Source organism: Falco biarmicus, chromosome 6 (genome assembly GCF_023638135.1).
Source record: "Falco biarmicus isolate bFalBia1 chromosome 6, bFalBia1.pri, whole genome shotgun sequence".
NCBI classification, from domain to species: Eukaryota; Metazoa; Chordata; class Aves; order Falconiformes; family Falconidae; genus Falco; species Falco biarmicus.
This window is the reverse complement of record NC_079293.1, coordinates 58,375,196-59,476,298: the sequence shown is the minus strand read 5'-3', so window position 1 is coordinate 59,476,298 and position 1,101,103 is coordinate 58,375,196. Positions and strand designations below refer to the sequence as shown.

The following is a 1,101,103-nucleotide window of genomic DNA, read 5'->3' as shown; positions in this document are numbered from 1 at the left end:
CTTACTCCACTGGAGCAATACAGGTGGCTTTAGAAAGTCTGAGACTGAGCTACCTGACACTGCAGGGCCAGAGTTGAAAACCACAGTGGAGAGGGACTTGGAGCTAACTGTAGTTGTGGTACACACTCTTGTTCTGGGTTGCAGTCCTATTCTCATATACCAGCCCTCTTTATAGCATCACAGTACCTAAAATTGTTCAATTTTAAGAAGTTAAAATGATCCCATGGAAATCAAGTAGCTGAGTATTGCCGAAACAGAATTCCTTATATGCATTAAGTGGAGCATATGCTAAAGTACTCTTCTGGGTCATGGCCTATATTGAATTCTTTTATTTCACAGTTGCAGCGCTGGATATATTTAGACTCTTCTCTCACAGAATACAGACACTGAAATTTGGGTTACAGGAATAGATAGTTCAAGTAGGTATTTTGTTAGCCTAAGATGCTTTGATGTTTTTTACTATTAAAACACCAATTATGAACCAGCTGAATTTAGCGCAAATTACTCATGCTAAACTCTGTATAAAAACCATTCCACAGCTGTATACATACATGAAGTTAGCTGCTCACAGACATACAGTTTAGAACTAGTCAGTGATCAACACTGCAAAATTGGTGCTTACTTTGTACTTTAGCTGTATGAACCTGATTGAGAAAACACTGCATAGAAAGAAGAATTTTAATGGAAAATCAGAAAAACTGCATAAGAAGACTAACAGGCATATTTAAAATGCAAGTCAATTACAAGCAGGATGACCATGTTTGATCTATAAGATGTGGGTCACATACTGCACAGTCCTCATTTGCCTGTGCATTATCTAGTTGCAGATTAACCAAGTTACAGATGCAGAAATACTTGTTTGCCACATGCATGTACACTTTGTGTCTAAACAATTATTAGTCTAGGCTGCGTGGGAGAGCTCTTTTGTAGTTAGTTTAGATATAGAAGAGGAATATCTAGGTATGCCCTGGATTTTGTCAAATAAACCTTTCCAGTTCTGAGGCAGCTGTGTATATCTGAGCAGTGTAAACAAATACTGGTTGGTGCAGGAGACATTGTGCCATATAATCTTTGGTCCAGAAGGATTTATTAGTTGTGTATTACACTTGACTCAGCCAGACAGGAGCTAGCCCCTTCAGAGCTGCATGGGGGTCTCAACGCCATGCTGTCAAGTACTCTGGGATTTAGGTAGGGTTACTATCTTAAGCATAGCTAAAGCTAGGAAAGGTCTGGTTCATTTTTTTTGTTAGTATCTTGAAGACAGGTAATAGTTCTACTAAACTTTGGCCAAGCCTGTAAAGAGCAAATTAAGTGCTTCTGAATATATTTCTCACGGAGACAGTTTATCCAGCTTCAACCATTATCCAGGCTATACCACCCTCCCATTAGCTCAGCTAATGGGTAATTGATGACAGTGCATTCTCTTAATCCACAGGGTAAAAAAGTTATGGCCCTGAATCAGCAGAGTATTTTAAACCATGCTTAGCTTTAAATGCAGACTAGTCTCACAGAAGTCAATAGAACTACTTAGTGCCTAAAATTAGGTACATACTTAATTACCTCGATAAATTACAGCAGCAAACTTCTATTAAGGCTAATCTGGTATTATAATGCATTAATCCCAATTTCCATTCCACCAAGTGTGGCACAGGTAATAGCATCTTTTTCATCAGCTTACAACACTATCCTGGGCTTTTATAAAGCAAAGAAATTCATTTTAGTGCCAAGCAAAAAGGGTAACTGTTTCCAAATTTTAGAATTTAATGAAGCAATTATTCATTCTTAGCCACTGCATATTAAAAAAAAAAAAGACAGAAAATACACTTGTAACTTCATTGTGCATATATAAAACAATTCACATAGTTTGAGCATACAGAGAATTGGCCTCAATCTTTTCCAGATGTCATTAAGAAGGTAATTTTCTTTGGGTCAGCCCTTCATCAGAACCTTCATGTAAGAGGCGGATGAACATGCCGAGGCACATCTTTTGTTCCTATAAAACAGGAAAGTTCAATTTGTTATCTGGAAGGCAATAAAGGACTAAATGGGTTTTGAGATAGGGGACTGATTATTAGAATATTCTCATTTAGAAACATTAAGCGAAGTAATTAAGCATTTTTTAAAATGAAGCTTATTTGCTATGATTCCTTATGCAGCTATCTCCCCTGTGTCATACACCATCATTCTGACGTAATACTGCACAGGCTGATCTTGGATGGATGAAATGAGTGGGAAACAGTTTGCAAAGTGGTATATTTTAAAAGAAATTTCAAAATCATTGATAGTACAGTAACATACAAGTTAGATCTAGTTGTCACTGAAGACAAAGATTGGTGTTATACCAACTACAGTGTGAATTATATCTAACTTCATGAGTTACTTATCATACAGAAAATTTCTCCCAACTCAGAAAGTCCACGAACACAAATGCTTGGAGGCAAGGAGGCTAGTCTGTGGAAACATCTTATGTTTGCACTATTCAAGACATCATATTCAGCTATAGAGACCTACAATCTGACCTAGAGTGGCCATTTCTCTGTTGTGTAGCTTTCACACAGTGGCAATCACACAAAATAATATAACTGCAACTGCATTAGTTAAAAATGACAACAGAGCAGTGGCTAGAAGAGGTCTAAACTACATTTTACCATCAGTATGTCAAATGTCCTTTATGTATCACACATACAAAGAGGAATACTTCAAGATTTAGCAAATTACTTAGGGCTAGTTCATATTCATCTCTTTTGTCTGCTGGTGCTCTGTGTGTGATAAAGCCTGTGAAAAAGAATTGAACAGAGATTTCTGCGTGGATTTCTCCACCTGGTTGGCACAGGCTATATTTCCTGTGCTCAGTGGGCAGAAGCCCCAGACCCACCGTGGTGCATGTGGCTTCCCCAAGGTCCACACAGAACGGGCCAGTGGTGTCCCAGGGCACTTCCTCTGACACGGTTTGGTCAGAAATAACAAGGGCTTAAACTGCCCTGCCATCTAGTGGGATTCTCAACCTGCCAGGTAATTTGTGCAAAGAAACGGACAGAGACAGTTTAAGAGACCTCAAAACTAGCTGCTTGACAGCAAAAGTACAAAGAGGATGTGAGCTGGCCTGGTGAGAGACTGTCTCCAGCCAACCTGAGACGTTCACTTCAAGGGCTTCGCTAAAGGTCCAGTACCTTGGTGTCTCTGTATTCAGAAACTTGGGTGATCACAAACAGGAGACATCTCCTGTTGCTGAGAACGCTGTTCCAATGGCTTAGGTTAAGCTTGGGAAAATAATGCCAGCTGAAGCTTCCCCACTCCAGTGGGCTGCCCTTTGGAGATGCGCAGCACTCCTTCCTGGTGCCCCTTGCAGCTTACTCCTTGCTCAGCCACCAAGAGCTCATCATCTCCAGTCTGGAGGCCCAGACCTCTCAGTGGAAACTCACACTGCATGAGCAAAGGAAAGATGCTGGACTTGGGCACCAAGGGTGAACTAGCCAAAAGTATTTTCAACCTGTAGACTCTGTCATAAAACAGGTGTCTAAGTCAGGTTTGCTAGCCTACCCAGATTTAAACGCTCGCTCTGCGATTTGGGCTGGGGTACCAATACTGCCATAGATGACTGCTTTTGACCTTATTTAGGGACAACTCAGTTTTATCTTCCCCACCTGAAGCTGTTCTACTTCAGAGAGTAATTAGCAATAAATACCAAAAGCTGGTATTTTATTTCATTATTTTGGTTGACTTTCTCTGCTCAGCCCAGTGGAACCAACTCATATCCCCAAGACAGCTGGAGCAACAGTAGGCCTGAAAGCCACCACTCTGCCCTGTCCTGTGCCATGTCCTAACACCTGACCTCCTGATTTTAATGCAAGACTTGCATTTGATAGAAAAATGGAAGTTTTTTTGGCTGTTAATACAAAGCCTGGGTGCCGTGGGCTTTTCTGAATTAAACATATATTCAGCAATTGCCTCCAGTGTAAAAGGCCCTGATGTGAGGATTTAAGCAGTCCTCACCAGTGCTGCATTCCTGGGACTCTGCTGTGCAGTGGCTGATGCTGTAAATCCAGTGCTCATCATAAAACGTGCAGAAAAGCTAATCTGTGAGAGACTGGTTTAACCTTCCTATAAATTTTATTTTTTTCCAGAGCCTTTAGGCATGACTGGAAATGATATATCAGCAACGTAAACAAAAAGAAGGAGCACGTAAACTGCTGTTAACTCCGAGCAGCATTCCAGAAGTAGTTTTCTCATAACGCACCCGGCTTCCTGAGGGGACAGGCGCCCCTTTGGCCCGGGGGCGCCGCCACCTCCAGGCCCCAGTGCCGGCACTTCCCGCCCGGCGGGCACAAGATGGCGCCCGAGCCCGCGCCAGGCACAGGGCCGAGCCTTCGCCCTCCTCACAGCCTCGCCCCTTTCCGCCTGCCGGCACGCAGCGCCTCGGAAACGGCAGCGCCTGGGCCTGCCTCGGCAGGCATCGTAACGCGGAGGGGGAGCTGTGGCAGCGCCGCGGCCACGGGGCGCCCGCGGGACGAAGGACGGGGCTCCCCGGGGCGCCTGGAGCTGCCCGGCGAGACAGGGCGCCCGAGACCCCGCTCACCAAAAGCGTGCGGGGAGCGGGTGTGAGCCGGGCCGCCCTTCGCCCCCGCACCCCTCCGGCAGCCCCTGCTGCGCTGCCGCGCGGGCGGGTGCGCGCCCCTCAGAGGAGCCTGCCACACGGCCCGCGCCGGTGTCCCTCTGGTCAGCTAAATACGCAGTTTATTCACAGGAACGTTAATTGCTGCTCTCCAGCACAGCTGTCGCTCCTGCAGGTCCCCCCGGCCCCCAGCAGCCCCTCCACGGCAGCAGCCCCCCGCACACAGCCGCGCAGCGCCCAGCCAGCCGGCCCGTCCCCGGCAGCCACCCAGGCCACCTCCGGCTTCCAGGCCAGCAGGGGCTGGGCAATACTACCCTGCGCACCATGGAAGAAAAGCGCTCTTGAAGTGAAAAACGGGAAAACTGCCATACACACATTCACGGGAAAGCTACGCGGTGTGAACCTGCTTGGTCTTACCACCGGTTATGTACTCATCTTCTGCTTCAACTGTTCAACAAACCCATCCCATTCCTTCCATCCCTCTGAATTTCTCGTCTAACCATTCAAAGCTCACATCCATCTACTCCCTTTCTCTAGTGCTAACACCTTGCTTCACTCGCTTGTGTCTCCTTATGTCCAAGATCAACTGTTAGTGCTTTAAACACACAATATAAGAAACTAGTCTCTTTAATTGCCTCTGTAGTTCTGTAAAATGAGATGATAGAAGGACAGTTCATTGCTATTCCTCCCAGCAAATACCAGGTAGAGATCTTACCTATCCGACAGACTCATTAAAGACCCTTGAGCCTGTCCCTGAATAGTCGTTGTCTTGAGCACTGTGAGATGGAAAGCTTCTCTAGAAAAAAAAATAGCATGGTTTTATGCAAATAGAGGTGGTGTTGCAATATAAGAAAGTGCTGAAATAAGTTTCTTTCAGGCAAGTTTCAGAGAGCCTTTGAACTCTTTGCTTTTTTTTTTTTTTTTCCCAGCATGCCTTTGAACTCTTTGCTTTTTTTGCTTTTTTTTTTTTTTTTTTTTTTCTTCAGCATGGGCTATTATGAGTAGAAACTTCTAGGAAAATTTATAATGGATAAAATGAAATGCTGACATGTAAGGAGTGTATTTAAGGGTGGGGGAGAAAAAGGACAATGAGTCAGAGTTAAGGGTGTGAAAGTCGTGCCATGTTTCCTGTTCATAGCTCTCCTTTTAGCAGAACAGCTGGGCCAGCTGTGGATGTGAGCCTGCCTGCTCCTGTACCCTCCACTGGCTCTGGACTCCGGGTGTCCTGAGCTCTGGCTGCAGCGCTGATCAGCTGCTCAAGAAAGTTTCAAAGGTCTGGAGGAAGATGTGATTAGAAGCCTTGTTTAACTACTACAAGATTAGTTAAGGATTTTGTGAAACATAGAGGGTCTGGGTTATGTTCATCACTGCCACACTGAGGGGAAAATCTTTTGAAACATGTACACATGGATGTATAGCATTAAAGGAATAGTGGATGTACTTATACTTCCCCACTGGCACTTGCTGCAGTACAGTTCGGAAAGTGAGTCCCATGATTATCCAGGCAGGGACTACATGCCTGTTTTCCCTTCTGTGCATATCTGCATCTTCTCCCATAGTAGACTCTAGATTTGGCAAAGTACAAACCCACACTCAGCAAGTGGGATATATTTTTAAGTTTCCTGGTTTAGACTTGCCCGTTGTGACCATCTCATGTGATTTCTTGCTTAATCCAGAATCCAGAACTTCTTTGAATTACTTCCTGCATTATGTCTAATAGCGTGGTTGTTAGCAGTTTACAGCTTGTAGGGATGGAAAGTCTAGTTAAGGCAGTTTGAAAGTTGGTCAAGGGATTAAGTGTCCTCACAGGTAATATGCACTTAATTTTTAACATAAATTTCTCTAGACTTAACTTGCAGTGACTGGAGTTTTGTATGCCAGACTGAAGAGAACACTCTTACTTCTTTTTCTGTAGGATTGTCTCCAAGCAGACCAATGCTTCCACCAAGTTTGTCTTGGCACTAGTCCCTATTTAAAGCTAGTAATGAGCTAATTGAACACAGCAATGCTTCAAGTTGTCCTAGAATTTTGTGTTCCAGGAAGTTTACATGTTTCAACTCATGAAAACTCAGAAATGACTCAATGCTTGGTCACAAACAAATATTTAAAGCAGGGATATAGTTGCACTCTTGAATTAATCCAGTTAGGTGCATAATTCTATCTAGGTCACCCAGGAGAGATTTCATTTCGAAAGCACCTCTGCCTGATCTCTGCCAGGCATTTTTTCATCAGCAACAGGCCCATCAATTGATAACCTAATTACATTATTTGTTAAGAGTGTGGAATTCAGACATTTCTTGGGGGTGCATTAACACTTCCTGTAACCCACTGCTAGTTTAGAACTTCGAAGGGGAGATGGCTTGCTTCAGGTGAGAGATTCTGATTTAGAGGAGACAAACCCAGAGGAGCATGGCTCCAGCAGGCTGTGATGCTGTCCTGTCAGTCCATCGCTGAGCAGAACAGAGAAGAGCCCTGGGAATATCCAAATGCAGGTAGTTAATGAGCTGAGTTGTTACTTTGTATCTGTTTTCCAAATTCAGTAGTTATTTTATTAAATTTGTAATTCAGTCAAATGAAACTGATTTTACTTTTTGTCTAAAACTCAGCTGGTATTAAGAGTGATTTCAGGATATCGCAGCAAATGGAGTGCTTCAGTATGGATAATGAGAATGAAGGTACATTGAGCTATTCCAGAAGTTTCTTAAATCCAGGCCTGCAGACTGCAAAGTTGTCTTTTGCTATGCTGATTACACTGAATTCCAGATGGTGGCACTTAAGTGTTAGACAGCCTCCATGGTGTATACTAGGGCTACAGAAGGAGAATATGACATTGAGAGATCACCTATACCTTTAATACTGTCAAATTTTATTGATGATAAAAATCTTTCCCTACCTTCGCTATAATACTGAATCCTTGGACCTCAATACGGAGTGTGCTTCTGCTCCACTAATATTATCATTGGGCTGCTCTGAACACCAAATCTACACAAGTCTTCCAGAATCAGTTGCAGTAAGACAAATGCAAGTCACCTAATCTCCTTAAACCTCTGCTATTTTTCCATTTATGCACATAAGGATTATTTTAATTTAGTGTGTTCAGCTTATTCATATGCCTTCTAAATTTCTCTGAGTCATTATTACCCCTGAAATAGTCAGTTACTTATTTGTAAGACTGTATTTCTTTCTTCCTCAGTGTATGACCTTACATTTGGCCATGCTGAAACTGAAAGTCTGGAAAGCTGATTTCTTGTATTGATTTTACAATAGTCAGACAGCTATGGTAATTGACACATGGTATCAGACATTTCTGTTACATTTTAGATGCTTTTAAATATTTTTCTGCTCTTAAACAGAAAAGAAAGCAAAGACAAATATTAAAATAACAAAGGCCTGATGTTACAAAGTTAAAATAACTGCATCTTCAGTAAATAGGACTGGGAGCCAGGAGGGTGGCTGGCTTTGGCACAGGCTAATTCTTAGGGGACAGCCTCTGACTGGAGACCTCTAAATGGTAATATTAGACAACAGGTAACAACCCCCCAAATGCCTTTAAGAAGCAGAAGACAAACCTGGACATATTTAGTAGTATTTGCTTCCTTCTTCAAACCATTGTAGACCAGCTGTCCTCTCAGCTTAAACCAATTTGAATAAATGTCTAATAGTTCATAATAAGGTATTAGCAGGCGCTTACTTTCCAGGACTCTTGTAATCTCATGTCACACCAATTTGTATCTTAAGAGAGAGTCTGCAAGAATGAAATGCATGACCACTTTGTTTTCACCAGTTAGCAAGAGACACCATAGGTAGACCTTAACATGACAGGTGTTTTAATGTTAGCCTGTCCTGGCATTATTTTGGTTGAGCTTTTTCCGTGGCAGGAAGCCTGCTGAACATGCTCCTAACCATTGCCTAAGGTATGCCATATTCTTAGAAGAGGTATGATATAAACACGTCTTCCCTGCTCCTGCCTGCATTACCTTGCACCTTGCCTATCACCTGACCTGCAGTTCCAGCAAAGCCCTTCCCGTGGTATTTACACAGCACAAGGCTGGATTCATACAGCTGCTTTGTACCTGGGGCCATTCTGTGACCACTTGCTTGTGCAGCTGTATAATAAGATGTCTTATCCATAAAGCATTTATCTCTTGTTTAAACTGGGATTTCTAAAGACCTGGCCATCAACAGAGTAAACCTAGTGATTTTCTGTGACTCACCGACAGCACTGAGAGGGTTTATTTTTATTAGGGGGATCAGCAAATCTCTTAGACAGCTAGAGGACATGTGATAATTTTAGTTAAGGACATTCTACTGCCCTGTTTGACATCAGTTTTTTCTGCAGCGCCAAAAATCAAATCACACACAGCCCTGAAGCAACATCATCCCATCTGACACAACAGCTACTAAAATCTGGTCTGTATTACACTGAGATCAAAGCTGCCCAGAGTTTCACAGCAGGGCTTCAAACAAGGTTAAAATGTGCTGAGAATACCCTAGTCTGCTGTCCATAAATGAAGAAAATATCTTCTACTTTCAGCTACACATTATTTTCAATTTCTTTAATTCAAAAGTAGACCCCTATATGTTTCAGAATGCTAAGAGATTACCAAAATTCCTAAGTGAGTTAGAACCTTGAATCATGTGGGCTTTCATTGGGATTCAATACCTCAAATGCCTTTGAGTGCCTACATCTGCTTCCATACCAGGGCAGTCAGGCCCTGGTGTCACTGTTACCCTTTGCTGCACACATGGGTACAAGATGCTCTGCAGTTCGATTGCCCTGAACGCAGAAATGTTTGAGTAATACAGTCACCACTAAATTATCTGAAATGTTTGAATAATAGTCACCACTAAATTATCTGAAGGTCTTGTAGCATAGTACCCCCCCAACTACTGATCAAACACTACAGAGTAATATGTTAATCTTGGCTGTTGTACTGCAAGGATGGTGAAAGGATAGGTTTAACAGAATTGGTGTAAGCAAGAGTGCCTCTCCTGTGCTAGATCCATAGAGGAACACAGCAGAAGGATAGATAAACCTGACTTCAAACATTAGCTACACCAATTTCACTACATTTCTGTAACCAGAGTACTAAGCCCTACGTGACTGGCTGCAGTGATTAGATGCTCAAGCAGTTCCTGGCATTGATTATGAAGAATCCACACATGAGAGAACCTCTTGGTCAGACTTTTCTACCACAGGAGCCTGGTGGCCATCCAGTGGTGGTTTGTTTGACTTTATTTTTTTTTTTCTGAACAAGTGATATTTTTTTGCAAGGACTGAACGAAGGCTCAGTGAGGCTGAGAGCCTCATTCTCTGAATGCCTGAGAGCATGTGAAGCAGCGATAGAACAGGGGGAGAAGGTAGCCAAGGGTAGTTTTTGTGTCCTGTATTCAAAGGCTGAAGGTTAGAGCGGTCTCACATTCACCCTGGATGGCCTTTGGAAGCAAGCATTACTCATTGCACAGGGATGTCTTGCCACAGCATTTTCAGCATTCAAGCAGGCCTTGCATGGAGAATGCAAATGTGCCTCTACGCTTACACTGTTCAGGTGGTGTAAAGAGTTTAGTGTAAAAGAGAATGAGTCCCTGGGTGTTCAGAGAGGAATCTCCAGAGATATCTTTTGTCACACAGACTTTTTACAGGGGACTGCACGGTCTGTTAAAACCTTCAAACCCTACTGATAGCCTAAAAGAAACTCCAAGCTGGTCTCTTGTGCAGAAACCTAAAATCCACACCAGGTCAGTGTATTCCACACTGCTATCTAGGTTCCAGCTGCAGCAAAGCATTTATATAGATCAGGATGACTTGCACTTGCTGTTGACATTAACACAACTCTCACATAAGGATCCACAAACAAATACAGGGCATAAGATGCCATGGAAAATATTTTTGGCTTTGGCTTGTCACCCCACAAAGTGTCAATAATGTAGCATTTCCTACTGTTGACTTCTCCTGCTCCCAGATCATCACTAACAGACAGGTGGGATCTCACTATCATAAAACTGGGTGTGATGACTTTGGCAACCTGCCTAAGAAGCAGAAGGAATGTGCACATTTTAACAGGCTCTGTTTTACATCTGAAGCATGGTGCAAAGTGTTAAAGAATATATTTTTCTTAAGACGAGGTACTTGTCTTAGCTAAGTATGTTGAGAAATCCTGGTAAAGCTGAGCCATCACGCTTAAATGATGAAGGGTCCTGAAAAGGCTGCCTCCCAAGGGCCAGGCTGCAGTGTCATCTGGAAGAAGGTGCAAGGGAGAAGTGTCCTTGAGGAATCCAGCTACCAGCAGTGGTGCCAAATCACTTTCAGAAGTTTTATATCAACAAAGTCCATGAGGCTGGTTCTACACAACAAGCCCTGGTAAGCATAGAGAGCAAGGAGCTGTCCTGCTGCTCTGTGCACGCATCAGCACCAGAAGGATCAGCAGAAGCTCCAGGGCTTCTGCAAATAATCTATGTGAGCAGACAACAGTCTGGTCAGTACTGGGAGAGGAGACACTGTTCAGTTCATAAGGGTATCGGTAAAATCATTTAGGGTTTAATATGACACATCTCAGATGAAGTAGGCAAGTGGCAAGGTCAGTTTGCATATACTTGCATGTCCACTGCCTGGGTGCCAGTGATGAAGCTCTGTGAGACCACGGCTGCAGAGTTTGGCTATGGGTGGCAAACACTACTAAATACTTGATAATGTTACTGTATGGAGGAAACACAATTCCCAAATAGAACTGGAGTCATGGATGATAACTATGCACAATGTCAACCCCGTCTGCCCCGTGCCATGGCAGTGCCAATCACAAAGCATATTCCTCATTCGTTGAAGAGGGTTTGACTGGCTACAGACATTAGGTTAATGGATATCTGTATGAGACACACTGGTAAGGCTGGTACTCTCTGCAAACTGGAGACACAGCATTATTCAACTTTGAAAAAAAAAAATGGACTTGATTCAGCCTCATGAACAGCAATTGGCAGTCTGTTATTTCAAGCGATACTTTTACTCTCCCTGGCTTTCCGAGAACCAGCTGAAAAGTCTCGTAAGTCAGACGTAAGCTGAGCAGTTGCAGCAGGGCACTTTGTGTCCCTCTCTGTACTTCAAAGCAAGTGGATGGAAGGTTAAAAAGAAATAGATACACTAGCTATCCCCTTAGGTTATCAAGACTAATAAAAATTGTGTGGTAAAAGGAATTAGGATGATATTCTTGGGGTTAATTCAGAGAGGGACTAATTATTTCTGAGGACAAGTGAAAAAGTGGCAAATTAAAATCCCATCAGAAGCATCACTTGCCCTACACCCAAAGAATGTGCCCCATACCACAAGGGACTGAAAGAAATGCAAATGTCAGTCAAAAACTAATTTTTAAATATTCATAATTATTTATATTTCATATGGCTGGACCAGGAAGAAAATTGTTGAGGTTTTGCTCCTAAAACACAGGAAGTCTCTTTTACTTAGTCCCTCCCTGACTTTTGTTACGAGAGCTGAAGAGCTACAGTCACAACTGTGTCACAACAATCCACCCAAGCTGCAGCTCCGGAAAAGCCGAGGCGGTGGTGTCCCAGAGACAGGCAGCTTTCTGCAAAACACTCAATAAGCAAGGTGCCTACCTAGCGCCTTCACTGAATTTCAAAGAACAACTAGAAGAAGGAAAACATTACCCCTCTAGCAGGGAAAAAAATAAAAAATCATACTAGATGAAACCAGTTTTAAGCTCTTTTCCTTCTTTCTTCATTCTTAGTTCCCAGACGCTGCCAGTTGCAGAGGCAAGACGCTGTTTCCCGCCAGCCGCAGCAAACGGCAGTTTTGCACAGCATCTGTGCGGATGGTGGGGGAAAGGCACCTGCACTTGGCCAGCACCAAACCGCGCTGGGAAATCCGCACGGGAAAGCTTTTGCAGGTTCTGCCGTAGCGTTGCGGTCCTTTACTTCTATTCAGTAAAGTATTTATTTCACGTTTGGTGCCCGCTTCATTTTTTGCCCGTGTTACGCTAACAGGGGACAACCCAACAGGGCGGGCGGGCGGTGGGTGCCCCGGGGCGGCTGGGGTGAGGAGGGGTGCCGCAGGCGCGGCCAGCCCCCTCCCTTCCCCCTCAGCCCCCGCTGCGCGCCCCGGCCTGGGGGGCGGCTCCGGCCGGGGGCCCCCGCGCCCCTTCCCCGGCGCCGGCGGGGAGCGCCCTCCCCCGGCGGGGCCGCCGTGCCCTCCCGGCGCTGCGGGCCCGGCCGGTGGGGGCGGACCGCGGCTGGCCCCCGCCCCCCGGCCCCCCGCCGGCCGCCGGCTTTAAATGCGGGGCGGCGCGGCGGCAGCGGAGCTCTCATTCTCGCACTCGCCGGCGGCCGCCATGGTCGAGGCTTTCTGCGCCACGTGGAAGCTGGTGGACAGCCACAACTTCGACGAGTACATGAAGGCGCTGGGTAGGTACGGCCGGGCGGCAGCGGCACGTTTAGGAGATCCGCAACTTCGCACCATCCTAAAAAAAGAAAATAATACACAATTTAAAAGCCCCCCCACAGCCGGAGGTGTAGGTGAGGCGTTCGCAAGGGCAGGTTTGGGCGGCTGTGCCCCGATCGGTACGGTCCATGGGGCGCACCCAGCCCGGGGGGCGGGCTGTGGTTGCGTGCGAGCCGGCCTGCTGGAGAGGGGCTCCGGGGGATGCCCCCCGGTTAGGGAGCGCGTGTGCAAGAAGGGCAGGTGCTGCCTGCAGGTAAACTGCAACCAACCAAACGCAAAGCGAATCGCTGTGCTGGGACGGTAAGGAGCTGACACCCGGAGAAGCAGGCGCTGCCGGGGCTCGCCGTGCTGCGGGGCTGGGCGACCCGGGAAGGCGCAGAGCTGCAGCGGGGGTGGGGGGTTACCTATGGATACTGCAGGTATGAGGGCACCAGCGGGGCAGAGAGCAGCATTTCACTGGGGTAGCTTGAAACAGTAGAGCGGGGGAAAAGATAACTTTTGTAACTCGGCGCGTGGCAAAAAAGATGTAAAAACCCGAATGTCTGATGGATTTCTCGTTTCCCTTGATGGTGTAGGAGTGGGGTTTGCAACGCGGCAGGTGGGGAATGTGACTAAACCCACTGTGATTATCAGCAGCGAGGGGGACAAAGTAGTGATCAGGACTCAGAGCACTTTCAAAAACACAGAAATCAGCTTTAAGCTTGGAGAGGAATTTGATGAAACTACCCCCGATGACAGAAACTGCAAAGTAAGTGAGCTCTGGGGCTGCAGTACTTTCTTTCCTCTTTCTTCCTCCCCATCCTTGCGGCTGTTATCTGCGGTAGCGTTAAAGAGAAAAAATGAACTTGCCCTACTGTTAATTGTAGCACTGTGAAGGACTGGGGGAAAAAAATAGACAAGACTGCATCTTACTTGCCTGTCTGGTCTGAAATCATGTGTTACATTGCAGCCCCGGTCTGTCCTCCAGTGTTGGAAGAATTGTTAGCTGCCCACTTTTCTTTCCAAACATCATTTGGCTTAACTTTTTCCAGTCGAAATGGGGAAGTGCCTTTTTCCCTGCATCTCACGGGCTTAGCACAAACGTTATCCTAAAGCACATCTGAAACAGTGGTTCTTGAGAGATCGGAACTCAAAGGAAACAACTATTTTTTCGTCCTTTGACACCAACCAGAATTGTATGGAGCTCATGCTTAAAACGAGGATGATTCATGGGCTTGGCTTTAAAATGGCTGGGACTACTTTATCATTCTAGATCTACATCCATCTATTGAAGAGAATTCAACAGAATACTGCATGCTGCATGTGTGAGCAGAATCCCAAATACCCCAAATGAATGAATGTCTTTGTGTTTCTTGGTATCTTCACAGTCAGTTGTGACCCTGGATGGAGACAAGCTAGTGCATGTACAGAAGTGGGACGGCAAAGAGACAAACTTTGTGAGAGAAATAAAGGATGGCAAAATGGTAATGGTAAGTATAAAGCTCACTAATGCTCCTTGCTTACATTTATCTCAAGCTTTATGAACAGATACTGTTACTTATACAGAAGCCCTTAAACTAATTGGTGGGGAAAGCTGCCAGAGATTTCTTGAATATTTGTTTTGTTTTGCATCTTTCTTTAGTGACGCCTAAAAAATTGCTAGTGGTTTTAGGCTGGCCAGCCTGTGGATTTCCAGAGTGTATATGTTCTTTCTAGAGTTTGTGTAAAAGCCCAAGAAAAAAAATAAATCCTGGTGAGCTGGAAAAGATGAAGTTCTTTATTGTATAGGCAATGAGTCTGTTGCCAGTGCTAACTTAGATTTCTTTAAAAACTTGTTTTATGTATATCCATGCATAAATAATACATAAATTACACAGAGCAAGTATTTCCCTAGGAAAATAAAATTACAATATTGTAGGAGGCAATAGCATTTTGATATTTAATAATAAAATGTGTATTCATCCTATCCTGTTAAACACTATGATAAACAGCAATTATATGAAGAAGAGTCTTGTTTTAAATTCATACTCTTTTCCTGACTCTTCGGGAACAGGAGTCTGGTGTGAATAAATGGTCTAAATATCTTATGTTGAAGGTGGCACTTCTCATGCTTCTTTGTGGCACAGATATGTAACTTTCAAAAATAAAACCTCTTCAGGTATACTAATCTATGTGACTTGATTGTCAGAGAAAACTAGTTAGCTTGTTCTCTAAATACTTCAGAGAGTATCTGTATGGATGGAGACTTCCAAATAATTAAAACCTTCAAGCATACAGCCAGTGCCACACAACGTGACGAGTGATTGAAGGGAAAATACATGCTTTGTTTTTATAAACAGCTACATGGACATATAGAAAACCTTTTCCTCTGGAATTTGAACACTCTTGAGATGCCCTGTTCCGCTTCAGGAAATACCTCCAAAACACACACTGTAGTTAAGTGTTCTGCACAACTGTAGCGACTAAAATATTTGGTAGTTCTAGCTACATAAGTGCACAGCATGCACTTACTGTAATAGAAGGTTCTCCTTAAGTGTATGGCTATGCATTATAGAATATGGTATAGAGGAGCTGGAGTTTTCGATTGCATGTTTTAAGAAATTAGATTAATGAAAATTAGAAAAATTAAACAGTCATTTCTAGCCTTGTTTTGGTAGCCTTGTAAATGTGCACTATGTGCTTCTTGGGTCTGAATGCAGCAAGGAGAAAGTTAGGTTTATTATGGGAACCATAACTAAGGTTTAAAATTTAAATTCTTTTAAAATCTCAATAATTTAGACAAATTTGTTTTTCTATAAATGACATGATGTAAAACAACCTTGCTTTAGCGTAGGCTTCTTAGTATGTGTTAAGTCATTACAGAAAATGGTCCAGAATCTAACGTGTCTTGTCTTTTCCTTGGACTTGCAGACTCTCACCTTTGGTGATGTGGTTGCTGTTCGCCACTATGAGAAAGCATAGAGCTTACCTGACCTCTGTCCAGGTGCTACTTCTGCTGGATGGATTAATGTACCTGTCCATAATTGAACGTAGCTAAAATGCACATTTATGGGGTGAAAGGTTAAAAAAGAGGGGGTTTTTTTGGGGTGTGTTTTTTTAAAAAAAAACTTTATGCCATCAAATCGGCAAGCTTGTGCTGTATAGTGAAACAGGTTAAACTTGGCATTAAATTTCTGAAACACTTGCCTTTTTTTTTTACGGTAAATGGAACATTTGAATTGTTTTGGAATGCAGATTAAATGGAAATTAAATGATTTTTTAAACCTGTGCTCTTTTTGCATTTATCAGCTAACATTCCAGTGTTCTGGAGGGAGTTGTTGAAAGTTCATTTTTCTGAGTTAAACAACCGTAAAGCATGTGTTACACAATGCTGCAGCAGCCTCTCTGTGCTGTAGAGTACACAGAGAAACAAAAAATTGCTTTCAGTCTACTTCAGTGGCTGCTTTTTGCTGGAGAAATCTAAAGCCCCTGCCTTCATATCTGTAGGCAGAGAAGAGAGAGGCTCAAGCTAGTTTCGGCACCTCTCTTCACTGGGAATTTGTTACCCAGTGCATGCTAAGGTCAATAGCTAGCCTTTGATGTGTGAGTGGGGGAAATCCTGTAGTTCTTCTTTTAATAGTTATGAGATTGATTTGCTTAAATCTTTTGTATATAAGCAAAAAAATCCACCAAAACAAATGAAGCAAAGATTAAAGTGTTTCACAAGATGGGAGGAAGGGCCAACATGATAAAGGGCAGGACTAGAGGAACCTGAAGTAAAAAGCTTATCTTTCATCAGTCTTTACTGTGGTGGAGGGAGGGGGTCACAGATGACACAAACAGTGCAAGACAAATCTGAGGCTCCCCTCCCCAAGCTGTAGTTTTATAGCTAATATATACAGGAGATAACAATTTTCACTGAGCCATTTAAAATAAAATGCTGCTTAAAAGACATAAATTAAAACCTTTAAGAGTATTTTCCTAAAAGACCAGGGTGGGGAAAACTGCTTTACGTGTCAGATTTTAGGAAAATTGAAACAGCTTGTGGGCAGCATGAAGGCTGTTTGGAGATTCCAAGTTTTCTGACACACTGACTCAGTGGACCGCATGGAGATGTAGCTGCCTACAACCTTTCAAACAAAAGCAGAGCTGAGGTGTGGCTTTAGCTGGTCAGTACTGGGCTGGGGGTGGGTGGGGGTAGCTGCAGAGGGAGGTATGGGAAGGGTGTCCTGCCCAGCTTCTGGGCATAATGCTGTACTGTGCCATCCTTCAGATCTGGTACGTGGTGTCATGGTGTACTGGTTAAACCATGACACATGGGAAGTGGCTTCTTGCATCTCTGGATAGCTAGGATAACATGGGTAGCTCATCTCTCAGAAATTCACTCTTAACTATGGTACCTAACAAACACAAATACAAGACTTAATATTACTAATTTTATGTTTTCACAAAGAGCTGCCTGAAAGGAACATCCAAGTCTGTTTTCTCTTGTGGGGAACACTATACATCCAGAACCATTATCAATATATTTGGTGGATATTGATAGCTTTTAAAATCTGGAGCTTTTTAGCAGAGAAGTGAAACATAGAACTTGTTCCAGTGGTGTGGGGAGCTGCAGTCTCTTACGTTTTGGGCTACTTCAGCTGCTATAGAGCAAGTTATGTTTAAACAGCATCTTCTGGCCTTTGGTTTTATTAGCTTATTTAATCCTCAGCCTCAGTACCTAATATGGCTTTTATCTGCCTCCCCTCCATTGCTGCCTGTTCACCCACAGGTGCATTCACCACATGACTGTCCTCCCCAGCCACCCCTTCTCAGGAAGGTGGGAGCAGCTGCTTTTCCTTCATCGTTGGGGAAAACAGACTTGGGTCCTCAGTACTGGCATTCATCCTCACAAGTCATTTGTGGGGTCATGACTTAAATAAGGTTTTTATTAAACACGAGGAAAGGAATGCAGAGAGAGATTGTTAAGACTTGTACAAATAAATGCTGAACAGCCAGTACTTTACATTGCAGCCACTTTTAAACAAAGGCTACTTTTCCCTGCATATCTGTTCTGTAAGTCACATGAAACCATCATGACGCTTACTGGAGAAATCTTTTGCAGTTCTAAAGATAAAACAATATGAATGTCAAAGAAGGGAATGTGGAGAAACTGCCTGTGAAGGGCCTGTGGCAGTGCTCGGAGGAGTGGAAAAGTGAGGCAAGTACCCACACAAGCAACTTCCAGTTGCTGATAAAGTGGCTTTGCAAAGCAGATCTGAACAGCACAGCACAGGGAGCAGTGAGGTGTTTGGGGCAGTTACGGGACCCATGAAGTTACGAAACAAAGACTTCTTCCTCACCAGAAACTGACTTTGCAATAAACAGCAGCTCCACTACCATAAAGCCTTAGCGATGGAGCAATGTATTTACAATAGGCCTCAGCATTTTCCTTAAGCTGTATGAAAGGTGCACTTGACGGCATACTTCATCAGCTTTTTGAATTTTAAAGCATGTTAGGTAACTAGGATCCATTTTCACGTGTACACCGTGAGAAACCTTCCCTCCAAGAGATACTGGAGACTCCTGCGAGGTGCCCGAGTGCAGCCCGCTCGGGGCAGGGTTAGGCTGTGCGCCAGGGCTGCCGGCACAGCACCAGCGCCGGCCGTCAGGTGTACAGTAGCACTGGCGGGGCCACGGCTGCTTCTGGTGGAAATGATTTTCAGCCACTGGTCCCAGCCCTCCCCACTGGATCCCAGGGCTCGAATGGACTGCCCCGCTGGGTGCCACAGGCCGAGCGGGACGGGGACTCCCGCCCTCCCCCCTCACCTTCCTTCGAGGCTGCCTCGAATCTGCCGGGGCCCCGAATGCCGCCCTGCCCGCGGGCAGGCTGGCTCCTGCGAGGTCCTCAGCGTCTCAGTGCTGTCCCAGGGGTGGCACCTCCCGAAGGTCACCCCGACCCCCGGCACGGCCGGCTGAGGCGACAACAGCTGCCCCGCTGACCCCTAGGGCGGCGGGGCCCCGGCCCGGGGCGGCTTTAGGGTTCCCGGTCGTGCGGGCGGGGCGCGGCGGCGGCTTCCGGCAGCCCCGGGGAGGCAGCGAAGGGCCGGGGCAGTCACAAGCCGCCCCGGGCTCGCCCCTTTCCTCCGCGCCGGGGCGGTCACATGAGCAGCCGTCGACGGGCAGGGCGCTCCCGGCACGGCCAACATGGAGCTGCGGGGAGGACGCGCCGCCCTCTCAGCCCTCGGCCTGGTGCTGCTCTGCTCCGCGCTGCGGGCGGCGCCGGCCGGGCCGCAGCCCCGCGCCGCTGTGGGTGAGTGCGCCGGGGCGCAGCGGCCGAGCGGAGCCGCCCCCGCGCCCGGTGACGCTGGGCTGGGGCCCGGCTGGGGCCGCCGGTGGGGGCCGGGCAGGCGGCTGACGCGCTGCCCGCGGGCAGCAGCTCTCCCGGCGGAGGGGGGCACCGCCCGCCCCTCCCGCTGCCGGCGGCGGGGAGGCCCGCGGGAGCTGCCCCCCCCCTTCGCGCGGTGGCCCGCACGTAGGCTGCTGCGCCGGTATTCCCTGCCCCACACGGCGGCAGCTTCACGTCCCTTTTAGTAAAGTAAATACATGGCTATTCTGGCGTGGGGTGACGTGGAGTTTATATTTAGCTAGCCGGGGCAGGCTGGTGTGGCGGGCGAGGTGAGCCCTGCCCGGCCGGGACTTGGGTGTGACCACCCGGGCCGTGGGCTGCACACGGCAAACGGGGCAAACGGGGCCCGTGGCTTCTGCGCGGCCAGCGCTCGCACACATGCCCTGCACGCTGCAAGCCATCTGTGGTGCGTAGTCCGAAGCGGTTTCCACAGGGTGTTCATTCCCCGTGACTCGTGCGTGCCTCGCACCAAGTACACGGCAGTGTCCAGGAGTTTGTCCATCTCCTGTTGGTAGAGTCACGGTTTTGCAGATTTCGAAGCTCGCTGCTGGTCATTGCTTCCTGAAATAAAACTCCACAGGGTCCGGCTGTGTGGGAAGTGAGCATGTGACCTTGGAGAAAAATCAATTTGTATCTGTCCTGGTTTCACAACCCTAACCCCCTATACACTGTGCCATTCCCAAGCACTTTGAAACTGACAGAAAGGAATTACTTTTGTTTTACTTGAAACCTGAAGACTGGTTTTTCTAATAGGAGCTTGTTCCCCATGTTTCTATAGTTCTCGACTCCTTGCAGTGGTAAGTAGCAGTGGCTGAGAATGTGCCAGCCTGAAAAGTAGTGAGTAGGTAAGGCTGACACCTCTCTCTGGTGAGAAGCCCAGTCCCTTTGCTGCTACAGCTGCTGGCGATTAGAAGAGCTTTGAAATTTTTGCAGGCATGCTGTTTCTTGCCTTTCTTTCTAGACCATGATCTTTTTGTAGTAGCTTCCTGCCAGGGGAAGTCTAGAAAAATAATTAAAATGCAACTCCCTCTCTTTTTCAGGTGAAGTGGAGAAGTTCTTCTACCACCTCTTCTACTCTCCAGTTTCCAGACTGCTATTAAGGAAAAGGAGTTGATATTCCAGTCCCTACCAACCTCCATTTTTTTTCCTGCTGAATAGCTTAAACCTATGCCTCTGCTTTCAGTTTTTCTAAGCAGACTACGCGAAGAACTTGTCAGGAATGCAGAACTTTCCCACACTTACCAGAAGGGCTAATCAGCAATTTGTTAAATTTCTTCTCCTTTTCAAAACTTGGAAGAGGAATAGCAGTAGACAAACTGAAGCGAACTTTGCATTACCCGTGTATATCCAGTTCAAATGCAAATAATGCATTTTCTTTAATCTTTGTTTTCTGAAAACAGGGCAGTTCTGGCATGTATCTGACCTACATTTAGATCCGACTTACCACATTACCCCTGACCGCACCAAAGTTTGTTCTTCTTCCAAAGGAGCCAATGCCTCCAACCCAGGCCCTTTTGGAGACTTTTTGTGTGATTCTCCGTATCAACTTATTTTGTCAGCATTTGCATTCATGAAAGATTCAAAACAACAGGTTTCGTTCATGATTTGGACAGGGTAAGTGTTCAAGCCACCCTGCAGTTAAAGCTTTTAACAACTGAATAACCATATAGTGCAGTGATTCACAAGTTTATAGTTGCACCAGCCATTCTGAATTCAGTATCTCACAAATGCTACTCTTAAATAGTCCACTATTTAAGTATTAATAGACCACTAAAGTGGTCCAAATGGCTAATAAGCAGAAGACTGAGTGAGAGTATAGGACCTCAGGAACAGATTTTGATCTCTGTAATCATTTCTGGATCTCATTGGACTGTTCATTAGGACATTTACCACATGACTGTATTGGTGTAAGTTAATAGAAATGGTGTGGGGAGGGTGGGAAGTGGAAAAAGCAAAAAGAAGGGTCAGAAGAATAACTGGCTGGAATGAATTATTGTGGGAGGTATTGGATTTTGTAGGTCTTAAGGTTATTACATTTAAAGCATGTCCCTTTTTAGAAGATACCCTTTAACTATATTTTATTTGGCTCTGTAAGAGGTAACTAGAATCAAGCAGTACTATAGCTTGTGCTTCTTTTTAAAAAAAGTGTATAAAATTACCTTTTGGGTTTGGTGCCTGTATGAATTCCAGATCAGGGCTGGGGCGGGGAGGATAACAGTGTTACAGATGTTGATTACTATACTCATAGCTGCATGTGTTTCTAAAGAGTGTGGTTTCACAGTCCTTCATTGCAGTATTTTGGATGTGTGCAGTCCCACTGTTGAATAAAATGTTTTACCTTTTCCTTATTAGAAAATGGGTGTAATATTACTCTCTCTCAGACACAGGTGTTACCTGTGAGGCTTTTTATGCCTTAGCAGTGGGACTGGAGAAGTGTGAAAGGGAGGCACAGGAATAACTTGATAATACCATGCCCTGTTACTTTCTAGGTATTCAGAAAAGATAGGATTAATTTACTCGTCTGCTATAGCAAAATTCTGCATTCTACCATCACATAATTTTTTATGGTATACATTGATGGGTAATTTATCAAAGTGTTTGTGAGAACTAGTTTGTTTATCAATGATGGGGTCTCTTTTGCTGGAAGATTATGCATGTTATGCCTCTTAATTTTGATGGGGAAAGAGTGTTGAGAAATACAAATATGAAAACTAGTGATTAATTTATTTCACATACCTTATTGTACTTCATTTTCAACAGGATGTTGTTAAAAGTGGAAAAATAAACTTGTAATGTTGTGCAGATGACAGAAGATATATAACCCAAACTGCACAGGACCTCAGAATGATGAAGTTGAATTAATTTAATTTCTAAGAAATCTTAGTTATGATAAATGTGAATCATAGGATATACATTAGTCTATTTGTGTGGTTTTTTTTAAAAAAAAAAGCCTTTGCAGAGAGCCTTTCAGGCAATTCTGTGATTTTAGTTAAGAGTCTGTAGTCAGTCATATTACATGCTAGAATGTAGATGTGTTTGCAGAATGTTTTGCCTTTCCTTGTCTTGCTAATAAACCTTCGTTAATAAAGCCTTTTCCTTTTTCAGAGATAGCCCTCCTCATGTTCCTGTAGGAGAACTCTCCACAAAGTTGGTCATTAACATCATTGGCAATATGAGTTCTACAATTCGTAATTTCTTTCCAGATCTTCAGGTTTTCCCAGCCTTGGGCAATCATGACTACTGGCCACAGGTGAAACAAGTTAGAAAGTTGTTTGTATTTCATACTGAGTGTGTTTCTAACCCCCTTAGAAAGCAGGTGTTAAAAATAACTCCTGTTAAATTTGTGTAACTATTATTCTCGAAACAGTATTCTACAGTTCTCCACTTAGCACTTTAAAATTATAAATAGTTTCAATCAAGAACAGAAAGTACATCTCTCTCTCTGTGTTAAGTTACCCCAGAAAACGTTGATGGCAGGTGAAATCTGTACCTTGCCTGAGGCCATGCAAATTTACTGCTGATGGCTTAGAACCACCAGGTCTCATCACAGTTAGTACACTTGTTTTTTTGTTGCTGCCTGTCATGCATGTGTGTACGATAACTTAGTCTAACAGAAATTACATCCTTAATGGATCTGTGAGACCGTGGTAAGATTCAAGGCCAGCTGAAAGGCCTACTGGAAATCTGTCTGCTGACATCACTGTGTTTTTTTAATCAGACTAATGGCAGAGTTTTTGTAATGTCCCATAGTTTTGCCACAATTATTAAAAACATATGTTTTTTTTCTCTCCTTATTGGACACTTAAAATATTTGCATTGATGATTTACTGGGTATATGGGCCATTGCAGCTGAGGACAGTGCTTTTTTTACATTCAGTGTTCTGCGAATATTGTTTTTGGCGTAGCTCAAAAGTAAACAGTTGCTTAATGTGTCCTTTAAAGCGTGTTGCAGGTTGATCTGGCAGCACACAGGACTGAGAAGCAAATTCTGTCATTGGATCTGAGGGGATCGGAAGGGATATGGAACGGGCCAACTGAAATCTTTTGTTTGAAATGCCTAATGGGAATTGAGTAACACCCCTTCACAGCCCCAAAGACTTCTACTCCAGCTTTCTGTGTTACTTATTAGGCCTATCAGTGTATATCTTGGTGTAATAGGTGATTGTATCATTGCTGGAGTAAGTGATTCCCAAATCGGGGAGTAACAGAAGTGCTCAGAGAGGGGAAAGGGAAATGTGGGAGACAAAGTATGAGTTAAATGTATCGTGGAAGTGTGGGTGTGCAAACCAAGCTGGGATTTCAGCCTCTTGTGTTCTTACTCTGGTAGTACAGCTTCAGCTTGTCATATGCACTGACAGGGGGCCAGGCTGGTTCAGCAGTAACCACTGGTAAAGTTTTTGATAAGCAGCAACTTAACTGAAGTCTCATTCAGTGTTTTGTTCTACTTTTTTTTTTTAAATCTTAACAGATCATAGTTGTCATTCAGCACTCTGATACAAAAGAAAAAAACCTGTATACAGTAGCCTTGTAGGCAAAGAACGTAGTGACTTTTCCAACAAATATGAGTTTTGTTTGTGAAATTAAACCTGATGATAGAAGTAAGGTGATACGGAGAGGCAGATGGGCAGCAAATCGTATTTTGAAGCAGGCTGCTGTTTGAATTATTGTGATAGTTCTCTCTGCACAAAACCACACAGGCGTGTTTCTGTCATACTTTGCTTTGAAGTGGCAGGCTTTACCAGCACTCAGAACTGGCATACTTTTCTGTTACTGTTTGAAAAAGACCATGGGATCAGAAATTCCCCACTATGGGGTCATTTCAGGTTGTTGGGTTGTGTGTTGGGTTTTTTTACTGTTGATGACATTTCTGTTTTTCATATGGATGTGCTTGGCAAATGAGTGGAAGTGGTGTGCAGCAAGCCACACACTGTAGGGTGTTCCAGAGCAAGTGTGAAAGCTGTGCACTCACCGTGCACCAAAGAATTTTATTGCTTTCTATTGTGTTCTGACCTGACTGTCTTAACAATTTAACGCTCTTGGGTGATTTTTCCTGCAGAGCCTATTAAAAATACTACCCAGATTAATCAAGCATTGGGATACCTTTCAGATCTTATATTGTGACCTCAGTCTTTCTGCATAGTCTTACTTTGTTTCACATCCTTGCCGCTGCTTAAATTCCTGAATTCCAAACCACCTTCAGTCCATAACATGGCCTCTTATCTGAGATTAGGTTTTGCTGTGTCTGTTAGTGACTGTTAGCTCTGGCTGAACTGCTATGGCTCAAAGCTTTCTTAATAACTGGTATCTGCTCACTGCAAGCAACAAATGTCTGAACACACTTCTGATGGCACTGCTCCTAGACAGAGGCTTAGTGCCTAAGCCTCTAATAACACAGGTTTAGTTTCAAAGATCTTAGAAAGGTCAAATTTTATGTTTAGGAAAACATGCAATGTAATACTGTTCCTATTTTTTGACCTCTTTTTTTCCTTCAAGCACCAAGAATCCAAGCAGGTATTTTAGGAAACACAAGGACAGCCTGGGATCTTCCTGTGAGGGTTAGATGAGAGCATGGCTCTTACCAGTCTGTGGTGCCTGAGCATTGCTTGGCTGAGACAGAAGAGTGCTGCAGTCCTAATCGGAGCTGGTGGGAGAAAACACTGAAAAAACTCTTCTGCTTTAAATGCTTTGTTATTAGAACTGCAGGATATGGAAATACTTGTGAATTTCACTGGCATGTTTCTGAGGTCTGTAGTGGAGTTTTGGGGATCTGCTATGAACCCCCAAGTTGTTTGAAAGGTTCACCTTCTGTAAAAGAAGCTTATGTTCAAGCTTTTCCTCCAAGACACTTTATTTATAGACTTTGAGTCTTCAGTTTACATATTTATTATTTTTGCAGAATGTATCGTTTTCCACTCTGCTGTGCTTCTAAGGCTTGAAATGTTTCTGATGCTAGTTTATCGATGCATTAACAAGGCCATGCCATCAGTTCTGACTAAGTTCAGGCATTTGTTTCTGGTCAGCAATACTGGATGTTCATAACATTTTTTGTTTCTTGAGTTCCTCCTGGTGATGGCTGGATACACTCACGTGTTCTGCAAGAGGTCAGGTGGGATAATTTAGTGACTTTTTGTCTGTACGTGTGAATGCTAAGACTTAGGCAGGTTCTGCTCCCTCACAGGATCAGCTTCCTGTAACTACCAGTGAAGTTTACAATGCTGTAGCAGATTTCTGGAAACCTTGGCTAACAGATGAAGCAGTCAACACCTTCAGAAAAGGTAAAATATGCCAGTAATGCCTTGTAAAGCTCAGGCTTAGAGAACTAATGTCTCTATTGATTTGTACCGTTTGTTTAGCAAAGCCTTGTAGGGTGAATCACCACAATGGATTATTTGTAATGCTTCTCTTGGAAGAAGTTACGTGTCTTTTTGAATATCAGTGCTTATCTTCAGGGTACGTTTATTCTTTTCTGATGCAATAGTTCTTGCTTCTTGTAACATGTACAGTATTATTTGCTTTGTACCGATGCATGTGAAATACCTTCCTGCCTTCAAGATCTTATAATACTTTTTAGGTAAAGGCATATGATGCACATGAAAACTTAAATTTGGTTGTAAAAAATTGATGAAATGTTATTTTTCTTTTGACACTATATTTGATACTGTATATTGAATAGGCACATATTTGTTCAACTTACGATAGCACATAGTCTTGGTGATTATACTGTTAATTGCATCATATTTGTGCCCAACTTACTAAACTGGGAGAATACTGATATCCTAATTATGATTTTTCTTTTTAGCAAAGGCCTGAAAAGTCCAACCCCATTTCCAATCCACTCAAATGTTAGGGATTTGGAAGTTTAACTTGTATTTTTGTGTCCTGAATGAGAAGGAACTCTGTCTAAGAGTGAAAGTAGAAACTCAGACAGGAAAAATAAAACTCAAAAGGGCAGACCTTAAGTTAAGGTATATTGTTATAGCGCTGTTGCTATGGCTCCTTTGAAGTCTGTGAACTATGAAATTGCACCCATTGAAGAAGCTCTGTATGTCATGGAGAGTTGTAGGAGCTTGGATTGAAAAACTTTATTTTTACTTTTCATCATAATTCTGGTCTGAAGTTAAATGACTTTCAAAGTACAAGGCTGCTAAATTCAGACATTTCTTCCTGGAGGAACCTATGTGTTTGCAGTATTTCAAGAAATGTGGACTTTTTAACAATTACTGCATTTCTCGGTGTGGAAGAGATGTTACAGGGCACTTCTTGCATGTCAGTTGAATAATTACGTCTGAAAACTGTCACATAAACAGACAAATTACAGGCAAAAAATCAGTGTCAACTTCTACTAAAATGTTGCTAGAAAGAGAATCTTAAGATCTTCTGTTATGATGAGGTGGTGCATGGTTTGAATAAACATGTCGTATTCTGTTTTACTAGAAAGAATAAGGCTGGGTATTTTGTCAGTGCTGTACATTCATTCTAAAGTTGTGTTTTGAAGCCTTTAATTTTTCAGGTTGTTGGTCTTTTTTTCACAGGTGGCTTCTACACACAGCTGTTTGAATCCAGTGATAGCTCTCAACCACTCAGGATAATCAGTCTGAACACAAATTTATATTATGGCCCCAACAGTGTAACTGTGAATATCACTGACCCAGCCAACCAGTTTGCTTGGCTGGAAGGAATACTAGAAACCTCTTTACAAAAGAAGGAAAAGGTAGGGGCTATGAATGGAACCCATCAGCCTTATTTGTCTAAACTTTGAAAATAAAAGAAGTAAGAGACGATGAAAATACAAACTATTCTAAAATAATATTAATGCTTCCAAAGACACTGCAAAACCAAAATTTCATTTTTTAGTAAAACTTTCTTGAATATGTACGGTACACTACAACAATTAATAAAATAGTTGAATGCAGTTTCTCAAATTACACAGTAAAATGTCTTTTCTTTCCTACCATGTAAAACCACAAAACTTAGCCAAGCTGCAGCAATTGCTATGATTTGAGTGATATAATAAATTGTCATATAATAATCAGGTTTGGAAGTAAGGTTAAAAATTGTTGGCTTGTGTTTGCTTGATTGGTGCAGTGATCGGATCTTTATCTGACTAGAAGAAGTATTTATTTGGAAACACGTTTACATTTTGCTATGATGTTGTAATTTTAAAAAAATATTATATAATAGTTGTGAGAAAGGAGAGATTTCCTTTCCTTATAAAATCCTGCAGCATAGCATATTAGTTGGTGTGTATGTTTAGAACAAAGTCTTGACCTCAGACAGAGGGGTTTTAACCGGTTCTTCTGTGTTTCTGGTGACTGGCCATGCAGACTTTGTAGTATTCTAACGTAAGTTTTACTTAGTCTCCCTTTGAGATGCCAAGTGATAAATCTCGTCCTAGTAACTGATTTTTTCAATTGCAATAATGGATCAAATTTTCCTCTGGCCTAAAATTACACGTAGATTTATCGGAACTTTTTCCCAAGACTACAGTGAATTTGCTAAAAAAATAAAATAAGTAAATACATATTATTTTTTCTCATTGTGAATTTAACATTGTTACTCTTTGTATTTTGTGTAACAAAAGTGTTGTGATTCTAAGACAGCATTATTATGAAATTGTGGCAACCATTTCTGAGGTACAGCTAGAAATGTAAGTTTCAAATGAAGGTGCTAATTGTGCTTTCTGTATCTAATTCCTTAGGTATATATAATAGGACATGTGCCAATAGGATACTTGCCATATGCAAGGAATACTACAGCTATCAGGGAGCATTACAATGAGAGACTGGTAAAGATTTTTCGCAAATACAGTAGTGTTATTGCGGGGCAGTTTTTTGGACACACACATAGAGATAGTATCATGGTCCTCCTGGATGAAGAAGGTAATGATGCTTGTTGAATCCTTCATCTTTTTGTTCTTGATTAAAAGCAAATTAATACTTTCTTGCATGTTGTTACTAATCAGCCTCTGTTATAAATAATTGAAAAAGCGAGATAGGAAATACTGCTATTCATCTACAAGAGTTCAAGCCTTACGCGCTCCCTTTTTTTTTTTTCCCCAAAGAGAACCTTGCAAGGCAGAATGTCTTGTTTTGTTGAAGTTAGAAGAGACTCCCCAAGCTTCCTATTTTTTTTTTTAATGAATGCTTATGCCTAGACAAGAATTTCTAGTCTTTCCTCACTGCTCCCTCAGTGACATGGGCAAATTATACTAGCCAGTTGCTATTGTGTAATGTGTCAAAGGGAATGTTCTCAGGCCAACTAGACATGCTCTATGTTCTTGTGTTTCCTGCATCATTACTGTGCCTCTCTGCTGAGTTCCCTGCTGCTTCAAAGTTAATTAAGATAAGGGTAGCAGGAGGCAGGGGAAAGAAAGTCTTTGCCTGTTGCATCTCTTAGATCAGCTAATTTTTCTTCAAGAAAAGCACCCAGGTTTGGAAATGCTGTTTGTTGCTTTGAAATCCCTTAATTTTAAGCATGGACATGGCCATGTAGAGCACTCTTAACATCTCTAATAGAAGATCTCTAACAAGTAAGTGGTTAAATATTTGTGTCTGTACCATAGAACAGTGAGAGGTCCATTGCTTTGGTTTGTGTAAAACACCCAAATATTAATTGGCTCTTTATCTATATTTTATATGAACTCATAAAAGCAATGCCCAAAATGCTGACCGAGGTTACTGTATTCTAAATAATTTACCTTTTCACATGGCATTATCATGGTATTAATCTTCAGTTAAAAGGACTCCAACCCCAGTGAAAGAAGTGGCTTTTTTTTTTTTTAATGGTATTCAAGGCAGTCTTATACCTATATATTTTTTTACCTTGTCCCATTTGTCCATGAAATCATCACTTCTACTGCAAATTTCATTGAAGACAGAGTGATCTTGGTACTTTTTCATTACAGTTTGCATGTGCAAGTAATGGCTTCCAAATTGTTTTAATAATTTTACATCTTTTGACAGAATTTAAACAGTGACATTGCATGCAAATGTATGTAAATACAGTTTGTGTTTATCTGTACAGCTTCAGGCTGTCTTCTACTTGTACCATTTTCCTCTTGACAACATTCTAGACAATTCAAGATAAATATAATATTGTAGCCAACATCAGTGTACTGAAATACAGAGCTCAGTTTTATCTTCTCCAGAAGAATCTACTGATTTCCAAGCTTTCAAAGCTTCTGCTTGTATGTGGAGACTGACCTTGTGACTTCACTGCTGTGATGCCATCAGAGAAAGGAATAGTTAGGGCTTCTTTTTTGTTCCACAGAGAGCCTTTCAATATACTTACCTGCATATTCTGGCTAATTAAGACCTCCGTATGTCCTCATGTTTCAGTTGCTGTAAAGATCGGTGTTCACATACTAGGTGCTGGGCTAGTCTAGATGTGTGAAGTCAGAGTCAGGTGATGGTATCCTGGTGTTTCTAATAACATCATAAATACATAAAGCAGCATGTAAAATATAACATGGAGACAGCAGCTAAAAGTTTCGAATATTTCTTCAGTAGAAATACGCAAAATACAGAGACCTTACATATAGGCAAGACCATTTTGCACAGGTAGTTGAATTAGTGGGAAGCCTCTAGTATAGACAGAACGATACACACAGGAATCTGTACTGTGGTATTTTATGCAGATTTTATTCTATCCAGTGGATGTGTAGGAGGACTTCACAGTAATACAGCTAATCCAAGGAAAATAAATACTAAATGCACCTAAGCCCATCAGTGTGGTGCTTGCTGTGTTGGTTTTCTACGAAAACAGTTGTTTGAGAAAGAAATGATTGAAAGGAAACTGTGTCCTCACCTTCTCTCTTCCTGCAGAAAAGCCAATAAATTCCTTGTTTGTGGCACCTGCTGTAACCCCAGTGAAGAATGTATGGCAAATGGAATCCAATAACCCTGGTGTCAGATTGTATCAATATGATCTTCTTGATTATAGCTTGCTGGTAAGTAAAGATTTTAAAGCATTGTTTAAGACTTTATATATAGTATCACTAAAAATTACAGTGAGATCTCAGCCTTTGTAGTATTATGGATACTGGGGGAACTTTGGTGCTTACTCATGTTTTTTTTCCTGGGCAGAGGAAAGGAAATCTGAAAGAGAACTTGGTCAGTCTTTATGTACCTGCAGGACTACTCAGTACTTCCTGTTCTCTATGGGATATTCTTATGATGTAGAATCAAAGATAGTCAGAAATTTTCTGGGCAGAATCTTTAAACTATTTGTAGGGACCTCTTCAAGGGTGAAAAACATTCATCTAGTTCTGGGCTTGTTACATACCGGTGTTGTTCGCTGGTAATAGCCTGAGCTTTGGGATGCAGTCCATGAAATGCTTCTTAAAGGGTGTAGAAGACCAGATGAAGAAAAGCATTTTTAACCATGTGATGTCTTTCATAATCATGCACCTTCCAATATAGAGTTTATGCTATTTATGGGAAATTACAGACAAATGTAGAAGGAAAAAAGTAGAGTACTTCTATTCTGTGGTCTCGTGTGATTTTTAGAGATAAATTGAGTCCTGTATGATTATTTTGGCTGTGAATGACTTGGATATTCTCTCTGTAGTTCAGGATAAAATCTTGACCTGGCTGAGTTCAATGACAACATATCCTGCAGCTTGACCGGGTCTGGGGTTTCTTTCTGGAGGCCTGTGCTAATACCAGCTGCTCCTTTCTTGTGCAGATTTTACTCCTGCATCTCCATCTCTCCCTTTCCCTTGAATTCTCCCTGAGCAATTCTTTTTCTGTCCATTCTGCCCCTCAAGCAATGCTTGCAGAAAAGAAGGTTCTGTTTCTCGCCCTTTTGCCCCAGTCCTAAAGCAGACATGAGCATAGTGGAGTTTGGTTTACGGTTTGGACAGGAAAGACCTCTTAACACTGCCAGTGCTGCCTTTTGTGGCTCCTTTTTCTTCTCCTCCCCATCCCCCCACCATTACCGCACTGCAAGTACCAGCTTTGGGTGTAAGCCCAGCTCTTGGGGTGGGACGTGACCTTCTATTCAGTTGTGAATAATGAGGAGTGACAGCTTCCTAATCAATAGATCACTCTAGAGACTTAATGAAGCAGGGAAGAAAGCAATACAGCCGTGCCTATTTTTTCTTTCTTTTTTTTTTTTTTTTAACTGTAGGATCTTTGGCAGTTCTATTTGGACCTCAGAGACGCCAACGAGAAAAATGAATCAAACTGGAAATTAGAATACGTCCTAACTAAAGCTTATGGCATTGAAGACTTGAAGCCAGAAAGCCTATATGAAATGGCCAAGCAGTTGTCTGTGCCACATAGCACACTGTTTGAACAGTATTACAGTAACTTCATTGTGAGTTATGACAAAACCATTGTCTGTGAAGAGGGGTGCAAGACATGCCAAATATGTGCAATCCAATATTTGGATTACCTCTCGTACACAGATTGTATCAATCGGGAAGCAACGTGGAGATGAAGTGTCCGTGCAATTTATGCTGATACTGACTCTAGCCTGTGATTTAAAGAGACTGCTCATCCTGTCGCTCAAGCACTGACATGCTGGCAGGCACTCTGTGGGACTTCTCTGAATTTCAGGGGGACAATAAATCTCCCTAGACCTTTCTTCCTGTAAAAATGTGTTCCTTCAACATCTACATAAAAGCTCATTGGCTATGTAATAGTGGCCAAATACTTTGCTGTTGTATCAAGTGTCCCGTACCATCCACAACAGGCATCCCAGTATATGGGAACAGAAGTTACTCAATTCTTTAGAAATCCAAATCTCTCTTCTCAGGGTCTGTAAACATAGGCAATCCCATTTCAGGCATGGGATTGGTATAGGGGCAGGTTTCAACCATCTGCTGTCACAATTTTCAAACTTTAATCTGCAAAACCTGGATTTGCTGAGACTGGAGTGCAGTTATGTTATTGATGTGATGCCAGTATTTGATATCTCCCTGTGCCGAGATTCCTTTTCCTTCTTAACCCCTTAAACCCGCCTCAGCTGAAACCTGCCTCTGCTTGGGGGCATTTTCTAAGGATGGCATGAAAGTGACATAATGGAATACAAACCTCCATCCTGTAAATACTTAATGCATTTTTGTTCAGAATGTGTGTGTTTTTCCAGCACAAAGTGCTTTTTTCTTATGTTAGAGACATACACTTTGATACTGGTATCAAGCAGTCTCCTGGTACGAGATTTTGTGGCAGGCCATAGATCAGGTTTAAATTTATCAGTGTCACTAATTAGACGTAGCATATACATTCTCTATGCAGCACAGGTAAGCATGCCCTTGTCATGGTGTGCCTCAGGTTTCTTTTTTCATAGAGCAGTCTAGTTCTTAACATGAAGATTATCACATGTATGAATTCACAACTGCAGCAACCACTTTTTCCTCTTCTTGTGACTAAATGTGTGCACAAGATGGTAACATGAAGAAGGCCTTTTATCTAGAAGGACCTTTACCCATTTTTCTGTCACGTCAAGAAATACACTTCTGGAACCTTTGGTCAATATAATACTATACGGACTCTACTCTAGGTAATATTGTTTCAGAGTTCCTGCAGCTGTAGAAATAGTTATGTGACAAATCCAATTGCTAACTGTTTATTTTCATGAGATTAAAGTATTTACTGTAGCTGTTGAGGAACTTTCTGGTTTTGTTTCTACTTGAGCATGAAATATTTAGCAGAATATTTCCGGACAGATTTTCTAAGTCTGCAGTATTCACAACTGTAGATGCAGATACCTCAGATTTGTCATGCATCAATCATCCACAGAGGAAATGGTTGGTTTGTTAAATTTGCATTCAGAAATAAATCCTCCAGTGGCACTAATACTTAGAAATACCATTAATAACACACTGTAGGCAGTCCTGTATTTTAAATTCTGTGCTTGGAGAGAGTATAGTGGGCATGTGAACCCTTCAGAGCTATTTGCTCTGGCTGATCTCCAATGTATCTGGGTTGTAAATAACCTGAACTAACGTGGGTTTGGTACAGACTGTGACTGTGAGGAAGTACCAGAAAGTTTCAGTGTTGAAAGCTGATGATTCCCTCTGTGTTGGATGTATTTCTTTGTTGTGTTTTTATTCGTTAAAAAATGCTTATGTTACCAGCGTCTGTTTTCCGAGGGCAAGCGAAGTTGTGGGCGGATAGCGTAAGGGCAATTGCAGGCAATAGGAGAGATGGGCTTCCTCCAGTTTGCCAGATGGGTTTTGTTCTATTCAGTCTTTTCCTTTGAACAATTCTTCGTTATACTGCTTTGTTTCTGTGAGTTCTGCGACTTCTGTTTAAGCTTAATACCTACAAGATGTCCTGGAAACACTATATAAGGATTATCTAGTTCTGTTCTTCCATTAAGGACTTCTTTATTGCTGAACTTCAGAGAGAGCTGATCCATGTCGCAGATTAATAGCTACAGAACTCTAGCTGCTGATGGGTTATTGGATATCTTGCTTCCTAGATATCTCTATTTTTTTTTCTTTTTTTCATTTGTGTCAGTAGATGTTATTTAGAGAGCATGAACAAATAAATGCCTACAAATGTCTAAATAGCAAGCTATGATCCAGACGTACTTTTTTTTTGATCTGGATTTCAACTGAAGCCAAGAGTTGGATGACATCAGCCAAGGAGGTTGTTTTTGTTTCAGCCAGAGGGATATATCCACCAGGGTTACATTTAGCCAGGGTATATCTTCCAAGGTACACCCTATTATGCAGGCTAGCATTCTCCACTTCTTTGGCACGTACTATACTCATCATGCAAGTGCAAGCCTAACTTGCCAAGAAAGATCCAGGAGTATGACTGCACTGTAACTCAAACATAAATCAAGGAGAGAGCTTCTAGGAACGTTACACTGTAAAAAAACATGAGCTAGATCACATGAACAGCTTAGATGGCACCTGGCTGTAAGGGGAAATAGAGGGCAACTGTGATATTTTTGTTTCAGGTTCCTATTTTGTTCTTTAATGGATCTAGGGATGTTGTAAAGGTAAGTTATACTTTTCTGACAGAAGCTTTTTGAAGGAATCATAGAAAACACCGAAGAGGCATGACCTGGTAAAGTTGCTGACTCCTGTAGACCAGATTCACATTTCACTTTTCATATGGTACTTTGTGGCCCCATCTGGAGTTGAAGGATTAGGGGGAATAGTTGTAAGGCTGCACGTGACAGAAAGACAAATTACACCACCTAGTGGAGTAAAAAGCTTTTCATTTATGTACAATTAAACTTGAGGCATAAAAATAAGGTGAGTGATTTCTCAAATATGCTAGGATTTGACTTCCAGTTTTTGCAGGTAAATAGTTTTGAAGGAAGTACTGCTACTTCTTTGTAGCAGTACTGCCATGTAGCACACACTGTCTGGGTATTAAGTGGTTGCTGGCTCCTAGAGGCCGTGTGACTTGATGGATCCTGAACTGTGTGGTAGGTGCCGGTCTCAGTCCACATCCTGGGGAGAACTGGAGCCTACAGAAGGGATCCTCAGAGCCTAGCTCAGCTAGCCAGCAGAAAAGGGATGCGACGGAAATCAAAGATCTAGACCTAAGCAGACTGGTGTCTCCCTCCATTTAGTTTCTGTGCTTTAATTCTCTCCTGGAGTTAACTGTCTGAGCTTGTGTCTACATTAGCAGGTACTGCAGCTGAACAGGAGTGCCGCCTTTAACAGGAGAGCTGGTACTGAGGTGCTGATGTGACTGCTGCACATTTCATTAGCAGTTGGATTAGAGGATGTTAGAAGTACCCTTGACATGCAGCTGCCAACTGCATTGCATCTGAAAGAGCACTCTGCAAGAGCACTTTGCAACATGAATAAAAGCATGTGGGGATGACCAGTAAACTCCATTCAGAGATGTGCCGATGCAAACTAAAGTGAAGGTGGCCCAGAGGCCAACAATAATTGCTTTAGATTGGGACTCTTAGAAGTGCCTGAGTGTGATCTCATCATTTCTATTGTTTTTCACTTGCCAGCCTGAAGAAATTGAAATGACTGGAGGAGATGGGCAGTGAGCAAACATATTAGTAAAACTGAAGTGATGAACTGAAGTTGTCTAAAGACAGAAATAGGTAACTAAGTACATGTAGTCCCTTGTGGTCCATTTCCTGTGTGGACAAATGATGAGCACATAGCAGCTTCAAGGATAAGTATCTAGTTTAACACTGTCATGTAAGTTCCCTCTGTGGAAACAGTGATCCAAAGAAGGTGAGTTGTCATAATGGTCTAGGAATAAAACCTCTTGGAAGCCTCTCTCATGCTTGCATCAAGAGGAACTATGACAGTGAAGACAGGGACTGTAACTGTCTAAACAAGATCAGTTGCTCTCCTTCCTTATTTTCCAAAAGCTGAAGACTAACTTTTATCTGATTACCCCTGGAGCTTTCAACAAGAAAATACTGCTATAGATAATTCACTTGTTTGTCAGCCCCAGCTTTCTTGTTCTCCTAGAGGAACTTCCTACCTGGGAATTCCACTAGTATTTTTTGTTTGCTGGTCTGCAAAGAAGCCTAGTGTAAAATGAATGTTGTTTTCATACTGTGAATATCACAACTGTAGAAATTAAACACATAGAGAAAAAAATAACCAAAATTTCTAACCGTCGTAGGTATGCTTAATTAGTTTCTGATGGTTCTGGGAATGGCAAAGGCACTGCACTGAATGAATACTGCCAGTGTGCTACTGAACACTGTATGTACATCAATTCCTGCAAAAGCAGGTATTGGGAGAGTTGTCACAAGTAAGATGGAACATGCAGTAGGTGCATGACTGAAATCATAACAAGGGAATCACTTAAAACCAAAAACATTGAAAGCAAACCCACTGGAAATATGGCAAATCTCAGCCCCAAGCATTTAGTGAAGCAGTGGAAAAAGCACTGATGTGCTTACAAATGTTGCCAAATTGCAGCTTTTCAAGTGCAACTCATGTTGCCTTCAGTGGTAGGGCTACATTGAAAGACTGTCTAGAAGGTTCCTTCTATTATTTGCATTTCTATGGTGGTGTGATCTGAATCTACCTGTCAAATGTGTTACAGCTAATTACTGAAATATTCCTCCATCATGTCTTCCAGCTTGCATTGTGTAAGAAAATTGGACGCTCTGTTCTTGTACCCTATAAACTCTTCATTCTATTTTAAAGCAACCACTCAGACATCAGGAATAATTAAGCTGGGGAAGTTTCCAATGTGGAGCTGGGCAAAAAGAGTTTTTCCCATCCTGAAAAGCATCCTGAGATTTCAGTATTTCCCATTGGAAAAAAACCAAGACCCTGTTGAAGTTTCAGGCAGGGAGATATGCAAAGTGGGGATTTGCACCTGAGCCTGCCACCTTCCCCCTCAAGCACTGGCTGTGCATCTGTCATGGTGCTGACTATACCTTCTCCTTCTACCCTGGAACTGAACAACTTTCTAAATTAAAATCTTCATTGGAACTGTTACATCTATGTAAAAAAGTCTAGTATTGACACAGCATTTTCCACTGAAAACTGTTGAGCAATTCTGAAGAACTTTTCCCACATGGATAAAGCTTGACACCTTCCCAGTCCAACACAGTACATGCCAAGGGATATACACTGCAGCAGCTTTTTTTTGTTTTATATAATCTAAGATTTTTGATGGTTTGTTGGGGCCAGATGATCAGCTGGTAAAAACTGACTTTGGAGCACTGAAATTAGTGAAATGATGGATTAATTAATAAAGTAATGACTAATCCTACTTGACATTCAGGAATGGGTTTTCAAAAATACCCAAAACCATTTCTGTGTGGCATAATGCAGTCCCACCTGGAACCGAGCAAGCAGATTCAGGTAGCAGTAGTAGAGTAGCTGTGTCAGCATACTGCTTTTCCTGGAATCATTCTCCCTGTAGCCCAGAGTGATGTGATAACACAGCTGTCCTGCTTCCCATTCCAAGGTACCTTGGATGTTTGCCTTTATAGCATTGATTTATGGCATGTAAATACATACTGACAGACTTAAGTGTACAAACCCAAATGAATTGTGCTCCCAGGTCTTCTGGTTTGATGTTTGTTGACTACAGATGGACAACCCTTACACAGTGTTTCTAGGGAGGTGGAGCACTCTGCATCTTGTGGATTTTGGATTTTACAAGTCAATTTAGAAATCCCTGAGGCTGTTGAAGGATGACAGTTTCTCTAGGCTCTTGTATAAGCATTGAATGCAAACCCTCCAATATTCAGTCTAGCAGGATCTTCCTTCAGTTGGGGGTGGTGATAAAAGCCTGTAGTTTGTTGCTTAAAATACATGCAGAAAGACTCTTCTTCCAGATGGGTAGGGTACCTTAAAATTCTTGCATGCTGCTCTGGCTTTTTTATGCCTTATAAAATGGGAAGCATCCATTTTTAGACATTTTGAAAAGCCTTCCCTGGCCAGCTTCTCATTCCTACTTGCTCAATGTTTCAGGCAGAACTCATCCCATATATTAGAATATTTTACAGCTATGAAAACTGCCATCTGCCACAAAGCATTTTTAAACCAGTTGAAACTTGAGCCTTTGGTGAAATATCCCACTAAAAAGATTCTGATGTTGTAGCTGATTGCAATGAAGCCTGCATTTTACCTAGTCTTAAGTCACTGCAAAGAACATTTAACTTAGTCTCACAGGAGGGGATATTTGATGTTGTTTTTACATCAGCCTAGCTTAAACCTTCCAGCAGACTTTGTTGATAGCTAACAACACAGGTTTCAAGCTGTCTATTCTTAACAAAATCTCCTCATTGGTTTTGTTGTTGGTTTTGTGTTTTTTTGTGGTGTGTTTTTTTTTTTTTTTAATCTGATTGGAAGTATTTATACAGAGCTTGAAATTCTAGGCAGGCACAGGATTTTGCTCAGAATAATTGCCAGTGTACAATGGAGGACTTTTCTATAGTATTTTTTGTGTTTCTTTCCTCCTCCAATCCCCTTGGCCAAAGCAAATTTCTGCTAAGCAGTGTCAAAAAACCATAGCAACTATCTTGTGAGAGAGCTGAGGAGGTTTTGTTCTGCAGAGGATTCATTAATCACTTATATTGCCCCCAGCCCACAGTCCCATCCAATGTGATTCTGGGAATTTTCTGATGAAATCTGTTGCTAAATATTTGTATGGGTGAAGCACCCCCCCTCAGAACGACTGATGGGGGAAGCAGAGTGTGTTATCTGTATGTGTGTGGCCGTCTGAAGCTCTAGGGATGGATGGGGGGATTCCTATTACCAGGAGACGGGAGTTTTCTCTTCGGTCCTGTCAGGGGAAGGAGGAGCGGGAGCTGGGAGTTTGCCTGGGGAGTGGGTGGGAGGCAGGCTGGTGGCGCAGCAGGGGAGAGCAGAACACGTTCCGTGGGCTCCTCATGGCGTGCATCCTGGTGGTTTTCTATCCAGTGTGGGCGCTGGTGCTGGAGACCTGCTGGTTTCTCAGCAGGTGCCCCTGTTCGTGGCCGTGACAGAAGCTCCCCACCATCAGCAGCTAGCTGGGCAGCCACCATGCCTCTCCTCAGCACATCTCTCTACTTAGGATTTTTCAGTGACACCTCCAAGGCCCATTTCTCCCTATCAGTGAATTGTATTTCCTCTTTTATTTAATTGCTAAATGTCAGCTATTACTTGTTGGGTTTTTGTGTGGGAAAAAAAGCAAGGTGTGGTGAAAAATGTGAATTAACCAATGCTAATTGGTTAGGTTGACACCTAGGTTAGCATGCTTAGAATCTGATGCAGCTCCAGTGAGGTCAGGGTGAAGCCGGCACCTGAATTATTTAACCCAGGGTACGAGAAAGCGAATAATATGTAGACTGCAAACTATGTTTTGCATTCATTTGTTAGGGTGAGAAAAAAGCCTTCACATACGTGCCAAATGTAGAACTATAAATAAAAATTTAATTTTAAACTTTTTCATTGTGTAACAAGACAAGCCCTACACTTGTTAAATTCATTGCTTCATTCAGTGCCTGCCATTGTGGTTTTTACTGTCTGGCTGGCTTTTCTTTCAAGGACATCCTCATACTTTTGTCTAACCAAACTTAGTGAGACTTTGTCACCTGCTGGTTTGCAAAATTATCAACCACTTGAATTTAGTGGTTAGGGAATAGATTCTAAACTTTATATATACTATATGCAATGCATGTAAAATCATGAAAAATCCCTTCTCTTCCAGTGCAGGTCTCCAGGTGCTCAGAATCAGTAAGAATTTCAGTTTCCTTGTACAGCTGTTACTAACGCCCTGATCTCACTTTTTGACTCTGGCGCTCCCTATTCTGCCTTCATCCCTCTCCCAGTTATGAACTACTAGTGTTATGAAGAAGGCACACTCTTCGTTTTGTTGAATGTTGTAAAATATTCACTAGAATCATATAAGAATTTGTCCTGCTGCTGGCAGAAAGCAGCTCTACAAACAATGTGCTCCTTTGTTTGCCCAAAGCATAGTAACAAATGGATTATGTGTAACAGCCATCTATAGGGCTTTTATTTCATCTCCATTCAGGCTCTGCGTGTTTTGCACTGCTTTTAATGAGGCTGCCTGAACTATGGTAACCCCACCGTACATTTGTAAGCAAGAGATATTAGATGAATCAGCCCCTTCCAGGACTGCATTATGAGGTGATCTGCTTTCATTACAGGATTTATTTTATAGGTGATGGACCTCAGTGAGAAGATACTGCTGGCACAAGCAGCACTTATCTGCTCTGTAAGGCCAAGTTCAGGGTCTGCATGGATGTGAATCTGCTTTCCCACAGCCAAATATCCATTCATTGTGTGGCTTGAAACAACCTTTTTTGTGGATGACCTCTCCTTTGCTCCCCTTCTGCTTCAGACTCATACTGGAATGATTGATAGTCTATTATAAAATACTCCATAAAGAACTGTTTTACTTCCCCATCAGCATGAAAGCTTGTGTCCCCACACATGAAACAAGTACAAAACCCAGCATCCTGCAGCAAAATGAAAAGCCTCTTCTTCCTTCTGCCTTTCTGAAGTGTGAAGGTTTCCCCTCTAGAACTGGAGATGTTTATTCCCTGGCAATAGGGCTCACTGTTGTCAAAAACAACAAAACACTTATTCATATAAGTACAGATTGGTGCCTTCTTTCTTCTCTGGAGGTCTATGAAGAGTTCACTTTTTTCCTCTTTTTTTTTTTAACATTGTTTACAAGTTTTATGAATTACAAATTACAGGGCAAACCAGGATTCACAAGTGATGTAATGCCCTGTTTAAGTCTTTTGTGCTTTGTTTGAATATAATCTGTTCTCAAGACCTTCCATTTGTTTCCATGCTGCTCTTCAGTCATTATCAGAATCAAAACTGGGTAGTTTTTTTGTAGGAAGTATTGTTACAATACAGAAGGCAATTGTGAGCAGGATAACAAAGATAGAAACAAAGCCACGCGGCAGCTCACAGGCCTCATCTTCCTCCTCTCTGGACACATTTTTTGTATGCTGCTTGAAGTGTTTTGTTGTTAAAAATTACAGCTCAAGCAGTTCCTGACTTTGTAAATAGAGGACCTGGTGAAAGACAGGATGGTGAAAGAAATACAAGGAATGCCATTGCTTCGGATAACTCCCGGAACAGGACTAGAGATAGAAGTCTTGAAAAAATCACTGTTGTTAAGTTTTCATATTTCATGGTTGGAAGGTGGCTTTGGAAAGGAGTTACTGGCCATAAGGTAAAATTAGGTTGAACTGTGAATTGCTAAGTCTTAATGAGAATCCCAACAGCACAGGGCTGCAAGTAACACCTTGTGCTAATTGCAGACTTTGCTAGCTAGCAGCAGTGAAGAGCAAAGCCCTGAGATTAAAAGTACCATGAATTAAAAGAGAGGTCATATAACATAGCTTGTTATTATAGGAAAAGAAAGAAATCTAATGACAAAGGCAAATTAATTAGCAAAGAAAACTGCTTGGGGGAAGACACTCAAATTTTCTAGGTTGTGGGGTTTTATTTTCTTTCAATAACAAAACAACACCAAACGTTCCTCTTTCCAGCTCCATTTTGGGTAAAAACATACAGTGGCAGGATCAGGGAATTTTATTTTTAGTTTTACTTTTCATAGAGACATCCTTTCCAAGCACTTGTAATTTCTGATTTTACTAGTGCAATTTTAGCTCCTCTGCTGTGTACTTTTGTCACTCTGTCATGAACGTGCATGTTTGTGTCTGCATGTATGAGATATACCGAGGTAAAGAAAGACAGACCCTGAATGCACTAGTGGATGCAAGGGTTTGCTGTAATAACTCTGTTTTGGCTTCATCATTGTTTATGTGTCAATCTCCAAATGCCAATACCGGGAAATGAAAGACTGAAATGCCTGGAAGGCAACTTCTGATCATCTGAATGAAAATGTTCATTACACTTTATGTGTATGAACTGTTTGTCATTGAGCTGCAGAAACAGGCAGCATCTGCATACTCTTGAGAAATGGACTGTAACAGAAAGAACATTACAAATGTATTTGGAAGCGCTTAAAAAGGCTGATGAAAAACCCGAGGAAAGGGGTTTTTTTAATGAATATTTGTGTTGCTGGGTGATAAGCTTGGGTTTACTCAGTAGGACTTTACAGTTTATTTGTACTTTGACTCTGTGTTTTAATGAGTATAAAGACATGCAGATCAAGTATCTGGGCACTTTTGCATTATAATTAACAATTAATTAATTTATTTCCAACCTTTAATTAGACTGAATTTAAATACAACACGTTTCAAACTCAATCTAGAAGGCATTTAAAAAGGACGAAGCTGCATGCTGTTGGACACCTATTATGCAAGTTTAAATGATACTATGTCTTGGGAAATTGCTCTGAAAAGTAAGTTGACTGGTACTTCAGAAGCTGATCCAGTTCTAAGGTGAGACATATATTTCAGATAAGTGGACGGCTTAAATGCTTTCCGGTCTTCCTCCTCCCTTTTCACTTAAGGTCTAATGTTTTCTTAGAAAAACCTGGTTATAGGCTTTCAGTGTCTTGCCCATCTGAAAACAAGCTGCAAGTTTCCATTGCTTTTCATTCCCCCTGGGTCTGTCAAGAGGCTGTCACTATTGTGAGCAACAAAATGTTTGGATGTGTCACCCCAGGAGTCAGTTTTGATGGGCTGAGTGAAGGCAGAATGAATACTGAATGAAAACTAAAGCTAGTTAACAAGTTAGTTAATAAACATAAATCCTGTATTTACTACCTTCTACTGCGAAGGAACCTCAAATATTTAATAGGACCTTTCTGTGTCAGGCATCTGGCAAGATCACACAACAAGCACCAGTATTAGTGCCTTTCTGTGGTAACCTATTACTAGTTATAAGGAGGTAACTAATTTTCAAAATTATAACTGAAGAGTCGATCATGAGCAATCACCAAAGGATTGACTAGGGATTATTTTTTTTTCATTGAGGATAATGAGTACTTTTTAGGCAAAATGAAACCGCAAACTAGTTTTAAACCCACTGCCTAAATGTTTCTGTTTAAATAGATATTAGTAGATATTTAGCTTAGTAATTGTCCAACAAGGAACTGTGCAACAGTTGTAAACTGCGTTTAGTTATCCAACATCACAGCCCCTTTTGTGCTGATACGTATTTAAATATATCTGCCACCGAAGGCAATGAGACTATGCTGACTGACATCACTTGAGATCTGGCCTTGGATCTGGTGAAACAAAAAACCAAATTTGATTTTCTTCCTTCTGCACTTCCTTCCTCCGGCAGCCCCTGTTTCACAAAATCCTGTTCCACTAGCTGATAATAATCACCATCACCACCACCATCACCATCCCTGCAGCCCCAGGCAGGTGCCCCCGTGTGAGCCAGGGAGTGCGCGGCAGGCATTTGGGTGAGGGCTGGGAGCCATCTCTGCGTCAAGGGGGAGATCCCCTTCAGCTTTATGCTTGGCTGGTGCTTTGTTCACCGTTGAATGCTCCCCCCTCGGAGCCTTTGTGCGGCGGTGGGGGCCGAGGTGTGAGGCGGCTGCCAGCCGATGGCCGTGCCATGCGTGGACAGAGCATGACCAGTTTGGCTGCAGCCAGTCACTGCCGGGCTTGGCGTTACATCACCGTCAGCCCACGGCTTGGCCAGACGGAGCCAAACAGGCTTCTCCTTGTTTTTCCTCTTTTCATGGACAAGAAGAAAGCCTGGGAAAAGAGCAGGGATCCCAGACCTTCCTTGAGAACAGCCGAATATTGTCTGCATGGTAATGAAGGGAACAAAACCACAAAACACACAGGGCTTGCTCTCCCCTGCAAGCCGAGATGCACAAAAGCGGGGCGTGTAATCGGAAGGAGTGGGTGAGGGCACCGCAGCGCGGTGAGGAAATAACCCGCGGTGCCCCCCCAGCGCTGGGGGGGTGGCAGGGCTGCGGAGCCCACTGCAGCTGCTGGCGAGGCCAAGCAGCCCGAGCGCTGCCCTCCTTTCTGCTTTTCATGGCGATGTCCTTACAATTGATTTGGGGAGTCTGTGTCGATCCGTTAACACAGCGGCTGGATCTCTTTTTTTAAAAAAAATCATTGTAACACATGGTGTGCGTTTGTGATTCCAGTTTTCTGTTCCACCCACAAAGCCAAGACGGGTACAAATGCACAGCTCATCCTTGCTTTTGCAAGCTCCTGGTATTATTCTTCAGAGAATACCTTGTTTATTCTGATTTGAAATTCAAAAGAAGTTGAATTTTTCTGTTTGCGATGTGTCTTCACTGTTGTTTCTTTCAAAAGTGGAAAAATGGATTGGCTTTGTGTATACTTTGGGCACCACAAGCACCCAAACCATTCCCATCTGCTGCGGGAAGGTCCAGTTCTTGTGAAATTTATGCACTCACAAATATCCATCTCTTGGCAGTCAGGCGTAGTGTCCCTATGGAGAAACATGGTTGTCATGGGAAACTGCGATCATGGAGAGAGGAACAAGTTTTGTGAGCCGTTAGGAGACTTGTCTGTACCATGAAGGCAGGCAGCAAGCTTTTGTACTCCTCTGGAAACCAGCAGAGCCTGGCCATGGGGCAGTGAGCTCTTGGAGGGCTTCTGCTGCTGGATCTTCCACTGCACCTTTGCATGGGCTGGGGTCTTCTAGGACTCTCCAGGCAGGCACGCTCCTCCACGCCTCACTTTGGTCCCTAGCTCCAGCTCTGCTGTGTGTAATATTTCTTCTAAAATGTCAATAAGGAGGATTTCATCCAGGTGGCTAGGACGAACAAGGGCATCTGGTGTTGCTGTTATGCACTTGTGCGAGTGAATTGCAAACATTTATTTGGGAATTGAGATCACACGCTGCACACCTCTGAGAATTACCAGAAGCTGTCTTCTAATTTGCAGCCACATTTTCATTATCATCAGTCTTCTACCGTATGTTTTTGTGACAACATTGTCACCTAAGTTAGTCTGACCCTTTTCCAGTGTTTAGCCTTTTATTTTTTGCATAGGAGACAATTATTCCTTCCCAGACTTCTCTTGGAGACATACAAAACCCCAGCCTCTTCCTAAACCATTGTTTAATATGGTTCTTGTCTAGCCTATGCACACGGGTTTCCTTTTAGAGAGAACTACCATGTGGAGTTGGATGCATATCAAGGTCAGGCCCAAGCATGGGGTATATATTTGTTCACTGTGTACAAGACATCCTGCAGCTCAAGTGTTTCACAGCTCCTTGATAGCCTTCCTTTGATCTGCTCCACTTATATCTCATCTTTTTCATCAAAGCTGACCAGAACAGTGGACCAGAACTGCATCAGTCACCTGTAAAGTGGCATTCACACCTCCCCACCTCTGTTAGAATTGCTTTTCCTCATGTGTCCTAAAACTAACAGACAATGCATACTGTTGCCTCATAACTATCCTGTGAATGACTAACACACCTACGTTTACTCTTTTATTACATGTTGTGTGCTATGGAAGAGTATAAAAGGTCTCCAGAAAAACACAGAACCTTGTACCTCCATTGAACATCTATTCATAAAGCCTTCCTGATCTCTGCAGTAATAATTTTTCCCACTAATGCATGAGGTCTGATTATAGCCTTGCCATTATGAATGTTACTACTGGTTACAGAATTATCCACTAAAACAAAAGTTGTTATAATTAAAACAGAGTCTTCATTCAGATGTGCTTTTACAAAGAAGGACCTCAGTGCATGTTCTCAGTTGTGATAGTACACTCTGACAGGCAGAAAATGGGAAGAATTGTTTCAGCTTCTTATGCTACTGTGAGCTTGATGGTAATTAATTATGTAAATAGATGTGTGTTGTTCTTTTCTGTTGACAAAACACACTCCCTTTGCACATGAAGATGAATTGTTGCTTCCCATAAGCAGCCAAATCCTGAGCAAGTGTGGTAAATTTGCAAATAAGCTTGCAGGAAATTTCTTGGAAGTGCAGTGAGGGTTGCAGTCCATTATCTAAGTGTGTCAGTTCTTTAGTGGTATTAGCCCAGTTAGAGCAAGGACCTTATAAACGTATTGTTTTTACCATAAAAATTAATTTGACTGACTAGAGACAAACAACACTAATGCCTAAACATAGTAGTCTGGTTCACACAATGTCTCCACTTCTCTCAGAGACCAATATACTCTTAGAAAACTATTGTAAAGGATCTGTTTTTCCTTACTTGGATGAAAGATGATAAAACACGAAAGCAAGGCTTGGCTTCAGCAGCTTTTCCCAAAGACGAAGGAAGTGATTTAATCAATTGAAATAGGCTCTATCAAAGTGTCTTTTTCATTCAGATATACATGATGAGCCTGAAATAATTCTAGAGTCAATTTACTTGTTGGATAAAGCGTTTTCTTCGGCTTTCAGATCCATGTGTAACTCTGTAGTGCCCTCCCCCGTCCCAGTTTGGAAATGCCTACGTCTGGTAGGGAAACTGCCTATGGTTAAGAAAATAATATTGTGACTTTATTCCTAAAATTAAATATTACTGTTGCCTATTTTCTTTCCAAATTCAATCTCTTTGTTTCGGAAGTGGGGAAGGGGGCATTTCATTCATTCAGAGAAAAAGAAATCAAAGAGCACTAAAGGAGTGTGCATGTGCCTTTTTTCTGTTTTGCATATTATTTTCCAGTGGTCATAATGGTAGTAACTTCTCAGTGAGGTATGTCAGAGAGGTAAGTAAGTGGAAAAAAAAATTAAGGTAACAGTTGAAACTCACCACTCTCTAGGTCAGTCAGGTATTCTTTCATCTGTGTCATTTAGCAGCTAATACGATGTGTATTTCGTGTGGGTGAGGCAGAGGATAGCTGTGCTATCCAAATTAACTCATTGATCAAAGAAAGAAGGGATGTAAGGGTGGTGGAGGCAAGATACAGAAGAATGAAGAAAAAGATCAATTGTGTTTGCAAATGCAGGAGACTCACCTTATAGGTACTTTAAGATGGCTGGACTGGCACTGTGGACAGCCAGGGCACCACCTCGGCTGCCTGTCCGGCCTGGGACTGGCTCCCTGCAGCCTCACCATGTGCCAGTCCCACGCAAGGGTAAGAAGTTCTGAAGCAGAAAGATACTCAGATTTCCTTAGACTTTTAGGAGAGGTTAGCTGAGCTAGCTGTGGTCCTTGGCTGCAAAAGGATTATTGCTTCACAACCTTGGACCAGTGCTTCAGCTTCAATAATACTTACACAACGTCCACCTCATTTCCTTCCTAGTAAGGAACACTTTCCCCATGTGTTACTCTCATCTGTCTGTCACATCCTCCCTACAGGAAGTAGAATTCACTGACAAATTAAGCTGCCACATTCTGGTCTGTCCTTTCTCCTTGATAATATGTTAAGTTCATAGCTTTGTTGAGCATTGTTACCAACACTGATATGAGAGGTAACAGTATAAACAGCATGAAGATTTTGTTTGTTAGTTTGTTTTTTGGTTTTCTTTGTTTTGTCTCTTTCTTATTTCATCAGAATTTTCTGGGATAATTCTGTGATTGTAATTTTCTGGGGTAGCGAGAAATGTAAGTCCTGCTTTCCACTGGTTTCCTTCTGCCATGCAATATGTGCTAAAATAAAAATCTGTCCATCTGTCTTCCTTTGGTACACAGGTACTTTTTGCATGACTAAAATTGGATCTTATATTCTGCAAGATATTTATATGGGTTAGCTTGTCTTAATATGCTTTAAAGACAAGTAAATGGAAGAAAGAAAGTAACTGGAATATATAGGTCAAAGATTTCTTCATCCTTCAGATAATCCAGTTATTTTAAAAAGGAGCAGAAAGTAATCCTAAAAGCTGAGCTTATCCAAATCAATTATAAACATTGCTTCAAAATCCCTGATGGATTTTATTTTATATTTCAAAGTATTTTTTGTAAATATTACATATCTCATTAAAGAAACCCCAAAACAACAGAAATAGATAGTTTGTTTGTTGGCTACTGGCAGTGGATGTTTTTAAATGATGATTTTAAGATGTTCTGTTTCCAAGTATTTGGATTGAATATGCCAAACCTGAACTGAAGATTTGCCGTATTTGTCAGAACATCCAAAAAAACCAGGAGCTAGATTATATTTTGGCATTGAGTAACCACGACCATCTCTACAGATGAATTGGTGCAGAGCTCACTTGAAGATCAAGGCTTCAAGATATTCACATGCACTGCAGACATACAGACATCTAGATAGATGTCTGCCCCGTAGTATACCAAAGCTTCAGAACTAGAAGATAAGGCTAGTTAGGAAAAGCGTGTTTGGTTGGTTATTACACAACAAAGAAAACAGTATTCCAGCAATGCACTATGAAAGACAAGTAATATAATGTTTCAAGGTTTTTCTAAGCATGAATCAATACTACTGTTTGTTGTATATTTTATAGAGTTCATCCATTGACAGGATTTCCAGAGACAGCACTACTAGCGAGCTTGCCTTCCTCCAGCACCCACAGTGTCACGTTGTGCTGTCTGCCCATGGCCACTCTAAGTCAATTACTTTTTTATCATGGCACCACTCTGAGGCTGAAGCACTAAAACATATGAGAACTAGAACGCTGCCATTTCTTTATCTCCAAAGAGCAGGATAATTTATCTTTATCTGCCTTTTGCTGAAGATAAATGTTGGAGGACAGGGCCATATATGGCTGCTGTTTGCAGCAATGGGCGATTTTGTAGTTGTTGCTAAGTGTTCAAAACCAAGATGTTGTTATAATTGGGTAAATGTTATTAAAAGCTTCTGGATTTAACAACAGGTCTTTGTGAGGGATGAAGGCAAGAAATGATTATGCTTTTGTAGGTGTTCAGAGAGCTGAAACCGCTTCCATCTAAAATAAAGACACAGCACGAATGGGTTTCTCTGTATGGTGGTTTTCAGATCTGTGGGATGCAGAATGACTGAAATATGTGAGAGGAAAGTCTACAAAAGGCAATTAGGAATAGGCATGGGTGAAAATGGAAAGAGAATTTTGGTCTAGTTGTTGTTCAGAAAGGGATGTTGACCTGTGTGCTGAGAAACCTGCCCTTGCTATTTAATTTCTCTTGTTTTCAGGAAAGGTAACTTCAAACACTTTTTGTAATAAACTGATTTGTATCTAAGATATGCTGGACTCTGCCAGTTTCTCCTCCATTTGAAATAACTATAAGACTTCAGACTCTTGGCTACCTGCTCAGGCCAGAAAGAAGTAACATCATCTTTTCTTTGAAAGAGAGAAATTGGTTATGATGCTGCATTTGTAATGAAGTACTATAAATTGGATAGTATTAGAGTGTTCCTCACTGAGCTGGAGTGAATTTCTGTACCGCATGCTAAGTGGATGGCAAGCAGCAAACCAGTGTCTTGCCTGTGCCTCACTAGACACTCAGCACACACAAATCAGAATCACTATTATCCTTTCTGGTTCCAGCTGAAGGTGGGAAAGATTAACCAAAATCTCCCAGCAGATGACTGTGATGTATTCTAAAGCAGTGTAGAAAATACTGTGAATTTCTAAGTGTACAAATATCTTCTTGTTAGGATTTAAAAATTAGATTCCTCAGTTCTACTGGGAGCAACTTAGATTCCTCAATTGTACTGGGAGCAGGGATATTTCCAATTGTAGGGTTCTTAGGTTATCTCACTTCTACAGTCTCTTTGAATTTTTATTAGGACCATGTTTTTAAATTGTATTTATTTATATTGGCAAAATACAGCTTTGCTTTCTTTTCTGGCAAGACGTGCTTTTGACTTGTTGAGCTGCAGCCTGTAGCTATGAAATTTCACACAGGTGCCTAAACAAGTCTAATGCAATGGTGTTCCAGCAGTGGCTGTGAAAGGGCAAGGCTCTATCAGTTGCTAAATTTCTCTGCTTTCCTCAGATTTTTACTTTTCTAGAAAGAGACGTTACTTTTGAACCACATGCTTGGGAAAACCCCATGTTGGCTTCACAAGGCAGAAGCCCCCAAAGATCTCTGATGACATTCAGATCAAGGCTTGCCCTCAAATCTGGTCTATTTCCCATTCATCACTTGTTACTGGTATAGCTGACGTCAACTGAAACTGTCAGCTTTTTGGGATGCTGAGCTTCTCTTCCTTAAAAAGGCATAGAGCTTAATACCACAAACTTTGTTTCAGCCTTCATTTGCTAGGAAAAAAAGCCCTTTACTTTTTCAGGTGACACTGCTGCTTCTAGGTTAATGACTAACAGTATGTTCAACAACATAAATACAAATTAAAAGAATTCAAGCAAACAGGTCTACATTGGAGCCTTTGAGATGGAGTGTATTTTACTCAGTGAAATGCACAGAAATCTACCTCTCCAATAACAGGATTGCTTTTTTTCTCAAAAATTAAAGGCTAGTTTTATATCTGGCATTCTCTGAATGTTATAGTAATTCAACTTTTCAAAATGAAAATTAAACATACTGCAAAAAATAATTTACTGAAACTCAATATAAATCATATAATAAGAAAACACCTTTGCAATGAATCATCTAATTCACTGACCCAACAGTTTATAAAACTAGTTTTCACTTTAGCTAGTGTATTAGCTAGCTATATGTTAGATTAAATATAATTGCATTTTTGTTTTAGGACTACTAATTCTTCTAGCTTGAGAAATTACCTGAGCATATATCTGCATTAATGTTGCATTACTGAGGCAAAAACGTGACAAATATAAGCAATTTATTCTCCTCAAAGCTGCAAAAGTTAATGAGAGGTAAGAATTACTTGTGGAGAGATATCTATTTATTACATACCTAAATCAGATTATCCAGTGCAATTTCATTAAATATATTAGAATTGTATTTGAATTTTATATAGGTAACATATATTTATATTTCATTATAAATGATTTATACATTAAAATATATTTCATCGGAATGTCATACAACATAAATCCTGTCTGAAAAGGAGATATTAGCAGTGTAGCAGGGCGTTTGAGCTGCTTTGGAAGTAGATGGTACAGATGCACATGTCCTCTTGGCATCATGATTGCCTGTGCTGCCCTGGATGTGCTGCCCTGGATGTACACGTCACGCAACCAAAGCTATGTGGAATGAGTGGGTAGTGTTGATCATGCAATGGGCTCAGACAGGGAACTCCAACTACCCAGGAGTCTTGGAAGAGATCATGGACTAGCCAGAAAGCAGAAATTTTTGAGCACTGCCCAAGGAGATAACTTGTACCAAAAGGCCCCACAACATGAGCAGCAATATGTTCTGTTTACCAATTAATCCTGTCATGTTGTGGGAAACCATCAGAAGTGGAAAGAAGCTGCTGTGTGGACTTTCACACAACGGGTCGTAGAAGCTGCTGAAGGCAAAGGCAGATCAAGTCAGTCTGCAGAAGTGAAAGCCACCTGTGTGGCCCTAGGGACTGCTGAACGAGGAAAGTGGCCAGTACTCTGTCTCTGTACTGACTCCTGGATGGTGGCAAATGTCTTGTGGTTGTGGCTATGGCAATGGAAATGGAGCAACTGGCAGTGCAAAAGTGAACTCGCCTGTGCAGCTGCATTGTACCTGCTGCTTGCTGTGGCAAGACATTGGTATGTCATAGATGCTCACATGCCCAAGTGTCATGCCACTGAAGAACATCAGGAACAACAAGCGGGTAGGTCAGGCTGCCAGAACTGAAGGTGATTGGCATATTCATTGGATGCAGGAAGATTAAAATGAAACCATTTTAGTGTGATACAAGCCAGAGCTCTTGCCAAATCACAACAAGAATAAATTGCAAGCTATCTTTTAGGCACAAAAATAGCCGTAATCTTTCTTTAAGTCTTAAGAATATCTGTACTGTAAGAAACATTTGAAGCCATCTAGTCATTTGCTTAGCTATTCATCAGTTCTCTCTTTGTCTCAGGCCATAAGATGATCTGGGTATTTTTTCTAACTTTTTCTCCAACAGATTCCTTATCTCTTAACACTAAATTGTTTCTCTGATCTCTTCTTCTGATTGCTTCTTCTATTTCCTGTAGTTGACATTTTTCATCACCATCAAGGTCTGTTTCTGAAAGTGGGGTTTTCTTTCTTTCAGTCAGTTAATTTCCTTGACATGTTTTATTTTCTGTTGGATATTTTTGGCCAGCATTTCTGGGGCTTGCTGAATTTTCCTCTCGGCTATATTTAGCAACATAGTTTTATGTCTTATTTTCTTGTTCTCTTTCTCTTTTGCTCTAAATTTGGACATAAAACTTTGTTTTTCTTCCTTTAGAGCTTTTTTTTTTTTTGATTCCCTAATCCTTTCCTCCATCTGCTGATCAGGGATAATCTTGAGATCCTTGAAGCTTTTGTTCTGCAGCAAGTCTATTGCTAAATCTCATCAACTTTGACCTGGTGATTACTCACTTCAGCTCTCTGTGTCTTGTCTTTTTGTACTGGATCAACTCTTGTCTCTTCTTTTTGCCTTCAATTTCTTTCAAATGCCTTTTCTCGAAAGCCCATGCAACCTTGCCTCAGAGCAGATTACGGTTCCAGTCTGTAGCATCCTTTTCCATGATCTGCTTCTTTCTCAGATGTTTTTCATGCAAATGTTTCCTGTATTCACCTTAGAGCTTGGATCTTTCAAGTTTTGCCTTATGCTTGTTTTCTTTCCTCTGCACCAGCCCCTGCCATCAATTCTCTCTCATCACCATTCCTTTCAGCCTGGCCTCCAGAGATCGCTCCCTGTCCAGACTGCCTAGGGCCTTCCCTTTGTGCCACCTCTCTGGGCTTTCTGCCAGCAGCTGCCACCTTTCTTTCTCCAGTATTTGTGTCTCTTATCCTGCGTTCCCCCTGCATGCCAAAGCCGGGAGGCCTGCAGCTGCAACCCCAGTGGGAAGGACTGTGAGAGCCTCACCCAGAGCTGGGGTCATGGCCAGGTGACTGGGAAGATCCCCATCGCGGAGGAGCACTGCAGCCCTTGCAGTGGTAGGCACCAGGCAGCCCACCCGGCACTGTCTGGTGAGGAGCCTGATGCTGCCTGAGCTGGTCCCCAGCCCGGTGGGATGCACCTGGCTGTGGGGGCGAGACAGCTGGGCTGGGGCCCTGAGCGGCCGGTGCCACAGGCAGCACCGCGCTGCTGGCCTCTCACAGGCTGCCGCCGCAAGGCCTGCAGGGTTCTACCAATGCTGCAACCCCTCGCCCTCCCTTTTTAAAAAGGAAAGAGCGGGGTTGAGGAAAGAAGTCATTTTAGATAGTAAGGACCATCCTATAGTAAACATAGTTGGGACTAAGGACAATCTTAATACGGCACATTTCTTTTAGAGGTACCAGTTGAGGTGAAGTTCGGTTTACAGCAAACACCCCAAGGACTCTGTACATAGCATCACAAGAGAATCTCCTGTGGGGTCTTCTGAGCTTGGACCTAGCGTTGGCCACAGATGAGAATGCTGGCGGTGCTTAAATGGAACGACTTAAGGACCTGAAGAGGAATTTCCAGTCTTAAATCCTTTTGTGAATATAGCCTCTAATCCTGCCAGTGTGATGAACACCTCTTCCAACGAGGAGCTCTTGGACCATCTGCTAAGAAAGTCCACCAGCGAGCTCAGCCCTGTACGACAGGAGGCCAGCTGGATGCTTTCTTTGCTTTGGGGTCATGCTATGGAGCAGAGTGCTAGGGGGTCATGTTCTTGGTGGCTAGAACCGTTAAAAAAGATGACTGGGATTTACATCAGCTGAAGCTCTTTTTAATCTCAGAATGTGCGTTAGGCAGTACAACGAGAAACATTAATCCACCCTGGATGTTATGAAGATGTAGATTGCTGTGACTATGTCTTTAATCAAAAATCAAGAGTCACAGCTTTCCCAAAGGCAGTTTTCTCTTAAATCCCCACTGAAAGAAGCTGTGGTTTTTTCAGTCCCATAGATGACTTTTAACTGATTTTAGGAACAGGAAATGCTTCATATTTATTTTCAATATTGTTGTAATGTAGGGATTTTAGTCAGTTTGTTGTCCTCTGACAATCAATGTATTGTATAAATTTTCTTCAATTTATTGACTGTATTTCCTCACTTCTTCAACATAAGTTCTGTTTGGTGGATGAGAAGTCTCCACTGGACATTTTCTTAAACCTGTCTTCAACATTAAATGAATACTTCATACTCTCTTTGAAGGTTTGGTCTGAGTTTTCATAGAAAATACTCCAATCTTTAAAATCTCGATTATTTCAGTACCCTGATGCTGTTACTTTGCACATGCAGATTCTTTAAATGTGAAAATAGCTCCCTGAACCATTGAGTGAACAATAATGCAAGCTCATCCCCACACCTTGTGTATATCTGCCACTCTTCTGTATTGCAACAGATAGATTGTTCCATAGCGAAAAGAGTTCTTATCTTCCTTTAAAGTAGCAGGGATAATTCAGTCTTGGGATCAGCATTTAAGCAGCTGTTAAACATAATATGTGTCAGAGCAAAGAACACACGGAGAATGATGTAAATGAAAGCAGATGCCCTTCTCAAACTATTTGTCTCTGAATTCATAAGATTATTTATGGAAATGCAATGTATGGAGATGGATTAAAGAGTTACATCTTATGTAAAAATCATGCTGATGGAAACAAGGGCAATAAAATACAGGTCTACTAATCAAAACACTGTCAGCACGTTGAAAATGGGAGCATTTTAATACTGAAAAAACAGCATTCCTTGTGGAAAACAATTTCAATTAAACCCCACCCCCAATCAATCTTGCGAAGATGTTTATTTATACCAATACTATTATTATTGTTTCTAGGGACCTCACACATCTCTGTAAAAATCTGTGTAAAAATCTGTGTAAAAAAATACAGTCTTCCCAATTTTAGAGACAAGGAACTGAAGAGGACAAACGGGAACACAGCAAATCTCTGTTGAAGAAACAATTGAACCTGTCTTTTCTGACAAGGCTACCACCGATCTGCTCTTCCTCTCTAATACACTATCAACATATGCATGTATTTGTAGCATAGTTTTGACATATATTGACATAACTGCACTTGGAGTTACTTACCATGCAAATGGATTACATTATCACTGGTGGTGTTTACCCAGAATTGTACTGTACTTAGCCTCTGTTTCTTAATGTTCTGACAGGTGGTGAAGGAATTGGGCTTAAGAATGACTTAAACTGTTACACAGTTTCTTTGCACAATATCTTTGTCTAAAATATTGAAGGATCAGCATTTTGCTGAAGGACTACCTTTAAAAAAATAAAGGTGAACATAAGCTCCATGGTCCCTCACATATTTTAGAGGAGACAGCTTCAGGAAGGATGCTGGGCTGAAACATGGTGACTTTTGGTCGTTTGTGAGGAAGCACAAAACATCCTTTCTTTAGCCGTGACATAAGCTCCACTGATGTTGCCAGATATTTCAGTCAGAGTTTGCGTATTGTATTCTTTCAGCAAACTTACAACACTACATAAAATAGGCAAGAACATGGTATTTGAAGGTGTAATTACTAGTAGGAATAATACAATTTACATAATAGTAGCATTTATTAAGGCATTTAAAAGTGCCGCTGTGTTTCCTGTATAGTCTTTTAGACTGTAAAAAGGAAGTAGTCTTACGCTGATGATCAAAATGCACTCTTAAAAGTTCATCAAACTACTGCCTTTGTAGTCTTCTTTTTTGTGGGCATGGTGCCAGATTTTTGAGATGCAGGCAGAATAACTGGTGTAGTCAGCCATACACTCAGTCTGCAGGTACTTGAAGAGCAAAATAACTATGATTAAAGTAGCAGTATAAATAAGAGCCAAAGCCAAATATTTTATGGTATTTCATTCCTTGTAAACATGATGGCTATGTGAATAGGGAGATCCAGCTTTCCTCTCATGTGCTCATGAGTTGCAGCTGCTCAAATAAATTTATCAGTAAACAGAATTAGTAATATATACGTATGACAGCTAAGAGAGAAACGGTTTATTGTTTCCCACTGTCATTGTTTCTTACTCTTGCAGTTTAGCTACAACCTTTGGCTGATGGTGTTAAGTGTTTGTTCTACAGGATCTGAAATAGAGATGTGGGGGTTCATAGTCTGGGTTAAATTTAACCGGCCATAAAACTTCATTACAAAACCAGGCCACAGTTAGAATACATCTTTCATGATGCAGTAAGATACAGACAGTGGGGCTAAAGGAGATAAACGACTTAAAGTTACTGAAATACCTTTTTTTTCTGTTCTTGAGGAAATGAATTAGGTATATGAAACAATGACTATCTGTTATGAGAAATGCTGGAGGTGAAAGGTTTCCAAGGTTCTGAGCAAGACAGAAGTTCAGGGTGGATTGTTTGCGTCACATGTAGTACACAGCAGATAACTGCAAGCTTAAGGGAAGAAAACACACATTTGACAACCTTATATTAAAACTAAACAGTTCTTCAGCTGGTATAGAAAGGTATCATCTATTATTTCTGGTAGAGATTTGCTGGTTTACATGTGGTTTTTCCTGAGATAATGTTTCTTTGGTTATCACTGGTAGGTAGACTACACACAAAGATGGAGCTGATCAATAGAATAAATATTTAACATTCTTCAGAATATTTGCAGCCTAGATGTTGGTTCAGCTTATGCCAGAGGAGAAGCTAGCTTCAACATTCAGATCCTGGTGTCTAGAGAAGTTTTAGTCTGCTATTATAATGCCAGGCACTTGAAAGTTGTCCTATGTTAGCCTGTCTGCTGAAAGAGAAGCTGCCTACCAGAGCAAAATAAACTGTAGCCCCTTGATGGTGAACAGGTATGAACTGCAATAGCAAATGCTCTTATCGCCGATGCTTACGTTCGTTTCGATTAGCTCAAGGTGCCAAAAAGGATAAAAATGTTGCAAGAAAAGAGCGAAGGGTTTATGGAGCAGGAATTCCTGTTTTCTAGTCTGAGCAGCTCAGCCTATGCGGGCTTTGCCACCGTACCCACCTTTTTTCCATTAAAGCTGCTCCATGGAAGCAGGAGGCATTCTTTAGGGAGTCCAGTAGGGTGCACTAAGAGGCTATTACACATGCTGCTGCTGGGGAATGGCACCGAGATCAAACGGCTGGAGGATTAATTTGTTTCTGCTGTTTTTTCTTTTAAAGGTGACTGTATTAATTTTGAAAACAACAGTACCTTTTATGAACGATCAAAGCTGTCATGTAAGAAATTGCAGGGAACTTAACATATTCAAGCTGGATTGGACTGCTTTCCTAAGAGAGGTGCTTTAAATACAATTTCATTTTGAGAACACCCTACGATTGTGCGAGAATCATTCATAACGTGATTGAGGTCAGCGATTTTATCTCACAGTAGGTCCAACTGATGATTGGGTTTTATGTGTTATTGGTTATGAGGAAGACTCTAATTATGTTTCTACCCTGTGAAGGGACTGGTTAACACAAAGAAATCTCATCTCCTTTTGTCGATGTGCTCAGCCCAGCAGTTACTTTTGTTCTAAATTGGGCCTGGCAGCCTCTGGGGTGAATGATTGACGTGTCAATGTGCTAACAGAAGCCAGAACCAATTCTATTGTCTGACACCTCCTTTCCTCCTCCGAATATTAATGATGAGTGACCCAGCTGAATGAATGAAAAGTGCACACATCCCTCGTGGCTCTGTGCAGATGCTCAGAGATGACAGGAGGATTTGCCCAGGAGAGGACACAAACCATAAAGCCATCTGGTATTATGTAGTGAGCTTAATCTGTTCATTGACTTAGCCAAATGTTTGGTAAATCAAAAGTTGACAGGAAAGGATTCATAATTTTTATGCTTAAAATACTCAAAACATCACAGAGAAAAACAGGAATCCTAGAGTAATTCCTAGAGAAACACCAGAAGTACAGCTCAGATTTTTAGCTGGGAGGATGGGCAAGAAAAATATAAAAATGTTTTAGTTAAATGAGTCACAGACCAGTAATTTGCTTTAATAGTGCCTTCAATTACCCTGTGATAGGTTTCAAATAACACAAGGTATTGATGATCACCGCAGGCTTTTGTAGTACTTTGGTACTCCCAAAACATCCAAATAAGCCAGCCTTGGAAGCCATTGCAGTCACTCGACATTTAACAGTTTTTAATTAAGATTTGGTTGAATTGAATCTTCTGCTCTTTCTTAGTCTGGATTATGTAATATTCATTGTTATATTACAGATTGGGAGTATTAAATGTGCAGACTATTAAGACTAGGTGGTATAATGCATAATTAGGGAGCAAATTTCTTTATCTGATCATGTCAATTTTATTTATCCTTTCAATAAAATAGATTTATTTTGATAGTGTACAATTAAAGAATTCCCACTTAAATGTTTCTAGTATCTCAGTCAGCAATTCTGCCATAATAGGAAACCAGAAAAGATCCATACTAACATGCAATAGGCACTTTTTCATTGTGAGGTCTAGATCCAGTCCAAAGAGAAAAAATAACTTTTCTCACTACATTTTGCATATGATATCTTTCACCTCCACTGCAGTAAAAATACAACCTATTTTCATCTTCAGTGCTTTTCTCATCTTTTGAAGATACTGTGGTTGAATACGCTTTGTATTTTCACAATATCCCAAAGATTGGCAATTCTTTTGTGTCCATGTCCCTACAGGAGACTCTTGCATTCATGCATTAAGCAACCTCTGCACTGATTATTGCAAACCTTTCCCCTAGCCACCTTTTCTTTTTTCTTCTATACCATATGACAGCCCAGTCAGGTTTACCTGGTTGCTGCAAAATAATTTTGTCCTACTCTTCAAATCCTTTCGTGTGGCCCCACTTGATTACCTAATTATGTTATTTCCCACCTTCCATATTCTTCCCTGTTGTCCCAAAGGCCCTTTGCAGTTCATTTCCCTTTTATTTCTCAGCTTTTGATGTTGCTCCTGTTTTTACTTTGCATGCCATATATCTCACCTAAATTTGCTGTCTGAGAGCTAAAGGTCTAGTCTAAACCACGTGTTTAAGTTCTCCTATAGTTAGTGGAGAGAAAGGATACCTTCAGAGCACATTTATTTCATCTCAGCCTAAGATAGGTATCTAATTTTATTGAGATGGATTACCCTCTGGGTATTTTTTCCATACACAAGGAGTCTAGAAACCCGGTTTGGCTAGTGCCTTACAGAGTAGGTAAAATGAATCCCAGTTTTAATCAGTTCACCCAGAGTTTTCCCAAGAACTGTATTCCCTTCTGCTTCGGTGGCTTCTTTCTCTCTACCTTACCCTCATCCCTGGAATCCATTTGATATTATTTTCTCTACTTAAGTGTGCTATTAAAATTTAGGTCTTCAAGAATATACAGTATTCTGACTGTAAACACCCACTTAAAAATAGATGAATTTTAAAATATTTTTTTGTTGGCTTCTCAATGCTTCATACTGAACTTCTGTTTCTAGGGTATTGGGGCATTGCCACGTTTCTCTGACAGAGTGCCTTTCTGCTCTTGTTATACATAGGGATTAAGGCAAGGGTGTTCAAACTTACAAATTAAAACAGCAATTTACAGCAGAAACCTGAATGACACCTGCTACAACAGCCCCACAGAGACAGGGCATGCCTGATGGCCAGCACTGTACCATGCAGACTGATTGAAGCCTGAGGTGGCTATGAGTTATTTATATGCAGCATGGGAAACGTTTTATTTAGAAATTATTTGTTTGAACAGGAGCCTTTCACTACTTTACAGTGGTAAAATCAATAATAAAACCCCCTGCTTGTAACATTTGGTTTTCTATTATTTTAGGACAAAACATCTGATAAAATATTTTAAGTTTAAAAAGCAGTAGCTTCTTTCTTTACTCTCGCATCTTAAAAATAGCCAAGTAGTTAATTTCTAAACATTTACAAAGATTATCACTCTGGGATTAGAGCTCTGAAGCACAAAATTCAGCTGCAAGCAGGTTTTTTTTAAATTTTACTTTTTTATATGGAAATAAACCCCTAAATAATAATTGTGCCATGGGAACAATAGGTCCAAGTTTCATAAAGAAAGTAGAGCTGCACTTCACAGATTCATGACAACTCAGTGATCAGTCTCACTGAAAAGCAAGGAAGGACTTTTCAGCTGTGGTTTGCTGTCTAATGGGTTCTGCCCTTCCATCTTAAGAAAGACAAGATGATGAAATTTTCAAATGATAACAGAATTGATAAATTCTTTTGTTAATATAGGTTGTTTTTCCAGAATTAAAAATATATCATAATTACCTTATTTCAACAAAGGCATTAAGTAAAAATGTCTGCTTTCTCTTGTGCATACCAAATTCAGCTTTGAAACTCACAAAAGGGGCTTAATCTCTTCACAAAGTGTTTGCAGGTTCCCTGCCTCAGCTTACCAGACTCCCGTCTTATTATCTGCCTTTCCATCACCGTGTCCCAAATATTATCCCTGCAGGTAACAACAGATAGGTCTCCAGGGCCTGGATCCAGGAAGGCAGTTACTTAGATTTTGCATTTGGATGATTATGTCACTGCAAGACCATTTGACTAGACCATCCTGTAAAAAGGAAACCTCTGTTTAATTTCATAAATGCTCTATTCTGACTTTTTTTAAACTGGTGACAGTGAGCAGGTTGCCCTGTAGGCTGTGCCTCTATAACATTCAGCCAAGGTAGCACTGGTGCTGGACACCCAACAGATTTTCTCACGCTCATGTGGGCAAATTCTGCCTGTGAAAGAGCAGAGTAGGTGTGTGTACATATCAATTCTTCTAGCTAAGCCACCCTCAAAAAGTGAAACTAAACAAAAAACCTGGCAGAAGAACAAAGTTCAATCCCGGAAAGCTTTTATCACAACAGAAATTCTGGGTGACTCCAACAACGAGAGTTGGTATTAAATTACTGCCAAATTATCGAAGACTCGGCTGCATCATTCCCATATGAATACTAAGAGAATTTGTCCTATTATGGTTAGATTTAGGGAGATGGGAGTGGGGACAGGCCGAGTTTCCAGCCACCAGGGCCCAAGCAGACGAACTGTGAAGATGGGAGAGGTCTCAGCTGAATGGTAGGGAACATGTTGATCTGTGATGGATGCATTTACACCATGGGATGCAGTCCACTTAAACTGTGTCTCTGCGATATTTAGGATAGGATGTTAGGTTGTTTACTGTCCACCGCCGGGGGAGAAAAAGAAATATCTGTTGCAGCGAGTTAGAGTGGTGCCCCCCAGAATGGAATTAACACAGTTTCAGATGGTCTGAACCACTGGAGAATGGTCTCCTCTTCTACTAATTAAGATCTTAATTTTCACTACTAAATTTGGCCTACTAAATAAGCCCCTCAAACATATGACTCTGGGACCAGCGGGAACAGGACAGCAATGCAGCTCTTCGTGTTTGCTCGCAATGAATGAACTTTGAGACCCGTGGGAAGCCTTCCCGTGCCACCAGTATGCTCACAGCTCCCAGGAGGATGCCTGTGTAGTGGCATCTACAGGGCAACAGGGGGTCTGTAAGTGCCACGCCTAAAGAAAAGAGACTCACGACAAATCTATTGAAATATGGGTAAAGGACAGAGAAAAAAGAAAGACAGAATGAACAAGTATATATTATATGTGCTAGAAATAAATGCTTTCTTCCATACAATTTTCTGCTGCTTAGTAAATATTAATTAGGTTTTGCAGTCCAGGGCCCCTTCAGGATTCAAACAAATACATTAACTATTGACAGCTATAAACAGACTATTTTGAGTTATAAATGAAAATAACTTATTTACTGCCATCATGAAGGCTGGAAACCTTCAATGAAAGACAGAAATTAAGGGACACAGTACTAAAACTGAAGAGGAGGGGAGGAAAGATGAAATATGAGTGAAAAAAAAAGGTTTTTATTCTACTTTTTAAAAAGGGTGGACATGAATGATAAAAAATCCAGTGTGCATTTGAGGTTAGGGTTTGAAGGGAGATAAGGAGCTTAAGCCCACTGCATTAGCATCAACTGATGCTGTGCATGCACTCCTGTGACATCTGATGTATCTGAGCTTGTGTAAGCGCACAGTAGATGCAGGCACCAGAGAAGGAAAGCAAACAATTTATCAGCCGGGCACACCAGAAACTCTGACTTTCCAGTTTGTCCTACAGGTCAAGTATAACTAATGAAAGCTTATCATGTCTTGATTAGATACGAGGCCAAACATCATCCTTTCCCTGGCAGAATTAACCTCACTACTGGGGAAGTGGTCCAGCCTTAGCTTGCCTAAGTGGTTTGCAACTGAATTAAAATCAGTAGAAGAACCACTGTGAATATTGTTACTCAGATGGAAAGCAGATTATTTAATATTTATTTTCTGTCTATTTATAAGTAAAAAAAATCATATTTTAACCACCCCCCCCCCGAAACTCCTACATAAGCACTGAAAAAATTGCTAAAAAGACACTCTTTTGGTTAAACTGGTACAATTTTGGGAACAGAGGGTCTTTTTAAAGGGAAGGATGTCTCATTTTCTAGTGTCCTCATGCTAGCAAAATTCTTAACAATAAATTCCTCAGAACAGGAGTTCTGCTTGAGTAATGTTTATAGGAGCAGACTCTGGTTTCTCTGCTGACTGTGCTAACAAGAGTGTCAGCTGCAATTTTGGTTCTTGTGATATGGATTAAATTCAAGCTGAGTTTGATTTTTTTCCAAGTCAATTACAAATTATCTGAGAACCAAAGCAGCCAAATGAAATTGCTCTGAATTGCTTGTATACTTAAGAAAGAAGAGAATCTTGCTATTTTTAAGAGGTAGGAAACAGATTTATTTTGTGGCTCTGGCTATTCATAAGAAGATGCTCAGATATTATGTCGCAGAAGGGTCAGTTAGATAAAGAGAAATGGAAGCAGAGAGGAAGAAAATGCACAATTGAAACTTTCCATAGGCCAATTATTCTGTAGCATTTCAAGCCATGTATTACATGTATGTTTGCTTATGCAACACCCCCCGCTCCCCAACAAACCAGCACCACTCCAAAAATGCTATCTTGGGGCCTTGAGGTATAAGACATGAATAGTCTGAGTTTACTATAGAAGTGTAAAGCAATTTCTGAGTCTTTCCCAGCTCCAATTTGCCCTGTGGCACTCTGCTTTCCTACCTCAGGTTTTATGGTCTGTACAACTGGAATAAATCTGTAAGGCTTAATGTTAACGGATTTAAAGCACATGCATCTCGGACTAAAATAATTTTAATCTCACCTAGCTACATCAGTAGAATGAAGTGAAACAACAACAGATATGTCTTCATCCTATCCATAACACAACTTTAATTGTCTGCAGCTATGCCCCTGCAAAGCAGGTGAAATATGCTACAGTACTTTCTATTCTGAACATGGGCTAAGTGATTGAAAACCGTGTTGAGAGATCTGTAGGCGAATTATATCATGTCAACAATTTTTTTTTACATCCATAAAGGTAAGATCCAATTATAGCAAAAGCTAAGCATAACTAGTGATCCATCCCAGCTGACGGTAGTGATAAAATGCCCTCAGACTTTAGTGGGGTAAAATTTTTCCCTTAGAATGTTTTACATTAATTTGTTTTGGTTTTGTTCTTTAAATGAACAGAAGTGTAAAAGAAACAAAGAAATTATATTCCATCTGCAATTTCATTTATGAATCCATTGCATCTACTGTATCTTCATTTTATTTCCTTCATATGATAGATATTAGCAGAGTTTTATTGATCTTCTTTTTGTCATTCTCTCTGTATTTTCCTGGGAATAGATCTGCTTCTAAATCAGGCAGATATTGCAACTGTCATCAAATATTTAATGATTTTTCCAATCCTTATGTCTTGAAATAATTCTGAAAAGAGATTTATGTGTCCATTAGTACAGTATTGTTTACTCAGTGGCAAAGGTAAAGTTTAAATAATGCAAGTGTGTCAGAATATTAAGAGATTTTTAAAGCTGTAATTTGTCACAAGTTGAATTACTAAAATGTTGTTTTATAAAGACATATTTACTATAATTCCCCCCACCCCCTTGTGTACTGGGCTACGATACATGTTTCCCCTCCTTTGTTATGCACATAATGTCATTAAAGTTTATTATTATTTAAATTTTGGTTTTATCAAGAAAATATTACTCTGTTTCACTTCTGGCCTTCATATAATCATCTTTTCTTCTTATCAGACTTCCCCATTATTAATGGAAAAATTTCCTAATATTAAAATAAAGGGAGTTTCAGCTATTGAGCAGTTTACGTCACATAAAATGGACAGAAAATACAATTCAGGAAGGCTGCATTAAACTAAATCAACCCTGTCCACAGTATGCTTCCTACTAATAGGTACTCATTTACAAATTCATTTTGTGCATTAAAGAAGAACTAATTATGCCAGTAATATCCAGGTAGAGTTGCCAAGATTATGGCAGTGTCACACTATTAGAAGAGAGGGAGGCAGCACAGACCATCATCATCAGCATTGATCTATGTGCAGATACCAGGTTTCTCTTCAGCATACTATGTTGTGAAGAAAAATCAGTTTTCGCAGCCCAAAACTCAGCCAATTCTATCACTGAAAGGGATTTTATGTCTTGGCTATTCAAGACACCCCTCTGATTTCTCTGGAGAATAAAACGTTTAAGAAAGAAAGATTGATTCACTTCACAATGCCAGAAATTTTGCCTGTTCCAAAAGGGTGAGAAATCTATATGAGGTGGGATCAAATCCTTAAAATTTGTGGATTATTTCCATGCTGAGGAAGGTGAGAGAGTCCATAAATAAGGATGGATTCCTGTTGCACTAACCTTTTTTGTTTTGTCTTTAACGTCTACAGTCCATAGTCTATTTCTCAGTGAGAGCTTCTGAGGGACAGTAAAACTAGACATGAACTTTCTTACATTTCTGTTCTGTTTGGGGGTAATGAACACTGCAGCACACCTTGTAAGTTTTTCTTTAGAGTCTCTCAGTCCTAATAATGTGATGATCAATTTATAGAAGCTGCAAAGACCCCACACACCAGCTTGTGCTGTTTAGTCCTTATTCTGCCATGATGTTTGTGTAATGATTTTCAGCTGAACTTGTTCAGTGAACAAGTTTTACACACATGCCGTAGGTCAAATTGCACATGTTCTCCTCTTCCAAACCGAAAGGCAGATGGTAGCCACAAACCCAGAAGAATTAGGGAGGGTGAGGTGAGCAATGCTATGAGCTGGAAGATCCCACTGTAATAATTGGCTCATAAAGGGAGCCTTCAAAGGCTTGCAAAAAACACCAACATGTAATTGCTAAGCAAGAGAAACCAAGAAGACATAGTGAGGACTCAGTAGCTTTTGCCCCTTGCCCTTTGGGCTGTACACAAGAAATCCTGGGCAGAGCTTGGACACATGCATCTTGCTGCCTGTGTGTGTGTCAGTTTGAGAAGATGAGCAAGTGCAACCTTTGAGAGACTATCACTTCTCTTTCCATAAGGTCTCACCCTGAGTTTTGTCAATTAACTGCTGAGACAATCATGAACATAAGCTAGGCAAACAGTCCATGGAAAGGCAACCATGAGGAGGTCTTGCTTCAAATCCAAGGAATTGCTTCAGAGCAGTTTTATGTATTTTCCTTGATTGTTTTTGGAACTGAAGAGGGTGAATTTTTTTACTGAAGTTTTATAAAAGCAACCCTCAAGCAGAGAAGTACTAAGAACATGAATGTGGGGGGTTAAAGCTTGGCAAAGTTAGAAGAAATTGCAACAGCTATTGAGTTTCATCAATGCTTCATTAATGACCGCTTTCACTACTGGGCAATGACAGATACTTGTTCATTTGCATGAGAAATCTGTGGCTTTAAACTTGATTCCAAAGTTTTCTTGAAAGCTGCCACTCGTATTTTCAGGCACCACAGTGCTAAACAAGAGCCTGTACAGGATAACTTTTGTAACTGACTAGACTGTACACATTCACTGAGTAAGCATTAAGTTGGTATCCCAAATATACTTTTGGTTAGAGCAAATTCAAAATCAAAGTTAGAAGCAAGATGTCTTTCCTAATTAAAGAGTTTTTGTTTCAATTTACCCTCCTAAAATACATGGGAAATAAGTTCAGATCAGGATTTGTGGTGTTCTGCAGCTAAAAGCTTCCTTGGATAATGTGAGTCATATTTAATCAATGAATTAAAAAGACAAAATCAACCGGAAAAATATAATACCAAGTATATAATATGCATACCTTTCTAAAAAAGTATGTGGTATAAGAATCAGCATCTCCATACCAACTATTGATACTGTTTCTAATTCAATATCATTAAACAGTCAGTAATCTACAGAGCACGAAAATGAATACTATCAAAGATGTCTGTAAATTCACTTTGATTGCCAATAATGCAATGTGTAGAGGTTCTTGTTCATAAAAAAATGCAGTTTATGTGGGTTTTGCTCCATGGAAATTCTCTGTCTCAGCAGCTGTGAAAATCTAGTTTGAATCAGCAATGAAAAAATCCATTTCACTGACCACAAAGAAGACAATTTCCAAAGATGAGGCATAGGCTAATTTACATTCTGCCCAGCTACATATTATTTTTTTTACTGATTTCTTTTAGAAAACAGCACTAAAGAACAACTTCAAGGGAAAAGTCAAGAAAGTTGTAAAAGAATATTGAAATAAACATTCTTGAATATAGGTAGTTTCTTTTGAATAACCAAAGGTTTACACTGTCTCTTCCTCAACACATTTGCCTATTAGGGTATGAATAGAGGTTCAAAATGCTCCTGAAAGATCTCAAAGCCATGGACTACCCATTGAAGAAACAAAGAGGGGTGAGGAAAGGATGGAAGGAAGGAAGGCACAAAGGAAGGAAGGAGGAATAGAAGGATGGATGGATGGATGGGTGGGATAATCCACCAGGAATGAACAAAACACATCTTAATACTGCCTTCTGCTCTTAGGCTTTTCAATGGTTTTTCCTAGCCAGTGCCCACTTTTCTTCCAAACATGGTCAATCCTTTTCACTCCATTGTTTCCCCCTGTAAGTATACACGTTTATCTAAACAAAGGTAGTACAAGGGATCTGGAGAATTTCTGCATTTCTTGTTGCAGGAGTTGCTGTCTGATGCTCTATTTCCAAATCCAAGATTTACTTTCCCTTCCTGTCAGACAGTCTTGATTACTGAGTTAGAGACATTGATTCATGAGGAAAGGTTAAGGAGCTAAATACAAATAGCTTGGCTGCACGATGACTAAGACAGATGGGAACATCATAATAGGCTGCAGACTACTATTGCACTGAGAAAGCAAGGCCTCTGGGGAAAGGCATAAAACATAATCTGGCTCATTTTGAGTCTTCCAATTGTCACCAGAACCATTATGGTGAAAAGGGAAGCAGGTGGCTGCTTTACATACTGTTTTGAATTTAAACAAGTCACAGCAGAAGCACTTTGTCATTTATGGGTTATCATAAGAGTGCAATATTTGCCCTACTCCTTTAGATCCAGCTGTGAATCCTGCCTCCTGCAATGCCCTGCAGATGCTGTGGAGCTGAGCAAATGCTCAGTGTTTTTTCCCTTGGTCTTCTCCTAGTTCACAGCGGTTTGTGGCATAGGGTTTTCTTGAGGTTTTATTAAGACCATTATGTTTAACAACTACAAAATAAATTAGCCCTCCATTATTCATACACTTTTAAGCCCATTGATAATTTTGACATCAGGAGTAACTTTCCCAGTTTAGTTATGCATGGAGTGCAACTGTTGTCTAATCAGTAGATTGTGCATTCATGGCTGTTGTGTTGAAAGATACAGTAGTTGTCTTTCCAGTCATACAGACCCTGAATTTAGGCTTTACTCCACTTGCTCTTTTCCAGGCTGAATAGTCACAATCTCTTCTCTTAAACTCTTGCCCTAAATAGCCATTCCGCACTTCCTGTTATCTTTGTTGCCTTTCTTTCCCCCCTTTTTCAAGTCTATGTATTTTTAAGCTATTATAGCTGGGGTGCACCCAATGATCAAGACGTGAGGCTGTCACGAGCTGTGGTCCTTTTGTTTGTGGATTTTCTGATGACTGCTGAGCAGCACTGACATATTTGTAGCACTATACTGTGACCCAGCATCTCTTTCCTAGATAGTGGTAGTAAATCATATTGTGTTTGTATCAGTGTGGTTTTTTTGTCTCAGGTGTCTTTGAAGCACTGGATGTTGAAAATGGATTATCCTCTGTCCCAGTCTAGTATTTGTAGATATGCAGCAGGCAGAGATAACTCTTTTACTTCTCTTCCACCAAGTACAATCTTCTTTCCTCCTCCAAAGTTAAGGTTACATGGAGATGGTGGTTTCAAAAAGGTAATTCATGCCTTGGTCAAAGAATATTCCAACAATTGCTGGAGACAAGAATTCTTACTTTCTGTATTCCTTGTCCGTGTGAAACAGCCTGCTACATTCAGGAGCAGTTGTAATATGAGAAATATGAAGAGTGGAGTATTTATATGGGTGGAAGAAAGGGAGAGAAGTAGTAGATTTACACAGAGGAAGACGACAACAGAGCCAAGACAAGGCAGTTCACTGCAGCAATGCTTTTGGTAAAATACCCATGGGTTATTTTAGACTGTGTATAATACAGAGAGTATTGATACGGTTAGAAGCTATTCATCACAGATATAAAAGCAAAGTTCAATTAAACCCATGTATAAGTTGCCCGAGTTTGCTAAGACCTTTGCCAATAAGTGTACAGAGCTTTCTTTTATAATGAATATATCTAACCTGTGGAGTAGCATATATGATTTCTAAAATTTCTCTGATAAAACCTCTTTTAAACGGAAAGGACTCCAAATTCCATTATGTCAATACCTTCCTAAGCAAGCAGAACCTGTAAAAGAACATGTTCCCTCTAAAAATAAGCCTTTTTTGTTCAAAGATACTGACCAGATTTGAATAATACAGGAATCTGAGAAAAAGTGCATTAGTATACATATCGTAGTTTGTGCTATTCATTAGCTGTCATGGTATATTTAAAAACTGATGTTCAAGCAACTAACATATTCATTCTCACTTCTCAAGCTATAATTTAACTGAAGCTTTACGGCTGAGACACAATAAAGATAAGAAAATGTCAAGCGCTCACTTTCTTTAGGGTATGCAAAGGGGGGATGCAACTTGAACATGTCACAGTGCTTATTTCTTTATAATCTTGCAGAGCCTTCCCAGAAAAAATATCAAATACCTGTACTTTGATCCTTATGTATATAAAAAAAACATCTCCCATTGTTATCTTTGTGAGCTGCAAAACCATAACTGTGTGAGAAAGGTTTCCCTAAATAAAACCAAAACACTACCTAATGTAATAATGTTTAAAATTGTTCAGGAAAAGCACATTTCAAATGAAATCCTAACTATAAACTATGGTTTTCAACAAAATCATGACATGTACATAAGCACACACAGAGACAAAATAATGTACTTACATTGACAGCATTACAGGAGAGAGTGTGTAACATTTTTAAAATTTCAAGCGATTCTAGGTAATTTTTTAAAAACTACTTTTCCTAAATAGAAATGCACCTTAATATTCGTGAAATACATTATAAATACAGATTTTGTCTAAATACTTTGTCTTCCATTTTTTAATTAAAAAAAAAGTGTAAAAGAGACATTTGTAACCTAGAAAAATATCAGCCTACCAAGCATTTAGTTACAGAATATCAGCTACTACTTCAAAGAAAGGGCTTTCTCTAAGTCTGTTTTCCTGTAATCAAGTTACAAATGGAGGCTATGTTTTTTTCATAATATGTCATTGGATTCAGACAAAGAGATCCACTGTGATTTCATATGCTCTTAAATTCTGTGCTGTTTTCCACTATCTGGCCTAGTAGGGAAAAAGACAAGTGTAGCATCAATTCTATCTTTTCCAGATTTAGTCTTTGTTTTAGAGGGAAATTTATCTCTACAGACCTGGATGTCTTTAATATTATGATTTTGATTTGGAACGTTGAATTTAGACACTGATGAAGATGAAACGTCTTTTAAATTAAAGAAATGATTCATGAGCTGTTTTGCTGTTTTGCTCTACAGGAGCATTTCCAAGCTGTCTTCGTTCACATACAGCATTGTGAAAAAAGGCAGTTCAAATACTGCACCCAAATACTTTCCTTTTGTAGTATATTATTTTAGGCATTCCTCATTTTCAGTATTTGTGGACTTCGCGGTAACAGAAAAAAGCTAAATATCAATTTGTAACTTCCATTTTAAAATTACTTCTGTTTTTATACAATGCTTCAGAAGGAAGGGCAGTGAAGCAACCTTCTAATTACTGTCTTTCATGTTACTGAAACTACAAGAAAAGATGAGATACAAGTGATATTGGGATGCAATTGTGTATGCCATATCCAAGAACAGCTCAACGTTTTAACTTTTCTGTTACTTTTTAAGTTCTTGCTAATTCTTTTCTGTATGATGGAACATCAGCCAATAAAAGAAGTAGAAAGAACCAATCTGTGAGACCCCACCTGGAGTACTGTGATCAGCTCTAGGCCTCCCTTGTGTAAGAAGGACATGGACCTGTTGCAGCAGGTCCAGAGGAGAGCCACAAAGTTGATTGGAGGGCTAGAGCACCTCTCCTATGAAGATGGGTTGAGACAGTTGGGATTGTTCAGCCTGGAGAAGAGAAGGGTCCAGGGAGACCTCATAGCAGTCTACAGGAAAGCTGGAGGGGGACTTTTTACAATGCCATGTAGAGATATGACAAAGGGGAATGGTTTTAAACTGAAAGAAGGTATATTTAGGTTAGATATAAGGAAGAAATTCTTATTGTGCTGGGGCACAGGCACAAGTTGCCCAGAGAAGCTGTGGGTGCCCCATCCCTGGAAGTGTTCCAGGCCAGGCTGGATGGGGCTGTGAGCAACCTGGTCTGGTGGAAGGTGTCCCTGTCCATGGCAGGGGGGGTGGAACTAGATGATCTTGATGGTCCCTTCCAACCCACCCCATTCTATGATTCTATGGATTCACCATATCACTGCAGTATTTTGTGTATTTGATTTTTGCTCTAGACAAAATTGTGTGCTGTATTACTTCTCTTCTTGTGCATCAGCTTTACACTACTCATCTTATACAGGCAGTCCCTTGAAAGTGTAACCTGTTTGTCATGTCTCATTTGGACTGACAATGTCAAAACCTGTTTCCACTAACCTCACTGCTACAGCCCCCATAATTTGTTTTTTTAAATTTACATACAAGTGTCTTGTGCTGCCCTTTTTCTTGGGTATTTAGAACATATCGGGATTTTTTAACTTTTTCTTTTTTCCAGATCTGTCTGCAAACCATCTTCATTTATCTTTTTCAGGCTATCCTTTGCAAGTGCTGACCACCAAAGCCTACAAAAATGGCCAAGCCACTGCCAGTTTGAGGGGCCTGCTTTTTCCATTGACCTTTGCATTGAAATGCTGAACATCTTTGAGAAGCTTGGAACTTCAGCCTGACTGATGATGACAAACAAAAACCAGTGTCAGAGCAAAGTGACATGTGCTTAGCAATATGGTTTCGTGATGGACTTGGCAGTCCTGGGTTAACAGTTGGAGCTAATGATTTCAAAGGTCTTTTCCAACCTAAATGATTCAATGATTCTATGATTCTTTATTTATGAATGAAACACAAAATTCCACTAAGAGCAAATGTTGGTGAATGTATTGCATCAGACTGAAAGAGCCACGAGGAAGTATGTCGGAGCACTGCTTTTAAAGCCAAGTTGTTGGACATGTTAAGTTTTCAGTGAAACATGAGGAATTCAAAACAGAGCATGCTGCTGGCATACTGACCTGCAGGCTGGCTGAGCCAAGTCACCCTTGAGCTCTGAGGGTCTTGTTTCATAACTTACAGGACTAACAAGCACTAGCTATGACAAAAAGCATGTGTCTCTAATAAAAGATGCTTATTCTTTCCAGGACCTTCTCATGCTTAAACACTAGCACTTAAAGACTGAGCACTGTCTTCAGTGTCCAGATTTACCCCAAACAAGGCTGGGCAGACCCAGCAGACCCACTTTGGCTTAACGTGTGCTATTTTGTCTTCAGTGTCAGCAATTAGTTTTGCTGCCATAAGAGCAGCTCAATCAGATCCCTGTTTCTGAGATATGAGAAGCATTTTTTCTCAAGTTAAGGGAACTTGTCCATATTTACATGCACCATATTTTTTTCTGAAGTGATCAAAGAAGCACTTGCTAGGAACAAAATAATTGCTGTTCACAACACATAAAAGAATCAATAAAGATTTGAATTTTAGAATACATTTGTCTGGCCACTATTGAGGCAGCATTTAACATTCATAACCTGGACTGAAAGATCCCGACAGCTGTTTTGATAGTTGTGGAAGCCAGAGGACATGAAGTGAACTGGGATGAATGTACAGTGGCAAGGTTTGGAGCCTGAGGCTGCTGCTCCTGGGGGAGCTGAGCAATGAATAGAACTATGTTCAGCATGATTTCAGAGACAGTAGCCTCCTTCCACTGACTTTGATGGAAATCCAAGTCAATCTCTGGGAGGAATCCCACATAAAAAGATTTTTCCACTTGCCTTCATATTGTACTTACAATGTCTACCACATGGAACAATGTGAAAACCTTGGGAAAGGCGAGACCTTGTGGAGGAGGGATTAATTTCAGCTACTGGTAGCTAATTTAAAAGGTCAGTATCTGACCTAAGCTCGTTGTCTGGGCTTCTGCTTACCAGCAGGAAAGGTAGCAAGAGAGAGAACATTCTCCAGAATGTGATCTGTCCTACATACCTTAGCCATCTATCTCAGGATGGAGTGGGTGAATTGCCCCAGAAGGACCTCTCTTCCCCTCTCCCCTCTCCCCCCCCCTCCCCAGTGATTAAACTGCTGTTCTAGGTAGGTTGTTTAATTTCTGGCTAGCTAAAGTTAAGTAAATGGAATCCTGTGCTATCTGTCTAAACATCAGAACACATTCTTTGTTCCCTAATTATGCAAGCATAATAACTTCTTGTATCATATATTTTGGCTATATTATTGCTTGTACAATATTTAAAAACTGTTCTTACGCTTTGTCAATTCTTCAAACTAAAATTATATAGAGAAAAATAATAATAGTGATTGTTAGATATATTTACCCTCTTAGCTTGCTTATGTAGTGTGTTTTCAAGCAAATCAAAGCTTAACAAGGAAGCATGAAATATTGTAATGTGTAGAACCAAGCACATTATTTTTGCAGGTGTCAAAGGATCCAGAAGGTGTATTTATAAAGGTAAAGAAAGCATTCTTTTTTCTAAGCAGCACATTTTTATTTCCTGTCATCATCTCCAATAATTGCAAAGACTCTGGAAGTCTTCAGGCATTTTAAAAGAAGTATAAAGGGTACAAAGCATTAGAGCAATAGTATACCCATTTTTGGGGGTCTTTTCTCAACAAAGCCCATCCGTTTCTCTTTTAGGTAGGTGTGATGCTCCCTTAGGCTGACTGTGCTGTACTTGGAGCAGGTTTTGCCATTAACTACAATAGCACACGATTCTACAGAAACAGCAGAAGCAGTCCATACGTAGAAAGGTGTCTTGTTGCAGGTAGTCCAATGTGGGATGCAACCTTGTGAAATCACATCTACTTTCCCTTGTCATGTGCTGGTGGATAGAGTCAGGTACAGTAGGAAGTGATGCATACATGCATTAGGTAGTGGGAGAGAAGAAAGTGTACTACGAAGCTGGTTGATGGATGGGGTCATGGTTGGGAATGATCCCCAGCAACTGGTAAGGAAAATGAACAAAGAAACAATAAAAACCAAAGGCCAGTGCAGACCGCGCAAAGGCCTGATGTGGGTGTTATGCTTTCTAAAATGTTGAGCTGTAAGCAGGCAGCCTCCCATGGAGAGGGTATTCAGGGTGTGAACAAGCTATAGTTGGATTCCAAGAAACTAATACTGGCAGTTTGGCTGGGTTTCCTGGCTCTCAGAGGCCACAGGGGTAGCATCTGTCCTGACAGCCCACAGGCAGGAGCAATGGTTGGTCTGGACTAAGGTGTGAAGGCCTGGGCCACTGTGCCTCTGGACATCTTGACAGTAGTGTGGTAAACAGCCTAGAGTTGCTGCTCAAACAAATCATACCACAGCATACAATCTATGAATTATTTTATAGCTGAAGAGCTTAATCCAGTGACTGATACTTCACAGGACATCTCTGAAGACCTCAGTAGTGCTGTAGCATGTTACAGATTTGGAGAAGGAAGCGGCAAGGTAGAAGCTTCATCTGAACTGAGAGTGTCTATGCTCTGTAGACAGCTATGGAGTCCTGGACTTTTGAACATCCAGGTTGAGGGCTGTGACCACCGCACAGTGTCTCCAATCTTGTGAGCTCTCTCAGATGTGACTTTTTATAAGCATCCAAATGATCCAAGTACCCAGGTTCCATTGACTTTGAAATGCCTGTGGAGTGGAGGATACCTGCCTGTATCTTTTCCTTGGTAGCAGGAAGACTGGGGAGAGAAGGTGCAGCACTGGTGTCTCTGCAAATATTTGATTTTCTCCTTGAAACAGTAGCTATGACTCTCAGAGGGGGATAGTGATTACATTCTTGGAATGTGTAAGTAATAAAACAACCCTTGTGACCAGTTTAAAAATGTATAAAAAAGCACTTGCCTTCAGGAAAGTTAATGTTCAAGTTTCATTTCCTCTAGAGACAAATATCAGTTCAGAGGAGCAGGAGAAGACAGAAAAGAATGAACAAGGTTACTGTAAGAGCATGGGGTCATCATCATGTAATTCTAGACATTGTTGCAAAAGCTGGAATATTAAATCTCACTGGGTGGAGAGATGGATGCAGACCAAGGGCAACCTAGAGGGAAATAAGATTGAACTAATGAAAGTTTTCTCTCTCAGTAGTATGTAAAGGATGTCTCCAATATTGTGCTCACTAAAATAGTGTCTCTGGGCAATATGAGAATAATCATAGGTAGAAATTATACTTCCCTCCTAGAATCACATGGACAAGAATAAAAACCATGTCTGAGAGAACATGATCTGTAGGTTCCAGCAAGCTGTCTCACTCTTAATGACATTTGAGTATCTCCTGGGATTTCCTGACATAATGAGATTTTGGATTGGGTTAGAGGATGTCTTTATTTCCTTCAGTCCTGTGGAATTGCTGATTACTGTCTGCTTTTCTTCCCTGTTCATATTTGGTTTTGTGGGGGTTCTGTATCAGAGTTGTTAAAACAATGTATTTGACTGTATCTCTTCTGACAGAGCTATGAGACACACTTTCTTTGAAAAATTAAACTAAAATGTATCCAGGTAAAATACCCCTGAGAATTATCCCTTCAGTTTTCAAGACTAGATTGAAACAGTGAATGTTGCAATTCTCTTTATGAAAGAGAACTTGTGGGAAGTTATATTATCCTAAGGCAAAGATCACAGAATCACAGAATAATTGAGGCTGTAAGGGACCTCTGGATATCATCTAGCCCAGCTCTTCAGCTCAGAGCAGGGCCAGCTAGACCACATTGCTCAGGGCCATGTCCAGCTAGCCTGCTTTGGATTATCTCCAAGGGTGGAGACTCCACAACCTCTCTGGACAACCTGTTCCTGTGTGTGATTCCTCCCAGTGTAAAAAAAAAGCTTTTTCTTATGTTTAAATGTAATTTCCTCTACTTCAATTTGTGCCAGTTTCCTCTTGTCATGCCTTGACATCAGGTATGCTTGATCCCATTATCCAGGTCCTTAATGAAGATGCTAAACAGTATAGGACCCAGCATTGACCCTGGTGTATACCACTGCTATATAGGTGTATATATAGGTGCTATATATACACTGGGTACAACCAGTTCGGCTGATCTCCCAGAAAAGGTATGACAGACTCTCCCATAATCTCCCCCATAATCCTTGGGGTATGTCTACATGGCTAGCCACAGACAGACCCGGGTGCTTTTGCTCACCCTTTAACTTGAGGAACAAGATGGCTTTGATTCTAGCACTGCTCACCTGTATTAGAGATGAGCTTTACTTGCACGTTAATAACTCTTACTGAATAGTGTGCGTATTAGCCCATTCTAACGCAGCTCTTCAGCCTGAAGGCTGGCATGGGTTACAGATTATGTCCATTTTTGCGTTCACTCATGTAGATTAGACTGCTGGAAAAAAAAGAAAAATACTGAAATTACAGTTTGGCCACTTGTGAACAGGAAAAGTAGCTTTAGCATCTTCCTCACAAAAAAGCTGTATCAAATAAGCTTAGTCAGAGGAAAAAAGGTAAGGTCATAGTCCCAGCTAGATGTAGCTACTTAAATGACAGGATGATTGAGGCATCTAGTTTCTTAGACATCTGAGCAGAACAAACAAACTTAAGCTGTTTGATGCCATGTGGTGAGTTTTCTGTCCTGAACCATTATATAAACATTTCTTGATTAGCTGCCACTAGTCATATAAGTGTGTTTATTCATGTTAAGAGATTTTTGTGAATTATGTTTTGTTTCATTGAGTACTGCTGTTGGCGATACCACTGTACTATGCTATTGCCTGCAAAACCAGAAGCCCTCAACCCCTCTTGAAAAGCTTTTAACATAATCTTTGTCAGCTCTGTTTTATACACTTGCCCATTCCACTTTATCCTTCCTGACTGTATTGCCATTTATTTCCATACTGCATAGATGAAATGATCTGCCCCACTTCTTTTTACAAATCATAAGGCATCTTGGTAGCAGCCCTCTGATATCTGCCAGACCCCTGTTCTAGCAGATAAAGTAAAACTCACCCAAACAGAAATTTTTCCTTCCTAGAAGTGACAAGTGTGTTAATGTAAAGTTACTTGCAGAGTAATATGCTGTAACCTTTCGTGCCCTTTCTGGAGGAAAAGACAACTAATGGCCTGTCTGCACCTCCCTTCCTAACAAGTCACAGGCATTTGAAATGGGAATGTAGACAGAGACATTGTTTACTATCTTATTTCTAGTAAAACTAGAAATTCAATACATTTTTTTCTTCCTTCCGTACAGTGGTATTCCAGAGATGTTAACGTCTCAATGTTGGCAAACTGACAAAATATTGACAAGGAGTAAGTGACGGGGGACCTCGAGTCTCTGCCACCAGAAGGATTTGATTCCAGATTAAACGCTAATGTGCCTTGATAAAAAAATAACTATATGTCCTTGAACATGGCTTATTTTCTCAGTGTTCTTGCACTGCAATGCAGTCTAGTATGTCATCCTTGAGTCACTTTGAGCATATAAAATGCTATACATTATGGTACATATCCTCAGGTGTTACAACCACAAATGGATAAACATGCCTTAGACTGATGAAAATCATAGAATATGTGTTCCCAATATTGTCTGCAAAAGATGGCAATAAATCAAATTTAAAGCTCCATTGTCTAGTTTGAGACAAAAATTTTGGAAGAACATGGGGAAGTGTTGCTACAATCACTTTTATACTGTGCATTCATCCTCCTCTGGTTACATGAGAGTTTATCATCTCCCATTTACCTTGCCTACAGAGTTAAAAATCTTGAGTACAGGCTGTGTCAGCCCCTTGCCCTTGCAACATGTACTGCCTTTAATATAGCACATGCTGCAAAAATCCCAAGGATCCTGTATAAATGGAGGATGTTACAGTTGGTCTTTGCCAAATGTTCTGGAACTTGGGATAACCTATACAGTTTGCCCACTGGGACTTGTAAAGCAATTAACTCCACTAATATGAAAAGAAAGATGTCATGCATCTGGTAGGACAACATGAGCCAAATAGATAATAATCTAAAAGTCCGATTTGTGAACACTTTCTTTTCTACTTGAGGAAGTGGAAACTTGAACAAAATTTTCTTCGTGGCATTTTAACTTTCTTCTTCCTATTTAACAGAAATTTCAGTTTGATGAGGTTAATATCAATTATTGTTTGTAAGACTTGCAAAAGTGACTGAGGCTTAAGTTTGCTATAAACTGAATATTTTGTCAATAGATATGGAAACATATTCTTTAAAATCACTAGTTGTGAGGGTCAGCCGCCCTCATTAGTGATCTTTCTACTTACATATTATTGCCAAGAGGGAAATAGGTACTTCTTTTACTCCAAAACCACAGAAACAAAAAGCAAATAAAGCATAGCCCTTGGTGATTGTCAAAAGATAATCCAAGGACTATTGATGATTAATGGACTAATTGCTAATAGGCTGTAGAGAGCTACCTGGTTATCAGGTCTCCTTTTTTCTGAGTGCTCTGCTTCATGACAAGATAGGTGAAAACTGTGAGTATGAATTTTGTAGTAATATTTTTCCATATAACCCATTGTTCTACTTAGCATGTGGGTGCTATGTAAGTATAGAGGAGAGGAGGACAATGTTTCCACATGTGACAGTGTAGCAATTAATGACTGACAAATACTTACAGAGAAGCACCTCAGAAAACCAAAACAGCTCACCTTTAAAATGCATCATAGGAACTGCTACAATTGAAAAATCTGGTTTTGCTGCTTTTTCTCATTTTTTCTAAGACTGCAAATTTTCAGGGAACTTGCCATGTTGTAGGGTGTCAGGAAGCATTTCTTGATCTCTCAGCCTGTATTTTCTTTCCTGTTCTAAAAATCTCTTCACCTCTTTTTTTTTAGGGCCCTTCCATGCCTTTCTCCTCATTGGTATCTACACCAACACATGCCTGTAACTTGTAGTTTTAAACACATGAACAAAACCACATTCTTGGTGGCAGAAGAAGGATCTCTCACAGACATACTCAGAGAACTAAAAAAATAAAAAAAAAGAAAAAAAGTCCTAACTAGCCTGTATCCTTTTGGGGAAGATTTTCCAAGGAAAGGTAATGTCTCTGCACAGAGGAAAAGCCTAACTCCTCCTCATGCCTTTGAAATTCTCCTCCCTCGGTTTTCCACCTACTCCTGTGATCTAGCTGTGCTAAAGGACACTTACAAGAGTCAAGTGTCAGCTTGAGACCAGCTAGCAGAGGAAAAATCTAAATGGAAAAGCGCAGTTTGGCAATTAAACTTAAGTCTCTCTTTTTGCATTGTCCCCTTCATTTCTCTTTCTATAATTCTGCTTGTATTATTCTGACAAGGACTTCTGTAAACTCCCAAGATGCCAACCTGAAGCTGACAAGAATGGTGACAAAAATACCTAAAGCACTAATTCTTTTGACAGCCTAACAGGAGTCTGTCGTCTGCTGGAATCACCTTTCATTTTTCCCTTGTGCATTTCTTCTGCTCTGCCCTCTGCACACACCTCAGTGACAGCCTGAGGGTGTCAGGCATAATTCTGCAAAGACACGGAGCAAGAAAAGAAAATGCCAAGTGTCAAGTCTATCCCATGACCTCCTACTACTATATAAACTGAAAATAGAAATCGTGGGAAAGTGGCCTGTTAGCTCCTTAAGTCTTTAAGTTTAGGTTTAATTGGTTTCCAAGTGTTTTCGTAGCTATTCTGGAGACATATCTGCATTTAGGATATGATGCAGTGTCCGCTGAAATCAATTAGATTCTTCATAATCACTTCAGGGGGCTGAAGATTGACCTCGGTTTCCATTGTGAGAGTTCTGTATAAAACCAACCTACTGATGCACATTTGTAAAAGGATCACTATAAAAAACCTTGTTCCACTAGCACGTAAAAATGAGGCAACAAGGGACATTCTGAAGTTTTGTGTTAGAAACACAAATTCAGTAAAGGTGATTAGAAGCATGAGAGTTCATAGATGTGCTGCTAAGTAACAATAAAAACCTTTTTGCAGTTACTGCTGATGTAATTTCTACTGTTACTGAGCCAATACTACTTTATGTAGTTCTGAAGAAAATGTTTGCTGGCATCACTAACCCTGATCATTCAGCTATATTGCCAATTAAGTCCAAGCAGTAATGCTTAAAGGAAGTATAGATTAGCACACTGTGAAAAAAGGGTATCTGTGCAAAGATAAACCACTGGCTTTGATAAAAACCAAATCAACCTGCAGCATTTAGTTAACACACCCCTTTGAATTTTTATCACTCTGAGTGGTTCTTGGTTTAAAACAGAGACTTTCCACTTCAGAGATGGAAAGCTGCCGTTCTGTATCTATGTCCGTTCAGTTTGGTGTTCCTATCATGGCTACTTGCCTTCACTGCCATTTGCCACAAATGCTGATGTGGATATGTCAACTGTCTGTGCAGATATGTCAGAGACAAAACAAGTGAAAAGACAGCAGGTGCTAATAAACAAACTGATGATAAATATTCACTTTTTAATGTGAGCATTGTGCTAAATTAGTTGATGTTGTCAGCTTACACATCATCAGTAGCTGGAGCTTGCATGGGAAGGAGTTGTAGTACAATGTCCCACAGGTTTGAAAAGTCACATCTAATTTTCCAAACATCTGGAAGTTTATTTTCAACACTTCAACAACAAATAAAATCTACCTGAGCAAACTTGCCATATACATAACTTGCAGTACTGAAGATATGAGCTCAGAACAAAATTGGGGAAAACATGGTCCCTACTCGGTAATAAGAGCCAACACACCCTGCAAGTCAGAAGCAGCTGTCTGGAGTGACCACAGCATTCTTAAATGGGAGCTTTCCTAAGTAACCAACAGCAGGCACACATGTTCAGTGGGAATAATGGGATATGGCTAATGTTATTTAATGGTTTAATATTTAATATTCTATAGTTTTTAATAGTTTAATAGTTTACACATTTGCAGGGAACTGCACAAAGGAAGAAAGACTGCAGTGAGTCAGATTCCCTGCAAAAACCTTGGTAGTAGCTCTCCAAGTAACTGGTCACTTTGGAAAGAAGAGGGTTGGAGTACTTGGCCTTGGTGCAGTCTGAACGCAAAGGGCACAACCCGGTCAGGCTGACACTCAGGGACACCGGGAGGCAGGAGACTTCCTTGTGGCTGCTGACTTCAGTCATGTCAGTTGTCATAAGCTGGCGGTCCTCTTGCATGGTGTAGTGGGCCTGGTGTGGGATATGCTGCTAAGAAAGGAATGGAGCCTGCAGTCTAGCCAGCTGCCAGCAAATGCCAGGTCCTCCCTGTTTCCCCAATCCAGCACTTACTGCCCTTTGCAGTTGATAGTTATGATACTTATTATAGTAACATACAGAGCAAAGAAACCAGAGTTAAATAATCTCAGAAAATACAGCTGACCAATCTTTTCAGAATAGGCATTTTATTTTAAAAGACCTTATTTTCCCTGACTTCACTTACACTGTAATATTGTCTGATGCATTTTTCTTTCTTTTCCATCTTCTGTTTCTCATTCTTTTAATTTTCCTTCACCTTCATTCCTTCTTTTCCTGTGCCAGCTGCCAGTCTAACCTGGGGGGGGGGGGGGGGGGGGGGGCAGGGAGGAAGGACGGAAGGTCAAATGGGTTGAGATAACAAGACACAGAAAAGAAATACAGAATAAAAACATGGAAAACAGTAAGAGGAAATATGAAACAAGAAAGCAGCACATTTCAAAAGCAACCCCCTCTGATAAAAAGCACAGAAGAAACTCTTACAAAGACATACAAAATTTGCCTATTTTTAAATCAGCAGAATGCAAATTACACAAAAAATAATTATTTCTTTTTCAAGTTCCTCACCTCTATCTTTAGTACAAGTTTATTGGAGAATGGACACTGCTTTTTGACCAGAAAATTTGTTTACATGTCCAAAATTTAACAAAAGGATCTGTTCCTTTAGAACATGACTGCTAGTGGACAGAACAAGATTTCCTCCACTTGAGTTTTGTCTGGCTAATGAAAGAATAATTTTCAGCACTGTCCACCGTTTATTAGACCTTCAGTTAATGCAGCTCATCTTCTTTTGTGTCTGTTTTCAACAAGGCCATGTGCTGCACTGTCTTTAATCTGTATTTATGCCCAAACAGAACATACTGGGCTTTCTTACATTCAGTTTGAGACAGCCCGGTGAAATAGATGGGGCAAATATCTAACTTAAAGAAATCTTTGCCTTGATTTTTATCTCTTACTACTATAAATCAGGGATAATTCTTCTAAGGTTAGTAGAATTACATGAATGTAAATCCAGATAACAGAAGGAGGTGCTTGCTCCTGCTAAGCCTTTGTGACTTTTCCTAAGCAAGGCTTTGGTAATATAACTGGGAGCAGTGATAAATCCTTAACAGATACCTATTGTTCACAGTCAAATGGCCTTTTAGGTCAGCTGTGGAATTACCATGACTTATGAAGCAATAGTATCTCTCCCATTCAGTGCCTGGTGTTGAGCGGCATGTTCCTGACAAGCAGAAGAAAATCCAATTACCTACTTTTCTTTCTTGCTTCTTCAAGAAATGTTTCCATTTTTGATATGGCATCTGACTGTACAAAAAATGCTGATAGGGTGTCTTTAAGAGAATTATATTTTTGTAACTCTTTTTCATAACAATTGTGAAAGACAGAACCAATTTGCTGCTGCAGCTATCTGAAGAAAATAGCATTAAATCTGTGCCTGGACAGACTGTGTAGAATAATGTTGTGAAAAAGTAATAGAAAATATGATATTGCATTTCTTGTTCCAATCTGGACCAGCCAGCTCATCTGAGGAGGGTTGCTGTGAATTGAATGACACCAAATGGAGTCATCTGTCATAAAATAATTGTTACTCTGAAGAGTAAACTATTACATGCCTTTCACAGCTTTTCTGAAGCCAATTTTCAAAAATCCTTCAGACCCAGATAAATGGCTGTTGAGTTTTATGATACCGGAGACATTCAGCTCCTGAGAGTAGACTTGTGTGTAGGCCTCTACAACCGTGTGTCTCAGACTCTTTTGGAGGACAAAACAATGTTTTTCATGAAAACATACCGCAAAATCTCAAACCCACTGAGGTGATGTCCACATATTCTTTTTTTTTAGGTGTATATATATGTAATAGCCTTAGAGTGTGCATGGGTTTCTTGGCTTTTTATGTTGTTTTTGCCGTTGCTTCATGATAGGAACACACTTGGCAGGTAGAAAGTTGTTCAAAATCACATGTGTATCTCACCCAAATTTGGAAGCTTAGCAATACTTCTGAATCACTTATTTTTTATACAGTCTCAGTTTGGTTTTGTGGTTATTTCCAGTTTTAAGTGCCGGAGAATCTGGCTGGGTTCTTTCTATTTTAACAGCCAGTACTATTTTCTGTTCTTTATAAATCATAATAAATGTAACTGGGAGGGCTTTTGAGTCTCAACAGCTAGATTTTCTGTGGCAAAATAGTGTCCTGAGAATATATTTAATTGTCTTCAAATGCCATGGGAACCCTCTGACCTTTAAATGTAAACTTTCAAATTTGCGGGAAGAGGTTTAGCCAAAAGTTTCTTATTAACATTTGTGGCAGTTAAGAAGCTGAATTCTTTTCTGCTGGACTAAAATTTACCTCTGTGCCACAGACTATGAATTTGCTTGAGGAAAGTCAGAGGAACTGCTAATGCCAAATGTGCTTTCAGAACTCATTTTGCAAAGTTTTCTTACAACAGGTGCAGGCATATCCTGGACTCATTTCAACCTGATGGTATTCTTGACTCAGGATGTTCATTTACTTAATGCTTCTATGGTGCTGGAATATCAAACGCCTTTTGTCCAATAGGCAGAGTGCTCTTTCTTTTGAAAGGCAGAAGGCCTGTGGAATTACACCCGCTGTTTCATCAGTGGCATTTTCTATACATTCAGCTGCATTTTTCATGAACTTCTGACAAAATTTTCAGACCTTGGGAACACATTTATTTCATCTGATGATTCAGATTTTTTCTTTCTCTGAATTTTACCAATTCCTTGGCAAGTTTTTTTAGTCAGCACTGCAATATATCATTAATTCTTTTTATTTCACTACTAACAGTAAGGCAGTTAACCTTTTCATGAACATTATGCTTTATATATGCACATATTTTTAAGCCCAGTAAAAAGTATTCTTACTTACAGAAGTTTGAGAACGAAGTGAATGGTCTTCCTTCTCAAGGGCGGTATGAAAACTCCCCCTGACTTGGTGGATCAGGACTTCACGTCTGTAGGACATTTTTCTTTGAAATGATGTGTAAAATCAAGTGAATTCATCCCAGGTTTGGTACTGTCACCTCAGCAAGATAATTCACTGAAACAAGCTAAGAGCTAAAGGTCAGAAGAGAATGCCTGTGTTTAAAAGAACTTATAGAAGTGGAAAAGTGTTCAGGGGCACTTTTTGGCTATACAGCAGGCTGGTCAAACACAGATGATCTTTTATTTTGTTTCACAGGACCTACTGAGTGAAGGTTCAGGTCCTTTCTAGGCTCTGTTGGTAAACTCAGTGAGACTGAGAGAGAAGATAGCCAGGTACCTCCCCTCCACTGTCACTAGTCTAAAAAGACTTGGTGAGAGCAACCCCTGCTGAACCATGGCTACACCAGGGTCTTACCTCTTGATTCCATCTTTTCCCCCTACATTTCCAACTTGATGACAGGGAAATGGACTCCCAGGTTCTGCTCTTCAGCCCAGAAAATGTTCAGTCCTCTGATATCCTCATCTGTTTGGGGGCTCATCTCTTCTGCCCAGTGGGCTCTCAGTCACCAAGAACTGTAGCAGATGTTGGGGTTTCTCCTTGAGTTGGCTAGGTTCCACAGGCAGGGCTGCCTTTGCTGCTGTAAACATTTCTGTGTGCCTCAGTGCGTGCCTCAGCTCTCCTTTGCTCCTGTCTTCTGTGCAATGTCACTGTGGAGGAAGAAGTTTAGACATGCAGGCTATGATTCTCCAGTGGCTGTTTAGCATCTAGTTTGAATCAAACAGTGCCTGGAAAGATCTCAGGAAAGTTTATGAGAAGTGTTCAACAGCCATCTTGTTTTGCAGTTTTTCCTTCTTTGAATTTCTCAGTGATAAAGGGACCTAAGACTTATCTAGGCAAAACTAAAAGCAGCTGCTTGCTTCTCTAATTAAGAGGTCAAGTCTAAGTGTCCCTTTTGCCTCCTACCATAACACAGCTCCACGAACAGTATAACAGCCAAAAGACGGCTAAATGTTTAAGCTGGACTGAAAGCAAACATCTCATCCTACACTGTTACTATTTAATAGGGCTTAATTTGTTTTTCAGAAGGCAGGTGTGCAACACACCATGTGAGATTCCCTGAGGCGCCAGTGCACCTGTATAGGGCTGGCAGGTGGAGCACAGGAGCTATGGGTAACTCATGCCTTCCAGAGCAGCAGCCGAAGACGGGTGCGATTACTGAAGGCATCTCAAGACTCTAAATGACTGTGCTTCAGGAACTGGGTTGAATCATAACTGAGTGAAGTTTAAGGTTAGCATTTTTAAGGTGCTAAAATCAAATCACCTGCAGCAGTGGCAGAATTAACTTCATTTCCAAAACCAAATGTGTCTACATTTGTTAGCATTGAGCTGTTTCCATCATTGTGTTCAAAGAAAACTGAATTTCCGTTGCCTGCTGCCATTACTGTCTGTAAAAAGCCATGACAACAAGCTCTCTATATGTGTAACTTTAGAAAATAAGGCCACCTTTCTGCCCATTCTGGTTTAATGACTTTCAATGGCTCCATTTATTTTGAAACAAGTTGCAGCATAAGGCAATTTTGCTACTCAATAGCTTTTGGGTGCAATCTGTTTTCGACTTTGCGATTAGCTGAAGCTCTCAAACAGCCTGAATTCTTTAGCTGACAAAAAAAAAAAAAAAAAAAAAAAGCTAGAGACAACTTCAGAGACAGCAAGCTTTTTCATGCTTCATGATACTCTCAAAAAAAAAAAATCACAAAATTTATGATGTGCCACGTTTTCAAAGGAAGGAGAAAACTGGAAAATCCTAATGAAATTGTATCACCAAACATAGCCCATGTTAGTTACATTATCTTGCCATGTAAGGATTTGTGCTGTGGTGGTGTACAAGTACATTTTGCTGAACAAGCTGAAAATGCTGCCTCAGGAGAACAGGCTGACTTAAGCTTTATTCAACTGCTTTGCTTTCAGGCGACTTCTGATATTTCAGTGACTGACAGAATCAAGCCAAACTCACAAAGTCATTCAGAATGATATAAATTACGACCTTTAAGATCAGAATGGATATTTCTGAGAAAATCTCAGAAAAGTACTGAGTTATGGTAGATGAAAATAATCGACTTTTACAGAGAGCAGGTGATTTTATGGCTGCTGTGTGTGGAAGGTGACATGAATGGTCATGAAGAGTTCACCTACAGGTACAGATCAGTGGCTGTAACTCAGTCAACAATGAAAGATTTGTCATTTTGTCTAGACGTGGGGATCAAACACTGCCAGAAATGGTGTGGTGAAATCGTAAGAATAATATCAGACATTGTATCCAGCTTACAACTGGCAGAGTTCCATATATCATTATTGCAGTGGGCATGATTTGAATGAAGCTTGCCCAGAGAACACTGAGAATAATACTGTACTAAAAACTACCTATGAAACTCTTTATGTGACCACATATCATGGAAAAAGTATCCTAAAGGGGATGCTGTATTAAAGAGAAAAAATTCCTATGTGTCTTATCAAGAAATATGATGTGGTACAAAGTGCCACTTTCAGAGATAAAATGTGTGATGCTGTGTGTGCCAGTAGGCATCCATGTCATGCAATGAGTAAAACAGACTTCCAGTGAAGAAGTATAGAGTTACCTGACATGCGGACAAAACAGAAGTTAAAAAATATTATAAAGAAGTATCAGGAAATGAGAGCTTGAAGAGAGGATATAATAGTTCAAATAGGAAATGTTTACTTGCTTGGTACAAAATGAGCTCGAACCATGCTAAATAGAAAGACACACAGACACAAAGATAAGTCAGGGAGAGTAATAAGCTACAGAAAACTTCGCAAAGGCTGGGTTTTCAGCAACAGAAGACTGTTCTTTACGAAACAAAGCACTGCAGTTTTTCCAGTCAGATGAAAGCTGACATTCTAAAAGCAAATCCACTGAGAGATTTTAAAGCTGGAGATACCGAGGTTCCCCAAACCCACTCTTAAGAAATTAAAAAAACCTCCCCAGATTTGACAATGGAGTTTTGGAAGTTCCTTCACAGCAGTGAATCCATTCTACAGCATCTCTCCCATAAGGGTTTGAAGAATATAGCTGATATTGGCTTGGATGGTGCTCAGCTTCCTGAGCTGTAAACTGAATGAGGATTACCGAAGTCATAAGCACCTTTACTTTGTGCAGCCAAACTAAACATTACATGGTTTCCAATGCCGTGAAGTTAGTTATTCTGGCATAGGTAATGGTGGTACCATAAAACAACTGAGATTCATCATTCTATATTGCATCCAAACATGGCTTTCATTCATCTGCTGCATGTGCTGGTATGTGTTCAAGGACAAAACTGATCACCTTCTACCTAGATATACAAGTTTTGGTACTGACTTCATGAAAGCCGAGGCACAGATCATCACTGGGAGCTTTTCAGACTTATGTGTCTTTCTCATACTTGCATTAAGAATGATTTAATGAATAATTTTGTTCCATCACTGTTCATCCATTTTTAATAAAATGAACATTTATTCCAAACTTAGCATTCTTCAGCATTCTGTATTAATTCTGTACTGAAATTTTGGAATGTTTAATGTCCTAGCTCATCATTTGACTAAGCTTACTGAAACTATTGGCTCAGTTATGAATTCATTATCTTTTATTTCCTACATATCTCTGATATGCAAATTGTTATAGCAGTGAAATATGTCTGACTGCTTTGCTCCCAGTTAATGCAGTATTAATGTAACAAAGAACTTCATTAAATTTCCAGATAACTTTTTACTTACAATAAATTAATGTTTGAACTTGCTTGATAGAGTCCTGCAGTTGCCTAAGTTTGGGTTCGGGTTTATTTTTTTTCCCAAATTAATACAGCTGTTAAGATATTTTGTGTTGGCACTAATGCTGGGTGAAACTTTTCCTTTTGTGTATCATCTCTTAGTGAGATGCTGACTTCTCTAAATCATAGGTTAATTATTTCAGCTTAGAATTTCACCTCCGGAAGACTTCTGTTCCAATAGCAAAAATAGCATGTAAAGACCTCATGTAGATAGAAGAAGAAAGCCCATCAAAACACTATTCCCGTGTTGCTAATGCCCTGCTCACACCTATCTCTTCACACTGTCCATCTAAAGTGTTTTAAATGCAGGGATTGAAAGAACAGAGGTTGCGCAGCCAAAAAAAGGAGAACAGAGATTTTACCTGAGACTTTATACCACTCTCCCAAGAGAGAAATAAATTATTCTGTCAGTCTACAGTAGATAAGATAAAAACCAATGGGCTAAATTGCAGCAAGTGATAGATAGGCCAGACACAAGGAAAAACATACTGCATGGATACTGAAGCTTTGGGACAGACTGTCTAGAGAAGCTGTGGAATATCTGCTGCTGGAGGTTTTTAAATACCACTCAGACAAACATCCATCAGGATAGGGGATAGATAAACTAGGCAATCCCTTAAAATCCCTTCCAGTTTTATTTTTTATGATTCTGTGAGTAGGCTTGTCATACTGAAATATTTCTCTGATTAGGGTCTGATGCTCTCCCTTGTCTACTGTAAGGCTATTCATCCTTACGCTGTTAAAGACCTATGATGATGAGTAAAAGACAGATGACTGGTTTGCTCTCAGAAGCCGATTTTTCAGCTAGTCGGCATCTGAAGTTGCAGACAGATTTCCAACAGAGCTCAGTTCTAGAAGTTCCCTTGTTTCAGATATAATGGTACTTTCTAGGTCAAGTATCCTGATGTCTACAAATGTGCTTAAGTGAAGATCACCATCATGCTCAGACACACAACTGCATTCCCATAACTCACCTAATTACAGAATGATGTCTGAGGCGAATCCTCAACCTCATGTGGCTTCCACTGAGGTTTAAATGGAGAAGTTTTATCAGCTACTTGCAGTGAGACAAGATTCTGCATGAAATCAGTTGCTAAGCCTCAGCTGTTGCATGGGAACTTGTTAAGTTGCAGCACTGTGGTTAATGAATGATGAAGAAATTATTTCAGCAGTCCAGAAGCCTAACACTAACTGACATTGTTCCTTAGGTTTCCATGCTAAGCCACTCCAGAGGCAAACTGAACCTATGAAGATATTTATTCTGATGATCTATAGTTGTTTTTATGCTCTTAAAACATTTGAATGAAGTTTTAAAATTGATTCTGAAAATGGGACCTAGACTTTGAATTTAGCTGCTTTTTTGAATAGGTGTCATTTTGGTGCTTTTGAATAAGTTATATTTAGCCACTTTCAAAATCTTCAAGGACACACAACTGTATGCACCTACATACACACTGCTGAAGAAGAATGGATGCGAGCATATATTCCTGGTTATACGTACTTTCAAACATATTTCTCATCTCTTCAGCTGTATCACACTGAACTAAGACAAACTCTTTTGGAAATTTTATCCTATATGCACAGCTGTCCTTAAGGAATAACCAGAGCAGGATGCTGAAACCAATGTAACTGTAAGTCAAAGACAACAGCGAGAGCTGTCTAGGGTCTTAAACCACTCCAGAGAAAGTGAGGTACCAACACATATAGAGTTATTTCCTTATCCACCATCTAGTATTTATTTTATTTAGTTTTATTCTTGTATTCCATTTTGTTCCTGAATGCCCTGGTCTATTGCTGATTGTAAACAATTTCATTCTGAATGTGAATTAGAATCTCTGATATCAAACACCTACAAAAACACCTTTGTGTCTTACTTGTGTTTTATTTTTGTTTCAAATCAGGTACCTAATTGTAGTGCTTATAAGATTGCAGGGCACTTGGATTTTAATTGTATGAGGTTCAGGCAAAAGTGACTATAAAAGCATCAAAGACAAATAACAGTTTGTAAGTGCAAATGAAAAGATGCTGAGATTTACATAATGGATTTAGTCAGACACCCCTACTGTTTTATAGAGGGAGAAGTGCATGTGCACAATAAATAAATCACACTGTGCCATCGGTATGTTGCATCTAACCACATTAGTGGCTCCATTTTCCCCCTCATGACTTAGGTAGGATGACATATTGAAAAACACATATTTCTTCATTATACTATTTAAATGGATTGATAAATCTGCTTATAGATGACAGAAACATTTTTCATTGCTCCTACCAAGTTATTTATACTTAAACCAAATCTTTCACATGTTTACATGCAAGAGCCCAAAATGCTGCAAATATGTTGCTGTAACGATAAGACCCACCTGTGACTCACGTAGAACATGACCAAAATCCTGCTCTTTGACCTACTCTGCCTTCAGGCTGCCTTGCTGCAAGCAATTTGGATAGTACCCACCTTCTAAATCTACTGTGTTCAGGAAAGAGCATGTAACACGTGTCCTTCAAGGTAAGGGCATTTTTGATCTATGTTTCCACAATTTGCTGCAAAACTTTTTTTCTTGAAATGCTGTTAATATTTGCTGAATTTCATTTTAATGTGGGAAAGTACTGGTTAGAAATTGTTAACCTACTGTATCAATTTTTATGGAGACTGAACGTTGCTTTGAAAAGGAGGTGTACAGAAATTGGGTTGTTTTTGATGAAAATAATTAACATACTTGGCTTCCAGATTTTTTTTTCTTTAAAAAAAAGTGTAGAAAGTGGAAGGGCTTAAATATGGTGGAAAATGGGGAAAACCAAAAAATGGAACAATACTGAAAGTTTTCAGATAAAATTCCAAGTATTTTCTTGGTAATTTTTTAAAAATTAAGAATATATAGAATTGACCTTTTCTGTAGTTTCGGAATTGTTAATACTTTAACTTTGGCCAGCTCAGTTCTTTTCTCTGTCCAGTGCATCTCTGTGCTGGAATACATGAAAAATCTAATATATGTGTATGCTTCCACTTGCAAAAGAAAAATAAAGCAAATTAAGGAGTGCGCTACTGGAGGTCATAGACAGGATATATTACGGACTTGATTTTGCAAGACACTGAATGCCTGCAGCTCACCCTGCTCTGAATGAATTTAAGGCACTTGTCACATGACCTGCTCTTTTATTAGCTTAGTTGCAGTGGAAAAGGCAGAGCAGCAGCATCAGAAATGAAAATGATGGCAGAAAATGTCTGGGTTTTGGGTCCATATGGGTGGTGGTAACAGCTGTCCTCAAAGAGTCTCTGCTGAGGAATATAGAAGTGATACAGAGGAAGATAGCAAGAGCAAAGGAAAATGAAGATTTAAGAATAATAGAAAATAATAATAAAAAAGCACAAACTATTTCTGGAGGAATAACTGCTCTAAGAAAAAGTTATCAACCTAGATGAATCACATCTATGTCAGGGGGCTAATTTAAAGGCATTTTATTAGACAAAGAGAAATAAGCATTTCTAGAGAGTGATACAGTCCTTAGGAAGACTGTGTATCTTTTCCTCTTGTGAGGGATCTCAAAGCACATAGGGAAATTCAGATGGAATAAAGCTGGGCTGTGATGGCTGGGCGCTATCAGGCTGATCCTTCCAACAGTTTCTGCCTTAAGCTGGCGCACTGCAGGTCTGGTACCCAGCTCGGTAAGGGCTGGGGGCCTCTCTGCCTGCCCTTCCAGCCATCCCTCCTGCAGCTAGTTTGAGATCAGGCAGCTGTGAAGAAATAGGCAAAACTTGACCCTCCCTTGGCACCAAGAAGGGATGTGGTGAAGAGCTGCTAGACCCTATAAAACCCTATAAAACCCCCAAATGCCCTTTAGCCACCAGAAGAATGACAATTTTCCCACCTAACTACTGCTTGCTGCACAAACTCGGGCTCAGAGTGTGCTCATTGCTGAGGGCTCCCTCCTGCTGCCGAGGTCATCTGTTCCATCTGATGGTGGCCTGCAGAAAATGCAGGGTATCATTTCAACGTGTTTATGGGTACCTTCATTTGCCTGAGAACGCACACTGTACTTCCCGCTGGCCTATTCCCCATATATACCCGCTACACGGGTCAGTGGTCTCAGCGCCTCGTCAATAATTCAGCCTGTGTGCTCTGGCTATGTCATCCTGGGAAAGGAGCCCAATGCAGTGTCGAAAAGCTGCGCATCCTATAGGAAGGAGGAGGATGTACATGTTATAGGTTTTCCCGTGTTTGCTGGATCTTTCACGTGAGCTCGATTTTCAGGCGCATTTGCGTCGGGGAAGCTCAGCCCCTCAGACATGGGACAAATGTTCTTCAGTAGGAACTTCTCTGGAAAGCAGGCTGCAGCACCAAACTTTCCCGCGTGAAAAAAGGCACTTTCTGCCCCGGAATATTCAACACGCAGTAGTCGCAATGTAACACAACTCAAGGCACGGGGCCAAAGAGGGGGTGGCTTTATTGTATTCCCATTTTTTTACGCGCACAATGTTTCATTTTAAGATACTCAGTCAAAAGAGGGGATCCAAGCCGAGCGATGGCTCCAGGCACACCCCCCCGCCGCCGGCGCCACCCCGAGATTTACATGGCCCCCGGCCCCGCAGCCCGCGCCCCCCGGCAGCCACCATCTTGTTCCCCACACCCCCGGCGCGGCCCCGCGCAGCGCAGCGCAGCAGCCCCCGCCGCGCAGAGCCGCGGTGCGGCCGCAGCCCCCCCATCCCCCCCCCGCGGCGGGCCGGGCGGGCGCTGCGCGGGGCCGAGGGGGCAGGGCCGCCCCCGCGCTCCTCCGCGCCCGCCCCGCCCCGCCCCGAGCGCCGGCTCCGCGCGGCGGGGGGCAGGTGCCGCTGCGCGCCGGGGCGGGTGCGCGCGCCTGCGAGTGCGTGTGCGCGCGCGCGCGCGCGGGTGTGCAAGGCGGGGCCGCGCGGCAGAGGCAGCCCCGCGCCGGCTGGTGCCATCGGGAGCCGGGGCGGGGAGCGGGGGAGGGCGCGGGGGCGGGCGAGCATCCTCGGGGCTGAGGCTCCGTTTGTCTTTCCGGGCTCCGCGCTGGCGAGCGGGAGGCTCTGCGGTACCGGTACCGGCGGGGTACCTGCGGATCGGCTTCCCTCCTCCTCGCTGGTTTTGTTGGGTGGTTTTCGGGGGGGGGTGTTTATTATTTTTTTTTTAGTTTGTTGTTGTTGTTGGTTTTTTTTTAACCCTCCCTCAAATCCAGGGAGACGCTTCTGAAGCGGGGCGAGCGCTGATCTTACGTAAATGGTGCCGCTCCGGCGAGGGCCCCCCCCCCTGCCAGCCCCGGGCCGGGGGAGCGCCCCCGGGCGCCGCTCGCCCTGCCTAGCGGCCGGGCCCCTCGCCGCCGCCGCAGCCCTGCCTGAGATCCGCACGGGCGCCGGCACCGGCGCGGGCGAGCGGCAGCGGGCGGCCCCGTCCCCGGCGGGTTTCGGCGCCTCCGCGGACCGGCTGCGGGGATGATGCGGCGCGTCGGACCCCGCGGCGGGGAGGGCGCTATGTCAGAGAGATAACGCGCCTCCGCCCGCAGCCCGGGGGCAGTCTCGCTGCCAGCCCCCCCGGGACCCGGCTGCTGGGAGCCGCTCGCTTCTCGGCGGCCGGACTGGCCGCGGCGGTGGGGCCGGGGCGCGGCGGGGCGAGGCCCGGCGGGGCGGGGGAGCGGCGGCCGGCCGTGCCGGGGCACCCCGCCTGCGGGGGACAAGCGCCCGGGAGGCTGAGGAGCACAGGCAGCAGAGGCGGGGAGGAGGAGGGCAGCGCCATGACTCATTTGCAGGCAGGTCTCTCCCCGGAGACTCTGGAGAAAGCCCGGCTCGAGCTGAACGAGAACCCCGACACCTTGCACCAGGACATCCAGGAGGTGCGGGACATGGTGATCACCCGGCCCGACATCGGCTTCCTCCGCACCGACGATGCCTTCATCCTGCGGTTCCTGCGGGCCAGGAAGTTTCAGCACTTCGAGGCGTTTCGCCTCCTGGCCCAGTACTTTGAATATCGCCAGCAGAACCTGGACATGTTCAAGAGCTTCAAGGCCACCGACCCGGGCATCAAACAGGCGCTGAAGGATGGTTTCCCCGGTGGGCTGGCCAACCTGGACCACTACGGCAGGAAGATCCTCGTCCTTTTTGCTGCTAACTGGGACCAGAGCAGGTAAACGCAGAGCCACCTGCCTGCCTTAACCCCTTCTTCCCCCAGGGCAATGCGTGGGAAAAGCCGTGCCAGCGGGCGGGTGGGCAGCGGGGACACAGCCGGCTCTGCCCGCGGCAGGCTGGGCAGCAGCGCAGGAGGCAGAGGGAGAAGAGAAAGAAGAAATGTATTTTGTGCCTCAGGGCCTTTTCAGCCTTCTCATCCTTTAGGGTGTGAATTTTGGAAGGGAAGTAGAAGCTGCTCAGATGCTCTTCTCAGCTGGCTGATAGGAGTTTTACACCGTTCTGCCTCCCCTTAGCCGAAGTGAGCTGGCATGGTAGGTGCTGCGCTTACCCATTTGACAAAGGCTGGTTGCGCTCTCTGTGCTGGTCTTCCTGCTTCAGCACACACGGAGCTGCTCAGGTGCCATGGGAGGAAATGGGAGATGCTGTGTTAAAACAGGAGCATCCATCATGGCTTTTGAGCTGAAAAGTTTACCTGTGTGGGAAGCTGAGGTGCCAGATCCTTTCCCTTAGTTAAAGGGAGCTCTTCCTGAGCCACTTGGAAACGCTGGGATGGAAGTTTCAGTAACCACTTCTTTTCCCCACTCAAGCTGCTCCAAGCGTGAATTCCCTGCGTAATAAGATCCAAGCACACTAAGCTTTGGTAGGAAATTGAAGGAGGCTAGTGCAGTCCCTAGAACAATTTCTGATCTGTTTTGGGACCAGTCGAGCCTGATGATGACTTAGCAGGCTGACCCAAGAGCTGTCTCCCATCAAGGCCCTTACATGGTATCAAGACAATTACTAAAAGAGACACTATTTGGTTATTCTAAATATCTCATGGGTGCCATGCTCAGTTTCTCCTGCAGTCTAAAATTATATCCACAAAACCTGCTTGATTTTCAGTGCATGTAAATGAAGGACTCCATTAAGAGTGAACTCTAAAACCTATTCCTGTGAATGCTGAGTTGTTTCCCTAGGCTTCCAGCATGAAAGCAGGTTTAGAATCTGAAGCACTTCTTAGAGAGAAAAGTTAAAAACTTGCTAGTTGCCTTCACGTGAACCCAAACCATCTTTTTTGCAGTCAGCAAAGGCTGGGCGCAGGCAGTGCGGAGTGCTCAGTGCAGCTATCCCCAGCTCAGCTATTTTGAAACATGGGGAGGACATGAACAGCTAGCAGTGTGGCTAGAAGGGACAGTATCTGGGGGATCGGCATGCTGAAGCTTGCCCTTTAAATGTCTGTGTAGCTGTCCTCTTGCAGGCTGTGTGGATAGCCATTGCAGGGAGGGATCCCGCAGCTCCCTGACATGCACCAGTCAGTGTTACAGCCAGGGATGGGTCTCTGCCTGGAGGGTTGCTGGCCCACCATGGCTTTCCTCCTCCCCAGACAGGACGGCTGCATCCGCACTGCCTACAGGGAGTTTCCTGGCCCTTGCTCACCCGTGAATCGTGCTCAGGGACTGGAAGAAAGCTGTCTGGCACAAACCAAAACTGCCCATGGCCAGGCTAACAACCAGAAAGTGTGGATGAACATATGCAGAGCTGGGGCCAGTGTCCTTTTCCTGGTTTGGTTATCTAGCAGATGAAGCCAAAGAAGCTGAATGAGGAAGCAGTGGTGATGAGGCTAAGGACTCCTTGAGTGGGCTTCGTGTCCCACATAAGGACCAGGTCAGCTTTTTATTTTTAAATCAACTCTGCAAGCTCTTAAACATCCCTGAAGGGAGAATTAGGAAAGCAATTGGTGTTTAGGCCTTTTATTAAGTCATACATCTATGATGAAGGAATTCCCTTGTTAAAGGTAATACCATTATTTCTCATTAATGAAAAAAACCCCAAAGCTTTATGTGGCACTTTTCAGATCATTAGTTCCTAGTCAAAAGAACACCAGAATCCAAGTTCAGAGATAAGGTAGCATTAAAAAAAATAATTGTCATGTGAAAAGAATAGGTTTATTTTCTTCTTAATTTTGGATGTGCTGATAATTAAACTATGTGAGATCAGCTGACACAACAGTAAATTTATGGTGGTTTTTTTCATGAAGTCCTATTGGGACAATTAATATTATCTATGCTATCATAGCAAAGTGACTGGGGTACACCAGAGCACCTAATGGCTATGTTTGCAGTTGGATGCCTACTGCTTTTCAGCACTGCACGCCCACCACACGCCTATCCTCCAGAGCAAGGGACTTGTTTTCAGATAGACCGCTCAGACAAAGGGGAGAGAGCTGAAGCCCAGCTGTGGGGAGTGGCTTGCTTCAAGGCACATGACAAGTCAGTGGCAGATCTGGGAATGGAGCTAGGTCACTTTCTTGTCTAATTAATTTAGTGTCTTCCATTATTTGATGTTCAGCAACTGAAGCTGGGGAGCATTGTGTATGGAACTTACACTAAACCAGCTGTGCAACATGTCACAAGCTTATGCCTTAACTGACTTGAGAACTTGTAGTATGAAAAAGCAGCGCTGCTCTTACAGCAACAATGGGAGGATTACTTCTTGAAGTCTGTCTTGTTAGGACCTCTTCATATGCTTCGTAAGCTAAGCTAATAGAGCACAGCAAGCCTCCAAATCTATCACATTTGTGCAACTTATTATGGCCAGCATGTAACAATTAGAAATAAAAAGTCCCAATTTGTTATTTAAGTGAAGAGCAGACATACTATAGATGATTTATACAGCACCAGCAGACTATGATTTACATAGTTCCAAATAGAAAGAAAAGTGTGGGAGGCAAAAAATTCCTATGGTAAAACAAGCCTGTGTACTAGATGTTGAATCATTAAATTAAAGCAGGGCCTGAAAACTGTACCAGATGTCCTACCATCTGAACAACTAAATCAGACATGTATTTAAAACAAACAAAAAAAATGGAAAAGTGAAGGATAATGCACTGAGTAGCACGGCAGCTTTTCCATGGGACTGCCTAACTTTCCACCCAGTCTTTAGCATGGGGAAAGTGAAGATGGCTGGCATTCCTGCCAGGAGGCTGGATACACTTGGGGAGGGATCAGCCTTCCCTATTAGCTTCCAGATTGTTGATTCATAACTACATTTGGCTTGTAGGTGTGTACGTGCATTTGAAGACGCCCTTTTCCTTAATGTGTCCAGCTGGTGAAGCTTTTTTTCCAGTTAATGGTACAATTAACTTCAGCTCTCAGCGGCAAGAGATCTGTTGTCATGCATGTTCTTCTGTATGATTTGTGGCACCTGTATACAGATTCCCTAGAAAGATCAGTCCATTTTGATGCTATTTATTTTAAATCTTTCCCAGTGTTAATTATATCAGAATTTTCCCTAGCAAAGTGCAATAGAAGAGTGCAGCGATACCTAGTTGCTGTCTGTGTCACAGTGACCCAGTCAGCTCACACCATCCTCAGTGAATACAGAAATCCACTGCACTCATTACTGTTAGCTCTGCTGTTGCATCAGATGATTTACAGCAGGGCAAAGACAGAGTCCACTGGTTTGCTTTTGAAACTATGCTTTTGTGTGCAGAAGTGCTAGAAACTTTTCTTTTCCTCCCATTAAATGAAATTTTAAATTCTGTAGTTATTAAGAGGCTCAGCTCACTATTCATCCCAGGCAAGCTGACAGGGTATTTTTCAAGCTGTGATGGAGACAGTGTGACAAAACAAATGGCAATGCTAACAATAATAACATATTAGCAATAACAAAATACCTGGTCAACAGAGTCAATTTTTGTTTGGAAGTTACATCTTTCAAATAATAATTATTAAGTAGTGCAAACACTGTCATTTTTTCTACAGTTTTTCCTGCTGACTGATCCTGTCTTATTGTTTCCTAGCTTTTCCCCAGGTGTTCGTATCTGCTATTATCACTTGTGTTTAGACTCTGAGTGTTTTGGCTAGGGATCTTTTTGATCAATGCTAATGTAAAATTTAGATCAGCTGAATCTTCATCTGCCACTATGACTGTTAGACACGGGGCTAATATAAAGAGTAATGTATGGTATTAAATCTGAATCTAAAAGTTAATCTGGTAAAATATGTGAAGCGGTTTCTATTTTCCTATGCATTTTTGTATCACTGGTCGTGCTTTTTGTTTTTAGATGGAGGGCTCCCAGGGCACGCTGCCGTTATTTAAGCAGAATAGCTCTAAGAGATGTTTCCATCCCCCATCTTCTCAGCATTCAAATCAGTACCCAGACTGACAAACCAAGGAGATATGAAGCATCATTTCTAGGTGCTCCTTTATGTATCTTGAGGGGTCTTATAGCACTGAAATTCTAAAAATATTAAGCCAGAGCAGTAGGTTAGAAGTTGGATGATGTCTCAGAGACTTGACCAGCTTTCTCTTTTAATTGACAGTGGCACAACAGCTCATTTGACAGCAACCTTTGCTTGGCCAAATGGTGATGAGCTTAAAATACAGACTGTGCGTTCCTTACATGTTTGGGATCTTTAGGAGACATGTGGCTTAAATACAAGCAAAGAAGACTTTAGCATTTATCTCTTGTATTTAACAGTTTGCATCCTGAGAGGCAGAGTCATGCCTCTCAGTTTTAATTCTCAAAATAACTTGAAATTTCTTGCTGTTGGGGGCAGTGGGGTGGGGGCCGATATGACAAATAACGATAGTGATAGTAGGGCAACTCTGCCAAATCAGTTATCTCTTACTCAGTGCAAAAGTGAATTGACTGGGACCAGGATCTGGTTAAACAGATGATACGGTGGATGCCACTCATCATCAAGCACATAAAATATTGAAAAGAAGCTGACACAGCTGGATTTGACGTGAGACATCTTTACCCTGCATTCTCCCTGTCTCTTCTCTTTCTGTTTGCCTGGTGGAGATCACAGTGGCCTTTGGGAGTGAGGAGGATGCATAAACCACATAAGCAAGAGGTAAAGGTGAAAGCTCACAGTGAAATACTACCAAGAGTTGTTAGCAATATCTGCTAAACTCTTTCCCAGAAATCCTTGGCAATACATTGAATTTGTTCATATCCTTTAAGAAAATCTCAAGGAACTTTTCTTTTTTATAAAGGGGAAGTTGCTGCCACTGTTAAATTACAAGAGTGGGATGCTCAGTCAATTGTTTGAGCTATTCTGTTCTGGGCAAATCAAGACCTCAGTGAGGCATTGCCTTAGAAAGCTTTGTCGCTGTTGTAATAGACATGGTAGCCATCCTGAAGCATTTGAAAGAATCACTGTCAGTGTGGCTATTAACTTGTCAGACCTTCCCAGGCTCGTTGCTTTGAAGTCAACCTGAATGAAAAATTTCAAGAGGCAGCAGAGTGTGTCTGTGCACCAGTCCCCACCTCATCTTAACTCAAACTGGGACACACATGGAACAGAAAGAGTGCATTATATATGTGATCACCTACTTGCAGCATTAGTTATTCACATTAACAATGGGGCTAAAAAAGTTGTCTAAGCTTTCTGTCAAATTAAGCATGGTTCTATAAATAGAGGGCATTAAATACATTTAAATTAACCATGAGTTCTAGATTATGCTAGCAATTAGTAATACCTTGTAGCTACCGTGTGTCCCGTAAGAGTCTGTTTAAACAAGTAGATGCAACTGAATTTAGCCATAAATAAATAAGGATTTATTTCTACGCAGCCTGACTCTAGGCTACTGCAGAACATGTGCTGCAGCAAATCAGGCCCAGCACACCCTACGTACCTGTCAGCACTGGAGCATCACTGTGAAATGGGCCAGGGCACAACGAGCAGCTTCCTGTCCCCTACATACACACTGCTGCTTAACCGAGGTTGGTAAGAATAAAGCAACACCATCTTCCCCACAGACTGAACACCATGGTCTCTTAAAATTTAAGGCTGATGTGTTGATTATGGGTTTTTCTTGAAGTAGAAAGACAGTCAAAGCCATCTTGGATGAAATTTATTTCACACTTACTAGCTTATACCATTTTTCTCACTTTTGATTGGTTGTAATTCTGTACCTGTATGGAAAGTAATTTCAGCAAGACAATCGCGAGTAATTTTCCCCACTTTCTTTTCACATAGGATTTTAGTTTCCCTAAAATCCAGCCAAGGATGGAGCGTATTTTATGGCAGAGTCTGTGCATCCTGGTGCTGACATGAACAGTAGTAGGAGTGAAGTGAAATGTTGAACAACATGGGGCTGGAGTGGATTAAAGATGAGTCTTTATGCAAATAACTGTGCTGTGTGAAAGCTTCTGTATAGTTTCTTTAATCATGTTTCATTTGCTTGGGTTGCTCAGCTGATACTTTGGATACTCAGTTTGCCATTTGTACCACCTAAGATTTCTTCTCTCACACCGGGTTTACGTTTCTGACTTGCCTCAGCATGTGCCCAGAGTGAAAGCTGCTTTAAATATCCACTAATACATTTGACTTTCTTGTCTGGTTTTCTATACTGGGCTTAAGTAATGTATCAAAATCAAGAGAAGAGGTCGATTACAGAATGGAGGATAGTGCCTATTTTCAACTAATTGCCCTAAGCGTATTTCAGGTGGGAATCTTGGTTGTTAGTGATGTGTCCGTGTATGCTCCTAATGTGGCTTTTTAGGCTTAAAGAGTGCTTCAGATACCTACTTTGGCAGAAGGTGTTCTTGCTTGCTTCTAGCTAGATGTGTGCTCTTCAGGTCTTGTTTTCAGAGAGGACCTTTTGGCTTTTTCAGTAAGTAAACATACAGTATCATCCTTGATGTTGTGGACTGTATTTCTTACACTAAGCAAAACTGCAATAGGAGTTACGGTGATGGTGGATATGCCATAGATTTATGGCCCAGCCCTGAGACCATTGGTTACTCTCTGTAGCAGCTGAAATCCTGGTCTCGTGGATGCCTGGCAGTTTTCCTGTTGACTTGAGTGAATTCAGGACATAATTAGGTGTATTTGTGTTTATATGTATACATCTATATATTTACCACATAGGTATATATAACAGCACTTTATAGCCAGTCTTAGAGACCTGGTTGGCCACAATCTTTATGTTTAATGCACCAGATTTCTAGCAGCATTGTGCCACTAGGGAGCCATTAATCCAAGACATGAGATATCTCACTGAACTCTCTGAGGAGGACGTTAGAGATCTACATCGGGAACTTGGGACCCATCTTCTTGGAATGGATGTAGGGTGCTTGCAGCAGCCTTCTGCTTCATGGAACAATTCTCCTGGAGAATGAGTTCTTCTGAATGGGGCAGAATCAAGGTCAAGCGAGGTTGAGGCTAATTTTAGGATTTGAGTGTTTCTAATGATAGGTTAGAAAGATCTGATGGATAGATAGAAAAATCAGACAGATTAGCTCTGACAAATGATCTTCCACAGACAGGCATTAGCTGGTGTCCCAATGTCTCACCTGATGTAATTTCCTTCCCAGTGCAGTGTTTCCCCTGGGAAGGCATTTTACAGGGTATAGATCCATCTAATGTCGTAAAACAATAAAAAAAATAGTATTTCTGAGACCTCCACCACCTTGTGGAGGTAACCAGGGGTTTGAGGGCAGTTGGCCATGCTCTGAGCCCAGCCCCGACCCAGACAGCCCCAGACATGACTCTGTAAACCTCCTTCCCTCAGGCTAAGTGCGTGTTTTAATCCCGATGTTGGCAGTTGGATGAAATGCGTGTCATACAGGGGATTTTTAGTTCCCATGGTGATTCGGTGCCCTCCACTGTCCATGTTCCAGTGTTGTAATGGGTAGGTAGACTGGTCTGCAGATATGCTAGGCAAACGAAGACCTTTTTGGTGTCAGTAAAATCTTCTATAGTCTTAGTGCTGCCAAGCACTTCCTACGCATCCTGTTATACATGCGCAGACTCATTTGGGAAAAAGCCGATGAGTGATTTCATTTTTCTTCAGGTTGCTCTTCGTGCTGTGGGGCTGGGGGTGTGTGTTTGCTTCTTATGAGTTGCAGCAGCAATGGTGGCATTTTGCCCAGGTGTCCAGCAGTTGGGCTGGGGGGAACTGTGCTGCCTGGGGAGAGGGGGAGCATCAGCCCCGCAGTGCCAGAGGCTGCTCTGCCACAGCAGCCCCTGTGCCCCCAGGCAGGTTTGCTCAGGGCAGGCAGGGCACTCAGGTGTGCTTCACGGTGCCTACTGCAAAAACAGGGTCCTGACTTAACAGACCTTTGATAATCAAATTGTGCTAACAGTTTCAAGGATCCAGGTTTTGAATGTTTTCCTTCAAAATAGGTTTTAAAGCATGTCTTTTTCTCCCCAATGGGCAAAATTCCAATTACAGAAATGGTCTTTTGGTTTTTTCCTACCAAAAGGAGATAGAGAATTTTAGTGTTCTGAGGATTTCCCTAGGGAAATTACAGAGAAGAATTTTTTGTGTGCTGTTTCCTGTCCTGGTTGAAAAAAATCTGAATGAAAAAGAGGGAGCATGCCAAACTTCCTGTAAAACTTAGATCTCAGAAAAAGCAGAAGGAGAGGAGTGAAAATTTTTATTCCAGTTAACTAAACCAAATTCAAAACAAAATTAAGTTTCCAAAATGAAGAGAAGAATAATGTAAAACAGTGCTTCTCCTAATGTTTTCTGGGGAAAACACACTTTCTTGCGTTCACTTGTGTTAGGCTGACATTAAGAGAGTCCTTTTCTAGTCACTTTCCTAGGAGTGCATAGTTGAGAAGTTCACTGAGTTTTAGTTGGCTAAAAAAAGAAAAGATGGAAGATGTGAGGAGTCAGCTAGAACAGATTAATTTAATTTGTGTTATTTCCCTTTGCAGATACTTTCAAAATATAGTTATGTACCCAATGTAACAGTGTACTCATTGTATTAAAGCAAGTAGAATTCAGTATAATTTAATGTAATTTCTAAATAGGCACACATGTTCTTTGTTACATATGCAGTATGGTGAAGATTTCCCTGGGGATTCATAGTTTTGAGAACTTTTATGTTTGATGCCATCATGGGAGTCTTTTAGAGGGCCTTACTTAAATACATGTGCACAAACACTGAAGATTAACTCTTTCTTTTGTTCCTGGCATATTTGCTTATCCGATATTTTTCTGGTTTAATTTTCTAATGCTACATCTGATACTGTGGTGCGGACCGGCAAATTTACGTCTGTTTAAGTTTTACTTTTAGAAGAGATTTTTAGATATAAACCATAGTTAGCCTGAAAGAAAATCAAAATTTAAACTACTACTTTCATCTCTCTTTAAAAAGCCCAGATAATTCTGGTGTTTTGCCTTTTTTTTTAAAAACAACCTGTAAGCTAAACTGCAAGTTGATTAATAACTCTATTATATGCAGTCTAAAGATGATATTGCTGTATATATTTAAGCTATTCAGCTGTGGTATTAGGTGCTTTAACTTCAAAAAAGAAAGATTATACTCAACAGGGCTTGGCAATATGGAATTATGTCATCTTTTACAAGATGGTTGATCTAAGAAAAGATGATGTGCATATATGTAAACCACGTAATTACATATTGTAGGTGGCATCTTTGTAAACCCAAATTTAACATAGAAAATTCTAGGACTGATGAATACCGTGTTCTAAACTTACTGCTGAAACCACATAATCTGCATAAACGAAGTACTCTGTACTCACAAGGCAGTTACTTAACTTTTAAAAGGTTGCTATTGCTCTTAACAGAAGCAACTGAAAGCCCTAGTATGTGTTACATTCTGCTTTCAAGATCCTTGCCTAATCAGCTTTCTGTAATACCCCTTGTAGATTTAAGAGAAAACATTAATCAGAGAGAGGGAAAAGGAGGGCATGTGGAAATCCCTCTTTTGGCTGATAATTTTGTAGAAGTATTATTTCAATTGCTTGGAAAAATACAGGAGGAAACTTTGGGTCTAGGCTTCAGGTGCTAGACTCAGGTTTTGGTATCATTACAATTTTAGAAAAATACAATTTGCATAGATATGCTTGTAGAGACATTTAATAAAATGTGTAGATATAAAGCAGCTTAGGGGACTACGGAAAAGTTCAAATTTCCTTCCAGTGTGTTGTGTTCCTGTAGTTTGTTCTGCCTGGCTGATGGTCTAGATGTACATAATCCTACTCCAGAGGGTGAGTTCTATTAATTGAGCTTTTGAGACTTTCCCAGCTTTACATACCCATGACTTCTGAGGATGTGTTTGCGCTCCTTTGATTTAAACTTTTGGCAAGCAGTACAAAGTAAGAACTCTCAGCGTTTCTCCACATCTGTGGTTGTTGCTCCTTTCTTGACCGAATCTCCCCTTAACATTCACAGGTACACACTGGTGGATATTTTGCGTGCCATACTTCTTTCTTTAGAAGCCATGATAGAAGACCCCGAGCTTCAAGTGAATGGATTTGTTTTGATTATAGACTGGAGCAACTTCACCTTCAAGCAGGCCTCCAAGCTCACACCAAGCATGCTTAGATTAGCCATAGAGGGCCTTCAGGTAACATTCTTCTTTTCTTGCTCTTCTTCATGCTTTGTTTTGCAGTTCATTACAAATCTATGTGGCTAAAAAAACTTCTGAATAGCAAGGGTACTAACACCTTAAGGTATGGATGAACAGGCAAGCTACAGTGGCACAAGTTAAGACGTGAGTGCAGTCAGCTAACCGCAGTAGCACCTGGTGTGTAGGCTCCTTCTTTGCCATCGATAGGAGGTAACTTCTCTGTCTTTATTCTGAGGTGGCTGGCTTCCTGTAAGTTCAGACTGTAGCTTTTGCAGCAGCAAGTTAGAAATAATCAGTTTATCTTGTGCAGGGCTAATGAAATACAGGCTGCTGCTTCCACGCTGGGTTATTTTTCCGTTAGAGGCAGGCTGTGCATCATTTGTTCTGAAAAGAGTGGGCACTGTGATGAGACAGTTAGCTGGGACTGTTTACTTAAAGTTCAGCATCTGCTCGGCATTTTTGCTTGGTCAGGATTAATTTGAGCAGCAGCTTCTGGGACTGAGTATACAGTGATTTAAATTTGTTTCTGCTCATTGTAAATGCATTTTACATGGCACTGGCACACCGGTGGAAAGGATACTACATAACTCTCGGCTGTCTCCTATGATCTTTAATGCTTATTAAAATGAAAAACTAGAATCTGTAAAGTAGTTATTTTTTGTGCAAGTTTGAGTTGCTGTGTTAAAAATACCAGTAATTCACTCCTGTGGCACTGTGCCTTGGTTTTACAAGGACATATATTCCTTTTCTGTGATGTTTTTATCATTTACACATTTTTATTACTCATAAAACAAAATAACAGCCGTATCTTTCAACTTTCTTTGCTTTGATATTGCTATTTTTGAAGCAACTTGTATAGCAGTATCTAAATCTTGAAATGGCTTAACCAGTATTCAGTCTACTGTTGTACACAGAAGGGTAGTGACAGTCATGAGACGAAGATCTGTTTTCATTTTGTTGTGTTTCTTTATGCAATGATGTGATTCCATGGTCTTGAGAACTACATTAAAAGGCAGCAGTAAGATCTGTGCTCCAATAGTGCTGCATTTCCTTTTATTACTTTCAAAGTTTTCTTTTTGTGTGCTGTTTTTCAAAGTTAGCCATTGTTTTCTTGTTTAGAACATGAATAAATAGTTCAGTGGTCTTTGGCTTTAAATGATGGTGTTTCTTCTTGGACATTACTTAGAGGTGGCTATTATGAGCAGTGGATAACTGCATTTGAAAGTATGATGGATGACCTACCAAACCTCAGGTGGGCTCTGAGACTCTGTGTTCTCCTGCCATTGACTGGCTCATTGCTGAGCTGAGGTGAAGTCCATTGGCTTAATTTACCCATGCCCCCAGCTTTGTATGTGTGAATATCTTGAGTCTGATGGCCAGGGCATCATTTTGTGGCCACTGCTTCAGTCCTGTTGTCTCCAGAGATGTAAAACTGGGCGTGAAATGCTCCAGAAGAGAGAATGAAATGGCCAACACTTGAGGCATCTGTCCCAATCTGTGACAAGTGTTGTTATCTGTAAGCAATTTTTATAAGACCTTTTACCACAAGTCTTTTGAAGAAATACATTAGTTGGGCTCTTATAATACAGCACTTAATTTTCTGTGGAGAACCACTGAGGGAGTGAGGGCTAACATTCTTATACTAGCAAAATTAACTGACTCTCTAGTGACATTTTCCCAATAGTTATACTACTTGGGGGGTTGTTTATATTTAATTTCTTCTTTTTTTCCCCCTTTTTTCTTTTACTTGGACATTTTACTGTGTAAAAATATATTAGAATCAATGAAAACACAACTGTGCCGAGCATCTTGGAGAGCGAAACCTCACTTCAAAAACAATTGTGATCAGGAGAGAAATAAGAGGAAAGCATGGTGGAAAGATGGTACAGAGAGACTCTGGGCAAGGCACAGGTTTATTTGTGCCTCTTGCAAGATTTCATGCCTGAAACATTAGATTCCCTTACCCTCAACAGGGACTGCCTTTGCTTTTATTTTGGATGAAAATATGTAGCAGAAATATCATTCTGAATGGTGGCAAAGTAAAAAGTGCTTAATCAGGTGGTATGAAAAAGAACAACTCACACACACTTTATTTATGATCTTTGTAAATACTCTCTGTTTAATCAGAGAAATGGAATTTACTCTGGCTTACAAGATTTAACAGGGCTCAAGATGCTGAACTTTACCATTTGGAGAATTTAAATATTTGTGTTGCTTGGGTGGAAAGGGACAGTGGGAAGGGATTAGTGACCACTGAATTTGATGTTAACTAAATCCCTTTGCCTCCTGGATGAAATCTACTAAATTTGCATTATACTTGCTTAGCTACCATGGTGAGCAGAATATTCAACATGGTACATACCAAAAAGAGTTGATTACAAGCTATGGCATTTCTGGGCTCTTCACGACTGCTTGGTTTTTAGGAATTTGCTTTTGAAAGTATATAAATAAATATATACAGTTTTCTACTGAAGACAAGTTCTGCTATACACTTTGCATATCTGTGTTAAATGGGACTATGAAAGGAAGCATACCCCTAACTGACTTGGATACATTAGAAAAAACTCCTAGGTCATTGCTTTCAGGAAAGGAGCCTTTTGGCCATGGAATTTTTAATGTTAAAGGACAGCAATTATCTGTAAACTAATGTGAATTTCCAGCATATCCATCCCAACAGTGCTGTACCAACCGATTGGTGCAGTGTAGGTCAGTGCTGATTTTTAGATAAATGATTCTGCTAGCCAAGAATCAAAAAAACCCTTTTGAGGTTGGGGCATTCAGCTGGAACTCTTGATGCTCCAGCCCTAGCTTACACACTGGCCTTGTGCTTTTGGAAAAAAGGAGCAGTACTCTTCCCTGTGGATGAAATGCTGCAGCATTTATGTTGCTCCTTGTCAGTGAGGAGGATTTGCAATTAGAATCCCAACACCTTCCGTAGTGAAGAACAAGAACATAAGGAAATGCAACATGTAATATTCTTTGTTTTCTGAGAATGATCTGTCTGGATTAGGTGCCTAGGAGTTCCTAAAAGCTCAGAGCTGTAAAACCTAAGCAGAAGGAAAATGTTCTTTCAGAGGTGACACCAAAACCCATACCCTGACTTTAGCACTTTGTGTTGGCTCTCCCCGGTGTATTCAGTGTGTGGGTGTTTGTGAATCCTGGTCTTTAGGTGCGCACTTCTTCCCATTCATTGATTTCTGTAGCCAAGCACTGATTTTGGACTTGAGAAGAAGCCCATGTTACTCAGCAGCCGAATTCCCGAAAGCAGGGAGTGTTACGGTGTTGTGTGCTGCAACACCTGAGTGCCTTGAATAAGTCCCTTGCAAAAACTTTGAAAAGTTTTACAGAATTTTGCCTTTTTCACTGGCAAGGAGTTACAATTTGTGTGCTGCAGCTACTTTTCCCATAGAAAGACCAACTCTTGAGAGCTCAGAAGAAAGCAGTCCTAACTCTCCGTAGACAGTGATGAACTCTAAGCTCTTACCACACAAGAATGACAATTTGGTGTTATGGTCTGAAAAATACCTCTACGAAAATATCATCTCAATACATAATGTTGGTCAAAAAAGCAGATCAAATGTTAGGAATTGTAAGGAAAGAAATGGAGAGCAGGGAACATGGTGAAGCCACTGCAAAAAACTGTGCCATTGCTTCCGTCTTGAATGTTGTGGATGCTTCTGTTTTTCTGTCTCAGAAAGACTGCTGTAAGACTGAAGAAGGGCAAAACCTCCAAAAAGGTGTGGGCTGGTTTCTATATAAGGAACAACTAAGTTGTCTGGGTTTCTTCTGGATGGAAGAAGAAAAACTGTGGAAGGAAACTAGTTAGGTTGGAAGAGACCTCAGGAGATCAGCAAGTGCAACCTCCTGCTTAAAGCAGGGTTCTTCATGAGGTCCGACCAGGGTACAAACAAGGTCGTGGGTGGCTGGAAAGAGTGGACAAGCTTCAGATGTTGTTACATCCATTTTAAGAAATGGGCATCATCAGACAATACTAGCAAGAGGCCTGGCTCTACGTATGACACGGTGATTCTTTGTACAATATCTGCATAATCTGTGGAACTCCTTGCCATGGGAAATTGTGGCTGCTAGAAGTTTAGATGTGTTCAGAGAAAACGGGTAAGTTTGTGGGAGAGAAATGCACCAAGGATTACTAAATATGTAAAAGCCTTACCAAAGTGCAGAATTCCTCAGGCTGCACACAGATGGAGATGGGGTGAATGCTGAGTGGAAATATCACATATGCTGTCTGCATTGTATCGGCTCCAGACTCTCATTGTTGGCTTCTGTTAAGGACAGGATATGGAGTTAGATGGAGTTTTTATGGGACATAATAGGAGTCAAGCATATATTCTGTTCCCCCCACCTCTTCCCCCCTTTTTAATAATCTTTCTTTTCTTTTACGGCTCATGGCACTCCCATGCCCCCTTCTGCCCCAACACCGAGCTGGGAACATTTGGGCAGAAGGAGGGAGGAGGTTCTGGGTATGATGCTTTTCTTTGTGGTACTCCTTTTATAGCTACCTATATGGGCTTTTTATTAAATATCAAGAGAGCACTGTTTTCACAAAACAGTTAAAAACAGTGTCAAAGACTGAAAATTCCATTTGAAAATTATATTGGAAGTTGGGGGTTATTATTAACTCTGACAGACAGCTTTGGGGGTAATTATGAGTGACTTTCGCAAAATGGAAAGTTGTGGGTATGCGTAAGACACTTTACCTGATTAACTGGTATTTAGGATTCTAAAACCTGGAACACTAAATCCTTCTTAAATACTTGATTTCTATTTAGCTCTTAATAGTAGTTGCATACATGACAGATTTGTTTTGCATGTTGTCACTCAAGCAGGCTGTACCTCCAAATGCTTTGCAAAACTGCATAGTTATTGGTGGCTGAATATTAATGCTTTTTCTTTAGGTAAAAAGCTGGGCGAAAAGAGAAAATGATGCACATTTAATTGGGATCTGAACATATGTGGACAGGCAGCATTGTTGCAGAAGGCTGAAGACTTGCTTTCAGGTTGAGGATGTTTACAGAAGAGAGCGTGTAGTGTTGTTGGGGACAAGGCAGGTTTTTCAACTGATTGTGTCTTTTGTTTGTAACAAAGGAAGGCTTCATAAGCTAAAACAAACTCACTACTGTGAATGTGAAAGCAAAACTGAAAGGACATGAAGACAGTGTGCTTGCAGTTACTATTGCTATCCAAAACATATTTCCAACAGCTGTTCTTGTGAGTTGCAAGGACAATAGCTGCAACCAGATTTGCTGCAGCAGTGTAAGCTGGAAGTAACAGAGACCAGAGCACGTGCAGTTTGGGGATGACAGGGACAGGACTTCTGACTCCCATTTTCTTTAAGCATGAACTTCATCAGTATCTTACAGGGAATCTTATCTGAACATCACGGTGGGTTCACCAAGCACAGACAGTGCTTAAATTTTACCGTCAAGTTCTGGACTACATTTATCCAAGGAACTTCCAGAACTAAGGATGCCTCTGAAAACGGTATTTTGACTTCATATAATGACATGGTCACATGCTGTGTACAGTGCATAGTTAATAATGAGCTTAAGGAACAGTTACTCAGTACTAGCAGTGAGTATCAGTGAGTAGCAAACAAAAAAAAAAAAAAGAGAGCTTTAAATGTCTTTGCATCCAAACTTAAGGCAATGAAAAATGTTCATTCAGTGCTTGAGTTTTCCACTAGTTTTTGAGAGTAAGTCCTGACCTACTTTTTGAGAGGTCCTGACACTTCGCTTAGTGCTTGGGAGGATATTAAAAAAGCAGCAGGCTCAAGCTTTTAATGGGAGTATCTTCAGCTTTCAGGAGGGCTAGTAAATCATGTAGCTGCTTTCATTCAGTTTTTTATCAAGGAATTAAGCTGTTTGTAAATGTTAGAGTCCCCTGAGCCCAGGACTATTCCAGAGAGTGAAGCAATGCACTTGTAAACAGCACAATTTCTTACGAGTTCAACTGTTCTGTAGCAGCAGCAGAATGGGGTATTTTTCCTAAGAACTTGCTACTTTACAAGAGTTTACATATATTTGATCTTCTCTGCGTGTAGAAAGGCCATCAAAAAGGCTTGGCAGCAATTTACTGTGGAAACAGGGTGGACTGGAAGTGTTTGTTGGGCTGGGGCTTAACTTGCCAGGTGTGAAAGGACTTGATGGCCACAGCTCCAGCTCAGTTGCTGACAGGCATGCCTGTATAGACATAGCCATTTTTCAACATGGTCCCAGCTGTTAACCTGTTATCTGAAGACAGAATAATTAATTTCCTTGCCAGATTATTTTATGATGCTCAGCAATAAAAAATTGTTGAAAGCCTTTTTATTCTCACAAATGCAATTTTAAGTTGAGGAGATACTATTATCTCTTCTTATTTTCTGGCTGAGAGCTATTCTACTGAAAGAGTATTGCTAATTTTAAAAGGGTGCCCACTGTGACAGGCCATGGCCTGATTTTCAGTCACATTTTATATGTTCAGAGTCCAGCTGCCATTTATTTTTGATCAGGATGATTCAAGACTTGTAAAGTCTTGATCCTGAACCCCTAAGCCAGGAGCCTGAATTCCAGCATGGACGGTCTTCATTAGATGCTCTTTGAATGCATATAGTGCCTCGTGGGCTGCCACCTCTTTGAAACAAATCATAAGGAGCAGTAAACTGAACTCCCCTTTCACCCCAGAAGGTCTGCCGTGTGGCACCTTACTGGAAACTGCTGCAAGGATCCTTCATGGAGTTAAATATCCACCACCTAAACACTGGCACTGGAGCTAGTGGAGTAACTGCCTGCAGGAGGTTGTGATCCTCCATGTGATCCCACATGAGAAAGAGAGCAGGCACTTTGCCAGTGTTTTGCAGGTATTTGCTGTAACCAAGGCATGATTAGTTGCGGGGATCTTGGCTTCCATTCCAGTGCTTTGATCTGAGTGGCACAAACTCTTCCACCTGGTCCTCCTGCCCTTTTCCCTCTGAGCAGCCTTTGTCCCAGTCCTATTGCTTCCCCAGTTCTTTACCCCACTTCTCTTGACATCGCCTTACTTTGTACTAGTCTTCACTGATGTGTTCTTTCTGTCTCAGTGTCCTGATGTAACGCTCAAAACCCTCAGTCACCGTGGGTGACTGCATGGCATGTTAAATTCACCTTAGGCTCTTAGGAGATCTCAGACTTTTGTGGTCTCACTGTCGAAATGCTCTCCACATCTGCCTTGTAACCAGCTTCAAATGTCCTGGCTTCAAATCCCTCTTAACCACTGTTCCCGTTGCTCTTTGTACCACTCTGTAAAGCAGCACTAGAGAGTGAGTCCTGATCCGTTCAATCAAGTAAGCTCTCGAGCCACCGGGCTGTTAGGGAGGCAGTCCTTCTAGTTCCTCAAACTGGCTTCTAGTTCCTCAAACTGGAGTTGGGCTGCTTGTTGTATACGACTTGGTGCTTGTGGGGCTGGGCAGGAGATGTTAGGAGCTTCAGGGGATGTAGTGGAGTGACATGGAATGATCTGGGAAAAGATTTTTTGTATCTGGAATTTTCTTCTACTTCAACAAGACAGCCATGGTTAGTGTAGAAGCCAATGAAAATACTCGTAATTGACATTTTTCCATCAGTTCTGTCAACAGAGAAAGATGTCTAATTAAAATTATTGCAGCTTGAGAGAAAGAAAACAGAAGAGGGCCTTCTTGTACATGCAGACTGCCTCTTTCAGGAGCTTTTGTTAAATGCTGACCGCTTTTCCGTTTTATTTCTTTTTATCAGGAAGCTGAATCTATCTGTATTAAATAAAGGCAGTGACTAAATTGCTTCTGATTTAGCTGAAAAACTAATCTTATGCTAAGGTGAGTGGCACCAGCATGAGAAAAGAAGGGCTTGCAACACAGACTCAGTGTAGGAAGTACTTTCCCCCAAGCAGGGAAAGAATTCTTGGCACTGTGGTTGACTTTCTGTTGTTTCTAGTAGGCCACAGTTCAACAACTATATGGTTATGACCATTCCTCAGCTTCAAAATATGTAATTATTTTTGGGAGTGATTTTTCTCAGTCAGGGTGTAAATATTTCTCTTTGCTTCAGGAACTTAAGGCCATGAAAGGAATAAATAGTATTCTTCCTTGTAAGGTCACTCAGAAGTAAAACTAATTTGTTCTAAATCGTAATGTCAGAGACAGAAGACGTGTTTTAAGATCCTAACTCACCTTCCTGCTAAGGCAAGATTATCTCATGCATTATATTTCCTGGTACTTCACACAGTTTAATTTAAAGTCTTGAAGGTAGGTCTGGCATATTCTTTGGAAACCTTTCTATGACTTTTTGCTCTTCAGATTCCCCCTCGGCATTAATCCTAATTTTTCTATTTCAAAAAGTCACTGCCTGTAAAACCCTTTTCAATTTCACCATATGCTGTTGGGTCCAAAGCAGGAATTGGCGTGTGACTTTCAGTAACCCAAAGGAAGGAGTTGTTTGATGGCCTATCTACCTGCAACAGCAATGATCTGGAAACAGGACCTGGAGACATTCTTCCTGTCTTGTTTGCCACTGGAGGTGGTGAGATGTGAAAATCACCGGGATCAGCTTTATTTGGGGCACTTAAATTTACTTTTTTTGAAACTGTCCAAATCGTCTGTGTTATCAGTCCATTTTATATACACATCTTTCAGGTTTGTGTCATAAGGATACACTGGATCATTTTTGGAATTATTTTCTGAAATCAGTCTAACCTTTGTTTTCAGTGATGTTCATAAATCCTCTGTGATCTCATTAGGCTGTACACAGCTGGCTTTATGTTACTGTCTTCAGTACATACTGCCTCTGCACATAGTGGCTGTGATATCAGCTAAATTTCAGTGCTTGCTTCCCGAAACAACACAATGTAATTTTTTGGTGATTTGTGTTTATATTCCTTAGCAAGTGTTCAGCACCTATGTCAGTTATTTTTATGAATGCAGTTTGACTTTGGTGCTAAGCAAAATTTTGACTTTGGTTATAAGTGATGGCCATGCAGGACAGAACACTGCTGTGATATTTCACTAATGTTGAAAATCAAATGTGGGAAACTTCTCTACGGGCAAGTGCCATAAAATTGTGAAATTATATGGCTGGTGATGGTTTCTCTCTTCTCACGTTTCATAATTATAAAAAAATTAAGACCATTCAATTCTCATATGCTTTAATAGGCATAACTCTTTAAATAAGTGCTACTCTGGTGACTTAAAGTAATTAAAGGAACTGAAAGTTTAGATTTATAACTCATAAATTATATTTCTTAAAAAAAAAGTATGAACTCTTTCTAAAACATGGTACTCCAACTTGGATAATATGTTTGGTTTGGTTTTTTTTTTTTTTTTTCCAAAAACGCCCACCCTAAAACCCCACGCAAAATGCATTTCTCTAGTCATTTCCTGCATATTTTGCAAAGATCAGAATAAGTTCGTAAGAAACATTTCTAATTTCTTATTGTGTGGAATGGGAAAATAGTTCTTGTAATCTTTTCCAGTGTCTTCTGTAAAAAAAAAGGATCAAGCACTACTGTGTTGTCTATATGTAATGCATATCCAAACATGGATATGGGCTGGAATCTGAGGCGGCTGCACAAATCATTCTGTTGGTGGAAATTTGGGTGTTCATTCAATCCAAAGAACTGAATAGACCTGCAGTGCCTGGCACTGAGCAAATCTCATGTCAGCATCTCGCCCATGACAGTCCTGGCTGCGTTGGGGTGCTTGCTGGCTCTCGTGGGTTACATTTTATGTTGTCCCTCACTGTGTGCTGGAGTTCTGGCTATAAAATGTGTATTCAGCTCCCCTTATTTTATGGGGCTGACTCCAGTACCACACTGTGTCATTGGAAAACGCAAACTTTAATCACTGATCTTCACCTGTATTTAATTTCTTGCTCTTTTAAGTTGGTTCTTAAGAATCTGTTATATCTGTTCGAATTATCTGTGGGAAGGGCTTTCTGTCAGATAAAAACTGGATTTCAACCTTTTGCACTTCCCTCATTAAAAACATTTTCTGGAAGGAGAAAGTGGATCTGTTGTGATTCAGGAGAGGGCCTTCCTAAAGGTATGTTTAAACTGTAGTTGTCATTAATTCTTACCTGATATTGCACTGAATGTACCTTATTATCCACAAAATCTTCTGGGTTTGTTGGGAGGTGCCTTCATCCTGTGCCAATCTATTTGACTGCAAGGATCATCTAGAGCACTGCATCTTCTGGCTGAGAGCCACCATGCTAAGTATGAAGGATCCAGGATAAATCATCTGGCACTGTTAGTCCTCCAGCATTCTTCTCACAAAGTCTTTGCAAGAGTATAGCCAGTCCTCTGAGGTTTGCAATGCATCCTTCAGACCTTCATACAAAATATCCGTAGAGTATACTTCGGACACCAGTGAGTGCATACAGAAACAGTGGATACATTCAGTGATTCAAGTGCAGTAGTCAAAAACCCAGCCTTTTGGGGTGAAGATGGAGAAGATTTTGAAGGGCAGTGCTAAAGAGAGCAGAAAAGAGGACAGAAAGGATGTTAGGAAAAGACAGAATAGTTATGAAAGGATAGTGCAGGGTGTAGGGCAGAGTGGAGACCTAAAAGCCGCCCTTCAGATTAGATTTTGAAATGTTTCAAAGTAGAAAGTTCCATTTCCTATTTTATGGCTGTTTACAGTCTTAATGAATAAAATGTCATCTCTAAAACAAGTTTTTAAAAGCTGTACTACCATACCATTACAAAATTAAGATTTTTTTAAGTCATAGCTGACATACACCAGCTATAATTAGCCTCTCTCATACAACCAGATATTATTAGTCCCCTCTAGTTTTAGTTGGCAAGCAAATTGCCATTACATGGTGACTTTGACAGGCACCAAACATGCCTTGGGACTGTGTTCCTCCTCAAATCCTTACTCTACTTTACAGAAGAACTATATGAGTTAGCTGCATACCTCCAGCAACATATTTCCATTATGAGGGAATGCATTTAAATAGTTATGATTGATGAGGGATTATGTATCAGTAAGGAGCTGGTTGAGCCCCTCAACCGCTTATTTTCCCATCCTTTATCTTTCAGATTTTTAGAGATGCAGAATTGCAAGCAAGTTCAATGTATGTTTTGGGCATTAGCTAAGGTCCATTGAGTCATGCTTTTCAAGGCTTTTTGTTAAGAATATTGAGCAATTGATTTTCTCTGGAAAACCTGAGGGCATCTTCATACTGTAGCTATCAGTATGATCCAATTCTGTTCTCCACAGAAATTCAGCAGGGGTGCAATTTAATGAGACCAGTGAAAGGAATCTGTCTGCTCTATTTATAGCACACTAATTGATCAGGGTAGCCATGATAGGAGGAAACTTCAGAGAAAAATCAATGCAGTAACAAATGAAAGTAGCACTCAAGCCTTTAGACAGAGCTGCATGGAAAGCCAATTAAGAATGAATCCATTTGATGATCCATGGGAGCGGCTTGGACCACGTGTGTTCTTGCTTTAAGTTGTAGGAATGAAATCAAATTAAGCAGCATCTTAATTGCAAAGTGAGCCTTCCTATATATTTTCTTCTTCATCCTGTTGATATTCTGTCCCATTAAATCTTGATGAATTGTTTTACTTTCATATGGTGACTTAAACGTCTTCCTTTAAGAGCTCCCCTTTGACAACCGTCTGGTTTTTTTTTTTTTTTAATGAGCTCTGATGTCCCTCCCTGAGGATGGCAGCCACACTGCATAGCAGAGCTGTGCAGCCTGTGGGCTGTGTGTCCAGGACTCAGGCACAGTCCCAGGTCTCAGGGCTTTCATTTAAATGCAGGGAGAAGATGGTCAGTCTACCTCCGTTCTCATTCCTGTCATCCAAATGCTTGTAATCATAGTAGATAAGCAAAGCATAACTATTTGTACTTATTGCTAGTGCTTCTTAAAGCTGTATAACACATCTTTGCTTCATCCTGTAATTGCAGTTTTTCCTCATGATATCTGCTAAAATCCTGACCCCCCTGCCCTGCCATGCTCCATCCCTGAGAATTTTGGTTTTGTGGCAGGTATTCTTTACTGGGTGTATCTCCATGCCATGGGGCTGATAGCCTTTCAGTACACCGCTTCTGGGCTCCTGTAGGAGGATGGAGCAAGCAACAAACTACCATAAAACCATTTTAGCAGTAACTGGCCTCAGAAAGGCCCAAAAGGGGAATGGATGTACACTTTGGTGACTTTAAATGTGCTTTTTGTTCTTGTGTTTGTACATACACAAAAGTTTTACTCCTCAAAAAGATGGCAACACAGCAAGAGAGGGAATCACTACTTGTGCCTTTCAAGCAAAGCTCTCCAAGCTAGTGGTGTCTGTCTTCTTTCTTTCAATGCTTAAAAGTGCCTGTAATTAAATGGATAAAAACCTTGGTTCACTTTACAGCATGTGGGATACAGTGTTTAAGTTCATTTTCTGAGGAAGAAGGCACATATTTCTTTTCAGTAGGATAATCAAAGGCATGGCATCGTGAAATAACTGCATGAATAATTCTGTTTTTCCTGTTGCTGAATGGGAAAGGAGTAAATAATCTGTGCCTTCCATGAACAGTTAATTTCTGTGGGCTAAATTTATATAACGCCAATTGCTAAGCATGTTAATGGTGATACATTTTCTGTTTATTCAGTTTTGAGCATACATAGTGGTGTGAAGTTGTGGATTAATTAGCTAGAGGAATAATGTTAGAAATATTGTCAATTACCAATATGGTCTTAATCTTTCTTTAAGCCCCAACTGGGAATCCAGTTCCCAATGACATCAGCAGTTGCCGTGGTGAACTTTCACAAGCTAGTCTTTAATCTTTCATTAAATCACAGGCTAGGAAAGCAGACATGAGGGCTGAGGTGAAAAAAGACATGCATTCGCAGCGCTGATGTCTTCTCTGAAAAAAAAAGGCAGACATGCCTGTGTTTTCAGAAAAGACCTGCTGCATTGGTGAGCACGCTCTCCCAGCCATGTATGTTGTCTAAGCAACACCACAAAAGAAGAATTTGCAGGATGTAAACATAGGTGAGATGTGTGGGGCTTAGAGAGGCCAAAATCAAGTAAGACACTAGGGTCTGAATATGATGAATGGGTCGGCTCTGTTGCGGGGAGTGTTTGAGAATGGAGGTAAGGGTGGCAAGTTTAGCAGCTCTTCTAGCTACATTGGGCTTTAGCTGGACATTTTTCAGGGCAACAGGCTGCAATTTGAAGTTATTGTAAAGAAGGGGGATGGAGAAGAGAAGTCTCTGTGTGAGCCACCAGCACAGAGATGATGTTTGAACTCACACTCACGCTGACATGGGGAGAAGGGACTGAGGGCAGAATACTTTGGGGCCCATATGTAGCAGGGTGAATTAGGAGGGTCTTTGGAGAAACAACTCTGAGTTGGAAGGGCAAATGGACACTAGGTTGTGACTGACAAACCCCCAAGCATTTGGTGCACTGAGCTGAGATTCGAAGACTAGAAGCACCTTTGTCACCATTAAGGGACATAAAGGTGCCATCTAAAGCTTTCATTGTGGAACAACTCCCCAGAATAGCAGTTTGGGTCCATATGTCTCATTCTGTGCTATTTTGTCTAATAAGAGAAAATTATTCTTCCCCATGAACCTTAATGTGCTTATGTCATGACAGCATTGTGGCTCTAAGAATGCCATCACTGTAGCTGTTACTGGTGCAGGCCTTCTCAGCAGTTTGGCTTGGTCTACCAAATGCAAAGCTCTGTCACCTGTTTCCTTGTCCTGTATCAGTCCTGGCCCCTATGTTAAGCCTGTGCTTCCTTGTGGTTTTTTCACTCTTTGATGTGGTTACTTTCTAGGCAAAGAAGCCCAATTGCAATTTCATTTTTGTTTTCCTACATTAGAAATGGGAAAGCTGTAATTTTTGCACTTTGGAAAAAAATTTAAAGAGGCGGTAAGGAACAGAGCTACAACTGCTTTGTTTTATTTTGCAAATGAATTAATTGAAAAAACTGGAAAATTGAAAAGCAGAATTTGGAGGGTCTGTTGGTTTTTTTTTTTTTTTTACAGATTTTAAAGTTGGGGTTGATTTCCTTTAAAGTCATGAAGTCTTGCTTACAAAGCTTTTACAGTTTCCCTGAGGCTTTTCCTTCCTGGAAAGGATTTTGACAATTTTAACTTAGTCAAAACTAGTACATTAAGCTGTAATTTATGTTGCCAAGCATTATTTCCCAGGGCCCTGCCTCCTTACACATAGGAGCACGCTGGTGAAACTGCAGAATAGAATTATCTTTGCCCAGACTGCAAAAAGAGAAGTTGTCCCTGAGAGCACTTTGTCGTGTTTTCCTACCAGCACCAAGTTCACATTTATCTCCTTGAAAAATACCATTTGCATGGATGACAGACTGTCACAGGGCTGAGACATAGGTTATTGCTGTGAGATGGGAGCCTTTTGGTGTTCTTCTGAGTCACTGGCACCATCTGTCCCTCTTCCTGAGGTAAGGCCGGATGGAGCGAGTGGAGCCCTGGCATGCCTGTCGGCTTTTTCTTTGGCATTCCCAAGCTTACATCACTTGTGGGCTGATGGGGAGGTTGGTTTAGGATAACTTGTTTTGTTCCATGTTCTGCAGTGAACCCTAGGCATAATCTGCTTTGATTCATGTATTGTATTGCAGGAGACATGTTTTGCTGCAAAGCAGATGGTTTCAAAATGATTGATTTTGCTATTAGTGCATCACATTGGGCTAGGTGTCGCTTGCTTCTCACCCCTCCTCATTCAGAAGCTTGATTTTCTTTTGAACACACAATAAAAATGGGATGCAGTGAGATTCGGTCAGGATTCACATAGACTGCAGTTCTGGCTGCTCAGTGTCAGCCTGGTTTCCTTCTCTGCTTTTACTGGTAGATGTGTTCCTGTCCTTTCTCTCTTGTGTTTGATCCTTTCAACATGGAGTGAAATTCACAGCCCTGGACTCATCAAACCCAAATTCATCAAAAAACCTCAACCCTTAAATTGAGTAGCTTTTAGGCAACAAAGCGTGGCAGTAGACTAGTTAAAGGTAAGGGAGTCAGGTTCCCCCCACCACTTGTGTGGGAAGACGGGGTTGTGTTGGTCTTGCAGTGGAAGCCATGGTGTTAGAGAACAGGACTTTACAGATAATCCCAAGGTTGTGAGTTTGCTAGCCAAGTGCTTTGTGGGGATCGCTGCAACTCTATAGAAAATAAAACCAGAGTATTTGAGCTTAATGCTGTTAGTGAGATCTCAGCCAAGTAGTATGATGAGTGAGGCTTGGCTGTGGAAGACTGAATGTGTGGAGGGACTTGCGTTTCAGCACAGGGATGACAGTGAAACGCATGTAGGTAAAGCGAGTTCTCCACAGATCTTCAGCAGGAAGAGAGCAGGGCGTAAGGGCTGAACTGTCTGAGGTGGTGAAAAGTGACCTACAGCATTGAAACCTGGGGAGGACAGTTTGTGTGGAATGGGGAGACTGGGGAGGAGGCAGAGGAAATGGGTGATGCAGCAGCTGAGGGCATCCCATTTCTTGAGCATTAACAGTAAAATAGAGATGGGATGACCAGTGGAAGGTATTGTAACGCGTTTATATGCTAAAGGAAAGGGAGGAGGGGTGAAAACAGGAGCTGTCACTGCAAGAAAAAGTCATCAGGAGTACAGTTAGAGGAGGTGGTGCTGAAAAGTCAAATCTCCAGGTTGTTTCCCAGTTAACAGATGAGTGTGTCGGAGGCAGGTGAGGTCCAGGCTGTGGAGTGGGACTCGGGGACAGAGGTTCATGTTTGTGTGTGCCATGTGTTTTGCCCTCAGAGTCCTAAAATAGATCTCATTTCCCTATTACATAACAGTGAGTCAAACCTTGCTTTTAAACATTTTTAATTAGTTTTAACAATCACATTTCTAGTTAACACATTTAAAGTAACGAACGCTGCTCTCCATCCTTGCAGAAAAGACTCAAAGGTTACCTGCAATGAGCATGCAGGTGCCTCTCAACAAAACTGACCCAAACCTCTGCCCCAAACCTCTGCCACCCTTTTCCATCCTCTTGAGCTAGACAAGAAGCTTCAGTGCAGGAGGTCTGAACTTTCCCATCTGTAATGCTGGTAGCTTTCTGTGTCTTTATGCTGTCTCCTCCCCTATACCTATCTGCAGACTCCTGCAAGCTCTGATGCAGCCTTCTGCACCCCTGAAGCCCTGCAGCTTTGGAGAGCTGGCGGTGGTTGCCTGTCCACCGAGATCATCAGAGCTGGTGTCAATTTGATGCAGACTTAAACAAAGCTAGGCCTGCCAGGTTGGACAGAGAGTTACTTACTTGAATTTCAAAATTTTGGCTTCTGATTTGATTCTTGCTTCAGGCATTATTTCAGATCTGAAGAAAAAAATACCTTTACCTGGCTACGAGCCATGTCCAGGGCAATGCAGTATGATCTTTGCTGGGAATACTTTTAATCTGCAGCAATGGTAGATGATGCACTTAGTTGTGCACATGCTTTGATAGCAAATAGCATCTGTAAATTTTACTGCTTTGTGTAGTACTGGAAAACACACTTCAGCATGATAGATACAGATCAGGGAAGAATCATATTTTACGTGGACTATATAAAACTATATACAGCCTGCTAATGATGCCACAATGTTTTTATTTTATAAACTTAGTGCCCTAGTGGAATGCACATTGCAAGCTTTTGCTTTGATGCTGGGTTATATTAATCTGTCACCACTTGTTTAACAATAGCACTTTAGAAAAGATAATTTAATATTTTGTGAACATATCTACATCTGTATTTACTTTTGTGTCAAAAAAACCACAATGAAGAAGAGCTTTATTCCAAAAATAAATACATGTAAATTGATTTTTTTTCCCTGTGAAATACAAAACTGTGAAAGGGTCTTGATCACATTATTTATTTACAGTGAATTCAGCTTCTCTGTTAGCCTAGCTCCTATTCCCATTGGGGCTGTGCTGTTCATCCTGCTGATGATAGAGGATAATTTTTTTTTATTATTATGCTTATGAAGCTTCATACAGAAAAAAGCATTCAGTAGATACTCAGTAGTGGAGAACTATTTCCAGACGGGTATTTTGTTTGAAAAAGGAGAATCTCATAGCCCAGATGAGTTACTCTTTAAGACCATCAGAAATACCTATTGGTGTCAACATATACAACCCTATATGTGGATTATTATTTACTGTGGAGTTATTAATTTCTGTAATCAGACTGGCCCTGATTCTCATCTGATGCAGTGTCCAGCTCCTCAGAAGCAGTTATGTTGCTATAGCTGAGGTTCTTCAAAACCCTTGCATGCTCTCACCAGATCTGCTGGTCAGCAAGCACTGGTGTGCCTCACTTGCGGCTGTTGTTCAGAACTGGGCTCTTTCTGCTCCTTCACTTTCCCCAAGTACCAATTTTGTTATCGATCCCAGTCTTTTAAGGCTGAAACCTTTGAGTTACCTGCTGAGTTAATGGGAATATGGACAGAACGTACTTAACACTTACCTTAAATATAAATGACAGTACCTGGCTCAGTGCTGTAGGAAAGGAACTGGGATGCTGAAGAACTTATAGATAAGGAAGTAATAATTATCAATATTTTGCTTGGAGAATTGTTTTTATCTTGAAACCATTTCTAGTTTCCATTTCAGACTATACAGGATGCGGACAACAAAAGTTTCAACAACAGGCAATATGAACAGAAGCATTTGTGTGATACCTATTTTTTTTTTTTTAAAAAAAAAAAAAAAGCTATTCAGCTTTCCACTGATGGAAACAGCTCCCAGGACTCCTTAATATGTATTTACACAGTAGACCTCATAGTGCTTGAGTAGCCACTCTGTTTAATTAGTGGCATTTAAAAGGTTCAATCTGTGTAATCAATATAATTTTAAAGGTCTATAGCTTACATTTGGAAATGAATATGTTTGCTTTGTATGAGGCATAATAATTTAAAATTACTTCATATTTTCATGGTTTTATTGCTGTTTTATAATGGGCAGCTGCCAATGGAGAATGTCTCTAAGAGAGTGTAACTGTGCCTGTACTAATAAGCTAAATGTGCCCAGGGCTGCTCCCTGCTGCTGGAGTGGCTATGTCCTGGCTATTAATATTTTCGTTAACCTAAACAGATGGCTATATCCAAAGAGCATTTTGGGAATGGTGCCTGATTTCTGCTTACCTTCAAAATTATTTGGGATAGTGCTACGTGGCTTTGACTTGCTCCAACAGTTTTGCGGTATGGATAATTGAGTTTCTCTTCCACGAATGCTTCTGGGTGCTGTTAAATGTGCAGTATAGATGCAGCTTGGGTTTTGTAAAATGTTATTTTGTGTATCTTGGTATTTCTTACAGTACACTTTAGTAGGGCAAGGCCTGTCTCTGTAGTTGGAGATTGTGGAGTACACCTGATGCAGTCAAACTAGTGCAAGTCCACAGTGACTTCAAGTGAGCAAGCTGTATGTGGAAAACATTGCTTTGGAGGCCTTTGCACTCACCCTTGCATGCTGGTGGATCAGGACTGGAATGTCACAGAGCTGAGCTCAGCAGACCCACTTGCTATTAACTTTTATGTATCTTCTCAGTGTTAAATGTTTGTAGTGATGACATGATCACATTTTGCATTGAATAAATTGTCATGTCTGATGTTTTTCAATGCTTGGTGACACTTGGAGGCAGCTAAATGCTACAGTAAAAATGCTGGATTCAGCTGAAAGTATGGAGAGAATTTAGATAAGCAGAATGAGATTACTGAAGCTGTTATTTGACCAAGATATTGGGGTTGATGCTTCTACTTCTGCAATGGCACCATGGGACTTTGTATAACCAGAAGTGGTCAAGACCTCAGTTGCTTTTTTGCTGCTGAAAGCTGGCAGCTCCAGTGAGCATACCAGTCCTGTTCAATTGTGCTGGAGCTTTGGGTCAGAGCTGAGTCCAAAGAAGAGGAATCAGTTACTGAAGTGCCAGAAACCATCGTGCAGCATTGTGGCCTCCTGGATATTAACCTGCATGGCCTCACCTCACACGTGTGAGGTCTGCCACAGTCACAGAACTAGGCAATAAAGTTTGCAGCAGTGTAACAGCTCAAAATAACAAAGCAATCTGTTTGAATATTGAGGGTGTCTTGGGACACACAAATAATGCTTGTCTGTGATTTATTTTATCACGTAACTTTCCACATCAAAGCTGCATGAAATTCAGTTTCTGATCCTGGTATAAGTTTGCATTTTGTATGAGCACAGCAAATAACAGGGTAGAATTTGTTAGTATAGCTTCAGGGTGTTGCATTCATATGCACAAAAACAAGGGCATTGTAGTTCTTTAAAAAATTTAAGCAGAGACATTGTAAACTTTGACACTATAGCCTTTCTATGATGAGTCGCAATTTTTCCATCAAGACTAAATGAAAATGTTTATGTAAAGTGTCTCCCTTCTAGAGATTTTTTCTTTCTGTAGACAAGTTTCAATTGGGTCAAACCTGAAATGTTTCAGTGTGGGAAGGCTGCCAGTATGGAGTGGAGCATTCAGACACCTCACGTCCCCATTTACCTCTAGGCTGTATCTGTTCCTCTCTCCAGGAGAGACTACTGTGCACCATAGGAAAAATATTTCAACCAAGTAACTTTGTACAGAAATGAAAGCTTAGAGCACTCAACCTACAGCTCCTAGGGCAGTAGAAATAGCTAGCACGCATTTTGAGATAATTTCTCCCCCCTGCTTTTTTTTTTTTTTTTCATCTACCTTCCTCCCCTCCATCCTGTATTTCAGTGAACTCAAATTCTAAGGTTGTCTTTGCATTTTCTATACTGGCAGGTTTAGCTGCTGCATTCTTGCCACAAAACACTTAAATATTCATGCTGCTTTTAATTTTAGTGCTGAAAGGCTGTAGTGGATATGATGATGCAGGAATTTGTGTTCAGAAAATGGAAGACTTTTTAATGCTTCGGCTATGTGTGAAGATTTATCAGTTGGGCTCCAAAATGAGCAAAGCTGACTGGAGTACTGCTTTAAATTTTCTCTTTCAGTAAATACACAGCCAGGATCTTTAAATGGCTAAGCATACAGCTGGTGTCTGCTATCTAGAATGTGGCTCGAACTGTTGTTCATTCAGGCTAACAGGTATTACAGATCTGTAGTACTACAATGTACACATATATTGACATCAGCAGATTTGTTTGCCTGAATTGCCAAAAGAAGGGTAACAGTGCAACATACTAAAAATGATGTTATGGTTTTTCCAAATGGGATTTATTACATTTAAGGGAATTTAAATGAATTATCTGTGCTTTTCTTATTTCCCTGTGTGCTGGCAGTAGGCAGCCTGTCTCTCCATTGTTGGCGTTTGGCTGATTAATTGGCCCCTTGCTTGATGTGTTTTCCTTCTTTCTTCTGCATCGCTTATTCTAGTGCTTTCCCCTTTTAATATGGTAACATCAAATTTGCTCAAGGTCTGTGAACTAATGTGGATTAAAAGTCAAGCAGCAGCAGCTCTAATACATAATTGATCTACCAGTAGGACACAAAGAACTGATTCTGGTTCCTAGATAGGAAATGCCTTCCTTTTTTTGTCCTATGCTGATAGTCTGAGCTCTTAAATCTATTTTAAATTACAGTGACTAGGCTACTGAAAATTGACAAATTATCCATGGTAATAAATTATTAAGAGATTAATTTGATGTTTGAGGCATAACGATTTTTATACACAGACACATGCGCATACTCTGTTTGACACATTCCTTTTAGATTTCTGTGCAGTTCTCTTCCTTGGCAGTTGAAAATACCTTATGTCTAGCAAATGTTGTACACTTTGGGTCTGTATTTGTCTCTTGCTGTGACCCCACACCTGTTAGTACCTAACAGTGGATTTTGCTTGCTTAAACTGTTTTTTATAGAGGTGTGAGAGCGTTGTGACAGGCTCTCCAGATACCCTCAACAATGACATGCCTTTGCAAATGGACAGGTTGGGAAAGGCCACATCTACTTACGTTAATAGTGGCTCTGATTTTGCTTCAGCTTGGCATACGTTGCTTTCCTTAGTTGCTGAAGAATGACTCTTGACTGTTCAGTTAAGCAGGGGTAGAAGCTGTTTATAGTTTAATGTTTAATAATATTCTCAGTGAAGTGAGGAGTTTTGTATTTTCAGACTCCTTTTGAGGTACACATGGCAGTCACAGCAGGGGTGTTCGCAGCTGTAGCATGAATGACAAGTAGATGGTGGTTGCACGGTTGTGTGACTTACAGCATGTATGTGCCGGATGGTGTGGCATGATGCAGTGTATGCTGCTAATGGATGGGAAGCAAGCGACAGCCAACAGGGTGCCTCTCCCTTCTATTAAGTCTATTCAGGCATACCATATGTCATCGTCCCTGTACAGGGGATTTAATTCTCCTGTTAGCATCAACCGCTAACACTGGATGACAGTACTGTAAGAAAGCAGAAAATTTTAAGCTGTGCTGTGGAAAAGGCTGCAAATCAGAAGATGGCCAAGTCAGAAAAGCAGGAAGGAAGGAGAAGGAAGTAGGATCTTTTTGTGCACATTCTTAAGCTGTCTGTAAAAAGTAGGTTATACTGGTTTAGTATACTGCATTGGACTTAATATGCTACAATTTGAATAAATTTTAACAGTAGAGCATAAAAACATACTTTCAGATGCAACTGTGCTTTATTACGTTGGTAGAGCTAAGAGCGTCGCAGTAAACAGTAGATCTTAAAATGGAAACTGAACTTCTTTCTTAGAGGCTTTGTTAATGAATGGAGTTAATCTGAGTGTCGCAAGCTTTCCCTGGTCTATGAGCTGCCTGCGTTGCCCTCTGACATTTCCAAAAAGCTAGGCTTGCAGGTGGGTGTTGAGCCAGAACTGAGGGAGCAGCTCATTCCCAGCCTTTGGAAACTGAGGCTGTTCAGTGTTGTGCAGACTGTTTGGCAGAGTTTTGTAAATCTTTGTTCAGAGAGTGTGTTGCATGAAGCTTCAGGGTTTTCAAGTGAGGTAAACCTTTGTTTAGGTGGAGTAAGCTGTACACATTTTTGGCAGTCACTTGTGATGAAAAGATCAGTGATCTCAAGCAAGTCAAGCAGCTTGAGTACATTACATAGGGTAAATATTAACATATACCTGCAAATCAGTTTTTTATTTAGTTTGAGAAGCCTGTCATCACATTGGTTGCTCTGGCTGGTGATGAACATCAAAAATAGCACAGCTTTGGAAAGTGAAGTGTTTTTCGAAAATATCAGCTAAAAAAGACCTGGCATAACCTCAGTACTTTGTTTTTCATCAGTGTTTGACTTGTTCAGAGCTCTGCACTCTTACATGTTTTCCTTGGGTTCTAAAGGACCCTCCTGTGTTTCAGTATGTGCCCATTACCTCTGGTCCAGTCACTGCGCATCACTGAAAAAAAGCCTGTCTCCAGCTTCTTATACCCTCCCTTCAGGTATTTATATACATTGATAAGATCTTCCTGAGTTTTCTTTCCTCCATGCTGGACATTCCCAGATATCATTGCTTCTGATTATATGAGAGGTGCTCTGGCTCCTTAGCCATCTTCATGGCTCTTTGCTGGACTTGCTTCAGTATGTCCCTGTCCGCTTTGTACTGGGGGGCCCAGCGCTAGACGCAGCGCTCTGGATGGTTTCAGAGGTCAGGTCTTTCCTCTGTGGGTATCTGTGTAGTGTGGTCTGAGGATATTGTTATTTTCTTCTGCTGAGAAGAGATTCACGTGGGTTCCACTTTTATCTTAGCAAGAAAGATCTGCATTTCTGATTTTGATCTTCCAGCTCCTTGGATATGAATTTTCAAGAGTTCCGAAAGTGTGATTTTAGGATAGACTCTACCAGCACATTTCTTCGTTACGTGTACATCCTGATAGCACAGTTAACATATTAGCTTTGTCCTAGATATGTATAATGAAACAAATAAATTCATTTGCCCGGTTGTTGTGAATCCTGGGTTTTTTTACTGGCAGGGTTTCCTCCATAGCAGCTAACGCAGACACAGCCATGCTTATATGGCTTTGAAAAGACAGGCGATTGATGCCTGAAGTTAGAATTCAACAACAGTGATTTATAATCCTCCTGAGTAATAACGGGAATGACAGCTCTCCCTCAAACAATATTGAAATTCCCTGGGCTCCCAGGAACATTTTACGTGTGTGTACCACCAGGTGTCATTCAGAAGCGCAGAAGAGGAGGGAAGCTGAGGTGGAGTTACCACACAGAAGCCGTATCTCTTCAAGCACCTTTGTAAAGATAAAGTGTAGCTGAACAGTTCAGACTGGGGCTTTCCTGAAGCTGAAAGGCTGAAATAAATCTCCATTCTGTAGTATGACAAAGACATTTGAACACTTTTTGGAACTGGAAATGGTTTTGTACTGCTGGGAACTGACCTCTTGGAAATTTGTGTGCTGCATAGTTCATGATACCTCTACTTTTAATAAAATATAATACTTATTAATGGATCTCAAGTCAGTTATTTAATTTCCCCACTAATTTAAAGCTTAATTATGCTGCATTCTAGATCTCAGTGGCTGTCCTCAGCTGATTTTTCTTAAATCACTATCCCTCCAATTTTACAGTTCAGCTCAATTCTCAGGACTCTCATTTGCATGGAGTGGTAGATTAAAATTGGATGGCAAAAGCGATTACTGCTCTTAGTGCCTACTGCAGTGTTGGAGATTGATTCCTCATAGTATGAGGAAACATATGGCTCATGAAATAACTTGAATCACTACAGTTTTTAGTCTATTGTATTATTGTCAACTGAAACTGATGAAATGGTAATCCAATTTTAATGCATCCTGTCTGAAACTGAGAGTTGCATTTTTGGACGAGCTTTGGATAATGAAATTGTAGACAACAGTTTAGAATTCTCCATTTCCAGGGAAAAAATGTGAACATTCTGGTTGGAGAATTGGTATCTTTTAACTTAGTAACTTGTTGGCACTGCAAAGCTATGCAATGTTGTTTGAAAACTGCCATGAAAGGAAACCTGCATTTTTGCCTCTGTGCAGTATCTCTGTTCACCCTATCCCTCTGCAGACCTGCACGCCCCATTGCCTGGACAGGTATACTGATATACCACTAAGGATAGTCAGTTCAGATGTAGCTTCTTGCAAATGCTGGCAGAAGCCAATCTGGAATTAAAAATTCATAGATTAGCTCAGGTTCTTCTGGGAAATTGTCAGTTTGGGTGATACACAGAAATTACATGGAAGGCATAAGATCTGGTATTTACTTACCCTATTTGACTTTAGGTCTGCAAAATCAGTCTTGACATGTGACTGTAAAACATGGGTTCTCCATGTAGGAATACTATATATTTATCTTTCCCTGCCTTTCTGTGCAGGTTTTGAAGAAGGGCTAGAAAAGGAACATGATGAATATGTTTTTCTCTTGTGCATCATAGTAATTAATTTCTTGATATCCCTCCCTGAATTACTTTTAATTTAATCTCTCCTGTTTTCCCTGCTCCTCGTTTTTATCTTATTTCTATGGTTTCTGCCTCGTCATTGTTTATTTCAGTCCTTGTCTTAACATTATCCTAAGGTTTCCCTTCCTTCCTTCAGCTATGAAGGAAAGGTCAGATAGCACAAGAGGTCACATTCTAGTTGGATAAAACAGAACAAATAAGTGTAGCTCCCCAAAGGCAATTCTAGATGAGGTGCTATTTAGCCTACTTCCATTTGGAAGTTGGTCAGGCACGACAGAAGGGGTGGGGGGGTGCAGGGGAGCGGTCTTATAACTACTGATGTTCCTCTTTGAAATGGCCTCAGGGCTGTGGGAGGCTTTTTGCATGATGGAAGGCATGGTGGCAGTAATCCTGTGGTCAGTGGTCTTGGGCACCAGAATAACCTCACTAACAGAGGGTGACTTTAGGATGAAGGAGGTACAAGACGAGATGCTGGTGTGGCATTTCGTCTCCTCCTATACAGTCCCTGGCCAAAGACTTCTGCCTTCTGTCATTTGCATATGGAATTTTTATGAACAGTGTATTTCCCGCATTATTTTTATTCCACCAGCATTATCAAAGTATTGTTACTATATTTATGCACAGCAGTTTGCAGTATAGTGTTTTTTCCATTTGTCTGTAATCTTAATCTAATAAGACATTCACAAGCTGCCTGGAAAATGGATTTTTTTTCCCCTATGGGAATTTCCATAGAAGAAATCGCCATCTGATAATTGCCTATTGTAAAGAATGATATTCATCACAGGGAAAGAAAACACTACAGAAAAACCTACTTCTACCATCTTTTCTTACTGTTTTTCTGGCTTTGCCAATTTGGAAAACAGCATCAAGCTGTGAAAAGTTCCCCCCTTTTTAATATCTCCTATTACAAATGAAGTGTTACTTAGACTTAAAAAAGACAGTGTTGGTAGTTGAAGATAGAATTGTCCTTGGAAAACAGCATTTTTCAGTTCCTTTTTAAAATTAAAGCCTTCATTTTTCCAGTTTCAAACTAAACACATGAGCCAAGGGGAAGAAAAATACCCCAAACTCCACGCCCCTGTCAAAACAAGCAAAAATTGCTTAAAGAATTTCACACAAATTCTGATTAAAACTTTTAAAAAAATCAGCCCCAAACCTCTTTGAAGTTAATTTGCAAGAATAAAGTAATTTCAAGTGACAATGAGAAGTTTTTTACAAAATATTTTTTTTTATCAAGCCTATCTAATTAAAAAATTGAGAGGGATCTGAGCACTTAATCCAAATAGTGAAAAAACAAAACCCATGTGGATCTTTAATTTTACTATATATATATAAACATGCAGACACATGGTCAGATGGCTTTTAAATCCCTGTCTACCTAATTAATTTAACCATTGTATGAATAGCATATTAAAATGAAAGTTGGAAGATTATTTGAAACTAAAACAGCTACTTCAATAAAAAGAGCAATATTCTCACTGGATGGATACCATATCTCTTCTCATTTCATTCAATTTAATGTATTCCTATATGAGCAGTAAGATAAAATGACTAATAGAAATGAAAAGGAGGACTGCCAAAAGTCAGATTGTGTCACTGGAAGTTTCTTAGCAAAATGACAACATCCAGTTCTAGATAATTAAATCTTATTTTGTAGGAATGTCACTGAATGATGTTAATTTGCCTTTAGGTAGTGCTCTTTTGGTTGAACACAGTAACAAAAATTTATTTGGGCACTCTTTGTCTTAGAAATGGTTCAGCATTGTTTAATAAAAATGAACCTCTCAAGCTAGGAGAGCACGTCGTAGGCTTACAGAGGGAAACCACTAATGCAGCTATTCCAGGGATCAAATGAATTTTCACCACCATTGAAACCTGGAATTTTTTTTGAATCTCAACTTTAAAGAGCTTTTACACAGAGGGACAGAGGTGAAGTCCCCTGTTGTTACAGACAACCTGAAGCTTAGCTTCCTCATCATTTAGTAATCTTTGTCTCAAAATAAGTTAGGTTGTCCTTTGTTTTGAAAGGGTCTTTCCTCACCTCCCTCGTGTGTTTATAGATAGCATCTGTCTTCCAGTATTTGTTTTCATAAACAAAACGATCCAAATTCTTTTAGAATCCACAGATTCACTTTTCCATCTCTTTCTCGTCCTACCATACCACTGTATTGTGTCCCAGTCTAAGGCCATGCCTTGAGCACAGGTGATCAGTCTTGACACACAAGTTATTTTGTTTTGAGACACTGCAATTACCCTTGTCATGGATGGATGCCTGCAGGAAGTTTGCTATTAGGAATGCCTTGTTTCTTCATACCCTCAGTGAAAGTTACAGTTTGGGAGCAAGACGGGGGTTTACTTCCCTGATGTGGACAGCAGTGGCTCTTGGTTCCTCTGGTAATTCAGCTTTTGGTGTACTAAGGAAGTGAAATATTCCTTCAAATCAGAGCCTTTTCTTGCTGTAATTTTCCATAGTTTCCTCTTTAACATGCTAGAAATTGTTTACTTGTGCTGCATGTTGCATCAGGCAGAATGTTTCAGTGTCCTTTTAAAGGAGCTTTCCATTCTAAAAATACTATTTTGGTTCATCCTAATGTTTTTGTGGTTTTTTTCTCCCTGAAGTGCTCGACTTTTTGGAATAGCTGGAGGAGACCTGAATTTATTATCTTCAGGAATAGCTTAAGTGATGTTTATGATATTAATAATTCAATATGCTATCTTTGTACTTGTAATTTTTGTTATGAAAGTACAGTTTTCACAATTTGACTCTGTAGCCTCTTGTCGCCTGCAGATGCTGTGGCCTGAATTCATCACAGCACTCAAGTGCAGCCTTAAGTAAAGCGTGTGAGTGTATTCATTATATTTATTTAGAGAGTCCTTTGGAGGATGCCTCTAATGTCCGTAAAACCAGTTTCACTGCCCCTAAGGACAGCAAACCCTCAAACATGACCCCGGAGCATATGTGCCCCAGCACTCTCGTAGTGTTAGCATGTGGCAAGGTGTTTCTCGGTGGGCTCTTCGCAGGTGATGTACAACATGCTTGTGAGGTTCTTATGTGGCTGGGCTGCCAATGCACTTTTGGAGCCACAGCGGTCCCAGCAGCTTCTGAGCCTACATTTCTAAGAACTGTGCACACAAATTTGACTCCAGTACTGATTTCAGCTGTGGGGGCTGATTCTTTAAAAGTAGACTTCAGAGGTTTACATGTAGACACGATACCCAGGGAGTGGAGGGTGATGTGGGCTTTAAGAAGTTCTTTAACTTTTCGTATTTGGTAACGATGAAAAAGGTGGGTCATTTTTATTATCTCTATGGTGACTGTTCTGACACCACTAAGACTCACACTGATTTTCATTAGGAATTTGGCACTTCCCTCTCTTAGGTGCTGTTGAAAATGTCATATACTGGTTTTGCTGTTATTATGTGTGCTGCAGTTATGAGTGCTGTAAATTATCCTGGCCACAGCAGAGCGCAGGTCCTGCTATGAAACTCTGAGGGCTGGCCTAGGGTATGGCCAAGCCCAGCCCAGGGTGGGATGTGGTGCCTGGCAAGTAGAGACCTGGCTTCTTAGCGTGTGCCAGGGTGGTAGCAGGCAACGGCATCAGGGCCCTTGGAGAGGATGCTTCTGGAGACAGGTCATATAAATGATGTGTGGCAGAGAGGTAAAACTGCTGTGCTGTGAGTGAGCAGAACCATGTCATTAGAGATGGAAACCTGGTGAGAAAGTTTGCTTGGGATCATTCTCCAGTGCTGGCTTATAAATGTTAGAGACTGCCATGCACTGGTAGTATCCCTGTCCTGCAAGTGGTAGTAGCGGTCTGCCTCTTCCTCGGCAGCCCACAATTGCCACTTTTAAGCTGTGTATCACAAGGACTGTGGTCCATAAGAGTAACTACCTGCTTGCCAGTGTCTGTGGTGTGGCCGTGTCCCAAACTGTGTTCATCAGACACATGCTTAGGTTGTCTTCTGCTGCATAAACAGAGGTTATTATGAATGCTAAAAAAAATCCACACGGTGTATATATACAGTTAATTCTTTTTAGTGGTTTGGTAATACCCCATCAGATTTACTACTTTTCCAGTCAAATACACAGCTTACTTCATGGCTGATCTCCTTTTCTTACTGTTTTTTGGCATGGGATTCCTTTTACTTAGAATTCATGTGATTCATGGGCTACAGACTTTTCTGTTGAGTACAATATGTCTTCAAAGGCAGTTGTGACTGCCACCAGACTTGTGACTTAATCTATGTAAAAACCACAAGAATCAATGATTTGGAAGAAATTCCTACCTGCTGTTTGTGTAGGACAGCCATCTGTCTGGCAGATTCCCATGTGGAAGTCAGATATGTCTGAGAAGAGTCAGACAACCTTCTGACATGAATTTCTCCAGCAGCTGTAGTTGCTTATTCCGCTTTTTTTATTTTCTCTCCAGGTGCTGTTGAGATTGGGTTTTGGATCTGCATTCAGCAGCTTTTGAATTCTAGTTGCAGAACTGTGTACAATGCAGGGTCATTCTGATCAAATCACCCTTTCTCTTTCCGGGCCCAAATTTTGGGGGGTCCTAATTACACTTTAGAAAGCACTCCTGAATTTGGGCACCTCAGTTCAGTCACAGAAAGTGATAAATACCCAACTTCTTTAGTCGGTTCTGGAAAATGCTTTTAGAATTGCTGAAAAACACTGAGACAAATTGCCTTTTAATATCAAGTGGCATCTTCTGTTTGAGGCTCATTCCACATATATTCATGATCCTCCACATAAATGGTTTCCAAGATGTAGGAAAAGATAGTGGAAGTGTTAAAGTGGTACTTTCTAAAGCAACTCCTTTTATCTGCTTGAAATTTAATACCTTTGTAAAGATACTGAGTATTGACAAGTCATCCATTCCGAGCCTGTGGTAGAATACAAATACCTTTGGCGCTCTGCTCTGAATCTGTGTGTGCGCACAGCTGGTTGCCTGCTGAGATCTTTTCATTCACAAATTTTCCTCAGTTTCTGTGTGAGACATTTTCTTGAGCAATAAAGAACAAATATTTCAAAACTTTGTGCATGCAAGTTTTGGGGCACTTGTATTAATTCAAAAGCTTACAAAGTCATGCAGGAAGGCATGTGGCCAGGAATGGCTGGTTTGCTTTGCTGTCTTCCCTAGTGCCTACATTATAAAAAGTGGTTGACTCTCAGGAGGCTTAGCACAATTACCATTTCAGAGTTAACTCTGAAGAGATCTTGAAAGACATCTGGGTGAAACTAGAAAAGATGTCTTCTGCAGCTCTAGTGTATGCTCTTTTGTGCATGGTACAGAGCATGCTGCACTGGGCTTTTCTTCTGGAGCAACAGCCATGATAATCCAAAGAAACACAGCCTTCTGTAGATGAATGGTATCTCCTGCAACTAAAGGTTAAGGTGGCATCCAGTGATTTATCCTTCCTAATGGATTAGTTGGATTGCTGTGATAGGGACATAATTTACTACTTTTTGTACATCAGAGATTATGTTCTCAAAATGGTGTTCAGGGATTTACGATATTGAACAGGGTGAATTACATGTCAAATTATCAACTGTCCTGTGGCATTTACTCAGCGCTGACAGGAACTAGGCATTTAGCAAGATGAGGCTTCTGTAACACAGTCTTTCAGTAGGATTGCTTTATTTCAAGGCTGTTGTTAATCAATTGTTTCTGGAGAAAATCTGTAAAATAGACTGTTAATTGCATTGACTGTTGTGCTGTGGCCAGCCAGATGTAAGTGGTGCATGTTTGTAGCTGTCATCCTCCCTGCAGATCATTGTTAAGGTATTTCCTCCCAGATGGAAAATGTCTCATCTGCTGATCCACCAAGCTGCTGCACTTTGGAGGCAGGTGACACCCTGATGTAAAGACCCCCTGGGTTAGGCGTGCCTGCCAGTATGTGAATCGTACATTTGAGAGGAGCAAGTGACCTCTTCAGGCTTCATTATTCCCACAGATCTGGACACATTCACAGAACTAAGGAGGTTTCTAGGCATACGCAGTTTTTCAAAGTACGCTCCTGTCTGGAGACATTTCATGAAAGATTTCCTTCCTACGGTTCCTGCCTTCCTTATCTGACAGTTTTTGATTGGTTAATATAGTTTATGATTTTTTCTTGGTCATTTTTTTGCTGTGTGCTGTATGACCTTAAATCAGTGTGCTTCAAATGGTGCTTTGTTGTTTATATCTACACTGCTGGATGCTTCTATATGGCCTGCTGTCTTGCCTCTGGAGGAGGCAAAAGATGTCTGTTTGCACAGAGTGCCCTGGCTAATCGTTTGATTGCCTCCTTTTGAGCCTCTGATCCCACTGACGCAGACCTGAAGCTGCCTTTACTGCATCCACAGAGGAGGAGGAGGAGGAGGATGAGGCATAGCTGGGAAGCACATCCTTGTTTGTACCTGTATTGTCAAACAGGAGTTGCTGCTGCTGTGAGCAACCCAGTTTTGATTTAAGTGACTACCATGGATGCCTAGAGTGGATTAATTTAGTAAGTCTGTATACCTAAACACTGAGAAGGTTCTGACATAACCCATGAAAACAAAAGGGGACGTGCATCGATTTACAGCCTGTTTACACCTCTTGCTTCCTTGCTCAGTGCTGTAACTCTCGGCAACATGGGAGATGGCAGCTGCTTGCTGTGTTGTTCGTGCACATGATCAGCCAGGCAAACAGAAAATGAGGACACACGATGAATTTGGCAATAGTATTTCAGGACAGAGTGGCTGCCCTCTTCAAACAGTCAAACCCTCTGGCATATTCTCTTGACTTAGAAATCGAAAATGCAGATCAGAATCTTTCCTAGTCTGCCCCTTGTGTTTTCCAGCAAGAAAAAAGAAAAGTCATTACTTCAATACAGATATGCTATCCTTACATTCAAGCTCCCAGAAGGCCCCTGACTATGTGACAAGAATTACTGTCATGGATATTGCATAACAGTTTATGCATAATGTTTAATGCATTCTCAGTTTTATGAAATATGGATAATATTGGAGACATTTTGAACAGTAGTTTAGATTTACACTTTTTTTTTAAGGTGGAAACGAGGAATGTTTCTAGTGCTCTTCAGTGACACTGGAAGAGTTGAGATGGTTACCATTAAAAATGAATAAAATCCATAGAAGTGGAAAAGAGAAAAATATATTGCACAGATGAATTATGGGCAAATCATCAATGTTTAAAGCATTCCTGAAAGTTAGAAATGCCGTGCCTTTATTTGAATACCATAGCTGTCTCAGCACGCTTCCTCACTGCTCTGTCCAGGCTGAGGTGCTCTTTGGTGCGGAACGTTAGAACTCAACTGACAGGTCACAATTTTGAAGAATGCTTCTTCTTGTTTAAGATTGATTATTAAAATGAAAGCATTCAGAAGGAAAAAAAAAAAAAAGATTTGGTGCATATGCAACTTCTGTGAAGAGTCAACTTACATTGTATGCATTTGTTTTATGACATACAGGACAGCTTTCCAGCTCGGTTTGGAGGAATACATTTCGTCAATCAGCCGTGGTACATCCATGCCCTCTACACAGTTATACGGCCCTTTCTAAAGGAGAAGACACGAAAAAGGGTATTCTTCTGTTTAATTGTCTATTATCTGGCAGTTGTAGTCAGCAGTTGTATCATGCTCTAATAAAGTAGATATACACAATATATCAGCTTGCTAGTGGTGGAAAGCATTTGAATACATCTGCATTGTATCTTTAACTGATTTAGAAACTTATACAGCATTATCCTTTAAGGACACAGCCAAGCAGTGCACTTAAATGTATTTTAAAAATGTAAGCATATGCTTTCTTCTGGGGTTGTATAAAAAATACTGCCTGCGTTACCGTTCATATTAAGATTCTATTTAATTCAATTCTATTCAATTTCTGTTAAAATTATTTCTCTCTTTCTTTAAGAACAGAGGTAGTGAGTATTAAGTCCTTTTCTAGTGTGACTTCCTTGACATTAGCATGAACTAAAGTACACATCTGGTATATAGTAGTTTGCAAATACTGATTTGGATGAAAGCCAATGAAAGGAAATTTGTGTGCATGCATCTGTGCATAAGCATGTGCAGTCTCTGAGATGTTGCTGAATTTGCATCAGTGCAATTAAATTAGAGGTTGGTGGTGATAGCCCAGAAGATGGTGTTATTTGTATAATGGGAGATTTGTCATCCAGGAAAACACAATCAGCATCACATACAAAGCCACTATGAAGAATGTGAGATTTTTTTTTTTATGGGTTCAGCTCTGAGCAGCTCTGTATTTTCTCTCCTCAAACACAGTCTAGAAGGCCGCAATGATCCTTGTGTTTAGCTGTTTTTTACTGACAGATTATTCTTGAGAGGCCTCTGGTATTCACAGATTTTTGAACTATAGATCACACAGCCTTTTATGTAATATCTGTTATAAATATGCAAACGAAAACACTTTTTGCAGGATTCAGTTGCACTCTGTTGACTACAGCTTCAACAAAGAACATTATAGTGCCAGGTATGTTTGAGGCCTTTTTAAGTCAAGTGCTGCATATGCATAACCAGGTAGTAAAGTACAGCTCATGGGCGTGTTACAACATGAAAAATAAGTGACAAGGCAGTTGAACATGGATGATTATCAGTTAACATCTAAATTTTTATTTAGACACCCAAATCAGTGGCATATATTTTCAGAAATGCTGACTTTTTACAAACATTTTTTGTCACTATTGAATGCCTATAAGAAGTAGTTTGGTTAAGTATTGATTTAGAGTCCAAATCTTAGTGTCAGAATGTTATGCCCAGCACATAAAATTTAAAATCAGCTTTAAGAAAGTCCATTAGAGGGAGAATGAATGATTATGAAAAAATCCAAACCCAACCCCCAAAAAATTCTCTTCTGAATTTTATCAGGCTCATTATTTATCTGTTGTTTATCCTGAATTATTTTGTATTTTTTTAATGTGCCTGGTAGGTTTGCAACTGATGGCTATATTCAGATAAATATAGTACTAGGCATGTATAAAAAAATTTGCTAAGAGCTAAAACATTCAGTTGGAGAGGCACCATAAAACAAATTACGCTGGCCATTAGTATTTGCTCTTTGACAGAAGGATAAATTCCTTTCTGAGATGAAAGAACATTACTGTGTTTGCATGGTCATATTAAGCTGCCTGTCTCCACAGCTGACTGGAAGATGGGCTGAAATAAGCAATACAAGACAAGCATATATATGGGCTTTTTCTCTTTCTGCCTTTTGAATTTAGCTCTTGATAAAATCATGCTAGGGGTATAGCTGTCCAGAGGAGTCCCTGCAAGGTTAAGTGGAATGTGAATGGATAGTGCTCGATGTCTGTCTGTGCTCGCATCCCTGCCTGCCCTGTGGGGAATGAAAGCCAGCATACAGTTGTTAGGAGGCAACATCCTACCTTGCCTTCTTGGCTGCTTCTGTGCTAGTCAATTAAATAGTGTTGGGTGTTGCCATTCCTGCTGTTTAATTATATGGACACTTTTCTGGCAGGGCACGGGCCGGTGCCAGCTAGTGCTTTCTTAGACATTGCCCAGGAACAGTTTGGGGATGGCATGGACCAGTGAGCAGTATGGGTGAGGTGACCTGAAAGGAGTTTAACCATATGGATGTGAACTGTGCCATGGCACTTGCTCCTAGTCCCAAAGGGTGGATCCTGGCCCATCTTACTTGCTAGTCTAGAAATAGGTGCTGTGAGGTGTCTGTGTAGCCGTACCCAAGAGCAGATGTTTCCTCCCAGTGGAAAGTCTGCAGATCCCTAGTGTCTGTTGGGAGAAGGCTGTCCGAATCCAGAGGTGCTCTGTTTCTAGTGCTCATTGGTCACACATACCAGATCTCTGCGGAGAGACAATAAGGTTAAACACAAACATAAATACAAGTATTCATATACATAGATGTCATATTATTACACATATTTATATATAAATTTAAAGCATTTATGAAAATCAGTCTGCCAAAACATTGATGTAAAATACAAAATAGTCCATCAACTGCTCCCTCATTGTTGTCACAGAAATTATTTCACTGTTTTTACTTACTTTATCTATTGTCAAGTATGGATGGTAGTTACTAGTACCACCATATTAAGAAAGAAAATCTTTCCAGTGGAGTTTTCAGTACACTGCACTATTTATCTTATTGATAGAGCTCATGGCTGGATGCTGAAAGTCTATATGTATTCCTTAATGTATATGGTGAATGTTAATTTTATTTATTATTTATGTTCTTAATTTGTTCCCTTAATTTAATCCACAGGGTTAGGGAGAGCAAATCACAAGAGACAGGCAGTCTGTATCTACTCTTCCATCCATGTAGTTACCAGGTATCAGTTCTTACCCTCTGTAGGTCCCTTGTACTGCAAATATTTTAGGTCATTTATGCTTTAACCACTTTGTAGGTTTATGAACATAGTATGACCATGCTTAAGGCAGAGGCAATATGTTGCCTCAGTGGCCATCTCTGTTAGCTCAACACAGCCAGGAGATTGAAAATGTACTATATCCTCTAATAATGATGATGTAATTTGGGCTTTGACAATTTCAGTGATACCGCTTTGTTTTTACCTGCATGTGTACGTACAGATATTCCTGCATGGTAATAACCTCAACAGCCTGCATCAGCTAATACACCCTGAGATCCTGCCTTCAGAGTTTGGAGGGATGTTGCCCCCCTATGACATGGGGACATGGGCAAGAACACTGCTCGACCATGAATATGATGATGACAGTGAATGCAATGCGGACTCCTACAACACTCCTGCAAAGGATATAGAAAAGGACCTCTCTCCTAAATCCATGAAAAGGTGGGTTAAAAGTACTGTGGTCTTCTGGTATTGTCATAAGGTTAACATTTGCCTCCCTCCTTTTTATGAAGCTGCAGGTTTATGATATATAAGGGACATTTTTTTTTCCTTTCTTAAGATCACTGTTGATTATAGACCATAATGTTGATTATTAACCATGTGAGTTGTGAGCTCAGTGCAGCTAATTATTTCAGTGGTGCCATACAGGCAGTGTCTACAGTACTGTGTTTGGAATAAGCTAATATCCCACCCCAGCCTACAGCGGGAGACAGCAGTAACTGGAATGAGCCTCAGTGCAGAGGGTAAACTGGGGACAATTATCCGGCTGGGTGGTGATGATAATAACTCTTAGCTTCCTCGATCTCATAGCCCAGTGCCTGGTATCCACCATCCTGTAGGTGCCAGGACATTTACAGCATCTGAACTGTCAGTCACAGTGACTGCACACAACACAAGAAAATGTAATGAGGAGAGAACCGGGGCAAAAATCAGTGCCAAAGCATCTTGGCGTTCTGATATTCTTTTTGAGAAGATCCAGTATAATTGCTTACTGCATTTTATCATTCGAAATAAAGTATAGGAAGGGGTTAGTTACCTCTCCAGTAGCTATGGAAGCAGTGAGGTGATTCACTTGGGAGGGGTAAACCTGGTCCGACCTTGCCAGGGCAGTAGAGGAGAAAGGGGAAAGATGACAGCAGGATGATAGAAAAGGTTGAGCAGGACAGCAAAAGTCAGAGTGCAGCTCATAAGTGGTAGGCCTAGGAATGACTCAGAAAAGAACAGACAGGACGGAAAACAATATGTGAAGTCATTAAAATAAGTCAGAGTATGCTAAACTGAGAATTCAATTTCAGGAGATGGCATTTGATGCAAAAGGGAGAGAGAGTCTGGAAGCAGATGAAACAGGATAAAGTATTTTCAGATTCCTCATCGAGGAAGATGGTTTTGGCTGGAAAATGTTGCATAGCTTGGGGAGGACAGTGAAGTCTAAAAGGGAGATATTTTTTGGGAAATAGAGAGGAAACAAGAGGAGATTGCCATAGGAATAAAAAAAGAAAAAAAGCAGTGAAGTTTAAGGATTTTGTATTGAAAAAACCCATCAGTTCATTGAAAGGGAAAAGTGAGGGACTGGATGGGAATGAAGTAGGATAAGGAGAAGTTAAAAAGGGTCCTGAAACCATATGACAGAGATGCAATTAACACAAGTATTTGAGAAAATGGGACAATAAAGAGCCAAGGGAAGGGCAAAAGTGAGCAATATATTTATATATGGTTTGCACATAATACAAGAATTATGAGTCAATAGAGAAGCTGTCTTGGAGAGAAGAGTGGAATTTAGGAGCTGAAATGTCAAAGTCTTACTGTTGCAAAATGAAGTAATGAGAGTAAATAGCTTCATCCAAGCATGCAACAAAAAACCATGAGAAGGTCTGTGACAAGACCCTTTGGAGCAGACTTTTCCAGACTATCCTGGGCAAGCGCATTATTAAATGGAAAAGCAGTGGATTGACCAGATTAGTCATTCTTTCTTGAATTTTTATTCTCATTTAACTTGTGCTTGAAAAATCCTTCATGCAGAATTACACTTCAGTGTAAGATTCAAATTGACGTTCTTTCAATCTCAGTTACCCGACACAGTAGGAGAAATACTGCAGAAAATAAGCATGTTGAAATTTGTATCTACATAATATTGAGCTGAAACTTCCTGACCTTCTCACATTCTTTTTCAGTTAGTGTGTCTGCAGCACCTGCTGGAATCCTCCTTCCCTGCTGTTGGGTATAAAAAGTACTAAGTAGACTTACTGTGCTAGTACCAAATAGAAGAGAATGGTGATAAGATGGACACAGTGTCCCAGGACTTCCATGTATTAAGTGCACAGACTGTTAAAACAGAAATAGAAAAGTTAAGGTAAAACAGATAAACTCTATTCCATTAAAAATCAAATTTAACTTGAATTTGGAACCTAATCGATTGTTTCGCTCAGTTTAAAACCACACTCAGTGTGGTATGTTAGTACAGAAGAAATTACTTAACATATAAAAAACCATGAAAATAAGTCAATGAAAAGTACTGAACTTTTTAGAACAAATTTCACAAGTGCCTAGCAGACCTCCAGCAATTATCTTGTCTCATTTGGGTTTGCCATTTTAAAATTAGTTGTTCTGAAAGAATATCCTTCTTAAACCAAAACTCTGCTGAGAATTTATTTCTTACTCATTTTTTGCCCCTGTATGAATCACTGACATTCTTCTAGATCTCCTTGAACCTTTAGTGAATTGGGTGACCTCTACTTGAAAGGAAGGCTGTTTGTGAGAAGGGTAGAGGAGGTAAGGAGGAATTAATCCCACCTGTAGCACAAACTTCTGGGGAGAACATGTTCACATCACATGGCACCGTTCAGCTGTCTCAGCATGTTTGGCCTGCGGCTGTGTCCCCCCGTGGCTCTCATGGCTGAGACACCCAGCTGGAGACCTGCATCCTCTTCTCACCTAACCCTGCAGGGCAGATGTCTGTTTATCAAATCTGCAGTGTGTGGCTTTGGTTCCTCACCTCTGCAGTGGGACTTTGTAGCACAACTTTGTCCTACTGTGTTTTGTGAGAATTTATTCAGTAATGTCTGTTAAGTTATCTGGCAGATGTAGATGTAAGGTGCTATAGACTTACACAACCGTTTTTCCTTTTACATACCTTCGTTCCAGAATTGCTGCTGAAATGAATGAAACATGACAGTAAATGTTGATTTAAAACTGAATGAAAAATATTTCTCCTTCTTCTTCAATGCATTTAGGCTCCTGACCTTACAATCCATAGATCAGGGTCTGTGTAGTTCCATTTTCACATCTGCCTTGGCGTTGTGGAGTTTGGAGCCCTTGGCCAAATTTATGGCCAAAACTGCCTTATGGGGAATTTGAGGGCAGGTTTGCAGCCTTTCCGGCTCCCCTTCAGTTCCCCAGATGAGAGCTGGAAACCTTGGTTGCTCAGACATTGGCAGCTGAGGTAGAGGCTCAGTCTCCTATTAGTACTGACATTTGGTTGGGAATCCTTTGAAATTAATATGCTTCCACAGCATTTTTTATCTTGATGAACTGGAATTTTCAGGAGTAACAGCTTTTCACCAGTAAATTTTCAATCAGCTTTGCATTGACACGGTACCTTGTGAAGATTTTAAAGGAGCATTTTTAATTCAGTGGTTTAGTTTTCTGCCTGAGGAACTGACCAGCTTTCTAGATGACGGTTATTGTACAGTATTGTAAGTTTTAATTAAAAATTTGAATTATGTTTATCACAAGAGAGAGCATGAGACTTTTAAAGCTAATTTTCTTGATTTTAGCATTAGTAAGAGAATGTGGTAAGTAATACTAAAAAATATCCTTGTGTTTAAAGTTCTCACCTATGCTTTAATTCAGATACTTTTTCTTCTGTTTTTGAAGGTTTTCTTTAGATTTTTTGAGAAAGACCACGTTGCCTCCTGCTATCAGCCTCATTCATTTTTTTCAGTAGAGGATGCCAGTTTATAAGAGTGGGGGATTGACTATGTATGTTTGTCTTGGGAATGTCAGAATTTGTAAAGCTTTTTCTCTGTGCTGTAGCCCCCCAAATAGGCAAATCTGTAGCCATGCTGCAGTCTCAGTGTGCTTTCACTGGTCAGAAATAGATACTTACATTGTAGAGTTGTCACATGCTCTAGCCATTTCAAATCTTTACAGAAAGGAAGAGAAAGGCATTTCTAGCATGAGGTTCTTCTCACTAAAGGAAACGTCTAACAAGGGTTGCTTTTACCGAACCCTGTAAGACTTCAAATTTTGTTTTTAATGCAGCATTTTGATTTTTCTGGGGGTTGGGGTTTCCTCTTTTTCCCTCACACGTGGCTGTTGCAGGGTATCAGTACCAGTGTTATGCATTTATGCTGAATCAGAGAACCTGGAAAAATTTTACAGTCATCATTGAATTTACCCTTACCATCCTTCTCTGCTCTGTTTAGTTGAGCTGCTAAGTGAGTTTGACAGATGTGTCCACTGCTCCAGAAATCCTGCTGGCCATGGCAGGATTCCCCAGGGTTGGCTTAGGATCTCATACTGTTGCATCTAAGTGCTATTTAGAAAAGAAGCATCTTGTGCTTCCAGCTAACACATGCTACTAATTGCAGTGTGCCATTAGCCACCTGGGTGGCTGAGTTGTATCGTCTTTATCACCCTGGTGCCATGTAACCCTCTAGCAGAGAGAGTCATTAAGTCAGTACAAAAGGCAGCTTAGTTCTCATGCCCTCTGTTGTGTGCGGAGGATGCACCCTGTTTTACTGTTTCACCAAAGAAAAGAGAATCCACTATATCTGCAAACCAGCACTGAGTCCTTTAAAGCCATGTAATCACTCTGTATTTTTCTGAGGGTATTTTCTGACCATTTGCAATGATCAGATGCTTGGATAATGTTGTACCATTATTTTTAAGCCCTGGCAGAAATGTCAAATAAACGGAAGAAAGCTGAGGTTTACCGTCATTTGTCTTGATCTAGAAATGTCAAATAAACATGTTATCCCCCTGCAGGTCTCAGTCGGTTGTGGATCCTGGGGTGCTGAAACACATGGATAAGAACGAGGAAGATAACATGCAGCCTTTGCTTTCACTTGACTAACAGTTCCTGAGCGTCGGACATGAACTGAGGTGGAAGGCATTGCCTCTCAGCAACAAGCAAACCATTGGGAAAGAGTGTACTGGCTGGAACCCTATTTACTCATGTTAATGTAGCATAATGGCAGCAGGCATCAAGTTTTACTGTTCTGCCTGAATTCTGGCTGCCCTTCGGTGAAAAAGAAGAGGAGGAAAAAGGAAAATAAAAATAACAAAAAATAAAGAGGAATCAATAATTTATTCTGTAAGTGCCAACTTGTTTGTAAATACAATATAATCCTCTGATTTGACTTTGTAAGTTATGGTAAACAAATGCTATGGAAATGAGGGACTATTAAATATGTCAGTGAAGTGCACCATAAAAAAGAGAAAAAAAAAGTGTGCATGCACGCACACATACACACACACACACAAAATAACACATACTGGACAAATAAAAATATCAAAGCCAATTAAATGTTGTCCTTCTCATAGGAAGCCATATTGCAGCTAGTGTATTGACTGCTGTTTTGTTTTCTCTCTGCAATGCTCATGTAATGTGCAAAGATAAAGAGGGAATACAAGAACTTGGAGATGCTGTAATCAGTAGAATATTTCCTAACTGTGGGAACTGATTTCCCAAATAACATTGTGGTTTAGGGTTGTGAATTAGCATAAATCATGTAGCATTGTGAAAAAGATAACAGATGAGCTGGAACCAACTCTTTGATAGCTTTGTTGTTGGGCTGTATGGCTCTGTGAGGTTTCTTCCTTAATTTTCATTTACAGTTTGCAAATAACCAGGCTTGTTACCCTAATCTGGGTGCTGTAATGTGGGACACACTGGGATTACTTCTCTTGCATTTTGGGTGCATGTGAAGAATTTTTCCAGAACTCTGTTCTCCCTTGGAATGAGGCAGTAGCCCTCCAAATACAGCATAATAACCATTGTTTGAAAGTAAAGCCTGGCAGCAGAGGTCAAAACTTAATCACTGAATCCTGTGCACTGGGAAACTGGATACATATATACATTTCTACCAATCTCTGACAAACATACAAGGTGACATTGTTAGACAAGTATATTTAATTGAAGGTTTATACAAGAAATCATACTTATTCAATGTACTTAGATATATTATAGATTGTGTATTGAGACAATGTCATTATTAATATAGTAAAACTTTCCATAGAACAACAGCATTCCACTCCAAGCAAGGATTAATATGAATAAGTTGCAGTCAAACATCTCAGCCTATGTGTTTAGGACAATTTTGTTTTTGTTGTAGTGTAACTGTATATATTGAACATGTGCCATAATAGAGAAATACATTTTACCTCAAAAGGGCAACAGGTTTCACTAGGGATTGGGTAAATCAGCTGAAACGCAGGGGCTGTGCCATCTTTGTGTGCTGACTGACGCGTGTGCAGCCTGTTGTATGCTGAGGCAAGAATGTCATTTCTTGTTAGGACTTAACAGCAATCTGTGTGAGAAGACACAGGGTGCCTGCCAAGACATCTGAATAGTTATTGTAAGAGCGTGTCTGGGCAACGCAGGGTTTAGTTAAGAATACACTGACCACAGCGGAGGAGACAGTTCCCAGGAGCCCCATCTCCCAAGCGCCAGAATTTAAAGAATTTCTTCCATCACTTCAGTGACCACTGAAGTTTCAAAGTCACCAGTTGCAGGTCACCTCTCCTCGCCCAGGGTGACTGCAGCTGTAAGAGTTAGTAGGCTGGGGTGAGTTAAGAGGGAGTGGAGAGTGAAACCTGGAAGTGAGTCGTCTCAGAGTTTAGCTGTAACTCCTGTGGGGACAGCTTTGGCGTTTCTCAGGGCTGAGACAACCCTGTCTCTTCCAGCATCACCCTTGATTAGCCCAGGCAGCACACAGATAAAGCTTTCCCACATCGTAGTTCGTTAGCAACGCTGATAAATAGCGTATGCCCCACCACCCCATTGCATTGCAGGAATTTGTCTGAACAAGTCATCGCCTTTCTGCTCTCCTAATTCTGTTTTCATGGTATGTGTTATGAAATGTAAAGAGAAAAGATACGGAGCCTGAACATCTTTTCAGTCTGTCCTGCAAGTTTTCAGTAGTAGAAACTGTTGTAGTACCACTTGTATGGTTTAAGAAACTTGAAAGATTAGTGAATTCTTAGATACAACTTTATTCAGTCCTGTTTTTCACATTCCTTGTAACATCATGCTGGATAGGGGAGATGTGTCTCAAGGGTTTGCATAAGTGCCATATTTGAATGTATGTTATATATGCCCACACTTATGGATAATAGAATAGTATATTGCCATCAATCTGATTTTTAAGTCCTTATCAGATAAAACTCTAATATCAGTAGAAATTTTCTCCTTTTAAGGGCTTCAGGATTTAGTCAGTATTCCAGATGTATGCAAACTGTGACACAGTGGTGATCAGAATCTTCATGGATGCTTTTGGATACGTGGGCCAAATGGTGTAAACCAGAATAATGCTGATTTTAGAGTACACCAGCTGTCTGGTCAGAAAATGCAAATGCCTCTTACATACCCACAGACCATCTTTGTAGGAAAGTGTGCCTGCTCAACTGTCTGAAGCTTAAGCTTCATCAGTTTGTTTTGTTTGCAAATCCTTTATTTATACACTTAGTTGTAATTTATGTAATGTTTTCTGATGCCTGATTTCAGCTTCAAGTTAATGAGTATTAATATATTCTTTCCAGAGAATGAAAGTAGGATATATTCTAATTTTGTGTAACTGAGACCTCATCCTTCACCACAAAGAAAACTACTTTTTCAGTAAGATTTTCACTTTTAAAGAGTTGGGCTACAGGTCTTCTTGGCTGCAGCTTTTATTTTGCTGAAGCAAATTCTGGCAGTGCTAACTGCAGTTGTGACATCGGTTAAGAACATGGAAATGTGTAAGAAAAATAATTATCCTTTACATGCTCTCGGTATTCTTTGAAGGCATTTATCTTTTACACATCAGGGTGAACAAAGGATTTTCGCCTTTCCCTTGCTTCTTGTAGAAAATCTTTGTAGGTAGGTCAATTTTTAATAGATTAAATTTGGACTGAAAACTTTTTCCAATCTTTATTATCATAGGAATCGATGTCTAATTTTTATAGCAGAATTGAAGTGCTAAAAATGGATTTCAAATGCTTGGGAGGAATTCCTCTTAATTTCTTACCTTTGTTGTGTATTGGGTAGTATAAACATTGTTGTAATTATGCATGCCAATATGCATATAAAACAAATATCTTGCAATACGAGGAACTTAGTGGAAAAACTAGATACACCTGTCCAAGCAACTAAGTGAAAAAAAGGGGAAGAAAAAAAAAAAAGTGTAAAAATTGATGTTTCAGGCCTTTGGCAAAATCAAAAAATATCCCCTTACATGATGTCTCTTCCATGAAACATATGTTTAATAATATATGGAAAAATTTTGGAAACTTCCATGCCCAAAGCCTTCCTGCTGTAATCAGAGATGTCAGTAGTCTCTTGGCTTTATAAAGACAGGTATCAGTCCCACTAAGGTCCAAGAAATACAAAGGCTCCCAATAGTTATTAGTTGTAAAATAGCTTTAAGATGTCTTTACAGAAATGTAAATTTACTGTATAGCATATTTAAAAAGACGTTTTGCACTCCACAAACATGCTATGCCTAGTAACAAGAGATATTTGTAGAGACATACATAAACTACACATGGAATTAAGGAAAACAGGAGTAGAAGGGACCTCAATAGGTCATTGATACGTGGAGGCGCAGATTCACTTTAACGGCTCTCTTAAAGAATTGTTTTAGCTCGGTACCTTGCATGCAATGCTCTTTGTATTATTTAATCACAGTCACAGCAAAGCCTAAGCACATTACCTGACAAAATTGTAACCTGACAATATTTTGTTTGTACCTTTTATTATTTACCTGTTCTGTTTGGGAAATTAAAAAGTTTGCTATATGTCAGAGCTACCATTTAGAATTACCTGCGAAACACATTGCAATAAGCATGGGTTATGTCCCTGTTATATTGTCCTTGTTATTATCAGCATATGTGTTCATCAAGATTTTTGAAAAAGTCATATTTGAAAGAGCATAGAAGAGAGAAAAATTCAAAATCAGGCTTCAGGATTTTGTTTAGAATATTAAAATGGGGTGGAGGCACTGAGTTTGGTTTTGATAATCTTTATTTGCCTACGGGGAATGTCCTGCTGAGTTATCAACAGAATTGGGTAGCAGGACAAATTTGGAAGGTAAATATCAATATGAAAGGCAAGAACAAAGGTCTCAAAGGATTGTACTGAAAAATCACTTAATCATGTGGCTAGCTGTGTCGTGTCCTTCTAAAGCAAGGCGTTTTTCACGTAGTTTATGAGCATTTATTTGTGGTGCTGAGGATAGTACTTTTGTCCACAAAGTTGAAAGCACACTGAAATCAAGAAAATAAGTTACTGCATTTCCCAGGTAGCAAAACAGAAACATAGCTGCTTAGAGACATTATGAAATCTTGAAGACATTTACATTGTGTTTATATACAACAAAAATGACACTTTGATCACTCAGTCTGGTTTGAACTGCAGGAGAGAAAATAACGTGTCGCTGTTTTGTATAAGAAGAATGTCTGGTTGTTGATTCAGTCATGCCTAGTTTTTTTAGAAACCTATCTAAATCTTTTACCATGAGACTTTTAGAAACCAGGTGTGGTCTGCTTTCCTGTGGAGTTAAATCTGAATGTACATTTTACCATTTCTGCTAAGGAAACTGTGAAAAGGGATTATGTCCCCCAAATGAAATGCCTGTCTCCCTTGTATAATGATGGAAAGAAGACCCCCAAAAGGAAATCTTGGCTGCACAGTAAAGAATTCTGAACTTGGTCAGGGAGGATCTCCTTTTGAGGGCCTTGAAAGATACTTACTTCCCATTAACTATACAAGGAATGCTGGCATTTTATTTCAGTGAATATTTATTTATTTCAGTGACCACAAATGAAAATGCAAGCTGGGCAGATAGGACTCCACATCTTGTATTGCCTTGTAACCTTGAACCATCCCATGTCAAGGGTCTGTATTTAGCACATTGACTTGAACATACCCTTCAGTCTGCTTTTCAGCTTTCAGTTGTGCAGGAATGTTTTCCTGTCAGCTTTGGGATCTTAATTTCTTCCCTTCGTATGGGTCTGTTGCCACAAAACGGCATTGACCCCTGTTGGATTGCACAATTTGAAAAGTGATTTTGTTGTTAAAATATAACAACGTGTGGTATGCTGCATAGTGGTGAAGTTGAAACATAGGTCACAAGGCTCCCCCTACTTTGTCACTCGTTCTCCAGTGCTCTGTGTGTGTAAACTGCTTTAAACTGATAACAGACATGTCAGACTCGCATAATAGGAGTTTAAAAAGAGAGAAAAAAAGTGAGTTTCTGCAGTGCGTTGAGAACCTGAGTTTATGGTATCACTGTGGAATCCAAACAGAGAGGAAGCACTGCACACAGGCAAAATAGAGACACCTCCAAGAGAAGATGCTGATGTTTCCATGTGGTGCGTATTTTTGTTAAAACATGACCAAAGTATTTTGTCTGTGGGGACCATGATCAGCCTGTTGTTTCTGAATCGGTCACTTACAACTAGTCCTCTCTAATAAAGGTGTAATAAAGCTTCCTTTTGCTTTCAGTGGAGAATTCATTTCCAGAGAATTGGCATGTCTGTCAATTTGCAGCAGGCAAGTGGTGGGGGTTAATTACAATTTTTGTCTGATATGGAAATGCTTCTGTGATTCCTTAAAGAGGCTGCCGCATCATGAGCAACACACAGCAGTGCCTAAAGGCAGGCATCTGAAATCAGGTCCCTTGGTTAATAAAAATTTAAGGGGAGAAAAAAGCAAGGGAAAAGATAATAGAAGATGATAAAACACAATAATTAAAATAAAAACCAGAAACAAGGCTGCAAATAAAAGCCATATGAATGGCAAAAATGATGTGAGGGAAGTTGTATGGAGGCTTCCAAAAAAGTGAACCAGTAGTCTATCGTGTGTTCCCCATCTACGTTATGAGCAGAATTCCCTTTTTTCACATGGTCTACCTTGTACAACCATGGTGGAGTTTCCTGTGTCTATAGAGTTATGATGTGAAATTGTAGGTGCAGTAGTTGAGCTTGTGAACATGGTTTAATGGATTAGTGCATGCCACCAGATCTTCATCTGGAGATGGGCCCCAACCAGGTACTCAAAGGAATATGTGAAATGCCATGTCCTGCCTGGCTGAAGAAGTCATGCAGGGAGAGAAGGAAAGAGCTGTATGTCCATAAGTAATGGGGAAATGCCTATGGAGAAAACAACAGTGGGGAGCTGGAGTGAACTGATCTGTCATTTTAATATCAGGATGAGGGAGGCTTTCACTTGCCCTGTAATGTAAGAGAGGGCTTACATACCCCACCACACATCTGTCATCAGAAAGGAGAGAGAGCATCTTTCTCTCTTGCCAACACAAACTTGCTTTTGATGTATTTAAACCTGATGTATATGTCAGGTCTAAACAGCCTCTGCTGCTGCTGTTTCCACAGTGGTTCTTGGGATGTGGGTACCATGTAGCATTCAGGAGCTGGAAAGCTAATGTTCAGCAGCCTGTCCATAGGAAGAGAAGAGAGGGATGTATTCTGTAAGTCCCTGCTGCAAAGATCATGTGGGAGAATTCAGTGCTTGCTCAGATTAAAGCCCGTCTTGCCCTGACATCAATATTGGTGCCTACTCTGTGTAGAAGGCTGTGAGTGTAAGCAGCGTGGGAATCTCTCCTGTGCACCTCGGTGTCTTGCGCTAATTATGCAGCCTTTGAGCTGTAGCTGGTGATCTGTGTTCTGTGTCTTTATAAACAGTTCTGCTGGTGATGTTAATTGTATCCATTAGTCACTCAGAGTGGAGATGATTTAAAGGAAACTGACAACTTTAAGCATTACAATTAATGTCTAAAAATATTAAAATGGTGATGGTTATAAGTAATGCCTAAGATTATGATAACTAAAGAGTTTCAGGGTTTGGTTGCATTGTATCCTTGATGGGACTTAGTGTATAATCACTTTCCCTTAAATACAGTTTTCCCTGAGGTTCATGTGCATCTTCCATGCATCAGTGGCAGAAGGAATTGAATAGTAGAAAATGTGACTGTAAACCTATTAATATATTCAGAGAGGTACATATAGAATACCTGACACTATTAAAAAAAAAAATATGTCTCTTTTAAATCATTTAGTTCTCTAGCTCTTTCACCCTATGGACTGTGTATGAAATGTGTCCTACAAAACTTCCCCAGTCTGCATCCTGTCTTCTCCTACTCCCTTGCATTCAACAACATCCTGTCTTCTGTCCATACTTTATTCTATGAATGACTGGAGAAAACTGTAAAAAACCCCAACACCCTGATAATCTGCAGACTAGAGCTTGAGGACCACTATTTTAAATATTTCCCTTGTACAAATCTCTGGTAACAGGGTGAAATGGAAAATGAGAGCAACAGCTGACCTCATCACAGAGGAATAATAATAATAAAAAAGACTCTGGCTAGGAGTCCGCACAGGTGTAGACAGACAGTCATCTGAGACAGCTCTTGTCATTTAAGATGCTACCTTCCCCTGACTGTTAGTTACCACTCTTCAGGTAGGGACTACTGCCCCAAAATTTAAGCAACAGCAGATTATGGAAGTGCTCCTGTCCCAATGAAGGTTGTGCACAACTCACGCTAACTTTGTTGATTCTGCACTCATGCAAGTGTAAAAGCACTCACGTAATCTATTAATACAACTCTGTTACGAGAATACTGATTAACAGCTAGCTATGCCGACATCTAAAATTGCTAGATTGGCTATCTGTGCCTTAAGGCTCTTGTGTTCTGTAATACTTGCATAGCGGTAACTACTGAATAAATTTTCTTTTCATGCAGCAATCTACTGTGGAGCCTTATGGAAAATACTATAGCAAAATATCAAAAATTCAAAAATTAAATTACAGGAGTAATTTGCAAACAGTGCTTGTATCCTCAGGAGAAAATTTGTTTGTTTCTCAGTTTAGTACTGTTAGGACTCAGGGGGTCTGAGATTTGTAAAGCCAGGACAAGTCTATCAATCACGTTCTCTCTATGTATAGTTTCAATAACTATTCTCTTTTCACAACTTGTCAGTTTGAATTTTATTCTTGGACCTAGTAAGATGGTTACTTTTGGTCTGTTGTGTTCCAACCTAAAATCTGAAGATTAAGCAACTTTGTGAAACATGTCACTCTTTATATTGTATATTTAAATATCATCAGTTCTCTGTGATCAATGGGCTGCTTTGGAGAGTACTACTACTTTAAATCATTGTTGATTACTGAGGAAGAATGACATTCTGTTAAATAAAATATGACCAAATGAAAATTAAAATACATATATATTTTTGTGTTTGTACATGGGAGTGTTTGTCTGGCTTGCTTGTGCTGAAATATGTGTGGAGGACATTGGACCAACTGTACTTGATTTTTATCAAGGTTTTGAAAGAAAAATAAGAAATAACTGAGTGGTGTATCAGCATGTAAGTTTTTTTTCTGGTAACACTGAACGTCTCTTGCTGCCCAACAGTAAGTTTTAGAGAGCTAACATATTCCATGTTTACAATACTGTTTTGAGCTGTCACTTCTTGGAAGTCTGCAGGTCGTGAATGTCCTCACAGATGAAGATCAGGCAGAGATGTAGCACAAGAAAAGCTCATTTTTCTCTCAAAAATATTTTCTACTCTCATGCCTCTTAACTTCTTCTGTGCTGTGCTCCCTAGAATCATCTCATGTATGTTGACTTTTCTTTTGATCCCACATCAGGGAGAATTGATATTAGCTCCTCACAGAGATGTCTGTATCTTCAGGGAAATGTTGCTGTTCTCAGGAGAGAGTAACCAGGGTAGAACCGACTGTGATGCTGAAGTGGTGTCTGCAAAATGACCATATTTCATTCTAGATTTTATTTTTCTTGGGAGGGAGAGACCCAGTAAATGACAGTCATGTGTTTGTGTGCTTCTCCAATGTCCTTTCTGTAGTATTCCTTACTTTAGGCACAAGAACATTTATTCACATTCTCTGTACATTTTCCATATCTTAACTTTGGTTTACACAGATTTTAAAAAATAATAAAAAAAAGGCCACAGTAGCTTTTTGTTTCACACATAATCTCAGTGGTATATTCAGATGCATTCCTTATGCCAGTTCTGCAAAGTGTAACTTCCCAAGAGGAAGTACAGATTTCCCAATTCCTACATTGAAAAAAAGTAATTTATGGTTTCTCATCTATGTAGGAATGTAGTCCTTCAGCTCCCAGGTGCTGCATTGTTGTATGTAGACAGTAGAAAATAAAGTATTTTGTCTCATTGCCTGCATGTGCCTTGACAGTGCTGGTTTCATTCTCATGAGCTGAGTAGTGAGGAAAAATAGCATTTAGTCTTCTAGACATGTACATATGGTTGGCTGGTCAAAAGCCCTTCTAGTACCTGAACCCTGACTGACAGTGTCCCTTCCCCTCTGGATAAACTACCAGGCTGGCAAGCAATCTTTCTTCCCTTCATCCATCAATTTAACTGTTGAAAACTCTGGAGGTTAGCAGCTGAGAAAGTGCATATGTAGCAAAAATATGCCGCACTGGTCAAAAGGGAGATAATTTTCTTTTACACTATCATTCTCTTCTATTCAGAGCTACAACTTTTAAACTTTTGTCTTTGTGAAAAATTTAAAACCTTGCCTCTTCCCAAGTTTACAAAAAGATATATTTATTAATGAAATATCATTGATTAAATTTTATTTCCAGCAGTGATAATGCTAGAGGAAACAGTTAATCGTATTATTTGATAGCAGCATTTTTCATTTCAGACTATGGAAAGAAAAAAAAAATTGACGTGATTTCTTAGTAAACAATGAAGTGAGAATCACTGATCTTACTGTATGTTTCTAGAACCATTGCATAAAGCCTAATCCTGATGAAGAAGCTGTAAAAATACTGATCTTAATGACACCCCCCCCCCAATTTTTCTTTTAGTTTGATATATTAACTGAGAATTTATAAAATTTTAATATGAAATATGAAGCTTTTAATTAGTTTCTAAATTAACACCGTGGTGGAAAATGACAACATATTCAAAAACTTCACAATGCTTTCTTTTTTTTTGATGAGCATAAACTTTTGTAGTTCAGATCAGACTATCAGAAACCAACAAGAAAATACACTGAAATCTTAAAGTGCTCAGAATAAAGCATGAGGTACAATTGTGCATCATACTATCAACTGGAAATTTTTTTGCTGTTAAGGCTTTACATTATTATTATTAGACACTTTTAATGGTCATATAGCAAAGACCTCAAGGAGAAATAAAATATGTTTTTGCAAAAACCAAAAAACCCACCACAAAACCAGCCAACAAACCAGAAAAGAAAAATGGAACTGCCATATCCCAGCTTATACTCATCTTTCATTATTTAATTCCTCATACATGTGTCTTGCTTTTCTTCTTTAAAAAAATGTAGCCATGGTTCTCAGCCCATGTGGTGCATCAGGGTGATGTGCCGTTGTACAAGTGTGCTAAACCATAGCTTCTTGCATTATTATAGTGTCATTAAAAACATTTGACATATAGTGTAGTTTGAGAAAAATTATGGACTAAACTTACTTATGATATAAAGATGCAGCAATGAAGAGGGTACTTGGAAGAAACACTTGCAAAGACCCCTGTCAAATACAGAGTCTTTGCATGAGGTATAGTTTGCAGTCACTTCAGAGTGTGATGATCTTCAGGTTCCAGAATTAAAGGGGAAAATGAATTTATCTGCTAGTAATACATGTAAATCAGTTGCATTAATAAAAGACCATGCTATAGAAAAGTGGATTTAGCCTACTGTTAATTTCTCACTGCTATAAAACTGCCTTGTTATAAGGCTTTAGTAAAATGCAGAGGCAACTGCAGTGCAGTGTGGATTAATTAAAATTCAGGCATTAACTGAGGTTGACCTGAAGTCATAATTCCTGTGAGTAACATCCTCTGCCACTTGTTCTTTTTGTGAAGGATCTTAACGGAGCTTTTCAGGGAAAGTGGGAATTTGACCTACTACCATTGCTTCTTCCCTTTAAGTTCTCTAAAGCTCATTGCTTTTAAATTTCTCTGCTAATGTCCCTGCAATACGAAAGGAAGCAAATGGATCTACTATATGCGAATTTCTTTAGTCTTAATTTATTGCCAGTTCCCTGTCTTCTAATTTTATTGATGTTGAGGTGGTTTTTGTGTTAGGGTTTTTTGGTAGAAGGTGGGGAGATGAGTCCTTTTTTCCATTTCAAGGTAATTCATCAAATGATACTTTCGTAGCACTGCAGCTGCAGACATTTATTTTTGACTGTTTAACACCCTGCATTTTATTATTCAAAGATTGGCTGTTTGTAATAATTAAGTATGAGCATCCCAGAAATGCATAATAATGCTAGTTTTCTGCCTAATTTCCCTTTTCTAGAAGCACCTTATCAGTGCAATATAAAGCCCCAAACAAGAGCAATTTACACCTCTGCAGAGACAATAAAATGCAAATAGCATGGTTTGACTTGAGAAATTCCCCTGGAAATAATTAGTTTTACCTTCCCATTATTTTCCCTTGTGCGGAAAAAAAAATTAAAAAAAATAATAAAAAAACCCCCATGAATAAAAGAATTGCTGTTTTGTTTTGGCTTCATTTATTTATTTATTTATGAAGTTCAGGTAAGAATGTATCTATTACAAATGCCTATCAGGGAAAGCTGTGGATTTGTTGGATGCCACCTAATGAAGAGGCGCCTGCCTGCTGCTTTTCAGCACTGCTTATTTTCAGAGTGACATTTGTGGGTTTCAGATTGCCGAAGTGAGTTTGTGTCAGGGGCTGAAGGCACTAAATAATGAGGCCATAAGGCCAGAGATGGCACAGCTTCTTGGTTTGGATTTGAGATACACAAACAAACTCCTTCATAAAGGGTACTTTATATGGGTTTTAGCTTCTGTGGGATTTTTGCCACACAGTCTCACTGAATGAAACTACTGCACCCTAGAGAGAAAAGTATTGGTGCAGTCAGACAACTAATATTGGGAAGGCAGAGAATAAAACTGTTAGCTTTTCTGACCTAAGAGTTTCCCAAAGGGACTATTTATTTTGTGAGGAAAACTACTAGAGGCTTGTAGCATTACTGGTATTGATTTTAATGTTCCACTTTGCAGTCTTTATTTGCAAGAGTATTTTGATTAAAATGACTTGTCTTTGATTTTCCTTCTCAGAATGGCTTTGGTTTTAAAATTGATTTTATGACAGTTTATAACATAACTAAAATAGCTAAAGTAATATCTTCTTTTTCATTCATTCATTCATTCATTCATTCATTCATTCATTCATTTATTTATTATTTATTTATTTATCTATCTATTTATTTATTTATTTATATATTTTAATCAAAACCACTATTCTGATTAAGGCTAAAGTGATATTATGAGTCTGAATTATTAACATCACATTTTTTGAAGGAAGTCACAGGTCACGCTTGGTTCTGTGTCAGGAGAAACTCAAATGGCAAACTACCACAATTTCTCATGGAAGAGAAACTCTCAAATTAAAGCTGCTCTGTTGCTCGACTTCTGTCAAAATAAGTCATAGGTAGCAAACATATATTGGTTCCTTTCAGTGATTCACTCAAGATTAAAGAGAATAAGAGGACAGTATAAGTCACTTGATGATTTACTGAACTAGAAAAATAATCACATCATAAACTCGCATCTTAAAATGTAAGACTGGTCTTCTGAAAAGTTTAGTTAATGCTTGCACCTGCTCTATAAATTTAAATAACTCATCCCTCAGCTTTATTACCTCCATGACATCCACAGCTAGTAAGGTCCATAATTTCAGAGCACAGATGATTAATGTCACTTTAGTTAGATACTTTACTGTAGCCCAGCATCAGAGATCATCAGAAACTGCCTGCATCTGGGAGGGGACTCTTTTTAAGCCTTTTAATTTTTTCCATCATGAAGCTTTTCTTTCCCTGTTCTCCTGAGTAAGACTTTGTCAGGTCAGAGTTTGTCCAGGAAGCTTTTTCCTACTAAAGATTCTGGATTTAGCAAAGTTGAAACATTTCAATCTCATCCACATTTTTGAAGTATATTTTAAAAACAGTTTAAATCAATTTATTTTGATATAATTTTTCTTTTGATGATATGTTAGTTAAAACAATGACATAAAACATTTCTGCTTCAATTTGGATATTTTATTTTGCTAAAACTTTTGGGATTTTCACATTTCCTTATAATTTGAGACAAATATAATTTCAAAATCCATAAATTGTTCTAAGGAAAAAAATTTCCTTTTTTTTGGTTTTGTTTGGATTATCTTCTCTAGTTTGCTGTAGGTGACTTTCAGAAAGGTCGTGATTTGGTTAGTATATGCCTCCAGCCCTTCAGAAGCATATTCATCCATTCAAAGTTTTATTCTTTTTCTTCCTTCCTCTTCATCTATCCCAAAGTTTCTGCCTCATCCACTCTCACCTGAGGATAGCCAAAGAGATCATCTGAGGCGTGTGTTAAATAAACAAGTAGGTGGCTTTGCATCTTTCCTTTCAAAATCCACAATTATCAGACATACTATGTCAGAAGCACTTTCTCATGTATTAACCATGTGTGAAAACAAACACATTTCTTGACACCATGATAGACAAGGCACTCATGTTTATCAAGGCAGCAAAATTAACCATACCAGAGAGGGAGGAGATAAGAGAGAGGAAAAAGGGAAGATCCAGGCCTGACAGTGATGGCAAGGAACTAAAGCATTAAGATAAATATTGCCATGATCAGAGTGTTAATTCCAGCGTGTAAGGGTTCTCTTTCCTTTCTGATCATCTATCAATGGAATATCAATTTACTTTAGTAGAGACCACACCACATGCTACTGTGTTATTTATAAAAAAATTGTATCCCCTTTGCAGTGTTTTTGACTGCTAGCAGTCAATCTAGAAAGTACAGTTCTGAGCTAGCTTGCACTGAGAGGATTTAATAAAACTAAAAATTAATAGAGACTGATAACAAAGATGACATAACGTTGTCTGCACATGGAGAGTAAATGTGCTAGGTCAGCCCTGAAAATAGCCAGTGGGGTTTGAGGCATGACAAAAGCCTACAAACTCATGAGTGGCTTGGAGAAACGGAATAGCTGCCTTTTTCTTAATACAAGAGTGAAGAGTCACCACACAAAAGGATCAGGCTGCACAGTCAGGATGCATAAAGGAAGGTGAGTCTTCATGCAATCTCTAATTAAAATCTTTACAGCATTGCCACAGGGCACTGTAGATGCTGAAAGTATATATGACTTCCAAAAACATATTTATAAAATAACTATTTATCTATGGTCATTAAATGCAAAAAATATGGCCACTGGCTCAGGGAGCTCTTGGGACACAGGGCTTCAAGTGTTCTGACAGTTCACCAGGGGAGCATCAGTTCCAGCTTGCAGAGTTCTCATGTCCTTCCTGGGCATCGGCTGCTGCCCACTCTCAGAAACAGGACTAGGCGGACCTTTAGTTTTGCCCACTATGGCTTTTCCTACTTTTACTAAAAATAGCTTACATGCTACAGATTTGTGTAGTGTCCAACACTGCAATGGATTTGAGATATGCTTGTTACAAGAACTGTCTTCTTTTGTGGTTCTTCAAAGGCTTTTATGCTTTTTAGGGGCTTGCTGTTATTTAAGACAGATTCAGGGAATTCATCTCACCCAACCTTAAATATCTACTTGGGAGGTAATCACCTGGATCCCTGCTCTGATCAGTGGAGAAGAAAATTCATGGTTAGGGTTATGTCACCTAGGAGATGAGCTTTGTGCTGTGGAACCTATCACTCTGTAAAGGGAGTCAATAGCTAACTCCTGTGGAGACACCTACACCACAGTCCTCAAAATCTGAATGTGTGAATCCTACTGTGTCTGAAACTAGGTGACGCTCCAACTAGGAAAACTGAATGCTTTTCCCCCTGTTTTTGAAATCAGGAGATTCCTATTATCAGGGCCTTTGCCCTTGACAGGTGTACACATTGAATATAACGTGAGGGGAGAATTGGTAAGGTACTAAGTAGAGAGCTGTATCCTGGTTCTGCTTCCTCCCTTGGGAAGTACATTGTATAAAAATGGAAGAAATGTGGCTTTTGTTTCAAAGACAGATTGGTGTATTTTCTAAAACAGTACTGCAAGGGCAAGCCAGCTGGAAGAGCTGTCTGGCATACAGACTTAAACCAGGCTTGGGGTCCACAAAGGTGTTAAAGACAGGCTTTGTTATCCAGAAAGATCTTTTATTTTCTTCTTGAGTGTAACACCTCTGCAGAAGACTAGAAAAAATACATTAATTGCTTTATTGTCATGTGGTTCCTCCAAAATCACATTTCTACAATTCAAAAGCCTAGGACTGAGAAAAATGCATTTAAATCACTCCTGGCTGTTAAAAGCTGCATTACGGAAATGAGACTGCCTAAGAGTGGTGTCAGAGAGATGTACACATAGCAGTGCTTCTGAAGGGCAGCGCTAGGAACAGTAGAGGAGGTATTTCTTTGGTTCAGAGGAACTGGACTGTATACCTCCTGGTGGCTGAATTCATTCATGATGGAATCGTATCCAGGTATATGACATATATAATTGTTTCTGTTCTCAAGATGAAATCATCTGGCTTTCTGCCATATGGAATCTTGTTTGTTACCTGAATGTTTTTCTTATCACCAGTGAAGAACAGCTTTTGAAAGTCTATCTGTATCTATAATTACAATTATACCTATACCTTCAACTATCTATATAATTTTTTCCAAGATGAAAATCATTCTTTTTGCATCCTTTTTGTCTGCATCTATAATAAGTCATTGTTTCTTCATGATGACACTTAAATTGCTCACCACTCCTCCTTCAGCCAAATTAAATGTATCAGTGTTTTGAAGATAGTCCACCTACGTTGAGTCAGGGTTCTTATAATCTATGCTCCAAATTTTGTGTTTTGCACTGTTAATCTGAAGGGAACTACCTGATGCATTGGTGTGATCTTTTGATGCAAAAGTATAGCTGTTGGGTACTTACATGAAGGAGAGCATACAATAAAAACAGCAGATAATTATCATTTGAGTCAAAATGGGTGAGATTCCTTTGACCAAACTTCAGCTACATGTGACCTAGCTCTATATGCTCCAGTCAATAGAGTCACTTCCAAGTCACTACTCATCACATCCTAAAGCAGAAATCTTAGCAAGGGGAAACTTGGAATGACTTACAAGGGAGGTGTAATGGGGACCTGAAACAGCATACATGCTGCACGGAGGTAGTACAGAGAAGAGATTGTTTCCTCTGCAGATTATTAAACAACAGGAGGAAGCCCTTTGACACCTTTTATTTGTAATGAAAAAGTAGGTCACTAAAGAAAAATGCTTGTTTAATAAAATGTATTTAATCAGGGCCTTCATCTTCAAAGAGGCACTGTTGCACACACATCTGTCCCTCTCCTTCACAGAAGACCTGTTGACTCATGCTATAGGTACTGAGATGTGCTCAGGCTCCTTTTTCCATGGGCAAGGTAAAAGGAATGTACTGTGTTATGGCATAAAGCCTTTCCAAGTTGATCTTTATTATGGTGAATATTCAAGTCCTCAGCAGTGTAAGGAATGTAAGCTCGGGCTTCCAGAACAACTGATCTGCATGGTGGTGGGTCAATAAAAGACACTGCAGTGGATCTTAACAAAAAATGCCTCTTACCACATTTAAGCACACATTGAACATCAATCTGTCTTTTGGGATGGGTGCATAACAGAGTTTGAAGTTTTTCTTCTTTCCTTAAAGATTAAAAAAATAAAAAAAAAATCATAGGGTCCTGTGTTAGCACTGAGGACTCTGCCTAGAAATGCAAGAACTGTTTCTGTGGTCAACTAAAACTCTTCTTTGAAAAACCCAGCCTCTATTCAAACAGCAACGGAGGCTCAAAACCTTCCAGCAGAGGCTTTACTCTAAGCTCTCCCCATCCCTTTTGCTAAGATGGTATCACAGTCCAGAGATCCAAAGCTGTTTTAAGTAGTGCAGTTGGAACTTATTACATGTTTAAATTCTTACTCTTTATTTTTTTATAAAGTGCAGAAAATCTTCAGAATGGGCAATGCCCATGTGTTTGGGATTGCGGTTACTGTAATTTGGTTGGGTGGTATCAACAACTTGGACCTCTGCTCCAAGCAGTGACTTTGTGAGTTTGAGCACTGACTGAAAAGTGACTCACATGTGGACAGAGAATGGAGATGCAGCTCTGATTCTTGGCCCACCAATGTGCACAGGAAGGGTTATTATTTGCTGCTTGCACTGGTCAGCAGAAAATTATTTTTGTACTCATTTGTTCTGTAATTTAAAATGACAACTAGCCTTGTACGTGCAGGCTTTAAAGGATGCAAAGAGCAAATGAGAGGTGAGAGAAGAGACGACAGCAGAACATTTAAGGTATTAGGACACCTATCTTGGTGTGTCAGTTGGAGCTTTACTGTAATGCTGGAAGCTGCTCTCATTTAACACGTCTGTAAGCACATACTCGCTCTTTGCCATGGGGTGTTGAAAGCAACCAGAGCCACTGCTAGCTGTGCAGTCAGGCACAGGAAGCTGGAGGTGGACCAAGATGTGTATGGCTGCATAGCCAGAGCCAAAGCCTGTGTATTGCTGATGTATCTGAATTTGGCTATTTTTCAGAATGACCAAGAGCAGCATCAGAAGATTTGGGAGCCTGAAAACCAAGTGTGGCCAGACAACGTCTGTTTCATTAGGAATTAGGACTTTCTGAGGTCTGAGTTTATTTCAGAATGGCAGCTTGCTCCTCTTAGCAATTTAAAAAACCCTCCTCTCTGTCTTTTCATAAACTCTCTGAGCTTATAACACATTATACCCTCCTGTATATTGCTATATTGCCGCCTTCTAGCTCTAACCAGGCAGTTGTCTGTACTTCTGCATACATGTTTGTGCCTTTATCTCCTGTCATATTTCCGTGGAGAGGCAGATAGTAACAATGATTACTATCCAGCTTTGAACAATATTTTCTTGGTTTGTTATGAGAATGGCCCACCCCTCTGTGGTAGGGAAACCTAAGGCTAATGAACAAAAAATAAATGGTGTCAGTAGTGGTTAAAAGGTAATTTAAAGAATTAATGGCAGGGAAAGAAAATGCTCTACACAAACTAGTTCATAAATTTCAGACCTTCTTCTTAAACAGAAGGAGGTGTTAGCTTCCCTATTGTGAAACTAAGGTTTTTTTACTGGAAATCAATCATTCCTTCCATGGGAATCCATTAGAAACTGTTAATCATAGCAATCTATTGCACCTCACTGATAGGTTTTGCAGCAGTCTCATCTCCTGGACTTGTATTTACCAATGATTTAAGATGGCTGGCATCTTGAAAATACATTAATTAGCTGTACTCCTACTGTGTTTAAATTCTTGCCTAAAGACATAGTATATTAATCACAGTTTTCCTCTGGGATTACAGCGAAGAAACTCGGTATGTTTAGGAGCTAGTTTGGTTTCAAGCTAGGGGACTGAGCACATTATTCATAAGTAAAAATGCAACTGTGAATATAAGGGAAAAAAAATCATAGCAACAGTGCAGCTTCGGATGACTTTGTGTCTTCAGACTGCAGCTTCAGACCCTCCCTTGAAACGGCCTGCATTGCGTTCCCCTTCCTCCCAAGACATTAAAGTCATTCTCTTTAGCCCATGGCCTCTTGCACTGTCTCCAAAAAGGATGTGGGAGAAGAACAGGCTAAGTCTCCAACTTGGATGGCATTGAGCTCCTTGAAGAACTGGGAGGCTATTGGTGACAACTCAAAATTTGTTTTAAAGAAGAATACTTATTTTACCTCCTCACATACCTTTAATTTTTACCGTGATAGTAACCTGCATGCACTCCTCTGTCTCCTTGGATGTGAGGGCAGGGCCCTGTTCCAGTTGGGCACAGAGAGTCCTTCTCTCCTGCCTGCTTTAGGAGGAGAACAAGAGGGTGTGCTTAGTGCAAAGGCGTCCGTCTGCCTGCTCTCCCACATGGGCTGATCAGGAGCCATGGTTTTTCCTGATATGGGGATGACCTGGAGTAACCTTCCTGTCAGATCCAAGTGTATACAGGAGGATATTAGTACTGACAACTATATTATATTTGTCAAAATTTGGTATTTTAATATTTATGAAGATATTTGCTAAGACTTTTAAAGACTATGTGTGCAAGCAGAAAGCAGCTATACTTTTGGCAAGTACCTAAAATTCTTCAAGACAGTATTTGGACCTCAGACATAAGTATATATTTTAATTTAGTGAGAGAAAGGGTTCCTGTTAGTAGAGTAACAAGATTAATTTATCTTGTGATGTATTTATGCATGACTCTGAAATGTTAGTCTGAGCAGTCTAAACTAGTTAATTGGGAAGCTTTAACATCATAAACCTTAGTAGACATTTCTGTATTTTCTAAGAAGCTGGAAAGGTTAACCTTCGGCAGTGCTGTGACTCCAAGGACATTAAACGGTAGATGTATATTTAATAACTTGTTACATTCTTAATCAACAATAATAGGTTTTATATATGCTTATTTCAGCTATGTAATCTAAGGAAAGTAACATGTTGAGGAAGGAGAACTCTTCTGTATAGTATAAATCTGTAATATGTCATTTATTTTGTTTGTGGTAAGCAAAAAGAAACCTCATGGGTCTAGCTTTCTCATTGTAAGAAAAATTATTTGATGATTTAGAAAAACTCTTACCTTATTGTTTTACTATGCAAACATAAATATTTCTTTTACAGATGTCGATAATGTGGTGTGTTTGAACAGATATATCTTACTGAAAAAATGTATATTTAACTGATTCATGTCTGTCCAAAAGTCCAGAAATACACAGCCATACATCAGGCCCCTTTGGTGAGGTAAGTGCTTGCATGTATTTTGATTAGAATAAAGAATACCTTTCCAGTTGTCATGTAATTGGGAAGTCAGGTTTTGTTGACTCATTGTGATGTGTTTTTGGCTTCACTGTAAAACCATGAAAGGGTTTGGAGACTGAGCGCATCCTCTAGGGAGGACTATTAAATAATTTTTTTTCACTCCACCTACTCAGGATCCACAGCCTGTCTCCTGATGGGAATGATCTGCACCCTTTCTTTCAAAAAACCCAAGGTTTTAGCCCTTAAGAACACAACCGTTTTCCCTGTCCACTCTTTCTTTACCAGGGTATTTGCAACAAATGCTCATAACAGTGAGGAGAGAGAGGTTTGACCTGAGGGGATACACCTTTTCCATCTCTGTACACTAGATCAGGCTGTGAGGAGGCATGAATATGGGGTGTGACTCGAAGGGGAAGTCACTGCCACTCTGACTGGGGGATGGGCACTGAGCTGCACTGATACCAAACATGAAAGAGTAGGGGGAGAGGGAAAGGGGCTTTAAGCGTGGTAACACTGTGCTGCCCAGTGGTTACAGCACTCTCCTGCTCCTGAAGCAACTCATATGCTTTATTCAATGGATGTTACGCAAAGGCACAACAGGGTGTGATGAGCAACAGGCAGTGAACAAAGCTGCTGCATGTGTGTGAAGGCAGTGAAAATTCTTGGAAATTTTTGCACTAGTATTTGGGTGCTGGACTCACCAGTGTCACATACAGAAGCACGCTCTCGTCCCCAGCCCCTGCTCCACTATCTACATAGTGCCTTCATTAGCCCCCTTTCACCTCATCATCACTCTGGAAGCTCATGCTCTGTTGCTCATGCTGTGTGGTTCTCACTGAGTCCCTGTTCCATATGCACTATTTAATTTCACAGGCATGGTCCAGGTGCTTTGCTCTAGAGATACTTGGCATTTAAAAAGACCATTTGTTTGGGTGAACCTAGACCTACAAGGTGGATGTCTTAATCATTATTATCTGCTATTCTGGCAATCTGTGTGTCATCCACACATTTTACTAGCAGTGGTATTGTGTATTACTTGAGACCATTAACAAAACATTATTGAATTAATCCCTGCAAAGTGATCATCCTGTTAGAATATTCCTCAATTCAGCATGACTCTCCATTGACAGATGCGTGTGGGCATCTGCCAATTGGTGAGTTCTGAACTCAGTTAATGTCTTCTCTACTGACTGATAAAAGACTAATTGTATGAGACTCAACTGTGGTACTAAATCAAACACCTTATGAAAGGAAAAAGTTGCCAATTACTTTTGTCAAACAAGTGAGAAATCTCGTCAAAGAAAACCATAGATACAGTCATCTTTGGGGCCAAGTTATAGAATCTGAGTCAAAACATCTTTTAAAGAGAAAAGTATTTAAGTACTTCTTCAGCGCTAATTTAATTGAGGAAATGTAAAACTGAGAGCCTGAACTGTAACCCAGGTGCAGCCTGCTTTCAGGTAAACTCATGAAAAATGAATTAGTATGAGGTGCAACATCTTCAGTGGAAGGGAATGAAGATACCTCTTCTTGCTCCTCTCTTTCTGGCACTTTCCTTCCTGAATACCTTACTGCTCAAATTGTCTCAAAATCCTAGGTTGTGAGAGAGGTCTTGGTACACTGTGCTATTGGAGAAAAGGAGTGGGAAGCTTGGGCAGAAGTGCAAGCCCTGTGCTCCAGACATACTTTTTTAAACAGCACTGGCTCTTCCTTACCTTCCAAAAGAAAGATGACAGCTTCAGGAGAAGGCAATTAACTTTCCTAATGGAAAGAGGTGCAACACAGGTTAAAGTGTCCCAATTCTTCCCTCCTTTCCTTCCTTCTATCTCAATTTCTGAATGATCAGTTTAGATGTCTCCCAACTCAGCCTTTGTGCAACCATTTTTAGGTACCCGAGATATCTGCACAGACAATTGCCTGCTAATTTGCATGTTCTCTGCCTCAATTTAAGCTTGGTCAAGCTGCCCTTTTAGCATAGCACTCTACTAGAGTCAGTATACTTTTCCTTGTCTGAGGGAGAAACATTATATTGCACTTAGCAGCCCTTTTCCTTCCCAGCCCTACTGCCAGAAGAGAAAATAATGAACTCTAGGGTCTTCAGCTGATGGCTAGGTACATCAGTGCTTTTGTGGATCTAGTATTAGCATTTGGTAATAGAAGGAAAATCTACCTTGAAAATGTAATATGAGATCATTCAAACTAATAGCACAGTAAACATTTTTTTCTTTTTTGTCTTCAACAGGTGCCTACAAACTGAGAACAGTAGCTACACCAATCGCATAAATATTAATAGCTCAGAAACAACTCTTAGGATGTTTCATACAATTAGTGATATTATGCAAAATAACAGCATGCCAGGAAAATCATGTAGACTTTTGAGAACCATAATATTCTGTCTTTCCAGATCTACACAGACATCTATATCACAATTTTAAAATATCATAATTCCCTTGTGTATGACATCAGTCAGTTCTATGATCTTTAGGGTAATTTAACTGTGCAGGTGTTGAAAGATTTAGAGTTACTGTCATCAGCCATTCCTTCAGGTAATCATTGTTACTAGAGAAGATAGGAAGAAATGGATTTAAATCTAACTATCTTGGCAAATTGGAGAAATGGTCTGAAAAAACCAGGTTGCAGTTCAGTAAGAATGAGAACAAAGACTGTACTTAGATGAAAATAAAAGCAGCACGTGAGACAGGAAAAAGGCAACTAGGTAGAAATTCCCAAGGAAAGGATCAAGAACTATATTATAAATATAGCCATACTGGGTAAAGTCAAAGGTCCACCTAGATTATTGTCTATTTCTGACAGCGAACAATATTTCATGTTTATGAAAAGACTACAAGAAACAGGAGGGGAGGAGTGCCACCTCTCCTAGTGCACTCTTTGCCCTTCTGGCACTCTGGGATTAGGAGTTTAGTGAAGTAAAGTCACATCTCCAACATCTTCTTTTAGAATATAGTGGATCTTCCCTGATTTATTAAAAAATATCTGGACCTATTCATACTTGTGCTATGCAAATCATACTGCAGCAAAAGGCTCCACAATTTAACTGTGTACTGCAAAAAACTTTTCTTCCTTTTCTTTGTGTTAAACCTGCTGCCTATAATTTCATCATATGCCCCTTATTTTGTATGTTATGAAAGATAATATGTCATTGTTCCTTATTTATGTTTTCCATGACATGTTTTTTTTTTTAATTTAAAAAATCATTTAATAAATATTGATTATGCCTTTCTACATTTTAAGAAGGGTTCTACCAAACATAATTTATCCTCAGAGACCATCACATACTTCTGATAATCCTTGATAATCCCTGTTACACTTCTCAGTGCCTCTGCTGATTCTACTTTACCAGTTTCTGATATCTGCTATGTGACTTCTGATATGTGGTAGCCAGCATTGCACACAGCATTTGAGGTGTAGGTGCACAAGTGTTTTTCTCAGTGACCTTATGCAGTTTTCCTCCCTTTCCTATATAGTTCCACATGTTCTAATTGTTTTTGTAACTGCTGTTGAGTACTGGGCTAACATTTTCAAATAACTGTTCATAATGTATCCAAAGTCTCATTTCTGAGCCAGAAAATGTTATTGAAAGCCTGCTGTTGTACATATAGAATTATAATTACTTCTCTTTGTGGGATTTTTTTTTGCATTTATTGACTCTGAATTTATCCTGAAATCTTCTTGTGCTTTATCATGAGATCCTTCCTCAGCTATTTTCAGCCAGTTTAGCTGTGACTAACTTGAATGTGAGATCTAGTACTGCACCTCAAATATCAGTCCATCTCGGACTTAGAAATGGATCTGTATACTTACATCACTTGTTTGCCTGCCTGCACAGCCACTCAAATGTTGATATGTACATGTGCAGATACCTGATTTGTGATTACCCAGCTGACATTTATGCACATAAAACAGGCATCCACAAACAGCTGTGCCTGCCTGTCACTGAAAATCTGGTCCTCAGTGAATTAAATGCCATCCTAGTTAAAAACGTAACTTCATGCTACACAAGCACTATGTGTATATAATACAATCTATGAGTCCCAAGTCTGAAAGAAAAGTCAGTTGTAATCTCTGTATGTTGGTGCTATTGGTGTTGAATTCTTCTCAAAAGTTTAAAAGGTTGATGTGAAATGGAGTCTGTAAACTGACTAATGACAACACCAACATTGTGACCTGGTGGCACCTTGTATAGTTTTCAGACAAGGCTGAACTGGGGGGGGGCGAAGGGGGGTGGAATATATATCTTGTAGGCAGTACTGCTGTGTGTGTTCTTTGTGGACAACTGTGATTTCCTTTTGTTCAATTTTATAACTATGAAATAATTATTATACATCCTTCACCCAAAATGTTAAAGGTAAGCAGAAAAGTAGGAAAATATTCAAACTGAGGTGTGCCCAATTAGGTGTGAATAAGCTGAATGCCTGATTGCACACCCAATTGGTACATTAAATTTGTCATAGTTTCTTATTCAGTTTGGGTAATTGTGCATGCAAATGAACAGGTAGTCATGTAACCTATAATTTCCATAAGTAATTGACATATTTGCATGTGTAATTACTTTCTTTGTAACTAAAACTCAAATTTTGACTACCTTAAGGTTCCTCAAGAGCACAAACTTTGGTAGAGCACAAACTTTGGTCCTTTTGACAAAGATGAAGTAATGATCCACTGATCAGAGTTCACCTCACAAAAATGGAGAATTATCTTGCCAACCTAGATTATCCTAAAATGTTCTCTTGCTGACCTATGAAGAAGAGATACTAGCCTGGATCAGCAGTGGTAGGTGACAAGATCCTGACTAAATATAAGCAACGAGGATCTAGATACAAAACGATTATTCTTAGTAGCCACTAGTCACTAAGATTGTTTTAGAAGAAATAAAAATGGTAATAGTTGGTCAGCCCATCAAAGGTTTTTATACTATAAACCATAGATACTATATAGGCATCTATATATTAATGCAAGCAACTTAATCTCATTGCTGTTGTGGCCTAACTGGCATAACAGAGATAGGATAACTTGTATGACTAGAACATAAATAACTATAGCATGCTCAAGATGGACAAACAAGGGAGAAGGGAAAAAGTAGTCTTGTATATGCCAGATAACACACTCGGTGGTTGAAAGTGTAAAGTGTATGCCAAACGTTTCTGGTTAATAGTTAAAAGAGCATAGGGAAGAAAGGCTGCAGGTGTTGACAGATCTTGACAATTTGGTCTGAAAAATCCAGATGAAGCTTAATGGCAACTCAGATCGCAATGATTGGCAAAACAGAAGTAAGATAAAGTACCAGATCTTTGAGACAGTATGTGGAATTTCTGGTGGACCACAAGCTGAACATAAATTAATAAGGTTGTACAGCTGTGAACATTATGTCTGGGATGTACACTCAGAAATGCAGTCCATGGGTTTTCTATTCCTCTCAGACCTGTATTGCTAAGCTGGCTTGCTGTGGTCATTACTCTCTGAGAAAGATGTGAAATGACCACATAGACCAGGGGAATCTCTAGAAAAGATGGCCTTTGTGGAAATATTGAAAAAACTGGAGACTGGGTAAGACACAGAATAGGAAATGGTTGGGACAAGGTAACAGACTTCAGCTGTACAGAAGCCTGCTACAAAGAATGAGAGGATAAAATGTTTTTCAGGTCTTTGGTAGACAAAGAAACAGTAATAGGCTATTTTTTTCAGCAAAAAAAAGGTTGAGTTAGATATCAGGAAACACTTCACGCTTGTAAGGGAAAGTGGCAATGCTAGTCACAAATATAGCTTTGCACTGCATGAGTAGATGTCTGCAGAGGTTGTAAAATCTTAATTACTGGAGATATTAAAAACGGTTTAGCCCGTATCTTTCACGAATGACACAGGGATAATTGATCCTGCCAGAGTTGGGCTAACTGATATTCTCAGGGTTGCTCCCAACTGTTCTTTATATAATTCTTTTATTTTATGGTTGTATTTAAAAATATGTATTTTTAGTAATTGCTTAGGCTTTTACAAAACCAGAATTGAAAAAAAAATTTACAACCCAGCAGTGTATAGTTTCACAGCTACCTACGATTCCTGTTCTTCCTCTGGCCTCTTTATTTAGTGGCTGTTTCCAGAAAAACAGTGGCTTAGGGGCTTAATGTGCTTGTCCCTTTGGAGGGATCCTCAGGGGATACTGGAGGTTATTTCAGTGTCCAAGAGCAAAACAATCATGAAGGCTTTATTCCTCTGAAAGTTGGCCGATCCAAGCAGTCAGGGCTGTAAGGGTGGGACAATTTGCAAGGTCTCTCAAGAATAAAATGACTCTGACTTTCAGTTTATTTTTTGTCACATTTTTTTCTTATCCTGACTTGATGCTCTGAGTGTTTCTTGGAGGTAATTGTGGAAATAGTACAAAATCCCCAGACTCATATGCTGCACTTCTGAGGGAAGATCCTTTTGAGACTAATCCAGAGGCCCAAAAGCTGAGAACAGATACTGGGGAGGGAACACAAGTGGATGGCCATACAGGTGGAGTCTTCCATCTTTCCTGAAATTTGCATCTGCAAAAATCATGTGCAATCTCAAGCAAAAAGCTAGAAGAACACCAAAACCCAAAGTTTTAAGAAAATAGGTATGACTTACATTTTTAATGAAGATTACTTGGTTTAGCTGTTTTTCATAATTTGGATTATTTTCATGAAGATTTAATAAAGACAATAATGAAATTCATGGTTAAATTTTATAGACCTGAAAACACCTAGCAATGCAAACTATCTGGCATAACTACAGTGGGAATCAGTCAGAAGCCCACCTTCCTCAGTCTTTCCCTACCCTTCCCACACCAGAAGTGTCACACTGCTTGGGTTTATGCTGTGCCTGCACCTGGGCTACTGTAGGTCAGGATGGCATAGTGGGGAAAATCTAAACCACAACAGTAGTACAGAATGTGAGCCACTGGCACGACCCTGAATTGGAACTAGAAGCCAGCCTGGGTGTATCTGGAGAAAAAAGAGAAAGCCTTCAGAGCTTAGTGGGATTACTTGCCTATGTCACTCTTTCATGAAAGAGGAACATCATCTTCTCAGGTCAACAAATGCCACAAAGGCCCTGTGTGAAACACCCAGGAAAAGTCAGGAAGCCTCTCACTGTTAATAAGTTTATATCGTCTGTGTTTGCAGTACTGTAGGAATAATTTTGAAATTATTACCTTCAACTCTGATAAATAAACCTTTGTTTTGTTTTACAGCGAAGCCTGCGTGGTGCTGGGGAGTGAAGTGAATCTGAGCAAAAGCAGCAAAGAGAGGAGTCCTGCCCCGACAGAGGTGGTCAGTGAGCATGTGTTAGGGTCTGCTGGCAGCTTGGAAGCATCCACCTCCTGGGGATTTACCTGGGGATCTGTCATCCAGGGACCAGACTGCCAGACATGGCAGGGAGTGGCAAGGAAGATTATGTTAGCAGCCTCTGAGTCTGCAGCAGGAGGTTTCTCTAGAAGTGACAAAGAGGAGCACTGTCAACAGGAGTCAGGCAACAGTAGATATGTGTCAGCCTGGGGTCTCACTGGAGCTCCTAGGGCCACAGTCTGCTGACCATGCTGCATGAAATGCACTGTGAGGGACAACCTTCAAGAAGGATATGAGTCATTGAAAACTAGTGGTGCTATGCAGAGGTTTGCCCTACTGAAGGCTGTTGTACAGTCAGATCAAGCAGGTGTTAATGAGACTTCTGGTTTCCCAGGGACAGCTGTGCCTCAAAACCCTGCGCAAGCCTGGTTCCTGTACTGCCAGCTCGACTGGGGCTAAGGCTTTGTTTGTGAGAGGGGAAGGCAGAAGAAATACATTTGCCATTTATATTGATAATAAAAAAGATCACTGATCTTTGCAAATTCAAACTCAGAGTTGCAGCCATATTATTCTAGTTGCCTTTTAAAACTCTTAAGGATTTCTGCACTATTAGATAATCAAGCATACATTCACACAAGCGCTCTCTTCAAAATATGAAACAAAACATACTGATGCTGAGAATTTGGTTGCATAATTTCTATGAGAGAGATCGTTTGATTTCGTATGGGAATGCTGCCGTAAGACCCATTTACAGCTATCAGGATTTTTCCTTATAAGTGCATATCTTCCCTGGGCTAAAGTAATTACATTTAAATGACAGTTTTGTTTTCAGAGTCCTGCAGAAGAACAAATATTCAGACCTCAGAGCATTCATAGTGAAATGGTGTCATAGTAGATGCATTTCAATTTCACTAAAAGCAATCCCAATCATTTAAGGAAAATCTATTGAACAAAACTGTTTCATGAAAGCAAACGCAGATGCTGCTTTCCTTCTAATATTTGAGCAAGGAATTTATTTGGATGTTACTGCAATGAATTAAATTTTTGCTTTTGTGTCTCAGTCTCTCATATGTATGTATATGCCCATGGCCAAATCCTGGGTCATATTTCTTGTCAGTCAAAGGGAAAATGGTATAACATGAGACCCATAAGATTTCTTAATAGTAGGCCGTGAAAAGAAGTAGACTGGGAAGCTGTAGGTAGGTGTCTCTGAATGAGCCTTTACATTGTTTTCTACAGAAGTGTGCCAGCTAGCATCTGTCCAGAATATATAGAAAATGATATGATGGGCTTAAATTTTAAAGCTTTTTCAGTGAGGTTTCTTCCAAGATTAAAGCGAAGCAAAGCAGTTCTCCCCCTCAAGGAAGTATTTTACTTAATGGTAGCTGGTAAGAATTTTTGTACATCGCATTTGTATGACTTGTGTAGCTGTAGATGTGATGGTAAGAACTTGAAACAAGGCTATTTATCTTCGGTGTTAATTTTGCTGGACTCATGTTTCTGTAAAAATGTTTTATTGATAGGATGGCTTTGTGAGGTTCTTTCCTCCCAGACTAAGCAAAAGTTAGCGTAAATGGAAAAGATCATTGTCCTTTGTATTATGGCTAAGGAACATAGGTCCTCTCTTTCTCTAAATTGTTAGAATATTTCCATTGGAAGGAACCTATAATGATCACCTAGTCCTTGCTGGTGAGAGGTTTCCTGCTATTTTAAAGCCGTGCATTAGCAGCAGCAGTGCTAGCTACTGGTGCAGGAAGCATTGGTAAGGTTGATGTAAAGATGGTGAAGCACTGGAACCGGGCACCCAGGGAAGTTTTGTATCTTTTTTATTGAAAAGCTTTAAGAAATAAGACTGTTAAAAATATGTTGGCAATAGTTTTGGGCAGTTTATCTTGCCTACTCCAGATCCCTCCTAGTTCCATTTTCTATTGATTTTCTATCACTTATATCAAACTGTGTTGGGTTTTCTTTTTGTTTCTTTTTATTTGTTTGTTGTTTTGTTTTGTTTGATTGTTTCTTTTTTTTCTTTCTTTCTTTTTTTTTTTGGGGGGGGGGCTTTTTTTTTTAGCTCCACCTCCCTGTACTGTGAGAACATAAACTGTCAATGAAAACATTAAATTCCTACCTGCAAAGAAAGGCTGAAATAATTAACTCTACTGTAGCCTGAGAACACAACACAAGAAGGATTTAACAATAAAAAAACATTCTTGAACCATTCTGCGAAGAGTGGAACTGAGGAAGCCTCATATCCTGTGGATTCTTGCACAGTATTTCTTGCCTTTCCACCATCATAATCCCAGCTCTGCAACTACTCCATGCCCCCTACCATGATATGTCCCATTCTCCTACATACTCTCTTCAACCGATCAGTATAGGAACTTCATTTTTCTTACACAGCAAAAGATACTAATCTTCCCCAAGAACCTAATTTGCTTTACCTATCCCTTTATAATGCTGCTTGGGCAAGCACCAATTGATCCAAAGCTGTGGAGATGATGACTGCTTCTGTTGCTGCTGTTGGGTAAGACAGAGAAGCTCTGACTTGCCTTCCACCACCAGCTGCACCACCTGCACTGCCCATGACTGGTGTTTTTCATTACACTTGCAGGAGCTCTGTGAGACCTCAGTACCACTGTAAAAATTTGATTATTTTTAGTTACTGCCCAAAAGTGAGTTTTGGAGACTGGTGGACAGAAAGCAGGATCACATAAATCTCAATAAAATCATTCTTACTATTTTAAAGATAATAATGTTTTTGGAAACCTGGCTCATGGTTTTTGAAGTACTGGAATTATCAGGTCTGAACAAAATGTGATTTATAATAAGTAGCTTTACAACCTAGTATCTTGCGAGCACTGTCACTGGCTGCTTTAAATGTGTCTGTCTTTGCCAGGAATGTAACACCACTCTTTCATTTTAACCTCAATGATGTAGAATTGTTCTGGTAAACTAGTATATCTTTCTCTGGAACTGAGAAAGCTACAACTGGTGCCAAGTCACATAAAATAAATTATTTCTGAGCTGATAAAAGATGTCTTGCAGGTCTGATTAAGAATTTAATCACTGGAGAGTTGCATTTTCTGATATCAGGAGGTATTTTGGAAATAGGCTCATATGTGTTTATATCATCTGCTCTGAGGAAAGGGCAAAACAAACTGATACTGGTTCTTGTTAGAATTCCTTTGTTTTGTCAGTGGATATGGGTTTTCTTAAAAAATGCATTTAGATTATCTTCCCACTGGACATAGTGATTATAAAACCAAAGATCATCTTTGGAATCTAATAACCTGACTGTAGTTTATAAAGTGTAGTAACTTTTGAAATATTTTGTGTGTAGAATTTTGATTTTGATAAGTTAACAGATGAAATAGTGTTAACCTGAAGCACATATATGAAATATTCATTTCCAGCATGAGCTAAATAAATACGACAAAACGGTAATTTTAAAGACTCAGTAATAATACTCAGAAAATTCCTCACAGGTAATATTGCTGAAGGACAGTAATTCAAATATGTTTCCTGCCATGACTTAATATGACAGGAAAGAAACCCCAAAGACTCTACAGCAGCAGCAGTCTGTGACTTTGCTGCATTCATCTAACCTAAACCAGTTAGAAGGCCAGGTCTGGAAATGATAGTTCTAAGACTTAAAATATGAGGATTTTGATACATTTGCTAGTGATCTGTTGTTCTTTTCTAGTTGCTTGTGTAAAGTAGGAAATAGGCATGAAACAGACCTATCACCAAAGGCCAGTTTGCAAATCGCATTTGAAGATTGAGTGTACTGAAAATGACATTTCTTCAATGCCATGCTTTTTCTGTAGTGAAAACAGCAGTAAATTCTAGTGGCTTTGACTTCTCTACACCTATCCCTAATATAATTTTGACAAAAAGTCAGCAGGATTTGGTTGTCGTCAGGCCAGAAAAAAGCTTACATTCTTATTCACTGTGAAGTTGTGACTTACTGCCATCACATACTCTGTCATCTCTTTTTGGACTGGAGAAGTAGAGTCCTGACATGGAGTATATTATACTGAAGCTTTGTATTTCATAGAATATCGTATGGGAAGTTGAAATGTGATATGACATTTCTTCATGTGTCTCAAAACCAGTGGTGAGAAAGAAACATCTCTTTCCCCTGAAAGCATTGACTACCTGTTGTCCTTATTTTTGATACCTGGACATTGCATTTATACTAAAATTTTCTCTTCTGCAGAAGTGTGTATTTGTACTTGATATATATTGTATAATTTGCTCATTAAAAGAAGCATTCTCGGTAATGGTTTGTATATTTTCTTCACAGTTAGTTATTCCCATCACGGTCACATGTTACGGTGAAATAATACTGTTGTACTGTTGTACCTCAGCAGATACAGGAAGTTTGGTGATGTGGAAAGACAAGGTCAGCTGCTTTTTTACATTGTCTCCTTTCAGTTCTACAGCAGTTGAAAACATATTTTCCCCTGGAGCCAGTAAGGCAGAGGCGCAGGCTGCATCCTTGGCCAGTTTCCATCCCTGAGGGGGCACAGCCCTGTCTGACCTCGGCACTGAGCTGCTGCAGCAGGGCTGGACCGGGACCTCCTGAGGTCCCATCCAGCCTGAGCTGTCTGCAGCCCTATGGTACGTTCTGTTCTTTACCTTCACTTACTGTAGTATTCCCACATTCTTACTGATTTCTGACCACAGCCCTCTGGGCAAAGATGACGTTAGGGACAAGACCACATTTAGTGCTGCCAGAACTGTCTGTATGAGGAAGGAAAAATCAATCTGAAACATGTAGAGCCAACAAATCCAATAGTTCTGTGGTTGAAACTTCTTTTATGGTCCTCTCCATGTGAACAGTAGAATATCTGTCCTGTTTGGAATGGTCAAATGAAAGTTTTGTTAATGAAGGACAGATGGGATCTGTTTCTCTGCATCAGAAGAGATAGTCACTGTTAGGAGGAAAAAATCACTCAGGGTTTTCAAATTGAGATCTGAGAAATTAAGAAACTCCAAATATTGATCTGGTAATAAAATGACCATTGCAGTTGGTGTGGGAGGGTGCAGGGAGACCCCTGCACCTGCTTGCAGGCCCACAGCCCAGGGAAGTGCCCTCAACCTCTGCCAGGATGGTGGGCACTTGTCTCGGAGGTAAAGCCAGTGTTTTCACAGAGAAAGTCCCTGTGGTGGCTGATGCTTCCACCCAGGTGGAACCCGTAAGGAAGGAGACTTCAGTACAGGGGGTAGGTGGCCATGAGAGCCCAGACCCTTCTCCTGGAGAACAGGTAAGTACCTGCCTCAGGTGTGCGCAGGTTGATCTGTTCCAAGTGGCCGAGCTGCAGGAAAGAGCTAAAGGCTGCGCCGTATTAGAGGAGCTGAGACGAGACAGACAGGGGCTTTCAGGACAGTGCACCTGAAGGGGACACCACAGAGCATGAGGCACCTTGGGACCTAGTGGCCCACAAAAGTCTCTGCTTCAGTATCCACCCTCCTGGATCACAACCAGAAGCAGATACAAAGCTTTAACAGCTGTGGACACCCGTGAGCAAGGTCTGCATGGAGAAACTGGACCAGCAGCAGACCCTGGTTCCCGCAAAATGACGGGTGCTTGTGGTGGGTCACTGTTAAGGGGCACAGAGGCACCCGCCTGCCGGCCTGGCAGGAGTCGCGTGAGGCATGCTGCCTTCTGGGAGCTGTGGCCCGACATGTTGCCGAGGGGCCACAGCTTCTCAAGAGCACGGACCACTGTCCTCTGCTGCTCTTTCATGTGGGCACAAATGACAGCGCAAGCCAGAACCTGGGCAGAATCAAGGAAGACTTTAAAGCCCTGGGGGTGCAAGTGAATAATTTTGCTTCCCAAGTTATTTTTTCTTCCATTTTACGAGTAAAAAGAAAGGCTGCAGCTAGAAACAGATGTATAGTGCACAACTTCTGGCTTCAGGGCTGGTGCTTTTGTGAGGATTTTGGCTTTAATGACAACAGGACATTCTTTTACTATATCCTGTCAGGGAGGGATGGAATCCATCTGTCTAGAAGAGGCTAGGGAATCTTTGGCAGCAGGCTGGCCAGCTTGGTGAGGTGGGCTTTAAACTGAAGGACTCAGGGGGAGGGATCAAAAGTGGCAATGCCAACACCATCGCATCCAACTGGGGAATAAGCCAGACCAACCAGAGCAGCAATATATGTTCCTTAGCTGACTCCCATCTTTTTGATGCAGGTTGTGGAGGAACAAAGGCAAAGTGTGCTCCTGGACCTTGTACTCCCAAACAAAGATGGACTAGTTCAGGATGTGAGGTCTGGGGACAGCCTTGGCTGCAGTGACCATGAGATGGTGAAAATCAAGATCCTGCATGGAGGAAGCAGGGCGAGAAGTGTGACAAAGGTCACAGAAAAGGCAGGGTTACTGAATGCTTTCTTTGCTTCAGACTTCACTGCCAAGGCTGGCCCTCAGGTTTCCTAGAACCTGGAGGCAAGAGAGGAAGTCTGGAGAAAGGAAGACCTTCCCTTGCTTAGAGGAGGATCATGTTAGAGATCACTTAAGCAAACCTGACACCCGCAGATCCATGGGCCCCAATGGGATGCACCCCTGAGGGCTGAGGGAGCTGGCAGATGTTATTGCAGACCTACCCTCCATCATTTTTGAAAGTTCATGGAGGAAAGGAGGGGTGTCTGATGACTGCAGGAAAGAAATGTCACTCCTGTCTTCAAAAAGGTAAAAAAGAGGACCCAGGAAACTACAGGCCAGTCAGCCTCACCTCCATCCCTGGAAAGGTGATGGAACAGCTCATCCTGGAGGTCATCTCTAAGCATGTGGAGGAAAAGGAGGTTATGAAAAACAGTCAATATGGATTCACCTAAGGGAAATCATGCCTGACCAGCCTGACAGCCTTCTATGATGGAATGACTGGCTAGGTAGATGAGGGGAGAGTGGTGGTTGTTGTCTACCTTGACCTTGGCAAGGCTTTTGACACTGTCTCCCACAGAATTCTCATAGGTGAGCTCCAGAAGTGTGGATTAGATGAGGGAACAGTGAGGTAGATTAAGAGCTGGCTGAATGGCAGAGCCCAGGGAGTTGTGATCAGTGGTGTAGAGTCTAGCTGGAGGCCTGTAGCTAGTGGTGTTCTCAGGGGTCAGTACTGGATCCAGTTCTGTTCAACTTACTCATCCATGACCTGGATGAAAGGAATGAGTGTACCCTCAGCAAGTTTGCTGATAATACAAAACTAGGAGGAGCAGCTGATACCCCAGAAGTCTGGGCTGCCATCCAGTGAGACCTGGCCAGGCTGGAGAGTTGGGCAGAGAGGAACCTCATGAAGTTCAACAAATGCAAGTGTAGGATCCTGCACCTAGATACTCATAACCTCATGCACCAGTACAGGCTGGGGGTCCACCTGCTGGAAGGCAGCTCTGCAGAGAAGGACCTGGGAGTCCTGGTAGACAGCAAGTTGCCCATGAGCCAGCAGTGCGCCTGTGTCGCCAAGAAGGCCAATGGGATCCTGGGATGCAGTAAGAGAACTGTGGTCAAGGGAGGTTATCTCCCCCACTACTATGCCCTGCTGAGGCCGCATTTGAAGTACTGTGTCCAGTTCTGGGCTCCCCAGTTCAAAAAAGACAGGGAGCTGCCAGAGAGGGTCCAGCGGAGGGCTACAAAGATGATGAGGGCACTGGAGCATCTCCCTTATGAGGAAAGGCTGAGAGAGCTGGACCTGTTTAGCCTGGAGAAGACTGAGAGGGGGTCTCATCAATGTCTTCAGATATTTTAAGGGTGAGTGTCAAGAGGATAGGGCCAGATTTTTCAGTGGTCCCCAGTGACAGGACAAGGGGCAATGGGCACAAACTGCAACACAGCGAATTCCATCTGAATATGAGGAAAACCTCCTTTACTTTGAGGGTGACAGAGCACTGGAACAAGCTTCCCAGAGATGTTGTGGAGCGCCCTTCTCTGGAGACATTCAAAACCAGCCTGGATGCGATTCTCTGCAACCTGCTGTAGGTGAACTTACTTTATCAGGGGGCTGGACTAGATGATCTGCAGAAGTCCCTTCCAACCCTGACCATTATATGATTCTGTGATTCTGTGATTGAGTGTTTCACTCAGGTGAACATGGCTTTATGAGGATGTCTATGTAGACAGCAGTACATAGACATTTCCAGTGTAGAAGTTGGTTCTGAAACAGAAATGGAGGTCTTCATGTATTGTGATGCCCTCTTGCCTCTAAGTGTTAGACCCTTCCATGACTTCTCCTTTTCACTGTGAGCTACTACTCATGCAGCCATCCAATAAGTCTTGCCCAGCAATGTCATTGCCTTACATTTCAAGAAACTTGGCCCTTCTCCTACGAATGAAAAACAAAATCAAAACCAAACCCAAAAAACCAAAAACCCAGAAAAGTTCAGCTGCACCATTGATAGCAATAGTGGGCAGTATCAGCAAAAAAAGGACATTAGGTAGCTAGCGATTGCTTAACTCTACCTCATCTAGTTTTAAGTAACTATATGTGATCTATAGGAAATATACCAGTAATATCAGTTTCCTCAGTCATTGAACTGCAGTGTAAGAATATATATGAAGCTCAGAAAAAAAAAAATCATATGGAAGAACTTCAATTACAGTATTTACCAGAATCACTTTTATACCAGCATTATTATTAGTGCGAATGGTGTCATGGACAGAGGCATAGATAAAGGGTGTGCCTGGGCTGGTCAATGCAGACTTGCTCAGCAGACAATGGAGAAAACTACAATTAATCTATTATCTTTCAGATGCTTGTTTTATAAATTATATCTGTTCTCTTTGATTAGGCAGACAAGTTCTCCGTCGATGAGAAAGGAATCCTGTGGTGACTTGCAGAAAAGATGTCCATTTAGTCAGGTGAATCCCCTCTTTCAGCCTCCTACTCTAGGAGATTTGTGGGTGGCTCTACAAACTCAAATTCACCTTCGCAGACCGCATGTTATCTTTAGATTCTGACTTATTACAGGTCATGAAAGAGTTCTTTGAAATATGTTAGCATGCCCTGCCAGCAATGATTTTCTCCACTGCAGAAAAGTCTGTGCAGATTAAGGAATTGTCTCTCACAAAGAGCTTGCAGAAAGACTTCTGGCATTTTATTCATCCCTTTTGTAAGGAAATGAGTCAAATAAAACCCAAATATTTGAAACAGAGGCAGGTTTTTAGGGGCAGCATGCACACATTGCTATTTGTGTGTTCAGTACTTTACATTTGAACTGTCATAGGGGTAAGTGAAATGACTGACATGGCTAACCTGGTCTTAATGTAGAATTGTTAATGACAAGGCTGCTCTCTTCTCCTGTCTTATTTCCCTCTACAGCTGTAAAATGATGAACACTTTTTAATAATTTTTGATGTGAGCCTTCCTCTTTTTCTTCACCACCTCAACATATCATATAGGAACTGTACAAGTATGTCAATGTTTTGAGGAACATGGTTCATTACAGAAGATCCTTGCATGTATATGTTTTTTCTCATTTTTTTCATCATGGTAACATAGGTTTGCTATATCAGATCAAACCACTGGCTCATATCTTAGTCTGCCTTTTGCCCTAGGTAATAACTGAGGGTTTAAAAAAAACAAGGAAAAAATCCTGTAATGCACCTGGACTATTGGGCACTACTTTGGATCCGAGTTGGCTAACAGACAAGATTTCTGTCTGACTTCTTCTACAAATACATTTCTATATCTACGATTTTATTATCTATTACTTCAGATGCATCATTGCTATAGTAATACAGTTCACCCTTTTCTTAAAATAAGTCCATATTATTTGATGCAGTATAAGACGCTTAAAAAAAATCTACAAATCAATGTGAATCTGTGTGAGTTTTAATTAAACACTAACAGGGCAGACCAGAAATCACAATGCTTTTGTATATAGATAAAGACAGAAATAGAAAATACTTTAATTATTATTATATTGCTCCTTTCTTTCAGAAACAACCCATTCTTTTTATCTCTGGTTCTTTGTTACTTGGTCAGGGTCTTTTGTCTACAGCTAAGATCATAGGGGTTTGCTGAATCAAAATAACTAATATCTGTTGAAGGGGATATGAATGCATTATTGTTATGCTACTGACCTGTCAAGGACATAAATACATACTCAAAGACAGAGAAGAACTGGGCATAACATCAGGGTTTCTTTTGTAAAGTTCTCAGTTTACTGAAAATTCACATTTTTAATTGCTGTTGGTCCATGTAAAAGAATTTGGCGTGCAGATGGAAGGCATCAGTCCAGCAGACCTGTTTATGTAGAAGCTGCAGCTACCTTACTGGAAGTGGATAGCTGATTAATCAGTGAGTTGGCTGGAAACCTGTGTTTAGTTCAGTTTCCAGATCTCCCATAGTCTTGCATGACCTTGAGAAATCACCTTTGCTAAATCCTTGAAGGAACATCTGTCATTTTATGCATTTCACAACCCCTGTACAATGAGTAGGAAGCCATATAGCCCAGCTTTTTAGGATCTTCTTGCTGATTTACTGTGGAATGGACTGACCCTGCATTACTTAATGTTACACAGAGCAGGACCAGAGTTGGAATTTAGGCTGGGGGAATCACAGGGCAATTCTGGTTGAAAGGAAGCTCTGCAGGTGATCTGGTCCTACCACCTGCACAGAGATGAACTGTTGTCAAAGTCATATAATTTTGCTCAGGAACTGACTGGTCTAGTGAAATTTTGAAAATCTCTGAGGATGGACCTTCCACAGCCTCTCTGGGCACCTGTTCTGGACCACTCTGATAGTGTTTTGTTTTTGATTTTTTTTTTTTTCAACTTGTGACCATTGACTTCCAAGAAAAGCCTGGTTTTGCCTTTTCTGTAACTGCACTTTAGGTTGTGGGAAATTGCAGTTAGCCTTCACTCTTAGCCTTCCTTTCTCCAGGCTAACAAAACCCTGTTTTCTCAGCTTTTTCCCATGTACTGCAAGCCCCCAGCCATGCTACTGGCCTTCCTCTGGTCTGTCTACAGGTCATGTCTCTTGTACTGGGTGGAAAAACTTGAGACAGGGCACCACATACCTTCTCACAAATGTCAGGCTGAGCAGAATTATCATTTTACCCATCTGCTTACTGTACTCTTGGTAATGCAGCACAGCATGCTGTTAGCCTTCATCACTGCAAGGATGCACTGCTGCCTTATGCTTAACTTGCTTCCTACCAAGACACCAATGGTTTTTCTGCAGAAGCACTACCCAGCCAGCCAGTCACCAGCCTGAATTAAAATTTATCTTTTTTGAAGTCTGAATTGTTGACTGCAACTTTGAGCTAGTTTTTGGCCCAGCAAGTGATTCACCCACTTGTAGTTTAGTCATCCAGTCCATCTCCCCAAATCTTACAGATTTTTTTTTTCTAATGAGTTTTCTGTATTCCTAGTCCCATTGTTACAAATTAAAATTTTGCTCACCGAGTGAATGACAGTAAAAACACACAGGGGAAACAAGTTTTCCCTTCTCATTTAGCCATAGAGAGGATTGATTTTAGTGTTTGAATATACTATGCAACAGAAGCTGTTCTAGACTATGTCTATAGCAAGAATACTGCAACTTTATTTCAGGAAGAGGGGATACTGCGTCAGGCTGACTGGGAAATAAATAGTGCTCACCCCAGTTAGTGCCAGGAGACACTAGCAAGGATGGACTACAGCTGCTCTGGCTGAGAGGATGACAGAGGATCGCTGAGCATCTGCACAGGAGGTCTAGTTCTGGGGACTCTAGGTATGAACATTTTGGCATGTCCTAGATGCAGCACAGTAATTATACCACAAGCTACAACTGGATGCCAAAAGATTAATTGTTCCAGCCATCTTGTTCACTGTTCACTTGCTGCTCTCCCTCCTTGTAGGTCAGTTATCATTTTGTGCAGCTTATTGGTTGTGCATTAAACTCCCAGAGGGATGGTGCTAGCAGGAGTTAGCACATTCAATTTCCCCGAAGCAGGAATGTTGAAAACATATACATGCAGTTCATTAAATTTTGTTCTCATTAGAGTTCTATTAAGCATATTTATTTGACTCCAACTGCTATTTATCCTGTTTTCTCTGGAGTCCTGTATTTACTGGAGTCAAGCATTAATGTTATCGAGCAAATCAATTAATGTTATTGATCAAATTTGCAGTGCTATTACTACTATATATTTAATTCAGTAAGAGTTCTGACCTCAAGAATAATTCAAACAAATTTAAGAGTAATGGCCTGTTTACTCTAAATGAAAATTAAATATTGGTTGTAAATGAGTAATTTCAACACTACATGTACAATTTTTTGAGCCTATTTCTATTCCTCCATAATGGAAAAAGATTTTGTTTAGAGAGCAAAATGAAATATTTTTTCCTTTATGAAGGAAAGAACTCTAAAGAATCATGTTAAGAGGGAGAAGCAGAACATGTGAAAGCACAGCTGCCTGAAGGAAGAGGCAAAAGGAGACAACCATTAAGTAATTGGATTAACCTCTGTTCGGCTTTTTTTCAGCTGAGTGAGATTTATTTTGATGACATGCTGTTTGTTTTCTTCCAGGTCTGCACACAATGTAGAAGCCTTTTGCAAAGACTGAAAAAGAAATTGAAACATGCATCTCAGTGAATGCCCCCGACTAAGTAATAAAATAATATATCTTTCAGTAACTTGGAATCTGAAACAAAGTTGTCCCAGTAGCTGTAACCTGAATAATACACAAATAGAGATATTGTCTTATACACAACTTATTTCTGAATTGCAGCTGCAAGGAAAACCTGGGGAGGAAATGAGGAGGAAAGCTTCTCTCATTTTTACTTTAAAATGGATTTACTGGAGGAAAAAATATCTATTTTAAATTAGAACAAAGCATCAGAATCTAAGGCTCTGCAAAATGGAAGTCCAAAATGTCTTTGATTCAAATAAAATATATTTTCCATTTTTTTTAATTTTTCACTGAGATCTAAAAAACTTGATTGGGCTTAAATTGACTATGTTTAGCCTAATTGAAAAACAAAGTTATTTCAAAGCAGAAAAATGTAAGATTTTTGTTTGAAAAGATCAAAACTGTTAGTTTTGATATTTGAGGTTTTAACTTTTAAAATTATTTTCTTCTAATATCTCAGCCTATTGTACAGGTACATAATTGAAATACTCTGCAACAAACATATACATTTTGTAGCACCTGTAAGAAGTGCTTATTTTTCTCAAAGCTTCCATCTTAATTTATCTAGTCTCTGCATATTTTCTTGAGGAGAACTTCAGCAAGGACACAGCGCATTTTCCATTTCTGTGGATAAGGTGTACCAAGGTTTCCTTTGTCTGCTCTGAATATGGGTCAGGTGTGAGAGTGGCCCAGCCCATGACCTTCAGCTGTGTCCATGCAAAACACCCAAGCCAGCCATAGCAACTGCATCCATTATTAAGATAAGGATGGATTTGGGGCCAAGGGCTGCCTGGCTGATGTTTGATTTAAAAGGAACAAAGTGCTGGCTGTGGGAAACAGCAGGAACAGATGGTGAAGATAATATTGCTGCTTTTGATGCAGAAGAGGCAAGTAGGCATTAAGTTATTTCACTGCTGATATGAAAATATTAGAGATCTACTATAGAGGAAGGGATATGGTTTTCCTTCTTGTTCTTCACTCTCATTTATAGTGTAGTTGGGCTCATTTGTTTACATCCTGTGTTTAGTAGCGATCACTTTCAGCTCAGACTTTGCAATGAATGGAAATGCTTTGATGTGTGGACAGTAACAGCTCTCTCCCTCTGGAGTGAAAATGTGGAGTTTTAGATAAATATGAGCAAGCAGGATATTCTCTAGTTTTGGGATTTTACAAGACTGTTTGCTCCAAAGTACCTTGGTAATATGTTCTCTGTACAATTTCCACCCAGTTGAACCAAGAACTGCAGCTTCTCATTTAGAGCCTTGTGCATCATCTATAGCTCAGTGTTAATGTTTCACTCTCCATCCTCTTTCATGTTTTGGGCTGAAGAAGGAATCACTGGTGCATGCAAAGAGTGAACTGGTCACTGGGCAGGAGCCAAACATCATTCTCTTTTGCACTCTTGCCCACCCTGTGCTTTCATTTTTCTTCCAGAATACTGCTACTGACATACACATGCGCTTCTCTTGAGCTAAAGACATCTCATTGCCCGCCTAAATGCTAAGTAGGTGGAAGGCACAGATTAATCTGCTATCCTGAGCCTTGACACTAGAGACAATGGGTCATTTCACCTGCTTTTGCTATTGCTGTGAATGAGGTTGCAAAAAAAGCCTCCACAAGAAACTAAGGAGCTGGAGTTTGAGTTTGTAGTTTCATGTTGGGAAGCAACACTGAATTGTTTGTTGAATGATTTGTAGAGAATTTATGAGTTTTCATTAGGCAAGAAGGAAGATTTTTTTTTTTTTTCTGGTCATATCGTATCTATAACACAATTTGGGAGAGAATAAAACAGAGGAAAATCCTTACTAAAATCCTGAGAAGGTCTCACTGGATTAAATTTGCTTTTTTTCCCCTTTCTTCTCTTGTCAGAAAAGAAAAAAAGACTGTTCACTGCTGATGTCTCCTTACTCCACTGTTTGAATGGATGTTCTTTACAAAGCAGCCAGGTCATTACTTGTTGAATTATTTATCTTTCAACAGAGGACACAAAACCACAGTGACCCCAGTTTTGACTTGTGAAAGGCTTTTCACAAATTACTACTTTGAAATCCAGTGCAGCACATAGGTGAGATGCCCTAGGTATGTTTAATTATTTAAGTTAACTTTCATCTTCTTTTTCTCAGCAGGCTTAGCAATTTTAATGGGCACTTTTAAAGGACACCGTGACAAATGTAGTGTCTTTTTTTTTTTTTTTTTTTTTCCCCTCTGAATAAAGTGTAGTTTTCCCTCATTTTGAAAATATTTTCTCTAGTTTCTGGAAGTAGAAAAGGACAGGTTCATATCTTAAAGAGCTCAGATTGGATTTGGATTTCATTATAACCAATAACTGAATAATAAATGTTAGGAAAGATGTTCTGAAAATCCATTAAGGGGAAGTTGACTTGAAAGATGTCACCGGGGTGCAAGAAATGCTTTTCTAGCAATTTCTTTCAATGATCAAATTGCCCTGCCACCAGAAGCTGAAGTCTTAATCACATGAACAAATTTGAGTGACTTTCTAGCACACAATAGATAAGTTTGAATAGAGTAGGCAGTGTATTCTGGGGTGTTATTTACTGTCATAATTTTTAATCTGCAGTAAAGATGTATTCCAGTTAGGTCACTTAATATTTCAGATAAACAGCAGTTGTTAATGTTAGGAGACACAATGGTGTCAAAATATGAATCCAGAAGCTAAACCCTTTTCTTTCTTATAAGGAGTAGAGTGTTACCAAAAAAAGCACGTAATATTTGCTTTATAACTTGCTCTTTCATCTACAGGGAGCTGCATCAGTATTTTTGCCTAGATAAATCTTTTGTATATGTTCTCATAGCTTCATCATACAGATCATCAGTCCCTCAAACATTAATCTTTATTCTCATGCTGCTTCGTTTCTGAATGATTAACTATCAGGTCATAGTTCCTCTGTGAACACCCTTCTACTCCGTAGTGCTCAATTTCATCTCTTCCTGTTATTCCAGTCTCGAAGATCATCTAGTTCTTTCCTATCCTCCCTGAATTGATAATGTTGTTCTTTATAAGGTCATATAAAATTTTCATTATTACAGTCTTGGTTATTTTGTTCTTGATTATGTTCTTTAGCAATTAAGTTAGTTTTGCTCAAGAACTTTCTCCTGAACCATCATTCCTCTAAATGTACTCTGCAGCCTGGCACACTGATTTCCAATGGGTTACAAAAGGGATCTTTTTCGCCACTTGAAAGGCAATTATAGTTTCTTTTTAGGTTCCATTGAAGTCCTTTCTACTAGAGAAGGAAAATTTATAAGAAGAAAAAACAAGTCTTCTTAACAGAAGAAATGAGTCATAAAATAGAGTTAGTCTCTTCTGTTTGGATTGATTTAAATACACCACATATTGAAACAATTGCATGATCCTAGGAAAAAAGTTAGCATTCAGTCATTCATATCTAGAACTTGAAATTAAAATTCATAGTGTGATTTATTCTAACATTTCATAAGCAGAGATAGTGGTTAAGAAACCAGTCTGGTACAGTTACAGGCAGCAAAATATTTTAGAAATCGTAGAAGGCAGCACGCTGCATAAATACTTCTCTATTATATATGAAATATTTGCTATTCAAGACCTTTCTAAACAGTAGCAATGATATGGCACAGCTGGGAGTTATTTCACTAGATAAAAATTTAAGAAAAGTAGCCTTATGAGTGCACAGATTTTGTGCTTTATCCATGCTTTTTGAGATTTATCCTGGGGACAATTATAGAGTCTTGTTGGATCCATTTTGAACTGCAAAATGTTTGTTTGGTTCTAGGAATTGTAGTTATCCAGGGCTCATTTCCATTCCAAGAGAAATAGCTTGAAATTAAAGAAGTTGTTTTGAATATTTAATTGATTTTGACTGGTAGAGACAAACCAAACAAGATGAGAAAAGAGAATTGTACTCTTCTAATATGTTAGAAGAATCTATGTAGAGAAATTTTCTATTATTTTAATTGTAGTTACAATAGTTGTCTTTTAAATGAATTATTTTGTTCCTAGATTTTATATTGAATTAGACAAATCTCTTGATAAGAAAGTATTTGGTTTTGTTTTTAATCCAAGGAAGGCTACCTTGTTATTTCCAAAGGCTGTAGAAAAAGGGAAATCAGAAAGAGGGAGAAGAAAAAGCTAGAAAGAAAAGGAGTCAAAGACAACTATTACCCTCCCAAATGCACTTACATTTTCAACATGAGAAAAAATCATTGTGGGATAAATCTGTTTGGTGAACATTTTCAAATGTTTTCGTTCAAAATAAAAATAATCTTTTAAACATCAGATGATGGCTGATCAGCCAGCTTTGCTGATTTTCACCAGTTACCTACCACGAAGTATAACATCAAAATAATCCTTCTGATATCAGTTTATTCACTCTTAAGAAGTAAACTGGCTTCTGTTCTAGTGCTATAAAATTGTACCTTGCAAATAATACCACTTCTACTGGCATTGTTTCTTTGGCATTTCATAGATAGATAAAAATTTCTTGTTTGGGCAAATACCATGCCTCTGATGCTGATTACAGTGTCAATACCTTTCAATGTGTAAATTTTGGGTCTGATTTTGCCTTTATATGGGATGGTAGAAGTAATAAGTAACTTGATTAAAGTCAGTGGAGCTTTTCTAAAATTACTAAAACGATTTTTGTTTAAAAACATTGGTCCTTGATTTATGGGATACAGAAACTTTTTTTCTCCAGTTATTTCAGTGAGGTTGTGCCACTTCTGTGCTAGCAAAGCTCCATTGAGCTAGCCTGCAAGAATAATATCTAAAATCTGTGTTTATTAGAATAAGAGATTATTTTGGTACAGGCTTTTGAATCTAGTATTTTTATGTGCCTGTATGAAGGCAGGCATCTATTTCATTGACAATGAAATAGCCCTACTTTTATGTGCTGTCTGTTCATTGATCTTTAATATGATATCTGAGCTCAGAATGACAGTTGCATATCTCTCTGAGTCCAGAGCTTCCTGTGGTGTAATGTGAAATTTTATTATTTTAGAATAATTTTCTTAAAAAAACTTAACAGCTCCTCATGATTTCAGTTTTACTTTTTTATTGTTGACCAACTCCATAATTTTTTTTAACTGAATTTAAATTTGTCCTTGAAGTATTTTCAAAATCTGTTTATTAAGAGAAAGTGAGATAGTCTTCTCTGTAGAAGCAGCTCTTGCCAGCACTCAGAACATTAAGGTAAATTAGGAAAGACCATCACAGTTGTTACTTAGTAAGCCCAGGACACACCTGCAATTAGTATTCTAACTAAGAAGGAACTACTGCATTTATCAGTGAAGCACATATAAAAAATTTTGGGCCATCAGTGTCTCTATAGATACATTATATCTTTCTCCATCACTGTTTTTGTCTGTTCCAGTCTTAGATGGGCAGACTTCAAAATCTACTAGTTCATTAAAGAAGAATCCATGCTAGGCTCCATGCTCTATTTGAAAAGACATACTGTATAAGACATAAAGACTGTCTCATGTCCAAACAGGATAAGAACTTGATATTTACCTCTTTCAACATGATTCATGAAGCTTTTGAAAATGAAGATGGCCTCAATTAAGAATTGTCTTGATCTGCTTTTTCAGGTCAGATCACCAGCTATAGCAGTATAGCTAATGACTGTGTGTCTTTACAAATTGTCAGTTTGCCACTTGCTGCTAAATAAGGTGGAGGAGAATCATGTAAAGAAGAAGGGAAATGAGATATTTTTGAAAAGGACCTATCAACAGGAATTATCTCAAGAAAATATCGGAGGTGAAAGGCTCCTTTGAAAAATAGCAGGGTTGACTTAGTTGTCCTAAATTAGAGGAGCATTATAATTTATTTGTCATTAATTGACTAAAGAAGAGAATGTAAAGGTGATATGATTTAATGCGATTGGAAATTGGGAACTTACCAAAAGCTGAAAATAAAAGGCAGCATGTCAAAGGATAAGGCATTTCCACTTCAATAATGTACAGGCAAGTAGAGGTCACCTTCCTTAAAGAATTAAAAATTTAAATCATTCTGATGGGAAACATGTCCCATGTCATAGTTCAAGCCAAGTCATATCTGAACTTTACCTAGTATTGCATTACAGTTTTGATAAAAATATTCTAATCCAGAGAGAGCTATACACAGAATACAGAGAATATGAAAGCAAGGAGGTAACAGTGATATGTCAGCAAAGCTTTGCGGTTTGTTGCAGAATCATTACTGACCGCAGGTCTGCAATCTTGATAGATAGAGCTTAGCTGCTAGAAAGCAGTCAATGAAAGAGTTGTGTGAGCACTTCTTTGAGACCAGTTATAGTGGTTTGGCCCTGACTAAAAGCCAGGTGCCCACCAAAGCTGCTCTGTCACTCCCCTCCTCAACTAGACAGGGGAAAGGAAATGCAACAAAGCCTCATGGGTTAAGGACAGGGAGATCACTCAGTAATTACTGTCATGGGCAAAATAGACTCGGGGAAAATTAGTTTAATTGATTACCATTCAAATCAGAAAAACACCTTCCCCTGCCCTGCTGCTCCTTCCCCCCCCCCCCCCCCCCCCCCAAATTCTTCCCAGGCTTAACATAATTCCTGATTTCTCTACCTCCTCCTCCTTCTCCCAAGTGGCACAAGGGGACGGGGAATGGGGGTTACAGTCAGTTCATCACATGTTGTTCCTTCTGCCCTTTCCTTTTCACAGTCTTCCCCTGCTCCAGTGTGGGTTCCCTCCCACAGGAGACAGTTCACACATCGTTCCAGCGTGGGTCCCTTCTGTGGAGCGCAGTCCTTCAGGCACAGACTGCTCCAGTGTGGGTCCCCCATGGGGTCACAAGTCCTGCGAGAAAACCAGCCTGGGCTTCCCTTGGGTCACAGCCTCCTTCAGGCATCCACCTGCTCCGGCGTGGGGTCCTCCACAGGCTGCAGGTGGGTACCTGCTCCAGCGTTACCCTCCATGGGCTGAGGGGCACAGTCTGCCTCACCATGGGCTTCACCACAGGCTGCAGGGGAATCTCTGCTTTAGCATCTGGAGCATCTCCTCCCTCCACTGACCTTGGTGTCTGCAGAGTTGTTTCTTTCACATATTCTCACTCCCTATTCCACTGCACTTTTTTTTGGTGCAGAATTTACACACCCACACCCCCCACATACCCCCCTTCTTAAATATGTTATCGCAGAGGCACTACCACCATCGCTGATGAATTTGGCCTTGGCCAGCAGAAGGTCCATCTTGGTGGCTGGCATTGGCTCTGTTGGATGTGGGGGAAGCTTCTGGCATCTACTCACAGAAGCCACCCTTATAGCCCCCACTACCCAAACCCTTGCCATGCAAACCCACTACACCAGTTTCTTAAGGAAATAAGCTGGTTAGACTGTATGTCTGTTCATGTCTGTTTTCTTTACTCAGCTGTGAATTGTTAGTCAAATTTCAACAAGGATTGGCAGAGGAGTTAGTTCTTAAATTTACTTTTTTCCAGCAAATGTCACATAAAGTGGTGCCTAGGTAGAGGAAAGGTGCTATGTTGGTACTTCTCTTGGTGGAAAAGTGTGTAGAAATGGGAACAGCAGTAAGTCATTCAAGTGGTGGTGCCTGCCAGTATGTCTTCAACAGGCAGTGTCTTGATCTACCTCTTTGCTGAAAAAATGAAGTGTGCGCCATATGGCTAGGTGACAAGGGGAGAGCACATGACATGGTGGGAGTAGGCCATAATGGTTTTGCAGGACATCTTGAGTTAGGGAAAGTTACAAGAGTGTGGAAGGGAACCAGCCACTATTGTGGAGGGACATTTATTAATTCAACTGCTGAAGAACAACATTCTTCATTTTTTTTTCTTTTATTTATTTGTTCATTATGACAATATGCTGTTCTCCTTTATAATCTCAAACAGATATCTTCACCTTCCTCTTCCTTAGTTTCTTATATGTGCAATGCTACTAACTTTCTTTCCATATCTTGGGTATGCAGAAACCATTTTTTTTTAAAAGATTTTGTTATTAATCTTCTGGGAAACATCATTCCAGGCAAGTTTAATTAAAATAATAGGACAGTGTGCAAGTTTGATTTTGGCAAGGATGTGTCATGAAAATTTTATGTGGAGAGAACTAATTCGGTTAATGTGTTGCTGGATAGTGAAAAAGAAAGTCTGATGACAAAAGTGTTCTGGAAAGAATCTTGGCAATGGTGAAGAATGGTAAACCTTTTATGCTTGGAAGAAATATTGTGTGGATTGATAGGCTTAAGAGTGCAGAGTATGATCAGTACTGGAATGAATGTATAAATTGCATAGGGTATATCAGACATCAAATGTCAATGTGAAACTTAGAAAGTTCCAAAAAGCATGCAAATAAGCATATTGATGAATCATTAGTGTTACTTTTTGAAAGGACTGGCTTAGGTTTACCTAGCACATTTTGACTGTGATCCTTTGTTCATCTACTTCTGTGTTGTAAATCAACACATAGGTTATACAGTCTAAAAAGGAACCGTGTTTCAGCCACTTATTTGCAGAGCTTGTGTGATTATTCTTTGGGGACAAGTCAGGAACCTAATGTAGGTGGCTAAGTTAGCCAAGTAGTCTGTCTAGGCTACTTCTCTAGTCCATGGAGAGTGATAAACATTTTCATAAGGTGAATCAAAGCAATTGGAATCAGCTTTTATCTTAACTGGCTACATTAAATATTTATACATGAATGGAGTAGATATACCCCAGTCTGGATGTATTTCATGGGAGGCAATCACTGTAGTGTTGTAACTTCCTTGCTGGTGCACTAGAAGATACCAAAGGAAAAAAGTGGTACAGCTGTCACACCGCTTCCTAATATATCTGGTTCCTCACAGAGAGAAGGCGAGTCTGTTGTTTTCTGGTTAAAAAGGAATCAAAGAGCTTTTGTGCCAGAACCATGTGAGAAGAAATGATCACTCATGATCTCCTTTCTTCTTCAGATTCTTTTGGGGCTTCTCTGCTAACATCTCATGAACAAAGTTTGTTGAAATATGTAGACGTTGTTGAGCGTTATTAGTTCATCCCTTCCACAATGCAAGACTCAATACAGAACATTACCTACACATTTATATATTCAGGTGATTAGCCTTTTTCTGCTTTGTGTGAATCTGTTGTTCTAGGATACATTTACCATTAGGAAACTTTCCTTGACACTAATGTCAAATTTGTGCCATAGTCTAAGGAAGAGTCGACAAAAGCACTTGATATGAATAAGCACAGCTAAATGCTGAAAGGCTTTAAACATTTCGGAGGTTTGAACCAGGATTTTCCAACAGAAAGGTCAGATGCAGACAGACTTATCACTGCTCTAGGGGGCTTAATTTGAAGACATTTCACTCTATCTGAGAACATCAAGATGAATCAGAAGCCAAAATCATTTCACATTAGAGTCTGCTAAAGAGGTGCTTTGCTCATACAGATGAACAACCTTTTCCTGGTAGCATGACAATGTTATCTGTCTTGGAGAAGATGCTGGATTTTGCTTTTAGTTTCTTTCTGACATGTTTTAGTACCAGGAAGAAAAATATTATTTATAGTTTTGCTTCGATATTTGTCTAGTCACTGGATGCATTGCTTTTGTTGCAAGTATCTAATGAAGACGAATAAATGGTGCCAAAGATGGCCACATATGCTCTATTTTGTGACTGCTTGTGATATAATGGAGGACATACAACAAAACCTCAGCAACAGTCAGCCCATAGCACGGGCAATGGGGAATAAATCTATAATTGTCTAAATGTCCCCTCTAGCTGGAAATATTTTGTTGATAAATAACCCAGGAGAAATGAGGATACACGCTGGCGACTCAGAAATTACTTCGACTGAGCTCTAAGACCCGGTCGACTTTAAACATTAGGGAAAGGTGAACCTGTACGCAGAGCCAGCATGCACAGAAGAACCTCATCTTAATATTAGGTAATTAACTTATACTACTAAAACAGGGTATACTGTTAACAGATCAATCCCAATCCAGCTATGCTGATTTTGATTTAAACCAGCCTCTAATCTGACAGTACGCTTTCCAGTGCCAAACAGGCTGGTCTGACGCGGTGCCTGCCCCATAAACTGTGTTAGGTACTGAATTGTAAAACCAATGTGTTCAACAGTGTGGCAGGTATAATCACTCGTAGACTTCCTGCTCGAAGCTAGGGATTTGGCTATGCATAAAAGTTTTGTTAATGATATTAACACTTGTGAAAGTCTTACTAGTGAAAATAGTGATAATCAGTATAGTTATAGAAGTCATAGTATAGTATGTCATGAGGACTTCCTTGTTGCAGTGTAACTGGTTGGTTTTGGTTTAGATGTAATCTGAGAAACATGAATTTATACCAGATAAGAAAGACTATGCTAAGAAAAATATAATGAAGACAGGAAAAGAGAGGGGAATAATGGGACATGATCCCGGACAACTGGCTCTAGATGACGCTGATTGGACCAGATGACCTCCAGATGTCCCTTCCAGCCATAACCATTCTGTGCTTCTGTAAATAATCATTCAGTGTACTTGTTTAACTTGTATTTTAGCTTATTCTGAGATGTCTCCTGTGCAACAAATAAATAAATGTTTAAGCTCATGGTGAAGGAGTACTTACTGTAGGAAACAAAGGGGATGAAAAAGCTATACATGTTTAGTAGAGCTATCAGAAATAAATTGAATTTTGTCTTTATAACTTTCACATAAATTTCTTTTTCCTTGTTATAAACTTTAGTTGAAATATTTCTTTTTTCCTTTGTTTGGATGAAGGGCAAGACAAGAATGTGATCCATCCTACCCAACCCTTTAAAAGAGAAATGCTTCCCCTCCTGAGGGGAAGAAAAAGAAAGGAGAAAAAAAAAAAAAGAAGACAGAAAATAAAGCATTTCCAGAATGCTTAAAAACACTGAAAGGCTGAGGTAATGTGATACTGAGCACCAGAACTGTGCCATGTGCTGAAGCACAGGTGAAAAACAGAAGTCTCCCTCTTCCATTTTAGAGATCGTATTCATCACCAAAAGATGAAAGAGGAGGCATAGAATGAAAGATTTCCATTACTACTGGAAGAATGATGGAACAGGAAACATTTGTGAGGGTAATGAAAAGTCTCACAGTGTTTTAATTTTGATTAGACTTTGTCTCAAAAATATTATTATTTTCATAGAGGAAAATAAAAAAAGAATATGCTGATGTTATTTCCCCCCTTGAAGAACATGGCAACCTCTGAATTCTCCTGATATATTAAATGTAAGCCATTACTGTTGCTATTCAGTTCACACAACTGCTTTTGTAATAAGCAGTGTCTCCAGGTATGGTGTAGCTGTATTCTTGGAGGCACATTTCATTTTCTTTATTATGATTGAAATGTTTGGTTTTCAAACAGCATTATTAACTCAATATTAATTATTACTTAGTGTTATTTCCTCTGAGAAATTCAATATTAGATGTACAGTCAGGTTATGAAGGTGGTGTTGTTAGTGGTGGATGGAAGTCACGTGTGTCTGCATATGCCACCGAGCTGGTGCAGAATGGGTTGGTTGGTGTCGCAAGGTTCCCCTGTTGGCTCACCAGGGCAAATCCTTCCTTATTTCATTCACTGAAAGAACAGAGATGGCCTTAGTTCACAAGGAGATTGAAACTATAAAAAGTGATGATGAATGGACAAGAACGGCCAGCAGTGGTACTGGATTTTGTAATGTGGGCTTCTTTTCTTCAGGAAGTGAACTGGGAAAATGTTTTCACAGATGGCTGCACTGTCATGTGGAAATAATGCTCAGGAAGTAGCAGCCAGGTCAGTTTGAAACCAGCTTTCAGTACTAAGTCTTGGTATCCCGTTGCTCTCCCCCTGACCTCTACAGCTGTTTGACTATAAAATTTAGTCACCTACCAATAACATGTTCTCTGAGCACCATGGTGTGGAAAATAGACAGTAAGTTTTCAACAGCTGTCTGACAACAGGTTATTTTTTGCAGGAAATGAATTGTTTTATTGGGTGGTTTTGTTCAGCTGTGCTTTTAAGCCTCATGTCTCATCACTCTAACCTCTACTGTCACTCTAACCTCTACTGTTTATTTTCACAGACAAAAATTTGGTAAGTCAAAGTATGGATGTCAAGTGTAGTCCATCATTTTATGCATGAATACTTGTTGTGACTGATCTTACCTAATCTGCTAGATGGATACAACAGCTCCTGGGGTCCTCCCTCCATTTTGGTAGGGGGTTATGTGTCTCCATTGTAATCTAGCTGTGTATTGACAATCTGTAAATTGGCAGTATTCACACTATCTCTGATTTCCTGGCCTGACATACACAACAAGGCAGCTGTATTCCAGATTAATGGCCTTATTAAAATTAAGCCTTGGGCACAGCCAAATTTTTTGCAAAGAAGGTGTCGTCTCTATGGCAAGAACTTCTGTAAGGGAACCAGATGTTTTATTCTGAATTATTCCAACACACAGCCTATTTTTAGGGTTTACTGGTAAGCAACCGTAACAAAGCAGGATTTTTTAAGTGAAGGGTCAAGAAGCTTTGCACATCCAGCATTGCTCACTGTACTGAAATTTACACAATCCTCAATATGTTAACCATGCATGCTAAAGCCCTAATGTATAGTGCACTAGAGGTTTATTGAAAAGCCACTACCAAAGACGACATCCTTTTTCTTCAGAGCTCAGACACCAGTTCTCAAGCAAACACAGGAAATCCATCTTTTGGATTGTTCTGCTTAAGTAATGGAAAGTAACACATGGATTTCTTGGCAAATTTTTGTAGGTGAAGAAAATTATATCAGCGAAAGATGTGCATGTTTAGTAGCACTTTTGCTTTAGTTCTTACCTCAATAAAACAGTGCAAATAAACACATCCCCTTTTCAACATTACTTCTGATACTGATGAATGGCAATGTAGACTTGGGCTCTTCAGACTGAAAAAACCAGTATGAGAATATGAAAGAAGACCATGAAGTCAGGAGTTTCATAAAGAACAGAAATATGAACTGTACACTCCCTTATAGCACACAAATGGAGGTCAATCACATGATACGAGCAAGTGGCAGGTGAAAACAAACTGAAGTCTGTGATTCTTCATACAGCATGATATTAAACAGTTGAGCCCATTCACTCCAAAATATTTTAATGTTAATATTTTACACAGCTTAAAAACTCATTAAACTCATGAAAGAAGAATTTGTTTAAGGTTACTAATTAGAAAGGCAACCCTAATTCAGAAACTTATTTCTGCATGTTGTTGACTTTCCAAAGTAAGTATCATTATACGTCTGCCCTATTCTGGTACTATTTCCTATGCATCTTCTGCCAGTGACAGACTTTGGTCTAAACAGAGCAAAAATGTGTCCATTTTCCTGTTGCAGTGGAAAAATTGTCTGGTCTGGTTAAGTGGTATGCTGTTTTAATGCCCTAGAAGAGACTGTTCTTTCTTTACCCTGTCTTTGGTGTGGACTGAGTGACTTATTTCATTTATGTAGTTGAGTGGTCATGGAGTGAACAGAAAAATTAAAATCATTCTGACTTCCCATTCCAGATTGTATCTCCCAATTCAGTTGTTTTAGGGAAAGAGTATAGTGATCACGACCCTTCTGGTATACCTAATGCAATACAGTGTACTGCAGACTTACCCAAGCTATTTCTAAATGTGCTTCCAGAGTACTAATTAACTCACTTACCTAGCTGTGCCATAGAATTCAATATGGTTTTAACCTTACAAGTATGCAGAATGAACTCTGCCAAACATCTCTTTCACTTTCAGTAGTTTTGTAACATTATGTGCTTATAGATTCATCTGATGCTTCTTCCCTCTTTTTCATGTTTCATCTTGTTTATAGGTTGGCCCTAGCTTCATACCTGGACGACATTTGCGAAAGCCAGGGAAACTGACAGGTATTATCTCTTACCTCTCTTGACTGACTGATAAATAAATATCTTCATTAATTTTTCATTTATTGTATGCTTAAATGAAGCACACAGCATTCAGAAATAATATGTCACTTGCCTGCTTTTTATTAATCATTTGGTGTTTATTGGAACTATTCCTTGTCTACAGCACAAAAATGCCAAATAAAAATGTTTTTGATTTATTAAAGTCTTATTAACTTGATTTGTTATAATTTCTCAATTAAGTGAACAATTCATTAATTTTATCAAGTTCAAGCACTAAAAATAATTAGTAATAGAAATCCTTTAACAATATTACACTGTATCTTTATTATAACTTAATCACTTGGAAAAGGTACCTGCAAGGGAAACATTAAAACCACAAATGCATTTATCCTGAAAAACTGGAATGACATTGGTTTTACTCTGTATTTTCATTATGATTTTTTTTTATGACAAAAATTGCCAAAACATGGGATCTCTAGTACTAATCCAAGTTTATCTGCAAGTGTGAAAGAAAAAATTATTGAAAAGAGGAAAAAACTGCAAATAAAGAGAATGATAAAACTTTTAAATTTTATTTTCCTATTTTCTGATAATCAATGGGTTTTCAATCTTTTTTTACAGCTTTTTCTTCTGAAATGCTTAAAAGGCTGTAATTCATACCAAAACCAATATTTCTGATATCAAAATCTTTTAGAATGGAAAGGTAATTTAATCTGATAAAACAGCATATTTGAATAACTTGTAAATAGAGATTTCAGTAACATATTCAATATCAGTTATATATTTAGTATTCCACAGGCAAAACTGTATAGATGTGGTCTCCATGAATTCGTACTGGTATGGTGCAATATTTTGGGGTGGGATGGTTATTCAATTCCATAGACCCATTTAGAGTACACATATTACATGACCTTGCATCTAAATCAGTTTCTTTGAGGAAGTCAATTCCTTCAGACCTCCTTCAAACATGCTTAAGAAACATTGCCAACAATGTCAACAGTAGAAAGCAACTGAGAGGTGTAATGGCTTATTCAGTACAGTAGTATAAAATTCCAGGGGGTTTTGGTGTGATTCATTGTAAGTTAGGCATGTTCTGAGTATGAATTCTGGGTTGGGTCCTGTGCGGACTTTCAGTGCTACTCTGTCTCCTGGAGCTTGATTTGGCTGTGAGGAGCATAAGATACCTCACACAGGTTTTGCAGTTCTATGCTTTGTCAGAAATGGACTTGTGGTTATGTGGAGATACCAGATCAAACAGGAAGGTATTTAATGAGTATTTAATTTATGGGCCTAAGTGTTTCTTAAATCCTTTTTCATGTATCTAGCTCCTTCTTTCTGGTTCAACAACCAGAATAATTATCTTCATGGAGTATTGTATAGAGAAATATATTATTTCTCTCTTCTTTACATGTTCAGTATCAACTGAAATACTCCTGTTTCATCAGGGTATTGAAGGACAGTCAAACAGTTGTCTCTATAATGCAAAAGCGTATGGGGACACTGGCGTCCAAACTCCAGGCTTCCCTTCCTTTTATAAATTGTCCATGCTCTTGATCCCTACCTCAGACTGACTTATCTATGAAAGCAAGTGTATTTTGTTTCTCAAAGTTCAAGAGAAGAATTGAGGATATCTTCTTCAGGGGAATGATGCAGGTGAAAAAATGGAATTAAAAAAAAAAAAGATATTAAAATACAGTGTTGGCACTGATGGTGATGAAGACCAAAGGGGCTGATATTTTTAAATTGCTTTAGATGTTATGATATGCTAAGGTAGAGTAAAATATGTTCACTTTCAGTAGTAGGAAGCATGACAGAACCATGTGCTCAGAGCTCTAAATGTGTCATTTTTGGTACATAGCTGAAACAGCAAAAAATCTTGCCTTCTGCACTATTGATGAGTAAGTATAGCCCAGCATGGGCTTCCTCTCCCCAGCGCTATCATTGAGGAGCGCACCACTGAGGGAGGAGAGGTTCAGGGACAAATGTGCCTCCCACCATGTGGATCCAGAACATTGGCTTTTGTATTGCACCTGACTGGCAGCTGTACTTTAAGGGCCTGACCTTCCAGAGGTTTGAAGAATGGAAATATTCAGTTGACTTTAGTGGTGCAAATCCAGGCTTTCAAGCTGAAAGAAAAGCCTTTGCCAAAGTTTTATTCCTGAACAGGAATATTATTGGCTGCCATGGTTTCATCAGTGTCTCTGCAAAGGAATGAATCACTGATTGGCAAATGAGTGTTTTATACCTCTGTAAGTTTGAAACAATTGTAATAAGTCAAAGGAAAAAAAACCCCACCACAAAACCACAATAACTTGCACAAGCAGTACCAGTAAAAAAGAAATTTCCCTAGGTTTTTATAATGTCATAAACAATTCAAATAATCCTTATATTCTACATAGTTCCGTAGGGGCGGGGGCAGTCAAGGGATACTGTAAAAATATTGTTCAGAGTTTGAGCTGATTTATGTTTGCATTGTTTGAATCCCACCTGGCTGCTGGCCATGTTTTTCTTTTAGACTATTCCTTATGTTACTAGCTTTCATTCCTAAAGAGAAAACAGGAGGGAAATGGAAAGCAGCCTGTTGTTTATAGGATCAGGGACTTAGCAGCCAGCATTGGTATTTGGGGATGGCTTTTCCTTCTTTGGGTCTGCAGTAACTCTGTTATGAAAGCACATATTTTCAACATCAGTAGGCCCCTGTATTCTAACTCCCCCACCTCATTTACCACAAAAAGATAAGGTCTACAAATCCAAGTTATGCTTGTTCCATTTTCACTCATTAGGTACAGTTATGTAAATAGTGGTGGCTTCTGAGGAATGTCACCTCTTCATTGGTGAGAAAAAACATCCAGTTAGAAAGTCTAGTGGAAACTTATTCCTATGACTTGTAGGCGACATGGAATTAAAAGGAGAGAGGGAATGAGAAAAGAGAAATGATACTAATGCACCAAATCTAATACAAATACTTTTACTTTTGACATCCAAAACCTGACATGAATACAGAAAATTCTGCATTACACTTTTTCCATACATCAAGATTATGGTTGTATGCTGAAATCCTGTGCATTTCTAGCTTTAGTACTAGGCATATAGCATCATAGTATAGAAGAATCTCATATAGCTTCAGGCTTATGAAAGCTAGAGTTATCTGCTCTTACCTAGTTAAGAATACAGCAAATGAAGAAAGACGTGTTCCTCTCATGGGTGATTCATCCTACTTCTCTGGTATTTATTGCAGAATAGCTGAACTGCTGTCAGGAGTTACCAGTCTTTCTTAAGTCTACAGACTTAACATTGAGCAACTACCTTAGACTGGACACCTGACAAACCAGAGATAAAGTGAGACAAATCACATTCAAAGTGTCCTTTGAGCAATACTGTTCTGTATTCACTCTGAGCTTTAGATGTTCTCTGTTTGTATAGCAGCTCATCTTCATTGTGACCTCTTGGGAAATCAGAAATACAGCCTCAGAGCTTGTTCACTGTTTTATACATTTATTCTCATGAAGTGTAAAGTAATAGAAATATATAATACAGCTGGATGTACTTTTTATATATATATAAAACAGCTGCAGATGTAGAAGTTAGTCCAGCTGTGGGAATCTTAAATAACAGGATTTCATTTCTAGATGTTGGTGCTACTCAACGTTCCTGGAAGAGCAGTTGTGTCACTGGGATTCACAAAGGTTTTATTACAGAAGTGAGGTCTGAATTACCAGAGATTAAATTTAATGTAACCCACTGTTTTCAAAGATATTTGAAAATATGCCATAGTATTGAATGTCAGCATGCAACAGTTTTGATGAAAGTACCTCAAGTACTGTTTGGAAGCTGGTTAATTTTGGAGGAGCGTATACTTCTGTGGCATTTTAGATTTTATTGTTACACCAAGAGAAATGTTAAGGATATATACTAACTCAACCATAGCACATAGGGCTAGAATGGACATTGCGAGGTGATCATCCTTGCCCCTGGGCAGGGTCAGCTGTAATGGTGTCACTCCTGACACTTGTTTATTTAACCTTTCTTTTTAAAGTTCTGAAAATTCTGTGGAGTGTACTAATTTTCCACTGATTAACTATCTTTACAACCAAAAAGTGGTTTCTAATGTTCAACCAAAACCCTTACGTATTTCTATTTTTTTCTGATAGCTGGAATGTAGGCAGAGAATTTAATCCTGTCTTTTTCTGCAGCAAGAGGAGTATGTGCATCTTCTTCTCTTTATCCTCACACACTGGAATTTTAGTCAGAAACCACAATCACACTTGTTGAAGTACTATACCATATAGACCATAATAGATGGTGCCTATTCTGCAGGAAAAAAACCAGTTATTATATATGAATATCTTTTTAACATAGACAATTACTAGTATTACTATATGAAGTTATACTTTTGGACAGCACAAGTATTAAGCCCAGGGCTGTGGTTTGCAAGAAAATGTAATAATTAAAGACTAGAGCTGTTTTGTAGTCTGTCATGGGTGACGGGCAGAAGCAGGCAATGAAGCAAATGTTTTGTAAAATCTTGTGGAAGACTGAGACTTCCACAGGAGCTGAGGTAAAGGAAAAAGTTTTATTGGTGTGATATCAGGCTCTGCACATCACTTCTACAGCTTAGATAGGAGCTAATTTATTGTCTCATGGGATATTAGTGATTATTTTTTTCTTTAACAAAAACAAACAGAAGCATTATCTAATATTTGTTCCAATAGAAAAATTCAAACATCTGAAGATGCCTTTGGACATATTAAAGGAGCAGAAAAGAGCAAAATTAATTAACTTTAGTATGAGCAGTTGGTTTTCTGTCAGGCACAGTGATGAGATCTGGGGCCTTCTGTTTTCATTTCTTGTACCTGTGAGGGTGTAACACAAATTGTTGTCCACTGAAATTAGACAAGGAGACAGAACTCGTTACACTCTTTGTGTAATCTCACATATCTTTGTTTTTAAATTAGATGAGCTTAGCAATGACTGTTTTGCTTTTGTCAATTTTCAATTTAAGACAAGTATTAATGCGGTAATATACGTTAGACTCATGATAGTTAAAGACCAGATGACTTATTAGCTGAATTGTCATTATCATAGTATATAATTATTAATATATATTATGATGATGTTAATGTTCATGTTAAGTTGTGTGCCAAGCCCGGTGCAAATATATAGCAAATAATTGTTACTAATAGTGACAATCAACAGAACATCCAGCCTAGAGGATTTCAGGAACACTTTGCTTTGGTGCCTTGTTTGGCATGAGCTGGGTGTAACTACCCTGGCTCTGAAAACTCACGAAGCAAATGACTCTGACTTCTCACACACGTTGAGACCCATCTCCATAAATACATTTGAGATCATACCTGGTGGATGCGGTAGTTACTTGCCTGTGAGGTGACAGCAGTTCAATCCCCAGGAAGAGTTTTCCAACACATCACAGAAGCAAGCCCTCATTATCTAGTAATTACCAGCACATGATTATAATTTTCCAAAGAGCACTGGAATCACACTGTAGAGAGTCAATTTTTATTTCTCCAGAGGAACTAACAGTCAAAGTGGTTTGGGGTGATGTTTGTCCATCAGCAGAGGATAGTACAGACAGCTCAGTGTGTTTGGGTTCTTGCCAGACAGAGAAAGAAGGGAGATATAATACTAATTTTTTAGAGGGTCCGCAGCTTCAACTGCATAGCAGCAGATTAATGCTGATTTGATCAGGGACTGATATCCATCAAAGCTATTATCAAAAAATAATTAAACAAAAGCAGATACAGCCTGCTTGTGGTTTCCAAGGGAAATAGATTGAATTCTCTGTTCATAAAATGGAACACGAGCACTGTACATCCTAAGATGTAGTTAGAAATACTTGCAAAATTGAATGCTGCTGTTCCAGGGAAGACCAAAAAATGCTTGAGGGTACCAACATTTAACTGTAGCAGTGATTTTATGCTTTCTTGAGTTCCATAATCTCCAAATAGTCCAGGGCTTCATGTCCCTTGGACCTTAACTTTGCTTTCATCTGCATTCACTGTCCTCTTGCTTCTTGTATTCTTCCTGGGTTGGTCAACTCCTTGCAGCTGGAGAGGGAAGGAATGGAAGAAGGCCTGGAAAGGTCCTTCTCAGTAAACAAAGAACCCACTAACTCAACTACACTCATGTTTGTGGCCCCAATCTTTCACAGACATGTGTATGATTTTCCACTCAATAGTTGCCCCCAGGCCTCTTTCTCACAAGTCTGAAACTGGCTTCAAAAAGCAGTCTTTAGTTTGGATACTTTAGAAAGCTTTCCACTAAAAGGAAATCTGTTTTTAAACTTTAAAATAATTTAAATCAGTTATTTTAATGTACAAGTTTGCAGCTTTTCCAGTTTTTCCTCTCCTGGAGAACACCAGTGATGGGATTTGTTGGAATCTGTGCCTTTTGCAGGTCTTCATGGTAGGAAAAGTCTAATTTTCAGGGTCAAATACAACAATAATTGGCATAGCTTCATCAGTGAACGACTGAAATGATTTGTTCAGATCTCTGCCTCCTGTGGGTCTTCACAATAGGCAAAATCCAATTTTGAGAGTCACATACACTGACATAACTTCATCAATGTCAATGGGAGAACACTAACATAAACAGTTACTAAAATGACAGTAGTTGTGTTTGTAAAAAGATGTGACAGGGTAGCACTGGAAACCAAGACCTCTTATAAATACAGACAGCATGGGAAAAAGAGTGCTTAATCTACAAACCTTTTGTTAGTTTGTCAAAACCAGACTTTAAGCAGTTGTGCTTTATGCCAGCTTGAGTTATTGGACTTTATATAAAAGGCCACGGGATGAAATATAAGGGCCTATTCCAGCTTTAAATCCCATGAATTTACAGATGTGTGCTGAGGGAGAGTGCTTAGCTCTCTGCATGTGCATGTCCATAGGAGTACAAGTGCCTTGCTGCATCCACACACACACACAGATATTTCTTCTCATCAGTCTTTGCATGCTACTTTTGCAATGACTGTGGAAGCTGTTTCCTCAGATTGCTGAAATGGTGGAGTTCCTCTGAATGTGCTTTCCAAGTGACTGGTATTTGAATCATCAACAGTTTAGAAGTCATTCACAGTGTAAAAAGCATTCATTGCTGACATCTTAGAAGACAGCATCTCTGTCATGTGATTCTGGATTTTATTATCTGTTGCTGTTACTTAAAAACAACCATGAAAGTGTATGAAAACACTGGAGAAGGTCTTCCATACTATTAATCACTGATCTTACTAAAAATATCAAACAACCTCTCAATTTAACTTAATTTTCTTTCACTTGAAAGTCTTCGTTAAGACATTTACATGACAAAAATGTCAAAGAACAGAAGTAGCCGATTTAAGAATGAAATACAACATGCTTATACTGATAGTTCCATTAAAAGTCTAAAATACTCAGCTCCACACTAAAATTAAGTCTCTGCATCTTAGCCAATTATTCTACTTTCACAGCATATTTATATTAGAGAACAAATGTTAGAGAATTATATTAACATTCCAAAGTATGCATATATGTAAACAAAAGCAGATAATGGCACATTCTTGGAAGCAAAAGACTGACAATGGTTGCATACGATAGCTCTTTGTAGCAGGGATGTCAGCATGAAGGGTGAAAGCTGTCAAATGGGGTCATACTCAAACCTTTTTAACTGCTCTATTTTTTTCTGCTGCAATTTTTTTCAGAGAATTTCTGATGTCAGCTACATTGCAGAAACCCTTTTTATTGCAGTGTGACATTCACTGCTGTCCATGATACAGCTGCCCACAAACAGATGAATCTGTAAAATTTTCCTGTGAAGAATGTGAATTGGTCTCCCATACCTGGATTAATTTTACAATATTTCTGCCTTTGGCTACATGGACTTACCATTCTTACTAATTGTAACCCATTGAAACTATAGGACATCAACAACACTGCTATAAACTGAAAATGCTAGGCTATTTTTTCCTTAAATCGTTAAGTTTCGGGCAAACTAAAGGCATGCTGTTGTATTCATTCTGTGGAAGCTGAAGCACTCAGATGTTTCATTTTCATAACATTTAGAATTTAATAACCTCACTGTCATCGGTATTAATTTTCCAAGTGCTTTTTCTGCTTTTATTTTGAAAATACGTATGTGAAAAAAAATCTGTGGTACTTCAATTTTCTCTTGTACTTTTTGGGGAAGCTTCCAAAATTATTATCTAAATGATCAATCAGTTAAAAAAAAAAGTGGGTTCAGGGTTGAGTCCAAATGTCCTTAAAGTCTGTAGAGTTCTATTAACTTCTATTACTTATGCCCAGAGATGATAAATAGGTTGGCAAGGCATTAATGGGAGAAGCACTCTTGACAATTAACTAAAAAGGAAGATTTGCCTGATTTAAATGGTTAGGGTCTTAAAATCTTAGGAAAACAGGTATTTTAATTAGGTTTTATCTTTTATTTTTTATTTTTTATATTTTTTGTGAATTTGAGAAGAGCAGTTAATGCTATTTGACTCACCAATCCAGCTTCCTTGTTCTAGTTTACTAATTTGATCTATCTGAGGACATGTCATTCCAATCGAACTGTCAGTGGTATATGCAAGTATAGCATACCTATGTATACACTCACATATATTTATATATAGGAGAGCAGAACACTGTATTGACTTTCACACTCTAAAAAATCACCAAGCAGTAGTGATTTATTCAGATTTTCTCACACCAGACTTACACCCACTCACGTCAAGGTCAAGGAGAGAACAGACTCAGTTGTTTTGAGAAGGGGCGGCCATATCACTTTGACAGGAAGTTATGATGTTTAGAGAGGCATATGGAAAGGTTCTCATCAAGTTGTCTTCATGTTGCCTTTTCTTCATTGAAATGCTACAACTAAGCTCTAATTTAACAGCGTGGTACTCAAGACTCCTCCTTTGCATTGTTCATCTTCTGGAAGAAAAAAAGCACAAAAGATGGGTTACACAATAAAAGCATATTTATATCTTTGTCATTCAGCTGGGAAGTGAGGGGTATTAATGTCAGCAAATTTATTTTCCCATTTCTTTAACAGGTCCAAACCAAAGACCTTCATTTTGTAACGCCCATTTGCAGAGTAAAAAAACCCACTGATTAAAGTGTTTCTGTGTGCTTTTTACCATAATTACAATTTTTCGGTTTGATGATTTGGTTTCAAAGAATGTTTGCTTTTTCAGCTAGCTGGAACTTAGCATGGGGTAGATGGCAGAATAAATGTATTTCTGAGCAAAAATTAGCACAAAAAATGAGAAAACTTTAGAATTCTAAAAGCAAATATCACACTTGCCAGCAAGAAGCTGCTTATTACCTCTGCTACTAAACACATTCAGTGATTTGCTCGTTCAAACACCAGACAACATTACTTAACATGATTTCCTATTGGTGACTGAGACAATCCCCAAAGGTTTAGGATATGGGAATGCTTATTGCCATTAGATATTCTGGGAGAAAATTAAGAGAAGGTGTCAGGTAAAAGCAAACCTGGAGGGAACTTTGCCTGTAAGCAGAGTATCCTTTCAGCTATTGAAAATGAGCCCACTTAAATTTTTCTTACCATAGAGCAAGAACGAAACCAAAGGCAACACAGGGGTCACATTGGTCATTTGAGCAAGGACATATTTTTCCCTTTGAGAATAAGCAAATCATGCAAAGAAACAGGCTCAAGGTTGTAAACAATTTTGATCTTTTGAGTACTGGAAAACAGAATCTCCTCCTCCTCTGCACGTAATAAAAGTGCTATCTGGAAAGTGCAGTTTTTGCAATACCTTTCCAAAATGAAGCATCACTGAGTAAATTAAACTGCTGTGCTTTTGGACCAGGTGAAATAAAATAGTGTTCTAAAATTTTTACTAATTTCTATCATAATAGAAAACAAGACTGGAAACTGAAGAAAGATCCTGAGAATTATTTACAGCAGCAACTAACATGGTTCTTGAGATATGAGTACTGCAGAAGTATTGTTGTGTGTTGCAGAAGATTATTGTGTGGAAGATGTATCACAAGCAATGAGCATACAGATAAATCCATAAACCAAGAGAAAAACCACAAAATGTCATGTTATTTCATTATTTAATTGAAAGGCTAAGACTTCTGCATTGAGAGATACACTCTGTATAAGGAAGTTTTGCCCACAGGTGAGTAATATGACTGTTTAACTATTTGGCTAATTTGGGAATTTCTGAAGAACTTCACTCAATAGAAATGGATGGTATGAAAGCTAGATATCTAGTTACTTTTCAGGTGTATAAATAATATATGCTTAATATTTTCATTTGCCTTTTTGTTTCTTTCTTCTGGAGAACTAAAAGGTGGCAGAAATATCACCTTCTCAAAGCTGAATCTTTAGCACATTCTTCTTGTTTATGCACAGTTCCTGCCTAGCAATCCTCATAAGACATTTGACGTTTCCTCTTATTTTGTCCGTTAACAGCCCTTCACACCTCCACTTTCTTCTTCTCCTAGTACTGTTCATAGTATTCTTTAACTTTTTTTGTTGGCTTCCAAAATCTTGAATCCTTGGAAAGAAGTGCTGATGGTGTATAACTGTGGACAGTCAGGAGCTGACTGTCTTAAGTACAAAGTGGCTTAAGCAACCAATGTTCTCCCTAAGGGAGTAAGACTTTCATTCATTTCTTACTATACTGAGTAGGTTATACAGTGAGATGCTGAAATGGAAGTAAAGCATTAATACAGGAAAGGGAAGATCAGCTGCTCTCCTGAGCCTACGTCTGTCAGATAAAGACATCCCTCTGCAACTGTGCTTACTGCACTTCTTGTGTTATGTTGGATTAAAGCAAAGTGCCGTAGAGTTTTTCTGCAGGGTATTTGGCATCTAAACTGGACTATACTAAGCAGTAAATGGCTGTGTATAAAAACCCTGGGAGTGTAGTTCTAGAGTTGGGGATCAATGGAATAAATCTTTGCAGCAATGTACAAATTATGTATGTACTGTCTTGTGTTCTAAGCGGAGAACTTAAATATGGGACAAATAGCAATTTTTTGCCGTTATAGTAGGATGCATATAGGATCTGTATAGCAACTAGCTGTGGTGGGTTAGCCTTGGCTAACAGCTGAACTCCCACCCAACTGCTCCCTCACATGTCCCCTCAGGGGGAGAAAATAGGAAGAACAGGAACAAGAAAGCTCCTGGGTCAAGATAAAGACGGGCAGTTTGATTACTAATTACTGTTGTGGACAAAGCAGACTCAGGGAAAATTAACGCATAAAAATGTAATTGCTGATTTGGATAGTGGGAAGCAGAAGGACAAGCATTAAAAAATGAACACCTTTCCTCCCCCCTTTCCCAATATCAACTTCACTCTTTCACTCCAGTCTCTGGCAGTTACAGTTGGTGCACAATTGTTCCTCTGCACCGCTCTGTCCTCCTCGCAGCCTTCTCACAGTTTTTGCCTGCTCTGGCATGGGTCCTCCAAGGTGCAGGGGAAACTGTGCGCCCGTGCCGAGCACCTCCTCTTCCTCCTCCTCTTCCAACTTGGTGCTCCCTCTGCTGCTTCTCACTCTTTTTGTTCCCTCCTTCTCCCTCTCTGTGGCATTGTCCGCTCTTCCTTAGACGCATTTTCCAGGAGGTGCTGCCATCTATTCTGAGGGACTCAGCTGTGCCCACCGGGCCGTTGGAGCCAATGGGAACGGGCTGTTCCCAGCACAGGGCAGCAGAGGCCACCCTGCAGCCCCCAGTCAGCACCTGGGCACCTACCACAGGTACATGGACACAGTTAATCACCAAAATAGCTTCTTACACACTTTCCAACCTTCCCTTTGAAACGGTGTCAGAAACTGGAGCAATAGAAATGAGTGACTGAGAAAAGCTCCTGTTTGCTGGAAGGTTTTGAAATGGACAAAATTGGACTCCAGCTGCAACATGAGTAGAAGTGTGAAGAACTGACCATGGATTCAGGGCTGTGGATGGGGCCTGTGGACTGTGCTAGTGAGAGCAGGCAGCTCTGAGGTGGGCAGCTCGCTCTTGGCTGAGCAGTGCAAAGCTGATGTCTTTACTTAAGTCTTGATTTTCAGAGTTGCTGGAAATGTACCATTCCTGTTGGCTTCAGCAGGACTTTAGAATCTCAGAGAAAGGTGAACATTTTTGAGAAGAACGGTGTGGGAAAGTCACTTTGAGGGACGGAATTAGAGAAAAATTGAGTCCTAATAGAATTGTAGTATTACAGAAAGCTATTTAGGGTAAAATACAGCTGTCGCCTTCAGGATGGTTGGCATGCATGGAATCTACATCACCACAGTTCCCTAAGCAACACATCCTGCCAGCTCAGCAAATGCTGATGGGAGTGACAGAGGATGGAGCGGAGTGGAGACCCTGCGGCCAGGCTCTGTTGTGCTCCCTGTAGGAATCGGAACTTGATGGCACCACACAGCTGATAAGCTGCATACCAGTTGTCACGCAAAGAATCCATGAGATGTCTGTGGCTGAGCCAACCATTGTGGTGAAATGACTTTCCTCAGACGAAATAATCTTGTTGTAATACTAACAAGGCACACCTCTCTCCTAAAGTCACCTGCCTCCAAGGTACTACCACACCTCACTGGGCACACGATACCAGCTGATAACAACAATATGTATGACTAGAGTCACTCAAACTCCACCTAAATGAGATGGAAATGGACTAGTACTGGACTGAACTGAGTCCAGGGCAGGGGCAGTTGTTGTCGAAACTCCTGCATTACCCAACTTTGATTCAGTGTTCACAAAGCTAGGTCAATCTGACTCACTCTAAAGTTGTTATGAACGTAGGGACTTCTAATCAAGGTAATCAGCCTTGGGCAGCATGAGAAACACAGAACAGACAGTGAAAAGAACACCATTATCCAAGTTACACAGAAAGAAGCCTTCAAGTGAGGAAAGTTCTGGCTATGAGAGGAAACAGGAAGATAAGGTGTAGCAATCCACTGGCATCAACAGAAAATTAGTTGAAAGTAGGACAAAGAATAGTAGTAATGGGAGATCACGACCTCCAACTCAAATAGCCCCCCTGAAAGAGGGCAAAACCCTGCTTGAGGAGCACGCATAGTTAGTAGGGAACTTCAGCAGTGCTGAGGATGAGTATTAATTTGCATTAGAAGCAAGAAACTTGTAACCAATCCTGTGTATGATGAATGAATATGCAATATACTATGAAATATAAAAAGTGGACAGATGAGGGGAGAAGTAAGGGGAAGACTCCATCGTGACTTCTGGGATCAGTTGATGGGCTGAACCTGTCTTCTCCCCTCATAGGGAAGCCTATTGGGTAAGAACTTTGACGTATGCATGCTAAATAACTAACTCATTCTAGCTGTCATTAGTAATTAAGATTTTGGTTGTTTGTAGTTTGACTGTGTATCATTTCAAGCTTGGTTTTTCAGACAGTCCCTATCACTGGCATTTGCGAACCTTAACTAGTCACAATTTTATAATAAAGAGTATTATTCTGTAAACTGTTAGCGTGAGTCCTTCGCGGGGGACTAACAGTTGCTGGTAGCAGGTAACAAGTTTAAACAAAGTGGGAAGACCCACCATGGGACCCCCTGATGCTGTTGGCATGTTTCCCTGAACAAGGCAGTTGAATTGCCCTCCGATACAGTGGGACTGTTCAGTGAAGGATCCCTGTAATGGGACATTCTGGTTGGGCACAAGGGTCTCACTTTTTCTGGGGCACTAGTAGACAGCTCAAACACCTGGGCTTGGGAGGATTCACCCCCCCACCCCCCACCCCCCTTCCTTTTCATGTGACAAAGAGATTAGAAACATGGAGCCATCTCCACAGCCAAACTGCCGAACCACAAACGTCACAGGTGGGAAGCCTCACCAAACTCCTGGGGCAAAGACTCTTGAACCCCAACGCAGAGCTGTGCAATTGTAGCTGCACTGTCCTCAGGCTGTAGTCTGGTTCGTGCTCCAGTCCACATGTTTTAACCATTGCTGATACGGGCAAGCCATGGTTCCTATGGGGCGGGAGGGGCAGAAATCTCACCATTTTTACTGTCTCAGTTTATTGGTGGTCATTTTCCCAATTGTCTCAACTATGGTCTACTCATTGAAGGTTGAAGATTATGTGCAGTTGTATTTTAAACAGCCACATTGATGAACATACGTGATTTTGGTGCAGCTGAAGTCCTACCTTGAATGACTACAGCAACTATTTAGCTTCTTGCATATGTCAGAGTGTAACCGACAGAGTGTGTAAAAAGACTAGTTAAGTATTGCAAAAAGCTCATTAGGAATAAATACAATGCTGAATGATTCATTTTTCTAGCCTAATTTTAAGAAACACTGCATTTTTACATTCAGAAGAGTTATACATACTTAGCGGGATACAAGACTCTTACAGGTAAACCCTTGTCCTCCACTTTTGTACGTACAGAAAAACATATCACAGACACTGGAACAAAGTTTATATTCTTTATTTTCCAAAATGTATAACAATCAGCATATGATTTTGCAATATTTCAGGCTAATGAGTAAAATCATGCAATTCAAGTAATTTTTTTAAAGTTTCCAGGTAAATTTAAAGAGAGAAAGCTTGCCACTTTGAGTGGACCTGTTTCTCCTGTTCTTTGAGGCAGCGACTGAGATTAGGAAACAACAATAAATGACTGATTTTATATCACTTATTTAATGATATTGTTTATATTTCCAAAGCTTTCAGATATATAATTGAAACATTATGAAAATGAGATCCAGAACATATTCTTGTCATCTCTCAACTCAGATGGGAAGAAAGAATCAAGGTTAAATGTAATGAAAAATAATAATTTTGCCAAATGAAGCTGAAAAAAATAAAACATTATAGTATATTAAAACTTTGTCCTGATTATTGGAATTAGATAAAGTCTTGAATTAAATTAACTAATTTTCAGAAAATTATAATCTCATTTTAAGACAGCTTTCACAGTAAAAACCTAGGGCAATAACATACATAATATTATATACAAAATCACAAATTGGGAAGGAAAAAAAGTCAGTGGAAATATAAAAACACCCCCGAAAGAAAATGGAAGATTGCCATTTTACGATAAAATATTCTCTGTTGGCAGCTCTGTATCCAGAGCAGATATCATAGGTGACTGTGAAGGCATTCACCATGAAGCCTTTTATTTGCAGTGTGATCCCATGTGGGAAGAGCTACTTCTAGGGCAGGACCTGTTTCTACCTCTTTCCAGAAACCATTGCCTGTTGCAATGACAGTGTTTGCAGCCAGGTCCTGTGCAGTATGAGAGCACGCTAAGACCAAGAACCCAGTTCATATAAGGCCATTACCAGTAATCAGAAAACACCAACCTGACCCAGCAGTGTAACAGCAAATCTTTCCGAATTGCATCAACCTGTCAAAGACTCAGTTGTCCAAAACTCATGTGAGTCAACTATTTGATTAAAGTAAAAATGGGTCGGCAGGGAGAGCAGATGGGAGAAAGGGCTGATGTTATCTTGAACTATGCTAAAAATGAAAAAGCAGTATATAGTTACTGGTGTGATCAGACTCTACAAGTAGTCAGGTTGTACAAAGAGCATCATGCTGCTTCACCAGGTAAATATATAACTGAAAGGTACTGCTGCACATTTCACAGATTAAACACAAAAATATAGTAAGGAAATGCAAACAAATAGCAGCTGGCAAAAATGCATGATTATTTACATTGCCAGAGTACAGACAACTGAGATGCCTGTTTTCAGTTATGTGCCTTCACATGGATCAAAATGCTACCCCATCTCTTTCTTAAGGTAATAAATGCATTATTTCTACAGAAACGCACAAAAGAAGGTTGAGGATTGGTATATCTACTTCCATTTCTCCTCTATAAATTATTATCAGTAGTGTGCTGTGAGGAAGTCCTTTCATTTCATCTAGTAAATTCAGCTACCCAGATTATTTCATTTTTTTCTTTTTTTTCTTTTCTTTCTTTTTTTTTTTGTTTTGTTTTGTTTTGTTTTTGTTGTTGTTTGCTGATCTGAGATTACATTAAATTGACATGTTTACATATTGGAAATTTGCATTGTTTTAGTTTCATGAGTGCCATCTCACATCATAGCTTTTCATCTGATTTATGCTAATAGCAAATGGTTGGCTAGTATATTCTCCATTTGCATGGTCTTCACTCCCAGTCAATCTGATTTACCCACAGAAGAAAAGCAGAAGTACTAAAATTATTTCATTTGTTTCTTGGGACCTTCATGTTGGTAAAATACTAGTTTTCCACACCTTTGCCATGTTGTTTCGCTTTCTCTGCTCACTTTGGGCTTTAGAAAGCGAAGAGTTCATATTTCAGCAACAGGCAGGCAAGGAGGTTATGCTTTTACTGCTTCAAGTTAAATAGAAATATTCATCATTAACATGATTTGCAGAGTCAACTTACTGATAGCATATAGAGCTGCTCCAAGTAAGTGTGAGCTTCAGGCTGCACTGGTCAATGAGACATAAAAATAGCACCAGTCACAGAGCACATTTTCATGACTTAGTGAGGCTTTTTCCTGTCAGCAATGTGATTGAACGTTAAGTAGAAATGATTTAGGATTGCAGGTAGTCTTGCAATCTTGCTGATACAAGGGCTATATTCAACCTTTCACTCTTTAGATAAGATTAAATGGAAAACAGACTCACTTCAATTCTGAGCAGGTAGGTAAAGAAAAACAAGAAGAGCAAAAGAGGCAGGAAAACACACACACCTCACACACACATCAATACTTTGTTAACAATGCAGCCTTTCCATGACAAATGGGGCACTTCTGTATTTCTGTCTTGTCAAATACAGTTCATTACTGCTTGTTTTGCCTCTGCCCCATAGAAACTTTTTCCAGGTACATGTGGCCAGGTGTATCACATTCTTGCAATGACATGTACTACTGTAACTACTGTGGACCTCAGCAGAAAAGATAAAGTGCAAAACGTGAGCGATCACAGGACTCAGTCTCTCTAGTGTCCTGGTTTCCTTGCCTTTCTCTTGGAAGTCTTTGAGTGAGTCTTTTCTTCCTTGTTTGAAGGGGCATTAGTGGGAAATTGCAGTCCAAATCCATTAAGTCCATTTAAGAAGACACATTGAAAGTAGCGGACAGGAGCTAGGAAAACAAGGAAGAGATGGTTAATGTTTATAGTTTCCAAACTGGGACCATGAGTCTATTCCATCTTCTTTCAGAAAACATCTGTATAATTTCATTCCCATATAAGTAAATCATAACAACACAAATCTCTATCGTGTGATCACAAGCCAGGTTCCACATATCAGCAAGATTTTAGCTAAAGCACTCAGTGAGACATCTTTGTAACACAAGATGAGAAATAATTATTCACAATTTCACATTTAAACCCATTATTCCTCTCAGTGTTATAGTCCTACTTCTCCCTGAGTATGTGCATTTTGGGATAGCTGAACAGAAACCCTTAAAATTCGCACATATATTTTTCCTATTGTATATTTCACAGCCACTTTCATATATATTGAAGGGCTCCAGAAGAACTTACATTTAATAGTAACAATGACATATTTTATTAGGCTTCAAATGAATTTTCTTTTATTCTGAATAAAGGGATCATAAATGACAGTATCTCCTTCCTAGTCCTTCACAATCATGGAGGTTTTATCCCTTTTGATTTTTGAGCACTAGCCTGTGTAGTCACACTTCTCACCATTATTTTAAAAGCTTTCAAGAACACATACTGTAGCACAGATGGAATTGACCTAATTTGTTCCAAAAGCTGAGATTTTCACTCTGAAATTGATGTTGACAAGATTATAAAAGATAACTATTACTCAGTTATGTGTTTGGGAAAATGACTGGAGGGATGTTGTCATCTGAAACAAGTTAGTTTTCATGCAATTGATTTTCTTATGACTTTTTCTTTCCTCTGCAATTCATTCCATATATTAAAAAAAAAAAAAGAAAAAAAAGAAAAAAAAGAGCTGTTCCCTGTGACAGTTCTAAACTGAAATGGACACAAGGGCTCCCTGTGTTGTAGACTGAGGTGCACAATTTATTTATTGACTGCCAGGTCACAGTAAATGGTGGACCAGAGAGTGGTGTTTTAGAAATGCCAGTATATTCAGTTCAGTTATATTATCCTCTGTGGTCTTCTTGCCTGACTCATGCAAAGGTTAAGTCTTTGTTATCTAAAAAGCACACTTGAAAATGGAGTTGGACATCAGATCCTTATGAAAATGACTTACTGCTTTTCCACTAAGTCTAAGAATGGAAAAAATATTTTCCCCAAATTTTCAGTATTACTGATGTTCCTCTGTGAGATGAATGCAATTTCTTCAGAAAACAGACAAAGCAATTCCCATGACCAGAACTTACAGCCAGAATGTGACAGACCAAGGTTTCCCGGCGAGGCCTGACAAGCCATGGACTAGGTTCAAGGTGTGGATGTGCCGTGTACTCTACCATCGGTCATTTTACAGAGGCATTTGGAAAAGACCAGATAGTTTCAACAAACAAACTTATTAGATCCTTGAACTAAGGTAACTTTTGTAAGTAAAACTAACTAAAAGCAGTATATTGCCACAAAACCTGGTGTGATTAAAACCAATGTCCTCCTACCAAAGTACTCTGTCAGAGATTTCTCAATCAGACCTTTTTTAAAAAAAACCCTATCAAATACACAAGTACCTAAAATTTAATCCCAGTGGGTGCCAGTTTGATAAAGAAAAATGCCTTACAGGAAGAATTAAAAACTCATATTTCACTGTTTTAATGGAAATTATTTCTGCATATTCTTCTTATGGATATAGAAATGAAAATTAGAATGTCAATAACTTTTTCTTCTTTATGAAGGCAAGCAGGGCATCATGTACTTTCTAGCCCTAATAAATACCAATAACTAATTTACTGAAGGTTAAAAAATTATTGTATTTTACATGCAATCAGAATGCAAAAATTTTGCTCTTGTTCTTCACCCACTTTTACATAAAGTCCTGATACATACTAGCTTATATAACTACACACTTAAAAGCATTTTAAATATGGATATATATTGTAATTATAGCATGCCTGAAACCACAGTGTTTTCCAGAGGTATTATCTGATCATCATTCTAAAATCACTACTAGTACTGGCCATTGCAACTATTTAATTTGAAAATCTGACTTACAGTCTATTGTTAAAAGCCACTAAATGCATGAAGGGAAAGGGAAAGGGAAAACTTTCAGATTTTTGCAAATTGGCCAACAGCCACAAACTAATTTCAAGGGCCTTAATACTAAATTTGAAAAATAGGCACAGAAAATAATGATTAAAAAGAAATCCAAAATTAATGTGTATTTAAAATGTGTAATGCAAAAGATCATCCTTGATTGTGTTATTTCTGAGATACCTGTAGTGTTTGTGAAGTGAGCCCTGTTTGGTTAACATGTACTTTTGTTGAGTGCAACATTTTGAAGTGACATTCTAATAGTTATATAGCCTGTTACTTATTATCTGTCATACCAGATGATATAATATACATATCAGAAATATATATACTTATACATAACAGAAAATATCAGTTAAGTGTAAGATAAAGAAGAAACTCAGGAGAGATAGGGCTGGTAGTGATGACTTTTATTCTGCTTACTTTCATAAGACTCTAATTCCAATAACTTAATTTGTTATCATGTTAACTACTTGCGGTGAAACTTTCAATGCTGAAATCAGCTGCAGGCTGAGCTTGTTTTTTGGCAACAAACCCTAAAAGAACAATGTAGGGATATTTTTTGTGGGAAAAAAAAATCCAGCTAAGAAAAAGAAAAAGGTTTTTTTTTGGGTTTTTTTTTTTTTTGTGTAAAAAAATCTTTCCTTTTAAAAGTGTCAGTATCCTAGGAGGCTAGAGGGGCAATGTGGAAGGCACAAGACATCTGACTTGTGTGTCAAGGATGATGAGACTGAGATGGGACGCTGTGGTGGAGACTGCCTGCTAAAGCCAAAAATGTGGTCTGCCATGGTAGGAGGTTGATCTAGCAAAGTACCCAGGGCAGGTGATTCTTAGAGCAACTGGAAGACAAAAATAAGTGGTATACAATTTGACCAAAGAGCTTGAGGAGAAAAATAGACATAGCTGTGTCAAGAGATTGTGACCAAGGAACTGGAAAGTGGTAGGGGAACCTTATGTTAAGAAGCGAGCCCTTGCTGGAGATTCTGACAGAAAAAAACCAGAGTAAGAGTTATTTTGTGGACAAAGTGAGAGTGGAAAAGCCTGAAGAGTGGAAGTAAGATAGGATAAACACTGCAAATGGGATGGGAATAAGAACAAGGGGACTAGAAAAGGCAGGATATGTACAAGAATTTTTAAGATAAGGTGGAAAAAAACTATCATACCTCTTCCATGAGAAATGTGTAAGGGCTATGAGGCTAAACAACTATGAATGTTCCAGCATACTGTATTCCATGGACAATTGCTCTGCTGTCAGCCAGCAGCCAACACCACTGGTAAACCACTTTGTCCCTCTTCAGTGCTCATATATTTTGAGGATGACAATGTAATGCTGTTGGGAAATTTTCCTTTTGTGCAAATGACAGGAGCTCTTGCTAAGAGGCCGGGGTCTGCATGGGCTGTAATGTCAGGGTCTGAGCTGGTACGTATCAGTGTGCAGAGCCAAAGGCCCTTTCCATGCTGCCAGTCACAGAGGCCTCCTCTATGGTATGAGTGAAGCACCACGACGAATTCACCTGTAGGAAGTGTCTCCTAGCCTCTCAGGCATAGGCAAGGCTACAGCCAATGAGAAATTTAGCTATAGCAGCTCTTCACTGGAGAAAAGTTTTCTGACAAAAGGGAAAAACGTAGATTCTGCTTTTAAAAAATAATCAAAATACACAAAATAATTAATTAAAACTCTTTGTTGACTATTTCATCTTGCAGAAGGATATAGTAAAAAGAGCAAATGTTTTTTTCATCAATACTAAACAGTCTATAGTGGAGGATTTAAAATATCCAATTATCCAAAAGCAACTTTATAAATAACAAGTGATACCTGAAACAAAAATTTGGAAACTCTACCTTTTGATTTTCAAAACTTTTCAATGAAACTTTTCTGATTTTTTTTTTTTTTTGAAAATCTACAAATATTTCTGAAAAAAAAATAAAATTTCTAACCGGAATGTCATTGGAATGAATCTGAAATATTTCACTCTCAAAGGAAAAGCCCCAATTTCAAAAAAATGTTTGGGGTTAAATCAAGCACAATGCTTTGTGGATTTATTCTAATATTAAAGCATTGTTTATATATGAGTAAATTAAGAGATTCACTTGTTGAAAGATTGAACTATTTTGATACATCATATTGTATGTGAGATCTAGTAGTTACTTTTATCAGAGTACAACATTTAGTAAGCAAGATGTTATTTTTCCAAATGTAGGTACAGAAAGGGTGCGTGATCAGGTTTTGGATGACAGCCAAACTATTTTAAAAGGCTTTTTTTTTTTCCATAGTCTCTTTGTAGATTGCTTCTTATTAATTCTCCCAGTACAAAGTTACTCATTTACAACAGAAAATTTCATCAGCATGCCTTGCTGGGACAGATCTTTTGTATTTTAGCTAATCAAGCAACTAGAACTCTGAAAACTGAAGTAAACATACATTGCAAGTGTCTGTTGTATTTATTTATTTAATATTTTCTGGTATCTCATCTGTTGTCCTTCTTTATGGCTGATGAGATTCATACTTTTTGTAAACTGATTGGTCTGCCTTAGCATATTCTAACTTCTTAAGCAAAATGAAGTCAGCTGCCCATATGGTAAGTCTATGGAGGAGGAAATGGTTTCAGAATTATGTTTCTCCCTGTGTGCTTTTTCATTATTTCCTTTTCATGTTGTCCTTCTCAGGTTACTTTAGCAAATCTCAGCTGCAAAACATGTAGGTAAGAACTTAATTCAAAAAATACCAACAGCTTTGGAGCTGTGTCTATAGCAGATTTGGCAACACTGTTATGATACAAGCCATAGTTGGGAGAACAATTTGAATTTTGGCATGCAATCCCGTTCTGCCTTTGTAATTCCTGCATTCAATGTGAATATGGTAGGTATCTTTTAAACTGAAGAGGGTTCTCACTTTGAATGCATTGTCTCATACCTTCAGGGCAAATGTTACTGGGAAAAGATGAATAGTAGAAGCAAAACATGTGGTTTAACACCAGACATTTTGTCCTGATGCTTTTCTTTAGGATGCAGTTTATGAGAATTTATATAATTACTTAAATTTCCCTTATGAGTATTACTGAAGAAACAGAAAAACTCAATGCTGGAAAACTGTAGAAATGTTTTTATGTTTTTTGTTTGGGTGTTTTGTTTTGTTTTTTAACAAATTATAACTAATGCTGTTATATAAGGACATCTGATACCTAAGACAAATTAATTTCTGAAAGGCTGGAGAAGGGGGTATTTCCTTCTTTGTTTTTCACTTTGTGAAAGGAACAGGCACTTTTTTTTCCTCACAAAAAGAGAAAAATCTTTTAAGATATTTTTTATCTTTTAAAATGACTTTTGCCTGGATGGAAATTAGTTTGAAGTGAAAACAGCCAAGACGAGTTCCAGAAAGCAGAGAAACAAACCAACCCCCCCTGGAATCAAGGTTTATGTGAAACTATTTAGAGCTGGTCAAGAGGAAATGCTAAGTGCTTTCCATAGATAGCCAGTAAATAATACAAGTATTCCATGGAGTTTATGTGTGCTCTTGATTTCCAAATGACATGCATCTCACACAGAGGGCTGGTTTCAAGAAATGTGAGGAATATTGCAAGAGGACGCTCCTGGTACTTTCAGTTCTTCAGCAGAAAGGACGAAACCAGCCTATTCAGGTCCCTCTGGAAGGCAACACGGCCCTCTGCACATCAGCCATTCTTCCCACTGTTATGTCCTCTGCGGTGCTGGGGGTACACTTTGCTCCACCATTCAGATCATTAATGAAGATGATAAATGGAATCAGTATTGATCCGTGAATTACCCGGTTAGTTACTGGCTTCCAACTGGACTTCCTGCCTCTGATCGCCACCTTCTAGGCCTGGCAGTTTAGCCAGTTTTCAGTTCACCTCACTGCTCATCTAGACCATACTTAAACATTTTGTCTATGAGTTTCCTGTGTGAGACAGTGCCAAAAGCTTTCCTGATGTCAAGGTACACAATATCCACTGCCCTCCCCTGGTCTACAAAGTCAGTCATTTCATCATAGAAGTTTATCAGGTTGGTCAAGTGTGACTTTCCCTTTGTGAATCCATGCTGACTATTCCTGATCACCTTCTTGTCTTTCATGTGTCTGGCAATGGTTTCCAGGTTTAGCTGCTTTATTATGATCCCAGGTTTTGGGGTGAGCCTGACCAGCCTGTAGCTTCCTGGGCCCTTGCCCTTTTTGAAGACAGGAGGAACATTTGCTTATGACAGTCCTCAGGCACCTTTCCCAATTGCCATGATTGTTCAAAGATTATTTTGTTTTGAGAATCTATTTTAACATTGAAAGAGCTAGAATGCAAATTACATACTATTCTTCGTTAATTGCTCTCATTAAGCCTATTGAATGGAAAAGGTAATAGGTAAAAGGCAACTAGCTGACACGAGTCCTAGTAAGGGATGAGGCATTAGAGAACAAATACAATCCCAAAGCTGTAAGAGTGTTGAAATAGTTAAACAGTGTTCTTAGATACTGCTCCATTTCCACATATTCACATAAGGCAAATAAATATACCAGCAGAACTGACTTGGCTGAGAACCAGCTGACAGGCTCACAGGACTCCAAATACATCCCAGAATCATATCTAAGTTTCAAAGCATGCACATCTGTCATACCCCGTACAGATACTGTTATGGTGTCATCCACAAGTCCTTTACCATCCCAAACAGATTACTCATTGTCTCATGCCTGGCTAAGGCAGTGAAGAGTTAAATCCACTTGTACATGGCATAAATCATCAGTTTATGTGAATCCGTGTAGAATATTGGAATCAATGTATGAGAAGCTTCACACTCAGGTTTCAATACTGCTTAATAGGTGGTTACAGGTTTTTTTCCTTATGGTGGCTTATATTGGTTAACAGTCTTTATTTACTGTCTGAGCAGTAAGATTCACACTCAGCCATTTACATTTCCAAAGCATGAGAATGCAGGCACTGATGAAGTAACGATAAGATCCCAAATCCTTTTTCTGCTGAGAGAAGGATTAAGGAATTGCTAGTAAAGAGTGTATTTTTAAATCTGAATAGATCACCAGAACTTTCCATACAAAAGGAATAAAGCGGTCCTCAACCAGAGGTCCCTTTCTCTGACAAACCTTGATGAGGAAAGATTTTCATGAGAAGCCCATTCACCAGGACTATTAAGCATCTGTCAGCTAACTAAAAGAACCCTGCAGTGCAAGAGACATTATAAAAGCTCAATGCTAGGTAAGTACTGATTTGTTTACTTTCATTCTGCATATTTATGTCTTTGTAGATCCTTATATCCTGAGAAGTTTATTTTGGAATTCTTTCTGTGCTGATTTAGCTGAAGTAGTTCTTTAAGAAAATTGATGAATATGAGGGCATTCCATTGTTAGAGACATGATGTATCTTAAAAGTCAAGGTGCTAGGAAACTGTAAAAGAATTTGACTTCCAATAGATTGATCTACAGTTTCCAAGGGATGAGAGCTCTAGCTTCACTTAAGCAGCATGTCTGATTTAGAAATTGGTAATTCACGGGCTAAAGAAGGAAAACCAGTTTTCATTTCCGTTAGCTACACACTGTCTAGTTGGGAACATATTTAAACTCTAAGGATGACCAAGGAACTTGTACTAATTTTCATGAAAACTTCTGAGTTAATATAATTTGATACCATTTTTAGTTTGATAGTTGGACTTGATGATCTTAAAGGTCATCTCCAATCTACACGATTCTGTGATTCTGAAGAGTACTCCTTTAGCATAGCTTTCTATCATTCAAAGTGCCAAACTATCACTCAAGTGCCTATTCAAGTAATTACTGGGAGTTTTGTGTAAGAAATTATGGTGACCCAAAGAAGCAAACGAATGTACTTTTTAAAGATAGTGTCCTTAAAATTAATCTTATAAGGAAAAGGGGCAGAAAATTCAGAAAGGAATAAAATTTACTAGTCATAAAGAATATAAAGGTGTTCCTCTTCATATGTTACAACAGTTAAAGTCCCCTTTCTAGGGTCAGATAGCTGTTTTTAATGCAAGTCATCAGAAAAAAGATGTTAATTAAAAAGCAATAGCTTTTAGCAATAACAGTTTGGTTATTAGGGAAAAATTACAGAGCATGTGTGAGAAAACAATTTTTATTACTACTGGTTTTTAGTTTGAATCAAATTTCTTCACTTAAAGACTTCCCTAATAGAATTAAAGGATTCAGCAAAGCACAAAAATTCAGGCAGTCATAGCATTGGAAACAACTAATCAGTAAACAATTATAAGTAAGAGGAAAGTATTAACAATTGCACTCATTTCTTTGTGATTGCTTCTCAGGAATGTACATACTGTGTTTTGGTTCAGCAATCAAAACAGAACCACACAAGAACAAAGAAGACTTGTTTCAGTGACTGGGGAGCTGAAGTTTTTTTTCACTTACTAAAGGGCAAGGATGAGAAGCAGGTGTTTTCTCCCTTGCTCTGCTTCTTCTGTCAAACAATTTGGGTTCTTTCCCTTAACATTTCATGAAAATTACAGTATGATAAACTGACCAGAGAAAGCGCAGGGGCAGATGGTGAATAGAAGTGGTGTGGAATCCTTGCTAAGTATCACAAACTTTTGCCTTCACACTTTCTAAAACAAGTACATAAGTCTTTGTGCTTACCGGCACAGCACAACTGACATTTAATTTAGATCCCATTTCTCTGAATAGCAAAGTTGAATGCAGGAGACCAAATACTGTTTTCTTAAATTCACACCATGGTTCATGTTTAGATACTAGCTATTCAAAACAACATGGTTTGCTTCAAAAATTAGATTATTTCTGTTAAATCAATTTCAATTCCTTTCTTATTATTGAGCATGCTGTGCACCCACACTACTGCTGCTCTCAGGAAGTACAATGCTTAATGGGAAGGAAGAGGCGAAAGAGAAGACAGAAAACTTATACTTCTATTACACATAAGAAATATTACTACAACTTTAAATCAATTCTGTGTATTTAAAAACATCCCCTTAAAATGACATTTTCTAGCACTGTATAGACAATGTGTACACAGGGAAAAATGTTGCCACTTGAGGATACTTCTTTTGCATCTTATCTGGAAAGAAAATGAAGAAATGGCTAGAAAGTAGCTCTCAAAACTACTTTCAAAGTAGTCTGTGATACAATGCAATTGATTGCTTGTCTTTGCAAAGACCATTCAAGTTTTTATATCCATTTAAATAGGGGGTCTGTCAGATAAAAAATATTTAATAAAAAAGTACTAAAAATGTGTGAGTAGCAGAGCTAAATAATAACAATAACATTGTTATTACAGCCATTAGAACTCTGAATGCATGTTCTCCTTACTGGCTCTTTTTCAAATGTTGTTACCACTGCAAGGTCCGGAGAAGGTAAAATAGATAAACTTTAAAAGAATAAATACACCTCCTCCCAAAAATAGTGCTCAAGAATAAGCAAAAAACATCCAGAAGTTTTTTCCATTTCTGATGAGTGTCTAAGGTCCCATCTCACTCAGGAAATTTGCTAAATGCACAAAAGAAACCAGCCTTTATTTGTGTTTCAATCAGTGGAACAAAAATAGTAAGTACAAATTTAGTAGTATGTGTCTCTACGAACACTTTCTTGGTATAAAACGTGTGGTAAATGTATAAAATCAATAGCACTAGAAGATCACTCTGGTCATATTTAACACCATTAGAGGGGAAAAATATCACTACAGTAAAATATATCTATGAGATCAGAAGACCAGAACTGGTTAAAACCAGTTATGATTTGTTACTTATCAAAGCCAGTGCTCTTTTTGAAACATAGCAACAAAGCTCAATGAATGAGATCCTTATCCTAACAAAAACTGATTTTTGCAATAAAAGGTGAAGTTTATTATTTATATCTTTTACCTTTAATGTTATAGATAACACCTAACAACCACTAAAGGTAGAAAAAAAAATCTGAATTTTGCTAACTGGCTCTTGCATTGTCTAGTAAGAAGGCTTAATGGATAAATAATCTGTATGTTTAGAGAAAAATATTTTATTCTGTGTGATGGTCACTGCACACAAACCACGTAAATGTCTGAATATCCCTGAAGTGGCTTTACCCCAAAATTAGTTTAGAAATTCTTTTTGTTAGGTAGTTAAACCATGCAAGATGTAACAGTGCAACACATATGTGGTAATACAGACACTTCCAACAAAGCATAGCAATGATCAGAGTGCACACTCTTTACAATTTTGATAGCACTGTGCTTTCGAAGGACTCTGGTACTGGCGTTATGTGCTTTATTACTGAAACATAGGAGAAAATGAATGAATCATTCAAGAAGTGATACTTAAGAGGGATCAACAATTTAATGCAGACCTGATCCAAGGTCTATTAAATTTGTCGGATTTTTTCAGTCTGCAGTGGTAATTATATGAGATGACAGTGGTATTTGGTGAGCAACAATATAGAATTGGATTTTATTGCTACTGCTCAATAAACAATGACAGTGTCTTGCTAGGATTCATTATGTCCTGGTCATGTACCTTAGGGATGTTGACATGACATGGTCTCTGTTGATTTATTCCTATGGCCAGCATGTTAGAGTAATGTAATTACAACGTATTGCATTAAAATCATTGTTTCAAATGAACTGTCAGACCCTTAAAGATTGGCTTAAACTTTACATACAAACACATATATGCATAAAAAAATATATAAAACCAAAGAAGAAGGTAAAAACAATCAGGGATCTTATTATCTTAACAAGATTGGATAGCAAATAACTGGAAGTTGATACCAGATCCTTATTCACCTGTTGTCCTAGTTTCAGCTGGGAGAGAGTTAACTTTCTCAATAGTAGCTGGTACAGTGTTGTATTTTGGATTTAGTATAATAATAATGTTGATAACACACTGATGGTTTAGTGATTGCTAAGTAGCACTTACTCTAAATAAAAGACTTTTCAGTTTCCCGTGCTCTCCAGTGAGCAGGTGCAGTAGAAGCTGGGAGGGAGCAGAGCCAGGACAGCTGACCACAAACTAATCACAGGGATATTCCATACCACAGAAGGTCATGCTCAGTATAGAAACGGGGGAGAGTTGTCTGGGAGCCACTGATCACTGCTTGAGGACTGCCTAGGCATCAGTCACTGAATGGTGAGTGGGTGGTATTATGCATCACTTTTTTTTTTTCCCTTGTGTTTAATTCCTCTCTCTTTCTTTTTCCTTTCCATTACAATTGTTTTTGTTGTTATTGTTATTATTATAATTATTTTAATTATATTTAACTTTTTTTTAGTTATTAAATTGTTCTTCTTTCAACCCACAAGTTTTACCTTTTTCCATTTCTTTTCCCCATCCCACCGGGGGCACGGTGTGGGGAGTGAGTATGGTACATAGCTGCTAGCTGGAGTTAAACCACAACAGCTGTGAAGGCAGGGGATGGAGAGGGGAGGGGAGAGGAATGGTGTGTGATAAGGCAGTGAAGCAACTAATGAAAGTGAAGCTGGTGTTTGAATGACACAAGTGCGTTCTTCATTTCAGCTATCATTCTAACAGAACTCTTCATTAGATAAAGGGTTTTTCTGGATGTGTGTTACATTATATCCTAGTGGGAGTCTGTTACAGACCACCCAACCAGGATGAAGAGACAGATGAAACATTCTATAACAACTGGAAGTCTCAAGATCACTGGCCCTTGTTCTCTTGGGGGACTTCAGCCTACCAGATGTCTGCTGGAAATACTACAGAGTGGGTAGGAAACAGTCTAGGAGATTCCTGGAGTGTGTGGAAGATGACTTCTTGACACAGCTGGTCAGTGAGCCAGACAGAGGAGATGTCCCACTGCACCTGCTGTTTACAAACAGGGAAGGACTGGTGGGTGGTGTGGTCAGAAGACATCCTGGGCATAGCAATCATAAGATGATAGAGTTTTTGATTCTCAGAGAAGTAGGGAAGGGGGTCAGCAGAGCTGCTACCTTGGACTTCCATAGTGCAGACTTTGGCCTGTTTAAAAGCCTGGTTGAGAGAGTCCCTTGGGAGATAGTTCTGAAGGGCCAAGGGGTGTAGGAAGGCTGAACATTCTTCAAGAAGGTAGTCTTAAAGGTGCAGGACCAGGCTGTTCCCATATGCCAAAAAACAAGCCATCAGGGAAGAAGACCGGCCGGGCTGAACAGAGAGCTTTGGCTGGAGCTCAGGAGAAAACAGGACAGTTTACCACCTTTGGAAGAAGGGGCAGGCTACTCAGGAGGACCATAAGAATGTGACTAGGTTATGCAGGTAGAAAATTGGAAAGGCAAGTGTCCAGCTAGAACTCAGGCTGGCCACTGCCATAAAAGATAACAAAAAATATTTTTACAAATACATTAGAAACGAAAGGAGGGCCAAGAATAATCTTCATCCTTTATTGGATGTGGAGGGGAACATTGCCACAAAGGATGAGGAAAAGGCTGAGGTACTTAATGCTTTCTCTGCTGCAGTCTTTAACAGTAAGACCAGCTTCCCTCTGGGTACTTAGCCCCCTGAGCTGGAAGACAGGGACAAGGAGCAGAATGAATTCACCACAGTCCAAGAGGAAACAGTTAGTGACCTGCTGCTTTACTTAGACATGTACAAGTCTATGGGGCCAGGTAGGATCCACCTGAGGGTACTGGAGGAGCTGGTGGAAGAGCTTGCCAAGCCACTCTCCATCATTTATCAACAGTCCTGGCAAACTGGAGAGGTCCCAGAAGACTGGAGGCTAGCCAATGTGACCCCCATCTACAAGAAGGACAGGGAGGAGGAAACTACTGGCCTGTCAGCATGACCTTGGTGCCAGGGAAGGCCATGGAGCAGCTCATCCTGAGCACTATCACACGGCACAAGCAGAAGAACCAGGGGATCAGGTCCAGCCAGCATGGGTTTATGAAAAGCATGTCCTGTATGACTAACCTGATCTTCTATGACAAGGTGACCTGACAACATGGATGAGGGAAAGGCTGTGGATGTTGCCTACCTGGACCTTAGTAAAGCCTTTGACACTGTCTGCTACAGCGTTCTCCTGAAGAAACTGGCTATTCACAGCTTGGATGGGTGTACTCTGTGCTGGGTTAAAAGCTATCTGGATGGCCAAGCACAGAGTGGTAGTAAATGGAGATGGCAGCTGGTCCAAGTGGAGTTGCCCAGGGCTTGGTATTTGGGCCAGTTCTGTTTAGTATTTTTATTGACAATCTGGACAAGGGGATCGAGTGCACCTTCAGTAAGTTTGCAGATGACACCAAGCTGGCGGGTAGGGGGAGTGTTGATGTTCTTGAGGGCAGGAAGGCTCTGCAGAGGGATCTGGGCAGGCTGGATCGATGGGCCAAGGCCAGTTGTGTGAGGTTCAACAAGGAGAAGTGCTGGGTCCTGCACTTGGGTCACAACAACCCAACGCAACACTACAGGCTTGGGGAAGAGTGGCTGGAAAGCTGCCTGGTGGGAAAGGCCCTGGGGCTGCTGGTTGATGGCTGGCTGAACGTGAGCCCACAGTGTACCCAAGTGTCCAAGCAGGCCAACAGCATCCTGGCTTGTATCCAGAACAGTGTGGCCAGCAGAACTCGGGAAGTGGTCGTCCTCCTGTACTCAGCCTGGTGAGGCCACACCTCAAATACTGTGGTCAGTCTTGGGCCCCTCACTGCAAGAAAGACATTGAGATGCCAGAGCATGTTCAGAGAACATGGTCAACATGCTTCACACAGCAACGAAGCTGGTGAAGGGTCTGGAGCACAAGTCTTATGAAGAGCAGCTGAGGGAACTGGGGCTGTTTCATCTAGAGAGGAGGAGGCTCAGGGGAGACCTTATTGCTTTCTACAATGACCTGAAAGGAGGTTGTAGACAGGTAGGGGTAGGTGTCTTCTCCCAGTTAACAAGTGGCAGGACAAGAGGAAATGCCCTCAGTTTGCACCAGGGGAGGTTTAGATTGGATATTAGGAAAAACTTTTTCACTGAAAGGATTGTCAAGCACTAGAACAGGCTGCTCAGGGAGGTGGTGGAATCACCATCCCTGGAGGTATTTAAAAAATATGTAGATGTGGTGCTTAGCAATATGGTTTAGTGGTGGCCTTGGCAGTCCTGGTTTAATGGTTGGACTTGATTATCTCAAAGGTCTCTTCCAACCTAAATGATTCTGTGATTCTATGATTATGTGTACACATTTATCTTCCTCAGTGAGAACTTTTCTGCTTGGGAGCAGCAGCACTTCTTCATAGCAATAAAAATTCAGGAACGACAGAGTGCTTGAACTATGCTACTGACAAACCCTGATAAGCTCAAATTCATCCTGCTTAACACCAGACACTAGAGGTACTACCTTCTGGATTTAGCTCTAGCCACATGACATAATGCTGAGGCAATTCAGATGCTGAAGGGATGAGTAACCCACTGGAGAAGTTCCTTTCTCATTGACTATGGAACTTGTGCAAATATGCTTTTATTTAAGCGCTTATGATAAGGATGATTGGATCTGTGCCTGTGTGCTACTTACGATGAAAGATGAAGCTAAATTAGAATGTGTTCCTCACCTTGAATTTGCACAGTTCTAGGAACAAGGGAAAACATAAAGAAACCATAGAAGTTCAGTAGACTGGCTTCTTTAAAATGTTTCACAGCATCTGCTGTCAGTTCTGGTCTCACTAACAGAATTGCATCACATAATTATGATTTGTCCACTGGATTTGACTATATCCATAATAACCTGGAAACATGAACATACTCCAACATCAAGATGACTGTTTTTCAGCTGATAAATCTGAAAAACCAAAATCTATGTTGATAAAACAGTAAGACAGAGTCTCGGTCCTCTAAGCAATGTGCCTATTAGAAGAGAAGGGATGACATTAGAGGAATTGCTTCCTAAAGTTAAGAGGAATTTGAAGAAATGCCCATTTATCTGAAACAAAGATAAATAATCTTTGACTCAGAAAACTGTTGAAGAATTTCATTTTGTATAAAACTTTGCTTCCATGAGGCATGTCATGGAAACATATACTATGTACTTTTTTACCCTTTTCTTGCAGTGTCATTTAAGAAGATTATAGCAGTCAAACTAAAGGGTAAAACCAACTTAATAATAAGTGTTAAGATACTAGATATTGATATTTATAGCAAAATCATTCAGAGGCTGATGCTGAATTTTGATTTTGGTTTGTTTTTTTCATTTGATTTGGCACAGATTTTATATAAATTTATAAATGCTTGGAGCCACTTAGTTTAATTTTAGCAAAAGGTTTTGACCTAGTTAAGAGGAAGGGAATGAAATCATTGTCCGACAGGCATAAATAACATTACTAATTGGATTCATTTTGCAAAGTTAATCAAATCAGGTTCTCATTATTGGATCTAACCCAGTATGTTAAATAATATATTTTTTCATATTCTTTTTTTCCATAGGCTATGACCCTTGTATGTTGTTTAGTTAGACCAATTTATCCCTACATTTACAGAAAATATAGATGTTTCTTTAATAATTCACTAGGCAAATAATTTTTAGGCTTAACATGAGAATTAATCAATTCATGAATTAATTGCAACCCCCTCAACTTTTGATAATCTTGTCCTTTGCTGATTTTTGCTCATCCTCCAACTGATTTTTTTTGCCAAAGATCCTTCTTTTGAGTTTTTCTTTACTGTATTCCCTGGGATAATTTTGCTCATTCCTTTTGATGTAAACAACCATTCCAAGCTCCGAAGGCATGTTAACAAGTGTAAAGGGAGATGTCTAGTAATGTTTGTGGACCAAGATTTAGAGTGGACTTGAGACACCTTGAACAAGATTTAGTTTGAATCACAGCACCTATATGTGAAGTCACATTCACAAATCAGATCTTCAGTGACAACAGGAAATATCCCTCCATTATGAATTGCAAAGCTTTCCAGATACTAAACTTAGTGCTGTATGTCTGGATGAGCCACAGAAGCTAGCTAGCTACATACATTAGTAGATGTGCCTGATGGTATAAGAATTAGACCAGAATTATTTCTAAGTTTTACCCAGTAACCATTTTGAAGTATTTTATGTAAAGAAGTCTCTGAAGTAGAAACTGACCTTTATATCAAATAGATAAATCTTGCCTATTAACCTCCAGTACCAACGACTCATGTATTAATTGATCTGGAACTATGCAAATTCAATAGAAACAGGCAGTTGTTCCAGCCACACTATTTGGTAACTCAGCCACCCTAGTGCCCTCCTGGGAAGTGGAAGGTATAAAGCTGACTCTTTCCAGGTGAAGAGGGCTCTGAAAGAGTGTGAGCTAAATCTCTTGGAGAGTACACAGTAACTACACAGTTATAAAGAAAATAACACCTTCACCACTTTTTTAAAAGCAAAGTAATTATAACTGCATTTTGTCAAGAGCCTGATGTTACCGATGGGTTAGTCGTGCTCAAAGTATGTCTGGCAGGTAGGAATTGTTAATGAAGTTTTTGGATCCTAATGAAGTTTTTGTAGGAACTGAGCACTAGGCTAGCAGTTTTGCCTATTTCAAAAACATGGGTGTAGGGGCCAAAACATTCTCTGTTTGCATGGGAAGGTGCCTTATGGATGCAGAAAACTTAAGCTTTACGGAATCTCTTTAACAGACTGTTTGGGACATTAAAATCTTGAAAAATAATGTTTTGGGTCTTACCTTGTATTTTTAGCAGTGGTATTTTTTGTTAATTGGCAAGGACTGCTCATTATCTTCAGGATTCATCTCTTACAGATTTTAAGTGAAAGTCTAGCAGTGGGGTCTGTAAAGCATTCATGGTTGTGACCCAGCTAAGGTTTGCACAATTACTAAGAAAAGGTTCTCAGTAATTTGAAGACTGAGCTAGTAAAGATCAAGTACTATTAACATGTAGCTAATATTTAGATGCTACATGGAAATTGAACTGAATCAACCCTTCTTTTGTCACTGTGTTGGTAACTGAAAACTTACGATTGTTTACAGGGGAGGTGGACTTTAAAGTGAGTTCAAGTAACTCTTGACATAATGCAAAGTTGATTGAGAATCAGTCTCAGTGATTCCAAATTGTAAATTAATCTTGACAACAAATAAACTCAAGGTGAGATAAAGGAATTACCATATATAGCCGAAGATATATGTTTGGGATTAGTTTACATCTAGGGATAGAAGACACAACAGGAACCCAAAGTGCTTCTACATTCTCCCCATGAAATTCTTCCCAAAGAAAAAACTTACCCTTTGGGCATTTAAATGGAATATCTGTAATTCATAAATTAGATTACAATGCTACTATGCTGAGAGACTATCTATAAGCTTATAATTAACATAAACCTGATATTTTGGTCTCATTCCTGGTGTGTGTTTACAGATTTTAAGTTTCAAAACTTACTGCAATCTATAAGTTTTCCAGTGACATATAATCAGCTTCAAGACCAGATGATAAAGCTTCCATTTTACCTAGCTATGTCAATGTGGCTGATATTGCCTCCTTATATGGCTTTTCTATGTAGGAACAATCAGGAAGATTAATTCAAGATAACTTTAAGGATGGATTAATTAGGCCGTATAAAAATGTTGTGTGGGCACTCATTCAGAATTCAAGCAGTCTTGTGAAATTTTCATCAATTCAATTTCAAAATAGATTAAACTAAATTAAATCAAGGTCACCTTAGTTCTTAGCAAGCGACCACTCAAGCATTTAGCACTATTTAACTGAGCTCTTTAGACATACACCTCTTGTTAATGCACAGTATTCCTCCATGTCTCTGCTCAGACAAACCTACCAAGTTTTAGTCTCCAAATATTTCTTTAAAAGTCAATTTCAGAACAGTGGAATGACTAACACCAACAACCAAGTTGTTAAAAAGCCTGCATATGCACCCTTGGTCCTCACAATTCTACAAACATAAAGTGTTGAGACATTCATGTGTATCCACAGAATGGAGGCTGTTCTACATGGACTCTTGCAAGCAGCCTTAGTGCGCAGGTCATCCTGCTCTGGTGCTGAGTACCTGTACTGCAGAGTGATGAGCGCCCTTGGAAAATCTTACTGAACGAAAATATCCTGCATAGACACAGGTCTTGTAAATGAGCGAGCACAGATCTTATACAAAAGATGCTGAAACTTCTGAGAATGCCAGTTCTTTCTGTTATTTTACAGCCAATGGCACACCTTCTTATGTCCAGAAAATACAACATTGATATTAGTGATTTATTGCTGAATTCTGGTGAGGAAAAAATGATGAAACTCTTAACACAAATTATTTCAAGGATGCTATTACTGTTTTCATTATTACTTGCAGAGACACAGCTGTTACAGTTAATGGTCCCTTACTTGATCTATCTTTCTATTTTGAGAAAGGGCATCCCATCTTTTCTCCTCAATATTTTTGTTCACCTTCTTTGATCTAGCTGCATTCAAATGGCCAGCTTCAGGAGTATGAGTTTATGCAGCTGAAGTTCTGGCAGAAACTGCTGACAGAATAGCAGAACCACCATACATTTAAGATAAACAGACTGGGGGGAAAGGAGAGTAGAAAATACAGTATCTGCAGTTCATCACTTATCTATAGATGAGAACTACCTGTCCTGCAGTGATGAAGTTCTTGCCTTGCCTTTTGAATATTCTGCATTATTTTTAAAGTAGTTCAATGCTTCTATTTTATAGAATAGTAGTGATTGTGCTTAATGAAATTGACAAAACCTGCAACTTAGAATAATGGAAAATACCATATTTTTCTCCAAAGTCTTCAAATGCTTCAGAAGCAAGGAAAAAATAATATTCCATGGAAAAGATCTTACACATTGCACTTTGGACAAGTTTATGTTCCCTTAACAATGAGAATACATCTTAGAATCATACAATCTTAGAATCATAGAATGGTTTGGGCTGGAAGGGACCATAAAGTTCATCTAGGTCCAACCCCCTGCCATGGACAGGGACACCTTCCACCAGACCAGGTTGCTCAAAGCCCCATCGAAGCCAGTTTTGAACACTTCCAGGGATGGGGCATCCACAGCTTCTCTGGGCAGCCTGTGCCAGTGCCTCACCACCCTCCCAGGAAAGAATTTCTGCTTAATATCTAGTCTAAATCTACCCTCTTTTAGTTTTAAGCTGTTCCCCCTTGTTCTATCACTACATGCCCTTGTAAAAAGTCCCTCCAGCATCATTGATGGTGTCTCAAATGGCTGTCATATCAAATGTCACATTAAACAGAACTTTCTTCATTTGCAGATTTGGAAATCATCTTTGCACTGGAAAATATATTACAAGGAAGGCAGAAAGTGTGAAACAAAAAAACAGCCTTACAGTAATAAACCAGTCACCACATGCTAATACAGACGTGATGATTTCATCCACTGGAGCTGCTGTTTTTCATGTGGTGATCACTATGTGCCATTGAATATCTTTTGCTGATAATATGATGAAATGATTCCTCTTTATGCTAGAAGATAGCTGAGAAACTGTATTACTCTCTATAGCTGCAGAAGCAGAAGAAAAATCGAGTTGAGAAATTCTTCCTCCTCCCTCCTCTCCCCCCTCCCCCACCAAAAAAAAGTGCTAGCTTAGTATGTTCATATAAACAGTGTTCTGACCTTGCTTAATGATAATTTTAGTTTTCCCAGAGGTACAGCTTCTTTGATTGGACAGTAAGTATAGGTGTTGTCATGTCCAAGAAAGTTTTAAACCTCTAATAATTTATGAGGGTAAATGCAGGAGTTATGTAAGTCTATTTATGACATATCTATTTACATGGAAGTTAGAATTACTGGTTTGATTTTTCAACTTTGAGAATAATTCACACATTTCTCTAATTTAACAAAGAAATTTATATGGTATTAATATAAATCTCATTATTTCTCACTCTTCGTGCTCTTTCATCACAGCCTGTCTTTATTTCTGTCACATTTGCACATCTGTGGTCTTAGATAACAGCATATTAAAACCATCAACCTCTTCAACTAGCTGTATGACAAATGCAACACATTGTTTCTCTAGCTTTCAGCCATGAGGACAGTTACAAGGTAATTACAATAAACATAATCAACTTTTGATTAATTTTGATTTTCACAGTCTTGTATAAGTAGACAGGTGTTCATACAAAGGGTATGGTAGATAGTCCTCACCACAGAACTGAATTTGTACACTCTTCAAATTTTACTCTTCAAAAAGAGTACAAAAACCTGCTTCTGTGTACTTGCAAATATATTTGTTGTAAGAAGAAAAAAAAATGGAGTTCCAAGAATTCCCATTTGTGGTTTTTTTTTGCTGTGTGGGTAAATTTCAGTCTGGGTACAGGTGTCAGTTTTGACATTTAGGACAGGAGAAAGAAATGAAAGGGATTTTGGGTAATTGCTAACAGCTCTACAGGGGAGTGAAATTTAGTGTCTACTGCACTTATCACCATTGTTTACAAAAGATATAGTACTGCTTAAAAATCTGTTTAAATGTGGAGCATTCTAAAAAATTGAAGAGATATACAGCTTTTAAAATTGCTTATTTTTCTCTATCTGATTAAGTTTTAATATCAGGGAAATGATGAAGGACTGATAAAAATCTAAGAACACATGATTCTACACTTTTCAGCTTTTGAAAGCTGAAAGAAAATTTAGTATTTAAATTTTTAGATTAGCTTAGAATGTGCAAATCCTTTTATATTCCCGTTTATCAGCAAAAAGTGCTGGTATTCAGTGCACTGGGGAAAACACACTGGCTTCATTGCAAACAGAACAAGCAAAAGCTATCAAGGTCCAACTCAAGTGTACATGACCTAGGATTTGGTTTCAATTTTTGAATTCTCAGTTTGGGCAAATACCAAAGAAAAAAATTCATAAAGAGAGACCACTTTGATGTTCTTATGGAAGCCTTTCATCCATTTTCTGAAAAATAATGACTTTTCAGTGGACAAAGAATAAATTGAAAATACTTATGTAGTAAGTATTTTTTGCAAAGCCAGTTATGAAGAACTATATGCACAGAGCTGCTTATGGTTTGGGAAACATCCATTGTGCAATGATAATGTACAATTAAATTAAGCAATCATAACAGTTACTGTAAAGTGAAAGCCACAATAACACAGTTTTTGGATGATGTAAACTTTGCGGGAGTGTGGTGTGCAGGAGAAAGTCCAGTGGCAGACAAGTTTTAGTCCATTCCAGTTTTACACTGAATTTAGCATTTTTCTCCATAAGATAATTATTTTCTCTCCTGATAAAAACTTTGGTTTAACTTACTGGTTATTTATTATGATTAGCACTACTTCGGATGCTTATCTTAGAAGTTAATTTGCATTTCTCTTCCTTGATATCAGATCGTTTTGTCCTTGTTTTATTCTTAGCTACTTTTTTAATATATTCTAATATTTAAGTTTATACATACCGACAAATAGGTATTTAAAAATAAATAGATACATATAACTGCACATACATTACACATTTTATATCACGTGTGTAAGACTCTAAAGCATTCTACTTATAGTAAGTGGTAAAAAAATCATATGCAATGAAATAGCCTGGATGGTTAGAGGTGAAATTATTTCCTCAGTAGTTTAAGACAACAAAGTTGCACTGGGAGGATCCATAGTAATACTTGGTTCATATTTTCTGTGCAAACCAGTTAAACCTCACAGATGAGGTTAAGGACTTTGATTCTTGTCTGTCATGACTCAGTGCAGTTCCACTGAAGTCTCAGGGATTAATTTATACTAGTAAAGAATCTGGAATATATTTTTATTTTTACTGTAAACTAGGAAAAACATGGAGCTAACCAATAAGACAATGCAGGGAGATTTCTTTCTGAGATGCCCTACCCTTATTCATCTTTTTTTCAAGGAGGATTGGGCCAGGGGGCACGCTGTGATGGGAGACAATATTTATTAATGTGAGAGAAAATAAATTGAATGTGCTTCTCTTTATGAGGTTTTGTTATAGAATAGATTTTCTGTGAGGAGCATATGTTTTGTTTAAATAATGCACTTCCAAATTAATTACAGGACAATTGGTTCATCAAATAATTAGCTGAATATATGTTTAAAAGTTTAGGAAGTGGTAAAGCAATACCATTTAAGCAATCATTCTCCACAGGAACAACATTTATGGATTTAGTTTACCTGGCTTGCCTCACATCTCATCCTCTAGACTTGAATGAGAGATGTGAAAAGAGAGCAAGTGTGATCTTTGAAAAAAAACAACAAACCCACAACCAAAACCTGAAAAACAAAAAGGAAAAACATGGAAGGAAAAAGGAATTTCCTTTACAGTAAAGTAATATCATGTACCTGATGTCAGATTGTGATGTTGTGGAACTTCTTTAACTGGTGGGAGAAAAAGAAAAAAAACATAGATGTTAAATTAACCTACAGTTTCAGGCCAAAATATTGAAATAAATAAAACCCACGCTAATTTCTTGGAATGAACTCACAGACAGAAATCTCTATAAACCAGTTTTTTTCTTTAAGCATGACTTTCTTAGTAAAATATTTAAACATAGAAATATTATGTCTGGTAATACCACTGAAGCAAATGGCTTCTAGATACTGGTTTAGCAAACTTGTACCTGTACACCTAACTGTTATTCTTTGAAGGTGCAGGACCTCAATATACAATGTTTATATGTTAGTCACTTTAACCAGTATAGAGAAGACATTTATGTCTTAGACCACTAAATAAATTAGTGTCACTTATTACTATTAATTATCTTTGGAGGTGTATCAGAAACCATTTCTCTGTCTGCATAATCAAGGCAGTGCGGCGTCCAACAGGTTAGGATATAGGTGACCATGAAGTCTATCTTATGTGTGAAAACCACTTCTTGTTATCGATGTAGTTATTCTACAATATAAAGCTGGTGGTCTGAAGCATCATACAGGCTATAGAGATGAGCTTTGCACTACCGCCCTAGGGAGCATAACCGTTAGATATGTGGGGATGCCTCATCCTGCTAGTCTGTGGGTTTAGTGCTGCAGGGCTCTGTAGACAGGCTAATGCTGTACCGGCCAGGAAGGGTCACACACCGGGCACCACCGCAGCCAGATTTGATGTGCTGGAGTAATCCTTGATACTCAAATGCAAAGGAGACATTGTGCATTAAATTACTGGGGATTTCTGTACAATTTCATCATTTTTGCTTACTTGCACGTATCTAGAAATACTAACAAAGCTTCTTTTTCCAATCCCATGGAAAAAACCCCTAATGTTTGCATTTTCATTGCTGTTTGCAGAGTTTTAAATCCCTTTATTACCTTTGGTTTTTTCATCTTTCAGGTGTTTTTTCTCAACTTGTTTTTCTAGGAAGGAAAAAGTAGCACAGGTCAAGGTTTGTAAATCGACTGCTGAATAGATTATTACCTAGACTTTTCAAGTAAAATTCTTTGAAAATTAACACAGATCTTTTATGGGTTGTTTCAAAGAGCAATACATGCAGATTGTAATCTTATAGTATCTTAATTGTGATCTTCTACATATATATCCACACAGAGAATAAATTCCTACCTTCTTTTTCCTTAGCTGTCTTTGTTTTTTTCATGGCTAGAAAGATTTGCAAGGAAACAACATTAAGTGACAGGCATCAGAAACATGGAGCTCTTACAGTAAGTGCATTACAAAAAGCTGATCTCCCTAGTAATTTTCCTGGAATAATAACTGTGGTAAATGTGTCTCGTGGCATGTATACAATGTATCTAATATTCCCACCATGGCTGCTACCCTTGGTGGCAGTAGCAGTTCTGGGCTTTCTGAACAGCCATTCTGAGTATTGCTGGTTGCAGAGTAGTTTGGAAACTCATGATACAGGCTTTAGGCACTAGAATTCTGTAATTCCTTAAGTACTGTCAGAATTACCTAATTCGGGTGGCCAAAATGCATCAGGAAGTACCCCTCTCCCTATTGCCTGCTTTCTACGTTCTTTCCCAGAGCAATCTCAATTGCCTGAAACAAACAAGAAAACCGCCCCAGGATATGGAGCTAGATGGACCTTTAGAACCAGCAGATGTGACGATTCTGAAGTTCTGCAGCAGCAGATTCTGGTTTATTTTGTGTAGTTTATTTTTCTCTAATTTTACATTCACTTAGAATATGTGCTTTTTTCCTTTCAGCATCCTTTTCCCCAGCCCGCAAATACAGAGGTTTGGTCTGTGACTCCATTCAACAAGGCAGATTGAAATTAAGTAAGGTGTATTGCTTCCGGCATCTGAGCCCATTTCAGTATTCCCTGTTGGTTACAGCAGAAAACTGGCAGGCTGCCTTCTATTTGTTCATTTGCACTTCAAATTATCCAACCAGTTGTGATAAAAGCTTTGTTCGAAGTCTTCTGGTGCATGTGGTACCTGATTAACACTAGCTTGTTCAGTGGTGATCACCTGTGTCTGGCTCAGCAAAACATGCTGCCAAAGATGAACGGTGGAAATAACATCATCAGCTGTTCAGAACTGTCTTTGGTAGAGAACCGTGTCGCTACAAAGCTGTCAGTTTGCCAATGCTAGTTTACATTAGCATTGTTCATTGTTGATGAACAATATGTATTAATCAACACTGGTATGTTTTCATTAATTCTTTCCATAAGACATATCAGAGAGATGTAATACTTACCTGCTGTTGGGATTTCACCTGTTGGCTCTCCAGGAAAACGATAAATGAAGAGGAAGGGGGGGGAGGAAAAGAGCATGAGGTTCAGTACCATGTTTTTTCAAGGCAAGTAACCATTTAAATAGATCTCTTTCATCTGCAACTTCACTGCAGGATATTAAATTGCAAAGAAATATGCCTTAACAATGGGTGCGTACATGGAATTTCACACTGGAAGGTGAAAGTCTCACTCTTTGAAGTGCTATAATCCAGCATGCAATGTTTCTTGCAAATGCAAACACTGTGCCAATCAAAGCTTTCCAGCAAGCAAATATTTAAATAGAGTTATTTTTAAATGTGCATTCAAGGTTATAGCTGACTATGCTATTTTGAAAAAAATGTATTCAGTTTAATTTCTGCCTCTCTTTCCTTATCATCCACACATCCCAACCAAAGACTGACACTGACCTTGAGTAGCAGGCATTCACCCCTGTATACCTGTTTCTTGTGCATTATCAGTTTGCCTTGCCTTTAAAGAGTAAAAGCTCTTGAGAGCTGGAAAAAAAATTGACTACATCTTTGCACAGCACCTAAAACAAAAGAAGCATATATTCCTGTGCTATAATAGTACCTGTAATAGTTAATGAAAATTCATCAATTCAATGGGATAGAAATTCCCTGGTGTAAACCATCATGACTCTTTTCAAATCAAAGGAATGAATTAAATTTTGTTTTGGAATCCAAGAGTTTTTTACCCATTGCTACTGCATTAGTCCCAGTTTTATTTCAGAACACAATTTTAAGTAAACAGAATAACCTCACTAGCCAAGCAAAGCCTTTATTCCTTGAACCCAGAAGGGGATAAAAAAGGAATAAGCTCACAAAACATTTCAGGGACTCCTTTGATTGAATTATCTCTGTATTTTCCTCACGCTGAGTTTTGGCTTCAGATGAACATGAGGGTCTTCAGCTCACACCAAGGTGAAAATGTTTCAGTCTATGCTTTTTCAACAGGAAGACCGAGCAATTAAGCATGATTTTCACTAACACATCCCAGTAAACTTTCATCCAGGTCTTTGTTTATAGGGAGACTCACAAAAGTTAGGGCTCAATACTTAGGCATCACAGGCATTCAGCAAAGACCAGTTTTGCTGCTATTAAATGATGACATGTTCAAGCCATTTAATATTTGCATTTCTGCTTGACATCATGCTCATAGCTGCTGAAAGCTGATGCATTACTGCATCCTGACCCATTGATTAATACCTTTTCTCATTTTCAAAAGGAAAAAAAAAAAAAGCAAAAAGAGATTTGTCTGAGACACTACCTCTAGGAATGGGGTTCAGGGTCATGCTCTCACTCCTTAACTGAGAGGTTGTCTGACTGAGGGTTCTGGACTGGTCCAGTTATATGCATATATCCTAATTTAGGATTAATGATTGCACCTTAGACAAGAAGGTGCTGAAAGACTGTTAACCTGAAGGGTAGTTAGTTTGACCCTCTGGTATGTAATATAAAGGCCTTTTTGTCCTCTCAATGCATCAACAAACTTTCACTTACTCTGAGGGCTTGGGCAACATTTTACCCTTATCATGCAACTTTCATTATAGAACTAGATGGGAAGAGAGTTTGGCCAATGCTTTTCTTAAAGTATCAGCCTACATGTTCTACCTCTTGATTGCAAAATGTGGTTTGGTATTACTTCTTGTATGAGGAACACCTGCCACCACTTTGGTCCGCTGTTCAAAGTAACCTCTCACAATTTGAGAGTCTTTAGTCAGTATGCAGGGAGTAAATTCCGAGTTTCATTACACGTCCAAATTTGAAACAGCATCAATTGCTGTCAAAGACCCTCTTGCATGTTGAAACAGAAATAGTGAAAAATGGGACAGTTTACTAATTGCTTTTATAACTGGGTGAGCAGTTATGTGATGTTTAGAAGCCTGCTATGTTAAACCACGACAGCAGGTTACTATAAAAGTGTATTTGTTGTCAATTTCAGAACTTTTCAAACTCAGCCTTGTATTTCTGTTATAACCTGTCATTCACTTCATGACACAATCTCTCTACTGGTTTAAACCCTGTTTACTTTTACAGTAAGACTGCACAGGGTACGATGTATGAAGAAATTTGGCCTAGGATAAATGTACGGATTTATTTTACATTTCTGCTAGACCTGAACTCCAAAATCAGTGAATGTTTTGTGTCCATGGCTACATCTCATACCGAATTACATGATATCTATGTTCATATTTTAGCAAGTATACTGAACACCTGGCTGAGAATTACATGAAGCAAAGCTATGTAGAGCTCTAGAAATAAAGAAAGCAGTGATCCAACTAAGTATTCTTCTTTGAGTGGAAAAAGTAATTTAAAATAGATAGCTCTGGCGTTTGAAATCATGAACTAGATCTGTTCAAGGATGGTTAGGTCAAAATAAGCAGTGTAAACAGAATTACTTTTGTATATGATCATAGGTCTGCTTACTATTTTAACCTTTTATTTTTTTTTCTTTTCTTTTTCTAAAGGCATTGTTAACCTTTGTAATCATTTCAAGCAGCGGGATATAAGCTCAAGAATGTGGTACAAACATCAGTCTGCAAAGGTCAAAGGAAGGCTCTTCTTTATATTAACAATATGCCAGGGTAATATTGCTTTTGACAAAAAAAGCATTACAGGCAGTGATTTGGGGTTAAAATGATCCTTATTGCAGAAAGCATGAGGAATTAGTTACTTAAATCTTTGATAGTTCTCTAATAGTAGACAGTGCCATCAGTGGGTCTCTCAGATAAAGCAGTGCAGAACACATAAAATGTCAGTGAACAGATCCAGTGAATACAAGACCGAACAAATCTGAACAATGGAATCAAACAGAGGGACATTTACTTAAAATACTGGCAAAAATGGAAACAGACCCACCAATAGCTTCAGAGGCAGTAATAGTTTTGCAATGATAACTTGAAAACTGAACACAGCAATTCAGCATTGCAGGAGATCCTTCAGTCTTAGCACATTTCAGATGCTTTGTGTTCCCCTTTTCCCTTTGGAGCTGGGGTTCAGAATAGCACTGTGTCCTCTGGCAGGTGTTTAAGAGCAGGTATTCATCTTGTCTAACTTCAAGCACCTAACATAAGAGACTAATTACAAAGCTTAATGGATCAGTTTGCCTTGCCTGTTGTCTGTTTCTGACCTGGAGCAGGAAGAGGTCTATGTCTCATGGGGCTTAGCCTTGGTTTTGGATACTCTTTGTAAATTACTTTGCATCAGAGTAACACATGGTTTAGTCTTGATGTGCCAGGTACAGTACAAAAAAGAAAACAGAGATCCTGTGCTAGGGAGGCTACAACGAATTTATCTGTGAAGGTCCATACTTCAACATTTTCACAATTCGAAGCAGGCAGTGTAAACGCTGCCCTTCTGGTTGTTGTCTGAATGTGATTTGCAGTGTGTAATGTGTAATGACTCGCCACAATGAAGAAATCCCAGTCTCTCTTACTGACAGAAGTCTTACTGTCCTTAACAAGGACATTATCCAATGACTTCAGTGGAAGTCTTTGTTATGCAAGAAATTCCCTTTGAATCCTCCTTAAAACTAATCTAAACTGGAAATATTCCTTTCTCTTCTTTAATTTAATTTAGTTTTGTATTAAAGTAGGAAAAAGAAGTGTATTGAAACAAAATCAAGCACATGGTTAGTGAATTAATCAAATAAGTAATTTCCAAATGGTAGAAGTAATGAAAATGTTGTCTAATTCAGTTATGCTACATGCTATTTTGTTATTTTTAATAAATAATATTTTTGCATAAAGATAAATCATGTGTCTACACTCATCTAAAATCACCAGAGCATCAATTATGCTACTAACATAATTTACTTTTATAAAAAGTAAAAAATGCAAAGAGTTTGAATGCTGCAGCTTCACAATATTAAATTATAAATGTACTTAGTTTTGGTGTGTTCAGCTGTTACTAAGCAGACGGAGTACAAGAGTCCCTTTAGTATAAGCAAGAAAATAGCATTATCTAACAAGACAAAATTGCACAAATGCAAACTGAGACAACATGCATCTGAAAAGAAGGTTTATATTCCATAGGAAACAAGACATGACATGTACTTGCAGTGTTTTTCAGTTTGACTGGGAGGTAAAAAGAGGAAAGAAAAATGGTCAGAACAGTGAGGTGCAGCTTAAATACTGTTATGGTGGAGAATGGCTTTATTTGTTCTATGTATTTACTGCATATCAAAACATATTTTTTACTAATATCAGAGTAAATAATAACAATCTAATGATGGATAATAATAGTAGGGCTATTCTCATCCACACATGATTGCTGTGCTAGAGTTAAGGATGTATACCTATGAATAAGAATTTTAATTCTTCACTTATTTCCTTTCAAGGAGAAGCATGGAGGAGGCATTTTTCAAACCCATGATGATTGCTTCACAGGAAAACTGCACAGTGCTGCTTCCTATACCTGCACTAATTTTGCTCTATCTTGTACAAGTGAGGCTGCATAGAAGCTATGATATGCAGAGACATTTATCATAGATGATGGATAGTGCCAGTGTCATGATCTGAATAGTATTTGTATAATACCTCTTATGGATAAAATTAAACTATTGATGGTCTTGAGAAGTTGACTCATACAGGAAGACTCTGAAGTTCAGATGGTAGATACCCACAAATAATTAGCAAAATGAAGCCAGTTAAAGCAAGCAGTTTCAGAAAATGGTTCACATTCTTTGCTGGCATATCTTCTTTGACATTGGTGGAATTACAGAAGCAGAAATTTGACCTTTGATATACATATAATCTTAAAATGACATCTGGCATTGCAAATACATACCGTGCTACCTTAGCTATGGTGTGACACACCAAGGCCATTCTATACTGTAAAATAGATCACAGGACCATGATTTTGACATATTTTGCAATTTTTTTAAATGACAGTTCCAAAAGTAATGAATGTATAAAATGCAGGAGTGCTTACCTGGTTTTGTAGGTGGAACATTTTTTTCATGTCTGACTGCTTCATGCTCTAGATAAAAAGAAACAGCATAATAAAATTGCTGTAATGCTCTAAGTTACATTGTTTATGTCCTTTTTTTTTTTCTTTTTTTTTAAACTAAGGATTGCATGTTTATTTTTCAGGAATAAACATTCATTTTATTTCCCTTCATGCTGTTATTTTGGAAAAAAGACACAGGACTAGTTATTAACAGATTATCCCCTGAGGGATCTGCCACCAAATAGCCAAATTCAGTAGTACTGCACATAGCTCCACACATATAGCTACTATTAATGTTACTAAGAGTTATGCATGTACCTTGAGGAAGGAGTCAGTTAATAGGGGCTCCCTTCAATTTCTGAAATGTAATTTGTACCTAGACTCTATTCTTGCTATTTGAAAGGAGAGTACAGAGCAAACTCAATAACCGTTCACTCGACTTTTATGTTGCTGATTCAGACATACATGAGCTGAATTCCCAAACATCCTATTCCATATGAATAAATTATATTTAACTGTGGAAAGTGAGAGAGAACTAGCACTGCTTGGTAGGCGATGTATCTTCCCCCCACCCCGGCTGTTCTATTTCATAATTATTACTGGGAAAAAAAGGAGAATTTATGTCAGCTTACTGGAAATGGAAAGGCTGAAGAAGCTTTGTTTTAAAAACAAGTTCTAGCACTACATAATTTACACAAAAGTCACACCTACTTAAAAGTAATTGAAGGAAACCTACTCCACAGATTTCATAGCACAGTAGCGGCTATGCCAAATGGATGCAAATAGGGGCCACAAAATATTTTAGAGCTGAGGAATCAATGGACAACTATGTTGGCCTTGTTTTCAGGTGGTTTCCAACAGTTAAAAACCTGCATCAGTTGCTTTTTGAGCAACAAGGACACAAAGGTGGGCTGTAAAGTGGAAAATGCTGAAAATGAGAGTAGACCCTGAAAAAAGGGCAATGTGCCTCAGCCCTTCTGCTACTGAGATGAATAACTGAACTCCTAGAAACTGTGATCTCAGTTGAGATACATGCCTGGCAATGCCAAGATGAAGACATTATAGGGAATTTCAAATAGGAAACAGTTTCATGAGGGTATGAATTAAAACTTATATCCATGAAGAATGATATTTTTCTCGGATCTAGGCTTTTTTCAAGCTTGGCAATATTTGGGGACTTAATTGAATTCTTATTTTTTTTACTTTTGCGGTTTATCTTGCATGCTGAAGGTAGAAAAGATACAGAAAATTAACAAACAGGCTGCACGGGAAGTTAATGTATGGACTCTATTCACTTGTTTTTGACTGAGATAAAATCTAGACTTAGTTGTACTAAAATACATGGATAAGAAGAAAACGTGATGATGTCTTTTTCTCTTTTTAATTCAGCAGGACTATTTATCCACCCCAACTAATTGTTAACAGTGGTTTCTAAGAAGCTTGTCACTCCTGTATTAATTTTTTGTTTTAAGATTTGTGATATGAGAAACATAGAATGAACTGACTTCTGGACTGAAGCAACTGGTTATGCCACACGGACTTTTAAATAGCAATGACAAGACAATGTGTTACATGAAAGTAAAGGAAGGCATGGTGATAAAGACACTATAATTTTAAGCAAAACTAGAAATTGCTAGGGGAGAGTTTCCATATGTTAAAGTCAAAAAAGCCACACATATCCAGCTATTTTACAGGTTTTTTTCTGATCAAGGTAGGTACCACATACTTGCTGGCTTTGCCTGGACTACAGAAGACAAAAGAAGGTAAATTGTGATATTTAGATATAAAGAGAAAAGAGATTCTACTTTTTTTCCTTTTGACATTCAAATATTTTTATGGCAGTCAGTTCTCACTTGTTCTTAGCTTCCCCCACTGAATGCAGCACAGCATTCAGGTTCCTAAAATGAAGGTTGGTTCTAACATTTTTCTAACTGCATTTTCAATTTTATTCCAATAGGAAAAAGACTTGGCAAGGGCATGACTCTAACAAATCCTTCAAAAAGTAGTAGTCATGATACTTCTGGCAGTTTTGTTTCCAACCAGTGCTAAACCACAGTTTGAGCCTTCCAATTTTGCTCAGAAACTTAAAATGAAACATAACTGACCCTAAAAACAAAACTGTGAATTTTGGTGTGAAAATCCTGTAAACTGAAAGATATAATTTCTTCCTTCTCCAGACTTGTGTTTGCATATCAGTAAGTCATTAAACATTCAGGTTAGAAATATATTGAAGTATTGTGCAGTAATTTCTCCAATTGTATTAACAGATACATAATTTATATGATTTTGAACAAGCTAAAGCAGTTTATGATCCAATAAAAACTATTAAAACAGTGTTTTTATTGGATAGAGTACTGTAAAACATCACTTCATAGTAAAATGTTAGATTATCGTGAAAATTCTTATAGAAAGCAATATAAACCCAGAAGTTACATGAATGTTCACACTTAGAGACAGAACCATACTATTCTCTATAACATCTATTCTACTACTTCAGAGAAGGTATGTATAAAATAAGAATAGAAATGAGGTAGCAACCAGCACCATTCAGCTTAAAACAGAACAGCATTTTATTTTGTTGAAAATATTAATCATTACCATCATTACCATCATCATCAAATCAAATGAAAATCCGTAGTTGACATGATTGTCCAAGATTTGGCAATCTTTCATTTTATGTTTGGATCAAGGCTAGCCCTGGTAGAAATCAAGAGGTTTGATACCTAGAAAAATCCTTCAAAACAGCTTTGTGTGGACTATCAGTGATGATGAGAATGTTTTAATTCTTTGGGTGACCCTTCAGGGCTTCTATAGCAGTCAATTTTACTTGAATTTTTCCTGTCAGCGTTATTGCTACAAAACCTACAAGATCTAAATCATAGAAAAGACCCAAAGACTTAGAGGTTAGTTCCAAAAATATTTTCCCCAAAAGAAAGCCAGTTTAAAACCAGTCCAAGTTCCTAATCCAACTGATGATTTATCCTCCTGCATCACTCCTTACTTGGACACTGGTGTCTTTGCTGTAAATTCAGTCACTTGAAATATCTGAGGTTGAAAAAAACAAACAGCAAATGCCTACAAGGATACATACAAGGGATAATTTGAGAGATTTGATTTACAGCTACACCTCATTTCATTAGTCCAGCTCTGACAGAAAGGCTGCAACAAGCAGATGAAGAGCTGCAATGCGTCGACCTGTCTTTGTCACTGGAAAGACTGTTCTTAGAATGGTGTCTGCAATTGTCACTCTGCTGGATTTGCTCTAAGAAAGTGTTACCAGTCACATAATTTAAAAAAAAAATTTGCAATGTGAATGTACCACATTAGATGAGTACTGGATAGTGTTTAAAAACCCCTCTTCCCCCCTCCATCCCCAAAATCAGGAGAGAATGACTTGGTCCTACCTGACTTCTCAGTGGGAGCTGTCTTTTGTTGTTTAGTTTTCTCCTCTGTATTGTGAAAGCAGCATTAAAATTAAAAATTCACCCTGTGTTAGCATAGGTACATATAACTAGAAAAATATTTCCACACATGATATTATACATATGGTTCATGATGACAAAATAAATGCACATCTTTAGCATCACTATCCCATTACACCAGTGTAAAACAGCACACATGCATTATGACTTGTGACTGCATGGCAAGATCATACTCCATGGAAAAAATCAACTAGGCCTAACATATCAGCCACTGGAAAACAGACAGATAGCTGGTGGTGTCTTTCAGGCAGGCACTCAGATGGAAAATATATTCTAATAATACAACTATTTTAACTTTGTGAACATCACCTTCCTAAATGTCTAATTCAAAGGTTTGGTATCACACAACGCTGAGAACATCTGCTTAGATACTGCCTAACTGCAAATATGAATGGATGTATCCACACGTGTCTACACGCTGAAGATGAGAAAGGTACAAAAACCCCCAAGCACATGCTAACTTGCAGAGGTATATCCACATGGGACAGTTCCAGTCTGAATGCCCATTCATACCACCTGCTACTGGACAAGCTTACACCCACCTGCGTATCTGCCATAAAATCTTAGAGCTGCCCTGGGTTTCTGCTAATCTCATGAGAAAAGCTGTCCAAGTTCACATGCTCTTGAGCTGCCTGTGGCTTTGCTCAGCACAGTTCTCAGGTGACATGGACCCATTTCAACATCAGCCACCAGACCTGAGCTGCCTGCCCCTCCTCCAAGTAAGCTGCTGGTTGAAACTTCAGGCAGAGGCACAGGCAGGACTGCACGTACCGATCAGGTGGTGTTTGACTTAACTGCCCAATGGCCCTGTCAGGTGGGAATTGGGATGTTTCTTTTCAGATCTTTACTTTGCCCAATTTGGTTGACTTGACCTTTGCCCTTCCCGATCCTTTCATACCTCTACTCCAATTTTCACTCTTTTCCCACAACTGAATTCAAATCTCTGTCCTAATCCTTGCCTTTCAACATTCACATACACCACTACTTTTTTTTGACAATATGTTTAAGGCACGTTCAGAATGTATTTCTCCTTCTTTTTGCTGACGGACACAGTTGGCAGCCATGTGCCTCTGGCCCCTTACTTTTCCCCCAAGACCACTGTGAGGCATAAGATTGAAGCTGAGAATGGCTGGGTGGAGGTCAGGTCTGGCAGGGATGTCTTGTCCCCTGAAGCCATTCAACTCGTCTGAGTACTAGTTATCTAGAAACCCTCCTGGGTGGTCTGTGCGTGCTCAAAGCTGCTTGGTTCCTGAATATCAGCAATGACTCCAGCCTGACTGTCAAACTTGTTCTTAAACGAGATGGTGGAGTGGAGGGAGTTACTGGGAAGGGGATGGGTGGCTAGAGCCACCTGTGAATTATCAGATCCCTTGTTTACCCACCACTATGCCTATGTACCCTCAAACAGTCAGCCTCAGGAACTGCAGCTCTTTTGTGAGGGCTATTTCTCTGGAACCCAAACGTTCAAGTTTGAATGCTCAATCCTGATCTGCACTCTGACTAAATACGTAGACAACACAGTATTTAGAAGAGCAGACTGTTAAGTGGTCTCAACCTACTTGACATTTGCTTTGAATTTAGCATGTTAATTGCCAGAGGATTTTTTTTTTTTCTGAGGGCAGAGAGAAGGTTTATCTTCTCTGTACTGATTTCTTTTTAACTTGGCTCTCAGAGATTCCCAGAGGTGTACACTTGCCAAAGAGGCCTAAAAAGACATATATCAGTATGTCAATAGATGGAAAGACAGCCTCATTGCTGCACAGTCCATATTCCTCATCCATAACACAGCAGCATCCAGCAAAGCTACAGTGCAAGTACGGTCATGAAATGTACAGCAGTTGTGGTTTGGGTTTTGTCTAGCTTTTTTGGGTTTGTTTCTAAAAGAAAATCAGTACTGGTGGGAGAAAATACAGGGAAGGGTAAAGCTCCATGGTTACTGATCTTTCCTATTCTTTGGAAATAAAACATAGCCCTGCATTGCTATGCTTTTCAGTTGTCATCTGGTAGGTGGTGATTTAATTTCTCTTCACTTGTATTACGTTTAGGGCTTTTTCCCCCCCTTACTCAGCTATTGTTATTGTCAGCTTCTTATGAAAGCAGTGTATTAAAAAGATCTCATCTCCATTTCATGGCTGTCTGAAGTTAGAAATGTTTTCAGCAGTTTGAAGATGCAACCTGTTGAGATAAAGTATCCTCTTTCTGCTGTTAGGTAAACTTCAGCATATAACAGTGAATGTCACTAATTTAGATTGGGATATTAAGTTTTCCATGTACCGATACACCCCCACCCCCACCCCCACCCCCAGCATGCTGGCTTTAAACATAGCACCTATACCATCAAATGTCAAGCAAAGTTTGAAAGGTTTGGAGCTTCTCTTTCTTTAGATATTATCCCTGCTCTTTTGAACACTAAGATATCCTTGCTTTTTCTAATTCTGTTGAGATTTTAGAGCAATATTTGCTCTGTAACTCCAGGAGTTGATGAAATAAGTCTGTGAGTGGGTGGCATGTCTGATCCATCTAAAGTATGGGAGAGATTATTTATCAAAATGAATTTGCTCTTGAAAACAGAGTGTCTTGGACAGGCCTGTGGATTTACATTCATCTGGGAATAAATACAGTAATTCTGTGCTATTCATTCACCTACCTATTCTGCAACTTAAGCACAGAGCAAGTACTGATCTGCTGATTCCAAAGGAGGACACCCTGATGCATTTACTGGCAGATCTCCAGGAGGTGACTGTATGGCTTTTTCCTATTATTTTCTAGCCATTGGTTGTTAGAAGAAGGAAAACTGAAGGAGTAGATTATCAAAATTTAAGGACAACACTCTCTACAAGGGAACATGCTTTAAGACATCAGAAAGCTTCACAAAATCCCCAGATCCAGTATAAAGAAAAGCAATGAAAAAAATATCTGATGAAGATAATACATAGTATTTTGGCAAGAAGAGAAGTAACATTTCCAATTTTCATGCATTTTTTGTTGACTATATCATGAGTAGTCAGGAAAAAAAATAAATTTTAATATCCTCATAAAGGTACAAAAAGTCCAAAATACTTCTTTGTGAATATTTCAGAAAAATTCAGATTTTGTTCTGATTTTGAATAAGCCCACAACTGAAAGTTCTGAAATCTTTCATTGCAGAGAATTTCTTTCCTCTGCAGAGCTCTAGTTTTGCAGCACTACAAGCATTAATATTCATTTTTTTCCTGATGTATCTAATTTAAATGGAAAAATATAAAGCTCTGAGCATTTCTTTATGTATTGCAGGCATTTTCAGAAGAATACTTCAGGGATGAATTCTCTTACTTTACTTGCTTTCACACACATACAAAACCGACTCTCTAATTTAAACATTTCCCTACAGAATAAATATATGTTCTGAAATTCTCTAGTTTCTCAGTCACATGATACTTCTAAGTCTGATGACAAGAGGCATAGGAATAATAGTTTGAAGTTGTCTGAATGAACGTGAAAAGGGAGGCCACTGCTCTGTACAGTCTGAGGCTTTTATAGTTTAGTCTGCTAACTCAAGAGCACTCATTGGCACATGGCAGACAGAAGTTGGGGAAAAAATACTAGTGATTGCAAGTTAGTACTTCCGGTCATCAACAGAAACTCAAAACAGCCACTACTCTCCAAAGGAACCATTAATCACTGCGAATAGATTTTTTATTCTAAAGGAAATTTAGCCCAACTTTTTTTTTTTTTTTCTTCCCTTCAAGAATTTAAATTCCAAGGGCTTTAGTCTGGAATATACTGGAGTATAGTAGAGTAAGCTCCTAATCAGTCCAATGTACTGGTTTGTGACATGATGCTCTGATGTTTGCAAATGCCTCATCAAGGAAATTTATTTTTATGCTGCTATCTGGATGAAATCAGGCTGATTGTGCAGCATGACTGATTTCATTTTGCAGGAAAGGTGAGTGGTTGTGCCACCTGCCCAGGCAACCCACTGTTTGGCTACCACTGACCCCTCCCAGGATACACAGAGCTGGTTAAGGTGGCTTCCTTCCTAGGACATTCATGGCTTGGCTGAGCCCACCTGCATCCATCTGCTGGCTGAAGCACTCTGCTAGCTGTTAATACACAAAAAGTGATCAGCAAAGTAAAAATAAACACCCGCCCCCCCCCAAAAAAAAAAAACAAAAACCCACAACAACCCAATAAACACTTTGGCCTCTGCCTCTTTGAAGGCTAGAGTGAGAAACATAGCTTTTTTATTCTGTTGTTCTCTGTTGACTCAAACCCAGTAATGCAGCTTCACTAAGTCAGCTACTCAAGGCTTGCAGGAAACCTCAAAATGTGTATGGAAATACTTAACTTACAAGCAGAATATTGTATTATAAAAACAAATGAGAAAAATAGTAAATGCATAGGAGAAATTGTTTTCTTTCAAAAAAGAATTTGGGGAAAAAAAAGCATAATGGAAAAATGTGGCCTGCCTATCGTTGAACACATGTGGGTTTAAGTAGTTAATCCAATCACTTATTCATGAGCACTTCATTTTTACATGAAGCTCAAACAGCAGCACTGCCAGTAAAGGTTGGTGGGATGCTGATACGTGCTTTTCAGTGTCCACCCCATCTGGTAAGACCACTCAGGAGAGATGTAAGCAGAGCACCAGTAGCTGAGTTTTCCGTGAGGTTGTCCTCTCAGTCTTGTTTCTTCACACCAGACCCAGCTGCGGATCCCTGAATGCCTTCCTCCTCAAAAAGCATGAGCTGCAGAGCCCTGGTTTGAAAGAGGGACCCCTGCCCTGCTCACCTCAGCCTGTTGTCACTCATTAGTTACAGTTTACCCGAATGCACAGTCAGCCTGGGATTATTATTAGTTTTTTTAAATTGTTCATCTCCCGTTCTGAGATTCAGAAACTGGAGGCTCCCTCTGTGCAGGCTATCATGTACCTGGTGAGACTGCAGCTCTTCCTTTTTGGGGACCAGACTCAGTTCATGTAACGACTGGTTTACTGAAAAGGCTGAGATGGAGTAATTCCCAGCATTTTTCTTTGATGTACTGAAGGGCAGTAAAGAACTCCTTCCCCAAACTCTGGAATATGGGTTTCGCTAATGCTTTATAAGCCATACTGCACCAGTGAGAGTCATAGAAACTAAAAAAAAAACTGTGAAAGCTGAACCCTTTTAGGTAAATTTCACCCCCATTTTTCTTCCTCTCCCAGACTCTGGGAAAGTCAATGACACAAAGCAAAAAACCAGTACCTAGATCAAGAAAGTCTCCCAGTTTTGCAAACCACACATATCCTTATTGAGTGGAGCCTGGAGTAATTGGAAATGAAATTGCCAAACCTACCTGGCTTAGTCTGAGAAAGCACTTTTTCATGTTTAATGCGTTCATGCTCTGCAAGTAAGAAGAACCCCTACATTAAAAGGCTTTTTTAATTTTTAGAAGATTTTAAAAATATAAGGTTCTCATTATGATTTGTCTTTCATATTCACACTAGAATTGAGAATTTTTTGAAAATATTTTTTGAGAAAAGCATTTAATTATTTTTCCCTAAAATATAAAAATAATGCCTAAGATTTTTTTTTAAATATTGTTTAAGGAAGCACAAAATTAAATTCTTTGGTTTTTAGAAATATCATAGAATCTCTAAAATTGTGAAATGCTTTCACTACTAATTTTGATTGTTATCATCTATCTTCTATATAGAAAATTTCTCCTTGATGTTTAATATAGAAAACATAAAAGTATTTTATTACAACAGAAGTGAGGTTGCCTCATATAGGATGGCAAATAAAAGTCAGTGTACTGCATAAAGAAAAAATAACTTTCCATATTTCTCTGTTAGCCTGGATCCCATAGATATATTGTGAAGTAGTAACAATAATAAATAATATACTGTATTAAATTATAAGCTGTATGCAATTTTCTGCTATTTAAAAACAGTGTGATATCCAAACCTCAACATTATGAGACAGAAAAAAGGAAGCTATGGCCTTTCAGAGGAATGTTAAAAATATGTTTCATTATGATTTATAACAGCTATGTCTAAACTGTGTAGCAGGTGAGGGCTGCAACATACCAAGTGATAAATCTCTCTATTGCTTGGATCAGAGACATAGCCAGAGAAATGCACAGACCCTTCCTCGTCTGTGCGTCCCTTGATTTTTTTCCCAGTGTGAAGCTGCTACAGAGGCACAGGGCACAGGTGGGTCTTATCTCAGCCATAATTGGAAAATGTTTTCCACTCAGACTGGGACCTGTGAATCACATCTGGTTCTGCATTTACAGAGTCACTGAAAACTGGTCTCATAAGTCAAAATTGTGTTGATGAATCCTATCTAAAGCTGCCAAAACTGACAACATAAAGAAATATCTTCCTCCTACAAGCTAAAGTAACAATATTCTTCATCAATTTGATACTTACTGTGTTCATGAGGTTTCTCTGAGGTAGCTAGAAGTAAACAAAAAAGGCGTATTTTAATATTTTTCTGACTGTAACACAGGATTTAATGCATTTATTCATGATATTTTTAGACATGTAAAATAAACATTCAGTAAAATCTATATTAATATATGCAACAGTTAGAATTGTCTTATGTTATCCACCCCAAACATCTAACTGGGACACTTAGTTAAGCAACACAGGTAATGTAAATTCCTCATTTAGCCAATATTTGATACAACACCCCTGGAAGGCTCTGTGCCTCCTCAGTAGGCTGAGTTGCCCTCACTAAGTGGTGACCATATATCAAACATAGGGCAACTACCTTGCTGAGGTGCTCAGTTCAGGGCCCACTAAGAGACGGGACAAGTTCAGACCATAAGTTATCCAATACTGGACAAAAGCAGACAAATAAGTTTAGGTCGAGTAAGGAAATGACACCTAGGGCAGTCTAAATGCAAGACCTAATGAGGTCAATGAATTTCAGATGGATTCAATGATTCTCCAAGGAGCAGACTTATTTGAAAATGTAATTAACATAATTAGGGCACGTGTAAGCAAAAGGACTCAGCACTTCAGTGCCACAGCTCCTAAACTTCATGCCATTTAATTTTCCACTGTTTTCCAGAAAAAAAACAGACAAATCTGAAAACAGAGCTAATACTTTCCATGGACCTTAGAACATTTCTCAGATAAAGCAAGACCTCAGGGAGCTGTACCCAATGCCATTATTGGTTCTACAGAAGGAAGTGAAATGTCAAGACCTAGCCCACCAGCTGGATTTTTCTCCTTGACTTTCGCAAGGCAGCTGTTGTTTTTAAGATAACGAAGGCTCTACCACCTGCATGTAGCAGTCTGCTGTGTGTGAAAGAGTGTAGTCCCACGGAGACATGTAGCAGTGCAGGGGATGAGCTACTTTTGCAGGCCCAGCAACGCAAGCAATAATTCTGTTGCTGTGAGCTCCCAGGCTGTGATTCACTGAGCTCCCAAGTTCCCACTCCGGGCAAAAAGTAACTGCTGTGCAAATGGGTTTTTGTTTTGCTTGTCTTCCCTGCAGTATAAAACTGCTCCCATTTTATATCCAGCTTCTATTTAATCCAAGTTGTTGCTGTGCATTTATGGAGACAGCAAGTGGAGATGACATGCAGAGCAAAGCAAAAATAATGGAGCACTTTTGGGGGTAATAGAGAATAAGGATACAAATTAAGTGTATATACTGCTCCTAAGTGAGGAACCAGAAATAAGAAACAGCAGAAAAACATGGAACATATGACAAAGCCACATTTTTTATCTCTATGTGCATAAGAAAACTGGTAAATTTAAGCTCAACTGTTTTGCCTAAACACCCCAAAACCCACAGAAAATAGTACCTTAGACTCTGCAAGCTTAAGTAAATTCTAGTGTAATTGTGTATCCACAAAATATGTCTGAAATTTTTAGAGGGAATTGATTTTGTATTGTGTCCAAAGACGCAGTGAGATATGCTCATCTAGCTATGAATTACAATTAGCAAATCAATTTTTAAAAAAATAATATACCTGAACTTCAGAGGCTGGAATAATGGCTAACATATATCACAGAATATTGCGTCACATCACACTTTCAGTGACCTCTAAAAAATGATCAGAGCTAGGCCACATATGAACGTTATTAAAGACTCTTTACTGACACTGCTTAATGAATTCTACAATCTTTTGTTATAGCATCCTTATCTCAAATCTGCAATTTGTTTTAAAACACTAAAATCAAAACAAAACCATTGTGCCTTAATTTCTAGTGAAGCCAGTGCAGTTATTTCCCTTTTTCTGCTGATGAATGAGTCACGGAGAATGTTTAAAGCAATAGGAACTCAGCCCAGGTCCGGTCCCTCAGGTTTAGGAAGGTATCTGTGTTGCCCTTGTCCATGTTTTCTGTGGAGGTATTATTTAGCCAAACTCGTACAGTGTTGGTATCCAGTCAGAGCTTTAACATTGAGATTGTTGCTATCAAAGTTTTGCCTAAAAGCCCAGCCTTCTTTTTCTGCTGTAACAGAGATATTTCTACCACATATTTTGATGAAATAATGAAGACCATTCTAAAGTTAAAGGCTTTCACAGGATGTGTTGGCTACTCTAAAACATATCCATCAAAAAAAATACTGAATTTTTGAGATTGTCTTTAGGCCATAAACATTTATGTTTTGCCAAATCTGCTAACTATAATTTCAGTCCATTCAATATCAATTCTATCCTTCTTATGTGTTATATTATCTCATCAAAGATGTAATTCAAATGATGTGTACAGTGAGCAGAAAGTCAAAAACTGAAATCCCAAGACCCTTAGTTTCATTTTTACAGCATCATGTGTCTATAACACAAATACCTTGATTTTTAGTCAGCGAAACAGGAAGAAGTTAAAAGCTAATTGTCAATTACCTAGTCAGAATTTCCAGAATATTTAATGATATATTGTATGGTATTTAAGCTTAAGGGTGAGAAGTGAAAGACTGTGCTCTGCTGCCGTCACTCATTTCATGTAGTATCTTGCACTGAAAGTAAAGCAGGTCTGTTTAAATTTTGTGTTTAAAAAAATATTTCTTTATACAGTGCCTAAATAATCTGTGAAACTCCATGCTGCAAAACGTGCAGATGTTGAAAATTTTCATGATTTAAAAAAATGATTGGGCAAATTAGAGAAAAATTTACCAAGTGCTCTTAAACATGAAGATACGGTTTCTGGCCTAGGAAGTTCCTGAGCTGAGATCGTGGGAGGTCACAAGGCAACCTCTGTGTGCCTGTTCTATTCCTGTACTCTTTCCTGGGTGTTTGCTGGCTTGACCATTGGTATAGAGGGTGTTGGGTAGGTGAATTCTTGATCTCACTTCCAACAGCTGTTCAGATGTTATTAACTAACAGGAAAACCTGTTGGGTAAATAACTGCTTATTGTTCACAATGTTGGAAAAATGCCAGTCTTAAGTAAGTGCTTCTTTTTCATTTGTTTTGCACTTAAACTATATTGGGGGAGGATAAGGGTCAGATATAGATCTAATGAAAACAGATGGATCTTTGATGAAATACTTAAAGCTATATAAGATCTGAACTGGATCAATGGAATTATCTGGTTCTACCCTCTGCAAAAACATTTTTGAAATGTCTTTTGTTGTCATTCTAAATTAAACTTGGTAACCAGGCTTGGTAGTTAACTTGCTGTTTTTCACACTCACTTCAATTTTTTTCCACTCTTGCCTGCTTTTCTGGATGCCAGAATGGTATTAATTATATACGGCATATTTTTGTAAATTAGCTTCTTATATGGGTTCAGAAAAGAAGTTATCTGTTTTATGAACCATAAATTGGTGAGGCTAAAAGCAGAACGTGCTTTTTTGTTGTAAGATGTTGATATAAGTTGTAAGATGTCTATTTTCCATCTGGATAACAGTCATTTGCTGTTCAGACAGCAAACACATTTGTGAGCATGCACACTCATAAGAAAAGACTATGTTGTGCAGGAAATGAAAGCAATGTCAGAACTATTGGTGTTAGTGAAGAGTACCAAAATAATAATACATGCTGTAGCTGAGAAAATTATACCTAATTGGATAGTTACATGTGTATCACAAATAAGAAAGTTACTTTCCATTAGGCTAAGTAAAAGCCTGGTTCATCTTTCATTAAGGAGAGCACAAATACTTTTTAATAGATTTTCGAAGGGACATTAGACAAACACATCCATGACATTACTCTGTAACAATATCACAGGCCAAAAGAGGAATCAAGATCAACAGGAGTCTTTTAATGGAATTTTCAAGATTTGTGCCTTAACCTTCCAGTTTCTACATCATGATGAAGGATAAATCTTTGATTTTCTTATGCAAGCTAACTAAGTCTATTCTCCCTGAAAATGAACTCCAGGCAGACTAACTATTTGGCCCTTCGTCATAAATGGACATTCCTCCTCCAAAATTCAATGGGAATACTGTAGTCTGCATGAATTTAAGATGACACATCATTCTACCTAATCACCAATGTGCTGTTAATTAAGGTTGAATAAAATGGTTTTGTTCTAGTCATTGTAAGGTTTTTCAGACTGTGGAGCAACTGTGTTATTAAAAATTCAACCAGGAAAGAATGTATTCCTTATTTTAGGCCAGTTCAGAACGTCTTATGTGATAATAAATTTGGGGGGGGGCGGGGGGGGAAGGATTATTAGGATTTACAATTCTGTTAAAGAGCAGCTCTCCACCTTTCTGAAGTTATTGTCTGTACTCTTTGCCACTCAAAGGAGAAGTCAAATGTTCCCACAAGCTTTCTAGATCAGCAGACCTGATCCTTCATATCTGCCCATGTCATACTCAAGTCCAGCTGGCTGGCTGAGCAGCTGGCAGACTGGCTGTGCAGAAAAAGAGCCTAATGACCATGTGTCTAAAAAAATGACTCCTCACAAAACAGATTTGCTGCAGCAAGCTTTCTGTAAAAAGAATGGCTTGTGCTCGCCCTGACCCTGCTCTACATTAGAAAATTGCCTTGACAGTGTATGGCCAATAGTTACCCTATGGATATATCGAAGCAAAGAAAGCAAGAATGTAGTGGTGGCATAAATAGGGGAAGCTGGTGTATGATTACATTGAAGTGTGTGTTGTGCAGATCTTTACAGGATCTCTTCATTGCTTACAGCATTCATTTTACATTTCTGGTTTACTTTAAATCTGGCATTTTCCAGGATATTTGGCCAGGTTTCTACACATTAAGAAAGTGTTATCCAACATTAACATGACAGGTATGAAATACTAAGTGATTCATCTAAGGCTATCTGGAAGGTTTGCAGGGAAGCAGACAGAGAACTTGAACTTACAGCTAGTACTCTCGCTCCTATTCATTTGTGGGGAGTGCTTGTCTGGGTCTGTGCAGCACCATAGACTTCCTCGGAACACTGTTTCAGCAGGACTCGTGTGACTAATGAAGATGATACGGTAAATGGTTAAGGCAAACCCTCCTAAAATGCTGTGGTTTGCCATTATAATTAATAACTAACCACTGATATTAGACCCTGTAGGGTATTCATTTGCAACTTTCTATTGCTGCTTTCCACCAAAAAAAAGTGTCAGGCTGCTCTCAGAGTTCCTTCTGCCTTATTTCTATTACCAGAGCAGCCTGGTCCAAGGTATCTGCCTTCATACAGTTAGCATGTTTGTGTCCTCTCTTTGGTTTGCCTTATACTTTGGGACTGCATAGTGAAGAAGTAGCTGATTCTTGGTTTGGGGAGATTTTGCTGTTGTTGTCTAGAAAAATTTGTTTTTTAAGACTTATTTTTAACTGGCAATTCAAGAGTACTTTATGTAACTGGGAAAAACAAAAAGCAGGTCGGAAAGAGGAGGGAAGGGAGAAACTTTAGCATGGCATAAATGTAGTAGAAATAGCAAAGAAGTACAGACATTTCCAACATTTTAAAATTATTTTTAATGAGAGGAATTGCTTCAACTTGAATCTGAGATGCATGCCTGTAGGGAGCATTAGTAATGATCCCAATCTTTCTCTGTTTCCCAGTTTGTGAGTTAAACAATAGAAATGCACTGGGAGATGTAAGTCTTGTTGAAACAGCAATCTTGCATGATAGCACTGAAAGCTAATGTCTTTAAAGTACTATAAGTCTTAAAATCCCAGGAGGACAAATCTTCCATCGACGGAGCTGGAAAGCATAAAATTTCAGTCAAGTGTAGATGAGGTACATATACTGCATTAATGCATTTCATCTTTAGGCACGTGTGGCGAAAGACCTGATGAGCTTCTCTCAATATCATCCTCAGCTTCTGATGTTTTCATGTGCTCTTCCCTGAAATTGCGGGATGGGAACATACAGATGAGGGACAATATGCTTAACAAGCTTTCACTTTTAGAAGTATCAAGTTTACGTTTGCATATAGCTAAGGCAAAACATAGCCAAGCTCAGCCCGTGCTTTATTGCAACACAAATTACTGACTCATAAAGGGTAACTGAGTGAAATCGGGCAGCCTGAGGTATGTAAGATGTTAGAGTGATGACATATTTTTCTGAATATTGACTTTAGTTCATGCAAAAATAGTGTTGTTCATTCTAGATAAAAAATTGGAGCCAAAAGGAGCACCTTTTGCAGATGTTAATATTCACTAATAGATTAATCTTCAGTCTACTTCATAATGCCTGTTATTTGTGAAAGGTGTCAAACTAACCCCCGGGATCCAGCTTCCATGAAAATACTTCAGATATGAACTTGGTTGAGGTCCTTAGCTATGACTGGATTTCTAAAAGAGTAATCATGGTTGAATATATATTTGCATATTTTATTAAATAAATGTAAAATAATAATCATTAAGACAAGAATAAGATGGCCTCACAAAAATCTAGAAAAGAAGAATTTTGGAGGAAAGATTAGTTGATATTAGGAGTGGAAAACAATAAAAAATAATTAGCTTTTGAAAAAAATGGACTTTTCCCAACATGCCACCCAAATTAAATGGTGATTAAAGCAGAGGGCTAATGACTAGCTTCCAGAGGCAGAACATCCTGAGCCATCTTCGTTCCTCATGAAATGCTGCTGATCACTGTTTTTGCTTTAATTACAACTTTGTAAGAGCACATTTCTGAAAATGATGTCTGCATAGATAAAAAAGGAAATGTAGATTACCACTAGAAGAACTGTTCATTCTGGAATTGCATCTGAATAGAATACCTCTGAGCATTCATTTGCAGACATCTTTGTGAAGAGCATTAAAGTAATAGTTTATCCCATGTGGAAATTTTTAGCTGATTAACCATGTGTTAAATGGGTATCCAGATGTTTAAGCATATTATGCTGATTGACAGGTGAAAGTGTTGCTGACATAATGCCAATATACATGTGTTACACCTAACTTATAGCAACAATATAGGCCACCAATTACATAGATCAGTTTCCTCAGAAATCACAGCTGTTTCATAATCATTAAAATACTAGTTTAACTGTCTCCATTTTTTGGTAGCAGGGGCTGAATAAATTACTGTTGTATTTTGAAGCAAGTAAGAATGATTAACAAAAGTGGTAATCATAACTGCAGTCAAAATGCTATGCTAGGTCTACCAATATGAATTGTTTTGCAGGTTTGTTGTTACATGAGATATACAAAAAAGTCTAATCTCAATTTTACCTTGAATGGACTACAAAGGTATAACCAATGACAAGGTTTAGATTAAATTGTAGGTATTTTTTAAATAAACATTGATGCAAGTTAGCATCATTAGTTTTATGTGCCTTGATTATGAGTACACTGAAAATGAGGTGCTAGGGAGCTAAACATGGTTTGCAGCTTAATATTAAGAATTTTAGGTTAAATATTTGCATTAGCCCCTCCATGTAAGTACACTGAGAGTGGATATTCAATCAGCCATTAAGATCTACAAATGACTTGCTGTTTTTTCTCATGTTTCTTCTCTTTTAATGTCAGATTCTTAAGAGAGGGAAGGTTGTTAAAATAATGAACAGTAAACTATCCCGATGTTCATTGCAGTTTGTTTTCTATTTTTGTTACTAAACCTAAACTATGTTCCTTGTTATAGTCAAGTCAGAAATACAGGTATCTCCAGGGGAAAACTCTTTTCATTCTGACAGATATATGACAGATGAAACACTCTCTGCAGATGCTTATTTCTCTCCATTAACTCTAAAGTGAGACTACGGTGAATAGCTTCAACATAGATGACTAACTTTAGACATCCAAATTTATATGAGTTAAAGTTTCTTAATGATTAAATTCATCTGAGGATCTAAAAAAGTCCTTTAATTTTATTAATTCAGTGAAAAGTCTTGAGCCCACTGCACTCATCATTCCTCTGCCTACTTTCTGCTTATATTGAGTGGGTGCTTGGGAGAGATGTTTTCTGCTCAGTTCATATCCTAACTGAAATATCTGCAACACGGAAAGTACATGAGCCTTGTCCTTCAAGATCTGGCCATCACTTAACAGAGGTTGTACAGATCATTACATCTCACATAACCCTGCAAAATGGACATAAATTATTTATGCTCCCCAAGACAGTTGAGACAAGGTAAACAGAGGTCAAGCAAACTTCAGATAACTCATGTAGACTTTTCAAAGCATTGTCCATATGTCATGCAAATTCTCCATTCATTAATATTCTTTGAATATGGCAGGCTTTTGTTGCTTCAGCATTGGAAGTCAAAGCTCACCAATCTATGGCTAGTCATCTATTAAATGAAAAATGTCTTTAGGCAGGAATGGATTTACACTGAAGAATACCTTGTCTGTAGTTTAAGACTCCTGTAAAGTGTTCTTAGTAAAACCACGTAATTTAGTTCTTAATCTGATTCAGAAAGGCAGTTAACCACGGGCTCGAAGATCCTCAGGGCTCCATCGTGTGGCTAATTCAATGACTGTTACCTCTTGAGAGATGCCTGCCTTCATTCAACTACCGTGAAAATAGCACTGCTGGTGTAAACAGCATAGTAGAATGTGACTTTTTATTATTTTCTCACATGCAATACTGAAATTTTTAAACTATTTCAATAAAATGCTTTAGAAAGTATTTCTCCTTCCCCCCTCCTCTGTTTTGGAACACACATTCTTCTAGGAGGCTATGTAATACACTTTGCAGTTATAGAGTTAGGTAGTCTGTTTTCTTATCCTTTGACCCATGTTAAAAAACTGCATAATGAAGGTGTGACCAGTGGCATTTGCAGCCGAGCAGAAACCCCATGCTGCCATGACCATTTGTTTTATGTACAAGAAGGCTGCCTTCCAGTTTTTCTGGTCAACTTCAAAGATAAGGAGTTCTGAAATGCATTTTTTGGTTTGGAAAACTTCTTGATTTTTACATGCATTGGAAAGAGACACTGCTGTGCCTTGGCCAGTTTATACCACACTCTGTATGTAAAGCAGCAGGTTCCAAGCAATGGATAGGGTACCATTACCAGGAGTAATTGAAAGAAATTGTTCTTTACTGGATTGGGAAAATTATGTAGTTTGGAGGCGGAATGTATGTCTTGCCCATTTCCTTCATTTGTTTGATATTGACTGCACTAAGACTATATGCAGTTTTTTATACCATGATGCATTTATTGAGAAAAGGTCAAAATGTGATTGTTCATACTCTCCTGTCAATTTATTATTGATGAAACTTGTCAGATGAATGTGGGTTTTGGCTTTCTAAAAACGATTAAATGAATTTAAGAGCAAGCTGCCAGAGCGATAATGCTGAAAATCAGAACAGGAGTCATGTAATCGACAGGCAACTAAGCTTTTACATCTCACTAGCTTACAAGTACTCAAAACACCTAACTGTAGGCAGTCTACATAGGAGATGAGACTCCCAGAAGACAACTACCCTGAATTAGGAGTGCACTGTAACTTGCTCTCAGAAGCAAGACTGCTCCCTCTCTCTCTCGTTCATCAGCTGTAAGGAGCCTGGAGAAACCAGCTTCCTGGCAACTCAGGTTCATGATTCACGTTAAACAGTTAGACTGTTCTTACACACATGCATGTGGATGCCTAACCCACAGGGATTATGCAATGGTTAAATCCTGATTGAGTTGACTAGAATCACAGAAGTAATGATTCTTCAGGCAAGTTTTCCTGAGACTGACCCAGAGAGAGAACTTACTAAGCTTGTTGAGGTTGGTTGCTTGGCATCCCCACCTTGGTCCATGCCCTCTTTAGTGAGAAATAAGGTATGGGAGCTATGAACTGAAAGGAGAAATTCCATTTTATCTAGAACCAGGAAACTTTGAATTGGCTTTAATCTGGCTCTATTTCATACAAAAAAACCCCAAAACAAAACAAAACAAAAAAAACAACCAAAAAACCCAACCCCAAAAAAACCCCAAACCCAACAAAAAAAACCCAATACTGTTTTGATTAAAAAAATAGCAGAATTTCTTTCCTTTAAAAAGGGCACTTAAAACTGAAATATTTTGGTGTTAGAGCTTTGTTTGTTGTTTCCTGGACGTGCACTGAAACTGATGGGCTTTGTCTCATATCATCAGTAACTGGGTCTATTGTAATTCTCTTGAATCCCTGCTTGCAGTGCATTCTGAGCAAGAGTTAAAAATTTTCATGTACTGGCAGCCAGATTTGTTCTTGGGGATTTTAGAAAGTGCCTTCCCCATGCAAAGGGTTGCTACTTCTTGCCCTTTAGGAACTGACAATTTTTTACACATTCCTGTGACAGCTCCTCTATCCCACACACATTGAAAGAAGGCATAACATGATGCTGGAAGCTGAAGCTATTTTCTAGGACTTTGGTCACGAAGTCTTAAAGAGCTAACCTTTCAAACAGAAATGGTTAAAGCATAAGTTTCAAGCATAGATTGTGCCTTAAGGTTCCTGTTAGTATCATTCATTTTTTGAGAAATCAGTGAAATATATAAGCTTTGGCCATCTTAATGGTGTTCTTTTCTGTCTCTTTCAAACTCCATGTCTGATTTATACTATGCACAGAATGTACTGTCAATAGAAAGTGTCATTCCATCTTCTCTTCTCTTTTTATGATGGCTTGTCACTCTGTATTGCTCATTATTCTTGTTTTTCTAGATGAGGGGTGTGTATTTGAGTAAGACAGAAAAATTGGAGAACGCTTTGTATACAGTACAATGCTTATGTGCTGCATGATTTGCATGAGAAATAGTAAAGAAGTACTTGAACTGTGCATGCTACTACCACAATATATTTTGGATGATGAGCCAGTCAATTTAGAGTACTGCCTGGCTACTTCTATTATTTTTGCAGCTGGGTAAAACCCATTGTATCCTTAAGCAAAACCAGCAGACATTGCCCCTTTTTATTGCCAGTCAGAGGAATACACATGCAACTTGAAGCATTTTTTTATGATAACAGAATAAGCAGAAATAAATAAAACCTGATCATATTAGGAGTTAGCTAGTAACGTGCATATTTTCCTTGTGGGGTCTGCAGCAAGTGTGAAGTTAGATGAGAAAGCTAAAGCATGGCATGTTTGTTTTTTGGAAGAAGCTTTGTTACTTCTCTCCAGTAGTCCAGGTCAGTGCATATCTACTGAAGACAGAAACATTGCTGAAGCAATTTTCCTTAGTTACTGGAAAATTGAATTGGACTAGCCTGTTTTTCAGGAGAATAGCTACCTTCCTTGCTGACAATGTTGATTATGATCTCAGAAACCAGGAGATTTAGTCCAAAAATAAATAAAATTATGATATCAGAAGAATGACCAAAGCTGACTTTGTGCTTGCACCTCCATGTTTCTGTGAAATAGGTTGGTGGTAACCAGCAGAATGAGGTACACCGTGTCCTGAGCCAGGTGTGTGAAAGTATCTTACCTATACTTGTTGATAAAATCCTTTCAACAAATTAAGAAATCAGAGAATATAATTTTTTAGCAGAAAAAAATATAAAAAAGAAAATGAAATGGAAGAATTGAGCCAACTTCAAAGAATGTTAACCAACAATGCATTTCAAAATCAGTTTTGTTGGGGAAGATTATGCTTAAGGAGGAAAAGTCCTAACCCAAGAAAAATTAACTAAGGGCAAGCAGTACATATGTCAAACAAATTCCCTTAATCTTCTGTAAATGAGTGGACCCATAACCTGTGGCAAGGCTGACAGAAGTAGCACCCTTAACAGTTACCTCACTCCTTTCCTTCCATTAAGGATGTTAACAGTCCATGTGATCAATTCAAGGCTGTGAACACAGCAAGCATCTTGATGTCTGAAACCCAATGGCTGTAAGTGTAGCTGCCAGTTTTCTGATCCTCCCTGCTTCGTGTGCTACCTTTCGTGCCTCAGTTGTTGCAAATTAATCTTTGGACAGAATATCCTGCTTGATACCTATTAAGCATGGTTGGTTTTGATAACCAAAATTAATTTTATTATTCTGTTAATTTTCATGAGGTGAAAGTTTGGCTCCAGTGAAGTGAATGGGAATTTTGCCACTAACATCAACATAGCCAAGATTTCATTCATGAGCTGTTAAAACAGTTGAGACTATCATTTTTTTTTCAGTTCAGTTAACAACTCTGCATAGGAATAATAAGAATAAAAAAAAATATCAGGATTGAAATGTCTTCATGTACAGTCAGCAAAGTTGGCTCCATTGTCCAACTACGTGAACCACAGATTGTCCAAACTATTGTGAGATGGCAAAAGACATTTGCCCACAAAAAAAAAATTAACCTCTATCTGTAAACTTCAGAAATAAAAAGCCTCCTTTTCTTTTTCCTCACTTACTCAATAGTAAATATCAAATAACCTCCTGAAACTGGAAAAGTTATGGAAATGTTCCCAGTTTGGTGAGCAAGATATGGCTTATAAAGCAAATTATCAATGAAGTTGAATAGATTAAAGAAAAATATCACCTTAGTGCTTATATTTCATTATTTTTGCTGTTGAAATAAAATCAACAAATTACAAAAAAATATTTCAACTCAGCAAATCTCATTCTGGGAAAGAACACTGTAAATAGGTATTTTGGGTCTGCTAAATACGGTGTCTTTATTTTTAAACATTTTAAATAATGTTTTAGGTTCTGATTCAGGGCAAATTTTTCCACTAATCTGTTAAAATACCAAAGAATGACTTCAGCAAAGGTTACATGCATGCTCCATACACATCTGAAAAGAGGAAATTAAATGTGCCTGGGAAAGCGCCTTCTGCAAAGAACAAACAGCAGGTCAGCATGCACAGTGCGCTCCAACTTTTGTTCTCTTTGACAAATCCTATCATGGCAACAAAGGCCTTTCATTTTCTTCCCGGTCAGAATGATGAAGTGTCTGATACTGGGCTGTGTCGGCCTGTGGTAAAAAGGAGCTAACAATGCTGGAAATGACAACTGTGTTATCACAGTAGGAGTAGATAAAGCCAGCTGATGGTAGCACATGAGGTGGTGTATGTCATCACAATTGTATCACTGAATGAAAGAAACATATCTCACAGCGGTCGCAGCCTGAAAGACACTTCAGTCAAGGGAAAATAATAGATTTACCTTTCTTCTCCCCCTCCTTTTTCATTGCAACTGAAATGGAAACAAAAATATGTATTTTAACAACTGCAGTTAATAACACGTAATATCAGTAAAAATAATTCAAACACCTATAGATGAGCCTTTTGTGTACATATCTCAAACTATACATATTTCATGCATGCAATATAGAAATAGATTTCTTTGCCAGATGAAGAAATTGATGATCAGAAAGATGAAGTGCTTCCTCACAGACACCCAGCTCTGCTATTGATGAGAGCAAATTGCAGTTTTCTAGATTCTCACACTTAACTTCAGTCACAAAGTCATCATTCCTCCCAGACTCTAATACTGGGAGATAAAGGCACAGACCGAATATTTAAAAAATCTACAATGAAGAAGGAGAACAGGCTGGAGTGGGAAGGCATGAAAGTGTAGTGGAGGTCTAGAGGAAGGTTATGAAGCATCATCTGTTTAAGAGAAATATGTGCTTTTGTGCTGTTAAAGCTTGTAGTGGTAAAAAAAATGCATAAAAAAAGAAGTAAAAAACCACCTGAAGTCATGTTCAGGTTTCTAAACCTTTGCCTAACATGGGGAATTACAAGACCTGATCATGTAGCCATCCCACCTCCAGCTACAGTGAGTTTTATGGGAAGGAAGATTGGAAAACACTGGAAGGAAACTGCTGCTTTAAACTTTAAACCCAGTTTAAAACAAGCTGGAATCAGCTCCCCAGAGCAAGCTGGGGACCATTGCTGTATGACCAGTATTCAAACTCTGGAGAAAGAATAAAAGTCCCCCAAAAGCTCAGCCTGGGATTCCAATAAAACATTGCATGTATCTGTAATGGGTACTGTCGAAACATACCAACATTTTACTCAAAGTACTAAAAAAATTGTCTAAAATGGGAGAGCTACCTGCATTTACAGATGACTGCTGCAATCCTGATGAATCTGAGCCAAACTCATACTTACGTTCATTTGAAATCCATGCACTAGCCATTCCCCAGCTTACATTTATAAGACTGAACCTTCTAAAAATGTAGTAATGACGGCACTTTATTTTGAAACATGCCTGTTAGAAGTGGCAGTGGTTAACCTCTGCCTTAGGTTCGCACTTGTGGGCAAAAGAAGACAGAGGAATTAAAATTCAGAGCTCTTATTCCCCAGAAAAGAGTGCTCAGCACCAGGCTGCTGGTATGAACAGACCGGACGCGGCACTGGAACTGGAAAAGAAACAAGCAGAAGTGGAGCTCTGCCCTTTGGAGAATGTGCTCTGGCCCAGGACAGAAATTAAGGGTCGTGAGGTCAAAGGAGGGAGCAGGCACAGTCTCAAGTGTTTGCATTTTGCTGACCTCTGCCTCTTCAGTGTTCTTAAAATGAAAAAGTAATTTTATTTCAAACTGTTAGTACATTTGGATAAAGCAGATCAAAAAGGAAAAGTTAAACCTGAAATTAGTGAAATGTTATCTATCAATGGCCTGTGGCAAAAAAAAAAAAAAAAAAAAAAAAGATTCTGTTTTCAAAGATTTTGAAGTTTTCTACCACTTAGTCTCCTTTGAGAATGAAATACAGTTTTGCATCTCAGGAATGTGCCCAGCAGTAGCAAAAAGGTTTCATGTCTAGAATTAGTGAAAAACAGGCAGAAGGTTTCCAGAATCTGGTCCTCTTTGCAATCACTTTGCCTTCCTAGATGAGGTGCATATCAGAGCTGTGAAGTGCACCTTTCACAAAACTGTCATTACAGCAGATATGCTGTTCCCCGCCCCCCTCCCCACCCACCCCCCACCCCCCAGAAGCTGCTATAGAAGCCTCACTGACTTTTGAAAGGCATACTTACATTGCCACTCAAAGTGTTTTGGAGGGACTTTCAAATCAGTAGAAACCCCCAAAATATTAAGACCTGGGTAGGGCTTATAAGCAAACGTGCAGTGCACCTCTGGGCTTCTGACTTCTGTCCTGCCAGTTATGGGATGTGGCTTACCACGTCTGGTCCCAAGGCAAGCACAGGCAGGGCAAGGTCCATCTGTGCCTGCCACTGCACTTACGGCTAGCTAATTTCTGTCATTATGCTATTATATCCTGTTGTGACATCTGTTTAAATTTTCAATTTGGCCACAGTTTTGCTGACGGAATGTACTGTAAATACTCAACAAAAGAGGTGGAAGAGACCTCATTCTGGCTACTGTTGCCAATAGCATTGCTCTGATCAAATCCTGTTATTCATACTTAAAATGACAAGGAATAAATGAAAAAGAGCATAGACACATCCTTTACATTGCCCTTTCAGAAGCTGAACAATGTATTTGTATGTGAAATGCAGCAAAAAGATGGATAGATTACCCAAGGAATTTGGTTTACAATTGATAAAAAGCCAGATTACTTGCTGAGAACGAATGTGAGTAATATATTGTTGCTGGGCAGGGAAAGACATGAAATAAAGTAGAATGATGAGCTAGAAAATGTGATGGTCAGATATGAGAGATGCCTTTGGTTGTGTTCTTTTTTACCTTGAATATTTGGAGGAAGAACAAATATTTAAGCCTACATTTTCTGCGCTGTACTGATGAAAGGTATCATCTAGTTCTTGAATTAGGAATTTGTACCTACAAACCTGTTCAAAGAGGACTATATAAACAGCCTTAAATCACAATCTTCCTTTTCTAGACCTGTCCAAATCCAACCATACATTTCCAGTTAATGATCAAAAGCAAAATAAATTTATAGGATACACATCCCATTTTCAGGGATCATGAATCCAGATTGACAGCTCCTCTGGATATTGGAAGTAAGCACCATCATCTTTTATGTGTTGGTAATGGGGAAATAAATCATTATGAAGCATGGCAGACCTTGTTCAAAAATTTTTCAGTGGGGTGGGAAAATAAAGGAAGATTTCCAATGGCGTAAAGGTCACAAAAGTATCTCAATGTCATAAGAATATTTCATTGAGAAAAAAAGAATAATTCAAGTTCAGGATGGTTCTATTGTTTTTCACTTTCATCAGAAAAACTTGAATCTGGATCACCAGCAGTCCTTTAATCCCATAGACAGTGATGGTTCTGAGGGACATTTTTCTGAGCTGGTCAGCAAACAGAAACATTTCTGATATCTTGAAAACTTGTTGAAAATGTCTTGGAAACACCAAAACCTTGAAAACACTGTTTCTTACTCAACAATAGTCTGTTCCATGTAGGTTAATGACCCAGCAGTAGCCAGGAGCAGATATTTAGTCTGAATACTGTCAAAGAAGTGATTTCTTCCACAAACACTCCTGTTATTTTCATACAACAAGCAATTGGTTTTCATCCCGACACATGAAATTTAACTTCCTCTCTAAATTTGCAATATTTAATTATGAAAATTTGGGCAATGAAAACTGCATTTTGATACAGATATACAGTTCCTCTGTGATGTTTTTGAAGAGCCCTTGACTTTGATTTGTGATTTTCAATCTTACCATGATCATACTAATTAATCTCAAAAGTAATCTGAATCTTTCCTTTCTCCTTCTATGAGACCTTTGCTGTTCTTTCTTAGCCCACTTCAGTGCAACATTACCATGTGAGAGTTTTGTATATAGCACTACAAACGAGATGCATCTTTGATTTATGCAATGGCTTTAAAACACGGTATGTATTTTTCCTAATGCATCTGCATATGGAAGAAATTTTTTCACTTGACTTGTCTGCAGTAATACTTAGGTGCTTTCTTGACTTTACATAGTTAATTTAGAGATAATTTATTTTTTAATATTTTCCCTCCAGTATATATTACATTCTATTAATTGACACTAAATTTTCTTTGACATCATGCTATCCATTCACTTTGTAAATTCAGTGTATCACAGCCCCTTCTGATCCTGAATTCTTTAACTAATTTTATGTCATCTGAAAATTTCATTACATTACTATTTCTATCTTTTCCTGTTAATTAAGGAACATAACATGAGTCCAGACATGGAATTGTAAGTAATTATTCTGTAAACGGGTTGCAAGATGGAAATGAATCAATTGCTCTCTGCTTCCTAATCAAATATTTATTTCCTTCACTACTCTTAGGCAGCAGCTATTTAGTTTCTGCAGTAATTCCTATACTGGAACTTTCCAAAGGCCTATTTAAACCATTCCATAAATGCTGTGGTTATTACTTTATTAAGATATTCAAAACATTTATTACTAAGACATAATTTCCTTTTGCAGAAACCATGCAGGCTAGATCTCTGTGATGTGATTTAAAAGTATTTGCTTTTGTTCTGATTTTAATTATGATATCACTAATTTTCTGACTGATTTTTAAATATCTGGATAACCCTAGCATAATTTAAAATATTATATATTTACCCTGACACACTTTGAGACAGACAGTAGTGATTTGGCTGAAGTTGGTAGAAGTTTTGTTTTAGTTCTTTCTTACATTTGTTTTGGTTATAGATATGTAAGTTATAGTAAAATAAGACCAATCACAGGCTCATCCCATGTCAGGCATTCTGTGATAATTATTCATAGTATATGGTTATCCTGAAGTAGAAAACCACCTCGTGTAGGCAGCTACAGCAAAGCCCACCTCACCATAAATTGTCCATCTGTTCATAGCTCGAGAAGAAGGTACTGTTTTAGAATATTTAAGAACCTTATAAAGTGATATTACTCTCTCGGGTCTTCTTAACAGATATTTTATCTCTCTCTTCCAGTCTTTTTGAATTCAGAATTTCTCTTATCCATGTCAAGAGAAATTTTCATCATGTTAAGAAACTATAGTTAAAAGAACCAGTATAGTGAGCAACAGAGAGGAGAATTTAGCCTTTAAATTGCTTGGAGCATCTGTGTTTAAAATGATTCTCATTCAGGAGCAGGAAACACCTTTCCTGCCCCTCTCCTCCTCTGTTGAGGTTTTAATGAACAGGTTTGGAGAAATAACTTCTTATTCAATTATCTTTATGCATTTTACTATTAATGGGCAAGGAAGATGTTGAGGTTGAACTTCCTTGCATAACCTGACTATTCCTTTTGTCCTAATTTGTAAGACATAGCTGTCAGATCTAATAAGAAAAATGTAATTCGCTAGATAACTTCCCCAAAAATTTACAGTTTTTCTCTTTATTGCCAGCAATGCCTTAAAGAGAATATACACACACATTGTCTAAAATGAAAGCAACACAGGTGTGCAAGGTCTGTTTCAGATTATCAGGATTCACACTGTAATTCACACTGGAGTATCAGGCCCCCAGTAAAATCCCTGTGTAGAGGCGGTGAGTGAGTGGTTACGTTCCTGGGTTAAGTTGCCTTTGACTGTGTGTGGAGACTGGTCCAGCCTCTCATTGACAACTAAGGAAAAGGCAATCCTGACTAACAGCAGAAGCCTGACTTCTATCCCTGTCTGAATCTTTGAAACTTGATGCCTAAAACATATGAAGATGAACTCAAGCACACTCTCAAAGACAGGCTCAAATTTCTGTTTGAAAATATTACAAAAGGCCAAAGAGCAGGGCAGAGCTACCCAGGGATTTGATCTCTCTCCTGCATCAGAGAGTGCAAATCTCTTTTTGCCAATATAATTTTTCAGGGAGATTGCCCAAAGTACAAAGAGTTTTTGGAGAGGGACAGTTTTTTCCTGCATCCGTATAGAAAAGAGTGCAATTGAGCCATAAAATGGCAAAAATCCAGAGGGAGCCTGGTTCTGTCAGCTGTTGAGAAGCACATCATCCCAGTCAGAGAGAATGCTGGGTTTTGATCTCAAATATTATGTGAAACAATACTATTATGCAACAAGAATTTTGTTTTATTGCATAGACGTGTATAAATAAAAAGTTAAAGTTATGCATTCAAAAGACTTTTCAGAGTGCTATTACAGAGACCTGGGTGTCCCAGCATGTAGCAGTCCCTACCCCCAGGAAATACCTTAAGTATCAGTAGACAGACTTTCATTTACAAATCTGTTTTAACTACTGAATGTATATTTCTAGTTATATGTGCAGATGCTACTTAATCAGCTTGAATATATTCCTTAAAAAAAAAAAGTAATAATCAAGTATGAAACCTTAAGGACAATGTTACACTTCATATTTTGCCAGAAAACATACCTCATCTTTAATTTATATATACTGTTTTTTGGAATTAAAATTTTATCTCCTTCTTTTTATAAAATTATATTCATTCACATTATGTAGGGTATTTCTGTTCTTTTTCTCTTATTTTCTAATTTCTTCTAGTGTCTATTGAAGACTTTCTACAGAGAAGTGCTGACTCACAATGGGAATTTTATACCTCCCACTACGACTCAGTCTTGGTATTTATATATCTGTCATTATCTTGGTGTTGATTTTTAAAGCTCTGATCTTTTCTTGAAATGTTTATTATCAGCAATGTTCAGCAATAATGTTCTGTAATGGATGGACCATTTCAACAGGCTGATATTGCAGTTTTTATACACCTGATATATTTACCTTATTTTTAGGTCTTCTTTTATTCAGAGTTTTCTATTGCAATTCTATATTGAGCTTGTGTGAATTTGACTCACATTTCAAAAATGCATTTATCTTAACAAAGGGGTTACACTGTGGCCGCTTCTATTAATACAATTTACAGATTTGACAGATCTCTGCAAAGCAGCAAGTGCTAATCAAACCACTGCTGTTTCTCATGGTGTTTTTGGTTGGCAAGTTTAAACTGAAATGCCCACTGAAGAAGCTCCCTGTGTATTCTCAGTCAGATAAAAAAAATACCAGTGTTTGCAAAGGTGACCTCCTGCTTACACTTCTTTACAGGGCAATGACCACAAGATTTCTGGGACACTTTTCCCTACAGAGGCTTTTCACAAACTATCTGCCTGATATATGTGACATGTCACTTATCACTGTGAAGAAAGAGAGGTCTGGTGAAGCACAGAATCCCACATGGATGCTTAAAGCCACTTTACGCATTGGGGTTACACTCTTCTGACAGAATGTCAATGTCTTGTCATACATATTCAGTGTCAGTTAGTTGTATTTGCTTTTGGAAGTGCTGCATTCTTATGAATCCCAGCAGCTGAGAAAGGGCTTATGAAGACCTGCCACAGGGAACAGAAAAGATAGAAACAACTTTTAAAAACCTGCAGCCACTAAGCTGAACTGCCTTCAGAGTGAGCGTGTATAGATTTGCTGTGTCATGAAGTTTGGTGACTGGAAAATGACTGAGATCTATTGTAGACACTAAAGTGCTATCACTATGCATGTACATACACCCTGAGATCTTCCCACTCAAGTTGCACTTTCCTGTTGCAGTCTTGCTCCAAGGTCCTTGAAGGATCTGCAGTCCTGCTTAGAACAGCTACTTTACTGACCTGAGATACACAGAACTTAAAAAGAGGGCAGTTGGCCTGACCATGTGTTTGGCAGCAGCTCATCCAAGTTCTTACAGAGCTAGCTGGACTCAAAAAGAAACGCTGTCGCTGCTGTGAGGTATCACTTGCTCTCAGTGAGCTGTGCAAGGCATCAAGTACATCCACAGGTGACATGCAAGGCTGTATGCAAGCCGGTAGGAAAAACTAAAATGAGTAGTGCTCATTTCACTGGTAAAGGCTGTACAGTCTCAGCACCATTAGTTCCCAATAAATTACAGCATTGCTCATCCAAATATCCTACTGTTACTATAAAAAAACCAATTGATTTGAGTTCAAACCTCATCCAAGCCATTGGTCTTTATCAGAAAAATCACAGTTGTTTTTTATGTGACCTTGTACTGCAGTGGAGTTAAACTCAGCATAAAAGTTCAGATCTTGGTTCTGGTCTCTTGACAAGTAGCAAACTGTATGACTGTAAGATGACACAACAGCACAGAATCTTTTACATCTCTTGCAGTGTTTTAATCTATAGGTTAAAAAGTTAGCCCATCTGGAAAAATCATGTGTGATATAAAAGTTCACTGGGAACATAGCTCATATTTTCTACTGCTGTATCATAAGGAAAATCTTGCATGTGTCCTATAAACTACTATGGGAAGAAGACTTAATTTTATAAAAATCCCCAAGATAGTGAGGTTAATCACTTCTGGGTACTGAGGTTCATTCTCAAATATACTGAGCACAAAACACATCATGTGCAGTCAGTGGAATTCTACAATGTTTAAATAAACATGTCCTTTCTTGAAAGAACTCAGTTTGGAACTTGTTATTCAACAGATGTTTCACTGGCTGATCCAACTGAGTTAATTAAGTCCTTTTTAAATACTTGTTTTTTGTATGGTTGAGTGAGTGTTTGACACTTCACTGAAGCTAATTTATTAGCAGTGCAGCTAAAAAACTCTTACAGACATGTCTTACTTTTTCTAATATTTGATCTTTTCTAATAATTAGTATTTTACTTTTATTATCACTCCAATTTAAAAATATTTATGGTGATCTGAAGACAAAAATTAGATAAGGACTGCAATGGGAAGCTCAATAGTCAAATACTTAAGGGTCTAATAAATGTTTAACTCATCATTAACCTACCTATGTTTTACAGGTATGTTTACAAGAACCTACCAGGGAGACCATAGACCTTGCTTGCCTGAAGCTCAAAATAAAAAAAAACAGGTTGTATTAAACAAATAATCAATGTACAAAAAAGACCCCTGCACTTCGGTACTCCCTGTTGAATAAAATAAAAAGTACAATAATGCATCCCGATTTTGCTAATGTCATTCACCTTGGACTGAAAATCCACGTTCATCTACTTTGACTGTTTCAAAGAGTTCCAGACTATTTAAGCCGTAGTTCTTTTCATTGCACTTAAGCCTTCATTTTGCTTCAGAATGATACAACTGTGCAAAGTAATAGATTTCTACTGTACTGCTATATACTACCTATATACACTGTGTAAAACAGCTGCACTTACAAACCTGCAAATGTTATCTTTCATAGCTTTGTCAGAGAAAATATTGCTTCATTATTTCTAGTGATCCTTAGGGAAAATGTAAAGATAGAAAGTAATATTATTCAATTACCTGAAGTACTTTTCAAAACTGAGTGGAAGTTTTAAAAATCGACTGCTGTATTCCCATGGCTCAAATGACTGTTAGTATCTAGCAAGTTGTTATGTATTCTTATCCGTGTCAAATTATTTGCACATTTAACCTGACAGACTGCTTTCTAATGAGCTAGTGGTATTTAATCAATATGCAAGTCGTGTCAAAGTAAAACTAAGTTTTGTTTGAATTTAGTTGATAGGAATAAATAAACATGAAAGTAGTTGGTTATATTATAATAACAGTTTTATCACTGCCTAAAAGTGCCTAATATTTGAGAGGTACTATAAATTGTATTTGATTTTTATTTGATGGCTAATGCTGATATTTCAATGTAAGAAGAGAGAGAGAAAAGCAGAATCAAGTAACGTGTTATGGAAGAAAAGTAAAAACCAATCTGAAATGACAAATATAAATTGAAAAAATGAGACAAAATTAAGAAAGAAGAAAATAAGTCCTCGTAACTTTAGAGTCTATAAAGTATCACTGCTACAACTTGCTTGTATAACCCTATATATACCTCTTATTTATCAGCCAGGTTAAATGAATGTCCAGCAGAAAAAGATGCCATTCAAGGATATTTATGGATGGCTAAGTGAAGAAACTAGGATTTAATTTAGGAATACTTGCACAATGGATATATTCTCTCAACTGAATCTTATGTTAAGTCTCAGCTCAGCTTGGGGTTGTTACCTTTTTCTTTAGTCATAGTTGAAGCCTTCATTTCTTTTCCTTTTGAATGGTCTGGAAAAGATAACAAACACAATAATTGAAGGAGAAAGTTAGTAATATAAGTATACACTGTGCCCATCAGTACTGTAACAAACATGCATAACACCATATCAAACAAATATGCAAAAGAGGTAAGTGTTAAGAATTAGAATTTTTGTTCACTTCAATAAAAGGCTCAACTTAAGATTTGAAAGCAAACAAAAACTAATTCCCACTAAATTAGCTGGTAAAGTTTCTGCGGTTCAAACCATGCACTCATTCCTGTGCAGCTTATCATTTCAGCCTGCCATGTGAATTCAGTAACAGCTCTGCTACTAATTCACTCAGAATAGACGAGCATTCCTGCTGCAGCGTTGGCTGTGAAGGTCAGGCAGTGGTTAAAGAATACCACAGTAAGGGTTAAGATCTTATTATCTCTGAATTGTATCAGACACTGCTCTTTCAATACATCAGATCTATTAAGTGAGAGGAAGCTACGTTTAGCTGCATGTCACCAAAAGCTTGTAATTCAAAATATATCAAAACTGCACTGAGATACCAGCAGACCCTTTCATGAGGTTGACTGGTTATTTCCCAACCACATAATGATAAGACATTACCCTTTTCCTTTAAAGCTGCTGGAGGCTTCACATCTTTTCTTTTAACAGTGTCTAAAAAGAAACATTTAATATTTTTCGCAAGTCAGTTTAGAGAAATAAGATGACACTTGAAAAGAAAGCAAGTCAAACAATTTGTTATGAAGAGAGCAAAAAAGACATGATAATTAAATGGATTTAACAGCACAGAAATAAAGAACAGGACAAAACAACGAGGTCATTCATTCATCTTTTAAACTTGAATATACAAAATAATAAGTTTTCAGTATGTCATTAGTTTTTTCACATTTTGAGGAAACAGTTAAACTGTCTTTCAAGTAGGCAATGAAGAATAATAACTTACAAAGAGGAAATAAATTCTATAGAGCGGTTGACATCAATGGACTTTTCTTTTGCAAAACCCAAATAAAAAATTAATCCACCCTGACAGAATTAAAATATTAGGAATACTGGTCTTGAAAGCCAGAGGCTGCTGATAAAGGTAAGTGGGAGTTTTCTTTATTCAGGAGTGACAAAAGGACCGGTTACTCATTCAGGACTCCATTATCCTTTTAATATCAAAGAGGCCATATGGGTATTGCCTGTTAACAGGATTTCACTTCCTGCATATATATAGCCTTTTAAAATCACAGGCAGGCTGAGTATAAAATAAGAGCAGTGCTCATCCTTTGAATGTGTGCTTATATATCTTATGTCACAATGAATAGTCCAAGAACGTAATTGTATCTTTAATTTTTCTGCTGTATATGATAAAGTATTAAAGGAGATGACAAAAACCACTGATATTCTAGTTCTCTCTTTCTTTATCTGACAAGGCAGAACAAAGGACAAAAAAAAATCCAGTTGGCTAAGCACAAATGAAGGAAAACTAGGATCTTGTTGTGGTGCCCAGGTAAGACGCATGGACTGACAACAGCAACAGAGGAGAATCCTGAGCCCCAAGTTATACCCTGGCTTCATTCCATGGAGTTTTCACAAGGAATAACGCATTCCTCCCAGAACTACCTCACTTTGCTGTATGACTACTCAGTACTCTACACTATGCCAGCCATGATCTGGACTGCATTGAATATCACCTTCTTCCAAAAAAAGTGGGAATTTGTCACAATTTGGACATCAGATGTGCCTTTATAGCTCAGGAAGCATGCATAGTTCTGCTAGCCTTTGCTTTTCCCCTTAAGTTTTTGAGCTGTTTCAGTACTCTTCAGAAAGTCATCAGTGGCTGTGAATCCTTTAATTCTTTGTATCAGTGTTCTGTACATGTCACATTGCAACAAATAGGGTTTTCTCCAAATAGACACTATCAAACAGTCCATGATCTCTGTGTGCACAGCTATCAGGCCAAGCTCCTGCAACTGAAAAGATTGGAGACATATATGTCTATCTTGACAGTAAATTAGGAAAAAATCCTGACTTCTTTCAGTCATCCTCAAACAGCTGGATCTGTCAGTAGTCTCAGACAGTCTCATTCTTAGTCAACCACATTCTTGAACCATAGCCACATGAACCAGTTTTAGTCTAGGTTCCCTGCAAGAAAGTCGCCACTGTAGGATTTAGACAACTTGTTTTTGGCAGACTAACATCCAAAAGTGGTATAAAAATCCATTTTGGTGTTTCCCCCAGGATGCAATTTCAAATATCTGAATTTAAAAGAAGCCTAGGTAGTTACTAGTGACCCTACAGGGGATCTGTAAAGCACAAATCTTGTTAAAAACAGTATCATGGGTGAAATGATCTAAACATGAACCAGGATGGGTCTGGTTTTCCATCTTGGTATATTCCTACTGAAGATCTGTTTCTAGCATTGAATAGATGTTCTGATATTCAGCTTTGAACTTCTTAATTTCTGCACTTACCTTTTTCCTTTGACCCCTCTGGATTCTTGGGATTTTTTCCTTTCAGGGAATCTGTAGGGAGATAATTATGGTTTTGAAACTTAGAAGATAGGACTGCCCTTCTATATTTAAAAGAAAAAAAAAACCCCAACAAATACTTAAAGAGTAAGACTAAAATTATGAACATAAATGGATGCAACCTTGACCTGTCTTTACATTCTGTCTAGTGACCACCTTGTATTTTTTGAGGTGCAATGTTAGTAGCAAATTCAAGAGCAGAAGTTACTATAGATCACTCTGTCTTTAGAGATCTCACAGAAAGAAGAAATTGGAAAGGAGAGGGGGAAATGCAAGTAATGACATAGGATTAGAAATTCTTAGGGCTGTATCCAAAACTTCATGCAGACAGAAAGGATTATTCTGTTTTCTCTGATGGTCTGAAGCCAAATTTTTTCCTCAGCCTCTCAGGAAGCATGCATTCAGAGTCAGCAAGCACAAGAAAAACACACAGTATGTTGTAAATAACTATTTTTTTAAAAAAACCAATAGCCTCTTGACCTCTTAAGTGTATGTACCAGGGAAGATTAGGAGGATAGTTTTTTCCAAACTGAGGAAGTAATTTCATAGCCTTATGAAAGTATGTGGTTTGAGTGACATAATATCATAGTTTTCAGGGTGCTGAGTAAACCCAATTGCACTACATCTGACAGGATATAGCACCTAAGGATCTAGAAAAAACATGCACTTTATTCCAAATGAAAGTTAACCAAATCTTCAGTAAAACAGATAAAGCTAAGATAAGATCCTTTCCAAAATAAGTTTAACTCTGATCATCCTCCTGGCTGCCATGGTACCAGGAAGCAATCCCACTTATCCATCTGGCTTTAAGTGCGAGTTGTAACAGAAAAAGTACACTTCCAGAGTGGCTGAAGCTGTTAGGGAAATCACACCATTCAGGGACAGGTACTTAAATTAGGAGCTTGGTCTTCACAATAGCAGGTGGACTTCTTCAGGGGATTGAGAGAAAATTTGCAGTGTGAAGACTGAAACCTTTTGAAGGAGCTTTTATGTTGACTGTATAGGAAGCCTTGAAACAACAGCTACCCAACCTGACCATTTTACTCTGTGTAAATTTATGATCTCAAAGACCAGCAGTCATTGTTACAGCCACAGGCACAAGCCATTGCCTTTGCCCTTGTAGACTTGCTGGCATGTGCCCATGAGGGGCTTTTTTTTGTCACCTCTGTAGCAGGTGTCCCTGAGATCTCCTGTGATTTGTAGCTCCTAAAGCAGCTTCAGTAGTTTTGACCGTTAAAACTTTTGGATAGAGCTATCAGTGCAGGACACTTTCTGTGGTATACTGACTTCCCCACCGAGCCAAGGCTACTGAGATCACCAGTCCTGTTCCCCTTCCAGGGAGCAGGCTTTCATCTTCAGGTGTTTAAACAGGGACTCACTAAAGACTTTTCAAATTTCTGCTCTCAATGGACCACTTTCCTTCTGGTCCCAGAAGAGGTAAAACATAAAGTTGGCTTAAAGCCAACATTCACTTTGCTGCTTTCTTCCTGCATCCTACTCCAGGGGTGAAGATGAGTCAGGTTAGGAAGATGGTATGGAAAGATGGAGCATCAGCAGTGTGTGAACTCTTCAGGATAAAGATGTAGTTCTTATGCAAATGACAACAACAAATCAGTACATAGAAATAGGAGGAAGTATTAACAGAACACACACTGCATTTCTGTAGGTGAGTCTCACAACATAACTTTCTACTTTTAAAGAAAAAAAGGAGTATTATAAGTTAAGGTAAAAAATGCTACAGGCAAGATGTTACTTCCTTTTACTTCTACCTCAAATGAAGCACAAGCACTGCATGGCAAGTGCAAATCAGCACATTTGTTTCTTAAATGACAATGTGCTATTATGTATATGGCAAGAAAGAAATACACACTACTGACTTATTTCCCCTACCAATCTGTGTATAAAAATAAATAGGGTTATTATCCACACATAACTGACATAAGGAAAGATGCAAAGATATCCCAAAACATGACAGAAGCAAACAAGAGGGAAAAAAGGAATATTTGTTTGGAAAACAAATCATGGAACACCGGGTAAGAGTGGATTTAGATTACCTATAGAGCACAAATACTGTCACTTAATAACTCAGCATAGTGCACTTGTAGCAAATTTCTTAGAAAAATTAAGTGAGGAGTTATATATGATGTATCATGAGCTTTTAGTGTCACTGTAAAAGACTCTGGATGAATGAGCTTCTGCTCTGATTAGCTGGGTAAGACATTTACCAAAAAAACACATGGCAAATTATACCTGAGGGTTTAATTGACCTCACATTATTTGAATATACTTATGTTAACAGAAAATCAGCTTTTATATTCATTATTGTAAGTGGGTTTCTTCAGGAAAAAGCTGAAAAGCTAGTTATAAATTCAGAAGGATTCTTGAGATGTCCTTTATCACAAGACAATGGAAATTATATTCTTCCAGCGTTCTTCTTAATTACTGCCAATAAAATTAAACTCTAAGATTGAGGGCATTTATTCAGGTCATAAAATAGATAAGGTAACATTGTGAGGTTGTGATCTATAGAGTATCCCAGCAGCAATTCCCATGTTTCAGGGTTTTATTTTTCCTGTCCCTGCTTTAAGTAAAAACACTTGTTTTTACTTAAGGACATCATCCTTGTTCATTCAGACTTAGCCTATCCTTCAAAAAGAATGAGGTCTCTTTTATTGCATAAGGTTCCAGGCAAACATTAATCATCACAAGTATTTAACACCTCATCTAAAAACGCTCTTTTATTTGGTTTTACATGAATAGTAACAAACTCCCAAGCTACCTAATTAGCATGCATATGCAGTCTTAAATATCCTTACTTTCCTGTGTCCTTCAATATATTTTTATTTGCCAGAAACATCCACTTCAGGAAACAGTTTGTAAGACACCAAGTTGCAAACACTGAAAAGAAGCCCCCAATAACTTGGTCAAACTTTACAGAGGCCCACTGAAGAGGCTTGAAGAGGTCATGGAGAGGGGAAAGAGTGGCATGCAAGAAAGGCTTTGATTAATTTGTGCGTTACAGTTTGGGCAAATATGGTGACTGAAGTAGGGGATTTATAGTGCTAAATATATGTTTATGCAGCAGAGTAGTTCAGAATGCAATAGGGAAAGCACATAGCCCAGAAAGGCACCAAGATTTCTAAGGGTTTCTCCCACACAGCATTATAAATTCTTCCTATGGAGTCTTTCTTTGCTGCCAATATATTTTGGACCGAGCTATTCAGCTTGCTAATCGGTACCTGCATTTTTAGACACAGACACTTGAATTGTGCAAGTTTGATGCCTCTTATGGGAAAGCCTCTTATGGCTGCGTCAGCCAGTGCTCTCGGGATCTGAGGGGCCAGGCTCATCTGGGCTGGACATCTGTCTGCTGCAGGGGCTCAGGAGCCTGAGGTACATTTACAGCTGTATTCAGCATCGAGTAGTAGGTTGAGATCTTGCTTTTAGCAGCAGTAATGCATTGGGCATACATGACAGTATTACATGGGGTAAAGAAAGTGTTGTGAAGCTCTAAATGGTAAGACTTTTGAGTAATATCCTGGAATTTTAACAGATGTTTTTGCTTTGTTTTCCTAAAATGTAGGAAATTGGATATAACAGAGCCTGTACTTGATGTTTAAATTCAATTCCTGCCTACCTCTTTCTGAAGGCTGGGTGGAGGAGGTCTAACCTGCTCTTTCATGTTAGAAGGACTTGCTAATAACTTAGTAAGTTGCTGATCTATTGAGCATGAGCCCAGGAGATCAAAAGCGGTGCTGTGGGAGCACCCATCGAAGGATGCGCTACAGAAGCTTGTTCAGGGATGGCAAACCCCTTTCCACTGGTTCTAAAGAAACTTGCCAAAGAAGAAAAATGTTTTGGGTCTTTTCTCCCTTCTTCTTTGCCCCCGCCCCTTCTCACTGCCATCAGTAATCCTTTGAAAGGAGCAGGCTGAGCATACCTGCTCCATTTAAAGGAAGAGGGGGCAGAGCTGTTACTCAAGTGGCTCCTTTAATTTTTCAGCACAACTCCATTAGGGAACAACAGATTATAGACAATCTGTGAAGAGGGCCATGGGACCCCAGGACAGTTTGGATATACACTTCTGATTCAGATAAGTAAGCTTATGCAAATGGGGCATGTGTACATTGGGAGTAAGCTACACAGGATTTGCAGATTATTATATGCAGATTATTATAATTTAATTTTAATTTGTGTATAAAGAAGTGATTAATTAGTGATTACCCAGTTAAACAAGAGTGAATGAACAGCTTCCAGGGTTTTGAAAATGTGTCTAGCAATAAGATTATTCCTTCTTCTCTTTTAGATTTTTGTTGCATCTTTCCATAGTGCTTGAACTAAACTCTTCATGCAGTTCTTCATTTGAAATAGCATATAGTGACTATAGTTTAGAATAAATATTAAAATGTCTGTGTATATGGTAGATTTTTTTATTCTGAAGAACCTAAAGAACATGTCAAATAAGACTTATCCATAAACCACTCCTCCTTTCAAATACAGCTATCTCTAGAAAGGAGGAAACCAGTAAGATGGGTAAAAAGCACCCAGCAAAATAATGGGTGAAAGGAAATTCAGATGAGCTAACCATCTACTCTGATCAAGTTTAAGAGAAACATGGGAACTGTTTGATAAAATATAAGAAATAAAAGAAAGATTCAGACCAATTCTCATGTTGCAGGTAGGTGGCTGAGTGGATGAAGCCATGGGTTTTTAACTATAGCTTTTACAGAGTCCAGAAAGCACATTACCCACTCATATGCTCATAAATTCTACTCTTTTCCTATTATATCCACAGATTTACACAAGCATTCAGTTCAAACTTTGTTAAGTGGCTCCTATTAAACAATTTGTATTGTTCGGAAGAGTAATTTGTTAGGAAAATTCTTAACTATTACTCATAGTGGTTTTATGATATTTATTTAATTGATTTTGAGACTTCTGAATGTTAACTGGATCACAATATTTTATGTATGTCCTTTCCCCCCTTTTTTTCATGCTATAAATCTTGTAGAATATTCTAACCAATTAAATGTTGATTGGTTAAAATCTACAATGGGAAAGATTTATAATAGATTATTTTAAAATGAAAACCCTCATTCTACTTTGTGTGGTTTTCAAGACATTTTATGTTTTGTTGTGTATTCTTACCTTTATCTTTTAAAGCTGTAGGATTATTTTCTTCCTTCTCTTTAGCAGGTTCTGTAAAAATAATTTATTAATCTTCAAGCTAGAGTAGTAAAAGGTTAACATCTAATACCTCTGGGCTAATGATTGATTGAAAAATCGGTGGTTTCTAGCTAAGCCCTGATACCAATTAAATGTGCAGCACAATGGTTTTTCATCAGTTTTAGCATGCTCACACAGTGAAACCATGAACTTTTCTTTAAGTGTGATGAAAGAACAAAGATCACTCACAACTTATTTCACTTTGCAGCTTGTAATAACAAACATTAACTACTGTTCCTAAATTCTGCATCTGGACTTCTAAATTTTCATACAGATGCTTCATATTACCAAGGCTCTATTTGCACTTCTGATCCAGGTAATGCCAATTAAGTTTTATGATAAATTTACTGAAATAATATTATGCTTATAAATTCCTGACTAAACTGTACCATAAAACCAAAATGGCCAATGCAATGCAAGATCTTTTCCTTGATGCGCATAATCTTGGGGTTTTATACAATTTTGTCCTGCCATGTTACCTTTATCTTTTGTAGCAGCTGGAGATTTCAATTCTTTCTGTTTTCCAGGATCTGTAAAAGAAGTATTCACATTGATAAAGTGACAATCAGAAGCCATAACTGAGTGAAACTATGAGGTTTAATCATAAGAGAGAATGAGGCATCTAGATCGTATGAGAGACTGTGACTGTATATTGGAAGAAACAGTGAAAACTGGAGTGATTGGGAGAGTTGTATGTAACACAACAGTTTCTGTTCAAAGAGTTCAGTCCACAAAATGTGTTTTATCAGTTTAACTATGAAACCTATAAAATTTGCAAGCTTCAGCTTAATATGAGAGAAGGATAGTTTTTCAACTTTTTTAACCAGAAAGGATAAAAGTGACCCTTTGCCAATTTTGCCTCACCAGACCTGGCTGCGGCCTACTTCCCTCATCTCGGATTGTCCATTATTGCTTAGTCAGTCCAAGGGCCTTCTTATTGAAGCTATTCTTTTCTAGGGGTCAGATGTGTATTAAATTGAGGGAGCAACTCAATAGTGACAAATAGGAGGATGAAGAAGAGTTCTTTTTATTCTGCCTACAGCCAAGTAGTGAAGAGGGCTAGGCCACACCATCCTTGACAGATACTCTATGAGGAAGAGCGGTCCCCTGTGAAAGGCACAAGAAAGTATTTGAACCAGACAGAAAACAAGAATTCTGTTTCAGGCAAAATGTGAGATCATCATTCCAGGTTGATGAAATTGAATTCTTCAAATCTTTTGCTACTAAAATTAAAAAAATAGATAAACCTGTCTCAAAACAGCCTAGTCACAAAGAACAGAGACATGGATTTTGAATTCTTGCATGTTAAGTGAGTGTTTTAACCATCTGAATACTGGTTACATTAATTTATACATGTCATCTGACAAATACTAATTAACAGGTATTTTCTGCAAAAAATTAATACAATGTTCTCCATCAGATATGAAGCAAATATTCTTTACATTGAGAAATCCTAGCAATTCAGTGCCAGAAGATCTTAAAAAGCTCTTTCAGAAGACCCTCTTGGTTTCCACATATAGGATAAGAGGTCAAGACTCCTAATGAGGAGGAGGTTGTGTTTAGCATAGATATGAAAATTGCATTAGCTACAGTGGGTAGCTGGAGTGATAATTGTTTACTGCCTTAAGCACACGCAATGCACAAATTGTTGCTTTTGTTATAAAAGCATGGAAAATATTCAGTAGTAATTTATCATGATATCAATAAAGCTTGTTCAGGATTTAGTATTTGACTCTGTAAGTCAAACTGAGTTCATGGTGAATCTGAATTGAAGGAATCAAGAAATAATAAAATTTTATTCATGGTAGAAGTAACCATCAAGTGGAAAACCTTAATTTACTGTTGACATTGAAACTCCTGCTCTGTTGGGGCTGACGTCAAAGGATGAATGTATCATTATTTTTCTTCTTCTACATTGTGCTTCTAAAAAGGCAATACTTCCAGACGATATAATTTTTGAAGTAGAAGACTTGGCAAAGGAGTTTGTTGAACAAGGTCAAGAGTGTAATTTTATTGTAATAAAACTGCCTCTTTCCATCCTCACCACATCCCAGATATCTGCTTCAGAAGCTACTTCTGCTCTCCTGCTTCTGCCTTCAGGTTTTGTACTCACCAGTTTATGATTCAGTCACTAACTTTCCAAATGAGAAAAAAACCCAGTGTACTGCAGATGTCTGGGAAGCATATACAGTGGAATTAAGTATCTCTAATAGTCCTAATAAAAAGTCAACACCAATTTTTAAATACTAAGTTAATGACAGAGATCTGTGCTAACACAAAACTCAGTGAGAAGACTGAAAAACTTGTCTTTCTGTGCTCATGAATTACAAAAATTTCTCAAGAGAATTTCCATGTTCAGTGCAATGGTCTCTACAACCAAAAAACAAGAGAATGGAAGACATACAACTTTTTTTTTTTTTTTTTTTGTGTGATTCACAATTCAAATAAAGATTTTTGATTAATACAAGAATACAAGTAACACAGCTAAATACTACACTTTTACGCCTTTACCAAAATAAATAATTTAATGCACAATAGAAACCCTTTACTTTCAGGTTCCTGCCTGTAGGAACATAAATGGAGTTGTGTTGTGCACCTCCATTATTAAGAACATAGTTACCCAATGTTACTCCAATGATGCATTTGGAAAAAAAAAATATTAAATAGTTCTGAACTGAAAGCTTAAGTCATTAGTGACAAAGCTTGAAGTCCTACCTGGCTCCCAAACACAGAAACCTTTAGCAAGGTGTTTCAGAGATAGTTGTCACCTCCAGGAGAAAAAATGGCTTTTAAGATGGTATGGCATGTGACACACATGCTGCTGCTGAATTTAAAAAACAACCCAGGACTGACCTGGAAGGGGAAAATTAAAGTCCAAATAAACACCAGCCGTATTCTGTAGGACTGAACTTGCTGAGGTCTGTTAGACAGTCTGCCGTAACCGCAAAATGACTTGTAGCACAGATCTCACGACAAGAGCCTAGTGTTACTTGCTCTGTACTGATTTGCAGTGTTAAGCTCATACTGACATCAGAATACATAACTGAGACCTGTAGCAGGTGTGGAGAGAAGAATTTTGTGTGTAAAATAATAAATATAAGCTTTATAAATAGCTTTTTTGTGATGACATTACACAAGTGTCTTCCTTTTTTCAAGGAAGAATACACAGTACTGGGGTGAAACTGGCTTAAACAGACTAGAATATCTCAACATATCCATTATTACTATTAACTTCTTTGTTCTATTAGTTCTAGTCTGTCTAAGCAACCATAACCTGTAATTCTGACTAGCAGCAGGAGCTTTTATAAAGTTTGGGGTTTATTTTCATTGACATTGCTTTATCAGTTATGGGGAGAAGCAATATGTAAAACTGTACTTACTTCCTTGTTTCATCTTTGGTTTATCTGAGGAAAAACAAGAGAAGGAAAGCAAAAGTGAAAAGAGGAAAGAGAAAGGAAATATTAGAATACATGTTCATATAGGAAATTATTTTTAATACAATCAGCTAATGCAAATATATCTAAATATATATTGTCTCTAAGTGCTTAAATATATCTTGAAAGTGATTTCCTCTCCATTGTTGCATGATTTCTGTGTATATGAAAAAAGTTTATCGTTCCCACCTAATACCTTGGAGACATGCAACAAGACCATTAAAAAACCCAGTCTCATATGACCTCCTTATCTGATGGTAATTAACTCCTTTTGTAGTACTATTGGATATCACAAGAAATTTTTTTTTTTCCTCATTTAAATAATAATTCTCCATTGCCTTAATAATAGGGAGTAACTCCTTGGCAACCATCTGACATATGTTCGTGTCTTTTTTTTTTTTTTTTAAATAGGACAAAGAGTTAAATTACTGTCTTCTTCTAGATATTTCTGGCAGTTCTTTGCCTTCTTGCTCTCCTTTTAACAGTTTAAAATGTTACTTGCGACTTTGCTTTACTACTAATAAAAGATAAGTGAACTGACATGTTGCTACAACCTTTTAGCCCATTTCCAGACCATAGGGATTTGAGGTCAAAGCTGCAATAGCATGTTTGATCACTAAAACCTTTAGGTTTGAAACAATGAAGCTATGTCTTGTTTGCTATAGAAATAAAGCCACCAACACTCCAGATTTTCTGCAAATTTCCTTATATTTAGTTTTTTTCTTAAATTGCAAATCCTAATTTTGACAAGGTCTGAATCCCTCTACTTTTTGACATGTATTCTGATGTACAACAGCTAGCAGAGCAAATGATTTCATCTCTCAGTCTAAAAGGCTCAAACATCCTTCTCAGTTCAAAAACTACTTCCAGGTCATTTCATACTCACACTCATTCAGAGAGTTGTCACCTCTCCTCAGATTTTCCAGATACCTGGAATCGGTGAATTAGGTACAGGTTTCACTCAAAACATAACTCAGAGCTGCTTTCATCACCTTGTATTTTACTCTTCCATGAGAAATATAAACACAGGCTAATACTGAACAAACTTCCTGAAATTTTTTTTTGGCTCATTTGTCTTTGAGTAATCAATGTGTTGGGAGTAACTCTATACATATAGCGTACAGAAATGAGAAGCAGAGGCAATTGCTGTCTGAAAGTGTTTATGTTTGCTTCTGTGCAGCAGAGGAATGGAGGTGCTGCCGGTGCCTGGAAGGAGCTGCAGAAATAGTCGCAACAGACATTACACATTGCTCTATTCCTTTAACTTGCAGAAACTAGATGGCTGCTGGCATGGGGAGATAGTGCATGCTGCTGCTGACTGCTGTCTTGGGAAACACTTTGTCCCTGTTTCGAGCCCCCTGGGTATCACAACCAATAGTTTAGAAATCCCTGCTCAATGCCAGCCATGTGAAACTATGGTGTGTACTGCTCAGTCTGTGCTCTTTAGGGCACAGTTAAAATATTTTGCAGATGAAGGCTCATCTAATGGTGGCACATTGTGGAAGGGACAAATCTTACAGCAAACAGAACTTCATTGCTGCATGAGATAGCCAAACAGAAAGGAAGCAGTGCAGATGGCTGGGAAAACACTTGTGTGGCAATGGGAAATGGTGTTGAGATACCCAGACTAACAATGACTGAAATCTAGGCCAAGGCCCACCTAATTATAACATTTTCCATGACAACTAACAAGCAGCTGACAGCTGCTGCAGGGTGCCTGTGCTGGCTTGGGTAATGCTGAGTAAAGCAGGAGCTGAGAAACTGGAGAAAAGAAAGAGATAATATCCCAACTGACCAAAGCTACATTAATAAATGTCTTACACCTTATTCTAAAGTTTACTGGCAAGTTTGGAAAAACTCCAGTGTAATAGGACTGAAAATGCCAAATTCATCATCCCAGCTCTAATTGTCAATCTGAGCATGAGTAAACATAAAAATCACCTTGGTAGAGAGTTAGTAACAAAACACAAGAGATTAAGATATGTATTGTACAAAGGAAGTCAGGGCTGAGAAGCTTTAGGAATTTATGCCAGCATTTTACTACTTTGCTCCTTACAGCACTAGCCTAAAAAAGCATGGATCACTTTTAACAAATGTGCAAGAAGCAAGTATGCAGGATATAATGCGGAAAGTAAAAGTAATAATAAATACAAGTGTATCCAATGGGAAAAGGCACATCTTTGTCTAGATGCTTTAAGGCTCCAATCCTTTTCATGTTCACCATCATCACTCAATGTCTTGAGTTTTGTTTTAGCCTGGGTGTACACTGTCCCTTGATATTCTTGCTTGGGAAACTGAATGTAGACTTTGTCACCTTCTGAACTATGTGCCCAACACATGCAGTTCTCGTATCCTTTCTTCTGGTGTTCCCATTTCCAGACATTCCTATTCATGCCTCATTCATACCAATTCTAAGCTTTTTGCAAAAAACATCTTCATGTTCTGATCTCAAGAGCTTTTGAGTTTCTCTGCAGTAGACCTTCGTGGCTCTTCATGGGGCTAATGTTTCATTTGGGATAAGAAAGGCAGCTCAGCTACCTTGAGGGAGCCTCCACTCCTTTACCTTGTTGCAAGTCACTCTCTAAGACTGAATAGTAAAGGCTGATCCCTGCCCAGGCTACAGGGGCAGGAAGCCTCTTGCAAGATTTGTGGGATCCAAAGTCCCAGCACAGGACCTTTAAGCTGAAGTGGGCAGCTTATTCACCTGAAGCTTTTTGTGGGGTTGCAGTTCTGTGGAAGTGGAACAAAGCTAGATTCCCAGTGGAAATTCCCTGTTGCTCTGATAAAAACAGCAGAGCCTTGACAAACACTAGCAGTGCAATGGATTTAAATGTTGTTGTCATCCAGCTGTCTGGATCTGAGGTTTTTGTTTTTATGCCATTGTCTTTTAAAAGAGAGAATGCCAACATTGTTTTTTTACCTTGCTCTGCTGCCTTTTCTTGTTGCCTTGCTCTTGTTGCTTTTTCTTCCTTCTTTTCAAGTACAGCTGCAAAAGAAAGATAAGGTTTAAGTAAGATTTCTAGTCAGAAGTGTTGCTTCAACAGAAAAAGCTTTTCTTGAATCCCTACAGATGACTTTGAGGCAAGTGATTTGCAACCATGAGATGCCTACCCTGCACACACACACCTCACACACACCCTAATACATGACTACATAGTAAGTATTTCTTACCTATCTTAAAAAGAAAAGAGGAAAAGCAAACAGGAACTATTTTCTTTCTGAAAATAAATGGCAGCATTGTCTTCTAGATCTCAGGTGGAACAGAGACTAAACTGCAGTGCATATCACATAACTTAGGAGAGAGCAAAGCAAGCAGGTCTCTACTTCGCCCAGTCATGTGAGGGTTCCCCACACAAGTGTTGTTTTTTGTTTGCACCAGAAGAAACCTCCACTGCATCCCTGACACAGCAAAATACTTCCCCATATTCTTAATTTTAAGCATGTAGCTAGTCTCAGTAAGGATAGTGGGCCACAGCCAGACTGTATGCTATAGACACCTGACTTGGTCCTTGTGAATACTGTGATTTCTGCATGCAAGAGAGAAGAGTGAACCAGACCGTCTATGCAGCAGGGCTACTAGACCTTTACGGATGCCATGCAAAACAGTTGTAACAACCCAGGTCAGGATATCTGGACATTATTGCGAGCTTCATTTTGCACAGTTCCTAAATTCATTTGCACAGCTTGAGAGAAAAGAGACAGAGATTATTTGTTCATGGCTCCACACCAAGGATTAAATGATCTAAGAGGAGGATGCACAGGAAGGAATCCATCAGACTGGTCTCTTTGGAAATGTATATAAATATGGGGATTTTTTTATATTTTCTGACAATTTACATGACAGGTTTGGCAATGTACAAGATTTCCTGTAGATTACTGAATATACTTAGAACAACATATATATTTTTTCATCTAATTGAATTATTCAGTGTTAAGTCTTGCAAATATGTAAGCATATTTGTTTAGCTGTAAATAGCACTGCCAACACTTTGCTTTTGTAAAACCAAGCTTTTGTAGCCATAATTTATAACTTTTATGCTGAATAAGAAGTATTGCTTTAACTTAAAAAGGTATCATCTTACAGTGTTTGAGACAAAAAATGTGACATTAAGAAACTAAGGTTCACTGTCATTGCCTTGTTTAAAAGTAGTGCAAAGACTAAACAATCAGCATAAATGGTAGGATGTAAAGCAGGTGGTGAAAATTAATTTACATCTGATAAGTATAGAAATGTCTTTGCAGCTGCAGTGTTATCAGCACATAACATACCCTCAGCTTCCTTTTTCAACTGTCAAGCACAGAAATGTTTTCAACACAATGTTTTATTACAGCAAATCACAGTTGTAAATTAAAAGCCTGGCTTCTAGAGCCAAGGTAAATACTGAAGATCATATTCTGTTATCATTATTTATGCTGAGAAATTCAGGGAATTCAAAGGACCTCCAAAGTGCCTCCAGGTGTGCTTGCTGCTCTTGGAGGGCTGTCCTGGTGGTCCCTCTGGGGCTAGGCTTGCAGTGCAGGGAGCAAGGAAGCCTCCTGAATGCATGATGGCCCAAGAAGGCCACATAAGTCAGAAAGCTATAGCCTGTCTGCAACGTTTGTGAGTGGGCTGGAGGCCAAAAGAAGGATCTTCTGTTCCCAGCGGGAAACCTTTCCTGACATTCAGTGAAATGTCAGGTATGGACAGGTGAACTGCTTCACGCTGAGTGTGGTAGTCCAGCTCATTCGCATCAATCTCCCCCTTGCTGCTTGCCCTTTTTTATCCCAGGATGCTGTGGGGTGAGCATGTGTTTGTGAGCAAGCTCCATGAAAACAGTAAAATATTGCACCTCCGTACTTCAGTTACCTCAGGTAACTTTATTAAAGATAATCAGTTTGCCTGAAAATCAAGTTTAGGCTGAAACAATGACTGACTGGATCCACAGAAAAATCATATGTGAGTACTCCATTTCTATCCAAGTATCTAATTTTGTATTGATGTTATTGGGCAGAAAGAAAGCTAAAGAGGAGCAAAGTCCCTTAATATTTATCACAAATCTTTGTTATTAACATCCATGTTAATTAGGCCTAGATCAGCAGGGCTACTTAAATCAGCAATAAACTAGACACCTATATGCCTGGATGAATCTGGGCATTGAGCCCTGCCACTGAGCAAACCAATACCACAGTGCCTCTAAAAATCTTACTGAAGTGGTCAACATCTTGAATAATAAGCTTATTTTAATACGGAAAAAAGGATATGAAAAGGGGCACCAGAAACCAGTCCCATATGCATTCCAAAATGTATTTTTAACATTTAAAGCTGCAAAAGCAACTATGATAAGAGTAAAATGAACTGTTGAGAACTGTTGTTTTCTCTAAAGCATGTTTATCATTTTTAGCTAGAACAAGAAATTTTGGTTTATTTAATTTCTGAAAACAAGAATACTGATGGAATAAAAGATAAAAATATTTTCTGGATACCGAACCACAGGCTAGAAGAGCAACACAGCTTTTTGAGAAGATTGGGTATTCAGTCATCAAATTCATGTGGTGACAGTAGGCGATGAGTGCAGTTATGATGAAGGAACAAGCCATCCTTGAGGAGCATTGAGGTTGCTATTTAAAAATAACAACTAGTACTATTAATAGTATTGTGGTTATCAGTGCATTCACTAATGCTACGATGCTTCTGTGAGTGAGTGTTTGTAAAGAAGAACTTGCTGAGACAGATCAGAGCTTTAGCAACTTTTGGGAACTGTTAAGTAGCATCATCTGGACGTGGCAGGGTAGTATCTGGAAGGACAAACAGGACATTACATTATTCCCTTTGCTTTTTGAGAAGGGCAGTGCGAGCTACTTTGGTAAGGCTGAGAGGTCTTTTATCGTCAAGGTAACAGGTGTCACTTTAACAGTCTATAAATAAGAAACCTACATGCACAGACTCTCTGTTTGGAATAAGACTCCAAGAAATGTTTTGGTTTATTTCTATTAGAACAGGGATAATTTTTCTGAGTAGCTAAAGATTTCACCCCTTCCACTGAGCATTTTCAAAGTTCTTGCCACTTCTGAATGGCAGCCTGAAAAATGATCTGTTTCTAAAAATTGGTCCCATTGCAGGTATTTCCAATTTGAAAAGCTGATCCTTTAGCCATATGACTTAAATAACATGGATGTATCATAATGTCTTATAATTTTCTCCTCAGCAGAACATCAAGTATTAAAAAAACCAAACCCAACAACATCCACCCAGAAAACAAAACCAAAACCACCAAAAACCCTGCCTGAAATAACACAAAATCAAACGAATGCACATAAACGTAACAGCTGAAATTTGTCAGGCATCTATATTTTCAGTAAATTATAATTTAAAAAATAGATTAAGTAAATGGAGTATGGACTGCCATTTATATTTTGTCATTTGACAACAAAATTCTTGACAACTTGGCATAATATAGATCAAATGGATGATTTTATGAATTTTTTTTCTCTGGTTCCATCATAAGCTCTTTGGAATCAAATGAGAGCAAGCTATGCAGATACTGTTTTGTGCTGAAAGTAGCCACGAGAGCAATTCATCGGTCAAATATTTCTGCAGTCTCAATAGTTGTAGGCTACAATCAAATTTGTCAGAATATTTTTATCCCAAAAGAGTCAGAAATATGCATTACAAAATATCAGTGATTTTAAAGCTGTCTTGAGATGTTTGCTCAGTGTGAAGGAAAGCTGAAAGAAATCACGCTGATGGGAGACAACAAGCACTCACTGAACCCTGAGGTCAGGGGCAAGAGCTCTGGATTGTGACATCACTAATATAAAGAAATCATGAACCTAGAGAAATGTCTATTAGGGTTTAGGAACTGTTCTGTTACATAGACAAACGAAAGAATTCCCTGCCATAGTGGCATTCCAGAATCTGTCGTGAGAAAATGCAACAAAACTTCATATGACCTTGATAGTTTGTCAGAAGTACAAGCTAGCGGGAATGGCTCAGATCTCCTTCTATGCTAGCTGAGTAAATTTTTTAATTACCAAAGAAGAGAATTCCATCAAAAGCCTCACTTGTTTTCAGAACATGACTGTTTGCCTTGAATATATTTAAAAGTTTTAAAATTAGCCAATGGCTACTGAATGTTGGAAACCACACAGCACCCAGAGAGCTGATAAGCCTAAATGGATTAATAGCAGAAAAATGGAAAACAAGTAAATAAAGAGCAGCAATAAAGAACAAACAAATGCAGACAGAAAAGCAATGATTTTGTTCAGACTTAGTAAAAGGTATAGCTATTAAACACCACTACAATTTGTCCGTCACCTTAAAAAAATAGAATTAGAAGAAAATAATAGCATCCCTTTGTGATTATTACTAAGAGGCAAAAGGAATAGCTGTAATATTTTGATGTAAATATAATTTTCCTTCTGGAGTACAGACTATGTTTGAGTTTTAAAATTATCAACATAAAGTTACATTTAGATCACTTGTTAATTTCTGAAAATTTACTTGATAACAATTACTCTAGCAATAACATCAGCTCTTTCTGCTTAATGGAGATTGGTGACTGATTAAAACAAAGTTGCTATTTAAACACAGGTTTAACATTAGGCTGACCCTATGGTAAAACTAAAATGGCTGAGACCAGCATTTTCAGCTGTGAGACTCTTTTGATAACAGAAATAACAAAATTATTCTTGCTTTATATAAGAGTAACCTACAATTTCTATTTATCCTTAATGGCCTGTGAACTTCCTATAAATTGATTTCAAGTGCCCTTTAATTCAATAGCTCATAAGGAAGAGTTTGCTTCCATCCTGCAAAGTGCTGGAGGTATGATGAAGACCTATTACATATATAAATGTTTGCTTCTTATCTAAATAAATATGAAATACGGTATTCACTAGAAAAAAATGAAGTTATTCACAGCAATAAAGCTTAGAAGTAAAAGCTCTGTAGTCTCAAAATCCCAGCTAATTCTGTTTGTAAATTTGACAAGTGACCCAAACAAAATAACTTTTAATAAAAGCATAAATCAGTGGGATTAAGAATTTCAAAAAGTATACGGTAACATTTCCCAGCAGTGGCCAAAGAAAACTTAAAGTTTGCAGAAAGTGACTTATCTCTGCAAGAAACAACTGCTTCAGTCCTTTTCAGACCCTGATGGACACAGGCTTGGCAGAAGTGTATTCACAGATGTTGAAATGTTGACTTCATATGCATACTACAGCATCATAGAAGAAATTATAATACATCAAAGAGATTTCCACAGAGGCTTCAAGCAATACGGGAAAGCTTTATTCAATCACCCATAGCAGCAAGACTACCTTTATTTTCAGTTTTGGCAGTCTACAATTTGCTAAAAATGCAAAAGCTTAACTCAACATACATTTTTTCCCCTTTTAGTTTCTGTGTTTTGTCTGGTGGGAGTATAAAAAGAACAAATGCCTAAATTACTCTGGCTTCTGTTTTGCTCAATACAATTAGCTGCAGAGCAATGACAGTGTTATGAATTTAGCCCATGGAGCAGGGAACTTAAAAGCATCCAATAAAGGGAATAATGTATCAGCTTTAATTTCCTTACATTAATCTCCAGAGCTGTGATTCTGCAACCTGTCCTCATGCTCCAGAAAAGCACTCTGCTGCCTTGCAATTCAGCCTGACTACTTGTGTCAGTATTTACTGGTCAATGTGAATGAGGCTTCAGAGATGAACTCTAAGGTAAAGGAAGATGCTTGAATGATAACAGGGTATTTAAACCCGGATATTCTCACTTCCCTGCCTTTGTCTTGTGGTGACCAGCTTGGAGACCACAACCAACAAGCCTGAGCAGTTGATACATGCAGTCACATTTGTTTGAAAAGGAATGTTTATAAAGCAAGGTGATCATTGATATGAATAAATAAGGACTCAGAGTGAAGTGCACTTTGTAACTTGCCTTTCCATTTTCCATTTGTGTCTAAGGCACAACTGACATCTATAGTGTTCTTGAAGGCAATTCAGAGCTAGCATCTTGCATTGTATATATTTAAAAAGTCAGACACTGACATGAACAATCAAATATTTGCCCAGTTCAAACTTGAGCTCTTAATATTTCCCACCAGTCCCAGTTCCCTGTGCCTTCTGGAAAGGAGTAAGCTTTGGAGCAAGCACTGATGCTCCCACACTTCCCCCTTTCTGCCAACAGCAGTTCTTGTGTTAAAAGAAGGCAAAACCTGTTCCACTGTACTTCCCTGTAAAATTTGCTGGACTCAGTAAAGAACACAACTGTTCAGTCATTGGGTTTGTGCTGCAGTGAGGCTGGCAAAAAAACCCCTATCACTCTGTGTCAGGTCTCTATAAAGGATTGGTTATTTCTCCTTTCTGCCTTTCACAAAAAGCTTAAGGGCTGAGTTAGGGTTAGAAACTGAATTTGATGCAGTTGGAGAATTACAGTTTGTTAGTGTGTGGAGAACTTAGACTAAGACACCTGTTTTCTAGAAATGCTTTGAGGTGCTGCAAGGAAGGAGTCATTATAATTTAATAGCTCCACTTTTTCTTCTTTTTTTCTTTTTTTTTTTTTTTACGTGTTAGACCTGTTAGCAGTTTTGTCACAAGAAGCTTTTTCATTAACAGTAGAATTAACAGCATTCTCCCACTTCAATGTTAAAACCAGTTACCCACCTTTTGATTTCTGAGTTTCCACAGAAGCTGTAAAATAAAAGAAAACATTCCAGGAAACAAATTTTGCAAATGCGTAAAGAAGTTAAGATTGATTCTAACACCTCTTCCTTGGTCAATATGCTACCTATCTACGCAAAGCAGGCGTTCATTTTTTTATGCAGAGAACTGACAAACACATATGTTGCTTGTTTGGACAGTCTCATCACAGATGACTAATTAACCTGCAGATTAAAAGCAATGGAAAACAAGGTCAAGAGGTAACTCATATGGAGCTTCAATAGCTCCACTGTTTTCAGTAATGAGTATGAGTAACGAAGAAGAGAGGAGGAGTAAAACCAGGTTTCAGAATAGGCGCATATCAAACATAGGTGGAGTATATGTGATAGAAATCTCCTTGTGACAACTACAGAAATTTGGGGAAGTATAGGATTTATTTTTGATTTGAGTTTAATGAAAACTCAAAGCACAGAGCTCTTCTAGTGTTGATACAGAGGAAGATCCAGCTTCAATTCTCCCTTGAACATATACTTTTTTTCAGTTTGTTTATTATTCTTCATAATTGCATTAACTAAATCCAAATGAATTGCACTACCACATTTCTCTTTCTTCATTATTCACACCTTCATTCTGAAGCACTGTGACAGGTTTCATGCTATAGAAAAGGACAGATTCATTTTTCTATAAATTGACTGTCTACCGTAGGTAGTTTTTGCTCAGAATTTAAATCTGAGAAAATAGAGTCATCTGACGAATGAGTCATCAAGCTTGGCTGGAAATCTTTATGCTCTCCCAAACTTGGAAAATTGGAGAAATAGATTCCAGTCAGGGATAAGAAGAGCTCCCAGCTACGACAATAAAATGCATGGGTGCTTGGAATAAAACCAAACCAAACTGCACAGCCTACAGTTTTCCTTCCCTCCACACTCTGAAGCTCCTGTTTTGTGTTTTGTTCTCCATTCATTTACTGTAACCTCCAAGCAGTCCCCCCTTCCTTGAAAAGATAAAGCTTTTAAAAGCTGAAATAAAAACATTCTCACCCTCATTGTTCTTAGCAACTTTTGATCAGATCTCAGTTTCAGAAGACCAAATGGCTGTGTGCCTGCCCCACAGCCACTGATTTGCTCAAGTAACTTTAATTAAACCAGCAAACCTTTATCTCTGCCCTCACTTTTTTTGTTCCTTTACCTAATCCTGTCTCAATTTAAAATCAAACCAGATAAATGGGACTCTAAAACTTACTGTCTTTCACAGGTCTTACCATGTACTTTTCCTTCTTTCTTTGCTGTTTTGGCTGTAAAAACAAAAATCAAATATTGATTTTGTGACATGAATTAATTTAAAGCATTAGGAAAGTTGAAAAGTAAGACAAAAAGGGGAAGAATATTCACCAGTTTCTGTTCTTTTTTCTTTCTTGTGTGGTTCTGAAAAGAGAAAAAAATCAAGTATACTTCTTTCTTCTTGCAATGTTTTTTTTTGTTGTTGTTGTTGTTGTTGTTGCTTTGGAAAATCATTTTTGTGTGTTTCTAGCAGTGGTTGGATGTGACATATTCCTTTGGACTCACTTCAGGCGAGCCCTTCGCTACTTCCCTGCACGTCAAAATAAAACCTTTATAGTTGTCCTCAGTGGTTTTCACACAGCTCAAAGAGGGTCAGATTAGCTGTTATTAATGGACATCAAAGGATTTAACTCTAATAAAAAGGTGCTAAAAGGAAAGTCTAGAAACAGCGTGCATCAAAATATCTGCAGTTTTACTTCAGGGTAGTCTAAATGGAGGCCTCTCAACCACCTGTATGTGCCTTAGGACACCTGTGGTATGGTCCTTGCCTTTCTTCAGTGGAAAGACTGGAAAAGCAGCTGAGCATGTATTCCAGCCACAGGAGAAGGGGAGGGGGTCCTGGCCTCTTTTACAGAAATACACAGCGAGGGGGGAATCCGTAGCTCACAGGAGCTAATCACCAAAACAGGATCTGGAACCTGAAGCCGAAAAACTTCATCCACCTAAACTCTGTACCCTTTGGTAAACTATGACTGGGATTTACGAATTTGTAATGGTACTTTCTCTAACAGCTCTTTCTATCTTGCCAAGATCTGCTCTCAAGCCCCCTCAGGGAAGGAGTAGGTGGCCTACCAGGGGGAAGAGGCAGAGACTGAATGTGGCTTGGAAACTAAGTGTGATCTGCCAGCAAGGGCTGACGTTCACAGCAGCAAAAAATAGATAAGTTTTTGCTGTCTGCAGATGATGTCTGCAGATGCTTTTAAACCGCATGAGGAAAGGCTCTGCTGTGCAGGTTTGGATCCACACAGGAACATTACTTCAAGAGTATTTGGGTTGACTGATGACAACATAAAGGCAGTTTCTATTAAATACACGCTTGTGGCTTACCAGTATCTGATGATTATATTTTCTCCATGTTTGGTTTATAGAATATATATTTTTATTAATGCTGTGGTATAGGGTTGAGGAATATTAATGTTTAAACAGTTTTCACTCTAAAATCAAGATGTAAAGTTCCATGTTCAAAGTGAATCTGAACGTTGTAACCTCACTAAAAGCAAGCCTATCCTTACATTTGAGCTATCCTGGAACTGAATAAGCAAAAAGGAACAAGAACTTTCAATATAAAATTAAATATGTTGATTAATAACATCAGTATGGGTATTATTCACATGAAATATTAACTCATAATCAATATTAATACTGAATGCACAGTGGACACTAAAAAAGGTATACTCCATGCAGAGCTATGAAAAAATAATGTATATTAAAAAAGGCAGGCTGATTTGAAATATGAAAAAAAACCCCACAACTGCTAAGTTTTAAACAAAAGATGTCATTGCTCCATACTCCCACGGCCACTAAATCTGTATCAAGCAATACATGTAGTTCTATCTGAAATAAAAGAATAATTTTTCTCTGAGTTTTTTTAATCTATCCGAGGACCCAGCTTATATATAATTTAAAGGAAAATGTAGTTTCTAAAATGTAGTCTTACTCTGAGTTCTTAAAAAAAATACTAAAAATTAGATTTTGATTTTTCTGGTTTTACCAAATGTATTGATGGAATTTCATCACAATTTCATAAGCAAAATCTTTTAGCAAATCCGGACACATTAAAGCATCAAGACTAGCTGACTGAAATCAGGGACCTAGCTTTAATAGAGTTATATAAAGCACACTTTAATGTATTTATCATAGAACATATACACATTTAAAACATTATATGTGCTTTATAGTCACATTGTATATGAAAGGTGACATTCTGTGGAAATGGTCATGGAGCAGGTCAAATCAATGAGCCAGGGATATGAGTTTCCTAGCAATATGGAAAAGTGATGGAGCTAGAGACTGAGCTGGCATTAAAGAGTTTATGGCCTGAATAAAACCTGTATTTTCTTAATGGCATCCTACCTTGGATGGCATCCCTAGCACAAGTCAAGGAGGAGAAATACAGCAAGAAGTGAAATGAGAAATTTGGGACTCAGTAGTTTGGCTGTCTGTATGAGCTTAATCATAACAGCTGCAGCTTTGGTTCTGTGCAGCCCAAGTGCTCTTCAGAGTATCCAATTTCATATAGATATTTTAGGACTCATTCTGTGAAATGAATATTTTGATTGGTTTCGTGGGGTTTTCTGTTTTGCTATTGCTCAGGACAGCTTCCTGGAAACTGAAGAAAATGTAATTATGACTTTAGTGGTTCTGAGGCAATTATTTTTCCCTCTCATTCTATGATCTGTCAGCTCTCATGAGATCAGGGAACAGCATGACATTAACAACACTCAGCAAGTGTTTTTGCAAAGTATAAAATTTTCCATTTGTTTAACTTTATTTCCTGTTTTTCAAAACTGTAAACATTAAGGAAGTTCTATAGGGGTTCTTTTGTAACAGCTTTACTTCCAGAGCATATGAAATAAGATCCTTTCCTGTGAGATAAATTTAAAAAATGAATAACATAGGATATGACATCAAGGAATTCTGGGGAAATCTGGCAGGGTATGAAATTCCAGGTGATTCCTGCTCTGATATTTTAATGGAATGAACTGAAATTTTGTTACATGAGACATAAACTTCAGGAAAGGTCAGACCTAGATCTTTCCTTTTTGCTACAAGTTATCATTGCTTGAGCTCAATGTCTTTATTTTTTTTGTTTGTTTTTACTAGAAGTACTTAGCATGACACTGAAAGGATATTGTCAACCATAGACATGTTAGGCATTTGCCATGACATTTGTTATTCTTTATATATTTAAACATTTTTGGGTTTATTGTGTTTTTATTTTATTTTTATTTTATTTTTATTTTATACAATTGTGTTTTTATTCAGGCAAATTTTGCTGGCAATATATTATTTTTCTACCATGCATAGCACTGAGATTTGATTTAGTTTGACATTTCACCATCTTTATAAGCTCTGATGCTGCAAACAAATGGCTTTTCTTTTCTATGAAAATTGACAAAGTTATGTATAACATGCCCATAAAACCATAGAAATGTATTTTTTGTTTCATTACTAGTCACTTACTTCTAGACACTCCTGGGGTAGGTGGAAGACAAAAGAGAACTGGAACTTGCCTCTGCAGCTCTTCCCTAAGCCACAGTCTTCCCTAAAGCACAGTGCTAAGAAGCATCTAGGCTGGCACATTTGCTGTGGTGCATTTTAATCTTTACTACCAGGATGGACAGTCACAAACTGTGACCCTCCACCATCTGTCAGGAAAGAACAATCGATATCCTCTCCTAATTTGTACAGCTATGTGTGCACATGTATGTGTGTTATCTCCTAATCCAGATAAAGCATTTATGCCTAAGAAGTGTTCAGAAAAATAAAAATTGTATATGGAATCACACAGATTGGGAAAACTTTAAATAAATGGTATTTGAAGTGGATCTGCTGTTCTGCAGTATACATATGTCAAATAACCAACACCATTCTGTTTGCACTCAGCAGCTGCATAAAAATGGTATTTTCTGTATTGTTTAATTTTTAACACAAGTATTTCAGTGAAGCGTGCTGTTGTCATACACCATGCAGTGTCTTGAATACTTAAATCCTTAAAGAGCAGAAAGTTAACCTGGTCTTACAATCTTCTAATCTTCGTTTTATAGGCTATATGCCTGTCATTTCCTTTCTCAGACCTTCATATCATGTTAGTGAATTAAACTGAATGAGACAGGGTGGTAAAGCCCTCCAAGATATCCTTTAATTAAGAATATTGTGAACACAAGCAGCTAGATACAGAAAGGATCCTGTTAGTGCCTTGTGTTGAAAAGAAAAGTTGCAATATGAGCTCAGTCACATAGTTAGACCTGAGATAATCCACATGAGAAAGTTTTGCATCAAACTAGATTTTTCCAGTTCTCCTGCTCCTAAGAAGTACTTGTTCTGTTATATTTGACTGCCATTCTACTTACTGGATCAAAGAAAGTCACTGTCATCATACATTTTGATGTATAAAGAAAATGAACTGCACAAATACAGTTCTTTCCAGAATAAGAACACACCAAGGAAACCCCTTACTTGGTGAGATCATGCCACACGTATACCTGCTCCCCTATAAATGAACATCTTTTGAGAAGGGTATCAAACAGTTGTTCTGATGGATTTTTGTGAAGAAAAGGAAAGCAGGTGATGGTTCTTTGCATCGATATCTTTGTTTTGGAAATCTGCTACCATGTTGGGAAATATTTGGGAAAAGCATTGTACAAAGAAAAGAAAGAAAAGAGGCCTGGATGAAATGCAAATGCATTCAGTCCAATCTATTGAGTCTGTAGATTTTCTTCACAGGCAGAAAACAATGGCATCAAAACTAAGGATGAGAGTTTTCACCATTGAGAAATGTCTCAGGATCCCTGAATAAGGTAGAAGCCACCAAAATGGTTTAAAGACTTTTCTGCAGAGGATTAGGGTTATACTGTCCCCTTTAGTGATTTCACATAACAAAACAAACAAACAAACAAATAAATACTTGAGAGGCAGGAGATAGAGGTGCTGCCTCATACCCAAGCACCTGCTTAAACTAATTACCTTAGCTTCACTTTAAGTCAGCTCATTCTTTGTTTAATACAGCTCTTGAATCATTTTGGATGTATGACTGATGCTCAGAGAGGAAGCTGGTATTAGGATAGACACCGTTAAATTGTCCAGGGTCCCTAAATTTGAGGTGATGTGGTTGGGCCTCAAAGGCAAGCTAGATACTTGTGTTTTCAAAATCCTCCCATATAAGCATATATCAGTTTTGCTATCAAAGTCATTATGGGGAGGAGGCTAAAGTAGTCATACCTTGGGAAATACCTCTTTATCTTTTAACGGAGACAACAGGATCTGCCTTTTCCTTAGAAGGTGTACACACTAAAAAAAACCATCTTGATGTTAAAATAACTGTAATAGTACGTGATCTTCTGTGTTACGTGGACATACTTGAATAAAGATTGCTGGAAACCTTCATTCAAGCCTAGTACACCTTTTCTTACTCATCAGCAAGCTAAATGGGGGGAGTAAAAAAGAAAAAAGAAAAGATGCGATCAAAATTGTCCCTAGGATGTTGATTTTAGAAGGTGAGGTCATTCTTAGATTTCAGATCCTTCTTTGAAGTTGATAGGATCTGTCCTTCCATACTTGAGTAGGCAGAAAGTCTATCATCTCTTTTTAGAATAACTCAGAGGGAAAGCAAGCACCTTCTTTTCACAAGGCTCCAGTACAATTGTAGTGAAGCCTAAAGAAAAAGCTGTCTCTCAGAAAACAGATAGATACTTTTTCCTCTCCAGAGCCTGAAACGCTCTGTTAGTTTTGCAAAAATTGGGATAATCAAGAGAAAAGGAACCAGCATAAGGAGGAAATGGAAAGAATGCAGATGTCTGATGTCTGCCCAGCCAGCCTTGCAAAGCTCCTCTGAGTTAGAGGAAAAACATTCTCCAAGGACTCAAATCACATGCAAATACATCAGTTGCTCAAGTCAACACTTTTGAAGCACATACTTATGTAAATGTAGAATATATTTGATCACTCCTAGGAAAACGCATTCATTACTTTTGCCATGTGAGAAGGGGAAGGTTTGGGTCTTCTGGTTTCCCATCAGAAGGAGCAGAACCGGTGCACAGTGTGGGTGTATTCATAGACACACAGATCCCTAATTTCCCATTGGAATAATTTTTTTTTTATTTAGAATCCTCAAAAAGAAAATTAGTTTAATCTTACAGTTCTGACTAGGGCACTGCCTGTGTTCAAAACTGGTGTACCGCCCTTGAAAAGGACACTTTCCAAAATCCTTATATGCTATGAACAGAGCCCTTGTGGAAAGATTCATTCTTAATGCCTATCATTAGCACTAATTTATTTTAAGAACAAATTAACTTCACTAATCATAGGATTTCTGACACAGGCATTCAGGTTAAGGCTTAGGTGGCAAAAAATGTAATTTATAAACATGTTATAGTTCTTTAATGCAGAGAACTAGAATCTGCTAGTTGATCCTTAGCTGTGATAAAGCTTAACCTGTATTTCTTTTTAAATATAGGTTTGAGGAGTACCTCCAGCCTTTTGAGAACTAAGATGAGTAAGCTGCTCAGGTGCAAGTATTTCCAGTCAATCCATATGAGTAGAAGGACACTCTATTGGATTTAGAAAAATCCTGGGTGAAATCACATCCATTTGAATCAACAGCAGCTCTATGGAGATATTTCCTACATCACTCCTAGTGGAACTTCTCAAAGGAGGGCAACAAGCAACATGACAAATTACTGAGCACAAGATCAGGTGCAGCAATTGTATGCATACTCATAGACAACAGCAAAGTGAAAGTAATTCAGTTTTCTTGATAGTGTCTCACTTTGAGGTAGGATGAGTCATATTATATTGTAATTGATTTATGGCAAATGCATGCCCACTGAGAGTGGTCATAGCTTGGATGCCATTACTACTTGCTCACACTTTAACTTGTTCATACTCCACCTTCTTTTGACAAGGGAAGGACTTCTGCTTCAAGCTTGGAACCCATTGAGAATATTAGTCTGGAACAGATGTTTCGGAAGAGAAAAAATACCTTTGAAGTAAATACCAGTTCTAGCTTTTGCCTATCGTAAGGCAAACGTGATGTGCAGATTAAATTAGCTAATTCAGAAACAAAAGCGTTAGACCCTAAAAATTAATGCAATGAGATGCTAAAGGAAAGAATTTAATTCAGTGTTAATGAAAGAACAGGAGCTCTAACTGTAGCACCTGACTTAGAGGTGGGTACTGATGTCAGTTAGCCCAAAGGGGTAGAGTAGAATGAGACAATGAGCAAAAGCTTTGGTATACTTGCTGTCAGAGAACAAATCAAAGGAACATGTGGTTAAGTATTTTGAAAGGCTTCTTTGACTGCCTTAACCAGGACAAGAAACTTCAGGAGGTATTTGCAGAGGCAGCATTGTGAAGGAGGACATTGACAAAAGGCTTGGACAGTCACTAAAATGTTGAGAGGAGTCTCCTGTAAGCATGAAATAAACCCAGCAACCCCTATTTCTGAAATATGTAAGGCTCCAAACTTGTGCACTCCAAGCAGGTGTTATAGAAGAAAAAAAACCCATCAAATTATCTGCGGCACTCTGCAGACTGAAGTGGTGCTGTGCATTGCTATGATTTGTTTTATACTTATGACACTTGATTGTAATTTCTTAATACAGAAACTTTCAAATCTGTAGTTGATGTAGATCTGTACGATGATGTGAGACAACTTATATTTAAGAAACATCATAGTGAAGCATACTGTATTTCCACTTGCTCTTTCTCTAAAACATACCACTGCCATATTCAAGGACATCATAAATAGTAGAAGTAATATAACCATATATGGTATAGAAAAGTCTAGTCCTCACCATTGCTTCCCTGAAAATCAAGTGTGATTTTCATAATGGACTCAATGATCAGAATGAGCCCCTTCTATTCCCTTTCTAGCAAAGCAAAGGTGGTACAACTTCCAAGAGACTAATGCCTGGGAAGGTAATCATACACATAGTGCATGTGATAGTCTGGATTCAACAAAGCTTAAAAGCTTTGCTGCTTCAAGATAGAGTTAAAGATATGTTAAGTGCTTTGCTGAAACTGGGCCCAATTCTTGCCAAAAGTGCACTTGAATCATGAAACAACTTCAGGGGTATGAAAGATTGCCAGCCTCAAAACAGAACACCTTAAAATTCCTCTTCTTTAAAAAGTGAATACTTAAATAATCCTTTTAGCTCTAATTCGTATTTAAATAGCATTTAATTTTGACCCCCTTTTGTTCTCATTATTGTTACTTTCATGTATTAAATAATTTCTTTTTTTATTGTTAACTTGCTCCCCCTGCCTTGCTCTTAAAGTAGTGCCATTTCTGTGTTAGTACAATAGTACTTTGCTGCATTGCATAGGCTGGACTGCAGCATTTAATAATATCTGGTGATAAAAAAAGGAACAAGGCTGTGTTCTTAGTACAAGTGTCTTCACAGTTCACTATGATGTGAAAGGAAGGATAGGAAATTATTTTAACTCTATATGGTCCTGAAGCAGATAATACTCGAAGGAATCTATAAATGTAACAGTAGCATGCCAGGCTATGAGACTGGGCATTTCATCATCCTAGCAAAAGTAGCAAAAATATCCTGAATTCTAGACCATTCACTCAAAAATATTTTAAAAATCGGTGAATAAAAACTGGATTTCAGACTAGAAAGCTGAGTGTAAAATAAGCTATTTCATGCTCCATTTAAATAAATCCTGTATGTAAAAAATTCAAGGTTGTAAAGAAAAGTCTTCTAACATTGAAAAATTCTCCCTCTTTGAGGGTGTATATTGTGACATAACTCAATAATTCTTTTTACCTCTCCCATTCAGAGTTAGGTAATGATCCAGGTTACAAAATCCTGCCGACAGTTTAAGACCTCTTAGCCTGTAATATTTTCTCAGATTTGATCTGGGATGAAAATGTCAGTGGGTTGGAATGATTTGTGGAATTAGTCTCCATCCACATAATAGATTCCTGCAGATATTAAGAAGTGGCTGAGTGATGGACTACGCAACAGCAGCCAGGTTTTAGCTGCTGAGGGTACAGTGCATTCCTGGCAGACAGGAGCAGAGTCAGCTGTGAGGCTTCACTAAGCCCAGAGGAAGCTGTCTGGGACAAACAGGTGAGGACCAAGACCGGTTTCTCCGATCCCTCTGCAGGTTGCTGAGGACCGAGATCACATAATTTCCACCTACTGTGCAAAACCAGACAACTCTGTAACTCTCCCTTTAAAACCAGAAAGAAACTGAATAAATCAGAGAAGATATGATGTTTAATTTCCCAAAGAGTTAAGGTGGGAGAGATGAAGAATTATGCTAGCCTGGACCAAAAAAAAAAAAAAAAGCCTTTATGAATCAAAAGGACTACAGAGCAATCCTGGATCTAAACCCAAGGACCCTGAGCAGCAGGATTAATACAGGTAGGGTTGCATTATTTTGGTTACTGCTGCATAAACATCTGCTACCTGAGTGAAGATTTATTTCATCCTGAAATAAACTGCAAAGCCTATCCTTACGCATGCAGTAAGTTACCCCTATCATTTGTCCTTGAAGAGTTAAACTGTAAAAAACCCAGAAAACAAACCCTGAGAATGGCTGTGCTTATGTTATGGAAAAGTGTGAGAGGATTAACTTCAGGGACTAAAAAGCTGAACAGACTGTTCCAGTTACCAGAAGAATTTTCTTGCTAACACCTGTACTGCAGAAATACATGCAGAAATGCTAACCAGAGGCAGTGGCTGCTTATAAAGAGAAATATGAGGGCACATAAAGGCACTCAGACGTAAGATCTTGAGACTGCAGGATGGCAAACTCTACTAGGGCCACGTCCACATATGGTGAGAGAGAAAGAGAAAGAAACACTGTTTCTCTCCTTTTTCTCTTTCCAAAAGTACTTACACAGTGGTGTGTAACATACAACTTACACTGGGGTTTTTATGTCTCTTCTCTTGGGCAATACGCCTACAGATGAATACAATAAGTAGGTGGATGGATGATGTAGGGGGTGTGCTGTTGTGAGTAAAATACATCCCTGACGTGTGACTCAAGAGAGCTACCTGACTGAGAAACCTGAAAAAGAATTTATGATAATTTTGCCTGTTCCACCACATTGGTAAATTATTCAGTAATGTGCTGAATTTTATTAATCTTTTGTAACATTTACATGGTTTTAGCATTCTTTATGTGTACTTGTGTCCTATAGGTGATTGTTAAAAGACAACCAACGAACCCAGCTCCTTAATAAACGTTTCCTCCATTTCAAAGCATACCTGCTGTCCCATAACGTTTGTGTTATTTCTTCCTTTTTTTAAGTAGAATAGCACTATAAATGTGTTATTTGTATTATATTAATTAATTAGTTAATATGTATTATACCATATGGCAAATACAAAGATTCTTCCCTCCTGCTATTTTTGTTGCTCTTGTTCACCTTTAACCAAGAATTAAAATTATTTGTCTGTTAAGTAAACGCTGCCCTTTACCACCGGAACCAGCAGTTCTTCCTGCGTTAGGCAGAGTGATCTGAACCTCTTCAACTGATCCTCTGATCAGATTTTTCAGTATAGTCTGTGTTCTAATAATCTGTACTTATCTTGTGAACTAATTTCCTATGTAAGGTCCTTTTATTTCCTTTCTGCTTCTTACCACCAGTGGAAAAATCAGAGGCATAATAAGATAACAATAAATCTGGCACAACTGACAGAGCCAGTTTGAGAAATTGGATGAAGCTGACATCTGAGCACTTAAAATTGGTTATTTGTCTGTCATACTTATTTTATTCTTTCTGGGTCCAAACAAAATTTCATTGATTTTCAAGGGGGAAAAAGTGCTGAAAAAGTGTTTCTGTTATGAATCCAAAGGGAACAATGAATAAGATTGTTTTTGCATGTGTGTGGAGAGGAATACGGGAAAAATTAGGCATTAAAAATCAGTAATTAGGCAGTTAGGTGACAGTACAAAATCTGTTAAACATATTGTAAAATTAAATTAAAAATTGCAATACTATTCCAGGGAAATCCTAAAATGCAATTAGGATTTAATTTTTTCAGTGTTGAAAACAGATCTTATTTTTAAATCAGGCAAATCAAGGGAAAGCACTATCACTGGTGCTTAAAAAAGGTGCGGGTGTGTTACCTATAAGGTGAGGTTGTCCCACGAGAGGGACCCACAGCCAAGCTGTTCCCATCCCTGACCCTATCTGAGGGAGCGCGTGGGCTCAGCGGCACGGAGTTGCAAGGGTTCCTTGAGCGATTTGAGCCTGTTCCCTGCCCTGCACCACCATGTGTTTGCTTTCCTCACGGTACCAAAACAGACCCAGCAAACTTACCAAGCTGAGGTGTGATGTGCCTGTGCCTCACCGCTGGCACCTGGGCTGCTGCCCTGGCAGTTAGTGATAGCTGTGGGGTGCGATACGTGGTGTGGTGTGGGAGCTCCTCCCAGGTGAGGGGCTCTGCAGGGACAGAGGTGAGGGGCAGGTTTCCCTTCCAGCCCACTGTCCTGCCAGAGGATGGTAGGATGAGGCAGATGCTCAGCACCTCTCCCGCTGCTCTGAGAAACCCTCTGGAGAACATGCTGGCCCCGACACACATGGAGCACCTGAGGAAATTCTGTGAAAGAAACCTGCACCCCTCCTCAGGGAAGAATGATAGATATTTTGTAAGGCTAGGTCACTCTCAGACCTGTCCTGCTGGGACAGCTGGGCAATTGACATACCGTGGTGAAAAAAGAGCAAATAGCAAATGGTGGCAGGGTTTGGGATGGGGGCATCACAAGATGGTGTAACTAAGGAAGACCAGTGTCATGAAATATCTTCAGCTCTGGTTTCTCCCTTCAGAATATCATCACTTGCATATTTATATGAAACTATTCTACTTTAAAGCCAAGTACTATGCTCTACAGCCCAGTTTCAGAGATTTTGGTTTTGTTTTTTTTTTTTTTTTTCCTTTTTTCTTTTTTTTTTTTTTCCCAGTTAGAGAAAACACTACATTTGAAAATATCCATTTTGAAAATCAAGTAACAGATATTCATCGAGGCTCTTTTCCTAGAGCAGCCATCAGTTTCCAGACACAGAAACTCCTATGCTTCCAAATTCCACATTCACTTTCTTTGCTTTCTCTGTATAAATATATAGAGTTAAAAATAGTGCACAGTGTATTAGGCAGGGTTTTCTTTACCAGTGACATTAAGACCAGGAACATATGTCATGTAGAAACACTGGAAGATGACCAGCTGTGCTCTCAGCCTGTTCAGTCTGTTAACAGGACTAAGCATTCAGCTTTAGGCATTCTAGGGTATAGGTTGTGATGTAATAAAGTATGTGGAAGAAAATGAAATATGAAATCGGATAATGTATTTAATTTACTGTGCTAATAGGTAACAGTCTAGTTAATGATGTTGCCAAACAAGCATATTTAATATTTTGCTATGGTGAGTTATTCTGGGAGTAAATTAATTTTGAGACAAAGGTGCCATTTGGGGAGGGGAAACAAAAATGTAGAAGTTGAAGCCTACTGCTCTTTACTACTTTCAAGGCAAATGGGATATTTAGAAATATGTCAGAACAGACAAACTAATTTTATTTTTCCATAAGAACCTATGTCAGTTTTCCCCCTTTTCTTTATCTTAAGCAGATTACTGTCACCACCATTCTTGCCAACAAGCAGAGTCATTGGAATATTTTTTCAAAACTGAACACAAATATTGGATGCACTCAGGTGGAATGAATTAATTATGAGCATATGGTTCTAACATAATGGTTTCTGCGGTGTACTGTTGAGACATCTAAGGGTCTAGCTGTGCAACACATTTTGGCAACAAAGCTGGTTTAAGAAATTACCAGTTACACGAATATAAATGTTTGTGGAGCCAGACTTACTGAAATGATTCAGACTGAACACCCGGCCACACACACGTTTCTAGGACAGTTTTTAGCTCTAAGTCATGGCAGTGGTGGAGTCTACACTGTTCTCCCAGTTGTGTTAACACAACTGAACATGGTGTCAAACACATACAGCAGACAAGGACTAAGAGCATCAGTGGGGAAATGGTGCTTTTTAGGCCAGCTTCATCATACAGCTGTACAATATGCCCCATGATAGCCTGTATCGGCTGCAATTCCAGACTGCAAGTCCTTTTGTTGTAGAGGCAACTGAAGATGTTCCTTGCACTGATCCTTGACCAACTCCTAATCTCCTCTGCTGATGCAGGTTACTATTCTCTTATTTGGTGTACATCTCTGAAACAGACCACCAAAAAGGTCTGAATTGGAGAAATACAGCCAGAATACATTAAAGAAAAAAAATAATCTCAGATCCACATTGACCCTTATAGACACATACAGTGGCATCAGCTGGAGGCAAGAAGCATCAGAGGGAATGGGCTGGCCACTCCTGCAGTGCCAGCACTGGGCACAGCTCAGCAGCACAGAGCCTAGTACAGCATTTGACACTCTGCTTTAGAGCTGAGTAGTATTACAGTTTTATATTGATTACATTTGCACATGGGATTTCCCCCCTTTTTTTGTGTGTGTGTATTAGTTAATTTAAAATGTAGTAAACCTACAAATAACCTATGTAGATTGTTATTCATTATATTAGGTTTTATTAAAATGTGACATGGCATTTTTGGAGATTACTGTGAAGCAGAAGAGATCAGAAATCAATAAAAAGTAGTAGATTTCTGCAACCCAATCTAAATTGTATATATTTGTGCCATTTTCTTGTTTTAAAAAAAGTTTGCTTGTCTTGTCAGTGCATATTTCTGATTTTGAGATCTGCCCTGAGAAATCAAATCCCCTTCCCAAAGGGCTCAAATACAGCTTCATTCCTGTAAATATTGCTTTTAAAATCAGTCTTTACATTCAGATTCATTTTTTGATCTCAAGTTCTGCAGAATGGCCCAATATGGCGCCTCATAGCTACCATGGGAGGACAAGAAGCAACCACAATGTCAGAGATCAATACAAAGCGCTTTTGTTCTCAGCAAAGATTTCACGTACAAATTATGACAATTTAAACAGAAACCCAGAACAGTGGCTTTTGTATAAACCAGCAGATGGTGCTATGATGCAAGAGACTGGTTCAAGAATACAAGAAACACTGAATGTTAGCATTTTACTCCTTTACCTGGTGCTGCTGGTTTTTTGCTGGCTGCTTTGGCTGCAGGAGCTTTTGCTGGGTCTTAAAAAAAGAGAACAAATTAAACCAATTATTATAAAGCATTATACTTTACAAAAACAGAAATGAGGAAAGGCTTCCAATAAGGTACAGCCTGTAGCAATTTTTTCACTGAAGAGTTAGACAAAGAGATTACCCAAAGAGAAAACAGCTGAATTGCCTTCAGTAAACTCAAAGGCACCAACAAATATAGCCAGCCAAAGGGTTAGTAAACTCATGCTGTTAGGCACTGAATCACTTATTTTAGCTTTTTCTGTCTAGTAATTCAATATCTATTGGCAAAGCAGAGCAAAACAGGTATCTAGGGGTTTGGGCATGGCCTTGCCACTCAGGCAACAGCTACTGCCTGGAAGCCTCCACATTAGATCTTGCAGCTCTGAGAGCAGAAGGTCCTGAACCAGCCTATGGCAGCTGGCAAGGATTCTCTGTTGTGAATGCATCAGTGATGCTTCTGATGGTTCCACAGCTATTCAGAATGGCATCCTTTCCCCCGTCTGAATCTCTCCCTGACGAGAAAAGGTGAAATTAGGCTACTTCTCAAAGTATGGAAATGGAGGAGCATTAGAAGAACAACTTCATGTTTGATCCTGCACTTGAAACAGCACCTGCTGGTTTCTCCCAGCAGAGAAGCAAGCCCTCTCAGGCCACTTAACTGTAGTTCTTCTGCTCTTGGTCATTTGATGAAACATTTGCCCTACGCTTTCTTTACTGAGGTAGGATATTTCCTTGCAGAATGAAGGTCCAAATGATGAAGGGTATGTGCACCCCCAAGCAGACTTGGAGAATCTCAGCTCTGGATAGAAGAACTAGCTAACTGAATTTCTTTACTCTTTACTACTTTTTAGTTAATTGCTTTTATCTTGGGAACTGCTAAGACAGACTGTACTTAAGCTGCAATAATTTAACAAATATCTTTGAGCTAAATTTTGCAGACTTTCATAATGGATTTTTTTTATATTAACTTGAAGATCCTCTAACTTAAAATTTACATTTCCATATTTTGAGAGGAAGTAATTAATCATTTTAATCACAATCTGAATTACAGAATGCCAAAAAAATGTTAGTTAATCCTTCACATCTGTCACTGTGTTATTACAAAGAAAAAGGATATGGCTAAATCAGGAATGTAATTTTGAGTTCTTTCCCTCCAGTCTTTTGAGAAGTTCATAAAAGATGCATCAGATTGTCTTGTGAAACAGAATGAAAACAAAATATAGTTTGCATGTGTGGGATTGTTTTGCTTCCATCCATTTAAAAGCCTGCAGCAGATAATTATATCCTAACTTAGTTATTATCACAACATTGTAATTACTTGGGGTGCTCACCCCTCCTTCTGGGAAATATGTAGAAGACTTTGAAGAAGAATTTACTTAGTGTCACTTTCCTGGTGCCTGTTCTTGCAGAAGTAACAAGAGATCCAACAGACATATTCTACAAGTGACGAGATGGACAATACAAAACTGCAGGACTCCTGCATTTATTCCCTTCTGAGCTTTCAGCTAGAGACTGCTGGCCACTGAGACTTTTTTTTTTTTCTCTGTGAAATCAAAGTAAACTAGGATACTTTTTATTCTACCAAGATTTTAATTTTCATTTGAAATATTTAACTTTTGAGGAACTAAAATAATTTTGAGGGAAAACATTAGAATGAAGAATATGTTCAACCAAAAACTTCTGTAATTTATTTATTTTTAAACTTTTCAGTAGTATTGAAAGAAAAGTGCCAAATGTCTAAAACTTTCTTTTGTAAGCATATGCTTTTTAGTTTGCAATTCACAAATTATCTCAGTGTTAATGACTCTGCATCTTTATATGACCAAGTTTCAGCTGAAAGTTTCACCCTGCAACTTTCATTCATGTGATGGAACTGGAAAGTTTTGCTGTGACAGCTGCTGGCGAGTTCTCCCATGAGAAGAATCATGTGCCCAGATCAATAGATCCTTTAAGTCTGGCTTGCAAACAAGCATTTATTTCACTAACAGAACATTACTTTTAGAGTAAGTCCATTCAATCTTTTTTCAATGTTTCTGCAAAATTTGAGTACAAAACCAATATATAAGCTTTTCTTGATTACCAAAAGAAATCTTTTAATAAATTCCTGCAAAACTGAGGATGGCAGGGGATTACTCTGCCATACAGGTAAGGAGAGATCATACGTGGAGATGGGAGTCAGTGTATTCTTTAATCATGATTTTTTTAAAAATGAGATTTCAAAGCCCCATAGTTTTCCCAATTTTTCTTATATACTGTACTTTCAGAAGAGAAATCTGAGCAGATGGTTTTACCAGTGAAACTGTCTTACGATCCTTACTGTGTTGAGGCATTGATGCTTGCAGATTTGTAGAAAAGAAAGGCATTAAGAGTTCCCTTGTTAACAATCCCACATTCTCAGAGCATTTTTTGGTTATTTATGCAGAAAAGCCCAGCCTCTAGCTCTCTTTTGTGTCATAAGTCTCTGTCTGAATCTGAAATAACGAGATAGTCAGGGGCCTTTTTTTGCATTTGTGAAGATAAATTTGGTGGTCCTCAGCCTGTTGGACTCCCAGTCTTCTCAGCCCATTTACCAGCATTGCTGTCACTGAGAGCATATTCAGCTGAGATCTCATTTGACATTTCCTTCCCCATGAAACCTTTGTGTTTGAAGACAGCGCTAGAATTGAGGGGAAGGCAAAGCTGTCAGTCACAAAGAAGAGTGTGGAATTAGAGGTAGGATAAGAATGGATTTAAAAAGTTGGAGGCAGCTGAAATCTAAACATGTAATTTTTCAATTATAATTGGTGTAGCTACTTTTTCTTTGTATTTTCAACAATTCAATAACTATTATTTTAGGTTATTGAAACGTGCTGTTTGACACTACATGACATATGAAAGAGATCATAACCTATGGCACAGTAGTTTCTTACTTTTGAGTTCTTTGGACACAGCAGCTTCTTTTTTATCTGTAAGATAAAATAAACCACATATGCATGAAAACACAGGAAGGAAGGATATAGGAGATTGAAAACTGCTATTTGTGCTTTAGAGGTGAAACAGCTTCTTTGCTGCAAAGTGCATATGATTGATGCAGTGAATCAGTTAACTTCTGTTGTTTCATGGTACAGTTGCACAAATTTAACCTTAAGTGTAAATGCAGCAAAACCTTTGTGAACAAGAACTTTTTTGATTCATTTCAGTATAGTAATCTGTGATATTTGACATGTAATTGAGTTACCATGGCTTATGTATACTAGCTGAGCCACAGTTGCTCACCATGTGCACATTGCCAGGTCGCAGAAATGCAAGGGAAGATGCACTACGAGCTTAAGTATAAAGACATGCAATGAAAGGCTCTATCTTCCTACAGTTGTTGACAACCATGCAACTGAGGTCTAGTTTGGAAGGCTTCATGTAATGGCTAGCCAAAACTCCAGCTGCCACGTATTTCCCACATGCCAAAACAAAGTCAAGATTTACAGCTAAAAAGAAGACACAGACAATCCGAGCCATCCCCCCAGTCCAGCCTGGAGGAAAGATCCTTGCTTCTCCAAACTTTTCCTAACTTTCAATCAAAGTTGAAGCTAATTCATTTCTTTCATGTTTGTGAAAAAGAACACACATATGACTCTTAACAAAATGGAGCCAAAGTGGAATAGCTTATGAACCTGAAGAAACTCAGTCGGTCCTACATATGGACCGTGTAGGAGTAGGCAAAATCTGCCCCTGGTTGATTTTTCAATAAACTTAAAATAACTTGGCTATATCAAAATACAGCATGGCCAGGCAGCCTACCAGAGAGACTTAACTAAGCTGGTCAGTCTCATCTTCAGTTAAGGTGGCATTTTTATGCCACTTTTTTGTAGGACTTTTTTCTGATGGATGAGAGAAGATTTGGAATCTTTACTAAGCAGATGTAAGTGGGCAGAAATACTCAGTGATAGCTTCTCTCTCTGTTATTAATTCTTGGTGCTATTCTACCTTAGGGCTTTTAGCTGGGTACAAAAGTAATCCATTTTTATAACCATACTTGGGGCCTTATGTACATTTTTCACTAGTCTCACCTGAAAATGAAGAAATGGATCACGGAAGTCCTGTGAGACAGTAAGCAAAGGTACGCATAAAGTAGTGGTGCAAGTTACTCCCCTGGGTGCCCATGAGGAAATGAACATCCTTTCTAATAATCTACAGTGTGCCTAGAATATAGGCAGGATAATGCTTATGTCCACAACCTGTATGAATGATAAATTAATTTGCTCTTAAACACTAATATAAGAAATACTTCAGGGCAGAAGCTGCCAGGATAAGTGGCTTGCAAAACCAAGACTGTCCCATTAATGATAATAATACAAAGTTGTTCAGTTTCTGTTGCTTTCTAAATTGCTGTGAAGAAGTTGATATGAGATAAGGTAATGCAAATGACTGCCAAGTGGTGTAATAAAAAGTCCTGAAAAATTCAGAGGAAAATACATTTCTATTTGGGTGATACGCTGCTCTGAACTAAAATGTTTCTAGGTTAATCCTCTCCTTCCACTAACTCTCTGTGAAAGCATGTTTTGCAGGCATTACTTCAAAGTACGATAATTACCACATTTAGATGAAATTAATCATGAGGCAGCTTTCAGCCACGTTATCTGGCTAAGGAGCCTACTGAAGCCTTCAAGAAGTGCCTATTAGTTGCCAGATATGGAAATTTTAAAAGGTGTATATTGCAGCAATATGAATCATTTATCACAATAATCTTCTGTTGCTGGAGGTTATAAAAAAAATAAATTGACAGCATTACTTACAATAACACACTGGATATAAATAAAGCCCTCAAGTTCTTTCTTTCCCTTTTTTCATATAAGTCACCATTTATTAGGACAACATACTTTAATGTATTTTAGAGCCATAATTTATGTTAAAAGAATCCCTGTGTTTTTACATCACCTGAAATACATAGCATAGTAAATTTTGAGTAAACATCTGGACAATTTTTCCAGTAAGAAAATCTTCTAATGTTTTTTTGGGGCACAGTTTTGTTTTGTTTTTTTTAAGAGCAGAAAAATTGGCAATAGCTGATTCCAATAGCACATGTTGATATGAAAATGTAGACAATTTTATGCTCAGGCTACTCTTTTCAAGCCAAGGTACTTAAGTTTGATTTCTAAAGCCATAGTTATGCAACTGAGCTGGAATGATTTATAGGAAATTGTCCAGAGGAGGTTTTGTAGGACATTGAACCCTGGAGGTTCCTTTGAAGGTGTATAATATTTACATCTAGGCACCTCACACTTGAATGAAATAAAGGATCTAATTGCAAAGAACTGAACAGTTGGCAGATCTCACAGAAGGGAAAACTGATTAGGACTTCTGAAGTCACTAAATGCAGTTACCTGCTATAAGGCACAAATGGCACATAGCTATGGAACTCAGAGGAAAATACAACAAATGAGTGGAATATTGAGTTATATTAGTATAATTTAAGTCAATGAGCATTTTGCCTCATTAATTTTTGTTTTGCATAGGTCTAGAGTTTAACTCTTAAATTACTGGAGTGTGGTTGGGGCACACAGCTTATATTACATCAGGTTTTTAGAGTCATGATATCTCTTTCTAAAAGCAACAACAAGCTCTCTGGCCTCTCAGTGGGTCTAGTTTTTCTGGTTAGTTAAGAAGAGGAATTTCTAGAAGAAATTAACTTTTTTAAAAGCATCAATGTAATGCAAAATATGAACATTATACTAAACACATCTTTGCCAATCAGTCTAGGAAATATAACCGCCAGAGCCTTAGGCTATTTTCTCTTTAAAACTTTACATCTGAAGTCTGGCAACAGGACAGGCAAGTGTATGACTCGAGAATAACGCCTACACTTCTTGGAAGCCATGTAATTTCATTAGGACCCATATAACACATAAATATCAGTCTGGGCACCCCAGCAGCCTTGACCAGTAGTACAGGCAAAAGCACTGTGACTGTTCTTGGTATTGGTGACAGGACTATTTGATATCCAGCAACAGGGAATGCATTTTATTTTCAAGAAAAGCCCCACTTCTAACACAATATAAAGCAATTAAAAAAAACCCTTTAGTAGACCTACTATAGGAGATAAAACTTCAAAGTCTGATGCTTTAGGTAATTTGGTGCCCAATCTGAAGCAGTCAATTTTTCAGAAGTTGTTGAGGACACATTTGGTATTTAGGTATTCTTAAAAGGCTTAGGTGAACCACCCAAATACTGAGTAATACAAGGTTTTTGGATACCTCTGACAACCCTAGCCATAGGCTTTTTTTGGAAAAAAAGCCCTGCAGCAGGTTTAAAGAGGCTAAGCACTGTAGTTAACAAAACCATGTCTCATCTGTGGAAGACTGTGAAGAACACTTTTCTTTTTACAGTTATTCTCAGGAGATGTTTGAAGATGGCTGTATTCTGGTCTGTATTCTCAGAAAGCAAGCGTGGTTGTACAAGCTCCCCGCTTCCCAGGTGAATGAACAAGTTTTTCTTTTACTGACTCTTGAAAAAGATTAAAGTACAGTAAATTTTTTTCAAATTATTTTATTAAAACTCACCAAATATTTAAACAAACATGATCTGACTTTGTTCTTATCTGTACAGGCTAAAAGGATCAATTTTGAATTCAAACTAGGAATGAGCATTTGGCAGCCAGCACAGATGTATCTCAGTAGAAAAGCAAAGCAGTACTTTATTCTTTTGCCTCTTTTTAGCACATAGCTCGATCTTTTCCTCAGGCCTCGATCAGCATTCTTTTGAAGTAAAGTAGCAGTACACAGTAACTGCAAATGACATCTAAACTACACATGGGGCAAGAAAAAAAAAATCCCTCTAAGCTTGTATAGTACCTTTCATGCCAGTGAGTCCCTAGGAGGTTGGTAATAAGCCATTAGGCAAGGATGCCCCAGTGCTCTAGTACAGACTGTGGTTGGTTGAGTTTAAACAAACTTCTAACATGGAATATTTCAAACACTGCTCTGAAGTGAATTTGAGATCTAGGGTTCACAAAACTTTTACACCTTTTTAAGCAATGGATTTATAATACAGTGTACATTGTATGTTTGAGAACAACAGATCTTCAGCAGCACCATACAACCTGTAATTTTTATATATAAAAAGGAGTTCAGGGAAATAAATGGATTTTGAATTGTACTGTCTTGAAAGGTTTCTCTGTGCTTTTTCTCCCTAGAAATCTCTCACTCAAATATATATATGTACTTTAAAAATATCTTAAATTAAAAGTGTTATTCAGATAAATGAATATTTCAGAGACATTATATTGATAGATCTGCTAATGATGCTCTGTTGAGAATAGTTGCCTAAACCTGCTTTTACTACTGGAAGCATTATTTTATATGTTGTATCTAAACCAGCCTTTTTCTTTGGAAGCTTACCAAAGAACACCGTGGTAATAGTAAATGTACAAACAGAAACTAATTTCAGCATTAGTTGGCAACCATAGTGTCCAAATCGAACAGTAGCTAATAACATAATCAAACATGGTGTAACCTAATAGCTGAGGTTAAGGATGCTAAAGATACAAGGATTCCTCTGTACTGGCAGATCTGGACTAAGCACCAACACTCTGGCAAATTACTAGATGCTTCTGAAAGACACAATTCACTGAATCAAATACTAAAGAGAAATTTAGAATGTTAAGCAGTTACTAAAGGAGGAATTCTTATCCTGAACTTCAGCTAGCACTGACCTTCTCTATCTCATCTACCTTCTCTATCTTTAGCTGAGGATCGCATACTAAAATGGACTTATCAAACTCCACTGATTGGATAATGATCTACATAGACCCACAGAAAATAAGTTGTGTCATGAAGCTGCCTTATGCAGCATGACCATAGCTCCACTAGCTGACTCAAAGAAGAATGTTTCTAATAAAACTTACACAAATCTTGCATCACCGCTTGGCACCTACCATTTATTTTGACTTAAGTATTCAATTCATTTTGTAATTAAAAGTGGGAGAAGAAAAAGAGAAAAGATCAGAAAAATGAACAGAGACCTAAAAAATCAGAGAGGATTGTGTTGAAAATTGAAATTGTATTTGCCATTGTTGTGAAGTCAAAATTGTGCTGGATCTCCAGAAAAAAAACCCCAACAAAACAACACAAAAACCAAAACACAAAAAACAATACAAAAATTTCTGGCTGTTAATTGCTGACCAAAGCAAAATCAAGAACATGCTCTGGGAGCTTGGTTCTGGCTTTGCAAATGCGATGCAACAGCAGAGCTTTTAAGACAACGCACCATACAAGTATGACAGCTAATGGTCCCTTTGCTGTCCTGATCAAGAGTTCACAAGAGTGGAGATAAAAAAGGTAGCAGGTGGCATCTGATGGCTGAGAACTTCCATTTTTTGAATGAAAAACATAATTAAAGTTGCCTAGAGACCAGTCTCAGTACAGTCTGCTCCCAAGCTAGCAGATGTACCAGAGTTTAAAAACATTTTTTTAAGTAGCAAGATTTGCACTTAACGTGATTTACAGTAGTGAAAGAGCAAGTGTCCTGGTTTCAGCTAGAATAGAGTTAATTTTATTCCTAGTAGCTGGTACAGTGATGTGGTTTTGGATGTAGTATGAGAATAATGTTAATAACACACTGATGTTTTGTTGTTGGTAAGTAGTGCTTGCTCTAAGTGAAGGACTTTTCAGCTTCTAATCCTCTGCCAACAAGAAGGTGCACAGGAAGCTAGGAGGGAGCAGAGCCAGGACAGCTGACTCAAACTAACCAAAGGGATATTCCATACCATAGAACATCATGCACAGTATGTAAACTGGGGGAAGCTGGCTGGGAGTGGCCAGTCAGTCACTGCTTGGGGACTGGCTGGGCATCGGTCAGCAGGTGGCAAACAATTGTATTATACATCATTTACTTGTCTTTCTTGGGTTTTATTTTTTTCTCTCTTGTTGTTGCCTTCCTTTTCATTACTACCACTACTAGTAATTTCTGTTATTCATTATTATTTATTCCTTATTTAATAATAATGATAATAACAAAAATAACAATAACAATAATTTATGTCAATTATTAAACTATTCTTATCTCAACCCGTAAGTTTTACTTTTTTCCGATTCTCCTCCACATCCCACCAGGTGAGGGTGCAGTGAGCCAACAGCTGTGCGGTACTTAGTTGCTCGCTGAGGTTAAACCACCACAGCAAGACACCCCAGATAGCTAAGTATTATAAGAAATGAAGTGCTATTGAACACATAATAATAAACAGGCATTTTCAAACCTCTTATTGGAATATACTGTGATGTAGCATTTCTTTATTCATTTATTTGGAGTCCTTAAAACTTATTTGCACAAACCAGTATTGATTTCAACTAATATTCCAACATTCCAAGAAGTGTTCAATTCTGAACTGTCTTTAAAAATTTGTCACTCAGTTGCTTTTTAATTTATATTCTTTTTGATAATGTTACATTAATTGTATGGCATTAATTAAGTAATTGTCATCTCACCACACCTCAAAGCCTTTGAGAGTATTTTTTTTATTTTGATTTCAATCACTTCTGAAACAGCAGATGCCCATGTATAGGGGCATTTTATGAAAGCGCCTACATTTTCTACCATAATGTCTCTATTTTACAATTAAGATTTTAAAAAAAAAATATCATATTACAGGGAATGTAAACTGTATTGTTTCTTCTCTTCAGTGAGCTTAACATTCATGAAGACTCTATCAAAACTGCTCATACCAATGTAAGATTCATTTTTTAACCTACTCTCCTAAAACCCTAGAATTTGACATTGACATAAAAGAGTTATTCAGAAATACCAACATTTCATCCACATGGAATATTCTGTGTTTAGACTAACACTTGATTTTTTTCTCCATCTTAATCACTGAGCATGATATTGCCATATGCTTTGTGACAACTGCCGGAAAAACTCCTCTTGCCTGTCCAAAATACCATTTCTCGGTGAGCATAAGAAAGGCATGTCACTGTACCAGCGAGGCTGAAGAGGTGCACAAGTAAAAGCATGGTACTACACCACTGCTGCTTCATTGCTGTCCCTGACCTATTGGGTAACAAAATAAATTCCCCGATCAGAGTTTAACTAGCTTCCTTTGAGAATCACTTGGGAATAACAGGGAAATTTGTTGGCAGAGGCCAGTAAACCTTGAATACCAGATTGCAGGCTTTGCACTTAAATCTCTCCAGCCTGTAGGACACAAAGTGAGGGGAAACTGCAGATGATATTGCTATTACTGTGTGAAAACGGGAGGAAGTGGAGCTTCTGGAAAGCAAAATCACGGTCCCTCAAGCAACATGAGAGTGGACTGTAAGAAAGAATTCACAAAATTTACTGATAACCAATGTGGGGTATAAAGGAGTTTGAAGAATTTAGGTCTATGAAAAACCAGCTATCATTCTTCTGTTGTTGATTACAATAGAAAATTGGTGATGGTACTCTAAAACTTCAATAAACCATTTTCCATTGAAGCAGCAAAATTATTCAAACCCTTCCTTCCACTCTCTGTGAAGGATGCCCTTTCTCTTTACCATCATCTCTATTTCCTCCCCACTCACAGTAGCAGGCTTTTTGATAATTTCTTAATTTCTTTGGTGTCTCCAAGTCCCTTCTGATCACCAGCCCTTATGTGTGTTGCTTCCCTACTGCACTGTCTTCTTGCACCGCTATGTCTGTCACTATTTTCAAAGGAGCTTTATGTTCTGTGCAGCCACCAAGTGCCTGCACACCCTGAGCAACACAGCATTAAAGGCAAGTAGTAGACTAAATCCCACAGAGCTTTCCAGAAAGTTGCATAGCGATAAGCATGGCTGAAATACTAAATGTTACCACAAACAGATTTCCCAGGATGATTAAAAAAGTTCAGTCAGTAGACTAAAAAATAAAGCAAGTAGAGAGGGATACGAGCAAACAAATGATTCAGCTACACTTGTAGTGAGAAACAGCCTGCACTTTGGGAATGGCCAATTTCAATTGTACCAGTGATTCATGGTTCCAGTAATTAGTGATTTCTCCTTTTTTTACTTTGTAATTGCTGAAATAGATTCATCTCCCCCACCACAGAGCAGGTGGGAACATATTCCATTGCCTTCTGCATTCGTCAGGAGTGGTTCAAAAAATAAAAAAAATCTGGAGCACGATGTGATATCAGTCATTCACACACAGGAAGCTGTAAGTGCAGTTAATTACACAAACCTCAGTCACTTAGGGAAAAGGTATTTTTTTTGTGTAGCAAATGCAGGTAACAATATTAATTCCTGAAATTTAAGTATCAGATCTTTTCCTGGAATAAACTGTCTTCTGAATTAGTGTAAATATTATAACAGCTGAAAATTTTCTTCAACATTTTTTACTTGTTCTTGAAACAGCATGGCGAGTACAGTGTCTACGTTTTTTTTAAGAAAGCTCAGCACCAATACTTTCTGAATGATTCACAAGAGAATAGACTTTGTTAATTGTAAGCATGCTACGCATCCTTGTGATATCTCTTTCTGTAGTTCTCGACACGTTTAAATTTCTTTCTTTCTGTTGGATAGATGGATATACAGATGGCATCAGTAGACATTATCACTATGATGAAGATATTTTTCATACTTCTGAATGGAGATGCAGTCAGCATTCTCACTCTGTGAAAAGGGGGATCTTGAATAATGTAATGTCCATCCATTCATGTTTATAGGTGACATACTACTCTATTTACACTCTTGTAAGTGAAGCAAAATCTGTGAGAAAGCACCTCATGCAGAACCTACTGCAACCAAGCTAAAAATCAATGTTCTTATAACCCCAGCTATGTATGGCTCTTCTGCTTAAGAACGTCTGCCCATTCTGTTATCCTAATCATTGAATAATACTTCATCTGACTTAATCTCTGAGACTTACATACAGCAAAGCCACAAAGTTAGCTCTGCTTCTTGAAAAACAGATCAAGAGAACAAGCAGAGCTATTGGGAACATTTGCTGAAAGGTCAAACAATTGTAACTAAGAGTGAAGTATAAAGGATGCCCTATTATAAGTCAGGAATTCCTCTGGTATATGAACCTTTCCAGGGGAGAGGCATCCAAGAGACTGAAGTATATTTTCAAACAAGTGACATTAAAGTCTTTATCAAATCTGTGCTCATTAAAAATTAGTAAAATATTTCAAAACTTCTTTTCAAGGTCAAGGGAAAATTTACTTCTTCTTTGTAAGTGTAAAGCAAAAGAAAAGAAAGAAAATCAGCCTCATCCCAAACTCTGAAGATTCCTACTGACTTTATTTAGCTGTGAGTCAAGCCTTCAAATTGTCCATTGAGCGACAGCAGAAAAGAGATAGCGTTGCATATGTATGTCATTGCAACCTGGCTGATGTGTCTGTGCATGGATGTTTCACACAGAATAATTATCCTAAATATCAGGCCTGCTGACTCAGATGTACATCTTACTTTGAGGGCATAGAGCTGTTTTCCTTCATTAAAAAGATTAACTTTGCATTGTTCGAGGCATAGGCATATTCTAATCCTGTTATTTCTGTATGTGACTGGAAAAATAAAACATTACATTAATCCCTAGACCAACATAAACAGGGTTGATGCAATAAATTAGATCCTTTAATTAAAGCTATGCCACCCAGCTGCTTACACGGCACAGGTACTTTATTCTACATATCTGAAACTCCAAAGACAAACTGATTATTTGGTTACTTGTACGGACTTTAGATTGACTATGTATCACCTTCAAGCTTGATTATTTCTAGTATCACGTTTCTCAAGAAGTTCTTCACAAGACTGACAATGCAGTGTCAGAAGAGATTGCCTGTTAGACACTAAAATGACTCCTGTGCTTTGCTGAAGGAAGATGCTCTTGCCAACTCATCAAAAATTGAGTTTATAGTACAAACCCAAGCCTCCTCCCTTTTCTCTGTATCTTTTAAATGGCTGACATTTCTAACTCTTTGCCAGCCAGGTCTTACCACCATCATTCACCATTTGCTTTTACTACATTACTCCCTGCTTTGTGCAGTCAAAGATGGAAAACAAAGTACACAAAGAAACGGGTCTGGGCTGAGCAATACTCATCATAGCCTTGAAGTACTCAACCCAACAACAGTTAGCAAAGAGGCCGCTGAAAGGTGCTTAAAGCTGATTCATCTGCTGCTAACATTTCATGGACAGAGCAGGCACCACAGACAGTGAATATTCACCTTCATTTCTAGAGCTTTCTTCACACAACATGTGGAGATGGGCAAGTATGGGAAGGGAGACAGAGTTTCCTCTAAAGCTGATTCATGCTAAAGGAAAGAGGAGATCCATCTTCCACCTCAGAAGTGCCACATCAGTCACAATGGAGAGTCAGTCTTATGTCAAACCAGTTATTACTGTGAGGTGAGGGAGAGAAAAGAGGAAGGCAGGAAAACCTTGTTTCTAACTCTTTACTTCTTTGCATTTCATCTCATTGCTAGCTCTTGGACACTGAACTCTAACAATGTCTTGGAAGGGCATAAGTGTTTGTTTTGGTCTCGGTATAAATAATATTACCATTCCCAGCTGAAAAATTCTTTCATCAAGCAGTAAGGGACAATATTTTGGAAAACATCTCAGTGGCCATGCAACCTCTGAGCTTTTTTCAAAAGTGGTAGAGGTGTCTAGGAGCTCAGTTCTCTCAGAAAATTAATGAGAGCTATGTGCCTGGCCTACTTTGACATGCTTGTAAATCCCACCAGGTGCTATGCTACATCTTTAGGCACCTAGATATCTTTGAAATCAAGCTGTCAGTCACTGCTGATGATGGAGCATAGAACTCAAAGTCCACTGAGTGCTTTGAAACTTTCAGTGTAGGACACATTTGAGCTGCCTTTTGTCTTGTTTCAAGAGCAGACTCCCTTAACAGCCAGTCACATAGAAACCATGGGAATTGTTTTTCTGCCATGTTTGCATCTCTGCTCTGCTGGATTTTTTGCCTTGTCCCTCACTGTGACCCTGGTTTAATTCTTCTGTTTTTATCTGTTTGGGGAAATACAATTGGCTTTTTACTAAATAGACATATCTGTCTCTTGATGATTTCTGGAAACCTCAATTAGAAAAGCAGACTTTCCTATTTTCCATGGAAGACTGAATACTTAGAGGATGACTACCAGTCGTGTTCAGCTTACAAAGGCTTATAAAAATAATGCAGAAAGGAATTTCCATTTGTTCAAGGAACCTGCAAGACAGTTGTCTCCAGCTGCATTCTTACACTGGCTCTCCACTGCATTCTTTTACCTTGTCATGTGTATCAGAGGATATACCTCCATAACGTTCAAGGCTAGAACACGCCATTGGGTTATCTACTCTGACACTCTGTTGCTAGAGACTCCTATATTTCAACTAGGCACCTTTTCAGCTGATGTGTATCTTCCATTAGGTAAACAATCATCTTCTGCAGACATCAGGGAAAGCAATATCCACTCTATGCTGTGGTAGTTTATCACTCTTAGTGTTAAGAACATGTGCCTCATTTTCAGTTTGGATTCAGTTAGCTTCAGCTCCCAGTCATTCATTCTTGTTAAACGCTTCCTACTAGGTTGAAGGGAGCTATAGTAGCCTGATTCTGACTTTTTTTTTCTTTTTCTGTGAAGGTACTTAGTATCCACAATAACAAAGTCACCTCTTTCTGAAGAGATGAATAGAATAATTTATGCTTTTCTGTGAAGAATATCCTTAATTTGTAAGTAACTCGAGTGACTTTTTCCTGTTCTTTCTCCAATTTGGACACCCTATTGACATGTAAGTTCCAGTCTCTCCAGTGCCTTGTACACAGGTGATGTGTGGCCATGGTCTGTGTTCCCTATTGCAAGGTTTATAATTTCATGACGTATGAAAAAATATTAGCCTCAACTTGCCATTCACCTTGTCAGTTTTAAAGCTACTTTCTTGATGTAAATGTAAGTGGCAACGTAACACATGAGGCAGCAGGGAATTGGGCCCTGAGGTTAGAAAGACTATATTTGGGTGTCACAAGAGAATATAACTCTGAGTAATGGGATAAAATTAAGCAAGGGAAAATTTAGGCAGACTGGAATGAAATACTTCTTAACTGTGAGATCTATTAGGTTGTAGAATAATCTTCTGTGGGAATTGATGGAGGTCTGGTTACTTGAGACATTTAAAACTAAACTGGGTAAAGCACTTGAAGATATCCTGTAAGGAATTATCCTGCATTGCCAGAAGGAAGGATTAGATGACCTACTAGGTCATTTCCATCTCCACTTTCTGTGATATTGTTGTACAAAGCCCCACAAACAGGGAATTGTTATTTAAGTCAAGAGATGCCACCAAACCCTGTCTGTGTCAGAGAAAGAAGAGTGAATAATATCACCTGCTGGTAGGTGTTCAGGAATCATACAGCATTTCTGTGGGTTAGTAAATACAGCAGTGCTGAGGGCTGGGTGCATATCTTGTGTCTGAAAGCAGAAGCCTCTACTAATGCAAAAATGTCAAGAAACAGCAGGTGAGTTATGAATAGGATTCCAGGAGAGGAGGAGTAGGAAAGAGAAAATCAGGATGAGCTTGACATGCATAATAGTGTCATGAGCAAGTTATTAGTCAGCAATGAATCAGCCTGTAGTGCAGATGAAACCTAAAGCTCCAGTCAGCCAGCTGGGAAAACTAGATGTTTTTTATAGGCTTTGGTGGATGTGCATTGATTCGTTTAATGATATTACCAGTTGAAATTATAGTTAAGGTGAGACCAGAGCCAGGGTCTTTGCTAAGGGTTGTACAAACACACAGCAAGCCAAGCCATGACTCTTGCAGAAATGTACAAGCATATGAACAGTCTATCAGAGAAAGCTATCAAAAGAATGTTGACAAGCAATACTCTAGAGAAGGATCACACAGTTCTAAGGTCCATAACTTGATCTTCCTTTTTTTTTTGGTGTGTGCTTTAACAAGATTTATTCCTGAATTTGATCTCAGCTCATAACACACTGGGGTCCCTTAATTATGGCTCTTGTACATTCATTTTTCTGCATGAAGAATCATCAGGCAACTCATTGCTTATTATTTCTGTTACTTTTGCATTTGACTCTCTTCCTAATCTCTCTAATCCTAGCTGCAAATAAACATGAATTACAAGGTCCTGCACTGGGTCTGGGGGGGATGGAGTTAATTTTCTTCAGAGCAGCCTGTATGGTGTTGTGTTTTGGATTGGTAGTTTGGACATCGTTCACACACTCTTATTTTGGCTATTGCTGGACAGTGCTTGCGCAGCATCAAGGCTTTCTCTTTCTCCCACTCTACCTGCCATCACCAAGCTGGGAAAAGGTTGGGATAGGACACAGCTGGGACAGCTGACCCAAATTCACCAAAGGGATATTCCCTACCACATAATGTCACTCACAGCAATAAAAACTGAGGGTAGAGGAAGATCAGGGGTAAGGGTGGCAGCTGCTTAGACTAGCTGGGCATTGGTCTGGTTGTGGGAGGTAGTGAGCTGTTGCATTGCTTGTTTTTTTCCTCCTTTTTCCACTTACTAAGCTGTCTTTGTCTCGACCCAGGAGTTTGCTCACTTTTGCTGTTCCTATTCTCTCCCCTGCCTGTTGGTTGTTGGGGGGTGAGTGAACAGTTGTTTGGGTGTTTAGCTACTGGCCAGGGTCAACCCACTACAGTGTCTTTTTTTCATTAAAAAAAAAATAATCGAAGAAACAGTCAGTCAGGGTTCTACTGCTCAAAACTCCTGCTTTCTACATGTTGTAGCAGCTACTTTGAAAACAGGTCTGGACAATCCAAAAGGCAGAATATCACTTATACTGCACTCTAGTCCCTCACCACTGCAGTTTATAACTTTTCGTCATAGTTCATCTAATAAGCCACAAGGAAATTAATGAATAAATGTGTTTTGTTCTCTGTATGTGATCAGCCACTTTCAAAATACCTTAGACTTTCTTGGTCTGGCTTCACAACTCTATTTTGCCCTTGTAAACAGCCTAAATTGAGACAGCTTCTACAACCCATTGGCCTTTGCAGATCTGATACTGGGGTTCTTCTGAAAGCACCCATGACCCTCCCGTCTGCTGACATCTATCGTGTGACATCTATCACATTAGGGAACATGAGACACATGGCAGTGCCCAAGCTGGGCTGCTGAAAGCTGTCAGCACTTCAGTTATTTCCTAGCTGGAAATACACTCCTGGGAGTGGGCAGGGCAGAACGAGGAGTTTCAAACACTGCTCTTGAGAGACAACAGAAATTTCTTCCTACAAATGTGTGCAAGCACAACCCATTTGCTCATCTGAAAAAATCTGGGATCAACATTTGGATCCCAGATGAAGCGTTCAATCCATTGCAGATGGATCAACCCAAAACATTTCAGGCAGTGTGGTGTGCATCTACTTCTCTAGATCAGTTAATATGCCAAGCATGTTTTTTTCCTAAGTATAAACTTATGTCATAAGGTATATTTTAATTCATTTTTACTTTATTGGAAGTGCTGAAAATACTGTCGTTCCAAAATGTTTCTTCTGAGAACGGTGTTACATTTGGATGACATTCTAACATCTTTCTAGCCATGAAAGCAGTAGGATAAGGAGCACAGGGAAATAAGTTCATAATTTCATCAGCAAACTCTTTAAATAGCCACATTTGAAAGCAAGTAACAAGCCCCAGCATATAGAATGAAATAAAAAGATAATTGGCCACCAGGTGTCAGTAGTTGTTCTCTTACTATAATGGAAGGATCGCTATCAAGACTGCAAGGGTAATAATGGTTGAGCCAAGGAAGTCACAAAATTAAATGTATTTTTTGTTGTTCAGACTAGGAATTTAAAAATGATCAGAGTAATTTTTCTTCCTGTCTGTATAGAGCAAAATAACAGAGAACACATTGTTGGTGTATAAAGTGGTCTTTCCCCTCCATTTCTATTAAATCATTTCTTTTTTTACAAATTGCCAAGACTGGCCTTTAAAGCAAATAAAGTACATTTGATTAAAATGCATCTGTGGTTAACACATGCAAAAAATCACTGGGACGTGGTAGGTCTGCTCTTGCCTGATCATCTCCACTCTGCTCTGCACACCTAGTACTATAATATCACTACTCCGAAGTGTGATTAAACAGAGACTTTCCCCCCAGATACATGGTCTCACCAGATGCAGGGCAGCAAGAATAACCTGGGTAACCTGGTTCTGTGACAGTCATAAGGTAATGTTTTCAATTTTTACATCTAAAAGTAACTTTTAGATTATTTTTTCATGACTGCAGAGTGAGTTTGCTTGATTGTTACAGTGACATCATTAAAATGTACCTCAGTGTTTGTAACTTTAAACCCCCAGAGACTTTTCCTGTTCAGGATCCAAAGATGTACTTTGGTAGCTGAAAAGACATCATGACTCCCCTCCTCTGCAAACGCTGCCTGGTGCAAAACATGACACTTTATCATAAATCATAGATATATCTTTATCATAGTCATATCTTTATCAATGATCTGGTTGAGGGGACTGGGTGCACCCTCAGTAAGATTGCAGGTGACACCAAGCTGGGGCGGGGGGGGGGGCGCAGAAGTGTTGATCTGCTTGAGGGCAGGAAGGCTCTGCAGAGGGATCTGGACAGGCTGGACCGATGGGCTGAGGCCAGTTGTATGAGGTTCAACAAGGAGAAGAGCCGGGTCCTGCACTTGGGTCACAATAACCCCAAGGACCGCTACAGCCTTGGGGAAGAGTGGCTGGAAAGCTGCCTGGGGGAAAAGGACCTGGGCGTGTTGGTCTACAGCCAGCTGAGTATGAGCCAGCAGTGTGCTCAGGTGGACAACATCACCAAAAGCACCCTGGTTTGTGTCAGAAACAGTGTGGCCAGAAGTACTAGGCAAGTGATCGTCCCCCTGTACTCAGCGCTGGTGAGGTCGCACCTCAGATACTGTGTTCAGTTCTGGGCCCCTCATTGCAAGAGGGATGTAGATGTGCTAAAGCGTGTCCAGAGAAGGGCAATGAAGCTGCAAGAAGTGTCTAGAGCACAAGTCTTACAAGGAGCAGCTGAGGGAACTGGGGTTGTTTAGCCTGAGGAGGAGGAGGCTCAGGGGAGGCCTCATCATTCTCTACAACTACCTGAAAGGAGGTTGTAATCAGGTGGGTGTCAGTCTCGTCTCCCAGTTAACAAGTGCCAGGACAAGAGGAAATGGTCTCGGGTTGTACCAGGGGAGGTTTAGATTGGATATTAGCAAAAATTTCTTTACTGAAAGGGTTATCAAGCACTGGAGGAGGGTGGCCAGGGAAGTGGTTGATTCACCATTCCTGGAAGTATTTAAAAGATGTGTAGATGTGGTGCTTAGGGACATGGTTTAGTGGGACTTGGCAGTATCAGGTTTGTGGTTGGACTTGACGATCTCGGTCTTTTCCAACCTAGATGATTCTATGATTCATGCATCCACAACACTGGGTGTGCAATCACTGCAAACCTAGCTTCCTGATTTAGGTAGGAACTGCAAGGTAAGGACTTGGATGCTCTGCTGGGAGCATGCATGTACCAACACAACAAAATACCAGTTGGATATTGCTCCCTGATCTGGGGTGAGTAGATCTGCACACCAAGACCTTGACTCATTTTACCTCTGCTAAGCAGAACTACTCAGGGAGGTACCTGGATTTGACACCCTTAAAACATTTGTCACTGAGGGTCAGAGCCTAGGCATCCTTGAACACTTGTTCAGTTGATGAGACCTTATGTTTTTAAGCAATTTGCATTGGTTGCTGCCCCTGTTTTTTCATTAGGGAAATAATGAAAATGTATAAAAGTTTGGGATCCTTAATCCAGCCATCACTAGTTTGGCATTCAGAAGATATATGTTATAAGCCCCATGGACAACTGGCCTGGGTGACATGTCTATACCTGAATTTCCCTGTGTGGAAATTGAAGGGAAAGGCATTGACTTTCCTTCTGAAGTGGTTCTAAGATTTACTACCAAAAAATGCTTCACAAGACCTAGGTATTTTTATTACTGTTATTATTTGAAATTATGCAGCAATAACAGGAAGGCAAGATCATCAATGACAGCTGAGCAGAGCTTTAGTTAGGAAATGGTGTGATGATCCAGGCTGACATTTTCATTGCTTTAAGCTCATTTATTACCTATGTTATTTGTTGTGAGAACCAAAACAAAGTGGGAAAGGAGTTTGCAGCAATCAAACCTAAGGAAAAAGCCTGCATGTGAATACCATGAATTTTTAGGAAAGCTGATAGGAGGAGACAAGCTCCAGACTGTTGAGACTCCGAGAAAGAGACCATCAGGAAACACTCTGCAAGCAAACTACGAGTACCTGAAAACACCAGTCTCTGCATATTCCCTTTCATGTAGGGCTGAGCACCAAAGATTTAACAGAGAGGGTCCCCTTTCTCAGTCAGATTGCAGGCTGGAGCCCTCCAAGCTGACGCATCCCAACCACCATGAGCTTTGAGAGAGCGTGGCAAAGGCTTGTCTCTGCTGAGGCTCAGCAAGCAAAATTCACAGGGATTTGGAGATGCAGCTCCTTCGTTAGCCAGAGTAGTGCTGGATAGATTTTTGTAAATTGTTTTGAAGTATGACTGTGCCAGACCCTTGTGTCTGACAATTATGTTTGTTTAAGCAAGACCTCTGAGTTTGTAACAATGGAATTATCTATTTTTCAGGACAATTAACACAATGTTTTTGTATGAGCTGAAGGTCAGAGGATTAATGTGGTTTTATCTACAATGCATTTTTAAAAGCTAATTAAGAATCATTTAGTTCACTCTGTACTAAAGACTGAGAACATTTCACATTAGGTGACTCTTGCTCCTCTGCAGCAGCGGACACACACACACACACACACACACACAGGAAGAGAGACCGGAGAAAGAGTGAGCTGGCATGCAAATAAACGAATACATCACAGGGCTGCAGTTAATGCAGAACAATAAAAATCTCCATTCTGGTAACATTAGAGATAAAATTGTCTCCTGGACAAAAGAGCTAATATAAAATATTAATCAGCAAAAATATTCAGTATTTGTAATCACAAGCATTCCTTGTTAGAGGAAGAGAGATGGAGAGGAATAGAAGGAAGTGCTGCTCTCAGATTGTTTTAGAGATGTTTTTATCACCTTGCACTCCTGGAGCATCTCCTCCTCCCTCCCTTTCTCTTGTGCCTGACAGCTTGTACACACCACTGTTCCTCTGTGGGGACAGGCTGATTAACGGGCCTCCTGTCAGAGGTGAGTCTTCTGGAAGGAGGTACGTGAGGGTGAGGAGCAGAGGTGTGGATCAGAAGGAGCTGCCTGCTGACACAGGGATGGGTGCAGGTGGTGGGGAGGAGGCAACATGCCCCACATGCACCTTGGCTTCAGGGACTGCAAAGGTTGGGGGAAGCAAAATGAGACACAAAATCAGAGGCATCCAGTGGTAATGAGAGGATTTGAAAACCAGGGTGAGGAGTTTATTTTTAATGGAGTGGCCTCTGCCAAGCCTTTTGATGGGAAAAGGTAAGAAAATTGGAAGCTGTTCTTACACTCTTGCTTTCGGATGCTTATCTGTACTGCTGATTCAAGCACTCTAAGCTTCATTTGCTGTGTCTGCCCAGCGCATGTAAATACTATCAGACATTGAGGTGCCTCATTTCAAAACTAGGCTATGCACTACTATTCTGTTGATCAAATGTGGCAATTATTTCAGGCTTAAAACCTTTTAGGGATAACAATAGGTGCTGCCAATCAAAGCTAGAAAGTACACATGCATTCAAAGAGCAAGCTGAATGAGGAATAACAGCAACATGTGTAGCTAGAATATATTATGGATTACCATCCTCTTACACAAAGGCTAGTAAACTCTTCAAAATGCAGCAACCTACGGAGCTAATAAAAAGGACAGAAATGTGTGGATGTCTCGGTTTGTCTAATTTGTGTCTTTCTAGCATTGGTAAGATGACTCACTGGATTTAGCAACAGCTTGTAAAGATGAACATATTAATAACTTTATGCTGCAGCTCTGCCATAAAGTGTAATCTTTTACAATTCTGTATTCTCAAGTGAAATACACGCTTAGAACTGAATAAAATTAGAAAAGATATTTGGGTTGTCAGTTTATTTTCTTTTTAAGTCTGTGTTTATACATTTAAATATGCAACATAACTTGGAAAAGAATATTCTCTTTCATCCCCATCGCTTTCCCAATATGCCACTCCCCACTACAAAAGACTGGAGCGTATTTAAATACAGGGCTATCAGATAGTACTGCAAGGTATTCCGTGTCATTCTGTATATTTTTATATCATAGCAAACATAAACGTTTTGCTTCCCATCCATAAACACTTGAATATGAAAGCTTATGACCATGTATGACTCAACGGAAAAGAAGCCAGTTGCATATTGAAATTTGCACATGTAATCCACAATGTTAGTAAACAATGGGATATATATCCTTTCAGCTTTTGATAAAATTCCACGGAGTTGAATAATTGGTTAAGAGAGCACAAGGATTACCTTGAGGACATAGTAACTACGGCCCTGAATCTTTCAATCCTGTTTTAAACCTTTCTCCATGGTTTTGGGCAGTACTCTTGTCTACAGAAAGGTTCATCTGACTACTTGATGGCTTGTGGAAGGTTATATAGAAGTGACTGATGAAGCAGTAAGTAAACCAGTGTTTCTAGATATTAAGATGAAGACCAAACCACTAGACTGATAATTTTGTTTCTCCTCAATTTTAATGAGACTTGATTTTAATTGGACAGTTTCACAAACTGTCACTGACTGGTGATATGTTTGCACTTGTGCATTAAACATATTTTAAAAAATTATTTTCTGGGAGTGGTTAAAGCCTCAGAAATAGAAATATATTCTATTTTCTATCATATTAGGTGGTTTGATGTGTTGATGTTTCTATTTATTACTTAAACTGAGCAGAATTTGTGAAATAATGCAAAAATCTATGCACTCCATTCAGTCTTCTATGCCATGCATCCTTTTAAACTACTTAGGCTCTTGATTGATTTAGTATATAAGGGAAAACAGTGTTTCTAATGTTTTTGTAAAAATCCCTAACTCACAGAACTGAAAATCACTTGTATTATATATACATATGTATACGTGTATACATAATATGTTAAAGTACTACATATAAAAAATATAATGGAAACATTACACATATACATATACTCACACATACTCTGTGATACATACATACATACATACATACATACATACATACATACATACATATATATATATGTCCAGCTTGGATTCTTAAATGATGAGGAATTACATACAACCCATATCTCAAATGCTTACAGCCTGAAAGTGCTTATACTAAACAGTCGTGTATCTACTGCAGAGAAAGACAGACTTCAATTTCTTACCTGCTTTTTTAATTTCAGGGACAGCTGTCTTCTCATGAGCTTTCTCTCTTTTTCCTTCTTTTTCTAAGATTTAATTAAAGAAAGTAATTTTGATATGCTAGAACTCTGAATCATAGACTCAAATATACAGTCAGCCAGTCCTGTTGGGCACATGCTGAAAAAAATGTGACTTATTTGGGAATTTAGTTCAGATTATTCCCTTATAGCACTTGCACCCAACTAGCCACAGAGCAATCAGCTGAAAATGAAAATTAATCAGTATGCATCAACTATGGATGATTTGGACTTTTAATAATTCATCAAAGGCTAGGCAAGAACCATCAGTGCATGAATGTGGTACCTTTTAGCTTAAGCTCCAGTAGCACTGAGATCATTAAAAACTAATGAATGACATAAATATTTTCCTATAAAAGCAAGACCTTAGTGGATTTTAGATGCTTCCTGGGAATGAATGATCCAAAATGTTATTCATATGGATATCAAGGCAGTTTGGTCACTGCAAGTTTTGGTTGTACTTTTATAAAATAAATAATCTACCCACCTTCAGGAAGTGATGTACCATGAACCCAGCGATACTTCCCATGAGTATTGGTGTATGTAAGTTGTTTAATAAGCTCATAGATGGCCACCAAACAGGACTTTTTATTTTTTGGAAAATAAGTATGGAAAATAGATGGCCACCAAACAGGAATTTTTATTTGTTGGAAAATAAGTATAGAAAATATGAGACATTGAACACATCAGATAATAGATACTGAAGAAGCGGTAACATGCAAAGAGTGACTAAGCAACTAAGAGAAGGACAATACAGAGCCAGAAACATAGGGTTAACATAAGAAAAAACAATGGGATTTGAGCCAGAAGTGAAAGTAAAAGATGAATGAGGCCAATAACAAATATTCCCAAACCATACCTTTCCTCCTAGTTTCAGTCGTAGCCCTCTTTACATCAGCCTTTTTCTTTTCCTCTTTTATTTCTAAGAAAAGAAATAGAAGTTCAGCTGACTGTTACTACAGATTATATACATATATACACACACAGAGACATGTATGTATCTATATATATTTGGGATGGGAATCCTTGACTAACTGCAATAGGTTCTAGATTTGATAAGCTGATCACTTATTTAGAGTTTATCAGCAGGTCAGAAATACAGCTTAATACTCAGAGAGTGAATGTGGTGCTAAGGACAGAACTGGAACCAGTATGTACACCAGATAATTGCTTAAGCAGGTACTAATTCAAGAAATTATGCCCATTAACCTGGTGTGACTAAGAGTTTATTATAGTGATTCAGTAGCCATGCACCTTTTCTGTTGCTTTTGTAAAACCTGACTGAATGGCAGCAAAACTTGCAAGTGGCACTTGGGAATAAGTGCAGAAAGCCATGAAAAGCCTGCATATATAATATATCTTTATAACAATTTTTATGAATTGAACCTTTGAAACTGTCATTACAGGACTTCTGTTATTCATGGAGAATTACATTTAAAGCATCATCTACAAAAGAACATGAGTTGTTCTTCTAAAAGCATCTGCCCCTATTTTGTTAATTAATTGGACAACAGTAGAAATAAGGATAACGTTTTTGCTTTTTTTACAAAAAGCTACAACAATTTAATTACTTATTGCATGAATGTTATTAATTAGAAAATTGAGTGTTCAGTAGAGGAAATGAGGAAGCTATAATTCTTATTTTTCCTTTGGGAAACGAATCCTCATTTTGATGGGGAAGAAGACAAGAGTGCAAGAATAGCTAATCTAAATGGTTTTTTTTGACTGGCTATCCACAAAAAGCCAAATGTGTTACCTTCAGTTTGTGCTGCATGGCTTGGGTGCTGATGTAGTTAGTGAAATTATGGTTTTCTTTTTGTGATGTTTTACTGTTATGAATGTGGATAAGAAATCAAGTTTTATTACTGTACAAAACAACATAAACACAGGACCATAAGCCTTTAAGTGATAGTCTTTTCTTTACTTGAAGATAGTTAAGGTTTAAGAATATTTACTGAAGCCAGCAGATCCAAGAAACAAATATGCTATTATCCCTTGCATAAATTAACATGAAGATAAAGGAAAAATGAAGAAACTTAGTTTTTAGTTCTCTAGCTACCACAGTAGACTTTTCTTCTGCATGAAAACATCTATACAAACAGGGACTGAAAAAGAATATTTGAAATACTGCACAACATTCTTCCTAAACCAAAACAAAACATGTGTATGTTTGATAGAAAAAATGCTATTTTCATAGAGTACATGGATTCTGCAGTTTGTCCATGGTGGTTTCATAAATAAATTTATTTTGCCTATCATGGGGGCAATATATTTACCAATATTCAGGGTCTTGCCAAACCATGCTTCTGATATTTTGACAACAGTGTTTAACATTAAGCATCCCAGGAGTCTCTCTCTCTTTCTCTCTGACTTGACATGCTGTTCCAGAGGCTGATGCTGGGACTGTGGCTGCCTCCTTGAAATGGAAGACTCCTCAACCTCAGATTACACAAAAGCTCTTCCACAGCTCCATTTTCTTATGCCACTTACGAATTTTTCTAGAATGTGGTTTAAGTGTTTGCTTACTGTGCCTGATTTAACCAAAACTGTCAAACATACCAAGTCTGTCAGTTACTGTTGGGAAAAAGCTTCCTTCTAACTGTCTTCCTTCCACTAGCCTTTACTCCTAGGAACTAGAGACTGAAGTGCTGCTGGTATTTCTGTGATCTCCATTGTTTTTTCAAGTGCCTCAGTTTTGGTTAGTAGTTAGTTCCAATTATATTATTTTTTTTTTTCTTCCTTATAATTCTGATGCTAGGTGATGCACAGGAATAACTTGTAAGACTGAGGTCCTTACAACCAGCAAGAGTCTCTTTAATTTGGGACCATTTCTGCCTTTGAATTTGTAGCATTTTACATGCTTCTGGGGCCCAGCTGAGCCACATGAAATCTACTCCAAGTTTCATAGCAAGGTTCAGAACCTTATGTGTGTTGAGAGCCTTGAGCTGAGACACAGAGCTTTGAGAAGTAGAGCTTTGTATGGAGGATGTGTAGGAAGCAGCAGGAATTTTTACTGCAAATAACCTAAAGCACAAGGGCACTGCATTTCTGGGTGCAGAGTGTTTGTTGCTATGTCATTGCACCAATTAATTCCACTGACATGATTTTCTTTCATCAGGCTCTCAAGTTGCAATATTCAGGGTGGCCAGGGAGCCTAGAGACATCTATATGCCCTATGAATTTTCTAGATGATCACATAGTAGAGGTAGCAAAGGACTGTGGCCCCTATTTCCCATTAGCACTGCCCAGTGCAAGATATGCACTCTTGTCAGGTCAGAAAAACCGTCACAGGGTTTCCATTCATATCTCAGCTGCATCTAGCCCTATTGATGGCCCTTACAGCTACTACTGACAAAAGTTTATGTAAGTGAGAACGATGGGCTTTGTAAATGGATAGTATGGAAAAAGCTATTTTTGATTTAAGGAAGCAGTCCCAATTTCTTGAATTAATTTATTTCCCCTCAATTTGAGTAGTTCACATTTAGGTTGTTGCATATTAGGTGTATATTTAACAGCAGCAAAAACTGTCATTTCTGAAGCAGTAAATGCAGTGGGTTTTCTCCAGATATGTACACAGCTAAATTGAGAGGCAGAGCAAATAATTCAATAGGACCTGACACAGGTCTTTTGCACTGTAAAATATGAACACCATCTGTTAATTGAAAGTACTTATTTTTTTAGCTAGGAACAGTAACAGGACTACAAATGTCCATGGATCAGCTGCATAAAAAGGGATCATAATATGCATGAAGAGTGGGTTACACAAGGAAACACAAGGTGGTTTTGACGATTCAGGGTTTATTACAATATGGAATTCAAGTGCAATTGACTATTGAAAAATCTATTGTTATTGTTACTGTTTCTTGACCTCACCTTCAAAAGTCTGCAATGCCTTTACAAGAATGAAATAGGGATGTATGCAGATGACAGAGTACAAGGTGACAGAATCAATCAGCAAGACAAACAATGGGCTTTGCATTTAGTCAATTTTTTTCTGTAGGCTCTATGCAGAAGTGGAGCTTTATGTAGTACAAGGAAGAATCCCGTGAGCAAAAGCGTGAATTAAAGCAGTATATTGAATGGGAAATTCAGATATTTTTTTTCCTGGAAGAAAAAGAAAGAAGCAGCATAGAATAGTTTTCTTGAGAAGTGACTGGAGCCAAGAGAACAGCCTTAAAGCAAACAAACATCTGGGATGGAATTATTTATTTCTGAATAAGAGGTGAGGGACTGAGGACACTGGTAGAAATCCAGGTACAATTCAACAGAGACCAAGAAAGAGGTGTTTCAATCTGAATTGCCTTTACCAGCTTTGACAATGCCTTTGCATTGTTCTCACGGGACATCAGCTAACTCTTGGACAACAGAGGGGAGATAGCAAAAACATGTTAACAATGCAGCACTTGAAAACAGGCCTGGTAAGACCAGTGCGCTGCTGTGCCAGCACTGAGTGGAATCTAAATTTAGGTACGCATGTGAGTTTCTGGGCATAGTGTCATGGGAATGCTGCTTGGGAACTGGAAGAAGGTGCTCTAAGAGTTTCTTCTCCGTACTGCTCCAGATGCTCTATGTGCTTATGGAAACATTGACTCTGGAAGGACTTGTCAGCTCATCCCATCCCTTCTGAGAAACTGAGGTAAGGAGGGCAGTGAGATACAGTCACCAGTACATTCTTGTGGAAAGATATGTGTATAACAAACACAAAGTAGTGGGACTGAATGCCTGAAGTTTGGAGATGTTTTGGTTCAGATAAGCTTTCTAAAGTTCAGATAGTTATATGAGGCTTATCTGCATTTATCTAAAACCCTGTTGTCAGGTAATCTCAGAAGGAAAGCTCTTGGAGAGACTTTGGATATTGTCTGGCTTTGTGAAACACTACAACAGCTTTTCTGCATTTCTTGCCTACTGATTTTGGTCTTGGCAGAAATGAAGGGCAGCAGAAATATGGGTACACTTACTTACAAAAAACAGAACAGAACAAACATTAACTTTTCCTGAGAAACTATAAGGAAGACTGCATGCAATGGCTTCATTCCAAGTAAAATTTCATTCCATTTTTCTGCAAGTATGTCTGTACACCTTAAGCTGCCACTGGCATAATTTTAAAAGAGCATTCCAAAAACCCTCGAGTTGTATTTTAAAATTTGTATTTCCTTATTAATTTTGAAGAGATTATGGATGTTCCTCCTCTGTTTCAATTGCTGCCTGCAATCCTTTCCCTGCTGAATGCAATGGAAGTTTTGCTGTTGATTTCAATGGTACTTGGATATATTTTTAAATATTAAAATAACACATTATCTTTCAGGTTTTGGTGACTTTTCTTTCCTTTTTGCACTTTGCTTAGGTGAAGACTGACAATAACTGATCAGTTGCACTTTTGATTCTAAATAATTTCAAACACATTCACACAGTAAGGTTCTTTTAGAATTACAAACATTTTGTAGGAATTAAAATGAAAGACAAGGAAATATTTCTGCTTAGTTTAGGATGTCATGGCAATTTATACTTTTAAAATAAAATCTAAATTTAAAGAAAAAAATTGACCTCAGCTGTCTCTTTGAAAAAAATCCCTTTCTGGAGAAAGTGTGTCCTAGTTGGTCCAGTCATTTTCTCTATGAGAAATAATTTGGTCTTGTCTCAACCAACCTACTGAAAAGTCAAGAAAGATCATAGGAACCTAAATAGTATTAATCTAAAGTTCTTAGAATTGCTTCTTTTCACACACAGACACATATATGCGTGTGTGTGTGCGCACACACACACTCATGTGCTCTCTCTAACTTACCCATGAGTGCTTAGGCCAAAATTAAGTGCATTTTTTCAAAATTCTATTTAAACTGCACCATTTCTTTTCAGCAGAGTAATGTAACACACTTTGCTCTCATATTGAGCAAGTAAAAGTCTAATGGAGCACACAGATCATTGCAGATATAGTACATCCTGAAGTCCTAGGCAATCTCTCCAGCCTGATTTTGTTTTTTAAAAATGCTTCATGTTTTAAAACCCCATTCTGAAACACTATTTGGCAGCTTTGAAGATTGTTTATGGAGATAAATTTGATGTCTGCAGGAAGCATGTAACAGCAATATCATGCTTGAAATTCCTAGTGCTTTCATGTGACCCACATAAGTGTTCCTCATTTCTTCCTGTAGTGACTGTAGCTCCTTTTTCATGGCTCTGTTGAATTAACCACCAAAACTGTTTGTTAATAGCATATGACCATATGTTGCTCTTACTAAACAACACAGTGGGGAGCAAAGGTGTCCAAATACCAGTCTAATGAAGCCAGAGTATGCACGCCAAGGGAAAAAGAGGGCATGCTAACTTCCATGACAAGACCAGCAATAGAAATTCCTCTGGACAATGGTCAATGGCAAATATGATGCAAATTTCTTTATGATGAAGAATTAAATTTCCAGGGGAACACTGACTTCTCATGGTATAACCTTCCCTAACAAAGGCCAAACAAACACAGCTAAGGCAGCAGGGTTAGCCTTCTCCCTCCTTGTGACTGACATTCTACTAGGCAACATGAATCAACAGCAGCATCAGTTGTGTTACTAGTGCTGGGAAGGGTTTTGATGATGCTTTTTATGGGGCATGCTTTTGAGTAAGAATGTGTGAGGTTTAGGAAAATGAGATGACCAGGCCATGCAGGACCTCTTCTGCAAGAATTTCCCTTTTCTTTCCAAAGAAACATGGAATTTCTGCCTTTGGAAGCCCAGAGAATCATAATCCAAGTAAGTGTTTTCCGTTTGAAGATGCCACATATGCAAAAGATTATTTGTTTTCTATAACAGTTAACATTTTAAAAAATTGTAATAATCTTCAGAGTTGTTTGGTTTTGGTTTATTGGGTAGATTTTGATGAATATTTGTTTTTCAGTGCATAATCTAATATTGAAAATTGCATATTATTTTTATTAATAATGAAAAAACATAGTAATATGTCTAATAAAAATAATATATTTTTATACATAACTTTTCTACATTCTAGTAAGTTTATTTTCCCAATGCCTGTTTAATTTTTTCTGTCTTATGCTAGAATAAAAGTAGCACAGAAGAGCCTCATGTCATTAAGTAAAATGTCAAGGGCTTTCTGAAACAGTGAAGATTTAGGCTTTTTTCATCATAGATAAATCGTTAGAGTTTACTGCTGAAATTTCTAATCTAGATCATTAAATAACACACTTTGAAACCTTGTGCATATTACTTCAAAGATTTTACCATCTTCAGTATAGAGTCATGGAGATGTAGGGCCCGTATTTCTCAAAAAAACTTTTTATATATATATGTATACAGTACCCTATTAAAGCTACCTAAACTGTTTCGTTTAATAAACTAGATTAAAACCTAGCCCGTTTTATTATAATATTTCTAACAGAAATAATTTCTCTTTTCATTCTTCCTTGGATTAAAATTTATCAGAAAATGGATCTTCATCTCCAAATCATGTCAGTATTATTAAAAATGTTCTAAATTTGGAGAAAAAAATCAAACTACTGTATTTTTGAAAGGTTTTTGTTTTGTCTTGATTCACTGTCTTCCACTAGAAGGATTTTTTTAAAGGGTAATTGAGTTTATAGTACAAAAGAAAAAAAAATGTTTTTGTAGAAAAATCTGTGTACAAAAGAGAAAACCATTGATAGACTGTACAGAAACAGATTGATTTGTACAAGACTTATATACTTCTGCACATCAAGGGAGCTTTGTCAAAATTTATATTGGATTTAGTAATTTAGATACTCTTGGTTAAATCTCCTGATGTTATATTAATTGAGGTATAGATGAAATTCTTCTTAAGATACTCAGATAGAGTACATTCTATATAGCAACAAAGGTAAATGCAGATTTCTATTTCGATGCCAATTTAGCCTCCACAGGAATTTTGGAGAAAGGTAAATATATTTCACAGCAATTCACTACTGCATTCTGCAAAACCTGTATTAGAGGATTCAAACATGGACTAGAGGAAATAGTTTTTTTCCCTCAGAGATCCTCCAAAGACATCACAGAGATTTTAAATTTTTCTTTTTTACCTCATTTCATATCACAAATACTAGCAGATGGCAAAGAACAGCCAGTGTACTTCAGTCAAAGGGGAGGGATATTTCAGACCACATCATGATACATTAACAGAGGTCATGTTGATGACTCTTCCATGATAAATGCTCTCCCACTCAGAGATATACACAGATTTCTAGGACAATATAACCTGGAAAATCATACTCAGATGCAATGCTGTTCAAACCTTTTTATGATACAATGCTGTTCAAAGTGGTACAAAGCATAGTGTCTGTTTGAGACCATATATAAGATGCATTTAGATGCCTTCCACCGAGAGAAGGATTTTGATACAGGCTTCTCACAAAGGTTCTGTGAACTTGTGAGAACCCAAAGACATACCATTCTGGAACAATCAATATGAAGCCTTACTAATAACTAACTAAGCCTCTGAGCTTAGTTTTGGCATTTCTTGTCTAACTGCAGCATCTTCCTGAGAGATTACCCTGCAATGTCAGAGATCATAACATGGGAGGACTATCAGAAAGGGGCATCCTTCTCAAGCGAATGAGGAGATGGAGGAAGCTAAAAGCTATGTGAGCTGAGGAAAAAGTTAAGACCTGAAAGAGACCTTCACAGAGAATCGATGTACACTGCAGAGAAGTTTTAGGATGTCAGTGGATAAGAAAATACAAGCAAGCTAGAGTTAAAAGAGGTGGAGAAGACTATAGTCAAGGAAGAAGCATATTAAAGTCAAAGTTTAGATAGTCATGGAGAACAGATCTGTTCCTGTTACAGCCAGCACCAGCATTCTCCCTAGATGGCAGCATCAGTGTCAGCCAAGCTGAGAGCGCTGCTTCCAAGTCCTTGTGAAAGCTCCAGAAAAAGGTAAGATAAGAATTTTAAACGAGTTGTTTTACTTCATAGTTTGCCAAACAAGGTTTCCAAGCTTGAAACACAAGTAGAAGTTATGCATTAATGTATTTCTCTTCACAAATTCCCTTTCCCTCTTTATCTTGTTTACTGTAACAGGATCTTTTGTTTTGTTTTGTTATTCTCTTCTGTTGGTGACATGAAACTTCAAACTCTTCATTGAGTGTAAGAAGTCAAGACAGCAGTGCTTTTTGAAAAGAGCCAAACCCCCTCGAAACAAGAAAGCAGTGATTTGTTCTTTTCCTTTATGACCAGATGAGTACAAAGCATTTTGCTTTCTGACCAGGAAAATCTGAAAAAGTCCAATCCACATACACATACTTCGATGCAATTTGTTGCATATTGCTAGAATGTAGTGTACAAATTGGGATTGTCTTACATATTGACACCTTTTTCAAAAGATTTACTGTGGAGGTAAAGGAAAGGAAAATGGCAATAAAAGAAGAGAAAGGTTGAGATCTAATGCATAATCAAAATATGCAGTTTTTCTAAGACCTCACAGATTCAGCAGAGCATAGTTTCTACTGGGCATTGGATACCATCCAGGATATTTTTTTTCTATTTGAAAGTATCAAAACATCTAAAAATGTTAGAGACATCAGCCATGTGCTGCCACTATTTTAACCTCATCAGAAATCAAGAATTGTCCAAGATTACCTAAGAAGGCAGTGGCAAAACAAGGTAATAGTGAAAACATCTCAATTCAGAAAAAAAGTAAAATCTTTTCAGCCTTTACCATTTGTATGGTTTTGTATCTTGTCTCTGAACATAACTGGGCCTGAACTGAGTTGGAAAGCCTAGGGTCCAAATAGATTGGTTTCGTAAATTTTCTGTGTGACAACCATTTGGTTACTTCCTATGGTTTTACTTTTTTTCAAAGCTGGTTATTTCTGTCAAAGGCTGGGCCAGTCCTTTTATGTTATATAAAGTACATTTATCAATTAACAAATGTTTGTTCTTGTTCTCTATTCTGAGAACTTATTATACTATCTTCAATTATATTTATGATAAGAATATTTTGTTTCATTCTGTCCCCTTCACCTGATCAGTGATATTTAGTGATGTACTAGTTATAAAGGTATGTAAGTATTAAGAAGTCACAGACATGTCTCTTCACCTATTTCCGAGATTTAAATTTCTCTGCCTACTTCTCTTTTCCCCTTCTGATATTGTGCCAAATATTCCCATATATTACTTAATTATTTTCCCCAGGGCTGAAACAAAGTTTCAGCGTTCCTAAAGGCACTGCGGCATGTTTTCTCATCTATGGAAACCACACAATAGTGCAATAGAACAGCTTTTTGCAGCAGTGTTTTGCAAGTAATTCTTCCTTCTTCATTTCCTCCAAAACTCTTGCATAAACAGTACTGTATCCTAGTGACTAGCCATAAGCCTTAAAGGGAATTTGGTTGTATGATTCTGAGCAGATAATCTGCCCCCCATTTTTTCTGCCAAATGGGTGTCTAATTTACAGTCACAATTACCTCAATTGCATGCATAAATGAGCTAATGAAACACACAAATGTGTAACTGGTCATAAATTGCCATTTCCATGTGCAATTGCAGTAATTGCATGCTCCTCATGATTTTGAAAATCAAGAACTTAATTTGATGCTAGTTCATGTTGTATAACAGTTATATTTAAAGATCAAGTTTATCACTCGGCAAATGCAGTAGTCTTTTTCTATTATGGTTAATTGGTGGATAACAGTGTTTAATATTGCAGGGACTTCTCTTTGCTGATAAGCAGGCTTCAAACATTTCCTTCAAATAAGCAGGACTGCAAATCTATTTATATACCATATTGTGTCACAATAACCACAGTTTTATACTTCTTTAAACAGTGTGTTTATAAAGCAATATTAATTTGAGATAAAAAAGATTTTGTGGAAAGAGATAATAAATCATATAACTATTTTTATCCAAATGTTCTGGTTCAAAATCATCACATTACAGAAATATCTAATTAATTTAACTCTTTGTTTTAGTCATAGATTCTGCCAAAATCTAACTCTTATTTTCTCTTTCCAGATGCAGGCAAATCTTGCATCTCTTGTTACCTATTCTGCTGCTTTTCTCTTCTTTTTTTCTCTCAGATTGCAATTGCTTTCTGGAGAACATAAGAACTATAAGAGAGATTAGCAAGTGCCATGGTGTGACTGAATGACTCCCAAATATTATATGAAAACTGCTATATAAATACATGAATAAATACTCATGTGTTTTGTAGTATTAAATTGTATGACGTAGAGATCAAGAATGTATATTGCAGTAGTATTTCTAAGTCATTGGGCATAGGCCATTTTAAAATTAAAATGCCTATTTCAACCATTTTACTGATATGATTAGATTGTAAACAATACGATTCAATTGCATGGGTCATTTTTTAATCTTCTTAAGTTCTAACTCTGTATTTTTATTTCAGTGGTTTTAACAATAGGCATAGGGTTGATAAATGCAGAGCCAGAAGTACTGTTCGTTATTGCAGATAATACACAGAAACATTACTGAATAACAATATCTGAAAGAGTAATCCAAAGTATATTAAGAGGATAATGTTGATTATGTTTACAGTTAGATGGCAACTTATGGTTGAACACCATCCAAAGCATTTTACAGATTAGGCCTCGATCCTGTAATCTATTTCACTCAGGAAATCTCCTGAGCCATCTGTGGCACTACTACAAGGAATATTAAGGTCTCGTCATGCAAATATGATTGTGCCATTCACATCCCAGGCCTAATCATTTGATCAGTTCTGTAATATAGATTATATTTATAAACAAAATCAGAACAGTGGCTCAAGTTAATGCGTAGAAGCCAGTAAAGGAGGAAAAACCTCAAACTTGCCTTCAATAGCTTCAGGCTTCTTTCTTGGACTGTGTTCTAGAAGAAGACGAGGTGGTACCATCTCCTTATGTCCTGCACATGAGTATACAGGTTAAGAAGCACAGAAAATGTATTTGCTAGCAGGCTGAGCAGATTCACTGGGAGGCTGAGCTCCCTTCAGAATTGTTCATGTTTAAAAGATTACACTGTGCATAAAAGCTATTTTCTTCCAGACACCATAAGAAAGAAATGTATTTCTCAAGAAAGAATTTATTTTTAAGAAGCATATTTTAAATCCATGTAGTCCAAGTGATTCAAGCATATACTGAAATGCTTACAGTTCTATTTTTCTTCATTAGACTAAAAAACTCTAAAGGGTAATACTTTGATAATAAGGTTACATATTCATGATGCCTCTTCTACAATAAAAGCTTATTTTCTTCTGTCAAACAAATAATCTTCCACTGTTCCCTCAAGTCCACTTATTATGAACTTCTTAAAACACCAGTAAAAATTATTATGTTTCTCATTCTTAAGGATTATTCTTAATTAGCCAATACCAACCAGGTCGTGTACTGTAAACACTGATGAGGTTCTGATTCCAGCTGCTGACTGAAACACCTCTACCCTCTCAGTGTTGAACTGTACTCATAGTATTGAACTGGGAATTTCTGTACTGTCTTAGCCTATGTGCAGATACCATGCTCTATCCAATATATTTTTCCCTTCATTTCCCCAAAGATTCACAAACAGATCTATTGCGCTCATATTATTTATGCTTCTTTACTGCTTTATAACACCTGTTTGCAGTCTCCTTATTTCCTTTTAATTTCTTTCTCTGGCATTTATGCTCAGTAGCTATCATGTCATTGTCACTTGGAAAGCACAGTTTATTGTGACCTGTGAAATAAAATTAAGTAGTTAAATATAATACTGATTCAGTCACATGCACCAGCATACATTCACTGCACCAATCTACATGCAATCAAGCTGTTAAATCTCAGCTCCAGCTCCACATCAGAAAATCAAAGCCATGCCTCATGCTTGGTGATAGACTCAGAAGAGAAATTAAGATCTTAATGAGCCTTGGAAACTGCAGTATCACACTTATCCCTCTCATCTTACAAAGGTATGTATACTCATGGGGAATGCATGAGAAAAACATCATCTTGAAGACAGCAGTGGGATTTGAGCACCATGGTCTTAATGTTATTGCATCTCATCAGCATATGTACAGTTGCAGGCAAATAATTTGCAAACATGTAGTTTAGTTCATCTGATAATTTATATAAAATATCACACACAGAGCTGCTCAGACTTGACTCACATGCCTGAACCACTGACAAAATGTTGACACATTGACAAAATCAATGCACTGAAGGCACTGTGCAACTAACGGTAGAAATCTTGTGTTTTACACATATTTCCTGTCTTGGCAATAATCACAACTGGATAATAACCAATCTCATGACAGAATGACTCCAGCCTTAAAATGAACAGTAGGCAAACTTCAGGAATCCAGATGTCTCACCGTGATTTTCCAAACACTTTATGTCTTAAAAAAAAATCACCTTTGGAATTGCAAACTGAGCTAAAGAGATGCTGGATAACATTTGTTGCCAACCAGAATAGAAATGTTACATCCATAACCTCTGTCAACATACAGAAACTTCGTTAATTGAATTCCTAGTTCAGAATGAAAACAAAAACAGTATAAAAAATAATGAAGAATGGGTAAATAATCTTATTCTTTCTGCCAGTTTTGATTAAAATCCTAGACTAGGGTTTAGTTCTTTTTTTTCCCTTTGTTTTTGCCTAAATTATCCCTGGATGGAAAAAGTGATAAATTTTATAACTTGGACTAATTGTTTTGTGTGAAAGATGATAAAGGGCAGTGGCTGAGAATGTTGAGTACATCAGTAATGAAGAAGGATAGTCAATAATTTGGACTGCAGAGTGGTATCTACTGTGTGGGGCAATGATCTAACACCTCTAGGTCAAAGCATAGGCTGGCCCCATTATCTTCCTGTTCTTTGCTGTAGCAGCAGTTTTCTAATGATTGCACCAGTGTTAGTATAATGCCAGTACAATCCCACTTATTGCTAATGACTTGTCAAGTTCTATTTTATAGTTTTACAAGTTTTAAGCAAATCATTTATTTAATGCAAATTGACCACATGATCCAATATGAGAGTGTTTTAAACACCAAAAGCTTAAGCTTCGTAGATCAAAAACTTTCCCTTAGGCCAGAATGTTTGTTCTAAGCAGGTTCCCATCCACTCTGATAAAAGGCTTCTTTAATGTTCCCATGTGTTATTAAATGTCTCTCTATTCACTTTGATGGGAATGCAAAGGACAGTAGCTGAATAAATATTTTATCCATTCTTTTGATGAAATATGTGAAAGGGGATATCCTAAGTCAAATTTCTTTTCTCTTCCTTTTTCTCTCCTCTGTAAGTTACAAAGCAGAAGTGGTTTTCTGCAGTACAGAGAACTCATAAATAGAAATGAGGAACTGGCCTCAGCAGATCAGACCATTAGGATTAATGGTGTCTACTATCTTGATTCCAGCAGTGGCCAGTTGGACACATATCCATGATGTAAATGAGAAGAAGGCAAGATGTTTTAAATGATCCCAGTGGACAATCAGTTTAGCCCACGAATCATGCGAAGTCATTACCCATATTGGCACTACTATTATTGGACATACAGTTTTCTTGCTGCTTTAAAAATGCAGCCACAGAAGAGCACTGAAATGTAGTGTCTGTGTATTTATTTGCTTTTCATTTCAAAAGTAGACTTTATTTTTCTACTATGAGATAAGCTGAAAAAGTTAATTTGACTTGATTTTGGGGTTCTTTTTTGTGGGTTTTTTTGTTTGTTTGGTTGTTTTTTAATTAGGGTTTGCGTGTTCCAAAAGATGTAGTTGCAAACACGAAAATGTGTATACATTTCTATGACTAATCTTTCCATGCAGTTGTGCTACAGAGACCTACTTCATATATGATATAGTAAACAGCTATCTGACAACACGTTACAGCTGATGGAAACTGAAATGATGAAATGTTTTGACCTTAAGCTCATGGGAATATGCTCATCAGGAGAGAATGTGTCATGTTAAGGCATGAGTACCTTCTCCACTGCCTGAAAGGAAAGAAATATGCTGCAAAGATGAGTAGAAGGTTTAAGACACTAGATGGTAACATGAATACTTCATTGAAAATAAGCTACAGTCCTCAAGCTCTGTGAAATTTCTGTCATCAGTGTTTATTAAATCACTTGAGATGTCATGAAGAAATTCATTCTGACTTGCTTTATGAATATTTTAGATTTTATATTACATGATAAGGAATACAAGACAATCTTTAATTACCTTACTTTTCTCAGTCTAGGAAGTCTCTTTCTACATGTGTCAAAAATGTCATGTCTAAGCATTGAGGATAAATTGATTTCTTGTGATAACAGCAAATCATGTGGGCTTTCTTTCTTCCCTGATGTGCCCAGTTCAATTTGTCTGCAATGACCCTAACTGACATAGATAAAGTCTCTAAATTTATCTTTCTAAATCAGTTAATGGGATAAAAGAAAATACTTCTGAAATTATTCTAAAATTATATTTATTATTACACGACTAAAGGCATTGTAGACAGCTGAATATTCCAGTTGGATATGGGGAGAAATAATGCCACCACAGAAAACAATGTGTGGAAACACCATTCCTGTGAGCGTGTACTTCCTCATATCCATATCCCAGTTAACAGTGGGAATCCTACAATCCAACAGCACCAACATTTTTTTACGGTGTCTCTCAAATAGCACAGCAAAATGTCTTCAGAAAAATCTCATTCTGCCCAGATGTGACATCTTTCCTTAATAACAGCGATTATTGAAATAAAGAAAGTGTGCTCTTCGTGGAGTCATTCGTTATGAAGCATAAAATCAAATAAAATCTTACATGAAGCTTGGAACAAGACATGGATCAACAGAAGGAGGTAAGGCTGCCAAATATGCTTTTAGAAGATTGAAATCTTAATGGAGTCCCACCATCTGTCCAGGCTTCCAGTTTTGACATGTAAGTTACTTGAAGTTAAAGATGAGCCTCTCCCTTATCAGTTGTTACTCTTCAGATATTAGACTGTTACTATTCTAAGCGTTTCTCTGCTTAGAATGTGTGCATGAAAAACTAAGAGCAAACTATTTTTCATGGACAATTGCTGAGCATCAAGAGGTGAAATTGTGTAACTATTTTGAACAATGTAAATGCTCATTTTTGGGAAAGGAATGAATTGAAATACAGGTGTCCCAAACAGCCAATCTTTCTAAGGAACACATCATAGCACAATGGTTTTAGGTAGGCTAGTAATAAACTAAATGGTGCCTGGGGATGTTACTGGGCTCTGGAATTCAGACATACATATCCTGCAACATTTTTTTGAATAGCCTCTGACAATTTTGACCTTGTACAAAGTAGTAATGTCTCAAAAAATTAATTGGCTTAGTTCAGGAGTTAGGCAGCCCATATTGACATTGAGGAACTATAACGGATGTGGTTCACTGTGACAAAAGGAATCACATTCAAAAATGGTTGAGTTGATCTTGATGTACTAATCCAAATGTAGCCCACACATCTTAAAAGTGATAACAAAAACGTGTTACATGGAAATAAATATTTTAAACAGGGTCTTACTGACCTATTTTGAAAACAATTTTTGGCAGTGGCCATTGGAATTAATGGATAATAAAATGAGTCTTTTAAGGATGTCTGTTCTAGTAGCCAACATGTATTTCCATTTTTAAATTACGTTCAGATTCTGGTTCCCTATTAAATGGATAAATGCCCAGCATACAGTGAAACTCTCATTTTGCATGAGGTTGATATTACCTAAGGAAAAACACTGCTATAGTATATGCAGTGATTCCCAGTAGCAATACAATCCTTTAAATTTTCATATTCTGTCACACTGGCTATCAACTAGTCACTATTACGATGCATAAGAAAAGAAGAAAAGGAGACATTACTTGGATAATGCCCAATCTGTTTATATGTTCCACTTGGGCTTAAAATAGACTAAAAAATCACAAATAATACTGGTTTTCTATATAGTGCTTAACTTATGTATACAGCATGTTATTGAGAGATTCTCCTCCCTCAACGCACAGACAACAAAACAAACCAACAAATAACCCAGCCACCTTGGGAGGCCATCCATCTATCAAGCTAAAAACAAGTAGGTTAATAGTGAAGGTGTAGGAAGGATGGATTCAGACTGATAATCTAAACACTCTTTTGAATGGAGTAGGGGAAATGGTTAACTTTTCCTTCTCAAGACACTGAGGAAAAGTAGCAGTAACTTGATAGTCTTCTATTTTTAATACATAGAGATTTCAGTGCATCCTTTCTTTTTGATGATGCATTCTTACATGTATTTATATATTTATACCTATATAATATACACTATACATATGTGCATGCAGGAACATGTATCTACATATGCGTGCACATATATACACAAATACACATAGATATTTATGTAATGAAGTTTCTGAACAGAAAGTGCTTTTTCTAGCCCTGCTTTATTTGGTAACTGAACAGGTGCGAGATTCTATTGCAACAGATTCCTGGAGGTTGTGTGAACATCAGTTTGTTGGTACGTTTGCACTCAACCACCAAACCCAATTAAAGTCACAGCTGGGAATTTGTTTGATATTGTTTTCTTCTCCTGTGGGTTTGTATCTCACACAATGCAAGTGTGCATAAGAAGTGTACAAATTAGGCAGACAAGAAAGGCAGGAGAACATCTACGAGTAGGATTTTTTTTTTTGTTTTAACCTACAGCTGATGCTATTGGTCCCAACCAGAAATATATGCAATGTATCTTATCTACACGACAGAGCTGCACAGTGAAATCCATTTAAAACAATGTATCTGTCAATAATTATTTTCCAGACATTTTTACCATATTGAGGCTCCAAACCCCCTCTTTAGCTCAACCCATATCTTGTGAAAGCTGTTTTGATTTTTGTGTTCAGAAGATTGAAGTCATTAAGGCGTTAAAAGTTAAGATTTAACAGTTTTGTCATTTCACATTAAGTAAGAAGTCACACAGCCTTTCCTGACATTAAAAGAAAACCAAATTGGAAACAATTGAAAATTTAATTGAGTTGTCTCCACTTCCTCCCATTATTTATCACATGCGTTCAGCAGGTAAAAACATTCCTGCATGTTATGTTTAGAAGTATTGAAAGACATCTCAAAGAAGCAGGTCCTAGGACAGTGAAAATGATGGCTTATTGCATGGAATTTATTGGTTATTATAGTTATTGTTACATACTGGAGTGCAAAAGGCCTGTAAAAGCAGATAAAATGAAGACATATTCAGCCTTCCTTTGTCTCCCCAAATAACCTTTAATAAATTGGTATCATATACAATAGTCCCTAGCATAATTAACATGAATATCAGGAGTCAGTATAGATGTATACTTTTCACAATATGAGGTATCCATAGGAAAATAATTCAAACAGAGAAAAGAAAACACTGCAATTAAGTACTTGCTGCTAACAATTAAACAGAATGGAAGGGACTGATAAGCTTTATGATGAAAGGTAATAGATGCTGCCTATGCCATGGGAACACTCCTCAGTAATTTTTGAGTTATTTGTATCTCATTTATCTGTACTTTGCATCACTTCAACTGTCATTAGTTCAACTAAATCTCAGAAATGTTCAGTGCTGTAAGTCAGAAAAGCTATCTAGATACTGCTTCAACAATGCTAAAACTCTATGTTGTTTTCCAGAAAGGGTGCATATGCCAGGTCTTGCTAAGCAAAAATGGCTTAACATTGATAAAAGCAAATTACAGGCACTATAATCTCTCACAATTAGAGATATTTGTAGATAGTGAATATGTTTAATACAGAAATCACTAGAAGTCCAGCTGAATCCAAATAGCTGTGACTACAAGCCATGAAGATTTTCACCTCCTAATCTTCTTGCCAGAATGAAACAAGAAGTTAATGTTACCTGTCTTGCATATACTTGACAATCAACCATTTTTATGAAGTTAGAATTTCAGTAATGCAGTTTGAAGTTAGAGGGAAAAGAACTGAGAGATTTTATTAGATCAAATATCAGGAGTAGGGCCCAAAAGTATGGAGGTGTTGGCTACTAACCCCTGTTCCTCACTCCCACTGAAATCAATAACAGCTATGTATTAGGTTGGCATTAAGTCTTTAATACCTTTGAAGGTTAGGTTCTGTGTAATTAAGAAATTCCAATAGTCTTCTCTTTCTTCTAAAAGTGTCATGGCTGTAATATTTTTGGGAATTGCAAAATTATGACACAGTGATAGTAAAAAAATACTGATATTTGAGGCTAAAATTTACACCTCTTAAAACATATGGTGATGTTAGGTTTGATGCAAAACTCCTCACCATCTGTGGTTTCTACAGCAAGACAGAATATATGGCCTGAACTGTTTCAGTTTGAAACAATTTCAGCTAAAGCTCCTGCTTTTGCATAAAGGGTAAGAAGAATTATGAGAAATATTGATACAAAAAACCTAATATTGAAGGTAAGAATTACATTAAACCAACCACATTTTGGTAACTTCTGATTCTTTCTTCCCTTTCCCTTTCCCAGGAAATATCCCCTTTCTTATAAAGAAGTTATTTTTAGGACAGAGCCTTGTGATTCACTGTCATGAGTTCCAACGCTTGTGCTCAAGGCCTCCTCTATGATTTTTGGGAAACTGACTTAACTTACCATGCTTTTCTATTCCACTATAAATAGATAGAACAGTAATTTTCTGAAAAATAAATAAATAATTAAATGTTGCAAGCATATAGCAACTAAAAATCCAAAGCTTAAATTCTATGAAAGTGGAATCTGTACAGACCGGGCCTTTGTTCTGATGCTAAAATTATTTAGGTTTCTTTTGTTTGGCACATTGGGACAGGGAATGCCCTCCTCCCTATTTATTCAAGAAAATATTTCTCCCTACATTTCTTCCTTTTCCCCTTCCCTCACTCCCCAAACACTATAGCAATACTGTTATTGCCATTCCTACTTTTCAGAGTGGCACTGCTGGTTTCTTGGCTGAGCCAACAGCTTCTCCTCATAATACTATTTGTAAATACATGTCATTTCAAGTCTTCATTTGAGTGAAATCCTTGCTTGCACTTTCCTGAATGTATATAGGCTCTTTCACAACCAGACATTTAAAAGTTAACTTTTAGACTGTTAAATCTAGGTAAGTCACCCGAGGGATCCATTTATAGTCAATGGAGAGAAATTGGTACCTTCAAAGGGTGATTTATCTTTTCTATCTTAGGCATCTTTTTTGGGATGAAATTGTCCTCTGGAGACCTCCATTTCATACCATTGGCTATAAAGACAGCTAAAGGTTACAGTTTGGAAATTAACTTTTGGGTATCTAAGTGAGGCAAACATCTCATTTTGCAGTTCTACATCAAAATGATACTACATGCCACCAAAATATTCCAGGACTAAAATCAAAACCCATGCATTATTTTTCACACTGTAACTGCTGCCTAGTAACACAGTGCTCCCCAAACCCCAAGCAATTATATGAATGAATATCACACACAGAGAAAGGATTTTGCTGTCAAGCTTAACTAAAAAAGAAAAAAAAAGATAAAAGCATTGTTTAAGTTTAATGTGTGTGGGCATTGAATGCCTTTTAAACACTATGTGCTATTTACTCTGTCAGATAATACTGATTGTATTGAAGGGCAAAGTGAAAGAAGAGGAAGGAAAGTGAAGTATCAGAGGGAAGAAGAGTGTTTCCTGATGAAGAAAAAATAAATTAGTTTTGACTCATTCTATGTATATGTCAGCAAGTTACCATGTCTTTTTTGACAAAGCAGATATATGCAGAAAGAAAACTGACAGCAAAAGTGCCTGACCAGAGAATGGAGAAAGGCATGGACCTGCCACAGCTGACTGTCACAGTGGCTGTGGACTAGATGCAGAAAAAAGTGGATGTAAGCAAGGCAGGGAGAGCTCATGCTCCCTAGGTCACAGCTGAACATTCCTCTGCCCTCTGCATTGTGTGCTTTCACAGCAGAAGTGAAGAATTACTGCTAAGCTGGAAATGCTTCATGATCGAATATATCTTGTCAAAGCATTTGTAGATCTTGTCTACGCTCTAATTATCTGTGTGATATGGTGACCAGGTACTGTTTCTGTCATTAAATCTCAGCTTCATAATTTTTTCCAGCGGTAACAACAGATAATCTGTATTTGGATGAGGAGAATAAATTCTCTAGTCCCACAATGGAACTATAGGTTTTGCCTTGTTAATGAAAAATTTGGAAGAAAACGGGAAGCCCTTCAGTACATGTTTTTCCTCCTTCATTATGTTTCAGTATATTCAGCATCAGGAGGTGTTAAAAGGCACATTTGCATAGATCACAGCTATTTTTCTTTCTATTAAAGTTGAGAGAGATTCATTGTGTGGTAGTTAACTTCCCTAAGACTGTTTCAGGAGTATATTCTAAAGGCAATGTATTCATTAGCTCACTTACATATATTCATTTAGAAATACATATATTTTAGATATACAACCTGTGCTTATGCACCTAACTGAAGGAAAAGACTGGGGATCGTCATGTCTCGTCAAAGACAGATGTTTGCTTGCAACCCATGTAAGGTTCCTAGTTTCCTGAAATGATTGGCATGTAAAATGCAGTTGGCTGGCTGGTTTAAGCAACTCCATGGTGGCCTTTATGTTTTCCCAGCTTTTGTGTAAGGAGATTAGTCAGTTGATTAAGGTCTCCAAGACTATTAGGTTGATAAGGGCTTAAAATAAAGATTCTGTACTGCTCAGTGTTACACCACCAAAATCTTTCTGTGGTCAAGCTTGCTTTCCAACAGTAGAAAATGACAAAACCAAGAGGTACATACATGTGAACCCATGCAGAAAATCCTACTCTTTTTGATGATACTATTTGCTAACAGGACTTTGCTGAGCAGGTTTTCAAACCTGTGAAACAAATAAGTCAAGCCTTTTAATGAGTCCCACTTTCAGCTAGTTTAGGAACACAGAGTATTTGAAAGGGAAGGACTGAAGGGGACAAATTTTAAATGACCAACACAGAATATCTTTCTAAGTGTTGGAAATGGCTGAAACATGTTGTCTAAACCAATAGTCCTTACCACAAGAATAATCTGTCATGGCAAGTTTTGAACTCTACCAGCTGAACTTTGGCAGAGCTATATGTAGCTGACTCCAGTGATAGTCTTTTCTACCAACACTGCTTATAGTCTGCTCTTAGTTCTATTGACAATTGTATGCCATCCCTTTAAATAAGTAATCCTATGTGTGTTCGAAATAGAAATACTGTCAGCAAAATCTGCAACATACATAATCATTGTCTAGGTTCTTTTGCAATATACTGATGTTTAAAAGGTAATAAATCTAGGCTTTGAAAAGAGGCTCTTTCTTTTGAGAATTGTTTTTCCCTGTACTTGAAGCCATCCAACCTCTAAGAAAGAAACATATGCTTTTATAGGCTGACATTTGAAACTTGTTTTTTAGGTTTCTGAGTTGTTTCCTTCCTAACTATGCCTCAAAAATATGGATAAAACTACTTTTGGCTTAAATAATTTTCTGCAAATATTTTTCATATTGAATTCACTTCTGACAGTGATATGGTATGAAGAAGGGTTGTGTAGCTCTATAATGCTTCAATTTTTTAACCTACTTGAAATAATATCAGTATTTGTTGCAATAATTCTAACTGGAAATCACTTCTGACAATAAGCCATTAAATGTAATAACTATTTTACAAGGTCACTGCTTAAACTTATTTAAGCCTTTTGAATATGAAACTCAGTTTGTTTATTATTAGCTCTTTTTTTTCCATTTAACTTTTGCCTTTATTTTCTAAATAGCTTACTTTTCAAAACTAAAGCAGTTGAGTCTTTTGATGATCCTCCACAACACACCTAGCATTTTTCAGACATTGTTAATGAATCTTTTGAAATAACCCTTCATTTTGAAACTTGATTATTGAACTATATGATATGGTCATAATACGAAATAGCAGTAATAAAATATAATACAAGTGTGAGAACACTTTTGTTAGTCTAGTCTCTCTGCATTTACAGATTAGATATTAGTTTATTTCAATTAAAATCAAGGATTTAGATTCATTTAACCAGAACAGTCACATAAATCTGACTCTTCAGAGTGGCTTGTAGTGAACTATCAAAGAAAGAGATCCATTCTCCTCTACAGAAGCAGAATACCACACATTCCCTGGGTCCTGAGAGAGTGAAAGTAGTTTTAATTTTTTTTTGGCAAAGTAACAATAAAGTGCCGTAAGAGTGTTGACAGATGCAGCTTTGTGTGCCAGCATCTGGCTCTGATTCATGGTGGGATGATATAAACAGGGAATAATGGTTAGTTGTTTTGCCTCTGTGGGATGGTGTCAGGATTGTGTGCTGATAACATCCCCATTAAGAGATCAATGCCATTTCAGAGTTTGACCAAACAGACCCAGCTTGTGGAGTCATAGACAAGAACCTAATTAAAATAACATCAGTGGATGTCTTCTCATGGTTTATATAGCTGAATAGAAATGTAAAGAAACAACATTTAAACTCCAAATGACAGCCAAAACTATTGCAACAATTGCACATTAATAAATTAGTTAGAAATTTTTCTATAATTAAAACGTATTTTTCAGTTTCTCATACATATATTTAAAATTGCTTTTCATTACTTCTTTCCTATCAGACTGTTTGAAAAGCATTTGGAACTCTCCCAGGAGATTACTAGAGGAATAAAAGCTTCTGTCATTCAATCATTTCCATTTATGTCATCAGCAGAAACAAATGTGTAGACAAGTGTTTCATCATATGAAAAAGTCTTTTTATGAACCGATGAACAATTAACTGCCAACTCCAAAGACGAATCCAGAAGAGCCTCTGCAAATTTTGGGGTACAATACTGCCCTCAGAGGGAGAAGACTTGTTAGGTACATTTTCTGTTTAAAAACTAAACCTAGAAAAGTTTCACAGCTCCCAAACTCTCCATTTAGTATTTCACTATAACAAATATCTAGTTTGCTTGTTTTCTGTTATAGGGGAGAGGGCTATTGAGCAGGTAGGATCAGAAAGCAAGTCTCCATAGAAAAAAGTAATATTCTCTAGTGTTCTTTCTCAAATGGGAAAGCTTGTAACTTGGTCCACAGTTTTTCATGCTGAATTTCTCCAAACATTTTATATATATTTATATATATATAATATTATTTCTTTATTCATTATGACTGATTTTTTTTTTTTTTTTATTGCACCGCATCAAATATATCCCCAGAGAAACTACACTGGTATCAAAGTTGTCCCCATATTGTAACAAAGTAAGTTACACCCTGTCATTGGCATATCAAAGACACATCCTAGTCTTTAATCAAGTAGGAGTGACACTTAAAAATAGTTCAAGAGCCTAAAGCATTTTGTTATCTGAACAGCAGAGGGCAAGTATTTAAGTCCAGTGCTGCAGCCCACCCACAGCAAATACAGGCATATTTAATTTCTTAATGCTTATTTATCTAATATGCTAATATCACTTAATGCTCTCAGGCTTTTTGCACTAATATACTCCATGATCTTGCAGTATTGATGCACTTTTATACCAGTATCTCTATAAATCTCTTTGGATGTTAAATGGCAAGTATCATACTGACAATGTCTTGGAATTCTCTTACCACACTGAGTAATAATAATCCCTGTTCTTTGACGGAATACTTCTTGACAATGGAACAGAAGAGACAAGCCTTGGAAGAACATTGTAGAGATGAAGGACATTCAGTCTGCCACTTCTTTGCAGGCCCAAGTAGACTGTAGGCTTCCCTGTGTACTCTCACCGCAATTTGCCTGAATTTCTTGTCTATGTTTGTCACAGTTTGTTTTCTTTTTTCATGAGCATATGTGCAAAGGGTGAGGCATTAATGATGTCTTAATGAGAAAGTGGGATGACTGTTTTACCGTATAGGTTACACTCTTGCCATGTAAATGTGCCAGAAATCCTGATGGATTTCTCCAAGGCAAATATTTTTTTCAACAGTATAAGATTATAAAAATAACCTACATCACTTTGTAGACACTTGGACCCTGGCATGGAAATATACAATAAACATATGAGGGTAAATTGATGAAAGGAAATGGTATGGCCACATTTGTTTGCAGTCTAGATATTATTTGAAACAGTCATGTAGGGGTATAAGCTTCACAGGGTAATTGGGTGCTTCAGTGCAAAGTTTTTACAACGGCTAAATTGACAGTAATATCACATCTGGGCTTCCACTGTCTTTGTTGTCAGGTAACTGTAAAGATCATCCAGTAGAAAGTCCAGTGTACTGTGAAATATGAGACATTATCTAAAAATAGAACACACTAAAACTATGCATGTAAAATAATCTTCCGATCGATGAAAATAAAAGCAAAACCTGACCATGAATATGCAGTATGCCTGTGAGAAACAAGGGTGCCATGTTATGACCAAATGCCCAAGAGATGCTTATCATTCTTAATTCAGCATTATGTAGCAACCACAACCACATGCTGAGGTGGGCGTACAAAAAGACAGGCATGCAAGAATTCACTTTAGGTAGCTGCAAATAAAAAAAGGCATTCTGTTTGAAGAATTCCTTGATCTGCCAAAGTAGTTTGGGAAACGTAAAGCAAGCTGGCAAACACTGCAGGGAAATCAGGGGAGGAGTGTTAAAACAGGAGTATGCACAGGGGGAATAAAGCACAGTAGATCCAGTTATCTTAGAGAAACATGTGCTACAGGCTTCAAAGAGTGACCGAACAGTGTCCCTGAAATCCAACCACATGGGTGAGGATTTCAAACTCTCTAAGGGCAAAAAAATAGTTATGAAAATCAGGTTAAAGGTTTTTACTAAAATAGAACCTTTTCTCCTACCAATAAAATATATAAAAAAATTATGAGTAATAACACTAGAAATATTACTCAGAAAAAAAATCAGGAATATCAAATAAGTTATCAAATACACGGCACAGACTATATCCATGAAACTAGACAAATGAAAGTTAGTTGCCTTCTGTATCAGAAAGGCTATCTTGGAACTCAGAAATAGCAGTGCCAGTAGAAGAATCGAGGTGCCAGTCAGAATCAATGTGTCTCAGCATCTCTTAAAAAGAGAACTGTCCTCTTCTGGTCTTAAAGTTCTAGAAGTAAAAGTTGGAAAATAAAGCCTGGAAGAAATGCATATTAATTCTTCTTTTACAGGGGGCCAAAAGGAGTACAAAGCAATTTGGGCAAGAGTGATTTGTTAATGCTGAGCTGTACTGCCCATACTTGGCTGAGAAACTATAGGCTGGAGATAAATAAGTTCAGAAAATCTATCCTTTGGAGGAAAAGTAGTTCAGCAGTCCCTCTTGAGAAACTGTCGCTTATCACATGCATGTTAGACAGAAAGTAAAAAATATTCTCAACCTCCATACTTCATCAGATAAGGTCAGAAAGCCATTTTTTATACTGTATACAGTAGATCTCAAGAGGGTTATCTATAAATGTCTCAGTAGAATTCAGGGTAGGTCTCTGTTGCAGTCATGATACTAATGAGATGGATTTCTGGTTTAGCAAAACCTACTTGAGTTTATGGCTAGAACTCCACTGGCATCTGTAGTAGAGAGCTGAGAACCTCAGATACCTTTCTTTTATAAAAAGTATTAGAAGTCTTAGAAGGAATGGATATTGATATAATTATTGTGATTTACAGGAGAATTTGCATTAAATCAGTCAGTATCAGGGACAAATGCTGGCCAGAGAAACAAGAAAACCAGTTAATGCTTCATGAAGCAGCTTAGCAAGAATTCTCCCTTCTCTGGCTTTCTATGAATTCTCTGTGTAGTTTACATACCCAGTGACACAACAAAACCTTTAGTGAATGAGGTTGAATATTTCAGCCTCATTTGTTAAAACCAACACAAAGGCATTAAGTGAACTCCAATAGACTGTTCAGGTGTCTGTCAAAATGTATTAGTACATATTTTGAAAAGTTTATCTAATTAATAAAACCCAAGGATGAGAGTTTAACTTTTATATTATTTGATCACTATAAAATGCCATCTTAAATAGTCTACTTTGTTATAAATTCTTGCATAAAATGTATATAAACCTAAAAAAAATCTAATGTTACAGTAATTAATATGAATTTTTAAATAATACAAATATTCCAAAAAATACAATCAAAGATTAAATACTTAATGGTATTGTTATTACTAAGATATTGTGCCTAAGGAATCTAATGAATGGGACAGTGCTCTTATAAACTCAAGAAAACAGAAATTAATATATGGTGTAAACAACCCTATAGAAAGCAAATACACCCATATAAAGGAATTTTCTATGAGAAAAATGTGGGTTTTCTCCTTCATAAATGGCAATATTGGGACTCATAGAAATGATTCCTGTTTTGAAAATATTGTGGTGTCAGGGTGACTGTAATTAATTTCCTTAGCTGAATTGCACTCAGATCTCTTTGGACAATGTAATTTACCATAAAATATATAAACTGATAAAAGGATAAAATATAGCGGATTTTAAAGCTAATTTGTTATTAAGGTTATTAAAGGGACTTGGTGTGCTGGTGTCTCCCCCACATTTATCTATTCAAGAAAATGAATTACAGTAATATTTCAGTTCACAAAAGGCATTGTGAAATGAACAAGTTGCCTGAGAAAGGCAGGAACAAGCACTAACTGAGCAGTGTTTCTGGCACTCTGCTCAACGATGGCTACAAAGAGCACTGAGCTGGGCATACCTAGCGTTTACCTTCCTTCTCAGAGACACAGGCTGGATGTTTCAGCATTGCCTTCCACAGCTTGTGGGTTGACTAAGGCATGTTTTGAAGGCAATGTTGTATTTTACCTCCCACAAAAAGGTATCAGGCTCCATAACAACAATCATTCACCACATTTAACTTCAGGTGTTGACAAATGACTTAGCAGGTCAAAAAGCAGTTGCTTTACAGGTGAAGCCACAGGTGGGCTTTAGGAGACTAACTTAAGGGGCTGTCCGCTTCCTTTTCACCTACAAATCAGATGATTTAAGCTGCTTTATGATATATTTCCAAGTTCTGCGGTCTCAGGTTCTCACCCTAGCTGTTCACCTGGAAGGCCAGCTGACCACTAAAAATTTTTCAGCTGTTTAACCTGTGATTTGTTAGCACAACTGTGTTGTAGCACACTGAAATGACACAAGGCAAACATTGGGAGGCAGAAGCAGACATGTCTTTTGTATTCTGAAATTTGAGTCACTACAGACTTCCCTTTCCATCTCCCTGCTCCCCTTCATGGCCTTCCCAGTTTCCTCGTAGCTGGAAAGGTCAAAACAGAAAAGCAATTCTCTCCAAAACTTCCTTCCCACAGCATATCTGCTCTGCCTTACAAGTGTCAAACAGCCCAGGGAGCCATCTGGAAAAAAGGGCTCTGACATGCGTCAAAGCTGTTTGCAAATGTCAGGAGAACTATAAGAGAGATCTTGACGATCTCCATGGAAGTTTTTGCGTTGTGATTTATTAATGGTACAGCTCTGTAAAGCCAGAAACTGGGTGAATCACATCTGGTGCAGGGGGTTATTTTTTAAATCAAAGTGTAACTAAAGGTCTCTGGAAGGATTTGCTAACCTTTCGCCCACGCTGAGCCTAGACCACTCCCTCTGTTTATAACTGGCTGTCTTTAAAAGTCCTAGAGGTGATACCATACTTTGCTCTTTCTTAGTGGAATCTCCTGTCTCTCTGTGTCACTCTTCAAGAGTAAGCCACATAAACCCTCTCCCTCTAAAATCCCAGGCTCATTTTCCCCTCCACAAAAATCTGTGCCCTCCTCCCCATTTTGAGTCTCTGTTTCTCAGCTACATCCTTAGGACTTCCCAGCTACTGACTGGCCCTGACATGTCAAGAGAGGACCTAAGCCACAAGGCAGAGATAAGAAAACACATTCAATTCATAGGAGTACTGGTGGAGAGCTTCTTGAGCACGTAACTGACTAAAAGATTCTAAGGCTTAGTGCATCCTTAAATATTCTACCCTTGACTCTTTTCGTAAATATAATTGCTTATTCCTAGGATTATGTCCTCTCTATAGTATTTCCTCTCTATAGTATGTCCTCTTGCACCAGATTTCAGAAGTTCAAAAGGAAGAGTTCTATTAAAAAAGGTCAGGGTAGATTGACTTAATATTATGAGATGATGCTTAGTCATCATCAGTAGCTCTAGCTACTCTTTTTGGCTAAGAATTAAGTGTCTGTGTTAGAACAGATGAGCATGGAGATGTGGGAAGACAGAAGGTAAAGCACAGAAGTGATGGATCAGCTAAGATAGCTTATATACTAAAAGCAACAGAGGCAGTTCTAGTTTTGAAGCATTCTGGCATTAAGGCTTGTTATTTGTGGGGAAAAAACCCAATAGGCTATTCACAATACGATCCTTTCTCTTGCATCTCAGCCAAAAAAAGCATAGAAAATTTTAGCAATTTCTATAGCCTTACATTGACCCTACTTTTAACATAACCTTAATTTTATTTCATGCATTGTAGACAGAAAATTAAAAGCTTTAATAATACAGCCATTAGCTTTTATGCTTTATTAAAACTATTTGCACACTCTTAGTTGCACTTGTGAGACTTTTCAACAATACAAAACACACTTTCAATACACGAAGAAGCAGAAACTCTCAGGGGAACAGAAGAATATTAGAACAGAGTTCAATGATGTAGGAAAGTACCTGGATAAAAATCCCCTTGCGCAAACATGTCAATCACATAGCGACAGAATGCATATTGATCTAACAGAGCAAAAAGGGGAAAAAAAAAAGAGTAATGAAGAAAGCAAATTTAAAATGTTTCTACTTAACAGTGAAGATAAAGCTTAGCAGTGCAAAGACACATTTCAGGGACAGTCTTATTTATGTTTGGGAATTTTTTCCTGGCCTTCAGGTAATTCACATGTTCTTAAAGAGACAGCTTATGGTCCAGATCTAATTCAAGCCTCCCAGCCAAGAACGTCAGAGCTACCAGCACTCCAGAGGTACCAACCCACCCCTTGGGTGGGCAGGGCGCAGCATGCCCTGGGGCAGCAGTGTGCAGCCTTGGCTTTGGCACATGTCCTGACCCCAGCCAGGAGTACTGTGCAAACTGCGGCTTGGCCACAGGTTGCAAAGACTTTTTCTCATCCTTGGAGATCCATTTCAAATAGTCGCAGTGAGGTGACAGAAAAATTCAATAAAGATTTATATCACAGCATTTTGTTAATATAGTTTTAACGGTTTAATCAATATGCACATTTAGTGAATGGGAATATAAAGACAATTCTGTGTACTTACACTTCTGTAGCAATGAGATTTTCCATATAATTTTATCATTTCACCATAGAATTGTTTTCCAGACACTAATCTTTACATATATATATATAAAATATATTAAATCTCTGTGTGTATATATATTGAAACTATTATATTCAGAAATTAAGGCTTCTGAATCTAAATGAAACTGATTTCAGAAACGTTGATTGTCTATTGATTTCTCTTATACCTAAGCAGAGTTGAAGACCTTAAAAAAAATTCTAACATTAAGAATGGTGAAGAAAAGTTACTAGTTGCAACTGAGTGCAAAAGAATTGCAATATTATTGCTGGATTCTCCAGCTGGCCAGAAAAAAAGCACATTGACCCACTGTACTCTGAGGGCCATTAGCTTTGAAAGTTAACGTTGATGACTAAGTGCCAGCTCTGTTTAGCTGTTAGCTCCCAACTGTTCTTGAGTCAAGCATATTCATCTGTCCATCCTAGACTGTTCTAACACAGTTCCAAGACTACAGAAGTTACACCTCTTCCCATCTCCACCTCCTGTTTCATTTCTTTCCTACTCACCTACAAAGCCACTTACTTTCTTTTTGACAACTTCAAAACAAAGTTATGCAGACTTTGGAATACTTAAGATTGTTAAAATGGCATCACATATTTAAATGCAAAATGCTGTTTCCAAGTATATAACTCTCATTGTATTGTTTGTTTTCTTACATATTGCATGGACCATCAGTATTAGTCGGTGCTGAGGCATTTATGTGATTGCTGCTCTGTTATGGTGACTGCCATAGAAGTTCTGGGTGGACAACGGCAGCTTTCAAGTCGTGTTTTCCTATGCAGTTATAGAAATTAGGAAAGGATTTACAAGCTCAGCAAATATCTAGTTGTTTTTACTACTTGATAAGATAGTGTCATGGTTTAACCCTGGCTGGCAACCAATTTGAAACCAGGAGAGTCCATGCATCTAGTTGCTGTTACAGGGGTGGTGAGGGTAGTACTAGTCAGCATTGTAGAACCTGGGGTAAACCTTTCAGGATAGACACAGGGCTGTGGCTATGAACACTGCTTTTAAAACCTTTAATGACTATTCATGATAGTATCTACTTTCATATTTAGGAATTCAAATTTATCATTATGACTGGCTCCAGCTTTGGATTCCATTCTTCAGGAATCTAAAGACTTTCACTGCAATCTGCCCTAAGTCTATGTGCTAATTTTCTGAAAAAAAGTAGCAGCATATCTGTGAAAAAACAAGTATGTACAAATCTGTATTCTCAGTAAGCCCATCTAAAGCCACTGAGGTCAGCAAAGTGTTTGCACTAACTTCAATGCAGTTGCAAAAAGGGCCTGAGTCAGTATTAAAAAATAAAATGGACCGATGTCAATTCTTCAGCCCAGAAAGTGAATGTCAGGACACAGCTTTTGCCCACAAGGCCAAGTTTTCCTTACCCTTCTTCTGCCAAAACAAGCTGCCTTCATCCATGCTGCCCTCTGGAAAGAACCCCTGGACCATTTTGGGGCACTGTACAAAAGACTGCTAGATGGCTAGGGCCAAAACTATGTCAGGAGACATAAGCTGTACGGACAGTCACAGGACACAGTGCAAACCTGTGCTGGTTCTACTTAGGTTATGACAGACATAGCCTAAGGCTTAGCAGCTCACACGATCTCATTGATATTAAAATAATTCATTCTTCAAACACAGTAGTATAGACCAGGATTAAAATTGAAAATTGACTGTGTGTCTTTGAGTTGTTGATTGTTGTGGTTCTTTTTGTTTGTTTATGTGGTATAATATTTTGTATTTTTGTTTGTTTGAGGATATTTTTTTTAAAGTACTTTGAATGAACTTAATAAAAAAAAGCCTTAATCCTCATTTTACCTGAGAACAAAACCTTTGTATTAATTTTCTCCTCAGAGGATTTCTTTAGTAACTCAACCCCTGAAAACAGGGATTTATATATACAAAAATTGAAGGCAGAATGTTAAAATCCGAATTAAAAAAATAACATTTTACTGTATATGAAATAGTAAGGTGCACTGTAACATCCCATTGAAGTCCATGGGAATTCTGCCAATCATCAAAGATTGGTACCTAGGAATTTTAAATTAATATGATTTTCCAAATGTCTCTTCATGGCTAAAAATTCATTTTAATTTAAACTCTATTGTTAAAAATAGAATTTTACACTATAGTTTTCACCTTCTAACTCTGTAACTCTGCACAAACATTTATCTGAGTAGTAATAAATCCTGTCAAAGTCTGGGACTAAATTCTTACTGAGAAAAACAGTCATAGATATTTCTATCATTGGACCTCATGTGATTTACCCTGGGAGATGACCTATCTTTCTTGATTTTAATTTGAGTAAGGAGTAATGCAACAGCAGGGAAATCATAACAACTCTGCTGTGATTACTGTTATATTTTCCACATTGTGGCTGAAAAGCTGTCAGAATTACTCCCTTGAGCAAGGAAAAGTAAGGACTGCAGGATCAGGAAATCTTGGTAAAACTGCAATGACTTCAAAATTATGTTCACCTTGGGTCACAGTGGGACTGAAATATAGCACTGAATTTTCTGAGAGTATCCAGCTGGGCAGCAGCAGCTTACGGTGGAAAAAGGAAGGATGAAAGTAGAAAAGGCAGTTTTCACTGGACATGTGTAACCCTATCTGCAGTGATAAGGGCAGTTGAAGAGGCTCCTTCCTTCCTCCACTCCAGCTGCTCATTCCCACTTTCACCTGCCAGGGTTCAGTGCACAGTCACTGGAGTCATACACTAAAGCAAACTTACAAAGTGATTTGTTAATGTTTGATGTTGAGATGGATCATTTTGCTAATATTTATCAGCTAAAGGGGGAAAAATCCCACAAAAACCAAACCAAGAAAGAAATACCCAACACCACTCTATTGTTCTTTATAATCTTTGACCCCTACTTACTTAAAATACTTTGCTATCAGGGAGTAAAGTGCCTCATCTGCACACCATTGCATTTTGAGAGCCTTATCCTGAACAGTATGGAGTGGATCCCACTGTGCACTGAAACTCTGTCAGAGCAAACAAAAACTGAAAAAAATCTGCACCTCCTAAGAGGAGCTCAAAAATTTGTTGAACTTTCCCCTTGGTCACAGAAATCAGCATGAAAAACACTACTTTGATTTTATGCTTCAAAGGCTCCAATATTTCAAGTAAAAACCAGTATTAACTAGAATACAAATAAATGTTAAAAAAATACTAGTTCAGCACACTATGCATGTCAGAAAGGGGTCTATATCTCAGAATCTCCCAGATTTCCAGAAACATATAATTTAGGCAACTCCTAAGGAGTCCAAAGCTAATGGTTATGAAATTCTGAGAGAATCTGCTCAGGCAGATTCAGGTATGCAGGCAGGGATGGCTGCTTTGATGCTCAGGCATAACAATTTGTCGGTGGTTATCAGCTGAAAGGATCAAATAGGGGCACCACGCAACACTGAACTGCCTCTATTAATGTCAGAATCATCCTGTGCCTGCAGTGTGGCAGTTTGTACAGAGATCCAGGTCCTGTTGCCTTCACTCATACAAAATTGTACCTAACACCATGGAAGAGCCACAGGGAAATGAGGGAACTGGTCAGAGCAATTTGGGAGTGGAAGAACCTAGGCTGGCTCTGTCAAAGAGGAGCATATAGCTAATACCTCTGTTTGGTGTTGATGCATGTTGATTCTTTGTTTTATTATTTAATTTCTTTCTTCCACCAGGGCAAATGCCATTATGGCATTTCATTCCTTCTTAGGAGAAATTTGGAGGGTGTTCCAATCAAATTACGTCAGGTGGGCTTATCACTGTGTCATGCAATACCTGACAACATGACAATGCCTCATATAATCTCATGCAAGACAAATTACTACATTCCCTTTCCTCTGCTCCTACTTTCCTTATTGTTATAGAGGACATATGCAGATGTGGAAATAAAACAAAATTCCCAACAAGTCATTGGACAGTGTATTTTCCAAAATACAGTGCACTACATCAGGTGCTACTGTGCAAATCTATGAAGACTCAGGCATATCTGAAGAGAAATTGGTCCTTGGTAAAAAAGGATTTAAACCAAAATGAATCTTTAGCCATGACAGTTAGAATATTCTATAGATTAAACGTCTTTTATTCTTGATAGTCTCTTCCTAGCAGTGTGAGATTCATCTGGGATTTATTTGTACTGCACTTTTGCTTTTCATGGGTGAACTTTGGTCCTTGCCATCTTTAACTCCATTCTCTCTGCTTTTTCCCTGCTACGTTTTTAAGATCTTCATCTGTTTCCTCCTGGATTTGTTTACCTTTCTTTTCCGATTTAGTTACAGTCTGAAGAGCTTTTTCCTCCTTAACTTTCGGTTTGGCCTTTATTAGCCCAACTTCTGTTGTTTTAGTCTCCATCTGCTTGACCTTCTCAGCTGTCTTTGTGTCTCCTTTTCCATCCTTCACTTCCTTTTTAACTTTTGCTTCCACTTTAGTGCTCTTTACTTTCTTCTCCTCTGCAGGTAATAAAGAAAAAGCTTTCAGTGTCATTCTTCCCCTGCCCAGCAATACTTAATACCATTTATTTTACTTTGTGCTAATACTAATGAGTATTTCTTCGTTATTAACTCTTTGCTCAGATCTGATGAAAACTGTAATCCCCCAAAACCAGACTGATTTAGACAGAATTATGAGATGCAAGCATGTTTTGTCTTCAGTCCTGCACCAAATGTTTGACGGATATTTAATATAGTGGGCTATGGCAAATAATACTAAATATTTCTAATGACAACATGATAGCTTTTATGGTATAAACTAGGGAGACAAATGTTGGTCATTAAGCAAACAAATATGGAACATACTTCCAGGATAAATCTGAGTAACTTTAGACTTCAGAGGTGAGAACTAAACTGTCGCAAGCTATAAAAGTAGTTGATTTAAAGTGTGGCTATTTATGAAGGTTGCTTTTATTTGCTGATTCTAGGTCTCTGTCCAAGAAGTCTTGAGTTCTTGAGTCTCTCTCTACACCAGTTCCCCAGGTTGAAAGACTGGTCTGAGACAGGCCAACTCATGATGTGCCCTGCGGCAGAGTGAGAAGGTTTCCAAGGAGAATTACCAAATTGTACATACCAGTGGCTGAAGCTACACAGAGTTTGGTGAGACCAGGAGTATTCCTTCTGCTCATATGTATGAGCAGCTTTTTCTCATCTGAGACACAGATGCTGGTGATATGGGCATTTCTCATTCACTTCACTGGAAAGTCCAACAGTAGTTTAAAATGCCACTGAATATGGTTTAAAGTAAATCTGTTTAGTGTGATGTTCATACTACTGTGTTCTTCATAGCTCTGTTTCCATCCTTGAGGCAAAACTTGTATGCTACAAAATCTATGTTTTCTGTAAAACTCTAGACTTGTATTTCCATTAAACCACTGGGTGACTAGACTGATTTTATCAATACGTAAACTGAATAGTTCTACCTATTCTAAAACAGAATACAGATATTTATATAAGGGCATTCCTACTTCCCAACTAAGCCACAACATGACCAAGTATAGGGGGCTAGTGAAGAAAGAATTTCCTTAACCAGTTGTAGTGAAAGCATGTATGTCAGATCATTTACAGATCAGCCTATTTCTTTTTCAGGGAAATGGTGGTTCATACCTTTAATTCTCATCTTTGAATTTTCAACAGGATTTAAAAGGGATCATGCATAGATCTAAACCCTGAAAGTTCTAAAGACAATTTAATTCAAATTATATTTCAATTTCATTATAGTGTCATGTATCTGATTTTTCATACACATTATATTACCTGCTCCAATAAAATAAAGTTTATGAATTTTAATGTGAATTCTGGTAAAAAATGTAGTATAAATAAATAAATAAATAAATACCTTTGGGAGGAGGTTTCTTTTCAGCTTTTTCATGTCTTTCAGGTTTGTCCTTTTGAATTACTAGAAATGAGTACAATTGTATATTAGGGGAAAAAAAGAGAAACTCACAAAGAATGAAAAAATATTGTTAAAAACATAACAACATCCCTGGAGGTTTCACATTTCTTCATGATTCATGTTTTTCAGTTTGCAAAATTCTTGCTTCTTTTCTTAGGTTCACACACTGGGGTAAAAAGCTTCAAAACTGCTGCTGAGACTCACCTAACCAGAAGACAAGCCAGTCACACAGATCTGAAGCTTTGTAGGGAATGTTTATACTGTGTATTTCAGATGACATAAAATTGCTCAGCTCAAGCTCCGAGCAGACACGAGCTTGATCTTCCTGTGCTCCAGCCAACAGGAAGCCATGCAGCTACATTTGTCTTACAAAAAAGCGTTTTTCTTAGCTTGGGCTCACTGTCACACAAACACAGCCACAAGCCTGGTACTCACTTCAGAGCCTAGCTCAAGTGAGTGCATGTCTGCACAGTATACACTGTGTAAACACATGCTGCCTTGTCCCAGAAAGGCTGTCAGAATTTTATGCAGAGACTTCTATCTTGCCTGTCTTGGTTGCTGTCCAGACACATTGCTGGAACAAAACGGCTTTGAGAGTTAATTACACTTCTTTCAAGTGATAACTACATAATAGTAACATTTCTCTAACTGAATTCCAGGCTGGAATTGCTGCCTGTATGAGCCATGATTGAAATTTAGACTTGTTTTGCTTTTTTTAAGATAGCCGTTTCTTAGATGATACGTTTAAATAGCATTAATATCACTGAAGTTTTCTGGAGCCTTTAACAGGGAAAGAAGAAGAAAACCTAAGACTTTTTATTCAGCATAGAGAAAACCTGCTGACTGTGAGGGGAAGTAGCTGCCTGATTTTCAGCACAACTGGACCTGAGCATCTTCATTTCCTAGGGACTGCAAGTGGTTGACACGGCACTGCTGGCAGCCGATCCATTTTAGATCAAACCCCAGACAGGGGGGAGGTGAGCCTGGCAATGGAGAGCTCAGCAGCACACTGCTGGCAGATAGATACGTGCCTTTGGGAGCGCTGAGGGCAAGACGTGCCCTGTAGTGCACTGAGTCCACCCACAGGGACTTGCATGGCATGGGAACTATTTAAGAGAGGGTGGTATGTCTATATGTCACACTGCAGCAGCAAATCTCCCTAGCTACGCAGTGGTCAAATTTTTCATAGAATTTTCCAGCCAGTGAGTGGAGTCATGGCTGCTATTAAACACATTAAAGCTCTAAGTGATTATTTGGTTAGCTACCAGAAGATAAATGTGTAAACAGGCTGGCTTCTCATTAGGAATTTTTCAGTGATACTTGGAAGTTATTTGCTTTTCAAATTACACAGACTTTGCGGCCATTTATTTTCTCTGGATTACTTCAGTGTGATTTCAGTTTAATAAAAAAAAAATCCTACACTTTCAAGTTATACAATGACAGTAGAAAAAAATGACATAATATCACTTTAAAAGAGAGACTCAACAATGGTTACCTTTCAAAATATTTTAAGGCTTTAAGTTTTCATTCCACTTTTTCTCTTTCTTCACTCCTACTTTCTGCTTTACGTTTTTTCTTAGAGTAAAACTGAGCTCAATAAAGACTGATTTGTACGTTTGAATCTATATTGTCTAAACAGATTCAAATTAAACCTGGTTAATTCATGTGTTCCATCATCATGGGATTAATCCGAATGTGATAACAGACTGATACTAAGATAAATTAAAAAATATCTTTTTTTCAAGATTTAACTGAATAAAAGTAAAAAGAGGCAAAGACTGAAGCCTAACTTCATTATAGAAATAATGCATGTAAAAAAACCCCAAACACAACAAAACCAAACCAAAAAAAATCCTCAGAGAAAAAACATTCAAATGCCAAGCAATAATAAATGTCAGTCTTAAAAAAGTACATAACAAGTCAAGCTAACTGGATTTTTAAATCCCCCTGTCCAAATCATGGCTAAAGATGGGATTATCAGTCAAAAGAATACTGAAAATCACCTCTCCTACATGATATTTCTTCAGAATATACATGCCAATTAGTAGATATGCAAACCTTAACCAAAGCCACTTCTGCCATGAGGACAGTACAAATCATGTATCGAGATGAAAATGTTATTGCAAAAAAAAAAAAAAAAAAAAAAGGCAAGAAAATGAAAATCTATTTTTGGATGTGATAGAAGAGCCAGATTGAGACAGTAAACACTCTTGCATTAGGTCTGCATCAGACTGAAAACTAATACACAAGAGAAAGTCTTCTTTGCAGACAAATTACTGAATCCCATTGTGGAGGAAAAGACATCATGGAATGCAAATATAATAGTCATAGGCTTATTTCTTTAACTGCATGAGAATGATTCATAATGACCTCTGTGCATCAGAACAAGAGAACCGAGCAAGAAATATATGCTGAGCAAGACCTCAGTCAGGGGCTGATAAAGATCTTCTCAAGCAAAAGTGAGAGCACCCAAAAAATGTACAGAGTGGATTTTAAAAGTTTTATACTTAAATACTCCTCTACACAATCTTCCAAACTATATATGCACTGAAAATGTAAAAGTGTACAACATCTAATAATAAATCTGTATTACCTTTAGATGGTGTTTTCTTTTCATGTTTTTGTGGCTTTTCAGGTTTCTCTTTGTGAATAGCTAGAAATAAAAACCAACAGTAATGGTTATTAAAAAAAGAAATGTTTCATTTTATGTAACAAAAAGGAGAAAAAAAATCAAGAAACACAACTAGGCACCATGACTACCCATGCAAAGAACCAGAAAGATTAATTAATCTGCTGCTTTCTGCTGTTGATGCCAAAACATATGATTCGAACTTTCAAAAACTCCTTTAACATCCTTGAGGTCTTTGCTATCAGCTGGGGAAGGATTTGCCTTTCTGGCACAACTGTAATCCCATGAAAGAAGTTTGTCAAGAAGAGTCATGCTTATTTATTTTGTTTACTTGTCCATTTTGTTTTTTTTTGTTTATACTGTCGTTTACTGGTTTATTATGGTTTATGTTTATTACTTTGGTTCATTTCTGAAGGATTTTCTGAACTCCACATAACAACTAACTGTTTCCAGCTATGAATGATTAAACACTATAATTAATTACAAATCTAATTGCAATGGCATTATAAGTAATGCTCTTTGGGGCTTCATGTTTGCTTTTAATTTCCACTTTACAAATTGAAATAAAGTACACTGTAGTGACTACATTTCTGGCTCAGGCTGCAGAATTCACCTGAGTTGTGCAAGAGTCACTGAGTGATGGGTAGTCTGGAATATCTTCCTGTGTGGGCTCTGATATACTAGTTTTTTGTGATTAATGTTTACACAGTAGCTTGTCCATGGGTGTACAGAACTGATTTTTACATGTGTTCGTACCTCCTGAGATACCCTACAGGGACTAGCTGCCTATTTGACTCCAGCATATGACTTTATACTAAGAACACAAAAAAGTATGCATGAGCATTGCTATGGAGTCTCCTGCCTTGTGTTGGCGTCTCAAAAGAAAGTAAGAATTGTGGAAGATTAAGTAGTGCTACATACCTGTTTATGGCAAGTAATTAAAGAATCAGTCCTACTATGCAATGCCTATGCAACATCCCTACTCAGTATTGTATTTAAAACATTTTTTTTTTACATGGCCTGCCTTATTACAAGGTTGTCAGATGTTTTTCCTGGATGACCATATTCTCTTAGCAACCATACTTAACTGTGAGTGTCAGAAATACTGGGAGATTATGCTAATCCAGAGTATAAAATAAATTATCCCCCTTCCTCAGGAAAAAAAACCCAAGCATGCAGAAGGAATACAAAATGCTACTCAGTCTGTATGTCTGCAAACCTTTATATGATCTCATGATTTTAATTTGTAAAGTTCTATAACATTTTTTCTAATCAAGGGGATACATAAATGGAAGTTGAGTAGACAGTTAGTTCTGGGGTACCTCAAAATGTAAAATAAATTCTGACATTAAATCATTACCTGCATGCCTTTCCTTTTTTTCAGGTTTTTCTTGTCTTTCCAGTTTGTCTTTATGTGTCACTAAGAAAGAAGAAATGTGTTCATATGTATTAAAAAACGAACAAACAAACTGTGGAAAAACTTTAAGAATAAAAAATAATTCTACCATGATAAGCCTTAGGAGGCTAAACGGCCAGCTGCGTTACTCCTGAGCTATCCCGTGCATATGTGCACAGCACACACCATACATACTACACGGGTGTGAGCAGACTACTCTGGCTAACAAGTCACACCTTACCATCCAAGCCATAGTAACATGCCTTAGCTGTTTACTACAGTAACATCACCACTTAAAATTGTCTGTCCATTCCTGAAGAGACGTTTTCAGAAAACTGTCAAGGACTAAGGCAGAGCTCTCACAGTGACTGCTGCTGCCTGCACTAGAAAAAGGACATCACCTGGGCCACCCCATATTCTATCAGGCAGAGGCTCATAAAAGCCCTGGAATCAATCCTGGAGCATAAGAGCATCACATACAGAAATGACACGCCTGTCACTTGCCAGCTGGCTTGAAATGGGTAACCAGTAATGGATACGGATAGCTGGTAATGGATACAGATAGACTGTAATGGACACTAGCTGAGATCAGTCCCTGGCAATGATGATCTCAGGGCCATAATTAGATTCCTAGTATGTGCAAAGTAAAAACTAATATTATGTCAGTGGAAACTGTATTATGCTATCCACTAATGCACATAACTTTTTTCATTCGCTTTTCTTAGGATTTTACATGACAGTTTTCCAGACAATGGGAAATAAGCATGTAGATTTTAGACCATTTCAGAAAAATCAGTTGTGAAAATGCAAGCTAGCTTCAACCCTAACTCCTGTGGAGATTTTGTCCAAGTTTAGTAAAACTACCTTTGACAAACATGAGAAAATAAGGAGAAGTTATTCTACAGTACCATAAATTCCATATCTAACTGGAAGCAAAAGAAGAAAGGTAGAGAACGTTCAGGCTCTCACATTTTTTTAGCACTATAGTGGTGAAATACATGCAAATGAACTCCTGACATAACTGAGTTATTTTTAAGTGACCGAGACACTGCTAGGCATCCCCCGTTTCATTAGGTAACTTTCCTAAAATTCATCACAGAAGTTGATTAGAAATTAGACTAGGATGTTCCTTCATCTCTCTGTTATCTAAATCTTGAAAAGAGAATGTATTTAAAGTAGAAAATAAGTGGCTAAAATACAGGGACGTGGTGAAACTTTGGAGTCTCCCAGTCATGCTATAGTGAAATGGGCCTCAGAAAGAAATGATTCCATAGTCATAGGTTTAAAATATAATGCACAGCCTGAAAAAAATGTTTATTAATACTGTGAATACAAACAATCTCTATACACAGTAGTGTTTTAGTAGCAATTGTAGCAATAATTCGCTAAACTAAACTAAGCAATACATTTAGGTAGACTTAGTAGGAGTTACGGCAAGTTAAGGCAGTATAATCATTACTCTTCATTGACTATCTGAGATTGGTTGGGATCATTTTTTCATGTTCTAAAAAACTTTTTAAACCATTAAATATTAGAATCATAGAATCACAGAATCATTTATGTTAGAAAAGAACTCTGAGATCAAGTCCAAACGATGTTCTATCAAACCAAATCAGAGTTTCTCAAGCTTTCCACAACATAACAGGAGAAGCCTTAATGACACATTCATGTTTTAAGATGGGACATTAGTCTTTGCTCTGTCATTTTTCCAGGTTTCAGAAGAAAGTTTCTCCTGTTACCACCATTCCATTTTCTAGTAATAAATATCCATTCTAACAGAAACCTGAACTTAATGTGCCTGCCATTAACCTCTAGAGTCAGTCTTGTTAACTCTGTATTTTGAATTATTTATATAAAATGGTAAAGCTCCAATCAGAGACCATTAGAAAGGCCTAGTCAAGCAGAGATTTCAGGCAGGTGCATGTTCACCTGGGTTGTGAGACTTGTGTTCTTGGTCTGAAATAAATCAGCTGTGGCTGGATATTGGGTCTTCTGCTTTTTGGGTGATTTATTATTTCCATTGACCTATTTACCCTTCCAGAATGGGTTTCTTCCTCAAGCCTGAGACTTCATTAATCACATTTTTATGTAAATGACATGTTCTCAGAAAGCTTAAAGTGTTCTGACAAGTAGGTATGTTCCAACAGAATTCCATTTTGCCAAAAAATCCCTCACAAGAGGCACACTAGATGGTGGCTCTTGGAGCCCAGCGTTAACCCACGAGTTGTGGGTGGAAAGGAAGCAGTATCCTGATTCTGACTCCTTCAACCAGTCAATCTGTAAGTTTTTGTTGGCATACACCACCAGCAACTTATTAAATCCTCTCTCACACCCTCTCCCTACTGTATCTGAAAGGAGTCTGGGGAAAACTGTTTTCTAAGGCAGGACTCTGAAGCAGAATGCCTCCAGGGACTGTGCTTGTATGTTATAATATACTCATAACATTTTGCTCCGAAATATTCCCAAAGAAAAATATTATGCTTGGATTTATTCAAGAAGAATACCCCCCACCACCACCTATTTATGCTCTGGGAATCATTTATGCAAGTTAATAGTACAGTAAAAACTTATTAATTAATATCTGAATATAATTTTAGCCTTTCTGCAGAGTGATGAATTCAAAGTGCTTTTAAAATACTCATTCTCCTTCCAGCTGGGTTTCACAACTCCTCCATCCTTAAACATAATTGGGATTTGCAGGAAGGGTGTAAGAGTCAATAGGTTAGACTGTTTTGAACCACGAGTAAAAAGACAAAGAATATAAAATGCTGAATACATACCTTTAAGGGGTTCCTTCCTCTCAGTTTTTTCTTGTTTTTCAGGTTTCTCTCTATGTATTACTAGAAATAATTAAACAAACAAACAATAAATCTGTAATCTGGAGGTATTATGTACACTTATTATTTCACCAAAGTGATCGAGGAAAAATATTTGTAAATTCACATAATGGATTTTATCTCTGAGACACAGGTACTAGATGATGTACAGACCTTCTAATGTCGATATTTAATTCCAGACCCAAGCGAAATATTTTTCCTTGAATAAACCGTCAGTTATTAGACCATATTTTTGCAAAATAAATGATTATTCAGCAACCTTAATCTAATCTGTGGGATGTGTTTTGGTCCCATTATGCAAGCACCCTGACTAAGATTTCTGACAGAGGAAATTATTTTCAGACCTTGACAGCATTGCTTTCTATTCTTAACAAAAAATGGCTAGCATATTACTTTCCATGTTCTTTTTTCTTTATTTTTAGCTGTTACTTCAGCCACAGGATGGATTAACAAGAGAACCTCTCCTTTAATCAGAGTGTAACTTCAGGAAGAGCAGCTGTTCAAAACACAACCGATGGCACATCCAGCTTAGAAGCAGGAAAATATGAATCCTTATGTACTCTATTGCCACCATAACCTTCAGACTGTGTTTTTCTGCATGGTTGTATTCCACATCCTAATGATTTAAATAGACAAAAATGTTCCTTGTCAACCTGTACTACTAAAAGACTAGAGTTTTTCAACTTCAGGGAAAAAAATATTTTGTTTGCAATACCCCCATTTCTGTCAACGAGGAAACCGCAGAAAATACAGCTCTAACTAGAAGACAACTGTGAGCTTTATACACAAGCATAGTAATATTTTTGTATACATTCATTTTACCAGCTTTGGAGTAAATGTCATTTCACAGAGGTGCAAGCATTTTTTTTTTCTTTGTTAAATATTTCCTTATTAAAAAATAGGCCCATGTCTTAAAGAAAAATCATTCCAATCATTCAGTAATTTCATTATGTCTTGCATGTGTTTGCATTATCCAAATACATTTCCAGTCATAACAGGTAAATTATTTTTGATAACAATTAGCAATACAGTGGAAAGAGACTGAAGGGAGATTTTTCAAAGCCTTTAAGGAATGTGGACAGCCAATTTACACTAAAAAAACAGGCTGTGAAGAACGAAGCAGCACCAGCAATGTATTATTGAATGAATTACAGACTGTGACTCACTCAGTTGCTTTAGGGCATCTATAGCATACCAAGGAAAAGCAGTCTCCTCTCTCCCTATACCTGTAGAACTTAGATTAACTATTTTTGCAGAAACTGTAGCATGCTTTTACATCTTGCATTTCTATTAGCAGTTGCTGGCTCTGTGCAAAACACTTTGAGCCAGCATGTTGTCAGTTTTGGATGGGGCAATAGCACAGTTTTGCACACAACAGCTCTGTAATGGTCAACAGCAGTGAAACACGAGCTTCTGCACATTGAACAAACCCCCTTGTCATCTTTATGCCAAAAAATATAGCTGAACTATGAGGATCAGACTGGCAATCAGAAGGCTTGTTTTTAGCCACAGAACATTGTACTTGTTTAAGGGAAACAGTTGTGTTTCTTAAAATTATTTTATTCTAGTTTCTCCATAGCATTTCCCTATTTCATGCTTCGGAAAAAACCCAAGATGAACCTTGAATGATACTAACTGTACTGAGTGTGAGCAGAGCTTAAAGTGGAGAGAAAAATCTAAGACAAATCTAATCACAGCGCCAAAATTGTATAAAGCACTAAAATGCAAGGAAATATTTGTGTGGACTCCAAGCTACAAACATAGAGAAAAGATCAGTTGGCTCCTTCTTGAGAAATAAAAGTAACTTGATGTATCTGGGCAGGGGGCCTGGAATGTGGATAAGCAGAGATCAGGCTGGCATAAGCATAAGCTATTTTTCTTTTCTTAGGGATAGGCTGAAGGCGACCTCTGGTTAGTTCAAGAACCCTGTCCTGTGTATTGATATCCCCACAGCCTCAGTGCTTGCTAAACTCAGATTGTAACATTTAATATTACCTCTTACGGAACCTTACCCGGGAAGGTCAGATGTTGCCAAAAATTAAAGGGTTTTTGTTTCAGGGCTGTGGGCTGTGGTGACTGACCATTTTTGACATTTCAATCACAATGCAGCAGGACCACCAAAGTCCACTGAAGCTTTTGATGTGACAAACTTAAATATTATTTTTCTTTTGCATATTAACTGTTCTATGTTCAGCTTCCTATGCAGTCCTAAAAGCCCTGTCATAGAAAATACTTCACTGGCTACAGATCTTTTCCAGATTTAGTCACTTGGATATCTATTTCTTTGTAAAGAGCTTAATAAGTGCCCTTTTTCAAGCCCACAGTGCTTAGGTGAAAGCCTTAGGTTTTAGAAATAAGCCAGGCTGACCATACTGCCATGTTTCTGTGAAACAAATTAAAGTTAATAAGATTTTATTTCACACATAAAAAAACAAAGAGAAAGCACATAAAAATGTTTTTAAAGTCGCTAAATAAAGCACTCTTCAGCTGAAAAATGCTGGAACTAAAACTGCTCATTCAGTTTTAATTCAACCATTTTATTTGCTCTATGACACACTTTGTAATTAAAAGATCACCTGTTTTCTGTTTTTAGCAACACGCTGGATTCATCCAGAAAAAATAAGAAGAGTAACATAAAACTAGTTTTATGACAATTGTGTAAGCTAAAATTTTGCCAAAACTTAAAGAAATTTTCTTGGACTTCCTTGCAAATGCCAGAAAAGCATAAGCTCAGAATGAACTGTTATTAGCACTGGAAAAAATACAACACCCCAACCTAATTTTCACTAACCTAGATTTTGGAAATTGCTGAAACATTTTTATATGACTTTGAATGAAAATTCAGCCTGAGGCAAAAAGATGAGCATGAAAAATTTCATCCTCAGTGACTAGAGTGCGGTAAATTTATAAATAATCTGAAATAGGAGCTTATAATAGAAAATTTTAAGGTAATTTAACAATGTATTCTGAACTTAATCATATAAGGATATTGCTATCTACTTCACATAAAATCGAAAACAAGAAACATAGCATATATGAGAGAGATTTTTCCAAATTTCAATATCTAATGGTATATTTGATTTGTATCAAGTGGAAGGCATAGTGAAGGGGGATGTCATTTAGTTTTCTTCATAAAAGTGTTTGAGACAGACACAATCCCCACCCCAAAAAAGCAAGTGCAAAAAGATGTAATAAGGAGGCACTAATTCCATACCCAAGGGAAGTAAAAATAGTTTCCAGACGAGTAAGTTTGCTGCTTAGTATAAAGCTAGGTGATGAGTGCAGCAAGCATGAAGCAGAGATTGTTTGCTCCAGCTAACTGACTAAGTGCTTGTCTACAGAGCAACACTCAGGAAAGTTAAGATAAATGAACTAATACAATGAAGTTAGAGTGCATTAGTCAGAGAACATTAAATCTTTCTGTGTAGATGATTTTATTCAGAAGTAAAATAACCTTGAATGGCTATAACTTAATTCTTCTTGAAGGAACACTAAAGAAAAAAAAAAAAAAAAGGGAGGGTGGAAGGCTTGATCTGGAGAGTAGTACAGGTTTCCAGGTGCAAAACAATAACTTAAGGAAATGCCAGCAATTCATGAACTCTGGAGGCACCTGCACTCATTATAAACCACCTCAATTACCTGTGCAGGGGAAGAGGCTTGACTGAGTTTGCCCAGTCTTTCCCAGCTGGCACCAGCCATGCACATGCTGCTCGCTGCAGCACCTAACCCTGTGCTGGATGTAACCCTTCCAACACTGAATGGAAATGCCTACATAGCAGCGAGACAATGTTTCATGAGTTACATGTTGTACAATTTTAAATTAGATTTAGTTGCAGTAGCCAGACAGTGTCTCATCCACCTGAACTGAGATTTAGGTTTGACAGCTGCTGGTGGCAGTCAGACTGCCCACAGTACTGGTTTCACCCTGGGCTGCTGTAAGCCCATACAGCAAAGTAGATACTTGACAGCTGTATTGGAGACTCCTAGTTTAAAGTTAACTCAGGTATATCTGTAACCATACCTCCAGAAATCAGGGTAGACAGCCCCTGTGTCGAACATAAATATGCCATTTAACTTGCTAATTTTTTTAGCCTATGTGGGTTTCCAGTATACCCTGGATTTGTATGGTCCAGCACTATTTGCCTATTTAGCTGTCTCAAATACCTTGTCTTCCAGCTACAGCGAATTAAATTATGGGGGGACATTACATTTGTCTTTATAATCTCATGATTTATCCATATGCTAAAATAGAGATGGTTTTATTCTGTGGTGTTTAATATTTGCATTATCAGTACGGCCCTATTAACAAGTCAATAGGGGTAAGAGGGACCGATATGAGCTATGAATAGTGAATGAAATAGTTTTGAAGGGCCTGGAACCTATTGGGCAAAATGGGCTGAATTCAGAGGCACTTTCTGCAAAAGACCAGAGAGGCTAGTGTTAATTCAGAGGCACACAAGTAGCTGTCAAAATCACTGTGATTTAACGCATGACCTAGCATTTTGTCATCTCATTGTCTTCTGTCCCTCACTCCAACGATCCAGCGACAACGTATTAGTGAAGAGCACTTGGGAAAAGCCATATGGTAGATCAACCTTTTCCCATTCCTTCACAATGCCTGTTGTAATACAAGACATTTCCCAAAAAGGCAAGGCAATCCATTTCACTGCTAATATGAGTTTGCCATAAAAATCAGAAATTATTAGCCCAATTGAATTATCATTGGACCTTCCATTAGACAGAAATTGTATACTTGTATATACTTCTATCGATATATTTTATTATTGTTCTTCCCTGTTGCCATAGTATTGCATAGTTACCTCTTATTCATTGATGCTAATAGTAATAATAATTAGAACACCTACTTCATAAACAGCCTTCAGCAGCAGCTCAGTCTTGCAAGGTCTGTGTATGTCACAAAATGACCAACTCATAGGACAGCTGTCCCGGGCTGAGACAGCCCCATCCCTCAGCCTCTCCCACTGGGACAACTGCCTCAGCTGTGACCATTGCAGCGGCCCCACACTGAACTTGCCACAGTTTATGGATGTCTTTCCTTAACTGGGAGGCCCAGAACTGGAGGCATAGACGTGGTCTAATGAGAGCTGAGTACAGGGTGATAATTAATCCCTTACCTCCACTGACTAGCCAGGCTCCAGCTCACACAGTCCAGTGTGTCATCGACCCTTGTGAAAGCACTAATGCATCAAATATCAAATTGGAAAAACATATCAAATTGGAAAAAAACTATTTTGTTGTGTATTTGTGCTTGTGTGTACACATAATCATGAAATAATTTAATTTCAGTGCTCTTAAGCATTAGCAAATGCTTTGTTGAATCATTTCTCAGAGTATTTCTTTTTTTCAGATTAATTTGAGTAAGTACAACAATTGAAATTATGTTTATTACTTGTATTTTGTAAAAATATTTAATTAAAGGCAAATTTTGGGACACAGGTTTGCCTGGCTCTTAATAATGTAAGAATCTTTCTTGTAATTTCAGCCACTTCCGTCTGGGATTTCCATTCGTTATAGCTATTTCCCATATTTCGGTACAATCTTTTCAAAATGAGGCTTATGGATGGAACTCCCATGTAAATCTTGGGACTTGGATTCAGGGGGTTTGACTATTCAAAAATATAATTTAAATTATTTTTAAAGCTCTAGTGTCCCCATATTTTGGGGTGGAGGACTGAAATTTGTTTGGAATGTTTCCTTCTATTAAAAGCATTCATTTTACCTCTAGATTTTTTTCTATTGCAAACAATAAAAGATTGTATTTGCACATGCTTCCTGGAGGTGCTTTAGAAGATAACAGTAAAGGTCCCTAAAGATTCATGCCTTTACCACACTATAGCTTGAGGGCAGACAGAATATTTTCTTGTAATTTTTCCTCCTATGTACAAGATGCATTTTTGGATCTAAATATGAAAACAAAAAATAGAAAAAAAATATTTGTCCTGTGCTTCAGTAAATGGTTGTGTAATTAAAGACTGCATTATCAGGCATATGCATAAAGGGACTTAACTAATGACACCTGAATGCTTTTTTTCTGTCATCTTATGACTTCTTAGTAATCATTTCTGTAACATTAAAGTTCTATGTACTTCTGTATAGACGAAATGTTACACAAGAGGCTGTTTTGGTCAAGGCTGCAACTTCATTTGTGTTTTTATAACACTGTGCTTGAAAAGACCTTAACTGGAATCCCTTGCTAATGGATCCAAGTTCATTATTGCCTGGCTCACCCACTGATACCCTAAAAAATTCATCTTCATACAACATGATTTATTAAGTATTTGGGAACCAGTTCTTAGGCACTCCAGATGACCCTGATTAGCACAGAACTGGAAAGCTAGCACTAGACCTGTAAAATACTATAAGAACATATAAAGAATATATACAGAAAAGAATATAATTGTGTGAGGGAGGGTGTATATATATCCACACTATTTTAAATAAGTTTCCTCCTTGCTTCCTCTTGCCGTTACTAAGCACAGCACTGGTGCATCAGAGAGACACTCATCAGATTTTATGTGGTCTAACCTTTACAGAGGAGGCTTTCTTAGGCAAAAATTCTGTGCATTTCTAAGGAAACTTCTTTGTTTACATCACCTCCGAAAACCAGTCCAGACCAGTTCCTGTGTGGATTTTTGGAAAGTGCCAGTTAGAGGAGATTAAACCATCTAAAAAAGAGTAGGTTCTTAAAACGGAGGCTTTTCTTATCTCTGATACACACCTGGCTCACTGTTAACTAAGACTTCCTAACTTGGATGGCACCCGCTAGCCTATAAATTTGCTTTTTTCCTTGCCCAACACACTTCATGCCTTCTGCACCAGAGGAAGTTCATCAGCACTCTACTTTCTTGCACCTTTGCTACAGAAAGATTTCTGGATAAGTTTGGGCAGGACAAGCTTATTATGAATGTGCATTTACAATATAGCCACACAAGCACTATTTGTTAATGTTAAGACATAAAAGAATTTCTCATCATTTGTAGTCTATGTCAACTGATCTTTGAATGCTTCTATAACACAACAGTGATAACATACGTAGTTAGCAAATACATTGTATGTTACATACATATATGTAGGTAAACAGACAAAAAGATGTTACCCTTCAATAGTGTTTGTTTTTCACATCTTTCCAGTTTCTGTTTATGAATTTCTTAAAATAATGCAATGTAGTTATCAATATTAAAATAATTTTCACACACAAAAATACCAGACGCAATAAAAAATATATTTTTGTTATAATACAAAATAACAATACAAATACAAAACCCCAATAAAAAATAACTAAGTTATTCTTATAGCTTAGTTAATAAGCACTTACATATTAAGTGCTTCAAATATACCAGAGCCGTTGTTTTACCATCTGCATGTTCAGAATTATATACAATAAAGTTTGATTTTACATATATACACAGAAAACATATACATAGATGAAACCCATAACAGAAGTGACTTCAATAATTATTCTGGTTTTAATTTAGCAATACAGCTACTTTTAAAATCAGGAGTAGATTTTGCCGATCTTTAACACCTATACAGTAACATGTGTTGGTTATGAATCAGAAAAAACACGTTCTTAATAAACATTTTTCTGTATGTATCTTGAGTTGTTTACGAGGATTAGTATTTTATGTTTTCCAAATTACCTTTGGAAAGAAAAAATGTTCTTTTTACTACATTTTCTAAAATTTTTAAAGCTCACATACTGAATTGGTAGCTCTAACACATAATAAAAGGGAGTCAATGCTGTATACAAATTACAGAGATAAAAGTTCCCAGGCCTCATTGTCTTGGAGAATGACTCATTTTAATCATGCTGTATACCAAAGCACTGAGAAGTGCTTGTTAGAAGAGGAAGTGGTACAGTGTTTATTTGCCCTTGCTATGCCATCTCTTTTGAACAAAATTCCTCACCTGTGACATTGTTATTAAATTACTGTTACATAGTTCTGCAACCAATTTTTTCCAACTGTCCTTATAGTTCCAAAAGCTGGATAATATTGAAAATGCAGTATGTTGAATGTGAGAAAAAGTAAACCAGAATTAAATCAAGCTTGCATAGCACTGTTTGCATATAGCACTAGACATTTAAGAGCCATTTATTATAGGTGTGCATTAAAGTCATTAAGACTGCAGAGTGCCAGGTTTATGGTATTGTGCATATGTTTACTGCAGTAGGAAACTGGTATCAAATACTGGATTCAATTAATCTTTGACAAAAGCATATGTAAATCTCACAGGATGCTATGGAAGATGCCTTTTTGTATTTTAGGGTTAGATTTGGTCTGCAGGGTCTAAACAACAAGAACACTGACCCCAAAATTATCCCAACAAAGAAAAAGTTATTGCATATTACATTGCACCTCTAAGAAGATACTTTAAAGCCCATTGAAGACAATTGAAATCTTCCCCTTCTACCCTTAGTTATTTGCTCAGGCTGTAACAGGATGCATATTGCCAAAGTGGCATGGTATTTTCCCTTCCAAGGACTCTGGTCTTTGCACAGGTCCTTGAAAATAAGTACAGAATATTTTTATTGGATAGTATTTGCTGTCGGAAATGATTGTGTCTGGTTTGCAAGAACACAACTATTCTATGGCTTAAACCTACATTGTCTTCAATAGAGAATGTTATTTCACTGAGATAAAGGGTAACGAAGGCTAAAATACGTATCACTGCTAGCCACTAATGTGTGGCAGCATAACTAAGCTAATTATACAATGTCATTAAACTAAAAGGACTTTTTATTCAGTTTTCATCTTGTTCTTTCCAGCATGGGTGGATAGTTTAGTTTGTTTATTGTTCTATAAACGTCAAAGGTTGTGATTAGGAACAAATCATGCCATATTGAGTTACTGCATTTCAGCTGAGTCTGGATTATTTTTCTATCTGCAACTATGTAAAGATCTTTTTTCTATCAACTGAGAGAATCTAGTTGATGGATTTTCAAACTTTCCCCACTTATTCTGCTTAAAAGGATGCATAAACTAGTTTAGGTAGCATAAGTGGTAGGAATGGTGCAAGACAAGAACAGTCAGAGGATTGCACATCTGAGCAGTTCTCCATGCTGCTGCTCCAGACTCTCTCCAAACCCTGACTTCGTGCATTTAAAGAAAGCTGAGTCACTTCCTCTGCATTGCAACATACAGCAGGGACACATCTCGCCCAGCTTGAGAGGTCATCCTACACACAGAGATTAATATGGCCCACTAAGTGATAAATCACATTCTTCAGGCAGAGTCATCTATATGGGCATAATATTCCTTGTTCGCCTTAAGATGCCTCAGCATTGCTGGGTTCCCACCATTTGTTATGTGTCTCACTACAGAAAATAGGCCTCTTTTTCTTGAAAAAATAAATACAAATCTCTGTCATTAAAAAAAAAGAAAGAAAAAGGGCTTTTAAAATTACTCTGGTTTCAGGGTTTTTCTTGTTGTATGTATGGAACAATGACTGCAGAGCTGGCCATCTAAATCAGCCTCACGTAAAAATCAGCAGTGAAGCTTGACACAAATACTTCAGTAAGGTAAACACAAAGGTACTTTCTAGATAGCTGCACTGAGAATCTCATCTGACTGCTGGTACAATTATGACACCCCACATCACAAAAAACCTACACAAATTCCTTGAAGTGAAATACACCTTCATAATACATAACTGTGTGTGTATATATGTTTTTATATATCGCAGTGTGCCATCATTAAGATCTCTTCACAAGATCCTCCTTATAGTTTGAACCATTATAAAAAATTGCAGCCTGAAACAGATTGATTCTGATACATTACAACCTACATTTTCCCAGCACAAATAAATATAGTCTCAATATATGCTGATCTTGATCAATTTACAAGACAGAAAATGGTGACTCTTTGTTAACTGCAAAATATTTAAAATAAGGAAACACATTAGTTTATTGGAGTTTTTTTCTGTTCTGAGAATTTTGATACTCTTTGCTTCATCTTTTATGACAAATAGCTTTAATTTTCTAGTAATCACATCATATCTTATTGCTGAGTTGACAAAGCAGTTATAATATCGTAGAAGACTTACATGGCCAGTTTAAAGCATGCAATTTATCTCTATCAATGTGACACATTGTTAATAAATCCTAAATATTATGAATTCATGTTTAGAAAAATGACAGAATCAAGCAGCAGCAAGGATAATCTTTGTCACCACGGCAACCATCCTGATTCTTTATGAGATGACAGCACAGTTTATTAAATTATTGTAAGGGAGTATGTATTTTAAAAGCTGTATTTCATTGTTTTCTTCGGTAATCAAGCAGACATGAAAAATTATCTTTCCTCTTGCATTTTGAATGGATAAGTACTTTAGTTCCTTAAATGTGGGTGCTGCTTGTCACTGACTGCTCTGGACCTCAGGTCTTGTGCAGATATGCAGAACATGCAGGGTGATTCTTTTAAATAACTGCAAGAAAGGAAGCTAGTAGTCTCCTCACTGACCATTTCAAGATGCTGAAAGGAGATATATTCAACTATATTGTCAGCAGGCTGATATATCAGGTACTGTTGACCCAAAGCAAGCCCTCACATTCAGTTGATGATCAGTATCACTTTGGCTGTACATGCAGTCTGGGGACGAGCTTCCCCCCCGCCCCTCACCCAGCCAATTTTCATTAATAGGGGTTCACAGTGTTTAACGACAGCCCAGCACTGGCTGTGCACTACAAAATCTCAGTTCTAGGAAGATCAGGGTGGGAGAAAGAGAAAAAAATAAAGTCCCTTGAATCCATGGCAGCTAGTGGTACAGCACTGTGCAGGTTCGCATCAGTGCAAACCCTGATGGTATGGCACGAGCAGATTCTCCTGGTTCCTGAAACAGAGTTCCCTTCCTTGTCTGCTCCCATGTTTCTGATTTCGATTTTTTGTTATCTCCTTTTTTTAACATAATAAAATATGTAACATTATTCTCAGCTATTTTAATCGCATTGTATTATGACAGCACCTACGGGCCTCAGCCCACATGAATGGCTTTAGGTACCACATGGAGTTATAACACAATATAATATCCCATCTCTTTAACACAGGAGTTCAAACTCTAAGAGGGCTACATTTCCTCTGTTAGCGGGAAAGCATAGCCATGCATCTTGCTTCAGTAGAGAATGAAGTGGTGAGTAGCAATCTGACATTGCTAAAACAGCTCATAGACCTCAACCTCTGCTGAGTTTCTATCTTATGGATGAAATACACCTTAATAAAACCAACAAACCAAACAAAAAATGTCAATTATATGAGAGACAAATTGAGGAAAAAAAGGCATTATTGTCCCCATCTGAAACACAAGAATGCTTTACTCAAGATAGCCCAGAAAGTAACATAAGAATGGGGAACTGGAACTCTGATCCCTGACATTCAATATTATCCCCATATTCTTAAAGCCATCCTGTTTCTACTTATAACTTTTTACTTACTTACTTACTATAACTACTTACTACTATAGTAAGGATGGAACTTTAGGCTTCATGTATTTACTGTTTTAAAGGTATAATTGAACAGATGGAATTTTACTTGAAATGTTGATAGATTGTTCTTTCTAAGCAAATTTTACCAGTTGGTCATCTTTTCCATGATCTCTCACAGGTAACACAACAGGTAACAGCGATATACACCTTCAGTGCTTTGACATTCTTTCCCTTTATAAATATCTAAGTGTGAAAAGGAAAATGAGTCCCATTCAGACTCCTAGTGAACCAGAGGTTAATAATTTGCTTTTGAGAAGGTAAAACCCTTACAGGTATTGCCAGCAATTTAATAGGGCTGTATTCTTGCTAGTTTATCAAGACTAATTGGTAGCAGGCAGCTGATTATCCTGAAGAGTTGGTGGAAATAGATACTGAGGGCAAGGCAAGAGTGAGCTTTAGAAGATGAGAGGGTTATAATTTCTAATGTGTTTCTAGATGCTGTCTGTATGAAGAATTGCAGTCGACCCTCTTGCTGCTGGTATCCTCAGGAGAAATTTGCAATTGTGCAGCTGATGTCTATTTTTAATCTAGATAGGACCAGCTGGTGAGGGTGACAGTTCTCCTTGTGGGGCTAGGAGGAGAATAAAGGAAGTTGTGCATTAGAGTAACTTCCAGCTAACTAGTAATACATCATCTAGCTGTAGTTTAGAGGAAAAAAACCCCACAAATTTTGCAACAGGAAAAAGATGGGGGGGGGGGGGGGGGGGGGGGGAAGAGCAGGAAATATTTAATTGGGGAGTGAACCTGGTGCATTATAACAAAAGGCTTTAAGTACCAGCATTCAGCATTGGAAAGTTTTAGTGACACATAGGACTAATTTAGATGACTTCACAACTAGCTTGCTAGTAGTATAGTCTTATCCCCAGTGCTTTCTTAGATCTTGTCCTGTTCTGAGAATTCAGGTTAAGGTACAGAACAACTTTTCCTGAAGTCATATGTCACAAGATCTGTCCTGAAAATGTGACAGGAGGTGAATTGCCTCTTACCGATGAAAATGCTGAATGGTTTATGTGCTCATCCACTGCATAACATGCCAAGCCACAGTGCCTCTTAAGTATGATTTCAAAATTGTTTATCCATTTCTTTGGAAAACACAGGTACATTTTAGAATAAGAATGAAGATTTCTTTTTTCTGTTATTTTTTTATTTCATATTTTGAAGAATTATACAACATCTCTTTCATCTGCTGTGTAAGACTACTTTTGGCAGAGGTCACAGGAGACCATTTCTCCTTCTTGGTGCAAACCCTCTGCTCTGGTGTATATTTACTAAAAAGAACATGTTGTTCTAAACTGTAAACGTTGCAATGAAGCAATGTTGATTGGTTCTAAACCTGTTCAGCAAATCTCAGCTACTTCCCCTGAGTTGACTTTATTCCTTCCACTTGATGCTTTGTTTGGCATCACTAAGCATGCAGAAATAGAGAACATGACCCTCTCTATGTTTCTGGACAATTTGTATCTTGAGTAGCATACAGCAAACAAGAAGGCTTTATGTTCCCCCAAGAATACAGGGGTTTAACATGGCCTTCCAGATGTATGTTAAGCCTTCTTTGTAAAGCCAGAACAGGACAAAAATAAATAGATTAGATTCCAGTTCAACAGATATTGAATTGTTTCCACACTATTGCAGTTTCACTGGTCTATAATAGAAATTCACCGTATATGACCTGCTGACACCTGCATCATCATGCTGAGGAGTACTTTGATTCCAGAGTGATGTTTTGTCTTATTTTTATTTTTACAAGGCTATGCAGCAAAGGAGATACATTGTGAGGAAAGCATTTTCAGAACACGGTGCATGTTATTTTCATAACAGCAAAACATCCCAGATCATGTAAAGATTTTACTATAAGCCACTCTTTCATAATCTCCAACATATTAAACTGAACTTATTCCATTCCTCCTTTCCTCATTAAAGACAATTAAATATGTACATACTTTTCCATATTACTATGTTTGAAATAGCATTCCTTTTGCTATCGCATAAGATAGCTTTAGCAATTAATGGTGAATAGGAGTGTATCATTATATTACTGTGTAGTTATTAAAACAGTGTTATCACAAAATCACTTATTAGTGTCATTGACCTTTCCTCCTTGTTTTTATATATTTGGGTGTTTTCATATATCTACCAGGGCTGCTTAAAACTTAATCCCACAAACTCTTTCAATACAAAATTGTCATTTAGCAAAATAAGAAAACATCTATTTTTCCTGAAAAGCTAAATGAGAGGGGAAGTTTGATATAAGTCCCCAAGGCTGGAGTATTAGGTGTAAATGTGGGAGCTGTTACATAGCTCTCATTTGTTTCTTTGAGACAAATCCAAAAAGTGTACTACATCCTCCACTAAAAAAAAAAAAAAAAAAAAAAAAAAAAGCTAAAGAAATGGCTGTAGCTAAATCCAGCTTGAAAGCCTCAATTTACCAAGGCAAATGGAACCTGACATAGAGCACAACCCTCTCCTCTCCTCCCTTCCCCTCCCTTCCCTTCCCTTCCCTTCCCCTCCCCTCCCCTCCCTTCCCCTCCCCTCTCCTCTCCTCTCCTCTCCTCTCCTCTCCTCTCCTCTCCTCTCCTCTCCTCTCCTCTCCTCTCCTCTCCTCTCCTCTCCTCTCCTCTCCTCTCCTCTCCTCTCCTCTCCTCTCCTCTCCTCTCCTCTCCTCTCCTCTCCTCTCCTCTCCTCTCCTCTCCTCTCCTCTCCTCTCCTCTCCTCTCCTCTCCTCTCCTCTCCTCTCCTCTCCTCTCCTCTTTCTAAAGCCTAAGATTTTATGGTTTAGGTTTTCTTTTCCCTCTGGTAAGGTTTCCATTTGCAGCAGAAGCCAATATCTTAACAGAAAGGTTTTTAAGGGGAAGAGGGTGCTTGCAATTAACTTTGACTAATTATCCTGTAAAGCAGCACTGACATTCTTCAGGAAGACCATATGCAGACTGGTTTACATGGAGGAATTATAATGACTGGGCTTTTGAAAGAATTAAAAATGAAAGATATTAAAAGGTCTTCAACCCTAAACAACTTTTACATAAAAGTAATTTTTATTCTTAGTATAGAAATATGCTGACTGGTTTTTTTTCATTCCCAGACTGCAGTTCTGTACCTTTGTTCTGAAATGCAAAAAGAACATTAATTGCACTTTGATTAAAAAAAAATCAAACCAACCAAAAACAAAAAAAAAAAACCACAAAACCCCCTAACTCAAAACAATCAGAGGTAGAGCCATGTGATCAAAACCAATTTTTCCTTCTGTGGAAAGTAAAATTGTCTTGACATGTTTCTTTTTATGGATTCCAGCCTGCAAAGATGTTGTTGGACCAGTTTCAAATGATGTTTTTAATAATCAATTTTATCAAAGTCTGCATTTAATTGAATGTAATTTTATGCAGAAAAAATGCAGATGAAACTTGTAGACCTCTAAGTAGAGCAAAATGATATATATAAGAATACATAAAATTGTTAATCTTGATTAGCATCAAAGGAATCTTTTCCCATATAAATCTATTCAATTGTTTGGATTTTTTTTTATAAAGGAGAAAAAAATAGAAAAAAAATCACAAGACTAACCACAGTTGTTCTACTCAGCTTTAAAAAAACTCAGTTCTGCAGATTCTACCTTAATGTATTAGTCTGCAAATATATATTCCTAGAAATCCAGTCACTTCTACATCAAATTGATTTTTCTTAGGGGTCTGGCATGCAAAAGAGAGATACTGTTTCTGGGGGTCATGAGCATGGAGTTCCTTTCTGCTACATCCTCTCCCTGGCCGGCAGTAGCTTTGATGGGATCTGAGCTCTCTCAGAAACATGCAGGACCCCTAGTTTTAGTGTTGTGGGTTTAATGGGGTTTCAGAAGAGCAGCCCACTCCCCAGGTCAGGCATTTACTCTGCCTCAGGCACAGCAGGTTCCTAGCCAGGGGGGGCATCTGCCCAGCACTCCCCTCTTCCTTTAGAGTTAGAACCTCCCCAGTGCTCCATTGCAGGGGCACAAATGAAAATTTCCAGGAAGGCAATATGGACAGCTTCATTTAAGGTTTCCCCTGATTTAAAAGAATACCTTAAACAGCTGTAAACCTCTGTGCTGCTGTACTTCTGCTGAGGATTCCTACCAGCCTTGTGGCTCAAAAAGTTCTCTCTGTATCTTTTAAAAAATAGCTGGCAAGTTTGGATTAAAATGTTTGAACTCAAGCTGAAACCCAATCACTAGTCTTCAATATACTATAATTGAACATCTCTGTTGCCTAGTAGTATACAGTTTTGTTTCATCTGTTTCATCTGTTTCATATAGAAAATATTTTCTTTCCATTATAAAATGCTATTTTATAGTGGATATGCTATCACTGTATTGATCAGACTAAGTAAAACAAGATGAGATTGTTAAAAGAACATTAATAACAGAAATGGATACCACAAAAATGCAAAATGCAAAAAATACATATCTGGAAAAGCAGTTTAACATCTGAGAATTGAACCAATCAATGTTTTTCATCTTTAACACAGGGTGTATTTTACACAAAGATATGCAAAATGCTTTGTAGTAAAGTGTAGCCTAGGGAGACAGTGAAAGCCTTTTAGAGAGATCCGTAATAGCAACTCATACACAGAAAAGTGAACATTACCATATGGAACATAAAAGAAACTGAATTTGGAAGGTATTACCAGTACAAATAGATATATACTTCAGGGATGGATGGAACTGCATAATTAATTTCTAAGACACACATATACCAACCACACCAGCAACTGAGTTTTCAGGTTGCATTTATGGTATTCTGAATTTATTTTCTCAAGACCATTTCCAATTTTTTGGTTGAACATCATTTTCTGAACATGAATATTACCTCCAGAAAACCTACTTTATTTTTCCAGGTTTGTTACTGTATAACAAAAGAACTTCTAAATGATAAAAAGATGATGTTCTAATTTCAGTATTCTGCCCAGAAATAAAGTTAGTTGTCATGTTAGCTAGCAATGTAGTTTTTTTCAGGTATTTATGTGGCATAAACTCTAGTAATAACAAATGATTATTTATATATAACTTACAGTTATTTTAAACTTTAGAAGACTTTTTAACTAAAGAACTTTAAGTCTAAGAATCTTAATAAATTACCTGCTGGCATTTTAAACATCCTAATGTACTGTGGTAGTCATCAGCTACCCTATAAGGGTGCACTTGTCTCTTAGGTTCTGTGTCGTTTCTGCCAGTCCCATGCTACATCTGAGATACCTTGTGGTATCTCAAATGGCACTAATCAGCTAAGTTAATTAATCTGAATCCTGCTCAATATGTTTCTAGTGTGGGAAAAGGTTGTTGCTTGAAGATTAATTAGTTAAAAGTAAAACTTCCTAACATATACACTACTTCTTCAAGATAACATATGAGTGGGACTAATTGCTATTTAACTAATCACGTGGGAATTTGGGGAAAAAAAGTCTCTTTGTCAAAACCTTGCTAAAAAACTGACCTGGTTCCAGCAATTTACTGCCATGGTGGTTTTGCTTGCTAACATTAATGTACATACTCCGTAGCCTTGGGCTCCTAGAAAGCAGTAGGTGGATTAGAGCCATGCAAGAAATGTGTCCCTGTTCAGTTCATTGACACCATGACTCGGGAAGTCCCTGACTGGGCCAAATGTCTGGAGTGTGGAGAAATGTTTTGGGAAATTATCGCTATATTTTCAAAAGTTCTGGCACCCTTCCTCAGGCATTTGCACGGGTCATTCTTGGGCAGCAATAAGGACTTCTGTCCCACCCACTGGGTTGTCTGGACTTTTAGTCTGATCATACATAACTATTGTTACGTACTTAACAGATAAACACAGTCAGACACATATTATAAATTGCAGATCTAAAACCTTATGTTTTTCCCTACCCTGTCTGAATACCCAAAAGAGTTCTTTTTAGGCTTATATACGCCATAATATCAAAACCACTTTAAATCCAAATTAGCAAATCCCCTACCAGTCTTCTCCAAGCTGGTTGTTCCTACCTCTCCCCTTTCCCAGGCAAAACTGTTGTAGTCATTTGCTTGATCACTATTATAAAGAGATGTAGGAAATTATCTGGTCTGAGAAACTTTCCTTTTGCAAGTATTTTGTTTGTTGTTAGCACAGGTTAATACCCAAGTCTGAACAAACAAATAGTTTGTGCTGTATAAATTTTCTTAACCTTGGTGTGGAGAGGGTGTCAATGGGAGTGTCTGGGGGAACTGCACCTTGGCCAGAGCTACTGAGAGTCAGTCAGTGTAACTGACTGTACCCTTAAAAGTTGCCATATCTTTTAAGAAGGCCATGACGTGTATGTCTTCAGCATATTAATAACCAGCCTAATACTCAGATGGCAATATTCTCATTTGAACCAAAGACAGAAAGATAAGGTGCTTTGCTGAAAAGTTAACGTGTAATTAATAACGTTTTTTGCAACCTTTAACAGAAATTTCTGTTGTTTGTGGCTTTGTGTTTTAATCTACGATTTTTAATGTGATTTTTCTAAAAAAAAAATTTATAGCAAAGTAAGGAGAATAGGATTATTTCATATATTATATACATATCTCTAGCTCATACATAGGCTAACTCACAGAAGTTTAGATCACAGAGATAGATCTCTACTTCAAGGAAATTAAATTCTTTTGATTGTTGATACAGGATAATCCTATGCCAATAAAAACCTACTTGGTAATACAGACATGGTTAACAGTGACATGACTGTTCTTTATTTCTTACTCTGCTTTCTAAGTTAATTGTATTTATTGAAATGAAAATTACTTATGTAGCGACTGACTTGTGTGTGTGTCTGTGTGTGAGAGTGTAAGAGAGAGCAAGCAAAAGAGAAAGAAAGAGAGGATTTAATCTAAGCCCAGATATAAAACCAAGGAAGGATATCTTACAAAAAAATTTCCTAAGCTTCACTTTATAAAGTAAAAAAAAAAAAAACAACAAACCAAATAATTTTGACCTTGGAATCTTTTTCAAAGGTTTCCAACAACTTACTCCTAACACCACATATCAGATTCATGTTTCCCAGCCAGCATGCATCAGTTGTTTTGAAGCAGAAGGTGTTACTTTTAACATACAAAAACCACTGCTACATGTGCACAGCTTGTCAGGTGCACCTTGGCTAGCTAAATGTGTAATCCATGTTCAGATCTTAAATTTTTAGTTACCCATATATAAGCTGAAGTTCCTGAACAGTTTAGTAACAACATTTTTAACCATGGGTGACAATGCTGATGTGTCTGCACTTGCTTGTATTATTCAGATCATTATTTACAATTTTGTGAACCAGGTTTCTCAGCTCTTTTCCAGACTCACAAATGATGCCAGTAATGTCCACCAAAAAAACCCACACCAAACCCTACGAAAAAGCTTTTTTTTCTACAACAATAATTTCTAGTAAAAAGGACCAGAATATGAGAAAACATACGGATGTCAAATAATTGAATTTATCTCTAAAGTTTAAACTAACCCTGAAAAAATGAACATGATTATCAGTCATAACCATTGTTCTAGCAAGAAATGAAGCCAAACCCATATTAAATCTGCTTGAAACAGTTATTAGGCTTCTCAATACCTTTTGTGAAAATGGTGTTTTAATGTGTTGAGAACATGCATTGTTAAAGACTGCAAAGTCCTCTACAGAATAATCTTTCACTTCCTCCACTGAAGAACACTTTTTTTCTAGACAATGTCAAATTTTCACTCTTTTCCAATTATTAAAGATAAATATTAGTGATAAGACTTGGACTGGAAAAAAATAATTGCAATAAAAAAGGCACTGAAGGGGCATTTTCATCCTTTCTAAAGGATTCTGAAACTGATATTAGTCCTGTTGCATGTGCAAGTCCACTGTCATTACTTATACTTTTATTATCTTTGCTTTCAATTTACATCTCTAAGAAAGTGATCTTTGCTTTCTTTTCTTTGGATTCATAATTGTCATTACACTTTTCTCTTCTTCCTTCATCACTATACAGTGTCCTCGCCACTGCCCTTGAATTTTTTCCCATATGTAGTTGTATTGTGGTACCGGCTATCTTCTTATTTTGTCAGTTACTACATTACATCTTAAAGTAACCTTTGTGCTAACGTTTTAGCATTCATAAAATCTGCTAGTCAACAAAGCAAAGGAGTGAAGGCTTATCCATACACCCCAAAAAAGTTATGGAGGCTTTTCAAAACTCTCAAGACAATTTGTGAATACCACAATAACTGTGGGTTAGATTCAATACAAATACTTAAAAATCAGGCACAGCAACCATACTGCACATTTCCAGAGTGAAATTTGAGAGAGTTTTCTTGTAAATACGTGCAAAAAGTCAAACTGTTTGCATCCTGGAGACAGCAGTAGTGTTCTGTACAATTTCACTGGGTCATTTTTTCATGTAGGATGTTCAAATGCCACAAGCATAAAAGCCATCTAAGGAAAGATCATTCACAAAGCTGTAGATAACAATGCTGCACAGAGTGGAAGGGACCTTGATGCAGAAATTGTCTTTTATATGAAAACAGAGAATAATCCATAACTTATAACTTTGGTTCTCATTTTGTGGATCTAACTACTGATACTCCGTGTAATAATACTGATATTAATTTGTATAGCTGGTCCTGCTTTGGGTCCAGCCCTAACAGCAGCCACATGGGAAAAATCATGGATGCAATGTCTTGTTTCATTTTAGAAAGCTTTTCTTCTGGAGCTCTTATTTCAAGATGACAGACAGGACAGCACACATTAGTTAGGAAAAGCTGCTTCAAAGAGATCTGCACCGTGTGCTCAGAGGAACATGTTGTTTGCGAGAGTGCTACCTGCACAAGCTCGCCTGAGCCCTTGCCTCACCTCCCAGGGCTTTGCCTTCTGTGCTTATGAGCTTTAGCCCTGGAAGTGAATTTCAGTGTGCCTAAGCAGAGGAGCTGTTGACTAGACTTTGCTCTCAGCAAACTTCTATATAGGCTTAGACCCCGGCAATTCAGCTCCTTGCTGCTTAAACAATTTTAAGTCTACAAAGAGAGACACTAACAGCCCTGAGGAGCTCAGGGCTGCCTGTCACTGAGCAGACATGCACAATGATCTGCATTGGCATTACTAAGAGACTGGTGGCTTCAGACCACATATGTTTTATTTCTGTAGCCCAGAAAAAGAGGTGATAAAATCCAGTTGAATCAAGGCCACATCCTAGCTGCCAGGATGAAATGAAGACCTCCAGTCATCTGGAGATGATAACAAGTTATATGAGGATGTTGCTATGTGAAAGCTTATGGCTATATGCAGAAAGGGCCTTAGACCGTTTTCTTCATCAGTTCTAGTCAAGAAACAGCTTTTTGCAGAGGAACAAGTATGGGACTCCTTAACCTCTGAAAGGTGGAGGGAAAGATCTTGAGCACACATTGCAGAAGTGCAAAAGCCCGCTCAAAATCTATTTTACTGACCAGGCAGTTGAAGCATGTTTGAATTTGGGCTTTTTCACATCTGTGTGGCTGAGTTATCCTATAAGATACCAGCTCCAGAGGAATCACCAGGTCCTTGTCCATTTCCTTCGCACCAAAGATAGAAGACACTCTCAGACATACATCTCCAGAGGGTTGTGAGTTTTGAATAGTGAGGAAAACACTTTAAGCTGGCAGTTAGATACTCCGCTCCTTGGACTTTTAGGTCCCAACAATCACCTCCTCACTTCCAACTCAGTAATTTAAGCAGCTTCCAGCCTATTTTGATGGCCTCCCTGAATTCTATTTCTACAGCCTAGTGTCCCAATGCAAAGTGTAAGGCATGAGGATGTCACTGATTTCCAAAGAAGTAGGCATTGCAGTGCTGAGCATGACATTCATAAAGTTCTTATGGATTAAGCCTTCCCAGCAGTGAAGTATCCCCCCAGTACTCCCATCCCAGTCAGCTACACTGGCCCATGGAGACTAGCCACCTTCCACCCACGTACCTGGCCTCTCTGCCAATAATGCACTACGGTTTCATACTCTTTGCACCCACTGTAAAATTAACAATGTATTACTCTTTTTGGAAGAAGAGACAGAGCAATGCTGAACCTTTTGCGATGTTTCCTGATGGAATAAAGAGATGGAATATTTTCCTACACTGTCTGTAAGTTTTCTTCAGTCCTTATGTGAAGGATCATCCCTTCAAGCTTATTAATCCCTTTGATACCCTATTAAGACTGACAAAATGTGTCATAAAATAGAAGCCTGATCCAGTTCCAATTAAATTCAGAGAAAACTGGATTGTAATCTCAGCACCAACTGGGGTGACATATTCTTCAGTATAGGTGTTTACTTATTGAGACTTTGATGGATACAAAATTTAGATCACACAGGGATGGTTACACATCTTGTTACTATCAAGCTTTGCTCAATTTGGAGAAAAAAAACACACCTTAGTTTTGAAAGGTTTATAGCCTATCACCAATACATCAAGACTTCTAATACTTTTCATTTTGATTTAACAGAAGTTGAACTTAAGTTTTATGTTTTGGTATAACAGTTTTAGTGTCTGAAAAGATTTATATTATACATCCTACTTGCTTCTCTTGTCTGCTTTAAAAATTCAATGATAACTAATTTTTTTCAGAAGATTCAGAAGTAGTCTTTCTTTTAGGGTTCTGTGTTGGTACAAAGTAAAATATTTTTACAACACCTCACCATTATTTCTCACTAAATGTTCTTTTCCTATTATTATTTCTAAAGATTATTTCTATCCAGACATACACATAACTCACATTGACATTAATAGGAGTCCCACATGTAGGGAAAGGGTACAGATAATATTTCTATAATTCTATTTGTTTTTTATGAACATTTTCCAGGTTTTGTGCATAATAATGAAACAGTCAAGGATTCTTACAGACCAGCAAACTACTGCAAGTATTATTAATTGAGTTTCTTATTTGACGAGTTTGTTAAAGTGCAGCTTACAAGGTTAGTAAACTGACATGTAGCTAATGACAGAACCTATATCACAGATATACTAGTTATTTCTTAAAATGATTGAAATGTATTTGCCCTTTATAATATGGCAACTGACCAACCTTTTTTCCGGGAAGGTTCCACTTCACCTAAACCAAGAGAAAAGGACAAATATCAGAGAAGAGGTATCATCATTAAAAAAAATAATTTTTTTTGTGTTGGCTCATTTTAGTTCAAAAAAAAGAAAGATATACTTTATATGCTAAATGGCAAGCACTCTATTCTGAGATCTTGGATTTTTCATAAACTATCTCTCCTACCTCAGAGGTTTTGCTGGGTCTAGGGTAGATAAATTCAATGTGCAGTAGTAACCAAGGAAACATCCAAACCTAGCTTTGTCCTTCTGGATGTTAACTTGTCACTACAATTCACAATTTGCTTGATTTTATACATGTTCACATGTTCTAAGGAAAGGCCCAGTGGTTCTGGTTCAGCTCCAAATGATAAAATGCAAATGCAGATTGCCAAGATTGTAAATCTAACAATGCTTCCAGTGAAATCCAAGGCAAAAAATACTCCGTGGAACTATAAGCACTTAGCTGCTGCAGTGTGTTATTCCACCTCCATGTTGGACACGGAATTTAAGGGAGTTATCCTGGATGACTGTGGTGAGTGCAGAGCCTCAGCTGCACTGACTGCAGTGCACACTGGGAAGGGAGTTCACACGCGCTTACTTTTTATGATACAGTGCAGTAAGTTGCCTACTGCCTTTTCACACTCCTGGGAGATATTGATGAAATTCTACTTGGGCCAAAGGCTGGTAGGACTGAGGTTTTCAAACACTTAGTGAGCATTCAGATCTTGAATTTTTGTATGTCAGGTATTTTATGAGCTTTCCTACTTGCATTAACACTTATCAAGTTGAGTATTTGAAAGCTTGCAGGTGCTTTGGAAGCTACGAAATGACAAGAATGAATGCTGTTCAAATTTTAGCAAGCTCTCCATATTTCACCTTTTCTGTTTCTCAGCCATGTGAGAGACTGGCTTTCTTCTAGTTGTAAATGATATCTCTGAATAGCATGCCCAGTTCACAGGCTTATATGTAGCAGTCTATCTATTAATATTCATATATGCTGCTAATATAAAAAGCTCATGCACACATTTAAAAGGTAGATATTTAATATCTCAAGTTTATGAACAAACAGGTAGAAGTTAGATCCAGTACATATTGCTTTTTAATTATATTCTGGTATAGCCAAATAGAACATGAAATAAACAACTGTGAAATGAAGATGTCACTCCTACACTTATCACTTGTCAAAATGACCAATAGGAAGTGACATGATGATCTACTACTGCTCTGCTCACACCAGGGAACTACTTATTCTACAACAGAACCAAACTTGAAATGTTAGCAACTTGCTTTCATTTATCAAATTATGTCAGGTGAAGAATTTTACTATGATGGCAGAACCATGACTTTTAGTAAACGGAATTATTTGCAATATGCCATCCAAAATCCCCTTAGTTCAGCCAAAATGCTACTTTTTTGTGGTTGCTGTTGTTTCAATATATTGTCCTGTCATCACACTATCAAATAAAAAACTTCTAAGTTTCTTGATCTACCCTGTATATTTACCAGAGTTCTTTAGATTCTGGCTGATTAAAAGAAAAGAACTATTGCCGTTCTCTGAAGCAATATTCTGATGCATATTTTGGTTGTGGCTTTGAAGTCTTGTATAATTAGTGCTCTTTACTTCAAGATGTACTAATGGTAATATTTAATTCCGACAGCTTTTCTGTAATGGTACATTAAACATGAGATGAAAGCTAACAAAGAGACCAATTTACTGATTGGAATAGCCAGTAGATGCTTTATTAGCAACAATGTTCACTTTTCATTTTGTTTGACCTTCTTGTCTGTGAGGTTAAAAGCTGAGTAAGCCAATGTAATGCACGTAAAACAGCAGTTAGAGCAGTTACAGAAGTCTTTACATTGCAAATACCTTCATCACTGTCATCATCATCACTCCATACGATGTCAGACAGTAAAGAAATAAAGCCATAAAGCCAATCAGTGGATTCTTCCAATGTCTCATGAATGATTCTCAGTGGTTCTGTGCTGAGCTTGTTAACAGATCTTCCTGAGTGCAGAGTTTAAAACAAAAGCAGTTTGAAATTAGAAAAAACAAACAACCCCAAACAAAAACAACACAACAAAAACCAACTCCTTCAGTGATTAAAGTTAATCTTCATTTTATACAGGGCTAATTATACTACCTCCTTTAACAGAAAAAAGATTGTGAATGTTAATTTTTATTATTAAAGTGTTTGAGGACAACTCTCCTTCCTGTGCAAGACTGGTATCAATTGAATCCTACTGTACTCAATGTTCGCAGAGTGATTAAGGACCCATTGGATAATTTGGTCTGAGACTGTGCTCACAGGTTCTGGCTCTTATTCTGAGGCTTGGCTGGGCAAAGGATAAACATAGATTTGATTCTACCTAATATTAATCCTTTTAGATATCTTCCCTTCAGCCCAGGTTTTTTTTCTTTCCTCTGGCTTAGGTCCTCTGCCTCTTAATGCAAGTTTAGAATTCACTGCCACTTGTGTCCCACTGCTCATGTCACATGTCCCCTTGAGCTCCTTCTTCTACACAAGTCCTGGCTGAGGAAATTGCTGAGCCCTGGTTTAACCACAGAGACAGGTCATACTGCTGTCATAGAGTACATGTAAAGGATGGTAAGAAGAAAGCTGTGCATACTTGGGCCAAAATAAACCTAAGTCCTAAGTCCAGAAATAAATCTAAGTCCAGAATGAAGGGAAATGCACATCCAAATTGTGGCACAGAGACAGCTACGTTCAAACATGTACACCTTTGTACCTAGTTCTTCTCTTATTTCAAGTTTCTTTCACATACACTTGTGCACATCTCCATATTTAACTAGTTCTGGTCTTACTGCTTTTACCGTAGGCAAGTAAGGTGGCAAACGAGGAAGTTGTGCGCTCTAATGTGCTCCACCTTCCTGGGACCTGTAATGGAAATGTGGCCCCTGCTCCCCACTGTATCTGCACCCAGGAAGAGCAACCATCAGTGGGTAACAGAAGTATTCCCTTAAAGGCTTTTCCAATTGTGATTTCACCAAGTTTCTCCCTACCCTGTTTATGCTGACATAGTATTTCAGAGGAAATATCCAGCCTCTGACAGGGTATTTCTTTTGACCTTTCTGTCCAGCAGACTTGTATTTTCTTGAAATCTGTGCCAAACACTGCTTAGGAACAGTGACAACTCTTTCAGGCTGTGTTACTGTCCACTGTGCTTGAAACAGCACACACCTTATCCGTGTGAAGGTTTCCCACAAATGTAGACGACTGAAGGTAAATCACAAATACTATTTGAGTCATTGGCCTAGTCTTGTTCTTAGGAGATTCAATAAAAATATATGTACTGAATTTAACAGTATGAAGATGGGAACCATATCTCTGTTTACCACTATCTTTCTGTTTGCAAATATTTTAGTAGAAAATTAAACACAAGTCTCTTCAGAACTACTTCTGGTTGCAGTGTTCTGACTCACAAGCCAAATCTCAGCAGTAATCAGCAGTAGTCTCACATGGACTTGCAGGTTACACAGACAGGCAAAGTGCAGGCTTGAAGCAACTTCTTTGACAGCAGCAGTATGAACAGTTATTTTCTAAAAGTGCTGTAATGAAATATACAAGTAACTTTATTTGAAATATAAATGTATCACTGAATAATCCCTTTTATTTTTAACTAATCAATCTGAAACAAAAAAGACTGGGCTGATTTTCTATTATTTTGATGTCCTTATTGATAATGTAGACCAGAGAAATATTTCGAAGATTGCATTATATAGAGATATGCTACTGAACAATCAGGCACATCAAATAAATTAATTATGTGCCATGATGAAATGACATCATTGCAAAGACATATGCATGATCTCTTCATTTAGTGTACTATTCTGTGCACTATTGTATTCAGAAAGATCGAGTAGTGTAACAGGGAATATTTGCTTTGCTTATCATAAGGCCCTTATTTATTTGCATTGGCCTCATGCACCAAGATGTAGAGATTTTATTTTTTCAACTGATTTGCCGCAAATGCTCAAGTGATTACCAGGAGAATGAATACCTATATTTAGGTTATTAAAAATTAAATCTGCAATCTGACCCCTGATTGCATTTGTACTTTATTCTAATCTAGAAGTGCTAAGGAGTCTGAGTGGGCTAATGGAATGGACATGGCCAGAGGGGTCTTAGCATAACTGAGGTTTTGGTTCTCAAGCAGGGACGGTTTCACTTTGTACAGCTGCCCTGACTTCCACTCCGGCTGTCCACCTACCCTTTACCCACTGGCTGCTTAGGGATGGCTCAGTTGCTTTTACAGCCACAGGCTTTTACAGCCCCAGGGACTACAGCTGTAAACTAAACAATAACTGGTATAAATTGATTTTAATATACTGGTCTATCAAATAGCAGTTCAAGAACAGCTTCACAGGTAGCAGAGCCATCCCCACCAGGCAGGCAGTGGAAATGCTCAGAGAAGAGCAAGATCAAGAGCAGAGGAAATTATTCCAACCACCCCAAGGTAAGCCATCTTTGCTGGTGACTCAGAGCCCCCAACATCGTATCTTGGTCTTTAATTCATAACATCTTCATCGCAAACTATGAAAAGGGATTAGAAATTCTAAGTGTCCAGAGGCAAAATTCTCCATCATGCCTACACTAACAGGCCCAAGCTGCAAATCCTGTTTAACATAGAAAATTTAGAAAAGTCAGTTTAGGGCTGTGTAGAGAACACTTCAGTGGTATTTGCAAAATTAAATTTTGTATACAAACAGATACCATGAGTTCCACTTGCGGTCTGATGCAAGTGACACAGGCCTGGAAAGTTGTCTCCTTGTGCATAGATTTTCTGTTTAACTTCAGTAGTATTTCCTGCATTTTTAAAAAGTAGTGCTAACAGTAATGATGTGACTCAAAACACTTAAGAACACCGCACCAAGTCATACTGAAGCAAAAATTACTGATCAAATCCATGCTTTTAGCTCTCCCCACAACATTGACAATAGCAGCTTCTTCCCCTAGTAGAACAACACACACAAGAAACAAAGGAAATAAAGCGATTCAGGGGGTAACAAGCAGAGAAAGATGTCATTTACCTCACACACATGCAAAGAAAGATAACCATTTCCAGAGGATTTGCATACTCTTGCTTCAAGGGTGAAGCTGAGAGAATGCAAATTTTCATAAGAAACTTTGACCTTGATATTTTGATGTAATTTAGAATACTTTTAAAAATTATTTTCAGATGTCCAGCAAGGGTACAGTATGTTGATTTTTTTTAAATAGTCTTGGATTCAACACATCAAGTCTGTATTAGGTGTCCTCTGTCCGAGTTTTCATTTCTTGGCAGACCTTAGAACACAAATTTTAAAACCAAGTTCACACTGTACTTATCTTGCTAGCATATATTATATATTATGCAACGTATATTTTTAAACTAATCTATAATTATGAACTATAATTAATATATATATATAATATATTGTGCTGGTTGTAGAAGGGGCAGGATCTTGAATTAAATTGTAAAGAGCCTTCATGAATACAGAGTGTTTCTCAGATAGATACAGGCTATGAAATTCTGACTTTCACTGAACTTGTAAACAGGGACTGAGCCAATTGTTCCTCTTAGATAATGTAGTAGAAAAATACGTCTGTCGAAGGAGGAAGGAGAGGAAAGGAAGTGAATGCTTACTCATCAGATTAAGCTCAGGGATTAAACATGCAATTAATATTGAAGAATTTTTAATTACATTTAATCACATCTTAAATTCAGATTATCCTATCTAACCAAAGGTACCTGAAAACCAGGTGTTGAATACCTAGTGGTTTCTAGACTCCCTCAAAAGCCAATGCAGAAAGACATACTGTGCAAGGCAAGTCTCTTGCTTTCCTCTGACATCTTTTTAGGGTTATATTAATTAATTTCCAAATATGACCACTCCTTTCCATTGATTAGGAAGGAAAGGAAGCCTGAAAAATTAGCATGGACATGACACCTTATTTTCATATGACTGAGGTATGTAACATGAATCCTATTAGTGGTGTTGTTTCATATTTAAATCCTTATTGTCATTGTACACTTTGGCTAAGCATTTAGATTTGTAACTTTACATTCATAATTAATTCCAGGTCAATATGACTATTCACCTCAATAAATTACTTGCATTCCAAAATAGCACTTATACTACCAGCAATGCTTTGCTATAATATTCTGTTTTGTCATGGTCTGTTATTCCTTGGTAGCATATGAGAGATGTTTTTCAATTCAGTAAAACTTCAGCTCTACTCATGCTGGCACTTTCACTGCCAAAAGAAAAGAGAATTAACAGTTTTTCTTTTTTTTTTTTTTAATTTTTCCCTAGTAGGAAGTTCAAAATTTTAATTCCAAAACTCTGGCAAATGCTGAATTTTTAGAGTTAAATCTGACAGAGAAAGAATACCAGTCAAATTGAAGGAATTTTTTATACTGCCTTTCAACAAAAGCTTATTGTAGGAAAACTCAGCTGAATTTGGTTGGAGAATATTTAATGCCTGTTGTAGACATCTGCAAGAAAATTTGAAAGCCTGTTTGGATTTTTTTTTACTAAACATATGAAAATTTGGTTAAAATAATCCTTTAGGAAGTAGTATCAGACGTGTTGTAGGTATTAAATACTTCTGAAAACTCTGTATTTTAAAACTGGCTTTCATGATCATTACATCAAAATAAAACTGCTATAATTCTTTAGAGCTCACCAGCATTATTGGTACAAAAACAGAAATTTGATTCAAAATGTGACAAGAATTCTGACCAATTAATTTCTTCAGTTTTGAACTCTCTTTGGCTCACAATTTTAACTCCAATTGATTTGAAAATAGAATTAATATAATAAATATTATTATATTTAAATAATATATTAATATATAAATGTATAAATATAATAAATATAAAGATAAATATTAAATAATAACACACATTTAACACAGCTCTTTGAAATCAACCAATGACGGGCTTCCAAAGTCCTTCAATCAGCACTGGATATGTTCTTGGGACAGAAGATAATTTTCATAAAGTGACAAAGTCACTTCAACTTCAGTAAAACTACAGTTTTTTGCGAAGAGAAGAAACCTTCTATTCTTCAGGACTGATAATGAGTCCTTTAACAGTGCCTATTGGAAACAGGAATTGAATAATTGCATGGTATAATTTTTTGTAGTGCCTCAAGCAAATTTGCTTATGTTTCATGGTCTGTGTCATTTATTCCTGTGAAGTGCACAACAAAAAGTGACTAATTGATTTATCTGTGCAAATCACTTCAGTCATTATTCCAGTCTTAATAACTCTGCCAGGAATGTAGACTCCTATCAATCTTTTTTGCTTGTCAAATAGTTAAATATATACTCAAAATTCGACCTATTTTAATATTTTTTTGTTTTCTTTTTTTAATGAATTGCAGTGAATTACTTAATAGGTGTTGAATTTTCATCAATTACATATTTTGACTCCGGTGAATTGAATGCAATTAAATTACAAACTATGGTAATTATGGTGTAAAGATTGATCTATGAGATAAAATCTAATTCTTGATACTGACAAGGTACAGCTGATGAAGACAGAATTTCTGTCATGTTTGATAAAATACAAAACTGTAACACTAGTTTGTGATAATAAAACATATCCTGGTTTTAGTAAAATATTGCCTTACTAATATAGAAACCTGTATTTTCAAACAAAATTTTATATATTTTTAAAGTTTGTTAGTAGTAGTAGTAGTTTGTTTAACTCTGTGGTCTTCTGAAGAGTACTATCTAACGTATAAATTTCAATAAACACATAAAGTCTTCTGTTATTAATATTCCAGTTTATCAGCATAGGTGTCCTTAGATCTTGTCTTCCTATTTCATAATCTAACATTTTTGTCATACTTACAGCACTAAGCTTCAGGACAAATTGTGGTGTGTATCACTGGATTATAAGTATAAAAACAATAATTTAATTTTGAATTATAAGTATATTGAATTATAAGTATAAAAACAATGCTAAAAAACCCTCAGACTCAACATTACCCAGTAATTTCCATTTTATAGGTACTTAAACTGTAAATGTGAAGACTACAGTCTGCAGTACAAATCTATTTCTAGTATCAGCCTTAGATAATTATACTGAGGTCAAGTCCATAGAGAAATCCTTGCCTGAAAGTGAACAAAAGGCTTTTTACCCAAATTGAGGACAAAGTAGTTACAACTAGAATCTACTTGCCAAAATTTAAAAATAAATTCACTGAACGTCACAAAATATCAAGTAATTTCAGGTACTTTTGATACAGCCATACACATGGACATGAACGCAGTTTTAAGATGGGCTTTACATGTAATTTGTATGACTTGATTAGATACCAGCTGAAAGCTTCTGATTTGATGGGACAGACCCTAATTAGGCAGTGTTTTCTGCAACAGCCAGACATTTTACCTAAAATAATTTGAAGACTTACTTTTTTCTTATTCTAAGGATTCAGTTCTCTGACTGAGAACACAGATATTAACTTCACATTAAAAAGGCAGTGCTGTTAAATATTTGTACAATGGCATTTTTAAAGGGCATTTGCAAGGGCATAATGAGTATCTTTCAGCTTGCCACCATTTCCTGGGAACCTCCTGACAGGGTGCCTCTTGGCTGACAGATCTCTTTCAAGCACGATGTGAAACTCAGTGGGAGGCTCTTGCAATGCTCTTTGCAGTCCTAGCCAGGCAGCCAGGGTTGGGGTTAGCAGGGAAGCAGTGCTGCTGCACCCGAGCACTCCGCTTGTGCCCATGCATTGTTATAGCTGTCCCGCAGACCGCACGCGCACGCGTGTTCAGAACACTGCAGGCAGAACATCTTTACCAGGCGGTAAACAGGGATCATCGCAATGTTGTGCATAGGTGGCTATAGTGGATGGCAACAGGATGAACCCCAGAAAGGCCAATAAAAGAGAGGAAGAAACACCGTTAGCAATAATGAACATCCTCAGCTGTTGCTTGACTAAAGGAAGCAGTTAAGGAGTGAAGTGAGGAGTTACTAAATCTCTGTGGGGCTGCTGTTATGAAGCAGAAATTGGAGCTCATTAAAAAGAAAAACAATATGCTGTAGGTGTGAGATAATACAGTACGAATCAGAGCAATGTAAAAACACGGTTAAATAAGGCACAGGTATTTTCACAAGTTACAGACATATCCTATTGCTGAAAAGAATATATTACATATAGGTCATTATAGCTGAATTACTTTGATTTCTTCAACAGAAAATAACCAAAGAATTACATTACTGCAGTTGTTACTGAAGTGAATTTCCAGGTTTGTTTGTTTGTTTAAAATGAGAAATTTCACAGATCCCATTATGGGCCAGAAATTTGGTTTGTGTTTTGTATTCCATGAAGCACATTTAAGCATGCAAGACTTACTCCTCTTCTCAGACCCTTCCCTATTCATTGAGTCAGTTTCTGAAATTTCAGGTTTTCAACTTCATGACCTCATGAAGTTTGATCTATCACAATTTGTAATCTTGCATATGCTAGACCATTTGGGATGAGCACAGTACTTGTAGTACTACAGTACTTGTTAGATTGTCATTCTTTCCAGTATAAACTAATTTTCTGGGGGTCTGTAACTCAGCTGTGAAATTTTCTGCAGTGTGAAACATGGGAAATCAGATGTTATCTGGGCAGCTCTTCTTTAAACTGCAGTTGGGTTTAAATCCCTTTTATTGTTTTTATCATTATGGAAGAAAGTGAAAAAACTGTTTTGCAGGTTTTGGGTGTATTAGTGTACGTCTGATATAATTCAATTAAGAATTTAATTAACTTTGAAATGGGGTAACTGTTTCTCATGCTCTGGATTACACCTGTAAATACAGTAAAAATTGTATTTCAAAAGAGTATAGCACTGTTTTGATAAGTTTCAAGGTGAGCATAGTGACAGCCAACATCTTTTTTTTACATCCTACTCCTTTTTTTCTGTGGGAATTTTGCCTCAGTCTTCCCAGGTATGGACAAGTTTTTACCAGGTATTTTGATTTGGTGACACTGTGAAAATCCTCTTGCACTAAAAGACAAAATGATTTGTTCTATGAAGTTTGCTGGTGCTTTGAACTAAGCCAGAAGTTCATTCCTTTTCCTGAAGAAGTTCAAAGGTGTTAACAGTTTTAATACTGTCGGATCTATTGTCTTAAAATACAAGAGTATACACAGGTACACTCTTCTTTTTGCAGTTCTTAAAAATTTCCAGTGAATATAAGCCCAACAGAATGACTACAGTGTGATGACATCCCAGAACAAAAAAGAAAATAAACCTAGTGGAATAGCCTTATTTTGCTGACTTCCACATCTCCTAATGATGAAACAAACTCTGTGCACTTAACAGGTTACAGTTTCATCATGCAGAAGACTGGGAGAAAAAATATCCATGTGTCAGTTAGACAGTATAAGTTGTTTGGAGTCTGTTCTTTGCCTCTGTGTGCCTTTTTTCTCCAAAATACAGATATTCATATCAATATATGGTTCCTATTTTTTTTTGTGTGTGTTTGGTTTTTTTTATTTTTCTCTGCTGGAGAATATGAATAGTCATCCTGACTACCCAGGGCCGGCCAAAAGCTTTCTGTGGCTACAAGATAGCAATAGGAGTGACTACAAGCTGAGGCTTGGAAACCGTGACTTCAGACTGTGTTAGTCAGAAGCTGATGCAGGAGACCCCACAACAGTTTGGGGAGACATTTTGGCATTAACTTAAAAAGAAAAAAGAAAAAAAAAAAAAGCCTTAAAGAAATCATCTGACTGAAATTCCTCCTGCTTCCTGTGGAGCTGAGAGCTCTGCGCCTCCATGCCCTGTTAGCTCCCCGTTCCTGTCACTGACAGGCGTTACCTCCATAGAGAGCTGCCTTTGTTGCAGGTCTCTAAAAAGCCTCTTTATGGTTGAGCAAAATGAATCATCCACAACAAAGAACCTCCTCTTTTTTCTCTTGTGAAAGCAGTTATGATAGAATGGCAAGCTCATTGTGTTCTGTGTATGTTCTGTATTTTCACTTAGATTATTTTGTGGATAGTTTTGGGTTTCATAGACTTGGTGAGGTTTCATTAGATTTGATTTAGTCTGGCCTTTAGGTGACTAGCTAAATCATTATCAATTTACTCTGAAAACTGAACACTCTGGATCTGAATTTAGGGTGGCGTTAATTAGCTGTAATTGGTCACAGAGATGGCAGGGAATTCTGAACACTTTATTAGCCCATTAGCAAACTTGGATTCCTGGGCAATCAATCTTCAGTATTAAAATAATCTTAAATTATTTAGTTACATTTACCAATTAAAATATATAATCCAGTTATGTGTACAAGAAATACATGAAATACATTCATGAATTATGAAGCCAATTAGCAAGGTATATTTTCTAACACAAAGAATGGTAGTAAAACTTTCTAAGCACACATCAAACCAAAATTAATCTTCTGCATTTCTGAAAATAGCGAGAATGTATAAGAGATCTTCCAATGCAGTATGCTACTGATTGCATATTTATAGATGCTATGAGATTTGTAGTTTCTTATCTCAAGCTTTTGTAGTCCATGTCACCTTCATACCACATTAGAAATATTTCAGTCGTGTTCATAGTTGTACAATACAACATGATAGGAATGCAAGCTTTCATTTCTTTCCTCAAAGGGATGAACATAACACACTGAAGTGAAACACTGCAAATTTAATTTCCTTCTTCCGGGTATGTAGAACAGGACTGAATCTTTCAGCACTGATCTAAATCTTGTCTCATGCTTTCCTCAAAATCCACTGCCAAAGCTAACTAGCAGCTGCCATCTCTGTTCTAACCTCTGAACAAACACACATAACCACCAAGGATGCACAGTTTTACACACGCAACCCATAACACAGTGTCCTTCTGCAACATTTTATGCTATAACCAGCACTTTCTCAGTACTAAAGAGTACTGTAGAATTTACAGTCATCATGTTCTGGCTGCGTAAATTTACAAAAAATATATCTTAAATCTTTCCATGAGTGGAGCTTGAATTCATGTAATCTAACTTCAGCTATCCAAGTGTTATCCTCCCTCAGTTCAAATATGTTATAGAGAAGGTCCCCCAAAAAGTAATTTACCACATCTCTTTTTGGATGAAACCAAACACCTCTTTTTAATATAGTTACTTCTAGGACATATTTCATCTTACGTAAATTGTCAAAATTCCCTAACTTGATAGTTTACTTCTAAAAGAACATGAAACCATAGTAGTCAAGAAGCAAAATCTATGGGTTGGCAATCTAATCATAGAGGTAACATGAAGTTCATACAGATAAATTGAAGGAATACAGTTCCCAGCCTGGTTTCCTGTGTCAGCCTGCTCCTGTTTTATGCTGCAGTCAGTCCTGTGCAACACAATCACTGCTAGCAGCTCTGCCACAGAGACAGTAATTTCTGGCACAGAAACATAGTGGTAGTGTTTGGTGGGAGGCTGTAGGTCAGAGTCCTCTGTCATCCTGGTATCTGCCCTTCAAAAAGTTGCAGGCTGCTCCTAGGTTACCCCTCAGTTTCCTGTTCTCTAGACTAAGCAAGTTCAGCTCTTAGCTTGCCTTACTCATATGCTATGCATACTTTCTAAACTTGAACTTCATGAAACTTGAGGTAAAGAAATGGGAAAGGAATTGAATGACTTATGAAGGACAAGTGTTATTTAAGGAAAAATACACAATATCCTGTGTTTTATAAATTTAAAAATATACATATTTATAAGAATATAATTTTTTGGCATCTTTCATATACATTTGAAAACTGGGAAATTAATTTTAATCATGCTTGCAAAACTAAACTCACAGTTCTGAAGATAACAAATCACTTTTTTTATGCATGTCTGGTTGTCTAAAGAACAGTATCAAAGCCAGAGAAAATATCACTGGATTTTAGATTTAAGGAGTCACTTAAAATATGCTCCAAATTCTACTTTCTCTATGAAAAGATGGCATTACCTCCACTGGAGGCAAAGGGCCAAACTGTCAGAGGGTGAAAATCATGCTAGTATCAATAAAGCCAGCCAGGTGGTCCTATGTGAAATCTTCAGCTATTTCCATGGAATTTTTATAAATCAGTGAGTTTAACCTGGAAAAACCAGACTGGGTAGGAACTCAGGAGCTGAAACCCAAGGGTCATGATAAGAGCTATGTAGCCATTGTTATATTTATTTAAATACAGAGAACAGTCTAATAAATCCTAGTCTGAAAGAGCACAGCAGTTCCTTCTCTTAACCCTTTATCATTGAGACCCAATTTAGATGTTGGCTTAATCCTTAGGAACAGAAATATCTTAGGGAAGTAAAAGAAATGAACTCATGAACTCAAAATACTGAACTGTCATTTCTCAGAGATCTCCACAAAATATGAACTCACCCTGCAGATTAAATTTTATATTATTTTATTTCTACAGCCTGGTCTGAAAATGTCAGTTTCCATCAATGCTTGTGGGATTTAAGCTTATTTAACCAATACAACATGAGCATCATATTTCCATCTGCTTAGAAATTTTCCTTCAGTCTCCAGGACAAACACAGTTTCTCATTGCTCAGCATTACCGTGACTAGTATATAAAGTGTGAGCTGACAGTCAGCTCAGGAATTGCTTAGTTTTAAGAGGTTAGTGTCAGTTATGCCCTGGTTCTTGACTGTTCATTGAAAATATGTTCAGAAGTTGACTGATTGATCAAGTTAGTACTGAAAATTAAAAGCAGAATATGGTGGTTTCTTTCTCTGGGTTTATATCTGTGTTGTAGCATTAAGTGTGTGGTGCCCAAATTAAAATCTGATATCTGTTTTGGGAGGATCGCTCAAAAGTAACTTTATGTTACTCATGTGACTTCCTTCTGAAAACAAAACAGATGAGAAGCTCAAAATTTAGGAGAGGTTTGTGATAAGTTTTCTCCACATGTGAAGCTTCTGTGTTATCCATTGGCACAGGATTGGCTCGTTTCTTTCAAGATCTGTCTATGTCGCAAAATATTTAAAGTAAATCTTGAGGTCAATATTGATAAATAGCAGGACAAGACTCTATGGATTTATCAGTGAACTAGTAAAGTCCAGGAAATTAACTTTGAAACATCAACTCAATTTGTTTTGAATGAAAGAGCTGAACTCTGAATTTCAATTCCTAGTGAATTATTGACACAGATGTGATAGCTTTAGAGCTGGAGTTCTTACTTCAGAAAGAAAAGAACCCTAAACATGCATTTTCTGTTTCACATACATGCTTCCTAGTTATTGCAGGCTGTTTACTTCACAATTTTTTTCTGCCAAAATGGCTTGCTGAATGCTATGCACCCTTTACAAACATAGGTAATTTATTAATTTTCTTTTTCATTATGTATCATTGCCAGATACAATTCATAAAAATCAAGCAGCAGTGAGGTAATTTCTATTCCCAATTCCTCTCTTCCTATTGCTCAACTATAATCACAGTCCTTGTACCACCCACTTAATTTTCATCTTTGTCCTCATTAACCAAGATGCACCCCAGAACTTGGTCTTATTCAGTCAGTTTGCCAAGTCTTCAATTAGGCTAGAATTATTGCCGTATTGAAGGCAATGGTGTGACTTAGCTAATATTAAGAAACTGTTCCTCTGTGCTTATGTTTTTTGAAGCTGAATTTGGGGTTAGAATGTTTAGAAATGATGTTTTACATTTGTTTTTTTCATTGAACTGTCTTAGCAGATGTCAGAATACTCAAGGAAGCTATGAAAGACTTTAAAATATGTTTCAGAAAATGTGCATTAGTAATTAATTTCATTGTTCTTGAAATCATTTTATACAGAAATTGCAAAACAGAAATCTGACCATACATGCTCATATACATATTATATCACTATAAACAAAGGCATTTTCCAGGATGAGGATGGGCTGCAAAATGGAGAGATTTAATTATAAAGATATACTAAGTGTAAACTAATATGTTCTGACATTTCTCACAATATCTCCTCTCTTGGTAAACTCAAAAGAGACACTGTGCTGTCTCCAAGAAGGTGAGACACATGCATATTTACATAATACACACTCCTTAATAAATTTTTAAATTTTAATATAAAAGGTGTCAAACAGAATATGTTGAATTTTACCTGCAAAGGCTTTGTAATCCACCAAGTCAAACATTACAATAGCTACTGCTGACCAGGTAACAATCAGAGCAACAACAAGAAGCCATGCTGCTGGTGAGCTGAACGTCGTCACGAGGTCTTCTGTAATTGATTTCTTGCCCACTTTCATGGATGATGAGGGAACAGATCCGTTCTTACCATCTATTATTGTCGTAGTTGTAGACATATGCCCTAGGCAAACAGTCAAAGCAGAGGAAATAGAATGTTACACTTGGAGCCTAAAGTTCAAGAATATGAATGTTTTGAAATTGCTCTGTAATCAGAATATTTAAACTCAATGTAAATATTGCAGCATTAAAGTCAGGCTTTTGTCCTTCCTTGGAGGATATTTTCCTGAACCGGGGTCACTTTTAGTAAAGTTAATTTGGCAACAAACATGGTGAAATAACCATGACCAGCCTTTTGATTATAATATGACATTTTTTAGTCTGCCATGAATAGCTACAGACCTAGGAGAGTGATTGATGAAAGCATAAAATATTATTACTCTCCAAAGGACTGTCTTGTTATGGGCTGTAGGCCAGATTCTCAGGTGATGTGATTAAGTGTACTGTACTTCCATTGACCGTAATGGAGCTAATGTGTCTATGCCACTCAAGGTTTGGCTGGAATTCTGCTGTCAAGGACACGTATCGATGGCAATAGGAACATATATACTCCATTTCATCTAACAGAAACACAAATTATTTACATGTCCAGTATCGTTACAAGTTGCGAAGAGGCTTGTAACTGATTTTTAAATATCTTTGTGACATTTTTCGCTTAATAAAATAATCTAAGAAACAAGAGTTACAGTGCCAAAACACACTTAATTCCAGAAAGCATAGGTTTGGTACTAGAAAGATGGTAGCAAGGTAAGCATGTACATTAGCTAAGTAAACAGCTGACACATGTTAACTGTTTAACAGACAGTTAACAGTAGTGACTTCATCTACTTCTTCCTGGGGTATTAAAAAATGTTAATTCTGGACACAAACCAAACCTATAGTAGCTGAAGCCTGACCACATTTGAAAGTTCTCAAATTACTCTTCTTCACAAAAGAAAGTGATAACCTAAACAATCTTGGTTGATATTTGGTTTCCAGTATATACAATAACAATAGTAAAAACATTCATAACTCCACAGTAAAAAAAAACATAGAAGAGCATAGTATGTCCACTTAGCTCAATTAACAATATTTGCTTGTATGATACTGTTAAAACATTCAAAGATATGTTACATATGGTCCTGGTTTGGTCGATGATACTAATTCTCCTAAATTAATGTCAGTGATGTCAGGGATCCTTGCCCACACAGAAGTCTGAAATTTCAAGGAATCAGGTGATGCCTGGTTTGCTCATGCCTTGGCTTCTCACCCTGAGATCACTTATCTTCAGTCATAGCTTATAATATCTATAAAGCTGATAATTTTCTAGGATGATGAAGGTAAGGAAAGTTACAGAGCTGCTTTATAGAAAGATAAACAGATTCAGTTTCACTTTTCACATAGAAAATGGCAAATGTGCATTTGGAAACTATCACTAGAGCTGAAGTACCAGGCTGTTGAAGACTTTCAGGTATTTGCTATCACAAATATGCGGCCTGTGTTCGAGAATCACTATACTGATATTCTTAAGGAAATAAATGAAGAAAGGATTAGATCCTTAATATTACCCATAGATAAATATATTTATCCCTCTAAAAAGAGATAGCATAATGTCTTCTAATCCTTATGCTAATGAATGCTGAGTTTGTTCCTTTTTCTGTAGGAAGCGAGAGCAATACTCTAATGTGATACTGAAATGACCTTTACGTATCTCACATGTACCAGTAGAACTGGGAAGGGACAGTTTCAGTATCAGAGCTTCCCTAACTTTTAATCTGTCAGATCTGTAGAGTGTTGAAATTTGTACCCCTGAACTATTCTACCTTTCTTTTGTTTATTATGTAGTGCATTGCATTTGTGTGTACTTCCCATAGCTCTATCTTTTAAGCTTGCTTCTGCACAAGCACCCTGACACAGATCAGTGCCTTGCTTCTAGCTTGGAAAGCTGCTGTGCTACAGAGCAGAGTTGTATAAGCAGAACAAGATTGGCATATTACATGGGTTTGTTACTTATTTGAAATTTAGTCTTATTTATAGAATGTTTGTTCTGCTTAAGAATAACGTCTATCTACTAGGATAGAATTTATACACTTTTTTTTTTATAAAACCATCGCTGCTTCAATTTCTCTAAATATAAATTTTAGATAAAACATTTCACAGCATGAGGAAATATCTGCCAAGTGACAAATAACAATAAAGATGAGGTTCCTAAAGTCAAATTCAAAATCAATAGCATTTTGTTATCCTACAGCATACAAAATGCAAGTAATTTGCGCATGCAACAGGTCATAAATGACACTTTATGCATTTTTTCCCCTCAGGGATATCAGTCAGAGTTTATGATGTGTAAGAGAGAATAGAAAGGTACTGTCTCATCTTGACAAATCTGATTAGTACCACAGCATATCTCCAAGGGCATACTAATGACAGATATTTGCACAGTTATAATACAAGCAATTAAAACTATGTGTGTGTATATATCAAGAGTGACATACATATTGCCATCCAAAGGATCATTCCTCTAGGTCTGTTGCTATGTAGAAATAGTTCCTTCCTATTTAGTATGCCTATCTTTTCAATTTCAGACTGCTATGTGCCGCCTTGGGTGAAGAATAGGTTCCAACAACTTGTCAATCTGAGCACTGCTGCAGAGATAAAGCTCAAGTATAGTGGAAGGTTATATATCACATACTTTTGGCTGCTGATGTAGCCAGGTCAGATTTCCCCTTCAAAACTTGGTATGTTATATAATAAAATCACCACTGTTACATTCATTTAAGTGGGAGAGAACACCTATTGATTCAAATCTGACTGGAAGTCATGCTAAGAAAAATGCTGTTATACTGCTAGAGGTTGCCCATGCAGGTCCTTGCAGTATCACTGAGATGCCTAAGAAAGGTCTCCCATGTTGGGGTAGATGCTTTATGATATCAGAGACATCCTCACAGGACTGGCAGGCATCATCTACAGAACAATAACTTCTGAACCACTAGGAAGAACCCAGACAGGATATCATAAACCACTGAAAATAGAAATTAGGTTTTTATGTCCATAGATACCAATATAAACAAAACTGGCTGGAGGAGTTTATCTGAGGATTCATGAGAAAGACATCGTTTGCTACTACATAATCTCACATGGAGTGGATTGTATATTGATACCATTGTGATGTCATGAATCCAGAAAGAAGAGACAACAACATCAAGACAATTGCCCTCCCCCTTACATCTGTTCTGTTATTGCAGTACCCATGGTGTTATCCTGATGCTTTTCTCTGCTTGTTCCTTGCTTTGCAGTGCCCAGGTATTGTGTGCATTTTAGTCCACTCCTCCCAGTGTTAACCTCCTCCCCAAACCTTCAGTGATGCTATTTACACAGCTAGACCAGTAGAGAAAGAGAGGACCTACACATGAGCAGTGTTTCCATCAGTTCAGCCAGCAACAAATCTCCTTTTTCTCAGAAAAGTGCCAGACTTAAGCAGAGTTCTTGTCCAAGAGGTCAGGGGCTTCAGGTGCCCGGTGGGGGAATGAGAGAGGGGCATTTCTGGTGCTTTGAAATCACCTGATGGACCCTATTGATTTGTACTTTTACAATTGACAGGGGTCATTCAGCAACAGGTTAAAATCAGATTGCTGAACTTCTCCAGACATCCTTGTCACCCATATAATACACATTTTCTCTCCCAAGACAAATTTCACTGTCTGTATTACAGCCATCCAGAATCCAAGTCAGTTTACTTTAGATGAACACTGCAACATATCAGGACATTTATGAGCAGATCTGTTGTCCCTGCTTTGGGGGAGGCAACATCCATCACAAGAGTGGAAGGTGCAGCTGAAGGCTGTTACAATTTCAGCCATCCAATTTTAATCCACCACCACGTCTGCTAGAGCCTCCTGGCACTTTGGGTTGTGATTGCTATTGATTTTCAATGAGGATAGGAACTTAAAAAAAATTATATATACATTTCTATAAAAAGATCACTGCAGGGATATATATCTCTGACTCTATATCACAATTTCTCACACACACAGAACTACCCCATCAGGTCACAAATGTCAGCTTTACATCAACAGATTGATTTGCTAAATTCCAAACAGCTAAAACTCTGAGATTCTAACTATTCCTCTGGTTTCAGAGTTGTCATTTAGGATACAATCTGAAGACCCATAAACTCTCATAAGTATAAATAAACCTTGACATTTGGTGACAACTTTGAGGAGAACACCATGTGACTTTTGGAGTCCAGAGTGAGCTTGTAGTCCTGGCAGCTTAGATAAAATACCCTTTGTATTTGTGAGTTGAGCTCTCCTTAAGGCATGATAAACATAAGAGTCCATGGTTAAGGACAGGCATTTGATTTTACAGTTCAGCAGCTATACCTTCCACTGCCCCAGAACAAAAAACCATAAACAGAAACAAAAAATACCCCTAATCCATTCAGACTCATTAAAAATGTAAAAAAATTTTCTGTATTTATGCTATTTCAGTTATTTTATTTGTAAGTCCTCATTCTGGCAATAGCACACAAAGAAATATCAAGCAAAATATTTTGTGTGCAATGCCTTTTTAAGGATGGGTATATTAAAAACAGGGGGCTAGTCATGCTACTAAAAAAAGTGGTTCCCTTTTAAATAATAATATTGCTAGGGCAATTCAGTTGGGATGTGAGAAGGTTCAGTGCAGTCTGGTCTAAATAAGAGAGCTGGTAGATTTTGACTTGCCCGTTTGACTCCCCAGATGAACACTCCAATAAATAGGCTATAGAGTATTCTGGATTCAGGTCATTAATGGCTCCTGTTCGACCTATTCCACTTCACTTGGAATATTTAAATACTAATTAAGGGAGCAGAAAAGAGAAAGAATGACTGCATAAATCCACACTGTGCATTAAGCACTGGCTCGAGCCTTGGGCTTTAACCTGATGACCTTATCAATCCACCACCTTGTGATTAGGCAGGCAGGAGTCAGCCTATGGTAAGGAGGGTACCACAGGGAGGAGAGGAAAAGGGATTAGAATTCTTCAGCGAAGGACTGGGCAATGGTTATACGATTATCTGCTGATTTTTTTCAAACTGAACACATTGCCCTTAGTGAGTCCACAGACTTCTGCAGCTCTCACAAAATCACCCCTTTCCCATGCAAGGAAAATTATTTCTACCTCAAGAGAAGACTACACCTGTTGTTGTTCAAGTAATACTTATGCCTGGCTGTGATGCCCTCCTGTAGAGGAATGAAGCTGGGTTAATATAGCATTGATAATATACAGCTGTGGGTTGTCTTCAGGGGTGGTGTGTTGGCTGATGTAGATGGGGTGCAGGTGTGGCTGGTTAAGTGGTTGAGAGCCAATGAAGAGAGAGCAGCTGAGGAAAAGAAGGGGAGAGGATGAATAAGCAGAGAGAAGGGAGGGAACATATGTCCTGGCTGAGGAGAAGGCAGCAGAGGGACTGGCATGAAAAGTTTGTTGGTATGAGATGGTAAAAGACCTTGTTGCAGTTGGCTAGTTTGTGCTGTGACACCCTCCTGTTTTTATCTCTCCCTTATGGTTTTTGTGCTGTTTGCTTATACAAATCGAAAGGAAAAGATGGAATTTCTGCTGTGGTTAATAGCTCTTCACTGGACTCATGCTTTTTGTCTCCTTTGTACATCTATGTGGGAACAAAATGCTGAACAGAGAAGAGAGACCCTCAGAACTCACTGTGTGCACCTGAACAGAAAGCCTCCGCTATCTTATTTGGCCAGTACCAGAGGCCAAGAGATGCAGATGCTGGACAATATGTAGCAGAGTGCAGAACAGCTCTGAGGAGGAAGAGCAAGAGGAGTACAGCTGGGCAAAACCTTTTGCTCTCCTCCAAATGCTTTTAAGGCATGGGACTACAGTGGATTTAAAACCACTTACTATGGAGGATTTGTAGCTCTGGTAAACTCAATAGGTTAGAAACCTAGTTAGATGCACAAATATAGATCATGCTTTCTATTGGATGTGCATGGTAACGTAAAGTCAAGACTATTCCTAACACTGATGGCAGATGGAAACAGGGGAAGACAGCTAAACTAGGCAAATTCAGCTTATCTTTGAAAGCTCCTTTCTTTCAACATTATCTGCAGCAGTCTCTGTGAGTAGGACAGTGATCTATTGAGCCCAGAAATGGGCAGCAGGCACCTAGTGTAGGTCATCTGAGTATGAAGCAGCTTCTGCAAACTGTTGAGCAGAAATGTGACAATTTTTAAAAAGGCCAATTTATTTAGAGCTGCAGCATAAATCTTCTCTTGAGGTGGTTGACACTCAGCTATTTCTTTTCTATCATATTACATCCCTGTACATATGAATGAATGCAACTGGAATAACTAAAAGAGAGTAATATATAAAAGAAGTTTCACAACTGATACCAGAATTTACAGACTTCTAAATTCACAGCACAGAGTACTGAAGTGTTGCTCTACAGTTTATGTAATTAAAGTGCAAAGAAAAAAACTTTTCAACATGCATCACGTGTATATTGGCAATTCTCAAAATTGAAAGGTGGTCTTTCTGCAGACTGAAGTCTTAGAAAGCTGGGATGAGCTGTCTGTGAGGGAACATTTGCAGCTTTCTTGGTGACTGATAGCTATAAAAATGTAATATTCTTTATGAAATGTGGAAAATAGGGTTGGAGATTATGCAGGAACCAATTCTACATCACAAAAGAAAAAGAAGAGAGATTATGGAATATAGAGAGGATGGTGCATAAAAATTAACTGAATGATTGAATTTAGAAAAGACACTTATAATTACATATGGTGCTGCGTACCTTTTTAATTTCCTTCTCTGTTATTATATCTGTATTGGTTTTATTTTTGATCAATAGAGAACATCTGATAATTTAAAGAAGTAAATTGTGTTAATCTTTTTCATTCATTCTCCAAGAAATTCTTTACACCAATCTCCTGATCTCATTGATTTCAATAAGAAGTTTATAGAATGAGATACAGCCTATCAAGCCATTTCATTATCTAGTTCAAAGAAAATGTGTACTTCGTAGTGTCAGTAAATAATACTAATAGCAGTACTACTACTAATAAATACTATGAGGTGAAAACTAGGAGTTATTAATGCTGTATTCTAACTTGGTATATACATGATTGCAATAATGGCTGTTTCTCTAGGACATTGTGGTGGGTTGACCCTGGCTGGACCCAAGGTGCCCACCAAAGCCACTCTATTGCTCCCCTCCTCAGCTGGACAGAGGAGAGAAAACATAACAAAAGGCTTGTGGGTTGAGTCAAGGATGGGGAGAGATCACTCACCAGCTACTGTCACAGGCAAAACAGACTCAGGGAAATTAGTTTCATTTGTTACCAATCAAATCAGAGCAGAATAATGAGAAATAAAACCTAATCTTAAGAGCACCCTTCATCCACCCCTCTCTTCTTCCTGGGTGTAACTTCACTCCTGAATTCTCTCCCTTCTACCCTCCAACAGCACAGCTGGAATGGAGAGGAGAACTGGGGAATGGGTGTTGCGGTCAGTTCATCACCCATTGTTCCTGCTGTTCCTTCCTCTACAGGGGAGGGCTCCTCACACTCTTCCCCTGCTCCAGTGTGGGGTCCCTCCCATTTTAGACAGTCCTCCATTAACTTCTCCAACATCCTTCCCATGGGCTACAGTTCTTCATGAACTGATCCTTTCCGTGGGGCGCAGTCCTTCAGGCACAGGCTGCTCCAGTGTGGGTGCCCCATGGGGTCTCAAATCCTGCCAGCAAACCTGCTCCAGCCTGGGCTCCTCTTTCCGTAGGTCCACAGGTCCTGCCAGGAGCCTGCTCCAGTGTGGGCTTCCCACAGGATCACAGCCTCTTTAGAGCATCCATCTGCCACTGGTGTAGGGTCCTCTATGCACTGCAGGTGGGTATCTGCTCCAGCGTTACCCTCCATGGGCTGCAGGGGCACAGCCTGTCTCACCATGGGCTTCACCAGGGGCTGCAGGGGCATCTCTGCTCTGGCACCTGGAGCACCTCCTGCCCCTGCTTCTGCACTGACCCGGGTGTCTGAAGAGCTGTTGCTGTCGCATATTCTCACTCCTGCCTTCTGCTGCAATTGCTGCTGCACAGGTGTCTGCCCCACCTCCCCTTCTTAAGCACACTATCCCAGAGGTGTCACTGACAGGCTCGGCCTTGGCCAGTGGTGGGTCCGTCTTGGAGCTGGCTGGCATTGGCTCCATTGGGCATATGGGAAGCTTCCAGCAGCTTCTCAGGGAAGCTACTCCTGTAGCCCCCCTGCTACCAAAACCTTGCCACAGAAACCCAATAGAGATACAGTACACTAGGATGTGCTATGTGAAATAAAAGTAAAGGATCTCTAAAGAAAACAGATTAATACTAATTAGAAAACCTCCATAACTATGAATAAAAAAATACTTTCCAATGGCATATGGCCACATTATGATAGGGACTAGGCAACTGCATGAAAAGGAAAAGGGTTTCTGAAAACAAATACATAATCTCTGACTCAAGAATTTCCTTTATTTCATATCCCTAAATGCTGAGCAAGTATTCTGGCAGGTCAGGGGTTAAGCATTTAATGCCTGAACTTATACTTTTTCCTCAGCTGGTGGCTGCTGCTGAAGACAAGATAATGCACCAGCTGGACCAATCATCTAACATGTTGGCTGTTCTCATGTTCTTGCTGACCTTATTTTGATCAAATAATACCAAATAAACATAAAAGTCAAAGAAAGATCCCTTTCAAATAATATTTCATTTCTGTGATTCCTTCTCCTTTGCTCTTTATTTTCAATGCTGCTTGTATGGAAACAGGATCTTTTCACTTTAAGAACTTGCTGCTTATACCTTACTTGCAGTCATAATTCTTCCGTTGTGATATAACAATGATTTCCATGTCAATCTATTATGAGGATTATGATGGTTCTAAATGGGAAGGAGCAACAAGAGAAAATAAAATTTGAAAAGACAAACCTACTATTTTTATGTAAATAAAATTTCTAATTAGGAGAAATATTAAATGTATGGAAGTATTTTTCTTCCACATGGAACAGTTTTTCAAAACCTGCTGTGAATTGCTAGTGACTCTAAACAAAAGAAATATAGAAAACTCAGAAACTAATCTCCAATGTTTTTAAATAAGTTTCTTACTATATTTTTCAATTTCTTACATAATGTATCAGAAACCTGGCATAAATCACTTTTTGAAATAATTAATCAGCTGAAGCACAGCAATTTTTCATTGTACTCCTAAATACCAAATCAAAATACTTCCAAACCCCACATTTTCCATCTAGCTACAATTGTTTGAATGCATGTATCTGATTTTATTTTTTCTGAGGAAAGCTGCAAAGATTGCTTTAAAGATACTTTTGTGTGTATAAAAGATTGGTTGTATCTCATGTAACAAATTCGCATATGTGATTAACTCCTTGTCATGTAGATTTAAATGATGGATTTGGACCACTGCTGTATGCAAGGAGTCAGAATCCCCTCAGGGCAACTGGGACTTCACCCCATGGAAGCCCTCCTAATCAAGGGGGGAAATCCAAGCTGTAGAAATTAAAGGTGGTTTGTCTAGAAAAGCTCAGAGCTTGGAATGGGATAGTAGGGAAAAAGTCTTCTATGATCACGAAATTCAACTTCCTCTAGCAACAACTGTAACTGGGAAAAAAAAAATCTTCAGATTCTGAAAAGGAATAAAGATATATAAATGAAAAAAAAAAAGCTCTCTCTTCTCCAGACAGTTTTCCCCTGTAGAGATAAGTGGGAACGAAAACCTAACCAAACACCTCCCCAAAACAACCACAACGCCTTCATGCTTGTGAAACCAGTAGCAACAGTTGCATTTTGGGGAATACATCACTAGATCTTTTTGAAGAAACACTAATACTAGCTATCACTTCTTTTTCTGGAATAGGCCAAAGTATGAACTGCAGTATTAGATAAACTATATACAAAGAAGAGGAATTTTACCTATTTGCACAGATGTCTTGAAGCAATCTGGGAACTTCAAGGAGGGAAAGTGGAAACCAGTTTCAGTCAGAGCCCAATCACACTGTGTTTTAAAAGACGATCAGCAGTAAAAGAAATTAACTCTCTCTCAGGTGACACATCTAACCTTTAACTTCAGAGGCCCCAGTTAGGTCAGCAGACATCTGCAGTATTTAGTTAAAATTGAAGTATTTAATTGAAAACTCATATGAGTCCTGAATCACTGAAAAGTTGAACTTCAGTGATTTGGAGCCAATTTTCCATCTTTCTTTATATGTTTGAATTTCATCGTCTAGTAGAACATTGGTCTATACTACAAATTAGGCAGAAGAATTTTTTTCTTATATACCTTTGCAAGGAAGTGTAAAAAAAGCCTTTCCTTCATGCAAAAATTCTTGCAAAGAACGTTATGTCAACAACCTTTAACCCTCTGTCTCTGTGTGGTTGTTTCTTTAGTGTCTACGTATTTCAAAGAGCTTTCACATTATTCTGATTGTTCAAGTAAAACATACAGAGAAGGGATTAGTGGTTAGTTAGAAGTTAAAAGATCCTCTGTGTTGCTGAGCCTGCTGAAATAGTCTTATATGACTGATTGCAGTATGAACCTCCCCACAATAATTCATACCCAAAATTACTTTAGAAAGAAAAGTAAGGGAAGCTCTAAGGACCAGGTTTACAAGATAGCAGGTTTTATTGGGAAATTTATAGATCATTTTATGTACAGCTATATAATTTTGTATAGTAATTTCTTGAGAACTTAGCAGACCACAGGGGTTAACAATAATCAACACAGAATAAATTGCTTCTATAAAATAAAAATTGCAGTAGGTACAGTTGATGAGAACAAGAAAAGTGTCATTTTCTGCAGTTTAAACCAGTGACAAAGCACGGCAAAGGGACATTGAGCTTCTCCCTTTCTAAAAGGCAGAAGACTTTACCTTTCTGTCATCTGGAAGACTGACATTTAAATTTTTCTCTTTGAAATAACTCTTCAGTTTAATACATTTTTTACATTTTCTTTCAGAAATGTTGAGATTTGTTCAAAAATCAAATGTTTCATTTCCAGCTTTTCAGTATGCAGATGAGGTAATAATGTAACTGAATTGCAAACACTCAATCCTAAACTATCAGCACCCTGAAAAATCCATCATTTGTTTGGTTCCACACATGGATATTTTTATTCATGGGTAGTAATACCTTCCCTTTTTTGGAAACAAGTTGGTGCTTTAAAACAGTAAAATGTTTTACCTTCCTGTTCATCTTAGAAATCTGACATTTCAGAAAGAGATGCCAAAGGGATATTTAGACATACCTTGTGAGTGGATATAAGCAGAGAGGTACATCTTATGTTTTAAAATGTCAAAATGAAGGTTGGAGGAAAATGATTGTCATTTGTCTTTAAATAGCATGAAACCTTCTGAAGCAAGAGCACTGTATGCATTCTCCTTGTTATTTGTTTTTGGAAACTCAACTCTACACATCCCTGAAAGGGGATTAGAGAAAAACAGTGACTATTTTTTTGTTATGGAAAAAGATAAAAAAATATAATCTGTTCCTATCTAAGATAATGATAGTCATAATAAATATTGAAAGTCACTAGGATAAAATAAATAGGTTACAAATACCTCTGTCTTCACTCTGGAAAAGTGTGCCAGTATAAAGAAACTCTGTGAAGGCAATTCGAGATCTGTGCTTTCTCTGGTGGAACCATTATCTCTCAAATAAGTATATCTAGGAATGATTAACAAGATGATTTGCTTGATTTCATTTATTCTAAGTTAACCTTACAGGGAGGTAGAATCTACTCTATATGTCTTAATGGGTTGATATCTCTAGACTCTGTAAATGGAAGTAGTTCTAACAATAATTCAATACACTCTCCATAATTTATGGTGCAAGCACTGTCTCACATTGCAATGCTGCCAAGTCTTCCATATGGAGCTACTCAGTCACTACAGCACTCAAATACAGTCATCAGTACATGCACAGTTTGAATGTATATATGCATAAGTGATATTGAAGAGACTTGGTCCCAAAAAGGACATTTTTAGCCAACGAGAATACAGAACTTGCTATAGTAAGAGTTATGCAGTATATATAAATATGCGTATATATATATATATATATATATATACATAAGACTGCTAAGAAGTGGAGACACAAAATTCCTCATACAACAAAAGGGGAAAAATAAAATGAGGGCTCACGGCAAGTCAGTCATCTACGTCACTGATATATCTCATCTGTAAATAACAATTTACTATGACGCTGTACTACAGTCATGCTGTCTGGGAGAAAGAAAACCAAAAGAGATCTCCTGAAGAAAACTGTTTTGTGGCTTGCTAAATAGTACAACCAATTTCATGAGAGACAGTAGTTAGCTATAGTAAACAGGAACAAATGAACCAAGGTCTATTTTCTGTCAGGGAGTTATTTTCTAATAAATATGAAAGTACTCCATCTGTATACATAGCAGAAAAAGGCAAGTCCATTTCACAGGCACCTGAAATACTTAAGGAAACAAAGTTTTCTGAAGCATGCTTTGAAACTTATGGAGAGATCCAAATATACCCCCCAAATTCTTTCTGATTGTCCTGGTTTCAGCTGGGATAGAGTTAATTTTCTTCTCAGTAGCTGGTGCAGCGCTGTGCCTTGGATTTGGTGTGAGAATAATGTTGATAGAACACCGATGGTTTTAGTTGTTGTAAGGTAACTTTTATACCAAGTCAAGGACTTTTTAGTTTTTCAGGCCCTGCGAGTGAGAAGGCTGGAGGGGCACAAGAAACTGGGAGGGGGACACAGCCAGGACAGCTGACCCAAACTAGCCAAAGAGGTATTCCATACCATGGGATGTCATGTTTGGTATATAAACTGGGGAGGGTTGGCCGGGGCCTGCTAATCACTGCTTGGGGTCTGGCTGGGCATCGTTCACCAGGTGGTGAGCAATTGTATTGTGCATCCCTTGTTTTCTCTCTGTTCCCTTTGGATTTTGTTGCTCTCCCCCTCTCCTTCCTCTTCATTATAACTGTTATTGTTATTATTGCTCTTTCATTTTTATTTCAATTATTAAATTGCTCTTATCTCAAACCTGGAGGTTTACATTCCTTTCCGATTCTCCTCCCCATCCCTCTGGGTGAGGGGGAGTAAGCAAGCGGCTGGGTGGCACTTAACTATCAGCAGAGGTTAAACCATGACACTGATATATTATTTGTATTCTGTGTGTGTTCCCATTAGAAAAGAATTCTAGGAAGCAGTGGCAGTCATGACAGAGATGGTTCCTCTGAAGGCTTTGGACTCTTTTTCTTTTCTTCTTTTTTGGTCTCAGAGATTACTTTGGAAAATATCCCTTCAGTTTTAGGGCAGGAGAGAGCTCTTGAATTGACACAGAGGAATAGAATTCATTGATTAGGTAAAAATTAATAGTGTGTTTTATCATCTTGTTTTTGCAGCCCTGAGTCCAAAAATAGTAATCTGAAGTTGAAGTTTAACCTTGATAGACTGAATTAATATTATCATTAATCTTTGATCTTTATTTGGTGATAGGCATGATCTCTACAGGCAGCTGAGACACACAGAATATGCTGTCACAGAGAAAACAGTTGATCTTTGTTGAAGATACGTATTCACAATACATCTGTTATCTAAAATTTGTTCTGAGATTCTCAAGAGCTGAGAAATCTTTATGCTATCTTACAAAGGTTTCTTTAATAGAAGCTTACACCAGATACTCACATCTTAGATGAAAATTGTTATTCAAATGAGTATTAAGTAATCTGGAGAAAACGGGATGCTTTTGAGACTATTGAGACCCGTTCTAAGTAGCAAAATCCTTGACAAAGTAGGAAAAAGTCACTGTGCCCTCCCTTACTCACAGTCATTCCTGAACCAGCTACTGTTACTTTGCCATGTCTTAAGCAATTTTATTTCGGATTATTCCCTGGCCGAGTCCTGGAATGTGTGAAAGACTGGTCAATTCAAGTTTGATGAGAAAAGGTTGCTACATAGTATTCGTGTACAGGCACGGAGTCTTAGGTATCTTGTTTTCTTTTCTCTTTTTCTCCTTATGCAGGTATTTTTATGGCACCTTAACTACAAACTGAAAAGACGAAAAAAAAAAAAGAAGGAAAACCAAGCAGATTTAGGATCCCTTGAAGGTTACCTGAGGAAAAAACAAAATCACTTCAGTAATTGTGTCTAGTCACTGCATCCTTCCTCCTGCCAGCCCACATTAATCAACACCTGTCAGCAGAACAAGGTCGTGACCAGGTTTTAGAAATTGTTAGCAATACCTGACTTTTATCCAAAAGTAAATTAACAACAAATGAGACAGTGAGTCTGTCTTGTACCCATGCCTAAGTCTGGAGGACTTCTAATATTGCTCATTTTCACACTATCACATTCTGCACAAACAAACCCAGAGGAGCTGCTCAACAACACAATGGATAGCCTACAGACTGGTATAGGGACTCTTGATTCTGTGATCAGGCCCCAAACTCTCCTCATCTGTTATCTAGGACTGGAGATTAACCTATACTTTAAAACTTCCTATCACACTTCAGATCTCTGCAGAATAGGTGGGTTAAAATAATAAAGATCTCAACTGACCACACAGATATGAGGTTCAGAGTGGCCTCTAATTTATCCTGGTGATAAATGCCAAGTGGTTACCTGGCTACATTATTTAGCTCCAGAAATTTAGTTCCAGAAAAGGGAGCCATTCTCCATAATAATTCCTAGAAATATCTGTCACTAGTCAGTGAGATATCCAGGTGGCATATAAAATAAAACTTGAAATTATGGGCAAGTTTGGATTAAAATCTATGCACAAGTAAGTACAGTTTTGTATCTCTCCACTACTACTTGTCTGAAGAAACTATGGAATTCAAATTCAGCTTTTGGAGGTCAGTTATGACTTTTTCTTCCAAAAATGAGTGCATGAAAAGCAGTACTTTGATGTGTGCACTTGAAAATTCTATTTATTTTATTTCCAAACCATAAGTGAAGTTCAATTTCTACATCAACTCTAACTTGAATGTCATGTAAGTTGTATGACAGCCATGAAAATATGCATGGAAGACAACAAGAAGTGCAAGGTTATTAAAGAAAATATTTTTTTGTGGGTATTATATTAGTGTTATTGTATGGGCAGGATATTTTCTTTGCTTAGTCTTTTCTGGTGTATAATAATGGTATTATAAATTTTTTGTAACTTACAGAAAAATAATTGGCAGAATTGTCAGCTGATGAATGTAGTTCAAGATTTTCCTTTCATACAAAAGATGCTAACTTGCTTTCCCACCTGACAAAGTAAATCCAAATGCCAAATGAATGTTTTTTTAAGTATATATGCCACAACATTCTGTATTACTGGTTTCCACATAAAGCCGTAATGACATAATTGTAAAAAAAAAAAAAAATTCACTAAGCACAAAATTGCCAACACTAGCACAGAACAAGTTCCTAATGTTGTAAATAATTTTTTCATTATTAATCATAAAAGTAAAAATGGCTTTTTACCTACCTCCTTGAAAATGTAAATATGTATCCATATAAAAGCTATAATACCCAAGAAGGATGTTTTTGGTATAGGATTCAGGCCTTAGAGAGGAAAAAAGAATTTTTATCCATGGTTTAATTGTTGAATGTCTCAGAGAACTGACATCTTAATCTTGAAAATGATGCATATGAAAGGTTTACTTGTAGGCTAACAGTTCTTTAAACTTATTCAGTGACAGATAAGATAAAAATCTCTGAATTCAAAGATATCTAAATCAGAAGATTATTTGTTTTTATTACCGATCTCTATATAGAGTATGTCTAAAATATCTCTTTATCCTACTTACATTAAACTTCTAAGCATATAACCCAAAACAGGAAGAATACATTAATGATAAACCTATGTATTTGTAATATACCTGAAATAAAAATAAGCTCTACTGAAACACATATATGTGGAAGTATTTTAACAATATAAGATTTCAAATTCTAGAAAACAAATTCAAACCACATGCTTGTGCAGAGCACAGAATGTTGCAAAATTGTCATTGATTTTAATTCACTCTGCATTTTTTCTAATCAGCACTAGCATAGAAATGGAACAAAACTGTTGAAACATCTCTGAGTTGCCCTTTCTATGACCCTTTCTGCCCTATGCATGGATGGGTCATCCATTTACTTACATTTTTGGAATGTGAATCTTTCTGAAGCTCATAGCCCTTCTCAGTTCCTTTGTCTGCATTAAAACAGACACTGAGGCAAGATAGCATTGCATCTTATTTGGTCATGGAAGACTAATTAACACCTAGGTAGACTTCAACAGAGGAGTCCTCAAATCTCGATGGTATATTTTGGAACAGAAGAAAACTTTTCCACTTTTTTAATGGCATAATCAGTCCAAAAAGCATTCGTAACATTGAAGTATGGTCTCAGTGCAGTTGAAAAGATTTTATTCTGAGTTTAAAAAAGCATCCGTTTCAAGGTGGCCCCTCCATGTTTTTATTGCTAACTGGAACAGTGAGCGAGCTGCACCAGAGATAAATTTTTACCTCGTTGGAATAATAGTTTTCTTATTTCCTCCCATGTACTCTAAATCAAATGATCTTTAGCATCTGCTGTAAACAAGCACAAAGTCATTGCAAAACCATTCAGCTCTCATTCACAAGCTGTAACACCTCCACACATTCTCTGTAATAGCAGATCCATATAGTAGGAGCTCCAGTATTCCTAGCCCACAGTAACAGCAGGTGCTGCAAAGTTTCCACCCAGCCTGTGCCTTGCATGCATGGCAGACACTTGCAGGACTTCTATAATTTTCCTGGCATTTTGCCCCAACCTTAGTTCTTTTGTGCTTCACTCCCTGACTTTCATGGTGGTAGGAAAAGAGTAGAACAAAGTTGCATACCTATGCCTGAAGATCAACCTCAATGCCTGAAAATTATATTTATGCATATTAGTCCTGATTTCATCTCACACACTTTCATCCAACAGAAAAACCCTTTTGTTGCATATCAATGAAACAGAGACAGCAGCTGAAAAGACATTCTTCAACCTGGCATTTCTTCCCAAACTGCCTGTGTTGTGTTCACAAATCTTCTAGTGATGCTCAAACATGTCCATATAAACCTGATGTTTTCCTATTTACTAAACCTTCACATAGTCTCAGCTCACATTAAAAATGTTTCGTTCTGTTCTGGGTATTTTTATGGATCTTCAAATCTGGATTTATTTGTCCCTAGTCTTTTAACATCTATCTTCCCTCCAGCTCACACTCTGATGCAAAGCCATGCTATTTTCATTCAAAAGAAAGGAAGTGATGGAGCAACTAAGTGAAGAGCGAAGGCCGTACTGCAAGTCTGGCAGGAGACAGAGCTGAGCCCGTCTCCTATTCTGACTTCTGGCTCATTGCTTCTCTACATTGTGTAATGTATCACAGGCTTCCTCTGAGTGTAGCTGTTTGTCTTATTTGCCCATCTTCTCAAGTCATTTATACACATTCAGGATGGGTATAAAGCTTCTTGAAATCTTTCCATCTTGGATTTTAGGAACACCAAAGCTACTGCTACTTTCTCATTTCAGAAAACTTTCAAGCAATCCTCAGAAGTTTCTTTAATATTAATACAGCCATCTAAACTCATAACTTTGTCAGTATAATGAAAAGAGAGATGTCCTCTGCAGATGTAGCAGCTGATAGTCCTTTCTAAATTTTTAAGAAAGCTTTTGAGAGCTACTTAGTTATTCTGTATATATCTTTGCAAGATTTTGCTGGCTGTTACATTCTGGTCAAAGGCCTATTCATCATCTAAACTTTCTTTATTAATTTCCTTTTCTATTATATCAATAGATTGCAGCTTCAGCTGTAATTAGATAAGTGCTAATAAATAAAAAACGCATACTTTCACATTTATTGAAAATGAACATTTACATTACAGTCAATATTTCAGCCTTACAACTTACATTGACTACATTCTTATGGTTGTGTAACTGATAATCTTTCACTCACTAACACAATTCATCCCCCAAAAGGTACAATACATTCAGAATGTTATTAAAGTATTATGCTGGAATGCAAGAATAGACACAAAATGCATCTAAAAAAATTGAATTACTAATAATATAATTCACAATATGAAATAGAAGTAGGCCATAAGACATTGTACTACACTTGATACAACTTTGCTTGGCTTTTTATTTTGGGTAGTGCTTTATTTAGACCTTAAGTCAGATGCCACATAGGAAATGGGAAAATAAACTGTATAGGATGATGTTCTTAAAGAAGTCTGTCTGCATACTGCACAACATCCCATTCACTCCTCAGTTCCTGTGCAGGCAGGAAACTTTTGACAGATAAGTGGAAAAAAGCTGAAGTGTCTTCAGGGTTCTTCCACCCCTGGGAATGGTGACAAAAGATTCTCACCACCTAACCAAATAAGACTTAAATAAGCCATCAGTCTTATTTACAGCGGAGCCTGATTCCAAGTTCAGATTAACAGTCCCTTCCTGCTCATCCTGGTGATCAGAGCAGGAGTGGTATTGTTAGCTTTCAAGGGACATTAATGAGATATGTGTTGTGAGAGAGCACTGTAATGTTTTCCTTGTCACCAAATGGGCAAGCGCAGGTTAGATTTTCTTCCCTCCATTTCCAGAAACACTCAGACCTGGTGGACTATAACCTGACAGAGTACCTTCGGTAGTCGTCCCTCAGAGGGTGCTATTCCCTAGCAAAGCACTACACAAACAGATTTGGAAGACCAGTAAACATCAGGGGCTCATTAAAGTTAACATTCTGGTCATCAAGTGCTGAAAATGTTGATAACAAGTGTGCCTGTATAAGAAAGTATAAGAACTACTTGTTATGGACAAATAGTCAGGATTTGTATTATGTGCAGTAAGTTCTGTCCCAGCTGATACTTAACTCACATCACCTTTAGTCAGGAGCTACTTCTCTGGAGAAAGAAGTATAGATTAAAAAGACTTAGAGTGCTGAAGCACTTGCAGATTCCTATAGTGGAGATTAGAGCAGGTAACTTTTACACAGAAAAAATTCAGATGATACTATTGGAAGTGCACAAGCCATGAAAATGGTATTTGTACAAGAGATGCATGGAAAATTAATAGTCTGTGTGTTGGGAAGCTCACATTATTCATATCTATGTTGAAAAAAAATGTTCATGACATTCTGGTTGTAAAATCAATGAAGAATAAAATAATTTATGATTTCCTTATCTTCCCACATCAGTGCCCTAGCATTTAAGCAAGTTGGAAACACAGAACAACTTCTGGTTTCTGCAACCAGGAGTAAATAAGCAATTTACTAACTGATAATAAAGAACTAAAAATATACGTCCTTTCACATAGAACATGTGCTGTTCTTTTTTCAGCTGATGAGACACTACTGTAGTTCTAGTTTTATTCAAAACCATTAAAAATATTCTCTCTAATCACTGTAGAGAAGAAAAGGTAATATTTCTCTATTTAATGTAGCAGAAAAGTTCGATCCTTCTAATTGAAAGAATGAAAGGCATAAAAGAAGAGGAAAGATTGAAAGCAAACATAACTTTTTGGCTGGTTGATTGGTTGGGTTTTTTTCATATTAGAGATTGATCTCCATGTTACATAGTGAAATACAGGCTATTCACCAGGTGTCTGAGAAAATAAGTAGTGCAACGTGGAAAGAAGATCTAGGAAATTTTCTAGGGAGATACTAATACAAGCCATTCTTTCACCATTCTTTTCTAAATTCTTAACGCAAGTACCTGATATTAATCTTAACCATTTGTTATGTCCTGTGTGCCTACATGACCAGGAATTCAGACTTTTGCATAATTTTTTACAGACATTCTACAGGACAAGGGGAAAGGTCTTACTTCCTGCTTATTCACATAGACAAAGAAAAACATGGAGAGATGGAATTGGTTGAAAATGAGATTGCTGGGTTAGAAAACAGGCACATAATAGCATTATGAGGTGTGGTTTGTTGCTAATTAAATACTCACACCTGGAAAACATCTGCCTCCTTCAGTGGGCTATAGTTGACACCAGAATTGCTCCAGTGCAACTGATGTACATCAGTTTTCAAGAAAAGATGCAATCCATATCTGTCTACCTGGACATTGTCAGGGAAAGAAGGAACATCTGGAAGTTAAAATTGTGTTCACATTTGAGAAATGCCAAGAAAATATAAACAGCTTAATGAAAGAATGAAGGGGAAAGTGGCTGAGTCTGCAGGTACAGGGAATCAATAGTTATAACTTGGTAGTGTTTGTAAATAAACATTATGTTGCATTCAACATCTCTTAGAGTGGTTCAGGGCCACAGAGAGAAAATGGGCATGGCTTAGTTGAAATTTTACATAATATTTGCAATATTTAAGGAAAGGTCACATTACAAAAGAAATCTTTAAGGCACCTATATTGCAGGGTCTGAAGCCTTATTGTTAACGCTCATTAAAGTGGAATGTTTCTTTAAAAGACCAATTTCTGCTATGGTGAAAAAGTATTTTGGAACATGAAGATTTCTGAGACTTAAGTACAAGAACTGAGAGGTACTATTGCTGCCTGTCCTACTTGGAGTAGCACTGATTTGAGGCAGCAGAATGAAGAATTTAATAGATGGGATGATTAGGGGAAGGACCAAAGGTGGGGAAAAGGGAGGAATGCAGGTGGGTTGGAGAGGTGTGTGACTATGGGGAGCACTGCCTCAGCCACCCTCCCTGCACCTGGGGATGTGAAACCACTACAGCCACTGAGCACTGGGAGGAGAGGCATCCCACTGCCAATAGCTCTGGCGGGGGCAGTGAGGAAGCTTGTGGGTCCTGAAGCCTACCAGATCTGGCCATCTCTAGCAGAGTGGAGAGCAGTGATCTCTTTTCTTCTTGTTTGGGTTACTCGTGTAAAACAAACCTAGTGAAGAAGCAGAAGACTACACATGATTTATATACTGAAATAGCACAGGTAAGCACTAAAAATATTCTCAAGAATTTCACTGTTAACTTTTGGAGAGCTGCATAGTTTAATATTTACTTGACTAGAACATTAAAGCTTAAAATTATTACCAAGAGGACCTTATTCTCTAAAATATTAAGGAAATCAAAGAATCTTTACAAGTTGAAATTATTGTAAGATTCTAGTGTGGTGACCGTCTCGGTACATGAAGTGATTAGTCCAGTGCAGTCCTGACCTCTAGGCACCACCACAGTAAACAAACCAAAACAAAACAAAAAACCCAGAACCAGTGCCACTTTATTGTTCTGGCAGCCTCTGCAGATGCGGTATTATTTCTTGTTTTCTACGCTTAGCATGACACACTGAAGGGTGGATAGCAACCATTTTGTAATTTAGTCATTTGCATCCCTTTTGTGAAACTGCCTTTAGCACTTCACAGTGTGAAATGCATCAGCCTATACTGGGCAACAAATGAAATGATGGCAAATATATTCTTAAAAGAAACTTCCTGCTAATTATTTTTTAAGACAAAAACCTAACCCTCATCATTGTTTTGCCTGTATAGTTGAAATTATCTTAATTCATTAACTCAGGCAAAATTGCATGTTTCCCACCCACCCTGATGCACTGATATCTGCATGTGCACATTTAATTCACATTTAATTTTAATTGTGTGTGCTGAAGCCTCATCAACATCTGTAGCTAACCTTGCAAAGCAAAAAGGCTTTCCTCAAATTGCATTCTCACATATTTGTAGCTGTTTTCTCCATAATTTCCAAAGTTACTAAGTTCCCTTCTCTCCAGAATAACAGCCACCTAGTGAAGTTTCCCTGATGATCTTTCTTACATGACCTCTTTGTAAATCAGTAAAAGAAAATAACAAATCACTGAAAACCTTTGGCTCAATACCAACTTGCAGGCAAAATATAATAAAGTTGTATTACAAAACCTATGGATTTCTCACGTATGATAAATGAAGGGAATGGGCGAGGAGGTGAGTCTCTGGGCTGAGGGCCCTGCTGCACTTATTTCTGCAAGGGGAGGGAAGGCAGAGAGTAGGTTGGAAAAGAAGAATTTTGGCCTTTACCAATCTGGAAATTCATCATGTCATCTGGTTTACTAACAGCAGAGCACAGCATCACATTCTCCAGAGCCTTTCAGGTGGCTTTTATGTAATCAATACAAAATTACAATGTCTAGAACAAGAGATGCATTTTAGGATAAATGTATCTCCCATAGATTAATTCTGCTTGGGCAGCTGATAACAGGGCTATGCTTCCTGTGAAAAAAATGCTTGTATTTAGTTCTGAGTTGGCACGCCTCTTACTAAAGTGGTAACTTTATCAAATATATTTTCAAATTTAAAAAAAATGAAAAGACAAAAATAGCTTTTTGAGCCCTTCCTCTTTTGAAGGAGGAAAAACCTTGTATGCTTGGAATTACTCTCTACTACCAAAATAACATCTTTATCGACTTTACTGCTTGTGATACAAATTCAGAGCAGAATATGTGGTGGCTCTGCTTCAAGTGATAGAATGTAGTCAGCCATCTAGTAGCTGTCCCAGGCAGACAGGATCAACTTCTGTCATGGATCTTTTGCTATAACTGGTGTTATAAATATCTTCCTGGTAAAAAAAACCAACCCTAACCAAAATAACAGTAAATATTTAAAAGGGTGAGTTTAACTTTGGATATCTCCTTATGAAACGCTCACATTTTTTTAACCCTATCATGAGTGGTGATACAACAAAATCTGTAGGAAGAAGGGGGTTTGAAGCTTTCCCTTAAAATAAAGAAAAGCAATTGAGTTATACTAAATTCATGTTACACTTTAATTATTGGGATTGTAAAACTATGAAATATATGTAGCCTGAACTGTATCACATACATGTGATATTGCCTTTTTGGGATGTTAAATTGTATCCTGTAACATATATGCTCATGATTCAGTTGACTTTAGCAGGAGTTACACAGAAAGACCTGAAGCCAAAATTAAGGTTCTACCTGTTATAGGAGGAAAAGGTCAAAGCAAAATGAGGATCTTAACGTTTGAATGGATGTATTAAATTATGCCTCTAAAAACAGTCAAATAGTTACCAGAAAACTATATTTATGGTAATTGTGTCAATTGTGAATAACCTCTTAGCGAAGATTGAAACAAGATTTAGCCTTCCTGACATGCATAGAGAACCACAACTTAAATCTACATAATGGAATATAGGAAAAAAATTGAGTTAATTTACATACCAAAGGAGGCTACAAAGGATTAGACTCATTGTGCCTTTGACAATTTGACTCCAGGCAAAGGTACAGAGATACTTTTGAAGTTGTGAGAACATAAGCATGTACAGGGAGTAGCAGGTCTTTACTCATTACATATTTGTAAAGGATTTTTTAAAACTATTTTAGAAGATAGAAAGAGGAGACTTCTCCAGTGGAAAGTTTTTCTGTGCCTGGCATTTTATATTTTCCTTTCTTATGATAAATGCCTTTGCATAGTACCAAGCAGAACTTTTAGGCCAGAGACAAGCTCACACTGTGCTGTAGAACTAATTCTAAAAAAAGCCCAAATCAGCCACAAGACTCAAGTGAGGCTTATTCAGGAGTTAAAGCCACAGGTTTTTTTTCATTCTGATTTCTAAGGGCAAATCCAGCACTGACCACGGTTTTGAGCAACTGAATTGATTTGACTGAACATAGATAAGTTTTAGCATATGAGGGTGTTTGGGAAGAAAACCAAAAAGTCAGTATTTTCTACAACTTTTTTGTTTAGCCTCCTGTGCATCACATGATCTTTGTTAGCTCAGGTCTTTTCCTCAAAATCTAATGAGTCTGAAGAATAATGTAGCTGCTTACTGTGTGCTTTAGCATGTTCTGATTATGTTTTGCATTTATAGAAGGGACCAGCATTACACCTCCTGCATATTACCTGCAGTATTATCTATCAGATTTGGAAGAGAAAGGAAAAAGAGAAAGGTAAAAAAGAAAGCTATTACAGAGGAAAAAAAAGTATCGGAGGTTATGAAGAAAAGGGCAGAACGTGGGACAGGACAAGATGCACTGGCAGTGTCGTCTGGTATCTCTGCTACCTATTGCTGTCACTACCTCCACCCTTAGTCAAATATTTGATAGCCAGGTACTTGCTTCTTAATTCCTGAAATAGACTTATTTACATAAATCAGCTGTGCTGTGTTTTATTGGGAAAAAAACTAGAAGCTAAATCTTCCTGGTCCCTTCTGACCACATATTGTTTAAACACATTTCCACTCAGGAATATAAAGTCTGAGTGGTCATGTTCCAATGCACCAGAGCAAGGTTTGTATAAAGACACAGGGCTAAGACTAAAATATGAAATAAAATAATCATAGTTTCCAATAAAAATGTTTAAAGCTGACAAGAGAACATGACAGTGGGATCATATGGATAAGAAGTATAGCTAGCTGTCCAGAGCTTCAAGTTAAGTCTTTACATGCAGTGACTTTAAAGTTCAGATCTGCTTATCTACTTTATGTTCCCTGTTACCAGTCTGATCTGCCAACGTTAAGCATTAAGGGTGCTAAGCCTGCATGTCTCTGTAAAGTTCTTTTTGACCATAACTTTGAACTGGTTCTAAATTGGTGTGAAAGCACTGCATAAAAAAACATTGTTACATTTAAAGCTATTGAAGACATTTCAATATTAATCTTTAATAATTCTCCTTTTTAAGCCCCGCTCAAATGATGCTGCAGTGGGGGAAGGCAGGGACTGTAATTGTTGATGTTTTTTGAATAACAAACTGAAGTTTTCTTTAAATACGTTTAAAAATACACCTTTTAAAAATTAAATACGAAATTATGAAAACCTGTGCTAAGGACTACATTTTTACATTACTATGTACTTCTACACTTCTATCTATAGAAATCACTTACATTTAAACATGAAGCTATGATCAAGTCACTACATTTGTGAAGAAAGGTGGAGAAATCACCAAGGTATTAGAAATCACTGGCTAGGCAGAGTTAAATTAAGCTAGCCCTTTTCTGAGAGTATAGTCTGTTTGCAGCTACAAAGAATATGTTCTTGATTTCAATTTTTTTTTTACTGTTGGAACTCGATGAAATCTTATGCTATGTCAACAAGTAATTAGGATTTGTTTAAAAGAGGTAGAAAACATGTTTCCTTTCTCTAACCTTTGAAAAAACATTACATGAAAGAAAATGAGCTCTATCACTTATATATTCTTGTAGAATGCAGTGGCCAGAAACTAAATTACAAATAGTATTATTTGTTTAATAAATGACTTAGATTACTTGTTCTATTTAAAATTGACTTTTCCTGTATATCCAGTACATATACAGTACACAAATAAACAATTTAAAAAATGCTGGGCTTGTACCATTTTAATTGAATTCCAATTTCCATCCTAATGAAGCTTGACATAAATCACACGTGAAAATGAAAACATTATTTAGTAAAAAAGAAATGCACCATTTACCATTCTCTATCATAAAAATACCAATGTAAAGACTAAGAATCTCAATAAATGGCTCCAGAACTATGGAATTGTTTAATAGATATTTAGATTATTTTCTAAGAGTAAAAGGCAGAGATTTAGTGAGAAAGGCTGTATTCAGTCACTATATTAGTAATCAGCCAACAGGAAGGCATATGCAAAAATTATTAAAGTTGCTGTTTGAAATCCAAATTTCTTTTTTTTCTATTTAAATCGTGATTAAAATTGGTGATGTAAAAGTTTTTATCAATCATTTTAATTTAAAGTAATCCACCCTCTACTAATTTAAATATGGTTTAAGCTGGTAAAATGAGCACAGTCCACTAGTTCAATCTGCTTAAACAGAGCAGAAGCCAGGGAATATTAGCAACAGAATGAAGAGAAAAGCTTCTCCACTTCTGTAAACAGTTGACCTGCCTCAAAACAGGCAAGTCTGGTTTCTCTGTCCTTAGTGTGCCCTGGACTGAAGCCAGACCTATATTATGAAACGTATTTTAAACCAAACCATTTTCTGCTTTCCAGAGCAGTAAAAGCAGCATGAATCCACCTCTTACTTGGTGTTCACATTGTAGGCAATGGGTAGAAGTACTCAAAATATTTATAGACCAGAATTTTTTCAAGGATGAGGTACCTGGAGGCGTAGATTGGGACTTTTGACTAAGTGGTTGCACAGATTTTCTTTTTAAATTGGGGTGATCAGTTCCCACTGATAACTTGAAAATGCTACCAGGCTTTTAAACATATTTCGCATTATATAAGTAACCTTAAAATATGTTCCAAACACTTATGCATACAAGGCTCTTTAAAAAAAAAAGTGAATAAGTGATCAGCCCTACAGTCCAGCTGTTTGCACACAAGAAAACATGAGTTAACTGCACACACACACTTTTAGCCTGTCTTGGGCTAGCAACACCGTGCATTAGCTTAAACATCTGGTTTAGCTGCAGAGCTAGCTGACTTTCTAGGGGGCTACACAGGGTGACAATATGTTACAGTTTCTCTGTAACAACTGAACATGCATAGATACTGTACCAGCTGTGAATAACTGTCCACAAATCCTTAAACCTAAAAAGTAAGCTAACAAATTTGGCCTCATGTTTGCTTGCCTCAATAGGCTATGGGAGAGCACCCAGCCTGCAGCCAGACTAACCAGCTCAGTTGTCCAGACCCAAAGACACAGCAGAATCTAAGCTTTAAGAAATTTCAGTGAGAATTTGGAGCTTCTTTTTCCCCCAAAGACTTACTATTTTACAGGCAGTCCTGGGTTTTCTGATTTTTTTTGTCTCTGAGTAATTAAACTGTTGACTTACCTGGTACTTTTGAACAAGAGCAGACTGATTCTTTCAAAAAATAATTGCCAAAATTGTTGTATTTCCCTTACTCTGCTGCAAAAGGTATACTATCTCCTTCCTCATCAACATCAGAAAGCAAAGACATCTTTTAATTTTGCACGTTTGCCAATTACAAATAAATTTTGTAGCAACCTCCTATCTCAATGCTTAAACAGCAGTCCGGCTGAGGGCTAGGAAACACCTCACACACCTTTAGCCATCACAATGAATCATCTAATCTAGTTTATTTATCATGGCCCCTTTTGCAGTCAGTACAACTAGCACCTCTAGCAGCAACTCATGAATTACCATGGGAAGTAGCTACGTCCCCCTTGCTGTAGTGTGATGTTGCTAAACTTTATGCCAACTGGAGACTGCTGTTAGCTTCTGGCCATCACTCTCGTGCAGTCGTCATGATTTTACCCTCTGGCTCTTGTCTGTTATTTCTCATACCTTATCAGTTTCATGTCTATTAATCTTCAAACATACAGATCTTGTTAAATCTGCCTTTTGAAATGGTTTACATCTTAAAACTTTTCGTAGTTATCAAATAGCCTGCGAAAAGGACTGAAATCCAGAAGCTAATTTTGATTTTGTCACTGACGAGCTGTGTGTGGCCTCAGGGCTAGCCTGTCTCCTTGCAGCCCGCCTCAAGACAGAGGGAACGTGTCGTTGCACAGCTCTCAGCAGCAAAATAAGGACCAAACTGCAACTCATTGTCACATTTCTGTTTGACTCCTGCTTATCTCTTGCTCCCCCGGGGAAACAAGTTGTGGCAGACAAACAGCTGGCATAGAATCCTTGACTTTCTCCTCTCCTCATGTCCCCGGATTAGATCAGTGCATAGTCTCCAGGGCACTGCAGCAGGCAGAGCTGGGTCTCTGTTCATTCTTCGCTACGTGGGAGGATAAAGTGCCAGGGGACAGCCATCAGCCTTGCACTGTGACCTGCAGTAGATTGGACTAGAAAGGACCAACTATAGGGCTGCTGCTGGAGCTATTGTGCACATACAGAATAAGCTGTACATTGGTAGAAGCCATTTCTCAGAGGTGCCAGGTGTTTTGTACTTGTATTTCAGCAGTGGCCTCTCTAACTACATCTGCCATTGATTCCAGTCCAATCCTCGTATTCATAAACACAGCAGAGTAGCATAGTTAGATAACAGTGGCTTTCCAGGCAAGCTCTTAAACAGATCACAGTAAAGTCCCTGGACATTACAGAATACGCAGTAACAGCTGAAATGTAATAACAACAACAACAATAGATCCTGAGAGTATTGCAAAGACAGAGTACCTAGTCTTTGTACTGAGATTTTTTTTTTTTTATACATTCTTAAGTACTTCCACTATTTAACAGTATGTTTCTGTGATTGCAATTACATGTAATATGAGGATGCTGAAGATAATCCTTTGGAACCTTCTTCTAAATATTTGCCAGCAGGAGATCTAGGTTCTGCCAACTTTCTAAGGACATTTACAAATTGCTGTCTTTTTGTCTTCCCCTGGGTACACTTCACCAGTATTTCCACAACTAACAATTTGTACCTGTGGAAATGAACAGGCAGCGCATGTGCCTTGCAATGCAAGTAGACAAGCCAGTGTCATTGCTTGGTGGCTACATTTTTAAGCTGCTTAGTTTCATTGCCATTACTGTGATGTCAACCTGAAAGAGTACCCCATCGGTCCCAGGCACCTGTGTCTGGATTTGACATGGTATTGACATGGGTTGTCAGGAGAAGATACCTTGGAATATGTACAAACAGCATCACTCTGCCAGGGCTGGACAATCTCTACACACCAGCAGCCGTACTGGCTATGGCAGCATTGAAGCCAGCATCTCTGTTGTGCTGTGCTCCCTGACGTGCCACCATGGTACCACAAAAGGCAAGGAGTTTGACAGTCTAGTTGATGTGTGGCTGATAGTGTAAAACAGAGTTAAGAATACCTGCCACAAGGAGCAAGTACTTTAATTCTAATATAGTCATGAAGACCCCAGTAAATCATGGGCTGAGACGTAATACGAAACAAGCAAAAAAAAAAAAATCAAAAAGGAATTGTGTGTAGCAAGAGGCATTTTAATTGCTTTCTGTTTATCCGAAATATATGTTGCTGAAGTTTAGATCTGAACTTTCAGACTGCCTTGTGAGTGCCAGCAGTAGCCCAGAGGAAAACGAACTGCAGTGAGACATTAGCCCCAGGCTGAATTTTTAGTTTGCTGCCATAAGTAAAATTTCCATCTCATGGACCCAGAATTTAAAAATCAGCCAATCGACACGAGTCTATTCCAAATATAAAAAAACTAAACAAAACAAAACTGAACTACTTATATGGCTTATTTACCTGTCATGCTGAAGGTCAGCTTATTGTAGAGCTGATGGCCCTTATCACCTGAAGTCTATTGCTTTGCACAGAAAAAACACTGAAGAAAGGCACACAATATTACAGCTAAGGAACACTTGTAAAACCACTACAAAAGCTCTATAAAAACATTTTCAGATTTCTTGTTTTATTTGTATTTTATTTTAGGGACTTTTATTTTCTTTCTTTAATAAGCTAAATGTCTGAAAAGTCATTTCCAGACTGATTGAAAAGTCTTCTATTTTTGCTGTTAATTTTGAAGTAAAAATCTCGCTAATTTGGGAGATTTTTTTGTTTGGAGAACCTTGCAAGAGGTATTTCCATACTGCTCCTGTTACATTGATGGTATTAATGCATTCATTCTGGAAGACTAATATAATTTCACACACTTCCCTGGCAGCAGCTGCAAAATAACCAATGCTTCCAACATACCTGGTCAAGAATATCCAGATAAAGTAGTGCTAGCATTTGGGTTATGGCTGTCAGGCTGAGCCGCCTGGTTTGGCAGTATTTGCTGCCAGAAGCAAATTGTACATCCTTCCAATTCCTGATTAAAAATCATATACACATTGCCTCCTTGCTGTGGCTAATCAGGCATCAGGCAAGGATTGTACTATTTGACATAGTACTAACATCAGTCCTTTTGAAAACAATGGGCTCACTCTCTAATAATGCTTAACACAGATCCTCTTACAAATATTAACAATGAAAAATGGAAGATGCAAAGTACAACTGTCATACACTGAAACTCCACATAACCTTGATGTGTACATAAAAATATCTTTCAGAAGACTATTTAAAAACACTTTGTTTTGTAGTGTCATTATTAAATTTGGATAAACAGTGGAGTGATCCACACTGGGGAAAAAAAAAAAGGTTAGAATGAAATTCAACTAAAATATTCAGTATTAAATTTAAGAAGGTTGTATTTTAAATATATCCCCTGTCTGACTGTGGTTGATAAAATATTGTTATGCATCTAAAATGTTATTTAAATATGAATGGTCAGGAAATATTAAAGTACATGAAATATTCATAGTTTAGAATATGTATTTATTGGTTAATACAATTGCCTTTCATTCTTGCAGGCCTGGCTATGGTGTACTTATTTCAGCACAACTTTCACTGACTTCTTTAGAAATTTACCTGAATAAGGATTGCAGAGTTGATAGCTTTTACCCTTCGGTAACTTTGTGTACAGGTCACAAATACTCTGTCCCCCTTATGGAAAAATCAGGGCCACCAAACTAAGCTATTCGGACTCTGGCAAACCTCCTATTATACGGCACAACCAAAGCTTTACCTGAGCAAAGGCTTGAGGCTAGAACCACCTGACATTCAAACGTTCCCCTTGTATCACTCTAATGGAGCTGCCTAAGGAGTGTCATTCTGCAAATGAAACTAATGCTATTTTTAGAGGTGTACAGAGATCTAGCTTCAGTAACTGGTAGAAACTCAGGCTACAGGAGTGAAAAAGAAAGAAAAAACAGGAAAGAAAAGTAGAAAGCAATCCAACAAACAGAGTTAATTGATCCTGGAGTGAAAGCATTATTTGCCGAAAGCAACAAATTATATTGACATGTTAGCTCAATTACACTGTCAAAGTACATATCATTTTTGGTTAATTATACTTGAAAATAGTTACCGTACCTTCTGCTGTGATCTCGGCCATGATGACGATGGTAAGAGATACTCTGTTATAAAGGTCAAGATCTACCGTGGCAGCTTAGATAATACTTTTAGGTTGCTGGCTCTTGCAGGAGCTGCAGAATGAGAAGGAGGGACGACCTCTGCTTTTTCTAATTCTGTTCCTTCTTCTTTTGCACCCCTCTGAACTTTCTGTTTCCTCTGAGACTCCTACCCTCCCAAAGCAACGTAAGACCTTCCAAAGAAAACACAAAGCTCAATCTAAAGTATCAGTCTCTAACAAAAATAGACATGCCTCACAGTGAATCTTCAGCGTGTTTTTTTTTAATATCCTAAGAACCACGCGTACTGCAAATAAAAAGTAATAAGGCCCAGTTCTAAACAGGACAGGGACACATGGAAAGGCAGCAAAAAGCAAAAGAACTGGGAAAGACCGCTTTAACGCTCCTGCAGCCTTGCTAGCATAATTGCAGTTCTTTGGGGGGTATGTCAGGAAACATGAAATATAGAGTTCAGAGTAACCTTATCCATCCCAGCTCAACTTTATTCTTAGCACACTTAGTGCTTAGCACATTCTTCCCGTCCTTATTTGGTTTGGGGAGGGTCCTAGGAAGCTTACCGCTGACTAAGGGGGAGGGTAAATTTAGGTGATTTTCTCCACTTTGATTCTTAGTCACAGTTCAGAGTCAATTAAGACACCACTTCAAACCTATGAAATCGATAACTTCTTCAGTTTAGATCTTTTGGGTACTCTTCTGACCTGCTGCGATTATCGCACACACCTGTGAAGTTAACCTAAGTATTAAAGATCATTGTTTAAAATTTCAATATTAATAGTTTATATAGTCTAAATGCATGAAGGTAATATACAGAAATATTAAGCAGATCAGATTTTTTTCTAGGGTCTGATTCATGAAAATAATTGAACAGCTCAAAAAGTCTGTGATTTTAAACAAGATTTTAGAAAACTGAAAACAAGTAGAGTTTTAAAACAATTTAGAGGAACACAGATATTAACAATTTAAATAAGAATAAGGATTTAAAAACCTGAGAAATCTTTTCATTGCATTGCCTGCAATTTCACAGCTGTGGAATTATGTATGGGGCAAGAGCCTGAAAATTAAATTAGCAAAAAAAGTACCCTTGAGCCAGCATACCTCTACATAAATGTCATCGTCACATGAAATCAGAAACCATCTTAAACAGTTCTTACTAGGAAACTTATAGTCAGCTCTTCCCCACTACACAGGCTGGCATTTGCACTTCTCAACTTCTCCCCAGGAGATACAAGCACCTGGCTCTGTGGCAAAGTGTATTGAAAGAAATCTATTTATCCAGTGCACAAGATGGAGAAGTGAAGGTTCAGTGAACAGTTTACAGTCACAGCCAGGATATTTCTCTTCCCTCTGCTCTAACACACTTCAAACCTGCCACGTGTCATGTAGCTGTTTGTAGCCAAAGCTTACAGTCAATGCTCCATCCCTTTTCTTCTTCAGCTCTACTGACCAAATCTTTTGCACTGTTTTGATCACCCGATGCTCAGTAGTCAATGCTCTTCTCATTCTCCTCCTAGCCCTCTATTTGCTCCTTTAGCCTGTCCTTCAGAAGATCCTCCTCACTAAGGCTGATGAAAAGATTTTAGACAAAACCCTATTCCTTAAAAAATACTCTTTCACAAATACTGAAATATTCTGTAGAATCACACTCACATCAACAAAACGGGTGCCCACAACAGCTCAGTAGTTAGTAAAGGGTGCTAGGCTGTGCGATACTAAGGCAAAGCCCTTGTCCTTCTGAATAACTTCTTTTCTGCTGGAGCAGTTCCATATTACATGAACAGTTAATTCTGGGTCATCTGTATTTTGACAGCTATGCTACTGCTGTTGCCTGAGATGTGAGAGGTACCATCTCAGCTGAATACCTGAAGCACAGAGCTAATCAATATTGCGAAGACAGGATTGCTTTCACTTGTATTACTATTCAAATTGAAATAAAATAGTAAAGGCTCAGTTTGGGTATATAAGAAGAGGGAACTGGGGAAAATATTCATATCTGAATTTTGTTCTAGTTTCATGTAGCAAGATAGTGAGATTGTGGACTATGCCCAGACATATCTGTTTATATAACTGTAAGTGTATGGCTGGCTGTCCCTCGCTGTTTCCATTTCAGTTCCTACCACCTGCCCTCTTGCCTCCATGCCTTACTTCATTTGCTGCTATTTATGCTCACCCTCATTTATGGGCTGATATTCTGAAATGAAAATATAAGAGTAGAGGAAGTGAGAGAATCCAGCTGGAAATCAATTTTTCACAACGTCAGCCCAAGTGGCCAGAAAGAGAACTGCTTGGTGGTCTCTGCATCCCTTATATATGGAAAACATTAATTCTGGGAAGCAGGCTAAAGCTGTCATATGCACAAATATCTTACAAGTATAACTCTAGGCAATTGTATTGGAAGTTACATAGTTGCTCCCTTTAAAGGGGGCAAAGTCAAGGGACCTGCTTGCCATATTTACTGGAGATAATCACAGCTTTTGTAAAAATACACAGCACTACTGTAAACCAAGTTCTGCCTCTGTGTATCTGCATGTACATATATTTTGAAAATCAAACATTACGATCTGAAAATTACACAGAATATCATATTTCTTCTTTAGGAGTCTAAGCAAGGGAAATTCTTAAAATTCTGTTTAGGGCTGGTTAGAAGTTTTGTTAAAATCTGAAGTTTAGTACCTGGCTCAAGTTTAGGAGTATCTTCTACAATAATCTGTAAAATTCACATTGTGCAGAAGGCCAGCACAAAATCTATATGCCTCTTCATCTGACAAAGTAAACATATAGTTCCTGACCTAGCTTATACATTGAACCTACCCCAGAATGCATTTTGGTGCGAGCCTTCTCTGTCTAACCTCATAGGAAATCTTTTGTAAAAAGTCCTTTCTCTCTCCTTGCTCATATTTCAAACAATAACAACACTGGAAAATGTAAAACTACTTTGGTCCTTACAAGTGGTATCCATGCTTGGACACGCACAGTTTCTCCTCATTTGATTCCCATCAGCTCTCAGGCACAATGTGAAAATTCTCTTGGCTGGAGTTAGCAATATTTACTCCCTTCCCACACACAGGGGCTACATGGTAAACGAACTGTCCCAGGATCAGATCTCACACTCAGTAGTGACAAAGGGAGTTGTAGCAGCAGGTTAAGTGTCCCCCCTCAGACCAGATTTCAATGATATACAAGTCTGTGTTAAATCAAGTGAAATTAAGGTTTTCTTTGCTCCATAGTTGCCTGGATAAGGATAAAGTAATCTTATGAAGAGGGGAGAAGGACATACTGTGTGCTGCTACAGCTGTCTGCATGTAACCATGTGCCTTGATCTTAGGTTATGTGTATTTCAGTGAGAGTCCTAACTGATGAATCAAAGAAAAGCAATTATTTGAACACTTTATTTTAGGAAAATGTCAATGGCCTACTATTTGACAAACTCTAATACAAACTCCTGCTTTTAGATGAAAAGTTGTGTTGTTCATATAATTGAAGTAAGAGTATACAAATACTTCATGAACTGATTTCTGGGTTGCATTGATGATATTATTAAAAAGGGAATAGGGAGAGAGAATAGATCACATTGAATCACTAGGTAATGAGAGGAGAGACTTTCATAATGATACAAGGAAACATTTGAGGAATTGAGTAAAACCATCAGTCAACAAGAAAATGCAGAACAATATTTGAGCCTGTCTGCTAACACATTACCAAGGAATTCTCAGAGTTCAGTCCTACAAAATCAAACTAAGCAAAAGAAAAGGGCTTTGTATCTCAGTGCATGCTCAGCAGCCAAGCAGGGTCAAGGAAAAGAAACTTAATCTTAACTCTGATATATCTGATGAATCCTGGGAGTATGTTGTTATCAGAAACAGCCAGTAATCAACTGATAAGAACTAAATATAGGATAGAAGTATAATGTTAGGGAGAGGGTGGATGGTACTGAACCCAGTGAATAGTAAAGACACACGCAGAAGCAAATACAAGATTAAAGTGATGTCTGTCACTGAGCTTTGATGTGCATATGAAGAAAAATACTAATATTTGTTTGAGGCATCAGCTTTTTTTTCTACTGAAACAGACATTTCCACTCCTTTTTTTTTTTTTTTTTTTTTGTCTGATTTTTGCTTAGGAATACTGTTACTTATAGATGAGATTCATTCAGTCCCAGTGGTAACACTCTGTGTTCTCCAGTATGACTAGGAGCACATATTCATATCTTGATGATCTTGAAGTCCTGATCAGCCAAAGATGTAGTTAAGACCTTCTATGGATCATTACACAACTCTAAAGCAAATGTTTTTTGTTTGTGAATGATATTTCAGGAATAACAGTTGCAAGATTTTGGAATCAACATCACCAAAGTAGGGACTTATTTTTGATATACCAAAGTACATCCAAAGAAGAGATCTAAGCTAGATCTAGGTATCGTATCTGACCTAGGTTAAATCATGGTATATGTTTAAACATTCTCATAAATCAGTCTGCATCATTTTTCACTTAAAGAGTTGCATACATAGTACCTTTAAACAATTTCTTCCTTAATATGTAGGAGACAGTTAGATGAACTCTGTAGTAGATCTGTCCTACATTTAATGCAAACAACTGTCAGACAGTCAAGAAGCCCTGTCCCTGCAGGCAGACTGGTCTGAATGCAAATCAGCCTCTGCCTGGGGACAGCTGACAAGCACATCAGGGTCACATCACCTTGGCACTCTGAGCTCATTATGGGGCATTTACTAGGTCAGGTTTTGCAAAATGAAACTGTTCCAAAGCTACCTGATAGAAACTCAGCAGGTACAGAAGAAAATATCTGTGATACTGAGTATTCCACTTCACCATAGACAATGCTCCTGATCAGACATCATACTGCAAAACCACTTGCGCAACCTCCGTCTGGCTGTGCAACTGAATAATGACCCATATCTAACATCCCAAAAGGTCCACTGATTATAAAACTACTTCCAGAAAACAATGATGTTACAAGATATCCTACCTGGTCCTCTTGCCAACAGACTGAGTAGATGGTTGGTGGAGAGAAATCAGGCTAAAGCAGGCCTCTTTTTTAGGAAAGCAGGTTTTTTTGAGTTCTTTGTTCTAACTGTACCAAAGTAGTACTATGAGCTAGGTTCAGGGAGGGCATCTTTTGCAGCATGTTAAGGCGTCCTGCATTTGCTTGAGCTTTAGCAGTTTGATATTATATGCTTTTTCTTTTCTTTGATCTACTTTATTCTTGCTGTTCTTAATGAGTATTGTTTTATTAGCACCCTTGTAACTTTAGTTTCACATCGGGGAAATGTCTCAGAAGCTGTCTCACAGATAAGACAGCCTCCATGATAAAGAAGGGATACCTCAAACTGAGCCTTTTTTAAGAAGCAATGAGGAAAAGTCCACTTTAATTGTCCTTTTCTTCAGGGCAAGCTGCATCCAAGGTTGATGGAGTACAGAACATAAAAAATAGCCAACCAATTATTAGTGATGGGGGTTGGCTCTGTCATAACATGAATTGTCCCCATCAGAAATATTGGTTGAGAACTGTTCTATTATCCTAATGAGCTTGGTGTGCTGGGTGGTCAAAACCATTCTTTCAAAGCAAGATGACTTCACTTCTGATAACTTTTTCCTTGACAACAGGAAATTATTTTTCAAAAATGACTGCTTTTTCAAAATTTTATTTTAAATCAAGTTTCTATGCTGAAAAAATAAGACACAGAAATATATCACACAAACATAGGCAGCAGCAGAACTAAATTGTTCCTGAACTTCAAAATTCAGATTTCCACTGATACATTTCAAGTTTGTCTTCAGACCTTACTCTTAAAAAAAGTTTCAATAGAAATCAGCATATATATATATATTTCTTTATTCAGATATGCTCATAGTTAAGCACACTGCCAAAAACAGATGAAAAGAAAGACAATTTTGGACAAAAGTCTGGAATGAAAAGACAGAAACAAATATGTTTTCATGCCTAGTACTTGGGAAAAAGTAAGGGGTGAAAGTAACACTCAAGTATCTTCACTAATGTGAACCCTTTTTGGGATACTCGAAATGTCTCAGCCTGACCTTCACAACCAAGGGGAAACCTCACCTTTTCCATTTAATGGCTTAATCTTTTGCTTGGTATGTTACCTTATACGCCACATGTTCTTAGACCCTCAGACTTGACTAGACTTCCCATGGTCACATTAGCAAAGGATTTCCCTTGTAAATAACTCCATTCAAAACCTCAGGAGGCCCATCCAGATTTTGACGCTTTTCTGAGAGCTGGCCCTCAGCATCTAGGCACAGTGAATTAAAAGCCAAGCTAAGCACTGTTTGTTTGGAAATGCAACATCAGTGTGGAAATAGGTTTGGGCAATAGAAAAATATATATCCTAGTACTTTCTTACAAGTTTAAGCAGACCTTTTTGTCCTGGACATCCCCATGCATATGACACAGATGGATCTCTAAGAGTGGTCCTGCCGACAATGTGTGTCTCCTGTTGTTTTTTTTTAACAGCAGGTTTTTCAGTTATTCCCAGGTCCCTGTTTGCCCTGGGATATTAGGACTTGCTTGAGTTAGGTACTTCCACAGATGGGGTAGATACCAGCTCCTGGCAGTGGATAAATCATTCTTTGACTCCTGAAATGCAAAAGTCTGCAGCGGGAATTAACCCTTTTTGTGCCACAAAGTCAGTCACCGACCCAGCAATGCACAAACCTATGATGCAAAATACTCAGGAAAAACTGGGGTCTGTTATTTGTTGCAAGTATACAGAGAGACAGATAGAAAAGAAAGGAGAAAAAAACCTAAAGCAGGCAAAATATTTCAGCAATTATCAGCTATATGAAAGACATTACATGTCAGGAGCCAGATTTATAAAAAACTATTTTTGTTTCAACAACAGTTATCTTTTTTCTTTGTGTTTCCTCTTTCTCCCTCATTCTAGCCACAGTCTTGGACAGATCAAAGTTAGAATTGCAGATGAAGAACCCACTTTATTATTATTATTACCTTTTAAAAAGAAAATCTAAATGGGGAGCTTTTTATTAGGCAATTTAACTTCTTTACAGAGTGCAAGTGGAAGGTATGAATTAGTAAATTCAACCTTGTCAGGGATGACAGCTGCAACTGCACTGAACAAAGTATGTCTAAAAAATAAAGGATCTTTTAAAAGGAGAAATAAGTTTGAGCATTAATGTCTTTACCACTCATGCTAGAGGATATATACCAATTTTCCTTGAATAGTACATCACCATTTGTCACTGTCAATCACACAGGATTCCTGTCCAAGCTGCCACATATGTCCAAAGTCAGCTTCCTAATGAAAACCATAAAGAATATTTGTCCGCAAAGCATTTACTGAAAAAAATTGCTACGTCTTCCTTACTCCTCCCCAGTCTCCCCAAAAGAGCAGAACACAGACAGACCAAATGCAGAAGACTGCAATGATCCTTAAGAGACAGTTAAACCATTTCTTTTTCCATATTCACAGTTTAAATGAAAATGAAAGTATTACCCTGGAGACACAGAGTAGAAGATCCTCAGCTGCGTCCCCGGAGCTCGGAAGGCAAGACAAGGACATTGGGGACTTTTGGAAGCTCCCGGCTGCATTCCCAGGGCCTGAGGGAAGCGTGCAGCTCTGGTACAAGTGGCACAAACCACAGCTGCCAAGGAGCTGTTGGCAGCCGTTCCCTGTGGGGTGAAGGGGCTGTGCAGCCAGACCCAACAGTGCAGCACATCGAGCCGTTGTGCTACCGTAAAACAATCCAGACTGAGACACAAGTATTTTCTGCATCAGAGGGATTTGGCCTCCAATATAAAGGGTTGTGCTTGGGATCATTTTGTGGGCGTTGGAAATAATTATAACTGTACTTGCATGTTTTAAATTCATAGACACTTTCTGAAGTGGGTATTTGGCTGTAAAATCCCATTTTATACCCCTGGTGCCTTAAAGATTTTCCTCTCTGATCGCTTGTGGTTCTTCCCCTTTCCTGAGCTACCCGGACAGCTCAGGCTTTTGCTCAAATTCATGCCCAGTGAAAGGTTTTGTGAAGTAAACATAACCTGGATATTTGGATTCTCCTTCACTTAACAATGCTACCTTATGAAGAACAAGGAAAAGCCATGTTTCTTGTTACTTAGGTAACAGACAATTGAGAGGAGAGGTTGGGGTTTTTTTGTTGATTTTTTTTTTTTTCTTGAGAGAGGGAAGGTAGCTAGGGTTTTACTTAATCTCTGTGGAAGACAGATATAACAATATTCTCATTCCCCACATTTTTCAGAGCAGCAACAAAAAATGTTATCTGTTCTACAAATACGAAGCAGAGCTTGACAATTGGGTACAGCAGCCCTTTAGCTTAGCTGCAGTAATAACAAAGGCCAGACAGCATCGAAACAGCAAAAACGCAGGACTGGAAGTACAACCAACCAGAATATGCATTTTACAAACATCACCAATTTTGAGCTAATGTTCATGATTGTGTTTATGTGCCATATACTGCAAAGAGGTGCTTAAACAGAAATCTGGGTGCTGTGCAGTCCTGGTGAAGTTTATGCACAGAGGAAGATAGACTGAAAGCAGTGAGAGGTGTGTTCTACAAGTAGGGTTATGGTCCAATCTCCCTCCTTTGCTACCTGACTTGACAGACCTGCTCTGAAAACGGCACCATCCCATTTCCTTTACAATATTTGTAAAATGAGCCCTTCTAACTCCACTCTCCCCATCAGTACATTTCTTTTCTTAGTTAAAAACAACTCTTCATTTGTCACAGTAGTGCCCTGCCAGTGACCAGCAAATGCTACTGAGAGACTAAATCCTAATGGTCTTTTTAAACCACTCAGAGTAACGTTACCAGTTCTTCCACTCCATACTAACACAGGTGGGCTCCTTGTGTATGATCCTGCTCTTTTCCTCCTAAAAGACTGCTATCAATGCATATTAGGACGAGAACAAAAGCTCTTTTCTCTTGTCCAGGCATGCAGGGTCTGTCAACCCTTTCACTGGAGTCAAAATGAGTGGAGGATCAGGCACTTGAAGCTGGTGGTCTCGGAGTAAATTCATGTCTTGAATAGTCTGGATGTTTTTTGAGAGGAATTTTAACACACCTGTCACTCTTAAGCACAAGGCAGTTGAAAGATATTAATATTCTCTTGAATTATTTAAAAGATATGACTAATGCTTCATGTACCATGAGACTGTTATCTGTGAAAATCATGTCTGTGTCAGTCATTGCTGGGCAGTTAGGATTTCGTCACTAGCATTTATCAGCATTTATGAGCCTTGAGTGAGAAAGATGCTGCCAGGTTACCAGCTCTCCTTCACCTTGAGGTGTAAAGCCCAACCTGCAGACTCCTTCACATTGTTCCTTTTGATCAGGGATGAATCAGACAAAGGTATGGAGTCTCCTTCCTAAGCAGAATCTCATATGAAAAGATCAAAAATATTTCAGAAAGATTTCTGATAAACTATTTATTTTAACCACCAAAGACTGTGGCGTAGATTGATTAGACAGTCCTGTGTGATAGAAGTCTTCTTTCAAGAAAGTAGAAATTGATCCTACAAATTTTTTGCCTGAGTCCTGAAGAAGAGCAGTAGTATCTAATGCAATAGTTCAGGGAACTGAACTGAATACAGCCTACTAACTAAAAAGAAGTTCTCACAGTTTATGCTAATAAATCCCTTCTGTGGCAGTGGTAATGTGGCCGGATTATGTATAAAACACAGTCTTTGCCTGCACACCAGCAATGAAGCATCACTGGGAGGAAAAATGAAAGGGCATTAAAAAGTATGAAAAGAAAATTTTAGTTCCTTTATTTATGGCACAGCGTACCTGTCTTCCATGATATGTGTCTGATGCGAGATGAAGGACATTTGGCTATGGAAGGGGTTTTTTTATAATTATCTGATTCTGTTTGAAGGAGTTCACAAAGGACACTGTATCTGCATTCTGCCACTTCTAAATGGAACAGCACCAACCACAGCAAACTGTGCACCCCTTTAAAAGTGTAGTTGTATCAGTAGTTCATCAGACAGAAGTCACGCATGAAGTACAAGAACAGAAGAAAGTTCCTTTCCTGCTACGGCATGGATGGAAGGAGCTTTTGATCACCTGCTACTCATGCATTACAGCAGAGGTCCTGGCACTAAAGAACCTCTTCCTCACCCAGCTCTACCTGTTAGAGCCCAATTTTCAGTGTCAAAGATGTCAGTTAAAGAAAGTGAGAACTATAGGAAATTTCAAAACCAAAATGTGGGATATGTACTTGCATTGCTTGTATATTTTCACTGCATATGCAATCAATAATTGTAAACCTAGGTATTTCACTAAAGTATGTATATGCAATGATCATACTGAAAGACAAACATTTTATTAAGTTATTCAGAATTTTGCAGTCACTTCACCAAATGTATGTCGCATTAAATGTACAACATAGCAGAGCATTTGAGTCAGGTTATGGAAGGAATGTGTAAATGAATGAATGAATAAATAGTAGCCACATGTTTTAAAGGTCTAGTCTATTATTTGGTATTATCAGTGTAAAAGGACATGTAATATCTGTTACATTTCTTCGCAAACCTTGTGGTCTTCTTTTATTTACTTCTAAAATAATCTTGTAGTACACTTCACAGAATTGAAACTATTTCTGTAAATGAGAGTATCAAAGACATTGGCTCTCAAATTTCAGTTTAATTTTGTAAACTTTGTAGGTAGTTTGTTTTGCACTTCCTTGGACAGTTACAGATATACTGTACAAAATCCTATAGTTCATCAATATAGCTAGGAGCCTCACACAGTGGCAGCAGCTTACCTCATCACACTCATTGATAGGAAAAAAATTAACTGCAGTGTGGAAAATATATTTCCCACACATACACATCAAATAAATTTCTGGAGAATTTCTAAGGATTCAATTTTCACAATAATATTACACTAATAATTTTCACTAAGGTCTTGGCTATATCCTGATGTGCTGCATGTAGCCAATGCATAAGCCTTGTGTTACTGTGGGGATAGGAATTGTTACGTTGCTCCAAATCTGCCTAAACGTGTCTCTAGTCAGGGCTTTTCATTGGGCCTGCTGTTAAAGTCTGGGATGAGAGGATGCCTAAAAGTTTCTGCTGGCAGTTTCTGGATGTGTTCTGGGAGAGTCTGTGATGGCTGGATAGTTGTGTTGGATTCTGGTTCTGTAAATCCCAAGTCAAAATGCTGGAAAATTTTGGGACGTGGGTTCAAGCAGGGGCCCAGATGTAGAAGTATATCTGGCTCCAGCTTGAACAATAGCAGTGTTGTAGTTCCTAGCTTTAGAAGGGCTTGAAAGCACAGGGTCTACTGCTGCAGCAGAGCTGGAGGAAGCACAGCGGGGATCAGGAGCTGGTATCTCACTTTCTAGATTTGTGCTAACCTTCACCAGAAAAGGTATTTGAAATCACTACCCTTTTAGGACAGTAAACATATATGGTTATATTTAATAATTTATGTACGAAAAGTCCTGATGCAAATGTGTTCCCATGCCCTGGTCTGGAGAACTTTCTTCTACCATATTTTCAGATTAGACAGCAATTTATGTCCACAAGTCTAAGCAAGAGGTCAAGTGCCTTGTCTGAATGTGTCTCACTTAGTTGATATACATTTTACATTTCCATGATTTCTCTTGTGCTATAGGCATCTAAAATAAAACTTTAAGATGTAAAACCTAAATGATTATTTTACAAACCTTTGCAAGAATCTGGAACCCTGTGTAAGAAGGTTATACCTGTGATCACCTACTGTGTCTGTTGCTCAACACCAAAATAACATATGGAGTATTCATCTGTCACTATTAAAAAGAAATAAAACAGAACTATTAAAATGTAAGCTCACCATGAGAATTTTAAATACTTTGACATATTTTTATATTTAAAAAAACACTTAAAAGCTATTTTTCAAGTGATTAACATTGATTAATTCACCACTAAAAAGATTATTTGCATAATTTTTAGGATATATAATTAACGCAGTGATTTGTATGAACACTTTAGTCTTGAAAGAGTTTTTAAAGGTTCTTTCAAATGAAGCTGCTATTTTTGCATTCACAACCAGTAGGGCAAAATTAAATACATATGTCTTGCTCTTTATACTGTTCATATTCATGTTACACAGAGAATAAAAGAGTGTATTTTGAGGCTGTTCAGAAGGAGCTGCTGGTGATGGAAACACTGTGCCTGGGTCTTCCTGACAGCCTCAAAAATATAGTGTCATCAAGGTAGAGGAATTCCAGTGGCAATTGCACTTTTACTGGTTGCTGCAGCAGGTGACTGCAGCTCACACCTGAGCACTGCTGAGAAAAAGCCCAACATTTTGTACTGGTTAGATACAGAATGAAAGAACCAGACCTGGTTGTATGAGAAAGTATGTTTAGAAAGCATGAATGCCAAATGCAAAACCAAAAGGACATGATATACCAGTATATGCAAGGTGAGGGTGGAGCACTTACTTTTTCCTATTCTTTCTGACTTGGAAATAAATAACATACCAACTTTGAAGTTTCCTGTGTTATCCACCCACCCTTTTAAGATAATCTATCATTAGAGTCTTTGCAATCCCAATGGGCCAAGGCAAGCTGGTAACATAAAAACACATCTCGTTTGCTTACTGAGTCTTTGTCTGCTGTGAAACTCATACACTAATTGTGCAAAGACAATATATTCTCTAGAATAGCCTAAAAAAAGAGAAGCAAATTTACCACATGAATTCAGCACAGTATATAAACAAATTGGCCATATCCACGAAGGAAATACTAAAATAATGGCACAAAAAAGATTCTTGATGTGAGCAGACTGGTGTTTTTCTACTAATGCTAGAAAAATCCTTCTGTAGCCAAAATGTCAGTTCATTGGTCGGATTGCATCAACAAACCCCAGCTAATTCACAAATCAATCCCTAATCGACATTTCTTTCCTGGCAAATTTTAAAGCCTTCACCATATTTTGAGGATCAGAAAGTCTACTATCACTACACTTGATAACTTGTCAGCAAAAGGATTTTCCTTCTTATTGCAAAAACAAGCACGCACATACTTGATCGCAAAGATTTCCTTTAAAAGTTATTTATAAAATGACAGCCCCTTTTCTCTCTCATTTCCCTCTGGAAAACCTAGCATTCACAAATTTGATCTTTTGTCTTCGAGATTTTCACACATCTCCTGAATCTTTACAATGTCAGATTGATTCTGTCATTGAGTTTGAGATGAATTTAGTCTCTTCTTGATATCCTTATTTCACTATTCTATCTCAAGGTCTTTATTAAAAATCCCTTGAACTTATCACTTATTTCTTTAGCTTTAGAAATCATCCAACTCAAAAGAAATACTGGAACAAAATATTCCCCTGGTATTTCTACACTGCTACCCCTGTCCTCTGGCAGCTTGAGTATGCAGCAAGGACATACAGACCAGAAGAGACTGGCTAGTCATTCTGCCTGATTCTATAGACCTGCTTAGTTTGGTCCTGCCACAATTTGCCCTTACTTACTTGGAAGCACCAGTACTGATGGCAGTTGATACCTGTGAAGACTGCTACCATTTTGAGCCCTGTTGCTCCAGTGAAAGCCCTCCACTACCCAAACAAATCTCTTCCTTAGCTGTATGGAAATGTGGTGTGTTCCCATATACACAGACCGGTGAATAGCAATGGATTGCTTTGTCTTGCAAGGGCCATCAGAAATAAGATGTGCAATTACCCTTGGCACAGTTGCTTAGACAGAAGATGATCAGCACAACACAAAATATCTCCATGCCCATGAATAGTTAGACTAAGCTAATTTTTTCTTGGTGGCATAAGAAATGAATTAATTTCATGCAGTTCTTTCAGTCTCTATCAGCAAAATTCCTGCTACAGACGTTCACCAGATACAGGCAGCACTAGCCACAGGCCTTTTCTCCCCTTGTGCATCTCCAGGTACTGTTTCTTACCACATAGAGCTTCCACCCATCACCTGAGGCAGGCCTTTTTCGTTACCTGCACACATGGTATCAGGGAATATAGAGCCAATTACCAACAAACAGTGTCTCTCTGGATGACCACAGCACCAGTACAGTGACTGCACTGCAATGTCTTTATGGTTACAGTGTTCTCATTTAAAGCCCAGAGTTTCTTTAGTGACTGCAGAATCTCCAGTAGCAGTTGGAGATGTAAGGCTGAATATAAGCAACAGCCAAAATCAGAGGTCACAAAATACCAGTTCCCCCAATTTCCAGGTTTATTTCTTTTTGAAAAAGAAAATTATGGAGCTAGAAATCCCATCCATCCTTTGAGACCTTTGCTATCTTTTCACACCTACCTGATTGCAGCTGATTTGACAGCTTGCCTAATTTATGAGACAGTTGCATCAGTGTTTCTACTTTTTCCATTTTAACAATTCAGCGTGCTCACCTCAGTGCTCCCTGTCAGATCTCCTTAAGGATCCTTAAGGATCAAAACCCAGAATGCAAGATATGGACATCTCTATATTTCAAATCTGAACCTAAAGTGGAGACTAAAAATTAAATAAAAGACAAAGTAAAAAATAAAATTAAAATTTACATCAGAAGGAAAGATTTATCATTCTGAACCAAGTGTTGGGGCACTGATGGTCAGTGGTGGGGACTAGCAAAAAATTCCATGGAAAACTTTTGCTACACACCAAGAGTTGGCTGTAAAAAGCTATGCTGGTTTTTCATTGCAAAGACTTAAATAGAGTCTAGTAACAAAACATATAATGCTGCATATCAGGACCAAAGGGACCATAAATCTATCCCTGCTATTACTATAAGGAGCTGAAATGTACCAGGTTTTAACTTCAAGATGGATGAGTAATGCTATTAATGTACCCATGTCACACTTCATTCCAACATAACAGTTGTTTGGAAAGAGACAAAAAAGCTTTAATGACAATTGTGATAAATAGAAATACTCCCCTCAAAACCAGTCCTGTGCCTTTGTCCTTTGTTAAGGCTTCTCTCAGGACTCCAGATTCTTACATGTAGCTTACCCTTGACTCAAATTATCATTACAACTCAGAGCATACTGAAGATGCCTCTGGTATTGATAAGGTTTCTTTTTTAATTTTTATTCATTATTTTGGTAGTTTTCCTATTGCTGAAATCACTGAAGATTTCAACTTGACAAGCATTTCCTTGCACCAAGATAGAACAATTTCATGAATTGATTCACTTCTGCTGTATTTCTTGCTAAAATAAAAATATGTAAGCTGTCTCTCTTTCTCTGCTTTTAATACATGCAGACCACTTGGCTGAAACTGTCTTGAGATATCTGAGAACTGAATATAAATAATTCTATTAATTTTCACTGACTAAAGACTAAATCATAGGGTTCTTCTCCTATCCACTATCTACATTAGTCTTCGGTGGTTTCACCACCCTGCAATAGAGCCCTCATTTCTGTACCTGACTTCTTAGAGAATACGAAGGAAGCACAGAGGGAACAGACAGTGGAAGCTTTTATCCCCAGCAAAGAAAATAGAGAAAATAATATACACCTGCAAAAGGTACTCAGAAAAAAAACCAAACAAAAAAAAGAAAAGTAACTTTAAGATGTGTTTCATTGAAGCAATATCCAGGGTTAGATTTCTGTTTTAGGGGGGAATTTCTAAACTTGCCTAAGGACATGGATAGTGTAAAAGAAGTAAGCTGAAAGATCTGAGCAAGGAGGCATTGCAAGGTACTAGGCTAGAGCTAAAGCACTGTCCTTCCACATGCCCACATTTTCTTGAAGAGTCTGATATTCTTGTATTTGAAGGCTAGTTTTCATGATCATTCACTAGTGAAAGAAAACACATTTGTATTCGTATTCAAATGGCTTACCAGAAACTGTGAATCCCAACTGTTTCTCCCTAGTAAGGGATGATGTGGCTCTGTTAACTAGTGGCTGATCAATTAATTTTAAATGGCACACACCAGTTTTCACTTTACCTTAAAAGAATTTAGTTACAGATCAAGAATAGGCTTTCTCTATTAAAATTGTACAGCACATCATCCTGCTCCACAACTAGACTTCCGTGGGTTTAAAGAAAGACTTCAAAGAGGTTAGAAACCATTTACTCCAATGTGTCTGGACTGGCATCATACTTTCTAATTATTACAGAAAATAAAGCAACAGCACCATCACACACACTTCATGGCATTTTTTGTTGGGAAATGCCCCAAGAAAGGAGCAAATAAATACAATTTTTTTTAGAAGTTATTAAAGTCATATTGTAGTAAAGTGCAGTTTTAGAAAACAGTAGCAGTTATCAACAGGAAATGTGATAACAGGGAGCCATGGGAATTCATTTTGGAGGTAAGTTGCTCTATCTTCCATCTGCACTGCCATTAGAGAAAACCAACTTAAAAGTTTTCTACTACAGGCACCCCACACCCAGAACTTCAGTGAACACTGTCTAGGAAAGATGGGTTAGAACTTGTTAGGGTTGGTAAGGGGTGAAGGGTTTACAGTGCCTGAAATACAGTAAGAGTATCCAAATGTTGTTTCTAAAGTCAAACCTTTTGCAACCTGAATTAGACTGTAATTTCTTTTTTCCATTGGGCATTTCTTATGATACTTTTCAGCTTTTCTAGTAACAGAAGATAACAGCTTGAGTAATAAGAAATTCATTTCTCATGTGTGACAACCAGATGTTCAGTTCAAGGCAGCTAGAAGAAAGAAAAGCAATGGCAGACATGAAAAAAACATCTTCTTAGAACTTCAAGCACCCTGATTCCTCTTGTTCTGCATGAGTGTCACTATTCCATGTAGAGACTTTTATGATATATTACTTAGACAGCAAAGAATAGGAAATACCTTATGTCACATTCACTGAAATATATTAGAAATTTATTTGAGCCTGGCAACTTTGAAAGAGTAATTGCTTTTTGAGTGTGCAAGCACAACAGATATAAAATAAAGAATTTTTGTTATCTCCCCCCCCCAGTATTAAATAACCATATCAGAAGTACATTCTTTTGCTATTTATTGCACAGAACATGGTTGATCTATCATTTTTCATTAATAACTATGGCTTCAAGTCTATAAGAACCTTGTCCTTACATCCCAAAGGAACAGAATCAGTCTAAAGACAAGGTAAAACATGAAAAAGGATGAAAATTTTGCCATGGGTAAGGCAAATATCTCTACTAGGTGTTTTCAGGGTTTCAAACTCATATTTCATATGAGAATATTTCAGTATTGAACATTTCTTCCATGTTAGATCAAAGTTGTACGCATTTTCCATTTGCTGCTTAAGACAAGAGTACTTAAGATACATTAACCTTAAGTAAGTGACTGTATTTATTCACCCACACTGGATCACAGGTTATATCACTCACTATGTCTTCTCCCTGCCAACTCATTTTAAAGTGTGCTGGTATGAGTTTGTTGGTGGAGATGGGGTTTTGCCAAAATGGTCATTACTGGCCATCAGTATCTGCTCACTGTCCTGCACACAGGCTAGAGAAAACAAGGGAGGGATTTCCAACTCCCTATCACAGATGTGCAGTACAACTTGTGACTGAGCACTTCTCAAAAGATCAGCCTATATTAGACATGTTAAACCATCCTTGCTGAATGGGAAATCTATGAAAAAACAGGCTTAGGTCACCTTATTTCTCTGTTTTGAGCCAAGGGTAGGACAAAGTGTACCTTAAAGTGGTAATTCTCAAGCAGAAGGGTCGGTACTCTGGAACTATTTCCTGTATATTCATGTATTAACCATTCTCATGATCAATTAACATTAACGCAAACCTAGTAAAATACAAGATAAAATAGATATAAATCTCAAAAAAGTACACAGAAATGTCTGAATAAGAATGCAAGAAAAGAAAATGAAAAATAACTTCTAGACTTCCTTATATTTAAATATCAAAAAAGGAAAAAAAAATTAATCAATGACACACAACAGGAAGTTTGATTATCCCATGATAATTCTCCCAGGCCCTCCCAGCAGTTTTCAATCCAAGATAGAAATAGCATCACAGTAAATGCTAGCGGCTGAGTTTAGCATTCATTTTCCATGATATCATTGTGCAGATCTTAAGGGACGAATTCCTGACAGTGTCCATCACAACCTCCTGCAAAATGAGCAGAATCTCAGACGGGGATCTGAACAATAGGTTTTAAAGAGAAAAACAGTCAGATTTGTATTTATTTTATTTTTTAACAGAACTTGAAATAGAAGGGGTTGCTATTATGGAAAATCTCACACCTTCTTTCATATGCAAAGTGTAAAAATGTAGTTCCACCTCTGAATCATATTTATGAGACTACCAGAACTCTAATAATAATCATCATACTTCCATTATTGTTTATATTTTGTACCCAGATTACAAAAGAACATTGTGTGGCAGCTGGAGAGAATATAGATTAAAGATTTATAAAACAGTAACTCACCAGGCTTTCTATATGCTTTGGGAATTCTTGAAACAAGAAATTCAGTGAGTTTTCGATCAATTTATAAAATCTTCTAGGAAGAGTTAAAGGTTTTTAATAGCTGGGAGGAAAAGGAAACATTTGCCATTAGATAAGCAGATTTCAGAGAAGGTTTTATATACAAACTTTGTTTTAGTACTTTTCACCAGTGTCTATTTCTACCCTTAAATTCAGAGCTTTCCATTTAAATAACAAGGTAAGGCAGACATAAAAATAAATGCTGGGAAGGCATCATGACAAACTGGAACTCCTTAGAGGCACAGATCACCACGTGTGACCAGCTTGATGTATCCTAATTAATATACAGTCTCAGTAGCTCTCAGAGACAATGTTTGACAGGGTCCAGTGGTACTGTTATCATTTTTCAACTTGCATGTCATGCATGGAGGTGTGAAAAGTAGCCACATTAACTTGCTTGAAGTTTCTTCTTTCACCCAAAATGCCTGCTTCTTCCTATTCTAAAATCATAATGTTGCACCAGAAGTCCACCCAGAAAAAACGTTCCTACAGAGCTGTATATAACTTACGATGACATTTTTCATATTCTGAGCCAACACATAACACTGAACATTCACGAATAACAAAAAACAAAGCGTAGAAAACATGCAAATGTTGGTCATAACTTATATGTCTCTTACAGTTTGCTTTTCACTGGTGGGTCCAAAAGCTTGGTATCATGAGATAATATCACTGACTGCCAATTTCAGGCAAAAGAAACCAAACTACAGAGGGGAATATATATTTACCAAGATCATCAATTACTAAACAACAGAATTTGCAATCCAAACCAGATTTCTTTGGTCTCAAACCATCACACTGTTTCTAGTTATTTCTCTTCAATAAAAATTTAATAGCAATACTTTATCATCTATGGTTCAGATTATCCAATAAGAGCTAGGTGTATTTGATACTTCATTCTAGTGCTAAGCTTGTCACCGGATCAGATCCACTTACAAATTATTTCCATTTCTGTTTTTTCCTCAAAGCACATCCTCAATTTCCTTTGCAAGTTTTAAAGAAAAACAGTTCAAAAATGTTCAGAAAATAAATTTAAATAATCACAGGAGGAACAATTTCCTGTTGCAAAGACATGCACTTACCTTCAGTTATTCTTTTTCTATTCTTATAACGTGCCAGATGCTAATTTGGCTCACAATCCCTTGCATACAGCCCTATTGCAACGTTAATCAAGTGATTAAGAGAGCTGTTAATTCATTAGTGCATCCTTTTAATGATCATTGTGACACATTAGTCATAGACAAAATGGGTACCAGAGGTTTGCTTCAAAAATTGTGCATTGTGGTTTCAACTGCAACACTTTTGTTGCCTTTCAACCTGCAAAAATGTCATTGTTTTAAACAATCTGGTCCAGAAACTCCTCCATCTCTGAATAAAAGGCTTTTCATTCTAAAGCAATAACTATTCCTTTTATCTTGTTAAAAAATATTTTTCTATTTATCTTATTATATAAATTATAATTTTTTAGTTTTTTATATATAATATTAAAAAAAAGAGAGAGAAGAAAGAAAGAAGAAAGAAAAAGAAATGATAAAGCAATGCAGATGGGTATTTTATTTTGTTATTTTCAAAAGCCTCTACATGAGGGAAAGACTTGTTAATAATAATCAGCCAGGTACCTTCTCCATCACTTGTGGTAAAATTGACCTAACTACTTAAAAAAGCATTGTGCTACAGTTTTCAATTTCCTGCATTTGCTGGCCCATGTATGCAAATCACCCAGGGGAATGGATATGAGGAGCTGAGTATTTTTTTTAATGGATTCTAATCAGAAATGGACTCCATAGTGCAATCAAAAGTTTATAGGGACTGAAGCAATGCTATTAATAGTCAGTATTAAAGTATTTGTATTACCAACTGCCCATTTTTTTTGAACTATATGTGAAAAATATCAGAAGTTCCCACACAGATAACACAAAGACAAATTATACAAAACTTAATCCTTTAGTGAATGACATATACCTCATATTTTAAAAATTCAGATTTTTAACTGATATTAACTCTGAAAAGATGTGTTCAAGGAAGAATTTTTAGTAGTTGAAAGAAATACCTTTTTTCTTCCTGTATGATCAGCTATATAGCTCAGAGACCAGTGGAAAAAGTAACTGACTTTTTTTGTCCAGAATTGGATATAATCTAATCTAAGGAATATGTCAACTTCCTTCAGCAGCGAAGCAGGCCTTTTAATTTTGAATCAGCAGGAGGGCCTAATTGAGCAGGTCAACCTTTCTCTTCAATTTCAACCAGAATTTGTAAGATAACGGATTTGTAAACAGTCATTCATTCCACCAAGAAAAGATGCCTTTCAGAATTGCTATTAAAGAAGCATTTGACATCTATTATTACAGCCTAATTGCTGCACACATTCACAATGCCATAAAATTGTGAAAGGGTATGCTGTTACTTTTTGCTGGCAAGTGTATTGTGATGTAAAATGTGCGGAAGTATAGGCTATGAAAGAGCTATAGTGAAATTCAATTACTGTAGCATACATATAAGCTTTGAGAAAAATGTAGCAGGAACATGCAGCTCTGTGTTAGTGACAGATAATCAAAGTACTGGCCGCTTTTCACAAGTGTTGTAAGAAGGGATTTTCTATTAAAGTTTCTTTTTTTCCCCCTTTTTAGTAGAATATGTACTGCTTCTTTAAAGATTACACAAACAACCCAACAAAAGCCAAAAGAATGAAACACGTTATCAAAAATCACATTCAGTCTCCTGTAAACCCTCCTGCCTCCAAAACAAATGCGGGATAGACCTGCATTTTATTATAGGTTTCATCAGTAGATTCAGCTCCAGAGCTGTGATTAGGGCCTGAAAATCTTAGGCTGAAACTGAAAGATGCACTTCAGCTGCAAATATGTAGCAATTATCATGAAATGAAGTTCATTCCACATTTTAGCTAATCACCATGGAAACCTATATTCATTGGTTCCTAATTGGAAAAGTTCCAGACCTGGAAAATGTTGTAGGCTTAAGACTGCATAATTTCTTACTTAAACAATTGTACTATTATTCTGTGTTCATGATAGTACACCATGGCAATTTTGGCAATAACCCTAGAGAATTTTTTTTTTTTTTTAGAAGCCTGTCTTTGCAAGTATTTTTGTATTCTGGTGGGACTCCTGACCCTATGAGATTGTTTCATCAAGCCACTTCTGCCTTTTGTGACATTGATACCTGCATACTCAGACACAAATATTATGGAAGGCTGCTGTTCCAGTAACTCCAAATTAAAAGTCCTTATCATATACTTTTACTGATCTTTTGTGATAGATTTAAGGCAAAATTTTCAAATTTTCATGTCAAGTGTTAGCTATATTTAATGTAGTTTTTTAAAAAATGCTTGGATTGACTTAAGTAGAGATAGCACACTGATTTTCGTCAATGCATACCTAAATCCATCCTCCAAATTTGAAAATGTTCTAATAATCCAAAGTGATGAACACTTGTAGGATTCATTTATATTATTAGGACCCATGCAGACCTTCTCCAAATATCAGTTTTCTCATTTATTTTCCTTCACCCTTTTACCTTTACTTTCCTAAATATTTACATCAAACCCACCAATTTTATATGCATATCTTTTGTGTGTGTGTATATGTATGATCTCAGTTACCTAATTTTTATTTAAGATAGCCATGAATTCCAGTTGCATGGATCATCGCAAAAAGCAGACTTTTAACTACAAGTTCCTAGATGATTGCTATCTCTTTTGAACTATGCAATTACAGTCTCTGACTTTCATTAGGACTGCAGCAAGTAATTTTCCCTACCTTTGAAAATGAAGGGATCAAGCAAGAGTTGTTTTTCTGAAGAGAAACATTCACTGAATTTCTAGGTTAGCTTCTTTGTGAAATTTCCATCTTTTTCTTTCCCAGCAATATGTATGTAACAACTCACATATTTCTTTTCAATTCCAGCTGTATAATTATACTTTCTTTGGGTGATATAGAGTTAATCTTCTTTGTAGTACCTTGTATGCTGATGAGTTTTGATAATACAGAGATGTTTTAGCTGTTGCTGGGCAGCGCTTACGCAGGGCCAAGGGCTTTTCTGTTCCTCACCCCACCCCACCAGTGAGGAGGCTGGGGATGGACAAGAGGTGGGGAAGGGACACAGCTGGGACAGCTGACCCCAACTGCCAAAGGGATATTCCATACTGTATGACGTTGTGCTCAGAAATAAAAGCTGTGGGAAGAAGGAGTTCAGAGTGATGATATTTTGCCTTCCCAGACAACTGTTACACGTCATGAAGCCCTGCTTTCCTGGAGGTGCCTGCTGGAGGAAGTGGTGAATGAATTCCTCGTTTTGCTTTGCTTGTGCATGCAGCTTTTGCTTTACCTATTAAACTGACTTTATCTCAGTTCATTGATTTTCTCACTTTTACTCTTCCAGTTCCTACTGCGGGGGGTGGTGGGGGGTGTGTGTGGTGTGGGGACTGAGCAAGTGACTGAGTTGGGCTGAGCTGCCCACCAGGGCTGTGGGTTACCTGAATGATAATAAATCTTTGTGTTTGAAAGAAAACTGTTGTCTAGTTAGGAAAACACATATTAAAAAATGTTCTCCAAGGATTATTCAGTTTGCCATAACAAAGTACACCATTAGACAGGAAGGAGTAAGTACAGGCTGTAAAAAAACCTCACCTATATAAAATAAGTTCTAACTTGGAGTCATGCTGCTAGACCAAACTTAAGAGTATTGTTACATTACAAAGGTATTGGTGTCTGAGCCAGCTGTTTTAAAATCAGTTCTGGTTCATCTGCAACCACACTGTTAGATTACAATGTAAATACTTCTCAGACTGCTATCAGAAGCACTCTGCAAATGTGTTTCTTTCATCCATTACTATCTTCAAGAAGTAAAAATTAGTCTTTGTTAAGCAGTTACAAAAAAGGCACAAAATGCTTCAAATTACTGGAAATTGTTCTGTTTATTTTTCCTTTCTGTGACTAGATAGATTTACTACACCTGTTCCTCTTCCTCCCTGAAACACACAAAATACACAAAGAGCAAAGGAATATCCAGATGCTTACACCCTTATATGCGTATATGCAGTTGTCATACAGTGGTCATTACAGAGAGCATTTACATGTAAGTTCCATGGAGTCTGTTATAACATTGGGTGGCATTAGTCTGTAAACATTGACAGCACCAGTTTGTTGGCATAGCATTAAGTTGTACAGCCTAATTTTTCTCAGTGGAGTGCTACTTCTTTCTAATCCCTGTTTCCTGCTAGAAAATTAATTAAATAGTGAATCAAAAGAACATATTCCTCAAATTCACAAAGCTAAAAAGAAATGTGATTGTGTATGAAAGCCACGATCTTCAGGTGGAGTAGAGTATGTTTATTTGAGTTTCATGTATGTCTTCAGATCATTAAACTAAGAAAATCATAATTCTTTTTGACTTCCAAAGGGCTAAGATTTGATCTTGCATCTTGACAGAGCAGTGTGTGACAGTGTCATTGGTCTGGGTTTTCTTTGTGTCAAATCAGCTTTCTGGGTTCAAACCTCCCCTGACAGTGGGAGGCATGGAGAAGTAATCCAATCACTTCTATGTGTAGTGAAAGCTTTTTTGGATGAGCTACAATGAAGGTGTGGAAGCATATGAAAACACACCTTTACTCTTCCTACACTTCAGCTCTCAGTTTGGGCATAGCCTTTAGCTCTCGGTCCACACACAGTCAGTGTTGCCTCGTGTATTTCACTCTCATGAGCTGCTGAGAATATTCACCTATCTTTACTATGCAAACTGTTCGCACATGGACTGTCAGCATTATCAGGTCATTTGCAGTACATGTTTAATTCTCTCTTTTTCTTACAATGGAAATTGCTTCAAGCTCATAGAATCACAGAATCATTTAGGTTTGAAAAGACCTTTAAGATCATCAAGTCCAACTGTTAACCCAGGACTGCCAAGGCCACCACTAAACCATGTCCCTAAGCACCACATCTACACATCCTTTAAATGCTTTCAAGGATGGGGATTTCCACCACTTCCCTGGACAGCCTGTTCCAATGCTTGACCATCGTCTCAGTGAAGAAATTTTTCCTAATATCTGATCTAAACCTCCCCTGATGTAACTTGAGGCCATTTCGTCTTGTCTTATCACTTGTTACCTGGGAGAAGAGACTGACACTCACCTGCCTACAACCTCTTTTCAAGTCATTGTAGAGAGCAATAAGGACCGCCCTGAGCCTCCTCCTCTGCAGGCTAAACAACCTCAGTTCACTCAGCTGCTGCTCAGAACACATGGGCTTTAGACCCTTCACCATCTTCATTGCCCTTCTCTGGACACGCTCCAGCACATCTACATCCCTCTTGCAGTGAGGGCTCCAGAACTGAACACAGTATCTGAGGTGCAGCCTCACCAGTGCCAAGTACAGGGGGACAATCACTGCCTTAGTCCTTCTAGCCACACTGTTTCTGACACAAGCCAGGATGCTGTTGGCCTTCTTGGCCACCTGGGCACACTGCTGGCTCATGTTAAGCCGGCTGTCAACCAAGACTCCGGGTCCTTTTCAACGAGGCGCATTTCCAGCCGTTCTTCCCCAAGCCTGTAGCGTTGTATGGGGTTGGCGTTTTGCCTTGTTGAACCCTGTACAGTTGGCTTCAGCCAGCCTTGGGTGATTTTGCCTACTGATGTTGCCACTGTCTCAGCATATCTGGGGCAAGTCCAGGGTTTTAGGGTCCCTGCCAAGCAGCAGAGACTCTCCAGCACAAAAAGCTGCTCCCATCCCTTCTTCCTCCACTAATGACGGCTGCCTCCTGCTGTCACTCTTGCAAAAGCAGCTTCTCTCCCTTTCTTCCCAAGCCTTTCTCTTTTCCCTAACCCTTCCTTTTTCCCAAGGGAGAATCACCAGATAATCCTGCCTGCATTTACTCCAGTGATTCTGTGGGCATGAGAAGATAAAGGAGTGGGGCACCTATTTTCCTATTAGGACAGGGAAGGATGGTGCGTTTAGGCACCAGCACAGTGTTGTTGTGTGAGAAGCTGATATTCTTTTGCCACAAACTGGCCATTGTGATACTGCTTTAGCTTATTTGCTAAATTTGAGTTTTAACCAGGGTTTTGCTGCCTCAGTAGCAGAGGTGAAAAATATTTCTAATTGAAAGAAGCAACTTTCTGTGGGCTGTTAAAATCTTAAATGGGTGTTTTATGTATCTATTATATCCACTTTAAAACCTTCCAAGCTTTAGGAACCATTCTTATTAAATGTAATGGCCCAGCATACTAATTTGTCTGGCATTGAGAAACCCTTTCAATTTGTTCTAACATTCTTTCAAGTTTCAGATCTTGGTATCTCTGAGACCTGAAGGTTGGATACATAATGTTTCTCCTGCTACATCTCCTGAGAACCTTAGGAATAACCAGCCTTAAGAAGACTAAATGTATTCATTCATGTTGTTAATGCTTCCTACCTCTGAGTAATGTTCCTTCTTTCATGCAAATGTTTGGCAGACTTTGAAGTTTTCTGTTATTCTAGCACTTAAGTGTGCATTCAGGGGGTGTTGATAAGCTTTTGCTGTGGTGTTCTCTCCAAGTCTTCTTATTGCCCTCAAAACAGCCACTTACTCCTGTTAATATTTACGTGATGAATGAATGCATGTTCACTGCTAGTTACATTACAAAGTGAGCATTTTTTGAGTTCATGCTTTGAATTCTTATTCTCAAAAATCCATTCCCATAAATGGAACTCCAGAAGGATGATGGTGTTAAAGTAGAGCATACCTATTTTAAATCTGATTTCTCTCCTAATTATTACATTCCCGTCAGTATCTTCATTTCCACATGCTTACCAGGTTGCCCTGTTAGGATTGAAGGCAAAGGGAAGGCTGGGAAATAAGAGCTTTTTTCCACTTCAGCTGTGCAGAAAACGAATGCAGGATATTAAAATTAGATTTCATTAAATAATAAAAATACCTAAAACAAAACAAAACAAAAGAAGTTCACTACAAGTAAAAAAAAAATAGTAAATATTTATTATTAATTATGTTCATTGTTAACAGCAGGGTAATAGATATTGCTTTCTTAATTTATATAGAAGTAAATAAAGGTCTGGTTTATAAAAAGTGGCTGTGGTTGCCATCTCTTTCCCAGAAGTACAATGCTTGAAAGACTTTCCTGGGATGTATGAAGTAAAGTTTTATTTTAAATCCCAGCCTTAATCAAGCTCAGACTTGGATAACCCCGTTCAGGGATAATATGTGAAGTTTTCAGCTTTTTGCCATATATCACACACTGTTTTGCACCAAATATTTTAATATTCATCTAACTACAGACAAAATGGCCAAATCTTGTCTCTCTCATTTAAAATCCATCAAAAATATGCAGTTTACATCATTCCCCATCTTGGGATCTTCTTCCTTTTCAGTCTAGTTGGGCAAGAACTTTTTTTGGAGCCACTGTTGTCTTGCTGGGAGCAGCTGCTGGAGGTCATCTTCAGCGGGGAATGTTTTTCATTAGAATTTAACTTTTTGAGACCAAATACATCATAACAAACAACAACAACAACAACAAAAACCCAAACCCAACCAACAAAGCGGTGAACAGTTAACAACCAAAATAATGTTTACGAAAGGAAACGGCTCCATGCTTTCCAGAATATATCCTTCTTTATACATTCTTCTGGTTGTTAATCTTTCTGAGCATAACTGAGTTTGATTTATGTTAGGTACATGCCTTCAAATAATGACACATTCCTAAAATCAGCATTTCACTTTCTGAAAATCAGTTTTGGAGGCAAAAAGTTCATGTGTGAACAAGATAAATGTGCACCTAACTAAGCTAAAACCTTTCTCCTATGGTGGACGAAGAGATGCAGACAAGGGGATTGAAATCAATGGTTTCTTTTTAAGATAGTAATTAATTTTAAATCTTACAAGGAAGAGATAAGGGAAGACATATATTAGTTGGATTCTGAAAACAGAGAGGGCACTACAATTTGAAAACCTTAAAATACCCATTTTATAAGGTTAATTTATCTCCAGCATGTTATTAAAGTCATTTAATGGCATTCTCTTTCTAAAAAGACTGTTTAGGAGCTTGGATAGTACAATGACAGGTGCTAATAGAAGATCTAGAAAAAATGTAGTAGTACTGCATTAATTCAGATGGAATAAGTTGGCTGGGCTTTACAAAGTTGTTGTCCTAACCTTGTTACTTTTTAATACCATGAACAGCTAAGTAAAGTTTAGAATTTAGTACCATGATAATAAATGCTATCCAAAATCTTTTTAACTTCTATTGAAGACACAGAAATGACAAGAGAAAACAGTTAAACTTTATGACATACAAGGAAGTAAACAAGGCTAATTTTAAACAGCATTTCTTTCTATTACTCTGCTTTTGCTCTAAAGCTTTTGGAATAGACTTCTTATATCACAGCTTTTAGATGGTAATAGCTGTCCATTTGGGATAGAGGAGAAAAAAATAAAAGTGGTTTAGGGAGATGCTGTTGTTGCAGTCTTCAGAACAAAAGAAGATAGACAGAAAGAAGATGAAAAGAGCAGGGTGTGGGGGTGTGGGGTGTGGGATGTGGAAAGGAAAATGCAGCTTTTAATTTTGAGCTTCACTTTTGAATTATGGACGAGAGTTTCATGACTTATTAAACATGATGAAGTCCATGCTTTCCCTGTGGCTAACCTAAAGAGGGCACATTCCTCCTTTGGGTATGCAGGAGTCAGTGGAAGACTCAAGGCCTGGGTTGGGGTTTCCCTTCCCTAATTGGTTTTTGGATTTTTTGGTTTTGTTTGTTTTGGTTTTTTTTTTCAAGGTGTTTGAAAATGGTACATTTATTTACTCATAATGAGAAGAGGATCACGCATTCTGGACTGAGGTCATGCTATTCTAACCTGCCCTTCGGAAAGGTGATGTGAACCTTCTAAAATCTGAAGGTTCCTCAAAATCGTTAGCATACTTGGATAAAGAGAGAGCTGAGAGGCTGCCTTAGCTAATCCATGATGTTCAGTCACCCCATCAGAGACACACATCCTTTTCTGCTCACGCCTGTGTTGCCTGAAGAGGTTACTTCTAAGTATTTCCTCACCAGACAGTCTCTATGTGAGACTGGGGAAACCTCTACCAGCAGCAAGTTATTTCAGAACATTCCTTTAGCAACCTTTACGAGATTAAGCTGTGGCTGGCAAAAGCAGGCTCTTTTTTGTACATAAGACCAAAAGAGAGAAAAAAAAAATCAGAAAAAGAGAAAGGAGATAAAAAGACATGAGGGAAAGCATGGTGGTATTAGGGCTTTAGCTCATACTGTGAAGCTAGCATTTGCATTTAGTTGTCTCCATCTGGCGCAGTATGTTCAGGCCATTTCTCACAATTGGCTGTGAAAGCTTTGGGTGTTACAATGGAACCCCAAAGATCTTGGGTGCAGGACCCTGGGGGGTGGATCTCAGTTCTTTCAGTAAAGAAACTGGTTATGAAATAGGAGTATCCTATTCTCTTAGATTTTTTTTATTCATCAGGTAAAGCACAGTAATTTTTGGTCCCATACCCTTGTCTGTCAGACATGATCTTAGCACAGTCCTCTGTGGCTAATTTTGTGATAATTCTTTTTTTGGAGGAAAAGAACAGCTTGGCACAGTCAGTATAATACTGGCTTAACAATCTCTGTATGAGATGAATTCAGAAAGTTGCAGAATTTGCATAGTAAACCAATTGCAATAATTACATTGACAAACCAAAATCATTAATTGAAGAACCTGTGTTTGAAGATAATGCCTTTAACTATAATAAGGTTAAATATTTCTGACAAAGCAAATCCTTCCAATGACATGCAAGTTGGGAAAAGAACAGTAATCCACATTAAAGTTCCATGGCTGTAATTTACTGTTCTTCATAAACTCAAACATGCAAGCAAGCTTTATCAGTAGTTGCATAGTACTGATCTTTTTACCCTTGAGACTGTTGCAAATGTCTATCATTAAGGCAGCTACACCTAGCCAGTCAGTTAGTGTCAATCAAAGCCTGCAAGGCATTTTACAAATTAGTCCCTATTGATACATAGTGATATATGAATTAAAAGCAAGATTTGGAGCCATTTGTCATTGTAATAGCTAAGTTTCCAATTAGTCTATTTAGCTATTCATTGTATATGCCATGTGTATTCCATGCATTTTCTATTGCTCAATGGATTTTAATTGAATAACACAAATGCTTGAAGAAGCTGACATAAAATTAGAAATCTCGGATTATTTTTTTTTTTTATCTACTGTGCGCATGGAGGAAGGGGAGAATAAAATTTCTTATTTTATTCTGAAGTTTATTTTGCCCATATTATTTACTTCACACTTAACACACAGAGAGACTTAAGCTACAACTAAAACCTTTCTAACAATATTTTAGGGCCAGATTTGGCAATAGCAAAAGGTAATAGAGCATTCTTAGACAGAAAAAATCCAGAGTAGAGATATCTGTCTCAGTTACATAGGCTAGCTTAAACCTGATGATGATAATGGAGTTGCTTTCACATTTTACCAGTGAATCTGAGATGAGAAGCCAATCCATGTTTTTCAAACAGTTCTTTGGGGTTACCTCTGCACACCTGTAGTGAACCTAGCCAGAACTATATTCCATAGTGAGTGTGTTGATGTACCCCAAAATGCACGGTCAATTTGCACCCCAGGGTATTTGACAGGGAATGAGGGAGCAGAGGAGGAGGCAGAACGACATTCTTGCATCTGTACTGCAGCATTTCTGTATTCCCTGGCTAGGCATCAGCCAAAGCATAAAGAATCAATTCAGCAGCTGGCTGATAAGCTGCAAGAATGGAAAATTGATGCTGTGTCAGGAGCTGCTTTTCTCTAGTTAAGAGTAGGAAACTACTATTATAATTACTTTGTATTGCTCTAGATTTTAAGTGGTGAAGTATCTTTCTTTATCTTAACCTCTAAAATGTAGGTCTTTCACTTACAATATTCTTTATCAGAACAGTGATCCTACCGAGATTATTCCTGAGTTATTTACATTCTACATGTTGGTTTTTGCATATCAGATCTTAAGTATTTTAGACATTGACTTGCCATTTGTTTGGCCTCTTGTACTCAAAGACTATGATAGCTCCATTTAATGACTCTTGGATGATTCTGAATTTTAAAGTAACATAATATCATAAAGAATAAGCTGTTTTTCAAGAACAAGCGTAAAGAAAACTTCAAAAACAATGAAACAAAATAAAAGGAAATTATGCACTTCACATAATGGTATCAAGTATTTATACAAATCTGCTAAAGTATGGAAGAATAATCACAAGTAAAAGAGGGAATTGTTAGAAACTGCCTCTTCTAGAAGATTTCTACTCCAAGCTTCTTGCCAGATACTCTGTTTTGAATTTTCAAAAGCAGTTAAGGGATTTAGATGTTAAAGTCCCACTGGAAGTGCCTTTGAAAGTCCTCCCTAGGAGAACAGCCTGGAAGGAATTTTGTGCAAGAAGTAATTAGGAGCTAGTGTGTACCTGCAAGCTGACTAGCTGCAGAATAACACCATCTGTATAGCAACTCCAAATCTACAGAGTTTAGGCCCATAATGTCACCTTTCTTTACTTATTAATCCGATTGTCCTCATTCACCACTGTACTTTCCCCCGTGTATACTCCATCTACAGTAAGAATACCCAGAGTCAACTGATTGCATTGTGGGTTTTGTTTTTTTTTTTTAATTCTTAAAAAAACTTCCGCTATGAGTGTTAGGCTATTTACTGAACCAATAACAGTGCTTTTTTCACTGTGACATCCTGCTACCGCTTCTTGAGAGGAGGCTGAATATTATATGAATGTGGTGGAGCGCAGCTGCTGCAGGGTAGACTGACCAGAAAAGGTAGAAATAAAGCCAGGTAGGAGGGGATCGCAGGGAATGTTAAAACCACAGAAGACTGCAGAGAAATATGTGAGACAAAAAGAGGCAAAAGAATCAATATGAGTCAAATTTATTTGATGAAGGTGGTTTAAAAAGTTTTACAGGTATGATCTACCTTCACGCTACAGAAGTCTCTACTCCTGTTAAAATAATGGCAAAATTCCTGAAACAGTTTACAGGACGTCTTTATTTTCCAGATATAAATTAAGAATAAATGCCATTAAAATCATGAGGTGGAGAATAGAGTTGATTGTTCTCTCACAGGGTAAACATGACAAAGAAGTAAGCAACTTACAGTGAAGGACAGAACTGGCATAAAACAGATCAATGTACTTTGGCGAGGGATTAATTCAGACTGGAAAATAGAAGCTATCTAACCATCTTGAGAACAGGGTTCCAAAAGGCTCAGCACGTGGCCTAGAAAAATAATCCATTTTATGCTGTACATAAGAAATTTATGAGGGAAGTTGCATGATAGTTTTATATCCTGGGAAGTGATTTGAAAGTGAAAAAAACCACAAAAAAATCAACCCAACCAAAACCCCTCCTGTTAACTGTTTAGTTGGCCTGCTGTTTATCATTACATACTTAAACTTTTAGCAGCAATTATGTTTTCACTATATATTTGGTCACAGCAAAGCAGAACCTGAATCAAATACAGCTAGCATGGTAGAAAAAAATAACAAACATAAAGGTTTAAAGAGAACTATTTGGGGAAAAGATTAAATTATGATAATGTGTCCCATAGAAAAATTCAATAAATGTGCCAGGGTCAGGTAAGTTCAGAACCAGTGAGATGAGGCTATGACTACATTTATTAGATAGAAATGACCCAAGTGAATAATTTCTGTGAGTGGGGAAAATTAAGGAAAAAATGGGAAATAGCTTTCTGGCAAAATAAGAACTTGGAATTCACTCAAGACAAATATTCTCTGTTTTCTTTCTAAGCAAAATAGTAGGGTTCAACTCCTTAATTTGCAAGCACCAAATTATCCTAGATGTAGATCAAACTTCAGATTTACATAAAAATATTGGTGCAGTAGAAATGGTTGTAGCCAAGTAATGAGAACCACATACTGAGAAGCATCTCTTCTTTGAAAATAAATGTTTCAGTGTGCCTTTACAATTTATTCCAATGTTTTAGGATTCATGTAGAAGCAAGGGACTACTATCCTGTGACAATGTTCTGTTTGATTCATATTATTTCTTAATAATGTATGCTGTATCACCGACACCTATTTAAGTAATTATTTGTATAAAGCTGGGCTATCATAGATATAAACATTCCTGTCATCTTGATATGATACAGAGACCTTTACTAATGACTCACCTGACTAAAAATCTGGATTTGGCTTGCCCTCTATGACAGTAACTTACTAGAAACCGGGCTAAAATGTTATGCAAACTTTACTAGGCTTACCACCCCAGCTGAAATTATGAAAGGAGGAGTAAAAGAAATATTCTGCAACTGTCAGGGTTTGTTGACCCTGCTTCCAGACTTGATTATGTAGGCAAAGTTTCAATTTATGCAAAGTAAATGTAAGTCAATAGGAGCACTGTCCCCCTGTCTCAGAATGGGATATAATATGGGATATAATAGATGGTCATGGACAATTTCTCCTCTGGAGTCATGAACCTGCGTCTTCACAGCGGGCGTTTGACTCAAGTTCTTCAATAGCTTTGAGATTTTCAGCACCACTGTCTCTGAGATACATTAACCTGATTAAGAGTAATAATAATGTACATTTCTCTTTAACATGACACTTTGCAAAACAACAACATGGAGAGTCACCTCTTTTCTTTTTTCCTTCTTCTTTTTTTTTTTTTTCTGTGTATCTCCAAGGCATATCTGAGGTTTCTGAAGATTAGTGAAAAAACTGTTTAGTTACACCAAGAACTGAAGGGAAAACAAGTGATTTTCTCCATATGTAGAGGTTTCCCCCAAGAGCTATTAACTTGGTAATGTAATACTAAATGAAGAATTGTTGTGACACATGTTCTTTGACTAGTACTATTTAACAAAACAATGATACTAATGTCTTGAACTCAGACATCTACTATAGAGAGTGCTTAGGAATCAAAATTAGCCTTTGATTGAAGACTTCATTTTCACTGAAGTGGACATTAATTGCACAGATTCCTCAACCAAACTTGTCATTTATTAGCTTTACTGAGGTCTTCTATGCAGCCTCGATAATAAGCTTAACCAGATCCCATCTTCAAACTTTTGCAAGACTGAACCTTGAAATACACCAGAAGACTATCACTACAAAATTATACAATGGATACCCTTGTAATGAGAAAAAATAAAAATACAGTTTTCTCATATACAGGTATTGCAACTTTAGTCATGCTGAAGATACAGAGTTTCCTTTTCATATCAACTGCCTTAACACAGCCAAATGTATGTTCCTGAAGTTTAAGATTCTGCTGAATGTCTCAACTGGCTTCATAATACATGAGAAAAACCCATGGAATTACTTACAAATTGTGGAATTGGCTCCCAACCCAGGAAGAGATTGGTTGCTATGGCTGCTGCTTGTGAAAGCAGCTGCCTTCCTCAGCATCTGATTATTGCAATATATTAAGTGGCAAGCTCCAAGTACCAGGATTAATGTGCATATATATATATATATATATAAGTAAAATAAAACCTGCATAGACGGCATTAAGGAAAACATTATGTATTTGAATTTTCCATCTTTATATTCCTCTTTCTGTAATATTTCAGTTACCAGGCTCAGTCAGAGATACTTTATAGGGCTTGTTGGACAAATTGTCTCTTCAAGTATTGTAAATTCTGTGCTCCTATTTCTGATAAATTCAGGTTGATGCTATGACAGTTACTTTCACATGTAAGGAGAGGTAGGATAATTCATTCATATCTATTCCTTTCAACTGGTTGTTTGGGTTTTGTTTTTGGTTTGTTTTTGGTTTGTTTTTTTACCACGAAACTGGGGAAAAAACAGGAAATTGAGGGATTATCTGGATTTAGGCTTACAATATTCTTAATTTTGAAACTAATTATTAATTGCTAGCATCAATGTCTTTTGAGTAGCTTTTGCATACTTTTCTAAAACAGTGTGGTCAATTTTTCTTCAGGTAATTTTATGGATCAAAGAAACTATTGCAAAAAAATAATGAAGTAAGCATATCAAAACAAACTTTAATTCATGATTCACCTAGACCAGGCTGATTGTCCTCTTTTTTTTTTTTTCTCCTATTCTAGAACTAAAACCCAGAAGACGATTCATTTCTTTGCTGCACAAGTCATTACCTATGCTTGCATGGTGTCAGCTTGCTGTACTGTTAACAAGAATTTTCATGTTCAGCTACAACGACTTTCAGAGAGAATCAGTTGTTTTCAAAGCTTAAGCTGCGATTGGAGAAGTTCCAAATCGTTACCTAAATTTACATTCTATTCTGCCTGGAAATGTACCTTTATAACTTGCAGACCTTGCCCTATTCCTTTCGACATCAATAGGAATTTTGCAATTGACTTCAGTGTGAAAAAAGCATCCCTGTAGTTTTTAAGTGGTAACTGGAAGTCACAGAGTCACAGAATTGCCTAGGTTGGAAGGGACCTCAAAAGACCATCTGGTGCAGCCTTCCATGGGAAAGGGAAAGGAAGCCTAGATGTGAACTATTCCATTCTCCTGTTAGCCTGCTTAGATACGACTCATTGTCTATATTTTATTTTTTATTTTATTTAAAAATTGTACATGTCACAACATCTAGAAAAGACCTGTAGTCTTGCAGAGGATGGATAGTTATGGACATAAGAATAATGTTCTCTCAAAGAAATATCTTTTATGCACAGGTACTGCTGAGACTTATTTCTTACATTTGAAGTGCAATATAGCAGCCCATAAATGTACGTAGGAGCTCTTTTGTATGACAGGGGATGAAATCTTGCTTCCCTTAATCATCAGGTAGAATCCTTCAGGAGTAAAGGACCTGAGCATTAATTCTGCTTTGAAATGGAAAACTTGTAGGGCAGAAGATTTCACTGCTTAAAAGAACAAGGTATATTGATATCAGTCATCTTAGAATTCAGATGGCTCCCTTGTTGCAAAGGTTGTGCTAAATATAGGAATGGTTTTGAGCTGAGGAGGAAAACCTACAAAAATCTGCAGAAAACCGTGATGTAGAAAAAGACTTCTCTCATATTTGAAATTAAACAAATGCTTAATTAAGGCCAAATCCCACTAGTTTGCAAGAATCCTTGTAAGGCAAAAAATCTCATGATTTAGGAGAATATTAGAATAATAGTTGCCAGATTGGGTTGATTTGTACTGTGAGTAAGAAAGAAAAAAAAGTGGAATGTTATTCCTTTTTTTCTGCAGTCAGTTTCATGCTATCTTTCCTTCCCAGCTTAAAAGCACTAGCTCAAAAAGCAGAGAGAGAAAGGGAAAGCAAGCATTCATCTAAAACAAATTTAATTTTTTTTTTTTTTTTGGTCATAAAGACAGGTCAATATTTTTGGCAACATACATTTTTCCCTCTGCAGCTGGAATTCAACAACTCATAGCTGTCTGCCAAAGTAGACGCATAATCTAGGCTGTTGTTTTTGTGAGTGTTGTTATAAGAAACACACTCTAGATAAATACTGGGAGAATCTTAAAATTAGAGAGTTTAAATAAAAATGGCAGGATTTGCTTGTCCAAGTTGGATCAGAGGAAACAGCTGGTTGCACAGTTTAGATAAGGAGATACTTTTTCTCAGTTCTAATATATACACATTAATATTTCCTCCGTAACTACCAAAAAAATAAAGATCTAGCTGATAATTCTAATTCAGAGGATGCTGTATTGATGAAATCAAGCATTTTTCATGATATCCTATTAATGTGAATGCAACCATCATGTTATCTTGAATATGGGAAGAATTAAACCACCAGAAAGTTTATTTGTTCACAGTCCCAAGGCTTTTTCAGCTAGTGTCCTGACTGTACAGCTTTCTTTTCAAGTACAGTTACAATGCTGGGATGATTCCACCCCCACCCACCCTACCCCCTTTTTTAATGTTACTACTTTCTTCTCCAATCGTTCTGTTATTCCCTCTTTTTCTCCCCTCCCCTGCCCACACATATGGACCTATTCAAGCAAAGAGCTGTCAATGTGCTCTTTTTTGACATGGGTAGAAATGGGTGCTTTGTGTTGGAGATTTGGAGACTGCCATTTACTCAGCTGTCTCCTGTGAAGGCACTAGCACTATTATTCCTGGTAAAACAAACGCATTAACTCATTAGTTTTAATAATGTTCAATAATGAAATATTTTTATGGTGTTGATGGAGACGTCCTTCAAATCAGGGTAATTTGGATGAGCTGTCATCTGCTACATATAATTAAAGCATTTCTGTATTTGGTTCTCTGCCTCTGGAGGTCATCTTTGCTCAGAGTGGAAGCAGCTTAGAGCAGGTTGTTCGGGGGAAGGTTTCACAGCCTTTGTGGGAAAACTGCTCCAGTGTTTGATTGAACTTCCTCTTCTTTCTAGTATATACTCAGAATTTCCCCTTTTATAACTTGGGTGTGTTGTCTCTTGTCCTTTCATTGTTGACCTCCAAGAACAGCCCGGCTCATTTTTTTTTTCACACGCCCTCATGAGGTGGTTGAAGACAGCAATAAGATATCCCCTTAAAACTCAGTTCTCTCATCCCCCTCTCACATGTCCTGTGTTCCAGCCTTTAACTGCCATGGTGGTCCTCAGCTGAATTTGCTCCAATTAGTCAATGTCTTTTTTTTTTTCAGCAATGGAGCGTTGGAAAACCCAGCATGGTAGAAAGCCCCTGGCAGTGGAAGTCACAAGCTTGCTGCTTCTGGCACTTCCACAAGCTCTATACCATCCTTCTGTCTGTTCCAGCTTATGGGATGGCTTTTTATCTAGGGATATTTTAGGTCCAGAAGCACTCTGCCCTCTGCATAGCACAGTTTCCAAGTTGATATTCCTTCCCAGCTAAACCAGCCGAAGACAGCTAAGGACTGTGATACAGACAGGTCCAGACTGTTCCATATTGGTCTGGGAGGATCTGCAAAAACATGAAGTTGGTTAGAGCTTTCTAATTAAAGCTGGTTTCTTATGGAGTGGCCAAGTTTTTCCTTTGCCATCAATTCCCAGGCTTCTGAGGAAGTGGTTGCAGAAGCTGTATGGGCTGATCAGTCATGCCAAACTTCACCCACTCTCCATGAGGTCAGTTCTGGTGCATCTAGACCACAGATGGAGAATCTCGGATTTCTGCACAGCCCAATAGTAATTTTCTGTAGATATGCCATGTATCTGTCCCATGGTTTATAGAATTAGAGAATTAATCTGGGGGGGGGGGGGGGGGGGGAAGACAACCCAAAACAATGAATTATTTCTTTGTGGCTGTTAATAGTGAAATAAGCAGGACATTAGGGGTGAATTAAACATCACCTCTGTACCAACTGATGCAAGGAAGACCATGACATCTACTTTGTTGTGCTTTTCATGTTAAAATATTCATTCTGTGTAGACACAGACCTTTTATTCTAAAAGACTTGGTCAGTATTCTCTAAAAGCTTCCCTAACTAAAAACTGCTGATATCAATTGTGGAAAAGAATATGTGGAATATCCTCTCTGAAAAAAAAAAAAAAAAATAGTTAAATGCACATACTCCTACATCATGAGTAAAAGTATTATAATAAGACAAAGGAGGAGAGGGAAAGGAGAAGGAGAGGAGAAGGAAAGGAGAGGGAGTAAATTTTTAAAAATTCAGGATATCAAGTTTAAAACCTTTTCATCTCTAACTGATAATCACCAGGGTTATCAGGGAAGAAGTAAAACTCTTGAGAATGGTATTTAGTAACTCTTAACTACTTAGAACTTGTCGGCCAATTTCATGGATGCATTCATCAAGCTCCTTTCTCAAGCAGTATTGTAGTGAACATATCATAGTTAACATTGTCTTAAGAAAAATAAAAGAACTATAATGAATCACAGTGAGCATCGGTTAAGGTTTTTATATTCCTGCCATGAAGACAGATGTGTTCCTTTTGTAATGCCTGATACATCTATCCCTGAAGCAATAGCCACATGAGGTCACTGTTGTTCATACACGAGTCATAAGCTTGAATCACAATATTTTCAGTTGACTGAAGCCAAAATGTGTGACTGGAAAATAAAATTGTTTGTATTATACATTAACAAACCTCTACAAAAATAATTTATTAACATGGAATATATGAAATACAAATTTTAATTGCATAAAATACAAAATAGAAGCTAATAGTTCCTTTTTATTTGAAAAATGGTTAAAAATTATCCTATAGTGGCTGAAAAGAAGCAAGGGTATATCTACTATATTTACTGGAACTTTTTCTCTAGGAGTTACTCTGCTCCGTACCTAGTCATAGAACATTTGACGGGCTGTGCTGGCGTAAGAAAAAGAGTTTCAGGAAAGACTCAGAAGTTTGAAATTGTTTAATTGCTTAACTTTCATGAGAGGGATTTTTTTTCCTTTTGTTTTTACATGTGAAGTCTAGTGTCTTCAGAGATATGAAACTGTAAAAGACAAGTATTATGAGCAGTGTGATATGCTCTGACATTAGAGAAGCAAGCAATTAAAGAAGCACTGCTACAGCAAACCTGTGTACTGAGTTGTGGTGTGCAGGCATTCTGACTGCAAAGTTGCTTGCAATATTTTGTTGGTATTCATAATATATTGTACCTATTATGCTCATAAAGTTTCTCTGAATGATTCATCAATTCATGTGATTATATCAACACATATTATATAACATCTTCTCTTAAAAGATTAAAAAGTATATGTGATGAATTCAGTGGTTTGAGATTTCATAGAAGGTATATTATTTTTTACTAAATCCTTCCCATTAAAAAATAAGGTGTCTTACCCCAAATGCTATATAGTCATGAAATTAAAAACCTTATCACAATCAAAATCATCAAGAGAATACAACTGAAATAGGAATCCAAAACGTCAGCTGAATTTGTAGAAATGCATAATTAAAATCTTACTCCCCAAACTGAACCAAATTCACATTCATATGCTGAGATTGTTTCAGGAAGGCATTTTTGTAGTGGTGTATTTAGCAGCATGCATTTAGAAGCAAAAACATCACTTGTTCTACTAAAAAAAAAAACTTAAAAGTTGATTAGTTTTTGCAGCATTTTTTATCCAAGTACCATGCATATTAACTTGTACATTTGAGCATAAAAAACTCCTCTTTATGTAATGTACAGAAAGACTGCTTTAATAGGACATCAACATAGTGAAAAACCCAGTCATCTGCTCAACAGCTCTTGCATCTATTTCTTCATCTTTAAGCAGGTGAGTAAACAATTCCTCATATTACATAATTATTTCATAACTTTGAATTCCCATATAGGATTTAAGAGGCCATGGAGAAAACTTAAAAATTGAACATATTAAACTTTGCTGAAAGAACACAATAAGGAATCTTAAAGACAGAGCCTGTTTCAAAAATGGGTGGAAAATTGGGTCAATACAGGATGATACCCCCAATTTCTATTGACAGTATATTGCCTTAAAACTGAAAGATTACATTGTTCTCTGAACTAACCATTAGCTTCAATTTCACAGTAGATCTGACTACACATAATGCAAACTCAATGTTTATAGAAACAAAACATAGTATAATTACAAAATATAATTAACTGCACTAATTAAGCTATAAAATAGCAATAACTCTCAGTAAGCATCTCACTACAGTTCGCTGCTTAGCTGAATTTATGACTGTAAAGGAAGGCTAAAGGGACTAGATGTGGGAGTGAGCGCAAGAGTTCATCCTGCCCCAGAAGTCACCTATATTTAGAAAATTTGTCAGAATAGTTGGTGAAAAATCAGTAGCAATAGCAGGTGAAGCAGGTGGCTATTCAATAGTGGAAATGAATTTGAGTGTGCAAGACTGCAACTGCTTTTCTGGCCCTCCTGTGATCTGAAACGACAAGAAGAGGTTTACCTCCAGATTTGTTAGCTGTGTCCACAAAAGAGCAGTTCAGCCAGCACTGCTCTCAAAGAGGAGCCAAACTGTTACCCAGGGAAATGTTCTGTCGCTGGGGAAACAACAATGGCGTGTTTTCACTTGCAGAACGCAATATATGAAATTACTTGGTAGTGCCATCGTGCAGGAAGAGAGAAACCTGTTGCACCCTCAGACTCAGATCACCGTTGTTGAACAACTAAATACTTTTGTTTTGGCTCTTATGACCAAACAGATCTTGATGTATTGTACTGACAGTTGTCCTAACATATCTGACCTTTTAAACCATACCAAATGACAATTTTTTTACAAGATTAATATATATGAGGTATTTTCAGGAACAAGCCATATGGCAAACTATTTAAACTTAATGTTGTGTAGGTGTTTACCAAATAGTGAGTTCTTTCCTTCTTTTGTTATTTTTTCCAGTAAATCATTCCTGCCTAAGCAAGCAAATAAGGTAACATACCTCACGCTACCTTGTCTTTACTCTCTGTAATAAAATCCTTATCAAGAGAATTTATCATAGGGTAAGGAGCATATTTTTTGAGTGGAATCCCTTCAACATATTGGCAACATACCACTGGATTCCCCAGGAAAGGAGAAAAAAAAAAATCTTTACTAGAAATACATGTTTTAGTGCCAGCTACTATTCCACCTAAAAGATCAACAACCCAGGAGACTACTTTTGATCACTGAGTGTTATTACCCAATGTGTCACTCCAGCACATGGTGATGGGGCAGGTGGAGGGCTCTTCCCATTCATTTCTTTCAAGTGAGTTGTAATTTATTCTTCACCTTTTCTTTCACTGAGAACTTCTCTCCCTTGCCTCAGTAACCTGCTTCATTCAGTGTGTCTGCCAAACCAGTGAAGAGTAGATAAAATAACATATTTTTCTGTGAGTCACATGCTGGTGATGGTCTGAGCTATTTTACTGTCTGAAGCAGCATAGCTTTTTTATCTCACAGATAGTTTTACCACTACTGGTTAAAGGTTTAAAGGAATGCATGGCCAGCCTATCTCAGGGGCAGCTGACACACAGTCAAAAAATGCATTGGGGAAATTTTAGATCAGTGAGGTTCAAATATCATTTAGGAAACAAAAAAAAAAAAAAAAAAAAAGTCTTTCATCACAGCCCTGTGATCTCGAATGTAGCTTTTGTATTGTATCTCTATATCTTGTAACTTAGAAGAATCAATTTTGTAGCATCCTTCAGAGAAATTTTTGAAATTGTATCATTTTAATTGTTCTAGATTACATTTATAAGAGAAAAATTAGCACAGTTGGTGTCAAAGCACTCATAACTTTTATAAGAATCCAGATAATTTAAACAAATCTATTACAAATTTTGCCTTTTTTGACAAATTCATCATCCATCCATATAGATGTAAAGAATCCTGCTGACATAGGCAAATCAGGACTTGAAGTCATTCAGAAGTCTAACAGGATTTAATAGCAATGATAATACTGCCATAATTATCATCACAATTAAATTTGTATATAACATTCGTATGAATCAAAACAATTTGTTCCAGCTGTTGTGTGGATTTTTGGAACACTTTACTCTCTGTACAAAAGTATCTTTTTCCAAACCATGGAAGCCAAGGTTCAGAGTCACCAAAGGCACCATCTCTCCAGTCACCAGAAAGTTTGACTCTAGTCCTGGGGTACATATATCACTTGTATATACCTTCCCTTTAAGAGAGATTGTTTTTTAACCCACCTTACCAAGACACCTGGGACATGTAAATATACAATTAGTTATCATCAAGGCATTTTTGTAAGCCATTTTTGCTTGGGAAATGTGTGTGTGCATGTGTGCACATTTTTGTATGTGTAAACGGGGTCACAGAATAATTTAGACTGGAAGAGACCTCTGGAGGCCATCTTGCCCAGCCCCCCCGCTCAAGACAGACATACATTCACTAATTAGGCTAGAAACAGCAAATTATTTTTTTATATTAGCATCAGGACAGCTACAAAAAGGACACACTCATGATAAAATAATCTAGTAGCTTGCAATTATGTACATTAAACAACACCATTTTACAGTTATCTTTCTAACATACATACATTTCTCTTTACATGTGTATATATGTATATACTCACACCATATATAAAGATACAAACACATAAGTTGGAAAGACATATGAAAGGATGTGTAAATATACACATATAGCAGAAATTGCATTTGTACAAAGGAATATACTTATGTGAAATGCTCTAAAATAATATTATTTTCCTCCTGAAATAAAAGCAAAGCCACAGAGACTACTAAGAGCTCTGAAAGAGGTCAGGAGACCACTTGTCTTTTACTTAGACCAACCTTTTTAAACAGAAGTATCATATAATGGAGCCTGGATGTGGATGTGACATTTTGAGAGCACATCGGTTGCCCTTCAGTGCATTCCATATGAGCTTAACAAGTCAATGCTAACCTGGATGACAACTAATTAAGACACTACTAATGAGGCTGTAAAAATCGGAGTCCTTAGAGATTTCTTATTACTGACATCTATTGCTTTTTGGTCATTATATGGGGAGAAATGTCCCTGAGTGAAAATTTGAATGTTTCAAATAGGTTTTCCAGAGCAGAGCTTTCTGTGGTAAATAGAAAACAAATGTAGTTAATCATGCAGATATCAGCAAAACATGGAACATTATGGCTTTGTGTTCATGCAGAAAGAAAATATGTCTGATGTAGATGTTTAGCTTTATAATAGCTTAATAGAACCAATATTTGGCATATTCAAATACGGAACTGCAAACAAATGTGCTGTCACTCTGAAAGCTTTCATATGGTTGCAATTTTCAAATTAGCAAACTGAAAGTTATCTAAAAGGCAACATATTGTTATACTCTAATGGGCCATTATGGCATAACTTATTTACTTATTTAGTTATCTGTTCCAGCTTAAATTCAATTTCTCCAGATTTTGGGCTCAGAAACCCCACAGGGGTTTTAAAATTTGGCTTCTACAAAGCCTACTCCTTTTTCAAGAAGTAGACATTTTCTCCTGGACTATATTACAGGAGCATGAATACTACAGGGCTTGGCAATACATCTGAGTAAATGTGACCTGTATAGGCATTTTTTTCCTATACTTACCACCCCTATTACAAGAACAGCGTAATGCAAAGACTCCCTTATCATAGTATATCCTTGCATACAGTAAAGCAACAAGACTGACCTGAGCCTATTCAGAGAGAAAATATCTGTTCTCAGCACACAGGGAGAAGCTGAGTGAAGCCAGATTGGAGCCAATTGACCTGAAAAGAAAACATCCAAGCTCCTATATTAGTTCCATTGATGCTCTACTGACTAAAAGGCATTTATATTCATGATAATTTCCCTGTGATTTCTCTCCTGACATTTTATTTTACTAGTTTTAAAGCAGAGAACATGAAAAAGGTTGCCTTCTTTATCCCATATACATAACCCTAACTCTGTAATGCTGTTTTCTTAGTTTCAGCGTCTTTCCCTGACCTAAACTTTAATTGTCTGCGATGTAGAAGTCTAAATATGAAACAGTGGCTCTAAACAAACTGGCATAATAGTCAATGGAAAGCTATTGTGTGTAGTCAACATGGAGCCTACTTGAGGAGGAAATGCATCTGTACCTTCTTTTCATTGTAATTACCAGGTCTCTGATGACTAAAGAGGTACCACATGATGATTTTTCAGAGATCCTTTTTTTGTCAGATGACTCCCAGGATTGCCTCAATTTGTTGAAAAATAACCTATTGCTCAGTGTAGTTACATGTAGAAAAAAACATTGAAAACATTATCTTGTTCCTTTGACTTTCATCTGAAGGGCTGTTTCTTTAAAGCATCAGATCTTTCACTCTTCCATATCAAAATGATTTTCTGAATTCACTTTAATCTTCATTTACAAATTCAGAGTATACACAAGTGAGGAGGCGAAGTACTCATCCATGAAACTCAGAGATAACCACAGCTGGAATATTAGACTCAAGTTGAATTTAACATTTTTCTTTTCTCTACAAGCATCTGAAACATTCAATTCCATTTGGGAGTTTGGCGCAGAATCTACTGCAGTCCTTTGTAAGATTCGCATCAATGTCTACACCTACTGGATTAGGTTCCAGATACTTAGATTCTTTAAGAATTTTTTGGAGAAAAATCCTGAATGGAGTTTAATTTGATATTTATACTGGTCAGATTCTCAGTGCTGCTGAATGACCTGTATGTTCTAATTTCTTCGTGCATACTGTATATGATCTTTTACTTCCTCTTGGTGACTTTTCTTTCAAAGTTGTCTAAAAACTTTTTAAGATTATTCTCAGAGCTGCCTTCCATTTTTTTTCAATATATTCCTAATATAAGGATGCCCAGAACTGGTCACAGTATTTCAGGTGTAGGCAGGACATGAGTAATTACGTCCCTGCTAATGCATGCTCTTGATATATGTCAAGCAAATATTTGTTTACCTTTGTAGATGCAATATGAAAATTGTATATCTGCCTTGCTACCTGCTGACATCCTTCCTCCTTAGAAGAGTAGTGAAAATCAGGCTATTACCTTCTATGGATTATATTGTTTTATACTGTTATCCAAATAAAACTGTATGTCCTCTGTAGTATATGTAAAATGTAGTGTATTGTCTCCTGTCTCATGAATATGCCATTCATTCTACTGCTTCTGAGCTTTTTAGAAAGAAAAGACTGAGTTACCACTGACTCAGTAGGAGTCATGTTACTAACTTTAGCTTTTGACAATGTAGATAACCTTTTCCATTCACAGTTACATGATTGTTCTCTTAGAAAAGCATTATATGATGGTATTTATCTTTCTTTGGTTTAGAAGTAATTATATAATATGTATTAAGAAAAAACCCACTGTGATTATGTTCAAGCTATTTTCAAATTATTTAGGTAGGGTTTGCAGTGCCCAGTGCAAAACTGTAGTTGAAATCCAGCATAGTCCTTAGGATAGATTTGGAGATTTAGACCTCCCTGCTCACAAGATTGTGTCTTTAATAATAATAGGATCAAATACACCAACAGTATTTGGAGCACGAACCAGAAGTTCAAAATATTGTCCCTCCCAGATGAAGACTCTTGTCAATGGTTTGGTACAACTGGTTTTCCCCTTTCTTTCATCTCTTTGCAGAATGGCCCATTTTTACCATGAACATAAGAAACATCTTACTGTGACTGTTTCCTTGACAACAGAGTAGTACATAGCTGTTTTTCCAAATTAGTCACACAAAATCTAGTAGCTACAAGCTATAGTATGAATTATGTGATTAACAGGGGGAAAAAATGTATTCATCCATATTATGTACAAAAGACATTCAATCACATTTCCCTCATTGGCTCACACTTTATAAGACAATGATGACCCATGAAATTCATAGAAGACTAAGTACAGAAGAACATTTTTTGTTTCTTTGTTTCCATCTTCTTATGCATGCCAACTGAAGACTGCAGGGAAGTAGCTATTAGCAAGATTTCAGATAATCTACTCTTTGTAGTATTTCCTGTTGTTTTTTATTCACGTAAAAGACCTAAGAGACTATTGCTTATGACTATATCATATGAACTGTACACAGACCACCTTTTTCAGAACTTTTACCAGGGCTCTTTATGAAGCTGTCAGTGCTCTCAGTACTCTTGGAGGTAGGACTCTGTCAATCAAAACTCTTGATTAGCAGCCTGTTGTCATCCATGTCAGCCCCCACCCCCCCAGTTACCAACATTAACACAAAACACACCTGTAAAATCTTCAGACAGGAACAGTAAAGCAAGTCTTTCCAGTATGCTGTCTCACCTACACTTGCAACTCCCTAAAACCCTCTACACAGGCTTGACTTAATGACTTCTCTGGGGTGCATCTCTGCTGCCTTCTGCTACACAGCATGCTGAGCCCTGAGGCCTGCAGCGTGCTGGCTGGTATTGCTTGGAGTGCATCAGAGAATCCATCTGGAAAGTGCAATCAAATTTCTTTTGCAGGGAAACTGAAGCCCATGCAGAAGTGTGGGAAGAAGAAAAGCTTCTGGAAGAGCTGGTGCATATCCTTCTCTAGCCCCACCAGGATAACCTGATGCATCCATGCTTGGGCTTTGCTTTCTGTAAATCAGGGCTCCAAGCCCAAGTCATGATGCAGCACTCATGACTTCTACCTCATCATTCATGACTTTCTGCAAATGGAAAACTTTAAGCTTTTTAATATGTGTATGTTAAGATTTGTAATATTTTAAGATTGACTTGAGAATTAAAATGCTGGAGAAAGCCCCAGAGGCATCCTTTGTTATGTTGGTGTTTCGTATTGTATCATGAAAGGTTTGCTGCTGTTTTCCTTTCCTACATTAAATCTTTTGATCTCACCCAACTGTAAGTAATTTATCACACAAAATGCACTGTTATTCACTATGCCAACAAATAGAATGCAAATATTTCCCAGTTTGGCACACAGAGCATGTGTCGCAGCTTGTGACCAAATAACAGCAGCACACTACATATAAATATGAAGATAAAACTCTGTGACAATATATCCGTCATCAGTTACCACCTCTCTCAAGACTGTGTAATATAAAATTGCTTAATAATCACCTGCTGCTATTTTTTTAGATGAATTTAAATGAATTTAAATGAATAAGTCACGCTTAAAAGTCATCTCAATTAAGATAAAATGTAATAAAATGTAATCCTCCACTGTTTTCTCATCATGCCTTTTCCTCAAGGAAACATCTGAGAATCTTTTGAAAAGAAGTTTGGGCCTATTTGGACATGAGTATGTTTAACTACTGTATCTCTAAGCATCCCACTGATGAGGGAACTTTACAGAACTAATCAAAAGAAGTGTTCACAGCCTACTTTTTTTCTGTGAATTTGACCCAATCTGTTGGAAGATTAAAAATCCCTGTTCAGGACTACAGTTTTTGGAAAAAAACAGGGAATCAGGTATACTCTAGGGTACTTCTCTGAGATGTTGTAAATCTTCACATAGCTTGTATTAGGATATGAATAGAAGGAACACTCTTAAAGATAAATATAATGTTTATAGACATTTATATGGCAGGTCAAATGAAAAAATATTCTGTTTTATTGAGAGATAATGATTATTTCTTATCACTAAATTTTATAGTGCTGCATTATTTACAAAGCTTTGGGCAGACATTAAAATAGCCATTACCAAGGGAAGGATTCTCCTTTCATTCTGTCTCTGTTCTTTCACATAAAAGAACATATTGCAAATGTAAACACACTTTGAGCTGAATATATATGGTATTTTTAACACTCTTTCTGGCATCTTTCTGGCAGATGACTAGCTGAGATATAAAAAAAATATTTTTTTGACAATTGTTTTATGCACTTTTTAGTGAAACTTTCTTCTGATATATGTGTTGTCAGAATGCACATGCACAACATATTTATGCTCTGTTGACCATCCATATTTAAAGTATACCAGCTGGATATAGGACAATGAATGCAGTCAATCTCGAATGTCTATGCATCTCAGCTCTGCACAATGAAGAAATCCAGGTAGCTTTTTAATACTTGCATACCTCAACCCCTCTGTGTCTCTGTTTTCTCATGTACTTATTTACTCAATTCGTATGAACACGAAATAAAAAAAGAAACATGCACAGGTTATTATTACAGGCACGATTAGGATTTTCAATATAGACAACAGCAGAGATACTTCCTTTTAAACCCAGACATCCCATGAATAACCTTCAAAGACAGTGTGTTTCTCTGACACCCAGTTTTTCACTCATTTCTCTGTGCCGCCTTAGAATCCATATGTGGTAAAGGCTAACAGGAAATGTTTGCCTAAACCGCCAAGTCACTTTTCCCCTCTGCTGGTTGTTCACTTGAGCTAATCTAAAAGCCCGTGACCCAAGGCAGAGGAGATGCTGACAGCTATCTGTGTGCGGCTGCAGGGGTGTTGGCTCAGAAACCAAACCTGCGCCCATTGCAAGTGCCGACCCCCGCTCTGCTTCCCAGCACAAGAAGGCGTAACTCTTACCCAGAAGTTTCAGTTGGCTGCAGTGTTGTTAAAAATTGTGTGGGCATGCATAGAAGGAATAATCACGACAGAAAGGGGTGGGAGGCTGAGCTCCATTTACATCTGTAAAATGTTAAAAGAAGGTCTTACTCCTTTGTGAAAGCCACAGCACACAGGGGAGCGGATTATTGCTGTGCAATTGATGTATCCGTAAGCTGACTGTGTGGTGTGTGGGGTGGATGTGCAGAGATATGAGGGAAAGAATGGAAGCCTGTGGTCCTATAGACTGAATACACTATTGGTTAGGTAACGGTGCTTAAAAGAGTCCCACAATGTTGACCGAGATGGTGCCTGCCATATATATGCTGCAAAAAGATCACCTTGAGTGAATCATGCAAAATAAGCACATAAAGGAGAGATAAAGCAGGCAAATTTGGAGAGAAATGAATTCAACTCATACAAGCTGGTGTTAAAAAAAAAGTAACACTGATCATATTCCTTTATGCACAATGACTTGCATTATCTCAGTCAGCTCTATCCACTCCTACAATCTTATTTGATGAAATGAAAGTTTCTTTAGTAATATACTTTGCAGAGAGCATGGAGAACAAGATTGTTTATTCTTATGTTATAACTTTATTACTCTGCATACTTGCAGGAGAAGTTGCTTACTATAAGGAGAAAAATGGAGGCTTATGGCTTGGGTATTCACTTCTGTTATTTGTTTTTTTCACTTACATTTAATTTCCCATCTGATTTTTAGATAATTAAAAAGAAAGCTGCAAATAGAATCAAGTTGAAGACTCACTTATAATAAGAAACTTTGGCAATGTCAAAACCTGCATGACTTAAGTATCTTTATTTCTGGGTTGTATTTTCAATACTTTTTGATCAAACTGATATAATGGGGAAATAGAAGTGGGAAGAATTTCCAGTATACCTGAGCCATCTTCTCTTTTACCCTGTAGCCACATGTTGAATGTACCGCTGTAGTGATTTTTTTTTTCACCTAGTGTTGTTCAAGCAGTGATAAGAATGCTCCAACCAATGTTTTGAGAGTCAAGGAACAAGTGAAAGAAAGCCCCAGGAATAGCAAAAAGATCACCTTGAGTGTTTCCTGCAGAAATTATCTGAAAATGAACCACAGAGCTCTTAAGAAAGTTTGGGGTATGGAAGGGATTTAGATAGTGAAGAAGGAACTCCAGTAAAGTGAAGAAAGCTCATTGACAGAAGCAACACCTACAGGCAGTGAGAGCAAAAAGAAAGTGAGTCAATATGTGTGAAAAGAACACTGTCAGAGGGTAAAACAGCTGAAGAAAAAGTGATAAAGAAAAAAAGAACAGGAACAGCAATAAAATGTGATTGGAGAATATAGTTTTACTATGGATGATTTATTTATGTGAAATCTTTCTAACGAGTAGTGAAAGATTACTCCAGGCTAGTTAAACCTTCTTAGACAAAATAATCCTGAGAAACAGACTGAAGAGGAGATTAATTTCGGATTTATACTGAATGCAATGGTAGAAACAGTACTGTATTCTTTTTCTCAGAAATAAATGGCCTTTTCTTTTACATTATTTATCATCGTATTCACTATCATCTACCACACTGTTTCTTGAGGGTCAGTCAACAAGAGAAAGTTTTTTCATTCTTTCCAGGGAACTGTAGGAAAATGCTGGTAAAATTCATATTTGTTGAGAAGTCTTCAAATCAAAGTTAGTCTGCCTTGTTTGGTGGTGCTTCTAGCCCAGGTGCATGGGATAGTAATACTTAGTAGCTGGCTGGAGGGATGGATGGGGAACACATGGGAGGTACATATGTATCTTTAGGTGAGGGCACGAGGAATTGAAATGTAGCTCAGGAACTTAAATACTGAACAAGACGCAACATGCATAATTTCCTAAACACAAAAATAGAGATAGGTCATTTGCATCCACAAAGAGAATAAACCAGGTCTCTCAAGAAGGATGGTTCTTCCCAGGGAGGAGTGTAAAGAAATATCCAAGACCATCAGTAAAAGGCAAAGGGAGAAGGGAACAACAACAAATCTTAAAAATTACAACAAAAAGGAACAACTACAATAAAGCCCAAGATATGCTGGCTGCAGGAATTGACAAACATTTCTTGTTCAAATCTAACCTCAAGGCGGAACATGAAATATTGGGAAAATCATTAATTGAAAGAATACTGAGAGAGCTGACATCTGCCACAACTAAAGAAAAAAATGAAACTAAATCCCTTTGAAATACTCAGAGAATTTAAGAGCAACTGAAAAAATCTGCAATAAATCTTAACAGGATATACAAAATAGGAGCTTAAAGAACACAGTTCTTTAATGTTCTAGCCTTTTTAACGTTCATTTTTTTAAATGCCCAAATGTATTAAACATTTTATGATACAGTTAAAGACCCAATCTCTGTCCTGAAGAATCCAATTTAGATTTAAAGCACAGCTTAGAACAAAAGTATTTCATTAAAAAAACTGGAATTGGTAATATCAGGCTAGACCATTCAGGTAGTTGCTTGTTAAGCTTCCATGTGTCTCAGTGGTTTATTAAATTCATGTTTCATGTTGGAAAAAACATGTCAGAGATTAATTTTAAAGAAAAGTTTAAAGAAGGAGAAGCTAATGGGATGAGTGAGAGAACAAAATAGACTTTAAATGTCTAAAAATAATTGGAGACTTTTCTAAATAATCAGCTTGGTGGAAACTTCAGGAGCCCATTACTGTAAAGAAAAAAGAATAATAATTGAAAATCAAGGCTTAATCTACCTTCACAGCTCTCTGGTGGGTTGGTGATAGCAGGGAAGATGTTTACCTCACAGTTTTTATGACGAGATGTTTTTTTTACAGCTTTGTTACAGCTACCTTCCACCAAAAGATCTCATTCCTGTCCTGAGGAATTGTCTGACTTAAATTTTACCTATTTCACTCTGACAGAAAAAGAAAATAAATCTGAAAAAAAAACCCAACCCCAAACAACCACCAACCACCACTTTGGGAGTTGTTATAACTAAACTAATATACATTTACTGGTCTGGAAAGTTAATATTTTTCTAACATGTATCTTGTTTTATCACAGTAACAACTTGCTAGTATCATCTCCACATATTAAATCTATCTCAAAACTCTGTGTCAGCAATATAGTTGAAGAAAATCACCATTCACAGAAAATAAATGGAAAGGATCTTCTTCACGTAGTGCATATAAACCACAGCATAGTCTGCTATTATCTGAATGCTGAGACACAAAATGTGACACTTCTGTTTGATAAACTTTTAAGCCAGTGAGCAAAAGCTGATCCATTAAAGCCCTTCCCCTACTCTCTACGAACTCAGTTAATCACACAGCTGGAAGCTGTTCCTGTGCTCTTCATACCTGCTTCCCAGGCACTGGAGTGGAGCATCACCATAACAGTGACCTCTTTGACTACATCTTCCCCATCACAGAGTGCTGAGGGCTCCTGCCTAAGAGACAGGAGGACCCACTAATTCAGATGGAGACCTCAAGTGCTACTTTCCCCCAGCCCAGAAGGCCCCCATGGTCACTGTGCAGAAGGGAAGGCTCCTGCCTTTGCCACTCTGACCAGGGCACCTTCGGCAGCCAGTCCTGTGGTGGCAGGGCCGGGGTAAGGACTGCCAGGGGCCCCGCTCCCACCTGTGTGCTCCCTGTCCTGCTCTCCTGCAGACATTCGTACCCTCCCAGCCTGCCCCAGAAGAGGGGTTTTGGAAAGCTGGATCTGTTCACAACTCTGATTTACAGCCTGATTCCTTGTGGAATCAGTACATACACAGTAGACATACAGTGTCTATGGGAAGATGGTCAGTCATGGGTGAGGCTTTGGTGAGAGGGGAAAGCAGGAACTTCAACTGGTATCACTACCGGCCGAAACAGAGTAGGAAATCATATCCTAAAGAATGTTTTATGAATGCAAATCGTGGCGCAAGAAGATGCCTGTTTCCGTAGAAATTCCTGCTGCCTATCTTTGGCAGCACTCTGCTCTTGCCGCTGTGAATTCACTTTCAGCTTGTTGCCATGAGTTGCATTGGGAACAGCTAACAGTAAAAACACTGCATGTTTTACCAGGCAGCAAGGCACCTTTCACAAATGTTGCCTGAGGATGATAAACTAAGAAAAAAGGGGATGATGAAGGGGGGAGGGGAACAGAGCAGTCATTTAGCACAAAACCTAGACACTAAGAACAAAATTAATCAAATCTCCAAGGGATGCAAAGAAGAAAAAAAAGAAAAAAACAACCAACTTAATTACCTATATTCCAAGGCTAGGAGCCCAGTTAGTAAACAAGAACTGGGATGGCTCATTTATGAGCGTGTATTTGTCCTCATTGGCATTACTGAGACTTTATCAGGTGATCTGCAATACTGGAATGTTGAAATCACTGGTTGCAATCTATTTAGGAAAGATGAAGCAAGGAGAAAGAGTGGAAAATGACACTTCATGTCAAAAATGGCACTACCTCTTTCCAAGTGCTGACAGTGTAAAAGTGATCAATACTGAAGGTTTATGGGTGAATATTTAACTGGTAAAATGCAAAGCACTAGCTGGGATTTGCTGCAAGTTACCATATCACAGGAGGAAGCCAAGTGCTCACATGAGGATCTGTCTGTAATACAGGAGGAATAAGTGGCTGTGTTATCAGAGGGACTTCAGCCTGAGTGACATATGCTGAAGAAGTTCTGATGCCAGTATCAAAACTTTTCAAGAGTTTCAAAGTTATAGGTGAAAGTTTCTATCATATTACTAGACAAAAAAATCATGGTTACAGTTATGCAAATTGATAGATTTGCTGTTTGCACAGAAAACAAAGCCCAGCCACCACTATTTATGCATTGTTTTAAATGGGTTGATTTCAGAGGGTTGATAGCAATTAAGAATCAAATTAAATGTAAGGGGAAAAAAAAAGAGTGCCTCAATATAACGAGCATACATTGAACTGGAGAAAATAGGTAAAGGAAACAAAAGTAAAAGAACAGACAATAATTTTGTAATAGACCTCACCAGATCCAAGTAAATCACGATGAATCAATTACAGAAGTGAAAAGCAATAAGACCTGCCATGGCTGTTAAGGTCAATAGGAAAAGAGACTATTTGGGCTCTTTAAAAAGATATTAAAAGCAGAAAAAAGAGAAGAACAATATTGGCTTTGTACTAGCAGATGGGAATCACAGAATAAAGAATAATAACGCAGACAAAACACATGTGCTCAGTTCATAGCTCCTTTCTGAGTTTAGGAGTGGAAAAAGCAGAAATTTTATCATAAGGTAACATTGAAGTACTTTCCATTCCGGTGGTCACTTCAGAGAATTAAAAGACAGTTACTAACAGCACACATTTCCAAATAAAAAGGTCCAGATGATTTTCATTGAGGAGTTTTAGAAAAACCTGGCAATAAAATCCCCTGGACCATTAATGTTGATTTTCAATAAGAGTTGGATCACCAGAAAACCCCTGAGAAAAGGAGGAAAGCTAATGTTGTGCCAATATTTTAAGGGGGTAAATGAGATGACCTGGACAATTATATACCTGTCAGTCAAACATTGATCCAAAGCAAAATGATGAAACAGCTGATATAAGACTCAATTAATAAAGAATTAAAGGAGGATAATATAATTAATGCTGATCAACATGAGTTTATGGAAAACAGATCTTGTCAAGCTAACGCGATGGCTTTTATTGATGAGATTACAACTTTAGATGATGATGGTAACTATGCTGGTTTAAAAAGTTTAGACTTTTGTGAGCTCATTCCGATGGCCATTCAATTAAGAAATCTACAATGATGAAAAGTCAACATAGAGCATTTTAAGTTAGTAAAAATGTTAGCTAACTATCTGAAATTGTAATTTTTAATGGAAAACAACCACTGAATATGTCAGTAGCACCTTGTACTCTACCATCTTAATTACTTCTACATAAAAGGGGAAAAAAATAGCTATGAATATAGTTTGAAGATGACAACAAGCTTCAGTGCCATGTTGTGAAGAGGACTGGCTATTTTCTATGCAGCTTGGACAACTTGGCAAGTTGAACGCAAAAAAATGTATTTGTTTGAGCAGGATGGAATGCAAAGTCCCATAGCTAAGAACAGGAAAAGTAATTTGGAGAGAACCCATGAATGAGCCTGTCCCAGGAAACACAACCAGAGAAGGGGCCCAAGAGGTCATGGGAGATGCACAAGATGGACAGGACCTCCTATGAGGATGATGTAAGCAAAAATGCTGTGACTTTTTGCATTTGATAATGCCACGTTCCCTACTAATATACAGTATTCACTTCTGTGGTTTGAATTGTCTAGAAAATATTGAGCAGTTACAGAGGATTTCAAGAAATGCTGTGAGAACAATTGAAGGACTGGAAAACCTGCCTGCTAGGATATTAGGCAGGGAGACCAAGGTCTTTAGCTTATCAAGGAAGACTGTATATTGAAATGGTAACAGTCTAGACAAGCTCATAGAAGAAAACTTAAGTTTTCTAATTTCTGAAGGGAACTCTTCAGTGTTGCAGACAGGAGTTGAGCAAGAACCAGTTCATGAAAAATAAGCTTTAGACTAGAATTAAAATGCAATTTTTAGATTTTATACCTTGTATTGAATCCCTAGGATATGTTACATAATGCTTTGTGCATTCCTCATTTTAAGAAATTTTAAATCATGTCTGGATCAGCATTCTCCCAAAGTTTAGTTGAATCAGAAATCACTCCAAGGAAGACTTAAGGCCTCTTGCAGGAGGCCAACGTGGGTAAACAAAGGGACTCAGGACATGGAAGTGCCATAAGCAAACATAATTAGGGTTATTTTTCTCCCTGATCTGTCGCCTGAGTTGCAAGTCCACTCGTGCCCTCAGGAAAACCGCAGGCTCCCCCGGGATCAGAGCCAGCAGAGACCATGACACCAGCTGCGTTCAGCGCCTCTTTCTTACAGTGGCTCCGTGACTCAGCCTGGGTGACCAGGTGAGACCGCGTTAGGCACCAGCCACCTCCTGCAGCGCCGTACCTCAGCGCCGGCCTCTTGGGCTCTCCGGCGGCCGGGGCCGGGGCCGGCAGGGCTGTGCGGGGCAGGGCTGTGCGGGGCCGGGCAGGGCTGTGCCGGGCAGGGCTGTGCCGGGCAGGGGCAGGGCAGGGCAGGGCTGGGTAGGGCTGTGCGGGACAGGGCAGGGCTGTGCCGGGCTGGGCAGGGCTGTGCGGGGCTGGGCTGTGCCGGGCAGGGCAGGGCTTTGCCGGGCTGAGCAGGGCTATGCCGGGCAGGGGCAGGACAGGGCAGGGCTGGGTAGGGCTGTGCGGGACAGGGCAGGGCTGTGCCGGGCTGGGCAGGCGAGCGGCCACCGCACGCATCCGCGCATCCACGAGCCCCGCCGCTGCAGTCGCCGCCGGTGCCTGAGCATGAAGGCAGCGCCCTCTTTCGACGGGTTGCGGTATCTAAAGCGTCTCCAGGTTCGACCGCGGCTGCGACCTAGCAGAGCTCTTGCAGCTGCTCGGATGGTGACGAGATCTTCCCACAACGGCGGCACGAGGGTTCGTTCTTTCCCATTTACCCGTCAGGTTTCCTCTTTGAACATGAGCCTTTTTTCCCCCTTTTCCCATAGGACTTTTCCCCTCCATTTCTAAGACTGTAAGCACGCCTCTGTCGCAGCTTCATTACGGAAGAAAATATCCTTGTGCTTTTCAAACGTCAAGATTTTAGTTTCACCAGTAATCAAAATATTTGCTGAAAATGGAGCCCGTTTATTTCAGGATTAAAATACATTAAAATATTTTGATAAACAGCTTATATTAAATGAAAATGTAATATATGGAAATCAGATTTGACAACGGTTTATGGAAAAGGCAACTTTCAAGCATATTAAGAGCAGAAGGCTTAAAAAAATATATTGTTAATGGAAATGCATCCATGATTCCTTGACAATGAAACAAGTAGAAAATCAAATGCTCACAAAGAGTAATTTCACATCCACATTGGCCAATTCTAAAAGCGAAAGGAAATTCCAGTGCTAAGAAAATGATTTCTCCCTTGTGTTACCTTGCCCTAGGCAAAATGAGAACACATTTATTTTCCAGATGAGGTATATAAGAAGTAGAATGCTTAAGTGACCTGCTAAAGGTTGCACAAGTTTATGGGAGACAGATAACAAAAACAATTTAAAAATATCTACAATATGAATGTCCAAAGAACCTAACATGAAATGTTTCAAATCTCTGTGCTCAGATCCACTGAAACATGGGATCAATAATATTCATTTACCTATACAATGCTTTAACATCCACAAGACAGAAAACATTGACTAAAAATAAAGTAGTGATAGCATCATTAGACTGTTTTTTCCTCCAGAAAGGCTCATAAGAGCACAGAAAATTACAGTGTTAGTTAAGAAGAACATTGTACAAATGATGTCCACACAGAGCAGTGGTAAACCTCCAGGTTGACAATTTTGTAACCCTGCCCCTATGTGTAGCAAGACAACACGGTGAGGACCCCCTCCTCCCCTCCGATTCCTCCTTTTCCCCATTCACCCACAGACGGTGGAGCTGCCTGAGAATTGTCAGAGCTGTTGAATCCTTACTGTCTTTCCAGCCTGGGTGGAGAACAAACTCTGCAGCGAGGATACAGTGACAGCACTTGGCTGCTATTGTTCTGTGGCCCCAGAGCAGGTTTTTGCCACTTGTGGTGTGCTGCAGTTGGTAGCCCAGGAAGGTCAAAGATGCCCTTGGGCACTGCTCTGCTGAGCTCTGCTCATACTTAACTGGAGCCCTGTGCTGCATCCCACTGCAGGAGGTCAGTGGAGCACCTGGCTGCAGCACCCCTCAAAGCAGGTTCAGCATTCAGCCTCATGTATAATTTACTATTATTTTCTACTAACATTCATAATGGCAGGTATGTGATGGCTACATTGTCTACAAAGTCAGTGTATGACAGAGTGCCAGGGACACATCATTTTCTTCAGTCTAACAGCTTGCTGAGCTTCCCCATCCTATTCCCTTCACATTTTGAAAACTGTCTTGTCCTTTGCCCACGCAAGAGAAGTTAGAATGCTACTACTGCTGCTTCATCCACTCATTAACAACAATAAATTGTCCAGAAAATTCCCTTACCGGTTAGCATTGCTAGGTAGAAATGATACATCACATTATTTACAAAATTGAGTCACTTAGAATCAGTGGAGAAACTGAATACCTTAAATGAATGGCTTATCCTTATTAGTTTTACCACTCATACTTCATCTAAGGTATGGATATTATTGTGTAAGGAAGGTAAATCTTATTCTTCCTTTCATACCAGTTCTACTGACACAATTTTTCTATGCAGAGGGGGAAAGGAGCATGGTTTTCTATCCAGTAGCCAGAGTGCATGACATGGCCTCAGTCTCTAGTGTAGGTTGGTAGGAATAATGGGTTTTCCAAATAAGAGCCAAGCACTTGTTCATCTTTGCAGCAGCTGGGATGTATCACTAGGCTTTCAATTTCTGTCCCTCGTTTCAGTCATGAAACTACGTCCCTCCTAATTCGCCTCACCCTCTGGCTAGTTGTTGTCTGGTGACTTTTACAAGTCTTAAATTTGTGCCTGAAAGGGATAATACTGGTCTTCTCATTCAGTTAAAACAAAGAGTTGCTTAGAAAATGTACACATTTAAACCTATCTTAATGTTTCAAATATCATTATTTTCAGTAGAAACTGCTTCTTAGTTAAATGGCTTTCAGGCATCAGACTACTATATGACAGATGATTTTGTCACTATGCAAAATGTGAAACCTGTAATCAACTTGTTATGGCATTTCACAAAAGTATGTGACAGTAAAATAAGTAAACTGTCATTTGGGCAATCAAGTCTTGAAATCCTGCAGGAGGAAAAAAAAAGTACCTGACACTCAATCTTCGTGGTAGGGATGAGGTTCAAAAAATAATTTAATACTGCTACAGTCTTACAGGATTGAATAGAATTCTTACTGCAGTGTGCTTAAGCCTGCAATAATTTTTTATTATGTTTTAATCACATATTTTCCCCCTTAATTGACTTTTTCCCCAGATAATATATACGCATGTCACACAGCAAGGTCTGCTCTGTTAACAGGGTGTTGGTTAAACTGAAACAATATTTTCCCTTTACTATTGATGACAACATAACCAATTACTAAGAACTCTCAGACTGGTTAGCTATGGGAATGGATACAGTAGGCAGGAACCTACGCTGGTTTACCAGTGCCTGCAGCAGCCTGGGTAGACAGGGTGCTGGCTGCAGGGAAAAGCAAGATCCTGCATGGCTGGAATGCTTGGGATGAAGTGCCACCAAACCCATGCTGTGCTGGCTTTAATGGACTTCACAGAGACGTTTTATTAAAGGAAAGGGATATACAAGCTACAGTTCATGACTCACTTATGGCCCTTCATGCCAGTTCGTTTGGCCTGCAGCTCGTTCTCAGAAGTCCTTGTTCTCCCCTGTGGCTGCCGATTTGATGCAGCGGGCTGGCAGCTGCAGCCCTCTCTGGGCTCTCCTCTCCCCAGGTGCTCCCCCAGGCTCAGGGAAGGAACAGGCTGGGGACAGGCTTATGACCAATTAGTAAGTCCTGTCAAATCACAGGAAAGGCACGGGGGGGGACACAGACCTTCGCCATTATGCCAGTGAAAGCTGTGCTCCCCACAACCCCCAAAAGAGCAGAGACCATTGGTGTACCGGCACTAGCAACGAGCTTTTATAGCTGGGACTATAAAATGATTCTGTAGCCTGTTTCCAGTCATTAGTGATGGACACAAATTTCAGAACTGATCTCTTCCCAGAGATGAGTTATAGAAATAAGAATAAAATCTAACTTGATTATGAGAAGAGTGACGGGAAACAGGGAAACCTATTTTTATCCTATTTTGTTTTTTCCTTGTGGCCTCTTCACAGTTACAAACCAACCGATGAAACAACTGAAATCTGCAAGTTAATATTTTGCATGAAATAACCTTCAGTGAAGAGCACTGCACAGCCTGGCTTCACAGAAAATTGGTTTTGTTTTGACAAAGTTATGAACGTTTGGAAATTACTCACTGAGCACACACAACAGGCCTTTGTTAAGTCTAACTGGGAACCTACAAAACAATATTACTGTATGTACACAGCTGATCTCACACAGCTGAAGCGGTGGGGCCCCAAGAACAGGCTTGGACTGGTCTGGGAAAGGCCCTGAGCATTTGACCTAATGAGAACTGAATCCTGCAGCTCACCTCGAGTGCTCAGGGAGCAGTGTAATAAGGATTTGGGGGTAGTGCTTCACTCATCCTTCCCTGCCTGGTCTACATAGTCATACCATACCTTTTTTTCACCTCCCAATGTATAATTTGTAGCTTCTCTAATTGCACAGAGCAAGTGAAGGCAAGCCTGCAGTAAGTCTAACTGTGGTGAGCCTCTTGGCTACAGGGAGGGGGAATCCTGTTTGACACCTCAATGGAGGGTTTTGGCTGGAGATTCTCGCAGAGAACCTAAACTTCACTGTTGTCAACAAGCTTAGCAGAGATGGAGGAATACCTTTCTCTTTAAATCTCAGCTTTTGGAAAGGTAGGAAGACTGGAACTGCAGCAAAGGGAAACAGCGACAAAAGGAGCACCAGAGCTCAGACAAAGGTCAGGGAACGGAGCAGTACACACAACTGACTTCTTTGACTTCCATCTACCTCTGCTGAGGCCTTATTCTGCTCCTAGGAGGGGCCTTACCAAACAACTCTGGCCAAAAGCAGAGACAAGACCAAATGCGGTCCATACCCACACATCTGATATTGTATGACAGAGTGAAAAACGCTACCCAACTCCTGCTGAAAAATGGGGCACAGACAAACCAGAGAAGCCCAAAGGAAGGAGGGGCTGAATGGATAAGAATGACATCGAGAAAGGCAGCTTGTATGGAAAGGTAAGCCAGAGCCAGGGGAACTGGAGAACAGAAAAAGACACAATTACTTTGAAGCTCAGGACAAGGCAAAGAAGTAGAGATTCTTACTACAAAGCAAAGCTATAGGACAAGGTGCTGAGAAAAGAAAAGGATCGGGTAGCTCTGGGAAGCTACAGAAATCCATGGAGATCATCTTTTTGGACTCTGGTCACTACTGCCCGCATTTTCCTTAGGAAACCTCACACTGTAATAAACCACCAGATTTATTAACAAATAAAACACAGAGTGCACTGGTGCCAGCTGCCTCTCCAGAGTCTAAATGAGTACAAGTTGCCCCTTCTCCTGTTAGCTTCCCAGCTCCTAGCCTCAGGTAATCAGATAAACCCTTCTTGCAACTTTGCCAGTTTTACCAGGAGGCAATCGCTGTGGGTAAATAAAAAGTGTTTTCCATTGTTTTTTGACCACCCTGACTCTTTATTCAAGCAGTATTCACTGTACTAGAAGAGATCAGTACACAAAGGCTAACATGCCTGAGACGAGACCGAATTACACAGCAGCTGCAGAGTCTACTGCTTGTCTAGTTCAAATCTAAAGTTCAAACAACCATTATACCAGCTAATACCTGCATACCAATGTCACTTCTGTAAAATGCATGAATGGCATGCTGAAGAAGTCAAGAAAAACTGTCTGAGTCTGGAGGTACCTGAGCTATTCTCTGCCACCTGCTTGACATCTCTGATCTCTGAGCCCCAGCAGCTTCACAGCTTTATTTGTTCTCAGATACAGCTTTCCCTAGCTGTTGCCTCCTTAGCTCCTAAAGCGAGTGCGTTCACTGTGTTTGGTACTCTGTATGACCAGTGATTTGACAGGTCAGTCTGTTTCTCATAGCACAGGATCCGACAATCCGAAGGATGTCCTCACAGAGTAGAGGACAACCAGTGCCACCTTTGTGTGTGTTTTGCTCCCCTGTGGAGTGGTCATTATGTCATAAGGCGTTGTAGGAACCATAACTGTTCATTTGACAGCCTGCCAACCATTTTGACAAACCCGTTCGGAAAGTGATGACAACCTACATGGGGTTCTAAGCTTCCAGAGAGCTTCCAGTTTCGCAAGAGATTTGTGCTGCAAGCAAACATCCACACGTGCTCGGAAAACCTAGTGATGTTCCTCCAGTTTGTAACTGTTGATGTCGCTGCTAAAACTACCTCTGTTAATGAGCAGCTCAGCAAAAAAGTGACCTGGTCCGAATGCAATGTCAAGACTGCTGCTGATGACACAGCAAGTAAAAGTCAGTGGAGGCTGATTGACACACCAAGACTTGACACATCATTTCCCACCAACTTTATGTATTCTGCATCCTTTTGACAGCAGAGAAAGGCCGCACCATGCCACCAAGTGCAAAGGCTCCTCGTCAGGATGGTGAGCAGAACCCGTTCCCTGAAACCAATTAATATTTTTTTTCTAAATTTGCCCGGTCTTGACCTTCTTTTCCTGTCCTCGCCCTGCAGCTCCAAGCCTCTGCTCCGGCTCCCTCTCGGTCCTCCGAGTCAGCCTCTTCCGATCTGCCTCCGCCTCCGTCCTTTGCCTTGGCTGGGAGGGACGCCGGCGGGCGGGCAGGGAGGGACGCCGGCGGGCGGGCAGGGAGGGGGCCGGCGGGTCCCGGCAGGTCTCGGGGAGCTCTCCCCGGTGCCGGCCGCAGCGCCCGGGTGGCTTCCCCCTGCACCACCGGCGGCGGCCCGGCAGGCGGCAGCAGCGCGCCCCACCGCGGGGCTGTGGCCGCGCCGGCCCCGCTCCGCGCCCGCGGGCCGCGCTCTGCCCCGCTGCCCTGCCGTGACTCGGGCCGCGCCGCGCTCCGCCGCCCCCTGCCCTGCCGTGACTCGGGCCGCGCCGAGGGGCTGCGCTTGGGCGGCAGCGGGGCTGCGGCGGGCACCGGCTGGGCGCGGCGCGGTGCGGTGCGGGGGAGCCCGCGGAGGCTGGGCGCGGCGAGGCGTCCCGCCGAGACAAAAGGCGCCCGGGACGGCGACGCCGCCCGCGCCGCGCCCTCGCAGGCAAAGCGGCAGCCGCCCGCCCCGGCGCGGGGGAGCCCCCAGGCACGGGGTTTCCACTGCCGAGGCTCCCGAGCCCAACCGGGAGGAAGAGGAGGAGGAAGGAGGGCGGGGGAGCGGCTGTGCCGTGGGCAGGAGGGAAGCCGCTCTCCGAGCGTGAACTGAGCTCAGCACCGCCGCCTGCCTCGCCTCGCCTCCCCGTCCCTCCTCCTCCCCTCCTCCCCCCGCCTCCCCCCGCCGCAGACGGCCGCGAGCCCGGATGGTTTGCGAGCGGAGTTGAGGGGGCAAACTTTGAAGCCTAGATGCCTCTGGGGCTGCGCGGCAAAGCGCGGCTGCTCCTGCAGGCACCTGCCGCCGCGCTCCCCCCGGCACCGCCGCCCTCTGCGGGGGCGGCCGGCCCCGTTACCGGCGGCCGCCGAGGCGGCGGGCGCTGCGGCCGCGGCTAGGGCGGGCGGGCAGGCGGGCGCGCCCCCATGCGGGTCCCGGGCTGGGGCGCGCCGGCGGCGGCAGGCGGGAGCCGGGCGGCGGCCGGGCGGTGCTCTCCCGCCGCCTGAGTGGGCGCGGCGCGGGACGGCGGCGCGGGGTGCCGGGAGCCATGGGCTATTGCAGCGGCCGGTGCACGCTGGTGGCGGTGTGCGGCGCGCAGCTGGTGAGTGGCGGCGGGGGCGGCCCGCGGAGGAGGGGGGGCGGCGGGAGGGAGGGGGCGGCGGGGCGGCTACCCCGGTGCCGGAGGGGGAGCCGGGGGGGGCAGCGCCCGTGCTTTGCGGGAGGAGGGGGCGCGGGGGCCGGGATGGGGAACCGCGGCTGCGTTACAGGTAGTTTCGCGGCGGCTCCGCCGGGGAGGCGGCGGGGCGACTGAACTCGGGCAGTTTCCCAGGCGTTGGCTCAACTTGGCGCGGGGTTTCCGCCGCGGCCGCTGCCGGGCCGGCCCTGCGCAGCGCGGGGCCGCGGCGGGAGGGTGCGCAGCCGGCGACCAGTTTGCGTACAGGTGTGTGTGTGCGAAGTTGTTACGCCTGAGCTCTTCTGCAGATGTGTTTGTTTGGGCTCTTGTTTGTTTGTTGTTGTTTTTTTTTTTTTCTTTTTCCTTTTCAGACTGAGTGGCCGGTGTATGTTAACAATGTATCGTTACATTGTTACAGAACTGAAACAATTATACATATATATATACACACACTTGCCTTTTTTAGAGGAGGTATGTGGCAGCAGTTGTAAGCTCAGCTACCAGCCAAACTAGACTGAGTTTAAAAAGTAGCCGCTGAGATACAATAACAAAGAAACTGACTAAAAATAGATCTGCTGGGCAAGACGGTTACACCGTGCAGTTGTATTGTGCCACCTTTCAAGTGACTGGGTTTAAAGTTAAGAAACTGAAGACACGTCCCTTTTGGTAGTACAGACATGGATTATTTTATTGTTGTGACACGAGATACACGATGCATAGAATTTGTATGGGTTTGGATGCAGTGACACACACAACTGAAGAGCTGTCAGTGGAATATGCCCCATTTCTTTTTTTCATTAGACCAAGTGTTCGTGTATTGGCAGAACAGGTGCTGGAAGCACCTTTGTTAAGCAGTTAACCTCATAGCAGGGAGGAAATAATTCATGTTGCTCCAGCCCTCCACCTCTTACTGAATAGTTTTGCTGAGAAAGTGTTAGTCGGTATCAATAGCAACCAGCGTTGTCGCCAATTCCTCTCCTGCAGACAGGTACTAAGAGAACTACAAAAGAAAAAAACCTGGTAGATTTCAGGGATCAGAATCAGTAAAACAGTACACAGGGAAAGGAAGGTGTATGAGCACATCAGATATTCAAAATGCCCGTGGTTGTTCTATCGGTTATAGCCAATCCTTAATCCTTTTGTATTCTGGAAAATGTTTTTTATTTGGATGTGCTGTTCTGCACCTAAGTTATCTGATTCTTTGTAACTGGATGTATCTTATCAGATGTGATTTATTCATGCACATTGTCTAAAAAAAGAATCTTGAATAGAAGTAGTGAATCTTGAGTGGAATGGTAGGAATGTAACCTTTTCCAGCTATTTGGAAACATAAAATTAATCACCAAAGTTCTTCAGATCCATTTAAGTTTCAGAGGCATACTTTTCATTTATTTTTTCTTTGCTGGAAAGGGAACAAAAATGGTTTAAAATGTACTACTTGCAGATAAAAGGTTGATTTTTTTTTTTTCTTAAATGCATTCAACAACCAGAAGGTTATGATGACTACGGAATGTGCTAAGATATTAAATGATTATTGTTTTGAAAGTCTGTGAAGAAAAACATGTGCTAACTCACTGTGACAAAAATACATGCAAAACTAATAGTAAAAAACATCAACAAAAATGCCCCATAGGAATGTATGAGCAGGTGGATGGGCAGGTAAGCTAATGGAGAATTGTAGCATTACTGTAAGCTTTCTGAAAGTGGTTGTAAACTATAGGGTCGCACGTATATGCACATAAGAAAATATTGTTTTCATGAGTAGCTTAAGTGAACTTTAACATATTTTCATAACCTAAAAATACACTCAGAATTTTTTACTGAGCAAGAAAGGGATGCACTAGCAGTAACACAAACCTCTGATTCACACTTGGCCTATGTTATGACGTTTAGATAGGTTCAAGGCAGGAATAATCATTTACATGAGAAAAAGGAGTCAGGAATGGAAAAAAATATGCACTCTCTTAAAATCACTTGTCATATTCCTTCATATGCCATGCCATAGACAACCAGATGGAGACAGGTCACGAGTTTTTAAATCGAGGAGACTTAACTGTCCTATGTAGGCCTATCCGTGATTGGTCAGTTACCTCTACTTTTTTGGTAAAGGCTACTTAAAGGAGTGGAGCAAATGCTGTCAAAATTCATCCTAGAGTTAGCACGTTAATGCAGATGCAAAAACAAAGAATGAAGAAGTTATTTGGGCTGAGGAGATGGGTGTGGGAAGCATTTCTACTGTGATAATCACACGTTAAAAAAAAAAAAAGGCAGAATACTTTTAATGTGAAGATATTTTATTACTTTGGGTAATTAAACCTGGGTTTAATTTTTTAAATGGTCATATTTGAACTAGAAAATATACTTTTGTTTAAGGAAAAAATGTTTATAAAAAGAAAAGTTTCTTCCATTTTTTTAAATGAAAATGTTTTCTTCCATCTCTGTATAGCTAGGATGTGGTGATCTAATTGGTCTTTGTAGGCACTGTACCATAAAAAATACTGAGGAATACTGCAATTCGTTAGAGAAGCTGTTACATATTGTACATAAATAAATGACGTAGATGTTGCAAATGGACAAAAAAGGTGGTCGTTTCAACACTGGTGTAGTGGTAGAGCTACATCAGCTTGAGAGACCCTGCACTAGCAGGTTTTTTTCATAAACGCATTTTAAATGCTTATAGCTGAGGAAACATACTGTACCATCAGATTATCAGAAAGCTCAAGGAATGTTTCTGTTCTCAAGGGCGTGCTGATCATTGCTGCCCTGCTTATTAACATACATATACCTTCCTGTTTGTGCTCTCATTTGTACAATGGAAAACAACCCTTGACAGCTCATTTTCCTCTGTGTTTGTAGCCAATGAGAAGAATTAACAGCAAGTAAGAGCTAATTTTGCTGATGTTAGGAACAAGGCATTGCCTTTGTATACAAATCTAATTATCTCAAAATATAGTTTCATTTTTTTAAGATACTAATTTTGGTCACTCTTGTCCTTTGCCCTGAAGAGAACCCAGGGCATAGGGGCTCTGGTGGTTTTTGTCATATGCCAACTACTCTGGTTGCATTGAAAGAATTTTTGCATTTTGTCCTTCAAACATCTTTATTTTTGGGTGTCTCCTTGTCTATTAATAGCTTACAACAGTGACACTAATATCTTGTTGCTTAGTCTTTTTAGTAGCAAGAGCAGCAAAGGTGAGACTGCCAAGATTATTGTGCTTTCTAGAAGGCTTTAAGAGCCCCATGGAAACTAGTTTGAAACTTTCTACATGTTCACTGTTGCTGCTTGGGAAAACTTGGAGCAGTGGCAAAACAGTAGAAAGTACTGCATGTTTTCAGCTTAGAAACTCTCATCCCAATGCAGTGATGAGAAGGGACATCATTTCATAAGGAAACTTTAAATCTCCAGATCATTGCCTTATTGTTTCTATCCATCAGACAAAGATTGCCGTATTCCCAAGTCTAATTAGATGACCCATAATTCAGCCTTTGCACTGCCTTCTCTCAGTTTCCATCTGAAATTATTTACATCATTCTTTTTTTACATTTTGCCTGTTCTTTTTCTTTTCTTTTTTCTTTTTTTTTTTCTTTTTTTAAAAGTAAATTGTAGTGCAATTCAGATATTCCAGCTAAAGTATTAAAAATATGTTAACAAGCTGCATATATCCAAAGGCTTAGTTAGTGATTCTGGGGTATCCAGTCTGATGTTCTAAAGAAGCATGTATTATAATGGGCACAAAGTCCCCAGTTTCTAAAATTTGGTGTCTTTAAAAACTGTATCAGCTGAGGTAATTTCTGAACTTATTTGTGATACCCACGTCCATAAACACATACTTGGTTACCTTGTTGCACGTGATGACACATATTTGATCGCAGCAAATAAAGTGGTGGAACCACTCAAACCCAGGAAATTAATTACATACAAACCGGGAAGTAGTATCCACTGTATGTCTTCTATGACTTCTGACATCATGAGGGGTGCCCATAATCTGTATTGCACGCATGGAATAAGACTGAAGAGTGTCCTGTTCTCTTCCAATTCTCACACGCATTATAGAGCAATGGTACATGTAACTACAGAGGACAGAGCTTGGCTCTTAGAGGAAAAAGCCTACATTAGTGAATCGGTCCTGTAAAGTTTTGGGTTGCCTTTTTAAAACGTGAACAGCAAGCATCCTATGCTCATTCAAACACTTCAGGAATCATGATAATTGGAAGTTATAGTCTGTATCACAAATCTACCTACAAGATTCAGCACAATTCAATACAGTGAATATCCTTGCTTGGGGAAAACCTTGTTTTAACAGTTTGCAGGTTGAATTGATTCTGGACCTTCAGGGAGTAAGGCTTGCCAGATTAGAGCTGAGGTCTCTCTGAGAGCAAGGTGAGGGCATTCACAACAGATACTCCCTAGGATTAGCTACTCTGCAGTTACATGTAATAAAGAACGTCTTTTTGTTGATATAGGCTCTTATGTCCTGCATATCATCAGGGTACTTTCTGATGACACACTAAACCACATAACTGGTATACATAGCATGTTTAATTTTTTTCATTTTTGCTATAGGAATGTGGTAGTGAATTTTTTTGGTGTTTGCTTTTAACTGCTGGAGTTTGGGGAGGGTTGGTTTTTCTTTGTGCATGTGTGTTTTAATTGTGTTTCGTTGTCACTGTTGCCAATGGTTTTCAATAGCAGCTTTATGAGAGAGATGTCTGCAGTGGAAAATTCTGATGACATATACATGTTCCTACATTTTCTGCTACCAAAAGGGAAATTAAAGACATGGGCTTTCCATGTGGACTGGCAAGTGATGTTGTTGCTGCTCTTAGCCTGTGGATATGTTGATTTATCAATTTACAAAGAGAGTAGAAAGAATTGGTTTCTGTGTTTTGGATAGTACTTAAGTACTGTCTTTGAAATTGTGACTGTGCCAACAACTTGTGTCTGTGCCTTCTTTAAAGTTCTGCTTCTTGCTTTGTTTCAATTTTGATAAGAAAGAAAGTGAAAATTTTAGTTTCACTGTATCCAAAAACATTGCTGTCTTACTAGGAATGAAAGGGAAACAGTCCTGTGAATAGCAGACTTCCAGCAGATGTATGTTTGAAAGCTCTTGTATAACACTAAGGAGTAGATTTTGAGGTGTTGCTGGGAATATATAAACCAAGGAATTGATCATGAATTCAGAGCTAACATCCTTTGCTGCTATGAAAGAAGTACGTAGCAACCTTTTTAGGTTTTGATGGAAAAGTAAACATACCTTTTCCGTTCTGTTTTTGAGATAAAATACTGAGGATTCATAACCAAACTGTTTTTTTCTGATAACTTGAGGTAAAAAATGGTGATGCATGCAAAAAATACAGGGCATGTGTAATGGTCCATTATGTCATTTAATTTTAGTGGCTTGACATTCACTATGAATGGTTCAGTATTATTTTTCATAGAATAAGAGAATAATATTGTGAATAACCAATCATGCACTTAAAGAAAAGCAGAGTATGTTGTTTTAAGTTACAGGGGTAAAAGGTTTCAGACCAGCTGAATAGCAAGTTTAATTCACTGCTTTTTGATGCTGAACTTCTGAGTTCAGTGAGCAGACTCAACATTCAGATACTGTGATGATGAGTAGGAGGGAAAGTTGAAGAGACTGACAAAAGAGGGAGTTAAATAAACTACCTGAATATAGGGACCTAGAATATCTAGTGAACTTGCACTTCTTGTATAGCCATGAGGTAAATCTTTGACACTAGATATTAATTTCATATTGTCAGATATTTGAGATAGCATCTTGAATGATGAGCAGCAGGGTGGGTTTAGTTTGATTTTTTTTTTTTTTTTTTTCCCCCCATGTCTTTACAAAAAACTCTAAGTATTTTTAAAAGACACTAAAAAATCTCTGTAATCAGACTGTAGTCAGTGGAGAGAAATCTCTCATTCTGTAGCCAACAGAAGGACAGAAGGGAACAGGTTTAATTGCAGAACGGTTTTTGAGTTGGTAGTGACTTTGATGTCTCAGGCTGAGCTGTGGGGACATATGTGATGCAAGCACAGCAGATAAGGTTTGTAAACAAGTACTTGGTGACTTGTTCCAGGAAAGAAACTAAATCCATTTGAGGTCTTCTCAATGGCCTGGTGCATGTGATGACATGGGTCTTAACCTCTAGTTTCAGTTAGCATGAAGTTTTGAGAAGCTTCCCTGGGCTTAGGGACTGGTGAGATTTGGCCAGCATCTGCTCTGGAGGCTCATGTCAGTGCCCAGCGAATTACCCAGGTATCCCCATACACTTCAAACCGCCTTTTTGGTCCCATGGTTCCACTGAGCTCAAGAGATTATCCCAGGTGTACAATGCCAAAAGACACAGCTATGTCCAATGACATTTTATAAAATCAGAAAGTCAGAAATCTTAAATTCCTATAGGATTTATGGTTCTGAGTCTGAGTGACATTTAGTGGACAATAGTGAGCATATTCATATTTGGGTAGGGACAAGGGTATTGATGGTCTGACTAAATCGGAATAATATCTGTAGGCTCCTCTGTGGTCAGAAGAGGAACTCCTTCAGGGGGCAGGTCAGAAGGTGCCTAACATTGTTTTGTGCCCTAAACTGCCCTTGAAAGTTGTGTCTTAAGAAAAGCGGTCCTTCAGCTTAAGTAGGCTTTTTGGGAGGGGCAGGGAGAGAAGAAATCACAGACCCATTGTATGCGGTGTTGCCACCCACAGTACTTATTATTTAAATTTTCCTCTTTCTCTTGCATTTTCACTAGTTGTTTTACTGAGGACATTTTGATTTTCAGGATGACTATGATCTACAGATTAAGAAATGCTGTTTTGGAAAGGCATTTGTCTCATTTTTGACTCATTTGACTGAAGAAGGAAACTAAGGAGCTTGGTTTCACCAAAGCAATGTCAGCTTTTGTGCATGTGTCCCTTAAGATCTCTTAAAAAAATTAATGCTAAAATCAAATGGATAAAGCCAATTTATGCTCACTGTGGGTTTGAGGGGATTTTCTGTAGCTTCTGACAGGACTGAGGAAGACAGGGACCACTGTAAATAATGTGTGATCATAAAGAGTACACTGAAAACACAATATTTTTGAAGCATCAAATAGTTTATTGTCATCTAGACTAATCTTTATTTATTTGTTTTATTATGGTGAGTGAAAGAGAAGGGGCTGTTGAGCGCTACCTGACTTGTGAAGTAGAATGGACGCAATAGTTGAAATGACATTTTCTTGCCCCTGTGGCAAATAAACATTTCACAGTTTGTTGTTTTATACCCTCTCCCCAGATGTACGTGTACCAGCTGGATAGCATCTGAGAATTGTTTCAGCATTTTATCATTTTATAACCCTCTGATAGAAATGACATCTAGAAGAAAAATTACTGATTTCTGTGTTCACTAAAAAGTAAACATGCATAGCTAATAGTTCTATTCACCACAGATCATACTTATGCATTTTTAATAAAAACTTGATTTTAATTCATACATAACTTATGAGAAATGTTTATCAGTTTAGGGCTCTGCTGATTCCCACTTAAATGTTTACATATATCTGGATACTTTGAAAAAGTCTTTCATTTGAGGCTCAGATTTATCTTTTATACACAAACTTGCTTCTCTGCTGCCTATGTAATGATGTAATGTATATAAGAAATGTGGATTATTATACTGATTGCTAAAATCAGTAAAAGTACCATTTATATGGCATAAATGAATCTCAGATTTTCCTATGCTGTTTTGAAGTAACAGTTTTCTAGCATTGGGGTTTGGGGGCTTTTTTCTGTTGTGTTTGTTTTTTGGTTTTTTTTCTTAGTTGGGGTGTTAGGCTGCATCTCTAGTGGCAAGTCACCAGTTACCTGTAACCAGAAAGTTACCAGTTACGTGAATGGAATAGGAAAAGTCTGTTGTATCCTATATTCATACCATAACAAATTGAGGTCTGGTTTCCTCACCCTTCTTTTCTTAGGAAGGAATTCTCATTAGCAGAGTTTTGTGCAGAAGGCAGCATATGAGGTTAATTCTATTATTCCTGATGCATGTTGAAATGATGATGCCTATCATGTTTATATGTCACGTCACCTTTCAGAAGGCAAAAATGCAGGAACCACCTTCTGGAGGTGGCTGCCTCTTTCTTGTTGACTGTGTAAGGATCTTTGAGTTGCTGCCCAGTTGGGAATGAAACTCCAACCTCTCCTACATTTGCATGCATCTTTATTTATTATATAGTTGTGTCCGCTTATCTTTGGTGGTATCTTTGTATTAAAGAAAAGAAGATAGACTGTGAAGCTCATTGTTTAGAATTTAGGCAGAATATAATTGAGCAATGCGTAGCATTTCATCTGGATTAATAGAAGTTATGCTACAGGCCTAGAACAGGGGTCACAGGGCTGCCCCTGTTCACCTTGAACAGCATTTACTGTCTTTCTAAGTGATCCCACAATAGTCAGTAAGATTGGTCTACAAGAACAAGGTAGTATTAAGAGACAGAGGGTCTTGAGTCTAAGGTAGTGACTAATATTTGTGGGAGAAAGTTTAGCTGTCTTAGGAAATGATGTAATTCCTTTCCAGGTGACTCACACTATGGGTCATTATACTAATTAAAAATTCCTTTAAACTTCTTCATAGACAGACTACTAATTGGCCCTCAACAAATATATTCTTCTTGTTTGAAGATAAAAGCTTTTGTGAGGAAGGGAAGATAGATGCTGTGATGTCTCTTTAGAACAATGCATAGATGTTTGAAAAGCCATTCTTCAATAATTAAACAAAATGTGAAGTTCGCAAATTTTTGCTATGACCAACAATGGCCTAGCATTTTTCATTATCCTCTGGTCACAGTCTCTGTGGCAGGCTGTTCTATTACAGATCACAGAAACAAAAGGAGGAAAAAGCCTGTTGTGTGTCATTGCTGCCTTCACAAAGCCACAAATACATTAAACTCAAGATATTGTTCATTGTGCACTTGAGCCACCATTGACAAAGGTGCTGTGAGTACCACTGAATATCAGGCAGTCATATGTCATTACATCACTGTTCAAACTGGCAGAGCAAATGGCAGTAAAACAAATGAAAACATTAGCAGCTAAAGGAATGCAGAAGAGTAAGAGGCTTGTCTGGAGAGGGAAAAAAAAAAAAAAAGGAAAGTACGAATGTTATTTTTGCCACTAGCTATAAACTTGATTTTCCCTTTTTTCCTTCTTTTTATTTAAGTTCTTAGCCACGCCCATCTCATGCCCTTGAGGCCAGTTAGATTTTATTGTCTTTGACACTAGTAGCAGTCACAGGCAGTGACAGCAGCTGGTAACAAGCCAGATGATGGCACTGGTAGTGTTAACATGAGACATGGGCTTCAGTGTATGCTGAAAACAGAGTTCATTGTCTTGGATTTTATCAGACCTCTTTCCTGAGTGTGGAGCTGACAGTAAAATTGATACTTGCAGAGGGGACACCACAACAAACTGGAGCTGAATGCAATATTCACCAATATACCTAGTAATGACTTTTTCTGGTCCTGGCAGCCTCTCAGAATATTTAGAGGGACTGCTGTCTGGTACAATCTTCTTCTTTGGGTTTTTTTTGTTGGTTTTTTTTTTTTGTTTGTTTGTTTGGGTTTTTTTGGTTTTTTTTGTTTTGTTTTGCTTTAATGAAAGCCATCACCCAGGGGGAGGGTCATAATGGCAGGTACAGAAGAAAGTTTTTGGCCTCAGCCACTGGAAGAGGTGATGTCTGTTCTGTGTTGTGCTAAACTGCTTTTTCAGATGCATAATAAAAGTTATTTATGGACACCAGTAAAGTGGTATCTGTTGTATAATATCACAGATAGGCATAAGGACAATAACAAAAGGCAGCTGGTTTAGTAAGCTCTATTTGCTGCAGAAATGTGCTGTTCTTTGCGAATTGAAATAAAAAAACTGGGGAGAGAATGTTGTGGGTTTTTTCTGGTTCCTGGCATTTGCAATTGTTCTTGCTTTGCAGTGTGCTTATAAAGACAATTATGCGGGTCCCATGTCAGTATTATATTTGTCATGACTAGCACCTTATTAGAGGACAGCTGCTCCTCTCTGCCAGGCACATATATGAAACTACCATTGACAACAGAAGTTACGAGTGTAACCCTCCTTGGCGTTACACTGATGCGGGATGCTGGAGGTCTCATGATTTCAGTTAATTAACCAGGGTGTAAAACCAGGAATGAAGCAGTGATGGATCTGGGACTATTCACGTGCTTGTTCAGAGTGCAGTGCTTATAAGGAGGCTCTGATCTCCGAGCAGTTATTACTTGGCCCTTGTAACAGGTGAGTAAGAAAGGCACCGTCCACACGCACAACATTTGAGTCTATCAGATCATACTTAGTGCTTTCCCCAGAAGGTCAGATATTAAGGTCCCCATCAGCCTGCAGCAGCCACAGGGAATACTGGTGTGCAAGGGATATTTCCAAGTTGTAAGCATATTATGGTAACTCCTCAGTCTTTCTCTGTTTCCATCAGGATTAAAAAAAGGGGTGACCAGCAGGTTTCTCCAGAGCTCCTTAGATGTTGCAGTGGTGCTTTGTCTGCTGTCACTTCTGCTGAGAACTGGACCAATTTGGAACAAAGAAAAATATAGTAGTGGCACAGTGCCATCGTAATACTGTTAAGAGCTAATGTAAACTCAGCTGGAGAAAACCATCTGCAATGAAGAACAATGTTTGTCGGCAATGCCAAATGCAAGAAAATATTCTCAAGAACCACCTTTTGGCATTTTAGCTATTGTAATGAGTTGTGTGTATACATTCTCAAGCATTTGCTTCTCTCAGCTCAGATCTGCATAGCGGGCAGCTCAGTCTCGCTTAAGGGATGTAGACCCATGTGTCTATGTTCATGTAGGTTTTTCTTTTGTTGCTGTTTTTCCACTTGCTTTTCAAAATCTGAGTAAATTAGAAGTTCTGCAGTATTTGAGGTGACTAATTGGATTTCTGAGTGAGCACAAGCCCTGACTTTTTTGGAGGATGAAAACTATTAGTCTTAAAACTGCAGCATCCATTCCAGACAGCTTTCATACTAATTTAAGACAAGACAGTTATACAAACTACAGTGATGAATGGATTGAACAGTTAATATTTGACATTTCATTTTATGATTATACCATTTAAAAATATCTGGATTTTGACACACTGCTAGTATGTTTTTATATAAATTAGAAAATCTAGATTTATATTAAGTTCCCTGTCACCTTTGAGTTTGAGGTCTCTGGAGAATGACCATACTGAAGATTCTATCTGCTGTGATGTTCGGCAAAAGTACAGACTTGTTCGGTAAAGATGGCTTGGGGAGGTGGGGGCATCCATTTGCCCTCACAGCTGGATGGGTCAAGCGACTGAGAGAGGAATGCATAGTAGCATCCCTGTCAGTGATAAATTTATTAAAAAAAACCCAAAAAACAACCAAACAAACAATTCTTTGAGATAGGTATTTATATCTCTGTAAAAGTGAAAACTGGTGATACCAAGTGCTAGAACAATACTTTAAAACAGCCTTCTCTGAGGCAGTTTGGAAGGTATATCTGTCATAACTGGAATATATGGGAGATGCAAACCCTGTATTTAAACTTTCCAGATTTCAGAAGAACTTGATTCTAATTTCTGTACCCCAGACCCACCTACACCATCTAGGACAATATTTTTTCTGGTTTCATAGATGTCTCCCAGTGCTGGTAGTGCCCAGCTGTGGCTGCGACCTGGGGGAGACTGATGAGCACATACTCGGTGTCCTCTGTCTAAGCTGTGAGTGGTGGCATCCAGGGGAGCGAGCCATTCTGGCACTGTTCTTACCCTAGTGCAGTGGTGGCCACTGAGCTGGCCACGTTGTTGCAGTGTTAAATAATTCCACAGTGAATTGCATCAATTTCTCACCCACATAACCCAGCTTGAAGGTAGAAAAGGTTTGTGCTTATGCAGAGACCAGAGGCTCTGGCACTAAGTTGTCTCTAGTCTTCTTTAGTGGAGCATTGCAGCTTAGAGCTTTTATCCCATTTATTTTGAAGATGTGAAATTTGTTGAAAGGAGTATGCTGAGGCATGCTTGCTGAGGGAAGGGATGGGTAATTTTCCAGGAGCTTTTCCATGTTAAGTGTCAACTTGTGTTTCTGAGGAACTTGTCTTGATGAATAATGTAGTTCCTGCCAATTCTGTCTTCCTGATTGTGCAGAACTTTCCTAGATTGGTGAGGGTTTGTGCTGCCCCTTACGTAAGGTTCAACCCAGACACAAATGATCAGTGTGTGATGGTGGGTAACTATGCAGTTCTACTAAAAGTATCGTGCCCTACCTCATAGCTGTCCTAGAACTTGTATAAGGCTAGTATGTTAACAGAGCCACCTGAATCCCTTTAGAACATCAGATTTGATAGAGATAAAATGTGCTTAGCGAATATTTTTTTTAAAAGGTCAGGAAGTAAAGATTTATTTACTTCAATTGAAATTCAGCAAGTCTTAGGTTAAGGTGAGGGATAAAGAAAATAAATCTCTAGAATTATGTTATACTTGACAGAATATTGATCAATAATTGTCTCAGCAGGAGCTGATGGTGAGCTGAAAAGTAGTTTTACAAATTTACATAAATATTTCTGATTGGCACTTCCTTTTGTTACATTGCTTTGCCTAGATTTTCATTCCATGCTTTGTCTCCACATTAATGTTTCAGGAATGTTTAACTATCCTCATTTTTTATTAGAAATAGGTTAGAAAATTCTGTCTTTCAGTTACTGTTCCTACAGTGTAAGAAAATAAATACTTGCTTGAGCATTCATAGCTTCTGATTTCATGAAGAGGAATGTCTTACACTGTGGTGGTTTTACTGGATACCCCGCACTATGATAGTGCTACCATAAAGAAATTGGCCTTTGAAAGGGAAAGCATGTTCCATAGGCATTTAATAATAACTTAGGGAAGACGTGTCTATGAAGTTCTTCTAACAAGACTACCTGTATTTTCAAAATATCGTCCAGTTACTTCCCTCTTGTGTCTTCTTTACAGTCTCCCTATGATTGCAGAAGTAATAAAAGGTTTCACTATCCAACCAGCATAATCTTAAAATAGGTGTTTCTGGTGCATGTTAGCAGAGATCTGTGCCATTTTCTGTACCTCTTTTTTTTATTTGCTGCCTACTTTCCCATCCATGCAAGCACCTGAGAGGAATTCCCACAGGCACTTGAGCGCCTCTGCTACCTATCTGGCTGATGGAGGCAGGCAGATGCCTCTAGCGGGTTGAATTCACTGCTGTTTGTTAGCATTTAGCAAACTTAACTTCAGTACTCTAAAATTTGACGCCCTGGAAGAACCTGTATCTCTACTAACTTGGTAACAGAATATCAAGTCCTAAATTAGGTGCCTAGAGTACACAGAATACCTACACTCTTTCTGGCCCTGTGCACATCTGGTGTATACTTCTTTGTGCTAAGTGTAGAGTAGGTTTAAAATATGAACAAAACTTTTTTTTTTCTTTTCCCTTCCCTTGCCCCCCCCATCCCCCCCCCCCCCCCCCCCCCCCCCCCCCCCCCCCGCCTTTGCTTTCAATGCCTTTGTTTTTGTAATCAGCTGTGCAATAGCACAGGCAAACTCTCATCATTAGGCAGCCCATGACTAGCCTGGACCAGTGTAGGGCTCTAGTCTCTTTTGGTGGCATGCTGACCAAGGATCTGGAGAACAAAAGACTCCTTTGCAGGGGCTGCTATCACTTGCCATGGCAGACAGACTGCATGATGGAGTGTGCTGCTTCTGCAGCAGTCCAGGTTTAAAGCAAAGTAGAATTGAAAGGTAAATACACAGTTTAGTTTTCCCCTGCCCCCTCGATACAGACATGCACATGTACATGCACACACTCTGCCGTAACCAGATTTGTGAAATTATAGCATCTCCTTATGGATCTGCACAATACATCCAGAAAAAAACAAACAAAAAGAGGCTCTTTCTTCAAGCTTGCTTATGTAATAAGATGGATATAATTGTAAACAGGAAAGCTGTAAAATGGAGTTACTAAAATTCATCCTTAGAAGGACTATTTACTTTCATAATGGTGACTGAGTCTCTGCTTTTCAAGAGCTGACAGGCACTAATGGAGTATGTGAGAGTGGTTTTCTTTCATATGCTCCTTTTGTCACTGTTCATATCTTTTCACTGCTTGGGTCCTACTTATGTTACTTCCTTGAAATGCCTTGGTAGCAAGAAAAGGTAGACAGAGCCACTGCTTAGTTAGTATTTCTTGTATTAGCTTTCCTTCTGCTGCTGCTGTGAGGAATATTGCTTATATGGTTATAAGCTAAGCTATATAAACAGCAAGAGTGTCCTACTATGTAGCCGCTAATAAACATGAAATATTTCTGGGTAGAATCACTATTTCTGGTTCTTTCATATGTCACTGAGACTTCATGAATCTTCTTGGTTGTAGTTAGCGATCTGTTTGGTGACAACACAATGTCTGGTCAAACAAATTCACCTACATTTCACTGGACTAGCATCTTTATTCCCATAGGTAACTGTGGTTAGAAATGTGAGGGAATATCAGTTCTGTTGCAGCAAGACAGGAGAAAAAAAGGCAGAAAGTTTACCCCAAAATACTGCGCATCTTGGGGAAATGTATTTTTATTGAAAGAAAATCCATTGACAATAGGTGAGTGGAATGACAGTAAGGCTTATTGAATTCAAGGAGTGCAGTTAGGAAAAAAAGAACCAGCCTCTGACATAGTAATAGAGCCACCACAAGATGTGTGGATGAAGAAATGGGGAAAAGAGATGGAGGGAAAAGAAAGAAAATACTTCACAGATGGGACTGATTTTGAATTTTGGGCATTTAATTTCACAGGGATGTCTTTCCCCTACACCGACCTCTTTTTATACCGCTCTGAAATCCAAAAGGCCAAACTGAATAACAGTTTTTCAGGGATACATGGTTCGATGAGATAAAGAGGTTGAAAGAAGCATGGCATTTTGAAACATTTATTTGATATAGGTATACATATACAGGAAACGTATGTGTGTTTATCTAACAGGAAAAAAATTGGTATGTGTCAGTGATGTGTAAAGATGTCATATTTGACATCAAATTCATATTCAAAGCAGTGATGTGTCAGGTACTGCAGGTGTACTGCAGTGCATACATGATGACACTCAATATATCATAGAACTGGGGACTTGCAAAGGAAAACTCACGTGCTCTGCAGCTTGAGTTGGAAAACTGGGCTTCTTGGGGAAAAGATTAGTACATATAGCTTAGGCACAGGCAGAGTCTTAAACAACAAGTTGAATAAAGGGTATGTATAAGCAATGGATTACATATCCATTTTCAGCTCAGTGTTGCAACAAAGGAGACAGCAGCTTAAGCAAATATGCCTGAATGAAGTCATAGCTCTGAATGTGTGTGCTGTGAGTTTTTAAAATAGAATCCTGTTGAATTGAATAGAGTCATCTTCTCCTACGCTGCATGGGTGGTACTCAAGACTTTAGGAGAATGGATGATAAATCTGATACTAATGGAAGTATATTAGAAAGAGATATAAATTTTATCTTGATGCATGTGTCACAGGTGAATTTGTCTTTAGCAGACCTACAAGCTGAGTAAATGATAAATGTTTCATATTTATGTCATTTAATTAAATGGGAAAGGTCATTTATTCTGCCAGTTCCTATTATTATTGCTAGTGCTAGACTACTGAGAAAAAGGAAGGAGAGTAAAAGAAAAAGTAACCCGGGTAATAAGTAGAGGTGACAAGACCCAGGACCTTGCTGGGAACACAGAAATACAGAACTCCTCTTCAGAGCTGATCTAAACTCCAGAAGCAGCATCTGCTGCTGAATCTTGCTGACCAGGGATCTTGTTGGTTCTGGCCATTCTTTAGAGGCAGGACAGCGCTCCAGGGAAGGAAGAGATCTGTAGAGACAAGGTGGATGGACAAACTGTCACATGTATACAGGGATGTCTTTGTTATGCCAGTAACCGGTATTGCTGACCATCAGAGCTAATGTCTCCTTTGGTGGAGAAATACCTTGCATTTCTGTTCATTCCAGTCACCCATGGCTTGTTCACCTAAGAGAGAAAACAACTTAACCATTTGAGTGGTGTGGGTGGAAAACCCCCATACTTTTAGCTTATGTACTCTAGCAGCAAGCACATGCAGTTCAAGTTCATTTTGTAGAAAAACTTTAAAATATGCCTAGCTCAGTAATATGAAAGTTGCAACACAGTCTGTAGTTTATATTGAATATATTTAGAAAGTCTACTAAAATCCAAGCTTCAGCTCAGATTTTACGATAATCAACATAAACTGAGGACCCTGTGTAATATCAGTAAGACAAGCTTTTATTCATAAATTGTACAAACGTTGATTTTTAAAGCAAAACTAAGCCCACACTAACAAGACGCTCAATAAAGGAAAGAATGCATTGCAATTGGGCAACTGTAGCATTTTTAAGACTACCCACAGTGAGAGAGACCTTTTGGCTAAGACAAGGTGGTAGTTTGCAGGTTTTTCCTACTTCTGAAACCAGTTCTTTTTGCCTTTTCACTCACTTAGACTACAAAAACATCAAATCATTTTCCTTTTCCATTTTTCTTTTCATTTTTTTTTGTCAAGTAGTACAAGCGTTGCAGTTGCTGAATGTATAAAAATTTGTGTTATTTTGATTTTTTGGTGGGGTTAATTCTTGCTGCTGTGAGCTTTAAACTTTGCTTCTTCCTAACTGGATTTTAGTATTCCTTTAAAAATACCTGTGTTTGTTTCCTGGAGTTTATCAATCACCACAAAAAATTATGTTGAAAATTTAAGTATTTACTAAATTCCTCTGAAGCTTTACTGGTACGATATTGATTTGTCTAGGCTAATTTTCCCTTAGTTTGCTCTTCTGTACTTACTTATCCAGCTTACCTTAGCTGCTAGTCAGGCCTGAAGAGTAGATACTTTTACTGCTTTAGCTATTTGGTAAGCTAAGAAATAGTCAATACAGTGAAAGCTATTTAAATTAATTCTGTGGACTTACCTTAGGCTCTAACATAGGCTAGTTGCTTGGTTTCTCTGCAGTGAACAGGGTGAGCAGGACAGGCAGAAGCACTCCTGGAGTCATGCTGAGGGTGGGAAAGTGTCTTATCCCCCTTGCTGGCTGGGTTTATGTGTCCACTCACTGTCCATGTTACGTGCCTGCATGGGGTTAGGATCCACACTTGCAACCTTTGTCAGACACTGAGATTGCTCTTCTGGTACCAAGGGAAGGCTCTGTCCTTTTTGTCATCATGTATCTGGAGAATGAGTGATGGTAGCTGTAGGGCTGCGCATTTTTCATATAGGAAGTGACTTGCTGGTTTGTGTACACAAGAACAAACATCCATTCATTGCCCTCTTGAGCAAACTGGGGCTGAAGCCTTCATTTCTTAGATGTCTTGAGAGAGTACCCTTGCCAGCAGCCCAGGAGCAATGGAAACACCTATCCATCTCTTATTCAGTTTGGGCTAAGAATAGGAAAGAGAAAGGAAAAAGAGGCCTAAGCTCCATAAAATAGAAGAGTTCCCTAAAGAAATGTACCTGGACTCAGCTCCTTGGATCACTCTACTAATTTTCTGTGATAGAGTTATAAGATGCATAAACAGTTTTAAGAGCAGATCTATACCGGGAATTTCTTTAGCATTGTGTTGAGCCAGGTAGAAATAATCTCAGTCGCTTGACCATAATCGTAACGTCAATCAGTGGAACTGGATCTAAAGCCTTAACCCTTCATGTTTTCCTTTTCAGGAGGGATCTTATTTAATTCCCTCTTTACTAAAGAGGTTCAAGGATTATTTACACTAATCATTGCTGTTACCAAAAAAATAGATTCAGGCCCAAAGACAAAAGCCTCTTTAGGAAACAAAAGGTCTTCTTAAAAGCATAACTAAACTCTTAAGAAGGTTCCTTTTATAAAACCTACTTTTATTACACCACCAAGTTGCTTTGTCAGGAAAAGCAGAATTAAGGTAGAAGGATCAAACATAACTTTTTTTCTTACACTCTAAGGTATGGTTGGTTATGTCATCAGTAGTTATCTAAAGAAGCCTCACAAAGGGAAATTTCTTAAGCTTGCTTTCTTCTGCTGCGTTACTGGTCATGGTCTGATTTTATTCAGCAAGACTTTAAAGCCAGTTTCAACAGTAACAAAAAATGAGTATACTTGGAGTTCTCTGTGCCTAGCAGAAATACTGAGTAAGTCTAAATCTGGGCAGTCTGGTAATTGTCATAACATTGCTCTCTTCTGTTCATTCTTTGAGCTCTGCACCCTCTCTGCAGAGCAGGGCTGTGCGTCTGTAGCCTTCCTCAGGCTGGTTTTAGAGTCCCCTTCAGACATGGGATGTCAAGCATGAGGGCTGGGGGGCAGTGCACAGGGTGCTGGCACTCCTCACTGGATTGTGGTCTTTTGCCTTTGAGTAGCCCTCTATGGCTCTTTTATTTCTCTGAATAGCTCCTTACAGCAGTTTCCAGAACAGCTGAAGATACTCTGATGTTTAAATTAATTTTCTTTTTTTTTTTTTTTTAGTCATCTTTCCTGGTTGCTCTTTTCAATGTGCCTGGACTATGTCTTGCACAGAACGGAGTTTTTACTCACCGTTGTCCTGTGGTTTACATACCTGGTATCCTACAGGCAGAACTGAGCTGTTCTTTTCCTAATCTGTCCTTCTCTTTGGCTGCATTGTCCTTTGAATCTGGGGGAAAAAAAATGATCTTGTGGTTTATTTGTTGCATATCCATCTGATTACTGTTGCTATCAACTTACTGCCATCTGCCAGACAAGAAAAATCCCCACCACCACCACAGAATAACCCCTTATGGTTAAAACATATTTCTTTGTGACCTACAGTCTTCATAAGTACAGTTCTGGTACTGTCAGATAGATGGTGTGCTTTCTGGGCTTATAAAAGACCAATGATGTTTCTTCATGTTTCTAGCGTATTTCAGTTCAAGTAACTTGCTTTCACAACAGAACAATTCAGAGTTTGTGAAAGTAAGACTCAGGTTTTTGAAAGCTGCCCCTGTTTTCAGTCACCCAATCTGTTACATATAAAATGGACATCCACATGCCTTTCTGTCAGCTTTCAAAGTCTTAGATTATGGAAGCTCTGCTGCAATTGCCAGAGTAGCAGTCCATGAAACCTGTATATCAGCCAAGTAATTCAAAGAAATTATTGGTTGCCACCATGATGGTTTTGTTTTCATTGGCAAAAAAATTCATGTAGTAGCTTTGCCATCTTGCCTCATTTTTTTATCCAGACTTCCAGTGATAAAAAGTATGATTACTTCATTGGAAATGTGCTGCGTCCTATAATTCCTGGAATCTTCTCTGCTGTGTTTTCTTTTCTCTGTCTTACTTTTATTTCTCTTATTCTATGCATAAAAAGTAATCAGATTATGAAGTTTGGCATTATAAAGCTTAGACTACTCTTTATATTTGTCAATACAAAGCTTAAATCAGGTATCTTTTACAGTTTTGATTACTTTTGAACATAATGCCTTCTAGCTTTCACCTCCCTGTATAGTCACCCATATTTGCAATTGTAAATATTGTCAAAAAAGACAAAATACAGTAGAAAACAATTTCCTGACTACTTTTTCACTTCTCCTTTTTTTCTTCCATAGAATCTCCCAATACAGTTTTAAAGCATATGTATCTGAACTGACTTCCTTTTCTATAGGAAGTAGTTAAATGTTATGTTAAAAGTAATTTATAGAAACAGATGGGCAATTATATGCATGATATCAGATGGTATCTCAGTATCGTTAAAATATATCGTTATGTGAATATTTACTCATGTACCAGTTATTCTCTCTATTAGGAACACTGATAAGTAATACGGTGTGGTGGGTTGACCCTGGCTGGATGCCAGGTGCCCACCGAAGCCACTCTATTACGCCTCTCCTCAGCTGGACAGGGGAGAAAAAGTATAATGATGAAAGGTTCATGGGTCAAGATAAGGACAGGGAGAGATCACTTACCAGTTACCATCAGGGGCAAAACAGACTCTACTTGATTGGTAATAAATTATATTATTTTTTCCCCAAGTCAGAGTAGGATAATGAGAAATAAACACAAATCTTAAGAACACCCTCCGCCCACCCTTCTCTTCTTCCTGGGTGTAACTTCACTCCCAAGTTCTCTCCCTCCTCCCCTCCAGCAGCACAGGGGGACGGGGAATGGGGGTTGCAGTCAGTTCATCACAAGTCTCCTTCCCCCTCAGGGGAGGGCTTCTCACACTCTTTCCCTGCTCCAGTGGGGGGTCCCTCCCATTGGAGACAGTCCTCCATTAACTTCTCCAACATCCTTCCCATGGGCTACAGTTCTTCATGAACTGATCCTTTCCGTGGGGCGCAGTCCTTCAGGCACAGGCTGCTCCAGTGTGGGTGCCCCATGGGGTCTCAAGTCCTGCCAGCAAACCTGCTCCAGCCTGGGCTCCTCTTTCCGTAGGTCCACAGGTCCTGCCAGGAGCCTGCTCCAGTGTGGGCTTCCCACAGGATCACAGCCTCTTTAGAGCATCCACCCGCCACTGGTGTAGGGTCCTCTATGCACTGCAGGTGGGTATCTGCTCCAGCGTTACCCTCCATGGGCTGAGGGGCACAGCCTGTCTCACCATGGGCTTCACCACAGGCTGCAGGGGCATCTCTGCTGCAGTGCCTGGGGCACCTCCTGCCTCCTTCTGCACTGACCCGGGTGTCTGCAGAGCTGTTGCTGTCACGTGTTCTCACTCACTCCTGCTCTCTGCTGCAATTGCTGCTGCACAGGTGTCATGTGGGGTTTGTGTGTGTGCCTGTCCTCTTAAACATGCCACCCCAGAGGTGCTACTACCGTTGCTGACAGGCTCAGCCTTGGCAAGCGGTGGGTCTGTCTTGGAGCCGGCTGGCATTGGCTCCATCGGATGCACGGGAAGCTTCTAGCAGCTTCTAGTGGAAGCCACTCCTGTAGCCCCTCTACTACCAAAACCTGGCCATGCAAACCCAATGTATAGTAGTAGCTGTAATTGGTATGTGGGGAAAGATTAATTTAAGAAAAACTCAAAGCCTAATTTTTGTAATATTCAAAGCATATTTTCCTTCTGTTTATCTAGTACAGGCACAAGACTAGTTAAACTGGGTTTATGCATAGTTGCATTTCATGTTATGGAAAAAAATGTAGGCAGTGATTATCATTGGGTCTAAAGAAAAGAAAAATATTTGTGGTGAAAAAAACCATGGAATATCTTTGGTATTTGGTGACATCTGTCCTCTTAATTCGTATGGCAGTACTGAAGTTACACTTACAGCTGCATTCTTATAGTCAGTTTATACAATATCAGATAACATAGACCCAGTCTTACAAATCTATCAGAGTGGTTATGATAGTAAGCAGGTTTGGGTAAATTATCCCAGGTTACAAACTTTCCTGCATTCCTAGTCACCCAAAGAAATATAAATACAGGCTGGAAGTCGTTACCACTGGTGCTGTCTCCTTGGGTGCCATTGAGAATCTCTTCCTCAATTCTGAAAGCTCTTTCAAGAACTGGTTGGAAAGCAAAAGAATCCTGTCATGTTGCCATTCATGTTGCCTCATCTTTTGCAGTCCAGAATATGAAAGATTTATGGCAAGCAATAAAGTATTAAACTTCTGCTTTTATGTATTTGAAAATTTTCTTAAGGGTCATAGTTTGCCACCAGTGATAATGCCTGCTAAGATGGAAGTTCAGATGTTAAGAGGTATTGAAAACAGAGTTGCAAATAGTGACTTGGCTTCAAAGGGGTGATCGTTTAAGGGAAGGTCAAGTCAACAAGTCATCATGCCTGTTCATTTTAGAAATCTGTTGAAGGGTCCCAGCTTGTTATTGTTAAGCTCTATGATAGTGTAAGATGACCTTGTTTTACCACCATCTGCGTAATGTTTTTACTGACCTGTAGAGTTTAACCTTTCAGGGCCAATCCAGAAAAGTATAGATTCCTGTTGTTCACAAACACTTTGGCTCTTGTTATATGTGTATACTTTTACAGGGCATTGCATCTTCAGACTCTTTTACAATGCTGAGCTAACTCACAGCAATATTTCAAGGATGACATTCTTTCTACATCTCACTCAAACAGAAAAGCTGAGGTTGCAACATTGTCATTGATTAAGCAGTAATAAATAATTGTACCAAAGTATGGTGTCAGCTTCATATTCAGCTCAACTGATTTCACAATATAAACCTTCCTTCAGAGAAGTCTTTTTCCTCGGTGTTAATATAATTTCATTTTCCATGCAGCTTCAGAAATAAATATTGTTAGAATGGTCAAAGTGAATCACCCATGTTTTCCAATTCAAATATTTGGAAATGCTCATCATTAAGCTATGCGTGAGTTAGGTCTAGTGTATTAACTTTAAAAAATACTTTATACAGGCATGTTTCATCAAGAGCAATAGCGATCAAAACAGTAGCTATAATGGCAGTGAAACTCAGTCTGGGTTAACAGCTTTATTTTGGGCTTTATTCAGTCCATCTTTTTCAATGTATCTCTTTGAGGATAGTTTTCAGGTTTTAATTAAACATAAAAATTGCAGTTGGTAGAATGAATTGTGTTAAGTACTTCATTTTGCTTCGCCTAATACCATGTATATTTAGCTTCAAATATTTTCTGTTTTTCATCGAACCCTTGATTTTTCCTAGAAAATGTAGTACATACTGTAAAAGTTATAATTGATTAATATTGTATTATTTCCAATTACAGTATATTTTAAAAACTACTTAGATATTCTTACCAAGTTATTGCATACAGTTCTTAAAATATTTACTTTTTTCAATGGTTGAAGTAGTATTCAGCAAAAATTTACATATAAATTACATCTCGGGCTTGGAAAATAGCAGAACACACAGGACAAAAGGAGGAAAAAAGTGATTCCTCAGGTTTGTTTTTCTATCAAAGGTAGCTTTCAAATTTGTCATTGGCAACTGCTCAGCTTTGCCAAAAAAATTTAGACTTTGGAACTGAAAAGTAGATGTTTATTCTACAAGCTGACTTAGTTTCTGAAGAAAGAATTTTGTAAACATGGAAAATACTGATTTTTTTTCTGACAGTTGTTTTGGATAGATTCTGATTATTTATATGGTTTGGAATCAGTCATGCCCTAATAAATGTGGGTTTTATCCTCCTGCCTATGCTGTAGAAAATCCTAGTTCTTTACCCCTAGAAAGGAGAAGCAGGATTTCAGGCCTGGTTCCTACACAGGTTTATACCCCTGGACAGATGTCTAGTTTAGCTCTCCTTCCTTCTTTTGTGGCTCCTTATTCTGTGCAGGTCCTTGCACTTCACTGCTGTGTGAGTGTTGGTGAGGGTTTGAGCGCTGTTGGTTTGCTGTAAAGGCTAATAGAGGGTTCCACTGTCTTCCTCTAAAGATGCAAAGTTTTTATTTTTTTTCCTCTAACAAGATTCTGACTTGAAAAAGTAGCCAGAGGTTTTGATACATGAGGATACAAGAATAACAGACTTCTGAAGAAACAATCCAGATTTCTGTCTGATTATTTCTGCTCTTAGATTTTTTTAAACATTTTTTTCCACTTACCTTTAGTCTTTATCAGTTTTTAAGTAAGTGCTGGGAAAGTTGTGTGATCATATAATTAAAGACAATATCGTAAAGCATTTTAATGGTGTATCATAAGGTCAGAAGATTAAATCTGCAGACCCTGCCTCTTGACATTTTTCTAAAATTTGCATGTGCCTTTTCTCCAAACTTTCTTATCAAAATTTTTGCAATTTTTCTTATTAAGAAGCACATGTAGCGTGCACATTAAAAAAAGACACGAAATTCCTCCATTTCAAACCCTATTAGCTGCTAGTTGAGTCAGCAGAGTCACTGACAACTATTGTAGGCTGCTTGTCCTCCCTCGTGTCAGTCATTACAAATGTCTAGTGTCTGCAGAGTGTTGTCTGCTGACAACAGAGGAGCACTGAGATGTGCAAGATGTACAGGTTCCTTTGGATCATGCAGACATGTCCATCCAAAGCCAAAGGATGCTTCCGGCTGAACCTGGAGCTTGACTCTAGAGTTGTAAGTCTTCAGCGTTACCTGCTCTCAGCAAGCAGCTAAGAAGGGTTTTGTCAAAGTGTCTCATCTCCAGAAATAGTTCTTCAAAATAGCAAGACCTTGCCACCAATTACACGCTATGTTCATTCTTCTGACTGTCATATGATCTGCTGTTAGCAACCCTGTAACCTCTCTTATGAACCTAGGGGTTGAGTGAAAGCTTGGGACGGGAAAGAAAGCTTCCATCTCCTGGGTAGTCTTTCTTATTAATTATGATTCCAGTTTCCTGAGTCTTCAGTATCTTCAGGGTCTGGAGTAATGCTCGGTGTATTGCCAACACTCTGGAGGACAGCTGGCCTTCAAGCCCAGCATCTCCTGTGACATCATGAGACCTACAGTATCCAAACCACGGATCCTGCCTGGTACTGTACCAAATGTCTCCCTCCTTCATCTCTCTGTGCTGCACAGTGTGTCATTTTTCCCTTCCCACTTCTGTACTAGGTTTGTCCACGTCCCATCTGTTGTATCCTTGCAACCCACCTACTCTTTGCTCACTTTCCTAATTTGGCCCTCTTAAAATAAAAAGGCAAAGAACTCTGCTCCAGTATATGGTTCACTATTAGAAGAGATGAACTATGATGTCCCTCTCTCCCAACATCAGATTACCTGAACCACATCATCTGAACCCCCTTTCATGCCTCTATATACCTGTTCTGTTTTTCTTGCTTTTCCTACTTTTCCCATTCCCTCCCACCACGATCCTTCCCATTCCCCTGGGCCTCCTCCTTTTTTCCATTCTCCCCTTTTTTTCATCTTACAACCTGTTTCCTTCCCTGTTCCTTGTTCTGCTTTGTGGGAGTCAGGCTGCCTCTTCCTTCATTTGGTATCATTTGGCATGACTGGAAGCAAGTAAAACCATTTTATCCCATTGTCACAGAAAAAAACCACAAGTGGATGGAAGTCAGGTGGTGCTCTCATTTGTCAATCTCTTCTGGATATTGCCTTTCCACCTCAGAGACATGTCTGAAGAAGTTGCTGAACTTCAGTGTATATAGGCTCATCAGATGGGCTCTATGTTGTAAATCCTGGTACTGTTTCAAGTGATGTCTGACATCCTTGCTAGGTCACCAGTGAATGGATGGAAGAAAGATGTGGCTAGTGGAGCAGAAACCACATCAGCAGTCCAACTTTTCATTGTAAATCAACACCTTTAGAATGGAAAATGCATAGTGTTATAGGAAATGAAGAAGGCTTGACAGGTGAGAGAAATGATGATTTGGAAGTAAGAGAAGTGATTTCTGATGTGTACTTGTAGTCTCTCATGTAGGCATGTGATTTTCTTCAGTATATGAGTTGTGTTCCTTTAAAATAAGAAACAAGGGTGTGAACTTAAGCTGTGAAACTTTTAATTGCATGATTAACATGTGGACAAAAATGTAAGTGCTGGCATGTATTTTCCTCTGACAAAAAACTGTTAGGCAACCTTCCTGTCCCACATTTTGAAATTAAGATTCCTTTGCCACTTTCCAAATAATTGAAATGTAAAATTGGAAAAAGCTTGTAATGTATTCTGGTAGTTTGTCTGCTGATTATCCTGACAGCATGATTAATAAAATCACTATGTGATTTTAACATGATATAGTCTTGGATAACAACTTTTGAAAGAATGCTTCATTCCCACTCAGCTTGAAAATACCTCTCTGTGACTTATTGTACACATTGTCAGAGAACTTCACATAGTTTCTTCTGTCCATTCTTGACTGCAAAAACAATTGGTTGTACTAAAGAAACAGGAAGAACAGTGGATTTTGTAGAATACTGACAGTCAGGCCAACAAGCTCTCGTGACGGACCAGAGTGACAGACGTGGCAAATATTTGTTATTCTCCCTGGCAGTTTCTGAGTCAGAGCAGGGAAGCGCTTTAATGCTGCTGAGGTGAGGGGAAGTCACAGTGCATGTATCCATGGTGGTGGTGAGGCACATGCTGTGGGGTCCTCACATGTCTGGCTCTTCACTGGTACAGACAGGATTTAGGTCAGGTGAAGAAGCAGTTACCTGGTTTCTGGGGGTGCTATTTTCAGAAGAGCCCTGACATTGCACGATGTACCTGCCCGGCAATGTAGTAGCCACACACAGAGAGTTGAGCCTCACCGTTGAAGTGGTTGGTCTGGATTCTCTGGGCACAGAAGATCTAGAGTCCAAATTTCATCAACAGGCACAAGGTCTGTAGTCATAGTCTGCTCCATGAATCATACAGGGGTTTAAGCAGTGCTGGAATTACAGAGCAATGGCCCCAGGCAATACTGCAGCTGTCACACTATCTGAATATCATGAATTTTAATCAAAAAGTTTCTCATAATGTGATTGTCCCTGATCTGGGGATCTGTTGTTGCTAGCAAGACTGTCAGGACTGCACTTTGACTCCCCATAGAAATAGTCTTTATTTACTGTATAATTAATTGGTAAGTTAAATTGCTGAATAAAACAAGGCCTGGCATTAAGGTTGATGCTGGTTTTCTGGCAGCCCCTCAGGGCAGTGCTCTCCCTCTCAGTGTTCCCAACATAATTAAATATCATTCATCCTTTGAAGGTCTTCCCAGGTAGGAAGGAAAGAACAGGGGGAGCAGGGAGGATGTAAGGAAAATAGAGCAGAATGAGGGACCTTAGCATGGGGGAAAGAGGGAAGTGGGGACAGGATGGGGACAGCATTTGGGGCAGGTGGAGGTGGTTAACACAGGTCCTTCACTTGTAGCTCAGAGCATCTGAGGATCTCAAGTGGTTCACAGACACAAGCAGCGAGTTACAGTATCAGCTGATACACGGTAACATATTCTGCACATTTAAAAACACTTGCCTCCTTGGCTTCCTGGTACCTTTTTTTTTTTTTGGTATATGTACTTGTAAGAGCTAGGAAAACATTTTAGAAGGTTGGGGGACCATGTTTCAGAGGTGGCCACTCTTTTCAGAAAGCAAAGTTTTAAATGTATAACCTGAAACACATCAGGACAATTTCACAGGGCTTTGCAGCCACAGCTCTGTTCACTGTACTTTGAATTTTGGATACAACGTTTGTGGAATTTAAACCACAAGTTTACATTGGAGGGGATCTGTGAAATTGTTGTTCCCCTGCAAAAATACTGGCCCAAAGTGATTTTTCAGTCTCCACATGATGGCATTAGGAAAAACCTACTTACCAGATTCTGGGTGCAATATGTGCACTTTATTCAACTCTGAAAGAAAGTAAAATAAATATTATACTGCAAGAAGAGCATATGACAATGATTTGCAACATCGGAAGTTTGTTACAGTGGAGTTTACAAGTTCTGATTATGGGACTGTAGGTTATAGAATTTAAGAAGCGTATCGTAGCTTATGAAATAAGTTAAGGACTTACAGATTTGCAGTTTTCATGGAGAATTGTTAGTGATAAATAGGATAGAAATTTACTTTTAACTGAAGGCCCATGACTGATTCAGGCCTTTTTCTTTCTCAGCAGGGATAAAAGGGAAGGCAAGGGGTGGGACAGGATGTATTGAATTAAAAAGTTAAAAATGCAGAAGTAAATGTAGGCTAGGCCTTAGGGAAACAATGAGAAAGCATTCAAAGAACAAGTCTGTTGATGAGTTTCTATCTGAAAGGTAGGTACATTGTAGACAGATAGATGAGATAAGAGATCACATACAGGATTTAAACTAGTTGAGTTTCTAGCCCAGGGGGATTGCCTTTCCTTTCGGGGACTCTTTTGCTGCTGTTCTTCAAATACTACCTCTCATCAATTACACTGAGTATTAATGGCAGCGAGTGGCAATCCTGGCAAGGAACTGACAATAATTTTATGGTAACTTCTATTATCTGCAGCTTTGCTGTTGTCAGCCTTCATATCTGTTTAAAGTACCTGATTTTTGCTGCAAGCAAAGTGCTCAGAGCTAAATTGGGGCTGACTGCTGCTGCGGGAGGGCCATAGAGCAGAACGTTGCTGCTTTTGACCTGAACATTTTCCAAACACAATCTCCACAGGGAGCCACGGCCGACGGTCTGTGGTGCCCCAGGCCCAGCGGTGCCACAGCTTTGGCATATCTGCCTTCCTGCCTTGCTGAGCATGATCCAGAGCAGGAGGCAGAGGGACCCGTTATTGGATCTTGCTTCTCTTAGTTACTTTCATTTCAGTGCTCTGACAGAGCATCAGCAAAATGTTGTACAATTTATTTACAATGCTGTATGTATTCAATAGATGTGCAGAATTAAGTAGATGTACAGGGAGTCCTTAGGGAGAAAAAACAAAAAAACCCAAACACAACCCAAATCTGTGAATCAGTAGCTGGAGAAACACTGCTATTAGGCTGTCAGCTGTTCCCAGCAGAAACTTTCGGATACGTGGCACAGCGGACTTCAGCCAAGTGACCTAGAAAGGCGCATGCTTCATCTAGAAGTCAGCCTGCTTATCAGGCAAGCGAGTATTGCAAGTTAAGGGTTATGGCTGTGTGCTGAGCTCTGATGGGCCTGCCCTGCTGCAGACAGATTTCTGCTCTACCCCGCCTCTGCTAATAAACAACACAAGCTCTTAGAGCTCACCTGCACAGGGAAGGAGTTATTTCACTGGGACAATTTTTGTATAATTCAGCCTCTTTTGTATCTTTCCATAAAACTGTTGAGGCTGATGCTGGTTTACCAGCAGGTAGGCTGAGTTCCCTGTGCTGACCAGGGTTATAGCTGTCTGATTCACTGAGGTCTCTTGACTGTCTGTACCCTTCTGCTATCTTCCATACATGCCATATGCTCTTTGGCTCCTTTACTATCATATTCTGTGTTTCTATTATGTGAAGTCTTGAGATCTGACTTTGATTTTACACACTACAAGAACACTACTGTTACTATAGTTTTCCTTGCATAGGAGCTGTTGTAATAATCTCTTTGTTTAAGACTTCATTTCCAAAGCAACACTGTAATATTTAATGTGTTGAAATTAGGCTAATTGGAATGTGGATACCACCAGCTCCTACCTCATGCAATCAGTTATCCTGAAGCACTGCTAGCAACAAAAATGGGGAGGAAAATATTCCAAGTATCTTTGGTAGGATATGGGTTCTCACAGCTCACCACTTCTGTTGGTTTCTAAGCACAATAGCAATTCTTAGATCCTTCAGAAATTCAGACATGGCTCACGCTTTTCAGAAATGTAAGACATTACTAGTTAAAGTACCTTGATGATGTAGGAATTGGGGCCTGCTTTGCCCCTAGCCTGCTGTCTGGTGCTCTCAGGCTCTCAGTGGGACCCACAGTCTTCTGAACACATACATTTTTTTCCAAAAAACATTATTCTGTTTAAAGATGCATGAGTGCTCTGGCACACTTTTTCTACTGCTTTGAGAAGTAGGCATGGTTTATCTTGAGCACTCCAGAGGCCTCCTGGAAGGATTATAATGCAATTAATGAACTAAAAGGAATATCGTGATGAGTAAAGAACAAGATGTTGAATTTTCTTTACACGTGCATCTCCTAGCTTCATAATGTGTGTAATCAGAGTATTCATTTAATGTAATTTTTCTGTGTAGCTCATCTTCTAGATTTCTTCACCTGCCTCCAGAAAGTTCATAATTAAGAAAAATAATGAGGTACACATGTTCATCAGTACTATTGAAAGCACTCATAATTAATAACAGGAGAACGGTGTTACTGTAAGTGCAGATCAACCACTTGGTGATAGATGGGGCATAAGTGTTGCCAGCAGGGTTTTGGAAATACAGTATCAATGGTATAGAGTGAATCAGAATTCCCTCTGATGGCTTTGAGAGGCATACATGGTAGCACTTGTACACTAAGAGCACCAGCTGGTGAAACCCACTTTGCTCTGTAAAGAAAGTGTGATCAGTAGTGTGATGCATACATGTAGATGTATAGGTGCATAGAAACACATGCGTACCTGTGGACACATGTGGAGCTGGGAAGTTCCATTATCAGACACACCAAGAGGGACAGAATAAACCTTAAACATGAATCTATCGCGTACTTCTTTTGTTGGTTTTGCAGAACCTGGCTCATAATTTCTGCTCTGACTCGTTAGTGATACCTCAGTGCTGGATCACCTATGTCAGACCTTCAACCCAAGCTCTTTGATCAGTGTATGATTTTTCCTCCCTCCCCACCCACCCTTATCCGTCTGGATATCAGCAAGGCTGTAATATTTTTTCTTTTAAATTTGACATTTGAGTACTTCCACATTGACAGTTTGTGCTACAAGAATGGATGTTTTTGCCCCCTTTTTGGCTTTATGTTTTTTTTAATTACCTCCCCTGACTAGCCTAGCCAGCTTGTTCCTAGCAGATTGGTTCCTCATGTGCCAAGAAAGAGGCAATCAAAATTATGCAGAACTTCTCTGTACAAGCTAGATTAACATTACACCAAGCTCAAGCTTTCTGTTTTAGAAAAGATTCACTTCCATAACCTTTTGCTTCCATCCCTCCCTCTCTACCACCTTCCCAGTCTGTTTGTGGGCTGGGAAAAAAAAATAATAAAAATCCTGTCCTTTGTTGCCCTTTTAATTTCTGTTGTCTATGAGCGACTGAGGCAATAGTATTTATATTAAAATAAACCCCCCTGTGGCTTCTGATGATTTCAGAAATCTGTTCAATGCACAATCCTGGGAAACCATCATATCATCCTCCTGGGCATCAACCTTTTGCAGATTTGTTTACTGTTTTTTTTAGAATAAAAACTTAAATGAAGATCAGATGACTTAGAAAATTGGTGATCTCTTTATTAATACACTTATAGGCTTTGGGCTGGCCTGTACAGTTCCATAAAAATATCTATTTTACTCAGGTGTTTACCATTTTGGGGACATTTTGTGAAATTTCTAAACCAAGAAGCTGATACTGCTGATCTGTTCTTTTTTGTTCAGTTGGGTTTGTTTATTTGTTTTTCCTGGAAACTTTTAGCTATGTGGAGTGTCACCTGGCTTATTTCTTTCACATAAATGAACTGCAAAGGTTTCTGCTTTTTCAGTCTCTTTTATTCTTTAATACTTTCTTCCTTTGTTTCCTGATCCTTGTGTGCTAATGTTTGATTTTCATGTATTTTTCAGGCTCAGATCTTCTGTGCTTGTCCTTTCAAATTATTTTAAAACTGTTCTTCCACATTTTCTTTTCTGGACAGTTACTTAAACATACTTTCCAGTAGAAGTTCACCTTTTCATACCTGAAGCCAAATAGGTGATTGGTTTTTTGTTTGTTTGTTTGTTTTTCTGATCATTGGCTCTTGTGTTCTTACCAGTGTTTGTGGTGATTTTCTTATTACTGAACTAAAATAAATACTAATATAAAACCTTTGAGAAGGCTTACAATGGAAGCATTTTTGTGGTTCTCTCTTCTCACATACTACAGACAAGAAGAGATATTATGATTTGCTCTTTCTGGCAGTAACATGCAAAAAGACACTGGAACAAAGGATTACGTTCAGGGTAATATCAATGTTCTGGTTGTTTCGTAACAAGATTAAGGGAAGGGATTGGGGGAGGCCAGTCTACCTGCTTCAACTAATGACTATGTCATACCTGCCATTACTGGGAAAGAACGTAAAACGGAGAGTGGCGGCTGAGTGAAAGAACAGCAAACTCCAGTGACTGGTATTGTTAGGAAGCTGTTCAGTTTTTGGAGAGCTTCCCCATGAAGAAGACCAAAGACAAATTATTTTTCTTCTAATGTGAACCTTGTGGTTTAAGAAGTTGCTCTGTAACTCAGTGTTTCACTAATAGAGTGTTTCACTTTTATCTTGATTGTACGTCCCTTCAGTGCCGTGGCACAGGAGCATGCAAATTCCATGACTCGTGATCTGCAGGGGCTTCTGAGCTGCTCAGACACCATCTCCTCATTTAGACCCCTCTGTGTGACCTGGTCACCCAAAAGCATAGCTGCACAAAAAGCTGGCTTGCCCCAGGGTGCGATTCATATCTCACAATGGAGCAGAGATGTGGCAGGGACTATATGGGTTATCTCTGTCTTATAAACTATTTCCTTTGGCTCCCTGAGGTATGAGGTCTGAGTCTTCTGCCTTGCCTGGATAACTATTTTGGTATGACTCTTGAAGGCAGGTGGCTTGGTTGCCCCTTCTCAGGTGTGTATCATAGCTAGTGACATGCAATCCCATCACAGTTTCATAACTGCATCTTCTCAAAGGCACGGCTTTTCCATCAAACCAACCATTTGCCAGAAATGGACCAGGTTAGCACCTTAGTTATCTACCCTTAATTAAAATAAAGTCTCCAAACCTTGAATGATTTGGAGCATTAAGAACAAATGAGCCAGACAATTAATTACCAAGAAGGGCATGCTTAGAATAAGATGGAAGACTGAGTGTGTGTGTGTGTATGTGTTGGGTTTGGCATTTTTTTTCTGTCCTAATGGAGGTGATAAAGAGATTAAGATGGAGTTTAGGAGCAGATAGGATGAGAGAGGAAAAAGGGCAAGTGTGGATTTTCTCACTGACATTTTAAAATCAAGGTCTAGGAGAAAGGTAACTCTGACAAGTTATGAAATGGCAACTTCTCAATTTAATGTGGTTGATATATTGATTAAAATATATACATTTATATGTTTTGATCTGTAATAAAGTTGGAACGTGAAAATGCAAAGTTTGGGGCTTTTTCAGTGTTAGATTTTCCATTTGAGGCATTTGTATTTTAGAAAGCAACTATAAAGTGTGATTATAACATCAAGTATATTCTCATGCTAGTTTCTATACTCAACTTATTTGTACATTTCAAAGTAAATGGCTATCACAGGGAATTCTGTATCAAACTCTTATGTTTTCAGTTTACTGAGGCTTTTGTTATGTTTTGCTTTCAACTTTTAATTGTGGCCATTTATAATTCATCCTTTGTATGATAATGTGTGAGGATAATCCACTAAGAAGAATATTCTTCCTCAATTAAATTTGGATGGATGGATGGATGGTGTTTTCTTGCTTCTCTGTAGAATCACCTATAGGATATGCATGAAAAGCAAATTAGTTTATCTAAAATACAGCTAAACCTAATTTAACTAATGTGTTTAGTAGCTGCTCCTAACATCTGTGAAAATAATTTCACTCCAGGCTATTTTAATGTCAGCTTGCTCTTTGGGGCTAATTGTAAACACGCAATAATCGTCACACATTATTTAGAATAAGAAAGCAAGGATGAGGTAAACAAGGTTAGGTTGGCCTGATATCCTGAAATTACTTACTCTTCAGTTTTGCTTTGTCACTTTCTCTGTTCTTATATTTACAGTTTTATAAATAATCTGTGTCTGTGTTTTCTTTGTCTTGGTGTTCCAGGGAGAAAAAGGAAACATAAAATCTTTACGTGAGACGAATAATTTTCTTTTTAAGAGGAAAGGAAGTCTGCTAAGGTGGATAACAGTGAAAAGCCAATTTTCTGAAAAGACCATAGTCTCTTGCAAGCAGCCCACAGGAATTCTATCTAGTTCAATTTAGTATGAAGAGCATAAATACCTGCAGCCGAAGTAGAGCAATGGCCTGTTTGTAGTTGTGTATACACTTGTCAAATAGAATGTTTGAGTCTTCACTGCACTTTGGGTCCAGCACACAGTGATGGAAACAGGCTGTGTTGGCCATCTAAAAGCATGGTTCTTCAGCTAATAAGTGTGTAAATGTGTCCATGTGCTCATTTCATGTAAGTAATCTAGACATATGACGTAACTGATGGTGGAAGAGGGTCCATAGAACTCACTGTTTATTAACATGAATTGATCAAGAGTGCCACTTTTTTGACAGTCAAACCACCTTCTGAAATAACTGTAATAAATGAAAGTATAAAACCTCTCCTAAGTGTTACTTCTAGCCTTCCTGTGCTGAGAGTGTTGAATTTTGTGCGGTTCTGATTTGAAAAGCAATTCTCTGAAAATGACATAACAAGGTTCCATTTCAAATCATAGTTTTGCCTCTTGTAAGTGCACAATTTAAAAATAAAGCAGTATTATTATTATTTTTTAATATTTTTTTTTAACCAGCTACCAGTATACCTGGGACCGAGGATCGAGATTCTCACCATGGACTGTTAATAATGCTAAAAGGTCTTAAAGATTAATCATTTGTTCAGTGCCTCCATATTTCTGTGTTTATAACAGATCGGAATTAGTAAGCAGTTCTGTTGACTCAGGAATGAAAAACTCCAGTTTATGCTGTCTGTGTTAGCTCAGGAGGTTTCATAAGACTTAAGTGTGGTTCTCATTTTGATCTTGCTTGATTACATATTGCTCTAGTGCACGTGAAATGTAATACGAAGCTGCACCCTAGTTCTGCAGTGGTCTTTCTTTAACATTTCCCCATGGAAAGCTCTAGCCTGCCTAGTGGCCAGTTAGCTGCCTGGAGTGGGGATGGGCTGGTGGCAGGTGATTCCTACCTGAAAAAGGCACCAGGTGGCATGAAGCTACTGGTAGAACAAGTGTGCTGGAGGAGTATAGTAAACTGCCTACAGAAAATGGTAGGACTGTGAAAAAGACAGAGTAAAGACAAGTGTTTTTCCAGGATTCATGGGGCTGAACTGTGGTGCAGGGTGCAGTTTGTTGCTAGAGAGATGCTAAATACTTATGCAGAATGGACCTGTTGAGTAAGAACTTCCCCACAGACAATCAGTTTCTAAAGGTATTTAGGTGCCTAAGACTGATTTCACAAAGAGTTAAATGCTTAAATAACACATCTGACACACATTGACGTCTTTGCTGTCTTGTGTGCTACTGTTACCTGCCTAGGCATCTAAATGATAGGAAGTGCTGGCCAAATAAAGATACAATGAAAGAGAATATCCTCATTCATTATAAAAATGACCTTTGGAAAATACAAGATGTATGAAAAAAAATGCTGTCAAGGTAATATGACCTACTACACCCATGCTAGACACCAATTTACACAGAAATCCTGGTTAAATTGCATTTTAATACCAATGTCATTTTATTCTTCCTTCTCCTGTGTATTTATCTAGCAGTGATGTACAACTGACAGTACCACTCAATGGTAGATAATTTTGTTGTTAAGCATCAGTGTCCTGGCTAGAATTCTACGTTTTCCATTAATCTGTGTTGTCAGGCTATTATAGATTATCCATGGTTATTACACTGTTTCTGTTAGTTAATGGCATGTGGTAGATATGACATAGTATCTGATATGATGTAGATACGTGCATTTGTGTTGTGCGTTAAACATCACTACTGTCTGACAGTTTAGTGTGCTCAGCATCTGGCATGCAAATGTTAATGGTCAATGTCTTAAATTAATGTGAAGCTATCCTAAGTAGGTATTTATTTGAATATCATTACGTTAATTGGTCTGCATAGACTTGCGGCAAAATTATTTAAGCTATTGTAATGTTGCAGAGAGCAGCAGGTTGAACACACTGCTCGTAACCTGTGACTGTAAACCTATTCCTAAGCAATTACAAAAGATATATAGTTCTGGGAGCATAAGTAGAAGTATACTATGATCCCTTAAAATACCTGAATTATAGTAATGCCAAATGACCCATAATCTGACAGTTTGAAGGAAAAAATTGGGGAAATCTTTTTACTCATCATATGAAGATTAAGCTGAATTCTTCAATAAAATGCATTCTCCCCACTCTGATGGTAGCACTCGCAAAGGACATCTTGGATCCCAAACCACAGTTGTTCTAGTAGCGTTTCCTTGATGTTTTCTTAAGGATTTTTCTGAGATCCTGGAAATTATGAAGTGTTCACTTCAGGCAGTAAACAGGCTTTCGTTGTTATTTTAAGAATATGAAGAATGATATGGTTTAATTAGAATACAAAATCTGAAGAAGGGAACAGAAATGCTACTTTGAATTATTCTTAATTCTGAATATTTTGTCACTTTTACAGTGAACAGGATAAAAGCATGTAGAAGAAGCATTTTGTCTGATGAACTCTTTCCAAATGGTTCTTTGAAGGCATGTGAGTGGTGGCAATCAGCTCAGAACTGATGATCTGCCCTACATGGCTTTCACATATGAAAAATTCAGGTCGGTCCCATCCTTAATGGACGCTGTTTTTTGCTGCATGTTTTACCCATGGACCACTATGTCAAGCTAATACAAATTCAGCTTCAGGGCAAGTTCCATCTATACGATGCAGTGTCTTAAAACTTGAGATTTAAACTTCTACATAAGGCAGGGGTTACGCAGACTTTTTTTTTGCAGCCAACTCTTGTGATTGACGAGAGTAGAGCAGCTGTAACTCTGGGCATAGGAATGTACTTCACAGACAAGGAAATGAGTCCAAGACACAGAGTCTCTAAGGATACAACCGTTGGGGTTCCCTGTTGACTTAGCTAAAAGCACTGAGCTATTCAATTCTTTACCAAATGTGGACCTAAAACCTCAGTATTTGACACACATGCATTCTGGAGTGGTAGATGCAAGTAATCATCTTACCTTTCCTGATTGCTTATGGCAGAGAATTTCAGAATGACCCTTTTCTGTGTTTGTATTTTTTAAAAAATTAAATATATTTAATTTAAAATATTAGCCTTGAATATCTAAAATGTTCAGCTGATATCCTATTTTATCATCACTGCATATAAATACAGCCTGTAACTGTGAGCTTTTCAGCCTATATATTCTGTAGCTGGTAGTCCTTAGTGGCTATAAAGGAGTTGTAATCATGTAAAAAATGTAATTAAGGATTTTTTTTAGAAAAATACATGTACTTTTTTTTAGAACACCCATAATGGCTCCAGTGTGTAAACACGTAATTATAGAGTTTTCTTAAATGCTTACTATTTACTCAATAGGCCGTGAGGGCTACAGAAGGAGCTCTTTATTGCTTTGCAGATCATTGAACTTATAGAATGCATAATAGCTCCTTTGAAGCAAACATGCGCTGTTTTAATATGGGTGCTGTGTGGAGTCCACATGCCCATATCCCATTTAGAAGAGAGAATAGTAAAATGATCTTCTCCTAATAGAAAAAACAGTTGTTCCACACTATGGGAGACTTCAAATGTTGTTTTGAAGAACAGAAACCTTTATGGATTTAGGCAGATAGGGTTTAAGCGTTTGTTAGGTATTTCATTACTTTTATTTTTAGGCTGTATGACCCACATCAATATTTTCGCAGCTAAATAGTGACTAACTGAATATACAGCTTCATAAAGGAAAATGTTGACATGATTTAATATTTTAGACATGAACAAACCAATTTTAATCTTTAGGAATCTGATGATGTTAGGCTTTCAAGTGCTGATATGGGAAAGTTTCCAAGCTGGTGATCAGGAAGGGCAGGAATGGTTTTGAGAGTATATCTCTTCTGCCTGTTGTTACTGGTAGTAGTCAACAGTGTATTCCCTCTGTTCAGCTTCTCAGTTTCAGTCTTGGACCTGGTGACTGTGGTAACTGACATGTAGACCACTGAGCCATTGGGGCCTGCCCATCACAGGCCTAGATAAGTCTGTTTTCAGGCCAGAGGTGAACAGGGAGAAGGCAGGAGGAATTTTCTGCATTAATGGGGGACAGAAATGCTGCAGAGATTTGCAAAAGACAGGGCATTAAGGAGAAGGACCATGTTTAAAGCACTTGCCAAAATGGAGTGTGAATCTAGCCGGCAGTCTGTGACAGAGAAGAATAACATCCTGCAGGTGGCATGGAGACAAGGGTGAGCACCTTGTTAGTTCTTCAGAATTCGTAGTATGGTTGTTTCTGTGTTCTAAGAGCTGGCAGTAAATATAAGTTAGTTTAGAGAAGCTATTTCTGCAGTAAAAAGGGAAAAAAATGCACAGTATTATGAAGACCTCAGTAGTGATCCTGAGCAATGCAGGAACAGAAGATCAAAGCTTCCATTTTCATAATTTCATTGAACTTCTCTGATATGTAATTAGCTACCTCGAGATGCCCAAGAAATTATGTCTGAAGAGTAAAAGTGATACGAATTCTGAATCTGAAAAGACTAATGGGCTAAAAAGCAGCACGTATTCTGATGACTGAGAAGAGGGTATTGTTCTTTTCTTCTTTCATAAAAGCTTATGTCTACCAAGTGCCTCAAAGAGTCTTTGATTCTTGAAGGAGGGGGTCAGCAGAACTACTGCCATAGACTTCTGGAGGTCAGACTTTGGTCTGTTTAGACTTGTTGACAGACTGTCTTGGAAGGCAGTCCTGAAGGACCAAGTGGTCTAGGAAGGCTGGACATTCTTCAAGAAGGAAATCTTAAAGGTGCAGGAGCAGGCTATTGCCATGTGCCGAAAGACGAGCCGGCCGGGAAGAAGACCAGCCTGGCTGAACAGAGAGCTTTGGCTGGAGCTCAGGAGAAAACAGGACAGTTTACCACCTTTGGAAGAAGGGGCAGGCTACTCAGGAGGACCATAAGAATGTGACGAGGTTATGCAGGTAGAAAATTGGAAAGGCAAGTGTCCAGCTAGAACTCAGGCTGGCCGCTGCCGTTGAAAGATAACAAAAAACCATTTTTACAAATACATTAGAAACAAAAGGAGGGCCAAGAAAAATCTTCATCCTTTACTGGATGCAAAGGGGAACATTACCACAAAGGATGAGGAAAAGGTAGAGGTACTTATTGCCTTGTTTGTCTCAGTCTTTAATAGAAGACCAGTAACTCTCTGGGTACTCAGCCCCTGAGTTGGAAGACAAGGAAGAGACAAGGAATGGAATGAAGCCCCCATAATCCAGGAGGAAATGGTCAGCTGCCTGCCAGGCTACTTAGACACACATAAGTCTGTGGGGCCAGATGGGATCCACCCGAGGATAATGAGGGAGCTGGCAGAAGTGCTCACTAAGACACTTTTGATCATTTATCAGCAGTCCTGGCTAACAGGGGAGGTCCCAGTTGTTTGCAAATGTGGCACCCATCTACAAGAAGGGCAGGAAGGAAGATCCAGGAAACTACAGGCCTGTCAGCCTGACCTCGGTGTGGGGAAAGGTCGTGGAGCAGATCATCCTGAAAGCCATCAAGTGGCACATGCAGGACACCCAGGTGACGAGGCCCAGCCGACAGGGGTTTATGAAAGGCAGATCCAGCTTGACGAACCTGATCTCCTTCTATGATAAGGTGACCTGACTAGTAAATGAGGGAAAGGCTGTGGATGTTGTCTACCTAGACTTTAGCAGAGCCTTTGACATGGTTTCCCACAGTGTTCTCATGGAGAAACTGGCTGCTTATGGCTTGGACAGGTATACTTTATGCCAAGTAAAAAGCTAGCTCTACAGCCGAGCCCAAAGAGTGGTGATAAATTGAGTTACATCCAGCTGGTGACTGGTCACAAGTGGTGTTCCCCAGGGCTCCATATTTGGGCCTGTTCTGTTTAACATCTTTATTGACAATTTGGATGAGGGGACTGAATGCACTCTCAGTAAATTTGCAGACAACACCAAGTTGCGGGGGGGTGTTGATCTGCTTGAGAGTAGAAAGGCTTTACAGAGGGATCTGGATGGGTTGGCTCAATGGGCCAAGGCCAGTTGTATGAGGTTCAACAAGGCTAAGTGTCAGGTCCTGCACTTGGGTCACAACAACCCCACGCAGGGCTACAGGCTAGGGGAAGGGTGGCTGGAAAGCTGTGTGGAAGAAAAGGACCTGGGGGTGCTGGTTAACGGCTGGCTGAGTATGACCCAGCAGTGTACCCAGATGGCCAAGAAGGCCAAAAGCATTCTGGCTTGTGTCCAAAACATTGTGGCCAGCAGGACAAGGGAAGTGATCGTCCCCCTGTACTCAGGACTGGTGAGGCCACACCTCAAATCCTGTGTTCAGTTCTGGGCCCCTCACTTCAAGAAAGACACTGAGGTGCTGGAGCATGCCCAAAGAAGGGCAACAAAGCTGGTGAAAGGTCTGGAGCACAAGTGTTACGAGGAGCAGCTGAGGGAACTGGGGTTGTTTAACCTGGAGAGGAGGAGGCTCAGGGGAAACTTATGGCTTTCTGCAACTACCTGTAGGTGAGTGAGGGTAGGTCTCTTCTCACAGATAACAAGTGACAGGACAAGAGGAGGTGGACTCAAGTTGTGCCAGGGGAAGTTTAGATTGGATATTAGGGAAAACTTCTTCACTGAGACGGTGGTCAAGCATTAGAACAGGCTGCCCAGGGAAGAGGTGGAAATTACCATCCCTGGCAGTGTTTAAAAAAAATGTAGATGTGGTGCTTAGGGAAATGGTTTAGTGGTGAACTGAGATGAATAGTCCATAGGACAAACCTGTTTCTTTACACTCACCACAAGCACCATAAAGTTTCTACTGTAGATATAACCAAATTATTTATAGAGGTTGGAAATCAGATGATACACATTTTACCATGACTGTATTACCTATGAAAGACCTTGTGTGTCACTTTCAGTGCATTGTTTATTGAATGTGTTACTCAGAAATCTCTGTAATCTTGAGTACAGCAACTTTTAGAAATGGATACTGTTACCGTTTGTAAGGCAAAGAAATGGTCTGTTCAGTATAAAGCTTACTATGTCAATGTAAGCAATATTTCAAAATGCCTCTCGGTAGAACACACACCTGTAGAAAGCATATGGAAAGCCTTTCATCCTAGCAACTAACATTTTGCTAATCTATTGTTTATTCCCACACTGATTCTTCCTTCAACTACATGGATAAAATCATACTCGGTTCCCCATCTCCCAGCTCTGTTAATCCCCTTTTGTTTTGTAAGCAGCTCCAATAAAAGAGATAAAGTTGTATTTCCAATATCACTTAAATCAATCAGTGTTTAGAAATGTGGTTTGGGGATTGCCTGTGAAAAAGACAAGGAAAAATAACATGTACAGGAAGATCACATTCAAAGTCCTTAGGCTGTGCTTAGTTTCAAAATATTTTTGTGTGTAGGATCTATAAACACCAAAACCATCTCTGAGTTCTTCAGCTATGAAGTTTTGTGCCATTTTACTAAGCAGTATTTTTTCAGAGAGGGAGAAGACTTCTCTTAGACATAAAATCTTTATCCTCCAGATAAAGAGTTCAACCTCTAGATGTAGACAGGTGAAGCATCCTTTGCAGTGCACTTTGTAATATAATAGTGTCATGGGAAAGGTACACCCGGCTGGAGCTGGAGCTCTCCTCGGCAAGGATGGTCATCCCCAGACGCAGGGAACCACAGGAAAACACTGAAGGTCTGTGTGTGGAGCTGCACATGTTGAGAGCGATTCAGTCAGCCTGACGTGGTGGGGAGACAGGCTGTCATTAAGCATGCCAAATGGTCAGTGTCATGTAAGGTGGGAGCATGTATTGAGGTTCCTTCTTCCTGTTCGTACTCCCTCCTGCCTCCACCCTGTTTTCCCTCATTCCTTCCTCTCCTACTAGAGAGGATTGGAGGATGGATTGGAGAAACTAGTTGGGGAGGGTCAGTCCGTTCACAGTGAGGTGACATTCAGCACCTCAATGCAGTCACTACGTTTTAGTCAGCTGAAGTCTGGAGAACTTTTCCTCCCTGGGCTATGTGCAAAAAGATTCACTGTGGTGATTCTGTTTCCATTTCTGCCACATGTGCAGACTTGTGGACTTCCTTATACAAAGTTATTTGTGTTTATTCTTGTTTTACTTTAAGCAGTACTAAGCGTGACTTTGTTTTTTCTGTGATTCATGCTAGGCCTACTGATTTTGAAAATGGCAGCATGCTACTGAGGTCCAGCCATACATCAGTCATGTTTCTTTCTGTTCATGACCTACAAGCCTGTAACTTGCCCAGGGTTTCCAAGAAGCTAATTATGTCAAGTCATCTTTTCCTACTGGGGTGTAATTCTCATCAGCGCACACTGACATTTTTATGAACTTGCTGAAAACCCAAGACAAAGAAATCTGAACTGGTTCACAGAATTGTGGAATTAGACCCAGTCCCCGTCAAATAACCACAAACTGTAATTAGCCTCTTCAGGTACTTTAAAAGTCTTGAGGGAAAGGACATACAGTATGGATTGGTTGAAAAAGAGAAAGAACTGGGCAGTCACATTTTGAAGGCCTTTTGGAACTGCCATTAATGATATCAAGGTGTCCCATGATCAGCTGTGAAACTAACAATGCAGTTTATTGCACTGGGGAAAAAAGTAGTGATTAAGACATTGCAGAAAGAGTTAGTGCCTTGCCTGAGTACTCTGCTATGAATGAAAAAGAGACCTATTTGGAAAATGTTTTTTTTTCTAAACTAGGCTATCTGAATGATCATCCAGACTGAGAGTTATGTGTCTCAGTTTATTTAAATGGTAGATTGGCTGCCAGTGGGTTCTTATGGCACTTTTATCATTCTGAGTTTAATTTAGTGGTCTGGATCTTCTGAGACATTTTAGCTCTGATGACAGAAAGGTCTAGGATACAGTATCATCCAAGCCAGTAGTGAACTTCCTGCGATGTGCCCAGCAGCACTGACTAGGCAATAAGTTGTGGTTTGGGAGAACCAAAATAAATTTGCACAGACATTTTCTGTCAGAATGTTTTTTCAGAGGAGACAGTGCTTCATAAGTATTCCAGTTTGGGTGAAAACCGGAAAGTGAACCGTATACAAGCACCCACACTGTCTTACCCAGATATGTCTTCCTGGGATAGCTGGTGTTGAAACACCTCCATAGGAGATGAAACTCAGGTTAGTGTCTCTGCTATGCTTAATTTAAAGTGTGGTCCCCCAGGTCTCAAGGAGGTGTTTAGATCTCAAGACTATTTGGTGTTCAGTATTGTTGCCTTTGTTTTAGTTCCAGTGCTGAATGTAGAAAGGTTTTGAAACCTTAAATATTTTTGTGGGATTAAAGCTTTGCTTCTCTCCTCATTCTGTATTTGCCTGCTGGTATACAGCAGAGTGGTCCCAACAGCTGTACATGCAACTTGCCAGTTGAAGAGCCAGTACAGATTTCAGCAGTCCTTCCCTTCTCCTGTGCCACCTGGAGCCTAGGGACAGCACAGGATCTCCGCCAGTGTTGTTGTTTATGCTGTTGAAAAGGCACACACTTTGTAACTGTGTTCTGAGATTGCATGGGACTGGAAGGAGTTGTAAATATTACTGAGGGAAAGAAAATGCTTTAAAAAAAAAGAAGAAAAAAAAAAGTGGTGATGTCATCATTCAATTTGACAGGGTACAGCAGTTTGGTTTTGACCAATGTACCTAGAATGATTGTCACATCCTGGCTCAGGAAGGTGACAGTTCAGTTCTACATATGTAGTATTTGGTCATGGGAACATCTGAAAAAGTTGCTTAATTTTTTGGTGTATTTTAACAAGCTTGTCAGGGAATGCTGAAGCTTGGAGTGGGGAGGGGTTGCAAGTTAGAGAACTTTTGACATAAAAACTTGTTCAATATTGCTGAGCAGCACACAGAAGTCTATCTTCAGGTTTAGGCACCTAAGAAATTTGTAAATGTTCTAATGTGACATTAGTGTTTTGTTGGGTTTTTTTGTTGTGGTTTTTTTTTTTTTTTTAATTTTTTGAAGTGATTTGTGAAAACAGAATAGAAAATTTAAATGTAATGGGCTTGATCTTTCACTAGCAGTGTGTAGAAGTGGAACCATTAAAATTAATAAGCCACATAAATTTATGACTAATGTACATTCTGCTCTGTATTTTCTTACCAAAATTCCAGTCATTAAACTGGAATGAGTTTTGTCCTTACGCTGTTTCAAGTAGGACTTCCGTGACTCATAGGCTTTGTAGCGATTCTATGCATGACTTGGTTTCACCTCCAGCAGGGAACAGAGCCTAAATTAGATGATAGCTAGATGACCTAAACAGGAGCAGACGGAAACGCTATTCTGTAAGTTTTAAGTGTGGTTCTTAGTTTCCAGGTTGGCAGAGGTGCAGATTGTCATATGTGCAACACAGCTCGGGAAGGAATTGGGTAGCTCCTGTGAGAACATATAGTTAATCAAGCCAGAATGTATTTCTTTAAGACCCTTTATTGTTTCATCTCTTCTCTTTTCTTTATAACTTTTTCAAAATAGCTACAAAAGAATCTATGAAGTCAACAGCTTTCTTCCCCCCCCCCCATTTTTCTTGTATTCCTGTCACATCAATCACGAATCTCAGTAATCTAACTAAAATAAAAATAAGGCATCACATGGTTCCAATGGAAGATGAAAATTTCTATTCTATTCTGTGATTTTAAAGTTGATGTTCCTTTCAATTTATAGATCTCTGATCCTCTCCAATGTTTCAGAATTTGACAATAAAACATTCAGTTAACCTGACCCAAGCTCTTCTTTAGTAGGCTGCAGTTGATCCACCCTATCCAAAAGACATTAGCATGCCCAGTGTCTGGAAACACCATCTTCTGCTTTAAGGAAGGTTATTGTACCAGTCATTAGGTATTTTCTGTTGAAAGAAAAGTATTACATTTTAAAATCTTTTTGTATAAACAAGCTGCCAGTAGTCATAGAAGGGTTTTGCCCTCTGCCTCAACACTCCATCTCTGTAATTAGGACGGGGTTTGAAAACTAAATGACTGGCTTTGGCATTTGTGTCAAATCACAGGAGGAATAAGGTAAAATAATTTTATCTTGCCAAGAAAGATTGTCTCCAAAACAGTAGACAGCCAACAAAATGCTGGTTAAACTACTCATATGGGGAGTTGGGTGAAATTCTTGAGCTACAAAAATCACATTTGGTGATCGCTGAGCTTTATGCTGCTGTGGGAATTATGGCATGTATCTCAGCAAGGACAGTTGAACACTACTTTGGCAGTCTCTGGGTCAGGAGGTGAAGGGATCTGTAAGCAAAGGATCTCTTTAGAACAAAGAAGGACTTCTGAAGAAATCATGGGATTATATCTCTGAACAGCTAACAACTATTATAGAAGACACAGCTGGGACAAAGCCTTTACCTTATTACTGATACTGAGTATCCTGTAAGAAACTGCTGTTCTGTTAAAAGTGGGAGCAAATGCATTAAATTGCTGTATTACTCAGAGCTAAAATGAGCTAATGAGCTATCACCCATATTATGCAAGGAGTTTAATAAAAATCTCATAACAATTTATGTAACTTGGCAAGAGAATTTTTCCCAAATGGAAAGAAAGATTATCCTCTAATCATTATAAAAAAATATAATATTGAAATAAATGCAGGATATGTCCAGGAACTGTGCAACGTCTCTTAATAGACTATTGCAGGGAAAAGATTATATGGCATTTACTTAGAACAGTTGTACCTAAGTGAACATGGGCATGCCTTTCTAGCTCATAATCCAGATATTTTTGTCTGTTCTGGATAAACCTTAGCTAGTATTTGTGCATTGCTCTAAGCATGGAAGGGACTAAATGTCATTTCTGAGAAATACTACAACTAGAATGAGACATTAAATGAAAAACAGGTTATGAAGGCATTTGCAGTAGGAAAATAAGACAGTGAAATGTCTCACCTTTTGAAGACAAGAGAAGTGTATTTGACAAGTACAGTGAGTTTCTTCTCATTGCAAAAAAAAAAAGTGGTCCTTCTGTTAAGATATAGTACCCCACTGCATTTGCAGAGTGATTTTATACTACAAGAGATTAAAAAGGGGTCAAATCCATGGTCCATACAGAGAACACTAAAGCAGCAATGTTATTGATTAAGACTACATTTCCTTTTCACATATTTGAAGTCATTGCTTGGAATAGATTTTTTTGAGAGCTCAGTAGATGAAATATAACCCCCCTACAACTTAACAACATAAAAACTATGACACAAATGATAAAATAACGGAAATCTCATCTTTTTAATGTCTCTCATTGTATTGTCTAAAAAGCAGTGAAGTGAGAGATAAAGTTAAGATGTGTTTAACATGGAATGGTTCAAAGGATATTGCATGTATGTGCTAAAGAACACATACTCTTCACAGTTTGTAATGTATGTATTTTAAGACATGCTGTAGAATCAGCTGGAAATGTTCCAACACACCTTTGCCAGACTGCAAGCTTTACTGTGTGGACTTTTCACTGGGAATTTTGTTTATAAATAAGTAATGGATTTCCAGTTGGTATTTCAGTAGTAGCTAACTAAATGGGCATAAGGTATTAAGCATACAAGTGTTAAAGGGCTTCTATGTAGTTAAGAACTGTGCCTACTAATTTCCTGTCAGGAAAAAATGGTGCAGAAATGCTCATTATTTTTTCCATTTTTGGAGTAAAACTTGTTTTTAAGGTAGCTTAGGATTTTTGTTAAATTATTCTATCAATTACATTAGCACAGGGTCTCAATTATGTTTCTTGTTTAATTACTGCTTCAAAATGGGCAAACGATGACCATAAACCCCCTTGTTCTTAACCCAGAGAGATGGTTCTGCAATCAGTGTAATATCTGAGTGAGAGAGCAATAGGTATCTTTTAAAATCTACTGTGATAAGTACTTTCTGTGGCCTTTCCATAAATGTTCCTTCTTTTAATTTCTGGCAATCTTTTCCAGCAGTGATTTAAACAGGACTTTAACTACCAAGCGGAACTGGTTAAAATGAAATCTCCCTGAGCTGTCTGTGAGTTCATATTTCCTCTGCAAAATACTGTGCTTGAATCCCTACAGATTCTTTAGCTTTCATCCTACTGTAGTGAAGCAAACAGGAACCGTATATTCTGGCTTCCAAGACAAATCAGCAGAGTATCTCTGTAGCTCCATGCAGACACCTGAGATCTTCCCACAATTTTCTAATACTTACAACAGCATATAACTGATTTTTCAGTCAGCATTACACTCAAAGTAGATAAATGCCGATTTAGAAGGGGAAGCCACTCCACAGCAGTGCACCATTATAAATGTGTAACAAAGCTCCATTTTTGCCATGCTCTGTTGGACTGTTTTCATAGCTGTCAGTGCCTCTTCCTTTTCTTCCCCATATATAACTGCGGTAACTTCATTTCGATTCATGCACAGAAATCAATCTCTACTGTTAATGTTCTTTCTACATCTGCTTCCACATGTTTGTGGATATGTGAATTTGAGAGTTTGAGTTTGGTAAAATTTTGCTCTGTAATGTGCATTAGCAATCCATTAGCCTTAATCACTTGTTTAGCCCCAAATGGGTTTCCATTAGCACCTTTGTGTAAACTAAAAGCTCATGAAAGACAGAAAAAGAGAAATTGAGAGACATGAGTGCTTTCCTGATCTGTGTGTCTTTCTGATCAGCCAGCTGGAAAACAGGACTAAAATAAGCATGGCCATTGAAAAAAGCAGGATCACAGACTATTTATGCTGTTTTCCCTCAGGACTGTGTAGAGGTTTCATTCTTTGGTTCCAAAATGACTTCTCATAGAATCGTAGACATTTATGACATGAAAGATGTTATTTGGTAACTAGTTTGCCACTTTAGTTTAACTCTCTAGCAACACAGTTATTTTTTCACAGTCAATTGCCAAGTGAATTATGATGGTTGAAGGTGAATCAAGAATTTCCTTTAAGACAAGGATTTGCCAGTCTTTTAAAGGGTTTGGATTTTTTTTCCCTTTTGATTCTCAGATATCTTTTTTTTTTTTTTTAATTTATTTTGTCATGTTATGTTAAATGCTCCAGTCTCAAGGAGTCCACAGACAAGGAATGGAAAACATCTACCCGCAGAATGGTTTTCCCTTCTAAGGTTGATTATATCTTGGTATCTAACCTTTTCCTTTGCCTAATTTCATGTTCTTATTCCTTATTAAGCATCCTTTTTCAAGAACTAGTCAGTGTGCTTAGCCTGTGTATCCATTTTTCTCTGCAAGGTGAATGCATTTGTAATGGTGTTTAAGATTGCATCAGGAGTGTGCTTTTGAAGTTAACCTCCTGTTCATTCCCAACTTCAAGTCTATGGTTCAGAATGAGGATTGCAACTGGATCCCATTTGGATCAAACGAAACCAGGATTGCTAGGGACAAACCTCAGGTGCTCTTGTTACAAAAGAAGACTTGGGCCTTGGGGCAGGATTAGGGCTAGTTTGAAAGTAAAAACCTCTCAATTGTGTGGGCATCAGGTCCTCAGCACTAAGTGTTTTGCTCAGCAAATCTGCTCCTCTTAGTCTTCACTGCTGCTACTGTACATGGAGGCATTTAATCCTGAATCCAGTCACATTATGCCTAATGATGTCTTATGCAGAGGCATTCTTTCTTAGAGGCTACACTTCCCACAATTATATCTAGATTTCTGAATAGTCCAAGTTAAAAATATAACGTTTTCTTTTAATTTTCTTGTGTATTTCGTAGATATTCTTCTCTTCATTCTTACTACTAATATATTTTTCTGTGTATAACTCCCCATGGCATTATAGATGCGTTATTTGTAAGGAAAAAATTGCAGGGCTGTATCGTGACATTGTCGAGGATCTACAACACTATTGCTTTCCCCTCCTTTAAGTCATTATAAACTCTTTTTTTTTCCCCACTTGTCTTTCAATAATATTCTGAACATCTCTACTGTAGGCTAGAACTGGGATTCAGGAAAATTGCACTCTAGGTCAGGCTGTACCATCGACCTCATGAATGGGCTTGGCCATATCATTTACTGCTCTGTATGGCTGTTTCTGAAACTGACAGAAAGAAATAAAATTTTGCCCAAATTTATTAAGTTTTATCATGTATAAATTAAAGTGCAGACAAAACCTCGATGTCTTAATTAATGATTTTCAGCCACCTTGGTGAATATATTATTCTCTTAATGTGAAAAGATGATGTTTTATAGTATCCTAAGGTAACATAATATTAAAAACAAAACCCCAGGAAATGTAAGCAACTTACTAAATTGTTGTATTTATCTCACTAGTAAATTTTTTTTTCCTCTTCTGTGAGGATGAATTAGAGATATTATGTAGTCAGCAGTTCTGATAAGACATCAAAAAATAATATCAAATATTAGCATCACAGTAAAGTTGTCTGAAAGAGGATTGCTACTTTGCTGAAAGAAACAGAAGTGGGTGCTTCTTGATCAGTAAGCTTTCCTTTTACCTGTTGACTCCAAGGGACAGAGAGAAGTGTGTGGGTAGAAATGGTAGAAACATGGTAGGAACATTGTCATCTATGTATTTCTGGTGGGTTGTTTTGAGTGGGTTTATTTGGGGTTTTTTAATGTTTTGTTTGCAGTTTTTTTGTAATGAATGCTTTGTGAAGGTAATGGCAAACTTTAACATAAACCCTTGCCTTTATCTCTGTGGAAGGTGGGGCTGGCTGAAAATGTTAAATAGCTTAGGCAGCGCTGAAATAAAGCAGCTGACACTTGCAGAAAAAAAAGCACTCCTTTTTTCCAGGCAAAATTAGTGGTACTGAAATAATATTTCAGTAATAAAACATTAAAGTGATACGCAGTGGGATATCATTAAAAAGTATCCTATCACTTGAGTCAGACCATGTATTGTAATGCAGTTTATATTGATTTGCTGCAAGTTTTCAGATTAAAACTAGAGTTTCCCCCAAGTGAGCACAGGTACTAAAACTCTTGGAACTATGGTGGCAAGCAGCAGGGTAGTTGGTACGTCTCTCTTACCAAAACTTGAGATCAGAATGTTATTAGCAGGAGGTTTTCAGACTTCTTTCTGAGAGCTCAATAAATTATTAACCACCTGTATTCATCCTATTTGCAGTACTGGCAATGGATAGTTTTTTTTAAAAAGAGCAGTACTGTGCTGTGCCTTTGTGTTGTAAAACAGAATATTATTCATGCTTTTTTTTTAAAAGATTAAGAGACATTATCTCAGGTAGAGGCAAGATACTGTTTCCCAAGCTCTAAATTAAAATCTTACATGTTACGCTTCCCTCCAGTTACCGAGGCTGTAAGAACATTTGTTACTGCTTTTTGAAAATGTCCTAACTTTTTGGTAGATACTGTATCCCACATCCTTAAAGGGCTTAGTGAGCAGGAGTAGGAAAAGTCATAACAGAAAGGCATGTCAAGACTAAAGATGAGGCTACCAGAATTATCCTTTCAAATGATCTGCTGTGACATTTGAAAGTATCATATGTGATAGCAAACTTCTCACAGTAAATTTGATTGGTCTGCATCATGCAAAATAGAGGTTTCCTCCTATTTAGGTGCTGTGATGTCTTATTCATGGCCTGCCAGCTGAAGCCCACAGCAGTACAGCCTGTCCCAGTTTCCATGACGAGTCACAAAAAGTTAACTGGGAACGTGTACAGTGGCTAATGTCCTGCTATGGAGACCTGAGGGACACATGACTGAGTAAATTTACTTTTGCTGAAGGCCAGTAGCAAGCAGCCTGATTCAGCTATGTCAAAGTCTCTTTAGGTTGCCCTACTAGTAGGAAGCAACCTGACTGTCACAGCAACAACTCCTGTGTGCAAGGAGCAGGCTACAGCTAGAGCAGGGAGCATAGTACGGTGTGAGTCTACTTACAGCCCCTAAAGGGTGAGACTGATCAAAGGCATCAACCTGATCTGAACTTGGGGAAGGGTAGGCAGTTAAAGAGAGAATGGATCTAGGGCTGTACTGGGCACCACTTTTGCAGCCTCTGACGGGGAGAGGTCAGTTGTTGAGGAGGACCACAGGAAGCACAGCTTCAGGCAGAGCAGCCCAAACCCTCATCGACTTTTGCTGCTGAGGACGCGTTTGCAGCCTGTGTCAGAGTGCTGGAGTACAAAGTAATGGTGATCCAACACTCATCTTGTCTCTTTGGCTCTTTTCTCTGTTGCAAAAATCGCACAGCTGAGAGCTGGGACTAGGGAGTGGAATAAGATCAGAATTGCTCAGTACCTGGTGGTGATACCTTTGAGGATCACACCACCAGTACTAAAAGCTATTGTAGATTTTCGTCACATTTCAAAGAAACTGCATTCAGTTTCTGCTTTGCCTTGATGTATCATATCAGATCTGTCAGATTCTGTTTCACATTAGATCTGGCTTTGAAAATATTATTTCACCATTTATTTTCCTGAAAGACTTTCCAACTAAAGTGAAGGAGTGTGTTGTGATTTTATTTTTTAGCTTGATTTAGCACTCTGGAGCAAGATCTCTCTGTATTTGTATATTCTTGCTGTTACTGAATTTAGCCCTTGTAGAATAGCCTTTCAGGCTATGTGCTCCTGTTGCAGAAGAGATACGACGTGAGCACCTGCTTTCCTCCCCTAGCATTCCATACCATGCTCACCTTCTGTCTCAAGAAACCTTCCTTAATCATGAAGAACAGTTCTTAGAGATGTGTTTCACCTTGGGCATTTTTGCTGTACCTGTTGCGATGGTATGAAGTTATAGAGGTAGGATTTTTCTTGTGGCATTTTCTTAATTGGGTTTTGGACTGAGTCTCCTATCTTGTGTCAAATAAACTAATGAATATGGAACATGGTGCAGGCAGTTCAATTTGTCCTACAACCTTAAGTACCAGTTTCTATCAGTTCCCGTCAGGGTCATACTTTTTATAATTTCAGAAGGATTTCTTGTACTAAAAACGTAGCTGAGTTGTACCCCTGTATTGTGCCAGAACTTCAGCTGACTGTGTGTTGCTTTGTACTAATACAGAGATTTTGCATAATTTGTGGATTTCTAAAGGGAGGGAGGGGAGATGTCTGACCAGGTGCAAGTCTGAAAGCCTTTCAATATTGTTAAATTACTGGTATTTCAGTACAGGTTACTGAATATTGATTGAAAGAAAGTTCCAAAGGACTAAAGGAAGAATGAAATATAAATTGCAGACCTTAAGATAATGGGTTTATACTTAACAAGTGCAGATTTTTGTGGCTATAATGACATCCATGAGGTTACATCTTTATAAAGCTTTTCATCTGAAAAACTTTTCCTCTTCGATTATAGTTTCCTGCAAACACAAAAAGAGAATTAATACTATTTGAAAATGAGCATTTATGACTTTGACTTGCCTTCTCATATGTGATATACTGTGTCCCCGTTTCTTTCTCATTGTTTTAATTTTCCTCAATGTTTGAAATTTGCTAGAGAAATATTCCAGCTTTTCCCCTTTTTTCAGCAGATTGGTGTCTTTACCAAATAGATTTTCAGCACAGAATCAGATCGTGCCAAAAGCAATCATTGCCTTTTTCAGTGTTTGGATCCCGGATTTCAATGAATCGCTGTTGTGTTATTTATTACTGTCTTTTAGAAGACTTAGTAATACACTTCTACCATGCTGTAGCACTTCTGCAGTAGAGCTAAATTAATGGCAGATTCATGGAAGAGAGCTAAATGGCAAGAGAAACCACTGAATTTATCAGTCTCAATTACAATTTAGGAAGGATTGTTCAACGTGGAGTTCATACATAGTAGACTTAGACGTGCCAGTAGAACAAATGGCATTAGAGGTTTTTCTTCAGTAATTCTTTGATGTTTAAAAAGGTCAACTTGATCTGCACAGTTAAAAGATATAAATTAATTTCTGTAATCAACATATTTTTTGTTTCAAGCTCTCACCCCTGATAGCATAGAGCTGCACTGAGAAAGAAGCTGATATTTTAGATTCAGGTTTTCCTGGAATATGTTTCTATCAGCTGGGGTCACATTTGTCTCCTTTTCAGACATCTAAACTGAAATGCTTTTCACCCAGTAAATGGTAAAAGCTAAAAACCTCACCCCAAGTGACTCACTCACTCACTCTTGTTACCCAATGGAGAGAAACAGCTACCTCAGGCAAGGGCAAGTATCTCACGGCCCTACAATGAAATGAAGCACACTTCAGAGATGCCTGTTTCCATTGATTGTAGAAGGTCCTAGACTAGAGCACAGCTAGTCTTAGCTAATGTGTCAGTGCCTAACTTAGGCAGAATGATTGTACTCATCATCCTTTCTTCCAAGTTCATAATTTGTCGCTAAACCTTCTCAGAAGAGCTGAACCATGCAACCAAATTGCAGTACTGTTTGTTAAAAAATAGTAAAACCCATTCAACCAGCAATTGAAAAGCACTTCTTTAGCTGGAGGTTAGGCATGTCCCCCATTTGAACTCTTCCTGAAGAACATATGATTAAGCTCTTGGAAGCAGTCTTTGACAATGTTCTTGAATCGGAAGAGCGCTGCACCATATTACTGTAACAACATGTTACTAAAATGAGCGAACTGAAAGGAAGACCTGAAAACTTAATGTGAGTTAGCTCTTGGGTCAGTTATTTAGGTTCAAAAGAGATGTAGGGAGCCTTTGTAAACTGCAAACCCACCCAATAAAAAGGAAAGACAAAACCAGTCAGTGCAGTGACAATGGCATATCTCACTTATTAATGACCCTTTAATAAAAGATTCTGGAAGAGAGGTTATCTGTAGCTCTCTTATTCATTCAGTTTAGAGTGTTAACCGGCAAAGCATGTGAAGATGGGGACCTTTATGAATGATTCTGCACTCGACAGAAGTTTTGTTCATGTCATGGCCTCCAGAATATTTTTAATTAATAAAGTGAAGGATAAAATTTATCAGCTAAGGGTAGAGGTACTGAAGTTGCTTTCTAAAGTTGAAGTATATATTGAGGAAGAAATTAAGCAGCTTGATGTAGACTTGTACGTAATTTAGAAAAGGTAGAAGTATAGGAAGTATGAAAGCCACAGTAACCTTCCTAATAAATTTTGACAGTTAAAACTGATAAACCCTAAGAAATCCAGGCTTATGTTTTTGTTCACTTGACTAAGCTTAGGTTGTTCTTTTGCTCAGGACTCACAAAAAAATTCAGCATATTGATAAATGGGTAGTACATTTTCACAGTTGCTTTCTATAAATAAGCAAGCAAAGTAGCATTAAAATATAGTAATAGGAGCACCAAAGTTTAACAATTACTTATTTTCCCACTTTCCATACCTCTTTTCTTGCAGTAATTGTATATTACATTGCTTAATTATATACACAGTGAAATCTTTGTTTCTGTATGTTTTCAGAAGTCCTCATTGTGTTTGATATCCCACTTATACTGGAAGGTTGTCCTTATGGCATTAACCGAAGGAAGTTTTCCCACTTTCACAGCGGAGTTAGTTCTTCACCTTTTCCCATGCAGCATATACTTTTAATACTGCCAGAAAACAACTGGAAGAATGCTCTCGCCTTCAATTCCCCAAAAAGTAAGAACCTCACTAACATCCACCTGCCCAACCCCCCCAAAAAACATATCCTCCCCCCCCCCCCCCCCCCCCCCATCAAACCCCAATAATTGAGCAAAACCATAGAAAGCCATAGTGTTTTACAAGATTTTCATATTTTAACTTCTGGATTGCTTGTCAAGAGACTGGCATGTTCTAAAGGAGATTTCAGTAGACAGTCACCACAACTAAAAATTTAATCAACAACCAAAGACTCAGCCTTGACAACTTCATTTGTATTTAAAAGGAGTTGGTACAGAAGATCTCTGTGCAAGCTTAGGGAATTCTACAACTTCCCTTGCTGTTTGTTGTCTGCTGTACAAATACTTTGCAGTTCATCTTTGCTGTCTTGCTAGTGTTGTAATATTGGTGTCAGTAGCAAGGTCAACCAGAACTGGGAGTTCAACAGAAAAAATTGTGAAAAAAACCCTAAGAATTTCTGCATAGCAAAGCAATCCAGCAGAAGCATATTGGCAAGCTCTGCATGATATGAGTTGGGATGAAGCTTCATGCGATGCTGAAGTATTTCTTGTTTGGTGAGTGGAAGCAGTGTCAATGCTGCTGTGCTTTATCATCTCAGTTACTAAGAGTTTTGAAGTGCAACCCTAATCATAAAAGCAATGTTAACGCTTTGTGACAAATTTGAAGTTGATTAAATATTTATTTACTTTACAGAACACATGAAGAAGCTGTGTAAATGACTATCATTTATCCCAAAGGGCTCAAAAAGGTGTCACAGGTTGTTGCAGGAAAGCTAGCAAAAGGAGAATGTTAGATTAAGAAGGCAGAAGGCAGTGTCAGCCTTCCTCCAGTATTTTCTAGTCTTCCTTACAGTTCCCTATTGCTTTTTTAACCTCTTTTCAGCTTTCCAGTGATATCTTCATATCTATGTAATTTCTAGCAATATGTCCTTATTCCTTTGCTTTTATTGTGCGCCATTGCACTACAGACAGTACAGATTGCTCAGTTTGGGGAGAGAACTTCAGGCATGAGAGCAGGCCTTCTTTAGAAAATGCATCACCTATAAAAAAGCTAAAGGATATAACAACTGCTTTATTCAGAGGGAATATAACTGGTTCATAGGCACTCTTCTGTGCCATTCAGAAAGCAGCTGTCAGACTAAATAAAATACATGATAAAACAAACTCATCTTTTTAATTGATTTTAATCTAGCTGCATCCAGCCATAAAATGCTCCCCATTGATGACATGGCAAATAGTGTGACTGTAATTAGTTAGCAATTCAATGTGCCTTCCAGAAAACAGTCTCCAAACCTTCCTGGAAATACCTTTCTTCTGTCATAATGAACAGAAGCTTTTTTTGAGATGTATGAAACCACTAGGTTTTAGAATCTCTTCAGATCTTTATTCTGACAATTTGTATGCTCTTTCTGAAATTAATATGAAAGCTTTGGTGGGTGAGGCAATGGATGCTGGTTTTAAAGGGAAATAAATAACTATGGCATATACTAGCATATAGAAACTCTTCTGAAAACATTACTGAAGGGAACATTTATACAGTTTCTATCTTTTGCCAGTCCTGGCAAATGAATGATCCTGGAGAGTGCTCTGAAGAACTGCAATAACTCGTTTCACGTTATCTTAAAGGTAGTGTTACCATGATTTAGAGATAGCTTTCTGTTAGTATTTCTAATTTTGTAGTATTTTGTGATCAAAAGGAACAATATTTTACAATTATTCACTTAAAATATCAAACCATAAGTGGTTAGAAGTCCATTAGTGTACCACATGCCATACCTAAGTGATTCTGGATCATCCTCTGGTAAGAGGGAAAGTCTTTAGTTAACTTTTCTGCTTCTGATACTGCTTTTTACCTTAAATAGATTACACAGGTTATTCTTTCAGCACTGAATCCATTACAGGCTGGTTTTAGGCATCCTCAGCCATATGAAGTCCCTGCCCTCAGCCACTGTGCAACCTTACTCTGGGTTTGTTCTGGATAATCCACAGATTGTTTGCTGTACGTATTGCTACATTCAGGAGAGCAAACAAACGCTTTCTAATATACAGCAATGAAAATAAGTCAAAAGACTAAAAGCTACAACTAAGAAGAGCACTGAGGTAAACTGAGAGTGACTGCCTCTAGTTAGCTCCCTTCTGCCTACCCACCAACCCACCACCTTTGTTTCTGTGATGCATATAGTCTTGCCATTGCTGATCACATGGTAAGCAACAGCTTTTAATTTCCAAGCTGGTGCATCTGGATTTAGATTTTTGGATGACTTTATTACCTTTGTTCCTTTTTTTTTCACCCAAGTCACTTTGGCTAATGGGAGTTATATCGAAGCACGAAGGCAAAACTGTCGTTCACCTGTTCTCAGTAGGAGATAGGCTCCTCCCAAGCTCTTACTGAAAGGTTGCCAAAGGAAATTGTTTCCTTTGGAGTTTTACTGTGATTGAGGTACTACTGGCTAATTAGATGGCTCCACAAAATAACCAGAAATAATAAAAAATCAGACACCCAGTTCTTCTGAGTGTGTGTAAAGATTATGCCCAGTTTTATAGCTGGTTCCTCAGCCCCCATCAGTTTCTAACACACCTGCACCAGGATGCAGCTGATTTCCCTGGTAGGTAAGAGCCTGATACATTTTGGGTTGGTACAAGACCTTGACTTCTGGTTACCTCACTACTTTTGTATGGGTTTGAGGTACCTGCCTTGCTGTTTGGTGTGCTTCAGAGGTAGCCTGGCCCTTGAGGCCAGCTCGCTGGTGACATTTTGTTGCTCAGTCTTTGGTGTACTTGAAAGTCTGCTCAGTTACTAAGCCTGTCTTGTCTGCAGACCATTTCTCCCCTGCTCTCATCGGGGGAGATACCTCTTGGTTATTGCTTAATGTCAGTTGATGTGCACTGTGGCATTTGATTCTCTGCTGCAACAAGGTTTGAAATTTTTACTGGGAAACTTGAGACTTTTTTCAATCAGCTTTCCCAGCACCTCCTAAGATTTCTTGAGCTCATTGATTCTGGTACTTTTAAAATCATGTGATGTTCTGTTGAATAAACTAAAGACAGTTAGTTTAGTCTAGGTATTTCTCCGTAGTCGTCATTAATTCCACTTGTGGTTGTACATGTGAGGGAAGGTAAGACTTCCTTTGGTTCATAAATGTATCTTCATGGAGGAGAAGTGAATGACCTTTATTAATGTGGTAATATTGCACATTTTTCCTTTTCAAGAAGTTTCTTTGAAAGTAGAGTTACAGGCATAATATATTACTGTGACTAGGCATAATGAAATATCACTTTACGAAAAAATTATTTTTAGTTGTCACCTAATGATCCCTACCTTTAGTTTAAGTGCTCTCTATGGAATAACATGAGATTATTTTTGCCTGAAGGTTATTTCTATTAGATATATGAAAAATACCTGTAATTTATATAAGCTACCTTCTCTCTTTATTAATGATTTTTGCATATAGAACTTTCAGCACTTTTACATACGTCTTAAATGTATTGATTCATTTGATAGCCTCCGAAAGTCAGATATAATTTCAAAAAATTTTGAAAGTCTTGGTTTACTGGAATAATTTTCTGAACTGTAGAAAGAATACATTCCTCATGCAAGAAAAAATTCTGATTATGCATCTAATGAGGATTATGTTGCTAAGTGCTTCTGTCTACTAAAAGACAAGAAATGGATAGCCACAATGTGACATCTTAACACCGATGGATGAGTGTAACCGACAGCTTTGTTTCTCGGAGTTTTGAACTGTTGCTAAAAGCAGTGAGACAATTTACATGTTCTGTATAATGCAGCATCCTTGGATGGAAAAATGAAAATATGGAAATGGAAGATATTTTGAGTCTAAAAGCATAGATTTTTCACCAGGTCAGCAAAACTGTAGTACAAAATTGACCATAGCAACTACATTACAGTTTGCATTTAAGGGCTCAAAAGAGCCAATTTTTTTTTCCTTTGGAGATGGAAATAAAATCCCTTCACTAATTCATTTGGGTGTTTCATGGTGGCATTTTTGTGTGTGTGTGTGTGTGTGTGTTTTGTTTGTTTGTTTGTTTTGGGTTTGTTTTGAGGAGGTTTTGAATTTTTTTTCTCCCTTGTAGCAATAGGAAATAGATGAAAAAGAGTACTAATTATTTTGTGAAGCAGAGCTCCTCCCCTGTCTTGCAGGGCACTTAGTTCCTATTAAATGATGCAATTTGTGTTACCTGTGTGGACTGTGAGGAAAGAAGATACACTATAAGCTATGATTTACCTGAGAACTGTTCCTATTCTGCTAATTTTGTAAGTTTGCACAGATTAAAAACTTCACTTTCTGAGGACAAGCAAGAGGACTGGAATGTTGATTTTATGGGAGTAACTGCTCTAGTTGAAGACAAATGTATTTGATTTTTAGTAGATTCTAGTAGTGTGTATTTATTTTAGGTTTATTTGACACATTAAAAAGCACCCATCCAGGATTGGAAGTGCCTTTGACATTTATTGAAAATACAGCCGTACTCTAAGCAATTGTTGATTCTTTCCATAATTATACAGCCTAAGACTCAGCAAAGCATCTATATAACTTAAATGCTCTGATGGATAGGACAGCTCAGCTACAACATGGCAGCGAGGAAGAATGAAATGGAAAGGTCATGTTCTCTTCACTGAGTCAATCTGCCAGAGCAAAGAAACCAGAAATTGGACACATTTTATTATGTGGATGTGGGACCAGCAAAGCCAGATTTTATTTCACTCTCTCTCAGAACAGTGCCAAAGAAATGTGAAGAGACACGTGCCAGGAACTCATCAGCCTGCACTGCATTCTATGGCTGTTAGAGTATCTGGTGAAAATGAGGTCAGGGAAAGGAGATGTAAAGACCGAATGTGATCTATGAGAGCTTAGGAGCTGATCCCAATCAGGGAGTTGCAAAGAATGTCCTTACCCTTGCCTCAAGCATAGCTCGAACAAATGCAGTGTTACGGTATTCAAAGTTAAGAAAATGTGGATCACTTAAAGATTTTTTAATGTTTGATTCATTAGGAAGACTGTGCGTTCTGGTTAAATTGATGGATTCTTGAGACCAGTTACTGCTTCCACAGCCTCTGTTCAAGTAGTCCTACTTAGATGAATGGCCCATTTAGGAGAGGGTGGGAAATTCCCGATATGATTCTCTGTAGATCATGCGTATTCTCAGTGACCTACATACTTTTTCTACTACTTTATGTCTTTATTATATATATATATATATATTTATATATTTAATTTATATAAATATATATATAAACACTGGGATTTAAGCCTCTTTCTGAAAAGAGAATGCTGCAAAAAGAGTAAATGTGCTGCTTCTGTTACAAGTATCTTGTTGCAGCCACCTAAGGGAACAAAGTGAACTATAGGATCTCCTTAATTATGATTTTTAAGGAGAAAAATGTAGGTAGCTTTGTTTTAAGTCACAAATTAAAACAGTGACTATGAAGAGCAGAAAACTAGCAGCCACATATTCACTTCATGCTTTAGATCGCGATAAACAAATGCCTGAATTCTCAGTAGTTTCCTAGTGGTCACTAAATAAAATTTAGTGGGCAGAGAAACTGAGTAAGTTTTATTAAAAACTCTTTTGTTGGGAAAGTAATTGTCCTGCTGTGCATTGAGGACAAAAAGATTGGTGTCGCCAGGACTACCTATAGGGGCTTGTAATCTGAAAAGTGAGGAATCCGTAGGTGAATCTCACTGCTAAGGTAATGGAACCTTCTGCCATGTGCTGTCCACATGGGTGTTGGATCCAGGCTCTGACCACTTTTAGTCTAGAACAGGTCGAGGCTGAAGCAGATGGGTTCTACTGAATAACCGAGCTAAGCGCATCATGTGTCACAGTGACCCCAAAAGTACAAATAAATGTGCATCCATATGGGAGGCTGACATCTGGTTGGGTGGCCCTAACCAGTCTGTATAGAAAAACAAATATCCTTAAAGAAGGAAAAAGCAAAACGGGCTCTAGGATTATGCTGTTGTTTTATTGAGAAGCGTTTAGGTCACGGGATCTTACAGCATAACCATAGTCCTCCTTAACAGAAAGGAACACCTTTGTTTTAGGTTCCTTTTTTGAAAATGCGTTTTTAATACAAAGTTGTACAGGCTTTCAAGAATATATTCACCTTTAGCCCTTTAAAGGAGGAAATAGTGCAGACTATGCTCAGTTTATAACCTCTTGTAAGCAAGCTGTGACCAAAAGAAAGAAGTGTCTGTCAGAGACCCTTAATTTTTTTTTATTATTTCTTTTCCTGTTGGGATTTCCAGAGTGCAGGCTGCATTGCATTTGATCAGTTCCTATTGTATAATTCTACCTACCCTACAGGCATGCACAAACACAAAAGGATACTGAAATTCCAGCATGATACCTAGAAGTTCATTGAAATGGAGGTAATTGATACCCCTAAAATGATAGTGCTAGCAGTTCACATTGGACTGTCATGTTGACAGGAATGTTTTCTTAGGAATGAACACAGAGGCAAGAACTCAAACAATATGTAACTTGTCCAATATTACTCTATCACATTTATACTAAGCTTCTTTAAAGCTTATGCTGACATATCTACATACTGCCCTGCTTTTTAATGACATTCAAGCCTTGTATCTAACCCCACTTTCTTCCTAGGATTGTTTTGACAATTTTCTGTAAAACTCCTCAACGTTGCTGCTCATATATTCTTTTGCTTTTGTGGTGGTGTTTTTGTTTTGTTTTGTTTGTTTATTTGTTTTTTTTCTTAGAAGTTGTATGCCACTATGGGCTGAAGTAGACTGAAAGGGTGAGTCTTCATGATGGGAAAGAAAGATATAATATTAAGTTTGGAAATGAAAAAATCCATTAAACTAAAATAAATTATCTTGCCTTTCTGTCCTCTCAGAACAGAGTAGTTTGATAAGGGACAGTCATGGGTAATTTTGAGGATTGGTCATGATCTACTCATCCAAAAAAATAATATGCAAAAGCATTCAGGAAACGAGGCTGGGAGCCCTTTAAGGATTCTATCATTGCAGAAAGGTCAGAGTAAGAAAGAATTATTTGATTTCCTATAAAACAAAGGTACATTAGAAATAATACTGTCCCCGATCGGGATGAAAAGTCAAAATTTTTACTCTTTTTCACAAAATTACACTGTTTTAAATAAAATGAAATAATTCTGTAATCTTGTTTCAGTTTTGTGTACTTTTGCATTGCTTTAGATTGATAATTCCCCTACCCCCAAGATTAGAAATAAAATTCTAGCTTGTTTTCTGGAGTTTTGAACGTCAAAACTGGCTTTAAAAAATGGCTTTTTCTTTAAGAGAAAGTGTTATACAAAGATACTCTGTAGCACCCTAGCTAGATTTATAAACACTGGTGTTCTGGAATGAAGCTTTCCTGCCTTCATCTTAAATGACACATTAGACTGACTTTATCAGAAAACTCTGCCTCAGGTATGGGTACAATACTTTCATTTGTTAGAAAGGTTAAGGGAACAGCTAACAATGCAAGCAGAGAATCGGAGATGCAGAGCAGTAAATTCTGGACACCAAGAAACAAATTCAGAAAACAAATAATAGAGAGGAATTCTTGTACTAGAAATTTTATATCTCTAGGCTTTTTCAGTTTAATAAATATAGACAGGTATCACTTCAATACTGTTGATATTAATAAATGGAGGCAACTGTATTCCAGTACGTTGACAGCCTGAAAGTCATTCTCCTCCCCTCCCCAAATAAGATATTGACAAGAAAGAAGTGGAAAAAAAAAAAAAAAAAAAGTGGGTTTTGAAATATCTTGAAATTTTGAGGAGACTCGAGGTACTGGACTTCCATTATTAATATAATGAAGTAAGTGATTGCCTACAACATCCATTAAAACACAAACTAGAAATAACAGCTTAATCGTTATGCAGGATAAGGAGTGAATCACAGTATCACAGAACGGTCAGGGTTGGAAGGCAGCTCTGGAAATCATCTAGTCCAACCCCCTGCCAAAGCAGCTTCACCTGCAGCAGGTTGCACAGGGCCACGTCCAGGTGGGTTTTGAATGTCTCCAGAGCAGGAGGCTCCACAGCCTCTCTGGGCAGCCTGTGCCAGGGCTCTGTCACCCTCAGAGTAAAGGAGTCTTTCGTCCTGTTTAGAAGGAACTTCCTGTGCTGCAGTTTGTGCCCAATGCCCCTTGTCCTGTCGCTGGGCACCACTGAAAAGAGCCGGGCCTCATCCTCTTGACACCCACCCTTAAGATATTTTTTAGACATTGATGAAACCTCCTCTCAGTCTTTTCTCCTCCAGGCTAAACAGGCCCAGCTCTCCCAGCCTTTCCTCTCAAGGGAGAGGTTCCCATCCCCTCACTCTCTTTGTAGCCCTCCACAGGACCCTCTCCAGCAGTTCCCTGTCTCCCTTGAGCTGGGGAGCCCAGAACTAGACACAGCACTCCAGATGTGGCCTCAGCAGGGCAGAGTGGTGGGGAGGGATCATTTCCCTTGACCTGCTTGGCCACGTTCTTCCTGATGTACCCCAGGGTCCCACTGGCCTTCTTGGCCATGAGGGCACACTGCTGGCTCATGGGCAACTTGCTGCCCACCAAAACTCCCAGGTCCTTCTCTGCAGAGCTGCCTTCTAGCAGGTGGACTCCCAGCCTGTACTAGTGCGTGAGGTTATTCCTCCCCAGGTGCAGGACCTTACAGTTGCCTTTGCTGAACTTCATGAGGCTCCTCTCTGCCCAGCTCTCCAGCCTGTCCAGGTCTCACTGGATGGCAGCCCAACCTTTTGGAGTACCAACCACTCCTCCCAGTTTTGTATTATCAGCAACCTTGCTGTTATCAGTCCCTTCATCCAGGTCATGGATGAATCAGTTGAACAGGACTGGACCCAGTACTGACATCTGGGGAACGCTGTGTGCTACAGGCTTCTAACAAGACTGGACCATTGATCACAACCCTCTGAGCTCTGCCATTCAGCCAGTTCTCACCTCACTGTTCCCTCATCTAACCCATACTTCCAGAGTTTATGTATGAGGATATTATGGGAGAGAGTGTCAAAAGCTTCACTGAGGTCAATGTAGACAATATCCATGACTCTCCCCTCATCTACCTGTAGAGGAATTATAGAGGAATGAAGCTGGGTTAATTAACACTGATAATATACAGCTGTGGGCTTGCTTCAGGGACGGTGGGTTGGCTGAAGTGGATAATGCACAGCTGTGGCTGGTTCCTGCTAAGTAGTTAAATATCTCTAAGGACCGTATGAAGATGAGCTGTGGATGAAGAGTGATCTGGAAGAAGCAGAGGGAAGAGCAGAAGTGCCCTGGATGTAGGAGAGGCCCCCAGGAGAAAGAGGGGGCTTGGATGAGGAGAGGCTGGCTGGAAGAGCAACCTGGAGAAGGAAGACTGGATGTAGCAAAGGCAAGAAGCAGGGTAGACTGGCCTGAAGACAAAGAAACAAGTAGATAAACTTTTGAAACTCTGTGGGGGATTGGTGGCTGTGTCAGGGCAGGGTGTGATAATTACTTATTGAAGTTAACCTGGTATGTGATGGTAAAAGCCTTGTTGCAGCCAGCTAGTTTTGAGAATGCTGTGACATCTACCCAGCCAGTCATTCCATCATAGAAGGCTGTCAGGTGTGTGGACCCATACTGACTGCTGCTCATAACCTTCTTTTCCTCCACATGTTTTGAGATGAGTTCCAGGATGAGCTGTTCCACCACCTTTCCAGGGGTGAAGGTGAGGCTGACTGGCTTGTGGTTTCCTTGGTCTTCCTTGCCCTTTTTGAAGACTGGAGTGACATTGGCTTTCCTCCAGTTCTCAGGCACCTCTCCTGTCCTTCATCACCTATCAAAGATGGTGGAGAGTGGCTTGGCCATAACATCTGCCAGCTTCCTCAGCACTTGGGGGTGCATCCCATTGGAGCCCATGGATTTATTGGTGCCAAGTTTGCTTAAGTGATCTGTAATGTGGTTGTCCTCAAGAAAGGGAAGGTTTCCTTTCTCTTGCCTCTGGGGTCTGGGTACCAAAGGGCTGGCATTGGCAGTAAAGACCGAAGCAAAGGCGGCATTCAACAACTTTGCCATCTCTGTGTCCCTTGTTATCTTTGTCACTTAACTCATTCAGCAGTGGGCCCACATCTTCCCTAGTCAACCTTTTCCTGATGCTGTACTTGAAGAAGCCCTTCTTGTCATTGGCCTCCCTCACCAGATTTATTTCCTAATGGACCTTAGCCTTCCTTGTCGCTTCCCTGCATGTTCTGACCTCATCCTTATATTCCTCCCAAGCGGCCTGTCCCTTTTTCCATGTTCCATAGACTTCCTTCTTCTGTTTATGTTTTGTCAGAAACCCCTTCCTCATCCATACAAGCCTCATACCCTCTTTGCTCAATTTCCTACTCATGGGGATGCGCCTATCTTGAGCTTGGAGGAAGTGATACTTGAATATTAGCCGGTTCTTCTGGATTCCCCTACCTTCCAGGGCCCTAACCCATGAGACTTTTTTTCTAGTAGGCTTTGAAGAGGCCAAAGTTATCTCTCCTGAAGTCCAGGGTCGCAGTCCTACTTCTTGCCCTACTTTGTCCATGAAAGATCCTGAACTCCACCTTGTGGTCACCGCAGCCAAGGCTGCCCCCAGCCTTCACATCCCAAACCAGCCCTTCTTTGTTTGTAAGTAAAAGGTCCAGGAGCACACCTTGCCTCATTAGTTCCTCCATCACCTACATCAAAAAGTTATCATCAGTGCTCTGCAGGAACCTCCTGGCCTGTGTGAGCCTAGATGTGTGGTCTTTCTAGCAGATGCCAGGGAGGTTTAAGTCCCCCATGATAACCAGGGCCTGAGATCATAAGACTAACTCCAATTGCCTATAGAAGGCCTCATCTACTTTCTCTTCCTGATCAGGTGACCTGTAGCAAACACTTACAACAGTATCCCCCATGTTGTCCTGCCCCTTAATCTTTACACATAAACTCTTGACTCATTCTGCATCCACCCCAAGGGAGAGCTCAATATATTCCAGTTGCTCTCTCACAACTCCACCACCTCTCCTTGCTGGCCTGTCTTTCCTGAAAAGTATGTAGCCATCCATGACAGCATTACCAGTTATGCAAGCTATCCCTCTGTAACTGCAATGAGATCACGGCCCTGCAACCACACAGAGATCTCTAATTCCTCTAGTTTATTCCCCAATAGCATAGTAGGAGCTAAAACAAAATGAGAGCTTGACTCAGAAGTCTCAAACTAGTGTCAATGCTTATTGCCACATGGGGCAAATTAAGACAAAACTATTTCTAAGCAGTGTTTCTGCTTGCTTTATTTTACCCTTTTCCTTCATTAGTTTGTTTTTTTTTTCTTCCAGTGGTGTGAAGTACTCTTGTAAAGCTGTATCACTTTCCTCTTGATGTTATCTGCTGTTGCTGGAAGTTCTTATGAGTGGGAAGTATATGTGTTTTCATGGAGTCTCATTGTATAGTGTTTACGTGTAGAAGATGTATGCTATTCCCCCTCCTGCAAACTCTGCTCTTTAGATCCTTAAAATAATGTGTATAAAACAGCAGATGCAAATGCTCAGGACAGGTGCCTATGTGGAAAGAGAAGACTAGAATTATGCCACTCCATTTTATAGATTTGGCAGTGGCTATATAGCTGCTACCAAATTTTTCACATGTCTTTGTGAAAGTTGCAAAATAGGAAAGTAGCTGAGATCAAGTAGAGGAAGAAGTTCTATAATGAACACTATGAAAATGGTAAACATTTCCCTTATTGTCTGACACCTTAGTCTCAGTTGATTCTGATATAAGTACTGGGGGAAAGCTGAGGTAGCCAGAGCTTTCATGGAGATCTGGCCACATCTACTCCTTCAAATGACAAATCCAAAACCGCTAAAGGTGTTTTTGAAACAGAGAAAACCCAAGGTTTATTGGTCAAAATGGCTTAAAATAAAGGGTTTGGAAGCAGATCTCTCTTACCTCTCCCAGCCCTCTGTTTTTGTTGAATGGGTCCTGTCCTACTGTCATTCCAGTAACTTTCATCAGCTTTCTGAGCTGCAAGAAATTCTGCATTGCCTCTTCTAAACCTTTACAAAGGTATCTTTTTTTATCACCATCTCTGACATCTGGCTTTGAGCCTGTTCCCTGCTTGTCTTAGGAGTCTCTTAATCTCTGCTTTGCTGGAGGCTCCTAGTTTGCTGTGTTTCTGGATCATTCTGTCTGCTCCATCCTGCACTCAAACACATCCACTCCAAGATATGCATCCACTCCCATACAGGAGGCTCCACACCCGTTCTTAGTAAAGCATATGCAGTATACTTGCTGCAACTAGCAAATGCATAAACCAGAATGGGTGCCTTTCATCAGCCTGCCATCAGCAATGGGTCAACATGGCAGCACTGCAGGGACGTAGCTGCACTGCCATGAATTTGAGAAGCCTGGTGGTACCAGGAGTCAGAGCGGTTATGGGAAGAAGTGTAAGTGGAGTTATAGCCTGCTGTTGAGCCCAACATTTAGGAAGAGGTGGAGAGACAGCGATAATAACAAGAAATTAGGGCGACAGATCTGATCTGTTTCCCTTCATAATATATGAATATAGTATAAATTGTTTGTGTTAAAGCGTTGTGGCTGTCATTCCCTGCAGATTTATTAAGTGTGGAAGGCCAAGCCTCCTGTTCCAAATAATGGTAAACAATGAATGGCTACTTCCAGGTAAATTCTTCCTCCCTTAGATGACAACAGAAAGGACTGGAATTAGGTGCAGAGTCTGTCACTTGGGGATATGATTTTATTAAATAAACAGAATAGTTCACCTGTCTTTCAAAATGTAGCATATAATAAAACAACTGAAAATAATAAAAATAAAATGTTTCTGAGTTTGCTTGCTGATTAGCTAGCTCATTCACATAGATAGAAGCTTGGGAGAAGAAGAAAAAACACTGAAAAAGTCAGCCATCATAGAATAAAGTATAGCATGATGAAAACGAAATTTTGAGTGAACAAATTTACAATTGACCAAAGCATAGCTGCCATCTGTCCTTCAAATAAATGATAATGCAGCTGTTCAATGATGTTACATTAGACTAATGTACCAAGGACTACAAGATTAAATGATGACATCTGAGTCATTTGGCATATATGAAACAGACATTGAAATAAGTCACTGTCCTGGAGCAAATATCTCTTTGAAAACAAATGATCCTGGCTCAGCATTTATTCTTGATCGGTTCTTTGTTCCCCACCTCTGTTCTGTAGTTGTGATACCAGTTGTGTAGCCACATGCTATAAAAAGGCATGAGTGTGTGTGCCCCACACAGGCTGTGTAGATTAAGTGGAGGCACATGGTTTGCTAAAGGGCAAAGGGACTTGGTGACTCAGTCAAAAACAATATGAAAGTGAATGGGTCAGTTTTAGCCATTTGACAGTTCTGGCTTTGTAAGTAGGTCACAGCATTGCAATGTTAACGTATTGAAGTGAATTAATCACATGCAACAGCAAGATTGTAAAGAGAGGGTTTTAACTGTAACTTCTGGATCTGCATCGAGTTCTATAAGCAGAAAAAAGCAGACAATTGATTTCCTTTCTTGTTTTCTTTTGTATAGGAGGGAAAATTGTTTTATCCAAAGCCCTGTTTATTTGGATGTATATATTGCAGATACAATTTTATAACGCTTAATGGTTAAGTGGAGGGTGTCTTGTTAAGCATATACCTGTATAGTTGCTTTTGCTGCTACATTGCTTTCTGGAAAGCAAATTGAAGTAATTTGAGAGAAGAAAGATGTCACAGAGAGAACCTGACCTGGACTTCACTCAAAAACACAAACCTTGTGGAGAAGATAAAATCTGTGCTTTGAAAGACCTTGCTTTAAAATGCAAAGCTTTCTCCCACATTGATGTCACCAATGAAGAACATATTTCTCAGTGGGTTCTGCTTTTAATTGTAGGGCACTACATCAAATTCCAGAAGATAAATGAACATAAGAATACATTTGTACTGGCTCTGTCAATAACCAATCCAATGTCAGCATTTTAACTCTTGGACAAAAGGAGCTTTAAGATCCAGAGAAGATGAAAAAAGGGCCTTTTCTTTGTGTCTATTTCAAATGTTAGATTTCTATCAGGTCAAGCACTATGTTATTAATTAATTTAAAAAAAAAAAAAAAAAAGCTGACGTTTGCTTCTTTTCCAGAATGTGCACACATGCTGTTTTACTGAGACCTTTACAAGCTGCTGTTGGCTAGCCATACACTCCTGAGGCTGTTTTATTATTGTTCCCCCCCTCTGCAGAAAACAAAATACAGCAACTTATGCCATGACATTTTGTGACATTTCCAGATATGAACATCTGGGAAGTTTAGTGTGACAGTGACAGCAAAGCTGACAATGATTTTTCCACTGCCACATACAGCCTGGGCATCTGCAGTCATTGCCTTTTCATTTTCCTCTCCCTCCCTCCCTCCTTCTCCCACCCAAGTGCTTAATACAGCCCTTCTCTATTTTGGCCTTGAAGACAGAATAATCTCCCACATTCATTTCAAAGCTCTGCGTGGAGTATTTACATCAAGTGCATCACAAAGCAGTACAGAGCAAAAGGGAAGTGCATTCCAGCTAGCAAGAGGAAGTGCAGCTGCACAAGTTGGTCTAATTGCAGACATTGGGTGGATTTGATCATCAGATGTCTACTCTGCATAAAATGGAAGTTAAACAGCTAAACATTAATTACTTCTATTATTGCATTTATATATTGAGATGAAAGGGAAAAAAACCCCAACAACCCACAGATCTTGGGTAGTAAGCCAAAGGAAGAGAAGGGAAAAAACCAACAAAAATTTGCCAAACCGTCATTGCAATTGGAATGTAAAATGCCTGGCTTGTGTGATGAAATGTGCACTGGAGGAAGGTAATTTTATAAATGACTCAAACTGCAATACTTATAGGGTTAGTTAATAAAATATTGTAAACCAAATCAAAGTATACGGACACTTGAGAGATGTTATCAGGATCATCTGGTATTAAAATTATATTGATAAACATTGGTATGGGTGACTGTAGGGATAGCAACAGACAGATTTGTGTGCCAGCAAAGTACGTTCACGCTGGATTTAAGTGCTGCATCTCACAACCTGTCTAAAGGAGGAAATTTTGATGTTGTGAAATTATTATGGTTTGCTGTGACCTAACAGTGTGAGGCACAAAAACTTAGTCAACATGTTTTTATGTCAACTTTGTTTTCAACTCAAACTATTTATTTGCCTTTTCTGGTCTCTTAGACATCTACAGAAATTGTGTTTTGTAAGGAACACTCTCTATTGCTTTGAGAGTGAATATGGAATGGCATTAATGAAGGCAAAAATTGCATAATCTATCTAGTGTGTTCTGTTTGCAGCCACAAGACCGTGTGATAGCCTCCAAAGAATTGTAGTAAACAAGTAAACATCCCTTAAAATTACATAGTATTTTTTAAAGATAAGTTTGAAGACTAATGACTCAAATACATACTTCCCTATCTTAAAAAATATTCAAGTGGAAGATTCAGTACATACCTTAAGTTTTATGCTGTGAGAACCTCTACTTCAGCACAGGGTGAGAGCAAAATAGTCTGTACATAATTAATTTTTATTTATTTATTTATTTACTGCGGTCAAGTCTGTACCCTGTTTGGCTGTGTTTACAGAATTACAGAACGGTCAGGATTGGAAGACACCTTTGGAGATCATCTAGTCCAGGAGTCCTCAAACTATGGCCTGTGGGCTGGATACGGCCCCCCAGGGTCCTCAATCCGGCCCCCGGTACTTACAGACCCCCCCACACCACCGGGAGTTGGGGGGAAACCAAGCAGCTGCAGATGACTGCCTGCTACTGCATCCGTGTGCCGGCCCCTTGTTAAAAAGCTTGAGGATGCCTGATCTAGTCCAACCCCCTGCCAAAGCAGCTTCACCTGCAGCAGGTTGCACAGGGCCACGTCCAGGTGGGTTTTGAATGTCTCCAGAGCAGGAGGCTCCACAGCCTCTCTGGGCAGCCTGTGCCAGGGCTCTGTCACCCTCAGAGTAAAGGAGTCTTTCCTCCTGTTCAGAAGGAACTTCCTGTGCTGCAGTTTGTGCCCAATGCCCCTTGTCCTGTCACTGGGCACCACTGAAAAGAGCCGGGCCCCATCCTCTTGACACCCACCCTTAAGATATTTGTAGACATTGATGAAACCTCCTCTCAGTCTTTTCTCCTCCAGGCTAAACAGGCCCAGCTCTCCCAGCCTTTCCTCTCAAGGGAGAGGTTCCCATCCCCTCATCATCTTTGTAGCCCTCCACAGGACCCTCTCCAGCAGTTCCCTGTCTCCCTTGAGCTGGGGAGCCCAGAACTAGACACAGCACTCCAGATGTGGCCTCAGCAGGGCAGAGTGGTGGGGAGGGATCATTTCCCTTGACCTGCTTGGCCACGTTCTTCCTGATGTACCCCAGGGTCCCACTGGCCTTCTTGGCCATGAGGGCACACTGCTGGCTCATGGGCAACTTGCTGCCCACCAAAACTCCCAGGTCCTTCTCTGCAGAGCTGCCTTCCAGCACGTCAGCCTGTGTGTGTTTAGACACAACACTGTCCTTACAGCATTTTTCCTGCAATGAGTAGCCTTGAAATATTCATAGTGTTGCTTAAAGAAAAGTGCTAAGATGAAGAAAAAGGTAAGGTACAAGAGGAAAGAAGTAATGTCTGTTAGGTGAGCATTTTGTTATTATACTCTAGAAAAATTTATATGAATTTCTTCAGAATTGCTTTATTGGGAAAATAGAAACAACCATATCAAACCTAGTCCATTTTTCTGTGGATGTCCCAGAATAGACAGTATTCCCAGAAACAGTTTCAGCTTTCCCAGATGGAAAATTATTTTCTTAATCTTTAGTATCAGAGGTCCCCCAACACAGGATTTTCTCTTCCTTGAAAAATACTGCATTTCCCCTGCTGCTCTTGTGAGAACCTTGCTAATAAACTCATTTATTAGAATATTCCCTGAAGACAAATGCTAAAGTTGTGTGGTAGCAGAGTGCAAAGGCCATAACTTGTCAATTGAAAACAGAGAATTGGCAGATTGGTCCCACAGAGCAATTCCTCACTCAGACCAGAGACGCTGGTGCTCCTGGAGGACAAGCAGAGCTGGAGGGTGTTTCTGTGTTGTTTTCTGGTGAGTGTCTGCCTGGCCAAGAGGCAGCAATGACTTCCAGTAAGTAGATGATTTTCTACCTTCCCCTGGAAATATATATAATGAGTCAGAGAGAATACCTGAGTTTTTAGACGGCCATCAGCCAGTGGCCATTTCAGTTTGAGACAATTCTGATTGAAATAAAGTAATTTCCTTACCCAGCTGAATATATTAAAACAAAGGAGATTATTATGCTATTAACTGTAAAGCGGAGCGATGAATCGGATTCCACAAAAGGTTTCTTTTTTGCCTCTTCTCCCTTTCCATCGTCCTCCTCCCCCAACTTTCTCTTCATTTGAAACTCTCACACATCTTCCTTTTACTTGTCAGGACTTTTGCCTTATTTCTCTTTGCCCCTTTTTATCCTGCTGAAAACCTAAGCAAATTGATAAAGCAAAGCCCCATACAGTGTCAACAGCCTACAGAGAGGTTTCCTTAGAAGACAGCAGGCAGTAGACTTGTATTTTCTGCTTCACAGCATGGGGATGCAGCAAATACGACCAGCTGTTCCATGGAGAGTTTTGGCACTGTGAAACCATTTTGTACAATAATACTCTGGCCTGGCCCCAAAATTTCTTTCTCCTAAGCTCCCTTACACAGCATACTGGAGAGCTTAGCTAGCCGGGGAATGCAGCATCCCCCTTTCTGCCACCCCAGGACCTATGCATCTTCTCTGCAGTTTGAGCCACCTGTGAAGAAGAAATATTCTTTCTATTGCTTTCTGTTGCTTTTGGCCCTGGCATATCAGTATCAGCAAACACAAGGTTCTTGTGTCCCCTTCGTTGTCCTGTGGCTGGTTCACAACTTTGCATCATCCAAAACATCTACTCTGTGGTTTTGGCTTGGCTAAGTGACCCCGCATTCACCCCAGCCTTTGCTTCCTGCTCTTGTGGCAAGAATAGCAAGTTTAGTCCTGTTCACTGCAGCTCTTTTTCTTCCATTCCTAGGCATTTCTCCTGATTTTTTCACCTTTGTGAACTGGCAAGTACTTTACAACATATCTAGAGATGTTCCTGCTCTTACAGTGTGTATTTGCTCATCTGTGTTGATGGTTGGAATCTGTTCATAGAGGCATTTTGTTAGTTAAATTGGGTTTTTGTGTGAATGTTACTACAGAAACTCAGCTGACTTCCATGTGACTCCTGTGTTGTAGTCTCACTGTGGACTAGCCTGTGCATGTACCTCAGTGGAAGTTTAAAAAATCCTAATAAATGAATCTTGCATATGTTACAGTCCCTGAATACTACCATATCAACGTGTGGGTATTGTGGGTACCCATGGGTGAAAAGGTTGTAACGCCACTGGCACAGGCACTGTTTGAAATCACTTTAGCTGCCATGTAAGAAGTTGACATCCTAGGAAACACCAGTGTTGACAATATACCAGAACTGAATCTGAAAATGGGAAATTGAATGAAGTAGGAAATATCTCAAGCATTCTGGTGATGGGATCTCAGCTAATCTCTCTCAAATGGACCGTGGAAATTTATGGAGTTAACCAAAATATACAGTGATGTTAGAGGATATTTTAGCATCTGGTGGATCGTGAAACCAAGCAGGTTCACTTGGCTTGTGACTCTTTTGCTACACCTTCACACAGTATTTTACATGACACCAACTCTGTAGCTAGTTGCTTGTGAATCACTTGTAAGAGAGACTCTATCCATAGACTTTTTGGTTGACATTGGTTCTCAAATAATTAAACCTGCATAGAACAGCACTAAAAGTAGGAATTGCATCACGTTGCTTATAAAACTACATAGACTGTGAAGTATGTATTAAACTAGTTTTGTTAAGTAGCTTGAATGTGAGTTTTGGAAACAATTTAGCAAAATATATAATATGGAAGAGCAGAGGAATGTTACGAAAGTCAAGGGAAGTGATCAACTTTGTGGTTTTTCAGACCACAGCATGTGTCAACTGTTAGTTTTGGTTTATGTGCTAGTTCTGCCAATCCATCTACTAGGCATCTGAGCTGTCTTCCTGAGCCCCTGCCTGGGACAGCACACACACTGTTACACTCTTCGATTTTCCCCCTGACATGACACTAGCTTTCACCCTGAAGCTCAGTATTATTTTACGCCATGTGTTAATTTCTTGCATGAATGCCTTATTTACCTTCATTTAGAGTATGCTGCAGGTGGAAACAGAACAGTACTTACTGGCGATATTTTTGGTGGCAAAAACCTGAAGGACAGCTCAGGGTCTTGCATAGCTCCAGGGTATCACCACTGTGAAAGCAATTTGGAGGTGTGATTTGTCATTAAAGAGGACTGCTTTCTTAAATACTGGTGCTTCATAGGACTAGCCATGAGTATGAAGATTTGCAGTCTCTTCAAAGCAAGCAGATCTAACAATTTCTGGGCTCCATCCAAAAACCACTCAAGTCAATGGGAGCCTTTCCTGGAATTTCAGCCAGTGTTTGATCAGGGTCTCAGAAACACTTTTTTTTTGAGTGTCTGGTAAGAACAGCTGAACTCTTGGTGCTAAAATTACACATTTATGTAATAATTGAATAGAATTCTGTTACTAAACTGTTTTTAGGTATCAGTAGCTGTCCTAACTACTTTTTTTTTTCTTTTCTTGTAAGATACAGTATTTACTGCACATTATTCTGTTTTATAAGTATTATGGAAGTTGTATCTATATGATTTATATGTTTTCCTATAACTCAGGTGCACTGACTTCTGTAGTTATAGAGTGTATTCAACAAAGGTGGCTAGATATGCATATACATTAAGACACTTTCAACCAGTGCAACAGGCTTTGTTGAAGATTTGTTCAGTACTGTAACATATAAAGGGATCATTCCTTTTCAGAATTTCTCATTATTTCCGTTTGTTACTCAGATAGGTTTTGATTTTCAAAGTGGTCTTTTAGACACTTTCTCTGCATATATGACTTTTTGATTGTCTCAAAGGTTTTGTATCTGTTTTCCTCTGCAATCATTTTATCCTCTATGAATGATTTTCCAAACAATGGAGCTGGTATTTTCATAGTAGGGTCCACATTTCTTCAGTTAGTTTTAATAGCTATAGCTAAATTTCCTGTTGGGGAAATGTACATTTAATGTTTATATTTTTTCTTTTTGTCCTCACTGTTCTCTTCAAAGGCTAATAAAACTGCTTTTCCAGTGTTTAAAAATGTATTTAGCAAAGAGACATTTTAATGGTTATGTCTGTGTGTGTTTAAGTGTATTTGTGGTGTTGGATGGTTATCAGATATTTGCATGTATATAAATGCATGTATGCACACATATATATATATACACATATATATATATATATTTAAACCATAATTGTGATAGTGCAGAAAAGGAATGTAGCTAGGTGTAAAGTGTTTGGTTTTAAGCTTCTATTTTATGTGCTTTTATTTGCTTCTTCTGGGAGTACAGAGACATGGTTTGCATTTTGCCTTGAGGATGAATGCAGGGGCTGCTTAAATTGCAGCTACAAAAATTTCTTATTACCTTTGCATTTCAAGAGAAAAAGTCCAGCAAAAGTAAAACCACAAGGAAATACCTTTAAAATTAAGCTTATACAATAATAGTACAGTAATACATCTGAACAGTATAGAATTTGCTGCAGTAAGATACCATATGAGTCAAAAATTCAGTACACTTTCTGTGAACACTCAAGCTTCAGGGCATAAACTAACAGATTTAAGAAGCAACTTTACTTATGGAAAGGTTATTCCATAATTGCCAATTCCATGGTTTCTTGCCCTTTCCTCTGATGCTCGTCACTGTTGGAGAGAGGATATTGGACTAGATGAATTGGTCTGAATCACTGTGAAAATGGCTGTATTTGTTATTGTCAGGACATGATCATTTCTGCTGGTATCTTACCATTAAGAGCACTTCTAACATGTAGACACTAGACTGAGAAACAAGCACAGATATATAGTGTGATGGTTTTAGAATGCACAACTTTAAAACGCAAAATTGCAAACTGATCAGCCTTTCGTTATTGGAGAGAAATTAATTAATGCCATGTATGGTTTTTTTTTTTTAAAAAAAGAAACATGATACAGTATTCTGTTCAAGCTAATGAAAACTCTGAGTTAGCAAAAAATGCACAGTACAGGATGGGTGATGTATTACAGATGAGCAGCTTCTGACCTTTTCAGGAAAAACAAACATGAATCTTCTCCCAACCTCCAGATGTTTATCACAATGATTTTTGCTCTATAGCTTGGGCTTCTAGATGATATAGTAATACAAATAATAAACTGTAATAACATCACTGGTAAATATGATTTTTTTTCCTGTTGTTTACTCTTTTCCTAGTTTCAGTAGTAGCAGCAAAACTAACAGTCCTTTCAAAGTAATGAGTGACGCATCAGAGAGAAGCAGATATGCTTCATGGAAGACTTCTCTGCGGTAGGTTACACAGAGGGCTTTGGCAATTTATTTTGTATTTCTTTTTCTGCAAAAACACTCTCCACTAGGTGTCCCAAGTACAAGGAAGGTAAGATTCATGTCTTCTAGTTTTAAACGTTGACCTTTTCTCCCCAAGTCAAGCATTCCTGTTAGAATATATTCAACGCTCATTTTGCTTACAGTTACAGGATTTATTGTATTGCAGTCTAAGTACTTTTATTAAAAGGATATCAAAAGCTAAAAAAGACTCAGAATACTTTTAGTAATCATTTTATTGATTCCTGCATCACATCCATTTAGAACTGACCTCCAGGACATCACCGGGGCCTCTGTAAACACTTAGCTGCAGGACTCCGCAGACCTGAAGCAAATAGCTTTGAAGAATTCTGGTAGGACTGTCCTTAAGACTTAGGAAAAAGAAAGATTCAATCCTTGTCTTAGAGCACAAGCTGATCCTTCTTGTACCTTTGTATCAGATAATTCTTAACATTTCCAGATATTTGTGAGAAAGAGAACCAAATTGCTCCAAATTCTATGCAAGAATGTGCATGGAACCTGTGGATTGGTGTACATGCTGCATACCTCTGTGCTGTGGAAAAAACACTTCCATTAATGAAGCCTCATTGGAACCTGCAAAAATATTTGGCAAGGACTTTGAATTGTCATTGCAGGTTCAAAAGCAGCAGTCAAAATATACATATACTATGTACTATTTGTAAGGACAGAACAGACTGATGCAAACTCCTGCTGAGAGGGAGCCAAGATGATCAGATCTGCTTGATCGTAAAAGTTACTCATTGGCAAGCTTGCAGTTTAGAATGTCAAATTATTAGGTCCTTCTGGCATGTTATGATTTTCTTAATTATAATAAGTTTACAGATTTTGTTGATGAGGTCACCACAGGAGCATAGAAAAGAATTTAAATCCCTAATTGCTGAGGGACAGTTAGCAGCAAGAGCACCTTTACTAACAGCTCTAGATGCTGCAGTTATGATGTTATAGTCAATGGAAATATGTGTTGTAATGAGCTGCTCTCTTCTTGGCTCTGGAGTTCTGAGGTCCCAGAGGCGGTGTATCATCAGAGGAGGATCTTCTATTTGGATGATGGGAATTAGTTCTGCATGAAAAAGGGCAATGCCCTTCACACTTCAGATGATTCCTTTGCTGCGTTTTTTCTTTCAATGTGTATATGACTGCAGAAAAAGAAAATGGAATTTTCTGATAGCTGGTTCATGTACAAGGTAGGAAACAGAAAAATTTCTTCTTTGAGATGGCAGAAGACCCTAGTGCCGGCTCAAGATACTACAGAATACTCTGTTTCTTACTGATTTTATCAAGTAACAACTCTGACAAGACTGTTTTGCGTTACCATTTTGCCATGCTTATGGATTTTAGTCACTTTTCCTCACATTGTAAACTACCTTTTCTCATTCTTGGTATTGAGATACTCAAAACATGCAAGGCCAGAGAACATTATAGGTTGCCTCAACTGTCCCCAGCTATTTTATCTTCCCCTTAGGATTCACTTTTGCCAGAATCTGTTGCCAGAAGAGGTGAATCTTCTGTCTTTAGCAACAGGGGAAGAAGTTCTTAGTAAGAAGGAAGAATTTCTATTCACACTGCTTCATGATTTTCTCCCACAAGGGGCTTGAGAGCCCTCCTTACCTTCATTCCCCTGATGAAATCCAGAGACCCCCAACACTTTGTTATATTCTCAGGTGATAGTCAGAACGTGACAACACCTACAGATCAACTTGCATTTTTTTTTAAATATAGCTGTCCTCTCTAACTGTGTCTACATTAGATAACAACATCATCTGAAAACATCATACAGACACATTTTAGTCATGTATCTAACAGTTCTGTCCTTATTTACTTCTGATACAAAGATCCTGGCAAAGTGAAAATAAAGTAAGATATTTTTTACTATGACCATGATGACCTGTATGGTTTAGGAGATAGAAGCTCTCATGACATCTCCTCTTTATATAATTTATTTAAGAACATGGCCATACAAGGACAGCCCTAAACTCTAAGTAGTCTAGCATGCTGTTTCCAACACCTTCCCAGCACATATCTTGGGAATAATACAATTACAGACCAACCATGTAGTGATACTTCCCTAGAATATTCTCAGCCTCCAGAATTTAGTAGTGAGAGATGGCCTTTTTATAGTTAATATGCCAAAATGGGTTTCTTGAACTGGTACAGGCTTTCCTAGGACTCCTGTAACTTTTGTAATTCACCATGGTTTTCTTAACCATTCACTGAGTCCTTGCTAAAAATGCATCCCTATAGATCTCATTTGTCTGAATTTCAAGAGTCATCATCTGATTATGGAGACCCTAATCTCAGTGTTTAGATGTTCTGGTCTTTTTAGGTAAAGCAAATTAAACCTTTCTAGAGTTCACCAGCAGACTTCTTGTTTGTTTCTTATCATAAGGCCTGTTTTTGTCTAAAGAGTTTTCAGATATTATAAAGCTATGTTATTAAGGTAACTGGACTAGAATCTCTGGGTGATACAGTTCCATCAAGCTAGTTATAGACAGTTTTTCCTACCTCTTTGAGAAACACCCCACTCACTGGCACACTTATTTAAAGTTGCATGGACTTTAAATTACAGGAGTCTTCCACAATATATACTCATTTTGTAAGACAGTATTTTGCAGTCTTTTTTTAGGGTAGCTCCAAATCCCCACAGTGTTTAGATCGAGTCACTGCATTTAAGTTATTAAGAAGCATTGCAATCTCTGAACAAGAAAGAAAAGCTACTTGCTTATACAGCACCAGAAGTTCTTAGGCATTTGTTGTTGACCCTAAATTTATAATAGTACATGCTATTGTGCAGCTGTCTCTTCTTTCCCTATATTACAAAACATGACACAGATTGTATTCTGCAGTGGAGAAAGACCTGACTGTAACTTCACCTCTCCTCTTCCTGACACAGAGATCACAATGCAACCTCTGCCAGGTACTGCAGCATATTCTCTTACTGACACTTTGAAGCCTGAGAATATGTATGGAGATACATCGTTCTCGGAGTGAAGAGCAGGCATGTCAAGAATATGTATTCAGCTTTTCTATTAGTCACTAAAGTCTATTTACTTCTCAGCTCTAGGCATTTGTGTAGTGCTTACCAGCTCAGTTACTTTTCTTATTCTTTTAAATGTGTTTACACTTTGCTTGACTTCTCTCCAAGTGTGATTGTTTTCTCAGCCCTGGGATTCATTCATAGTTTCACATACAGAGGAGTAAGCGTAACCAATGATATGTAAATTAACTGCTTCTTCTACCCCAAAGAAACCATCTTTAGATGAACTATAATCCTAAGTATTTTAATTCTGCTTAGTGCTCAGCTGCACTAGTTGGGAGAGTTAGATGGCATAATCTTCAGTACTTATCAGAAGCTCTGGGCAAGGAATGAACCTTTTATGGCTTATCAATCAGTGGCTGCCAAAGACTTTGTAAAGAAAAAGGAATTTTGATTGGTTAATGTATCTTCATCTGGAAAACTCTGGTCCTCTGAACATAATTTATCGTACTGCCTGAACAGGTGAGCAAAATACAAGCTACCTCATTAATAGAAATCCAAAACTGCACCATTTACAGCTTTTCTTGTTAAATAGGCTATATAGAACATATGTATGAAGAATGGTTCTAAAATATGTCTGTGCAAATATGTGGCTGTGAATGGCCAGATCCTGCTTTCAAAATGACTGGGGTATGTAACACTAGCTTTCCATTCATTAATAGCAAAGTTTACATGTCTCCTTAAAGCCTGTTGATCCATAAAGCTAGCTTGCCAAACCATTTTCAGCAGCCAGTGCCACACATGCCCAGATGTCAGTGCTTTGGGGGTGGGTTCACTGAGGCTGCCTTCAGCCTTGCAGCAAAGCAGGATCTGGTTTCTTCGCATCTAAACAGATCTGCCCTAACAGCTTTGCCACTATCATTTAAAACACTGGAACTAGCAAAAAGACAATGTGTGGACCAGCTGCACCAAGTATCTGTGCATGAAGAAGGTACACTGCTCTTTAAAAGCACCAACATCAGCTGAAGTTAGAGCAGTTAAGTAGATTGCACCTATAACTGAAGGTATTGGACCTTTACTAAGAGGAGCTACTGGCTCTTTCTACACTGCTTGATGGGTAAGCCAAGTTCTACATGTATGAGATTATCTTTCTGCTTGCAGTTCATTTATATGAGAGAGATTTTCAACTGGTCAGATTTACATAGTGTCCAACATCTTCATGCCACTGAACTGACAAAAAGTAGTGAGGTTGCAAAAGAGTATTTGGTCCTATAGATCAAATTCAATGCATCCAATATCTGAACTTCTTAAAAACACATTTCTTAATAAAATGTATTTCTAAAGAAATGGCCATTTCAGGAGTGTTCTTCAACACAAAGTGGTTTAGAAGGTGAGCCTGGTGATTATAGCAGTCATTATCAAGGTGTAAGGAACTCTAACTTATGTGTCAATACACTAGCCACAATTGTTAAGAAATTAAACAAATGTATTAAATTTCAGAATAAAATACCTTGCAATAATCAGAGTAAAAGCTATTATTTTCAACTGATAGGTGATTTACTCTATGCAAATTAAATATCACAGTGGAAAACCATTCAGACACTTAAGCAAACTGAATGAAAAGTTATGCCTCCATAAATCATGTTACTGGTTCATTTCATCATTTCCCTATCTTATTCTGATGCATTTCAGACCTTATAGGCACATCAGAAAAAGCAAACCGGAGAGGTCATCTGGAGACTGAAAACTGTCTAAGTGTGGATACAGCCAATCAGGAACTCCAGCCCCCAAGCCCAGGACAGCTCATTCCAAGGTTTTCCTTAGGAGGGAAGGGTGGTACAGCTTGGTATCTCATTCAGATATTATTCTGGAACTGACCATGCAAGAGAAGTGGGATAAAATACTTGCTTCTACAGGGATGTAAAGATAAGATCATTTGGAACACGGTCAGAAATGTATCAGCTTTCAAGAGAGCTTCGTATTTCAAAAAGAAGGGGGGGAAAAAAGCTCTGTGGAGCACTGTAACCTTGTTAAAAAGCTTTTTTGTAGCAATGCAGTTGTGTTAAAGGCAAGGGTCTGATGTCTTAAGAAATGTAAAGCCAGATGTATGCGCATCTCCGCTTTCACGGTTCTGTTGCCTTAGATTGCAGCTATCACTTTCAGCAATTGAAAATGGATGTTGGCAATTGTAAATCCGTGTGTGACACTCTAGTAAGGAAAGACAAAGCTGTAAAAACATAGTGCCATAAATGCACTGACTTGCCTCCAGTGTCCCATTTTCAGCAACAAAAGGAAATAAGTCTTAAAACTGTACATAAAACTCTCCTGCAATATATTGCTATTATTCCTGATTCATTAAACACTTTCTTGCTATAATCAAACTTGTGGGAAAATGGCCAGAGAACAAATGTGGAAAAATAAAAGCACAATTGCTTGTGCATTATTATTGCTATTAATCAGCACTGTGGGACTTGTACAGTAGTATGATGTTTCCATAGTATATCTTACATGTTCATAAGCAGTACTTCCTCTATGGAAAGTATTACAGACAGGATAGCAATGAGAGAAACAAAAAAAAAAAAACCAAACCCACCCTGAATAAATGTATATTTCAGCTGGGCCTCAGTTTAGTGCAAAAGCATGTTCAATATTTGCTGCAACAAACCCCATGTTATGCAAACAAATGGGTATGCTTACTTGGATGGTCACCCAGAAGACGTCTACACTGTAATGGGACGATAGGCCAGAATTTTTGGTAGCCTAGCAACAACACTATTCTGAACCAGAACCACCAAGGCATCGCCAGGCCTCTGTGGTACCAAGCTTAGGAACCCCTAAGCTAGTTACACTAGAAGCCCCAGCAGCAGCCGTGGACTAGGGAGTCCCCTAGTCTGGGAGCTGGCAGGTCTCTGTAATCTTAGCTCATTTGCATGAAAAGCAAAGGGGTGAAGTCAAATATTTTAAGTACTTCTGTCCTACCCAGCTTGGGAAGTTGTACTTTGGAAAATGAAGACTGTAAGTTTGCTAAAATTACAGAAACAACTCAGGTTAAATGGTACTGCTGAGTAAACACCTGTCTTGCATATGCTAGGGCTTTCCATAAACTTCAGAAGGAGACGTGGCTTTATGGCATTAGCAGGAGCAGGAACCAGGAGAAACATAGGATTGGTCAGGAGCACAAATCGTTTTCGGCAGAAGTAATTTGTGCAATGGTTGCTGTGGTATCAGGAGATTAAGGGCCTGAAGACAGCTGTTATTCTTTTGAGTCAGTAAATCCATAAATATAAATTGTAACCTCATGGCTCTTCACTTTGTCTGTATAGCAGGAAGGCCATCTGATTACAACAGGTGAAGAAAGCAAGTGATTAAAAAGCTCTCTTGTACTTTGATTTAAGATTAATTTGCCTTGATTAGTTTTTGTGTGCTTCACCCCATATTAACCGAAGTAATTTGAGGTTGAGAGTGAAGGTGTTAATTGACCTTTGTTCAGTGCCAGCAGAGGTTATAACAGAGTTAATGTGTTGTGGCTGTGTGGTAGGTGGAACTGCTTGTGTGGAGGGTCCTGGCTTGGGATATTTGGTACAGCTGTTAGGTCACATGTTTTGAGTGTCTCCTGATAGATTGCAGAAAAGCTAGTTCATTCTCCTGAGCTTGGAGAAAAAAGGTATTGTGAAGAGGTATTCAAATGCTTTCAAGCCCTTAGTGATTTAGTTTCATACTCAGAGAAACTAGATCGGTTACCAGTCAGAATGAAAACAGGACCTAAAGCCTATGCCATACTTCCAAATGGACATGACTAAAAGCTCCAGCAAACTCAGGTTAGTGAGTTTTCTGTAGGAATGAGAAGGGTGAGATTCTGCATGTGTGTAAGGCTAGCTTTGAAGTGGTGATAATGTTATGATATTATAAAGGATGTCTCAGTGGCCAAAGGTTTAAAAAAGTTGCAGGTATTTATTCACCTCTGCTAAGGGTGAGTGGTTTGCTTGGATGGGCGGATTAAATTAAATTCCATTATGAGTTATTCTTCTATCCCCCTTCTGGAGCTTTCTCCTATTGTCTCAGGTCTGTCACTCAGAGTGTGTGGGAAGATGGCTGGAGTAAGACTCTTTTTTCATATGGGTGTAGGAGGTTTACCACTGGATGTGGTTATTCTATTAGTTTTCTTTTGTGGTAGAAGGTTGAAGAATGGGAAGAAAGAGAAGCCTGTTGAACCTTAAAGTAAATAGAGGGTTAAGGACATCAGTAGGTGTTATTTTCCAGTGCCATCTTCCCTATCACTTTGTAGGGTTGATTTGTCACAGGGAGATTATGTTAAAATAAATGCTATCCTGGGGTGAGAAAACCAGGATGTGGGTGAAGATCTTGAAGAACTAGTGCTACTGAGGTTTTAGCTTGTAGTGGAAGTTGTTATTTCATTTGTATTATTTCTTACTGACAAAGACTGTAGGCTAGTACTCTGATCTCTTGAGGTATGGAGACAGCAACACGTAGCCTCACTTCTATTGGGAAACCCTGAAATAGCTGTAATGGTTCACATAGTGGTAGGTAATGGATGAATATATAGCAATAAGAAGTATCAATGAAGTATTATGTCCTAATTATGTCTCTATGCCATTAGACAATATAGACAATTATAAATAATCTGTGCAAATATCCAAGCTTAAAGATCTGTTCCTCCTAAATTGCACTGTATATATGTGTCTATGTGTGTATACGCACATGTATAGCATAAGGGTGGCTTTGCTTGCATAGACTTGAAAACTCTCCTCTGAAGCCAGGGGAAGAAGTTTCCCTGACTAATAGAATTAAATTTTTGTCATATTGTATGGTCTGTGAATTTCAAATATTTAAGCATTCTTACATGAAGATTTCTGTGTGATTTTTAACTTGGGGCTACACATTTTGAGGGGAAGATTTGCTTTCAAATAATTTGTCGCACATCTAAAATAATACTACATAGGTGAATTAAGTGGTCAACTTTGTTCTCAAAAGCAGCTTGACTGTTATGGTCAGTTACCCATTGTGAGAAGTCAGACTAGGCTTTGGATAAGTGTAGACTAAGTATGATTGGTGACCCAAACAATTTCTGCATATAGAAAAACACGTAAGAAATATTTCAACTGTGCGTTAACATATGCCAGTTTGAGTGTGCTTTAACAATAAGGTATGCTTTGTTGATGCTTCTACTGTAAAATATTTTCTTTTAATGTGAATTTGTAAATATCCTTTTCATGATTTTTATTTTCTGCAAGTGAACTGAGAAAGGGCACAAGACTTGGGTTTAATCAGAAACAATTTTTTTTTCAAGGTTATTAGTTGGTCATATCTTCAAGGCTGAGTGAATCACAGGTTAGGTTTAAGTGGCAGGGAAGAGGAGAAACAAATATAGATGGACCTAAGATTTCATATGGGAGCAAGAAGAGATCAATACAGCATTCCAGCTAGGGAATTCTAGTCTGTGAAAGATATGAACATGATGTCAGTTATTTGATGTAAGGTGGTAAGATTTTTCATTTTTTAAGCAGTTGCCCAAAGGCTATTGTAATAAAAGCTCTTCCTTTAATAAGGAATCACTGGATGAAATTCTTTGGCCAGTGTTCTGCAGTAGGTAACTCTAGTTAATCACGCTTAAAGTGTGCAAAGCCAAAGACATTCTTTCTTCCTTGGATTCAAGCTAGTAAAAATATCCTTGCTGAGGATTTAACGAGTGCTTACTTGCTAAATCCAGAATTGTTGAAGCTATGGTAGTTTTTACATTGAGCGGAGAAATGGGACCACTTTGCATTACTGTACTCTATTGACCTAATAGCTGCATTGCCGGTGGTCTAGAAGATGATCTGAAGAAGTCTTCAGATGGAAAGCTAGTGAGATTAAGCCAAAATTTCCAGCATTATGACAAAACTAGAATGTACGGGAGGGAAAAGAAGTTCTTCTGATCAAAAACAATGTAATGTATTTGACAGCAGAAAAGATCAATAGAAAATTGTTGATTCTGTATGCATAGTCCCAGTGTTACTGCTCTCCATTAAGTAAAGTGGGTAATTGCTTTGCAAAACTAGCTCATTGATAAAGGAAATATGATGAACTCTCTGAAGTACAAGATAGTGTTAGAATAAGTAGTGGTCATCCACTGAGAAGAAGCTGTGGAACAAAGGAAATGTGGTCAGGCATGGTTGGAAAGATGGTTTTGGTTAAGAAGTTTGCTTTTTCTATCTTGCTTAGCTTTGTAAAATAAAAGCAGGTCTGCAAAACAGAAATTTACAGTTTGATCTATGGTAAAATGGAGAGTGTTGTACTTGGAGAGCTTATTTGTGTACGTGAGAACACAAAATGAAAATGCTAAAAGTCTTCAATATAAGATGGCTCGTTTGCTAGTCAGTCACTCTAATGTAGCTCAGCTAAAATCAACTAGTGTAAATCAGTCTCCTGTGTTTACTTGTCAGTTTGGGAGATGACTGCTTTTTATGTTTTCCTTTATGTATAATTGAAATGTTGCTTTTTCTTTAATATTCTGGTTACAGCTGGGTAAAGTTTTGCATGACTCTAGAGTCAGTGTTCAGTTTAAAAGAAGTATTACACCTAAGAAGCATTGAAGACTAAAGGGCTGTGTTTTGGTGAAGGAATTTACTACAGTGCCATGTAAATCTGCAAGGGTGTTTACAATACAAAAGAAAAATCTCTGGGTTTTTGTACTACTGGAGACCAAAGCTTTGGAAGACTTTGTAGCAATACACCCTCTGAGATAAAGCTGTATTTTTAATAGCTAAATTCCCAAAGCGGGAGATGCCAAACTCTCCAAATTAATAGTGTAGCTAAAGAACTGTAGGAAACGGGAAAAGGAAAGTGCTTGGAAAATGAAAATGATTAACAGAGCTACACTTCTTTGTGTGTGCATAGTCTTTAATCAGCCTTAGGATACACTTTACAGTATTATTCAGCCCATAATCATATACATTAGTATTTATAATCTGAAAATAATGAAAGATTAGGTGTAACTGAGAGCCATCCATTTTAGTGGTGATTCCATTCAAATGAAGGGAAAAGCATCTACTTTTCTGTACTGGGTCGTGCTTGATAGCTGTGCAGATAGTTTCTGTAACACTGTGGGTGTTGCAGCTTTCTGTTTTCTACCTGATTGCTTAATCATGCTCTTACTCCAATTATTGTACTTCTCCATAGTGATAAAGTGATTACACACATAAAGAGGAAAACAGGTAACATATTTTTACTTATTTTTCTTTCTTTTTTTTTTTAACCCTTTGCTTACAGAGTAGGACCAGCTGAAGGTTTGACTGTTGCCAGCGCTCTGGTGCCGAGTGGGCTTGATGCACTTTCTGTTGGCTGAAATGAGAAAATACTTGTTCCTTCTCAGACTAATTGGAGGTGCCAGAAATACCAAAGAACAGATACTCAAATATATTTAGGAAGCCGCTTCCTAGTTGATGTAGTTACAAACACTTAAGCCCTCTGTGGAAATCTTAGCCCTGTGATTTGAGACGTGTTCTTTCTCTGCTCGCAAACACTGTGTGTGTGTGATGGAATGCGAGGATAAAGCATCCTCCTTGAGATGAATAGGAGTCTCTCCGATCACAACATAGTGAATTGAAGAGGCTATCCTTCAACAGATGGACATAGCATTAGGGAGATGGCAGCTGGCAGGAGAAGAGAGGAAGTAAGCAAACCTGTGGGTTCCAATGCTTAATATTTGACACTTGAATTCCAGCGTCAGCTGGAATTCTCTGCATCATCTTGCTCCAACTCCCTTCCCTAGTTAATTGCTGCAGGAGAAGGTACCCAAAAGCAGATTAGCTCTCAGGATGAAAAAAATTAGACCAGTGTTGATTATTTCATTCAAATCAATGAAAGTGCAAAACAAAACATTCTGAACATTCAGTGCTGCTGTATTTCCCAAATTATCTAAAGTTCCATCCTGTCTCTGGAGTTCCTACCTTTCCTGCCTTTTCAGAGAGAGTTGAAACCAGGAGGCAATCAAGAAGATAAATGGGAACATCAGTGCTTGTATGATTAAGGTTTTGTGGAACTAGAATTGTTTTCAGCCATAGTGTTTGCATTTGCTTGAACTATTTCTATTTACTAAACAATTAATTTTGTGCTGTTCTTGCTGTTTCTTCTTGGAGAGATGCTTGCAGAAGAATGCCTGAATGAGATCTCTTGTAATCCAGCTCTGCCAAACCCTGCCTCTATAGTCAGGATAAAGGTTGCCTACTTTAAGAGCCTAGATTAAGCACTGAAAGATCCAGAGGTCTGACTCATTATCTTCTTAGGTTCATATTAGCTGGACGCTGTGCCAACGTGTCTGGTGGTCATAAAGGCAGCCAAGAGGTTGAAGGAGGTCTGAAGTGCCATAGGAAAGGTATGTAGAATAGTGCCAGTGCATGGCAAAACAGGCCAGGATCTTGACCCTGATTTGATTCACGTGGTCCTGAAAGTGTTTTTGGGGGAATGCGATTCAGGAAACTTACAGCTGCCAGGAAGGTGATCCTTGCTCTGAAACAACAAAACCACACCCTGCATTTGTATGCTAATTGTCAGATGGATGCTGGTAGTTAAATTATCTACTGAATATAGGGGCTTTACTGAATTATTTGATTAAAACCCAGAATAACTGGCCATCTTCTAGTTCTGTCAGTGTTTACTGAGATGCTAGCTCTAACGCTGAGACAGAAGGGAATTCACTACCAGGACAGTAACAGAGGAGGCTGTGCTTTGTCTTGATTCAGCCAAGCTTATTGTATGACTTCCAGCCTGTGAAAGCTGTCTTATCCATACACTGATCTCTTGTGTATTTAAATGCTTTACAGGTTTTCTAGAAAATTTTTGTCCTGGTTCCTACTTGGTAATTAAAGCCACAAAGTTCCCTTTATGTCTTTTGCTGGTGTTACACTATAGTCAGCCCATTGCCTGGCTATACAGGAATTCTCTGTCACAGTTTAGAGGAAGTTATTGCCATTAGTGGGCACCAACCACACCAGATAAACAGTTTGAAGAAACTGTGGAAAAGCTCTGAAGTTTCCTCAACAGGCCTAACATCTGCTTTAATTTCTCATATTTGCTGCTTGTAAGCCTCTTGCTGGCTGAGAAAGAGGGTATTGTCTCTTGTCAGCAGCGGGACAGTTTGCCAGCCCTTTAACTCAATAGGAGAATTTTGAGCTTTTGCAAAATTTGCACTTGAGCAGATGGTCAGCACGCAGGAGGCCAAAATGACACAAAGGGAGCCCTTAGTTTGTAGAGCACAGTCTGGTTCTGTCTAGATTATCAGCTTTGCGTTCCCTGCAAACAGGGCAGGTACAGAGAAAAGAGTACAGGACTGAGGCTGAAAGAAAATCCTCTGATGAGTAAGAGTACAAAATGTGGGTCGAGACTTTAGAGCCTCCTCCCTAGTTCAAGCTGGATCCAGAATGTGAAAATTGGGAGACTGATACACAAGAAGCTTTGCAGTCCTGTCTTACTCAGCACATGCCTTACAGTTAGCAGACATGCAGAGAGTTTTTGAATTGTTCCCATCAAAAATGTTGAGGCACATCATTGTGACCTTGCAAGACATAGAGTTCCTTTCTAGTACAGCTTCACTTAGGATTTTCGGAGCAGAAAGAGCTTAATGTACTAGCAGTGCAGGATCTGGCTCAAACTTCACAAAGTGACCCTGAAGAAGTGATTAATGCAAGAGGATAGCCTATCCTCTGCAGAACTAGAAACAGAAAAAATTGAAGTCAAATGGAAGGAAAAGGGGGGAAAAAATATTAAGAAACACATAAAGGCTTAAGATATAATCTACTCCTCTTCCCTCCTCAAAGACATCTTCCTTTGTTGGAGGCTGAGGCATTGGCACTTGATCCACAAGACTTTAAAGAAGAAACTCAGGACAGATTGTTCCCAAAGGATTTCTTTGATACTGTGGTCAAATAGTCATAAAAATTCCAGAGCTGCAGCTGGCAAAGGGGGGGGGGGGGGAAAAGGTAAACTGGAAAAAGGAGACATACTAATAGTAAAAAGGAATCTGATTCTTTCCCCTTAGGACAAACAGTGTAGATAAATTCAGAGGTCCTTGAAGAAAAACTCTGGAAAATCAACAATGTCATATTAAAAAACCAACACCCAACCGCCCACTGATTTTACTAAAGCACTGTTCTTCTGGTGTAATGTATTTTAAAAAATAAAGCCTTAATTGACACCATATTAGATCTTTTCCTCGTAGGAACTCCCTGCTTGTCATAGTTCCTGAAGAATATCATCAGCAGTGACCTTGGCAGTGGGATATTAACCCTGCTGTCAGTGGTGTGGTTCCTGTAGCTCTAGAAAATTAAGGTCTGTGGGGGAAAATATATCTGTCAAAGGGAAAACAAAGTTCAATATAACAGTACAAGAATATCTAAAACATGATTTTTTCTTTCTTTCAGCTTAATCGTACAATGAATGATTATTGATATACCAGGCCAATATTAACCCCTAGGGGACAGACTGGGAAATTCAGTCATCTTTTTTCCCCCTTTCTGTTTCATGGACAGTCTCCCCAGGAGGAGAAACTGTCCTGCTTTAAGTCAACTTGGAGTGTCATTTGCACTCAGTAAAAGGAAAGTATGCCCAAAATGGAATGAGATGGCCTATACAGAAATTTATGAGATTTCTTATATCTTAGAAGACACGCAAAGGACACTTCTATCAGTGAAATTACTGCTTTCAATGTGATCACTGTTTTACCTCATGTCTTTCAAGATATTAGGAACACTTGTGTATTTCTGGAAAATGTGACTATTTAACGAAGAGGAAATACTAGGGCCAGGTGGAGGCTTTCTGGGATGCAGCTGCTATTCTGGTATCAGTCCTAACATGAATCGTAATGCAGTGTTGGCATCTTGAGGTGTTCAAGAACTTATTTGGGACAAATGCACTTGTGCAGGCAGACCCACTGCAGTAATCCATAATCAACTGACTCAGCTTTTGAATGTAGCAGATATGGAAAAAGGTCTGACAAATGCTTCTGAAATAAATGCCATGTTGAACAGTGAAAGAAGGCTAGAAAATTAAATTCTTTGCTGTAGGCCTTCAACAGATATCAAAAGAGGTTGGAGATGTGAGGCAAAAAGTAAATGTGAGAGGAGAGCTAACGAAGGGTGGTGTTTCAGAGATTGTTGCCAAACTGCTGTGTATATACACAGCTGGTATTTGGTTGGTACTTGGGCCAAGCTAGGTGCATGAGCACTGTCCACTTCTCCCCACCACCCCCCACCCCTATTTTCTGATCACTTTGTCAGAGTTTTTTGGGGGACTCAGTCATTCCTTCATTTTCTCAGGAAAACTACCCTTGCATTGGCTAATCTTGATAGCATGCACTTTCAAGTTAAGGACTTGAGCTCAGATATTTTCCCTGCTGCCCAGATGCATGGTATGGAGTTTACCAGCTAATGCAAGGTGGTATGGATTTTTGCCTTACTAGTTCCTGGATAGTGCCTGCAGTTCAAGGGGGGACATTCTGTAAAACTGACTTATGTGGTGTACTGGTCTCATGTGCCTGCACTCCTCATTGTCAGGTATCACTATACACAATGTTTTCCTGCTTGTCATACTAAAACAACTTTATCACTTGTAAAGATTTAGGAATAAAAATGGCATGCTTAGGTGATCTTGTTAAACAGATTTGTTAATGGAACAGAAGATTTTAAGGGGGCAAAAAAGGCAAAATACACTACTAAGATTGTGTTCAATGATAAAACCTTCCTTAGTGACCCCAGTGTCATGGATAGTTTAAGAAGCTGAGTTATTCACTGCTACAACTTTTCTCAAAGATTATGTCCTTTGAAGACTCGTTGCAACTGTAGTTTCTCTATTCATACTGGGAATGCTATTTGGACCACCCAAGGCAATGAATCTGAGTAGAAGTTTCCTTAACGTAAACTAGAATAACCTCCTTTGTCTCCCTGTGTGTTTGCCCCTGGTTGTTTAGAGTTGGGTTGTAGTGAAGTTGCACTAAGTTGTTATATAGTCATGACGATAGCCAAAGGGCATGAAACTACATCCTTCCTCAAGGCCAATAGAGATGTGCTAGTTAAGAAACTTGCATGCTTTAATAATAGCAAGTCAATGTGGATGTTCAAAAGTTTTGTTTATGAGGTTTCAAATATTAAGACATTCTACCCACTTTTTTCTGTCAGATGAGATTTTTATGTACGCAGTCGTTGACTGCTTCTAGATCCTTCTGAACTGCACAGAACCCATTACAATTCTCAAGTGACAAATCCTGACTGTGGGGGAACACTGAACATGCAATAATAGGATTTTTGAGATGTTATTTTGCCATATCGTTCATATTTTCATCTTCTACACAAGTTAAGGGTTTTTTCTTCAGTTTTAGGAATTACTTTCCATTCAAACCCCAAAGACCTGTTATACTTCATGTAGAATATGCACTTTTCTATGCACAGAAGCTTGTGGTTTGATTCTCTTGATTATTACCTCATAGAGCTTGATAAATTCAATATATCTTCCTTTAATTACAAGTTCATGAGTCTCTTGCTGATTTGACTTTTATAACGGTTTCACCATGGTGGAACAGAAGAGAGATGAAAAATGAGAGAGACTTTGTTAAAGGAACTGAATTAGATTAGAACTTGGTACTGAGCTGCAAGTTTGTGTATTGTGATTAGGCACCAGATTAAGAAGTAGTTATGCAGTGACACAGCATTATTCCTGTTGTTTTCATGTAGTGCGAACTACAGGTAAGTAATGCTAGCTTAGGAAGAAATTTATAATTTTCCTACGTCACATTGGCATGCACTGAAAAATACTCTTCTGTTATGCCTATGCTCTTTCTGAAGCTGGAAGAATGCCTGCAGGCAGCCTTGCTTTGAGGAGTAATAATATTTGTATATCTGAAGTTATAAAATGATGAGTATTGTTATTAAACTTTCAACATATGCTGCTCAAGATCAGTTTCACACATTGGTGTGAGATGTAGTTGTGCATTTAAAAACATGAAACTCTGAAGATGCAGTGGTACTACCTTTGTATTAACTATCTAAAAGCCTGGATGTCCTCATTCTGGTTATCACAGAATGGTCAGGGTTGGAAGGCTCCTCTGGAGATCATCTAGTCCAACTCCTGCCAAAGCAGCTTCACCTGCAGCAGGTTGCACAGGGCCACGTCCAGGTGGGTTTTTAACACCTCCAGAGCAGGAGGCTCCACAGCCTCTCTGGGCAGCCTGTGCCAGGGCTCTGTCACCCTCAGAGTAAAGGAGTCTTTCCTCCTATTCAGGTGGAGCTTCCTGTGCTGCAGTTTGTGCCCAATGCCCCTTGTCCTGTCGCTGGGCACCACTGAAAAGAGCCGGGCCCCATCCTCTTGACACCCACCCTTAAGATATTTGTAGACATTGATGAAACCTCCTCTCAGTCTTTTCTCCTCCAGGCTAAACAGGCCCAGCTCTCCCAGCCTTTCCTTGCTCCAGTCCCCTCATCATCTTTGTAGCCCTCCACAGGACCCTCTCCAGCAGTTCCCCATCTCTCTTGAGCTGGGGAGCCCAGAACTGGAGACAGCACTCCAGATGTGGCCTCAGCAGGGCCGAGTGGTGGGGGAGGATCACCTCCTTCGACCTGCTGGCCACGTTCCTCCTGATGCCCCCAGGGTCCCGCTGACTTTCTTGGCCACACAGGCATGCTGCTGGCTCACAGGCAACTTATTACTTCTGTTGAGGCTTCAGATTCTGGTAAAGAACAAGTCATTGGGCAGCACTTCAAACCCCTGAATTATCACATGGTTTCTGTGCAGTTTTAAAACAAGGGTAAATGCCTGTAGGTGGGTTCTATAAAAGCAAGGCCCCTGCTTACTGCCCATGACATTTTTCTCCTTCTCTGTCTAAATTGGTTAGGTATAACCTAAATGAAAAGCAAGGTTTTTTTGACTGTTGGAGACCTTAGTTATATATATTTTGGGACCTGAGCAAGAGTTCAAGGTAAGATTTACTTATCTTGGGAAACAGCTGTCAGTAATTCTAAAGCTGGTCATTAGGGATATTTACAGTAGTGTTTTAGTTAGGTGAACAGAGTGCTTTTTGAAGTTAACTTTTTTATTATATCCACTTATGTTCTTTTGTTAATATGGTACAAACTGGTTTCTGTTTGGATGAAGCAGATCTAGGAGATGGGGACTGCCACAATAACTAATGTACTACAGCAGCTAATGGGCATCCAGTCCATGGGACCACACTGTAGCTACTTTGAAATAGGTCCATGTATCATCTTTTGTTTTACTATATAAGTTTGCCTTTATTGGACTGCAGTATTTGTTAAATATAGTTGTAGTAAATGAAGCTGTTGCTGTCACTGGAATTCAGGACTCCAGCCCTTGGAAAACCCTAAACTGGGGCAATTTACCTAGATCCTAAGGAGAATTTTACTACCACTTTCTCTTATGACAGCATCTCTCAAATCAGATCTGGCAGTGAAATTTCTGGATCATGCGTAGAGGCACCCATGTTCGTGCCCAGTAGACTCAAAATAGGATTAATCTCTACTAATTCTAGATATCTACAATGTGAAGGTTTGTCTGCAACAGCTAATCTATTGAAAGTTTGGGCAGTGAAAATAAATCAAATCATTGGGATGCAATTTGGTCTATTTTAGATGTTTACTCTAGAATGAAATTAATTGTTCCCAAATAGTACCTGTTTCTCTCCCTGACTACAAAACAAAAACACACCCCAAACCAAAGCCAAAACCTGAAGTGATCAGCTTAGTTGGCTACAATGACCTATGAAATAGGTTTCTTAAATTAACTGTTTCTGAGATGAAGTCAGTTATGTTCCATAATGATGCACAGTAAAAGTTAGCTGCTTCTAAGTTTGTTTTGGGGGATATAAACTTTCGATTTGGACACTAGAAGGACAGACATTCAAGATCCACCACAGGTGGAATTCAAAATCTGTGCCCTGAAGTACTTGCAATGAAAGGCAGCAGTCTTATAAATGCAGACCCAGCTTGGTATTTATTTTGTTGGGATTAAATAGATGTTTCACTCTGGTCAGCAAAACATCTCTTAAGAGCTCACTTACCCACTTTGAGCTGAATCTCCATAAATGTTATGTTTCTGTTACAGAATGTACTGTTGCGTTGTTCTGAGAAACATGTGGTAACAAACTTTTGCTGGCCTCTGGATATTATGGCCGCGTGTTTCTCAACAGGGTTTGTATGTTGGAAATACTCATTTAAAACTGATTATCAAATCACTTCTCCATTGCAGAACATTGGGTGCAAGTACGTTACTGCAGAAGAAAATAAGTCAAGATTTACAAAGATACTGGAATACTTTTACAACATATTGTACTACATCCTCAGCAACAGCAATACTGCATTTCTTGGCATCTGAAGTCTTTGGGTCTATACAATATATTCTACATTCTAGAAGTTACAGGAAACAAAGTCATTGCATCACTTAGAATTCTTCCTAAGAGTAATTGTGAAAGCTTAGTAAAGTGCTATGGCAATTAAAATAGCCTTTAGGTTCACTAGTTGTAGTTAAGGTTGTGTGAACTATGGTTTCATTCCAAACTTCTGGTTTGTTGCTCATAAACTTCTGTAACATTTAGCTCTTTGTGCTTGCTTTTTCCAGTTATCTTTCCTGCCTGAAGGTGGTTCTGGTGGTGTTTTATTGCGGACTTTTAGCAACAATAACAGTTTTGCCATTTTTAAGTGTATGAAAGCTAAGGAAAAAGCCTTTCCCCTTCAGTGACTCTTTGGATCTGTGCTTAAATCGCTCCACTAACCAACAAGGTGGGAGATTGAAATCTGCTTTTCCACAGCAGGGGCTATTTCAGCTTTCTGTGTTCTGCTGAAAACTGGTTTTAGTTTGAGCAAATAAGGAGGAAACTGCAAAAATACACACATGCAGCTTTTTTGTATTTTAAATAACCTTTTAAATGTGATTTTTATCACAAAATATGCTCAAATAACTGTGCGTATTAACTAAGGACTTTACAGTGGAAAAGCTGTCAGTTTTATATCCCAAATAGCATGCTCAAATACTGAGAAATAGATTTTTGCTTACAGCATTTCCATAATTCTTATTTTATTAGTTTCAAATAATCAATACATTTTCAATATTTAGATGTTCCACATTAACCCTGAATGTAGTCAGGCAAATAAACTTTGTACAAGTAGAAAAACTAATATTCATTACATCATACCTAATTTTCATGTAAGTTTGCACATCTGTAGTCCTTTCTGAGCCAGAAAACAAAGCTCTCTAAAATTTTGTAGGCTTCAAATGCAATCTTTTGTTAGAATTTTCACTGTAAAAATACTGCAGCCTTGCATTGGTTGTACAGTATCTCTAAATCTTCCTGAATGGTATATAAAGCTGATGGAAACAAGGTTGTAGAAATTCACTTCATGTGACTGATATGAATTCAATCCCTGTGGAAATGATCTTAAACTTCTAGATCTTTGGTATCAAGGGAATTGTAGTGGAAATGTTAGTCAATTGTTGGAACACGTATAGTGATTTTAGAAGATACACACCAATGTTCTGAAAGCTGATATTTTTTTTATTTTGTGGAGTGCATCAGTGAAAGATTTATTATTTACGTACTTAAAAATCCATGTTAGATATTCAAAATAAGCCTCGTACAGGCACAGTTAATGTACTGTATTTGGGATTCCTGGTCTGTAATCAATGGTCTGTTTTGGTGTTTTTGAAAGAGAGATGCGAGAACTGAATTAGTAAACGAAGCATTGTTAATCATCTCTGTCCTGGGCTTCTGATTCTGTCCTGGATTTTCGGATAACACCTATGACAGTAACATGATCATTCATTTTTAAAAGACAGTATCTTTCCATGTTTCACATTAATATGTGTGTTCAATTAAAACATACCTTTTTATGTGTTATCTAGGTCTTTTGATAGCAAGCTTTTTTTGAAAGGGTGGTAGGAGGAGGCAGGGTTGATGAGACTAGAACTGGCCCAAAATGTTCTGTAGAAATAAATGGGTGTGTTACTTATAAGGCAACATCAATCATTGCTGACCTACAATTGAATACTCATTGTCTCTCATTAACTTCAAGAGAAAATGGAGACATTTCCAAATACCACCAGAAATAAAGAATATTAATTGACTGATACAGTATTTTGAAGAATGGAGTGCAAAGCTGTTAGATATGTAGTGGCTGCTTTCTCCAAGAAAGACAAGTTGCTTTAATCAGAAAGGTCATGCATGTCAGCATTATTGTTTTCTGTGTTAGCTTGACTTTAGCTCAGTTCTGAGGGAATTAAGATTTCAATAAACATTACTAATAGTTAAGACGTGTCTGAGGATGTGGATGCTTCTGCATTCAACTCTACTGAAATTTTGTTTGTGATTTATTGGTGTTGATGTTAAGCTGGTTGTATTTAACCAGTATTTGTATGTGTCACTGAAGACCCTAGAGCCATGCAAGTGTTAAAACTTCTAGCACAGGAAATAGCTCAGGGATCAGTGAAGCACAGATAGTTCCAGCTTGAATGCTAAGAACACCTTCGTGATTCCCAAGGTTCAAGTGATTTAGTCATATTTCTTAGATGTTCTGGAAAGACAGGGGAAGGGTTGTCAGTTAGGCTGAGACCCAATTCACTTGGGTGTTATTTGTAGATAACAATTCTCTGCAGGTGATCAGGCCTTCCTAGAAGTTTGCTACTTATTTGGTGATCCAAGGGGTTAGAGAGGCACCTTTTTGGAGGGAATGTCCCAAAGACAGTGTAAATACAGACTTTGCTTCCCCCGCCTCCCCCATTATATTCCTTATTTTTGTGGGTGTGTAAGCTGTATTATGGCTAGTATCTATTAGTCCCTACTAAAAAAAATCAGTACAAATATGGGCAAACACCTTCAGCTCTACCTTTAATTGGTATAAACCACCCATTCCTCCAAATACATTAAGCCTTCTTGACACACTTTTGTAGTATATGGTCAAAACCTCCATCAAACAAGTTTACACCTTTCAGTGTGAGTTTTCCTTTTCACAAAGTAGTGGTTATCTGGATGAATTCCATCCTCCAGGGTTGTCAGCATGTGGTTGAGGCTTGTTACTCTCTTTGCTATCCAAGCAGTGAGATTTGTCATTAAAGTCATGCACTAGGATTGAATTTCCCTGACTTAGGTGGTTGTTGCTCCAACCTGTGATTTCTTAGGCCACCTGAAGGACTTTTCTGGAATAGAGACTGTAGTTTTTCACAGTCCTAGTATTTATCACATTGTTTCTTGATTCCTGAGCATCCTGACCAGTCACAACATCGCTGAAAGTACTGTCAAGTGATTTGTGTTCTTTAGTAGTGACTGTGAGACGCTAGTCCTATCAGTAAAATAGTCAAAATGAAAAAAAAGTTTTCTAAATAGCATTTCTTAATAGAATCTCCTAAATAACAGAAGGTGCATGCAGGGTGATCCAAGACATCATCTTTATTTTTTTGTCATATTTGGGAGTTTTCTATGATCATTTTATTATGTATGTGTATGCAAAAAATGATAAGTTTATATGTTAGGAGGTGACAAAACTGATTTTATCCCCAAACCCAGAAATGAAAAAATAAAATGGGGAACCCCTTCCCCTCCCCCTGCAATCAATCCTGAAAGTGCTTGGGGAAGTTGACCATGATGAGTATTTCACCAGTGCTGGCCAGACCATCTTCCTGCAAACTCCTCTAGCCAGAGCAGCAAGAAATCTGTGAGATTCCACAGTAATTCCCATCCTAGGAGAAACAGTAGTGTTGCTGTCTCAGTGCTGTTTACCTGCAGTGATGCTAGACTGTATAGAAAGTCCTTTATCTCAGCTTGACTGGAAAGGAAGGATAGTAGTCTTGTAGTGATATAACAGACACATACGGTTCACTGGGAGGCAAAAAAAGGACAGAAAAATGAAGCAAAAATACATTTAGCTCGTTGTTACTGCTATAAGCCTTTTTACTGGACTGAGGTCAAGATTCTGCTCTATGGCTACAGGAAAGGCTGATAAAGGATAACATGGGAAATGATTGCTTTCAGAAATTGCACGGCAAACTTGCCTTGTTGATTCTTCTTATTGCCTGGCAAAGACTGTACTTTTTTTTTTTTATATACTTGGTGATATTTTCTCCACTCTGATTCACTTGAGCAAAAACTGGATGCTTCCCTTGATTATTTTTTTCTTTCTTTTTTTAATCTTCAGGTTTATTCTGCTCCCCTACCTAAGCTGTTTTTTCAAGTGCAGTAAAAGTTGGATATTTTTAACTCAACTCTTGAAACCTAGGTTATTAAATCCAGTTTGGTGGTATGGGAAATGAGAAGCATGTCCAGATACCTGGAAAAAAACACCTTAAAGCTTAGAACAGAGTCAGTGCAACCATGTAGGAGTGTATGTTTGCACACCAAGTACTTGTTAGAAATCATACAAATTGATACACCATTTACCTGTGGGAGCTATTATGCTTAAGTGAGGTGTGCATCTAAGAATTACTGAACTTGCATTCGGCATCCCTTTTTAAATAGAAAAGCATCAGTCAACACTTTTTGCCATAACTTCTGCCCGCGCAAAGGCTGTGGAGAATGGTTGTCAGCGACAGGACTGTGCTCAGCAAGGTAAGTGTAAGCCAGCCAGGAGTGCAACATCTTTCCCCTCAAGAACGGTGGTGTCATACTGGAAGGCCAGTGCGCTCTTCCTGCTGTGATCTGTCTCTTCCACTCCCATTTAAAGGTATTCTCAGCTGTTTGGATAAACAGCCAAGATGATTCTCTTCCATCTATTTTTCATCTTCCCAAAGAAAGATGGGGAAGTACCTGTGTAACCACTATTTACAGAGTGATTAAAGTAGACTTCTCAATAAAAAAGGAAGTTCAGCACTACTTTGCCAAGACAAAACAGTTAAAGAAGCTGACAACATTAGGAATTACAGGCCAACTGAAAACAGCAGCAACAACAAAAAAGCAGGGCTGGCAGAAATTGCATAACGGTGGCAAAGACATGAAACAAACACTCCTTTTTGGATGGCCGAGAGGTAACACCATCTTTGAATGTGCTACTGTCTCAATGCAAGGGTGGCTATAGGTTATGACAACTTGATTACATTGAAACACCAACAGTGTTTTAGCATCTGTCAGCTCGTTGCTGTGTTTGATATGACAGAGCTCTTCACCGAAAGAAAGGTAGGAAATATATACTTTAACACTGCCCAAGTCTATCCCTCCCTAATTGATTTCTGATTCTGAAATGCTCTAGATCATGAAATAAAAAGAAGAAATAAACCTCTTCCTTATGATGTCTTATCTAAGAATAGCCTGGCTCAAATGCTTAAATGAAGACTGAAGATTAGAAATAGAAAATACTTTCTTCATTTTTTTTCTTTCTTCTTTTTTCTGTTGTCTTTACTTGTGCTGTATTTTACAAGGGCCTGGTGATTAAATAGGGCATGCTATTCAATAGCACTTCAAACTCAGTCTGATTCTCACCTTTGCAAGGGAGGTGCCAAAACATCACAAATTTCTGAAGCCCCATATCATGGTAAGACAGAGCGGAGCAAAAGTAGTATTTTACAAGTTGCCTTGAGAACTTCCCTCAGGGCACCCGAGGTGCTACAAGTCAAATTAGACTTGTTCCAGAAATCAAACCCCTGAACCTGATACTTGCGCTAACACCTGCTCAATCTCGTACCTGTGTAACAGAAGTGATTAGGACTGTGATTTATTTAAAATGGAATTGTCCCCTCATGTTCTTTGTCTTCAGTGCAGCTGTTATCAATAATGTATAGGTGCTTGTTCCAGTGGGCTATGATCCCTTTTTTCAAAGCTTAAACAGTTACTTTTTTAGATTTCCTAGTAAGTCTGTAATTGTCCACACTGTATGGATTTTATTTTGTTATGGTTGAAAAGTAATAATTCTTCTGTAAGCAAAAGCACTACTAATCTACATTCCCACTCAAGCAGTGTTAAAGTATGCTAAACTAGATTTGCATCCCTCTTGATACTCCTCCTATCCCACAGAGATGTCCTGAGCAGCCTTGGCACAAATGTGGTACCAAGGTTGCTGCTGGAGACCTGGGCATGCGGAGCTCTTAGTGCTTTGCTTGCCCTCTAGTGGCGTTGTAATGGCTGGGGACGCTCTTGGGTCACACGGCTGGCGTCCCTCGTCATGGGTGCGTTTAGTCCATGAAGATGCCAACCCAAGAGGTTTTGTTAGCAGAACATCTTTGTTCTACTTTGCCTTTGGAATCTATAAGGTAAAAGATATAGTACAAATACAAAGAGCTTTCTGGTCCTGCAAGCTTTGGCTGCAAGAATAGCTACTGCTCTTCCAAATAAAGTAAGTTACTCTGTTTACAGGAATGCTCAACGTATTAGAGGCAGAAAATTGCTATTGAAAGTGATATGAACATTGTCTCATTCTTGTGTCGTTAGAAGACTTTAATTTTATGTAACTGACATATTTTTTTTTACATTTTCACTTTAGCAATTTCTGTAGAACAATTTTAATTACAATTCATTAGCTGTCTTTAAATTAAAGACATAACGAAATGCTAATTTACTTACAACTTAGAAAATTCCCTTAGCTTAGTCACAAAAGAAATAAATATTTGTTGATTTGCCTTAACATTGTGTCCTTTTTTTCTAAATAATGTGTTGGTATTTTGATAGCTAAAACTATCTTCTGCCACCCACACTTAAAACTTTCTGTCTGCAGTGAGGTGGTTATACCCTGTTTTCTGGAACAATGATAAAAATACCAATTCAGATTGCAATCATGCAGCTGAATATTGTTCATTGCTCTTATGCAGGAAAGTTAGCTGCAGAATAATGCTTTCCATTCATTGCTCTTTGGCACTAGATACCTTTTGCCACTGTTACATATAGTATTAACTGTTGTAATCCTTCAATTACTCCTTTATGAGCTGTGATGTTTATTGTGCAAGTCTGAAGAAGTATTTTTTTTTTTTTTTAAGTTCAGTTAGATTTATCAAACTTCCCTGTAAAATCAACTGTATGGAGTTTGTCCTGCTTCCTTTTCTCATCAGCACAGATGGAGGTCTCTGCATGTGCAAGACATACTCTTAAGTATCTCTTTATTTTTTTCAAATAAGTATTTCTCAAACAAAATAGTCAATTTCAAGGTGTTTTCAGCCTGTTGTGTCTCTGCAAGTTCTTGTATTTTTACAGTTAAGTATGTGATCAGATGCTTGGTGTGTTTTTGAATCATTTTTGCAATAACAATTTAGTATATTTTCTTCTGATACGGTGATTTTTAGATTTTATAATGGACATAGCAGCATTTTCAGTCTTGATCTTTTGAGCTGATAGAGTATCATTAAGAACCATATAATTCAAATTGACACTAAAATTATCTACATTTACCAAGCATTAGCATAAAGTAAAAAGAATTGAATGCTTTTATACTAGTTAATTACATTAAAAATATCAAATACACAAAACCAACTTACAAACACTTGCACGCTGAAGTAAATTCATTAATTTAGCTTTATTAGATGTTTGCAGAAAGCACAGGTGAAGGTTAGAGTGTATATATACAGCAGGAAACCCATCACCCATGAACAAGAGTGGAAGTGCAGGTGGCTGTCATCACGCTGTATTCGGGAGTTTGTACCTATCACATAAGACCTCTATGTTGTTCTCTTGCATAGGCTTTCTCCTCTGCCTGGTGGAACAGTTTTGCTAAAACACAGTAGTGAACTGAAATGCTGGTAAATCTGTGACTTAGTATGACTCATAGATGCTCCAAAGATAGAAAACACTAACTTGGTAAGAACCTTAAAGCTGTACTAAGCTTGCTTGTGGTCACTGAATTTATGTTTTTTAGGATGGGTGCCATGATTGTGTCTGTATTAAAAATAATTTCCCAGTGTTTGGAATGAGAACATGTATCTCATTAAAATGTTTATACATTTCAGGTGCTGCTTTTGCCTGTAAGAGCTATCATGCTCAAGTATTTGTGTGCATGCATATTTCAGGAGGTAGGATGCTTGGATGAACATTCCCAATGTGCAGTTTGAGTGCAGTCACCCAGTCCAAGTAAGCAGGGACTTAGATGGGTAGGTTGCTTTGTGCCTGCAGGCCTTGGTGTCCAGGAACAAGTGGCATGTTGCATTTACTAACACGGGTGTAGCCAATTAGAATCTAATATTTTCTGTGATATAAATTAGTAGCTCATTATTTTGAGGTTGGTAATGATGAAACCAAAGCCTAGTGGCGTTATAGGAGCTCAAGGAAAAATATCCACCTGAGGTGTGTTTGATTCCCCTGTCTGCACTGGGAAAGAGGGTGGTATTTCTACATCGTCTCGGAAGAAATACATATTTTCTTCAGGAAATAATGGGAGAAGCATAGCAGAACATAAATAGCTCTTTCATCGCTGATGTATTTTGATTTATGCCCTTGAAACACAAGCCTTAATTTCAATTCCAAAATCTTGGTTACTGTCAGGTAGCTACCATACTAACTAGGGACGTCTTTTAATACATGAATAACAAAATGTTCACTTTCTTTTTGAGTCTGCTCAAAAGTTCTTAAATACTTGTAACCAGGATGAGAGGTGGCAGCAGTCTAAGTTTACCAATCAAGTTAGTGCACCTTTGTTAGTCACCAGCAACAGGCTATCAGACTCTCCTGAATCTTGAAATCTTCGTTCACTTGTCAGTTTTTCTGTTACCAGGGGACTACAAAGCAGTAGATCTTTCAGATAAGCTTTCTGATTGCTTTCTAAAAGTGACTAGATAACTTTTTGTGATGATGAAGATTTAATGTTTATCCTGTGTAATCCTGAATTTTCCTAGTGAATATGGATGTACAGTAGTGCTCAATGCTTTCTTTTCTGTTCTGTTTTCATCAAGTCACCTGTCTTTCTGAGTAGTAGGTGATGTTCACCTGTGAAATCAAATGTTTCTACAAACCCAGCTTCTCCTGTAATTTGGGAAACTAATATGAAAACTCAATGGATTTGCATTTTTGCTTTGTTTTCTAAGGCCATTGTACACTTGATTCATAAACAAAAAAATAATCTACATTCTATATTGTTAAATTAATCTTGAAAAGAACAGAATAAGTGGTGGAAAATGTTTTATGGTATTGCATATCTTGAAGCTATTTTGCCTGAACAATATACTACTCTCATATGTCTGTATTTTTCAGGTAGCTTGCCTTTCGTTGCACAAGGCATAACACTGACTAAGACTTAATGGTGAGCAGAGCAAAGACTATGTAGGAACTGAAGATCCAGCTAGAATGATTTATAATGACTTTTTTACCATTCCTCAGATGATGATATGAATTAGCTTTTTTTTCAGTTTAGTTAAAGGGAGATGCCTTTTGGAAAGCTTTACTGTCCCTCACTTTAACTAAGCGAAAAGAAAGTTGAAGCCAAAGGTAATGGATGAACCCTATCTGTTAAAAGGAGGAGGCTTCTACTTAAATTTATGAAGGTTGATTAATAGGCAGGGTATGGATATTTCTCAGTTCTTCAGAACCAATGAGAACTTTCGTTCAGTTAGTCATTTGTCAATCAAGTCTAGAATTGCAAATAGTTTTAGGTATGTGCACAGGAAGGTTATACATTTGAAAGGCAATTTCAAGGTGTTGGTTTAAAAAATGGCTTGATGTTGCATTGACTATGTTCTCCCTCGTCCATGTTGTGTGCCTTCTGCTGAAGTACATTCGTGTTTCAGCCTTCTTCATAGGCATAGCGAGGATGGCAGTAATGATGCAGTTAGGGTAGGTAGGTGTTACGGTCCTTACTGAAGACCTTTGTTAAATGCGATGGCCAGCCCAAGGCAGCCCTGTTAAATGCTGCAGTTGCACCATTGTCAGAATCTGCTTGGCTGGATAAGAGTTAACATGTCTGCATGAGCTGTAACTGCATGTAAATGCAGTTAGAGCATTTTAGTTACTGTGTTGAAGTATTCTTTAACAGTTGGGTCATTGGAAAAATCCCTCTTCTACTTGTTTTCAAAGCTCCCAGTAGAAGGACTTCTTTGTAATAGGCAGGCTTATGGAAAAGCACATATTTACTAATAATAGAAAGTATATAGCAGAGCTCCTAACCTGAATTACTAGCTTCAAGCAAGTAGTTTCCATCAAATGTTGCACATAAACCTACTTTACCAGGGGCTTTGAAGTTGGCATGTGATTCATTGATATTCATGTGTAACTTGCGTGGGTTTTTTATATGGTACAAATGTCAATCTGTTAAATTCTTTCTTCTGCTTATGAGTTGACCTGTTTAACGTCAGTAGTAGATGTATGAACAGAATCACGTGATCCTAGGGCATGTATGCCTGTTTATGGCAAATCAATTCCAGTCAGATAGCAACGGAAGCTCAGATCATAATGACAGGAGAAGGGCGAAGACATACTAAGACTAGCCGAAAGTCTGCCTGGAATAGACACCACAGCCACAAAAATGTGCACAAGATTCCAGAAACTAATGATGCTGTTTCAAAGAAGGGGATGGGTGAGGGTGGAGAGGCTGCTCAGAATCAAACAGTGGCTTATGGGGAAGGTCAAACTGCTTAGCTGTCAGAGCTCATCACTTCATCATGCCATGCACAGTGCTAATAGAGTTTGCACTTGCAGGGGTAACAATTGCAGTGTGTCTTTTAAAGAGACATAGGAAAGCATCAGATCTAGTGAAAATGAGCCTGACAGGATGCATATGACTTACCCTGATTATAAATAAAATACAACTAGAAGAAGATAATCTGTTGCAATCCAAAGATCAGGAAATATTGTGCTGGAGACATTGAGGGATGGTCACAAAGAGTAAGTTTAGCCTGTTGACTTTCCTGAGATTGCCTATTTGACTGATGCAAATAGGGGAAAGAGAAAGTTTGGAAAGACTTGTTTCAGTAGGCAAAAGTTAGCCTTCTGTAACTAATATCTACTTCTGTTTCCTCCGAGAAGCCTCTAACAAGTAACGCACCCAAACCAAGGAAGGAGATGACTAGTACACTGCCTTAATGTGGACAATCCCCAATACTGCTACTTGGTCATCAAAACTCGTAAAGGATTTTTAGGGCCTCTGGCAGACAATGGATAACAAATGCCTTTCCTTCAGAAACAGCTATTTCTTCATGATGCCCTGGAGCTACCTTTCTTACCTTGCTAGCATTAACATTGTACATTGCCACTGCAGAGCAGCAGCTTTGAAGGTAAATGGGCAAGAAGCCCAGTTAAGTCAGGAAAAAAAACCACCAAAAAACCCCACCCCAAAACCAAAAACAAACACAAAAAAAACCCCAAACAAAAAACCAAAACCAAAACTGTCACTGTAATAATACATGCCGAATAGCCTGATTTGGAGAGGTGGAGGTCCTATTTGCTTTGTGTCCAGTAGTCTAGGTACAGAAACAAAATCTCCAATGTATCAAGAACATTTTGCTATAATGAATATAAATCAATGCATGTATTGATAGTTGGAGATTTTCCTGAGAAGAAAAAAAATTATTTAAAACTTTGAAGCAAACCATGAAATGAAATACAGCATATGGCCAGCTCTGTGGGAATTTCTCTTGACCATTTAGGTAAAACTTAGTGTCCCTGTTATTTCTATGCCAATTTATACAACATGGCATCAGCATTTTACTTTTGAAATAAATTTAAATATTTCTCGGAACAGGTTTCTTTTTTTTTTATAGCTTTGCTCACAGTGTGTTCTGATACAATAATGATAGAGAAGTGGAGACAAGTCTGTTTTCATGAGTGGTCTCCAGAAACCATTATTAAAAATGCTTAACAGTGTTGCTTTAAATAAAAAACAAAAGATTAAAAAAAAGATTAAAAGGGGAAAAAAAGACTTACTTTAGGGTTATATATTTATATCACATCTTAAAATAAAATCTGCATAGTAAGACAGGTTTCTTGTGTATGTCTTACTGCTGAGGATTGAGAGTTTAGTCACTTTTAAGACTTGAAAGCATTTCAGTTTCTGAGATGTAAATAATGTTAGTGTTTTCACACCCACTTTAAATAGGTTTAACAACTATGCCATCAAAACTGCAGGTACTATGGCATTTAATATTGAGGCTTCACATAAGATGAGATTTTTATTTTCAGTTCTCATGAATTAGCTTTTATCTGTCATCTGATTCTGCATCTCCAGGGAGGTCTGTACAGAGCTTGGTTCCCTCAAGAAAGAAAACATGTGTTTTTAGGTTTTTCGAGTGTAAAACTAGATTCTCTAGTCATTAGATTTAGTGCAGAACCTCACAGATCATGGCACCTCACAGGACTTATTAACGTTAACCAAAGAGGAGAGGTGATGATGATGATGGCTCTTGTTTCTTTTTTTTTTTTTTTTAATATCACAAATGAAGCAAATCTTCAAAGAAGTGGAAACCCCCCAACATTTAATTAACATGAGGCTGGAACGTGCATAGCAATTGCTAGCTATTAGTCTGAGTCACTAACAGTTAACCAGATCTAAAATTTGCATCATGTAGAAATCCAGTTTGAAATACATGAAAAAATTTGAAGCAGTCACAAAGTTTGAAAGCACACAAACCAAGAGTAACATATTCTTAATGGTGGTGTAATCCGTTAGCAAAATGCTACTGCATCTGCATTTCCTTTATGTTTATTTAGGAGATATCAGCTTGCTAGTTTGTTTTTTATCCTTCTACCCAGGGCTGGGTAGAATTTGAAGTGTAATTCAATATGTTTAAAAAAGCAAAACAATTGTATATAGCTATACTCCTCTGCAAAATCAACAACAAAGACTTCCTAGAAAACAATAGAATTGATGCTGGCGTTTGTTTTCCTCTCCAAATGTCATGAAGTTCAACAATATACACCCTGGGAAATCAAATAGGAATGTGTATTGGAGGAAAATAGCAGAATAAACAGTTTCTAAGAGGCATTAAGGGCAGACCCACAAAAAAGGCCTAATTGAGATAGGAACATAAGTGTCCTCTGAATACAATAGCTGCAACAGCTTTTGAGGGCCAGCAAGTATGGCCAAATTCTAGCAAGCCATTATCTGAAAGAACAAACACATGCATTTTTAATGTCCCTCATTTGGATCCTTCACATGCTGGCCAGCATTTGTGCCTCCCTGAAAACAGTTTGTGAAGCTATTATGGCATTTTGTTTAAGAACATCATTTCTGCTTGGAGAGAAGCCTCTGGATAGAAAAACATTGTTCAGGCCTTTTTAAGATGTTGCAGATAATGGAAGGAGTCCAACGCGGGAATTTCAAAAGTATGTGGATAACTCTGCATGAGTCTTGCCTTGAAAATAAGTCTTTCATGACTCAGCTTGCAGCTGTGTGTGTAATTGTGTCTATTTTTGCTGAATGTCTTTGTCATTGGCATAATGTTATTTTAGTATACTTTGCAATGGTGAAGCTGGGGGGGGGGGGGGGGAAGAAGCGCAACCCTCTTTTTACCACTTCTGAGCATCTTTAGAAATGAGAAAATAGCGATATCTGAACATATTTATAGTGGTATGACAAAATCCTGACCCAGCTGAAGTAAATAGAAATTTATAAAGATTACAGTAGTATCAGGATTTGACTTTTATTTATCACTACTTACAGTATGTTCACACACTGTTCTCCCGGTATAGATTAGTAATTGCTTGTTGCCTCAAAATTTTTTTGTTCAATTATATCTAGGAGAGAGGAGTTCCCTAGAGCAGCTGTTATACAATGATCTCATTTATAGAAGCTAACCAGTGTTGCCAAGGATTTCACTTATACTGTCAGGTCAGATTTTTAAAAGGGATCAAAACCCATTGTGATAATCATGTTAATAGTTGGTGTTGAAATGGAGCTGAACGTATCAGAGAGTCTTGGCCAGGGATTAAGCTGTGGACTGTCTTGTGAATTCTATAGGTGAAAAACTACTAAGTGAGATGAATGATCTTTGGAAGCTAATGAAACAAACATTTAGTAAGCAGCAAAAATATCTTTACTGCCCAATTAAAATTTTTTGCTTCATTTGAAAAAGATTACTTTTAATCTTGAGAACATTGAAAGATTATCCACAAGTAAGGGAATATTGTTTATGCCATTCAGTTTAATATTCTTGTTTTTATAAAGGCAAGAAACATGAAATCCCACCCTGATAACGTGAAAGGATATCTATGTTTTGTAGGAAAACGGGATTTTTTTTTTCCTTTCAGTCTTCAGCTTGGGCTCTTTGAAAAGTAGAGGGAAGGGAATGTTTCTTCTTTTAATGCTGTTATTTACTAGAATGTAGAAGGAGAAATCAAACTTTTCTGAAAGACAAAATATAAAATTGCTTTTGATCTATTCCAATAACAGCTTTCTTTTCCAGAAAAATGAACACTGACTTCAAAAAACATGGAATCAATGAGACTTAGACGTATGTGGATACCTGTATGTTCACTTAAATGAGTCATGTCTACTCAGGCGCTAAATGAAAAGGAGAACATAAAATATTCCAGGCTGGAAGGTTAAAATTTAATGAATCGTGATTTTCAACATCATGAGAGTTCTAAAAATATCTAAATGTTTTATTCAGGTTCTGTTAAAAAGATTTGAGGTGGAAAGTCACTTTCTTGCCTTTGCTTTCGAAGTAATTATGGATATATATGTAATCGTATACATTCTTCATAATTGCATACCATCTTCACAAAGCAACAACATACTGAAACCAATAAAGTGGCTCTGCTTGAAGTTCTTGTTCCAACTAGTCTTCCATTTTGGAGACATGACTAACTGTGGATACTTCCACAGAATAAAGTGTATTTGGATACGATGAATTGGACATCTAGTGCTGAAACTTTTGTTATTACTTCGGGTTTTATTTTTGCAAGAAGCACAGTAGTTGTGAGGGAACAGAGGTATAGCATTAAGGATCTCTTTTGGAAAGAGTTGACAGCCCCTGCAGTTTTATACTTAATATGAATTCACAAGCCCACTGCAGATGAGAAGGTGCATTCAGTTGGATTATAAATAGACTGTCGTTAGCTTTGAAATGCATCCATTTTATTCTGAGCTTCCAGCAAAGTCCTACAGATATGCAGCTCCAGTGAGAGCGCTAAAGTTGGTAATAAAGAGAAAATGACAGGAGTTTTATTTGGAGTCTTCTGACAGCTGTGGAAAAAAAAGAAATCCATACATTTTTGCGGCTGGGGTTGTCTTGGTGTTTTCTCCCCCCCCCCCCCCCCAACACAATGGAGTGGATAAAATCTTTTTCTGTTCTCAGGAAACAAGTACTTGTTCCTAGAGAAATGTGCTCTGTGTGACTAGCAATGTATATGGTTCTTGTACCCTTTTCTTCACTTTGTCCGTATGCTCAGATGCAGTAATCTCATGTGTGCTCTAGAAGAAGCCAGGTGCTGTTCTTTTCTTGTGGTCTAATGGAGGTGGGACAGCAGGACCTATGCTTTTGCAGCAGAGTACAAGATACAGACCCACAAGCTGGTACTCGCCTGAGCGCACTGTTCAGTACAGTGCTTTTTGTGATGCCATCAGTAAAGGCAGTGCTATGTGCTGCGCAGCCTGAATTAATAAACTTTGTCTTGCGGAGGGTGACTTGGATCAAAGGGCTAGTAGGGTCCATGTTTGACTAGAGTATCTGCAGAGTAGACTATTGCACAGTGTAGCCCTGTCCTAGGTGGAGCAGAAGCAGTGTACCATCCTAAAGGCTATACAACAACAAGCATGTTACTAATTGTATATTGAAGAATAATTCTTTGTAGATGTCCCCTGGTTACCACCTGAGACAGAACTAGATTTCATCAGCCTCTTTTTTTAAGCATATATTTTAAGTGACTGAATGGACAATATGTTATTCTAATACACATCTCAAACATGGGAAGTTTTTAATTCAGATGGTAATTTTCAGCTTTTTAGAATGTGACCGAAATAGGCAATTTCTGCCCCATCACCAAACATAAGAAAGGGTGATGTGCATGTGTTTTGCTGCTAAACAACATCAGAGCACAGCCCTGTAGATTCTCCAAGTTATTTGATGCATCAGGAGACAGATGGCAATAATAAACCAGTGGAGAGCCTAGAGTCTTCAGTTTGCAACAGGAGCATGTTGGTCTCTTAATTGTCACCAGTTTTGGACCTCTAACCATAAGCTATTCTTAGAGGGGACATAAGGGTGGAAGGCAATGCAATTACTGCCTTTACATGGAGTGCGGAGGTCTTCAGCATACCCCATTGCACAATTTATTTTCTGCACAGGAGCTGTGATGGGTTTCCTTAACAGCTGTATATGAGTGCTTGCACAGTCTGGGATTTGCTTTGCACAGATAAGAGAGAAAATGGGCACAATATATGGTTTGGTATTGCGGATGGTCTGCCAATGGACTAGAGAAAGGACAAGTCTGTGCAAATCTAGTGACCAGCCTAGGTCCTTCAGCTACTGTGGAGACTTTGAGGCAGTAGGTGAGTTGATGTGTTCCTAGGTTGGCACTGTCTGGCAAACTCTGTTTTTGTAGGCTTTCTACAATGCTGATGTAGTCACTTAGGCATAAAATAAACCAGACATGTTTTTAATCTGTAAAAAAGAGAGACTAGTGCTGTTCCTTTTCACAAACTCACATACTATGTAACTGAGGCCAGGAGAGCTGTTCACCCCTTGATATGATCCTTTATTATTGCTTCTGTGTTGCTACTAGATATCCATCATAAAATAACTAGATAAACTATTTAATTTGCTGTACAAATCTTATATTTTGCAGTTATCTTAGCAATTTTTGATGGAATTCTCAAGCATAGAGCTGCATTGATGTTGGGGTTTGGGTTTAAAGGCACTTTTGTTATTCACAATTCCTAAGAGCCCAATTAAGAGCTTGTCTTGGCAGCTTTCACTTGCAACCCTACTTTTAAGACGTTCTAGGACTGAGCCTGCCAGTCTTTGGATGGCCTGTATTTTTCATGGCAAGGGACTGTCCTCTATCTTCTCTTGAGCTGGGTGTGTGCATCTCTTTGCCAGAAAGTAAACTGGGACCTGCAAAAGCCAGTGCTGCATGTGGTGATGGTGGACATGTTATGAGACATGTTAGGTCACTTGGCACTTCCAGACAGGATAGAATCTTTAAGCAGAGCCAGAATGTAGCAGTGCCTGTTATGTTTCCTTAATCAAGGAACTACCATCATGTGCATAGCCATCATTCCAGCAGAAATATTGGGATTGCTTCCACAGTTTGAGCTACATCCAACAGATTACTTTTGTTGTTGTTATTGTTCACAGTAAATTTTGCAGTAAGTGTCTGAAAGATGTGGTAGCAAATAAATAAATAAAACCAGCATTGTAATTGGAAAGGAATTTTTAAGTATCGGATTGCTTTTAGCACTGTTATAAATTACTTGGTGTTCGTTTGTTCTTTTTTGTTTATCCAAAACAAACTGCAAAGTTTGCAATTCTCTGGGTCATAAAATCTTACAACTCTATATGAATCCAATTATTAGACTTGTTAGAAGCAAACTAACATGAAACATTACCGATCTAATGCTGAACAACCTGGCGATAATCATCTCTTTTCTTTCGCATCTTGCTGCATTCTGAGCATTTTTCTTACTGTTTCTCAAGCTTCCAGACACTGCTTTGTTTCAAGAAGTTGGATCTCCATTCTCTCTGGGTGTTTATCAGTCTTTCTTCTGGTGCTTGTGTCTCTGCCTGTCTCATTCATAACGGATACCAGTTCTGTTTTTAAGGCAACTGCAGTCATTGTAGTTGATGAAATGTTTTGGGGCAATATCAACTTTTATGCTAAAGCAAGAATATGGTCTTCAGTTTTCTTATTGCAAAACACTGAGAACAAAAACATACTATTGTTGCAAAACATTCTGCTAGTCCATACACATTAGCTTGAGACCATGCTTTTTGTGATTATTCTCCAAAATGATTAACCATTTTCTTTTACATACTCATCTTTCCAGTGTGACTGTTTAAATGTCATTGTGCCACTGCTGAGTGTAGTGCACATTTACATAACAGCCTCCCTTGTTGAGTTTACTTTGCTGGAAGTTAGACAAAAACCCCTACTTTTTTAAATGTAAATTGAGCATATTTGGTCATTGAGATACAATAAGCATAGAGCTTAATGGTATCACTTTTATATCCACATTTCAAAGTAGAAGTATACTTCATCTTTTTGACCCCTTTGTTCTAATGCTGGAAATAGATGTTAGCTGCTGAGTGAGCTTCAATGTCACATGCAAAGTTTTTCTAATTGAGGACCTAAGAATCTTATTCCCTTGAACAAAAATAATAACAATTCTGCAGGAGGACTGAAGCTTTAAGATTTTTTTTTCAGCTTTTAAGGAGCTCTCGGCTGTCACTCAAAGCCAATGCTGAATCTATATCGCTACATTGCAAAAGCTAACTTGTAATGATGACAGTTACCTTCTCTCTCAAAATGTTTCCTGAGCTTTAGAAAGCCTTTCCTCCTCCTAGTTAAAAATCCTTCCATTTTGGGGACCTTTCTTTGGTAGCATGCACAGTAATACATTTGAAAGGAAGCAGAGGTCCTGGGTGGGATGAAAAATTAACAATTCTGGCAGCAAGACTTCTTGCTAGGATCTTGGGGCTCATACTCATGAACCTTAGACACCTTCCGTATCATCCAAATACTGGATGGTGCAAAATCCAATTGCTCTGATTACTACTGGTATTTATCTTCCCAGTGTGTGGCTTATGAGCACTACTTTGCATTTCCCATAATTTCCTCACCCATGCATGCATTTCCTTCTTGCTTGTACAATTGAAGACAATAGTTGGCTCAGTCTAGTAATGTTTTTTGCCTTTTCTAACAAACAATCTCTTGTGTAAAGAAAATTCAGGAAGGAGTCTGTTTAAAAAAAAAAAAAAAAAAAAAGGCAAAAAAAAAAAGCACCAAACCACGTAATCTGAAATGGTGAGCACTGAGTAACTTGTTCTAAGATGCTACATAGAAAATAGAATTTAAGACTGGCTTATAGATACTGTGACTCTACTTACAATCTATCATGTGTTATTTGACTGTTATATGTATATATATGCATATTTCTTAGGTATGTACTCTACAGATTTTTATTTTAGTGATGTTAATTCTCAAACTTCTGTATTTAAAACTGAAAGACCAATCTCTGAGGAAGTTTTTATCTTTATTTTCTGCCTTTTCTCACAAGAAAACTTCTCCACCCGGTCAAACCCCCACCCATGTTAAGTGAAATACATAAGGCTTATATGCATTTTCCTCTTAGGTTATAGATCCTCTTCCATCCTGTTTTCCGTCTTTTAAAAATGCCAAACTGAGATGCAGAGAAAGGTTAAACCATTGGTCAACAAGGAAAAATATGAAGCTATACATCACTGAATTTTGCATGGTAATGTTGCATAATTTGACCAAGTGGTTATCCATTGGGTAGTCCAGGTATCAACAACAGCATTTGAGACAAGGGCTTTAATCTGTGGGGTTTTTTCTTTTCTCTCTGGACCTGGGCAAAGTGTAACAGCTTCAGTGGGAAGCTGAAGCCCTTCTGAAGTACCTAATGATAGCAACTCTTAACTTCTCATATGCTTATATACAAATGGGCATGCTTATCTTTAAACATGTAAGTTGCTTAAATTGAGATTTTTCTTTCAAGAAGGCATTTCTATAGTTTATTTTATACTGTTTCTTGTTAATTTTCATCATCTCTTCTCTGCCTTTGCCTCATAACATATTGTGATTCCTACTGTGACTTTGACTAGCCCAGGAAGGTGTATCTTCCATGATTTCTTCTATATGGTTGATAAGTTTGTAAAGACTGAGGGAGTTAACTTTCCTTGCTTGTTTTGTACTTTATCTGATAGGACTCATGTGAGGAAAAAGCCAGGTGGTCCAATCTGTTCACCAGCTCTTGCTTGTACGCCGGTATCAGAGGATAATTTTATTGCCCATTGTATTAATGTACAATTAACCTGACTTTATTAAAAAAAACATTTTTCATATTTTTAACCTATAATGGTTTTACATCATAACAATTCAGTTACCCAAGGCTATAACAGGAATGCCTACCAAAGCATTAAGGATGTGTTCAGGATTGTTCTTTATATTTTAAAATAATAGACACAAAAAGAAAAGATGAGGAACAGTATAAATAAGTGTTAAGTATAATTATAAAATTATGTAGCTAGATAATTATTAATTCAACACTGGTTCTTGGAAAATAAACTTTGTGGTCTAAGGAACTTGTCTGTAAAATTTATGAAGTGGCTCATTATGTCTTGTGTGGTTAGAACATGACACATGTTTCACTTCAAAATGACTGAAATATCCTGAAAGCCATTTGTCAATTTTAGGAAAATGGAGATTTTGACCTAAGGGGATGGCATGTAAGCACCTCAGTCTGAGGTGTCTAAAGTATTTACTACTAAACCTAAGAAATTCTGTGGCAAAAAGCATCCAGAACAGGTTTTCAGCTGCCCTCTTGGTAGTTGCTATTGAGTCTTCATTTCCAGAAGACAGTCTATGCTCCTGTCCCTGTGAGGTGGCCTGTACAGCATCAATCTCCTTTGTGCTCTGCCACAGACTTGAGAAATATGCCCACCTGTGGACTAATTTGGGCACAAGCACTAAATCAGGGTTCTTACTGGTTTAATGTCCAGGACTCAGGGCTCAGGTCACTCTTTCAACCTATGTGTCATTGCAATTAGCCCAGAAATATGGATGCTGCTGCCAGAAAGAGCCCAGCTGGACTCACGTCTCAGCCAGAAGAGGCTGGTAGTTAGAAGGAGAATCTGATTTATGCTGGGAACCAAATTTTGTGTGGAGTCGCTAAAGAAGAGTAATGCAAAACCTTTCCCTTCCTCTACCCCCAGCTGTGGTTTCTGTGAAGTTAAGAGCAATAAAACATTTTAAATCTGTCCTCAGACACCCTCATTTGCCTCACAAAGCTTTTATTGTTAAGTATCTGCTGGCTGATACTGTAGTTTTGCAGGCTGAGTTCACTGTACCACAGTAGACTGAACAGCTTCTTGCATATATGATATATCATCTTGACACTAGTCAGTCTGTCTCATAAGCTGGAGTGTTTTACTGGTTGATTTCATAGTTCATTAAAAGACTTGCATTTTCCTCCAACATCTGAGTGTCAAATGAAAATACCACTGGGTTGCAGAGACTATGCTACTAAGTAATTCCAGCCTAACTGGCCATGCCTCTAGTAAGTGGTAAAATCAATAACTGTGACAGCATCATTATAAATAATGTCTCATTCATCTCATATCCATGTTCCTTGACTTCAGCTGCTTTTTCTTATGCGTATTACTTAATGCTATTTTAAATTATTCCCTAAAAAAGAAAAGGGAATGGATTTAATTCACCTCTTCATAAAAAGCTGTGATGCTCTGTCTTCAAACAATTATGCCCTCACAATTCAGACAGAAAAAAAAGCTTGAATTATTCACTTATTTCCAAATGGCATTCTTATGCAAGGCTTGATTTACCTTGATTAACATAGCAATTTACCACACATTCCAAAAGGTGTTGCTAGTATTTTTAGCTCAAAATAGATTTAGATACCTTAGAATTTCCTACTGTATTCCATCAACACTGTTCAGACTTCAAATGTTATTTAATTTTTCCAGGTACAATAAGACTTCATTTTAAATAGGCTTTGATAATAAATAACTTAATCAAGTGATAAGCGTTAAAGCCATGTTTATTCTCTTTGGGTTTTATTTGTTTGTTTGTTTTTTTATCAACTCATTTTCATTTGAGTACTGTAATTCTTATGAGGTAAATATACTTGCTCCTTTTCCTTGGAAGCGTTTAGGGGAAAACTCAAATGGTGTAGGCAAAATGTTAGCTTGATGATGTTAACTAAAAGCAGTCAATGCAAGAAACTGAAAATACAAGTAACAATCTGAAGCAGCCCTTTAGCTTTGTTTTTGAATAAGAATAAGGGTGTTTTGTTTTTGGTTTGGTTTTTTTTGCTTTCTTCCTTTAAAAAAAGAAGTCTACTAAAATTGCTTCCAGAGATCATAAAAATAAGTGGTGCTGGTATAAAATTATGGAATTAAATAGCAGAGATGTTTTTTATTTTTTTTAACCAATTCTGCTTCTGTATATCGTGCTTATAAAAGATTAAATGGGAGCATCGTTACAGTGTTTGCCAGGGACCATGGCTGTAGTAAGTGCTGTTGCAGGGTAAGTGTACACCATGCTAACAGTTTGGGACATTTGTCCCGCAGATATGTATGTTTTTGAAAATGGGCACAGAGATTAAGTCTTTGGCTGTCCCTGGAGGTTGTACAAGGCATGCAAGTTATAATATGGCTCAGAGTCCAGCAAGGTGGTTGATTTTTTTTTTGTTACATGTTCTTGGGGAAGTAGTTTGTTGTATCCTAGGGTTACCATCCTTTTTGAAGTTTTCCCTTTTACACTAAACAAACAAAGTTTGCTGAAAGCAGGTAAACATGAACTAAAGAAATGGTGCCAGTATGTTTGAACATAACAACAGAAAAAGCGGCAGCAATTCCCCTGCCACTTTCCCCCCTGGCCCCTCTCCCCCACCTCAAAAACAAAATAAAAAGGAAAAACAGAAATCCAACCTGCCAACCAAGCAAATTATGCTCAAGAGATAAAAGCTAGGGCAAGTCAAACTTCTGTTATGATGTTTAAAAAGAACAAAAGAAAGAAGCAGGCAAACCTGAAGTCTTATTTCCTAGTATTTCCCTTTTTTGTTTTGTTTTTGAGAGGCTATAAAAACTTGTATTATAAATACAAACACAAGCTATCATAACTTTGTATGCTGGCTGGTCTGAATTGGCCACTAATTTTCAGATACCACCCCTTCCAATGTGTATAAGATTACCACATTAAATGACTACCCCACCAATCTGGCAGGTAGGTAGATTTGGCACAATATGGGCTGGGTGTTTTTTAGGACTGTGTATAGTAGTGCTTCACTTGTAATTGAGTCATATCTGTGCAAGGATGGGCAGCAGTAATGATTAGGAGCTAAAACAAGCCACTTGATCTCTTTGCTTGCTCCCTTAGCATTGGTTTGTTTAATAATTTCCACTCTACAAATTTCTATAGGGGCAAAAAGGCGAGAATGACACAACAGCCCTGACTATTTCTGGGTACTACATTTTGAAATTGAGCTCGTTAGAAAGCTGGAAATCAGTAAAGAAACAACAGATATAAATTATCACAGTAATTTATCTTCTTTTTAGGGAAACATTTGACAGTATGCTATCCAGCACATTAATCTCTGAATAGTGTAAATAGAGGAAAATACAGTGACAATCAATGAAAAAAAATTCTGCAGGGATTAAAAGTTTAAGGTAGGAGTTGAAGCACATCTCCTAAATGGTTAGGAGATGTAAAAGTAGGGGTAAGGCCCTGTAACATGTAGATTGCTGTAAGAGAGTTGTTATATTAGCAGTAGGGTAACTTCAACCTTTTGGGTTTTTTTAGTGGTGTTTACGGTGTTATGGACAGATTTTGTGAAGCAAAGCTCCACAAAGCATGTTAAGGCTGGATACAGAAGTGTCCATTTACTTCCTGTAGTGCTTTTAAGATTAAACGATCCTTTATGAAGTGCAACAACCACCCTGGCAGGGAGGGCATCCAGGGTGCTTGTGATACTAGCAAGACCACGGTGCTCTGGGGAGATCTGAAAGCGAAGCCAGAAGGAAGCCAGCCCAGCATCCAACCAGGACATCATAGGAGAAAAATAAAATAGTGAGCTACAATTTACTTTTATTGCGGGGGGGTGGGGGGATGATGGGGAAAGCAAATGGAGATTCTGTAAGTAACTGAGCAACGTGCACAGCCACAATGGTTATAATGGTCAAATACTTGAAAATTATGGGTAATGCACTGTTTCTTGGACATTCTTGGGGTGTTTTTTGTTTCTTCCAACTGCTGCATATGATGAACTTGATTTTTTTCAGATTAGACACGAAAATGTGTTCTAAAAGTAACCTGAAAAGGGTACTGTCACTGATTGGCATATTAAAAAATTTAGGTAGAATGAGAAATTGTGTTCATGTTTATTTTTAAATGATCCATGTTGAAATATGTAGATTTTGTGATAGAGTATGAAACATCTTCTAATGGCAGCTTTTCACAAACTGCAAGTGTCTTATGTTGCAGTTCCCAGTGGCTTCAGTGTATGCTGGATCAAGCTTACAGTGAATAAACTTGCAAAAAAGATGTATAAAATCAAACACATCTTTATGCTTTTTAAAAAGGCAAAGTATTTTTAAAAAATATTTTTCTATGTATTTCTTAATTAATTGTCTTGTTTAAGCCTCAGGTTTTTGTTGTGTTTTTTTTTATTCCAGTATTAAGCAGGCTTTAGCACGTATTTTTTTTTTTTAGCAAACAAACAAAAAAATCCCTCCAGGAATTGCTCCTTTGACCTATTTTTATTATGGTGTGGTACTCCCTCTTTAATTTGTATGATTTTTATTACTAAATTGAATGCTAAAAAAAGTAGGTTTTTATGGTGCCATCCTGATTCATGAAACTGCATATCATAGTTCACTGTCAATACATAAAACTTAAAGCTGTTCCTGGGGTTATTCTGTATTTTCACATGCTCTTAAAATAGTCTATTGGCACTTAAGAGGTTTTCTTCTAGAGCTCAGTTGAGCCACCTGCCTAGGAGATAAAGTACATTTCCTTGGGCTCAAAGTCAGTTCCTGATAGACCGTAGCCAGACCTCATTTTTACAATTTTTTCAACTTAATTTTTCCTGATGTTTCTCCACATCATGATTTTTCTCATTAACTCCTCTCCTAATGTTACCACACCACCTGAGGTGCTTCAACACTTCATTTCTACTTGGGCTGTATATTCTGGTTCAGTGATGCACGTTGATTTCCATTCATCACTAGCATAGCATTATGCCTTCCTGAATAAATCCCCTACTTTCCTAATGTACCAAATTACTGAAACTAATATTGGCCGCCTCTTCAAATTTCTTAGACTGATCAATGACTCTTGAAACCTCTCCTTAGCTTTACAGAGCAGCAGACATTGCTGTCTATATATTATTTTTATATATATATATACAGGAAAACTAGATTGAAAGGGACCAACTCAGATGCCTAAAGAGGGGCAGCAGAGGAATACGCAACATATCTAAGACTTCAGCAAAGGCTGGGCAGGTAGGATATGTGATTAAAGGGAGGCACTTCTGGAGTAGCAACTGGAGAACACATAGAATACTCTGAAGTACTAGATGCCTGTTTTTAGGTTCCTTTTTCACTCCCCAGAATTGCTTCTCTGAAATAAATTGTTATTGCAGTTAAAACAAAATTATTCAGTTCAAAATATGTACTCGATTTTATTTTTTTATTTGGTGATTTTCATGGTCATATTTGCGATGTCTTTTTTAACTGCAATGTATAAATTTGCCAAAATGTATCTGTACGTGGTCAGGTCCCTTGTGAAAAATCACAAGAAATATTTGAAATATGGTTGAAGAAAAGAAACTGCAGAGACCTTGTGCCTTAAAGAGCCCATTAGTTCTAGCAAATGTGTAAAAAAAACTTAATGAAAGTAATTGTTTCTGAATATGCTGTGGTTCTGCACTGAAGGGGGTGGGGGAAATGGTTACTAAAATACATATGCATACACTTTAAGCCTTACTCCTTTTTCTGTTTACGCTTCCTTCATCCTGAGGAGTAAACTAGCACTGACTCATTCATAGATGAACTAACTTTCTGGTCTTTGTACTGCTGGACTATTTTAATTTACCAATAGTACCAGAATATAGCCATTTTGAATTTTCAGGTTTAGTTTTCGTGGAATTGCATAAGCATTTTTGGTTGAAACCAGGCTTCAGGAGGATGGTGTTGGTTTTTTGTTTTGTTTTTTTTTCCCTTACAGAAGATCCTCATCTTGAAGGTGTGGGGTGGGGCAATGACTATCCACTTGTATTGATGTTAGAATTAAAGTAAGGCTGAAGTATAGTTTTCTTTCTGCGAAGCAATGAAAGTGAGAAGGGATGCTTAAAAAGTGCTAATGGACTCCATTATGAAGAAACTGCAAAACTCAAAAAGCACCCAGGAATCTGCCACTTATCCATATGGTGGTGAAACACATTTGGTCCTGTTGAGTAAAATTTTTTTCAAGATTCAAAGATGATAATATTTCAACTATTGCATAGCCTTGGCTTCCACACACAGATACACTGGTATTTGGGTTTGGATGTGCAGGGATAAGCATCACTGTGGCAAATATCTCTTCTTTGGTTAAATGGTTGAAAAGGGGAAGGGCAAAACCTGGTGTATCTCAGGAGTACAAGGAAAATAAATAGGAAAAGATTCCTTGAAAAGCCTCATGCACAGTGCCTTCTTTGCTCAAGGCTTTGTTTAAGAGCACTATCTATCCTTATATGTTGTTTCATCTGCTCTGCTTAATGGAGAGATTACACAAAAAAGTGAAGCATTATGCTGCTTTTAATAAGTTCTGTGTCAGTGATGTGATATTTCTGTGCTGGAAAAAGCCCAGTAACAATAGCAATTAGTTGATACCTCTATACGTTTTTCCACATCCTAGTTTGAAATAGAACAGCACTTGGAAAGAATAGAGCAACTAATGTTAACTCTAGGTATGTTCAAGGCATAGTCTTGATGAAAGCAGAGCTCTTGTGCTTTGTTTTTACTATGGTTCCAGGCAAAGACATCTGAAGAGGTTTGGCTCATTTAATAAATGATGTGTTACCTCATACTTGTCCCAGTTTGCTGGTGGCTCTATCATTAATGACAAACACCAGCTCACAAAAGTAAGAAATATGTAAATTATTAACTGCCTGATAAGTGAATCAGTTGGGAATTTCATTGGGTCACAAATGCTGGAAGATTGTCAGGGAAGCAGAAATAACCAACTGCTTATGTTTGTTGAAAATTTAAACCTTTTTACATATTTTTGGTGGGTAATAGCTGAACTGGATTTGCAAATGGTTGCTGAAATGGAAAACACAGTAGTGCTTTTGGTTCAATCAGACAACATAGACAATTTATGTTTTAATTTAGTCTTGATATATGGCTTTCCATTTTGATTCATGAGAAACTCCTTGGGTTTTTGTCGTTCTCCCCCTTCCTCACCTTTTCTCAGCTCTAACCATTAATTAATACCATGCATGAAGATTTCTTGATGCCTCGGCAATTTGCAAGCAATTAAATTGTGTTCTGAAGCTCACTTCAGATTAGTTGCCTGAATATGAGCTAAAATGCCAAGTGGTTCAGGTGCCATCATTTCTGCATGGCATTTTCCTTGAGGCTGGCTCCTTTGTCAACCACAAGCCCTTCAGGACCAGCGATAGGTATTTGCAATGGCTGAGGCCATTTCCCTTTGTTCTGGATCATAAAGCAACCACCTGCAAAGGCAAGTTGAGACTCATAGACAGGAGAAGAGCAGTGTTCAACTAGGGGTTGAAGCAAGATTCTGGCTATGATTTGGGGAGATGGGGTGCTGTTGTGGTTAACGGGAGGAGTTTCCTTCCTGCATTGCCTGCAGTTAGGCTGTAATAAGCTGTGAAACAGAGTCTGGTGCTGAAACTCTCACAATTGTCTGTGACAAGCTCATTAGAATTGATAGCTAGTCCATAGGGCTTGCCTGTACTCCTGAGCATTTGCTCATCTGGAAAGCATCCTGCTGGGAGGGGGGAAAACAACTTTACAACAAGAATCTCTTTATTCCAAAACTTTGTCTGCTAGAACTGGTCCCTCTTTATTCATTTCTTGGTTCTTAGTGGGTATGCTAACACTGGTCAGCAAAAGTAAGCAAAGGGGTTTCAGCCACTGAACCATAAAGTAAGGGTACCTAGTTATCGTAGGTAGCATCATTTGTTTCAACCCTGCTTAGACACTTCATAGACTAGACAGTATATGATAATCAGTATTCCTCAAATATTAAAGGATCTGTTATTCAGCAACTGATCTCTTGACCTTTTTGTGCTAAATAGGAGCAATCACGAGCAATCATGCCACTGAGCATTTACTGAGAAGACAGATACAATTCTCAAGTCTCAGAGTGTTCTAGATTTTCTGGGACAGTCTGCAAGAATAAGAACTGATGGGAAGCCTGGAATCAAAAGGCATGCAATACTCTTTGACCAGCAAAATATCAAAGGTGATGCTTTAAAGTATTAGCTGTCTTTATGATTTCAGATTAAACCGTGTTACTGTTCCACAGCATTTATATGGTATCTGAAGCCAGGTTTTCCTGAATTGTCATTGTTATAGTTAAAATAGCTATCAAAGTAATTTTTCTCTTCCTAATTGTTTTATGAATTAAAACAATCTAATATTTTCTGGGTGGATAGATGAAAGTATGAGGGGAATATATGTACATAGTGCTGATCTTTACCATTCAAATATGTGATAGAGAAAATGATATATTACTGTTTTGTCTATTCCAAATCACCACTTCTTTTCTCACTCCTTTACAGGCTCCTATCCCTTTACAGTGCTTGAAACAGCATAGCTTGCCATCAGCGTAATTCTGCTGAATTCCTAGGTCTGAATGCTGCTTTAACAATGGAGAACAATTCATCCAGTTTAACTCAGCTAGTTGTCAAGACTCACTTTATACTTAGTGGAGAGAAACAAGTGCTCCAAGGAAGCAGTTTGCTCCATTTGACAGTGTAAATACCTGCTTTTGGTGTGAGTCCACTGACTTCATGGAAATGCATGTTTCCTTCTATTGACAAGAAGTGGAGTCTGGACAATCAGCTCAGATACCTAAAGTGTTTAAATACATATCCAGGCAGACAAAATGCACCAAACTGACAAAGTGTAAGTAAAATTGTAATTTGTATTTGGATATGAAAATGAACTATTCCTCAATCAGACTTTCTCAGATCCTAAAGCATTTCCCTGCTGGTTAGGAGGTTTAAATAAAAATTATACTCCAACCTAGTATTTTGCATGACAGAAATTTGCTTTGGTGTGTTTTGTGATCTGTACATTACTGGATCAAGTTTCAGCTGGCTTGGAGGTTTGGGTTTTTTTTGTTTGTTTATGCTACAAACAAAGGTTATACTGCCCACAATCACAACAGAAATTTTCACTTTCTTGCCCAGACTATCAGAATTCTCATTTCTAGGAAAAAAACAAAACAAACCAAATTTAATCTCTTTTTTTTTTTTTTTTGCTTAAATGTAGGAACAACTCTCCTTTTGCCTGGGCTAGCAAGATAAAAAATTTCAAGCTTCTCATGCTTGTATTTTTGTTTGGTTCTTTTACAAGCAAACCTTTTACAAGTGTAATAACAGTAAAACAAACCCTTTACATTGCCCGTTAGTAAAATAGGGAAGCAAAACTATACCCCATAGTATTCAGCATCATCAAATCCATTTCTTCTGTATTTCAAAGTAGTGGTTTTTGGTTTTTTTTGTTTTGGTTTTTTTTTTTTTTTTAACTGCTAATGAAAGCATTATAAAGACTGGTTTCTGAAGTGGAAAAAGGCTTTCATTTTTTTTCCTTCTCGTAGTCTATCTGCCATCCGGTTATGGTTCAGAAACACAACCATTTTGCTCTTCAGGACTAAATTCATTTGATGCACTATCAAAGTGCATTCAAATTATCAAAGCCTCATTCTTGCCCTAGAATATTGTATTGAAGTGAGAACACTGATCTGCTGGCGTTTCATGGATAGCTTGAAAATGCCAAGCTAAGAAAGTGCACATGAAATTACTCATAGTTTCTGCTTGTAGGCAATTACCTATTTTCCCATCCTACCATGTATTAGAGTACTATTTCCCTGTAGGTTGATTGTTTTTGCTCTTACTGACTAGTCAAAAACTTCAATTTGTGATTCTTTATAGTGATCACTTAAACTGGGGGCTTGAAGCTTTCACACCTGAGGAGCTACTTTAATATCAAATATAGTTAAAGCAAGCTGCAAAAGCCTCACACGCAACAGGGACTAAAAAAAATATGCAGATATATTTATTAGTGTACTTTGAGAACTGCTACGATAAATGAAGACCAGGTTCTCAAATGAGATTTGAATTTTTTTCTAAATTGTACTGTCACTGAAATGTATATGCCACTCATGCCGGCCCATGACTCTGCTGACCTCTATGACAAAGTCCGGATTAAAGGGAAAAGGAGCTAAACTATATATGTATGTGAGAGCGGTGAGGTCAACTTTTGATATACCAAAACCTTCATGATCATCTATCCCCTTAAGTCTTCCATGTACTGTAGAGGTATTCCCTACAAGTAGTGTACTACTCCTTGCTATTGTAATACCCCCACAATCACAGAATAATCAGGGTTGGAAAGCACCTCTGGAGATCATCTAGTCCAACCTTCTGGTAAAACAGCTTCACCTGCAGCAGGTTGCACAGGATCATGTCCAGGTGGGTTTTGAATGTCTCCAGAGCAGGAGACCCCACAACCTCTCTGGGCAGCCTGTGCCAAGTCTTTGTCACTCAGAGTAAAGAAATTTTTCCTCCTATTCAGGTGGAGCTTCCTGTGCTGCAGTTTGTGCCCATTGCCCCTTCTCCTGTCGCTGGGCACCACTGAAAAGAGCCTGTTCCCATCCTCTTGACACCCACCCTTAAGATATTTGTAGACATTGATGGGACCCCCTCAGTCTTTTCTCCTCCAGGGTAAACAGGCCCAGCTCTCCCAGCCTTTCCTCTCAAGGGAGATGCTCCAGTCCCCTCATCATCTTTGTAGCCCTCCACAGGACCCTTTCCAGCAGTTCCCTGTCTCTCTTGAGCTGGGGAGCCCAGAACTGGACACCCCAGATGTGGCCTCAGCAGGGCAGAGTGGTGGGGAGAGGATCACCTCCCTCGACCTGCTGGCCACAGTCTTCATGCCCCCCAGGGTCCCACTGGCCGCCTTAGCCATGAGGGCACACGGCCAGCTCATGGGCAACTTGCTGTCCACCAGGACTCCCAGGGCCTTCTCCACAGACCTGCCTTCCAGCAGGTGGACTCCCAGCCTATACTGGTGCGTGAGGTTATTCCTCCCCAGGTGCAGGACCTTACAGTTGCCTTTGCTGAACTTCATGAGGTTCCTCTCTGCCCAGCTCTCCAGCCTGTCCAGGTCTCACTGGATGGCAGCCCAGCCTTCTGGAATGTCAGCCACTCCTCCCAGTTCTGTATCGTCAGCAATATCATATCACACTTTAGCTAGTCTCCAGTGGTGTCTGAATGGTAAAATGCTTTTGTTCTGTGTACATTGACTTGCATGACTTCAGTGTCCTTCGTGTTTTGTTTCTAATAATCAATCTTTGTTCTGAAGAAGGCAGATTATTTAAAAAAGCAATAAGTAAAAGAAAGAAATGTAGAAGTCGGTAAATAATAGGAATTTTTTCTAAAGCAGATAAACACCTACCAAAGACTGGGAGCTCCAGAGATATCTAGGCAACTAACGCTATTCATATAGTCACTTGTAAGTCAAGTATTAATGTTCTTGTATCAAGTTTTAATGTGTCTGAGCATATTTCTCTGAACCTCTTGGTGGTATTGGTTCATTGGGACATGGGTACGTAACCAATGATATTTTCTACCTTTTTTTGACAAAATGACTTACTGTATAGCAATGGTGGTTTGTATCCCTTAGCAAAAAGGTTATTGTCATGTCAAGTGATAGCAGCTATTCAAGAACAACTGGTAATAGAAAGAAATAAGGTCTTCAAATAAAGACAATCTTTAAATAGTAATTTAAATAATCTTTTTATATGTTATATTGGGCTTTACTGGATGATGCTTCTATAGGATTTTCCATATTTCTTTCCATCTAGATCAAAGAAAAGAGACTATGAAGCATAAATTGGTGGTTGGAGGTCTTGCGATATCAACGTGAAAAGCATGAGGTGTAATTAGCACAAGGATGCTTTGCGTGAAGCATAGAGATCAAACACTAAGTCTGAATTTTTGTAGCTAAGATCAAGACTGCACAGCTGAAGAGAGATAACAACAGAAAAGCAATATTTTACGTTCTAGCATTTAATAAATGGTTACAAGTGCTTACAATCCACCAAACTTTCTTAGAATGGGCAGTATCACTTTTCTAATTCTGAAAAAGGGAATGGTGCTATTAGTTCACAACTCAAAAGCTGAGTCATCAATAGCTGGAAGATTTCAAAGGAAAGCAATGTAGTCTGGCAAATATTTGGATTTGAGGGACCATTGGTGCCTTGATCTGTGTGTGCTTACTGTAGAACAGGCTCCCAAGAGCTTTTGTGCATGTAAAACTGCTGAAAATACTTTTATTTCTATTTCATACTGCTTAGGCAAAATAGAGAAATAGGAGTTTTACCAGTTTGTTGAGTTAGAATTTCCATATTTATAGATTAAGCTCAATAATTAGGTATTTATATCATCTACAGTAATTAATTTTGCCTAGCATTGTAAAATATTCACATTTGACATGTTTAACATCTTTTTCTTATGACTAATTAGCAAAGCGACAATATTCATTTATTTCAGTTTTATGCAGGGAAGTGGCATTATGGTAAAATGGTCATTTATCATTAATGCATGTAGCTGAGGAGGCTGTTTCTTCACTTTATAATCCTTCCAAATTATGTATTACATTATATTAATAACATGTTACACTGGATTTCTTGCAGCTCTTCTTGTGTGGTTAGAAGGCATCCCAGCTTGCTGTTCATATTCACTTGATCCTTGGCACTCAATGAATGACTGGTGCCCTTGCTGGAACTAATTTGGAGGGTTGAAGGGATCAGGATCTCTGCCATAATTTGTTTCATTATGTTCGAGGATACATAAGTGAATAAAGTTGTGCTCTGATGGTTTTCAGTGCAGACCCCTATGAAAGTGACTTGTTCCTTGCTTCTATCAAAATTCAGAAGTCTTTATCTACTAGAGTTCTTTAGCTGCAATGTACATCTAGGCCAATAGGAAATTTTGGGGCTGTGGCCTGTGATTTAATTTGTTGCTGATTTTACTGCTTTGGTTGGGGTTTTTCTCACTTTCTTGTATAGGAAATACTATAGTTTGTGTATATATATATGTGTGTATATATATATATATACACACACACACACTATTTATTAAAGGCTTGGAGAAAGCTTTTTAACTTCCAGTGTGAAAAAGGATTTCTACTTTGGACTTTAGTGACTTGTTTTCTGGTGCTTCATGTGCTTCCTTTTTTCAATATTTTTTCTTTTTCAAATTCTGAGAGAGCTTAGCAACCTTCAGAAACTGAGGGTGTATCCTATCGACCATTTGTATTTGCTTTTGAACTGAAATAATTTGATTTATTTTTTCCCCCATTGTGTGGCATTCATATTTACATTCTGCTGTCTTTAGAAAAAGCTTCTGTTGGCTTTCAGTTTGGCCCCAGTGCATATAGTCAACTGCTTTAGCGTGTGAGTGGGACAGCCTTAAGATATCTGAGACCACCTCTGTAGGTCCTCCATATCTGCCTTTTCCTTCATAAATGCCCATTCAGGAAGCTTCTTATATCTGTAATTACCTAAATAATGACAAAATGGGGTCAAAAAACTTTTTTTTTATGCCATACAAAATAAAAATACTCTTCTGAAGCTTAGGGCCAGATTTCATGGTCACACACATTAGATGAAAAGACAATGGCCTGTGGGCTTTCTCCGTTCAACAGAAAGCCAGGGTCGGTTCTGTTGGTGCTTGGTAGCAGTGAGATATGGACTCACAGGAAATATACTACTGTGCTAATGGTTTATTGCAAGCTTGTCAGAAAGGTTAAATAATATTGGCAACAAAATTCATTCTTTGGGTTGTGATGTTTGAACACTTGGGAAATGAATCAGTTTCCACTTTTTCTTACCATACATGTTTGCCCTTGTCTGAACAATTGCTGCAAACCTCAGGCACAAGAGCTTAATTCGTTACTGATAGAAAGCAGGGATGGTAACCTAGTAACCTTTGTCTTGTTCAGAGGCTTAAAAATGAGGCTAAGTGGTTCTTTCATGGTGGTAGTGATTATAGTGTTTCATCTTACTCTTTTTGAATTACATTTAACTCACTTTTAAAAAATCAGAATTGATATAATGCGGTTTTCAAAAGGGCTAAACCAAGATCAGGATTACTACAGCTAAATCGTTCCCCTTTTTGCCTGCTCCCCCACCTCCAATATGTAAGTAGTATATAAAATTAACACGTTGGCATCATCATGAAAATACAGTGTGTGCCTATGCTTTGTCTGTCCATCTCACCGCAAATGTGATAGATGACAAAATCCAGCCAGCGAGTGCTCTCATTTCTATAAATATCTAGATACAGACAGAGAACATGGAATAATGTTGTTGCTACTTTCTCAGATTTTTAATCCTTTTACTTGTACAAGTAATTCGTGGTTTTCTTGGAACGCTTTTGCAGAGCTTGGAGACTTAGCCAAATCTCATTCAAACAACAGGGTGGCTTTAATGGATTTTAATAGCTACACAATCTTTCATCAGTATTACATTTTGGAAGCAGCATCTAGCTTTTATTGCTAGCAAAATTTTCAATACAAAAACTCAAACTACAAATTCTGGCTGTTCCTGGTCGACCAAAACTGTTCTGCCAAAGACTGAGTCCTATAGTAAGGCAACGCTTTCATGAAACATAATTAGAGAAAAGCATCTTAACATGCTGTTCTGAGAAAACATCTGTTTCTAGGGGAAGAGATTAAAATCTTCCAACAATCACCTACCCATTTTGCTGTGTCTTGTTGGAAGAGCTGCTGAGAGACATGAAGGGAGCAGGAGAGTAAAGAAACTCATTTGAATACTTGAGTTTGAGGTTTTTTCCTACTTGGCCCATTGTTAAGATTTTCCTTTTAAAGATTAAATGTTTTTTCTTATTTACGTTACTAAATTACTGAGCATCATCTAGTGATGACCTAATAGTAAAAATAGAAGTACTCATCTGCTGAGGTATAGCAACTCATTATTTTCACTTTGGATTGGCGCCTGCTTTATTTGTAAGTGAAGACCTACAAGCAGAGATCATGAGTTACTTCCTAACAAACAGAAGAATCACTTCATAAATTTAAGCGAATATTTTTTTTCTTTAAGGCACATTTTGGCCACTCAAGCATTATCCATCTTATTTAGAAATGCTGAAATGTTACCTCTCCTCTCCTTCCTGCCCTGATATATTAGTTACGTTAGATATGTTACTTTTGCAGTGTAGCAAGTACTGTGAGATTAATAGATTTTCATTACCATATAGTTCTAAAAGTGATTAGAGAATTCTAAGGAAACTTTATAACAGTCAAAATAATAATTCTAATTTATGTGTGTGCTTATAAACTTCCTGCTAAAAGTCTCTGCTCGTAGGTAAATAACTTGCTTTTTTAGGCTTGAATGAATAATAGAAGCTGCTGTGAGAGTGAATAAAATTAAACAGACATTCACTAATGCATTGAGGATAGGGAACAAAAGTAATTCACTTACTGTAGGTCATGAAGAGAACAACCGTATGTAGAGAGTAGTAACCTGATTTTACTTGTGAGACAAGTAGTGTCATAAAACCTAGCAGAGCATAAGTGCATGGTCATCAGAAGTATTCAGTTTTAAGCAGTGTGATGTTTCATTTATTGAGAGTACAAACCCTTAAGAATCTACTTGCCCTTTTTTCCTGCTAGACCAAGACTATGAAATCTTGATGAAACAGTATTTTTGTAAAATAATCCAACACTGAAGAATGGTAATGTAAATTACTACAAGAGTGACCTCGTGATTTAACAGTAGCTCTACAAGATAGACACTCAAATTAGTCTTGTATATATTGTACAAGGCTAGTAAAATTTCCAGTAACTTTAGATTTTACTGATCTTATCCCCATTTTGCTTATTTTTTTGATGATAGCCCAGTCAATAGTAAAGGAAAATAGATGACATCTCTTGGCAGCCTGTGTTTCCTTAAAAAACAAAACAAACATAAACTCCCCAAAACAAACAAGAAAGCCCACAACAAAATCACCATACCAAACAAAAATATATATAAACCCCTCTAAAAATTGTAAGTTTCATTTTTTACTAGAAATTATTATCTTAGGATTCTTCAATACAAATTAGACGTCTCACTTCACTGTAGATTTTATATCATATTGGGCATTAAAAATACTTTTGGAATGGAGTAAGACCAACTACAAAATTTGAATAAGAACTGAATCATAAGCCTTACTTTCTGGACCCTGCAGAGCTTAGAGTCCAAAACAAATTCTGGCAAATAGCTGGGAAACGCACACTTGAAGGTGTTTTGGAGGGGGTTGAGTTTTTCATTAATATATGTTTAATGATTACATGGTACTGGGTAAGTACTTGTGAATTTACCAGTTCTTAGGAAACAGGGATGGTGGCAGCCATTAATATACTTTGCATAATTGTAATTTCTGTTTAGATCTAAGAAAAGCAAATATAAAGTGGTTCTTTATGGGAGGTACTTTTTGTGAGTCTTTGAGATTATTTTTTAAAAAGGAATTATTTAAACGTTTATTAATTCATCAGAAGGAGAAAATAAACATGGGAAGTTAATTCTGTCGAAGGAATTGAAGATGTGGTGTTGGGTTTCTCCCTCATGTCTGAATTGTGTTCAGAAGGGATGATGCTGGTTAAATTTATGGAAGCTCTGAAACAGAGATTTTATTTCCACATGTATATGTAGTGGAATTACTTAATATGTAGTGTATTACTTTTTACTGATACATTGAATCTACTGGACTAAATGGAAATACAGCAATGACTTCCAGGCCATTAACTAAAGAATACTGAACGTATAGCAAATAAATGCTATTCTGTCCTCACTTTCCTAGCAGATCATTTTTGAGAGGCATGACCTTGACTGTCCCACAAACATAGTTGCTGTCAGCCTTTGGACTCTCTACATTCCTAACATTCAGGTGACAATGAACAACAAAACATTTTTTAATGACCTATTTAAAGTTAATTGTATCCTCCACTGGATAGGGTGCAGAGGTCTGCGTACTGTATTAAGTGACAGGGCTGCTGTGATCGAAACAGGAACAGGTAATTTCAGAGATATTAAAATCTGAAATAAAGAACATTTAATTTCACTTGCAAACTTCTATAAACTGCTCTGTTGAAAGAATCTTTGTTAAGGTGTAGATATCGATAACAGCAATACCAGCAACAGAGGTGGAACTCTGTGCCTGTAGGGGAATTCTCTGTGAAATAGTGAGCTAATATTTGACTGTACTTCAGTCAATGGCAGTATTTCTGCTGGCTTCAGTGGTTTCTGAATGTAGCCCTCTACATCTGCCTTAAACTCTCCATTGGAATAACTTCCAATTTTTGTAATTATCTTAACTTTCTTCGGTTCAGAAGGGCTGTTCACCTTGGACCTCATGAACTGATGTTTTGGGTTTTTTGTTTTTTTGTGGTTTTTTTTTGGATCAAATTAACATTTCTTGTCACATAGCTCACCTCCTGAGAAAGGAAAATATCTTTTTGGATGAGTAAAATCAGCTGGCCATCTAAACTACTTTACAGGCAGAAATCACTTATCTTCTGGCACATGCAGATCTTACCATGTTTCCAAACCTTAATTGCTTCCATTTGAGTGTGGTATATTGTCGCTTTAGTATTTCTCAGTTTACAGATGTAGGTGTCACATAGAAATTACATTTAAATATTGAAAACTTTACATAGCCTCTCTCCTTTGAAGTTCAACTGTGTAGTCAGCAGATCCATATGGATTCTTACAAAGAGCACTGACAGTACTTCTTCATACAGAGTAAGTTGTTTGCTGTGCATTCAGAAAGCGTACTGGGATGAAAAGGCAGAGGTACTGTAAATGTAGAACAAGCCATTTGTACATGTTAGCATTTAATACAGAAAAAAAATTGTGGTCCCTTTCTCAGACAGCTTTTGTTCCCAGGGTCCCTTGGGTTATTACATTGCATGAGCCTGGTTCCCCATCGTGGTCAGGGCTTGGTGATGGCATTGTTGACACCCCAGCAAGCACATTGGTAGTCCTCTTGGCTTCATCTGGGGGAACCTGCCTTCTCCAGGTGTTGTACTATTACATTTAGGATCTGTCCCTGTGTGTGTTGCAGTGAAAGAAAGCTCAGAAAGATCCTGCTGCTTGCAACATCTTAATCTATTAAAGACAAAATACAGACTGCAGGGGTGATTTTTCCGTTTTTCTTTCTGCTCAGAATGTGCTATGTCTAAAATAAGCAAATAATAACTGTGTATTATTAATCATTAATAGGCTAGTAGCAAAACACAGGATCAACTTAATCCTTTTGGACATTGACGAGTGCACACTGCCACTTTAAATAATGGCATAAAAGGCATCATTGCTACCCAGTATGGATTTAGGATAGTAAATGAGTTTGAGTTACTGTATATATTTTGCACTTCATACCCTGTTATCAATAACAGTCCTCAGGCCTCACAAAGGGCAACACAAGCAGGAAAAGAATAATTGCCATTCTGCATGGAGCCAGTTTATTGATGGGGTGGACAGAAGTAATATTTTTAGCCTGCTGGGTGTCCATCTGTAAGCAGTTTCCTGGAGCTGCCACTTCTCCTTTCTCTGGAAACTGTTATGGCTTTGTCTGCCCAAGGAAAATAATGAGATCCATCTATCAAACAGAGAACAAACAATAAACTCTATACCTTCCAATTAATTTGTTTTTCACCTCTGTTTACCAATGTGCATGCAGTTAACTATCCATCATATTATATGCATGTAAAGAAGTACATTTTTCAAAAGGTTGAATCTATTAACCCTTTTGCTAGAAAATATGTCTGCATGTCCTCCAGCTAAACAGAAGACTTGGAAAAAATCGATCCTTTTGAAGTGCCAGAACTTAACAACATAAAGTGTGCTGTAAAACCATACTGTCCAGTCTTAAGCCTGTATCCTCTCTTATGTTAATAACTCATAGTCCATAAAAAATCTTTTAATGGAAAATTTCTGTTTTGCCCAAAATCTGTAGTAATGAGTCATTTCAGGATGTTGTATGTCTACATTAAATGTGGAGATCCCTCAGAAAATGCGTTGGGCTGGTACTTGAAGCTGGAGTGGCTTCTTGCCCCGTCATGATAATTTACTTCTTTATCCCAGCTGTACTTCCTTCTCTTAGGTGGTTTTCCACTGCTCTTGCACAGGGGTTTTCAAAGAATGTGGGAATGGCCATACCCGATGCTGACCAAGCTATATAGCACTTTTGGCTGTCGGTATGGTAAGATGAGGGCTTGGGATTGGGTTTTGTTTTTTGTTTTGGGTTCCCCTTCCCCCCCCCCCCCCCCAACACTGGTCTGTTACAGAATTTGATTTTGTATCTACAGTCTTTCCATTTGCATAATTAAGAAGCACTTGAATCCAGGTGTTACTCATCTACTTAAACAGGTTTGTGTGCTATTTCCATGTGTAAAACATGCAAGTTCAATTTTTCAGGACACAGATGGTGTATGAAAAAACCTAAGAAGCCAACTAGACAGAAACATTAAAAATCTGGCTGTCTACCACCACACACACACACGAGCGCACACACAAAACCAATTGAGGAAACTGGCTCTTAGGAATCAACTTGTTCCTAATATTTCATTAGCTTTTAGTGCCTAAAAGGCTTGAACACTGAAGATGATTCAAAACAGTGTAGTCAGCCTTCTCAGAATATGTCAGGGGAAATGCCTAGTGCTAGAAAAGGAGTGATGCTTTAGATCTTGGGAATCTGGCTGGCTGACTATAAATAATGTTGTACAAATGGCTCAAGCACTGTATCATTGTCATTAGCCCCTCTGAAATACAGTGAAATTCCCCTGGGAAGGAGCTTGCTTGCTTTTTAAAGAGGAGAGGAATCTGTTGTGGAGGAAAATTTTAAAAGGCTTCAGAACTGGAGTGTGACAAAAGGAAAACAAGATGAGAAAGAGATAAAGCCAATAAGAAAATGTCTTCCTGTGTATTTCTCTCTAAATCAAATCAATTTGTAGCTGCCCTAAGTTAAACAATTGGTAGATGACATTTTATGCAGATGAATCAACATGTTCCCAATTATAGTTATATATACAATATCCAACACGCAGTCAGCATTTTAACTAGTATTTTTTAGCAAGCTGCTCTGAGCTCACCCACAAATATGTCACAGAGAAAAGTCTGTACTTTCTGAGTAAGTGTGAATTAGAGAGGCAGATGTATAACCTGGGAAGACTTCCAGATTCATCTTTCCTAAAAATGGATGTGTTCAGCATTGGCTACACTGATCAGGATTATTCTTTGTGCCACAAGCCATCATCAGCATGGTAATAATTCAGAAATAAGCCCAGGCTCACTAACAGATCATGTGTTTGATTGGTCCTGGCCTCAGCCATAGGAATTGTTAAGTCTTAAAGGAAGGAATGTCTGATCTGATGCTCTTCTGTTATTTCTGTCTTTGTATCTGGTGGCCAAATACTCAGCTAGTATTAATTGGCACAGATCCATTCAATTTAATGCTTAGCTAATGATCTACATAAAAAAACCAAAAACCAAACCAAAACAAAAAACCCAGCACAGCACATTTATTAGTCATGAATTTCTTATTAAACATCTGCAATTATGAAAAGTTCTCCTGCACTTCCCTGCATTTTTTACTTTTGTCCTTCTATTTGGTTGTACAACTGTGGTTTTAACTTCTTTACTACCTATGCATTGTTCATTGCTGCTACTCTGCATTTTGCTCTGAAGCAGTTGGGGTTTTTTTGTATAAAGCTGCTACACAGTCCTGGACCCCAGCATAGTTCATATAGTCTGAATTTCAACACAATTCCTTTAAAAGCCATCCATGAATGCTTTCGAGGAGGCTCACGCTTATTTCAGTAGGGCTGGAACTATTTGATAACTTTGACATGGACGTACCGCTTCACCACAATATCTCACATACATTGCAATGTCCCCGTACCACAGGGGATTTTAACATTCATTGCTATATTGTTGTAGTAATATCTCCCTCGATAAAGGTTGCTAATAAAACAATGTGCATGATTACGCTAGATTGGCAAAAGGCTATTAAACTCAACGACTGCTGTGGAAGGGTGTCTTTTCAAGCAATATGTTTCAAAGTTCCAAGTACTCCAGTCCTAATGTTTCAGTATCAAATGGGGAGATATAATTTACTGAATTTACTTGTATAAATTTGATTTAAAGTGTAATTTTTCATAAAATGAAAATTAGAAAGTAAGTCTTGATGAGACTCTTTTGCCCATATAGGAGACTAGAGCTGAATTAGGTAAATCTTACTCAAAATCCTGTTCAAAAGAAAAGGATTTTAGTGATTGTCAGCTGAAGTTACTCTGCAGAACTTCTCTGAAGTCTACAAAAGATACATGAATTTAGACTTCCCCAGAGTATGGCCTACATTTTATAAAGGCTTGGAATATGACATGGGGAAATGAGAAGATTTTGGCGTAAGATGTTTCTGTAAGATCAATCTGTTTCATACGGTCAGACTCCTTAAAGCCAAAGTGTTTAACAATCTGATTCTCTCACTATTTATAGTTCACTTCAGACCATAGGCCATCAAGTAATGACAAGCAGTTTTTCTGGAGTTACTCTGAATGGACTTTGGTTGCCAAGATATTAAAGGGGTTTTGGCACTTGATGAAATTTTACTTATGATGTTTTATATCTATTCCTCAAGAGGCTGACTAAATTTGCATGCATCTACTGTAGAGAAGCAAGACTGATAACACTAGGTATACGTTGCTACAAAGAAAAAAATATTTAGTGTGCGGTGTTTTCTTTAACTCAAAATAATTTAAAGAAATAGTGCTAAGTGGGGCAGAAGTGCAGCATCGCTGCCTAGAGACAGGATGTAAAAAGCTTAGTATTTGTGTAAGAATTATCTGAGGGGAGAAAAGCATTACTCTGAGTAATGTAGGCTTGTTTCTGCAAGTTTATTACGGTCAAGGTTTTGCAGAAATTGTTAATACATGTCACATACTTTGCAAAAGAGAGCCTACTATGATAGATTGAAATAGCTTGGTGTCTCCAGGTAATATGTGCTGTTTTTTCAAGTACTTCAAATATTTCATAATTGAATAATATAATATGTTATATAAAAACATTATATTATATAAAAATAATAACTGATAAACTTCTGCAAGTAAACATGTAAAAGGCAAGTTTCCAAGAGAACACAGACCGTTCAAGCTCAGCAGGAGATAAGCTGACAGGCTTCAATCTACTAAAACACTTAAGTATATATGCAGCTTTAAACACCTAGCAGTCCTGTCATCTCACGTTTTAGGTATCAAATCTTTTGCATTAAGGATGCTACTTGGGTACTTAAGTTTATTAACATGCTTGAGGTGTTTGCTAGATTGGGATAGGTTTAAGGAACTAAGCCCCAAAAGTGCTTTCTTTAGGGAGAGTTCTGCACTGTGAAAGGGAGATGTGATCACGTCTTAGATCACTTTGTCTCCAGAATGAGATAAAAACTTTCTGTGGATGCTACAAGAAGTTCTGTAGGAAAAAGAGATCAAAAATTGAAAAAATGGATGCGTCTGCTGTTCTAATAGTTTGATCCTTGTGTGAATTTCAGCAAAGAAGAAAATAATCACATGAAAAGTTTTGGTCAGTGGAGAAAAGCTTCCAACATTTTGCAAAAAGTTGTAGATCTGGAGAAAGCACGACTGTTAGGAGAGGGGAACTAGGAGTTCAGACATAAGATGGCACAAGGCCGGCATTGCAAGATGGAAGGAAAAACCCATCAAATGCATAGGACGAAATGCCATGTCTTTGTATTCTTTTGCAGCAGTTTGATTTTCCGTGTAGATTGATAAAAATATTTCTGGGAAACAAGATCCAAAGTAGTGAGTACAGTAAAGATGAAAAATAACTTTATCAGTAAAGATGATTACTTCATCAGTAAAGATGAAAAATAACTTTAAGCTTATTAACCTAGCGCTATGTATATGACTTAATTCCATTACTGACCTGATTTATTAAGTGTTGTTACAAGCCTGCATATGTATGCTTCGGTTTTTACATCTTAAATCTTTTTTTCAATCCAAAAATAAGACCACAATGTGCAAGTGTTCACAAAAGAAACGGCATAGATACGCTACAGAACCTGAAATTCCCACCTTGCTAATACAACTTTGTTATGCAGATAAGCCCTAGTTAACTTTATAGTAGATGCTAAAATGACATTATGGGACAGGTTTTGTAGCTGTCATTTCATCACCATTTAAGCAGTAGAGGTTATTTTCAGATCAGTCCAGACTGATACAGAATGGTTAGCTCACTCTAAGTAAAAGTCACTGGAGAAATCGTGACTGTTAGCAGACAAACGGAAAGGAAGAGGGCACAAGCACACAGACAAAAGACCACATGTTTCTTCAAGGATGTCAGAAGTGGGAAGGCAAGAAGTGCTGGCTAACAGCTCTGCAGTGTCCTTACTTTTCTTACTTGCCGATTATACTTTGGAGTAACCACATGGTTGATCTGGCTCAGTCTTCACCACAGGGGATGAATCTGATCTTCACCATTCTCCGTGGTAAAGACAGACATGCTTGCTGTTAGGTGTTTCAGCTAGCAGAAGTGAAGTACAGGCACTGAAGTCTTGAAAAGAGACATCATGCAGTTCAGTTTAAGGTTGTGGCTTACTGGTGATAATTCACCAGTGTTTTAAAGGAATTGGTCACAAGGAATGAAGTAGGTAAGGTACTATAAAAAGCCCCTGATGACAGTCTTCTGCCTTGCTTAAATGGTCAGATGTCATCATATATTGCATGTATTTTTTTAAAAAAGAAAGATAATAACAATTAATCCAGGAGTTAGACTATATGAAACTTTACTTCAGTATTTCTGAAAGTGTTAGGGGAAAAAAACCCAAACCAAAACAAAAACCCCATGTGATTTTGATAGGAGGAGAGCTAAGCTCTTTACTAATGGAACTATGATATATAAAACATGCTGTTCAGATTAATTTAAGGCAAGTATATTTATGAGACCTGCAAAAAAAAAAAAAATTATGAAGTGGGTATGATCAATACTTGCTACAATAATTTCTGGCAAGGAAAGCAGAAGTAAGACAATTCTGTACTTCTTTGCAAACACAAGTTAATAACTTCCCGTGAAGGAGATCAGGTCTGGTTTCTGCAGATGTTAAAATAAACAGTTCTTGGTTTACGTGTGTAATATTTTTGTTCTTGAAGGAATTTAGAAGTAATTTCTTTTTTTCCTTTGGAGGTGTTAGGCTTGCCTGCTTGGTTAACAGAAGCCAACACCCCAGCTATTCACACCCGGACTCAGCTCCTGCTATTTACCTCTTAAGGTAATTGGAGTTTCTCATGTTTACATCTGAGACCTCAGACACATAAATGAATTTATCCTTGCAACAACCCTGTTGAGATCTGGTGATCCAGACCTGAGCTTACCCCCAGATCTTTGTACATTTTGATCTGCAGGGGCCCTGGGAGACTAATCCTCCCTTCCTGCACAGAGGAACCATACTGCTTCTCTAGCCTGTCAGGTTTTATGCGTGAGAAATAGAGCGAATTTTACCCATAGGGTTTGCCTTTTTACTCTTTAGAAAATAAGATGAAAACTTGTTACTGAGCATATTTTAAAGTCATCTCTGTATCCTTTTTCTGAGGTATATTTTTCCCATACAAAGCAAGTGGTAATAAAAATTTCACTTTGAAAGAATGCTATCGATGTGAAATGGTGCCAATAATTTCAATGTTGTGTTACAGGGTTTTGAAAAATGAAATAAGATACTCAAAGCAATTAACAAACGTCAGATTTCCATTCTAGATGCTGAATGTGATTAGAAACTGTAAATGAATAATGCTTCATTACAGCTGTTCTGGGAGCAGGTTTTCATGCACCATAGCCATACTAAGCATAGCTGTACTTTTATTTATTTGCACAGCCCATCAAAATACCATTTTGATTAACGGGCTATACTCTGTTAGAGAACTGCAAAGTTATAAACTGCGGATGTCTCTATTATAACAGAGACTAAACCTGTGATCTATGGTAAAAGTTATAAAGATTCTGTTTGAATCAAAAAGTCTTTGAAAAAAAAAATCACATTAAGGTTCTATTTAGCAATAACTTTCCAAGGTGCATTTTGTTTCTGTGTTTCATGGAACAGGCAGGTTTTAGTGTATCGTCTGCAGTAGTAATTGCAACAGGAGCTAAAGGTTATTGCTTTCCAATTCTCCAGCATAGTGTGTTTTCACTCCTTTAAAAGTTGGTGGGTTTTTTATATCAGTTCCAAACCCTAGTAAAGGAAAAAAAGAAAATCCCCTAGCAATTTTTTTCACGGTGGAGACTCTCGGGCTTTGCTAGCAATACACTGAAGAAGCTGGTTTTATTAGGCAAGTGAGGAAAGTAGCAGTCTTACCAAAAAAAAAAAAATCACGGACAATTTCTTGGCATTGCCTGAGATCTCAGATTTTAGTGCTAATCTTATGGGGAACCCTTTTCAGTTAATCACTAGTCACACCCTAGTGATAAAGTCGTTGTAATACTTTCGTGGTGTTTTCTTTCCTGTTGATTAAGCGATAAACTATCAAAAACTATATTCCTATTTTAAATATTGCTGTCAATTTGAAGACAGGAATTAAAGGTCTTCCAAATAATTTTTCCCCGTGTAAGTTTTCTTCATGTTAACTGTGTAAAAGAGGTTTTTGTCTGAACGTGCTTCTAGGGCTTTAATCATTCATATGCTTGCTTGAAAGCAGCAGTCTCTCACTTGATCGTGTATTATCCAAGTGACATTAAGTAATTTCCATATTAACTTTTCCATTTGCTTACAGTAGTTTTATGAATGGCTGTGGTGTTGATTCTCCCCCACCCCCTTCTTTTCATTCCCCAGATTCTCCCTTTCTTTATGCCCAGGGATTAGCTGAAAGCCTGCCTCCTAACACTCTGTGCTGCTCCAGAAATAAAGCTAGGGCTTTCCTTGTCACCTAAGCTAAAGTTTTATGTCATCAACTGCTGCTGCTCCCTGGTAGATGCAGTGAGCAGAGAATTGCAAACTGCTTGGGATATCTGCATCCCTTTATGCTTTGTACTAGATCTTGATTATCCGCTCTATTGCTCCCTTTGTCATCTGTTGCATCACTGCAAATGGGAAAGCTGTCTTTTAGTTGTGTAAAGTCATAGAAAAAGGGGAGTAAAGCTCATCTACTCAGTCATTCTAACCCTGGAAAGAATCACATCTTCATACATTTTACTTGCAAGATCTTAAAAAGCTTCTGGTGATGGAGACTATATCACATTTGCAGGCAATCTGTTACAGTACTTCACTGTGTTCATCCGTAGGATATACACACATGCATGTATACATATGTGTACGATCCTATGTTCGGGCAACTTAAAACTCCCTCAGAGCAATTAAAGGTCCCCTTGCTACTTGTGCTGTCTATGGTGGACTCAGGGAACAATTAATCCTCTTGCTTGCAGCAGCCTTTTACATGTTTTAATCTGTTTTTACATATCTCCAACTCATCCAGCTGATCAGCCCCTCTTCTTTGTATCGTTTCATCAGAAAGATAGATGCACCAGAGTATAAAAGAGTTTTACGTTTCAAATTCTGTGTTTGGGGTTTTATTTACTATTTTGCCTCTTTACAAAAAAACCCACAACAGTCTCTAAAAGAGTGCTTATTTTTTTCTCATTTCTTTTTGTCTGCATTTTGCTAGTTACCAACATTACTCTGTGCAGATTTGGGGACTGTTTTTAAATAACTACTGCTTCATCACAGATAAAAGCCCACATACATTGTGATTTTGTGGACAGACATGAAAATGGTGGCTTGTATTTAATACTTTGCAATAACACAGCTTTGCTAGGAAACAAGGTGATTAGGTGTTGATTATATAATCTCAGATACATCTTCATATTCTGGATTATTTTAGTACTGTTTTTCTAAAAACAGTGCTACATTATAATAATTCGGTATGAAACATTGACAAGCTAATTGTAAAATTTTACTTTAGAAATAATATACAGGTTAATCTGATCAAAGCTCTTGGTTTTGTGTTTTTGGTTTGTTTTTTTTTAAAGAGATCCTATTTGGCTATTGCAATTATATTTGCAAAATTTAGAATTTTAGCACAGAGAATAATTATATGTTTCTTGCCATTTATTTATAATACATATGTACAATATGGTGTATATTGCTTCATTTACCTATTGAGTTGGACATGTAGTGAGTTTCAAGTGAGAGGAGCATAACCTAGTTGCTCCTTTCTCCAAAAGTTATTTATAATATTAAATGCGCAGGCACCTTGTTCCAGAAGCCTCTTGAGCTAGGGTGGCTGACAAGGCACCAGGTACCTTCTGGACACAGGGTTTCTGAGCGCTTTTGCAGCACCCTGTTTGCTTGCAGACCCCTGTTCCTCCTGGGCTGCATTGGCTCCCCTGTGCATAGGAGCTCTGGGCAAAGGGAGGGGGATCAGTGGTGCTGGGGAGCTGAGCTGGTGAGGTGGAGGACCAGAGCACACACAAATCACTGCTGTGTTCATACACCTCAGCACCCAGCTCCTCCCATATGATATCCTTTCACTGCATGAAGAATTATTCTTCAGAGGCTTTTCTTTCTTCTGCTAATCAACAGAGCTGACATTATAGTCTCCCCTTTTTGCTTTTATCATTATCCACTTAGCTTCTTTTCCTCTAGCATCAAACTCTCTCTAGCTTTAATTCATCTCTCACACAGATAAGTCAAAAGCTGCAATTATTTACAGGTGTGAGGAGGAGGGAGGGAGCACATTAATTTATAAATAATTTTAAATTTATTATTCATAAAAGGTGGCGTATGGTGAATTCTGGCCTCCATCCACTCAGCTGAGCCAGAAAAGAAGAGACCTGTTTAGTCAGAAGTAGTGCCAGCAGTTCCTGCCTCCTACAGTAGCCTGGTTCTGCAGGGACCACCTGAAAGAAGAGAGGTCTGCCTTTCCCTGACCCTGCACACTTCACGGCTTTGCTGCTGGAAAAGTCAATATCGCTTCTAGTACTAATGCTGAGACTTTTTTCCTGCTAGGGGACTGGGTTGTGACTGTTGGCTTGTTTTGCCTAGATCATAGAACTGCTTCAGCATCACTTTCAGAGTGGTAGGGTGGGGAGCGGTGGCTGTGGGACAGACACTGGAATATTCTTTACAGGGTATTAAGGTTGCTGGAGGTCATTCAGTTGGAATTGTGGAGAGGAAAAAGAAATTATCTTGGCACATGCTCTTAGACTGTATGCCATTAAATTACAGAGGACTGAATGAGCAATCTTCTGAGATAAAGAACATGTGTGGAAAGAAGAATATGTGAAGTACTACCAAAGCTCTTCTCCAGATATGAACCAAGCAGCACAGTGGTAGGAATGGCTACCAAAAATATTTGCTAATGGCAGGTGAGAGAAATGCTTCAGTTTCAACTGGGCAACTATCCATGTATTAGGTTTGCGTGGCCAGGTTTTGTTAGCGGGGGCGGGCTACAGGGGTGGCTTCTGTAAGAAACTGCTAGAAGTTTCACCTGTGTCTGATGGAGCCAATGCTAGCCAGCTCCAAGATGGAACCACCGCTGGCCAAGGCTGAGCCCATCAGTGGTGGTGGTAGCACCTCTAGGATAGTGTATTTTAAATGGGTGGGGTGGGGTGGGTAGGGGGAAGGAAACACCTGTGCAACAGCAATTGCAGCAGAAGACAGGAGTGAGAATATGTGAGAGCAGCAACTGCAGACACCCAGGTCAGTGCAGAAGGAGGCAGGAGGTGCCCCAGGTGCTGGAGCAGAGATGCCCCTACAGCCTGTGGTGAAGACCATGATGAGGCAGGCTGTGCCCTCCAGTCCATGGAGGGTAACACTGGAGCAGATAGCCACCTGCAGCCTGTGGAGAACTCCATGCTGGAGCAGCTGGATGCCCCAAGGAGGCTGTGATCTTGTGGGAAGCCCATGCTGGAGCAGGCTCCTGGCAGGACCTGTGGACCTACGGAAAGAGGAGCCCGGGCTTAGGCAGGTTTGCTGGCAGGACTTGAGACCCCATGGGGGACCCACGCCGGAGCAGCCTGTGCCTGAAGGACTGCGCCCCACGGAAGAGACCCACACTGGATCAGTTCATGAAGAACTGCAGCTCATGGGAAGGATTCATGTTGGAGAATGTGGTGGGTGGACCCTGGCTAGATGCCAGGTGCCCACCACAGCTACTCTATCACTCCCCTCCTCAACTGTACAGGGGAAAGAAAATATAACAAAAGGCGCATGGGTCATGATAAGGACAGCGAGAGATCACTCATTGATTACCTTGATGGGCAAAACAGACTCGAACTGAGTAAATTAGTTTATTACCATTAAAATGAGAAAAACACCTTCCCCCCACCCTCCCTTCATCCCAGGCATAACTTAATTCCCGATTTCTCTACCTCTCCTCCCAGGCAGCACAGGGGGACAGGGAATAGAGGTTATGGTCAGTTCACCACACGTCATTTCTGCTGCTCCTTGCTTCTCACACTCTTCCCCTGCTCCAGCACAGGTCCATTCCACGGAGCACAGTCCTTCAGGCATAGGCTGCTCCGGCGTGGGTCCCCCATTGGGGTCACAAGTCCTGCCAGCAAACCTGCTCCCGGCTGGGCTTCTCTCTCCATAGGTCTACAGGTCCTGCCAGGAGCCTGCTCCAGTGTGGGCTTCCCACGGGGTCACAGCCTCCTTGGGGCATCCAGCTGCTCCAGCATGGAGTTCTCCACAGGCTGCAGGTGGGTACCTGCTCCAGCGTTACCCTCCATGGGCTGAGGGGCACAGCCTGCCTCACCATGGGCTTCACCAGGGGCTGCAGGGGCATCTCTGCTCTGGTGCCTGGAGCACCTCCTGCCTCCTCCTGCACTGATCTGGGTGTCTGCAGAGCTGCTGCTCTTACATATTCTCATTCTTTTTTTCCACTGGCACAGATTCCCAAACCCCCACCCCAACCCCTACCCCTTCTTAAATATGTTATTCCAGAGGCGCTACCGCCATTGCTGTTGGGCTCAACCTTTGCCAGCAGCAGGTCTGTTTTGGAGCCTCTGTTGGACATGGGGGAAGCTTCTGGCATCTTCTCACAGATGCCATCCCTGTGTCTACTACCAAAACCTTGCCATGCAAATCCACTACAGAGAACTTCAGGAGGACTGTCTCCCGTGGGAGGGACCCCACGCTGGAGCAGGGGAAGAGTGTGAGGAGCCCTCCCCTGAGGGGGAAGAAGCAGCAGTGACAAAGTGTGATGAACTGACTCCAACCCCCATTCCCCATCCCTCTGCACTACTGGAGGGGAGGAGGGAGGGAACTCAGGAGTGAGATTGAGCCTGGAAAGAAGGGAGGGCTGGTGGGGGAGGTGTTTTTAAGATTTGGTTTCATCCCTTATTATCCAACTCTCATTTGATTGGTAAATTTAAACGAATTTCCCTAACTCCAGTCTGTTTTGTCTGTGACTGTAAGCGGTGAATGATTTCCCCCTGTCTTTATCTCAATGAACGAGCCTTTCGTTATGTTTTTTTTCCACTGTCCAGTTGAGGAGGGGGAGTGATAGAGTGGCTTTGATGAGCACCTGGTGGCCAGCCAGGGTCGACCCACCACAGTCCTGTAGCTTAGAAAAAAAATATTAAAGAGTATATAGCTTAAAAATTATACTCTGTGTACGGAGCAAAGGTAGATTGAGGTGGATAGTTGCTATCCAGCTGGGCTTCACACAAACCCCAAAAGACAACAGCAAATATATATATGTTCTTGGCATCTGCAGTATACTTATATCTATATACTCATGTGGGCTTGTTCAAAAGATTAAGGATTCATATGACACATCCAGAGAAAATGCCAGGAACTGGGTGTTGTTATACCCCATAAAGGCCCGTGCCCTGTTGGCAGCTTTCTTAGACTGGTTCCCAGTTCTGGCAGCAGCTGGTGGCAGGGAGTTGTCTGCCAGCCCCACATGCATGACAACAGTACGAGCAGTGCCAGAGCTGGCAATCGCTGTGACAGTTTTGGTCCTCCTTCCTACCTCTAGGTCCATGCCGAAAGAAATCTGAACTATTGTATTTGCCTTGGGGTAGTCGCCATTGGCACAATGCCTAAATCTAGGCTGCCAATAGCTACTTGTTTTTTAAAGGAGATAGTTTCTTCTTTAAATTTAGCCTTATTTTTAATGAGTTTTTTCTGTCCCAGCCTTTCATATGAGGGATGACCAGGGCCATGCTCTGTATCAGTTAGAGCTAACTTTTAAATTACCCAGATTTGCCACATTTCACATCTAAAAAGCTTTTGAAATTAATACAGGGAGAGGTGCAGTCTTCCAAATTTATCTGAATTCACTGCAGGCAATACTACCCAACTGCCAGGTGATGCCGAATGCCTAACTGTTACCACCCTTACAGCTCTACAATTTAGAATTAGCCGAGCTGGTTCATCTGGGTCAGCTGATGAAGTAAATGAGATGTGCTGGTAAACTTCTCCCTGCAGTGTTCTGAGCTCTGTGAAGGACCTCTGGACAGAAGAAGATAAACATGCACGAACACCCTCTGCACCTTCAGTTCATGTGCACTTATGACGTCCCACTCGGACGTGTCACCCTATAAGCAGGGAATTCTCCTTGTGGCGTAACTGAGGGATTATACACATTTGTGCCATATGGTTCTGAAATTGGTCATTCTTTACTGCCTCGAACGCATGTGGAAGCCCTTAGGAAAAGCAGTGGAAGCCAGGATCGCAAACCAGCGGATCGCAAACAAGCGATGTGGAAAGTTAGTGGTACTGCTCTCACTGAATCAGTTCTATGAGAAAAAATTTCTGTGGTACGTTCATTACAGGACCCTCCTTGCAGCTGCACTTCAATAACTCCTCTCTTCCTATCAGTGAGAGCAGAATTTGTAAATAATGCTCTTTAACATAGAGCAGTGGATTCTGTCAGAGTGTTAAGCCTAGATATCTGATGCAGAAAGGGAGTTTTGCAGCTTTAAGCAGCCCACCATGCTTTTGTAAATGGGTCCCCATAGTGTTGTAGTAGGAAATGAATGACCTGCAGTGGACAGCAGGGGTTTTGCATGAGGTTTAAGTACTGCAGCCTGTAACTAGCAGTATTTTTAGAATGCTATTAACCTCAGTGAGAGCACTTGCATGCTTTAAGCGCAGCATACTCTTAAATATTTTGCTGGAGTAAAGGGATAGTATGCTTAGCATCTAGTAATTTCAAATATTGGATTAGCACTAAGGTTATACGAATCTTTTTGTTTGGTTTGAGTATTCTGATTTCCAGACTATTTTTTTGCAAGGATATGCACAGGAAGTCATTTCAGATCTGTGTTTTGGGAATTGTGCATCTGTTTTAATAATGTGAATGCTGAGGTGCAGAAGAACTCATTTGGAAATGAGTAAATAAATGGTGGGGGAGACAGAGTATTTTATTTTCTTAATTAAAGTGAGAGTTTATGGTGCAAATGTGTAGTTAGAAAACAGCTAATTCTCAGCTGACAGGATTAGAATTTCCATAGAGAAATGTGCATTACAAGGTATATTCGACTGTACTCTTGCAGCATCTGATTTTGTAAATTGTGCTAAATTGCTATTGCTGGTCATCTTATAAATGCAGTTAGAGAATTGGTGTAGTACTATTATTACTACTATTTTATTTCTGTTAGATTGTAATCATTGAATATAACTAAACAGCAGCTATAGTACCTATCAGACACAGTGGAAGAAGGGGAGATTAGTCTTTTGACGCACACAGAGGGCTTAAAAGGGGTTTAAAAAGTAAGTTACTGTACTACTTTGCATTTTAGCTAGTTCATTGAGATCTGAAAGTCATTTATGCCAACACATAATTGGTCTTAGAAGTATGTAGGGATGCTCCCTGGTGGGGACCCGAGGAGCAAAGCAGGAGCACACCTTTAAATTGTATGCACTGCCTATGGTTTTATATAATATTTCAAAATCTGAGAAGATGAAAAATGTTAATATGAATATTGTGTTTTATAACTAATTTTACTGGAAACGTCAGTTGTGCAGAAGTGAAATGATGGGAATCTTTAATTGTCCGTGCTAACACAAAGCATGTTATAAAATTTTAAGTCATCAAATTCAGAGCAAGAAGCTAATAGTGAGCCAACAGTGGAAGCTGCAGTTTTAAAATACTGGACCATCAATTCTGAAGAAAAAATTATACATACAGAAATTAAATTTCTTACTATAGGGAGTAATGCAGACAGTGTGTCTTACCACTGTTGCCCATTAATGCTAGTTTCTTATCAGTTTTAAATTCAGCCTCCACAAACTAACCATAAATAAGTGAAAATAGTAAATTTTCATTTTCCAAAACTACCCATGTTTTAAAAGAAATTATTACAAAGAAATTTCATTTTTAAAGGGTGTGTTTTTAATCGTATATACAAGTCAAATAAATGCATGCTGTTTAAAGGTCTTGCTAAATTAGGACTATAATTGTGTTGCTTATGGAAGTAGTTAATCCCAATGAATCTATTCCAGAATGGATGTTACCCATCAAGACTGATTTAATCTAACAATTCAAAACTACCTGAGGAGATAGGTGATGCTTCTCTGTCCCACTGCCTCAATCTTACACCTGGTGGTCCTTCCCCCTTGTTTGTTCTGGAACCTACCAGCTTTACTGGGTCCAATTCAACTCACTAACACCGTAGAAAATCCATACACTTGAGTTTTCCAGATTACTATTATTACTTTTAATTTAGCAACATAAATCAGACTGGGACACAAAGTGGCATGGAATGATGAGAGAAGGAAGTATAAAAATGGTATGGGCAAGGCCACTTCTTTTCAGAATCTCACAGTGGTTCAATTTAAGATGTGCCATCTTGAGCAGAATGGGTGCTCAAACTGCATTATATGGTCTTTAAACTCTAGGTCTTTGCAATTTTCATTTTAGAAGCTCCTTAAAGATAGTACAAAACAATATATAAATAGCCTTTCAATACATAATAGGGGGCTCATAAGAAAGGCAAAGATAGAGTTTATATGAAGGTCTGTTGTGACAACACAAGGGACAACAGGTTTAAACTGAAAGAGGGTAAATTGAGATTGGACACAAGGAAGAACTGTTTTACAACACAGAAAAAGGTTTCCCAGAGAAGTTGTGGATGCTCCATCACTGGAAGTGTTCAAGGTTATGTTGGATGGGGCTTTGAACAGCCTGATCTTAGTGGAAGGTGTCCTTGCCCATGGCAGGGGATTTGTATTAGATGATCTTTAAAGATTTCATCCAATTGAAACCATTCTGTGATTCTGTAAAATTCTGAACTTGGAAACTGGGGTTTTGGGGTTTGGGTTCTTTGGGTTTTTTCCTTTCCTCTAGCATTTTTGACTCTTCTACCATTTCTCTGCTAAGTATTTCTTACTGTATAAGTGTATAACTGTAAGTGTTGCTGTCTGCCCTACAATTTATTGGTGATCTAAAGCATCCCTGAATTCGAGGTACCAACCTATATTGCTTGCATTGGCTTTCTTGACTACTGTTGCTGGTTTGCCCCTTGAGCTTCTGTGTCTTCATTTGTTGAGCATAAATAACATTTGGAAGAGCATCTCTGAGTTTTGAGACTCGTTCCTGAGTAACATAACCTCTGTGTAATACCCCTTGTCATGGAAGGGTTTCATGAGACACTGATCTTTCACCAGCTGACACATTCCTCAGCTGACTGAATGGCTGGCTGCCACCAGAAGGAAGAAGTCTTTCTTCCCACTCATGGTTGAGCTACCTTACCCTTTGGGCTGTACTGGTCCCAAAGGAAAACCAGTGCAAATTTACCTGAGGAAACATAGCAAAAATTAAGGGTGGATGGATATATAGAGTACAAGCACTTTATTAAAAAATAGTAAATAAAAAGAAGCCTCAGCAAACCACAAAATTTGTTGAGGTTTAAGAAAGAGAGTGGGGACAAAAAAGCAGGTGGAAACCAGGCATGGCAGTTTTCCATGACATAGAACCATTAGCTCAGCTGCAGAAGACACTACAGCTAAAGAGATGGTCCAGTGCACTTGCATCTCCAAAGCAGCACTTTGCTAGGTAGCCTGCTCACTATTCAGGAGGCAAAGAGAGGCTTAGGGATCCAAGAAATAGCAAAACATCTTGTAAGTTAAATCTTTCCTGCACGTTTACCACTCTGAGACATCCAGAATATTTCTTTTTGGTGGTGTTTACAGATACTTGGACTCTCCAGTTTCCCTATTAATGCTTCACTTGCCCTGTTTTTACAGTGGTGTGTACCTCAAGCAGTAAAAACACTCCCTTGGACTATTATCTTCTCTGATTATTGCAGTAGCTATGAGGACTTATTCTGGGAAAAGTGTGAGAAAAGAACTGGGAGTATTTGTGTGCTCATTTTCCATCCCTTTTAACTCTCTTTCCCCCTACTTTTCAAAAAAAATATCATGATTATCTATTGTTTTAAGCTTGCTCATGCAGCCAAGTTTTCTATGGGTTATGCTATCCCATTGGGTTTTTTTCTTACTTGAAAAAGTGACAAATCTGGTGAATTGTTCCATCTTGGGAGACAATGAAGCACACGATCTCTTGAAATCTGTGGACTGAAATATTGGCAACAGAGACCCTTGAAACTGAGACAATTTTCAGAAACAAAAATAGAGTTTGCAATTTTATTTTATCTATGTGCACATACGTATGTTTGTGTGTGCATGTATATGTGTATTTATATATAGAGAGAGACAAATTTTAAAAAATGTGCACATGAACGCTGTACATGTACACAAAGAGCTGCTAAATGTAACATACCTTAATGACCTGACATGGTCAGTAACTCTAAATATAACCTCCAAATCACTATTGCTTACTTCATGATCTTGCTCTCCAAGTAAAACAAGGAAAAGCATATTTTTAATAGAAGGCTACTGTTCTCACAGGAGCTCTGGATGAGCAGCACCTCTGAAACTTAGAGACTGGAATACCTTATTCTTGCCTAATGATAGATTGAATTAGTTTTGTTTAGGTATTTGAATTGGAATATTTGTCTTGGTCTTCCTTTATCTCTCCAAGATATATACTTCAGCACATTTTTCAATTAAAAAGAAAGGCTCTTGGGCTGAGTTGCTAAATTTCAGCATATTTTTTTATTCTGCAGTTATAAGCCCCTGAAAATAGCAAGGGGGAAGATTATAACTATCTGATGCTACCTTATCTATATAGCTGAGAACTGCATCACTACAATAAAAAAAGATAGCAGTGTCTCCCATTGATTGTTGTTTGATGAATGTAAAGCAATTTACTGAAATGCAATTAGCATTCGCAATCACATTACCATGGGGAATTTTTTTTATGCTGGCTTTGAATTGAAAATCTATACATTTTCTGTCTATGAGTCACTTCTAAGGAAGCTTTCTTGTGTTTTTTGGTGTGTTTTGGTTTTGTGGTTTTTTAGGTTTTTTTGGTTTTTTTTTTTTTTAGGTTTCAGAACTATAATTTGTAGAATGCTGGAAGGAAGTAAACTTAGAATTTTTATGTTTAAAATATGCTGAAGGACAAATTGTACAGTGTATCTACTGCAGTAGATGACTTGGATTTAAATGTGTAGTGCTGTGCATTGCTGGGGAATTAGTTTTTCCGGGTTTTTATAGAAAGAAATACATCTCTTGAAAAACAAATGGCTTCTAGATATGCATATCTTAGCAACCTTGAAACAATTTTATAAATGTATGAATTAAGAAGCTTGAAGCACACAGATTAAATAAACAAAGCAATGTGCTAAAATAGTAAGATCTGTGTATGATGGTGGGGTAACAATAGTGCAAGAAGTAACGATGCTACCTACCTTTTCACAAGCATCCAGATTTCCAACAAGAAATGTACATGCGTGCAACTGCTTGGTTAGACATACTGTTCTGTCTGCACTTTATATAGGTATAAATTTAATTTTGGTAAATTTGTTATGTCCTATTTATGATTATTTCTGCATTACACAGAAACTGTATAGAGAATTCAGAACAAAATACATACAGATGGGTTGATTCCCAATTCAAATTTTCTGTGGACATATATGTGAACGATTGTCAATGCTACTCAATGAATTGCAGACATGCAGAGGGTATCAGTGAAAAATGTGTTTATGTTGTAGTGAGCTGTCAACATCCTCCTGATGGTGACGCATGCAGACAATAGCAAAAATAATCTGTATGGTTCTTTTTAATGGTTTCTGTATGTTACGGAACAAGTGCTGGTATCCTAGCTCAAAGATGACTGTAGAGAATTATTTCCATACAGAACTAGCTGTGAATCAAAATACAGTTATTTTTAACACTATCAGTTAAAGTTGTCTTGCTCTAATGGTATATAGTGTACCTTAACCACTTTAGAAGAAGCTTCTCTTATGTGTTTGACCTTAGAGATTTTACAAAATCCCACAGTCTATTGCACCTTGTGTACCTTAATCTCTGTAAGGTCTAGAAAGAATTGCTACTGAATTCCTGGATACTATATTAATTTGCCCACTGAGACTTTATCTTCTGAGCTTTCAAAAGATATATTTTTTTTTTTTAAGAAAACCTTTAAAGAAAGCATAACAGACAGGAACAAGAACAAAGGAGTTTCTGTGTTTCTTAATGTAATATGGTGCTAGATCCTGTCAGTTCTTTTTTTTCCACTGAAAACTTCCTTCAGGTTTAATAGTAAGCTTTTTAACTGGGGTTGCCATTAATATTTGAGTGGAGTTAGAATTGTCTGTATGCCTCATTGCTGCCTTCCTTAGGAAAAAGAATGCTATCCCTGTTTATCTCCACTCACTGCTGCTATCAGGCTGTGCAGTGGCATGTCTGCCATCTTACAGAGAGGCTCAAGGCTTTGGGACACATCTTGCACCTGTAATAAGCAAACGCAATTTAGGAAGACTCACTAGGGTAGCAATGCAGTCCTGACTCCCTTCAGAATGAACTCTTTGCAGCCTTTTTCTTTAACATTAAGTAATTTAACATTAAGTAATTAATAATCAGTTAATTGCTTAATATTTTCCATGCTTTCTCCTTGAGGAGAAAGGCTGCCGCATTAACACAGCCTCAAATTCTCTGTCACCTAACTTCTATGAAGACCTAAATCAACAAATATGAGGTGTGAGATGCAAGGGATGAGGTAAAATTTTGACTGTATGAACAGAAGCCTTAATAATTTTCTAAAAATAAATAAAATAATAGAATTTCTATTTCAATGGCTAAAATATCAGAGACTTTATACTGCTGATTTTCGAAGTTGGATGTGTTCCAAATATAGTTATTGCAAACAGTTTTCTTGAGGAGGGAGATTTGTATTCTTTAATATATTAAACTTTCAAGGTTAACCTCTTTATCTTCCCTATTGCTCCCTTCCTTAGACCACAAATTACGTTGCTATGCCCTGAGTATCCTCACCAAACAGTGCTAAGGCTAAAAGCAGATAGTGGCTTTGTCCTGCATGGGACAAAATATTTTCTATTCTAAGTCTATACTGTCACTTTGTAAGGCTGGTTTGGCACTTCCAAATGTATTCATCCAAAATCTGTCAGCTGCTATTCTTCTGGAACATGAGTATTTCCTGGGCTTCAGTGGAGTTCAGTGTTTCATCCAGAAACTGTTGAGACTAAACTGTGTGTAATACTTGTAAATGAGTGTTGCGTGGTATCTACCCAGTGTCCAGACTGAGGAAGATGCTATGCCACTGCTTTTTCTATTCTACAAGCAGTGGCACATTGTGGCTGAGTGGCAGGCTGGCTCGTGAGCCATCCCCTGACATATAAAGGCAAGGGTGTGCCAGCCAGCTGTTTTAAGTCACTCTGCTTCTGTGTGATTAATGACTCCTGGCTCCTGACAGCTTTAACTTAACAGCAACCAGTGCGTAGCAGGGGATTAGGAGCCACTGTTTGTTGTGTTATTGATTATCTGATTAATGTTGTCTTGTCTCTGTGAAGGCAACAGCTCCTGTTTCTTGAAAGAACAGGACTTGTGGCTTCACACTGAGCCTTCTCACAGAGGCAAAGGCTGGTCTCTGGTCCCATGCAAGCTCGCTGGGACGAGCCTCTGCCTGTCTTGAAGGCAGTATCAGTGGAAGCCCAGAACCATCATTTCACATGGGGGGAGGCAAGAATATAAAGATCATACAGGAGGGAATATGAGAGGCAATTGCACCTGGACGTACGGGAGATAAGCAGGAAACGGGAGATACTTCATGCTAGAATCTGAATGACTCCAGGAGTTCATAAAATATCTTTCCACTTCCATATGAGACAGGCATCCTAGCTTAAAAGGCTTAGTGCCACTTTCCCTCCGCCCACCCCATGTCCTTCAAGCATTACATACAAAGATCCTTCTGACCTTATTTCATCTTTTTAAGGATCTTCACTAGAGGTAAAGGGTCACGGCTGTTAAGCAGAAACTTTGTCATGCCATTGCAAGAAGAGTCATCTGTGCTGAGCCTATGCAAGCTCTGTGCAGTGTTCTGATTTCCTCTTGACCCTGGTTTTAAAATCTTTGGTAATTACTCAGGGAATGGAATGGATTTTGGAGGTGTTACCTCTCTCTACCAGATATTGTATCCTGTCCAAGCCAGGGAAAGCTGTTTTATGAGTACAGTTACTGCAAGGGAGGTAGACCAGAGGCATTTCATATGGAAACTGGAGGACTTTCATTCAGGCTAAGTGATGAGTGCTTAAGACATGCTAGTGAATCTGCGTGTTTTGAGAACATGTTGCAGCAGACACAGTTGGCTTTGATTAAATATGCAAGCAACCCACTCTAAATTATAAAGATCGGTAGAAGCTGGAAGATTAGGAATTGTTTACCTGTCTGGGGTCTAAAGACCAAATTGTGTATGTTATTTTTCACTAGTGTGAAGACAAGTAGATGAGAGGAAGAATTGTAGTATGTTGGAGCTACTTAGAAATGGTAAACTGAAAATGTTTAAACCTGCTTTTAATTCAGCTTCTGAAACAAAGGAGGTAGCCCAGCCCCTCTGAAAACATATCATTACCACTGTGGAAAGTGAGATTCATTTATCAAATATAAATAAATGAATAATCAGTCTGCTGCCCAGGTTGGTGTTACTGATCAAGATGACAAAGCAAAAATTATCAGTTCAGCTCATCAAATCAAATATGGGATTTGAAAAAGGTGCACTGAGGAAGATATCATGGAAGCTTCAATCACAGTGTTTTGCTCAGAGGTGTCTTGGGAGTAACTTGGAAGAGAAAACTAAGCTCCCTTTGTCAAAAGTGATGTGTATCTTGAGGTCTCATTTGCATTTTTTCCTGATGATGAACTTCACAGGCAGCTATCAAGAACCGAACAAAAGCCAAAAGAACCACTTCAGGATTTATGAGTTAAAAGATCTGAATGGGAACACTAAGTGCAATTCATTCCAGAAGTATATTCTCATCTCATGGCGTTCCTCTTTCTGACAGCTATGTTTTGGTTGGTGCTGTTGGGATTACAAAACTATAGTATTAATTGGTAGATGTAAAATTATTTTAGCAACTTGGTCTTAACACTTTTGAAAGACGCAAAACAGAATAACAGAAGATGGAGAACAAAGTGGAGGCAGGAATGTGTTGTCCTTTGAAACCACTGTGTGCCAAAGTCATATTAGTAACTGAAGCAGCAGGAGTTTTTCTCAAGGGAAAGAGTATCTCACAATGCATTTTCTTTTATGAATGACAAATGAACTAATGGCCAAAGTTGATTAAATTAGGCCATAAATGCAGAAATTAACATATTAAGGTTAGTTGTCTAAAACCATAAGAGGAGCACATCTGGGAAGAAGAATATGGCCAAGGATCGTGGTATATATCTTTTATGGAGACGCTTATGAAACCCTTTCAGAGTAGCAGAAAAAAAGACGTGGCCATCAGGTGCTGTACAGAGGATCTTCAAAGAACTGCTCTGAAGGGAAATGCTAGTGCCTGATCTGAAAGTCAGGTTCAGTGCCTTGCAAAGAAGATTGCTAGGTAGAGAGACAAATCTGAGAATGCATTTAACTTTTAAGGATTAATATGTACTTGGCTGTTGGATAAGAAGTAAATTACAGATAGGCAAGGTCTCAAGTGATTGATAAAATGGTAATTTCCTGAGAATTTTTTGACAATTCTTGTTAGAGCATACATTCTTCATAAAGGATGGACTGAAGTCATCTTTCATTTAGAAAAAATGATAGCTTGACCATTTCTGTGGTACACAGTACCTGTCATAGGATGATAGATGGCCAAATATTCAAAGCTGTCTTAGGAACAGGGATGTTAGAAGTGGCCCTCTGCAAAGGCTGGTCTTCCTAATCTGCTTTGTGTTCCCCAAATTCACATCTCCATTCATTGTTTTATATGCTATCTACAGAGCCTGCTACAGTCTGAACAAGAGCAAAACCAACTGCTCACTTGGTACTAACTGTTGCAGTCTCCCCTGTAGTGGTTTATCTCTGCGCCTCCTTTCTGTTACCTTTAGGAAGGCAGACCAAGACTATCTGACTATGTCTCTAAATGCTAACTGCAGCTAAAAGGCATTACTAACTTCATTTAGGAAAGCTGAAGTTTCACAGGTGTGGGTTCTGTGAGAAGCTGCTAGAAGCTTCCCCTGTGTCCAACAGAGCCAATGCCAGCCGGCTCCAAGATGGACCTGTTACTGGCCAAGTCAGAGCCCATCAGCAACGGTGGTAGCACATCTGGGATAAGGTATTTGGGGGGTGGGGGAGGAGAAACCCTGGCAATTGCAGCCAGAGAGAAGAGCAAGAATACGTGACAGCAGCAGCTCTGCAGACACCCAGATCAGTGCAGGAGGAGGCAGGAGGTGCTCCAGGCACCAGAGCAGAGATGCCCCTGCAGCCCCTGGTGAAGCCCATGGTGAGGCAGGCTGTGCCCCTCAGCCCATGGAGGGTAACGCTGGAGCAGGTACCCACCTGCAGCCTGTGGAGAACTCCATGCTGGAGCAGCTGGATGCCCCAAGGAGGCTGTGACCCCGTGGGAAGCCCACACTGGAGCAGGCTCCTGGCAGGACCTGTAGACCTATGGAGAGAGAAGCCCAGCCGGGAGCAGGTTTGCTGGCAGGACTTGTGACCCCAATGGGGGACCCACGCCGGAGCAGCCTATGCCTGAAGGACTGTGCTCCGTGGAATGGACCTGTGCTGGAGCAGGGGAAGAGTGTGAGAAGCAAGGAGCAGCAGAAACGACGTGTGGTGAACTGACCATAACCCCTATTCCCTGTCCCCCTGTGCTGCCTGGGAGAGGAGGTAGAGGAATCGGGAATTAAGTTATGCCTGGGATGAAGGGAGGGTGGGGGGAAGGTGTTTTTAAGATCTGGTTTTATTTCTCATTATGCAACTCTTATTTGATTGGTAAAAATTAAAATAATTTCCCCAAGTCAAAGTCTGTTTTGCTCATGATGGTAACTGGTGAGTGATCTCTCCCTGTCCCGATCTCGACCCACGAGCCTTTTGCTATAGTTTTCTTCTGCTGTCCAGTTAAGGAGGGGGAGTGATAGGGTGACTTTGCTGCGCACCTCGTGTCCACCATGGTCAACCCACCACAGACAGCACAGGGAAATCAAATACTGTGCTTTATTCATGATTCTCCTCTTGATATGAAAGAAATTATACACGACAGCTAAATGAATAATGGATCTTTTAACGTTGCGTAACATCCTTGGGCACAGTATAAAGCGGCAAGATATCTTGGCTAATTGCCATTGCTACCAACTATCAGCAGTAAAAAGCTTCTCCATGGACGTTAAAGCTGCCATCAAGCCTATTACACAAGAAGATATCTGAATAATAACAACAAGAAAGTCAACCTGTTGTAAAAATGTTTCACTGTAAATCACATACCGCAATAGATAATTGTAGATTCTTCTCTAGATAATCAAGAGAACACAAGAGACTGATAAAAGCCCCTCATGATACAGGAATCGGAAGGACTGTTTAGGAAAAGATGATCCTCTTTTCTGTGACATCAAGAAATGAAATCAGCTGTTACTGACTAAAAGGTACAAATTTAGTTAAGTCCTTCAAAATAAGTCACATGTCTAATTTAAGAGGAAATAATCATTATGGAACCGGTTACGACATCTGAGCTGTGAAGAGACCAGAGGCTTGGACACATGCAAAGTGAAATAGCTTTACAGTGACACTAGAAGTGGTATGTTTGCAATATATTCGCTAGACACCTGTTTCTATCTTACCCATTAATTAACAGCTCTTAAAAAGAGCTGGAGGAATGAACAAATGAATAAACTTTCTAGGGAAAAATAATATTCATACAGTAGTCAAGTGAAAAAAAAACACAACTTTTTTCTCATTTTAGAAAATTCAGTTATTGAAATGGAAGTATCAAGCATACTTTGCTTTAGTCTGTTTTTGTTTTTTGTTTTTCTCCCTTGAAATAAAAACACCCTACATAGGCAAAAATAAAAAAGAATAAAAAAAAAAAAAATGAAGAGAGAGAGAGAGGAAAAGCTACTACAAAAACAGGGGAAATTAGTAAAGAAAGTGTTCCAGAACACAGAAGGGACTTCTGGCAGCTGAAATATGTGGTAATATGAAAACCTCACATAGCACAGGAACTATGAGCTGAGAGACAGAAGTATTTCATCTGCCTCTGGGAAATGAAACTTCAACAGATAGCTCACAGAAGTTAGCCAAATGGGAAGTATGGCAGGGCAAGTGGAGGTTTTCTGATCACTGAAAAAAGAACCACAAAACTTCTGTTATTTGAAACTTGTGACATTTAGTTATCAGCATTTTAGTGCTTTTGAGGATGGTAGGTCATGGAATTGTACTTGTGTTTTGAGGCACATTTGTATTCCTCCTTTGTATCACCATGCATCTTATTCAATACTGATTTGGTACTGGTAAATGGTATGACACTGATTTGTTATAAATGTTTTTTGAAATCAAAGGTCTGATAATTCTGAGTAATTTATCAGAGTTATTTGGTCATTTTTTTGTAAAACGTAGTTTCCTTTATACCCATCAACTTTTAGAAAATATACATTAAATGGAGTATTATTGTTAATACACGGCGAGATTAAAATGTTTGGGACAGATTATCCTTTTAAAAGGTGGAATTACAACTGCCATCATGCTTAATATGGACTAAAATGAAGAAAGATGCACATACATTCGTATCGTCATTAGCAGAACTTATAAGGGCCAAAAGAGAAGGATACACACCTGAACTGTCATCTCTTAAAGGATTGTGGAACTTGTGGAAATCTCCTAATGAATGTTCATGTAAGTAGTGATGCTAGAATGATGTCACACCATGTGTTATGGGGAGGCAGTGGCACAGCAGAATGCTGGAACTGTATTTAGCCTTCACACATTAAGTGCACCCATATCTGCAGAGGACTTGGAAGGAGACTCAAGGTGTGCTCCCAGAAAATAATGAATTTTTTTAGAAATTGAGTTACAGTGAGGCTTCCTTGGATTTTTGTGTTTGGATATTAAAACAGTGAAAGCTCAGTAGTAACCACCTGTTCTCTGAGAAAACTACAAGTTGGCTAGATTTTTATAATGAAATATCTGTAAACATGGGGAGATGCACTAATATGACAGTAAAAAAAGGCCCTTGAAAGGGCTATAGCTTCAGAAATTTTAGGAATAAGGATTGTTAAGAATTAAGAATTATTGAGATAATCCTTAATGTTGTACTGGTTTGGTCATGGTTCTCACGGTGAAAGTTCCCAGTAAGAATAAAATAATGAGCTTTTTCCTTGTACCAATATAATCAGTCTGTCATATTTGAACTTCAAAACATGCCTAATCCTCAGTTTGTGTTGGCTTTGGTTTGGAAATGGGGGTGGTTTGAGTATTAAAAGCTCTTCACAACTTCAAAAATTTTAGGGCTTAATTTTGATGGTTACAAGGGTTTCTGCTTTTAAAATCCCATTTGAACTGTATTTCATAACTTAATGACTCAAAAACCATGTGCCTTAGTTGTTCTTGATCTGAGGAGTATGAAACAGAAATATATATATATCATATTCTAATATTTAGTGAGATTAATCACTGTGTAACAAAGAAAAAAGTTATTTTAAAGTATGGGAACTTGTACTTCTGCAAAGCTAAAAAAAAAAAAGTATCTCTTTCTTGATTACAAACCAGAATATTCTGGTTCCTTTTTGTTTTTATACTTCATTCAATGTAATCTAATTCTACAAGACCGTAAGGTCACACCACTTAAATTGTGTTTGGTTTTGGGTTCCTTTTTTGTTAATATTTAAAAAAAATCTTGCTGTGTTCCCAGGAGAAAGGGTATGTGTTTTTATTTTGTGTACTCTCTTGAAGAAAATGTTTGACATGTGGAAACTTTTCTGGATGCAAAGGTGCTATGAAGCTGTTCAGTGATTTGAAATGTTAAAACATCTCTCATGGGAATGGATGAATGAGCAGTTGATTTGATCAGGCAGGTAGGAGACAAAAATTGTACAGATGTGGTTAATTTGTTCAAAATGCACCCATGTCCTCAAGCATCTACTACCTAGTTAGTGCCTCTTCTTGTGAATTTGCACTATATTATGTGAGAATATCTGCATATTTTACTGAAAGTTCCTTCTTTTGCAAGAGTAGTATGAGCTCTAATAAGCATTCAGTCTGTCAGTATACAGGAAACAGCTCTTAAGGATTCCAATTTTCATTCTCTTCCTTTTGGAAAAAGAGTAGGAAGTGATCATATTTTTCAGCAAGCTGCTTTGTATTAAACATCAAATTCAGTAGTTCCCATGGGTGCTATTAGATGTACTCTCATAATGGCTGCTGTACTATTTGAAATAGCAGCTGGTGAAGCTACAGTGTGTACGCAGTAATATGAATGTTCCTGTTTGTGTGAGCTTGTGCACATTTATACCCACGCATGAACATTTTTCAAATCTCTGTTCATACCTTGATTATATTACTTTCATGGGTGGTTTATGAACCAGACAAGGTCATTCATAGGAGCTAGAAAGGCTTGGCTGGGAAAACACAAGAGAAAAAGACATCAACCCCTGCTCCACCAACCCCTGCTCCACTCCCCGCCCCCCCCCCCAAAAAAAAAAAACCAAAAAAACACCAACCCAACAAAACCCCTAAAAATAAACCCAAACCCTCAACATGAAACAAGTAAGCATTTATCTAATGAAGTACATAGCAATGTTTGCATGAATAAGTCCTTGCTCTGTCTGTTAAACTGATTGACAGGGGAAATGAAAGTGATATGCTAGAGTTGCAGCATTCCCCCTGCCTCTAATGTTTTACAGTATTCTGCCTTGCATTAGATCGTGGTGGCTTGTAGTGTTGTCTTTGCAAACTCTGCACTCTTTTCAAAGTTGTCAAGTTGATAATTATACAAATTAGGATACAGAAAGTGATAAACAGCTTTGTAGCCACACCTGCCTGTTTATTCGATTTTTTAAAAAAATTCTGATGACTAGGGAAACAGCTCATGTTACCCTACATTCACAGCCATTTCTTTAAATGGAAACATGCTTTATGCTAATTGTCTTTGTTTAAGAGAGGTCAAGCTAGTTGTCTGTTTTACTGTAGAACATGGTGTATCTTGTTCTATGAATTTATGTGTATGTTTTGTTTGACAATTCTGAAGTAGAACACTGAATTATGAAGAATGTCCTACCAATGATACTTTTGCTTGATATTTTTTCTGAGTTTTTAAACTGTAGCAGAAATAGCGTGTGCTTAAGATCCACAAAAACACTTTTCCTAAGCAGTATGTATAGATATTCTCTGACACAGACAGAGATTGTTTACCTCTGATACTTCCTTAAAGGAGAAAGTATAGCTGTAAACCATAGCTCCATTGTCCTGGGCTAAGGATGGTTTTCCTTTCCAGCTTCCAAAGTATAGGTATTTTTTACAGTTATATAAATCCTTTCAATGAATGAAAAAAGTATGACCTTTGAATGAGTGCATACTGAGCAGCAGTGTGTGAAGTGTATCATAAGGCTTGTATTGCAACTAAACATGAATTTCCATACTTTGTAAGTATAAAATGAAAGAGCATCAATCTATTTACATCTTCAAGATGAGTGTGTGAATGTACTCTGAATGTTTAGAAAGACAAAGTTGCTCCTAGACAACTTTATCACATATGTCAAGGCAGCTTTCCCTAGGTATAAAGAATTCTTTTGGATTTTGCAAAGGAGTCCTGAGTTGGCTGCTGCCTGGGAATGGAAGTGCCTGCCTTAGCTTTACAGAGAGCAAGTCAAAAGATACCAAAAGGCTCTCGAGACTTCAAAACTATTCTGTAAGGGAGAAACCAATGTGTAGCTACGTCATAAGGTGTTCAACACAACTGCCTTCCCATCTGCTGATTAAGACTTATTGAAAACAAAGCCTTCCAGATCCTTTCTGCTTCCATGTCATTTTCCAGCTGACCCGGGCCCCCTTCCTTTCGGCCCATTCCCAGGGCCAGCTCACTGCTGCAGGAAACCTCTGGCTTCTTGGAGCAGCATCCCAGCTGCCCCAACAGTAGGTTACCTGCCTGCCTGCCTTTCTCCTCAACAGCCCCATCTGCTCTCTGGAAGTTTCTCCCAGCTGGACATGCTCAGTTGCTCTCAAAAAAGAGGTACTTCCTCTCTCCCATCAGGAATGTCTGCATAACCAAGAGATGAGAACAAGCTGAAAAGATGGCTGCCACTGCCTTACTGCCTTGTTCTAAACAATATGTAGCTTATCAAGCACTTGTAAATTGTGAACTGAAAGTCAAACAAATTTACGTTACACCAAATTTTTGTTAGATGCAGTGAACAGGTTATCGTTTCCAACCTGGAGCTATAAACTCTGTACCTGGCCATCTTTATCATGCATCTACTTGGTGGTGGTGGTCAAAAACTAGTGATGCCTTCCTTGGCCTCCTGTGTTCTGAGAACAGGACATTTTACACTGGTGATATGATCTCATTGCCTTTCTCTATGTCATGCATATCTTCAAATATATTGCCCAGTATGTTCATAGACACTTTCACAATCATTAGAGTGTACTATGTGGTGCAGGGTTTCTGGAAACAGTCCATGGTTTTGGCCTTCTTTTCTATTTAATGACCATTTAATATTTAACATGCTACCTAATTTCTCATTTTACTTTTCCCATCTGCACTTGAAACTGTTTACTTCTGGGTGCTTTACAAACATGTCGTTATCTTATTGTAATCATTACCTGAAAAGTTAAATGATAATTGATTTGTTCTTCAAAGTATGTCAAGTTTTCATACTCATTTTTTCTTGATATAATTCATAATGTCCATAGCTGAAAAAGAAAATTAATGTATTTCTTTAAAAACAAAATAAACATGGTGTTTCTTGTCTTAAACGATCCGTACAAGCTGCAGATGAGGTATGGTATGGTATCAGTTCATAATCTACCCTCTCAGTTGTGCTGATTTGGCATTATCTTGCATCGCATTGGAATTGTGCTAGCAGGGGCTGGATCGTAAGGCGTACAGCCACCGGGCAAACCAATTCTTTGTGCTGATAACTCCAGTTCTGGCATACATGTTCTGTGCTGCCCATCTTAGTCTCTCTCTTGTTTTATTCGTACGACAACTGTCTGATTAGTATAATTAGTGAGTTGAATTTAAAATGGTAAACTTTTATCATTTAGGGGACTTTTTTGTTTTCTAGTAACAGAGTAATCTTTGAGGTGCTTTTGGTGGTTGAGATGGCTGTAACAGCCCCTGACAGCCTGTCTTGCTCAGTTCTTTCCCTGGAGCAGCAAATATGCTATTGCTGTCATCCTCTATGAGGCGGCAGGTTTTTGTGCTGATTGAAGGCCTGTTTTTGCAAAGAAAATACACTAAAAATCTGAAAGCTGTTTGTCTCGCTTCTGCACCTGGTGTTTTAGATTTCCACTGAGTAAATTGCAACCTTTTTTTGCTGTGCTTTTTACTACCTTTTTTCCCCCAAAGGCTTAGCCTTTTGAATTTAAATAATAAAAATCATAGAACCAATTTGCCAGTGTCAGAAAAAGAATTGTAGAGTCTACAAAATATCTACATTCACTACAAACCACCTGTAATTGCATAAATTAAAATGAGTCTTACTACTGGTAGTTGTTCTAGTAAAACAGTCATTTTACTATAGTTAAATAACTATGCTGAATATTTGAGAGTTGTGTTGTTTTTCATGATAATTCTTTGGTAGACATTAATACTTCAATATTAATCTATATTTAAAGAGTAATATCTGCAAGTAATAACATAGATTTATATCTAACTTCTCTGGGGCTTCAGAGATTTGGCTAGAAGAAGGCATTACTGTACTTTAATCCATGTTCCTTCTGTTTTGACAAGCAAAAAAAAACCAAAGCCAAAAACCAAAAACCCAAATACAAAACAATAAAACAATCTAAGGAACTCCAAACCCATACTTAATGTTTACATTATCCTTGGAGATTACAGTAAAAGCCTAATTTTCAGCTGACCTACACAATTTTTCTCAGATGTCCTACATCCTTCCTATGTACCACATGTACAGCCTCTGATTTCTGTGTAGAGTTGCTCCCTGCCTGTGATAATTGTAGTTTAGGTTTGTTTTTTTCCTAGCACAAACCTACGATCCTAGGAAGTAACTGAGATGAAGTGAAACCTGTGAACAACTGGCAGTTCTGAGATCTTTTGTATCTTTCAGCAACTACTTTCTCCACTAGGCTGCTGCTTTTGTCACTTATTTAAATTATATTTCATAGCTTACTTTGAGGAATTTCAGTGTTTTAGTGCTCAGAAAGCTTTTGCACCTGATCCAGAGATGGCACTGCACTAGTGTGTGATTCCATGGAATCTCCAATTGGACAAAGAAAATGAATCATGTACTTAGAGTAACAGAATTCCAGCTGCGATGATGTTTTGAGAAAAGGGAGAAAAAGGCTATCTCACCCAAACCATCCAAGTGGCCTAAAATGGTAGTGTATGTAAGTGCCAGAGTATGAAAAGCATGATATACTAGAGCCATCAAAGAATGGACATCTGAACAGACGAGGAGAAAGAGTAAATGTCACTGAAATAGAACAGATAATGGCTTTTTGCTGCCACATAAATGCTGAGGCCACAAGGTGAGTCAGAAGACATTTCGAAACAGGCAGCATTGATCCTGTGATAACAGTCCCATTGCCATGAATTTTTATTCCTGTGACACCACTTGATTGATACAGATGTAATAATTTAATTTCCCAGTTGCTGGTGCAATGGAAGGGCGTTTCTTTAGCGTGTGCACAATGCCTCTTTCCTTGTACAGTCAGAGCTCCCACTCTTGTCTCTGCACTAACATAGCAGGACATAGCCTGATGACAGAGTAAATCTGTATTTTGCTTTGAGGCAATCATGTGTAATTGTGTGTGGTGGTTCTATTACATATTTTTGTGGACAATCTAGATGCTTCCTGAAGTTTCATAACCCCTAAGTTGCACTGTTAGTAAATTATGGATGTGCATTTAGCATTATTAGAAGTCATAAATACTGAAACTGATAACAAATATAAAGCAGTCATTTTGAAAAGCCAAAACCAAAGAGAAATGAAGGACCAGTTTTCAAATGCAGGAAGCTGATTAAAACCAGAGAACTCACACCGAGCTATATCAATCATACTTACGCCAGATGTAGTCCTAAAAATTCTGTGTGTGGGGGATATTTTCTCTTTATATTTTATCTTAAGAAGTCAAAAAGTAAGTATTTTCTTTCTAAGAAATCTTATTGTTAATTAGGAAAACAATAATTAAACATTTAACAAACATTTAAAACAAAAATGTGCATTGCCTGTTTTTTATGGAGTGATTAATGACTGTATAGCTGTGATTGTTTAGGGATGTCAGTGAGGAAATGCCTGTAAGGAATATACATTTTATTAGAGCAACTCACAACGTTGGAGGAGGGAGACAGACAAAATTTCTGGCACACAAACCCTGTTTCCTGCGTATGTTAGTTCTGTCATTCAGGGGCGCAGTTCAGAGACTACAAAATATGCCATACATCTTTGCCAAAGTGTTTATAGTTTATGGCTTTAAAAATAGTTTCTTTAACTTGTGCAAACATGATTTCAAGTCTTGAAGAATTTAGGAGTATAAAAGACCTTCCCAATGTTACAAGAATTTAGTTCATACTTTGCCTTATCCAATCCAAATGACCAGTGCCTGTTAGGGGAAAAAAACCCCAAAAAACAAAAACCAAAAAACAAAAACAAAACCACACAAAACAAAAACAAACAAACAAGAAAATCACTTGTGCAATTATTCTGGAGTTCCTGTTACTGTGGTGGTATTTCTTTAATGTATTATTACAGTACCAGCTAGGTACCTTCTCTTCTGTTTAACAGTAATAAAGATCAATGTGCACTGGAACAGGACTAATAGAGAGATCTGATTTTCATTCTTTTTTGCATCAGTGTAACTCAGATAGAATTCTGACCTATCCAGATAGCTTCTTAGTCCCAGTGAAGCCACTACCCAAGTGACTCCCAAGTAGCTTGATAGGTACAAAATCAAAATAATAAAAGAATATGGACCACTAACTTACAGGTGATGTAAGTGTACCTTGTTTGTCCACACCTCCATTATTATAAGTAAATGAAGATATGGGACAATTAGACCTCTATATTTTTTCCTCTTTTTTTTCCTGTGCAGTGGCTTAACTGCTGCATCTAGGGTATTGTCAAGATTAATTAGTTAGTGTTTGTTCAGTACTATAAAAGGGTATTATTGACATTAACTAAGCATGAGGTGATGGAAATTATTTAGGGCTGCTGGTCACTAGGACATTTACAGAGGGAACTTACTGTGAACATATACGTTCACTTAAGTTTAGTTTTCATTCATTCCAGACAAAATAATGAATGATTAGAAGATTTAGCTGTTTGACATGTCAGAGATTTTGACACTTTCACACAGAGAAGTTGAAGTTAAATCAGAGTCTGGATTTTGATGCCCATCTGTTCTGAAAGTTTGGAATCTGAAAGACTATCTACAACTTAAATTATTACTCAAATTCAGATAATAAAGAAGGCAAAAAAAGGTTATCAGAGACAATATTCTCACTCTTCAGGAAATTCTTACATCATGGTTTCCATTTTGTATGAGGCCTCACTTGCTGTTGGCTTTTTGCACATCCTTTCTGATAACGAAACCTGAATTCTTTTTTACGCAAATGCCAATGTGACCACAAAAATAAATGTGACATCTTGAAGATATTCTGCATTATTTTGTCAAGGACTGGGTCATCTCTTTTTGCTATAACCATATGGATATAAATCATTGACCAAATACTGAATTACAACCTCTTTGGATATAACCCTTTGTTCTGGATACAGGCCACCCCTTCCCCTCTACCCGCGCCCCCCCCCCCCCCCCCCCTTGCCCTTGGTTGTGTTGTGTTGGGGTTTTTTTTCTTCTTCTCCACTACATTTCCATAGCTTGTTAGAAAGAATATTTCCATTTATTCTGCCTTCCAGAGCAAATATTTTTCTTCCTTGAATAAGATTCCCTCCATCACTATATTCCCCCTAATAATTAGAAAGCATTGTCCAGACACTCTGAACAAGGAGCATCAATAGGGACTGGGGGTTTTCTCCACAGGTTGCGTTGACTGCCTCAGTTCTTTCAACTTTTTTCTTTCCCTTGCATCTATGTCCAGTGCCATAATCCCACTCAAGACTGTGTATGGTCAGATATGTTGCTCCCATTTAGTTATTACATCCCACAGTCTCATTAGCAACAGTGTGAGGGAGGGAGGACAAATCTTGCAGCCTTGCAGCTATGCCCATTGCTTGTGGTCACTTGCAGGGAAATGCCTTTGAGGTTTGGCCCTATCTGAGATAACTAAGTTATCTATACCTGCTGAAATGTATCACTTCTAAACATTTTTTTCCTCCCTATTCAATGGCAAGTTTTACTCAAAAGCTGGTTAAGATTTCCCATGTAATTACTACACATTAAAGAAAGACAGTAACCAGAAAATTAATTTAAAACAAAGCATCTATTTTTGCCTCCTATCATAACAAAAAAATCTTTTGTTCTTCTAGTTGAGCTAAAGATTATTATGGCCTTCTACAGTAAACGTACATATGTAACATATGTAAGCATGTACATAAACATATAAAAAAAATGCTCCACATCCACTTTTCATTGAAGCTGAATTCTTAGTGAATCGATGTGGTTACACCTTTGGAATTCAATTCAGTAACAACCTTAAAACTAATTCACTGTAGATTGTGCAATGAGAGGGAAGAATTTGAAATACTTTACCTGAATCTACCGTAACAAATCAATTAAAAAGTCACGTGGTATCCATTTTTTCTTCAGTTTACATCTTTTAAAACTTTTACAGTGTTTGATGTAGTCAGATTTTAAGTTAAACTCAAGTTCTTAATTTTTCTGTTGGCAGAATCCTGAATTTATCCTTCATCTAATTCAGATTTTAACTAGGTTCTGTGGCTTGTTTCCCAAGACCATCATGTCCTAAAATGCTCTTTGATTCATTGTTGCCATGACATTTCAGGGGCTGACATCAAGTCTTTCTGCAGAAGTAACTAGAGTGCATTTTATAAAAGGGGCTTTCTACAGTTAAGAACAGTGTACAAAGCATTGAATTGTGTATATTTTTTCAAAATGATTGTTCCTGTTTTGTAGAAATAACAGCTAATATTACAGTTATTTGCAGCATTCTTTTAGGAGAATCGCTGAATTCCCAGACACTGTTCTAAACTATTCCTGTTACCATTTTCATAGAAACACAGAAATGGCCTGCCTGCTGTTTTGAGGTTTATGTAAAATGTGTGTAAAAATAATTTTTACTAATATTAATGGGGATTACACAGAGCAAACATCTAAATCATTTGAAGATCAGCCTCTAAACACAAAGCAAGACCTACAGGCTTGGAATTCATGAAATACGTAAATCAGTATGTTGCATCACAGACCCTGAATGTGATGAAGAACTTTCTGAGGTTTCATCTAATCAATAGAAGAATTTTTTGAAGGAGACAGAGCTTTGAACTAATATCAGGGTGTGCTCTGCATGGATTTGTCAAAAAGAGTTAAAAACACATAAAAAAAAAAAAGTTTAAAAATTTCTGAGTATAGCATACCAAAAGTATTTCTGGTTTTAATACCTTTCAGAATGTTTTCTGCCTGATGTTTAAAATAGATATTGCATTTTAGAAGATAACAAGCTGTCATGGTTTAACTGCCACTGCCAACTAAGTACCACACCACTGCTTGCTCATTCCCCACCCCTCAACCCTGATGGGATGGCGAGGAGAATTGGCAAAAGGTAAAACTCATGGGTTTGAGATAAGAACAATTTAATTATCAAAATAAAGTAAAATATAGCAATACTAATCACAGCAACAGTTGTAATGAAAAGGAGGGAGAGTGAGGAATAAAAGCCAAGGGAAAAAAACAAGGGATGCACAACGTAATTGCTCACCCCTTGCTGACCGATGCCCAGCCAGTCCCCAAGCAGCAATCGGCAGGCCCCCACCAACTCCCCCCCCATTTATATACTGACCATGTTGTTCTGTGGTGTGGAATGTCCCTTTGGTTATTTCAGGTCAGCTGTCCTGGCTCTGCTCCATCCTGGCTTCTCATGCACCTCACTGGCAGAGCATGGTTGCCTACAGAGCAAAGAATGAAAAATATGTTGCCAGGACTGATTATTTGAGATACTCTCCTAGTATGAGCTTTAAATTTTTTCCCCTGACCCTGAGCTCATATGCTGCTCAACTCCATAATAAATAGCATTAAGAAAAGTCTCCAAATTCATGGTATCTCACTGGGAGAGCTGTCTGCGCTTCTAGGCCATTGTTTTACAGAAAAAATAAAAGTGGGGAAATAAGCAATAATTTTCTCATAGCTGAAATATTTCAGAGAACTGGTAATGCCTATTTTGTTTTGCTTGTTTATGACACTGTCTGAGGACAAAGAGGTCACAGGCAAACCAGTAGAGCAAATCTGTCTCAAGACTGCTGTAGTGGTGAGTCTGCAAATGGGTGGGTAGGGTGAAATTCAGTGGAGTAAAACCTACATCTCCTTGAGCTTGCTGTGTTTTGGTTTTATTTGTAGTAGCCTCTGAAAAAGATGTGTAATTCTGTTTGGTAGTTCTATTAGTGTTAATAAATAATATAAAGAATGAACTCGTTTAAGTACAGGAGTAAATTTTTCAACAGTGCAAGAAATTATCCCCACCAGTAATCATAGTACTGTATTTAACCAGGATATATTAAATTATTTTTATGGTGAGTGTGTCATATTGGACCGCATTTAGTATATGATAAAGTATCTCAGTTCCGTGGCTACTCTTTATAATGTGGCCTGTTGCACTGGTTAAGTGCTCAGGTAGACAGGTTCCTTCTTTTGATGATACTAGGGTTTTAAGTTGGTGTCTGTAAGGGTTGTGCCAAATGGGTGTATATGTAAATCCAAAAAAGTAATGAAGCATGCATGTATTCTTCTTTATAATCTATATTTACGATCTCCTTTACTTCATGAAGTCAGGGTGCTGGATTGCTATTTATAGTGGGATTGAAAACTTATGAATATTCATGACATTTAATATGTCTTATATCTGATTATCATGGAAGAAGTACAGTTCCCATAAATAAATATTTGAATAAGCAAATGAACTGCAATAGAAGTATAATGCATATCAGTGTTATCCAAAGAGCAGTGAAGCAGGGATTTCTACGGAAAGCTAAACCTCTGAATAAACCAACTTTTTTTTTACCTATCTATTATTTTCTGAATGGGACAGGAATACATCATATGGAGGTGAATGTGACTTGTCTAATTAATAGATGAATATAGAAAAGTAGTTTAAGATCACATAAATAGAAAGAACACAGATATTCCCTGAAAAGTCCTGAACGTTTTTAAAAAAATCTGTATTCACCATGATCTCTATTAAACTTCGAGCTGTATCGTAGTTTATGTCATAAAGAAGAGTTTCATGAATTTTGCTTTCCTTAATATGCACTAAATGCAAATATTCAAGACTGAGTGGGAGATTATCTCTGGAAGCATAAATTGAAAGTAGATGAATGTTTCAAAGCGTAGTTACAAATAAAATTAAAAGAAAGTAAATACATGGTTCTCCCATTCTAAAGTAGTGTGGAAAGCCATTTAGGAACAATTTAAACTGTCAGCTTGTAAAAGATTTTTCAAAACTTAAAAAAAATGGATCTGGAAAAGCTGAGAAAAGCAATTATGTTCTTGTGTTCTTTCAACTTAGGGTTCTAGCAGTACACTGCAAATTCAACTTATGTAGTCCCTAGAAATGCTTTCAGATCAAACAAACCTGGCCTAATGGGAACTGCAAGTAATTTTTATAATACTTTCAGCGATAACCATGCACACCACACTTAAAAGATAAAATTTCTCTTCTTCTCAGTACTTAAGAGAGGTGTTTGGAAAAGACTCATGAGTTGATTTCTGCTTCTATCCAGGGAACTAAACAGTATGTTCCTTATTTTTTTATTATTTTTTGTTTGTTTGTTTATGACTGCAAAATGAAGCAACTGCGGCAGCTTTGAAGAGTTTCCTGGTGTGGTGGTGTGGTTGTTTTTTTTTCTTTCTTTCTTTTCTTCTCAGTGGGGGGACACGGACATCTTTTTTGCTTTGTTTCATGTCCATTATATCTTGTGAATGAGATTAGCACCAGGGATGCCCATGGCTGAATTCTCAACCTTCAGAACAGTTTTTTGAGGAGAAGCAATTTTATTGCTATTTGTATTGAGTTCATGCTGTAGTACTCCTTAGCAATCTGTTGCACCTTTCTCTTTAAGATGCTCCCAACTGCGAAAAGGAAATTAGGGATGTTGGGGGCAGGTGCCCACCAAACATCTAGTTTGGCAGCTCCTGGCTGTGCTGTTCTCAGGGAGGTACTGGGGGTGGGGAAATCCCAGATGTGGCCACTAAACCTTCCAATATTACTCTGGGAAACAAAGTGCTTCCTTCTCAATGTGGGAAGTTAGAGTAGCAGTAGGACATTTGGCCAGGAGTCCTCCCATCTCTGTATCATTTGACCCACCACTTTTTGAGGATCAAGCAGACACCGTCTTCACGGCAATCTCTCTTGTATCCCTGGTGCAGGTTGTATCTTCAAAGCCACAATACAGACTGTTGTGCACGTGTGTTAACAGCTGGGTTGCTCCGACCACAGCATTGCCAATGAGGTACCACAGTTTAAATGTGCCCAGGTTATTCTATGGGTTAAAGTGCCTATAGATGAACAAAACACACCAGGGACAATGCAGTAAGATTGAACAGGGATTACTCATAATTAGGATGGGGAAAATGAGTGAACATCATACCAACTACAGAAGCCCAAAATACCAGCCTTAGTATCCCTTTGCAGTGATTGGCAGCTATTGGTTCAGGATGCTCAGTGAACAGCCTGGTCAAAAGCCATGGATGTGTACAAAATTAAATTTGATGAGTTAGTTTTTGGAAAATCCCTACTAATGCTGGCCAGATCTGTTTGTGCTATTGCCCAATATGAAGTCTACTTGAATCTTTTACTGTTAGCATAACAAAATTTACCTAGTATTAATTAAACCACTTTTGCCAAGTATAATATTCAGAAAATGAGCAACCAATACAGTGGGACCCTATTTTAATAAAACGATAATTTCTTCCTCTTCAAAATAGCAAAAGAACTTGTTTGTTAATATGGGAGAGAAATGACCCTTGAGAGAGAATAGTTTTCCCTACAAGTTTCAGGAAGGTTTTATGAGAAAGTATTATGCAACACAAGGAGTGATCACTGAATTTCTGATGCCAATAAAAGGACCTGTTTCTTAGTTTGTATCTTCTGTTATATTGCTGTTCTCTGCATCATATTAACTTGTTTTGCCTCTTTCTGTTCAGTTAATTCTAGGATTACGATAGTTTACGATGCCTTTTACAGATTATCCCTGCCCTATTGTCTCTCATTTGATACTGAAATGTCGACTGACTCCTCTGATTAGCCCTGTTGGCAATGTCCACTTTTTTCCAGATGATCGTCTCAGAAGTACCTCCTTTTAATCTTTTTTTTTTTTTTTTTCCATGCATCCATTCATATTTGTGCAAGAGTTTTGTGTTTTAAGTTTACCTTCGTTTATGAAAGAAGTGGAAATTTGGAAACAATATGAAAAATAATGTTTTTTAACTTTTATAACTGCTTTTGTTTTGTTTTGTTAATGTTTGAACTTAGTTCTTTGACCTTGGTTCCTTCAAGATGATTCAGCAAACAGGCTTATACAGAACCACTGTCACTACCTTGGGCCTTGCCAGAGAACCTTCCAGACAGGATTCACTCATCTGACTTTTGCCAAGTACTGCAACCTAGTCCTCTAGGCAGCACCTTATTATCAAGAAGACCAGAGCTTCCACAGGGCAATGCAACTCCCATATTTTAGACATCAGTTTTTGGGATTGGATGAATGTTCCCATAGAGGTCCCTGTTGCTTTCTTTTGGCTATGGAGGGAGCCCAGGGGTCTAGGTCAGAAGAACTGCCACTCTCTAGGAGAGCTGAATTTACAATCCAGCTGCCTTTTTTCTTCAGTCATCTCAAAATACTGACATGGGGGTTAAGGGCGTTTATTTTTATTCTTAGAAATGGGTCTAGGAATTAGGCTTCTCTCCTATATTTGATTTCTCTTAGGAAGGCAGTTGTTTGAAAAAGGCAAAAAAGTTGGGTAGGGTTGGCAGGGACTAGTGTCAGTGCTGGCTCAGTGACCACTGGAACTTCAGGGAGACACAGCACCTTATTCTTCCCTGTAGGCTGTTTTTGACACTTATCTGTATTTGTATTGTTAACAGCAGAAATCTATTGTTCTTTTAGCCACAGTCCCCAAGTACCACTACTGCTGCCACATCACTCAAGTTCCTTTTTAACATTTAGTTGTTAGTGACTCATCTCTCTTATTTGTAAAAAGAGGCTCTCTTTTCTTGTCACAACTCACTTTTCCATTTCCTGGTTGCTTCCATCTCTTTTGAAACGTATTCACAGTGTCTCTTCTTTTCTTTGTTTTGGTTTGGTTTTGATTTTCTTTTTTTTTTTTTAAATGCATTTGCACGTAATTCCCAGTAATGGTGAAGAGTTTTAAGCATTAATGTTAAAAAAAAAAACAAAACAAAAAAAAAAAAGAGTGAGAAAAAATTGGAATATCTTTCTTCTCTTGCTTAGGCTTTGGTTTGTTTTTTTTTTTTTGCTTTTTTTTTTTTCTCTCTCAATTGATTCAGTGGTTCTTTTAAGGTATTATTTTCCTCTTGCTTTTTAAAGCTGAATGCAGCTGTCTAATAGACTATGTTGCCTTCCCTTAGTACTTTAATTGGTATTATACCTCCTTGACCTAGAAGAACAAGGGCGCTTTTTCTAAAGCAAGCAAATTATATACTTCAGGTTGTGTAGCAACATGGTGCTGATGAGCAACTCCTTTAAAGGAGTTCTGTACAAAGCACTTTCAAATTACAATATACTGAACTAATAACATCCACAGTTTTTAGTATGGTATTCTTATGCTGCTGTTAACAATGTAAATCTAATCCCATCATTAAAGTCAATGTAGTACAATTTTCTGTACCTAAATTTAGATCTAAACCATTTCAAATAATTTCCAAAATAATTTAATAAAAGTAATTATTATTCATCTATTATTTTCATTAGTTAAAATCCAACTTTGGATATAGTAAGAAAGTGAGAGATAAAACAAAATAAAAAACAGACTTCATTTAAAATAGCGACAAATGTAAGTCAAGCTAAAGAGTCAGTTTCTAGAAATTACCAAGCAAAAGCAATCTTCTTGTGCAGTTGGGAGTGGAAATACACATAAACCTATGCTTCTCATTTAAAGTTTTCAGCTACATGTATGGAACTAAAGCAATGCTGGTTCATCTCAAAACTTTGATGTGGCTGAATGTCAGAATTATGCAGCAGTGTTAGAATTCAGACCATCTCTTAAACTCCATAGGGACTGGGGTGGTAATTAAAATCCCCTTCCATCCTCCCGAGGCCTAACCATTAATTCCTCTTTCTTTCCATAGAGGGCTAAGATTCTTCTTCATTCTGTTCATTGCCACAGATCATCAGAGCTTATGGTTTCTGTAACCAGGGACTGGATGTAGGAAAATAAGGACTTTGGCAACTGGAATAAATTGGCTGCCAGCATGGAACTGTAATTGAAGCACAAAGCTAGTCAAAGCTCACCTTCCCTCTGCCCAGCAGAGAGTCATTTGCAATGTTCTGTGTCACTCGCAAAGGCATGGAAGAAGATGTCAGCCTCACCTTTTTTAATTAGGTGCTGAAGGCTAAAAATATTCACCTTGTATGCGATAGAAAGACAAGATAAAGTACACGTGCTGACTCCCATGTGCTGCAAAACTAGTAAGGTTGCATTTGCTGAATGGCAACTGAGTTAAAACCAGGAAAATGTAGCTTAAATGCAAGCATCAGAAGGGAAAGCCAGAAAGAACCATGCATTTTACTTGCATACAGAAAACTTCACCTCCCACACAGTGAGCTCTAATAGCGACAGCATGTCCCAGTCCAAACCTGCAGACATGCACGGGGTCATACAGTTCTCTTGAGCTCTCTCCAACTGCAAACCATTGAGAGAGCTGAATAATACCACAAAGGAAAGAGAGCTATGGTTCTGGTAGCAAAGACAGTCTGTCACCTTTTGAAACTATCTTCCTGTAGCAATTCAGAGGCACTTTAAGCTGGGAAATGGTATATGTATTTTGGCAGGAATTAAACTTTCTAAGGAAGATTTAGAGCATTAGTCAGCTAGCAAAAAAAAACCAAAAAAAAAAGAAGAAGATATTTCAGACTTAAATAAAAAGATCAAAATAATTGTGCCTAAAAAGTCCCTTGGCAAAAAGCTGTTAGCCTTTTCTATTTGTTGTCTCTAGTTTAAAACCATCTCAGCTACTCTGTATTGAAAAGTGCTACCACAATTAAGCTTGAATGTTACTTTATTTGCATTCCACTCAAAGAGGCCCTAAATCAAAAACAGTGAGCAAAACGCTGGACTGAGCAAAATATTTTAAAAAAAAACAAAACAAAACAGGAACAGGGTCTCTTCTCCTCAGATATATTAATTCCTGTGGGAGACTTAAGTAAAGCTATGAAAAATTAAATGTGTTGGTGATGATCTTTTCCCTTTTCTGACACCAGCTGTCTGGTTACATAAGTGTCGCTATTCTGTCAAAAGGATGCTGAAGTATGTGATCTTTCAGGTCAGCTTTCCAGTAGAGAAGTGATGACATTAGCTTCACAGGGTTCTCATTTTTAATGTAACATACTTTATTTGCACACAAAATCAGTTTTACCAGAGGTGGCCCATTAAGATGGAAGGCAATAGTTTCTTCTATCAGACCCACATTATGTTACATAGTCATGGAGGCTAAAACTGAGAATAAATTCTTGTTTTAGTCTGTCTCTCCCATGGAGGACAGTGTATAACCCAGCCAAAAACCACCACATGCTGTCCCTCCAAAGATGAAATCACTAAGCAATCAAGCAAATCTTACTATAGTTATCTTCATCTGGTGTCACTTCCCAGATCAAAAGTTACAGTCCATTGTCTACAGTTTGTCTTTTTCATAGGGATGGTGGGTATCTTCAATCCCTGATATATTTTCTACCTTTAACACTGGGAAAAGAAAAATCTCCTGAAAGGAATGTGCTGTTCAAATATAGGAGGAAAAGAGTTACATTAAACTGGATTTATGCTGATGCTAATCCTGGTTTTTGTTTTCTTTTTGAAGTTTTGTTTTGGCGGTAGTGTCCAGAGTTGGGTGGATCGGCACAGAAGGCCCATTCAAAGTTTACAGATGAGTAAGAAATGAAAAGTAATTATAATCAGATGTCAAAGGTTTCAAATTAGACGAAAATTCATCTCTAAGGATTCAGCACTGGTTTATTTGTGTGAATTGACGTTTCTCTCTGTTTTCATGAACAACTTTAGTGACTTTAAAAGAATCTCTATCTTTTCCATGTACTTAACTAAATAGATTGGGGTTTTTTCCCACATGATTGCAAGCACAATCTGTAAGGTACCTGAATCTACCTATTTTTACAAGTTTTAAATACATTTATAAACCTTCTTTTCCATCATTGGTAGTTCCATCCACCCTTCAGAAAGGGACTGTTGCCTTTTTTTTTTTTTTTTAATTTAATTATCTCTAACAAAGCTGAACAAATTTAATATCATCCACAGATATTCAGTCTGCAGGTTAGGAGATCTTCTGCGTAAGGGATGGCATTTAAAAGTTTCTGAAGTCAGTGACGGTCATCCATATATATATGATGGTAGGATCAAGCCCTTCAAAGTGCCTGTGCAAGGTTTTCTTATTGCTTATAACTCTCAGCATCCTTTAGAGTTATAACCAGTTGCACAGTCAACATTTTTTGCTACATCACCTATATGTCTTTGTGTTATGGAGTTCTTCATCCATAATAATCAAATCATTTTCTTCCTGGTAATCTAAATACTTGTTCTCTTTCCACTCAGCCTTTCTTTGACTAAGTGATTTTTTTTTACAGCAAAAATAATAATGTGTTTAAAATTTTAAGACAAATCCATAGTTATGAGAAAAGACATTTCTTTCCATAGAGATTAATAAAAGTACTTAGGGCTTAAAATGAGTCCTTCAAAATCAAAGAAACCTTAGTTTAAGTCATTTTAAAAGTGAAAGCAATGTTATCCAAGAGCTTGTAGTCAGTAAGAGGGTAAAGCGAGGTGCACAATACCACCTCATTTTATTCAACACAGAGACAGCAATGAGAAAGGTGGTGAAGGATTTAAAGAAGCTGTCAAGATGAACAGTCGATTTTCCAGTAATTTCAGGTACATGAATGATAAAAGATTCATTAGTTCATAAGATGATGAATGAAAGATTGTAGTTAATGAAAGGGATGGCTATCACAGGAAAATAGCATAGATTTGCAGTTAATACCCAAGACAAAGCAGATAAGCTAAAGAGGAGCAAGAATGTTCTGATGGAGAGGAATAGTGTTTTATTTAGGTTGAAAGTTTTGTATATAGGCTTGGTTATTACCCAAGACAATAATCATCATGATGGCAAGTCCGTCAAGGAGAGTTCAACTTTAATACAAAAAATATTTTGGAGGCAGTCTGCAACACCACAACATTTTTTTATTTAAATTTTTGTTTTATTTTTTAAAAAGGTACTTAAATCTAGGCCTTACAGAGAATTGTTTAGAGTTGTATGGCCGATAAAGAAGTGTAATGGCTGGGTCAGTTTCATAAGGAGAATTATGTGACAGAAAATCTTATTAACTAGAAACTGAATAAATAGAGATTTGTGATGAGATGAGAGAGACAATCATTCAAGGATGCCTGGACAAAGAAGAGTACAAGTGAAAATTAAGAGGAGTGAATGAAATTGATCACCCATCACTCAGAAAGATTAGTGATAATTAAACTACTGATTTATCACAGCACCAAATCTCAGAGCAGTTATGGTTAGTGGTGAAAATAATGCTTAATAAAAGTAATGTTTTCTTTAGAAAATCGTTGACATAAATTATGTCATGTGTCTTTTGCTAGTCAATAGAGCCCTGTACACTCTATATCCCATCATGCCAAGGTCTATAAGTTGTGTCTACAGTAGTGACTAGTGCAGGATGAAGAAGGAAGGACAACGCGTTGATTTGCCATGTTCTGTAAGAGGTCTAGGAGTATATATATACACATTTTGTGTTTTCTGGCAATAAATTTCATGCTGGCTGCTACTTGTAGGTGCATAAGATGGATCTATATCCAACAGATAACACGAAGTAGATTTCTGTATAGTCATCCCAGTTGACCATCCACATTACACGTATTTTACTAATAAAAATTCATGCATCTGTAGCAAGTACATTGCTGGAGGACTTCTGAGAGGATGTTTTTTCCTCCTGAGGAAGGCGTCCTGTGCCCACATAACTTGTAGTGGGGCACTCTTCCCCAGCATATTACTTGTGCCTTGGTTCCACCTGAGGAGGAAACATTTCAAGTCAATTTCAAGGTGCAGTTGAGTTCATACCACATGACTCAAATGCACATGCAATGCAATGCCTTTCTATCTCTTTGCAAGTGAACAGGATGGTTCCAGTTGCTAAGTGGGTTATGTAGATGCACCCCATGCAGCATGCATTCCTCCTGCACTACCACTTTCTTTGTCTCTCCACTAGTCCTTCCAGATAGGTAATTGGGAACCACTCTGATTCATTTCTGGCCTTAGAAAATATTATGATTGCCTGCAAAATGGAAGTTTTCTTATTCTTCTGGCTGACCATTTCCCTTTTTCACATGGTCTATCTGTAATATGCTGCATTCCATTTTTTTTCTACATGTTACCATAAAAGTCTACTCAGTGATGTGTCAGCACAAGATGAAGGACAGGTTTCTTCTTGGTATGCTAAACCAGGTTGTATCTACAGCGATATGTGGATAAGGGGCTGGTTCTCTCTGGCATATACAGTATTATAGATTGGTATAGCTACAAATGGCAACTTGATTATTATAAGCATTTTATCTGTGATTGCTTCCATCTATGACATGGCATACTTTAAAAAAAAAAAAAAAAGAAAAGAAAAAAAAAGGCAGTATGGTATTACTAAAGATCTAAGTATGTATCTATGAAGTATGTAACTGTCCTCTTTCATTTTGTGGATGAAGTCTTTTAAAGTATGTATTTATGGTGTCTGTTGCACGTAAACCTTTTCCAGGGTGTAATTCACATTTTGAAAGTAGCACTGGGCAGAGGGAGAATCCCATAGGCACATACATATTTAATCTGAGGAGCAAGTTCATTTGTATCAAGTTTATTTTTCCCCAGGGTGTCTATCCACCATCAGTGATTTGTTTAATGAATGTATTTTAGCTATTGCTTTAAATCTCACAGGATTAGAGTTCTTAAATATTTTAATGTCATTAGCTACCACTGGAAATCTCAGTGTAATTCTGAACAAGGTAGTTGTACCAAGGTGTTCAGTGCTCTTTTCAGTCATGTATATTTATCCTGAATGTAAATTTTAAAGGGGGTTCTGCTTCTCCTACATACACATCAGAAGTTTGACGGCTTTCTTCTCAACAAACAGTAACCTTCCTTAAGACAAAAGACAGCAAATGTTGGTTGCAGTTACTCTGTATGGATTATGTTTAATTCATGTGTCCTTCCTATCAGAGTTTTTGTTTTGTTTTGCTGTGAGGATTGCTTAGAATTTATTCTTGATCTAATCTTTAATAGTTTTTCTTCTTATGTAAGCCTTTGTAATATTTCTCTTGAACAATACAGCATAATGCTGCCCATGATATTTCCTGCTGCTAGTTCCTGTTTGGCAGCACATAGCATCACAAGATGATTAATTTGATTGAGGGATACCAGTCAGTCACCGGTGAAGTCTATGAAGGCAGTGTCTTTGAGGATTCATGGTTAAGTAGTACCCACACCAAGGAGATGTCTCTGACAGAAGAGATATCTGCACTGACACCTATGCAAGTTGATATTGTTGATCATCTTCACAGTGCCATTATTTTCAAATTCTACTAGGTCTGAAGATGCTAATGGTCTTTCTTCAAATAAGTAGAATAAGAAGCTGAAAACAGCTGTACTTGCACGAAGCAGGGAAAATGTCTCTGTTAATAAAGCTTTAACCACAGAGATAACCTTTTTAATCTTTACATGAGGGGCTGTACCTGTGCAGGGGATGATTGTTGGAGTTTCACAGGTGCCCTGATAAGAATCATTGGGTTTTCTGTCGCTTTTTAAAAAAATGTTTCATCAAAAGATTTGTGGAAAACCTGGGTTTGCTTTCCTTGACCTCTAAATACCCCATAAATTTATATAGCAAGCTGCGTACTTTGACTCAAGGCACTAGATATCCCAGTGGAAATATTCTGGAAGTATTCTTAATTATTTTTTCTGTATCATGGTGTAAGTTCTTCAGAGCTGTAAGACTAGAAAACCCTCTTCTAACTTCAAGAAAATGTTTAAGTTGTGGGAGGTATACTTTTCTGAGCTAGCACTGGAAAGCATTCATCTACAGGTGTTCAGGTAGGTGGTTCCTTGTCTGCCTGATTCTACCTATGACAAAGCACTTGAACTATATAAGAGTGCTGAGTGACGCTATAATTCAGGAACCTTTTTTTAAACTTTTTTTACACTATTGTGCAGCTGTGATTTTGATGTACCTTATTAGTCCAGTATAAGTACACAACAGTTATATCTTCAGGTTCTGTCTACAGCTTTCTGTTAGAACAGGTTTTCTTGATAGAGCATTCTTTTTTTTTCCTCTAGACAGAAGATCATATAGGTCCTCAAAATTATGAAACCATGATGAGCTGAGGCAATTCATGGAAGGAAGTAGAACAGGGAGAGAAAAACTAACTATTAATTCCACAAAGTGTTAGCTACATACAAGTCTTTTAAAAGCATTGTAAGGATGTCTGTAAACATACTATTTCACCATATTAATCTTTCTTTTTCTTTCTTTTCTTTCTTTCTTTCTTGCTTGCTTGCTTGCTTTCTTGCTTTCTTGCTTTCTATCCGTCTATCTATCTATCTGTCTATTTATCTGTCTGTCTATCTATCTGTCGTCTATCTATCTGTCTATATTTATTACGTGTATAACAAAAGTAGGCTTCACTTTTTATTTTGACTTTTGTGAACGTGATTGACTAGAACTGTATGCAGTATTCAGGGTTGAGCCCAGCCAACGCCTTGTAAGCTGTCTTCTGTATTTCATTTACCAGAGCTAGAGTAGGGTTTCATTTCCATTTTTTGTGCCCACATTACAGTGATCACTTTTACTTTATTAATCCATTTTTTTTCATCTTCTGTTATTCTTAAATTTTGAATTTGTGGAAGAAATTATGTTAGTTATGAGTTGATCTTGCACTCATTCCCATTTCTGTTACTTCTGCTTTTGTGATCAAATAATTTTTCTGTGATACTCCAACTCTCCTCTGAATGTTATTCTACTTGAGTAGAAGACTTTCTGTGTTGTAATTTTTACCAAAATTGAGGTTCTGGGAGGAGGAAGGCAAAATAAGAAAATCATAGAATCAGAGTCATTTAGGTTGGAAAAGATCTTTGAGATCATCAAGTCAAACCATATTCTTGGTCCTTTCTTTTCTGGTGTCTTTATTTCGGTGAGGGATGGATTCTGCCATTTGGAGATCTCTTTTGAAGGTGCGTAATCTAATATGGGGAAGTTTCTTAAAGCAATAAATATTTTTATTTTTTTTGGCATAAGGCAAAAACAAATTAAGAGTGCAGAGAAAGCTCTGGTTTTAGTCTTCTGGATTCTAATTTTAAAATCTTAGTTGCAAACTGATAAGATTTTTGAATCTGATCATGTTCTTGATGAAAATCATTCAACATCTGGCAAAGTCGATCCACTTGTATGCACTTAATGTTTCATTTATGGATTCATTTGTTTTATTTAATTAGCTGGGCTCTTTTACTCATTCCCCTGAAACACTGCAATGTAATGTTTATGGAAGTGCATGTGACCTTGGAGATACATGTCTAGCCATTCCCTTGTCTTCTGAGAATACAAAATCCATATGGTGCTCTCCAAAAAGGAAAGTGTTTATGCTGCCTTGATGCCAAATTAGTTGCAATACATTTGAATAAAAGGTGAACAGTTTGAGGCAAAATCTAATTATCATCTATTGCTGTTTTTATTCTTTGTGCAAATTAAACATTTACTTTTTTTAATAACAATGCAGAAGATCAAAGTACATCTTTCTCAATTTTGCTTGTTATTGCCATCTATGCTAGTGTCATAAACTGTAGTACTGACAGACTGACTGACGGAATAGCTTGGGAGCTGATTACTTGAAAAAGGTTTCATGAAAGCTATTAATAAAGTGTTGTCGCAATTACCACATATGAAAACATGGAAAGAGTGCTGTATTGGAGCACTGTGTTTCTATTGAAAATCCTGTTTCTGTTGAAAAATGAACACAACTTGACTGAAACTATCTGCAAACTTGTAATGAAATTTTCATTCCAAGTAATTCATTAAGAAAGTGGATAGCTTACATTTAATGAAGGAAACATTTCAACACTTCAGCTCAAGATCTTTAATTTCAAAATACACTTTTTAAAAATTATCAACATTATTCACAAAAATCTACTCCTAAACTAAATAAAGTGTTCGCTTCCTAAGTAGTCAAGTTTTGTTTTATATGAACTGGCTGCTTGAACAAGCACAACTGTTTCAAATTGATGTAAAAAAAAGTCCTCTTTTTAAACCTACTAATTAAACCAATATCACTAGAATATAATAGTATTTCGAAGTCTAAGAAACTTCTTGGAAAAATGTTGACATTTAAGAATACAGTGGATTAATAGTAATAAAATTAATATAAAAACTGGTAGGAAAAGAAGGCCATTGGAGACCGTTTAGGTCTTTAAGTTCAGTACTCTAGAACAGCAGATAGACATCATGCAATTACACAGTTCATGATGGTTCGCAAAACACCTGCCCCATACAAACCAGGCCACAAAGCATTTTCCAGTACCTTATATCAGTTCAAACACTTAAATGATGGAAGAAAAAAATAAATAAATCAGTGTGCCACAGAAAGAAAGGAGACATCAAAGGCATTGCCAGTTTCCTAACTGTCTCCCGGTGTGCCTGCAAGAGTACTGTCCCCACCATGCTATTGGAATTTTGACCTTGGAGACAGCCCCTGACATGACTGAGGCTGAAATTCCATTGATCTGCAGATCAAAGACCCTAATCATATGATCTATACATTGACCAGATAACTGTGAAAGCTCAAATCATATGCTCTTTATTTTGTATATCTGGTGGACTTCTGGTTTCTGGAGTGTTTGATGCAACTACTCAGTCACATGTTCTATGGATTGAAACAAAAAATTCTCAGATTAGGAGGACGCTTCCTGGTCTTGCTGATACCTTTAAATATTTGGGAGAAGCAAAAGGACACAATGAAGTTCAATGCACTGCCACATTTAAACAAATATTTGTGGAAATATTTTCTGTTCTTGATTCAGCTCTGTCCAAAAGACAATAATTTTAATTGCCATTTGAAATAATGCATTCAAAACAGTTCAGGGCCAGATTTTTAAGCTCTCAGTATTCATTTGCAGGTCACAGAGCTTGAGAAAGTTAAACTCTTGTTTTTGGTTTATCAAAAGCATGTCCCATGGTGACACTGACAACCAAACTTTTCAGACGTCAGCAGCTGACATGCTGATTTTCCCTTGAAAATTCTCTCTTGACTGTGGGAGTCTGAAAACGTTGGTGACTGTGTGTTCCCCAAAGGATGCACCTGCTGAAGCTTCCAAGCAGAATTCAGTTTGAGAGATTTTCAATTGTATAGCTTTGTAACTAGGCTGCATTGAAAGATTTCTAGAGTGTGTTATATTTACAGATGGTTTCATCAACAGCTACATTAGTGATGAGTAGACTGGATATCCTGTTTGGGTGTGCTTTCACATTAGGACAACATATTTCTTGAGAAGAGTACTGCTGGACCTCTCTGTTCTTGAGTAGCTAAGAGAATTTTCAAGCTGAGCTTATTTTATGTGAACATCAAATAGTCAGCTGCCAAGTAATGACACTCCTGAAATTCCTCAAGCTTATAACACATAAATAAGTTTGCAGGTAAAAACAGAATTTTCTTGCTAATGTTAGATAAATACTATTTGCTTGAGCTCCTGAAAGCCACATTAATATCTTTTACATGTAAAATACATATTGGATTAATTCTTCACAACTCAAATACAACTCTGAAATTTAAATGGATTTTTTAATGTTGTATTAATTTTAATGAATGACTGGGACATTTATTGGAGGCAGGGAGGTAAAGTGGTTGTCTCAAAGCCTCACTGGTTAATCAAATTGCTATAAATAACCTTTGATAGTCTAAGCCCCTACCCCTAGATGATATCTTGCATCATTACCCAAGATGTTAAATAACTGACACTTGCAAAGGTTTGCTTTCAGCTGTTGGGAATGGTCCTGACCATAAATCCTCCCCCCACCAACACCCACTTTTCAGTAGATGTTGTAAGTAGCATGTAGTGTGCCAAATCTTTGCTCTGTGTAATGAAAACTCATCTCATTTAAACTGGCGTAAACCTGCATTCATGCTCATGCTTAAGTATTGGACATGGAAGGAGGACTGGGGAAAAAAGTGTGTGCCCTTGCTCAGAGGCCTGATTTATGCTTGCTTCATGCAGCCCATACAGCAAAAATAGCAAAACTTTCATACAACTATCATAGAGGTTTCAAAGGGAATGCAACAAAAGGTGGGACAATGCAAAAGTGAATCAGAGGTATGTGGGCTGGGAGACTTCTTTCTGCAACTGAATGTTGCTGAGAATGGCTATCAGTTCCCATACATCAACTACAAACTTTCCTTCTTCTGTAAAAGGGATCAGTACTATCGTTTGGTTTTCCAGCAAAACCTAGATAAATGTTAATGCAAACAACTGTAGTCACAGTTTCCATTTTAAAGTTTGAGTTTGACATCAAGAAGCTGATTCAGTTGTCCAAATTAATGACAAAAAAGACAGTGTGAAAGCTGACCGTGAGCAGGTGTCATTCAATCCTAGGTCCTACACAGTTTAAACAACCAACTGATTTCACTCCTACCTTCTATATTCTCTATCTTGGATCATTTTGACAGCCTGCAGTCTGGTCCTTTTTAGTTTATGCATTTGTTCTTATTGTATTCATAGCAGTCTGATTTACATCTCCTTACTGTTATATATATGTTCATACTTTCTTGAAAATGTAACTAAGTATAATAAATCTATGTGCATGTGTGTACATTCACATTTCTGTTCAAATACAAAAAACTGGGGACTTTGGAGAGATAGCAGCACCTTCAAAGTAAGTCAAATTAGGTTAAATCTGTTCTACTATTATGACATCAAAGTGTCTGATCTTTGGAATTTTACTAGTATAGGCCCAGAGCCACAAAGCTCAGTCTCTTTTTTCTAGCTTTTTTTTGCTTACAGTCTCAGCTGAGAAATTAGGTATTGAGTGGGCTACAGAACAGGAATCACCGGTGCTCACTGGAGATACCAATTTAAAATTGGAGATGTTTTGTACTGGTGAACAAACATGAGCTGATTAACAGCGACAGGGCATGCAAAGACTGTTCTGTAGTTTAGACACCATTGTCGGATTAATTGAGGGCTTAGCGGTCCAGACTTAAAGTTAGAAAACAGAGTCTTTATATTCACATAGTTATATCTGTCTGAATGAGAGAGGGAAGACACGAGCCTGTTTTGCAGTCGTCTTTGTGACAGCCTTGGGGTTGAAATGTTGAAATGCACAGTTCCCTCTGGTCAGTATGGACACTTCATTTCCAAAGAAAGATTTCAAGAGTTCGTTTTCCCTGATGTACCTAGTTAAATACCTTCTTTCTCTTCTTTGTTGTGTATTGGGCTGCACACCAAATTGGCTGTATTTCAGTGCTGCCACATGTGTATAGTTTGATAAGCATGTTGTAGCAAATCTTCAGAATGAAAGGCACTGTATAAACGTCAAATTATTTACCCATTTTAAAGCATTTTATCCTCTAGAGCTGTAAATCCAGCACCATTTGCTAACACAAAATTAGCTTTTTAATTCCGTAGGACCCTCCAACACTAACACATACAGGAACATCCACATCCTTGCTGGTGGGGAGGCTGAAGGCTGATGTGTCTAGAAGGTGAAGCTTCAGCAATTCAAGTGCTTTATTCACACTGGATTTAGAATCACATTAATAGATCATACCAGGTCTCAGTTCAGCAGTTCTGTCACCCTGCCTTCCCTTACAAGCAGTATGGAGCAAATATGCTCATGTACATATAGTCACCACCCACAGAAATCAGGAGGAGCAGTAAGTATACAAGCAAGGGCAGAATAGACTCCAAGTTTCTTACTGATAAGGTCAGCATAGGATAGTGTGTTGTTTCTGTCTATTAGTATATTTGTTTCATAGAAGATTTAAGACTTCTTTTTCGTCAATTAGTTGTGGTCATCTGAAAACTTGAAAAAATGGCAGAAAGCCTCCTGGTTTATTTCCAGGCTGGTGATATATTACACACCTTATGTTTTATCTTTGTTGGTGTTCCATAGTGAATTACTTTTTTTGTCAGACTATTTCCTTCAGCTTGCTGTTACCTAAATTTGTCTTACTACTCTCACGTCGTTTTCTTAGAAGAAACAATCAATAGAAAGTGCTTTTAGCCATGGCACAGCACAGTGGTTTACTGCAGTGTAGGTGCTGGGTGGTGTCAACACTACTGACCTTCTATATATTGGGATTCTGGTTAAGTAGTAGATATCATGTGGTGCTCTTTTAATGTGTCTTTATGGTGCATGTGCATGTCTGGAGCTGAGCTTTGTTAATACGTTTCTTTAGATTCTGAAAGACCTAAGACAGAATCTTATTTACTGTTTCTCTAAATGTTTCTCAAATAATATTTTTTTCCCCATACAAAGCACTTCTATTAACAATATAGTGCTGAGAAAAGAGAACACAAAAATACCAAGTATGAAAATACTATCTTCCCTGGATTTTCACTGTTATTGACAGTGGGGCAGGAGGTTACTGCTTGCTCCTCATTTTAGACCTGTAGATATACCTTATATGTTAAAAAGGGACCTTTGGGATAAGGTCCATTTCCCATTCAAACCAGTATGCATGAGATTTAAACTCCTGAGACCTAAGCTCCAAAGAGAATTTAGTATGAATTCAGAACTACTTACAAGTCATAGTCAAGAAATACTTCCTTGCTTGTCAATAGCTCTAGCACTCATACTCCCAAAGAAGTGCAGTTTGGCAAAGAATGGGAGCCCCACAATCACATCCAGTGAGATAATGAAGGTTTCTGTCTCGAATGGAAGACCTCAGTTCTGGGCTTTCTTCAGCTCTCATGGGCTTGAATCCGTAGTGTATCCAGTTGCCCCAGCCCTCCCTGGGGCCATGCAGTTGTGTGCAGGGGGGGAGCATGGCCCACCCCTGGCTGGAACTGGGCACCGTGCAGCTGAGACTGTAGGAAGCAAAGGGGGAGGAAGAAAGGAGCGGTAGGGAGCCTGGCTTCAGCAGTCTGCAAAGGATCCAGAAGGAATGTGATCCTAGACCAGCTCCTGAGGACAAGCATACACTTTGCACAGCACTCACTTTGAATGAAGAAGCAAACTACTGTCCCTGCATGCTACTAGTTGCTCCTCCACAGCACAGTCAGGCAGATTCTTGGCTTTCTTAGAGACACCCACGAGGACTTCAGAGTTGAGGAAAAAAGCTTGAACTAAGGAAATGCTTAATAAGATAACTGATTTCAATCTGGTTCATTTGTTTAACTCTTGAGTTAGATCATGGCTTTCATTACCTGCCTCAGGAAATATTTGGGCATGTGGGCAGCAGAAGGAAGGGGAAGGCAGCCTGTCACAGCACCTGCAGTGCTTACATGGGGTCTTTTCCAGGAACTGTTCAGTGTTGAAACTCAAGGATTCAGGCTGGGTTCTTCTGCCGTGGTGAGAATCTCCTCTTTCCTCTGCTCAGTTCATTCTCTGCTATTATGTTTATTTTTCTTTTTTTTTTTAATTTTTATTTTTCTTTTCTATAACTATATCAGCTAAGTATCTGTTGTCTTCCTTTGGGATTGTATTGTCTGACTGAAATTAGGAGAGATCAGTCTCCAGATGGTTTGAGATTTTCACATGTCTAAATTAAGTTGGAAGAGAGAGAAATTTTTAAAAATACTGTCTTAGAAACACAAAACAGGATGTAGTGTTACTACACCAGATAGAATTTTTGTTTTGTAAGGAAGATGTAGCTTGTCATAAAGCTGTGAGATAAAGCCTCACAAATTCTAGAGCCTTTATGCTTGATCTTTTTCGTTGCTGAGGTTACCTAGGATTGATGTCTGCAGAGGCAAACAGTAGAAACAAAAAACCTGAATGGTAACTGGGGGACTTCAGGGAGGTTCCATGGTGAAAGCTCTAGTCTATTTCTGGAACAAGATCAGTGACTGTAATGCAAATAAAAATGACTACCTGAAGCCATCTCTTAAATACCTTGGAGAATCTGTGTGAAGTCATTTGAGATTTAATTACTTATCTTTTTGCTTCTTTACTTCCTGCCTAATGAAGATAGCTTGGCTTCAGAAACTGTAGAAAGTGCATTCTCTACAGATATGTGGGAATACAAGGAATCTGAAGACATAAGAAAAAGCTACACTAATGAAATGCCTAATACAGATAAACACAGAGCGTGCTGTTTAGCATTGTGCCTGCTTATTTGTTGTTCACAGAGACATGCAAAGGTCATCTTTTGCTAATGGCATTATAACCTTAGCCTCCTTGGTATCAAAATGTTAAATATTGTAAAGAAATGTTTCTGTGAGTAGAGGATTTTAATTATAAGAAATCTTTATGTTTTCTTTTTAGCACCAGTCCATTTTCTTTCCATACTGAAGTTCTCAGTAATTTATTCATGACCTTTAACTGCTTTTAAGAAATGTAGATTGGGAATTATTGCTCTCCTCGCCGTTGGAAGTGCCAAGGCAGGAATGCCTTGAGAAGCTTCAAGGGATTTTATTAATGAGATCCAGTTCTCACATTAGAATAAAACAGCTGAAGCTGCTGGTTTTGCTCATCCTGGTGTATATGTGGAGGATCAATATTTAAAATCACATGGAGATTTTTGATCTAAGATAAACAAGTGGTCAGACCCCATAAGGGTATGCAATTTATGGTTAATAATCTGGTTTATTTAGGATTAATTTTCAGCCTTGTGGTTCTGACTTCACTTTCCCTAAAATCTGAGATAGTAAAAAAACCCAACAAGCCAGCTGAGTTCAAAGTCTGAGTAAGAAAGGAAAAAAATTCTCCATAGGTATGAATGTATGGGTAGGAATATATAGCACATCTATGCATGTATATGTAACGTGTTCAGAAAAACAGATGTAAAATGTAATTATTTCAAAAATACCTTCATCACAATGAAATAGCACTGTAGACATAAATTTCAAAGAAATATTTAAAAAGTAGACACCTGGGAACTGTTAACATTTCTACATAGCTTTCTTTGTCACTAAGCAAAGACTGAAAACCTGGCAGGCTGACAAGGGTCGAAAGCTCAGGAACCCTGTCTCTGTTATGTTTTTTTTACTTCCCATATCATGATCTAATCCGAGTAACGCTTCCATCTTCTGAAGGGACTAGGCTTGGAGACAAGGGGGAAAAAAGGCGCAGAAAGAAAGAGATTGATGCCAACTGGCTATGTGAAGACAGAGGCCATGAGAGAAAAAAGGCAGACTGAGAAACACATACTCAGTTTATGAGCCAAGACTAGAAGGGCAAGCAGTCAAGACTTCAGAAATTTGAATATGCATGTGGTTAATTCTTCAGGATTTTCAGATGCTGAAAGCACCTCCACCAAGGTCTGCAACAGCTGTGCACTCCGTACAACTGCAGCTCTAACCACATGTAGGAGTGCTAGGGACACAGTAATGGAAGCACTGGGATTCATGTCCCTCAGCATTCTCTGCAAGCTTTCAGACAGCATGCATCAAGAAACAACTTTAGTAAGGTATTAGTGGATATACCAGATTGGGTTTATAAGCCTTTTTTGAAATAATGCATACAGATTAGGGAGACTAAAACAGCATCTGTGACTGCAGGAGAGAGAATGGCAGTGGGAGCCTGACTGAAATTTGGAAGTGAAGATGTCAGAGAAGGATGCAGGAATTCAAAAGAGAGAAAGAGGTCAGGCAGGGCTAAACAAAGCACATACTGTCTCAGACCCTATATGTTAGCAAATAATTGTGGAATATTGACAAAATGTGCATGTTTCTCAAAAAGAATGAAAGAGGATGGAAACCTCTTGGTTTACTTGTTTCCATCAGGATATTCTGTCATGGATCTGTGCTATCTAACCTCTGATAACTGATACCTCACATGGATTATTTTGAGTTTGTGAATTTAGTATTTTATCTTTGAAGATGAATGGAATGATTCTAACTATTACCAAATATGGGTTCAGATCTCTAGTGTTTAACACATTCTAGAACTGGGAATCCTTTTTAGTGCACTTAATTTAATGATTAATGTTTTTTGATGTAGTCTGTTCTGTGCATTATACTCAATATAGATAAATGTAATTAACCTGCATTTTTAACTTATTTTATTTACTCTTATTCTCTACCTACTTACTACTCTGCAATAAAGTAATATGTTTCAGAAATTTCTTCTTCAGATCACTTCAAATTCTGTAGAAGAACTTACTTTGATCCCTGTCCTGGTTTTGGATGGAATGGAGTTAATTTTCTTCCTAGTAACTGGTACAGTGTAATGGTTTTGGATTTAATATGAGAATAATGTTGATAACAAATTGATGTTTCAGTTGTTGCTAATAGTGCTTATCCTAAATCAAGGACTTTTCAGTTTCCCATGCTCTGCCAGTGAGCAGGAGCAAAGGAAGATGGGAGGGAGCAGATCCAGGACAGCTGACCCCAACTAGCCAAAGGGGTATTCCATACCACAGAATGTCATGCTCAGTATATAAACAGGGGGGAGTTGGCCAGGGCCTGTCAATCACTTCTCAGGGACTGGCTGGGCATCGGTCAGCAGGTAGTGAGCAACTGTGATGGGCATCATTTGTTTTTCCTGGGGTTTATTCCTCTCTCTCTTTTTATCTTCTTTTTTATTGTTGTAATTGTTATTATTAATTACTATTATTACTACTACTATTATTATTATTATTATTATTTACTCTTTTTCAGTTCTTAAACTGTTCTTATCTCATCCCATGTGGTTTACTTTTTTCCGATTCTCCTCCCCATCCCACTGAGGGTAGAGGGGAGTGAGCTAGCGGCTGTGTGGTACTTAGTTGCCAGTTGGGATTAAACCACGACGGTCCCTGGTGTAATTTACCATTGAAAAAATAATGCATGTTTAAAAAAGATTAATCTAAACGTAAGATAAACTCAGTTGTAACCGTTATTAGGGGAATTACTGTTATTGTCATGTTTTGTTAGAGGTCATGACAAAATCATGTCGTATTTCTTTTCTAATAACTTAGTGATATGCCTCTTGCAAACAGTAGACATTTTTTCCACTATATGTCTCATTGATAAAGTAGAGTTTTATTATTTTATCGTTGTAAGGTGTGATACAATGGAACTGAAGCATAAGATTTTGATCTCAGCAGTATAAATTAATAGATGTATTGTATCAAGATATTTATTGTGATGTGCTTTCTGCCCTAAATATGTGTATGGGTGTTCTCCATTTTTGAAAGACTTTCACAACATGATTACCTATGTATCTTTGCTATTGATAAGACACATTTCAGGTCTTCTGAGGAAATCCTTAATATTGTAACAAGTTCTTGAACATTAGGCCCATATGATGATGATTATATCACTAAATTTTAGATCTAGTTGCAAAATTTGGTTTGAGCTTCCAGACTGTAATTCTTGTCAGGTGTGCTTAACTCTGTGTACAACTTGGAGTCATTTTTACACAATCAGTTTTCACTGTAATATATGCATGACCAGTAAGCATTTACCATTAGATGCCTGGCATTTAGCATTAGAAGATCTGATGACTAGTTTTTTTGGCAAACATGTCTGCTTAGGTTTAAATTTTACATATTTGGTGCTCCCTGAAAGAAAATCTTTTCAGAAGTTAATCATATGAAGATCAGATTCTACCAAGTGAATGGAGAAAGAGGACACAGAGGAATCTGCAGTTGAGAGGGAGGAAATTAGGACAAAGGGTAAAAATGGAAATGAAGAAGGGAACTAAGACATTTATAGGAGAAAGACAGGGATGAAATTAGGAAACGAGGAGCACAGGGCTGTCAGGGCAGGGCTAGTTCTGGCAAGGGATGGGTTTGAGTGTTTTGGATGATGAATTATTAAGGGCAGAGATTGAAAAGTATCTGGGCGCAGGAAGGAAAAAATGAGAAAATAGGGATGGGTAAAGTGGGAAATATTCAACATGTGTCAGAGAAAATGAAGGGAGTTAGTTATTAAAAATACCACCTCTGTGGTAAAAGGCTTCTCAGTAGAGAAAACTACCCTCTGCAAAGCACTCAGTACGCTTCCTCTATTAAGTTGGCTGTTCAACTCACTCTGTTCCTCAGTACATTATGTGGTTCAGATAGCCTAGAATTCAATGTCTGAAGGAACTAGCTAAGGCTGGCTGAGTAAAGAAACTTGACACTGAGTCGGTCAGCTCATACAGGTCCAGTGAGTCAAAAAGCAGGACTGAGAAAATGTCATGGTTTAACCCTGGCTAGCAACTAAGCACCACACAGCTGCTCACTCCCTCCCCACCCTCCGGTTGGGAGAGAATTGCAAAAGTAAAACTGAGGAAACTCGTGGGTTGAGATGAACATAGTTTAATAGGTAAAGCAAAAGCTGTACATGCAAGCAAAGCAAAACAAGGAATTCATCACCGCTTCCTGTCAGCAGGCAGGTGTTCAGCCATCCCCAAGAAAGCAGGGTTCCATCACACATAACAGTTACTTGATAAGACAAACGCCATCACTCTGAATGTACTGCCATTCCTTCTTCCCCCAGCTTTTATATACTGAATGTAATGTTCCATGGTATGGAATATCCCTTTGGCTAGGTCAGGTCAGTTCCTGGCTCTGCTCCCTCCTGGCTTCTTGCGCACCTGCTCACTGGCAGAGCGTGGGAAACTGAAAAGTCCTTGACTTAGGGTAAGCACTACTTAGCAACAACTGAAACATCAGTTTGTTATTAACATTATTCTCATATTAAATCCAAGGCACAGCACTGTACCAGCTACTAGGAAGAAAATTAACTCTATCCCAGCTGAAACCAGGACAGAAAATGAGCAAAGATTAGAAAGAAATAGAAGTGCGTGAAGAACAGATTGGAAGAAGAGAGGAAATGTCAGGTTTGTGAAGATCAGGCAGAAAAGTCTGTTCCCCAGATGGTCAGTGCCTTGGAAAGGCCTCCAGGGTTTCTGAACACAGTTGTTCTGCTAGCGGTAAATGTTTCTAAAAACCTTCAGCAGATTCTGGACTGATGTTTCAAGTGGTAGTGATCCAACAGTGACCTCTTTGCTACTGCTGCTGCTTTCCTTCCTCAAGTTGAAAAACCATGTGGTGGATCTGAAAGTTCTCCAAATAGCTGATGTTGGAACACTGATATAAAATGTCAAATAATGGAGTTTGTTTTTTCTCCCTGCTTTTAAAATCAACCTAGACAACTAAGAAATGAATTGCAGAAGTAGCTTAAAAGGACACAACTGAAGTGATGAAAGCAGAGTTTAACATTTGGAAATGACATTGCTCTGGATGCTTCTGCAACTTCAACTCCTTCCCCTTCTTTCATACTTGTAAGTTTTTTCTTTTTTACACATGTCAAACAAAGAGCAGGATGGCCCTACTCTGGGAATTCATCAATACTGAGTAATGAAAGTATTTTTTTTAATCTGACATCTGCCTCACTTGTTGCAAAAATTGGAAAGCATACTCTTTAAGTAGGCAAAGGACTGCAGAAAAAAAAGGGATCATTTCAGGACAGAAGTAGTTGCCACTTGCTCTGAGAAATTGTATTCTAACCTGCCATTAACATTAAGTTCCTATTTTATGCCTGAGAGGTGATTAAAGCAGACTTTTCCTATGTGTGATTGTATGTTCCTCTTCTTTAAGATTTCTAACCTAAGATCCTGATTTGCAAATGTGAAGTTTGTCCTCTTTCTTGGAAGACAGGATTCAATGTATGAATTGCTGAATCTGCTTAGAACCTTGAATATCAGGTCTTAAGTGTCTCATTCTGATCCTCAGGAAATAATGGATGCCTTGACCTTAATCTCTCTGTGCTACAGTTGTAGTAGCCAGTAGTGTAAAAGCTGTAGTGAAAATAAATTCGTCAACTTTTCAGAAAATCATGTGAAGCATGGAAAGAAGCACCAGCAAAGTAGCTTGAGAAAATCAATAACTCTGGGAAGAAATTAATAACGCTGTCTTTAAGAGCAGGATGTGAATAGTACGTTGTATGTAATGCATGGAGCCACATGTTGAACAACAAAGAGAAAACAAAATATTGACTCATTACCTAATTAAGTAGGTACTATCCATCAGGAGCCCTGAATAAGGTAAAGGTTATGCATAAAAAAACAGAATGCAGTCAAAGGCATAATCATACCATGTATGCAAAAGGGGCTACGTAAGAGTTGCAGAGTCAGCCTCTGAAATTCTCTTACATTTGACTACTCAACCTTGCAACCATTTTAATGTTCTGTGATTAGAATTTTGTTTCGTAAAAACTCATGTGCACATAAATCTGTGTATATTTCTGCACAAATGTTTATTACAGATTCTAACTGGGTGATTACATTCTGTTTCTGTAACAAACTAGATTTTTCCTATTCAAGCTCTAGTTTTAGTAGACCCTAGAGGCCTAATCCAGGCTTGAATTTTACTATTCAAGCATGATTATAACTGTCTTTTCACCACAAGTGTTAATACTGTTATAAATTATTTGGGGTTAGTGCCCAATATGTTTTGTATGGAGTTTCTTAATGAAATAAGTTGGGTTTCTTAGTGTTTTGACTGTTAAGGTCTTGTCCTGCAACTGGTGGTAACTTGGTGTATATGAGATGACCTTTCCTGGACATTTTGAAGTTACTAGTTTATAGGTTCTTATTATTATTCCTTGCCCACCCCACCCCACCCCACCCCCCAACTTGTACAAGTTTAAAAAAAATGAGCTGTGAGATGCCAAGGTAAACCTATATTCAGTCTTATTACCATGTTTATCTGTGGATTCTGCCAGAAAAGTGATTCATGTGAAGTACAGGATGATTCTAAAGGATACACTAAAAGCTCATACAGGATTTGAATGTATTATTGGCCTGCAGCAGAACAGCAGCTGTCTTCAGTTTGAAACGGTGTCAACCAGAGGAAACAGAAAGTCGTTCTGTGTGTGTGTCTGGGGGTGTCAGTCTGCCTTTTACTTTTCTAAGTGAAGTAGAACTTGATTTGTGCAGGTGATGCAGAAGAAAGTGTGGACACCACTGTTGCAAAAAAGCAATTTTAAACTGAAAAAAAAAAAAAAGCAATCTTCAAATTGCTGCTGCTGGGGGAGGACTTAGTTAGAGAAAGGAGCATCCTGGCCTTATTTTGAAAACATCTCAATCCCATCTTTTGCCAACTAGTCACAACTGCCAGTTATTGCACAGCCTGCCAGAAATGCATGTAGGTTTTCCATCTAAGTCAGTGAAAGGTTAGCAGTCAGTGTTTCTATACATTTTCATTCCCATTGTAAGAGGACTCCCACCAGTACATCTTATAAACATGTATAATAGCAGCACGATGTTTTGATTGTTAGAAATCCCTTGCAGTGACTGCAATCTCCTCTTGATGCAAGTTCTGAAGAACCTGGAAAGCTACTCTGTCTAGAACTGTAACAAAATGAAATTGCTGTTTTGCAGAGTATTCTCTGCAAGCTTCGAAGTCTGAAAATTGCAATTAAAATTGCAACAAAATTTTAAAAAACATAATTAACTTTAAAAAAAAGATACTGTGCTGTAAAATAGAAATATGCTTCTGAAAAAAGAAGCCTATTCTGAGATTAAAAATAAGTGTTCCATTCCTAAAATGAAAATTGATCAAGAAGTGTACACTGCTGTAATGAATTTTAGTATTGACAACGTGCCTTTCTATGCAGTTTGTCCAAAATCAGAGATACTTCCTGATGGAAAATTGTTCTGTCAAAAATTTTCTAATCTGTTTGAGTTTCACTACCCTTTTATCTAAGCCATAAGAGTAAATGTATTTCTTTTATATGGAAATTCATTTCTAATTAAGAATAGGAAGCCTCTTTCTGAGCATATAATGCTTTCATTGAAAGTTATGCAAGTTTGGCAGTTGTGCATGTTGATGTACTTAAGCAGTTTTCTCAGTCCTATCAAATTGTGTGACGATTATAAAATGAAAATATCTATGAAATCCTGTTTTTATTACAAACTTTCAATTTTCTTATAAAATTAATGGACTGTAATGAACAGAAAGGAGTTGTAGTTTGGGTGTTGGCTTTTTTTTTTAAGTTAAAGGTCATTCTGATTTGGAATAAAAGCTAAAAAAAAAAAAAAAAAGGAAAAAAAAATAGAAGATATAAATTGTGGTTGCCTGAGAGCAGATGTATCATTCCCCATTTTACAAGACAGGGACAATCTGAAAGTGGTGGGCTCCACCCAGCCATGAAGTTCTGAGTTTGTTTGAAAGCGTGCACTCCAGGGCCTCTGCATTCCTCAGATCTCCTCCTTGGCTTCTTAGATAGACTACAGCATAAGTCACAGCTTTTGAGATGGCTCTTTGCATCTCAGCTCATCTTCTTTTCTACCTGCTACAACGTAAGGCCTGGAAGTTCAAGATATTCAGATGAATATCTGAAGCTGGCAGGTGGAGTTGGAAAACCTGGGTTCTTTTAAATTGACAGGAATTTAATAACCTCCAAGAAACACTGTTCCAGTGAATCAGTATTCTCCTACAGAAGAATATAGATCATAGGACCTCTGGTGACATCTTTCTTCCATGGCACAGCTGTTTTGGCAAAGCTGTCTGCTGAAGCCCTTTTTTACAACAGGAGAGCTACAACTTGCCAAATGTCTCAGTCCACCAACTTTATCTCCTTGGCTCTGTCAGATGTGGCTGAGGAGAAAAAAATAGGACCATTTTCAGAATTCATAATACTGAAAACCAACAGTGATTGGAAAGCCCTGTGTAGAGGCATGGCAGTGCCAGACGAGTGATGAGCTCAGTGACTGACATACATCATAGCTGACAAGTCAAAGTTAGGGCTCATTGGGAGGTGTATTTTGAGCTAACCATACACACTGCCAGGTTCTGACTGAGCAGTAAAGACCTGATATTGTCCCAGGTTGCTCAATGACTGCAGCAGGAATTGGAAAAGCAAACAGGGTGTTAGGATGTTTAGACAGATAGGAAGTTGTGTTATGTTACGCATAAGCCAATTGTAACCACTCAGCTGGCATACAACATTCAGTTCCGGTAAAAAAAAAATAATTCAGAAAATAGAGTAGGCATATGAAGGGAGGCTGAATAAAAAGACTTCCATATGAGACTCAACATATTACTTTAATTTAGAAAGGATTAAAGAGAAGAAATGATAAAATGTGTAAGAAGATACGCACAAGAGAGATAAAGCATACTCTTATAGTTACATTTTGTTATTGTATAAGAAAGAATGGAGAAAAAAAAAAAAAAAGAACAAAAATGTACTTTTGTAAAATACAAATTTTGTAAACACACACTATGTGTGAATCTCATTTTCACAGGCAGGATAGAAATGAGGCCAAAATCTTAATACAGTTTTTAAATGAATCAGACATTTGCATGCTTTTTTTGACTTTGTGTTATATCAAACAAAGATTTTGTAAGCAATATGCCTTTCAGGCTTAAGAATTAAGAAGAAACATCCCCAATAGGCAGATTATCCCGTAACTGTTCATTACTTTCCCCAAGGCATCTTGTCATGCTCTCTGTTTGAGACAGGCTACTGGAATAAACCAGTGTTACAACTTGTTAATAAAAGTACACTCTGCATTATTTTTAATGCGCTGTTTTTGATGACATTAGGCCTGGCTATGTTTAACCACTTTTCAGGCTTTGTGACTTAAGCTTTGAGAAACACCTAGGCTTTCCTATAACTTCCTGCCATGCCTCCTACCAGACAACTTTCTGTTCCTGCTCATTCTCTGTATATCTGTGATACAGTTAACAGAGAATACAGACAAGAAGTGATACAGAAGACAAGAAAAAGGTTATCAACCAAAGCAAATATAACTCAATTTACAGTATAATGCCTGGCTTGACTTTATAGTCCTTCCCATTTATGAATCTTCTGCAACTCAAAATTAATTTTGAGCTCTAACAAAGGCTCTTAAATGTTTTGTAAATGAAAAGGTCATTTTAAAAAAGTTGTTGTTTTAGCACCTCTTTTTCTTTAAAATTAGGCTGGGAAAATAAAAATATTATTCACTTGAAACTTCAAGGCAACCAAAACATTCAAAAACATCATGAAGCATTTAAGATAATTATGATTAATTAGCCAATCTATTAATGAGAGTCTGAGGAGCAGTCAGACATATTTGAAGTGTGCTTAATTAATAGTTTTATGATCCCTTGTTTTTTCAGTGTTGTTTGCCATTTCATACTGCAAAATCAAAGATTTACAAGCTTGTTACACTTTGCACATTGCATTCTGCAGTGTGCACTGCTACACAAGAGCATAAACTGCTATGGTCTGAGGCCCTTCATAGCAATAACCTCTCATGTAACATGTCTGTAGTCAGTAAAATAAGGTCTCTACCTTGTTCATATTTCAATACTAGATATAATGAATTTAGAATGATGTCCTGCCTTCCTGAAATCAGTTGAGTGACATTTTGTTGGTGACTTCAGTGGGATCAGGATCAGAACGGAGGTACTCCAACCTCTTGTTTCTAGTGATAACCAGACTTCAAATGGACACAAAGTCACAATAGACCTGTCATAACAGTTCTTAAGAACATTATCAGCCACTAAGTTTAGTGTTACCTTCATATTTACTAGCTCTGATAGTCCTTTCTCCTTTAACTTGCCCAGTCTCCATTTATAATCATCTAAATTTTCATTTAACTATTTAAAAAGAGTATTTCTCATATGTATTGTGAAAAGATTAATATTTTCACAGAATTAAATATACTCTAAAAGGTCCAAAAAGAAGCATGTTTCAAAACCAAAACACTTATGAATAATACATAACCCAGTCCTTACAACCACAAAAACATAGATGCTGTTTTTTATGTCAGTTTGGTTTGAATTGATAAGAAATGTCAGAAAATATACGCTTTGTAAAAAGTTAGCACAGGTGGGTGGGGTATTGTTTAGCACCTGTTTTTATGCTGTCTATATTATTTTCTGTTGTAACTAAACAATGGAATACAATATCTGTAATTATTCAAATAGGCACATTTGCAGTTCTAATGCATTCTTTTACATGCAAAACTATTATTTAAAAATAAAAGGGAAGAAATAAGCTATGTATAGCTTTAAATTAAAAATATCAGTTAATATGATAGAGCAATTTATAATTGTCAAAAAAATTAAAGGTTTTCCTCTTGATTTTGCTAGTCTTAAGTTGACTTAAATTACAGCCAACCAGTAGCAACTAAATTTAAGACAGTAAGGGTAATTCTGTTATTCAGTATTTTTTTATTAAGAGTTTTTTAAAATTATAAATACTTACGCTAGTTGATTTAAAATCTTTGGGAAAGAGGTCTTTCTCTTAACCTATTCAACTCCTACTGGCCAGAGCTTTTAGACATTTCATCATAGCTGGGAAGACTTCAGCTAGCAGGAGTCAACAATTTCTATTCCACCTCTTTTTCTTCTGTCAGGGCATGCTGGTGTATCAGTTCAAATGTTCTGGTTGTGCTTGTACCTGATTCTGTATTAAAGTAGCTCTGAAGCTGCCCTAAAATGCATAAAATCATTGTATTTGTTACATAAATTCAAATGCTAGAAGCTAAATAGTTTCTAGTTTTACAACAGTGTAATTTTATGAAGTGACAGCCGCATAAAACTTGAAGAACACAGCAGTGCTGTAATCCCTCCTCATAAATGAGTTTGTAATAAATAGATGCTGAGTAAGGGGAGCTTTGTCCATCGCTTATTCAGCTTAAAGCAAAAATTTCCATTGACTAACTTTCCATAGGTAGTTATTAACTGTAGGTGGTGCCAATTTCTGAGAGTTATTTTACAAAAGGCCTTGAATTAACATGTTTATTGTAATGTCCTGTTTAATAACAGTTTTATATTGTTTAGTAACCATCTGGGCATCTGATTAGACACTGTAACAATCATTTGGTTTGAGCTTCCTTACTCATGCTAACTGCTAGTTATAAAAGATAATGACTTGGAAGTGAAAATATACAGCTCACATGGGTAGCACAAGCAATTGTTTTAGCTAGCCATGCTGTTCATTGTATTCTGAATTTTGTGTTCAGAAGAGGAATAAATGCTCAAAGTCTTGTATTCTACAAAGAGCCTGATGTGTGGTGTGTGAGGGTTTGCTCAGCTCTCTGTGCTCTGCATGACCAAATCTGCAAAACCAAAACAAAGATAAAAGCTTTTTTCTCCTGAGCATTTTGTGTTCATAGAGACTAATAGCCAATTAAGAAAAAAGGAAATATTTGATGGCTACAATCCAGTAATATTATCTGTCCCAGGTCAATTTGACATTTAATATGTTGTTTCCTCTTCAGCAGTTTTACAACGGGAAACCTAAGCATTTAAAAGAGGGGCTGAACTGTTTCCATCTTGCATAGCTGTTTGGGTTTTTTTACATAGGTGGTGTTTAATCATTACAGCAGTGACATTTATTTATGTACAGAGGTGCTCCATAAAGGAGATTCATTTGTATAGTAAGGGCTTTATTAAGACTGATAATGACCTTCTGAAGAATTATTATTATTTTAAATAAGTTAAGGCTATCCAATTGTTGGATTCTTCTTTCCAGAACTATGAGTAAAAAAAGGGAGAAAGCAGTTATACCTTTTTGTATGTGCAAATATTTTGGTAGATTAATGCAGGGTTATTGAATAGCTTTTGAAATTCAATAATACCTAAACTGTCAGAAACATATCCAAGATGTCAGTAACAATAATGGTATAGACTCACGAACAATCAATAACTACTGAAAGTTTTGATTTTTAGTTAGATAGTTGCCCTGAATCATTGCAAATCCTTGTGTGGCCAGTAGTCACAATAAGTATTTTTTTTCTGGACCAGTGTGCTGAAAGAGAAAAATAAAAGGCAGTAATTAATGATTTTTTGTAGCAGTTAAATAATTACTTTAGACTGTTCCTGAGATTTATTTTTTTTAAGTGCTATGTATAAATACAAATCACTTTTCAAAGTAAAAGCAGAAAATGGTAACCATTGGCTGAGAATTAATAGCTGTAGTTGATGTCAACCAAAACCTGCGCATTTTGAAGTCTAGGCAGGCATCTTCACTGTTTCTGGTATTACTGTTCCATCCCATCTTTCACAGCTAATGACTGGCAGAGAGAAGCCATCTTTTTATTGAATCCCCCTCCCTTTCAACTGGTAAATACACAGTAAATACAAAACTGGGCTGAGCTATTTATCGTGGACTTTTTCCAACTGGAACAGTGAATGCACCTATTTAAGTACCTCCATAGAACACGTCACTGTCCTTTAAGGCATTCATTAGCTCGTGATAAATAACTGGTCTTATCTGTTAGGTATGGAAAATTACTGTTTTTTAGATCTTTTCAATAGCTTGCCAAAAACCTGTTTGTCGCATGTAGTCTTCCTTTGGTTTTGTAATAATCCAGAGAAGGCCATAACATGGGTGTTTTTTGCTAGCAGGTTTTTATTGGTTTCAAAAAGCAATTGCAAGTTATCAAGATGAATAAGAGTTACAATCACTAGCAGAGTAGAAATGCAAGCAGACACAAAATGTGTAGACCCTGACCTGTAGTCTTTTGAAAGCAGGGACTGTATATGAGAGGAAGGGTCACGGCACACTGCTTCTGTTAAGAGTGTTCTCTCAGCATCAGCTACAGGCCACTGTCCAAGCAAGGATAACAAGACAGGCAGACCTTGGTCTAGATATATTATAATTGTGTCTAGTTATGCCTTATTCAAGATGGTCTTGAAGAAAATCTCAGGGAAATTATCAGAAAGATCATTGGGGAAAAAAAGAAAATTACACCTTCTCCACTTTAATGCTCTACAGAGGTCATAATAGTCTTTGGCAGAAATTTGTTTTACAGGTTAATGCCTCTAAACAGGAGACTTCCTTGAAATCCCTCCCTGAAATATGCATCATCTCCATCAACTTTTGTGGACTCTGCAAATATTCTTCAGCTACTCTTGTTAGGCTATAATTACTAAGTAGAAATTATGAAAATTAAAACATATCTTTTGCCCTGCACATAGCTGGCATGCTGTTTAGTTATGGAACCGGAGTTCACTGGCCACCTTCTTCCATCCAGACAAGGCTGTGACATACCCTCTTCCAGTATTCGGCATTCTCAGTCACCCCTAAATATGTTCTCTGCCTTAAAGCAGGTTCCTAGTCCTGCTCCTCCTCAGTCTTTCTTATATAGTCAAAATTTTTTTAAATGGTTAAAAACCTCTTGGCTCCTGTGCTTTGCATTGCAAATATTGTTGCCTGTGGAGTTTCCTGGTTTAATAGTTCAGGTCCGGTTTACAAAAGCACCTCTGATGTTTCCCATTAAAGACTGAAAAAGAAAATTTAGTCAGGTAAATGTCTGAAAATATAATGAAGTAATTCATACATATAATCAATGGGATGGAAACACAGACTTCCATCCTGCAAATACAGATGTCTTTTCAGATGGGTGCCTTTTGTTTGTTATGCTTCAATGACTACAGTCCTATTGCAAGATATTTCTTCATTCTGGGACAGTGAAAAAGACAGTACTTCTGTCTGATTTTCTATCCAGTATAAATGAATTATTTTGAGCATCTTCTTTTGACTCTACCAGTTGTGTTTATTAATACTGAGCTATGAGAGCAGAGCCAGACATTTGCAGCCTTCCTGCCTTTCCTACCTGTTACACATGTTTCCTTCTAAATCATTTCTCCTGATAAAGTGAGACTGACAAATTTTGTTTCTCCTTGGGTTTTGAAGGACAGATCCTCATGCACACTCAGCATTACTCGATGGCTTTGTGAGATACAGAATGGCCGTGGTACTCTTTCCCTCCCCTACTAATGCAAATTCTCACCACAGGAGCAATGGAGAGAACACATTAAGTTCAGTTCAGGGCTCTTACAGGTCCTGGTTAGCATGTCTTAAGGAAAGGAAAGAGTGTAAACACACTAGTAGTTAAGTCCCCTGCAGTTTTTGTGGGCCTGCTGATAATGAGTAGTGTAAGCCTTACCTGAAAAAAATTCCCCTCTTTTACCAAGGTTTATACACAGGTTAAGCACAGCTTTGTGCCAAGCCCCAGCCCCCAGAGGACAGGGATGTTTTACTGGCAGATTTGCTTTCATTTCCTCTGCGGTGCTGAATATTTTGCTTTAATTAGGGAACAGAACCTTAACTCAAAACAGCAATACTTTTAGTTATATATATGTTTTTATATATGTTTGGTCAGTATTTGATCAAAAGTTACATTCTCAGTCATGCATCAGAATCCCATTGTACCAGGTAGTGTATAAACACAGCATGAAAATATTGCCTTTGCTTAAAGAGGTTATAAGAAAAGAGATGGCGGGTTCCTACAGACAGATGGGGAAGTGAGTTGGAACAATGAGACAGAGCTGGTCATCTGAAGAGGCAGCATCACCAGCCTACCAGGGACTTCATCACTGTCAGGCAGCAAAAAGTTTCAAGGCTGGATTTAAAAGAGGTTAAAGAGGAGCCTTTGTGGAACTCCTAGTAGAGATTAGAGGCAACTCTGAAGACTTTATATGTTTGAAAATACAGCTATCACCAATCCAAGTGCCATAATTTAATCAGAGACAGAAACTGTGACAAATGGGTAAAAAAAAAAAGAAAAAAAAATAAAGAAGAATGGAATAGTATATATAGTGCTTTGAAAATGGAATGAAGGCAAGTCTTAAAGTTTATGCTTAAATGGGCTGCATAGTGGTGGTATGATCAATGCAGTGCCCGGGGAAAGTGATCCTTGCAAAAACAATAGATATTTGAAGGATGCAATTGGCTTTGTTAACGCAAGACTTTAGTGCCTTGCTCAATAGCTCTTCATTCTTGTAAAAAGGGTCTCTGCTAAATCAAGTGTGAAATGTAGGAAAAATTCTGCATAGTTTATTTTTGTACAAGTGCAGTTCAAATAACATTGGTTATTTTCCTGTGTTTCTTAAAACCATCAAATTCATGTATTTAAATTTTTCCCTCATATTTATACTCCATTATGACTGAGGCTATAATAGAGACTCTCTTATAATTTAGCTATTCCTACAAAATCATCGTGAATACCTTCATAGAGTATTTTGTACATAGTTTATAGGAATAGTAGTTTTCTGGCATACCACTACCCACTGAGGCATGACACTCTGATTGAGGTAAACAATTTGTATTTGATTTAGCAAACTGTTTTGACTAGAAGGATTTGAAAAGTGAAAACATCAAAATAAAAACTTCTCTATGTGTCTAGAACAGAGCATTCCCATTTCTTATCTCAAAATATGTTTTTCTGCTTAGTCTTTATTTCTCAAGTGTTTAATAAAAAGTGAGTTTCAGATTAAATCAAATGAAAAATTTTCTTGACCTGAAGCACCTTTGCTGTATTGTATTTTTAATTCTAACAAATTTTTGGCCAGTTTGTTCATCAGATCTAATAGTGAGGCCTTTTATTCTTTTCAAAATTTATTATAAAATAGAGTATTGGTCTGTCAAACATTATAGTGTGATTGTAGTTCAAATTTACATTGCATGCAGGACTCCTATGTATATTGTTTAAATTAATATTGTGTCAAATACCTTTGGATACAACACTGTAGGGAAGATGAGTATAATAGTTCTGCAATTTTCATATGCTCCTTTAGCTTAAGCTTTACATACTTTCTGGATTTTGGGTGACCTAGAAGTTGTGTAAAGCAGTGTAAAGCACTTGTGTGTCGGCTACTTATTTTTACCTGATTGTCTATCTATCCAGAGAACTCTTATGCTACTCATAATAATGAGTGCTTCATAATTTTTAATCTTTAATTCACCATCATATGGGATATATATAAGACAAAACTGTCAATGGAAGAAGTGCAAATTTATTACAGGACTTCTTTTGTAAGCATTACATGCATTTAAGAAAACCTAGTAAGGATCCACAAATCTATTTTTATAGAACTAAGGGATTTTGTAAATGGGATGAAGCAGTGTAGACCCAAGTACTATTTCTCATGTGTAGCCCACACGCTACTAACTATGCAAAAAACATTTCATTCATGATGCAAGTCCACCTCACAGCTCTGCAACCAGAATATCAGGACTGCTCCCTTCCTTTGTTTTTAAAGCATCTACAGTAATTCCAACTTATTCTCTTGTGCTGAATGCTGAATTGCTGCAAAAGCTCTTTGGAATAGCGGCGTCACCTCTTTGCTATTTTTTGCTATCTGTGAAGATGGTTCTGCTTCTTCTAAGCAGTGCACATGTGTAGAGCTGATGTAGTGGGAATAAGGAATGCCATGTCTGATTCATTAGTTGCAATTACTTATCATTATTCATTATTTATTTTGATTTATAATGGATAAAAAGAACCTACCCAGGGCCATTTTAGCATGAATGATAAATGGAGTCTCATAAAACGATTAAACTGGCAACTACTGCTTGTCTCTTAAGTGGACAATAATTAATGTAAGATTGAGAAAATTCCAACCAATGCTTGTCTCAGTCTTTTTTATACAACTGTAATTACAAAATCTGGCCAATCTTCCCCAAAGCTAGGAAACTTCTGGAAAATTTTTAGCAAATTATGAAGAAACAAATTAAGGCCTTGTGTAAAATCAGGCACTTTTCTCATCAGTCAACAAAACTTATTCTTCAATGTCAATTCAGTCCAGAGTCTGCAGGGGACTAAAAACCTGTCAGAGAAAGAACTGAGTAAAAAATGCCTTTGTTCTTGCTCAAGGTATCTGTCAGGAGATCTAGAACCTCTTCTACAAGTTGGAAATGGTCTTTCATGATATGAATGTAGTACAGCTACACTTTGAATAATTAAAATTCCCCACCAAGAACAGGAAAGGACATCAGCTGTTAGCATGTCAGGACATTGTTAAATACAGCAAGACAGTGTACAAATTAATCCAATGTTTCCTAAAGCAGTTATATTGACAAGTACAATATATATACACATAGTATATACACCAGTATTTTTCAATAACTTATATCAGAAATATACTGGAAAGAGAAAGTATGTGCATAGTTCACATACTTCGCCTGACTCTATTTGTTGGTGAGCATTTAGGTGTTACAGTATTTCGATTTCTGACTGCCTAGTAATGCTACTAACTTGCTGTCCTTTTACAAAGGAAATCGCGGTGCCTGGGAAACCCTTGCAAATATAAACATAAGCAAACAGAATTGGGCCTGCAGTCACTAAGAAAGCAATTCTAAGTATCTTCAGTTCAAAGATAAAAAGTTTAATTTGCCTATCGTTATGCAAGTATTCTTTCTCTCTTAGGGGGAAGAATTTCTTGAAAAGGGCTGCCTGTCTGTCCTGTTGCAGGCATATCCTTATGATATGCTTAAAGGAAATTAGCTGTCTGTTGCTGGCTGCAGTGATTTCTGAGCACAGCAGTTCTCTGTATTGTGACTCTCAGTACATATAAATGTGAAGCAGGATTTATCCATCACAGACAGTCTCCAATGAAGCCAGGCCTCAGTATTTTGTGAAATTGTAAGAGCTGGAGGTCTTCATGTTTGTGCTTTGAAGAGAAATAAAATTTAGTGACCATTACCTGTAGGACATTCCTTTAGTACTGTCTGCATCATGGAGTTAGTATAGTTGCAGGTAACCAGAGTATTGGTATTTTTGTTCAGTAAATCTTGCAAAGGACAACATGGCCCCTGGTGCCTCCGAGTCTATTGCCCAATGTGTTCTTCAAATGAGAACTGTAGAAGCACCCCACAGTTTGGGGGAACACAGAGGCGTCCTTCTTCTCTGACAGTCACACAACAAAAGAAACAGTGTTTTGTTAATCAAGATTATCTATTAATGTATGCACATCACCCATATAATGAATGGTTTCTTCTACTCAGCCACTTAGGAAGGCAGTATGTTTTAAGCATGCTAGTGAATATATGTAAGTATAGTACTAGTTGTTCTATCAGCTGTAGAGCTAATGAGAGTGCTGGTTTCCTACAGACTTTTGTCCTTTAATCTCTCAGATCTGTCTTCCATGGCAATAACATCTGTTCCTTCCTGGGTCTGTCTGTGACACCCCTGCAGATAAAGCATTTTGTCATTAGTCTGCAACTAGATATGTGCAGATTGCCTGGCCCAGCTGCCTTCAGATGGGGTAGGTAGCTGTTATATTCTGCCTACCTTCCTCTCAGGAAATTGTATCTCAGGATGTATCCACAGTTATCTGTTTATGTCCCCTTTTTCTAGTGTCAAATCTTATAACATCTTTTAGAAAGTCAAATTCTGTTTGAGCCTTCTACCCCTTTGCTAAACCTACTTGAAATTGGCCCACTGGCTCAAAAGTTAGTTGGGGAATGACAGGGAAAGACAAGAAGATAGCGTAAAACTTATGTCTCGAGACATTTTAAAATTAAACCTGTTTCTTAAAAGTCTAACTTTAAATATATATCTGAAATATCTTAAAGTTATTTGATAAAATGTGGTAATACTTGTTTCTATAATGGATAAAAGGAAAATATTCAGTATTCAGTACATGCACAAATACATCTTGGATCCCTTGTATACTACTTAGTCTTCAGTCTTCCTTATATTAATCCTGTAAGTAAATTTATGAAGCTCACTTTCCCAGCAGGAGTAGACCAGTATTTGAACATTCTTTTAAGCAGTGTCTTGGAAGTTTTTATTACCATTTATTGACTAATAAACAGGATTTTAATTAACATACACAATGCCAGGATTTGCACAGAGTTTATGTAAAAGTGAGAGCAAGTGTGGTGACTTGTGTTCTCAAATCATTTTAGAGGGACACTCAGACCTCTGCTTTTTTATAGCTTCTTGCAATTTTTTCACACCTTCTGTATGCTAGGACTCCTCTGTGCAAAGGCTGATGTAGACTTCTCAGGCACAGATTTTGCTGTATAAAGAGTATAAATTGGAAAGCTGCTAGATTTCTATTACACATACCTAAAAGCACAGATTGCAGAGGAGGTAAAGAAAACACTAATGCACATGAGGATAGTTGGCTTTATTTAATACTAGATACATTTTTTTCCCCTTCTGAATTAAGAGTTAAATTATGCATAGACAACATAACAGATTACTCCCCTCTGTGCCCTGACACTTCATTACTTAATGGATAGATAGGTGGAACTTCAGAAATAAATTATTACCATTAAAAAAAAAAATGAAGTGTAAGAACTTGATTACCACTGCAAGACTTGTCCTAATATTAAGTCTGCAGCATGTGCTGCATATAAATGCCTGGTTTGCATGGTAAAGGGCAAGATGGACAGCTCTGCTACCATGTGCTTGCTAATTAACCAGTATCGAAGACAGCCTTGTCATGAGAGAATACTTATCTCCAGTACAACTAGGAAGTAAATGATTTTGCTGCTTAGACCAAAAGATGAATACAGAAGGAAGCTGGATGCCAGTGGAACAAAAGGAAAGCAGCTCACAGAAGACTATTTGTTGCCAAAAACATTTTTTTATTTTATATCGAGAGTTTGGGCACTATAACATTACTAGGCTTACATTTTTTTAGTAGTAGCCCTAAACTGAATGGACAATGAAAAAGTGAAGCAGAAATGAAGACCTTAAGCAGACAGTGCTGACAAGGTCCAGTTGTTTTATTCTATATAATCAATTTTCTGCTATTCTTCCAACATCTTATTTCATGCTTCCAATGCTTGTAATAACTTTTGCCTCTGCCTTCCCTTAAAATGCGTAAATGTATATGTAACAGTAAAAATAAGTTAGAGAACCGTTAGAAAATGAGTGTTTTATGATCGGTTGTGATAATTCTGTTATGTTTTATTTTATTAGAACAGCCTTTGCTGAAAGTCAGACAAATGTAATACAGTTCTCCCAGACAGTCTCATTTTCCTTTCTGAGGCTAACAACACATTTGTGTGTGAACACCTGTTTTTAATAAATAATTGAAGCTGCTGATATTATGCTTTTTGGAAGTGTCACACACACTAAGATAATTGTTATTGGAACGGTACTATGAAGTAAGCTTTAGATTTTAAGAAGCTAGCTGTTATAATAACTTTTAATAGGAATCATAGAAGTTAAAGGAAATTAGCTATATCTTTTGGTGGCAGTAATTTCGGAGAGCTGCAGTTCTCTGTATTATGGCTCTCACTACATATAACTGTATTTCACACCATTTCTATCCCAACCAGCTGATAAGACTAAGTAATTGAAAATGAAATAATACAATACATTTCTACTTGTGGGAAATATAAATAATTATTCTGTTTTGAATATCACATATATTAGAAAGGATAACATTTTAATCCTGTGAAGATGCAGATTGCAATGATAATTCCTAGAATAACTGTTATTTCTCTTGTAAGGAGTACGAATACCTCAAGCAAAGAAATATATACACGTTTTTTATTTTATTTTATTGAAGGACAAAACCAGTCTTTTTAGCCAACAAATGTAATTCTGTTATTGACACTGTAATGCCTGGGCCACCCAGTCAGGGTGCCTTACAGAGCAGTTATACCACATGAAGCTCTGCTCACATCAGGGAAGATCTCCCCTGACAACAGGGGTGTACTGCCAGGCAACCCTTTCCAGCCTAGTGGGTTTTATTCAGTTGAATTTGTGCAGTTTTCAACGAACACTTTAAAAGAGTCTTCAGTAAATGTGTAATATTCACACTTAATAAGGAAAGGATAAATGTCTTTATGCCCAAGATGCTAGTTATTTTTATTTGTGCAGTAGTACGTGGAAAATTTTCGGCAGTATGAAAATTACTCATTAACCCGGCCTACAGTATGAAGCAGAGGTACATGGTCTTCCTATGAACTCTCTCCCTTTGAGATATCACAATTTTTTTTCATTTACAATGCATTCTAATGCTTCTTGTATTGATATTTATTTCTGAGTTATTCCTCTGCTTCACCCTGCCCTGGCTTTGTACAGTTGGTATAAGAGGTTAGTAAAGCTGTGTGCTCTGCCAAAGGGTCTATGTATGTGTCCTGCCTGTATCTTGACTTCCAACTAAGCTAGGATCAACATGAATACCTGTCACTCATTTCCAAAGACAGAAAACGGGTTCATCAGCCATAAGGAAGCTATGTAGCAGTAAAGGATGTATGCTATCCAGATCCCCAGTTTCTACAGTTAGGGGTCCAAAAGAGGGGACTAGTTCCAAGGCATACAACTGCATCTTAGTCTACGTAAAGTCTTGGAAAATTTTGGCTTAGCCTGTTAGTGTTGTTGTTGTTATTTGTTGCCTTTTAAAACACTTTTCCTACTCTAAAAAACCATGATAGAATGGCTGTAGAAATTAATTTTAATCAGTGATAAAAAATCTCCTGCAATATTTACAGTGGAAGCATGATCACTTCATTACTATCTTTGACTAAAGTTTGTTATGTGATTTCTAGATAACTAAGCTATAAAATGGCAAGCACAGAAGTCTTGCAGTTGCAGGTTGCACATCATATAAATATTGTTTCTGAGAAACAGCAAAGAGAAGGGAGAAAAATAACTACTTAAAAGCCTTAAGAGTTGAATGAAAAAAGGCTTCCACTCCTGAAGACATGCCATTCATGAAATTCAGGCAACAAGATGAGGCAGTCCAGCCTTTTTAAGTCAGTTATCTAGCTCACCACTACAGATGTAGAGAGCTAGTAGTCAGTGTTTGGGGCACATCTCCTTAAGCTTCATTTTGCATAGCTATCTACTGTGGATGTGCACCTAATGAGGTGCGGGTTGTACCCACACTTACTACTTTGTTACTGCTACTTCTGACCTGCTTCACTGTCTGGCAGAGAGAAGCCCCATGTGTGAGGACTGGCAACCTGGGCTCTTGGCCCTATTCATTCCAAGAAAGATTGAACTCATCATTTTATGTACTAATTCCTACCCTGAGAGGAGCATGTGCTCCTCTCTCCACATTCAACTTAATGCCACAGTGAGTTAGAAGCACAGAAGTCATGTTAGATAGCTCATTGGAGGGAAGCAAACCTCTCCTTATGTCCAGGGAACTTAGGACAGGCACTACTGGATTCCATGTTAATCCCACGAACAGGAACATATTCCACTTAGGACTGCTTTAGATAAAGAAATCTACAGCAGCAGCCAGGAGCCAGCTCAGTGCCAAACACTTTGCTGGAATTATGTTTCCTCATGTTCCTTCTGGTCTTCTGGCTCTTGACTGCTCTGTGCCTGGCTACCTGCAGTTTAGCTGAAAAGGGAAGGTGGAAAACACATTCATCCTTAGAAAGTGGACTATATTTGTGTGGACCTAGATGAATTTAAGGTATTTAAACAGTGATTTAAATAGGCACATCTGGTTTGTTAAATGAGCATGGAATGATGACTTCTCTCCCACACCTGGAAATGCATCTACCTGAACAGGATTATGGCAAGGAGCTGCTGTCCACAATCTCTCCCTTCTTTGTCAATGATAAGGAATTCTTGGGTCCTAAGCAGATGGTCTAATACCTTAATGGATTGCTGAATTAAAATTTACCTGAATATTTGATCTGCTTTTCTAACTTCACCAAATTTTTATATAATGTCCTGTATTAGAAACAAAATAAACATACTGGCAGGTTAATATTAGATTAGTATAATTTATTAGTAGAAGGACTGGATTATAGGAAATAATCAGGAATTTATAGTAGCTGTATGACATGATAACCGGTTTGAGTCATAAGACTGAGGGAAAAAGAAAATAATATTGATATGAAGGAAACCATAAAACACAACAATTAGGGGATATTTTAACGAAGGGTAAAATTTTACATATTTTTTTAAGTTATTTGATTACATGAAATAGCCTTTGTGTCATGATACACATACTAAGTCTTGTAAATCTCATGCAGACTTTTGTGTATGTTCCCTCATATTAAAGCATTCCAGATAACTCTTGAACAAGTTTTTGGTTCTTATTTCCTTATACACTTGCCAGGATAGCATATTATAGAATAAAACATGTGACTACATTAGTAATATTAGTGAAGTAAACAAAAAAATGAAATAACCAGGTTTTTAAAGCTATTTAGATACTCCTTGATTGCAGTGTGTGCCAGAAAAAGCCATTGGTAGCTTAAACCTGCTCAGTCTGTTTTACATTTGTAAAGTTGAAGCTGATAATATTGGCAGTAGACTTCCATCATTTTGCTAAAAATGCCACCAAATATTAGTTTTGGCGTAGGCATTAATCTTTATTATTGTAGTCATTCCAAACCATTGTTCTAGAAATTTGAAAATTGTGTCCCCCTCAGCATATGTCTAATGATTACAACTGAAAGGAAAATTTTGGGGAACTGAGAATTCTGTGAGTATATCTCGGTATTGTAGGTGAAGTTTCAAAGGGATAATTGGAAAAAATCCTTTTGTTGCATTATTCTGTGTGATAATCTTGAAAAGAAAATGCATATGAACAACTTTCCCTTTAAATTAGTTGGAGTTTTTTAATTGCAAATTGTACTCAATTCCTTTCCTTTAAGCCTCTATGAGAGCTCCAGAAGAGAAGCAAACCGTACAGAATGATCCCATGTAACACATAGGTCAAATTGCTTAGTACGCAGCTGTGAGTGAGTAAAGGTGCTTACTAATTACGGTGAAAATGATTACAGAAGAACTATAGAGATTAGTGCAAAATAGAACAGAGGCACCTGACAGAAATGATAGCATGAGAGGCAGCCACTGTGTTCGATTCTTATTCATAGGTTAGTCATATAGCTAAGTAAATATTTTTCATATTTGTCAAAGTAAAATGCTGTGGAGTTTATTTTTAGATTATTCATGGTTTATTTAGAATTAAGACCTATAATTTCCAGCAGCTGTCGTTCTCAGTATAAGGATGCCAGTGCTTGTGCCCAAGTTGCAGTCTTATTAACAAAAGCTCTGCTCATTTGCATATCAGCATAAATGTACTATAAATTGTCTTTTGCTGTATTCTAGATAACATTTTTAAAAGACTGTTGCTATCTTGGGTGGGGGAGAAAATTCTTAAAGAATGGTCTGTTGGGACTTGTTGCCATGGTAACTAGAAAGCCGTCTTGCTATAATTTGTTGCAATTTAAAAAATCTAATACTGATTTCCTTTTTACTTCAAAAAGTATAATGGAATCCCTAATAAAGAATCCATACTAAAAAGTGTTGTGCTTCGACCTAGTGTTGAAATTCACTAAAATTGTATTTGGGGAAAGTAATGTGGTTTATCTATCGTATTTAAAGAAGTTTTTGTTTTCAATTGTAAGTCACAAGATTTTATCACAATGATACAACCTATGAAATTAAGTTAGAGTATATAATGCTTTAATGACATCTTTGGCTATATGTGCTTCCATGTTCTTCTTCCACTATTGACAGTACCGTATCCTTCCATGCTGTTGTCATATTCCCACTTTGAGCAGTTGTTTTGCCCAGTACATAAAACGGCATCCAAGACAGCTAGAAAAGGTAAAAACTAAAAGCTAATGCTCCGAGTATCCCTACCTTTCCAAGCACTGTTCAAGGAGCTGAATGGGAGGGAGGGATTCCTGCAAATCAAGACTCTTTTGGAAATGGAAAGAAAGGAAACAGAAACGTTAAATCAACTCTTCCCAGACTGGAAGAAAGTGTTGCTCTCTTTAATTACATTTTAGAATTGGAGAACTTTGAAGTCAAGGATTAGCAACCTTCCTACTTTGGGATTTAAATAAAATAGCTAATTAGCCCCTAAGAGAGAAAAGGAGTCCCATGAAGTTGAGCTTTTGGCTTTGGTTTTATGTTTCCATGACCTCTGAGGATTATGAAGGTTTTGTTTTGGAAGTAATGGACCGTTTTATGGGAAACTGTAACTCAAGGGGATTCCTGCACGAGCTGATTAGAACCTGTGGTGTATTTGTGCAGAGATCGACCAAGTACAGATTTCTAAGAATTAAGGCCCAGATATTGAAAGAAAATTACTTCTGCCAAATGCTTTGACTCTTACTGCTTGCTGAACAAAACATATATTCTCCATATACCTTTCAATTACAGTAATTACCTTATTCAAGTAAAGACATTTTTATATTTTGCTCATACTCCCAAGGCAGGGATGACATTTACTGTTAATTCTTCAGGGAAAGACAAATAAGTCTCTTTTTAGACTATCCCTTTCTCTGACATTCTTTGCAAGATCTCTCTTCTACTTCAGTTGTGAAATACTAGCCTGTTTTAGTGTCTGAAGTTCACAGGTGGGTTCAGACAGCATATACACACCCCTTAATCCTAATATTTCCGAATTCAATGGTAAAAGCTTTTGAATACACTGAGTTAAAAAAAAGGGTGAATTTCGTATCACTATTTGTCACGTCCACATCCGTAATTGATGGCAGTTTCAGAAACCACCATTAACTTACAATATCACAAATGAAATGGAGAGTTTTCAATATCAATCAAAATTTCAATATAGGAATAGATGAAATAGTTTCTATGTTAAAGTCTATCCGTTTGAAGAATCACCCAAAAGGCAAGCTGTCTTTTTATAGAATTTATATGCTTTGAAGCATCTTTCTTTCTATCAAGAGTGAATATATGATATAAACTCAGGAAGATCGGTTTCTATAAAATGCATCTAGATTTTATGAAAGAGTTATAATGGAAGAAAACAAAGTTATGCAATTAGTGCAAATCAATCAGCCTGAAGCTAGAGGAACTAAGAATATCTTCTACTCATATTTCTACTCTTCAAAATTTAGCACTTTCTCCAACACATTTTCATTTGGGATCTCCTTACAAATGAACTTTGAAGCGTAGTTCAATCTCATATATGACATTTTGTCAATAAATATTTTTTACATCGGTGTGTCTGTGAGAGAAAAATGTCATCAGGATTTTCCTCCAGATGCATATCTGCCATTCTGTTAAGTTCTAGCTCTTCTTAGAGTTCCTCTTGGAGTTCCTGTTTCATTATTTTATTTCTAGGGAAAAGTCATTCTTCTCTGTTGTAATCTTAAGACAGCTCAAAATATTGAACTGGTTTAAATATAACACTCCCTTAATAAAGAGAGACCTGAGTCAAAGGGTAGTATATCATTATGTAATTAAAAGGTACATAAAAAATTCATATGCACAAGAGATAAGACTTCAAAAGTTCAAATTTAACTTTTGAATCTCTTGTTTTTGATGAGGGAAAATTAATTTTGCATGAATGTAGACTCTTACATGGAACTTAACTTAAAAAAGAGGAAAAATAATCTCCATTGTTCTTTTTACAATAATAGCTGGAGTTCCAGGTTTAGGTTTTTGTTTTGGTTGTTTTGTTTCTTTTAAAAAACAATCTTAGTCTTTTTTTATGCTATTCATATTTTCTTTCTGGTTGGATAGTTAAAGTGAAATTGTTCTAATTTAAAGTCAAATTGCCCTTCTTTTCTTTGTCATGATAAAGTCTCTCTGTCTTACACAACCTTTCTCCAGAAGAAAGCTTTTACATTATTGTGTTTCAACGGTGGGTCTGGCTTCATACAAACACCTCATTTGAAACAGCAACAAACAGAAGCTTCATAAACTACTGAAAGTACAGAATTTTCTACAATTAGAGAGGAAAAACATATTTTCTATAAATAGTCTCCAAATAATTTATTTTTTCTGCTGCTTTTAGCTGAAATATGTCTTAGTCCTGACAGTATTGCACCTGAAACAAAATGCACTTAGATAATATTCTATACCAGGTTTTACCACAATTAGTTTCATGAATGATAACCAATTTAAAGGTCTGTCAACCTGTCCTGGTCCATGTGGGATAGAGTTAATTTTCTTCCTAGTAGCTGGTACAGTGCTGAGTTAATATGAGAATAATGTTGATAACACACTGATGTTCTAGTGACACTTAGTTCTAGCTAAGTAGTGCTTACCCTAAATCAAGGACTTTTCAGTTTCCCTCCCATGCTCTGCCAGTGAACAAGTGCACAAGAAGCCAGGAGGGAGCAGAGCCAGGACAGCTGACCCCAACTAGCCAAAGGGATATTCCATAACATGGAATGTCATGCTCAGTATACATAAACTGGGGGGAGTTGGCCAGGAGCTACCGATCAGTGCTTCAGGGACTGGCTGGGCATTGGTCAGCGGGTGGTGAGCAATTGTATTGGGCATCACTTCTTTTTCTTGTGTTTTATTCTTCTCTCTCTTTTTGTAATCTCTCTTTTCAGTAGTAGTAGCAGTATTTTATTTATTTATTTATTATATAAAAGTATATTTATATTGTACTTTATTTCAATTATTAAACTGTTCTTATCTCAGCCCATGGGTTTTTTGGTTTTTAGATTCTCCTCCCCATTCCACCAGGGGTGGGGGAGAAGTGAGTGAACGGCTGTGTGGTATTTAGTTGCTGGCTCAATCAGCTCAATGGTACAATCAATTATTGCTTTTTCTCAAATCTTGGGAGAGTGCATCCTGTTTGAAACAGCTGCAAGTATCTCCACAGGGTGCTGTCTTTGCTGCTATGTGTTTGGACTGAACCACCATTCTGCCTCCCTCCCTCCCTCCCTCCCTCCCTCCCCAGTTTTCAGCTGTCAAATACCCACTCAAAATCTATGATGTATTATCATAAGATAAATATCAGAAACCAATTCAGGTAAGATAGATATGAACAGTAGTAAACGAAGGTCTTATGGCAGCACTGGTTTTTGTAGTTGTAGACAAAGTATATGGGAAAGGAAAGGTCAGACAGGGTTGGGGAATGTTGAACACAGCAAGAGAAGTGGTGTCAGGAGCTAGAAATGTATATTAGGAGAACAAAGGAAGAAGGGCATCAGGCATAAGGTAAAAAACCAGTCAGCAACAGCAGGAATGATTGGATGGCATGGATGCTCAGCATGTCTACAGATGACTTTGCATTGGGGAAAATAGTTGAACTGATGGAGGGAAGGGCTGCCATACAGAAGGACCTGAACAAATTAGAAGAGCGGTTTGACAAATCTCATTCAAGTTAAACAAAAACAAAGGTAAAGACTTGCTTCTGAGATGGAATAACCCATGCAGCAACAGCAGTCTGGGGACTGATTGGGTAGGAGCAGCCCTTCAGAAAAGGAGCTGGGAATCCTGGTCAGCCAAATTGAGCATGCTTCAGCAGTGTGATTTTGTGGTAACGAAAACTAACACCATATTTGTAGCCTTGTCTAATAACGGTATATATTAACAAGAGTGGAGTCAGCAGGTCAAGGAAAGAGATTATTCTTTTCAACAAAGGACTGAAGAAATTATATCTTGAGTACTGGTTCCAGTTTTGGGACTGTCAGTACAGTAGAAACTTTGAGAATCCAAAGGAGAATCACTGAGACTGTTAGGTGACTGCTGCATAGCACACACAAAAAAACCCCGAAGGAACTGTGCTTGTTTAGCCTGAAGAGGAGAAGAGATGGGGATGAGGAATACAACTCCACCTTTCTACTCCCAAATGCAGATTACAGACAGGAACAGACTTTGTCACTGTGAAAAAGAACAGTTGCAGGTTGTACCAATGGAAATTGTGATGAATTACGAGAAAAAATGTGTCTTACTGAGAGTGGTGTAACAGTGGAGCAAATGTTCAGAGAAGCTGTGGAATCTCCACCCTTGGGGATTTTCAAAACTCGTCTGAGGACTGCTCTATGCAACCTGATCTAACTTTGAAGCTAGCACTGCCTTGAGCAGGAATTTGGACTAGATGACTTTCAGAGGTCCTTAATTCACCCCATGTTTATATAATTCTGTCTTCCTACATAAAAAAAAAAAATAATTTAAGTTTATCAATTGTGATTACAATCTGTAACTCCATACATATAAGAATTCCACATCTGTCAGGTCAGGGGTGAAGACTTCAGCCTGTGTGTCTTTGTATTTTTACATGCTACAGAACAGTAATTGGAAAATCTGCTTCAGAAAAACTGAAACACCTTCATATCTATGATGGTACATTTTAATACTCCTTGCCTGTAGTGTTTAGCTGTTGTAAGCAAATAATACTCTGGCAAGGGAATGACTGCATACATAATAAATGTTTTGCCCGTATATGTAGTAAATGTTTTGCTGGCCTGTTATCTGGCTATAGCTGGCAATCCGGTATTCTGACACTGCACAGTGTCAGCTGCACAGCTGGCATTGCATTTCAGGGAGGTATATCATGGAGAGCTCAATTTTTTGACCTACCAGAAATTTTCTTTAAAAGGTATTAACTTATGTATCTACTTTATAACCTACCACACAAAAATATTTATAGACATGAACTTTTACCAACTAAGTATAAATGGGCATCTGATTCTCAGGTTGCAGTATGACACAAACATTGCCGGCATTGGCAATTAGTCAAGCTGATATCCATGAGTCCATGCACACTGTGAACTATTCTGCTGTAAAATTGTGACTATAATGACAGCAAACTAGTTCACAACTACTTCTTTTTGTCAAAAAAACCTGCTAAGATGTTGTTCCTTCAGAACTGTACAAGTACTTCTGACTCATTTACATCCTTAGTACCATGTATGTACTTTTCACCAAACCAAGCCATTATTCTTGGTGGGGGGAGATAATTAGTGGTTACGAGTAGATATTCTTCAGGGAAATGAATATGGTTCTTCAGGGAGAAAAATGGTTCCTGTAGTATTGTACGTTAGTTTCTAGAGGACTGCTGTATGATAATAACTTAGTGCTGTGTTTTGCTTCTGGTGAAATTCTACTGCTTCAAGCTCCATTCCTGCCCTGACTTGGTTTAAAAATTTTCCTTAGTTTTCATCAGTCTGTTGTCCTAAAATGAGGCCATTCAGATGGCATTTATCAAGGTTTTATTATTCCTGGACTAGGAGACCCCTGGCATGGCCTTGATACCATATACTCTGAGACATTTAATGATGCAGCAACTTCATACCCTCATTTAGAATCCCACTTACAAACAGAGAGACTCCCTGAGTTGTCATATCCTCAAACCACATCTCCTCTGTCATGTAAATGAAGTGTAAAAATGACTTACAGTTCCTGCAAGATGCACTGCTGTACAAAGAGCTGCTCATAAAATTACTGAGTAGAATGAATGGGTTAAGAACATTCACACTGTTACTTTCAGTGGATTAAATCTCCATGCTTTTTATTTCAAGTTAATCAGCACTTTGTACTGCAAGACGAAAAACCAACAACTCTGTTCACTAAGCCTCAATAGTAGGAATCATTATTATGCCAAAGAACTTTCATTGCCATGAATAAACTGCTGAACTTTTAGAGATGCCAAATTGCACTTACTAAGTATGTACTATTTCTGTTCTTTTTAAAGTGAACATAGAGGAGGTTTATTAAATGATGTATTCAAAAGTTTAGAGTTGAAAAAGTTTCACAAATAATCTAAGCTGTATTATTCATTCTGTCTAAATTGTAGTATGCACTCCGTATAATACACCTTGATATACTCCCACACATGATATTAATTTTTGCTGAAGGTGGCTGGCTGACATAGTGTGAGTTTTTTTCAAATTGCACGTCTTAACAAAGAAAGAGATTTTGGTTTTGACTTACTGAATGCACAAAAGTCCCATAATACTTGTGTTTTACCCTACAACACTTAAGCAAGTAAAGAATATTTTTCAAAAAGTTAGAAGACGCACAACTGTGAAGCCATAATAAAAGCCCTTGAGAGAGATTAACTCTGACACACTACATAAAGTGCCTTTTGTAACTATTTTATCTTATGCATATTGTAACTTTTCAATTGGAATGTGTGTATACAAACTGTAGGCAGTCTTGTGAAAAATATGTACCTGCTAGTTCTTCCTAGCAGAAGGAAGTATAACATTGACTATGCCCTTATTAAAAAAAAACATAATGAACTTCAATTATTTTCTCTAATAAACCCTCAGAGATATGCCACATCAGTATCAAAACCTGAAGAATGATGAATAGATATTTCTAGACAAGTAGCATGTGTCTAATACCAATTGTATCAAAGCTTGTCAGATCTTTTCAGGGTATTTCTTATTTTATCAGACTAATTTTAAAAAGAGAGCTGAGGGGGTTAGGGGTTTTAGGCCAGGTTATGTTTACGTTATTCTGGAAGGCATTCTGGAAATACTGTGAGAGCTGATATCATTTCTACTTCACCCATGTGCTGTATCCCCTTTCTCACCCCTCTTTTCTACAGGTAAATGTTTCCTTTGTCAAACACCTTGAGACTAAATCCCTGTTTGGGCACCCAAACAGGTGATGTTTCTGCTGTCACTCTGTCCCTTAAGCCAAAACATGGAAGAGAGCAGGCAAAATCTACACCTGTTTCTCCTCACCATGCATAAGTACTTATTTCAAATTGCCTTGGGTAAAATTTGGGGCACATTCTACCACCCCAAAACTCTCATTCAGCTAGTACTAGCTGCCCTCCCTGGATAAGTCTTTCCCCCTTGCTCCCTAAAGCGATATGTTGTTTGTAAGAATGACCAAAGTTACTGTAATAACTTCTGTAGGGACAAAACTAATTTTTATTTTTATTTTTTATGTAGAATATTTCTTTAACTTGAAAACAAACCTAGGGTGTAAAAAAAAAATTAATTAAAACAACTATATTATGTATAATATGAAGAAAGCTCTATGTAGGTCCATTATTTCAATGCTAGAATTGCAAATGTCTGTCAGTCAAACTAAGAGGTACTATAGTCTCATAATAATGGTGTAACTCCTAGCCAAGTAAAGTGTTATCAAATGGTCCAAGAAGAAACCCCATACACCTAACACATTTGCTGTGTGAGGCACTACATGAGGCTACTGGATGTTTGAGAACACTTGGCAGAGCTGAGAACAGATCTCTAAATTCTCTGTTCAGATTGGGTATTAGTTTGCTAGTGTGACACAACTAGCTAGTACTAATGTGGGGCAATGGTGATCTTTTTAACACCACCTTATCCTCAAATAAACAGCTGCTGGGAAAGATAAGAACAGAACACATTCTTCTGACGTACAGCTCAATGTGTTTCCCCTAGGTTACAGGGAATTTATTTCTTGGAAATATGTAGCTGAAGGATACAAATTTTGTCCTGACTAGCCAGACAACAGACAGTGGGATTTGACAGAAGACCTGATACTTCAAATTGTGAAAGCCTTGATGTACCTTTTCTTCCTAGTCATTAAGTGCCCGTGTTGTATTAAGCACAACTAAGCACTTGAGATTTTTGTCTTCATCTGTGTTTTGATGTAGTCTACTGCTAAACATTTCCATTTTTTACGGCAAAGAAAGATCAAAAGTGGGAGGACCTCATAACTTGTTTCTTCTATCTTCCCAGACAGTGGAAATGCTTACTTCACCCCCCACCCCCTCTTTATTTTATTCAAATTACTGTTCTTTTAATGTTCTTTCCCTAGTGCATTTTGAAGGTTACAAATATAACAAATGTTACAGAGTGGATTTTTATACGGATTTTATCTTGTCTTTCTGTCATATCTCTGTGCATTTGTAGTTAAAGTCATGACAGAAGGGATTCATTATATTCCCAAATCTGTGGAAGGTCAAAACTGCCCTGGAATTCTTTATCACCCTGTGTTGTGGTTTAACCTGAGCTGGCGAGTAAGCACGACACAGCCACTCGTTCACTCCCCAGCCCCAGCGGGACAGGGGAGAGAATTGCAAGAATAAAAGTGAGGAAACTAGTGGGTTAGAGATAAAGACAGTTTAATAGGTAAAGCCAAAGCCGTGCACACAAGCAAAACAAAACACAGCATTCATTCACCAGTTCTCATGGGCAGCCAGATGTGCGGCCATCCCCAGGGGGCAGGGCTCCATCACATGTCATGGTTACTTGGGAGGACAAACACCATCACGTGAGTGTCCCCCCTTCTTCTTCCCCCAGATTTATATGCTGAGCATGACATCATAGGGTACGGAATATCCCTTTGGCCAGTTGGGGTCAGCTGTCCCGGCTGTGTCCCCTCCTCACCTCTTGTTGCACCCTCAGCCTCCTTGCTGGTGGGGTGGGGTGAGGAGCAGAAAAAGCCTTGGCTCTGTGTAAGCGCTGCCCAGCAATAGCTAAAACACCCCATAATTATCAATGCTGTTTTCAGCACCAAAACATAGCCCCATGCTAGCTACTATGAAGAAAATTAACTCTAGCCCAGCTAAACCCAGCACATTCTCGACCCCTTATTCCAGGGGTCCTCAAACGTTTTAAACAGGGGTCTGGCGTGCGGATGCAGTGGCAGGCAGCCATCTGCGGCTGCTTGGTTTCCCCCCCAACCCTCAGCCGGGGGGGGGCGGGGGGGTCTGTAAATACTGGGGGCCAGATTGAGGACCCTGGGGGCCATATCCGGCCCGTGGGCCGTAGTTTGAGGACCCCTGCCTTATTCCATACCATTTACATCATGCTCAGGTCCCACACTATCCAACATAACCTCATTAACCACCGCCCCCTTCCCATCTGGAATTCTTTATCACCCTATTACAAGTCATAGTGTCATCCTCACTGAAAGGTGTTGAGTTAAAAACTTAGCCCTGTTTCCCCTGATTTTAGCAGCTGTATCTGGATGCAGGTAATTTTTGACCCTGCTCCTTGCCATTTCCCAGAGGCTTGTATGCTTTTAGATCTACCACCATAACACCATAGACTGTTGCTCTTTGACCCATTTCTCTCAAAGTGAGACAGCATTACCACTAAAGGCTGCATCAAACTAGGCCACGCTGGCCAACTTAAAACCAGCACCTCACATACATCTGCCGCTCCATGCTGGGCTGTGTTTGTGATGAAGGACAGTGGGGCCCGTACCCCTCTAACCTAGTTCAGCTCTAGGCAGCGTATAACACCCTGTCACAGACTGAATGATCATAGCTTTTGTAACTTTCTGTTTGCATGTGCACTTAAAAAGTGCCCCTGGACTTATGATATGGTTATAATATTTTAAGAAATGCTTAACTGTATCATTTCTGCATCAATTCATCAGTCACTGCATAGATCTGATGGTTCTTTACCAAACACCAAAGCACCTAAGTATTTGAGAACAGGAGCTCTGGGACATCATCCAAAAGCCATTGGGTCCTGGAAGGTCCTGTTTACTTCGAGCTTGAATAGGTCCCTAATAGGACATGCCATTTTGGTGTCATGGTGTTGATGAGGCAGGGGAAGAGGCTGAGCTCTCGCGGATTAGTCAGGGCAGCTTATGGTCTTTAAGCTTCAAAGCATGTATGCTGTTGCCAAACCAACAGAAGAGGTCAACTGTTTCTATTTTTTTCCTAAGGGACAAGCTTCCAGAAAGAAATAGTGATGTAACTTAAGTATGAGAAAGTCCTTACAAGAAATTTCTCAAAAACTCTATCCAAAAATATTGCAAATACTTTGTGGAATAAGCTAATGTCCATCTTTAAAAAAATATTAACATTCTTAAAAGAACTTTTTCTGACACAAAATGTCAAGAACAGAGCTTGGCCAATGTTTGCAGTAAATCATTTTTAGTGCTGTTTAGCTGAGTGACTCTAATAAGCACTGGATGAACAGCAACACAAGTAACCACAAGCAGATACCATTAAAACTGCAACCTTATTTATAGGAGTGTCAATACTTTCTTCTTGTCCCAGGACCTCTCCATACTGCTTATGGCTGCATGGACAATTTATTTAAATTATTTGGTCAAAAATACTTCCTAGATGATAAGGAAATGCCATGAAATATATTGTCTTCAACACAATTACTTCCTTTTAAAGTGTTCTTATGCATGCCACCCAACAGAATTAAGTACCCTGCATCCATCCAGAGCGCTTCCCATGCTTTGCTGTTACAGTTGCTTGTGTAGCAAGAGCTGAGCAACCCATGTGCTCCTTCCCCACTGCTGAACTCAGCAAATGGTCTGTACAGAACTCCAGCAGATGAGCCTATTCCCTTTCGATGACACATGTTATCTTATGGACCATTTTATAGCTTGTGCTTGTTCAGTTTGTACCTTGATAGATACACTAATAAATAGACTATCCATGTAGTTCATATCTTCACTTCAAAAAGGTGAAAGGTGTCATAAAAATAAATAACTAAAAAGATGAAGCCAAATGCCTTGATTTGAGCAAGACCATGGGAGATTTATGCCTGCTGATGTATACCTTTTTTCTACAGCAACCCCAAATAAAGAATGGTATATATTCTTTCAAAAATAAAGAATACTATTTTATATTGTATTCAAACATGGTTCTTGGTATGACTTACAACCCTGACCTGCAGTGAGATCCTGTTGCTTAATGTACTGAATTCCATTCTGCCTCCCCTTTCTGGGGGGAGTGTCTGAGATGTGGATAAAGCTTATTGTGACAAAAGAATCTTAATAATTTATAAAAGCAATTAAATGTTACTTAAAAGCACTAAGTTTGAGATTTATTCAGGCTGGGTTATAAACTGCAGTCAGCGTGCTTGCCTCTGTGGTCAAATGTAAGTGTACTTTGCAAGGCAAAGATAACAATGCTAGGGAAAATTGTACAGTAGGTATAAACCAAAGACATTTGGAAGACAGTAGCAGCTCATAAAGAATAGAACAGGAAAATAAGAGAAAAAAAATGCAGGCATCAGTTTTAGAGAATCTCACCTTAGATATTCCAAGCAAAAAACAAGATTATTCAAATTTGCAAATATCTCTGACACTCAGAACATTTCAGAGGATTTAAAGCAATCTCCTCCTGTTTGAAAACTGAACAAAACAATGTGAATAAGTTCCTGCACATTCCAAACAGTATTGTTTGAAATAATGTCTTCAATAATACAGCAAAAATGGATTAGGCATCTCTTAATTAAAGCAAACTTTGAGTGAAATTATGTTTTGACTCTGGGATTTGTGATAGCAGGGCTGTGGGCCAGGATAGAGGTTTGGGGGCTTAGTAGTTCTGACAGCTCTCTAGTAGCTACTGTAAGCTCTGATTCATCCTGCTTTGCTAGTAGGGTTGTACTTCCATCACTTGATGTTAAAAGAAATAGTCCCATTATTGGCAGCATCAATTGTCTGGGGACCGAGAGGGAGGAATTTTAAATACATCTCTTCAGGCTAAAAGGATACTCAATGTTTATTCAGTTTTAGCAGAGATATATTTACAGGAGCCTTTATTCTAATGTTATGGAAGATTAATTTATTTTTTTTAAATAAACTTATTTTGAGGGGGTTAGAATGTATTCAAGGTATCAGCTAAAAGCCTACAGCTTTGGTCGCCATCACATATTCTGTGTCTGTGGGGTGAGGGAAGATACTGGGAGGCTGGGGTGAATGCTCTCTAGATTGCTGTAGACCTCCTTAATATTTGAATCTGTACAGGTAAGTCTCTTGATTTCAAAAAGGGAAATAATTTTGTTCATATTTAACCTTTAGAGTCATCTAGTCTGGTGTCTTAATGTCAGGGAGCACAAGGACACACACTGGGAAAAGTCTTTGGGCCTTTCAGAGAAGCCCCATCTATACGGCATGGTTGAGAGAAACACCATTTATTGTGAAACAGCTTCTTGGGTGCTCCTCGCTGATCTGTGTGGTTGCAGCAGGAGTAGGAGAGAGTTGCTGGCATACTCTTCCTTTCTCCCAACTGTCAAAATCCTCCTACATTCTTGTGTTTTCACCAGAACTTTCTACCACATACTCACCCATCACTCGGCCTCTGCAGCATATGTCCTTCTGTGCATTACGGAGTTTTCTTGGCTTACTAAGTCTTCTCATGTTTGAAGCAGAAGTACCAGCTTTTCTACCTTGCTAGAACAATTTTGACAGCTGTAAAATTCTATTAACTGCATATATACAAAATATACTCCGACCTGAATCAGTGACAATCCCTCTGTGCATAGAGAGAGAAAAAATAAGGCTGATTATATGCCAATTTTTTTTGTAAAAAAAAGTCAAGTAGTGTAAAGGCTTTTCAACTTTTAAACCTATAACTGTATCTCTGTAAATCAATAATTATGGGGTTTGGTCAGAAAAGCAATAACTGATCTGTGATTTCTTTATTTCAACTTCTTCTTTATGCTCTGAAGAAAAATAAAGAAATGAGGGAATCTGATTAAATAAGTTTTAATATTAAGGTTGCACATTTTATTGTTACATTGGTTTTTTACTCTCTCATGATGAATATATTTCTACATTTCTTCTTAACTCAGAGTTATAGCTAGAAAAATTTGAATAAAGTACATCTACACATATCAGTTATGAAAAAGATAAGAAGCGATTAGGAGACTGTTCATATGTAGAAGGCTTTCAAGTCCTTCTTTTTGACAGGTTAAAAAGCTAGGGGCCCTGTTTTCTTCTTTTCCCAGAGTTTGCAACAGACATTACACTGAAACACTGTATTGATCAAATAGGGAAGATAATAAGAGAAGAAGAAATGTCAGAAATTATGATTGTTAGATTACTAGATTCCCTTGTACACCCATGTAGAAAGGATGCTCTACATTATGCCAATCAGCCCACAAATAAGCAGTAACTGGTAAGGAGTCCGTCTTCTTTATAATAGCTTATTGACTAAGCTACAGCATCCCCATAATGGAAGGGGGAAGAAATGACCCAAAGGCAAATAAGTTGGCAGAATGACTCAGAAGATCTTGCTTTTGTTTCATCAGTCCTAGAAAATTATCTCTGTCCCTGAAAATGGTCAGTGTTAGTTTAGGACCATTATTTTCTCTGAATTTGAACCAAGAGTAATTTGAATGGGTTATTCAGTAGTAAATAACAACCTTCTGGACCCAACCTTGCCAGTTATTTTCCTGGAGTTGCACAAGTATGTAAGTTTTCAAAATACTCAATTTTGAAACATCAGCTGCATTAACATTTATCTTGCTTATCTGTCACTCAGTTAACTAAATGCACCATGCAAACCTTAAGTTTTTAATTACTGCGTGTTTGATATGACAGTTGTATAACCAGTTTTTCCAACAATTTCCTGGTGAAATCATGGCAGTCAATGTCATGAAACTTAAAATCTGTCACGTTTCATCAGGGTACCGAATTCTTTCATTATTTCACCTCAGACTTGCACACTCTAAAGGAAAACAGTGGTGTTCACAGAAATGCCATGAAAAAAACATTTTCAGTGAGAAGGTTCACATGGTGAGGGTAAAGTTTTTTCTTGCTGGTAAATTATCTACAGAAGATTTCACTGTTTATCAGTTTCTGAGGGATTCCAAATTCAACTTGTCTGTTCTGTACTTGTATTTTGCTGCCAATCATTCTGGCACTTGTTATATGCTACAGAATATCAGCCTGCAGATCACTTGTACGATCTTCTCCTGTGAGCAGTGCCTCCAGTATTTGTTATTTGCAGTCTATGATGAGTGTGCTAAGTCATATGATAATTTTCTGTGATTTAAATTTATACAAAAGTGAAACATTGGACACAATGTCTCTTCCCTAGAAAAATATATATCAGTGCTTCTTACTGGCTTAGATAGGAATAAAATTAGGTTGATTAACTCCTGGCTATATCCCTGAAATAATACAATGGCAATAAACTTATTTGGGGTGAGCTCTACTTTTATCTGTAGTACTATAGAGAATTACTGTGCATGTGCCTCATATGAAATTGGGATGAATGGAACTCTTAGGGTTTCTATTTTCTTGTCTAGTTTTGCTGGTTTTATTCATTTATTGGTTTTAATATTTTGTAGAAGACTCAATCATGGCTTAGGACTCTGTGTGAACATCAAACAAAATGATGGTCCATGTCCTTAAAGTCTGACTGCATGTCAGGAAACTGTCCCATCAGAGATGAAAGAGGTAAAGCTGATGAGTATGATAGGTAGTACGTTAACAATCTGTTACCAAGTTTTGTGATGGTTTCAGAACAAAGAAAGACTTTATGAAAGAACATGAAGGAGAACAATAAGATAGTTCTGCATGCATATACAAGGAAATTTGCCAAAATCTGAAAAGTAAAACAGGGAGAAAAGAAAAAGATTGTTGGGGTTTTTTAACAGAGTAAATGAATGGAGGCTTGGATCATGAGCCAATCAGTGACAGAAGTCAGTCTGCATCTGCTGAGAAATGGTCTTGATATTTGAGGGTGATATTTGAGTCAATAGTGAAGAAAAGGCAACAAGTGGGATGGAGTGAAATGTATGCCCCTGAGCAACTCATTGGAAACAAAAAGATCCTTGCAACAGTGTTATGCACAAGATGACAGAGCAAGATCACATGCATCCTGGCCTGATAAAAGGATGGTACTGTGATTGAACATTCAGATGACAAAGACTTTTATATTTTTTATATGCATGTGCAGGTGGAAAGCCAAAAAAATATGTGAGATGTTATGTGGTGAGAATCTGCAAGGTTAAAGTTAAGTGAGTACTTAGGTATTTGCAGGAAACTCTCTGATTTAATATCTCAATTAATGATTTCAAGGAATTAAGTGACATGTTAATGAAATTCAGAGATAACGGAAGTTGACAGGAGATGCAAATATATTTAGGAGAGAGAAGATATCCAAAAACTGGAAGAACTGGTTAGTGTGAAAATATGTAAATGCAAATGTAGTAAAGCAGGATTGTTTACAAAGTGCTGGGGAATTAAAAAAAAAGGCCCATAATCACTAAAGATTGAGTATCTCTAGGCCAAGATATGTGACAGAAGTGTGGAAAAGATTCAAAGGTCTAATTTGAGAGTTTGTTACAGATTTCCAGTGTTAGGTTATAAAGTTTGGTGTAATATTGTTAGTAGTACAGGAAGAAGTTGCATGCTTAAAGAACAACTGCTGTAAATTATAATGGGTTTTACATATTTTTACACCCCATAATCAGTCTACTAACAAAAGAGTACTTTATATAGTACATTGGCAAGTCATTGTATAAGACCTGTTGCTTAAAAACAACCCTGCATGTAAGTGTTCCTAAAATGGATCAGTTTAGTAGATTGTATAAAAAATACGTAAAATCTATATAAGGTTCTTAATTGTAGCAGAGAAAATGTAAATAATTGTGTAGACTGTCTAGTGACAGTAAATGGACTAAACAGTTCCAGAATTTAAAAATCATGAGGACTTACACCAGGGGTCCTCAAACTACGGCCCCCGGGCCGGATACGGCCCCCAGGGTCCTCAATCCAGCCCCCGGTATTTACAGACCCCCCCGCCCCCCCCGCCGGGGGTTGGGGGGAAACCAAGCAGCCGCAGATGGCTGCCTGCCACTGCATCCGCGCGCCGGCCCCTGGTTAAAAAATTTGAGGACCCCTGACTTAGAACTTCCCTAAGCATGAATACAAAAGATACTTGAGCTAAGGGAAAATATTTAATAAGGAATAGTTAAAGCTCACAATAGATAAATAAATAGTTCTTTTTATTTTTTTTAAAGGAATTGAGTGTAAGCAAATAACTTTTTGTGTTTGTTGGATTTGTTTTTTTTTTTAAACTAGTCAATATATAAGCTACATATTAGAATTCAGCACAATAGGCGTGTGAGAATTGCCGAATATCAAGCCAAGCTACATCATACAAAAAGTAATCAAAACAAGAGGTCTTTAGCTATGCAAAACTGAGAATGAAAAAGGAAGAAAGGCTCTTTATTCTAGTAACAGGCAGATGTTAAAAATGGCTTTTTTGCCCCCAGTTCTAAAAGAAAATTTTGTCAAAACCCAGTAAAGGCAATGGTGTGGAATATGGAGAAAATCATGAAAATGAGGCCATGAACATGTGATTTACTGCTTCACAGGAGAACAAAAGCTTAAAAAATTCTATATGATCCAGATGCCGGAGATTAGATATTCTTCATTCCAGAATTTTGAAAGAACCATATCTGAAACCATATGCCTATTCAGTCAACATATCCCTAGTCAACATTTCCCAGCTGATACCATATACTTAAAGAAGAATGGTAAAGCCTGCACTCTAAATTTAGAGGGAGACATTGATTTGAGATAGTGGGTTCATCTGGCCTTCACAGCACACAAAATTTTCGAACAAATTTCCAATTGAAATTACAATGAAACGTTTGAAAGCATTTAGAAATGGGACAAAACACATTTTCAACTGCAATTTTTCTTTGATAAATAATTTTCTAGGCAAATGCATGCAGTAAAGCTCATCTAGTTGGACTTCAGTTAAATATTTGATTCAGTGCCAAACAGTAAATTAAAAATAGGATTACTACAAGAATTTTAATGTGCTGCAAGGAAATGAGTAAACTGGAGAAAATCACGTATGATATTGAAATAGATAAGTTATACTGCAAGCGAAGGGAGTCATTGCAGCAGATTTTTAGCATCGGTTTGTACATGTTCTCATTTAATATTTTCCTTAATGACCTTCGTCCAAAAGGTAGGAGGATCTCATTATTATGTGTCTATAGTACATGCTTAGAAGGATTCTGTCAATTCAAAGAAAAACTGCCATAGGAAAAGAAAAGAATTAAAAAAGTTGACAACTTAATAAGAATGGCAACATGGAATTAAATTAGTAAGTACAGTGGATAGTCATAGATTTAGGGAGTGTTACAAATTTGTACAATATTGAGGAGATATTCAGTAGGTGCAGAGTAAAAAAGAGTTGGGTGTACCAGACGACATTCATGAAAATCATTCAGACATGAAGAAAAAAAACTCAGTTGATGGGTTGGCTTTGAAAATGAAAAAGTGCTAATATCATTGTGTAAGGAAGAATTCAGGCCTCCTCTGAAAAGCTTTGTAAAATTGAGGTTACTAAGTCTAAGAAAAAATAAACTCACTGTGCAACTGGTGAATGAAAGCATCCCAAAAGAATCAAGCAAGGGAAAACATAACGTAGTACAACATACCAAGAGGCTGAAGAAGACTAAAGCTGAAAGCAGATATGATTTTTTCATATAAGTCCACCACAATGATAAATACAGGAAGGGAGAAAATCACCAAGTTAGAAAGTAGTTATACCAAGAGAATTAGTTGGATATAAACTGCCAGTTAATTATTTTAAGCTTGAAAACAGATTTCTAACCACAACAGCTTTGCATTTAAAGCTTTCCATCAGAAGCAGAAAAATAAGAAACTAACTCTTTTAAGATAGTACGTATTTACTTCACAAAATAAATTACAAGGAGTAGCACTACATTAAAGTCACTGAGCCATAAATTCTTTTTCAGTCCAGTGTTCCTTTCATAGGCAAAGGGACACACGATATAAGTATCTGAAAGATATTTCATTTCTCCTTTCCATTATTGTTTTTAATGTGGTACATAGTGATATCATTACTGTAAGAGTGCTGGAATATAATATCAAAAAGAATAAAATTCCTCTCTTCCTTTTGGCTCTGTGATAGCTCTTTAAGAAAAGTGATGGTAGCTTCATCTCTTGGGACTTTTAAAACTGGAGTCAACACACTACTGAAGAAAAATACTGTAGGGAACCAGCTGACAGTGAAAAGGAGAGGCTTAATAAGCAATTTTTTCCTCTCCCTGCTTCCTGGAGTGCCAGCCCCTCTGCTGTTCTTTGCTCTGGTGTGGAATCTCCAGGTCTGCGCACAACACTACTGCCCTTCTGAATGCAGATATTAGCAAAGAAGCTAGCGCAAATGCTCAGTAGCTATTTTCAGATTTAAGTAATTTTCTATTTCACTTTTTTCTTTTAATTACAGCAACCACTCGCCTGTAAATTGTGCATACCCTCTGATATTGTTAATGGGAGATTTAATTTTCTGGTTGAATATTCTGTTGAATATTCATTCTGATTGAATATTTGACTCAAAGAAAATAGCATTTTCTGGAAACTAATAACATATATCCAAGAACTATTGAGAAAAATATAGAACCGTGGAAGTCTTGTCTTTTCTTTTTTTACTATGAAACCAGAAGATGGACAAGCATGTCTGAGAAAAATAAGTACATTCAGTTTTCTGTGAGAAACTTTGCTTGAAAATAAAACCAAAGCATCTTGTAAGACTTTTCTGAACTTAATGATGTTGCTTTGGGAGTAGAGCAGAAAAATCCCTAGACTGTCACATCAGAAATATCTGCTTTTATTCTCACAGAGAAAACAGCATTTAAATGGCAAAATATACCATGACTGTAGACTTCTGGGATCATTGTCCTTTAGATAAAGCTAAAGTTTCACAAGTTGCAACCTGCCAACAGACCACTAAAATTCATGGAACCTTTTAGACTTAGCAGTGTTTCATTGGAAGCTAAGCAGTCCGTATGTACATTTTAGCTTTCAGAAACGTTTATAATGTGGGGAGCAATTCTGCACTGGGATGGAAAAGGAAGTAAATTGTAACCTAACAATATTTTTTAATCTAAGCTTCTTTTCCCAAATTCGTACAAAACTTTTATCCCATTGGCTCAAGATTCTACAATACATCTTTTTAACATTTGAATAGAATAAACAAGTTAAAAATTTACAATAGGATGACTGAATTCTCATTTTGAATCTCCAATTTTGAAAGAGAAAATAAAATTTGTTGTGAACTTTTGTTATCACTGGTGGAGGGAAGAAGAAAATTTCTCTTCCTGGGTCTGGCACTGAACCACTGAAATTGCCCAGTTTAATTTTCCAGATGTCTTTTTGAATTGCTAATCTAGCATAAAATGGAAGCAAAACTTAACTCTTGCTCTTACTGCACCTGTTACAAAGGCAATATTCCTTCCTAGCTTGAAGAGAATGTTAGAGTTTTAAGAAAATGCTTATTCTGGCTTTGTGTTTAAGATCTACATTTTTCTTTAGAGGTGTAATATCACAATGCTAATTTTTATGTTGTTTGCAGAGCACTGAGGAATTCATTGAGATCAACAGGAAATAGTAGAGTTGCTATTATTTAATGGCACCATTTTCATTAAGACTGAGTTGCTAGGCAAAGTACTGTTAGGTGTACTATAAATTTAACAATAACATATTATTACATGTGTAAATGGCCTAGAAATACTCTGTTTAATAAGTACATCTTGCTAGCTGGCACACAATTATGTTAATGCAATAGAATTGGAGAGTAATTTAAATGTAATTATCATTTTAGGGCTTAAAAGATAAATCATACAGAACATGGAACTTGTTCCCATAGAGTATGTCTGAAATGCCATGTCACCTTTGAAATTGATTTTCTACAAATGGAATAGCATGAGTAATTTGTAAATCAAAATACAATTGTGCTGCTCTGTGCTTCAGTTCAGTTCCAAGTTTAGACTTGCACAATTCAGACAATCAAAAAACAAATCCATAATGGAGGTTCAGAATAACCATATGTGTATGATGGCTTCAGTTTTTCTGTTTTACTAATGCATAACCTCATAATAAATAATAAAATAATTATCTACATTTGTAATTAAAAACTAAATTTCTTATCAAGCTTATCCAGTATTTATCTATCTGTGTATATTAATGTCTTTCATTTTTACAAAGATAACTTAAGATTCATCAATATTGTGATAACAATAACAGAAGTTTTCGGGGAAAAAAAATAAAACTTGTGGATTATTTATTGATTTCACTAGATCCTTATATTCTTATGTTACTATTTAGAAATTTTATTTTTTATGGATTTAATTACTACATAATATATATTTATTTTTTAAATTTCATGTCTTTTTTTAAATTTTATTTAAAACTCCTTTCTTCCCTCTCAGTATACCTTACTTATTTTTTTTCCCCACATGCATTTTTATCACATACAGTGTGGATAAGTTTAAGATGCTGTAATCATTAATATTATTATTTTTTGATGAATTAATGCATAAATTTTCAACCCTAGCACCATAAAATTATTAGTTCTATTATCACAGAAATAGATCATCAATTATGGCAGTCTTCAAAGACCATTTTTAATTACATTGATCTTTTTGCTAATAGTTCACTAGTGAATGCTTTCACTAATAGTTGTTAAATGTGTACAATGTTTTTTTCATGCTTGTTTTTCTTGAGGAATTAATTTCTTTTCCACAGTATCCTTGTTATTGCGGATACATGCTTTAATACTCTACTTAAATGTTTCCTTTCATACCCATAGGCTATTACTGCTCCTTCATATGTTCATACATCCTTTTTCTTATATTGTTAGCTTGAACGTATTTATAGGCTGCAATTACGATTTTTCTTTTTGTAGATTATATTCAAATTTTTCACACTTCTTTCATTTTTCTTGTTCTCACTCAATAACTTTTTCCTTTTCTGCTCCTCTTCATATTTTTTCATGTTTTTCTATGTCCTTCTTATACTGAAGAGCCAAGAATACAAGATTTATGAAGCAAGAGTGAACAAGAAAAAATACACACATAGTTACAGTCATGAAGATATACCCCCTGTCAGTTGGAAATTTATTCTTTTTATGAAATCATATGATTATGTACCTGCTCTATATTAGAAATAAAATCGCCTGCATGCCTGGGATAGAGATACGTTCTCCCTCCATTTCCTGCCGCTTGTCAGGATACCATTTCCTAGGCTAGTGGCTAGGCTGTTGTGTCATGAGGTGAAGGCTGCCACCAAATTAACAGTTATTTTATCCTTCCTGCCATGCTTTTGACTAGAAGTGTCTGAACTACTGTAGTTCATGCTGAACTCTTGGGTATTTATGCCCTGAACACTTCTATAGGACCCAAGCACCTGGTTTGCAAGTCTGAAATAGACTTAGCCAAGAAAGGAATGGGTTTGCTCACCTCTGCAAAGATTATTACTACATATCACAGCAAGATATTCAGCTGTCTGAGTAACTTTATTCAAAGATGTGTAGGCACTTTCAACCTTTCAGACTCACTTTTTTGTATTATGCTTTTATACTTAGGGCAAAACCTAACCTAGTCTTTTAGATACTTATTATTAACTTCCACCACTAATCAATACTTTAAGTGTCTATCTCAGGTGTCAGTATAGTCAAAAGCTGACTAGCGTCTCCAGCTGCCGGAATGGCTATCTAAATTCCTTATGAAATAGGTGGCAACAGGTGGATGCCTCTGGAGACCTGCAGTGTTGGTGTGGATGGTTTAGCCTGCCTATGTGAGAATTCTCTCTGTTTTGGTCATACAACTGACATAGCCAGCTGCAGAAGGTAGCAAATGTTGCTTAAGCTAACTGTCTGCCTCTTATGCACGGTATTTATGAACTCAGTAAAAAACACTAATTTACCTCCTGGCTACCCTCCTTGCATTTCCAACTTTTCTTTGCCATATAGCTTCAGCAGGAGACAGAGTGTTCTTATGTTCAGGATATCACCAAATGCCCCTGCTCCACTTAGCACACTTTTGCAGAATGCTAAAGGCTGTACTCAGCTTATAATGAACATTGGCTCTTTTCTGGATCAGTGCTTAACCACTAAGCTGTTAAACAAGTGCTAAGCTCCAAATCCAAGTTTTTAAATGTAATTTAAACAAAATTAATGTCTTGTCTGCCTGATTCTGGATTGTAACAGAGCCCTTGGTAAGAAATGTCATCTCCCCTTCCTTTGGAGGCAATTTTGTGTGTGCACAGATGAGTAAACAGTAAGACAACCTGGTTACTTTAACCACCTTCAGAACTATCTGCTGGAAAGCAGATTTGTTGGAACTTGGTTTGGGAACCACATTTGGTTTTCAGCAAAAAAATCTAACCTTTGCTGCCAAGGCAGCAAAATGGCATTCTAAGTATTTTTCCTGGAAACTCCTCAAACATCTCTGAATCCAGATTTTGCTTTCTCCCACTACACACTGAGTAAATAAGCAGTGCAAGGGCCCACCCTACAGTATTGAGAAAGCTGCATTGGCTCCTACAGTCTTCAGAAAACTGACTATGAACACAGTGAAAGGATACCAATTTTATTGTTCTGCAATCCTTAGAATGCTAAGCAAGGTCTTCTTAATTCAGAAAACAGAAAATTATTTACAATTTTCTGAAGATGTACTATGACAAAATGTTTCAAAAATCTAGAAAGTTTGGTCAAAATCTTCAAGCCTGATGTTAAGGCTGCTCTGCTCTATTCTGTTTTAAAAAGTCATTTGCAACACACCTTGTCTGGCAAATGGAGACTTCATCTTGTGTGTCACACTGTTGTACACTTTTGAAAGCAGCAGGGATCTCTGGCTGTCAGAATGGTCTATAGGCGTAAGTGTTCTTCAGTAAGGGCACTGGCATTATTCCAGCCATCTGTTCCAAAATAAATTCCATCCAGTATGACTAGTTAAAATTGGTATGCTTTCTGCTGTTTTGGTTATGTTTGAGTGAATATTTTGTTGAAAAGTGTCCATCACTAAGTATTAGCCAATCAGCACGAGCAGATTCAGGTTTTGCGCTGGAGCAGATGTAAAAATGAAGTTTAATAATGAACTTTTACAGAATCAGAATTGTATTCAGAATGTATTGTTATGGAAGAGGTAAGAAGAGGGAAACTGCAAGACAAGCAATCCAAAACCAATTTAATAATCCCAATGGCTTAGTACAAGCTCGTTCAGATGACAGAACATCTTTTAAAGGATATAAATTAACATTATACATGAAATTTTCAATTCTGTCTGAGATGCAAACTTGTCTTGATCTGCTAAGTATGACTTTCTGACACATAAAGTTGTCTCTATAAAGCGTCCTTGAAAAAGTCACTCAGAAAAATTTACCATCTTAACAGAACACACAGAGAAAAAAAAAAAAGAAAGAAACCAAGGAACTTCTTAATGGAAACTAAGGCTGATGGAGGGAAAATAGTTTGGCACAGGGATAGTTTATATGGGGTGGCAAGGGGAGGAAGAAGAAAATTGAAATTATATAGTTTGGCAAGCGCCTGTGCCTCCTGGACTCTGAACAAGGGACATTTCCCTCTAGAACACAGGTTTTAAAAGCCTGCTGACATTCTTTAATATTTGTTAAAGTGTTATCATCCTCCCTCACGCAACAGTTACAGTCTCAAAACCAGAAGAAAACTTGCACATAAGGTGCTTTTAGCTCTCTGATGGAACTACTAACACATGTATATGACATAATGTGATGTATTAGATCTGGTCAATGCTACCTAAAACTCACATACGTTTACTTCATACATGCATTTGCCGTATTCCTTAATTGCTTACATTATCTTTCCTGATGGACTATTTTCCCTAAAATAATACTGTAAATTTTAAAATGACATGGCTACACAAAAAGGAAAGACAGTGAATTCATGGCGTCATTGAGGGCAAGTCTGCAAGAATGCAAGGGAATTTAATAACTATCATTTTCTCTCTGATCTTGTTGATGGCCACAGTTTACGTGCACACACCCCCAGTGCATATATGACTCAGAGCCACCGCAGCATAATCTCATCTTTTCCTCAGGTCATTGCTGGAGAGGGACATACAGAGTGTATATAAAGATTGGGGGTTGTCATTAGTATGTGGACATACTGCTGGACAATCAGAAGGTCATATAGTACAGGACAAGGAGCAAGGCTATTGTGTCAGTGGTGGTTTAAGGACAGTGGTTTAGGTGACCTGCCTGTCATCACAGTTGGTCAGATTTAATGTCTACATATCAATCCTTTTGCTCCAGGTCAGAGAAGTCATATTGAAATGCTTCGGTTTCACTGGGGCAGCAGTGTGTCACAAAGAAACTGGGCTGTGACTGTCAACGCAGCAATGGGCTCAAGGATGTATCAATTTGTCTTCTGTGCTTGCTACAGCAATGGGTTAGGCCTGCTTTAGAAAACTCCAAGGTAGGGATGCTTTGGTTACCCTTTTTCAAACCTATGCAGTAAAACAGAGTATATTTTATGGATTAGGAGACTATTTCTGAAATGCTTGGCTGAGGGTTTACCAAAGGTTCAATGACATTGAAGTACAATTACACAGTAACCTTATTTCAACAAAGATTATTTAAAAGTTGACATTTTTACTTTAGCCAAATTATATACCAGAGGAAAAAAAAAGAAAAAAAAAGCCTTACTTCTTTTTCCTGAGTCCTATATCTGTTGATCACAAGAAGAATTCAGAATTGAAAGTATTTTCATGATGGTCATTCCAAACCATTAATGCTATTTTTCACTGTGAGATATTTTATTCATCAGTGAAAGGAAAAAAAATATATTTTAAAATCTGTTTTCTTTACAAGAAGGGCAAGACAACAGGCTTTTTTCTGTTCCCTTTTCAAATGTTAAGTTAATTTTGTTGCTCTATTTTCAGGAAGAGCAGAGACAATAGCATCCACAATATGAGAATTACAATTATCCTCATTCTTACAGTTCTGCAAGTTCTTAGGAGTGATCTGTATCCAGAGAAATAAACTATAAAACTTAGTCAGAAAATCTTTTTCCAAAGGAGCTGTTTCAAGTTCAGAAACTTCAGTCTGTAAAGAAAAGCACCACAAAATTATCTAATTGTTATGCCACAGATTTCTTTTTCTCAGCTCTTTCATCAGTTTGTGTGTTTGCTTTTTTGTTTTGTTTTGTAAGAGTACCATTTTCAATCTCTTCTTGTCTTTTCTCCTTGAAGAGTAATACTCATCCACAGCTTGACCTTTTGCCAAAGAGTTTTGTAGTCTATAAACCTATTTCTTTCTCTCCTACTTTCTTCAGAGTGATAGCTCTCTGGGAAATGTATTGCTTCCTTCCTAGGCTATCAAGACTAATCCAGTTGGGGACCTTCACTCCTTACTAAGACATAGAGAAGGTGCTGCAGGCATTTAAAATGGAATGTGCTTCACTCTATTGACAGTTTCTTGGTTTGGCCTGTGGGAATGATCATTGATTTATCTTATTCAATGTTCTGCCTCTGGCAGTGGCTTATTAACACAGGATGCCAAAAAAGGAGATCATACATATGGCACCTGAACAATTGGCTTATTCTCAGTGAAGTAGGATGAATTGAGTCTTTCAACCTGAACTGGAATATTTTTTTAAATTTTTTTTCTTAACTGATGTATCTATGACTGCAGCATGCCTGAGAGTCCCTTGTCTGGAGTTCCTTTGTCTGAAATAGAAAATACGAAGAGCTGGCCTTGTTTGGTGACAGGGTATTCTGGAGAAAGCCAGATGTGAGATATATGGTGATTCAAACAGAGTCTATTCTCCATGCAAGGCACAGGGAGTGGGGTGTCTTTGTCAGAGTCCTTTGAGATCACGGCATTGGTGTGAAAAGCACTTTTGGCCAATTGCTTTTGAAAGATTACCAATTTCTAGTATCGTGTTGAAATTCATTATAGTAGGAGAGATTATAGAAAGGGTGGGTCCAGATCTGTCTTTCTTTGGGATATCCTTAAAGATACAAGGCTTTATCTGTAATAAAATATCTGACCAGAACAAAAATGCTGTTAGATGTTTGCATGCCTGTATTTGAAAACTATTTATTTCAGCTGCACTCAAAAAGATATCCAAAACTAGACTAATAATTTGTGAGCACTACACAAAGTAATCACATAAGGATTTTTCTGATTGCAAATTGAAGGTTGATTTATGTTTACATACCAGATTTTGATTTTGGCTTTTTTTCTGTTATTTAATCTTGTCATTTGGGGCCTTTAGGAGATAACATGGCATTGTTTTTTCAAATGCCAGAGCCAGAGGTATTTTTTTTTTTAGCTGGAGGTTTGTTGTTTGGCTTTTTTTCAGGGGCAAGGAGAGATGGGCTTAGGACTTGACTAATTAAAAGTGATTTGTTTTCATGATCTGGATGTAGCGTTTGTGCCAGATGCCGAAGATACCTCTGAGATTCAGGCAGAATTTTGTCGCATCATCCAGGAAATCCTTATCAAAACACAGCTTGGATCTCTGGTGGCACTGGGTGTATGGTTTGATAAGTGAGTCCTATTTTCTTGTTCACACACCAGTCCTTTGTAGCAGAGGGCATTTATTAAGGAAACAGATGGGGAAACATCAGTTATCTTTTCTGCCTTCTGTTTTCTATAAAGGCCTGCAAGACAAGGCAAGCTCAACCAAAACAACTGAAGGCTTCATAGAATAAGTCAGGTAAATCAGGGGAGAATACATTCACTACAGCTCCAGTAGCAGTATAGTTCCTGATAAAATAGTTTTTCATGCAGGTTAGTAAAACACCTCAAATTTTGAAAAGGCATAGACTTTTCTTTTCAAAGAAATTTTGATCCATGAAATTATATGAATATAAGCTGCTGTTCTAAGTATACATGCAACTGGTATAAACCAATTCTGAACAAAGTTTATTTAAAAATTGAGAGCCTCAGAGGCGGTGAACCACGGCCTGCAGTTTTTATGGATTTCCACAGAAATGAGCAATAATTACAAAAAATCCTAAGAAAATTATCTTTATTCAGAATAACAGAGCAGTACTTTTGGTCCATTAAATATCTTCTGTAGTAGTAGCTCAGGTCTAAGGTGGTTTTGTTTCTCCTGGTTTTATGGTGGGTTGACCTGCGCTTGTTGCCACTTGCCCTGCTGCTCTCACTCCCCTACCTCAACCGGCCTGGGGCAGAAAGTAAGATGAAAAAGGCTCGTGGGTCAAGATAAAGGCAGGGAGATCACTCACCATTTATCATCAAGGAGAAAACAGATGCAACTTGGGTGAAAAAATAACTTATTGCCAACTAAAATTTATTTGGATGGTAAGAAAAACTAAACACCCACCACCGCCACCACCCTTTTTCTCAGGCTCAATTTCACTCCTACATTCCCAGCCCCTCTGCCTCCCCATGCCAAGTGTCCCAAAGGGGTGGGCAGTGGGGGGCTGGGGTCAGGCCGCCATAGCTTCTCTCAGCCGCGCCTTCCTCCACACACGGTCCCCCTGCTCCAGCCTGGCCTTTCCAGGGACTGCATGGGAATGTCTGTTCAGGCACCCCGAGCTCTTCCTCCTGGCCTCACCCTGGGGCTCACAGGACTGCTTCTCACACTTCCCCCCCCCTGTTCCTTACACACACCTTCTCTAAGCGTCTTGGTGGTGGGGCTGTTGGAGCTGGCAAGAACTGTCTGTGCCTGGCGCAGGACAGCCCCGGCCGCCCCTCACAGAGGCCACCGGTGCAGGCACCTGGGCACCCAGCACTGGTTTACAAGTAAAATGTGAGTGAATTAACAAAACTGAAATGAAAACAACATGACTTAGAGACAATTTCTTTCATCTGGGCTTTGTTCATGGTTGAGCTTCACACTTCTAATAACTATGAGTTTTTTACTTTTGCTCACTAATTATAAATTTCTTAATTTATAGTGTTGAACTAAATAAATAAAAAGGTGATTACCAAAAGCTGAGGTAATTTCTCATAAAAATCCTGAGAAAAGTTATTACGGAAAGTGAATAGTACAGTTTAATATGACTTCTATTTTTTGAGACAGTCTCCTCTGTGTACATGGGTGGAATTAAAATAATTTAATTGGACTCAGTAATCAAATGCTGCCCTAGCAGGTGTTGTGCATTCACACAAACTTGTCTTAGGCAATAGACCACAAAGCAGGCTATGCAAGGACAACATGGAGTTCCTCAGCTGTGCCTAGTGCCACCAGTGAAGGACATAGCGAGGAGTGCAGTGACATGGGGAAACAGCACAAGTTAAGAATGGGGAAACAGCACAAGTTAAGAAACACAATAAGAAAAACACAATGTCAACATAAACCATAACACCGTAACTCTTTCTTTTTAATAATTTCTCAACACTACCTCAAATGTTTGTGCAAAAAAAATTAATTATGTTTTTGTACAGTGTGTGTATATTGGTTTGTATTATTTTTACTATGTTGAGATATCTGATGATGTTATCCCTCAGACAATATCGCTAGGTTGCCTGCTACGGTACTCATGATATCTAGATACAAGTACAGCTATTTTTGATGTTGCTTATCTTAATGACTCAAATCGTTGAAAACCACAGAGATGATAGGCTCAGATTTATAAATCCGTATTAGACATGTACATAAGTAAAGTTTTTTTGCAAATATTAAGTGTTAACCTAGTTCATCTTACATCTGTGTTCACTGGCTTTAACAGGAAAAAAAGGTTGATTCCCTACCTTATTACTTCTTGTGTCCAGATCTCTGTCTTTTTTAATCACTATCTGTTTGCCATTGGTATCACTGTTGCTTTCCAAGGCAATGAAATTATCCTGTCATAGCTACAATAATGCAGTTTATCTGTAGACTTCTGATACCAACTGGATAGATACTGCTTTCATCCCTAGTCATTTCCTTTTGTGAATTCACAAAAAGAAGAAAATGCTATAATCATGGTTTGGAAATCTATTTAAAATAATCTTTTTTATTTTTTTTTTTTTTGCTTCGAAGAAGATACATCTTGTGTATCATTATGTAATTGTAGAAGGTCAAGGAGCCTAGAACTCATAGCTACCCGTATCTCAGGGAAACTGTACAGAGTCCTAGATAGTTGATACAGGGAGGAAACTCCCATATCCAACCTGTTTGCCACCATCGCTGTCATAAAAACAAATGGCTCATTCATGTTCTGTGGCCCACAGCAGATTTACTGCTAGTTTAGGTATGGAAAGCTTCAATAGGTGTATAGGAAGATTTACAAGGCTAGTTATCAACAGTCTTGTGTGCCCTGTCCAATACTCATTATTTCAAAGCAGAACACGAATTTCTTAAGCTTAGCATAAACTAATTATAAGCTAATCATCACCTGAAATTGCTACGCTTTACTACTAGTACCAACTTCACCTTCAGTTTTATAGCTTAATAAGGTGTAGCATTTTTACTGGCCACCATTTGGTGGTTGGCAGGTGGCTGATGAAGCACGGAGTGGAGTTTTCCATCTGCTGTTCTATTCTTCCTATCCAGGCTTCATAGGGTATGTATTTTCTCCTCAAACATTAGACTTTAAGCTTGCAAAAGACTTTTTCTGTCTTGTGCTCCAGCTTGCATGATATTGCACTAATCTGCCATATCTGAATATTTTTTCATTTGAAAATACACTGATTTTTTCTTATTACAGTGACAGTTTTGAGTGGGGTTGTACCCTTTAGCAGTTACCAGATACATCACTTCTTGGTGTCGTGCCAGCTAGTGTTCACCCCATTAAAGGGCTAATTAAAATAAGGAGGTCTTCATATTTTGGATGCTTTTAAAGGATCAGGAACACCATCACTTTAGTAATGTACCTTACAGACTTACATTTTTTCATGGCATACCTTATTAGAGCCTGGTAATAATACAGGTAACCGATGTTTTTTAGAAACAGATAGATGGCTCATTTCTGGTTCTTGATAATGAAAGTGCCACCTAACAGTCGTTTCGGTGCAAGCAAAAGCTATGGTTAGGGCTCTCAGAAGAACTGAGGATGTCAGCTGGAGTATTCAGCTGTTACTTGGGTGAATTTTGGTGGGTCTCTGTCCTCATTCTTCAGGTCCTTATTTTTACAATGAAGACAGTGGTGTTGCACGTCTTTTTGCAAGAGTCTTTGGATAAAAGGCACAGTAACAGGCTTCCAAATTCATTCATTCATTTATTTATTTAATTAGGCTTACTAATGACCACAGAGGAGCAGAACAATTGAAGAGGAATAGCTGAGTAGGATCAGCACAGCAATTCTTGTCTCAGGATAGATAGAAGTTAGCAGTCCCAAGGGACAGATAAATCCAAACTAGGGCCAAGGTTTCTGTTAGTCTCATTTTACCCACAAATATTCGATTTGTGCCTCAACTTTACCCATCCCCTTTGACCCCCTGTATCTTGATGTGTAAGCAAGTGGAACCTTTTACAGTATTTTTAAAAATATTTGAACTAGTGTTGTTCAACATCAAGACTATATAACATGTGCAATGAGATTAAAATGGAATAATATAAAGAGTTGTAAATAAAGGAAGTGATTTCATTTTATGCTCTCCTAATTCCTGGTCTTTCCCATTAGCCACTAGAGAGCAGCTTTTTACAGGACCTGAGAAGAGATTACTGTCCTGCAGTGTTACTGAAACATAAAGGGGGGCCATCTCAGAAATAATCACATTTAAAAGTCATTTTCTAAATAAGTTTAGGCAATATGGTTTTAGATTCTGTTGGTTTTGTTCCTGACCCAATTTAAATCTGAACACTTTCGAAAGTCTGAAGGCATAATATTCTGTGACAGAAGCATAAGTATATGTATTCTTGCATGCTGTCAATGGGCATAATTTTTGTATGATTTGTGATTTTGTAGTAATATCATCTCAGTTTAAATACAAAAAAAACCCTGTAAGCTGCTTCAAATGGAAGATAAAAAGCCATATTAGATGAGAACAAAAGATCAGCTAAGCACAGAAACTTGCATCTAGCGGCAGCCAGTAGCGGTTGCCTAGTGAACAGAGCAGGACCCTGTAGAGCATAGCCATTCCTTCAGTTTACCCTCTCAGGTTTCAGCAATTGGTAATGATGAGACTTCTTAAACCAAAGGCTATGACCAAACCATCATTCTTAACTGCTGTCAATGGACTAATTTTCTATAAAGTTATCTGAATTATTTATTTATTTTTGTCTAAAACACAAAATCCTGTGGCAGTATTTTTCCCAGTTTCATTATTCACCCTGTGAAAAAATATTTCCTTTTTTTTGTTTTCAGTTTTTCTCATATCATTGCAGATGGCTGCCTATATGGCTAGTACTAGGAGAAATAATAAAACTTGTTTCCTACTTATTCACTTTATATTATCTTTGATTTTATTTTTTTTTTATATATCCCTGTACAGCTCTCTCTTTTCTGACTTAAAAGTCTGTCCTCAGTAGAAATTTTCCACCATTCTGATCATCCCTGTTACATTTCTTTGTATTTTTCCAGTTCTACTGTGTCTGCTACTGCAAGTGTGTTACTCTCTCCAATAGTGCAGGTCTCTGTTTCATTGCCCACTCTTTTCTAATGATTTCTAAACTTTGGGTTTTGTTTATCGTGAAACTGACATTTTATGCTAGCCACCTAGAATAATTTTATAATTTCCTGAGGAGTCATGATTAATTTAGAACCATTCATTACATATGTTAATATTCTTTCCCAGGGAGGTACATAATCTTGCATTTATCAGGAATTTATTTCATCTGCCATTTTGATGCCTAGTCATTCAATGTTGTGATATTCTTTGCAACAAATTGCTGTCAATTTTAATGATGTCTTGCAAATTTGGGTAATTAGAAAACTTCAGCACTTTTACACATAACCTCCTCTTACAGCCTGCTTTCTTCAGGTTTTCAGTATTGCCAAAGCTTTATGAAAGAACAGGTATACTAGGGAGGTTTGGTCACTGATTTGTAACGTCCTTCATCAAAAGTAGTGTTGATTCTCCCACAACAAATTATATGCACCAAAATGCTTTCCCAATCTAACCTAATTGTAGTCCAAAGTACAGGAAGAGAAGAAACTGGTTGAATAGCATTTGACCAAATTTACACTCCATCACACTGACTCATAGGACATTAGCTGGTGTCACCTCTGGTTCCTGATCTCCTTTTACAAGGGTGGAAGAGAAAGTCCAATGTATAAAAATGCTGAAAACTAATATTAACTTTTAAACGCTTTTCACCTTACAGATTAAACTGATACAAAAAATAATCAGAAACATTTAAATAAGATAAGAAATTAATAATTAGAGCAAGTCAATGAAATCTACAGCTCCAAGTGACTTTGTCTTGAAATTAGGATTGAAATACTGCCTAGGTGTGTTACCCTGAGGTTAAAAGATTTTGTCTGTATCCCATGGGGAATCTGTGGCAGTTTATTCATGGACTGTCAGTTGTATCAATTAATTTAGTAATAATTATAACCTCTTAGATGAAATGGATGGATTGGATTCAGTTTGTCTCACTTGGGCACCTGCACTTTGTCAGATCAGATCCCCCTCTGGAGGCCCTCAGAGACACATTCTTTCATTGAGTACATGAGAAATTTGGTGGAGGTTCTTAAACTTAGAGAGCAGTTAAGCTCCTAAATTATGGAGATTGGAACTCAGTTCTGCTTTCTAAATAGAAGTTATGACTAGGATCAGCCAGTGTCTTCTTTCCTAGCAAAGTAGTGTCATTACTTGGGGAAGGTTTATTTGCTTAGTTGTAAGGGTTTTATGTCCATGTGTGTGCTGAAATCTACTTCTAGGAAGGGGATGAAGGAATGAACTTGATCACAGTTCATCAACATTTGCCACAGCAGGAAAGGCAGTTTCACCTAGGGGAGGGCATTATGCAGGAAGCAGTTGTTCCTACCTGAGTTTCTCACAAAGCAAGAACATGAACATCACTTCAAAAATATCAGACATTGACAAGCACTGGCAGCCCTCAGCAGAAAGCTGCTGGTGCTTTGGTTAGTTACCCACAATACAAAGGTGGCTTTACCCTGGAGTTTTACTTTTTGGCATGATTTTCTTTGTATAGTGAGATAAAATAAGGGAAAATTTGATGACTCCTGTTTTTTCTTTGTATTTCCCCAAATGTGCACAAGCTTTATCCATTCCTTCTTCTCTCCAGTGTAGAAGTACTTGTCAATATCAGAACATTTTGAATGGGTGTTGATCCTTTCCTTTGCTTGGCTGCAATAACAGAGCCGCAGGGGTGAAAGAGGTTGACTCTGCCTTGGTTATTTTTTACTGCTCAGAGAGAAGGCAGTTATTAACATAAGGTCCTTTTCCACCTGACTGTACTGTTTGCCAGGGAGGTCAGTTGCCTGCATCTTCCTTGTAAATGCAGTTCTAATCAGTATGTCATCAGGCTAGAGATAAACCACAGAGTAAACCATTACCCCAGCCAAAACAGTGCCATGCAAAACAAAGCAGGAGCCAGCAGATGCAGCAGTCATCTAGTAAAGATATGCTCTTGCTTTAGCAGAGAAGCAGCACACACAATATTATCAGATTATCTTACCTTGAATTAAAAATACCTTCTCTAGAGAGGTCACCTATATCAGGAAGAAATGGGCAAGCATTTGGTGTTATGTAAACGCTGGGGTTTTTTACCTGTTGTTTCATTAATAATAGGAGTCCACTTAAAAAAAGACATTGTCGTTACCCTCAAATAATTGTATTAAAAGCTACTGTCTAGCAAAGGTTAGAAAGTCAGTAGACATGCATCATTTAAAACACTGACTAATATGGTTATAGAAAAAAAGTTCTGCTTTTGATTTTTCACAATCTTATGTAAAATAGCATATAGTTTGAAATTGAACTGAGCACTGTTAGCCTTCCTCTGCTAGTCTAATCCACACAAAATTGGTCAAAAATAATTATAAACTCCTCTTTTTTGACAAGTCATGATTGGATAGATGATTGGGTTTTGTATAGTTCGAGCAGGTCATTTATTAACAAGAAAGGGCATTAATATGGCTAGATTTAAGCTGCTAACTTAAAATTGTCAGTTTGGGTTGGTAGGTTGGGGTTTTTTTGTTGGTTTTTGGTGTTTTTGTTTTTTTTTTTTTGCTAGGCACTGTAGAAGAGTCTGGCTCAGGCAATGTAATTTGCCTTTCATAGTCTACCACAAGGCTCATGATTATTTCTTACAACAAAATATTCAGTGCAACAAATTAGTAGATTTTGCTATGTTGGTTGGGCTGCATTCCAATTCCTGCCTTAGTGATGCTGGCTGCCTTCAGTACTGCCAGCACAATAATTATTGCTGAGTTTTCTAGACCTCATCAAACCAGCAAGGTGATCACCCCCTTGGAACAGCTGGGGATATGAGGTATGGAAAAGTGGAAAGAAATTGCTGCAACTCTGTGCTATCATGCCAGCAAGTGCCACTTGAATGATGGCAGCTATTGGCAGGGGTAGGGCTCTGCTGAAGGAGAGCTTGCAGCATTTCCAGATTATAGCTTTTGCTGCTTCCAAGGAGAATTGCTGTGGGCACTGAATTAAAGAAAGCAAATTGGAAGGTGGGGAAAATGAAGATCTGAAGGTAAATGCAGAAGGGGAGATGATGATTTCTGTCAATAAAGTCATTTTTGTTTTACTGTATGTGATTGCCTCTTTTAAAAAGAAAAAAAAAAATTCCACAAACTCTATCATGTCAGCTATGCAGGTTTGTTTGGCAGCCCTCTCCAGCATTTGTCACATAATAAAGGTACCAACCAAAACGAGATGTTATTCTTGTTCCAGCACAGAGAAGTATACTACTATTTATTAGTATTTTACCATATGAAGTACAGAAGCAAAGTTAAGTCTTATTATAGATATTTATCAATATTGTCATCATCAAAATACCTGCTGAGAGACTGCTACTGTACTTGAGTGTATATTTAGGATGAAAAATGGGTTTAATCCAGGACACTCAATATTAACCTTTAAACAAAATAAACACTCAGTAAAAATAAGAGTGTAGCCACAAAATCGTTGATGTAAATTACCACTGTGTAAATAAAAGAAAAACATTATTGACTTCAGTAAACATTTATGCAAATAAGAGAGCCCATTATATCCCTCTTTAGAATCTCTGTTTTCTTTCCTGTTTCTCCCTTTTGTTTGAACATTTTAATTTGATCCAACTACATTTTCTTTTATAGAAAATCTGCTCACATAGAAGTGGAATATTTTGACACCATTCTCATCACTGGGATAAAGTGGCATCTATTAGTGCTATGGAATATGGCAAGCATTCATCATGTGTGTTTAGTCTTCTGCCAGAGCTTTGCAGCTATCCTTTTCCTTGTCCCTCACATTTTAAACTTCTCGGTCTTAACAGTCTGGGAGTAGGGCTTTGTGATTCACTATCTCTTAAGCCGGGACTTTATTATAGTACTCCATTTTTCATTATTTTTTACCTTGTAGGTTGATAAAGCCTGGCTGCAAATAGATAATATTTCGGAAACAATGTACTTAAGATAAGGAGATATTTGTATGTGTACATGAATTGGCATACTAAAAAGATGCATACAGTCAGCATACAGTATTAGTACATTACTCATTACAGACTAGCTTTTTATTCATTACTTTTGTCATCAGGGCTAGGGAAAAGGTATAGCTAGTCTGCCTGTTAATTTTATTATAGCTTTAATGTTGGAAGAGGCAAGAGAATGAGACTGGAATCTGTACTGCTTACTTATATCAAAGTTCTTTCCAGGGGCAGGTGATGGGTTTTATATTTCTTTATATTTATATATGTATATATAAAAATATATATATTTCTTTAAAACGGAAAGCTATGGGCCCCACTTATTTAAACATATTATTTCATAAAACCAGAAGAGCTTTGTGTTTTCCTTGACATGTTTAATGGGATCTTTTTGAGGGCAGTGTCTGACTGACTCAATCTAGCTGTCCACAGGGATTGGAAGAAGGACCCCTACCCCAATTGCCCAATGGCCTAGGGTTTTCCTGTAATGACTATGACAGCGTAGTGTTTCATGTGCCACCTTTTTTTTATATATATATATATATAATCATGTTGCAAAGCAGATTGAAGAAAAATGGTGAAATATTGCGAATTGCTGCAAATTGGCTGGCTCTGATCAACAGTTCTTTAATTGAATCAACAGTCTTGAACTAGCTTATGACAATACTCCATTTTCTTCACAAAATAAGTTTTTGCCCTTAGGACAGAAATTTCTGTTTGTGAAACTGGGGTGTAGAACACAATTGTTGTTCCCCAGATGTGGTTATATTTAAAGGTGCTGGACCTGGGTCACTGGGCATCTGGAAGATGTGATCTGAGACCTTGTGCTTGTACCTGCGACTCTGGTGCAGACAACAGATAACAAGTTTGACTTTTAAGGATGTCATGTTGCAGAGAACATGCTTGCTGCCTTCAGCAGCACTACTTGGAGTTCCCTAAGGACTAATGCCTTTATACACAGGTAATAGGCAAAGTTTAGCAGCTAGAAACTTTTCTGGCTATAACCAATGTAAATGATCTCTCTTCCATAAAGCAGTCTACATAGTTGAAATGTTTTTTTTTCAGGTTATGCCAAGACATGAAAATATAATAGGTACTTCACATATTTTATATAAAAATAATGACTATTCTAGCAGGAGCATCTTAAGACAGAGATTTCTTTAAGGTCAGAGTCAGCATCCTGCTTAGCCAGGTTTAGTTGTGGAATGAGTGACTACAAAGCAAGGAGCCCTCTGTGCCTTACAGTTCTGACATGGATTAGTTCTCTTTCTTGCTTTATGGACACTCTTACATGGCTGAATGCAAATAAAACCATATTCATCATAGTGGCTAGATTAGCTATTTTCATTTGATATAATCCTCTGATACCAAATGCCCAGCTGATGTGATAGTGAGTGATCCTGCCAATACCTCTCAAAATTATATAGCTAATGAGGCTTCTTAAAGGTGTGACTTTCCTGCTGAGGAGTAGAGACTAATTTTTTGTTGTTAGAAGGTATTTTTTTCAGGTATTAGGCCATATCCTATTTTTGGCTGAAGAAACATATGCAGAAGATAGTTTCATTACCTCAAGTTTAGATACCCTAGATACATCCTCTTGTCAACTCCATAACAACATTATCATATCTTTGTTGAGTTTACAAAAGTAATATATTGTAATCTGAATCACTGTGTAGAAACTAGTTGTATCTTTGTGAATGAAAGTGTGACCTGTTTTATTGTCAAATATTTCCATAAAGACAGAAACAGTTTGAAAGTATTAGATAAGGCTAATCTTTCTGAATGCTCTCTGAATGCATGATTTTGCCTTCAGGTTTCTTTACTGCAGGGAAATTATAAAATATTGTGCAATTATAAAATATTATTGAAGCTTAATTCAAAAGTATTTTTATATTCAGAACTGGCTCAAGGCTTCTCAGCAGCATCAGTGAAATTGAATTTTGCCACCTTAAAAATGAGGTGTGGGAGCCAGGGCTTTGATGCTTTTACCAGAAGAAGGGTGCAAAGGAAGAAGAGAGACAGGAATAGAGGTAGGGCAGAAAGGTGGAAGGGAACCCCTGAGAGATTGGTCTTGATCTTCCCATTGTCAACAGCAGAATGAGAAAAGGGAGTCAAGCATGGTGGTAGTGTTTAAAATTATTCCCACCAGTGGTCACTAACCCATCTATCATGATCCCTCCTTTGGCCACAGTCACAGCTAGCCTGTCTTTGCAGACCTTTGACATAAAGTAAAAAGAGTTTTTAAAAAAGTAAAATAGGCATCAAGCCCAAGACCATCCTCATGACCTATCTGACTTTGTACCAGGTGGTCATATGAAGCTAACAATGCAGAGCGCTGCCTCCGGTAAGCACTAGGTTCCCAATGTGTTTAAGTGCTTTTGTTAATCCTTGATCCTATCTTAAGCTTGCACCAGTAAATTGGCACAGCTTTCACAGCAGGGTCCTGTAGCTGGGACAGGCTCTGTGTTGCTGTACTGCTTCCACACCTGAGCTGGCATGCAAAGAGATGTCTGACCTGCACTCTAGATTCAGAAGCACTTTGGGAAGAGACAGCCCTTACATTTCTACCCCTGTGATACAGGCCTGCATTCTCTAAATCTGGCCTTCTAAAAGTAAAAATCACATCTAAGCACATATATTAAACTGTTCTTGTATATTCTATCTTCTGTGACAAATGCTTTATTAATAGAGGTGGTTGTTTTGGGGGTGAGTTGGATTTTGGGTTTGTGGGTTTTTTTTGGTGTGTGTGGTGCAGCTCATCTGATTTTGAATGTTCCTTAAAAACACATAAGCAGTTTTTAGTAAATGCTTATTACGCTCCTAGCTGGGACCTAACAGCTGAGTATTTTGTGTTATAACATCTCAGTTTTAAGGTAAAAATGAACCTCATAACTTGACCCAATTTATTAGTCTGAGTCTGAACCACTTTTGTGCACACTCAATCCTTATCTTCTTCATTTTGGTCAAGTGCAACTATATCATTAGAATAATGCAAAAATTGTTATTGCAAGTGTTCATGAACAGGAAATAAAATACTTTTCAGGGATTAAAAATCTTAGTACCTCTAAGTTTTTATTACTTAAGTTCATCACATAGCTGAAATACTAATTTCATGATATTTAGCCTTGTGGGTAGAACAGTTTACGTGAGACTGATTTTACAAATTTTCTTTCAGGCATGTGAAAGAATGTGGTTCTGATACATATCTATGTCTTGTTATTGTTGGCCAGCCAGAAACAAGAAACTCTGCGGTCTTAAAACATACACACACAAAAAATTTGCTGTTAACATGATGTTAAGATTTGTGATCTAAGTTGTAATATGAACTTAAGACCCTAACCCATTCAAGCTAGTCATTGAGATCAAGTGTGCAGTTGTATAGAACCTTGCTCTGAAGCCAAATGAATGAACTGAAATACTATTCTGGTATCAAGAGTATTGAAATCTACTACACCTCACAAATTCTCATTTTTTGTTGTTTAGTTATTAGCAAAGGTGAATTTGGTCTTGTACAATACAAAACCCTTAGACATCTGAGGTACAATTATCTCTACAGCTTTGTGTAGCTATATAAAATTTTGCCATGAATTCATGTCTTTGCTCTAGGTTTCAAAATTTTACATACCTTAAGTGCAGGGCTTATTTAATCAGTTTTTTATTATTATTCTAGCAATATGGTTCCTATAAGGTTATTCTAAAAATAGTTTTAGGAAGCAATATTAAAAATACCAAATAATTCACTTTAAAATTAGGGACTTCATTTTTTTCCCTATCATTTATCTCTTTCATCAATATTGGTGTTTCATAATATTTGTGGAGAAAGTATGTTGCAAGAACAGAACTTGTTGATCAAGCATTTTGCCAGCAATTTCCTCATTTTTTCTGCTTGCTCACGCAGGAGCTGATTCTTTCAGGGAAGTACTTGGAAGACAGGGTTTTGATTTTGTTATTGTTTGAGTCACATGTATGTATGGTAGAGTATAAATGTTTATAAATTGGGAATATAATACCCTGAAGATATATTCAGTGCACAGTAAATCATTTTTATTTAAACCAACTGTCAGCTTCACCAGTTCAGCTTTGGCTAGAATCTTTCTTATTTTCATGTCATGAGTAATAATAACTGAAGTGTCATTTAGATAACAGTTCTGCTTCTCTTTACTAAATAACAGAAAACCTACTGTGGAAAGATTGTATTTACCATTTTTTATTATTACTATTTTCAGTTAGAAAAGGCATCAGCTGAGACTTAGAATACACTCTGTACCCACGGAGAGTCCTGATGTCCTCAGTAGGTCACAGCAGAAATCTACTTGTACACGATATGATGCAGGGATGTGGTCCTACACAGGATTTGTAAAAACTATGATTACCTTCTTATCAATTGCAGAGAAGGCCTATTCCTTCTCTCAGCAGCATCCAACGGATTAAGGACAGGGGCTTAGTATTATATATGTGATACCTTTAAGGAACCAATGGACAAGTGTAAACTAATTCCCTCTTGATTTTAACTTGAATTACCTGTGCTTGTGATGGTTTTTTTTAGCTGTGCTGAGAACGTTGTATCTACAGTATTTTACAGAACTTCATTTTAGTTCTTACAAAAAGAATTCAAACCTTTTTTTCTTTCCCTGCTGTTTTGCAGTAAAGGACTTGACTCATATGTGCATGCACCCTTGCAGATTCTTAGGTGTATTTTGTATGTATTTGACTTTCAAAGGATTGGGTTTTCTGCTGGGTAACTGTGGAGAAGTTGTTGAGTAACTGGGCCCTCTATCTCAAGATAGTATCTGAAATGTTAATGAAAAATTAAATTAATCTAAGTAGTAGCATAAATATATGATTCCTGCCTCAAAATTACTGAAGTGCTGGGGGAGGGTTTGCTGGAGGTATTGTTGTGATGCAGGTAGGCTTTAGCATTAGAATTCTTTTATAAGCCACAGGCCCCAAATACTTGCATTTATTGGTTTCTTTAACTTTCTATTCCATGGAACCAAGTACTGAACATAATTTAAAAACTATATATCTAACTTTAAAACACAAGCAAATTATTAGAAGCTGTGGGAATTTGATGCAACACAATTGAGCTGAGGGGACTTAATGAGTTACTGGTTAGAGCTTAATTTCTATAGCTCATTCTTAGCCTGTACCAGCCATGAAATAAACCATGGTTGCTTAATTCTCCTTCACTGTGATTTAAGCTAATGCTCTTCCTTTGGAGTGAACTGAGAGCCTGCTGCTGTGACTGAGCTGGTGAGTCCCTCAGTTGATGTGACCCTGCCCCAGGCTCCAGTGTACTGAGTGCCTCTGTGTCCTGCGGGGTGTCCAAGGGCCCTGGCTGGCGGGGGTTGTACATGGTTGTGTGTGCGCACGCCTGTGTGCACTTTATTTTATAAAAATGCAAATTTTGATTCCATGTCATTGTGAAATAGTCGTGGTTGAGTTTCTTCTCAAGGAGCTTTCTGAGGAAAGGCACTTTGTCATTTTCCATTTTGGAGTATGTGTTATAAATCATCTTTTGACTGGTTTCTCCTTTGTGGTTCCTGTCTGAAATTTTAGTCCAATCATATACTTTAAGAATCATCTCAAAATGGTTTTCTTTATCCTCTGGAAATTCAATTCTTAGATCCCTCAAGGTCAGTAACACTGTTAACCTATTAACAACCAACATCTGACAAGAATCTGGAAATAGCTTGAGCTATTCCAACTTGATAGTATACAGGCTGTTTTTATTTTGTATTTATTTTTAAAACAGCAGAAGTCTGGAAAAATATGCATTAGTAGAAATGCTTCACTGTAATTACACTTAACTCATCTATAATTTTACAGTGTTTACATAAAACAATCTTTCTATGATATTTTACTTATTTGGAAGCCTAGGACAGTTATGTGGTAGTCATCTATTTTCTAACATTAAGAACTGATGCCACATAACCTTACATTTTAGGTTCACCACATTATTAAAATAGAGTTGAACTAAAACATATTTTCTCTTTTCTTAACTTCGTGTTCTTTTTCTTCCAAAGCATCCATTTTTTTTCTATTCTCATTTTAAACTTTTTTCCAGAAGAAGAAGAAAGAACACAGACAGTTCTTTATCTGTTTCTAGACTTTGAAGATTAATAATTCTTTGTCAGCCCTTTCGTTTCTCTCTGTAATGTCCTTGAAACATCATTAAACATTTGATGCTGGTGGATATGATTTGGAGAAATAAGTGCAGTTGTTTAATCAAAAAAAATTAAGTTTTTGAAGTAAAGGGGAAAGAAAATCTTTCAAAAACAGGTATATATTTTTCTCCTGTTATGTAAAGAAATCCCTTATGACTCTGGCATCTGTGGAAGAGGAGGAGCTACATAATACTGTTTTTAATAGATTTTGTCAGCACTTTGTCCTATTTTTTGTTTTTCCCCTTTTTAGAAACACAGACCCAATGAGATGTTTTTATTTTTTTATTTTTTTCTTAGTGACTGCATGAAAAAAGTCCATATTATTTTTACGGGGGATTGTGGATTGTTTTTATTTTCTCTTCACTTTCATCTCTTCAGGAAGTGGGAATGAAGTTCAAGTTCTGTCCTATATTTTCCATTTGATAAATCTGTGATGCACCTTGCTGTGGTAGTCTGATCTAAGGAATAGCAGCTGTATTTCCACAGCATTTTATCTCTGCACAGCCTACCAGAATGCTGCTATTTCATATATCCAGCAGTTCCCACTCACAGCTGATTCCTTGGAGTGACAGGAGAAAGTCTAATAGCAAGTCTGCCTGTGGCAAAGGTGAGGTAGATACACAGGGACAGAGCTGGTGCAGACTTGTTTCCTTGTGCTGCACAGCCAATATTTTACCCACTGCTTTGTGTGCCATGTTATCTGGTAGGTCCCCCTGCCAGAGGTTTCAACTTGGCCACAAAAAATGAGGGAGTGGTTACTTGGTACTGAAGAAATTGCTAGTCATTAAAAAGAAAAAAAAAAAAAAAAAAAAAGTACATTGGTCTGTGGGAAGTGAAGATTTGGACAGAAGTAACCGTTTATCCAGCACAGCCCCATAAGTAAGTTTTGGTGCAACTACTGCATCTTTCACCAAAACAAAAATAAAACAAAACAAAATGAAATGTTCTTGCTGCATGATACGCTGTTTCCTTTTAACCTTAAGCTGTAGCAGGAATATTAGGTTTTCTACTTTTTAATGTAATTAACTACCGTGCTGCAATTTCCCTCTAAAATTGGCATACTTAACTGTATGATTTCTTACTGGTTGAATGATTTGTGTCATCCCATGTATTTTTTTGCACAATGAATCCCTACTGTTAGTATACTAGAAGCTTGTACAGTCTAGACTCCTTTTGCTACGGCTTTGCTATTTGTATTTACTCCTTGTCCAGCTGATGAAAGTCAGAGCTCTGTGCTCAGAGTAAGCATTTTCCCTTTGTTACCTGTTTAACAGCACTTAAGGTGTAGCAGGTCTTTTGCTGGTACCTCTAATAGACTTCACGCAGACCTACATAATACTGCTTTATGTCACATGTTGGTCTTTTTTTATGTACATGACTATGTCAGTAATAAAGGAAATATTTCTTAATGGTAAACTTGGAAGCACAGGCAGTCTGAGTTCCTAATGAAGTTCCTAATACAGCTTGGCTTTCCTTTTCTTTCTTCAGCACATTGTCACCATTACAATGTAATGTCTTGGGATTCTGGGAGCTCTTCTATGATGTTGCTTTGCTAGGGAGAATTGTAGGATAGCTCAGATAAATTCATTAAGATCTTGGGTGATTTAGGACCAGAATCTCTTTCTATCAATAAATATATAAAATAAAATAGTAGGCAAAATACCAAGACTGGTTATAAGATGGATGCATTGTGTGAAAGGAATCTTTGTAGCAGAGAGGAAATCAGTGGTTGACATAAACCCCTGAACTTTCAAATTCAAAACAATCCCAACTTAAATTTCAACAAATACCAGTTAGTTCTACATAATTAACACTCTTTACGTTCACAGTGCTGGTGTAAGTGTAGGCTGTCTTTTTAATGGCAAATTTTCTTACTTAATTTAAAAATGAAAGTGTTGTTGTGGCCATGGACTGTGGCATGAAAATTGAAAAAAATCTCCCATAGCTATATGATGCAAAACCAGTCATGAACAGTAGTTAATTACTCATTTAGTACTTGATCTCAAAATGTATTATTTTTTAAATTAATGAAGTGTGTGGCAGGTACACCTAATTCAATTAATCCACAGTGTAGTATAAACTGAGTAAATAGTCACCTGTCATTTAATGAAAATTTACAAAGAAACAGCCTGTTTCTTCTTTCTCTGTTTTGTGTGTGTGATGTTGGCATTGCTGTTGTCATAACTATTATTATTATTGTCTTTTTATTATATTTTTATTATTCACATTTCCATGAAACTCATCTATTCACCGTTTCAGTTAGTGAAATCGTTGATGTCAAAGAAATTCCTTACCCTTTCTGTCTAAATTCACTTCACCATTACATTGCCTTCTATCATTCACATCAATATTATTTTCATCAAAACGTGCCATTCTGCCTGTGGGTTGGGGTGCAGTGCTGTATTTTGACACAATATCCTAACACCAGTTAAGAGACACCTACTATCTAAATTCTGAAACTATTTCTAATGATACTGTTAGAAATGCAAGTTTTCTGCTTTCTGATCTATCTGCTTGGTATGGTATTGCTTGAAAACAGTCATCAACAAATGAGATTGTTCCTTAATTCACTTTTTTAAATTAAGTATCTGGAGAGTTGGGTTTATACTTCAGTGCTTATACTTCAGCTGATGTTTGTGACAGTGGGAGGAGGTAAACCTCCCGGTATTATTAGAATCTGTCATTATCAGTAGAACTAGGTCAAAAAGTTGCATGCATTTGGTTACAGATAGAAGCCCACTGACAGGATAGCTGGGGATAGGAGGAGAAAAAACCAAAAGGTAGGGAAATAATGGAAGCAAAGAGACAGAATTAGGTTGGGGGATGCTATTGTGATGGAAGCAAAGTAGATGAGAAGGTGTCATAAGCCTGCCACTTATTTTCAGCACCTATACTCTAGAACATTATAACATTTGCTGGTCTATACAACAAAATGATTTGTGTTTCTTCTCCTGAAAACATACCATCCTAGTGAACAGTTTAGTATCTCCATAGAATTGCTCACATGAATATTTTAGCTAACGGAATATAACTCAATAAACTGTCAGTGAGAAATGCAGCTTTCATTAAAACAAGAAGGTGAAACATTGCAAACTCATTTCATTTTACTGCTGACTGAAGTATTTTTTTTAACTCGGGACAATTATCTTGGGTATGGGAAGGGGAAATGCCCTAGTAGATGTTTTCTGTTCTGTTCTAATCTATTTATGCTTTTCCTTTCTAATTATAGGTTTCTGTGCTCGAGAGACAGATATTTGACTTCCTTGGTTATCAGTGGGCACCCATCCTGGCAAATTTTATACACATTATAATAGTCATACTTGGCTTATTTGGAACCATCCAGTACAGACCTCGTTACATTACGGGAGTGAGTATTTAATTTTATTATTTTGCTTACTTATTTTGATGTGCATGTAAAAAAAAACCTCAAAAATATCAAAAACAAAAAAAGTATTCCAAACTATATTGCTTATAATCAAATAATAATCTTAGCTTCGTTTAACTTTCTTCTGTAATATTTTACATTTACTTATTATGATTTTGAGACACCTGCAATAATTAAGTGGTAACAACCTATAAAAGTTGAAAGTCAATGTGATCACAAACGACATGACAATATGAACTTTCAAGAAGTGAAGTCAGTTTAAGGAGTTACATCATCCTCAGAATTACAGGGATTTAGAGCTGGAATAAATGCTAGCCATAACTTTCCTAGATACACTGGACCTCCCCAAGAGATCCAAGATTTATTATAGTTATTCATTATTGTTATTAACCATCATTGCTAGAGTGCCTATCTGTTTTATATAACCCTCCTAGAAATTATAGTCCAAGTAAAAATTAAGTATGAGAAAATGGTAAGAAATGCAGGTTATGGACTGAGGGCTCCAGCATAACAGTAAGACTTACAATTTTTATCCATTTCTTTTCCTTATTCAGCTGCCCCTTATACACAGACTCAGCATTGCTGTACTCACTGGTACAATATAATATTAATGAAATTCTCGGTTTATACTCTGGGTTTGTTTTTTCCCCATTTGTAGGTCTATAAAGACAGAATAACTCTGAAAGCCATTGTTCAGAACACCTTTTAGAAGTAGATTTGCATAACTATTTCTATCAAAATTAACTGCTAATTCAGTTAAAGCTTGTATTATATTTTTCAAAGACAGGCAGCAGTCAAAAAAATTTGCCTGTACACAAATATATTTTCATGTCAAATGAACATAACTCCACTGACCCTGTACCCACTTCTGCAAAGTCTGTTTCCTCTTATGCTGTTCCCTCATATACCAGTAATCACTCAGGAGACAGAAAGGTTTTGCTTGTACCTCTGTGCCATGGTGTGATGCTAGTAGTAATACATTAACATTAGTGCCTGTGTTTCTATCTCTGTGATTTCCTATATGCAGAAAATGTGTCCACGTATATAGTGTCTTTATGCATGCACAATTTAATATAGTCCAAAGCATATATTATCAACATTGAAAAATATATTGCAAGCCTTAAATATTTACAGTGTTTCCTTCAAGTCACAACTCTGGGGGTCAGGTGAATATGGAGTTTTCTTCTACCACTTCTGGTGCATTGACCAGTACAAAAGGCTGGGTGGGGGTGGGGAATAAAATTCAAGCAATTGTCAGTTCAATAAAAAGAGTTAAATGTTCCATCCTAAGACTATTCCAAGGCATAAAAATGAGCACGAGCATAAAATGCTTAGCTGAGCTAAACAAAAAAGCTAGATTTAAATGGCATTTTCAAGAGGAGTACAGAAAATTACCTGCTACAATGATGAGTGCATTGTGAATGGGGAGGAATACCACCCTTATAAATATATACCATTCACATGAGTTTCTTGATGATATGGTTTGTGCCACACCATCCTACTCATTTTCACACATATCTTTTCTTAGAGCTCCCCCTCAGTCTCACTGTGTAGTCCATCTGGCTTTATGATTTTGCCTCCCTGCATCCTCTCACTGAATTGGATCAAACCAATCTAAAATCAAATTATATTGCTCAAGTTTTATAATGGACACCTGAATCTGCCATCTATCACAGACTGCTTAGATATGGAAATGATGAAACATTCATCCTTCTTTAGTTGGATCAGCAAAGGAGTGCTGTGATTTTTTAATTTCTGTTTGGAGAGTATCTGAAATCAGGATGAGCAAAATGGTACTGGTCACTGGAGGGAGAGATAAGGGAACTACATCCTTTTATTCAATTTTACTGGGCCCAGAATAGGCACCTTGTTGAAGCTGGGTAAAACTTTGTGTTGTCAAGTTCAAAGGCAAGAAGAAAGACAACAGCCTATAAGCCTGCAAGGGTGTAGCTATGAGGTTTTCAGGTAAGTGGATGTAAATACTCAGACTTCAATAGATTCTGCAAGGGTCAATCTGTCTTGAGTGGACTCTATAGGACCCTTAATCCACAATCACATTAGTACCTCAAGTATAGCTTGCTTCAACAAGACTACAATAAATTTCCTTTTTACTGTTGCATACTTCATAAAGGGTATCACAAAAATGTTTTCCAGAGGTTGTGAATCATAGGTTAAAGAGAGCAGGGAGGTTTTAATGTGAGATTTAAAGAAATGATTCAGTGCTTTAGAGAGAAGAGGAAATAAGTTTTAGACAGATGGGACACCACAAGTGAAAGTATGTCCCTGAACTCACAAGAGTCACAGTGAAGTTTAGAAGTGGGTGAGGGGAAAGGGTGGCTATGTGGATTCAGGTCTTGAAAACAGTTCAGATTACATGGAATACAGAAGTTGTGGTGGACAAAGAGGACAGAAAATTGAAGTTTAATATCAGCAGAGGGTTTAATCTCAATATTGGTTTGGCAAGAATACATTCATTTTTGCCTGTAAACCTAAACCATTAACCAATAAATGAGCAATTGATGCAGGAGGTGAAACATCTTCTCTGAGGGTGGAAATGAGTGTCCTTTTAAAGATGTCTTTTAAAAAGATAATGATTAAGCAAGACATATTTTAGTGAAAACAATAACGATAAAAGGACTGCTTAACAGCAATATGCTGGAACAGAGAATAAGGATTTCAGTAGGAACAAAGGTTAGCCAGTGTAATGACAGATGTAAATATGTTTTTTAGCACTGTTGTCATATAATTCTTGAATGCAAATGCCTGAGAGGTAATACCAATGCATAATTATTAAGGGTTCTGGAAATAAACAATCTTATTCACTTGGCTGGGGCTCTGCCTGGAGGCTCAGTTTCTCCCTATTACTGCTACAGAGGGATTCCAGCTGTGCTGATATGCCCATCATATATTCCTCACTGCTATGCATTATTAGTCACCTGACTAATTTAGTGACCTTCTGCAATGGAGTAACTGCATCACTAGACAAGGGAAGACCTATGGATGTAATCTATCTAGACTTCTGTAAGGCTTTTGATATGGTCCCCCACAACATTCTGGCTGCTAAATTGGAGAGATATGGGTTTGACAGGTGGATTGTTAGATGGATAAGGGAGTGGCTGGATGGACACATCCCAAATTATACTCAGTGGCTCAATGTGCAAGTGGAAGCCAGCAATGAGTGGTGTCCCCTAGGGGTCTGTACTGGGACCAATAGTATTTAATACCTTCATCAACAACATAGACAATGAGATTGAGTGCACCTTCAGCAAGTTTGTAGATGACACTCAGCTGAGTAGTGCAGGTGATTCACTGGAGGGAAGAAATGCCATCCAGAAGGACCTGAAGAGTCTTGAGGAGTGGGGCCATATGAACCTCGTGAAGTTCAATAAGGTGAAATGTAAAAACCTGCACCTCGGTCAGGGCAACCCCTGATATCAATACAGACTGAGGGATGAATGGTTTGAGAGCAGCCCTGCAAAGAAGCACTTGGGGGTACTGGTGGATGAAAAGTTGGACATGAGCCAGCAATGGACATGAGCCTGCAACCCAAAAAGCCAACCATATCCTGGGCTGCATAAAAGTATGACCAGCAGGTTGAGGTGGGTGATTCTTCCCCAGTAGTCAACTCTTCTGAGACCCCACCTGGAGTACTCTGTCCAGCTCTAGGTCCCACAGTACAAGGATGTCGTGGACCTGTTAAAGCAGGTCCAGAGGAGGGCCATGAAAACAGTTAGAGGGATGGAACACCTCTTCTGTAAAGGCTGAGAGAGTTAGGGTTGTTGAGCCTAGAGAACTGAAGGCTCTAGGAAGACCTTGTTGCAGCCTTTCAATATATAAAGGATTTACAAGAAAGATGGAGAAAGACTTTTTACCAGAGCCTGTAGTGACAGAACAATAGACAACAGGTTTAAACTGAGTTGGTAAGTTTAAATTGAACATAAGGAAGAAAACTCTTACAATGAGGATGGCAAGACACTGGAACAGGTTGCCCAGAGAAGTTGTGGATTCCCCATCCTTGGAAGTATTCAAGGTCAGGTTGGATGAGGCTTTGTGAAACCTGATCTAGTAAAAGATATCCCTGCACATGGCAGAGGGGTTGGACTAGATGAACTTTAAAGGTGCCTTCTGACCAAACCATTCTGTGATTCTATGATTCTATGAAATAAAAAGAGTAAGGAAATGGCACTGATGACTTCATGGGTTTTGGTTCCTGCATTAAGAAGAACCTTGGCAATCTCATTGTAATATTGTCTTAAAATTTTTAGAAAGCATTCTCAGAATATACAAGGACAAAAAGTCCCATTTGTACTGAATGTTATTCTTTCCTCCAAACAGAGGAATCCACCTGAAAAATCAAGCCCACCTTATGGTTCTTCACTGCCACAGAGGTAGCACTACAAAATTAAGTACTTTGTTTCTTTACTGCCACGGAAAAAATATAAAGGAATGTCTAGTGGAACTTAACAGTGACATGAACAGATAGAGAAAAACTGTGAATTATGAAATATAAGAATTTGACGAAAATCATGTCTGTGAGGTAGATTCAATTGTAATTTTCAATGCCTATTTGCACCTTCCAGACCTGTTATATGTACTTCTTCTAGAATTAGTCCCAACAAACACAAAAATTTTGTACTGTCTGTTTTATTGTTCAGTCTTATAGACAATGCAAGAGTGATAAGAACATGAAAAAGCATTTGTACTGAAGAATAAACTCTCCTGCCTTAAGTATAAAGTGAAGATCCAATACCAATAAAATAAAACCTTTAATCCTGAAGGAATTACCTTGTTTCAGAACTGTGATAGTAGGAGATTGTACAAATTGTTTTCTTGTAATGACCTATTCATTGTACAGTTCATGTAGACTTTGGTTGTGTGTGAAGCAAAATTCTGCAGCGATCAATGTTACTTGCATTTTTCCAGGGATTAATTTATTCTGTTCTAGTATTTCCTCCTTTTCAACATAATAGTAACACCCCCTAGTTATAGTGAACATAATAGAATCATAGAATTATAAAATCACTTAGGTTTAAAAGGATGTTTAAGATCATCAAGTCCAACTGTTAACCCAGGACTGCCAAGGCCACCACTAAACTATGTCCCTAAGCACAACATCTACACATCTTTTAAATACCTTCAGGGGTGATGACTCAACCACTTCCCTGGGCAGCCTGTTCCAATGTTTGGCAACCTTTGAAGTGAAGATACTTTTCCTAATATCCAAGCTAAACATCCCCTGGTGCAACTTGAGGCCATTTCCTTTTGGCCTATTGCTTTTTACTTGGGAGAAGAGACCAACACCCACCTGTCTACAACCTCTTTTCAGGCAGCTGTAGAGAGCGATAAGGTCTCCCTGAGTATCCTTTTTTCCAGGCTAAACAACCCCAGTTCCTCAGCCACTCCTCATAATGCTTGTGCTCCTGACCCTTCACCAGCTTCTTTGCCCTTCTCTGGACACACTCCAGCACATCTACATCCCTCTTGCAGTGAGGGGGCCAAGACTGAACAAAGTATCTGAGAAGCAACCTCACCAGTGCCAAGTACAGGGGGACAATCACTGCCTTAGTCCTTCTAGCCACACTGTTTCTGACACAAGCCAGGATGCTGTTGGCCTTCTTGGCCACCTGGGCACACTGCTGGCTTAGGTTCAGCCAGCTGTTGACCAAGACTCCAGGTCCTTTTCCACCAGGCAGCTTTCCAGCCACTCTTCCCCAAGCCTGCAGCGTTGTATGGGGTTGTTGCAACCCAGGTGTAGGACCTGACATTCAACCTTGTTGAAACTCATACAGCTAGCCTCGGCCCATCGGTCCAGCCTGTCCAGATCCCTCTGCAGAGCCTTCCTGCTTTCAAGCAGATGAACTCTTCCCCCCACCTTGCTGTCATCTGCATATTTATTGAGGGTGCGCTTAATCCCCTGATCTGAATGATTGATAAAGACACTAAACAGAACTGGCCCCAGTACTGAGCCCTGGGGAACACCACTTGTGACTGGTTGCCAGCTGGATATAACTCCATTCACCACCACTCTTTGGGGTCATCTGTCCAGACAGTTTTTTACTCAGCATAAAGTATATCTGCCCAAGCCATGAGCAGCCAGTTTCTCCATGAGAACACTGTGGGAAACCACATCAAAGTCTTTACTAAAGTCTAGGTAGACAACATCCACAGCCTTTCCCTCCTCCACTAGTCAGGTCAACTTGTCACAGAAGGAGATCAGGTTCGTCAAGCCTTTCATAAACCTCTGTCGGCTGGGCCTCGTCACCTGGGTGTCTTGCATGTGCCACCTGATGGCTCTCAGGATGATCTGCTCCATGACCTTTCCCCACAGTGAGGTCAGGCTGACAGGCCTGTAGTTTCCTGGATCTTCCTTCTTGCCCTTCTTGTAGATGGGTGCCACATTTGCTAACTTCCAATCAACTGGAATGTCCCCTGTTAGCCAGGACTGCTGATGAATGATCAAAAGTGTCTTAGTGAGCACTTCTGCCAGCTCCCTCATTACCCTTGGGTGGATCCCATCTAGCCCCATAGACAAGTGTGTGTCTAATGGTGTAGCAGGTCACTGACCATTTCCTCTTGGATTATGGGGGCTTCAGTCTGCTTCCTGTCCCTGTCTTCCAGCTCAGGAAGCTGGGTACCCCAGAGAACAACTGGGTTTACTACTAAAGGCTGAGACAAAGAAGGCATTAAGTATCTCAGCCTTTTCCTCATCCTTTGTCATTATGTTTCCCCCTGCATCTAATAAAGGATGGAAATTATCCTTAGCCCTCCTTTTGTTGCTAATGTATTCAGAGAAACATTTTATATTCTTTTTTATGGCAGTAGCCAGTTTCAGTTCTAGCTGAGCTTTGCCCCTTCTAAATTTCTCCCTGCATAAGCTCAGAAAATCCTTGTAGTCCTCCCAGAGTTGCCTGTCCCTTCTTTCAGTGGTCATAAACTCTTCCTTTTTCCCTGATTTCCTGAGTTCCAGCCAAATCTCTCTGTTCAGCCAGGTCAGCCTTCTTACCTAACAGCTCACCTTTTGGCACATGGGGAAAGCCTGCTCCTGCACCTTTAAGATTTCCTTCTTGAAGAGTGTCCAGCCTTCCTGGACCCCTTTGCTCTTCAGGACTGTCTCCCAAGGGACTCTGTCAACCAGTCTCCTAAACAGGCCAAAGTCTGCCCTCCAGAAGTTCAAGGCAGCAGTGCTGTTGACCCCCATCCAAGAATTGAAAACTGTATCGCATTCCCCCTGATCCTTACCCATAAGCAAACACTAAACCCTATTGTCACCATCATTAAGCTCGAATCAAAACACTCCTTAACATACAGGTCTACCCTACTGTCTCTCCTTCCTTGCCTGTCTCTTCTGAAGAGTTTATAGCCATCCATAGCAGCACTCCCAGTTGTGCAAGTTGTGCAAGAGCCCTGCTAACTCCTGTGCAAAGATCCTTTTCCTGCCTTGAGTCAGGCGTACCCTGTCTGTTGCCAGCAGGCCATGATCAAAAATCCCAAAATTCTGCTGGTGACACTAGGCTGAGCTAGGTATTGATGGAGCCTTGTACAGACCACAATATATTAGCAGAAAAGAACAAGGATCTCAGTTTGACACCAAGCAAATTTGCAACCTTTAAGAGCAAAAAGAATCTTGTACAGCATAATACCTGGTCACATGAAGTCTGGTAGAAAAGGATAGATTATTACTGGTACATTACTTAACACATAATTGCTGATATATATTAAAAAAGAAAAGGAAACAATTACCTTATGTCTGAGCTTTTTGCAGCATCATCAGTCTGCCAAACTATTAGGCCCCAGAGAGTATAACTGAGTTAATCTATGTCTTTTTAAAGACCAGACATTGTCAATCGTTCAGCACCCCTAGTGGGATCTACTTAATGCCTTATAGGACATCTAGCCCTGAGTTTACCAGACCTGTTTTGGAGTATTTCAGTGTATATTGCAATTTAGTATCTTCCGTGGTTTTTTAAATGTGTTAAGCAGTACATGAAAGTGTGCAGCAGTTCATCTGTCATATGTGCATACCAGGATACTATTAAACAACATTCCCCATGCCATAGAAAACTATAAAGTAAATAACAGCAGGGAGTCTGCAGTTCTAGAGCCATGCTCCCTGAGCTACTTTTTTGAATTTTAAAGACAGGTTCCATATACTCTTGGGCAGATTTTTTGGTGAGAAAACATTTCAGGAGATTGTTTTGCTGAATCTTTTAAGAGGAATTGTTTTCAGTTCTTTTCCCTGATGAAACAGTTATTTTAAGTAAAAGAAAAGGATTCCTTTGCTTAACATTTCTTAATAACTGAGTTCTTCTGAGATTAATTTATCTTATTGACCTAACCCAGTTAATTTTCCAGATACTTTTTGTTATTTAAAATAAGAAAGTGCATTATTAATTATGAAATTAATGAATTGTTAAATATATATTTTACTTCTGCTTTCATTATAGCTGCTGGGGAAAAATATATAAACCCATTTAATATATAGGAGGATTAAATGAAATGGAATGGTCAATGTACGTTATGGTCAGCCTGCAAGGCACAGATTTCTTGAAGTCTGTGAAGGCAGACTCCTACCTGAACTGCTCTCTATAAAGGGGTTTCTTAGGAAGTACTTTTGTCTCCATTCTGAGACGAACTATTCAGTGCTTCACCTTAATTGTACTTATGTGATGACTGACTGAGTTGTAACTAAAATGTAGTTATTTATTTATAGAAGGAGGCACATAGTCACACAAACTACTTCCATACACAATTTATCAGAGCAGATGATAATTTGGGGACATAAGCAGTAATCTTCTGCATAGTCATTTGAGCTAATGCCCAATAATACTATAAGTACAATTAAGTAAATAAAGACCTTGAACGTTTCAGTGGCAGCTTTGTCTGCTAGCTGTCACAGGAGACTGAATCAGGATACTGATTCTGTTTCAAAATGTGCCATTGGCAAGATGTTTTGTTTGCAAACATGTCGTTCAAGCACACATAATGATATTCCTCAGTTTGTTCCTTGGTTCAGTAGTTTGCCATGGATAATAATGAATGTGAATGCTTATTCTGTAGTTCGTATCTATGCATTCAGTTCTGTATTTCAGTGTATTCAGTTACTGAATAGAATATTGCTAATATTCAACATAGATTTCTGGTAATTTTAATTGTAAATTAAGCAAAAAAATAGTTATCTATATAAATAAATAAATATTATATCTACTTATCTTTTGAAGAAGACCAGCCTCTTAAACTTGCATTTCTGGCATATACGTGTTTGGAAAAACAGAATTTCTTTTCTGCAAATATCACTAATATCGGCAACAGAATGATTCTTTTTTTAGGATATTCTGTCACTATATTTACTAAAATTTTTGCTGAATGTGAACCAGAAGGCAAGCTGAACAAGACTGAAGTAAATCCACTTAAAGTTGGAAATGGTACTTGTAGGAAACATTTTTCATTATCCATGCTGTTCTCAGTGTAAAATTTCCAGGATTTATTGGTTTCAGTCAGGTTGGAAATACCATGATGCAGGTTGATTTGTATTTTAGTACTTACAGGCCGAATCAAAAGCAAGAAATGTGTGACCACAGAGGTTGTATTTCCATGTTAGTAGAAAAATCTGTGTCAGTAAAAACTTAAGTAATGGCTAAAATGTCAGACGTAATACAAATGTATGTATACCCACTGGAAAAATTAAAACAGAACAAAGAAGAAAGATGTCTCAATGACAAGCAATAAAAAAGAATGCTGACAGAATAGTAATTTTCCCAAATAGTAGGATTCCAGAAATTAAGCATTATATAGTGGGTGTGTGTCTTAAACAGGGAGAACAGAATAGCAATTTTATTTGGGAAATGTATGTTTATGAAGAAGTTCTTACACTTGGGAAAGGAATAGGTGGAGGTACTCATCTAGTAGTTTCAAGTCACAGTAATATAATCACGCCACCATTACATTTTCAGTCAGAAAGATCAAAAAGATTCGGCAAGCAGAAACTATACAAAATCAAGGAGATAATAGCATCCTACAAAGTGATCATTATGGAAAGCTCTGTCTACAGCTAAATAAAGCATATGCTCAGTCAGACCAAACTTTAACAGAATAGTTCCTCAACGCTTACTCATTTCATTCTTGGGGTTGTCGATTAAAAGTTAGTCACATCAAAAGTTTGCCTTAAGTTGAAAGTAAATCAGATGAGTTTGTTAAAAAATAATAATATCTGAATAATTAAATAATAGTGACTACAATATTAGTGGTCACTGTGCCTCAGGAAATGTCAAGAAACGAACATTTATCACTAATCCTCATCTTGGTGAAAAATGGGGAATAAAGTCTTGATCATAGTTTAGGATCCCCAGAGACTCCCAAATTAAAAAGGAGACAAAGCAAAGGAGAAACAGCACACTCATATGGCTACTTAGTAGATGGTTAACTAAAATAAACATCTCTGTGAGAGTGTGTTTCTGATTAACTAAACTAAAAAATAAAATCACTAAAATTATAATACAGCATAAGAGTGTATAGAAGTAAAAAAAGCTTTGAGGAGCAAAGTGCATGACCAAGACCATGAGGATAAACAAAAAAGTACAGAATAAAAGTAGAAAACTTTACAGAACACTAGTAAAGCTTCAAAATGAGTATTGCAGAACCATTTTTGGCAACACCCCAGTAAAGATATAAATCATAACATGACTTAAGACTGTTACAGTGCTGTAGAATCCATCTCAACCCTGAATTAACTCCAGGTTTCAGTCATGATTTCATTTTCATTATGCCAGAGAAATCAATGCTAAATGAGGCACTAGTATTTTATGGTATAGTAATTACTGCATTGGGGCACTTTCATTAAATGCTTTCTGTGCCATGAATAGCAATGTGAATTCTCCTTAGCACTTTCCGTGGTAAGTATTCAGTATCATTACCATTATTTTCATTACAGAATTTTACTAAATAGTTCGGTTAAGGGATGCTTGCTGTTTGTCAAAGCACACCTTCCTAAAAAGATCCTTTGTTATGGTCACTTTTTCAGTAATCCTCTTTCAGATCTTGTCAGCGTTTTCTGAAATATCTCCATGGTCAGAAATACCAAGAGCAAGAGCATGTTTGTACAATTTTTTCTTTTAAAAATTCTTATAAAAGATTACCGATAACAATTTGGATGCCACAGAAGAGTAGAGTTCAGGATTCTTTTTACAGTCTGTCCTTTCACTACTGGATGCTATCTCCATAAGAATGACCTTTGTAAACTTTGCTAACTGCTATTTTATTGGAAACTTTTGCTCACTTCTGGCAGATGCTGTGAAAAATTGGTAGTGATGTAAGTGGAAGACTGCCCTTTGGACTTTAAACAACATTTGCTGAAAGGGATTTCAATTCACTGGGAGGTGTGCTGTTTAATAGTGTGCTTTTGCTGCTGTTGTGTTAAAAGATTAGATTTTAGTATGTTGTGGATTTAAATGTGCTTTCATTTATATTTAAAAGGACAGGCTCAGCAGTTTAGTTTTGAAACTGAATCTAGCTTACTTTATAGTAGGAGTGGGAATGTGAAGGGAGTAGAAATTAGTGAATAGCTAGCTGGTCAGTGTCATAGCTGTAGGGGTTCAACTAATCCAAATTTTGAGTCTAATGCCTGGCACATATACAGAATTTGAACAAAGAAAAAATTAAGTATTCAACGGTCAAAAAGTCATTATTTCTTTATACTCAGTGGTTAGTTTGTAATGAGGTATTAAATACCAGTTTAATACAGATAATCTGCTCCTCTACCTAATGATCAGTCTAGAAAATTAGTCTAGGCTTTGATTATAGTGGGCTTTTGATTTTGACTTCTCCTTTTAGAAATATTTTGATAACTTGCAAGAGCTATCAACAGATCTCAGATTCTCCTGCCCTTGAAATTGAGCTGAGCCTTGGGCAAATATGCTGGAGAATCACTTCCAGTATATACTTCCATATATACAGAGGGCATCTGTCTTGACTGTATGGAAGTAGATGAAGTAAGGTAGCCAACAGTAAATTTCTCTGTAATTTTCTGTCTTTTTTAGCTCTTGATTTTAAAATTTTCATACTCTTTAGAATAAAGACCACACAAAGGTTATTTTTGTGTTTTGGTGGGGTTCCCCCCCAAAAAAAAATTTTTCAAGTTTGTCTACCTTCACCTGCTTTCTTCCCTGGAACATATTTAGATGTGAGGTATTGAGATACTAAAGGAAATTATGAAAAGGCAATTTCTTCTGTGTTCAGAAAACCTGACCCAATTTCTTCTTAAGAAAGTGTAAAATATTCTTTCATGATTAAAGAGTACCCAGACAGTTAATCTGCCAGCTCTAAGGAAGCACAATAGAAAAAAAAACCAACAAAACAAAACAAAAACAAAAACAAACAAAAAAAACCCCACCCAAACAACAATCCTGTTGATCACAGGACCAGCAAAATATAAAAGGTAACAATCCCAGTTAAGAGATCCTAAGTCTCTGATTCCTCTAAGTTTTGTATAGGACATTACTTTTTCGGGAATCCTCTACTGCCAGAAAACAGAGTTCTACAGAGAAAAAGTTTACCAGCCCTATGGAGTTTCATTGCAGATAATTGAGCGAGAAGCTATCAGAATCCAAAAGGCCTTTAAAATAGTAAACATTTTGAAAACACAATAAACTCTTCTCACTTATTTAAGCATGAAAACTATTAGGTTCTTAGAGCCACTGAACCCTGAAAACTAATTTGGGATATTTTCAGAAAATATGGTGAGAGACATCATGGACAAGACTCCAGGACAGAGTTTACTTTAGCAACAGTTCTGCTTGGAATTTTGGTTTTTTTTAGATTGAGATGTATTTTCATTAATTTTCAGAGTGTTTTCTAAGTTTTCCATTATAACAAAACCTTTTAAAGATACTTAGCTGATATTATTTTTAAAGCATTATTTATGTTGAGTATTAGAAGACAAAAAATTATAATTCACACCATATAATTAAGCACAGCATTGATTTCCAGGAATTTTTATGCAAAACCTGTTTACTGCATGAAACTGACTGATATTTTAAATGTAAATCCTTAATTATTAGTTTCATGGCAGGTTTAACTGGTGTAGAACTCAGCTACATTCATCCTTTCCTAATACTTCTATCCCCATGCAATGAATTGCATTCACATTTTAAAAGTAGCGATTCAAAATGTCTTTCCCTCATCCATTCCACAGAAAAGGAAGACTGTTTTCCGGGGAGTCTCCACTAAGGAGTACAGTTCTGTGAAGAAGTGCTAATAATATATAATAAATACAGTATATTCTTTTCATTCAATCCAGAGAGCTCACTAACAGATTCCCCAGAAAGTGCCAAAACATGAAGTACCTCTACATTTCATTTTCTCTTACTTCAGAATAGATACTCTAGTTTGTCACTGTAATGACAACTGGGTTTTATTCTACATGTTTTTTATGTTGGTTTTGCTTTTTTTTTTTTAAGAAGTAGCAATCCTTTCTGTTAAAATAATGTCTAATTGGCACTTTGTAGTTGAAATACTATAAAAAGCATGGAGAATGAATGGCTTAGCTGATGATGTCTTTAACAGATACTCAGAGGAAGAGATCAGAGAGAAAATCCATGGGTTTTTCTACTGCTACCTAAAATGCCGTTGAAAGCATTAAAATTCCCTCAAACACCTAATCGCTCTGGCCAGCTAGAGATAATTAAAAATCAAGCAAGGATAAGATAGCGTTTCCACTGCTCTGAGATGACCTCTGCAGTGCCAAATACTTGTCTTTATGTACAGTAATCAGATTTCCTTGCATTTCCCACAGTTTCTCCTATACCTCCTATACAGATTTCCACATATTGTTTATTTAGTATTTTTTCTAGCTGTCAATATCAATTACTGCTGACATTTGCTTGTCCGAGAGGTTATAGCTCTATCTTTTTATCCTGTACGTGGCTATAGCATGCATTCATAAGTTATCTGTCCAGCTCAGAGATCTTGATGTCTCTGTCCTAGTCACCCTACTGAAGCAGGGAAGTACTCCTCTCTGCTTTACAAAGTTGGAACTGAAACACTAAAAGAGACTGAGATATTTTCTCAGTACCAGAGGAAAGTCTGTGACAGTTCAATATGGGAATCCGTTTTTCTCAAGTTACAAGCCAGTGCTTTATCCGCTGCATCCTGCAAACATAGAGATGCTCCAAACTCTCTGTAAAGTCTAGGAATAAAGGCTGGGATCACAGCTACATAACAGTGTGGAATACTTCTATAAGAAAAAAGAATAATAAAACAGTCTTTGGACAGAAAATATCTTTCTCACCAAGAGAAAAAGTCTGCTGATGCCTCAAGCTGTCTTTGTGATAACTCTTTTGTCAGAGTAAGTGGCTGTTATGATGGCAGCTGGGACACATAGTTGCACTCCTTCCAGGAAAAGATTAATATATTTTAATTAAAAACTTATACCACAATGAGATACGCATTAGAAAATAACACGAAACATTGTCTCTGGTTCAAACTACCTACCCCAGACTCACATTCCTCTGCTCTGCTTCCTCTCCTTACAACAGCCTACAGGTTCAGAGCTTGTTCTGGAGTACAGTCGCATAACAACAGCTCTGCTGCTGCTTCTTTTTCTATTCCAGCTCCTTCTGTACTGCTGGCTATGTCTTTCTCTATTCTCTTCACCTTAATTCAGCCACTAATCCCTACAGTTACATTTAAAATGGCATTGTACCGCAAGTAGCTAAAATGAAGATGTCTGTTGGAAATTAAATGAAGTCTGAATAACAATACTTACCAATACATTGCACTGAAACCCAGTTCTTGTTTTTGCCAACTGATTAAGATTTATACAGTCTCAGTCACTCAACTGAAGCCGATTTTAGTCATATCTCTCATATATCATTGTGTCTCTTTACAAGATGACCTGCCAGTATCTGGAATCAGTACTTAACATTTTTTCCAAGAGTTTTTTTCTAGGCAATGTGACTGATTCTCTTCTTTTGTAAGTTTCATTGTCACCCTGAGGTTATGTTTCAGGAAAGGTTTGAGGATTGAGAATCACACAGAGCTACACTACCCTATTCATTTACAAATCACCATTTCCAGTTTTGAGAAGGTGGAGGTGATTTTCGTCAGTCATATTCCAAATGTGGCTTTTCTCTTTTTTTGCCTTCTGAGCAAGAACCTACATAAAAATAATTCTGTAAATCTTCTTGTCACAAATCCCAACTTCAGAGCTTCAGAGATGTTTCTCTCTTCAAGTCTGTACTTACCTTTTCCAATTTTTAATGTTTTCATTATGATTTTCAGCTCTTGAAGCTCCACAAGAAAAAGGGTACGCTATTTTTTTTCAAGCTTTGCCCATTGCTATGAGTACCATTACCAATGATGATACGTTTTCTGAATGACACTGGAAGGCAAGATAAACAATTAATAGAGATGTAAAATGCACTGCTAAACATGTTCCAAAATTTCCATTGCTCCCTGTTTCTATAATTTAGCCATCAAGGGCATTACTTATTTGCAGTTTGGTTTTATGGGTTATTGTGTATATTTTAGGCATAGATTTTAATGCTATATTCATTCATGGTGGATAGACTTAAGTATAAATAATAAATAAATTTAAAATAATAAAGATCATAGTGAAGCAGCTTTTTATGTGCTGTGAACTCAGCAGGTATGATTTGAATTATAAATGCCTCTAAGGACAGAATTTTGCATATCAATATAAATTTTACTTCTAAACAAGTCTAGTAAAGTAACATTGTGGTTTTACAAGTGAATACTATGATTCCCTCTGTACCAGTTTGAGCTATCAATGGTGCTGCTGCTCAGTTTGGTTCCTAGCTGCAGTTCCTTAACTATTTCTAATCATACTGTTTGTGTAGATTATTAATTTATTTATTTATTTATTTATTTGATGAAGCTCTACAGTTGTTTTAATTGATTTTAACATCAATTTTGAGTGAGTGAAGACAACCAATTTTGGGGTTTGTGCTGCTTTATGCAGCCAATAAGGCACTTAAAGATTCTGTGGTACTTCTGCTCTGAGACAAATGAGTGGGTTTGCTTTTCTTTACTTTATGGGTCAAAAAAATCCCACATTTAGCTGTGGTGGGTTTACTGTTCAACCAGAAAAAAACAGCACTTTTTAGAAATAGCTACAGAGGTTTCCAAGTTAACTAAACCACCTCTTTTGGAAGAGCCTAAGTAAAATTAGACTCTTCTCTAGGAAGAGTCCTTGGGTAAAAAAATTTGTTACAGGATAGCATTCTGTAACTAATGCATAAACAAGCACAATTATCACTGCCACATTTTCTTTCTTAAATGTTTTGAATTGATGAAAAAACTAAAAGTAACATTGTAAATTTTAAGGTGGCATCATTTACTTTAACTGTTTGCTTTAAGTAGTTTAGCATTTCTAATCTAGATTTAAAGTAATCTTATTCAAAACTTTTATGTATAAGAACCATGGCACTGGGCACTCTTCATATTCCACCTTAATTATGCATCTGCCTGAAGAGCAAATACCTGTTTGAATTTTAATGTTAAAACAATTGTGTCACTGGTTTTACTTATGAGTTTCGTTTTACCTACTCATTACTACTAGTTTCTGTGAAACAAGAAGCAATCTTCTGACTTTAGTCTTGTTGCAATACCTATTCATAGATTTAAAATGTTTTTGGTGACATAAATGGCACAATGTTCTGTGTTTTCATCTTGATATGCTGTATTCTGCAAAAAAACTAGATCGAATTTCTGTCTTGAGAGACTTACCCATGTGATAAGTGTAATTATTAGCAATATTAGTGGATTTTCCTGCATGTCTTATGTTGACTGTCAGTGCTTTGCCCTCATAAAGATGTCACTGTTAAATTCACAGAAGTATAGACACAGTGTTAAGTAGCTTTTTGTGCTGTCTGTTTTTAAGATATATCACTGTTTCTGTCTCAGAAGTCTCTTTGAGATTCCGTTATTGACACTGACTTTTTAACATTTGATAATTGTATTCTAGCGTAATTGATTCTGAAAATGTACAGTTTTAGCTATAGTCACAGAAAGTCTGAAAATGGGCACTGGTCAACAATCTACATTTCAGCTCAGATGAATATAAGACCACAAATAAACAAAGCCTCTGTATATTTTTGAGAGACATAAAACTGATATTTAGATTTATTCAAGGTACTACACAGGAGTTAGATTTGCCACAGAAATTCAGGAATCAACATTTTATTTTAGTAGATGCAGTCTTTTAAAGTGCAAAGGTGTATAACGTCAAATAACGCAAAATGGAAACAAAATCCTGTCCACTCTGAACTCGCAGAAAGTCACAGAATAATAAAAAAAAATCATATGTGGTTGAATAAAAAGCCTTAAAAGGGCTGATCTAATAAAAGGCATACACTGTACACAACTGTAAATGAACAATTCCACTCTGGAGAATTTACCCATAATAATGCAGTAGCCATGCTACTGCTTAAGAAAAATTGTAGACACATGAACATTTAATATTTAATTTTCATGTGTTAAGCCTGATGTGAAAAACAGTAATTGATGTACACTGGAAGTTATGATAAATTAAATAATAAGACTACAATGTCTGGAGCACGGCCACTGACACCCTTACCGGACTTGAAGATAAAGTCTGTATGTTAGATGGCATAAAATCTAGAAAAATGGTCAAGAAATGAGATAAATAATTCTAAATCCTTATATGCTGTTATTTGGACTCCATTGCACTTTCAAAGATGTTAGTGCACATTAGGAGAATTCCTGTACAAACCATATCGCTGAGAATCTATAGGAACTACAAATGTCTGATTAAGTCAGAGTAGTATTGCGTATGTTCATGCATGACAACGATTAGAGATTTTAAACACAATATTGGCTTCCCCATAAGACTAGTCTTCATTCCACTGGTGGGAGAGAATATGGGACACTCAGATTTATCCCTTTCTGCCACCTGGGAAAGAGAGGTGCAAAGTGTTGGCAACACTGAAATCAACGAGGAATTTGTTATTGTCTTGAGAGGAGTTGGTTTTTTCTCTCTGTGTGTCACCAGAGTGATCCTGAGCTCCAGCTGGTGCTAACACTCCTACTCTGCTGGTGCCAGGTATCCATATTCTGGCCATTGATCAGGGGCTGTGTAGGCCTCCTGGCCATCCAGTTGCTGCTCTGCACACTCAGACAAGGGTACCTGCAATCTTGCCTTTTAAAAAGGAAAATCCTTTTGTAAAGCACATAGACTTTCAAGCAAGAAACATGCTTAGAAACAATGCAAACATGCTATGGAGTTACTCAAGCAGAATTTGGACTTTTCTTAAAATTTTCATTTGTATTAGCATGCCTTGTGAAAATGTCATATAGACAGGATATTTTTTAAATTATTTGAATGTTCAATAGACCTGTATAAATAAGTCAACCAACCTGACTAGGGTATTTTAAAAAACTATAAATGCCCTGTCTTCAAAACTATTAATTTTCAAAAGTTACCCACTGGAAATATATTTGTATAATTGCTTTAAGAAATTATTCCTATCCTACTTGATTTTTTTATACTGAGTTAAAATACTCCATTGTCATGGGTTTTTCCAGTATTCCTGCTTTATCTGGATACAATGGGATGGCTATTTCATACCTCATTTTATCGTCTATAAGAGGACACAGGCAAAACATTGCAGTAACTTATAGCACAAACAAACTGAAAGATGGTTGTGAAGACAATAATTGTGGGAACAGTGAATAGTTCATAAGTTCTTAAAAAATCAGTAACTTTTCAGAAAAAGAAGCTAATCTTGTACAAGATAATTACACTGTAGGCAAATTAAAATGTTAAAAATATCAGTAGGGCTAGCATAGATTTTGCAACAGGTTTTATATTTAAGCAGTACCTTGTCAAGTAGGAGAGAAAAGAATAAAATCGTAAAGAGCAAATTATAAAAATCTTGGTAGACATGAAGAAGTACAAGCTCAGCAACTTATATGTTATTTGCTGTAAAGTATATGAATGTTTTCCTCAATTATTTAATGTTATCAACAGTTATTTCTATCTCTGTAGGAAGTCTGTCCATATTTGTGCATCATGATTTCAACATAGGAATTGTTCCTAAAAGAAAAAGAGACTTACAGAAATGTTAAGAGTAAAATTTTCTTGTCTTCAAAGCAAACAAAATATGGACTTAATCACATTGTATTATTCTTGGTTTTGCTTCTCTGTAGATAACCTTCATTTAGTAGTCACACACCTTGCTGAATGCTCTTTCCTCACCATTCATATAACTTAGGTCACTACACTAGATCTTGCGTTCTTAATATATGCAATATTTGGGCAATAATTAGATACTCTGCCATCTCTGGGCTCCTGGGCTTAGCTGTGGTGCATATTCTTTGCTCAATTCCCCTGCTCAAAAATGGAGTCTGCACAGTTCTGCTGCTAATGGACTCGTGGTCTAATTAACTTATTTGTAGAACTTATCCCTCCAAGGTTCAAGAGCTTTTTGTGTTTGGTTGGGGTTTTTTGTTTGTTTGTTGTTTGTTTTTTTTTTTAAGTTTTTCTAACTTCCTTTTAATCCTCTTATCAACCTTCATATCTCGTGACTCACTTTCTTATTAGATCTACTAGGCAAAACAAGTCCCTAGCTTAAAGGACAGTAGTTTTTCAGCATCTTTATGCATCTCCTCTTGTTGTATTTTGGAAATTCAATTTTTTGTTCCTAGCTCTTACAAACAAAACAGGATAGCAAACGTATTTTTTGTGCACATGTTGAACTTGACTGATTCCAGTTCCACTTCTGAGTATAGTCTTATATGTTCCTTAAGAACCACTAGACTCCCTAGGTTTCACATATACAACATATTCCTCAGACCATTAATACTCTGCTGATGAGATGAGCTGCAATATTGGCTAAGTGATGAGAAATCTGGAGTGTTCCAGTCACAGACTCCCAGGGAATTAAGAGTACATTAAAGAACAGTACGTTGGACTGACTATTTTTTAATGAGATGCCTAATAGTACATACATATTTTCCCATTACTGGAATGAGAAAATATTTCAGTATGTTTCCGAGCTTGCAAAAATCTAACTCAGATGTCCAGTATCAAATTTAATATCTAACAACTATCCAGGTTTAGCCCAATCCATGTGACAATTTGCTTTCCCTACTAGTAATGTACGTTTTCACAGAGACTGGCATTTATTAACATTAGTGGTTAGCATTTGCTCACATTAGTTCCTCTGTGAAATCCAAATAGAGAGGAATGCTTCAAGCTGTGGTTGTCTTTACCAAGTGAACCATGAGTTTGCCTCATGATAAAAACAAAGTAGCTCCCATTCACTGGCATGTCTCAATTGGTTTGTTGGTGTTGCTATTTCTAGAACCTTCATTTTATTACAATTGAAATTTTTTATGGAAACATATTTGTTTTGGCATTGAATTACTTTCTACCAAGATATTTCAAATCTAGCTATATGGGGAGGGTGCTAGGTGAAAGTAGAGTAACTTGGTACATTAGTGACTGCTCATCTGAGATTCAAGGGAATAAGATTTAAGGTTGTATAGGCTCTGAATTGCTCCTGTACATCTTGTGCTGGTGCTGTATTATAAGGCCATTGCTTGCTGTCAACTACTTCTGTTTAGTTGTTTTAAGAGTTTTGTATTTTTTTCTCCACTACACTTAGAAAACAAATCTGAAATGTCAAATCTGATTTTGCATAATAAGAAAGGTTTTCTGGGGGCGCAACTTTGTTAAGTACCGTGTTGGGGACTTTTTGCTCTTTTGGGTTTGATTTTTTCTCAGTAAGGTCTTACACTAGGTAACCATAACATTTGATGCTTCCCATCTCATTTAAATCTATCTAAGTATTCACAGTCAGACCTTGCTATTACTTGAATGGGAGGACAGTTTGCATTTCTTTACAGTGTAACCTTTATCATGAGGGAGTACAAAAATCAGAGAAATGTAAGCCCTCTCCCTGTAGGAGTTGACTCTCAATGAATAATCTATCATCTGTCTCTCCATCTATTTTGTGTAATCTATTTGAAGCTCCATAGTGAGTGGTGTGTGCGGAATGTCGATGACAGCTGTGTTAACCCAGCCAGGAATATTCTTGTCCATAGTTTTCTGTTTCATTTCTCTGGCATTTGGAACTACTTCTACTCACTTATTAGGAAACATTTACACTTAGGAATGTTTACTTAAGAAGTTAAAAATGAAAAGCAAAGGGATCCTCAAGAATTAGTATTTGAGTAGAATGCTATCTGTTTATGCCAGTCTTCAAAGGTCCAGTGCCCATTAGGACTAGTTAGCTTATCAGCCTAACATAGACAAGGCATGCTATTTTTTTAATCAACAGCACATCAAGTAATAATGCCATACTATCATTATATCTCTGTTTTAATTCCTCTGGGCCAAAGGAGCAAATGTTTCCTTAAAACTGTGTGAAGGCAGAAGGTCCTTCAATGCAACTTAGGAGTGAGGCATGGTTTCACCCCTTTTTGTTGTTAGCAGAATGCTAATCATTATGGCTCAAAGCCCGATAAAATTTTGCAAACAAGCAAAATGAAAAGGTACATTTCATGCTTAGTACCAATTTAGCAGGTAAGTGCCACTTTATACAGAGTCACAGAATTAGTTCACGGTCAACACTTCTTTTGAATGTCCAGATTCTTCTAGGACAGTCATATGAAGTTTCCTACTTATAGGGGGTGTGTTAAAGGCTTTTATTGTATTGAAGAGATGAGAGAAACCTACCACTTCCTGTAGAAAACATCTAAAACACAAAACAGCCTCTGGAAGGAGATAAGAACATGGGCATGTGAACTGCAACATACAGATGGCATCACAATGTCATAAGGCCAGTATAGTACAGAATTAAACAGGCATTATGGTTTGAAGGGACCTCAGGAGGTCTGTAGTGCAACTTCTTGCTCAAAGTATGGTCAACATTGAATGTATATCAAGTTGCTCCAGCTGGGTCTTTGAAAACCTCCAAGGATTCACATTACTTTTTAAAAAATCTTTTACACCAAAGCTGAGATTTGCACCAAGTCTTGTGAAAAGAGGGTTTACTCCCATAGCTTTAAGGTCAGGATTGTAGCAGGATGGGTAAAGATCTGGATAATGCTGAATCTATCTCAGTACACCTCCCTTTGAAGCTAGACTGCACTGCTTTCAGTTATACTTCTAATTACATGCACCAAGAACAAGGAGACCATATGAAAAGAGGGCATTTAGAAAGTCAGGGTGTATAATGAATGCGCTATACTGCAGTGAAAACTGATTTCTACCCTTGTAAGGCTTTCCTGCTGTAAAACTTATGGGAGGAGTAGCATGGTAGGAGAATGGAGAATGATATCATTAATAGCTTAACTATTTGAAGTTTTCCTGAGCTATAAATGAAATATTTATAACTACCAGAGGGAGAAGTGCTATTAATCCATTCCTCATGAAAGGCTTCTAGTCAATAGTTGTGTGCATGCTGTGATTGTCACCAGTGGAAATGGAGAGCTTTTAATATACATAACAGATGACAGTTGTAATTGAAATTTTCTTTCTCTCCTTTCACTAATCCAGGGTATGAACTGTATCTTAAACAAAAAATAGCTGCATTTTGGCTAGTTACTTATTTTAAAATGCTTCTCCAGTCGTAAGTTTTCTATCACCATTTATGTAATTCTGTATGTACTGCCAGAATAATCACTTGTCCAAAAATTTGCCTCGGTTTTACAAAACAAGGAGAGGTTTGCCGTAACTAAATTACGTATGACCTCAGTTTGATTCTAATACAAATTCCAACCCGCAAAATGCAAGGCATAAGTAAATATTCATTCCTAATGTTTTCTTTAAAAGTTTAAAGACTCTTTTGAAAGCAAAAAAGGTAACAGAATATGACTCTTTCATTACATTATACAGTATTTAGCAAGTATTGCAAATATTGTGAAAAGGTACTAAGAATATTAATAGTAAAAAATGTTAATGTTAACGCTCATGAAAGATCTAATTAGAAGTTTTTCATTTCACTTACTCATTAAAGTTGTTGAACTACCTATTCTTTGATTTTCTGTGAATAGACAGCTGTGTGGAGTCATGAGAGGCTTGCTGACGTGAACAAAGAGATTCTGACAACTAAGGAATCAATCCTACATACACCTACATGCATGTTTTAACTTTTTACATATCAGTAAACCACTGAACTCAGCAGGACTACTTAGGCATAAAGATAACTACGAACACTCTTCGGGAATAGTGGCTATAAATTCAGATCCACAATATGATTGATTGGAAAGAGGATTTCCACTGGAATTTGACATAGACCTAAAACAAGACAGAAAAAACAGCTTCTCTTTTTAAATTAAATAAAATTTAAATGCAAATCTACAATGTGAAAGAATTTTTGCCTACTGAGCTTCCTAAAGCTCTTAAACAGATGATGACTTTGCATTTCAGATCTATGAGAGATGTGCAATTGCAACAGGAATATTGAAGGCATCTTTCCAAACAAATATATCTGGTCAACCTTGTAAAAACACTTTGAAAAATATTTATACAACATATCAAAAGAATTTACTTTGCTTCCTATGTCTTCTCTTCCTGGCAGTATTCCAATAAATGACCTTCAGAAGCATGAAACTTCAAGGCTGAGAGACAAAAATACCCCATGATTATAATCATGTACATTTGAATATTTGTTGAAGTTGAATGCAATTCCTACATTCATGTATAATATTCTTAGTTCATGGTATTGATTATTCAGGTAAGTAAAGCAGCCACGCACGCATATAATTTCATATGATTTATGAAACAGCCTAAACAACAGAAATAGGTACTATCTTCACCAAACTAAACAGAAGATCAAAGTATTACTGCTAAGCTTGGTATCTAGTAGCCAATGCATCAAGAAGCTGTCTTGTATGATGTTGGACTCAAACTTTTGAGTAATAATGTATTTACAATAAATAACTTTTGATTAATCATGAAGCAAAAAGGTCCAGTTTACAAAATCTTATTTCTATGCATTTGCAGTTTTGAAAATGCATTTATGAGCATTATCACCTGTTTATGCAAGTAATAAATTATACGTTCTCTGGAAAATTGCAGACTAATTTCACACCTTTTAGTTTAAATAAGCTTTCTTGGCAGAATGCTGGGATTTGAATTATCACCCAGTAAAATGCATGGTCTGAAAGGTTGCTGCCGTTAATATCATCATTAATCACTTTTGTTACAGTAATTTCTAGGAGCCAACCAAGAATGTGCTCTGTTGTGCTAAACATTGTACAAATAGAGCAATGATGGGATAAGATAGCAACTTGGAGAGAAAAGTTAAAAAGTAAGGAGAAATGAAGGTAGCAATCACAGTGATATAGGCAAGAGTAAAGCTGTACTGAGGAGAGACTACTTGTGTTTTATGGCAAAGACATACAGTGACCATACACCAGGCTCTATTTTGAAAGAGTTCCCCCATTTGTATCTTAGCACCTAATGACCATGTGCTAAATCAGAGTGGGCATTTGTTATGGTTTCCTGGGGGTGTCAGACTCCTTGAAGGGGCTGCAAAGGGAAGCATCACCCCATGCACACCCTCAGCATGCTGAAAGACACCACTGGAACAGAAGAGAAAAGCATGGCCATGCAGAGGCTTAGCACAGGGAAGTCCATTCGTAACTGCAGAAAGGTCTCAGAGGCTGATGCTCCCCATCTGCCTTCTTTCTGTGATTGTTAAGGCAGTAAAGTCCCTCTGAAGTTTTCCCTCATTTGCCTGGGGAACAGAGAGATATCACTGCAGCTCTGTTTGTCCAGTGTCTGCTCTTTGAATGCTGCCAGGATACAATTATTGTGGAAGAGTTTATTGATTATCTTAAAATAAGAGCTTGCAGATAAGCGTCTTTTCAGCTTTGTCTCCTTTTCTAACAAGATGACACATTAGATGACATACAAGTTATTATATGTCTAGGCTGTATCAGATAACAGGACATCACAAAAAGATCACACAGTTATCACAGGGCAGCAGACATGAGGATTTAAAATCCTTGTCTGGATTATAGCCCTGGTATAAATATGTGGGAAGCTATTGCTTTCAGAGGAGCTTCACTGAATGTACCAACTAAGAATTTGGTCTTAAGGGCTGAAAGTAACACTGATAGGATGCTTTTTTCGTCATGGTAAGTGAAAATGAATAAAAACAACAAATCAGAAGCATAACTAAGAGTAATTGTAGTAGACCCTGAAAGTAATCAGTATCTATTTTGTGAATGCCTTCCTCCCTTTCAAAAATCTCACGATATTGCAGATGCAGAACTTAGTTGAGGTTTTGTGTTTTGTTTTTATTACATGGATTTAATTCTCATGAAAACAGGCAACTTGATAGCATTAGAAAATTAAGTGATGTTTTTTATTCACTGAACAGACACAAGCATACTGTAGTTGACATCTGTGGTACCACCTGCATTATAACCTGCTGGGTACCTCATCCTAGGCCAATAGGTGAAAGAGCAGTTTAGTTCCAATATTAATGTATCTAAATTCCCATGACCAAATATTTCAGTCATTGGCCTATCTGCCACATATAATCTAATCAAAATAAGTAGCTTTACAGCACTCACTACTGTAATTTCTGAGTGCCTTGCAAATATTTAACCTTATTAACAGTTTAAAACAGAAAATTAGGTTATATTTCTATAAAGAAATGTATAGATATAAAGATGACATTTTTCTTCCACCATAATCTGCTTTAGGAAGTTTTTTTGAACCTCTTTGTTTATGCTTTTCTTTTTTCCTCCCTCCCCCTTTTGTTGTTCTTTTCTTTTTCTTCTTTGTTTTTTTTAAAGGGAAGAATTTGAAACACTGCTAAGGGAAGTCAGTTTACTGTCCGTTAGGTACCACTACATTTAATAACACCAAAGCCCATTCTTCAATAGGATTCATTTAACATTGCATTTTGTTCAGCCGGGTATCTCATGCTTAGCAAGTATTTAAGTTCCATTGACTCCAATGGACTTTGTTTGAAGTTAATCATATATATTTACATGTGTTTTTGAATGAGGATTATATTCATCATGCTAGATTTGATCATTAGATATGAAATACATGTAGGAGATTTCTGCCCATGCAATACATATTACCTGATGACAACTTCAGGATTCCTTCATTTATTGCTGTTAACTGAAGTTGAATGATCTTGTCACAGAAAAGAAATGGTGAAGAAGTCTTTGATTTATCCTCCTGAAATCTTCAGGTGCTGGATTTAGAATCCAATGTGAAATTCCTGAGTGTGCTGGGTAAATGTTTTCAACACCAGCTTAATATTTTTCCACTTATCACATAGCAAATGTACTGTCAAATTTTGCAGTGTGGTGCTAAAGGAGAAACACAAAGGGACATGCAGGAGTAAGGTATGGCATGCATACAGAGAGAGTGTAAACATTAGTAAACAGGTTCTGCAACTACTCCAGTATAGGTCATTAAGAAATGAGAACTTCCCAGGGAAGTTGTGCTAAATTGTAGCACTGTGTCTCTAATTTTTGCCCTTGAAATCAGTGAACTGTGAGTCAGGTTCAATTATTAACACATTTGGGTGGCAAAGGGGAAAATACTGAGGGATAAAAAACAAAAGAAGTGACTGCTTGTGTAGGTGGTGAGGAACAGCAATGTTTTTATTAAGAAGGTATAAACAGTCAACATCGATACAGAGAGCTGGTTCTGGAGCCAGTTAAAATTTCCATGGAAAATCAGCTAATATGTGACAATATTGCTAAAAGTGAAAGGAAAAGGATAAATATGTGGGGGAAAACCCAGCATGGTGGAGTCTGCAACCTACAGCTATCCAGTTTTACTTTCAAGGGTAAATATAGCAGAATTATTGCATCTCTGATTCCCAGGAATCTGTGAACTCATGACTTTCCTTACACTTGTATACTTTAGGAGTAGAACAGACACCATGAACTGAAGTTCTTGAGGCCTGAGCTAACACTAGAGCAACAAAAGTTGCAGTTGAAATAACTGCAAATGTTTTAATGCTCTTCAAATATTCTTTCAGATCAATAACCTTTGCTGGCTTTAGAAAAGGTTTAAAAATTTCTGCCAGGAAATACGATAAGATGATGCTGAGGTTGTTGTTTGTTTGGTGGTTTTTATTATTATTTTTGAATCTGTTGGAAAATATAGCAACATTTTTTTCTGATTTCTGTGCTTAAAAATGAGTCAATAAAGCGATCAAAGCTTCTCAAACACTTGGCCACAATACAACAGGAGTTTAAAGATAAGGCTATATTTTTTTGTTGTTTTGTTAGGAAATAACAAGAAAAAAACCCAGATACCATTTATGGAAAAAAGAAAAGTAAAAAAAAAAAAAAAAAAGAAAGAAAAAAAAATTAGTTATTATGCCAGGGAAATCACTGCAGACTGCTTACCTGATCTTTCTTAGGACAGCGGCACAAGGCAGGAAATCTCACACTACTGGGAAATCTCTAAATAAGCCGGAAGCAACTGACAAGTGTAAAGGTGTTCTTGGAGTACAGCAAAGCTTCAAACAAGCTAAAAAAATACTTCAAGAGTATGTCAGACAACAGAATCAAAAAATTAAAGACACGAGTTCAATAGTAAAATCAGCCTTGGACAGAAATGGTGTTAGGCTGATATTTGAATTTTACTGCCTGCTCAGGTGATATTTGGATTACTTGCTGGGTATATTTCAGCAGTTTTAATCTCTTGATTCAAAATTAATTTAATTTAAAACAAATTTATCCTTATAAATAACTTGGAATAAGAACTTCATAGTGGTATCTATAATGATTATTTTTTTAAAAAATTATGTTAACTGGGAAGGAAGATAACATAGTGACAAAGTAGCATTTATACTGATGATCTAATAGCAGTTACGTCAATGCAGTTAGATATATTTTCCCCTCCCAGGTCTCAAGCATTTACATTAAAAACAAAAATGAACCCTTATTTCAGCAGTGGAGCTAAAATTCTTCTTTGTTATTTCTAGAAAGACAGAACTCTTTTTTTTTTCCCTTTTATTCACGCAGTGCCGTATGCACATTTAGAATTTATTAATATTTTGTAGTTTGTTTTTCTGGCTAGAAAACACTGATCAGAGCTTAAAATGTCATCATAAGAGGTGTCAGTAAAACTGCATCCCTTTTTCTCTGGAGGTATCTCAATTGGTTGTGCAGCTCTCCCACTTGAGGATAATATGTAACAAGCAGGAATAGAAACGTATTTTTTTACACTGAGATCAAACCTCCAACATGTTCTTTTGTGCTATTCATTACTTTTCTATCTGCAAGACATTTTTTTCTCTGTTTCACCTTAGGATTTTAAGCCCTGATTTGAAGTCTTCAGAATTAGAGGCTACTGCATCAGACTCTTGTCCATCCATACTGTCTTTCTTAATATTTATCCAGCAATAAGAGTGATCTTATCCAGATAGAGGGTAGTTAACCTTAAACAAGTACATTTTAAACACTTAGAAATGATGTTCTTTTACATACATCTTTCACAACTGATCTGTAGTTCAAGAATCAAAAAGAAGTGTTATTTATATCACAGAATACATTCCTGTTAGGTATCTATTACTGAAAGGGTTAGACCAAGTCTACTCTGCATGGTCTGGGAGAGTTTCACCTCTCCCTGAGCAACCTTCTGCCTGGCAAACTATCATTTAGAAGTACAATGGATATCATAGCTATTTGCAAATCAAGACTGTTTTTCATAGAACTGTTCTTTAATAAATATTTGTCTGGAGACACAACAACCCTTGTGACATATCAGTCATACAACAGTCTTGCTGTCTTCCAGTTGTGAAACTAAATGAGCCCAAGCCTTCTTTTCTGCTTTCTAATTCCTAAGAATTAAGATAAAATGAGAAAATTAACCATAATGTGAACTCTTACAGCAGTCTGTTAATTACATCTCTGTGTCCCAGATCCTTTGGATACTGTGGATACTTTACAGATCCTGGCTAAGGTCCATTTCTTACTTGCTTTCTAACATGTAGAGAGTGAAGGAAGCAAACTAATCATATACAAGTTTTTGAATTTGCTGGACAGCACATGGTCTTTTCCCAGTGACTTCCTTTGATTTCTTTATTACTATGCTAAATCCACAAGATTTGTAATAGGGTGGGTATCAAAAAGCGTATGCGAAGGAGCTGCAGACTTGCCATATCGAACAGATATTCTCACCCAATCTGTCACAGCAGTGATTTATACATGCTGGCTACAGATCATTTTGAGACAGGATTCTGAACAGTGCAATTCATGCCAGAGTCAAGAAACTAGGGAACATGTTTCTTAAAACAAAGATCCAGGACTTCCCTGTAGTTAGGCAGATGTTCCCTTATCTTTCTTTCATCAATAAAATTGTTGAACTGCAGGCTTTTTAAGGCTTAATTTCAGCAGGTTTGTATATAGTGGTCTTTCAGTTTCCACAACAAAATAAAGTATTAAGCCAGAAATCCCTGCTGAATCAAAACAGTTGTACAGTCCAGCCTCTGGCTTCTTTCCAGTGAAAGTGAGGGGATCTGCAATCTGCACTTGAGACCTTCTGTAAGACTTGCCATTTATTAGTTTAAATGTTCTGCAAGAATTTCCCATGGGATATCTAAAGAAAAAGATCCACTTCATTGCTTCCTAATACACCTTCAGCAGGCAAAAGCATTAGCACACTTAGAAGAACTGCTCTGGGGTAAATAGGGAATGCGTGTTAGAGATCCCAGCCACACAGCAGCCTCTTATGATACTTCATCTAGCATTTTATTCCAAAATGAATACCACAGGGATGTCATCATGACAATAGGTTCTCAAACTGGGAGCATGCTAAGTTTCTACAGAATTAATACAGCCAAAGGCGCTGCAAATGATGCAGCTGGACAAAGGACTAGGTTTCACTACCCTGTTCTCCCCATCCATTCACCCCCAGGCAAATGTGGTCACAGGCTGGGTGAGACAAGTGAGTGTTCAGTAATGAGAAAGGACAGAGATTTCTAAGGATTCCTCTCTACCCAGGTCTGCCTTCTGCTGCTCTGCCCTGTTAACCCAATGAACATTTGCATAAGCCCTGAGATGAATTCATGATGATACCACTAAGCCAAGACTTTCTGATTCCTTTGGACCGGTTCTGTCTGGTGTGGGAGAGTTGGTTTTCTAATTTTATAGCTAGATCTATGTGACAAGTCTATGGGTGTTCTAGATTCCCATCTTGTCATTTTAATGCCAAACTGCTTTGCAGTTTCTTCCATTGCTTTTCTACAGAAAGTGGTCCTGCAGCTAAGAGATTGCAAACATAAGCTAATTGTTCTTTTATCGTGTTGCCATTTCATTAGTGTTCTGGGACAGAATCCAACTGCCATGGAAGTTTTCTTAATCCTCCAACTCTAATTTTTTGCTGGCCACTACTGAACTGACAATGATACTTTGACATTTTTCTTCTTACCCACCACGATCACCATCATCACCACCCCCTGCTCCCTTGGAGTTTTATCTTTCTGGCTTTTGTTCCCAAGTGCTTATGTGAGGCACAGATCCTGTCTGTGTTTTAGATTTATCTTTTTCTTCTGTCAGTGATATTGTATTTTTTATGCCTTCAAGATGGAACCATATTCTCCAATGACCTCTCATGGCTTATGTATTTGAACAATATCTTATTTACTTAACCTTTAACTCACTCTTTTCTGTTTTGAGACTTTTTCTTTAACTCTCTGCAGTATTAATATTCTTATCTTCCTTACCCTCCTTGCTTTGAAAATTCTCATGTTTGTTCTCTGTATTACTACTGCTATGGGATGTCTGTAATGAAGAAGTGAGGGCAAAAAAATTCCTAACCATGAGGAGAGGTGACCAGCAAAAAAGCAGTGAGATTTGGGTAATCCACTGAAATTTCTTGTAGGCAAAAGGACAGCAGAGCTTTTCTGTGAGACTCTGTTTCTTTTGAAGTATTATCAAAGAATTAGGACATATCTGCCAAACATTACTTGAAGTCCCAGCAGTGTGTTCACTCACCATCTGAAGTTCTAAAGGAGGATGGGGAGAAATAAATGACTGGATCTGTTTAAAGATTTACATAATGATAGTCAGGTTTGGCAATAAGTGCTTACACAAAAAGTTGTCTAACATTTTCCATTACAGGTTTTTGATATTTAACCACTTTTACGAGTGGGCTACAGTTAAGTCCTTCAACCTAAAGTTTTGCCTAAGTCTATTTATTATTTTACAGTTAAAGTGACTCAACCTTTCTGATCATCTAGAGCAAAGGAATTAAAAACAATGGGTTTTTTTTTATATATATATATATATATCTCCATTACACTAATGAGTTCTAATAATTCTTTTTTGTAATGTCAGTGTGACATTTGACATGGAAAGAAAGACAGAAGAAATGCCACAGGGCATTGTTTCAGGCTGTCATTTGTCCCCATCACAAGTTCATCTAGCTTTGTTTGAATAGGCAGGGATTTCAAATTAGGGGATGGCAGCAAACTCTAGGCAAGAGAGCCAGCGTGCAGCCATCCGTCCCACAACTGAGCAGCAGTGCTGAGGGAGCAGACTCTGCTCCTGCTGAACAGACCGATGAACCCTGGGGGCTGCACAGGCTCTCCCTCTGCCCATCCTCTCCTGGCTCAAGCAACTGGCACCTGTGCAGGATGGAGAACAAAAGAGACCATCCTTTCTTTGCACCATCCATGTGGAGGAAAGAAAGCAAGCCATCGTTCACTGTAGGGAAAGGGAGGAGGGAAAACTGCAGAAGCCTCTAGCCTATTTGATTGTAACTGCTGGGGTGTTCCCCTCTTTGATTTTGTTGCCTGGATTGGCTCAGGTCTGTTCTGAGAGGCTGAGGGTCTCTAATGACTCATGTGTAGATGAGCATCTCTCTGTAATATTGTTTAGGGGGTTCTTTTTGTTTTCAATCTTTCAATGTTTTCTTTAAACAAGATAGAAATTATTTATACCTACGTATTAACAGAAGACTTATCTGGGAGCTACAAGAGCCTTATCCTCCTGCTATCATCAGCACGTGTGGAGGACACTGATCATCACATGTTATTAACTGTGGCTACCTGACTGCGTAACACCCTCTACCTACAGTACAAGAGCAGTTGTGAAAATGCCTATGCACACATACTTTTACATGCACCAGAATAAGAGTCTATTAAAGCTGCAAATGCAGCACCTGAGACCAGGAAAGTTCCAGAATTGAAGCTGCCTCTGTGACCTTTATTTAGCCACCTGTGTTGCTGAATTATGTTACAGTCTTTAATTGCGTGATCAAAGTGAGCATCTCCTTATTAGTGCACAACATGGGTTTCTTTCACTGATAATGAGTAACGTGGTTGCCTTCAGTGCCCCAGACTCATTTGTGGCAGAAATTTCTCATCTCTAACATGGGACTAATAACTATTACCCTGCCCAGCCAGGGTCTTAGGAAGGCAATTCATGCTTAAGATGTACTTGTAAGCTGCAGTAAGTCAGCTGGCCTAAGAAAACCTGACAAACCTCAGTAAATAAAGCACAAAGCTGAAATGGGTGATGAAGGTTAAAAGAAATACTGAACAGTATCATCCAGTGAACCTCTGCTGTGATAGATGAAAAACAATTGGATGTTGATGTAAATTAACATGGGTAACTTCTCATTCTCACATTTCTTAATTTTCCAGTATTTTAATTAAATTTCCTTTGGATACTTGGAAGCATCTTTTTTTGGTTTGTGGTTTTGTTTTGTTTTTTTTTTTTTTCTTTGCATGAAATAAACTATTGTGCTTGGACAGGAAATTATTTTTGAAACTTCTAAGCAATCAGGCCAGCAGCATATTCTGATTTAATCCAAGCATGAAATATAACCATGAACTTTAGCTTGTATAGTTACAAATTCTTTCAATGGTCACAAAATTATCCTGTTGATCTTAAGGCAAAAGCAATTAAAAAATGACAGTGTTTTCCTACTGGGTGTTTCAGTACTTATTTCCACAGACTGGGAGGAGTATGCACTTGGAATTGGAGAGCAGAAGAAACCTGTTCAATTTTCATTATACCTTACAGAATTTGGAATAATTCAGTCTGGTCTCTTAAAAAACCCATTGCTTTTCCAAGCAAAGTTATCAGTCTGTCATGCTGTTGTCTCCTGTCATAAAACTGTCATCACAGTCTCTCTGATGTGGCAATGCTGGGGGCACTGGCGAAGATTCTTTGCTCAGTGGTGCTCAGATTTTGCATGGCAAACTAGGTTGCTGCAATGAAAGTCACATGGCTCTTCTGCCACAATATGGGAGCTTCCATGCCTTTCATTACTAATGTCATCAAATACCATCTTGACATCTAGATATATTTCCACCCCATTTGAAAGATCAGTGGTTTATTCCCTTTCTGTTGACCTTTCTTACCTCCTTATAATTTGTTGAGCTATCATCCTTTCAACAACTTGCTATGTGTTTCTTTTCCTAAAAAGTGCTGAGGCAGGGTCTGTGTAACATTGTTTATCAAAATAATGGGTATGCCTTTTCCATCTGAGCTGTACATACAGTCATAATGCCAAGGAAGGTCTGTAAGAATCTAAGAACTGGAAGAAAATCTGAGTTGGGAGGAACCCCTGAAAATCTTCTTGCCCAACACCCCTCTCAAAGCAAAGCAAAGCTGTGTAATCTTATGTTTCAAGGCAGCTTTTGGACCCTATAGTCATACTGTTGAGTTTCTTGACTGCATTTGCTATATCTCCTAATGTTGTTATATCACAAATTATGCTGTAATTGATTGTATTAATGACAAATTCATATGCATCTTGTACCTTGCAAGTTAGTTTAATTCCCTCATCATGTAATTCTCAAGATTTTTTTTAACAACTTGTTTAATTTAAAGGTTAAATAATTTACTTAGTTTCCAATTTGCTGAATTAGAATTGCTATAAAAAGAACATGTAGTCTAGACTTAGCGTGGTATAATATCTATACTGAACAATGGTTGTTTTCAGGTTATACATCCAAACAGAACTGTAGTTATAATTTGATTTTCTATACCATCCACATATTTCAATGATGAATTTTCAAGAACTCTAGAACACTATACTCCAGAGGAGGTTTTTTTACCTAAATATTTTCCAACAAGTTCCCAGCCTTTGAGTCTTTCATTAATCACTACTTTGTTGTAGAAAATAGTCTTCTGAAATTGTAAATGTTTCTTGCCAGAACTATTTTAACTAGCACATAATCAGTACTTTGTATATATTTTTTTTTATCATGAGCAATACATAATTTTTTCATGAAGCATTTTACCTCTTGAGAATGTGAAAAATGACAGACTTTTTTTAATGCCTAAAGAAATAATGTGATGTTTTTAATAAGAACTACTCTGTGATTAAGGGTTCACATTCCAAATAGCTGTGACTTCTTCTTGTACCTTTATATGAAGATCTAATTTTATTCTATTTTATTTGTTAGTTCTGATGCAGTTATGGTCTCCATGGAAGTTTGTGACCCTGACTCATGTAATGCGAGGAAAACATTTTTAAAATAGTATGTTTCTTAGTTAAAAGATTGGTTAAACTACAGATACAAACTGGAAAAAAAAAAAAAAGCTCATTAAATTTTTGTGGGAATGTTGTGTCATCTCTGTAGGACAAGCTAGGGCTATTTAGAACATCTCAGCAATGTGTTGTCATATAATAATCTGTCCTAATTCCTGTCAGAGAGATCCAGTTCCTTCATTTGCAAAGCTTTTCTTGTTTCAAAATGTTTTAAATGAGGTAAGGTTGTATTTTTGCGTGGTTTTTTGGTTCTTTAAATTAGTGGCATATAGAGCACAGTTTCCTTACCTACCATACTCTGTGAATTTTATCTCATAATGGCTTTGTTCATCAGTGTCTTATCTGTAGATGCTGCTTCCTTTCCCTTTGACTACCAGTACCATATGTTTCTTTGTAAAAGAGATGTAAAAATCATTTTGGCAAAACCCATCTGCAGTGAGTATATAAAAAAATAAAATAAAATGCACAAAGACATAGTCTATTAGTATCTCAGCACTAGCAGTTCTTCCTACAAAAGAAATGGCATTTTCAGGGTTATACAGGCTACCCATGTAAAACCTGTATTTGGCACCTCTGCATACTGAAACTGTCCAACTAGCTGATAAGCGGGCACCATGCCACTGAAGCAGATGGGCATAGCTGTAGAGAGCCAAAAGACAATGTATGTGCATCAAGTGTGGATGTTGGTGGCAGGCTTCCCAGTCAGTGATGTCTTAACGATTAAATGTCCTGAGTTTTTTGCATCTGTAGTTACAGAGATGCCAGACTTACTCCTGGATGGTGTTTGAAAATCTCTCCTGTTTTATTTTTAAATTATAAAGAACTTTTTGAGAATGCTCAATCTAGAAGGTAGTTGTGACAAGGTTAACAGTAAAGGAAATAGTAACAATAACCTGTTCCAATCCAAAATAGGCACATGCGCTCACCCAAAACTGAGATGCAACTCAGAGCTCCAGAGGAAGGAGGCTGAAAGCATTATTTAGTGTATTTGAGATATGTGGTTGAGAGAAGCAACAGGTACTTTCAAAGAAAGAAAGTCAGATACAGTCAGAGAAATGCAATTACCGTAATTTTACCAAAAAAGAAGGATTTGGAAGTTACGTCATGATTGAAAGAGGCTCAAAGGCATGGATAAGGAACATTATGCTAATCTTTGATTGTATCACGTTTAGGGAAACAGAATTTGGCTAGTCTATGTATATTAAGAGGACTGTACCACAGAATTATCTGGTTACATCACTGGTTTCTCAGAACTGGAAGAGCCTAATGCTTACAATATTTTTAGCTAATATTTTTGTGATGCAGGTTGAAAGTGAAGGAAAAGACAGTTTCCGTAAGATGCTCTGAGAAGGTTTCTTATTGTTTCTTGAATAACACGCAGCCAAACACACATGCAGAGACAGGTATAAACCTTCCTGAGAAAGGCCGTAATTCATCTAATAAACAAAGTGTGCTGGTGATTTGAGTAAAGTCAGATATTGATTGATTGACAAATGAAGAAGGTATTTTTAGATTAGTACTTCCTTTGAATATGTGCAGTCTGGTTTTAGTGTGAAATAAATGTTTTTTAGACACACACAGTCTTAAATTTCCCTGAAGAAATTAGAAAAAGAGGTCCACTTTGCATTTTATGCTCTTTCAGAAAGAGTGATATTTGAGTATCTACTTTTATTTTATTGTTATAACTTCGATTCTTTTTTATCTCATTGAATACATTTGAGATTGAAAAAGACTGGGAAAAAAAAAAAAGAAAAAGCCCCATATTACATTAAAACATGCTGATCTTGCCAAAACAGGCAGTCTCAACAATCAGATGTACCAGAAGGGTAGTATGTTCTTTGTCTTCCTCTCTCCCCTACCTGTGGCTCATTAGCATCACTCAGTGAGTCAGTCACATTCATCTGGGCAGGGTGACAATCTCACAGGCATGCACTCCCTACACAAGGAAGTTGCATCTAACCCTGTGCTCACCATGAAGCTAGTTTTTGTGCTTCTAGAATTTGGCTCTGTCCACTCCAGCTGTCATAGCCTCCTAAAGAAAATTTGGCTCCATAGTACAGTTGGCTCTAAACAGCTGTGCTAGTTTTGGTCGCCTTAGAGGTGAACACTCTGCAGGTCCAATTTATGTATGTTTGTTATTTCAAAAGATTGGGGAGTAACATTTGCAGTTGACTGGTACTTTCAAAACAGCCACTAACGTCCCAAAACAGAGCTGCCAGCCAGTGACTTCGAAACTCTGTGCTCTGTTCTTCAATCTTGAAACATAAATTCTGTTAGTATATTAGCCATGCGCCTTTTTTTTTTCCAAAATTCTGGAGTGGTGTCAGGAATTTTTGAAAAGTTGTGCTTTAGGAAACAGTTTACAGAGAAGTAAGAAAGCACCTGAAGTTCCTGATTTATTTTTCCTATGACAAATATATCTTCAGCTTCAATTGAATCTCCTTTGGAATATGAACAACAAAGACTAAACTGAAAGCCCTGTGAACTCAGTGGCCAAGCTCCTCATGGCTTTGACTGTTAAGGTGTTAAGTCAGAGAAAATGGAAGGAAGAAAAAAATACCTGGGAAGTTGAATACAAACCTCCCAATTTATCAAAAAGATCTTATTGTAAATGGCTTAGTTTTAGCAAGAATTTTGATGTAGTCACTGAGGAAGATAGATTCCCTTTATAAATAGTTGCAGTTGGCACTCAAATACTGAAGCATCAATAAAAGAATCTAGATAAATGTCAGTAGATTTCTGTTCCTAGCAGCAGTATCTATTGATTTTATTTTTTGCATTCTGTTAAAAATGAGCACTGAAAGAATTCTGAGTGCCTTGATTTGTATTTTTAATAGGGAATTTAAATGGGCACAGCTGCTAAAAACTCCATTAAAATAAACTGTTCAATGACTTAATTATAATCAAGATTTTTCTTTTCAGATATTTCTGAAAAGGCCAGAGACACCAAGGAAACAGTCAATACATGTGTAGCTCCACCAACATGCTGATGTCTGAAGCAAATTATGGTTTCCCTCCTTTCCAGTGAGAAGCTCTTCTTGTTAGATTACAACAAGAATATACTTCTGTTTATTTTATCTGGACAAAACCACCTTGCCTTCCTGGCTGCACATTGTCCAGCTCAAGCAGAGGGAGAGACAATGTTCCTACTCATGTCTGGTCACTCAGCAGAATAGATAGGTTCCTCATAGGGCTGCCTGAAGTTGAAAAGGACCTAGAGAAGTGGTCCTCAGCTGGGCAGGCTGGTTTACCCTGTGTGAAATACCAGTGTATGGCAGTGTGAGCATGGTACAGAGTCCACATGGAGAAGCACTGCCACCCCACAGAGGGGTTGGGCAATCAGTGAGGCTTGTTGGACCACCCTGAAGAACTGGTAGTGTCAGTGGAGCCTCTCGTGGTGGTCGCCAGAGTGGACAAAACAGCGAGGGAGCAACTCCACTTCTTGCTAGGGGGCTATTCACATATTATGAAGAAAAGTTATTACACAATGTATTCTTGAGCATTTTTCCAAATCTTTCTTAACAATTGAGGCAGACTTGTACATGCAAGACCGTTCTTCCACCTATCACATTTCTGTTAAATGTATGGGATTTTTTTGCATTGGGTTCATACCATAACAAGAGTCATTCTTAGATAAAGCCTTGAATAAAGCAGTAGGAGTTTATACTAGCCAGTGATCTTGTTCATGTTTCTTTTAATTGGTAAATCACTAGCAAAATATTCTGTGGTTACAGTGAAATTTTACAGCAACAATTCCTGCAATTTCCCCCTGAGATTTAATAATAAAAAATAACCATAGAAGTTCGTTTGAATTCTTGTGAATGCAATTTCTACACTGACCACTATATACAAACTCTTAAGGAAATCCAGGGCTTGAAATGTTTAGTGTCTTAAAAATGGTGTAGAAGGCAGGATTTCGAAAATTTCTTTTTAAATACTTCTAGGTTTTGCATTGAAGAACCAAATGACCTCCAAAATCACATCATTTTAATTTCTATCTTTTTTTCTATGCCAACAATAATATGAATTTAACAGCTGATAAGAACGGCTCAAAAAATAGTGCCATTTTAAAGCCATTATTTCAGGTTTTTAGATCTTGTATAGCATTGATTTCTAGTACTCACAGCATTTGAGGTATAACCTGGTAGATTCATGTTGGAATTGAAGCAGAGACATAGAAGATCAAAACAGCACTATTTTAAGCTTTACTATTATCTGACCATCTCCAGTTATGTCTTGAAAAATAGATGTATGACTAGACTTCTAATATAAAGAAAGCATTTTGAGCTCTATTTGAGAATGATCTGTTTATAATTTTCCCATTACATTTAATTAGTCATTTCTATTTTGAGAGACTTTACAATCTCTCCCACAAACAAAAGAAAGGATGCTGAAAAAACTAGGAAAGTAGTGTAAGAGGAAAAATATCAATCCATTTGTGAATATATGCATGTATATGTATGTGTCAGCAGCTGGGTGGATATGTGCTGTGTTATAGTAAATTGACTGTTCAGATATTTGAAGTTGCTTCCTGCTGGCAAATGTTTCATAACAAAGGTGTGATCAAAAGAAATACAGGAATTGAATGATGAGTGAAGCCAAACCAATTAAATCTCTACTCCTAAGTCAAAAAGATTGAATAGTTATGTCCTGTTAAGATTTCTGCCTTACATTACGTTCTCGAGTATATAAAATGCACTTTTGTTATAAAGGTCATGAGCTTTAACATACAGATGCAAGAGAAACCTAAAAAAATCCCAAAACTAACCAACAAAACAAAAAAAAAAGAAAAAAGAAAAGAATTTGAGATTACAAGAAAAAAATTCTCTGCTCCCCATTTGTAAGGAAAATGGCAGAAATACTGCCTTTTTAAAGAAAAGATGTTTTAAAGTAAGCCCTTAGTTACAGAATACTTTCTGTATACTATCTAGATCTTTGGGGATCTAGAATATTTGTAACAACCTAGTGTAATGTAGTAGATTGACTGAACAATGCTAAAATATAAGTTATGTATTTCTGTGTTCTTTTACATTTTGGCCATTCACCCTTATAGCATCATATGAAAATAAATCGTTATTTATTAAGAATAAAGTCACTACACTGAGGAAATATTATGTATCTTTCTTATAAATGCTGTATGTATGGGCTGATATGTCTCCTGATTTGTTCATGGGTTTTGGAATGGAGGTTTGTCATTTAGTGTTTAGGGTAATATTTTAAGAAGGTACAGTTGGACACTGAAGCAGAAGCTGAAAAGCAAACTAAAGTGATGCAGTACCCAAAAGCAGCTGCCATGTTAGCACTTCTCTCAGTCTTTTCCACTGAAACCTAAAAAGCTGTGAAGCCAAGAAGCAGAAAATGAACAAATGAATGACTCAAGCTTAAGCATTAAAGGACTATCAGTGTGTGCAGGATACAAGAGACATTTGTTCTCAGAAGATATCTCTTCAGCAGTCCTTTGGGAATAGTTTGCACTGGTGACATTTAAATCGCTTACTTCTTTTTGTTTATGTGTAAAAAAAGGAGGTGCGTATCTGAACAGTGTAGTACAGAGTTTCTATCTCATTTTTGATGTCACGAGTGCAAGATTTTTAATGGGCTCTGTGACACTGGGAATTTTGCCTTGAAGGAGTTTAGCTTTCCAGACAGCAAGGGTGGAGTGACCTGTGTCAGACACTGAGAAATTAACTGATCCCTGGAAGTGCCTTTTGTTTGCAAATGACCGTAACAGGAATCTAGACACTGCTCAGAGGAGGACATCTGCATTGCAGACATCAAAATGTGGGCAGATGGATACCACTCCAGCAAGTAATGTGCTCTGTAGAAATCCAGATTCTTTTATGCAGAAGGAGTTGGAGCTATGTCTTCAGAAAAAAATACATCTATGCTGCGTGTTCTGGGCCCAGCATAAATCTGGCACACACGAAAATGGAAACAAACCAGAAGCAGCTAAATTAATAAAGGAGCCCAGTGAGTACATCCCAAGCTGTAAACTCCTGGCTGTGAGTAGACTGAGCAGTGACTGCACATCACAGCAATGTGCTGGGCTGTGGGCTGTCCCTCCATCCGTTTGTGACCTGACCAGAATGTGCCTCAGCTTTCTTCCTGCCTTTGATGCTTATGAATCCTTCCCACACAAATTAAGGGGAAAATTGAGTTACTATACTCCTATACAAAATCGGAGCTTATAACTGAGCCCAAGGAGCTCGAAAGTTTATACATAGCCACTGGGTGTACAGAAGCATCTGGGAAGAAATTTTAAGCAGTACTTCCTCTAGATCTGCAAGAAGTATTGCTCAGGAGTGAAAACCCAAACCAACAGTAACTTTCTGTTTGGTAGTGACCAGTTTTCATGTAGTTGACAGTTTTGCAGCTTTCAGTCAGTTTTGCAGAGGACACTAATTATTGAGGTGTAATGTAAATGAAGTAAAATATCAGAGAATTTTTTTTACCTGAGGGAGCAAAGTGAAGGAGAACATATGTATACTTTGTGACTGAGGAAAGGCTGAAGAGCCAAGGACTCACAATGCAAAAGTGTTAAAATTTCGCTGATAACCACAAGCAGAAAAACTAGACCATCATTGCAATTTGAGACAGAAAAATCCAACTCTAAAATGGATCATACAAAATCAATTCACATTCACTTAGAAACAGAAACTCACAAAGATGGACAGTGCTCTGACACTATAACTATGTTTGATTAAAAATATTTTTTTAAAAAAGAGGCAAGAAAAGGTGCAAGTCCTGACAATATGAAGAATTCAGCCAAGCAAAACTACTTCAAGCTACACGCTGCGGCAACCTACAAGCAATGAAAAACATCCAGAGTATTATGTTATTCTGCAAGAGCTTCCCAGTACATTCAAGAAAGTGAATGAACATTTATCGAAGTTTAACTGGTTGCACAAAGCCCTCTGCTGCCAAGAAAGTTATTGTTTGTTGTCAATGCTACTGGTTTTGGCCCTGAGCTGTCTACCATTGAGACCTGTAGGTAAATGCTGGGCAAGGAAACTTTCACTGGATCATTAACAGCAGAGCACGGTTGCTCTTTGTGTTAGGTTGCTGAGAGCAGTAGTTCTGCTTAAAACAGCTGGTCCTCATGCATTCAATAACTGAATCTCTCCTGGGCATGAATTTAGCTCCTGATTCCTCTTTGGAGTCAGATGTGGTTTCTGATCCTGCTCTGCTCTGAAGGCTTCCTGCTGAGGTGTGGCTACTGCTGGCTTCTAGAGCTGGACCTTCCACCACAGTGTGCTGCCCACACCCTCATCAGCTCTCAGGGGAATGCCTCAGGAAATGGGAATAGGAAGGAAAGAGAAAAATGTGCAGAGATGATTAAATTAGAGGATGGCTACTAAGTGGCTACATGAACTCACCCTGCAGACTGCTGACATTGCCAGTTCAAATTGACGTCTCCCCAGAGCAGTTCAGGTGAGGTTCCAGGAAGACGGAAACAAGAGGCAGAACTTTTGCTGTTTGGTGCTGAAGAGGTTTGAACAGGCAATACCACAGGTTATGACAGTTAAATCATGGACTTTGCTGTTCAGGAACAGCTGACTCCACCAAATAGTTGTTTCTATTTCAGAGGGGCTTTTCGAAGGTAACAAGAGCTGTAGGCATCTCAAAAATTAGCTGAATGTTTTCGTTAAGTTTACATAGTATGTTGGTGCCAAGTATTCAGAATTTCATTTGTTATCAGATTTGATGGGGAAAAGATAAGTTTGAAAATTGTATTTCAAAGTGATGTATCTTCACAGACAGGAAATCATGGGAAAATAAATTTAGAAGCAAAGATAGTGATAACTGTGGACAGTTGTTACCATGTTACTGGAAAGTGGTGCTCTTCCCAGACATACTGGGCTCAAGGTAATCTTTGAACAACTCAAGTATTGCTGCCCAAATAGCATAAGCAATCACATTTTTAATTGCTATGGCAAATGTAGTAACTATCATTTTAGAAACACTCAGCTTCTTTTTCCTGAATGGAGCATGATATTAGGGCATAATATTTAGAAGAATCTGAAACTAAAATTGTGTACAATTCTAAAAAGAAGTCGCAAGTCACTAATCGCAGCAACAATTAAATTTCTTTGAATTGCACGAGGTAATATCTTGTAGATCTGGAGCCCTTGTATCCCTCAGTCAAATGTGATTGCAATTGACTCACATATCCAGAAAGAATTTGGGAGCAAGAGAAATATCATGTAAAGTTTGGGGGGGTGTGTGGGGGGGGAGTTGGGGGAAGGCTTAAATTTCAAATGCTCATAGCTGTCAGAGTCACTCACTATTTATGCTCAAAAGGTATGGGACATATTTCTCTTTCAGGTAAAGTGACAACAAAAATATTAAATGTGAGTTCTGGTGACTAGGTTTATATCAAGGACACTAGTAGGTTACCTGGACCATTGGTTCCTGTGCCCTTGTGATCATTTTTCTATTGGGCTGTGGAATTAATTTGATTTCTTTGACCTTCAGTTTCCCTATTAGTAAAATGGAGATAATGCGACTTAACCAACTTTGAGAGAACTGTGAAGAGAGATGTATGGATTCTTAGTACTGTTACAAGAACTTTAATATTTCAGTTCCCATTCCCTAAAAAAAAAGACATCCTATATGAATTTGTGATGATTCATAGCAAATTTTCAAACCTGTAACTATACAGTATCAATAAATCATAAAGCAGGTAATTCTTCTCATAATTCTTTGTAGAGTGTTATAAATTCATGTTTACTTGAAGAATGGTTAGTCTATTCTAGATATGAGCTGTGTTTATATAATTTATTTTACCAAATAATAACTTCTACTGATTGCTACAACCTTGCAAAATAGTAAGTATTTAAATCTTCAGTCTTAACCTTCCAGTTATTCCCCTTTCCAGTGCAGATTTCCATAAAAATAATAAGCTGTGTTGTCATTGCTATGCCTCCTGATGGTATCTCCTGCTTGGTCAAACATGTGTTCATCAAGGTTCTTGTCTTGTTGATATGTGACTGCTACAGCATTGTGGTGGCTTCTGTCAGATAACGCAGCTGTCTTGAACTCCCACACATAGGACCAAAAAATACAGTTATAGACCTTTGAAGAACTCTTATTAAATGTATTTCTAATTAGATACATATAAAAGAGAGTACCAGAGGGATTTGTTCATTGTCATAGACCCTCAGAGCTGAATTCCGCAACAATTTGCTGAAGCACATAGGCAACAAGAGGCATTTATGACGGCATGCGATCTGGAGATAAAAGATGTGCTAGATCTGAAGCATCTTAAATAAGCAGTGGGAAGCAAAAGCATCCTTGTATTTCAAGACAATTATACTCAGTGTTTATTCACAGAATTCAGACAGCAATCACTTAATATAACAGTTCAAAAGGAATCAATTTAAAACATACTTTTAAGACATTTTTAAAATCTTGTAGTTCATCTGCAGATGCTTGTTAAAAGAGTGTATCTAAAAGTCAGATAAATTTGTCATTTTTTTGGTGATAGCCTAAACAGTGGAAAAGATTCACTTCTCTGTGTTAAGCATAAAGGTCTCTGCTGGGACAAGCAGCTCCCAAGTGCCTTGGAGTGCCTTCCAGTGTTTTGCTGGATGTGTGTGCAAGGGAGTCTTTTTAATCAGCTGTTGCTTACATGCAATGTAACAAGCTGTGCCATGAACAACAGATCTAATGAAACCTAGTTTCCAGTGGCTCTTTCCCACATATTTTTCCCCTTTGTGTTGATGGATAAAAGATGGTCTTGTAACTTAATAGAGTGTATCTTCCCATTTGTAGGCCTATTTTCCTGAAACTTTTGTGAAATATTATCTTTGAGTCTTCTAGTCTTTTGTCCAGTTCATTTAAAATTCTTTAGGATCACAGAAGTTATTTCAAGGGAACAGATTTGCTGCTTAAGTCTTATTTTGTTTAAAGGATATTGCTGCTTAAGTCTTATTTCTTTGGGAAAACAATCTAATGTATTATTTAGAATTTTCACTGTAAGAAATCCAATTACCTTTGTTTGTCAGATGGAATACTTGTATTAACTACATCAGAGTATACGTATATTCGTATATAACATTAAGTTATTAAAATAATGTGCTAAAAGCAGCAAGCTAAAATGCTGCAAAGTTAGAAAAAAGGCCAAATTAAATTTATTGAATCTTGAATAATGTTTACTGTTCTTGTTCTGGTAGTTGTAATGCTCCATGTTACATGCAAAGCTAGGTGTACCATGAGCAAACTCCAGGAAAATAAAATGCTGAATATACTTAATATCTCAGAGCTGGGTTAAAAAAAAAAAAAAAAAAAAAAAAAAAAAAAGGAAAAGAAAGAGAGTGTTATTACCATGTTAAGTTCCTGTTTTCCAAAGCTTTATGAGCAGCCTGTGCTTAAAGAGTAGATATGCATTAGAGAGGCCATGAAATCTCCATTCCTGGAGTTATTCAGACCTCAACTGGATAAATATCTGCACAACTTGATCTACGCTGGTCATGCTTTGAGCAGAGATTGGACCAAGTGACCTCAGAGCATCCCTTCTGACCCAAACAAATCTATGATCTGTGACCATATCTATGGGCCAGAAAGACCTGTCCTATAAAATATATGTAACCTACATGCTTTACCTAAAATTACTTCTGTGTAAAGCAGTTTGAACCTTTAAAACTGTGTTAGCTTCCATTAGTCCAAAACAATATTTATCATAATTCTTTAAAATCTGTACATGGCCTACCTAATAGCTAAGTTGGTTGGTAATTATTTGGCTATCTATAAAAATAAGAAATTGAAAGAGGCCTAAATCTTACTCATGTTGGATATAGTCTCAGTTTAGATCTCCCAAGAAAGGACAGAGTTGTATTGTTTTCACAGGATCTAGAAGACTGAATAGAAAAAGGCATGTTGAATGATAGACAATCTGATGCAAAACAGCACTTTTAAAAGAAATGCAAGAAGCATTCTACATAAGTTGTCAGTCAATTTAGAGAATGAGATTGTCGTTCATGACAAACAATGGTTTGTCCTATATTTTTGTAAGAGGCGGTTAGTGTTAAGTCAAAAATATTGTTTGCTTATTTGGAAGGTGATATAATGCAGATGTGTGCAGAAAACAGTGTTTCCTGATTTGGAAAGTAATTTAATAAAATTTAATCAGTACAGTTTGGAGGAAAGACAACAAAACAAGAGTAAGTTAAATACTTGAGAGAAACGGGTTGGTGATATGAAAGAAAGGAAATACCCCTCAGCTAAAACAGGTAGGGAATAGTGTTGTGTCTCTGTTGTGTTTCACACATGTGCAGTGCTGTAGGTGTGTGGAATGAAATTATCAAGCATGCAGAATTGAATTGTGAACAACTAGAGGATAGCTACAATAGCCATTAGAAAAACATTTGTAGATCCTAAGGTTTATTAGATGATGGAATAATTTGTCAAGGGAAGCTCTCAAGCACATTAGATAAGAGTAGCACAGCAGGTCAAACTTTATTATACAAGATGCTCCAGCGTTACAGCAGGGAAATGTAGTTTCCCATCCTAACACATAAGGTCTTATGAATACAAAAAAGAAACAAAGTAGTGGACAGGAGAGAAAACATGTACTGCATTACTCACATCAAATATGTGACTAAGTTTGGCAACCACCAATGAACTGTTATTGCTTAAGCATGAATACTTCTGCTATACACTGTAAAACAAAACAAAACCAAAAATGAACCCAAAGAAACTGGCAATTTAAAATATAGTCTACTCCTGAGAGTGTTGAATAATTATGAACCATGTTTTGGAGATGTCATGAGCAAATCCCTCCATATTTTGCAGAAATGCTGCAAAATAACCTATATATATATGTTTATTTTCTTAAGGTTGTATATATAGTTTTAGTTTCTTGAGACTAAATCCAAAATGTTGCAGAATCTAGTGCCTAAATCAATTAGATTTTGTTATTTAGTAAATTATGTTTCAATAACTATTTGAATAAACAGCTCTGCACTTCTCACACGTAATTCATGTTACATGCCTCTCTTGATATTGCATGTTCCCCATTTGAACAGAAATAAGAGATCCAGATTAGTCTTAAATTCAAATATCAGGCCTCTCAACTGTTTTCTCAGAAACAGATATTCTGCTATGACTGAGTACTCACTAGTTCACTCTAGATTGTGTCTGTGAAACGGAAGAATTTATTCTTAATTCTCTTTTATATGTAACATTTTTATTCATATGCTCCATATTTATAATCTGGTTTTGTTTTGGATTGAATTACTGGTCTAATGAACTAAATTTAACTTAGTTGATAGTGAAATCATTAACGCACTGTTTCTCTCTTCCTTTCTGCAGTATGCTGTCTGGCTGGTCCTTTGGGTTACATGGAACGTGTTTGTTATCTGCTTCTATTTGGAGGCTGGGGACCTTTCAAAGGTAATTTACCACTGGATACATTTAAGCCATCAGCACTTTGTTAACAGGCCCCAGTTGAAAGGCTTGTTGTGTTTCACTCATCCTCTTAGTGTTATTAGAATGAGGGTAATATGATCAAAATTTGGACTATTCTGGTTATGTTAGAAATTTTTAACCTAGACAGTAATGAGCATATAGCTTCTAATGCCCACAACAATAATGGCATATATGTTTTTGAAGAAAATGATGTCTTTTTCCCGCTCAGTAATTCCGCAATGCAAATTTCACCTCTGTGATTTCATGAATACAAAAGATTGCTATCTCAAGGGTAAAAAATATTTATTGTACCATTTAGCTTGCTGTTACTTAGCTGGATTCCTTTCAGGGATCCATGGCATACTAATTGTAAAACAAGGTGTCTTTCATTACATTAAAATGTAAACTTAGGTGCCAGAATAGATTGCCATTTGGCTACAGCAGGTTTTTTTAACTGTGCTTCTTGTAGGAATGTTATGATTGAACACTTATACACCATCAAAATGCATAGGAAAAATACATTTTCCTAAGAATTAGAATTTATGGGGTTTTATTGACACTGTAAGTGGTAACAATAAAGTTACAGTTGGTAATGGACTCAAACCAACATCGCGGAGCAAAACTCCTACTAAGGTGTTCCCAGAAGGCTGGCAATTTGCAGGATAAAAGATTAGCAGTGGTAACAAATTGTTAAAGTAATAAGCTTCAGCTGAGTCTAAATATTGCTGCCCATGCTGAGTTATGCTTACAGTGGTGCGAACTGACCATCAAGGAGAATCTCATGTGTGAAAGAGATCACATTCTCTTCTTGATGCAGATATTTAATTACTGTTCCTGATTAAAGGGAGTTTAGCGAACTGTAAATTACAGATGTAATGCTCAGATCCTTTGTGAGTTGCTGGTATGTTACCATGCAGCAAGTTAAACACAATTATAGTCAGAATAAATGAGGCAAGGATACTTCCTTACCTGTATTTTCTTTCATATTGCCCCCAAAGTAAAAAACCAAAAACCCTGGAGACAGGGATATTTCATCCCCATGTATACTATTTCTTCAAAAGGATAAGAATCTCATTTCCTGATAGTGTGAAGTAATTTTCTGCAGATAAAACATTGCACTTCCTGGATTTTAAAATTTCAGATAGGCCCAATGTCATTAAAAGCTTGGCAAACACATAGTAAATAAAAGAACTTGCATATATTATCTTTTATTTGGTTAAAATTCTTTTGTATTACTAAGTTAACTAATGTGTATAACAAACCCGGTACCTCTTGTACAATTATACTCAACCCAATCCCCCCTCTTTCCACCTGCTTGTTTCAGCCACCTGCATTCCCAAACTTGTAAATTTTGGGACGATTAATGTGTCTGGGGAGGTGAAACAGGGTGGGAAAGAAAGCAGAAAGGAGAAGCAGCTGTTTGAGCACTGTTTTACTAAGTGTAAAAACAGCTTAAGAACACTAGTAAGAGGTAGTTGGAATAAAGATAGACCAAAAGCAGTATCTAAACCTGGAACTGATTTTTTCTGAAGTCTAGGGCTGTGTCATCTAGAGTGTTTCCCAACCAGCCATATGGTTTCAGGCTTATATTTGGATGCAGTTAAAAATTTTATTCAGCCTTTAGAGGTATTATTTGTTCCACTGATATGATCTACGTTGACGTACCCAGTGGAGTATATTCTTTCCACTTCAGCTGGTTTTTCAGACCAACAGCACTGATAAAGAGGGAGAAAAGGAAAAGATAGATTTAAGAAATAGGTACAGATTGACTCATTGACAAAAGATTTCATTCACACATGGGACATCACTCTCCCTTTCAAGTACAAAGGGTATGTCAAAACTTCCCTAAATGACCAAATCTTCTGCAAGACCTAGGACCCAGAAATATGTGTCTAATGGAAAGATACCCAACTGTCTGGGTGGATAAAACTTATCTTCCTGTTCTACACCTTCAGAGGCTCCAACCATTTTATAGATGTAGGTATCTCACAAAATAGATCATTTTAAGTTTTATGCCTCTCAGTCACATTCATATGTCTTGCACTGAATCTTCTTTATTATTTATATTTTTATCTGGGAGTAACTGTAACTTCAAATCTGTTATGATACTCCTGTGTATTTTTTTGTGTTTGGATTGGCACATAGAACGTTGAGAAAAGCTCTGGGTCTAAACTGGTTCTAAATAGAGAATAAAAAATAACCTTTGGGTAAGTACCAGAGAGATGCCTCTGAGGTTGTAAACCATGAGAGAGGATCCTGCACAGCATGGCTTTAGGAATTGATAAGTTAAAATTACAGCCTAATAATAGTTCAGCTGGGTATAGTTTATTTTTATATATATAATTTCTAGCTTTCTACCAAATAAAAGAAAGAAAGTTTTTTTTTAAAGTTTTGAGAACAGCTTTTATTCTACCTGTACATGCATCAATTTTTCCATTTTCACCTGCTAATACAATGGAGAGGATGTATTTCAGTTGTTAATATACCTTATTACAAAAGGCTTCCTAGCTTCATCCTTTTTTATTTTAGTTGTGGGGGTGGAGGTCATGACATTTTTATAACTTCTCCTTATTACACTGAAACAGGCCTGCAAAGACTCAGAAATTCTTAGAATGATGAGGTAATCATCTCTGAAGAGACTGAGGAGGCTCAAGGATTATTAGTGAATGGCCATGCAAATCTGTTTGCATTATACACCATTAAAATCATATATATCTTGTGGAAATGGCATCATACTAAGTATTTTCTGTCCTTGAGGCATGGTTGTCTTTGCTGAAACTTTTTCACAGCAAGCTGGAATATTTATGTCTTTGTGACAAGGAGGAAGTGCAATCACTTGTTCTTAACCTTGATTGTTGCTTGGATTTGTGAATGAATGTCTAGAAGACCCACTTCTCAGATTTACTTTTCAGTATTACTCCTCAATAATATTTAATTAATCTGTGTTTTTTGCATGCTGGTGAGTGCCATAATCAGTAAAAGTAGGCCTTTCAGGAGTAGTTTTATTTTGGCCTGCAGCTAAGCAAATGGAACATACAAAAAGCATGACCTCTTGTCTTGAATGAGGTACATCTGAAGTACACTAGTGAAACAAAAAGGAAAACATAATAGCATCTCTGAGAAAATTTAATATTTCAATTCGTTGTTTAAATATATCAAGTAAATACACAAGGAACTAGATTCAACTATCTTGGAACTAAAAAAAAAAAAAAAAAAATTAAAAAAAATGCCCCAAACCCCAAACAAAGTTAACAGTCTGTTTAGCATTTTTTACTATTTTCTTCAGCCAAAATTTCCATTTACTTCTATGGAATTCAGCTGCACCCTCTGAATAAAAAGCCTTAGTAAAAATAGTGCTGAAAATGTCCATGTAATGGAGACGGCACTTTTGCTTCAGGGCATTTAAAAGCTTCCCCTAATGATGTCTGAGGGTCCTACAAGCAGAATAGAAGCAGAATAAGAACTACCAAACTCCCAATTTTAGTTTAAAATTAATAGATATTTTTTCATTGAAAAAAATACATGGCTGAGTTTGTGCTGGTGCCTTGACAAGTATGGGAGTGTAGAGAAACTGCTGTCAGCTACTGGAAATCAAGACAGAGGCTGGACCTGGGGGACTGGACAAGGGGGACCAGCTGGGGTTCAGGAACCGAAGCAGCCCTTGCTGCACATGGTTCCAGCTTTGTGCCGGTACTTTTCATTCTCCTTGTATGCAGCCCCATATCTTGTGTGACCAGATAGAGGAGTTCTCTCACTGCTGCCTGGCTGAGCTCCAGTATAGCTTTGCTGTAGTCCCTACAGTACTATGTTAATGTGACCAAGAACATACTTTTTAAAAACTTGCTTTAACTGTCAAAATTGACTTCATTTCTATTTGTGTGGCATTCTTGACATCTTCGTTATCTATACCTAATAACATACAAAGGTTACATTTAATATATTAAATCATAAGGTTGTACTTATGTATCTTTTGACACAAAAATTAGGTGTTTGAAAGTCAGATGCTCCAGTATCAAGAAGTGCCAGAATTAAGATTGCTTGTATAAGCATAATTTAAATCTCTCTGTAAAATAATTTTTATATAGCTTTTAATTATGCAGTTGCAACTGTATTTTTTTCTTTTTCATGATACTTTCCTTGATCTCTGTACAGCATTGCCTATCTTAGAGATGAACCAGGTTTGGGAATTGAGTGAGGCTGCCATACTGGGTCTTACTCCTTGTATTGCAGCAGTCAGAAAAAACTTATTAAAGAGGCAAGGAAAAAAATAATAATTGTGCTTTTCTTACTGTGTGTGGCCATTACATATTTTGTTTTCTCCTTATTGGCCATTACGTAATTAATTTCCATACTTCATACAAATAAATCCTGTACTTCAACTCTGCTCTGAAGACAGGTAGAACTATGAAAGCTTATGTACAGAACTGTGGCACCTAAGAACCCTAAGCACAGTGGCAATAGCTCACCATGTGTAAAGTGCAGTTCCTCATTATTTTAGCACTCATTCTACAGATCTGAGTTAGAAGCTACTGTTCTTTAAAAGAATTGTTGCTACTTGCATTCAAACGAGGTTACTTCCTTTCCTATATTGTCCTGAGCTGCAACAGGAGGAACAGGAAAGAATAGGAAAGATTAAAAAAAATACACATTTAAAATTGAAATTATTCAATATGATAAAAAGAACTGAATATATTGTACCTATTAAAATGTAAACTAAAGGAAAATATGGATTCAGATTGTTTTCTGCCAGAAGTTTTAAGGAAAATCAAATGTTTCTGAACACATTTTCTCCTACTCACCCCAAATATCTGCAAATATAAGATAACTTGGACCCACAAAATCACAGACTAATTTGTGTTGGAAGAGACCTCTCAAGGTCTCTTAATCCAGTCCTCTGCTCAGAGCAGCACCAGCTTCAAAGTTAGATCAGGTTGCTCGGTTTTAGCCAGTCGAGTTTTAAAAGTCTTTAAGGATGGAAATTTCACAACCTCTCTAGTTCTTAACCATTCTCATTGTGAAAAATTTTCTCCTGATATGCAGTTGAAATTTCTAGTGCTAAAACCTGTGACATTGCCTCTTAATCTTTCACTACGTACCTCTGAGAAGAGTCATGCTACATCTTTTCTAACACCCCCTATATGCTTTTAACTGATGTTGAGTGCTTCAGCTTTCTTTTTGTCATTTCTGTAGTTGAATTTGTATTTCCAACCACACATCTTGTTGCTCCTCACAATAAAAAAGCCAATTATCATGTAATTAAATAATCAGTTCACTTTTCACAATTTTACATGCTTTACTGTGGAAGAAAAATGCATAATCCTCACATATATGTAAAGCTATATAGTATCTTAAGGAAAATGTAGAAAGATGAAAGTTATCCTTGTTATCTGTAAGAAGTAGTAATACAATTCAAAAAGAATTATTATTCTTTAGTTCAAAGACATTATGATTTATATCAACATTTAATTTGCCTGATATTGTCTTTAAGGAAATGCTGAAAACCTTGCATAAAAAACTTGCAGTCAAATGAAATGATGAAAATATGTAATTCTTCCCCTTTCCTGCTGAGGTAAGTATGAATGAGAAGGTTTAACCAAAACTTGGTGAAGTCTCCCCAGTAACTAATAGGGAACTGATAGACAGCTCTGGGAGTGCAGTGGAACTACTGGGGAAATGAAAAGAAGGTTTAGGGAGAGAGTTTGCTGCTGGTTTATTATCCGCAAGTATTACCCACTGTGTAGCTGAACTGGAAGTTTGACTGTTTTCCACATCAGGAAAGCAGAGTAAATAAAGACAAATGTAAGAAATTATGTTAGCAGGATTACCCAACTGTCAGTGTGTGCTGTAATTAAAATCAGTGTCTTCAGACTCATAGTTTTGGTTCATAGTTAAGGCCAGAAGGGACTTCAGGATATGGCTAATCCATTCTCCTGCCTCCAGCTGGGCTCAGCAACCAGCCTGGACTATGGGAGAGCATCTGATGCAGAAGATCTTAAGGAGGAAATGAGCAGTTTAGAAATACACCCACAGGTCACATTAATGTATTAACAATTTTTCACCACTGGTAAGTCCACCTTTCCCTTGTTGACCTGAGGTGTTGGTCCAGGATTAGCCAGATATGGCTGACTTCTAGTGGCTGTAGTGCAGTCCATCCTCTCTCTTTTCCTTCTCCATTGGATGACACTAATGCAGCAATGGTCATAGCACCTCCTGCCAACAGACACATTAATGTCAGCCCTGCATATGGAGGTTTCCTTCTACCATTCTCATCTATCCCCACCATCTTATCCAGCAAAGTTATAAGGATCAACTAGAAACAGCCACCTCGTAGTATTTTTCCACTTGAATATCCCATCATTGGCAAGCAATGCATCCACCTATATATCTGACTTTCACATACCACTGCTTGGATTGATACCTACTTGCTCTGAAGTGCAGTTTTTATCCATATGCAAATTAACTACAATAATGCAAATTACCTCCGGATATTATTTGCATAGCTTGTCACTCATGATGCTTAAAAAACATGCTGGCTATGAGTGCTGAAGACTTTATGCAGCTAATATACTCTAATTTTAAAGGGACAGTTTGATACTTAGATGAAGCTGCTGAAAGAAAGAAACAGAAGAAACGGTTCATTCCATTCATCTCCAGTATAACTCAGTTGTAACATAACAAAGAACTTGGCAACAAGACTGAACTTACACCAGTTACACAATCATTCTACATTACTTAGTGTCCATTAGGTAATTGTTACACTGCTTTAATTCCACATCTACTAATTATTTTTGTGAGGCAGTGGTTGTTAACAGTTAAATGTCAATGTTGCACATACTCTAATAAAACAACCTGCAGGATGTTTAATTTTGAACATATTACCTTCCTTGGATGTTGTTTTAACAGATGTCCTGTTAAGATAACAGAGAAATTAAATTAGTTTTCAACTCAAAGCATCTGGTTAACTTTGTAGGTAAATGCCTTTGAGCGGTAAATCTGACCAGGGTTTTCAGATAAATAGCTATCAGAATGTTTTAAGTAAATGACTTTATTTCTTCCCTTCTATTACTCAGGGCAGATTTGACATGCTTGATCATATATCTAACAGATGAAAATTGAAAATAGTGCTGGCAACCAGCAGTGTTAGGTTATTCTGAGAGTAGTTTCATGGGTAGATACTATTAAGCATGCTTATGGTTTCAGATAATTTAGTTTTGCAGCAATTTTTAAAACTCAAGATCTTTACCAGCTAGAAGATAACTGATTATAAAATTTAAACTGTTTATTACTGTAGACATAGCATATGATGGAAAACATTTATATAAAAGTGGAAATTTTCAACTCCTTAATGGTGAAACAAACTGTGATAGGAAATCAAAATATAGGAAAATGTGGAATATGGTGGTATAGATTTTGCTTATTTAACAAAGTTTATCTTTTAAATTCTGAAATATATTTCATGTTGAGTTCATGCATAAACATACATCTGCTTATTGATTTACATCATAGAATGGTTTGGGTTGGAAGGGACCTTAAAGATCATCTAGTTCCAACCCCCCTGCCATGGACAGGGACACCTTCCACAGACCAGGTTGCTCACAGCCCCATCCAGCCTGGCCTGGAACACTTCCAGGGATGGGGCATCCACAGCTTCTCTGAGCAACTTGTGCCAGTGTCTCACCACCCTCCCAGTAAATAATTTATTCTTAATATCTAATCTAAATCTACCCTCTTTCAGTTTAAAGCCATTGCCCCTTGCCCTATCACTATGGGCCTTTGTAAGAAGTCCCTCTCCGGCTTTCTTGTAGGCCCCCTTTAGGTGCTGGAAGGCTGCTATAAGGTCTCCCCAGAGCCTTCTCTCCTTCCGGTCTCCAGGCTGAACAACCTCAACTCTTACAATCTGTCTTCATAGGGGAGGTGCTCCAGCCCTCTGATCATCTTCATGGTCCTCCTCTGGACTCGTTGCAGCAGGCCCATGTCTATGTTGGGGGCCCCAGAGCTGGATGCAATACTCCAGGTGGGAGTATACTCATGAGAGCAGAGTAGGAGAGTCATGTCCCTCCACCTGCTGGTCATGCTTCTTTTGATACACATTTTTCCCATAATCTAATTGTCATGCACTGAATACAGGACCACATGAAAATGAGTAAGTGTAGTGACTGATCAGGTGCTAGTTTACATATGTGTGTAAATATTGTATAAGTAGCATGTATATGTGTATATATGTATTAAGTACCTTAGTTATATTGTTAAGATCAGTAAGCACATATTTTAACATATGCCTTACAACTGCATATGTTACAGTTACATGGAAGGTTTAGTGTATATCTAAAGGCAGTGCCATGGATATTTCTGTGTCTATCAAATGCTACAGACAAGACATTGCATAAAAACCAAATATATTTTTATAATAATACTTTTTAATATTTATTAATTATATTGCAGTACCATCTAGTGGCCCCAATTTGATATCAGGGTGCCATATACTAAACACACATGATATAAATAAAGCCTGTCTTAAATGGTGCATAGGCTTAGTATATGATGAAGCAGAATAAGAAGGGGAAATCAATAAATAGGAAACGGCATGGAGAATAAAAACTAGTGTTATGTCTTTGAAATTCTTCATGAAGCCTGGATTTTCTCAACTTTCTTATCAGATTTTCCCCATGTTTCTCATCCCTATGAGGGTGGATAAGCAAGTGACACAAACCCCTACTTTTGATTGGGCAACATTTCCTGGTCCTGCTCTGTAAGGAAATCACTTCTGAATGCTATAGTGCACTATTACATTTCACCAATTGTTTAAGGCACTGGTGTAAAAAATGTTGCTTTTTCTTAAAATGAAAAATTCAGAAGACAAAAGTTATTTCCAATGAAGCAGATGCTCAGAATACCACAGCTGCAGACAGTACCTTTCCTATGGGTGTGTAAATGAGGCTCTGGATCAGCTATGGACAAGGGCTGAAGGGTTATTTACCATAGTTGAAAGCTGGGGAGTCTATCAAAGCACCTGTTCATCTTTTGTGAATGTAGGAAAACATATGAAAATGTGTTCTCTTTTTTAAGGCTGAGTTACATTTCAGTGTCTCATGGTATCAGTTTTTTGTTTTAGTATTTATTCTTTCTGAGTACATATGCAATACTTTAAGATAGTCCTTAACAGTTTGTTCTTCTAAGTATATGTGTGATGGCTAGTATATACTTTCTCCACATTTGCTTTTCCTCTAAAAATAAATAAATAATTGACCTTCTATTTATAATCTATCAGATAAGCTCCATCTTGTGAACCAGGGGGTCTAACAGAAATTTCAAGGCAGCACTAGGCCCATACAGTTTCCAAGGAGGTTTATATTACTTGGAATTTCTGAAGGAAATCATTCTGATCCTTATGTAACTGAAAATTATGCCAGTGTTAATCCAGTAGGAAATAAAAATTCTGTATTGCCTTCAGCATCTTTTCACACGTGAATAAGCATTTAGTGAACCTAGGAAAGCAACATGAGCTGTGAAGCACTCTCCTTTTTTGAGCCTGTTTAATATTGTGCCCATCCCATAGAACAGTGTGAGTGCAGCCAACAAGCGGTGCACTGTCATTATTGCTATACTCCTTTCTCACCACTGCAGTGGTAGTAGGGAGCTGACAGGCCATCAGGCCATGCTCTGAAAATGGTCGCATTGGATAATCCTCTCTTCTAGTGGTTCATCATCTTATAATGTGCTGTATTTGCATTTGCCCTTCTGCTGGAGGGTCCCACTTCCACAGCCCTGCCAAGGCACTGAAGCACTTAAACGTTCGTGATCTATTTCTGGGCTAAAATACACAGGTGTATCTTAAGCTGCTCCAAGCAGCCACATAAAATAAATTCTTACACACACACACAACTTTGCACTGAAGCAGGTGAGTAGCTCCTGGAGAAGACATGAATAAAAGGTAAGGAGACAGTAGTATGTTTAAACTGTCACATATATTTCAGAGCGAATGTCTACTGTAGTCACAGAGCCCTGCTATACTTTCTGCGCCCTAAGAGAATTTGAGCTCACTAGATAAATTTCCTTAAACATTTAAACAGATATTTCCAGAAACATAATACAATGTAGTTTTATGAGATACAACAGAAATTAGTATTTCCTCCTGTAAAATTGCTACCTCAAAAATGTATAATTACTTTTAAATATTAGTAATTTTTTATTTTCATTTTCTTCCTTTCTTGTTCTAATGAAAGGAATATTTCCAAAACTGCTACTGAGAGGCAGCAATCTGTGATATATGGATAAGTGAATTAACTAATGTAAACTTTGATAACTCTGTAGAATTTGATGATGAATTTTTCTTAATTGTCCTTAATAAACCAGAAAAATTATTCTCTGGCAAAACCTCTTTGACTTCAGTGCTGTCACACTGCAGCTGACAGCACACTTTCAACTTGTTTTGTTTTTTTGATTCCATACGCTCATAATGAAGGACTAGCTATGAAAAAAAATCAATGACCTTTTCTAATAACCCATTAAACTCGATGATCACCTTTGTGAATTTATCCCCAGAGTATACGTTAACTCTAGCATCAATGTTTTCAAAAACTTGCTGGTGCTATTTCAGTGATACTAATTTTAAGGGCATCGTATCTACTCAGGAGTAGACTGCTGTACTGTGGCATTATATCCCACTTACCAGACTACCACAAACACCTGTTTGTGTAGAAATTGGATTCTGTGTTTTAAGGGTAGGATTTGATTGTTTAAATAACCTTATGAATTGAATAACAGTGTGGTTTAATGTGGGTTTCATTCTAAAAGCCTGTTTTTCAGCAGGTCACAGTGCAACTCAGGCTATTTTTCTTCCACCCTACAATAGTTGGCTAATTCAACAATAAGGAGGTGATCAGTAATGTGCTGTGTCTGAGTATCTCACCGATGTCTCTAAACTGCCAATAAAGCCTTCCATAGAAAAACTGCTGTTTGCAATGTAGATGGAAACCAAGATCAGAGTACTCAAAACTATGCGGAATAAACCAAAACAGAACAGTTCCTCCTCTACAGATAACAGACAAACCTTACTGCTTAGACTGAAAAAAAAATGAAAAAAGGTGTTGGATTTGTCAGGTTTTTGACCATATCTTAAAAGTGAAGGGCTCTTCCTACATATATAAGGGTCGCATCTATGACTTCCAATCAAAGATGCACAAAGCGATCTCTGTCTTGCTCTTTCTTTCTTTTCTTGGCAATTTTATATTTGTCACTCCTCTCTTTTCCTCATTCAGACTATTAAAACTGAACAGTTTTTAATCTTGACTTGCTCACCACTGGCACATTCCTTTGACACAGCACATTCAAATGCATTCTAGCTGGTTTGTGCTAAACTGTCAAGTTTTATTTTGCTTTGGAAGTATGGGGAAACACTGTGTTAGAGTGCATTTTCATTTAGGGTTGTTTGGGGTTTTTTTATCTACCACTTACAGAATACACTAAATGTCGTTCTGTACTTCACTGCCCATTGTAACCACATGCAAGTAATTGACTCTGTTCCCACAGATGTTCTTAAAACCTAAGTACAAGACATCTGTCCTGCAGCAGCAATGATGGGGAATGATTTGCACTGGGTGGAGAAGTTAAGCAGTTGGAAAATATTTGTTTATCTTAAAGTTTGACTCAAGGAAATTTTTTTTAAACTTGTTTCTTCTCCTTAGAATATTTGGTATCATGTTCATGTAGGTGTTTGTTCTTTCTTATGTTGCATCTGACATCATAATATAAATTTTAATAAAACATTGTTAAATGTATTGCAGATACAATCTAGAAAATATACAGTATGAAACCTATTTGCATAACTATTTGCATAAGAATAATGTCAAAATTGATACCATGGGTTTTGCAAAGGTAATCTCTGAACTTCCGCATCTACCCGACTGCAGTTTATATGACGTGTTCAAATGGCCCTGTAAGAAATACTGCCATAGGTAATATTGAATGATATTCCACCATTGGATAAGCTTCTCCTTAAGCCTAGGGAACTAACCACACCACTAACTACTGGGACACAAACATACACATACATAGATACATGCATTTGATCAATTTTTCCATTTCATTTCACAGCACATATATGCTGTTCTCTGTCTGATTCTTTTTATTTAGTACTATTTTTTTTTTTAATTTCCTTATCCTTACAGGCATGAATTCTACAAAAAAAACGAACAACCCACACACCCCACACCCCCCCCCCAAAAAAAAGCAACGCAAATGCTGTTCTTATTTCTTGTTTATTTTATTTTTGTTTATTTGCTTCATTGAATGTTTTCTTGTGTTATGAGTACCTTGGTTTACATTGTGCAAAAATATCCTATCTTCTTTTAGTTGTTCTGAATAGTTCCTACTCTACTTGCCAAATACTATCAGCACCTTTGTGAATAGTTTCAAGTATTTCAATCACATAACTAGTTTCAGCTTAGCACGAGGATATAAAATATAGCATAATTTGTGTAGAATCAGAAAGCTTTTGAGCTTCTAGCCATGCATTTTTCATAGTTGACAAACAATGATGGAGTTCAAAGCACAAGATGCTTCCTAAAATTACAACTTCTGACCATTGTGTTTGCCTTCCTGAATTTTGTGGTTTTAATTTTTAATAGATAAAAAGGTTAGGAGCTCAGACAGCTGTTTGGAAGAAGAGGTTACAGGAGTGTTTAGTAACAACAGACTATGATACTATGCAATTAGTTTTTTTCTCTTCATTAGCATATACAACCTGCAACAGGAATGAGAATATAATGATAATTGCCAGACTCTTGGGTTTTCGCACTTGGAAATAGTGTAATGTATGGATCTAAAGTAATTGGGATTCTTTCAAGAAACATCTCTGCATAGTGAAAGCAGGAGCTTGTAACAGACTACAGGGACTTAATTTTGATGTTACATTTCTAGCAAAATATCTCCAGGAGATAATGGTACTTACCCTGATTCAGGTTTCAAAGTGAAAATGAGTGTAGCAGTCTTTAACTTATCATTAAAGGATGTTTGTCTGAGTCACAGTATGTAGCATTAATGATAGATTCTGCAGAGGGGAGTTGCCTGTACATGAAAAGTCACTGAAGGCTAAAGGTTATTGAGAAATCTTAACATGGGAAATTTGTTTGATCCCTGTGCCCATTCTGTTTAGCTTTAGGCAATGTTTTCAGCTGTTTTTCACAAGCACAAAAATGTGTCCATTAAAAAGAATATATAAAAATTAATACATTTTTTACACTGATGTCATTGTGTGCTGTGTAAGAAAGTACTGCTTTGTTTCCTATCATAAAGAAGCATGCTTTCAAAGTTGGTAAGTATCAAGTACCATCTTTGCCATGCCTGATACAAAGGTAGTGCAAAATATTACAAGCATAAGTGGCAAATTGCATATGATTAGAGTGTTATTTCACATATAAGTTAGGTCTTTGATAACCCAAACTAAAAATTATTTTCAAATAATATTCAGATTTTCTGCTATTTATTTAAGATGGTGGGTTGTAGGCATGAAAACATGGACTCAAGGAAACCAGCAAGCCACTGTGAGTCCAGAGGCTGATGATGTCTCCTCCGATCCTTCTCAGCAGAACATGCTGCCATCCTCCCCTGCCCATGTGACATGCTGCTTCCCATGTGTAGTTCTTCAGTCTTTCTCACTCCTCCTTTTTACACTTCCCTGTTTTCCTAGATACCTGACTGATACAGGTGGTGATTGGCTGAAACACTCTTTGGAGATCTCTGCTTCTCTGCATAGATTGTCAGCATAGCTCAGAGTAGACACCTGACTTCTAGATAGTGAAAGTTAAATGAGCTGAATCCAACCCTAAGTGTTCATCACCCATTGAATTCATGGTAGTTAAGCACAACGGGATGCTTTCCTTTAACATCAGTCTCCTAATATGTTTAAAAATCTGGTGCCATGGAGCCTAAATTACATTCAAATTGGAATTTGAGTGTTTAGTTTGTTAGTAATTCTACAGAGTTTGAGTTCTAGGAAGAAATTTGTTATGTGTTTTTGAAAATCCTGCATTTATTGATTTGCCTTCAATAAAAGGAGAAAGAATGGCAATGGTACAGTTTTCATTTATAAACATACTGGAAAACTGCTTCATGTTTTCAGTTGGAGTTGCATAGTTTATTTGAGTCTCCTTCTTCATTGATTATCATTTTGTTTCAGAGTAAGCCAGTGATGCTGCACATGAAATAAATTGAAAACCTCCCTGTCATGTCCATGAAACCATGGGAGTCAGTTTTAAAAATCTTATGCAAAAAGTCATACCAACATGCAAATGAATAATAAGCTTTTGGCGTTTCAGTTCAGAGCATGGAATAGTTGAATTTCAAAATCTGAGATCCTTAAAAAAGCATATGAAGTAAGTGCACACTTCAAAGCAAAGAGCAATGTCAAGAATTTGTGGCTCTATATTGATTGGTACTATAGAAGACACTCATAACAAGAAAAATGGAAAGACTGTATGAAAAATTCAAACCAAGAGATCTGATCTGAAAAACTCCAATACTGAGCAAGGGATATATATTCAGCCTACTTAAAAATTTAAAGGTATATTTTTATTAATGTCTGTTTCATTTCTGTAGTATTTTCTTTGTGATGGGCTTCATGGTACATGTCAGATAAGGTAAAAAGGGGGAAAAGGCAAACTTGAATATGTAAGTCCTGGAGCAAATAAATATTTTATTTTACATTTTTAGAATTAAATATTAAGCTGTAGAAATATGGAACTCCTGTATTTTATACATAGAAAGTCATGTAGCACATGTTAACTATACAGTCTGTTGGGATGATGATTTACTCTAACATTAGAATGAAAAAGAAGAAAAAAATATAAGCAAATTACGTATTCATATGTTGCTGATGTATTTTACAAGATACGACCATGAGTCCAGAATGTCCTGTCCCTTTTAGACCTCTACTTAGGTGGTGCTAAATTACCTGTAGTAAAATTATGGAAACATGAAGATGGAGGAGATCTCTGTATAGTATTTCTTGCACATAGAAATTAATAATAATATTTCATCTGTCTTTAGCACTTGGTTAGCTAAGTGAATCTTTATAAACTAATAAAATGAATTGAGTATCACTATCAAATAGCCTGGGTTTGCATGCAGGGAGTTTCTCCTCTTATCCAACCAAAATGATTTTACTAAATATCTTTGAATTTCCTGAACAGGCAGGACAAATGTTCTTTTTATTATACTATCTGCATGTTGAAAGACATTTATTAAGCTGATTGTTCATTTTTTCCCTCTTCTCTAGGCAAAGTAGATACGTTTCTTTCATGTTTCCTTATTGCTTATATTTTCTAGGTCTCTTATTCTTACTGTTCTCCTCTAGATTCTTCCTATACTCTCGGTAGCTTTTTTAGCATGAAGTATTAAAAGAAAAAAAGAAAAAAAATTCCAGCTGAGACCTCACCAGCACCAAGTAAAGCAGACCTGTAGGACCCCTAGTATTTTATCTATAAAGCTGCCATTAAGCTTTACTGAATCAGATCTGGGTTTTGCAGAGTGCTACAGTGTTGATTCTTATTTCTGAGTCACTATTACAGACTCCTGCAGTTCTCCTTGCCATATTTTGCTACCTTGGTAAATGTTACTTACTTTCAATCTGCCTGATTTCTCCTGCCTACAGGAGAAAATAAATTTTCTTTATTTAATTCACCTTGTTTTTCCTGGGTCACCTCTTCAATCTGCTGAGATCATTTGGATTGCAGTCCTGCCCTCTGCAGTGTTTGGCATTCTTCTGCATGATATAGACAGTATTCAGTTCTATCACCCAGATCATTCATTAAAATATTGAGTTGACTTTGGAGTGAACACCTACCTTCCACTTCAAACTCTTTCTCATCTTAAGAGCCAAACACTGATAAATACTTTTTGTGAACAGGTTTTAAACCAGCTGTGCAGGTGGTGCATGGTGACTTACATCCGTTATGCAGTTTCTTAGTTTGCATGTGACATCGCACAGCCCAGTGTCAGAAGCCCAAATAAAGTCAAGTATATCCAATGTACTGCTCCGCCTCCCCTGAAACTGCCACAGCCAATTCACCCATGACAGCTGAAGAAAGTTATTTTAGTACGAACTGCTCTGCAAAATATATGTATCATTTTATCTTAAAATTTTGTAAGAATACAGGGATTGATGGATTAGCAATTTTGTTACAGAATCTCAGGATGGAATACACTCACTATTCTGAAACCATAAAAAAAAAAAAAAACCAAAAAAACCAGAAAAGTCTATCTCTTCCTGATTCTCTGTGATTGCTCCTTCAGCTTTTTAATTAGTTTTGCTTTTTTTTTTTTTTTTAGGCAGAAACTTCAGGTGAAATTGTGTCCCTGTTGAAGTCAATGCATGTTTTTTTCTTTATTCCATTGACTAAAATGAGGCCAGGAGCTGACATAGACTCTTCAAGGGCTTCTCAAAGTGTCATGTCTTATCCCTAAAAGCATGATGATGTCTTGAGAATTCTGCACATCAAAAACAATTTCATAATAGAAGAGAAGATTTTAGTTTCATTGATATGGAAATCATGTTATGGAGCATGCATTGTGCAAGCATTTGGTGTTTAAACCGACACCGTGTAAGGCATGCATAGATGATTTCCATACTCATCAAAATGTTGTTAAATTAGATTTAAGAAAAAAGTCATACTGGTATTTATCATTACAAAATACAGATAAACATATGAGTAATGTTATGAGTTCAGGGGTTTTTTTGGCTTTCATATTTCAGTGAATTTGAAATATAAAAGATGCGCAAATGTTAAGGGATCTGAATTTGTACATGAAGTAAACATTTATTAATCTATTAAATATCATCTGCTCACTGAATAAGCCAGTTATTTAGCTGCAAAAAGGAACATTACTTTGTAGTTCAAATCACTTGACTAAACCCTGGGAGATTTGGGTCCCTTTTTCAGCTCTGACCCAGATTTCCTATAAATCAGAACGTCTGCCTCAACTTCTGCTCTCTGTTTTTGCCACTGTAAAACAAAGATGACTGCAGCTGCCTGCATGAAAAGGACAGCACCACAGTGAGGTTAAACGCAGTATTCTTCAAGTGCCTTGCAGTACTAGTGGAGACGCTCTATTCTGATGGTTAGTCCTGCTCACATTGCAGAATTACTTGAAGCTTTTCCTTAGAAATGTGTCCTATCAAGTTTTCTCATGTACGGATTGTTCCCTTCCTCTAGGAAATTACAGCCTACTGCTAACAAAACTAATCATAAATACATTTAACTTTTCTTCTGCTAACTTTTGTGATGCATATGTTTATCATCATTGTGTATTCAAGTTCTTTATAGTTTTCTTTTAGGAAAAAAATAATCCCTTTGTTAGAAACTGTCACTTCACCATGTAAAGGCTGACAGTCAGTTTGGTCTAAAGATAGTTTTCTTTTTACAAATTTGGTAAGTATAATTGAATTAGATGAGTCTATTTGGCATATCGAGTTTCCAAGCTATAGGACATTTGTTTTTTTTTTAAGAAGCTGGTGAGAGTAATCTAAAAGATAAGGAAAATCAAGAGCAAGATTAGCTACTTTTACTTCTTTCCTGAAAAATCACTGGATAGAAAACTAAAGAATTTCAGGGTTCCTGAAAGTTGCATACCTACATATTTTAAAATTATATTTTCTTGGGTTTCGCTCACTAATTTGCAACAGTCAGTGAAAAAATAATGGTAGGAAATGTGTGGCAGAATCCTTCTAATGATTCATTTTGTCTGGGTTTTGGGTGAACAGATCTGGAAAACAAGACCTGGAGAACAGATCAACAAACAATTCAATCTGTTTTACATTAACTAAATGCAGTTGTAACTATACCATCTTCTGTCAGTTATCATTGGGTTTGATGTTATGGAAGCCATATGAACAATATTTTTCTGGAAACGGTATACTCACCCACTTAAAGATAAAAACTGCTCATGATGCAGTCTGCCAGTTTAAATTAATCTTTACATCTATGTTTCATTTTTTGTAGCACAGAGAAAATGGGGAAAAGGATGATAAACTGGACAAGTTTCTTCTAGAGTTCCAGTGAGAATTGCTTAAAAATTATTCATATTTCCCTTAAATAATATTTACTTTGAGGTCTATGCAGGATAAACACTTGTACAATATTCTAGGTTCCTAAAATAAGTATTATGAGTTAAATCATGAGGATTATCTACAATGCATTTAAATGAATACTGATGCACTGAAAGTTACTGTTTGTCATAATTTAAGATGTCCTATTTTGCTGTAGACAAGGTGTTGTGTCTGAAAAAAGCTATGGGAAACCACTTTGAGTAAAGAAACTTTAACAGTCATTCCTATGGCATGAAATTAAGTACAGCTGACTTTTGTAATAACAATCTCAGGAGGAAAAAAAAGAGTCTGATTTATGTTTAGGTATCACATTACATTTCAAAATATCCTAAATAAATTTATAAACAATAGACACAAGAATCACATCATCAGTAGCTGAACCACAGCAGTAATTGCAGGTGGGGGTATAAGCAACATTTTTGAGATCAGAGAATAAGAAGAGAGGGATATCCTACCCAACAAAGAGGAATTTAGATATGCAGAATGTGATTAAATCCTTCTGGTCATCTACCTTAACACAGAGACCAACACCTCTCTACTTTATCAAAAATATGATGGAACCTTCAGCAATCACAAACACCTAAGCATTAAACTATTCATCAGAGCTATCTGTAAAGGGAAGTCTATCAGAAAAATGATCATTTTTCAGCCCAGTTTTGCCTCCACCTGCAGCTACCCCTCCAGGAGACCTTAGGGCTTTCTGTAGGAAGAACAACATACTGGGAGTAATGTATTTTCCAGCGGTGCATATGTAATTGGATAGAAAGCCAGGGTTTTTGCTATAATATTCTGTCAGTAAAATGCTGGTAAATTTTCTTTCTCTTTTTTTATAGTAAAATATTACTTGATAATCAGTAAGCATATATGAAACAAAAGATAGAAAACAGATATTTTTCATAAGAGAAGAACTAACCAATGGATCCTAGCAGGTTTTGCACTAGAACCTTTGCTCCAGCAGAATATTCAGTGTTGGACAAACAAAAGTGATGAATAAAGTGGGGTGGCAGAAATAGCTGAGTTTACAGAGAGCTTTGGGTTAGTCAAAGTTAAGAGGCTGGGTAGGATTGCAGAAAGATCTCATAATCTTTGTATTTTGCAAATTAGTGCTGATAGCACAATTTGGCCCTAATGGTAAATATACAGTAACAGGCTCTATAAGCTGTTACCACTTAGGGAAAAGTTCTATCATGTGACTATTTCTCTGAAAGCATGAGCTCAACACTGAAAAAAACAATGTCAAGATCTGCTAGGACAGGAACAGACCACCAGACAAGGAATGTCATATTATTGTTAAAAAACAAGATGAACCCCAGTATTAACTACTGTGTTCAGTTCTGTTCATCTGTATATAAAAAAAATTAAATAAACTTATAGAAGAAGGAAAGGGAATGCCAGAATGGCTGTATGAGGGATGAATGACTGTCACAGCTTCTTGGAGTAAAGAATATTTTCCCCTAGTATCTGTTTTACACTTACTCTGTCAGGGCTGTAGTTTCAGCTTAGGCTATGGTTCCCTTGATTTTTTGTTTTCCTGAAATATAACATGTTTTGATTTGTTGCTTATAAATATTTCCGTCCTAAAAAACAACAATAAAAAAAAATCCTCAAAAAAAACTGAGGAACAAAGACAACTGACCAAATTAATTTAGGATTTTTATTGTAATGACTTTTTTTTTTCTTTTGTAGCTGGTAAATCACCCTGTCTACCTTCCCTCCATCTCCTCTTCTGCTCCACTAAAGCACACATACAGTGGTGGTAATCTTCTTGGACTGAAATATTTTACACTTGTTTGGTAGGTGATAAATGCTGCATTCCAAGGGGATTAACACAGTGAAACTTTGCTAAAGGACTGAGAGTTTCTGCATGCACACTGAACGATTCAGAACCTTCTTGGATCAAGAGTAATATCCATACTTTTTCTGTGGGAAAAGCTTACAGAGCAGCAATAGCCACCTGAAGTTAATGAGAAATCATTTTTTTAATAAATGATATTATTCTACTGCAGCTACTGTGCTATGAACACACTTCTTGTGGGGCTGTTTTTTGGGGTTTTTTTTTCCTACTAGTCTATACTAGTTTGGAACTGAGTTAGTAACACGCATTGTGTCTTTTTGGGGAAGGAACACAATTTCAGGCAACTTAACGTTCTAACTCAGATGAAACATTTGTAATGATCAGCCTTACAACCACCATAAAATGTTAATAAACATAAATCCTAATAAATGTAAAGGGTATAATCTTTCAAGTGAAACATTTCGACTTTGAGTGAATTCCTATAATTTCTTTAACCATTTCAGCTTCATTAAAACCAGTTCTTGAAAAGACACGCTTAATTTTCAAGAAAGGCAAATGTAAGAGCATTCTCTATTTCCTCTCCAAAATTACAAGCATTTAAAAGTACTGTTGAGAGCATTCAGATTTGTTTCTTACTTTAGTGAAAATAATGTAGTAAGTACAGCAAGCTTAAAACAAGAAATCAATTTGATGATTACAAGCTCTTTTAAGTCTCTTCTTCCAGATACATCAAATGTATTGTTTAAAAATGCTGTTTCTTGGAATTTCTTCAGTCTATATAGAATAACAAGGCAAATAACCTAACATCAAACCCAAACAATATGAGATGTAAAGGAACATACGGAAACAGCAAAGTGAAATTTTCGAGTTTCTTGATGTTTAAACAGAATGTAATCAAAAGCCTTAAGGAAGATGTTAATCTACAGACATTTTATATTTTGCTTCATTTTTCCTATTCTACCATGCACTATTCATAGTCATGTCCTAATGTCCAGGCAGAAGGCTGCAATGGAACACCAGGGAAAAAAAAACCAAAACACACTAACCTATCTAATATAGATATTTCTGCTACCAGATGGTGTCATACAGATGACTTGAAATTGTGAGCTGTATGCTAGAGCTGAGTGCTCCGTCTGTGACAGAACTCTAGCTATCCAAGATGGAAATACTGCTTTTCATCCATTTCCCTGGTGGAGACTGAATGCATTATTTTTTTAAAAAACTATGCTTTGAGCAAATTATATTTACTTTGAGGAACCATCGCAAGATAATGTCCAGTGAAATGATGCCAACAGATTGAGGCATGCTTGCTTCCACTGGAAGATTATTTGTCTTTGAAGTCATTATATAAACTATTGCCATACTTGATCTCAATATTGAAAGTGTTGGGGGGAGAGGGGTTTTGTATAATTATCTTTTATTTCCCTTTTAAATGTAGTTTATGCAGTTCTTCTTTCAACAACACAGGATTACAGACTAAGGAAATGTAGCCATAGTGCATGAACCTCTTGATATATGATGTAGTGGAGAACATGAAGGAATGGTGGGCCAGTGTCATAGAGATCATTCAGCCTGGATGTGAAATGGTTGCTGAAAATATTGATATACCTTCTCTTGAATATTGATATACCTTCCCTGCACTAGTCCCTTTTGCAGGTTTCGAGTGTAATGATTCACTATTGTACAAAGTGCTCATACCATACATAATGTAGGCTGTTTTAGGAGAAATATTTTTTTTATTATTTATTTTTATTTTTTTTTTAATAATTTCAGTGAAATGTTGAAAAAAGATCTAGTGAAGGCAGAATTGAGAAAACATTGAATGTAAGAGTATTTTCTGTCTTCAGTGCCTTGACATGAATTGCACTGCTTAAATGGCAGGCAATGCATTTATAATAAATTTTAAGCTAGGAGAGGAAAATCCTAATAAGTCACACTACTGCATTTTTCTGAAGAAAATTTCATTTTTCCTATTTGAAAAAAGGTACCATTGATGCCTAATTAGACCTCAAATTTAATGCTAAAATATTGAAAATTTTTTAAGCCATCATATATAAAAAGCCATCAAAACCTGCATTTACAGTGCTTGGCTTAGAATAGGTTATTTCATGGCTTTGTTCCGGCTTTCCAATATGAAATGCACTCATGATGGCAGAAGATAAAACAATGCCTCCTCTGCTGATTTAAATTAAAACATTTAAATTCTGCAGTATCTGTAAAAACTGTCTGCATCTTAGTGGTAATTGTTAGTAATTTGTTGGACTGCTAGAAATCTTCTCGACATATGCAAAATAGAGGAAAATATTTCTACACAAGTGCTGTAACACTAAAAATATCTAAATATTGTCAGAGAACTGATTTGATGGTTAACACCAAAATTTTTCCTTTTCACGGAACGTTAGTTTTTAGCACTTTAGACAAAAATAATACTTATGGCAATAAAAATGCACAGTATTGGAAAGTCCATTGAATATATATCCATGTAGATGAAATATTACATGACTTTTTACTTTCAGATTTGTATTCTTAAAAGTATATTTATTTTTTTTAACAGAGGATGGTATCTCATAGCCAAAGTTACACCTTAATCACCAACCTCAAAAGCTGGGGAGTATTTAATGGAATTAGTCAAAGTTTTCTTAAACAAATACTAATAAAGAGTTTACGTTTTTCATCTCTTTGCTTAACATACATTTTTAAGCAGTTCAATTAACAGATATAGGACTTTGGAGGTGGCTTTTTTGTTGTTGTTTTGTTTTTCACAGCTGACTATAAAATCCTCTGAAGATTGCCTGAGAACTGTATCTGTGTATGAGAATGCTGCGGGGTTGTACATGGGGTGACTTTTGTGTAGTACACACATCAGCAGAAGTGGTATTTAGGTGGCTCGCTCAAGATAATAGAAACTGGTACAAAAATGATTCTACACAGAAAAGTGTAAATATAAAAAATATTTTTCCTCAACAGATCTGATATTTTGGTGCATTCCTGTTTTATTGCCAAAATCAGTGTTCCTTTTTATTGTATTGGTATAAATGTGAACAGTTAGACAGGTTTTTAAGCCTTTCCCTTGTCTAATTATTGGCATTATTTAGTGAGTGACAGTTTTAAACTCCGTTGAAAGTTATTAGACACCATTTTTGAGACATATTTACTGACAACTGAAAGCTATAAAGAACATAAATCATCTCACCAAATCTTTTCTGGGTAGTGGCATTATAAAAGAAGGCACTGTTTGTCCTCAGATTCTATACTGAATTTGGTGTTCCTTTATTCTTTCATCTAGAAAAGAATTAGAAAAAATAAAATTGCAGCCCTGTATTTAAAGCCTTTTGTAGTTCTAGGATCACATCTTAAGTGTTGTGGTTGTAGTAGATACATACATATCTGTTGTAGCAAACAATTTTCCTTTTACCTTGAGTATCACAGAAAGCAATGTAGTTTTCCCCAGAATAAGAGGTAAAGTTTTGGCTTCTGAGATGAAAAATATAAGTATTAAATGTGGTCATTAAATAATACCTTTTTATTTTGCTCATACATTTCAAAGGTTGCAGGAGTAATTTAAATTGAGAATATTCTCAGTAATTATAATATGATGATGCTAATAAGGGATGTGGTAATATCTTTTGATATATATAAAAAGTGTGACAATACTGTGAGCATTCACCTGCCTGTGAAAATTTTAACATGTGAAAAGGAAGGAAGATAAGGAAAAAAAGGAGTCTGAAGTGTTACAAGAGAGGTTGGTTGCTGTATAGCTATAAGAGCTATAAAATATTTTTAAATGAGAAGGATGTAGTTTTTGTTACTGTAAAGATAACATGTTTAAGTAACCCAGTTTAAAAAATAATGTGACTTGTCTTACCAGAAATATGATATTCATGAATTTCTGCTGCTATTTAATGGGAAAATCTTTTAATTCAGTCCAACTTTGCATCATCAGATACATTGTCTGTTGGAAGAAGTCATTAAAATGGTAACTCCTGCTGAGGGAGAAAATAGACCCATACTTTGTTGGGGGATAGTAAAAAGGTCAAAGGTATTTCTTGAAATGTTATGGCAATTTCTCCTTTATACTTGTTACATACTTTTCTATTGAAAATTACATACTTGTGATCTGAGATGTAAGTAATCCATTTTAAGACTGTGAGAGCCTGTTATGATCCTCTAGTTTGATCTTTTGAATAACATATTCCTTTGAATTTCACTGAGTAATTTTTCAAATTCTGATGGAGCCTCATCTTACAGAAAGAAATTCCTCATTCTAGTCTAAAAGATTTAAAGTAATGGAAAATCCATTGTGAAGTTGTTCTCTGTGTAGGTATCTATAGTCTTAAAAACTGCTCCTATGTCATCTGAATTTGTTTAGTTCTACTTACAGCCTGTACATTTTGTTATACCTTTTTCTAGTATATTTAGCATCTTGCATCATCTGAAATTTTCTGTTTGTATTTATATTGTCTTCCTTCTTGCACCACTCATACTGTATCATCTTTACCGAGCTTAAACTATAAAGATTACTACCATTAAACTGCTAGGTTAAATTAAAAAAACTGCAATGCTTAAATCTCTCACTGTAATTCAGTCTATAATTTTTCAAGAGTTCAAGAATAACTTTTTGACCTATTCCCAGAACTCTTAACTTTTTAGTACCCATCTGAAAGCAAAGCCATGAGAGCTGTTTCCCAGTAATGGTCTCAAGAGTGTCAAGAACAGGGTAAATAAAAAGTCTGGTTCAAACTTGCGTATCCTACATATATGTTCAGGGATTGCATCTGTTCTCTTCTCCATGATTTTACACTAGGAATTCTAGTTCATTAACCACTATGGATCTCAAAATCCTGTCTGAGAATGATTTTCCAAAACATGAGCATTCGTCAGAAAATCTATGTCCTGCATTCCCAGTTCCTCATCGTAAGGTATTAAAATGTATTATTTTGAAAAGTGCATCTTACTCTAATTCAGGTATATGTGTAGTGCTGTCTGCTCCTTATTACGGTTCATCATTCCACCATTTTTGTATCAACTGCATGTTTTTGTTAACATGAATGTTCAGTTTCTTCTGGATAAATGAATAGGAATTGGGCAAGATCTCTGCGCTAGCCCACTAGAAATTCCTCTTCGCACAATTGTTTGCAATTAACAGCTGTTTTCTGAGATTTGCCAGTGAACTAGTTTTTCAAGTGATTAGTATGTGCTACAAGGAATTTTGTACAGTGCGAATTTTTAATCTGAATGTTGTGCAGATAACTACCCTTACAGAAGCTGTATTATGTCAACACACTTTCCTCTGTGAACTGAACTTGTCACCTCATCAGAAGTTTTGACAAGATCTGCTTTCCATAAAACTGTGCTGATTGGCACTAATTATGCTAGCATCCTTTAATTCTTTAGTACTTTTATGTTGCATCAGCTTTTCCGTGACTTTGCTCAGAACGGAAGTGCAGCTAACCAGGCTATAATTGTTTGGGTCATCAAGTCTACCCTTTACAAAATACACTAACATAGACTATTACAAGGTGGGTTTTTTTCCTTTGCATTATGTTTTATAAACATGGACTTGGATCTCTACACAGAATGGAAAGTACAGTTGGGTGTATTATGTCCTTGAAAAGGACTCAGATTTGCAGGCCACAGAACAGACTGTCCCACAGAGGACAGAGTACCTGCAGTACACATAGAGAGGCTGAATGCCACTTTTCACATGACATAGAGTGCATACTGATGATGCTACTGGAATGTTTTACAACCTCCTTAAACTCTTCTTTGCTTCATTAAGTCACCCCATATCTCAGATAATCTCTTTCAATGGCACATTTTTAACGCCTTTGTCATAGTTCAGTATTGTTATCCCTGTCCTGCCTTTTATGGCAGGACATCACAGAACATATGCCCCAGAGAGACCATGGAAATGGATGAAGACTACTCAAAAGAATGTGTTGTTTTCAGTGAAGAAGGCTCAGACAGACCTAAATGTATTTAGAAAAGGCACCATAGAATATTTATTGATGCTGGGTCTTTAGTTCTCAATCTCTCTATCCTTATGTAGCTATAATCTCAGGGCCAGATCCTCAACTAGGGTAAAGCAGCATCAACAAGCAATGCTCTGTTGAATGCCACAAATGCCACGATGAGTTCTACAGCAGCTAGTAGCCATCTCCATTCTGAAATGGCATTAACACAGTGTTTTGGTTTTTACTCCTGTAGAACAGTTACAAGAGTTTCATAGCACTACCAGAAACAGGGCTGATGTCTTTAAGTCTCTACTATGCATTGGGATTGTTTCCATTTTTTTTTCAAATTAATACATCAAGAGGTGCCCTGTGTAGTCAGTCATACTGAAGAACAAAAAACAGAAAAATGGCACAACCAGAAAAAAAACACTTTTAAAAAAAATATCTAATATTTTCATGCCTGCTTTTGCCCTTTCAGTGCTGCACTTTCAGGAAACAAAGCTTAATTCCTCCATTTTACAAACACAGACTTGTCTTAAGCAGTAAATGAGGTTGGCATATATAAAGGTTTGTAATGTCATAGCTATGGGTTGTAATGTTATTTTATCAGCTAATCAGATATCTATTTTGTTGCCATCTTGATCTTAGAAAATAATTGGAGGACAAAATGTTCTTGAAATATGTCAGCAGAAATATTATATTGGAAGTCCTTTTATTTTGAGGTTGCACTGCAATCCATTAAAAATCAGCAGAATTCTATGTGTACAGGGATTGAAAATACAATACAATAACCCTGGATTCTGTGTGGAAGAAGAAAAGTGTAAACAAAATATATTCGATTATCCAGATTTGTAAAAAATGTATTAAAATGTATAAGAGGCATAAATCAATTTGGAAGAAGGTAAAATGTGATCTGCATATTATGCCTCAATTGAAGATTCATAACAGATGTCACCTTGAACAACTGCTAACCCATGTTCATGCACATGTATATGTACAAAGCTTAATCAAGTTATTTTTACAGATAGAAATACTGCCAAATAAAACTTTTTATTGGAAATATATGGAATAGCTTATATTTTTTATTATGTAGTTTGCATTGCGCTGCAAGGAATCTATGAATTGTCTGGTCCATAATTCTCCTAAGGAGGTTTTGTATTAGGAAATTTCTAATGCTTATTGCTATTAGGAATTGAAGAGGTCACTTTCATCTTTTTTGCTAAAATTTGCTAAAATCAAGAAGGAAAAAAAAATGTACAAACTTCCACCTATTCCAGAAGCAATATATTTGTGTTTGATTCCATGTGCTGGGAAAGGCTCAGATTTTGTGCTTTTCAAAACGTTATTGCAGTTGATTTGCAAATTCCTTGAAATTGGTTGAAGGCATTTTCTTTTTAAGTGAATTCAGTAAATAATAATTTAGTAGGGTTTTTTATTTTATTGGTCATATTTGTTGGTATAAGTAATCTTCTGGTGTTCAACAGCATAGAATTATCTGTGATCCGTGAATAGCATACATATTGTCTGTGACCTGGCCCAAAATAACTCAAAGATTAATTAAAATTGGTAAGTTTGAAGAATATTGATTCCCCTCCCAAGCTATGGGCATTTGTGATTATCAGCTGAAGAATCCAGTTCAGCTTTCTGAAGCTGATACACAATTTCTCTTTATCTTATTCATTATAAAACACTGTACACATGTGGTGGAGAAATTTAATTTCTAAATTATAAAATGTCTCAAAGTCCTTGCATTTTGACTCTTTAAAGTAAGCATATCATACTGGTCAGTCATTAGAGATGTTCTAAAGAATTCACAATTTTAGCTGAGACCTGCTTGCCAGTTACTTTATAGCTTATGTTTCCTTCCACACAGAATTAGTCTGCACTTAGTAATCCTTATTTGTGGTCTGAGGCTGTTGTGAACCCCTAGTAGTCAACCTCAATGTGATGTCTGACTTTGTATAAATGTGCTTTGCATTTCAATGGATGGTTTCATGTTTGGAAGACAACTATTTAACTTGGAAAGCCAAAGAGTCATCCTGGGCAACACCAAACAACTTCACCCAGACTGTATCACCTGAAACTGTACTGCTCTGTTCTCCATGGAAACTGTCTAAATATTATTACTGTATGCCATAACAATCTGCTTTTTATATAATTACTATTATGTTTTAGCCTTTCATTGTGATCTAATGAAGATGATAAAGTTTTGTCTGCAAACAGCATCAGTGAGCCATGTGTTCTTATGGTGATGAAGTGATACATGAATTTTGAGAGGCTTTTATTTTTGTTCTTTAGTTTTACTTAGCTTCCTTTTACTATTTCACCATTTGATTGTGCTGCAAACTTCAGGGTTATGTAATTAGAAAAAAGCTGTCCTGGTTTAAATGGAGTTCTGAGTATGATTACGGTTCATAAAGCCACCTCACTATCTAAAACTAGGTTCTCAATATTGGAGGTAACTCAGAAAAATGCTAATGTGTTGTTTGTGTTTGGAATATCTTTTAAGTCCAGTATTCTTGATGATAAATTTTAAAGCATCTGCTACAGTATTGGACTCTGTTGGTACAGAGCCAGTTAGTTTCTTTAAATTAAGGAAGGGAAAATAGGACAAAAAAAAATAAAAAGGGTTGTAACTGTCCCCAGTGCGTTGCTGATGAAAATCTGAGGAGGGACGAGGAATCATGAGCCTATAATAATTTGCTTATTGAATAACTAGATATAGTATCTGAGAAACATGCTCCTCTATTTAGGTAACGCAAATATGCTAATCTGTAGTTCAATAAAAGATTTTTTTTTTACATTCTTTGAAAAAAGACAAGCATTTCCTGACCCTGATAATAGGTTAAATTTAATCCAGATACTCCACAGGATATCATACCTCTATAATGCATGTGTTAAAGCGATTTCTCAGGGACTCACAGAGAATATAAGCTGTCTTGCTTATTAGATACTGATATCATCCTGGTTCTGAGGAAACCTGAACTCCTTGAGAGCTCTGTTGTCAAAGTCTAGTTACAGTAACCCTGTTATAGTTATCATATTTGCATACAATTATTTAGGAAATGTTTATCCAGAGCTAGGTTAAGCAAGGATACTGCCTGTACTTATGTTTAAATCTGCTCACAATATATGTGGTTTCAGGCAGGTAGCTATAGTGGAAAAAAATATATTCTTTTATTTGAAATTGCTTTTTAGACTGACTAAAGAAAGAGGTTTTGCGTCGCAGTGCTGTCACTCAGTCCTCATTCCTTTATTTATTTTAATTGTTTCTCAATTCCAAATGAAGGTATAAACAAAGCATTCTTTATCAGTATTTTTATTCCCTTCCTTTTTTATCTCCAAAAGTTAAGCAAACAGAATTATTAGCAATGTAGCAGAAATAAACACATATTGAGTTTCTAACTTTAAAGGTTTTGGTACTGTAATAAAAAGTATGTGAAAGTTGGGGTTTAGAGCTAGTGCAATCAACAGAAAATTCACCATAGATAAGGTGTTGTGTGTCAACGCAGAAAAGAGACAACATTTGTGGATGTTTTAGATTCTTGTATGTGAGACTAATTTGTCTTAACTAGACTTGTTTTTCTGAAGTCTATTCTCTTTTCATTAACATTGGTTGGAAAAACCAATGAAAAGCTGCATTAACAAAATGAATACTATAAAAAATGCCAAAATAGGGTTAAAAAGGAAGACTGTAAGTGGAGCAATTTCCATAAGCTACTGCACTCATATTTTAAAACAAGTGTAGTTTTTATAGTTAGATTTGTATTGTGCCTTAAAGACCTGAAGAGTAAAAAGCCTTGTGCATGTTTGCATTTTTCTTGGTAAAAATTAGGAGCTCTTTTCCTCCCTGTCTTCCTTTCTGTAGGAATTCAGTGTTTAGAAGATATTTCAGAGACTTGTCAGCATTATGAAATAATAGGTGTGAAGGAACTGAAACCTAACCAATTCAGATAGCGCATTTTTTTCTTACTCTGATTTCAGTAATATCTGTTTAACCACTCCAGAGGAAAGATGAAGGCTAATCGTGTCCCTTGGCTCCATATTTAAGGATAGGAAAACAGATCAGACAGTTTTGAGGGAAGAAGAGAGTAAAAACACTGAGAAATCAAAAACAAAGGACAGATTGAAAATAGTTGGGGAAAATGGTATATCAACTGGCAGTTTTTTCACTAGTAAAAAGCTAAGGAATTTTTTCCTTACTTTTCTTCCTTTCTACATTTTTATTGTGCTTGGGATCACACAAATTCTAGCCCTTGGAATGAGTTTTAGCATATTTTGCTATATTTTTGTCATAGACTGAATTATATTTTACTTTTTAGCGGTGCAAAGGGGAAGTACAAGGAAAGCAGGAGAAAGTGAAACACCCTCAGTGCCCATTTTCAGTAAGAGGTCTTTATTCCTGATTTTACCTGTTATCTAATTTCTGAAGGCAATTTACAGGGATGGAGACTTGCTGCTTTTACTGGGTCTTGGGTAGAATGGAGGAAGGAATTCAGCTGCCTTTAATTTCATTTTTTATGTTCAGTGGAAAGCAAGGGCAAAGAGAAAGAATAGCCATGTCAGGGCAGGGTTGCTTTTTTACAGGGTGACATCTCATTTTTTGCTTTTGAGATGCAATTGCTTGAATATGAAATTCCATGATGCATATGCAACTTAATGACTTGAAACTGTTACAGTTCTAGACAGTTTTGCTATCAAGGAAAGTAATTTTTCTCATCCTTTTTTTCTTTTTTTTTTTTAACAATTCAACAAACCTATTTAATGATAATCTTTTTTTTTCTGACAACACCAAGAATATTACCGTTTTTAGCAAACAAGAAAATGGAAGGTACTAGAATAAACTTCTGAAGGAACCATCACAAGCCTAGCATTTTTTTTCTACAGAGATTGTATGTTTTTGACTTTGTTCTTTCTTAATATAAATACAGAGCAACATGCATTTTGAGGAAATGCACATACAACAATCCTTTCCATACATAACAGCAGTAATACTGCCAAAACATGATACTCCACTGCACGTTTATCTCTCATTTTCCTATTTCTTAGGTCAAGGTGATTAGAGAAGTGCTCAGGGTAGCTGTTAGTTACATTGCTTAGAGTATGCTCAATATAAGAATCAAAAAGTATGGAAAGGCTAAAATTATCTTTCATTTGCTTCTCCCTGAAGAATTATTTCTATAATATATACACATAATTTTCTCTTCACAAAAGGAAATCTAAAGAAGTGATGGATTCATGAGGCTAATGATAATTCATGTCTTAAATACCTGTCTTTATCTATGTGTTACCTTTTCATAGATAGTTTCTTGTAGCACATGTATATAGAAAATGTGTGTACTTTCTATGCTTCCTTTCCAGTCTGTCCCTAAGATTTGTGCTCACTGTGCTGCTATCAAATAAATGATCTACTAAATGTTAAATACAGGATAAATTATAATCAATGTTTATATTCAAAATTTTCAGTTCCATATAGATCTACATATATCTCCAGAAAAAAAACATGGACAACCTAACCATATTTGTAGAGATGTTATTGAATTTTTAAGACTAGCATCAGGCATTTGGAAAGAGAAATCTGAATTTTTGTCCTTTTGTGAAGATAGCATTACACAGAATGTGAATAGATAGTTAAACACAACTTTTACATCTGGCCCACTGCCACGTTAAGTGTGCAGAGTGCTGGTTACAGTCTAAAACAGTAGCACAGTGTTTCTCTTTGTGACATAACTTCTTTTGCTACACATTTTCCAGTCTCTGCAGAGAGTAAGCAGTGTTCTTTTGAAGGCTGCCTTTATAACTATAAACATTCCTTCAGAACAGTCAGCCCTTGGATAAAAAAGAGAATACATAGTTCTTAGCCTTAATAAGCACTTTTTTCTTCCCTGATGAACTTTTATTTGCAAGCTATATAGTAATTATGGATTAACACTCGTTATATATTAGAAACTAATGCATGCTAAGGTACTCTGCTGAAACATTATGTGAATAGATTAGAAATGGTTGTACAAACTGCATCCTGATAAGGCAGTCCAGTTTTCTTTGCAAATGGTTTGCCACAGGCACAGTATTAACAGGACAGGAAAACAAATCAGGGATTTCAACTCCCTGGCTATTCCTTGATCTGATGGGAGCTGTTCCTTTTATCTAAATTACATATTTTAAGGGTGTCTAATAATCCAATTACATTCTATCTAAAAGCTCTGGCCTATCCTTTTAGGAAGAATGCCAACAGTAGTAACTAGGAAGTAATTCCAACAATAGTCCAAAGTCGTTTTCAAGAACTGTCCCAACACACTTCAAGCAAGCTTGTGTGCTCATGTTGTTCATTCAGTGCTCTAAAATAGTCTTCACAATGGCACATACCAAATCCTCGCAGCCAGGTCAGCAGTTTACTGCACAAGCAAAATCTGGGGTTTATAACCCAAAATGCTGTTTTGCCTTCTCACATTGCAAGACATCCCCCAGATATTTCATAACTGCAAGTCTTGTCTGCACTGATTGTGTCTCCCCTGGAAGCTGGCACATTGAGTTACCAAATGATTTCTCACTATTATGCTGAGACCTTGGTCTGCTGCTGAACAGAGGGAAAAATGCCAAATACTGAATCACCAGTGCTACTTTCCTTAGCACCTGGGATTTTCTTTGGAAAGTTGCCAACCAATTATTATGCAGGCCAGAATCTGTTTACCTTATGAGATCTGACAAGATCACAACCTGAAGAGACACAGATGGTAAGGCATTCCCATCATCACCAGTATCCACAGGCAAATGAACTATTTTCTGTTCAGATCTGCTTCCAAGAAGACTTAATATTTGATGGATATAATTATTTAAAGCAAGCCTGAATCCAGGACTAGATATGGAACTATATTTGCAGTGCATAGACAATATATCTCAGTTATGGATATACAACAGTGCTAATATCTAAAATATGTGTACACAGCAAAGGGGTGCCAAAAAAGATGTATAAGAACTCTGTAACTCATTATTTTGCTGGCCATCAATTATAGGGCAAAAAAATCCCAAAACTAAACAGTCCTATGAAAGGTAAAAAAAAAAAAAAAAAGATTTTGTTTGCAGCAGGTTTTTCGTACCTTTCAGAGAATCTGGAAAGAGGCCTGTATCTATCTACATATATATATATATATATATATGTAAAATAATACTATAAAAATATAGATATAGATATGAATTTAAAGGCTATATACCTGAAAGAGTCATGGGAGTGATACAGATCTCACTATCCAAAACCAAAACTTTTGGTCAAACCTCCCCTCTGAGACAACTGAAGTAACAGTGGAGCCCATGGAAGTGGTTCCACACAGAAGGCAGAGGAGAAATGAAAACAGAGACAACCTATGACAATATGGGAAACCTAATCACAGGGTGATGGAAGTCATTCCCACTTTCTGACTCAGTGAATACCTTACAATTTTACAAATTGAAATAGCTTCCTGTTACAGACGTACAAGGAGGTACTTCTAGATCCACATGAAATTTCAGCAGGCAAGGCTGGAAGACTAGTTTTTCAGAACAATTTATAGCCGACAAAAGATGATATTTATCTGAGTGATGGGGGAGTCTAAATCAAGCCAAGGGTATTTAAACCCTTCACATTAATTTTAAATTGTTTAATCACTATACTATCAAATACAGAAGCAAAAAAAGAATCTCTTCAATTTTGTAAGTGATGTATCATAACAGAATGTTTTGTTAGGGAATGCTGGAATCAGTTGTTTAAACGTGCTGCTTATTTGGTGTCCTGCAAGGATGGGTTCTGCAGCAAAGATGAAATGCTAGAAATGAAAGAAATTAACAAGACTGAAGAAATAAAATATACAACAAGTGAAATGTTACCGTCCAGATTATGTATACATCAAGTCAAGGATTTGTACCATCTGCCTCCTCTCTTTTTGAACTCTAGATATTTTTGAATCCCATTTTTTCTGACAGTTGTTGCTTTGCAGTCTCTTAATCTTTCCAAAATCTCTGTGGATTTTCCTTTTTTTAAAAGATCTATTTTCTCTTTCACAGAAGTAATTTTGCAATTCTTATCTCTCTCCATATCAAGATGCCTTTCTCACATAGTTGAATTGCAGTGCTTTGGCTCAGAAATTTTACAGTCCTTTTCATTGATCACAGCCTGTGACCCTCATGGAGCACCTACAACTCATCTACAGCAACAAAGATGAGTCTGCCTTGATACCATTTGCCTGCCTCTTTTTTCTGGTAGCTTTATTGTCCTTCAGGGCTATCATTTCACTAGCCATGAAACTGTGCTTAGATATACATATTTCTATCTGGAATGTAGATGAAAGGAAAATCAGTCTGATTAATATGCTAAGAAATGTTATTCTTCTAACTCACTTTACGGTGGGAGCAGATGAGTGTCTGAAGAAAGATGCTTTTTGCTTCTCCTGCGTGTTCTCCAATCCATGAATAAATACAGGGAAGAATATCAGCTACTCAAAGAAAAGCCTCCCATAAAATGCTAAGACAGACTTGCCTGCATAGCATTGTGTGATAGGCATTGTCTCAATCCTCTCTGCAATTATGATACCATTTTGCTTTACAAAACTGCTGCAATTAGCATCTTTAAACATAACCCTTTCAAACTATGCTGTTTAGCCCAAATTTATCAGCATTTTGATTGTATAAAATTCCATCTTAATAATCCATGAAGGTCAAGCTATTGGCAAGACACACACAAGCTCCCAAAAAGCATGCCTGAGGCACAGTGGAAAATTCATGACACTTAAGTGACTTGGCTATAATTCCTTTTCATCTCAACAGCCCTTAGAACACTCCACATGAAAACAGCAATAACCTTATGACAGTAGCAGGGCAGTGTGTCTTCTGGACATTTGCTCACTTGACTTTTTTTTTTAACCTAAGGGTAATGTACAACGTCAGCATATTTGAAAAAAGTTAAAGGCAGAAACAGACTTCAAAACTAATTATTTTTCATAAGACCCATACAATTTTTCCAAAAGATAGACAGCTATGTAGATGCACTAAATTTGCATATGCAGAGTATTTTCTGTGAATAGCCTGGATTTTTATGAACAGAAAATAAAATCCATTTCAGTTTGTATGTCCTTTTTTACACCCCACAATATTATTTCTCACAAATATCTGTTCAGCTGCCTTTCTGAAATTGTTTCTTCCAACAGCTCTGACGTCTGAATGAGGCTATGAAATTTATATATTAATTTATATAAGGGGAGAAATTCCACCAGGATTATTTTAACAATTTGTCTTTCAATAGTAAGATCTGAAAACAAAAGCATTTGACCACAAGTGTCCCCTGCTTTTTAATTTTTACTATGTAAAACAAACAAAACCCCCCAAACCCTAGACACCTTTATACATACTCTTCCTACAAATACCACCATTAAGGATCAAAATGCATTCAAATTTAATCCATTCTTGGTTTAGGTTAGTGGATGTAGTAGCCTCCTCAATACCTTTAGTGTTGGATTTAATAAGAAGTTTTTGAAACACTTGATGAAGTCCTATTTATGGCCATAATCTTGATCTCCTAGGGTTCTACATATTTTATTTTTAGTTTACATTTGATTCATATTTGTCTTAGATTTTTTTCTGCATACTGTGTGCACATTCTTCTAGTTTACTGATCCATCAGCTGTGCAAAATTCCATGTCATTAGTAGAGTTAATGGGGCAAGCAAGCATCCATTGTCTAATGCATGCACCCTGATAGAAAAGCGGATGAAATTATATGTAATGGAATTTAATAAGGGAAGGTGGGGGATGTTTCTCATGCCCAGGTCAGTGTTAAGAATGACAGTAGTCAGTGTTAAGGGAGTAGAAAACAAGCAGCTGATGTCAGTATTCAACCATTTAAAATAATTGAGTAAGACACGTGTTCATTACCTTCTGTGTTACAAGAATAAGCTTTGAAAGCCTTTTCATCTACAGCTTACTGGTATTAACATGCCTTCTAACAGGAACAGGATGGTGGCTTGTCACATGAATTTTTGCTCTTGGAGAGCCACTTTCAAGCTAGGCTTAGACATACATTACATTGCAGCCTAAATGGTAACGACTACGTGGCTTCAGTTTTGAGCCATGTTATCTACTGCAGTGCTTTAGTTTATGATTTGTTATAGCATGTTTTCTACTGTGAATTTTGCCGTGGTCAGTGTGGCTGGTAAGTAGGGAGATCTGTGTGGGCCACCTCCATAAAGTTGCATGTTGCCAAAATGAATTCAGTGAACAGGGGGCGTGTTAGATTATACCACTTTGTTATGTCATCTACCTACAGAAATTATTACCTCCTGTTCTGTCACTTATATAGAAAGGTTTACATGCTTGACTATCTACCCACAGGGATCAAGAAAACAATTTTTTATGTAATAACTTCCAAAGCTAAAAATAATCAGTTGAAGAAATTAATTCATACTAGAGCACAAAAGAAACCAAAATCCAATCATTTTGGCTTAGGTCATCTTTCGTGGTCCATCTCCAGGGGCACAAGGAGGCATGTTTCAGTTCAGTGTAATCAAACCAAAACCTGACTCCTAATTGTGATTTGTATTCCTAGACAGTGGTCATCAAATCCCTAAGTGTCCTTCAAGTTATAATGAGTAAATTCAGAAGTGTAAGTCATTTTATTTTACACACTTACACATGTTTCTAAGTGTCTCTGACTTTTGTTGCTTCATATAGAGACTTTGTGGGCCTACCTTGATATTTTTTTACATTTTTAACAGAAATGGCTATTTACTTAAGAACAGCAAGTTCTTCAGTGCTGGAATTAATAATATTTACAGAGTACATATCAATTCATAGAGGATTTTGAAAGAAGATGAATCAGTAACTTAACTGACTGTCCTGTAATAACTAAATAGCTTTGATATTATATAATTCTGATTGTCTTTCATTTTTCTAAATAACAAAGCCCTTAGTTTGAAGGATAGAGTAGTGATCTGCATAAATACTTTCAGTATATTCACCCTATTTTTTGGTTTTGCACTTTATTAAGAGTGGAACAAAGGAGAACAAAGGGTTTCTTCTCTACTGCAGTAGTATTTTGTAGTGAATTTTATTATTTTTTTGATCAGAGTATATACTAGGGAACTTAAAAGTCAAAATGAGAAATTAACTTACCAAGAAATGAAAATAATGGTAAATTATAAGTTCACACGAGTCATAAGCTTAGGTTATTTGCCCAGTAGAAGTAAGCCTGATTAGCTTTCCCTTTCTGTCACCATGTCAAGTGTATGTGTGTGTGTGTTTGTGTGTGTATACATGTCTGGTTAATAGAAGTCAAATTGAAATTTTTTATGGGAAGGTTAAACCTTGCAAGATGCAGTGCTCTCCAGCAAGATCAACTGTGAGTCTTATTTCTACCACAGGCCTCCATGACTTCATATAAAATTCCAGAATTCTGATAAACTGTCATGGAGAAAAATGATAAAGTGATTTGCACTCAATTTTGCTGGAAGGGAGAAATGCAGAGGCTGTCAGTCTGGGTCTTCAAAACAAATGAGTTACAGTTCATGAGGCAGCTCAATAAGGTTATCATTTCCCATCAGCTCCTGTCACTGACAGCCACAGATTTACTGGATGGGGAAAGTGAAAATGGCTGAATTTTGGTGCCAAGTGAGTTGACACTATTACTCCATCAACCAGACTTGTGTAGACAAGAGGCTACCATGAATATTTGATAGAAGCTTCTTCCCAGAAGTGCCTGAAGAAAGCAGTAAAACTGTCCTCTCATTTATGTAAAAAAAAAAAGTTCTCTGTCTCTCTGTTTGGATCCTGTTGAAAATGTCCATTTGTAAACTGCTAAGGTCTCTTTGATTTATTTTGTGTGTGTGCATTTGTTTCATTCAGCAGTCTCTTTTGTGCCACATGGCTTATTTATAGCCCTCACAGAATGAAACAAAAGAATCCTCAGTCTGCTGGGATTTCATATACAATGCATTTGTCACTATCCGTCTCACAAAATGGCAATATGAACACAGCCTCAGAGCCACCTGTGCACACCCAAGGAAAGAGGCCTTTGATCTGCCACAATTAGAAATATGTACGTTCCACTTCCAGGCAGAAAAAGATTCAGGTTAGAGCTGAAGAATTTACTCCGTATGTATTCATGTTAAAACAGATAACATAAATGACTTCTATATTACCCCAGATTTCTGTTGCACAAAACTTTCCTGGCAATTGGCGTCTCTTCAAAGAGCTACTGTATATGCTACCTGAGTTTTGTTGAGGATGGCTGCACAGCAGGATTTCTGTTAAGAAATCCAGATTTGCCTCACTGATACTCAGTTACTAAAACATTTAGGTTTTTTTAGTCTTAGTGATCAGTAATGGATTTGATCCCTAGATGTCAGCATTAAACATTCTCTTAGTCTGGATTGTTGTGCTACAAGGGTGGGATAATACTTGCAGGTGCTATTGCCCGTTTGATTTTTAAGCCTTTTATATACTTCCAAAGGAGAATTTAATATGACAGTTAGAAACAAGGCTGTGATGTTCTCCCTCACACTGATATACCTAATTCTGTGTGCAAGTCTAAGTTGTGAATCAAACACCAGTATATCTGAATCAGTCATCAGAACTCTCTATCCCATAATTACCTACAGAAATGAGATATTCTCCAATCTTTTGCTTCTGTCCTAGCTTAGAAAAAATATTTTTTAAATATCTATTGTTACAGAAAGTCCTTCCATCACACAGCCACTCAGAAAAAAGAGTTGAAGACTTAATAAAAAAATAATTTAAATTAGTACCAAATATGGCTTCCATTAAAAAAAAAAAAAAAAAAAGACAAAACCAAAATGAAAAAAAAAAACCCAATCAAACAAAAATCCCATACAGGAAATATAATGTATACAGTTTCTCAGAATCCTCTAGGCTATCTGTTTGAGAGAATCTTTCCTCCAAGATCTGCAGTTCTTTTCCTAGATAATAAATAAATATATAAATGAAATCATTATATCTCCAGAACAGCCATGGACTGTCTTCATTTCTGATTGTATTCCTGAGTTTCCACAGGAAGCTTAATTTATTATTTTCATTTTAGAATCTGAGAGGGCCATGGCAAGGATATGCAGGTATTGCAGCTATGGCTAACCTAGTGCCAAAACAGCTAATGATGTCAGGTTTTGAGACAGATGTTTTTTATCTTGCTCTGAGGATTTAGAATAACCTTAAACCTTTCCACAATGATGGAAAAGTACAGCTAACACATATATGGCTAATGTTAAAATGATGGGTTTTAACCTGAATTTTTAAGCCAGTGCTGTTTTGTTTTGCCTAGAAACCAAGTATGTTTCCAAAATATTCTTTGGGTGGTTTCTTTTCCATGTGCTTAAGCCTTTCCCATCATTGCTAATAGGTACCATTCTTTTTTTTCAAATAGTGCTCTGCTTTCGTTTGCTTTAATGATTGAAAGCTGTGTACCAGCTCTATCTTTAATCTTTTTCTCTTAAGCTTCAAGAATCTCAATAAATACATTTTCTAAAATAAAATTTAAAAAAAAAATCAAAGCCAGATCAGATTAACAAGTTTGTAATTTCATGGAGCATTTTTCATTTAGGAAGAATAAATACAAAAAAGTATTTTCTGATTTGTATTTCTCTCTCCTGGAGCTAGAGATGCAGACTGATGAAAAGCAAAAGGATGTCATAAATCGATCAGATTCTGTGTAGACAGAGCAAGGAAAGTGCAGGATGACTGCAGTCATAGAGTCCTCATATTGTTGTATTTTCATCTGTCATGTTAATCTCTCAGAGTAGATAGCAAAATAGACACTAATTTAGTCTGAGAAATCCTGACATATCTATTGCCACATGATTTTCCACTCCTTTTTTCTTGATTTATCTAAATGCAGGAGACAGTGATGTTATGGCAAACCCTCAAAATTCTCTATGTAGGGAGGAGGAACTCATAGGAATCTGCATCACTTCAGTTTTTGTCTTCTGTATGTTCACGTAGCTGACCATAAAAAGGAATAGCACACTGGGATACCAGGGCTCCATGATCCTTATCACTGCAACAGTTCCCTGCTCTCTCCAGTGACTTAAGCATTCAGTATGAGCTGGAAGAACTGCATTATTTTCAGAATCTCAGATGATCATCCTGTATCTCTGTGAGTGAATATTATGGCAGAAAGGCAAGGCAAGGAATAGAAAGGAAAAGGAAAAGGGCTTGAGGAATGAAGATTAAAATGGAAAAAGCAGGAGGAAAATGGGAAATGGAAAGAGAAAGGGAAAGGGGAACAGGAAAGAAAAGGGAAAACCATCCATTTCAGGTTTCTCAATTATAGACAGTCCTGGAAGAATCTTGCATTTCCTGACCCTTTAATTCTAACTTGAGTTGGGATTACAGTCAGAAGTGAGTTATCTTTGAATTTCATTCAATTTTTAAATTGACATTTGTTTCTTGTAGTCTCAGCTATTAAGCATGAGCTACAAATCATAGACTTTTTTGTTTTCCAAACTCTGAGGTGGCTTAAATTTCTCATTTGAGTCAAGATCTTGCCTAATTTTATCCTGTTTTCCACTTCCCCAAATAGGTGACCACCTTGATTGAGAGTGCTAGGAAGGTATCTTTCTCATAGTTTCCCCTCCTGTCTTACCTGACTGTAGCTGTCTATCAGACAAATCAGAAGTTTATAGACATACCTAACCTTCCTTTAACATTCTTCAAAAAGCTCTGATGACACCTGGTATGCCTTCAATTTGTCATAGTTCCTAAATGAACTGCATCCTTTCTGGGCTTCTGCTTTCAAACTAAGACCTCCAATCCAAGAGCAAATGAATTTTCAGGTTTAGTCCGTAACTCACCTTTGAAATCTATCTGTATCACAAAACCACTATGAAAGCTGGAAAGAGTAACAGCAGAAGAAAACCAGAACTGAGATAACCAGGTGTGATGAGCATATAGCTGAAGACTATCACAGGGGCAGTTTCCACATTGTCTGCCTGTCTGCCTTCTCACAATTTCTTGCACCCGTTCTTATTTGAATATCCTCTTGTATGCAAGTTTTATTCTCTGCCTTTAATTTTGCTCTCCCAAGGACAAAACGGCCTGATATATGGGGGTTTAACCAAAGTCTGTGGAGAGCCAAAGCATTTGGAGTCAGTGCAACAATACCCTGTCTTCTGTACTTGCAGCAGTCCTGTACAAATATTGCACATTAAAGTTATCTTCAGGCAGAAGAAAGTGTCTTGTGAATCCCTCAGTTACAGTTTTGTAGGTGAATATGTGCATGATTATATGACATTATCTCAATTTTATTTTCAGTAAAACTGTAAGAGCTGTTAAAGGTAGAGAGCCTGTGAAAAAAAGATAAGAACTTACTAGAAGGTATTAATTGCTGTCACAATTATTCATGGATTAATTTTATAAATTCTGCTGTAAAACTGAGCTTGTAAGAATGCAGTGGCTGAGCCATTTTCAGACTATATGCAGTTGTACAGCTAGTGATAGGCAAAGCTGGCGGTTCACCAAATTGTATCACTCTACTTTTCTCACATAGGTTAACATGGATGCTATTTTTTTACAGGATGAGAAAGTGTATGTCTTGCTCAGGAATCAAATAATTTACTTTCTAGTAGTCGAATCACCCATCACAGTTCCTTATTATATTCTCCATTTTCTAGTGATAGAATGCTGTTTCTCTATAGCAATTCAAGGTGTAACATGTCAACTTTTCAATTTCTTGAACTAAAATCATAATGGGTTGTGTATAAAGAACATAAGATGGTCCTAATCTGTGGTCCGGCTAAATAAGAACTACAGACCACATGATGCTTTATTTCTTTTAGCCTTAATATTCTGAATTTTCCAGTCCTGTTCAAGAATGAGAATAGAATCAACAGTGAGGAAAGACTTAAGTGTTAATAAAGTTAATTCAGGAAGTCCTTTGATCATACTAAATGATCACTGGTCCCAGCAGAAGCCTTGAATGTTAACTGTTTGATGATACTGTTTAATCTGATAACTCAGAAGGAGACTATAAAAATTACTTTCCTTTAATCCATAAGAAAAACATAAAATTAGGCGAAAATTAACAACAGACAGACATTGAAAGCAAAGACACATCTTGACATGGCTGATTTTTGTAAGGATGCCTTTGCTTTTATGGCAGAGAAAGGATAATTTTTGTTTGTCTTTTCCCCGTCACCATCTAAACAAACTGTAAGGATATTACACAGGACTACATTCATTGAATTTATGTTATATGAAATCTAGCTATACATATACACCACTGCTCAGATAGAGTTCTAGCAATAACTAGAAGGTGCAAAGCTTTATGAAATTCCTGTTTGTGAGGCGTAATTCACTTGAACATTGCAATGCCATACACATTACAACATCTAGTGAGTAAGAGTCAGGGTCCAAAGTGCAGCCCATGTCCCTCAGTTACACTTACTGCTTATATTTCCAGAGATAATATAAAGGATGCTGATCATCACCAGGAGGCAAGGGACAATTCTGTTTGTCTGTTTCAGCTAGTTTCAGAGATGCGGATGTAACAGGTGCTGGTGTTACAGGAATGCCTCCATTCCTTCCTGTCTCCATACTCCTTGTATCTTACAAGACCCAGCCTCCACTGCCCCAAACTTGTTGCAAGACCCAGTCAATCACCACTACATTGTAAAGATCTCGGTCCTTAGTTTCTGCTTTCTGTAGTCCCCAGTCCAGCCCAGCCCTTCCGTCCCAACACTCATCCATCACTCTCTCACTTGTACAGCCCCTGTCCTCCTACCTGTTCAGTATACCCAAACTACACAGGCATTTTCCTCTTCAGTCTCAGTTCCATGCTGTAAAAGTCCAACCACTTCAACATGTGTTCCAGCAAGTGTTGCTCATGCATCATACCCTGTGGATGCCTCGGGGCTAACCCCCTGCTACATTTCTGCTGATGCCTTCCAGGTTGCTGTTGGAGTTAGCCTATCCTGTCTATTGCATGGCTTCACCATTTCCTGCTCTCTTATGCTCAAGAACTTCCGCTCATTCAAACATTTGGGGTGACTCAATGCACCTTGATAGACAGCTCAGAGGAAAAATGTGGAACGTCTGGCAGTCCTATATAGTGCCTAGCAGCAGGGTCCTCGGAGCATGATTCAGACACCATCAAGAGGAGAAATGAGGAGGATAACTGCTACAATATCAATGGCGGGCTAGAGGGGAGGCTACATGTCACTACAGCCCTGCTGTCATCTGCTGATGCAAAGCATGTGCCACCCTGGGTAGTTCTCGCAGGGTCAGGCAAAGACCCAGCCGACAGGAGCATTGGCTCTTTATCTTGCACACTAGCACTAGGGTTACATGGATAACATGGCAGTCACCTCCCGTGGGGAATATTTCAAGGTTTTTTTCTGTCCTAGGAAAGTCAGCCCTAAACCTCCAATCGTACTAGAAAGTGATTTGGCAGCAATATTCTCTTTAGATCTAGTAATACTCTTAGTCCATCAAGGACAGCACAGAATTCAAGCATATTTAGACTTGAGAGAGTGGACGCAGGGCCCTGTAAATGAACATGCGGGCCAAGGGTCTCAGATGTCCACAGGAATATCAGGGGATCTAAGAAGCTTCGTCTCTCTCCTTATCTTTAAAAATCTCAGTGGAAATTGGCAGGTTTGTATGAAATGTCTTGATTTCTTCAAACTGATGCTTGCCAGTGGCAAACATTTCATTTGGTGAATTTGCAAGTAGCTCTCCTTCTCTGAGAAATGTTGAGAAAAATCTGACAAGAGATCAAATTCATGTCAAATTCCTTTTTTAAATGGAAATCTGTCAGTTTTGCTGGCAACAGGGACTAATGATTTGATTGTCACATAGAATTTTCAACAATCCAGTTCCAACAAGCTGGAAAAATCACTAACATGCAACACTTCTTCATCTGCATAAACATACAGGTATATACAGAAAGCGTTGATGCACACTAAATTCCATTATTTCATTTTCTCTAAAAGATGCATTTAAAAATAGAGATTTAAGATCTTCCTTTTTCCACAAAATGACAGTTACCACATCTAGTTCCTCACTGACTTATGGATATTTAGCATGACTTATTTCCTTCCCACTTGCATCTAGAAATAATTCTTTAACCCTAATCAAACTACTCTTTGGGGAAACATTTTTAGACTGTCAAATTGCTTTCAGCAATACCGTAGTGCCTCTGCAGCTTGCACACATTCATACATACTATCAAGTCTACTGAAGATCTTACCTGAAACACTTATAATTATTTTTGCTTGTAGCTCTTATCTATTAAAAAAATCTTTTTACCTTTATCAATGGAGTCATGGGTTCTTTAGAATTTTTGTCTATTCGTTCTTAGAGAGCTTGCTATGCCTAATATATATTACCAGAGCTGTGAAGGGCATAGATCTTCAGTGGTTTCATAAATACTATATTATTAATATTTTGTTTCACTGGAAATAGAATAAAAACATTAAAAATCTCTTCCAGCTGAGCATTTTGCTTTCTGTTTCAACTTTTAAATTTTGTGTTAATAATTTACAATAAAAACTTCAATTGCATTTCAAAACAAATAAAAATAAAAATATTTTTATTAGCATCTAAAATAATTTTCCCTGAATCTGCCAATGTTATTGTGGAACATTTTTATCATAGTGAGTGAGTAGTTTGAAAAAGGAAATATTTTAAAGATCCTGGTATGTTTTTAATTGCCTTTGAGCTTTTCCGTCTGTGTTATGATATTTTGTGAAATTCCTCCACCTCACTCTGAGCTTTTGATGATCCCTTCATGTTCTGTTTAGACTTTGTTTCTCCACACTTTGAAGAAATAAGTAAGATAGAATAACACTCCTATTTCCACTGGCTTAATTCTGTGCAATTTCTGCTGATATTTTCCATCTGTCTTTGTGGCAGATGATGGGGGTCTTTATACTAAAATGTAGTTTCTTTATGATGAGTCTTTTGCTTTTCTATCTGCGTTTTCATCCTGACTTTACTATGCTTTCGTACCTTTATCACTTTCTGCTTTAGCTTTGCTTTTCTCTCTCAAATTATCACACTTTTAAAAAATGGTACATATCTTTTACTGTCATTCATTCATTTTCTTTAACTTTATGATTACTATTCTAGACATTTCACTTTTCTTAATTCATGACACTTTCCTCCTTAAAGGACGAAATTTGACTACTAATACTTGACAGGGCAATTAATGCAGTGCTTTTTGGGAATATAAACTGTGCTTGTTTAATATGCTTCGCTTGTAGTAGTTAGAATTTTACTTTCCTGATTACAATGGCAGTAGAAAAAAACCAGTATTAAATCTTCACTGTAATGTCAGATTTTACTTTTTTTTTTTTTTATGGCCTATATCTTGCTCTGTCTCTTACATAATAATAATAGAAAAAACAACACCAAAGTGCACTTTATTGGGCTATGTTAGAGCTTGAGGGTTTGGGGGTTTTCCTCTTACTGTGATTTACACTATTAAAGTAGGTGGCCTAGTTCTCAGCATACCGTTCTTTGACTCACACAGCAGCTGATTGAGTGAAATGTTATGAATTCTCACCCCAGTACTATAAGACTATTTCAGAAGTGGTATGAAATGGTCATATGTGTTCAGAGGAGTCCCAGGAGTTAATTTTTGCCACATAGGAATCAAACAGAAGCTCAAATAAAGCTTGTCCTTTTTCCTTTCCTTAATTCATGCTACTTTATTCCCAGTGGGATGGAATGATTTTGTTCAGTTCTTTAAGGGAGAAAATTGTTTTGTTTTCCCCGTTGGAAATGAGGGTCTCCATCAATGCTTAAGCTTGTATGGGGCTATGAATCATGTCCTGAGAAACCTATTAACCTGTTTTGGTCTGACTTCAGGAAAAGGCAACTAATTTCCAAGATATACTTCAGTGCCCCTGAAATCAGAATCTGGATCACACTGGTTTTTAGAGTTGGGGGACCTCAACTCATAGAACCACAGAATCAAAAAATGGGTGAGGTTGGAAGGGACCTCTGGAAATCATCTAGTTCAACCTCTTGCTCAAGCAGGGTCATCTAAAGCAGGAAGTCCAGGACCACATCTGGTTGAGTTTTGAGTATCTCCAGGAACGAGGACTCTTAAGCCTCTCTGGGCAATTTGCACCAGTGTTTGACCACCCTCCCCACACTATGAAAGTGCTTCTTGTGTTCAGATGGAATTTCATGCATTTTAGTTCATGTCTATTGCCTCTTGTTCTTTCACTGGGCCTTACAGAAGAATCTGGTGCTCTCATCTTCATTCATTGCCATCAGGCTTGGTTGCCTCCCCCACCATTTCTCAGAACTGCTGTAGGAAAGATGAGTCTCCACAAATTCCTCAGCTCATTTGGCATGGTGAACTAGACATTAGACAATAGTTAATGCATTGTGAGTAACTAAGCACCAGTCTCGTAATCTCATAGCATAGGTAGTCTTTTTCTTTTGTTGGTTTTTTTTTTTTTTGGGGGGGGTGGGCAGGGAAGACTAGAAGGAAAAAAGTAACATCTAGATCCTTTTATCTGAAATATGAGCAGGTTATAAATATTCTTACTGTGTCATTGGTCTGTAACTCAGAAATTAGAAACAAAATAGGAAATAGATTTAAAGAATCGGTGATAACATCTGCTTGTACTTGGTTCATTCTGAACCACTTGTAGTAAGTTCCTGTTCATTTGGTTCCAAATTGCAAACTCAAAAACATGCCCTGAGCTTAAGAGAGTGGAATTTCCCTTAAAATTAGGTCACAGAAAAAGGGAACTGACTCATTAATGATGTTATCCGTAACAGAAGAAAAAAATCAGAATTGTACTGTGTACTGTTCCAGACCTTTGAGAACCGAAAACTGAAGGTTAATTTTAGTTAACTGAAAATATCTTTTTAATTTGGAGTAAATAAAAAAACAACTATGAGCACAAATATATGAATCTTTGATAAACTCATCTCTCAATACCTGTGACATTCTGCACTCAGTGCATGCAGACTTCTAGGACTTTCACACAAATGTCAAGTGATTATTCATTCCAAAGGCTGCATAGATATATCAATTTATTTCACATTGAAATGAGTCCGATAGTTTAAATGCTGAATATTCTGATGTATATTTAAGATAAAAAATACTATCAGAAAATAGCCATCTAGATGGTGAAAACAACTGAGAGAAATATTACTGATAGAACAAGATTTTTGTGATGCAAAATGTTTTGAAGAAAACATTAGGGGTTTGTTAACAGAAATAAAAAGTGAATGGAGAAAGTATAGTGAGATGAAGACATAATTGTTCAAAGATAGTAAAAGATATTTTTATAGGAGAGATAGTGAAAATAAAATATTGCTGCTATTTGATTAGTGATTTGCTATTTCCCAGAGTTTCATTTCACCTTTTGCATAATGTAAAGGTATTTACACAAAAAATATTTTATTTTAATCTACGTGTACTTCTTAAATTTACAGTTAAATAACTGTACTTCTTAAATGGCCTCATGGTGTTTGAGAACTTAAGGTGTATATGTTTCAAATTGCTTAAGGGTTGGAAATGTGCTGCTTAGGAGCACAATGTAGGAGTCCGTAGTGATACATAAAAAATAGATGTAGCCCAGCTGTGAAGCAATACAGGAGACAGCTGCAATACATGTCAGCAAAACTGGAAGTGGAAAAGCCAGGTAAAATGATGATACCCCTCAATGGAACCTCAATTTCTCCATGTAGAAGTTTTCTTGGGATTTTGCAAATTCCTTCTGTGTGTGTATTCATTGAAATAAGATCCAGTTATGTCCAAAAGTAGAACTCTTATGTTTAAAGTTGTCCACGAATTATAATATATATCTTCTTTTATGCTGACATACCCTTTTTAGTAGTGCATATGCAACCTTAAGATGTTGGGAAACAAAGCCCTTTATTCTTTCTACAATTTTGCTGCTGCTGGGCTTTGGGAAAGACATTTAATATTTTGGATAAAATTTTGAAGAAAGGGTCTCTAAAGTTTGGCTCCTACATGTGTCAGTGTTGGTGACATGCTTTAGAGCTGTTGAGTACAGCTGACTGTTGTGTTATCATTTTTATCTCTATGGAAAATTTTGACATAAACAATCTGTTTACTGATATTCATAGAGGAGTGTTTTGCCTTCCCAGTAAAGGACTAGAAATATAACTTTTAGAAACACTAATTTTGGTGAAAAATTTGGAGATATTTCCAAGAAATACACTTAAGGATACATTTAATCAATATGTTTGCCTAACAGAAATAATTTTTCTAATTTGAAGAACTTGGGGCATTTTTTTACCATGTCTGTGCTATGATCAGTCCAACGGCAATGATTACTCTCTTTTGGCTGGGTTTTTCTCTCATATGGAAGGAAGCATGCAAATAATATCAATATTATGACTGTGCACTTTATACTTGGATGATTTGAAAATTCTTGCATATTTCAGAGTGCTGTCTGCTACAGGGCTGGTGGAAGGCAAGAACAGGAGGACCCAATGCAAAAACATTCCCTGTCTCTCTGTCTTTCCTAAAACAGATTCAGAACAGCTATAATCCAATGAAAACTAACAATGCAGTAGAAAGTCTAGTAAGCCATACTTATGCAAATAATGTTTTACACTGTGCCAAAATTAATTGTGTATGTAAATGTGAATACTGTAATAATGGTAGAGTAGATGGAGCACTGGAATGTCACATCTACGGTCATTTAAATCTAACCTGAGATTTTAACCACAATTAGAAGAGTGTTTTAGGGTTATTACCTGTTAGACGGTAGTCTCCCATTATCTTTAATAAAGGGAATGTAATTTATCACAATTAGGCTTAACTGGCAATTCTCAGTCTGTGTTCAGTAGAGTATCAGGACTGAGACAGCACGGACAATCACTTCATTCCTTCCACCCCCAAAGGTGATTTTCCTCAGGTCATTTCCAAGCTCAGTGACAAACAGTATGAGGATCTAATTTTTAAAATATCAAAATTATGAATTCTGCATCAGTAACTATCACACATTTCATTCTTCCCCAAGTCAGGCATTCGAGGCAATTCAGTTAGCAGAAGGGATACTTCAGGCAGAAGTTATCTCAAAGTATATGACATTAGATATGCAGAAATTGGAAAAATATGGTTCACGATACTTATATTCATGAATAAGATTATATTGGCGAGTGCTGCTGAATAATATGACAGGAAATCTTTGTATCTTTAGAGAGAATAAATAAAAACCAACGCAATCTTGATTTTTGTGAGCTTGTCTGTCTACCACTCAGACTGTATTTCTGGAAAAGCTGTAACCCCACTCAAGCCTTTTCCTCTGTTCTGGAATGTTTGAAATCCTATTCCACCAGTACTGAAAGTGTTACAAACATGCAGTTTATACATGAATGGCTCAACTGACTTCAGTGGATTTGTTTGTCTCGGAGGACACCCTTCCTTATCAGCTGCATTTAACTTTCACTGATTATCTGCTATGGTGAAAATACAGGGGGGTTTGAAGCAATCTCTGTGACCCAGCACTGACAAATGCAAAATGTTTTCAGGCAAAGAAAAAGCACTGGCACATGTCTGCCTGTCATTTGTGCGGTTGTTTCATGGTAACAAGGGAAAATGTGGGAAAAAGAACAAATCCAGTTTTTATTCCTTTTATGTATGTAATTTCTGTGTTTCAAAATGCCAAATGTTCTATTTCAGTGTTAGTGTGAAACATGGAAGTATGGCTCTGATTCAAAAATAAAAAAATAGTAAACTCCTGACCTAGCCTGTGATATGTTCAGATTGGACTAATCTAAAGGACAATCATATTCCTGGGAATATGACACTAGTTGTAGAAAACAATTACCTTTGTATTACCTGAAATACAGTAACAACTCTTTTCCGGAAAAAAATACTGTGAAGTAACTTCACAGTATACAGGTATACTGAATTTGGTATTAAAGATACCTATGGATAGTGATAACATGGTATGAGTAACAATAAAATCTGGCACTCATTCCTCAGAGTGAATGCTTAAGCAAGAGCAGTATTACATCTCAGGATAAGTTTTGTGTTTAAACCATAAAAATCTTCTTGTTTTCTTTCAAATACAAAGAGTGACTACAACAAAACTGAACTGTTTGCATTTGTGGAGCTTTTTGTTCTTAAAGGAAACACTGAGAAATTATAATTTTTTATTGGAGTTTAAACATAGTATTTACTTCCAGTTGCTGTTCTCTCTAGCAATCCATTTCCATTACACCAGCACCATCTCTTTCAGCCTCTGTAGGTACACTTGTTCAGCATCAGAAACACACACTCGATCCTTAAGAAAAGTAAAAGTAAATGCAGATGTGAGGAATGTAACCATATATTTTGATATCAATAAAATATTATACACCAGAATTTATTGTTTTGTAAACTGGTGGAATGTGAAGAGAATAATCTGCCTCAAAACACATGAATACAAAGTAGTGTACTATCTGAAGAAATTTAGATAATGAAGAATCAATATTTTACTCTTTCACTTGATATGTAAGATCTGTGTCTTGAAATGTGCTGGTTTTGACCTATGAGCAATGGAGAATTTAAACAGTCTCTTCAGTGCAGTAACAACACAATACATTTATATAGCATCTTCCCTAAAAGAGTCACAGGGGGACTATCTGTGATCTTTCAGCATGTCAGGCATACTGGCTCTGACTAATTTCTAGTGTGGTGAAAGGAAAAATGAAAGTTTAGGTCTCCTAGACAACAGTCAATGCTTCAAAAGTAAACTGCAATAGGTATATATTTGATTCAAATCTAGGATTCATTTTGGGAGTGAAAGAACATGAGTATCTGCCATTGTTTTCCTGGGCTGCTTCAGATGGACAAATAAAACTCAGCCAGGATTCAGTATTATTCAGTTCTGATAATATTTTTTTATAGTTATTTAGACAGAAATATTTCTCCTCTCTTTTCCTTATAGAAAAATTAATTCCATATATTTTAGTGTATTGATTTTTCTTATAACATGTGATGTTCACTATGCATAAATTCTATTTTCTAAATGGGTAAATGCATACTATAAACCAAAAAATAGTAGTGCATTTCTTTGAGGCTCTTTAGGTATAATATTTAAGAAAACTTTTTTTTTCATCTTTTTAGACCTATATTTCTCCTTATGCATAGTTTAACTTTCCTGATAGATGTTTACTATCCTCAATTGCCAACCCAGGTACCATAGTAATATGAATTAGACTGAGACTTCTGTAATAGGCTACAGAAAGGGGAGTATTCTCCACAGAAAGTAATAAAGAAGTAATTAATCTAGCAGTGCTTTTCCATATACTGATGTAACATCTTTGAAACCACAATTATGAAACAACCAAAATGTGATTTCTATCATATATGTTATCATACATCATCATTGTTTTACAGGGTTGATTTTTACTCCACTACATGGATTAACTAACTAAATTAACTGATTTTCAGTTGCATCAGATTTCAGGTGAAATTCCAATTAGCTGAGCCAAATTTAGTTAAATCTTTTTTCCAGAGCTAATCCTTGGGGAAAGAGGGAAGCAATCAATGAAAATACTCTAAATAATAAAGATATAGGCAATTCTTCAATGACATTTTATTCTGAAGAAAAAAACCTTTCTACATAAATTATTGAATTTTGGCAGTGGAAATTGATTCAGAGACTCTACTCTGCCTATTAAATAGTGTTTAAGTAACATAAGAGAAAAAATTGCTTTCTATGAAAATTAATGTTTGAGGATCCCCAAATTAAGAAAAGCATTTTATGATAATTTGTCTCCAAACTAATATTGCTTTTTTCTAGCAGGCAAAATAATTAGTTTGCTTCTTTCTTCATTCACTGTTCTTTAAAATTTGTCATAACCACAACCACCAAAGTTTGAAAATATTAATTCAAGAATCCATAATATTTAAATAATAAAAAAATATAAAATCAGATGGGCTTCCCAAGTTATTTTTCATTTAAAATACTATATATGAAAATACAAGTGGATATGCTGGGTTGTAAATTAAAATGTGACACAGGTAGACATTTTAGCAAGTAGTCTGAGTAGAAAACACACCTCTTTGGGTTGCTAGTTTGAATTCTGTCATTTACTTTCAGAAACAAGAATTTGCCATATTTACAAGTCTGTGACAATTCTGATGCAAAATAATTAGATAATTGTAATTAACGAGTGGGGTTTTTTCCTCTCATTAAAAGACTTGATATATCTTTCTAGAGCAGCTGGTTTGCTGTCAAAATTGACCAAGTAGCTTTTTTTGTATTGAGGAATGTTTGCAGGAACCATTTCACTGTTGAAAATAGTTTGAAAGTTCTTTCAGCTGTTTCGTCTCAATGTTAACTGCGGCGTAGTTATCCATAGGAAAGAAATTTAAATTATTAGCTTTATGACATTTTAACTGGAAAGTATGTACACTTTAAGATGAGAAATAAAAAGGTAAATTCAGAATAAGAGAGAAGATTTGAGCCAAGTAAAGCAGCTGATGATAGTAAATTGCTAGTAATTTTTTTGATGAGATGCTTTAAAACATATGTATAAGAATGGACTCTATCCTTCCTTCATATCAGCTTTCATAGTAGTGTAATTCTATGGTATTTGGATGATTTTTGTAAAACCACATCTCAAGCCTCTATGCCATAAATTCCTGACATGAAGAGAAGCCTTGTAACTCCTGGTATTCTGATATTGGACTGTATTCATATGGGGAAGGGGTAGGGAAGGGTAGGATATGGGGTCAGTGCCTATATAAGAAAAGCATCTAGCCCAGTGAATTAGGGAAAACAAAGGATGACAGACTGCCAAGTCACTGACAGTTTTCTTGTTGCCCCTACCCCATGGGAGAACCGTTGCCTGACCTAGAATGTGTGAAAGCCATGAATTCTTCTACAGTTCCCCAGTTTCACAGCAGTGTGTCAGAGGCTGGTGCATGGGAGCAAATCACTCTGTAAGCTGCTGACTGCAGAGCTGGAAGCATGCACCACTGAGGGATAACTGGATACATGTGTGCACATATTCTCCTCTGAAGCTTCCAAAACCAGTCTATGTCATAAAAAAAGATACCGGATGCTATTACGGTTAAGCATTGCGTGGATGGAGAGGGTTTGTTTTCCCTCTCTGGGAGCTGAAAGCTGAAAGCAACACTGTATGTTCAGCCACCAAAATGCTGTTCAGGGCTTTTTTAAGGTAGAAGGCTTTGCAGTAGCACAGTCTTCATGTCATATTGGCACGACTTAACTTGCGTCAGGTTATATTTGATGACAGAGTGTTAGAAGAACTTCAGGGTACCTACACTTAGTTTAAGCACTGACATTTGGCTACAGATGCCACTGTGACATCCCAATTTACCATTGCAAATAGCTAAAGTATTAATGGGGAATTAAATCTCTTCCCAGTAAAAGATGGGGAAAGCATCTTCTTTTATGCTTCCCTGCCCTGTCTGAACTACTTCCCTTTTATAACGGCTGCATTTCTGCCAACTGCTTCATCTTTCCAGCCAGGAACCATAAAAGCAAAGTGTCCTTGCCATTTGGGAAAGATGTTGACAGGAGGTAGATGTAATGATCCCCTGCATACTTATGGCATCAATTCTTTCCCAGTAGTATGGCATATGAGTAAGTGACTAACTGCCAAATGCCATTCTCTGGAATGGAGACATTTAGACAGTACTGGAGAGTCTAGTCTGGATCCCTAAACCAACAAAACTCAAGTTCTCATCTCTGCATTAGAATGAGCTTAATTAGTATTAAATCTGAGTTTATTACTAAACAAAGTAAGTGGGCATTGAAATGAGTGTTCACACTTTACAGATAAACTTCTGTGATATGTATGGTGCACAGGAATGATGTACATTAAAGCATTATATTCAGCAGCAAGATGGGCATTGCATTTAATGAGAATGTAATTTATTTTCCAAGGCTAAGAGGACAGCATGGATCAATCTCTGATCCTGAAGGTTAAGCAATGCATTTCAGTTTCATGATGACTGCAGGAATTCTATTAAAATTTGGGTAAGATTTCCAAGTCTTCCTGTGCCTAAGTAAAACAGATCAAAATATCAGACTATCCCCTATCCTAATATATGGTGAGGATAAATGCACTGAAGTGATTTGGGTTTTCAACCGTTATGGCGTAGACCTGGAAAGTACCATCTCTAAAGTGAAAGCTGTGTTTTCTCAATGCTAAATTTGGGCATGCAATGTGTATGTAGCTGCAATGCTCAGCATGCCAAGCAGATGGTAAAATAGAGCTCTGAAGGTGCCAGTATATGGAATACACAAGGATGGTTGATCTAACAGCTGAGAGATGTTGCAACATATGGTCAGTGAAGCAGCGCATGAGTTCTTTGGGTTATTGTACTTTACAAATTTTAGTATGTCTTTATATTAATAATAACCTATATTGCATGGATGAGAGTAATGTGAATTATAACATTTGGAAAGTTATGTTGTAATGTAGGTACAGTTTCCATGGAAGTCCTTGAAGCTTGTATGTTATTTAATAGGAATTTTTGGACAGCACGTGCCAAACAGTTCCTGCTAGCTATTAGGCAATTCAAATGTCACTGCAGTGTCAGTTATTTCAGAAAAACAAAATTACAGTATCCTTAGGGCCCTCAAACTGAACTGATGACTGTCCACTGGGAGCAAGTTCACTGTCCTTACAGGATTTTTTATAGTTTCTCTTTTTAGTTATAGTGTCATAAGGTGTCAAAGCTAAAACTCCTCCCTGTTCTCGCTTTCCATATAGCCTGTGTTGCCTCTAAAATGACTGTAACTTTTTAGTGAAGAAAGAAACACATACTTAGAAGACAGGTTTTAGAAATAAAAATGGCAAGCATTTCACACTGTGTAGAGGTGTGATATGTTACAAGTAATGTTGGAAGAAATAGAGTAGTAGGCAGAGTGCAGGTGGAGTGTTCGGAGTTGCATGTATAATTTACACTTAGTGTGGTGGGTGCTATAAAAAAAATCAATACATAAATTCAAAGGCAGATGGAATTTATCACATATCTCTGCTGTTTGTCACCTGAATATCACCAGTATGTATAAATGCATCTGTATAATTTAATCCTATTTTCCTTCTAAGAACACATACTAAATGCATATTAACTCCTGTACACAGAACTAGAAGTATTTAGTGTAAAATATGACTAGGATGTTGTGAGGTTTTAGCTGGAGATAACTTGCATAGTGCCAGAGCACAATGCAGCTTTTCCGAATATCATGTTCACTCCTCAGTGGGCGATCTATCACATCAGTGCTTCATTTTGGGTAGCTCATTCTGTTGAAATGTACAATAATTGCTTAACCTGTAATAAAAAATGACAAGACAACAAAACCTATTAATAGTAGCAAACATTATAGCACCCTAATTAAATACATTATGCTTCATTTCCATACCTAGGCCAAACACTGATTTCTGACAAGTAGAGCATTCTGGTTTTGCCAATAGACTGAGATCTGAAGTGTAATCCTAAAAGAATGAGGAATGATTGAGATATCTACGTATGTTCTAGCTATAGTAAAAAAAAAATGGCCTTTGGGACTGTGATATGATATTGAAAAATGACCTATTAAAGTGGAACAGTAGGAATTTGAATTACAGTATACAATTTTCTGTTTTCTGAGAGGGACCTTCCTGCTAGTTTAAATTGTAAACACCTGAAAATCCAGTGTAAATTGATGTTATATTTACTGTGTAGCAGTCACTTTAATATGCTTGCCTTGAAGCCTCAAAAGCAAAATCCTGTGTATTAATGCTATGACTTCAGAAAAACAGGGAGAAAAATAACCACTGATGCTTATAAATATGAAACCTGCAGAGTATAAGCAAAATAAATTTATAGAGAAAACCTTGAACAATTGCTACAGCAACATCAGCCCAGCTTCATTCTGAACTGTTGAGCCAGAAATGTGAGAAAATGAAGTGACTGAAGCCTGTCAGAAAAGAAAAACAGCTAGTGGAGTGATGATGTGAATCCACAGACTGCAGCATTGAATCCACTATCTTCACTGCATTGATTAAAAACTGTTACTATTCAAGTGAATTGAAACCTTCACTGAAGTCATGGTGGAGATGAGCACGATAAAAAGTTGTTTGTCATTTGTAATTCAGTAAGACTCGGAAGTAAGGAACTGATTTCTTCCTTTTTTTTCTTCAACTGAGTTATATTAGATGTCTCACAGAAAGAAATATATATTACGTATGTTTCTTCCCATAAATACCTTGGTTTATAGTACATGTTAGCAGTCTGATTAGGTAAGATCTACAGCAAAGCTAAACTTTCCAAATATAGCACTACCTTATTGCTATAGCTTATAGTTTGAGTTCATCCAGTTTGCATTAAACAGTGTATCACATTTAGCCTCATTTGAAGATGAAACTGAACCTTGCAGACACCAAAGGTTTCAACACACTCCTGATCCAAGTTGTGATCAGTATTTCATGCCAATTGTAACAGAAAACGGTTTTTCTTGACAGAGAAGATTTCAAAATTTGTTCAGTAGTTGAAACTTAAGAGTGTTTGGGTTTTTGTGAGAAGACAGCAAATTTTATTAAACTTTCATCTTTTTAGCATTTAACAGCTTGAGGACAGATTAACTGATCAAAGTCAGAAACATCACCCTCAGGATATTCCTGTGGCCCAGATGACTGACAGGGAGGAGGCATTTACATGGAGCTTTTTTCCTGACTCAGAACTGAGTACCTAAGCTGGGTCTCCCACATTTCAGTCACACCTCCTACGTACACAGTCGCTTTAGTGCTGAGTAAGTCTTCCCAGCAACTTGTGTAGGAACTGCTCCATTTTGAATAGATAGTTCAGGGAAGTTATTTCAAAAGTTAAGTTTGACCTGTTCTGCCTTCATTTCAATGAAGATAGTCTCCTTGCTGTAAAAAAATCTTATTTTTATGAAATATTTTATTCATGACAGGTCAGGACCTGTAAACGTGAGGTATATGGGAAATACCCAAACAGCCTAAAAGATTTATCCAATACTGGAGGCTTGTAAGGAGTTTGACACTGGTTTAAGTGAGATTCAGCAAAACATTATAATAAATCTTTCTACTGCCTTAACACAAATAAGTCCTGTAGTTTACAGCATACCACAAAGAATGACTTGGCTATATCATCAGGAACACACCAGAGCAAACTTCTGCTCTGTCATTCATGTATGCATAGTAGCAGAAATTAGATAAAGAGCATTCACTGAAGTTTAAGGGTAAAATAACAATTTCTTCCAACAGTTCTTAAGTTGGCACTATTTTAAATCCATGAAGTTAAATTAATTCAGTATCCTTTCTTTCTCTTGGTCACTTATAAAACAGAATATAGATTTTGTTCCTTATCCCTCAAAAAAATGTGAAAGTGAATGAAAAAAACTAATTTATGTAAACTGCTTTGAAATATAACTTATAAGAGTACTGTTTGACAAAGCATCCTCAGCCTGACAAAAATCAACAAAACCAAAATAATCTGCTATGTTGCTGTATCACTTCTACTGAAAAGCTTTCAAAAATCAGTGAAGAAATCCCTAGTGATTTTACAAGACAACCTCCTTTTTGCAGACAAAATCTAAGCTTTTTCTATATGTTTTACCCTCTCTCAGTATTTTTTAGGCATCACTGTGGAAGAGATCTGAAACTTCCAGGAGGTATTTGTTGAACTGTTAAAATAAGAAGACGTGTTTTGTGTTTACAGTGTGAAGTTATAAAAGTCACTAACTGTTTAGGGGTTTGGATGGAAAGAGCTTCTGTTTCAAATGATATAAGCTAACAGTACATATGATTGCAGTAAGATCTCACTCTTCATGGAGTAAAATTGTGACTAACAGCATTCTCTGATGTAAGTTTATTTAATTAAATATGATTATTTAGAATTTATTACTATGATTTAAAAAGCAGTCTAGCATTTTGTAGGTTGTTGAGAAATTTTTCTCTTTTACTGTTTAAAGTGATTTGTGTCATTACAGTTGACTTTATCCACCCTTACACAAAGCTTTTTAAGTATAGCAGAAAAATGTCAGTCCTACTAATGCAAATTCATATATCAGGCATAAAGCCAAAGCAAACTGGCTGTTGTATATTCCAAGTTTATATCAGGTGCACCTGAATGTAATTAAATGCAAGTTGTTAGTTAAAAACTAAATACTGATGAAAGAATATCCCTTCAAAGTAGTTTCCCTAGTCACAAAATCTTGCAGGTTTTTGCAAGGTCTTCAAGATAAAAAATGGCCTAAAATAAAGCCTGATCAGACACTTGGGTCTTCTTCATTCCTTCCACATGAGCTGTCCTTGCTTTGTCAATTTAAGAAACTCATTACTGCAATGAGTTATTCACATGGTAGCAACAGATAACATAAACTAGATTGCTAGCCTTCTCAGTCAGCTGGAATGTCAAAGCATATATTTTGGTGGTGCTGTGTATTTTCAGCAACTACCAATTAACCTTAAGGTGAAATTCAGGGTGTTGGTACATAGCCCTAACTGATTAACAACCCGTTTCCTGCAAGACAGCTTTTCAGTCTTTGCATAGCTGTGTTTCCTAAGCTTAGTTATCGGTCCCATGGGTAGCGAGGTTATAAGTCACAAGCTAGTTGTAGTCCTGGGCTTGCATTTCTGGGATTAATACTTGCTGGATAAGTGTATGTGTGACTACTTTTAGAATATGGCATAAACTTCCAGGGACTTAGATCACTTGCTGCAAGGGAACACACAGTAAGGTTATTTCCTATCATATAGAAAAATGCCCCTTGTAATTTTGTTCATGTTTAAATCCTGTAAGGATCCCAAATCATGGCATGCAAGTTTTACAAATGTGCATCTTAACAATTACAACTAAAAGTCATTAGGATCTGTGCTGCTGTATAAGTTTAGGAGGAAAATTATCTTTGCATAGTAAGCAAGGAGAAAGAACAATGTGTCAGTCACAGTACAGGTAGTGAGAAAAAATGGACATTTCTTTCACAGAAATGTGAATATTTCATACGACCTGAAGCAGTTACTACCAGTTTTTGAGAGGAATACTAATTAGTAGTAAGCCCACCCCAACTACTCATACCAGTGCATGTGATACCTTGCAATAGCTTGAGTGGGAGAGAATTGAGAGATGAAAGCATTCTGTATCTTCAAGATTTGGACTTCTTATCATCTTTATTTGGTGATTATATTAATTTTTACTCCTTGAATTTATTTACTTCATACAGGATATAAGAATGAACAAAAATCTCATCAAATTTACATTTTGTCTGATGCTATGTCAGTGGTCAGGCACTGAATATTACAGCAGAACAAGTAGGCCGATTTCTCCTTGTGTATCCTCCCAGCTTCAGTTAATCAATATTTTAAGGACTTTCTGAACAATAATTCGCATCCAGTTTATTTTATTCAGTAGGCTGTAATGAATTTTTCTTCAATGAATTTCTGTGGTAAATTTTCTAATCCGTTTTAAATTCTGGCGTTCAAAGAACCTGAAAGCAATGAATTCCACAACCCAAATGTGTGGAGCATAAAGGAAGTCTTTCAATTTTTTTAGTTCTCAATTTCATTTAGCATCCCTAGTAGGAGAAATAATGAAAAAAATAATTGCCTATTCACTCTTTCATCATATCTTTCATTACAAATAAGTTTATAGCCCTGTCTTCTCCAGACTGTAGAGTCACAGTCTGTCAGCTTCTCCCCTCTGCAGTTATAGCTTCTTCTGTTACGGAAGCCATTCCACCTGTTTGATCAGCCTTATCCCATTTGCTGCATCTTTTCAGGTTCTTCCTTCAGCTCCATATACTTGAGGATCAGGTAAGCAGAACTGTGCATATTATCTATAGGAAGGCTGCACCATAGTTTTAAAGTGGTATAGTGACATTTTGGGTTGTTTTCTATTCCCTTCTAATACTTTCTAGCCTTTTATTTGTCTTTTAAGGACCTCTGACTATTGAGATGATATTTTCAAAACTATCCCCCAAGTTCTCTTTCTAGACTAGAAGGACTAGAAATACCCGGATTAGAAGCTACCTTCAGGTTTTATGGACACTGAATTTCATCTGTTACTTCGTTGCTCAGTTATTTGGCATTGCAGTATCTTGCAACTCTGTAGCACACCTCCGTTGCTTACCTCTGTTACATTTCTGGCTATATTGAAAATTTTTTCACTGTAGAAATTAGGAAAAGTTTTGAAGTGTCAGGTGTTCGCACATACTTCATGTAGTCATCCCTCAGCGAGTGTAATTCAGTTCAGGTGATTTGTTTCTATTCAGTTTATCAGGTATTGATTTACTTTATCTTTGTTCTAAAACCTATTTTACTGGCTTTCTAGTCTATAACATTTTAGAATCATGCCTAAAGTGAAGAAAAAGAAAAAGAAAAAAAAATCCTTGTAGTGAGCACCATTAGAAAGAAATAATTAGCGTAGCTTTTCTGCTCTGATCTTGTCTTCTGTGAGTATTCACACAACACATTGATCATCTATAAGCACTGAAGACTTTTTTAGCTGATTGAACCCTTCTAATGAGTCTAGGAAAAAAAGATTCCTTTCTGAGTTTAATATGTTTACAAAGTACTTCCTCACACTCTCTTTAGTCTGTCTTGTCATGCTTTTGCATTTAACTTCCCAGGTATTATATTCTTTCTGTTTTCTATTCTGGACACAGATTACAATTTCTGAAGGATAACGTCTACTGTTGATAGCTTTTACATCTTTTGGTTTGCTTAAAACCTTGCTAATGAGTCTTTGTTGTTCTGACCAGCATACTCTTTTTGGGATACACAAAGTCACTAGAATTTATATAGACTTGGACAAGACACAGGAAGCCAAGAATAAGTCACACCACAGGCCCTGGGTCGATGCACCACATCTCTAGCTAATGTAGACACACCCATTGTTTGCAATGAATCTTCTTGCTGTGTTTTGGACACTACCCATAATAGCAACAACAATTTTATCTTTTAAGCTTTTACTTTTCATTTAACAAACAACCTTGCTTTCTCTTTTAGAAATTAAGTATTACTCCGTGGATTTTAATTTTTGAATGTGTTTCCTTCAAGGACACAGATAATGAAAATTTTGCTGCAACTGTTATAAAATGGCTTTTATAGCCCTTATGGCTTAAACCAGATTCTGCACAGCTATCCCATTTAACACAAAATGCTAAAGTAATGTATATATATATATATACATAAAATGTATACATATAAATATATATATATAATAACAATATAAATAATTGGAAAAAATATTTTAACTACCAATGGGATATATCAAAGAATGAAGATTCCGCATTGAAAATTAGGTGTAAAGTCTGCTAAGATGATAGAAGAACCCCAAAGAAAAGCATTTTTAATAAAAGCAGTTACACATTCCTCTACCACAGGCAAAATCCTAAATCAATCATAAATATAGCTGCTATTATTATGACAGAACAGTGAAAAGCAGATGGACCTTATTTGCAATAATGTAGCTGGGCTGAAGGTATTTTTCTGCCTCTCTTCCTGCATTAATAATGACAGGTGGTGTTGGAGATAATTTTAACCAGATTATGATGAGCTGTAGTTCAGATTCAAAGACTTTTTTTCCCAGCTTCTCATGCTTGGTGTATGGCTGAACATACTTTTAAATGCAATTCTTCAAAAACAGCATTTGAAGATTTGTGTGCATGAGAGCTGATGAGGTGCTTGCCTTTTCTGAAAAGAATTCTTTGAAAAACTTAAAAAGGACATATTTCAAAAAAAGGTTCCACTGACTTTCATGTGAAGATACCTATTTTGATAAGAAAATGCTTGTAAATGGAATTTCCAAATAGCAGATTCCTCCCTTCCAAAAAAAAAAAAAAAAAAAAAAAAAAAAAAAAAAAAAAAGGATCACAAACTAGATGAAGAACAAAAAAGAATCCTGTGATTATTTTAGACCTTGCAGACTAACAAGGTAGTATATTAATTGCAAACATTGCAAGGTAGAGTTTCTTCTTTTTAAGAAGGAAATAAGTGTATAAATTTATGTGTTACTTGGTTTACCTCTCAGCTCAATGAGTTACCTTCAAAGGCTAGCTCAGCCCTTGAAGAGAATTTCAGTTTAAGTCACATTCTTTGAGTTTCATCTTCTGTGCTGTACGTATTTATGCATATGAATGTAGATATATGCAAATGACTGCATATGTTCACATTTTCTATAGCTGTTTAACTGTATGTAGTGGGAAAATAAAGTAAAATAGTGCTTGGACTATGGTTTATAACTTAAGTGGTGGAAGGAATGATTTGTGAAAGGGTTAATACCCATAACAGCCTTATTCAGCTAAGTGAAGATACATGTTAATGAAATACTAGAGAGCTTGTGCTTTCTGTCATTTGTTTGTGATGAAAAGTTTCATTTTATGAAAAGCAAGGTCTGTTTTCAAACATGTGAAACTGAAGATACAAACAAAACAGAAAAATGTATTGAGTCCATCCACAAATTTATTTTGAATGACATCTGAATTACCAGGCTGGAATCGTTGAAAAAACGGTAACTAGAGGTATTTGATCATTTCAAAAGACTTTATTTGCTTGGGAAAAACAATATAAAGAGCAGTGTTAATTGGACATGTACCAGCTCAGTGGGTATGGACAATTAAAACTTCTGTGAATGTTTGTATATTCTGCCTGTTGAGGCTAAAATTTGATGCACTTTGACTCTGCCATCTGAAGTCCCTCTGCAAAAGTTTGTATCATTGCAAATACATTAGATTAATAATATGGTGTTGTCTAAGTATGTGTTCAAATTCTGTTCTGTAATTAAGGAACTATTCCTGTCCTGAGGGAGAGCTGGTGGCAGATTCCTGGGAGCCCAACGCTGAGGCCAAGGTCATAGGCTCCTCCTTTCTTCTGTTTTTACATCAAGTGACTTTCTTTGCTAACTTTTTTGCCTAGCTGAATCCTCACCCATACTTGCAGCAAGCTTGCAATCTCTTTAAAAATGCAGTTTAAGCAAGAACAGGTTACTTGAGTACTGAGTTCTCTTCACCTGGACTAGGGTTATACATGGCCATGACTTCAGAAAATCCTTAGTCATAGTAATATTTGCCCTCAATGTGAGCTCACTGAGACCACTGGAAAATGAATCAGAAAAGATGTTTCTCGCAAACAATTCCCAGTCATAGAGAGGATTTGCATAAGGCTCAATTTTCCTTTAAAACACCTTGATACATTTGAGGATTGTTCTTGGTATGAAGTGTTTGGTAGAACCTTGTAACATGCTGTTAAGTCTCACTCACACCCTTTTCAAACATGGGCTTTGTTAGATACTGCCCAAAGGAGTAAGATATTAGCAATACTAGCAGATACCTGCTGCTAAAATTTATAAACTTGCCAGGCTACGTGTTAGTTTAAAATTTCAGTCTTGAATCTGTGATACTGTTATCTTGGTTCAACCAAATGTAATAAATCTAACTAATTTAACTAAACCAGTAAATGAAGTTGTGCAGCTACTTTTATTGCAGTTTAAACGAGGCATTTTTCAATTTAGCATAAATTGGAATCTGTTTAAGCTAAACTGAAATAAACTGCTTTTAAACTGAGTTATACATCCACAATGGAGTTTAACTAATTCCCTTGATAAAAAAAAGCTTAAGTTAATAAACAACAAATCTCTTTTGTAAACAAAGCGTTATTCTTCCTGTAAAACAAAAACAAAAACAAAACTGATAAAAAACTGTTAAATAAGGTTCTCTTGCCTTAATAGAAAAGTATAAAAGGAGTTGTATTTGACACATGGTAATCTGATGGTATCTGTACTTTGCTGAAATATGGTCAAATAGGTAAAGGTATGAAATAAAAATTTGGCTTCTTTAGAATACAACAGTAAGTATAAACACTAAAAAATATTGTATAAGAAAATACAGATAAATGAATTACCACTCTTTGAAAGCAAGTGCTTGTATCATTAGGGAGAAGTGAGAACAAAATGAACAATATATCTTGGTTCTGGTGGTGGACTCTTTGCTGTAATGAAGACAGTGGAACTGTGGTGATTTATGATATCATCTAATGTTCTACCTTCTTCTAATATAATAATAAAATATTATTTCCTTCATACACAAACCTGAATACATGTCAACAACGTTTTTAATAAAAATATTTAAGATAAACATGTTATTAATCTTCAAGCATGTGCTTCATCTTTATCAAACTCCTCAGTAAATATAGACTTAAGCACATACTTACAAACTTCTTCCAGCTGGGACTCTGCATCATTATTAGCTTTAAGTACATAAGTACAGATTCTCCTGTGTTATAGTGGAGTATAACTGAAAAGAGAAATTGCTTTTGACTTCAGGATAATAGATTACCTCAGAAATATTTTTATTATAGCATCCTGAGGCCTCTCTGTGTACAAGAGAGGTTTAAAGTAGTATAGCTCTGCTGAAAAAAAAAAGAAAAAAAAAGAAAAAAAAACCCCACCATGTTCTGCTTTGTATAGATATCATGCATGATACTTATAGGGAAATTGTATTGAAGATCACTTGCATCAGGCTTTGATATTTTTTCCTAGATCTGACTTCACTGAACTCTTCCCCAGCAAAGAACAGCCACATTTATGGTAGGCTGCTCAACATCACTCTCACTTGTGCCAAATGCAGTGAGGTGGACCTCCTCACTGTAACACTGAAAAGGAAAAAAGAATGAAACTCTTCACGAAAAATCACAAACACATGTCTAGAACCACGGAGTGGTTCAGGCACTATATCTTCATGATTTAGATCTGTCTTGAACCCTTTGCTTGAGAGGTCCTGCCTTTGATATTGTCTTGCTGAGCAATCCAGATCTTCTGGACGTAAAGCAGACTGTTTACAAAAGCAAATTATGGAGGAGGAAGTGATAGACACCTTCTCACCAAGATGAGAGTGTCCACTTTAAGAGAGAAGCATGCCCTTCAAGAGGCATGGAGCTGAAGACTGCAGGGAGAACTGTGGCTCTGTGATATGATTGTCCTATAAGATTGCATCAGACAATAGGGAGAAAAATGTTTGAGGCCATAGGTAAGATCACAAAGCAGTTTTGGTTGATTACTCATGGGGAAAAAGAAAAAAGGTCAAGATCCATCTTAAGTAGGTACTGTGTTTCCATAGCAGAAGGATGACATGGAACATCTAACTATTTTATACTGTGTGTTTCATTCAGGATAAAATGTTGGCAGAATTCATTTATTCAAAAATAAATAAGCAGCAGTTTGAATGCAGATAAAGGTACCCAACTCAATTAGGAAGGATTTTTTTTTCCAAATCTGAAAGCAGGCATTATCCTCCTTCGATAGAAAAACACAGCTGTGCAGTGCTGAGATACTAATGCATTCTGCATTCAGCAGATTGTAGAGAAAACAGACATTCTCATTTTGGATACAGTTCAAACTTTTGGCAGTGTCTTCCAGACTCTGAGGTCATTTACATCACTTCATTACAATGCACACACATTGTTCATACCTTGTTATGTGCCGATTGACTATAAGTAAGAATTTGCATATTATTGCTCCACAGCTTATTGAGAGGCATTTCTTTTCAGAATTTTAAATATTTAGTGACCAGGTGTTTAACTGCCAAATACAAATTATCATGTCTGTTCCGTATGAGGAAAAAATCTAACCAATTCAGTAAGACATTCTCAGTACCCAGCCAGTGAAGTATGTAAAAAATGTAGTAAGCTATATTCTGCTTTCACTTAAACTAGCATAAATGTGTAATTATTCCTCTGAAGCAAAAAATACAGGACCAGATACACTTGATTTTAAATAAAATTAGAATGTGGACTTAAATGTATCAGTATGTTAATGATATTTTATGTTTAAACGCAAATACAATGGATGGAACCACTAGCCATGGGAGGAATAAAGAAAACAAGAGAAAACATACTGTAAGCTTTTTATCCATTGTTATTTTCATCTTTTTCCAGTTATTTACATTTCATATTTGTTCTGATTTGTTTTAAGTGGGGGATTTTGTTTGTTTGTTTTGTTGGGTGGTGGTTTTTTTTTTAATTTATGGCTGACAGACTCTTTAACATGTACTTGATTTTAACAATAGCTTGATTTTCAAAGTCATAAAGCATCTTCTGCTCTCCTTGATTCAGTAGCTTTCATTATTTGACCATGGAATGACTATTAAGATGAATGTAATGGGTTTGTAAAAAAGACAGATGCAGCCCTAGGTTATGTCAGGTAACTTATTTCAACTAGAAACAGGGAGGTACTGAAGCTATTTTAGAAGGCACGGCTTAATCTTCATACAAAATGCAGGGTATAATCCCAGTGTTTTCGTTGAAGAAACAAGTATTCAAAAGCAACAGGTGTAAATAGAAGCTATTGGGATGATCAAAGGTTTGTAAAGCTTGCAAGAACAAAGTAAGAGTCCAACTTACTCAACCGAATAAAGAAAAAAATGTAAGAAAGAGGGCAAGAGGAGGGTGTTCTTTACCTGTTATCTCTTCCTCTGTCTATGAAATAATGTATTGGACACCTCTTGAGCGGGAGAAAGCTGTTCCATACTACCAGCCATCCTTGACACTTTATGTGTACTGTGAATAGTAACATAACCTCATGCCTGAGATAAGTGGCCTGAAGTGTGTACACAGTATTTGAGATTCCCATGCATTATGTATTTGTACAGTGCCATAATTATGTTTTCCATTTTGTCCTCTTTTATTTAGCTTCCTACTTCATTTATTAGAAAATAATTCAAATTTTCTATTTGCCTTTTTATTGTTATTCATGCTTTCATGTCTGTAATCATCCCAAAATCTCTTTCCTGACTGCTAGTATCTAATCCAGAATCCATTGATGAATTTATAGAATTGGAGATTTCTTTTCCTTGTGTCCTTTACTTTGCAGTACTTGGCATTGAATTTCATTCACTTATTATTTATCCAGAGAGCTAACTGCTTCTGGTCCTGGTATGCAGGCTAGATCTGTATTAGTAGACCTAAAAGAATTCGGACAAGGACTGGATCACTGGTTCAAGCGCATACCCCTGCACTGTTTAGCCAGGTCCCTGACTACTTTTTTGTCCTGTACCAACCAATCATTGCCTAGACAATTGACAAGCACCATTTGGAAGAGGGCTGTCAAGAGGCTTTTTAAATGCAGCTGTAGGGTAGGAAATACATAGTAAGCAAGTTTAGGAATGTGTGTATAGTCTACACACTTTCAGCTGTCCTCTGGGCCAGAGAGCAAGCCCTGATCTTTTCTGTTTACTACTATACTCGTTGTATCAAACAGGACTGGAAGAGACACAGAAAATTGAGATGAATTTTACACATGAAACTCCTGACAAATACTTGTGTTACATAGTCTTAAAAGTCCAATGTTTTTACAGTAATTTGAATGGAGCTTCCAGACCATGACTGCATAGCTTAGCTTTACAGTTAATATTTATGGTATTGAAGGAAAATCTTCTAACTAAACCTGCTGCCTTTGTCCTACTCTCATATAGAGATAATACACCAGTTGCTCAGCAGCAATTTTTGTCGTGTTCCTGCTCAGATTTGCCTTTATGTTGCTGAAAATCTTGAACTGTTTCCTCAGATTTTCATGACTGCAGCTCTTCATCTCTACTCTGCTACAGGCATCTCTGCCAGCCCACATTTTTGGGGACTGGTGCCCAGAACAACTGTTTGAAATGCTCCAGTTGCATTATTGCCAGTGCTAGGGTAAGAAAATGATTGCTTAACATGTCTAGCAGAAGACAATGCTCTTTTGCTTCTTAATATGTCATTTGTTACTTCTACAGCTGTGTGAGAAAAAAAATCTTTCTATTGGCCTTATGGTTCTGAGACCTCCAGCAAAAGTAACTTCTGGGATTTTTTGCTTCCTTTAAATCACCCAGCCATTTTAAACAGAAGCATCTTGCCAAATTCTACACATCAAAACAGCTGTTAGACATAATTAACATACAAGTCAATGCTTCCTCTAGTTTTGTCTACTTGTCCTTCCTGAGTTAGCTATAACTGTTGGCATTAGTTAGTCCAGTCAGTGTCCTGCTGATTCTCAGTTACCATATGTTTGACCATATAATAGGATTTCCAGTTCACCTGGATGCTTCCAGTATCCCTGGCCTCACTGTAAAGATATCCATCAGTGAATTCCTCCCTATCCAGTCCTATGAAGAATCATGTAATCTCACCACCACCACCACCACAAACACCAGCAGTGACTTCAGCCTTCGGAACAGCCTGTGTTTATACTTAACTGCAGGCTTTTGTCACTGGCCACCACTACTACTTTTCATTAGAAGCTGCAAGGTAGTGTGATATTCTCAAGGTGAGAATATTCGTCCTCTTTTTCATTACAAGACCTCTCTCCCTTCTTAAAAGTTCATTTAACTCTATCCCAGCATCCAAGCAGCCAAAGTATTCTTGTCAACATCTTCACACAATTAGGTATTCATCTCCACGTTTCACTTGCTCCGCACCATGCATGTCTTCTCTTCTTATTCTTTCCCAGCAAGTAAGGATAGACCAAAATCTCAGAAAGTGAAGCCTGTGATGTGAATTAAATCATCAGAGCTTCAGGCCTCCGTTTTTTAATCTTGGTATAGCCATTTGTAAAACATAATGTACGGAGAATAATTGTAACCTTTATGAAGTCAAATAAATGCACAGGGCTGACAGGTAGCCCACCCAGTCCTCCCCAATATAAGAGAGATATACCAGTGGTACTTAGGAAACTGGTGCACTTTCTCTAACCTGAAACTGTTTTTCTTCAGGGATATTTCATTACAAAAGCCCTTCAGAAGATGTGCAGAGACAAAACACTTATCCAGTGTATTTCTTATGGTTGCAGTGTAGCTGATTCCTACAAATCATCTCCAAGATTTCTGGCTGCCAAGAATATAATTTATTTTAAGCAATGTGGACTATCTTAATCAGATGTCGATATTTCATTACAGTGTGTAGGTATGCCTTCTTTATTCACGGACTTTGAAAGAGAATGATTGATGAATGGAGCTTCTTAATCAGAAGCTTTTAATACTCTACGTTTTGGACTCGTTTCTTTTACTATTTTAACTTAAAGTAGTGCAGTCATAAATGTTACATCAGACAAGTTTAGAGAGCCTTCAAACTACAAAAATATTCTGTTAGGTCAGGTGACAGCTAAAAGTTTGACAGATCTCTGGTGAAGTGCTGAGGGCTGTTTTATGTTTCTTTTGCATCACAGTGACTTATTTTGCACATTTTAGTCTGAAAGACTTCCAGACATTTTCTTTTCTTTTGTCTGATTCATTCATTAAGGCAGAGACAAGAGTATGTGCATATAGGAGGAATGAGTTCTTTGTAAAATAAGCAACCCCTCTATGAACTGGCAGACTAATAACTGTGACCATTAATGTTCCACTATATCAGGGGACCTCAAACGTTTTAAACAGGGGCCAACGCGCGGATGCAGTGGCAGGCAGCCATCTGCGGCTGCTTGGTTTCCCCCCCAACCCCCGGCGGGGGGGGGGGGGGGGGGGGGGGGGGAGGGGGGGGGGGGGGCTGTAAATACCGGGGGCCGGATTGAGGACCCTGGGGGGCCGTATCTGGCCTGCAGGCCATAGTTTGAGGACCCCTGCACTATATCTTCTAAATATAAGTGAGTAGATATTTTGTTATTATGAAGATAATTTTTATGAGTGTTTTAGTCTTTCTTTTCTTCATGGATGTTCCATTTCTTGAAAAATATATACATTTAAATCTTTATGTGCTGACAAACAGGGATCTGGTTTGATATGCAAGCTCTAGCAATGACCATTTCTTTAAGACAGGAATGTCGGTTGTTTCTTGTTGGTTTATTTATATCTGGGAGGGTTTATTATCGGTATTGAATTTAGAATTTTAAGTGTTCCATTTTTTTACATACCTGCAGAGCCAAAACAGAGGATTTTAACACACTAAATACTTTTTTTAATATTTCTTAAGGGCTAATATCTTATGCTTTGTTTAACAGCAAAACAAATCTAAACCAGTCAAACTATAAGCAATTAGGAAATAGATTTTAAATTATCTTCATAAAGGATCCATAAGAAAAGCTATAAAGCCGTTGAGCACTAAGCTACTACAACTTAATATATATTGAGAATTAGTATTTTCAACATTCTGAGTTTCCTGTAGAAAATAATTGCCTTTGTAAATTCTACTTGTCTAATTTTCTTTATTTTTCAAATGCACAGTAATACAATCTAAAAATAGATGCAGCTAGATTCATCTTCATGTCTCCTGTTTTCCTTACATTTAGAAATTCGTCATGTGTGTATTGTCACACACCACACACAGAAAGATAGAGCAGCTGTGCCTCACTGCAGTTTATTAGAATTTCCATAAGGTCTTCTGCCTGTTCTATGACAAATCATTCAGAATTGTCTTTATTAAAAGCTGCCTCTTCCTGAGAAAGCTTAAAGTAAGTCCTGTGTATAGTTTCACTAAGACTTACATCTCACCTTTTAAACTTTAAACTCTAGGATCCCAGCATTTATTGGCCTCACAGGGGGAAAGTAGGTGTCTTCCTTTTAAACTAAAACTGTTAGGATGCAGTATTGTAAATATGAGACCATTAAAAACATGATTCTTTCCCCATTAACCCTATAACTGACCTCGATTAAAATGATAACTGTTTCTGAGGTTTGAAGTATCTTAAACAATGTAAAGCACCCCGTGAAACCATCTCCAAGCACAGTCAACATAAATGGACCTAGAAAGTTTTCCTGTGGAAATAGATATTGTTCTTACATGTTGTGCTTACAAAAGTACTGCTTTGAGATGTTTACGTTTTGAATGCCAGCAACCACTCTTGCATAGAATATTAGAATATTGCCTTGAAAACCAGAAATAGATGTTCGCATTTGCTGTTTTTCTACTGCCCTCTCTACAAGACTTATAAATATGTCAGCAGCTATGCCTGGGCCTCGGTTTAGCTTCTGGTAATTAATTTGCCTTGTTGTGCTGTTATTTATGTCTACTTGATTGCCAAAATAAAGAGGATGCCCAAGTTAGGTTATGTTTTATTTTTATTTTATTAACTCCAGCCTTGGTCTCTTGTTGCCTTTTTCTTGCTTAGTGCCATTACAGACATTTCATTTATGAGTACTATCAGCAGTTATGAAAGGGCAATAAAAATGATTGAGGGTCTGGAAGGGACTGATTTATGAGGAAAAGGAGAAGAGCTAAATATGGAGTGCCTGTCTAAATAATGATTCATGAATGACGTGCTAAATATCTGTAAGTGTTCTAAGAGGGTAAATGAGAGAGGAATGGGGTAGGGTGGTTCAAAGAGAAGTAGCCAGGAGTGACTGAATGGAAGTAAATAAAGGAAGGATTTAAGCATACTTTTCTTTATAGACATATTTTTCTTACAGTAAAACTGCATACAATAAGAAGCAGTCTCCCAGGGGTGCTTAAAGCAGTGCTGCAACTTGACTGGATCAAACACATCATCAAGATTCTTTAAGAAACCACTCTTTGAATCAGTAATAGCTGTAAGAGTTGCTTTTGTGTATGTATCTGTGTTCTGCAGCCAATAATTAACACCTTATGACACCTTTTGTGTCAGGTGAGGGAAGAGTGTTAGTGAGCAAAATCAGTCTAGACACAGATGTTTACAAATTTTGACATAAATCACTCACAGCTTTAATCTTAAATGCTTTAGTTTGAATCAAAAAATTGAAAAGAAAGAAATGTTTTGCCTAGCAGCTTATAGTGCTTAGAAAATCTTTGCCCCTAGTTCTGTCCTCTCTATTTACAGATACTTGACATTATGTCTATTATCTCCTAGAGGAAGGCCCAGTCACCCTCATATAGAACTAACGACTACAAATTTTTTGAGGTGCGTTATTCCTGTTTTCAGCTAGTAAAGATATCATGCTTCATAGAAAATTCTTCTGCATGAACTGCAGAAAGGCACTGAGAGTGACTCTGTAGCATGCCAACCCTGGCAATCCTGTGGAAGCTGGACAATATGTGTCAAATTTCTCTGAGCAGAAGAGAGAAGGTAACTTCCAAAACTTGGTAAGTATTCTGATACTGGTCATTTTGGTCATATCACATGGATATTTTGAGACCGTGTAAAAGGAGCCTAGAGAACTATAATGTTTCATTCATCCCCAGTAACACTTTATTTTCTGTTTTACACGTAATATTGTATTCATGTTGATCTGCATTTTTTTCTGTTTGTCAGTTCAGCTTCCAAACAAACAAACAAAAAAATCTGACTGACAGCTGCCAATCTTCTGCAAAAATGCTGCTATTCCCTTCTAACTCCCAAATATCCTTCTACCTGCAAAGCTGGATGACCTAGAAACATTCACAACACTAAGATTAGTGAGAGAAAGTCAACCACCAAATATCTCACAAGAATACCAGTGAGACAAGCAGGAGAGGGGAACTTTGAATTCTGGGAAGTTGCTCTCCTTTTTTAGAAGATCCAGCATTCTCTTATTTTTGCAGTATGAAATTAGAAAAACAAAGAATAGTGGTTGTGTTTCCCCTACTCTGATATTTTATATACCTTATTTCCCTATTAGAACATCCTGCTGGGTTGATAATGTTCAAAAAAATTTAGTCAGAACTAAGGCTTGTGTTTTAGCCTCTTCATAAGATGCACTTCTCAGGAGATGAGGAAACAGTGTAAGATGTCATCTCTGGAAGAGGACATGGAACAGGATTGGAGAATCAGCAGTTTAGGTTGAAAAGGTTCTCTGAAGGTCATCTGGTCTATCCCCACTGCTCAAACAAGTCTACCTACAGCCAGTTGTCCAGGACCACATCTAGAGAGCTTATCTCTTTAGGAATGGAGACTCTACAACCTCCCCCGGCAACCTCTGCCAGGGCCCAGTCACCCTTGCAGTGAAGTGTTCCCTGATGTTCAGAGCGAACCCCCGGTGTTTCAGCTTGTGCCAGTTGCCTCTGGTCCTGTCACTGCATGCCACTGAAAAGACTCTGGCTCTGTCCTCTTTGCACTCTCCATTCAGTCATTTATATACACTGACTATCTGTAGGCAGGTGGGGGTACGTGTCTTCTCCCAGATAACAAGTGACAGGACAAGAGGAAAGGGCCTCAAGGTCTGCCAGGGGAGGTTTAGATTGGATATTAGAAAAACTTTCTTCACTGACAGTGTAGTCAAGCATTGGAACAGGCTGCCCAGGGTAGTGGTGGAATCACTATCCCTGGAGGTGTTTAAAAAAACATGTAGGTGCAGTGCTTAGTGATATGGCTTAGTTCTGTGTTAACAGTTGGACTTGATGATCTCAAAGGTCTTTTCAACCTAAATGATTCTATGATTCTGTAAGGTCCCCCTGAGCCTTCTCTTCCCTAGGCTGACCAGACACAGCTCACTCAGCCTCTCCTTGTATGAGAGATGCTTCAGTCCCTTAATCATCTTTGTGGCCCTTCACTGGACTCTCTCCAGTATCTCCATGCATACCTGGTACAGAGAGGCCCAGAACTGGATGCAGCACTCCAGGATTGGCCTCACCAGTGGCGAAGGCGAAGGATCACCTTCCTCAACCTGCTGGCAGCACTCTTCCTAATGCAGCCCAGGATACCACTAGGCATCTTTGCTATAAGAGCGTACTGCTGTCTCATATTCAAGTTGATGTCCACCATGATCCCCAGGTCCTTTTCTGCACAGATGCTTTCCAGATGGTCATCCTTCAGCATGTATTCTTGGTGCCTGGAGTTATCCTTCTCCAGGTGCAGGATTTCACACTTACTTCACTGGACCATGAGGAGGCCAGGGTAATGATGCTCGATTTTTAAAGGAAAGATACATTTTTTCATATCATTCCTTTTTACAGGCAGCCTTCTCTCAATTTGCACTTTAAGTTTAGTCCTGCACCATTAACAAGGATATTGTTTTTTCACAATTGTCCTGCTAGCATAGACTTATTCAAGTCTTGCCATGAATCCTGCCAATTTGAACTGGACAAGACCCAGTCAAGTTCTGTGAGCTGTCTGGAATCAGTATGTTTGATGTGACTTTTAGTTTCTTCAGGGAAAGCTGGTATCTGAAGGTCTTTTGATTCTTAGCGTGTAAGAACTATTAACTTTCTCTATGGCTGCTAATTTCAAGTCTTGCAGAAAAGACTCTCCATTAGCTGTCATATTTTTCTTCTTTTACATCATACTTCTTGCAAGAACTAGACGAATTGTTATTGCCATAATAAATTATCTCTAACAGTATCAATGAAACAACTTTGAGAAGAAGAATGATTTTTTTATCATCCAATCATGAATCCTAAAAGCTATTTTGCACTTGCATTGGTTTATGTACCAGTGTTAATTACAGAACCAAGTAATATATTAATATTTTCTTTCTAGAGTACAGCAGTAGGTGTAGAGGTTGCACCATATATCATCTGTGTTCATAGATAAGGATGACTAATGCAGCGTACATCAAAAAGAAATCTATCCTGAGGCACTATGCATGAGTCACAGAAGCCATAGTATTATATTTAGAATAATAATCAGACAAGAAATAACAGGCTCTTAAAATTTAATGAGGTCATTTAGTTAAAAAGTGTATTCCCAGTTTGTGTCAAGCTACAGGTCAGTGTTATATGTGCTTGGTTCTTTTTATTTCTTTCTTTTAAATTCTTTTAAACAACCATGTGCAACGGAGATATAAATTAGGGTAACATTAGTCCATAACCTTAATAAGGTAATATGAGGTGTCTGCCCTTTTTTTTCATAATCATATTGCCTGCATATTATAGGAATCATTGTGGTGAAAATAAACACCTCTAATGTAGACTGCCTTATAGGTGAGTAATCCTTATTGCATCACTGTATTTGATAGAGGCAACCTAATAAAAAAAAAGAAAAAAATCGTCAAAGATGGCCAAGCCCAGATATAGAAATAGATAGGAGATTTACCTTTAAAAACTGTCAGGAGTCAGCAAAGGTGCATTGCTTCTTCCTTCTGCTTGGAAGAGAAGTAATGATGGTTAAACACCACAGGAGCTGCTGTCCTGGATTCCTCTCAAATGATAGTCTTGTCCAATTTCTTAGCTACTCCTGGAAAAGGGAATACAAGCTGTAGTAACTTAAGTGAAAGAGCAGGTTACCAATAAGGTTCCTGTTCTTTGGGGGTTTAGGGTGTATTTTTTTTCCTTTATTTACTGGAGGAGTATAGCTTCTGAAGAAGGGGTGTTTCAAATTAGTTGTTTCTCCTGTGCCCTACGTATATCTCTAAAAAAAAAACCCCTCTCTTTCTTTCCTTTTTTTTTTCTTTTTTTTTTTTTAACCCAAAAATGTCTAAGAAAAGTTGTGGGCTGCAAAGAACTGAATATAATTTGTTACTATAAACTTCAGTGATATGTTCTTTCAGCTTGGTTCGTACCCATCTCTAATGTGCAGGGAAAGCAAATACTGCAAAATCCTGGTATTTTGAACTGTTACTGAAATTTTATGTGGAGAGGAGATCTAGGTTTATTCAAGAACATGCTTGCTGAACCACAGATAATCCACTATAAAAGAAAAGGCTCTCTAAATGTTAATGTCATTATACTTTTATACATTCCATAAACTTGAGGACTGTCAGGCTACAGGGGACCAGGTAGGATTACTCAAGAGATCGTCTCTTGCCGTAGAAAGATAAGAGATATTTCAGCACAGGATTTGAAATAGTAGTGGGGAATCTTTTTTCACTTGTCTGTGTCTGTCAGCTTTTTGTTTTTCTGAGATCTCTTTTATCTGTTAATAGCTTAAACATACACACAGGGCAACATAAATTAATCATCTTAATATTTCAGTTGCAAATTATATTTTTTACTGCTCCAGTCCTGGAGCTATCTCCTAGTCTTGAGTTAGTTGACATTATTGGCTATTATGTAGCACTGCAGAATTGGACAAATTGCTTTAAAAACAAACAAGCAAGCTAAGCAAAACAAATAACCCACCCACAGGAAAAAGGAGGCTTGTTTTTTTTTTTTTCTAGAAAGGTTTTCTATTTCTGCCATTAATTACTTCCTAAAATAAATCTTAAAAAGACACCTTCATGATGTGGTGTTTGATATCCTTGACATTGGACATGGAAAAACAAAAGGTTAATTTGAAGATTTTTGTTTAGGATGCTCTGCACTTTGCACAGTATACTAGATACACAGAACCTGATTTTATCATGTAGCAGAAATGAAATTCATTAGCATTAAATGAAGTACTTTGTTGATACTTATCTTATTGAAGAAGAGGACTTTGGATTGATGCCAGCATGTTTGGTAATTAATTGTGGTGGTCAAAGACCATGATGCTGTCAAAGACTCTCAACTTCTATATAATGCTGGTGTGTTTTTATCCCCCACAGAGATAAGGGCTGGGTTGCTAGGAAACTTACTTGAGTTTAACAAAGAGTAACATAGGCATCTCATCTATGGGAATGATGCATGAGCCAAAAGCTGTGTTACTTAAGGAGCTACTTACACTTAAAAGCCTTTATTTTTGGTTTACAATGGGTGGATAGGTGCACCTCTCTCTTCAAAGAGGTATTTTAATGTATTCTAATCTGTTAGAGTGTATAAATGTACCTTAATCTAACTCCAAAGTGCAGACTTCCCTGACACTTGATGGGGTTACTTCATCACCAGAAACACACAAGTGTTCAAACTGTACAGTGAAAGAACCAAGGGACCCTGCCTGTTTTGCCTGAGTCTGTCTCTAACAAAATAACTCTGCAAATCTAAGACCATGTAAGCAGAAATGGGGAGGGGGTAAGAGCTATTCTTTGGTTTTGTCCTTTAAGAAAGAGACCCTTAGTTCTGATTCCCTTTGCATTAGCCCTGAAGACTAGGCTGTCTCCATGTGCTGTTTGGTGCTGTCCCTTCACCTGTGTGGTCTTTCCCCTACGGCTAAAGATAAGGCAGCTTCAAAAATGTTCTTGTGGCTTCCCCACTCTGAAACTATAATAATCCCCAAGATCATTCAAACAACTCCAGGGGCAGAACTTCACCTAGATGATGGGATTTCTTATATGCTGCCCCTGACTCAGCACCATCCCTATACAGAGTTTAGAAAAGGTTTCTATCCAAGGATTAATCTGCAGAAGGCAGTGAAGACACTGATATACCTCTCTCCTTATCCTAGGGATTTTTCTCACCAGACCACAGCTTTACTCTGACTCATTCCTGTTATCCACAACTCTAGACAAACACAGTCAAAGTGATAATCTGATTCCATAAATTTTTCTGTAAAAAAATCTATAGAAACATTCTGTGTCTTGGTTGAATGTTATTGGTTTTATCCTTTTTGAATTGTATTAAAATTTCCTGTGAGCTTTCTCTTCTCAGAGTAACCATGGCAGCATAATTGCCTTACCTGTTATTTCTTTCTTTCCCTTGTTATCAATAATTTTTTCTAAGGGGTTGTAAGTATATATAAAAATAAAGCTCTGCTTTAAAATAACATTATGATGCTTTGCTGACATTTCTACCCTTCCAGTTTTATAATCACCAAGAGTAAATTTGCTTTTCGCAATGGGAGTATGACAGCTACCACTTGCACTGTGCAGGCCGCTTTAGAATTGTTGAGATCATAAAAATAACATCAAAACCTGATGTCTGATGCTCTTCAGTATAACAATTTATTTCTCTTTCTTGCTGTCAAAATAATAATTCTCTAAGTTTATAATAACAAATCAAAGAACAAATGAAAACAGACCTTATGGGCTTCAGCCTATTTACCAGATTCCTCACAGTCAGCATCTGAAATCATAGATATTCGGGATATTGAATATGGATTTCAAGTATGCTGGTGTAGATGACTTTTTAGTTTTAAATATCATTATAGAAGAAAAATTATTTCTTTCAACTTCGGTCAAAAATACTTGCTTCACTTATCAAACAGATTTTCCTAAAGACTTTGGAAATGCCTTTGTGGAACTTGAATCACAAGCTTCTTTCTGTGTTGGGTTTTTTTTCTGGCATGTGTTGGCATTAAATGTATGTTTTGGTCAGGAATATCTCCATAGAAAAAATATTTATATAGCCAAGATTAATCTGAAACAGAGTGGTAAGGGACCAGTATCCCAGACAAGTCTTGAGGCATCCCAGAAGAGGTAAATATAAGATTCAGAGAGATTGTAATCTATATTAAAACAAACAAACAAACAAAAAACCAAAAACCACGACTTTCAGAAGTCAAGACTATAAAAGTAATTAAAACAGCATTTCTTTGTTTATGAAAGTAGTTTCAGAACTGAGATTTGATTAAGGAAATGAATGTAAGAGAAGAATCTGAAAAGATGAGAGGGGAGACTTGTGAAATACTGGGAGATTAACTCTGGTAAACTCAGAAAAATCAGTCTGCTGAAAGGTAAGCGTTTTGTATCACACCACCTGTTTGTATAAAATGTAGGCTATGCTATTTAGATGTTATGGTCTAGGAATGTAACTGTTCTAAATTTAAAATCAATAATCAATATTGTAAATGTGATTATTGTTCACCAATTATCATAAAAGGGATTTGCGAATTTTTCCAATTCATGACTGAGTTTGAAAGAAGGAGAAAGAACCAAAGGATTTTTTTTTTTTTTTTTAAGAGATCTGACCTTAAGAACCGCTGGTCCTTCATGAGGCTGAATGATTTTTTATTGAACTCAGAAAGCTCAGATTTCTTTGAATTCTTCAAGATCAAATGTGCCACTGGCTGAAATTTTGTTTAGTGATGAACAGAAAATTGATGAGTCTGATGATCCTGCAAAAGAGACATTTTTATTTCATCGTCTTCATTGCAACATAGTCACAATGTTAATTGATGTTTCTTCTCCAGAGCTTTCAGCCACATTTTAACATCTGCTATATACAGGAGTAGTTTTTATTCATTTCCAGCATCAAGAACACGGCAAAGATCAATCTGTGCTGTATGACATAAAAGCAATTGAAAGGCAAAAGCTTCAACTTCATCAAAAAGTTAAAGTTTCCTTTTATATTAATAAAATTGCCTCAACTGAACAAAATCAGCATTAAAAATAGTGAATGGAAAGTTTACATTCACGGATTTGTTAAAAAGTTGGCAAGCTGAAAAAATATAGATAGTGGTAAAGGAAGAGTTAAGGCTTAGTCTTATGAAAGTTGTGACTATCTAAAATACACAATGAGCAGCAGAAGTACAAACTGTGACTTAAAAAATATTCAGGTTTGTCTGACACCAAAGGCATCATCAGACACATCACTGACCTCAAAATTCTTCAGTGCCCAGTGACCCTGCACATGCCCAGAACTGCCATCATGGGAGGTTCCTGTTCCTCGGCTAAAATCTATGATTGTGTGCCTGTATTCTCTAAAGGGCCCAATCTCTAACTTAACATAAACTGAATTTTTTGGCAGTCTAGTGGCTAGATTTCTTGTATAGGAAGTAGGTCATCTGGATTCAGTCCTTTCCTTCCCACAGCAGCATTCAAAAACAAAAACAAAGGTGTCCCAGCTCCCAGAAAGATACCTTAGGCAACAACCTGTGCAGGAATGCTTCAAAGTAAAAATCTCTCCACCATTTTGAAGCAGAGACTCTGCAGCAAAGAACCCAAGAGAGGGAGTTTATAGAGGAGGGAGCATGAGTCTACTGCTTTGTGATCAGCACATTCATTCCATAAGAAAAATATACTAGTTTGTGCATTTTGTGTTTCAAAGTCACTGGCTAAAATATTGAATAACATCCTTAGAGAACAGATCCAAACCCTGATCTCTTCTCTCCTGATGAGCATCTTATTGCTGTACTGCCTAAAGCCCTATGGATCTGAATTCTTCCCTGCAGTGATACAACTTCAGAAAGATCGCATGAATGTGTCTCTAGCCTGAATAGCAAATAGCATAAGACCTGGTGCTTTTTCTGGAAATGCAAATTTTAGGTTGGGCTCTCTCTCACATTTATGTTCAAGACCTGACAGAGAGGGTGGGATGCCAAATAGAAAGAAATTACTTCACATACAAGTGAATATAAGACTGATAAAAGGCATTTTTTATATAAGGCGCTTTTTTATATGGCCTAACATTTCTTGTTAGCTTGTTCATTGTGTGAGATTTTAGGTTACAGTTCTAGCCCAGTAAGTCCATACTTCATGGGGGATAAACATGCTTAAAATTTAGATGGTTTAACACCCAACTTGTAGCCACCTCAGTTCATTAGAGCTATCACTACATAACTCAGCAACTATAATAATGACAGATGGCTAACCAGGCATGGCTCCTGATCTAAAAATCCATACTGTCATCCATACAGTCAACTATTCTTACTACTAAAATACCCCATGCAGAACTCTGTGTTCAGTTTGCTAAGGATGCAGTTTGTAAACCCAGGGGCTGCAAAACAAGTTCAATGCTATTTTGGCATTACCACTCCATTAGCCACAAGTGCAGCCCAGTGGGAGAGATTTTCAGTGCAAAGCTGTTGGTGCTGAGGACCTGATTTGCATACTATGGAGGTTTCAGGGTCAGATCCTGTGGATTTAGTGCCTGCAGCAGTGGGAAGCCACTGGGAGATTCCTAGAGTACATCTGGTTTATTTTGCCCAAAAGGGCTCCTGTGCACAGTTTCTGGGACTGCTCTGCAGTGTGAACTGAGGCACAACTATTAAGGTAGTCTGCAGTCCTGTCCCAGCCTGAGCCCCTAAACTACTCACCCTTGTGATGGTGAAAAACCTGGGGATTTCAAATTGAAGTCTAAAAGGTTTCTTGGATCTTAAGCCAGTGACATGAAACCACGTGGCCTTAGGTCTGCACTGGGGCGCAGGTAGCCGCAGGGCCAGGCAGCAATGACGGGGCCCCAGCGAGGAGCACCCATCTCTGCAGCAGCAGTTGCACACCAGGTGGCACAGCTCAGGCTTGATCAGCACCTACATTAGAGAAACCCTAGCATCCCTTTGGCAAGGTCTTTAGTTCAATATTAAGGCACCGGAATTCAGACACCTTTTATACATAGGTGCCTTGTGTGTCGCGCTATGCCACTGTGCTGTGAGCATTGTGAATGGACACACAATGCTGCAGAGCACACAGTGGAGCTGGAGCAAGTCTTTTCATCCAAAATAGATACCTATCATCTGGTCATCTGAATCACCCCTTAGGCTCCATTGACTACCTCTCCACTGACTACAGCAGAGCATTGTAGGCTCATCTAATGGGAATGTAGATGCTCATCACACAAGCAGACACCTATGTGAGACACAAAGTTAGGTGTCTTAATCTTGCACTGGATTTGTGTTTTGAAATCAGAACCTGGTTACGCTGAAGTTCCCAAAGAGCTTTATAACCATCAGCAGAATATTCTTGTTCAAATTATTCATATTAGGATAATTCAGATCAATATGAACCTTTTGAAATGTTGAGCCTTCATGAAGGAGTAGATTTTGAAAGGGCAAATAACTTCAGCAAGAGAATGTCAGTGTTTCAGAATAGACTCAAAAAGTTGTCTTCCCTTTGCACTGAAACTAGATTACTTAATGCTGTGTATTGTTTACAGAATAATGATTTTTTTTTCGTTTACAACATTAATTTATTTTTGTTTTTAAATAAATATGTTTATGAAGTAAATTTAGGATTTTCAGTCCTACACAATTTCAGTAAGATAGTAATTTTTAGAAATAATTTATTTGCAGGGAGATCTTGCAGCCAATGAAAGATTCTCCCTCTGTTTGATTGCCATTATTAATTCCTCTCTTGCAGAAGAGCAGTAACTCATTCCTCCATGTGCTTAGGGGCAGATTGTTTTTCTTCACATGCAATAGTCACAGACAGTGTCTCACAGATGAGGAACTGGGGTCATCTTGCTATACTTAAATCACTTCTATTAGCTTTACAGAACTTGTTTTACTCCATCCACTTCCTTTTACTTCCTTCTTCTAAATCATTTATCCTGAAAAGTGAAGATTACTCTGCTTTACAGATGCAAGATTCCCTCTGTAAGAAGCAATGAAAATATTTTAGAGCTGTAGATGGGAAAAGGGGGAAAGGCTGGAAGAAGGTAAACAGGGACATCTGTGTTACAAGAATCAGCTTAACTGTGGAAGAATTGAACTTTAGCATGACTGTACCCAACCCCTTGAGCTGGAAGATGGGGAGCAGAATGAAGCCCCCATAATCCAAGGGGAAATGGTCAGCGACCTGCCACACCACTTAGACACACACAAGTCTGTGGGGCCAGATGGGATCCACCCAAGGATAATGAGGGAGCTGGCAGAAGTGCTCACTAAGACATTTTGATCGTTTATCAGCAGTCCTGGCTAACTGGGGACATTCCAGTTGATTGGAAGTTAGCAAATGTGGCACCCATCTACAAGAAGGGCAGGAAGGAAGATCCAGGAAACTAGAGGCCTGTCAGCCTGACCTCGGTGTGGGGAAAGGTCATGGAGCAGATCATCCTGAAAGCCATCAGGTGGCACTTGCAGGACACCTAAGTGATGAGGCCCAGCCAACAGAGGTTTATGAAAGGCAGATCCAGCTTGACGAACCTGATCTCCTTCTATGACAAGGTGACCTGACTAGTGAATGAGGAAAAGGCTGTGGATGTTGTCTACCTAGACTTTAGTAAAGACTTTGACGTGGTTTCCCACAGTGTTCTCCTGGAGAAACTGGCTGCTCATGGCTTGGGCAGGTATACATTATGCTGAGTAGGGATCAAGTGCACCCTCAATAAGTTTGCAGATAACACAAAGTTGTTGTCGTTGTTGGGGTGTGTGGGGGGGAACGGAGTATTGATTTGCCTGAGGGCAGGAAGGGTCCACAGAGGGATCTGAATGGGCTGAACCAATGGGCCAAGGCCAGTTGTATGAGGTTCAACAAGGACAAGTGTCAGGTTCTGCACATGGGTCACAACAACCTCACATAACGCTACAGGCTAGGGGCAGAGTGGCGGAAAGCTGCCTGGTGGGAAGGGCCTTGGGGGTGCTGGTCAACAGCTGGCTGAACATGAGCCCACAGTGTGCCCAGGTGGCCAAGAAGGTCAAAAGCATCCTGGCCTGTATCAGAAACAGTGTGGCCAGCAGTACTAGAGAAGAGATCATCCCCCTGTACCCAGCAATGGTGAGGCTGCTCCTCAAATAATGTGTTCAGTTTTGGGCCCCTCACTGCAAGAGGGTCATAGAGATGCTGGAGCATGTCCAGAGAAGGGCAGCAAAGCTGGTGAAAGGTCTGGAGCACAAGTGTTATGAGGAGCAGCTGAGGGAACTGGAGTTGTTTAGCCTGGAGAGGAGGAGGCTCCAGGGAGACCTTATCGCTCTCTACAGCTGCCTGAAAGGAGGTTGTACACAAGTGGGTGTTGGTCTCTTCTCCCAAGTAACAAGTGTCAGGAAAAGAGGAAATGGACTCAAGTTGCACCAGGGGATGTTTAGCTTGGATATTAGGAAAATTTCTTCACTGAGAGGGTGGTCAAGCACTGGAACAGGCTGTCCAGGGAGGTCGTTGAGTCACCATCCCTGGAGGTATCTAAAAGACGTGGAGATGTGGTGCTTAGGGACATGGTTTAGTAGTGACCTTGGCAGCCCTGGGTTAACAGTTGGACTCGATGATCTTAAGGGCCTTTGCCAACCTAAACAGTTCTATGATTTTATGATTATTGAAAGGCAGAATGAAAGTGTTTCTTAAAATGTAGCTGATATGGAAGTGTAGCATTTTAAAAGGAAAGCTGTTTCAGAAACAGAGAAAGGAAATGCTTTGGAGGAGATGGAAGGGATAAAGAAGGTAAAATGCTGAAAGTTTTTTGGAAAGAGGTAGACGAGACAAAATGCAGGTGGTAGTATCTGAACAGGAGAAAATCAAATCCACAACACCCTTACATCTTTTTTGAGGAAAAGTTCATTAGTAACTCCCTGGCAGTAACATTCATAAAGGGTGTACCATGTATTCATGGGAGAGGGAAGAAAGACAAGAACATGGTTTTCTGTATGTGTGTGCATGTGCCTGTATTTGGGATATTTTTACATGGCTAAAAGTACATTTTCTTTGTTCTCCAAGTTTGTCCTTTATACTGGAAAAAAAAAACCACAAAAACAAACAAACAAACAAAAAAAAGCTTTTAGAAATTCAAATCCCTAAATCAGGAAATAACAAACTGTGAAGGATAAATTTTGCCTGAACTACTACCTTAAAACTGGAAAAAAGGCTGAATGTCTTTGAAAAGCTTTGGGTGCCCTCAAGCCTTGATATAGCACTGTGGCCTGATAACTCAGAAATCACTTGCAATTTTTATGGAAAATCTATATTGATAGAAGAAGAAGCACTGATTGCAGTCCCATCAGGGTGTTTGCAATTTTAACACAAAGAATAATGTTGTAACTGAAAATTGGACTCATTTTTTTATCTGCTGAGGTTTTTTACATTATGTAATCCATAACATACAGCAGATGACTGCATAGGATTCAGAAAGAAAGGGCCTTCCCTGTTTTCTTTTCCTGACAGTCCAGACTTAGATACCTAACAAATTAAGAACTAGAAATATTTGAGACAACTTTATGCTAAAATTGTTTTCAGAATGAAATTAAATTAGTTTTAGTATTGAGACTATAGCCAAACAATTTGTTTCTTCTCATTAATTCATATAAATTTGTTGAAAACTGCAGTTTCGTGGTCCAGACATATTCTAAGAGTTGGGTCAAAATTAGCAAGTGGTTTTCATCAAGAAAGGGGAAAATATCATTTTATAGTAACAATATTTAGATCACTGGTTTTTCTTTTTGAAAAAAAAAAAAAGATTTTTTCTTTATGCAATTCTAGAGTATCTTTTCAGAAGTTTTGATCAACCTTTTAATATGAAACAAATGTTTTTCATTTAAATCATAGTAAAAAGTATAATAATAATAATTAGGGTTTGATTGTTAATACCATTTTGGTTAACAAAATTCAAGAAATTACTTTTGTACATTTTGTACATTACTATGTACAATTTTGTAACCAACTTTGTGGATGTTATTGTTTGGCCACTGATTGGAGAAGTACTTTTCAATTCATTTTTGCAACTGAAATCCATATATGAAATACACCTCTATTTTAATTATTTCTGTCACCAAATAAGAGATAGAATGGTTTCATTGGGAAAAAAGAAATATTTTTCCAAGTGAAATTACTTCAAGGTATCATTTTTGAACTTTGCATATATAATAGGAATGACAAATACAATTCCTTGCTTTCAAACACTTCATCTGCGCTTGACATGGAGAAAATGCCATTCATTGCGTGGCTGCTAACAGTTTCTGTTCATTGACCCCAATTATACAAGCTATCACTGCTCAGGCTTAAGAAAGCACTTAGGCACACACTTGAGTTCCATTAATGGGACTTGCTGAATGGAGAAAGGCAGACACAGCCTTGAGTGCTTTGCTGAATAGCGCCCATCGTAGGCACTAGCCCTGCTGACATTAACATCTCGTGGTACAAGTGTACTCTCATCGATGCCAGCAGTGCAGCTCATGCAAATAAAAGGTCAAAATTAAGCACACATCTGAATATTGGAAGAATCAGAAACTTGAAGACTGTCTGTGTAGTTAACCGCAGATAACTGCAAGCTAGCCTCGTCCACGTTGCAAATTGGCTGCATACATAGTAGCTCCAATGCTATGGCTGTTGTGGCAAGTCTGAGAGGATACTGTTAGACTGCTTCTTTAGCAGCCACTGTGTCTGCTACTTTGGGCCATCGTACACCATTGCACAACCGTGATGCACATCAGTTCTGGGATACAAGAGGGGGAGAAGCCCTGGCAACAGAGTTGTCCATACCTCCGCATTAAGCACCTATGTCCCAGTCATGGTCCATGAAGAAAACAGAACGGCTAAAATCATCATTCACAATTCCACAGTTCACATAAAGCTGTCAGAAGCAGGACATTGGAAGCATCTCCCCAGCTCTCATATTGGACAGCATTTTCCCGGTAGAGAATTCCTCATGAACCACTCACTGACATTAGGGGAAAGGGCTAGATAGGTGCTTTCTCATGAAGAAGAGAAATGGTGATAGCGGCCAGGGGAAAACAAGGAAATTAAACTAATTTTACTGAAATATTTTTTCTCTGATTTACAGACATTCCAGAGAAAAGGGGGGTGAAGAGTACACACCTATGGTTAAAAAAAATCTAAACTTGAGTCTGGACAGAGCACATAGTTTTCAGATGAGCAAGGAATTTATAGGGAGACGATATCTATGATTCTGCATCAAACCATAAGCCAGATTTACAGTTTATCATTCACATTACTTTGATTGCCTTATATTCTCATTGCTGAAGTGTTTTTTACTTTCACATGACAGTCCATTTAATTTAACATTAATGTCTAACTCCCGTTGTTCTTTATAGACTCCCCCATCATTGTAGATGGGATTATGCAAAACAGCTTTTCTTTCTCTTCTCTTATGTCACTACAAAAGCAATGCACGGATGGGATGCTTCAGGTGCAGAACTTGTTGCTAAAAATGTAACCTGCCAACAATGAAATAAATGTATAAATTGCCTTTGGCCAGCCATCATATTTAATTGTTCTCCTAAACTGTATTACCTCCTAGGCACATGCTGCAACACTCTTGTATCAGAACAGATAATACAGCATCATGATTTTTCAGGGGCAAGAAAGGGATTTTAATGAAAATGCCACATTTAATAAGAAAACTCAATAATATTCAGTCTTGGTTGTTCCAGGTGAGATATTAATGTCTTGCACTTCTTTCTGGAATTCAATAACTGAGAGGGAAAAAGGTAGAGATGGAGAGTTAAAAAATACTTGGCTGTGCTAAACATATAAGGTCACTGGAAATGTTGGCAGAACTGATTTAACAGCACTTGCTCTTTAAAGATTTTTGTACTATTTTGCAAGCTAGCTAGAAGGGAACTGCTCTTCTGCCTAAAGGCTAAAAATGATAACATCGTTTAACTGTAGGGCAGAAGCTGTATCACATGGAGACTAAGGAAATTGTGAAACAATTTGGAGTGCAATATCTTTGTACTACCACCACCTTGTATGCGGAGATAATGACTGAATGCAACTGCTCTTCAAAGCCACAGAATGGAACTGGGGAAGACCTCGTAGTCAGATCTTGAAACAAGCAGGTTTTGCATTCACCAGCTGTTTTCTGCTTTAAGATGTTCTATTTGAGCTAAAAAGCCCTTTAGAGATACCTGCTGACTAGGGACCCATTCTGTGGAGTTATGTGCCTAATGGAACATGAGCAGACCCATTCACTTTCAGAACATTTCAGAACAATGGAACATTCACAGACTGTTCTGTGCATAAAATTAAGAATGAGTGCTTGGAGACCCTAGGACAGGAAGTCCATTATTGTCATATGTAATTGTGATCAATACAGGTATTTCAATTAGAGACCCAGGTGTGAATTAGGAGAGCCTCTGCTGAGGAGGTATTTGAAAGGAACTCACTCCTTTTACACTACTTGTCCCTCACTCCACAATTGCTGAGGTAAGATTGCTGCATATGCAGCAAATCCACACACATCAGAAAGAAACTGTGGGCATCAGCTGGAAAGTATTTTGATAGAAATTTTAGCATGTAGGGCTTCCTAAATTTCCTTCTTTTTCCACTGAAGCCGTGCTATTTTTGGTGTCTGCATTTTTTTAAATGACAGTTTCATAATACTTCTGAAGACCAATGTTTTGATTATTCTTTTTTCCCCTTTTAATTATTATTGTGAGATATATTTTAATACTTAAATGAATAAAACAAAAAAGAATAAACAAAAAAGAAATGTTGACTGAAACTGAGTAAACTCTTCGATCCCAATGCTTCTTTTCTTTTTGAGCGAGAGACAAAATTTACAACACTACTATTTTCCATATATCAATTTGTTTACAAAAGTGTGTCAGTTTAAAAACAAGAATTCTGAACATTTTACAGCAGCCAGTTTTATACTGTCAAAAGGAAGTTATCTAGCTTTTTTTGAAATATTTTTTATATTATACCTCTTGAGTCTAATAGTAAAAATTAAGCAAATAATATAAAAGCCTGGATATTTTGTTATTTCATAATCCAAAGTAATGTGTTTCTTCTAATCCAGGCAAGAAAAAGCTTTTTAAAAACCAATATAGTAGCAAGTAAAAACCAAGAATTCTGTGGGAATATAGGTTTCTGATTCAGGGCTCAACATTATTATAAGTTTACTCAAGCTGAAGTGTACAGAATTTAGTAAATGCCCAATGGGCCATGCTTCATTCATTTTAAAAAGTCAGCTGCTGGAAGAGGATATTTGGGTAATGATGACAGTCCTCCTTTTTTACAAATAATGCAATAATTAAAGCATTTTCCCAGTTGATGTAAAATCTGAGTTATATATCTCTACATCAGATTTCGGGGTTTCAAATCCTGATCACCTCTTTCTTTGGAAAATTTCTCTAGTGAGAGGGGTACAGAACAGCTCAGGAAAAAATGGGAAAACCAAAGATGGGGGCCACAGTGAAGCAAAGTATACAAGATTTATGAGGCCAAAAAGACAACACAAAAGCATCTAACTCTTTAGTCAAAAGGTTAGCTTTCTTCCCTTGAGGGGGGAAGACTGAGTTCAAGTCCTTGTCCCCAGGCTGTTTTATTCACTAGAGATTTAGTGCATTGAAAACACAAATAAAGTACCTAAATCACTACAAGGTAGATAAGCTACTTCATAAAAAAATATATTATTTTCAGTATTTTAAATTTTTTCTTAATAAGAAAGAATATCTGATTTTTCATTAGATCGGCATGGCAGGATGGGATGACATCGACGCTGATGCTGCACTTGATCTCCAGTCATACTGTATTTCAAAGATAGTTATCCTTTGTATAATTACACTTTGGGGTTATCTAAAATGTACATACATAGAAACAGTTTGAATGACCTAATAGCAGAATAACTCAGTTTGGAAGGCACCTCTGGAGGTCACCTAGTCTACCCCTGCACAAATTAGGATAAGCTATAATAAGTTACCCAGGATCATGCCTAGATGGATTTTTAATATCTCCAGGGATGGGGGCTCTGCAGACTCTCTGCGCAACCTATGCCAGTGATTGGTGACCCTCACAGTAAAAAGTGTCTCTTGATGTTCAGAGGGAACCTCCTGTGTTTCAGTTTTTGGTCATTGCCTCTGCTCCTGTAATTGGGCACCACTGAAAAAAAGCCTGGTTCCATCCTCTTAACACCTTCCTTTCAGGTATTTGTGCACACTGAGAAGTTTCCCCTGAGCCTTCTCTTCTCCAGGCTTACCAGTCCCAGCTCTCTCAGTCTCTCCTCATGCGACACATGCTCCAATCCCTTCACCATCATATTGGCAGTATGTCCATGTCTGCCTTGTACAGAGGAGTCCAGAACAGGACCCAGCACTCTGGGTTTGGCTCCACCAGTGCTGAGCAGATGGGAGGGATTGCCTCCCACAACCTGCTGGCAGCGGTCTGCCTGATGCAGCCCAGGATACCACTGGCTGCCTTTGCCATGAGAGGGCATTGATGGCAGGACCCCAGATCCTTTTCTGCAAAGGTGCCTTCCAGATGTCATCCTCCAGCCTGTACTTGTACTTCAGGTTGTTCTTCTGCAGGTGCTGGACTTTGCCTTTCCCCTTGTTGAACTACATCAGGTTTCTGTTCATCTTTTTTCTAACCATATATACAAAATATAATTATCCTCAAATTACAGCACTTAATCTTATGTGATTGCAACTTTCCAAGTGTTTGAAGGAACAAGTCCTCAGGTAGCAGTGAACCGTCGCTGCAAAGTAACAACTGATGTTTATTTTTTTATTCAGATCTCAGTTGTTTTAAAATAGAGGCAATGAAAGATTTTGAGCTTTTCAAGTACAGTATAGTGTTATGGATGTTTCCTCTTGGCTGATTTAGAAATCATATAAGCAGAGAATATCTGCTTCTTTTTTTGACTTAACTGTCAGTTGTATCAAATGCAATAAATAAATTGACTTGTCTGTAACAGGGAAAATCAAGGATCAAGCTGCAATTCTTGTAACAATGACAACTAGAGTAGTCACTGAAGCAGAAAGGCTCCCCTGCCCCTGTTGAATTGTTTGTACCTAAGTAGTGCTGTCACCCTCCTTGGGATTTCATATTCTAGTGCACATAGTGATTCAGCTATGGTGGTTTAATCAATCCCATCTTGACATCAGTCTAGTTTTATGTCAATAAATATATTTCAAAAACAGATGTAAGAGTGCTCCTTTTGTTATTCCCAACATCTAGACCAGTGTCCAAACTGTATGCACAAGCATCTTGTTCATGTTGGACATGAGCAGCATGCTTGAATTTTGGCTGAAGAAACACCAACTGCAAGAAAGAAAGAGGTTTGAAGGAAGAAGCAGGGCACCAGTCTGTGTGTGCAGGGCTAGAATTCTTCCTTTAATTTTAAGGCTTTTGTAAACAGTCCTTATCAATAAACAATTCAGACTTATAAAACACAAGTCCTCTAACATAACTAGGTAGTGCACAATGCATGAAACAAAGTAGAGGGGATCTGTCTAGTAGCACTCACAGCAAGGAAGAGAGGGTGATTAATAAGAAAAGAAAGCAACGTATTGGAAGCAAGCAGCAGGAGGCATGGAAAGACTCAGACTACCTGTAATCCTCATTTCCAGGAAAGCAAAGCAGCCTTGCATAAACAGGAAAGTGGTGGTAACAAGAATTAAATCTCTGTTTGTAGCTGGTTTGGGGGATGAGGTATAAAAATGAGAATATGAAGATAAAGGTCATTTTTAGGCCTTTTAAGGGACAGATTAGGAAGTCAGTCAGACGGTGTGGCTAGACATAGCTTTCTAAATATCAAATGGCTGGCAAACACATGAGTTCTGCCACACAGGAGAGAATAGCTTGGATGTAACCTGTCTTTTAGGGAAAATTGATCTGCATCTGATGCTGGGTGCCCAGTCTAAATATAAATCACTTCAGACTCCCTCTGTAGTGAATAGAAACAAGACTTCTCTCCAAAAGCAATTCATCTAATCCTAAAAAAAAAAAAAAAAAAAGTCAAAGATTATTTACCTCTGCTTTTCTTAGGTCAGATTTAAATGTGAAGCTAAAAGGTTGGGTGAAATAGATTTCATCAATAAAAGCTGGAGAGATACCATCTTTTTTATTTACTTTGGAACCAGAAATGAGTGTCAGCAAATTATTTATCCCTACAGCTCCTGCAAGGCTGCACCTAGGAAATTTCTAACATGTTCGTCAAATCTGTTAGAATTTTTCTGGCTTTGTCAAATCTATTAGTTTTTTCAAGTACCACCACAGCTCTAGGTAATTTCTCCCAATTTTGATTCCCTTTAACATGAAAAGCTTGTTATCATGGAAAGGAAATTCTTTCAGGATTATTAAACACATGTAATCCACTGTGCTGCAAGGATATTTCAGGAACTAAAGGCAGTATATTTGGCCCTTCTTGCCTGCCTCCCAAGGCACCTGCTTCTGGCTATTGAGAGAGACAGGACACAAGGTAGCATGCATTTTTGGTCTGACTCATTATAGCTGTTCTATCTTTCTGATATTGCACCTTAGTTTTCTCTTCTTAGTAAGGCTTCACAGCATCAGTCACTTCGGAAGAATAAAAAGTTAGTTTTTGGCAAGTACGAGCATCAAGATCAGTTGTGAGATTTGTAACACCAGTTTCTGGGAGGGATTATTTCAAAGAAACAAATTTAACCACACTGAAGAAACTTCAAAGCAAAGGTGACTAAGCTACCTAGGATAAAAAAAGGTGATAACCCTTGCTGGAGAACAAGAGTGCCTGGCTAAGCTTCAAGACCTCAAGCAGCAGGACAAAAACACTGTGTTTAGGCATGCAATGTTCAACACAGATATCATGAAGATCAGCATGACTAGACAGAAAATATTCACTCTCTATCCAGTGATGGAAAGAGGGTGAGAAAAAGTACTAGCCATCCCTTCAAGGCTTCTTGTATACTGATTATCCTGGCAGGCCTGTGTGAGCCCAGCATCAACAGCTGCAATTCTTTTCAGGCAGTGTCAAAGTTGCCCAGGTATGTCCAGGCTTTTAGAGCACAGTACAGTTCATTCAGAATAAAACAGGAAATAGGTCACAGAGCAATAAGGGGTTTACGGTCATTACTTGCTTTCCTAAAACTGCCTGTTGCACCTGTAGCAACTAATTCTCTTTAGTTTGTGGGGGTTTTTTGTTCTGGTTCGATGTTCGCTGTCCTACCAAAGCAATATGATATTAATTTTTACTAGAGTTATGGATAAATTATAGGAACTGATAATACCCACGTACTGTAACACAGGTATATGCACAGAAACACAAATACTTGTAGCACACCAACGCAATAGTTTTTGAATATTCCATGTACCCATAGCATCTGTTATATATCAATAGAATATTTATTATTACATGCTTCCAAAGTATCTCATCTTTTACAAGAGGTGACATCCTTCCTACTGCTACATTTTGCAACTATGCTATTAGATCAGTGAAAAATTTTATCCCAGCTGATTTGTGGAGATAGCTGCAATGTAACCCCTGCCACACTGAAAAGCAGAAGTATTATACTGAAGGAGTATTACCAAGAGCTAGTGTTTTAGAAAAAGAAAATATTCTGAGTTCAGTGGCCAAATGCAGTAATTTGATAAGAAATTCTTGAGAAAGAGAAGTTTTATACATGTTTGCAAACATCAGAGACACCAAGTATTAGGAAGCTGGACAGGGAAATCCATATATTTATTTTCAGTGCAGCACCAAAATATTCTCAGACTGAAAGAGAAGAATTCTAAGGGGCTTGTACAGCTTTGCTAATAGACATCAAAGGCACAGCGCTAGGAAATAACCACTAAGTAAGAAAAATGTGAAGTAGATCCTTAAGTGTAACACAAGATACTACAGTATGCAGCACCTTACTGGTTTTGATGAAGCTCAGAAGAAAATGGAAAATTAGTAAAGAAAAGGCAACACTGACCATGCTGAAACTTGCACCACTTTCTAGGAAACAATGAGAAACTCACATAAAGTGCCGTTCTGCACTGCACCTAAACAATTTCTCAAAACGTGTAGAAGATGTCACCATGAGTCCAGTGATCATGTTCACACCTGCCGGTCCATACAGGAAAAAATGTTTTCTGTATGTGAACAAACAAGGTTACCTGGGTTGGTAGGGTGCTCCAAGAGGGAGGATAATGCCTTACAAACACAGAAGGGATATTGGAAAAACTCAACAAAGTCTGTCAGGAATGACCAAAAAGGCAAAACATTTTTTCATGCTAAAGAGTATTGTGCAGTGTCCATCAGCTGAATTGCACAGTACAAAGCAGCTGTTAAGATAAGTCAGGCTAAGCAGGCACTCTTTAATAGCAAAGGAGCTGAGGAGCTGAGACTGAGGAATCCTGTTTAGTTCAGCCATACTTCAGAGAAAACAAGTGGAAGGCATCAGGCTGAGCCTCAAGGGCTTCTTCTTGTGTGATACCACCACATATTAAAGCATTAAAATAGGGAAAACGGTCCTATATTGGGAGCAGTCCCTCCTTGCAGCAATAACACAGCAGACAAGAAAATGGATATGGTTTTGATCAGCGTAGCTAAATAATGGTCTTTATTAAGAAAAAAAAAAATGAGAGTGAAGATAATTTTGTTAAATTAGCTGTATACTTGTATATCTGGTCCCAGCAATTTAGCTAAGAAATTTCAGGACGGAACACATTTTCAAGGGCATAGAGAAGCAGAGGGTATGAAAAAGGATTGACAGAAGTGCCTGGAAAACACTCTGCACCTTGTAAACAGCTTTAATGGTAGGCCATTGCAATGTCCTTGTAAACAGGTTTTGTTGTATGGAACTTGTACTTTAGTCTTACATGTTCTTGTACAGTGCAAGCAACAGACATCAAGACAAAGCTGAACACCTTCAAAACATGAGAGTAGAAAAGATTCAGGTCTTCTATCAACCTCTTTCCTATAAACAAGCTGTGACCTGTCCAAACTGTCGTCTGGTACAGGCTGGTTGAGGAGTAGTAAAAGCATGGCTGCTCTTGTATGGGTTGATGAGCTGAGGGGGTGAGGGTGACCACAGTACAGGCAGTGCCCTCAAGGACCAGGCTGCAGTCCCACACCTCCAAGCAAGGTCCACATGGTCTCAGTGACAGGGCTTGTTGGCAGACTTAGACAACAAGAGGTGACGGGTCAGGTCTAAGGCTCCATGGCTGAAGTCAGGGCTGGAGACAAGGCTATCCAGTTCATAATACAGCAAGCCCAAGGTTTAGGTGTGGGCTGCCCTGCTCCTGGTGTGGATTTAGTCTCTTGGAACTTAAGGTATTTTGCAATAGGACTATTTTCATTACTCCAGAAATGTTTAATTCAATACTAGCAGTGCTCTGTTCTCTAAAGGTACAGGACCACACACTTAGGTTTTGAACTAGTGGCAGATGGTTCTACCATGCTTTACTGATTTTTTTGAACTGATGAGGATACATTATTTAGAAAAATGTAGTCAATAATTTATCACAAGTCATATGGTATTAAAAGACCAATGCCGCAATAGTGCATCAGAAATCTTTGCTTTCCCTGGTTTAAAGTAGGAGAAAAGTGTGTTTCATTAATATTTAAGCACTGTTGTGTAACTGGCCAGACCAGATTCTTATTGATAAAGTGTAACAATATCAGTCATATGGGTTAAGAGTCCTCGATGTACTCCACAGTTGGTGATGTTAAAACTATGGGGTTTCAATTCTGTGAGACTGTAATACAACAGAGTGACCTCTGATCCTTTGAAAACTGTGAAACTGTTTTTATAGTTTTAGATAGGTTTATGGTTGGTACAGATTAGTGCAGTGAAAATCAGAGAGGTTCCACTTCATAAATGCATTCATCTGTATAGGCAGAAAACGCAGCCAAAGAGACTTCATGGGGGTGTGTGGAGCTTGTGCTGAGTCAGTGGAAGCCTCTGACTTTGAGTCATTTGAGTAATTGGGGCATTGAGTAAAATATTTGGTTGGAAAGTAAATGTTTCTTTCATCCTGAACGCTGGAGCAGCATGTTTCCTTACCACAGTTTACACAGAAGTTGATAGTATCTTAATGTTTTCTCTTTCTTGTTTCTAAAGCACACTCCGAATTATATGTGAAGGCTGGATTAAACACCTGGTTGGAAATTAAGAACACCTAGCAGCAATTTCTTACTTTGAAAGCAAGTTTCTCTGTGTGGACTAAATTCTTTTCAATAGAAATTATCATTGATTGTATAAATTACTCTGGATGAAGCATACCTGCAGATACTAATATAACAATGGGTTCCACTAATGCACCTTAGCACTGAATCTCAAAAAGCACCCCAATGGGACTTAAACAAAGGAATACAAAATTAGCTGAAGCACCAAGCTGGTCGCTTGTTAAAAAATCATTTGCTTTCTTATCTGACTGAGCCTCAGTAACTTGCCTTTCACCACTAGACATGTTTGCTCTCTTTCTCTTACCTCCCTTCCCAGCTGAAATAAAAATTATACTTATGTGCTTAGAAGCTGAAACCACCATGTGCTGCAGCACTAGGGAGACCATCTATGATGTTGTTAAAATATTTATACAGCTGGATTCAGTGAGATGCAGCATCTCCTTTTAAGTTAACAAGCTTCTGTCAAGCTGCTAGTTAGAAAAAAAAAATAAAAGACACCTTTAGAGCCAAACCCTCCTCAGACAATTGCTGTGGTAATCTTATGAACCATGTAATTCACAACAACTTTTAAAATATTGTGCAGTTCCATATCCCAAATAAAGACCAGAATATGCACATAAGTGCACATAGATTACACATATACTATCCTGAAGACTCTATGCTTGGAAAGATTTTGCTTTAGTTCTAACTCTGGGAAGAGAAAACATTTCCAAGAGAGCAAGAAAATAATTTGGTCATTGTCAAGGTGAAACCAAAGTCACCCATTTGTTCCTCTGTATATACATTCTAGCTGGTAAGATTGGAGGAAGCATTTTCCTCATAGTAGCAGTCAGAGCTGGATTGCTTTTATGTGCCTTAGCCAAAGCTATTATGCCAGGAGTAAATTAAAGGTTAATATACATTATTTATTCCAGTCAGTTATGTCATTATTTTTGCACTGACAATAACATCTGAAGTTACTGGTTTGAAATCGCTAATCTAGAAAACAGAGAGAACTCTATAGGCACAACAAGTCCTTGTTACTCCGTAATATTGTTGACATATTTCAGCACACACACACAGACTGGCTGCTTACATAATAAAACCTAGAAAATATGAGCAGTAGAGGCTAGAAAGCCCCAGGGTGAATCAAACCCTGTTATGGTGTGTGCCTGTCTGTGAGACAGGTGCATATACATATATCTCATGGTTTGGGAAGCTTAATTTTCTGTGTGAGCAGTTGGGAGGAGACTGTCTTTCTGCACAGACCCTAGACAAGCCACTGTCCTGCTCTGGTCCAACAGCAGGCAGCATGTGCGGTCCCTTCCCTCTCTTCCCTCCCCAGTGCGAAGTCTGAGCATCACAGGCTGTGCCTGACCACCCCTGCAAGCCCCTGGAAACACCTCACCCCCCAAGGCAGTTTCCTAACAACTGCTCAAGATTAGCTTTTCATTTGTAAGTCCCTTATGTAGTTCTGGCAATAGGGTCTGGACAGTGTTAGTGCCCAGTGCTGCCCAGAATTTGTTTGCAGGAAAGGTCACCTATTCCACAGAAGGGATAATACAGAAAGACAAAGGCAGGTATTTGTGCAAGCTTTCTTCTTCTTGGTTTTCGACAATGCTTCCTATTTTACATGCGGAAAGGTTGTACAAATTTTGACTTTGGTATTTAGATAATGATTTCACAAAAAATATAATTGTGTTAGCCCCACTATGAAGTTAATAAAACAACTACATCTGCGTTCTACAATTGTAAGGATAACAAACAGGTTAACGCTCAAGAAAATGATGCTCCTGACACTTTTACTGCAAACACTTGTATGACAAAAATGTCAATTTTATCTAAAAGCCATAAAGGGTCACTTGTGGGGTCAGTGCCCTGGCGCTGACCTGCCAGTTCTATGCCTAATTTGGACACGAGTTGAGATCTGATTAGGACTGAAAGTAAATCACAAGCAAACAAATAAAGTTCCCAGGCTTAAGTCAACTTTATGGATTAATTTGGATTGCTTGGTGAAGGAGGCTCATTTGAAAAATGCAAACAAACCAAATCCAAGGTCATGCTTCTAGAAGAAAAGATATTCCAGTAAAATGAGAGAAAATCTTGGATTGGACTGATGTTGGAAAGACTTTGGAGGCACGAGAGCTTAAGGAAGGTCTCAGTTAGATACTGCAGCACTGAATACAAACATGACTTATAGAATACTGTGTTTTTAAACTGCTGTTAGTCTCCTGAATGCAGTTTTGCTGTTGACTTTTTTTAAAGGGTGACAAACATGAGCATAGTGGGCTAAGAGTGATTAATAAAACATAGCAAGAAATATAAGAAACTCAGTCTATACAGTTTGTTGACATAAAATAAAAGCAATCTGTATAATGCCCAGAGAAATTCTAGCAGATATATTTTTTTCTAGGAGAAAGTAAAGTAGTAGTAAAAACTAATGACTGAAAATTCTAGGTAGATAAATTCAAAGTATTTATTTACAAAACAGAAGTAATTAACCTTCCCAAAAGAACTGGAAGAGCCCTCATCACTCAAAGCAGTTAAATCAAGATTGTATACTATTTTGAATTCTTTACAGAATGCCACTGGGCAGTATCTTTGTACTTGGTGAAAATGCCTGAAATTCTCTGTCCTGTTCTACAGAAAATGAAAAATCACATGAACACTCCCTTCTGACATTAGAAACTGTATCACTGGTAATACTGAGCTGCTTCTCCAAGGACCTCAACACTCTGCAACTTCCTGAAATCCTGGTGTCATTTAGCATCTCCTACTTCCCCTTACATTCTGTTCGCTGGTGAACAAAATAGTAACCAAATTGCACAAGAGAAGCCTTGACCGTACGCACATTTATAGGGTCATTTTTCTTTGGATGTCTATGACAGATTAGGATATACAGCTGTTTTGAAATCTTACCCAAACCCCTGAATCATTGCTCACTCTGCATATTGAGGTCTGGTCTGCAGCTATCTGCATTCAGACAGGAAATAATTACATTTACATATGCAAACGAAATCATCTCCACTAACCTATGTCCTGGAAGCAAGGTCATTGTATTAAAATGATTACTTTGATCAAACTATCCCTAGGGGGCAAAAAAGAAAGGGGGGGGGGGGGGGGGTGCAGAGGAAAAAAAAAGAAGAAAAAAAAGAAGGAAAAAAAAAAAAAAAGAAGGAAAAAAGGAAAGAGAGAACAGATTTTCCTGGGCTTCCATAGCCCTTCAGTCAGTGCTACATTTAGAAACAGGGATCACAAAGTTTGAGTGTGTTTTGCATGCTTCATTGTGGAGTCTGATTCTAATTGCTTCTATTATCTTTGGGGATGATTTTCATGAAATAAGGTATCACTCGTTACAAGGAATAGTGCCACAATTAAGTCTTTCAAGAGCAGAGTCAGCAAGGAGGATTACCCATAATACAGTGAATAAAACAGCCTTTTTTAGACAAATATATTGACAAAAAGCTGAATTTGAGGCAAGAATTTAAATCATAAAAAGGCTTTTTTGCCAGATTTTACCATGACTTTGGGAGAAGCAAGAAAAAGAACAAAAAAACCTCTATTTTAAAATACTCCACAGATTAACAAACATTATTTATTTTTTATTAATAAAAAAAAATATACAGGTTTGCTTTGATATTACTGAGCACAGAGCACGGACACCCTTGACTTTCTATTCTTAACTGACATTGAGCACAACAGTGGTCTCAAGGCGTGTGAGGCTTTAACTTGTGTTCATTTGATAGAAGTATCAGACCTCAAAAATTTATTTCTTCAGAAATATTAGTAAATGATTTAATGTTAATGAAATGTTACAGTTTTCATGTTATCTTTATAAAGTTATAACATCCTGTCATGCTGTCCTTTATGCATTAGAATTTCAGAACTGAAAGCTACCCATACATTAAGCAGTCTGGCTCACAGCAAGGTGTTCAACTTGACATTTTGAAGAGCATGGATATTTCTATCCCTGTTTTTTCAGCTTAATGCATGATAATTATGCATTTTAAAGTATTTTTACTCTAATTTATTGCTCTCCTTCCAAGCAGTATTGCTCTTGAGTCTTATACAGTATATATTTCATGACAAGTATAATTAATAGCTTTTTCAAAGCGACTCCTTTGTGTATACTCTGTTGCATCCAATGTTGTTTCTCAGAATTTAATATAAGTAATTTTTATTTTTGCGGGGGGGGAGAGGTGGAGAATAACCCTCAAGCTCTTGTTTATCTCTTGCTTTATACATACAATAGGAACAGAAATACCTGTTATGTGGAAATTAGTATCATACATACCATACATTTTTCAAAAGCACTGTGTACTATGAGAGACTTACACTGTGTACTTATGAACAATGCAGACCTGGGCTTCCTGTGTAACTTAGGCTGTGAAAAATTATGATTCTCTCTGTTTGTGGATTGTATAGGGGTCCTGTCTTCCTAATTTTAGGAACCTGATTTAGTCTAAAATAGCCAGAAGAATTAAACTCCCACTCTATTTGAACTGGAGATGCACAACTGTGTTCTGTGACTATATCTGCTGATTTATTTCAGTCACACTCACAGTGATTTTATTCACAAACGTTTGTACAAGGAAGACTTTATTCATCAGAACAGTCAAGGAAAGGGAATGAATCATGAATAGTAGAAAGAGTAGATTTATAGAGTATTCACAGCTAGTAGAAGGCATCGTGGCCCTTTATTAAAGCCTCTTTTTCGCTTTTATCACAAGAAGCATCAAAAACTGTGGCTATTCATGTATAATTCATTAACAAACAAGGTATTTTTCCTGTTCATAATACATAGGTCATCCATTCTTGTAGCAGAAATAATACCACCTGATTTTGGTCATTAATCAAAGTGCACAGAGTAAATAGGAAATAATCATACTGACCAGTTATGAATAAATTCTGCAGGAGGTTAAAAACTGTGCACACAAACTACTACAAATAAGCAAATACAAAGATTTAATGAACAGCCTGCTCAGGGATAATTTGCCAAATGACTGTATTCATCAAAAATGTTTTCTCCATAGCTAGTAAAAGCAATAAATATTCATTTTTTAGTGTTCTATTGCAGTGCTTGGACAAGCAAAATATCTTCATATACTCAGCCCCCCATGAAGTTGGGAAAGTTTTGTTTTACACTGGTAGTTAAAATGGGAAGGTTGGGTAGTTCCAATATTTTGAACATAATCTTAGACACTGAAAAACAATGTGTGAAGTGCAGAACCCAAAAAGGATGGAATATAAATGAGCAAATACAAAACAAGTTGTTACATAAGCAGAGTAACTCATAAAACCAGATTTCCTGTGATTGTGCATCTTTTAGAGTCATTATTGCTGTGGCTGCAATATTCTTCACAATACTCTCATTTACCCCTTCGTTGGCCTCCACAAATAACCCTCAGGTCTTCCCCACACCATCCCTACCCTCACTGCTTGGGCAAGAAATGCCGGCAGTGCTGAGTTGCAAGCTGTGTTTGTGCTGGATGCCTGGTCCAGGTCCATGTGCTATTCCGTAAGCCACCAGGCCATCCCACATCACAAACTGTAAACATCGTTTAAACTTTCCCTCCATGGATCTAGTAATAGGTTGTTTCTCCTTTTCCCTGTTTTTTCTCTTCGTGTAATTTGTCTGATTTTAATATCTAGATGTCCCTTAGATTTGGTTAGAATCTGCCAGTGGGCTCAAAAATTACATAGAAGAAGGAAAGGACTTATGCAGAAAGGGAGAAAAATAACAGACAGGCAGTAGAATACTGGAAGCTTTTTATTTTTCTTAGAAAACTATTCTGAAAACGTTCCTGTAATAAATAGTTAAGTACAAAGCTTTAAATATTTATTTACTGGCTAATTGATACACAAGATATGAGATTCAGGACACACTCAGTTTATGTGAAACACTAGCTGTAAATTGGAAATACCAGTTTTCCAAAGACAGATGATGTTGTGTAGGATCTGTGGCAGATCTCAGCAGGCAGGTGGTTAGTATGAAGTATGAAAAGCCTGCAGAAATGTTTGTAGTAGTTGACAAAGAAACTCTTATTTAATCTTTGGACTGGTGGGAACTTAAAGTGGATGGCACATTTAGCTTTGGTGGTTTTTCACTGCTTGGCAGCCAGGAAGCCCAGGAGAGACATGAGCAGCCCCGATTATTGAGAGCAAACGTGGACATAACTAATCTGTCAGGATCTCCATCTCTGTGCTAAGGTATCCTTTGACACAGTCAGTGAGATGCCTGCCTGCCTCTCCATTACAAATGACTGGGCATTTTCTGAAGGAAAAGAACAGTACCAAAACAAAACAAACAAACAAAAGAACCCCAAACAACCAATATGTTCTATTACAGTAACTGTAAGTAAACTTTTATGTTTCTTACCAGAAATCACCTTCTGACTCAGGAAAGTGCCTACCAGTGTTCACATATAGCATGAGGGTTTTTCTGCACCTGTGATAATACTTTTCAAGTTTCTTACTGTTAGAAGAATAAAAATACCAAACAGGATATGCTTCTCTTCTGTTCCTCCCAAAATACCAAAAAAATCCAGTTTTTATGAATAATGTTAGCCAGATGCTTTTTTATTAATTACGCTAGCTGCTTTTTTATTAATGGCACCTCTTCTTTGTGTAAGCATATCGCCTGGGAGTATAAGTCATCAGCCAAGACTTTCTCTGCCAAGTGCTGTACAAACACAGGACAAAAAGATAGTCCCATGCAAAAGTGCTCACTATTTAAAGTATAAGACAAAAACAAAAAACAAACCAAAGCATAGGGAAGGTAAGATAGCATAGACGTTACAGGTGGGTAGAGTTAACTTTAATTAGGATGCTTTAGAACTGTGCAACTCTATGATTTTCTATTTTTCCTATATTTCAGTTTGGCTTTGGTTGGCTGGTTGCTTTTGTATAGTTTCTCTAATATTTATGGGGTTCAGACTGCAGTATTCTTTTATTTGTTTCCATTTGTTTGATGAATACATATTTACAATCCCACAAAATTTTAATGAAGAGCGGGGAGATGGAGGTTGTCCAAAAATAGAATATCCTTGTGATCTATGACTTGTAATTCTTATCCACTCCCAGACAAGGACCATTTTCTCCTCAGGCAGCAATCCTTAATATCTTCCATGCAAAAATACTGCACACTTGCAAGAGAACAGCATATCTAGGAATTAATTTCCTGCATGCAGGATTTAGTGTAAACCTCTTTACCTTCTCACACTGTGTCTTGAAAGTACAGAAGCCCATTAACTTCAGAGTGTAGTTCTGTTGCACCACCTGCCTCCTTTGCTCCTGCAAGGATTACAATAAACACAGCACTAATGAAGGTAGTAGATTTTTTTTGTGCACCCCAACTACAGATTTCCATACTTGTGTTTTTGTAACTAGTTTCTCTCCAGCATACAAGGTGTTAATAATTCTTTCTGTGTTCCAATTTTTCCACAGAGCTGGATGCAGTGTAGGTATCATGGAATACAGTATATTCCAGTGTTGGTTCCCGGTGCAAGCAGTCACATTTGCTGATAACAAAATGCATTTATCTTCAGTGGCATTTTAGATACCTCCACAACCTGCTGCGTACTCTAATGAAACCTGTATCACTACCAATTAGACACCTGCAGAAGTGGGCTATGCAAATGCCTTGCCCCCCAAATGCTATTTTCTGTCTCTCATTAAGCTTTCAAACTAAATTATATCACAGTTAATGGTTAAAGACTTTCCCCTCAATTTTCAGCACTGCATGGAATTTAGCCAAACATCTCCCACTGGTTTTAAGGAATTGTGTGACTGCAAGTCTTTGAAAATGGATTTGCATTGCTTTCCACATACCTAACCTAACCCTGCACCTGACCACCTTCCATTCCTTGCACAGGAGCACAAACAGAAATGCACTCCTTCCTTCACTCCACCCGTCCCTCCTCCCACCCTCCATCACTGTGACAAAGTACGCTGGTGGGCTTTGCAAACTGTAGGTTATTGTTACGCTTTTCCTCTCTGGAGGTCCTTGAGTTCAAATGTGACTAGATGTAAGTCATGCTTGCTGTAAACAAATATGTGTTGGTTATATACACAAGGTAGAGGATAAATAACAAATATTTCGCTTATAAGGTTATATTTCCATCAAGGATTTCCAATGATACCATAAACCATGAGAGAAAAGAAAATGTGATTTATGAAGTTGCCACAAGTCTCAGGATAGAACTGTATCTTGGTAATTCATGCTTCGCAGTTTGTTTCATGTGAATCTCAGGAACCTGTTCTAAGCCCTGCCTGGGATACAGTCCCTGTCTTGCCCTCACGAATGCTGCATTAACCTTTTATCTGCTCCCGGTTCCTGTTGTTGCTGCCCCATATTCCAATTTGTCTGGCCCATGTTCTGGTGGTTTTCATGTTCTTCTCTAGGGTGCTCTCTGCTGAATGCCTTGGCAGGAACTGTAACCATTACCCCATATCTTTTAATTACACATGCAAACATTTCTGAAAGCAAGCATTCTTATTTCAGAATTGGATGATGAGATGCCTAAACTGTTTGTTCTCAAAAGTGAGTATAAATGCATGATTGTCTTTGAAAAAGTGGACCGCAAAGATTCGATAGCAGGCTTTAGATTCCACCTTTGCAATTTTGGCCATATCATTTTAAGTATTTCTAGAAGAAAAATGGCTTAAGAACAGCTGAACAGAAACTGAAAATCCAGTTTACAAAGCTAAAAGGAGGGTAGTGATCTAGTTAAGTACTTTAAACAAGATCCTTTTCACATGTCAATATCTGACCCATGCCACAGAAAAGCCATTGGGGCTCTGCAGAAAGTGTAGTCTTTCCAAGTTGAACTACCCACAGACACAAAAGTGAGGGTTACTTAATTCTGCCTACCTGGAGTTGACATAAAGACTGAACATGCCTGTGACTTACACCTTTTTCTTGGACAATTTCAGTGAGACCAGTTGTAAGAGTACCCTTGGTTTGTGTAAATGACAATGTAAATTAATATCACACTGTCTTCATACATCTTCACATACTCTAAAAGTTAATCCAGAAAGAGAAGGACAGGCTGAATCTGGTATTGAGCTTCATTTCCTACGTATAACTTTATGGTTAAAGTCATAGCCAAAGCTAGGATGAATTTAAGTCATTATACCACACCTTAGCTGACGCTAAAACAAGTATGTTGTGGGTTAACCCCGATGGGCAGCTCAGCCCCAGCCAACTGCTCACTCGCTCCCCCGTTGTTGTTCCCCCCCCCCCCCCCCCCCCCCAGGTGGGAAGGCAGAGAGGAAAAGAAGGGTAAAAGTGAGAAAACTTGTGGGCTCAGTTACAGGCAATTTATAGGTAAAGCAAAAACTGAGCATGGAAGCAAAGCAAAATAGGCAAAATATGAAGGAAATTAACTCAATCCCAGTGAAACCCAGCAAAAACATGGATCTAAAATGTAAGAAAGTGGACTATAGATATATATATATATACACACACATATATATATCAGGATTACTTTTACATTAAGTTACATAACCTGTTGACAGTATGCATTATTTACTTATTTAATTATAAAACATACAATCTATGAAAACACAGGTGTCTCTAACAGTTATTATTTTTCTAGAAAAGAGGAACATATTCTTTTTCAAATACTTTCTGTCTTTGCATTCAAGCTCTTAAAAAAAAAAAAAAAAGCCAGTTCTACTAGATTTGAAAAATATGGCAAGAAGGTTGGAGAGAAGTATTACTCTGATAGAAACATCAGCAGCATAGTCTTTCTAGCTATCCCAAAAATGGCAAGAAATTTGCACAGTAATGTTAACTACAAATATTGCCTTTAGCACAGTTCACTGTAGCTGGCTATAAAGTAAGCATTTACAATATGAGCTTATCTTTATCACAAAGACCCTTGCTCAAGGGGCCAACTCTGTGAAAAGGAATGTCAAATGCCTATTTAGTGAGCAAGGCTTGCGTTTATTCTCTGGATGGGGTTTTTTGGTATTCCTTTTGTTAGCTTGCAATAACACCTGTTTAGGTGACAGAAAACATTTGAGGTTCCTTTATTTGCTATTGCTCACAAAACCTCAGAGAATAGAAGTGTGCAATTATTCTGGCTCTTAAGAAAATGAAAATTTAGATGCTATTGCTAACCTGCTTACCTGAAATATTTTCCTAACAGCACACAAGATTTTCCTGAATCACAAACAGGCACTGTTGTCTGTCTTGGAATGAAATATTAAATGTTATTGATTAAAATATATTTCTGTTGTTAATTCAGTGTTGAGGAAGATGTATTCCTTTTAGGCTTGTCTTCTGTGTAGCCTGAATAAGAAGATGAGATAAGTTTATGACATTAGTCTAGGCAAGACTGCTTTGTTATATAGTCCTGACTAAAAACTCAGGTCAGTGAATGGAAAGATTCTGTGGGTGAGTGTAAGGGAGTTCAGCACCCAGAACCCACTGAACCAAGTAAACTGTGCTGCTTCATAACAACAGCTTCAGCTTCTTTCAGCTATCAGTGTAGGGTGGCTTAAATTCCTGGAAACTGCAAAAAGAGGCAGTTTTAGCAATTATCTCTGTAAGATTTCGTGTTTTGCTTGAATTCCCATTTTCAGAGTCATAATTCACCGTGCAGATACCCTTCTGTCACATGAATATCTTAATGAAAGAGCTCAACAATATTAATCAAAAATATTTTAATTAAAATCTTCATTAAAAAAAAAAACAACCCACACTTGAAGATGTGACACACCTGTATCCAAAAAAGGTTCAGAAACTAACAAAGGGAAACAATTCTGTTTTTAAGAAAAAGTCCTAATGTTTTTTAATTTAATCTCAGGATTCTGAGAGACAGATTCAAAATTTTTTTGTGTTTGAAATCTGGTTGAAAACCAACTCAGATATATGGGGAGAAAATTGGGTTGGAACTTTTCTCACAGTTATTCTATCTTTCTTAAGCCAATACATCTTTCTTCCTGAGAATGTTTAGAGCACATCAGTGGAAGGGGAGAGCAACATGAGAGAGATGATCATCCTGCTACAGGAACTTGTCAGCAAATAATTTTTTGGGGCTCCTAATAAGTCTTTCCAACCTCCTCCCCAAAATACATAGTTATACACAGGTCAATAGTTCTATCAGGGTCCTTTTGGGTTATCTGGGGTTCTATGACCTGCTAGCAGCCATCAAAACACTAAGACTTCTCTAGTCATTAAAAAGAGATTGGCATCTTCAGAAGGTTATTCATTTCTTCTTCTTTGGAAGCCTATCCATCACCCTCTGTATGTCAGCTGGCTAAGAAGAGAGCTTAGATGACAGACTAAAACCTGTCCTTTGGATGATAAAAATTAGGTGAGCGACACCCCAATCTTTATTGGTAACACTATATGATGACTGCATATTAAGAAGTGTTTGGTGCTGTTCCTGTACAGCCAATACTACTTTATCAATTTTTGTTTTGTTTTGTGGAACAGCTGAAGGATTGTTTTGACAATATGGTATTAATTGGGAAGGATCACAATCAATAAGTATTATAGCTACTCAGTGACTAGATTATTAGAAAAATAAATCAGGAACTATCCTGCTTGCAAATAACCATTATTTCACATGAAGGGAAAAAAAAAAGTATACATGTCATGGCATATTGCTCATTTGCAAACACAGAGAGACCTTTTCTAATGTTATAAATTTCATATATTGATCAGAGATCATGATAAAGTGGTTTCTTTTCGAGTGTTCTTTGTCTAAGCCCTCTCTTTTAAATTAAGAATCTATTTTACACTACTATAACCCAGCAGAAAAACTATGTGCCTGTATGTGACAAGTCACTTCTCTCTCTTCTGTTTCAAAATAACTGACTTGGCAGTCCTTCTATTATTAACAAAAAAGAAAAAAAATAATTTGTTTTCGTCTTTCTCCAGCTGATCTTTTTGTTCGGGTATAGCAAACATATTGTTTCCTATTGTGGCTTATGCTACAGGAAATTCTGACATTTGCATTTGTACATCACGTGCATTTTGAAATAAAGAAGTGACAGTTTAGCTCCATGTTGAAAGCAGACTTTTGAATTGGTATTGCTCCATAGTTTGTTGTGTTGCTTTGCTTTGTTTCCTCTGTAAGATCTCACAATCTGCTGTGAAGAATTTTTGTGTTAAAGAAGGAAAAAAGAGGTATAAATCCCACAGAAAGTAGCTGGTGCAAAGCAAAATTGTCACAAAATACCAGGCACTGATATTCAAATCTTTGGGTCTGAGGTACACCAAGGTAGCCACAGATTCCCTATAGGGGAATTTGCCCTTTCCAAACACACCTTGCATGTTGTGCTGATCGAGGAATGACAAGGTCTGAAAATACAGCTCTCGTCCTTAAACAAAATAGAAAGAGGTTATGATGGGGAAATACACAGAACTTAGTATACAGAAAGAGGTTTCCAAACTGACATGCACAGCTCTGGTCTCCCTTGTAAATAGCAATAATCAAAAGCATCTGGCAGCCTGTGTATATGCATTTGCCTTACTTGGTACTCAGCAAATGCCAACTCACAGATAATCACATGCGAACAGCTGATAGAATTATAAGTGGAAAGAGGCAGAGGCATGAGGATGGGTTTGTGGAAAGTGGAGAAAGTATGGTGGCTGACACTGGTATAAAAGAGAGAAGTGTCAGGAAAAAGGCTTTAAGGGCAAAATAATCCATACACTTATTTTCATGAGATTATTTTTAATGCACAACTGTCTAAAAATTCAATATCTACAATGTAAAAGTTCGGAAGCCAAATCAATACAAATCATTGCAGCTAAGGTCTGTCTCAGATTCCCACTGAATGACAAAACGAGTAGAATACTGAACCCGAAGCAGGGCATATCAACTGCCTTAGCATAGTTACCGGGAAATACCAGGGCAGAGAATTAATTATTAAATGACTACAAGGTTTGAGAGAAAAAGATTTTAAAATATTAGGCTAACCAGTTCCAAATCTTATAATAATGCAGCCTTAACAGTAAAATTATGCAACTGTGGTACAGAAAGGGGTTGATGACAAAACCCAAGTACAGGGAAGGACAGGGCCTGTCCTGTGTCAGCCCACATGGCTCAAGCCCTTCAGCCTGTGTCAAGCACAGGAGTACAGTGCTGGCAGTGTGTCCAGAATTGGCCAGTGCTTTCAGTAAGTGGAGCAGATGGACCGCAAGTGCTGTAATGTGCTGAGAGGAGACCCCTTTATTTCCATTCCCTCACAGGGGGTACAGCTGACCCCTGAAATTACAAGTCCCACCAATTAAAAAGCATGACGTCTCAAAACTGATCTGGAAATGTTGCCTTCCCTCTGTTCTCCCACCCCTTCTGCATCTGGGAGTAGAAGAGTTTTGTCAGAGACGTCATGCTCTTGACCTTCTTGAGTGAATAAGACAAACCTTTAGCTTTGAAAGACACACTAGACTTCTAGTTCCCCTTTTCAACTTGCTCATGTCTAGCCGGATGTGTGAACAGCTATCCCACCAGTTCCTGCACTCCCAGTAGGAAAACTGGGGACAAAAGAGAAACTATTCTGCATCCAGCAGCAAATGTTCCCCAGTACACACTCTGTGTATGCTCACCCAACTTATGACTTGTTGCTACTGTTATGTTAATCATTTTTTGGTGACATGGGAGGAATTTCCTTCTCATTTCCAAATAAGCATTTCTTTTCTCTCAGAACCCAGTAACCTGACAGGCAGGTTCAGTTACACAGCTTTTTTTTTCTTCCAGTTAAGGAAGTGTCACGGCCAGTGCCCAGAGGGAGTCTCTGAAGTGCTAGATTCACTATTGCCATCAACAGACATTTGCAGGCACCCTTTGAAGTAACCGAGATGTGAGCTTGAGGCACTAGCAAAACCGCACCTTTGCTATGGTCTCAGTGACCATCCAAGGGTGAGCCAGGGGAGCTACGTTCTCAGAGGCCCTGAGGACAGTGTTCATACAGGGTGAGAGCAAGACTACCGCAGTGTTAAATTACAGCCAAAGTGTCATAACACCATGCTCACAGAAACGTCACAGTGTACATACAGCACAGAAGCTTTTCTTTTTCTTTAGGTAGTTTGCATTGCATAAATGTAGGGTTTTCTATTTTTCTCCCCTTGTTAACATAAATCTTAATGTATTAGTCTGTGGCACTAATGTATGCTGCAAAATATGCAATATGGCTGACAATACTGCCAAGTCTTCACTTTTGATAGATGATTTTTGAGTCTTTAACTTCAGAAATTTAACACTTCATTAGTTCTAATTTTTGCATTTAAAAGATAAGACCTAGTTACTCAATATTTTGCTTGAAAATAATTGAATGTTTGGTTCTTTATGTGGATCAATGCCGCTGTAATTTTTTGGAGGAGTTGCTTATTATATCATTCTTTTTGAATTAAAGTGAGTCTAACACTCAGAAAATATTCTATGTTTCTAATCTGCAGAATAATGCAGGTAGTGTCTTCTCTCCAGTCCACAAATTTCCTCCTCCAGGTTTTATGAAGTTAGAGATTCTGGAGAACAAGGAAGTAATTCATTCTCTGTACTGACCCAGTCCCTGGCCTTGCGTCAAATGTTAAAAGCAGCTTTCACAAAATATTTATTCCTTCCTCTTTTCTCTGATAGATTCCATAAAATAAATCTGTAGCTACTCGTAGAAAACATCCATAAGGGACTAAAGTGAAAAGTCATCTTCTTTCCTGTGTTGTAAAAAATGTAAGCAAGGAGTGAAGCAGCATAATAGGAAAACATAAGGACACTTTGAGAAATGCTGTTCTCTGCTGCAGAGAAGTAGATGGTGTCTTGTTCTTAAACAGTACTTTGAGGTGCTCAACATATGTGTCTAAACACCATGTTTGTGCCAAGATTAAGAAGTGATAAAAAGGTGAACCTGGGGCCTTTTTTATGAAAATCTGTATTTTACAATGTAACAATATAAATGGCAGATGCTAATGACTAGATGTGTGAAATCCCCACCTTCCCATCACACCCTGACCAATATTCATATCTTTAAAAAAAATAATAAAACCCAGACCTTCCAAGAAGATAGCATCTGCCTCTTACAATTATGCTTTCTTTAGAAATAAGATTTGCAGACGCACTATATCAGCACAAAATGAATGTCTCCTCTGTTCCTGTGCTTATTCTTCCATTTCCCACTACTCCCTGCAGGGGAGGAGAGGTCGGGAAGCGATTCCTGCTATCTACCTGCAGTCTCCCCTCTGGAACACTCTATCCTTACAGACTTTATCTTTCCTGTGTTGCTGTGAAATAAGAAAGTACGATCTCCTGATTAGAAAGTGACAAGTGTAAGAAAGAACTGGGGTGGGTGGGGTTTTTTCCCAGTTATTAATATACTTTTACCAAATCTTGGAAATCTGTGCAGATCTTTCACATCTTGGGCCAGTGCTCCTATTAAGCATGTCTAGGTCCAAAATCTGGGTAGCATCATGTTTGTTTGTTTAGTTCTTACCTCCTTGTACTCTGGTAAAGGTGAATGTACTCTGAGAAAAATTAAAACGGGAATACTCTTTTATAATGACTGAGTACTACAGAGACCATCAAAGTGAGAGTCTGTATGCTGAGAACAAAAATAAAGACAGATCCAAAACTGTATTGGATAAAGCTAGTTTTGTAAATTTAAATACACCTCCAAAATAATTAAACCAAGTCACCTTTTGTCTTATGAGATGGTCTTCTTGGGAATCCTGTGAAAATTTCTTTGTTTCCCTGAAAAGCAGATCTTGCCTTTAAATACATGGGTTACAGCTTTGCAATATTTATTTAAGCAGCAGAATTCAGTCTATAAAGAAGCACTACACACCATGTTGTCATTTGTTACGTTATCTATATTTTACTGTGATTAGGACAAACAGCCAGATCAGTCCTACTTCTTGTATTTACAAAGTAGCCCAACAGACAGTCAATAGAGCACTTTTCTGTAAGGGATAAGGACAAACTGTGCAAAGCAGGGTTTTCCCACCCCCTTTTCTCTCTTTGATCATTACTGCTTTCTTTAAATTTTTTTCAGAAAAAAAAAAGCACCACATGACCTTTGAGAAATGCCAGGAAAACATTATTTTCTCTGCATTGCTCCAGTTTGTGGGTATCACGCACATCCTTACTCCAAGCCCTGCTCAATGTAGCAGCTCTGAGAAAGGTTGTGCTAAAGTGCTTCTTGCTGCACTCTCGGGGAATGCTGTACATCCCTCCTGACCTTCTACAACTGCTAAATGTGGTCGTTGGAGTTTCACTAATGAACAACATTGCACCATCCATTTGGCTCCCACCATTGCACCTCCTTATGATAAGGGAGGAGCAGCGAGCAAATGGCAGTCCAGTACCTCAGTCTGACTCACAAAGTAATACAGCTGCTGCTGCTGCTGTGTTTTCTGCCTTTTTTCTTTCTTTCCATACTGACTCAGATGCATTATTTTTCAGAAATATCCCCAAAGTGTAGAAATTTTAAATGCAGGTAATAGAAACAAAATCATCAAAGCATATATGATAGGAATAAATAAAGGAAAAATCAACCCATTAAAAATTGTAGATTTTCTGCATGCATGACTATGTGTGCAGGTGTCTGTGTCTTTAGAATGTGAATTTCAAATTGGATAAACATTATCTGTGAATAGTTACAGAAGTACAGGTTTCAAGTTTTTATGACCCCACAACTTTTGATAGCTGATTCTTTAAAAAAGTATATCTTAGGCACAAATGTATCAGGGCTTTTACATTGCACTCATTAAGTCAAAAAAAAACCCCAACAATAATGAAAAAAACTACAAGCCAACAACAACAACAAAAAAACCCCACCAAAACCAGAGGAAATCCATTATTGTGATTGCACTTCCTTTCAAGTTCCTTGGGACAAATACTCTCTTCTTTTTTTCTGTACAGTTCCTAGCACATTTTACACCAATGTAAAACAGCATTTGACATTTTGAAGTTCCCTGTGCCAGAAATACACATTTTATCTTGCAGTCTACCATAGACGGAAAGATAATGGTTTAATATGATGTGTTGACTAGCGTACTCCATCTTTATCTGTAATAAGTAAGGTACTGTCATTCTGTAACTATTTTAATTGGCCCTTAGGCAAGTGAAGGAAAATATTTCTTTATCGGGACTTTCAAAGGGAAAAAGTCTAATAGAGGGCTTGACTGGGTGCCCTGTACTTGCAGGGCTGTGCAGCTATTAAAACCCTGTCCAATGGACATATCATTGCATAATATACTTCAAAGTGTTGCTGTGCTCCCCGTTGAGCAGACTGGAGGGGTCTGGTGGCATGATTACCTGTGCTAGTCAAGCCATCCGCGCTCAAAATAGATGTGATCACCTGATACAAGGCCCAAATTAGTTTAGCCACACAAGGTGTGGCCACAGCAGATTTTTACGTTTGGGTTAAGGCGGTCTTTTGAAAATCCTGCCTCTCCTATACACGGTTTCCTTGTTTACTGTCAGCAATGCCTTTGCTGGCTCCATGTCATACTTGCACAAAACGGCACTGGGCTCAGGTTGCTGAAGACTCACGTTGATGTCAGCCCCGAAGCCACAACAGGCAAAACACCCTCGCTTCTCCACTTGGCAGGGCATCTCCTAGACCAGCCCTCTGCTGACATCCAGGTCCTTCATCCAGCTGCCCCTCACCTGGCTTTGCCTAGGGACCCCCTGCACTGTCCTGTTGCAGGGTGTAGCTGTGCCCTGGCAATCTGGATGCTCCTCCTGTATTCCCACAGCCTCTGAAAAAGAAAGAGCTGGGTTTGGGCCCTTCACAAAGCAGCGTGACTCCTTTTGCAGGGCAGCATGGTGCAGAGACATGAGGAAGAGCGGGCAGAAATAAAAGTCTTCCTTACCCCAGCCTCTTCATGTCCCTTCTGGTCATGGTATACAGACAAAAGCAAAATGGCAGCTCTGCAGAGTGTATTTCCCTGCTTTCCAGGGAAAAGTAGGATGTTAATAGTCACGGGGAAGCAATTTTTTTGCCTTTCTAGTAGGACCAGAGCCTCAACTGTATTAGGTAGTATAGGATTTTTTTTCCTTCCTTTCTGCAGGTATGTGTAGATAGTTAAAAACAGGCAGAGCCATGACTCCAGAAGAATAAAATACAAAATGGAAACAAACTACAACACTAACAAATAAACATTGCATTGTGATTGTGCCAGATACAGTCAGAGACACAAAAGAGATGTTATTTAGTTATGTGTTCCTTACTTTCTGATAATATGTTTGCTTCCTGCTCTGCATTTTGCAGCTCTTTGTAGGGCTGGGCGTTGTGCAACAGAGTGGGAGCGGATGCCCTGCTTCCTTTGTAAGCAACAATGCCAGTGACAGGATTTGAGCACATCAGGCAGAGGTATTATTCACTAAGGCTAAAAAGCCATTTTCTGTAAAGTTGAATATTGAGTGATAGGATTGGTATCTTGTGGGGGTTTTTTATTATTATTTGGGGTGTGTGTCTCTCAATAAAAAAATCAAATCTGTTTGGCACATGAGATGTAAGAACAGCTGCATTTTTAGAATAGTGCAGGGGAAGAGATGGCTATATTAAAACATACCTCCCCAAATCTTCCAAAGCGAGAAGCACAATCACATTAGAACACTGTGGAAACTCAGTAGATTTTCTTGGATTTTTACTCAGACATGTGCTGTCCAACTATTAAAACCCTGTCCAATGGACATGACATTGCATGATATACTTCAAAGTCAGAGCCTAGGCTTTAGGTGCTATCATAAAATGATTTATTTGGGAAAACAGTAATGGTAAAACACTCTCCGCAGACTGTCCACATGAAAATTCCTACACACATCTCTTTGGGATTGATTCAAGTTCCATGAAAAACCTGTTTTATTGCTCAGGTCTTGTGTGAAGAGCTTTGACTATCAGAGAGAATAAAACGGGAAGAACAGGGAATATAAAAATGAAAAGAAAGGATTGACTCACTGCTGTTAGATCTAGCCTGCATTTCATGTAACAAGACAGAAAGGTTTCATTTGTAACTGATAACCGACACTTTGCATATTTTGGCAGTTTAAGTTTTTGATTTAATTAAAAACTGTGTGGTATTACTTGGACTTACAGATTTCCCAGAAAGAAAATGTATATGGACTTTGCACTTACTGCAGACAAGACAGATAATTTAATCATTCCCCCATCACCTGCATTTGTCTGTCTACTGGGAAAAACACAGTGATACCATCAGTAAATAATTGTCATTTAAGTGTGAAATGGATGAAATTTCATTTTATTGATGAGAGGTGCCTAGTGCTCTTACTGCACTGACAGCAGCCTTAAATATTTTTTTTTTGTTGTTGCTTGGGTTTAAAGAAGGAGCAGGAGCAGGTGTTAAAAAAAACAGATCACAGGACACAGGACTCCCTCCTCCCCTCTGCTTACCTCCTTTTGCTTCCCCAGGATATGAATCAATGGCCTCAGCCAGAAGAAAGCAGTGCATCTTTCTTTTCTGTCTGTGACACCAAAAGGACCTGATCTATGTTGCACTTTTATAGGCTGCTGTGGTGAGGTCCTATTTACGATTTCCAGCTATGATAAAAAATCAGACCTCCAGGAGCTTTGGGCTTGCAGTGAGGAGCTGAGCAGCACCCGAGATGAAACACGGGCTTTCTTACTGGGGTGGGATCTAGTGCGTTAGCAGTCACTCAACAGTAAGCTTTTTAAACACCACCTTTAGCTCAAACATGGTTCCTGAGCCTGCCGTGGAATAATGTTAATAGAAAAGGAGACTAGCAAAGTTATTTAAATAGATATATCAAATTGTTGGTTTTTAATGCCAGCTGGCAACAATACCACGCAGCCGCTCGCTCCTTCCCCTCCCATCCCCCAGCAGGATGGCGAGAATCGGGAAAAAAGTAACACTTGTGGGCTGAGATATGAACAACTTAATAATTGCAATAAAATACATTGTAATAAAAAAAACAGCAACAATTGTAATGTAAAAGAGAGAGAGGGAGAGATTAATAAAACCCAAGGGAAAAAACCAAGTGATGTGCAATACAATTGCTCACCCTGCACCGACTGATGCCCAGCCAGTCCCCGAGCAGCAATCAGCAGGCCCCGGCCAACTCCCCCCAGTTTATATACTGAGCATGACATTCCATGTTATGCAATACCCCTTTGGCTAGTCCAGGTCAGCTGCCCTGGCTCTGCTCCCTCCTGGCTTCTTGTGCACCTCACTGGCAGAGCATGGGAAACTGAATAGCCCTTGACTCAGGGTAAACACTACTTAACAACAACTAAAAAATCAGTATGTTATCAACATTATTTTCATACTAAATCCTACAAAAAACAGCTACTGAGAAGAAAATTAACTCTATCCCAGATGAAACCAGGACAGAGATTTATGTAGCAAACAAAATGTACTAAATTCTGCTAGCTAAGTAAAGATCTTTTTAAAAAAATTCTTTGTGTAGCAAATAAGATACTGAGCCAAAAAATACATTAAATCTATATAAATTTTCGAGTCCTGCTCAAATAAAAGGATTTATGCAGGTGATGCTATTAGTGGTATTGATAGCTATCTGCATAAATCCCAGCTTTTTCAACATGAAAAAATGTTTCTTCATTTAGAAAGCATCTGGACATCAAATGATGTACTACTGTGATCCTTACTTTCAGTTAGGAAGAGAAGGATGGTATTCTGCATGAATTATCATATTCATATACATTTTCAAATAATGCAGCAAGATTTTTTTAAGGGATTTTTTAATAGAGTGAAAAATAAGACCTTTGGTTATCTTTCAGAAAGCCAGAGCAAATCTAGCATATCAAGTCTCTTTTTCTTCGGCCCAAATTATCTGTAACACTTGGAAATTTAAAAATTTCTTATTGAGATAAGTTAATTCATTTTTATCAAACAGTAAGGAGTTTATGTAGAAGGGGTATTGAAGAATTCCTAGATACATTTCTTAAAGAACCCTATGAATTCTACACCCAACAGCTTAAAAAGCTGTGTGGGTTTTGATTATTGCTTGTGAGTATTCACAGTACTAGAGCTTTGGCCAGGTATTCAGTAGGGAGGCTCTTATGATCAAGTGCTAACATTTGCTTAAGTTTGTCTAGAAGTTTTCCTTTGTATTAGTTCAGAATCCTACCCCATTAAGCTTGGAAGAGGGATGTGTTTTCAGAAAATGGGGAGGGGCAGGGGGAGAATGTTAATTATTTTGTCCAAATATCCTACCAAAAGAAAAATGGTTTGTAATCTGCAAGTTGCGGATCTGAAATCAAAATTGGAAAGAGCACCTGGGTCTTCATCAAGACTTATTATGACTCTGGTAATTTAACAAATGTTTGTGTTTCCAGAAAAAGGTGAATGTGTCCCTAGCAATGTAGCTGTACTGGAAGGGTGTACACCTCTCCCAGTCAGAGTTTGGCTGAGCGACCCACACTGAGTGCTATAGTGCTGCAGCTCAATGGTTAACCAAGCTAGCTGAGACCTGCTCAGATCTGTGCGTGCACTGCAGCTGCATCTCTGATGTAGCCTTGAAGGGTCTAAAAGTCCATCTAATAACACTGCATCCAGTAGCAAATCTCCAGCTGACTTCCATGCAGAGTCTTATGCCCAGGTTGCTTCTGTCTTGGTGTCACATGCTTGTCTCCTGCGCAGCTTGTGTTTTGCCTTTTAGACTGTAAATAGTAAAAAGGTTATGCTTGATGGTAATTTGTTATGGGGAGGCCTAGAGACATGCTCCTCAGCATGATATATTTCACAGTGGTGCATGGCAGGTCCACGCCAGCCAGCAGAGCCGAAAGCAGGAGCAGCAGGTCCTGCCACTGAGGTGCTGAGCACTGTTAACACAGTGGGTTCCACTGTCCCAGGTGATGCAACATGGGCTCCTCGCTGTATGGATGTACCTGCTCAGGTGGGCATTAACACCTATATTGTTGTGTAGGTTTTTTTGCCTGGAGAAAAACTACCTTTTCCTAGAGAAAAACATCCTTCTTCCACTCACCCAGATAAGGTCTCCAGTACTCCTACATAAGTATAGCTAGAGATTTGCAGCATTATTTCAACGGACTTTTGAATCCTATTGCTGCTAAGTTTCTTAATTGAATATCTTGTGTTATGTCTTCAAATAAAATTTATTAAATTTAGTATGACCAGAACAATTTTGTTGGTCTCTTTTGTATGTTAACCTGGAAATAGTAATAAACCAGGTGTTCAAAATTAATCTTTGCTGACAGATTAGAAACATAGTGACACCCAGAAACTCTGCCTGACTGCTGGTAGAGGTGGGCAAAAGAAGCCTGTAGGCACAATGTTCAGGACAAAATATTCAGGGAAGCCTTATAGGCACACCAAACATTTTCTGCAAAGCCTGAAAGGATGGAGATGAAAAGGAGCAAGCAGAAGGGTAAAAACAGATGATGCTCTTTATGTTTGTCTCTTACAACTGACAGGAAAGATCTTTAAAAAATGTTCTTTTAAGGGGGTTATTTGTTTCTGATTATTTTATCACAAGTCCATGCCACTGATGTGTGTTTTGATATCTGTTCCTTCTCTTAAATGGTTCATCTTGTTCCAAAGTCAGAAATGCATCTGTTTCTGCATTCCTTATGCTTATACACAGTGTACAATCATTAGTGAAGTCTGTGGCTGATATTTTGCACTCCTCCACACAAAAAAGTAACGTGAAACTATTTCTTATCCACACATATCTTCTGATTATTTACAAAAAGAAAATGTTCATAGAAGCTGACAGAATCAGAAAAAGTACTGAAATTATTGGTAAGAATTATATTTATTCCTCTAGGGTTTAGGACACTATCTTTTATAACTTTTATTTTATAAAAAGCTTTGATAGCAGTAAAATATACTATCAATTATTTTGCAATGTTCATTTATCTCTAAGGAAATTTTCAAAGCCAACTCTAATATGAAGTATCTAAACAGCAAAGTGTTTTCAAGACTTACTGTAAGTTGTCTGTTTTATTTTGCACTGGGGAGATTGTTCACTACTTTTGAAGAAATGTTGTGCCTTCTCCAGTAAGACAAATCTGTAGACCTGTAACAGGAAAAAAGAAGGTACTGCATTCCAGATGTTGAATTTTCAGGGTTCACTCCTGACAGGAGTAATTCCTTGGTTTCAGAATGGATGAAAATCACTCTTTCAGGCAGTCTGTACACAAGAGTCACTTACTGCATTGAAATCTACCTTAAGCTCCCAAGTGTGGGTTGTTACTGATATTTCTGCAAGTAACATGCAGGGAGCTGTTTTGTTTTGTTTATATGTAACTGTCTGTCTTCCCAGAACTCCAAAGAAGACTTTTGGAAAGGTTAAATATGAGGCACAAAATTCAGAGGAAGACAACAAACATGGTACCCTACCTCCCATGAAGACCACTTTCAGAATAACAGTTGTGCTGAACTGTACCCACTGCTAAGCAAACAGATACCAAAGCCTCCCCTTGTTCACTCAGCATTGCTTTGGGGTTGTTTGGTTGGGTTTTTTTCAATTATTTTGCACTACAAAATTGGAGCAGGATACATGGAAGCCAATCCCAGCCAAGTCTTGGTGTCAAATGTCACATCAGGGTTTAATCTTATGTTGCAACAAAGGGAAAAATGTATAATGTACTTTAATATATACTGCTGTATCTGCTCAGAAAATGTGGCAGCCTTATGAAATTTTGGGGGGAAAATATATTTAATTATCTTACCTCTGCTAGGGAATGTACTAGGCTGAAGAGTTGTAAAGTGTATTTAATGCTATTTTAAAAGATAAAAACAGTGCAAGGAGAAAGATTTACATTTAAATCATATTTCAATCAATTTTAAAGGTGCTGTTTACACACTAAGGGTATAAAATATTAGCTCATTAAATATGCACAATGTTTTGCATTGCAGAAAGGATGTGGATTGTACTTTAGATTTCCAAGCAAATTAAACCTGCTGTCAGAAAGCACACTGTAGCAGGATGCAGTGGGCTCTGTGGAAACCAATTTAAACCATTTATTCTAGTGCTTAAAAGTTGGTGAATTGGTTTTCAGATAAATTCTCAGTGACAAGCTTAGGTTCCTCTTACAAGAGTAGAAAGAATCCTCATCTTATGTAGGTATGGGATATTTCCTCTTTTTCTGATCACAGATTAAGGGCTATACTTCTACCGTCCATGCAGAGTTTCAACCATGAGTTGGAGTGAGAGATCCTACACAAAAGGGAAAAAAAAAAAAAAAAAAAAGAAAAAAGGTCTTGCAGTGAGACAGCCTTTAAGACTCAGAGGCTGGCTACGTCTTGCCACGTACACATCAGGGGCTGATCAATTAATGTACATAACTTGCAGACCAGCCCACTCATCCCTAGTAAATGCAGCCAACCCAGTCAGTGAGTAGATGTTATCCTACTTTCCTTTCTCATTTCAGTTCACAGCCACATATAAAAGGGTTTTCAGGTCTTTGAAAGCTGCATAAGGGGCCAGAATGGGCATCTTCAAAATTAACTCTTTGCAGGCAATCTGCATTGTATGGTTTCCCTTAATTCCTACGCTAGGAAAAAGAGGAGGGCAAACCCTGCCTATCCTGTACCTTGTTGTTTGTTTTGTAAGGTGCAGTTAGTACACTACAACAGAAATCTTCACATGTAATTTTTTATGGTATTCATTGTGCTTAAAAAAGATACACTAAGAACTTTCCAGACACTGATTTATCATCCAGCTGAGAATGCTGAGAATTCATATGTTGGGAAAAACATTTATGGTAAAGATGAGGCCACGGAGTAACTGCCAGCATTTAATTGAAAAGCATCTCAAATAACTGTATGTGTAACATAAACCAGAGCAAAACAATTTTGAAGATAACCAAATGCCTAAGGTAAGATAATGTTATTGAACAACTATAATTCCTTAGTGGTAACACATATATGTCTTTAGGTTAGAGGATTCTAAAGCCCTTTACAGTCTGCATGCACTGTCTTCACTATATTCATAAAAATAGGCAAAATGTTCTAAATGGTACTCTTAAAAATTAAATGACTAAGAGAAGTTCTTTTATGATTCTTTCTCAAAAAGAGTCTGGGAGGCTTTTTATTGCCATCATATCCTCCCAGTCAACATATTGTTAAATTGCTGCCACTACTGAAGAAATTGTGTTCTGTTTGTACAACACCCAACCATATTTTCAGCCATCTTATCTCTGGACAACAATCACAGCGAGTCCAATTTCTAGCCATAAAATCTATTTTTCCAGAAGTGGCATCCGTCTCCCAAAAGACTCCCATCAGACACTTCTGTTAGTATCCTTCAAGTTTCCTCTGGACGAATCTGTCATGCAATTAGGTTACTGATGGGCTGCCGTGACAAATAGGTTGCCGTTTGCCTTTTGATGTACTTTTGATTTTGATGCTTTAAGAATTTTTTGCTTCTAAATGCTGTCTTCTGGGAGCTGTACCCACTCTATTTTATGTTTTGAATAAAATACTTGCAGCAGCATCTTTTCTTTGTGAAGCCAAAGAACAGACTATACTGTGTCATATTTTTCCCAAGAGTGAATTTTATTTTGAACAATACTTATTGTACTGTGGAATAGTTGTAGACTAAAGAGCGTATTTAGTTACTGTTTTTCTCTGGCCTGAGAGAGTTAGCCAGTAATTCTCAGTCCATTACTAATAATGTACAACTGATTAAATAGGCAGTGAAATCTTTCAGTTCTCATTTTTCCAAAATATCTAAATAATAATGTTTTCTGTGCAGCCTTCATTTAGCGCTGCTGCCTGTGACTTACGATACCATCTTTAATTATTTTATGGTTTACTATTTCTCCTCAAAATCTCTGCCTTTTTCACTGCACAGCGGAATGGATCTGCAGATAAAACACATCTAAGCAATGAAAGAGACTAATGTCTGAAGGACCTCCTTTGCTGAAGTTGGAATAGTTGTTGCAGAAGCCTGCAAGAGAGGAAAAACTAAGACAGCTATTGCTGCCCTGGAGGACTAGGTCCTACTCCTGTCTTTACTGCCTGAGTTTCTAAACGATGCTGCTGTCCACTTTCTAACATAACTGTGGTATTTTTCTAAAAGAAACACAAACAGAATGCTATTGTAAAAATTTGAAAAATGGAAAGATGGAAGGTCAAATTTACCTTTTTATTATTTGAGTAATTCCATAGTTAGATTGAGCAGCTAGTTCTGCCCGCTCTAAGCTATGTTTGAAGAGCACTAATTAAGCAAAGCATGATGGCCTTTAAATTGAGTTATAGAACTGCTTTATTGCACAAGATCAATGCCAAACAATTATAGAACACACCCCCAATTTCTCACTGATGCCATTTTCCAGTTTGTTCCCATCTTGTTTTTGCCTGGCTTTCCCTACACCAGTATGGAATAATTTAGGTCAAAGAGAATTAATTCATTGTTAAAATTACTTATTTAAATTCCAATCAGTATGAGCTTTTATAAAACTAACTTCAAAACCTTGTGCATTGTTGCTTTTAATTCTCATGTTTAATGAATAAATTATGAAGGCAGATTTTAATGACATAAATGTGAGGCTATTGTTTTTGAATTTTGCAACACATCTAGAGGAAAAGAAATAAAATGCCCCTTTAAAAGAAATGTTTGGCACTGCAGGTGGCTAGGCAACTCCTTAACTCTTTTGCACATGAGCAGTAACTACTCCTATGTTTCCTTTATGCAAATGCATAACACAGTTCAGGATCTGCCCTTAAACAAGGCAACTGATCTGCAAATAAATTTGAGTTGAGTACTTCAGAATATTATTGTCTGAGGGGTCCAATTCTAATGTCATTGTCTTCTTTTCTTTTTAGTTGTTTAACATCCTTGTAACTTAAAAAGCAAATTGCCTTCATGTTAATGTGGCATAAATACTTCCACTTTCTAAACACTGACCATTTTTATTTTTTTTTTAAGTTCCTAGGTAGAAATACTAACACTTAAGAGTAGTTTGCATTCACAGTCTTCATGTAGGCAATTAAAGGATGGGTTTTCCCAAAGCTATTAAGTGATTTAGGAATCCAGGTCCTACTAGTTTTAAATGAAAAGCCCTGTTCACTATAAGGTAGCATAAATGGTTTAGAGCTCTTGATGCACTGAAAGTCAAATGTATCAGAAGATCTCTATGAGCTAAAAACAATTTGTCGACATCCAGGTTATAAAAGAAGAGAGAAAGAACTAGAAGTAAAACCCATAAAATAACAGAAATTGAAATTACAAACTTCATCCAGGTTGGCCCATATTCCAAATTACTCCCATCAGTCTACCTTAAGTATGGATGTATCCTACTTTATTTTTATGCTATCATATTTCTATTGTAAGTAAGTAGTTAACTCTCCAAAGAGTTTAAGTTAGAAGAGTAAATACTGAATCTGTGAGCTTGCCTTTAACACTGAAGCTGCTGCCTATTTCATCAATATGTTTATCAATGTGTTCAATGTCTTCTGCACACTTTATGTTATCAAAATACTATTACTTTTATGAGATAAGGAGGCATAGGTAATTATGGCATATAATCCCTAGATTTTTTTTTTCAACCAGAAGTTGCAGGCTTTATGTATTAAGTATGTTGCCTTTGTACTCCAGAGCAAGGAAAAGTATTAGAAATGATACTAACTAGCAAAAATAACTGCTTGTTCAAATATTAATATACTCCCCATATAGTCATTATAACTAAAAGGAAAAAAATGCTTTTGAGCTTTTCATATTCATCAATAGTTCATGAAAATACATAACAAGTTATGACACATCTAATAAAGATGAAAGGGATGAAAATCCTTGTGAATTTTTAATGCGGATAATAAAAGGCATTAATACAGCTTAATTATATTGATAAATAATTAAAATTGCTATGTTTTATTTTTATTTGAAATACCTTTATCTGGTACTCTTGGAGGAATCATATACATTGCATTACAATGCCAGCAGCGATATGAGGGGAAGTAAAAGTTGCTCTATTGATTATCTGAGTAAATATGGCCATTTAAAACATGCTTAGGACGCTTCGGCCAAGACACTGTATCTTGTAAAATTATCCTTTTAAATACAAAGTTTAGACAAATATTAAATTAAATTAAATTAAATTAAATTTAAAAACTCAATGGTCTGTCCTGAGGTTAGCTGGCTGATTAGGCTGCCCCTCTTCAGTCAAATCAATTTCTGTACACATCATCATACCAAGGAATAATGTGTCTGGCTTTGCAGGGGACACATTTGGTTTTCAGCCAGCACAGATAGAGTTGTGTTAAAGGAAAGGTAGGTATTTGATTTAAAACCAGAGGCTTAAACCAAATTTCAGTACTAAGTCCCTGACTACCCGATGACTTATCGTAACTTTGTTCCCACAGCAAAATAAGCTAATATCTCACAGAAGCATGAACTACTTAGCAATTCAGGGTTGACACATTTTTAGCAAGATCCATATCAAATGCCCAGGCTGAAATTTGTCTTTTTCACCTTTACTGCATTTTCACAGGGCAGTACACCAGCATACCTCCCTGTTTCCTCATCTCTGTCCACATTCCCTGGCTGGAGCCTGCTGGTGCTCACCTAGAATCGTAGAATATCTCAAGTTGGAAAGGACCCATAAGGATCATCAACTCGAATTCTTGTCTTCTCTAAGGACTACCTAAAACTAAACCATATAACTAAAAGTGTTGTCCAGACACTCACTGAACTCTGACAGGCTTGGTGCCATGACCACTTCCCTGGGGAGCCTGTTCCATTGACTGACCACCCTCCAAAGTGAAGAACCTTTTCCTAATGTCCAATCTGAACTTCCCCTGTTGCAGCTTCATTCCATTTCCTCATATTCCTATTGCTGGTTCACTAGTGAGAGATCAGCACCTCCCCCTCTGCCACCCCTTTGTCATAGATTGCAATGTCACCCCTTAGTCTTCTGTTCTCCAAGATGAACAAACCAAGTCATCTCAGATGCTCCTCATAAGTCTTGACCTTGATCTCAGATCATTCACCATCATAGTTGCCCTCCTTTGGACACACTCCAATAGTCTGATGTCCTTATACTGAGAAGCCCAAAACTGCACACAGTACTTGAGGTGAGGTTGCACCAGTGTGGTGCGGGGTGGGACAATCACGTTCCTCAACAGGCTAGCTATGCTGTGCTAGATGTACCCTAGGACAGTTAGCAATTTTGCTTGCTAGGGCACACTGTTGAATCATATTCAACTCTTCATCAACCCAAACCCCCAGACCCCTTTCTGCAGGGCAGCTCTCCAGCTTCTCATCCCTCAGTTTGTATGTGTAACTGTAAAACTTACTATCATAACTGGCTTGAGCTTACCAGCTACCTGAGTTTCTCCCCTTCTGGCACTGAGAGCCAGGGAAACAGTTATTACAATCACCTGAGTCAGCCGGTGCAGCAAACTTTTACAGGGAAATATTTATTTTTTAGAAAATAGAGACAGATGTATTGCAGTACTGCCACGTGATGACAGCTTCAACATACCTAAGTGCCTCCAAATGTCCAAAGGGTTTTTGTGTCCAAGACTCAACTGAGGCTGATTTCTGTCTTCTCCAAGTTCCCTGGAAATCTGGGAGGCTTGTTTCTTAACAGCTCTAGAGACCTTTAGTCTTTCTCTTCAAAGTACTCTGCTGGTCTCAGCAGTGATCAAACCAAAGCTTCAGTTATTAGTTGTGTCCTGTCCTATGCACAAAGGAATCACAAGGGCTCACTGACAGTTGACTGTCTTGAACTATCCCCATCCTCCTGTTTGACAGATCCCTGCAGAGAAATACTTAAGCTGCAACACAGAAAACAGTATGCCAATAAGCAAGCCAACATCTACATTAATAAAACATTGAAATCCCTGAATGTTTCCTACAACCTCCACATAGTTAACTTTTGCAATATTTATTAAGTGCAAAATACTTTGTGGACTTGTCTGTATTCTTATATTTTTAAAAAATAAATAAATCTATGTCCAGAGCAGTGGATGCTGACAGGAATTCTGAGCTTCTGGTAGGAGCCAGACTGCATCTTTGTAACAGCTCAGCAACTCCTGCTTTCCAGAGATAGAGTTTGACTGGTGCACTTCTTGCCCACAAGGAAACATCCCCTCCATAGCCTCCCAGCAGAGTAAAATTAAGATTATTTTTTTTCCCTGTCTGTTTACAGCTGAGGGTAATTGAATGGGTCACAAAGATGAGAGAGGTAGAATCTCTCACTGCCAATGATCTTCCAAGCCATGAAAAACTTAAAGAAAGAAAGAAAGAAAGAAAAAAAAAAAAAAAACAACACCACCACAGTTGCCTGGAGAATAATAGCTTCACAGACATCTACAAAAAAATAAATCAGTCATGTATCAGAATAAAATAAGTCACTACAACTGAGGTGAAAGATTTAGGATCAAGGTTTAGTGATTTTATTTCACAAAAGATTTATAAGCTCAAAAAAATACTTGCATTTAAATTAAGAGACAAAACATACCAAAAAAGAATTACCTAGGAAGCATATAAGTAGAGGGGGAGAGGAGTAATAGCTGTCTTTACTTTTAGAAAATTGAAATCTTTAATCTAGAAATGCTCAAATTTGAATAAGAGAAAGGTGGCAGAGTATGTCCTCTTTAGTGAAAGTGGATCATGCCACCTCAGACTCTCAGCTGGCTCCCTTTGCAGCAGATGACCTCCAGAGGTCCCTTCCAACCTCAGCTGAAAGGACATGCCTCTTCACACAAGGACATCTCTTGCCAGCCTCAGGGAGACAGAAGTGCCCCATGGGCCAGACCACCTGCTGAGCTGGCTCTGAGAACATGGCTCAGAAACCTTCTGTAAAACAATGTGCATGTCCATGGTGTAGTTCATTAGCTCCTGGCTTGTACCATGTTTGCATTGAGAGAAAGCCCAGGGCCACACATGTGTTAAGTGTGCAAGGTTATAGTCTGTCATCCAACTCCATCTCAGTCTCCTGTACTTCTCCCTTCATCCTTTTGAATTAGACCCTCCACATCTAGGATCTTCTGTAACACCTGTAAATTACTACATGGTCTTCTGTAAACATTTGAGTAATTGATGTTTTATCCTTTTAGAAAGACCTTTGAAAAAGCTCTTAAGATTTTGTAAGGATAGGGTAATTTTAATGGAAGCAAGCAATAGTAACAACAGGCAGCACTAAATACTCTGAATTTACAGTAAGGATAGGACACGTGTCTTTTGGTGTTTCTTCAGAAGTCCCTCCTAGCCCACCACTGACTGCTGCTTATGGAAGTCCTCAGGTATTTGTCAGGCCTGTGCATTTTTCCATTAACTTGTACATTTTCCTTTTAAGCCTACATAACCTAGCCCCAGAGGTCAATATCCCACAGCAATGAGTTCCAAAGTACAGTTTGTGTTACAACAGTTTATGTTTGAACCTTAAACTACCTTTTTTTTAGCAAATGTTTCAAGACAAAGTGTCCAGGGGTCCATGCAAAGCTACAAGATAAGGAGGTCACATCTATTGATTGATTTCCTTTCCTTGCTACTCAGAAAATTTTCATGGCTTCAAGCCAAATAATAAAACTGCCTCCTTTGGAATCATATGCTTTCAACTTTGTACTGATACAAAAATTGAGGTTACAAGAAAGAAACTTGATTTCTTATTATTTCATTGCCTGGACCCACAAACAGAACTTCTAAGTACCATTCGATATTCAATGCCTTAAAGACAAAAATATATTTTAAAATTAGGTGAAGGTTATAAAACCTTCTGTTGAAACATTTTTATTTTTTGTATTACTAAAGCTCCATCTTAACATGACATTTATCTAAGATTCAAAAGACCTAATGATTTTCCCACTTCAGTCTTTAATTAAAAAATTAAATTCTCTCCTTTGATGAATTCTCTCACAACATAACTCCATAGTCATCACAAAAGGGAATCTCCATCTAAAGCATGATTGGGGTTTGCTCATGCACTTACCCGCCTTTAAAACAATTCTGCAATACTACTGCTTATTGGAGAAATTCAAAATGACAACAGAATATAAAGGGATACTGTCAAAGCAATAAAGGAGTGAAATGTCAGTAAAAGTTACATAAATCCAGGACTGAAATTCAGTTTTGGTTCTTTACTAATAATATTCAGCGTTACCACACCTTAAAGAACATATTTCTCAGTGCACTAAAATTGAATCCTATTCTTTAACAAAAAATATTTGAACATATAAGCAGCTACATAGAATAGTATTAAAATACCTCTGTTAACATAGTGGTGTTTGTAATCTCTCCTTTCTTTTTCTATTTTACTTTGCTTCTTTGATCCTGTCTGTAAGAACTGCATATCAGACCATAGCTAAAAAAAAAGCATTGCTTGGGATGTTCTCAAACATTTAGTGCATTACAAAGGTCCAGATTTGACGGAGTTTTCATTTCTTTACCTCTTTTTGCCAGATTTTGGGGTGAACTATGGGTACCTAGAACTCTGGAAGAAGAATGTCTTTACAAAATATAATCTCGTAGGGATCTGTTAGGAGACTTTTTCGGAGTATTCGGGCATGCTTGTGATTAGATGTCTCTCAGCTAAAATCCATGCTTCTGAAAACAATTAACAACTAGAGGTTTGATGTAGATTTGAAACATCTAATAATAAACATCCATCATAAAATATAAAAACCTTGCCTTTCTCTTCTCAAGATTGCTGAAGCTATGTTAACATTGCTATGTGACCCAAGGTCAGAGACTCAGGCTCTCACCTGCCAAGTCAGCTGTCATGGCCAATTTATGTCCTTAGCTTCATTCCCAGCTTGGTCTTTCTGTTCAAGCAGCTCAGTTTAGGGCCAATTCTGCTCAGCAACCAGTTGCTGTTAAGAGGCAGTGATTGAGCTGTTGCTCACAAGGATTTTCTGGAGCACAGGCACAGCTGTTCCAAGAAGGGAGCTTTGTTTTCCAAAAGCAAAAGAGGAGTTCAAGAGGAAGGCTTAGCTGTTTAAGTTGCAACTGGGTGCTGCTTGGTCATGTAAGAACTTTGCGGGAGGATCAAAGTCACTAATCGTTTTCAGTATTCCTATCACTTCCTGGTAGTAGGCTAAAATTTTACTTCATTGTGTTCTTATTGCAGTCTACTATTTTGGTTTACCTGTTTTAAGTAATATTTGTGAAATAATGCTTTGTTTGGGTTTGAACTCTTGATTTATTTTTTGTGTAACAATTTTTTTGTATGTGTAATTTAACATCCTGGGATCTGAGGGATTTCCCAGCTTTTATGTTGCATAGTTTAAAGAAAAGTGAGAATAGTCCAATGGAGAGTACTCCTTAAACTCAGGGGCTAACAAATTCAAATTAAGTTAGTAAGCTCCAACTCACCCACTTCTGTTGCCTCAAGGTGTAACACATGCTTAAGAAAACAAACCTAGGATTTCATATCCAACCTAAACAGTTGCAACTTTCCCACCATGCGAAAAAAGCAAGCGTAATTAGTGTGGCCTTGTTGAATGTGAGGGTCTTGACAGGACAAACCACTTTGAGTAGTATGGTATGTAATGCACTGAATAATATCCCAATTACACTCCCTAAGAGCAATTTTGAGGAATTCTGCTGTGGATTCTGGTGAAAGTGAAGCATTGCATCACTGGCTGACATATGTAGGCATAGCTCTGACCAGAACATATGGTTATGATTCAAAGCCTTTGTAATATTGTTTTACACATCTAGGAATATATGACTTATTCTTTCATCTCTTTTCTGTTTGTTCATTAAATGTAGGTAAAAAGAATTTTAAAACTGCCTTTTGGGCAATTTGTGGCAAAAGGCTTCTAGGTAAACTAGGATAGAGGACATGAAAGAGAGTTGCTGAGCAGTTAGATGCACCGTTTGTGCCATTTTGTTGGTATATAGAAGATAAAAAGCACATGAGATCTGAAAGTGAGAAAAGCTGTAGGAATCAGGGAACCAGTGATTAAAAACTCTAAAGAAAAATGGAGGGAAATTCTCAGCCAAAAAAAATTAAAAGACCTGGAATGAGCTGCAACTAGAAATTAACCTAAATGAAAATCATAAATTTTAAATAATTCTCACCTTTGGAGGCAGATTGTTTCTTCTCAGTAAAATATTAAATCTCTGTTCAAGCCTTTCAAATTCCTTCCATGACCAGGGGAAAAAAATTTATTCATGAACCTCCATTGAATCTAGGAGCTTTTAAACTGTGATTTCAGTTCCAAACTTAACACTGCCAACTATTTTCCAAATTAGAATTGGGTTCATGGGCTTGACCTAAACTTTCCTTGAAGTTCTTTGTCTACTGCAGCTGTGTGTAGCTTTGTGTCTGTGGGTGGGTGGGTATGTTTTACATAAGTAACTAAAACCTACAAGGGAGGGAGTGTATCTTACAGTAAGATATCTTAACCTGGAATGCTTATCTCTGTTTAGTGCTGTTACCTGCTGCTTCAGTCTTGAATATTCCTTTTTTGTGAAAAATAAAATTCTATTTAAAATTTTAAATTGTTTTATTCCTTGAATATATTTGTTTCCATTTACCATCATGTTTTCTCCTTTATGAGCCTTAACCTGAGAGAAACGAGTTACAATATTCTATTTTTGTACTTTTACTGAAGATAGCAAAGCAAAAGTTGCAGGTAATTTGGGCCTTTATCATATGAAATGGAAAAGGTGTTGTCAGGATTAAAGCAGTAAAATAAGCATAAATGCTTGCTTCTCTTTTTCTCTGCCTTCATCTGTTTAGGAGTTCTTCTAAGTCATATAGCCTTAGTAAAAAGTATTATCAGGTCCTTTTCTTTTGAGGACTCTGTAATCACTTTTCAAATACTGCACTCTTGAATCCTTTTCTGAGACAGGCACACCTTCTCCTCTGTAGTTCTTAAGAGAGCTGAGCTTCCTTCCTCTCTTCACATGTATTATTTATGTGAGTACGCAAGAAAGCTGAGAAGAATAAATTGCCAGATCCACCATTGCACACCACTGAGCAGAAAGGTTAGGGTGCACAGCACCTCCAAAAAGTGTGCCATAACTTCCCAGATTTTGTTGGACACTTCGGAATACTTTACCTCTTTATGGGCAAGATGTCTGGTTTCTGCCAAAATACCTGGAAATTAACCACAACAACAAATATTTAAGATTTGCACACTGCAATAAATGAAACCAAACAATAGCAATAATTCAGAGCACACAAGATTTTCCTTCACTACTTTTAAATAAGAAAAAAAATAGTAAAGAAAATGCAAAGGTAATATATTTCAAGTAAAATATATTGTGCCGGTTATTCATGTCTTATATCTTCCCTAGGCAGAGTTTTCTCTCAGTCTGGCCACTATGTAAAAAGAAGAGGGAAACAGCTATTTTGGGAGTTTTGCCTACACCTGTTAACTAGGTGACAGGATGGTGGGAACAGTAAACTTCTGTGAATGTAGGTCAGCAGTAAGTTGGTAGCTTTCCGCAGAGAGAGATTTCTTCCCTGGGATGCTCCTGGAGTGGAAGACCACTGCACCGTAACATCTGCTGGAATAGGCACTCCCACATGACTAAAGAGCTGCTTAAGAAACACATTCAGTCATAGCAGTCCCCAAAAAACTCTTTGACCTAGTCTAGGCAGTTGCAATTCAAGCCTACAACCCAGTCTGATATGCAGCAAGGCAGAAGGAAATGAGTATCTGAGCTGAACTACCAATCTGAAGGTGCAGTACGTTGGTACGTGCAACTGTGAAATCCCTGTGTCAAGGCACAGAGTGGCGATCTGAAAGAAGCATCCTAAAAATATACGTCATTGAAAATATAAAATTCAAATGAAGGTGTAATAGCATAAGAAGTTCTGAATGGTGTTTCTGAAAGGAATAATGCACACAGGGGCATGCTGCAGAACCCATAGTTCTTCACAACTGTTTATAGTCTCTTTCACTGTGTTTTCATTCTTAACTATCACCAATAAGAGAATAATGTTACAGCAACATTTTATGAGGGAGAGAGAAAGCTTTATTTACCACAGATGAACATTTAAAACCAGAAAGTTAGAAGATAGATGAGGAAACCTCTCCTATGAACATCTCCATTAAAGTTTCTCATCTTTAATGATTGCCTTCTATATTCATAGTCTCCTTCAGAGCTTTCCATGCCATTTAATTCAAGACCAGTTCTGCTAGACTGTTGTTTGCTGATAATCATATACTACTATTCATATCCCAAGTGTTGTAGTAATATCCTATCCATCTCTATCGACATGAAGGCTGCATTTTTCTTATGTGTTTTACAAACACATATAAAATGCAAATAGACACAAATAAAACATGACTTTATCTCTTTGTTTTAAAGAAAACAACCACTGAAAAATTGTTTTATTTTTAATTATAGTTTTTGCCACCGTGTGGTTCCCATATTTTTCTTCAGAGTTTATTCAAATGTTTTCAAGTCATAAATCAGACAGGATAAAACCCTAGAATGTAGTTTCTGCACAGAAAACAGAGCTGTAGAGTATATTTTAGCCAAGTTTTTCTTCTATGGGCTGCATTTCTTCCTGAATCTGAGCACAAAGTAAAACTAGGGAATGGAAATTCATGGTTTTACCCTCTACTACTTTCTCTAAAAGAGCAATTTTTCTAGATTACTGAAAGCAGACAACTAAGATGGAGAAAAGATTAAATTATGATATGTTTTACTGCTGTGTCTAAAGCTATTTGTGATGGAGCAAACTAAAAAGTCAAGTTAACACTCAAATTCCCTGTTTACAATACACAGTTCTTGTTTACTGATTTCATGAGTCTATAAAGCTTGAATTTGAAGAGTTATCATTAATTTAAAATTAAGTGTTGGTCTTGGATTTCTTTGCAAACTACTGATGTAAGGAATGGAAGATGGTACACTATTTTTTGTATTGATTTTGGACTTTTGCTGCTTGCAACATCTTTTTTCTTCTGCACGTCTATTATTCAGTTGACTTTGTCTGTTATCAGTTTGCTATTACGTTTCCTATAAATTCTAGCTAGATGTAGGAGAAAGGTTTGTTAACCGGGGCAAGCACCTCACAGGATTTAGCAGGGCATCATGTTAGGAGCCATATTCTGATCACTACAATTACAATTTTCCTGACTGAAAAAACTTTTCTACCTGCATGTATTTTCTCTATTTTACATTGGATGAGAAAACCTTATGGTCCTCCATTATACCTGTGGAGAGAGAAAAATCTGCATGAGAGGAAAAAAGGCAGAGAAAGGACAAATAAAGACAAATAAAGATGAAAGTTTCATCTTCCCTAGTGTCTCCATCTGACCTGATTATCCGTATTACCATTTCAAGTCAATGTAGAAAAAGGTACCTCTGGAGTATGATTTCTCTGTCCTACGTTATGTAGGGCAGAGACCTCTACAAAGGACTGTTTCCTTTGATTGTAAAGGGATTTCAGACATCTTGCTTAGCTTGGCTTTGCTAATCCAAAAATGATTACATTTCAGATGTATAAAAATAGGTGAGACAAATCCCACCCTAAGTACCCAGAAAAAAAGATAGATCAAAGCAAACCTGCACCTTACTTCAGTCCCAATATCTAGTTTAAGTAAATAAAGCCTGCTTATATGACTCTCAGGTGGGATTCAACTGGTGGCAATACATAACTCTGTGTTAAAGTCAGTCGGCTTTCTCTCCTCTTACAGTTACTAGAATTATATTTAACAGAGTTAATGGGCTCTAGGACACAATTCATCTCCTCTATGAGTAATACAGGTCATGTAAATCACAGCTTAAAAGTGAACGTTTGCCTCCACTGGCTGTAAAATGGGAGTCTTATAACATTGCAGTGAAGGAGGAGCCTGGTGTCGGGTGAGAGCTCCAGGCTTGTAAATGGATCCCGGAATGCAGTCCACAGCTTTGGTTACGGAGCAAAGTTACACTGTATGGTCAAGCATTAAATAGCCTGGAAAAGTTATTTATTCTGATGTCTTCTGTTGTCTTCACCCTCATTCATTCATTTAAGCTAAGTTATACTCTCTCATAATTAATTGGGCTAAAAGCAAGCTCGCGGACCCTTGTAGCTGCTCAGCTGACAGGAGGCAGCTTGTTAAGTCCCTGCAATTCAATTGTCTTTGATCGCACTGCTATAACCTGAAGCTTTGGCTTTCCTCTGCTGTGGGTTTAAATCACAAGTAACTTCCCTGAAGACATTAGATTTATTTCACAGAATAAAACCAACATGAGAAGAAAACCAGGGCCTCAGGTCACCCAGCTTATACAACAATAAAACGGAGAAGGGGAATTTATGGATGACATCAGCAAAGAGGGTCATAAAACCAAACTTACAGCTTGAAATAGCTATACTAATTAAAAAAGTGGATTGCAGTTGGAGATTGTAATGTAGATAACAACACAGTACAAAACCATAAAGAATGAATTTTTCTTTTACTAGAAATCCAACTGCTGAACAATAGCTAAAAACCATGAGTCTCGAATCATGAGTGATTTAACTGAATCAGAGGCATATGCAGATATATCCTGCAAAATGGAAACATACAGCTTAGACAAATCACTTTAAAGAATATGAAGCCTTTAGATACCTGAAGTATTTCCTATCACATTGCAGGTATCTGAGGCATGAACATGAATTGATTATTCAGTTAAATACATTAAAAAGCGGAAGCAAAACCAGCACACCATACTGCTCACCATTACAAAACAATTATTTTATTCAGTCAGTGCTTTAAAAACAAGCACATTTCAGAACAGCTGGAAGCCTGCAAGTGACATTTATAACAATTGCAAATGGTAGTTAACATAATGTAGTAAAAGAAAAGATTGACTCTTTTGGTCTTTTTTTCCACATATTTTACTTTTAGATTTATATTTGGTTTATGATTTTCATGTAATACCTTGCCTATAGTATTGTCTCCCCTGAAAAGTTCTAATTAGCAATTCTCACTGGCTTTGGTACACCTTTCACTAGAATTCCTCCTAATGCATTTTAACATCCTCAAAGTCTGGCCCAGAGTGCTTTAACACCAGTGTGTGTATTTGGCTTGTTTATTGTTTCAAATTCAAACACATCCCTGTAAGTGTACATTTCTCTACCTAAATGAGTTGTGCCAGGTATGTTGGTATAATGGTGCTAACAGGTGATCATTATTTCTAAATGTACCTGTAAATAAAGGAGTTCTACTTTTCTCTTTTTTTTTTTCTTTTCTTTTTTTTTTTAATCTTAACAAGTGACCTCTTGTGGGTTTGTGCCATTTAGGACAGATGTGAGTAAAAAGCCACACCAAAGAGATACCCCATAATCACTCATACCTGAAGAAAAAGAAAAGCATCTGGGAGCAGAATGTAAATACTTGGTTTGAAAGGCTCTATCTAGCCTGTTCTTGTGATCTCAGTGAAGATGAATCATTAGACTGACTAATACCAAAGCAGATCAGTTCAGACTCAGATTCCCAAAACCAGAAATAACCCACTGAACTGGATTTATTGTGTTAATACATCAAGACATGGTGCTTACTATGAATGTTCTCATTAGCATTGCAGTAGTATGAATGAATATTTCACTTAAATGACTAGCCAGAAGCTGTAAAGTCATACCAATAAATTAAAATAATTCATTGATAAAAGGCCAAAACTCATCCTAGTGGGTTGTCGGTCACCTCATGTGTCTTTAGGCAACAAAATTAGTGGGTGAAGAGTTAGAAGCTGTATTTACTTAGGTGTCCAATGGACTTCAGAAACAGAGAAGAGAGGCTGAAGCTACTCTGCTGCACAGAAACAGCTCCCAAGCCATGTTTGTGGCCATGTTCAGCAATTGCAGAACCAGTCCTGGAAATTCCTTGCCAGATCTGGGGAAAATCATCATAATGCAACATACCTTACAATACACCTCGGGTTATATTTACCTGCCATGTGGGTAAGATCCAGACCTCATCCGTCTCATCTGCTATTACCAGGGCTTTTATGCAACTGATACCAGATGGTCATAAGGTCCTAGAGAAGCCCTGTGCTGCTTATTGCTGAAACATGGGCTTCTCTAAGGCTGCCTGAACAAACAATGTAGGGGCAAGCTATCAGGTCTTGGGGGTGCCCAGGACTTCAGGCACTCAAACCAGCTGACTTGGTTACCCTGTACACATCTCCATAAGCTTTTCCATCCGTAGTGTAGTTGTATCACCTTAATCTCCTGCTCTGAGTGTCCCTTTAGAGGTTTCAGTCATATTCAATGACTGTGGAAACATGGTGAGAGCAGACATCTAAATTTGGTGCTTCAACATGACTCCCTAGGGCTGGGCAATGAGAATCTCCCCCACCATGCCCATGCTGTCTGATTCCCAGCACCACAAGACCCTGGCAATAAACTCGTGCAATAATTACAGACATTCATTTTATCTGTTGTACACATATACAAAGTATTTGTTGGTTGGGTTTCTTTAAGCCTCATATTTGAGAGGGGAGGTATGGGGGGGGGGGGGGCTGTTCATTTTCCACTCATTCCATCGAGACCTTCAAAGAGGCATACCAGACTTCTGATTTCAAGACAGCAGGAGAATGATATGGGCAGCCCTAAAGCACCATGTAGTAGTACTTTTATTCCTCCCAGAACCACTTAGATTTCTGCATGCAATTCAGCTCATATGAGCAAGAATCAATTAGAGTTTATAGTGCTCCATCCACATTCTACATGCAGGAATTTTCAAAGGAAAAGACAGCCAATGACAGCTTGTGGGAGAGATCAATAAGATGTTTTTAGAAATCTTTGTCCTTAAATAGATTAATGCAAGCCAAATGTACTATTAAAGGATATTCTGAAATCTTAGTGGATTCTTACCTATCATGTTGCAAAACCAAGAGGTTTTAGTTGTTGTGACTTACCTGTTGTACTAATTTTATTTTGCTGCTGGATCTGGTCCAATTCTCCTAGCACTCAGGAGAAATCCAGCCACTAGCAGTGGTTGAACAGTTCTCATGCTGAAAAGAGCAGAGCCATTATTATAGTTGTTATTGTGGCATAGCCTATATTTTAACATATAATTTTCTATCATGTAACACTAATTAATGCCATCCAAAGCTCTTCAATATATAGGAAGTTACCAGTGAATTATACAGATTTGTATCAATGCAAAATATGGTACTTCATTGATGAGATAATTCCAGTTATTTAACAGTAAGGATAGGCATGTCCATATCTTTGTATTTGCTTTTGTGGGATGGAAAGGTCCAGCGATGTTTTCTAATAGTGGTTAAACAAAAAGAGTGTGAATCCACTATTTGATTTTCTGACTTTGTTTTTATTCTTATGGCTTGTGCTAGGAAGAGTGAGACACTACAGCTTTTAATAAACCTTTGGTGGTCAGTTAGCCATAGAAATAACTCATTTTCTGTCCTTGTATTTTCATTTTCAAAGAAATTAATATTAGAATGAGAAGAAAAAAAAAAAAAAACTATGTCTGAACTTTGTCCCATGGATTTCAGGATGGTGCCCTTCAAAATTCTTTTTTTTTTTCCTCAACTTAATAATTATGGTTGGGAACTTGTTTCTCCCCTCCTTTCCTATACCTGACTGAGCAAACTGCAGAAACTGTTACCAGTTCAGTTCTACCACTACTGTTACTGTAGTCTAAGCCTTGTCTGAGATTGTTCACCCAAAGCACAGCTTCAGCTTGTGACAGCTTATGGATCTGTGTAGTCTGGTTTTTATTTCAGGCATTTTGGGCCTGTAAATCTCTCACATGTCACTGAACCTTATCAAATTAGTGTTGATGTCTGTAGTACTCAGAAAATGAAGGAAAGGTCAATATCATCAATTCAACTTCAACTGAGGTCATGCCAACATCCAAGACAGATCGTCATATAAGATATGATGACTCATCTCCTTGAAGAAACTTGAAGTGTGGTTCATTTCTCGGTTATTATGGAAAGATGTATTTACTCATCAAGGTCTGCTGCTGCCAAAGAAAAGAAAGAGTTGTCTAGCTTTCAACTTTGGGGACAAAGCTGGTTTAGTTCTCCATCAGCAGGCATCTGTATACCTGTCTGGTTACAAAGCAGGTGTTGTTTATTCAGGGGTGTGATAGGTCTTACTAAACGCAGAAGCATTATGCATTTTATCAATATAGTCATGTCCAGAGGCACATAGTGCTGTATACGATAAAATCAGGGAGGAGCACATAATCCCTCACCAATACAGTCTACAATCTAGATAACCAACATCAAGAAAGTGAAAAAGTAAAAAAAAAAAAAAAAAAAAAAAGGGAAATATTCAATACACCTCTGGCATTTGGCACAATGCCTTCTTTTCCATTATATCTTTCTCTATTTTAGTACAAGCTTTTGGGCAAAACTTGCTGGCCCCAGAATTTATGACCCAGAGCATACAAAGCCCATCTTCCCAGAGAATAACCTGTACAGGGGTCCCTTCCACAGAATGACAAGCCTGAAGGTTGTGGAAGAGGAAGGAGGCCTCTGAAGAAAGCTTCAAACTCTAGGAATTAAAACAGCTGCTCTCAAAAATGCCACTCTTCTCTGTTTCAGAGTTGCTGATGGTTATCTGGTTCAGTACGTTGCTTTATTTTATGTGTCTGTACAGATGTGAAGAAAAATCTTTTCTTTTTGTCTGAAATTGCAGACAAGCTCAGATATTTAATAGGAAGGACATATTTAATATAACAATGCAATGTGTAAGAGTACTAACTATTGTGTGAGTTCTAGTCACAGTGAATTAACTATATTTAAGACTATGAAGGGAAACAAAATATTTCCTACCAATAAAAATAAACTTCATTATACTCACCTGGAAAGCAGATACAGAAAAGGAATGCAATGAAAAAGATTGAAAATGTTTGGGATTTGTTTTCAGATGTGTATCCAATCCCAATATTTTTCCTAGGGATCATTTGAGAAAAGTCTGTTTGAAATTTAAAACTATCCACTAACCTAGGACATCTACACTGGTTCATTTATTCACCTGCACTTCCAAGACAAATGATGCAAACAGAATTTAGTCTTATCAACATAAATTAATGGCAGAGCTCATTTTTTTCCTACAGATTTTGCCAGATGATGCAGACCATAGAACAGGACAGGCAGCAGGATAAAGGTTCACTTAATTATGCTGGTAGTTGTCCAGTGGGGTGTGGAACATACCTGAGGGAAAATTCCAGAGCAATACAGTAAGGCAGAGCTGGTGTCAAAGGCTGATGATAGATAAAAAAACAACCTAGCACATATCTTTTTTTTTTTTTTTTTCATTGCTGGAGGGATATTATCTACAATTTTGAGCAAAGAAATCACTACTATATGTCCTCATTTTAAGATCATTGTTCAAAAGAAATAAAATTTATGGACTTAAAAACATTGTCTGGGCTCCCTGGCTCAATCTGCCCGAAGATTTTACCCCTTAAGTGGGAGAAAAAAAGCAGCTGAAAGGTTGTGACTGTTAAGAGACTAGCTTATAACTCTTTTGGGGCTGATCACTGATAATACTATTTAAAGACTGTAAAAATGATCAGCTAACAAGACCCCGAGCTTTTCTTGCTGGCCTTCAACAGCAAAATGGCAATCCCACGAAAAGTTCATGACTGCAGATGGATAGGATAGGATAGGTCAGAATAAAAATAGAATAGAATAGAATAAACTATTTCAGTTGGAAGGGACCTACAATGATCATCTAGTACAACTGTCTGAGCAATTCAGGGCTGACCAAAAGTTAAAGCATGTTGTTAAGGACATTGTCCAAATGCCTTTTAAACACTGGCAGGCTTGGGGCATCGACCACCTCTCCAGGAAGCCTGTTCCAGTGTTTGACCGACCTCTTGGTAAATAAATGCTTCTCTCTGTCTAGTCTGAACACCCCCTGGTGCAGCTTTGAACCACTCTTGCTTTGAAATACTCTTGCACCTACATCAGCAAAAGGTACTGGCTGCCATCTATCGTCTTAAGGCACTTTTGTCTTAAGGACAGCCTCATATTAGATGGGAGCAAATTTTCTGTGCAGAGGTTAATGTTCATCTCACCTACCTTTGGCTGACTAATCGCTACATTTCTAGACTAAGCTAGCTGTTTAGGCTCCTTTGGCAGGACTGAGGAGTGACTGCCACCTCCAGTGGATGAATCATCCCACCTACCCAAATGATTACCTCAAGCTGATTACCTTCAACTTAGACAACTCACTGTCAGACAGCTGCAGCTGGTGACTCCTACTTAATGCCAGACTTTCATAGCATTAGACTGCAATGAAAGAGATGATGATAGTGATTTTAAGGCAATGTTTACCCATTTTGAAAAGCCCCCAGGCAGACGTTACAAGGAAACGGGAAGTTTCTTTCTCTGCCACCTGTGTACACAGGCACATTTCCATGTCCCTGTACCACAAGTGATGAGGTTTAGCACCGGGATCCCACTGCTAGTGTTGCGGCTGGCTCTCCTGTCCCTGCTGCCCCATCCTCAGCTCTCTAGCATGATCAGAAACCACAGTAAAAAGGCCATTTAGGAGCACCCTTTTAAGACTGTGAAGAAAAGACAGTTGGAAAGTGTTACAGTACCAACTACCAAATGACCAATGCAGTTTCCTCAAGACATGCTGCTTGTTCACCAATTTTATTATCTATATGCCTTGCCTTACTTTCCAGGGTTCTAATGTCTTATTGTGTCATTTAAACACAATCCAAATATATTAAATGGTTAGACCTTACTTTTGCCAGGGCAAAAAGGCAGTGAGCACATGAAGCAAATTACACGCCTAATGCTGTAATTTGTTCTGAAAAAACAAATTTTATTTTAAACAGGTGCAGAAAAATGGCATGTTTAAATGAAATGAAAAATAACTGGGAATAAAAAGCATATTTTTTCATTGTGACGTTGTTTGCTGGTTTTGTTTTTTTTAATTACTGACTTCTTGCTGCTTTGATAAAACAGCCAAATTGTAAGAACTGGTGATGGTGAAAATTGCAGGTGAAGGGGTGCATACTCCATTAGCAATACAGGCTGGTGTTCTTTTTATTGGTAGCTGATAAATTTTTCAGCCAGAATCTGTTAATGTGATTTCTTCTCCATATACTTAAAAGTCTGTCATGCATGTGGGTGAGAAGAACGGTGTCTTTCATTTTTTCTGTTATCATATAGATTGCACGATTCACCTGTGTTTTTATATTTGTGGTGCTCTCACTCTAAGGTTAAGGTTAAAGAGCTGATTTTAGAACAAAGAGAAGCATTGTTACACATGTCCAGAAAGTATTAATTTCTGGTGGGATATTGGGCAACAGCTAGAAGAAAAGAAAGGTATTATGAGTGTCCCTTTATAGAGGATTTTGTCTTTTATGGTTGTGTGCATCTACATGTACTGAAAAGTTTCTGTGAATGCTGAAAGTGCCTGTGTGGGAAAGGACAAGAATGAGCAGTGGAGTGGAGTCAAACTGTCTGCTTAAAGAAACCTATTATGTCTTTCTACATTCATTTAGGGAGCTACAGAACACTACTTAGCTTCCACTGAGATAGCCAGAAACAGCTTTTTTATTACAGCTTAAGGTAATTTAATGCTATTCAGGGTGTTTTATTTTAGAGTGTTTTGCAACTGCCTCCTGCACTTCAAAGTTGTGGAAAAATAGTAGGAATAGTCAGATCTGCTTATATGTTAAGAAGCTTTACGTAAGATATTTCATTTCCATTGGTTTCCTAAAGTAAAATACTAGCCATATTAGCTACCAGATAGAGCTACAGGTAAAACTTATTTTCAAAGATCAGCTCCATGGTCTTTTATAAGTTACCAAGGTCATTAAATCTAGACCTGATGTTAGAAAAAGCAAGCTTGAAGATAAACAGAGATCCTAGCACTCTGGAATTGTACCGGGGAGCTCGTTGGTTCTATTACATGCATCACAGACTCCCTGGTGTAGCCCTGCAGAAATGTGTTCTGAAATGAACCTCAAGGACCATGAAGAGATTGATCATTTATATAAAATAATGTTCTTTTTCTAGTTTATTCTGTTTGTGCAACCACCGGAAAAACATTTCCTTTCTTGACAAAAGCATTGCTCACCATCCAACAGGTCTTATGAAGCTAAGAGAAATATTGAAATATTTTATTTTGTATCAGTAGATAGAATTCGTATTAAATACTTTGCTTCTATGTTAAATAATATTCTGTGTGCCTCTTGGTTTCTATTTTTTTTTCCTTGCAAAGGCATATTAATTGTACCTCTTTTTCTGTACCTTGGATAAAGACTTATATGAGGATTTATAAAAACATTTATTCAGTTCAAGTGTATTAAAATTAGTTTGACCAGTTAGGTTTACCAGAAGAAAAAAAAATAGGAAAAAAAAAAAAAAGGGAAAAAAAAGGAGATGATTTCAGATGGATTAACTTCTGATATATGTAAATCCTTTAGGAAAACCCTAACAACAAACTCTGTAAGTATAAGAAAAATTGTGGAGTCCCCTCTGCAGCTTGTATCTCTTCTTCCTCCCAGTTGTTTTGAGTTTTACCTGCAATTCCAACAATATTGATATCACACTGCAAAGAAGATAGCAATGTGTTTGGGAAAAAAACAAAACAAAACAAAATAAAAACCCAACAACTAAAAACCCAACAAAATGGGGAATGTCATTCTTCTCATTCTTCTGATGTTAATTCAGTAGGATGTTTAGGCTTATGCCTAACTTTTGAGATTTAAAAGAATTACACTACGGGCCAGACTGAGGTTTCTTGGAGTCCCAAGTGCCTTGTTTATCTGAACCTCTGAACAGAAAACTTTTTTATAACATAATAATTTGTATAACAGTATTCAAGCTTAAGGATGCCGAGTCCTCATGTATGGTTGTGATCATTTCTGTGGGAGTCACCACAGGCCATCTGCAGTAGTTAAGGATGATAGAGAAAGTTGCCAGAGAGTTTCTTAAAGAGGCTGACATTTTAGCAAAATTGCAAAAAAATTAGTATTGTTTTTCTGATGCAGCTAATCCTCTTTTCTCCAGCAACACTGTTCTTTTTGATCTTTAGGTGAAACATTTACACATTTGTAAACAAAATCTAATGGGGTGAATGTCTGCCTGAGGTAGCAGATGTGATATGCACTGTAATTTATTTCATAGGTGATATTATTCTCAGAAAAATAATCTCTCTTTAATAATTTCTCTTTAAAAAATATTTCTTTCATATTAACAAGCAAAACTATAATTGACCACAAGACCAACAGAGTAATGTAGTAATTTTTTACTGTCATAAATATGATGCTATCATGAGAAAGGATATCTTGACTCTTAAAAGACTATTTCTCTTAAGCTGCAGGAGGACTAACAAGTTAATTATAAATCTAGCTGAAGGGAAGACTTACAGACTCGGTGCATAATTATGCCCAGAATTCATTGTTTTTATTCTGAAAGCATGGTGAACTCAGTGGAATCTGCTGGGATTTCAAGCACTGTACTGAGACCATTAAAATAAATCCTTAACACTGTTACCTTGGATTTTATTATTTTTTTCTGCATAGATCAAGTTATTCCCCATGTAGAGATTTTGGTTTAATTATTTAATTGTATCAAACACTTAATGATGCAGTTTTGTAATAAAGTATATTCTGAGTGTTATATGAATTTCAAGATATAAAGGTATACAAAATTTGACCTAGATTCAAGGGACATGCTGATATTTTGAACCCCATAGGAAAAAGGATGTGTTCAGCTATTTCCTGGACTAGGGCTTAAGTTGCGGCATAGATGAAGAATAATGGGATTTGCAAAAGGGAATATTTCTCCCCTACTGCAAAGTGACTAGGAAAATAAAAGGAGAAAAAATGGAACCACAGAGGTTTTGATAATAAACCTTAGAAGCAACATAGGGGATGAATGGATGGAATTGAAAGACTGTGCTTTTAAAATTATGTTTGAAGTTCAAAAAAATATCTTTTTTTTTTCTCCATTCAATTTAAAGGTAATTTTAAAATCAAATGGATGACCTTTTCCTGTACAATCAATAGTCCCTGAATATGTAAATGATACTTCCTAATCAATATATAGGAATAAGCACTAAGGCAGAAATATTATCATTGACAAAAACATCCCCATATGGCTGAGAAAAAGTGCAGATAAAAATTTATTTTTCTAAACATAACCTCATAGTAATTTTTTTCCCCTCAGTGTGAATTAGTGATTGGTACTGAAGGACAAGTTAAAAATTGGATTTGAGACATATAGGTACAATAACTGTACTAAAATTAATATCAATATCAATGTGAAAGATACTAAAATATACTGAAATAAAAACTCTTCTTATGAAGCCTTAAACTGCAATCAAGAAACCTGCTATATTTATTGATTCGTTTGGGATGACTACAGCAAAAGCTCTGAAGTATGAAAACTTTCTTGAGGAATAACATGCAATTGTCAGTAAACTGTGTTTAATGTCCTTTCTTCATCCTGAACAATGCTTCCTTTTGAAAGAAATCAGTGTAATTTTATCCATTTGCCAGGCTGATCAAGGCTGAGATTTCCCTTAATATATGAAGAAAGAAAAAAGGGGGGGGGGGGGGAAAGAACTACAAAGAATTGGACATGTTGACAAAAGTGGATGGAAATGTGGGAAATGTGTATTACAACTTTATTGAATGTGTAGAAATACCAAACCAAAAAAAACCGGAATTTAAGATAACTTTATATTGTCCCCAAATGCTTTAGTAAATGCAAAGAGAGAAAGCTTTGATATATTGAAATACACGTCCCTGGTTATGTCCCTGGTTATTTTACAAAGTCTAAAATCCTCATTCAAAAGTATGGCTTTTGTCCAAAGGCAATTTCCCTAGACAATCAAGGAAAAGCTTTGCCTTTGCTAACACAACTGTGTAATGCACTTTCTGTATGTAGACTGACAAATGCGTTGAAAAGAACAGTAAATTTGCTCTGTTTTCCCTGACCCAGCAGAAAAGTTCAGAGGTTTTTATTAAAATGCATGTTTGACCTTGGATTATTAAGTAGGAAAAAAACTGAGTATATATATAAAAAAACTTTTATTTTGATAGTCTTTCTGTTCTTCAGCCTGTCATCCAATAAAACAGAACATTTAAGTCTTACTATCAAACAGGTATAACTACTCTGTCAAGCGTGACTTTTTAAACCTGTCAGGCAGTCATTCCTTTTCCATTGCAAAACATCTAACTTCAAGCTGCCTAGCCTTCTTCCCAAACAAAATTTCAGGAAAATATGCAGTAAAATCCCCCTTTATAAAAGCCTTTTTACAAACTTTTACTCAAAGGCAAATCCTGAAAGATGCTCCAATTAACATCTCTGATCAGACGCTCAGTTAACAAATGTTTCTTCACTAAGGTCAAAACAACTTCTATAAACAATAGTTCAGTAGGGTGCTGTGTGAAACAGCTGATTTTGGCCCACTGATTACCACCTGTCAAGAATTAGAGTGCTGCAGTATTTTCTTATTAAACTATCATCAACATTTGATTAAAAATTGCATTCTGTAGTTATAGCACAGGTTGTGTAATTCAAGTGTCTTTCTGTACTGCCACTTCAGCAGGAAATTCTAACTTAAAATTTGTATCATTAATATGCTACTAAAATTAAATGAAAGTGACTTTCTCTAGCATTGGATAGCATTAGAAATTTATATATGAAGCTGCCTAATATATTCCACTAAGAAATCCCAGTTTTCAGCAGCTTATAACTTTGCCTTAGGTCAACTTTTCATGCTGAAATGTTCCATACTTGCTCTCAGCTTCAGGATTTTCTTCTGGGGACATGGGTGTTAAATTTCGGTAGAGGTTCAGGTACTTCAAAGAATAAGAGTAGATAGTAGTTTTATCAAAATGAATTCTGAGATATTTGTCTGACATGTTCTGAACTGTTCATACTTTACAACAGCACTTTGTCAAGAGAAATGAAGACTGGTGTTGGACATATGCATCTCTTCTCCATTTGAAAGTCAGATTTGGCCAAATTAGTGGAGTCTTAAATTCCCCACCCACCTGTTCAGTGGGTGCTGCCAGGATTTGACATGGCTGCCTTGCAGGTCGTCCAGGCACCTTGCTTCTGCTCTGTTCTCACAGTGTGTCAACTGCACTGAGCCCACCAGAGGCATATCAGGAACAGAGCACATGTCCCAGAAAAAAAGAGGCTTAGGATCAGCAGATCCATCCCATGTGGCCAGAGACAACAGTGAGTTGTGTGCCAGAATTCCAATTTGCATACTAGTCCAGCTTTTCCAGGAATAATAGATTAACAAATCTATACCTTCAACTGTCTTCAGGATTTTATGGAAGCTCCTGTCAACTACTATGTTGTAGGCGGACAGCAAATATTGCTTTTATATCTTACAAAAAAAACCCCCAAGATATTGCACAAACTCTCTTCTGAAAGATCTGAGGCTGTCATTCCATCATCCTATGGCAAATTTTCTCTACTTAGCCAGGGAACTAAGAAAAAGTGAACCATTTCAAGAAGATCCTTTCAAGAAATAAACCTATAATTCTTAACTGAGAATGTTCTGCTTTTTGAAGATTAAATGGCTAGGTGAAGATTAGCAAAGATTTTTTATATACATTTGGGTTTAACTGTCATAAGAAGTTGGGACCCTCCAGATGTGTCCCTAGCTGGGGTCAGTTCCAGGTTGGGATGTTGGAGGGAGTGCCCACAGTGGTCCTTCAGGGGCAGAGAATACCAAACCACTGAAGCTTCTTTCCACAGGTACACAGGGAATAGGAGATAAGCAGTTCTGGAGGTTCTTTGATGCCCTGAAGCCATATTCCAGTGCTTCTGACCCTATCCTTTCTTATCTCCAACAAAAAAACACCACGAACAAGAATTAGGTATAGAGCTATTTTTTACGTAGGGTATGTGGTTATACTAACAACCTTGGCAAAGCATAAAGAAATTGATATTTTTTAAAGACTTACAAAATCATATGACAGAGGCTGGATCCTGGGCTTTGTTCTAGTTGTCCTCTGAGTAGAAGATGCTAGGAACACCAGGTAAGAAACAATAACTCAAGCCCAAGATCATTTGTCTCTCAATTCAGCCTCTCTGAGCAACATTGCTGACCCCTAAATCACCTTCAAAAGCCCAAAACCCTCTACCCTAGAACTGTACTGTCATAAGCTTTGTCTCAGGACGCTGTGATAACTGAGAGACCATAGTGAATGTGAAACTGAACCAAAATTATACAACCATTTTTTTACCAACTTAAGTACAACAGTTATGGTCTTAGAAAAGATGGGCAATGAACCCTCTTAAAAATCCTGCTCACCTTCACACTTTATATCCTTCAAGATCTTGCCTTTGGGGCTTGACAAAGTATAGCTGTATATAGAAAGACATACTTGGTTTTAGTTGAGGATTTCTGATTTGTGGCCAGCTTCATATGCAATGTAGAATGAGGCACTCTATTCCTCGTACCAATTGAACACTCAAAAAACCCCAAAGTTTCTCATAATATAGTTTTTCTATTTTACCAGTATAGGCAGTTAACTATTCCCATCATCTTTTACAAAAAGGAGACATGACATCAACTAGCACTGTGTTTTCTGAATACCACAGTGAGCTCTCAGCTGAGTTTGTGTCCCATCTTTGCACAGGTAATAGAAGAGGACAGATAATGACTAGTGACTGATATTTGGAATCAGCTGGACACCCTCATTTTTGAAGTTTCCCCCTCTATTTCATTGTGATAAAATATTTTGAGATGCAAAAGGCCCCAGAAGACTTCAGCCCTCAAAGGAGAGACTTAAACTTGCTTATTGAAACAAGTTCACACCATCTCCCTGTAATTTTCCAAAATGTTTTTACTTTTCTTTGAAAAGCATACTGTATATGGCAGAAGCAATATTAACATTTTTCTAAAGCATAATGAAGTCTTCTAAAAAGCTCAGTAACATACTCCATTTTAAATGTATTCTGTATGGGCTTGAATTATTGCAAAACTTCCCAAGATTTTAGTAAAAGCATCATACTCAGGGAAACAAGCAGAATAACAGAAATAACATGTAGAAAAGTTCAAGTGTGTTTTAGGAAGTATCTGCCTGCAATTTCAGAACTGCTGACAGTGAATCAGAGCAGGGAGGCAGGTTTCTGCATCCACTGTAAAACTGAGCAAAGCCTTCTGCTTTGTTCTGCTTGGCAATAACATTTTTCAAGGGCTAGTTTTAACAGAGTTGTTATAAGTAATTAGTGAAGCAGGATTTTCATCATTGCACAGAGTGGCACCTAGGAAAAAAGATTGCAGATCATTTCAAAATGTGTCAAAGCGGGAATGTTTTCCCCTGGAAAAAGGAGTACAGTGTATTGTAAATGCCAAGTTCAAAGCAATTTTACAGCTTCGGTCACACATCCTAAGACCAGTAAATACACAGCATGTCATAGAATATGCAATTAAAATGATTCATATGCACAAATAGGGAAAAAAATCTTACTTTGCACCCACTCGTTTTTCCTCAAAACAATAGGAAAGGAAAGAAACTGCATATCACAGATATGAGTCATGCTGTTGCAGTCACTACTGGAGAACAGCAAGAGATTTCAATGATGAGATCAGTATAAAGCTCTATATTGAATGAAATGGTATTGCCTAGCGACAGCAGAGGCTGGATTTGTGACAGCAGTTCTGGAGACTTATACTGAGCACAGAGCAAGGTGGAACAAAATGGTCATAAAAGCATCCACAGCCATGTTTCAGTTCCATGGCTGGTATCAGCGCCAAGTTGCCTTGCTTTGTTTTAGGTTAAACACACAGTATATCTCCCATCATGATTCTTAAAAACTTTGCAAAGCTGGCTGAAAGCATCAACTTATAAATGGAGGACGTAGCAGAAACACGGAAAAGCAAAGCTCCTGAATTTAGAAAATTAAAACACATCTTTACTCTTTCTACTGAAATGCAAGGCACACACAGATTTCATAATCTTATAGAACATGTTACAGAGAGCAGAAAGAAGCTGTTAAAACACCAGGACATTCTCACCAAGTCTCTGGGGCTAGTATGAAATGATTTGCCGGCTTTATAGTGCTTTGTAGATTTTCATTCACAGTGAATGTCTGCATTTGCATAAAATGGTTAACTCTTTGAGTTCCCCTTGCAACATTATTATTTTCTAACCCTTTACTTTTCCAAGAAATTAAGGTGGTCTTTGGTAAACCATCTGCACGAAAGAGTTGCCTTTGCAGATATCTAGGTTTTGCAGATTGGTACATATTTACCAGACTCATACAGAAACAAGAACCTCCAAAATGATAAAAAGACAATACCAAACCATGTGTCTAGAGTATATTCCTGCTGGGTTTCAAATCAACTCTGTCTAGGATAGTATTAAGACCTTTCTGAAAAATCCATATTATTCACTAAGCAGAACACACAGTGCCACTGAAATTTATGTGGTTCGTTCTTTAGCTTCTGCATTGGGTAAAGAATATGACTGTATTATATTCAGACATGAGTTATGGAGCAAATCAGTTGCTGAGAAACAAGGTCCAATTCATTATTTGTAGTGTCACTGAAGACGTCTTTTTAACATCACTTCTGGATTTCTCTGAGTTCAAATGATAAAATTTCTTTCTTGGGTAGAAGAAAGGATACCCAGGAATGGAATAACACCTTGTAAATGCAAGATCTTGTAAAAATACAGAACCAATTTTAGCTCTGAAAATTTTAAAGCAAAAGATAATATTTGAATTATTTTAAGGGGGTTTATGCTATAATGAAAAATGTTAACATTGCATTCAGATTAATTTAGCGGCACGTAGCATTATAAAGGATTAGCCTAAATAAGTCTGGAATTTACACTAATAGGCTGAAGCTGTAAAAAGTATTTATAATTCTGTGGTGCAACATGATTTAGGCAATACTGGGTTCATTAATAGTTTTGGTGCAGGCTCTGTATTACTATATCTTATGCATACATTGATGTTCTTAATGTAGACCCATGGTGTCTGGGATTTGGAAATATTACTCTTTTTTGAGATCTAAAAAAGGTTACAGAACTTTTGGATTCTTTGTTAGGTGTTGGTAAACTCAAAAAAATTACACTGATTTGAAATTTTTTTTTTTCTAAATGCTTTGTCTACAAAGTAAAATAGGATTAAATTCTAGCTATTTCCTTAGATGTAATCAACAGTGTGCGAGAAGTTTTCCAGTTACAAGCATTGGGGGATAATATTTTTATCCTGTCATTATTTGACCCTACCAGGCAGATCAACAACCAAAATGCAGAAAAAATCATGTGCATTTTGAGTGGTGAGAAACATATCAGGTAATTCCATGTATATAAAGCACACTGCATTAAAGCATTGACCATTTCCTTGCTGGCAGTAAGAGCTTTGTTCTCTCTGTATAAGTTTGAATTCTTATGTCCAAGACATAAGACATAGCTGCCATAAGAATATGAAAGTATGTACAGTGTGAGTTCTACAAAGGAAGAAGTGAACTTACATGGGAGTGCTCTGTGCTAAACCATGGGTGTATTGCTAATTAATTTTAAAACATAAAAGACAGTAATCAGTGGTCATGACCCTTTCCCTTGATTTCCGAACTTTTCATAAAGTTTAAGTATTATCATTCTCATTAACATTTTGAGTTCTCTCATGATGGGAACCTTTCACACGGAAACCCAATACAACAGTCTGAGGAACCTGCGTATGTGTAAGAATTCTGAAGTTGATTTCACTTTATACAGTGCCTGTAGCCTAACTTACCTCTTAACATAATATTTCACTATGAAACTTCAAAGCTTTTCAGCATGTGACCAGCTGCAAACAGAATGTCTGTGAGGGGCTGGGGCTATTCAGGCAACAGGACTGACCTGACAAGAGGATGTGTCCCAGGCACCTGACCCTGTCTCCCCATGCCCCTCAGATCTGCAACAAATCTTGCAGTAGTGGTTCTTAAACACTTATAAAAAAAAAAAAAATCCAAAGTAATGGGCATCCACAGCATCTTTTCTACAGCAATGGCAGTATCTAAGCCACAGAGCCCATCGAACGGCATGTTCAATGAGCATGTCTAACCCAGCCCAGGGTCATATACAGGGAATTTGCTTTAGAAGCAGGGGTAGGTACTCCCCAGTCCCACAGCATGCCATAGATGCAGGGGATTAAGCAAATGGTCAAATGCTTGTCCTTTATATGACTCAGAAATTTAATTTTTTTCCAGTCCCTCAGAGCCTACAATATTTATGGTATAGGGGCTGTGGGAGGACCTTTGGCAAGAAAACATTGACCCATCTTTGTGTTCTTTCACCCAGTAACTATTAAGGTCTTTTAGCAAAAGTCTCTTAATTGCATATTGTAAAACTATATGAGAAAATAAGGACCATCCCCTCATTTGTGGATGTTTTCTCCTTAGCATTAAGTAACAATTGATAGGCTTTGGAAAAATTTCTGTAGTATTCATAGCCTTAACTTCATTCTTATTCTATTGCTACTATTAAATCTCTGCAAATCTCTCTAAGTAAAGAAAGATGCTTCTTAAGCCAGGCAGTAGTTCTACTTCCTTTTTCACAGAAGGATGATATGGGGGGGGGGGGGGGGGTTAATTTCATTACTACAGGCTTTTTTGCTTTTATTCCTATAGTAGGCATACAATTAAGATTGATATAATAGCAAAGTTTTGTTCCTTATTAAAGTATTGTCATCAAATGAGTTATGTAGTTGGAATAAAATTACAAAGATATCTCCAGTAAAAAAGTTAAGAATATGACTCAGTAACTGTTGTGGGTTTTTTTCGAGGAGTGATATGGTAGAAAAGCAATACATTTCTGTTCTATGAAGAATAAGCCAAAAAGTATGTTAATGAGCACAGTAATCTATCTCTGGTTTTACTGTGCTTGTGCCAACATACTGTTCATCCTTGTAGTGACAATAAGGTTGGTTTTAACCATGACCTCTTGTGGAAATCGGGTACAGAGGACCCTCAATTTAGAAGGAGAGTTTGGGATCTTGACCCTCTTACTAAATACACTGGAAGGGTTCGTCTTATTCTCAGGACCCTCAATTTAGAAGGAGAGTTTGGGATCTTGACCCTCTTACTAAATACACTGGAAGGGTTCGTCTTATTCTCTGAATGCACTCAACTGTATTAAAAAAAAAAAAAAATGAGCAAGAGAAAAACAAAACTAAAGGAATACCGGATCACATAAACATAATTGCTACATCACACTTCAGCTACAAATGTGCCATGAAGCATTTTATTGTGCCTTGCATCCTAGTTCTGCCTGTGAGGTTTGTGCAGAAAGTACCATTCCAGCAGGTTTTGTCATGCAAGTGCGCTTTTGTGTCAGTAATTTGCAAAGATGTCACCTTACAGAATGCAGCAGCATTAATCTTAGGAGTAGCACGTTAACGTTCCCCAAATGATCACAGTAGTTAGAGCACCTGCATCTGGCCTCTGCCTGCTGCTAGTGCTAAATCCTCATCTCACAAAGATGATCAGCCTTTCCGTCTTGGGTTTGGTCTGAGAAAGGGAGAATTTCTCATTACTAGGATAACTTCAGCACGAGCCTTCTGGCTCCAACAGATTAAAAACACCAAACTGACCAACAAAATTATAAAAATTGAAAATACCAGTGTTACTGTGGGCTTTTCAAATGCACTTATGCACCTTATTTTATAATATATGTTGACAGATTATAAAACCTAAGCAGTGGCACTTTTACTGAACAGGAGGGAATGTCATTAACCCCAGCTGACCTTGTGCATATTTCCATCAATGGCAAAGCCTTTGTTCCCACCCACATCCTGGCTACATACAGAGCTTGTAAACACTTTTTAAAGTCTGGCCCTTAAAAAGCGTCAATCACTTGTCAAAAAGTGACGGAAAGATTCAAATTTCCAAAGAAAATGGAACTTATACTCCCTTTCATATAGAGGTGAAGAACATGACTCCATTTCTAATCATATTTTTATTCTTTAGGCAGAGTTGCCAGATGTTCTTCTTTGGTAGGTAGAAAGGTAATTAGAACATAAAGAACCATTTTTAGAAAAAGCTAAACAATCATCTCTTAGTAAATATATTTCTAAAGCTTGCAACAGTGACATCATACGCTTTATATGTGTTATATAACTGATGACACATCTAGCTGCCATACATCAAAAAAAACGTACTTCACAGTGATGTTATAGAGTGAGCTGGGACCAGCAAGGTGATCAGCATTCATGCTAGCAGCATAGAAGTAAACAAACACTGTGCCTAGGTGGGAAACAGCTTCCTGGATTGGGCATCCAGCTCTAATTTCACAGGTACTCATCACTTTCTATAAATTCTAGGAAAGACAACATTCAGCAATGACTCCATGGATCCACACATACATTTGGATTTCTACAACAAAAATCTGCAGAACAGAAAAATATACCAGAGCAAAACCAGATTTCGGGCCCATCATGGAACACATGCAGTAACTACTGAGACAAACCTAGCCAGCTTTATGAGTTTAGAACTTTTCTCTTAGATTTCATGGTTACACCACTGCAACTTGGAGAAACTATGAAAGTTGTCAGAAGCTGTATTTCATTTGATTTTTTTATCTTCTTTACATTTGTCACCAATATTTATATCATTCTGAAAAAAATACAGATTTTTTAGCAGATGAAGACTCAGCAGCAGATGTCTGGCAATATCTATGCAGGCAGTACTTGAGGTGTATTTCCATCCAAAAAATCCATGTCTTTGTAAAGAATGCTCTAATAAAGAGATAGATTAAAAAACCCCAAAATCATCATAATAATAATTAAAAAAATCAAACTTGGAATTCCTTTTTAACATTATTTATGGATTTTTTTCACAGCTTCACATAAAGTTTTCACTGCTGTTACCTAAATAATTTCTAGGCTGCTGTGGTGGTATGCAATTGAGAAAACTGTGTGCCACATGGAGGTTACAATAATAGTTTATATCCTCATAGGTTTGTTAAATTTGCCTTGTAAATATAGCTAGTAATTGATCTGGAATAGTAAAACATTGATTATTATTCTCATTTCCTTCATAGCGAGAGTTTTCATACACTCAGTCAGGACCAGATACAAACACTATTCATTTGGTGTTCAGCACTATTGATGGAACAGTTCCTAAAAACTGGGAACTGCTTATGGTGGTGATGCTACCACCAGAAGAGGAAGTTTTTATAAGATCTGAGTATCTATACTTTGCAGTAATTATTGTTGTGGTTAACGTGGAGTAAGATATATTTGGGGCTAGAAGCCTGTGGGCTGACTACTCACACTCATAGCCACACATTGATATTACATTGAGATGTTGTCTGTTACTTGCAACGTGGAATATAAAATACTTTTGATGTAGCAAACTTCCCTTTGTCTGAACTATAAATGAAGTGCTACTGAAGTAACATCTTACTGCATACTGTAGAGAATACAGCAATTACGTATACATGCAATAATATATATTTTTCAAGTCATTTGACTTCAAATGCAGTGTGATTTTCTGGCATGGATCTAAATGGGTTAACTCACAAACATACAAAACATAGTACAGTGGGCAGTGGTTTGGGTTTGTTTGGTTTTTTGTTTGTTTTTTTGAAGGAGGGCTTCTCTCTAGAAAAAATTTGTCAGAAAATTTTGGAATAAATTTAGATAGTATATCCCCCTTTGGAGCAAAGATAATTCCTCTAACATTAGCAGAAATACTACAAAGGGCAATTTAGTTACTCTTACGGCTATCTAGCCATTAGTGATAATAGTCTAGAAATGTACAATATTGAATACATACATATTCCCCAACATACTCAGAGGTGAAGATTTAAGAAGTCAAAGTTTCCTGTGCCGAATGTACTTTTCTAAAAGCATTTAATTTAGAGCATCATAAAAGGTGATAGAAATTGCATTAAGACTTTAATTCCCAAACCTATCATGCTCATGGAAAAAATGGCTTCTAATTGCCTAAAATACATTTTGGATCTACTCCTTGTTCACGTGTATCCGTTGATAATATATGAAACAGATAAAATGTTCTTATCTTTGTCTTCTGAAGGGAACTTCTAGACTACCACTAACTAAAGAAAATTCTAATCTTATATCTTCATTAAGGAAAAGAAGGCAGACAATTTGGTCTAATGGCCCAAAAACGAAGTTGGAAAAGAATAACTCTTAGGTCCTAATTTGGCAAAATCAAGTAACCTTCCTGTCTCAGTTTCTCTACCTGTAATGATTTTACTACTGCCATTATATACCTCATGCTATTCATTAATTCTAAAGTGCTTTGAAAATATAAGGAGTCAAATGTTGTTATTAAATCACTAAACAAAATAATTAAATGGTCTAAACAGAATTACAAAGAATAATTAGCAATGAAACGGGATGCTATTATCTGTGCAGTGTGATGATGACAGCAAAATTAGGAGAATGCAGAAGCCATCTGAATACAGAAGAAATAAGCAATAGTAAAAACTTATGTATGTTTCAATTAATTAAAATACACCTAAATGACTTCTAAATTCATTTTTGTCTCATTGTAAATGATCAGATTTAAGACTTTGAAAATAATTTTCCCTTCTATTTACAAATGAATTTTGTTGTTCAGAATCTCCTCTACATGACCAAGAAGAAACTCCTTCCTGAAAGTATCAATGAAATGGAATCCTTCAGCAATTTCATCAGTGTCAATCATAGCCAGTTAGATTATATACAGAATACCAGCTCTGTAGCATATCCTTAACCTGTATGTTCATAAAACCAAATATCCCCTTTGGCTACATGTATTCTGATCTCAGTGGAAGTCACTGGGAATTGTATCTGGCATCTCTGGGCAGTATATGACATTTATTTTAGAAATATGTTGGTTTTACAGCTTATAAGTAGGCAGGTCAATTGTTAAACACCATGTCATTGAAATAGTTGTATTGACAGAAAAAAAAAAAAAAAAAAGAAAAAAAGATATGACCTACGACTATGAAAGAAAACCCAGCAACTATATCAGTTATTATTCTCTTAAAATGAAAAGACTAATTCCCTTTAGATAAACAATGGGTATGATTTTCTGCATGGCTGTGGTGACTTTTGAATCATCCTATTGAAGGTAGTAGCAAAATTTAACATACATATTTACAGAATGAGAGATTATTCCTAGGAAGTCCAGTTTGAGAGTAAAACCCATCAAAATCTTAAATCAGCAAACTGAGATCTGGGAGGCTTATTCAGAGCCATGCTTTGCCACAAACTTCATCAGTCAAAGTCTTTTAGATGCAGATTTTTCAATGGATTTAAATGCCCATCAAAATGAGCCTAGGCTTTTAAATGCCATGGAAATCCTGGGTAATTCTCACTTCTCCACAAGGAAAAATGTGATAAGATTATTCTTCTACAGAGACCAGTGTTCTAGTTTTGGCTAGGAAAGAGTTAATTTTTTTCTTACTAGCTAGTACAGTGCAGTGTTTTGGATTTAGTATGAAAATAATGTTGATAACATACTGATGTTTTAGTGGTTGCTAAGTAGCGCTTACTCTACAAGGACTTTTCAGTTTCCCATGCTCTGCCAGTGAGGTGCACAAGAAGCCGGGAGGAAGCAGAACCAGGACAGCTGACCTGGACTAGCCAAAGTGATATCCATACCATAGAATATCATGCTCAGTGTATAAAGTGTGGGGAGTTGGCCGGGAGGGGCTGATCACTGCTCGGGACTGGCTGGGCATCAGTCAGCAGGTGGTGAGCAATTACATTGCGCATCACTTGCTTTTTTCCCCTTGGGTTTTATTTCTCTCTTCTCCTCTTCATTATTGTTGTTGTTGTTGTTGTGTTTTTTTTTTTTTTTTACTGTATTTGTATTATTAAACTGTTTTTATCTCAGCCCACGGGGTTTTACTTTCTTCTGATTGTCCTCCCTATCCCACCAGGGACAGGGTGGAAGTGGACGAAGTGGGTGGCTGCATGGTACTTAGCTGCTGGCCGGGGATAAACCACAATGGGCAACTGTGAACATAAGTAAATTATCTTGATTTATTCAGACATAACAACACTACCTAAAATGTCTGAAGTTACAAAATCACATGCTCTTCTCTGCAGTAAATGTGAAAATATCAATATTTCTGTGCTGTCTCAAATGATAGATATATCAGGGAGCTGCAATGTCAGTAAAGACATGCAAATACTACATAGTTTGCATATAGAATCAGGCTGCAGGAAATTCAAATGAGCTGCTTTATATGGGCACCAGTCTGCTGACTTCTCACCAAAAATTAGGAATGTGGAGGAGGCATTCAATTCACAATGCATTTTCTCTTTTAAAAGCTTTTCCAGATTGTTGTGTCCTCATTAAACATATAAAAACAAACAACAGAAAGAAAGTTTCTTCCTTTAGATACAGTGGAGAGTGGAAGCAATACAACAAGACTTATCTAGACCATATTTTCATATAGGCTTCAAAAATATTGAAAAGTAAATTGTTTAGTGAATAGACCTGACCACCAACCTGAGATAAATTTACTGTACAAAACAAAACTTCATGTCATTTCTTAAAATGAAACATTAAAATCTATTTTAGTTGCCTGCCATAAGAATAACCAGGTGAAGGTCTGTTAAAAAAGGGGGAATTTCACAAAAACACTTGTGTGACCTGCTGATAAAAGTCTCATTTTCACAAGTGATGTAAACACTCTAAAGACTTTCTCTAACATGCTCTTATAGAAGTGTGTCTGATCATTTAATTAAATATCCCAGGGAATCTCGGGAAAGATTTAAAGAATATTTAGATGTTAGCACAAATGTGCGATTACCTATGAATCCCAAGAAACAAAGAAATATTAGTACTTTTAAATCAGAAAAGCACATGATTTAATAAGAACTCTTAGATGAATAACTATCATATGAAGCATCAATTTTGAGCAATTCACCCTAATATCATCTAGTTGCACTAGGATGAAGTGCATTACAGCTTCAAGAAGCAAAGTATCAAGAAACAGTTGTGCTGTACGAATTAATGATCAAACACACTTACTAAGAGCATAAAGAAGTCATAGTAACCCATGGCAGCTCAGCCCTCTTGCACTGCATCATCCTGTCTAGACCGTGCACACTCTGTGAATACAAAAGGATGGATAGAAATTAAAAAAAAATAATTTTGTCCCACGTATTAGTCACCTCCTGGTTTTCTGGATACTGCTCAATAGTAAGGGAATATTCTTCTCTATTTCTGTTGTGAGTTACATTATCTCAGATTAATTTCACATGTTTCATAGAATTGTGCCCAAAGAAAGAACTATTACATGAAGTTCTGAACTGAATACTGATGTGGCACTAGCAGCCTTTACAAATAAAGCTTAGGGGTTTAGATGACAGAGTAAGCTAGGTCAAATCACAGCAAACTAAGCCTTTTAGCATTGTGTATGTTCAAGTCAAATTTATTAGTTTCTAATGAAAAAAAGGCTCAAAAGCTTGGAGGGTTTTCTAGTGAGTAAAAATAAATGAGCACAGCCTTTCGAAGCCAGAAAGATCTAGTTTAAATCCCATAAAAGAACACTAGAAACAACCTGCCAGTGGGATCAAAAAATGTTTAAAAATAGTAGCGACAATAGCAATGCACTTTATGATCTTATGTGCCGGAGGAGACAAGTTTGGCATCAGTAACTTAAACAAATAAAAAACAAAAAATAAACCGGCCTATGTGAAAATGTGCAAGAATTTTTCTGCAACAGCATCTGTAGTATAGCTTTTATCCCTGTAGTCAATGAACAACCAAGAAAGTTTTATAAATATTTGCAGAAGTTTGTATGGGAAACACATAACAACCTCTATCCATTGCAAAAATATGTGAGAAGCTGTAGGTTTGCATATTTGGAAACCCTAGAATTAAGTTTGTTACACAGCTGCAATTCATTCCTTGTTGTTCATAAGCATTATAATATGGTTCTCACGTAATGTTCGCATCCTACTATTTTCTCAAAAGGTATGTCTCACACCTATGTTCACACAAGGTACAAAGTTCTAGCTTATTGCTCACTTGTTCTTTTTTTTTTTTTTCCCACTTTGTTCACTAGGTGTCTTGTGATGTCAATTTTATGCTATTCAAAATCTGCTACTTCTGCCTCAATGGATGGCTGTCAAAAAAGGAAGAGAGTAAAAGAGAAATGGCATGATATTAGGCCTTTTGCTTCCTCCATACTAACCATTTTCACTCATTTATTCAAATTGTTTCAGCCACTCTTTCTAGCAGGAAAAGGGTCATATTATACTACATGCCAGAGCAAAGAAAGTAGAAACTGAAAAATGACCCTAAAATATCATTTTAATTGCAAGGAAGATATAAAATGTCATTTTATGTAGTCAGAACCGTGACAGCTTTATTTTGTTTAGGTTAAATACTGAGAGCCATATAACCACAGCAATGTGGATCTTACTGTACAAGCCAATCCCACCCAGGGCCTCTAAGCGAGTGGCTGAATAATTCTGTGCACCTTCTTAGTTAATATCATCATGCACATCAGTTACATTAAAGCTAAAAAGGCACATACATCTAAGCTGCAAACTCACACTGAATTTCAGTGTCACAAGACAAATTTTTCCTCTTTGGGTGGTTCACTTGGCATGAGCCCTCACACAAAGCCCATATTGAAATAACTCATATGTCAGTTTGTAACATCATTATCATAATGACTAGAAGATAGATGGGGTTCCAGCACAGACTATAAAACTAAGTATTCATTAAATCAAATGCAGTATGGTTATCTAAAAAGAACTCAGGGTCTGTATCAGTCAAAATAGAATTAGAATTTACTTATTTTTTAATATACAATTTCCTGATTACAGAGGAATCTACAGCATGTACTCAAGATTTCTGAAAATATATATAGCAGCATGGTGCTGACGGTAACGAAAGGAGGGTGGAATGGTAAAGATTCTGCACTGAATTTTTCAGATGTGTTGAAGCAAATATTATCTACCAATGTTATTTTTCCTTCTCCATAGTTATTTTATACAGAGGTGACTAGTCCTTCTATTCTTTGTTTTCAGTGTACATATTGCATGTATAACACATGTATAAGTACGATATGTTACCTTCCTCTTCTTGGTCAGATTGCAATGCCATTTTACCAGACTTGTAGTTTTCCAGGCCAATGTGTATTCCTATACTCAAATGTTACTAAAGTGAATGAAACAAAAATGGAAGCCTTTTTTTAAAGAGAATTCCCATTAAATTAGACAGTTTTGTTTTTACTGATCCAATTGTGATGATTTGAACAACACATTAACATCAGGGAGTTTGCTAATAAGAATTTTCAATAAACTTTATACTCTTTCTGCATACTAAACTAAGGAAAGAAGTTCATTATCTTGATATATTAATTTTAAATAGATTTCTAACTCAGATATCAGATAAATAAAGATAGCTTTGACTATGATTTGTTGACAATAATACAGTAACACATTAAAGGATTCAACTTTTCACAGATTCCATGTTATTCATCCTTTTCTATCCATTTATTAAAAACCTTGACACAATGAATGAAACTGTTTAAGATATGCTCTCGACCAAAGGAAATACTGTTCACTTTTATCTGAGGCAAATGAATATGTACTTGTCTTTTCCTTCTATGAGTAGATTAAGACTAGTGCGTAGAGACTTTAGGGCTGGTGTTCACTGGTGAATAGCTTCAATGGGGCTTTAAAGGAAAGTACCTAACTTACGCAAGTTTAGATAAAGCCATCTCTTTTGCAGTCAAAAAATCATAAGCAAATGAAAACAGAATTTTAATGTTTGTCCCAATATAACCTTGATGTATAAGCACATGCAACAGAGCAGTAGTGGTTATTACTTTTACAAGGTATTGTACCTTTACATGAATATTGAACACACAACGTGCACACATGGATACAAAAAATATCCTTATATTAATAGAATTTGTATATGTCACCAGGCACTCAGACACATGTAATCATATACGTATCTGTTAGGATATGTGTCATTTATTTTGGTTCAATTTCAGGAAATCAGTCAAAAGTATGCAATTTGGAGGACAAGGAAGAGATTTCAATATTGGAATGCATGGCGTTTAATTCAAGTACATTTACATTAATATTGAAATTTTTCCCTCTTATCAGTAGACCTGGAATCAGGATCTCTTCTAGCCTCAGGAATGTTAAGAAAAACAGTAAATAAGCCAAATCACCTTGTACCAATTTGAAGTTCAGGCATTTAGGTTATAGCAGCCATCTAGGCCAGTGGAAAATAGTTATTTCCTTACAAGACACTTTATCACAAGTATCTTTCACACCTGTAAAAACAGGAGGGTTAGCAGTTGCCTTCTAGTGCTCCCTGCTCCTCTCCCATGACTATAACTCAAGCAGGGAGGTAGCTTTGTCTAGATACCTAACTTTTAGAATGTAAAAGTTAAGTGAGTTTTATCCTGCCCTAACTTCTACTACTATAAATTTTAGGGGAGCTTACTGTATTTGCTATGCTCATTGGTAGCCTTGTATGTAAGTTATAAAAAAAGGTATTGTATCTATAAAAGATGTAATTAAGATACAAGTAAGAGAAGCCCCAACAAGAGACAGCAATCTATTCCCTGATGTAGGTTATGGTACCAAGAGGTCAACGTTTGATGTCATCATCAGGAGGGTCATTGTCCACTGATTTCACTTACTGCGCTTCCTTACATATAAAGAGAAAGTGAGTGTAAGTATATGTATACATGCTCACATACGTATACAGGCAGTGATACATATCTGGATGCATGTATCGCTGCATCGGTTCAGTTCTGAGCATTTCTCCTAAAGATGTTCATTTCTAATGGTGTAAAAACATACCCAGGCAGATATTCAGTTATATTATGCAATGTATAGATGGTAGCTTAAAGAACTTGATGCCATTTTCTAGCATTGGGCAGAGGCCGCCTTCTGTCTTATTTCTGCTTGATAAATAAATGAAGGTCTCACTCTATAAAATATATCTAATAAGTATTCCATTACTGATAGGATTTTCCACCTCACCTGATCAAGGAGTTTACAATCTTCCGTTTGGATTTTATCAAAGATTTAGTTCTACCTTGTCATAGATCTTTTCCATATTTAGTCAAACTGTCTGCCTTGTATCAGAGGAATAATATATCTCTAAGAAAGTAATAACTGGATTTTAATAGGAAATGTATAGTATGATTGTTCACTTTGATTCATCATTCGGTCATAATATCAGAAACTTGATTTCATATAATTATATCCAGAGATCCAGTGAAAATTTTTATCACTACCAAGCAAACACTGCCACTAACGAATGATTTAGAGTTGCAATATTGCACAGAGCACGGCCCTTGCATGTAGAACAGGAATTATAAACTTTGATCCGTTTGTTATCAGGATGACATATTGTACATTACACCAATGATTAATATCTAGTTTGAAGCTAGAAATAGGAGCCTTATCTACTGATATTTCAAAAGCATATGAACTCTGTGAAGGGATCGAGAGCCAGTGGATCCATAGGCATGTTACATAAATATCGGCTGATAATTACAGTTAGTAACAAAATACATCAATTAGAGACTGGAATTATTCAGAATAAAGATCACAAGTATGATGGCAGCTAAGAAGTGGAATAACACTGAGTAGGAAATTAGGACTTAACAGATATGAAAATCATCATCTGAAAATGAAAACTAAGAAAATTCTTTCAGGTTCATACATAGAAAGCAAAACTTATACACATGGTTACCTGTCTCACTAATCACAGACTGAATTAATTATAGGTTGGCTCTCCTTTGCAAAACCTAGACGATATCAAGGGCCACTTTGCAAGCAGATTTAAATTTAAAATCAAGTGATATCATATATTAATCTTTTGAAACAAACATGCTCACTGCTACTACAAGCTTTTTCTGATTCCAAATGTTTTCATTTATGTTACTATATTTTAACAAATCATTTCAAGATTACAGTGAACATAAAGAGAAGCTAAACTTCAGGAAATTCCACTGACTTCAGGTGGGGAAAAAAGATTTCTGGAACGTGTAGATGTGATGTTTAGAGGCATGATTTAGTAGTGGACTTAGCAGTCCTCGGTTAATGGTTGGACTTGATGATTTTAAAGATCTTTTCTGACCTAAATGATTCTGTGATTCTACTTCATCCCTATTCTGCCTGTTTAATAAAATAACTTATCAATTTATTGCACTTTATTTTTTAAAGTCTGTCTCTCAAATAAAAATTGTCCTTTTCATCTCTCTGAATTATTGAATACTTGTTTATACTGCCTACCATTAATATATTAAATGTCTTCTTTTTTTAATATCTAAGACTTTTTATAACTCAGCATTCATGGCTTCCTCTTGGTGGCAATTTAACATTTGTATTCAAGCTAATGCTGCCAAAAAAGAATCCCAGGTGCATTAGATTTCCATATTGTCTCCTTTTACTCAGTCTGTTTTCAGCTTGCAAACTAATTCCTCTTCACAGAATTAGGTTAAAGTTAGCTGCCTGCAAAATGTATTTTTTTAAATTTTTGTTGTGGCTACTTAAATCAACTTCAACATGTCAAATATGATTTCTATAGAAAGTTTTTATTTATTATAAATACAGTATCGCTCTTGTTTTCTTTCTAGTTTTGGGGGGAGATATCAGACATTTGTCAGAGAAGCTGGTGATTAGTTCCAATGAGAAAGTTTGGGAGGTTTAGTTTCAATCCAGAGCAGTACAGCCATGGCAAAATGTCATCTGAAGGCTGGGAACTGACTACAGCACTGCTGCAGTTCCCAGAGGTCACAGGCACCCATCAATTAACCATTTAGTCGATTAACGCAGCAATCAGTTTTCCAGTATCACAGACCACCAGGAACCTTGTTTCAGAGTCCTTAAATTTCTCAAGCTACATGAGTTTATAGCTGGTTAATCCCAAGTTTCCAAAAAGCTCAAGGAGGTCTGGAATCATACATACATGTCAAAGCAAATAATTTTCTTAATTTTCAAGCAGAATTTCAGTGTTCTTCTAAAGGAAATTCCACATTATATATATAATGCATGAGGGAATTTTCAACTTATCAAATAGTTGTTCTCATACCAGGTATTTCTAGTTGCAGTGTCTTCTTAGCACATCTAACTATAGAAAGCATGCAGTTGGCTCACAGGTTATACATATACATATATGTATATGTAAATAAATATGAATTTTTATTTTTTCATCTGATCTATATGTATTCCAGGGTATCTATACTTCTGATTTTGTTTCTTAAGTATACGGAGTACCATTGAATGCAGGTATCTACCTTAAGATTAGTATCCAGATCTGCTCTAAAGACAAAGGACTTGTAAACAAAAAACATTTTATGGTGTGATTCACCTCATACTGAAGGAGACTTCTACACCTGGTGAGGTGATTCATACCCTGAAAGTGCCGTTTCAGCTTCATTTACCATATAGGTGGCTAGCTCAGAAGTAGACCACCAAAGCTAGAGATATGCATTCCAGACATTACAAGTCATACTCTGTTTCAAGAGTTCCACATAGTGGGCTGTGTGGTACTATAGGAATCATCCTGTCAAAAGTTTGGAACCTAAGAAAGAAGAAAAAATTTATAGAGAGCAATTCACATAAAATTAGTTCTATAAACAAGGCTTCCTTTTCTTGCATTAAAATTGCTCATATCTGTTAGAAAACTCCATGGAAAAGTGTTATATTTAAATTCAGTTATGTTAATGCTTTACATGTGGGGTAATTCCAATTATTATATTAAATATATCAAATCTCAGTGGAATGACTGGTGATGTGTTGCAGATTTATAAATATTATGCATTCCCAGAACCATGCTTTCAGTTATTAGAATCATAGATCCACACTGCTGAATGACTCAGTAGGTCAATTAGTCCATGTCCCCATCCTAAATATGCATGAAAACGTGACAGGAGTTTGTCTACCTTGTTCTCAAATACCAGCAACAATATATCACAGATTCCCCATGCAGTCCATTTCAGTGATTGCTTCTCCCTTGGCTTCAGAAACTCTTTTCCCCAAGGCCTAATTTTTAGCCTCTCTACAATGTAGTCTGATTCCTGGGCCAATAATGGGCATCTCTCCATTACAGACAGAGAAACAGGCCACTCCATTCCTCTCAACAGCCAGTTATGCTCTCAGCCTTCTCTCTTCAAGCTAGGAAACTGTAGAGGAATGAAGGCAGTGGGTTGATTGACTGGACAATGTGCAGGTGTAGCTCGTTCCTGCTAAGTAGTTAAATAGCCCTGAGGATTAGGAGAGAGGGGTTAGATGGAGGAGGAACAGTGTGGTCTGACCTCTGGAGGAAGGAGATTGGCATGGACAGTAGAACCTGACCAACGGTAAAGCCTTGTTGCAGTCTCCTAGTTTGTTTGTGCTGCAACAGGAAAGCCCAGTTCTTTCTACTTTTCTTCATAGGTCTTCTTTTCAGATATCTGCTCATTCTGATTGCTCCTTTCTGGCTCCTCTCCACTCAGTCCGCATGCCTTGGCAATACTAAGCTAATATGAGCTGCATCAGTGCTGCAGAATGCCCTCCTGTTTATTCAGCCCAGAAGGATGATTCCTTTTCTGCTACAATGTGACAGTGTTGACTTCTACTCCGGTTGTGAACCATGATGACATTCCACTCCCTTGTGAGAGAGCAATACCCTGACTATGGTTACCTATACTGTGTTTGCATATTTAGTGATTTCAACCTAAATGTCATAATTTCTAAATGTCCTTGCTGAACAGCACTTTCCAGGACAAATCTCAGGTTTATCAAGATGATTTTGAATGCTACTTCTTTCCTCAAATGTACTTGCAATCTCTCAGTATGCACTTAAGTCTTTTCTCTTTTCAAAAGAATCACGGTATATTTACCAAAAGCAGCAAGAAAAACATACTCAGAATGTAAAAGACACCTATGTCACCATCAATATGGAAAGATACATCAATGGATTCAGTTTATGTCTTGGAAAGTGTTTATCTGAATGACTTGTCTCAGTGCAATAGATTTAATCTCACATGCTGTGAGAGTCCCATTAATTTAATGAAATTATTGACTACAAAAAATTTAAATAAATTCTGAAGTTATCTTGGATTAAGCTGTAAGTCTCTATAGGTTAAAGGACTGAGAAATGTGTGAGAGTAACTTAATGATGAAGTTTTACAGGATGCTGTGCTCTCAGCTCAGGTGAAAAAATAGTGTGTAATTAATACCATATAGTTTTGAGGTGCACTAGGGCAGAACTGAGTTTACAATTTCCAAACCTTTGAGGACTAAACTATGTGGTCTTTATTTTCAGGCTTAACTCTGCCATTCTTTTTTGAGATTAGATTTTTTTTTTCTATTTATGATATGTATGCCTTAAGTGTAATAATATTTTATAGATGACACAGATTAAACCATTTATATTAGGTTGGACGCATACAGGGATTGCTTTACTACTACTTTCTCTGGGCAAAGTCAATTCCCAGTGAAGTCAGAATTGCTCTAATGCGCATCATAGAAAACTGTTCTGGTACTAAAAAGTCAGGGAATCTTTAATACTACAAATCAAGAAAGAAAAGAATGTCAGTGATGGTGTAAAAGCGATGTGCCTTTGTGTAAACAAAGGATCCCTCTTAAAAGTATTTTATGAGAGTTTTACTCCAAAGAAAGAGACAGAAGACATGCGGTATATTACTGGCACTTCATAGCAAAGTGATTATATAGATACTGCAAAAATGAATTATTTACTGAAGATTATGTATTTTCCCATTGGGCAGATATACGTTTCCTTGAAAATATTTTTACCCGGTCTATATTTAATAAACCAGATATACTATGTTTATTCCTCGATGAAAAAAAATGAACTCTACTTCCTTGAGTTCACAGTGTTTTGCAATATTCTTAAGCACCAGGAAATCAAAGAAGAGCTCTTTGTATCATTCTTCCCCCTGTGACTGTTGTATTGTGTATACCAGCTTTCCAATTCAAAGTAATAAAAGCATCGATCTTCTAACATCTTGACAGTAGAGTTCCTCTAATTCTGCATTAGCACTAAACACAAACAAAAAATTTAGTATAAGCAGCCCCAAGAGATGCTTCAACCAGATTTCTGCATTTCCCTGGGCTAAATCAGCTCCTGAAAACTTAATTTAAGAAACTGACATAGACACTACAGTCAGAATGGTAAATCTACTCCCAGTCAGTTTCTTAAATAAAGTTTTCAATCACTGATTCAGTCTACAGAGATAGAGCTCTGTTCTAGTTACTCCTCTAAAGCTACGCTCATTAAAGATCATTGCTCCTAGTGTTTCATCTTAATCCTGGCTGGAAACTGGAGGGTCTTTGGATACAGAGCTGGATCCTGAAGAGATTTTCTTAAGTTAAATTTTAGCTAGCCAGCACGAATTGCTTGGAAATAAAATATGCACACCTAAGTACAGTGATGATATGATTCAAATGGGTCGAATTCAAAAGACAGAAAATATTTTGAAATAAATTTCCTAAATTTTGGAACACCTTGTTTTTTATTCCTGATTACTTGTGATATTTCATTGGCAAGATAGAGGAGAGCCCTAACTGTAGCTGCATCATTAATTATCTCTACAAAATCTTTGGGGCCAATATTTATCACACTCTAATGCACCTTTTTCCTTCCCCATTACGCTGTAGGAGACATGCCCACATTATATTAAGGTAGAAAGCATGTAAGCTAAAAATCTATTCTTTCTTCCTGGAAGTATGTTTTCCCTGTAAAGCGTACAAGCCAGATTTGAGTAGCTGTGCTTTTACTACTAATATGCTCCCCAGTATATCTTAGTAGGATTTTGAGGAATACTCCATAGATATTCATGCTGCAGGAAAACAGTCTATGCTACAACTTGGGGGAGGGGGAGTTGTTTGGTTGTTTGGCTGTTTTTCTGTTTGTTTCTTGAAGAGCAGCAACACTTCCAAGTCTTCAAGGAAAGACACTTTGAATCACAGAACAGTCAGGGTCAGAAGGCACCTCTGGAGATCATCTAGTCCAGGCCTCTGCCAAAGCAGCTTCACCTGCAGCAGGTTGCACAGGGCCACGTCCAGGTGGTTTTGAATGTCTCCAGAGCAGGAAGTTCCACAGCCTCTCTGGGCAGCCTGTGCCAGGGCTCTGTCACCCTCAGAGAAAAGAAGTTTTTCCTCCTGTTCAGAAGGAACTTCCTGTGCTGCAGTTTGTGCCCAGTGCCCCTTGTCCTGTCGCTGGGCACCACTGAAAAGAGCCGGGCCCCGTCCTCTTGACAACTGCCCTTGAGAAATTTATATGCTTTGATAAGATCCCCTCTGTGTTCTGCAGGCTAAACAGGCCCAGCTCTCCCAGCCTTTCCTCCTAAGAGAGATGTTCCAGTTCCCTCATCATCTCTGTAGCCCTCCACTGGACCCTCTCCAGCAGTTCCCCATCTCTCTTGAACTGTGGAGCCCAGAACTGGACACAGCACTCCAGATGTGGTGTCAGCAGGGCAGAGTAGCTGGGGAGGATCACCTCCCTGGACCTGCTGGCCACAGTCCTCCTGATGCACCCCAGGATCTCACTGGCCTTCTTGGACACGGGAGCATGCTGCTGACTCACGGGCAACTTGCTGTCCACCAGAACTCCCAGGGCCTTCTCCACAGAGCTGCCTTTCAGCAGGTGGACCCTCAGCCTGTACTGGTGCATGGGGTTATTCCTCCACAGGTGCAGAACCCTACACTTGCATTTGTTGAACTTCATGAAGTTCCTCTCTGCCCAACTCTCCAGCCTGGCCAGGTCTCACTGGATGGCAGCCCAGCCTTCTAGGGTGTCAGCTACTCCTCCCAGTTTTGTATCATCAGTTAACTTGCTGAGGTTACACTCAGTCCTTTCATCCAGGTTATAAATGAATAAATTGAACAGGACTGGATCCAGCACTGACCCCTGGGGAACACCGCTGGCTACAGGACTCCAGTGAGACTCCACACCACTGATCAGAACCCCCTGGGCTCTGCCATTCAGCCAGTTCTCAATCCACCTCAATGTCCACTCATCTAACTTGCTTTTCCTGAGATTACCTATGAGGGTGTTATGGGAGACAGGGTCAAAAGCCTTGCTGAGATCAAGGTAGACAACATCCACCACTCTTCCCTTGTTTACCCAGCCAGGCATTCCATCACAGAAGGCTATCAGGTTGGTCAGGCATGATTAGTGAATCCATATTGACTGTTTCTCATAACCTTCTTTTCCTCCAAGTGCATAGAAATGGGTATTACAAAATGATTTAGATTTGAAGGTCACCTTGTGCAACTCCCTTCTCAAAGGAGGGCCCATTAAATGACATTGATCAGGTGCTTTTTTGGTCAAATATTTAATAACTCCAAGGATGGAGTTCTACCTCATCTCTGGGCACCTGTTCTAGTGTTAGGCCATTCTCGTAGTTAAAAAAAAATAAAATTAAAAAATCCTTACATGTGGTCAGAGTTTACTGTGTTCCAGCTTGTCTTTGTTGCTTCTTGTCCTTCTGCTGTGGACCTCTGAGAGGACCCTGGCTCTGCCTTCCCTAGGCCCTCCCATTAGATATTTATGGGCAGTAGTAGCATCCCCACAGGCCTCCTGCTATGCACACTGAACTGGCCCTGCTCCCTCAGCTGCTCCTCAGACACCCAGTGCTCCAGTCGGTAATCAGCTTTGTGGCCTTTGTTAGACTGGCTCCAGGATGTCCATGTCTCTCTTGACTTAGGGAGCCTAGAACTGGACCCAGTCCTCCAGGTGTGCTCTTGCCAGTGCTGAGCAGGCATGAAGGATCACCTTCCTTGGCCTGCTGGTGACACTTAACGCAGCCCAGAAGTCTGTTGGCCACCAGGACCCCTAGGTCTTTTCCAGCAGAGCTGCTCAGTCAGTCAGCGCTCAGTCACAGAGAGGGCTCTATTCTTGTTGAAAAGTGAGCAAACTGCCGAGTCCTGTGTAAGAGCGGAGCCAGAGATCCCCCACATTCAACCTGTCTTGGGGCCAATCAATGTAAATTTGAACTGAAGGGCAATCTTCCTTTTGGTATGACCCTGTGAGATGGAGCAAAGCATCCAGACATAAGGCTTCAGCAAAAGTGGAGCTGACACCTGACATGAACCATCATTGAGCTATCATTAATACATAGCTGATCTAGGAATTAATTTTTAAGGGTGCCCACCAGATACTAGATCCTACTCTTCAATTAATAGGGGTTTCTGTGTTGTCCTTTATAAAATATCTCTTATATATATTTGCACCTTAATACCTGAATTACAAAACAGCGACAAAAACTGTTTAAAAAATGAAATATTTGAATCAGTCTGTACTATATTTCTTTATACTAATTTTAATCTAACTGTTAAAAAGGGAATAAATCTTTTGCAAGACTACACTGGAAAATCCAATACCAAACAGCATTTGGTACATCATTAACTAATATGGTTTGTTTGTTAATTATACCTTCCCACAAAAGACCAGATGACAATATTTGTATCTAACAGGAAAGAGAACTAAATCACAGGAAACACGAGTTGATGTAGAGTTTTAGGAAGAAATAGGGTGATATCCGGAAAATTACTTGTTACCACCTAATAGCGCCATCAGTTCAAAACTGTAAAGCTGCACACTGAATCTGCATAATATTTTTTGTACAGCTTGTGTATATTATGCAGGCTGGTATATATGTGGTACAAACTGGTGCTAAGTGTAAGATTAACAAAATAATGGATCTTTTTATTGAGGTAATTTTGCCATCTTAATTTTGGTGTTCTTGTATTATACGTAAGAATATACATATATTCTTATGTGCAGGTAGTCGTTTATGCTTTTGCAGCATTGCACGCCACATAGTCAACATGTAAAAGAGCAATAGGCTATTCATCTATGGATTAGTACTTTAACTGATTTAAATTGCTACAGTTTCTTTTGCAGTACATGAGGTACTTTCTTCATACTAGCTAAAAAATCTAGCATGGCATCATAATATTATTCCTTAGGGTCTGCTTTTTAAAACTTAATAAAAGCCATACATTCACCCAAAGTTATGCACTAAATCTTTTTAAATGGCTTTGAATTGTTCTTAGGAGGCTGCAGTTTGCTAAAGGAGTGGGCATTGCCACATCTTTGCAATAGCTCACAAGAGGAAAGGACACTCGCTTGAAATGTTTGCTAGCATCAGCTTGTTTGATATTTAGTTTGTTTATTAATGTAGGTGACAAAGTTTCTTTTTAGTTTGTTTACATGGGACTTGTCAGAATAGAATTTGTGAATAGTTTATTTTTCATTTCTGAATCAAGTATTTGCACCCATATCACCTACACTGGATATAGTGGACTGATAACATTTTCCAGTTTGCAAATGCAGCCTCAGCACCCTAATAAGTCAAGTTTGGAAAGTTTAATATTTTCTCCTGAAAATGTTGAAACACGTTTTTTGCAGTGTTATTCACATTCTTGATGTTTTCATTTTGCAGGCTAAAACTAGCTAAAACTGGAATTCCTGAGTAGTCTCATTAATCAAAATTATTTCTGAGGCACAATGTAGAGGGGGAAAAAAAAAAAAAAGAAAGAAAGGAATTATCAGTTCTAGAACAGGAGAAACTGTGCACTTTGTTTCTTAGAAAGAATTCAAATAATTCTCAATGCAGGAAGCAGACGATATACAAAACATTTGTAATTCACTCTGTGCTCAATATAAGTTAGATCTTATTATTTCTGTACTTAGATGACAGTAGTGGATAATTGAATTTGTTTTAATAAAACTAATCTGTGGACCAAGCTGAGTGTCATACTATCACACCACAAAAAAAGAGAGCAATTTCACCTACAGTTAAATTAATTCCTGCATGTAAAGTGAAAAGATTTGATTTATCAAATCTGAATATAGCCTTAGGTATTCTAATAACCATCATCACCTGCAAGGACACAAATGAACTCTTTATGAACTAAAGTTTATCAGAGTCATATAACATGTTCCCATGACAAATGTCTTTTTCATGTAAAAAATAAATACAACCTTTCAGACAGGAACTAAAGCTGTTTTCCAAAGTCTGTGGTGTAAGTATAGCTGAGGCAAAAGGATCTTTTTTCACACATGAGCACTGAAACCTGTGACACTGGTTTTCCTATGTTAACCAGTGGAGACGGAGCTGCGTAATCCCTTTAGAATTGCTAAAAGTCACTCCTAGGTGTAAAATGTGCCAAACCAATGGTCAAAAATGTCCTTGCTATAAATATATATTTATTTTATATTTATATTATAACACTATAAACAGTGTTACTATGGACTGCTACACACACATTTTGTGCATGTCATGCTGGGTGTGTATTGGTGTGGCTTCACTGATTTGACTTTTGTTTTACTGGCCCTAATTTGCAAGCTAGGTGAATGCTGTACAGCTTCAGATCTGAATCTAATTCTGCAGATGATGACATCTATCAGCCTGGTCAATAGTGGAAGAAGTTATAGTGAAAGAGCCTGAAGTAGTCGATGAAGGATAATTATTCCACACCATTTCTTGAACAGGGGGAATAAGGCCCTATAGAGGTGGCCCATGCTTCCACTTCTGTCTCTGTGCTTCCTTGCCATCAGTCTGTGGCTGGCTTCCTGCTCAACATCTTATCTAGTTTCCCTGAGTAGCTTTTCAGAGTCCTTTAGGAATACTTAGCACTCTCTTTCAACTGTGTCCTTTCTATTGACTGCAGAGGAATACAAACCATTTTAATCTGGATATTTTATTTCATACGGAGAATGCAAGTGGGTTGTCAGGACTAGCTATGCATTTTAAATTGATGCTTTAATTCATTGCAACCTCCCCACAGAAGTAAAACCTTTTGAAAATATTCACCTGGGCTAGATTTGAATCAAACTGAGTAAGATGACTCCATGTGTTTTGTAATAATTTCCCGACTCATCCAGGCTTCTTTTTAATTATTCTGAAATCTTTATGTGTATAAAATCACTGGTTGCTGGAAGTGCTTAGACTATAGAGCACTATGTACAACATATATTTATCTTCAGCCTGATATTTCATGAAACCCTTCTGCATGAAAATGATCTCATGTTTCTTAACACCACTTTAGTCCTAACAACAGTTTCTGTGTTCTGAGAACTTTGTTGAAGTGTACTTACTGTTTCCTGTACATGCTGCAGGTGGCAGATTTTTCTAGATTTAGCAGCAGAGGCTGATTCAAACAGTTTCTTCACTGTAGGCATGAGTTCCACCTTAGGGTCATGAATGCATTGAGTTGTGTAAAGAAAAAAAAAAGTTAGACAAGATAATTATTTACATTTTAAATGAGAATAAAAAGTCATAGGAAACAAAACAAAGGTTTGTCACTGTACACATGCATTTTGTTTTACAGCACCTAAAACTATGTAATAACCAAGGGACACTGAACAAATGACATCAGCTGGAATTTCCTTCTGTATATACTCTATAAAGCAGCTGATGTGTAAGTTCTACACCACAGACTTCTGCATCCTTCCTTACTAAATGTTGGACCATGCTAAAATTTTGCCTTGCACAGAAATGATCAAGCAAAATCTTGAGGTGTTTCGGCAACTCAGTAAACCATTTATCCTAGAAAAGGATTTTAAGGATATACATTTCATGCTGTTATTTTACTCAAGGCCTAGACCTTTCCTGTTTACAGCCTGCAGAACTGTGTTCCCAGCTCACAGGAAGGTCTGCATATTTGGATATTATCCAAATATAAGATGTCCTTGTGCTTATAAGGGTTTTATTTAGAATTAAGAGGTTATTTATATTTGTGTCTTTGAATTCTAAGCACTATTGATCTGTGTATTTGCCTGGGTAAACCAAGAGACACGCCTCCTTTACCATTTAAAAAGGAGGGGACGGGACGGGATGGGACAGTCCTGAGAAGCTAAAGAACTTAAATTTCTTTAAAAGCATTATGCCATACTCATAACAATGCAGTGCTGATGCATTGTGGAAACAGTGAAATCATGTGTTTTCAGCTCAAAATGAATAACCAGGGTTTGGGAACCATTCATAACATTCACATCACTTCAGAAAGAGATCCAGAACCACATTGAGTTTAGTATAATCATAAAATCCTTTGCTAGTTTTGTTTCATGGAACACCACTTTGATGTGGGAAAAGAGAGCATGTTCCACCACCTTGTTTCCAGCTCTGGACCCCTGCCAGGCTGCTCAGTTCACCCTGAAGCAGAAGCTGGACTCTCTAATAAGATATCTGTGGGATCATCATCTTTTGGTACACCAGTAAATACCTAAATTGCATCTTTGTACCTTCAGGTTTAATCTAAACTTTAGAATAGGATTCTCTTTTGGAATGAAAGAAGTTAGTTTTTGTCGGATGTAATAAGTTCCGGTAATAACCCCATGCCCACCAGTAAGGATAAAGCTACATAACATCACCTGAGGCTGGAAAACTGCTCACTGTAAACCCACATTAACAGTCTGGAGACAAGCTGGTTTTCCCAGAGAATAGCAATTTGGCAAACCACTAATTTTTCAAAACATTTAACTTAATTTCCTTCAATAAATTTTCTCACTTCCAGAATGATATCCCTGATTACTCCACAGTGAGTAATATGTAAGATTCCACAGTTAGATACTACTCTGGGATGTGAGTGCCTCTGGTCAGTTGCCTATTTCAATGTATTTTATCATTGCACAAGCTGAAGTCCTCCAGAAATCATTTCCCAAGAAATTAAAAAAATCTAGTGCTCAGGATGTTTATCAAATATGTACATGAGCTAAATTAAAATTTCTGTATGATAGCACAGGGACTGCAATCTTTCAGTCCCTGTGATAAGTAACATTCATCTACTAGAATTGGCTTAATTCTCTTGTTCTGCACAAAAGAAAATTCAACGGATCTTAACCCAGAACATTCTTAGTCTAAATACATAGTGTTTAAATATGAAAAATATTCTGGGAAATCATTTTAACCTTGCAATACAAACTGAAAGTTTCTACTTCCTTTTGATATTTTTAATTTAAGAACTATATAGATAGAAACTTTTTTAACAAAATTGTTAATAAAAAATGTTGATGTCACTGAACTGATTAAATTAATATTCTGGAGTTTAGCAGTTTGTTTTTTTTTTTAATGAGTTGAAACAGAGCAGATTAAAATTATTAGGTTTGCCAGTCTACATATTAAAATACTAGAAAAATATGAGGATCTTAATTAAGATAACATTGCAGCTCTATTTCGTAAGATTATTGATAGGTATCTTATAACAGAATAGTAAGTGACAATGTCAATCCCTGTATGCTTTTTGAGGTCTATTTTACAGTATTTCATTAATATAAGACTCCAGTTTCATTTTGGAGAAGAAAATCAGAACACCTGAGTCATCTCTTTCTTTCATGCTGGTATCTCTATAACTAATTCATCAACGTCTTTGGAAGTGCATTGGAAATCACTTAAGATACATTTGGAACATTTTTAACAGACAACTGAGAAAAGCTAACAGTAAGGCAATTTTTGCTGGTTTTCATGGAGAAACTTCAGAAGTAAATCTCTTGGGTGGATTCGGACTGGTTAAATCATATTTAATTAATGACACATATGTAAATCAAATTCCATATTAAATTTGAAATTATAATGGTGCAAAATCGTTTTGTAAGATGAAATTAAAGAACAGGATTCTAGGTTACTGAAAAAAATTCATATGAAAGGGAAAGCATCACACATACAAAAAGTGGACAAGGTAAAAATCAGGTCAGATACAACAAGATAAAAAAGATCAGAAACCTTAAATATCCATGATCTCTACACAATTATACAGCAATTATTTCCTGTATATCAACTGTGGATTAAAAAAAAATGAAAACAAAAAGGAAAAATGAAAAGAAACACATCTGCCAAGCTCTATTTTGGCCCATCAGTGAGGGCAGTTTTTTCTTTAGACAGGAAAAAGTCTGCTTGCATGAGAAAATGGTACTGCCTGAAGGGAGATAGTTTTAGTGGGAAAGTGAGATAACAGAAGAAAAAAAATGACTGTAGAGGCCTCTGTGCATCTGAGGCATCCAGAACTACAAATGCTTTCAGACCCTGTTCTTTTATCACTGAAACCTTGTGTGATCATTCAGTCTCCAAGCAACTTGTTCTTGCTAGTTTGAGTTTGAAAAATGAAACAAGTGGTTACATGGTTGTATTTGACAAAACCTGTACAGAAGCTTGGCAGGGTTGCACAGATTTCAGCAATTCCTAATTAGAAAAATGGGAGAAACTTATTTCCCATGACACAGCAAGCCTCAACCATTGAAGTCAGTACAATTTAATTTCCCTGAGTCTGCGAGATCTCCGGGACTTTCAAGGAGAATCAGCCTGAATGACTACTGCCTCTTTTTTCTTTTGGCACTGTGTTTGGAATCAGCTTCTCTAAGCCGCACCAGACAGAAATAGTTGAAACAGTAATATATTGCTATTACTACACAGAGATGGTATACTTACTAATACGTACTAATAGCAATACAATAAACACAGAGCTATATTCGTTATGAGCACTGCTGTACTGTTGCTTCTTAATGCAGAGGAGGTTGTATTTCTTTCTGGAAGCTCTTTCAAAGCTTTCTGCTGCCATGTTCTGTCATCAGCTGTCCTCAGCCAGGAAAAGTTATGTACTGTGCAGATAACCCTAGCAAAAGTTGTTATCTAGCATATTAAGCACAGCCACAAAACCATCAGAGCTCAGCGGTTTTTACAAACTAAGCTGAAATGAAATTACAGATTTAGTCTGCAGATGTCTCAGGTTCTAATCTCTGAAATCTGGGTCTCTGAGACCTCCAAACTGTATCCTTTGTCTAATCCAGCAGTACTTCTGACCATTACAAATATCAGTGCATTTTAAGAATGTCAGCAAAGAGGTCCTACTAAATATTTTCTTGGGTTTTTTCCTCCTTGATGAATATCAACATCTACTCTAATGCACCAATTTTCATTAACAGGCTTTACAAAATACCAGCAGGATTTCCAAAAACAGCACAGTGATCATCAATAAAGCTCATACAGATGTATTTCTGTGTCCATGAAGGAAGCAGCTGTTTGTTGAATTTAGGATAATAAAATCTTCCTTGACATACAGACTGTGAACCACACCATATCGGCATGCCCAATGTGTATCAACAATTCTTGTTAAGTTTCATAGATTCAAGGCTTATCAGACTATTTCTCTGCATTTCCCTGAACAATGTTTGAGCCACAGATGTTGGAAAGAAAACAGACGGCAAATACACTGGAGAGTACAACAAATCCCCAGCTTCCAGTGTAGACTTTGTCTGTGTCCACTAAAACTGTATTCAAACAGTGAACAAAGTAAATAGCAAGCAGAGTCTGTCCAAAAATAGCTCTAAATGTTTTCAGTATAAAAGATGTTAATGATGGATACATCATCCCCTCCTCAGCTTACACAGTTCTACAAGGAGATCCAAGTCCTCAACAGTTTTCTCACTTAAAACTAAAACTTTTTCGCAAGCTGGGTGACCTTCACTATTGAGCAACAGGAGCTGCTCTGCTGATATGATTGCATATGGGGGGACATGGTTTGAAGGTTATGAACAAGTTCAAAGCCCATAACAATTTATACCTGAGAAGATTTTACTGTGCTGCAGCTGACTTTGAAGTGAATAGGCTCCTTCTGTATTTCTTCCTACTCCATTTATTTTGGGGATATGAATTTACAGGGTCTAACGTACATGTTGGCTGGTCAAAATCTGGTTTCATTATCATTCTCATGCCAGCTAAGTTTGACCCTGAGCCACGGATGATGTCTAATCTTACCAGAATCAGATTTCACGTCTGTTTATTGTTTTGCTTTCTGAGGTTGACCTTGTTTGTTAATTGGTTCAATCTGTAACAGCTATGCTTCTTGAAAGCCTTCTTAACCACTTTATTCCAAGTTCTTTAAGATTTGAAGTTGAGGCTTTCAGTAAGATTTGTTTGGTCTAACTGCTATAAAGAATTAAGGAATATAACACTTCTGTGACAAGTATCAGGTCTATTTTATGAGCAGAGGAAACAACACAGCATTTTACTGATTACTTAGAGATAGAAATAGAATATAGATCTGATAAAGGTCTGCAATTTTTTCCTGTTAAGCACTAAAAGACTATTCTTGAACAAAACAAGATTATTTAGTCCTAATCATAGCATTAAAATTAACTGCAAAAAGTTGATTTGGGAGCAAGGGAGTTGCCTAAATATAACAAATTATTTCAGAAAATTATCTGGGAATAAATTCAGCAATGGAAGAAAGCTGGACTTTGTGATGTTTTATTTACATATGCAATTAATAATATTTTAATGTGTGAATAATTTCCTGTGTAACTTGGAAATCTACTTGTGCTTTTCATGTGTAAAGTTTTTGATTACTGCACCCTTTTTAGGTAAACATAACTGTCTCTAGAGCAATGATGTTCTAGCCACACAGGCCAGTTTTGACTTCTCTGTCTAGCTCCTCTTCATCCATTTTAACTTAATCTGGCAGATGCATAACAAATACTCAGTTCCTGCAAGCCAGTTTATCCCTTTCTTTTTCAAGAAATACCTTCTTCTTCCCTTGTCTGCACTTTGTAAAGTATTTTTAGTCCATCACAATTCTTCTGAAGGTATTGCAAATGACAAAATAGAGCCAGACAATGAGTCCTATTCATTCATGCTGCATCTCTGATAAGATACTAGAGGTTAAGAATTTTCCATGGTAACGAGAATGGCTTAAAGGTCTTCTGACAATAACATGATGGATTCCAATCTTAGTCATTCAGGAATAAATCTAAAAGTAATGTTACTCCAAAGATACCCATTCTTCAACTTCTTACACCAGGTGAGAAGGCCAATGTGCTACTAAGGGGTGGTAACAGCCCTGACTCCAGAAAGAAAAATAGTCTTCTGGTTTAGATGTAAGGGAAAAGTGGCCATTTCCAAAAAACATCTCTCAGACACTTTCCGGTGCCTGCAGCTTTGGTAGGGAGGGGTCCAGAGAAAGGAGAGATTTGTTTGGGGTGAAGATTTATAGCCATAGGTAAGTACATCCATTTGGGGGAAATTTGCATAGTTTATACAAATGTTCACTGCTGCTTTGATCACCTTTAAATGCTTCAAGTTAGTTGCACAACTAAATTCATGTGAAACATCACATGTTTTCTCCTATTGCTTGTTATTAGCCAGATTGGGCTATTATGAGAATGCGGGGTAATTATTCATCACAAAAATATCTATGGTCCTTCCTGCCATCTGATAGCTGGGTGTGCTTATGGAGGATAGTAACTGATTTTTTTTACCTGAACAAAGTTTCTGCACTTTTAGACAAGAACTGCAACTTTACTTAAGGAAAAAACATTCAGCTACACTACAGTGTCCAGTGTAATCACAGATCGATTGACATGTCATTCATGACATCATCCAAAACCTTCCTGGGTGGTTACCTTTGCATGAGTTAGTGCAAAAAAGGGAAAATAAGTGGACTGAAAAATGACTAGTTTTAAAGGAAGGGAAATGTGAACACAACATATAGTCTACAGAATGGCATTCTATTCCTTTTGGCATGGTAAACCTAATTAAATAGTTGTATTTTAAAATCCTTATGAGAATCTTAATTATTAATGTAATCAACAGGCTGAAGAAAATGTAGGTTAGGTGTGGGGAGAGTCTGGCTTTGCAGATTACTTAAAAGCAATTTTTTTTTGCATGACTGAACACATGTGCGCACAGACTAGTCACACTTTGCAATGAGGTTATACTTCTAAATTATTTATAAAGGGTTGGTAAACACTGTAGACTATTACAGAACCCACAAAGTCCATAGTGTTGTTATGACTATGTATAACACCCTCAAGTAATGTGCAACCAAGTATAATTTATGACAGTCATATCCATAGTATTGTTTATGATTTATATTAATCATTTATTAATCCTTTATGAACTATTTATGAATTCAATCTTAATGTAAAGCATGGCTGACTAGTTACCCCATTGCAGTAGCTGCATAGGAGTTAAATGTTGCAGGCCTCTGCCCCTTCTTTTTAACAAGGCAACACTTACTAGCCGTTTCCTTACTAGGACTCCTAGGAAGTTAGAAATATGACAGAGGCATTACAAAGAGGTTTTGCTTGTAAGCAAACAGAATCCTTTTTTGACATCTTCAATAGTTCAGTAGAGCTACCACAGGTGTGCTTCACAGGGCACATGAGACAAAACCCCTTGCAGATCACCCACACATATTAAAGTCTATGAAGTACTGGTTCCTGAGGACTCTTGTATAGTTTGATACCTCAGACAGCCAAAGTATGGGCTGTATTTCTAGGGACTGAGCAGAGGAGGGTTGCTATGTTCATCAGTGCTTATGGTTTCCGCAGGAAAATGCGCACTGTAACAGAAATTACTGCTATAGTCTAGGCTACCATAATGTCTAGGGACAGATCCTGGCTTGCAGGATTATTCTTCTGCTCCAAAGCAGTTCTGCCTGCCAAGGTACAGCTACTTGTGCTTGCTGCTGGCAAGCTCCTCTACCTTTCATGTGACAATGCAGTTTTACCACTGCTCTTTGCTTCTTTATGCATCCTGTGAAATCTCATTTGATACTGGAGTACCCTCCCAGCACATTAATACTTCACTTGTGTTTTTGCAGGAAACAGATCTCATTCTGACCTTTAATATCTCAATGCATCGTTCTTGGTGGATGGAGAATGGGCCAGGCTGCACCGTGACCTCAGTAACACCAGCACCAGACTGGGCACCAGAGGATCATCGCTATATCACTGTCTCGGGGTGTTTTCTTGAATATCAGTACATAGAAGTGGCTCACAGTTCTCTTCAGATCTTCCTTGCAGTAAGTCTTTGCAGATAGCTTCACTTTTACCGTCTTTTCTAGATTTCCTCTAGCAGAACATCCAGAATAGCAGACTGTTGTGGCATTCATTCACAGACCCTGGCTCTGTTAGTTTTGTTATGAAACTGTTGTCATGCAGCTAGTTCAAGACACCTGTATACAAAAAGCTCCACTATACATGTTTATTGCTGTAAGAACTGCTGACATGGCAGAGTCTGTTTTCCTAATCTCCATTTTGAACCACTGACCAACTGACCATGCCACAAATCATTTACAGCTAGGTACATCCAAATTGCACTATAGGATAAAAGTTGTGACATAATAACAAATTACAGCTATATTTGTGAAAACCAGATTGAATATGAAAGAGAAGCCAAAATGAAGGAGTATTTTTCAACAGTAAAAATAGGTTCACTGATCGGTTCACAGGACTCAAAAGTGATCAGTCTGTCTTTAACCATATTAATCAATGTGCACTGGAGGAGAATGGGGGAGGCTCTTCCCAAAAAATCAAAATGTTGAATGAAAATCAAAAACAGAAACCTTAAATCTTTGTAGGAGGATAAGAATCCACTGATACACTGCAGAAAGTTTGTAAGGAATGAAAACAATTTGTTTTGGGGAGAAATGGTAGGTTTTTCAATTGTATTTACCTGTACTAATCATTTTGCCTTGTGTTGTCTCTGACCTAGGTGAAAAGATGACATAAACACTGACTTAATTACACTCAATGACAATCTGCACTTTTATATTTATTCTGGTGATACGTACATGTTTATACCCAGATGGAGATATACATGACTGCAAATAAAACTGTTTCTATACACATAAATTTGGACTAGTATCTACGTGCATGGCTTCCTCCATATAAATCTTTTGTTCAAAAGATTCCAATATGTTGTCCCAAGACTGATCATACTGGTAAATGAGAGGAAATTTAGTTAACTAGATCAAGAAGTAAATGTAAGGTGATTGGACAGTCCATAATATACTATATGGTCCTCAGTTACCCAAAACTGAGCAGCTTTTCTACCTGTCTATTCCTCAGCCTAGCTGTAAATGGCCAAGTGTAGAGGAATAAATCTGGGTTACTTAGCATTGATAATATACAACTGTGGGTTGGCTTCAGGGGCAGTGGGTTGGCTGATGTAGATAAGGTGCAGGTGTAGCTCGTTCCTGCTAAGTGGTTAAATAGCCCTGAGGATTGTGGGAGAGGGGTAGAGAAGGAGCAGTGTGGTTTGGCCTCTGGAGGAAGGAGATACCGCACAGACAGTAGAATCTAGCCAAGGGAAAAGCCTTGTTGCAGCCTACTAGTTTGATTGTGCTGCAACACACCACCACCCTCTTTCCTGCCCTATAGATGCTGCCTGTGCTGTAGGATACAGTCTTCTATAATTCCTTTACAGCCAAGGACTAGGTGAGTTCAAGACAATAAATCTCTGTGTCAAGACATCTCTGGGAGCTCTGCATGGAAGAGATTGGTGACTGATTCACCTGGAAACCCAGTTGCCTCCCTTCAGTGGAGCTAACCCAGGTGTCCTCCATGCTCCTCAACTTGCTGCACTGCAGCAGAGCAAAGGGACCTTAACAAAGTAGGTAGTAAGGCAGGCACTAGACAGGTCTGGAATACAAAAACAACCCTTTCTCCAGATAGTTCACACCTGCAATTTTGACTAGCTACAGCTGATGCAAAAGAGACAAAGTGATCAGTACAATAAAATTAGTGTGAATAATTAAATAAGATAAAAATAAATATACAAATCTATTTAGAAACAATTGTTATCACTCAAACAATTGTTATTAACTCATAAAATCGTAGATTCATTTAGGTTTGAAAAGACCTCTAAGATCATCAAGTCCAACTGTTAACCTAACACTGCTAAGTCCACCATGAAACCACATCCCTAAGAGCCCCATCTACACATATTTTAAATACCTCCAGGGATGGTGACTCCACCACTTATCTGGGCAGCCTGTTCAGTGTTTGATAACCCTCTCAGTGAAGAATTTTTTCCTAATACACAACACAAACCTCCCCTGGCACAGCTTGGGGATGTTTCCTCTTGCCCAGTCACTTCTCATCTGGGAGAAGAGAACAACACCCACCTGTCTACAGCCTCCTTTCAGGCAGCTGTAGAGAGCGGTAAGGTCTCCCCTGAGCCTCCTCCTCTCCAGGCTAAACAACCCCAGTTCCCTCAGCTGCTCCTCATAACACTTGTGCTCCAAACCCTTCCCCAGCTTCGTTGCCCTTCTCCAGACATGCTCCAGCACCTCTGCAACCGTCTTGCAGTGAGGGGCCCAAGACTGAACACAATATCTGAGGAGCAGCCTCATCAGTGCCAAGGACAGGGTGACAATCAATGCCATAGTCTTGCTGGCCACACTGTTTTGGATACAAGCCAGGATGCTGTTGGCCTTCTTGGCCACCTGTGCACACTGCTGGCTCATATTCAGCCAGTCGTCAACTAGCACCCCAGGTCCTTTTCTTCTGGGCAGCGTTCCAGCCACTCTTTCTCAAGCCTGTACTGCTGCGTGTGGTTGTTGTGACCCAAGTGCAGGACCCGGCACTGAGCCTTGTTGAACCTAACACAATTGGCCTCAGCCCTTTGATCCAGCCTGTCCAGATCCCTCTGCAGACTTTTCTGTCCTCAAGCCCTTCAAATGAGATATCCAGGTTATTTTTCTGCCTTAGTCTTTTGTATGTAATGAATGATGAACAAGAAACTCAAGGAATATATAGTTCAATACTAATTCTGTTCCTGATGCAACAAGGGGTTTTGTGTGTCTGTGCCTAAACAGATCTGTGTTTCTAACTTTCTTTACAAGCCAGGGGAATGGTTCAGGATAACAAACTGTTGGTAATCCACTAGCTGTAGGCAACTATGGCTGATTTTATATTTCCACTCATGTTACTGTAAATATGATTATCATAGGTAAAGAGCTACACAGTGTAAGTATGGGTCAGTTTTCCAGACCTGCTACTTGCAACTTTACCATTTACATCATTTTCACATTTTCAGTTGTGTGTATGGGGTTCTTTTTCTAATAGAAATACTAGCATAAATTCACTGTCTTATTAAATGTGGTGAGAAACAGAGGAATTACTTGGTACTGCTCAGTGACATATAACAGAAGAGTAGACATTGCTTGGTTTTCAGCAAACTAGCTTTCAACAAACCTGAGCTTTAGATCACTTTTGTCTCCAGCTAGTAGAAAGAAACCTTTCCTTTCAGTTTTCTTTTATGGGCACTTAAATGGATCTTGCACTTTAACTGTAAAACTATAAATTGTAATCTACAAATCGGTTACTTGCTTTCTATCTGTATTTCTGTACATTCGTGACAATGGTCAAGCTAATGTTGATCTTGGCTTTTTTATGGACTGGTGGTACTGCATCATGTTTTTAAGGCTGTTTTCTACTGCCTACAGATAAAATGTTACAAAGGAATTTAGCATCATTGAGGACCACTTATATCAGTCTTTGAAAACATTACACTGAGTGTATTTTGTACAGCTTGCCAGTAAGCTCACAAGGAATCCAACTACAGAAGGTTAGGCTTCACATCGATGTGATATTTGCTGTGGATTACTTAGTGGAAAGAATATGACAGCTAAGATAAAAGCTATAAAGCCCCCATAGTTCATACTTTCTAAAAAGCAAGTCTCAGGGTGGGCTATGGAATATTGCAGTGATTGCAGACAGATGCTCTGCTGAGGAGGTGCAGAATACTCATAGTCTCCAAGAGGCCTTCTCTCTCCCAAGGAACATGTCCTAGAAGCAAACGGCATCAGATTGTGAACCATACAAATGCCACTGCTAATTTTGTGCAGGTCAACACAGATTTTATTTTTTTAAGAGTGAAATGTTGAGGAATTTTCATTTCTCCTGCTGCTTAAACAAAGTATTAGTTACAGCACTGGAATGTTAAAAGACCCCAAAGGTCAGGAGAGTCCCCATTGTAATCCCATTTAACAGCGTGGTATTGTTCATTGTGTGACACTGACCTTGGAGACTAAATGTGATGATGCACAGATATTTTGCCAGCTTTCCCAAGGAGTGGATTTTGCTCAGGATAAACAAACAACTGGACAAAATTGCTAATTTAGCTTACCCTGAAGAAGTAACAGAAAATTTAGTTTGGTGGCCTCTATACTTAGACCAGCTAAATGGTCATGATTTAGAAAATCTTCAGAATGGGGAAAAATTGAGAACTAATGTGTGTAAGAAAATGCTCTTATAAAACAAAGATTGTCCCAATTTGGGTATTTAGCATTTATGTATGCAAAGAAGGGCTGGAATAGTCCACAGTGATAATAGGGGCTGCAAAGCAGCCACAACTATTCCGTTGTCCTGCGACACAAAGCGTTTAGTGCATTGGGTGATGCTGGTGGAAGTTGACAGACACTGTTAAAAAGAGGGATTCAGAGTGAAGAAGGGAGAATGCAATGAAGGAGAATCTATTTCACTGAATGCAGCTTTGCAGCCTGCAGTGCTGCAAAATAAACATTTTTTAGGGCACCACCTGCAGCACACAGCTGTATGGAACTGAACAGAACTACTAAGGGTGTGCTTTGTTCTGCTTTGTGTGAAACCCTGCAGTCTGGGAAAATATGTGGGGAAGGTATTTCTATGAAGCAGCTCTCTCCTTTCCTGCCATCCCCAATACCTGGTGAATATCATAGCTGAATCTGTAGAGGTGAGATCTTAGCTTCATTGCACTTTGACAGCAACAGTAATTTATTTAATGCTGTGCTTATACCTGGAGAAAAAAATGCATCATTTCAGCCACATCCAATTAATTTGTTTTGTTGCAGAAAGCTAACCCTCAGTGCAGCCTGTGCTCACATGCTGGGCAAAACTCTCCACTCAACGCTTCTCTTCCAGGGAAGTCCCATTTACAGAGCTATGACATCTTGAGCACCTGGACCATCCAATGTGCTCTGCAAGGACCACAACTCTGCATGTCCTTGGTGCCTACATATTACCAAAGTGAACGGGTCTAGTGATGACATGACTTGGATACCCATACACTTCATACATTAAAGTGTCCTTATGTACTTAATGGTTATTGATTCTTGCTGCTTACATCAGAGATGTTATTTCATTTTCAGGATTACTGGGTTATCAAGGATAGATATACTTAAATCACTGATCTCTGGAGAGAATTGTTCCAGGTAAAGAATGAGGTCAGTGATTGTAATGGAGATTTGATTTGCTAGTGGTTTGTGAAATTTGAGTTGCATTCTGTATAATATTTACAGAGTAAAGGCTGAAGAAAATTTCCCACCTACCCCTAAACGATAGCAGGTATAGCTTCCACTTCACCATGGAAGGGCAATGCCTGGGAGGGACACAGTGCAGGGTATGCACCCCTGCCAACCTTGGCATGAAATGTCAGTGCTTAAGGCAGTCATTATCTCTGTGTATAAATAGTATATGCACCCCAGCTTTTTGGTCACACAGCTAAAGAAGACTCACAAGCTTACAGTTTCACAGGCATCCGCACCCATCTATGTCTAATTCTAGCTATGGATCCTAGGTACAATTTTCCTCATTTGTGCTTTTTATTGAACTCTTACCTTGTAACAGGAGGTGAAAATCTTTTTAGTTCAGGCCCTGAGCTGTGGTTCAGGTCAGTGGGTTTGAATTCCAGGCCTACAACGATGTCCTTGGGAAAGTCATTTCATTTCTCTGTGCCTCTTCCCAAGTGCTGCGGAGAGGAAAGCGTGCCTAAATTTTTCATGTTCAGTTTATAAGACAGTGTACCATTAGCATAGATAGGGATCTCTTGGATCTCTCAAAAAGCCTCTAAATGTGGATGGCATCCAGTACAGCAAGGCCTTTGTGTGGTACAAGAAAATTATAATAATAGTAATTGCATTTCATACAGAAATGGAGCTCAGATCCTCTACATCTTCCTTCTGTCTGTGTTTTACTCTGATTATGCATGACCTGCCCCAACTCCCACAAGGCTGTTCTTGCAAAAATCAACAAATTAAAATCCATTTGTAGATCAAAACTCTGAAAATATGCAAATAAAAGATCAGCCTTGGAGATAAGTGTGACAGAATTACATATCTATTTCCCAGCACAGGATTAAAAGTATTTATTATGCTTGTCTTTTACTCCTCACTTACACCCTCACTTACAGGAACTAAGTGCCCGAGTTATGGGAATAAGACTAAAGCAAAGGCACCACTTTAGCCAATTCAGTTTTCAGTTATATAGCCCTCAAAAAGATTAATTATATAATATTATTCCAGTAAAAATGAGTGGGGAAAAAGTATTTCCTATGTCCTGTATCTACATTATTGATGGTCACTTACATAACAAATAAATAAAACCATAAGTAAACTGTTACATAAAAGTATTGACCATTTTCATTCTGATCCTGTCCACTGACTTTTATGTGCTGTATATTAGTCTTAATTCCTTTTTGTTCCTTCCTGTATTTATACATGAGTATATGCTTCATGCAATCATTAAAATTATTTCATGCTTTAAAATTTGTAATATGTAATTATCCATCCATACTAGTTACAGTAAATGTATACTGTTTGAGATTCTGCAAAGTCTGTGTCATGTGTAATACCTTTCAAGCTCTGATGCTGTCAGATTGATTTAAAACATCATGAACCATAACTGTGTTATTAAGATGCAATAATACAGCTATGCAGTTAGGATGCCAGCTTCAAAATCTCAGCTCTGTTGCAGACTTACAGTATGACCTTTGCCAGGGTGCTTAATTCATGCCAATTATTGTCTGTACTATACAAACAATGGGTCTTAAATATTTCAGAAAGATGTTGCCAGGATAATTCCATTAAACATTGCAAGGTAATCAAATATTACAGAAAGGTGGTCCATGTATGTATTTAAGCACTTAGAACAGTAGAATAGCATTAATGTTCCCTGCTTCTGTCAAGGATTTATAATAATTAGAATAGGGTACTCTTAAAACCCTTAATGTTAGCACAGCACAGGTGACATTAAATAGTCTCATGCCTTTGTGGAGAGATGAGAGTAGTCCAGAATAGTGTACTCTCACAGGAATTTCTTTACTGGAGCATCTATTTGTGCTTTAGATTCACATGCTCAGATATGTTTCTGACAGTATATCACTTAAAAGCCCCCAACAGCACTGCAGACAATATGAGTGCAAAGCAAAGCAGCAGTTCCTGTCCAAAAGAACTAACATTCAAAGTACAAAACAAGCCAGCCAACCCATACAAATGGAAAAGAGAGGAAAGACAGGAAAACAGAGAGGGAATATTAGTTTGCAGTGTCATTGCACTTCCTCTTCGACCATCATCAGCTTTTTTGTAGGCATGATACAAAAGCCTTAAAAAGGGCTATGAAGCAGAATAATGAGTAAACCTTGTGTTATCTGGTGGAAAATTCTCCTAAAAGGTAGTAAAAGAAGAAAGTGTGTGAAAGTGTGAAATTTGTAAAATGGCTGACAACAAGCTGGTGGCTCATCACCATTGCACTCCCATACAGACGGGAAGGGACAAGCCATGTGGGACAAGCCACAGAGAGCTTTGCAGGTTGAGTAGTTGAATTTCACTGGGAGAAACTAAGGAGACGAAGTGGAGGGATAAAGCAAGCTGTGGAAAATCATATCTGCAGTAACCTTTCAGATGGGCTCAGTCTAGACATGCATTTGTCAGGAGCAAGGAAAGTATGTGGCACACGTAAAGGGAGGATGCTCCTCTGGAGCTGGGACTCACTGACTGAGAAATCAGCAGAGCAGCAGCAGGGCAGCAGAAGTTAAAGGAACAGAGAGCTTATAAACTCCTGCACTTAGAACAGGAAAGGGAAACAAGCCTTCTGCAAGGGAAAAGTACATTCTAGCTCTTTTTTCTTTTTCCTTTTATTATTTATATATATATATATATATATGGGAAGACATTGGTGAGATCTGAACAGAGAAAAATACTCACAGTTCCTCCAGAGACACCAGCAAATGACAGAGCAGGACTAAATGAAGAGAACAGTGGGAGTAAAGTGTGTGGGTATATCAGCAGGACAGACTGCATGATAGGAGGGGCAAAAGAAGTTGAGGCAGGAAGATGAGGGAGGGAGTCATTGGAAAGCATGAAAAAGAGAAGCTGCCTATCTAATGATGCTGTTAGGAATGAGGCAAACAGCAAAAGGAAGTTTCTGTAGGTCCCAAAATATGCATGAGTAGAATCAAAGAAAGCATAAGTCTGCCCTGGTTTGTCCAGGTTTCTAAAAGTAGACAGGCATGTCCTTTTGTCAGAGCTACAAAGACTCAGGGCAAGGAGCGATCTAAGAACTTGTATTATATTAAAGGTCTTCACTGAGTTCAGGTGGGTAATACTGATCTTTTAGGAAGTGTCACTGGTTGATGCAGGCTTTGGGTTCTGCTAATAAACCAGCGTATCCCATTCCTGTGCCCAAAATACATACAATGTGATATGCTGGGAAAGAAGAAAGAAGATACAGATCAGATCTACTTGCTGCTAATGCAAAAAGCCAAAGCTCTTGCAAAACATCTGACCCATAAATGTAGCAGTAAACTAACACTGGATTCTTAATTTTCCAGTCATCAGTTCCTTTGTGCTGACCAAAAGTAGTATATAGTATATCTATTTGCAGTAACAAGCCTGACGCCATTTTCCTTTCCAGCCAACATAAAGGTCTTCATTTGTGCAAGAAGCACATCTTGCACATGAAAGTGCACACTCAGATTTACCTTTGCTAATGTTGCTTCCCCACCTCCCTCCCCCTCCACAGCAGGCTTCACCTCTTCCACTTGCACACTCACACACATACCTTGCACATCAGCTGCCTTTTTCTGTGCATGTAGAGTGGTGAGAATATTTATACGTGAGAAAGGAGACAAGAACTTGTGTAATCAAATTTTCACTCTTTGAACTTAATGGTGAAAATAACATTATTTAATTAAGGTGAAGTTCCTTTCTAGGGCAACACAGTGATTGAAAGAAAATTGATTCTTAATGATATAGATTGGTACTTTAGAAAGACTGTTTTTTCACTGCAGGACTGGGCAAAATCAGCACAATGGGAAGAGGGTATGAATCATTGTGAAGTGCTAATTTAATAACACTGTCGTGCCATGTTAGCAGAGGAGCAACATCAGGCTCAGGCATCTTTGACATTGCCTCAGAGCACAGTATATTGCTGTTTCTCTGACAATAATGTTAGAGCATATGTCATTAGTGTTTTGAAGGATTACTATAAGAGCTTTCCTTATGCCTACATGTGTTATCTGTTGCTGCTTCTATCAAATTTTACCTGCATTTCTTCACTACTCTTGCAGAAAACTGAATTGTACACATCAAATCATAAACGTTTTTTTAATGAGAGGGGATCTTTGTCAGTAGAATTGTACTCCTTCATTTGCCTAAAAGCTTCCCTTCTTAATGAACTGGGCTCGTACAAAGCTGTTATATGATAATTGTCTGAAAACGTTTGCTCTGACTCAGTGGAGAGAAGTCAGCTTTAAATAGTTACCTGACCAATAAACCAACCAGGTTTATTTCCCTGACAGAATGAAAGGCAACAGCACCAGCATGAGCTGAGTGAGCTGAGACTGGAAGAAGCAGTTCTTCCTCTCATAGATCCTCTTGCACTAGCAAAGGAAAATAGTGCATGTGATTGGGGGTAGGGGGAAGGGATCAGAATTGTAGCAACCAAGAGCTGAGCATTAGACCCATTACTTTTGAGGACTGAGGGAAGTTTCTTGAGAATTTGTTTTGATCATCTCATATGTATTCCTTCACACAGGGGACTGATTCTGGCTGACTCTGTAGGGTAGATAGTTATATGCTAAAGCAATAAGATCATGGTTCTCCTACGTTCAGTGCCTCATGGTTGTCCTGGGGCTGGGCGATGCTGGTGGTGCTATGCTGATTGGTGATGCTGGCTTGCTGGCTTACTTCCTCCCACAGCTGGGATTTAAATTATTCCTCAGTTCTGGTGCTACCGCAGTCCTGTTACCATTTCTGTGACATGGTCATAGCATAAGAGTTTATGTGAACACTTTCCAGGTATATGCAGGTCAGGTGCCTTGGACTGGGGTCTTTTTAGCCAGTTTTGGTGAGCCTCTACACCAGGGGTGCTCAAACTACGTCCCGCAGGCCGGATACGGCCCCCCAGGGTCTTCAATCCGGCCCCCGGTATTTACAGAAAGCCCCTGCTCCCCCCCGCTGGGGGCTGGGGGGGGAAACCAAGCAGCCGCAGATGGCTGCCTGCCACTGCATCCGCGCGCCAGCCCCTGTTTAAAACGTTTGAGAACCCCTGCTCTACAGGAGTTTTTATGTTTTGAAAAGTTTCTGGACAAAAGGCCTAGTCCATTTGATTTTCTTTTGTGATTTTACATGATAGGGAAACCAAATTACACGTGTTTTAGATGTAATAATATAATATAATGTATACATAATAATGTATAATAAAATAATATAATGTAATAAATAAACAATATTAAGAAGAGTAACAATAAATAGCACAAGTTTCTGAAATCAAAAGTATTTGGTTACAACATGTAATTAAACAAAAAGGAACCCCACTTCATACTGAAAGCTCATAGTCAAGGTCAAGGTTCACCAACCCCATTCCTGAGCTGGTTCTGAAGGTACAACAAACACATGAATGCTGCTCCTTAGAAATATTAAAAAAGCATTCACAGTACAGATATACTTCAGTTTCACTATGCTCAGTATTCTTGCTGTTATTACAGTACTGCCTTGTTCTGCTGTATACCAATTTGACAGCTATTATTTTGCTACACGCCCATAAAGAATCTCCAAATCTGGAAGCAAGAGGCTTCAGTTCATGAGTCAAGGTAATTTTTTCCTGAATAGAAGAGAGGGAGTGATAAAACACACAGCCAACTTCCTCACTTGGTTACGGAGAACGTTTTCTCAAAAAATGCAGAAAAGGCCAGTACTATAGCTGGCTTTCAGGTAAGGCTTTCAAATTTGTCAAAACTTTTGTAGTACACTTTATGTAGTATACTTCATATTTCATTTTTGTGTGCTGTTAGCACAGCCTCCTGTGCAAAAGCTGAACATGTAAAAGTATATTATTATCTATGAAAACATGGAATTACCTGTTTTGTAGCTTTAGTCGTAACAATTCTGGTCCCAATCCCATGGTTCACAAAATCCGGTCTGTTATATTCACCAAAAACAGTGTCAGCAACTGCAACTGGTCTTGTATTGAAGGTACTGCTCAGTGACAGATTCCTAAATTTCTGTAATACAAGTTTGATAGAGCTAACTGTGCCCCTAAAAATACTAACTGTGCCTAGGGAAAATTGAAATCTAGGAAGCATTTAGATGTCCCTTATCTTTAGAATGTGTAAAAAAAATCCCAATAATTTACATTACGAATTCTGTAACTTTTTTCTTCATTTTCTAGCACAGACATCATAACAAGGCTTTTGCCTTCCTGAAAAAAAAGTAGTTACTTTCTGTGGCAACTGTGTACCCTAAGACCATTGGAATAAGTGTCTGAGGCAGTTGATGAAAATGGTGTCAAAAATCTCCTCATATTATTTTTGATGTTGATGACTGAAGTTTCTCATGCAACTTTAGAAGCAGAGCTGACCCGGAATTTTCTGAAGAAACATGATTCTTTTGGAAAATGGATCAGCCCTGAAATATTTTGTCTTAACAGTGTCAATGAACTTAATTTAAAGTATAGGCAAGTGACATTTAACATAGTACCTGTTTTCCTGCTGGATTTCTTGGCTGGCTGCTTGGACTCTGGACTTTCATGGTACATTAATACTTGGACAGGGCACATCCTAAAAATTGCAACATGACTATCCGTGTTTTACTTTGGCTACAGTACCTGTCATGCACTGCCCCACCTGAGCTATCACTGTCCCAGACATCATCAGAGCATGAGTGCAGGGGTACCACAAAGCAGGGAGTATCTGTGATAGCCGGTTTGGATCAGCTCATCTTCTTCTGGAGGATAAAAAGAGCTTATTTGTGTGAACACAAGCTGTGCCATACCACTTGGCCTCTAGGCCAAAAGACATTCTCCAAGTTATTTCAGTTGCTACTGTGTCTATATACACTTCCATACATCCACAGTGCCATGGCAATTACACACTTGGTCTGTGTATTGTAGAGATGTAGTAATACCAACACTAACCAGATCTCAAGCTAGTGTTTGTGTCGTGCTGTGGCCCCACAGCTCGGAGTCCAGGAAAGGAACATGAACTGTAATCTAGTAGCATGGGAGGAACGTTCATTATTTGTAGGGAAAATCCTAGGGTTTTAGTTCTTATGTAGCATGCAAAACAATGTGTACAATAAAGATCCTCTGTAGACACGTCTTAAGGATTCTTAGCTCTCTGACATCTGCAGTGCTGCAGCTCTAAGGAGAGTGGAATCTGAGATAACTTTTTGACATAAATTTGCTGAAGCTTCCACCTGAAGCCCAGATTTTAAGTTACAGATAATATTAGTTAGTGATAAATGTCATTGTTTCATCCAGCTTAAGAAAATTACTCTCCCTTGAAATCAGAGGTAATCTGTTCTTTGCGCATACTCTCAGTAGACTTCAACCAGTCCTCACCATTTATTTAATAGATGTGATCTTCAGCACTTGTTGGACAGGTAGAAAGCACATTTGTGGACTGCTGATGTGTTTGGGGGGCTTTCCAGACATGCTCCTCTTAACAGCACCATTCACCTAAACTGCAGCACTATTGCGATATCAATTTTTCAGCACCCAACTGCTTGAAACTGATTGGCATAAAGTGATTCATGTTTTCAAAACCAATAGAGCAGATTTTTTTCCCAGAAGGCAGGGGTTTTTTAACTCTGCCCTTGAGCTCTGCCAACTTAACCTCCATTCTTCTCCGAACACGGTAAAGGAAATAGCTATTTCTTAATGTATACAAATTAATAATGAAATGTTGGGACTTTTCCTTTGCTTTATTTTATTTTTGGATGTCTGGGTTTGCTGCAAACAGATCAGTCATGTGTGCGTAGTCACAACCTGAGGAAAAAAAGCATCTGCAAAACCACGGGAGTGTTTGTCTGCTGGTAACAATTGTTGCCATAGATGGGAATTCAACATTGACATGACAGAATTTATTTTTCCTTATATGTAGACAATGATCAAGTAATGACATCTGGAATCTACCCTAGAGGTTCAAGTCAATGGAATATTAATAGCTGCCATTTCCAGCAAGGAGGATGTAACAAGAGCACAGCAGAGGAATCTCCGACATTTTTGCACCTATTGTTCTTCCTAATTAGTTAACCATTTCTCCTTCCACATGCTCTTCTCCTAAAGATCAGGGAAATAAATCTGGGAGTGAGATGCAACTCCCTGTCTCCAATTTAGGTAAACTGCTGTTCAAACAGCCCTATTTTCTGTGAGAGCTCTGTCTGGGGCTGCATCCTCTCGTCCTCCTTGCTCCCACTGAAGCTGGGAGGGGTGCAGACCAACTACACACAGCTGATTCACAATGAAAACCAGGCACAGAAATCAAGGCAATGCTGGGCAGTCTCATTTGAAGCACTCACCATTTTAGCAAGAGATTACCAAGGCTTTCCTTAGTAATTGAATTCAGTGTATCCAGTCACGACAAGCAGGGAAAGTAGGTGGAAGAGAAGGACTGTCAAGCCTTGCCTCAGATAATCCTGTTCTTCCCATTCCTCTCATTCAGAAAGTAAGTATTAATAGTCACTTATACATAAGAAGAAATAACGAGGCTTAATGAATCTCCAAAGATCAGCTACTTCATAAAAGCAAATGCCACACTTTCATCAGTTAAAGGCCTCCACGTCTGACATCAGCAGCAGAGGGAATTTTTATTTTAAAGCAAATTGCACCCAGTTTTGGTAAATCATCATAGAATGATTACTCGACTTTTATCCAGTCAATGTTATACCTCCCCAGTGAACTCGTTTATTGTCAGTATGTCTGCTTCAAAACATGTCTTCCCTAGAAAGCACTCCTTCATTCAGCTTCCCGCCAGAAGCAGGGAACAGCTTGAAGCCAGCAGCTGCTCTTGAACAAAGCAGGTAGAGATGCAGAAAGGCTGTCGAATCCATAACAATAGGCACATCATGACATAATTACAGCAAATCTCCAGAGTGGTCTGTACACACAAAATGCCATATGTTTTGGGTAGAGGAAGTGTGCATCAGTAAAACCATAGTATAACATAAGCATTTCCCATAGTAGTCCTGTTAGCACGAAATTGATTTTTTATCTCAAAAACTAGCATTGACAGAACAGAGGACAGTATTTGAATGGTCAGCTAGTTAGACTGGGGGGATATAATTAATATCCTGAAGGGCAAGAGCGGGTGACAGAAAGGTTTGGGGGGATTTTCTAGTTGTAACTGTGCAAAATCTAATATCTGGTGCATCCATTTAACCTTTCTTTGATACGGCTTTCTTTCACCACTGCATGTAATATCTGTTCTGTTTTCTAAGTGTCTTCATTTGACTTTGAACAGGTTAATAGGATTTAGTGCTTCTGCAGCCTGCCTATACAAAGCAGATTGTCAATACGGACAATACTTTGTGGTCTGTCAGGGAATAATAGACTGCTTTCTCCATCCCTGCTTTTAGGAAGTGATTTAGTTTCCTGAAGATTTACATACAAATGGGAGAAGGAGGAGGAAAGTATTTTTCCTATGTGAGTCTACGATGAGCTAGCATAGCTAAACAGCCACTTGGCATTTGCTCTATCAGCTGGTGGTGCTTACCTCATTTTCGGAAGGCAGGCTCCTGATCTTCCACTAGAGATGTCTGCAGAAATTGTGCTGTGGCTAGGTACCAACTGTACAAAATACATAACCCAGATACATTTTAAAGATTGCAGTGGACTCTTACAAACATTTTCTGTTACAAACTGCATGACTTGATCTCACCTTCAAAAGCATTAATCTCCTAAATCATTGTTTTGTGCTCTCTCTGAACCTACCTTTTAGGTGTCAGTGGCTTTGTGTTTTGTAAAGATGTTTCTAAAATCACTACGTATCATAAGAAAAGGATTTTCCCCCCGGCTGTTAGCTCTTTCTTGCTATGATTATTGCTTCTTGCTGCAATGATCAGAATATAACAATGCAGCAAATTTTACAGGAATGTAAACTGCATTAACTAAACAAACTGTCATTTTCTTGAGTATCAGGTCCTTTCCAAATGTCATCAGCACATTTACACCTTCATGAGTTGTGAAGCTTTGACTGGCTGAAAGAGGCTAATGTCATTAAAAATCATGATACTGACTATATGTAAAACATAGGTAAGCAATATGCGTTACGTTTTTAGTCTCTTTTTGGTCTTGGAAATAGTACTGCCAATGGGAGGTTCACTGTGATTATAAAAGTCTAAAAATTACCAGAAGTAGTCATAATTTAATCCCACAATTTTTAAATATCATGGACGAACAAAACCCCACCACAGTATGTTGCTTTCTCTATCCTGAAATGCTCCTTTTGTGTGGTTGTTCAGCTTGGTTAAACTTGCTGATTCATTTTAATTAAAACAATCTAGAAGAACATGAACAAGAAAAAGGAATGAGTTTTTTGTTTCCTTGTTGTGTAATAGTTTGTACACAAACAAAAAAACCAACAGAATTGTTTACAAAGTCATGTGAAGATATTAGCCTTTTGCATACTTACTGGGAATCAACTCAGATGGTGGGAGACCTATAATCTCAATTTGGACACTAACAAGAATTAAAGTATTTCCAGAATAACAAAAGTAATCACTCCTGTTTCCAGACAAGGGACAACCACAGATAACAGTTGCCATCAGCAGACTGAACTAGCACCCTGCATTTCAGCAATGTTTAATCTGGGGAGTTTGATCTCAGACCAGCTCTGAGCTTTGGCCGAATTTTGCAAGGGTGCCTTCCTCAGTTCTAATGTGTTTAAGACCAACATACTCTGTTTGATCATCAGCTCCTCAAAGAGCTCAGCTGAGCGCAGGAAGCTCTGACAAAGTCTTGGGAATTTCAGAGAGGCTATGAAAAGTGTTTAGGCCATGAACCACCTCACAGGGGGATTCAGTGGCACTTTTGAGTTGGCTTATGCAGCTGCAGAGATCATTCAGGAGCTTTTTAATTCTTCCTCTTAACTTCAGATGTTTCAACAAAACTTCACTGAAATTAAAAAGCAGAACTTTTCCAAAAGACTGATAGAAGGGTGGTTTTGTCCCAAACAGACTGCCAGCTGGAAAAGTAGAAGCAGTGCTTGGAGCTTCTAAAAAGACAGTAGGACCTAGAAGGATATAGCTGTCCTATCAGAACCTTTAACATCTAATACACACTAACTTAATGTTTCGTGTCTTCTAAATACTGGGCCTAAAGCTAAACCTCTGTAAGATTACAGAATCTGAACTCCTGGTTTGTGCACATGAACACAGAGGTTAATTTATCATCCCATCTGGAAACCTAACTTTTTAAAATTTTATTTTTAATGTATTAGAGAGGTGTAAAAGAACCTACCATTGTTTTCCACTATCTACAATTACTTTCAAACGTTCATTCTCCACATAATTTTCAAAATGTTTTTTCAGAACCTCTGTGGTTCATATGTGATTACATATGAAGAATTTTTTATACAAATCCTGGAATCTAATATTTTTCTATACACAACAGTTAACAAGCCAAAGACTCAAATGGTGAAATTCATATTCAGATTTTTTTCAAAGAATGTCTGAATTGTTAAACCATTCAACAATCCTCTCTATAGCTTGTCTACTGAAATTTGAAAACAATACCTTTGGTCATTTAGTATTTTCTTATGCTAAATTAAAAGTTATTACTGGTGTTGTTTGTTGCAGGTGTTATTGCTTGGGTGTTGATGCTGCTGTTGTGATTTGATTTTCCCGTGTATAATTGTTGTCTCTTAATTTGGTCACTTAGAATATCAAATATCATTTAGGGTGAAATCAGAAACTAAGTATCATATACTGCCAGATTTTCTTTGTAGAACTACCATTGTATACTATAAATTTATGTTTGTTTACCAAAGCTACCTTAGTGTTCCAGCTACATGACATAGTGTCTATTGAACACTACCAAGCTTTATATGAGCTAGCAGAATACAGTACGTTTGTTTGATTATTTTCTTACCCTCATTTAACACAAATGACACCTCAAAATTGCAACCTGTTAACATAAACTTGGGCATCATTCATCCAGCCTCCACACGCAAAGGCATTTTGGCTATATTTCATGCAATATGGGATCTTTGCTCTCCTTATTGACAAATGACTGTGCTAAAGCTATGGAGACAGACAGACTGCCATGGAAGAGCATACAGCAATTTGGAACATGCACAGCATTGGATTTTTTTGAATGCCATCTCAATAATAGTACACTTGTGACTAAAGCAGGTGATTGGAAGTGGAGTGGATGCATACAGACAGATGGATTAAGACAGTAGTAATTGTGCTTTCACTTGATTATAACATCAACAGGCTCCAGGTGATTTCTATTTTTTTACGGCGTCACTCATCTCGACAAATCCCAGCAGGCTTGGAAGCAGAGTAGAGATGCATCCTGCTTTTCGCATGAACCTGTTTCCAGCGTGAGCACTTAAGAGAGTTCTTCTGTCAAAAAGCAATTAGCTTCTGCAGTCTAGGGTGCCATTTAGAATATCCAGGCTCATGTATTTCATCATAAAGTTGACCTTTTTAATTTTTTATGCCTGAGATTCCCCGCTAAAAGAGTAAGCATTAAAAAAATACAACCCTAGAGAAAATACTGAAGGCACATGTAGAATTTATTAAAGGATGTCTGGCCCTGAAGTGCTGTGGATAGCAACTCCATCTGAATATAATAAATATGAAGTATGCAGTATTGTGTGCTTAATTTTTAAATAATTGGTGTCATTAGGTAGCATAATGATACTGATTACACAAAAAGCATAGGAAAGGAGTATGTGCTACATTTACAGTGTCACATTTTTTCTGTAATAATTACTTTTCCATACAAATTGTGTCTGTTTGTTGATTCCTTTGAATAACTCTGTATGAATTATCCTAACATGTCAGAGTTTGTTTTGCATTTTAGTAACATTACCTATCTTGGGAGTATACTTTTTGACAAAATTTTGCATCATTTTGATGTAACAGAGACTTTCAAAAGACATTGACATTCAGGATAGGCAAAGAAATACCTCTTCTGCCCAGACAACTTGAGTAAAAATATTGCCAGCAATAGTAACATCTTCCCTCTATCTCTGGGAACTATCAAGTTTCCATGGAAACATTAGAGGGTTTCAACAGTGCAAGAGTACTCAACATTTAAAATACAAATAGATGGTAAGCATTAGGAATGTCTGACAGAAGCTGACATAGTTTTAGACCAGTCCTTTGGTACTTTTGCTGTAAAATTTAGTAGCAAGTTTCACTTGCATCTGTACTCCTTAGACAGAAAGAGGACATGACAGCACCTTTATCTCTACTTGGAAGTGGTTTGAGGTCAGCTAAGATTCTGGATACTGACATCTATTCCAACTTATGACCTATTTATTATTCAATATCCCTACAAAAGGATCCTCTGTTGTAGCAGGGTAGAGACACAATGCAGAGAAGTGAAAATTTAAATAAGGAAGAATATATAATTTAAGAAGAAATTCTTTACTACAAGACTGGTAAGGCACTGAAACAGGTTGTCCGGCAAAGTTGTGGGTGCCCCATCCCTGGAACTGTTCACAGCCAGGCTTGATGGGGCTTTGAGCAACCTGGTCTGGTGGAAGGTGTCCCTGTCTACGCAGCGTGTTGGAACTAGATGATCTTTAAGGTCCCTTCCCACCCAAACCATTCTATTATTCTATGATACTATGAAATTTAGAAGGAAGCCAAGAATACACATAAATACAACATAAATGCACACATGTATATATGTGTGCGTGTATATATATAATGATTTTGTAATGTTTAACTTGGCTGACTGCCTCACAGTCACAGTATTTCTTAGAAATGAATGAAGCAGAGCTCACTGTATAGAAGAGATCTTCAGCTGATGTACTGTAGAATGAATATGATGTGTAAAGAAGTTGTCAAGATTTATGGCTTGTGTCACTCATTTGACTGTATTCAGCTTCAGACCCAGCTTGTGCTGTCTGGATAACAAGTTGTAGAAATTCAGCAAAGACATTGTTATATAGACATTATATAAACATCAGAATAACTCAGTGGTCTATCAACATCAAAACTCTTTATCTCTGACACTGCCAACGAAAAATGTTTCAGAAGAAGCCATAAGGTAACTCAACTCCCATAATGACTTAACATACCATACTCTGGTCTGAATGATGACATGTGATAAATAGCTTTTGCTTGAGGATGAGCCATCCTTTAAGAAAATACCAAACTGCTTAATTTTCCAACAGGAAAAAAGCAAAACAAAGCAAAAGAACCAAAAACCACAAGAAAAACCATCTATCCTCTTGAAAGTTCCCTCGTCACCTCTGCAACTTTTCCATGCAGCATACTAGGTCACTTTTCTTTCTTCTTCTGCTCACTGGGGACACTCTGGCTCATTAAACGGTATGGCCTCTTTCTCTTGTTTTCATTTCCCAAGAGCCCAGTTTTGCACTTCTAAAACTGGTTTGTACTTATGCCTTTATTTCTGTAGCATTTCTTTCATCATCCTTGCACTTCCTGCCAAATGGTGCTGGTTTTCTTGCACCCTCGTTTTTGATGTTTGCTGAATCACCCTGAAGCCTTCTGTTTTGCCTTAAAGCTTTTCAAACATTTGAATATATGTAAATGACTCTGTGATCAACTTAACCTTTTCTTAGTCATGCAACTTATATTTTGTGTTCTAACATTTCCTCCCCAATTAGCAACTTTTCTCTGTTCCAAAATCCTCTTTGAATCTCTCTGTTGCCTTGCTCTCATGGCAAATACTTCTCAGCTTTTGCCCCATGCTGTCTTTACTGTGTATGTTTGTCTTGTGTTATTTAGACACCAAATCCTTTAGAGCACAGGATGTCAGTTTATGTTTATGATACACAGTGCAAAATTACTGCCCTGTGTAAAGCAATAGTGAAGGCACAATGATTTGACTGATAAATCAATTTGAAGGAAAGCTTCCAATGATTAATTAATCTGTCACATCAACTGGGACACCTGCTAATTTTTTTCGAGGTACTGACAAACACAACAGTTCTTAATTATGCCAGCTGTAGCTTGCTTAGTGCTCAGGCAAAGTTTTACTATCATTGCAATGGCAAGGAGTCGCTGAAAGTTATTTTGTCATCATTTCTTTCCCTTTAAAATGCCTGCTGTACTAAGAAATTTTGTGTTCTGGACTTTGCTTGTTAATGGGATATTTAAGCTTAAGCTCCCACAGGCTGCACTGTGAGGAGAAGGCACACAGGCAGACATGGAGGACTGAAGCAGCCAGCAGAAGAAAGCACTGTACTTAGAAAACTGATTTTCCTCTACGTATGGTAGATTACAGCTCCCTGAAGCAGAGTCCCTGCTTTCAGAAAACCAATTTCTGGCAGATTGCAAAGGTTATTCCCCTTTGGTTTTCCACCATCAGACAGGAGATAGGAATGGCGGACCCTCTCTCAGGGGACTGGCAGCTTCACAAAAAAACAGATGGGACCTGACAGGCTATTTCCAGGAGATGGAGTCTCTGAAGCAGGAAGCAGGGATGCCTGAACAGCTATGGGGAAAGCTCCTGCTTTAAAACTGGGTGAATCAAGGACTCTTTTGACAGGAGGCAGCATCCTTTCACAGGCTACCAACTGTCCTGTTTGTTATATGACAGTCTTATCTGTTGAAGGTTGTGCCATGAACTGTGAAATATTTGGCTAGAGTAACGTTTGACCTGTGCAACACAAGCTGTTTCTGCTTGGGTTTGCCAAGAACCATTTGTTTTGCTTTGTCAGTTTGTGCCCCTCTTTTAATCTCCAGCCTCCATCATGTAAAAGACCCACCTTAAAGATAACATCCTACCTCCTCGCCCTGTGCCAACAATAAAGTTTCACCAACAAGGGACTTGAAGCATCCCAGTTTTTCTTATTTTTTTTACAAATCCTTCAAAACTAAAAAGAAATTATATCCTGAAAATACTTGAAATTTAAACATGAACACCTTTGAAATTCTAATTTCTCATCTTGAAAATGTAATTGAGTGTTTGCAGAAGCTACACACTGCATCTGTCAGAAAAAGGTCGTCCCTGAGGAGTTAGCTCTGTGCTTCACAGGCGTGCAAACAGGTACTCTTCACCAGCTGCAGGAAAGCATGCCAACTTTTTATCAATTGATGAGAATAAGCTTCTGCAGGGGAAAAAAAAAATAAAAAATAAAAAGCTGGATGAGAAGGACCAATGCATAGATCCTGATCTAGGTCCAAAGGTTGTAGTTAGTGTAAAAGATAGAATTATAGGTACTGCAAAGGGCTGTTAAGCTCTTAGATACTCATTCTGATTAAAACAGAGATGTACTGAAAATGCAGATATAGCTTTGGGACATGGCTTATGTGCAAGACAATGTGTATGGGCTCTTTCTCAGTACAGGAAAGGACCTGTGAACAGAGACTGAGGTCTCATACACAAGGGGTGTGTGAAAATCCGCATCCGACTCAGTACCCATTCAAACAATTGCCTTGGAGCAGGTGCTTCTCAACCTCGGAAAAAGGGAGATCATAGACTCACCGAATCATTTAGGTTGGAAAAGACCTTTAAGATCATCAAGTCCAACTGTTAACCTAACACTGCCAAGTCCACCACAAAGCCACATCCCTAAGTACCACATCTATGTATTTTTTTAAATGTGGCCAGGGATGGTGATTCCATCACTTCCCTAGGCAGCCTGCTCAGTGTTTGATAACCCTCTCAGTGAAGAATTTTTTCCTAATACCCAACACAAACCTCCCCTGGCACAGCTTGGGGATGTTTCCTCTTGTCCAGTCTCTTCTTATCTGGGAGAAGAGAACAACACCCACCTGTCTACAGCCTCCTTTCAGGCAGCTGTAGAGAGCGATAAGGTCTCCCCTGAGCCTCCTCCTCTCCAGGCTAAACAACCCCAGTTCCCTCAGCTGCTCCTCATAACACTTGTGCTCCAAACCCTTCACCAGCTTTGTTGCTCTTCTCCAGACACACTCCAACAACTCAATGTCCCTTTTGCAGTGAGGAGCCTAAAACTGAACACAATATCTGAGGAGCAGCCTCATCAGTGCCAAGGACAGGGTGACAATCACTGCACTAGTCCTGCTGGCCACACTGTATCTGATACAGGCCAGGATGCTTTTGACCTTCTTGGTCACCTGGGCACACTGCTGGCTCATGTTCAGCTGGCCATCAACCAGCAGCCCCAGGGCCCTTCCCACCAGGCAGCTTTCCAGCCACTCTTCCCCAAGCCTGTAGTACTGCGTGTAGTTGTTGTGCCCCAAGTGCAAGGCCTGGCACTTCTCCTTGTTGAACCTCATACAACTGGCCTTGGCCCATCGGTCCATCCTGTCCAGACCCCTCTGAAGAGTTTTCCTACCCTCAAGCAGATCAGCACTCCCCCCCAGCTTGGTGTTGTCTGCAAACTTACTGAGGGTGCACTCAATCCCTTCATCCTGATCGTCGATAAAAGATGTTAAACAGAACTGGCCCAAATACTGAGCCCTGGGGAACACCTCTTGTGATCGGTCACCAGCTGGATGTAACTCCATTCACCACCACTCTTTGGGCTTGGCCAGCCAGGCAGCTTTATACCCAGCATAGAGTGCACCCATCCAAGCCACGAGCAGCCAGTTTCTCCAGGAGAACGCTGTAGGAGACAGTGTCAAAGGCTTTGCTGAGTTCCAGGTAGGCAACATCCACAGCCTTTCCCTCATCCATCTTGTCAGAGAAGGAGGTCAGGTTAGTCAAGCAGGACCTGCCTTTCATAAACCCACACCGGCTGGACCTGATCCCCCAGCTGTCCTGCATGTGCGTGATGGCTCTCAGGATGATCTGCTCCATGACCTTCCCCAGCACCAAGGTCAGGCTGACAGGCCTCTAGTTTCCCAGATCCTTCTTTCTGCCCTTCTTGTAGATGAGCATCACATTGGCTAGCCTCCAGTCTTCTGGGACCTCCCCAGTTAGTCAGGATGGTTGATAAATAGTGGGGAGTGGCTTGGCAAGATGGCAGTAAAACCTCACCCATGCAAGAGGCAAGAATCTAATACAGCCTGAGATCAGGTGGTGAAATTTATAGCAGAGGATTAATTGTCATGAGTCCACACAGTGATTCTGCAGCTTTAAGTATCCTCCTGTCTTCCTGTTCCTGGGCTGTGGCAGGGTCTGATGGGACTCCCCTTGAACCACTGCTGAGGCTATAGATGCTTGTGAGAGCTAGTCTATGGGTCCAGCACTCGCAGCTCTGTGCCCCATGCTCTCATTTACAGCTAGGGGATACTTAGAAAACAACTTTATCGTTGCACCTTGCAGAGGATCCTGGGGATCCATTCCTCACCTTGGTCTTTGACCCAACCGAAAGATGTCAGTATTATGGTCAGGCATCATTATGTCTTGCACAGACATTCAACAAGTTTTTAAGTAGCTCTCAGTCTTCCATGAAAGGCACTATGTCCTAACATGGTTAATACAGTTATTGCTTGTTGCAGTATTAGGAACAGATTCCTAATACCTTCTGTCATCAGAAACATATATTTCAGTGCATTTCAAATATGTAAGAAATTAAATGTGGTGTAATGAAAACATTATGTAAAGTGGGATTTTTAACGTACACCAATGTGTTTGTAGCTGCACACACATTCACATAACAAAGATATGCATGTTTGTTGAGTTTTGATTAAGTCCTTGCCAAATCCTCTTTAGACCTTTATTAACCCTTTCTTTTAATGCACTTCATTCATCACTTTTAAAAATTAGACCAATTTAGTAACATAATTTGAATCCATAATTGAATTTGCTAGCTACTCTCAGACTTGACAAGTTAATCAAATGGCATAGTTTTAAAAGCTTTTTCAGCACATGGGAAAAATTGTTGGTGACTAATCAGCCCATTTAAAATGGGAAACTCTTATATCTCATTCTCAGCCAGGTTCTGTGCTGATTAAACTTTCTCTCTTCACAAATAATAGACTAGACTTCTTCTGTTCCCTGATAAAAATTAATAACATAAGGCTATGCAGAAGGATGAATAAAGTATAATTCTAGTTAAAAATGGGAAATGACAAATAAATGAAAAATGCTAAGTGAGGTGGAAGAGAGATGTGTAATTGAGCAGCACTAGAACCATATGTCAAATGCCTTCACAGGAAGAGGTAGGAAAAGAAAATCCCAAGAGCAGCTCTGTGAAAACACCAGAGCAACTGCTTCTCTTTCTTACCAGAGTGCTGTGGACTCACCAGGGATATTTTACCTGGTCTAGCATTTGACAAGTTAGCATCTCTGTTTATGCGTACTGTCACCCAGACAATATTTTTTTTCCATTCTTTCTCTCTCTCAGGCTAAAAAAAAAAAGCTATTCAAATTAAGCTACTAGAAAGTAACTCAGATAAATCAGGCTGGACTAACTTCCCTCGGAATGAGTAACTCTATTAGAAAACTGCCTTGTGATAACCCCTGATAAGTTTGAATCATTGCTTCTATCAGATTTGCATGAATTTGTGTTAGACATTATTTGAAAAGTCTGGCAAACGAATATACCTATGTAACGTTTCTGAAGATGTGTGTGTATCTGGAATAGGAGAAAAGGAAATGTTGGATCTTCATTGAAAATATGGATTTGAAAATTCATGTAATGCCATTATCAATGTCTTTAGAATCAATTTTCCTGCCCCCAGCTGTATAACTTTACCAGCAAAAGCACAGATGTTCATGCTGTTATACTTTTTACAAAAGAAATCTGAAATCTCTTCATGAAAACAGCTTAAGCTGGCAGTGGAAAACTGATTTTGTCAACATATTCTACATCTTTTTTAGAAACCTCTGCATGTGTGGCTGTATTGATGCTCAGTGCAGATATATGCCTTAATTTTAATATTCTACCTCTGCTTTTTCCTTACTTTGTTGGCTTGTGGGCAAAAATGGCAAGCAAATGATTCAGTGCAAATAACATAATCCTTTGCCCTTCCTCTCAACAAAAGAACCATTGTTTGTAGAGTCTAAAATATGCAACTTTTAGCAGCACCAGAAAGTCTTGTAAATGACATATTACGGCTTCACAACATAATTACTATTAACTCTCCGAACTCTTCTCTTAACAGCTTTTCTAGGCAGCCAATAAAGCCACCCCAGCTCATGACATGTATGCAGCACGGTTTCACTGGAGAGGACAGGCAGTGAGGCTCAGATGGCAGGAAAAAGAAACTGGAAAAGGAGAACCCAAGTGCTGGCAGTGAAATGAGAGCTAGTCTATTACTTTTCTTTCTTTGTTTTTTTCCTTTGCTGTTAGCATCAACCAAATCTTTTCATGCCGCTTCCTCTTCCCATTTCTCCTATTGCCAATTTAACAGAACAAACTAACAACACAGCAGCTGCCTAACACACGTGCAGTCAGATCTTCACCCCATTTATTTGAGAAAACATTCAACTTTTCATCAGCTTCAGAGCTGTAAGACTACTACCTCTCAGAGCACGAACTTCTTTCCGGTCTTCAGTGCACATATGATACTGGGATGCAACAACAGTAAATGCATTGCTAAACAATTGCAGGTTGAGACTCCTTCCTCTGTGCATGCAGCCCTTTGTCATTTGTCAGCTACCTCACCCAACTCACTGCTGTCATGACCTCAGGAATTGTGCTGCTGCTTCTTCAGCAGAAATTAGTAAAAACATTAGTAAAGAATCATTGCACAGTGACGTTTCACCACATTTCAGTATTTCTTTTAATTGGTAAAAGCCTAGAACAGTTCCAAATCACCGTACTATTAATTTAAATGTACCTGTATATTTTTATCCTAAATATACTATATTAGTTATAATGAAAAATACTGTAATTCTTTGTTGCCCTTAATTTCCATTAAGTAATTAAAATGACAGAAAAATTACATTTCAATTCCCTTTTATTATTTAGTAGTTATTTAAAGCCTTACAGAAAAAACTAGTGTTCCTGGCATTATTGCTTCTGTGTAGCCCACAATAGAAAGAGGCAAACTAGTAAACTGAGTTAGTTATAATTTTCTAGTTTATTTTCTGTTCTCATTTAGGATTTTCAATAAAGTACTCAGATATATTGTACTAATTTTATCTTTAAATAGCAAGAAGAAAAAAGTCTGAAAGCATTGGTTGTTATAAAAAAAGACCATTTCATTCTCTGTGGGTGTCAAAGTAAGTGAAACAGTACTTAAAGCTTCAATTAATATTTGGCTAAAGACCAAAGAAAAATTACCAAAGATCTAGAATATACTTCTCAGACTGATTTTCTTCCTGATAGAATTATACTTTTAAAAGTAAGTTCTAACAGACTTTAACTCCCCAAAACCTGGGCTCATTTCCAAATTTAAGCTTGAAGATTTATTGTATTTCCACCCTCTCTTCTGCTTCCCAGACACTATCTGCTTTCAGCAATTAATACAAACGTTGTGGGGTTTGATTTGCTTCACTGCAGCATGTGAACTCAATTTCTTTTCATTTGTAGCTTTGAAATAGCATAAGCCTCTTTGTGACAGACTTTCACATTGCACTGGTACTGCTTACTGAGCCATGGGCTCACACCAGCAGAACCAGCCATACTGACTGCACCCCTTTTTATTTTAGTCTAGATACATTCACTTTGTGCCATGTCAAGGCAGGAATTCAGACAGACAAGTGTTATAACATGGTTGGAAATGGCTTTTTCAGCCATCTGACTAATGGCACACATAGCTCTACATGGGTTAGGATGGAAGTGGAGGAAGCCCCACAGCTAAGATCACATGACCACTCCAGGGATAAGAGCTTCATTTATTTCTATCCTGCAGAATGATATTCTTGCAAGGACCCTGACATGTCGCATATCTCAGGTTGCTCCCACATACATTTGCTCACACCCTCACCTACAGACTAGCAAATATGTCCAAACAAATCAAATGTTTTAACAATCAGCTCTGACCAAACTTCCACCAGTGTACACCACCAGCCATTACCTTTGCAAATTCTCTTGGAAATAGCTGGTGCCTTTGAGTGTGGCTGGAGCAGATATCAACATCACATTTGATCTGGTATGAGAAAATCCTCTAGAGGCACATCTTAAACTTATTCCCTTCTCAGAATGTCTTTTCAAGAATAAAACTGTCCATTGGACACAGAAAGGAAAACTGACTGATAAATGCAGCTGAGAGTACAGTCATCCCACATATGCAGATGTATACAAAACTTCTAGGGGGTCTAGAGACAGCCTGTTCCCAGCCACAACCGAGATCAGGCTGGAGAGCTTGTCCACCAACACAGCTATCAACAGCTCTCAGGGCTGCAGCTGCAACCAAGTACAGGGACAATTGGCCATCCCACAACAAAGGAAGCGTCCTCCTGGGATAGGCTGATAGGGTTTGACAGACACTCCATTCTGGCCCACCAGTCCTAATACATGCATCAGGTATGACAAAACGAAAATTACACCAGTTGTCTTTAAAATCAGTCTCTCATTCCTCTCTCCTGCACTTTTGAATGGGTTGCAGAAGTTGACTCCTGTTGTGTTGCAACATCTGTTAAGAATTTTGAAGATGATGACCATTCCTCCTTCAGCATCAGAGTGTTTATCTGTATTGATCCTCACAAGTCTTTTTAACAGAGTGAATAAAAAGTAACTGATGGTGCTTAAATTAATGTAGCTGCATCCCTTTGTTCTCTCCTTTATAACAAAGTAATCATCAGTCCAGTGTTAAGGGATCTGTAAGAAGGAAATGAGGAACATTAGAGGAAAAGTGCATCTGCCTCAGAACAGAAACCATGCAGAAATACCCAAGCTAGCCCTGAGCAGCCTGGCTAGAAACACTGTGCCCTGCCTAGGATTACAACATGTGAGACAAGCATTTCTTTAGCCCAGTTGCAGTGTATTTTAAATTGCACAGTTACGCTCAAAGTCCTACATGATTGGTATATGCAGCTAAGAATTTATTGAGACCAATCAAAGATTTAACAGTCTTATCAAAACACAACAGTAATTATTAGTCCGGTTGCAGTGATACTAATAGTCATAGTCTAGATAATCCAATTATTAGAGGAAAATCTGATTAACAATGCAGTTAAAAATTTTATGCAAAAACTTCCCAGTACCTACCCCTTTCTCTGGTGTTGTACTCATCCTTCCAATGTTCTTCCTGGTCTTAGGACCCTGATATTACTTCTACTTGTACTGTATCACGGTCTAAAAGAATGGTAGCTGAAATGTAGCATCCTTCCCCCTAGACCATCCTGCTGTTGAAAAAAGAAACTTTATAATTAAATACACTGGAAATACGGAAAGATGATAGAAGAATTTATGCCTATTCCCAAGACAACTTTTTTTCAGAAGTAACCACATTTCACAGCTTTTTTCACAGCCTGCTAGGGGAAAAAAATCTCCTTTTATCCTATTTTCTTCTGATGAATGAAAAGGTAGAAAAGGCAAGAGTGCAGAAAGCTGAGGGAAAAATATTAAAATATAGTATTCATGTGATAATATATATGTAAAGAAAACTAGACATTTTTAAAAATTAAACAAAGATGTTTAATCTTCCATTCATCTCTGCTTTAACAAATACAGGTCTAGTGGTGGGAAAGACATCTGAAAATGTAAACTTTATCAAAACACAATAACCCAAATACCATGGAGGGTTATCAAAGATGTAGGTTATTCTCATAGCTAATCTCCTCTTAGATTTGCTTACACTAAATCATCTGAGTTACAAGCTTCCTCTTAGTACCGTACTCTGGCTGCCCTCATTGATACCACCTGAGAGTTAACAGGTGCATGCCTTTATGCTAAAAGATTTCTGTACTTGTTGAGTGGTGTTGTTTACAAGATTTGCTTTTATACTGAGGGACTGTGGAGCTCTTTTGGCCATACCATTTACAAGTCCTCCTAATCAGAAAATATACAACCTGGTTTGCTTTTTAAGTAAGTAAGCACCTGCATTCTCAAAACCCATGAGCATCACTGCAGATATGGGTGTGAGGTGAAGAGCCAGAAAACTGGTCCTGTCCAGTGAAAAGCCGGAACTGGAATGTGAGTTTCAAGATATTTACATAGTAAACTCACCAAAATTCAAGTATTTATGTTGATTGAGTTGTATGGGGAACAGCTAAATGCAATTTCTATAAAAGCAATCTAAATGTCCGCTTTTCAGGACTGCAAGATAGACCTCAGTTCCGGTCTAAATGGTCAGTATAACCAGCTTGGTGAAACCTACTGAGAAAGAACTCAGACTCTTTCAACTCTGTACATATTTTAGAATAACCAGGCTGCTAGAAAAATGAGTCTTAATGTCCAAAGAAGTGTGAGTAGGAGCCCTGCTGTGAAAATTTTTTTCACCGTAGGTTGGAGCTGACATTTATAACAGCAGTGAAGCAGTTGTTGGAGCTTAATCTCATGATGCATTCTCAATTATAGCTATGTACACATATCAGCCAAGATAGCCTCCGCTATCAGCTGGTATTATCTAATCTAGGTTAGCAGTCAAGAGACAATGATGTGTCATCTTGTCACAGTTAAAAATAATTCTGTGAAACTTAGAGTATTGCACAGTTTGTCAAGTGTACTTAATTGAGTTAAAGCAGCTCAGCCACTGATCAAATCCCTGTGGTATCATAGTGACATAATAGGCAACAACACATGACAGTACGAATTACGGATAGTCTTAAATGATAGGTAAATAATTTGAATTAGAAGAGTGGAAGTGCATCAGGGGATGCTGGGAGTGCTATAATAAACCCTAAATGCAATGCTCTGATAGTATCTCATCCACTTGCATCCTTGATCTTGTTCACAGTTCCTTTTATGTACTGATGAGATATATGTGAAATTACAAGTTCCAAATGAGCCAGTTTGTTTTGTTCTTTTAAAATCTGAATTCACACTGGTGTGATTTCTGTGAGATGCCCATTTTCAACTTACCACAGGTATTTTAATGTGTCTCATTTCTGTGTTTTCTATTTAATGAGACATATGCCACACAGTGGAAAACTGTGAGCTGGCATTGTTTTTCAGGTTTTATTCAGCTTTAAAAGAAAAATCCTGGTCTGATTCTCCCCTTGCTTTTGTATCGCCACTCTTTGCTGATTCTCCACAGAGCTTGCTGGAATATCAAGACTTGTCACATTCAGCAGTACAGGGGGTTCTTCCTGGATTGCTGAAAGGTACTTACAAGACCAGAAAACAACTGCCATCCTTGTGAGTTGTTTTTCTTTAAGTTGGGCAGGAAAAGAGTCTGAAAAATAATAATGAAATCCATATGAGTCCAAAGGATGCCAGGTGCACATCTGGTGGGAAGAAACAGTTCCTAAGATAATTTTATCATTAGTTTATGTAATTTGTGTTAAGTTACTATTCATTTATTTCAAGTCAAAACGTCTTTCATTCTTTGACAACTTAGTCCAGCCCATGCATGGAGAAGTATTACCTGTTGTCTGGAGTAGGCTGTTGGTATCTGCATATGCATATCATGCATATGACCTGAATATTTAAATCATCAAAGAAGCTACAGAGGCTTTTCTTGGTGTGCTAAATCAAGGCCATTGGCATAGCAGGGTGGAGAGACTGCCATTTGTACTTTTTCCTCACTGGGTTAAAAATATTTTTCTAACCGTGGGTAATAGAATCTCAGAAAATTATACTATTTCAGGGGGACTGTCTTTTGGAGCACAGATAAATAATATGGGAAATCCCCCTATTGCCAATGCCTGCTCTCATTTCAAGAAAACAAATGGTGCCTAATGAGCTCTGTAAATATGCCAGTTTTCGGTGATTTTAAAGACAGTTATATCTACTTTCCAGTTGTTAGTAAAGCACTGTTAGTTGCTCCCATTTCATCCACAATGTAAAAAAAAATACAGAATGAGAAATTTCTATGTCACATCAGAGGGTTTCTCACCTTCTAACTCAATAAGCTAGTAAATCATCTGGACACTCTGTAAGAGCCTTCAGTTGGAGGTCTTGTAATTCCTCCTCATCTTCAAAAATGTGGGGTTTTTTTTCTTTAGTTTACTCTTAGTTTACTAAGTACAAAACTGAAATCTTATTTTCTGGTATAAGAAAAGGTTTTTAGAAGCATCCACACCCCATAGGTTCTGTTTCTCTCTACTTCTGTAGCTGGGCTCAGGTTGAAGAAGTAGTTCTTTTGATCTTTGAACAAACTATTCTCATGGAACAGCTGTAATTTTCTCTTTCTAGACTATCAAGTAGAAGCAAGCAGGATGTACATCAATTGCACTTATTCCCAGGTTAGCTGTCCTCTAGCATAAGTTAAAAACAAAAAAAAAAAAAAAAAGGGTGTGGGGGGGGTGGGGGGGGAAGCAGAGTAAGTGGCTTAAAGGCAAGAGGATTTTTCTACTAAGTTTTATCTTGAGTTTCCATATAATCTCCTCTTGCCATCACTGAAAAGCACAAGAAATATTTGTCTGGTCCAACATCTGGCCTCATGACATCATAGTTTAGATCTAGATTTTTCATTTGTTTTCCTCTAAGAAAGTATTTTCTGACATAAATAAATTGTTTGGCATAGAAGTTCAACAGCTTTGCAAGCTATTATTTATTGTTCCTCTATCGTTTGGAATTTGCATTTGATCTTCATTAACTCATAAGGAAATTTACCTGCAAAATGAATAATTGCATGCAAGTTTGACCAGTATCGCTGATTTTATCCTAGCTCTTGTGCTTTTAAATATGGTGTGCTTATCATAGCTAAAAACATTCCTTCTCCCACATTTTCTAATAGGCTTTCGATTGTGGTGTCTACCACAACTTTTCATTTACAGTCTGCTAATACAACACTGAGGAAAATCACTGTCAGATTTTACTCCTCTTTTTTCAGTGTGTTAGAATGGTGCAGTCTCAGAGATAAATGAATATGAATCATGTTGATAAATTACTATTTTTATCATTCCAAGCAAAAAAGGTCTAAAGCACTCGAGACCCTCTCTCAATAGAAGTCTGAGAGGAAATAATCTGTGGTAACAGACTGTGAACAGCTGTTGAACAAGGAAGCAAATCATGTAATCATATCAGCACTTAAACCAGTGATAGCTGGCCTGTAATGGAGGAAAACAGAAGACATTCCAAATACCAGGGACAGAAAGACATAGAGTGCCTTCATAAAATCTTGTGTTCACAAGCGTGTTTAAGTACTCTTTAAATGTAATTCATCATCTTAGACAATACTGTAGGTTGATATCAATACCTGCTACATTTTTCTATGTACTTTCAGTTTCTTCCCTCTAAAATTAACTCCATTGTTTAACATTTTCATTCTTATCTGTTTATCAGGTATAGCTAAAACAGTAAAAGTGTATGACCACAGTGTAACTACTGATGTAACAAAAAGAAATAATGGAGGATTATTTGCCAAGAAATGTAAGAAAAAATATACAAGTAGCAATCAGAATTACTTTTTTTCTTGCCAAAGCAGTAGGATTTGAATTTTTCTCTGATATGAAAATAAATTAAGGAAGAACAATGTTCTTGTTTGAAGACAGATTATCTGTCTTCAGATAATAAAGACAGAATAAGATGTATCCTTATCAAATTCAAACTACCACAGTGCCAAAAAAACAACTTTGTATGAGCTGTTTTATCAGTTCTTGAATAATAATTTTGCCAAATCCAGTGTAAGTATACAAATACTGCTTTATTTTCAAATACATTTGTAATCACTGCTATTCTTTATTATTATTTATCATACTTGTTTTTGAAGCAAAGGCAAGGTGCTGTAGAACTTCCAGTAAAACAAAGATTTGCTCTAGGATACTCACAGTGTACAAAAAGATAATTTTCAGGGACAGGTCAAGATTTTGTTTGCTGCAGCACATTCAGAATTACATAGGTATTTGATTTTCAGGTTCCCTTCAAAGCCAGGGGAAAGGAAAGGAAAATATTTTGTTTCATTTATAAACTTGTTCTATTGCTAACATCAAAATACCATCTTTAGAAAATAACATGAAACATTTTTAGGAAATAATTAGCTGAAACAAAATCAATGAGCTTCACACAAATTGGCCGATAGTTTAAATTAGTTTGAATTTGTATTCTTTAGCAAATATAACATAAGAATGAAAATGCTGCTGAGCTCTACCACTCATGCCAACACAACTAACAATTTTTGCTAGTTCTACTGGAACAACTACACCATCTGTTGATGGAAGGTCACAAGATCATTTTAGTACTGAAGTACCTGAAATCATTTCATAGAAATAATAAACCTAGCATAAAGCCAAAGCATCACTGATGTCTCCTAGGTTTGCACAAGTGACATGGGAACACAGTCATGGGTACAGAGTAACATTCAAATGACAGTCAGTCTCATGCCGAGCCTTTAATTTTACAGCAGCCTCTGTTTAAATGTGACCCATTTAAAAGCATAAAGTTGAAGTATTTTCTATTAAGCATCCAAAAGATAGTTAATTCAATTGGGCCTAGTACCATTCAAGGCTAAAAGAAGTCTTTTGCTTACTTCCCAGTAAAGGACAACTGTCTCTCACAATTAAACTAGATTTTCAACACATACAAGAAATGTTGAGGACCAGAACATTGATTTGAGCCTTAAGCAATTTACAACTGCTGAAGTGTATCGGGATGATTGCAGGCTCACTCGTCTACAATGTAATTGGCATCAGTTCTCTAGCACTGGTGGCAAGCAAAAGAAAAGGAAGACTTGCATGTTTTCAAGCTGCATGTTATAGAATATTGTTTATCAGTAAACAGATTAAAATTCTGTCTGTGCCAGGCTCAAATCCTGGACAGTGCCCTGTTGTAAAGGTAATACATACTTTGATGTGCTGGGTAACAGTATGCATTAGAGATGGAGCAGTTCAATAAGTCTATAAAAACCTCTAAAACAATTGGTTTTCTTTTTGCCTAATAGAGTAGATGTGTAGTTGCCATCAGTGAGTCTACTAAACTACAGAAATCAGTGACTCCATGAATTGCTATGCAATTTATACCATGGAACCATTTTGAAGTACAAGTATGATTTCTGCACTCAACAACAACAAAAAAAAAAAAAAAAAAAAAAAAAAAGACATTAATTTCTGTTATTGCTGCTTTTACTCTTGCTGCTGTTTTCATAGGACCATCCCTGGCATTTAGATCTACAAAGAGACTAATTATCTAAAGGGGGGCTTTGGCAGAGTAAGGCTATTCATGTTTGATTAGGGAGATTCAGACTATGTCAAGCAAAATGTCAGATCTCTTTACTGACAGTGTACAGAAAGCTCAGGTGATTCTGAGCATCAGTCAGATGCCTATTGTCATACAGCATGATTAACTATTTGCTGCCTTTGCTCTGCTGGTGTCCCACCCTATGAGTGTCTAGAGCCTGCACTTGCCCAAGCTTTCACCAGTAGATTTCCCTTAATCTAATATTTTGGATCTGTTCAGAAGTATCAGGTTTTCTGCCATTGAGCAATTAGGTAACCGTATTTAGTCTATGCCCTCCTGGCCTCTGGTTTTACAGTTAACTACAGGTGATGTCTGGCTATGAAACATGGTTCTGATCATCTGCTGACCCCAAGTGCCCATCCCAGGCACTTGAGAGCCATGTAGCTGAGCAACAAATATAAGGGCTGAAAACTGACCCTGCAAAGAGAATATTATGGTGTGTTTGCCTCTGACTTTACAATTCAAGTGCTTACTAAAGGTGGAGACAAGAAGGCAGCAATGAGCTTGATGGCAGCCATGCCAGATTCACAGGGTGTGAGCCCAGACCCGATTGGAGTCCAGGATCAGACCCTGCACAAGGCACAGCAGCTGCTTTCAGGTCAAGGACCAGAACACAGGATTCTTCCCTCTCCCACCTGCTTAGAAAATTCATGTTTCAGAAGTGAACATGAAAGAAAATGGTAATAAACTTTTCAATGTCTAGTTTTACTAGGGCATCAAATCTTGGGTTAAAATTGCAATGAGAGAGAGAGAGAGAGAGAGAAGAAGCACAGTTCTGTGCTGAACGTAGAAGTAGGGAGTTACTGGCATGAATCAACTAAGCTAATCAAAAATTGCTACCAGGGGAAGTTTCTATGACACTTTTCACTTCTCCAGCAAAAGATCTGTCAGGAGCAATATAGGTAGAGCTAACTCTGTGTTGAAGGTGGAAGAGGCACTAGATGGGTTTCCCACCGTTTTTCATATGATCCCAGGTTTTCTTTAAAAATTGATTATATTTTTTTATATTTTTTAACCTGAGAGGTGGGATCCAGGAAGCAATTCTGCACGTTACACCCATGTGACAGAGAAGGAAATTTATGTGATTATCAGACAAAAACCTTACATCACCCCATGAGAGGGGTCAGAGCTGGGTTTAGTACAGTGGTTGCCATCCTTTTTCTTAGCCTGGCCCTAAGTTCCTACTATTGCTTCACTAGGAACTTTCTCCAGGCTCCTGCTGCTGGTTTTCCCTTCCACAGCATTTTTGGACACAGCATGTTACCTTCAAGACAGTCAGCACTGGGACCTGGACAGTGGATAGGTGAAGACCCATGGGGCGTAATCAGTCTGAGCCTCTCTCTGCCTACCTTCTGCCCCCCATTAGCTCACTATTAGTGTGGGGCTGCGGGGGGCATTGCAGACCAAGGCCGACAAAGACAACTGAGGGGATCTGTAGGGTGGATGCGGGGAGAGGATGCCTGCAAGACAGATTGCAGACCATGGCTGTACTCATTCCTTGAACACAATCTTACTCAGGTTGAAGAGACAGAAGTAGCACTGAAGGGCTAGGGAAGATCACGGAAAGAGATGATGAATGGAGCATAATCCAATTTGCAGGACTGCCTCTTCCTCCCGTTACTCCCCTTTGACCCGCAGTGCTGCCTTGCATTAAAGAAAACATAAAGCACTGGCAATCACAAAAGGGACAGACCTGTTACTACCACCCCTCCATACTTTCATGTTGTCAGACCTCACTAGTTGACACACCTGGTCTAGAAGAAAATGTTGCCTTTCTGTTGATGACAATGTGGAGTAAGGAGCAGAAAAGTTTAGAGCTGCTAAGGGAAAATGAGACAAGTATGTGGGCTGGAACTAATGGAGGGAGGAGGAGTTCTCACCTTTCAAAGTAATATGTTGTCACTCACCAGGATCTATACAGAGCAGCCTGCCCATCATCACAGGGAGGAGCAAATCCTACATGAACTAGTGCCTGTGGTGCAAAGCCTAGGGTCCCAGGCTCTTGGTGCATGCCACAGCCACCTGCTCCAGTCCTGACAACTCTGAAAGCACAACCAGCTAACAGGGAGCAAGGCACCATGACATCTTTCTGTCCTTTCTCGCCTCATGGCTAGTCAACTCCCACCTGAGCTACAAGACATATGGAGAACAACTGCAAAGTTATACTCTGGCCTAAATTAGTCATTACTGTGTTGGGGTTAATCTCTGAAGTGAAAAATTTCATCTTCCTCGGTATTCAAAATGAGGGGGCTTGAAAGGAAAGAATTGCTTGCTGTGATACCTTTGAGGGTGGTTCTAGGAAAAAGCTTTCAAGAGTACAGGCGTGGGACACATGTCCCATGCTGAAGAGAAGAAATTATGGTGGTGCAGCGTAGCTAGAAAAGGAAATGGCATTTTGGCAATTGGATTCAGTGTATACCATATGCACTTAAAGACGTCATGGCCTTCTTCTCTAGTATTCACACATACATACAAAAAATTCAACATGGCCCATTTATTTTAAAGCTCTGCTGCAGTTTAACACTGATTCCAACTCCAGTGGAGCAGTGTTAAGTAACAGAATGTTGGTTTTAAATGTACTACACAGAAAAATATGTCGAAGGGATTTATGTATATAACTCCTTTGTACTGCTTTAAACACTTGGTCCCTAAGGGCTCTTATTCACTAAGCTGTTCAGGTGTTGGGCAGCACAGACATCCAAGAAACCCCAGCACTGCTAGCATGTTTATCAAGTGGGGTGGCCAGATGTTTAGAAACACCAGCAAAGACTGAGGTTAAGTGTGTCCTTCAGGGTGTTCTTTTCTGAAAATATTTTATGACTCTGGATTATTCTGAGTATTGAGCTGCCTTTTTCTGTTGCCTTCCTGCAGCATTACACAGAGCACAGGGAAACAGAGGCAGAATGACAAACGTGGAAACAGAAAGATCAATAAAGGGCAGTTCTTTACATTTCAGAAGCACCCTTCATTTCTATTAATATGAAAGACTAGAACTCAAAACAGAAGATAAAGTTGACACATACAGTGTCATGTTATAATTTAAATAATATGACACATACTATAATATAAATAATATGACACATAGAGTGTCATATTATAATGTAAACTCTCTCTTAAACTCCATGTTTAACTGAGTTATGAGGTTTAGCTTAATGAGGTTTAGCCTATATTAAAAAATATTAAGAAAGCTAATGTGAATAAACATAAATTATGTCAGATATCCCATTACAAAATGAAGAAAAAAATACAGTAGGTCTTTCCCAAATTGGAAATTTTATTTTGTTTTGGGGGTTTTTGTAGTTTGGTGGCTAGTTATCTATTTTCTGTCTTCACATATATCATTCATATACATCTATACCCTCTCCTACTCTATGAATATTTAAATTTTCATGATCAAGCATAGGTTGATCATTCTGGTGTGGCATAGACTTTGTTGCTGAGAGCAGTTTCAGCCATGGTGAGACAGACATCTACTAGGAAACTTCCTTCCTGGTGTTTTATCTGTAAAATATTTCTAACATTATTTTACTAGAAAATAAGTTTGCCTCCTTTTTTTTTTTTTTTTACTCCTGGGCTTTGGGGATTCTTCCAAGAATGTATTTGCAGTCATAATTAAGAGATGTGTTAAACCTTCTGTCAATTAGCCTAATTGATGTAAAAACCTGATTGGGTCCTGAGAGAAATTAATTTCCCTAGATGAACCTTATCAAAGAACAGCTTAGTGCAAAATAAGGAAGAAACCAAAACATACAAGACTGCCAGGAAAAAACTTGTGATGCTTCGAGGCAAAGTAAAAGAAAAATTCATGGGTGAAGACTGCTGTGTAGGTGTTTTAAAAATAAGTCAAATGGTTTTCCAATGCTTTCCTTTTAGTACATAGACCTATTATAAAGCCTTTAAAAGAAAAGTAGGAATGAGGAAGGGATGCCTGTGAGATAAAAGATTAATCAGGATATTATATCAGAATGTGGGAAGAATGGGGAGTGTAAAAAGGCAGTTGTTAACAGCCAGAAAAAGGACTTGCTTTTTTGTTTCTCTTTTCTTCTGAAAATGTCTGTTACAGAATACAGTTAATACAGAGTACAAGGGGATGTGATGACAGAGGTGTCAGCCATATGATGCTATCAGCAGAACCATGTGCTAACTGGTAAAACCACAGGTAATGGTGAGCGCATGAAGCTCAAACCTGAATGAGAAAATGCTGCTGCAAACTCAGGCGTGCATATGTGTGGTGGAAAACTCTTAGTCAAATAGTGGGCTCAGCTGCCAAAGTATTTCTAAAATACTCCGAGTTCTCCCTAAGAAGACCTTCTTTTTTCTTCAAGTCTGATGAATTAAATGTTGGCTGAGAGCCAGGTATTAATGAGTTCCAATTTTGCTGATAGAGAAGCTTTATTTGTACCTGGAATTACACAGAAATTCAGTCTCTGAGTCAGGATTAAAACGTGTTCTTAAATTCTGTTCAGATTATGAGGACACAGTGACCTGGTAAACCACTTTATCTCACCATATCTCCCATTCCCCATTGAAAAGGGAGGTAATAAGTTACCTGCTACTCTGCTATAACCTTGTTATAAATTCCTTGACTTATGTGAAGGGGAAAAAAAGAAATTCAGTGGAATTACTTATTTTGGTTGGCTTGAAGTTTTATGTGGAAAAGATGGCTCAGATTCATCAATTCTGATGAAGAGCTGGACAAGTGGTGCTCTATGTAGACTATACAGGGTTTACTGTATTTAATCTAGGTCTCAAAAATGGCTTAAGAAGTTGCTGTATTATTCTGTGTGTTCTGACTTCTGCTGGTGCACTGTTTCACTGCCATAAAATGCCTATGTCACATCCATTTACATTTTTCTCATAGTGAGGACAGAAGGTTAAGCAGACACAGCAGGAAATATTCTTTTCCATGCTAGTGTCTACACTGAGCTTTCCTTGACCCTGTGTTTTAATATTTACTTAACTAGGAACTAAACTAAAGCTGGACGTAAAGCCTACATTACATTAACTCTCAATCTTGGTGTGCCATGATATCAGAGCCTTTAAAAAGTGATGACTGGATGATGTCAGGCTGTGTTTCCCAGAAAATCTTTTTCACCATGGTTAGTCTGAAAAGGAAAATACATTCCCTGTATATAGAAACTCATATAAGAAACAGCAAGAATGAAGCAACAAGTATGGCCATTCTCTTTGCACCAAAATCTCTCCTCACACAGGTGCACATACACATGTGCACGCACACACACACACACACACACACACACACATATCTTTTGCAGATAAATATTTTAAAACAGCAAATATCTAGCAAGTGTTTTCACCACTTTTTAATCCTCTATTGAAAGGTAGCAGGGGGGAGGAAGGGAAGGGATGTCTGAAAGGAAATCTTAGCATCCCTGAAAAAAAGAAGTGAAGGAAACACTGTGATTTATAAGGAACACCATCTATTTTGTGCACCATAGAAATGAGTTAACAGCTCACAGAGTAAGGTGAATGCAAACACTGGAGACATAACTTCCAACCAAAAGAGGGAGTACGTCACCACACAGATGCAAGGAAGATCTTAAATGTGGCCAGTGGAAAAACGTGAAGGGAAATTAGGTTCTTCATCTGCCTGACTGGTTCCTGTTGTGCAGCAATTACTTGCATAAGTTTGTATTAATATTCAGGAGACCATTAATCTCAGCAAGGCTGTCTGTGGGAAGTGAATACTACTCTAAGTGTGGAGATTTGCAGAACAACAACAACAACAATATAATAATAATAATAATAACAATAGTAATAATAATAATAATAATAATAACGACACTAAAATGTGTTTCAAGCATGCTGGCAACCCTTTGGATCATAGATGTTGAAAGGCTTAAAAAATGAGTGTCCTCAAAGGGTACATCTGCATTCATAAGAGAGGGCCAGAGAGAGAGCTCAGGCACTGTACTCCTGATAAATAACATTACTTTTTTTTTTAGCTTACACCCTGCCTCTGTTTGGAGTACTCCCACAGGCATTTTCTACGACAGTACGTCCACACATTTCTGGAGATAGGTCCTTTCAGAGACCTCTCCCAAAAGACAGGATGGATAAGACAGCACCATGTTTAGCTTCTTCAAGCTTACAGTTTCACAGTGTTATCCCTAGATGTTTCAAACCCCCAAGCACCCCCTCATACCCTCCTGCTACAACCAAAAACATGACACAATCCTCAGGTTTTGTGCCCAGGAGCAGTTTGCAGAGTCAAAGACAAGGCAAAATCAAAGGAATATCTCAACATGGGCATCAATATCAAACATGAATGTTTTCTGCTGTCTTTCCTCTGCCTTGCCACCTTCAGTACTGAAGAATCTTGGGCAGGTATGATAAGACACAGGCATTTTATAATACAGCAACAGTGTACTAGAAGGCAGAACCTCACTCTTTTGGTCTGCAACACAGCCCTCTGTTGCAGACACTCTGAACTGGAAAAAAAAAACAAAAAAAAAAAAACAGAGAACTTGGCATTGCCTCCAAGCTGTATATCTCACCATGCAGGACTCATAGGAGTCTCAGTTGTATGCTACGCAGCCTGTGCAGAGCCCCTGTGCTCTAGCTGGAGCTGCACCAAAGCAGTGCAGACAGGAGCCAGCCTACATTTGGCCTTGAAGTCAGAGACTGGCCCTTGGCCCTTTCCTATTTAGCAACATAGCTAGAGCCAGAGCATCTTTCACTGCATCATTAATTACCCAAGTCCCAAGAATGTACTCCATTTTATGAAGAAAAAATATTTCCAGTTCTTCAGGCAGCACGATGCCTCTGCCTCATTAGTGTGGCCCTATTCCATAAGACACTTGATTTATGTCACTGTATAACCTCCTGTCATTGCTGTCTCTACAGTTCATTTCTTTTAATACGTTTCATGAAGGCCACTTGCTGATGTGGTAGAGTGATGACACACCACCACCAGTGGTGCACTGCCCTGGTGTACTCATAGCCTTCAGTCCCTGCGCCTGATCATTTCATAAGAGCAAATGTCTGGCACTGTGGTTATATGGTGATCGGTGGAGAGGAGCTGTGTTTGCCTCAGGCAACCTCCTGCCAGTGGTACAATGTTTATTTTGAAATGTCCCTCTGCACATTTCATACTAGTCCACAGCTGTCTGTAGAATAGAGAAGTCAGTAATATTATGCTCCGTAAAAATGAAAAATTAAAAAAAAGGAATAAGTGTAAGAAGAGTCAAGGTGACATGTTTCCTCACTCTCTTTTTTTCTGCCCTACTGCCAACTGCTTTTCACCTTCTTTAAATCCTCTGCATTTTGTTTCAGAGGTATATTTTAAGTTATTACTTTCTTCCTTTCTGGAGATTCAGATGCAATTCTTGACATAAGGGTTAAAGCTTTTGAGATGCACCTTGTTTCCCCATATTTCTACACTAAATATTAAACTGAGGTCTAGAATAAGCTGGTTACTACTCTCCTGGGATTATTTGGATTTAATTCAGCACTTACATAAATAGCAATGTAAATTATGCATCTATTGAATTAGGTGTAGTACTAATGGTTGTAATATGCAATGTGCTACTTATTACTGAATGTGCAAATTGAAGTTAATTTACTCAAGAAGAAAATAGTAAAAGAATTCATAATACAGTTGAAGGTAATTGTACCCTGCCGTATCTGAGTGAGCTAGATACTAATTGCAAATACTTTACTATCACTACAAGTTTCTCTGCTGCTCTTCCACTAAAGCAAAGTGTTCATTTTTCCCCATTTGTGGAATTAATTTCTTTCACAGATACTACTATACGCTAAAATTGTTGCATACCAATATTGCATGCACCATATTAGAGTCAAAAGTCATGAAGCCAGAAGAAAATTCTGCAGTTACCTAGTTTGACTTCCTAAATAACACAGGGCATAGATTTCCCTGAATTAATTTATGGGTGAAGTATAGTTAAAAATACATTTAATCTTGATCTTAAAGTGTCCCATGATGGAAAGCTCACTATAATTCTTACTAAAATTTGCCTTTAACTTGTCTAAATTTCTAACTTTCAGTCTAGGTGCTTACAATTTCTCTGGAAAACTGCATCATCTTGTCATTAGCAACATTTCTCTGGAAAACTGCATCATCTTGTCATTAGCAACATTTTACTTCCTGTTCTTATGATTTGTGGTGAAATTTAATCTCCTTTGCTTAGCTAACCTGTTTAATCTCCTCCTCCTTGTCCTCTAAGCATTCTCACAGTTCTCTGAACCTTCTCCATTTTTTTCAAAATGCTTTCCGGGGTGTGGACATAGAAAAATATTTGAAAACGTGTGAGTGGTACCACTGTTAATTACAGACAAAATGTAACATCTTTGTTTAGACTCAGATTTTTCATTTAAATAACCATAGAATGTACTATCTGTTTAACCACTGTTAAGCTGGGAATCCTCATTGAGCTAATTATGTACTATGAACCACAGGTCTGAAGTCACTGCTCCACGGGTAACCTATCTGTGAGCCAGGCTTTCCTGCCTCTCTGTGTTCAAACACTTTATTTGCCTGTACTTGGAATAACAAGAGGTAGAGGTTGCTCTGAAGGAGTGTCATTCCTCTAGGCTTTGCATATTCTAAATTCAGTTGATTTTTAAGATTGTTGTAAGCATACAGAAATTCTGAACCTCCTTTGTTCTGCTAGAGCAGGATTAACCTCAAATCACCAGGCTTCAGTCATCTAAAAATTAGTATCTAGCTGAAGCTAGACAGCAATGGAGCTTCTTTCCCAGCCATGGAAAAAAGACACTTCTGGGGAGATTAATTCCAAACTAATTTAGATAATTTAGATACCTGAAATAGGTGGGAACAGATTTTTTTGTTCTGTAAGTGCCTGTCTTTCACCAGTGACTACACAGGAAAGCTTGACAGCATTTGTTTTTGCATTCATGGGGAAAAAAGGAAGGTAATTATAATTGTCATCAATTATGTTCACGATTCCAGGCGTGAAACTTTCAGAAGCTCTTAAAACAATGCTAAGCAAGTGAAAATTGAGGGCAAAACTGTGGTCTGACATTTCTGTCATGACCATTCCCCTGTGTCATAAAGACTGAAGCAACAAGCAAGAATAGTTGGCTCTTGAAACATCAGTACATCGGTATTCCATTAATCCCTCACTAAGCACAAGGCTTGCATTGATATTACCCTAATGGTTTTGGAAAAGTGCATAATTCACAACAAAGATGGTGTAACTGGAAATTATTTCAAAGTTACCATGCATACTACAGTCACCACGTTCAAACAACAAGCTATGTTAAGGTTAGCTGTAAATGCTGCCACTAATTCAACATTACAGTATACCTGTTACCAGATTACTTCTTTCTACATGTGACACAGTGGTTGACTGGGGGGGGAAATGGAATTGAGGGAAACAGCACAAGAATTCAACAGATAAATGGTTAATAGAAACTGTATGACCACAAATTGTTGTTGCTTGATAGCAGGAAACAGAGTAGTTGACACAGGGAAGACAAAAGATATTATATTAGAATATAGAACCTGCCCATGACAATATCTGTTCAGAAACAATAACAATGTGAAGAAGCCATAGATATTGAAAGCATGCAAAAGGCTGCATGTGAAAGATGAAAATGATGACCCTAAACTGATCAAAAAAAATATCGTTATCAGAGAAAAATCTCAGTAGTGAAAGACTGCTGCTGAGGCAGCAGCAAGGACAACGAAGACAACTGCACTACTTAGTGAGCTCAATAAGACCTCAAGATCAACTAAATTGATATAAGAATGAAGAAAAAAAATATGCCATCATCAGGACCTTCATATTTGGTACAGAAATGTAATAACCTAAAAAGAAGGCTAAAGGGGATTTGGAAAGATGTCTCCAAAAGAACAAAGAGTCTTAGGATGACTCTGTCAGATTCAGATCAGATGGATGGGGAATCATTCAGATTCTGTGTTGAAGTTGAATGAGATGGCTTAACTGAATGATCAAAACAAAAGGATCCCAAAGCAGGCTTTTGTGCTAGATGACATTCTCTAGGTAAAATAGATATCTTCATGAGCCAGGCAATTAACATGTCTCAGAATACCAGTAGAATTTCACATCTGTTTGCTGCCCAGTTGTATAAGGTCTTCCTTCTTGGATAAATTGCTGCATACTGAAGGTCAGAGTGAAATTCAGAGGCAAGCAACAGCTAATCAGGCACATAGTAAGCATGAAGTCTAACACCTCGTCATGGAGTTATGTCTTTGGTGTCAACTTTGCTAACTTTTCATGAGAAACTTGTGAGCACCCAGGCTTCCTGGGCACATGAACAGCCACCTGCCTTTGCAAATTTGTTGCTTTCATTGCAGAGGAACAGTGGGCATCTGAAAATGTGAACAAAGGACTGTGAAGGCTGTGAAAGAAAGATCTCCACTCTCACATGCCCAGACCACTTATCTCCTGCTTTCTGATGTCCAGGTTTCCACAAAAAAAATCTAGGCATACATGTTAAGCAGGATCTGTGTTTGTCCCAACCAGGTCCCCAGTCATTTGAGTGAAAGGACCAAGACCACCAGATCACATAAGCTTAGCTAAACTGGTCATTTAGTCACAACCTGTAGCACTTTTGGAAATGGGATGTTTCTGCCCTGAAGAATTTTGGGTATGATGTCTGCTGGCATTTTCAACTTAAATTTTAACCCGTATCTTCACATTATTACTTCACTGCTTCAGTTCTTTGGGAAACAAAGACCTGCTTATTGGACCTGTGTCAACTTCAATTTGTAGACATCCAGGCAAAGGATCTATTTTATTTTGGTAGCCCATTCATATGTCAAACCTTGCAAATTGTACCTTTTATCTCTAATAGGGCCTGCTGCCACTCCAGTCCCCATTTACTGAATGTTTGGCTGCTGTTTGATTTGTCATGGCATAAAATACTGGGGTTTTCAGACTCTTTTTGGGTTTCCTCCATCTTCTATAACTCTAAATCTATTCTTCAATGTCTCTGGCCTCCCACTGGATTTGCATACCTAATGTTTTCTACCTTGTACGTTCCCATGTTCAGGCTGCAGACTTCTGTTACTGCAGATTGATGATTTATTACCTGCTGATGAAACTTGGAAAACTGTTACACGTTTTCCAAGATCTGTCTATCTTTTCAAGCATTCAAAAGATAGTATTAGTGGTTTACTGCACTGGATGTGAAAAAACCCAAACAAATCTGAGTTTATGAAAGCGTAGATCATTTGTAACAAGAAGAACCATCATAAAGATAAGATGGTTTATTTTAATCTTAGATCAAACAATACATTAATGAATATCTTCAGAATTACAATAACTTTCCCAGTGATGTGCACAGTATTTAACAAAGTAATAACACATAATAGGGATGGACTTATTAAAAGACAATTTTTTTCATCCATAGTGAAGGGTTCCAGGATCTATTTATCTGATTAGCTAGGATTATCAGGAGATGTTATGGTTTAATTGATGTTATGATTTAAGTTTGTGTAGACAAACTACCACTATCTCTTTGCATTCACTGTTACCATATAGAATAAAATGGATACCTAACTTGATATGATCTGTATAAAAGATAAAATTTTGTAAAAAGCTCTCAAATCCCACTTTCAAAATTCATTCACACAGTTCTCCAACTGAAGGTCATCAGTGAGCTCCTAAGTCCCTTGGTTAATTTAAAATTGGGGCTTCTATGTCAGGTTTACTTTATATAAAATATTTGCCCACTCCGTCCAATTTTTTTCTCTTTTGTAGGTATAAGTATAGAAGAACTTGCTAAACTTTTTGTCTCAATCACAGAGCAGAAATTGGTAAAATGGATTGTTACCTTCCTGCAAATACGTGGCCTATAGAAGTAATCACTTTTCACAGTGATTCGTAACACCAGGTCATACATATTTTTGCTTCAATTATCATCTCTGGCACTTTGTCACTGGGGGAGGCAGAAGTCCAAAGTAGCTGGTAAGGGATGCTTGCTAGCTCAAAGTAAAGTTTTTCCACACCGTGTCATCAGCTGTTTGTCAGATTCTGTCTTCACTTCTCCTAACAGAGAATATTTTTCATATTTACCTGCCAATGCCAAGGGATTTACGAACGGTATTCGTTGGATGTATTTCAGATAATTAAAGTAAGGTTCAGGTTGGGGTTTTTTATACTATTTATTTATTAAACTGCACAAATTATGCAAAAAGGCATGATCCATGGTGCTTCAGATGTGACATACACAATGGCACAAGGAAAGATGAGGATGCTAAGAATAACTAGTTGGTGAAGGCACCTGGTTTATTCTATTCTGTAAAGCAGGATGGTTTCAGAAATAAATATCCCAGCTCAATAATGTTATAATTCCCTAGCTATTGACCTGATAATCGCATAATCATTCTAAATAAGTAACTTAACTTCCTAACCCATAAGTTTTGATGAAGCAGGATGTCTTCATACTCTACTAAACTACATATCTAGCGATGGAGCCAAACTGTAGTGTCTCTTGATTGTCAGTAGATGATTTAAGGTGTCCATGATTAAAGAAGCTGTAACAGACAGCTGTGAGACAGTATGGACAGCATTGCCAGTTCCAGCAATAGATGCCTAAAGCCTGAAGAGAGATCACAGGTCAGCAGGAGAGCACCTGAAGAGCAGCACAAAGGAATTCCAACCACTCCAGCCAGTACATCAGCTTCATCGGGGTCCAACTTGAATGCCTCTATGCAAACACACGTAGCATGTGGAATAAACAAGAGGAGTTAAAACATGTGCACATGCCTGCAGGGCTGTGATCTTATTGGCATCACAGAGATGTGGTAGGATGGCTCCTATGGCTGGAGTGTTGGAATGTAAGGATACTCTTTAAGTAGGACAAGCCAGGGAGATAAGAAGGGGGTGTCACCCCTTATGTCAAGGACCAGCTGGAGTGCATGGATCTTTGCCTGGGGATGGATGAAGAGCTGACAGAGAGCTTATGGGTCAGGAGGGCAAGGACAGACACTATAGTGGGGGTCTGTTACAGGCTGCCTGACCATGAAGACTGAATGGATGAGACTCTCTGTAGACAGATAGGAGCGGCCTCATGTTTACAGCAGGGCATAAGCAATCCAGGATGTTCCTGGAATGCATTGATGACAGCTTCCTTCTCCAAGTGATAAAGGAGTCAATGAGAAGAGATGCTGTGCTGGACCTTGTTCTCAACAACAAAATGGGACTGGAGGGGGAATATGAAGCTCAAGGGCAGCCCTGAAATGGTGGACTTAAAAGTCCTTAGGGCAGGAAGGAGGGTGCCCAGCAAGCTCATAACCCTGGACATCAGGAGAGCAGACTTTGGTCTCTTCAGGGATCTGCTTGGTAGAGTACCATGGGATAAAGCCCTGGAGGGAAGAGGGGCCCAAGAAAGCTGACTAATATTCAAGGATCACCTTCTCCAAGCTCAGGAGCAATGCATCCCAACAAAGAGAAAGGCAGGCAAAAACACTAGGAGGCCTGCAGGGATGAACAAGATGCTGCTGGACAAACTCAAACACAAAAAGGAAGCCTACAGAGGGTGGAGATGAGGAAAGATAGCCTGGGAAGAATACAGAGAAATTGTCCAAGCAGCCAGGGATCAGGTTAGGAAATCTAAAGCCCTGAGAGAATTAAATCTGGTCAGGAATGTCAAGGGCAACAAGAAAGCTTCTATAGCTACAGTGATGATAAAAGAAAGAGTAGGAAAAATGTGGGCCCTCAGTGGAAGGAGATGGGAGACCCGGTTACTCGGGATATAACTGAGGTATCCAATGACTTTTTTGCCTCAGTCTTCACCAGCAAGTGCTCCAGGCACACAGCCCAATTTGCAGAAGGCAAAGACAAGGACTGGGAGATTAAGAACTATGCACTGTAGGAGAAGATCAGGTTTGAGACCATCTAAGGAAGCTGAAGGTGCACAAATCCATGGGACCTGATGAGATGCATCTGGAGACCCTGAAGGAACTGGTGGATGGAGTGACTAAGCCACTATCCATCACATTTGAGAAGTGACCCCACCTGGAGTACTGCATCCAGCTCTGGGGCCCCCAACATAAGAATGACATGGACCTGCTGGAGCAAGTCCAGAGGAGGGCCACAAAGATGATCAGGGGGCTGGAGCACCTCTCCTGTGGAGACAGCCTGAGAGAGTTGCGGTTGTTCAGCCTGGAGAAGAGAAGGCACTAGAAAGACCTTATAGCAGCCTTCCAATACCTAAGGGGGCCTCCAAGAAAGCTGGAGAGGGACTTTTTACAAGGGCACATAGTGATAGGACAAGGGGCAGTGGCTTTAAACTGAAAGAAGGTAGATTTATAGATATTAAGAATAAATTGTTTACTGGGAGGGTGGTGAGACACTGGAACTGGTTGCCCAGAGAAGCTGTGGATGCCCCATCCCTGGAAGTGTTCCAGGCCAGGCTGGATGGGGCTTTGAGCAACCTGGTCTAGTGGAAGGTGTCCCTGTCCATGGAAGGGGCTTCAAACTACATGATCTTTAAGGTCCCTTCCAACCCAAACCATCCTATGATACTATACATATCTCCTAATTCCCAACATTCTCCTATTCACATTAGATTATATATTCTACCATTAGGGCACCAGTAAAAAATGAAGGGCAGATTGGCATTCCTGTGTGCACCTAAGCAAGCACCTGATCTCTTTTTTCCACCTGTCCTGGCAACTATTCCTTCACCTCTGACAGCGTATTTTATACCTTCAGGTACTTTTAATTTTTCTCCAAGCAATACTACAGTACATTATATTGCAATTGTTTTTCATCTTCTTTTGGAACATTCTCCTGATGCCTCCTTAGAAGGTACAATTTGTTTGCTGCTGATTAGCATCATGTATCTGGATATTTGAAAATAGGCTACATCTTAGAAAATATTACAGGTGAGAAAGCTCTTGAACTGGAAACATGATTAGAACTGACCTGCGACAACAGAAATTTTTGTTCCTTCTTCTGAGAGGTTTAACTCAATACTATGCACACTTTCCCTAAAACTCTTATACCTCTTTCATTAACTTTTGAAGATATCAATAGAACTTTGTCCATTTACTGTGAATATATAAGAAACCAGGGGAAAAAAACTGTTGTTAAATATGACATGCTTTGGCTTTATGCTATGTTTATTGGTGCTATGCAGCTGCACAGCTTGGCTGTATTCAAAGATGATTGTGCAAGTTGGACATCATTGCACAGTGTTTTATTGCATTCTCTTATGTCTCGCCAATTAAATTATCCTCCCTGCCTTTTATTCTGCCAAGACAATACAACCAGATGAAATAAGGTCATACTTCTCAATTCTGGCAATGAATCGGTGATGTAGGAGACCCAGACATCTAAGAATCATTTCTCCTCTGACCTCAGTGGGATATAACATTGTACTTCATTTTTCAAAGACTTGGTGCATCTGTTCAAGTCAATATCACCAAATCTCTACCTACCAAAAATTAATTCTTTGCCGGAGCTAAGTCTGAGAATTAAAAAAAAAAAAATTACCCTATAAAAAATTGGAATAGAAAAGTTAAATATAAAAAATATTTAAAATAAAGCATTAATACATTGCTGTTATACATTGCAGAGCACTCTAATATAGTGCATTAATAACAAATAAAATAGAATATATAGCTGTAGCACTTTTCATGCTTTCCATCCAAAATTTCAACCCAAAAGTCATAACAATGACTGGAATCTCACAATGCCCTGGTGAAACAGGCACTATTATCTCCATTTTACAGATTTGCTAAGAAAAAAAAAATAAATGCCAACTTGATTGTGCTGTTTTGAAGCTTCAGTTAGGGAATACTGTGGCTTTGCACCACAGAAGTGGGAGCTTCTGGAGGCAAGGAGAAAGGCAGAGCATTTTCAGGCACAAAGAAGGAACACAGCTGCTGTACCAGCATGGTGGCTACTGTGTGTGCTGCTGCCAGAGCAGAAGGAGAAGGGCTATGGCCTTTTCTCTCACTTCATGCAGTTTATTGCCAGTGTGGAGGCTGGATGGAGACTGTCCTCCTCTGCTGGTGCATCAGCTTTCCCTCACCTCTCCTGCAGGGGCCAAGGCATCCCAATCTGCCACTGGATGGGTTGTCCTGAATGACCTGTGCCTGGAAAAGGTGACAGAGCTGCAGTCTTCACCACACATGGGTTAAAAAGCCCACAAACCTCACATTTTTCATGAAAACTAACATGTTAAAGTGCTGTTGTCGTTTGTGGCCTTTCTTACCAGAACAGCTTCTGCAACAGCATGTTAAAAAGCATCTTACTGAGACCTAGGGGAGAGGTGTGTGCTGGCTACTGAGAGCCACACAGAGTTTCAGAGCTTCAAGCTGATGATCACTACTTTAAAGGATAGCAAGAGACATGCCCGGTTCAGATGAAACATTTAGTTTCAAATGGGCATCTGATGTCTGTCAGTGGCAGAGGTCTAATTTAGACTTCCTTGATCACTATGGCTGGCACACTCCCAGGTACTGCATTATATTAACAAGGTTCATAAACTGTAAGATATAACTCATCCACTTAACTCTCTGCAATGAGGCACGCACTCTGAGGACACGGCCTTTCCGAGAATGTTCTCTCTCTGTAATTCATCATTCTCCCCAAATACCTTGCAATATGATATTACTGGAATCTTCAGCTAAAAGAACCAGGGGTTTTTTGGTCACACACAGTGCAGAATTTTTTCATATGTATTTTGTCACCCCGGGCAGTGACTGGGACCTTTGCCATCAAGCTATTTCCATTCGTGGCAAGGAGATCACTATTTCTTATGCTGAATAAACAAGGGAGTGATCCCCTGCCTTTCAGCACAAGGGTTGTAAGGGGAAAGGTGCCTTTGGCCATGGAATCTAAACCGTCCTTCCGCTTGGAGGCTCTAGAGGGTAATCTCTCTTCATACCAGCCTAGGCTGCATGGTGTGATATTCCTTTAAACTCTCCAGCAGTTCTCCTTTTGCAGGAAGGGTTTCAAAAAGAGCTTTGGCATTTGCTTTTTGAAGCCTGCTTAGCTGATTTTGCTGAATGGGAAAGGTAGCACTGAAACATATCTTTTATTATAGATTACAAAGGTGGAAAAAGCCTGCGGTAGGCTAATGCTGAGCGGAAAAATAGCATTGAAACATGAGCTGAGTTCAGTTACTCTAAACATTAGATGCCACAGGAAGAGGTTTTATTGACCTTGAAACCTCCCCCTGACACTTGGTGCTGTTATATTGTGCATCTAGAGCAAAATGTTTGTGCTAAGCAATGAATTTGCTAGATGTATGGAACCTAGGGAGATGCAATCATGTGAAGCACCCCATGCAGACTGCTTTGTATTTTCACTAATACCTTTCTTTCATTATTCCAGGGCATGAGGCCTGAGGGAGCTATTTAGTTAAGATAAGTTCATTCTTCCTCACCTTCCTTGCACGCATTGCCAGAGAGAGGGGCTACCCTGTCCGATATCCTGCCTTCCCATCTTGTGCATGGGCACAGACAGCCAAAGAACACAGGCAAAGCTTCCCCCTGACTTTTAGTCACCTTCCCGGCAGCTCTGTTGTTGATGGCACTGTCCAAGAAATCTGTCTATTCCTCTGCTGTTAGTCCACAACTCCCACTGGGCTTCTGAATTACTATTACTGTATTTGAACAATCAATCAATGCTCAGGTTTTATCATTTCAAGCCATATTCATCTAGATCACACCATCTAAAGCTTTTCCTGCGAATGCCTTATTTGGTTGTAAGTTAAAGTAATGAACTTGACTTTTCTGGCTGCTGAAGATGAAGAGCTGCTTCAGCCGAGCTGGCAGACCATCCATCATTCTGCCTTGTCAACACCACCGTCACCAGCCATCATAGGAGCACTTTGATCAGAGCATTATTCAGCTGTTGCACCATGACCACCACCATGAAGCCAGCGTAGAGCCAAAGCTGTCATGTACCAGCTTCCTGACCCTATGGCCACCATCAGAGCCTTCAAATAAACAGCAATTCATCACAGGGAAAATAAATAGCATCACAGGGAAAGAGTCAGTTGTTATTGGAAAGTCTTTCTTGCCTCCGATTAAATGTTCTGGCTCTTACCGCTTATGTGACAGCATTGCTCTAGCTTAATTTCACATGTAATAATGGAGAAGAGCAAATTACCTGTGATACCTGTCTGAACAAATTTTACTCTGCTCAGTTTTCATGGTTGGTCACAATTCTGAGAAACTGGCAGACATACAACACCTCAGTCCCTTTCTCACCCTCTACTCACTTTCTGAATACTTGCTTCCCAGATCTGAGAGCCCAGTGCTCACACTCACATCACCAAGGTTCATTTGCCATATGGATGCCTCAACATGGAAGGATGGGTTTTCACTGAACAGAAGCACTCATATGTGTTTGTTTGTCACGAATTCAGAGTTCTCTTGTACTATCAAAATATTTCTCCCTATACAATCTGCACAAACTTCAAATATGCATTTTTTTCCTACTGCCCCTTAAAACAGTAAGTAGCATTTATAATCAACTGTTTCTTCTAATGCAGTTCAATTTAAAATGCTAGGCATTCATTTGGTGGGCTGTGAGCAGTCCATGGCTTTGTTAGATCTGCAGCGCAAAGAACCAATTTTTCTTATCCTAATCCTATGGCTGTCTGGAAACGGTGACACACGGTTAGACATAATGATAAGAAAAGCTACTGCTGCCAAAGGCAGTCAGATACCAAAGCCAGATGATTAAACCATTCCAAGTATTCCCTGAAGACAAGAGGGGAAAAAGGTCCAAAGTGTTTTCTCCATAGAAGTTTTCTTGCTATAAAACCTTCAGAGCAAAGCACACATACAGACACATATATACTTTTGCTTTAATAACCGATTCTTATTATTAACAGAATCACCACGGTGATATGTATTTTAAAGCCTTTTACTTTAGGGTTTTTTTTGTTTCAGCCTCATTCTTTGTTTTGTTGTTTTGCTGTTGCCGAGTAGATAGAGGCAGCTGGCCTTGTTTGAAAAATAAATGGGATGATTTCTCCCAATCTACACAGCTCTAATGGCTAAATCCTTTTGATGTGAACAGCAGTCACCACACACTGTTGACCCCTGTACAGCCAGAGCTCTGTTCTAACAGTGACAAGTTGAGTTTCAGAGCTACACCATGAGAGAAAACAGAGCGACAGACTTTTCCATTTTCAGGACATCTCATAGACTCAGTATGGATGGAATTAATGAAAATATGTAACCAAAAATATCCTTTAACCCTAATCAAGTGAGAAAAGATAGAGTAGAGACAATTTTACAAAGGCAGAAAAGAGAAAATTAAAAGCTCTCTAGTTTTTGGCAGGTTTTTTCGCAGCTCTAATGCCTTCAGCCTGCACTGAGCAATGCACACTTGAGCTGTACCCAGTACCTGCTGAATGCAGCTGGTGGAGAAGTTGCTCCTGGCTTCCCAGCTCTAAGCTGGGATCTGGGGATCAACACAGGTCAGCCTGCTGTGACCTCCCCTCAGACCCTTGATATACGCCTGCTTCATCTTCCTGAGGAAATCCAGCAAAGTCCCAGCTGGGGCACTTCACCTGTGGGAGCAGTAATGTACAGTTCAGCACTGAGCCTGAATCTACAAGATGCTCCGCAGTTCAGTTAACACAGAGGTCAGCCATAAGCAGGCCCTAGTTCCATCTCATATAGACTGGTAGCCCCTGAATTTTGGATTATCTTTGATGCCTGAAGCAGAAAAAAAGCATGTCCTATTCTTTAGCTGTTAGATGAAATCATGGAAAAAGCATCAAATAACATGTGGTTATCAAAAGCATAAATCATTCAGAAATACCTAGGAAGAGGGAAGATTTTTAGAAAGTTTTAGGTCATATTTGCAGAAAAGTCTCACTAAACTTTCAGGAAATTTGGGTCAAGCCAAGTGTCTGTAATACAGCTTCGAAACAGGTAAGTATCTCTTGCTTTCTACCATTGTTAAAGGTTTGCACAGCTCTTATCTGACAAGCCACAGTGCTGTGATTTTCAGTGCCCCTGTGGTCTCTTCAATTCATCAGGTGAAAAAGCTTGCCAGGGAAGTCGCTAAGGGAACGGCTGCCCTGAACAAGACAGAGCCATTCTCAAGCACCCAGCAGCATTTCAAACAAGCATTCTAGCAGGTCTTCACGGTGATCTTCAAATGCTTATACGAAAATGAAATCTCCAGAAAATTGAATTGTCCACTGAGAAATAAAAAAAGACTTTATGCTAAGCACCTTCTAGACAGCTGATATAAAAAAGATTATGATGCACTATTGAAATAAATGCATTTTTTATCACTCTTCTATTTTCCAATGTGTCTAGATTTATCTGTATTTATGATTCATGTTTTTACCATGCCTGCTGAAAAAAAAAAAGAAAAAAAGAAAAAAAAAAAAAAAAAAAAGAAAACCTCTGGGTCATCTTTCAGCTTAAAAAAAGAAAGAAAAATAATTTGACAACTACATAGGCTAGAAATTATGGTTTCTTTGGTTTCTTTTGATCTGATTTTAAATTTCATTATTGTCCACTAGATGTTATTGTGGACATGACAATTTAACATTGTATTTCTTTCATAATTATTTTATTGCACAGAATAAAGCTACTTGGACATAATAATGAATTATTCTTTCCAGATAGCACAGAGATAGTTAATTCTCTATAATAATGACTGCAGGGCCACATATTCTACATTCCCCATCAGGAATCTGGCTCGATATCAATAGTTTTCCAATGCTCTTTTTATGATGAAAGATAGTTAAACTTGGAGGAATGACAGAGTTCTCATAATGTTAAATGTAAGCACAAATAAAAGCATACCTCAACAGAGTAGTTTCCACAGAACATAGCAGTTTTATATTAAACTCTAGCAATGATGTTCACTCACTGATGCAGCACTGCTGCAGGCAGTGAAATCATGCTTGAAAGGGTTTATGCGGGGGGCAGCTTTAGAACCCCCATGACACTGACTTAATTCTACAGATACTGAGAGAAAGGTCTTTGTATCACCTTTTCTGCTAAATAATGAGTATGATTTTTCTGAGAATCAATGCACTGGAAGCTTCCTAGAAAGTAATTCTCCATTTCCTCAGATGCTCATAATGTGTGTGTGTGTGTGTCTCCAGCCTCCAAAAACCCATTTTAAAGAAACATTGTTCCTTAAATGCACAGCGTTACAAAGGCTTTGTATGTGCAGCCCCCTGAAAGCTTAAGAAATATGAGTAAATTGCACATTGGTAGACATGTAGCATCACAGCTTTGTAATACAGTTTCCAGGGCCAAAATTAACATCCCTGTAATTCTGCATTACTATTGCTTGAAATAGCCCATTTTTTGCTAAGTTCTTAAAACCACAGGGTTTCTAGAATCCTGCAAAAACTTAATAATGAAAAGTAAATACACAAGCCTCTGCTGTTTCAGAAGATACATCTTTCCATAGCAACGCACAATGGGTTTGTGGGGTTTAAGTCTACTGTCCATTTCTCCTGAAAATGTCCAGTTGTAGAATAAAATATGCTTATTCAGCGAAGCCAAGACCACGTGCTATTTCCAGAACCCTTAACTCATTCATCTTCATCATGATCCTTGTCGTCATCACCTTATCCCACTCAGATCTTACCCACTTTTAGGTTTTGTTTCTTCCTTGCTGCCATTGTTTTGTTTAAGGTGTTGTCTGGCTTGATAAAGATAACTCTTAATAATTATCTATACAGATATTGCTTTAAAAGAGGGAAAGGTGGGGTCCTTGACCAGGAATGATGGGGTTTCATATAACAGCCTTTTTCCCAAATCTGGTGCTATTTGCAGTGTAAGAAAACATTCATCTCCATAAAAGAAGTGAGAAAAAATAGCAAGACAGGCTTTTGATCAATACCGATTCTGATTAAGTTTGATCACAGCACTTGACATTTTAAGCAAGTGTGGAAGTACACTCACAGGAAACTCAGGATATGCTAAGAGTCTCTAGCAGTGTAACAGGACACTGCCGACTTGGGTAGGGAATGTTCTGTCTATTTTTTTGTTTGCCTTATATGGCTAGAATAAGTCACTAAGATGCATTGACTTAATTCTGTAATTAATCTCATTGCCAAACCTTCAGTAGTGCTGTTATATTATTGATTTATTTTAGGCTTTTGTTTCTCTTCATTTTTGACTTGGCAGAAGGAATGCTGGTTTTATCCAGGTGTTTTAGATGGAAAACAAAATAAAATAAAAGCCATTTTAGAAGTGTTTGAGATCATCACAAACAAAAATGGTCATCAGATGCCATCAAAGTAACACCCAGGGAGATGGTGCAGGGATGGCCACTGTGGGACTTTTAGAAAGAGCAGTGTTCGTTTATACTCTCATATGGATGTATCAAGGAAAGATGTAAAAAGCAGATATTTTCAAGCTGCAGAAAATGAGGTTCATAAAAACATGCACTCACTAATCACTATAAGTATAAGTGAACAGGAGTGCTGTTAACAGTTCCTTCTCCTCTGGAGGCCGTACTGCAGTATTAAAATGTGAATGGGACAGATGTAGACAGCTAATCTGGATGTGTCTGGGATCCAGAACTGGTCTTCTGTTCATTGCACTTATTTCTTTTTATCACTACATGGTTTATAAAAGAAAGCTCAGTTAATTAAACAAAACAAACAAACAAAAAAACAAAAAAAAAAAAAAAAAGAGAGAGATGCAAAGCAACAAGAGTTTTAAACCTGGCATTCCTAGTATTAAACTGATTTTCTGAGACAGTCAGGCTCCATCTCTTCTTTATCTCTGAGGACTTATTCCCTTCCTTCTCACATAAGACAAAAATATTTCTGAGATACTGAATCAGGAATACTCTGCTCCATGCAATTCTCACACTAGACTCAGCACTGCTGTATTCAGGGGCTTCCCAGGAATATATTAAGTGATGTGACTAACCTTTATCATTTGGGTTTGGGTTTTTTTAACTCATCTTCCTCTCCAGGGGGGGGGACTGTGTTCAGCAAAGTGTTTTGTTTGGAATTTATTTTATGTATTTTGTGCTGTACATAGGTACGTTGCAGTGTGTTTTTCTTAGAGAAACAAAGCCAAAAGAATACATCTTGCACTATAAAAAAGGTGGTAAATTTTGTGAGAGTCCTTCCCCCATGTGGGAATTCATTATCAAATTTTGCTAACTGGTCCCCAAGAGACCTCTGCTACATGCATAGATGAGCTGTACCCTTCCTACAGGAAGTCCTAGTCCACTGTGGAAGAGGCATATCCCTGGTCTCCATCCCAGAGGCCTCTGTAGTCACGATAGGCTCAGGCCATTGAGCATCCTCATAGTAAAAACTACCACAACTACCACATTTGGCTCTGAACTTCAGCTCCGAGTGCATGCCCTTTGCTGTTGATGCAATTAGAAGACAAATTTTGAATGGCTATCACTGAATCAGAACGGATACAGGCAACCCCTCAGGAATCCCAGACCCTGGAGACGAGACAAAGTCTGGAAAAAAGAATACTTTCTCTTGGTTGATGAGCATTGAGTTAGAGATCATTTAGGCAAACTTGACACCCACAAATCCATGGGCCTTGACGGGATGCACCCCCCAAGTGCTGACGGAGCTGGAAGATGTTATTGTCAAACCATTCTCCCATCTTTAATAGGTGATGGAGGGAAGTAGAGGTGCCTGAGGACTGGAGGGAAGCCAATGTCACTCCAGTCTTCAAAAAGGGCAAGAAGGAGGACCCAGGAAACTACAAACCAGTCAGTTTCACCTCCATCCCTGGAAAGGTGGTGGAACAGATCATCCTGGAGGTCATCTCTAAGCACGTGGAGGAAAAGAAGGTTATGAAAAAGTCAATATGGATTTACCAAGGAGAAATCATTCCTGACCAATCTGATAGCCTTCTATGATGGAATGACTGGCTGGGTAGATGAGGTGAGAGCGGTGAATGTTGTCTACCTTAATCTCAGCAAGGCTTTTGACCCTGTCTCCCATAACACCCTCATAGATAATCTCAGGAAAAGCAAGTTAGGTGAGTGGACAGTGAGGTGGCTGAATGGTAGAGCTCAGAGGGTTCTGATCAGTGGTGCAGAGTCTCAATGAAGTCCTGTAGCCAGCGGTGTTCCCCAGGGGTCAGTGCTGGGTCCAGTCCTGTTCAATTTATTCATCCACGACCTGGATGAAGGGACTGAGCCTCAGCAAGTTAACTGATGATACAAAACTGGGATGAGTGGCTGACAGCCCAGAAGGCTGCACTGCCATCCAGTGAGACCTGGACAGGTTAGAGAGTTGGGTGGAGAGGAACCTCATGAAGTTCAGCAAAGGCAAGTGTAAGGTCCTGCACATAGGGAGGAATAACTCCACACACCAGTACAAGGTAGGGGCTGCGTGCTGGAAGGCAGCTCTGCAGAGACGGAAGAGGGAGTCCTGGTGGGCAGCAAGTTGCCCATGAGCCAGCAGTGTGTCCTCGTGGCCAAGAAGGCCAGTGAGATCCTGGGGTGTATCAGGAGGACTGTGGCCAGCAGGTCCAGGGAGGTGATCCTCCCCTGCTACTCTGCCCTGCTGACACCACATCTGGAGTGCTGTGTCCAGTTCTGGGCTCCCCAGTTCAAGAGAGATGGGGAACTGCTGGAGAGGGTCCTGTGGAGGGCTACAGAGATGATGAGGGGACTGGAGCATCTCTCTTAGGAGGAAAGGCTGGGAGAGCTGGACCTGTTTAGCCTGCAGAACACAGAGGGGATCTTATCAAAGCATATAAATTTCTCAAGGGCAGTTGTCAAGAGGACGGGGCCCGGCTCTTTTCAGTGGTGCCCAGCGACAGGACAAGGGGCACTGGGCACAAACTGCAGCACAGGAAGTTCCTTCTGAACAGGAGGAAAAACTACTTTTCTCTGAGGGTGACAGAGCCCTGGCACAGGCTGCCCAGAGAGGCTGTGGAGCCTCCTGCTCTGGAGACATTCAAAACCCACCTGGACGTGGCCCTGTGCAACCTGCTGCAGGTGAAGCTGCTTTGGCAGAGGCCTGGACTAGATGATCTCCAGAGGTGCCTTCCGACCCTGACCATTCTGTGATCCTGTGATTGTGTGAAATTGCTTGGTTAAAAAAGGGAAAAAAAAAACCAAAAAACTAATGTGATGTTCAAATTAAAACAAAGTTATTATGTGTACCAAGCAAAGGGTTGGATAAATGTGGGAGAAAAGGAGGTTTATGTTATGAACTCTGATTATCTCATGGGAAAGAAACTTCTATTTGTATTTAGGACAGAACAATTTCTAGCTTTAAGGCACTCTTTTAATCAGCATGTTCATCTGATGAAATGCTGTAGGATTTACTTGTATATCAAAGGAGTCCCCTAGACATTTAGAGGATGCAACTGAATACAATTAAAAGATCAGTTGCAAGCACAGTTTGTAATAGTTTTTTTCTGCATGTTGTGAGAAAAGTTTAATTATTAACATGTGGATTTGTGGTGTTTTAGCAGATAGTATTGAAATTTATTGCAAGAAAAGCTTTACCATTGTGGCCTACTAGAGATGCAACTATTCAGCTATCTTAGATCTGATGGTCTGTAAAAAGAGAACAGAGAAACTATTAAGCCAAGGTTCACATCCAAGAATGGAATCATTTATGAACAACCTTTCCAGGCCTCATTCATTGCTGAATTAAACCTCATGTAATGTCATTGAAGTCAATGGGGTTATGCAGGGCATAAGTCAGTGGAGCAAATTAGCCCCGTCTGTAAGCCAAGAAACCAAAGGAAAGAGTGGTCCAATAAAACAGAGATGAAATGCTGATATTAGCTGAATGCCACTGTTCTTGGTACAGTGTGTTCTTTGTGTCCAGCAGTGAATATTTCATCCTTCCCAGGTGTAAAATCTTCCCAGCAGCACTATAAGGCAGATTTATAATAAATGACAAAATTAATGATTTAGTTCTGTTGTAATGCAGCTTCTGGGCTCCCAACAGGAACTTAAGCATTTAGCAGACAACATCTATGCTGGCTGCAGTGTGATCTTCAAATCAAGTCCTGGTCAGAAAAGTCTTGGGGCTGGCCTATTTTTTTTTATTATTTATTTAACCATCTCTCACCCATACAGATGTTAGAAGCTAGCATTCATAGGTATAGAGAGCTTTCTACATAGAAAACTGACAGAAATACTAGGAATATCTGTGTAAGAGCGGGAGTAAATTAGGCGCAGTCACTGCCTCAGAACTAGGAAACAGAATGGATTTGTTTGCATTTCATGTATATGGGCAATATTAAGGCGTCTAAGAACCCACAATACTGCAGTGAATGTAGGTGTCCCTTGGATTAATGAGGAAAAAAAAATCCATTTGCACTAACCAGCATTCATAGTCTTCTCTTGGATTTCACCCCTTTTACTGTCTGATTACTTTGTCTGAAATTAAGATCATCATCTCCCTCAGCCGGACATGATGGGTTTTGCACCACGCACACAGAGAGCTCAGTCCTGGCCGCACCCTTTAGGCATTTTTATTATCTGTATAAGGAACTAATTCCAAAAGTCTACAGTATTTGGGTTTGCAGCTCATGAAAAGACCTCTGTGAGGTGACCTGTACAGAATAAAACATTTTGACACTATGGCTCACTTTTCACTACAAAGAGATCAAATAACCTGAATTCCTTTGAGATCCTACCATGCAAACTTCAGTGATGAGCTGCAGGATAAAAAACGGTTTGCTGGCAATCAGTAGAGAAAACTCTCCAGACCTACATGTAAGGGAAGCTGTGCAAAGCAGGCAACACATGGCACATATTGCTGCTCCAGTATCTGTTCTGTTGCTTCTGGCGTAACTTCTCAGCAATGACAGAACTTTGTGGAGAGACTGGCAGAGGACTCAGATGATACTTGGCCCGTGGCATGTGTGATATTGACCATTTATTCCCTTTTGTTATTTTTTCAGGTGATAGTGTCAGATAAGCAGTCTGCCATAGTACTTGAGAACGACTCCAGATCCTCATTTTCATTAAATCCTGTTGCTTCTGTTTATAATCCACTTCTGGGCATGCTCTGAGGAGAGGAATGAAGTGAACAAGATACAAATTTGCCAGCTAAAGCATGAGACACTGCTGTAAACACATCCAGACCTATCCAAAGTGCTAGATATGTCTTGAGGCTTCAGGGCTATTGCAGATATGGGAACAAGTCCCACTAACCCGCAGCCCTAATTTCAGTTGATAAAATATCACTATAAAGACAGTTTACAAGTGCACGGAACTAATCCTCAGTTTAGCTAGCAAGGTTCTGCTAAAAACCAGAGTTCATCTAGAGGGTCAGGTTTTGTTGGGTAACAAATCTGATTTTGACAGAAATATTTACATTTTCAGTGGCTAAAAATCCATCCATCTAATCAGCCATTTGTTTTCCTGGTTTTGAATAATTAAAAGGAAGCCAATTCAGTAATGGAAAATTTTTGATCAGTTTTTGGAAGATTTATTGAAGGGTGTGTTTTTCAAGAAAGATGCAAAACTCCCCTCACTATTTCCAATTAAAATTACCAAAATGTTGTGAAAAATTATCATTACCTCATCAGAATCTGCTGAATTTTGTTATTTCTGTTTCTGTTGTTGCTTTTCTAAAACCAACTCTTGTTTTTCTATTCTATTTGCTTTATATCTAATGCTATTACATTTTGTTTCAGCTGGCGGGCTTCATCTATGCCTGTTATGTTGTGAAATGTATTACTGAAGAAGAGGACAGCTGTAAGTACTAAAGCTTTATTACATACAAAATGGATTTTTTTTTTTTTTTAAATCACCTCTCTGCTATGCTGGCTTTTGCTGATTTCAACCAAAATGCCTTATTATACTGTAGCCAGAACATGCTTTCTGTCCATCCTTCTTGATCTAAAATTTGCAAATGCCTGAAAGACAAAGGACTCATGAAATGCAGCTTTAAAAATCCCTTCTTCTGAAAATATCACTGTGAACTTTTTTCCTCACAGTTTAGCTTAAGGCATTAAAAAAGCAAAACTCCCAATTGGTAAATAAACCTTTTTTTTTTTTTTTTTTTCTTATTGCAGATTGTTATTAGCTATCCTCAGAGCAATTGGTTACCACTGAGGGTATAGCTCTTCTCCGTTGACTTGTGTGTTGGCTTGTAAAAGCACTTCTGTCAAAAAAATAGCTTTAGACCATTGCAGGACATGCATTTATGAGAGGTGAAACTGTGGAGCTCCTCTTTGTTCCTGCTGCTCCCAGGATACAATTACAAGGAGCAAAATGATTTCTTGTAGATGTATGTTTGTGTTTCTTCTGCTTATCTATATCAATAGAAGCCTGTTGAGCAGACTTTGCTCCTATTACATGCTATGGAGTCAAACAATTTCATTTTTTCTCTAACCTTGATTTTTTAAAAAGGGCCACTGCAGCATTTTGGTACATCTTGGGATTCATACTAAAGCACTTTAAAAACAAGTTTCAGAACTGCATGTAACTTTGATAAAATATACATGAATTCTAGAGAGAGCTCTGCAACAGGAAGCTGAAGGGGTTTTATTTGATTGAGAGCACTGCTAGGGCTGCTGGGGGTTTCTTTGTCTGTTCTCCTGCGTAGAAAATAGCTGCAACCCTATAATCTATTGGCAATACAGTGCCATGTGAGCCATCAAGGGGAGATTTAGTGCTGAAATCAAACCACATTTTGGAGGTCTTTCTGACTATCCTCATTTCAGTTGTCTTTGTGTTTCTGTGGAGGTGAGGAAGGCAGAAGAGTAAAAAGGGTTTGGGACAGGTATGTGGAGCAGAGGGATGTTGCAAATAAGTCTTGTCTTTTTAGGGAGAAGGACCCAGTTCATATGTACTTCCCCCTAATTTTCCGTTAAGTGTATTCAATATCCACAGAGCTGGAGGAGAGTGATTCTTTGCTCCCCAAAATGAAATCCCATTTAATACTATTCTGCCCTCTCTTCCAAAGGCTTAAATCTTTTTTTTCATTCTTCTGTAATGCTTTAGGGCACGATTTAGTAAAAAGCATGGAAGGGACGTGTGACTTGGCTCACCAAACAAGCGCAGAAGTCGGCGCACGTTTGAGAGATGTCTCCTGTGGTCTGTAAAGCGGCATTCCTGGCAGCAAAGTGCCACAGCCAATATGGTATTGTTTTCTACTCACTGTGGCAAGAGCTCCCTGTTGTTCAGAAGCCACAGATCGTCATGTTTATTTGAACCTTTTCTTGCCGTCATCTTGCCTGTTTTGAGGCTTTTATTAGTACACCTCAGCCAGGCCTCTTCTTCCAGCCAAAGAATCGTCTTACCCATCTGTGATCATCTCTCTGAAGTAGCAGAGCAAATCCCCACCCAGCTCAACGAAGCCAGCACAAGCTCAGGCTCCACAGCTTCATCTCTGGTGAGATTTGGAAGCATGGCTGGAAAAAAAGAGAAAAAGGGGACTTCTGTGGCTGAGTTGTCCTAACACTGTAATAAAGTTCAGATCAGGTTTGGCCCCTCAAGGTTTTGCAATATTAAAGCAGCTTTAATTTCTACTGAGAGCTGCATGGAGTAGAGAGTAAGAATGATTCTAGTGTTCTCTGTGTTCAGACACCCACCCTGACACGTGCTGAGCACTCACTGTGGCAGCCAGGGGCTGCAGTCTGTACAGACAATCACTGCTCAGGTTTAATTTTAGATTATTTCCATTTAGATATGTTTTCTCCCCTTTTCCTTCCCTTTTGGCAACACACCCATCTATCGTGCTTCTCTGAGAAGCAATATGTCCTTTATGGATGCCATGCTATTTAGTAGTTATACTCCAGGCGATGCCTAAGTGTAATTTCCTCAGTACACTCACAAATCACAGAATCACAGAATGGTCAGGGTCGGAGGGCACCTCTGGAGATCATCTAGTCCAGGCCTCTGCCAAAGCAGCTTCACCTGCAGCAGGTTGCACAGGGCCACGTCCAGGTGGGTTTTGAATGTCTCCAGAGCAGGAGGCTCCACAGCCTCTCTGGGCAGCCTGTGCCAGGGCTCTGTCACCCTCAGAGAAAAGAAGTTTTTCCTCCTGTTCAGAAGGAACTTCCTGTGCTGCAGTTTGTGCCCAGTGCCCCTTGTCCTGTCGCTGGGCACCACAAAAGAGCCGGGCCCCGTCCTCTTGACAACTGCCCTTGAGAAATTTATATGCTTTGATAAGATCCCCTCTGTGTTCTGCAGGCTAAACAGGTCCAGCTCTCCCAGCCTTTCCTCCTAAGAGAGATGCTCCAGTCCCCTCATCATCTCTGTAGCCCTCCACTGGACCCTCTCCAGCAGTTCCCCATCTCTCTTGAACTGGGGAGCCCAGAACTGGACACAGCACTCCAGATGCGGTGTCAGCAGGGCAGAGTAGCTGGGGAGGATCACCTCCCTGGACCTGCTGGCCACAGTCCTCCTGATGCACCCCAGGATCTCACTGGCCTTCTTGGCCACGAGGACACACTGCTGGCTCATGGGCAACTTGTCATGGGGTCACCTCAGGCAGACTGAGAGGATGTGAAGGAGAAAAGCTTCAGCTGTAGAAGCACAATCAAGTTGCTCTTAAGCTGCTTGGGCTGAATTAGCTTTGCTCTCAGAGTAACTGGAACAAGCCAAAAAAAAAATATTTTTCCATTCTTTATGCAGTTTTTATTAAGACAACAAATGAGCAAGAGTAGAATTAAGCAAACATTTCACTAAGATTAACCTACTCTAAGCTCACTAAAGGATTAGGAATGGAACAATACAGTGATCAAATCAGGATCATAACTAGGGCTTAATCAGCAAGTCTAGAGGGTTTAATTACTCACACACCAAATAAATCCAGCAACAGGCTCCCTAAATCAAAGCAGAAGTTTGCACTACCTTTCACGAGAACAATATTTTTTGGGTTAATTCTGCACCAAGGATTAAAGAGGAAGTTGCTTTCCCTCTTGGTACAGTCCCAAGCACCAGAGGTGAACTGCAGCACCCATCCTCAAGGGTCAGACAAGGATGGCTTTTCCCCAGCTCCTTCCCTTGGTGGTAGTTTGTCATTCCCAGAGTTCCCTTCTGCATCATGTTCCTCATGGCTGCATAGGGAGGAGGAACCCTGAGCACCTCAGGTCTCCATCTGGCAAAGATGGGGAAGGATGGGTTCCCAGCAGGGCTGCTGCTGACTCAATGCTCTCCTCGTCGCTGTTGCCACTGGTAGACCTAAGCCATTGTCATTCTTACCTCACTGTCATTATTAGCTGCAGTAATTAAAAATAAAGCATGAAAATGTCAGCAACAGTCATTACTTGGAGGCATGCAGTGGCTGTAAACTTATCAGAGTTCCTCATTTGTTTTCCAAAATCATATTATGCCTGCATTTTTCAAAGGCTGCACGTTATTATTAATAACATTAAGATGTGCATTTAATGTGCATTTCCTCCCTAGCAGTTTGGCTCCCTGTTATAAGATATTACTGCCTTACTAAAAGAATATTCAATGTATTTTTGAAAATTTTATTAAATATACAGATATTTTGTGAAAAACTCTGGAATGTAAGCAATAAAGCAGCATCCCCCTGGGGCTTTTTTGTCTGTAAGCGATTGAAAAAGAAACCTGGGTTACTGAAGTGGGAATTCTGCACTCACCTTGCAGATTCTGTTCAGGGAAAGGGGACTGGATTGTTATTAGAGGGACAGCTTTGACTGGAAGAGAATCCCAGCCTAGAGAAAATCACCAAATCAGTCTGTATCCCACAGTGAAATCCTAATCCAGAAGTCTCCCTTGCAGACCCAGACAGGGAGAAGAAACAGCGTTTACCTACCATAATGCAATGGCAAGGCAATTAGAGAACAAATATGGCCTGTCTGACTGTTCCCTGACTACCCTGAGGTACAACCTTTGCAGTCACACTAGCTGGGATCCAACTTGCACATACACTATCTTCTTTTCTCTTGGCACTGTTTCCAGGTAAACTGCAAAGCAAAATAAATTGCAACTAGATTAAGTAGATTGCTGCTGCATATTCTTCAAGCCTAGTTTTTGGGGATGTCTGGCACAGAAGCTCTAGATAACTCTTTAAAATTATTTCACACACACACTCTCAAACATGTAAAACCTTGAATTCAAGATTTATTTGAATTACTTAAGACATTCAGGAAGACAATACCACAGACAGGGGATAGCTACTGGTGAGCAATACAGTATAGTGATAATGTGCCAATAAACTCAGTGGCCAACCACAATCCACCCTGGGATACCAGGCCTGACCTGGGAAGTAAGAAGGTGATGACCAGTATGAAGGTGATGACAAAGATTTTCTTATAAAAGATAATATTAAATTCATTGGATGTGAAAGATGTGACATTTTGACAAACATCTAGGATAGGTAGAAAAGCCTGTTAATTTTATTTCTGATAAATGCTGCCTTCCACCTTTGGGCAGGTTTTTTAAGCCCACATACTTCTGTTTCCCATATTTAAAATTAAAATAATGACAGGGACAAACTCACAGGCATGTTGCTTCGTAACTTTGAGCTTCTGGCATGAAAGGCACTACTGAAGTGTGGAATATGCTCAGGTACCACTTTATTTCTGTGCCAAATGCTTTTCACAATCTGCTTAGCAAGACATTACAGAGAAATAATACCTCAGCTTCCATCTCTGCTTAAAAATCTCTAAAACAAAGACAAAGAGAAACCAGTGGCAAACGTTCAGCTATGAATTCTGCTTCTTTGCTTCCCTTCCCATTCTCTGATGAATATGGCTGTAAACCCTGAGACTCCCAGGACAGGAGAAAGATTGGAAGCAAGCGAAAACTAAGGCTGAGGGTGATGGCTGAAGATGACTGCAACCACCTTTCTGCAGTGAAGACTGGACTTGAATGCATCTCTGGAAGTTGTTGTCCTGGGCAGCCTGACAGGGCTCTTCCCCACAGCTGCAAGGTGATGCAACAGCCACAGTGTAAGCTCAGCCCTACTAGTGCAGGGTTACCTGTGACATTTGTGTAACACAACACAAGATAGGAGCTACTACATCTATCCAGCCCCATATCCAATACCCAGTAGTGAAGAACAACTGATGCCTTCCTCCATATCTACTTGCCATATAGGCATATAAGAGCACAGCAAGTTTGTGGTTCCCAGAAAGTCCTGACAGCGATTTGCAATTCAGGGACTTCCTTAGCCAGAAGTGGTCTCATTGTACTTAGTTTCCCACAATGGTCTTTTCTCCTGAAATTGTCCACCTATTTTTGAACCAAGGAGGTTTTTATCAAACACAGCCTCCCAAGAGAAGGAGTTCCAGTACCTCAGCTGTATGTTTTGTAAGTTTTGCACTTAGCATTTGAGTAATGTGTCCTCAGTCTTTGTCTGGAAAACACCATCTTCCATCTTCTCCTTTTCCATGCTGCCGCAGGTGACTTTAGTCCCACACACCCACGGCCACAAGTAATTAAGCCTGCAGTTTAAACTAACAATTGAGATTTCTAGCACAGTCAGTGGAGACAGGGGTATAACTCCAAAGAGCAATTTGCCCTATCTGTGGTAGACATCTCTCTCCCAAAAGGGTGAATCGCTGGTCTGGCTTGTTTGGTTAATGCTGAGGACAGCCTAGGCAGTCTGCAGAGGCAACATAGGAGCAAATAAGAACAGGAATAAATACAAGCCAATATTTATAACCCAGTTGTTCTCCAGCTGTTGAATGGGTCATTCATGAATGAGAACTCAATGAGCACGCTGCAAAAGCTGAAGCCGAAGCTTGGTTTTGCTCAGCTGCACTCTCCAATTTACAGCCTGTGGCTAAATTAGGAATTTACTTGTTTCATTTAGTGTGGTGACTGTTATGTGAACTGAGCAAACCAAAGGGAGGGAAATGGGATGCCTTCAGCTGTCAGGATGCTGATGGAAGTGTGGAGCAAGAGAAGCCTTTGAAATCCCATGGTACCACCTCATGCTTGTCATCCTAGACAGCTGCCTTGGAGAGCCACAGTGCCACCAGGAACATTTAGGAAATTCCCTGAAGTGCATCAACCTTCTGCACATACCAATAGCTGGTTCCTGTGTCATTATTTCCAGCCATGTCCTGTCTTGGAGGGGACCTTTCGCTGAGCAGAAGGCTGGTGTTGATCATCTCGTTCTCACCAGTGCAGAGCACAGGCACTCCACGTCCCACAAGGCATGCTCACTGATTTGAAAGCACAGGCTGAAAATGTCTGAGCTGCAGAGTGGAAGGCTGAAGCACAGGGGAGAAAGCCTATGGCGGGAAGATACAACAAGTGAAACCAGCTGCATTTGAGATGCAAATGGACCTCAGCAGTCCAAGGTGTCATAGGGCTTGGCAGATGTTACACAGACTGGTCTGTGATCATTTGGCACTGCACTGCAGAGAGAGAAACAAACGGAAAGCTCAGAGGAGGCGCAGTTTGTTTAAATAATAGCAAGTAATTAGTCTGAAGACAAAATCAGTGATGGCATTTTATAATTACAATTAATTTAAAGGTTAATTTCCTTTGGTGCTAAAATCTTATTTAAAACATTTACCAGGAAAGAAAATTAGGATGTTACTATCTAGATGTATAGAATGCTTCTGGGAATCCATGCCTATTATCACTAGAAAATTAGGTTAGACTCAAAGTGGGAATTTCAATTCATTTTAGTGTATAATAGATGGTGGTCAGGGCCTTAAGTCAGAAGGGTTGCTTAGGGTAGACTGTGCAATTTGCATTTTCTTTGTTTGTGGGATTAATTGCAAATGTTTCCAACAAAAGGGCTGAGTTTATACATGAACAAGCTTGACATGAAAAGAAAATTGGTTATGGATTGCTGCCTTCGTAACTAATGAAGTTGATGTTCAAGGAATCCTTAGGAGACAGGGTTGTGGTATGAGTCAAATATATAAATAAAATCACAAAGGGGGAAATGGTGGTGTTGCTGGCTCCATCTATTGTAACTTCTCTGCTCCCTCATTGTCTTCCCTGCCACTCCCCTTGCATCCATCACTGCCTCCTGCAGGGATTGTCAACCTCAAGTTTAAAAAATGTCTAAATAACATAATGTAAGGCTTGGAGGAAGTAACATTTCCATTCCAGCAGCTCATCACAATGGGATACTGCTTAATAAAGTCAATGCATTATAACAGCCAGGGAGATACACTTAACTTGCATCTTTTTTTTTTTAACTATTCACCACACATTTTATCTTTTCAAGAAAGACACATTGCAGGAGTGTTGGAAAAGATCCACATGTGTTAAAAGGGAATGAACAGTTAACATCTTTTTTGTGAAGAAAGATACATTTCCTGCCAAAACGTTTTGAAAATATTATTTTTCTGTCATTGTTAATTGTTTCAGGGGAGGAACACAAAGAAGTCCAAATCATAAAATTATGTCCCACACAGTTGTGTCAAACCAGCAGCAGAAATGAGGTAGTAACTAGTGACAGTTCTGACAACAACAGCCACAGATGATTTGAAGAGGCACTCAGGTTGTTGCCACCACTAATAGGACGTGGTCTTCCTGGCTATGGAAATGTTTTGTCATTTAAAATTAAACTCATATTCAAAACCAGGAAAACTTAGCAAAATCCAAGACTCTCCACAAGCTGAAAATCGCATGAAAAATGATTTCAGGTGGACCGTTGTGGGGTTTATTGATGCTGGTGGAAGGCTCCATTTCAGTGTCAGTCATTTATTCCTCCTTTGCACTGGATGTGGAGGGCAGGCTTTGGAGGCAGACTCTCCTGCACTGCACCTAGGGGAGCATCTCCTCCTTCGTCCCGATGGAGGGAGGGCAGCTCAGACCATGCAGAGCACAGGTGGGGGAGCAACCCACAGGCCTCCTTCCTCACCCTGGCTTCCCAGCCTCCAAGGGCGGCTGGCTGCCTCCTCAGGGGCTCAGCCAAAACGAGCAGGTGTAACACCACAGGTCCTGGCCAGCCAGGCTGGGTCGGGACTGAAGGACTGCAACGTCTCAGAGAGGAGCAGATATGAGCTGCTGCGGGTAGACCAGACTCAGTAACCGTTTCCAGCAGCCTTGAAAAGGCCACCTGCCCACAGCCTTAGTGTCTTCCCCACTGAGACAGTCAACGTGAGATCCTCACGGTTTCCTACATGCCTGGGATACCTTTGTACTAAATTATTTTTATCAGCATGCCTTCTGTTAAAGTTTTCCTTACTACTTTTCCTTTTAAATATCTAGATAGGTCTTCATTAGCATTGGATTGTTAACTTCCATAGGTTTGGTCCTTAATTCTCCACTTTGCTGCACCTACTAATGACTCTTTCTAATTTATTAGTGTGGTGGTCACACTTGGAGGCCACTGCCCCAGGCATTTTCTTTTTTCTCTTTATTTCTTTTTTCCTCTCTTTATTGCTTGCCCCCAGCAATGATCTGGCTAAGAACAATTTTTCGTAACGATTCATTTGATAACTTCTATGATAATTCAGTCTACCTCACATTTTCTTTAATTCTTAGAATGAATTGTCAGTCAAAAACTATGGCAGGGCTATATTTTTTTTCGCTTTGTACTCAAGCATGAAAATTTGAAAGCAAATAGTTATTATTCAGCAGTGTCCAGGTCTGTCCAGTTTAGAAAAATAGTACATTCTTCAGACTATTAATGTTCTTATAGCTGAGTGGAGGTCTTTTACAGACTCTTTACTGAGCACTGGTCAAGCCCCACTGCAAGCTTGGACAAGCCTTGTAAAGCCTTGCAGGGGTCAACTGGCAGCCTACCTGACTGCAACCCTATTTCCAGGTCTATAAGCTTGACAGGTGGCTTGCTGCGTTTATCAGATATAAAAGGCAGCACTGAACATTTCGGTCCACTATTTCTCACTGCTGCAGCTATCCTCCAGACATTTCCTCCTAGCCTCTGGCTTTTATTCTTGCCTGCCCTATCCCTGGTCCCTGTTTCATCCTTCAGCTGCTGCAGCCTCACTTGTGCCTCCCAGCCCTTGCTTGGCTACTCCTGGTTGCTTTCATCCCGGCTCCTTTCTGCTCAGCCATGACCCAGCTTCCCACCTCCTCAACATGGTTCCCATTGTTGGCCAGCCCTGCCTCCTCACCTCCAAAGCATCATCTTCATTGCTTCCTGACCTGAGGTTCTGACACTGACCAGACCTCTTCTCCACCTAGGAGTCTGAGACGCGTTTTGGTTTCTCTAATTTCTAGACCCCCCAGCACCATTCAAGTTGATATTTTCTGCTGGGTACAACCATGATCTGAGCTCACCTTGAATGCAATATCTTTGTCCCTGCCTGGTCCTAATTATAGGAAGTGATAGGCTGAGATCCCTGTCAGTATGTCTGTAAGGGTAGCAACACCAGATGGTGCTTATCAGGTTTCACAAACCTGTGTACCTCCCCAGTCCTACAGCTTGCCTCAGAAGGGCTGACCAGAGAATTAGCCAGGGGATCAGCAGTAACAGAGACAGGAGAAGGTGCTGCAGGCCTTGATCCAACCAGAAACTTGATAAGAGGAGAAGCAGCTGAAGGAAAAGTCCCTGTGAAGCAAAAAAATTACAGAATAATAGTGACTAAAAGTAAACAGCACGGGAATAGTGGCAGTGGGGCAGAATCTGAGCTGAGAAACTCCACCAAAAATTGTGTGGGGGTTTCCCTTTGCCATGATGTGGCCATCATAGGGCTTAGAAATGCCATGAGATTACAGTTTAAATATCTGAGGGTTTAGTTTCACCTTGCAAATGGGTGAGCTAAGATGACTTACAGGCCACTCCTGGCTGCTTGGCAGAAATGCAATTCATTGCACGGCAAGAACCAGACCGAGTGTCCAAGTCCTTACACTGTTCCTGAACCGTCCTGTGCCAGCAGGCAGGGCACAGCCTCACATACTGGCAGATCCCCTCCTTCCCCCTGCTTTCTCGGTGCTTGGCTCTATCCCATTTTGCAAGTCTAAATCACTGTGCACGCAGCACAAAGACCAATAATGTTTGATTATCATTGTAAACAAACTTTATTGAGATTGTATTCAAGCAAACCTCCTCCTGTGTGCTATATTGTTGAACAGCCACCAGCCCATGCTCACAGCATAAAAAGGTAGCAGCACTAAAGTGTTTGGAAGTGTCTTCACCAGTGAGGCGGGTAGCAGGATACTGGCAAAGCTGTAGGAGCAAGGGTGTCCCCATATGTTCTTTTGTATTTTTTTTTCCTCGTGTCATTTCCAAAGTTATTAAAACCAAGCCTAATTTTATTCCCCTCCATTTTTTCTCAGTTTGGCCAGATTTTAGCTACCAGCATTTGTGCACAGCTCTCTCTTGCCTCACGCACTCACTTCTGCACCAGCAGTGCCTCCAGTGACGTTATTAGCCACAGTTTGTTTTGCCTTCTCCTCTCTCACAGCCATGCATGCAGTGGAATGCCTCACTGTGGCAGTGAAGCTTAATCACAGCACTTCTGAGGCCTGAGTCCAGTGGGCCAAGTCTTCAGCCTGCAGAACTACTGTACATAAATTTAAGACCTCACAGGTCAGATGCAGCACAAGTACACCACACATTCTTTCTCAGCTATACCAGGCAGGAAATATGTTCAGCCATGACATGCATGTGCAAGAAGGATCCTTGTGCACATGCACATACACTTCCCTGGTCATTAAAACCATCTTTATCATGGATAATTTGTAAAATTTTAATATTATTTTAGTGGGTTTGATTCATGAATATATTTAAGAGCTACCATGATGCCAAGCACTGAACAAACATGAATGCCGGCACTGTTTCTTGCACTCTCTATATTAGAAAACGGACGAGCGGTGGATACAGGCAGAAAGTGAGCACAAAGAAACTATGAGCAAATATTGTTCACTGTGGTAGACAGGAATATAAGGGCATCGGCAATCTAATTATTGCAAACAGAGCAAAAAGGAGTTTGCGGGAAAATAATGAGAACTGTGAAGACATTCTCACAAGGAGAGAAAATGTTTGGAAATTTTACAAGTATGGAGGTCAAGCTGGCAGCATGGGGACAGAATTTAGCTTTTAGAACTGGAAGGAGGAGAGATTGATGTGGCGTCTCTACAAAAGGCTTTAAGTATAAGAAGATTTAGCTTCCACTTTATGTAATGTAGAAGGTTAAATCAGTAGCAGAATGCAGAGAAGAGTAACCTAACCAAAAGATGAGTCCTGCAGCTTTTGTCTCCTTAACTCCACATTTGCTGAGTTCAAAAAAAAAAAGGAACAATTGTGGGCTTTGACACTGAGAGCCCTGGGTAAATGTTATAGCTGTGTCAACAGGTAGAAAAGTCTCCCTCTTCAATATGCAAAAATAATCTTTGGAAATTAAATACTGCACAGCCCAAACCAAAGTTGACATCTAACTTACATCCTCAAGTGACAGGCAGACTTGAGGGTACAACTGCCCTTGTTCACTATGGGAGGTAGCAAAGAAGGTTAGGGAGGGGCAACTGAGTTCTGGTTTTAGCCACGCTGAACTGGAATTGATGTTTAATTATCCATGGGTAAATATCGCAGTGAGAAGCTGAGATTTCAGTTTGTATAGAAGGAGCAGAGTGAGCACAAGCCAGGTAATCCGTGATACCTCAGAGAGCCATGACAGCAGAATTTGCATTTGCAAGTGCAATTACCCAGTTTACAGGATGTGGAGAAAAATAAAAGGCAGAGGTTACTGCTCATGGGACTCCAGCAGCATGCTGGTGGGAGAACCATCAGGAAAGGAGATGAATGATGAGGAGGATGAAAACCTGCAGAGGAGACAGTGGAGGCCACTGAGGCAAACATTTCAGGAAGACAAGAGCAGGGGCTGTGTGGAAGGTGGCTGGGTAACCATGAAGAGGACTCCATGTGCATGGCATTACCAGCTTCTAAATTTGGATATGAAGAGGTGATCTGACTGTGGTTTTAGCTGCGTGCAAGGGACAGAAACACAAGATGGAAGCAAATCTACAGAAATGAAGGAGAGTAGCTCTAGAAAGTGTTTGAAACCATTGGGGGGGGCAGGGAAGGTAGAATGGGACAAGCAGTGATAAGGGTAGGGTTGATTTTCTTATGACAGGAATTTACATCTATTTGTATTGGAAGGGAAATGCAAAAAAAAAAAAATGGATCAGGAGTCTGTCACTGAGACAAGCAGAAGTTGGAACAACATTCCCATGCCTGCAGTAAGACAGAAGGGGAAATGAATGGTAAAAGGACTGGAAAAAGGCTGGCACAGTGAAGAAAGGACTACTTTATCAGTTTGCTCATACAAGAAATGGAAGAGATGGTGTGCAGAGAAACAAGTGGAGATGAGAGAAGGAAAGCAGATGAGGAGGTGATGCAGGTGTCTGGGGTGGAACTAATAAAGCTGGAGAAGCTAAGCTACTTCATCAAGGAGATGGACAATGTGAAGGGAAAAGAATCAATGACAGAAGTCACTCTCATTACAGAGAGTAACTGTTGCAGACATTTGCACTTTTAAAGAAGGAGCCCCAGGCAGGAAGCAGCTGTGGTGGCGAAGGCAGGGTTGAGTGCTGCCGGTAGATTCACAGATGTGAGAGGCAGGGCCTCATGCATCAAGGGAAGGGATGAGATAATCAGCAAAACAAGCGATAATAGGAAAGGAACAAAGTAAGGAGAAGGTCTGAGAGTGTGAAAGCAGTAAAGAAGTCATCCATACTGCAGGTCACATGCTGCCCAAGTACATGGCTGTTTCCCAACTTTTCCTTTTCTTTGCACGTAAAGCTACTCATCCTCCTCCACATGCCTAAACTCTATATCTTTTCATATCTAGTCTGCATTGATTTTTGCATGCCTACTAAAATGCAAGGAAAGCCGTAACATCAAGTCATGTTTCTATACACAATTGCCCTAAACAACTCTTTGGGTCAGACCTTAAGCCAATGTAAATCATCATTGCTTCAATGAAGTTACTGAAGCTATAAACATATAAATTAGCTGAGGACCTGGATCTCTGTGCTTCTGTATTCATATCTTACAGAAGAAAATTTCTTTTAAGTAGAGTAGTGTCTAGTCTTCTGGTTTCTATTCGGTATCTTTCCTTCTGCTTTCTACAGGAAGATGTTATTGCTTTTATTCCACACTGTTTCTTTTCTCTTTGTCCATCTGTTGATTTCATCAGCTTCAATGTTTCTTCCTGCAAACTTTCCAGAAAATCCCTTCTTCCATATGAACATCCATGGCAATGGGGTCTTTTTTATGCATTCTAGTTTAATGGTCCCTCTACACACCACAAACTTCCAGAAATGAAAAATGAGAAGCCCATTTCCACCTCTCATTCTGTCCTGATATACACCAGAGACAGTGGGGACTGTGACTGAGCAGAGGATGAAATTCACATCCCTGTGGGTGCTTAGGAATAGAAAATCTGTCCCTATTTTAAGTCATATGTCCTGTCTGTGTTACAGTTGCAACCACAGCCATATGCCTGATAAGCCCCTTAACACCAGCAATGGAAGAAAATGCTCAGGTTGAATTTCTTAGCACATATTTTACACATAAATAGTACTGCTATTATCCTATTCAAGTCTAGCTAGGAAAATAAGCATCTCGGCACCCAATATTTCAAAGGAATGGAATTTCGTGTTTGTATATGCACATGTGCTTTTGCTAAGGCAAAACATGACAAAGGAGACACTTCTGATAACAGTGACATGTAAGATGAATGTAAAATAGAAGAGTCAAAAATGTGTTTGATGGATGAGGGTAAGGATGGAAGCTTCTGTAGTGGTTCAGCTAATGAGCCTTGTTTTATTCATTTCATGTTACTGCTGCCAGGAATGTATCAATCGTATGACACTTTTAGTGACCTTTCAGGCTCAGCCAGGATAAAATGCCTGCAGAAAGGGCAGCATTTTGCACGCTTTAAGAAACTAGCTCAGAGTCCACAGGGAGCTTTTAGCATAGCCTGGACACCGCAGGCTTTGCAGTGCTGAGAAACTGCCACCACCAAGAAATCTTGCTACAAAGAAATTACTGAAATCCTTTTGTATTGGATTTCACTTTCTATTGCCTACCTTTACCTACCTTACAAAGTTTGCTGCTGCGTGTAAGAAGACATTGTATGCCTACAAGGTCACAATAGTGCTCTCTGCCCTACTATCATTTGGTTACACACATGGGAACTTCCACTGTCAGCTGAACACAGAAATGTCACTACAAGCTCGCTTTGTCACTTGACAATCTGGCTTGTTAACACTCTATGTTTACTCTCTGCAACAGGGCGAAGACACAATCCATGCAGAGATATTCAGCATGTATCTTTCTCTCATGCCCACACAAACTTGTTTTACTCGAAGAAATCTTTTTCTTAACGTGTTGGTTTAACTTTCTGAAAACAAGCTTGAAATCACCCTTAAGACGTTTTGCCCCACAACTGCAAAACAGACTGTCTATGCCTGCAACCTTCTAATAATGGGTTACCAGTTGCTTGAAGAGTCTTGGGAAGTACACAAGAAATGCAAAGCCAGACAAATGTATATAAGCAGCATCTGTAAAGTGACATGGGTTGACAGCAGTGAGACACTTAGTCAGAGGTCAAGAGTGAGGAAAAAAAGGAAAACTGGGCAGGAGAACAATAAACCACAGCTACAGCAAAGACATGTCCATTCTTTTTGCTGCAATCTTCATATTTGAATAAGGGGGTTTATTTCCTCTCAGCCTAGCGCTTCACTCAACAATACTCCTGTAGTGAATTCTTCATTCTATGCCTATAAATTCATATGCTTCCAAAGATCTTGATCACATTGTAATGAAGTTATTCCAGTGGTTACAGACAGTGGGTAAGTAGGAAGCAACAAACGGCATTTCACTTGATTGTAGCAAGATTTTGGCCCTGTTAAAGATTTGTAAGCAGGCCAGGGAAGCACTACCCAGATGCAGTCACCATAGGTTCTGTGCAGAATTGTTTAAAACTTTATTTGAAATGTAGTTGTCAACCAGCTGGGATGACATTTCAATTGGGTTCCTACTGGGATGTCGGCTAGGGAAATAATTCTCTTCATTTTTGTTAACAGCAAGGATGATAGAGTAGAGAACATTTGTAGAAATTTCAGATGAAACCAGATTGGGAGGGGTATGAGCACTTGTGAAGACAGGATTAGAAGTCAAGATGATCTTGAGAAGTGGCTTGAAATCAAGAAGATGGAATTCAATACAGACAAGTGCAAAAGAACTCCTGTGGGGAAGAATCAATCAAGTGTCTTCAGATAAAATATGGACTACTTGGCTAGATTACAGTTAGTGTCAAAACATAAAAATAAAGATCTGGTTATTAAGCATTTGTATGATGCTGTTGAAAAAAGAAATTTAAAATAAAATAAATAAATAATAAGAAAACAAACAGCAAAACTCCCACCATGTTATTCCTGGTAATGTACAGAATATCTACATGCAGTTGTTCAGTTACTCCTGATTTGTGCACCTCACTGTAAGAAAAACCTAAGTAGACTGAAGAAAGATTGTCAGGCTTGAAAATTTAGAGGCTTGGAAAACATGGGCCATGAGAAAAATTTGAAAGAACTAAGTATACTTAAATCTGGAAAAGATGGATAGCATGAAAATGCTTTTTGAAAATGCTTAGAAGTAGTTATAAAAAAAAAAAAAAGAAGGGAGGGCTCATTTGTCTTCATATCCATAGGGAGAAAAGGCCAACATGTAGAAAAGTAGTTAATTTGCAGGAAATTACATTTAAATTAGACATTAGGAAGTTAGGGGCAGGGAAAGGCAACACGGAGAGACTATAGAACTTCCTTCATTAAAGATGTCAGGGATTAATTTAGTAAAACATCATTCTGGGATAGGAGTATACGTAATGCTGCTGCAGAGCACAGAACCAGCTAAATTATTTCTGCAGGGGCCATTCGTGCTAGGGAAGAAGGTAGATGACAGGTTCAAAGTGTCTGTGGTTCTAATGGAGACATACTGTACCAATCCTGTCTAGTGTTATGGTGGCTTCTTGCTTAAAAAGTAAATGGTGGACAGAGGGGTACAAGAATTTGACTTTGTAACATGTCTGGAATGCCTGGGCCTGCATTGGTAAGTGTGGCTAATTGTAGCAGACATCGAGGGGTATTTTAGTATAAGATAACCTATCAATGCAAGTTTTAAGGACTCCAAACACTATGAAAGTTCTCAAACCAAGGGTTATAAATTTACATTTTGTGATTTTGATGTGAATGTTTCTGCATTTAAGATCCACAAGAAGCTATCATCTAACAAAGAATGGGGTGGGGTTTTTTTGTTTTGTGGGTTTGTTTTGGGGTTGGGTTTTTTTGTTTTGTGGGTTTGTTTTGGGGTTGGGTTTTTTTGTTTTGTGGGTTTGTTTTGGGGTTGGGTTTTTTTTTTCCTTTTAATGTACACAGAGCCAGTCTGTCAGTAGTAGCATCCAGATCTGTGAAAAATGTACTTCCATACCTGAATTCTTTGGCTTTTTTCTATCACAATAAAGTCAAATTCACATCTTCTATGTAAGACAATATTTCAGGGATGAGAGCTGCCCACAAATAACCCCCAAAGCCAATACTTAGTCTCCTGGTGCAAAGGAAGCAAAGGGTGTGCTTTTACCTGTGTAAAGACAGTGTTATAGCAGAGAAACAGGGGTCTCAGGCTCAGATGAGATTGAATTGCCCTGGAAATTGTTTAAAATAAACAGAAGACCATTCGGAACTGACAACTGTATGAATTAATAAATAATTCCCTCCCTACAACCTTCCTGCAGACCTCCAGTATCTTGGGAGAAATGTTGGCTTCTTTAGATCTGTGAAGCCTCATCTCTGAAGCTCAGATAAATTGTTCCAACCCTCTGTTCATGCATTTCAACCCAAATGTCAAAGCAGGGAATCGGGGAAACTTTTGTCTCGCAGAGTCGGATTAATGTGCTCTCTCCTCTACATCACTGAACCACAGTATGACAACAAGCCAGACACGGTAATCACAGTCAGGAGCAATGCATTCATACCAATAAATGAATGGGTTTCCGCATTTCTAATATCTGAATAGCATGTTGTTCTGTACTCCAGTGAGGTGGTCTACCTGAAAAACAGGGATGTGCATATGTGTGTGGCTATTTCTGATAGACAGATGGCTGTTATACATGGAGGGATGCCTCATTGTGTTTCTGTGATTTTAAAATAAATTTGAATTTAAAATTAAAAAGGGGACTTGGGCGTTCTTTTTTTTTTACCCTTTTTCTGCATTTCCACAATTAGTTGGTCTAATTTCAACAGATTATTAGGGGGGCTATCAAAAATAATCTGTGTGCTGGGTGGTTCTTGAATGTTAGTGCCTATCACTTCTGAAAAGATGTTGCTAATGAAAGCAATTTTCCCCCTTTCAGTTGATTTCATAGGTGGATTTGACTCTTACGGCTATCAAGGTCCACAGAAGACATCTCATTTACAGCTACAGCCCATGTATATGTAAGTATTAACTTCTGAGATATTCTGCAGAGTGGCAGGCTGATATTAAAGGATCATTAAGCTGAAAGATGATGTGACTTGAAAATTCAGAATAGGCAGAAGCCTTTTTTGATAGACCAAATTCAAGCTACACTTAAGCACCAACATTACTCTTCTGTCGAATTATAATGATTTCTTAGGGCAGGATATAACATGTCACAGTTTAAATAAAACCCAGCTCTCACCTGATTTTCCCCCATTTTCATTCAAGCAGGTTCCGCTCAGAGGCAATGAGAATTTGGTGTAATAAAAACCAGCCAGATCTGACAAAACTTGGTTGCAAAAAAGTGTTTTTATTAAGATTTGTCAAAAGTTCAACAACTTGCTAATTTAGCGGGTGCATTTAGTATTTGTCTTACCAGCACAACTGTTCACTGAGGCACCTCTGTACCTCATTTCCAGTCTCCACAATTAAAAATAACAAAAAAAATGTAACAACATATGGCTTTTAATACCAGCTTGATTAGAAGACAGTATTTTACCTAGCCAGTGAATGACAACTCCATCCACTGCCTAGAAGTGCAGCCTGATATATTTAGGGATTAAATGGGTAATCAAATCTTAGCACATACACACAACTGGATTACATTCACACTAGAGCTAACACCAACCATAGACCAGTCCAGGAATAACCGTCTCCAAATATTTCTTGCACTGATGCCAGCTGCAATTCAAGACAGTCCTGACTGCCCAGATAAATCTTACCTCACTGCTGTGGCCTTTTGAAGTGATTTTATTACCATCACTGGCCTACATGGTAAAAGCACAGCACAAAATAGCTCACAAAGGGGCAACATTTACTTTTTTCCTTTATTTCTCTTCTGAACATCTCTTCTGAGGAAAAGAACTAAACAGAAGCAAACAGTATCCATCCCAACATACACTTCCATTCACCCCTGAATGTAATTTCATTTCTTCTGATTAGTGGAAGCAAGTCTACTAATGGATTAGTGGATTTTTGTATGGAACTGGCATATACTCCTTTATCAGTGGTACAATCAATTCTGTGGTAGTGCTTAGGATCGGGCCCTTTGGGAGCTTTGTTAGGAGCTTTTTAATAATCTCAAATTACAACAGTGCGTATCTCCAATGCCATCTTAACTTCAGCTTCCCATCTGTCTGTGCTCAAGTAAAGATTTTTCACCTGCACTTTTGGCACAGTGTTGTGCATTTAGAAAATGTTATTTCCTTCCTAGTATTATGTGTGGCCCGTAGGTACTTAGAACAATTCTAATCCTATTTCTTTCTCAGTATACCATACCTTGCCATCAACATATGGAGCTCTCTAGCTGAGATATTATCCCATTCTCTTTATGCTTTCAGTGTTTCTTCCAGAACAGCAGATTGTATTTATTGAGCATCTTCATACCGACTAGAAAGCAAGCTAGACCTGTGGAAAATAAGAAGGCAGTATTTTTAAGCTTGTAGCCGAGATGAAGAGTTATGATTCGTCCACGTAAACTGTGTTCTACCTTATTTCAATGCTGTGTTCTCACTGGAGTATAGGTGATTTCGCTGTCTTAACTGAGACAGAAATCAGTATGTGAGCCGACATTTTGTCCAGTTAACCCACAAAAGTATTGCCATGTCCCAGCTGCAGTCAAAGACAATTCATGCTTCCCTCTGACTGCATAGTATTTTACAAGGTTCTCTAGAATTGCTATGGTCTGTCCTTAAGGTTTTTACAGCATTTAGTAGTACCTTTCTGTTATTTACAGCTGAGGCACGCTAGGAACACATGCATATGTATTCACCCTGCAGTTTCTCTGTAAACGTAGGCAGACCATTAGGTAGTGGAGTGACAAATTCAAGTGTCAAATTAATCAAGCCATGGTTTGATTGGTTCATAGGATTGTTTACAGCAATATTACATATTGGAAATCAAAACACACAAATATGATAACAGCAGGCCATACTTGATGTTTTAAAGCTTTATTTGTTGGGAGGGAGGGTCTGGTTCCCTAGGAATCTTGCTCACCAAGGAACATTGGTGTTAGCCTCCAGAGTATTCAAGAAGAAAAAAAAAAACAAAACCAGGACTTTACTCTCTGGCCAATGTCACTTTACAATGCTCAGCATCTCTAGGTGAGGAGTAAAAGGTAAGAATCATTTAACACAGAAAGGCATAGGATAGGATAGGATAGGATAGGATAGGATAGGATAGGATAGGATAGGATAGGATAGGATAGGATAGGATAGGATAGGATAGGATAGGATAGGATAGGATAGGATAGGATAGGATAGGATAGGATAGGATAGGATAGGATAGGATAGGATAGGACAGACCTTCTGCTTTATGGAGCCCATTGCCATACTCTTACCACTGTCCAAGGTGTAATATTATCCATCTAGGATATAACTCTACCCATACATATCCACATAGCTGTATTCAGAGAACTATTTCCACTACTTTATCAATTGCCACAAATTATCTTTGAATCCACAGGCAATGGAAGATATATTAAGCATCATCCTTTCTAATTCCTACAAAAGATCAGCTAAGATAGCTTGTTGCCACATCTACATCCTCTACTATTCAGGCTCACACTGGATGCAACTCATGGGGATCTCTGGGTTTATGAGAGAAATAGTAGATAGCTGCCTCTAAATCATTTGGTTACTAACCATATCCCAAGGCACAATAATGCCTCTTTTTATTGTTTGTGGTGTGGTGGTGCCTATAGGTGTGCTAGGCACACTACAAAAGTGAAGGAGAACATATGACCTTAGCTTTGAAGAGCTTAATAAAACACTATTAGTTTCTAACAGTTTTACAGATCTGTCAAAATGCAATTTTCAACGTGTATTCCAGAAATAAGCACAGAGAACCCCCATATATTTACCAGATCAATTAATACACAGAAATAGTAGAAATCTTAAAGACATATAGAATGGCATGGTAAGTCTCAGTCATCACCTACATACTGCTTGCTGACGTGAATTGATTTAGTGGATTGCAAAGACAGAATTCCATAAACACAAACTTTTATTTCAATTCAAGCCAGACAGATTTACATCCAAGTGTTTTAAATCAATTTTAACTGTTTTTTACACACACAGTTTAATTATTATCCCGAAGGAATGCTGGGTTTACTAATTGCTAACTGTTAAGACACACTTTCTTGTAACCAGCTTCCTCCTGTGTGCTAAAGTTAGCACTTCGTTTTATTAATTTGGAGGTTATACTGAACCTACACAAAATTACACAACCAATTAAATAATTATATTGATTTATTCAGGCTCCTCGTGTTTATGTTTCTATTGTGACAGGAGTTTTTTATCTAAAGACTTATTACCTTTGATTTGTGATATCAATCAAGCTCTACTTGTAAGAATATTCCAGTTTAGTTTAAACACAGTACACTTGTGTGGAATTTCATCAGTTATGCAAAACTACCAAAAACTAACAGGATACTTAAGGAAAAAAAATCTTGGTTTATGGAAAAGAAGTGTTATCTGTAGATAGTGCATTGAGGTGAATATCTCTGGCTACTGTTTCCTTAAATAGTCTAGAATTGTTAGATTCAGGCTCACTTTGTTTCTTTTTTCTATATTTTAGGCTTTGAATTCCAATCACAACTGTCTTTATCATCTCTCCCAATTTCACATTTAATTTAAATCAGCTTATTTTTTCAGAAGAAAAATATATTCTATTTAAAATTATGTTTTAAATAAAACACTGGTGTTTTGGGGGAGAATTCTTATCATTACATTTGTCTACCTGTTATAAATGGATTTTTTTATTATTTAAGTGCCAACAGTATGCTCTGTGCTGTACAAACCAAGAAGCCTAGACACTCCCTTCAAAATGAATACGCTTTTTAAACAGAATGGGACAGAACCGGTGCTCATGTACCTCCTTGCAGTGTGGCCACAGCTGATGTACTAAAAAGCAGCCTCCTGGCATTCCGTGTGGGAGATGTCAGTGCTCATTTCCAGACCATGGGACAAGAACATAGTAAGATGGTGGAAAACAATTGTCAAGAGAAAATTCTGCTCTTGGTTGGTGACCAAGGAAGGTGACTAAACGCTCCATGGCACTGATTCCACTGCACATGAAAAAACACAGTTATAGTTGTGGAACAAGACTGCACTGCATGATCACTGTTCTAAGAACGGTAGGATGGCAGGAGGATAGAGAGACTACATTTTCCACGGGAAACTTGTTTGCTCAAGAAAAGAGGTAGTGAAGCAAAAAAAAAGTATGCATGTCTGATGCTGATGCCTAATGCACTGGAGAAATTGCTCAAAAGCAGTTCAGCCCTGAAGTGAAGTTTGCTTTCCTCGTATTCTGTGAAGTATGAGGATCTTTGCATTATACATATATATATATATATACACACACACATATACTATATATGCATAGAAACACACACACCAATATGTACACACACCCCTTTATATATATGTGTGTGTATATATATATATGCCCACTTATGTGTATTCTGCTACACAAGACTGTTGGTAGGCATTGCTTTTCACAAGAAGGCATTTAATGATAGTTTCTATCTAACGGGATCCAATCTTTCACCAAACGCTAGAGGGATTTTGAATCAATAACTCAGGAGGAGAGGGGTGTAGGAGGTGTTAGTGTATCTGCCTCATACTACCCATCTTTTCTCTCTGTTGTGTTTGCACGTGCATTACACTGGTCATGGTCTCCTAGTCTAGGCTGCAGGTATTTGTCTAGATAATTGCACATACTGAAAGTACTACCTACTTGACCATTCACTTGTAGTATAAATGAAACAAGCAAGACACAAAAAACAGCACCTACCGTACAACCACCCTCACAGCAAGTTCATGCAGTACAAATCTGGTGTGTTATTTTCTCCTCGTGTTTGTGGGATTCAGACATTATGGGCAACATTTCGTTTAAGTAAACTATCAGCTAAGCCTTGTTTAGCAATGAACAACATTGCCCATTTCAGGCTGAAAGCTGGAGTTACAAAACACGGGTTTGGGACACGACGGTTCAGGTGTGCAGGACTGTGGCACTCGTGCATGCAGTCTGCTTTGGGAGTGCGCCTTGGGTGGCTTTCCCAGGCACCTACAATTCAGCCTTTCTGTCCTCACACTGCATCATTTCTTGCTTTTACAAAGACAGCTACATTTCTGATGTATTTTATATATATAGATGAGCTCACCATCTATCAGTTGACCCACGGCTATATAGTTAAGACTAACTAAATACCACTCCTGCCTAGAATGGTTCAGAAAACCTGTGCTGACTTCTCTGTCAATGTTCCAGAGAAAGCCAAGCAATCACCTGAGCAAACACTTGTCTTTCTGTCCTCTTCATCCTGTGTGTAGCTGAACTGTTACTTGGTGGTCGTTTACACGTGCTTGCAAAAGGGCACCAGAGCAGCAGGGCAGTGATCAGATAGGTATATGGTGGATCATAAGTATCTTTTATTTTCTGTCTTCCTTCTAGGTCAAAGTAAACATGGGGACTACTCAACATGGGCTGGAGGACCTGTCAAAGAAACTGTTTCAGGATGGCCTTCTGGTTCTTCAAAGAGCAAAAATGATCCAGTTTTTGTGCTAAAATATATATATATATATATATATATAAAAAAAAAAAGCTGATTGAACAGTGATACATAAAACAATGGACACTTTCAGCCCCTCTTTCTAACAGGTACTAAGGAAGATGCCCCAGACCCCCACCTTGGATCTCCTGCTTCCCAGCACCAGAGGGCCAGAGAAGAGGTGTTTGTGCCATCTTCTGGCTCTTCCCTACCCCGGCCACCGCCAGCGTGGCCCATCTGGATTAAGACATGAACCCAGCAAATTCGGTGCTTTCAGAGCCACCTCCGCACTCCTGGCCGTGTCAAGTCTCCTTAGTCAACACAACACTAAAAATGCCAGGATGACCTTGCAGCAGAAGTCAATAGACAGCACGTTGTTTGCCCTGAAGGCTGTACAGTTCATACTTGCCTTAACCCAACTGCGTTGCACATCAGAGAAACTCCGTGCAAGCTTTCTGAAGTAACATGCTGCTGTTAATTCTGAACGATTTCTAAGTCAGTGGTTTTCTTCTGTTTGGTTTTGTTTTGTTTTCATGTCAGGGAATAAGGCTCTGTTGCTCCATGGCTCCAGAGCAACCAAGTAGAAAACTGCCAGCTGTCTGAGAAGTGCTTTACTTTTGAGGCTCCACAGTGGTCAAGGAACAAAGTTTGTAATGGTTAAAAAAAAAAAAAAAAAAAAAAAAAAAAAATGAGACCTTTTCGGGATCAGGATGGGGAAAGGGGTAACATAAACTAATAATTGAACCTACTGGAAATAAGCAGCAGAAACAGTGCTTCTTAATCCCGCTGTTTTTATTTATTGCACTGTAGGTGCTTTTATAGCTATCTCTAAAGGTCTTTTACTAACTACAGAGACATCTGCAGATTTCTATCAACAAAGGCCAACTGAATATGTACTAGCTACGTTTACTCTTTTATATCTAATTTCAACTGAAAATCCTCTGTAAGTGAGCTTTTTTTTCTAACTGCACCATAAGGGACTCATATTTTTTTGTTTGTTTGTTTCAGTTGGGGAGGGCAGGGAGGGACTAGTTGAGTTGAAGAAATATTGGAGACATTTTTGTGGTATATTTGGGGGATCTGTTGTGTGTTAGAACGTGTATTTTATCTTCCTGTATTGTTGTGGCTGAAAAAAAACCTGTGCTGTTACGTAGTTGGCAACAAGATGCCTTTGGAAATTTTGCTAGTAGGTCAATGTGTATATGAAATACTCTGAACTCCTAGGAACGTATGTTTTGCTCTACATCTGATCTGTATTTTCAAGCACTTAGGTGGCTTTCATTAGGAAAAACCCAATATTTTGCTCAGGCTTTTCGGAAACTTGGATTGTCATTGTTTCTTTGCTCAGACCTTGCATAGGCAAATACACGCACCTACCACACCTGAGGTGACCACGTAGCTTTTGAGGGTAAGAGGGAAGGTCAGTGCCTGAAAAGGCTCAAGAGTCCTCCGAGCAACTCCCTTTTCCTTGCTGGCCAAGCCCCATACCTGCACAGCTCCCAGGCTCCCATGGCCTGTGCGCTCACACCACTCATCCATCCCTGTACAAACCAGTGTCCTTTACTGTGTCTGCATGGATGTACGGTGTCACAAGCAGCAACTCTGGACAATGACAGAGGAACAGGCATTCATCAGCAAAAACAACATACAGGACATGTTCAGGAACTATACTTACATTTATTCAGTGAGATTTTTATATATATATATATATATATATACATATATATATATGTAAGAGAGTGTGTGTGTGTGTGTGTGTGTGTGTGTGTGTATGTCTAGGTATATAAAATACACAGGAATAACCATTGACAGGGGCTGCATAACCCAGGGAGACTCTGATGCAGGGGGCCAAGGGCTCCAGCCATAGATCCTGCCAGGGATTTACTGCGTGAATTAGGCATGTCCTCTAGGCCTGATCCTGTAAAGCATTCCTTGCTGATTTGAATCTCAAATTTAAATTTTCACACTTGCGTACCTGAAATTCTGAGTTCGCTCTGGGTAGAGCTGCTTTTCACTCCCAGGAAAATCATGCAACTTTCAAGCACCAGGCTGAAATTTCCCTTAACTTGAAAGATTTCTAAAGTTTCTACTTTTATGTGGTATTCAATATAGCAGACATATAGTATTAAACACGATGTAGAGGTTTAAATGGTATTAAAATATAACAGGGTATTTTAGCTTTCCCTGTATACCAGTTAATCAAGATCATATTTCTATAAAAATCATTTTTTAACATGAAAAGAAACCAGTTTAGGCACCTAAGCAGCAATCCAATTTTCAGAAGATAATTTTTCATACGTTTCAGTGATTTCCCATGGAACAGCGGCTGCTGTAGTTAGCAATTTTAGAAGTCAGACGATTTAATGAAGTGTCTACATGTAGCTTTTAGGCCTGATTTTACTTTAGAAAATTTTGGCCTTAATTTCTCTGTGTCTTAGTCTTCCCACCTATAAAACGGGAATAATGTGTGCCTCACAGGCTTTTTTGTGAGGTCTGAATTGTTAATGTTTGTAAAGTGCTTAGGAAATAGGAAGCATATCTAACTCTTAAGGATTACAATATAAATGCGTGTTCATATATTACATATAGAGTAGATACACACACACTGACATACACGCAGCATACATATATATACACATGCATACCTACATGAAGTCGGTATTCATAGCCCTGCTTAAGTTGCAGTTAGAGCACCACCATTGAAAAGAAATTAGAACTGTTGACTACTAAACTAAATAATTAGTGGACAGATCTCTTCAGGAAGCAGTTTAGAGCACAGTAATATGAGAATATCTGGATGACATTTTTGATTTGTACAGCTGTATCCTCCTCAAAATCCAGTAAAGAATGTTATTTTTCTAGGCTGGGCTTTTGTTATAAACTTAAATATTCAGAAGGCAAGAGATACAATCCAAATGTGTCTTTTTTTTTTTTCCTTTTCTTTTTGGCATTTGTTAATTCTGAATGTATTTTTAACAAAAGTGATTTTTTTGACTTACTAGTGTAATTTGCATTAAAAAAAAATAAATGGAAAAAAATATAGGTTTCCAAGCTATTCATGGCCCCCTGCTGCTATTCAGAACTTAACAGAAAACTTAGAATTACTGTTCCCAACTGAGCAACAATGCAGAATAAAGAATGCTATTACATTTACATGATGATAATCCCGATCTGTGCAGTGCATGGATGTGACAGCACTGAATAGAAATTGCCAGGTCATGACACCATTTTAATTCTGTCATAGGTAGCAGGTTTTTTCATTATCACTGACACTAAAAGGTTTCTTTTACAAGGCTGACTGCAACAGACTCTTCACTTAGAAAACAGGTCTTTTTTGCCCACTCATCAGGAATTTTAAGCCTATGATAGGTTTACAGTTGCCAACAGTGTTAAGTATTGCAAAAGTAATCCTTGTTAAGAAGGAGCTATATAACATGGATATTTCCACTGCATTAATATTCTTTTATATGCTGTTGATTGTCCCTACACTGAGATGATGAAATCCTGTCTTCAGTAACATCTTTATAGAGTTCACATGCATTGACAACTTGCCTGAGGTCATTTAATAAAAGTGGAGCAGAATGGTATACATTTCAAGATACTCGGTCATGCTCTCCTAAGACAATTCCTTACCGAGTTCATTAATTATTGTCATTAGGACTTCTTATGCCATAATTATAGTGCAAGTGATAATTTTCAGTCAGGTAAAGAGAAATGGTTCATGCTGTATTTGCTTAATTTAAGTACTGGTTGCAACATTCAACTGCCACACGGCATGCTGACAAAGGCTAGTGCAGTATGTATTGATCCCTGGATGTCTCCAGACAGGACCGGCTATTAACTTCGTGTCTGAAGGTTTTGATCACTTGCACTCCCACCCTCCATTTGAGCACACTGATAGTAAGCAAAGCAAAACTCCATACACCATGAATCCTTCCAGACTGTAATATTTTCCGGTCCTCTGTTTTATATTTAAATGCAATTACTCAGAGGATGAGGATTTTTCTCACAAAGATGGAAAGCCCTATGAATAGCTTATGTGTATGTTTTGTTTGCTTGCTTTTTACTGATGAGTCTTTTCAACATAGCTGAGACAAAATTGATAGACTTTTTGAGTTTGTTTTCTAGCTAATCTTAATCTGGCTTCTTCCCAGTGCATGTGGATTGCTGACAGACACTAAAGGTAAGCCAGGTTTTACTGAAGAACCAATGCACAGAAATACTGCAGACAGCACTGTGTCCACTACTCCTTGGAGAAAGATCTAGGCAGTTGTTATGCTAATCAGTCTGCTCCAAGCTATGTGCAATATTAAATGTAATTACCATGTATAAAAGAAACTGCCCTTTAGACTGCAGTTATTCATTCGCTTGGCAATGTTGGGTTAATGGTTGGACTTGATGATCTTAAAGTCTTTGCCAACGTAAATGATTCTATGATTCTAGAGAAGTGACATGGAACAAAATGAGTCAGTAAAAGATATTTCCTTCCTGTAGTCACTAAAAAGCTTAATCCCCAGCCGTGGACTGAAGAAATTGGCTCTGTTCGGTCTTGTGCCCTGACAAGTCTGTCCAGACCGTCACCAAGAGGGGCAATTGCAGCTGGTTGGAGTTGTGACCTTTGCATAGCTGAGTGGGATAAAAAGAAAGATATTATACCAAATGTGGAGTTTTATGTAGCATCATACATGCATCTGTTGTGCATCTTTCTCCATATGTACAAAAGAAGGATCTTTTAAAATGCACTCTTCCTTTATCTCTCAGAAACCAAGTGAGATGGATAATCTCTTTTACAAGCATCTTCCAAATCCTTCCGAGGTTCCTAGAGAGGTTTTTTATCAGGTCCAATCAAAACACCATCTTTTCTGCTCTCTGTTGTGTAGAAGACTTAGCTCTTGAGACTTCCAAATGCCTTGGGATTATTATTTTCGATAGATAGGAGTACTGTGAAGCCTGAGAATTAAAAAAAAAAAATTGCTTGTGGTCATCTCTGATTCAAAATTAAATCTCCTGTACAAAAGCCAGATTTTGCATTCACCAGTGCAAGAGTATCTTTGCTGCCATCTGTTACCTAACCACTTCCTTAGCTTTGCCTTGTCCTGCTGGGAAATAAGTTACATGGAGCTAAACATGAAGAAGCACGTTTATATTCAGCTTGCACTCTTCAACAGTCTTCTGTTCTGCCACACAGAATGCTATTTCATATATATTTCATTTCTTTCTCCCTGTCAGCATCTTCTTGTCCCATTCTAACTCTTCCCCTCTGCCTGAACACAACCCCAAATACTCTCCCAAAATTGTGTACTGCTCTTTGTCTCATCTAGTGTTCCAGACTGTTCACACAATGACAGCGATGGCAGTCATGGAGGACGGCGTCACTGTGGGTATATGCACCACTGGAAGAAGAGGAAGCACAAAGGTTGTGTATACCTTCCAAAGGCCCCAAACACAGGGAGACACTTAACAGAACAGTAAAGGCTGGCAGTGTTACAGAAGCCATGAGGTACAGCAAGCCCTGGTAGGAATCATTTTCAAATGTGCAATTACTTTTGCTAAAGCTATAGTTCAGTGAGTACACAGAGAGTCATAAATATCTGGAGCTACAAGAAGCACAGGTGAACTAGAAGAAAATTCATAGAAAATGTGTTTGTGAACACGTTGGCTGAAACAGATTCACATTTAAGTCTCTTCAAATTTGTCTCAGGTTTGTTGTTTTTTTTTCCTCTGGCAAACATTTGGATGGTTGTTTTCTATGCAAGTGAACTTTTTGTTCCTAGAAGAACACGTAAGTATGTGCGATTGCATTAATTTACTTGTGATACTCAGTATTCATGCATCTATGTGCATTTGTGCTAAATGTTGGCTCATTTCTCTGTCCATACATACATACACACATACATAGTTTTTATGTGAGTGTATGGTGAGGATATAAAAACACACACACGGCCTGTCCCCTTTTCTGCTTAGCTTTTCCCATCCCTCCTCTCAAGACGCTCAAAGTCCCAAGTGTTTATTTTCCAGATGGGCATTCTGTATAAAAAACCTGCAATTTCTGATACTTACTGGATGCAGAAGCATGGTACAATCTAAACACAGTAATAAGACAGTCCTTTCTGCAAAGAGCTTATAGGAGTAAGTAGATGAGAATATTTCAAATTAGAAAAAGAAAAAGAAAAATACAATGTCACAGTTCCACTCTGCTGTTAAAATTTGATAATCAAAAAAGTGCACGGCAAAAAACTTCAGGAAAAGGAGAAGGGCAGGGAAAAGGGAACTTGGAGTACAATTATAAGGTGATACAGTTAGTTTAAGCATGTATCTATGAGAGCTGAGTAAAAGAATCAGCGAATTACATCTCACTAGAGTATCCAATTAATTTATGATAGCTCAATATAGATGTATTATATCACATGCTATATCTTAAAGGCATCTAAAACAGTAGCTATGGAAGAGGAACAACATCGAAGGGATTGCAAATTGATGCCATCACAAAAGGTTGATGAATTGATTCAATTAATCAGTAAGTCATTTCTAAGAGTTCTGCAGGGATTTATTTACCGAACACTTACATTGTTTATTTTGCTCTCTGGAGGGTATGTGTACTGTCGTTTTTCTTCATTATTCTTCCTGTTTCATTCATCAATTTCTTACAAATATTTTCATGCCAATATGTGGCATGTTACGCATGTAAAGGGACCACAGTTACTTGTTTAAAGCCATACACTCCAAGCTTCCAATAGCCAAGAACTTTTGTTTATTTCCCTCAGGCCTTGAGAAATACTAGCCATCTATAATTACTAGCCACCTCGTTTCCTATTTAATCTTTGCTTTCACTGTCTGCTCAACATGACAGGAATGTAAGGTTTTGTCTGGCATAACATAGAGATACCTGCTCAAACTTCAGACAGAAACTTGCTATGAAAAGCATTTTGAACACTGTTGATGCTATATAAAACAACTGTTCCATCTTTGGTTTGGCTTTATATTTTCTAGCTCAAATCCAGGAAAGCAATGCAAGAATGTTTGAAGAATGTCAGCAGTTTCACTATGTTTTCCATAGGATTAGATAACTTTTTTGTCTTAGTATTGTTATAGTATGCCCTTCAAAGCCAATACATAGAAATAGCCAAATTAGATCAAATCACAGATTACAAAATGACAGATGCTGGGCATGACAGAGGTCTGTGAAGGATGAAGAACTGAGACAGAGAGGAAACCATGCTTTGAAAGTATTGTCTCATTTGGACAAATATTTTTAACTATCAGGAACACTGAACCTCAAAATAAAAACAAAGATAAAAAAACATTTCCCATGTGTTCATTGCATACACATATGCAGTGTGGGTGTGATTTTCAGGCATCTTCAGCACTGGCCAAAATCTGACCGCACTTTTAGGTGGCTAGGAGCAACTTCTCAGGAAATGTAAAAGGTGACAGTCCCAGTGACAAGAGCCATGGCAGCCTGAAAGGTGCGACAGCCGTTCCCAGTGGATTTAGAAAACCACCCAATCTGTTAAACTGGAGGGCATCAGAGGGCTGGAGGCAAAAAAAAATGAAAGTACATTTAAAGACTAATGAAGATGTTAGCAGAGTGAAACCATGGTACAAAGCTGACTACAGTCAAAAAGTTTGTGGTGCAAACCACAGTGGGGAGACTGCCAAAACCCAAGGTAAGGTGTCAGAGGAAACTATGTCAGCATGAACGAGGGCTGAGCCCTATACCACATACCCTAGCTGACCTAAAGGTGTAACGCTACCTGGACTACATGAGCAATGATACTGTGCCACTCCTTGTGTCTGCAAAGGTGATCTGGAATCAAGGAAGGCAGCACATGGTCACGTTGTAGGTGATGGTAACACGTAGGCAATGATTTCAGAGCACCATATAACATCTGGTCAACACCTTTTGTCTCTATCTTCTCATTTTTCTCTGTCCATCAGTTTTATTCTCTTGGGTTTGTTTCCAATCATGCAAATAGCTGCTAGAATTCTTGTTATTAGCTTAGATTTATTTCATTTTCACATCAACAATCAAAAATCGTTTCCTTCTTCCTATCAAGTTTGAAAATTGTGCCCCCTAAAATAAAATGGGCTGTAGCCTTAGGCACAAATTTTTTTAGTTCTAACCCCAGGTTTGGTTTATGACAGAAGAATGGACAGACGGAGCCAGACATTTCTCAGTGGTACCCAGTAACAGGACCTGAGGCAGTGGGCACACGCTGAAACACAGTAGGTTCCCTCTGAACATCAGGAAACATTTTCTTACTGTGAGGGTGACTGAGCACTGACACAGGTTGCCCAGAGATGTTGTGGGGTCTTCATCCTTGGAGACAGCCAAACCCTGACTGGACATGGCCCTGGGCAACCTGCTGTAGGTGGCCCTGTTTGAGCAGGGTGATTGGACTAAATGATCACCAGAGGCACCTTCCAGCCTCAGCCATTCTCTGATTCCGTGATTCACCTCTCATTTAAACCCCATTTGTTTCCCATTGGAAATATTCCTAGCATCTCAAGAGGATGCAAAAATATTGCTTGTTGTGCTGAGGGAGTCTCAGAATTAACCTTTGTAGTGAAAACAAGAGGTTTATGTATTAAAAAAAAAAAAAAAGGGTTTCAGGGAAAACATCAGTTTCTAAAATGTTTTGTCTTTTAGTTTTCCTTTCTTTTGAGTCTCCTGCAGTTTGATAACTGGATGAAATCCCAGCTGTTTTAAGGTCAGTAGGAATTTTGCTGTTTGTTTCAATGAGAATTGAGGATTTCATACTGCAATTAAGATGCCTGAATATTTGTTTTGCTTGAAAAACAAAACCCCACAGCAATCGGTCCCATTAATTTTTTAATGCTCTAGAAAATTTCTGGTTTCTTCCCCTTTCATGCTCAGCATTTGCAAAATGCATGGTCTGGTGATATAAAAATTTTACTTATACTCATTTGTGCTGACATACATAAATTGCTCATTGCCACATTTGTGCCAGTAAAATCTTTCTATCATTCCCACTCTTCTGTGTATTTCATTTCATGTGAATGAATATCACTCCAGGGGATTAGCACCCTGGGAGACTCTCTGCAAAACATAAGTATTAAGGAGGAATCAAAAGACATTTGCATAGCTATCTGGCCAATGTGATAGTGGGAATCTGCTACATGACCTCTTTTCCCTTTATAAATAAATTTTAAATATTAGTTGTAACCTACATTTCTCAGTGTAAGTATTTCACATCCTTCTAGCTTCTTGCTCAATTGCACAGAGCTCTTCAGACTTGATAAATTTTCCATTGAGCAAACTAATTCAGCAGCAGGGAAATTTTTGCACATAAACAGAAAGATAAAGCACAGCCTCAAAAGATGGACTAATAATATTCAGTGCTTCTGGAAATCCAATGCTTTTGCCAAAAGCATCACTCAGTCTGCAGTGTCTTCCATGCAAAAATGCTTCTTGTTCACTAATTCACAGCCTGATTTGTAATTCCTGACAAAACTCTATCCAAGTGAGACCTCCACCCTGACAGTCACTGACACGTACAACCTCATATTCTACTCCATGGAAGGAAATATATGAGAAACCAGCACCGCTTCTTCAGGCTGTTACCCTGAGCTTGTCTTTCTCCCACCTGGATGCTTGAGACCGCTGCCCCATGACAGTCTCAGTTCTCGTGGGCATGCTGGGTGGTTAAACTGAACCTCTGGTGAGTCCCACTTAAAATCAAGCAAGGTCTCTATGATCTTAGTGACAAAGCATCCAGTGTGTCAAGTGGTGCTGTGCCACCTGAGCAAGGACAGCTCTAGGCACACATGAAGCAAAGAATTCCTTCAAGCAGGTGCAGCCAGGAACGGCAGCAAGATCTACCTCCCTGCTTCTGCCACAGCCCCAAACACCCACACCATGCATCGGCTCCATCACCAGCACTACCCAGAGGTGACCAGCAGTACCGTCCAAGAGGCCACATCCTCCTGGCACCAGCAGGAAAAACACATCTGGATCTGCTGAAATCTCTTACCAAGACCCTGATTTAACTCAGATCATCTCTTTCTTGTAGGAGAAGCAGTCAGACTTTTGTCTGGCTTCAGTTTTTTATATTTCAGGTGGCAAAGCCCTGCCTTGCTTCACTCCTCAGAGATTTTGCGCTTGCTAAAGAGTTAGTTCAATCACGGGAGTTATTTGCTTATTTGTACTATTTGCTATGCACTTATTTGCTTTACTTATTCATTATTTTATAATTCCCCATCAGTGGGGAATGTTTTACATTTAGAAGTACATTTTACATTTAGAAAAATCAAAGGAAGTAGCAGGAAATATTGACATGGAAGTGTCACACAGCACCAGAGGAGTGCCATGGTAACCATCAGGATCAATCTCAAAAGCCACTCCCAAGCTCAGACCTACAGACCGTTTACACTGAAAAAAATCTTCTCAGTCCTGGAAGCCATCCAAATTATGGCCAGAAGCTCTGTTATATTCTGTTTAAATGAGTTGACTGGTCTCTCCCCTAGGTTGTCTTCCAGTCCTATCACCTCTGCTGTAGCTTGCTCTCTAAATGGCACCGGGCTTGTGAAATGGAAGTTCATCATTCAGTTTTGATTCCTGAGTTATTCCTTTTCTACACTTCACTTACCATCTGTATCGTCCGTAACAGAACCTGGAGAGAGAGACCAGAGAGGCACCTGTTGGCACGTAAAACTACAGGACTTTCTGGGGAAATACAGATGGGTATACATGGTCTCTCAGGCTGAGCCTTCTCAAACCTTACAGGGCTGTTTGCAGCTGTAAAGAATTGGACTCAGCAGCCCAAGCCATCCCTTCAGGCACCTTGTTTCTGTGGTGTCCGTGAGGAGAGTTAACTTCAAACCAGACCCCCAGTTCCACTGAAAGTCAGTGGATCTTAAACTCTTCTTGGGTATTTAGCTTCTTAGGCCTTTTTCAAAGCCCCACTGCTGTTTATTTTCATTTTCAAACTCCTCTGAAATGGAACAGAAGGACCTTTGAAAATAAGCACTCTGTGATTAGTCCCTGTGGACAGGTACACTTTGCTCATCAGGCTAAATAAATGCAGTAATTTGATTCAGCCCTTGAGTTTCAGGACTCCACATGTATTACACCCTGCTAATTTCCCTGAGATTTTTCACAGCTTGTATGGAGACAGAAATAGAAACCTCATACACATCTGTGCTGAAATTTTCATTTTGCCACTGGTAATTTTTGTTTGAGCTCCCGATATAACGGATGTATTTCAGTAATAACAAAAATAGCTGATCTGCAACAGCCCACCCACTGCAACAGTTTGTACAATACTTTCTTACCCTCTAACTCCATCTCTCCAGAATCCCTTCCCCTCCCATCTGTCCTAAGCAAGTGGGAGAGGGTTGTTGTTAGAGAATGTATTGTTTTTTCAAAGTACCTCTCTGGAGGATAGCATGACAACTCTGCCTTAAGAAAAATGCTGTTAGCCCTTCCCATGTGCCAGAAGGGAAGCTGCTACTAATTATAACTAAGATCCTGTCAGTTATCTGAATTCACTGATAATTCTTGTAAGATCCTGAAGAAAGTGAGCAAACACATTAACAGGAATGTGCCAGCAGCAAGTCACTATAATTCCCTTCCCAGCTTTCTAAAACCTACTGTGGGCTTACAGCAGTCGCGGCTTTGTGCCGCAGCCCACGAAACACCTGAGGCCGGCGCGGGCAGCCTGATCCAGGCTAGCAGCTGTCTCGAAACAGGCACATCCATAGCAGGAGAGCAGTGTGATAGCTGGTGATTGTTTTGACGTATTTGGAGCATACTGGAGATTTGGACAACAGAAGGGAAAATCTGTCACTCAGGCTTCTTTACCTGAGGAGCTAAGTGGGGAAAAAAAGCTTAAGTAAAACATGGTGTGCATTAAAGTGTCACACTATCATCCCTGGGGGGTTTGGTATAGTCTGTTATACCATGCTCTTTGTAGGATCCAAAAGGACAGAAATCTTCCTGATGGGATGCCTAGATACAGTGAGTGTTTCTGCAGAGCCAAGTCTTCCCCAGGGATTATTCCTGCAAGCCTGGGCACACAGGATATGCTTGTAAATCAGAAAGGATGAAATAATAGCTGTCTTCATTACTGGGACCCTCTCGTACCTCTCTGGAAGTGTAAATGGCCCTTCATGGGAGCAAGAGTTTAAAACACACCCCTCTGAAGGCTCCGGCACTTGCTGAAGAAGCACAAAGGGAGCTTAGTGAAAATGAGCACCTGGCCCAATGCTCAGCAGGAGGGCACGTTAAGCACCCTCCTTCTTCAAAGCTTTTTATTACTATTTATTACTATTCTTAAATAATAACAGGTGCAGAAGGTTGCTTTTTTTAGCCAAAATACACACCAACACATAAATACAACTATCTGGAAAAGGTTTGAAAGATGGGATTTCTCAAGCCTAATGCGACTGTGGAACCTCCCTGCCAGGTGCCGGAGCACGGCAGCTCTCGTACCCTCACCAGAGTTTGATACGATTCACATTCCTGCACAGAGAATTAGGGGAGGCGGGGAAGACCAGCAAAGATTAACAAACAGTGAAGAGTGCAGTATATTCAGTAAAAGCCTAATGAGAGAATCCCATGGTAACCGTCAGGCTTTGGCTTTTGTGCACAGCTCTCTGCAGAACTGCCCCTGGCATGTGTGCCGTTTGCGGCTGACACTTTCTGTTAGAGAAAGATTTTGTGAGAAGATCTGAATCACTCACAGGTTTGGCAACAGGACATAAAGTTAGGGGCATGGCACATGTGTGTGGGCATGTGACAACTACTCTGGTCCTGGAGAAGATGATTTCAAGGTATCAAGTAGTATGTACAAGAGCCATAGTATGGTATGGGCAGTTAAAATGGTAGATAGTGAGCTTAAACTCACTATGGAACTTCCAGCAGGCTTTGGAAGTGAGTACAAAGAGATTAAATGACAGCACACCTTAAAAGTGCTTCATGTGCTGGCTGAGTCTTGAGCTGTGTTGTCCAATTTGCTCAGCTGGCAAAGCTGACGTGACAGCTTCACACTCGTCAGAATTAGGGCCTAATTCCTTAGACAGATCACCTCCCTTGGGTATTGTCTTTCCAAATAAGACCCTAAGCTGATGTAAAAAATCTGCTGCTATATCTTCTTATTCATAAAGAATCCCTTGGACTGGAAATGCATTCCTTCCTTCATCCCATCGCTTGTAATTTTGGTACTTAATTGAAAATTGTGACACCAGCTCTGAAGTTTCTTGTTAATGAAATGCTATCTGTCACAACGTAAACCTCTAATATGTAAAGGAAGTCCAGAAACTCAATGAGAAACAGCCCTGGGCTACCTGCTCTCCGTGTCCCTGCTCAGTTGGGGTTGGACTAGCCCATCTCCAGAGATGCCTTCCTACCTCAGCCCTTCCGTGATTCAGGAAAACATCTTCTTGCTGGGCAGCAGTAGGCATCCTTGTCAGCCAGTAAACAGAACTTTTCATGTAAGATTAGCATGGCCTTTATTACAAACTCAGGGTCTATATACTTCTTTTTACATAAATTTAGGCATACAAAATTGTAAAACGTGCTATGCTTGTAGAGGATTTAAATCAGAATGCAGCTCAGTACCTGCCTTGAATGCACAAATGGTGATCGGAAACCATTCAACCTTTAAGACAGTAAGATGTCTGGAAGAGGCAGTACCCCAAATCCTGCCTGAGAGATTTAGAGGACCTGATCACAGTGAGTTGCTAGATCTTGAGCTCCTGTGTAAATTAAATACTCCTAGAAACCCCAAGGAGGCAGCTAGTGCCATTCCAGTTCTTTCTTAAGTGTACCAGAAAGTCATCAACAGCTAAACGATGAAGGCAAGTGCTAGAAAGGAGATGTGTGCATGGCAGAGGAAGATCCTTAAAGAGTGAAAGACTCCTAGAGCAGATGGAAAAGCAGGTGAGCATATATCGAGAAAGAGCCTGGTCAGGTTTTACAAGATCAAAACATGAGTTGCCTCACTACTTATTCAGGTGCAGGTGGATACAACTTTCATCAGTGGATGGGACAGTGAAATTCACTCATTCAATGAGTAACACAAGTTCAGGCATGGGACATTGCATTTAGGAAGCTTGCTGTGTGGAGTAAATAACTCATGTTGTAAGTAAATGCATCTTTGGACTCTGAACAAAAGCTCTGTATACATGCTTTCATAGGGAAGATGAAGCTCAAGGAAACCTCAAGGTCTGAATCAGGGTTAGGATGCTAAGAATTAATGTGGTTGAGCCATGCAGGGGAGGCACTCAGCAGATGCTTGTTGTAGCCCCCCTGGCTTTTAAGTTTGGATTTCCTCCCACGTATGCATCAAGATCTGTTCTGCACATTCTTACATATTACTCCTAGATCAGCCATGGAGTGTGCAGGCTGTGAGCTGTGTTGCTCATTTTCTCCCAGAGGTAGCTGGGAATCGCCTTCCACATGTAACAGGGCTTGTGTGGTCACCACCTACCACGCTCATACCGATACAAGCAGCTCCTAAGCAACTGCTATTTCACCCAAAGAGGAACCCCTTCTTTGGTTCACTAACACCCACCAAGGGGTGTTCAGTTATCTCACTTCAGTGGCACTGACCCTTATAAACGTCTTTTGGAAGGGGGTTTGTATACTGGCATTTTTATCGTTAATAGTATTTCCACTTTTTTTTCCCCACTCTGTTCATTCAGCTGTTTCATTTCAACTGTTCTAACCCCAGCCAGAAACTAAGTACCACACAGCCACTCAATAACTCCCCCCTGCTCCCAGTGGGATGAGGAGGGAGGAGAATCAGAAAAAAGGTAAAACCCATGGGCTGAGATAAGAACAGTTTAATAATTGAAATAAAATATTATAATAATAATAATAATGATAATAAAAGTAAAAAATAAAAATAAAGATAAAGATAAAAATAAAAATAAAAATAAACATTATGGTGATGATGTAATTAAAAGGGAGGCACCAAAAAGAGAAATAAACTCCAAGACAAACAAGTGATGCCCAATACAATTGCTCACCACCTGCTGACTGATGCCCAGCCAGTCCCTAAGCAACGATTGGTCCCTCCTGGTCAACTCCCCCAGTTTACATACTGAGCATGACATTCTGTGGTGTGGAATACCCCTTTGGCTAGTCTGGGTCAGCTGTCCTGTCTCTGCTCCCTCCTGGCCTCTTGTGCGCCTCCTCATAGGAAAAGCATGGGAAACTTGAAAAGTTCTTGACTCAGAATAAGCACTACTTAGCAACAACTAAAATATCGGTGTTATTAATATTATTATCATACTAAATCCAGAACACAGCACCATACCAATTACTCAGAAGAAAATCAACCCTATTCCATCCAAAACCAGGACATACCCTGATGTGAGGTTTGGAAAGGAAAAGAGTTTTCACAGGGGTTACAGCTTTGCACTTTCTGCTTGCTAGAGCCTGTGAAGATGACATGTTGGACTCCAGAGATGCGTTTTAGCAGCTAAATAAACAAAGACGTAGTAGCAGTCTTGATCACCTTCAACAGTATCAGAATCTGCTTGCTGATCTGCGTGTGCTTCAGCCAGCCCCTGGGACAGTGGGCAGTGCCAGTGGCTGGCTCTGCCTCTCCTCGTCTGTGTATGCCTGCGCATGAATGAAATGCCAGTGCTCTGAAATGTTTTAAATGCTTCTCGTGGTTCATTTTGTGAAGTGAGGTCATTATTGCTGCTTTAGCTGGTGAACGTCACCTTTGTGTCACCCAGTCCAGAGATTAGCAATGCATTGTCTATTGGAGCTACTTCAAAAATACTTTTGTAATGATAATCTAGCATTGGGTTAAGAGTATCCTCTGGATCAGTTGTCCATTGCTCCTGGGCTCTCTAAAGTACATCAGCTGTTAGCATAAGAGTCTTTGCTTCTGACTCTAGTAGTTTCCATAATGGAAATATCTATTAATTCATTAATGCAGATTAGCTTGTTTAAATGTTTCAGATGTTTCTATACACATTTTATTGCCTTATGAAAGAAAAAGGTACAAATTGTCAACATGTCCTACCCATGTCTAATCTTTCGCACACCTTTGGGACTGGTGAAGCATGTTTGATCCTCAGACTTACCATAACATCCTTGTCAGATCCATAAATCTTTTCAGATGTCTGGAACGAGTTTTCTTCAGTGTCACTGCTTTCTTTCTTATCAGTTTCCAGGTTAGCTTTAGGATTTTACACTCCAAAAGTCCTGATAGGCCAGGAGAACTTGGTTTTAGGCAACTCATCCTGACCTTTTGTTTTAAAAGATTCATCACATTAATGCTATTTTCCCTCAGAATTTCTGCTCCTGTGTTTTTGCAGACACCAGTACGTGTTGCTACAGGAATTTCTCTTCTGGGCTTTTATTTCACTTTGAAGCCATGTCTTTGTAGGTTTATGATCACGTGTGAAGTCTAGATGGTGCAGAAGCTTAAGATTTCTCAAGAATATCCCCTAAGGTTTGTGATCTATTTCAGCTATACTGCACAGTATGTACTGACACATCCAATGACAGTGGTAAATTCTTTTGTATTTGAGTATAATTTTCTTGTGATAGTTCTACATTCTCAATCCTTATGCCCCCAAAGTGTCTCCTGCAAAATACTGCTTCATCCACTGTTTACGGAGTATCTGCCTTTGCAGTGTTGTGACCTGAATTTCTGGGAAAATACCCTGGAACACATCCAGTGACTTTGTTGCTGCCATTTATTGTGGTTTTAAAATGATACAGCCCTTGTGTTCTCCAAGTTCCCGTCAAAGTTTCCCAGCAAGATGTACTTTTTTGGTTTTTATTTTGGGCTTCACAGCAAGGATCTGTATTAATCTGTGCTAGGTAAGCTACTGTGATTATTATGGATTCTGATTTCCACCAAGAAGTTGGAGATTTGAAAATGTTTTGCTTTCACTTTGTTTGAACAGTTCCAGCAGTACTTTTTTCCAAGGTCTGATCAAAGTAATTCACACAATACCAATTTTGTTATGATTCAGTTTTAGATGGCACTCCATCTTATGAGAAGTGCTGTTAGGTTTTTGTTGAGTGTGTCTATATGCTAGATGATCAGCAGTGAGGACTCCTACTCCACCTAATATTTCACTGTACCCTTTCTGGACTTGTGCAGCTGCTATATGAGTATGCCAGAAAGCATATTCTGGAAGAGCCATCTTCTAGACAGACGAGCAAGTATACTTCAACTCCTTCATTGTTCAGTCTGGCACAGGGTGCAGAAGCAGACTAATTGCTGAAGAGGGCCTGTAGGTGATGTCCTGTGTGGTGGTTAGACTGCAGCTGGCTGTAGAGAGGAAGAAAATACAAGTGAGACACTTGCCCCAAGGGCCGTGCCTTGTGCTATCACATAGTCTAGCAGAAAAAGGGATGAGAGTGGGAGTTGCACAGTATCTCAGGCTCAGGAGAGACAGTCTCCTTAGTTTTGATGCTGATTTTGGTAGTTACAGAAGGCCCGTGCCCACTTATCTCATGCTAGTGTTGGTAATCTCAGCTTCTGGGTTTTCCCTCTCTTTCAGTTGCGCTCAGCCATGTGGTGCTGTCCCCTGTCACTAATGGCGGTCATTGTGGCACATGTGCTAGTCACACTGTATTTGGAAGTAGCTGAATCCTTGGAGTCTGGGAGGCATCAGTTACCCTTTAAACACACCAAGAAAAGCTTCCTCGATCTTTTCTGATGGAAGATCAGTTCATAGGCATCCCGTAGACTATAAAATTGATATCATGCTTCCTGATGTTAAGGTAGATGTTCCTAGGAGTGACTCTGTTGTCATAGCTATCACACAGGCATCAAGTTTTGTCCAGATACTTACATCTAAACCTGCTTTTCACCAGTATGCCTCATGACATTATCATCCTTGCTGATATAAACTATATGAATGTTGTACATTCTGAGCTGTTCTGCCTATTCTGGCAGGCCAGTTTAGGTAACATAACCATGTGGCATAAGTACATTCCCTCATACTGCATTGCAGCAAAAGTGAAACTGGCTATGCTGTTGCTAAATTCTCCATCCCTGCTCTGCAAGGACCTGGACTGTATTTTTCTCTGTGCCTATGTTGTGCAGAACACTTTGCTCTTACACACTTCATGAATACCCTTATCTGACAACACTGGCACGGCTTTCTTCCTTTATTGACTCTTCCACCTTCCAGAAAAGGATGCATTTGGGCTGGCAGATGTCCTGAAATCCTAGACAAATGGTCACTGTCCACACACAGCGTAGCTTTGTCTCCTCCTAAAGCAAGTCTAACATAACCAAAGTGCATAAAGCCACTGGGCATGTGCTGTCCGATTGATCTGCACATGCACTGCAAATCTGGGCAACCAGTGCATGCATAGCCATTGCACAACACATGCACAATGTGTCAGATGTTTGCTGTTGCTACACTGCATTTGTATGCTTCTTGACTGGGGACTTTTGATCAGAAAAATGCAAGGCCTCTAGCCAACAGCAAATTTATCTGGTCTTGGAACATCAACTGTTTGGCAAGAAGCCCTGCTTGGGACATTTTTCTTTGAATGATGTGGTCTGGCAGATACTACATGCTTACTGTGAGTGTGCTCTGCTACAACCTTTCCTTCAACTGTTTTTCATACCTTGATGTTACCTTCATAGTTTTGGTTTGTTTGTTTGTTTTGGGGGGGTGTCCATTTTTTACATCTGCTTTCTGGCTATATGGCTCTCCATCATATATTTTCCATTAATTATTCTCAAGACCCAGGAAGTCATCTTTGGCTCCTTCACTGTCTTTTTCCATTCATTCATTCATTGTGTCCTACCCTGTCTGAAATTGCTCTTTTTTTTCTCTTAGAGATGTTTCATCTGACTGCTGCAGCAATTGTCGCTTTGCTTCCTCTATACATATTTTCCCATTTAAATTCATCTGGTGCCTGAGAACCACTATCTCTTTGGCTATCTCTTAAATTGTTCCAAGAAGTCTCTTTGCATCACCTTCGGATTATTTCTTTTCTATTTCCTATAGAAAGTATCACCTTGCTTGTATCTGACAAACAACTGGTCTCTTTTCCCATGTTTCAGTTTTTTTGTGTCACCAACGCTCACCTTGGCGAACTCTGACTAGACTTTTATCAGCACCTTTGTACTTTCTTCTATCCTAACCCTTAAGTTTTTTATGGACATCTCCATACTTGGCATCAAGTAGTTTCTTCTACCAAACCCTGCCTCAAATACTTTTGTCCTAGTCCTAATGGTCTAGCCATGAATAGCTAATTAGATTCTTCTTTTTTTAAGGAAATAATTAAAATGTGTCTTTTGACTTATGTAGGTGTCACTTTATGTTATTGTCATTCTCCAGTTTTTCTTCCTTCTCCTTGACTGCACTGCCTTTCATTTGTGCCTGTTTTAGTCTCAGCTCTCTTTCAAAATATTTCTGTAAGAAAGCATTATTTTTTGTATTGGTGGAATTATAGAAAAATCAAAATTACCTACCTGCGTGCATATGCCTTTTCCAAAAGACCACAAGGTAGTGAAATGAAGAGGTAATTTGATGAGCATTATGCAAAGTCAGTTCTCTTTGAACAGTACTTTTGGTCCCTGACAAATCCCAGCTCTTAAATTCAGTGGAAGAGCAGCTCAGACTTCATCCCAAAAGCTCAAATTCATCCTAAAACCATTCATCCTCAGTAAACTTTCCACAGCTACACTGACACTCTACCACCAGTGCAAACAGCGGCTCGGGAGCAGCCTTTGATCCGCAAAGCTGTATGAAGAAAATTCCAAATTCTTTCAAAGCAACTTATTAGGAAACATGAAAGTGTGAGCTGAGCAACTCAACTCTGGAGTACGCTGGTTGCTGTTAGGATGATTTAATGGCAGGAAAATAGCTCAGATTTCCCTGTAACTGTGGTAATACAGTCTGTGCAGCTGATTACCAGGTTGTCATCTTTAATGAAGTTGAAAACATGCTGACAATTCAGTAACGTTTTCTTTTCAGCTCTACAAATGCTGTGGCAACAGATTACAGCTGGATTGTAAGCACTTAACAAGAGCATTACGAAAAGAAAAGAATAATTGGGATGAGACAGGAAAAGAGTGAAATCATGGAACTAAATTAATTTAATGAAAAATAAATACTTTTCATTGCTCTAAGATTAAGAACTTAGCAGAAAAACTAGTTCATGACTTATTCCCTTTACTGTTTTATTTACCAATTTTAAAACTGTATTTCTGCTTTTTTTTTCTGCTAAGAAAAAAAAGTAGATAACTGCTTCAAACTGTAACTGTTAAATAGAATGGCACACCAAACATTTCACTGGATGAATGTTGGATAAATGTTGCTATTATTCTGAGTTCTAGCATGACCTATAGTACTCTAATTTTGTTACAGTGGTGTGTGCTTTGGAGATCTAAAAGTCTGTCTTGAGGTCAGAAATTCTCATGGGTACAAGCACAAACCCCAGTTCTGACTTGCTGTAGAAATTTAAAGCAAAATTTAGTTAAATCCATTTCTGATTTTGTAATAGGGATATTTTCATCTCAGAAGACTGAATGAAGAAGTTCAGTGCAGGATTCAAAGTAATAACACACCTACACAAAAAGATTTTGAAAATATCTGCAGAAATTGAGTGAATGTCTGTGTTTGTGCATGCATGTGCATGTTTCAGGGGAGACAGTTAATTAATAAAAGTATTATAGATGATTTGTATATCAAGAGTACAATTCATCTCTCATCGCGGTGCTGATCAACATCCAGCCAAGTATACAGAACTTTTAGAAAGTTGGCAAAATGAAGAAGCTTATCCTGAGCATGGAACAAGATATAGATGCACAATCTCTATTCTAGCTCCTGGTATAATATAGATTTTGTCTACAGGAAGGCTTAGGGTACCTACACCAGTTTCTCCACTCCTGCGTTCCTGGTCCCTTGATGATGCCACTGCCCAGAAAGCAATACAGATATCTTCTCCTAGACCTTCCTAGACCACCTCTACCATCGTTGATCTGAGTTGCGGATAGAAAGTGTTCTTGGAAGCAGCTAAGTAGCTCTACAATAGTATATGGCATGTTTGCACCAAACAGAAGAGACCTTTCATTCCAATAGGTAAGAAAAAATGGCCTATAAAAAAACAGTGTATGTCTCTTTTGTCTAAGCTGCTTGAAATAGCTGCCACGCTGTGCTTAAGCAGTTTCTATAAGGACACAAAAAAAAAAAAATTCAAGCCACGTGTGCATCATGTTAGGAGGTTTAATCAGATTCTACATCAACAGTAACATAGCAAATACAGAGAATCCTCCATGCATTTCTGGGCAGTTACAGTACAATAAATAATGAAGTAACTAGTTGTACATATTTCAAAATGTCCTAGATATCTATCAAGGTCATTGAAATGGATATGAAACCATACACATCTAAAAACAAACAACAACAACAAAAAAAAAAAAACACCACAACAACAAACAGGGTAGATGTTGTAACAGGAAATGTTTCCTAGGCTGAAAAGAATGGTCAATTCGGAACATAAATGCAAGGAGTACACAATACAGAAGGCACTTGATTAATGCTGTTTATATAAAAGTTAACAGAAGTTGCTATGCTGTATTTCCCATTTTCTGTTTTAAGAGTGCCAATTGTAAAATATATTTACAGCAGAAAGCTAAATATGCTCCTTCCGTCCAACCACACTAGCAGGCAAATTACCATGCAAGGAGAGTTTGAAGTTCTGGCATGCTGTGATTTGCTATGAATCATACACAGTCTTACTATCTGACACCCTGTAAACAACTGTTTTAAAAACATCATCATCAGTAAATACATTTAATTCCCCAAAGACCCACTACAATTGCTTTGCTTAGTGTCAAGGAGTTTGATTCGCAAAAGAAAAAGTTGGCGCTTAATCTGTAAATCTGTTTAGCAGGAGAAGGCAGGCCACCATTTCGAGACTTGTTTATCAATTTGATATCAGATTTATTCAACTTCTTTGAGTATCGTGGGAGGGAGAAGATGCATTCTTGGGCTTTTCTGAATCATCCATCTACACGGTGAGCACAGGTGACCACAGGACATGCTGGCTCAGTGCCACCCCCCACCAGTCGCTGGAGAGGAGCAGCTCCCATAAGCTGTGGCCAAAGGGACCAGGACCAGGAGCTCAGCGCCGGTGGGGAACAGCCACAGCTGCCTCTGTGCCCAGCGCCACCTTGCAACCAGTTTTCATCACCCCGTCACCTCTTTTCTCCTGGCTAAAGGGAGGACACATGGGGCATGAGTTCAGAGGCCAGTTCAGACTTAGGCTGCTGGGCTTACAGTGCAATGTCACATTTGGTCTGGCATGTGCATTTGCAAGTTTCAAAATAACTGGGACAAGAGTTTATTCTTTTAGGAGTAATCCAAGAGCCTGCCACATGTTCAGGTACTTTGCAATTAGTATCTCTTAATACTCTGTCCCATAATTTGAGCGATGGCTCGCTGCTATTTTATACAAGATTGTTCTATAGTTTAATACAGCCTTTGGAGAACTCCATGTTTAAAGGGCTATGGCACGTATCAGTTGGAAAGAATTGCTGTGTTATGTT

At 38.4% G+C, this 1,101,103-nt stretch overlaps 5 protein-coding genes and 1 long non-coding RNA gene across 7 annotated transcripts; 4 read left to right on the top strand and 2 right to left on the bottom strand.

The window, feature by feature from the left end:
• Positions 1–1,819: 1,819 nt before the first annotated feature.
• On the bottom strand, positions 1,820–5,402 carry LOC130151227 (uncharacterized). Its single transcript, XR_008822535.1, has 2 exons — positions 5,328–5,402; positions 1,820–1,993 (listed from the first exon to the last, which is right to left on the bottom strand). It is a non-coding gene; the product is annotated as an uncharacterized LOC130151227 (long non-coding RNA).
• A 7,460-nt stretch (positions 5,403–12,862) lies between these two features.
• Positions 12,863–16,308, top strand: FABP7 (fatty acid binding protein 7). Its single transcript, XM_056343542.1, has 4 exons — positions 12,863–13,024; positions 13,637–13,809; positions 14,429–14,530; positions 15,951–16,308. The coding sequence occupies exons 1-4, from the start codon at positions 12,895–12,897 to the stop codon at positions 15,999–16,001; spliced, it is 456 nt and encodes a 151-aa protein (XP_056199517.1). The 5' UTR covers positions 12,863–12,894; the 3' UTR covers positions 16,002–16,308.
• Positions 16,309–19,150: 2,842 nt separating this feature from the next.
• Positions 19,151–33,013, top strand: SMPDL3A (sphingomyelin phosphodiesterase acid like 3A). 2 transcript variants are annotated; one of them, XM_056343539.1, is made up of 8 exons: positions 19,151–19,314; positions 20,811–21,024; positions 22,516–22,660; positions 25,589–25,685; positions 26,943–27,121; positions 28,109–28,289; positions 30,234–30,358; positions 31,540–33,013. In XM_056343539.1, exons 1-8 carry the CDS (start codon positions 19,209–19,211, stop codon positions 31,849–31,851), a joined length of 1,359 nt encoding a protein of 452 aa, XP_056199514.1. In that variant the 5' UTR covers positions 19,151–19,208; the 3' UTR covers positions 31,852–33,013. The 2 variants fall into 2 exon arrangements, with proteins under 2 accessions (XP_056199514.1, XP_056199515.1); XM_056343540.1 differs by having other exon boundaries at positions 19,179–19,314; positions 20,451–21,024.
• A 59,437-nt stretch (positions 33,014–92,450) lies between these two features.
• Positions 92,451–151,895, top strand: CLVS2 (clavesin 2). Its single transcript, XM_056344687.1, has 5 exons — positions 92,451–93,396; positions 103,539–103,713; positions 135,539–135,649; positions 138,653–138,873; positions 143,419–151,895. The coding sequence occupies exons 1-5, from the start codon at positions 93,008–93,010 to the stop codon at positions 143,504–143,506; spliced, it is 984 nt and encodes a 327-aa protein (XP_056200662.1). The 5' UTR covers positions 92,451–93,007; the 3' UTR covers positions 143,507–151,895.
• Positions 151,896–212,180: 60,285 nt separating this feature from the next.
• On the bottom strand, positions 212,181–447,513 carry TRDN (triadin). The gene is made up of 37 exons (XM_056344821.1): positions 447,107–447,513; positions 416,241–416,450; positions 403,036–403,173; positions 401,152–401,178; positions 378,575–378,634; positions 375,759–375,818; positions 374,363–374,422; positions 371,713–371,772; positions 370,140–370,334; positions 365,244–365,303; positions 347,487–347,558; positions 336,560–336,622; positions 335,647–335,709; positions 315,267–315,302; positions 312,313–312,366; positions 298,562–298,594; positions 298,432–298,464; positions 297,174–297,200; positions 290,460–290,525; positions 287,486–287,509; positions 284,585–284,635; positions 284,028–284,078; positions 278,823–278,873; positions 276,970–277,020; positions 276,332–276,382; positions 266,677–266,706; positions 253,698–253,724; positions 252,620–252,667; positions 247,229–247,273; positions 245,551–245,568; positions 243,807–243,854; positions 242,930–242,950; positions 238,839–238,865; positions 237,744–237,779; positions 237,494–237,538; positions 236,531–236,566; positions 212,181–214,283 (listed from the first exon to the last, which is right to left on the bottom strand). The coding sequence occupies exons 1-37, from the start codon at positions 447,126–447,128 to the stop codon at positions 214,141–214,143; spliced, it is 2,142 nt and encodes a 713-aa protein (XP_056200796.1). The 5' UTR covers positions 447,129–447,513; the 3' UTR covers positions 212,181–214,140.
• Positions 447,514–509,208: 61,695 nt separating this feature from the next.
• Positions 509,209–1,082,173, top strand: NKAIN2 (sodium/potassium transporting ATPase interacting 2). The gene is made up of 7 exons (XM_056344570.1): positions 509,209–509,990; positions 767,121–767,258; positions 814,066–814,146; positions 993,312–993,512; positions 1,055,361–1,055,421; positions 1,072,938–1,073,019; positions 1,078,493–1,082,173. The coding sequence occupies exons 1-7, from the start codon at positions 509,937–509,939 to the stop codon at positions 1,078,500–1,078,502; spliced, it is 627 nt and encodes a 208-aa protein (XP_056200545.1). The 5' UTR covers positions 509,209–509,936; the 3' UTR covers positions 1,078,503–1,082,173.
• The last annotated feature ends 18,930 nt before the right edge of the window (positions 1,082,174–1,101,103 follow it).

Coding starts and splice junctions, on each gene's coding strand:
- FABP7 (XM_056343542.1), top strand. CDS start 12,895: ATGCGGGGCGGCGCGGCGGCAGCGGAGCTCTCATTCTCGCACTCGCCG. Junction 13,025..13,636: donor CGAGTACATGAAGGCGCTGG/GTAGGTACGGCC, acceptor TTGATGGTGTAG/GAGTGGGGTTTGCAACGCGG. Junction 14,531..15,950: donor AGGATGGCAAAATGGTAATG/GTAAGTATAAAG, acceptor TTGGACTTGCAG/ACTCTCACCTTTGGTGATGT.
- SMPDL3A (XM_056343539.1), top strand. CDS start 19,209: ATGGAGCTGCGGGGAGGACGCGCCGCCCTCTCAGCCCTCGGCCTGGTG. Junction 19,315..20,810: donor GCAGCCCCGCGCCGCTGTGG/GTGAGTGCGCCG, acceptor TTCTGAAAACAG/GGCAGTTCTGGCATGTATCT. Junction 25,686..26,942: donor AGTCAACACCTTCAGAAAAG/GTAAAATATGCC, acceptor TTTTTTTCACAG/GTGGCTTCTACACACAGCTG.
- CLVS2 (XM_056344687.1), top strand. CDS start 93,008: ATGACTCATTTGCAGGCAGGTCTCTCCCCGGAGACTCTGGAGAAAGCC. Junction 93,397..103,538: donor GCTAACTGGGACCAGAGCAG/GTAAACGCAGAG, acceptor TAACATTCACAG/GTACACACTGGTGGATATTT. Junction 138,874..143,418: donor TCTCCTAAATCCATGAAAAG/GTGGGTTAAAAG, acceptor ATCCCCCTGCAG/GTCTCAGTCGGTTGTGGATC.
- TRDN (XM_056344821.1), bottom strand. CDS start 447,128: ATGGCCGAGATCACAGCAGAAG. Junction 335,710..336,559: donor GACTGAAACTAGGAGGAAAG/GTATGGTTTGGG, acceptor ATTAAATCTTAG/AAAAAGAAGGAAAAAGAGAG. Junction 237,539..237,743: donor GACAGCTAAGGAAAAAGAAG/GTAGGAATTTAT, acceptor TTTCCTTCCTAG/AAAAACAAGTTGAGAAAAAA.
- NKAIN2 (XM_056344570.1), top strand. CDS start 509,937: ATGGGCTATTGCAGCGGCCGGTGCACGCTGGTGGCGGTGTGCGGCGCG. Junction 814,147..993,311: donor AGGCTGGGGACCTTTCAAAG/GTAATTTACCAC, acceptor GTGTTTTTGCAG/GAAACAGATCTCATTCTGAC. Junction 1,055,422..1,072,937: donor TACTGAAGAAGAGGACAGCT/GTAAGTACTAAA, acceptor TCCCCCTTTCAG/TTGATTTCATAGGTGGATTT.